This window comes from Apteryx mantelli, chromosome 15 (assembly GCF_036417845.1).
Source record: "Apteryx mantelli isolate bAptMan1 chromosome 15, bAptMan1.hap1, whole genome shotgun sequence".
NCBI lineage: Eukaryota > Metazoa > Chordata > Aves > Apterygiformes > Apterygidae > Apteryx > Apteryx mantelli.
In genome coordinates this window covers 18,533,831-19,687,263 of record NC_089992.1, presented here as the reverse complement: position 1 = coordinate 19,687,263, position 1,153,433 = coordinate 18,533,831, and the positions used below count along the sequence as shown (strand labels likewise).

Below are 1,153,433 nucleotides of genomic sequence, written 5' to 3'. Positions count from 1 at the left end.
CACTGAAAACTGTCCTTTTACATTTTTTTCCCAAGGATTACAACTATATCTTCACTCCAGCTCAAACAGGGGTCACTGGAGCTGACAGGCACTTCAGAGGTCATGCTTAAGAATTGTCTTGACCTTCCCTCAAGACTTAAGACAAGGTCTGTACTTTGAAATAAGTTCAAATGTTTGACAGTTATTGCCGTTTGAGGTCTGTCTACCGTGCTAAGATCCGGTGTAACACTATGAACAGATGAACATCCATGGACAGATGAGTTGAAAATGACAACAGAAGTAAGGACTTAAAATAAATCATAGTTTTGCTGGTATTCAGAGAAATGTTTAAACAAATCACACTCATAACTTTTCAGATGAGAAGTATAGCTGATGAATAGGGCTTTGCTGCGCTGGAAAAATGACTGAGTGCAGAAGCCTTAGTCATGGAGGTTCTCGCCAGAGGTGGGAACGTGGGTGCGTCACCCATACTATGGGGATCGTTATGGTTCACTTCACTTTGCTTTGCCTTCTCATCCCCTCTGCCCTGCCTTTACCAGGAGCACAAGTGTTGTTTTCTAAAAGCAACTGTATGTATCTGAAGGAGTGCAAATTTAGATCCTTTCCATTCACACTGTTAGTTGTGTGGGCAGCTTTTGATTTCATATGTTACTCTCCAGAGCAATGTACTGATTCAAGGTAGTTTGTGCTGATCTCAGTATCTTCATGTTTTTGACATCAAATCAGTGTTTTCTATTTTCCATCTGATATTCTTAAAGTTAGAAACTGAAGGGATTTGAGGAATAAGCAGCTTCAACATATTTTTACAGTATCAGTGAAAACCTCTTTGAGTATTTAGAGACTGAAGACATCAAAATGACACATCTTAAGGAAAGTACAGTTAATCTCACAAGAGCAGAACTAGATTTGAAATACTTTGGGTTTGGTTATTGGATATTTAAATGCAGTAATTTGCTGAGCCTATTTTAAGTTTACCCTGACTTTCTTATGCATCCCAAGCCATTGACTGATCAACAGCATTATGTTATTAATTAGTCAGAAAAAACATCATCACCATTTTCCCCCTCATTTACCTGGACTTATCCCAGAAATTTGTAGCCATACCTGGGTGTTTAGTTACTGTTTCCCATACCATAAATGCTTACTACAGAAGTGTGGTCGTTGGGTTAGATACAGTATCTGAAGTATTCAGATTTCAATGAGTAAGCCTAGACTTTTAGCCTGTGCATCTTGTAGTATTTGGGATATTATGCTTATAAAATATTCATGTTTCTGAGGTATGCATACATTTACTTTCTCATATTGGTTATTTCTAAGTTTGATATGTAAATGAAATATGACAAAGTTTTTTGACTTTGGTAAGAAAAAGTTTGCTCTTGAAAAGTAGGAGATTTAAGCAAAAGCTTTTTGTCAAAAGTCATTCTCACAGGAAAAACAGTGCTACTGCCAAAGATCTTCTCAGGCAGTGCTCACACAGCAGTTTTTGCACTTTATGTGGCACAGAGATGGCTCACTGCTGCTTACCTTTCTTTTTGCTATGAGCATCCCAAACAGATAAATGGGAAATCCAACAGCTGGCAAGCATCCCAAGCGCCTACCATATTCCAGGTTGTTCTGTTGCTTCCCTGCTTGGTAGGTTTATCACTTTTTGTGTTTCAATGAGACTGACAGTTGTTTGAGCCAGAGTCTGTTCTCCTCTGGCCTGCTTTTGAACAAGAGAGTCATAGTCCTGAGAAGTCATAGCAAAGGGCTCCAAGAAAGAGACAGCTGGGACGGACAGTAATGGAGGGCTTGGAAGCAGATGCCAAAGTAAAGTGAGGACTCTCCCCAAGCAGTCCTTAGCCTGGTGGCTCAGTATGTCCTGTTGCATAAATCTTAGTTTAGGGGTCAAGTTAGGATTAGAGTCAGGCTTCCAAGAAAGAGAAAGCTGAGAAATGCATAAGAATGAGGCTGCCAAAGTAATCTGAGAGCTGCCGGTGGAATATTCCCTTTAGTGCTACTTCTCCTGGGGATGTCGCTGAGTTCCTGGCCTAGGGCTCACTCTAGAGTTAAGGACAAGATGAGGTTTGGGGTTTGAGATGTCCTTAGACATACAGTAAGACTTGAAAGGGGTTACCAAAGAAAAGTGAGGGCTGCCATTAGTATTCTCCCTGCAAGCACTCCTTAGCCTGGACACTAAGACTGTCCCATGGCATAAGTCTCAGCCTATGGCTAGGACTCCAAGACAGAGAAGTCTGAGATGCATAGTAATAAGAGAGCTCGAGCTTGAGTTTCAAAAGTGATGTGAAAGCTGCTACAAGAATTCCCCAAGCTGTGCTTAGACTGAGGGTTCAGCATGGCCCATGGCACAAATCCCAGCCTCAGGTTGGGGTTCAGAAGACGAGAGCTCCAAGACATGTAGTAAGAGGCTGGGGAGGAGCTGCCCAAGCGAAACAAGGGCTGCTGTGAGCGTTCTCCCATGAGCTGTCTGGGGACTCAGTGTGCCCGTTAGGGTTAGGGGTAGGTAGTGGTGGCCATGGGGCCCCAACTGTGGGGCCACAGGGTCCAGCTCAAGCAGAACTTTATAATCCTCTGACTTGTTGCGAGTCTCTCTCCTGCCCTGTGCCGTGCCCGGACAGGGCACCCGCTAGCCCTGGGGCCAGCAGAGCAGAGCGGCGGGTACAGGCTGGGGCAGGACGTGTGCTGCGGCTGCACCAGAGCCCTTGTTGACAGGGGAGCCCCACCAGTCGCAAAGCATTAGAGTTGCCTCTGGGAAAAAAAAAAAAATAGCTACCCCTTGTTTCAGCATGTGCTGTTTTATGTATAAAGTAGGCTGTACCTTAATGTGGGTGGAGCCTACAAGAAGAGTTGCTTATCCATGTGTATATGCCTTAAAAATATGTGGCTGGATGCATACACATACATGAAAGTGATTAATCTCATTGTGGTTTAAAAAGCAGCTAATAGCTGAAAATAATCTGAACAAGTAAGGCTAGGGGAAGGGTATTGATTTTGTGTCATATAGATGTAGGTAAAACATCTAAGTGTTAAATAATGTTCCCAGGGCACTTTTCAGTGTGACCGGCTGAATCAGAAGAGCACAACATATTTAATGATCTGTAGAACACAGCCTCCTTGAGGTCAATAATGTGTACTTAACCTTTAGGCTTTCCATGTTGTCTGCTTGTCCAGTTGGTTTATGAAGTGTATGTTAACATGATTGGGGATTAGGGCAGTGATAACTTGTTCTCTCAAACCTTCTCTGCTGTTGCACGTGAACAACTGCCCACGTTTTCTGAGAACAGCCTGCAGTGACTGCTGTTCCTCGTATACAATACACAGCCAGGCCACTCTGTAAGTGAATTGTATTACTGAACAGTAAGATCATTATTTTATTCTAGCTTTATTTTAACTCCATTAATGGATATTAAAATTAAAAAAAATGTTTTGGTCTTCAGCATGATATATTTGCCTTAAATATTTTTGTCAGTGGACTTTGCTCTCTTTCGGGGCACAAATAATGATTAATATGTTTTGAAGAACAAAATCCAATCAGAATAAAGGCAGAATCACAGTTAGCAGCAGCAAGCATACCTCAGCTTGGATAAGACAAAAAATTTTTACAAAATGATCCGAGGTAGGCACTAAAGCCTAAATTAAATAATTTAAGTGGCAATTGAAATTAGCCCTTGTTGTATGAAAGTTAAAATTAGACCTCTGTTCAGCCTGGTTATGCAGATAAGAGCCTTGTGTCCTGTTTCAAAGAATTACTATCTCTCTGAAGCAGACTGAAAAAGTTTAATCTGATTTTATGCAGCAAGATCATGTCTGTTGCTAATGAAGAGTTGCTAAATGTGTCATCCCAGTGTATCAGCAGCACTCATAGGAATAAATTTAGGGAATGCCCTGACTTTTAGTATGTTTCTGACTTCTGCTATGAGTTTGTCTTACCTGTTTTCAGAAGATAAGTAGGTAAAGTGCAGTAGATTCTAAGATGAATTTCTGCAAAGCCAATTTTACTTCAGATTTTGCTTCAGGAGAGGAGACTCATTAGACGAATTTATCCTCACTATTGCCATCTCTTGAAATTATACAAGATGAAGTGGGGTAGAATTCAGAGCTCCTATTCCCTGTCTCAAAATAGCAAGATGCAAGTGCCTTCCGCACCCCTTCCCCCCGCTCTGCCGCTGCTAGTTCGATGTGCAGACTTACTGCTTTGGGATTTAGACCTCCAGCTGAGTTACTGCAGTTCATAAGCAACCACGCAGCTGCTGAGCCAAGGTAACTAGTCTTTTACACCTTTGATCTGTTTCTAATGCAAGGTAAAACTTGCTTGCTTAAATGTTAGTTCATACTCTCATGACTGTTTTTACTGCACTATTACCATCAGCTAAGAACACAAACATGCACAGTCACCTCTTTAAACTGTATTATATTGATCTTGAGCTGAAGCTTTTGCTGAAGAACTGTAACTCCGGTGGAGTCATCTTAAAATCCTTGAGGTTTCATCAGATCATCATCAGAGCTTATTCCCAGCCTTTAACTTTCTCGGTCACAGATAGTGGAGATGGAAGGAAATGCAGCCAGTTAGCTGGCATATGAAAGATGAATGTACTATCTTTGTGTCTCAGTATAAGGCTTACGCACACTCGCACGCACGCTCTTTCTCACGCATGCTCTTTCTCAGCAAACTATCCTTTTCTTTGAGTAGGTCTGGCCACTGCTTAGCCAGCATCCCTGGTCATGCAGGGCTCACGTGGCACAGACTGACTCACGTAATTTCCATTGGACACAGTTTTTTATGCTGATATAGGGCTGTATTTCTGCTTGAGGTTTCTGGTGCTGTATAAACAATGAGAGCAAAACTCAAGTGGTTTATGCATGTCACATGAACCCAGGATAAAAATTACAGTGTCTAGAATGTGCTTCTATATGTTCACTGAAGTTACCCATTGTTCATAAAAGATGAGATCCTGTGCAAATGTTAAATGTGTCCTATTTCTGAGTTCTTTTCTTGATATCGTGGCATGCTGGCTTTGTTTCTATCAATGTAGTTGTGTGGGGGGGTTGGGTTGGTTTGTTTGTTTGTTTTTAATCAAATCTGAGAGACTGATAAATTTTTCTGCTGTTTTAGGAGGTGACTTTTTTCCCTCACCACCATATCTGTAATCATTAACTGTATCAGTTTCCAGGCTGTGATTTATTTTATTTATTTATTTATTTTTTTAAGTTATGACACTTGACTGTCACCCATCATCACAGACAGAGCAGTCAGTCTGCTCATGCTTTGGGACAAACTCACTGTACAAACAGTGGAGTATAGCAATTACTATTTACAGTCTACAAACCAGAGTCTTAAGAAACAGATCTAGGGGAAATGGACAACCCTAGAATCCACTTCAAGCTTCATTTAGATTTTTTGATTTTGTGCCCTTTCAGTTGTGTGTATGTGGTATGTTCCTGTTCAACTGATCACTCTCCTACGGGGGAAGTCATGGACAGGAATAGGGAGAAATGCATGCAAATGTGTCTGTCCCCTAAAGAGGTGGATTTTGGATGTCCAGTATGCCAGCCTATTTTCAGCTGATGCAGGTACTGGTAAAGAGCTTATCTAGCTAGTATAAATGATAACCTTGAGGCAACTTTATGTAACCTGAAGCTGAGCTGGACCATGGTCAGCCCTATGAATTTGCTTGTTCTCTCGCTCCTCCTTAGCCGAGCAAAGCTCACTGGGAATTTGGCCCACTGAGCTTTGTGTCTTATCTATTTCAACCTTATAATGCTTTAGGCTGGAGGTGGCTGTCCCGTAGCCATTATATCATTTTTTATTTGAATTATTGAAAGGTGGGGACACCACAAAGTAGTAGCAGGGCTTTCTGCACAGGGTGCCCTACGAACTCATTGAGAGGTGCCTCTCAAAGGGTCAGCACGGACATAAACAGAAGTTGTAAGGCAGAGCAAAGGAAGAAGGAGGTGGATGGAAGCATAATATAACATAAGTTGGTGACTTGGCCTGGAAGAAAAACTGAGACATGGATTGACAAACGTATTCAAGGAGAGTAACATTGATTCAGACATTCAGACAGCTTTTGTGATTCGGCCCTAACTAAATGGCCTGATGATCCATCCCTTAGTTGTGCCCATAGCGGCTGACCTGTAGGACGCGCGGTGCACTGCCATGCTCGTGTTCTGCCTGAACTGCAAGCCGGCAAAGCCCCCGGCGCTTGCAATGCCGTGCTAAGCTCTGCTGATACATCCTGCTCTCAGTGGTGTTTATTCTGTTGCAATAACCATTCACATTGGGCTGCTCTCTGTGGAGAATAAACCTTGTAATTCTGTAGAGGTTTATTTCTCTGGGAAAGCTTGAAGTATTATTTACAGGAGAATCCATAGTTAAAGCATAGAGCTGGTATCCAACAGACTGGAAGTTCTGCTTTCAGCCCTGCAAGAAGCTTGCCATGTGGCAAAAATGGCAAAAAGTCTATGATTCAGTAAAGCACTTAAGCAGCTGCCTTTACTTTAGCAGCAGGTAGCCTCCTTGATTTCTGTAGAATTGCTTTACCTCTATTAAGTTTTGGAAATGCCCGAAGCCTTTGCTGGGTAAGGGCTCGTCAGCGGAATGGAACCGCAAACTTCACATGTGCCTTAGCTTTTTGAGTAAACTAAAGAAGTTAATTTTGTGTTTTCAGTAAAACATCATCTTCCCCCAAATCCAGCTGGGGGAAAAAAAGAATCAGGAAGAAAACTTCTGGAAAAGTTATTGAAATTTGTCCCGATGTTCAAGGGATTTTTTTCTTTTTTTTTTTCCTGTTTAAATCAGAGGATTATTTCTCTGGCTTACCCTTCCTGAAGGTCAGAATGGAAGTCAAATCCAAAATTTGAACAGAGTATTTCAAAACAGTTGGATCAAATTAATATGGCTGACAGTTTTCCCATTCCATTTCCTTTCTTTCCTTTTTTCTTTTTCTTCTTTATGTATTTCTTTGACTCAGTCATTATTTATGTTTATTAGTAAGTGGAGTGTTTGGTTTTTCAAACAAAATTTGCAATATAATTTGAGTGATTGATAGCATGTTAAAAATGAGGATATGATCCTGTGAAAACTTTTGCCTAGAGAAATGACTGTTCTCATATGAGTAGTTCTATTGATTTACTCCTATATACAAGCATTTGCAGGATGGAGCCATAAAGTTATATTGGATGTACATGATGCTGAGCCTTTCAGGGGAATTTCTCTCTCAGGGAGAGAATACTTCCCCCGGTGGCCTTTCCCCCTACGAGTAGTCTGTCACTGTATAATTAAATGAGAAAGTAAATAATGTTATTATTTCTGAGCAGGGACACAGTGCATGCAGTAACAAATCAGATTCAAAAAAATAGCTGATGAGAAGATTTGTAGAGATCTTTGATGCAAAGTTTTAAGTACAGTACAACCGTATACCTGCTCTAAATTGGCTGCCACTGTAATTAAAAGTATAAATGTTTCAAGCTGAATACATCCTATTAGTAAGATTTTAGGAAACAAAAATTTAATTTATTCACATTCGATATGGTCTGTAAATGCCACCATTATATGCCTTCCACTGGCCTTTGATTAGCTATGGATTAATAAAACTTTTATACCTTCTTTGTCAGCCTCATTTTGAACTCTGTTTTTGCATACTGTTACTATTAAATAAATGAATTAGTGTCCAGAAATGTGTCATGCATATTACCTAGCAGCAGGAAGCATAATACAGTGGTCAGCTCCCCCAGAGCATTATAAATCCTAACACGCTCAGTAACCTGCTCATGTGGACCTATTAAAAGCTTGATGATTTAGTGAAGCAGTATTTGTGCTTAACAATGGAATTTTAGTTAATTCAAAACAAAGTAAATCATCTCCAATTACAGTATTTGAATATTCACAGTAGCTATACAAGGATGTGTAGTGTTGCCAGGCAAAAAGAAAAAAGGTGGAAGGGGGAGAAAAAAAGACATTATAAAGGTTGACTAGAGTTAGCGTTTGGAGTGGTTGTGGTACCTTCGCATTAACTGAACACTGGTGTTTGGAAAGCATGTTTATTTGGCATAGCTGCTTCACTAGCGAGATGAAGGAGCTAGAGCCTAGACTGGGCGAGACCGCTCCCAGAGGCTGCGGCGGTCAGGAGGCGCTGGCAGCAGCCCGAGCAGGCTCGGCGTCCCGCCGCGGGGCCGGGGCCGAGCCGCCACGCTCAGGGCCCCGGTTAAGGGTGGCTCCCCGGCCCGCGCTGGGCAGGCGCCCCGCAGCAGGGCTCGCAGGGGTCTCCAGGCACCGCTGCTGGAGAAGGAGAGCCAGGGAGAGCCGCTGCCAGCGTAGCCTGGGACTCTGCTGCAGGCCGTGACGGCTTGGTGGGGAGGGCCGAGATCCATGAAATGTGCTGTAGCTCTTTCACGCGTAACCGATATACTATGCATGTGTGTATGCACGTGCACATACGTATTATAGTATAAGGAAGATCAGATTGTCCCTTCTGAAAACAGGATTCTGCTTTCCAAGTCTGTGTACTAGGTTTTCACTCTAGATTTTTAGAGGTATAGATATGCCTTAAAATGTCAATATGCTTCAAGAAAGGTTTTTAATGCACCTAGGAGCCCAGGGCCTTTGGTTTTACCAGGAATTATGTCCTCAGTTGCTTTTCTAATTCCACTTCAGTGCTTATTTACAGCCATGGACTATTCAATTCTGCCTCTCTGCATGTCTGTCAAGTTGGCACCTGCAGCCCCATTCAAAGATGGTGCAACTTCGACTTTGAAGTACTTAAGTGACTTTTGAAAATAGGACTCAGGCTTCTAAGCTCTGTAGGTCAGTTTAAAGCAAATGTTACAAGCAGGCTATTAGGAAGCTATAAACCCCAGTGCACGTGCCCCTTCTCTGCACTGAGAATAGAGGAAAGCTGACGTGCAAATGTATGACAATCGCTTAAGTATCTGCAGTGTTGTTTTAAAAATGTAACTGAGTCCCAATATATAAACTATAATGGAATTTGTCATAATTTTTCCTGCAGATTAATGCCTTAATTCTAAGCAGTTACACATCTTGAGTAATGCTTGAGTAATGAGTGTTTCAGCTTCCTTTTGACCGGTCACTCACATTAAATGTTTAAATTTTAATATTCGTAGAGGGGGAGTAAGGGAACCCATAAAAGTGGAACAAATTCTAGGGTTTACAAAACCATAATTTCTTGACATTAGTAGATCATAGTCAAAGAAATAAACATCATATGAAAGCACAGAACTGCACAGAATATGGGTCTTATTAACTATAAACTGCTCAGCTGACCTGCACTGTATGATGTAGGCTGAAGGCAGAGGAATAGCCCAAGTGCTAACCCCCAGGCAGTTTTTACACCTTAGTTTATTCTTATTACTTCTTTCAAATTTATTCTTACAACTTTTTCCTTCATGGTTGACAGTTGCTCTGTTCAGATACAGTTATATAAACCTGTTGTTGTTAATTGGGATTACATTATTCCTGCAAGTGTCTGAGTTCTGCAATTTTCAGGCCTCAATTCCGTTAATAATCTTAAAATATCTATATTTGCTCCTTGTGGCTTATTGGTCTCAGCATATTATCACAATCATATGATGTTAGCTAGTTGTTAAAAAAAATTTCTGAGGGGAGAGATACAGGAATAAATTCATCATTTAAAAATAATGTGTTCTCTCTGAAGTCTATGATACCAAATCTCATGTGGTATCCTCAGAAGTGTTTCTCCGTTCCTTTGACTGTTGTGTTACCCAGTGTAGCCATCTGCTGTGCATCAAACCACAGAAATGGACTGGTAAAATAGGACATCAGATAATGTATAAGGAATAGATGAGGATAATAAGGAATTAATATAGGAATGCTATAGATTAAAAAAAAAGTGATGTGACTTTCACCTGTTAAACACCTGTAAATGCCAAGGAAAAGTTCTGTGCTGGTTTCTGCTGTGTCCTCAGTATTTCAGAAATAAAGGGTGGCACCTGCTGCTCTGGGTACTGAAGGTGCCTGTCCAGAGGGCTGCTGATTGCATTTACCTACAGCTGTCAGCATTTGTGCAAGCGGCTGTGCAGGTGCGACCTGTGAGGCACTTGGCACAGTCAGGTGGGCTTAACTAGCAGTCCTGCCAAAAAACCCTGGGGCCTGGGAGACTTACACGTCCTCCTCTCTTCTCTGTTTTTCCTCCCACTCCCCCCCCCCCCCCCCCCCCCCCGCCCAGCCACCTACTTAAGCAGTGCAGTGATGTGGGATGATCTTCTGTTTAGTGATGGTGATAAGGAGGGAAGAAAAAGGGAATAATATTAATGTGTAATCACCTTTGCAGGATTGAGCAGATGGGAGACCCCCGGGTGTAAGTCGGGGTGCACTCTGTAGTAACTTGTGTAGCAGGAGGCATTCGCTAGCTTCTCTGGAGGAGAAAAGCTGTCCGACTAATAGAAAGTATGTGGTCTAGGAGACAAGTATAATAAGGTCATGAGGAAAGCTAGCCTCTAGAAGGAAATGTTCATGCTGAAGCAATCCTCATTTCCAAGGAGAGACTTCTTGTTGCGAGAGGTTTGCAAGGCCTTGGTCAGAGGCACAGGGTGAGTGACTTCCATTTTGGATTAACATGGTTGAAACTAGAGTGTATATCTTAAAGAGTGAGCCTATGCCCATGGCTGTGTTAAATCTTTTTAGTAGTCATTAAACAATTGTATTTAATCATGCCTGGAGCCTGAAGTCACTTAAATGCTGATGACGCTGCCAGAAATTCTGAAGATTGCCACAACATACAGGAGGCAGTGTCTGGGTGCTTTTATGCCTTTATGTTACATTTTCTGTGATTTGTTCCTTCTGATCAAAAGCTGTAGCCTTAAGGAAAGGGGAGGAAAAAGGCTGACTGGTATCTAAGGAAAAAAAAATCCTTGCTGTGACTCTAAGAATAATTGCTTATTTATTAAATTCAGGATTTTTTCTTCTGTTCGAATGCAATGCAAATGCAGCTTCCTCAAATATTTTTATATTTATTGACTTGTCTCAAGCAGTTCTCAGAGCATTCATGGCCAGAGATGTGTAATGTGAGCTGAGGTGATTGGCTGTAAAAAGTCAAATAAGCTTTGTAGCTTCTGTTAAGGCTTGTTTGCTCCTTTAAAACAGGAAATGATCTGGTCTAAAATCTGCTTAAGAATTTGTAGTCCACTTCCCATAAATAGCATAAAACTAAGATTATACCTCTGGTATAAACACCTTATCATATGTTCTGCCAACTTGGCAGAAATGTGGTGATGTAGACTCTCGGATGACATGGAAGTGCACGAATCCAGCCCTAGTGATTGCAGAGCTGGGGCTTTGAAATAAGTAGAGATAAACTTTCAGAAATATTTTTATTATGTGAGGGTAAAACCTAAAACCCTTGACCTCAAGTCATCTGTGCAAGCAGGAATTCTTTCCCAGCCCATTCAGCAGATATATCGTTCCCTATCTGAACAACTTGGGAGCAGCAGTCACTTCTCAAAACAATGAAACATCCTCTAAGCTTTACATGAATTGACTCCAGGAACACTTGAATTGTTCCAGTTTTCGTATTTGTAAAATGAATCTGTTTCAAAGCAACATAATACAAAAATACAAATTGCAGTTCATTTATGAAACTGTTTAATGTGTTACATATATATACCAACAAAGCTGGTAAGTTTAAATTACCCTTTGCATTTGGTAAAACTTAGGATTTCTAAACCATTCTATCAAATGCAACATGTTATACTTATCTCTCACTTTTAAAGAAAAATAGAAACTGTTCTTTGCATTAAGATGCACACACTTAGTCCTCCAAACTGAATTTATTTAAGCCCATTCTTCTCCAGCTATATCAACATAAATTTTTACTTTGCCGTACCTTATGTCTATCTGTGTGTGTCTTTGTGTGCATGGATGGGCAATTTGTTCCCAATACTATATGAAACATCTATAAAAAAGACATATTTCATTGAAAATGACAGCATGCCAGAAATATACCCTGACTGCTGCTCTCTAGTACACATTTGTGCCTCAGCCTACACACAGCGTGTATTGGAGGAAAATCTAACCACAGTTTAATGCATATTTGCAAGATCTCCCGCTCTCTCTGGTGCAGTGTAATGAGTACCCAATGTGCAGTTTGTATCGCTGTTACAAGAGCACTAGTGGCAACACCAGCTGAAGCTAGCATGCTAAAATATTGTAATCTATTCCACAGGGCGCTGTTCTTCAAGGGCTTGGTGATTAGAGGTTTTATTTTCATCCAGCAACCGTTATTTATTCACACAAAAGTCCTGGAGAGAGACTGAGAGACTTAAACACACAGTGTTAGCTTAGGAGCTGGGGCAGGAGCAGAAGCACGAGTCCATCTGTGAGGACTCACTGCTACCACTGGAGTTGTGGGCAGCTTTGGAGAGCCTCCGTGGGCTCTGTCCCATGGCTGTGCATCTGATCGTATGTGTAAGTAGGTCTTCTGCAGAGTGGTTGACTTAATTCAGTCATTCTGATTGATAATTAGGACTGACAAAGAACAGATCAATGCAAATCACACTTCTGGGACTCCATTTAATGAGAATACCCCAAATCCTCCTTAGTGGTAACTGCACTGCATGTACAAAATGGAATTTGCAATTGTTTTTTGCAAATGGTGCAAATTAACACAACGTAAGGTATGAATGATAAGGCTTTTAAATGATGCTGAAGAACTGGTGCAGATGTTGCAAACCCTTCTTAGTTTAGATGGTGAAAGTTTTTGTTGTCTTTCTGTGGTGGGATACAGACGGAGAAGTGAGCTGGCACGGGGATTCAGGAACAGTGTGGAGCGCCTGCACAGGGCTGACGGCAAGCTGCTGCCCACCACCTGGCTTCCCTGCCTGCTGGTCTTGTCCAAAGTACGTGTGAATGAGAGCAATGCCTTTTTCTACAACTTAAAAGGCTAAGATGAGTTGGTGGTGGTTTTCTTCCAGCTGGATAATTAAAAAAAAAGAGTCCTTTCCTGTGGAAGATTTTAAACAAAGTTTTTGATAGGAAGTAGGAAATATTTTAGGAGAGAAGAAAAGCAAACCAGAATGAATTGAAACTTGGTTTCATTATTATTTTTTAGATATTTTTTCCCAAATATCCCTCTTTTCACATCATCTCCATTTCTTCAGTGAATAGAACTGAATAAATGAATTGCTCCTGAATTTGTAGGTTTTTCTTTCTTCCCCCTTTTTCCTCTTTCTTCTCTGTAATTTTAGTATCTCTCCAGTTAGGAAAATGTTATGCTATCAGAAAGTAATTTTTCAGGCAAAGAAGGTCATTGAAGTGTCTGAGTATGTTGGTTAAATTGCTTCATTTTGAAATAGTTTTGAAAGGTTGCAGCTGAGAAAAGAGAATGGGGAAAAAAGGAGAAAAAGGGGGAACATAGGAGGAAAAGAACTTGTATCCATATTTTTATATTCAGGGACAAGAGAAAGATTGAGGTAGGAGGCAGGGTAAAATTCTATATTTAAAAACCTGGAAAATTCTTTAAAGAAAATAAAACAATTTTTCCTTGAAAAATTCATTTAATAATTTAAATAATTTTGGGGGGGAGGAGTAAAATCAGCTATGAACTTTCCTGTGTTTTCCTGACACTTCCTTGCATGAGATGCATTCATCTGTGCGTTTCCCCTCTCTGTACGGTGTCCAGGGGAAAGCTGCTTTTAGTAAGACAATTTCTCTGATTTGCTAATATCTGTTAGTCTGCCTGCTATGAAGATATTTGCTGTGTTCTGAACACATGCTGTGCATCTTCTTTTAAATTATCCCAAAAGAGTTTAATGGGTAGCTGGTGAATTTGGATATTTGTCATAAAATACCTAGCATTTTTCAGTGTATCAAATATACTTCTATGTTGATTAGTATGAATAAATTATGATGGAGATAGAAAAATCTACACTAGAATATCAAATTACGAAACGTTGATTCCAGTGCAATTCCAAATTTTGTTCAACTTGTAATTTCAAGGCCTTATTTCTGTTTAGACCTCCCCTCTCCCTTGTATATTACTGCCAAGTTTTGTAATTTGACTCACTGCTTCTATTCTTGTACTTTCTAAAGTAATGCTTGCTTAGGAGCAACCAGGAGCAACTTAGGAGCAAATCCTTTGTTTTTTCCTTTGCTCTAACTCATTAATAAATGCCTTTCAGCATCATTTAAACAAAATCAAAAGAAAAAATTAAAATGTTTGCTCTTAAACTAGAGAAAGCAAAAGCACTCTTCTAGTGTCTCTTGTCACAGTGTAAAAATCATTAGTCAAGAATAAAACTGAGAGGCACAATCCTTAGTTTGTCATATGCAGCATGATATATAAAATACTCAGCGTGATCTGTAAAAGTGTAAATTTGTGTCTTGGAGACTTAGAACTGCTGGATACTGCGACAAAATCATGTGTGTGTTGGTTTTATTATTAACTCTAGCTTTGAATTAGAATTCCCTGTATTACAGCTTGGAGCTAAACTCTGTTTACAAAACAGTATTTACACTTGACTAATTTTGCAGATCAAACTAATTAAATCAATTAAACTGGTGATTAACCAAATGAAGGCTGATTGCAAAAATTAGTGGGTTTATTTTGGAGGACTGGAAGTAAGCTAATTACTGCAGTGATTACTTGAACCTGGAGTACTCTAAATGTGGTATAAATTGAAACCTCATAGTGAATTAGACTGGGAATTCATTACAGTTTAAAGCACTGTTAATACTATCCAGGCTGCTACTCCTGTGGGAAAATTTCACTCAGTATTTTGTATACTGATAAACAATCACTTAGTCCGTGTCCTTTTAAATAACACTAAGCAATTTCACACAGTATTTTTTTTCTTGTAGCCTGAGTCACAGTTTTGTCTTACCATGAAAATGGTGCTACTGAAAGTGTCAGTCCGCTTCCTAAACACTGCATGATGGGAAATGTAGTCCAGCTAAAGGTGCTCGGGCCGCGCTGGGCGTCCGCTGGCCTCACCTGGTTACCACAGCACCTTCCGGCTTCGTGGCTTCATCTCCGTTTGCCATCTCTGGTCCAGTGCACAGAAAAAATGGGGGTTTGGTTCATTTGCCTTGCACGTAGCTTAGTTGTTATCATAGCACAAAATGATTTGTACTAATTCTAATTTGTTGCTGCGGAGGGATTTTAGAAAAGGAAAGAGATCTGCTAGTTTACTCGCTCGTTTTGTTTGCCGATGCCAGGCTATTCCCTGTAGTGTACTTCCTAGGCGGTTTCATTTCTCCTTGTGTTGCCAGTTAACAATGGAATATAAATGTCTGCTGAAATGACCTATATCATAGTTCTTTAAAAGCACATCCCCTTACAAGGAGGTTAATGGAATTGAAGAGAATTAAAATATAAAAATCTCAAAGAGACGGAATATTATGTAGTTTGTGACTATTATATGTTATACTTATGAATATCTTATCATGCTTTGTTTTAAGCTCTTCTCGCAAGACCTCTCATTACGTACTTCATTCAATAAGGGGTTTAGTTTCAGTCCTAGTTGTTCCAATGAATGCAGGCCCTTCAGATTTACATTGTATAATTGGCTTTTATTCTGCACAGTGTTGCTTTGTTTTGGGTTATTTTCTCAAACACATGAGCACAGCTTCGGTTTGCTTTGCACCAGGTTTCAGTGTATGAAAGCACAGTACTTGTTACTGCATTTTGCTGTCAGCAAAGCATATTTACCTCTATAAGCAAAAGCACAGTGCAGGCCACTTGCAGTATTTGCTTCTGAAATGGTCTGTTGGTGATAAAGAAACATCTAGATAATTATTATTTTTTTTAAGTATGCTCATTTTTGCTTTACTTCCTAATCTGGAAATTGTCCGTTTTATTATTCCATCACTAGGTGCATTTTATAAAGAGGAACTTCACACAAGAAAAGAATCCAAAAGCGTTAAAACAGAGGGAAAATATCACGAGTCCATTTTGGTGGGTAGAATAGAATCAGATCAAATCAGCTGGGGAAAATAACCTGAAAAACGATTCAGTAAAGAAAATAACTGATGAAAGGGTGATGGGTAGCCATTCGGACAGGAAACCTTGAAGGCCTTTGCAAAGACTCAGGACTGTAGCGCATGGAAGTCAGCAGTGGGATTTTGGCTGCCCCTTGGACAGGATCCTGCGCGTGGCAGGAGGCAGATGTTGCCACCCGCGGGCAAGGCGCCCCAGACCTGCTCCTCCGTAGGAGGGCAGCGCCCGGCTGCGCGGGGAGCACCGTGCTCGCGCCTGCCCGCCTGCCGAGCAGAAGGTGCTGGAACATGAGAACGCAGGAAAAGGAGCCAAAAATCAACAGGGGCTGCAGGGAAGGGGTTAGGAAGAAAAGCGAAAGGGATGAGGTGTGAGAACTTCAACACGGTGCCTGTCCTGTGGAGCCTGGAGCGGAGACGTTCCCGAATACCCAGCAGCTGCGGAAGGAGAGTGCTTGCTCAGGGTGGTGCTTGGAGCAGTGAGAAGCGGCACAGCGCGGAGGAGGAGGGCGGTGTGCGGCGAAGCTTCGCAGTGAGGGGCGCGCTGGCGGCGAGGTACCCCGCGGGGGCGGCGGCAGGAGCCCCACGTGCAGCGAGGGCCGCGCTGGCCCGGGCAGCCTGGCTCCCGGCTGGTGGGAGAGCGGCCGCCGCTTCCTTCCGAGCTCGCGTGCCTGGGCGCACAGCGCGCGGCCCAGCGGAAGCCCTGATCTCACAGATCCTTTTTAGGGGTTTTATCTGAGTGTGCCCAAGCACATTTTCTGAGAAAAGATGTAGAAATACCAAGGTACTTCATGTCAGTATGTATATTTGGTTTAAAGAGAAAACTAAATTCTGTGGCAGGACACTCTTGTTCTCAACTATGTTTTATTCCCATAGGAATCATTCTCCAAAAACATAGACAGGTATTCCAGTTTGTGAATATTATTTCCTTTTTTTTTTTTTTTAATATCTCATGTTGCCTGTCTTTGCAAGCCAGGGATTTTTCTCTCTTAGAAAGAGGGTGTTCTGTTAGGCTGTTTGTAATGGAAATGAAAAATACAGTTTAGAAACAGATTACAAGCTGAATGCTGTGAGGGAGGAAACTATGAAGTACAAGGAAATGAGAGTTCTGTCTAAAGTTCCTTGTAAGAAAGCTGATTAAAGCAGAGAAGACCATATGGTAGTTTGTTCTTATAAAATATTTTGATGAAATTTTTCTTTAATAAAATATGTCCCGGTGACTCTCAAATTATATTTTTTCTGATGCAATTTTTTGAAAATTAAATTCTTCAGTAGAAATCTGAAGCAAGTTTGCTAGTCTTGAGTAGGTTTAACTAGGTTGAGTTTGCTCCACAAGGTCCATTCTCAGCCATGCTCCATTATCTGTTGTTATGGCAGAAATATAGTATAATCCTGGTGGTTTCAAATGGTTATTATTCACTTACATTGTGTTACCACCTAGAGTGCTCAAATAGATTGTATATATGTGGGATTTCCACAGGAAGGCAAGTGTCTGAAAAGACAGGGAGCTGAAGGACAGCATTCATTAGCCAACACAACAAAGGCCTATGAAGTCATTCCAGTAACCCTGCCTAGAGTAAAACTGGTTGAGAAAAAGGTGTGCGCACTCTTAAATCCATCATGTAAAAAATGCATTATTTTTCTCAAGGAGATAGCAATATTATTCAAAACGTGCTAAAGTGGGCAGGATATCCCAAGAGTAATTGTGAATTATTAGGTCATAGGGACCTCATTGCAAACTATTTGCAAAACTTAATTGGTGTAATAAATAATATATGCATGCAAATTAGACTACTTTCTGAATTAAAGGAATCTGTTATCTGGCATAGCAAAGATTCATCCTCATTTAATACTGGTTTTGTATACAGTTTGAAATAACATTTTATTTTTGTCTTGAATAAAGCAGATGGTATTTAACTAAAACCAAAACAGCCAACTAGTGGCATCTAATAAGTTTCAGCCTGTGTTACAGGATAATACTGGCAGGGTGGTACTGATTTCCAGCAAGAGTAATGGTGCCTTTATATAATTTAGTACGTAGGAAAAAGTGGCTAAGAGAGATGACAAAATGATAGTCCTATTCACTCTATTCTGTGTAGAAAAGGCTCCTTCAGCACTGAGACTAAAAATATTAGTAGCTTTGAAAGATCTGTTGCAAATCATGTTATTTATTGATTTGTTTGATATTCATCTTAGAATTGCAGCAATGGAAAGAAGAGCACTAATGAGTGTAGCCGATTTCATTACCCTGGATATAAAACAGGGATTATGTAGTCATGTAACAACTTTGTATCCTAAAGCAAAATCTGAAAGAATCAAAGTGAAGAATCTCTTAGAATAAATATAAATAGATAGATGAGAAGAAACAGTTAACATTCTCTGTCTAATATTATTGCTAGACTCAATAACACTGTCTAGTCATCAACCCCAAATCAAGTATTACATCTGCTTTTTTAAAGCAGTTGATTGAATGAATACAAATGTCTTGCTGTTGTCACTTGGGATAGCACTTGATATATCCCATTTTCTAGACTCTAATTATTCCATTTGTAGACATGAATGCCATTTAGATGTGAGCTAATTCAGCATGGTAACTCAATTAGATTTGTACTGACTAGGATTTATGAAACATCAATGGATTCTTGGTGAGACCAATGGGACTACTGGTTATTTATCCCTAAGTCTTACTGATACTGCCTCTCAGGAGCTCAATTAAACATGCCAGTGATGAGAATGTTTTGTAACATTAGTCCTTCACAATTAGACTAAGATTTTTTTTTTGTGAAGCATATCACATGTAAAGCAGCGCATCATGTATTATGCAATACAAAGTTCTCGTCTAACTAGCTGATGATACTGAAGGGTAAGAGAAATTCTCATTATTGCTCTGTTAAGAATAATTATAAAAAACAAAGCCAGGATGATTAAGTTCATATAAAATAGGACAATAGTTCTGGTTTAGTGATGAAAAAGTCAAAACTGAACAGTGTTTGTAAAATAGCTTCTTTATTAGTATCTCCATCTTGCAGGTTACGAACAGGTTTCAGAACCGATGTGGACCTCCCTGAAACGCAGGAGTTCCTTGTGTGAGTTTAGAGGTCTCATTGTGCTTTGCAGAGATCAGAGCCTCCATCTTGGTGTTTGCTATAGGAAGTTAGGCAGGGAGATTGAGGAAATTTCTGCAAATAGTCATGCTTTTGACAAGTTGGATGTGACCCTGAGATCTTTTGTTTGTTCCTTTTTCAGGACATGAATTAAATAGAAGAAATGCTCACCAAAATTGCAGGTTTTAAAAAAAGGAAGGAGACTATGTAAATAAAACAAATCTGCATTCATTGTCATGCATCCTGTCAAAATGGCCCAAATTTCCACCGTTTGATAACTGAATCCCAGCAACAAATTGCTGTGGAATGAGCCAGAGTAGTTAGCAGAAACTATATAAACAATCTCAACTAGAGAGCAACATTCAGTTAATTTTTGTTGTTACTAATTATATAGCTGCCTTTATGGAATACACAGAGCCTTGATTACTTCAGCACACTTTGCCAATAAGTCTTTCTGTTTGGTGGAAATTTGCCTTTTGATGAAATATAGGGAGTCTGTACTCGGTACTGCACTAGCATAAAGCGAAAAACTCAAGAACTGTATGGCAAATGTCCTCCATACCTAGCTTGGTCCAAGTAGACATGAGGGCTGGAGAAACATAAATATTGCTGACAGAAAATAATTCATTACTATTTTCATCATTGGAAAAATAGTTTTTTCAGCTATAGGTATGTTGTATGTATTCCTTAGGTTGCTTCTTTGCTAAGACAAAAAAAAAGTTTTAAAAAGTTTGAAACTCAACTTCTAATTTTTATTTTTTTTCGGTTAAACATTTCTTAGTCAAAAGCTGACTTTTTTCATTCCCTTTCAATAAAAAGTTAACAGTTTTACTCACTAAAAGTCATTTTTTTCTTGTCATCTCTAATTGATGTTCTTTCTTCCAAACTAAAGGGTTTTTTTTAAAAAGATTTTTTTGCCACACTGAACAAGCTATTTCTGTGTATTCTCTCCTCATCAATAATATTCCTTTCATCATTGTTCTTACAGATTATGAGCTATGATTAAAACTGAATTGAAAATGGGGAAATGGAATGTTTTCCCAACAATTCCATTTGCCAATATACTGGGGGGAGCGTTCCTTCCTTTCTTACCAAGGCTGGTGGAAAAAATGCTCTTATCTGTTCAGTTCTGAGCCCTTTCTGGTGTGAGGATGACAAACTGGCCGGCAGAGGGGAAGACCTTCCATTTGTTTAGCCCATGGAGCCGCTGCAGTGCCGAACTCGAGCAGCTCAGTAATTTTCTGGACGCGCCTGCGAGTCCCTCTTGCTTGCTGCGTGGTGCAGTGCAGTCCGCAGGGGTGGGTCCGTCCGGCAAGCACCTCTGTGTTTCCCAGCTGACTACCTTCTTAGCAGAGCAGTTTTGCTGGTTTTGCTACAGAGGCGCCTGGGTTTGCCCCAGGCTGATATCAAGTAAAACAATTATTTCCCATAGAGTAATACAGCATCTAAAACTGATTTTCTGTCTGCAGCCCAAAACATAAAAGTAACAGCTTGTTTTGCCTGTGACATGCTTGCTGCAGTTCCAGAGCTACTGAACATGCAGTCAGAGTTGGGGAGCATTTTGCCTTCATGAGACTTCAGTTCATCAGGGACCAAACTCTATAAAATGTTTGGGGTTTTTGTCCTGTCTTCAGAGTACATCTCCTTGCATTAAACAGCCAGTGTTGTCGAAGGCACTTTCCAGGCTTTCTTGAGATACCTGGACATTTGAGCTACTTCTATAGTTCAATGAGATTCATGTTGCATTTAGTAATTTGCTGAATAACATTTAAACTCTGGTCTACAGAGATTAAAAAGCAAATGTCATTTTTACCCTTTGTGACTCCACTGGGAATTCAGAATCACAGTTACTCTGATTTCTTTTTATTCTTTTTACAGTTCCCCAAAAGTACTTGTGATAAACAACTTCGGGTCTCACAGTAGATGAGATTGAGTATTAGGTATTGGTGCACTGCTATTGGCACTAGTGTGTGTCTGATCAGTCTTCCCACCAGTTAGGAATGTATTTCTTCAGTCTTTATCTTGAGAAAGTAATGCAATATCTAGGCTTTAGAGAAGCAAATGGAGTTTGGTTTGGAAGGAGAATATACTACCAGCAGTGGTTCAATAGCAAGTTTCTAAGTAGGACATTTGCAGTAACTCCATGCCCAAATTTGGATAATCCAGGTTTTAATTAATTGCCCTCAATATAGGATAATTTGAGCAATCAGCTAGGACTTTGGCATCACTGGAGACAGAGGTGGTGGCTCCAAAATGCTGGGAAGTTATTGCTCGTTCCCATTAGGATTGTAGAAGATTTCTGAAATTCAGCATTACCAGAGCCTGAGATGAGCAGCAGGGAGGAAGAGTGTTAACTCTATTAATGAGTGTTAATTTATGCTCACAAAGGACCCAAATCCTGACAGAGGAGGGGTTTGGGATCTACTGTTTTGCAGAATGAGAAAGTGAACCACTGTGAAATTGGGATGCCTCCATTAGTAACCCAGAGGAATAAGCAGTACCATCTGGGGTTTGTGTATTTTAGGTTAAGTGTTGGTAGCTGTGCACAGAGGGATGGATTGTGCTGCTTGTGAATGTAGATCCACAAGCTTCATCAGCCAGCTCTGCATTCCACAGCTAGTGAAACAAGACAAGCGAAATGTGGACTTATGCGTGGCACAAAAATATAAATACATATGTATTTTATATTAGATTTGGGGTATGATGAGTGCCATCATGCATCGTTGGAGTCCCTTTGTGTTGCCTTTTATTTTTAGATGAGAAATAGTTATGGTAGAAGTTTGGGTAAGTCTCACTCACTGTTAAATGAAACCCCAGCGCAGCTTCAGAAATCCTATCTCAGCTGATTCCTCCTTTTAAGCAGGAAAGAGGGCTTACCTGGATCTCTATTAAGCCTACATGCTTACAGTGACTGCAGCTAGCTTTTGCTGAGTGGTGGAGAAAAATCGGCACAGGGATTTGTGCCTAACACAGTTTTCATTTATTAGGTAGTTCATATCAAGTGTGGTTTACATATATGTCTTCATGCAGATGAGACTGACTAATCAGTGTGCATTGATAGAGTAGTCCAAGCATCTCCAGAATTACTAGCACATATGAAAAAACCTGGGCAGCATGCCAGGCCTGATTCACTCTGCCCTAGATTGCTGCTGGGCAGTGTCCAGGATAGTGAAGTAATATTTAGGCTTTGCAGCATACAGGGAATTAGTAATTAATAGGTCCCGCTTATCTTGGAGCTATGAAACAATATTGAACACTATGTGCTAAAACTCCTGCTCAGTTTTTCAGAGTCTTTTGTGCATATGTTAGACTTAAGTCTGTATATTCCTGAAAAAGCTGTATGCAAGTTTGGTTGTTCCCTTATGCTTTTTATGGCACTCAAAATTGAAAAGGTTTAGAAGGGAAGTGTATTAGAGGCCCGTCAGATGAAAATTAGTTTCTTGTTCCAGGCACTCTTAGCTTTACTAACTTGGAGCCCTTGCTCACAAATTGTCCAGAACACTCTAAGTGCTGATGGTTAGCAAAGTGCCTAACGTTGTTCCTCTAAGAAGTATCAACCGCTTGCAGGTTTGAGCACTAATGTGATAGCTTAACTAACATGGCAGATCTTGAAAAATGAGTACAGAAGAAAATTCTTTTACGTGGAATTATTTTGTGGAAAGGTGGTGGTTGGAGGGTCTGACTGCTGAAGCAATTATAGATGAGTGGTGTGGTTTGGATGCTGATTTTCTGTACCGTGTGGCATTTCTTTCATCAGTTGTACAATAACGTTCAGTTCTCTGCCTACCGTTAACGCTTAGTAAGTTGTTCACCTCAGTACTAGTAGGTGTCTATATTTTCTGCCTTTTATGCTAGCTACGCAGTTTTGTGCATAAAAACAATGGGTTAGAGGCTATCTTGCCATTTAAAAAAAACTACTACTAAAATGTCTTCAGCCTATAATTCTTTTTATTGAATCATTATTTAAAACAAATACAGTTCACTTGCCAAAGAATTTTTAGATCACACTTGCTATCTTGATTCTTGCTGTTGCTTTTGCATTATTGCCAGTATCTTCCTCTCTGGGAGCACCTGCCATGGCTCCGCGTTTAAGAATGTACTCATTTTGCAGTTAAGAAAAAAACTTCAGTTATAATATTCTTTTGTGCGCAATAAAGTATTACTAAATTCAATATGGGAAGCTAAAAATTTTCTGGTAAATGTTCAATCTGCTGGAAAATATTTTTGTGGAAACTTAAATGTTTTCTCTAGAAGTGTGCTCTTTTTAATGAAGTTGTGCTTAGGAAAAAGAGCTCTAATAAAAACTGACCTTGTCAAAATGGAATATTTAAGGTTTTTTCATCTTGAAATATTTACTTTCATGTAAACAAAATATAAGCCGGAGAGTGAAGGGTTAGCTGAAAAATTTTATTAGTTACTTTAGCAAAACATTTTGAGCTCAAATTAAAAAAAAAAATCATTAGAATATTTGGAAAAAAATACAAATATATAGTTACTGTTGGGAGCGAGAAAATACTTTGAAATTTGTACAATAGTCCCAAAATTGAAATGGCAATTTTTTCCCTTTTTATTAGAGATTGAATCATTGCAATGTCAAACTTAAACTGTAGATTCAAATCCTTGTGTGGACTCTGCTATATTTGTTGGCGTACTTTACATACCAGTGCCAAGCAATTGAGTTTAGTTCACCTCTGACTGCTTTTTTCCATCATAGACCAAAGTAAATAACTAAAATAAGCATATCAGGAGATGTAGGATAGATTAATTGGCTCAGGACTCTTCCAGTGTGGCTCAAGTCTTTTCCAGCAAAGAGGAGCTCAGCTCAGCAAAGAGGAGCTCAGCTCAGCAAAGAGGCCAGACTCCGAGGATTTGGAAACTTGAGCTACAGTGCAGACTTCAAGACTGACTTTAAAGATATATCTCTGTACCGGGATAGTGATGCTTCCTAGCATAGGGAGAACTGAGCCACTGGAGCCTAGGTCTGAACTTTAGGAGTTCAAGAGCAGAGCCTCTTTGCATTTTGCTCCTTTCTCTTCGTCTCAATAAAAAAGTGCGCTTTATGAGGGAAATGAAACACAAAGGAGGAGGAAGGAAGAAAGCAGCTGTGATGCAGGGTTACCAAACCAGGCAATCCTTAGCTCTCTCTACGTCCTGCTCACAAGGAAGCTTTCATTTTCAAGCCACCTCAGTCCCTTCCTTCAGTTCCAATTCCTATTGTTTCACATCCTGTTCACTTCCAATTGAATGGGGCTGACTACATTCTTCTACTCAGCGATCACGATTTTACCCTCTTAAAAGAATCAAGTATATCAATCAAACATTGTAGTTCCTGTGAGTTCCAAAAAACTGAACTCAAGTTTCTACTAAGTTATTTAGTCTACTAAAGTACTTCTGCTTTAAAGTAGTTTAGTTATACTATAGTTATTTAGTCACGCTGGTGATACACATGTATATGTACAACAGCAGCTTTTGCATAACACTGAATTAATTCTAGAATCAGGCTGGAATAACCGCAAGAGGTGACAATCCTCTTGCAGTTAGTCCAAATGAAAATCAGCTATACAGAAGTCATTCCTGACTGATGTTGGTCTACACTGTTCTTCGACCTTGATGATGAAGACGCTACAACCTGTTGTAGTGCTAGTGCTAATATTTAACCATAGTATTTCCAGCTGAAGTACATTTCTTCTTACTGTTCTTGCCCTTATCGTGGGTATGGAGAAAAATCATTTCTTTATTCTTTGCAGCAGCCTTTATTTATCTCCTATCAGTAATCTTTTCTACAGGACAAACAGCCCCGGGTTCTTCAGTTTTCCCTCATGGACCTTGCTTGGTAGCACTCTGTTTCTTTCTTATTGCCTTCCTCTGGACTTAGCCCCATCTGGTCTACGTCTTCCTTATCTGGCAAGATCCCTTTGAATTCTATTCCTGTCCTTGGAAGTATTCATAATCCTCCCCACCGGGCGGTAGATGCAATAAGCATACTCTTCTGCCCTTTAGGTCATCAGGGAAAGTGCTAAACAGTATTCATGCAGGACAGAGCCGCGCAGGAGCCAGTTTGACCCATCTCCCTGGTCTGACAATGCAACGCTAGTAATTACTCTCCAGGGTGGTTTTCTACTCGTTTTCGAGTTTACACTCTAGTGCATATTTTTCTAGGTCACTGACAAGAATGCTATAAGAGATGATATAAAAAAAGGTTTTCCAAAGTTAAGACATCCACTGCCTTTCCTCTAGCCACAAGACTGATTATCCTGATGTTAGAGGACTTGTGAAAAGCAAATCATGTCAAACCAATATCAGCCATTACTCTTCATTATCACCTGGTGCTTATCTGTTGCAGTGTTTGTTGAGCATTAAATTTAAGCTCACTAGTCTGTAATCCCCAGGTTCTTACTTTTTAATACAAATGCTGTGTGTGCTTACCCTTTCTCATTTATCAGAACTTTGGACTTTAACCGGGGTAATTTTTAACATTTCATTAACTTTTTTTTCTTATATCTGCACTTGAAGATGAGAGCTTACAAATAAAATTGAGCAGTGATGCTAGCCATTATCAATAATTTGAGAGAGAATGGTGACCTGGGTTCATGAAATGGATATAGCCAAAAGATCTGTAACAAAATTTCCCAAACTGATAGTAAACCTGAGTTAGGCAACATTTGCCTACATACAGAGGCATGTGCGTGGAAACTAATGGTGTGGTGGGGCAGTGTAACTTTCAGACCAGGGAAAGTGAAAATATGCATAAAATGTCAATGCACCTGAGAAAAAACAAGAAGGTATTTTAACCATCCAGTACATTTGCTTTTAGTCTTACTGGGTATTATATGGTGGGTATTATTTAATAATGCTGGCATACAGCCAGATTTTCCCAGGCAAACCCTGTTTTCCTTTCTCAAAATCTTGTGTTGCTGGAATTTAAGGAATTTGGACCTTTTCATTTTAGGGTTTCTGGACATCTTTCTATCCAGCTAAGAAAACAGTATAATCCAGGACATCTCAGGGCCTAGTCTGAACTTGACCTCCATCTAGTATACATAGGTCTAGTATGCCCATTGCATCAGATCCACCATACAAGCATTGCTCCATACATGCATTGTATATCTACTGTGGTGGGGGACAGACCGGATCTTACTGTCTAGGTACAGATTGTCTATGCAAACAAGCAGATCTGATGCATTTGATAAGTCAGGTGCATCTGATTTTGCTGTGCCTGCTCACACAGGATATGCAATCACCCATTCCTGGTCAAAATATTGGAGAAGTAATATCTCCAGTCCCACGCTGCCCTATGGCTCATCTTAAGTTCTGAGGGAAGAGTCCCACTTGGGTAGTCATCTATGCCCCTGGTAATAACATCCTGTGTTTCTCATCTCTTTTTCCACCCCCCTTTGAGATCCTGGTGCGAAGAAGCTCTGCATAGCTTGTAAAATGTGATGAGAAATCAAACCCTTGTGTGCTGTTGCTACAGCTGCATTCTGTGGGTGTATAAAACTTTTGGTGATGTTCAGAGTAGCACAGCTGGAGATGCACTTGTCTGACTGCTAGCATCACATGAGGAGTTCAGCATCCACTGATCTTCAGCAAGATGCTTCAGAACGAGACCTCTGCCTTTGGCCCTTAAGTTGAGAGCACTTGGGTTGCTTTCTGTCCTGTATACCAAGTATTACACTTCAGGCAGCAAAGGTAGAGCAATGAAAAGATACTGCTTCTGGAAATGGGGAGGAGGGAGGAAAGTGAAATGAGGAGGTCTTACCTTCTGAACAGTGACACCAAGTTACCTGGAAAAATTTCTTCAGTTGCTGTTCAATCGCCTGCAAGCCAGGCCCACCCTTGTATCGCAGCACCCTGGTGGTTGCAGGTGATTGTTGCTCCAATGAGGTGTTTTGTGCCTGGAATTATTTCTTTGATGGAAGAAATTGCGAGCAGGACCAGGAACAGATGGCTGATAACGACATCTTAATTCTAGAGAGAACCAAAGTGGTATTTCATTATGGAGTAGTATATTTAAATTGCCTTCAGGTGTTAGTTTAAGAGAGTAGAGAAAAAAGAAAAGTTGAAAAGATTTTTAAGATTTAGTAAAGGGGATAGAGTGCTACAAATCAGATCTAGTAATAATGCCCTACAAACCTGTCAGTTTGTAGTAATGTGACAAGCGCTAGCTAAAGGGAATCATTGCCCTGTGTATGGTGACGGACTTGTTTCACTTTGATGAATCAACTGGTTTGAATTATTAGAAAAATGAAATGTTTGCCCTGGTTCAGAATTTCCAAATGCCCCTTCAGGATAAAAGGACATGCATTATGTCTTTTTAATAATTTGAGAATCAATTTTATGCTATGCAAAATGTTCTCTCTTTAAAGCACTAACATAAATTTTAAAATAAATTCATGGTGCAACTGAGTTTTGTGACTAATAGGCTTCATTTAAATAATTTCTCTCCTTTTGCTAAACTTTTCCACAAACACTGAGCTTCCTCCAATAAACATTGTAATCCTGAAGGTTTAGTATGACACTTTCAATCGACAGAATTTTGGCTGATATGAGTGTCTACATAAATCAGGATTAATCAGGCTAATTCCTCTGTGAATTTATAGTATTTGTGTATGAGATACTGGAAAACTACCACTTTGAAGACCTGCATCAGATGGAAAGCCATATTCCTGTTTGTGAAAGTTGTCACTGCAATGCTGTTATTTATATGTAATCTAAATTTTGTAAAAGACAAATAGAGATCTGTACACAAACACTTTCAATCTGTATGCATTTGAGGAAAACCTCTCATAGATTTCCTAAAACACACAAATTAATATTGCTTACTTTTCAGCAGGGGTAAATTAGGGTCTCAGAGACCTTCTTAGAATAGTCTGGAGTTAAATAATATTGCATGTTTTTCATTTTACTATGATGAATGCAAAGCTATTAAACAACCTTTTAAAGAGTTGGTGTAATTATCTGTAAACAGTAATGTTGCAAAAAAGGTCAAGTTGTCCTGCCATTAGATGTTTATGGATATAAACTGGATTTATGTTTCCATAAAATGGGTACTGACTAACCAGATTAATTCTACACAACTAAACCAACTGTAGTAATATTTAGAAACAATAAAATGATACCAATTAAAACAATTTTATTTTTTGTGTCATATTGATTAATGGCGCACTAAAATTAACCAAAGACCTTAAAATCAGAGTGGTTGCAGGAAGGCATCCACATCTCAGCATTATTACCAACAAGAAGAGCAGTTAAGGGAGATGGCCCTGCAATAGTATGAATATTTAATTAATAATTAGTCATGTAATTTCTCCTCAGGAATTATTATCCCTCAAACTGGTTTGTGAATTTAATTATTAGCAGCCTTTTTGTTTCCATGTCCCCTCATTACTGTCAGGATTGATGTAACATAAACTTCATTAAAAATTAAAGCAAGAGTCTTAATTACAAGGCTACCCTGACTGAAGTCAGAATTAGCCAAGTCAGTGATGTGCAAATGAGTGCATTATTTAAGAAACATGCTGGAAGTAGTTATGCTAATGTGGAAGGTTCACAGTAGCAGACCTTTTCACTTGCAGTTGCATATTCATTAAATGCACTATGCAAATTTAATGTAGCAGCCTTAGTAATGCGTTGTTAATTTATTCAGATTTATTGAGTACGACTTGTAAAAAAAAAAGTACAAATTTAATTACTCTATCTGCTAGAATGATATTAGGAAAGATAGTGGAGATTTAAAATGTGTTGATCTGGATTACTGCAGTTTGATGGAGGTTGTAGTATCAAAGGACACAATTTTGATAACTAGGCTTGAAAGAATATTTGATTTACTTATGGAATCATCTAAGAAATCACTAAAATTGCACATGCTACTTCCCAGTAGGAAAACTTAAAAAAAAAATAAAAAAATTCTCAGTTGTATTAACATAAGAGCTAAAGCAGTGCTGAGTCCACAGTCTAATGGATGTAATGATCCTACTGAGACCAGTAAAGGTTATGTATGGAGATCTATGGGAAGCAAAGTGTCTTTGTGGAAAGTTCATTGGTTACTATGTCTTCCTTTGCGATGCCGCTGATCATCAGGTTTAACAACAGGAATCCTATCTCATTGTTACGTTGTAATATTACCACCAGCACAAGGTAATTCATTAGCAGTGGTTGATGTGAAGTTTAAAGTTTTGGGTTTGGTTTTTCTTTACAGTTTGCAAATAGAACAACAAATGCTGTAAATTTACCATTGTGGAAGAATTCTAACCGGGGCATTTTTTCCCTTTGAAGGCTATATGTATGGGGGGAAAGACAGTATAGTTAGCTGGCAGTATTCACTGGCAACTTTGAAGCCTATTCAAAATCATTCGGACTGCTGCAGAGAGGCTCATGCCAGCAAATGTAACTTTGCTGTCATGAGGTATAAAAATGCTGAGCTAGAACAATTCAATTCCAAAAGTCTTTGCTTTTCCCCTTTGTAACAGGTCCCATTTTTGGTTTCTCACCTGATGTGTGGCTTCAGAAAACTTATTGCTGTAAGTGTGCACTCTGGACTTATTTAGTAATCATCTTTTTTGCTGGCTGTCCATAAAAGTTTAGACAGTAGGTTTACAGGGGCTAGAGCATGAACCACTCAGAGATGCAAGGGAGCAAGTGATTGGCGTAAGCTGACTGGCTCCTGTTGGGCTGTTCTAATGACAACTCAGCAGTCAGAAAGACACAAGTACTGAGATCCATAACAAATACTTAAACCCTACTGTTCTTTCTGCTTCGTAACTCGGGGTCTGCGACCATATGTTTCCTGTACCAGTAAAGACTGTGGGAATATGCTTGATAGTTCTTGGCATAGCTGGCCAATAAGAGCATAAAGGACCCAGTCCTTCCTGGTGCGATTACTCCTTGCACGTTCTCTTCTATGTAGGATTGTGTGCCATGCTCATTACTGCACTCTCTAAGCACCGTCAAGCTGTACAGTGGGCTACTGATTTGGTACCTGCCAAGTAAGGTATTTTTATCCACTAAAATTGGGAGATACAAATAAGGACATGGTGGTGCTTAGCTGCTTTTAAGCCAGTGATTTCAGGGATCCAAGACGCAGTGCTGAATTAGAGCCTCTGTGCTCAGATCTATATTGTGCATTTGCAATTGGTTCGAATGCTGGACTTGCACTGGAACTGCTGGGCACGTGACTTTTTTTGAGTGTCTTCAGCAGCTGCTTTCACAGGCACAAGACAGTAAAGGTCAGCAGGCATCTAGAAAAACAGCCATTGCCTTGAAAGCAGCGTGCACAGGATCTGACCACGTAACAAAATCCCAGCATAGACAAGATGTCAGGAGACCCTAACACTGGCTGAGACTTGAGGGACTCTACAGTTCAAGTCCTGGGCTGGCCAGGTTTTCATCAGTAACATCTCTGCTACTGGCTGCTGATTTTTGGAGCTGATGGTTGGTTTGGTAGGTTCTAGCATGGAATTCAGACCAGAAGGCCAACAGTGCTGTGACTTCGAGAAGCATGAGTACAAGAACTTGAAATGAATACTGCAGGAACTGAATAATCTTTGTATATAGTTCCTTTGGTAACGATTTTTCTTCTTTTACTGTCTTTCTTCTCTTATGCCCTCACCCTTCCCTACTAGATGAGACCAGCTCAGCCTTCTTCCAATCCTATTGCTTTTCTCTTGCAATGAGCAAGAGAAACAGGGGGCATGAGCTGCTCCTACTGCTTCCTAGATCAAATGTTGTAGTCTGACTTTTGACTTCAGAGCAGCAAGATTTGGCCTCTTTCTCTAAATTCCACTTCTGATGTAAGAGACCATACACTTTTCCAGGATCAAATTTTTGTCCTTGTTGTTTGCCCATAATTGATTGGTTGGAGCTTTCTCACCTGGCTTCTGCCAAGTTTCTATTGAATCAAGCTGCATGTTCTCTAGCTTAAGTAGCAGGTCCCAAGTGATGGGATCCTATGATCAGCTGTGCTTAGGAAGGCCAGCTAGGCAGCTTAGGAAGGCTGCTGTAGTTCTTTTTGCTGTGAGCTTGTGACCAATGGTGAATACTATTACCAGAAACAGCGTCCTTGAAATGGTGTGGTTCCACTTCTGCTGTAGGCAAGAAGAAAATGCATTTAAAGCAGGAAACATTCCACATGTTTATCTCATTTTAGGAGCTTAAACAAGTTTCTCTTCCCCCGGGTACCTGAGTCTTCAGGTCAAGGTATTAGTCTGCGGTGGGCACTGGCAATTTTGCGTTATGAACCTTTTGGCAAAGCTGACATGAGAGGTTCTTGTTCTCGTACTCTTGCCCCTTGTTCCTGCTATGGTGAGGCTGCTGTTAGCTCCTTTGCCCTCTGAATCACATAGAAGAAATGATCTAGACTGTTGTTTTTTTCTTTTAAACCAGTAAAAAGTAAGTGCTACCAAAAAAAAAAAAAATAGCTGCAGCTTACAAGCAGTCAGATGGGCAAAACGGAGTCCATAGCTTGGTGTACATTCTTAAGTCTGCATGGATGCATCTTACAAAACCAAGAAACCAGCAAAACAATCCCCAATGCCTTCCTCACCTTCCCCTCTTCCCTGTGCTTTACTGGCACAGGGATTTCTGCAAACAGGGCCACAAACTTTTTTTTTTGGTGGTGGAGGGGGGCAGTAGTTATGTTCAGTCAAATCCTCTTCTGATCTGGCTCACAAACAGACTCTTATGCTGGAACAACATAGCTGGCAAAACAGGTTTAACACTGAAATCACTGCATGGGGGAGACAAGGGGCTGCTTTTTCTGGCAGCGCTGCCACCTTAAATGTATGCCATAGAGGGCAGCGGCCACTGGCACAAGGGATGGAGGCAAATGGTTGGAGGCAGAAGAGCAACAGAGTCCTTTTATGGTGATTAAACTGTCGAACATGGAAATGCACCTCCAGCTTCTCTGTCCGTGTCTTAAGCTCCTTTCACTACTAAAGGTTATCATTCAGGATACCTGTCGAAGTTTCTTGCTACAACTTGAGATCCATCATATTTTTCTGAGATGGTTTGAGGAATCTGGAGAAATCTCTCAGGCTTTTTTCTACTGCCTTTCCCATAAGCAATTGTATCTGACAGGTATGGGTAAAGAGCAGACTGCATAACCTATCAGTCCTCCTTTTCCCTTCATGGAGCGAAATCCTTTCAGATCAACTCTTCTCCTCCAGATAGTAACCATCATCTGACTGGTGCACAAATAGGATATATAGAGAGGTATTTCCACTCCTAATGTCGGGCATCTCACTCTGGACACCTAAGAGTCTATCTAGCATTGGCAGTAGGTTCTGCTCTTAATTCTTTGAATTACCCACTAAAGTCTGTACTCACTCCATGGGAAATCTAGGCTCCTGATTCTGCTAACTTAGTTAGATGGAAAAGTACTTGCTTTTCTCCTCCATACATTCATGTCCCATAACCTTATAAGCTGTTACAAATGGAGCCACATCCTCACACATTCATTTGTGGCTACTCATTATAAGTATGAACATAGAGCTGAGGTTTTATTAAATCATTTGGAATAAAATTACCCCTCCTTGCCCAAACAAGGGTCTATACAAGTGTTCTGTACGTTGCAGGAATGTTGTCTGAAAGGGGCATACGTGGTGTCATAAAGCCTTGTGTAGAGTAACCTCTGGAACTGTCTTTTCATGTCTGAGAAAGCAAGATGACTTGGTGTGCTGCAAGGCTGTTTGTCACTTCATGCACAGATTCTCATTTCATACACGCTTCATTGGAAGCATCTCTCAATAAATTCACTTTCATTCTTACCTGTTCATCTAATCATAGGAAAAATTCTTCTGTTAAAAGCATGGGTTGGCTTGTTAAAACAGTTTGATTGCAGTGAAGTCTTAGGAACTGTGCCGTCATTGTGTGGGTGGTAAGATTAAATGATATACAGTGTATGCTTGGAACAGTTGAATGATTAGGCACTTGCATCTGTTTAATTAAAGAATGAGCTTCAGCCTCTGTTTAATTAAGGACTAACTCATTTCAGTTGAGATAGCTTGCTGGGAGTTATAACACTTGTGATTCAAATCCAAGGATATAAGAGAAATAGGTTTATCTCCTTTCTATCCTTAATAGCCAGTGATGCACAGCACAAAGCTAATAAATGATTTGCAGGTGTGCAAGGTAAGAATTTGGGCATTCTCAGGGAAAAGGTATATTTAAGGCAAGATTCAAGTCGGTGTGGGGAACATGAAATCATATGTGTTGGGTGACAGAGGAAATGAAAGCTAACAAATATCATTCATCAGTTAGCAGTGTATGTATTCTAACTTTACCCCCTGGAAGGTCTTACTGCATTAGCTTCATTTCTTAAGTACTTTGCCCCCATTGCTAAAGGCTGAGCACCTTACAGTCTTCAATGTATTAATCCTCAGAAAATCACTCCCACTATGAAAAAAAGAAAATGCTGTTATCCATGTCTTTAAAAAGAAAAATGAGCTGAGGCACAGAGACTAGAGCTTAGATTTTTAGAATCTTGCCCTATCCAATTTACCAGAAGTCATGAAATAATCTGTAACAAATCTGGGATTGGTCTGGGTTTCCCATGCCCTGAGGTTGCACGCTAACTAGTGGACTGTCCTTCCTCTGTCTTTATTGTGATTTACTTCAAGGTAGACAAACCTTGTCATAGAAAGAAACCCAAACCAGTTTTAATTAACAGGGAAAGAAGAAGCAGATAGAGAGAATACTGCATAATGCTCTTTAGGTCCCAAATGGTGAAAGTGAATAAGAAATTAGTAAGGAAATATAAGAAACATAATACATGGTTTTATGAATCTGCTGAAGGGAATTCAGAAAGGCAGTTCTCGTGATGGGACTGGCAGATCGAAGTCTCCAGTTCAGGCTGGCTGTGAGTTCCAGCTTCCCTTGTGACATGTTTCTTGGGCCATCTCTAAGGAAAAACTGCTAGAGGAAGATATTGTGGCAAGTATACATGCCTGTCTCCCCATTAAGGGACAGCATGAGCCCAAGCTAAGGACTCGTACTGGAGTATGTAAGGAAACTGGACTAACTTTCAAACTGGAGCATTGAATTTGCTCATCATGTATTTATCCTGCATGAGTCTGAAGTCCTGATGAATTCACAAACTAATCACCCTCCCCAGGTCCCATATGAATAACATTAGAATTACACCATGCTTAGTATTTATTCTATCCTATGACTGGTCAGACTGGAGAAACCCCAAAAGAGGTAAAGTAAGCCCCAATGTGGACACTCTGGTTTTCAGGGGGTTGTCAGGTTTCCAAGCTATGTGCGAGGCAGATCGTTGGACGTCTGGGCAGGCCGGTCGCACAGCAGCTGCGACGTACCTCGCACGGAGTCAGCCTTTCCCCTCGGCTGGCGGGCTCCGAGCCTCCTGCTAGTGCTTGGGCACCTCTGGCCTGAACACAGGGCAGCGTTTTGGGGCTGCTGGAGGGACATAGCCATGTCACAAACCTGACGAGATTTAGGCTTACTGTAATAACACCTACAAGTCTAGAGGCAATAATACTGCTACTGTCCCGTTTTAGGTTCAGATATATTTTGCAAGATTATTACCACACATTATTATCACAACTATTTTGTAATATAATGAAATTTAATTTTGAAATGAGGAGTAAGCTTAAGTATTTAGCTTTTCACAGGGTAAGGTACATTTTCTGGAAACATTTTCAAAATAAATTCACTGAAGGAAAGCCTTTCCTGTGCATAGGTTTGATTTTAGTAGTTTGGGAATTTATCATCAAAACAATACTTTCTGGTTGGAAAATGCTAATCAGGTTAATCTCAAAAGAGAGTTGTAAGGGTTAAAAAAAAAAAAAGTATTTGAGAAAAGAGACAGCTTCAGTATGTGTGATGACTAATACAGTAAGTTAAAGTATTGCTCTATGGATAGTTTTTTTGCATATCTATCTACTGTTAATTCTGTCTTCCCCTGTATCTGCTGCTGCATGGTATCTGCTGTTAGAGACAAGGTTTGAGATTATACTGCTTTAATGCAGGATGGTATTTTCTATGTTTCATGTTTGCAGTAGCTGGTAGGAATAGCAATTCAGTCAGTGTACATGTGTAATTTGTCAGACTCCATGCAGTTGCAGCCATTGCTAGATCATTTCTATGATTTTCAAGAGATGATATATTGAGAGAATTACAGTTCTTGGATTGTGATGGGAACACGTTACTCTACTGAACCTTTAAAAAAAAAAAAAAAGACCATTTGTCTTTAATGTGTAAAATCCTTTGGCTTTCTTGTTAAGCGAAGTTGTGCTTTAGCTTCTTCCTACTACTGTAAAAGGGCTACGTTAATCTGAATGCTGAGCAGACAGAGCAGCTGAAGCCATCCTCTGTATGAGTATCGCATCCCAGTGAGTAATGTATCTGCTGTTATGGGTCTTATCCTTTGTTGCAAATTAAATTAGTTTAATCAAGTTCGTGAGTTTGGGCAGCCTCTCATCTTCCTGCCTCCCCAACTCCATCCTCCACCTAGCACATTAACTGGAGGAAGAATTTATGATCTCATTAGTTCTGCATATTGGTTCACTTAAGACGAATTGAAGCTTAAAAATGTCACTCAACTTTGACCTGTTGCGAAAGCATTTAACCCACTGAAGGCTACCCAGGTGTTTCTGAGCCATTTGACAACTCTAGTATCTGGCTCCCTGAAAAATCTAGGTAAAAAAAATAGACTCTGTGCAGATCCCTTTGATCACAAGGATCATTGCAGATTCTAAAGTGGGCTTCCTGAGGTATTTTCTTTGCTGTGCCACGCCTCCTGCAGAGTGTATCCAGGCACGCTTCCGTGTGGATACACAAATTCCCTTAGAGCTGGCCAGCAGTTGCAGTAAGTGGGGCATTTTCTTCCTTCAGTGGCTTATGCCCTACCTGCATCGAGGAGACTAATTCTTGTTGTTGTCCTCTCTGTTGTACGTACAGTACTTTTCCCATCAGCATTATCAGTCCATACTTGAATCTCTTATTGAAGTCATCATCTGAATTTTTGCTGCAGGGAGCTCCAGGAGTTAACGGTGTAGTGTGTTACTTATGGTCTTGCTGTTGAGCAGATACTTTCTTTCCACTCCGCAGAGGGAGAATTATTCCCCCACTGTGCAGCTTGAGATAACTGCACTGGTAGATGAGCTGCATCATACTGTGGGAAAGAGGGACATAAAACTACTATCACTCTAGACGTTTCTGTTCATTAGTAGCAAGAAGGGAATGATAGGTATCTATCCTCTTCCCTCGAAACTGCTTCTTATTTAACTTCTATGGGGTGTAATTTGAAAAGTTAGGGGGCCCAAGAGGCTGTGCAGACAGAACTCCAGCAACAAACCTGATAACAAAGGAGCAGGAATATTTCATTTTTTAAATTGGCATATCACATTTCTGTTTTAAAAAAGTAAATGTGCTTTGTTTGAAAAAATGTGTATTTCTGAGGAATTTGTAGAGTTCTGTTAAATCTGCTGTGCCCATTTTTCTTCACCTTGTACCAAATGGATCTTGAAGGAGGATTACAGGAGTTTTGCTGCAGGGATCAATTATATTTTTCATTCTTCTGGTAGCCTTTCCCCTCTGTCCTGACTTTGCATGTGAAGTTCTGACTCAAGAGAAAGCCTTGCATGGATGGATATTAATCACCTGATACAGTTGCTGTCAGCTCTAACAGTCTGTGATGTTCTGGGATAATGCTGCAACTCATATTTCCTGCTGCTTGAAGCAATTATTTTTCATATAAGATACGTTGGTCCTATATGGGGATTTTTACAGGTGTCTTTGTATCCCATGGCAAAGATTTGAGGCCTGGGGCTATTTTTTCTATGTTGTTGTAATTCCAAGATAGATGTGTTATTTTGGGGGCCCCTTCTCTGTCAGGTATTTGGGATTTACAGTCTGTCTCCCTTGCCCTCTTTGTCAGACACTAGAGCTCTCTTGCCTTAACTGAAGATGATTTACCATATGGTAAAGTAGGTTTGCTCTCCATTAAATGTTTTTAATTGCACTGTGTTTACAAAGAGCTCTGTAAATACTTACATATTTGATGCTGCTAGAAATTAGTTTTATACTGGGTTTTCCTGGGCCTATTCCAAATGATGCCGTTTGGAGAAGTTTAATTACTCTTGCTGCCATTCAGAGCTTAATGACGCCATGCCCAGCATGAGGCTGTGTGGCATTGTGCTTCTCACAAGCCCATAAATAAGGTTTCAGAAGGATTATTTCAAATGATATAGGTGAGTAAGCTCACAGTGAGCTCTGGCAGGAATGCCTGGTCTAGTAGCACTGGTGAAATTACTTGTATGATTTAAGCCAGAAACTCAGCCAATGTAATTAATTTTAAACTCTGTTGTTTGCACTAGCATCTTGCATTGATTTTTAGTTGCCCCAATATGACTTCTTCATGTAAACAAAGTCTAATTCTGTCCAAGCTTTTTCAAAAGGCTCCTTACTGCCCTCCATTAAAAGTTTACTTTGAGAGAGAGAGGACTGTTTTCTGCTCTTGGGAAAGCTGGAAATACAAGCATCCTCTGTGCAGAGACAGTGGTTCTGTAAAAACTTCAGTCGCTTTAATACTGGCATTTCATATATAGCTGGTGTCTAAAAGCCTAATGGATATGTTAAATATGTTACAGATGTGAAGTGTGGTATGCTAAATCAGCACAAAGCACTCCAGACAGGAATGGAGGCACAAAGCAGCCCCGTCCAGGAAGCTGCATACTGTGGTGAGGTTCAAAGTATTCTCAGCTGAGTGAAATTAGACATGGGCTAAATGAACTGGCTGAATGGCAGAGCTCAGAGGGTTGTGATCAGTGGCGCAAAGCCTGGCTGGAGGCCTGTAGCTAGCGGTGTCCCCCAGGGGTCAGTCCTGGGTCCAGTCTTGTTCAACTTCTTCATCAGTGACCTGGATGAAGGGACAGAGTGCACCCTCAGCAAGTTTGCTGACGATGCAAAACTGGGAGGAGTGGCCGATACCCCAGAGGGCTGTGCTGCCATTCAGAGAGACCTGGACAGGCTGGAGAGGTGGGCGGAGAGGAACCTCATGAAGTTCAACAAAGGCAAGCGCAGGGTCCTGCACCTGGGGAGGAATAACCCCACGTACCAGTACAGGCTGGGGACTGACCTGCTGGAGGGCAGCTCTGCGGAGAAGGACCTGGGAGTGCTGGTGGACACCAAGTTGACCATGAGCCAGCAATATGCCCTTGTAGCCAAGAAGGCCAATGGTATGCTGGGGTGCATCAAGAAGAGTGTTGCCAGCAGGTGGAGGGAGGTGATTCTCCCCCTCTACTCAGCCCTGGTGAGGCCGCATCCGGAGTACTGCGTCCAATTCTGGGCTCCCCAGTACAAGAGGGATGTGGCACTACTGGAGCAAGTCCAGCGAAGGGCTACCAAGATGATTAGGGGACTGGAGCATCTCTCTTATGAGGAAAGATTGAGAGAGCTGGGCCTGTTTAGCCTGGAGAAGAGAAGGCTGAGAGGAGATCTTATCAACGTGTACAAGTATCTGAAGGGAGGGTGTCGAGAGGATGGAGCCAGACTCTTTTCAGTGGTGCCGAGCGACAGAACGTGAGGCAACGGGCACAAACTGAAACACAGACAGTTCCATCTGAACATGAGGAAAAACTTCTTCACTGTGAGGGTGACAGAGCACTGGAACAGGTTGCCCAGAGAGGTTGTGGAGTCTCTTTCTCTGGAGATATTCAAAACCTGCCTGGACGTGATCCTGTGCAACGTGCTCTAGGTGACCCTGCTTGAGCAAGGGGGTTGGACTAGATGATCTCCAGAGGTCCCTTCCAACCTCAGCGATTCTGTGATTGTGTGATTCTGTGATTCACTGGACTACATATCATACAATTATCCAGCCATCAAAATAGCTATTAATTATGCATGAATCCTTTGAAAAGCTTCTGTAAATATTTTTGGAGGAAAAATGCAAAACTCTAGTTATCCAGGGCAAGTTAATCTCTGTAACAAGCAGAGAATATTCTACTCAAATTCCTACTCAACAGGTTAAGTTCTATTTTGGGGGGCAGTTTGTTTCTGTGTAGTTAAACCCAGGCGCAGGCATTCAGTATCATCTCTTTTGAAAGTGTAATCACCTGTCCAGATCACAGCATGGAAGGAATATTTTTCCTCACCAGCATCTGAGAATCATGCCTGCATCTGCACTGACCTATTTTGTGCAAGGAAGACCAAATTCAGTGATACTTGTTCCAGCAGCTGAAAGTTATCTATCCCTGGAGCAATGGGATCATTTGGGTCTGGAGGCTTGGCCAGACAGAGAAGGTCTTCAGGTCATCTGTGGCTTTTCACAGATATGGATAATGGAATTGCAGTTCAGCATTGCCAGACCCTAGTGCCTGAAAAAATGAGTCGCTCCAAAAAACTGTAAGATTTAATAACCTGTTCCATTTTACCTCCTTATACAATGTATGAATCTTTAGTCTTTGCCGTTTCAAGGCTTATTTCGCCATTGCAGTCCTGCCATGTGAGTTGAGACTCCGTGAGTCTCAAGGTGTTGGCATATTCTGTGTGCTAGGTTGTGAAGAGTGTGGTTGAAATACAGGGGTCTTGGAGAGGGAGAGAAAGTGTATTGTTGTACACAGACTGTAAGTTGTGGGCACCTAAGTGAGGCCAGATAGTACCAGATGTGACAAATCTGTGTCGTATTTCCAGAGAATACTGCTGTGATGCATGAAAAAATGAGTATTGCTGTTTTCAAGCATTTCTTTGGTAAGGCATATCCAAAGACAGGTAGTCAACTGCCCATATCAACCTGATGCCCTGGAGAAAACGGAAGAAGTGCCAGCAACATTGGCACTAAATGAACTGAGAAAAGAGTTTCTTGAGAGCTCCACATGGACAGAAACTCTGCAAGGGAGAAAGCACTCTGGCATTTATTAGCCTGCAAAAGGAAATAGCTGAATTATTCAGCCTTTCTTTGCATTTCAGTTATGGTTATACTAGTTTGGTGTTTTTGTTCAGCTACAGCTATGTTTGTTTTGACTTTGAGGTCAATATGTTGTTCCTCTTGGATAATGAATAAACAAATACCATTGTACATGCTTGTGAGATCAACTGCAGTCTGAAGAAGTTAAGTAAAGTAGTCCTGGATAAGGTGAAAAAGAACTCTTTCCAGTCATTTGCTTCATGGCAAGCTATAGCATGGTTTTCCTCTGGGGTAAGCAGTGCTATTGCTACCTGGGCTGAAGCCTGAGAGAGCAGCAGTCTAGCCGAGACTAGCAAGTTTCTCCGGTGGGCACCTCACAGCTAGCATTGCTTAAGGCAGGCGTTCTTAATCCTTGGAGCGTTTTTCCCAATGTGTGAGGGGCAAACCCTCCAAATTCTGAAGAATATCAATGCCCAGAAGCAAACAGAGCAGATGGGAGGAGAGAACGATAGTAGCTAAAGCTTCCTTTGCTGCTCAGGTATATGCTTATGTATCCATAAAGGTATGGGAGTCTCATCTAATGTTGGGTTTGATTATGGATTTTGTGCTTTCCAAGTTAATTCCCCCTTCTCCCATCTATGATCGGGTGTTTAAAACCAAAAAGATTTTGATTTTATGCTTTTAGGGCAGCTATACTCTATTTCAGTGGCACTTAGATGACACAGTTTCCTTGTCAGAAGAAGGCCCTAGGCTACTGTACCAGTCCTTCTATACTACTGGTATCTCTAACAGGAAGGTTATGCTTGTACTTACCTACCCACAGCATCCATAAGTTTCCAGTTCCTGACTGTTCATTAGAAAACACAGGGAACAGAATGAAAGGGCTATTTTGATGCATTTCAATATGACTGTTGCGTAGATTTGGATGCTCTTTATGAACAGGAGGTGCCGGGGACACACTGGAAGGACAGGGCCAGAGAGCAAAACTCATTTTTTCAGAATTTACTACTTTTTGACTGGAAAAGCAAAGTTTTCTGAAAATGCTGCTAAATTTCTCCATATAAAGTATATGAAAGCAGCCTGACCAGCAGTGATATGTTATTTTGCCCGCAACACGATGGCAGCACCTTACTGAGGAACTGCAGGAGGAAGGAGTTCAGGGAGGAGAGTGTCCAGGGCCAAATTTTCTCTGTGCCAACTATCTCAACTGCATGTGTTGTGAGAGAGCTAGAAAGATTTATGCAATTTGGGGATGTGCATTTGTGTCAGAAGAGAATTTCTTCTCTGGGGTTTCCTGACTCTGAAACATTAGAGCTCTAATGCACCTTGATTCTCCATCCTCCTTTAAGTTTTAAATGTCTGTCTTTCGGGCATGGTCTTAATAGACTAGGGCTTTAGGACCAGTTTCTCTGAGAAGCCGGCACTGTTCAAGAAGGGCCCTTGACACTGTTCTGACTTAATGCTAGACACATCTGCAGCTACTTGGACAAAATTGATATTGTCTAGAGAGCAAAGCAATCACCTAGTATAGCATTACAGAGCATTTACACTTGAGCCATGTTACCAGACAGTAAATCTTGACCTTTAGGAGTTCAGAGATTAGATTTCTTTGCTACAAGCGCTTGAGGTATTGTTAGACATTTGTTGCTATTCAAAGCAGATTTCAGGGGTTACCTATGGGTTTAATTCATAGCATCAATCATTTTTGGAAGGTTCTTCTAAAGCCGAGATAGCTTCAAATAAAAACTAGGATTACTTTTACATTTCTTGTTAGCAGTTGGCAAGAAGCAAAAAGTGACTGGGGAAAGATAGCGGGCATGAAGGAGCCATAAGACATTGCTGTAAGTTTCACTGTTTATTTCTATGCAAGCAGTTATTTTACAGAATTTGGAGGGAAATAGCTTCTTTTCCATACCGTGGACTAATGCAGTTATTCCAATGGGATAATAAACAAAAAGTAGAATTCAAAATAGTATTGGACTCAGGCATGGTTTAAATGAAACTCATTTAAAAAAAGAGCAGACCCTCATATTATCTCTAATTTATAAATAGACACAGTATTAATATTTTGTTAATATTGATAAATGCTTGAAAATTATTCTTGCTTATAATTTTGTACAAACCAAGCACTTTAGAAGGAGAGGTCATAAAGATGCCAAAGCAGGCCAGTGAGCATCCACTGTTGAGAATTCTTCCTTTCCATTACAGGAAAGCACTGATGATGAAGTTCAGATTGGTGCATATAGCATCTACTTGGGAATTGCATCTACTCTTTCAGTGAGGTAGAAGGATCAAAACGCTTTTTCTGCCTCCCCTTTGTCCAAATTGTTGGAGTGGGTCTTGAACTTGTATTTTTGTCTTTTTATCCCAAGCTCATTTAACCAAAATAATGAGAGTTACAGTCAGGAAACAAGCCCAGGACTTCATGCAAAGTTATCAAAGGTAAGTGCAAATATTACAACATTTATTAAATTTAAAGATCCGGATGCAAGATGAAAAGCTAATGACCGAAAAGCAGTATGATGAGAAAGATCTTGTAATTCTTAGCAAAAGCATGTCCCACGTGGTGCTGCAGTTAAAATGCAGTGGTAATCCTGGAATGCATTCAGAAGAAAATCAGCTACAAGAGTAAGGGATTTTTGCCCTTTACCCAGCTCTGTGTTGCAGTGCTGGAACACAGTATAACCCTTTGGGCTCGGTATTAGAGAGGGAATGGAGAGCAATTGGAGAGTACAGAAAGGGAAACTTTTAGTGAGGAGAGGGAAGAACGATTAAAGTGATTACTACTGTGAAACAGTTCATTACAGAAGCCCTTTAAAATCTAAGTCTCCCAGCCCCTGGGGTTTCACTTTCTTGCTTTTTTAATCCTCTGAAGTAAAATTTTCCCTGAAGAAAGGAAGGGAAAGCTTGACAAGTGGGAGGAGCTCAGAAGGGGGCAGAGCCTATTCTTTTGTTGCTGCTTGAAATGTGTAATCGGTATTATATAACTTCCTGAAAAAATAAGGAGCTCTTCCTCTTTCAGGCCTTATTAATAAAAGCCAGAGCCTCCAAAGTTATTTTGCCAACATTTCTTCCTAGGCAAACCTTACAATTGTGTCTGCAAGGCCATAATCAGCAAAAAGACAAGAATGGGCCAGAACTGGCTCCGCAACTTTCCTTTGAGTGGTTCCCCTCTGTTGTGTGGATGATAAGCTCTGTCCTCCCAAGTCCTGCATCTGGTTACTGGTCTCTTTACAGCTACCAATTCTGAGATACCTAGGCACTAAAAGCAGCACATGGATGCCTAACTGTCTTTTTAGAATTGTCTGGAATTTTTTGGACATTTTTTAGTATCTCACAAAGTTTTTAAATGCATATTAGAGTTTAGCCTTTCACACCTGGTCCCGCAGCCTTTAAAATCATGGCTGGTGGAAACAGATTTGGACCTATTTGAAGGTATCACAAAATTCCCAGCAAGTTCCATAGGAACAAGAGGGGATCTTTGTCTTCTGTGATGATGGCTAAGGTAGCTGAAGGCAATCAAGCTACTTTATCAGCTTATATCTACTGCTGTTTTTCATATTAGTGAAGATGTCATACCTGACTCTAAACTTGCGCTGGTTTTTCTTCTGCATAACTCTCTTGACTTCATTAACCCTGGTTCTGCATCAATATTTATCATGGTGTTGTGTGATTCCAGTACTCTAGTATCTGAGCGTGTCACAGTCTGTGCCTGCAGCAAAGCAGTTAGATAGGGCAGGGCTGTTTCCGTTTCACAGATGAGAAATTCAGTTACACTGTAGGTGATTGGGTTCCTCTAAGGCACTGGGGTTCAGACATCTGAATGTCTTTTGAGCACCTGGGTCAAAACGGGAGTTATGTAGGAGCTCGGACACAGAGAGGAAAACAAGTATAAAACCAAAGCCGGGTTTCTCAAGTCTTCAGCTAGCAGCCTAGCTTGCCTTTGTTTCCCAAGCGAAATCAGAAGTGGGGGCTTTGGATGCGGAGTAGGTAAAGTGCCGTTTTAAGTAAGAGCACCAAAGGTCTTTGGTACAAAGCCCTGTGAAATGTCGGCAGGCTTCTTTGTGCTTATAAATTCGGAAATGTTCACTGCTTATTTGAAACTGTATACTTAATATAAGAAAGATGTTATTTTGATGTAAATAGAAGAAAAAGCAGGAAAACGTAGTCTAATTGTGACTGACTATGCTAAATGTCTCTAGAAGTTTTTGTTCTGGTTTGTTTGTTTCCCACTTCCTCCCCAAGAAGACACCCTCTTGTTCATGTTAGCAAGTGCATGGTGTGCAGTGGTTGCTATGGTAATTATTTCTTGTAATGAGTTAGTGTTATAAATGGCTAGGATTTAATGAAGAGTTTCCCTCAGGAATATCTCGATCAGTTCAGATTGCCTTTCTTGGGCTGTGCGCCGCAGTGAGGCACACCAGGGTGCTAGGCGCCCGGACGCGGCAGCACAGCGAGGGCAGCTGGGGGGCTCCGGCGCTTCTCGTATCTCCCACACTTTTTGCAAGCTAGTTCTGTGGAAAACACAAGTAAGCGATGCAGAGCTTGCTCCTGGCCCACATGCGCGGTTCTGCTTGCCGTCCTGGGGACAGTTCTCTGTGTGCCTGTGTGCAAACTAGAGTACAGATTGCGTGTGGCAATAAGATTTTCAGCTTTACAAAAACTGAAAGAATACTGAGTTCTGTTTGAAACTGAATAACATTTTTGTTGTGTCTACGGGTGTTTTGTACTGTTCTAAAGAGTTCTTATACGTTGTAAAGGCAAATGATGCTTTAATGATACCTTAATCTGGGCAATTTCCAAAACCTCAAATTGGATTTAAAATGTTTACTTTTCATGAAAAATTTATATTTATATTTTATATTATTTTATATTTTAGATCTTTATAGAAACTCAGTAGAACATGTTACTAAAGCAGGTATCTTTCACAATTTGAGCCTTCAAAAACTGTTAATTTCATTTTGAGAATATGAAGAAATAGTTAACTTGTTTCAGCAGTCGGTAGGGCACTACTTTCTGAATGTCTGGAAGTACTTATGAAGGATGCCAAACAGTAATCAGACTGTTACCAAGTGCGTAAAGAACCAGTGTACAACCGATTGTTATGGTTAGCTCCTGTCAAATGTATAGATAAAGACTACTGGATTGGTCCTTTTATGTGGCCATAGCCAGGTTCTCTTGAAGACAAATGATTTAGTTTAGCAAATGGTTTAGTCTGTTTTGCGAAAGGGGTTCAGTAAGTTTGCTTGTTTTTTGGGGGGGGGAAACGGACATGAGAACTGGAAAAAAAAAAATTTATTTATGGGGTTTATTGTATCAAATACAGATGTGGTTCTAGTTAGGTTTTCCGTGGGGCAGTCTCTATAAAAGTACTTTGCAAGCGACAATTGGTCCGTACCAAAAACAGTAGATCTAAACAGCTACTTCTCTCTAAGATACATTAAGCATTAGGGATGTGGTCTGGATCGAATCAAAATATGGCTAGCTGCTGATTTTTGTGGAATCTCTGAGCTGGAGTTGGGACCAAATGTACAAGCTGCAGGAGAAGTGACGATGTTGTGAGGTCACGGGAAGTAATGAATAATTTCAGCACAAGTTTCAAAACCAAACTCCAAGCTTTAAGTCAACCGTATTGTGGAAAAAGGGAATTGTGTGTGGGGAAATTTCAATGTATTGTACATTAATTTACATTAATATACTTCGTTATAATTAATACATTTTTGGCTATTCCACATGCCAGATTTAATACTTGAGCTAGTCAATTAGACAAAGGGTTTTTCTCTAGGCTTGCAAAACCTCTTCAGAAGCGATTTATTTTATAGATGGATTGTTTTAAAATTGACTTTTGTCTTAACAGAGACATTTGCATTTCAAGTATTTCAAAGTGACTGTCGGAATTGCTCAAGTTCTTCGTCCAGCTCTCATTCAGCTAATCTCTGTGCCGTTCCCCTTTTACAAGATGTACTTAGGGTTCTTTTGTTGAGAGCATTGTTTTTCAGACTGTGCTAATGCATCTTTAATCATTCCTCTTCCTCTTTCTTATGCATTTGCTGTATAGTTCTAGGTGGAATTGCCTCTTCAGATTTTTTCTGTTTTGCAGTGGCACATTCAGACTCAAATTGTTGTGCTCAGTAGTGCCATTGTCACATTATAACAGGGAAAATGCTTCATCATGTGTTGTAAAATGAGATGAAATCTTCAGTGAGGAGCTGAGGGATCATGCTGGAGGAAAACATTCATTTTTATGCACCAAGTTATTACACTGGAAAAGGAGACATTAAAGCTGTCAAAGTATTTTCAATGTGTAATACTAATGTATTATGTTACCAAGTTGTGGCGCATGAGGTTTTCGGTATTGTAGCTTGCGTGAGTATAAGACTTGGAAAAATCTGTTTAAATGTTTGCTTCCAGATTGAGTTTGCCAGTCACTAACAGCAAACATTGGCTTCAAAATATTAATAAATTAAATAACATAATTTGTCTGTTTTAATACAGTCAAATCAGGCACAGGCAGCCTTTTAACGGTTACTGCTTATATAAGTATGATCTTATAGAGCTGTCTACATGTTCATGTAATTTCATAAAATATGACAAAGTAATTTATATAGTCTCATTGTTAATCAACAGCTCAAAATTTTTATTTACAGGCTGGCTGGATAAAGAAAAAGGGGGTAAGCAAGAGATGCTGAGGAAAACAAATGGATATATTCGGGGTGGAAAGACCATATTGAAATAGGAAAAACAAAAAGACACCCGAGTTTAGCAACACAAAAGTTTAAGAAAGCTTGACATTTTCAGACTTGCATTAAATCTGTGAAAATATTTGTTTTTACTATGCTAGATACTGCAAGCAGTTTTGAAATATTAACCCCATCACAACATATCTGTAAGAACTACTGTAAACAGGAAAGTTGAATGTTGTCTCTTCAGATCAGTTGTGTGGTTATTGTGAGCATATGATTATGATTTTGCTTTATGAGCAATGAGATTGTTTGCTTAAAGTGGCTCTGTGGCTGTCCGGGGTTTACAGCTGCCTGCAACAGTGTGTTACTGGGATCAACTTCCAAAAGAAAGGCCTGTTTGGGATGAGTGACATTGTGTTTTTGGAGTCTTGGACTTTTGCACTGTGTTCTGGTCTAACTTTTCATCTCTTATTCATACAGGGCAATATCACTGAAACCGCTGTGTCGTTGACTGCTAGGAGACCTTTTGGAGAGGGGAAAGGAGGAGCAAGAAGTGGCTTCCTAAACTTCGCTGTACATAGGAGGATTCTCTTCAGGAAAAAAATGAAAAAGTAACAATGGCAACAAGAGCACCTGGTGCCCTGGAGAAAAAGGGAGACAAGGGTTGTCATTGCCCTAGTCTTCCTTTTCCAATTCAACACAGGATGAGTGTGTCACATAACTATCTTCTCTCATTCAGCTCTCTTTTGTCACCATATGTGACAATGAGCACTTGGGCCAGAAATAGAGACAGTAAGTACAAAGAAGCACACAGTAAGTTTGGGCAGGTGAACATTCTTTTTTATCCAAAGCCTTTTTGTCTCCAACCTTAACTCCAGTAGGAGCATCCCATTTGCAAGGATAGAACAACCAGGTGCTTTCATAATCTAACAAGAGAAGTGGCAGCAAGTCCATTGATGCACAGAATCTGTGAACTGATGATGTGTTACAGAAACTGTAACAGTGCTGTTAGCACTGCTAATAAGATATTATGAATTACCTCCTAGCTTATCTGCCAGTTTAACTGTAATATAGTAATAATGAAATATATTCTGATTATGGGCAAGATGTTGAGAATCTTTTATGAGTCAAAATATGAGTCAAAAACCTCATTTCTACTCATTTGAAAATTCATCTAATTCCAAGAATGCCTTTTACTGTGTTCAGAGAACTAGTGTGGTTAGACAAACCTGGCCTTTAGAATAGCTGTGCATTTTAAAAGGAGCCTGAAAGCTTTACTTTCACTTATTTTGTACTCCTGGGTTTTTACTTGCTGGGGAGAAAAAATTACTAATTTCATGAAACTCTTAAAAACGAATTTTAATTTTGAGGGAGATAAGTCACTGTTTAGCTGCAGAATAGCATGGTTAACAACAGTTCATGCCTTGCCATACTACCTGCTGCTTTAGCCCTTCTTGGAGGGACAAGAGTGTGTCCTCGAGAGGTGAAACGACTTCCTGCAAGGGATGGAAAAGAGTCTTTATGGAAGCTGTTGGGCATTTATTTGAGTATCTCTTCAGTTCCTTAAATTTTACCAACTTTCAGGATAAGTAAACATGCTCTGCGCAGATTTGTGTCACAGTACTGAGTCTTACAGGGCTATCCCTGGGGCTAAGAGGCTAATTGATTCCCCATCCTTTCTAATTCTAGGCTTTCCAATGAAACTGCCAGTTATGTAGCAAAATTAACAGTGGTGGTGGTGGCAACAGGCACTCTGTTATGGAGACTGTCCACAGCAAACTACATAGACGGGCTCCTTCCCACAAATGCTGTTTAGTAAGCTGTTACTCCTCCTCGCCAGGTATCAGACAGCACCTAAGTCCTCTTTAGTTCTTTCCTAGCTAATTTATTTTCCTCTAACTATTCTTTCATTTTATGGTTTTCAGCTTTTCTCATCCAGCAGAATGTGTGCCATATTTCCTTCAAGTGCTGAAGGTAATATCCTGAGGGGTGTATTCAATTGGTGTTAAAGGATGCAGAGTGCCTCTGAGGAGCAGCACCCTTGGTGTAAAGGAACATGTAGTCATTAGGCTAAAGGAATGAAGAATGTCTGCTTTTTATTTTTCCTGCTTGTTTTTAGATATTGAGGCAGTATTGCTGCAGTATTTTCTGTGCATCTTAATCAACTGATTGCAGGTGGCATCTGATAAAGAGTAGTGTGTTGTGTACCCGTATGTTATAGGTCATCTCAAGAGACTGTGATCAGGATTTTTATAAATGTCAAATCATATTCTTCAGTGCTGAAAGTAAATACTGAAGGGTGTAAACATTTCTCATGTTTTAACTTAATCTAATGTTCTCTGCTATTGTAATAATTTAGAAGTCAGTAAAGCAATTCTCTGACATCTCATAATTTTAAACCTATAGGACAAAGAATGTTATTTAGCAAGTAGACTACTAAAGTCTTCATTTGCAGTCTCGTTTAGTAATCTGGAATGAGCTTTTTATTGTTTTTTTTCTTTAAGACTGGCTTTCAGAAAAGTAACCCCAAGCAGAATTTCATATGTTTGTTCAGCAGACTAGGGAAAATGTGTTTGGGTGCACACACTTTCCAGATTTTAGTATACAGCTGAATACCACCAGTTGATGCATACATTTTTTCACATCTGACCCACCATTTGTTTACACTTTATTTGACACCTTTCTGTGTGATGTATAAGAAACAGTGACCGCAATTGCAGAAGCAATGAAATAGGAGCTCACTCAGCACATGTAATAAGTAAGTGATGAACATCAAGTTAAAAACTGGGATATTTCCAGTTGAACTAGAATTCTGAAGTGCTTTAGCACAAAGCATTTGGGGCCATTTATGGATTATAGAGAGCTGACTGTTTGAGTCATAGATGTAGCACTGTCCACTTGTTTCTGTTATGTGTGGAGTCCCACAGGACTTGCTTTAGCCTTATCTTCATATTACACAAGGAAGGTGTTACCTTATCTTCCATAAACAGATGTTTACATTTCTGTCTGCCTTTCTTTTGATCTGTTAAATACAGCATGGTAAGTTACTCATTTTTAAACAAAGCTTTTTTGATAAATGTGCTATCTGATTAATACTATGAGTAAATAAGACTGAGGTGTCATTCAAAGAAAGACCGAGTCAAAGAATCGTGAGGACACCAACGAAATCTTTAATAGGTGAAGAAGATGAAAGGGATAATTTTTGAGGTGAGGTACAGAGAAAACCCAGTTATTTTATAAAAAGATTGAATTGTAGAAAATCCTGCCAGCTGGGTAGTAAAAGCTGAAAGCAAGAAACAGGGAGTAAGGGCCTGGAACTGAAAGCCTGTGATGTTTGGAGCGTGGGAATCGGAGAAGAAAAAGCAGGTTTGCTGGCAAGGAACAAATAGAGCCTTCCCTCTGCGCGTCTCAAGGGGAGAGTTTGAACACCATAGATACATCTCTAGGGGGACAGATGAGCAGAAAGAGTAGCAGAATAAAGATAAGAAATAAAGAAGAGATGTAGGTTCCCTAGAAATATTCTGGACTAGTATAACTCTAGTTGTGTTAAAGAGAATTCCTGAGGAAAAGATCAGATATTCATGGCAGTGGCCACAGTTCTCTCTGGTTTGGCCATGCAATAGATGAAGAACAAGATTGGAACTGTTAGAAGATGCCAGTGAGGTGAATGTGTTTAATATTATGGGAAGAATGGCTGGAGCGACCAATGGCACTGAATCTGTACAGCAGAGGGTAAGCAGAAAAGCAAGAGGAATTCTTTCGGTGTAGTTGGTGTTGCGAGACCTGAGCTGGAAGTGTGGAGAGAGCAGAGCTCCTTTTCAGATCATGTTCTGAGGGGAGCTGTAGGGAGCAGAAAGCTGCAGTAGGTGGCCCTGGTAGTGATACCCAGTACCCAAGGGCTATTTTCCAGGAAAGGTGAGATCTTCCTGATCTGAAACTGCCCTTCTGTTTCAGTTGGGTAAGGCATCCTTTATTTTACTAGAAATCTGTGGTGGTATATGTTATTAATTGCCTAAATACAGCATAAAGAATCCCACTGTCACATGCTTATCTTCCAGGTAAAATGAAGTGCTGTAGAGAATGTAGCATTGATGCTAATCACCGGGGAATGTGTTACTGATTGGTGATTCTCAAAGGACTGTTTGGGGGGGGGGGATCAGAATTACAGTCTACAGACTATTTGCTACTATCTCTTTCTTTGATTATCCCTTCCGTATGAGACATGTCCAAAGACATCAATCAGCCAGCAAAGAACCCTGCTTGATAGCAAACTAGACCATAAATAATGCCTTCTACCAAAGCACAGAAAATCCTCAAACTGACGAGAACAAAACAATACAGAAGTATTAATTGCCTCTTTAAGAATATAAAACCAGTCTGCTGCTTGGAGCACTGCAGCTCTTTAGGATCTTTAGCTGCTAATGACCACTGGATTCTGAGGGGCTAGAGTTGTCTTCCCAATTATTTAAGAACCTGAAGCAGTCTCTGAGTGGTGATTATTAAAAAGAAAATCAAAGCAATGTGCTATATGGTGCATTAAAATGATTGTTTTATGGTACTGTGTTTTTATGTAATTTAACACTTAGAAAACTAAAGACAAATTACATTTAAAAAATTGTTTTTGCCTAATTTCCAAGGTTATATTTCCCAGCTGGAAATATTTTGGTTATTATTTTGAAAAAATCTTTAAGGAGATTTCTCTCAGAAACAGGGAATATACTATTCCTTTATTTCTCTTTATGAGCCCTATAAATTTTAAAAAGCTTGGCCTACTGTGGAGAAAAAGCAGTGCTGAAGGACCTGTGGTGCTGTTGGCACAGACATATGAATGGAAGTTCAGGCTGAACAGGACCACTACCTGTGCTGCTTCTCCTTGGCTGAATGTTAGTTGTGTGCTGATTGAATGATAGCTGGTTGCTGAGTAGTCACCCCGGGCCCTGGGTATTCCTGCCAAAAGGCCTCCTCCCAGCCCTCCCAGCAATTGCATTCAAGCAAAGGAAAGGGGCTCATGACCTTCAGCTCCTTCTGATGCTGGGTGGCCGCTGACCAACTCGTTTATACCTGTTCCTTAAGAGAAGGCTTGTATACCTCTGAAAGTGAATAATAGCAGAATAATTTAGGTTGAGACCATATGGTCCAACCCCCTGCTCGAAGCAGGGTTGATTTCAAGGTTGCTGAGGGCCTTGTCCAGCCAACGTTTGAGTATCTCCAAGGTGGGAGGCTCCTCAGCTTCTCTGGGCACTGAGAGAGAGGCGAGAAAGAGGATGACTTTTTCCCTAGCTCTGAAGGGAAGAGGATGCTCTTCCACTGTGGCTGCATTAACTGCATTTGTGATTTTGCTAATGATATCAGAGAGTCTGATGATTAGGGAAAACCTTGTACTCTTCCTCTTACATAGCACTCATTTCAGACCAGATTCAATGTAGTGTCCACCAGAATTAACAACTCAGAAAAAGAAAATCTTCCCTAAAGATCAATACCAGGCATCACTTTCCAGAAATGCAAGTAGCAATGTCCATAAACACTTTTGTGGCTGCACTGAACTCTCTTGGGGTGTGGGTATAACAGCTGCCAACTCATCAGACTGTTGTGAATTTGAAATTAGTAGCTGAGACAAACAAGTAGTCTCCACACTAAAGCATATCTGTATATTTTCACCCTTGCTAAAAGTTGAGAAGTATTTACTCAGTGTAAATAGGCCTGGGTGGATAGAGGTAAAGGGCTTGTGGAAGAAAGAATTTGTAGCAGGGGAGAAGCAGAGCCTGACTCTTCATCAGGCTGAAAACGTAACCTGGGCCAGTTTTTAGCAAGTAGTCCAAAGAAGGGCCTAGAAAGGAGTTTTTGTCTGAAAGAGGTTTGAAGCTATGAGCAGGGACACTGTCTTGGCATTGCTATGCTCATAAAACTGAAACGCCCACATTCCCGTACCTTAGCAGAACTGCACCAAAAAAGCCCAATTCCACTGAGTATTTGCTGTCTGTTCGTTGCAAATAAGTCTTTGTGATTTGCAACCACCAGTGATTTAGGAAGAAAAAAGTCAAATTAAAACAAATTAATTAGCTGGTTCATAATGTTAGAGGTAAAGGTGATTCTGGCTTGAGAAAAGGGTGGTTGGGAGATGGGATACGTTGAAAAATATTGGTTAGGATAAATATTTAGCACTGAGATTCTGCTGCATTTAATAAGGCCGAACAAAGTCAGTAGTGTTTGACTGTAAAAACAGTTGTGAAAGGTTTTTGGTTTTGGTTTTGGTTTGTTTTTTTTTTTAAACCCCTGTTTCCCTGCAGTACAGATTTTAAATAGCATGGGAGTTCATCTTTCTGTAAGGATGGAGAAGAGGGGGAACAGCAACTCTTCTGCTTTGTTTGTGAAGCACCAGCTAGAATAAAAGTGGCCAGTGTTGCACCTGAAGGAGCACTGGTAATCACCCCACATCCAAATGAATAATTAGCTGAAATAATTACCAGCCTTGAGATGAATTCACACATTTTTTTTGCCCGTGACAGTATCAAGGATAACATGTGTTGAGAGTGCCTTGAAGGGACAAAGATTAAAGATTATTTCATTATCTGGATTCCTTTAGGCAGAAAAGTCTTGTGTTTCATCCTGTCATGCACAGAAAGGTCTAAGCAGCATCTCATTCTCCTCATGCTTTGGCAGTTTTGAGGCTGAGCTTTTGACAGAGAGTGAATATTGTTTAATCTTGGAGAATGGTCTGTCCTTGAGAATTCAGTAAACTCCATCTCTGTCTCCGTGCACAGTCTGATTCCTTCTCAGAGGCCTATGGAAAAGTACAAGTAAGGATGCTGCAGAGACAATGAGCAACGGTTGTCTTTTTACTGAGGTTTAGATTAATTAGAAAAGGATGTATTTGAACAGTTACTTTACTTGGAGATTTGCTGATGAAATACTGTGCATGTTTCAGACTCATTGTTTCAATATTTGAAAAGAAGAATGGTAAGGAATGTTAATAAGGTTTCCTCCTCTTCTGTGTGCTTTTAGATATTTTTGTTTTGTTACAGTTATACCAGCAGCCAGACTGCATCAGGGCAAACATCCATATGTTCTGTGCTGTAGAAAACTGCAGCTCTTGCTTCCTTACGGGAGGGCTGTATTAGAAACAGCACTCTCCCATGCATTATAACCCATTCTCAGCTGGAATTCTGCTATTCCAAATATTTTGGAGTTATTTTAATCATTACCAAACTTTTTTGTATTTTACAGCAGTGATCTGCAGGCATAACATCTCTCAAAACTGTCACTAGAGCTGAATATATTCTCAATATATTCTCATTACAGGCCACAGTATGTACCTGCATTGTATCCATGACAGACCCCTGAAAACTAGCATTTGAATCCCAAGATGATGTGACAGAAAGCAGGAGAGATGAGACTGGTGGAACTGATGGAAACTGGGTTTTGCAAAACAGTTTATGTACATGAACCTTTTTTTTATTTAATTTATACTTTTTCCTTCTACCCATTTTCCTGTCTAATTGCATTATAATCTGAAGGAAAAGTTTTCCTGGCTGGTGTATGTTTGATAAATGATCTTTCTTTCGTTTGCCCGCCATCTTATTTCTCCACCAGGATGCCAGTATTTGCCCATTTAGGTGTTATATGTGTTTTTCTGGTTCCTGATACTCTACTTTTGTTTTCCACTAATCTGTTTGTTGCTGCTATTTTTTTATTGTTTTCTATCCTGTATTTCTCAGCTACAATTTATGATTCCCCAGAGTTGAAGCAAGTTAGAAATAAGGTATGTGTCTTCAGTCCCCGTTGGCCTCAAATTATTTTTAATGACAGTCCTCATAACATCGTGTAGTCCAAAGGCCTATATGTAGTTCTAGATGTCTTATGGCTTTACTACTGTTTGTGCAACAAACTGCATCATGGTATTATACAATGCATATCACTTAGGAAAAATATGTTTGATGCTGTTGATGCAGTTGTGCAGTGCTGAAATACATAGATCCTTGTTACAATAAATTGCACTTCCTGAAGTTAACCAGCATTGTTTTAGGAGTTTTCTGGAAGAAACTATGGAAAGAAGTTCTTTTCAAAAGTGAAGTTATTAATTTGATCTGGCCACAGTTGAAGATTTTTGCTTAAGGATACTCTGCACATTTGCAGTGCACCTTGCTGCAGTTTTATAAATGGTCCACCTTCCTGCCAACTCTTCTACTGTGGACCAACATTCCCACATAAAGAAATACTCTATTTCTTTTTGTTGTTTTTGAGAGCTGTTTGTATCTTCTCTTTCAGCTTTTATGGAAAACCTTACATATTTCATTATACATTTTAAGCTAGCAGCTAGCCAGTTTCTTCCCTTAAACATTTGCATGTAATTCCCTTTGTATGGTCATGTGTGCATATCCACAGGCATGGGCTAGCAGGAAACAAAAAAAGCTACACAGGCCCGGTTACAGATGTAAAATTGGACAAAAAATGTCAGTGAGATGCTTTCCTGTTTCTGCTTTCTGCCAAGGTGGCAACAGAAGACTGGCATGTGAAGATTAGTCAGACACTTGTGAGCAGGTTAAGTTCAAAAGAGGTTCAAGTTGGCTCCTCTTTTCGATTCTGAGCAGTTTCCTCATTCCTAATTATGCTTCCTTGTGCATTTCACGTATGCTGCTGGTCTACTTTTGAAGACGTGTGGGTTTTTTCTTCTTTTTTTTTTCCTATGGTTACTTAAGAAAACCCCTACATAATTAATTCAGGCCATAAATATTCATCATTAATTTATCTTTTAAGTATGGATATGCAGTATACTTAGCCAAGAAAAACCAGCTACAATTAAAATATAAAATTGTAATAAAAAATTTAAGGGTAAATTGGGCATGTGAAACTCTTAGATTTTTCCAGGGAGTAACTTAGGTGAGGAGGAATGTTTTGTATTCCAGTACCCACAGTTCTTTTTAAGTTGGAGTTCTCAGAAACCAGTCTCTAATGAAAATATTTTGATACTCATGAAAAAAATGAAAATTTGACAACACTTTAGCACAAAAGGTCAAGGGTCTGTTTGAATAAATTTTACTGCATTTTGCCTTTCAGGGAATAAACTGATTTGTCTTCCCAGAGATGATTCCTCCACCTCTCATTGGACTCTCCTTTAGGGTTTGTGACTCATACTTCATGGATTTTTTTTTTTTTTTTTTACTCCAACTCTGTAATCTGGGTACCAATGGCATATTAAAGAAAGGTCAGATTGTGCAATTGTTTTTTGCAAGCCCTGTGAACAGTTACAATGACTTTCAATGAGGTGTTTGTTCAAGAGCTGTAAAGCAAACCCTAAATTTTAACTGTCTGTAGTCATAGAATTACATTATCTTGAGTTAGGTCAATATGACAGAAAAAAATAGCCCCTTTTAACATGCCTTTCTTGACTAACTAGGGAAGTGGAATTCCTCCACTGATTAAGGAAAGCATAGAGAAAGACGCAATATATTTGAAATAAATTATGGTATTATCTCATGCTGCTTATTTACAGAGGCTCCTATGAGATAATGGAGATTCTTAATATGTGGGCAGGGCTGAATCTGGATAATTTTGAATGGCTATAATGCAGTTTGTAAACCAAATAGTTCAAAACTGCTGGAGAATCTAGCAATACTTCCTAAAAAGTACAGAAGATGTCCAACCCCCCAGGCTTCCCACGAGAGCTGGATACTTTAGGGTACTCTGCATAGTGCAGTTTTCATGTGTACGTGCCCCTCTGGGAGAATGGAAAGATTTTTCCAGTGTCACTGTAAAGGATATTTTACAGTTATTTAAAACTCTCTTAGTGACATTAATTGCACCTCCCCAAATTCCTTTCTTAAGAATTTTAATACTCATAATACAGATGGGAAAGCTGAGGTCCAGAAGTAGACTCACAAGGACAAGGGGAAGCAGAGTAATGGCAACTACGTTGAAACCTGCCATTAGCGTTTGGCACTGAGGAAGAATAAGACATCCTAGCTGCTTTCAGCAAGGAGCCTGCCGTCTTTGGCTGCAAAGACATTCCCAGCAGACTAGGATGTTACCAAGGGAGCTCACTTGCTGGTCTCTACTTTGTAGCTGCATTCCGTATCTAACACCTGCTTGGTAATTCATTTAAAAACACACACAATGCAGTATCTTTTAAGAAAGAAATTGAGCATGCAAAGAATTAAGATGGTGTGTTGATGAGACTGAAGCTATTTTGAATAAGAACAAACACCCTTAGGCTTTCAGGATTTTTAGTACAGAATTTTGAAAAAAACATCAAAGGGGGAAAAAATAAATACTGGTTTTGCAGCTATTGACACTTCAAATTTCATTTAATAATGGCAATATCAATTCAATTGGATGTTTCACATACTGTGATTGCCTTAGCAAGATAAGACTTTGCGCTCTAATATAGAATCCAACTTTTTGCGTTAAATTGCATAAAATGTAGGCAAGTTAGCATCATGTCAGTAGCAGTAATGATAGTTTCAGAGTATTTGCCTTTACTGTGCCTGATTTTAATCCTTCAGTTATACAAAAAATGTATGAGCTAGGAACTCAAGATATTGCAATTATTAGCTGATAAATTGACTTAGGCCGAGAGTGCCTTATGCTTTTTCTGAAGTTTTTGTACTTGCTTTTACATGTCTATGTAAGTGCAATGTAACAAATGAAACTTTTGGCCACCTGTGATTTATGTGTTTACCTTTTAAAAATATGCAGAAAATTTTTGTTATGGTAAATATTACCAGCTATTTTTCATCCTGATCACTAATAAAAGATTTATGCTTCCAGGAACAGAATTTGACAAGGTTAATAATTTAGGATTGTTGACAGCTTTTCAATGAAGAAAGCATTTTCCCTAGGTAAGAGCCCTATTTCGGTCTTAGTGAGTTTACCTAATGTCACTTCCCCTTAATATATGAATGATTCCTCTAAAGGACATAGGCTGATGTTCCATGCATTAGAAAATGCAGTATACAGGTGGTATTCTGTCAGTTCTGTGTGTAGAACATTAATATGACAGAATGGTGAAGGAAGAGGGGGTTTCATACCACTGCAATAGATCTAGAGAGTTTACCAGCTCATTAAGGAATCCACATCATGTTATTTTTTAAGGCTTGACTCAAATATTGTGATTTCTTTTAATGTCCAGTAGCAATGATGCCACACAAAATACAAATGATTTAGCATAAAGTTTCAAGATATGTGATTTATATCTTTTTTTGCTGTATTCTCCAAGGTGCCTTGTGCTGCCTTTCACCTGTCAGCTGGTTCAATCCTAGGGGCCAGGGAATAGAAAGGAGAAGGGGGAGAGGAGCTAGAACCCAGCAGGGACTGCCCCTTCTGCATCTCCCTGGGCTGAGCACTGTTAGTCTCAGCTTGAGCAGCAGGGAGAAGAGGAAGAGGAAGAAGTGCCCCCCCTGCTTAGCATAGCTAATGCAGTTCCTAGGAGAGCAGGGCTCACTGGAGGGGAGTTTTATGAGCACTTCAGGAAACAGCTGTGATTTGAACAACTACTTTGACAAACCAGATCAAATGACATAGAACATAGTCATGACCATGGTATCTGTGGAATGCTAAAACCATGTCTATAAAAGTTATACACATCTATACACAGTTACTATAATGCAAAGATACATGGTTGTGTGAGGCAAACACACAAAAGCCCCAAAAACATGGGCAGTCTAAAAGAGAGACAAAGTACACCCTTCAAAACCAGGAGTTTCTCCTCTGCCAATATTGGATATCTTGCTAGAAAAATAAGAGTGCAACAAAGGAGAATGTTCCCTGGGTCAGAGAAGATTTCAGCAGTATCCTGAAGTCCCCTGAAGGTAAAGGCACATGGGCCTACTTTTAAGTGCTTCATTGACCTGGGACCTGTTGTAAGAAATTATTCAATATTGATAAAGTTCCAGAAGCCAGAACAATTTTTTTTTTATTCTGTAGCTTATGTTAGAAGATAAGCATGACACTAAATAGGACCAAAGATATTTTGGGCAAAGTAAAGTAAGAAATCGCCATCTGTGGTTTTCTTCTTACCTGTGTCTTGACTCTGCTGGGTAGCATCAGGAATCAACACAGTCTTGTACTTCAGTTTCGATGTGTACTAAATTCGTGCAGATACAATCTAGATTTGCATGGTATTATGCTTATCAGCATCTCCATCATAGGTCAGATACAGCTATGCAAGTAAACCAAAACAAATTCTCTAATTTGTTCCACCATTTACCGTTCTATGAAAGCTATTATGTGATAATGCTATTGCAGAAGGTAGTATCAATAGAAAAGGAACTCAGGAAAGCCCATTGTCGTTCCAAGACCAGAACTACAATTTTCCAAAGTATTTTCAGAGGACAATAGGCTTATAGTCATTAGAGTTTACAGTTTTGTAAAGAAAATGGTTCTTCCTCAGCAGATGAATAAGTAGCAGAAGAACTGAATTAACTGGATACAGAACTGAGATGTTAAGAGCTGACTTGTATTTTAAAGTCGCATGAATTTTCTCTGAAAACTCTTTTGTTCTAGGTCACATTTTCTTTCCTAGAAAGCTTCAAATTTGTTGTACAAGGTGAAGTTTTAAAATATAGGGACTAGATGGAAAGGAAAATAACTTGTCTGCATTCTAAAGTTCTTTCCAATGTACATTTACATTAAAAAAAAAAAAAAAAAGTGAAGCGAAGATGTGGTCTAGTCTTGTTTCTCTCACTTGGTGATTATGTAATTCTGTGAAAGCAAGTGGAGATAAAATGGTTGCCATCAGCAAGGCTTTGACTTGAAGTTTCTAGAAGAGTTGACAACGTTTCGTTTAGTTTCCCAAAGAACATATTTTTCCCAAGCATCTTTCATGAGTTTAAGTTAAATAACTGTTAAGAGACCAAAGTTTTGAACTGAAGCTGCTTAGTTAATGTCTCCAGTATGACCCTAATTACAGTAGTCATTTAGTCATCCAAAGATTATCTAGGCAAGCAGGGATTTTGGCCACACACAAAATAATCTGTGAAAAGTTTTGTTCAGCTAGGTAAAACGACTCCCTTTGGTGATCCTAGAGAAGAAACTAAATAGCTTTAGAAGGGATGCATCCCCTTCTCTCCTTTACTAGGTGATCTGATTATCAGTAGTAAAGTTCAGATCTCCAGTCAAGGCAAAATAATACTAAGCCATCAAAAATGGAAATGCCCGTCTCGTAGGGAGTTCTGATACTTGCGTGCCTGTTCCCCAGCCGGAGCAAAAAGACTAAATACACATTAGCGATAAATACATTACTGAGTGATGACTGGAAAATTTCAATTTACAATGTGGAAACCACATTTTCTGGTTTGAGATGCTTTTGTTTCATTTACCAGTATAAAATTCCCCTCAACCTATACAAAAAGTTTTAACAGCAGTTTCAATAATTCCTGTTTCTTTTACGAGGCTGATTCTGTGCCCTTCTGTCTCCCATTTGTACCATCGCAGTTGTTCTCTATACACAAACACCATACAGTTTCTCCAGCAACCAGAATTGTTTCTAGCACTCTGAAGAAGAGTGACACTGCTGAACAATTGCATTCGTGTCAGGTGCCTGTTACGATTCGAACTGCCGACCATGGTCTGTGAACCTGCTGCTTCTGTCCCTCACTCCCATGTCTGTCTGTGCAGCCACGCAGTAAACCAGGTCAAGAATCAGCCAGGTTCTTACTTCTCGTTAGCTTTAGTTAGTAAGTGTTTCTGTGGAGGCAAATGGGGATTATTGCCATGTGTTAAATTAAGCTTGTCATGCGTTCTTGTGGACTTTGGATGCTGCATTTGTGGATGGTGGAACTCAATGCTACAGTTTGCTTCTGGATCCAAGTTCCTCTGGATGCCAGTGCAAGCAGGTGTCACCTGTTGAGTTTCTGTAGGGATCTGAACCCTCCCAGAGTGGGATTGAGATGTATGTGAGCATTTGCGTGTATGATGGTTGGAGAGGAGGGAGATCCCGCTGAATTTATACAGTATTTTTATGTAGGTAATGAGTTGAAGGAAGTATGTATTGGCTACTGTACCTCTCCATTCAGACTTGAGGATGAGAGCTTTGTAGATTTAGGCGCAGGATCTTGGGAGGCCCATAGTAATAATTATTCTGTATGAATGCCATGACCTGATCAGTGTTCTTGTTTGGGCTGTCTTTTTACATAGATTTTATAATACAGTAAAGTAACTTCTGTCATTGAAAGGGCATGGAAAAACTAGACATAGTTGGTGTAAATATTTTTAAATAAAATAAAATCTAGGGAATAGCTAAAGTTAAGTTGTGCAAAGCTTGGACATTTTAGAGAGAGGTATGATTCTTTTGATGAATAGGAAGTGTGTTAGGAAATTCTGATGAATTATTAATCTATTGAAAAAGGAACTAGAAATATTAATATTTTATACCACAGATATATTTATATAAAATAATTTTGTAGTTGGTTAGTTAGCTGGTTAGAGTGCAGCTTCAAACAATCCACAGAAACAAGTGAATCCTCCTTTATCTCAAATATAATTAGCCATTTAAATGTCTTGGGTCAATTTATTAACACTTTATTCATCGGGGTGTAACTTTTATTAGGCTTTATTGCTATCAGAAATTATATCCTACACAAATACAATAGAGATTTAAATGTTCTGTAGAATGAGCCAATGCTTCCTGACTTTATTGCACAGTATTGTAATGAACCTTGACCAGCTGTAGATTTGATAAGTGTAAAATATTACTGCTTGCTGCTAATTTTGTTCCTTTTTAATGACTGATAATCCATGTCGATTTAGTGTGATAGTCACAATCCAATACTGTTTTGCTGCTATAAATGTGATTGTAACAGGAGCTATTAAGTGCGTCTGCATAATAAAATTAGTCAGGGAAGGTCTGTATATTGTTTCCAGGTCTTTGAATTTTCATTATAGTAGTGGAACTTGTTAGACTGTAAAGCTTGATGGTTGCCAGCTCAGACGAGCTTTTTGCTACTTCACTGCCAAGCAAGGGGGTAATGATGCTGCGCTAAGAAGTCTGTTCTTACTGTTCTGGAAAATTCATCATATATAAACATAGGGTATAATTTGGGGGAGAGTGGGAAAAGTGCCATACATGAAGAAAGAGAGGAAACTCATCTGCACAAAAAAGTATTACAACTCCGTAACTTTAAAGAGACAAACTTGGCAGCTGAATGTCTAAATGGAAAAGGCAGTTTCCACATCTGGCAGTAATCCTGCAGTACTGCTAAATCGAATGTTCTTGTTCTCCAGCATGCCAAAGTGGAGGAAGGGGGTCTAGTGGGGAAACCTGGGCAGCAACCTCTCTTCTTTTATCATTCTGTCCAGCAGCACACCCAAAGCCACCTTTAGAAAATGAACTGTTGTGGTAGAGTAATGCTAGGAAACATGTGCTTACTGATAGACGTGCTTTTGGTCTCATTTGATCTTGCCTAATTTGAAGGCTTCTCTCTCTTTGGTTTTCAGGCCTCTGGGTTTGAAGTGGAAATGTTTTTATAGGTGTAGATGAACATTCCAACTCTAAGAATGATCAAAAAGCATTTTCTGTAACAATGTAATTTTCTGGAGTTTTTTTTCTTTCTTTTTTTTCTTTTTTAACTGAATAGTTATGTGATATCTACTGATTTCTTGGCAGAACAGGTAACTTGAAACTGTGCCCACATCTGGGTAGTATCTCAAAAGAAACTATCCTGCAGCAGAGCAGATATGTTATTGTCTGAATTGCTCTTATTTAACTTATTTTGTTGTATAGGCAGGGTCAGTTAAAGAAACTCATCTCATTTGATAAAGACTGGAAGAATCTTTTTTGCTAGATTTCTGGGAAAGTCAAAAGTTATGCATTGGCTTTCCCTGGAGTTATTTCCAGGAATCCAGTATTTTATTTCCAAGTCCAGTAGCTCTGGCAGTCAAAGGGGTTTCTGCATTGATGGCTCAGTCCCCCAGCCAGCACTACTTGAATCACATTCAGTGCAACAGTTTTGGAGAATTCTGGCTGGTGCAGGGCTTCTCTGTGCCAGAGGACAAAATGCTGAGAGACTAGTCAGCGTGTACCAAGTGTCTGAAATCTGGCTGATGTCAGTGGGAGGTTGAGAGGATATTCAGCGCCTCAGCAAATTAGTGCATCTACCTGTAATCAGGGCTGTTTCATCAGCCTTCCTAGGTAGAGGACTCTGTGGGAGAAGTTCAGTAACTGGCTCCTTTGTGCCTCTAGAGCAAAATGTCTTTTGGGTGGGCAGAAGGCATTGCCACTGCTCAAAGATGTAAAGGAAGGGGACCTATTCACTTCACCAGTTTATCATTCAAGCTATTGGAATAAGTTCCCAGTGCCCCTATCAGTTCTTTGCCAGATGAAGATGCCCCGTATAGTTTTAACTCTGGTCTTTTGCTCTAACTCAGCAAGAACACTAATGCAAAAGGTATTCCTTGCAAATAAACACTGCACAGATGCAAAGAAATGCTGCGCAACACCTAAGCCATGCAGTGAACTTCAGAAAGATCAGATCCACAGATGTGCTGACTGAAGTTTAAGAGGCAACTTAACAGATGTAGAAAGCTGTAGATCAGAGGGGATATAAAACAGTTAAACTTGCTGAAAGGCACAATGTGTCACAGTCTAATGATTACATGCATTCTAAGCCCGACAGAAGAGGGAACATACGCTCAGCTATGTGTGCTTGGCTGTAGGCATGCCAGGAAGATTATAAAAATGCCACGCTGTGATATGTTGCCCTCCTGCCTGAAAGGCTACCATTAAGCTGCTTATTTACTGCACCTATTCAGGCAGCAGTGCAGTTCAGAGTGCTACCTGTCTTCTTGTTGGATAAATTAGTTGTGGATATCACAGGATTATTGCTGCCTATTGTTCAGTCTGGTGAAGGTGGGAAGAGTTGAAAGACACTGATCTGACCTTGTAATGTTTTGTGTAAAATGAGAGATACTTTTTCTTCATAGTCAGTGTCACAGTTGATCTGGGTAGGACAGGTTGTGTTAGTTTGGAGCTGAATTTGAAAGGCCAACATACTAATGAAGGCAAAAATTTATCTCAGATATATGTTAAAAAAAAAAAAAGGGAAGAGAAGAGATGGAGGGGCAAAAGATATGGGGGTGTGAAGGAAAGTGCATATCGCTGGAGGTTTGTATTCTCTTTCTGGCTTTGTAAATTAGTGCTATTATTTGAAATGAAATCTTCAAGAGTACACACAGAAAAGCTTAGCCACCCCTGCAACTCAAAACATTTTTTATATAAATTGTTTTGCCCTCGTATTTTTCTGATATATGGAGCTGTGAACTTTAAATTAGTGATAACAGAAATTGACAAGTACAGCATTAAAAAATAAACCATGCAGCCCTACAGGCTTAATTATGAAGTGAGCGAGAAGATAGACACAGAAAATCCTGTTTCAAAGTTTTACCTCACATAATATAAATAAAAGATTATATCTTCCACTGGTAGCCTGTAGATCAAAAGGATAATATAAAATAACTACCCCGGTATTTGTTTTGCCTTCATTATGTGTATAGATAAACTATACGTTTCTCATTGGTTACATCTTGTAGATATGCACAGTTATAGATATTTAGATAGGTGTTTATAGATACATGGTTATATGAATATCTGTAAATATTTTTGCATTTTCACATATTCATTGAAAATACATCCTTTTTCATTGCTGAAATATGAAAATGTAAAAAAACTACTTTAAAAAAGTATTCTAATAGATAATATGGCAAAGTGAATATAAATTAGGCAAGTAAAAATAATAACTATTAATAGCAATTGTGATTCTGAAGACAGGGATGTGTTAGATCATCACTAAATATCAGACACTTCAGTTATGACAACATTTATCCTTATCCTTTTATCTTCAGTATAGTACCAATTTCATATTTACACAATAGCCAGAAGCTGTAAAGGTATCATAATTTAAATACATATGTCTTCACCTTCAGGGACTGTGCATGCTGAGCTGATTATTTTCACTGCTCTTTTTTAAAAATTTCTACTGTTGAGTTTGGATAAGGCACTCCAGAAGGGTTTCTCTTTCCTGATGAACCTTTGCCAACTCAAGCCGTTTTACATGGCTTAGAGGTAGCAGATCAGCGGCCAAAAGTTGACTCTTTAATGGCAGCAATCAATAACTACAGTTTAGTTGATGATTACATAAAACATGCACAAAGACTTTGTCAGGCTGTTTGAAGTGAAGATCTGAAATGTTCTGAATTTCCAGCTATATATTTTTTTTATTACTGACAAAGAAAGGAAGAGGAAATAATCTAGAAGAAGTAGATGCAACTTTCTCCTTCCTTCCTTGAGCTACTTTTTTGATCATTTTTAAATGCCAGTATAAACATTGTGAGAAAGATAAGCAATATTTAGCCAAAAAAATGTTGTCACTTTTGACAGGAAAAGAGAAGCCTCACAGGAAGAGTCAATAAATATTAGCACCTTTTAATAAGGGCTACTAAAAATAAACCTCAGTATTTTTCCTTGTTACATTTCAGAATGCGTGGTGCCCTCAATAATGGCATTATCAGAAACGTGTCAGGCTCTAATACACTGCATTGTTGCAAAGGAATCATTTGGTTTCCGTATTTGTTTGCCCATCATTTAGGACCATTTAGTGCAAAGTCTTGCTTGTGGCAGTAGCGCTATTAACATCAGTTGGGATGGTGGCTAGAGTTGAGCATTTCTGATATTGGCTTGCAGCACTGAGTCCTCTTGGAGTTGTATTTTAACTGGCAATTATTGTATTTGATTATAGTCAATCATGATGGAAAGTGACTTGACTCCTTAAAGTCTAAATCATTTTATAACATTATTAGCCCAGCATGTTCTTCCTTGTCCTTCCAACTCCTCCTCCACACACACTTGTTGGTTTTACATTGAAATTGCATAATATTATAAAGATAACTCTTTGCAGAAATTAAAGAAATATTCCTTTAGCTAACAGTCCTAAACTGGATTTAGTATAGAAGACGTTATAAAATATAGACTTGTCTTTAATTTGCCACTTTCTATTATGTTTGGAGTTAATCATCTTTCAGAAACTGTTGTAAACTTAATGTTACATCATCATGATAATGCATGAGAATCAAAAAAAGAAATGTAGCGGTAGCAAAAGTCCGTCAACTGCTAATGTACAGCTAATGCTTTTGCTTAAAATACTGATAGTCTAGAGCTAACACCAGCAGCTGTTATGTGCCAGCACAGCCAGACTATGGTCCTTCTCCCTGTCAGAGTATAACGGGATTTCCTCTCTGCAGTATCTTTTGCTCCCTTTCTCTTATCTTTGGGAGAGGGTGATGTGAAAATAAATATGGCTACATCACAGCTGATCCCTGACTTGTATCTGTCTCTACAGTAATGGGACTCCACAACCAAGCTATTAGTGTTCCCTGAAACAGCCACTCCACACTGTGACTGCTTCGTGTGGACTGAAAACCCTTGCTTGGTAAGTTTTTCTTCTACACAAAATACTGTATACTTGATGCACCTGTGAAATCAGTTCATACTGCTTTTCTAGCTGTTCTAAGTAGAGGGCACCTAAGCACTACAGTACACCTCTAATGTAGTTCTGAAATTTATAAAATGTGCTTATTTTAGTGACCAGGTGTCAGAGCCTACTAAGTATCACCAGTATTGCCAATCTGAACAGTGCATAACTAGCTCTCTAGAATTCATGAGGTTCAACAGCAGTAGCACAACTGTGTCCTGAGACACTAGGGTTTATGTTAGCTTTTATTTGAAACTATGAATACAAAGAGGTAATTTGGTTTAAATTAAAATAAAAAAAAGAAATAAAGTAATAAAGAATGACACATGTACTTATGTTAACTCTGATGGAAGGACTAAATCACTGCTGTTGCAATTCATGATAATTACTGGCAAATCTGCCTTAAATGTATAATTAATCCTGAGCATGTAAGTGGTCTGACTGATGTGAATTAAAGTGCTCACACACTCATGTACTCACATGCTCAAAATTAGTCATGCACTTGGCTACCCCGATTGGGCCCAATGGAAATGCAGAACTCTTCTGATAAGTCATCATGGGCTCAGGAGAATCATGCAGCTGAATTATGTTCAGCCGGGGTTAAAGAGGGATGGAAATACGCTTTTGTGCCCAGCGAAATTCATCCAGATGTCATTTGTAATAGCAGGAACAACCAACTCAGGGGAGCAAGCATCAGTGAGGTTTTGTCACACTGCAGTTACTTGCGAAGCCAAACTATTATAGGATGATCATGCAGACCCAGGGTAAGCGGCCTAGGATGACTTTAAGACTGTTCATTCAAATTTAGAGAGGTCTTACTGTTTGAAAGTTTTGCAGGGAAAATTAAGTAGGTTATGTAAATGAGAGTAGCAATCATTTGGCAGAAACTTTAAATCTTGCAGTACTAATAGGTAAGATTTAAGTAGCCTCTCGTTTCGTGTGTACCAGTCATCTCCTGAAATATCAGCCAGTTGCACATCCCAAAAACAAAGGGATGCCAGAAAGGGCAGAAGGTGGGAAAAAATCCCAGGGAAGTATAGACTAGAATAAAGTTAGCACTGGAACCTGTGAAAAACTCAGGCTAAGAGGTGGGTAGGAGGGTGAAAAAGAACTGGCTAGAAGTTTCACAGCACTTTGCAACAAAGTTTATTACTACTATTGCTTTAACCTAAACCTGCTAATAAGTTGCACAGACAGACTCTAACATTCTTCAATCACAGTAACTGACTGAGAAGAAGGCTTTCTGGAAAAAGAATATAATTCAGAGCTCGGAGGGTAGAATGTTGGTCAGGAAATTAAAATCTGATTAAGAAAACTGGAATTCAGTGTGGGTTTGGTATGTGATAATCTGACAACATTTTGTGCATAATGCTACTAGCACTAACATTGCTAATTAAAACATAAATGCATTGCTTTGTTACTGTATTTGACAGGCCTGGGGAATATTTTTGTGTTAATTATATACTGTAGTAGCCTTTATTTTCTATACAAATCTGTTCTGTATCTTTTGTGATGTAAAAATATACGTGCATACTCATCTTCAGTTAAATCAGTGGTTACTGCTTCAAAAAGCATATTATTCTGGTTGAACAGTCAGTAGTTCTGATAAAGAACTAAACTACTGCAATTTGATGTACACTTTAAAAATAACCAAAAATTGCTGTGATACCGAGCTGAAGAATATTTACAGATTAGGCTTCCTCTGAAGAGAAGCCATATGAGGCTTTGCCATACAGACCATCTTTCTCCAGAATATAGCGCATTTCAGTGAGATAGTGTGTGTATATATAGCATTTTATACTTCATTTCTTTTTAGCTGCAGATGTTCAGAGGATGAGTCTGTGAGACCTCAGCAAAAGACATTCAGAATATTTAGATTCTACAGAATACTGGAGCTGGTTGCAGTTTTTTAAGATAGCTTTATTTTATCCTGCCTTGTGTTAACCTGGATTTGGCGTTCTGTTCTGGATTACGTGGGCCATAAGAATCTTTTTTGATTCTTTGGAACTCTGAGAATGCAAAATTGTGGAACAAAAATATTTGCTAAGATTGCAAAGTTTTGCAGCTTCTCCCACAATACCCAGCAGATGGCAAATAGTGCCCAGGAGAGTGGTTTGGTAACCAACATCTTGTGCAGCTCTAGTCCAAATCCGCAAAAGCATATGTAGATACCTGTAAAATATCTGGCTTTCACAGTCTTTCTGGCACCTAAATCATGCAGGACTGCTGCACTGTTAAGGAGTTGGTGGCCTTTGGAAAACCTCCAGTAGGCTTAGGAACAGGACTCAAAAGAAATACTATAAAATCCTGCTCTCAGGTGCACAGTTTGTGCACTGATATGGCCGTTCCAGGACAACTCAGAAAAAATAAGCGTGGTAGGATTTAGCTTTGGATTGGAATTGAGGTTGTGTCAGGGAGTAGTGAGAGCAGGCTGCTCCGCATGGGGAAGTGAGCCAGGTGACAGCGAGGCCGGCAGGGGCTGTGTCCTCGCCTACCAGGGGCAAGGTCCCGCAGCGCCCAGGCAAGACGAGCAGACGAGCCCCGCGCCAGGAAGCAGGGGCCGCCGCGCTCCAGCGGTGGCGGGCAGGTCCGTAGCGAGGAGGCAGGTGCAAGGCCAAGCCAGGAAGCCGAGTCAGCGCGGGACCTGGCTGAGCACTGGCGTGCCTGCGACACAGTGCAGGCAAGAGCTAAGGGCCAGGGCAAGGGCCTGAGCTGAAATGCAGCTCCCAAATGAAGAGGGGGGTGAAGCTTCACCCAGCTCTTTTCCCAGCAGTGAGCCCAGGTTACAGCTGTGTCATATCGAAGCTGACTCTGGGAGGGAGGAGGAAGAAGTTGCAGAGCACTCAGGTGCACTCAGGGTCCTGACAGGCTGTAGGTGACCTTTCAAATAAGTTCTTTTCTACTTGGCATGTTGGGAAGAATCTCCCTGTATCTTGGGGAGAATTAAAACAACTTGAAGGCACTTCTGTGAAATTCAAGTCACTGCTGGGCTAAGTCAAAAATATAGGATGAACCTGGGTTTTTAATAGTATAAAGTGTTCAGAAAATTGCACTATCAACTGAGCTAGAGTTGTCTTGTTAGACTTTAAACCATCTTCCATTGAGCGCTGCATGTCATGACCTCCTTTTGGAGCTAGGCAGATTTGGAAGATGCTCCCTGGCAGGCAGTGCAAGTTGAGTGGGAACAAGGTGACGCAGAAGGTACTAGAGCAAATGGCTTTTGGATGCCAAATCATGCAGCCAGTGCAGAAGCAGTTACGAACTGCAGTGTTGGTGCTTGGCAGCCCGTGTGACACATGTTGCCATTCAGAAACTGTTAGAGATAGGACCTGACCTATACAGCCGCATGCTTTCTTACCAGTACAGTGAGGGCTAATCCTGTAAAGATGTCTCCTTACTTCTGCATTACCAGGAGGATGACTGAGGCCTTCAGCATGTTTACTATCTCCTGCTAGCTGCTAAGACCCCTCAGCTTCTACCAAAATCATCAGCCTCAGTACAAAACCAATGGCATCAAGCCAGAGTCACTTGTAATCCTGTGCAGTCCTAATCTGCATGAGAACATTTCTGCATTGAGAAGTTCCCCAACTAATGTGAAAAAAATTAAGTTTTAAAATTAATTCTTAAAACATTTAAAAAGATTAATGTTAAAGCATAATTCTTAGAAACAGTCTCATTTTAAAGTGACTTTTCTTTTACTAATCCAGTCGATTGATGTACAAGTCTTGTCTACTAAGGCACTCTTTGAGAACTTCACCTTTGTGAAAACTGCAGAATTGGGTATGCTGTTATTCAGAATAATGCAGTGGCTTTTTCAAGCCTGTAATGTTGACTTTACAGAAAGAAAAATGGTGATATGAGGTCAGCTTGGCTCCAGCCTAGTGACACTTTATCAATATTGTATTGGCAATCCAGTTACAGTGAAAAACAAGGACATTATGTAGCTGTTAGAAGTTAGAAAATAGATTGTTTATTATGTTACATGCCATCAATCAGCATATTGAGTAAACTCAAGCTCTGGCTGCGTGGTGTAATTTCTCTCAAAAGCCCCAAATGTCTTTCTTGCTTAATATTTTAAATGTGATTCAAATGAAATTAACAGTAAATTAAAACTATTAGATTTTTTTATATGAAATAATTTAGTAGAACGTTAAAACATTTTTAAAACTCACATTGTTTTAATTCTAATTATGGTAATTAAAATGACACAGTGATGATTAAAAAGATGAATGTATAGAAAAGTGTTGGTGCAGAAAAGCCATACCCAATGAATGTGTTTAGCATTCTGAATTTAGCTCAAATTGGAGATTATTAACATAATTTAAGACGACTTCTTTAGGAAGAGATTTGTCAGTGATAATGCTGCAGATGAAATTCATTTATAACAGTTAGTTTCTTTGATGAAATACTCCTCTTTGTGTTTGCAATATACTTCCAGCAAAATGTATTTTGTGTTTTATCTTATTCAGCATTTTGCGGTATTGAACCATGTCTTTCACATTCTCAGTGTTTGCTTTGCTATATAAATTCAAAGTTTGAAAGGCTGTGTTGCCTACCAAGTCATCTGTATAATTAAAGGGATGCAATCAGCCTCACTCTCCAATAAGACTCTTTTCTGATCAGCTTTGTAGCATGAATATCTAAGCTGAGGGAATTAAAATCCGCTCTAGCCAGAAAGTAGTACTATTCTGGGACTTATAAAATGTCCTTTAGAAGTCCACTGTGTTGAAAGGTCTTAGTTAAGTGACATCCTCCATTAGACAATAGCATAGTCACATCACATGTCACTGGGAAACAGAATATTTTATCACAGGTCCAGGTTCAGGTTAACATTTCCATGTAAGAAGGGAAGATGAGCCTTACGGGACTGGAACAACTGTGAAGATAGTCTTTCTGTTCTGTAAATCCTGGTTCCCCTGTAATCAAACATGCTATTTTTCTTAGATAGAGCCTAAAAGTTTTGATCTTGGCTATTGGCTAATTCAAGGTTTAGTGAAGATGATCAAGTGCATGCACCTGAAGGAAAAAAAAAAAGAGGAGGCTGAAAAGAGGTAATATTTCAGGAAAAAATTGGTAAGAGATTACTAAATAAAAATAGCAGGAGGAACTAAATACCTTGCCTTCAATTAAGCCAGGATATCTAATCCCTAAATTGCATACTGTTATAGGCTGTCATATACTACTATCCTGTCCTCTAGATATGAGCACAGCTACTTGAGATAGCTTTAAATGTCTCCAAATACTTAAGGAGATCTTATGTTATATAGGTACACCCTGAAACTTCATGGTGCCTTTTGGTGTCCTGCATGTTGGGCTGCTGACTTTGCGTACAGCTTTTTAGACAAGTTAGTGTACCAAAAGCAAACCCAACCTCCACAAGTTAGAGCTTAGCACTGGATTTTTGTGCCTGTCCAGCATGCCAGGTGGAAACTGGAGCCTTGTGTATTACCATGCAGGGTGACTGCCTCCTGAACTAGCTAGCTTCCAGTTATTCAGGTGTGCTTAAATGAGCTACAATCCTATTTCTGAACTGCAGTGTTGACATTCCCCGAGGGAGGTGAAGGTTACCAAGAGTGGGTGGTCACAGTCCTTGTCAGGGAATCATGTCTAGTGTGTCAGAACCTGGAAAAATGAATTTCCAGTGGAGCTTGTTGAAAATCAGGACCCTTTCATCACCTCTGCTCCTGGAAAATATTGACCCGGTCAGTCTGAATGAAAAACTTTTCTGAGACTGTGATTGCCACAAGCTGTCAGTCAGTCTGTTCAGAATACTGAGGTCTTTAGACTCTCTCACCATTTTGCCTGGTTCCCTGATGCTAGTTTGCTTTGTAGCCTCAGGGAAGTCTGTTTATCTTTATTCCTTCTAGTTCCTTAGCTATGGTGATAAATGCACACCTTTTGCAGACTCTTTTGAAACCCTGAATGAACTACCTACATGTTAAGTACAGTGCACCATCCTTCCTCCTGAGGGAAAAAATTCAGGTTAGTTTTATGTCACATATACTTTGCACTTAAGTGTAAATATCTAAGGAACAATGTCTTATTTGATTTTTGTTTTAATTAACCGCCAAATCTGTGATGTTACTGCCAGTGAAATGTTTGCATGTGCCAGCTACACTTACATATGTGTCTTAAGATAGTCATCCTTTCTCTGCAGAACTTTTGTATAACGGTACTGTTAGGCCTTTGGTGTGGTATGAACATAACTTAAAACAGAGGTGTCTTTTTTTAGTAGATAGATTATTTTGTACTCTGTAAATAACCAAGGAAAATGATACTGGGGTGACTGACCAGGTTCTGGAATACTGAAGGGCCAGTACCTGGGGCTACGTGCAGTTTAAGTGGCTGCCCTCAGAATGACTCCCTGGAGCTGCCAGGGAAGCAGGTGTAGAACGGGAGAGGCAGCAGGACACCCAGGCAGATCAGAATTGAAGAGGTGGGAATAGAAAGCAAGGAGGGATGGTCTTTACAGATAATAGATCTAGGAAGTTTGTATTTGTTATGTTGATCGGTTAGCATTCTTCCTCTGTCAGATCCATCACTCTTCATTTTCATATGTGAGCATGTGGTGAAACAAAGAGAGCTTGATTAATTTTTACCTAATCCTTCAGAGGATTAGGTAAAACAGGATGAGGTGAATCCTTTAGGATTCAATGGAAGTTGGTCAAATGGGGACCAAAACTGAACTCATGAAATATAGAGGTTGTTCTTCTGAGTTTTAGCTGCAGGGGAATTAAAAGAACAGAAAATTGTTTGTTAGAGTCAGGGAAGACTTTCTGAGTAAGCTCTTGTGGGTCAGAACTTTGAGTATCCAGGCATCACTGAGGTTGGTACGTTTGATACTGTTATACTCTGGGTTTACAACTATCGGCCAGCATAGCCTTCCTCTGTATTCAAATTCTTGTGTGGCAAGTTGTGACTTGTCCTTTAGAGTTTACCTAGCCTACTCCCTCTCTGTGGTTGGACAACAGGCCTGCAGATGCTTTTTAGGTGGGACTGTGACTATATGCATGGGCAGCAGCTGTCTACTGTGAGTTCAGTGTCTACTTACAAGTGTTCTCCAGGCTACTTGACCTGGAAGTGGATATGAAAACTACCTTATCAGTGGAGAGGCAAGTGTTCCCATGCTCTGAAGCTATCCACACTTCCCTGCACATGTCCCTAATTGGTATTCAATCTTAAAAAATGTCTTTCATTAAAAATATAATTTGACGAACTGGGTAATTGACTTGCATTTGATTAAGGCAGATTTTATTGGATTAACATGATTAATAGGTAAAATTATAATCAAACAGAAAGCAGTACAAAAGGTGACTTAAGTCATGGATCATATTAAGATACTAAATTTACAAAGAGATTGATACTCTAGCAATATTCATTTCACAGAAGGTAGCATGCTGTTCCTTTACAGCCAGTGATGTAATTCAAATGAAGTTTGTAGTCAGAACTAGGGCTTGTTCCAAAGGCCTTTGAGGTTAATGAGAGTTGTCTTCCCAAAGAAGTGTGTTTATGATAAAACTTTACACCTGCAGTCAAAACATCCACTGCTCCCATATCGATAGCACCAAATTATTGTATTACTATTAGAATAACTAGTTCTGAACTCTGGAGGGGAAAAAAAAAGCTTAACTGTCTTACAATCAAAAAAAGATGACCAAAGAAGAGCAGCTCTCTTCTAGGACTTGCTGTTATGTAACATTAGAATATGATCTAGTGTTTCATTATATATATCTATTAGGAAAATAACTTGAAATTCTATATGAAATTTGACACACCAATACATCGGACATTGCATTATCTCAGAAAACCTCATTCAGAATAAAATAAATTCCAGTATTAAAAATACTGTTTCTCTTTTAAGAGAACAAGTAGAGATCTTAGGCAGAAACCTCACCTTAAGATAACTCTAAAGATGGATGAAACCGTTACAGCTAAAGTGCCCCAAACTGGCTGAATCTTCAAAATATACAAAATACTGTATATTTTTGGTTTCTACTTTATTCCAAAACAGTGAGATTAATTAATTAATGTTTCTCTAGCAGTTGGAGTACTCCTTAGCTGAAGTTAAAAATTCCCCCTCCTTGCTAACCATGGTGAATAAATCTGCAGTAGGTCAGAAGTGATCATTGTAACTTTTTGTGGAGATTACTTGGTCAAATGGCACAGGTCCCATTGCAAGAAAATATGCCCCCCTCCCCCCCAATTAGAGCTTAAACATTCAGTTCAAGTGCTGTTCTGAGGAGATAAGGACTTGCTTATTTCTCTTGAGGCCAAAGTAATTCCTGGCATTTCGTGGCTCCCACCTCTGATAGACTGGATTTACACATTTGGAGAATTTAGAACAGTGGTATTATGGAAATGGTATAAACAGTGCTCCATTCCTTCAGTATAACTTCTGCTGACAGCAGTGCCTACTTTCAACATGTTGAGATTTAGAGTTTAGAAGTTCCACAGAGAGGAGAATAGTTACAATAGTTTGGGTCATTCTTTCACAGCCTTCGACACTGTGGCTCAGTCGTATGTATGATATGACCATGGGCCAGCAGTGCATCCTTGTGGCAAAGGCGGCCAAAGGTATTCTGGGCTGTTTTAGGAAGAGCATTGCCAGCAGGTCAAGGGAGGTGACCCTTCTCCTCTGCTCAGCCCTGGTGAGGCCACATCTGAAGTTCTGTGTCCAGGTCTGGGCTCCCCAGTACAAGAAAGACATGGATTTACTGGAGAGAGTCCAGCGAAGGGCCACAAAGATGGTGAAGGGACTGGAGCATCTCACATGAGAGGCTGAGACACCTGGGACTGTTTAGCCTGGAGAAGAGAAGGCTCAGGGGATCTTATCAATGTGTTTAAACATCTGATGGGAAGGTATCAAGAGGACAAGGCCGGACTCTTCTCAGTACTGTCTAGTGACAGGATGAGAGGCGATGAGCAAAAACTGAAACACAGGAAGTTCCAATTAAACATAAGAAAACACTTCTTCACTGTAAGGGTGGTTGAACACTGGAACAGGTTGTCCTGTTGTGGAGTCTCTGTCCTTGGAGATGTTCGAAACCCGAATGGACGTGGTCCAGGGCACCCTGTTCTAGCTGACCCTGCTTGAGCAGACGGGTTGGATCCAATGATCTCCAGAGGTGCCATCCAACCCCAGCTATTCTGTGATATGCTGTCTGTTGCAAGAAAACTCATCTCACTTCACCTTGGTAGTTTCTTCTGAGCTTACTGAAACCTTTTCTTGGACTGCTGTACGTGCTGGTGTATGACATCTCTATTTTAGTGCCAAAGGTGATCGATTCTGTTGTACTTACGGTGTGTTTGTGAATAGCATTGGCATCAGTGATGGAAGGGCTGCAGCTGGACTATGTCTCTGTACTAGAACTATTAATTGATAAAACTGAAGAAATTAATAAATTCAGCAGATCTATTTTTAGTTCAATTCATTATTCTTTTCTGGACACCTTGAATCTCAGTATGTTTTACCTCTGTGAGCCAGTCTTCACTGATTAAGCAGTGTACTTGTCAAGACAAACTCTAAATTGAAAGCTATATAAAAATCTAACTTTGATGCAAATTAGAAGAAAACATGAGAAAGAGGGAGGAGTATGCTGGGTTTTATGCCATTTAGCTTAGGCTGGACTTTTTACATAACTTTAAAATGTTGATTTGATACAACTTGATTAACTTACTGCAGAAATGGTATTCTGTTATCAGTGAACTCAGCGATGACTGTGAATATGAATCACTCTGTATGCATCTTCTGTTTTATTTAAGAATAAAGTCATATTTAGATGGATGAATTTGGAACACTGTTGCTTCATCTTTATTTCTAATTGAGATACTACCATGGATCGTAAGGCTCTGGAGTATAGTGATTTGTCAGCACAGGACACAGAGTGGACCAATTTAATAGTTGCTGGAGGGGTTAGAATTTCAACAGCCTTTGATCAAATCTTTTTTAGGTCAGTAACATTTAGAGATATAGAAAAAAAATCAAGTAATTGGAGAGAAACCAGATGGTTTGTGGCTAATTTGGAAGAGAATGGATAATACTGTTGTGCAGTATCTTATTCTTTAAATGAGAAGGTCCTAAGATTTTATAAAGGATAGATTACTATTGATATCATGTTATGATTTACACTGTTTGGTGTGCAAACATGAGCCATCTTTTTATTTCTTCTGCACATGCTCAGCGCTACCACTTGAACCACTATATCAGCAATTACCATGGTGAGTCAGTAGATGACAGCTTTATATATTCATTTCTGTTTTGTTTTCCACTGCAGAAAAAAATATTTGCATGTCTGTAAAATCTGAATTCAAATATTCTAGAAGTAGCCAAATTTATGAACGTCATTGAAATAACAGGGGTGACTAAAGTGTCATAAGCATAAGCTGAACTCTCTTCATTCTCTGCCATTTTTCAGAGCTTCTTACTCTGTTTGCACAGGCTCCTCTTCACTTCTGTTACCCTATTAACTGTGTGTTGATTTTTAAATTTCTTTACTGTTACTTTCTGAGTGTTACATAGATACACTAGATAAGAATTGAGCCGTGTGTTTACTTGAAGGTGATAAAGGTAAAATATTGCAGATCTAACTGGGTAAATATTTTGTTCATGTTTATTACAGCTGTGCCCAGAGGCTCTGAATGAAATTGCTGAACATTTCATAGATATTGCAAGGGGCAATGTCTGCCCCACACTGTTTACAGCAAAAAAAAGCCAGATAAAATAAGACAGATAAAAGGTAAGAGTGGGCACAGCACTCGGAAGTGACTTACTTGGAGTCATTTTGTCAGACAGAGGTAGAACACAGAACAGCACCCAAGTCCACTGGCTCTGAGCCTTGAGATCACACTACCTTATACAAGAAAGGGCTCCATGTCCCAACACTTTTTATACATGTGTCATGATATATGCTTATAATATATATTTTGTATATTAAAATATTATATGTATATTATATATTTATGTATAATTTTAGAGATACTTCAAGATGTCATTAGAAATTGTTAGTAGTATACTGCAACAAGAATAGGGAGGGTTTTTCTGGCTCCCATTAACTTACTTACAGTGTTCTCAGTGCTCCCAATGCCTTAACCTTCTGTTAAGGTATGAAGAGATTTAAACTGTTCTCAGCATCTTGCTGTCACTTGCTGGCATACTTGAGAATACTCTGAGATTTTTGGAGAATCCATTCCATTTGGCAGAGATGTTTGGATACATTCTTTAGGAACTGAACACTACAAAGTAGATGGTTAGCTCTTTAGGGGATCCTTCAATGAAAGAGTAACTGAAGGAGACCACTGCCAAACAAGCAGTGTTTTTCTGAGAGGTTTTCAGAATAGCATTCTTGGTTGTCTCATCTTCAGCGTAGTACATGGACCAGGAATCTATTAATAAAAAGTCTGTCATTCTAGTGAAACATGTTGGTGCCCATATTTGTCAAGGACAAGTAAGTATTTCAAGGCTAATTAAAGCTTCATTTTTAATTGGGATGGCTGTTCTGCAGGCAAGTCCATCAGGTGGATATAGTACCCGATATATAAATTGATATGCTTTTGCTTGACCAAAGAATAACATTCCAAGGTATTTCATTTACTCTATTTTATTTTCCAGCGTATCCCAAAATAATCTTACAGAATAATATGTCTTTCTGTGGCAGCAGAATAAGGAATTGGAGGACATCCAATTGAAAAAGGACACCCCTCTATTGTCAAGCCATTTGTCACTGATTTCTTTCTGTAGATGATATATTTAGTAACTGTACTGGACTCTGCTCTGGACTCTTTAACCACAGGCATCACCTGCCATCTAACAAGGTTTAATAACAAAGTTCTGGTGAAAGTGAAAGTGTGAAGTAGTAAGGCACATCCCTCTGCATTCACAGGGTAAATGATAGGACAGAATGGCATCAGTGCATGAACACAAAGCCTCTGCCTTTACTGAGCTTTAGTTGCACTCTCTCTAATGGTGAAGCAAGTTGTAGACTCTTAGATTGACATAAAAATTCATATGCAGCTGATTGTGGACTGAACATACTGAGCTTCACTACCTGAGACATCTAATAGCCCAGCAGTGCAACAGATATAACAACTGCCTATGTCCACTCTGTCTCTGAAGGCGGTACTCTTAGGAAGAAAGCAAAAGCCCAGACAGTTTCCTTGCCTTTCCCCCTTTTTATTACTAGAGCAACATATAAGAGAGATGAAAATTTGGGATTTGGCAGCAAATTTTTTGGAGCTACTGTTGTGAGAATGTAAGAGTGGGAAGGAGCAGGGAGAGCCAGCTGTGCTGCTGCTAAGTTCTATCAGGGTTAGAAAATACTGCAGTGCTGGAATGCAGCTGTGAAGAACAGTGTCAGCTGTCACTGAGCTGGGGATGGGGAGTCGGGCTCGGCCTCGTACAGCTTACTCTGCTGTTCACAAACTGTTGTACGCAGTCTTCTGTCCTACAGCCCCACGTATGCACACACACTTAAAATGCAGGTTGCTACAGTATGACACATGACATTACATACATACAATGAGCATAGCCATTATAATACTCACATTTTAAAAGTATGCAAATTCAAAGTTAAGCTGTGTGCTTATTCTGTTACTTTCCATATTCATTTATTGCTACCAAGATGCAAAAATGAAATTAAATTCAAATGAAAAAAAAATCAGTTACATGTTCAAAAGCAGTTAATTTTACACTACAATTTTGTGGTGCAAAGCTCAAAGTATTTTAAAAGAGCCTGAAACTGGGAAATCTCTGATTGCTTCAGTCTCTTAAACCTCTTGAAAATGAGAACTCTTGATGATGTTTCTATATGCAGGTTCACAAAAGAGAGACACGGAAAAGTAACTAGTCACTTTTGAAAATCTTAGCCTTCAAATGTAATATTCTTTCTTACAGCTGGCTCGGCTGAAAACATTTGATGTGCATCTCCATATTCCATATCTCTGCAGTGCATATGTTGTAAAGTTCCATAAGTCCAACACAGGAAGTGTCCTGTACAACATGTCTTTTTTAAGGTAAGAAATGCTTGTGTGAAGAATTCAGTGTTTTGAACACAGGAGCTCCTCTTTTATGATCTATTACTATTTTTTGTAAAGTTTAAGTAATTTGCTTTTCTGAATCAAGCTATAAAGCTTTTAACTATAGAATTGATCTCTCCATAAAATACATGTTGTGTTCTAATGCTGTAATGCTGTAATTACCTGAGGTCTGATCTCTCAGCCCTCGAGGGCATAAGTAATCTTTACTCCTGCCTCTGATCTTACTGACTGAATGGAAGGAGTCATGTGACTAAAGCCTATCTGCTAGAGCAGGTCTCTACTCAACTTTCCTAAATCACACTTCATTTTCACATAGATAAGTGATTTAAGTGAAGGGTTAACAGCGTTCTGTCTCTCTTAATTTGAGATTTGGAAGACAATTATAATTCAGAATGCTTTTTCTAGTTGATGTTCCTTAGGAAAGGCATATATGTAGCCTAGAGCTAGAAGTCCAACTTTGCTTTTAAATGCAAATATTTTAACAAGTATAACACACAGAAGCATGAACTATCAATTATTCCTACTGGGCATATGTAAAACATCTTGTTTATCACAAAGAGATCAAATTAGGCTAAAAATGTAAAATAAAAATTTGTAATTGAAATGTTGCCTGTTCTCCTTTGAAACTACCGATTGTACTTACCAGTAGCAGCCTTCAGGTTGTCTTGATGCATCTGAATTGATCTTTCAATAAGAAAAGATGGGAACCACCAGTACTGGCAATCTGTGGCATTTGTCATGCATTGACATCTGTCATGTAATGATTTCTTATTGAGAACGGTGTTAGAACAATGCACTGGTTAGAAACACTAGCCTGACAGGTAAGAGTAAAGACATTAGTTTCTACCTATTTTCATTCTCTACAGGTTCTATTGTAAGTACAGAATGACAGAAGGAAAAGTTTCAGATCAGGCAGAGTGGATTTCCCAGCTTACTTGCAAACACAAGAATAGGTTCAAAACTCTGTGGGAGTTTTGAAAGTGTTAACTTAAAGTAAATTTTGAATCCAGCTTTAATTACTTCACACTGAAGGCAGATCACCTACAAGCTTCAAGTTGGTTTTAATTTCCAATATTGATTTGATTCAGCCTGAATTAAGTTAAACATCTCCAGAATAATTCAGAAGCAGAATCCCTGTTTATCACCATTCCCAGAAGCCTGAAGACTTTAAGACAGTAATATCTTGTTTGTTTTTTCTAGGTTATTATGTTATCTATCTTCTGCTTCTTTGAACCTAATGACTTTCCTCTGTTTACACTGCATGTCTTTCCTCTTTCAGACTTATAGCTGGACTTCGTCCTCAAGGTGATTTGTCATTTTGCAAACATGATGGCTGCTTTACCAAAATTTTCCTTTTTTCAAGGGAAAGCTGGTAGTTTTTGACCAAGAAATAATTGTATTAATCATTTCCAATGTCTCCTTTCCATGTTTCACACATGCTCATGCACACTTCCGGGATTAATGTGAATGTTAACTATGCATTAAACATGGCACAGTCCTGTGACTCATACATGCTCTGAAAACATGCCCTGATAATAGTTATTTTCAACTCCTGAATTGATTGTAATATCTCTGGAAAATTTCAGTGAAGTTAACATTACATCGCAGCAGTCCATCTGTTACTCCTTTTTTCTTATATCCTCTGAACTCTTTTGTATCCAGAAGTTTTAAATCCCTGATGGTTACTGGACTGTTCTGCTTTGTCCTCTTTAACATTGGTCTTCCTGACATGGAGTGATTCCAGAGCTCTCTACAATCTTTGCTGCTGTCTCCCCGACCCTCCTGAGATGTTATTTCTAGGAGTCTGCCAATAGCATTTTAACCTTGGAATTTACAGCAGCTCATAATTTAATCTACTAGATGTTCACTAGATTGATAGAGATGTTTAATACCTGTTTTACAACAGATTATGTCTAAATATACTATTATTTAAAGATCTATTGTCTACATCACTTCAGTTTTATCTCCCTGTCCTCTTACTGATTGTTTCTGTGCTTTTTACAGCGCTGAGGTTTTAAGTGTCAGAGCAAAAATTTCTTTCACACTTTTTTTTTTTTTTTTTAAATCTGGGCTACTTGGAATGAAAGGAAACTACATCTACAAAAGATTGGTCTTTCAAAGTTAGAAAACTTTATTATTTTTTTTAACATACCTTCCACCCCACTACCACCTAGTTCTAGTTTCTCCAGCAGTATAGGATTAAGGACAGTGATGTTAACTGCAGAGGCACTTTCACTTTAACTCATTAAGTGCATGAGAACCCCAATAATGTTTACTTCTGTTAAAATAACAATTCCTCTGTTAGATGTCATTATCTTTATAAATTTTTCTACTAAAAAAAATGATGATTTGTAATGGAACCACTGCTTGTTTTACATCCTAGGACAGCAGAATATGTTGATTCCTTGATTAGCTGGCCTGATTTCAGCATGAAGTTGCTCTTGTAGCATGTTAATGACCATTGATATTAGAAGATAGATATGCTTTCACACAAAATGAGCTTTTGTTAAGATTTTATACATTATTTACTAACTGAATTCACTTGATAACACTGCACCTAAACAAGACTATTGGTAGTGTAGTTATGTGATAAACTGAAATTTTGAGTTATGCTAAGGAAAATTCATGTTATTATTAATTATTCATTATTATTCATGGGAATTAAGTCATCAGAATTTTTCCTTGTGTTAGTAATGTTAGAGATTAAATTTGGTTTATTCTACTCCCTTCCAAGTTTCAAGTTACATGAATTTTTAGCGTGGACACATATATTACTTTGTATCTGTTGTTGCTGGGCAATGTGGAATTTGACCATTCAGGTGCGACCTGGGAAATGAGTCATTTCTGGCATAAGTAAATAGACTGTTTCTGGAGAATCTTCAGTGATACAGTACTGATGCAACTTAAAGAGTGACATTTGCCCCTTTCCTCTTAAGATGGTTTCCTCTTATCAGATCAGAATAGTGATATGACTGAATAGTCAAAAATGTAGCACTGCACCATGAGAAGGATTTTACTGAAGCCATAAAGCCTCGAAATGTTTCTTTTTTTAAATGAAAATTGAGACATTCAAGCACAGGTCCAAGCTATGAGTGGCCTGGGAAAGAATTGTGGTCTTGCCATGACATGGTGCACAGCTGCAGAAACATTCACACCTACAAACATGGACTTTGTGTTAGAATTTTGTGCTCTTGTCCTTGAATACGGTTTCCCCTGTTTAACTAAAGGCTTGCTGGGTCTCTCCCTCTGTTTCCTGTTACACATGAAGACCAGAAAAACTAAAGCAAGTCATGTGTATTAAACACACCTGAAATGGTTGGGAGTTGTCCAAAAAGACACTGTTGCACATTCCTCATTATCTATAGTGCAATCAAAAGGAAGGTTGATCTTACAGATACAGCATTCTTTACAGATACCTGCAAATTACATTTTGTTCAGGTGTCTTCTATTTAAATGCAGCAGTGGTATCGCTGAGCTTGCTCCAAGGTCACTGCACAGTGCTGGAGGAAAGGATGAAAGGTGGGTGATGTAGGTGGGCAGAACTTGCCAGTGGTTGTAAATACAAGCAATGCTTTAAAATACAACATCAGAGGAGAGTGATATGCAAACTGGCACCTTTTCTTGGATGAGTAATTGCTACTGCACTAATAAAGAGAAAGTTCGTGCTCCAACTGCATGTAACTTAACTGCAGCATAATACTGCTACAAAACAAAAATGCTACTTCTCTAGTCACCCCTCTTTATTTCAGATTGGTCTTTTACATCACCATAACTTCAGAAGATGTGTCTTGGAAGAGGTTAGATTATGCCATGACGAATATTGGCTAGCGTGCAGCCTTTCTAAAGACTTTGCTGTCATTAGCCCTGAGCTCCTTCATTTTTTAGCTTTTGTTTCTAATTTAGTGTCTCATTTAGCAGTTAGTAAAGTCCAACAGTGGAACTCAGACCATCCCCTTTGGGTCACTCAGACTTCAAAAGGTGGTAAAACAGCTCAGATCTTCACATCTCAACTCAAAATCTCTCATACATTTTGGTTTCTTGCATTAGGATGGAAGGACTGTACCTGAAGCAGTCAGTTGTTTCTTGTCTTTGTATTGCTTGATGTGTGATGAGCTCGGCTGTCGGATTTCAGTGTGTTACTGAAAGTGGCTTCATTTGCTACAAAATGTGCTATCTACAAGGAAGCAAATATGCCCTCTGCTGACTTCATCAGTGGCTAGAGTTTAAGAAGCTGCTGTCAGAGAGTACCACAATAGAACTATTGTTTGCAAATAAAGCAAATTAAAATAAACATCTTTTATCACAAGAAAGTAATTAGTGTTGATTCGCAGCTTCACTTGATTTTTCTTTCCTGACCTTGACTGTATCGTGATGGTTTTGTGCTTCCTTGGACAGTTTCTACTTGCATCTGCATCGATTAAACCTTGATCTCATTTATTATCTGAGGAAATGGTCTCAAGGTCACAGGGCTGGAAATTTAATTATGGTGGCAGTATATTAAGTGGCACATTTAAAGATGCTGAATCGTAGTAATTAATTTTTTGGATGGTAGTCTCTAGGGAACGGGTTTTCTCCACACTGGGTGTTTAGACATCCATCATGGCCATTCAGCTTGGCAGCTGTCTTTTAGCTTTAAACTGCATCATTATTCATCTTTTATGAGTGACTTTAAAAACACTAGACAACTATTTTTATTTTATTGTAATATATGTCTGCTGCTTGTATTGAGCTATACTTCACCTTTGCTATAAAACATTAACAGAGGTTGCTAGTAGCTACCTGGGCTGGCCTCTAAATTGAGACAACAATTACCCTTCGCTGACATCTAGTGTCAAGACATGAGATATGGCTGGAGTGCTGAATCCATTGGTCTGGAAATCCTGCACTTCCCCAGTGATTCAGGCTCACCCAAGAAGCTGCAGCACTTGGACATAATTAGTGGACACGAGGGATTAACTTGGCACTCAGTGTTGACTTTGTAGCAGCGCTAGGTTATTGAATGAAATGCAGCACTGCCAAGGTCTTAAAAAGCTTGTAATGTTTAATGAAGGAATGGTCATTAAACTTGCTGGATCAAATATTAGGCAAGATGGAACTGGGAGGTATTTAATAAAGAAGCCTGAAAATATGAACTAAATCACATATACTCATTTAAAAAGCTGGCTAAAGCCCAGCATATCTGGAAATTGTTCATTGCTAGTTTAAGCTGGATGGTATGATTTGGGTAAGTGGAACTGCAAGCAGGTTTTAGCTTTCTGTGTAACTTCTCAGAAAGCTTTTTCTACTGTAGAATTATTTTTCTTAAATGAAACAAAAGTTCACACACTCTGCTGGGATTGCAAAGACATATTCTCTGGAGTGTGAGGCTATTAGAGCGCTCGTGGTGAACAATATTTACAGATACCAAGTGAGGTCTTTCATACTGTTTGTCAGGCTGAATCTTCCAGGGTAAAGATCAAAATATTAAACACTGGGTTTTTAGAATATTGCTACAAGAGTTGCTCCTCACATCAGTATATTAAGAATGCTGTTTTTACAGGCCAAGATGATGAAGAAGAAAATCTCTTCTTCAGTCAAAAAATGGAATTAAATTCTAGGTACAGAATATAAGGTGTAGGATTCCACCTGCACCTTGCTACCTCTTGATCTCTCTAGACACAGTTCTTCACCAGTGAATGTCTTTGTACTTCTGGTACTTTATCTTCTCTTAAATTCTTTGCTGTGAGCCTCTCTAGCTCTTTCTGGTATTTGGCCTTTCTGTACCTTCTTCTAAGGAAATCAGTTAGACCTCTTATTTGTACTATGTGTTTTGAAATTAGAATTATATGGTTGTGGTTGAGGTGTTTAAATAAGCTGTTCCTGTGCAGTGGAACTGATGCAGACTGCTTTTCTTGGTGCATGTCTTCTGAGTGCATCTTATTTCACTGTCCTAAACCTAGCACCATGACATGTTTGCTTGGAAAGTTACATCCTGTCATTTATATTACCTCAGACATTTTATAGGAAGTATTAGTAAATGCTAAACATGCCAATCCTCCAACCAAAGTCTGTCTTCCTATAGTTTAAAAATGAAAATAGCAAACACAGCAACAAGCATATCATGAGAGAGGTAGAAGAGGGATCTTTACAGTTAAATATACAGAGACATATGAATTGTCAAACAGTGTAGCTATTCTCAAGGCTGTGGTGTAAGAACAGCTAATAATTTTGACCAAGGCAATTCAGTATTGTACAAGTCTACTTAGAAATGGAAATGAATGATCACACAGGAGCTGCTTACAGAATTGCATATTAGAGCTGTCTAAATCTAGTATAATTTTTTAAGGTACTAAATGGAAAGCAAAATGGAGAAAGTGGCTGGCTAAAGCTGTTTTATTCTTCCTCCAGGTGGGATACTCTGGAAGTAAGGAATGTCAGGGCATGTGTGCTAGTGCAAGGGGATCGGACTGCTGCCTCTTTGCCCCTCCCCACATCCTGAAAACGCGTCTCTGGTCAGTAGGCTTCTGGGTTGTTCTTTGTGGTCTGCATTGGTGGCTTCTCTACATGTATCCTGTAAGATTTGTTTTCCAGCATAAAGGAATGATATTTCACTTGTAGGGTGTGTGTGTGCGATCAGAAAGGCTTAGAAGCAAGTGAAGTGGGAGGAGGGTGTATATCTAGCCAAGAGTCACTTCTGGCATGAAATGTATGTGTTTGCAACTATAATATATAATCTTGCTAGCTGGTTTCCATCAGCATGTGGTTGAAAACTCTTTGGTAATTCCTCTTAGTAACTGCTTATATGCTTGTAAGTTAACTTTCTCCTACTTTCAAATATTATTATGGAACATGAAAATGGGAATAAGGTATCCGGAGCACTTCTGTGGATCATCACGGTTATCTCCCGAGTGTCCTAATCTACTCATACGTTATTAAAATTGGATAAATTGCATGTTTATATGGATGTGCATCTAGCCAGGCAAACCAAAGCACATCAGGGCTAGATACACATGCAAGGACAGGAGAGTCAAAATGGTTAAATTTTTTCCCATGCATTTCTGAAGAAGCCCCTTTGTTTAGTATCCACTGGATTTTGTGAAGAAAGATACGTATCAAAATACAAAAAATAATGTGGAATTTCAATATTTAATGGAGGATCATGACTGGAGCTCAGTAAATACCAAAAAATTAAAAAAGGGGGATGTGTGGATATTCTTGTTAACCTTAACTCTTTCAGTTCTTGTACCCTGCTTAATTAAGAATATTTAGATGGCTGAGTTGTTATTCTCCATGATATTGCTGAAGCCAAAAGTGACTTGAATATATCTGCATGCAAGTATTCCTATCAGTATGCATGTACATAAGTATTCACAACAGAATGGAGTGTAGCCATATTGGAAGTTTAAATTTGGAAACATGAAGAAAGCAGAAAATCATGCATAGCTTAGGCAACCACTGTCTGAAGAGTGATTGCCTGCCATGGATAATAAATAATCCATAGGTTAAAACAAGTTCATGCAAATGATTAGGTGAGCAGCTGTGCAAAATACGTGGAAGAATAAAAGAAAAATCATTAATGATAATTTCGAAAGAGGCTAATGGTACCAAATTAAGTATTCATCATGAATTGTTTCCGTAACTGTAGTCATGATATACATTTTCTATCTGTATTATCTTACTGTCAGATTAGGTCACTGGCATTTTTGTTGAGACCAAGATAGCAAATGTTGCTGCATTTTTTTCTGGAATGATGTAATGTGTGAAAGGCAAAATTAGTCTTTTTTCATGTCTTTTTATGTCAACAAGTTCAATCAAGAACATTTATAGTTCATGTCTGGAGGCTGGTTTACCTAGAATACTAAAATAGAAGGGCAGCAGTGAGAGAAAATATTTGCATTTTTCCCCTTTTTCTGTAAGATAGGCTTGCATATGTTTGATCTTTTAGAATTTCTCCTACTAAGAATTTGGATTTATAAAACCAAACATAGGATGTTTGGATCCAAGCTGTATTTTATCAGAATCCTCAGTTGTTACATGTCAGTGGATTTTCCCCTTTTGAACCATCTCTTATTTGCATTAAACACCACGCTATTCTTGTAATGACTTATTGCAAATGTAAAATCTTGTTCGAGTAAAAATTTCCTAAAATGTTATGTAAAGCAGTTATTCAGTATACATGTTTCACTTTTTTCTAGTTCTGAATCACAGAGTTTTAGGCCATTTTAGTGCAAGTTTCCCTCATATGAGGTATGAAATAATTGTATTACATTTGGATTTTCGCATACAAGAACTGGCTTTCAAAACTGCTCACATGACTGATATCCTCATAACCATCCACCCTGAACTACACTCAACTTTCCTAAATGAGATTTTATTGGAACTGATTATGATTAAATAAATGGGTGACTTCACTAATGTATAATACACTTTTCAATTATAGAGTATGTATGATAATTTACATTTCTTGTTTGATAGTATGATATTTATGTGACACATTCTGGATGAGATCTGCTGCTGTTTATATAATGGCCTTACTTTTCTCTTAGATGAAATCTGCTTTCCAGTTCCTTCTATATCTTTTAATATCTTGGATAAACCAAGACATTAAAACTCCACCCTAATTTATTGTTCAGTTGAATGAAACATACCAGTGGCTAAATTCTAGTCCCAAAATTTGTTGCCCTTAGGAGCACAGTTCTGTTGTCAGCTTAACAGATGTACATAGTGTAGATTGGAATAGGAATTGTCCCCAATTATGTGAGTGCAGAATTGAGCAGCCATTATCAAATTGACAGCTGAGAGATTGATAAAGAAATAATGGAGTTTGATAAAGAAACAAAAATGTTTTTATCTTTTTTTCCAGTAAATCTTATTTGTGCCTCTTGGTTTAACGGTTTTCTTTACATGTAAAGGTAGAGTATTGGATTTTGCAGGATGCACAACTGATCTTGAGATATGCAGAAATTACAGCATCTTCCCAGGTAGAAGACCTCTGTGCTGGGCAAGAAAGGAAAGACACCTCTTAAGACATGTCTTTCACGTACTTTTTTTTTTAATAATAACCTAGACATCTTTTCATCTCATGTCAGCACTCAGGAGTATTCCGTCGGAAAAGAGAATCTGTCTGTCGTATGTCATTAGATTGTATCATTAAACAACTTCTAAATTCCTTTGGATAAGAAAAGAAAGCTCAGATGAAAATCGCGTTTCATGTCTGTAAGCTCTAGTAATTCAAGAGTTTTGAGAACTCTCATGTTAAATAACTTATTTTCAAAGTGAGCAAGAAACTGGAGGAATACATTTTCCTAAGTTAGTCTAAGGTCCCTGAATGCCTCAGGAAGAGAAGATCAACCAAATTTAACAACAACAACAAAAACAACCCAAACAATTTGGCATATAATACAATGTAAGAAACTTCATGAATGAGGTTGTTGATGTTGGAAGCCCATAAATGCCCCATAACAGTCTTCATAAAAGGGTAAAAATAGCCATGCAGTTGTGGTCAGGTGCCTCCTCCTTATTCCATTGCTCAGGATTGGTTTCTTTTGGAACTGCCTGTCTTTGGCAGTGGTAGTATTTCCAGTCATGCTGTATTTACATAGCTGACATAGACCTTGACAGTCTTTTGAGATGGAAGATACCAAACACATGAAATATTATTACTGCAGTGTTACTACAGCAGTTCAGTGCCAGATTTATTTACTTGTTTTTATTCTATGTGAATGATAGGCACTTTCTCTCTGTGCTTGCCCAAAATAAGATGTGGTTCCCTGAGAAGCCAGTTTGTTCATTTGAGAGGATTAGTAGGCAATTACTGATTAAGCTTTTTGTGTTTTCTCCAGCATATGACATTCTGTAGCGCTTCAGTACCACAGTAGGAATAACATGGAAATATTTTTGTTGTTCTTCCCAGTCTGCCTATGGTTCTCTCTCTGTGCTGAGTGACAACACCGATACTGCCGTGAGGGTTGGCAGGTTAGTTATCAGCTAGGTGGAATTTCACGGAGGTATGTTGTTTGCTTAAAGCATTTCATGAACTTGTTGTCAGAGGGAAATGGAAGCAGGGAAAGCATTTTGAAATTTCCACATAAAGAGTAGATTGTATAAATGTATGTATGTGAGTATAAACACACACATGCTTAGATATATATAAATAAATAATTATATAGTATATATATAGACACAGTGTCCCAAACTAGTAGAAACTCCGGTGTCCCCACAACAACCTGTACAATGAATTTATGCTTAGTCAGTATTGAAATATGACATACGATACGCTGATATTTTGCTTTTAATTCTTTAAAATTTGGGCTTTTTAGATTTACATGATGCTTCTGCAGAAGCCAATATGCTCTGCAAAGAACTGAAGTCAAAGCTGTGTCTATAAGAAACATTGAAGACTAACAGCAAACAAAGAAGGCAAATGGTCATACCCACTTCACATTCCAGATTTTCAATTGTTTTGAATATTCTTCTGCTTTAATTCATTCCTGGCACAATCCCACTGGAGTCAGAATGAGTCTGGCCCTGGGGTTAACTGGCAGTGGCATTTTAAATGGGGACATTGAAATGTGGAGGGTCAGGAGTTTGTTAATAAAACATAATTCTGTGTACTGATTGCTTCCATAAAACACATTTTATAAAATAATCATTTATTCCACTTAATATTTTTGTTGTGCAGAAATTGCTGCCATGGGTTTGTACCTTGTAAAAACATGAGTTGATGAGCAACTTGCATGGCCTTTGCCAAGTCACTGAGTTATATTAATAGCTGATTGCAGCCTACTGTTTTATTCGGACAGTATTTCTAAGCTATTGACAGATATATTGATGATACTGGCTGATGAATAAACTAGCAGTTTCAGACTGAAGTTAGCAATTATTTTCCTTATATGAAATTCACTTTTTCCACTACATTCCACTGTAAAAGGTTTATTAGCCCAAGAATTCACCGTAATTAGTTTGAATTAAGATCCTTGTGTCATAATTTTTGTGAAGGAGGGAGGAATAAGATAGATAGTTGGGGCCTTCTATTCATCTAATTGGCACAGTGTTTTTAGGATGGGCGTTATCTCCCTTCCCTGTCTTAAAGCTCCCAGAAGTGTGAGGGAAAGGCACAGAGCCAAAGGACTGTCCTTGTCTTAACTGTGCTGAAACACACTCGAGAGCTACACACTTGCCAATTCCTGAGGTTTTTCACAGTGTGGGATTTGGGAAGGGAAATGGGAGTCTGCAAAATTTGGTTGAGCTACAAGGGGGAGAGAATTGAGGGGACAACTGTGCTATGAAACATTGTTGTGCAGGTAATCTGCGTCTGAATGCTGGTGGCTTTTGGCAGTTTCCTGCGGCCTGGTGACAAGCTCTGTGCCTTCTAGTTTCTCTAACTGGGAGAGTGCAAAGGCATGAACATGTCTCTGTGGTAACAAGGCTTTTAAGTAAGATGCTGTGTCTGTGGAGAAATGCCATGCAGCACATGTTGGTAAGGGGGAAGAAACTTTGTGGAGCAGTGTGGAGGCCATGCCATTATGTCTGCAAGTCCCTCACTCTAAGATCAAGAGCTGTCTTATCGAAGGAAGCAACTCCAAGCCCCTCTGGTATGACGGATGGATGCTGCCCTTCAGAGAAAAAAAAGGGTAAACAGACTAGGCTGTGGTTTGAAAAGCCCTGAAAGAAGAAGCTTAGAGAGAAGCCTGAATCTCATTTTTGGTCTCTTGTTGCTAGGAAAGTCAAATTCCAGAAAAGCTGTAATTTTAGACTTCAGTGAATAAGCACGGAACATCTGTATGTGTAGGCTGGAAAAGATATCTAGTCTCACGCATGCTGCAGTTTGCACAGTTAGAAAAGGCAGCTCAGAGTCATGCAAGTATTGTCACCTGGATTAACCTAAATTCCTGTGAAGATATTTGAAAGTATGAAACAATGTGTTCTTTGTAATTAAATTGTGCACTATACTACACTGAAACACATAGTTATCTGTATTAAGAAATAAAGTATTGTTAAAAGACAGCCAAAATGTCAAAGGTATACGGAACAAAAAGGTTTGGACATGAATTTATATTCCACAAAGGACTGTTCATTTCCTTGGAGCGTTGAACAGCAGCGCTTCAGAGTATGGATGGGCCCTCTTGTCCAATGCGTTTGCTGTGCTTGCAGTTTGCCTTACTATTCTTACAGTTTCTATCTGGACAGTGATTGAGAGTTGTAGAATCATAGGATACCTCAGGCTGGAAGGGCTGTTTGGAGGTCTCTAGTCTACCCTCCTGATCGAAGTAGGGTCAGCTGTGAGATCAGACCAGGTTACTCAAGGCTTTGTCCAGTTGGGTCTTGAAAACCTTCAAGGAATTTCCTGAATCTCCTTTTCCCACCCTTTGACGCTTTTGTGTTATTGCTCAATTTTTCTCTAACCTATGATGTTTTATTTGTGTGTATTAGGGATCCTCTGTGCTGAGTAGTGAAAGCTGGAGGAAGCAGGCCAAGGCATTTGCAGTGTGGGGTAACTCTACCTGTGCATGCTGTTGCACTTGAGATTGTGACTTGAGTCTTTTTTTCTCTGTCTCGCTTTCTGTCTGTCTGTCTGTCTGTCTGTCTCTCAGCAAGTTCATTGCCTATTAGTGGCAAACTACTGAAAATGCAGGTAATGTGATTATGAATAACCAACTGCTGTGGAAAAGCAGACTATAAACTGAGACCCATATGAGACAAAACAGCTCTATGAATCTTCAAAATATAAACATAATTCTCTACCTTAACGGGACACCATTTCCTATTTAAGTTACAAACTGTTCTGATTATTTAAGACAGATTTCAGTGTGCATTTTCCTTGTGTCTCATAACCAGGAGTGTGTTTGTTCCAAAATCATCCACTATAGCTAAATGTGAAAGCATGTGTATTTGATACATATTGAGCTTGGAGTTTCTTGTGCTGAAGTAAAATAGAAATATTCCCAAGAAGTAAATAGTGAAATAAATATAAAACTGATGCAAGTATGAGGAATGCTAAGTCCACAGAATACATTATTAACTGAATATTAGTACATATATTGGGCAAGACACATAGGTGATTGTGTACACTGTAAATAATACTCCGAGTTTAGGATAGTGCACAAAATATTTGAACATATTTCAGGCAAGATGGTATGACCCATTTTATTTTCTTTTAAAATCATGATTCATTCATGAATCAGTGGATATCTGTTCTTAGATTTTAATAATCCATTAAAAAGCAGTTGGGCAAAATCCTCCAAAATGGAGGATTACTGATGACCTCTGTTCCTGTCATTCTCTTCTAAATTGGTGTATGTATATATGCGTGTGTGTGTGTGTATATATATGTATATGTATGTACATTTGTTTGTTAGTTTGTTTTTAAGGGAAGGATGAAGCCTTTCCTATCCCTTTACATTTCTTTTGACAAATTTCAAAGTGCAGTTGTTTTGCCCCATGGACACTTAGTTCTTGCTGTTCAAAGGATAGTTGCTTCTCCACAAAAATAACTTCTTTTGTAGCCTATGTAAGTAACACTCTGTAAGTACTTCCTGAGGAGCAGTCAAAAAGAAATCTGCTTCAAATTGAAATTCTTGCATTCAGGTATGAACATGCAAATAGCGAAGCAGAATTTATTTAACCTTCAGCCATCTACTCAACCAAGTTGAAATTATTGATAGCCCATCAGTAATGATCAAGATGGAGAGGCTAAATGAAGAGGTGCTTTTCTTTTTCTTCCCTTTATTTATTTATTTTTTATAAGAGAGCCATTGAGCTGGTAACAAGACTTGAAATGCCGTGTCAGCTCAGCTAACATGGTCAAGGAGCTCAGCTGTAGAAGGGAAATAAAACTGTTAAGTTATGACTGCCCTCCAATCAGTCACAGGGGTAATGATGTTTGGCTTTAGTCAGGTTATATGTCAGTAAATATACATCTCTCAGACAGCCTTTAAGAGAGCTTTAAGCTCATGCTTATTGTTTTATATAGATAGGGGTCGGATGCTGATATATAGTGGTGATAGGCCACTGAAATAAATTTCACAACATTCAGCAGGTAAAGTTAATCTCAATAGAGGAGGAGATGAGTGTAGTTTTGATAGAATATTCATTCTATTGACAGTGATAGGGCATTTTTTTCTCTGTTAGGTGTTGTGCAAATCACTCAAATGCATTTTTTTTTTCCCTGCCTTGCTTCTAAATTTATCACTACCTGAAGAGAGAGAATTACATCTAGCCTTTAGTACAAAGCCACAGCAAGTTCAAAATTCAAATTCCAGCTTAAAAAAAAATCTGGGCCCATGAGCTGCATTTTGTTCACCTGCCCTGCTCACAGGAACACGAGTGAGATTCAAAGGTGACAAAACCTTGGAATTCCAAATTCCTCCAAACATGGGAAATCCCAAATGTCATCTATTTCTCCTGTGAGTGATTGTGTGAACTCTATCTCAAGAATTAAGGACTGAGGCAAGACCACACCAAAACAGACACTCTAGATTTATAGCACTGTGAATGAAAATCTTACTGTAGATTTAGAAAACTATTATTTTACCATTATTTTTTCATAATATTATTTTAAATTTCGAGGTAAGCTTACTGCTAAGGAATTCCAATCTATTTGCAAATACTGGATCATACCTTCCATTACTATAGATTGACATTAATAATTAACTTCTGCTAAGTCTTTCAACATTTGAGAGTTAAGCTGCACCACTCAACTCTCTTTAATAACATACATTTAGTTGTTATAAAAAGCAGAAGGTTCCATTACGCAGATCTCTGTTCTTACTAGTAGCCAGTATTACCATTCCACAGAGTAAGAAAGTATAGAAATACAGTCTACACACATGTAGCTACATGCCTACTTGCATTTTATGTAACACCCATGCAATCAGACTAGAACATGATAAATCTATGAATGGTATTTATTCTATAAGTAAAATTTGCTTTGGGACTTAGCGTGTAATGTGGTGTTCATTTTTAGATTTGCAAAAATGTGGCTGTAAGGGTAGGCTTAAACTAGAGCACCAAGCTGCCCTATGGTATAGCAGCCTTTAATCCAGATCTTCTTGGACTAGAACAAGACTGGTTTAGTTTAGTTTAGTAGGATTTATAAAGGAGTAGTGGCTTAATTCTAAAGTTCTTCTTCTTTGTGTTTTAACAGTCAAATACGCAATAAATTCAGGGAGAATTTGCCTGGATAAAGACCAAGAATAGAAAAACAACAGGTGATGTCCAGGATCGCGGGTGGAAATTGTTCATGAGCAGTTGATTGTATATCATACTTCCAATGTTAAGCTTGTTTTGTTTCTTTAAAAAATCATTGTAGTCTATAGTACAGCAGAGTAATTTTTTCTCTTTAAAAGTCTTTAGTCTATGTACTGGGTAATTTGGGAAAAAAAAAACATTTCTGATTATTACTAAATATATAAGTGCTCATTTGATCAAAAGTAAAAAGTAACCCAGAAGACTACTGCAAACACCACCCTCAGCTGAACTATGCTGAAAGCATAAAACACGCAAGCCAATATCTATAAAAAGCCTAAGCTCAGGATTATACTAGCGAGCCCAGGACAGATACAGGGAGGAGACTCCTGGGTCCAAGCCTGGTGAGGAAGGAGCCCCCCCCCCCATATAAGAATGAATATGCAGCTCCCAGGAAAAGAGCAGCAGCAGCAAAGAACAAGATTGGTCTGTATCTTAATGAACTGGTTCCAGTGCAGACCTTCTTGAGCTTTAACTGGAGAAATAACTTGCTCAGTCCACAGCTGTAACCCTTGCTTCAGCTGCTGAAAGCTGGTCTGTCCTAATACACTTCCTCAGGCTATTTATGAAGACTGGTGTAAGGCATCAGCTAACACTTGATTTATCACTTTTAGTGTTAACAAAGGTCCTTCTGTTGGACAAAAGGCTACTGTGGCTGAGCAGAGGCCCTGAAAGCAACTGATCTGTCCATCATCTTGGCAGGCCAGAAGCCATGCAGGAAGCAGCTCTACTGCACTTTATAACTGGATGAGTGTTCCTGATGAACAGTCCTTTGACAATAATAAGAAACAAAGCCTCAAGTGATCCAGGTAAGCCCAAGTTCACTGACAGGGAAAGCATGGTGCAAGCACTGTTGGTATGTTTAGGACTGATTGAAATTTAGAAAGTGCATATAGGTTATTTGCTGTGAATTTAACTTAATGTGATGCTGAATTTAGTCTTCATTATACTTCTGGATGCTGTGATTATAATCATACATATACCAGTCACAATGTTTAATTAAAATAAGCAAATGTTAATGTGTTCATGATTGCTTCTCTGAGAGCCCTGGTCTGCAGTCCATGCTCCAGTTGATTTCACTGGAAGACAGCTTTACACAGTGCTGCTTTTTCTTAAGCATTCTGGCTCATTCTTTGTAACACCTGAAAGCTGCCTGCTTAAAGTCCTCAGGAGAGGATGTACAAGATGGGTACATAATGAGTAAAAAACTGGTAGGCAGAGAAAAGAGGGCATTGCCCTTTGAGTTTTACCATGTCCTTATACATGTATTTCCAGCGGGGGGTCCGTTGGAATTTGGCCTAAAATTCCATTAAGCAAAAACTCCAGTTTTTCCATGCACAAAAATGTCTTGGATTATTTGTCTTCTAAATACAAGCCAGAATTCCTTGAAATTGCTTCAGACAATTCTGCTAATAACCTGTCTGTTTCCTACCACCAAGTCCTTGGATCTTACAAATTTTCTGCAACTGAGCAAGGATGAAATGATGATAACAGTACCTGCAAAGTCCCCCAGTGACTAAAAATGGTCCTGACTTGATAGATGCTTCACTAATGTATACATGCCCTTGTGTCTTCAAGCATAACTATAATTCCACTGAAACGGTTATGTAAAATGAAAGCAGTTCACAGAATTTCATGAAGAGTAATTACCTGCCTTTTTCTTTGTTGTCTTCCTTTTATGTCATATAGGTTGAATTAAAATTGTTGTATTCTATTACCTTTGGACTGTTTTAAAATGGACTAACAAATCTAGCTACATGATCAGTCAGGCAAATTGATATGAGAGGAACTTAAACAACTTAAAGTAGAGGACTAGTGGCAATGTCCACTACTTTCTCCTGATTTAAATTGAATGAAAATATCCTGTTCTTCAATTATAAAATATGCAGTATAAGAGGTATTAGTGTAAGCTGGCAAGACCCACATCCATCTGATTTCCAATGAAGAAAAACACAGTGAATCAAAGATTTAAGGAAGTTATCACTTTGGTTTAGTAGTAGGCACTAACCTATTCATGTATTGATGAACATCTGTTACTTGTGACTTATCGGTGCATTTATTGCTCCTTAAATTGCTTGTTACTCTCTTGTTGCTTCTTTGAAAATGGCCTTTAAAATAGAAGCCATAACAATTATTCAGCTATATTTTGAAATGTAGATGGTGAATACATGGGCTTCCTGAAGACATGTTTCCCTTACACATCTAATGATCAGTTTCAAATATCAAATAATATAATTAAACAGATTCTGAATCATATTAAGATATTTTTATTAACTTTTAAAGAAAATATATCTACGTCTCAGGCAAAATTATAGTTTTTCAATGGTTCATGAAACATACTTCATGTACTTTATCACATACAGCAGTACTGACAGATGAAAAAATGTTGTTTATTGCCTCTACAGAAGAAAGTTTCCCATTTTATTAATCATGCTTGAAAACTAATATTCTTTATTGAATGTGTAAAGATAATTTTTTATTTGTGATATAATTTGTAGATACGGTACACAAAATGGACATTAGGCTCTGATAAATGCTATGTCACTGTTTTCTCAACTAGTAAAGAAGAGATGGCATTTCTTCTAAAGCATTCATATTAGTGCTACTTACCAATTCTGCAATTTTTTTCCTATTGGAAACTCTGACCTTTATGAGAAGGTGGAGAATATTTATTCTGAAAAGTATGAAAAGACGTATTTCTTCCCTAATGAAATTTTTATTATGTTTCAAGTTGGTGTATAATGTTTTGATTTCATCTTTATTTTATTTATAAATTTATTTATAAATTACTGCTTTTGATAACTGGCAATATGGTTTTGAAATAGATATTCTAATTGATAGTAGCATACAAATTGAATGAACTAAATAGCTTCCAACTAGCCTGACTACCCCAGGAAACATATACTGTAGTTCCTGGATCTCATATCTTACCTATTTAAGAACAGTAGGCTCAACTACACCAAAAGTAGTCTTGGAACCTCAGTCTCCCATTCATCTTACTAAGGACAAAATTTGGAATCTCCCACATACACTGCTCTATATTCCCTCTGCTCCCTCACTCTACATCTGTGTAATTCATCACCTCACCCCAGTCTGGAGGTGGGAGGAAGGTTATTGTTTCCAGGAATCCTTGCACCATGGTTCCCAGGTCTGGGAGAACTTCAGCCTGCCCTTTTCTCAGAGGGACTTCAATAGTGACAGTGGTCAGTAAAGAAAATGATCTATTTCCTGTTTCCAATGATGGTTGTGACTGGCTATGCTCCTGTTTCTGTTACATGTTTCAAACACTTCATAAATGTTTTATCTGTCTGACTGCTAGAGGAAGAAGGAAGGAGAAGCAGTGGCCCATGCTGCTGCTGCTGCGGCTAACAGTCTCCATTCCCAATACAGCTCTGGGACTGACTTTTTTTTTTTTTCCTTTCTCCACCATTGTCACCTTAACCAGATGCCCTATAAGACAAAGCGTAAAGGAAGATGTCCTTGTTCCCTGCCTCTTTCCACCTGCAGGCTGCTCTCTCTTTCAATACAGCCCCCTAAAAATAGCAAAATTGTATCTTTGAGTGCCAAGGACTTGAGGGTGTGTTTCTTCAGGAGCTGAGTCATATCTTCCAGGTGAAAGGCACTCACTCAAATTCCTGCAGGAAATTTGTACAATACAAACAGTGAACCCAGCTTTAGCCAACTCATCAAAAGTTCTTATGGGAAGACAATCTTGAAGCACAGGAGGTTACTCGGGTCAGGCTAGAGCACCTAATGCACCTCTGGGTGTATGTAGATAGTCTTATGCTAAACCCTAATAAAAATGTGCACCCTAGGATCAGACCCAGAACATCAACATTTACCTTTTTTAGTAGCTTGGATTCTTGTGAGCGTTCCAGTCTGAATAGAGGCTTTGATACCAGTCTTGACCCACGGGCCAGAGGAGGGAGTATCGAGTGACTGTGGATGATATCAGGGAGACTGCAGATGTACGACTCCTGGAGGGTGTCCTTCATTTAAATCTTCAATGAAAACAAATTGAACTGCTGGAGCACATCTGTGCTTTTTACTTTTACCTTTTGTGGACTCACTAGTGATCCTACTTCTTTCATGAACTGTCACCTGGTTTCCTCACTTCCTGGCTGGACCACCATCAGTTGAAATAGCCTGTTCAGGGATTAGGGTTTGTAGCTGCCTTCTGAGAGCTCTAGCTGGCCTGCATGTAACACTATGGTTTCAATAAATTAGTATTTCCTAACAGAATAATGCTTCTTTTGAAAACTCCTTACAGCAGCTCTAATGCTGCACTAGCCTAGCACCGTTCTCTCCCTTGAGTCAGTTATTGACTTAATTAGGAGAAAAGTCAGGCTAATACTGAGCAGTTTTGGAAATCCCAGCCTAATTGCATAACTATGGGCTCTGCTATTTTTATTAGAGGAAATTCCCTTTAATGTAATGTGGCTTTATTTGCTAGGGTTTTTGATTTAATAGTGTTTTATAAAAATATTTTAATCATTGGTTTGAGTCTATAAATGCGTGACCACTTTTTTTTTTTTTTTTTTTAGTAATTTCTTGATGGAATTTTCTTATGGCATTACTGTATTCTGTAGTGTTATGAGATCAGTATGAGGAACCATTGTTTTCTCGGATACCAGGATATTGAAACAAAATTCTCTCAAGCCTGATAAACTTGATGTCAGGTTGCATTTATACAAGTAAGTGTTTAACAAGCATACTTTTTTTAAACAAGATTATTAATTGGACAGGTTTTAAGAATTTTTAGAACTGTGCTATGCTCATCTTTCTATTGGATAGTTTTTTCCACCCATTACATTATTAAGAGGCTCTTCAAAGGTAGAGAAATAGGGTATATAGATGATACCAATTTGTAAAACCAAGATGACTGGATTTGCTTCATATTTCAGAGCACAAGAAACATGCAAACAAAAAACTTGCCTGGTCTAAAATCAATTTGTTTTTGACAAAATATGCCACAGACTATTTAATCTATGTTCTATAGCATTTTCATTTTTAAGATTTAGAGTTGAGCTCAGAGACTGTAATTTTCATAGTACAGCTGTTATATTCACTAAATGCTGATTCAAGTCCTAAGAGAAAATGATTATATCATCAATATAAACATAGCAGGTTTTACCTTTTAAATCTGCCATAAGAATTTTTATGAGTCTCTGAAATGTTGAAGAAGCTTTTTTGGCTTAGATGGCATTAACTAGTCTATATTCACTACAAAAGGATTTTTAATTTCATTTTCCAATGGCCAGTTTCTATTCAGAGGATGCTCTAACACTCTGGGCTTGTATAGCACTTTTAAAGCAGGGTTTTTAAGACTTCACATATAATGAATGATGTCTGATAAGCTTTTTGATGCAACTGTCATATCATATGAAACAGCCCCACCTGTTACCAGGAAACCCATAGTTAAGTGAACTCCTTTATGTGTAAAAACTGAATAAGAACTGAGAGTCTGTGTCTTTCTGGACTATAAATAGGTGTGAAATTATTCAGATGCTTTCCATATCATCATCATACATTAACTTTCACCTAGTAAGGTCTATTTTAGGAAAGCACTTAGGTATTTCAAGCTACTGACTTCAGTAAGCACGTGATTAAGAGCTTTCCTGAAGAGTGGCCCTAATTATTATTCTTATGATTTAAATAAGGTCGATTATGTCTGCACACCTACTTAACTTAGGGAACAAAGATTCAGCTTTTCAAATTACCATATTAAAGGTTCATATTTTCCTCATTTGATATACTAAGTTACCTTCAGATAAGGAGGAACATTACTAACAGGACACTATTTTTGAACAGTTTGTCCAAAACTGGTGTTTTTTTCCTTCTCTTCTCCTCCTGGTCAGGTATAAAAAGTATTAAGTTAAAGGCTTCTGAATTTGGTATTTCAAGCATACAGATTTTACTCTCAGCCAATCTGACTGTTCTTGTGTTTAATATTTGATCAGTGTCTGGAAAGACTTTCGTCTGAAGGGAACATATGATCAGTAATGACTTTGATATTTTTTGTCTTGCAGAAAGTTGGTTGTCTTTAGCAAGGCTTTTAAGACTGTGAAATTGCTTCTGTGTTTTGCACTAGTGTAACTTGTATTGCAGCTTAACATCTTTAAATACATGCAAGGCATTCCTAAGGTTAATGTATCCTTATCTTTTTTTTTTTTTTAAACTCCTCTATAATTACCTGTGTGTTATCATGCAGTAGTATATACACTTCCCCTCAAAACTCACTGTTCAGCTCTTTAAAAATTCTTATTTTTTCCTATTTTTGTTTCTGTTGATTTAAAAAAACTCATTAAAACAATTCTGACTTTAAAATACGGTCTCATTTAGGGTTTGTCTCTAAATTAAAAAAAGAAAAGAAAAAAAAAAAGAGCTCTTGCTGCTTTATACTGATTTAATGAAACAAAAAATGTTTCCTTAATGTGGACATGGATCAGTATGATATTTTTTGTACTGATTCAGCTTATTCCCATAAAGGAAATACAGTTCTTGTATATGGCACTTTTTAGAGTAGTGTACATGGCATATATGCCATGGGTACTCTTGGCATATATGCCAAGAGTTTTGCTGGCATAGTAACATCAGAAAAAACAAATCACGCCCTTTTTTGTTGTTACATTGGTGCAACTGTTCAGTATTGATTATTATTTCTTTGCTGTTATAGATTGTTCTTTTCTATAACATGATGTATAGAAAAATCACTGAAATAATATTTTGCTTTGTATCTTGCAGATTATTTTAAAGAAGCAAAGAAAAACCTTTCCAGCTGTTTTTCTTACAGTATCATCTATTCCAATGCAAAGATGTCATCAAGAACTACTAATATAAGTAATTGTTTAATGTTTCATAATAAGCCACCCAGGAAATACACTGCTTTCCAGAAAATGCAAGGCAAGTAGTAAATTTCTAGGTTTACCTAAGTGATCTGGTAATATAGGTTCAAGCCTATGGCAAAAATGATAAATTCAGCATTTCACTGAGGCTGATAAATGAGATCTCAGCAATATCTATGTATGGGGTTTTGGATTAAGCTTTTTCTACTTTGGTCATATCTTCTCTGAACATATTTTAGATGCTCATAAGTCAAAGTATCTTTTTCTGATTTTTCTTACCCCTGCTTAGCAACCTGATTCTACCTGCTAATTTTTGTATGACGAAAAAATAGGTGACAGTTCATTAATGCATATCCAGAATTCAGTCACTCTTTAAACATTGATTTAAAAAAAAAACAAAACAAAAAAACATTGGCACAATGAAGGCCGGCTTGCTCCTAAGCTTGGAAGGTATAGTCTAGTAGGAAAGGAACTTCGTAAAAGTCTTCATAGTATGTATTTCTAAACACTTAGCAGAAAACACTTTATTAGCTGGTTAATGTAGAAGCTAATCAAATCAGAGCTGCCTAGAGCCAGGGCAGATACGCTAACCAATCTTTTGCCAACCTGTCCATTTCAAATGCAGCTAGCCAGTATACAAAGTTATCCTGTAAGTCTGAAGATGGTAAGCTTCAGCATTAAAAGTACATATTTTGGTGAGTTACTATACAAGTGTAATGGCACCGGTTTTAAATATTAAGCATTCACTGCAGTGAATACTCTTGGCCAGTTACTGCTGAAGAATGCAGTATGAAGAATGGTTGATGATTCTTTTCAGTAAGCACTTCCTACACTATCTTTGCAAGGCAAAGGACTAGAATACACTGTGTTTCAAAATGAAATTTCTGATTTTACTTTTAATGTCTAGTGCCCTCAAATTCAGGGGTCTGGCCATTGTCACAAATTGCACTCTGAAGAAAACATTATTTACAGTTTTCAGACTAAAAAGATCTCATCGTGCCTTGAAAAACACACCTAGAGATAAGCTGCAGTCTTTAATCATGTGGGCATCATTGTGCAGACAGGTGATCTTTTGGAATTTAGTGAGATACTCTCATGAATAAGGGTTTCTGGGACTGACCTGTTTTTCTTGCACTTGATTGATGAAACATAGAGGTATTTTTATTAATTAAGATGAATTATTCTGATATTTTCTATGGGCAAAGTTTCTGAAGACAGCTCTAGCATTATTTTCTGAGATATTTGTCTTGCCTTATAGAAGGTGTTTCATCACTGTCAGAAAAGCTCCCTGTGTGGGTCCCAATGAAGCCTCACAAACATTTAAATCCCATTAGTAACTCCCCTACTGGAGGGGAAGTTGATTTAATTGGGAGTCAACACATGTTTTAATCCTCACTAAAAAAAAAAAAAAACAACAAAAAAAAACAAACACCTTTCTCTTTTAAATATCCACTCTGGACCTGAGTATGATTAACAGGAACTACAGCACTACAAGGAGTAATTAAGCTGTAAATTTAGTCTTTGTTTGCCAAACGGGAAACAATATTTTTTACCACAGGCTCCCCCCCAACATTATCTGTCTAGATAAATATAATTAAGTAATGGATGATGGTTTGTTAGCATTTTATTACATGTGTTTGCAAGGGCTTTAAGAATAATCATAAAATGCACAACAAATATTGTAAGTATTGAGATTTTCAGCAGTGGAAAACGTGACTTTTTCAAATCAGATGGGCCAGTGACATGTATTCTTACAAATTAACTATTACTCTATGCAGAACAGGAATTGAGATACGTCTGTCTCAGCTGATTTACATGCACTAATTGCTAGCTCCCATTAAGCACTGAGTGGTCACCTGCTCAATAAAATTAATAAATTAATATTTTTAGAGAGCAGTTATTCACAGATAGCAGGAAGCAATAACTTCACACTTGATTTTAGCCATGAAACTGAATTATCCTTTCATTTAGGAAGCCATTTGCTTGTTCACTATTCAAGCAAAATGATCTAGTGAAGCTGTACAAAATTTGCAAGCTTTTGTATGTGTATATAATGGCAAAAGTTTCGTGCAGACATGGATGGGAATTTTTAACTTTTTCTGCACTTTGATTAAGTCATGTGATCAAAATGTCTCTACTAAAGTGACTCATTTATCTGTCTGGGAAATAATTATGTTTATATTTTGCTGCTCAACCTTTAAAGCAGATTGAATTCTCCATATACAAGACCTACAGGAATAATCCATATTTATGGCTAATGCAGTTCAAAGGAAAATCTGAGCTGGCATTTGTAAAATTCCTTGCAGCTGAACCTCCCCCAAAAGCCATTGAAGAGCTTAGTTCACTAGCATATGGCTTATCTCTGTCTTAATCAATGCACAGCTGACAAACCAGAGGACAGTATTATAGGCACAATATGCCTTGCCAGCCTGTGGCAAAGGAAAGCCACAGACTTCACTGAAAAGGAAGACTGGATATGCTCAGTGATAGCATGATTGACATAACCTATACGGGCTTTATAGCAAAATCAGAGGTAAATTTACATGACTGCGTTGGCCTTGATCCAACAAGGTATTCAGCCAGTGAGAGTGAATCATAGGAATAGCCCTCCTGCTTCAGACTGGATTATTCGCTTAAATATTATACCCCATTGGGGCCTTTATATGGGACTATTTGGGGTCGTATTTGCAGAATGAATGTTCACATTTACTAGTGAGTGACAGTGGCAAAAAAAAATCAGGTTTACAGCACAGTAACTGGCAGACATTCTGACTTGCTCAGCTTTTTTGCTTTCTCCTGTGTTTGGTAAAAGCACTTCAACTCCAGGACAGAGAACCCTGGAGATGTGAGTGCAGCCACTGGTACACGCTGGGAAAACCACACCAGAATTCCATATTCTGCTTCAATGAAAGTGCAGAGGGTTTGTTTTAGGAACAAGGAGTACCTTAATTTTACAAACTGTCCAGGAGGAGTGATGCACTTCACTTGTACGAGAGAAGCAGCACTATGTTTATTGCGGTAAGAGCAACTTAACAAAGTTCAATCATAAATAAGAATGATTTAACGAGGTTCGATTGGCAAGGTTCACTCAGTTATTTACTGCATGAAGGACAGGGTCAGATGCATATGTAATGGAGACCCTCCCGTTGAGTCACGAGGTTCGGACTGGACCCCCTTGCTTTCCAAACTCCTCCTCCTTGGAGCCTGGGTGTGGCTGGATTCGATCCTAGTCTCGGACTTGGTCAACGGTTTATGTCTAAGGGATTATGTGCACAATCAGAGATATAACTCAGCAAAGTTTTGCAAAGTTCGCAAAAGTTGAGCATGCTATTAATCACTTACTGAGGATTTGTCGCAGATAAGGAGTCTCTCAGCCTCGAGGAGTGACCTTGAGAGGTGTCCCTGCTCAAGAGGAGGTTCTGCAGTGCTGCCTGCTGCCGTGCAGGAGAGCTCAATGGGCTCTGGGCTGCCCCCTATTTATTGGGGGGGAAGGGGGGGAGAGATGATTGACTCATATTTGCATGCTAGACGGGCCTTAGTTGGCGCATGCTCAATTAGCCCCTGCCTATGTACTGTTTACAGGGAGGTCAGGTTGAGGGAGAGACCACATCGGGGGGAAAGGAGCACACTGTCGCACAAACTCAGTTCTATTTATGGATTCTGCTACAGATGACAAGATACAATTTTTTTTAGCTATAATGATACTTGTCCTTAAAGAATTTTCTACTGTTTCAAAAAAAAGTCACAGTGCCCCTCCTTAGTTCTAAGGAGTTCTTGATTATGCATTTATATAGTTTAATTTTCTATGAAAGGTAAAAAGTTTCAAGATAGTTGGATTTCTATTTCTGTTTTTAATTCTCTGGGTTTTGAGGAGTATGTTTAGAGATAAGAGAGTCCCTATGCTCTTGTTGGAGGTATGAATGTGTAAAATACAACAGAAACAAGCATTAATACCTTGCCATATGAGGGGGACAAATTCTGATCTTATAAAATGCTTGTAAAGATAAGCATTATTTCTGTTTTGCCCAGAAACTTGTTCAGCTGAAGAGGCACAAAACTGCCACTGCTGGAATTTCAAGCAAAACCTCAATTTAGTTTACTCCTAGAAGCTAGAGAATTTCAGAGAGTCATCTATGAACAAAGGGCCTGATTCTGCTTTTCTTGTCAGTGTTTCTACTGACTTCACTGAGAAAAAACTGGAGCCCAAGAAGCCATAATTAAGCAGAAAGAAAGTGCAAATGACTTTACAAGAGGACTCTGCATTTAAGATATTACTGTGGAGAATTTCTGCATAGTTTTGATGATAAACACAGTCCTGCAAGAAGCAAAATACTGAAAGTAATAGCTCAAGCTAAAGCGCATCAGTTCTTTTCATGTGTGTGTAATAAACACTGTTACTTGTTTGTTACTGTGATAATGCAGATGTTAAACCAAACTAGTATTTCACAACGCATTATCCTTTCACTTTTCTTAGTTGTAGAAAACTTTATTGTCTGGATAATTATTAGCTTGAACAGTACTTCATCCTGAAAAGGTATGTAAAAGGGTGCATCAATCTTAAGTCTGAAAGCATTGATGCAAAGACTCTGAATTTCCTCCCTCTTTCACAGAAAAATAGAATTTCAAAGGTTTTAAATGACTTCAACTAATAGAATAAAGAAATCTGTTCATAATGTCGCTCAGTTCTGGGCTATCCTTTAGCAACTCAATGTCACTTAGCTTGTTTTTACTGATACTGCTTTTATTGTTGCATGAAATATTTACAATAAAATTGGGGACAATGCAAACCTCCAACTTAATGCTATCAAGAGTTCATGGTTCTGGTTGAAAATAGATGAGATTTGTTGATTCTGGTAAATTTTAATTTTGAATTTGCCCAAGCAAAACTCTCCAAGCAAAAATCAGTGACAGAATTTATAAAGGGCAAAAACTAAAAGAAATGTTCATTAGGATTATGTGTATTTATTTTACGCTTCTGCTTATATGTCTTCATAATGACAGTGTTTGAACTCCAACAGTTACAGTAGTTTATTTTCAATACCTTTAATGGAAGGTAGTCATGGCAAATTGTGTTTTGGGTCTCCCATTTTGAAAATACTTTGAGATGGATTTCTGGGGCTGGGGAAGATGAGCGCTAGCTTTCAGTGTAGTGTAGATGCTACCCATATCTAAAAAAATGGGCTATATGTGTCTGTTGTACATCTAAGCTTGGGACTCCTAAAATCAGTAGCCCTTAAAAAAAAAAAAAAGTGTACATGTGTCAGCTAAAATAGTATGGGTTATGATCAGAAAATAAGAATTAAGGGGCTTGCCTCTGATTTGCTTAGACATTCAGCTGACATTTTCAATTTTTGTTCTTTTGAAATGTTCAGGTGGCAGTATAAAGGCTATAAATCATTCTTATGAGCCAAAATATCAATTTTTTTCATTGTTAGAAGTCAAGTTAACAATTTTACTACTTTGTTAAAACTTGAATGCATTCCACATTCAATTTTTTTTAATAAGAACTGTAAATAACAGACCATTTTGGCGTATAATAAACAATCCCTTCCAAAGTCTAATGATAGTTCACTTTAGTTATAGCCCTTCTTAGAGCAATAGACAGCTTTAAAAAATCATTCTTACAGCATACACATAATTTTAAAGAGCTGAAATAAAGTTCTGGAGCAAGTCCATTCATTTAACTTATACAAGTATGACAACCACTAGGAAAATCTTCAATGACCTAGTGCTTATCTCACACAGGAAGATGCCTTATCTTTTGGGCTGCAGTTTGCATCCAGTATTCTCTTCACAGGTATTTCACATTTCCCTTTTACTCAGAGTATTGCTCCTTCTCAGTGATCAAATCCTGTCAATCAGACTCCAAAGATTTATAAAGTAGGGTTAAAAATAATGAGATTTTAAAAATTAAATCTAGATTTAAAGTTTGCCTCTGAATTTGGGGGCTCTAAGAGACATGTTTTCCAGATTTTTATTGGCATACCGAAGAATAACACTTAAGTTCTTTTAAATGAATTAAAGCACCAATTCCCACTTAGTCACATAGCTTTGGAAGATCTAAATTTAAAAAGATAGCAAGATTTATCATGAAATCAAGAGGTCAAAATAATGCAGTCATATTATTAACACTTACTGCAGCATTACAATGTTTTTTACCTATATTCTGAGCAGATATCTATTTTCAAGCAAAATAAGCTTCAGCTGTTTGGAGACAACTAGATAAGAAAGAACAAAAATCAAGTCCCCCTGAGAGATCAATGTGCATGCTTCTGCCTCTAATGAGGCTGTCGTTTTGTGTTCAGACCAAGACACAGAAAGCAGAAACATAACAAATACCACACACATTAATGCTGCTCATCCTGAAAATAAAGAATTAAGTGAACTTCAGTTTGAAACCACAATTATCTGGTTAGGAAAAAATGAATTTTAATGTTTTGCCTGCTTGTCTGTCCTGCTCTTAGTGTAATTATAGTAGTGTCCCATCACCACAATATGTGAGCATCTTGTATGGAAGCTACAGTCATGCAAAAACTCTGTAGCTAGAACTGTATCTGAGAAAAAAATAAGAATGCAAACTAAGTATTCTGAATGGGCATTTTTTTCCCCTTTAAATGTTACTGTGCAGTCATGTTTATCCTTGCAGAGAAAGGTATCACATTTTTGCTTTCCAGCTTCATGCTACAGGTTAACCATCAATTGGCACAGCCTATATTGTCCTTTTGCACCACTGTATTTTTTTACATAGTTTAACTTTTCGTGATAGTTGAAAAGATGAAAAGCTATTTATGGAATAAACAGCAATAAAAGCTATCCAACTCTGCACAGCATAATGGAGTTTTAATGTATTCTTCCTGTCGGCATAGTGTATTTCTGTGATAATTTTATGTGACAGTGTAATTAAACTGGAAAACAATTCCCATTTCCTATGTATTTTATCTATTTATCATCATTTATTTCTTTACTTTCTTACTCTGCTATAAATATTATTGTAAGGAGAGTTAAATAAGTTAAACCAATGCAATTACTTTTACAGATTGAAATTAACTTCATATATCAATTTATACTGGTTTGTATATAGCACTTACTATTTGCCCTGTACAAATGAATGCATTTGTTGCAGTATATTTATGGTGTCACTATGGTTTCCCTGTTTGCACTCTTTTTGAGTAATGTTCCGCGTGTTAAAACTTGACATTTTAACAGTATTTTCAAACAATTTCATTCATTATCAAATAACCATTTATTATACTGTGGCAATTTCAAACCATTTACTGGACCCTCTAGACATTGCTAAACAATGATTTATCAAGGAGTGTGCAAATTTTAATGCTTATCACAGCAAATACAAAAAATAACATTAAACAGTGACTTGACAACAGCTCTGACTAAATTATCTTTCCTTTTTAATCTTGATGAGTCATATTCAGTAATAGCTAGTTTGCCAGTTTGTAAATGCACTGGAAATTGAGGGCAGTAGTCTAGACTGCTTCATTGTAGAAGGCTCTTTGCTGGTTTGTTTAATTCTTTTGCATGTTTGGGGGATAAATTAAAGACTGTGGGGCACAACAGACATATCTCTAACTGCTTTTTAATTTTCTTATAGGGCCCAGGATATCCCAACACTGTCATACTTGACAGTGCTTTTCACATTTTATTCGACCATGAATCTAACAAAACTCACCTAGCCAAAGCTGTATTGACTTTCACTTACCTAGAGTGAATTGCAATGATGCAAAAGATTTTCAGTTCTGCTTTCTGGAAAACCTCCTCCTTCTCATTCTCCTAGCCATCAAACAGGGCTGATTCAATTTCATATGTGACCACTTGGCTGCAAAATGCTGTAGATCTGTCTCCATTCTTTATCTCACCTACATTTCTGTTGAACTCGAGAGCCATAGTATGTTAGTAAGAGAACAAGATTGATACCCACAATTGACATTTGAGTTTCTGAAAGGATTTAGGTGTTTTCTACAAACAGGAGCAAACATAACAAGGCAACAGTATGGGAGGGAGACATCCTCATGCTCAGAGATCCTATTAATCATTGCAGTGCTCAAACATTCAGCTCAACATTAAATGAATTGAAAGGATTAAATATTACAGAACATGTTCTTAGCAAGTGTTTCAAAGACTTGGGAGTATTCCTTGTTTGTGAGGCTCATACATGGTCTATAGCTGCACAAGTATCATTAACACTGAATTTAAATTAATTCCTAAAACAATAATTTGGTGTTGTTGATTTCTATTTAAGTAAACATTAAGTAGCTCTGCATAAAGCCAAGGCCTCACTGTGCAAAACTAACAACTTAACATAGTCCTTGCTCAGAACTTACAGTCTACATAGTCTACTGAATGAATGGGGTAATAAGGAACTGTGTCACAGGCTGTGATCTTGCTTGGTCAAGGTCATGAAGAGAGCAGAACTGAACCTGCACCCAGATTTTCTGTATTTCAGTCTTCTAAATTTCGAAACATCCAAAGGCTCTGATTCATTATCACTGATTTAGCTGAGGCAGTAGAAGTGGTTATCAAGACCACTTGTTTGTCCTGTTACTGCTTCCATGGTAGAGCCAGCAAAAAGAGCTTTTACTCATTAACCTAATAATTTAATTATTTAGTTTAAATTGCCACAACTTTCAACTTGTGCTGGTAAGACAGGTTGTAAACTACAGCAGAAGAAAACTAGGCAACTATTTGTTCTGCAGCCTGTGTAATAGTGTGGCATCTTCTGCCAGAAAGGTGCAGCTAGGCATGGTAACCTCAACAGGCAGTGCAGTAATAGCCAAGATACATCATAAATTAGGGCCGTTACATGCAGAAAGATAAAATCCTGTTTGCTTGCCAGATGAGGATCTCACTACCCTTGCTGAAAGTAAGACTTCAGTCCTTACATTTTACCCATGCATATCCTTTGTGTTTAATCCTAGGATCTTGAAGTTTGTATGTTTACTTGTGATGACAGCAATTAGTTTTTGAAGTTTGGGGTTAGTTTTTGGCTTTTTTTTTTTTTTTTGTGGTGTGTCTCTTTTTTTTCAGTTCACCAGCTCTACTAGTATCCTGTGAGGGTTTTGATAGAACAGTAGGATGTGACCAAGTTCAAAGCATTTACCATGTCACGGTTTTGAAAATCTTCCCCCCCCCTTTTTTTTGCTACATTCATAGGAGTACATGAGGAAATCTCATCCCAAACCAGTAAACAATAAATAATTAATTTTATCCCCTCCCAAAATGACAGAACTGCTCATTTGTGTTCTCAGACTTCAGAGATCATTTTTAGAAGTTCTTCATGTATTCTGTTATCACAGTAATACTTCACACAGTAACACTTTCAGCAAAACTGTTGCTGAAATCAGGGAAGCCAAATCAGGCACAGAAGGAAGTTTTGGATTAAACCAGTTATTTAATTGTAATTTATTTAAGTTCATTTAAGAAATGAGTCACTACAGCCATGTCCATGCTTTTTTTTTTTTTTAAAAAAAGAGAAGAGGTCTTAGAAAATGAAGATGTCTTAGGACCCAGTACAGACGAGAATAAGTATTTAACCATCAGAAAAATTCAAGCCGAGTTTAACCACACAGGTCAAAGATCTACCCAGACTAAGGTAGCTCAAATTAAAGCACTTTGGGCACAGATTTATTCGTGGCCAAAAGCACAAATGGGTACAATGCAAGTAAATTGTGTTTGCCTCCTTATTTCAATCAGTCTGAACAACCTGCACCACTTTATAGCTTGGCATGGCCTTAGGATCAAAGTCTCAAGGTACTGAGGTATGCTGAGACCCAGCTCTTGTTGATCTAGGTAAGTGATCCTGAGATGACTGGTCTTCTTTTGCAGTCCCAGCCTCCCCCTCTCCACTAGTCTGCCTCCTGGAGATTACTATCCTTTGATTTCTACTGCTTTAAGTGATCATCTGGCTTCTTTTTTCATCTATCTGTATAAAATTTTCAAGCTTATAAAATCTTTTTATAGTAGATTTTCTATGTTAGGACCTATAGAGGTTTGTCAACAGCTCTCAAGTGGCAGAAATAAGGTTTGATAATAGCAAAACTGGTTTTTAATGTAACCACAGTTAACAATGCTATCTTTCAGAATGGAGAAATGTAAAAAGAGATTCAGTTTTCCTCATAATCAAAGATATTCTGTCTATGCAGCCAGAGGCCCAAGTGTGACAGGGAAAGTCAGCAAGAAGGTGAGCTTTTTGCTCACTTAAAGAGATATTATAAAAAGCATTAAACCCAATGAGGGTATCTGTCAAAATCTAAGCACTTCTATCTCTGCCATTATCTACCTTCCATTATAGATTAATTTGACATCATTAATTGCAAAAATGATTTAATTTAGCTAATCTTCAAAAACTACTGTTTGAAAATTATAATTAATGGCTAGGATAGAATCTATGAATTCTTATTGGATAAAGGCTTAGAGATGAAAAGCTGTGGGCTGACAGAGAAAGCTTTAAAAAAAGAGAGAAAGCTTTAAAAAACTCATCAAAACAGATAAAAAGATAGTAGTTTGGCAGGGTCTGGATAATGGGAGAAGTCCCACACAGCCTGCAACACAGCCCTATAATGTCTAGCTGTCTCAACCAAAAATGGCAACATATGGAAAAAATAAGAACTACATGGTACTACTTGAGTATTGAAACCAACAACTTTCTTGAAACTGACTGGGCAACACAATGTGCAAAAGAAAAACTACTACAGAGATGTAGATGGGAATTACCTCAAAAAGTCTGCATTTAATACATAAAGTAACAGAGAATCAAAAGTGAATTTAAAGAAGAATGTAAAACAGGTAGCAATGGAAGAAATTTCAAACAAATTATGTACTGATGAGAGTAGGAAAAAACAGTAATTTTGGAGCTCTTTAGCTCTAAACGGCACTTTGGGACTAAATTTAAAAACAGAAGAAGAAATTAAATGCTGTTTTCAAGTTTGATCCAATGAGCAGGATCTAGAAAATCAAGTATCTATCTGTGGTGTGTTGGTCAAAGTGGAAAATGTGATTTAGGAACTGGTCAACCTCTCCACATGTGGTTTGTGACACAGAAGAGAAATTTGCACCAACAAACTAATCATAGATTTGTGATGTTCTTCCAGATCCCTATTTCTGATAAAAGCACTGCGTAACATGATAGACTCTCATCTGTACCAGATGGTACAAGTCCCTGAAGAATCATATGCCAGCTGTGCACAGCCAGAAAAGAACACACTCCAACCACGCTTCCTTTTCCCTCTCCCCATGCACCCAGCACAGCAAAGCTATATTGACACTCAGGCTCATGAGCATCCAAAGCAGCAGAAAGTGTGTCAGACTCTCTGCATAGTTGTCCACAGTAGGCATACAAAAGATGACAGCCTCCACAGCCACATGCTTTGTGCTCTTCCTGCTAGTCTCTCCATTTCCCCAAACAGAACAGGGGAAAAGCAAATGCAAAGATAGCCTCCTTTGTATATTATGACTGTTTTGTCCAGGAGGTTGAAGGGCAATGTTCTCCATCAGGCAAAAGGTATATTGCTGTTTTTCCTTATCTCCTTATTCTCCTTATGCTTGCATTAAATTAAAGGATGCCTTTTCAACATCAACCTAGTGCCATCAGAGACTTGCTTTGCTGTACAGTACAGTGGGAACACTAACTGCCCCACCACAGTGTTAATGCTTGTTTCCCTTGTGCGCTTTTGTGTGCCAACCTAATGTAATTAGCAATGTGTTAGGCTCGCAAAGGCGAATGAGGTTGATGTTAACACATGGTTAATTAAGATATTACAGTTAGCTATTTGCTAGGCTGACTCAAGGGAGTAGTAATAGGATATGGAGTCTTTCACCTTAAGTTCAGCAGTTCTCACCCCCAAATTCCCAAGCAGCGATCAGTAAGTCCTCATTAACCCTGGCACAAAATGAATCTGACTCCACTCAGGCAGGTGGATGATTTTTAAGCACATTTCTGTCAACATGGAGGGTCACTGTCTCTGATAATTAAATTTCAAAGTGAAGACCCCCCCTCTGTTGTGATTGAATAGGAGAAATTGATGCTTCCTTGTGGCATTATTTTAAGGTTTTTTTTCCTTTTTTTTTTCCATCTCCAGACTCAACAAGCTATCATAGCATCAGCAGATATTATTTAGATTTTAGATTTTGAAGAATACAAATTGACTGGGGTCCGTAGGTGTCCCTGTAAGACAAATTAATAATAATAATACAACCATAAAAGATGGAAAAAACATGGGTTAAAACCCCCCCGAAAACCTAAATTATACTGAATCTGCAAGAGGACCCTAATTTCATGATCCCACCTGCACTGCCAAGAATGCAAAGAATCATTGCTTCTTGACATCATTGTCTTGCCGAAGGGCAATCACCTCCTATGTATGCATTGCCTTAATCATGTCAAGTTGTGTCCCGTAAATTTGCATGTCTCCCAAGGAAGCACAATGAATTGCCAGCAGCCTGATAGGCCAGATCAAAACAATTTGCTAATGTATGTTTACATCAGCTTTAGCTCCTGAGCTGCTTTCACTCTAGTTGCTCCCCAAAAGAGAGCCAATTCCCTCTTTTAAAACTGCATATTGCATTGGAGGTGGGAGGGGAATAAGCAAAATATGGATGCACACATCGTTCTTACCCAAACAGGATGTTTTCTAGATTAATGAACTGCAAATCAGCTACATAAATGAAACTACATGCTAGATATAAATCCAGTCCTTTGAGATGTGCTTGTTGTGTCACAGTCAAAGAGGGAGAAAGGAAGGGAGTGCACACGCATGTGTGTGATAGTGGTGTAATGAATGCGTGCTACCCTCTCGACTCTCTGGGATACGTGGAGATGACAAACTCTCTGAGGAACAATTCCTTTGACTGGTTTGTTGAGGAAAGGAAACTTGTCATGCTGCCAAGAATAAAACTGCTTCTGGGCTTAGTTTTGAATTTTATAAAGTGAATAAGTGAAAAACGTATACACATTCACTTCAGACCCAAGTCATGAATAATTAAAAGAATATATAATTGTACCGAGTTTTCCCCTCAAGCTCAACCAGCAAAGATGTCTTCTGTCCATGTAACAGGGTACTTCATGTTTTTTTCAGCAACTGTAAAAAGTGATCTGAGCCAAGTATCACTGAATTCATATAGCATGTGAATATGAGTAACAGCCTGACCATCAGAACACACAGGAAAGCAAACACAGAACTCAGTTTTATATGAGGGCAGCTGCAGATTTTTGATTATACACAAATATTTTCCCAGTGCTGGTCATCCACATTTTATGTTGGATTCTGACCACAACACAATAGGAATTATATCATGAACACAGCATTATGATTATCATTAAGCTAATACTGCAAATGGCAAAGATCAGACATCTTTACAAAGCATGATACCATGTCAAAAATAATTATGCAGAAAATAACCTCAGAGAACAGAAGTTATCTGCATCTTTTTTTTGAGAGAGGAACAAGTTCTAGTACGAATTTAAAAATGCAAGATAGCGGTAACAAGCCAAACATTTGCCTGCAAGTATACCAGTGCATTGGAATTGTCTAATGACTTTTATCTGGAAAAAGCAGAAGCAAGAGATTCCTATTGCTTTTATTTTCCACATTATTCCCATAGAGTCTATGAGCACTTGCTATCTCTCAGTTTTCAACTCAAGTGAAAATTGGGATTAATAACTATTCTTCTTGAGAATGCAGTAGTTTGCAAATATGATATTAAGAGTAATGTATTTAGTACCTTTCACCTCCAGGAAGCTTATTTAAACACTAATGAAGAGTACCAATAACTTCTGTAAACAATATAAGCATTATCCCCTCCCACAAATGCAGACACATGGTTAGCAAGCTGGCTCTTGCTCTTTCTCATACTAATATTGCTGTTTGTACCCAACAAACTGATGCTCGCTGATAAGAAAAATTCATTAAACAACTGAAAATCCTATATAGGAAGAATGAATAGATTCTCTTTTGAATGTAGTAATAGCTATGTCCTTGAAATGGCAAAGGTGAGGAGGTTGATTTGATTGTTATTAAAGGTGCACATTCTTTATATTCTTGTACTTCCTTAGCTGAATTCCAAACATAAGACCTTCACTGAGACTTGCTTTCTGCCTTGACCACTCATCAGCTAAAAGGTATGTGCTCAGAGACAGAACAAGGCAAAATGATAGGGAGGGCGCCTGGTGCCTGGAGACATGTGAAGTTTAAGTCTGATGAAGAGGAATGAACCCACTACAGCTTTGTGGGTTCTAGCTGAAGAACAGACAGGTTTGGGATAAAGTAAACTGGGCACAGGAGGACTGTGGTGAGGGTCACTCTCCACATGATATACAAAAAGGGGATGCAGCTATCACCTTTAGCTAGTTACATCAGCCTGACAACTGATTTCAATAGCTTTCATATGGCTTTAAAGGGACAATGATGTACCCTACAGGAATAACCTAAGTGATTCAAAACATTATGCACTATCTAGTCCACATCCACATATATGAAAGTTATTACTTTATAATGTGTTGCTCTTGTCATTCTGAAACACAAAAATGTCTAAGACAGCAGACAAATTATTATGTACGTGAAATACAAAAGTAGAGGTAAACTACAGCCCAGAGACCTTATCATCAAAAAAAGGGCAAGATAAGACTGGATAAAATCCAGTATTCTTACTTTCTGTCATCTTCTAGGGAAGATGACAAGGAGGGATTACATACCACTGCAGTCCCAATGTCCAACCCTCAAGCAGAGATGGACTTTCAAATGAATGTTTTTAAATTCCAACATTTCTGAGTTGTTGCATGAACCATTTGAAAGGGGGCATTCTTAATCTGTTCTTTTTTTGGTTGTCACATTGCTAGAATTTTTTTTCTCATAAGTTAAATGAGAAAAGACCATGAAAAATGAGAATGTTTTGGTGTTCCGTTACTTTTCATGACTATTTTATGTTTAAAGATTAATTGGGAATTATACCAGATCCAAAGTTGTGTAACAGTTGGGTTTTTTGCAGTGCGCAGGACAAAATCCATGTGACAGAGCATTACTCTTACAAGCCTGCTCTCTTTGGTAGAGCTTTCATGTAAGAATCTGCTTATATTTGCAATTGTCTAATGTTTAAAAATAGAATTATTCAACATCTCCTAGTAGTTAGCTCTGACCCCTTGTTTGCTTGTTTCCTAGGTTACATAGGAACATCGATAGATTTCCAGCTATACTGTGCCACCCCGTGTAAGAGATGGGAAATTGCACAACATTGCTGACCCTCACAAAATGAGTTTGGAGTTAGTATGCCTTACAGAAGATGACAATTTGTGTGTTTTAAGGACAGTTTTGAATTTTATCAAAAACTGAAGCACATTTTGAAAAACATTAACATATTTAGTATGAAACAATTTTTTTTAAAACATTAATTTGCTGGAAATTTTTCAAACTGTTGAAATAGTAAAAAATAAAGGCCCTTTATGTATTACTGCTCGCTGTTGAAAGACAAGGAAGATTATTTCTTGGGTAAGAAAATGATTCTCTACAGCATAATTTAATCTGATTTTCTACATTATCGAAAACAGAACAGCACTGACTGAAAATGTATACTCTGATACTTTGCAAACTTCTGTTTGCTCATAAAGTAAGGGTTTCTTCAGGCTTGACTCACAGGTAAGTTTTGCTCAATATTAACTGAACAGCCCATACAAGGGAACCTCTTTCATTTACTGTAATGTTCCTCCCCAGGAAGCAAAGAGACCCTTGATCTATGGAGCTCAGTTAGACCCAGCGTAGTCTGAATAATTCCAACTGTTCACGGATACTCTTGATTCAACAGACTACCAATTCTAACCATTCAGGGTTCAATATTCAGTCTTCAGATACCTGGACAAGTACTTTACAAACTGATCACACAAGTAACATAAGCAGATCTCCACCATTAAAAACTGGGATGCTATGGTCAAGGGACGTTCCAAAGTAGGTACGCTACTAATGGTAAGTTTGGTGTGCAGCTGGGAGCAGACTGAAAAATATAATGTTCTTAAACACTGAATAATGCTGTTTGGTCATCTTCTGTGGCATTCTGACTTCCAGAAGTAAAAAATGGTGACAGAACAAAGATGGGAGAATGCAATATTGTTTCCCTCTTGCTGTTTCCCCTTACTGTTACTGTATTTCTCCTACCAGTAGTTGCACACCCATTTTTTTATATTTAAGCTAGCTCTTTGTGTTTGTAACTATTATCTGATAAACATGTTACAATAATGCCTACAGGCCTCAGTCTCTTTGGTTCACATGATACTAATTCTTTATAAATGTATTTTCACTGTTCCGATTACCTTAATAATTGCTCTTTTCCCAGCTATTCTTGCATTTTATTTTTGCTCAGGGGTTTGTGGGCTGAGATTTCTTTAGCAATATTTTCTTTCTCTCATGTTTTCCTACATTCATTTCTTGCACCCTTAAATCACTTTTTAATTCTTCCCACTCTTTTTCTTCATGTTTGTCACACTTATTCCAAGTTTCTTCTCTACCCTAGAATAAAACAAACTCGTTGTTGTTATTGTTGCATCATTCACCTTTGGGCAACACAGCAGCAGTGAGAAGCAAAAACAAAGTTAGTAGCTGCCTCAATATTATAGCAATGTGTTAGTGGCAAGTGGCCAGTTCTGTGTATTTCTGAATTTGTGTTTGTGTATACACTAGAAATGTGTGCATCCACTTTCCAGCAATAGCACAGTTGTACAAATTAGCTAGGGTTCATCCCAGCTCAAACACTGACATTTCACCCTAAGTATGATAAAATCTGTGTGATACATGTACCAAACCATGCAGTCACTGGCAGGGTGGGACAGAACACAGACCTCACACTTCTCAGACCTCATCCTACACCTCAGACAAAAACCTTCCCTGCCTCCCAGAAACCTCGACCAAAAATGGTCTCCATCATTACCCTTCTTAGGTACGTGATAATGATGAAAATGAGCTTCGTCTAACTTCCTACGCTTCTATCCTGCATATGTAATATCATTAAATTATTTCACGATGAAGGGCAGTATTTTGGATGCTACACCTGACATATTTAAAAAACTGAAGCTATAATTCCTTATGATGTTGGTTTTTTTTTTTTTTTTTCTCAGTAATTCTGCTACGACGCCTCTCCAGGCCGTAATACCGATATCAGCCGTTCTCCTTCTCCTCACGTCTCTCACGCACACCGCAGGATCCCTGAAGCGTCCGCAGCACACGCGGATGGGGCGGGCTCCGGCCCCCGCCCCGGCCCCGCCTCGCGGGGCGCCAACGGACGCCCGCGCGCCCGAGAGCCGAGCTAGTGCGCATGCGGCAGCTGCCCGAGGTGAGGGGGCGGGTGGCAGCTGGGTTATTCCACGCGTGCGCGCGCTGCCCCAACGGCCGCGGAGCGCGGTGTCACGTGAGCTCGGCGACCTATCCGCTTCCGGGTTAGCGCGGTGCGGTGCGTCGCGGGCCTTTGCGGGGCGGCCGCGGCCTGCCGGGTGCCCGCAGGTACGGCCGGGGCCGGGGCCGGGGCCGGGGCCGGGGCCGGGGCCGGGGCCGGGGCCGGGTGGCGAGGGCGGCGAGGGCGGGCGGGCGGGCCGACTCCCCTGCGGGGCCCGCCCGTGGCGGCGGGCGGCGGCGAGCCCGGGCGGGGCGGCGGCGGCGGCGCGGCCGAGGGGCGGCGGCCGGGCGGGGCGGGGCGTCCCCGCTTTCTCTCGTGGCTCAGTAGCGCGGGGCGGGGGGGGTGTCCGGTAACTCCTCGCCGGCCCGGCTGGGCAAACGCGCGGGGTGGCGGCGGCGGCGGCGGGGCCGGGAGGGGCCCCCGGGCACCCGGTGTGGGCTGCTGCTCGCGCGCGGCTGCCGGGCGGGGCCGCTGTGGTCGGTGCGCGGCCCTCGGGAAGGAAGGGGCTGGCTCGGGCGCGGTGCGCGCTTCCCGGCTGTCGGCTCCCGGCCTGCGCGCTTGCCCTTAAACCCCGTGGTTTCGGGAATGAGGGTTCTTTTATTGTTCTGAGTATTTGCAGCATGAATCCGTAATTTATCTGCCTGCCCATCCTACATTTCACCTGCAAAGGAGAATTTAAAGTAGCTTCCTCAGAAATGAAAGCAAGAGTATTTTCATAAATATCTTTTTTTCTTTTCTTTTCTCCCGATGATTTCTCTATGGCTTGCTCGCATTGAGGGAGGGGTTGAAAAAGAAAGATTAAGAAGTAATTTGTTAATAATGAAAGTCATTTCATCGCCTCATTTTGTAAACTTGCAAGCGATAGGGTTTTGATTATAAAATGTCTGTCTCCAGATCTGGGAAGTGTTGTTTTGCAGGGTTATGGCTAATGCGGTGACATTTTAAAAGCTTTACAGAGCTTTTTAAAAGGGTTATAGAAGCACTTAAAAATTACTGTGAGCTACACAATATGGTATGTGTGCAAGAAAACAGATATGCATTCCTTCCTTTTGGCTTGTTGTGAAATCAAACTTGAAAAATACTCTTGGAGGCACCTCTTTAATGCCTGAAAACTGGAGTTCGATTTCATATGTCTCTGAAACGGTGAAGGTAAAATGTAGAAAAAAGTTAGCTAGCTTTGTTTGAAGTTAATTTCAGCCTCCTGGTACTGAGATAGCATGCTCTTCTTTGTGCAGGTCAAGTAGTACGTAGTTTAATCATGTACTCGTCATTGCACTTCTCTTGCAAAATAAGCCCTGTTGTTATTTTACTTCAAACACTGGTATGCTGATCAAGGGCTGAAAATAGGTGTTTGTCTTGGACAGACAGATGTGACTGTATCCAAATGCTGAACTCCTGTTTATTTGTGTACTCTTTCCCTTTTGAGAATTCAACAGTGAAAACTGTTAAAAAGCATTCTTGGAAGAGGTTTTTAACTTCATAAATAAAACAGATTACATGCAGTCTGTTGTTTCTTTCTGAGTATCTGGGATAAATTAGAGCAACATCTTTGACTTCTTGTGTTCAACTGTAAACCAAACCAAGCAATGGCAGTTTACAATGGGCTTCTCTACACTGTCATATTTGGTATTACTGCACCTTCCCTAACAGTATTAATGGGATAACTGTGAAAACTGTGCATGCTTATCTTCCAGAAAAAGGGATGAGAACTCTGGTTTTTGACTTCTGGTACAAGCAGTAACCTTTTCAAATTAAAACTTAAGTACATTTATTCTGGTATTCTGGAAATGGATATGCTTCCTTTAGCTGTAGCAGAAAAGTAGTGGATTTTAGTGAGGTTTTCCCCTGTTCAGCATTCTTTTCCCCGTTTGTGATGTGGCTTGCCTCTGGAGATACAGTGCAGAAGTACAAGAGGCACTGCTAAACACCCACCTCCCGGGGCTCCCGTAAGAGAGCAGAACCGCATGGCAGTCCTGCATACAGGTGTTTTCCAACACGTGGAAGCTTCTGACCTTTATAGCTCCAAATCTTCAAACACCATTTCCATTAATAAAATTGAGAGTAATGGGCAATGGAGAGTGAAACTGAGCAAGTGAGCTGTTCCGAGAAAGCAGGACTTTTTTGAGTTGGCCACGAGGAGTGATAGGACCAGGTAGAAATTGCTTGCTTTTCTTCTATGTGACTAATAAAGACTTGCATTATTACAGTATATTCCATTTTTCAAGTTTAGTCTTCTAGATCTTTCTTTTACTGCTGAATTAATGAGAGTTTGGCACAGTAAAAACACAGGAAGTTAGTGCTCCCACAGCAGCCATAGGAAGACTGTATTCTAAAGTCTGCTTTAGTTTGTATAAGCAGAAATAGTAGAATTTATTTTTTCCTGCTTTGTAAGCATTTTTATTAATGATGTAAAATTATTTAGTAGCTAACTTGAAAGTTGGCAGTTTTCTAACTTTTCTGAAATTGAAGATTACCCTTCCTTAATTTCTCATTTTTCTAGTTGACAAATGATAGTGCTTTTGCACATGAGACTTAAGTCAAAAAATCCAAAACTACTGCTTAATCTGAAGGTTTAGTAGGATGCTGAAATGAAATACTGTAACCTAAAACTCATGCTTTTCTTATATAAGATTTGGAAGTTGCCTTGTAAATTGTTTGCAATTGTGCAATGCAGTCTTTAGCAAATAATTGTTTTTAATACACCTTTATGAGATGTTGCTGATGAGAATTCTGTGAGTGATGTGGGAAATATTTTGTAAGAGTATTTTAAAATGTTATTACCTCATGAAAAGAACTTTTAAACTCTTTGCCTTAGTGTACTGAGTTTATCTCAGTGTTATGAAATATATGTAGGTAGGAACTGTTTCTGCACTGAAATGCTGCATACCTGAAATTACTGGCTGTTACTTGGTGTTCAGCATTCTTCAGAAGTGCGGTGAGAAAGCTGTTTGTTCAAGTCTTGGAGCAAAGCCCTACTTTAAGCTCTCTTTGGGAACTGTATTGTGAATGTGGTGCAGACGAGCTCAAGGGTAGCATCTTGCAGCCCCCTGCACAGTGACAGGGCTTCTTGTTTGTTCACCATCAGTGTTCTTCATTAGTGGTTTGTCCCTTAAGATGAAGTAATCAGTTTAGATTTTCTTCTAGGTTTAGGGTCTGTTTGTTTTCAGTGAACTGTCAGATGCTCTATTCCATATTGTTTGTAACCGCACTATTTTGTTAATGTGACTGTGTAGGATGTTTTCAGGAAACTTCTCATGTTTCATCTAAGCAATCCAAAACAAAAATTCAGAAAGAGCTGTGTACAAATTCACCTGTTACTATTGATCAAAACAGGATCTTATCTCCAAGCAAATATTAAAAACTCATTGTTTCTAATAAATGCTAACAGGTTAGTATGCAGGAAACTGTGCTTTAAAATGTCAGCATCTTAATGAAAGAGAGGACATGTTTCCTGAGGAATATCATATGATTTAAGCAGCAAGAAATTATTCCAAGCAGAGTATTATTAAAAAAGGGGAAAGAGGGAGAGCTGGAAGGACAATTACTTGGGGGCAACCTCTTGGGGAGTGTGTGTGCATAAGTGCATACTGCCAGCAACGGAGCCGTGCGGGGGCTGAATAATTCCAACAAGGAGAGTCTGACCCTCCAGGTGAACTGGGCTGTTGTCGTCTAGAAATATTATTTCAGTTTCCTGGGTGGGAGAAGGAGGGAAATGTCAGCAAAGTATGCTTAAACTCTTTGCTGTTTAACTTATCTCTAGTACTGCAGTTTTACAGAAAATCAGTCTTTAAAAAAGATTTTTATTAATCAGCTTGTGTGGTGTCACCTTAGGTGTTGCAGGACTTTTTTTTTTTTTTTAAATGAGTCTGTGATTGTAATCTGGTCAGTAAAAAGGAAATGATGAGATTTGCTACAAAGGATGATCCTGCAGAACAGTAAGTGTAACTGTCTGTACCTATGTGAAAAAAAAAACGCTCTGGCTTAACTGGCTGTGTGATTGTATGCAGGCTTTGTACTTACTAGTGTTCTGTGTTGCTTCTTTGCATTTAAAAATACTGTGTAGTTTCCTATTCTGATTAGTGTCAATTTTATTGGTTTCTTCATTAATAAGTTTACTTGTTTCTGTTAATCTTTAGAGCCAGCACAGCCAAGAGTTTGAACTGAATTAGACGTTAACTTGTGCGTTACCAGAATGGTTTATTATGTTCCATTATTGGGGACTCCGTGTTACTGGTGATGGGTGAGCCTGAAAAAACACAGCCTGACTTGCACGACCCAGGGTGAGTTCTCTGAACAAACCAGTTCTGAAATAGGGAGTTACCTTTAAATTGCTCTTTTAGGAACTGGGCTGTATTTTAGACCTGAACCATCTGGTTTTTGTTTTTGTTTTTCTTCTGAGTATACATTTTTTTCAGTATCTTTCATAGAATCTTGAGAATTCTCAGGTTTCTTATAGTTTCTTTAGAGGGAATCGGTGTAATCCAAACAATAGATCAGGTTGCTTAGGGCCTTGATTTTGACTTAGAAATTGATCCTGCCTGAGCAGGTCACTGGACTGGATGAACTCCAGAGATGCCTTCCAACCTAAATTACTGTATGACAGAGAGCTATTCTGTAAGTGGTTTTGCCCTTTTTAAAAAAAAAAAGGGGGGGGGGGGAATGGGGCAGAGACAAAAAGCTGTCCCTTGTTTTTTTTTCGTATAATATCTTAACACAGTGGTAAGTGAAAGGACGTGTTGTACATACTGGAATCCCAACAGTATTGAACTGGCGTCTTCTGTTGTCTGTTTCTGCAGCTCCTTTTTAACCCGCTGTCTTGAAGACAAGAGGTTCTGGCTGATCAGGAGTCCCTTTTAGCAACTCAAGAAGAATGGAAGGCGTGGACTTTAAGGAGGAATGGCAAGATGAAGATTTTCCAAGGTTTAAATAAATAAATTTAAAAATTCATTCAAATCAAATGCATAACATCCAGAAAAAGCTAATTCTCTCTGTTCCTGATGAATCAATGCTTAATAATAATCTTGCAGTGATTTCCAGTAATGTAGTAGTCTCAGAAGGGTTTTGTGGTATGGTTCTTTGTGGACTGGAGAGGGATCTCTTCATGTGTAATTTAGGTAATATAGGAATGCCGCTGTCTAAGTCTTTAGTGTTACTGAAGTGGAAATTTTAAATAAAGTTTCGTTTTGTTTTTTTCCACTATGGTAACCTTTTGCAACTACAGTGTTTGCATATTATTACCAATGTCTGAATGCCCAAATACTTCATTAGGCAATGTTTCTGAGCAAAATTTTTAACAGTTAAGAATGCTAGTGATGTTTGTGCCTGAAGAGATACTAAAGCAGCTGACTTCAGAGGCATTTTATAATAAAGTGAGAGAACTACTTCTGTGATGTATTTAACATCAGACTTTCTCAGAGCAAGAATATGGCAAATTTTCTGAAAGGTGACAGGCACCAATAGCAGCCAGTATTTTGGTATTTATCATATCAACAGATGGTCATTTGAGTGCTGTAAATGAGTTTTCTGCTACTTCAGTGCTTGGTTTGCTGACAGCTTGAGCTTAGATTATATGTATATTTAATTAAATACTATCCCACAGTGGATTTTTTTTAGCAGTGCATGATTCTAAATATTTTGCATTTAGCTGGTTATAAAAGAGACTCTTTTGTACTAATAATTTTTACTTCTTGCACCAGGCCCCTGCCAGAGGATGATCCTGTTGAATCAGATATATTGGCTGAGGCTGGAAGAGAAGGTGAAACTGGTAAGAACACTTCACTCTAGTCAAACAGACTTCTTCCTACTTAGGTAGCTGTCTTAAAAAAAAAAAAAAAAGTAAATAAAACAAAATGGAGCTTTAAGTCAGGGAGTTGAGGGAACAGCATTCTAAATGACATATTTGTGCGTGAACAGTATTACAAATCTGTTACTCAACAAAACAGGTTTTTGAAATAAAACGTCTGAGAATCATCATCCTCCCTCTAAACTGAGCTATTCAGTTAATACTGGATAAAAATGAATTATTGCAGCTCAGGAAAGGAGCTGTCTGAAAAATATTGGCTCGTTATGTGGTATCTGAGTGTCAGTTAAGGCCTAACTTAGTCTCACACCAAATTTCAGGACTCTAAGAGTCCTTTTAAGAATGTTCTATGTCTGAAAGGTCAGAGAGGAAATCCAGATGTGTTTTTTTCCCCATTTTTAAATTTTTTTGGATCTTGTCTGTCTGCTTTAGCTTTGGCATTTCCAGTGCTGGATCAGTCATTTTATTTTCTTCCCTGCTTTCAACTGCTGTCTAAAACACGCAAGTATTTGCTCTGTGTCTCAAAGCATGCTGTGTATTTACCTACTAGTTTCTTTGATTTTCTGTCCTTACTGTTGTCTGTCAGCCTTTATTTGTTGTAGCTTCCCCCCTCCCCTCCCCCCAAAGGTGGTTATGATGTTACCAATATCTAACCAAAACAAGGGCTGGAAACCTTAATTGATTGCACAGTCTGTAACATTTATTTAGTATAACATCTAGAACCGCTTGTGGTGCACTTTGCTATAGCTAGCATAGATTCTGGTCAGTTAGGTGGTGGTAGCACTTCACATTTTTCTTGATGTAAGAAATATGGTAGTCTACTACTGTGATCATAATGCATATGCAAGTGGGAATACTTAAAGACTTGAGAACTTTAAACTCAAAAGTGCTGTTTTCACCCTATGTTTATTTTAATTTCTATTCTAAAGATGCATTGCTTAAGTGATGGATATTGTCTTATGATGCACTTTGGTAAAGCACTGTGCTGTTCTGTCTTGTTAATTTACTTGTCTAAACTTGCTTTAACTTCAAAAGTAAATAACTTGCTTTTTAAATGCAGAAGTTAATGGAAACAAAGTGAGGAAGAAATTAATGGCACCAGATATTAGCTTAACTTTGGATCACAGTGAGGAATCTGTTTTGTCTGATGACTTGGATGAGAGTGGAGAGATTGATTTGGATGATTTGGATACTCCCTCAGAGAACAGTAATGAATTTGAATGGGAAGGTAAGTGTTTTGTTGCTTTTGTCTAATTCCATAACATTTCTATTTTCTTATGTGCAGGTCCACAGTTTTTCAGGTGGGGAATAATTAAGACTCAATGTTACATGAGTAAAAATATAAAGGGAATGATTAGATTGGAAATTGTAAATAGGCACAACAAACTTGTAAAAAGCAAATCAAACCTTGACTGACTAGTAAACAGAAAAATGTAACAGCCAAAATGCTAAATGAACTTAAGTGAATGTCACTAACACCTGTAAAACTCTAAGTTATGGAAAATCCTCCTCCACTTCAGTATGTTTCTAAGAAACAAACTGGGAATTACAGATCACAGTTTTAAATGGAGGTGAACCATATATAGAGTATGTACATTGTAGTTTAGCTTTTCACAAATCTGTAAATTGCAAAACTTTGTGTTGAGGAGGATAGAAAGTTATTTTTAAAAAATACTGTTCCTGATCTGATGTATTGTTGTAATGAGAAAGGGCGAAGGTCAGTAACCTTAAAGTTTGCATGCCTTCTAGATTGATTGGAAGCAGCAGAAGAATCCCTACTGTATGTCAAGGAATTCCGAAGTGACTTGATATGAAGCTAATTTAGTCATACCTGCACTAGAAGTGCTACACACAAACTATCTTAAAATTGAGAAATAAACCCTTCACCTGTCTTGATCCTTAGAGGTGAAAACTTGAGATGCTACCAAATTTTATTTGAGGTAACAAGTTCTGTGTATGAGTTGAAGTCCACACGAGTTTCAAACCTGCAGCTTAATTATGTTTTAAGGCCCTTATATATAAGTCAAGAACTGTTCTCTTGGCCAAACAGTTGGAACCTTTAATTTGTGTAAGCTTCATGCCTTAAGAATGCATCTAAAATAATAGTGAACCTGCAAGCTCAATTACTGTTTTTTATGATGGAAATAAGAAAATCAATTAATTCCCAAGTAAACAAGAAATTTTCTTTTACATTGTTGCATGTGAAACACCACCTGTTTTTCATTCCAAGATAGCCTGTAATTGGAGAAAAATGCTTTTTAAAACAAATATTTTCTAATAGTTAAGGAGATGTTGCAGGTGAAGTTTTCATAGCAGAGACTGTGGGTTTGCCTGTGTAAAAGGATTTTTGTTGTTTTACTACTTTAGGGAAGAAGAATTGGTGTTTAGGGTTAACTCTGCAATGATGCTAAGGAAATGTTCCAGATATTTGTGCATTGTCTTTAAAAGTGGCTGAAAAGGGTTTCTGTCTCTTCTTTCTTTAATGCTGCTGTCTTCATTTTCCTGGAAGGATAGTTTCAATTAACAGCTTTGTCTTGGGAACAGACAACTAACTTGCAGTAGGTTTTTCTCGCTTTGGGTAAGGTCTATGCAACAAAGTCAAGAATCATAATTTAATTGGAGCAAATTCTTTCACAGATTGCTGTCAGCATAAATTTCATATATATTGATTGCACACACATGAATTAGATTTAATTTCTAATAGATGCCTGCATGTCTGCTTGCAAGATAGTGTTAATGTTTTAAATTATGCTTTTGTGTAAATCTGTGATCAAGCAACCTTTATAATAATCATTGGAGTTAACCACTTTGTTTATTTTGGTGAAATACACCGAGGTCTGTGTTCTGAAAGCCTGCAATTAAAAGGCTTCCTACATTATCAGAAATGTCAGGCACTTGGAAATAAAACATTATAGTTGATGCATATCAGTGCTAACATAGAGTATTTTCATAAAATGAAGTATTTGGCATCCATGAGATCATATTTTGTAATGGCTGAAAGAACTAAGTTGGCTAATATGTTTGACTGGATGAAGAATATTAAAATAGATTAGATAACAAAGTGGTTAACCTGTGTTGTAATTGAGTGTCACTATACCTAGTATTCATAACGGATCTTGAACATATTTCAACTTTGGTAGATGATCTTCCAAAACCAAAAACTACTGATGTAATTAGAAAAGGATCGCTTACGGAATACACTGCAGCAGAGGAGAAAGACGATGGTCGACGCTGGCGTATGTTTAGGATTGGAGAACAGGACCATAGGGTGGACATGAAGGCAATTGAACCATATAAAAAAGTTATCAGTCATGGTGGTAAGGATTAGTGATGTGCTGAAGGGAACTGCTGAGAAACTGCTATTTTGAGCTGAGTTCGGGTGGGATAGAAAGAACTTTGGGCATAAAGACTCATGAATGATGATTCATGTGTTGCACTATTAAGGCATACAGTTGGCTTTTTCCTGTTAAAGTTCCAAATTGCACATGTGTTTTGGTGATGCTACTAATGTGCCTTTCTAATTACAAAACCTAACAAACAGAAATACTAAAAAAAGCAATTTTAAAACATGACAGAGTTGCCCAAATATTCTGAATGTTTGTTAAGCTGAACATATGTAATAAAATGTGACTCTCTGTGCTACTGGGAGTTTTTTGGTTTTATGAGAGTGCTGAAAGCAGTGCCTGTAGACTTACTGAGGCATGAATCAGTTTACTGACTCTTCTCAACGATGTTTATGAAGTTTACATAGGAAGAAAAGCTGACCATCTGGAACACTGTTAAATATAGTGAGATGCTAAGGATAAGTGCAGCAGTTGATTTACTGTAATCTCAGCGATGTCTTTAAGAGTAGACAAATGCACAAACTTGAAAAAATAAATCTTAATGTTTCTTGTAACTGTATGAACTTACCATGAATGTTTGTAAAGCTTTTAGGTAAATAATGAAAAAGCTTATCAAGCAGGGCTGACCTTTCTCTGTGTGAATGTAGTCAAGATATAGTCATCTTTGTCACTTACTGCTGCTTTTTCTTCTTTGTTTTTAGGTTATTATGGTGATGGGTTAAATGCCATTGTTGTGTTTGCTGTTTGCTTTATGCCAGAAAGCAGCCAGCCTAACTACAGATATCTAATGGACAATCTGTTTAAGTAAGTTGTCATCTGCCTCCAAATACCATCTTAGCTTCCCATTGTGAGATACAGTATTTTAATGTTAGGGAGATTACGCCTCTCTCTGCCTTTAAATGAAGTCTTACATTTGAGATGAAGGAAAGGTAAAAAATAATAAAACAACTACATTTACTTCCAGGGGAAAAAAAAACCTGACTAGATGCTCAACTCTGACAACTCTTTTTACATAATGGAGCAGTAGTAGGAATTATGTTTATAATGTCCATACATCTTGACTTGGAGGTTTTCTCTGTGCTTATCTTTGCAGGTATGTAATTGGCACTTTAGAGCTATTAGTAGCAGAGAACTATATGATAGTTTACTTGAATGGTGCGACAACGCGGAGAAAAATGCCAAGTTTAGGCTGGCTCAGGAAATGTTACCAGCAAATTGACAGAAGGTAAGAAGTTCTGCTGTAGTATTTTCTTAAAATATTCATCTGCTTAATGGTATGTATTTTGGGAAAGCTGCTACTTAATGTGGGGTGTGGTACCTGCTAGCTAAGATTTAGTTAAGTGAATTGTTTGGTATATTGAAGATCTCTTCCTAAACTGAGGCAAAGTAGAAACAATGCTACAGACATACCTAATTTTTAAATGAAAATAGTAGATTGTTAGAATGCTGAATACTGTTACCATGTAGAATACCCTTAAATCTTCATGCATTAATATGCTAAATAAATACTAAACGAAGGTAAGGTGGATCCCTTTTTGAGTACTTCATCATCACAATTATGTAAAAAGGTTCAAAGAAATACTCTTTAGAATGTCATTCCCTTTTCATTGTTGAAAAACTGACATTACAACTGTATAGTCAAAATATAAAATGTACTATGACTTTTTTATTTTGGCTGATGGGAATTTCTAATAATGCAAAGTCTAAATGATTTATGTGACCAAGTTGTGCTAGCAAGAACGAACTTATTCTTTCGTATGCTGAAAAACCTTTGTCACACTGCTTTTTTGTTCTAGTATTTATGTCTGCTGTTTGAATTCTTCAGGTTAAGGAAAAATCTGAAATCATTAATAATAGTTCATCCTTCCTGGTTCATCAGAACGCTTCTGGCCATCACTAAACCTTTTATTAGGTAATACTCTGGAAGGTATTTAAACTTCAGAAACTATTTTAATATTACTGAACATTTTTTAAGTTGTAACTGTACCCTGCATTTGTTCTTCCACAGCTCAAAATTCAGCCAAAAAATTAGGTATGTTTTTACGTTGGCAGAACTAGCTGAACTCATCCCCATGGAATACGTTGGCATCCCAGAGTGCATAAAACAGTACGTTTTGTTATTCAAACATGTTCTAAGTTGATGATATTTTAGTACCAGTGTGTAGATGTATTCAGTGGTTGGTTTTGAACATAAAACTTTGTATTTAATAAAGTCTGTGTTAATTCATGTCATTGCTACTTCCAGGATAAGTATCTGTGTTTGACCACGTTGCCCATCTACAGTTTGTGTGCAGCAGCATATATGGTCAGAATACTAATAAATAGAGATATTTATATAAACTGACTTATGTAATTACCAAATTATGGCATATGAATCATGGAGATGAGGCCTCACTGCAGTTTTCTTCCACTTGTATGTTAAACTGGCTTGTTAGAAATTCTGGGCATGTTAGTACTGAAGTTACTATAGATATCTTCTGTTTTCATGCCAAAATACAGAGTAAGTTAAGCAGTGAAATACCACTTAGGTCAGGATTTCATTTAAAGGAAGATCTGCACTGAATCCTTAACCATAGTATGTATTCTAAAACTACTTTGGGGGAGAGGGAAAGGCAGCATCATGTGCTTGTTTTTTCTTCCCTTCCCCCACTGCTCTTCCTTCACTCCAGATCTTTGCTATATAGTATAACCTACTCTGATGTCAGCACAAATTTTTACATGCCCTCAGGCATGATGATGACTTTTTTCAATAGTATGTGTGGATGTAGTAATAGAATAGAGATAATTAACTTAAGAACCGGTTGGAAATACTAACAACTCTGATTTAAAAAAAAAAAATTTTTTTTTGAAGTTGATCCACCTATTAAGAGCTGTAACAGAGAGAGCCTGTAGATTATGCATCACAACAGATGATTTACAAGTCTGGTGGCAAACTGGGAGCTCTATAAGGAAGGATGGCATAGTGTCGCTTTGTGGTCAGAATGGCACATCCTTGTTGCGAGGGGGGAGCAATTACTGCGGTAAATACTACTGTATTACAGCTGATATCAGCTGCAAAATATAACTTTTTATAATATGGAGAGGATGTGGTTTTCTGGGTGGAAAAAGACATGTCAAAGTTGAAGCAGCCTTGTGCTGCGTTTAAAATATATTTTTTTTAATGGGGCTTTTGAAGGATGTGTTGCCAAAATCCAGACTTTCATTCCAAGACTGGCAAGACTCCTCCGGTCTGTTTTGATGAACTTTACTTCTTCTGTAAAGGCTGAACTGGTTGATTTATGGAGTTAATTCTCACACTTCTGTGGTGGATTATTTCTGGCTTTAAACTATTCTTATGAATACTGACTTTAAATTTCAGTGATACTGTACAAGAGGTTATATTGGATTCATATCTTATGACATAGTAACTAAATCTTAATGCTTCTTGTTTAAGGCTTATAGAGGTTGGAAGTACAATATATATTTTTCTTAATTATATCAATTTCAAACTTGGTATGTTTCCACAAAATATATTGACACTAATACCAGTTTGCAACTTCTGTTGAGTTTGGCCTTCGTATCTTTGATTTACTGAAATCAAACTTTTCCTCACCAAGGTATGAAGAAGAAAAGTTTAGAAAGAAACAGAAAAGGTATATTCATGTTTTGATTAGGGCTGCATCTAGATAAGACCATTTGCACTGCAACTAACTTCCAGCTGATTGGCTTGCATAAAGGAATAAGCATTTGTAAATATAAACATGCACTAGTGACTGAGTTTTTATGCATGGAAGTAGCTATACATACTGTCTGTAAATGCAGTATAACACCCTAGATGTTTAGCCAGATATTTGTAAATAGTCTCTAGTATCACGAGAGACTCATTTTTAAGAGGATGTGCAGATTTTCAACTACATCTTCACCAGGCAAAAGTCATGCTTCTATGTGAAATGATTAAACTAAGTTTCATTGTTTCTAAAAAGAAGTGATGTCTGAATGAAGAGCTGGGTTTAGGTGCTAAGCTGTCAACAGTAAATGCAACATTGGGAGAAGTTCTAATCTTGAATCTTGTATTTTGCTTTTGTTTGGTATTTGCTTTTTTCTAATTATTAACTTGTATAGATGCAATCTAAATTAGTTAATATTTTTAGTGCTGTTTGTATTTGCAGTGCCTAAATTCCTTGCTAATAAACATTGGGTTTTCATTTTGTTAATTTTCAGTGGCCTGCTAACCATTCAAGCTATTCCAGAAGTAGATGATTTTTTTTGATTATATGCAATTTTTTTCACTCTATCACTAACAAGTGTACTGAAAGGTTTTGATACTAATTTTAACCTTTTGTTGACAAGTCCTGCTATCTGTGCATAACTATTGAGGGAGCCTTATTGTCTGCAAATTAGGTAACTGGCAGAGAGGAAGACTGAGAGGTGGAAAAAAACAAATAAAAGGAGTGGTTTTTTTTTTTCTGAAAGCTAGTAGACAAGGCTAGTGAGAAGAGTATTGGGCACCCTCTAGGAATTACTTCAATTAAGAAATAATCTTGCAGTGTTTTCTCCAGAAGTTCTGAGACTGTCAAATTCAAGAAATTGTTTTCGGTACATATTAAACAGCAACTGTTTTGCTTGATTTTTTCCAGCATGTATAATTTGGCCCGATTCTATTGCAAGGTCCATTGCGTTTAGGGTGCAGCCCTGAGACATTCAAATACTAATGTAAAAACTTTCTAAAATTTCAGTACAGCAAACTCTTTAGTGTCCCTGTCAATAATATCACCACTTACATTTCACAAAAGTGAAATATTTTATCTTCCTATTTAAAATTCTTAAATAAGAGGAAAGATCATAAGTACTGCTTGGTAGTGAGACTTGAATTGGATTGACTGCAGTTGTAGGCATTATTTGTTAGAACAGGGGAAAGATGATGTGTTCAGTTATTAAATTTGTCAAGGATGGCAGTGGGAATTCTTTGGCTATGCATATTTGAGTCATTATGGAAGCTAGAATATTTTATACTTTTATGGATTTATATTGTTAACTGTATGCTTAGGTGTAGCTTGTTTCTTTGCATTGGCTTACCATATTTTCTTAAATATTCTTTTGTGAATGGTCCTTTAATTCATGTCAAAACATGCTTTCCTATGATACTGCAGTGAGGATAGGATCAGTTGCAGCTGCATACCATGCAAGGAAACAGTAATTTGACTAAGACTGATTTGTGGATGATACTGTTCCAAATTTGTTGGATCCTTACGTACTAGATTCGGTTCATACAGCCATTGTAGTGTTGCCAAAAAGAGAACACCTGTCTCTCCCTTTTTGGGGGGTTCTCATTGTTTTTACCATTTTGGAGAAACTGGCTGGCTATAGGTTGAGGAACTGAAGCTGTAGGGCGCACAATTGGGTTGCTACAAGACAAGCTTACTCTCCTGCTCTGGAACTGCTATTGGTTCTAAAATGAATTTACCTCCATTTGCTGCTTATTTTCCAGAAGATATAGTTAAGACTATAGGCTGTTCTTAATATAAAGATGAAAAGTACATCTCATGCAGGACTATTAAAAATCCAGTGGTTTCTGCAAAGTAAGATCTTGTTTGCCAGTTCTGAAGTTGACATTAAAAAAAAAAAAAAACTTTAGCAGCACGATGGTGAATTTTTCCTGGGTAATCATAGGAGTCCTGGAAATTATTAGAAAAGGTACTGCAGTTTAGGAGCCACTTACAACTTCTGTTGATTCAACTAGTTCTGTTCTTCTTGGCTTAATAATTATCACATTAAAGGTAATTCTGTGCTTATGCTGCAGTATATGAACTCATCAAAATAGTAGTGCTTGACAGTATTAGTTGTCATGTTACCTTACTTTAAACTTGTATTCCTGCTTGCATTCATTCATTAATAACAACACAGAACCTGCTTTTCTTGTTGTGCAGTCAAATTTCACTTGCACTTTTCAAATGCTTCCTTTCAAATGCTGTGCTTATTTAAATGGTTTCTTAACAAACAATGCATTTCTAGGGGGAGGTAGGAAAATAGATGTCTTTTAAAAATGCCTTGTTGTAACTGCATTCAATAAAGATCTTAATTTATGTAAAAGCTTTCAGCTTCTTCCTGTTAAGATTAATCATTTTGGCTTAAAATATGAGTTAAGAAACTAACAAAATTTGTTAACGTAGTTTTAATTTTACTGCTTTCTTTATTAAGCAGAATTGACCAAGAGCTGAATGGGAAACGAGCAGAAAAATGAACAGTAAGTTTGGAATCCAAACAGGACAGAAGAATATGCAGATGGAATGATTCTATTTTTTTCTCCATCTACAATGCATTCATTAATGTGTGTGTACATATATATATATATATCATATAACCTGTTACAAAAGGTGCTTAATTTCTTTGAACTACCACACAATAGACTGTTCACTGCTGTATTGGTTTAAGTCTTGACTTTAATAGCTACCTTTATATGTAATCATTTTTTTTTTACTGCTAAATGTCAAAGAACCCTATGTTTTTAGAGGACATTCTTGCAATTGTTTATCTAAATGATGCATGTTCTTCAGTAAAATATTTATATACGTGAATGTTAAAGGAAAGAGATAATATATATTTTTATGACTCTTAGCAATATAATGTGTACCTGCAAAAGGAATTAATTTGCAGGTAGATAAGGCCATAAATGACTGTTGTCATTACTGTACAAAATGCATGATTTGTTTTGCTGTAAATGGTCAAATGCATTTCTCGGTGGTTGTAGAAACCTTATCTTTTTGGATGTTAACAATCACATAATGTAGTCCTTCACAAGGGTGGAGATGCTTGGTTTTGTTCACATTGCTAATACAAGGAGAACTCACTTAACTTGCTAGAGTGAGCTTGAACTTTGGTATCTTTTAGTCCATTTCTCAGAATACAGCACTGTAGTTCTGTGAACTCCAGTCTGTTGGGAATTGAACTATTCAAATCACTAATAGGATACCAGATCTTTCTCCATTTAAGCTGCAAATGTAGATTTTGCTTCAGTTAAATCAAGGCTATTGCTGGTTCAGTTATGAGTATGAAATGAGTTCAGTCCAGTTATTCCTGGATGAATATCAGTTGTCACCAATAGAAACTCTGGTCATTTTCAGTAGAGCTTGGAAGCTGCATAGATAATTGTAACCATAATATCAGTTGTCTGCACAGGTAAAATTTAGGTATCTTGCAGAGGTATGGGGAATCTTTAAATGCTTGTCATCATTGTGGATGAAGCATCCATTTCTAAAGCTATCAGTTTGGCACCTTTTACTGGCACTAACCTCACTTTAAAAGAAAAAAAAAAAGTGTTTTAAAGGGGTGTTCTGATAATAGCTGTAAACATGTGTCTATAAGAGGTGTTCTTGGATGCATCAACCAGTGTTTATAGGTTTATCAGGGCAACGGAATTATGCACTGTTTATAAGTTTGTAAAATCTATTTGATAATCATTGCTATTTCCCTGTAAAAAGAACTGGTGTATGCAAATGAATCCATTCAGGAGCTGAACAGTTTAATATTGAAGCAAATGTATTAAATATCTTGATTTTTTTTTTATTGTGCTCACAACTTTGTCTTACTACCAAAAGTATAAGTTCTTAATTAGTTCTTTTATAAAAATAAGGTGGCATTTGGCTAGATTACTACCTGGCACTGATGCATAGAAGTCAAGAACTAGTTCCATGGTCAGGATTTATTACTAATGAACACTTAATCTGCTATCTCTAATGATACACATATGGGCACTACAAGAGCAGATACTCATGTCAAATGAGGGCAAATCGCCCATGTCCGAGTTTTAAGTCTGCAATTCAAACTTTCATCTCAAGACATAGGTACTTTTGTTATATTAGCTTCTGTATCACCATTTCAAAGAGCTTAATGTGCAAGATGTTCTTCAACAGGCAACATTAATTTCAAGTTGCCTTGCATCCCCTTCATAAGGTTTGGATCCTGCTCTGAAAGCAGAACACAAGTGTGAACAGGTTTTTTTTAGGGCTGTCTTATCTCCTGTTTCAAATTTGAAGCTGACCTAAATTGATGTAAATTTCTAGTCAGTAAACTGGACGCTTTCACAGTCTGTTTACTTTAATTCTAATACCTTCCCAGTGTAATGTGTATGAACATGCAAGCCTGGAAATCTTCCTGATTTTACTGATTACATGTGGCTCCTAAGATAGATGTTAAGTATTCTGATCATCTCATTTCAAAATTTTCCTTAAAAAAAAAAAGGAAAAAAAACCCACCCTTCTCGGTAAAAGCATATATTTTTAGTGAAAGACTATAGTTCTATGAGTGTATGTCTTGTCGCTTTCTATATATATTGTGCAGCACAGAGTAGCCAGCCCTCTGTATGGGCCTTATTCTTGAATGATGGAATTGTTAGCTTTGCCTTTCTTCGTGGCTGAGTGGTTCTACAGTTTCATGTTGTGGAAGTGCTATTTCTTTGAAAATGTATATGTGCTTACCTAATTGTTTAGTATAAGTTTTTGTGAATGAATATACAGCACAACAGTTGTTTTCCTGTTTCCTAAAGATATACAGCTTGAGAACCATGTTTACTATGGATGAGTCCCCTCTGACATTTTCCAGCTCATCATTTAATGGTGAGATGGGTGTTTACAAAAAGCAAAGAGGTCCCAAAGTTATCTTGAACACAAATGGGTAACTTGTTGTCAAATTTATATTTTTAAATCTATAAAATAATTTAATATATTTTAATATTTAAAAACATGAAAAAGTTGGAATGCCATACTTAAAATTGTTTCAAAACCTGAATCACTTTATAGTAAGATACAGTATTGTAGGAAATTCACCTCTGAATGGCACTTAGTCCTAAAACTAAAATTCATGGTGCAAGAATACAGTTTGAGCCCTGTCAAGAAAAGAGAAATTTGCAAGTCACTAATTTACCTTTTGATTTGGAGGTTTCATGATTTTATATGAAAAATGTGGAGATAAGTTGTTAGTAGCTTTTTGTTATTACAGTGTGCAACTGAAATGGAGATGTTTGGGCCAGTGGCCTGCTTGTATGGGTGTGAGGTTTTATAAATTGATTTCTACCATAGGAGAAATGTTCAGAAGTGGCAAAGATCATTTGGAGCAGAAGTGTCATTAAAAACTGATGGGGTAGACTAGATTGCTTCAGTGTTCTTGACCTTCTACCTAGTATGGCAAAGGCATGTTCTGTTGGAAAGCACTGGAGAGGGATGTTGTATAAAGACAGCGCTGAAGCAGATTGAAATCTTTGAAGTAACAGGATTTTAAAATGGAGAATATTTGTTTCCAAAAAGCTTGGAACTAGTTAGAATAATATGTAACCCTGTGTATAACTTAAAGCAGTTTGGCATCTATGCCAAGTATTTTTCTTTTATTTTCAGTGAACAAGTGAGAATAGTACTTCTTGGAGTGAGGAATTACATATTGAAATACAGTAGTTGCATTCTAAATAGCACACAATTAGTATATAGCCTGGCAAACTTACTGCATCACACACTTGATAAATGCTCTAATGGCAGCTTAAGACCTCCAACAGTTGATTTGTGTCAGATTTCAAAATTAGCTTAAGTGTTGGAGATAATGGAATCTCTTATGAAATGACCTTAAAATGTGTAGTTGGGAGGAGAGGGCATCAGTGCCTAGTTGTTATGTTACAGATTCACTGATGTCACCTACTGAGAAATCTATAGTGACTAGAAAAAAGTACCAAACTTCATTAGGAATGGAGGATTTCTAAACTGTATCTATTGCAGAGAGAAGATTCTTGGTGAAAGGTGTGATTTCTTTCAGTGTCAAATTATCATTTGTGTATCCGACAGATGTACTTGGTATTTATTATGTAGAAAGATGGCTTAAATGCAGCTGTTAACAAAAGCTGTTGTCTTTGGAGATTATTTTAATTTGTGCTTTTTATAACTGCATAAGTTTTATAAAGCTTTTGGTGAAAATTCTTTCTCAGTCCTGTGGTGGATGCAGGTCATTCTCTAGAGGATTTGTTTCACAGACAGTGATTCTAGGAGACTGTTGAGTAAGTGTGCTTTAATTATACTTTTTAAGAGCACCTGCTTTTAGTCAGAGTAGCACTCTGAAATATAAGGAATATTTAAATATCCATATTTTGAAAGACAAATCTTGCAGCTTTCCTAACTTCATAATTGTAAGTTAAACTGTGTTGTTTCCCTGTCACATCTTGCTCCATATATGGAGCTCGTAGGAGGAAAAAAAAAAAAAAAAAGCATCTGCACAGTGAGGAAGGTCCAGTCAGTAGTGTTTAGTGTTGTTTTATTCATTCCCTTCAAGTATAACCGAGTTGATCAAAAAATGGCTGTAATCTTGTTGAACTAGTTCAGCTCATTTTTCAGTTTTGCAATTCAGACTGCCCAGGTTACTCTTTGAAACATCTTGATTTTTTTTCAGTACTGAAAATGATCTGAGGCGAAACTACTGGAGTGTTTTCAAAAAGACAAGTCCTTATCTTACCATGCTCCTTACTCTGGTTTGCTCAGCTAGCTAATACTTGTGACATGGAATTCCAGGCTAATATTTAGAAAAAGTATTCATGGAAGACAGATACGTACTTTTCCCAGTAGCTCTGCAATTCTGCAATGTTCTTCATTCAGGCATCTAAACAAAGCCTTTTTACTTAGAAGTCCAAGTTGTAGGGCTGTGTACCAGTTGAGTGGTAGATAGAGGGGCTGAGACACTATTAATATCAGTATATTTCAATGCGTACGCTGATATGAGAAACTTGCAGTGTTAATAAAATGAAGCTTCAGTAGTCATATGGGTTTCTGGGCTCTACAAAAATTCTGCAAAAGGCATTACTGATCTATGATCATATGCAGAAAAGGTAAAAGGTTTATGCACCCTAGATCATTGACTGTTAATAGTCTTCACAGATATGATTGTATTTTCCTTTGCCCCTTTAATGTAAACTATGTAAGTACAAGATTTTTTCACCTACCTCTTAAAAATACATTATGATCTCTTCCTTTTAAATGAACTTCTGTTTTCTGTTTACTTTTCAAGGTGTCATGGAGTAATGTGATATACACATGGTTAACACTTTTTGGAAACTTCTTAATTAGGAAAAATACCTGCTAAATGCAATAAATATTTTTGGAAAAGATCTGAATGTTTATGTTCTGTCTTTGGAATATATGTCTGTAATACATAAGCATACTTATGCAACACAACGTCCCTCTAAAAAAAACCCACAGAACTTGCATTCAGCGCCGAAAGCACTGCGGATGCCAGTTTTGTAATTACAGTGAAATCTGCACTTAACTTCGTTAGTTTGGGAGTTAACAAAGCCCTGGAAGTGTTTTAGTTTTTTTAACCTGCCTTTGGGCTAGTCCCGCGGGCCGGGCCCCGGCCGGAGCGCAGTGCCCAGGCCAAGGGCTTGCTCGAGCTCTCACCTGACGAAGGGGTCAGATAAAGCTAACGGCGGAGCTACGGGGATCCCCTCGCCCCCCGGTAACGTCTCTCTCCGCTATGCGAGTCTCCTGCTCCCTGCTGCTCCCCCGCCACGGGCCGGGCCCGGGGCCGCCCCGCGGGGCCCCGCGCTCTGGGCGCCGCCGCCGCCGCCGAGCCGCGTAGAGGGCGGCCCCCGGCGAGGGGGCGGGCTCAGGCCGGGCGGGCTCAGGCCAGGCGCGCCCTGCCCCCGCAGTTCCGCTTCCGGGCCGCGGGCCGCCACGCCCCGCCTCTTCCGGGCGGCGGGAGCGGGTGAGGCGGCGGCGGGAGCGGGGCCCGGCGAGTGGGGCCCGGCCCGCGGCACCGGCGGCTTCGGCGCGGCCCGGGGGGGAGGCGGCGCGGCCGGGCCGCGGGTCCGAGCCGGGGCTCCCGTAGCGGCGGGGCGGGGCGGGGGCTGCCGTTGCTGCGGGCCGTCGCTCGCTTCGTGCCGTCGAGCCCTCGGTGCCCGCTGGCGGCGGCGGCGGCGCCGCGTTTTGCGCCCCGTCGGCCCGCGCTGCGCACGGCGCGCTGACGGCCGCGCTGCGTTTCTCAGGCTTCCTTTAATGCGAGCGGCGAGGCGGCGGGCGCGGCAGCGGTGGATGGTCGCGGCGCGGGCGGGCGCTCCCGGTGAAGCATGGCCTACCAGCTGTACCGCAACACCACGCTGGGCAACAGCCTGCAGGAGAGCCTGGACGAGCTCATACAGGTGCGTGGGCCGCCGGGCGCCTGCCGTGGCGGCGCGGGCGGCCTGCTCGGGACCGCTTTGCGGCTGGCGTGTGGGGATCCCTGGGCAGCGTTTGGAAAAGCTTCCGTAACGGTGTTAGTTGTTGGCGGTTGGTTCAGGTGAGAAACCTTTCTTTCTTTCGGCGTTCTAGACAGAAGCAGCATTTTGTCAGCGATGTAATCTTGTGGTGTGGCCCAGTAAATGAACACCTGGATAAACCTGGAACGCTCCCATCGATTTCCTGCTCTTCTAGTTGTTTCCAGCAAATATTTATTAGAATAACTGATAAATATAAATACTCTTCCTGTAGCTCAAAAAGTCATGTTGGCAAGTTGCTTCTTCTCCCAGAGTTAATGTGAGAAAAAGGAGGTAAACATAGGAATATAGTATTTTTGTAAACTGTTTTTCTTCTAGAGATTTGCTTTATGAAAACTTGGTTTTGATGTTTTTAATTTTTAGTGGGTTTTTTGAGTTAGCAGCATGTTTTCAAACAACTCTAACCTTTCTTTTTTCCTTTTAACTATTTTAGTCACAACAAATCACTCCTCAGCTGGCCCTTCAGGTGCTACTTCAGTTTGATAAAGCTATAAATTCGGCACTGGCACAACGAGTCAGGAACAGAGTTAATTTTAGGGTAAGATAACCAGGCATAAAAATCCTCCTTGAGCTGCAGGGACTGAGTGCTGTTGCAGAATATAACGTAAGCAGAAACTTGCAAAGGTCTGTTTTGCCTCTGCCCTTCTGATTGCGTATGTGTATATGGAGGTTTGTTATCTTGTGTTTCTGCCAGGGAATTTTTTGAGGTATGCAAAAGTCAGAAAGAAAGACTGGGGGTGGGGAAGGGAGGGGGATTATGAAAAAGGAAGAAGCAGCACAAAATGATTTGACATGTAGCATTGCTGTGTTCAGTACCTTGACTATGGGGAGAATTTTGCTACTCTCAGTAGTATGTGGCAGAAGTGGGATGAAGCCATGTGTTCACCTGCAGCTGTGATGTGGAAAGAGTCTGGAGAGTTGTAGATCTGCCCTCAAGCAACTTGGTGAATCTTTTTGTAGCTGTTCTTAGATATACAAGCAAGTGTAAAGCAAGTGTGGTATAGAAAACTTTGTTCAGAACGTGTGAAGTGGAGAATTAAAATCTTACTTCAAGCTTAATTTCTAAGAACATCAATTTAAAACTTGTGAAGATGAAGGCCAAGAGATGTACTTGTCAATGTCTTTAATAATACATTGAGTGTGGGGGTGACCCCTTTATATTATATGGGTTGGTTTTGTCATGATTTTTTATTTATGCTACTGCTTTTCTCTTGCACCAAATTCCCTATCTTGGTATCATCATTGTTATAATTGATTTATATTATGCCCTATATTTTATGAAATCTTCCTGATTCTGAAGTAAGTTTTATTGATCCTTTATGCACATTAGAAAAGTTACAAACTTTTTTATCTTATATGTAAAGGAATCCCCTTGCATAGACTATAACATCCCTTCATGGGCTTGAAAACTTCTGCCGCTGGAGGGCATTTAAACTACGGTTTTCCTTGGAATTGCTTGTCTGCCAAGTTTGTATCTATGTATTCGAATTCACAGTTGGCTTTATGACAAGCCTGATTTATAGTTCTAGAAGATAAATAGTTCGGTAAACTTTAGTAAACATCTTATTTTCTGATGCTTTTGGGATGCATCCAATAGAAAATGTCTCTTGTCTTTTCAAAGGGATCTCTGAATACATACAGGTTCTGTGACAACGTATGGACGTTTGTACTGAACGATGTTGAATTTAGGGAGGTCACTGAACTTGTGAAAGTGGATAAAGTGAAAATTGTAGCATGTGATGGAAAAAGTAAGTATGGAATATGATATAAATAAGCTGACAGAGATGCAAGACTTGAGCATTTAAGGAAGGTTCTGACCAAATGTCTCTGATCAAAGCTGGGTTGTTTGAATCTATTATTCAGACAAAAGCAGGCTGTGCACACACTTTTATGATGAGAAATGAAACAGAAGCAAGCTGAATGCTTCTCTAAATCACAAGCACTGAAATAGGAATGTGTGGGAGACTATTGGACACCTGTTGTTGAAGTACATACCACTAGAGCAATTACAAAGTCAGAAGTAATCTTAATTGAATTCCTCTGTGGTGATTTCTATCCTATTAACCTGTTTGTTAGAACAGCATCACATTTTATCAAATTCACAGAATCCTCCATCCATCTGAGCAAGCAAATGTGTTTTTAAAAAAATCATATATTTATATATAAATTTAAATACAGATATTATATTTAGTTATTATATAATGTATATTTATCATATTTTATATAAAATACATATTTTTATATACACACATATGTATTATAAAAAGTACACGTGTGTGTGTGTATTTATTTATATGCTACTTAACAAGCCAATTGTATGTATGTTGTTATAGGACTTTATGTTCCTTATCTACCTGACTGGATTACTGTTGTCAGTGTTCTTTAAAATGTTCACTGAAAAAAAATCATTTATTGACTTTTTTAGCAAGATGGCTTAGAACTTTTAACAACATTGTGTCAGAATATCACTAATGATGTATAAAAAGGTGCTTGTTGTTTAACGTTCTTAGGGAGTGATACAAAAGGAAGAAGCAGGAATGGAAAAGCTTTTAGTTAAATAAACCTTAGACCCTGAAACAAGTTCTTCCAGGCTTCCTGTTCCTGGCATGATTACAGGGTTGCTTAAAGCTGTAGTTCTAAACAACTGACAGAATTTGTCTTCTTAAGTTCTGATATTAGCCATGCATATAGTCTTAATCTATTTAATTTTTGTGTACTTAAATAGCTAGTAGAGAAAACTCTACTTCCAAATATTAATAATTTTCACTTGTGATGAATTATGCAGATGAAATGTGAAGAACTGAATGGTCTAAAGTTACTATTAACTTTATTTGTTATTTTAGCCTTTTTTTAAAGCAAGTAGTTGACTTGTTCTCTGTTGTTTTATGAAGATCATACTCTATCTCATATCTATTTCAAAATGCATGATAAATATATACTACAGCGCAGACTGAAGAGAAGCTTATGCTACTGCACATGGAAAAACCTTTCTCTAAGATCATGTCACTTAGCAGCACTTGCTTGTGGTTGACTGCAGTCAAGTGTTTGTGTATCACTCTGAGTTAGAGCAAAGCTTCTTATGTTTCTAATGCCTTAATAGTAAATGATGTGTGTGCCCAACATTGAAGTTTTGCTCTGGCTCTTTTCATTGTTGCTAAATGCGGTGAAACAGCACAAGCAGTTCATGCCTCACATTGGTAGCAGTGGAGAGAATTAGGTGGGTTCAGAGCATGTTCTAATCCAAAATGCTGTTATGAGCTTGGGGAAAATATTGGAGAATAGTATTGTTTTTTGTTAATTTATACACAACTCTGTAGCATGGGTATGTACTACTCATACTTTTTTCTTTCTTTCCTAGACACTGGTTCCAATACTGCAGAATGAGTAAAACTGTGGTTGTCTGCAATATTTTCTGTTAATATGCGGCACTTTCTGGAGAGAAGCATGGAAAGGGACTGTGTTCATACTTTATTCTCGTGGTGCAAATGTGAGTTAATCCATACTAGAAAGCATCACAGAATGACAGCAGAAGAAATACCTGTAGCGTTTCTTCAGTTTACTTTATAGGGCATGAAGAAAATGTTACTTTTTTTAAATTACAACAGATACTGTTGCCTTTTTTGTTCAAAATAATTTCTCTAATAAACTTTTATTTAAAAACTTGTGAATGAGCAAGTGATCATTGGAAAGACTTGTTTAAAAACAATCATTAATATACTCTCCCAAATTTGTATAAGCTGCGTTTAGAGCAGTGTTGCAAATGTGAAGAGCTTTCAGTTCTGGGTTTTTAATCTGAATATGGTTGCACCTATTAGTACTATAGGAGAGAGTTGTTCCAAAATGATGTTAGAGCACATCAGCAGAAGCTTAGGAGCTCATGCTTGCCAGTATATTTGTTTGTTAATGCATCTTTTTCTCTATAATTTTTCCATTTGGTACCCTCTCCTAACAATACACTAACCTGATTATTTAAAATGTTATTGCACAGATAATCAAATTGAAATAATGAAACTGAGTCTTGTAAGATTGTGTTACATTCTCAGCAAATGTTAGCACAGGTTATTTTTACTTTATCTAAGCAGCTTTTTATTTATGTGGAATATCTTTAACCGGACGTGTGCCAAACAGGATTGAAGCAAAAGTGTTGGACTGTGAATTTCAACATACCAAATGAATAATTTTGTTCTTTTTGGACTTAAACATTCCACTGAATATCTTCTAGTAAAGAAACTTTTTAAAGATATTATTGATTGAAGCATGAATGTAACATACAGCTTGTATGTGTGACTTGACAGCAGTGACTGTCCCCACATGGTTATAGGAATGCTAGCTATCTCTGCAGTGTCAAATTCTTTTTTTTTTTTTTTTTGACATTAGGCTACTTACAACCCACTAGCAACTGGAAATTGTACAAAAGAAAACCAGGGGGTAACTGCTTTTTCAGATGAGCCTAAATCTCTACTTTGTGCCAAAACTGAAGTATAATGCACGTCCTGATGCCCTGCTGTATTTGTCAGTGGCCCAGTCTCTTAATTAAACAAACCAATAAAGCTTTAGTATCTCCTCCTTTAATACCTTTCCTGACTGATATGTTCTGAATCTCTAAATCCTACCTTTGGATATCAAAGGACATATATTTGAAAGAACTCCCAAATCCCCCTTCTTTTAATGTCTTCTGAACCTGTTAAAATTTCACTTAATGGCCTGTCTGCCTTTTTTAAGGTAAATGAAAATGTTAAATTCTATCTTATTTTTCCTTATATTCACACAAACTGGAAGCAATCATTTGACTGAAAGCTGTCTTCTCTGATTCATTTTTCCTTGAGGTAGAACCAGGTTAATCTATGCTAGTTTTGAGATGGTAGCCTACCCCACAGGGCCACAGTAGCAGTCTGGAACTGGTATTTAGAAAGTGTTTAAAAAAGTAAAAATTAGTATTCTCAATCAAAAGTGTGAGTAGGCATTAAAGGTATTAGTGAGGGCAGACAGTCCTTTCTTTGCAAAAACCTGGAATCTCTTCCATAGGTAAGAGATTTTTCTATTGAGAAAGCATTCTACCAACTTGCAAGACTTAGACTGCTAAAGTATTGTTTACCATTCTTTTTTTTCCTTGCATCTAAGCTAAATCTCTTTTCCTGTAAATAGCAGATTGGCAAATAATTATTTTGTAAAACCAAAAGAACAGACTGTTGCTCTCATCTGAACAGCACAGTATGCATCTGTTGAGGTCATTATCTCAAAGGATGCATGTGTTTATCCCTCCCTTGGTTTTCTCTTTTTCTACATCAAACTCAATCTTCTAGGTTTAAATATTTTGTTCTCTAATAATCATGGGGTAAACTGAGAATTTCAGCCCTTACAAATGTAAACTTTGGTTGTTTCTACCTCCAACTTTGCAGTCTCTTCCTGTCTCAGAACAGAAACTTCTCAGTAGCCAGCTGTCATTGGCCACCCTCCTAAAACAGATAATTACAGATCTGCTCTTGTTCTAGTTGAGTGTGCATTAGCATATTTATTACAGCCTTCTTTGTGGAAAAAAAATTTAGTAGAGGAGCAGGATTTCGCTGATAATGTGCAGTCTCTGTGGAAAATGAATTTAAGTTTGCATTTCCTTGATAGTCCTCCATCTGACTTCTCTTCTGTTTCCACAGTTGTGTACAACTACTTTCCTTTCACCTCTGAAGCCTGAGTGCCTTTCATATAGGATACCAGGAAGGGAGAAGTTAAAAATAAAACCTGAAGGAAAGAAGGGCAAAGGCACACCCTAAACTTTTGTATTGCTGCTGCCTGGCTAATTACTGGTGATACTAGAAACATTAATTCACAGCTGGTTTATGTTTTAATATTTTGATTAAAAAATTTTTGGTAATATAGTCTAGTTTTGTTTGATTTTGGTAAATGCATCAAGCTGTTATTCTGAAAGCCACTTGTTTTCCATTCTCACAGTAGAGTCCTGGTTTCTTGTGTATTGTGTATTTAGCTTGCAAAGTAAGTATTTTGTTACAAGCTTGACTACTTGTTGCCCTTAAAATTAATTTACATATGCATCTTCTTTCTGCTTGTTGACAACACACGGTTAGGCAATGCAGATATCTGCTATTCTTTGGGATGTTTCTATCATATGGAATTCCAGTCTAAATGCATACAGACTAATGAGTTTACCTGGGTAGACAAAGAATGCTTGAGCTTTTGTGATCAGTGCTACAGTTTGTTCTTGTGGTCTGTCGTCCTTGAGAGTCTAGAGACAATCTGTGTGTAAGAATATACCGTATGCAGCAGAGAAGCAGCAGCCTGGAAGAATTTGACAACCTTTTGCCCTGTGCTGTTAAGTGGCAATGCAAAAGTTCCAGGTGCTGCTACTTTAGTATTCATTTGCTCAGTGAATATACTTTTGAAAACTGCATATGTTAGTGTTGCTTTTGTGTGTGCAAAGAAACAGTATGAATTAGGGTGTTGCTTTGTGGTTTGTAAATCTTTCCTGTCATACACTTAAAAGTAAGAACCTGGTGCCTATTCCTTATTATTGTTAAATAGGCACAGAATGTAGAGATAAGGCGTATTTTTCTAAAGTAAACCTCACAAAGGTCTGGTACTACAACCTTATCTTGTTTTTTCTGTATTTTGTTTGGAAATAGTATCTGATCAGATTCCTGGTTTACCTCTAGTTTCTCTCTTTCTCCTTCTTATTATTTTTTTTAAGCTAACCTTTTTTCTAAAAGTCCCCAGTCAGTATTTACTCTAACTCTGTCATCTCTTTAGAAAACACCTCTTGAAGCATGTTGAGGTAAATAATTATTTGAAATATTATTTGAAATAAACTTTTTGACTCCTGGAATTGCTCTAGTGATGCCTTAGAGAGTATCTGCTTATGGGATGAACATGGCTGCCTGCTCGCTGCAGAAGAGATGCTTGCCTGTGCCTCCGAAGGAATTAATTCCTGCAGACCCCCAGTTGGCAACACAAGCTCTGACACTGGCCTGGCAGCACATGTTCTCCTCAGCTCTAACCAGGTTTCTGGGACGCTGTTTGTCCAGGCCCCTACGTATGTGGAAGCTGTTTCAGTTCACCAGAGGGGGGAGAGGGGGAGGGAAAGGGATCTGGTACAGTGTTCCTGCTTTTTATTGCTTTATTCCCCTTTGTACCTTTCTTGCCATTTGCTTTTTCTTGCATTTGAATTTCAGCTGCTCCTTTCTTGTTCATAAGATTAGTGTACTTTGTGATCTTGGGAGAAGACCTAAAATTGTTAATGGCATGTATTATACAAAGCCATTTTAACATCCAGCTAAAGATAAGATATTCCCCATGCAAACATGTCAAGCCATCTCACTTGCTACAGCGCCAGCATGCTTGCTGCTGCCTATTTGATTTCTCCTTGCTTGTAGTGTTGTGGACTTGTTCATTTATTTGTTGGGGTTTTTTGTTGATTTACCTTAGAAAGGTCACAGTGGCACCTCTCAGTAGTGGGGAGAAAGTAAAAGACACTTTTGCACCTTGACCTTTAGCTGCAACGGATGGTGTATTTAGAAAGGACCTGGACAAAAATAGAAAAGAAAAGAATAAACCCTGATACAAAAGGTCAGCTCTGGCTGTGAGTGATTGCTTGTGTCCAAATACGGCTTCTGAGGAAAAAGGATTTTGCGTGTTCACTAAGTGCACAAAACAGGATGTTATCTAAAGCAAGCTGTTTGCTCAGTCTAAGTTATGATTATCTCATTTTCAGTGTTATTGGGAGAGACAAATTGAAGGAGACAGTCGGGTTTAACCGTAAATGCAGAGCAGGAAGAATTTATGATGAATTCCCAGAAGTAAGACTGGGATGTAAGTAAAAGAACTAAGAATGTTTAACCAGGATATTAAAGGGTAACTTGATGCAATGAAATGGTGAAATGAGGTACGTAAGAGTTCATGTAAACACGGAGATAAAGCTTTGAGGATCTTCAATAGCTTAGGAAGCTTCAATACCTCAATTCAGGTATTAGTGACTTGGATTTGCTATTCCATATTCTAAAAGTTACTGGGGGAAAAAAAGAAAAGAAAAGTAGGAGTGAGGTGAAGAGGATTTTAGTTATAAAACTGTATTGAGAGATCGGGACTTTTTGAGAAGTTTTGAGATCTTAAAAAGTTCCTGTGAGTTCTTCAGGAATAGACAAGAGGAGAAAGAAAGCAAGCAAACATATATGCCCCCCCTGAGAATAGTTGTGTGCAAACTCATCCTTTTCTACAAATCAAAAAATCATTTTTTTCCTCTCACAAGCATGAGATCCCAGGCCACAGAAAATCAGTCTGTTGATTCTATTGCTCACAAAAAATGCTTTTTATTATTTTTTTGGAAGAAAGTCTATCCCTAACCTATTTCTGCAGTCAGTACAATGAATTCGAAGAGTCCATACAAAGGGTCCCCTGACAAGAGCAGGGGTGAGATCTCCCTATTTTTACAGCTGTATACTGTAGTGAGTGACTGGCAGTGTGTGAGTGCTCTTCACAAGGACACAACTGAAGCTTGCTGGCCACTGTTTCCTCAGAAATGTGGGATGCAGTGGTCTGCAGGAAAGCTTGGAACTGTGTGGAAGTTAAGTAAATGGTTGGGCATATTCTGAAAAAGTAGTTGGACTTAACTTCAGCTTTGTATCAAGCCTTTGAGTGGGACAAGATTCTTTTGGGGGTTTCACCTGGTGCTAAGAGAACCTGCACCCCACAAGGAAGTGAGAAATAATTTACCAAGAATCCGGTTAGTGTTTAATGGTCATGGGGCTGGCAGTGCTGTTGCAATCAGGAGAAAATGGAGACTCTTGACACTTTCCCAAATCAATTCTACCCCTGACTTCAAAGACTTTACTGACCTTTGTTCCTGTAAGTCATGCTTGCTTCTAGTTTGTTCAGAATTTATTATCTGTTTTCCTCTGAATTTATTTCAATTGACCCATCTCTTTATTATAGGACATTTCAGAGAAAATCATATGAAGAAGAATAGAAACACAAAACAAAAAGAAAATAATCCTTACTGCCTAGAGTTACAAAGAGCTGTTCATGGATCCTGTGTTTAAACTATGTATTATGACAGTTTCAGCTCACATTAGTTTCTTGTTTAAAAAAAAAAAAAAGTAAGGAGAACCACTTGGATGTAAAATATAAATTGAAGGCCAGGTGAGTGAAAAAAAATCTGTTATTTCGGATTTCAGAATTATAGTTTCACCTTCCTCCTCTGCATATCTTGAAAGATAAATGGCAAATTTGCAACATATTTTCTCTTAAACAATGGTGGTTAACTTAAAGTTCAGGTTATTAGTTAACTACTGATTGTAGACAAAGGTCTCAGAAGTAATTTTCATCCTCTGACTAGACAAAGTTAACAGTAAGACTTCTGATTTGGCTACATTTCCAATTTAGATAGTTCAGGATTTTATTAATGAAGATCATATGAGGTTAGACCTATTTTTTGGAGGTGATCCTATAATCTAAATATGTCAATGTTACCTTTGGGCTAGAACTTGTTCTACTCTATTTGAAGATTCTTTTTTTCAGTTCTGCAACTAACCTTGGCAAATTGCATCATTTCTTTGTGTCCTGTTGCCAATTTTCTAAGATGATATTGATTTTTATCTCCAAGATGGATGCTTTGAGGAGATTGCCTGAAAAAGAGAAGACTGAGGGGGGATCTTATCAATGCATTTAAATATCTGAAGGAAGGGTGTAAAGAGGATGGGGCCAGACTATTTTCAGCAGTGCCCAGCAATAGGATGCGAGGCAACGGGCACAAACTGAAACACAGGAAGTTCCGTCTGAACATGAGGAAAAACTTCTTCACTGTGAGGGTGACTGAGCACTGGAACAGGTTGCCCAGAGAGGTTGCAGAGCCTCCACCCTTGGAGATATTCAAAAGCCATCTGGACGCAGTCCTGGGCAACGTGCTCTCGGTGACCCTGCTTGAGCAGGGGGATTGGACTAGATGATCTGTAAGGGTCCCTTCCAACCTCAACCATTCTGTGTGGTCTGTGGAATACAAATCTCTAAGAGAGTTGGGTGGTATTATTTGTTGTAATTTGTAATGGTAAGGAGACGTATTATAAGTAGCTCCTTATTTTATTTATTGCTGAATCACTGATTTGACATGTGACTGAAATCATAAATCTGATATTTATAATGTCTTTTGAAGCAGAAATGTTGAGAACTTTCCTGTGCCAGAATCTTTTTGTTTCAGTTCCCTTTCTGAATTGGGAGTTGTCTCATCTTCTTTCAGAAGAAATCAAGTCACTTCTGAAAGGAGAGGGTGAGTTGAAAATAAGTTTGCATGAGATAAGCTTGATTTTTGGAACCAAATAGTTTTAGATAGATTGTGAGTAATAACACCAAGAGAAACTGAACTTTTTTTTTTTGAATCTCAAAGAAAATTGGTTGTGGAAATTGGTTGTTTACATCTCCAAATGATAACATGAGAATGCTCATTTTCATAGAAATCGGTGATCACTTTATATGGGGAAAGCTGTATAGGTTATGTAATTAGGTAACTGGATTCCTCTTAATAAGTGTCATCAAGCTTAAACTATTTCCCCTCACCTTGGAACAGATTTGAAGTAGCTTTCTTACTTTTTTTCAGACCTACACGCTTGTCTCTGTCTCTCCCCATCTGTAACATTTTTGTCAGGGCTGTCTCTGTCAATAATATATGAAATGGTTATTGTTATTCAAATGGCCTGTAGAAGGAATACTTTATATATCTGAGAGAAAGAATATCTGAAAAAGTTACACACATTTACAGAGTGTCAGGGATAAAAAATAACAAATCTGTAAGTATACATCTTTCTTTGCAGGTACATCTGGAAAATAATAGAGGTCCTTTCTTCAAGAGCCTTTTAGTCTATTTTGGGCTCACTGAGTAATGTGGGGTTTTTTGTTTGTTTTTTTGCAAGCACCTTTTCACTCTTTGTAGGTGCTCAGAAAGCTTCTTTGAGAAATAAATTATTTAGACCTTACAGACATCCATTTCATGGGATGGTTTTGGTTTTGAAGCAATTCCTTGGAATAGAAAAATGTGAGTTGTTTCTTCTCTCCATGAATATGCACTTTTGTTCTCAGTTTTCCCTCGGAAAATAAGACATACAAAACACCTTCCCCTATCCAAACACATTGACTCTGCTCTACCTGATTTAATCCAAAACCTTGAACGTATCCCACACACCCAGTGAACCACTGGCAGTAGTCTACTACTTTGGGCTAATAAATAGTTATTTACTGTAAATGAAATGGCTCCAACAGGCACAATCAGAATTGGCAGCAATGGTTAGGTTTCAGTCTTCTGTGGTGGGAGACTTGAGCTCATGCCCTGAGGCAGCAGATGTACTAAACATGGGGCTATTTGCTATTTAATGCTGAATTGACTGCTGAAACCATATTTAAATTCTAAAATTTAAATTAAGCTTAGCATAGGATAACATATTAACATAAAACTTTAATCTCTATTGTAACAAACATCTTGTTCATGTAACCTGTAAACAGTTTCCCACAAGTCAGTAGTCATGCTACTTTAATTGCCCTTTTTGGGCAAATAAATACCTAATAATATGATTGGGCATTTATGACTAAGGATGAGAGCTTTACTTGTCAGTATTCGGAGGGTTTTTTTGCCAATAACAACGGCTGTGAAATCATGTGTCACTTTAAAAATCAGCATTTTATTACCAAATTTATTTTAAAACATTAACAAAATTGCAACAACATACCTTCTCAATTTAGTTATTTAATTTCCTAATCCTAATTTAAATAAATGTTTTAAAGAACTGTGTGATTGCAGTCATAATTTAAATTAACTTGATCTAAATGTAGACTGGTACTGTGGAATTGCTTCAGATATTTTTTGGATAATGCTAGTTAGCTGCAGGAGACCTTGAAATTATAAGAGTAAGAGTATTTACTGATCAGAAGACTTGAAAATTTTTTGGCAGTACAAAGAAAACTGAATTATGCCCTCAGCATTATAGGGAGTGAAGAGCTGCTGGGTCTATGGAAAGGAGCTGGCTTTAATGTGAGGAGGTAGGTAAAATACAGAAGTTCATCTAAAAGCTGTAGAGAAAAAAGAATGTGTTGAATAATATTTATCTAAAAGGCCAAATAACATACTGGATGTGAAAATTATATTTCTGAGAGCACCCCTCATAATAATCTCTTCCCAGGTAAGGAAAGAGAGAGGCAGATCTTAGAAAACTTAGGTTTGCACACTATTAAATATGTAAACTTCACTGTCACTGTGTTACAGATGGAGAAATGGGGTAACTGCTCTGCCTGGGAGCACAGCCAATTCTCCTCGGAAGGCTGTAGAAGATGCAGAATACCAAGGGGCCATTTATTTCAGCATATTTGTTTTTTATTGAAGCATGGGATCTTTCATGGTTTATAGCCCTTGATGGAAATTATTAACAAAGAACTTCGAAGTGACTAGGCCAAAGGAGGCAGCCAAATGTCAAACTGAGCTGGGCAGCAGGTGCCAGGCATGAGTGATGTGGCAGGTGCTTTTTTAGGAAAGCAAATGAATTATATGAAGTTTCAGCTGGGCTTTGTACCAAGGTGTGAGGTCGCCCTGGACCATAACCTGCCTTTGCCTGCCTACGACAGAAAAAAAGTCTTTGGGATCGCTTCTGAGAACAGACTGTAGACGCAGGACGGAAGAAAATAAAAACCCTGTTTCTAACAAAGGTGGTTCGTTAGAAAGCCCCCGGGAGCCTGCTCGGCCCGCTTCACGCAGGTGCCCGCCGGGGCCGGCGCCCTGTCACTGCCCGCGCTCCCCGGCGCCCTGCGCCTCGGCCGCCGTTGCAACCGTTACCCGCACGCAGGCGGCCCTGCCCCCCGCCCCCGCGCGCGGGCCGCTGCCCGCCGCCGCCCGGCCGCTTCTCCTCACAGCGCCGCGGGGGCTGCGCGCCCGCCCAAGGGCCCCGCGGCCAGCGCCGCCGCCCGGCCCCTCCTCACGGCGAGGGTCTGCAGCGCCTTGCGCCGCCGGCGGAAGCCGCCTGCCGGAGGAGGCAGGCGCGGGGCTCGGTGTCCTCAGCGCGGCGCCGCGCCGCTGCCTCCCCTCAGAGCTCCCGGCCGTAGAGGGCCCTGTGGCGCAGGTGCACCTCGAGGCACTGGATGGCGGCCTCGTCCACCAGGGGGTCGAACTTGTTGGCCAAGAGATGGTGCTGCTGGAGCATCCAGGGCAGGTCCCCGGCGCCATAGACGCAGACGGCGCGCTGGTGCACACCGGTGCAGGGCGGGTAGGGTGCGCCCTTGCTGGTGTCGCCCTCCAGGTACTGCCACTTGACCAGGCGGGCCATGGCGTTCATGTCCGAGAGCTCGAACTTGTTGTTGTGCGGCACAGCCCCCGGCACGCCAGGCATGCGGTTGAGCGTGGCCCAGACGTGCTCCTCGGGGCTGTAGGTGTCCTTGGACCACTCGAAGAACTGCTGCACCGTGGGGCTCTGGAAGAGGTGCTCCACGAAGCCCCGCGTGGCCACGATGTACGCATTGCCTGTGAACATGGGGGAGCTGTGCGGCGGCGGCTGTTTCTGTGTAGCTGTTCGGAAGATGAACTGTGTCACTTCGTGGTGGTACTGCCAGCGCTCCCGCTTGACAGACGAGGGCCTCTCGGACTCGATGCTGTTCTGCCCCTGCAGCGCCTTCAGATTGCGGACGATCTCGGCGTTGGTCTTGATGGGGAAGTCGGTGCCACAGGTGTTGAGGAGGTAGCGCCAGGGCACAGGGCTCTGGAGCAGGTCCTGCATACAGTTCAGGTCAGCCTGCAGCCGGGACCAGGAGGCATAGACCACGTTCTCCAGGCGGCTGGCCACAAAGACGTTGGGGAAGCAGGCGGCGATGGCTCGCACGGCCTCCTGGAAGGTGGCTGGCGACTTGCGGTCGACGTGGATGCAGTAGAGGTTCTGGGGGGCGTAGACGGACCGCAGGAGCCGCTCGAACATCTCGATTTTGTCGTGGATGACCATGGAGTAGGCGATGGGGAAGTCGGCCTCCTCCTGGCTCAGCGGGAACTCGATGAACCGCCGCGTCGCCTTGAAGCGGCTGCAGTCCCTCGTCAGGTTCAGGTACTCCTCGGGCAGCAGGGGGACCTTTTTGTTGGCCACCTCCAGCCTGCTGAGGGCAGCCTTCTGGATGGCTGCCACGTCCCCGCGGACGATCCCCGAGCAGTTGATCCTGCTGTCGGAGGAGAGCGCGAGCGCCCGGTAGAGGCGGTCGCGGCAGCGGGGGTGGGTGTCGGCGCCCGGGCGGGCGTCGCGGCAGCGCCCGGCGGCGCCGCGCAGCGCCACGGCGGCGGCCAGCAGCAGGGAGCCGAGCAGCAGCACGCCGCGCCGCCGCGCCGCCGGCGACGGCTTCCTGCCGCACAGCTGCATGGCCGGCCGGCCGGCGGCCCCGGCCCGCCACGTGCAGCCGCGGACCGCGGCGAGGAGCTGCCCGGCGGCGCCGCTGCCGCCGCGCTGCCTTCCCGGGCTCTGCCTGCCCGCGCCTCCTGCGCGAACTTTTACCTGCGCACTGAACAGCCGGCGTTGGGCAAAGCGTAACCTGCCAGTACGCGTGGTTCTTGGGAAGTGGTGAAATCGTGGCAGGGCGATCCCAGCGTAACCACAGGTGATTAATAAAAGGAAGTCTCCTCCCTCTCTGTGGCGTGACTGCATTTGGTTTTATCAATACTGCAGGTTCTCGTATATCTTGGTGTGTTGAAAAAAATTATTTCATTTTACTCCTGTCCAGTCTGGAAATGAGCAGGAAAATTCCTCTAAAATGCAACTGTAAACAGCACACTTTTAAAAGAGACTTTACTAGCTGACTTTGGCATCTAATCTGTTTTTTTCTGCGCTCAGAACATGTCACCTTACAGGTCAAGGCAGTGACAGCAGTAACTGTTGTAACTGTTGTCTGGAAGCCCGAGCTGCAACAGGCTTTCTACTGGTCTGGAGCGTTGGAGCCTTAGTCAAGGACTATTGCAAAAGGGTGTTGGATAACTGGCCAAGGTGGAACCTCCGCTTCTAAAATGGGAGCAGAGGGGGAAAGCAGAGGCCATAGTTTATAAATAATTTGCCACAAAGTGTCCACTTAAAGGAATTAGTGAGAGGATTTCCTTGGAGAGCATCAGGACCTCCTATAGGACCTGCATGCACCTCCTGGCTAAGTGAAAACAATTTATCAGTTACTGGAAAAAAGGCGATACCTGTCAATGACTGAAATACACCTTGTGTTGTGATGAACAAAATAATACTCCTCGGGTTTTGCAGTCATCTTGAACAACAAAGTAGGTAGCTTTATTTAACAGCAGTGTTTGGTACCTTGTTTTTAAAGCAGTGCTAATGTCCATAGTTTCAATGGTGAGTCGATATCTCCACTTCAACAAAGGTGGAACTAGGAGAGAATTGGAAATTGTGTAAGGCTACTTTAAAAAATAAGCCCATAGTTAAAAATTCACATTCATAACGGAAAGGAGAAAGGCACAGGTTTTCTAAGATACGTACAGAGGTGTATTTTTTGGTTTTCTTTGGCTGCAGATGTATCAAGGAATCAAACACACAGAACTTGCAGCTGGACTGTGAACAATTGATTTCAGTGCAGTTCACTGCACTGCAGTTTCACTGCATGGGTTCTCCAAATGAGCAGTAGTTTTCCCCCAATTTCAAAACTGATATTGTTGGTTGAATTATTAGCTTTACACAATTCAGTAAATAATTGTCTCGTATGTCTGAGGTCCGGAAATTCTAATGGGCATTATGGAAGGCAATGATGTGATATACATAATATTTCCCTTATGTACTGCTCTGAGTTTTCCTGTGCCAAGTACCAAAGTGAACATGCTTGGGAGGAACATGGGAATAAGATTTGGGAAATGTAACCAAGACCCTAGATGTTCAAGTTGCTTTCTTGTGGCAAGGAAGGAATATGTCCTGTTATATGTGGACCTTGCTCCTGAAATTTGTAAGCTATATTAGGCTTCATCTAGACAATTTGAAAGCATCAAAAGAAAGGTACTTTTGAAGAACATTTTGGAACAGAACAAAAATATTCCTTTCAGTGCAGTCTCTGCACTTCCAAGTGGTTCTTCTCCAGATCGCCTCTGCTAGACTGTATCTTTGCTGTGTTATACGGAGGGATGGCAAGTTCCTATATTCTTGGGTTTTTTTGTTTGTTTGTTTCCTAAAGTAAGTATCTTTGATTGATCCTCTACTCTAATTACAGTATGCAAATATCCTCTTCTTTCTTACAACTATTGCTTGTGGACTAGGAAAACAAGAACATATTGTACATATTATATAGCACTGTGAATGATCTTTTCTACTTTAAGATTCTAGTTGCACTGTATGTGTTGTGCCCTGTAATAGTGTGGTAGGTGGAAGAAACCCTCAAATTCTTAGTTCCAGAGGAAATGCTGAGAAATTGGTAACTCCACATGAGAGCTTTTACATGGTCTTTCATAGTTAATTCCTGTTATGTGCATTTTTGTACGATTTTTCAAAAATTATGGTGATGTAGTTCAGAAACACTATAGAAAGTAATGTCTGAACAAACTTCTCTTTTAAGTGAGATTGTTGCTGATCAGGTTACATGGGAACAGAATGGGATGCCCTCTGAATTATTTGCAGCCCATGATGAGCTTATCAGCTCAGAAAAGGATTCAGGAACACGTGGAAAACAGTTCCTTTTGCCGTGTGTAAGCTGATAGGCTACTATATTAAAAAATATTGCAGTCAGTTAACACTTGACAGGATAGATGGTCATCTGAGTGTGTAGTTTTGCCTTGTTTGGCACTCGGTTCCTGTCTGTGTCTATGCACTCCATACAAGAAGCCTGCAAAAAACACAGGAGTAGTTCCTTTTCTAATGCCTGATTTTTCCCTCAGCAGACTACATCCTCTCCCAGCCAGCCTAGTCAGTCTTTGGTAGCACTAATATTCTGTGTGAATGATCTAGTTTGCCTGTAGCAAGCTTTTTTTGCCTAGATGCATCCCACGGACATTGGAATCTACTTTTTGAAAGAAATGTCATATCTTTTGGCAGCCCATTCATTTAGAAACTGCTAGTTCTCAGTGCTGATATGCAGCAAAGCTTCCTCATGAGGTGCCTTATGAAAAACCATGAGAGCAACTCAAGGCTCTCTTAGTAGTTGAGGGATTGCTTTTCCTCAGCAGCCCATTTTAACTGAAGTGAATTTAACATTACTACTCCAGCTATTGTTAAAATGGCAGTGTGCCATTAAAACCTAAAGATAAAGTCCTTAGAAAATAATTCAACTTGGCCTGTCTTGAGGAAGGTTACACTGACCAGAGGTATTTTTCAGGAACTTGAAAAGAAACTGTAACTCTTTAGTCACATTTTTATGTGAAAAGCCAAACGTTGTTCTTTTTTAAGAGTCAAGAATTGGTAAGTCTACCCTGAGACTTGAAATATGTATTTTCAATGTTCTCGGGCATACTCTTAAAGCCGACAGTGTGTTTGGTCTCTGAACAGTGCCAAGGGCTAAAAAACAGTCTGTGAAATGACAGCTGATTGCTGCAGTGTTTCATTTCTTACTGGACAATGACAGGCCGTATGAACGCGCTGATACAGAACAGATTGCAGGAGTAACAGGCTGCTTGTAAATGCTGTTATACCCATTGATGAATATCAGACATATGGAAAATTATCTTTGAACAAGTTATCTTTGTTGATAACTTTATGTAGCAGTAAATGTTTTTTCAAGGAAAGCCTGATAATGAGTAAGGAAAAAATGATTTTGGATTAATTTGTCAACATTCTGTGAACTTAGTCACAAGTGCATGGATCTGAAAATTTTTTGAACATGGGGAAATTATTTGGATGTTTCTCAGCTTATGCAGCAGGAAGTAGATGATCTCAAATGTCACTCGGGTAACATTATAAGGTGCTGCACCCCTTCTGTATGACAAGAACAACTGCCCTGCCCTGTGCTACGTCATTCTGTCCTCTGTTTTGCTAGCTTACTAGCAACAGAGCAGTGCTTCAAGGGATTACATACATAGTCAGATTCAGATTTAAGGCCAGTTAGTCTTCATGGTTAGTACAACCAGAAAAAGAAAAGAAAAAAAAAAGTATGCGGTTGTTTGCTGATGGACCCACACCTGGTGAAGCAGCTGGTAGAAATTTAGATTGTGGTAACAAGCCTCATGATCTCTACAGGTTCACCTGCACACGGTTAACTTGTAGAAGGAAGGGAGTCCTGCCTGCCCCCCCCCCCCGCCCCCGCCCTGGGAAAGCAGCATCAATAAAGAGGGAAAATGTGGTTTGGAGGAGTCAGTCTGAAGGGATGGTTGCTAAAATATGTAAGGAAAGGATTTTTATATTTAGATATAGTATCAGCCTCTTTAGTATAACTGATGTAGAAGTATTGAATTTTGTTAATTTATTCAAGCAGTAATTTGAGGTCAAGCTTGTAAACACTAAAATATTCTTGCATGTTATATTCTATTGCTTATGTGGGCATAAAGTTGTGGTTTTAGCTTCCTGGTCACAAGTGGCTGGATAGTATTCTTTTAAAAAAGTTAGAATCTGTGTGTTCTGTTATAGACTAGTCTATAGAGAGTTTTGAAGGACTCCACTTTAAGCTAAAACATCTCTTTTAAGTTATCAGGGTATTGTTGTCTTTCTAATTCTGCTGTTTAAATATTTTATATCCTTTTTGTTTTCAGAAGAGAAACTTATTTCCTGATGACTTATCTAGAGGCATAATATGCATTGTGGTGTGGCTTCTGTATGATGGACAACTGCTTTTAGACATTGCTATCTCACAGTTAACTTCTGTGCTCTGTGGGAATTTCATGTCAACAGGAGGAATTTGATATTCATGGCACAAGATGGTCATTTAGCCTTCATGGGTGATAGCTGTTTGTTTTTTGTGTGTTGTATAGATAACAAGGTTAAACAGAGGAAAATACCTTCATGGCCCATAATAGTAAGCAGAAAGCAACTTAAAAATGTGTACAATATCAATGAGATGAAATATTGAATAATTGTTTCAGTGAGTTTATTCTTTTAACATATGAGCAGGAGATGCAGTTTTTCTTCCCTTTTTTTGTCTTGCCTGAATGGGAGGTTGTACAGGTGGTCCTTCACTGAAAGTACTGTTCCTTTGCAGTATGACTCTTCTAGTGTGAAAGCAGTGGGCACATGGCTGGTTTCCACTTCCTTTTATATTGTGCTGTGTCTCATAGAGCAGCTTATTGAGTGTAGCTCACTGAGACAAAGAAGAGTCTTGTTCGATGTCCCCTCCATCTATGTACCTCTCCCTCCCACCCCTTCTCTTTTTCCACTTGAGATACTTTTGATGGAGTCATGCTTTTACTGATCCCTAGGCTCTTCAAACTCTGAGATGTCTAACAGGGGTTCAAAGCTACTCTTAGATACTTACAGAAAGCCTGTTAAGACTATTTAAGACTCTTTGAAATACTTATTTGGTCAGAATTTATCCCTTTGGCAGTTATTCACAATCTTGAAGTCCTCTAAGCTAGAGAAATCAAGGATTCCTGAACCAGTATTGTCCGTGGAATGTGCTCTGTTGCTGAGGCAAATTCAGTGCCTCCTATGAAGGAAGTCTACAAACTCATTCAGTGTTGACAAACTAGATAGTTTTTCACCCCCACCCCCCTCTTTTGGTAGAGTTCAGTGCTTCTGGTTGTTTTGGGCTCTTGTAAAACTGGCAATGGACTAGACTGGAGAACAGATATGTGATTGAAGGAAAAGAAAATGCTAACCTCCAAAGTTTTTGCTTTGTGTATATATATATATATATATATATATATATATATATATATATCACTTTTTGGTTTGGGTGGTTCTGTTCTTGGCAGTGGAAGATGACCAGGGCCTTCGTTCTGCAGAAATGTGTGACTGATGTCTGCATAGGAGTGGACTGTTAGCATTTATGGTTTTCCTGGAGCACAGAAAGATGAATTAGTCATTGCAAGAGAAGGTGTGGTAAGGTTTGCCAGGAGATCAGCTTTGTGCACCTGAGCAGCAGTCTAGGTGCCATATGTCTCTCAAAAGCCCTAGTAAAAAGATAGTATATTCCATAAATGGTCTTTTCCTGTATGTTTTAGCCAGGACTAGATTCTCGAAGCATATGGAATAGTATTCTTGAATATATAGTTCTATGTTTTAAAATAGTTCCTGGAATGATATTCTCCAAGGTTTTCGCAATCTTAATTTAGTTTCCTCCTTGATCCTAGAACCTTTGTTCATAAATTGATCCTTTTTTTGCTAATGGCTTTTTGGGAGGGAAATCAGTGATAAGGATGTGACTGATACAAGGAAAAAGGGGTGTGTGTGTGTGCATATATATATTTTTTTTTCTTTCTTTTTTTCTTGCTTTTGTCTTGCCCTTATTCCACCTCTCACCATCAGCTGGCTACTTATTTGTATAGGGAAGCTGATGGTTTTAGTCTTGTTGGTGCCCACTGGATTGTTTTATTGCTATAAGTTATGATATAGTTATAACTTATGATATAGTTCATGTGTCAGAGACACACAGATGATTATCTAAGCTTATAGATAACCTGTAAGCTAAGAAAGTGGAGAATTGGCTTGTTCATTCTCTCCAAAGCTGGTGAGAAATGCTTACCTGCATAAAGCCTTAAAACTTATTTTGCAGGCCCACCTAAAAATACTTACAGCTGGCTCTGGTCTTGCTGTAACTTTTGGTTAAGCATTAATGTATTGTTAAACAAAACTAATGATACTCCCACTGACTGCTAGTTGGCAAAATTGTTCCTAAATGTACTCTCTGCATAATTTGCTGTTCTTAAGGACACGCCTTCTGTTAAAATATAATAGTCATTGTATCGTAGTGCATTGCATTCCCCTTTCCTCATGTGCCTTCACGTAAGGGAATTGTCTTATCTACTTTATGTGAAATAGAAATGGACATTTCCATATTTTCTGAAAGAACTGTTCTTTTTGTTTTTAATCAATACCTCCTTTGAACTGTGTTGAAACAAAACAGAACTGTATTTCTATCCTCTCAGCTGTTCAGACCTTTTTTTTTTTTTTCTCGCTGTGTTGGTATTGTGATATTTATCTCCAAATCATAGAATCAGGTTTACCTCCGTGGCCTTATAGTTTTAGAGTTACTGCCATATGCTTGGCAAACAGTATAACCTTGTCATCATATGTCATCAGAGAGCAAAAGTTCAGTACAGTATTCTTTTTATACAGAACATTTGGCACATGTTGCCTTTTTTTTTAATGAGCGGGAAAAAATGAACAAGGAAGTCTTGAGGTTTCAAAATAAGTATAATAAACTTTAACATGATGAAATCTGGATGGGCTCATGCAGGTTTAGCTTTTTGGAACTAAAAACTGTAATTACAGACCTTAGCTTGGGTTTTCTTCCATTTAACTTCAACTGAATTATGTGGCTCAGTTCTCTAGTCCATGACAGGTTCACCTGTCTCTTCACTATGTACTAAAAATAAATCCTCTGTAGCATCACCTTTTATTGTTTCAATAACTAGAGACGAAGTCAATCTTTGAGAAAATTATTGGATGTAAATTTTTTAAGTTTTGCTTCATTGCAGTTTTGTGGCAAATGGCATGAAAGCTCTATATGCAATAGCTCTGAGTCCACCACTGCATGGATATGAGGCAGAAAGAACATGAAAGGGGAGCACAAACTTAAAAAAAAATAAAAAAATAAAAAATTGAAAAAGCTGTAGCATGTGTAGCAGTTTCTTTATTGTAACTGAGCACTGCTGATGCTAATCACCTTACAATTACAGGCTCAGTGCTCCGCTATTTCTGGACCTCTGTGGAGATCCTGCTAAAAGAGAAGGATTTCAACATTCATCCAGGGCAAAACAGCTGGACTGCAAGGAATAACAGTGAGTATGGCTTTGAAGAAAGTTTAAGCAAATAATCATAGTCAACATATAGGCAGCAAAATATTATTCACTACTTAATGTTATATACAAAAGATGACCTCTGCTGATAAGGTATAGCTAGTTCTCTTAATCGTGTGTTGTATATTACAGCAAAATAGGGGGATAAGTCACTACTCACCTTAAGTAGATTGCTGAAGAGACAGGCAAATTATGGGAAGGGGCTGATAAAGGTGTGAAAGTCCTTTAAACCACTCTTAAAACTGGTACTGTTTCTTACTACAGTGTCCAACACTGGAAACTTGATGGTGTCCTGCAGAGAATAAATAACCTGATTTTTCTTGAAGGATGTAGCACAAAGAAAACACAGTGATACTGGGAATAATAAATACATTAGCTCATGGCTCATTGTTTCTAGAAAAGGATTGCTTCATACAGCATGGGAAATAAAAACAAAACAGCAAACAAAACTACTTTGGACAGAAAAGAAAGGCATTCAGGGGCATAGGAGTAAAGAATCAAGAATGAAATTGACTTTTTCCATTTGTTACAATGGAGAAGTCAAATGATAACTAACTAACAGATTATTTCTTAAAGGATATAGGAGCTCCTGAAATAGTCTTACTGAGAAAGAGTTTGTGTCTGAACAAAAAATAACCACAGAAGTATGTTAGCCTTGTTCCTTGGTTCCTGTTGGCAGCTTTCTAAAGAGTATTTTGAGCTTTAAGGGTTTCGCTTCTGTGGTAGAACTTCATTAATTTATTGATGTTCTGTGTAGTTCGTTTTAGTCATGACTAAGTGTCTGCCATCATGATATCAAAATACAGAGCAAGAGTTAGTATGCTGATTGTGCACAAAGTTTCTGTGTAACAATTTGTTTCCTTCATATCTCAGTGGCTGCCCAGAAATGAATCTGAATGTGGTTAGAGCTACGGTTAATCTGATTGCCTTTGAATGTCCCACAGCTGGGTAAGAAACTCTGGTCAGGGACTTTGTCTAATTAATGAATGGTGTTGTGTTCTTTTAGGCTTAGTGAGTCAGGTGAGTTTTCTTTGAATGTGTGTCAGATTCATGTAGAGCACTTCCTACCTTCACACTCATAAAATGAAGTACAGGCAAACCCACAGGGGGAAGGTGATTGTTAGTCTAGAACAGTTGTCATAGGCTACTAAACTCCATCTAAGATTCCTGCAGTGTGCTGTCCTTGTTCTGGCTGCTATTCTGTGAAGAACCCCAAGTATTTCATGTTACCTTGATCACCTCTGCCTCCTCCCCTATACATGCTGCTACATAACAGCTATCAAATATAAAGCGTCTCTGTAGGAGAAAAAAGAGGTGGTGATGGTGTATTCTGCTATTTTTTTCCCTTATTACTGCTGACATACTTGTTTCTTATAGAGCTCTCATTCCTCCTTTAAAAATCTCTCTTACATGCTTTGCCCACTTGCTTCTTCTCATGCAAAGCTAGAAGAGAAGTCAGCTGCAGGGATTTCCATGCCTGTGAAAATCCTTATGGTTCCTACTGGTTATTATTTCATTCCCTCCACATCCATAGGGTCTCTCAGCAGTACTTCTGTATCCATGGGTATTGCTCCACACTGCTGTGAACTAACAAAAGGTAGGGTATCCTAAGATAAATTTTCTGTATGGTAGGTAAGCAACTGAGGTCTAGAGCTACTAAGGTATTTGAGCATCCTGCTTAAATAGTGGGAAGTTAAGTGCCTGAATATGCTGGACCTGGATTGTGGAACTCTTCTGTACAAGTAATGTTAATCAGGCAGATAGCAATTTTATGTCTCTTCTGGCATCTATTATCTGTCAGGATCCTCTGTGCTGTCTTTTGCTCCTTCAGAAGGAGCCCAAGGTAGAACTAGTTATTTGAGAGTGCTTGGCAGCTATTAATATTCCAGTCTGTCAAAGATGGCTAAAGATTGTGTTTGTCAGTGCTTGCAGGCAAGCACATTTGTGATATCTTTATGTGAACAATTTATGGTCATGCTAGACATCAGTGTTTCATGACTCATAAAGAATAGCATACGTATTTTTATTTAGTAGTTTTTTTTTTAACTTCTGACATATTTGTGCTGGTAAGAAAATGCTTTTCTTCATGGTACTAGATTTTGGCAATTGATTTAGATCAATAGGCAGCACTGTATGAGTAGTTAACTGTAGGCTTATGAGAAACATCTTAATTGCAGATTCAAAGGGAGGAGCAGAGGAGTTCATTCTTTAAAAGTTATGACATTAGCATGCCCCTGTCTTCATGTTATTTTCTGTCCTAAACTTGAAGGAAGCCCTTTTCTGTGCTTGTGTTCAGCAGCAATGTTGTTGCAGAGAGACCTGTATGCAAGACAGTGACAATAAACCTGATCCTCTGTAGAAAAGACTTGGGGTTTCATTACAATCCTGAATTGAAGGTCTTAAGTTACTAAGCTCTGTGAACCTGAACTCTTTTTCACTGAGGACTTGCAAGAGAGGAGGCATTTTGCTTTTGCTTTAAATGGGGCAAAATTCAGTGGCTTACGCCTGAACCTCTTAAGTTCTAGCTTGCTCAGTCATAAATTAGATTATAAATACACAGTGTCTCAACTCCTCTTGTTGAAATAGTCCATATAAATGAAAGAGAGGACTGACTAGCTATCTCTGCTGTTTTTAGATCATTTAAATAGTTTCTAATGTCAGCAATGAACAGTATTTCCAGGTCACTTCACCCACCTATTTCAAACAATTGTGCTGTTGTCATGAGTAGCAACTAATCACTTTATCTCTGGACTGTGTTGTGACAAGTCATACTAAAGAGCCAAAGTCTTTGAGGTTATGGAATAAAAATATATGTTTCAACAAGTATTAGCAATTCTAGTTACTAGGTAGCTTGCAGAAGAGTGAGGTGGTATCATAAAATGTATTTTCAATTAAAAATCAATTCACATCAGTTAACACTGACTGGCTACCTAATTAACACCTTAGTCATAATTGAGATGACACTTTATGGGCTGTTTCAGAAGAGCTACTGAAACAGTCACTTAAACCCAACCCCTCTCCCCTTCTTTTTCCTAAGAGATTGCGATTGAAGATCTGAGGCATATATATATATTAAAGTTTAGAATAGAAAGAGAATCATTTTGAAATATGTAAGAACCTAAGAGATAAGAATGTTTGGAGAAATGTGCGTTTGACCAATCATGGAGAAATTCTTGGGCAATAAAGGCTGTCTTGAGCCAAGGTCTTAAGTTTGTCATGTTGGGTTTGTTTTTTTTGGCCATGATTGGATTTACCAAAAAAAATTCCTACTTTGCAAGAGTATGTTTTAGCAAACAGTAGATTACATATTGAAACAATGTGTTCTCTAAGGGTATGAATGTTCCTTTATTCCAGGATGGTTATGGTTCATGATCTTCTAGAAACTACTCTGAAAATAATATAGCAAAAAGGCCTACGGTGTTCTGCATTTAAAATGGTGGGATCCTAGCACTATTGTATAAATGCTGACTAATGCTATGACATGATGCCTTTTGCCATGCCGCTGTAAGACAGAGCTGCTAAAGTACTGGTAGTGTTGTCAATCTGCTGCTGATGCACAGTATTAAGCATTGTAAAAGTAGTCCTATGGACAGGGAGAGATGGAGGGTATCTGCTGTCAACAGTTCTTTGTTTTTATGCATCTTTGTGTGGTTTCTTTTAAGGGTGTTAATGTAATTGAAACCCTAAGTCTGATTAGTGAAACAGTCATGGTTTTACTGCAGAGACTTGACAGGCATATTTCTGTTTACTAGCACAGATATTGAGTACATAGCAGGAGCCTAGATCAGTAAATGTGTTGTCTGTGATTGTGTTCATTTGAATAAAGATACTCATAGCAGACCAATTTCTCTGCCGAAGGCAAGGAAAAAACTTCCTCTCATGCAAAGGAGGATATGAAGCATAGTCTTCGTATCTGGGTAGTTTTGCCATTTTATAATCTTCTTCCTGGAGCATGTTGTAAATATACTCGGTTGTAACAGGAACTAAAAAGACACAGTTGTTACCAACCTGTCATTGGTTGGGACCATGAGAAATGGTCCCTCTTTTTTTTTTTTCTTTTAACTGAACTTTTTAAAAGTTTTAACTAAATGTGTGGAGGGCTTTTTTTGTGACCAAATGTGATATTTGTAACAAATGTAACAAGCAGATGCTTGCCAGAGCCTGGGATGAAGATGTACCAAAACAGAAAACTTGCAGCAAGAAGTCCTTTATTTTTTTTTCCCCTTCGTAAAGGGATCAATGTAAATTGCTTGTCCAAATGCTTAGCTTTCAGTTGTATTTTGAGGTTCCATTAATGAATTGTGATTAATTTGGGAGTATCTATACGTCATCAGTTTTTGCTACTAAATTTTTGCGTGTGTCTAAGGCTGCAGATGTGGTCAAAACCACTTTTAAATGGAAAGACAGGTTATAAACATAGATATAAAAAAACCCCCTGCAAAGTATATTTGTCCCAGTGTACAACTGTTTCCTGTTTCTCTAGTGTTCTTATAAGAAGGTGAATAAAGCTGAGGGGAGGGTATAAATCTTGTTTGCATTTCCTTTCAACTTCAGGAGCCATGGAAAAACTAGCAGAGTTCCAATGTCAGTGAATACCTCAGCAACCCCCTACTCCAAGTAAATGGGCTTAATTTGGGGACAAACTTGGACAAAGGTGCCTTTGCAGTAGACGTAGCACTTCGCTTTACTGGCTTTATCATCAAACTACTTCTGTTTGCCGTCTGAATTAGGGAATCGGACAAATCCAATGTATATTGCAGGATTTGCCTCTTAATGTAAATCCCACTGTAAATTTCAGTTTAATTAAAAATATGAGTTAATTTAAAACTCAGGGATCTGGCTCTCTTCCCTTGACTAGTCCTGTTCTTCAACTGTAGGTAAAGAGTTCAGTTGTAGTTGAAAACTTTTTTTTTATTGTTTCCCAGTAGATGATTCAAATAATAAGAGACATTCTGTTAATTGCTAGTTCTGAACTTCAATTAAATAATTCCTATATTATATATTTAATGTAGAGATAATATGCCTCTTTCAAGCAATGCCAGAGATAATAGCCAATAATATTGCACTCGGTCATGGTGAAAAAGCTGTGTATCTGTTTAGTTAATACAAATGTAACCTGTTTTTTTTTCCCTACATTCTGTTGTAGCTCGTAAAGGGTTTCCAATATGCTATTGATAGCATGAATGAAAAAGTATTATAAGAGGTAACTTTCATCCATAGTCAGCAAGTCTTATTGTGTCTCTCAGTGGATATTTGAACAAACTAGACACTGCCTGTACCAGTGAAGATAGGTACAGCATAATGTCTGCTACCTTTTGGTATTCTGTGTGTATCCTTGAATTTTTCCCCCTTGGCTAGGTAGGACTTTGCTTTTTGTATACACACCCTCTCAGTTCTTTGGGAGGAAAAAATAAATAATCCCTGATTATAATAATCACCAAGACTGGTACTGCTGGCTAGACAGAAAGAATAACTTTCTCTCAAAACTCTTCTCAAACTCTACAGGTTCTGGATGAATTTATTTGTCTTGTGTAGTACTGTTTTTGGAAAAAAATATGAAATTAAATTAAGTAGATTTAATTTGTGTTTGTTCAAAGTAAAAGTTATAGTTACCTGTATACGGATGGCTCTTTGGTGTCCCTAAATCTACTTGACTGTTACTGTTAACAGCATCCCCTAGTTGGAGAATACCCTGTTTTTGATGTAATCTTTCAAGCAAAGCCAGGTATATTTTCTGTTTTGCAGATTTCTGATTCATTCTATGAAATGAGTAGACGAAGTTAATTAGTTTTGTCACTTTGCAGAATCATAAATTATTGCAGAACAAATTTTGTGTTTTTAAAACATGTGAATGCAATGTTCTTGGGCAAATGCCTGTTAGGTAATGCTATGCTAACTTTAATATCTCTTTTTCTAAAGAACACTATGGCTCTTAGAATAGCACTTACCTGGATTAAATAAATCTACTGACTTGTTAATTAAAGCAATTGGTAAAACTATTGTTTCTCTGTTCTCTTACCTAAGCTAGCAGTGGAAAAGATGACTGTAAGGATGGCAGGTCTACCAGAAAATGAGTCAAGATTTCAGCCTGGTGAAGAAACCAATAAGCAGCTGTGGACTAAATTCTTCATATATTCACTGACCTGCATCAGATTACTTCAGTCACCTGCAAGTCAAAGACTTGCATGGGACTTTCTCTGCTTTCCAGATGCTTTCTTGCACAAGAGTGTTACTGAATTCCAGAAAGGAATACTCTAGGAATACTTTTCCTCATGCAAGCTCATCAGTTCATGCCTAAATCTACTTAGAAATTTTCTTTTTAAAGTTATTCAAACAACTAAAATGAAGTTATCTTCAGACAAATCACACTTTCCTTCAGTTCTTCATGCCAACTTCCAATTTAGTATTCTGGTAGAATCTGTGCATTTATTCTAGTATTCCTCTATTGCTCTCTCTAGCAATAAAGAGATAAGGTAAGAAAAAGTATTTTTTTCAACCTCAGAAGACAAGGGTGTTCAGAGTGCAAGCCTGGGACTTCAGAGAGTAGGATTCGGTTTCGTATTCTGCCACAGACTTTGCTATGGCAGACAGTTATGTCACTTAATTCAAGTATTTCAGTTTTAGGCTCCCTCTGTTGAACTGATCTCCCATATCTCACAGGGCTTTTCTGAAGTTAAGTATTTTCAGTGTGTACTCTCTGATGTTAGAGTACAAGATGCCATGTGAGTAACTAAGCCTTGCCTGTGAAGATAATTATCAGCATTTTGGCTACTGAATATTTTCTGGTACCTGGATTCATCAGGTCTGCAACTATGAAAGACCTCCTGAAAAATGTGCGGTAATAACTTCTCTGACTGGGGTCTATGAACTTGATCAGAACATTACAAATGCAGGCTTTCAAATTCTGTACCTCCTCCAGAACTCCTTGCGGTCTCTATTGTGACCCTCCTCCTCCCTTTGTTTCTGCCTTCTGCAAAGCACAGATTTCCATGAAACTAACCTCTCATCTGAAGTTTCCTTGGTTGCTTTTATGAGACACCACACTTCTCAGCAGTGGCCTGTATGTAATGAAGACAGCAGAATTATTATCCTGCTTATCTTCTGTGTGTGCATGGGTTTTTTTTGGGGGGGGGTGGGTGGGGTTGGATGTCTGGTAGAAGCACAAGCGCTACATTCTGGCTTCCAACCTCTGTTTGATCTAATGTGCTGGATGTAGTTTCCTGTCAGTTGGCCTGAGGGGTCATGAAACAGGCTTTGGTACAGTTTCCGTTAGGTTGCAAGGCTAGGTCACAGCTGGATCCATGCTGCCATGGAATGGCCACAAATGGCACCCTGTCTGTGGTGGGCACTTCCTAAAGTTTTGTAAAGTGGAGGCTGATCTTCACAGCAGCAGGTTGGGATTTGAGAAGAACTGCCTGCAGTCATGCCCTCAGTGCAACAAAGATAACCTTCCACAACAGATTACAGGGGTCAGCTTGAGCCTGGGATCCGGAGTGGTCTGGAGTCCCCTGCTCCTTCTCTCTTCCTTGGTCCCCCATTCCCCGCTCTCAGTGCTGAGGCGCTGGCTGCTGTAAGAATGGGTTGCCTCCCTGTGTAGGGCAATCCTAGAACAAAGGAGGAAGGAGACCAACCTGCAACTAAGTGGCAGCAACTTTATTAGGAAAGGAAGGAGCCTATCAGAACTGGGTTCTCATCTAATTTAGCATCTGAAGTATCTAACATCTTACCACAGACAGATCTTGCTGAGATGGCTTCATCTCCATCTCGGAGGAAGTGATTTGTTCTGAGCTAGGGAAGTGGTTTTTGGCACGCCTTGCAGTACTTCAAGATGAAGGTATTGAAGGTGGTGCTTTGTTATACTATAGTATGTTCTTTAGCTCTCTGAGAGTGGATGACATAAACAATGTGACTGTATTTGTGTCAGCCTTAAGTAATACTTTTTTCTTTTTTTTTTCTGCAGGGTGATTTAAGTTTAGGCTTGGCCTGGCAAAATCCCCAGGTTGGCACATTCTCCAGTGTAAAAATAATTTTGCCAACATAAAAGTGTGTGACTGTATCAGCTCTACTTAAGATACTTAAGAAGGTAGCATAATAGTTCATTTCAGGATAAATTGCCTCTCAGTAGAGGGGTTAGACAACAGCTCTTCTGATTTAGTGATATGCACTTATATATAAAAAATATATAAAAATAGGCCACTTGCTATGCTGGCAAAGGCCTTGCATTGTAGATGTGCCCTCCTTTAATATTTGTATTGTTTTCTGAACATCCTTAAATGAGAAAGATTCTCTTCTACTTGAATCTTACATACCTAATTCCAAATAAATCCTGTGGTACCTTTCCGGTGTTGCCAGTTCTGTTTCCTTTCGATAATCTGGCAGAGTTACAGACCTGATAATTTTATTTATATATATATATTTTAAACAGTGAATGGATTCAGAGTAATAAAAGGCATTTGCTTAACACTGTATGTGTCCTAAGAGTGCCCTTTCCTATAGGGAAGGTCACAAGTCTGGTTCTCCTGTATCCCACACCAGCACCTTGACAATATTTTCACCAAAGTTGTACTTAGTTTGGGAGAGGCCCTGTTGCCTCCTGCAGGAATTCTTCCCACTCTGGACACATCCTGGGATGGAGCTTTTTCATTTGTCTTTGGTTTTCAGGTCTTAGGTACCAATGTATTGGGCATAGCCTCGTTTCTTTTTCAAACCTGTTTTCTAAACTAGTATTCTTCCTCCCAGTTGTGTGTTCTGTAGGGGATTTCTCATAGTTCCTGCAGTGGTTCCTAGTCTATTTCATAGGCATGTGTGTTACTTGGCATTTTTTTCTTTTATGTTATTATGGAGGGTATTTATGGCTGGGTGGAGGTTTCTTCCCTGTGAAATGAAGGTGTGTGCTTTCTGTGCATTATCTCACATAGCTTATTAATTAAATAATCAAAGTTTAACATCTACTAGCTGAAAGAAAATTTACCTTGTCCGCATGACTTATTTCTAACATTAGCTACCCAACATTTTACTTTCCTTTTTCTTGTAGGCTTAAATGCACTTTACTCATGACTTTGGTTATAATCTGTTTACTGATGATCATAGAAAGTGTATTTTGGAATAACATACACTGCATGCTTCTAGTTCTGCTGGATGTGAGTATAGTAAGCTTAGAATTTCCTAGCCTGTTCCTTTAGCACAGGCAAAATCATTTTGTCTTGTTTAGCTGTTTACTTAAGTAATTTGTAATAAATGATTCCTGGAAGTCTTGATAAATATTTAGACAGAATTATTAAAACGAAAATCCAGCCACACTTGACCACCAGGATCGTCACAATAAATAAATAAGAAATCTAAGCTGCAGGGTAATATACACGACCCATAAGACTTTTGTCAAAACCCAAAGCTTCAAAAGATGAAAAAGTAGGCCCTAGAAGAAGATGTAGGGGCACAGCAGAAGCATTTCCTGAGTAACTGAGTCTGATTCTCTGTGGTTGCAGGTAAGAACCTTCTGAAAGTCATCACAGCTCATTGCAAAACTAATCAAGATGTGCCTGTTCAAGGTACTATAGGCCAAGGGAGAGTTAATGCCAAAGTTCAGCCTTCTGTGTGTGCCTGTCAAAGCTCTACTAAAATCCATCAGTGCTAGAATATGACATAACTTTTAAATGTATTTATCCTTCCAGCATCCCTTTGAGGCTGCAAGTACTGACAGGCTCATCATTTTATTTCCAGATGAGAACTGAGGTGCAATGGGGTTAAGAGATTTGTTATAGGGTGTGCCTGGTTGAGCAGAAGAGGGAGCTGAATTTGGGTTTCCTGGGTCCAGGAATATAGTTCTGGGTGTCCTGATCTGCAGTGATCAGTCACTTTTCTCTTCCTATAGCTCCTAGTCAGAAATTTCATTGCTGTTTAACTTTCCTTCAGGCAAGCAACTATTGTTCCCTCCTGTTTAAAAGAAATGTCAAAGAAGGGGAGTGAACTACTATGTCTAAATGAACTAGCCTATTCTGAGAAATATAAATTATACAGGATAAGTTTGCTTCCTGGGTCTCCAGTTGTTTGTTGTCTCCTGTTGTTGCCAAGTGCGAGTATGTGGTGTTTTTCTTGTTTGTTTGTTTGGGGTTTTTTTTGGGTGGGCAGGGAATGGAGCACTGCAGATTTGCAAATTACTTATGTGTTTGCACCATCTAGTGGTGTTTAAAAAAAAAAAGGAAAAGAACCAAACAAACTGTCCAATCACATAATAATGTATAGATAGATAGTATATTTAACTTTTTCTTTCAAATTTCTATTGCCTGTATAATTAAAAGCAAGTAGCTATGTTAGGGGGAAACACAAAAGCGTCATCTTTTCCCTAAGGAAGTCTGATGTTATGTTCCTTCTTAATGCCTGTTACATCTCTATCGCAGGTGGCATAACTGTTTGTTTTATCTTTGCGTGAAAGACACTCTATTTGCAGAAAAGTTGGCTTTTCAGGGAAGTAAAAGAAAATTATTTTGTTGTAAAACAAAAATAGTTTATGCATGAAATAGTATTCATTCTTATTTCAGATGGTGAGGCATTCTCTTTAAAAGTATGACTTTTAAGAGAAGCTGGGTTAGTGTTCCTGAAAAGCCAGAATATCCACTGACAGAGCAGTGAAAGTGGCATTGTATGTTTTTCTGTGTAAAACTGCTGATGTGCTTTACATCTGCTCTGGAGAGACTCCAGTGGAAAGTCAGCCATGAGCAATAAATACATTGTTTAGCTCCTACCACTTGAGGAATCGACTCAGAAATCATGAGCTTTTACGAAAGAACAAGACTGAATTTCCTTTATTCTTTCCAGTTTTTCAGCCTGTAGGGTGCACTTGTTTCATGTTTTCAAGCTTCTCTCAGGATGCTGGGGAGTGGGAAAGCTTTTCTTTTAAAATGAATGCTAAGAGTCCAGCAGCAGAGACTTTAAGAAAAGCTCTAAAAATAGTGAGACTCATGATAAAATTGTAAGGGCAAGAAATGTTGCCTCCAAGAGAGGAGTGGGGAGGAATCTCAATTTGTGTGCATTTGTTACTTGCCTTCTCTAGTTAGATGACTTCTTTCAGGGTGCTGCTTTTTTCATTGCTGAAGCAATTCTAAAAACTATTCCCAAGCCAACTCTTTGGCTGAATGCTGTTAGATGGTTTATAACCATAACAATAATTTGCTATTTGCATTTTATTATTGCAGATCTATGATGTAATTCAGTTTATTTATTTACTGCATGGCTTTGTTTTAGTAGCTAGACTGATGCTGTTTCCATGCTTAATTTTCTTGATAAAATGTCATGGGTGCTAATCTCTGTTGGTGATAATAAACTGGGGGATGCTTCAAAAATATCCACATGCAAGGACTACAGTAGCATTGAAATCAATGATCATACTGGTTTGTCTCCTTTGTTATAACCTCTTTTTAAAAGTCAGTTATAGGTATTATAGTATTTGTGTGTAGAGAATGCTGGCTCTGGACCTTGCAAAAGGTTCCACTTATGTGCGTCTCTCTATGCTTTCATTTGTTTCACTAAAGTACAAAAACTTTATGATCATTGACAGGTGTAATGCAAATAAAATGCAATTACTTTTCACTTGCAGGGAAGGAGAGCATAGAGGTGCTCAGAACTCTGTAAAGCAATATAAAAGAAGATATAGAAACAAATTGGGCCAGCAGCATGTTGATTTGGGGATTTATTCCACCCAGGGACCTTAGATATGTAAGGCTGAGGACTGAGCCAAGCCCTTTTTACTCAAGAGTTGTAATGTTTTGTTATGACACTTTTTATTTCAGGTTGACAGCCTAGCATATGTAAATCTAAAAGTCATACCTTATAAAGGAAATACTCTTGAAAGAGAGTAAGTGGTTGTTTCAAAGGTTATGATACTGGGTATTCAAGCAATAATATATGGTTGACTTTGCCATTATTGCCAGGGGTTTAGCAACAACAAAAAGAAACTTATCTGGCTGCAATGCATGGAAACTTCTGCTCCAGATCAAAAACTGGCTAGTCATAATTTTTAGAATAGAAAAAATCATATCCAGATTTCAGTTTTGAAGAGTGATTTGTGGGATGTCAGCTAGAAAGTGGTTTTTTTTATATTTACCTTTGTCCATTTTGATACATGACCTTTCATATTCTTACCTCACTGTACAACACTAGAAAGATGGTTCCCATGGCTATTTTATGGTCTATGCTCCTTCCCTCCGCTGTTTGTTTGTTTGTTTTGTTTTTTAACTTGGCACAGCTTTCATTTCATGCCTTCATTTTGGTTGATGTTTACATCTACTCTTGTTGTCTTGGTAATGGCTATATGTAGAACGCTATCATTTGTCTTAATGTTTGCCATGTAGATTCTGGCACTGAACTGTGAGACTTAAATAATATGATTTTCCTGTTTGCCGTATTTCAAATTTTCCTAGCAACTGATGTAGCTTTGCTATAATTTGTAATGCAGTGGCATGTTAGTGGTAAGGTTTTCAAGGAAATGTAAGCCTCTTTCTGTAGGGCCATCTTTGTATTAGGAAGACACTGAGAAACTCAGACTCATCTATCATCACAGTCTTTCCTACACGCCAAAATTACAGTCTTGCTCTTTTAGGTGTTGCAGAACTGATTGGTTAGAGTTGTTTTCCTTTCCTATGTGTACATGAGAGCGAGACACAAGCAAGGAAAAAACGGTCTAGCCAGTCACATTTTAAATCTCAAAAAGCAATCCACAAATATAGTGTCACAATTATATTAAGACTTCTTGAATTATGATTAATTTATATAACCAGCTGATGAAATATTGTCCATGATTAACCTTTTCATTCCCTCTTGGTACTAGTTTTGAATTTGATGTGTTACTTATTTGAGTCTTTAAGCAGATAAAAATTCTGTTTCAGTTTGGAAAATTTCTAGCTGTTGTACTTCTGCATCAGTTCCTGGAAACAAGACAGTACCGCTCTAGTAACAATGGGCATCATACTAGAAAAGTTCAGCTCTGAACACAAGTGATGAAATGTATCATAAAAATCTTCACAGTGCTTCTATTTACCTTTCTTTGGATGAATTGGAATGGTCCTCTCTGCTATTTCATAGCTTTGTTTGTTTGTTTTTCTTCTTCCCCTCTCCGTATTAGCTGGTCAAGAAGTCAAATAACATTAACTAAATATGCTAGCTGTCTAGTGGCATTAGTATTCCTGAAATAGCATGATGATCTATTTTGAGTAGACTCCCAGTTATAGAAATGATTTGATGAAGTAACGCAAATTGGACATTCAGTTTCCCAAGGGTTTTGAGGGAGGAAGCAAAGGAGTTGGGAATACAGATACTCCTGAACTCAGTGGAAATTGTGAGAAGTGAGAAATTCCAGTGAGAACTGGGCAGCAAAATTCAGTTTTCATTTAGTTCTCTGGAATTCAGCCAACCCTAACAGTAAAACTGTTATTGAATGGAGGAATGAAACAACCTGAGATTTAAAAGTATGGTTTTGCTCCCAGAAATACCAGTTTCTACATCTAGTTTTCTTGTGCTTTATATCTGTCATTTTCAGAGTCAAATGTTTGCTTCTACAGCTTCTAGTAATAATGGCAACACCATCTGTTTATTCAAATGATGTTTTCTCATAGGTGAAACGTGGTGGTTAAATATAGCTTGACAGTCACCTGACATTTTTGGTGTTTGTTATTTTTTTCACTGCAGTGTATTGAAAAACAAGACTTTAATTTGATTGTTCATTGTCAGAAACTAATTATATTGTATGAAACTTTTTGCAAAACCAAATCCTACGTTCTATGAAGAAATTATATTCTTATCTCCTAACTTCACTGATAATCTAGTTACTGTAGATAACTGTGTGATATAGACCTTTCAGGGGGGTTGCAGTAGGGAGTACACAGTATTCATAAATGCCAAAGTGCCTAGAACAGCTAGGTTTAGTTTGCTTTCAGAAAACACATACCATACACTAGTATATCATGTACCCAGTTTTCCCCTATCACACTTACATGAGTGAATGAGAAGAGAACTGGGTTCATATTACAATTGTAGTTACACATTCATAGGTCGCAGTAAGTCTGCAAATCTCAAAGAACGTCAACCAGCGTGAGAGGAGCTTTCAGATCCCAGCATCTCCCAAACTGTAACTGTCTGAAGTGTACAGTACTTGGTTCAGCACTATTAGTCCTGAAAGAAATGCACTTTCTAGGAATTTTCAAGGTTACTTAAGTACCCAAACCCAGACTAAGTCAGAGGCAGCTGCAGAGGTTTGATTAGACTTTCTCTGAAGTGCTGAGCACTTGAATCAGGATGTTAAATTTCAGCATGTACTGAGCTTTCTGGAGGTGTGTTAGACTGCATTGTATCACCATTTGTATAGCAGAAATGTCTTTTCTCTGTCCAAGATGAGTCTAAGTCTCTACCAGAACACATGACAAGATAAAGCTGGACTGACCTTTAAATGACTTGCTTTAACCATAAGAATGGAAAAAAAAGAAGACTAGTATGGCTTTCTTTAAGTTTTCTGAGCAAATAACAATAATTGTAAATGACAGAGCAGCCTTAATTGTGACCACATGTAAGCGTGGTCATTCTGTTTAGGCAGGAAACTCAAAAACCACAGTGTCAAGCACTCAGAGGTCTTAGATTTGAATGTCTGTTTAATGTACTACTTTAAAGAGGAAATAGATTTCTCCATTTTATTTCTGCAGACTTCAGTGTAATAGGGAAGGTTGCAGGAGGAGAGAGGAAACAGAATACTTCCTTCATCTTAGACCTTGCTACTGTTTGGCAAGTGGAGTGGTATTACTGAGAGCTGTTCCTGACCGTATGTTGCTTTTGTTTAAGATCTAGAGAACTTATAAATTGTTAAAGCCTTCTGTCACAACAGTACAATACTGCTAGTGACAGTCAATGCAGACTTTCCCGACTTGTCTTACTTAGTCTTAAGTACATGAGAGAAGGTAAAGGAACAGTTTCAGGTTCTCAACATGAAAGGAAAGGAGATTAAAATGAAATAAGAGATGTGAGTCATCAAACTGGCATGCACCACTGGATTTAGCCCTCAGTTGTAGTAGGGCTTTCTGTAGGAAAACCTGTGGTATTTTTAGCTATTGCTGTCAGCGGCTGTCAGAAAAGTTGACTTGAGCAAAATGAGATAAAAAGATTATAATACAACAGGAAAATTTTAAAAAGCAACACATCTGCTTAACTAATTGCTGCCTACCTGTATATTTGTTAACTGCTGTTATAAAATTCAATTTTTCTCTGCTTCAGATTCCCGTTTTGAAGTTTTAAGATGCAGAACAAAGGAGCTGTTCTCCAGGCACTTCCTAATATTTTGTTTCAAATTTTGTATCTTTTATTTATGCCTCTGACTTAAAATAGTGTGATATAATTTTAGGTGTCTAAGAAGTTCTGGTGGGAGAAATGACTGTATAGTGTTTATACAAAAAGCTTAAGAACTATGGCTGAGACTCATGCAGTTATGATTAGATGGGCTCCCTTTGATCATGTTTTTAAAAAAACAAAACAAAACTGTCCGTTTATGAACAACCCTGTAATGGAAACTATTAGAGCTAGAGCTGTCTGGGAGAAGTCAAGACAGGGAATAGTGTGTGTGTGTGGAGAAATTTTTCTGTAAATCTTTTCTTTTTGATTGTCAAATGGCATTTTGATTGGTTCTTTTGTTAAATGTTGAAATAACTGTTTCTAAAACTTCTGCTCATTTTTCACTGTTTTGGAATACTTAAAAGTCTATCATGGATTGGCAAATTGATGTAAAGTTCAGATGGCACTTTAGCTTGTCTTTGCAAGCTGTAATGCAAAACTTTAACATAAAATAAGGAAAATACCATTTTAGTAACTTCATTTGGTTAAAGATCTGTCTTTCATCTACTTTAATGCAGTTGCCCTAGCCGATTCCAGTGTTCTCTTGCAGAACATATGCTTAAGAAACTGGCATAGTATCCGTTAAACGTCTCTACAGTAAATTTCTTAAAGCTTTTTTTTTTCTTTAGGATAAAGTAGGATTATTCTATGCTTAGAAAATAAAAATCAAGGTAACAGAGGTCCACCTTTGTTTTCTAAGGAAGGCAGAATAGGTGTTTGTTTACTTCATCAAGTGCTGCGCATGTGAGGCAGAGCGGAAGGTCTACTGAAATACTCACAAATGTTTCCAGAGGCCCGAAGAAAAGCTTTTGGCTGGGAAGGACTTTCAGGGCCTCAAATGCAGCATATATATCAACTGTTAGGGTCCTCGGTCATGTCATACCTACACTGGCTGTAATCTTCTGTTTCAACAAAATGCAGCAATGATAAACCTTCATTGGGAAAATAATCGCAAGCTATATACCTTTTAAAATTTTATGTTCGGTTCCAGTAGCTCTTCAGTTTCTTATCTGCTATTACCTACTTCCCCCATAATGTTTCCAGCTGAAACATCCTTAGAGTAGAGATGACACAGCAATCCTCCCCACAGATGAATATGCAGTTATTGGCTTATTATGGAACAGCATGTGCCTGAAGCAACACAAACTGTCAGAACACCTTTCTACTTTCTACTCTTCTTTCTTCTGCTTCAGGGAAGTCCTTAATCCTGGCAGACAGATATAACTGATCGCCCATGTTCAAAGCTCTAGTGGCTTCCCTTGGTGAGCATGAAATATCTGACCTTTCATCTTGGACAAAGCCAACTTGTGTACCTATTGGCCTATGTGAACTTCCCTCTGTTTGTTAAGTATCTTTTCTTCTTTTCCTCAGCTGCAATGTTATTGGCTGCCTAACAACTACTGCTTTCCACTTAAGAAATGTTTGCATATGGTACTACGAACGTATGGTTAGGTATGATGTGATGGCCCCCATCCAGTTGTCTGTATATAAATAATTTTTTTCCTAAACTTTTTTTTGCTGCAGGGTAATGCCTTCTTTGTATTACTCTGTGCAAGATTCCAAGAACTTCGAAAACTAGGGTGGGAAACGTGTATTGAGCTAGAATAATGGATATGCTTAGGGATTGCAGGTGCATCACTGAACAAAAATGGTTGAATAGAGACTTAGAGTAATCATCTCTTTATTTTTTTATCTCTTGACTAGATTTACAGGAAGGTAAATTAAAACAAACTGAAGAATGATGCAAACCTTTTTGGGCAGAGTAAAAAGTTGGACATGCCAGAAAACGGGATTAAAAAAGTAAAATGAGCTAATAAGAGATAACATTCTAATGGCTAGCTTCAGGTTCCTGAAACTTAGCCTAGTTAATACTGAAAGAAGGAATACAATCACAGTAAAAGAAGTAGGGAAGGCACGTGATGGAGTGTCTGCTGCTTTTTGGAGTGTTTTCTTGGTGTAGAAATGGATAGAATTCTATCTCCTCTTTATGGCACAGTATGATTTTCTTCTGTTGCATGGCCTTGGAGTAGCCTCTCTTCCTTTCAAAAGTAGACATTTGCTATGGTCCTGGTCAAGGAAATTCTTAGAGTGAGAACATCTACCACCAGAACTCTACCAGTGGTCACTTCAGTAGAATCTTTGTGAATTATTTTCCTCTTTTGCTAAGCACTGACAGGGGTGGTAGGAGGCAGCAGTACATGTGTCAGCACAAACCCAGCACCACAACCCATAGAAGAGGAAGTGCCATGCATCTGCCTCTTGGGATTGCCACCAGGGAAAACAATTTTGGAGCTGACACTGGGATTAGGCTCTGAAAAAGAGAGAGTTGAGGCATACAGTAATAAAGGGACTGAAATGGGCATCCCAAGGCTTTCTGGAGGCTACTAGTGGATTTCTCCCTTTGGCATTAATTAGCAGGGACATGTGGCTGGGGTTTCTGGCCTAGGGTTAAGGCTCTATGCATGAGAGACCCCAAGACATACAGTAATAGTGGGTCTCAGACTGAGTTACCAAAGTAAAGTGAGGGCTGATGCTAGATCTCTTCTAAGAGCAGATCTTGGCCTGGGGGCTCAGCGTTTCCCACTATGTATGTATTGGGTAGTGTAAGATTTAGGGTTAGGCAAGGCTGATTCTTATGTAAGGAACAGTGGGGCCAATCTCCACCAGAACCTTGTACCTCTGTAACTCTTTCTAAGTCTTGTATTCCTTCTGCACTAAATGCAGTGGTGCACATGCCAGCATCTTGACCAGCATAAGAGCACAGCAGAAGAGGAAGTATGCACTGAACAGAAAGTGCACTGTGCCTGGCAGCACTCCTCTGTGCTGGAGGATCCCCTAGCTAAAAAGTGTGGGAGGTGCCACTTGTCACAGTTATCAGTGTCTTCCCTATTTGTGTTTGATTGCTATGCAAGACTTCAGCTTTAAAGGTAATGAATAGATCATAGGAGTGCAAAATGTGATTGCTCTGCTTCCCAACAGGATCGTATGATGAGATGGAGAGGGTTTCTGGTTGGGAAAACATGATGCCTTTTCCAATTCTGCTGTTGATAGGATTCTTCACAGAGCATCTTTGCACTGCTTTTCCATTATGTAAGAGGGAACAGCTAGTGATGTACAAACCCAGCTGTATGTTTTATAAATCTAGGCAGGAAGAGCTGCTTAAACACCAAGTTCATATTTATGAAGCTAGATTTCTTAGAAGGACCACTTCACACCTGTTTCATCTGATGATTCTTAACTGACTTTTTGGATATAGTGTAAAGGTGTTTCCGTCTTAGAAGAGGGTTCCACAGTAGCTTACATAGATGTCAGTGTGAGTACTGCATTTCTAGCTTTTCCCACTCTGTTTTGTATGAACAGTGAGGCTCAAGAGATTAGACAATAGGCCATGCCTTATGTCCTCATGTTGCTTATACCAAACTTCTTCCAGAAAGCCTTTCAGCTGCCCCTAGCTCCTATTCTCCCTTGGGCCGTTTCCTATCTACTCTTTTCATGTACAATCTGTGTATTGGCTCCCTTTATGTTTACCATTGCTACAATTATCATTAGCTAATCTACAATGAATGATATGTGCTCATTTTGAATAAGAAGTATAGTGAAAACCTGATGCACTTACAGACATGTGGTTTAGAGAATCTAAGCTTTTCAGAAGGGCTATTGGTTGTGAATTGTTGTCTTACCTCTACAGGCAGCTTTTTCTCCTTGCCATCCACACTCCAAATACACTTCAGTGTGTTTTAATTTGTAATGGATATAGAATGTACAAAATCTGTATTCTGTGCATGGCAGTAAGAGAACACGCGTTGTGTTGAAATTGATAAGTAATGAAAATTTGGGAATACAGACTCCAATTTAACTTGTATGAAGTGAAGGAGAACTCAATAGTTTTTATGGATTCTTTTTTCTAGCAAGATTTGATTATCAGGATTGTGTATTACACTTCAAACATGCTGAATAAATGGACATACTGTGTGCTATATGGCAGCTGAGGAAACAGCTTTTTTATATAAAGGAATACTGTGTCGATAAGGACTTGCTTAGGGTCCTCTGAAAGGATTTGATTCAGTTTTCCATTAAAGTTCATGGGAGACTTTCCCTTTTCTTGACACAGTACACAAAACATTATGATCATAGGCTTAAAGTATATGAAGGAAGACATGCTAATACTGTGTTGTGTTGGACTCAGGTGCAAATTATTGTAAACCACGGAAGCCAGAGTAAATATTCTTGAGTATAGAGCACAGTATAAAAAACAAAACAAAAACCAAACCTCTTCTAAGAATAAAGCCTTTTGAAAAGGCCTGTGATATACTGTAGGGGTTCTGCATGGTTATGGTAGAAGATGAGAAGAGGATGCAGCCCAAGCTGTGTGTAGTGGAGGTCAAGGGCCATCTTGATGCTTTTGAAAGATCAGGTATGTGAAAACAGTTATTGATAATGAGAAGTGAAGAATGTTAGTACTAGGGGTTAAGGGGCAGTAAACAAGTAACACAAGAAAATTGTAAAGCAAAGACTGCATGAAGGAATAGAAAGCTCTGTTGCAAATAAGTTAGTGCAGGACTGAATATCTGCCACTAGTTTCTCTGTTTGTAGTTTTGTCATTATACAAAGAGAGCTTTGAGTTGAAAGTCAGTACGCAAAAGTATGTTTCGGAACTACTGACAAATCTTCCTTGATTAGCATGTGATGAGGAACCAATCAAATCCATGTAGAAATCAATTTTGAGGATTCCTTCTGGTTTTTGTTTCCTTTTTTGAGCACCTTGAATCATGGAAGGGAAGTTATCTGTGGAGACTGCTGTGTTATTCCCATGCTGCTTCCTGTCTGAAAGCTGCCAGATCAGCCTGAACATGTCTATAGCTTTATAAAGCTGCCAGCAGGTGGTTTTATTGCAAGCGTGCTAAAGCTTGATTTCAAAGCAGCATGATATATGAGCTGAATTCAAACCCCCTTCTTCTAAGAAGAGTGAATATAGTACTAAGTGAATCTGATGATAATCTGTTATGAATCTTCAGAAATACTTTCCCTCACTCTGCTAACTGTTTCAACAGTGATTGGTGTGCCATTATGAAGCTGAAAATTCCCCCAGGTCAAACTCTTGCTTTCTAATACAGCAAAACTTTAAAGAAATGAGTTAAAGAATCAAAACTAATCGAGGGCTCTTAAAGGGCTGCCTTAAAAAAAGGAATCCAGTGCATCATAGCTGAAATGATTTGGTGCAGCTATAGCTTTTTATATAGAAAAGCATCTCTGATTATTTGTCTATACTAATAATAAACATCAGGCTGAAGCTCTGAGAATGTTGCAAATAGTTACGTAACATAGAAACAAACAGAAATTACCATGAAACTTTAGGACAGAAGTGAGACTAAGAGGCTGTGCTTAAGAGAATAGGTAGTATAGAAGGGAACCACATGATGCAGTTTTAAAGTAGGTGATAGATATTAAACCACTAAATTAAAACATGGGGAAGGGGTAGATGTCTAGATTTCCCCCCCCCCCCCACCCCTCTGGCTCATGTCAGTTAATCATCTTCTCTGACTGTATGGCTTCCACAGTATCTCCTCATCTAGCTCTTATACCAGCCTCTGTGTCTGGCTTTTTCATGTTGTTGCCCAGCAGAATTCAACCATTGGGCTCATGTAACTGAGAACCAAATGGCTCCTATGCTTTTTCTAATAGAGTGCTGTCAGAGACCTCTTAATGAGCCAGTGGCACAAGGTTCTTATTTCTCCAGTCTCATTCCAAGGGCCCTTCATACACAGAGCCCAGTGAAAGGATTAGGTTGTCCTGTAAGGTATTTCAGAGTTTGATAGGAGAGTTCCCCAACTTCTACACCAGAGGTGGGCAGTTAAGATTAGCTTTACTGCTAACTAAATTAATATTATCCCATTCACAGAATCACAGAATAGCTGAGGTTGGAAGGGGCCTCTGGAGATCATCTAGTCCAACCCCCCTGCTCAAGCAGGGTCACCTAGAGCACATTGCACAGGATCGCATCCAGGCAGGTTTTGAATATCTCCAGAGAAGGAGACTCCACAACCTCTCTGGGCAACCTGTTCCAGTGCTCTGCCACCCTCACAGTGAAAAAGTTTTTCCTCATGTTCAGATGGAAGCGTCTGTGTTTCAGTTTGTGCCCGTTGCCTCGCGTCCTGTCGCTCGTCACCACTGAAAAGAGTCTGGTCCCATCCTCTCGACACCCTCCCTTCAGATACTTGTACACGTTGATAAGATCTCCTCTCAGCCTTCTCTTCTCCAAGCTAAACAGGCCCAGCTCTCTCAGTCTTTCTTCATAAGAGAGACGCTCCAGTCCCCTAATCATCTTTGTAGCCCTTTGCTGGTCTTGCTCCAGTAGTGCCACATCCCTCTTGTACTGGGGAGCCCAGAATTGGACGCAGTACTCCAGATGCGGCCTCACCAGGGCTGAGTAGAGGGGGAGAATCGCCTCCCTCCACCTGCTGGCAACACTCTTCCTGATGCACCCCAGCATACCATTGGCCTTCTTGGCCACAAGGGCACATTGCTGCCTCATGCTTAACTTGGTGTCCACCAGCACTCCCAGGTCCTTCTCCGCAGAGCTGCTTTCCAGCAGGTCAGTCCCCAGCCTGTACTGGTGCATGGGGTTATTCCTCCCCAGGTGCAGGACCCTGCACTTGCCTTTGTTGAACTTCAGGAGGTTCCTCTCCGCCCACCTCTCCAGCCTGTCCAGGTCCCTCTGAATGGCAGCACAGCCCTCTGGTGTATCAGCCGCTCCTCCCAGTTTTGTATCGTCAGCAAACTTGCTGAGGGTGCACTCTGTCCCTTCATCCAGGTCATTAATGAAGAAGTTGAACAAGACTGGACCCAGCACTGACCCCTGGGGGACACCGCTAGCTACAGGCCTCCAACTAGACTCTGTGCCACTGATCACAACCCTCTGAGCTCTGCCATTCAGCCAGTTCTCAATCCACCTCACTGTCCACTCATCTAACCCACACTTCCTGAGCTTACCTGTGAGGATGCTATGGGAGACAGTGTCGAAAGCCTTGCTGAAGTCAAGGGAGACAACATCCACTGCTCTCCCCTCATCTACCCAGCCAGTCATTCCATCATAGAAGGCTATCAGATTGGTTAGGCATGATTTCCCCTTGGTGAAGCCATGCTGACTACTCCTGATCACTTTCTTGTCCTCCACATGCTTGGAGATGGCCTCCAGGATGAGCTGCTCCATCACCTTTCCAGGGATGGAGGTGAGGCTGACTGGCCTGTAGTTTCCTGGGTCCTCCTTCTTGCCCTTTTTGAAGACTGGGGTGACATTGGCTTTCTTCCAGTCCTCGGGCACCTCTCCTGTTCTCCATGACCTTTCAAAGATGATGGAGAGTGGCTTAGCAATAATGTCCGCCAGCTCCCTCAGCACTCGTGGGTGCATCCCATCAGGGCCCATGGATTTGTGGGTGTCAAGTTTGCTTAAACGATCTCTAACCTGATCCTCCTCCACCAAGGGAAAGTCTTCCTCTCTCCAGACTTTCTCTCTTGCCTCCAGGCTCTGGGGTTCCTGAGGGCTGGCCTTAGCAGTAAAGACTGAAGCAAAGAAGGCATTCAGTAACTCTGCCTTCTCTGCATCCTTCGTCACCAGGGCACCCACCCCGTTCAGCAAAGGGCCCACATTTTCCCTAGTCTTCCTCTTGCTGCTGATGTATTTGAAGAAGCCCTTGTTGTCCTTGACATCTCTAGCCAGATTTGATTCCAAACGGGCCTTAGCCTTCCTCGTCACATCCCTGCATACTCTGACAATGTTCCTATATTCCTCCCAAGTGACCTGGCCCCCTTTCCACTTTCTGTAGACTTCCTTCTTCTGGTTGAGTTTTGCCAGGAGCTCCTTGCTCATCCATGCAGGTCTCCTACCTCCTTTGCTTGACTTCCTACTCATAGGGATGCACTGCTCTTGAGCCTGGAGGAAGTGATGTTTGAATGTTAACCAGCTCTCTTGAACGCCCCTTCCTTCTAGGGCCCTAACCCATGGGATTCCTCCAAGTAGGTCCCTGAAGAGGCCAAAGTTTGCTCTCCTGAAGTCCAGGGTTGCGATCCTACTTGGTGCCCTGCTTCCTCCTCACAAGATCCTGAACTCCACCATCTCATGGTCACTGCAGCCAAGGCAGCCCCCGACCTTCACATCTCCAACCAGTCCTTCTTTGTTTGTTACTACAAGGTCCAGCAGCACACCTCTCCTTGTTGGCTCCTCCACCACCTGTGTCAAGAAGTTGTCACCAATGCTCTGCAGGAACCTCCAGGACTGTTTGTGCCTAACTGTGTTGTCTTTTCAGCAGATATCAGGGTGGTTGAAGTCCCCCATGAGAACCAGGGCCTGGGATCGTGAGGCTACTTCCAGCTGTCTGTAGAAGGCCTCATCGACTTCCTCATCCTGATCAGGTGGCCTGTAGTAAACACCCACAACAGTGTCACCCATGCTAGCCTGCCCTTTCATCCTTACCCATAAGCTCTCAACTCGCTCTTCATCCACCCCTAGGCACAGCTCAATACATTCACCCATTCAACTGGAATGTATGTCACAATGTTACCCACTGAACAATTATGGTATTTGTCCACTCTTCAACTCTGTGCTAAAGTATTATTGCCTTTGCCTTCCCTCCTTAGGGTCTCTAATGGATGGGCTAGAAGAAACAATCTCATTTTCATACTATTTTTTGTTGAAAATTTCCAGAAAGGTGAAGTGAGGCACCTCACAAAAAAAGGAATGTTTCAGCCCAAAGTGTTTCAAACTCCTAAGTAAATGGAGAGATGTTTTTACAATGTGAAGCACCTGACAATCTTAATGCCTTATTATGTAACACATACAAGTAACTGATTTGAATGAATTTCGTACTACTGTCTCAGAACTCATTTATGGGTTATGGGTTATTTATGGGTTATGGGTTTTTCTATTGGCTGTCTCAGAGATAAGTTTGAAGATCTGCTTTTACAAGCTCAGCTTCAAAGACAAATATTACTCCAACAACAGATTCTACAGACTAAATGAAAAGCAGCTATTGTACAACTGAAAAAGCCCTGATGCAATTATTCCACTTAATGTTGTGAGCAGAATTAGATATCAATGGTAAACAGTGCCATAAAATAAGAAAGGGACCATATCTTTGCCTACCACATGAGCAACCATTTCAGGTGACTAGAAAAATATTTAAACTGATAAGATATTAGTGTTTAATTCTGAGATGCTTCTGCACATTCTGCAGCACCACATGATTCTGAAAGGAGAAATACTATAATATGGAAGCTTCACTGTAAGTTTTTGACTGATTCCTGAGGGGTGGGGATAGACTCCTGGGTGGCTGGTCCTACTCTGCCAGTCTAGTCTAGTGAGCTGTCTATCCAACAAAACACCACACCACCACACCCCCCCCCACCACACCCCCCCCCACCCCCAACAAAAAAACGCACAAACCACCACACAGAATAATGTAAAACTCCGCAAGCTCTGGGACTGATTTCATTCAAAGGGAGTAGCTATACTACTAAATGCAAAATCCAGCTCAGCAGATTTAGAGTCTGAAAAAACACCTATTTACTAATGAAAACTGCCCTCCTATATGCTCTTCACATTTTTTGTTCCCATTTGTAGAGGGTACTTTGACAGTGCGGAAGACACACAAGGAGTCTGACAGTCCTCATCAGAACTGTGGTGAAAATGGAACCAAGTGTGTTACACACTGGCGACCTGTTCCTCTCCTGCCTAATTGCTCCCTGAAGTGTTGTCCAGACAAGGAGGATATCTGCAAAATGGTTCATACTCCTGAGAGCTGCTCCGATTAAAAAAATCTGCAAATGTACTATTTTACATTTGGCATCTTTCTTCAGGAGCATGCCACTGCCTGTTGCAGATTCTCAAACAGAAAATACACACAGAAGCGATTTGGGTTAATGAGGGTCTCTGCTAGTAAAGCTCAAGAAAAAAGTGTATTTAAGGAAAGGTTAATTATTTTGTCTAGCACCTTAGGGTAAATTCCGAGCATTAAAAAAAAAAAAACCTGTTGTCTCATCAATTACACTTCTTCATATCTAATGCTTGTACCCGGAGGGGGGGAGGCAGGAAAACCACACACCCAGAAGCCTGACAATTCAAGTGTATAAGCAAAAGGAGTCCAGTACTGCATGAGGAATACTATGGACATTGCTATGCTCATCAAGTAAGCTAAGATGACCTTAGTTCCACAGGTAATGGACAAAACTACTAAATTATAAAAAAAATTTCCAATCTAGTACAGAAAAATAATTAAACCAAATCTATTTAGAAAACCCACTGTTGGTATGGCCAACTAGTCCCCAGAATCTTAAACCTAGGAGGAAGAAAGGAAGCTATATGCCTCCTCATATTTAATGACTTCTACATCCAAAATTGTCAAGCTTCCTGAAACAAAATTCTGCAAAAGAAGAGTGTCCAGACTAGGATGCTTATGTGCTAAGTTTCAAGACAGAAGGAAGAAGAAATTTTGGAAAAAGGTATGTATTAGAAACATTGCAAGATGCCACTGCAGTTATCTGAAATCAGGCAACATGCAACAAATAAGCTTTAGAGTTTTGAGGTATAGACCTTCATGTGCATTTTTAATGATTACAGGCAATCACATTCCACGTCCCAACAACACTCATTTCTCTTTTTGCTTTTGATTTGGAAATTGTTCTTTGACAATAACAAAATTCAGTTAAGTTTCCCTGGTAATGTGAAATAGTCAAAGAAAGTTTGAAGAATTTAATTTAAATTGACAATGAATAAAGTTGTGCCACAATTTTAAGCTAGAAATCCTGGTACAATGGTATTGTTTCACTATGAAAACAGACTATCCAGCAAAATGATACTAGATCAACAAATGTATTAATGTTTAAGCATATTGATCTCCTAAAATCCCATCTCTTTGTATGAATGGAAATCATGCCTAACCAATCTGATAGCCTTCTATGATGGAATGACTGGCTGGGTAGATGAGGGGAGAGCAGTGGATGTTGTCTCCCTTGACTTCAGCAAGGCTTTCGACACTGTCTCCCATAGCATCCTCACAGGTAAGCTCGGGAAGTGTGGGTTAGATGAGTGGACAGTGAGGTGGATTGAGAACTAGCTGAATGGCAGAGCTCAGAGGGTTGTGATCAGTGACACAGAGTCTAGTTGGAGGCCTGTAGCTAGCGGTGTCCCCCAGGGGTCAGTGCTGGGTCCAGTCTTGTTCAACTTCTTCATTAATGACCTGGATGAAGGGACAGAGTGCACCCTCAGCAAGTTTGCTGACGATACAAAACTGGGAGGAGCGGCTGATACACCAGAGGGCTGTGCTGCCATTCAGAGGGACCTGGACAGGCTGGAGAGGTGGGCGGAGAGGAACCTCCTGAAGTTCAACAAAGGCAAGTGCAGGGTCCTGCACCTGGGGAGGAATAACCCCATGCACCAGTACAGGCTGGGGACTGACCTGCTGGAAAGCAGCTCTGCGGAGAAGGACCTGGGAGTGCTGGTGGACACCAAGTTAAGCATGAGGCAGCAATGTGCCCTTGTGGCCAAGAAGGCCAATGGTATGCTGGGGTGCATCAGGAAGAGTGTTGCCAGCAGGTGGAGGGAGGCGATTCTCCCCCTCTACTCAGCCCTGGTGAGGCCGCATCTGGAGTACTGCGTCCAGTTCTGGGCTCCCCAGTACAAGAGGGATGTGGCACTACTGGAGCAAGACCAGCAAAGGGCTACAAAGATGATTAGGGGACTGGAGCGTCTCTCTTATGAGGAAAGACTGAGAGAGCTGGGCCTGTTTAGCCTGGAGAAGAGAAGGCTGAGAGGAGATCTTATCAACATGTACAAGTATCTGAAGGGAGGGTGTCGAGAGGATGGGACCAGACTCTTTTCAGTGGTGACGAGCGACAGGACGCGAGGCAACGGGCACAAACTGAAACACAGACGCTTCCATCTGAACATGAGGAAAAACTTTTTCACTGTGAGGGTGGCAGAGCACTGGAACAGGTTGCCCAGAGAGGTTGTGGAGTCTCCTTCTCTGGAGATATTCAAAACCTGCCTGGATGCGATCCTGTGCAATGTGCTCTAGGTGACCCTGCTTGAGCAGGGGGGTTGGACTAGATGATCTCCAGAGGTCCCTTCCAACCTCAGCGATTCTGTGGTAACAGAGTTGATGTTTTGATTAATCTCCTTTTTAGAGTATGCGTGTCTTCCTAAATGGGTGTATAAGTGTGAGCATATTCCTGCTCCACTCACTATACGCTTTGCATTTAGTGTTGCTTCAGGAACTGGGCAGCTCTTTTCCCTTCAGTACAATGTCTAGCAGTGTTGTGCCTTAGAAGGCAGCATGGCAACCTTGCCCAGCCTGCTCTTTAGCACGCCTGGGAGGCTGCTCGCCCTGCAGGGTATTTTCACTGGGGCAGGCAAAACAACTTGTAATGCATTCAGGCTTTGACTGAGAATGGGAGTGAGGTGAAAGACACGGGAATCAGTTTTCTCTCTTCGTTAAGAGACAAGTTATCATTTATCAACATCACTGTCTCATGAAATGCATGGTATTTTTAGTAAATCCACTGGAAACCTATGCAATGTTAGGTGGAGACTGTGATAATTGGCAGGCTAATAAAGCTGGGCTGGAGCTGGAGGTGGGCTTGAAAATGCAAAGTTTGTGTCTTTTGTGCAGACCCAGGAAGCAAAACACAGGGCTGTTCAGATCAGAAGCCTGAGCCTCCCAGAGGGAAAATAAACCATAAACAGAAGAAAGTTGAATCCTCTAGGAAAAGCTGGGAGCTATGCTGGAAATAAAAAGATTTTGCCTGTCTGAAGACTTGTCTTTTGTTGGTGTTAATATATTGGTACAGAGATTGAAAAGACAAAGTGCCATTTGTCCAAGGCAGAGCTGGCAGGATGCATTGCAAGGAGATTATATATATATAATATATATTTATATATATATAAAAAATTTTTTAACTAAAACTTGCAATTACCCCCCCCCCAAAAAAAAAAAAAAAAATTAACTGCCTGGAACACATTTTAAAAGCTTTTTTTTTTTATTTGGCTTCATCTGAGCACATATTTTCTCTAGCATATTTATAAGGCTTGTCAGAGTATTGTATATCTTTCCTCTTGGGGATATTTATAACAAGCTTTTCCCTGAAGCAGTTGCCTTGACATACAGTCTGATTAGCTTGGTATTGGTAGAGGACTGTCTTTCTAATAATCATCTATATGATTCTAATTATCTGCTTTAAAACTCAACTTCACTCTGGTAAAGTTGCTTTATGATATGTTCTATGCCTCTGGTTTCAACACCAAGATATGGCCAGCCTTGCTGATAATGTGGAATAGGTTAAATAAGTTTTGCGTTGGTGTTTCTTCTCTAGGTTAAATTTTCAAGATCACTGAGTTATGTGGATATATATTCAAATTATTTTTTATTCAATTATACTTGTGCTTCTGGAGATTTCTAGCAGTTGCCAAAATTTTTACCCTTAGTTAACAACATGTTTTTGTGTACTGTATATATATTTGCAGATATACGAGGCTTCTTTTCTATTTGTATCTTCACTATAGTTAGAGAAAAAAGTATTTGCAGCATGTTTGTGAGGACCTAATGCTTACTTCAATATGATACGTAGTTTTTGAGCAGTCTGCACTGTGCACAGATAGCCTTTCTGAAAAAATGTTTGTCTTACCACAATTCAAATATCTCACTAGGAAGTGGTTTAAAAAATAGGAAAATGCTGCGGACTTCTGCAATTAGTTTAATATTAGGGTCTGTTTCAGGTTGGAACAGTGATGAAAACAAGGGGTTTTTTGGGGGGGGTGGGTGGAGATGTACAGAGAATGGGAAAGCCCTATAGGGAGCTTGTAGGGGAACTGCTTTAAAGCTAGAGATAGCTAGTGCATCTGTTTCCTCTTTCCAAGTACGTCTGTGGTACAAAAATAGTTGGATATTCTGTTCTGCTTGATAATAGTGACTCAAGTAGGTTATTTGATTAATGAAAGGTTCAGTGTTTTTCTTGTTCATAAAAGTAAATTCATGTTGCATGGAGAAATGTGATGTGGATAGTACAGAACAAATTGCTGTAAAAGAATATTGCTTGCTAATGTTTTGCTTTGAAGACTTATTAAATGAGTGAGATGGAGTTAGCAGTGATGATCCCTGTGAGAGTAGAGGGAAGCTTATGAGAAATGGTGCAGCTGCCATACCCAGGAGAATGCATTTTTGAGATGGTGAGCTGTAATAAGTAAATACTGATTCATTGACTCTTAAAAAGCTTCTCTTAATGAGTCAGAATTCATACCTGCAAGTCTGATTTCTCCCTCACTTTTTCTGGTATTTGTTGAGAGGGGAAAAAAACACTCTCCTTATAAAACGCCATTATATTCTTTGCTTTGAGGGTAGGATTTCAGATGAGTTATATAATGCCTATGAAAGCTGATAGTGAAATGTACTTTTTTGACCTTTATAATTGCCTAGTAAGTGTTTTACAGCCATTCCAGTTTTCTATTCTTTTCGGTATCATTAAATTGCAGGAGAATAAGGCCAGGCAATTAAGCTAGACCCATTAAATACATGTTTCATATAGTTTTTAAAACATTTTTCCATGTTGTAATATTGTATTTCTCATCAGTATAGGAAAAATTTTGCAGCTGTATTTCCTTTCACAAAGAATACCCTCTTTAGAGGGTATCCCCTTCGAAGTCTATCATAAACTCTACCCCTCTTTTCATAAAGTACTTCCTGGTACTGGAAGGGAGTTTGATTCTGTCTTGATCATGACACTCTTAAGTGTATATCCTTTCATTTCTAAGGTCGTTCTTGCCACAGGTTTCAAAGAAACAATTCAAAGACCTTTTAGCAATATTCTGTTGTATTAAGTTACTTCTCTGCAACATTTTACCAGGAGACAAAGGGTAAATGTAAGCTCAAGCATTTGGAGCTCACTGTCAGCTAGACAGGTTTCTAGCATTTTGAACCAAGAAAGTCAAGATCTGACACAACTAAGGCCAAAATGCACTGAGTCAATGGTGAAGTTGCATGTATACACTTTTAAGCATAATTTCAATTCTTAGTATTGACTGTGAAGCTGGAGACTGAGATGGCTTTAAGTCAGAACCCACAGTTGTTATCATCAGGGAATGTTTTGGGAAGGGAGAAGGATAAAGGCCCTTTCCCCATCCCTGAACTTTCCTTACAAAACTTCCACAGGAATTACTACCAGTAAAAACATTTCACTTCATGGTTTTGCCCTAGAAAGGAAAAGCATTGGTGTAAGCACATGCTTTATTTGCCTTAAAGTTTCTGATAACTTTATCAAAATATAAAGCTATCTTATGTTAGCTTTGAAGTTAACCCTGCTTTGAGCAGGAAGCTGGACTATAATCTTCCTTCCAACCTAAACTTTTCTATGCCTCTGTGATGTTGGAATATTTTCTGTGAACAGGCATGTGTAAAAGAGACTAAGATTGTTAGAAGCAGTTATCTGTATTTATGCCCAGTCAGATTTTAACTTTATTGTCACAAAGATGCATGGTTTTCAGCAAAAGATGGCTCTTGTGAAACCACTTTTAGATGGGCTAATGGTTATCTGAAGCCTTGGGCCACTTCTTCTAGAAGATATTCTATCTTTCCATAAGGAAACTCAAAACAAAAACTTTGATATGCAATCATTGTTGATATGCAATAATTTTCGATGTCATAATGACTTGAGAAAAATTTTAGTGAGAATATGTATTACATATTAAGAGAACAACAAAGACTGTACTTCAAGCCAGAGGGCTTAAACGTAGTGAGTTATTTCATTGCTGTCCTAGTAAACAATAATAAAAACAAAAATCTTTTTTTTTTTGACATCTGAATCTTACTGCATGTCCAAAAAAAACCAACCCCCACATGCATCACTTTTATTCTCACATTATAACAGATAGGACATATTCTAATTTTTCCCCCCCCACATCATTTCTCTGAAAGCAACAAAAACTTCTACAGCCCATCTGATGATATCTATGGGAGTTCAGTTCTGTATTAGTCATCATTTTATGTCAATGAAACTAGAACTTGCTTTCCAGAAGTCTGAAAAGATGCATAAATAATTAGTCATATTAAGTAAATGTTTTATTTTAAGAGAAAACTCATTCTAATATAGAGGCTAGCTGTAAAATCCTTCCTATTAAAAGTCTCTTGAGATTCCAGAGTAGTGCAGCAGACAAGTTTCTGAATAAGGACTCAGAAGCCTGCACACTTATTTTGCTTGTGTGGGCCTTCACAGGGTGAATGACTGGGCTGGGAACTTGCAAGTGATTGCCTGTTATGGAAGAATTTTCATGTCTCTGTCAGGTTAAGATCTAGCGGGAGGAAGAAAATGTAGGTAGGAGGATGGAGAATCAATGTAGGTGAACTCTAAGGAGTGCTTGAGTTGGAAGGGTTAAGGGCTGTTATTTTAACAAAGCTGGTCCACCCAAGCTAAATAACTTTCTCATATTTGTGGGAATGGCTATTCTAAACCTGTTAAATATACAGGGCATGTTAGGTATTTTCATTCATAATGCTGTAAACACCGGAATATAGAGATCAAAATACAACTTCCTTATAGTCTCATGTTTTTATCCCTGACACTCTTACACAACTTCTGTTTTAGTGAGAAGCAATTTGCACTTCATTTGATGCTTGTCACCATCAAAGCAATAAAATAAAGAATGTTTGTCCAGTGCATCAGCTCTGTGGAAGATAGTTTGAATACCTTCTATAGGATTTGACATTCGTGCTTCCTATTCCCTCTGAGATGCAATAGTTAAGGGGACAAACCTTATGACTCTTACTGTGTACCTTTTAATTAGGCTATTCCAAACACTTTGGAGTGAAGTGAGAAAATAACCTGTTAGAGTGGGTCCAATTTTTCAGTCCCTAATGTCAGTGGAACACTTTCTGTAGATCTTAGTGAGAATTAGACAACATTAGAATTCTAATGTATTTCTCCTTTTCTTATAAGAAGGCCTTAAAGTCTTGTTTGTAATCTTTTTGCTGAGTGAGGGGGGAAGAGGGGATACAGGTTCAGAAATAAATACAACAATACAGGCAAAAATATTAGATACCTTGCAGACCTCCTTACTGCACAGTGTAGTGAGGACACCTCATGGGATGGTGTCATTCTTCCTGCATGGTTTCAGTTGATATGCGCAGTAGGTGCATTTTGATACAACTAGTTGTAAACCACATAGTTTTGTTTTCTTTTGTTTAGCAACAAATGCCTCTTGGGTGAGAGGGAACCTCTGACCCATTGTGCTGGAACATTGTATAAAGTGTGTTCTGTTGTTTCTCCTGTGGCACGTGTTGCTTTCTAACCCTCCTCAGGCTCTGAGCAATGTGGAAGTCATTCTCAAAGGAGTAGGGTGGCAGTTCTAGACCCAGAAAAACAAAGCTCAGGAAAGGCAAACTACCTAGCAAGTTGATTTCGTACTATTCTTCTGTATGCTAACTCTAGTAGAATAATGATCTCAAAGAGAGTCCCCATAGACAGCTATGACCTACATCTCCAAATCTGTGATAGTGATTTCTTTAGAATAAATGTGCAGTGTTCTGGCCAGTTCCCTGTGATGTTTTGTGCCGGTGCTGTGCAATCTGTGTTCTGGGACTTGTGTGACAGCATGTTGTGAGAAACCCACCATAAGACAAAAGAATTTGAGGGCCTGGAATGAAACCTTGTAAATAGCTGTGATTTCTCTTACTTGGAGTTACTCTAGAAGCCTGGATATGTGCATCTGGAAGCTGTAGTCTCAACCCCCGCACCTGTGAGAAATAGCATTTAGCCCCACTATCGTATAGTAGGTTCAGAACTGCAGACATCTTGGACAGTCAGCGTGGGCTAAATGCTGTTCTGCGTGACAGAGCTGAGGTATATGGTGTGTGTGGCACTGCATTAGCGGGATAGCCAGCAGGCTGCTCTAATGGTAGGAAAAAGTGTTGGCACATGTGAGAAAGCAGTGGCAAAACAACACATTTGTAATGTGAAACGTTTAGTACCTGCTGACAACGATTATTCTCCATTAAAATTGGTGAATATGAATCTTATCTTCGTATTTTATTGTGGAGTTAAGGAAATAATGGCAAAAGCAACAAAAAGTACTTTTGGCTTACTGTCAGCGTAGGTTGAATGTGACCTGGGCAGTCATGCTGCATGAAATAGTGTACTGGGGGCTGTGTATACTGTAGAAGGTGAGAGAGCAGTTTGACTCAATCTTGTAATATTTGGGGTTATTTAATTTAATATTAACAAAATAAAATGACTGGTGCTACCTGAATTCATTTTGAGGAGGCTTAGTTGCAGAATCTCACCTCAGAGAGAAACAGTTTTCTACTGAACCAGCACAGAGCTGTGAAGTTCTTTTCCCTCCTGGGGGACCTTTCGTTACTGATGGCTGTTAGGCAGAATGCATGTCCAGGGGCAGAACCTGATCACAGCTGTGCATTGCTGTGTATGTGTGTCAGTAAGTAACATCCTTGCATGATACTGGAGGGGAAAACACAAAACAGGGTGTGCTGTCACTGCCTGGTGTGTGTGTGTGGTGTATATGTGTGTGTATATTTTGCTGCTGTTTGTTTAATTACAAAATTATCAGGCTTGTCAGTCTAAATTCTGGTTGCAATGATAGCTATCATATGAAAGAACTCTAGCTGATGGCAAAAATATATTTGCCAGAAGAAATATTTATTTTAAATGAAGTCAGTCTGAACAGATGTTGAAAAAATGAAATCATCAAAAAAAATGCATGTCCAATTACATTTCATGGAAATATCATCTATCCAAGCAGCTCAGTTCTGGGGATGTCTCATACAAATAACATCCTGAATGATGTGAGAATTATATTAATAAAAACCTGTGGAGGGACAAAGAGCCTTTTCTGTAATAATTAAAGATTTATAAATTGATACATACAAGAAGCCCATTCATTTGAGACCTTAATCCTGTGTCACAGAAGTCCAAGGAAACTTTTCCCATTGACTTTATCAGGGTCAGGATCAGACCTATCAATGTGTCATTGTCCCTGCACATAGCCACACATATATTTGCTACTGATATCTTTAGGTCCTACACTGCACTGACTTTTATGAAATTACATTTAATTTGCTTTCCTTCCCTGAGCTACTCTCCCTTTTCTGTTCTACCATCAGCAGATGCACAGCTGGAAATTTTTTCTGAGATTTTTGTCTAGGTAGCAATCCCAGTAAATTTGGTACATTTCCAGTAAATTCTGGCAGCAAAAGCTGCCCTTCTCAGCCCCTATAGACTGTGAAAGGTCTGCAGGATTTGTTCAGATTGCACAGCATAGGAAATGAGCCTGATGTGGAGGATGTAGCCCATTCTGTGGAATCTGTAGCTTGAATGTATTCTGTGGATGCCTTTGGTCTGCATATAACTTGTTCCTGCTTGAGGAGAAAGGATTAACAACTGATAAATATAAGACGAACAATAAAGACGACAGATTTTTCCACTTACTGCCTGGTTTACAGGCTCGGGCAGAGAACTGGAAAGATGGGTAGTTCATTTATTAGCTCTGTTAGAGCAAACCCTGCAGTGAAGCACTGGCATTAGAAGGCAGCTTGTCTTTTTTTTGAGATGTGTGTCATTGTCTTCAAAAACCAGTCCTGCCCCCTTTAAGACCAGGGACTTCCTAGTTGCTGTTTCTGTCTTTATGCAGTTCTTCCTTTCCTCTCAGGTGGGGAGCATCAGCCCTGCACTGAACCAGAGGGGTTCAGCTTGTAATCAGGGTTGTGAAGTCTAGAAAGATAACCCAGGAGCTGCCAGGAACTAAATAGGGGTGCATTAACTACCTGTTAGTACTGAGTAAGCTTATTATATGTCTGGGAGTGGTAGGAGAGGACATGACTTATGTTCTGGTCTATACTGGGGGAGAGAATTGGCAGGGATTTGAGTTGGGGCAGTGAACCTGCCAATAGCCTACAACTGGACAAACAGACAAGCCAAAGCACCCAAAACATGGGTTGTGCTTGCCAAATACCAGTTCTCCTGCCACTGCCTCTCTGGGGAGCAGAGAGGGAATAAATTTCTCCAGGTTCTTTGGAAGATGTTTTAGTGATAATTTTTGGCTGTCAGGGGTTTTTCAGGTCAATGTGATGGTAAAAGGGAATAAAGACAAAGCAGGTGACCAAAGAGACAATTTATTTCCTGAATTAGAGATAAATTCGATGCGTTATTCTTCTGTCAAACTATAAAGAGAAAAAGATGGAGGGACCAGGAAAAAGGTGTCATGCTTTCCTTTTAGTTACATATCCTGGCAAAGGTGCAGGCATCCTTGTAGAGAGCAGCTGGATGCAGCACTGGGGTGAGGGTTAGACAAAGAACTTACTCAGTGGCCTGGGGCTGAAAATGTTTTCTCATTGGTATACACAATTAACCAAATCCAGCTATATTCAAACAAAGGTAAACTTAAAATGAAGTATTTCACTGTCACTAGGCTTAGAGAACAGTAATGCTTGGATAACAATGGCAGTCCTTTCTTCCTTCCAACTACACTGCATATTGTATAACTAAACGTTAAAGCTTTCTCCAGTTGCTGGATTTGTAGTTTGACCTGAATAAGAAAAAGAAATGACAACCAAAGAATCAGGAAAATAACTTTTATTTTTGAGAAGGAATGAAGGTGAATGATTACTGAGCGGATATGTCTGTCTTTTGTTTTGTTGCTGCAAGACAGTGTTTTGTGTTTAGCCAGCACATCCTCCATATCTCTGCTTTTAATTTACTTCTGCTGTCAGTGACCCTCTTGGGATTGTTCTTGTCTCAAGACTGACAGTGAGGAACTACCACCCTCCCCCCCCCCCTTTTTTTGTCCTGTAACCAGCTGAGTCCTCCATACCACCATTCAGAGCAGGATCTTCACAGCAGACTGGAGGAGACAGAAGTTTAACTGGGATACTTGTATCTGATCAAACAGGAAATCCTTCTTTAGAGGGAGACTATTCCTGTGACCGGGCTTGCAAAACCTTTTATTCCTGACTAATTTCATGATGCCATCTGGCTCTGCTCCTGACCAATTCTGTGTAAGGACTTTATTCTTGACCTGTCCCATTCAGTTAATTCTCAATGAAGTCTGGAGCAGGCATAAGTCTGCTAAAGGATGTCAATGACTGCAGCAGTAGCCAGTGGCCTAAATAATAATGAAGGGGGGGGGAGCACTTTCATAGAGTAAATGCAGATAATGCCACCTTTCTTCCTCCAGCCTGTCAGACTGGGTTTCTGGCTGTCAGTTATGCAAAGTTCCAAAATCTGAACCTGCATAGTCAGCATGTAACAAACAGGTTTAAAAAAAAAAAAAAGCCAAAAAACCCACCGTCTTCAAGCTGTCCTTTATTTATGTGAGAGTGTGGAGAGAGCACTTCTTTCTTGCTACCTACTGGTAGTTATTTCAAAGTGGGGAAAATGCTTATAATTATGAACACTGCAAACTTAACCTGAGTTTGGAGGCTTTGGAAATAAATCTGTAGCCAGCCTACCAAATGATGCATCCCTTTATTGAACTGGGTCCTTTGCTTTTATATATTTCTTATCTTTTCAGAGCAGCGTGGAAAATCCATACTACCTGCCCTTCTAGTCTGGAGGCATTCTATATTTCCTGTCACCACTGTTTATTTTCTCTACATGAAAGACTTTCAGATACAAGAGCTAATTTTTTCTATGCGAGAATATGCCTCCAAGTCTTATTTTACTTTTGCATGTGTTTGTCCTAGCTCTTTCTCATTTGTGGGTCCCTTCCTTTATCTTTCACAGTTTCCAGCCCTGCAACTTACCTTTGGAATTGAAGCTACTCTGTGCTTGCTGCATATGGTCCTTTTTCAATCCTTCCTTACCTGAGGAGGTCCTTGGCAGGATAAGTAACTCCAGAACTACAAAGAATATTTTTGCATTTTTGAAGTCTTTTCTCCATGAATCAGTTAAGTCTGTTTAAAGGATTGATAGAAGCAGGATCAGGCGTTGACTCTGAACAAGTAATGCACCTCTCTGTTCTAACAGCATATTCCAACAAAGAAAAGAACTGTCCCTATAAAATGTAAAGTCAGCATTAGTGTGTGGGATTATTGCTGTATCATATAAGGAGAAATACCAGGAGAGGCTGAGAGAGCTGGGATGGTGTAACCTTGAGAGGAGAAGGCTTGAAGGGGGGAGAGGGAGTGGGAGATCGTAGTGTACAAATACCTGATGTGAGGGAGTAAAGAAGATGGGGCCAGACTCTTCTCAGTAGCGCCCAGTAAAAGGACAAGAGGGAATCGGCACAAACTGAAGTACAGGAAATTCCACTTAAACATAAGGAAAAAACTTTTTTACTGTAAGGGTGGTCAAATGCTGGAACAGGTTACCCAGAGAGGTTGTGGAGTCCCCATCCTTCAAGATACTCGAAACCTGACTGGACACAGCCCTGGTTGACCTTGCTCTGAGCCGGGGGACTAGACCATCTCCAGAGGTGACTTCCAGCCTCAGTGATTCTGTCATCCTATGATATCCTCAGTACTTTTAAGTTAACATGGATAAGCCTTTTAAGTAGGGATGAGCTCTTCGCAAGGAGCTCAGATGAGTCTCCTGACCTTAGATGCATTTCTCATACTTCCACTACTAATGGTTTGTTAAAAATATGAATTTGGTGGATATATCTTGACTGAAATACAACTTCAGCAGTAACTCCTGTTTGCATGATGGCAACACTTAAACTCTCAAACCCAGAGAGTAAACCGTGTTCCCTGCTTCTGGTTGGTTTTGGGAGCAAGTGGTAAATAGCACACGCATACTGCAGGCAAATCATTCTCTGTTAGAACAAGTCATGGTGGCACCATAGCTCATAATGGCAGCGGGGAAGAAAATACTCCAGGCAGTTTAAAGATGAAAAGGATACATATGTACAGGTATTCCACAACCTGTGAACTATGCGTGTGGGTTGCTTATTAAGAGCAGGAAATATCCTTTACCTTCAGCTTTACTGAAAGCGTGGAAAGCCCTCTGGTGTTATGTGACTTGTCTAACTTCACACTGTCAGCGAGTGTCAGAACCGGGATTAGACAGAATGTGCTTCTTGTTCCTACCTAATTCACTAAACTACAGTAATTTTTCAAGCAAATTGCAGCTCCAGGTCTCCTATCTTATTAAGCAACTGTCATACACATGGGCCACCTTGTTCTTTCTGCTTTTGAAAATCTCCTACGCTATTACTTTTGCTGGGCTAATAGTTCATATCAGATCATTTGGTTAATTTCATCTCTCTCATTTTCCATTCTGTCTGCAACCTAATTGTGTTTTTTCCCTAATTGTATTTGTGATTTGCTAGCAACAATAATACATATTAATAATACTCCACTTTATCAAGTATTGATATAATTAAAATAATGTACATCCTGACCAATAATTGTACCAGTAATTAATATCAGATAATTTTGATCAGTTTCATCTTTTATCTTCCATCCATACACAGCCTAGTATTGTTCTTAATCTGTAATCTGTACGTAGTCTGTTGGTCTGGCATAGCCAAACCATTTGATAATGCCCGGTCTCTCTTGCGGGTCGTAGGAGTTTAATATTGAAAACTTGATCTATTTTCACATATTCCCATAGTATACTCTAATCTTGGCTTGACAAACATAACTCCGCAGTTTAAATCTAAAGTGTTAACAGTCACAATTATGATTTAGCTATGGAGACTTCCCAGGCTGGTACTAATGTGAACAGAAAAGACTGTAGCTAGTACCTAGTTTGAATTGATTATTTATGCTTCTTCAACCTGGTTAGTTTGCAGCCTTTGATAATCCATTCACCAACCTGAGAGCTGAGTGTGTAGTAAAATCTGAAAATACACGAAGTAATTTGCTTGCAAATCCTCAGATTTTGAAGCCTAGTCTCAAGTTCTCTCTTCTGATGCCTAAATACAAAGGTTAAGGCATTAATTTTTTTTGCAGAGAGTATCATGTGTGTCAGTTATCCTTTTAGTTATAGTAGGATGGAAAGCTTGGTTAGGTCCTTGTTATCCCATTCATTATTAAATCAAAGTAGATGAACTGTTTAAATCGTAAAGAGTGTAGACAGGGACTGATTTAGGGACTGATTACCCCTGAACAGTAGTTTTACAGTATCTCTGAATCAGGGGAATATGCTTTTTCATGGTTTTGGGTTGATTATTTTAATTGTCCTTTTGGGGGCAGGGAAACATAAAGGGAAGAAAATACTACTTTCATCAATTGGTCTAGAAATAGGCAGTCTCCCTGCAATGCTGCTGGCCCCTTGAGCTATCAGATCTAATTTTGCACTCCTTATTCAGGGTGCCATCATTTCTTCTGCAGCTTTGAAGGGAAGAAGAGCAAATCTACTATTCCAGTAGGAGCTGAATTTCTGATTCCCTCATCCACGCTGAGCACCCTTTGCCAAAGCACTATTAAATGTGGAAGTAGGTGCTCCAAGGAGTGTCTCAAAATATAATGCACTGAGAAAGCGTATGAAGGCTGCAGTGCATAATGGTGAGATATTATTGAGAAGTTTTCTTAATCCCCCAAAATATTGTTAGCCTGTTCAGTAAAATGTAAGTATGACCAAATTTCATAATCTCTCAAGAAAGTTTGACTGGGAATTAGCCTTGAAAGAGCTTCTGTGGAAGCTTGGAGTCAGAGGAAGGGAGGATAAATACTGATGAGCCATAAATTAAAAGGCGAATGCATTAAGGTCAGTATTTTAGGCAAATAACTTGTTTATCCCTCTGTGGATATGGGAAATTTATTCCTTGGTGCCAGTGGTTTAGTGCTTCTTTCCAGAAACGGTAAGAGAAATATAAAAACACTGAAAAACAGTGCGTGTTTCATACTCATAGATTCTCTCTCTAACTCCATACAGGTAGAAGTTCTTCATGTGAGTCAAAATCTTGTATCATTGTATAGAAGACTTTTTTTCTGCCTCTTATCACCTATTTATGTTTATTATATACATTAATATGCAACAGGTTTTAGCCTAAGAAAACAATTTTGTTATCAGATCACTTTCCCTCTGTTATGCACGTTTTGGACCTGTACTTTGTATTTTATAGCAATATCATGAATCCAGGAAAAAGAAGTGCTGCCGCTGCCCTATGACAGATGTCTAAATGCTGTATTGAAATGTGGATTATAGTCCCGATAAATTGATACATATTAATTAATACACATGCAAAATACATAGTGAAATTAATGACCGGCCTAAAAGTAGCACAGAACAATGACTGTTCATTCTTTTTAATCTTATCTTTTCCGTAAATGCTGCATTCATGTTATTCACTAATGGTGTGTTCTTGAAGATTAACATAGGCAGTTCAAGCATTTGATGATCCAAGTCCCATCCCATTTGGATGGGAAAAAGAGCCATCATGACTGACAATGAAAATTAAGTCTAATCACATCTCATATTATTCTTCAGTAAAGTTTCTATAGTGTTAGTAGGTAATAGTAATCTGGAAGGATAACCAAGCAGTTGTCGAAGAAAAATCAGAACTGATATCACTTTTTCCCGTAGCCTCCCTAGAGGTGAGGGAAGATGAGCCAAAACGGATAAAGCTCCCAAAGGAGTTTGACTTTTTTTTTTGTCTCCCCCCCCCCCCATTAGGTATATTTTTTTCTATCCTCTCCTTTTTATAGTTATTGTAAAAAGTCACTACCATTTAAATGACATGGAGGGGGACTGCAGTATGTCATCACTGTTGAATGCACGCAAATTAGAAATTCTTAGCACTAGAATTGTCACAGACCTGCATAGGACTAGCTTCCAGTGACACCTGTCCCTCTGCTGCTCCTTTTTGCACAAGTATATCTTCCTTTTCTTTGCTCCAGTCCTATCACACACAGTGCGATCTACTTGTTGAGGCTTCTGCCCACCCCCAACATGACTGCAGTGCTTCCAAACAGTCATATTCTGCCTCTTAAGTGTGCCTGTGGATGTTAATGAAGGATATGGTGGATGTCCCAGGAAGGCAGATTTATGAATCCTCTGCCCTTGATTTGACTCATCCCTACAAAATCTGGTGGTGAGATATCTCTGAAGGTAACTTTCAGGGAATTATTCTTCCATTTTCAGTTTTATCCATTGAAGAGGGTGACCCTAGGTAACCTGGATGTCAGTATTGCAGTACTGTGTTATTGTGCCATTACTCAAATGGGAGGTAGTCTGTGGTTTCCATTTTATATTTTGTCAGAGTTTTTTTTGTTTTTTTGTTTTTTTCCCTCCTGGAGACTTAGAAAAGGCAGCCTACATTCCCACTAGGAGTAAAATGTAACTGTTTATCTTTAAGCATCTGCAGTAGCAGTCTGGGCTCCTTAAATACTCAACAGAGAGGTAGATTTAGGTTTGTGAGCCCTCTCAGGGCTCCATTGACTACATGGAGAGTGCAGGCTCCTAATTGGGATGCCAGTATTATGAGATGGCACCAGTATTCCCCAGAGAGACTGTTATGTGTGTTTAATCACACATGTATCTGTAGCAGAAACTTGGATAAAGTCCAGGTCTTCTCATTCCCAGACCTGCAGTCTGTCCAAACTCTGAAAGAGATGATTCCTAGGGTATGGGATTGATGGTTGTAGCCCCTTGTTTCCAAAAGCAAGCTTTCACTCTTTTCTGTGCTATATATTCATTTGATAGCAGTGTGCACTCCTGTGTTCTTCAATGAATCAGTGTGTTTAGAACTTTCATTCCATCCATCTAGCATGAAAATCAGTTCATCTTTCCAACAATGTTCACATAATGGAGCCAGTTTTCATCTCAATGTGTTTGGTAACCCCATTAATGTTAGTAGGAGTTACACATGCGTACATGGAATAATGGTCTCCAACATCCCTATGACAACTGCTAATTCAGTGTGACCATTGCATAATTTCTCTGTTTCAAGCCTGAAGCAATCTTTGGACCCTTAAATTAGTCTTACAGCCATGTTCAGGAATTGCTTTGTTGCCAATTCAAATTATGACCTAGTAATTTTAGCAGAATTATATTTATTTGGTTAAGAAATGAAAAGATCAAGGTGGTTGTAAGAAACTGTTAGGATTCATGTCCCATTTACAACTCTTAGGTACGTGATCTGAGTATGTGAATCTGAACTAAAGCAAACAAGCTGATCAAAACTTCCAGCTAAGGCCTGATGGAGACCTATAAAGAATTCTTAGCAGTGACACTTATGTCTGTGTTCAAAGTTATGTCATAAACAATGCTGCACCTTATATCAAACACTTAAGACTGGTGTTCTGGGGAGATGTGAACAGGATTCTTTTCTTGACAGGAATAACCATACCAAGTCTTTTAACAGTCCATAGTATTTTCCTTTTATGGATGTTTATAATACCTTCTCTTATGAGCCAGTAGATAAAAATATTCCTTAATAATAGTAATTTCTTTCTATGTATGTTTTGGTGAAAATTGGGCACCTAATGTCAGTAGGCAATTCTGGGAATTGGAGAGCTGGCTGGTTGTCCCATCTTTGTATTAATCTTTGATCTCAGGTGTGTTGTGAATTTGAATTCCAATGGTTAATGCTTTGAAAGGGAGGGCAAAGTCTCATAACTTTCATCACTGGGGTTCATTTTAATGGAACGTCCCTTTGAATTTCGGTTGTGAGGGTAATAGAAGCCACGATTGACACCAATTACATCTCTTTTAGTGTTTCCTTGCCTCTCCTTTCTATGCCTTTAGTAGTTCTTATTACGTGTTTCTGAGTCTCTCTAGTTTCTGCTCTGTTTCTTAGGTGGTATTCTCAGAGTTAACACAATAACCCAGAAGAAAGTTTACCTTGATTTTTCAGTGTTAAACTACTACTGACATCATCTCCACCTTCAAAAGATGTGAACATTCTCTTTTTTGCTGTTTCAAAGGCTCTTGCAAACTGAGCAGAATATATATGTCCACTTTAAATTTTTATGAATTTGTAAAAACTTTTAGTTTTTAGAAGTAGTAGTTTGTTTCTTTTCAAACCAAGTGAAGTGTCCCAAGGTTACTACTCAGTTCTATGGTATTTGGAACAGTATTGTTGTGTCTTTGCATAGATGCGAAAAATATATTAGTAGCTTGCAATTCAGCAGAAATCAGGGATGCAGTCAGGTATTCTTCCATTATTGTTGGTTCATTTGGTAAATGAACATGTCCTGTGTCTCAGAGCAGTAATGATAACACAAGAGTAATTCCTGCCTGAAGACAGTTCAGATGAGGCTCTCTACAAAATTACTGCCCCATGTCCAGAATTGACTGTTCCAAGGGCTCATTTTCATTGCTTCATAACCAGTTATCTTCTTTCATGAATTTTAAATTTTATGCTAAAGACTCTGCCTTTCTGCTCTGTTCAGTGAGATCCCATGGATTAGAAAGGTGAGCCTGGGCTTTTTTTTTTTTTTCTTCCCTCTTTTTTTTTCTCTTTTCCTTTTCTTTTCTTGTAAGTATGGTTGCTCTGCTAATCAGTCAGCTCCTCAAATGCCAGCCAAAAGTATGGTTACTGTCAAAGAGCAAAACTTTCCCTCTAGGAAACCCTGATTATTATACATCAAGAACCACTACTGTGCCCTTTACTAGCACTGATAATAGCACTGATTCTTTTGGCCATTCAAATCAGTAGCAAAATGGAAAATCATGTCACCTTAGTCTGTCACAACAACTTCCAGACCCTCTCTACATGCCATGATGGTTATTTAGAAGTGGGATATATTGCTTTTCTGCACAGCTCTTTAAGTAGAGATCTTTAGAGTATATGCAGCTGTACCAGAACCACTGCACATTTATAGGTCTAGGCTGTTCACCAGCAGGGTATAGTTTCACAATATTCTGTAATGCCTAACCTTGTCAACAGTAAGAGCATTTTGTTAGTAATGTGCAGCTTCAGTCAGGTACTGCTGAAGTGTCCTAAATCAGCTATCCTGAGAGAGATTTGAAGTGATCCCATTTCTCTCCAAAAAGTATCAAAGACATTGCAGATTTCCTGTAGATTCCAGTACAGAAGTGTCCTGCCTTAGTGCATTAGTGATTCTGTTTGTGCCAGTTCTTTACTGCAGAATTGCCTCCAAAACATCCATATAAGAAATATTCTTGCCTGCTGTGTAAAAAATGTATTGCTAATTGTGTGGGTGGCATTTCTCAGTCTGCCTGGGAGTGCCAGGAACCATGTTGTATTATTTTTAAAGTCTCTGCAGGGCTGATAACAATCTGGTCTGTAGCTGTAAATTAATAATCTGATTGTAATGACAAGAGAAATAAATTTCCCAGCTATTTTGATAGAAAAATGTGTTCTTGTTGCATAGATATTTCCAGAATTAACAAGTAATAAAAGCAATTAGCTGGTAAGAAGTACTGATAATTTCAGTGACATCTAACAAGAACAATTTTAAGAAATCAGTTAATCAGGAAACAGCCAGCCTCTTCTGGGTACAAGTCTCCCAGTCCAGAAGAAGGAGGTAGAGGTAGCCAGACTGATTTTTCCCACTCCCCCCAACACTGTCCTGTACTGGTCATCAATATATGTGCTTCAAGCAACACCGGATTCAGAAGTGAAAGAGTTGATGACTTAATCTGTATAAACATAGGTTAAAATTAGAGTTCCTGTGAGGTTGTTGCTTTTAGTTTTCCTATTACCTCCAATTACTCAAGTTCGCATAGCATCATCTAAGATATTCATGACTTGCGTATGTCCTTCTTGTCTTTTCAATTGGGCTGTGTGTGTTGTTTTTTTTCCTTTTTCTTTTTCTTTTTTTTTGGGGGGGGTGGTTCTGGTGAGAGGAAGAGAACCGGTGGCTGTATTCTGTAGAAACTAGTCGTTTGATCTGAGCATTCTTGGAATCAGCTTTCTGTTGAATGAAAGGCAATTTGTTAGGGAACCCCTGTAGAAGCTTTGTAATTTTTCAACATGCAGTACAGTGTCAGTAGCAGAGTCTGTGCAGTCAGCATCAGAGAGGAAAAAGGAGTGGAAGAAGGGTTAAGATTCCATTTATGTCTAGAGTTAAAGAAGATTTTTCTAGAAAATTCTGAGACTGTTTCTGTGGAATCTATATGTTAAATTATTTTGCCCAAATGGAATGGTCAAAAGAGATTTTTCATTAGAAACTCTGATACAAAATCATCATCAAAAAATCATTAGGGTCTATTATTTGTGCAGCAAACTTCTAAGATGACTTGAGGAATTTTACTTCTTAAGGACTATATCTTCACTTACTTTTCCAGAAGCTCTACCTTTGTCTAGTAAGCTTTCTGTTGATGTATAAGCATATGTGTCACACTAATATTTGTATGGAAAACTCAACTCAGTGTTGTCTGTCTATTCATATCCAGTCGTCTTAATGACCTCACAGACTGATATTAGCAGGGATAGGAATACTGTAAGTTGTGTTTACCACTTAGATTTAAGGTCCATCATTTAAAAAAAAAAGGGGGGGGAAATTAAATTAAGACAGACTTGTTAGACAATTCACTTTATGCTACTGTTATATATTGTTAAAATGGTGGTACGTAACTTGTCTTTTATAGCTCTGCCCCAGTTTTAATGTTTTCTGAAGTGGGAGTTTAAATGGAGTACTGAGAGTTTAAATGGAGTCCTTCATTATATTAAAGACAAAAGACATGGAACAGAAAAGAAAGTTCTTTTATACAGATGATATATAGACCAGTAGAGCCCTATTAGATACCTCATCACAATTTCTGTTTTGTCATATCTATCTTTGTGTTCCAGGATGTCTGTGACCTCTTAAGGAATGGTATGCAATCGGTGAGTATAGAAATGTGGATAGGCTGAAGAAAAAAGTGTGATTGATAAAGGAAACGTCACCTTCATTGAAGGAATTGAGCATATAGCAAATACTGCACAGGAAACTATTCATTCCTGAAGTTAAGGATTCAACAAATTTTCATTTAAGCACATTTTGTCTGCTAAATTGTACAGATTCTACATTTCACTAAACTTCTACAAAATAGCCCTCTTCTGACAAAAGGTTTTTTTTTTTTGGGGGGGGGGAGGGGTCAGATTTGTGTGACCAAATGTGAGACAGAACTGTGTATTCAGCTCACAGCATTCATAAAAAGATATTAGAGAAAATATTAAGAATGATGGGGGGCTCATTAGGAAGTTTAACCTAGAACCTTCTTTTATTATGCAATCTATAGTTAGCTCTTCTTTATAGAATTAGTATAAAGAGGACAGCCTTGGGAGTTTCTTACAATTTGATACATTATTGCTTTAACTTTTAATTAACATTAACTACTTGGATTTCTTGTACACTTCATAAATTTCTTAAAGATTGCTTGGACTGCAGCTACTTGGTTTGTAGAAATTTTTTTGCTGTTTAAATGTAGTTGTATACTAGAAACTGTGCTACAGAGCTTTGGGGAGTGAACTGAGAGTATATGTGAGGTTTGGAGACTTTAGATATCTTTACGAAGTCATGGATATCACACTATAATTTCATGAATCTTTTCACTGAAGCGTTAAAAAAAAGCCCTGTAGCTGGAGTCTAATAGAAGAACTAATTTTTTGCTCTTGTTTACTGTATGAGAGAGAGAGGAATGATTACTTGTAGAGTTTCATCTGCCAAACTGGTTGTTTATCTGGAACTCTTTAAAAACATCCAGAAGGACAAAAGCTTTGTTCTTACCTTTTTGTGAACCTAACTGTAAGTTTTTTCTTCACTTGCTTTAAGCTTTCCATCCAGAACTCTTCTAATATCTGTTGCTCAGAATGGATTGAATAGTTGAACTGAAATTAGAGAGGATAGTATGCATTTTAGAAGACTACTATATGCATTGATTTCTCATAGTAAATAGCTTTATGCCATGGGACAAGAGAAGTGTGAAAGATGGTAGCCAAGAAGGAAAGATGGACTTGATTTTCAAACAAAAAGGTATTGGGTTGTGAGACTGATAAGAAATCCCCAAAGAGGTGAGGCTTGAGAGATTGATGCAGCTAATGCCTATATGGGTATAGGTAGTAGTGACTTAGGTAGAGGCTGATATCTGATTGACCATTTACTCCAGGTTTGTAATAAACTTATTATTGAGGGTTGGTTTAGTCTCATGTTTTCCTCTCTCTTTTTTTCCCTTTATTTTCCACTGATCTAGTACTACAAATGATGAGAGAACCACAAGAATATGTACTTTTTTCTTTCTTTTCTTTCTTTTTTTTTTAAACTTTAGATAAATTTCACTAACTCTCACAGAGACCTTTTGTCTGTCGGTACCAACAGTAGAATGTGAGAGATATCATGATAATTAAGATGAGTCAATGTCCCTACTTCAACTGTGTGAAATGTTTATGATACATAACATTATTTAGATCTTTAAATGCTTATGTCTGAAGATTTTGGCCAAAAACTTAAAGAATCATCAATAGGCCCACAATTAGATTTCATGTCGTCTTTATGCAGGCTGGGAATGAATTCCCTCTTGTGCAAATTATTTAACCTTTGTGTAATTACTGCATTTATAAAATGGAATTATAGGGCTCTGTGAGATACAGTTTGCGTACATATGTTTGTTGTTATTTTTACAGTACTCCGGGAAAGCAAAATGCTGCACTATAAAGAAACCCTGCTGAGAAAAAGCAACCTGGAGACTTACTCAGCTGCATCATACAAGGGGAAACGAGCATCACTCCGTCTCTATCAAACTCTCTGCATTTTGAGAGCCAAAGGTATGTAGCCAAGGTAAAATGACTGTGCCTTGAACTAGGGAACAAACCAAGGTAAAGAGAATCTGGAGCTGAACAAGTAAAACGAACCTTCTTTATACCTGAATATTGGTGAGTTTAGCCCTATTCCTGATTAAAATATTCCCCCTTCTCTCTTCTCTTTAAGCATGTGCATAATTCCTGAGTAAGTATTAGATTTTTGTCTGAGACTTTGTTGTTATTTGGGGGAGGAGGGGTGAACTAGCACCATTACAGAAACATGCATATATTCTGAATTTAAATGCTATAAAAAGAAAAAAGGCAATCTTAGAAAAAGTAAAATATAGGGTTCATAAACTGTCAGCTATTGATTTTATGGATGTAATGTATTTTAGAATAAATGCAAGTATAAAAATTGGAATATATAAAATGCTCCCAAATGGTTTTCATTTTGATTAATGTCAACATAACGTTTGTGAAGTAAAAATAGTTATTGTATAAAAGCTGTCCCTTTTAAAAAGTATTTCTTCAGTTGCTGCACTGCCATTATTTTAATGTGTGTATATTAGAAAGAAAAATTGTCTTGGTTTTGTATCCTTTCAATGATTAAAAATGTGTTTTGCAGTATTTTTGGTCAATGGTAGAAGCATTTAATTACTGAACTGTAAACATGCTTTATTATCCCATAATGCTGGTGACAATGAAACTAAAAAGTAAACTAAACCTGCAACTCGAATATTGTTCCCCTTAAAGTAATTGAAGTTCTGCCTTTAATTCTAATGAAAACTGGATGAGTGGTTTCTGTGCTTTGGAAGATATTATATCAAAATATATCTGTGAAAACTCCATACAACTCTTGAGAAGAAACTGTAATGCTATATGCTAGCCCTTCAAAGTGTGATTCCAGGGTCCTCAGAAGTATAACACCGCGTTTAAGGAAGACTGCACTGCTATTGCTGTTCTGCTATGACTGTGTAGCTGAATTAAAGCTAAGTTGGGTATGTTTACATGTACTGCAGTCACACTCTTAACTGTGATTTAAGCATATCTCAGATCCTAAACATATTTGTGACCGTCAAGCTCATATCTGCAGTTATTGTAATCTTACCATAAGAGAATGAGTGGTAACACAGGAGGATTGATTTGTCGTTGCTTTGGATGTTTATATCTGTGCAAGGTTGTTATTTTAGTAGTGTTTTGTAGACGGTCTGAAAAGCTGTAATGATGTTGATCGTACCTCACACTCCTTTACTTCTGGATTACAAAGTTCAGTACTTGCACAGTTTGTTTTCTGCTTAAATTCAACTAATCTCAAATCACTGTGCTCTTATCTCTTTGTTTGGCCAAGTATTCAATTTTAACAGGAAACTTAAATGCTCTCTTGGATGTCCTGTGGACTCAAATCAGCTACAAAGTTTTAGCAGCAGATATTTTATAGGACTGTACTTGGGTTTGTTTTTCCCTCCCCAAGTAACAGCTTTGGCTGTTGGAATCCAAGCCATGCTGTAGAGGTGCATGTATATTGGGGGGGGGAGTGAAAAATAGGCAGTTGGCAGTTATAAATGCTTATTTAACTACTATTGCAGCATGCTTTCTTCTAACAAAATTTCAATCAAAATCTATATTATTTGAAATATCCTTTCTTTGCTTGAAGAGCACTGGTTACTCTGCCAAGTTACAATGCAAAATGTTCCTATATTCTCTTTAGGTCTGGTAAGTTTACAAACCTCCTTCAACAGGTAGGTATTTCATGGGAGATGGACTCTTGGCCCACAGTTTTGTTGTCTTTCCTCACTAAACATAATAGAAAAGGGAAGGGAGGAGCCATCCATCCTTCTTTCTTTCCTTTCTTAACCACAAAAAACCTGCTTCTTGTTCTATCCCTGCCTCTTTACCCTAAGAGGGTTTTTATAATATGTTCTTATTTAACTTGCACTTGCTTGCAGTGTAACTTTTAATATATCTGCAGGTTGGGAATGAGAAAACTTACCTTAGATTCATTGGACTGGTTTGTGCCTTTCAACCTTCTGTACAGGTATTTCTACACATGCCTAGGATGCTTACTGGGGATATGATATTTCCAGTATAGTTTTCTTTTTTTTTTCTTTTTTTTATTAGATTTGTCATTTGCCACAAGAGCCTTCGCTACGTGCATTCTGATAATAACAACAAGGAAGTTCTTAAGGAACACTACCTTTAGCACCATCCCCAAACCCAGTGTTCTTGAAGACACTTCTCGAGCATACAGCAAAACTTGGTCACATCACATGAGATGATAGTGCTGTAAGTAATTTAAAGGCTGGTACTGCAGCTGCCAGCTCAGATGTTTCCTGGGATGTTTTATCAGTACTAGATTAGCAGAAGAAGAATCACCACCACACAAGCAGAGGAGTTCTGTTTCTGTACTTACTTACATACAAAGATAAGAGGCCTTGGAAGGCAAGAATACATAAGTCAAAATTTTAGTTGAGTGATGGTCAAGAAATGAGTTTGATCTTACTGGAATATTTTTCAACTCACATTAATTTGCTTAGTGTGTGATCAGTTCTGCCTCTGATCCAGAGCAATGCAAGACAGGTGATGAGAGACAACACTGTCGCAATGCTTTGTGTGAACAGACAAGAAGCCAGACCACTTTCACTATGACCAGAACCTGTCTGCTTATGGGGTCATGTTATGCTAACAGCCACTCAGCTACCAGGATTAGTGAACACCTGTAGAGCATCAGTTGTGAAAATACTCCACCTCATCTCTCCACATCCATGTATGGTCCCAGAAATGATGCAATAGATTTTGCAGGGGATGTCACAGTCATATATGTTCTTGCCTTCTCTGAAAGCCTGAAAATTCAGGATCTCTGAATGATTTCTTGATCTCTGATTTCCTTATCTGTGTGGACTGCTGCATACCTACCTTCTAATTGAAAGGAGAAGAGGATGTTCAGACAGGAGGATGCACTACTCATTACATCTCTTTGGACTAAAGAATTTTGGTTCTTGAATCTGTTAAGACTGCTGTTAGTGGAGATGTTACCTTTTCCACTGATGTAGAACATAATGTCCCCTAAGTATGTGAACAGTTCATTTAGTTTCAGCCTGTCTGCATTTTCACGTTTCATCTGTGACATTGACTGTTAGAAACATGCTTGTTTTCCCACAATGGTGGCATAAAATTTTTGTTAGTGGCAAGAAAAGATGGAGAATAAGGGAATTTCAAGCCTCAGTGGGAGAACCTCTCCCTTCGTGTTACTAGACCCCCCCCCCCTTTCCTTTGCTTAAGTAGAGCTAAGCCTTTCAGGCTTTTGCTAAGATTATATCTGGCTTTGCCTGAAAGAAAGAGAGAACTGGCCATTTTCTTCCAGCAGTTATCTAAATGAATCTCTGACTTTATATTATCAGTTAGCCACATTCTAACACTTTGATCAAACTTAAGTTTGATCCCTGGAGCCTGTATAGCTTCTGTGGCGGCTTTTAGAAGTATCTTCAGTCCTGAGAGCTCTGGAGTAGCCATCTGAGAATCTTTTCACATATTCACAAACAGATTTACTTTGCAAGGTGAATAAAACAGATAGAGATCTTTCAGCAGAGCTCTACCAAAATTTATGTTTGAATATTTATGTTCTAGCTTTGTAGAGTTTTCACTGTTCAGGAATCACCAGTAGTAGAACACATACGGACAATGACATCAAAGGGGGGAAGGTATTTCATTATCTGTGGTTCTTTTCAAATGTGCTATCCATGTGTTCCACAGTTTATCTATCTTTGCCACACTTAAAGAATGCTGGACTTGCCATTGGTGAAGGAACCAATAAACTGTTCTGCTCATGCCTTTTATGCTTTTGTGAGGAACTTGAGAGCACAGCTGAGAACTTGGCTAGCCTAAATTCTTCAGTGATGACTATAAAGAAATACTGTAAGGACAGTGGAGGAGGGAGAGGCAAATAATGAGAGTTCATATTATGTGGGCCTAAAATATAATACTGGGCAAAACTGGTTAAGTGGTTCTTTGCCTGTCATGGGATGTATGCCAAAAGCTAGTAGTCCATTGCATTTGCAGCAAAAAGTTAGATATGGAAGAGTTGGAATTTTTTTTTCCTAATGTTTTCATTTTTATCTTCCTCAGCAGCTGCAAAAAGAAATGTTTACATTTTTCAAAAGTAAAATAAGATTTCTTTTGGGGGTTTCAACACTATCCTCAATTGATGTTGGGGTTCTAGTAGAGACTTAGAATCTAAGTAATGGATCTGTTATTCTTCCCTAACCATCAAACCCTTCTTGGTTATGATGTGAAAGTGCTTATCTGCAAAAAAGTGCCTTCACACATGCCACCAGATGTGCTGTGTTGGTGCTAAACATTTTATGACATTTCATTTACATCTGATGACTCCTTAAGAAAGACTTAGTGCTGCTACATCTGTCACGGATTGCAGGTCCTGCAGCAGGCTAATTTCAGTTAAGAATCCTCAGTGTTCCTAGAGGAGGAGGCTTTTCTTGACAGGTATGCCTGTACCTGTGACTTTTTTTTTTTTTAATCCCACACATTCTGCCTCATGTCTTAGTTTTGCATGTTCCTGTTTTTCTTTGTGATCTTAAGTGGAAAAAGGGGAATGCTTGGGTCGTCTGGAGGCATATCCTTTAATCCAATTTCTTTTCTAATCTAGGTGTTATGGGAGGAATGGAAGTGAAAGACAGCTTTGGGGTGGGAGGGCTTGTTCTAACTGAGTGAGGATACACCAGTGTGTGTGTGTGTACTAGCATAGCTGGGTACTGGGTTACGTGAGAAGTTGCTGTAGGCTGAAGTAAACTCTGTTGTCATCCCTTGAGCAAATAATAATACGAAGCATCAAAATCGAGGGCCTGTGAAAAGCAGTAACTTAGAGTAACGTACCATATTTGCCGAGATCACCAGCAGGCAGGCTCCAGTGCACGGCAGCGGAGTGGATGCGGGGCGGGGGGCACCTCCTTCCCTTCCCTTCCCTCCCGCCCGGCCCCGTCTCGCAGCTCGGCACAAGCCGCCGCGGAGCGCGGCCGCCGGAGGGGCGCCGCTGGCTGCGGCCCGGGCCGCGCCGCTCTCCGGCTGGCGGCGGCGGCGGCGAGGCCGAGCAGGGCGGGCGCGGGCTGAGGCAGCCGCCCCGCTCGCCCGCGGCTGTGCCGGCGGCGCGGCGCGGCGGGGCCCGGTGCCGCGGGGGCGGAGCGCGGCGCGGCGCTCCGGGCCGCTGCGGGCGGCCGAGGGGAGGGCCCTGCGGCCGGTGACTTCATGGGAAGGAGGCGGCGGCGGGAGGTGGGTCTCGCTTTCCGTCTCCCGGAGCCGTCTGCAGGGCGGGCGAGAGGCGGCCGCTCCGCCGGGCAGCGCGGGCGGGGGGACCGCGGTGACGGAAAGCAGCAGCTGAAGGCGACGGCAGCGGCTGGGTTGACTTCCTCCCCCCGGTCGGAGGAAGATGGAGCTCGGTTAGCAAGGGCTTGCGGGAGGTGCAGCGGGAGCAGGTAAGAGCTGCTTCTTCCCCCCCAGCTGGGTGCATGGCAGGGGCGGGTCGGTGCGGCCGGTGGGCCGGTGTCATTGAGCGGGAGGTGGCACAGGTGCGCCGGCCCGGCCCGCAGCGCTGCCCTTGCCTCCGGCTGCCCTTGCCTCCGGGCTCTCCACTCCGCCCCGGCTGCAGCGGTTCCCGCTGTGCGGGGCTGCGGGCAGCCCGGGAGCAAAGCCCTCGGCTCTAGCCGGTAAAGGCAAAGCCGGGCGTTTAGGAGCCTGCGTGTCCCGGGTTTTTGTGGCAGGGATGCGGGCAGCTCTCTCGGCTCTGCCCCCGCCCCGTCTCCCCCAGCTCATTGATGAGCTCCGGGAAGGGCTTCTGCATTGCAGACTCTCGGCCCAGCTTCGCTCCGGCGTTCGCGGCTTTATCTGATGAAAGGAGCCTGCTCCCTGGCCGGGTGGTCCGGTCCTCGCGGGCAGGAGGCCGGTTTGGGCAGATGATTGTTTCCTCCTGCGGTTCCTGGACCCAGTCAGATATCTGGGGGATCGACCTCGTTCAGGCTGATATTAGATATATGTGTAATACTTGTTTTCTCTCTGGAAGAGCTACAAAAAGGAATCTGTGTGAATAAGCATCCTTTGGAGTTTACAGTGTGAAAGATTGTGCAGTGAGATATAATTGTGCGTATAAAACATAATGCAGAGAAGCACACTACCTTACATAATCTAAATTTAAAAAGCTCACTACCCTTATGGTTACCCTGGAGGTAGGAATGTTTTTTTTAAGCCCCTTCTGGAGCTTTGTTAAATATCTCTATGAAATAAAGATCCAGAGCCTCTTATGATAGAGTGCTGAAAATAAGAGAATAAAATGTTGGCTACTTCTGCTGTAGTTCTTTCACAATAAGTTCCTCATCACTGGTCAGTGTCATGCACACACCATTCTTCCGGCTGTGTGGGCATACACAGCTCCACGCTGACAGAGGGGAACGGTCTCTTATGTTGCCCCTTGGATGTGTCTTTAAATTAGCTACCTATAATGATGTCATAATTTAACAAACTCTTGAGCCTCCTCTCCCAAGGCCTGGATAGTGCTACAATTTCTAGTGTGCTGTACAGACATAAATTGCTTTAATATGAATGGAAGGAAGCCTTTCCCACTTCTCATTTGACCTTCAGCTCCTCAGACAAGTATTTGAAATGGATGATCAGAGCAAGTATTTTGGACTGGGCTGGTGGAAAATATGTTGCTCAACAGAACGTATATGACTTGAATCACATCTAGGATGAAACATAGTCAGCGTTCTAAACTCCATATCCAAAGGAAACTAATGTCTGATAAATTTGGCCCACATTCTTCTTTTAATTCAATCTTTATAGATGATATTGAATCTAGAAAAGGTTGGTAGGGCACAGATTTAAAGCAAAGTGCGTATATATATGGAGCTTCCGGAATTGGAAGTGCTACCAGTGGGCAAAGTGTTGTTTTGGTTTTTATGATGTGTTATTAAAATACAAGCGTGATGACAGTTGAGGTTGTATCTGGCTCCATTTTCTGCTGTTGGTGTGAACTGACTAAACAGTCTCTCTGCTTCTATGGATAAAGGCCGGATTTTGCCCAGGCATGCATGTGCTGCTTTCTTAGGGACAATCTGGAGTTTCCCCATGTGAGTATAGTTGAATATCACTGGCTACCCTTTTCTGGGATACCTTCTATTACAAGCCCATATCCTTTTGATAAGACTGTAACATTGGTCGTGGGGTGGAATATAGAAATGAAATGATGATATAAAACCTTCAGATGATGCGGAATAGAAATGACATTTTCCTGAATCTCCCTCTTTCATGATACTACATTTCTGTGTTTGTAGTTTACAAGAAGCTCAATCATCTTCATGACAGCTTAATTTGTATATAGTATAATAACTGTAAAGAATATCAGACTGGGTAAGGATCAGGTGTAATAGACTAATAATTTGCTATGTATATAGCAAAAAATAACTGATCATTCACTAACTCATAATGCAGCATCCATTTTCAAAAAAGATATTTTTTTGGAGATGGAATCTAGAAGATTTTGGTCTTGGTTTACCAGTGCAAATTCAGATAAGGATGATAATGGCTGGATGTTAAAGACTTTGAGCAAGTGTGGAATGAGCAGGTAGAAAGGGTCTTAGTCCTTTCTTAGTAAGCCTGCCCCTGCATCTTTCATCATCCCTGGTAGATCTCCCTTGTAGTCACGTTGGCAGACTCAGCAAAAAGGCAGGGACTGAACAGACTTTCAGTGGGCCTCCAGGTCAGGATTTTTGCAGAGCCGTATATGTGCAGGTGTATGAACGTTCACTTGAATCTTACCAATGCAATCAGTGTGCTAATCATTGCCATAGTTTCCCTTGTTGCAATTATATTATAAAAATTAGAGAGTCTATGTTTTACATAGCCAAAGTATTATGTGTAGAAAACATATAACGCCTGAAGAGCATACTGAAGGCTTGATTTTTGGATTTTGGGAGTAGAATTATGTTATAATTGATCGTGTTCCTCACTGAGCTGTTTGTTTTAAATCTAATCACTGTGATGTTTTCATCTCATTTAGTCTGGTTAGAGTCCTTTGGTATCGTATCTCTATTGGTTTAGAGTAAAAAAAAAAAAAAAAAAAAATTAAGGGTATTTCATTATATTTTATTTACCTCAAAGACACATAAGAACTTTAAAAACATGTATATCACTGTGTTGTCCCATATTGTATTTTAGCTTTTTATTGCCTTAAGACGTAGTAACTTCTGTAGCCTTAACAGGAGGAGGACACTATTTCTAGTGAGGCATATGTGTTCCTGAAGAGAAAGTTGAAGCTGGAAGAGGGAAAGGATCAAAAGAGAACTTGCAGTGTATTTGTCACCCGACACTCAGACTACAAGTCTTACTGTGTTTGATAATGTCTTCTTCCATTTAATATATTCAGCATTCCCCAAAACATACCATGAAATCTGAGTCTTTGATTTGAATTTCATACAATATCCTTGGGCATATATTAAGCAAAAATTAAACATGACCTTTTAATTAAGGAAATGGCAAGCTCTTAAAATATCAAATGCAACTGTCGTTAAACTGAGGACAGAAAGAAATAGAAAAGGCTTTTTTGGAAGGTTTTGTAGTCTGCTAGTTCATTTGTAGTTGATATGCTCCCAGTATGCACTGCACAGCCATGCAAATGCATTCATAGATATCTGCACCAAAGCATAGAGCTAGATGGTATATGAACCTTCTGGACAAACGAATCAGTGTTGCTCTAACAGGAAAACTAGGCAATTAACCTGGCTATCTAGATAGTCTGCATAGTTAGATATCTATCCTGTAAGAGTAGGAGTTTATCAGTTTAAGAGGGAAGTAAATGTTACATAGGTCTTATACTACATCTTTCTGTATTTCCTTGTTGTTGGTTTGCTAAAACAGTACATGGCACAAAACTGAGGAAGTCAGATGTCCCCACCTAAAATGGCAGAATTGTTCTCTGTTCTTTGCTAGTAATTAATTTTTTTATTTTAAAGGTAGTAGATTAATTAGTATATGCTTGTAAGTATAACAATACACCTATTTCACCATCAGACATTTTCTAGTCTCTTTATTTAGCTCTCCTTCCCCAAATGCTGACCCAAGGGAATAAGATTGGAAACCTAATGAGCATGCAGAGACTGGAGATATAGAAGTTGTGACTTACAGTGCTGTTTTCCATTGTTCTTATAGCATCATTGTGTCCCTGATGAGTATTTTTGATTGATTTTTAAGAATTTTGAAGAGACAAAGCTAATTGTGATGTGTTTCAAGTCTTATTCTCAGTTTCCTTTAGGTTCTGGCTTTTCCTTTATTTGAGGTAAATACTGTCTATTTTAGGTTATGGTTGTACCAGAGATTTTTAGTCATAGTGCTTTGCTGTACTGTTTTACTGCAGAATAGTGTTGATAATATCTTTGCTTATCTTTTTAAATATTTCTTGGATGGACCCTTGGCAACTCTTTTTGGCTGAAGTAGAGGAATTCTTGCATGTTGAATTCAGTTTATAAATGCTTTATCTTTAAATAGTGTGTCAGTTCAGTCTCTTTTCATTGTTTTAAATTCAAGGTTTATTTTTGAAGTAAGCAATTCATTGCTGGACTATCTTATTAACTTTCATTAAAGGTTTATAAATTTATGTGATATGTTATAGTCTCTCAGAATTTTGAAATGCATTTTAATTTGAAAAAAATCACACATCCCAGTACAAGAGTATGACTTTAAGATAGTTAAAAAAATCAAACTTCTAATGTAATTTACAGAAGAAATGGAGGGTTCCCCCTTCTTTCACAAGGGATGCGTTTGTGTTTTCCCACTTTTTGCTAGAAGAATGTTATCAGTCCCCATATATGAAGTCCAGTAAATCTACCTGACTGGTCAAAGTGGCAAATATTGGCTCTGGACATGCTGTCATTTCATCCTGATGGAATTAGGAATGGTTCACTTTGCTTTTTAATCTAAAATTAGTTAGTTTTTTTTCTCTCTCCTTGTTTTTATTCCTGTATTTTAAACTAGCTACTTAAACTGTGTCATTGTTAAATACACATTGAAGTTTACCTTTAGCCTTCACTATTGTGTACAGCATTAAATATTGACATGCTTTCCTATAGCTTGTGCTTCATGACATTTAAGTCTTTCTGCAGTATATCTTGATTTTTAGGATTGGTTATTTTTAAATACAATGTATTTGACTCAGATCTTCTGGATACAGTAAGCTTGGTGAACTAGGTTACGTACCATGTGCCTCACTTAGGTTTTGTTGCTTTAAAAATTACATCCAAAGATAGCAATTCCTCTTTCTTAGTTTAAATCAATTAAAGTTGTTTTTCAGCTTTCCTCAAATCATCGATTATTGCTGTTGCACTGTGCCTGTAAGAAACTGGCAAACAGTTGTTTTAAAGAGTTGAAGTGTAGCTCTAACTGCTTAAGATAGAAAATGCAAAAATTTGATTGCTGAAAGTATTTTTGAATACTTTCAGGGGACTCTTTAAGAACGAGCGTATCTGCAAGTAATTCATGATATGTTTAGCAAAGTTATTACGTTTCACAGTATGTGTTTAAAATTTCATCATTCAGAATACTGAGTTATGCTCTCTGATCATGATTTCAATATTATATGTGATGCTTCAAAACCATTTGGCCTGTACAGAGAATGGAGAATGTCATGTCTTGTCTTTTTTTTTTTTTTTTTTTTTTTTAATCTTAGTATTTTGCAGATACTCAGTGCTCTACAATGAATTTTTTTCCCATGTGTATTCTTTTGGGATTACGATATAGTCAAGCTCCAGTACTATTCAACTGAGTAATAATATGTATTGACTGATTAACCAAAAAAGAGACAAAATCTGTGCAGAAAGTGAGCAAGCTGTGAAAAAAAATGTTGATTCTCATTTTTGGTTACACTGGTTGTATTTCCACTATTGTTATCAGAATTTAAAGTAAGGAACACTGCATTATTTTATCTCCTTTAATTAGATGCTTGAAATACCACATTTCTAACTGTGACTGCTGATGCCATTAGTGACCTCTGTCATATAACAAAGTTGTTACTTCTGTATATAACCAGGAGATGTAATATATTTCTAAGTCCTTGCTATGATGTTATCAGAAACATGTTCTAATGCCTGTGATTAAAATGGCTAGCTGCCATGGTGATAGTACCATAGAAACTAGTAAAATAATTAGAAAGTCAGAAAGAAAAATTATTTTCTATTTTTCTCTCTTTTATTTTTCAACACCTTAGCAGGAATGAAATTCTGCTTATGTTGTATTCCTGATGTACAAATTATTTAATGAGTTACTTTGCTATGTGTTACATGGCAGACCAAGCCAAGGTTATTATATTGGTCCTGTCTAAATATGAAGCACTTGAGTAACTGAGAATTCAGTCATTCCATGGGCTACTTCTAGTCTCAGGTCACTGGATTAGAGGCCTTTCTTGCAGCACTGATCACTGCAAGATTGTTAAATTGCTTAACTGTAGTTTCTTTCAAAATAATGCAGTATTTTTTTATTTTGAAAACACTGTTTTAGCAAAGAAGTGCAATGAGTATGTCCATTAGGCAGAGTCTGTTACAGCATTCAGAGTAATAACAGAACTTTAATTGGGGAGCCTGACATTGTGAAGGGATTGTCTGCCTTGAATTATGCAAATTTTGAACTTAATCTCTCTTCAGTCTATAAAAAGGCTAGGATGTCACAGGAAGCTGCGCTGGAAGGCCTAGTACTTGGAGGTTTTCCTGATTAAACATGTATCAAGGCCCAAGACTGCATAACTTTCAGAATTGCCTAGCAAGGCAGGGGATTGCTGGTAAATGCTAATTCTGAGTTGTAGCTTGCGAAAAGGTGCAGCTCTCTAAAACCTAAATCTTTATGTGAGATAATTTCTAAAAATGTTAAGACATATCTTTTGCTTTAAGTCACAGACATGGCAAGCAGATTTGATGTGAATAGTCAGCCGCATCTAAATTATACATGTAGTTTGAAAGCCTCATCCAGCTATAAATGAGTAATATGCATTTACTGTATCCTTGTATTAAATTGAGGAATGCCAACTAAGATCATATAGCAAGTAATATCTTTACTGGATCAGCTTCTATCCTCTCTTTTGAGGTCTGTTGTGACAACAAAGTACCAGAAGTAGTCCCTGACTTGAATTGTCCTGTCTCCTGGTTCAAATGAATCATTTCTCTGTCATCCATGGGTGACTATATCAGGTGCTTATACACTACTGGACATTGCCAAGCAAGGATGTGGAGTGATTGATGCAAGATGCATCTCTGTAGATACATATTCGTTAAGTTTCTGTGGAAATACTTGTATCATCCTCAGAGTTGCTGAGATCATTGCAAGGAGCTTTTATCCTGTATTAAAGAGTTCTCCTTGTTAGCACTGAGATCTGTGTAGAGGACAGCTTCTTAACAGTGGAAAACTGAGCTTATTAGTTAGGTTCAGTCTGTAGAAAGCAAGAAATAGTAGAAGCAAATATATACGATCAGTCTCTGCATTTAGATACAAATATGACAGCACGCTCTAATCAGAATAACATACTTAGAATAGAATCCAGGACAAATTGTTGCAAATGGATATACTGTGAATTTACTCTCGGACCTACCATACCTTACCGAAAACTTGCCTCTCATTTGAGAATACTTAGTATCCCAGTAGCTTATATTTTAGGTCTTAGAGCTGTTACATTGTCAATTCTACAGAAAAGAAGGATATACAGCTGTATTAAATAACATTGTGGTAATGGGAAGGGAAATTTTAGTGTAAAGAAAGCATTGATTTAGCAAATCATAGTCAAGCATGAAGCCATGAAATGACCTAATTGCCTCGCATGAATCTCTGAAGAAGTCTTTCCATCTTTGTCTCAGTAAGGGTGCAGGTGAATTAAAGGAAAGGTACAGCAAAAAAGGAAGACAAATGAAAATAATTCCAGCAAGTGTAATAACAGAATAGGCACCACGTAGGTAAAGTTAAAATGTGGGAAAGACTCAGGCAGGATCAAGCATTCACCTGTTCTACAAGTACAGCTGCGTTAGAGTTGCAGAGAAACTTCCCTTCAGCACAAATTGACAGAAGTAATATATGATGTAGTGGTTCACAAAACAGAAGTCCATGAGGATAACATGGAATAAATTCAGGTTGATAAAGTATCTGCAGGTTGAGAAGTTGACACTGTTTGCTGGTTTAAAAAAAAAAAAAAGGTGCCACTGACAAGTAGTAACTTTTTCATGAGCCATGAGTACCAGGATGCCTGAGCATTTATGAGCTGAGAATTAAATTCCGAGATTGGGAGGTTAACTTGAAAATTTGGAATTTAAAACAAAAATAACAGCTGAGATGCTGTATATGATATGCTATTTTTCTGTTTCATATTATTTGTTTTTTCAAAACCGTAAAAGTGGGACTTCAAACAAAAGCATGGGAGGGCCTGTCAATGCCAAGTTATTTAGAGGAAGGTCCAGGTCTGGATGACAGTTTGCCACAAGGATCCCAGGTCCTATGAGTTATTCTCACAGCTTCTTATCGTATATTGTTTTGATGTCACAAGAAAAAACAAATTGGATATTCTAATACTTGGCTTTGTATAATGTCTCTTCTGTTGAAAGACCTGCATGAAGAAATGCATTTTTGAGTCATGTATTTGTGGATGACTTTTCAAATGCCTCTCATCCAGTAAATGTCGGGTCCTTTAGAAGCTGTGTTTCTTAGCAATAGACAGTTTGTTCCTTCAGGCTTCTTCATATCAATGTATTATGTTAGGGCCACAGATATATAGAACTCACATGTACCTGTTTCTAATTGAAATTTTCCTGTATGTTTGTGCTATGGTAGAGTTTTTTTCTGTTCATTGCTAAATATTTGGAGGCAGATTTTCAAATAGGTTAGGAAAAGTTGTTTGTGCTCATATAGATCCCCTTCATAAGTGCTTTACTGATTTTCTTTTTCTCTCATGTTCTTATGTCTGTAATCATACTTGCATCTCTCTGTTCTAAGATGCCAAACTGAGGTTGTTTAATAGATAAGGATTGTACAACAGTTTGGGGCAGGAAATATAAAGACAGATATTCCTTAGTGCATAGGCAGACTCTAAATGCCCAAAACAGAATTTAATCAGGATTAATAAAAGGTTATCTATTTTTGGCAAGGAGGAGGAGGAAACTGAATATTGTGAAAAAAGATGTTCTTTGTAGGCTACACAGGTTTTTTTTCTCCTTCATTAAAGAGGGTCCTGATGAAGTCCCACATAGAGTTCTGTAATGCTTCCTGGTTAACATAGTTTACATTTTTCTCATTCTTCATTGTTAAAAATTTCTTCCAACATTGATACGTAAAAGCATGTAGAGAAGAAAAAGGAGCACCGTAAAGCCTAGAGTTATGCTGTTTGTAACAAGAATCATTATTGTGTTGTCTCTGGCTGGGCTGCATCACCTTTGTAACAGGTCCTCTTTCTGTCACCTTATCCATCCACACTTTTCTCCATTGCTTTACCCTTCAAAGGGAGAACCTGTTTAACTGTCAAAGGAGGATGGGTCAGACAGAGGCTAGTAAGTTGGGAAATGAATCTCAGGACTTGTGACTGGGAGAACTAACAGAATATTTTTGTAGTGGGGTCTAAGTCTGTTTGAACTAGCTTTTTTTGTGATTATGAACACATACCATAAACTCTTTACTCATTGCACATGGGGGAATCTTCTTTTAAGCAAGCTGTCCTTGTGTGCTCTGAAGGCCTTGAGTTACTGGTGCATGTGCCTTGCTGATATAATGCATTATTTATCTGCAGGGCTGGTAGCACTATGACCGCAAAAAGGTGATATACTCATTTCAGAAGATAAGCAATATGGAGTCATACTGGAAAACCTGTTCAATGTGCATGCAGTTGAAGTATTGCTAGATTGGCTCGTCTCCCTCAGTGCTAAAGCAGATTGGGTGACTGGGCTATGCTATTATGAACACAAAATGTTGTACTAGTGAAGTGCAGACCTCAATTAACATGGAAATATAAATCATTGACTTCTGCTACCACAGGAGATGAATATTCATGCCTGAACAGCTCACTTGTAAGTATCTGTAGTTGATGAGATGGTTGCGTCTAGCTTATCATCTCTTGACTCTCTTTGATATAGAATTTGAGAAACAGAGCCACTATAATTTTCCTTCCTCCAGTTTTGTCTCTTAAAATTATAGTTTTGGTGAAAATGGTGCAAGTTTCCTTCAAGAACTGTTCAGTTGTTAGCTTTCATTCCACATGCCTCTCATATTTAATATAAAAATATTTTCCTATTCATTGTAAAACAGGGAAATGTCCTCATGAAAGAAGATATCTCTGAGGCCAGTTGTCACTAAATGTATATTTACAGCTATCAAAGAAAAATATGGAATACCTTTCTTTTTATAATGAAGTTTAATTCCCTAAAAAGGTCTTTATTTTTGTGAGGGAAGGTTTGAAGATCACATACTTTTATTCTGCATGTTGTATGCCATTCTGTATAGAAATGACACTGTGACTGTCCTTGCCTCAATTATTATTTTACGGATGTTATAGTGACATATAAAATGAGAAGGGTTTTTTTATGTTTTTTCTGTGAACTGTTTTTCCTCTACAAAATCTGAGACTAAGCCATGAAGGAGAAAAAGATTCGGTCTATAATTTAAATTTACCTGAGAAGTAATTGATGGTGTTTGAGAATCATAGTCCTGGGGAACAAGAGAACAAGAGGTCTGAAGCTTAAAACAAACAAAACCCCACAGATCTCAATACCTGTCCCATTTGTGGAACAGAAGTTGACCTCCTTTTATAGTAAAGTGATGCCAAGAAATATCCTTTATTGAGTTGTGGAGTTCTGAGTCTTTGGCAGAAGATATCCTCAAAGGGAATGGTTGTGCTGATAAACTACATTTTCTTGACATTAGTACTGCAGAAGTTTAAGCTGAAATGCTGAAGCAGTGAATGGCCAAGAAGTGAGTTTAGCTCTATTCACGTATAGAACAGCAAAATGTTTTGTTGTCAGAAAGCTTCAGATTAAGTCCCAGGTGTTTTAAAACACTTCATGACAGATGTCTATGTAAAAAATTATTTGTGCTGCTTCAAATGATGCACTATCAGTTTGCTCTTTTTTTTTTTTTTTTTTTTTTAATGGAGCAAAGTATAATTGTGCAAAATGGTTTGCCATTTTGGGAATGTTTTATTCTTTCTTGGATATGGCTATGGAAAATACACTTTGTTTAAAGGGAGAAAATAAATGAATAGATTTTCCTTGAACCTGTACCCCTCCCAATGTTGTACAGTATATTTCATAGCCTTAAGAGGGGGTAATCTTATAGCTGATTCAATGATGTACAGTAAAGTCCTGAGATCTAGAAGAAGAATGCTCCAATAAGTGAAACTCAAATTATGGTAACTTGTGGTTATCTTATTTGTTTTAATCATCACACCATGAGAAATTCAATGTGGTGTTCATTATAATTGTATAATTTGAAATAAGAAACATTGTACACAGTTTCTTACACTTTTTTTCTTCTTTAAATGCAACAGTAAGAACGGGTTTTGCTGGTGTTAGGAAGGTAAAAACACCAACACAAAACCTATTTTCTGTACAGATGTTCATGCAAAATATGACCTTTCTTTGCTCTTCCAGCTTAAATAACAAAGTGAAATACAATAACTGTATGTATGTTTATTTTTAGTAAGCAGCTTACCATGTTTTTGAAAGAACGGGAGGAGATTGTTGAAAATATAATTGAGGATTTACAGGCACATGTTCCAGAAGAATGGGTTATTGACAAATAGCAAAAACACTTATTCAAAAAAGCTGTACAATTTGTTAAACCTCATACAATTGTTTGAAGCCGGGATGGACCATTCATTGCTCTCTTGCAAACAGAGGAACAGAGAAGTCAAATGAAGTCCATTGTGTAATGGTTAATGTTCTTTAACGGAGTATGAACTCTGTCCTGTCATGGAAAAACTACTCGTATACCTTTGTTTTGAGAATGACCAGAGCCTTTTAAAAAATGTTTGAGGAGTTTTTTTGAACCCCCTTTTACTAATTCTACAATAGTTTGCAAGAGAAGGTTGGCTTTTTTTTTTTTTTTTTTAATTCCTGAGCAGCCAGATAACATAAAAGCTTATGATCTGATTAATAAAATAACTAGATGCAAAGAGGTGCTAATAAGACAAGTTTCTTCTGTGTTGATTCTGCACTTTCCCACTGTATGTGTGGCTGGAATGAAGTGATATTATATATTTGTAGATCTAACAGTTCTTTTCTTCAAGCCTTACACTGTTAAATTGGGTCACTGCATATAATGCATGTTAAATAAGACAAGAGGCTTTGTGGTATTTACAGAAAAAGTTAGTGGCAGGATTTCACTGTATTATGGGAAACATATTACAGTTAAGTATAAGCACAATTATTTTAAATACATTGCTAGTAGCTCATAAAGTACTGCAATCTTCATGGATGTAAAGTGTTTTTGTATGTTTGTAAATATCACAGGATCTGATAAAGCTGACCAAATGAAACAGAAAGCAGAATGCACCCCTAAAGGTTCAGTGGTCTGATACGTCTTTGATTAGTGCTTTGTAACAGAACACTTAAATCTTTTGTATTAATACTTGGGATAATTCTACCTCTTTGGAGAGGGAGAGAAAGAAAGAGACTCTAGTGAATTATTTGGTGGTATGAGTAGCCCATGCAGATAGAATTGTTTTGAAAGTTTCCATAGCTCCTTGACTCCCTAGAAAAGCTGGCTACAGGTACTTAAGAGACTGAGTAACTTCTCAGAATGGGATTTAGACTTCTGGGTCATATGAAGTATTTTTTAAAAAGTTTACTCTTGTCCTGATGATTAAAGTGCCAAAGAAAGTTTTAACTTCATTAACAGTTAAGCTGTGAAACCCCAATTGAAAAGATTGCTTCTGTAACTGAAAAAGTGGAGCTGAAGATCAGCCCCCAAACCCTTGTTCTTCTGTACTTTGGTGGGGGGAGGCAGTTCCCTACCTTTAGACATGTCTATTTAAATCCAAACCTGCAGTTGTGTCATCCTTCATAAGCTATGGTAAAATCATTTTGCCCTCATGTCTCTGTTAGGAATTCTTTCTAATGCTTTTTGCTGTTGCAGTAGGAACTGAATATGGGAGAAAAAGTTTAACTTTAGGGCATTTGACCAAAAACTGCTGTTCATAAATATGTTTTTTTGGGGAAAGAATTAATAAAATGCAAGATAGGCTGCCATCTGAGCAATATAAAATGCTAAAATGACAAACATTTTTAGCTGAAAGCTCACATGCTATTTGTGCTTTTTCTTTCTGTGGTTCTGCATGTCTTCACTAGCTTTGAAGAAACAACTGGGTTCTGCAGAAATCCAAAAATGTTTCTAGTCTGGTATTAGTATTTTTTTTTTTTTTTCCAATGACTTGGACTGAGAGTACCTGTATTTCGTGCCCGTGAAACTAGGTAGGAGATACTGCAAAAACTTCAGAGTGGAAATAGTGATGCATTGTCTTGACAAATTGAATGTGTAATCTAAAATAAACAGCATGTAATTCAGTATCTATTACATTTTGATAAGAATAATAACCATTTATGAGTACTAGTCAGTTGGCTGGGTTCCCTAGTCTGGGTGGGCTAGTTGATCGTATGTGATATTCTGTGTTGTCCCTCCTTTTAATTTCATGCAGGAGAAATTCTGTTGAAAGGCACCAATCATCCAATTTCCATCCATGCTTGTCCAAGAATCCAGTGTACTCAGAAATATTAAGAGCATCTATCTTTTCTGTGTGTTCCTACCCTTTGGGGTTTAAAAATGTTTTGTTTAATAATACCTAGCTTGTTTTGTAAATTTGTTTCCAATTTCCATTCTAGGTTAATTACATTTCAGATAATTTATTTATCTGATAGTTGTTATCTAACAGTAGTATTGGCCTGGCAGCCAGTCACACTTGATTCTTAACACTGTGATTCTAAACCTATTACAGAACTATTATAAATTTATGTTGTCTTACAGATCCCATGCCTGCTAGTCACTGAGTTTACTTTCAATTATGAATAATGGTCACTCCTAGAAGAAAGCTTTTCTAAAGTATTTATTTTGAGCCCCTCTCCACAGATATTTGAAATGAGACTGAACATAGAATGAGAAAATGCTAGTGAGAATAAAATTTGCTTTAGTGTTCAAAAGAGTTAGGCTGAATGTCCAAAAAGTAGTTTACCTTCTTTAATTGTTCTTATTCCAGAATATAGTTTCTGTATATTAACGAGTAAATTCTTAAGAGAATTTACATCACTTGTTGACTGCAGTGGGGATTTGGTGTTTTGATGAGGAGATGCCTAGAATGTGACTCATCAGTTTTTCGAGTCAGGCCGGACCTTTATAGAACTTTATGATCTGATCTCCTGTTATCACTCAAGCTATACAATTTTTTTTGTGGGGTTTCTGCTTAAAAAAATTGAGCTCTAGTTGAACTACAACATACCCTTTCATAAAGACACTCAGTCATGATTTATAGACTCATAATTCATTACCTAGATGTCTATCACTAATGCATACAAAGTAGCAGCTTTTGTCATATACCTTGTATCTTTGCGGTTTAAAGAAGCTCTTTTGTTATTCTCTTTCTTGAATAAGAGTGAGGTAGAAATGAACAGCCCCTGTTAAAACATGGTCAAAAGAAAACAATTTGCTTGTATATGATAGCTGCACTAAGGGCATCTTAATTAAGTGGTAAGTATATGCAGGCTTCAGAATTCATAATGAACTGGAACATCCAAAATACATACTATATTTGTAAACTTGATAATATAGTAACTATCAGATTTATAAACATCTGCATACTCATTTTGAAAGAACTCACTTTACATATATTTGTATTTTATAAATTTATTATATGAAAGAAAGCTCCTGATGGAACCTACTGACTAATGAGACCATAGGTGGCTTCCGAGGCCTGCATGTGTAACTCATATTACAGAATCAAGGCCAGGATGGGGAAGCTGCTAGTGCTGTTGTACAAACTGGCACTTGAACTATTTTATATGTCTAGAACTACATACAGTGCCCAATGTAGCAAGTGTTTGGAATAAAAATCTTCTTTTGTAGCATCATAGGATAGGACTGTTGTTAAATTTCATGCTTGGCTTCAGCGTTTATGTGAGATCACTAAAGCTGAGTATCTCCCTTAAATAAAGAAGTATGTCATTGATCTTTTGCAAGCTGTTCATGCAATCTTTGCAAATACACAAGTGCCTTGAGGTTGACATAATTTCAACAGCAGAGCCTGGTAGCTTTATGCTGTGTCAGTGGGTTGTTAATAGAAAGCAAATGATAATATAGTAATAAATACGCGAGCTTCCAAGTTGAGTTGTCACCAATCTATTTAAAAAAGTTGCCATTCTCAGATTTTTACTCTTAATGAAATTACCTCCTAAGGTTTTGTGCATCTGAAAAGATGCAGTAAAGGTGCTAGGAACTAAATTAATATGGCGTGGGAGCTTTCATAATGAAATTAATATTGCATTTATAACCTTTTTAGGGAGGCTTTTCACCAATTACAGCATAAAATGAACTCCCAAGACGCTAAGGTGTTCTTTTTTGCCTGAGCTTTTATACTTCTGCCTGCTTCTGTTCATGATATGTGAAATGGAAATCATGAGATAAAATAATATTCTGGGATGCCCTTTCATGGTTTCATAATCTTTTTGGTATTAATTATGAATTTTTATTTTAGATTAGTGTTTCAGCTTCAATTTTAGTAGGCTGCATTTTGTGTGAGGTAGCAACTAGCACTATGAAATTCATTTTTCCTTTGAAAGACTGTTTTTTCCTTCTATCAATGTGCTTTTGTGATTGCAACCCTAATTATTTGGAACCTGCAGTTACAAAACTTAATTGTGTAAATGTTTTCTGTTTTTTTTTTTTTTTTAATGTTTTTGTGTTGTAGGTAATGAAAAAAGCATGCTTAAACTTTGTAAGCAGGTAGTTGATTTCCTACAGCATGCTGCAGAGTTCTAACAAGAAGCTGAGTGTTACAAGTGTCACAGGCGAGACAGAGCAAACGGCAGTCTGTAGTGGATCTGCATACTGGGATTTATTTAAGAACCAATGACTTTAGAGCTTTTACCCTCCTTGATTATTTCGCACACTCACTCACTTGCTGTGCCATCAGCACCGTGTTCACTAGGTCTCAGCTTCCCCTCCCAGCAGGGAGATCGCTGCTTGTGTGAGAAGGCCGGGCAGAAAGTCGTGTCAATTTGTGCTGTGCAGCTACTCATAGTCTTGCATGTTACCAGCCAAGGTCCCTGGGCATCCCCTGACAGTCATCTCCATGCATCTCTCTGACCTCCAGATCTTCTCCCCACCCCCTTTCCATGATATTTTCTCCAGCCAGGATCTTCATATTTTTCTTTCTAAGTCCCCTTCTTCTTTCCAAGACTACTACTGCTTTCTGGGAACACTTCTTTTCAGCCTCATCTTCTTTCCAAGCTCCCAAGCCTCTGGTTTTCCCAATCTAAATAGTCAACACACAACATGTGATCAGCCTCCTAACTGATTCTGTGGTTGTCTCATGTCTCTTTATTGGTTGGAGGATTCAGGACATGCCACTTCTGTTTAGTCCAGGTGTTAACAAAATTTAAAACCAGCCTGTACAGATTGCAGCTGTCAAGTAGCAGGTTTGTGCTTGAGAGTTCAGAAGTTTACTCTTGGACATTCACCCACACAGACACAGGCACTCAATTATCTGCTGCCTGTTAGCATTCACAGTTTAAGCTATTCTTTTGTCTACAACAACTAATGAAAGCTATGCTTGGTGCCATTTGGAAAATGTCATCTTCACTCACCTTGTAATACTCTCTAATCATGAGTAACATGTAGATATAGCCTTTGTGTTTTTCTTATAGGAACTGAATGTGTAAGAATACTTTAAAGGGAACGACTGAATATGCATTGGTGCTGATACAGGAGAGATAGCATGCAACTGTCAGTTTACAGCTCATACAGTAATGACAACAGTTTCGGTGTTTATTTTATTTGGAGGTTTTATATAATGTGCAAACTTTCACACAAGAAATTTCAGGCAGCAGTACAGTCCTTTAGTCAATTAGGGAGTCCTTTATATGGTCAGAAACATACAAATGAAATTTAAAAAAGGTAGGTGGACTTGCAAGAATACTTGCAAGAAAATGTCTTTGTTCTCGTTGGGGTTAAAAAAAAAAATTTTATAAACAGTTCATCTACCTTTCTGTTGATGACCTTTTTCCTTAGTGTTTCGTAGGTTGTTAATGTGAGGATGCCCCTTTTGCTGCATTGGGGGAGGGTCAATTTTTCCCTGAATTTTTGGATTCAGCAGTCTAGAAGAAATGATTGGAGGTGAGTGACCTCCAAAGCAGAAAGCATTACTCTAATTAGGGGCCCAAGGTCCAAAAGCGTTCCTCACATGCATCTTGGTGTTGTCATTCAGAGGCTTATTTCTGTGAATAAAGAGCTTGTATATTTGAAATAAATATTAATGCATTTTCGTAGCTTATGTTGTAGAAGCAGCACAGTGCTTTTTCCTGTTAATATTTCTGCATTTCAGTGTACGTAAAGGAGAAAACTTTTGGAATATGAAAAATAGCTTCAGAGATGAGAAAGCTGCTTCTTTTCTTTATGCCACAGGTCCTCCAAGGAGCAGATACTCATCTCTCACTTACAGTAGTCTTTTCTTGCACTTTCTGCAGCTTTTGTTTCTGCTGATTTACTTGAACCAGTGGTTTGTCTGTTCCTCCAGAGTCTCCAAGAGACAACCATATGTATCCTGTTTCTTCTGTTGCTTTAACATTCTTTGTGCTTCTGAGTATCTAATTGTATTGAGAACTTTTCAACCCCAAGTACTGTTTTGCTGTCTGGCAAAAATTTATGCTTTCCACAGTGCTGATCGAAAGGGCCTCTGTTGCTTGATTTTGAAGGAAATTTCTAAAGTACTTTTCAGGCAGTATGCTCTATTTCTGTGGCAGAACCAAGAGGGATGCCCTTTGGATATTTATTTTTAAGAAAAGAATGTAATCCATTAGAGAAATGGAGAGGGAACCCTAAGAGAAGTAAAATGTCACTCTTTAGGCAAAGAATAAGCTTTCTCTGTGGTGGAGAAGGATATTGGCCACAGAGTTTATACTCAATTAGGACAGAATAAGTATATGCATATACAAATAAGTTTCTGAATTTATATGCAAAAGGATGTACACGTATGTGTGCATGTGCGCATGCGCATACAAACAGGATAGCTTTGCTTTCTGTGGTGTTCATCATAAGTTTTTTCCATAGGACCTTCCTTTGCCTTTCAAGGCACGAAAGCAATTATGTGAGATGATGCCCAGCTGTCTGTCCTAAGCTTGCAGCAGGGAATGCTGTGGGAATGTAGTGCATGGTTAAGGCCTCATTCTGGCCCTACTGGAGATGGGACTTCCTGAGGAAGAAGAGATTTGGGAGAAGGCATTTCAGAGAGAATTTAACGGCAGCAATGAGTTTTTAGGGAATGAATGATGCTGGGCCTTCTTTATGCCCTTCACTGTGAGTTTTGTCTGGTTTTGTTCTAGTACTGTATTTTTTTATTTTTATTATTATTATTTTTTTCAAAAAACATAATGTATGTATAGAACCACCATAGCGTTCTGGTATGTGAGTGCCATAATCACATTTCAGTTTCTCCCCAAAATCTCAAGCTATTCTCATATGGAATATTTTCAGTGTGGAATATCAGACAGTCAAGCCACAAACAGTCCATTGATTGTCACAAATGAACAGCCTCATTACTGTTAGCACAAGACAGCTTTAGCAGTTATCATACGTAGTTTGTCGTGGTTGTGGTGAAACATCTAAATGCCTAGGTTTTTATAAATCTTTTGGTGCCAATGACTCTCTGCTTAGGATTCACATGTGGTCTTAGACATGAAGAAGTAGTCAGCATCCAGCTGAAAGCTACAGCTGTACCAAAATGTTTTATTGATTTGCTGTTCAATCAAGGGAAATCTGAAAATTGTGGGGTATAGTAATAGCTTGTCTAGACTACTACTTTGGTTAAAATGAGAGAATATATTTACAGTAGCTACTTACTACTGGTGAGCTGAGTGCTTTTTAGATTATTTACATAATTTAGTACATTAAACACAATACTAAATGAAAATCAAGCCCCATAATTTTACATTTTCAATGAAAGCTGCTTTCTGTAATGCTGAAAAGGCTAAGAAACTAAACTACAACTAATTACTCTCCTATAAAACTATTTTGCTTTTTTGTAAGGTGATGGGGAGTGACCTTTGCATAATACAAGCATAGAGCACTGAAGTTTCTTTTATAGGGGGAAAAATTGTTTGTATTCCCCCCCCCTTTTTTTCCTTGCATTTTACCTTTTTTGGGGGAAAAAAATTCCTTGAGAAGTAAGAAAACTGTTGAAGTTATTAAACCTATATTCTGATAAAGATGAGTTTTTCCATCCTTTTAAATAGGAAAATATGCTGTTTAAAGGGATTGTTAGCAGCAAGGACTGGCAATTTAATTGGCCAAAAAAATCCTTCCCCCCCCCTTTTTTTTTTCATATGGACAATCTGGAATGGGAAAAAAAAACAAAAAACAACCCACAGTTGCAAGATGTGATTGATTTATCACAGACTGTCTTGCAGAAATGAAGGCTAAGAATGGCATATAACTGTAGTGAACCTTGCACTGGAGTGAAAATTCTGTTCTCAGGTTTCCTGCTGAGTTGCAATGTGGTTATTGACTTATCATCTAAGATCCGCCTCATTACTATTAAAATGTTTCCTGCTTCATAAAAAATATTTGTAAAATGATACTATAATCGCCATTTTGACTGATACATCAGGTGCTGAAGTGCAGACATGCATTGCTAACAGCACATCTCTCATCAGCTTCAGCTGTAGAGGCAGGTTCTGTAGTCAGGATATGTAAAAGGTCCACATCTTCTACAGGCAGGTATAACAGGCTATAATCCACTGGTGGGCCGGGGGATTGTATTTTATGTGAGCAGCAGAAACAGGGGATAGAAATAAAATTTCCTGATAGATTTCTCACCTAATCATGGATCTCTTCTTTCTAATCTGTCTCTGAGACTGTTTCTTTCTCAATGGAGGAAGGCAACAAGATGCTTTCTATTTTGTGTTTCTATTAAAATTTTCCCAAAGGACTGAGAAAAGAAGAGAGGAGAGTTTAAAAAAAAAAAAAAAAAAGCAATTTTGCTTTAAAATAGAATGCCTTTCTACCCTTTGGAATGGGATACTTTTCTAAATATCTTCATCCTATTAACCTGTCTTTACATTTTCCAACAATGACAGTTCTACAACTTATAATCATTCTCAAATGTAATTTACTGAAAATTTGGAAGATTAACGCTTAGATTCTGAATCCAACCTTGTTCTTTCCTTGATAGATCACATAATTAGGGAGTGGAGGAGGGAATGGATAAGGGATAATTGACAAACTTTTAAAAAATGGAAGAGAATAGCTGCTTGACAGATGTATTAATCAGTTGTGTTACTGTTCATGGTAAATGAAGACTCTTACTTGATAAGCCTCAATAGACCTGCCCTCTTATTTCTGGAATAAGGTATTTGATATTGAGAATATTATGAATAAGGCGACTGCTGCGTCTTGAGGCAAAATTTTCAACTTTTGAGAAATTTAGTGCATGGAGTCCAGAACATGGCTGAATGTAAATCCCATGCCCTTAAAGTAAGGATCTGAGTTCTGTATGTTAACATGTAAAGCGATCTGTTTTTTCCACACAGCTGAATACCTATGCATCCTCTTAAATTAACTGGAAGATACAGATGGTTGACCGCTTAGATAGTCCATTTTAATTTTAGACACCTAAATTTAGACTTTGGACCCCATTTAGACCTCTGGGTTTGAAAAATTTGTACTGGAACCCAAGAGTTTAGCTCTGTCCCTGCTTACATTACTGTCGTGTCTTATGAGCTTGTCTTATTAGAAGTTGTCTAAACACTTTTTATTTTTCACTTGGTTTACTTCAGAAAGTGTGTATGTTGCAGCTTCAGGAATCAAAAGTAAAATCTAAATCAAATGCAGAATGTGGAGAGTTTACTGTCTTGTAATCAGAAATTTACACCTGGCCTTTGACAATGAAACTAACTGTGGATCTGTTGTTTAGCTGTGCCAAAATTTTCAGCGATAAAATAGGTAAAGCTCAGGGGGAATATAAGAAAGGGAAAACATGAATGTGAGATTTTGGGCATAACTGAAAATCCATTAGAATTCTTTCTTTTAGTGCTAACAAATTAAAACAATTTGTTTTGAGTATTGTATTTTAAAAAGTTACATTTCCAAATGGAAAGATGTTTCAAATCAGGAAATCTTTTTTTATCTTTTTCTTGGGGGGGGAGTTATGTGTCAAAATGATATATACAGAAAATTTTGGAACTCTTATGAAATTTAAATCATGATTAACAGACTTGTGTGATCACTGAATTTCTTCTAATACTGGGTAACAGTCTGAACTGAGAGCAACTGAGTCTGAGGGAACTGTATAAAATCTGTTTTAGTCTTTAAAAATCTTTGTAACAGTTCTAAAACTGAACTGATGCATCTGTTTAGATGGGGCAATTTACTAGGTATGTATCAAGCTTGATGTTACTGAAGGGAATTTGAATGTCTGATAGAAGTAAGATGTAGAGATTGTTGTATTCGAAAGAACATGAGTAATGAAAATTAAAAATATTTTATTACATACATTATTGCCAATACTCTGCAAAATTCTGAAATTACACCAAAAAAGATTATGCATTAGGTTTATCCTAAGTATATTTTTGAGTTAACTATTGTATTCCCTTTTTTGCCTGGATGGAATTAAGAATTTATATGAATGCAGTAACTATTATGTTAATTTAGTTATTCAAATTAAAAAATTAATAAAAGAGCCTTCCCTGCTCTTGTTTTCTATGTTCCAGAAAGAATATCTTCTCAATAATTGGATTCTTTGGACAGAGGTCAAGAAGCTTTTAGGACTATCTACTGATAATTTGGTTTGTCAGCTTTTCCTTCACTAATTTTTTTTACATCTCTGACAGTATATTACCAACTGGTTCTACAGGAAGCACTAGCTCGACAAGACAAGTGTGCTTTTTGTTTATTTCTCTAGCTATTTTGATGTTAATTTTAGAAGGTGTTTTCTTAGATCTTCAAGCTTGGAACATATTTGGGCAGTTAAAATCTCTCTAAAAGAGAAAACAGACAAAAACTTAAAACATGATGAATAACATTGCTGTAGCATGGTGCGATGTTTTGTGGAATATCAAAGTCAAGACAACTTTTGACATGCTGGCTTCCTGAAGTTAAGGAAGAGAGGGCTTGTGTTGAAGGATTAAATAACCACTGCTGTGTGTTTCCAAGGTTTTTGAACAAAGGATAAATTTAAGTATTTGAGTAGTTAAAGGTCTCCTTGTTAATTCCCTTTGCACCCTCCTATGTGTATACACACACAGCCTTCTCGGGGTACAGAGCATTTGTTCTTTACTGGGGAGAGTAAAGAACAGTAAAGAATTACTTATGCAAGGTGTATTAGAGCTGTGGAGGCCACATTTGCACCTTGCAGTCATTAACATATTCATGTTTGTAAAAGATTTATCACATGGCCCAATTATCATTTAAAGAAGAAGAACTTAAACCATCCCTTCTATGAGCTATGATCATTAAACTTAACTTGGAATAGTAAAATACAAGTTTTCCTCCAGGCTGAGTGACAGCTGACTTCACAGCCTCTTCAGGGATCCATGTCTACTGCTAGAGAAATACCTGATTCTTTCAGATACAGCACAGTACACTAACTGTTTTGATAGTATTTATGCATTGGAAATGTCCTTTTGAACTTAAGTGCTCAGTTTACTGAAAGGCCACCTACTTGGCAAATCTTATAGCTTATACAGTGTCTGTGGTATCACTTAGAGTAGCAGCTGTTTGCCCCATCAAAAGTCATTCAGTAAGAAAGACCTCTGCAAAAGAGGCAGAAGCTACTATGCCTTCCATTTTGCTGATACCCAGGGCACAGCTGTTTCTTTCCTCTCCCACCTCTGGTCTAACTGCCTCTCTGTGCTTGTTTCTTCTTGCTAGCACTCGAGCTCCTCATTCTGTTCAGCCAGGTTTCCTCCTACCTATCCTTGAAAGGGACTTGAAAATCAGTAAGGGAGATCAAAGTATTTCTATCTGAAGGTGAAATACTGCTTTCACTAGTTACTTTAAGGTATAAAGAACTTATCTGTATTCAGCATAATATCTGTTGCAGTGCTCTAGCTGATGAGAGCTGCTGAGACTTTCAATTTTCTTTTCCCTTTTGAAGAGGGTGAAAATACACTGTAAAGGATAGCTGCAGCCTACAACTAGTGTTTCGGAGTGAAGTCAGACTGGCTGGGTTAGGGACTTGCCATTAGCTGTGTATGCAGTGTCAGCTTCTTCAGTGAGTGGAATTCTCCTTATGTTGTTGTCATCTCTCAATTTTTGAAAGCCAAGTAGTTTGCAGAGCCATGGTATCTTACTTATGCCTTCTGGATGCCAAAGCTTTTCTTTGCAAGTTCGGGATTGCAACAGTGATGCAGTCATCGAAAGACCTTTGTCTCTGACATTGGTGTAGCTCTTCTAATGACCTCTCACGTTCTTGAAGTGGCCAAGAGATGCTAGATTCCGTATAAAAAAATCAGTGACCCTTTTCTCCTTTGTGGAAAGTGGTGGGCAAAATATCTAGGTTGATTCTGTAAGACGTGAAGATGCATGTCTGCTAGGATAGGACTACAGAAACAACTAGAATATACCAGGGTTTTATCACTGCCATTTTAGAGAGAAAAAAACATCCTGGGATCCATTACCTTCTTTGCTGGCCACCACACTACTGAATGTATGGAGCCTTTTTGGCTTCAAAACCCGTTAATTGCAACCCACTATTGGGTTACCTGCCATTATCAATATAGTTCCTATATTCTAAATAAGGCAAACTTTCTAGAGCCTTGGTAGAATCCTTTTTGAGGCCTAAGTATTAGGATATGAATTTTTGTGAAATCTTGTTCTTTTTACTGCAATGAAAACAATGAGAACAAGTTTATCTGGTTTCAGATCATACTTGATAATGAAAAAATCGGTGCGTATTTCCAAGGCAGTTTGGAATTTTTTGAGTCAGGTTCTGCTGCTTGCTGCTCCTGAAGTTGCAAGACAGGCCTGTTTTGAAGTAGCACTAATTCTTTGGACAATCAGAAAATGAAGACACCGGGCAGGTGCCTGCACAGTTAAATTACAGGCAGAACAAATTAAGCTCCCTGATTACTTTTTCCATAGTTCTACTGGAATTTCATGTGTTAATGATTCCAGTATTACTGAAAGTAAATTGTTACTACTTTGGAAATATGTATTTCTCCTAGTAAAAGAAATGTGGTGAGTTCTGCTGATCTCCGCATTTAATAAAGTGCTCTGTTACAAGTTATGTAACATAATCCAGATGCAGTGCAGCCAGTTCTCCACGATATGCTCTTGTGCAGATTTATGAGCATGGAATAAAACATTTTAAGAACTTATCACAGAAAATGAGTAAAAATACATTAGCTTAATAAAACTACAGAGCCAACTTGGAGAGCTAATTTTATTTTATGTCAATAAATAGTATCACGGGGCAGTCCTGACTCCCTTACAGAACCATGCTGAAGCATATCTTGACCGTTAACTCAGCCTGTTTCCTGCTGAAATGAATGCCAGTCCTTGGCAAAGGCTGGCCCTTGTGTCCATGCACGTTCTGATCTGTTCCAGCTCTGTGGAGCCTTCAAAATTGGATGATGACAGCATAAGGTGGTGAAGCTGGAAGTCATAACAGTTGCCTCCCTGTCTTTAAGCAGTATTTTCTGTGAGCATCTGCTAAAGAAGGCCTGTGTAATCATGAAGCACAATCCCATTTTAATGTTTTAAATACTATCTTTCTTTTTTTTCAAAGAGGATCTCTGAAGGAAATGAGAAACTGGCTTATTTGATGTGTATATTGTCTTAAAAGTTGTCAGATTATTCTTGTTAGTGAGTTTATTTTGTAAATTCAAAGCAAAGGTGTTTAAATCGTTTTAGAAACTGTGAATGTACTGGGAAACATTTATGCTTTATATCCAATTTTGATACCATGTTTTTAATAGAATACATTGCATTGTTGGTAGTAGTTTATAATTTCACGTTCTTTCTGGTTTGTGAGGTATTGCCAGTCATTTGCACAAGCATCCTGTGTATTGCAGCGTGACTCTGTGCTCTAGTATTACTGTGCTATAATGTATGAAGGGGGGATACCAAAGATCATCGAGTTCCCTCCCCTGCTGTCATAGACAAGCATCATGTAATATGTTTCATGGACTTTCAACTACTCCTGAAAACCAGTGAGTTTTTCTCCTCTCTGTACCCTTATTGAAATGCTGTTGCAGAACCTCACTTCTCTTTCCCAGTTTCCGCTGCCATTCCGGCCCCACAGTTTGAACATAAACTGTGGATGGTTTAGCACTGTGAGATAAAATTCAAACTACCTTATGTGGCACTCTGTTCAGTTGTGCTTATTAACTAGTTCGCTTATATTCTAAAAGTTTATAGGTCCACTTTTATTTATCTTTCCATTTGATTAAAACTCTGTTCTTTACAACTAGCCAAATTCAAGAAAACTTTTTACAACCATTTTCTTTAATACTCTTACTACATATCCAGACCAGCTCTAAAATAACAGTATTTATTGTTGTTTCCGTGACTTTTTTAACAAAAGCTTGTTATTTGCCATAGTTGGAAGTAATTAGATCTGTGCTACCATGAATAGTAATATAGCCAGGTTTAGGAAGATTTTCCAGATTGGGACACTATGATTATCAAAGGTTTGGCTGAAAAAGGCATTCACAGTTATATACACAACACAGTACAGACGGTTCTATTGTTTTATAGCATAAAGATGAAAGGGTGCAATTTATTTATTTTTGAAGTAAGCAAACAGTACAAAAATGTGTACTTCTAAAACTACATTAGCAGAATATTACTGGAAATTCAAGGACTGAGAAGTCAGGAAGTGATAAAAGAAAATGTGCCTGTAGTTTCATAGCTCAATCCCTTGTGTATACTTATTGCAATCCAGTCTTTTCTAATAAAGTGACTTACTAGGTCCAAATTTCAAGGTTATAACTTGAGCATTTCTAATATCTCAGAAAAGCACTTCCACAGAAGATTTTTCCCTCTCGGTGTGTTCTTGAAGATTAATCAACTTCCTGTTTGTCAGTTCCTTTTCCACTTCCGTACCTCCACTTGTTTGTATTTTGCAGATACTATTTGAAAGTTTTGCTTGTTTTACTGGCTTAAATAAAAAAACACTAGTACCTTAACCTGTGAGATTTCTGTCTTAGAAAGTTATGTGCGCTGATTCACTGAGATCTGTGAAGGGTGACACCCACCACCTCAAGAACCATGCAGATATGTGGAACAATATTATGCTGTTTTGGATAGGTCCTTTTTGTATTTATAATTGAAATGTTTCACATCAGCCTTGGGCTACCCTTTATAAGTGAAAAAAATTGTGTCGTCTTGGTCAGATGAATGTACCACTTCCAGATAAGTCTTAAAATAAAAACCTGGTACTGTGCCTGATGGTCAGTCCACTGGTTAAAATAGGCAAGGTCAACATGTAACTTTATTTAATGGTGCCTTCAACTGTCAGTGTGCAAATTGCCTCTGAACACTTCAGAAGCAAAGAGAATGGTTGCCAGATATGACTTATGGGGGTCATTGTCCTGAATGCCCAAATGTTCTGTCCTGTCATGCATAATCTTGCTAACTGCTTGCGAGGTGTGACTATATGAGGATGTAAAAGTGTATTTTTAAAACGTAAATGTTTTACTATTTATTTCTGAGATTCAGTTTTTAGTGCTGTAGAAGCAGTGATCTGCAAATATATGAGAAGAGAGCAGAAACAATAAGATTCTTTAATCCACCCTTACAAGATGAGTTTTCCAAAACTCAGAATAATCTGTTTACTTTTGTGTAAAAGGAGGGTAGAAAAAGATTTGATTATAGTCTACAACGATCAGAACAGAGAAGAAGACTTCTGATAATAGGAGAATGCTGTTAAGTCTAGGGGAGGACTGTGTAATGAGATCCATAACTTGGAAGCTGAAGCTAGATAGACTGGAAGCAAGTCCCTCAAATTTTTATTGGCAGGTCAAATTAGCCATGGAATGGTTAATGGAATCTGATGGGTTATCCATCAGTTGAAGTCTTTAAATCAGGGCTGATTTCCTTCCCAAAATTAATTATGTAGCTCTAATGTAAGTCATGAGCTTGATGACAACAGGTTAAATTTCTTTGGCTTGTCTTACATCGGAGCTAGATGATCAGAGTGCCCCCTACTGTCCTCCAAATTTTAACAGTCTGGGGAGCTGAAGAAACAGTAAATATTTAAGTTCATTTTTGATGTGAGTTCAACTGTACCTTAAGTTGTTCTGGTACAATTTCAACAAAATTTCAGAATAACGGTTCAGTATCAGTTCAGGGGAAAAAACAATGATTTTTCCAAGTTAAGAACAAATGCGTTCTCAGCAGTCACATCAAATTCAGTGTGACTAACTGGATAAATAAGGAAATTTGTGGACTTTTTTTCAGAAGTCTTTGCACTATGAATTTGTACATGTTTATATATGAGTCATAAGGTACTATCTTTCAAGCCAGTCCTTCTGTATGGAAACCACTGGAAGCCTATTACAGGACTATGGCTTTTGTTGTTTTAAAGCCAATTTGAGAAATTTAATAGTAAAAAAGTAGAGACTATGTATGCTAATTATGTGGTTTTAACAGTAGTTCAAAGATTCAGCTCAGATCATCACTGAGAAAAGTCACTTCAACAGGACTTTCTTATATGAAATTTTACTGTGCTCACAAGCAGTCTGCTCAGTTTAGTATTATCTGACTTGAGGAACTTGACTCTATCTGCGTAGGTGGAAACTCCATCCTTTTTTATGCTTTTATTCGCCTAAGCCAATAGAAGGAAGGAAATGCAGGGTTGAGAGAGATTCTATTCAAAAATTTTTTTTAATTTCTATTCTTTTCTGCTTGGTTGCTGAAGATGACTTGTTTTCCTTAGTTGCAGTATATTAAATTTCTTTAATAGTGGCTTTAGCTTAACCACTTAGTGACTGATCACCAGTTTTCAGGAAGTTGTTTTAGATAACCTATCCAAGTCAGATAGCATTGCAGTATTTTAAAATAATGAGTGCTTACAGCCCTCAGCTGGGCCTGACAACTGTTTCCAAGGTCAAGAAGCATTGCTTAGGTAGATTCTCAGTCCACAAGCTGTTCTACTTGGCTCCAATTGTCTGTGCATTTGGAATAGTCTGTGGGGGACGAGATTACAGTTGGAGTAAAAATTCAGGCCTTTCCTGAGAGTATAAATACTTGTGTTATTAAGTATTTGCTATCTATATTCGCTCAGGAGCAAACACCTTGATGCAGCTGCCAGACAGTTCTCTGCTGTTTCGTATTTGGTAAGCATTTTTAAACATTTACTTGTTATGAAAGCAAATTGAGATCCTAAATATACATAAAATGATGAAGCTGTGTGTGCTAGGCTAGATTTTAACAATGTGAGATTTCATTTCTTAGTCAGCTGCTCTAGTGGAAGCCTGTAAGAATTCACGCTGAACTTTGAGTATCAATCCTAGCTTTTTAGCTTATTTGAAAAGTAAATAGTAATAGTTAGCTCAGCCTACCAAGCTATACTTATCCCTGATGAAGCCTGGGTGAGCTCAATAGGTTATACCAAGGATGAATTTGACCAATTGTACTTTGATTTTTAAAAAGTAGCCTAACACAGTACATCAACTCAGGAAGTTGAGTATTATATTCTGTTCCCAAATACAATTGTTGACAATAAAATTAGTACAATTTTTACCGTTCTTATCATACTTTGATGCTCAGGCATTTTGTATCTTGGTCCTTTTTTTCTTTTTTCTTTTTTTATTTACTGCTTTCTGCAGTGAAAGATCAAAACTATCCCAAGTGCCTTGGAGTTCTGTTAGCCATATGTCTGCTATTCTGCTGATGAGCGGTATGTTAGTCTGCTGTTTCTTGCACTTGTCTGGTTGAACTCTGAACCAGGATTGTATAAAAGTCCAGTGTTTTATAAATAACTGCAGTTATGTGACATCAAGAAAACACAATCACGTAAAGGACAGAGATCTTCAGGTGGATTCTATATATATATACATATTTTATTTTTTTTGGTAAGCTCATCATTTTTATGGTTTGAATCAGACTGAGTTTAAGAACTTTTTTCAATACTGGGCATTAAAAAGCCATAAAAATAGTTTCCTTCCAAAAAAAAAAAAAAAAAGCTTAATAATCCTTGCATTGGGGCTAGCAGCAACAGGAATATGGGGATACTGTCTCTGCCGTATCACAGCATGTATAACCATGTAACTGATTCAGATCACATCACCAGTTCCATGCTTTATGCCTGTTGTTAAAGTGGTGTTTTTAGTGACTAGCCTTGTAGGAAAAGCTATTTTATTTTCTACTAATTGGTAAACACAATTGGGCACAAATTCAAAAACAGGAAATTCCACCTGAATGTAAGAAAACACTTGTTCCCTGTGAGGATGGTTGAATTCTGGAACAGGTTGCCCAGAGAGGTTGTGGAATCTCCGTCCTTGGAGATATTCAAAACCCGACTGGACACAGTCCTGGGCAACCTGCTGTAGGTGACCCTGCTTGAGCAGGGTGGGGGAGGGGGTTTGGACCAGATGCTCTCCAGAGGTCCCTTCTAACCTCAATGATTCTGTGAAACACACACAATAATTTAAAGAATTTTAAAATTCTGTAGAGTTTTAAGTAAAATAAAACCCAGTAAAAGCAATATTATAATGTATCAAATTTTGTCATCTGCATTACAAAGATTTTAAAGTCCCTGGAGAGATACAATCTTCTGTTCTCCACATGTATACAAGTAAGCTTTTTCACAACCCTCTGACTATAAAGCAGAGAACACAAATCTCGTATCCTTGAAGCTAATGTCACAATGACCAACTCTCATGAAGTTCGAGTTTCCCCTAAAAGGGCTACTGTAGTCTTTATTCATGTTTCAGTGGTGTTTACTCCATGGTTTTGTGGTGTAGGGGTTTGTTTTTTTGTGTGTGTTGTCCAGAAATCCTGTCTGGGTGCTTTGTGAGGCCTTTGGATGGTTGCCTAGGAATTCTTGTAGTAACTGTAATCAGGCCGTGGGACATGCAGTTGGAGTCATAGTTCCCCTGAAGCTACAGATGCCCAGAAATCCTAGACGTTTTGATGGCATGTATTCAGATCAGAGGTACCATGTATGTGCCACAGCAGTCATTTGCACATGGGTGGTAAATTCAGCTTGCATGAGATGGAGAACTTTGTGTCTCATCTGACCTACCTAGTGTATGTTTTTCTGTCAGGGAAAATCCTAAATGGCAATGTAAGACCCTCTTGTAAAAATTTCTTCCCATATTCAGTTTACATTGCAGTAGCTTCTAGAGAGTCTGACTGGAAATATGGGGGTTGAGGAAGGGACCATATTGCAGTAGGCAGCATGTGAATCAAGTCAGTCTTCTCCTTGGTGACAGTAGGAATAGGACAACAAACATTAGGGACGTAAGCAGACAGACTTGTGGATGTGCAAGGCAACAGTGAGGCTGGATTTGCTTGTAGAGGCAAATGATTATTGGTGGCTGTCCCCGCATCCAGCCTTGGATGAGCGTTTCTCTTCAGAGAGATGCTTGCTCTTTTGTCTGTCAGGTTCTGTTTGTTTTATGGCTGTTTAGGCTTTGGAATGCTCTGTTGGCTGAGGTTAAATTTGGCCACCCTAATTCACTGCCTTGAGGTTTTGTAATGATTCTTGTTCTTTACTAGTTGCTTTGTAAACTCAGAGTATTTCACTTGTAGGATGCATCCATTTGGGATTTGTAAGCGTGACAGTATTCTGTAAAAATAATTGACTAGGAACTCATTTGATTATGAACCCCCCCCCCCCCAAAAAAAAAACCCACCAACCCCTCCTAAACTTCACCCTGTTACACAAGTAATTGAATTGTATTTTTCCATCTCTGAAATTACACATTAATCTAGAGATCTCCTTTCCCTGAAAAACTTGTGCAGACTTTTGAGAAGCGTGGCACAAATTTCCTACACTCAGGGATTCCTCCTCCTATTATTTTTATTCTCAGGCACTTCCTCTGCACTGAGCAGCTCCAGCCACTGGGAGAACCTGGCAATCCTACACAAAGCACACTTTTGTTAGCACCTGGCTGAAGCTGTTTATGACTTTCCTAAATGCTGTCCTGCTGATCTTCTACAGCAGCCTCTGAAGGCTGCTCACGAGTTAATTGCTTTGTTACTTCATATAGTGTATTAAAACCTTTTCTGCTCACTTTAAAGCTTTGTGAACCATAACTTGATCCTTAAGATGTGTCTTGCCTGTAAAGTGGGGTACAAATAGGAGGTTAGGATGTGGTATCCCCTTTCTGCTATATTATTGTTCTGGGATTCTGTCTGTGTTTGACACCTTTGATAGATGAAAAATTGATAAAAGAGAGTGAAAGAGAAGAAATAGTTTTTGTTTTCCTGTCTTCCATATTAGAGATCTCATCCTCTTCTTATAATCTTTTTTGTTTTTGTTTTGCTTTGTATTTCAGCAGGAATTGTTATAATAATCTTGTTTCATAGATGGACCTACTTGAAGATCAGACCTCATTTTGCAAGATGCTGTAATTGTTTTGTTATGTGGTAGATTATTTTAAAACATGATTGCAGACTCTTTTGTGCTATTTTGCTTTTATGAATTCTGTAATACTTGAAACTCTAAATTCAATTACACCGTTTTGACTGTAACCTATATCTTAATCTTCAGTAACCGGCCCTAATATGTTCTCTGATCGCTAAAAATTTGGTCTGGTTTTCACTATGCTGCCTAGTGTTGTCCTACTCAGTAACACAGTTGCTTGGTTGGGGGTTTTAGGCCCATCTATTTGTGACTAGAACTCGTTTGAATTTCCACAGGATGATAGTCTCTGTATTGAATGTTAGGCTGTGTGGGCTCTGGATGAAAATCTTTTCATTTTCTTTGCGTGTAAAGACACTCTGCTGGTGTCATCATGGAACACCTTTGCCTTCTCTGGAAGGATTAGGTATTTGATTGGGTTTACAAATAATAGTCAAGCTGTTGTATATGTGACTCTTGGTTAATCAAATGATAGCTCACCAGATTTAATTTTCTCCCAATGAAAAGGTAGGGTTAATGAAATTTTGCTAAGTAAACTTTGGGAATATTTTATCCTTAAGCATAATTCAGTCACTCATAGTCACAGCAAAGATAACTACATTTTCTTGCTCTAGATTATGATAATATTTCTGTTATAAGGAAACTGTTTTTATATCACACTTTGTTCTTTCTAAACAGCTCATAACTCATCACTCTCTGACTCTCTTGCTTACACTATGCATTTCAGAAAGAAAGGATAAACAAAATGAAATCCTTAGCAAACCAAAATGCAAAAGAAACTCATATACCTGTCTTTAATACATACCGTCATACTCAGTTTCTGATAGATTCCTGCTATTGGCAGAGTTATTAAATTGAAAAGTTCAGCTTACTTAAATTACATTGTAATTATATCTTCTCGATGTTTTTGAAACACTTCGGTCATTTGAAAAGATTTTCTGCAAGTTTTCAGTGGTCTCTTGTTTGTTACTGTGACTCTTACAAAGCAGTTGTTTGTTACTTTGTCGAGCAATAGAGCGGGTTATTGAAATATTGTACCTTGTTACTTGAAAGACTTGAGTGATGCAATCTCAGGTACTTAAAAAGTGCTTCTGTAAACAACCGGTTCACCTGATGGTAATTACATGTTTTGAGTGCAGCTGGCAATGGAACAAACCTGTTCGGGATCAGGTTCAAGATATCTGGTGGAGTGTGTTGCCATGCTCCACGCTGCCAATGCGACGAGCAGCAGATTCATTTGAACCACCAGGAATAGTTGGGGAAGGTGGAACTTTAAATAAGAACAGTAGAAACTCTTGCCTTGGGCCGTCTCCACTTCTGTCACAGTATGCTTTGTCTTTTTGTCCTTTAAAAAAATATTAATAATCTCTTAAGAGCTTACTGCTTAAATAAAGGCATGAAAATCAATGGTGCTGGAAGGCTTTTGAAAGGAAATGGAACATAATTACACTACAATATATTTTATGGATTATTGTAATCTATTCTAGTTGCATTTTTTGTATACTGCTTAATACTTGTGACGTAGAATTAGAAAGAAATGCATTTCTTTTGTTTTAATTTGACTGCTTTCTGCCAGAGGGTCTACACTGAAGGACAGTTGTTACATTTACTTGATGGATAATATGGAATGGCTTTTAGAAAATTTACTCCTTGCAGCTTTCTGCAACATATGATACCTTAAAAAAGTCAATAAAGCTAATGAACCAGGAATGGTTTACTGCTTAGGAGAATTTATTGTTGTCTTGTTTGCTTGCTTTTAAATTAATGCCTGTTAATTTTTGGTAGAAATTAATAAAACAAGGAGCATTTGTTATATAAACAAGTGTTTTACACCATATTTTTCACAATATGTGGGCCTTTATAGTATGTACATTATAATGCCTTTTCTGTGATCTGTTTTTAATTCCCACCTGAAACTGGGGATCCTCTTTCTTTTCCTAAAACAGCTTCATCTGAATGGTATGAACCTATGGATAAGGTAAATGAAATGTTACATTTCTGCATTGTCAGATATCTGTCTTCTGCTAGTAAAGACAATATTATTAAATAAAATCTCTGAGCTCTTCCTGCATGACTTTCAGTAGTATTAATGGCTGTAACATATACCAAGTCCTGTATTTTGAACTGATCATTTATCCCAGACAAAAAAAGAACATAAAGTGATTGTAGAGTTATGTACTGTGTAACACCTTGAAAAAATATGTGCCTGTGTGTATATATATATATTTAAAATAAATACAGATATTTTAACATGTACAAGACATTTTTTTTCACTCCATAAAAACACACTATTTTTGGTATTTGTCATATCTCTTTTCTAATGCATATGAGTTCTAGTTAATAAAATGTTTGTTTGCTTATTTTTTTTGCTTGTCCTTTGGTAAGCTGCTCAAAAATAATAGCAGATGGGGGGACTGAGAGGTTTTTTTCCGCTATTGGGAAGAACAGTTGGCAAATATAAATCAACAGTTTTAGGAATTAAACTAGGCAGTTCTGCTATATGGAACCATATTTTTCTTATTTTCTACAGTTTATTAAAAAATTGTATCCATGGAAAAATATTTATCTGTCTGCAGTTGAAGAACGTGAAAGAAATATGCAATAATCTGATACACAAAAACTTCTGGCATGGCATTTCATTTTTTTCAGTATTTGATGAGGTACTTTTATTGTAGATTAGATGTTTCATAATGTTGTCTTTATATTAAACATTGCAAAAGATCAAATTCACTGAAGGAGGCAAAAATTTATGGAAATTGCAGAATCTAACACATTGCTATTTTCTCTTTATTAATTTCTCCCAGTAGCTTAAGCCGTGGAGAAAGAAAATAGAAAATGGAACTGTTTTGTTTTGGTTTAGGTGAGTTGTGATGCCAGTTACTGTGTTGGCTATCAAGTACTCTACAGTTAGCTCTCAAGTACTCTGTGTTTGTGTGCTATACTTGCAGGGCAGATTCAAGGATTCTTCTAGCACGAAAACTTACAAAATCCATGATGTGTATACTGGTGGGTTGCAGTGATGGACTGTTGATGTATCTGGTATAAATGTTAAGTCTTTAATGAGAGGATTAAAACCAAAAGATTTCATTGAGGGGGGCTTCCAGAGCTGGGTTTTATGAACAGAAAGTGAATCAATTTATCTTCAATAGATGTCCAAGTTCTTTATGAAGATTTGTATTATTATTTCCATTTTACGGATTAGGAAACTGGTACTGAGAAATGAAGTTACTTTGTAGGAGCCTTTTGAAATACACATATGTACCCATACAGACTAGAAAGCTAAGAAGGAGCACCAGCCCGACAGTTCAGCTGGAGTGTGGGTCTCGGGGCAGGGACTGCGGCCCTGATCTAGCATCTCCCCATGTGGGCAGTCACCTGAACTGGTTGCAGACAGACAGCTTCAGTCATACTCTTTCCAGGAGAGGTCTGTGTGCCCCAAAATGTCTGTTACATTTTAAATACAGCTATTCTTTTAACAGTGTGTGTTCCAATGTGTGTTCAATGTTTGGGTGTACTCTGTTAAATTCTTGTGACTCGCCCCTTTCCTTCCTTTCTTGAGTTCAGTTTTGACTTTGCCTGCAATGTCTGGAAACACTGTGAGAAAGAGGGAGAGAGAGAGATTTGAGACAGGTGTTTGGCATCCCTATGAAATGCATGTTGACTCCTAACATGCCAGGGCATGGAAGCAGGGGGAAGGGCATGCAGAAGCGTGTGATCAGAGGATAGCAACTGTCACTGCCCTCCCCTACCAAACAGGCAAAGAAACAGTCTGATGTCATTGTGACCACAGGAAGAAAGAAATGCCTTGGAGATGCTAAGCTCGATTATATGACTTCATAAAATAATTGGCTTTGCTTTCCTCTCTTCTCTATCTGCTTTGATCCAAAAGCTGATGTAACATAGGCTCATTTAGTTGAAATGTAAAACAACTTTCTTATATTTTAATAGCTTCAGAGAGGTTTCTTTATTTTTTGAGGGCAATGGTGATTTTGCCATTCATCTCAGTAAGTACCTTGAATAGCAGTTGGGTATATGACAGCTGGAATGGCAGAGAAGCATTTCTATCCTTTGATGCTTCTAACACAGCCTGTAGTTGAAATTGGAAATTTTACTTCTTCATCCTCTTTTGCATATACATAAGAACTTGCTTAGAGAAGAGTGGAAGTCCCATATTATTTTAATGCATTGAAATGTGCAGATACATTTGCTTTTTTGTTGAACTTCCTGCTTATTCTGCCAGCTTATATGAGAATTTGAATTGGTCCCGTTAAATGTGCTTATTGAAGCAGGATTCTCAGCTTGCTTCAGTGAGGAGCTTGGATCTGTTAGGGTACCTAGACTGGCTAATATTGAAGCATCTGCTATTTATCTTTTGCTACTTGTTCACAGAAACATGGGTAACAGAAAGATGCATGCTTACAGAGCTGCTGACAACATGAGAGCTTGAACCTGGTTTGATGTAGGTTAGCGGTACATGAATATACAGTGAAGCTGTCATGGGGTTTACTAAACATTTATATATGTTGCAATATTTTTAGACTATCTCCATTAAAGGGCAGCTATCAAGGTAAGTTTAATTATCCTGTATATTAAACCTGAATTTCATACCTCACCAGCATAGCTTGGGAAATGTTCAAAACGTGGTTTTGGCAAACAGTTGAGAAGGTTCTGCGTTGTATTGAGTAATGTTTGTAATCAAAGTGAACCATTAAGGACATTGTGAAGAAAATATACATCTAGCACATGAGAAGTTGTGATAACTATTCTCCATTATTGTAAAATGTTTGTTTAGCATAAGGACAAGAGTGGAGGATGAGGGTCAGACTTGAACAGGGACCTAGCATTATGAAGGAGTGAGAGCAGGATGGGTCATTTTGCCACCAAAAGGGAATAACCATGTAAGCATAAAACGTCAGCCTGTGTCAGACTTTTATCTGAATTGTTAGGCATTTCTCCTTTAAAACTCTGTGTCTGGGTGATAGCTGAGTTAAATGTTTTAAGATTTTATTTCTTATGGTATAAAAATAGGTAAGAACCTTATGTTAACATAACACTAAAAATCATCAGACAATTCTGTCATTTACCATATGAAATAATTTTGTGGTGTAGTTTATTCTCAAATTAGAAAAAAACCCAGCTAACCATAGAAGGCAGTGGGGGATAGAAATATCTGGTTGTCCAAAGTATGTAGGAAAATTTTTTTTTAAAAAAAGGGGGGGGGCAAAGAAAGAGGGGGAAAAAAGCAGGCATTAGAACTTCCATGGAAGCTCTGTGTTTATGTAAAGTACAGCAGCTGCACTGCAAACTCCCCTCTCTGGATGACCTCAGTCCTGAACAAGACAGACTGTTCAGGGTGCAGGTGTGATTACTGAATTATTTGTTCTGTTTTAGTGTCAGTCAGTTACAGTGAGGTATTCTGGGTAAAATTTGTATCCACTGAATAAAGTGAATTGGTATATTTGGTATTCCACAGTTCACTACGTGCCTTCCTGTTATTGCAGAAATAGTTTATTTTATTCAGTTGAATTACATTAGTTAAATAGGACAGTCAAGAGGAAGTGACTCCAGCAACAACCTTTGAATACATCAGGCAGGCAGACAGAAAGGCAGAATTGGACGGAGGATGATGCAGGACATATTTAAAAAAAAAAAAAACTTTGACAGCTGATATGTGAACTTTTTGAACTCGTTTGTATATACTGATGGAATTGGGAAATTTAAGTTTCTCCTCCAACATTTCATGAAAACTAGAGCAGTGAAAAATGCTCAGTTCTAACACAGGTTTGACTAGTCCTGTGAACCTGGTTGGCTGCTTTAGATCACATAGGTCTTTGCCAACTGTCAATTGTATTTTCCGTGTATCTTCTCTGCTATCAGTTTATGAAGTTTTATAGCTAACTCCTGTTCTTTCGTTTGTATTTTGTGCAGACCGCCAAAGAGTAGGACTTGTGTGCTGAAACATGGCTACTTTTCTCATGCTGATTTCCAAACAAGTTCAGTCAGACTTAACTATCGGGGATGCCAGGCATTTTAACACCTCAGCTTTTTCTGAGTGGATAGGATGTATGTTCTCTTTAGCCTCTTGGAAGAATCAACATAGTTCCAGATTCCACAGGAGTAGATTCTCCTAGGTGGAGGTGTAAAACAGGTGTAGTTTTCTCCAAATAATTCTCAAGAAATTGATTGTCTACTGTGGCAGCCATTAAGGAGAGAACTCTGCTGCTGAACTTGGACATTTTATGGTGAATAAAGTCCGGTTAACGCTATTAGACGGTTCTCCCTTTATCAGCTAAACTGCAGTAGAGGGATAGAGCCTCTCAGATGGGTTGTTACCCTACACGGGTTACAGGGTTTGGTGGCAACAGTATTCTTTTTGTATTTGAAATCTCAGTCTTTTCTGGATCCACTATCCTGTTGCTTTTGAGTGAAAATGTGGTAGTGGCATGACTGTTGGTTTCATATGAAAAAGGGAAGAGCATTAGTATAGAAATGTGTTTGTGAATTTGATGAAACTTTTTAAATTGAAAAAGGATTACCAGTAAAATATCTACGCAAATAACAATATACTTCTAAACACTTTTTTTGTTTTGCTAAATGGCATGCCTTTGTACTGTGTGCTTTAGATTATTATTAAATATGAAATAGATGAAAAGTGGAGGGCAGTTTGCTTGGACTGACTGATTTTAAATCCTGGATCTTGTTTCTGATCCAGTGCCATTTGTTCAGATGATCTGATTCTAGCTGAAGACATGTGGAAATATTTCAGATATCTCTGAGGATTTAAGAAAGATTTTAGGTGACTCAACAAGGATTTATTCACCACCAACAAGCTAGCTTGATTGGCTCGTATAATTCAAATTAACGTGTAATCCATTATACTCACAGTATAGCACAGTTCTCTTGAGCATAAGAATTGTCTGCTAGCTATTCTTCTTTTACATCGTTTGAAATGGACAGATCTTCCTTATGAAGTTGGCAACGCATGAATTGGTCACTGTATTTTCATGGTAGGATCTGGAAACGCATCATTTTTAATGGCAGGATATAGTTGAAGAGGGATTTGGCAGGGCCAAGGACAGCTTGAACACCGCCCACTACAGCTGGTATTACGAGCAGTGAAACACTTGGTAAGCAGCTGGCATTTGCTCTGAGTCATTCGTTCTGCTCTTCCCTGCCTCACTGCTCTGCTGCTGGTGTGTGCGTGGCCACGTACCTCTCTGTGCAGGGCAGTCGTTACCAGTGGTGGCACAAATAGCAGCCACGTTACAGCAGAGAGGGGACGTGGTTGCATCCCTATCTTACCTCTAAAGCCTTTGTGCACTCATCTACATGATGTACATGGCCATCAGTAAACAGGATGGGAAGCAACACGGAGGTGCCTCACAAGGGTACAATAGCTGGTGTCCTTAGTCTCACCTTTCTGTTAGTCTGTCAAACGCTAAGCTACGGACCCATGTTCAAATGTAGGAGGGGTCTTTCCAGCTAAACAGAATTAAGGAAGTCTTGGTCTGTGTTCATTTACCTACTGTAGTGCCTCACACCTTAAGGCCCTTAGTGCATCAGATCAACCTCTGTTGACCTAAAACATGCATCTATCCTCTGGAAAGTAATGTAGCTTGTGCTTCAATTTCTGTCATCCTGACTCCTGTTTAGAAAAAGGGAACTGGATAATCTCACATCCAGGCTGTGTCCCTTGATGAAGGGTATTATCACAAATTAAGTTAGTTTAGAGTTCATGCTGCACTAGCTATTCTGCACTTACTGCTTGTGAAGATGTTTTTAGCGCCAGCATGAGGACATTTTGCTTCAGAAGAGGTACTTCCATATAGAAGCTTAGTGCAAAGTTGCTAATTTAGTATGGAGTTACAATAACCTGGTAAAATGTTCTGTGTGTATGTTCTTCTGTTAGGTTGTATAAGGTAGAACAGAGAGCCATCCTTCTCATTTTAATAGCAACAAATCTGACACATCTGAGGCTATAGTGGCCTCCTGAAAAAGCATACCAAAATAATCCAGTAAGTGAAGTGGTGCCATTCAGACAAGTCATATATAACTTAAATAAAACAGTCTCTTTATGACCCCTGAACTTCTTTGCAAGTTTTTTTCTTAATTACACTCATCCAAGTAAGAAGGTAAAGTCTCTAACTACTCAGGGGGGAAAAAAGGGATCTGGGAGGAAAATGAACTCCATCTTTGGCAAATAAATATCCGATAACAGTGGCAAACAGAGCTTTTTCAGTTTTAAGATATTTAGCTGAAACAGTCTTGATGAACTAAGTTACACCTGAATCTGGAGTCACAAATTCAGAGGAAGGAAATGCTTTTCCTATCTTAACCTCTTACATCTGTTCACTAAAAGCAAAAAAGGAAAAGTGGTTACTTTTCATTTTTGCATAAAGTGCAGTTGCTTTTGATATGCAAATGTAGCACTGTACTGTATAACCACAGCCTTCTAGGGAGCAAAGGAAGGGCAGAGAAAAATATATGTGGTGTGAGAATTCAAGTGACATGGAAACAGGGCTCCTGCTCTCTTGAAATTCAATCCCAAATTCCAATAAAGCAAAAAAAGATCAAATCAGTTGGGACTGAGGGATTGCCCTACATGATAAGGGACATTTGAGAATGGCTGCATATAATGCATATGAAAGGTAGCTGAGCTGACTGAATGTTAAAGCAGCTGTAGTGAGCAGTAATAGAACTGAGTGGGTTGTAGCTGAGCGACAGCTCATCATATAATCATCCCTTTTTCCACTTAGAGCATCTCTGGGAAAAAAAAAAAGAAAAGAAAAAAAAGATGGTTTAATTTTTTTTTCTTCTTCATCTAACAAGCAGATTTTGAGAAATTTTTTGAAAAACTTTAGGTGACATCTAGGTTATAGATATATATTTTTTGAGTGACAGAAAGGTTATTGTCTATGTTGCAAAATATATCCTCACTCCCTTCCACCTCTTTAAATCATATAGAGAGTTTCCTCAGTCATTTTTCCTCTCCTTAATCATCTTTTCTTCTACAGAGGTCAGATTACTCTGCTGGCATTTCACGATGCAGAAATAATCAGCTAGCAAAGCACAGGCTTCTGCGTGTTTCAGAATCTTTGACGTGCTCCATTCTTTTTCCCACCCACCGCTCACCCTGAGAAGTTGCTGGTAAGAAGCGCAGATGGGCGACAAACCAAGCAGCTCACTGAAGGCAGTCAGCTGAAGTTACCCTGGCTCAGCCGTACAGTGTTGATGAGGCAGATCATAGACCTCCCTTCTTCTGGCTCTATACTGAGTTCTAAGAAGCTGACTGAGGAGAAATGATGCTTCTGTGGTTCTCTAAAACAATAACAGGTTCCCAGTTTTTATAGGAAGCTCTCTCAAACTTCCCAAGTCTGTCTGTCTGTCTGTCTGTCTCTCTTTTATTTTTATTTTTTTTGGTCAGGAGAGTGGCAACTGGAGAACTGCTTTATTTAGTGAAGTAAGATTTAAAGAAAAATGGGTCTCAAGAGACAAAGCTACAATTGATAGGAGACTGTGCTTTATGCTCTGAATCTTTAGCGATCTCAATGTGCTGCGTGCTCTAGTTTCACATTGCATTTTCTCATCCAGTAGTAATAACCAGAAAGGTCCTATCATGCCCTGATCATGTGCTTTGAAGTACACACTATACTACTCTTCTTGGTGGGCTTTGGAACTTGTCAGCTTTTTTATCTAGAGGTGTGTTTTATAGTTAGTAGTATGATCCTTTTAAAACTGAAATTGCGTTTATTTGTTAAGATGAAGGTGTCCCAGTGAAGTTGATAGAATGCTGAAAAGAAGTCTTGAAAGGTAAAACTGTAGCTGTAGTTTTCTCCTTTGAATTCAGCAAACTGAGTGGTTGCTGCAGTGTGAAGGAGTAATTTGAATTGCTTGTGTTTTATATTCTTTTAGAAGAGCATCTCCTCAGTTTAAAATATATTCCATTTATTTGCTAAAGTTTGTACAAATCTTTAGCGATGGGTTTTCCTAATGTAACTCAGCACTGAAGTGCATATATGCTTGTAAATTATTCTGATATGCTGAGAGCTTTCAGAGAGAGTTCATAATGTAGCTTTATGTTTAGCTACTATTGTGATTTTTTGCATGAGTATAAAATTCAGAAATAGCTTTTTCTTAGAAATTTATTGCAGATGAGTTGATTAAAAATCATCAGAAATTAAGATGATATATTTCAAATAATCATTCATCTTTTACCACGTAGAAATGAATGAAGGAGGTGATTTTAAACTAAACTAGTTAAAGGAATAACTTTGTATCCAGGTAATGGAATGAGTTAGAGTTGTGATTAGAAACTTTGTTTAGTCAAAATAACAAGTGTTTAGGCACTAGTCCAAGATCTATCTTGTACCAAAGTCTGAGAGGTTGAGGAGAAAAGATAATCAGCAACAGGCAAGGCAGAAAAATATTCATTTAAAAAAAAAAAAAAAAGAATGATTGTGCAACTGAAACATTCTATTATGAATACTGTTTTCAAACCACAACAAAATCAGAATCCACAGGTAAAAATCAGTTACTCTTAACATTGTTTAAGCAGGAGAGGTAGCTAAACAGTTACTGACTGATCTTCCCCTGAAGTTTTGTTTCTATTTGCTTAGTAACAGAGGTCACAGTATTTAAAGGATTATTATTGATGAAGTTCATGGAAAACTTTCTCTGACCTCACTTAATTTAGGATTTCTTCCTGTGTGTTCTAAAAGACCTTAAAAACACATTGTCATGTTGATGACTTTAGTCATGTGAACAGTATATTGATGTCAATAAAACTACTCATGTGAGCAGATGTATTTCGGTTTAAGCTCTTCTAAATTCAGGACCTAATAAATGAAAACTTGACTTCAAAAAGTAACCTTTTCTCATTTCATCTCTTAAACCAAATGATAATTATTTCAAAATCTGTGTCGATGCATTTGCTGTCTCTCTATTATTCACAAAGAAAACTGTACTTTAATGTTTTATGTTAAAGGCAATGGTGATGTGTGGGAGAAAAAAACCTTAGAATTGGAATGTAATGTTTATGATTTACGGCATAGTACAATTCTTGATACTTTGTAAGAAAATTTTTAATTCACATGCTAACAAAAACCCATGATACGTCATATTGGTTCTTAAAATATTCTATACAAGATTCATATTTTAATTTACAGGTAGTCTTTATTTGATCTTGTTACATAATTTTTATTTCAGTTTTTCAGAGTATAAGAGGAAGAAAAAGATTGGATGTCTTATAATTGGCTAACAGAGGGGGAAAAACAACTAATATTTGGATTATATGTCTGAGGAAGTTTTTTATGTGTAGAAATGTGGCATCGTATTTATTCCCTGAGACTTATTTTAATGAAAACAAGGTGCAGCATGAGCTTTTATTGAACTAATAGTTGAAATCAGACAAATTAATTTAAAAAACAACAACAACAAAAGTATTTTCTTCATAAAGTTAAACAGAAGTGGTATGTGATCATCTGGTTAGGCTCTCTGAAAATACAATATAAGGCTTTTTCCTAAGATATTTTTCTAGTATTGGAGGCCCTCTGGTTTCTATTTTGTAAGATGTTTTAATGCAAATGTATGTAGATTGTCATGTAGCCAAGATCTACTTCTGGAGTTCAGTTCAGATCCATGCCATTTTCACCTTGCAAAAAACCCCTTAGAACAGATTTACCTGAGAATTTTGAGCTTTCAGTGGCTGTGGGAAAAAAAGGGCTACTTATTTGACATGTGTGGTTTGTGAATTGTTTGTTTGTTTTTAAAATAATATCTTAAACTGCAATGTTCACAGTATTGGGGAGATAAAAACAAGTTTTATGATTTTATATTTCTCAGTCCTGTTTATAAACTTGGTGAGAGTATCTGGCTGCATTTTGGACAGATTAATTCATGATGCGCAGCTAGACAGTCAAATGATTTTACCTTCTTACTCTCTGAAAAGTGTTCCTCAGTTATTGAGGAAAAGAAAGGTGTTCTAATGCGCTGCTGTTGCACCTGCTTTCTAGGACTGGCGCTATCTCTACAGCATTTGTGAGCTGTCAGATAACTACCTAAGTGGTAGTAAATAATTAAATGTCTATAGTTTTTTAAAGGAATGTTAAACTAAAATGTTTTCTAGATGCTTTCCCTGCTGCACTCACCCTTTCTGCAGCTGTCTCTAGCTGCATAATCCCTAACTCTTTGAATTTAGTTGCCAATTTGTTGATATAGCAATTAGTTAAACAAAAGTAGCTTGCAAGCCCGTGTGTTTTTGCTATACATTTCACAAAGTAAAATTTAAAAAGTATTTGTAGATGACTAGCAATACTCACTGTGACTTTGCTATTTGCTTATAATAGTTAGATGCGGATGACAGAAGCACAGATACAGGATACTAAGGGTGTGGAGGGGTTTCTTGTCGAACTTTGGGGGAAGTTGAATTTTTTTTTTCTTTTTTTTTTTTTCCCTTTCTTTGTAAGTTGAATCCCTTCACTACAGGGGAAAATGAGCGCCAGCCCAGCACATGTTGGCAGAAGTGAAATGAGAAGCTCTGAGGTGGAGTGAAAGGGGAAGCAGAGCCTTCCCTACTCCTCCTTAGACTTCAAGGCCTCTATGTATTAGATGCTCACCTGTTCCACCTTTTGACCAGTCAGGTAAAATAGACATTCTTAGGTCATGATTCATATGATCTCCTTTAGACATCTACATTAGAATGAAGAGAATCCTGCTCCAGAAGACATTTATTCCCCCTGAGTTTAAAGAGAGCATCAATGCAAGTGTCTATACTGTAGATATCTAAAGCTGGGTGATACATCTGTGTCACCGCACCTGTGTCACCAAACCAGCTTTGACCAATTCACACATACAGGTTGTACACATCTGAAAGTATTTATGAAACTTGAGTATCTTTTCTCACTGTCATCAACGTGCTCTACTCCTTTTTCTGGTGTGTTTTAGTGAATAGGGTAAACAGCTGTGTGGAGTTTTTATGCACCAAAGAGATTTTGTGTGAATGTGTTTTCAAACTTTGAAAGACTGTAAAAGAGTAAGAAGATATCATGGAACCAAGATTATAGTTCTGTGCCTAGCTATGTCTCTGAGCTGCTGGATCACCTTGGATGATTTAACTATGTTAGAAATTGTAAGAGGTTACATAGGACTGTTTTCTCTCGTGCCAGATCAGGCTATCTAGTCTCAATGATGAGGATTTCTTCTGCAGAGAATAGTTCCTCCCTCCCAAGGACTTAGAAGTCTTCAGTATATATGTTCTTTTGGGCTAATTAAAAAAGACATGTAACTTTATCATCTGCATTTCTGGAAGAAGGTTCAGTATTTCTCTTTTCAGAGACAGAATATAAATCTGAGCTTAAGCAGGAATATCATTATTGAATGTGAGATCATAACACAGTACTTACTAGTGTGTGATCATTTGAAGGTATTACTATACCAAAACCTTCATGAATCATTAATGAGGATTTTCCCATCTTGGTTATGGTATAAAAAAGACACAGATTTAATTTTGAAAGCATTAATTACCTTTATGAGAACTTACTGGAAATGTTTGATCTGTGCTTTCCACAAAGACTTTCTTGTGTTTGGTTCAGTTTGAACTTAGTAAGTTTTTTCTTCCATAATGTTTGAATCTTACATAATGTTTGAAATGTTTGACAGAGCAGTCCAGAACAAAATTTCATTTTTTCTTTTTCTTCATTTGTCCTAGCAACTCTTTTAACTAATCATCAAATATCTGAATGTGGAATTTAATACAAGGTCAAATTTATTGCTTGTATTGGCAATTTCAATTTAATTTAAATCTGTCTTTCACAAACAGTGAAACTATGGCTTTTGCTATGGCCTCTTCATTGAAGGGCAAGTTTTATGTCTGCTTAACCGTGACTTGTGCTGTTGCATGATTTTCACTCAGTTAACATGAGACTATTTATTTCCTCTCATTCCTTTGACCTCTCTTATTATCCAGTGGATGTATGCAAGTGTCCTGGTGTGGTTTTAGAGGGAGGCAAAATAAGCAGAAGAGATTTTTCTCCTCAATCTCTCACTTTTGCTATCCAAAGAGAGCTTTCTCCTGGCTATTTCAGAACCTCTGCAATGAAAACAGCTTTTTTTAATGGCACTCTGGACAACAAACAGTTTGGCTCTGGGGGCAGTGGTATCCTCTGAGTAGTTCTAGAAGTGTTAACTGAGTTTTCTGAGTGTCAAGCAGATCAGCAGGATGTGAGGGCATCTGAATGGTACGATGGGCTTGGGCTCTCTTTTTGTCTCCACCAACAGCATTACTGATGCACCATTTGTTCTCAATGATTTTTGTGTGTGACTGCAATGTGTGTCATGAATGAAATGTTGCTGGTGGAAAGGAATCAGATGAACTCAAAGATCTTGAGCACCATTTTTTGGCTACAAGAATTCTAGCAAATTATGTGTATTTGTACAATCTGCACATAATGTTATAAACACTACAGTGAAACTGAAGTGAAGTTTTGGTAGTCTTATAGCCTAGAAGTCTGAAACAAAGACCTTGGCAAGAGTGAAAAAATTATCTGGACAATTTCTGAAAAACCTAACTTAATTTGGCGTTTTGGATTGTTTCTTACAATGTTGGGAGTCAAAGGTATAATGTCATCTTATTCAAAATGTAGGTACATTTTTGCGTATGGACTTCAATAGACATTTGTGAAAATGTGTATGTAAGTGCCTGTATACATGGAGTTGAATGTTCATTTTACACACCTAATTGTGGGTTTGCATGTTATTTTTGTGATCATCAGTACTTCTAAATACTCTATATATGACCATGGAGAATATTTACTTTTTCTTCTAGTCAGATTCATGCTTTTTCTTTTTTTTCTTCTCCTCCCTCCGCAAATTAAGTGTCAAGTTACTGTAGCTGTTTTCCCATTTCAGTGGAATTTGACTGAAACTTGAACTTGAAGTGGTGATGGCAGTGGTGGGGGCACTAGCTAACCAGGTGCAAATACAACTGAATATGAAAAACAGGCAGTGTCTTCTGGCTTTAAAATGACAAGTGAGGGGGGAGTGATACTGAAATGAATCTGTGGGATAGCGAGTGCCTGGTAAACATACGTGAAAGAAGAGAAAATGATGAAAAAGAGAGATTAACAAATATATCTGTGTGTGTGTCTGTGTAAAAAGAACTTGTTAAGAAAATGTAAATCTAATATTGGGAAGAAAATGTAGTACATTGTAATGAGAGGAAAGAACAAAAATAAAATGAAAGAATGGGGAAAACGAGCGTAAGAATGATAGCCATAAAAACGTCACAGGATGTAATGTTTTAAAACCTTGTTAAAGCTGTTTGGTGATGCTTAGATTACATAGTAGAGAAGACGACTCTAGTCAGGGTCAGCAAGAATGATATTTGTGCAGAGTATCACTAAACAAGTTTTAAAAGCTGAGTATGTGCTGGCCATTTGCACTACTGAACAGGTAAACCAGGCAAAATGTTGGATAGAGTGCAGCACGCTTACGTATCCAGTCAGGTAGCAAAGCATAGCCACGTAGCTCCTTAGACCACTCAGGTCTATACATCAGTGTTAATTTAATGAATATTGAGGATCATTTTAAATAGATCTGCAATGCTTTAGTTTTTTTTAAAAAAAGTCATAATACCTGTTAAACAAAATTAGTGAAGTCCCAATCTGCAGACAAATGTTCCATGAGTACAAAGAGACTAAATGTACTGAATCAGCTGGGATTATTTACTAAGCTCTATCACTGACATGGAATGTACAATCAGACTTCAGGGTTCATTGACATTTCATGTCACCTTCAAACTGAAGGAAAACTAGTTATGTCTGAACTGGATTTTGAGGTGTATAGCCTTTGTTTCTCTGAACTGAGCAGTAAAGAGGCTGCATTCCTGAGAAGCTCTCATGTGCTGTACACATCACTGCAGTGGTAAAGCAATTTCAGTCTTACAGCATACCATTGGGTTTATCAAGTTATCTGTTAGAGACCTTATATCTAGGTTAATCTGTCAGCCAGTGTTTTCCTCCAGAAACTTAACTTTCTGTTTCTGCATTTGCTAATAAATGTTTCTTTTGTTTAATCTGAATAGGATTGGACTCTGGCTGGGGTTCTTGTAGGAAAAACAATTGTGACCTCAAAAGTGACACAGTGAAGTGATAATAACAATCTTGGGAACAGTCAAAGCTGGAAGAAGAAAAAAATATTCCTCTAAAATAAGGCTGCATACAGATCTGTAGAGTCAGGGTGTTCAATAGGGATGATAAGTGGGTTCAGGATAGGCGGTTGTACTTACACTGTCGCTTTTTGAGTCAGTAAAATATTTTATGGTCTTCTCTACTTTCTTACAGGACAGTGATACTCCAGAGCTTCAAAATCGGAAGTAAAATCAGCTGGACAGTTGCCTGCTGCTTTCATAAATAGGTAAAAATATTAGAAACAGAAACAAGGGCTTACCTACCTCATACCCGTGTATACCTATAGACAACCCCCCTCCCCAAATTAGCATCTGTCACTTAGTTGTTTTGGTGTGCCAAGCATAAGTGCGTGCCTCACAACAATCAAGTGTAGCCAACAAAAGAAACCAACTAACAGTATGCCCATTGCCTGTGGCAACATAGAGCTGGTGGCTGATGTAGTGTTACTTATTAAATGAATCTTTATTTGTGCTTCTTAAAGCTTGGATGCTAAATAAGACCCTAAAACCATCTATATCATCGCCATGCTAAACTACTGCAGCAGCTGATCTGTCCCTGGAGCAGCTCTATTTTGGGCTTAGTTCTTTGCTTTCATATTTCCCAGCAGTTCATTCTGTGATAACAAACAGCCTGACCCTTTGTGAGAGTATCATGGAAGATCCCCGTAGTAATAAACTTGTCATTTGCAGCTGAATTCTTTGTACTTTCTTTAGGGAGAAAGCAGCATTACTGGTGTGGATGCCTGCCATGTTTGCTTCACCAGAATGAGATAGGGCATGCAGGAGAGAAGGGATATTTCTGCAAGTAGAAGCTGCCATGGTGAGTTGTATTCTGTCCCTACTTCTGCTGCAGGGTTTTTCTGTGATGCTAAATGTATTGCTTAAACCCAACTTCACACAAATGTTTCTCCTTCTCCAGAAGTGTGTTATGCAAAGCATTTTCCTGGGAGCTGTGCTGGCTTGAAGTTCTTCCCTATTGCTTCTTCCTCCCCTGCCTCGTTGGGTCAACAGAACTGTTTGAGGGGTAGCTTGAGGTCATGTTGAAAATTAAGCCTATGGGAACTAGGCTTTTCTTTTCTGAAGTGCTAAATATCCTAGAAAATGGTAATAATGCCCAGGACCTCAAACTTAGTAGGTGTTTTTAAACCTAATCCCTCTCTTTCAGCTCCACCTTTAAAATGGTATAGTTGTTGCACACCTTACAGACACATTCTCAGCTAAGCTCATAAATATTTTTTGAGGCATGCATATACAGAACTGATCAGCACTCAAGCACATAATAAAGATACTCCTGTCTTCAAGGTGGGTCAAAAGGTTACCGCAAGTCAAAATCTTGGGGCCACACTTGCATGACCATATTCATATGAACCTTTGAATAACTGCTAATTAAGTGAGCCCTCTCCATTTTGCAAAATCTTTAAAGTCCCCTGCATTTAAACATTCATCTTGAATGAGAATACCATGTGGAGGATGTAATTAAAGACTGTGTTATAATGCATGAGCATAAGAGAACTGAATGAAAATTGTGCATTCCTGCATCTACTAAATTTGATACAGGAGATTACAGTCGGAATATTCTAATGCTTTTGGGTGTGCTGCTGTTGTTAGGAGAGCCGTGGCCTCTAGCTCATGCTACCTTCAGAGTTTAATTCTGTCTACTTTTTTACTAATACTGACAAGGCTTTATAATACTCTCATATAAATATAATTTTTCTGTGCATATTTGTGACTTTGGAGGCTCTAATTTTTTTTAATGATCTATCAATATTGTATTTGACATAAAGTGTTCTGTAACATTTCTGTAAGAAGCACCAGTAACGATATTGTGGGTTTGGCGGGGGGGGAGTCTCTTTGGCTGCTATGAATCCTAATGATTTTGTGGATCATAAAATGAAAATTGGATGCTTAAGGATGTCAGAAAAACAAACTGCCTAGGAAAAATCAAATTTCCATTACTGCAAAATGCATGGTTCCCATCTTTGTTCGCTGTGATTAGGGAGGACTTCTAACAGAATAAAGGTCCATAGCGCCATAACATGGAAAATATAACTGTCTTGGTGTCTTCAATTAGTGGATTTAATTTGTTTCTAATTTTTAAGATTAACATTAGGATTGAAATTCAATGTAAACAACTTGCTCCAAAGGAAATTGAACTTATGAAGCCTTTAGTTTGCTGTAAGTTGTTGCCTTTTTCTGCACTCATGACAAGAATTCTGTCTTCCCCAGGGTTTCCCTTCTTCCTTATTTTCATTTCCTAAGGTTTTCCTAGCCCCCCACCTCTACACTATCCCAGTTCTCTCTCTTGCCTTCTAACTACCTTCTAAGCATGATGTTTTTGTGCACCAGTTGAGCTTCTGGACAGAAGCTTACTACATATTACACACAGAGATAGGCCTGAGCACTTCTGCATCTACAGGTTTTATAGACAGTCTGAATTCATTCAGAATTCATTTAAACAAAAGCAAATACTATATCATCTTTTATTATTGTTGTAAAATCTAGGAATGATTCCTGAAACTATAAGGGGATGACTTCTTGACCTTTGTTGGTGTGAAATTTGTAATCATTATCTCATGACCAACTTCCATGAAACTTTTCAGCTTTCTCTATAGTAGACTGTAACACTCTGTAAGATGATTTAGTCCTTAAGACTTGCTAAGTGTATTGGATCTATTGCAAAACTAAACTGCACTATTTGCAAGCTATGTAAGCTTCACAAGAAGTATTCAGATAAGCAATGGTTTGACTATGTTTTGAACTAAGCATTCCTTGAGCTAGAAAAATGAGACAAGCCTTGTTTAAGGTAGACTCAAGCATGCTTACTGCGCTATCATAAGCACTAAAATCAGATGAAAGTTGTGAAATACATGAGGTGGTTTAGAAGATGGGTTTTGCTTTGTTTAAAAAAAAAAAAAAAAACCAGACTCACAACTCCAGATATTAAAAAACATGGAATAAGCCTGCATAATTCTGTGCTAATTTATTTATCAAATTATGCTATTTCAATTTTGAGAGAAATTCTCCTATAGAATTCAGTTAAGCATGTGTAAAATCATTAAATATAACATTGTATTTTTTCTTCATTTGCCTACATTTTGGTCATCTCAATTTTCACCAAACTTGGGAATAACTTGACTTTGAATCAATCTTTTAATTGGATTGAATATCCTCTGCATTTTATTTTCATGGTTTACTTTCTCCAGCACTGATTTCAGGTAAATACCAGTTAGCACCGTATATGTCATTAGCTGTTATGTGTCTAATCAAAATTTAATATATATGATGCATCTAATCTATGTATCTAAAGTATCTAATTCTGTGATATACTTTTGTTAGCTTTTGCTTTCACAGGGTCTAGGAGATAAGGAAATTAGACTAGACCAGGGAACCTGCAGATCTGAAGAACAAGGAGGAAATGATAAATTATTCCATTTTACATTGCCAACCCAAAAATCTTTTGGCGTCTAAGCAGTTAGTCATTTGCTGCAAAAATGGATCCTTCTTGGGTAACCCTTTTAGTAACATATTATAGACCTCATTTTTCTCTGTGTTTCCTGATGCAAGAGTGGGGGGGGGGAAGCCTCACTTAGGTGGCTATAACTTAAGGTGTAAGTGCCGTTGTGTTGCTTTCTTGAGCTATCCTAACCATGTAGCTGAGGCCTGTGCTGTGTGAGCCCTTCACTGCCTCCACAGCACAGATGTGAATGTCTACTTTGCCAAGGGGGGTTTTCTGCGTGGTAAATGAGCCCAAGTCTCTCGCACACATCCCCTTCCAACAAAATGCCTGCTCTGCGTTCAACCTCTGCAAAGAACTGAACACTCTGAGAACTTTTAGTTTGTTTTGCAGTTATTCCTCAGCTCAATTTCTGTTTTCAGTTGTCTACCCTCCCTGAGGGGCTGATGATGGTGTCACGCAAAGCTTAACAAAATACCACTCCTAAGTCTTTAGGAAATTGCAGTCATTGGGGTTTAAGGAATGTTCCAGAACTTTCTAGCAATGGGAAAGTGGCTATCAAGAGAAAACAAATCTCATTTTTTATTTTCTAATGCAGTTAGTACAAGTTGTAGTCAGAGTGATAAGGCAGAAATGTTATTCCGCTGTATTTAAGCATTGTCTTGGCTATTGATGTAACAGTATTTTTAGAGAAGTATTTTGGTTTATGGTAGAGCAGTGGCAGTTGGTTTTGCAAATAACTGAGCACGTCACCTGTCATTACATGCAACTCTCTCTCAAATTCATCATTTGGCAGTTACTACTAATTTAAGGCTAATTTAAGACTATGCTAGGATACTCAGGCGGCTCCACATAATGTGGGTGGAAGTAGAGGAGTGTTTTAATTACAGGCTATGTACTGTCATTTTGAGATTTAATTGTCAGTTGGATTGGTTATTTTAACAAGGATCTATTGTGAGGCATTTTGTTACATAATAATAACAATGTTGTTATTGTAAATTTTGTACAGGGTGCATATTGTTGGTGAGTGTAAACACGTAGCTTTGCTTTTCCAAACGTAGAAAACAAACGTTCTAGGTGATGCTCTTTGTCTCTGGTATGTGCCCTAACAGACTGCATTCCTCATTTCATCTATGTGAACTAGACTCATGTACTTATTTGTCATGAAATTGAAAGACTTTTGGTAATTACTAAAAGTAGAGCAAAATACTTTTAAGCCTTGTTCCGTACTGAGAAATGTGATGTATCTTCTTTTGTACAAACTGTATAGATCATGTTCTCCACCACTGAAAGAAGCTACCTCTGTAAGACAGTAACATCACATGGCTCTTCAGGCCTCCATGTCCAGTGAAAATTCACAGGGATATTAGATAGTTTGGTTGAAATTACCTGTACTGGTGTTTAGCTAGACCAGGATTAATACTTGTAGGTACATAAAAGATTCCTTGAACTTGCCTGACCATGGCTGTATCGTTTGTAGGTCTTGATTAGTTGAATGCTTTGTTTAATGAGGAATATTTCTTTCAGAAGCCTCATTGTTGCATCCTTTATAGATATGCAGTGTGGTTACCAACCTCAAGAGCTCTGGCGTACTTCCCTTTACAGTTAATTTGCTGATTGTGTTTTTTGGTGGTTTAGCAGTATAAATTGACTGCTCTGTGCTCTTATTGCTTGAAAACAATTAAGCAATTAAAATAGATAATTAACAATCTTCAAAGATTTGCTTTGTGATATAATTTCTCTGTCTTCTTTCTGAGAATCTTTTGATTTGGAAGCTCATTTCTGTAATATTTAGAGGCTTTAACTTGCACAGAAGAACTGAAGGCCTAATGGAAAGGAGGACATTTTACTTGCTTTGAGTTTAATGATTCAAAATGGTGGAGAAAGGAGGAGAAATTAATACCCCCCCCCTCCCAAAGACTTTAATAGAAACTCTAATACATTTGTGGGTCCGCTTGGACATGTTTCTCCCTCTGGGTTTCAGTATGATGAAACAATAAGACCTAGTTTGCTGTTGAAATGTCTTGTCAAAGCACACTAAGATTGCAGTCATGATAGTCACTCATGGTTCATTGAAAGGAGATGGAAAATCATTTTCATGTTCTCCTGTCCTGTCATTGCTATAGAAATTGGGTTGCCACTAATGCCAGAAGAGCATGGAGGGAAAGCAAGCACAAATAAGATCTGGATAGTGATACTTTGAATATGTTAATTGCAGCACTAAAGCTTGTTATAGTAAGAGGGGGAAAATTTTTATAAGTTATTCTTGTGATAAATAATATATTCATCTTCACTGTAGGTTTTTTTTTTTGTCTGTTTGTTTTTGAAGTTAGAATTCTGCTGGACGTTATTGTGGGCCTTCAGAGCTTCTGCTTTTGACTCTTGTCATTGAAGGCTTGAACACAGATAAACCATAAGAAATAGTACAGCATTTAAGAAAGTGTATTTGCACTTTTGGAGGAAGTACTTTTCTGAGATTTGAAACAACCTGCTCCAGAAGGCTAACAAAGAAATGGATTGCAGATTAAACTTTGAAAACATTTGAAATAGACTCATTTTGAATTAGCAGCATATAGGTCAGAGCTCTTATTCATGTCTAATTGATTCTGTCCAAGGTTGATTCTCATGAAATTCCAGGAAATTTTTGTTTATCTTGAAGATGCCTTCTTCTCAGGAAAGCTGTGTCTTTTCCAAGCTGGATAGCTATAAACACAGATGAAAAGAATGAGACATAAAGCTTTTATATTAATGCATGGTGTTCTCCCTTTAAAGATCTGGACAGTCCAGGCACCAGGATGTATTTTTAAGAAAATGTCAACGACCTTTCCTGGGTCAATTTAGAGTAAGGGTCCATCATTCTGAGTAAATTCGTCTTTATCTATGAAAGCCTTAATATATTGTAACATGAAATTAATTGAGATATGACAGTAGGAGGGACATACTTTAAACATTTCTCGCAGTTTAAAAACTTTCATTGTACTTAAACAGTCCATTTATAGTTATTTAGCATGCAGTCTATGAGGATTTCAGTTCTGTTTTTTGTTGTTACTGTTCCTAATAAGATGTGCATATTAGTCTAGTGTCTACAGTCTAACCAATATAGTAGACCGCAGCTTATGTCTAAATAGATGTGACCAATTAAGGGATAAGGGAAAGGAGCAAACATGCAGGCAGTGATGAGTGTAAACATTATTTTTTAATTGTTTTATAAAGTTAGGGATTAAAATAACAGTGGAACAAGGAAAGAAAGAAAGAGGTATTCAAGGGAAAGGGTAATGGGTACATATTGCAGAGAAGGCAAGTATGATGTTGAGCGAGTCCCATGATACAGCTAAGCTGATCTAACAGCAAGTTTGGTCCCCTCAAGCCACTTCCCCTGTACTGGCACTTCTCTGAACCCTTAACAAGCTAGTGTTGCAAAATAAACTCACAGAAGATGAACCCTACAAAAATATGAATAGTTTTCTTCAAGTTTAACATCCTGAATTGGTTTACCTTGGGATCAGATGAGCACCAACAGCAGTACAAGGGAGGGCAGGAGCATAGGCTGTGTGGGTGATGAGAACATGGCCTCTCCAGCAGGAATGGCCTTGGGGGCAGTGTGAAACTGTGCTCCAGACAGGGAGAAGTGAAGGAAGGAGGAGAAGCAGTTGAAATAAAACTGCCAGGCAACAAATGTAATAGTGGTATAATGTAAGAAAATGGTGAGACTATGATCTTTGTCTCTCTTGAAGCACTAAAGTTTTAAATGAGGCAACTAGAAACTCTCTAGTTTTCTAATTTATTAAACCTTTGAAATGGAGATGGTTCAAAACAAAAATGTCTACTGTTCTGGATGTTGCAAAGCTTCTATAATGAATTCTTGACATTGCAAAGCTAAACTATAACCCAAACTCTGTCTCAGTTTGAGTTTCACAAAGTTATGAGTAAATTAATGTAGTCTTGAATTATCAATCTTGGGTGGGAAAAAAGAATTTCAGTGTAATCGGATGAGAATTATCCATACCTGATCTCTCAGTTGTATTAAAGTGTGTAGGGACAGAGAGCATATGGACTGAGAAGCTGGTGTTGTTTATATAGCTAAAACAAGAAGGAGCTAATATTGATAGAGAAAACAGGGAGTAACTTCTTTCTCAAGTAAATCATCTCCTTTCACGTTTCTTCAATTACCTCTGTAGATTTCAAGCATGAAAGGCTTGACACTCTTGATTTCACATGAATGTTAGAAATCTTTGTAAACTATATCCAGAGAGGATAAAATCCTTCTGAGTAACTAAAATAAGTTTCAGTGCAAACTAGGCTGGTAAGATGCTAAAAAATCTCTTCTGGAGCAGTTAATTCTTTACAGAGGACTAGAGAATCTTTAACATTCTTATAAGCTAAAAAGGCATTTGGCAAGTAGTAGGTATCAAGACTGAAAGGGGTCAAAAACACACTATAGTTAAGTTCCAGACATCTAATTCCTGGTCTCGTTCTGCCAAACTTGGAACTGAATCAACATCCTTTGCAAAATGTGTATTGCACATAGTAATATTCCATATATTTCACTGGAAGCTAGGAGATGTGATTGTTCCCTTTGTGTTCTTAAGTTATTTCATGTTGCTGTTTGATAAAAATGAATTATGCACCGGTGGTGTAATAAACTCACAAATAGCCTCTCAAATTATCTGGGTTGAAAAACAATGATAATTGGATTCATTTTTATTGGTAAGGCTTTTTTGTTCTATTAAGGAATGATCTTTTGCTTTATGCAGAAATTAGAAAAGTTTGTTTTCTTTTCAGTGATTGTACTTAACAGAGAATTTAATATACACAAAGAAAGCGCTGAGTTAGCTGACCTGGTGACTGAAGTCTTCCCTTTGTGTTTGCAGCTACATCATTGGTATGCAAAGGTTTTTCTTCCCCTGGCAAACTCCCTGCAGCCTTCTGGAGCACAAGCTTGCTGCACTGTTTGTAGCATTCCGAAAGCCTTCCTGCTTGCCTCTGATGACCGGAAGAAACTTGTGTCTTTTCTGACATCTGTGGTGCAAGTTTTATACTGATAAAATAGGCACCCTCCCGGTTACTCTTTGGATACTGCTCCAGTGTCAGATGTCATAGGTTTGCTATATCCTTAACAGATATGTTGTCTTGTTATGTCTTGTGTTAGAGTTGTTGTCCAAGTTTTGTTAACAAAACCAGGTTAAAGTAAAATACAAATAAAAACTTTTTTTTTTAATTCAAAGCAGTCAATGCAAGAACAAATGTTTACAAAACCGTAATAACATTTAGGTAAAGGAATGAAAGGGGGAAAAAAAGCACTTTACTTTAAAGATTTATCTACTTGATCAGCTTTTAAACCAAAAGAGGTCTGTCTGTGTGTCTCTTTCTTTCTCTGTGTCTCTGTCTCTGTCATGCGCTCTGTCATTCTTGCTCTCTGTCTGTCTCTCTCTATCTCTCACACATGTGAGGGGTTTGCTACAAATTCTTCTCACAAGGTGTTCTGCATTTTTTTTATGTCCTAGGTCTCAGTCATTACCGAGCATTTTTTCTTGATGGAGGATGTTGGATTTTATAGTCAATCTCTGTTTTCAGTTTGAAACCCTCTAAAGGATTCAAACATATAATCTTTCTCCCAGAAACTTACTTTGTTTTGTCTTTATCCGAGAGATGATCTGGCAATTCCTTTTATTAAAAATAAGCCTACTTTAAATTCCTCAGTGGTGAAAATGTATTTTTATTAGACCAGGTGCAATATTTTGTACTTGACTAATTACAGGCCCTTTGCCTTCACAAAGGGTAAACTTTTCCCCTCCCTCCTTGTTTAGTGATTCACTGTCACTTTACACTGAACCATCTTTTGTACTGGACCTTATACTCTATATCAGTCTTGTCAGTTAGAAATACACTTAATACACACAAACCATTGGGAGATGTGTAGCTAGCTCCTTACTGGTACTTGCCTGAAACCAGGGGTGAAGCAGGGCAGCTCTTTTAGAGTGGAAGTGGTTTGGGGATGACTGATCCCTGCAATTTTTTCCAAAACATACTGTAATACAATACCTGTAGCATAGCAACTCTTGAATCCTAAAGAGAGAGGGGGATTTTGATTCCTCAATCATTCAACTATTGATCCTCTATGCTGCCATAGTTGTGACGTTGATCTTCACTTTTGCTGGGAAAATCAGTGCCTGACGTGTCTGATCTTAAAACTTCCACTGTTTCAACGGCTGTACTCTCCGATTTAGAGAAGATTGTGATGGTGATTGTGAGTCATGTCAGTGCAGCAGCCAGTAAATGTGGCCTTAAAAAAAAAAAAAAAAAAAAAAAGGCTTCAAGATATAATTTACGTGGTGGCCTAAGTAACAAACTAGGCTCTAGGTATAACATTCACTGACCAAAATCACAGAATGAGAGGTAATGTTTCAAGAAGCAAAGAGACAGGCTTTCTACCAACAGTATTTCTCCTGTCCTCCAATGTTTTTCCAGTTTCTAAGGCTTGACTATGAAGCAGTTCTTGGTGATCCTCTTTTCTCTGGACTGGTACAAGTAGATATTGTGCTCTGTGTAAGAAGAGCCACGTTATTTAACTGCGGGACTCTAAACGCGGTGGCAATGCTGGCGACATTTTCACAGAGACCAAGAGATTCTGACACTCCCAAGTGTGAGGCCTGAAAAAATGTCTATCTATCCCTGAATCTTTTGATTATAAATAGTTACTAGACAATAGTTGTTTCTTTCCTTCTGTAACCCCTGCGCTGTATCTCATGAACAGCCATGGCAGCAGAGGAGTTAGACTTCAGGAGCAAGAGTGTCTCTTCTGCTGTCTGTGGTCTCTTTCCCAGTCCAGGTGCTAGGTGTAGGGACTGAAATTGGGATCAACCTGCTGGGTAGTCAGAGAAGGAGAGAGACTTGGAAGGCAGCCTGAAAATGAGTCAGGTGCAGGCCTGACTTATGGGAGAGCATGAGAAAGGAGATAACAGCAGGAGCCTTATTTTCAGTGTTAAGTGGGATTTGACAGGTCTGCTAGGATTGCAAGGGTACCCCAGAGTACTCACAAACCTTGACTTTGCCTAGTTGCCATTTAGTCAAGGACTTCAGTTATAAATGCAACTCCGGACTGCTGTAGTAGCAAGGAACAGAGGCACAGAAAGTAGTTTATATCATGTCATGTCACACAGGATTCTGTATTCTTTCATTTAACAGCACTAAACACTAACAACACTGGAGAGGGCTGCAGAGAGGTAAATGTTTCCTTTACTGTCTTATGCAACTCACCATTTATTTTTAGAAGCACTAGGTTCCTAGAGTCAGTGTGTCCCCTTTGTACTGAGGTAAAGCTCTGCTCCTTAAACCAGTGCTAATCTTCAGTACTTCTCACCACACCCAGCCCAAGAGGTAAGGAGCTATGAGATATAACAGAAATGTTTTGCTGAACTTACTTCCAGTTTTGTGCTATGAAAGTAATCATGAGCCCAGAACTCGTACTGTTTTGGAAAACTTCATTTTTACATACATCTCGTTGCATGCTGCTACTTAACCAGCCATTATATGTAGCTATGTAAACATCATAAGTTATTTTCATTGAGAAGACAAAATCCCAAGCCAGTTTTTAAAATGAATTTTAAATGTACTTTACTGAATACTGAGTAATGCTTTTTTTTTTCTTTTTTTCTTTTCTTCTGTGAGACTGATCTTTAAAGAACTGAAGGGCAACCTGAATGCTGCTGAGTTAATAACCATTGGGCAATTTGCAGCCAAAATAGATAGAATACAAAATAATTTAGAGGAAGTGTCCAAATATAGCATACAACACAATAAGTAATTGTTTTTGAAGTCCAAGCAGAATCAACTTCTACTCTATTTTCAGCATATTTGGCTTATTTAAGTCTTTAGGTATTCAGAAAAAGAGTAGGCATATATGAAAGAGTTCATATTTGAGCACTTGCTCTCAAATGTTACAGATCTTCTTGTTAAAAACTGATACAAAATGGAAAGGAAATCATCGACTTCTTGACATGACAGCTCACTGGTGCATGAGAGATCAGGGAACTTTTAAACTCTCCAGAGTAGGCAAACAATAATTTTATTCCTTGGGGGCTGGCCTGCAAAAGGGCTCTCAGTTTAGACAGCATAATTGGAGTTGCAGTTTTTAGCACACGTCCCATCCAGAATACAACTCTGGTACTATTAGCCTGGGCATGAAGCTCTTTCACTGTTCTGCTTTGTTGCTGTGGCTTGTTCTCCTTAAGCATCCATTTTAAAATGAGGCTTCATGTGAGTTCCTTGTAACCTGAAGCGTAATTTACCATTGGAAATGTGCCACTGTCACCTAGCCTGGACACCAACTTGTGCCTAAAGTTTTCTGTCATACCTTAACCAAGGAGAATGGTTCATAGTGTTAAATGCTTTGATTAGACTCTGAGTATGTCATAAATGGGCAAGCAGCTTGAGATGCTTAATCAGTAAAACAAAAGAACAGGCATGAAAAGGATATACTTGATTTACAGCTGTTTCTAGAACAGAAATATTACTGGAATGAATGTTTGCACATTCCTCTGTCCTCTCTTTCTCAGCCAAAAAAATGTGGAAGGAGGAGAATTTGATCCTTACTCGAGATGGTACTTTTCTGCATATTGGATAAGCTATCTCCCAACAAGAATATCCTCTATGTTCTTGCCCAGAGGGGTCGTTCAATGACAAGCTATTGGGAGCTGGAAAAGATGCAGTACATCCAGTCTTAGGTGTTCCAGAGCCACACAAAGCTCCTAGAAACTATAAGTGCTGTAAGTTCACTTGCCTTCTTGGGAGGCACTTGGCAAAGGGATCTTCTCAGCCACCTACCCACCTGACTTACCATGGTCAGTAAAGCCATGCTATGCTCTTTCCTCTCCAGTCTCTCAGGTTGCAATAACAGTATTTCATTGATTCCCAAAGCATCTGCTGAATTGCTTGATAATTAGATGGAACATGACAATTGGTTAAATATGCTCTTGATTCTAGTGACAATAAAAGCATCACCAAGAAGCACTGTTTGAAGTCGCTTGAGAAGTTCTCTACAGCTAAGTCTTTTTAGGATAAAATCTATTTGTGATGGGGTTTTTCTTCTGTTTAGTTGAAGCCTCTTGTCTTTATAGGTTATAACCATAGAATGCATTAATGTTATACTAAAGAAAATATTAGTTGCTGTGTAGTTTCTGAGTTAATTACATGGCATAACCAGATCCATCTCTGTATTATTTAAAACACAATTAATAGTGGTACCAGCTTAGTTCTGATCCATGTTTTAAGTATTTGACTAGTTGATGATAGTGACATTCTTATTTCCCTAACACCACCACTTTTCCTCAGATGCTAGCACCTGAAAACTCAAATTATTATCAGCTAGATGTAGTTCAACTTGTACTTTTTTATTCTGACATCTCATAAAATCCCCACAGATGGTTTGCTTTTCTACCTATAGTGACTGCAGCTCTAAAATTAGCTTGTTCTGTCTGTCCTGAAATGGAGAGTACTGCTGATTGATTGATTGGTTTAGCAGAGAGAAAAACAAGACACTTTTCCAAAATATTTGTAAATAAGAGAAAAGCTGATTCGGATGAGGGAATATCACACAAGTTCACTATCTGACAGATTGGCTAGTATAGTGGTAAGATGAGTCTGATATAAACAATTAAAACATATTATTTCTTAAACAGGTTTCTGCAAAACTAAGCAGGGATATGAGAGTTATCCTGGACCGAGTTTCCCTGCTTCTTGCACTTTGGTCTGCCACCATTTTAATTAGTGCAATTAGTTGCCTTTTTGCATGGTTTCAAGCAAAATCTGAAAAGTCTTTTTTTTTCTTTTTTTTTTCTTATGTGATCTGCGGTCATGCCTGTTGGCTGAGCATCTTTCTTAACGGATCACTACTGCTCTGTTGTCTTGGGACCGCTCCATGCATCAAATAATAATGTGTTTCCTCTTGCTTTTTTTCTTCTCAGCTGTTTATATCTCATATAATACCTTGTTAAAATCATAGCATTCCTGATCCACCTCCCCATCTTTCTATTTTGAATTGGGAGTAACAGGAGCCTTCTTTTTTTCCTTGTTTTTCTGGCTAATAAGCAGAGCTGCTAGTCAGGAATAACAATTCTGTGCCATGCTGCTTTGAAAAATTTCTAATAAATTAACAGTATGTAGTGTCCAGAGCAATGATAGATGATTTCCAGAAAATAATCAGCACCAACTTCCAAACAGCTTTGGTATACATTTAGCTTCAAATCATCAGCTAAGCAGATGAATTTGATCAATGTGTCTTTAAAAAAAAATAAAGAAAAAATACATTAAATATGAGAGAGAAATTTTTATTTTATGAATAATCTATTTCAATCTGTATGCTTTCCAGGATTCTTTTATTATAAAACAGACAAAAATACAGGGTAAAGACTTATGTTATTCAGAGTTATGTTGCCATCAGATTCGTTGACTAAGGCTTGAGAATACAAGTTCTTTCATATTTTTCCCTCCTTTTTCCCCTTCAGTATTCAACAAAGGGCAGTTTGTATTACAGAAGAGATTGTTCTTCTTTCAGGTTTACAGGCTCTATTTTCATAGATGAGTTTAGTACGTACCTTAAAAAACAGTCATCATTATTATTTTCTTTAACTGCTGCCTGTAGACGTTTATCTTCAGTGTGGTGGAGGGTTTTTTTCCCCCCCCATTCTCAGTTTTTTTCTGTGATCAACAGCAATTTCCGTTTTGTTTCTGGCTTTCTGAATTTCCTATTTCTCACACTGATATTTAACTCCAACTGTGTCTTGCTTTTCATAGAATGTAATAATAGATGATTACAATAGCGGCAATTACAACTAATGGTCTACTTTTAGAGACTGAATATCCACTGTTCCTCCTGAAGTTGGTCAGAAATGTCCCACATCTCTCAGAAATCAGGCTGCAGTATTTTAACATCAAATGTTGAATGTTAGTTGCTAATGCTGCTTTTTTTATTTTTATTTTTTGGCATACAATTCTTCTGCACATTCCCTTATAATAGCTTCCTTGAATCATCAACTTCCAGTTCTCCTTGTTGAGCCTGAATCAATATTTCCTGTTAATTATCTTGTTTTATTTTTGTTTTCTGAATTACAGCAAATACTGTAAAAGAAAGAGATTCTCAGGTTTTATGACTTTATGGGTAGCTACAAGTTATTTGTAGTGAGAGAAAATTTACAGAATGTTGACAAATTGATTTGACTAAATGAAAGCGATTTTATGGCTGCTTAGGGCATTTTATATGTCCTTTAAGTTTTGATGAAGAGCCATTCTCAAAACAAGATAACTTCACAGTAGACAGCATGTCACTACATATTTTGCTTGAAAAAGAAATTTATAACTTGCTAATAAGTATAAGCATAAGTCTGAAGAGGAATTGCAACATGAAGAAAAAACAGATTCCAAGATTACAATTGCAGAGACCTATAATAGTACAATATTTATTTTGCCTTTATTTTTTTAAAAATGGATGGTATCTTTCACATTGTCACTTGACACAAATGAAACTCTGTAATAAGCCAGGACTAAAGCACAAATGATTGAGCTTGCTTTTTTGCTTATTTCAGTAAAGGAAGTTGTTTTCAGCTCTTCCTGTTGTCCCTCAGGATAATCTCTAATTTGAGTGTAAGAGGTTTCTGACAAGGTTTTAAGAATATATTTAGTATATGCCTTGTCTTCTCTGATCACTTCTATACTATTGTTTTACAGCAGTATAAAGCTCATTTGTACTCTTTGTGCGAAGTGGACTGACACTCCTAACTTATCTTCAGCAGCTCCTGAACAGCAGTCTGACAAGTGTCAGTCAGTTTGAGAGCAGGGTGTGTTTAAACCAGCAGGCTAGGAGTTAACCTGGACGCGCTGCCTGGGGTGGCCTGGCCATGTCTGACTTCCCCAGAGCTCCCTTCCTTCCCTCTGGCAAGGCTCATTCCTCAACGGCATTTTTAGCTGTAGAAATGGCCAGAATCAGGCAGCCTGAAACTTTGCCTCTGCTAGAAACAATTTGCTGGCAGAGATAGCATAGCAAATCCATCTTCTGCAGGTACTGCTTTGTAAGTCAGCCCCGGTATGGTTTTGTCAATTATACCAGTCCTCCAAACAAACTAATTTATACCAGCAGGGATGCTTTTTATCCAGTGTAGCTGTAGCTTCATGCAATTGTCCGTCACAAAGAAATACCCCCTCCTCTTTAAGAAACATTTTAGTTACCCCTTTCTCTCTCTCTCTCTCTCTCTCTCTCTCTCTCTCTCAATAGAAATCTTTCGTGTAGACCAGACCTGAGGCCTTCAGCCTAATGTGTTTCTTTGACATTGCTCTTCACTTGGTCCAGATATCTGTTTTTTCTTTTCCTAGGAGGCAAAACAGATCTTTTCAACTGCAATAGGACCTCTCTCAGCAATTTCTTCAGGACTTGACTCAGAGTTGGTAGATGTTTGCTTAAATGGTTGGACAGTTTGCTGCGTTTTTCCCTTTCCACCCTGCAAAGTCACCTGTTGAGTTAGCAATGACAACAACTCCCTCGCCGCTTCCCGTCTCCACCACGTTGGCAGAAAGTTTTAGAATTAACCCGTTATTGAAATGTATTGTGCAGCTAAATCACCAGATTAATTTGGTTTCATTGAACATTTATTGGATTAATCATGCTTAGGCCTTGCTGTCATGTTTTTTTCCCCTAACCCTGACACTAACTTGCAAATTTTTAACATAAGCAAAGATTCCAACAATTGGATATAGGTTTAAAGGAACTGTGCTTTAATTCTGCCACAGAGTCTGTAAGAATGAGTATCTTAGAACAGTTAAACAGGTTAGCATCAGTTATCATTGCTTATAGCTATATCCCAGTTCTTTCCCAGTAACGCATAGGATCCATGACCTTCACTGCACCGCTTTTCTGGTACCCTGAGCTGTGAAAGAGTAGACGATTCAGGCTCTGATCTCCTACACGGCAGACTGTGACCGCTCAGGCACCAGCATAGCTACTGAGCTGTTCAATGACCTTTAATACTGCCTCCGTGATAGATTGTTCTGTACAGTTCAAATGGGGGGAAGGGTGCTTTCCCGCTGGATTTGTATCTGACACATGGTTTTCAGTTTTCCTAATGGGTTCTTCACAGGCTGTCAATTACTTACGTGGTTTAAGTGAAACACACAGAGAGGAGTTGCTATACTTATTATGCATTTTCAAAATGTTGTGAAATGAATCATTCCAGATTCCATGTCTCATATCTTTATTTTTCCCTCCGTATCTCTACCTGTTCTAAAAATGCTGCAGATGACATTAAAGCATAGTTTTAAGTAGGAAACATATTTAAGCTTTCTGCCCTTCTTAATTTACCCTTCCAAACTAAATGCAATAACTGAAGAACTTCAGATTTCACAGAAACAAGGGTGGGAGTCCTGGGGTGGGGGAAGTTACCAGTTCTGTTCTGCTGCATAATGTGTCTGTGTGAGCCTTTTCCTGCTGCTGTATCTTATTTAGCTGTTGTATACAGTAAGCTGATATGCTGCTTACCGTTGAATTCAAGCAACATTATGGGAATGCCTGGTCAGGCCAGATGCTTAGTATTCTTTCTACATTATACACATCTAAGGACTTCCAAGGTTGCTCTTTGTACATGGTGTGAGTATCAGAAGTTCAGTTCTGCCCTTTGACTTTCAGGTACTTACAGGGATGTGTGAGTTCCCCCTCTTATCTGTCACTGAAGCTGTGGAATGAACCAATCAGTGGGATCAGTGTTTTTAAGGGAAGCCTGCAAAAATCACCATTATTTGTTTTTCCTTGATATAAGGAACAAAACAAACTGCAGAACAACAGCTAGTCAAGCTCTGTGTTGAAAATAGCAGCTAAATTCTATACTTCAAGGCCTGAATATGCTGAAGATTCCACTTTAAAAGAATATGTTGAAAGTCTTCAAGTGCGGACTATGCACTTGACCTAGAATTAAGCATTTGAGCCTGTCTCTAATCTCTGTGTACAAGAAGATAAGGTATGCTTGGGGAATTGTACCAGTAAGACTATTCATACAGAGCTCATAATGCTAACACTTTTGATGCAGTTTGAGCTTCTGCCTCTATATCCCTGTCGATTCAATCCACTGCACACGTTTTTCTGAGAGTAAAACTAACAGCATAAGCCAAGGAGGGGAATGATGTATTCCAGTTCTCACATGGAAAAATTGCTAGTCAGGGTAATGAAGGAATTCTGGTCTTTATTTTGTTTTGTTTTGTTTTTGTTTTTTGTGATTGGAATTTAACACTATGTGTTTAAAATCTAATTTTAATTTAGAGGAGGAATCTTTTTCTGCATCAGTAGCTTGTGATAGACTACAGAGACTTAGGGAAACAGATGAAGTTAAAGATGTTTCTCATGCACTGATTACAAAGAGATTTCAAGAGATGAAGGTCCAGTACCTTTTGTTAGAAAAGAAAAACTGTTTGTACTACCACTGCAGACTGTATTCAAGAGCTGGTCATTGAAAAATTAGATCATCAAAGTACTACTGTGCTCTGGGAAATAACATAACTGTCAAAAGTGTTTACATCAATATGAAACATTAACTGAAGTTGTAGATCATTTGTAGGTGAACTGTAGACAGATGCTGTATTTCAAATCTTGTACCTATTGCCCCTACCACAGTTTGTAACATAGTCATCTGCAAGACATGGCTACGACACTTTCCATGACAACCAGAATAATCAGTTTGGTGCTTGTCATTCCTCTTTAAGAGGACCTAAATACTGATGGTGGCCAACTTCAGTACAAAAAGTTTCTCCTTCAGATGATCTTGTATCAGTTCACACTTCTGAAATACTGCTACTTCCTTATTATTAGAGAAGTCTCTTCTTCATTCATATGCTGCTTAAGCAAAGGAAAGCTAAATTAAATCTTTGCAAAGAACCAGTAAGCAACGTAACTGTTGGTGAACCTTGTTCTGAATGTAGAACTTGCACTGAAGAAGCCTAGTCTTAACAGAAACTAAACACAAAGCTGTTATTATAAAAGATAATGCCTTTGGGTTGTCTTAAAACTACTCTGAATTGCATGCCTGAAACAAAAGTAATTAAAGTGACTGGATGTTTGAGACTTTTTTTGAGAAATGTTCATCCAGGTTCAACAGATGATTCATAGAGAAGGGTTTCAACACTGTGCTGCTGGCCCTAAGCTACTGAGGAGATTGTAGTGTGTTCATTCCAATGTTAGAAACAGAAAGAGAAAATGTTTTTTTGAGTTTAGGACAAGGATTAGGTGAGAGTCTCAGAATTAAGGTACTCCTGAAAACTGGATGAAACCTTCTTCAGCTCCTAGGCTGTGGTTACTTTGGAGTATCAGGCAAAAATAGGGAAAAACTTGGAAAAGTATTGTGAATATTCATTCCTATTGAAGAAATTCTCAGTGACCTGGCCTCAGTTGATTTTGCTAAAGACTTTCTTTTTCTCAAAAGACCTGTTTAAGATCAAGTTCTGTGTACTTCATGTCAAATATTTATCTAACATCTTTAACATTCACGTTTTCTCAGCTAACTTCACACACAAGTTATTGCAGGCACCAGGCAAATGTAAAAAGTTCAAAATTGTCAAAATTTGTTCAAAATTGCAAAGAAATTGCAGCTGATATCACTCTATGCCTTGAACCCTTTGATAGTTAACGATTATTTTATGTATTTATCGCGGACCAAATTCTGGTCAAATGGGGACCATTCTTCAGTTTTTTGGCCCACTAAACAGGAGAACACAGTGGATGGAGTAGATCTTAGAGTGGGTATTCACAAAAGCTAACCTTAGCCTGTGTTTACTCAGTAGTTTGTTATGAAAGAGAAGGGAAGAGGCTCCTTCAGCGGGGCCATTCATAATAATAAAATTAAGTTTTTAGTGGACTATAGTTAGCCTCTGTGTTCAGTCCCTACACAGATTAGCACTATAATCTCCCATACACTAGTCAGGTTAACTGTCTTTTGTAAAGAAGAATTGCATTTCCCAGAAAGACTGGAGAAATGTTTTGCAGGGATAGCATTAGCTGTTGTAAGTTGCACTGTAGTTTACGAATAAGGTAGTTTTTTTACAGCGAACTATCATGTTAAAAGATATCATTTGATGAAACAGATAAATTACTTTTATTGAATTAGTTTTATCAGTGTTGCTCAGAACAGAATCCTTAAAGTTACATTGGGGAAGAGGGGAGAGAAATGCCTAAAAGGGCTGGGCTACATTACAAGCATTTCCTGGTGTCCTAGCAATCATAGTATCCATAGTAATCATTTAGATCACTTATTTTTGACAGCAAACTAAATGGAATAACTTCTAACATCTATGCATATTTTAAGTGCTACATTTTGATTTGCTAAAAGATGTATGTATTGCCAGCATATAGTTCCTTTTTCAGCTGAAGAAGTAAGTAGACAATGGATAGACAGGATCTTTTTTTTAAATCTTTTCTTTCCTGTCCTGGTGATGCATTGAACAGAAGAAATATAAGAATGTTTCAATAGTTGTTTGTTAATACGCGGTTGGAAAAGGAATATCCCCTGGCTGCTTGATTATTTTCAGGGCAGTGATAAAAGCTATTGGTAATGATCGCTAAAAGAAATCATTTGATTCTGAAGATTGTGTAACAGAGTTTTCAGTTATTTTTCCGTATCTAATAAGAGTTTCATAGTGTAGATATATCATTTTGTCAACTTTGTATACATGGAAATGTTGTTAAGGCATGTTCACATTAGATGGTTATCTTTGCAGTTGAAAGTATCCTTGAAAGTGTTAAAGTTATTAAAAGTTACTTCTGTAAGTGGGTGAGGATTTTCCAGTTTGGATTTCTTAAGTTCTCTGAGGGTGATAACGATAAGAATCATAGATGCTTGCAGTTTCTGACTGCTGCTTTTATTTCCTTTGCAATGTATGATTTTTTTATTTTTTATTTTTTTTTTACTGTCAGTTTTAAGTTTAAGATAACCTAAACTTGCGTACGAGGATGTCTGTGATGTAGTACATTTATGAATAAATTTCAACAAAGAATTGAGGATAACTCTTTGAGATGCATCATGACTCTTGCATGAAACTATATCATGGCATATATTAGCTCACAAACACTTCTTAGTAATTATTACATCAAGTTGAGTTGTTGCACAGACAATTTGGATTTTTTGCATAAGGAGTATTATCAACTGAGATTCAGTTATTTGTGCATGTGTTAGACAAGGAAATAATGTAATGTTTTGTTTTTACTACCTCTAGTTCTCACAGTTTCTTAAAAATCATGGGTTTTATTAAATTTATTCCTGTTTTAAAAGCATCATTGGAAAGAATATTTTCCACAATGAAAAGGCTTGGGCAGGTATCTGCTAAATAATGATTTTGATAAGGCTGGACTCAGTTGCAAGTGTATGAGTTTTATGAATGAATTAAATAGTGACAGTAAAACTGATCTTAAATGCCTTTTAAAATAATAAGGTAAAGCTTATAGTAATTGGATTATGTACTTGCAAGCAATAGTAATTATACTTAAGAAATAGCATTTACCTTTGCCTATAATCTATTTCTATTTCTTAAAAAATAGCCCTTGTTATAAAGTAGTGTTCCTTTTTTGTTTCTTCACGCGATTGTCCCTTTTTTCCATGCAGAAAATAGCTATATTAGTTAAGATAATTTTTCTCCTGGATAACTCTTTGCTAGTTTATTACCTTAGGTCTTGATAGCTTATGAAAAGAGAAACTTATAAAGTTGTATTTGATGAACCTTTAGAAAGAGAACTGTTTGAGGAATTTTTGATTGTGAATTACCATTTTCACCTAGGATAGGAAGGTGGGTTTTTTGCATTCAGAATTCTTTTTTTTTTCTTAATTGTCTGGGCTGTGCTCAAATAATCTTTTTAATGCAAATTATTGCATGCAGTAATTTATCTGCATCAAGAGTATTCAGTAGGCTGCTAAGGACAAGGGCAAAGTTGTTTTTTAGCAATTATCATTATTATTTTTCAAATAATGCAGAATAAGTACAATTAATATCCTGCCTTCTTCTTTTCCAGATTTCTCAGGGGACACAATTTTGCTTATTTGTACCTTCTACTGTGGCAAAAATGGATTATTTTCCTCACCAAAAACCAGCGGTATAATGCGCATCTGACACATGCCTCAAGGAAATCTTATTTAAAGTCTGTTGAAAGTAAGTCAAATGAAAAACTTGCTTAAAGGTAGCTTTAATCAGCCGTACAGCTATTTATGGCTCAGGAGTAAGTGGCCTTAACAAGAGAACTAATCTTAGCAGTCTGGCTTTTCAGCAGCAGCTGTTTGTTCTTAAATGAAAGTATTGGGGGAAATAGCTTGCTGTAAAGCAGAGGTTGCGGTTGAGCTGCTTCCTGACCGCTGCAAGCCAATGTGTCATACCTGTCTGTGTGTGGTTCCTCTCTTCCGTTAAAAGTTTACTTCAATAAATTGAAAATCAGAAGCTCAGGGGTTATGCATGAGAAACATGATCTAAAAGATTATCTGCATTGTAAATGAAGACTTAGACTCCTGTTGCTATGACAATTAATTTTAGAATTGGCAATGTAGAAGTAGGGTGCTAAATAACTCAAAATACCAGAAACAGCAAGTGGCTAAGCCATTTTTTGTGGTTTTGGTTGCTGAGCTACATTGGTTTCCTAGTGCCCGTCAGCCTAAGTGTTACACTTTTAATGCAATACAAACTTAAATTAATGAAACTGCATGTTATATATCCGGTAATGATTTTTCAGACATCTTGCTTTTTGCATACTGAAGTAAATTGTATACATGCATATTTGCGGAGTATGCAGTATGTGTATGTGAGAGAAAACTGTACAAGATTAGAGTTTTGGCCAGAATACCTTCTTTATCTGGAAGAAGGATGACATATTTGGAGGAATACGTTCAATATTTATAAGCAGTTTTTTTTCTTGCAGCATCTGGAAAAACTCATAAATGAGGGAAATGAGGGAAAAAATTAGGAAACATTTCTAAATGAGGAAAAAAGCTAGCATGTTCATATTGTTTATATTCTGTTCCAGAGAGATATTTTCCAATGTAAAAGGTGTGTGTAAGTGTTGCTTAATGAAGTTGTGCATTTAATACTAAGCCTCAGATTAACATTTGAAACCCTGATTATTGTATTCCAATACAGTACAATAATATACTGCCTAAATCCTTATCATTCCCCCAAGTGAAAGCATATTTGATACTTGAATTTGATTTAAAATGGAGGCTCTTCTGTTTTGGGGAAATTCCGTTTTCATCAGTGGCTTTACATTTACTTCTTGCACTGCTGCTTCCTGCCAGAATACAGTTAGCACACTATGAGAGCTCTTGTGAATAAAATGAGGGAAAGGCTGTCTTATGGTCAGGCTCCTTATCTGTTGTTCAGTATGAAAGCAAAAACATGATATCAATGATCTTGTTTTACCCTGAAAAAATATTAACTGAAAGACGTAGAGGATCCCTACCTGGAAAGGCTGTCTCCTCTTTGTTGGTTTATTTCAGCTCTGGCCCCCCATTTGCATGGACTTGTCATTTATCTATGACATTTTTTTCCCCTCTGAGAATATAATCATTCTTGAGTAAGAATCAGTGTTACAAAATCTCTCTGAAGCTCCATGAAAAGACAGTTGTGAAAGCGTTCCCGCAGAACAGTGGGGCAGAAGCACCGTCTGAATAGCTGAATTCAGCCCCCTGCATGTGCATCCAGCACAGCCCTGCTGCTGTGCTTTTTCCTAGGCTGTCATCAGTGGGGGAGTACAAACAGAGAACCTCTCAGAGCCTTTGATATCAGTGTTTGCAGGTGTTTCTGAACATCTTCAGGAGATTCAGGTATTCTAAGGTATTTGGTGTCTTCAGCTTTCCATGTTTCTTCATTGGAAGTGTGCTATAGCTTTTAAATACAGCATGATCCTTTCAGTCTTTTTTTCTACTTTATTTTATCTTAGTCATTAGCCGCTAATATAGGGTTATAACCTCTAATTCTTGAATAAATCTACTCTCAAAAGATGATTCAGCGGAGTCCTTTATCAATAGTTTTAGCTTCAAAGAATTCAAATAAGTGAGAAAATAGAGCTTTAAATAAACAGTGTTTCAGAAAACTGAAATGTAACTGTGTACTTCCCAGCTGATCTCTGAACTTGGGTAATACTCTTCCTAAAACTGAATTTAAAATAATTGAACACAGTCCTTCTCTTCTTTTGGATAACAGCACTTCTTTGCTGGTTCCCAGGGGGGTTTAATGTGTTGGCTGAAGATTCTTCAGCATAGCTTTCCTCATTCTCTATTTTTTCCACTTCTACGTCTAATATATCAGTTCAGGGCTTGTCTACACAGGATACTGAGAAAAATTAATGTAACTTAACTAAATGTAGGAATTTAAAGAGAGAGGCTTAAATCCCACCAGATCCCTGTGTGCACACTTCCATTCATAATTAAAATGGCCTCCAGTGAATTTAGTTTAATTCACTTTGAAAGCAAAATGAGCTAAACCAAATTAAGACTTCATTTTATTCCCAAATGAAGGTGTCTGCAAAGGAACTAAAAGACTTGGACAAGTCCAGTTAAATTTGGGTTAATTTTCCTGAGTGCCATTCTGTAGACAATTGTTACCTTAGTGGCAATACCTGACTGGAGTTCTTCTTTCTTGTTCTTCCCATTTTGTTCCTATGACACTGAGATTTTACATTGGGAGACTCTTGAGAAGGAAGATGGCCCGTAAATGTCCCAGTCACTAAATGTTCTCCTGTGATTTTCTCATGTTTTGAGAGTCAACATTTTAAGATTTGTATGTAAATACCCCACTTTGCCATCAAGTCGAGTGCATGTTACTTTTTGTTCAGAGTTGTTACCATTTTGGCTGCTTCAAGTAATGCCTTTTAACCCATCACTGTAACCACATCTGCTTTCAAGACCTTGCTCATCTAGCAACTTCTGAAGCATTTTTACAGACTTTGTAGAACTGCGTCATTGTTATTGTTTGCAAGTTGTGATCACGTGTCCTCTCTATAATGTAATTATGTAATGCCTAATAATGCCTCTTAATGGAGTGATTTGGCATTCTTCCAGCAAAACTTGGTAAGGTGCAGCTAATTAGAAGGGAGCCAGGTTAAATGTGTTTATCAGAGTTTACTTAAAAGAGCATATGATAAGAATATATAAATAATGTAATAGTTTATTATATAGTTTTTATTATGTAATTCCAGTAATCTTTTTTATACACACACGTGTGCGCGCGTGCACACACACACATATATGTGTGTGTGTGTGTATATATGTATATATATATATATATAAAGTTTCCTCTACTGTCTCCACTCAAGAAGAGCTGGTCTTCTTTGATTGGTACGGAGACCTTAAGGAACATTTTGGTGAAATGTGTAATAGCTTAAATAGTTGAGTTTGTACAGATGTGTTCCCTGAATAACATCTTGTTTCTTTCATTGGAGTTATGTGTACGCCATGGACCTAGTCATAGAAAACATTGCCAACTTTAGACCCACTTCTGTTTGTTGATTTATTTCAGCTCTGAACCCCCATTTCCATGGCCTTGGCATTTATCTATGACATTTTTTTCCTTCTGAGAATATAATCATTCTTGAGTAAGAATCATTGTTACAAATGTGATCAAATTGTCTAATATACATTGAGTTCTGTGAGAGATGTTCTTGTGAATGCTAGGTTAAAAACTGCCTTTTACCTTTACTTTCTTGGCAGCTAAAACTGGAGGGTATTTGAAGATTTAAAACAGAATGGGTGTGAGGCTGGCAAAGTCATCTCTAACCTGATTTGAATGGAATGAATACAAAAATGTAATACTAAAATACTTAAAAGATGTAGTCTCTCTCAGTTGTCCTTTAAAATTCTGTATTATAGGATTTGAGTGTAAATATCTACTCTTAACTTTAATTACCAAGACCAATGTAATCTTTGAGATCTGAGTGGCTCAGTGTTTGCTTAAGCAGCTTTTATGCACTGTGTGAAGAAGCTACCCTGTGTCCAGTGGTATGAGAGTGTCTATCAAATTTGAATTTATGGTGGGCTGGATTATCCTGCTGCTAGGCAACTTCAGTGCCATGGGAGTTTAGGGGAATAGAAGAGAGGTTTTGTAGAAATTGAAGGCCTGGCATGTCAAGGAATGCTAAAATTACTGCAAAGGTAGCAAGGATGTCCTGAGCAGAGGAACGGTGTGGAATAGCTCTTTCTACAGTTGTATTGTTTATCAATTGTCAGCCTGAGAGCTGCTTTTGTTAGGAAGCGGAGCGAGCTTCTATTTGAATATTTGTGTTTAATGAGAGACAGTGTGTCTTTCTAATTAAAGTCGTCATGTTTAGGAAAAGCAGTTCTTGAAAACTTAAATTGCTGGAAAAACTTGGTGTCGGAATTGTTGTCCGGTTGTTTGTATTTATGGTCTTGTGCAGTCTTGACAAATGAAGGTGAACATAGAAAAAACCCCAGGGACTGTATCTTCCAGCATTTAAGGTGTGATTCAGGTACTTAAATGTGTACCTGATAACTATTATAGGTAGAAATAGATGATTTAGGTACCTAAATGTAGATGTGTAGTGCCATTTTTAGAAGCTCTGTAGTATCTGGCCTGGCAAATGTGACAGACCCATACCCTTTTGGAGCAGTAGCTGGAGGACCAGAAGATGCTATGTGACATCTGAAATAGCACCACCTACCTTCATGTGCCTGAATTGATTTCTACATGTTTTATTAGACTGTACTGCTATGTTCTTCCACCACCTGCACTCCTTTGACATAACTTTTGTCTAAATTCCCATGTTTGTTTTCCTCCTTCCAATTACTAAATGTTCCTAACTACAAAAATAAGTGAATTACAAATCTGTTCACTTTTCTTCTTATAGCTATAGATGCTGTCGAGTGATTTTTCAGATAATTTCCCCTTTTAAATTTTGGGAGTTGCGCTATGTTGTGTGCAGCTGTCATCAGTCAGCCTGAATTTTATAAGGCTTCACATTATGTAGCTTCTACTTTTAGAATTTCTTTAAAGTCAGGTTCTTCCTCCTAGTTACTTTATAGTCTGTTCAAAAAAAAAAAAAAAAAAAAAGAAAAGAAATGCTTCCAGGATGGTTCTTTTCTTCTACATATTCATACTATTAGTCAAAAAAAAAAAAAGTAAGAAAGAAAGAAAACAGAAAACATCTTATGCAAAATTATGTATGCATTTCAATAAAAATTGTGTATTTTTTTTCCAGTAAAGGTGGTTATTGCTGAAATTTTCCCATTGAGAAATCAGAATTAGCAGGTTTCAGTTTTGACTTAATATAATCACTATGGAAGATTTCTCCAAGGATGTTTTATAGAAGTAATACATAAATAACACTTATTGATTTAGTGTAATTATTCTAGTAATGTATTAATTGGGTAATCTGCTTATCTGCAAATGGCACATGGCTTGTGACAGCCTGAATGCTGAATGCTTGTTGATGAACAAAAAAAACCCTTTTGAAATCCCAGATAACAGCAAGTCTCTGTTAAGTTTAGTTATCAGTTGCTGGCCCGATTAAATTCAAGTGACCAAGAAAAATAAGGTATTCTTTCTCCAAGCATTAGAAGTAATTTAATGATAAGTGTATGAATATATCAAGAAGAGAAGAGGTGAGGGATACAGATTGTGAGTTATGAAGGGTCGTCTTACAGAGATTTTCATCCATTGCTTTTTAAACAACCAGAGCTCTTAAATAGCCTTCAGGATTAAAGAAATGGGCAAAGAACAGTGAAGCAATTGTCAAATGTGAGACTAGTTCAGAATAATTAACACTTTTATAAACATTTGAGGGTTTCATGTAAATTAGAATGAACATTTCAGTAAAGAGATGTTTCAAGTAGCTTCTATTTAACTCATGAAAAAAGTGTCCTGACTAGAATTACTTCCTTTTCGTTTGCTGAAAATTTAAAGTATGTCAAGATACTTCTATTCTGTTGCAAGCAGAGATTCATTCTGAGATGCCGAGAACTAAATATACATTCAGGGACAGATACCAGCATTAACATCTAGGTAGGTATGTAAAATCAAACCTGTATTGTCAGCGATAGAAGACCATCTTGATGATGTAGCAGGAAGAATAGTCAGTCATGCTGAAACATGATAGATAGTTTAAGAAGTTTAAAGATATCCACAAAAGATAACTTCAGAGTGTTAAGACAGTGTTGATGTCAATAATTCTGGGTCTCATTTGGCCAGTGCATGATCCCAAATGGTATTTTCTGGCTGATGGGAATTGGCAGTTACAAGTGAAACGTGGAAGGCCAGGAGTGCGTACATCATGTGCGCATCATTTTGAAAGTTTTTCAAGCCAAAATCTGTTCTACTGTTTCGAAAGAAGACAAGAACAACTCTGGTTACTCATATCAACAATTTAAACAGAAATATGCTAGATGTTACCAGCAGGATATGATCCTAATGTGAAATAAAGATAAATAAGAAGACAGATAGTAGAGTGCTGGAACATGCCCGTTCAGTTTCTTGAGGTGCTAATTTAACCCTATGGTTTGGTTAATTATTTTCACTTGCATAAAGTCCAACTCACTGTTTAATCGCAGCTCAGAAGAACAAGAGCTTTGATATTACTAATAGGCTTGCTTTCTGCCACCTTACTAACAGAAATAAAATATCCTTCTTAGCTTCAACTGTCATTCTCTGAGCAGAGTGTAAAAGAAAAAAGGATTTGATTTAGGCTGTTCCTTGTGGATCTGAGAGACCTAAACTTTTTCAGACCAGTGAGTAAATCTTACAGTTAGCGGGAGAAATACTCTGCCTCCTGTTTCTCAAAAGACCATTCTGTGGTCTGTCAGCAGAATACTTTTGCTGACTCCAGTTGCCACCCTGTCAGGTAAGAGAACTTTTGTTTTGCTTTGTTTTTTTTAGGAATCAGAATCATGGAAAAAGAGGCAAGACCAAGGAGGGTGCTAGATATCAAAAACCAAAGGAAAAAGATGACAATGTCACAAGCTGTATTGCATCTTCCCATTAAAAGGATACAATTCTCTTTAAAAAGTTGCTCTTAAAGTTTGTCCATTGCAAGTAAACCAGCTGCAAAGAGCAGCTGAGTTGGGCACCAGCTGTAGATTCCAAACAGAGGTTTGGGCTGACAGGCAGCGGTGCAGGCTGTGGCAGAATGGTTGGAATTTCTTTATTAGAGGGAAATAAGAACAAAATGTAGAGCCTTCAACCCTCTGATAGAATACTAAGGAGTTGTAAAACTCTTGGATTAATGTTAATGCAGCTGATTTGAATCAGTAGCAATTGGTCCATCAGCACTGCCTGGCAGCATGAAGGCAGCACAGAGTTTGTTTACCTCTGATTTTGGTAGAATTTCAGCATGTGCTTGCAGCTGAGCACATGGTTCTGTGCCTTCTTGAACTAGTACTACAATAATTTGTATAGAAGTGGTTTGGATGAATGTGCATCAATATACATTTTTAGCTTACATCATATTTTTACGATTTTATGAAACATCAATGAATTTTTCTCATTGCACATGCTTTGCTTAGCTCTGTCAGAGTCTAATACTCTTGAACCAGGTTCTTTTAGATATTCCACATGTGGAGGGTGTAATGTTTAATATCAGATTTAATCATTTGAAGATATTTGATGTTACATGGGATTTTGATTTAGTAGTCACCCAGCAATTTATGGCACTTAACAGAACATAGCAATTGCAATATACAATTGAGTCACAGTATAGGTGTGATTCCCATTAGCAGTCTCTATATGCTCACTGTCACAACACTGGGTGACCACAGTCGCTGGAAAGGATACATGGGTTGAAACCACCTCAACCCTGCCCTGGTGCTCTCTTCAAAGTTCTTTCTGTTAGTGGTTCAGTTCTTATACTCGTGCTGGGCTGAGCCTCATATGCACTCCCACCCATGCTGATCAGACTAACTCAGGAAGACATTCACACTCTTTGGGTTAACTCAGGGGAAAAACATTTATACAACCTGCTGATCCACTCAACTGATGTAGCCATTTATCTAAAATAAAGGCCTCCGTTTGATCCCCTCTCTGTTGAGATAAATTCAGCTTTCTTTGCAATAGCTGTAGTCAGTCACTCCTGACATTCTTCCTTAAGGACCGTGGGCACATTGCCCATGCCGGTCCCCTCTGAGCTGCCTTCCCTTGTGGGCATTTATTGGTTGGTCACAAGCCCCATGGGGTATTATATCTTTTCTTTTCAGTGATTGGTATTTTGAACCAATATTTCTATTAGAATTTGGAGTCTTAACCTTTTAATGGTTACCCTCATCCTAGTAAAAAGTGTTCATTTTTCCTTTTCCTGCCCAAAATTAATAGCAATCTCCTGACAAGGAACAAAACAAGACATATGTTCTAGAAAATGTTGAGTTGCTATTAAGTTCCTTTGAAAGGTAGAGGATTGCAGATGTAGAGAATAATACTATCTTTATGCCAGCTGTTAACACTTTGATTTATATAAATTTGCCAGGCTTGCTTTGTGCCAAAAAACTAAATGTGGTTACATTTTTAGCAGTTATGTACTAGTGTTTTTATGTATCTTATCAGATGTATAATTACCATCATCTTAGGAAAGATTTATGAGTTCGTATAGTTAGTGCTTTCATGTCTTACCAGGGGAGTATAATTCTTTAAAAAAAAAAAAAAAAAAAAGTAGAAAAGAACAGATTATATAGAGGACTTTCAGATTGTTTTTCTGTGGAAAAAAAACTTTCAGCTAAGTTTAGTATGTTGTTTAGACAATCACATATCTTTTTATTGATACACTGTATTATATCACCTATCTTTACACACAAAGGTAAACATTTATAGTAGAGTCTATATTTAAACATATGCTATGCATTCACGTATTATAAAGTCAGACACAATTTGTTTTTATGTCAATTCTTCATGTATAATCACTATCACCTTTGAAAAGTGGTTACAAAATGCCCCTGGGAATTTAATATCTGTTTGCACAGATGTAAATTATTTTATAAACCAGTTTTTAGGGAGAATCACACTGTTAAACTTCTGATATTTTCTTTTTAATTGTATCTATACCCCTTCCATATGTGTATAGCCTATGTATTACAGAAGTAAACAAATTCCTACATGTTTGCACTTTCTTATGTATTTTTCCAAGTGGAAATTATACAGAGAAAGGGAAGAGGTTCAATATAGACCGTTATCATCTGGAAATTGTGTTTTAATGTTGCAATGAGGGCCATCTTATTCCATTGCCCATTGGATAACCCCTGAACGTGTTTCCTGGAAGCTCAGCGTGTTTAGCAATGTCAAAAAATAGGCCACAGAATTTCAAGAAGACTGCCCAGTTGGTGAATCTGGTTTCCTACCACTGCAGAATTTTATATTGTACTTTATTTGCAGTCACTTAGCTCAGTTTTTAGAAATAATTCCTTATTTTCCTCCCAACTCCTACTGGAAGACTGTCCCCAGTACTTCTGTCACTGGGAGCCCTCTCTTTATTTCTAGACTAAATTTGCATGTGGTTTGGTGTATTTATGAAGAGCAGCCTTATCTAGTTCTCAAACTTGTTTCTATAGGCTTTGCAAGCCAGGCTCTTTTTGTCAATTGTTTTCAGATAAAACTCTTAACTTCTGATGATCTGTAGTCTTTAATTTCACCTATTTCAGTTTGAGATGATCTCTCTAAAACATGAGTTATCAGACTTGCTCCCGATATTCCAGACAAGGCTTTGCCAACATCTCTCTTTTGTCTTTACCTTTTTGTTCCATTTTGAGTACTGCAAAACAAACACATTTATGTGTGTATGTATGTAACTGTTTCTGTAGAGAATATACAGAGGGAGAGGGAGGGAGGGAGAGAGAGAGAGAGATATGTCCTCAGGTATTCAGGCACTGAAACGTATGCTGGATTTTAATATCTGGGTTAGGATGCTGAGAATTAAGTATGATTAAAGTGTTATCCTGAATAGAAAAAGTATACTGAATTGAAGTCAATTGAAGTGAGTTAAAGGAAGTTAGGGAGAAGGCTAGGGAGGGGAATAAAATAAAGGCTGGGGAGAAGTTTGATGTTTGGTATGAGGCAGTGTTCCTGTAAGCAAACTGTTATATTGATCACTTAAAAGATTGTGCCATGATCACTACGGAACCGTTACAGATTCAAAGTCATTCCTTTCAACTACTTCTGACACAGTATTTCCTTTCCACTTTTCAGCCTGGTCCTGCATCTTAATAATTAATCACCTTGTATCTGGCCAACGAATGCTCTGAACAATTAACTACTCTCACATATGCATGCTATTCCAAACAGGCAGTCTGAAAAACTGGGTGCCTACAGTAACTATCAGTTCCTGTAGTGCTGCATTTGCTTTCTAACCAAATCTTCTCTAATGAGTTTGATTGTTTAATCATGACTTTTTTCTGTAATAATTTTTATTCTGCATATAAACATTTGGCAAGGTGTTATCTAATTAAGAGTGCAGCAGCTTTAGAAATGTTGTAATAACCAAATAGAAAGTCCCTAACTTACACACAGAGACTTTAATTTTTTTTTAGTGTGTAAATATGCTTTACTTGCAAAAAAGAATGAAAAATTGTACAGCCTTAGTTCAAATAATTTAGATGCTTTGCTATCAGAAATGGTTTTATTTGGTGCATTGTTTCAGTGTAATGATTTTGTCAACATGGTAGAATTATGTCATTCTCCATCAAACACGGCATGTCAGGAAAAATTACCTTCAAAGTCTGGAGCTGTGCACAAATAGGGTATTTCTGCCTTTCTGACTAAAAATCCAAGCAGCAAGTAAATTCAACACAAGAGCAGTAGTGTCCCTCTCAGGATAGCAGTCTGCACCTCCTCTGCATGTTACTTAACCAGCTGAGAAGAATCAGTAATGTTAATAGGCATTTGGCCTTGCTACATGGGAGGGGGAAAAGACAGGAAAACAGGCTTATTGCAGTCAGTGAGTGTCTCTCCTCTAGCTTTCCTGAGCATTGAGATCATGTATATTATTGATGGTGGTTGTTTCTTCCTTCCTCTGCAAATTATAAAAGTCAAAGAGGATCTTAATTGCAATTCAATCACTGTGTCTTGCTGAAAGTTTGTCCGTTCTTGCTCTGCTTTCTTTCTCTCTTCCTCATGTCTGTTTTTGTCTGCTATTTATAATCCTGAGGCAACAGGATTCATTGTGCCATACTACTTGCTTTTTTCTTTTTGCATTAGTTAGCACTATGAAACTCTTTCCACCTTTTAGGAGAAAAAGATTTTCATATTGTTTAACTGGATAAAGGTCTTTAATTATACAGAAGTCAAAGTTTGATTGAGATGAAGGCTGTTTAGTTCCGAGTATGGCTCAGTTTTGAGGGATAGTTAAAGGAGAAGAAAGACCAAATACAAATGAGATTTTAACTGGTATAAATTTTAAGTCCTGTTAACTCATTTCAACATTTAGAAAAATTCATTATCCCTTTAAATCTCTTTTAAATGCTGCTTCTTACAGTATACATCAAATTATCCTCATTTATTGCTTGTTTTACTATAATTATAGATTGTTATATCTAAACCATTAATTTTTTGTTTTGTTTTCGCATTGCCTAAATATGCAATCATTTAGGCAGCAAATTTGTCTTTAAAGTGAATAAATTCCAGGGTCGTCATTTTGTTTTGAGGATCAAGTAGTTTCCATGTACATTCAGTCCAAAGTACTGTTTATCGTGCACCATGTGTGACGCTTTTGAAAGGAAAACTGTAATCCTCCAGGGTGAAGAAACACTTCCTAGGAGAAGAGTATTGTGACTTTATACACCAAGACCCTTGGAATAAAGACCACATATGTATGTCTATGCTGTTAAACACAAGAGGAGTCCTGTTTATTGACAGGGAGGTGTAATGCATATGATTGTGTTAGTTTTGCTCCCAGGGTAAGTTGCTTGCACTTAATGCTTACACATCAAGGCTTAGACCAGCCACCAGAAGTAATGCTGGTGGTGATGGTTTCAAGGGTAGGAAAGATTGTGCCCATCCAGTGAGAACAAAAAGTCTGGTAGCCATCTGGGCTTTGAGTTTGTAGTTTGTAATGAGTCACTGCCTCCTTCCTTACAACCAGTTTTCTTTTCTTGCTTAGCAGTCTTTCTTTCCTATTCTATCTGGGTGTGTTTTCACAGCTAATACTAGTTTTCTGGCAAAGAGAATAATTTTTGAAAGACTATTTTTTCTCTAAATCCCAGAAAGTTGAGAAAACAGCCCTTTCTGTAACAAATAGGGGTAGTCCAAATTTATACAGGGAAGGAAAATCTGCTCCCTGCTTTCAGAGTGTAGTGTATGCATAGTTTGCGCTTTTTGTGGAGGGTGAGGTAGTGCAAATAAAATATAGTACAAATAAATTTCTTTTTTTTTTCTATATTTTTCTATAATCTATGGATTTGGTAGCAGCACATCCAGTTTATAATGTTTCAGGGCTGTGGTGAGGCCTTGACAGTATGTGACGAATGAGTTTCGGCAGCAGGTGCTGCTCAGTTGCATGTGTGGCAGAGATTTTAGTTGTCTCCTGCAGTGTTGGATGTGCCTAATTCCGCACTGGTGAAATTCAGAGTTTGCCAGGAAATTGTGTAAGAGCAGAGCTCCAGTCAGCACAACTCTGCAGATGTTATTTCATCTTCAGGTAATCCAGCACACTGAACCAGTGTTACTTCAGGTGATCAGTGGTGTGTTTGTTCTAAGTTTTCTTTCATTTTTAATGTTCATGAACATGTTTTGGCCTTGACCCTTCCATCTTTTCATACACATTTGTCTGAGTGAGCACTGTTAATTCAGGTTGTGCTGTCAATTTGGATTTGATGAGTAACAGGAAGAATTAAGTAGCATGGATATTTTTGTGCAGGTGTTTTAAGGGCAGCTGGAGGACAGAGCCTGCAGGAGTGTAGACCAGAGTGCCTGGGAATAGAGAGAGCTTGTTCCTTGCACTGTCATGGGTTTGGGAGGTCTCAATTGGGTATGTTTCCTTGGCACCCAACACAAGGCAGGTGTTCTCTAATTATATGGCTATTTATCATTTATATAATGTACTGGAACCTCGATAGTATTTCATTTTAAATTATTGTTTTTCAGTTAAAGTAGTCTTATCCCTGACTCAGTTGCACGTGGGCTGTGTTTCCATTAGCTGTGAACAGAGATATGACCAGTTTTCTATCAGTAGAGAGAACATTCTGCAGTACCAGAAAGAACTTCTTTTGGAGAAACCACCCTCACGGGCAGCCTTACGTAACCTGTGTTGCGTTGTGGTGGGTAAGAATGATGTGTATCTGTTGACATAGTTACTATACGAGTTCTGATGATCATGTAAGCCTGAGGCAATGCTGGGGTGATGCATGATGTCATAAATACACAGAGATTGGTCTTGTCTTCTGCTAGAAGGATATGGATCTTCTCAAAAATAATGTAATGAAATTTAGGTCAACATAGGCAGATTACCTCAGCAAAGATGTCTGGCTAATGGTCCTTTGTGTAGTAGTAAGCTGCAGCAGAGCAATCATTTGAGAGCAGAAATTTCTTTACTTCTTCGTAAGAGGACATCTGATCATATCCTAAAACTGCTGAGATCATAACCTCAGAGCTGAACTTTAATATCTCTGCATGTCACCACATATCAATTTGCCTACCTATCCAGCACTGTTTTCCTATAACAAAACTTTTTGCATGAACCTAACAGAAGTCAGTCAAAATCTTTAAATTCATGTATTGGGACATTTTGTCCCTCATATTTTGTCTATGTACACTTTATAACTATTTTGACTTCATATAAATTTGAATTGATTTTTCCTTCTTTCATACTTACTTGTCTGTTAAATCACTGTGGATGTGAAAAGCAGGAAAGTGAGAATAGTGATTTCAGTTGTGAATGTGTTTCTCAAGAAAGTGCTTTATTGTTTACTACTGGCTCTTCTGAAAAATCATCAGATAATTTCTGTAAAAAGTCTGTGCAGCTGTCTCACAGAAACCCCATCATCTCTTATTATATTATGCATGCTATTGGCAATTTGCTGTGCGCATTGACACCTGGGAATGCAGAACTGGAAGTAAACCAAGAAATAATTCTCGCTGCTGTCTCTTCAGCATAAATTATTTGAAATTATATCTTTTAAGTACTAACATTAAGAATATGGAAATAATGCTGATACTGAGACAACTGGTGAATTGACTTCTCCAGACCGATATGCACTTCAATTTTCCAAATTTATGAGCAGTCTAGCCCCTGCTCATGGTGACTCTACCTGAGTGCCCAGCTGGTACATTTTAAATTAGCAGTGATTGTACTCCTGAGTCGCTTCTGATTAGTGTCTGAAATTCACTAATGCTTTGTATCATTCACCTTCAGCAGATTCTTTTAACTTGATCCACATATTTCCATCCTGCTGGTTAAGATTGGTTTCATTCTTTCTCCCAGTCATTGAGGAAATTAGTTGTATCCAGTTTGTTGTGCTTTTCTTTGCATGGATGTTAGGTCCTGTTTAGTACAGTGGATCTGTGTGTGAGTATATGTATTTGTTAGGACAGTAGTAATAATAGCAGCATTTTTGTGTTCTTGCATTTGTATTGAAACAGAGGAAAGGCTTTGGTTGCTACAAAGCTTAGATGCCAAACTTGGTCATAATCCATTAAGGCAGTTTTCTCTCCTGAAGTGCCTGCATTCCTGTTTAACTAGCCTTGTCAATGTTTCCAGCTTTCCTTCTGTTAACATTTCTTTTTCTGCGTTAACTTTTAGAAATGTTTCTCTTGCCCAGTGGTGTTCCACATGTGGTGGTTCTACCTTTCTGAAATTCATTTGAATGCTACATGAATAATCAAGCATGCTCCATAACAACTTGATCTGTAAGCGTGACTGTCTGCTCAGTAGTACTAGATCACCACCTCCAGGCTTGTGCCAGTCTAGTTACTGGACGGTGTGTGCTGTAACTCAGACCACTAAAATGATCCAGGGTTTAAAAAAAAAAAAACACCCCAAACTCTCCAAAATGGAAATGGATTGTTTGTTATTGTTTTGTTTAGAATCCTTTGTATGTGGCTTCTGATATGCAAAAGGTCACAGAATCACAGTATAGTTGAGATTGAAAGGGACCTCTGGGGATTCTCTTGTCCAAACGCCCTGTTGAGAGCAAAGTCAGCTAGAGCCAGGTTGCTCAGGACCGTGTCCAGGCAGGGTTTGAACATCTGCGAAGATAGAGACTTCAGAACCTCTCTGGGGAACCTGTTCAATATTTGATCACTGTTTTTCACCAAAGTTAAAAAAAAAAAAAAAAAAAAGTCTTATGTTTAAATGGAATTTCCTGTATTTCGATTTGTGTCCATTTTCTCTTTTTCCTGTTGGCAGGCATCACTGAGAAGAGTCTGGCTCTGTCGTCTTTGCTCCCTCCCATCAACTATTTAAACATATTGATAAGATCCCCCTGCTCTGAGCCTTCTCCAGGCTGAACAGTCCCAGCCCTCTCAGCCTCTCCTTGTATGCCAGATGCTCCAGTCGCTTCATCATTTCTGTGGTCCTTCACTGGACTCACTGCAGCAGGTCCATGTCTGTCTTGTACTGGGCTGCTCAGAAATGGATGAAGCACTTCAGATGCGGCCTCGCCAGTGCTGAATAGAGGGGAATAATCACCTCCCTTTACCTGTTGGCAATGTTATTCCTAATGCAGCCCAGCTATAATGGTACAGTGGTATCAGTGATGTAGAAGTATAAATGGAATAAACATGTAAGTGATATAAAAGGTACAGTGGTAGCAGTGTAAGTGCCAGCAAACTGTGAGGTGGATACCAGAATGAAAGACTAGGGTTAGCAACAGTTTAATCTGCTTTGCTACTGAATAACATGTATTTGTGTAGCCATCTCCTAGACACTTTTGATTTGTTGGACTAAGTTGGATTTTGCAGTCCTCATCCTTGAAGAGAGGAAAGACACCCTTTTCCTGTTGCAGAAGGTTAATGATCTTTGTATGCTACATGGATACATACTTGCAGAAATAAGCAATTTCTAAAAAAGCAAAGGCATTCAATTTTTAAGGTTAAATATAATCAGCTAATTGCCAGTGTAACGTGAGTTAGCTCATGTGAGCAAATTAACAACCATCAATGGGACACTGGCTAATGTGCCAGCTATCAGCCTGATCAAAGTGAGGAACAAAATGACTTAAACTAAGTGATGTTTTACCCTTCAGTTTTTAAGATCCTCTAGGTTAAGATCCTAATGGCAATGGCAACTATATTCCCCCCATCACAAGAGTTACTTAATGGAAGCCTATTTACTGACATGATTTACTTTAAACAAATCCTCATACTTGCTGTTTCAGAGCAATATCATTGGAAATAAACATTAGAAGAGGCTGCTTTTTGCATGTGTGCATATTAGGGCACACATAAACATGCTTTTGTACAACAGAGTCTGTGTCCATTTGTAAGTGACCAAAGCATAGATCAGCAAGCAGGAAATCGTTCGGGGATTGCTCGTGCTGTTTCGTGTTACAGCACTGGATGGGGCAACAGCATGGGAAGAGAAATGGTCTCTGCAGAGTTGGTATACTTTCTCTTGTATGTATGAAGAGTAAGAAATGGAGTGAGAAAAGACTGGGTTTCTTTTGGGGGGCAGTGAAATCAACTGGTTTCCAGCTTCTTCCACAGTTCATTTCTCTGTAGCTGTGGTGCAAGCAATAGCCAACCAATATCATCTGCTTCCAGTGTAGGAAATTTCCATGTTATTCTTTGCCTTTGGCATGTGGTAAAGTTGCAACTGAACCGCAAGGAGGAAATAACAGGAATGATGAAATTCATGTTTAAAGGCAAACTTTGACCAATAATGAATAACAGGCATGAAAGCAAAAGTACAGGTCTTATTTACACTGTGTATCGTTTATCTTGACCCTGTTTTCTTTACTTTACGCTATTTCCACAGCAGTTCAGACAGGGTAGAAGTGTGGAGATACCTTTAACCTGTGTTTTGAATGCCTCAATGTCTTAATAGCATGTCTAGCACCACCTGCTCTTAAAACACCTGTTTTAATATATTATTTATTATTTGGAGAGAAAATTATCTAGAAAGATGGATTTCACTTTATCAGAAAAAAAATAGGTCCAAAATACAGTAGGGTAAATGATTGTCTGTTAGCCATGGATTTGGCAAGAGAAACTCCCGTAACACCAGTGTGTTATGTATCACTTGAGGCTAGACTTTCTTTACTTCCTAATAGATCCCAAGGTGGTTGTGCCATAAGAAAGTATACTGGTAAGATTGCTTCCTCAGACTGTTGAAAAACCACAGGAGAAAATTGTACTATAATGGTCATCGATAAATACAAAACAACACTTATACATTACAATAATATCAGCTCCCTGTTCCTCCTCTTCCTCCTAAAAGCAACTTTCTAATCTCATGTAAAGTGGAACCGTGGCTCACAGGAGCTGCCATAGTTCTGATATATGATTCATTTTATTTCCAAATTATTTTATTCGACAAAATAAAAGAGAAATCGTCAGTGACAGAAAATTAAAAAGCCTTCTCTTTTTGTTTCTTGAGTTTGTTTTTAGTGCATGCACAAATGTGCTTTCTGGAGTATTTTTGAAACTACAATTAAAATATTCTACTGAAGAATTAATTGCACACTTGCTTATGTTTTTTTAAAAAAATCATTATCTGTACAAAAACAAGAACACATTTGCATTTCCTCAGCTATGACTGTGATTCCATTAGCTGCTACATGCTGGTTCTTAGGCCATGAGTCATTGTCACATATTGGTGTGATTGTTGCTTTTCTCAGCAACTGGATGGTACAAACAGCCTACAGTAAGCCGCTGAAGACACAGCGCATCGCTTTGCCTTGGAACAAGCAAATCATTCTGTAAAGGAAACCTGACATCTTCCATTTATGGGAAAAAAATGTTTGTGTTTGTCTCTTGTGATTAATCTGGTATTAAATAATAACTACTTTAGAAAGTCAGGATAGATAGCTGAATCTTTTTTTCTTTGGCAGGGTGGGGAGGGATTAGATAAAGATCTTTATTGTTTTTATTAAATACCTATGTGTACCTTAACTATATTAACTTGAGCTCTAATTCCATCTCTCAGAAAGAGAATATGAGTGAAGTCCTACCAAACCCTTCCTTTCTGCCTCTCCCAGCTGACCTCAGTTGACCAAGTGTTTATATTATATATCTGTTGCAAGCGTTTCTGATTTAGTTTGTGGAGGTGATTTCACCAGTGAAAATTCAACAGCAGAAATACTGCAATAGAGAAATCTAGAAATATACCAGATACACAGCTGTAGTATTCATTACGCTCTGTAGAATTGTTGTTTGCCTGAAAATTATTTGGTTGGTTTTTATTATGCAAGTTGGGACTTCGTTTACTAGATAACATTCATTTAAATGTGGCTAGCTCTGTGTATGAAAGTCAAGTACTTCATACTGTGCACCTGTATATTGTGTGTTCCATTTAAACTTTTCTTTCTAAAAAGAAACATATAGTGTATTCCATGACAATATGTATTTTCTGTCAGTCTTGTTGAGATCGAGCAGTGGGGAGATCCAAAATGATACTGGCAAGGTACTGAAAGCTGCTGGTTTGTACAGGGTCTGTGTTAACGTGGTGCGTGTTTGATTGTGGTGCTTCAGAAGTTTTGCAACAATGAGATATGCTGTCATTGCAGATCCTGTAGCTACAGCCAGACTTTGGCTCAGAGGCCTCTCCTGAGATGTCGTGAGACTGGACTCCTACCAGTTTCAGGAAAAATGATGAGTGGGAGTGTAGCCTTTGGGTTGGGAGTGACTCTTAGAGCTGTACCTCTCAGTGTGATTGTTATCGTTGTTATTATACAGAGAAGGGATGTACTGATGCAGTTTCTCAGATTTTTAATCACTTCTGTGAAGCAAAAGTTGATACTGAAGCTGAAGAATGTTTGCTGTCCTCTTGTGAGGAAGGCACTGTTGTTTCAGAAGGGAGGGGAGAAAATGTGGATTCCCTATCCAAAAGTTCCTTAAGATAGGGAAACTGTAAATAACAGAGGTGGTGTTGACAAGGGAAATAGAAAAACAAATACTACATTCTGCTGTATATGTGTGTGCCAGTGTTAGCAAGTAAGGGCAAAAGAGCTGCTGTCTAGCCAAACTTACCTGCTTAACTTGAGTGCATGAGCAGCCCTACCCCTACAGACAATGACAGGGTTCTTGTGCTTTGAATGAGCGGGAACCCTGCAGCTGCAGAAGTATGGACAAGCTGCCCAGAAGATAAATCAATAAAAATGTGAAATGTTAAGAAAAACAAAACTCTCCTGAAAGCCTGAGTGATCAACAGCTTCCAGGCTAAGGCAGAGATGGATCACAAATGCTGTTCATTTAAACAGTTAACTTAGATGTTTTAGAATTTTAATTAGTCTTGTTTGGGGAAGAAAGGAAACCTTTGCTTTCTATCACTTTGAGGTATATTCTAAAATCCCATTTCTTTTTCTCCTTGGCAGATGGATGCCTTCTAGCCAACCAGCGAGTCCTCCTGCTGCTGCATGCCTGGCAGCAGACCTACATGATCACATGACTCTTGATATGGATGCAGTCCTGTCAGACTTTGTTCGGTCCACAGGGGCAGAACCAGGTCTGGCAAGAGACTTACTGGAAGGTAAGCCTTCAAGACACAAATATTCCCCATGTTCAGTGCTTTCTTAAAGCAAGAGCCAGTAATAAAAAGAAAACTGTTTAGTCTGTGGAAAGAAGCATTTCTTAGTATTTCTGCTGGTAGACCAACTCTTCTAATAAACTGATCTCAGATTATACCAAGTAGGTGTTTTCAGCAAAAGCCTTGGAAAGTTCTGAGAGCTAAATACATGCACACTTTTTTTTTTCTGATTTTTTTTTTTTTAATCTTAATATGTTTTAAGAAATGTTATGCTAAGTCAAAGTAACTACTGAATAACCACAGTACACTTAAAAGTATACTTGGGGGTGTTTATTTCCCCCTTTTTGCAACAGCAGTTTGACTTTATAGTATGTATGCTGAACATTTTTTATTTTACTATAAATGCAAAACCTTAGCATAGCTGTGAATATTATCATTGGTTTGCTATATTTAACAAAAACCTCTGTTTTGTCTGACTGATTTGATAGACTCCAGTCTACAGTGACAGGTTTGTCTTGGTCTGTTGATCTTTTTGAAAAAAGCATGTGAGAAGGTTTTTTTTTCTTTTTTCTCAGCAGTATCAGAACAGATTGTGAGTTATTGTGCTGGTTGAGCATTGCTAAAATTTGATAAAGGGTTCCTACATGTCAGAGGTGTTTCAGAAGTGTCACTTATCTTGTTTTACTTGCTGTAAAGGATAATACTTCCAAACAAATATAGAACAGTAATTTTGTGAACAAAGATATAGGCAATAAATAATTATTCTGAACAGGCTAATAGACATATGCATCTAATACCAATCATCGTCTCCTACATGGGAATTTTTCAAGGTAAAAAGAATTGTTGCTAGTTCCTGACAAGATGTGCTTGCAGGAACATTTAAGTACCTGTAGTTATGGCTGCATTTGGTGTAACAGCTGCTAAAACTGGCTATGCCTCATGCCGGAAGACAGTAATTTATCCAGTGGTTTCTCATTTGTTTAAAAAAGAAAGAGAATGGACTGCTACACTTGCACCATTATGACTGCCATTAGTAGCTGTTATAGTGTGCAGGTGTTGCAGTGTTGAACTGACAGACTCCTGCTTGGCATGCTGTTGTGACATGGCTAATATTAAAGTACCTTTAAAATACATTACATTACTATGAAGATAGGTGTAGAGGGTCAGATATTTCCTCAAATAAAATACAGGTAATGTCACAACCTGGTTTAGTATAGTTTGTAGAACACTCACTGGGCTGCTGTGTTTGCATCCAGTTTGGGGTCAGGACTTCCAGCTAATATCCAGGCAATATTGCTGACCTTCCTTTCTCACTTTTGAAATGCAGTCCAGCATTTTTTCCTGCTCTAGATTCTGCAGGCAGTACTGAAACCCAAGAAGGGACCTTTTAACGATAGACAATATTCAGAATAGCAACTCCCCACACCATGGTGTGGCTGTAGCAAAGGTACTGCACCTGGTCTTGGAATGATGATGTCTTTGTTATATTTTCAATTAAAAGTTTGGAAACAGGTGTGTACAAATACTTTTAAAAAGTTTGAGATTTGGTAGTAATTTGTGGCCCCAAAATGACTGTCATAGAGAACTTTGAGCCAAACCAACCTTACTTTTATAGACCCTCACTTCCATGCAATCACAAGTTTTGGTCAACTCTGCTAGGGCCCCATGGCCCCTCTTTCTTCCAGATCTGTTCACAGATTCTATTTTTATAGCTTGTTCACACTGAGTGTTCAAATCACACTCCTTATGGAGTTTTATTTTAAGAGCAGGTTCTAATGCTTTTTCCTTCCCCCCTTCCCCTCCCCCGTGTGTGTATGGGGGGAGGGGGTTGGAATTCTTGAATCATGCCAGCCTGCAGGCAATCAAGGAAAATACTTTGTTTTCTCATCCAAATATTTTAATATGTTAATTGTTTTGCTTTGGCTGTCCTGTGGTTGTGTCAAGACAGTATTGTGTGCAATATGTGGTGTGCTCCCTGGCAACAGGTGAGTAAGTTAAATGCACATTGAGAGTTTGTTGTGCAAATAGCTCAAAAATCTATAATTTAAATTGCATATAGATTTTGTAAGCTACCAGAAGCACTCGTTCTAAATATTGGTTCTGTTGATGTTTCTGTACTGCAAACCACCACCTCTGCTTGTCCTGCTAGTAAAAGCCCTGCAGGTTTTTCTTCTGTTGAGCTTTATATTGAGCAAAATTAATTGCCTGACCAAAACATTCCTTTTGTTGTGCTTGAGGCACATATCTTCCAGAAAGTGTCCAGTCTGGATTTTAAATGAAGATATGAAAAGATGAAGAATACATCATTTCATATGATGGTTCAGTCAATGTTGTTTAAAAAAAAAATTAAAAAAAAATCTGGATTTAGTTCTAATTTACATGTCTGGCTTTTTTGCCAGCTATTAGTATCATGAAATAAATAATACTATAATCCAGTTGATTTTCTATCTAATTTTGATAAGATAAACATGTGGAGCTCCAAGTCTCATTTCTGTTGCTTCTTATATAGCTTCAAAATTTTCTGTATCCTTCAAACGAATGTATATAGAAATGTGTTGGTTATTTCAGTATACATCTTTCTAGTGTTACATACAGGGTGGAGGTTGCCTTTTTTGCTATTGCTCACATGTCTCTGTTTGTCCAGCCAGACCCTTCTGGCTAATTTTACTTCAGTATTGCTCAGGGAGCTTGTGGTCAATTCTGTGCCCACTTCCCCTTACCGCGTTACCAGTTCTAGACTCCTGTGCAGGTGCTTAGCTGTTCTGGAGTTCAGACTTCAGACTTTTAAAATCTTTAAGGGATTAGTTCAGTCGTATGTGAAGTTTGCCTTGCGCATTTGAAAATTGCTATGAATGCTGACTTTTGAAGCTGTGTCAAAATTAAAAATGGATGTGTTTTTCTTGTGTGTTTTCTGTGTTTTCTGTCTAAGAAATTTATTTTCTTGCTATCTCTGTGCCTTTTAAGTACATTTATAAAAGCCTTATAACCATCTAATCAGCCATTCATTAGTGGAAAAAATTACATTGAAATTGCTTAACTTCATATTTGTCCAAAGCATGATTTGTTTTGTTCCTTCTTTTCATATACTACTTACTGAGTCTGAAAGGTCAATGGCAGGCTGCTTACTGTTTGATACTCTTGTGATAGAGCTATGGGAACTTACATGTGCAGACTTGGAGAAAGTACAAGGAAAGGTGTGTGGAGGCAGAAAGGGGCTTAGCACTTACAGCACATGGAGCTACGCTAATAGGTCAGCTGTCTTACTGTTTGAGTTTTTCCTTCCTCTTGAATATTGTGAAGAGCCTTCCTTCCATTACCATTTATTCTGATAATTTGCTAAACTTATAAACAGTCCATCTCTGCTATTAAAGAAAGCTTTTCAGACTAGAAAATACAATCTGATAGGTCATAGAGCTGTGTTGTTATGATTGATTTGGTGATTTTTATTAAACTGTATATAAATATTGAAGAAATTAGGCTTTTCTCCAACTGTTCAATGTAGCAGTGGTAAGCTTTATGGCTGGTTGGGTTTTGTAAATGCTGCAGCCTAAGTTTTCCTATAAAACACAGAGCTTGGAATGTGTTTGACTACTCCAAAAGGCTTTGCTTCTCAGACTAAGATTTTCTTGCAAAGAAGTGAATTTTGAAAGAAGAGAACAGAAAAAGGTAGTTAGACACGACCATCACCTCCAAACCAAAAGGCTGTATTAAGCTTAAAACACACCAGTTAAAAATAGCATAGTCGGCCTGGCAATTACTCACTGGGACTTTGACAGCTCTCCTAGGTAGATGCTGGGACGAGCAGTAGGAAGAAAAAGGAATCAGCAAGACACTGCACTGACTAGTTGTTCTTATGCCTCAAGAACAATTGCATCGAAAGCTGTAGAACTGCATTGCCACCGTTCTCCGCAGGGGCTGTGGCGTGCCACTAGGAGTTTGCAGTGCATGGGTAGCAAGCACCTTTACATCCCTGACTCATGCAGTTCCGAGTGTGGTCACATTTCTCTTCAGGGATGAGATTTGGTGCAGGGCTTCCTAATGCCAAAGTACAGCCCAAGAAAGAATACCATTTTTGGTAGCAGGATGCTAAACCAAGTTTGCATGTTCTTGACCCAAAGCTCTGTTGTGGCTGAGAAAATTCTAGCACAGTGCTGGACCTAAATTGCAGCAGCCACTCAGCAACCCTGTACATCACAAAGTTGCCTGCAATTGCTTGCAAGGAGGCCTTGACATCGTGAAGCATGGTCATAGGCTCAGCAGCTCATTCTCAATGAGAATTAGATCCAGCACATCTGCCTTAGGGCTTACTATGTGGTGGCAGTTGACTCTTTCCTGCAAGAAATTCTCTGAAGGCAATCTTATGGGTTTCCTTCTCACTTCCATGCTGGAGAGGTTTGCTTGTACTACACAAACATCTCAGGTCTGGAAGGGGCCTGTGGATCTCAACCTAGGAGGAGATTATGGAATAGATTAGTGGCATCACCTGTAAGGGTTGAATACCTGCAGCAGAAAGACTGCCCTTATGCCACTGAGACCACAAGATAAATGGTTAAAAGCCAGCTGTCTGAAGAGCAGCCTTACTGACTGATTATATCAGCTGCCTTGCTGAAAAGTGCTATTTCAAGGTCTCCTAACAGGTTTAATAACATGAGGTTTTGGTTCACACTAGAGTATGATACATTGCATGATATTAGGGTTCTGCTTCTTGGCTCCAGAAGAGACTATTGAACTACTATTACTACTATTACTAACGCCTAACTTGGAGACTGCTTATACCCCACTGTCTTGCCACATATGAGATCTAAGAAGGTGCTGACATAAAAATCACAGCTGTGACAGGTTTCCTATTTCTACCTCCTGCTAAGACCAGTAGTTCTATGGGAACTTGTGGAAACCATTCAATGGTAAAAATACTATACTTTGTTCTTTCATATCTTCACAAAGTAATCTGCGCTAATTGGCTTTCCTGGTGTCAGGTTTGCATCTCTACACTCATTTCAAAATGCAACAAGCAGGAATTTTGTCAGCTGAAAGCTATGAAGAAATAGATGGATATTTCTTATGCTGATTGCCATCCAGTACCCAAAGGGGTGTTTGAAAATGCAACTTGTATAGTCCAATGTCTTTGTGTTCCTATACATTTTTTCAGACTTGCAGCTTTTTTACATACATTTATTCAGCTTCTGAGAGTAAGCTTCATCATGAGTGATGATAATTTTGTATTAGTGCTGTCATACCATTATCTGGATATTCGTATCAGATTTCATCACACCATTGAAGGTATACTGCAAAACTTCATTTAAATGTGCCCTCCAAGAAACAGCCATATATAGACAATTTCTGATCCTATAGGAGAATTTCCTGCCAAGAGCAAGAACTTAAATGGTTCTACAACTTCAAGAGGAACCCAGTCATTTTTTGTCTTGTCTCTAGATGAAAGATAATACCATTCCATCCTTGCAAGTATATCTTTACTACAAAGGCTCTCTACTAGTTTGCACCTTATTTGTCCTCCTATTTTTAAACATGTATCATTGAACTTCAATAATATGATAATTAAAAACACTAATTAAATCAGCTGTTATCATTAGCAATTATGCTAATTGAGGTGCAAGTGAAAAGAGCTAGTGAAATTTTATTTTGAATTTGTTTTCAGCAACCCTGCAGTCAAATGCATATTTACAGTTTGCTTTTACAATTACCACCCTGATTGACTCTATGAAATTAAATAAGCATGTAATTATGAGACCAGTTTCTAGCTTGAGCCATTTGTATTAAATTAATAATTAAGCATAGGAAAGAATGTTAGATTTATATTCATGCAGAATTATATAACTGGAATGCTGTAAAGGACAGATTCTGCACTGTTTTCAAGCAGAGGTTTTGACAGCACAAAATCATTTAACTTATTACTCATATGAATCTCTTAAAGATATACAATCTTTTGAGGAAGTAAAGTTTATTCCACTCTCTGGTGTGCTATGGATACTTAGTAATTCAGTTTTTTAACAGCTTAGAGTGACTTTATAGCTTTAATTTCTGAAAAATCTTCTATCCCTTCCCACCCAGCTTTCTTGCTTTTGAACATCCCAGTAACTCCATGCCCACTTCTAGGATGACAGCCATGAAGTAGGTGAGATCATGAGAAAAGTTGGGTTGTGGGCTTTATGTTCAACTAACCCTAATAACACTTATCTCTGTCGATTCAAGAGGCTCCCATCCACCCTTCTCTGTAGCAGTATAAATCTTTTTTTGTGTCCTCTGTGTGCCTGCATGCCTGAGCAATAGCTGAGTGAGCTATTTCTGGGATGAATTCTCCAGATGATCTGTTTCCACGTCAGAATCTGTCTTCCATCAGAAACTGCAGTTCTCTCTGTCTGCTCTATTAGTTTATGGCAGTGCCTTGTGCATAAAACTCTTCATGCTTGTTTTTGTTTTGATTGCTTGTTCCACTTGCTACCTTTCTATATTTTTATACTGAAGGGTTTTTTTTCTTTCTCTACTCAACACTCCTTACATTCTTTGCCTGACTACTGCCCTGGACCACACAGATTACTTTCATTATTCTTTTCAGTTGAAAGAAGAACAACTTTCTACCAGTCCTGCCAAAATGCTTAGCTAGAATTATGACTAAATTATTAAAAGTGGAAGCACACTTCTGTCAGCCTGGTTATGATTACAAGACTTTGCACAACATTCCTCCGTATTGTTTAGGACTTCAAGGAGGACAGTTGATCGATAGCTATTTATGCTTTTAGCTATAATCTTGCCAAGACTTTGAAGTTAACACCCAACAGGAATTAACTTCAAGACTATGAACGTCTGCAGATTAAGTGTCCTCAAATTTATGGCATCTCCAAGAAAATCCTGATGCTTTTATGTTAGTATTTAAGAAGCAAAATGGCCAAAGGGTAATGAACATGTCCCTATGGAAATATGAGGACACCAAAAGCTATCTGCTGACTGTGCCAGATAATAAATAAAACCCTGTGTTGGGGAGAATGTATGAGCACCATATATGTCAGCAAATTATAGAGTGGGCAGAGTGAATGTGACAGTTGCTTGGCTGTCCCAAGTAGCATTTGACTCCGGGGACATGGAAACTGGATCTGATGTTACTCGTTGTGATGGTTGGGGAATTAGATATGCTGGAAGCAGACCACTTTGTAGCAACAGAAAGATTTCTAACATCTGCTACAGACGTGCAGACCTGAGATCTTGTGAATACTGTGCACTTCCATTCAGGGGGAAATGAGACTGAAGGAGTTTGACTGTCTTTTTGAAAAGACCAATTTATTCAACCAACCTGCCTCAACACAAGAGAGTGTTCCCATAACTGTGAATTTCGTGTAGGTGACCTTTCACGTAATCCTATGAGACAAAGGCTTCATTGGACAGGCAGTATCCAAGAGCACAGCATGAACCTCTATGCCTTTTCTAAGTTTAAAAGTACTTTTTTAAAATTACATTCAAATGTCTCAATGAATCTTGTGCTCCAAGGCCTCATTACCATTTTTTTCTCTGTATATTCTTCCAAAATATGTTGCTCTTCTCAGTACTATTTTTATACATATTGGTATTACTATTCTGTCTTTCATGAGGAACTTACTAACCATAGGAAACTTAATAGATGAAAGACAATCAAATACTTTTAAAGTAGAGCACAGTTCATTCTATATTATTGTAACAGAGCTTCTTCTTTAAATGAGAATATTAAATACTTCTGTGTTTTCATTGGGGTCAGCCTCATGTTTGAAAATCAGGACTCCAGAAAAGCAGTATGTTCTACAAAGTCCGCTTGTATCTTTAAGGTTATAGCAAAACTCCACATCAGAATGAAGACATTTGTTTCACTCAGTAATCTTCACTTCTTGGGAGAGCCTCTTCTGATGTTGTTTTGACTGTATAAGTCTTCAATACCATTGTTTCAGCTCTGTCTGCTTTTGATACTCATTTTCCTTTCCCTCCATTTTATTTTTCAGTAATTAATTGTTTAGCTCTTTACTGCTGAAAGTGTATATTGAGCCTTTAATTACATTCAAAGATATGTTCCTCATAGGCTGACATACATCAGTGTAAATGATTCTGCTCTTAAGGAAAAGCAGTGGTGGTTACATTCTTTGAAAATAATTATGTTTCATATTGATTTTAATAGCCAACGTTTTCTTTTAATGCATCTAGTGCAACATAGGGATAGTCCATGGGGCAATTTACCATGGATATGAGGATGGATTTAAAAAAAAAAAAAAAGAGAGAGAAAGTAAGAATAAAAAGTAAAACTAAAACAGGAATGTGAAAAATTTTATCATACTTCCTATATTTTCCCTAATTCCACTTTAGAACTGTAGAAATCAGTGATATGAAAGGCTTTTACTTCCAAATAAGGCAAAGAATATACTCTTGCCTTGTGCTATTTGTGACAAAAAAAAAAAAAAAAAGTAACTAAAATCATTTTCATGGCTTTCATCTAGTATTGGCCTTCTGTATTTATTAAGAAGTTTATAACTATTTTAAATTAATTGTAAATAAATATTCATGAATCTTAAGAAACGTCAACTGGTATGTATCATTACCTCTGCCAGTGATAAATCAGTGGATTGTACACATTTCCTGAACTATTTGTTTCTTAGAAATGTTATTTTTCAACTCCAGTTTCTTTGTTGGATGATTAACTCTGCATCATTTGCTGACTCTTTCACCTCTGTTTCATTTCAAATCTCTGTTCAAAAAATAATTCACAACTTTGAGGTTTTTATCTTGTTTGTATGCTCCCAAGAAGTGAAAGCATACTCTGTGTGTGGGATTATGCATAGTAGGTATTCCATTTTGTGACATTTCACTGTCTGTCCATTTTAAGATTTTGCGTTATTCTTATGTTTTACATATCTGCTACCTGACTTTTCAGATTCCTGTTGATCTTTTTGATGTTGGCTAATACATGTTCTTTTAACTGTATTTACTATTCCTGATAAGCTGATTATGGATGAAGGCTGTTATTTCCAATTTTTTTTGGTTTTTGTTTTTTAAGCTTTTACTTTAGTGAAAAAGTTGGTGTCTGTATCTCTCAACCCCTGTTAGTTTATTACTGTTTTTTTTAAATTAAATCGGTTCTGATTTGGTCTATTATAAATTATCAAAACCCAAAAGAAGCTCAAAAAAATCCAGTAATATTTCATTCCACAAATGAATTGCATCTGTATAGTTTAGTGCAAGGGAGGTAGGTACCTATTGGTTTGGCCATATTTGGAACTTTCTGAGAATTCACTGGCTCAGAGGGTTGTTCTTCAGTCCCCTTGTGGAAATAAAGATAATGTGAATCCCTGCGCTTCTGCTGGAGAACCTGAAATTGTTATTTCATTTGTTCTTCATGAGCTCTTGAGTGCTACATATGCCACTTACATGGTCTTTGTAAGGTCTGTTTTATGCTTTACATTTCGTAGATGTTTTTAGATGCACCTGGAATTTTTCCTGAGACTGGGTCCGATTTTTCAAGGAATCATTTGTCATTATTCTTTCATTCGATGATGACAGTGCTTCAATTTTCAGAAAGGTGAGCAGGACATACACTTCCAAATTTAAAGCATTGAAGGGAAGTGAATCTAAAATGACCCCATTTCCAATCATTTTTAGAGAATGTAATTACACTTTTTAAAAACTATCCTTTCAATTGCTGTGCAAAAACCCCCAGAGTATTATAACACGAGTAATATCATCATAAATTATGTATAACCCCTGACAACAACAACTTTCATAGAAATAGTGGAAATGTGTCAGTCTTGAGAACTAGGCCAATATTAAGGTGAGCATAGCAGATGGGAAGAGCTGAAGGACGGTTTAGTGTTGCTTTTTGCCTTCCTTCCTTAGCACATAAAAATGTGCTAAGTTAAGGCCAACTAGGTCCTGCAGAATTTCAAGGATAGCTCAAGGCATGATACCACTCTTGGGAATCATTAATTATCCAGAGATTTGGATTTCAGACTTCAGTTTGGGGGATAAAAGGAAAAAAAAAAAAACAAAAAACCCCAACTCTACCTTTACTTAAAATCAGACTAAAATGAAAGCCCACGCTCTAGTGCTTAATATTGACAGAGTAATTTGATTATAAATGAGGCGTAGGTGAAAGGAACAATCATGGCAAAATAGTTTAAAAAGCAGCCAGTGTTGGTGGGCATGTGCATCCCTGCTTTGTGCTGGATTAAATTAGGATATGTATTAAGTTAGTGTCACAAGGAATCAGCTGAAAGACTCAATGACAAAGATGTCATCTTAGTATATGCATGTTTATTAATGGCAGCCAGGCCCAATGTGCCTTGTAGTTCAGTGGAAAGACTGTGGCTCCAATAAGCTTTGGAAAATTCTTTAAGCGTAAATGGATAGATCTGAATGGCAGAGAACGTGCTCCTCTTCAACTGTGGTGATCTCTAGTTTCCACCATCTCCAGGAATGAGAAAGGCATGTCCTACTTTCTCCTTTCGGATAATCTAAGTGGACACCTTGCATCTTTCATGTACAGAATAGCAGCCATGTCTGAGTTGTTGTATGATTGACTTAAAATGTGGTCTATGGCAGAGAGAAAACCGTTAAAGAAAATAATTGATTCTTTAAATCAATTTATGCTGTATTTGGTTTACAGTGACAAGGCTCTAGGATGAACTTGGAGATGACTAGAAAATCAGGTAGTGAACAGTTTAGTTCTCAGGAAGCAGCAGGTACATAAGCAATGGTCACTTGATTAATTAGGATGGCAGGAAAGATATAGGATCAGGTATGATGTTAAAATGCCAACAGTATAGACAACCATCAAGAGTTGGAGGATTTGTTAAATTTTCAGGCAATATTAAACTAAAAAAAGAGGCCAAACTGCATGTGAAATAGTATGTTTAACTGAAAAATTGCACTTTTATTTATTTAAATGGAGGATACCTGTGTTTTTCTGCTAGACTGTTTATCCATGAAGCATTTCACCATTATATAAAAAATAATTACCATTTCTAGCTTCATATAGTGCTTAATCATGGCATGTGTAGTTGAACATTAACAGAAACCAGGAGACTGGCTTTTCAGTCATGAAATGTGTGTAGTAGAAGAGACTGACCCCATGGAAAATGAGAGATGCAATAGGTAGATATCTCCCTCAAAGAATAGTGTACATTTTTTTCCAAAGAGAAGCATGTAATTAATGGAAAGGGAGAAAGAAAATTGCAATGTTATCACGTGACTGAGTGTGCAAAACTACCCCCCCAATAGTCTCTTATTCTCTCTCCCTCATATGGTTGTAGTTCTCTTTTGTAAAGCTTAGCAAAGAGAATAAACAGCAGTTACTAATGTCTCATTAGACAGAGATCAAAATTGTCACTTCTAACTGCCAGTTCAGCTTTTAGTGACTTTGCATTCTAGATGAAAATGAGGAAAATGTTAACATTTCCTTGCTACATTGTTTTGCCTTGAGAAAATGGGCCAAAATGAAACCTTATTTTAAAACCTATCCTCTAGTTTTAATGTAGTTTTGCATAGAAGCATCTCAGAAGGAATAAAGTTGGCCTAGAATTCCTAAAGCTGGTCTAGAATTTCTCTTGTTGTCTTATGCCTGTTAATATTCATGTTAATCTACATCATGTCAGATAGGAAGTGACTGCATTTTATTTGAACTTGTGGATTGCCATGTCAGCAGCTGGTTTCTAAGAATAGAATTCTTTACATGTGAAAGAAACTGATGGTAGACTTCATCTTTTAAGTGATTGTAAATTTAGGGGGATTTTTTTTTAATGTAATTGGTGCACTGGTCCAGTGGAAAAAAATAAGAACCACTTCATGTTGATGAAAATTAACAATGTATCAACAGACTTGAAACACAGAAGCTGCTTATCATTTGTCTGAATGCCCTTCCAGCATAGTCACCTTCTCCCTTTTAACTCATAGGTTGAATAAACAGCTCTTATCCAGTAAAATAGTTTCTAGAATTAACCAGTGCTAGCAATAACTGAAGAGGTAAAAAAGCTTTTGCTGCTGAAATGGGTATTCCTGAGCCATTTCTTTTTTCCTGGAATCACTAAGTCTTTTTTTTTTTTTTTAATCACTCATACCTGTAACCATAATTTTAAATACTTGGAGACAATATTACATTTACAAAGCCCAACAAAATAGTGACAGTAAAATACCAGAACTCTTCTAGTTCATGATAGTTACTTGTAACTTCATTGTCACATAAATCTGTAACATAAGCAGCATTTAAAAAATAGAAGTATAGGAGTTAGTCATCATTCAGCCAAGACATTTAAATAAGGCCTAGATTTATTTCCTGAGAAGATTTGGACAAGATACTGGAATGACTGGACAATGTCTCTTGTTGTGTAAGGGTAATAATATTCTCTTCTGATACTAAGTAAGACTTGATCTCATATAAGTTATTGGCAACCAGCAGCATCTCACAAAACACAATCCTCATAGACATATGAGTACATAGAGGGAGTTCGTGTATGAGAAATACAGGGCATCAGGACCACAGATGTTGACATTAAACCCAGGCAGGACAAAATTGAGGTTGATAGGAAAGGGAAGAGCTTCAAAAGATTTCCTCTCCTTTAGGAGAGCTAAATCAGTTCGCAACTTTCCGGCCTTTTTGAGTTCTCCCATGCTGTTGGATACCCAGGTAAGCCCAGGAACAAAAATTTTCCTCTTGCTGCCATTGGCCCTAAATTGGCCTGTCCTGGGCAACATTCTTGTTTATGAAGAGCTCTTAATTCACATCTCTCAGGGACCTGATTATTTCAAATGATTTTATCTAAGTGTAAAATCACATATAAGCATGAATTCCAGTAGATTAGCAGGAGATCATCATAAATACTTCAGCCTGGAGTGCCGCTTTCTATTTTTCTAAATTTTTTCAAATTGAATTTACAGATGGATTTCATAGATTGTGTCTTGATATCCAGGGCCCTCCTCAGGCTGACTATTATTTTCTGCCATAGCCAGAAGGTTAGCTTATTGCCCTGTTTTTGTCGTGTTATAATGGCTTATATTCCACTGGGGTTGAATTGCTGTTTTGTGAGTGCAGATGACAACACTTCTACTGGATTTGTGTTGTGAAGCATTCTGAGGTCTTGCCTTGTTCTGACCTAAATGTAAAACTGTGAGTCTTTGTCATTTCTTCTCTCAGCCTGTAATCAACAACTTCAGCTAAGAGAATTCTTTCCTGTCTTCTTGGAAGGAAGAAATAATGAGGTAGAGATTCATAGTGTTTTACTACTTAAACATGGATAACTGTTCAAAATCTAAGCTGAGAGGTGCCACAGAATAACATAGATGAAATAAGAGCTCTGGATTTTGTTTTTAGAAATGTGTTATATAGCCTGCCAAATACTGGATGATTTGTAAACTTCTGTAAGGATTTTACATCCTTACAGGTGGCTTTTCACCCTTAAGGGGAAGGACTATATGAATCAAACATTTCTGCTGAAAGTTGCTGTGCCTGTTTATCTGATTTGTTACAGAGCCACAGTAGAGACAGGTAAAATGCTGATTCAGTGTAATGGACCATAAGAGGAGATAATGTGCCTGCCTCCACACAGCAGACACCTTGTACTTGCTTGTGGGACAGCTGCTATTCCAACACTTTTGTGTACAGTGACGTAGAGTAGTTGAGTCGCAGAGGCAGTTTCTCTATAGTAGTCTTGGAAGGAATTAAAATAATTGGGATGATATTGGAAACATAGTAAGTTTTGTCTTACACCAATACTTTTCCTGTTCTGTGGGCAGGAAGGCTCTGTTAGTTGTTTTTTTTGTTGTTGTTTTGTTTTTTTAATAGTTAGCTTTTTTGTGTGGCAGCTTTGAATTAGGATAAGAACACTGGAATTGTAATATATTCCAATTCACAAGCAAAAATATAGACAAGAATAGTAAAATATTTTAAAAAATAGTGCCAAAAGCCATGAAATTGATGTTAGTCTCCTCCTTGGGTTTTTTTTCGTAATATTTTTTCAAATGGTATTGTATTAAGTGTGAGTTTCATTAACAATGAAAAATGGCATTAAATATAAAGTGTGCTTCTATAGAGCTCATTTTTATTTTCTTAAATATTTCATTCTGAAATCTTTTCCAAGTTGTTTTCTCTCTGAGATGTGTAGCGTTTTGATTTCTTTTTTCCTCTTGTTTTATAAAAGTTTCACATTCATTCTTACTGGATATTTTTATGTCTGCCGGTTTTTATATTCTTAGGTATTTACACTAGCAGTTCATGGACTGTCAACACAGGCTGCATCATAATTTATTTAATTTTCTCTAACCTCTCCCTTGCCTTCCCTCATCCTTTTTTTTATATATTTTTGGTCCTGTTTAGCTTTATGCAACATTATCATTGGTTTAGCTTTTTCCTGCCCTTTTAAAAATTTCCTTTGCTGAGGTTCTGCACATGTGGTGGTGTTACAAATTGGCCTTCACTGTGGTCCCTACTACTTAGATCTTTCTTACTTCTCATCTCAGATTACATCTTCTCTAGCATGTTGTTTATCACCAAATCAGGAATTATTGGTGACCTTTCAAATGTTCTTTTTAACATATTGGAGTAGGTGGATTTTTGAAACCTGTGGGTGGGGCTTTGTAGTTGCATGCTTGCTATTCCCACTAATTAACAGTAAGTGTCCTCTAGTTTTATGGTATCCGTTTTAAGAATTAAAAGAAAATGGATTTATTAACTGTTGCAACCCTACTAAGCTATGCTATGCTGCTTAAGCAAAACCAGAAAAAAGCAAAAAGCCTAAATAATAGCATGAGACTTACACCTTACTACCTGATTGTTATCTGCCTATTAACTGAAAAACATAAAATCTAGTATCAGTAGAGCATTGGTTGCTCAACGTGTACCTGATTTTTGTTATTAAAGAATATGAGTTGTGACCTGATAAAGCACGTGGTTAGCTCTGGGCAAGCAAGGATCACTCGTGTTGCATGGCATTAAGGGTGCTCTCTCTTCTCACAACATAGACTCAACTAGAGAAAGACTAGGTTAAGAAAAAGATGGACTACTACTCTCTAATCCTGATTTTGGGGGTAATTTTTTATTGCAGAAAAATGGGTGAATGCAGATATCTAAGCACTGTGACGACTTGTAAAACATGAGTGGTGTCAGCCCTACTACACTTACGAAGGAAAAGAGTGCTTTTACCCTCTAAAAAATAAGGATACATGATAGACTTCAAGCAAACTTTTTAATGTGAAAGTACAAAGTTTCTAATGCTTTTCTGCTTTCAGATTTCAGCTTTCAAGCTGATCAGCTCATTAAAATGCACAGTTAATTGGAAATATTTTTTTTAAAAAAAGAAATCAAAACTTTGTCAGAAGGTCACTCTAGGACTTTTCTAAGAGAGCTTCCAAATGTATCAGCTAAAAATAAAAGCAGCACTATTTAGTTGGATTGTTTTTTCAACAATCTATGCCAAAGAATATTTTACTTAAAATGCAAAAAAGTGGTTATATTTGAAAATAATACTTAGGCAAACCATTGGCTATCTAATAGTGTAGAATTTCTGGTTCGGCTTAGGAAAAATAATTATGTAAATCTACTTTACTATGTATCATGAACATAGTGCACAGATTCATTGTGATAGATGCTGTAGCCCATGTGCAGCTTGGCCAGAATGAGATCTGTAAAGGCCTGGCTGCAGGTGTATTTCTTGTCCTGGGAAGTTTCCTTTTGTTTGGCTTGACCTTTTCATTGTCATGCACCCATCTTAACCCCAATTTCCTTGCTGCAGAATCTGAGGGAAATCACAATGTTTTATTCCAAAATTCTAACCTATTGGCTCAGTAGTTTGTCCATCTAATTCCAGTCTTTTCCCTGGTTTGGTTTTCTCGCTAGTGTGCCTGAAGAAGAAGACAGAAGTAGTCAAAGCTGATATCAAAATTTAGGTCTTGGACTTCATTTATTGAATGTTTTATAGGGAAAAGTGTCCACAGGTAGAAACTGATAAGAAGAGGAACTGGGAGGGCTGGGAAAGGTGAGGGAATGAGGTGATTTCTCTGATTGCAGTGTAGTCAGTCCTAATGAGATTACTTCAACCTTTCCCTTCCCCAAAAGCTAGATTTGATAAACAAGCAACTTTCCCCAGTCTTCACTAAAGATGTGATGCCCAAAGAACAGTGTGCCAGGGCAAGAATAATCTCTGAGGAACCTGCAGGAGTGCTCTTAAATACAGACCTTGTTCACTACCTCCTTTTCTACTTCCTTTCTGGCCTGGATTTGGAGACCCCTCCACCCTCTGCCGGCAGCTCTGGTACTGGAGTGCTGGGTAAGAGACACTCAGCTTTCACCACCCGCTGCTTTCTCCCCCCTTCATATTGCTGGTTCTTTTATAACATCCCTGGTTGAGGCTCGCTAAGGAGAGGTAGGCTTTTTGGATTCCCTTAGAGAAGAGGCCTTGGAAAATCCTAAGCCTCTCAGCTTGGTCCCAGAGGATCACCAGGAAACCCATTTCTAAACACCTCTTTGACTCCTCAAGGTGCCTAAATGGGACAGAGCTAGAGAGAGAGGAAAAACAAAAAAAACCAAACAAAACCAAAAAAACCCCAAGCAAGCAAATCAGTCCTCTTCAATGGCCAAGAAAACCTGAACCTTCTGTAATGCTTCTGAGGTGAGTCCGTACTCTGCTTTTTATCATCTTTTCCGTAGCAATTAAAGCACACTGTGCACATGCATCCTTTACTAATCCAGTTTGAAGGGGTAAGGCAAAAATGAATAAGGGACTTTTTAAAACTGTATTGCTTTATCTATGTCTTTGTTTTTCCTTCAGGCTGTCAAAGCCCAATGTTGTTATTACAGCAATTATTATTTAGAACAGAAACTTCACACTGTAACTGAGTTTATTTTTGAATTTCCCTTTCATCTAGATGCCTGCTGTCTCTGACACTAAAAAATCAGTACCCAGCCCTCAGTCAGAATGCATCTTTTACTCCTTATTCAGCTGCACTTTTTTTTTTCTCCCTTTTTTTGTTTCTTTCCTCCATACTAGGAACACTTTGGTTTTAAAATACAGGTCTTTCAGTCCTGTTGAATTTTACACCTGCTGACCCACATAGCACATGCAGCTGTTCTGGAAATAGTTGTTCAATAAGAGAATTCTTTCTATTGAGTTAGTGAATTAATTCTGTGCCTAAAATTTTATTAAAATTTTATATCATGCAACAGTATGTGAAATGATTCATGGCATTTGATTTTTAATGTAAATATTAGGATGCTTATCTCTTAAGTCAAAGGCATGCATGAATAAATTGTCTTCAATAAACTTTGATAAGATTTGTTCTTATGTAGTAAATCTAAAATTTTTTTAGTGTGAGCTCAGATATCCTGTAGTGGAAAAAAATTTGTTAAGAAGGAGTTTCTAACTGTAAAGCAGTGCCACGAAGAAGTGCTTCTGTGGTCTTTACAATGTAATATATAACTACTTCTGTGCTACCAAGTATAGTCTTGACAAAGTAGTGTCATCTCACCCATTCAGCTTCCCAAGCACTCTTCAGGACTGATAGGGAATTCCAGAAAATCTCAATGCTGATACCAGTCTCCAGAGGCACGGTTACTGGAGAGAGATGATGAGCAGCATGCTCATTTCCATACCTCCAAAACCCCAAAATGTCCAATGGTGCTTCCCCTGCTGACTTGCACAGTAGCAATAGTAAGGTTTGCACTCATCCTCATTTTCATCCCTCCCCCTGCAATTCCCTTCTTCACATTACTCCTCCAGATGCAGCAGGCTGTTGCTGCCATAAGACTGTCACTGAAGCTGCTTGGGTCTCCTAGAACATCCATCAAATCTAAGGCAGTTCTGCAGTGATACCTAGTGAATCCTGTTCTTCCATCCTAACACATGCTCTGGGAGCTAAAAATGACTTCCCCTTGAAAGAATTAAATCTTTTTAGAGTACAACAACAGAAAATGAAATCTATTGCTGCCTTTGAAGAAACAAGAAGATGTTATTTCATGCAGGCACTTCAGCCTGTTGAATAGTGAATATTAGCTGTTAGGTGCTTTGATCTATCATCTGGACTGGAATGAGGCCACGTACACTTTACAACTGCATGCAAGATCCTCTGGTGGGCAAACTAAACCTGAACCTGACCCAAAGTCCTACTAGATCATCTGTGTATGTGTGGGAAGGTACATATGCATGACTGCACGTGTGACTACACTGTACATTGCAGAAGTCTTTCTAAATGTTCCAGGCTTAAATTCTGGCTTTTCAGTGTCTGCAGATGCACTGTTTTATGCATCCATTCCTAGATGTGGTCTTGGGATAACTGGGACTTTTATCCAGGGCTTTTGAGGGGAAATCAGAGTAGGTCAAGACAGGTAATAAAGGAAGGATTAATTGGAAGCAATGGCTTCATTTATGGGATACAGTTAAAGAACTGCTTGTATAGCTTGATTGTACCATCAGAAGATTATGGTATGTAGGGAATGCTGCATGTGCCACTGACTAAGGTGAAGAATTCTTTGGGGATCCTGGTGTTAAAATTCTGGGGACTTAAAGCACCACCTCAAATACGAAAAAAAAAGCAACTTTTTGTTTTTCCGAAACAAAGGCGAACAGGTTTTCTTCTCTGTAGGCATCTGAACACTTTGGGGCATTTGTGACTCCTGGTAATGCACTCATTTTTAGTTCTGTCAGTAAAATCTAAAATTAAATGATTTTCAGTTTAGGTAAAATGCCTGTCTCTGGTGTTAATGACTACAGCTCACCTGTGATTGTCAGAAGCTCAATACATATTTCTTCATAGAACGTTGCTTGAGCTGACAGTCTTGCATCCTGTGTGTTCAAGATGCCCTGAAGTATTTCTACATCTGATGAACTGCTATTAAAAGAATTGTGTTAGGACTTTGTTAGGGTTACTGTGAGATAACAAAACAACTTTCACTCTACAGTGCTGGTGTTTTGTCTAGCACAATTGTATTCTTTCAAAATGTCCTTTGTTAGTTCCCATAAAAGTTAGTTTTTGATGACTATGCATAACATAATGTCAGATTGTTTTCTTTGCAAACATTATATGAACATAAATATCCTAGGACTCCTAGGATACTGGTCCATTTCTAAAGCCATATTAACAGATTATACAACAGGTACCATAAATAACTTCCGTAAACTTTCCAAAAACATTGTCTTGAAATAGTTTATTCTTCTGCTTTTCAGTAATAGCAGCAATATTTCTCTCCCAATTTTGACCAAGTGGTTAGTCAAATTTTACTAATGTGCTTGGAAGTCTTCCCATGCAGGCAACAAGTTTATCTTGATTTATCTTACTGAGCCATAGTGGACAGTGCACGTAATGCGTGTTACTGGAGATATCATACTCTTGTTCCCTCAGCCACCCTTTTCTACTTTTTGATTCCAACATCCTGAATGTGCTCCACTACGTTTGTATTCTAACCAGCTGTCTTTGTGCTCGTCCCTGTGTTGGTGGATGTTTTCTTTCTTATCAAAATAAGAGCGAGTTTTCAGAAAAAATGACTGTTGTCTTTGGTATTTGTTGAAATGAGGAGAAAAATGTTCTGTCATCAGTTAGTTTTCCACCCATCTCATTCTTCACTTTCCATTGTTAGCCCCATCTGATGCATTCAGACTTCTGATCTGTTACTCTTGCAACTCCAGCTGTTGCAGGCACATTGATAACTCCTAGAGCTAACTCTTGGCCCTCAAACCCCTTCTGCTCTTTTAGTGTCTTGTCCTCTCCTGAGTGTCTCATCACCATTTCTGCAGTTCAGATTCCTACTGTCCAAAATGGAATTTTCCTCCATTTAGTTATTTTTCTCCTCTGACCATGAGAAACTCAAAGCTTTCATGTAACTGTGTTAGTGCTGCTTTGGCAAGATTTGGTTGGTGTAGCTGACGTGATGCTGTCAGTGACTTGTCAGCTGTTGTGATTGTGTACTGAGATAATATTGTTATGCCCGACTGTGAAATAAATACAATAATATGTCCTGAAAACAAAGAAGTTAGCAGTCGGTATACAGTAGGATACATCAAATGAGTAGCAGTAAAAAAAAAAAAAAAAAAAAAAGATAGTGGATAATATAAAAAAGTCTTATGTTGTTTTTTTCCTTTAAATTGCAATAGAAGATCTTACTTGACTTAATTTAGTTAATGAAACTTTGTAAAATAGAACTACCTGTTGCTTCTCCTTCAGCCTTGTGATGGAGGATATGTCAGTGTATATCCTGTATGTACACGACATACATAGAGTTTAGTAGCATAACCTATGTTACATTCCTTCAAAAGCTTGTGGCTAAGCAGTAGGGAAAGAGGCTGCCTGCATGCTGTGCTCTGGGTCAGGTGGAGCCCTTTGTGCGATGGGAAGGGTTGTTCCTTTCGGCTGAGGTCCTGTGCAAGACATAACAATAAAATACAGAAAAGATGTGATGGAGAAGGGGACTTGTATGAGGAGCAAGGTGTGCAAGATTCCAGAGAAGGGCAGGGAACAGACATGCAAAGTAAACTTAGATAATAGAAAGAGTTAGACTTTTGCTCGGGACCCAGAGGGAATGTGTGCAGTTTGCTCCAAACCAGAAGGGTGCTGAAACTTGTTGGACAGGTAGCAAGACTGGAAGGAAGGACCTGCCCTGTAAGGCATTGGGGGATAAGTTTGATTTCATTTTTTTTTATTATTTATTTTTGTCCTAAATGACCCAGCAGTCCTTGAGATTTTTACTTCTTTTAAAATTTAACCTTGCTCTAGTTTGGGATGTAATAAAAGACAGCTTTAGAAATTCAAAGTCTTTTTGGTATGCTAAGTTTAAAGGAAGAGGTATTGGTAGTGTCAGCTGTATAATTCTCCACAGTCATAAGCCACACTGGTTTCTTGAATAACTTACAGCTTCTTCCAGTTTACCTACTGAAACTTTCTTTCTCCATGCTACGCTGCTAAAAATCCTTGATTGGATCATCTGCTCTGGGCATTTCTCATTTTTATAACCTTTCTGACTTGTTCTCAGCTTGTCCATTGCTTCTGCCATTTCTGTGGTCCTAGTTGCATCACTCTTTCTGTCCGTACTCCCTTCCTTGTTTCACACTGCATTATATTTTTGTATTGGTTCTCATCTCTAACACATAATCTCTCTAATAAATGCCTCTGTTCTTTTTTTTTTTCCCCCCTCTCTTCCTTTCCCCTAATTCTCTTTGCTGCCTCCAGTTTCCTCTACTTTCAACTCTGAATTCACTCCCATCATCCTCCCAAGTTGACAAATTCTCCTCCTCTTTATGAGCAACAGGAAAAACAAAAGGGCTGTTGTTGTATTTCCTTGACAAAATAAGAACCAAAAGGAGTGGAAGCCCTGGTGAAGGGGACAAGCTTATAGATTTCCAGTACAGATTGTGAAAGTGGTGGCTGAACATGCTTTTGCTAGCCATTTCGGCTGACTAATATTCAAAAATACTCATGGAGCTGGAAAGGTGCTTACTATGTTGTCTTATTTCGTTGATTTTTTTTCTTGCATTCTGATGCCTGAAGGCTCCAGGAAATTTGGGGAAAATTAGTCCAATAATCATTTCCTATGTGGGTTCTCTGAAGTTTCATGCTTTGGTGCTGATTGGCGCTTTTGCTCAGAAGATGGGGCAACTCCAGGGAGATGGAGAGACTTGAAAAGAAAGACTTTTCTTCTCTATAAAATATGTTTAGTTAGAGGAATTTTATTTTTTGTATAGTTTCAAGTTTCTATTAGAAGTTCAGTTGCTACACTGTGCCATGGAACATAACTAAGAGTTGCTATGCAATTTAGATCTTAAATGCAACACACTGTGAGCCTAGCTTCTGAAGGCTGACTGTATTTATTATGATGGAGCTTGTATACAAGATATTGCCTTTAGCCTAAAACTAAGGACAGCAGGATTTCTGTTACTCTACTCATTACTACTGGAATTCTGTTACATACATCAAAGCTGTCACACAGCAGTCTCCTATAGCGCTTGAACAGTGATTTTGTTAGATTTCAGAACTTAAACATGAAAATATCTTGAATAGGAGACTGTAAGGAATGCCATGGTACTAGAGGAATGCCATAAAGAGGCATAAAGAGGACCATAAACCCAGTTTGCTGTTGGGAGCAGCATCATGCTGGATTTGTAGTGTTTCCAATATTCAGATTATAGTGTTTCCTTTAAACCTTTATCTTCTAGAATTATATTTATCATGAATATTACTTTTTTTAAAAATTTCACTTTACTGCCTTCGTGTTTGAGAAGGAGATCTAAAGAGCATATCATAAGTATATCCTAAAAACAGAACCAATGAAAAACAATCCAAGATATGAAAAAATAGTAATAATAAAAAAGACAAAAACCAGCCCTTCTCCAAACACTTGTGATCTTATCAATTTTAGGAACTTGACTCTTGAATGTCCGGGTGTGGCAACTTCATTTAGATGAGGTATAGAAGTAGAACCAGAGCACTGACTAGTTTATAACCATTGAATCTACATGGAATTTTTAGAAAACAAATAATGGCAGTAACTCAAGTTTTTGTTGTAAGATCTCCAATAATTTTCTGTTAAATATACATTTTATCCTATAGGCCTTGTAGTAAAGGATTACTGCATAACATATATAACCACTCCATATCTCTGAAGTAGTGGTTTATATTATGTTCTGAAGTTCTTCAGGGTAAATGTAACATTCCAGCTAGGTAATATTAATTCTCAGTTTGCAATTTTTTTAGTACTGCAAAATCTGACATAGTACAAAGCATTTTTATACAGATAGTTTTTTTACTGTTAAAATCACCTCTTTAAAGAACAAAATCTTAACTGAAATAGGAAGAAACAGCATAAGTACAGCATATGCTTTCAAAAATAGCTGTTATCTACAGGGTTGCACTGAACTATTATTAGCTTATTCTTCTTTGTATGAGCAAATGAGTTATACTGAACTGCTACTCAGGTAATGCAGCTTTTCAAAGTACATAAATGACACAACCTTTTATGGTGTAATAAATCCTGTATTAATCAAGAAAAATTAGGTTACTTTTGAATTCCTGGAAAAATGCTCAAGGAATGCTGTGAAAAATCTCATAATTAGTTTGTGTGTGTGTGGGGGGTTCTTACTATTAAATATTTGTAATTTGCCTATTAAAAGCAAATACTTAGAAGATGCTAAGAAATCTGTGCATTTTAACTTAGGATTGTTTTGAAAATAACATACAAACATCTCAACATTTCCTTTTGTTATTTTTTGAGCCTGACAAGTGCCATTTGTCTAGCTGTACTAAGCAGACTTCTTTATCTTCAGATATTAGCCCGTGCTCTGTCATTGCTGGTCATAGCAGTATGACGAAGTGGTAGCTTGGAGGTAAATCTTCTTTTGGAGGATTCTGTGTTGGTAGATCTCACAAGCAGATCACACAGACATTGAACCACATTGACTGAATCCTCTCACTGTGTGTTTTGTTACAAAATGCTGTCCTATATTATTTGCTTTCTAAAAGACTTTGAGAATCCCTGTGAGAGCAAGTTCTCTCTGATGTGTAAGATAAAGGGACATAAATTATTTTGCATTTGCATTCTAGCCGCTCTGTGAAAAGAAAGATAAGGAAGTTTCTGAGTCTCTTGTGCTGTAACACTAAGGGTCATGCCTTTCCATTATTGCTGCTATTATCTATTTCTTACGAAACTGTACAGATGTGAGCTATTACTGCCTCTTGTTATTTTGTGGGATTTAGTGTTTATCTTAAAGTCCCAGTTCTTGGAGTGATTTAACTGGGATCAAAGCAAGACCAGAGCAAGGGAAGTCCTGACTCTGGCTTCTGTGATAAGATGTCTGGATCTGTGGATGAGGGGAGAGCTGTGGATGCTGTTTACTTCAGCTTTATCATGATATTTGCTGTCTCCCACAGTATTCTTATATGCAAGTTAGAGCATTATGGTCTGAATGGGTGGACAACTAGATGGATAAATAAATATTTGGATGGTTGAGCTCAGAGGGTAGTGGTTAATGGATTGCACTCTACTTGGAAGCTGAAAACAAGTGGTGTACCTCAGGGGTCTACCCATCTTTACAGTCTTCATCACTGAGGCAACAGAGAGCTCTCTCATCAAGTTTGCAGATGATACCAAACCGGTGTCAGTAGTCAGTATGTTCAAGGGCAGGGCTGCCATTTGAGGGGACCTAGACAGAGCAAAGGAATAGGCCAACAAGAACCTAATGAAATTTGTAAGGGCAAATGCAGAGTTTTGCACCTGGGAAGGAAGAACCCCCTGCAATGATACAGGCTGGGGCCTGAGTGCCTGGGGAGCAGCTCTGCAGGGAAAGGCTCTGGGAGTCTTGGCAGCCAGCAAGCCACACAAGAGCCAGCCATATGCCCTGCCAGCAAAGAAATCCAAAAGTATCCTGAGCTGTATCAGCAGGAGCATAGTCCGTAGATAGAGGGAAGTGATCATCCCTCTCTACTCAGTGCTCTTTAGACCACATCTAGAATACTGTGTCTAGTTTTGGGCCCCTCTGTACAGGAAAGACATTGATAAACTAGATTAAGTTCAGTAGAGAGCCACTGAGATGGTTGGGGGCTGGAGTACAGGCCCTCTGAGGACAGGCTGAGAGAGCGGGGCTTGCTCAGCTTGGAGAAGGGAAGGCTTTAGCAGGACCTAACAGCAGCTGCCCAGTGCCTATGAGGAAGTTATCAAGAAGATGGAGTCCGGCTCTTCACAGTGGTGCATGACAGGAGGACAAGGAGCAATGGACATTAATTGAAACGAGAGATTCAGAGTGGATACAAGTCCGATGAAGACATGGGGAACAGCTTGCACCGAGGGGCTATGCACTCTCCATCCTTGGAGTTTTCAAGACCAAACTGAATAAAGCCCTGGGCGACATGGTCTGATCTCATGGCTGACCCTGCTTTGAGCAGGAGGTTGTACAAGAGCTCTCCTGAGGTCTCATCCTCCTGAGTTATCCTATGATTCTAGGGCAGACAGGGTTAGACACTAAATACAGCAAATATTCCAAGGGGGCAGGCTGTCATTGCTGCTGCAGCCACTCTGAATCCGCGTGAAGTAGCAGAAGTGCACAGAAAGGCTTCATGGAGCTGTGAGCAGAGGGAGACTTCAGATGAGCAAAGGAAGGGAAATAAGAAGGTAACGCTTCAGGCTCCAAAGTGACTTGTCTGGGCTTTTTGGCCTCTATGTATAGAAGGATCTATATTTTCCATATGTATTTCTAAAGAACTATTTTACTTGTGCTGAGTTTCAGACAAGTTCTGTTGTGTCTGCCTGTGCTATGTCCATACTTTCTGTTGTAGCATACACATACACCTGCTGTGTTTTGGGATGTAAGGTCAGAGGAATGTTTGTATAGTTAAATTCCGGAAGTACCACAGAGCTAAGGAGCTATTATTCTTCTTCTTCAAATAGCATTTTGGCCCTGATAGAACATCTTAGGAAAATACACTTCTCTATTGATAGGGTTTTATATAACTGTGTTTACTTATAAAATGTAAAAGATGCACTGCATCACCGATTAGTCTTAACACCCACATAGCAAATGTCATCAGTTTTATACTCTGGCTTTTATGTAGGTTAACAGAAATGGCCCAGCCCTTTGGATGGATACAATGAATTTGTTGTGAGCTGTGTGAAAAGATTAACTTCCCAATTTCTCTCTTTGATTTCTTTCCTTTTGGAACAGATAGTGTTGTGGGGGTTATGCAAATACTGTTGTTGAATGTTTGATACTTAAAAGATTGACTGATCTCTGTATTTTTTAATGGGCAATCAATTCTATAGAGAACAAAAGTCTGATTTAGATCTGAACAATTAAGTCTGAGTGATGTTATTCACAAAATCACAGAATGGTTGAGGTTGAAAGGACCTCTGGAGATTGTCTAGTCCAATCCCCCTGCTCGAGCAGGGTCACCTAGACTACATTGCCCAGGACTGTGTCCAGACGGCTTTTGAATATCTCCAAGGAAGGAGACTCCGTAAACTCTCTGGGCAGCTTGTTTCAGTTCTCAGTCAACCTTCCAGGGGATTGAGGCAAGGCGTGAGCACCCTCTAGTTCCCTGGGTCCTTCTCCTCGCCCTTCTTAAAGATGGGAGTGATGTTTGCTTTCTTCCAGTCCTGATGCACCCTCCCAGTTGTCATGGCCTTTCAAAGATGACTGAGAGCAGCCTTGCAATGACATTGGCCAGCTCCCATAGCACTCCCAGGTGCATTCCATCAGGGCCCCTGAACTTGTGTATGCCCCATTTGTTCAAGTATTCCCTAATCTTTTTACCTAAGTATTCCCTAACCTAAAATTGCGTTTTGTATTTTTTTACACTGGTCTTACATCAAGAATAGAATAATAAAAAGCAGAGTGTTGTTTTTATAGATGTAAGGGCTCACTGGAATGCATGAGGCATCTCTATCAGTGTCAAGTTAAGACAAAACAATGTTAACAGTAGAAATTCAGTTAGGAAAAGGTAAGAGGATTTTATTGGGATTGATCTCTAAAACTGAAGTTAAGAAAATTTTGACAGATGATTTTAAATAAACAGTGTTAATTCCTGTTTAAGTTGTCTATATGCAATATTTCACTCCCTTACATAGAGATTTTGTTAGTTTCTTCAGTAATGTAGACAAACATCTCTTTTAAATGGGAAATTTTTAATAACAATAAACTGTATAAAGAATAACTGTTCACTGATGTGACACAATTGAGGGACTGTATATCTAAACGCGGTTCATGTATTAGAGAGAAGCATGAAGTCATACCACCGCCTGAAAATGGAAATGTTGAAACATTGAAGTAAATTGAAGCAAATGTGCAGCTGTGGATCGGTGCGGAAGGCTGCCGGTTCTGTCCCTGCCTTTGCCCATTTGGTGTGTACTTTCCAGGCGTTTGTCAGCTGGGCATTTTTGTTGGGGTGGGGTGGGGGGGTTGTAAAATGTTTCATGAACAGAATCTGTTTCCTTGCTGATCCTTTAGTCAGTGTGATTTCTCTGCTGAAGTTTGTATTTTACGTGCATATAAAGATGGCTTCTGGGTTCCCAGCCTGGTCACGTACGGACATCAGCAAAACATCCCTCTTGCTGTTTGGCAGGCAAAAACTGGGACTTGACGGCAGCGCTGAGCGACTATGAGCAGCTGCGGCAGGTGCACACGGCCAGCCTGCCGCAGGTGTTCAGCGAGGGCAAGTGCTGCAGGCAGCAGGAAGCCGAGCAGCCCCCGCAGGTGACGAAGGCCGAGCGGCCCTGCCTGCAGAGGCAGGACGATGTTGCTCAAGGTAAGAGCTCTTCCCCGGGGCTTTTGTGGGCAAACCGCTTTCTAGCCAGTCTGCCTGCGCTCTCCAGGGAGCCGCGACTCGTTCTCCATCGCCCTGTGAACTGTGTCGTTGGGACAGGCTTCACGCAGCTGTTGCTGGCCTGGGCCCTATATTTCACGCGTTTCAGTTGGCATGAGCTTTGCCTCAACTCTGCATGTTTTTTTAAAATGTGCGATACTGAAGTATGAAAATACGTTGTCCTGGAGCAGTCCTGTGGTACTCATAAAGCCTTTAATTGGAGGGTATCACAGACTATGTGTGTATGGAGTTTTAATGCTTTGTAAGACCAAGCAACAACACACCCTTCTTATAGCAAGTGATAAAGGTGCATGAAATGTCTGAATAACTCTTAGCTTTAAAATTTGGTTCTTTTATGGTTCTGCAGAGGAACCCCCTCACCCCCAGTCAAATTGATATTTCAAGAATTGAAATCTAAAGAGGGAAAAATGAATCAGCTACCTCTAGCAGTTGATTTCCAGTAGAAGATGATAAGCATTAGGATTTACTTTTTTGTATTCAGACCTTTTATAGGCTTAATTTCAGACCAGCGTGTCTCTCAGACTTTTGGAATAAATTTCTTTTTTATTTTAATTTAGCAATGAAGTGTAGTTTGCACTAAAATAAATCCACAGGCTTGACAGCTTCTCACCTAGAGAGGTAATAGCACTAGCTTGGTGATTTCAGCAGGGTTTTCTGTGCAGTCTTCAGAAGGAACAGAAAGACTTCCCCTTGCTGCTGGCTCTTCCCTCCTGCTAAACAGGAAATGGCATCTTAGATCTTAAGAGTGTCAGCGAAGCTTTTTTTGCTTGGTAACTTACATCAGCAGGAAAAGAACTGTGGTGCTTCTTAGGACTCCTCCTAAAAGCACTGAATTAATACGGATAAAAGGAGGAAGAGTAGCACACTGTAGTTAATAAAACTGTATCCCTTCATCCTCATTAGAATATGGCCTAAAAATCCATGTTATTAAACTGTGACTAGTAATATTTGATGAATATAAATTCTAAGCAGCTATAAAATATTTATTTGGGGTTTAAAAATATAAACAGGAGTACAGGACAGAAACTAAACAAAGAAAAACTTCCCATAGGCATCTGAGGAAATGCTCTAGCAGTGATTTCTGCATCATTGTGAAATGATATCCCAAAATAGCAGGGTGGACCTTGAACAGGTGTTGAAGGAAATGTGCTGGCAGAAGGATAGCACACGGGCTCGATCAGCAGACATTTTTAAGTCACCCGTGAGGACTTCAGAGTAATATGAAAGTCCCTTAATTACACAATTTGATGTTGGACAAAGCATGTTGCAGAAGGAAAAGGCTTGCATCATGCAGTTTACAAACCACTTCTGTTGTTACTTTTAGATTACACTTCTTCATCCAAAAATTAGACTGGTAAAAGCCTGTTTTACAGAAACTTAACAAATTTAATGCAAGCAAAGCAACTTTTTTTTCGCCTTCGTGAATTGTCATGAGTTTATGCCTATCAGCTAACAAAGCAGACGTTAACTGAAGGCATTCCTCCATGCATAACTAACAAAAGATGCATTCTTAAAAAAAAAAGTTACTGCTCACAGTTGCTGATTTATGTGATTTACAAAAATCTTATGCTGTTACTTGATAGTTATGTTGGAAAATATTCTGCATATTCTATGAAGAAGAATAATCTACAGGTTACAGTTAATCTTAGAATGCTGTAAAATAAGAATTGAATATGAGAATTAGCAATTCAAATCAAAATATAATCTCATCGAGACCAACTTTTTTTGCTAGGCAGCTTCAGCTACTGCGGACAAACGTGGGAAATGTTACAATTGGTTTGTGTTTAAGAGAAGTTCTTTCTAAAGTCAAGTGTTAAGTATTTGGCCCACTTTCTAAAATGTAATTAATTCAATGCCCTTAAAAGTGGTGTTACATTGTCTGTACATTTTTATTGATATAAACAGACCTAATCCATTTGGCATAACCAAACCCTTGGTGTCTATGGTATTTTATGAGTTTCATAGTTTGCTTATGTTCCAAGTTTAAAAATCTCTATCAATTTTAACTGAACGATTTGTGGTTTAAGTACTTGGAGAGTACTAATCTACTGCATGAGTTTATTTTCTGTTATCCATTTGCTAATATATTTTATTCTGATATTTATTTCATTTCTTTACCCAAGAGTTCCAGACTGTTTAATATCTTTCCTGGTATTCTTCCTGCTAATTTTTCTGTTTATCTATTATTTCTGGACTTGTTCTTTTGGACACCAGAACTGAGGACCTAAAGTAGAAAGGAGTGACATGATAATATTAGTAATATTTTCTCCTTTTTTTAATATTCTAATGCTTATTTTGCTTTAATGACCCTACTGACCATTCAGCAGACATTTTTTCACTGTGATTTGTAAATCAATGCCCAGATCTGTTCTAACGCTTGCAGTATTCATAAATAATTCAAATTATAGCCTTTAGTGTGCCTTACATGGCATTTGTCCACAAAGAGTTTCAATATAGACTTGGCGTATAATAAGACATTAGCTCTGTAGTTTATTTTTTGTAAAATAATACATTCTTTTAAAGCAGACTTGTTGATTTCATCCTTCTTTTTGAACTGTGTATTGTTCTACGGATTAGGATTTTAAAAACACGTGCACAAAACCTGAGTCTGTCTTAAATTAACATTAAGATTGCTTTTGGGTAGATCGTTCTGAGGTTAAAGTAGTGTGGCATGTTTGGTGTGAAGTAATTGTAGAATGCTGGATTTTTTGAACCACAAGTCAACTAAATTTTAGCATTTGAAGCATTTGTTGGTTATCATCTGTCTGCCAGTAAGTGTCTTCCAATGCATCTTTGGAAACATAAGATAGCTTTCTAAATACAATTTTATAGAAATACTTTTCTTTCACATGTCTTGTCTTTAATTGTTTATCTGTTTTGCTAGAAGCAGAGTGAAGTTCATCTATAACTTGCCATAGGGATCCATGGTAAAAACTAAACAATCATTTACCTTAGGAAAATACCCACAAAAAGGTAATAAACAAGGAGAGGAATAAGTGTGACATGAATGGGGATTCACCAGGCTTGAGGTATGGGGTGGTGGAAGAACATTAAATAATAATATAATACAATAACAAATCATATACGTAATTAATAATATACACATAGTATATAAATATATCTCATCTATAATGTGTATTATATTGTATATATTATATAAATAATATAATATATAATGCATAATATATGATGTATAATATATATAACAATGCCTATAGTATGTTGTATAGATAATATATAATAATAAAATAATAAGAATTTAAAAAGGACAGAGAGAAAGCTTGATGTCAGGTGTGAGCAATACTCTTCTCAGGTTCTTGTCAGATGCACCACTTGTCTCCATTTTCCTTTTATTAAGTGGAAGAACTCTGACTTGCAGCGTTGACTGGCATTTGATGTAGTCTTACAGTCTATAATGTCTCTGTGTTTTTTTGGGGTTTTTTTGTTTTGTTTTTGTTTTGTTTTTTTTACAGAGAAGAGACTTTCCAGAGGTATCTCTCATGCCAGCTCAGCCATAGTCTCTCTTGCTCGATCACATGTAGCAAATGAATGCAGCAATGAACAGTTTCCTTTGGAGATGCCAGTCTACACATTCCAGCTACCTGATCTTAGTGTGTACAGTGAAGATTTCAGAAGCTTCATTGAACGTGACTTAATTGAGCAGGCAACAATGGTTGCTTTGGAGCAAGCAGGTGGGTAAATACTTCAGATGTCAGCAGCTGGGCAATCTGGCATTTGGTTTGGCATTTTTGAGTCATGCTTCATTTCTGGAGTTTGCGCACCATGCATGGGAAAATAAATGCCAGAGGGTAAAAGCAAATATGCTCTTTGCAGAATGACACATAGCCTGATGCTCTATTTCTTTTAAAACTTTATAGCGAAAACTGACACATTTGCTTAGTAAAACAAAGAAATTGAGGGAGGAAGAAAGGAGTGCAGATGGGGAAGACATGCAATAGAAAAAGACTTGAGTCTGTATGGTCAGGGTGTTGATCTGAAGAGAGAAAAGTGTGTCCTATTTAATGTTATTAATAGATTAGGATTCTCTCCATATTTGATTTTCTCCATTTATGAAATGCTCACTTTTGTTACAAAGTGCTTTGACACCTATCAGCTATGTAGCATTTAAAATTTTTATTGGTTAGGGGCCAGTAATATTTACCATAAACATTTCATATTCTACACAATAAAAATTATTTTAAAAAAGATTTAGCAGAATACAGTGCAAACTTGTGTTTTTTATAAACGAAAGTCTAAGAGGTTGCAGGCCTTATACATACTTGCTCATGAGGCAATTCAGATTTTTCTTGTTCTTCCTGTATCTCAGGTATTCCTTGCTAGGTTACAGCCTCAAACTTCTCATATGCTTAGGTCTTCTTGTTAATCAGGTGTACTAGATGTATTTGAAAGAAGCAGAGAGCAACTTACTGAGGATGCTTGCTGTTTTGGTGCTTATCTTGAATGTTCAGGAGAGTCTTGGTTCAACACCCGTCGCATGCATGTATGCAGAATTTTTGGCTGCTGCACTCTTTAAGAAGAGGCTGAAGTACTGTTAGGCATTGTCCTGGCACTGGCACTGCGGAGCTAAAGGCTCCTGATAAGTATCACGAACAGGTCTTTTCTGGTGGGTTTAGTGGCACCTCCTAGCTATGGTTACAGAAGTTGCTGGTGCATCCTGCTCTGGATACAAATTGGCAGATAGAGTGCAGACTTGCTCTGGGAGAAAACGTGAATAGGGCATCCTTGTACTCTGAGTTCTCCTGTGGTGACTGCTGAAGCTAGTGCAATAGAGAATGCAACTTAATGCAGTTTCAGATTATCCTAATTTGGTACTGGACGTTGTCAACTCCAGGGTAGACAGGGCAGACAAGCTTGCAGACAAGCAACCCCTTTTCAGATGCTGCATTGGTACATGAGATCACCTGTAATATGTATGCAAGAGCATTTTGCTCTGTATTTCCTAATTGCAAAATGCAATTGCAAAATAGAAAGAGTGTAAGAGTATTTCTGTGTTTTACAGTGTCCTTACTTTCTAGTGGCAAAGATCTGTATTTTTTGGAAGAGAGATAGTGTTTATGTCCTGACTTTACAGTTGTATGTTTAAAACCCTAGAGACAAAAAATACAATCTATATTTGTATATATCTGTACACACACAGATATTTGTTATGCATATTTAAATTTGTTATAAAACATGAGCAGCACTTCTCAGTGAAATAAGTCTCTTTTGTACACAAATGTTTGTTGCAATATTTGCACTATAATCATACTTATTGGTGTAAGTGGCAGAACATGGCGCACCACCCACGTGTCCATTTCCTGAGCTGCCAACAGGTATGGCAAAGCCTGGCAAAGCCTCTTAGGTGTTTTCATAGATGTCTTCCACAGAAGAAGAATGTGTTAGCCAAGTGAGAATCATCCATGTCTATGTAGACTTTCATCAAATTAAAGCTTTATTTGTGCAAGATTGGACTTTTTTATCCCCAAAAATGCTTTAAGGGAAAATGGTTGACAATTACACACACACAAAAAAAATCACATCTCATAATATGTGCGTCTTTTTTGTTTTTCTATAATTCCTGCAAAACTTTGTCAGCTGAGCTGGTTTATCACCAGAACTTTAAAGGACATTTTTTCATGTACAGGCAGTTCATGCAGTACTTTCTCCTTCTCCCTTCTTCCCTCTGAAAATCCTATCACCTTTGATCTGCTTGTAGCTCACTTTAAAAGTGTGATAGCAATGGTGACACATCCTGTAAAAACTTCGTGGGAAGCCATTTGTGAACAAAATCATGTAACCCTGTATTCTAACATGTATATTGAGAAAAACTCTTTGAAAAATCAGTAAGTTTTTCTGAACCTGCACTAGGAGCATTCTCTCTTCCTGACACATGATGGAGTATCATGTAGGATGTGTGTTCTTTCTGTGCAATGTCCTGAAGGGACTTCGGGCTCTTGACCCATTGCTTTCCATCGGGTGGGCTAGTGCCCTTAGTTTTCTCTCTCACTCTTGCTGCTTCAATGGCTGAGCTCCTTGTGAAGCAATTCGTACACACCACACTTAAGAAAAAGCTTGTTTTCCATTTCTCAGACCTTTTACACTTCCATGTCCCAAGCATGAAAGACCCAAAGTGATGCAAGTCGGGACACTTTTGTGGAGGATCAGGTCCATGTCTAATTCTTTTCAATCATTTGTGTAGCTGTGTAGTGCAATTTAATTATACAATTGAGTTGTTCTCATGAGGAAATTACATTGCAATGACTAAGAAAGGAAACTTCTTCAAATTTTATTGCCGCTTGAGAAAATAATTTGCATGCATTGATTACTGTTTTTCTAATAAGAAACTGAAGACTTTTAAAGTAATACTTCATTATTGCCATGAAAAGAGGAAAAAAAATAATTTTAATTCATATTTATTAATAGTTTGAAGTTTTAAGTCAGCCTTGAAAGATGTGGAGAAATGTAGTTAATATCATCTGTGCTTTATGAAACAAGTTTCTTAATGAACCATTAAATGAACACATGTGTATTGTGAAATTTTAGTGTATGCACTGACATGTTGACTCATATTTTAAGCTGATGTAATCAATGCTTAATAAATTAATCTAAGCCTGAAAGAATGAAGCTTACAGAGAAGAAAACACAGATCTAGAGATTGGAGGCAGTGATGGAGGTGTACAAGATGCTCTAGGGATTGAGAGGCAGATGCATTGGCCCCAAAAATAAAGCTCGTTTGGACGGGTCTGGAAAGACTGGGATCCCAGCATGGGTGCACCTTGCATGCTAGGAGATAGAAGAATGGCTTACAAGTATGGAATATGGAACAAAGGAGATAGAAAGGATGGGATTAGTGTTCTGATCTGGAGCCAGCATTAAGTGCTAGCTTGCCTCAAAACATTAGAGACTAAACTGCAGCTGTTCACGATTTGCTTCATAAGCAGCTCAGTCATTTAATTCAGAAAAGATGTGGGAGGAAATGGGGCATCAGCAGTCTCATCTCCCATTCATCAGTCCACAGTCACTGCAAGATGCAGAAGAGTGTGTTTACTACATTACACTGCACTGAAAAAGTCATTTCACTGCAGACCTAAGACTTGCAAATATTTTCAGTTTCCTCATTATATAGATCTTACAGAATCCCTGTGTCCAACCCTGGTAATACAAAGGAGCTGTAAAGTCAGATTTCTTGACTGCCTTTATATAATCCAGCAGTGACTATTGCTGTTTTCTGTTATTGGCTACATTGGCTTGTGTAAGGCTGTATATTCACCCAAGGTTTCATTCTCAAAATTCAGTGCATAGTTATACTGTGTCTGTTCTAACAGCTAAAGTGTTGCTTGTTATTGATCAGGGCGTGCAGTCCCAGGGTGTAGGTAGGACCTGAGCCAACCTGGTGTCACACTGTGCAGCTATCATGTATCATCACCTGCTCGTTTTTTGACTTTGGTAAGTAATGTATTTGAAAAGCAGGAGATACTTGGATAATAGCACCACACAGTAAATACTTTAAAAAGTCAAGCGGTATCCAGACGGCCTTTTTCTGAAAAAAGCTACTGACAAAAAATAAAGCAGAGAATGCTACCAAGCAACTATGAAGAATGAAAACTGTCTTCTATCAAGAAAATGCATCTAGTTTCTCTAGGAACCAGCTAACACAAGCAGTGCAGGATGGCTCTTTCCTCCAGCAGCTCAACCAAACACACTTAATTTCATAGGACTATCAGAAAATACCCTGTTAAAATATCATTGTTTCCCTAGGTGCTGTAGTGAAATTGCAGCCCTTCAGTCAGTTACACAGAAGTACAGACTAGTGGATCACAGTGGTTTTCTGACCTTTAAAATCAGGGAATACATGAATTTAGAGCTGACATCATCTTTTAATTCATCCAGAGCTGGCTGGCTTTGAACTTGAAACAGGGTTGCTGAAACTGCTAAAAATTTTCTGCCTCTGAGTATTCCTCTCTCAGATCTCTCCACAAATTAGAATAAATTATTTATTCTTTTCTTCACATTACTTTAATTAGGGCAATAACTTGACTCACACTGGAAAAGTCCCTCTGTTGTACCTCTTAGAAAATATTATGAAAGTGGAAAAGCACTGACTGTTTCAGTCCTGACACTGGTTAGCACTCTTGGTGAAGAGTGTCAGTTCTCCCATTATTTGCCTTGTGACGGCAGCAAGAGCCTCCTCCCCAGAGCCTCCCGAATCCTGAAAAGGAGGGGGGGGAAGAATTTGAAGATCTGGTGCTTTTGATGACAGGTATTCTTTTATTCTTTTAGTATTCTTCTTAGTTTACTTATGTAAGCTTTCCATTCAAATAAACTGGAATTTCCTGGGAAACAATTAAGTTAAACAGATCAGACAGTGAATTTTTAAGAAAATCATTTAAGATTTCATGTAAACTGACCTTTTGACTGTCTCTGTTTAAGACATACAGATATTCAGTTTCTTTTATTCCCTGCTTATCATAGGCATATTGTTGTCTGAAATGAGGAGAGTGAATTAATATGAAGTCATTTAGCCCTATACATCTTCTTGTCTCTTGCCAACAGAGGGCCCAGTTTGACTGTGCTTTGATCACTGACATCAAAATTAATGGATATGGTGCATTCCCTGCCCTAAAAGGCCTAAAATCTATTTAAAAAAATAAAATAATAAATAAAACAGGACAGTAGCTTCTGCAGCTGAGATTGGGGATGTTGTCAAAGGAAAAGAGAGAAGGGTGTGTTTGAATTTTGGTTTAAGGGCATGAATTTCAAGAGCAAGAAAAAGATGGTTAGGCAAGAGAAAGGAGAAACTTTTTTAGGAAAAGAGCAGCTTACTACTCACAAAATGTAGACTGGGAGAGCAAAATTATCATTAATAGGCTGCAGCACATGCTCTTTAAAGTGCCCATGTAAGCTGGATGTCTATAAAAGCCTGTAAGGTTTTTATACACTCCTAACTTGTTTAGGCACTTGCTCTCATTACATCTGTATGTGAAAGAATTTTTGGGTTATATCCTACCTGTGCAGAAACTCAAAGCAAGATTCTTGCCACACACAGTAATGCTGCATCAGATATTAAAGGAAAGACCTGAGTAAGGCAGTGCTCTTTACTCACTCTCTGTTACTGGAATGCATCCTTTACTTATACGTATCATTGTTTTTTGAATGCTGCTCTTAGGTAGAAGCAGTTCCTTAGGCATTAGGATTCGTCATGCACCTATAATAGGGTTTTGGGTTTTTGTGCATCTTATAAACTCAGCTGTTCATTATTACCTGAATTGGAACGAGATGGGCTTGCCAGTATTGTGCAGACGGATCTTTGAATCCTCTTGCAGTCCTCAGTGTGGTTGTTTGGTGGAGGATGGCTCTGATAGTGATAATGTTCATTGAGGGCTGTGTGACAGGAATTCCATAATTCTAGATATTATGTTGCAGCAAGTGGATTTTTATTAGACACACATGTTCCCCTGTGGGCATTCAATGTGTAGTCTGACAGAGAGAGAGAGAGAGATTATGAAAACCAGGAAAATCTTTTTGTTTTTTACAGGGTCACTACTTGGCTAGGTTTGAGTCACTAATGAAGCAAAAAACTGCTGTAGCGAAGGGCTCAACATAACATAGGTGGCATTGTGGCTACAATCAGTGGTCTCGCACAGTGTTTTTACTGAACAGAAAAAAAAAGTATTGCTGAGCCAAAGTATAACTCAATATAACTATTAAAATTAAAACTGTATGAACCTTCAAGAATATTGCTGTCCTAAACTTTTCTTTCCATACTTGGGCCTGTATTTTCTATAAGACATTTAATACAACTATATGCAAAATAAGCGTTGTTCTGCCTGGGCTTCACGTCTCCAAAAACAAGTCCCATAAAATTGGAAATGTTTGATTTCAAACTTTTAAAAATTAAGCTTCATTAAAAAAAAAATCATGCTTTTTTTGGTCTGTAGAAACACTTTCCTATCCCAGACTTTGTGAACAGCTTTTAACAGAATATATGTAGAGAGCCAGAACAGCAACCATTATAATTATGAGAGAACTGCAGTCATCATTTCCTGAGTTCCAAACTAGAAATGCATGTTGGTGTGTAATTCAGTTCTAATATGAATGACAAATATTGTATCATAGAGTAAGGTGAAATGCAATAATGTTATAGAAAAGCATGTGTCTTGAGTTATGAAAGAAAAAAATGAAGAAAACTGATAAGACTCAGAACTCAGTATCAGTTGTCTGCGGCCAGTTTGGCCAAGTTGTATGTTTCTGTGCCATCTTATTTGACGACCTTTCTCCTTTGGTTTGCATTCCGGTCAGTAGCTTCTGTGGCAGTGCTGGTGTTGCTTATGCATCAGGCCAGAAGAGAAGCATTGATTTGATTGCTCAGTTTTACTTATTTCTTCATGCATGACTCAACATTGCATTTCAAGGACATAAGTAAATAATGAATAGCCTTGAAGATGCTACTGGGAAGCTCATCCACCCAGACTAAAGCAGAGAGCGCTCTTTTGGAAAGTCCTTTATTTGAAGGACAGAAACTGTATTGGTGGATGCTTTATTTATTTTAAAAAGTTACTAGTCCCTGAATGATTAATATACGAGTGTGTAAAAAAGCTGTTCTTGTATTTTTCTTCATGTCAATACTTGTAAGCAAACATTTATGGTGCGAAGGGACTAAATCCAAAAATAAATAAATTAACCCTTTTAGCTAGTCATGTAAGAAACGAATACAAAATCTCCATATCATATAAACCATTGAAGTAGCTCTGCTGAAATCTGGATTCAAGGTTCCTGCACACATTACAAATTGTCTGACTTATTCTGAATGGGCTGAGTAATCCTCTGTTGGTTTAACTGGGCAGTACTGTACAGACATCTAGGCTGCACAGTGACTAGCTGAGCAGTTACTGCTGTTGTATTACAAAGAAAAGTTGGTGGGTGTTTAGGGTGAACCATGGCTTTTGAGAATAAATGAGGTGTCCAGCATTAGACCTGCTTTGGAAGTTGAAAACATTATTTTGTGACTGGCTTATCTGGGGAGTGTAAGAGAGATGGATTTGTGGATTTTCTGCTCAAGAAATGAAAGCGTTTTTAGCCTAGTATCTTAAGGAAACTGAGCTTATGTCACCAAGCTGCTCTTACGTCATTGTATGCATATGTCATTGTACCACTGCACAGGGAACTACTTGTTTTTCTTAGTGAGAGGTCTGCTCCAGCAGTGCTTTTGAGGAGTAGGCCTAAGACTGGTTTACCTAGCTGTATGAGACAGATTACTTTGAATAGCAGAGTGAGGAGGTACCTTAGAAGACAATCACAGTCAGTCTGAGGTAAAGTTGTACAAGCTGTGACAAGACACTTCACACATTTTCCCATCTTTATTCATCTTTTGTTTTCTCCGAAAGCGGATTCTGTTTTTCTGTAAGGATTCTGCCTTATTTTTCTTACTAGTGGCTTTGCCCATCAGAAGCTGTTTGTCTTTGACGCAGTGATACGCCATCTAGCTTTGCAGTGAAACCTCAACAACATTCAGTTGTCTAGAGCTTGAGAGGGCTTATCGTGTCTAGGACCTCCTTTTGCCCTGTCAAGAAAGAGAATTATTAAGTCGCTGTTAAGTCCTTGCAAGCTTTTGGTTGTTAATTCTGCAAAGAAACAAGGCTGCCTTGCTTATTAGTAGATTAAACTAGAAAAAAAGAAAATATGTGCTGGAGAAAAGGAAGAAGAGTCAAAAGATTTATGCAGAGGTTCTGTAGAGGTTCTTCAATATCATATAAGATAATGTTTGCTTTGAATTGGTTTGGCTTTTATATGTACCAACAAGCTGGCAAACATTTGGGCAATGAATACTCTATAATGGACCTTAGCAGACTGGAAAGCAGCACTGTATGAGCTTTTTCATGGGATAGTCATAAACCATAATAAATTCTGTTGCCTATTTTTATCTTCTTGCTTGTGCTGTTAATGGGCTTTTGCATAGAGGACATCATGCTGAATGCATTCTCACCTTATACAGCGTATCTATGTGTAAGGCATCAGGGGCTGACACTGAAAGCCAAACCTGGCCCCTATTAGTACTTGAAATGCATTCTCTGTTCTCTGCTGTCTTCATTTTGAGTTATTCAGGTTATGTAACTATCTGCCATCCTCTTTGGCAGTTTCCTCTGGTAAGTCTTGGAGCAAGAAGTGATATACCTGTGGCTTGAAATAAAACATGGAGGCTTATAAAAATATCATTTAAACCTTTCTAGTGTCTGTTCCCAATACTCCAACATTATGAATATTGTTGGGTAAAAGCCATGTTTTAAAATATGCAGCAAAGAAATGTTTCTTATTTCCTTTTCCTCAAATACTGATTTTTTCAACCTAACAGTTGCTCAAGACCAGCTTACATTCAGGCTTATGGTTGCGGTAGGTTTACAAGATGGCAGCTTTTGATGTTTGCATCTTTTTCTGGGAGTTGACAGATACTGTATTGTAAAATGGTGATAAGCAGGAGTGTAAGAAAACATATTGTCTGTTTTTCAAAGCTTGAAATACTTTCCCTGAGGTTCAATATACTTTCTTTTTATAATATTCTCTCCCTCTCTCTCTCCACATGCATGTGCACATGCATGCGCGCACACACGCACACACACACACACATATCATTCTGTATCAGAATGATTGATTCTTGTGCTCTGCATATAGGAAGTGCTGCTCTTCCTCTCAGGGAGTCAATATATGCTTTATATTATGTAAAGTCTGATATACACTATGTAATACAGGACTAGCCCAACATGGAAATACAAAAGTAGTCTTTTCAGTCATGGGGATACCAGATTCTGTTGACAGTTGCTTTTGAATTTGCACCCAAAGTCTAAGTATTTGGCACAGAAGGGGCAGTATCGTGTCTCTGTGTCTGCCTCTTTGATTGTATGTTGCTAGATTGCAAACCTGATTAGGACTTTTAATCTTGCTATAAAATTTAGATCAAGTTTTATTGTACTAGAATATGGCCTTATTAATTCTCCGAGTGATTTTGCTTTAAAAGAATAGATTAGTTTCTTGAAATAGTGTTTTTTTAAGATTAAATAGATTTAGTGAGAAAGTAAGGAGCGAAATTAAGTATGGAGACCAATGGGAGAAGTGGGTCTAGTTTGTCCAAAAATATTGTCTTCCAAGACAGATAGAAATGAGCCTGAAATGCAACTGTTTTCACATTGGACCTCATTTACTTTCCTCTTGATTCCTAAAGGGATTTGCTATAGCCATTACATTGGAAAAATGAAAATGCACTACTACTTTGTTATAATCCTCTGCATTTCTGCTAATTTTTAGTAAGCCATAAGCTTCTTGAAGTTAACCAAGCCCACGAACATGTTTGACATAATCTACTTGAAATCAGATCACTTTCATAGGAGCCTTCTCAGCTATTCAAAACATTCAAAAACACCAGACTTTGAGATTTATTTTCAACAGTTGCTAGTTAATCTGCAAAGCATATCACTCAGTATACCCTTAAGTAATTGCTAAGATTTGTCTGTTTCGGGTTTTGTAATTGTACTTTATGTGGCACCTCAGTTTAACTTATTACTGAATATGATATCCCCAAAATATTCTGCCAAAGACAGGTGGCAAGTTGTTATTTCACAGCCCACAGACGCAGGAGTTGCTAAAAATGGTAACTTGTTATTTCAGATTTATCTTTCCCAAAGGCTGTCCAATAACACTTTAAATTAAGCTTCTTTAATGCATATTAAATTTAGAATTTAATAAGACTAGTCTGAGATTTTAGGCATTTACAAACTAGCTGCTGAAATCATATGAGGATTACCTAGTGTGCTTAGTAATTGATCTGCAATGCATTTTTACCTTTATAGTGCAGTAACTCTCAACCCATACTGACTAAATGAAATTTAATGACATAGTTTTTCTTCAGTACTGTATCCTGAAGCAAGTAACAAGGGGCACATGTTAAAGTATCTTTAGACTGTTTTTTGCACATTATGTGTTACCTGCTGTTACAAACAAACCAGTATAATTTTTAATGAAAAAATATTAATGGAGAAAAGTTTTCTCACTGCCTTAAACTCAACATTTCTATTTTGGGGGTTTAACCATAAGCCATACATAGATATTATTTCTTCTCAGCTTGCAAATAAAGGAATCGGGGAAGAAAATTTCTGGAAAAGAATACAAACACAAAGAAATTGTTTGAGTCACCACAGTCTGCCTATTGCATTATTCACTGTATCAATTGCACATTACTTAAAGCCTTTCAAAAAGTCTTGGGAAATACACCAGCTGTATTAATCATTGTTAATCATCTGCTTTTCCTTATCCCCAAAGGTGTTATATAATTAGACGCATTCTCTTTCTTTGTATTAAAAATTTTCAAATAATCATTGAACCAAGACTTAACATTCCACTAAGCTACCACACAGCAATCCATGAGCCAAGGATGATGTACTTCCAGTTTTGTCTTTGACATTAATACTCTTCATGGCTTCATTTGCTTCATCCAGATAACTCTGAATATTTGTATTCTTGTCAGTTTGTTTCATAATCCATCTCTGTTGTATAATCTGTAAAATATACTTCATAGAGTAAGGATGGATAAGTGGATCTTTTAAGTGATGTTTTCAAAGGGAGAAGCTACATGCTATCCTAGACCTTGGGCTGGCCGTGTGGTCTCATGTTTAGTTCTTCTCTGGTGGTGTAGCTGTTGATTTCAGTAAACCTAATCATGATTTACACTATGGTAAGTGGGAAGAGAATCAGTGCTAGAAACAATCCACCTGACTGAAACAATAGTACTCTGATAAACTTACCTAACATTAATGTTTCCTGATTAACACACACACACACACACACAATACTTCTGTCTTCTGAGACTTTACTGCAATGATGTAATCTTTGATCTGTGTATAGCAGGCCGATGGCCATTATATTTGGAAACTGATACCCAGACCCATAAGGGTATTTAGACAATGAACTGCTTGAAAATCTATTCCTGAGTGAAGTATTTGAGAATGGAAGATGCAAATTAATTAAAGGTGCTCTCATCTTATCCGAAACAAATTTAGAGAATAGTTATGGTTTATCTGCCTCTTATTTCTAATCCTTTTCAGTTTCTAACTCTGGCATTAAATTTAAGCTTATTTGGCAGAAACGATTTTTACAGTTAACCTTCAACATTATTCATCATCACTATATATATGCCTATACTCTGTGTTCATCCTGTTTTAGCATCCACTCAGCCCTTTTAATGGGTGCTTTCTTTTTAGGACGACTGAATTGGTGGTCCACAGTGTGTACAAGTTGCAAACGTCTTCTTCCCTTGGCTACAACAGGTGATGGAAACTGCCTCTTGCATGCTGCCTCTTTAGGTAAGGGAAAATCTGCACAAGAAATCTTTTACCAAAAATATTTACTCTTCACTATCGCCGTAAAGAGCTCAAACACATGGGGTACAAAGACTTTCATTAAAAGCCTGGTTCTAGAGCAGCATATTCTTCTTCAGCTTTCACTTACAGAAGTGTTTGCTGTAGGCATGTTTGAGGGATGAAGCTGCAAGTTTTATCAGGTTGATATCAGAAGTATGACTCGAACAGTATCATAAAGCTTTCATCATGGATGCCAGTGACTCACATTTTCCATACTGAGCCCAATCTAACAGTCCTGGTACAGGTGAAACCCTAGGTGCTTCTGCAGGATTGTCTATATTGTGGATGAGAAATTACATTTGTTCTCCTCTGTCTTTTATTAAACAGTTGTCTTACTATCTTCAAGAGTACAATATGTGTTTATTATCTCTGTTGACTCCTTGGAGAGGTTAATTATATGGGAGACAGAGTTTGGGGTGAATTAAAAATAAATTCCGGTTCATTAATCATTAATACAAGACCTTTGAAAGCTTTCTTCAAATGCTATCAAATAAATAAAAATCTCTGAAGCTGAAAATCTGTAATGTCTTGCATGTCATAATTATTTTGAGGAAATTCCTTTTTTTGTTACTGTTGCTAAAATCTTGCACCAATAGAATTCCCAAAGGTGATTTTTTAAAAACATTGGGATTTTTAATCATTGGAAGAGACTGTTTTATTTTTTGGAAGAAGTAACAAGAAAAATAGATTTTGTTTCCAAGGGCCCTTTTATCTATGCCCACTCCATTTTCACCTTCAAGGAATTGTATGTTATTTACAGCAAATGCTTGAAGTATTTTGACTTGAAAAGTTTGAAATAAACATATTAAATGCCAGCAGCTGACAATATAATAATTGAAACATGGCTGCCTATAGGCACATGTCTTGGTGAGAGCTCTGCTCTCTTTTATCATAGGGTACCATTTTCAAGTACATGAAGACATTTTATTATCTTCAAAGGATCTTGAAAGCCTGTGGCTGCTTGTATTTTTGGACTTCCAGTCATCATGAATGCTCATCTCTTTACTAGGATATAGAAGCCAAAGAAAATTTATCATCATGCTGTGTAAGAGCAGAGTCTTATGGGTGTCTGTATCATCATTTGAGATACACAAAACTGCCTGTAGTTGTCATTAGCATTCTGGTGTCCGCAAGCTCTGTTGGTAACTCCAGCTAAAATCAAAACTTGTGCATTGAATATTCCATTACTTACAGCAAAGTTGAAGTTGCACAGAAACAAATACTGAAACAACTGAAATCCTTAGTCAGTCCATAATCAATCTTTAAAATTTGTTAGAATTCTGTATTGTTGTTCATTAGCTTATCTAACATTCAGTGTTTCATTAGGAAACCTTAAAAATGAGTGAATTTTTTTGCTACTAAGGAGAATCTTAAATAATGAATAAGCTATGCTGCTTTTGCTTTAAAACAATATTAATTGTATTAATACTTACTGTTTCTATTTCACTGTAGCTTCTTTAAAACTGAGTGCCTTCTTCTGCTATTTTAGGGATGTGGGGATTTCATGACCGGGACCTTGTCTTGCGTAAAGCACTCTACACTATGATGAGAACTGGAGCTGAAAGGGAAGCACTGAAAAGAAGATGGAGGTGGCAACAGACCCAGCAGAATAAGGAGGTCTGTATAGCCTAAAGACAATCTTGTTAACATCATGTAGGGTCAAAAGCATTCTTCTGAAGTTTGGTGTGAAAGTGTTAATTGCTACCAAATTCCCTGTGTTTCAATTTTGCATGTGAAAAGAGATATTTGTATTTAGAATTTGAGCATCAAAATGCAAATGTGTTTTTGGCTTTGTGGACAGAAATATACAGTTTCATATCTATGAAGTTCTAAGATGGGTTTGGAACCAGTAGAAAATTTTGACCTCCAAAATTAAGTGTAGACTTGATGATCTCAACCATTCTTTATAATTTAGCTCTCATGAGCATTTTAAAATGAGTGGATGGAATACACAAAAGAAAAGAATTTCATTTAAGAAAGAGCTCCCCAGAATGTCAAGTTAGTTTTCTTAGAGCTACGACCAAATATTGAGTGGATTTTTTTTTTTTTAACTAAAATCATCTGTAGATTTGTTTTAACTAATGATTTAAAGCTGGACTCCATCATGTATTTTTTTCTGAGGATATATGTGCCTAAACAGTGGTTAGAAAAGCCAGTTTCAGGGCTAATCATCATCCCAAAGATAAGGATTTTTGTCAGTTTTCATTTTGTACTGGAGTCAGATTGCTGAGATTTAATAGAGGTTAGAGCTGTTTTTCCAGGAAAGGCTTAGAAGCTACAGGATGTATATTTTGATGTAATAATTTCCAAAGAAGTATTCTTCCATCAGATATTTATCCTCAGTGCAAACTTTTTATCTCCCTATAAACATCTTCCCAGGAATCACTTCCCTGGATGGCTTCATTTTGTTTGCTTACTTGTGTGGGTCGGTTTTCCTGCCTGCAGTGAGATGTACAAGCAGTTTCTTCAGTATTTCTCTTTTAACTGTAATCCTGGAGACATTTGTTTTTCAGGAGACTAAAAAACCTTTCAAGAGCAAAACGAAACTGCTGTTTGGTTAAGCGATATTTTTTTGTCACATTCAAAATTATAGGCAAAAATGCCCTTTCATTTAAACCAAGTTGTCATGTGTGTGTTTCCTTTATATGAATGTTAACGGAGAGCTGTTGGAGAATTAGTAGATTCAGTGGAAATATGAGCTATCCACAACCCCAGTGTGCTGTTTCTCTGTTCGTTCCTGCATTCTCTTGATGTGGGAATTTATACTTCCACCAATTTTTAGACACCATGAGAAATCAGATAACTGGTTTTTAAATACTCCAACGTGAATGCTGATCAGCCTCAATGAAGCGAACATGGTCAAATGTTTGTGGCATATTCGTAATCTGCTTGTGGTTGGCAGCAGTCAGTGCAGAGAAACGGAGCTGTCATTGGCTCAGCGTTCTTCAGGCTACCTGAAAACACAGGGGCACAGAAGCGTTCATTTACCTGTTCTGCTCTTGAACGTCTTTCCCTCCTCTCCCCAGTGAAAGAGGGAGAAAGCATCACCTGTCTGCCAAGGAGGGCATTCATAGTAGTTCCCTATTTTGCAGAGGAAAGCCAAGTTCCAGAAATGGGCAGTAAAGCAAGCTAACCATCTTTGCAAGGAATTCACATGGGTATGAGTAAGTGGACCTCAAAAAGTGAAGTGGTGTGTTTGCAGGAGCAGACCCATAACTGGAAACGTAATCCAGTGTATAGTTAGTGTCTTAGGTCTGTTTTAATCAGCTGATATTCTTTTCACCTGAATAGAAACATAGAACCACTAACAGTCCAATATATTAAACCATATCATGTATGAAACTCAAAATACATTAGTTTGCTGTAAATACCACTGCAGAATTCTAGTTATATTTTATACTAGCATAATCTTAAAGGTATTTCATTCTCTCCCTTAGTCAGGCTTGGTATATACAGAGGAAGAGTGGGAACGGGAATGGAATGAACTGCTTAAGCTGGCATCAAGTGAGCCTCGCACACATTTCAGCAAAAATGGAGGCACTGGTGGTGGGTAAGTTTGGGGTAAAATAAAATCTTCTAGTTTTTGCTCTCAGTAGGAAAACTATACAGTACAAGTGAATGAAGACATTTATAGCACTGGCAAACTGCCTTTTCAACCAGTTGTTTGTTTGTTTGTTTGTTTGTTTTTGCGTAGTAGAATATAATTGTCTAACCATTCCATAACAATATTTAGCAGTTTGACTGAGTCTCCTTGTACAGTTCCTACACTAACTTGAGGTGAATTTGGATCCAGAAGAGTCTGATTTTCATAAATCTTAGTTTTCTAGTTTCTGAGACAAGCACAGAGTTTGTAGCATTTAGCATCAAGGAAATGAAGTTTCTGCTTCTCACTGAACATGTAACTTCTTTTCGTAAGACTTAGCAGAAAGATGACTGTTGTTCAGATATTGTCACTGAAGCATGGAGTGAAATAATAACGTCACATCTTCTAATAACATTCTAGAAGATAGTAGTTTGTGCCCCAAAATCTTGTTTTCTGTGTTTTAGCACAGTTTTAATGCTAGATTCTCATTCTTGTACATTTATTTCAATCCTTTCTTGCTTTGTAGTTCAAATATAGCAAATATTCATGGAGATCTTTTGTTGGGGCAGATCACCAAGTAACTCTTCATATTTTCTACTTTTAAATTGCTGTTAATCCTAAGCATACAGAAAGAAAAATCATATTTCTGGTATTAAAGCTAAATATTAAATATTTGGATGCACTGTATTTTTAAGCATAAAGCAGAATATTGAGTTATACTTGGTAGTCTCAGGAAACCATTCTGAAAAAACAATACGCTACTTTGATCTTTGAACAGTTACCAAAGCTTTGACTAAAAATTGCAATAATTTATATTGTGCTGATTGGAACAGTTGCCCTTTCTTTGACTATTCAAGCTTTTATTACTCCTATGTAATATAAATAGTACTCTCAAAAGCAAGGATTATTTAGATATTGAGTTTTTTTGAAATTGAAATTGCTTCACTATTCATCCTGATTAAGTTTACAGTGTTGCTGGAATGAGCATAAAGTCCTTGCATAAGTCTCTATTTCTAAGAGCTTCAAGTTCTTTTCATACCTAATACCTGGTTCTTTTCATACCTAATTCATACCTGGATGGATTCTACAAGAATATGACTGATTGCAGTTACTTTGATTAAGCTCTGTAGAGTTACAGTGTTTTCCAGTTACTCACCTAGTATTAACAGACAAGAAAGGAGAAAGGGTGTTTTCTTAAAGATCAGCTTAGTTTGTATGTTTGATTTTTTTATAATATGCACTTAGAAGCATTTTAGTCAATTAGATTTGTATAGAATTTACCAGGGAATTTGGTAGTTGGGATAAACCCAGTACTGTCTTTATTACTGCCGGCATGCATTTTAGTTTAGATGTATAGAAGCTGTTGGATAAAATGGAAAAAAGATATTAGTGTAAAAATTTGGGATCATATAGTATCTACAGCAATTAAGTACCCCTAATATACATATGGAATTGAATTCTGTCTGCTTTAAATAGCTAATTTCAAAAAGCATACCTCACTGGAACAGTGCAGTTTTTCCAAAAGAGTATGATTATTGACCAGCCTTAAGAATGCAGGAACTTTAGTTTTTGTATCTAGTGTTTGTAACTAAGAATACTTAGTGTTTGTTTAATTAGAACACTTTTTTTTCCCTCTAGCTGCCGTTTCCCCTGGAGAAAATTGCATGGGATAAGTAAATGACAAAATGGGGCATAGAACACAACGAGAGTAAAAAATCTTCTGTATTCTTTGAAAAAATATTACATTACATTTTCCTTTTAACCCATTGATATTAAGGATAGGGAATTCTCCTAATGCAGGAGGAAGGTGTTTTACAAATTGTCAGCCACAGTGTGTCTCATTTTCATGTATTTTGAAGCTTAAAAAATAGATTTTTTTTATTTTACTCTTAATTTTTCCTCTCTGTTTCAAGATACTTTCCTGTAGATATGCTTTAGTCTTCTAATGCAATTCAATTCAATTCACATTTCTATTAAATTTGACCATCCACCACCAATCTTTCATGGCCTCATTCTGTCTGTTTGATTCTGTACATGTTTCATACAGTGCGTAGGTTCTGTGTGTTCCAGTTAGAGATGTCCTGACATGGAGATTTTGCATTTGCCAGCCAATCAGTCGTCTCTAACTTTAGTTCTCAGTTACTTAAAAAGAGAGTATCACACTGTTAAATAAAGGATTCATTTAAATTTTTTTCATGATTTCATCATGGTTTGCATTTCTCTTTTTGCAAATGGGAATGAAGTAAGGTTAAACAGACAACAGTTAATTTTTCCAATTAAACAGTTAATTTTCAAATTAATAGCAAAAGCAAAGAAGAATTGCCAAGAAACTTAAGCTATTAAAAATGTGAATATGCAATTCTCATTGCAATCATTCCAAAGAATAGTGATATAATGAATTGGTTTTTCAGTGTAATGTACCCAAAGTTCAAAGTAATAGAGCCCTTGAGAAGGAAAAGGAAAAAACGGTGTTTTTCAGATGTGATTATGGCATTTGCTATTTAGGTACTGTATTAAGAAAGTTTGCAAATTAGCCTTTGAATTATAGATGAGGAATTCTTCTTTGGTGTCAGAACTAACTAAAGCATCCAAAGTTGCATCTGCTTCAAAAGAATTTGGTGACAACATGGATTTGGAATTATGCTGCCTCATTCACCTGCAAGTTTGTTTTATTTATTTTTGAGAGTGAAGTGCTTATAAAGGAGATCAGCAATTGTCACTGAATCTCTAGGGATTTCCCTTTTGAGAACCTTCTCTTTTTGAGAGCTGGAAGTTGGAGACAAAGATGAAGGGAACAGAGAAAAATCTTGTTATTAAGTTCTGGTTTCCAACACGTGGAATCCTTCAAGCAGTTTAAACAGGCTAACTAACTACGAAGCAGAGTCTTGTTTTGAAACTGATTTGCACATCTTTCCGTAAATGTAAAAACAAATTTCAGATTATCATAATTGTTTCATTTATCTCTGTTTACAAGCAAAGGCAGGGCTGAACTGAAGCAAGTGCTTTGAAAAAGGAAAATATCTTGCACCCTTGCTTTTTGTTAAAAACCTGACTATTGCAATGCCACTAAAGAGACAAAATTCCAAGCCCTTCGTTTGTTTTGCAGACTATCTTCAGTCAAGGATTTCAAAGCCTGTTCTAGCGGTAGGTTGAATATCATTGTTGTTATTCCACTTCTTGGAAAGCAGCTAGGGCTGAAAGCTAGATGTCATGTAGTGTCCTGGTATAAGCTAAGACAGATTTTGAATGTGGATGGCATTCTTTCTTAGTATTAACTGGGAGCTTCTAGGTAGCTGTCTCATATTCTTGATACAATTGGCATTGTCTTGTTAAGCCAAGTGATTTGAGAAAGGGAAGAAGGGAAGGAAGACTGTTGTAATCTTTCCACGTGTCATTAGAGTTATATTTAAGGCAGCAAAACCTGAACAATTAAACAGGAAGTAGCTTTCAAATGTATCTAATTTCTGAGTTTTCACACTTGGTTATGTATTCAGAATATTTCAACATACTATCCAAACTATTGCAAAAAAATGAAATGTGATTACTGGCATTCCTGTAAACCTAGGAACTGCAGTAAAAGATATTCTTGCGCATTCTCACATAAGAGAAGAATCTAGTTCACTTAATCACTTAGGGAAGACGTTGCTTAAAAACTGTTGTTGTTTGCCCTCGTTGTCTGCTACAGGAGTGCTGTTCCTATTTAACTAGTTCAGTGCAATTATAAGGGCACTGATAGAAAAAGGTTCAGTAAAGCAAACAGTAGATCTTTTCTACATTAGCTGAAGTGTCTGATAGATATAGTATCTTTTTATCTGGCTTATTTTTCAACTGTAAACTGTGCTGAAGCCTAATATAACTTGGAAATACTCATATTATTGTGATAGTTTAAATATGCTAGTTCAGAGAGCCCTTCTGATCTGAAAACCTTGAATGTCCTACAAACTGAAGAAAAGAGATCAAGTTCAAGACAGAGATGAGATCAGAATTATGTTAGGCATTAAAATTAAGTAATAGTACGGATATGGTGAATGTGCTTTGCCTTACTTAGCAGGTTTCTGTTGAATTCTAGATGTTTCATAATTGACAGATGTTTGCATCTCACATGCCACAAAAGATGTTTTGCACAGAAGTATGCATTTCCACACAATTAAATACAGTATAACATTCAAATCAAAGTAGTGAAAGCTGATTTAGGTCTTCAACCTTCTCTTTTATTTTATGCCTTGAAAATTGCTTCTTAGATATTGTTTCTCTATGGTCAAAAGCTATTGATGTTTTTAAAGAAGAATAAATAAAAGTAGGATCTTGAAACATTCATATTCTGAATCTGTTGTAGTCAATGCAGTGTACCCATTTTTTCTTGGAAGAAAAGGAGGAAATCGTACCATTACCATGTGGTTTCTGTGTTTGAGTGAAAGGTCATTGCTGAAGTACTGTGCAAGGGAAGCAAAGGATAAGTTCCTAAACTTATCTACAGCAGCAGTTTGTGCTTGCTAGTAAGCTGCAACTTTGACATATGATGTTTGTAATTTGGGGAGCCCTAAGCAGGGAAGGAAGAGGATTCAGAGGTGGAATGGTGGCAGGTCCAAAGGTATGAATTCAGGTTTCCTTCTGGTCTCATGCTTGTACCAAGTTACCAGGTTGAAGAACCTGATACAACTCATGTTGTTTCAGTGCAGCTCCACTGTCTACAGGCATTGGTCTGCCCTGCTGGGAATACTGCTGGGGTCTCCCAGGCTCTGCGTGAGTCTTGCTGTGGAAACGCAGAATAGCTGTTATGAGTCTGTTGGACAAACTGTGAGAATCTAGAGCATGTGCTTGGGAAAGAAAAGCAAGGTTACCATAGAGAGCCATGTGGAAGGAAATCCAAGGACGTGAACACAGAGCACTTGCTCAGAGATTACAGGCAAAAGAGGAATAGACAGGAGATAGCAAGGTGGAACAGCAGGTTAGGTCACTTGCTTTTTCAGACTTCTGAATTCTTTTTTCCTCATTACTGGCTATAGTATAAATCAAGTTTTCCATGAGAGAGGGAATCTCTGTGGAGTGCTGAGTAGATGTGCATCCTGTTCAGATCTGAGACAACAGCATTCCTGTAAACTAGATTGAGGTTTTTTTAACTTACTTTTTTGTTAATCTTTTTCTACAATTAATATAAAATATTTGGTCAAAGTGTCCTGGCTGAGCAGGATGCTGTAGTGTAGAATTATATAATGTCATATTTGTGGATTTTATTATTGAAAACTTAACTTTACATGAACAGAGGGATTAATTTCCATTTCTTAAATTTTCTTTCTTCAAAGTTATATTGACAAAATGAAGTTGGCCACAATTTTCGTGGCCATATACTTGTGCTTAAATAAAGGACCATGAAAAAAGTGGAATAAGTGGGTAAAAGGATGTGGCAGGTTGATATGGGTAGTTGTTAATGATTATATTTTTCATTCTCATTAGCCTTTATAAAAATTCATACTGAATGCTTAGCAATGATACTGAAGTACTGTAATATAGTCCAGATAAATTATGGGCAATGATGAAACAAAATTGAACACTGAAAATGAGAAACGAAAAACAGATGTGTAATAGAAGAGAGGCATTTGAAATGTGTGAATGCGACCATTAATATTGAATCAAGCAACCTGGTGATGTGATATTCAAGAATAGAGAAGCTCAGTGGAATTTTGGACTTCATGTGCAGTCAGGCAATTAACCATCAATTAACCAAAGGGATAAAGGGTCTTCTGATACAGCTGTATCTAGAATATGACTTTCACATCTAGAAACATCATTAATTAGGAGATAGAGAATAACTAGAGGATTAAAAAAAAAAAGCTTTTAGAAAGAGTAGATTCTGGAAATATTTTATCAGGAAATAAAATCTTCGTTTCATATTGTCTTGCCAAGAACATGATTCTTCTAACTTCCTTTTGGCTAAGAAATTGCTATTAGGGTGACATAATTGACTGCAAATGTTGGAAAGCTGCCACAGCCAAGGATGGAGAAGAATTCAGTAAGGAATGTGAGAGAAAATTACAAAACAGAGAATTTAGTTTGAATATCAGGAAAAATTTCCTGACAAGTTTAGGGAAGGGGAAAGTGGACCAGGGAAGGACAGGTGTCTCATTGTTTGAGCAGAGAATTTGTATCCTGCATCAGCCTGTTGTTAATAATTTATATTCTGCTGTGCTCCCTGAGTTAAAATGAAAAATTGTAGTGTAAAGTTCCAGGGCTGGGCTGGATGCCATCAGGGCTGTGGGACGATTACTGGATTTGGCCCACGTGTTCTAGAGCAGTGCCCATACAGTTATATTCAGTTGTTATTTTTCACAAATCTCATATAATGAAAATTAATACTTAAATTACATGCAGCCATTTCTAGTTTGAGTCAGGTGTCTTTATCACTGTATAGAGGTTGCTGGGTTTGACTTTCCTCTGGAAAGAAGTGACTGAGTGGGAGTCGAGTATGAGCTGGTCGTGAGTGAGGAATAAGCTCTGTTCTTCTGGATACTGTCTTACATAGCAGATGTGTTTCAGCATAGCTATGGATGGAACATTTCATAATTTTTTCTGTTAGTGTCATTTTTTGTGTTTTATTTTTATAGATTGTCCTCTTTCCATTCTGTTATAAAATTATTTCTAATGTTTATTTAAAATGTGTTTGAATCCAAAAGAAATATGGCCTGAAATAGTGGCTCAAGTTTAGTTCAATTCTCCTTGGGTTTTAAGGTGAAGTCATTTACTAATAATGGGTTTTGTGGTAAAGTACTGTACTTGGCAGAGATTCATTATCGCTCTAATGTCAAAATCACATTGTTACATGAACTTGAACTGTGTTGGTCTCTTCTGTGGCATGCTAGCCTATCCTCATCAAAGTCTTCATTTTCTAGTCTGTGGCTTCCCAATCTCTTGTAACAAGTTAAAATAGCACTTATTTGCCTAGGAATAAAATAATCAAAATGCATGACCACAAAGTTGGATTGAAGAATCTAACCACAATAGATAATGAACTCCTTTCTGATGGAAAGCAGTCCTTGTTTTTGAGACGTGCTATTTAACAGTAATTCCTTCTGAGTCTATTTTAAGAAAATATGTAATCTGTAACCCTTGTTTGAAAGAAGGAATAAATGTCTAAAATGCCTGTATCTGGTTTAACTGAACTAATCATGCACAACTAAAGGGATTTCTGACCCAGAAATCCATTTGACTTTTGTCTCATCCCTTTGGAATTGCTTCACTGGTATCTGTAAAAAAGAAAAACAAAACAAAAACCCAACCAAAAAAAATCCTTACAGTATACTGCAAAATATCTATCCAAGCTTTTAACATGGCATTTGTTTGGCATATATGTTGGTGCAAACTTTCAGATATCATTTGGCTTTTGTACAGTTTGTTTTGTTTAGCATGTGACTAGGGTGTCTGTGTGCACCCAGAACACCAGTAGTAGCAAGTTAAGGATTCAAAAGCAGACTCCTGTGATCCCAAATCATTTCAGTTAATTAAAGGCACCTGTTATCATGGGTTCAGATGACTTGCTGTAAATTTCTGAACAATTACATTTTGTATTTTGCATTTCTTCAAAATGGAAGATTTTCTATAGACACTTTTTTTCTTAACTACAGTGTATATGAGCTGCGAGAAAAATGTGTAAACTGTGGTAAATTTCCTATATTGAGTCACATATCCTACACTTGATAAGCTTATGATTTTGTATTTCTGAACTCTTTTAACCGTGTCCAATGTTGGTATATGGGGAAGTTCACTGTTTAAAATGGTTTGGTTTTTTAGATCATTGTGTACATGAGTCTTATGGTTGCCTGATTATGTTTCCACCTCTGTGTGCTAAGATCAGTGCATTGATCTATCTTTATTTGATAAGTACTATTAGTATTAAAGTCTATATTTTCATGACTTTTCTGATAAAAGAGAGAGAGCCTTTGTACTTGATTCAGGATAATAATTAACACTGATCTCATCTCAGGAGAGGAGTATGTTGTGTGCAGCCAAGATGAATACATGGGGATAGAAAAGGCCCTTGAAATATTGCTATGGAGGGGTAAACCCCTCCATTTTGCACACAGATTTGTGAATGCAGGTCCTCAAAGATACGTCAGAAGTGAATGTCCAGAAGTTCTCTGCATGCATGGCAGTGAGAGGACAATCTCTGCCTTCCTTGGAGAGTGCTGCTCGGTTGTGTTGCTCACCTTGATTTGTCATGTCTTACAGAAGCTGTGTTCTGTGCAGCTTACATTTTTAAGTGGCACTCAACTGTGAATGATCTTCTTTACTTTTGTCTCCTTCCCACAACCCTACTGTTTTTCAGTCGTCTTCCCTGCAGCATATTTTTTCTGTCTTCTCCTGTGACAGAGGTAACACAGGCAAAGCTTTAAAATGTTCTAGTGATGTGAATGGACTAGAAAAATAGGAAAGGAAGCAAGAGAAACTTTAAAATTCTATAAAATGCTTTTGAAGTTATAGAATGGCTCAGAAATGTTCAGCTAGAGGGGCAGAGAATTTAACAGAATTATTCTTGCAGTGCGGATGAATGAATGAATGATGTGTTTCATAAACGATTGACCTCATAGGTTAGCTTTTCAAACATGTGGGGCATTTCCATTTCCTGCAATAGTGTGGGTCTGATCCAAAGCACACTGGTGCTGATTGGAAGGCTTTTTCTTTCTTCTTCTTCATTGAAATTTAAATCAGGTTTTCAGCACTACGTTTTTGATGGAAAAGTACCCCGTAGCATTTAGTGATCAATAGTGTACCACTAGAAGTTATTAGCACATATTTTTTAAGATAAAGTTTCTGTGTTCTTACTTTCAGAAAATTTGAGCCACAAAACACATGTAACTTTGCATGCTTTGTAAGCTTTTCAGTAAAATAGAACATTTAAAGCAAACTTAGCAATTATGCGTGTCTATTCAGGGATGAATACTTTTTTTTGAAGTTTGTATACATTGGGAAAATAAGACTAATCCATTTTTTCAGATGAATAAGATAGCACAGGTATCTCTTTTTAAAGACTTTGAGGATTTTAGTCCATAAATTGTATTTTAAGGAATTATCTGTCTTTATAAACTTGGTGGTTTAGTACTATTAATTTGTGTTGTTAAATTTGTATTTCTGACACTTGATGCTGTTGAGTATAAGTGTATACGCCTTAGAGGAATCTGGCAGGTACTGGTACCCTGGGTGCTTTATAGCTTTATAATATTGACATGAAGAAATTACAAATCTCGCTCTGTGTGCTGTACACATTTTTGACTTTCCTAGATATCTTATCTCTATATTCTTCTTGGTAATGGTAGTTATGTAATTTAACATGAGTTTTCACAAATATTCCTGTCACATTCAGATATATTTTTCTGTTTTAATAAACATCCTGTCATTCTGTTTTTCTCTATTCTGTTGTTGCTTGTGCCTTCCAGACATCAGATTATGGATAGAACAGAAACTGTCTGAAGATCATCCCAGATAGGACTGGGGTATCTCAGTCTCGTTTTCTTATATTCTGTGTACTTGTCTCTGTCAAATTCTTTTAGTAGGTAATTTATTCATTTTGGCCACCTCTGTAGTTTAGGATTTAGGACTAATTGTGGTTTTACAGAAAATATCATATTGTCAGCTGTGAAATATTATCAGTTAACTCCACTTCCTTGGACAGCTAGGTATTAAAAGGTATTTCCACATTTTTGCCATGTAAGGATTATGAATTTAACATTTTTTTCCAAGATGTCTGATAAATGCAATTGTATCTAAAACATGAAAGGGAGAAGATACTGACAGGCAGAAGACTCTTCAAGTGCTCAGATTAGCATCCTATTATATTTTATACTGATTCTTAAATTCCTTCCAAGAACAGCACTCTTCTTCCTTTGTCTTAAATTACTTATTCATTGTGAGGCTGATTGAGCATTAACTCTTTCTAGACTCATGGAATATTTCTGAATAAAACCTGGAAAAAAACTATTTATTTTAATGTACAAATGAAATATTATCTTTATACTTTTTGAGGTGCTCTGTATCTGCTCCAGCTTGATTGAAGAGAATGGAAAGACTTTCATTAATTCTGGTGGTAGCTGGATGAGGTGCATTAGAAGGTCAATGTAAAGAAAAGACTTGGATTCCTCTGTAGTGCTGTCCTACTCTGACTTTCATGTTCTCCTGTTCGGATACTTATATCAATTCTTCTTATGTCTTCTGAAACATAAAGCTCTGCTGGCAAAACTCATTGGCCTCATCTCACCTCACTACATCAGCATTTATTTTCCTTTTGTATTCTGTAGAGAGAAATGAGAACTTTCATCTCATCTTGGGGCAAATGCTTGAGATGGGAGGGATGATCCTATCTCCAGATATGCCGATTTTTTTTTTCTTCATTATCTATAAAGGTAGTCAAGGAGAAAGGCTTAGACTCCTGACTTTAGATGTGTAAAACTTGGTGAAACTCATCTCATTGTACAAGCTGTTAAGAAAATGAGTCTCCAGCTCCTTACACATGTACGCGTCCCTACCTTTAAAAATATAGTAATGATCAAAGAAAAGAAATTTTGCTGTCATCTTTATGGGTTAAATTCTTCCTCACAGTTCAGGTTGACATCAAAGTTTCTTACATTGCCAAGATAATTCATGTGTATTTTATTTAGAGAAACTGGAAAAATACATACCTTTTCATTGTAGGGTCTCTGTGTTGCATGAAACGATGATTATAGTGACAGAGCAGCTATATGCTAGGAGCTTGGCTAAGAATTACCTTTTTATTCCCATTAGGCTACCAGACAATATCAGAAGGTAATGATTTGAATGACTACAAAACTAGTTTGGAGTCTGCAAGTGAAAACATTCTTTTTGTTGCTGCTATTCTCTTTATTTCCAAAAATATATTACCCTTTCCCTTTTTTTTTTGTTTTTTTTTTTTGTTATCTATTTCAGTACTTGGAATATGTGTTTCATAGGAGTGGGAATATGAGTGACGAGGAAGGGGAAATAGCTGCAGTGGTGTGTCGATTCACTAAAGCTTCAATGCTCTGTCTTCCAGAGTTGATAATTCAGAAGATCCAGTGTATGAGAGCTTGGAAGAGTTCCATGTTTTTGTCTTAGCCCATATTTTGAGAAGACCTATTGTTGTAGTAGCAGATACAATGTTACGGGACTCAGGGGGAGAAGGTAAGAGCTTTTCATTGGAAATTTATTTTAATAAACCTATTTTTATTGAATCAACGATAACCTATCATAACTAAAAGTCACAGATGGAACATACTTGAGCATTTCTGCCTTTTCCTGAAAAAAGGAGCAGAATGATATTAGGCCAATCTCTGTTAGGTCAAAGTAAAAAATACAGGATAATTATGTGAATCTTACTGAAGGACACTGATGACCTGTTTACCTCACATATTTACTATTAACGTACTATCCAACAAATTACAGAACACAACACTTTTCTTATAAATTCCATAATATTCTTTAAACAAATACCAGTACAGGTCTGAAATATTTTAGTATGTGAAGCACATTAGCTCTCCTTTGTGTAGAGTCGTGTAACTAAAATTATATGAAATACTAGGAATATTCAGGCTCATTTTTGAAAATATTAAAATTCAGGGAATATATAACTTTTCTTCAGATTACTGATCTCTGTTAACAAAGTTCTGATTTTGCTGTGTCCATTTCATTCCATCTGTGTTGTTCATCCATAAGTGTTTGTGCTTCTTTTGTCATTAAACATATTTTCCCCTTAAAGTTTGAAACAATGGATTTCAGGGGGATTTGGATCAAATTTTTCCATTAGATAACTTGGTCAACAGTAGAGAATTTTTCAATATCTACTTGTTATACTAACAGGAAAGATAAAGCGTATTTTTCAATTCAAATTATAGAATTTCAGTTTGGACCCTTGCAAAATAATAAATTGCAAAAGATGCCACCAAATAAAATAGCTTACAGAGCAAACCATGTACTGTAATTTGTTTTTAGAAAGCATTTGAATTATTTCACATTTAAACCATTTCCTAAAAGCTTTTTATATTCAGTCACTTTATAAAGATAAATTCAATGCAGGAAAGAGTACAATTCATTTAAAAAGATATTAAGTATGAATAATTTATTGAGTTCTCATTGTTGTTCTTTTCTTTATATTTTTCATGTGTTCACCATGATGTAGTTTTAAAAACAGTATAGTCTTATTAATATTATGGAAGGGTCCAATAATAATAGAATACTAATTAACACTAGTATGTTTCCTGACCAAAGAAAAAACTCAATCACTTTTACTTCATTTCCTCAAACTTTTCCTATTCCAATTTTGTGCTCCTCCCCACACCTGTTTTTTTTTTCTCCTAGACCCAATCTGATTCTGTCACAATGATCCCAGTGTTCTTTTCTCATGAGCAGAGTATGTTGCCTAAAGAACTGAGAGGACTGATAGTGTATTTACTGCTGATTGTTGGAAAATATTCCTATAACGAAGGTCTTCCAGACAGGTGCAGATCTACGTGCATGAGAGAGTCATAACGATCTTTTATTTAAAAGACACTGATGTCTTTATTAGTAAACAGTTAGAACGAGGGAAAATGTATGCATAAGGGAAAAATGTTTTCGTTCATAGTTCATAGTGTATTTTCTGACCCTTTTATAATGAAATTTTACCTGCTCTTCTGACTGTTTTCAACATTGCTTTCTTCTTTTCTACATTGCCTACTGGTACCTCTAGAAGCACAATTGTTGCATATTATAGATCCAACATTAATGTCCGTTCTTTCATAAAGCTAAAGAATCCCATTTTTCTTTGCAGCATTTGCACCTATACCATTTGGAGGAATTTATTTGCCACTTGAAGTTCTACCAAACAGATGTCATTGCTCACCTCTTGTCCTTGCCTACGATCAGGCACATTTCTCTGCTCTTGTTTCCATGGAACAAAAAGATCAACAGAGAGAACAAGGTATGCTATGAACATAGCAGCTCAATGTTATGTAGTGTATACATATGTATTTTCATCAACCTGTAAGTGTATTTATATCAGAAGGGAAACAATATCCACTGGGTTTTATTGCTGCATTCTTAGGAGTGTAAACCTTACTGGTCTAATCACAACACTGGGAGCCAAGAATGCTTCAGTTCTAAGCCTTGTGCTACCCCAGACTGTCTTTTGCACTTAAACCTTTTGTGGCAGTTCCACATATGTAAATAGGGACAATCTTAGTTACCTACTTTAATTTTTGGGTTGCTGAAGGTGTTTATTAATTAGGGTTAGTAAAGTGTTTAGAAGATTAAGTGAGAGTCAGATTATTATTGAAAACTCATGTAATGGAAAATAACTTTTCTATTGTGTGTTAAATGCACTTTTTTCATTTAAAAACATTCACTTGAAATGTTTTTTTTCTCATCATCTTGATGTTTTAGAGTATATAAACATTTGAGTGTTCCTCTGCTAGACTAAACCTACAGTCCTTCATGTCCAAGTTATTGCCAGTCCTCTAGTCCACGAGGAAGTGGGCCTAGAATGAGATTTTGGCCATATAAGTGGCTTTCTTAGGAGGAGTGTTTGGTCACAGAATAATGCTGCCAGGTTGTCAGTGAAGACCTGATGTAGGAGCAAAATAAGAAGAAATGTCCCTGTTAAAAAAACAAATGGGGGGGGGGGGAAACTGTAGCATTTTGTGGAACGTCATGGTCATACAACAGTTATTTCAATTATTGCATATTTATGCTTTTAAAGATTACTTCAGTACTCTCATGGCTTTTTTGTTATTAGTGTGCAAGTTAGCTAGGCTAAGGATAACTTAGGTATACCTACCTGAAATGTGGTCACATCTTTACAATATTTCAGTCTTTTCTCATGAGAGAGATGCTCCAGTCCCCTAATCATCTTAGCAGCCCTCCGCTAGACTCGCTCCGGTAGCTCTATGTCTCTCTTGTATTGGGGAGCCCAGAACTGGACGCAGTACTCCAGATGCGGCCTCACCAGGGCTGAGTAGAGGGGGGGGATCACCTCCCTCCACCTGCTGGCAACACTCTTCCTGATGCGCCCCAGCATACCATTGGCCTTCTTGGCCACAAGGGCATATTGCTGGCTCATGGTCAACTTGGTGTCCACCAGCACTCCCAGGTCCTTCTCCGCAGAGCTGCCCTCCAGCAGGTCAGTCCCCAACCTGTACTGGTGCATGGGGTTATTCCTCCCCAGGTGCAGGACCCTGTGCTTCCCTTTGTTGAACTTCAGGAGGTTCCTCTCCGCCCACCTCTCCAGCCTGTCCAGGTCTCTCTGAATGGCAGCACAGCCCTCTGGGGTATCGGCCACTCCTCCCAGTTTTGTATCATCAGCAAACTTGCTGAGGGTGCACTCTGTCCCTTCATCCAGGTCATTGATGAAGAAGTTGAACAATGCTGTCCCTATGTGCAATAATAGTTTATGCTACTAATGTGAAGTGTGAGGCCAGTAGTCCCACAATGTGTGACTGGTTGAAAGCCAATGGATTTGCATATATCTTTGAAGGAGCAAAAACTCAAAAGTAGGTAGACAGTTGGTAGCCAAGTTCCTGTTTTCATTACTACCCTATTCTTCTTCTGCAGATGAATGACATAACCACTCTTCATCACAGTTTATCAGGCTGCACAATTGGGACAATACTGCTTACTTCCATGTCCTCAGTTGTGTTGAAGCATAATTAATTTAAGGGAGATCTTTAAGATTCTTGAGCAATAATGCAAATTATCATTAGATAACATATACTTCCATAAACCATTTTTGCAGTCCTTTCATATCAAAAAGTTATATTTTGATAATTCGAAATGACTATTTTCTATTGCCATTTCTCTAAATACTACTATTCTGTATGCTGAAGATTTCCATACACAGGGAGCTGTCTACATTTTTAAAAGCTGCATCATACTGCAAAGCTTGTTTAAATTTATGTAAATATGGGTATAAAATGAACTCATCTGGCTGTCTTCTACAAATTTCTGTGCCACAACCTCCAGCACATAAAAGGTGTACGCATGTGGATTTCTTGTGTCTCAAATCAAACTTCTAACTCTAGCCTGCTGTGAATAAGTCATATCCAATTAAGTTTCTAGCTCTGCTTTCATGAAATTCAAAGCTAATAGAAAACATATCAAGACAAGTAGAATTCAGAGGAATATGTCTGTCTTTTCTTGTATTGCAGTGAAGGGAAAACTGTTTTGCCAAAGACATGGTGAGACTTTAAGAAAAATTAAGTCAAGAAAAGTTTTGCAAGTAGGTATAAGTCCTCCCTATTTTTCCACCTAATGAAATCACAAAGGTGGTTTAAACCCCTAATGAATGCATATATTTGTGATGTAAACACTGAAGTGTGTAGTGGTTGATGAGATCTCCCAAGTTAATTTCATTTAGTCCTTCTCCATAGAGAGTGGTTTAGAGACAACTAAACATTCTCTAGTTAATTCCATAACCCTACGTGTATATAATTTGATTTTGGATGAATTAGGCTTTTTCCATGCTTTTGAGACAGTAAGCATGCTGCAGCTATGCAAAGTTGTCACTAGAGAGAAAGATGTTCATTAAAATGATGAAAAGAGGAAAGAAATTCTTGAACAGCAAAAGTTTTGTAAATGTCTTTGTGCAAGAATTTGACATCTAGTAAGTCATCCTTCTCGAAAGGAACTGAGATTTTTTGGATGAGGTTGTGCAAGATGGGAAATGCTTTACAAAGGATTGCATGTGGCATTGCCAAGCTTGGTGAAGATGAGACTGAATTATAACATGGAAATGCAAAAAGGTTGATCTGAATGTCAGACATGTGATGGGAAAATCAATCCCATCAAACTATTTGGCCTTTGGCAGAACATGGCTGTTTCAGGGATTTGCAGGTAGGTGCTTGGCAATCGGTTTGGTCTTTGCATTATGTATAATGGGACATTGCAGATGCTTCCAGCCCTCAAAAATCTGTGGAAAACATTTTTTACATAGGAACCATTTCCTAAACAGTACACTGAGGTACAATGTGAAACATCCTATAAGAAATGAAAGTCTGCAAGGCAAATTCGTACCACTTTCATGAAATAATATATTAATGAGGACAGGAGTTTTGAATAGCCCTTTAAGGATACTGTTTCACAGTTGATGATCGTAGCAGGTATCTTGCATCCAGGACTGTAGTGTCAACATGCTGTTCAATTAGCAACTCCTGCTTTACGTATATGTTGTACAAATTGTGGAGCTGCTGTCTGGTTATAGAACATGCCTCCATGTCATTCAGTCTTCATCTTTTGTAGTTCCAAATTCTGTTGGTGGTGAAGCAAGACCATTTCTGGAGTAGGCAGAGTCTATTTCTTCCTTGCTAACCACTGGGACCACGGTAATATCAATAGAGTGACAGTGATATTTTTTTCAGGCAGATCTTTCTGTCTTTGTTCAATACTTGATTATCACAGGTCTTACAAGAACTGATGTGCCTAAATAATTGGACTGAATACATAAAACTTAACCATCTCATTGGGATATTGTAATAACTGTTGCAGACAGGGTAACTCTGCCCCTGACCAAATATTGACTGAATACATAAAACTTAACCATCTCATTGGGATATTGTAATAACTGTTGCAGACAGGGTAACTCTGCCCCTGACCAAATATTTTGCTACTGTGGCATCCCCTAAGTTCATCCTGTCTCTTGGTATTGTGTTACAGCATTCAGAGATACGCGTGGATGCCACCTACTGAAATATCCCTAATGTTACAACCCATATGTTCCTGTTACTTACATGCTGACAGGAAATTTTGATTTTGATAATGAGGTCACATATTTGATTTCTCTCACGAGTGCTAGCAGTAATGTTGGACATTCTATTTGTGGCTAGACACAGTCTTTTTGTGGGCTGTTCCTAGACTTGTAGTCGCCCAGGAAAGGTACTAGGAGAGAGAAAGCTACCAAAGATCCAGCAAGTCATCAATAACATTAAGTATTGGCTTTGTTTATATATGAGTTCAGCCAGGTTAATTGCAAAGGCATTTGAATCAAAATAGTGTTTATTTTGTATGATCTGATTTTAGGTGTTACTGCAATTCCAAAGGGGACTTGAATACACAGGCTCCGATTCTGTGGAGCAGCAAAGAGCACTTGTCATAAATCTGGGCTGTAGGGAATGCTTTATCTGTCAGCTGCCAAAATGATGGCTGTTAGAGACAGCAGCGGTCTGATAGCTAGTGCAGCATTACTGTTGTCCTTCAAATGCTGTGACAGGAAATAGATTGGCACAGGGATGCTCCAATAATGCCTTGTTTGTTGGTTTTACCTTGCTTCCTATGTTGGCAGCTGGGTCATGGAGGAAAGGAGAGCCACAAATTTCCAGGGGTCAGAAAGCAATGGCACACGTGCCACAGATTGCATGTGGCCAGATTTTGAATTGTCAGAATGAAGCTGAGAGCTTGGAGCTACCACTTCTTAAAAGAGCGTGTCTGACAGCCAGATTATTCACTACTTAGTCATACTATTTATGAGAGAGACTTCCTGTTACCAGATGTCAGGAGTAGCATCTGAAGCTGTCAGAACTACTCCACACACATACCTATGTGTTCATGCTGTTGAGAAGCTGTCTTGCAGAGGAGATGGCATGTCCTCTATTTGTAAAATATGTGCGGTCAGGTAAGTGTTGATGTGAATGTTTGAAGTTCCACTTTGGCATGAAGTCATGTAGCAGATCATTTTGAGCACTAATATAAATGTATATAAAGAGAGAAAACATGCTGCTAACCTTGCAAGGTCTCAAGTAACATCCTGTTGTCTGAAGAGGATTTAAAACACATCTTGACATGTCTTCTGGTTACTCACTTTGCCTAGCGCATAGCTGGCTTTAGTGACGCTCTAAGCGTCGCTAAACGCTCTCGTTTTGAAATCTACAGCATTGGATTAGAAACCTGTAAATACTTACGTCTTCATACAGGCTATTTATGCAGGTGTGTTTTATCTTTGTTCATGTACTAAGGAAAATAAAGAGTATTTCTTAACATCCCTGAGACTGCTTCATGGAAGTTAGAGCTTCCCACACTCCCGTGCTTGTCAACCAGTCAGCAGTGAAATGGCTCCCTGTAGGCAGGCTGCAGTAACAAGTGAGAGAAGCATGACAGTGGTTTTTAATAGCAGTATGTCAGCAGCTGTGTCAGCATTTTCTTTGATCAGTGTCTGCAGAAATAGCTAAACTGTTGTGCTTTATGGAAGATTAATAAGGATGCTTGTGGCATGAGGATGAATACTGGGAAAAGCTGTGACTTCACAGCATGGAAAGCAAAATACCGAACTGAGGAACAGAGCAAAGGTCCCCACCGTGTGTTTTAAAACTGACATGGATGAAATAGCTGGTGTTACTTTTGATGTATGCCCGCTGTTAGTGTTAGGACTTGAAGATTATGTTTCAAACAGTGTGGTTTCATCTAGAGAGCATCCAAAATCAAGTTTAACCACAGTAACACAGCAAAGTTGCAAAATCTTTGATTTAGCTGGGCACGGGAAGATTTTATAATGTCAGATTTGCTATAAAAATGAGGTGATGGATCTTTCTTGTAGTCCTGAACATCGAAATACTTTGCCTGTTAGGAACTTGGGGAAATCCTAATAAAAAAACAATATTACTGAATGGAATTCCCTGAGAGAGAAGGAATCTCTTGCAGCAAAGGTAAAATTTTAAAACTCAATGAGTTTAGCAGCTACCTGTTTCATGAAGATGATGATAGTTTGAGGTTGATATGAAGCACTATCCATAACAGTGAGCATAGGGTTTACATTCAACTCAGAGCCTAAAAAAATAATAGTTAACAGACATTTCTGTGCAAAGATGGAGACAGTACAGTCATAATGTGTTAAGTAAGACAATAGAGTGACACTATGTAGGCAATCATCTCTAAGCTTTGTTTTGTACTTAGAGATTAAGATTTTAATAAAATAGGTATTGGTAAACATTTTAATAGATGTATTTTCAGTATCAATAGAAGCAGCCAGCTTTTAAGGGTTGCTTTGAAATTGTTTATGAAAAGTGATTGTTTATTGAATTAAATAAAAACTTCTTAGTCTCAAGTCATGCTTAAAAACCAAAGAAATGCAAATTTACATCTGAGTTTTATATCCCAAAGAATGAGATACACCTCTGTGGTAGTTCTTTGGTCCAGGCTTCCCAGCATTGCCTGCTTCAGTGGTCACGTCCCCAGTTCTCTGCCAGTCCGTAGCTGTAAGAGAAGGCAGCGTGCTACCAGAAGTGGAACTGCTCTGTTGTAAACTTTTAATGCAGTTCTTTTCTAAGGTGCTTTTTTTCCTTTAAACAGTTCATGTGTTGCATTGTGAGGCCCTTTGTAAATCCAGTCAGTACCTACTATCTGCTTAATTAAGTTAATTGGCAGAACATGGACGTTAGTAAATTTTCCTTTGGAAATAGGATCAGTTATAATTGTGTTCTCAGTTATTCCATCACAGCCCCTTGTTGATATAACTTCACTGAATTCAGCAAGGTGAGCCCTCTGATTACAGCAATGAGTGTGATAAGAAGTGTATTCAGTTGCCAACTCTGCTGTACCTTTCTTAAATTCTCACCCTTCAGCAACTTGTTTTACCCACCGAGTTTCTTCAAGGAGCTAAATTCTCTTACAGTATTCATTTCCATGCTTGCATCTTAAAGCAGTGTCTGGAGCTAAAGTTGATTAATCTCCAGCTGTTCTATACTTTATTTGCAGTTAACATGGAGAAAATATTTCAGGAATTACACATCATAAGCAGTAGGGGGCAACATTTCCGTGAAATTTATAGAGTTTTGACTTTTTGTTTCCAATCTGCAGAGCAGAAAATGAAAAACTATTTTTTTTTGCAGTTGTTGTCAAGCTGTCTGAACCAAATACTGACTTCAGCATGTTAAAAATGCAGATTTTATTTCCTGTATTCTGCTCAGTAAGACACAATATTTAACTGTAAATGCTGTATCTTTGTGCTGACAGCATGTTTTCTGCTGTACCTTTTTGTTGACAACATATGTTTTCTGAACTGCAGAAAATACTTTAAACAATATATAACCAATAAATGCAATAAACTTTCCATAATTCACTGCCGTGATGTTGGGTGGTTTCTCTAGGTTTCTTTGCCCCTTGGCTTTGTTGGAATGAATACCTAGGCTAAGTCATTAAGGTTTCTGATATAAAAAATTTAATTCCTTGATTGGTTGTCAGAGGGACAGCAATGACCTGCACAGGTCTGAGAATCCCACGCGGTCGCTCAACAGCTTTGATTTTTGTTTTCTAATGAAATGGAAGCAAATTGCTGGCTTTAATTAAAGCTTACAGTGCTTTTCTCTTAGTTTATTGATGGTGATGAATGATAGCCACTTATTTTATAAAATGTGTCACAGTGTAGTCTGTGTGTGCTGAGTATAAAGCAGAGTCATTAAGATATGTGTCAGAAGGCAGAGCCCCAGCGGAGAGGGGAGAGGACAGAAGAGCAAGAAGCAGCTACGCAGTAATGCTGGGATGTGACAACAGTAATGGTCTTTCCTTCAGACTCGAGACAGTCCTTAAACTGACCTCTTAACCCATATATATATTGATCTTGGCTTCTCAGTTCTGATAAGTCACAGTTCAAGTCCAGAATCCCCATAATTGCTTTTTGCTTTGTTTCTTAATACTGTTATCAATGTATTTTTATTTATTTTACTGTGGAAAATGAAAAGGAGTAATACTAATCCAAAAAGGCAAAAAAGAAAAAAAAAAGTGTGCCTGTCTGTGTCAAAGACAGGAAGGAATATTTCAACATTTTATTGCTTTCTGCTATTCTAATATTCTGTCTCCTGGAAAATTTTTTGGGCGTTACAAATGGCAGTGTTCTCCCAGAGGTCTCCTCTCCTCCACTGTGACTGTCTCACTCCAGAAGCCATCCGTGCATTCCCCTCTCCCTCTCCTCTTCTCACACATCAAAATAGGGAAGTGGAGCCTGGTATAAATCATTTGTGGTGCTCTGGTTAAAGGGTAGGACACTTCTGCAGCACACTTGGCTTCTGGCCTTTTTCTTTAGCCAGCTATTTTTTAACTGTTTTTCACAGCTAAATCTTGTTGTTGTTGTTGTTGTTTTGTCTCCTTGTTTCTTCTGTACTTCAGCGGTGATCCCCTTGACTGACTCTGAACACAAGCTGCTGCCTTTGCACTTTGCGGTTGATCCTGGGAAGGACTGGGAGTGGGGAAAAGATGACAATGATAACACCAGACTGGCCAAGTAAGACCTTTCTGTAACTTTAGTATTAAGCAGTAAAGTGTCTTGAGCCATACCTGATCTAAGTCTTGGGACACCTGCTGACAGTGAGAGCTTTGTTCATGTTCCCTTGTCACATAGGTGAAGAGATGGGTGGGTCTCCAGCCCACGGTCGCAACTCAGGCTGCTGTTACGCCCAGCGGTGTAGCCCCTCCCTGTTAAGAAGTATTGCTTTTTCTTTCAGGGTGTTTTTAACTGGTTTGTTCCCTTCTTTTTTCATCCTCAGTTTGATTCTGTCTCTTGAGGCAAAGCTTAACCTTCTGCACAGCTATATGAATGTAACATGGATACGCATACCATCTGAAACACGGGTAAGGTAAACTTCCCCTTCGGTCTAAACAAGATGAGAGGCACAAGCTGCACCAGGGTGTTGTGCAGGGTAGGCTGCATGGTCTGGCTAGCTGCCTGGAGCCACACAAGTGCGCTACCAGCAGAGAGACAAGTCACTCGTGGCTTGTTGCCATTGCAGTCAGGCTTATAAATTTTCTAGTTATTAGTTTTAAAAGCACAATTGCTTGTATATTTTTCCAATTCATACTCTATTCTGAAATGTATTTTCTAGTCTAATCTTTCTGTTATTTATTTTAGTACTCCCTGTAGTTTAGAAAAACCTTAAAATAGATCTTTCTCACCATTTTTTTCTCAGGACTTTGGCTTGCTCTCCTAATAAATTGGTTAGGTCACCAGTTCCAAGTCCTTTCTTTTTGATGAGAATACATTTGGACCCCTGGATAGCTCCCAGTTCAGAGAGCAGCTGACAAAAGGCCATGGACTGCCACTGAACTGGAGCCTGCTTCTTTGGGAAAGCTATTTCAGAACCATGCCCAGCTGGCACCTCCTCAGCTGGAAATTTCTCTGCAAATTACACTGAAGAGATTGAGGGGTTAGTCTGGAGGCAAAAGGTTGCTAGGAGAGGATGGGGGTGATTTAGGCAGCCTACACAGATGGGATTTGAAAGGAGGAATGGAACACAAAGGGGAAAAGAGTTTAAGAAGTGGCAAGAGGAAGAAAAAAATATGTTTTTCTTCAGTTTCACCCTAAAGTGGTAGCTACCACAGCAGAAGGAGAGGCAGAATGATCCTGTAGTTGTAAGCTGTGAGCCTGAAAACTAGTGTGACCTGAGCTGCCTTTCCCTGCTCAGACTTCCTGCACGAGTAGAGTCAGGTTGCTTCAGCACTCCTTCCCTCCTCTGCCAAGTAGGTACCAGCTCTGCTCACAACAGGGTGACAGGGTGCGCAGGACTCCAGGGACAGAGGTCATTTAAGTACCCAGGGAGGTAGACATGCAAACACATTTCTGCAGAAGAAATATATGCATCTGCAGAGTTCTTTGACTCTGAATCATTACAGTTAGTTAAATGTTTTGTATTTATCTTTAGCAGATTGTGGCTTCGTGGTGCCTGAATACACTTGTTAGCCATTGCAGCATGTGGCTACACTCAAGCTTTTCATTATTGCACCCGACTGGCCTCCTTTATTAGAAAGAAGTAAAGTTCTGGACTATGCTTTAAGCATTGCTTAAAAAAAAAGAAAAGAAAAGAAAAAAGCCCAGCAATAACAAATAAGCTTTACTGATTGCTACTGTTCATAAATGAAGTGAGTTTCCAGGTTTGATATAATTCTGGTCCTGCTGCAGAGGTCTTTTACAGTTTAGTTTGATTTGCAGTATCCAGAATAGCTAAGTGTTTTCAATCATTGACAAGATGCATTAGGATTCTCTCAGTCACTTAACTCTTTTGTCATATCTCTCTCTGGTGCTTTTATTGTCTCAGTACCACTATCCATCCAAATAATTAAAGATGCCAATACTGCTGCCTCTTGAGAAAGAAGGATTAATGTAGTATAACGTAATATTAACCACTAGATTTGACTGGGATTAGATACAGTTTACTTGCTTGCTCCTTCTGCTAGGTTCTAAACTGACCAGTCACATACAGAATTCTCAAGATTTTAAAAAGCAGAAAAAAAACTAACATATTTTTTTTAAGGTCAAAAATCAAATACCATTTTTATAAAGCAAAACTTTTCTTGGAGATTGTTATTCTTACACATTCACGATTTCTATGTTTAGGCAAAATATATATAACTGATGGTTGTTAAAGATATCATCTTCATGTATATGTATTTCACAAAACTTTCAGGGTGCCTTACAGACTGATGAAATAGAAGTTCTTCTACATTTGCATCTTTATTTCTAATATCATTATGGTTATAATGAACTTGCAGATATTTTATCAAAATCAAAGATCAAATACCACCTTCTCTGTGAAAGGAATATCTTTTCTACTTCTTTTAGGTCGGGCTGCCAAGTTTGAATCTTCCCTGGCCTTGCACGATCTTAATTCCACTACTGCAGTTACAGAAAACCTTGCATTCAACCTTATCTGTGAAATTTCACAGATTTGGTAAACAGGCAATCTCTGAGAGAAATTGCAAAGTTTTGCTAAGCATCAGTAGTGCATTTTAGATTAGAACTGACTGTAAACTGGTGCAGTCATGCAAAACTGCCACTGAGAAACAGCTTTGGTGTGAAGTCTGTTTTGCAAGATTCAATGAACAGAGACAAATTTTGTAGTATCCTAGGATCCTTTTGCTTACATTTTCAAGGAAGATGCTTTATGACCTTACCTAAAATATAAGTTTGAACTCAGAATTTTGATGTCAGTTTTATCTACCCTTTATTTCTGATAACAATAAGTATACGTCATTGTATTCCTCAATGCACTCTGATAGATATTCAATAATTCAGGCAAGATGTTTAGCTCCGATGTGTTGTAACTTTTATTTTTATGCACTGGAGACCACAGATAATAAAGAGATTAATTTAAATAAGCTGTTTTGTGAACATCATAACTTTTGAAATATTACTATGTACAGATATGTGCTCTGCATCCTCCTAGCACCTTCCAGTAGAACATCATTTCCCTTCCATCAGAATAACAGCCATTTCTTTCCATGCTCTCTGTCCACCCCCTGGCTGAGGGGCAGCTTGTTTTGTGGCTGGTTCCAAATGAACGGCCGGTCAGATGGTCAACACAATCATGGAGGTCATGCTGCAGCCTCCCCCTTGACAGGAGCACAAACATGGGGCTCTCCATTTTTCAGACACTGATTTTCAGAATGTCCAGATGACCTCTGCTCTGCAAGTGGGTTTGAGATGAGCCAAAAGCTACTGTAGGAAGAAGAAAGATACATACTCACCCCAGCCAAATAAGCTTTATTTTGTGCAGAAACCAGTCTAAAATGTCAGTGTAAAAAATTAAAAAGTATGCAAAAAATCAATGTCAAAAGCTACATTAGATTTGTTTACTTGCACCAAGTCCTTGTGTGAAACTGACTTTGCTGTATCTAATTATAACTAATTTCCCATAACAGGCCCCTTTGGCTCAACCAGAATCCCCTACAGCTTCAACAGGGGAAGACGTTCAGTCTCTGGCTGACTCAATGGACTCGGACCGAGAATCCATCTGTAGTAATTCAAATGGCAATAATGGCAAAAACAGTAAAGAAAAAGAAAAGGACAAACAGAGGAAAGATAAAGACAAAAACAGGACAGATTCAGTAGCCAATAAAATTGGAAGCCTCAGTAAAACCCTAGGAATTAAGCTGAAAAAGAATATGGGTGGTCTTGGAGGCCTGGTGCATGGCAAAATGAGCAGAGCCAATTCAGGGAATGGGAAAAATGGTGATGCTGTAGAGAAAGTCAAAGAGAAGAAGTCTAAGTCTCGAAAAGGGAGCAAAGAGGAGACTGGACAGTCTGCAAGCAGTCCTCCATCTGAAAAGACCACTCCATCTCCTACTGATAAAGCTGGCAACTCACCCATTGAAAAGATGAACACTAAATCCTTCTCTGACAAGCAGCCTGACCCATGGAAGTACAGCACTGATGTGAAACTCAGCCTCAATATTTTGAGAGCTGCCATGCAAGGTGAACGCAAGTTTATTTTTGCTGGCCTTCTTTTGACCAGCCATAGGCATCAGTTCCATGAGGAGATGATAGGCTATTACCTGACCAGCGCACAAGAGCGTTTCAATGCAGAGCAGGAACAGAAGAGAAAGGATGCTGAGAAAAAGACTTCACTGAATGGGTCATCTGCTAGGAAATTGGAGCAAGAAGCATATTCAAAAGAAAAGTTAGAAACATCTCCTCAGGATAGGGCATCACCAGTCTTGCCTCAAAGCCATACAACTCAACTGGTTTTAAAATTTAAAGATCGCACTAGTCCCACTCCAGGGTCATTTTCTTCACCTAGTAATGGTGCTAAGAAAAGTGGACCCATTCCAGTATCTGCCCACTATAGCCATACACCACCTGTTCAAAGGCAAAGTGTCATCCATTTGCATGATGTCAACTCCAAGCCATCGAGCTTCCAAGATGATACCTATAAGCCAGTGGTTGGCACCTTAAAAACCTGTGCCACCTATCCCCAACAAAACAGATCACTGTCTTCACAGAGCTATAGCCCAGCCCGGATATCTGGTATCCGTACAGTGAACACGGTGGAATCACTGAGCTATGCTATGCCTACTGAACACAAGTCTCAGACATATACAAATGGGTTCAATACTGGCGATATTAGAGACAGCTTAGAATATGTTGATGACGATGCTCCTCAAACCTGGTTGAACAATGATAAAAATCAAGGCAGAAGCACAGTTTGCCCAATATATTCCATTCAGCAGAACCGCTGTAAGAAGGAGAACTGTTCCTTTTATGGTCGTCTTGAGACTGAAAATTACTGTTCATACTGCTACAAAGAAGAGTTAAAGCGCCGGGAGAGAGAAAGTAAGGGACACAGGCATTGAGGATTCTTCTGTGACTATTTAGTTCCATCATTTTCTTACTTACAAAGTAAACAGTGTTGAATTGCAGTAGAAGGAATCCTTAAAAAGAAGAAAAAAGCATTGATGAGTGAAGAGTGTCCAGCTTTTCACTTTTCTGAGGCGATGAGGAGATAATAGGATTAATTTATCATAAAAATTTGTTGTTTTCCATTTTGTCAGTGTCTTTTTTACATATACTGGTAAGCTGAAGGGTTATTTACTCCTTTGTCAGTGCTGTGTATATGTTTGGTCAAAAATTTACTAATGGTGCCTGAATTTACACTGACATCACTCAGGTAGTAGAATGATAGGGGAAGGTATAATACTGGAGATGTGGTGCAGTGGGGTAGTGTCTGCCTTGTAGACATTTGAAATTCTATAGCTATTATGAGTATTTTTTCCTCAGTAAAAACTAAATTTTTCATAGCCCCTGTCCCTTTTTTTAGAAGGGTGGTGATTTTGCATACTGCACATTCTTAACATAGCAGCATATTTCATTATTATTAATGTTTGTACTCACTTTAGTCTGAAATGCAATGACTTCAGGAAAATGGGAGTGAAGGTCTGAATTCATGAGGTCTGTAGTTCTTCCTAGTTGTGAGTTCTTATCAATTATTTCTACGTTCCAATAAAAAGGTAGATTTGAGCCATTCTTCTTTGTTCTGAATTTTTAAACAGGTTTTATGAAAAATATATTATGGCTTGCAAGACTTCATGTCTGAAGAAAACCCCCACATAATACAGTTTTGGGCACCTGAATTTCGGTAGCATTTTCATTGCTGTTAAAATGGAGAAAAATGTTAAAATCAGCTAAAATTTTTTGGGGGGATTTGCAAAATTTGATCAACAGCTAGGAAATTTAGGATCAGTTTAGAGCTGAATGAGCTGTTCATCAAAGCAAATGTATTGCATCAGTGAATTCTCTTAGTCATCGCCTGGATTTAATCATTATTTATTTATTCATTTCCCAACATTACTGAGTGTTAGTTATTGCACAGATAATTACTTCTAAGCTTTGCTTGAAGACTGTTGGCTCCACCTATTTCTGAGTCTTCTCCTAGAGTGACTTGTGTACCCACCAAGAGGTTGCAAGGTGGCTAAAATACCTCCAGTATGAGTGCTGCTGCTAGCACAGATTTGTATGAGTTTTGTTATCCATATAATTGCATAAGTATATGCAATACTTTCAAAAATTACTTTGCTCATAGAAACATTTCTGTAAAGCAAATACCAGCAATGCTGTTAAAGTAAACGTATGAGATTAGCAGGTTTTCTTAAATATAGTATTTACATTTTTTACACCTCTCCACCATCAACCAGCATAATGTAATAAGAATAGATTTTTAATGTTGTTACATTTGTAAGTAATGGTCATTTACTCTCTACATACATTTTTGAAAAAGAATTCGTTCTCCACAAATAGGTGAAGTACTGCCTTCAAGACTTCTTACTGTCTGGCACCTGAAGGAACACAACGTGAGTGACTTCTGTTCCATTGTGTTCACTATGGAATAGTGAACTTTTCTGGCCCGCACAAAATAGTCTGATTCTTTTCTGCCATTTCTCGACATGTGTGACACCATTTGACTTGAGTACAGTACCGTATCCTAGCTAGCCTTAAAGCCAAGTACAAATTAGTCTGTAAAACAAGATATGCACACTCATGCAGATATGTACTGACTTTCAGGAAAAGCACATAAGCATTTGCTAATATCTGACTGAAGTTTCTGGAACAGAGCACATGCTTAAAGTTGCCCATGTGTTTAGGTTTTCTGCTGAATGGAAGATCAAAAGAATAGCTTCAAAATAAGTCCCATTAGCCAGTCCAAGAGAGTCATGGTCTTTGCCATGTTAGCTGTTTCATGAATCCAGACCTGTACTTCGTATTTCTTGCAGTATACTGAGCTTACAGTGAATGTCACTGAAATTTGCATTCATTCGTAAAAGGGAAATATTGGCAAGCTTAATGAGAAGTTAAAACTCCATGCAACTTCTGTTTTTAAGGTAAGCAGACTCTGAAAACCATGTCTCCAGTTGTGTACACTGGTATGCAGTTTCTGTTTTTGGTTAACAGTTGTGATTACATATATGTTCTCATTGCCAAAGAAACCTGTGATTTCAGATCATGTTGAAACAAACCAGATCATGTGAAAACAAATCAAACATCATACTTGATTGTATTTGTTACTGAGATGGAGAAAACTGACAGGATTAAGCTTCATGAAATAAACTTTAAAGAATTCTCGGAGCGTTAGAGTAGCAGTAGCCTCTGATGCTCTGAGAAACGCTTCTGTATAAAGTTGTGATAAGAAATATTTCATTAGCAGCAAGCTACACCAGCCCACGTATTTGAGTCAGTTGTATCCTTTCTAAATGAGGAAAAAAATAACAGCACATATGTGAAAGCAAACAATTATCAAGAGATTTTACTGGTTCCCATTCTAAAAAGGAGTTGTTCCTATAATGTGCTTTTAAGAGGTATTACTCGAAAAAGAAATTTTACAGGTCAATATGTGGATAAATAATGACTCTGTTCTAAATTATTGAATAGATTGTGACTGTTTACTAGATTATTTTGAAAAATTAATTCTTCTTCTGAATATTAATAGGCTTGTCTTAATAGGATAGCAAATTTCAATGTCATCCTTAATGCACTCAAATATTTCCATAATTATTTACCATTACTAGTTTGCTCATTTAAAAAAAAAAAATCTATTATGTGAAATAATGATAGAATGCTTTTTAGTTGTCTGTTTCCTCAGAATCCTTTTCTTGGTAACTCTTTAAATAACTTGCTTAATATTCTTGCTTTCTTTTAGAACTCTTTGCTATTCTGTTGTTATTTAACACTTGGTATTGGAAAGAAGTTTCAGGCCCACAAAGCAATATGACAACTAAAATCTTACCCATGTTTTCCTAGTAGTTGTCCTCTTTTTCCTCAGACATATTACTATAACATTTTTTCTTATTTCTGAACACATGTCACTATTTGTGGCAGTTGTTTAATGGTGAAACCATATTTGACATTAAACAGTCCAAACGTGCAGAAACAGTGCCTACCCCTGAAGACACTTATTACAAACTATGTAATGAATGTCCCATTTAACGAAGAGTCCAGCTGTAAGAGGAAATTTTCTCTCTATTTTTATCAGAGACAATTAGCAACCGTTCATGACTTGCATTCACCAGCAAATGAAAGAAATCATGTCATTCCTTAGCTAGGTGTGAGAAGGAATAACCTTCCAATCTCTTTTTGCTCTTTTTGCTATTGCACTAAATGACTAACCTTTGCTGCTTTATTTTTCGTTACATTGAAAACATATGTAGCCCACAGGTCAGTATGTCCTTTTTTGTGCCTGATCCGCAAGAGACCTGTATACTATTAAAGCTTGATAGAATTACTACTTAGCCCCAGTTGTACAGACAGTTTTTATTTGGAGGCTCCTGTTTTTTTCATCTGTTGGCTCAAGTGGCTGCAATATACACGCATGTTTTCACATTTTTATGTGCTTTTTTCTCTCTTCTTGACAGTGATTCAACACTGTTGTCCACTTTTGAAAGGTACAGCCTTTTTCCTAGGTAGGCTGTATCTACCCAAAGTAGATCCAAAACCATCAGAAGATATTTAGTTTGGAGGAAGTTAGGATTCCTTAAATACATGAATGTGCAATTTTTCTAGTTTAAAAAAAAATCTTAAACATATTATGCAATTTTTTTTACTTTGTTCATAAACTCTGATACAAAGGTCTGTTCATAACAGAGGAGGCCTGTAATACATAATGGGTTTCAGTCGCACTTTATATTAAAGTTCCATTTAAAATGATGTACGAAGAGTTAATAAATGATCACTAGACTTTAGAAGTATTTTTTCAGACATGGGTATCAGTTGTAACAGATGACTAACAAGGAGCTCATTCAGAAGAAGGTGGTGTAGATTATCACAAGCCACTTTTGATATTATGGATTTTAAAACGATTAAGCACTTACTGATATAGTTCATTAAGCTTTATAAATGCAATGGTAATTTAACATGTTACCAAGCTTTCTTTAATAATTAGTTCCTTTTTCCTAAGTCAAAGGTAACATCAAAAGGATCAGTGAGAGAAAGATGCTGTATTTAGAAATTTTTTATTGCTTGTTTCTGAAGAAGTTTAAATAGACCAAGTGAAGTCTTCAATGTTTTCTTCTCTAAAATCACAAAACATCATGTGAGCAGTATTTCATGATACAGAAAGCATTGAGGAGAGATGCTTAAAATAGATTTGCACACTATTTGCAGATCAAACCAGTCTGCTGAGGCAATATCAGTCCTTGTACATACAGGCATATTCAGGGTAATCTACTTCTAGTGCGATGAATGTTTAGATATCAAAAAATGCACAGCACAGATATGGCAAAATACTGCCCTCCAACTCTCTGATTCTGCAAACAGTTGCACTGGTGCTCAACTTCACCAACATGTTTGGCCTCCGTGGCAGCAAGGAGACTGCTTATTTGCAGAAACTTAACATAAATGTTTGCAGGATCAAGGCCTGAGCTTTTAGCCAGGGTTTGTTCCCCTCAGGCTGCCTGTTGTTCCTCTTCTGTGGACAGATCTCCAAAGGATTTAGTGAGGATTTTGCCTGAGGAAAGCTGTAGATCTCTTCGCACTAAATCTGCTGCCTACTGAACTCTGTGGGCAGAATGCCATTAGTAGTTGGGGGCCTTAAATCAGGTGCTTTGTGGGCACACAAAATGTTTGCAAGGTTAATATGGAAGCGGAGTACAAGCAGAGTAAGGGAGTAAGGTCTTCATAACACTGGGAATGTTTCACACAGAAACCTCTATGTTGATAGAAACCACGGCAATTTCAAATCAACCAAGGCCCAGAGAAGCAAAATAACTGATGCTGATTGTAGATGGCTTTTCAGCTTAGTGTATTTTAAACCTCTGCCTGTGTATTTGAGATGTGTTTGTTTTAAGGTATGGCAACTTACACAGAGGATCACCAAACAGTATACAGCATAGAATATAAATTATTTCAGTAATAGACACTAGTATATATTTCAATTTGCACATTAATTTCCAGTGTATATGACTAAAAGAAATACTATATTGTTAAAAATGACAAAAAACATAAAGGTGTTTGTAAGTATGTTCTGTTTGTAGACTTAAGGCTGTATTATGTTGAAATTTTACAAGCCAAGTTTAAATTGTAATATAGAAATTATTTTTATAATTTTCAAAATATGCTACAGAGCAATATTTTGCGCCTTTGTTATAAACAGGGTCATTGTTTTAGTAGGTTATGTTCAGAAATGCTGGTAGAAATTAAACATGAAAAGAAAGCTTTGTAAATGTACTTGTTATTTCTAACTGCTCTCTGTTGTGCACATCTATGTCTAATAGAGTTGAATATACAATTTTTTCTTAATTGAAAGGCTTTAAATTTTTCTTTATATATTTTGGTATAAACCCTAATCTTCCCTGTCTCCTTCCACTCTTCCTTCCAGTCCCCATCAATAGCCAATTTTATAAGCTGCTTCTGAATAAATATTCATCATATCCAAATGAAATGTTTCTGCACAGGTATTGACTTGGGACATTCATAAAACACCCTGAATCCACTGAAGTAAGGTTACTTTGCTTTTTTAAAAAACAGAGTTATGGATTTATTATTCCTTCAGAACAAAACTCAGAAATGAATAATCAGTGCAACAACTGCAGGAAGAAAATCACTCTAGATTGTAGAAATGTCAGCCTCTAATTCGTAGATACAGTGTCTTAATATATATCGGATATGCGTTAGTTTCTTGCAGATCAAAGTGTGCAGATTTTATTTCTTCATAGTTCTTTGTACTGTACATATCAATATCTGACAAACTGTGCAAAAAAGACTGAAAACTAATGCATATGTTATTAGCAGTCAGTCTAGTTTCTAAATTCCATAACTTTTGTGATTTGTGTGGAAAGGAGGGAGTTGGGTTGGGTTGGTTTTGCTTTTGCTTTTAAGAATTTCCTATTAAGGCATGTACTGCAACCAAAATTTTCAAATCTGGATGCCTAACATTAGGATCCTGCATCTAGGTTTCACCTAATAAATAGACTGGTTTTAAGAGGTACAGAGCATCAATTTCTGTGGGGGCAAGAGCTCTTTTTTGGTTTCAGAAAATCGGGTGAACATTTCTCCAACGCATATTCAAGGCTTTTCTTTATTATTATTCTATACTTCTTTTAGTCAATGGAAATTACAGTTTATCTTCAGCAATTTTCCATGTATAAACAAATAATTGTGCTTATTCATAAAGAGATGGCTTGAATATGGAGAGACTTGCCTTGTACCAAAATACCATATAATTGTCCATTTAACTGTTGCGTTCATAACAGGGCTAGTGTTCCCCTGACTTTAGGGGTTATAAGTCTTTTCTAATATCATGATCACCCTGTTTTGTTTCTTTCTTCTGAAGTCAATATGCTGTTTGATTGGTGTTTTACCTCCCATTACCTGAATGCATGTACTGTACCAAGAGAATTGAAATGGCTGATGCACATTTGCACTGTGGAACACGCGATATGGGTAAAAGCCACCATGTTCCAAACAGCCTTAAAATTATGACTCTCTGGGGACTGAGAGTCACTTAACTGGATGCAGCCTCTGTCCCCATTTCCTCATTTAACCGTGACTGTAAAACACTCTAGCATGCTGTTCTCTACATAATGATGTGTTTCTATAAAACTGTCTGCGTATTCATTTGAATAACCTGTAGTTTTTAAAGGCATTTTTCTTAAAAACCAAAAAACCCCAATTCTTTGGTAAGTGGCAGCATGTCAGGAAACCTTGATCAGAAAGGAGAGAGAAGGGAAAAAACAGGTAGATAAATGGTGGGTAAATTTGTAACCATGGCACCAAAATAATGGAAGAAGTGGAAATAGTTAAGATGTGTCAAAAACTATTTTCTGATTAGACTGGAAGTTTAGTAGATCTTTCTGTCTTCTAGGAAAACAGAGAAATGTTGCTTTGCCATTCATCTCCACATCTAATGTAGTTTTTTATTTTGTTGCAGAGGTTCATTATTAGGGAAGGAGGAGGAGAAAAAGGCAGAGTTTTCTTCCCTTCTTAAACAAAGTGAATTCCGTTGTAATGGTAGCATTATCTGAAATTGCAAAGGTATGATACCATGCTAGAACTGAATAGTGCCTGAGACACTCCTGTGTGCAAGTTGTGTATTTTTTCCCCCGTTTCAAATGATGGGTGGGGGGTTGTTTTTTTTTTTAAGGAAGGTTAAAAAAAGGCTTGTGTGATAGTGACCCAGTTCTTCCTTTGTTCACATCAGTATAAACATGAAAATGGAGTATCACTGGAGTTACGCTTTCTCTCTCAGGCAGCTGAGAGGTAAAAGCCGCCTTTTAGGCATATCTCATGCAAGTGCTTTGTCACAGAATAAAATTAGACTCCTTTGGCATACAAACTTTGCCTAATGAAGCCTGACATAGTATGTCAGTAGCCCAAGACCTGTGGCCAGCCTAGCCAAAACAGCAAGTCAAGTCGTTCTTGCTTTTAATACAGATACAGTTCATTCTGGCTCATGATGTCTGAACAGTATCTGTAGTAAAGATGAAGTGGAGCACTGCCTTGTTGTTTGCCTCCAGGTATAAGTAATGCAAAGCCTCTTTCCCATGCTTTTTGTTAAATTTGCAGGAGATGTAGCAGCTAAACATGGCATCTCGGGCTCAGAGGGTGCCCTATGTCTCCTTTTAATGGGCTTGCAATCAGGTATGAACTGAAACACAGCCATGTGGGCGTGATACAAGCGCTCTTGTGTCTAAACTTTGCAAATTGTATGCACTTACGTTTTAATACTAATAGAAATTAAGCAATGATTTTATTTTTTAGTTGCTCAAGATTGAGTACTGTAAATACAGTCTTTGTATAATGCACATACAGTGCGTGTACCGTACAGAAAATGCTTTAATGCTTTTTCTTTGGAGCCTCTCAAGGAGCTTTGCATGAACGTGATATAAATCTCAGTTCATTCAGTGTAAGCCAAGGAGAGCAAGTAGTATTTAAGCCTAGATTAAATAATGAATGGAATTAGCCACAGAGACCTTAATAGTTAGGAGTTCCAAACCATAGCTGTATTCCAGGCCAGCTTTGACAGTTTTGTATAAAACTCTGTCCAAATGATCTAGATTAGGTCCATACTCTTTCCTGGGGAGGAGCAATTCCTTCCATGTCATTCCCAAGCCCATTGCTCTTGCCCTGGTAACTCTGCTTTGTATTCATAATGTGCCATTCTTAGCGCAATTTTGTTACGAAACAGTTTTCAAAACTGCATACAGTTCCTGTGTTATTACTGGAAACAGTCTAGAGCTTTATTTTATGTTCAGTTCTTGAAGTAAAATACTGTTACAAACATTTCAAAATCTCTTGAAGTTGACTGTTGCATGGCTGAAAGACTTTTTCTCCTTGGAAGGCCTCCTCCCTCCTCATTGATTCTTGTGACTGTAGCTTTTGTGTACGGAAAAAGTTCAATGAAACATTGGAAATATAATGCAGTTTACATTTATTTCTGACATTCAGTATACTTTGTTATTGCACGCTTCTGTATTGTTAAAACCTGCTGCCTCAGAGAAGGGCAAATCTTGTAGGACAGTGTGAATTGCTATACACAAATGGTATATACAACTAATTGATCGTAACTTTCCTGTTACTGTTGTGTAATGTGCCCTCTCCAAATTGTCTGCACATCTTTTTTGCTTCTGCTAATAGCTTTGCTTTTCTGTTCTAATTTCTTAGAAAAGTCCTAAAGCTCTTTGTCCTCATTCATGCACAAATTTTTTTTAAGCCTGCGGTAGATTTTTCAGTAGAGAAGATTTGGCCTTCTCTGTTCAGTTTGCTTAAAGAGTGGCTTGCCTACACATACAAGAGTTGAAATAACATGGATGTCACACCCTTAGTTTACAGAAGTTAATTTACTCATTAACTGATGGTCTCTGTTCAATTATAACCAAAGCTAACTATATAAAGTTTAAAAAATCAGGACAAATAATGTGACTCTTTCTAATAACCTAGCGAACTCAGCATTTTTTTAAACTGTATAAATGTACAATAAATATATTTGTACTTGAAGTCCATATTTCAAAGAAAAGATTGTAGTTGGCTCTCACCAATGTTTGAGTGAATGTTAGTAAGGAATAAAGCACGTTTCACTGATTTTTGTTGAGTAAGAGTTCAACCTCTTGGTAGTCAGACCATCCTTCTCATTTTTCAGAGCTTGAGCTTGAGTTTATTGTTGTCTTCTATAAATTTATAGAACTATTTTAGCAGAGATTGATTTAGGATTTAAAAAAATAATATAATAGATATATCAAAGATTTATTTAAAGCTAAAGTGACTTTTCAGGTTTCTCTATATTTGATCGCTTTCATGTAAATTTTTATCCCATGTGAAAGAAGCTAATTTATCTTCTCCCATTCCCTTCCCTATTTGTAATTTAAAGATGTGATTGGTTGCGGTCACTTTGGTCTGCAAACAAAACATTTGATCATTTTTAAGCTGACTGCCATATCATGTTTAAATCCATTGTTCAAAAAACCCCAAGAGCATTAAATAACGTTAAAGGATAATGAATATTTTTTGTTGTGGAAAGTGTGAGTTCTTGAGGACCTTTTCTACATGCAGTTTTCATTGTAATTCAATTTAAATGTTATTTTTAATCTGGTCCATTCTTTGACAAAGATGATGTGTAAGAGCTGTTTTTAGCAGTTGGATTGTTACTTTGTAAAGTATTAAAGCACTAAACCGATTTTTGCAATAGGTAGTAAAATTTGCTTTCGTTTCGAAAAACTTCCAGTTATAACTGTCGCACTTTTTATAGCAGAACTGTATTTAATTTCTTTCTTTTATGAAAGATTACTCCAAGTAACTGATAGCTCTGTAACCTGTGTGAATTGGCTTCTCTATTATTTGAAACTGAGAGAAGCTATAATGCCTATTCAATAAAATTAACTTATTTCTAAAGTATCTACTTGCCTGAATTCTTGTTCGTGTTTTTTGTGTACTCTCCTCAGTGTCGTGCTGGGGAAATGCTTCTGCCTAGAGGAGAACCAGGCAAGGGCCGTGCTGTAAATCCTTAGGGCTTTAAGTGGCTCCTCACAAGACCTCATTCTGCTGCCGTAAAAATTGCTAAGTTTCATTTCAAGATTAGTTTGCATAAATTGGATAGCTCTGGCAATCTGATACGAAAGCCAGAAATCGAGCATTGCCAGGCCTGTTTAACTTTAGTTTTTACACAGTATTCATAGTTCCTGGCCTCTAAAGGCAGCAGGCTGGAGGTCTCCATACACAGCCCCCATGCACCCTTGCGCTGCAGTAGCACCTGCCAGGCTGTGAGAGTTATTGTCCTGGGGAAATCCATGCCTAGAAATTACCTGTGTAAGCCGGTGACAGCTAGGATATGTGTGAAACAAGTATTTTTGAACTAGAACATTCCTTTTAGAGAAATCCCACACACTGAAGAAGCCATATTAACCTCTGGTAAGTTGTTCCAACAGTTAATTAGTCATTTGTTAAAAAAACATATCATATTTCTAACCTGAATTTGCCTAACTCCACCTTCTGCCTTTGGATCTCGTTTCACTTCTATCTGATTGAAGAGGTGTCTCTTGCCCTTGGGGTGCTGGTCTGCTGTCATGGAGCCATCGTTCACCTTCTCTGTGGCAAGACTGAGTAGACGAAGCTTTCCAAGTCTGTCACGAAGGCCTGTTCCCAGTTCTGTAACCTCTCTCGTGTCTGTGCTTTGATGGTCCTTCAGCTTTTTAGCATGTCCCTTGATTTGTAGATACCTGAATTAGACGTAAAGTTTTTGTGAAATATACTCCAGTTTCAACAAGAATTAATTCAGGCAAAACCTGCTGCAGCCTGTATTAGTCAGGAGATGAGTCTGTCATCACTGCCTCTCTTCTGGAATTAGTCCATGATTCTCTGTAAGAATTGATAGTGTCTTAGTTACTGTGCCGGTTTCTCTCCTAACTGAGATTATTGTATTTTTATACACAAAGGTATCTTTAATCTTTCTGGCCACAAGATGTGCAAGGAACTCGCATTCAGCTGCTTTTTTCACCTAGTGTTTTTCAGAGCCCTTGCTTCCTGAGCTGGAGTCCTCCTTCTGGTGAGTATAGCCAAGTTGTTGGGGTTTTTTTTTTCCCTCTCCTAAATGTCTGACTTAATTTTGATTGTGTCAAACAAACATGTTTTGTTTGCGCCCAGTATATCAAGCAATCCAGATTACTCTGTATTTGTAACCCATCATGTAATCCCTTCATGTTGCTAATAATTATTTTATGTATTTTCCCACAGTGATTGATAAGACTATATGTTAGAGTAGGACTGTCTTTCACTTGCAACAGTGGTTTGGTGATTAAATGTTTATCATTTAAGCATTTAGTCTTGTCAAGTAATCTAAAAAGGCTTGAAAAAGACTCTTTTTTAATAAAATTATACTTTTTTAATTTTACCCTTCTTTCATTCTTGATTGAAGTTCCATATTAACCATTTGATGATTTTGCCTGTGTTCGCAGAGGGACCTATACCTTCAATAGTTGCTTTTTGACAACCTCTTGAATTTGAATTGGGGATAAGTCAGATAGTAAAATAGTTTGGAACAAGAAAAGAAAAAGTCTTTGAACACATCTACCTGTTCTGCTCGTCTCACAGGTTTACATCTTTTTTGATCTACTAATGAGCCAACCTGCTGTTAGCATTTCCTATATTCCTAGTGCAAATATACTGGATTATAGAAGAGAAAAGACAGAAGAGAACCTAAAGGGTCAGAATAGCGAAGTCAGTGGGGGTTATGGCCCTACTTAAATCTTACATTTGCTGAAGAATTTTCTTGATGGATGTGACAGAGCTGTTTGCTGAGTATTGTAGAGGGAAAGGCGTAGGAGATCACTATAGTGTTCAAAGTGTATTGCTCTTACCAGAGATGGTGACAGTGAAGTTACCTGATGTATAGCAGCCTCATGTCTGTCTCCAGCTTTTGACCAGCAGTTAGGGAAACCCTGCTACCAAACAGGGAAGTAACGTGGATATGGAAAAATGATGCCAGTTTTAGGGCTGTCAAAAGAAAATATCCAGAGGCAACCTGGGGAACTGCAGATTGGGAGAACTAAGCAGGAAGAGAAGTTCCCATATGTCAAATAGTGTATTTTCTCCTAACCAGTATCTTTTGTAAGGTTAGATTTCTGTCAGTTTAACTTCTTAAACCAGCTCATCGCCAGATAACGTGAACACCAGTGCTGGCCCCAAGGAAGCACCTGCAGTGCCTGAGGAGGGGAGGAGAGCTGCAGCACTGCCCCTCTGTCAGCAAGCCACAGTTAGATCGTACGGTTCAGCCGTGCATAGAACGGACCCTGCAGATGGGGAGAAGACTGAACAGTTGCCAGAGAAGGAAGAGGGCAGGGCAGAAGCTTTTGCTTCTAACTGCTAGCCCCGACACAAGCCAAAAGTAAGTACCTCAACTCCCTTACAAAAACAGATTAAGCCCTCCAAAGGTAGTTTCTAAAATCTCAGTCTGAGTGTAACATTTCTAAAGCACTTCATAAATTTGTTTCTTAAGCAAAATATGTTGTCATCTGAACCTGAAATATTTTGAAATACAAAGCCTTGGTGTATTTAGTAGAGCTATTTGTAGATGTCCCTTTAAATGCTAGTTTCTTGGAAAATGCTCCTTACAAACAAGGAGGTTGTAATATTTAACTCTTCTCCCTGGCTGATTGACACTGGAATTGTGTTAGCTTTGTTGCAGTGTTCCTTGAAATAATTCTTGTGTACTCTTTTTGTATTGATTTAAAGACCACAATTATGCTACTTGTTTAACATGATCAAATTTCCACATCCTTCTAAAGCTATATAAACTCCAGGAGGGCTCCAGAAACACCCAGTGCAGACTCGTTTGCAGAACTGGAATTTACACTGAAGAAACACTTTTGGATTTCCCTGGGTGAAGGACATATTAGAACAACATAAGGCTTTACTGGTTGAAATCTAGCATTGGATTGCCTCCCTGATCAGCATCCTAGCCAAAATCCAAACTGTCAGGTGACCTCAGCTTGTTTTGGAGGTTTGTTTCTGTGTGTTCAGAACAGTCGTGGACGATTGTTCAGTCAATCCAGAAGTTTTGAAAATAGCATTTAATTAATGCTGCTTGTCTCTTATCTCTTTTATAAGAAGTTTTAAAGAGGAAAAACAATGTTAGTAAATAGAGGTTTCTTCTGGGTCATCCTGCCAAATGGATGTGTTTTGGGTGAACGTCTTCTGCTGGCTTGCACCCTGCATTGCTTAGCTGCACTGGGAACCACAGAGTCCCTGCTGGATAACTGTCCCCAGCTAACCACCACTGATCCCCTGCTCTGGGAATACAGGAAGCAGTGCTGGAATCACATACCACAGCATTTAAAACTGGTGATAGATGCTCATTTTTAATAGCATGTGTTGAAAGTTTGATTTCTTATGAAAGGAGAAGAAATAGGCCACATCTGCAGAGTGCCGTTAAAATGGAATTCTCCCTTTGTGATAAAGTGATTCCAATTTACTTCTGCAACATTTGGGTTTTTTTGCCAAAATAGCAGCATTGATAGTTGATTTATAGTAACTTCAAATCCTATCAAAAAGTGACATAATTTACTGGTAGTGTTATTTAAATTTAGAAGTCATCTTTGCTACAGGACAACTTTTTTGATTTTTTTAAATTTCTATTTGTTTGATGTGTACACAGATGACTCAGTTAAACTCCATGTGTAATTGGAAAACATTTCTAAAAAGCAGCTTTTTTTGGAGTGTCCATGTGATTCATGTTTTTAAACCTTGCCATTTATGAGATCTATAAATTGCAAAGAAAATTGCTGATTGGGTAAACTATATCCCTAGAACCACAGGGCAACTCTTTAGACAGAACTGTTAAATAGCATATAATATATGGTTTATCTGAGTGGATTTTAATAATGCATATAGCTCAGTAAATAACTAGCTTGGAAACAAAAGGGTTTTATGAAGTTACTAAATGTAAGTGCAAAATTGATTTTCTTCAGTATAGAGCTGTAACACAGTTTTCTTCACAGCATCAGGCTGAACTCTTCTCCAGTGATACAGTAATTGGCTGTTCCACCTCACAGTGAACTTTTTCACCATTTAGTATTCACTTTTAGTTTTTTGCCAGTCATTTCTGAGTTATTCTTCATTGCTCACAGTTTTGGTCTTCAGTGTTTACATCTATCCTGGTAAGATTTCTACAGGCTCATTTCTTCATGCGTTCTGCTTCCTATGGCCACATCTACTGCACCGTTCTGAGTTGTCACCACATTTGAAAGACTCCATGTACTTATTACACAGTTGCAATGTTTTCCTTTGTGTAACCTCATTTGCAAGAAAAGGCAGTGATTCAGAGTGCAGTTTAAAAGAAGGATTTGAGTATCTTTTCCCAAAACTCAACCTGTCTTGAATGGCTGGCCCAAGTAAAGCTGTTAATATTGCTAACTCAGCAGAAGTAAAATGAAAATAGTTCAAGCAACCCAACATAGCTATAAAACATAGCTATAAAGCACAGCTCCGCAGTGAGTACCACTCATGGCAAAAATTCAGTTTCTCCTCCCTGTTGTAGGGATTGATTCTCCTTCCTCTTATTTCAGCGTAAATGGGAACAGTGACGGTGGAGCTGCACCACTGTAAAGCATCGGTTTGTGTCGCAGGTAGCAGCCCGGGAGAGCAAGTCACAGCTCAGGGGCAGGCGGTGACGGGAGAGCTCACCACAGCTGTCACCCCGGCGGTCGGTAGCCTCAGTGCAAGGCACGAGGCCAGAGGCGGCTGTGCATCTCCCGGGAGGTGCCCTGAAGGCTTCAGGGAGAATGAGGAGACCTTATGAGGCCACACCTGGAGCTGATAATGATGGTTTACAAGACTCAGTAAAGGGTTAATCAAAACTTGCAAAATGCTGTGAATCTAAGACAAGAAAAGAACAAAAATATGATCATTATTACCTTGAGCACAGCATGTTCCCAAACATCTATCTACCTGCAGCAAAAGGATTCACAGAAAAGATGGTTGATGAACCAAAGGCTGAGGCACTTACCTTAGCTCCCGGGGTTGGAGACAATCCTAAATGGTTCCTGACCGCCTCTGTTGTGCCCCATTTTACACTTGTAAGATGAAAATATTGCTTTTCCGTGCAGCAAAGTGTTAAGTCACTGTGTTCACTCTGGTATCTCTCAGAACCATCTGAACAGAAAGCCCATGTCTCACAGTGCTCTGCGGAGTAATAGTGGATTTAATTCCTTCCTTCCGCAGCAAATCATCTTCAGGATGCCAGAGAGATACCAAAGGTTGAAAACTGTTGGAGCGATGGGAATGAAAGTGAGGCAGATGCGAGAAGCTGTACCTTTCATGCACGATCCAAGAGCAGGTAAGTCGCAGTATATTCAAGTTGTTTTGAAATGTAAAAATCGTGCACACATGAATTCATCTGCCAATTCTAATTAAAAAAAAATAAGTGGTCATTGAATTGGAATGAGTAGGAAGGAGGAGCGGCAAATGGTAGTGGCTAATATAGGACCTAGTTATTAATACATTTTAATTAGTAAGTATGTGAATAGAATTACTATAGGAAGACTACTGAACCTCACTCCTCCACAGGCCAAACCTGCTGTCGGCTGCATATCTGTCATCTGCTCTGGCCCCAACAGCTTTTCAGTTGCGCGAGCTGGTCCAGCAAGTCAACCGAGGCTCCTGCCCCCATAGCAAATGTGCCCCCAAAGTGACAGCTTGAGAATATATGATACCTTCACAATTTGCATTTTACATGTGCTTTCTGTTGTCTGTACATGTGACCAGCAGAGTAGTTTTGGTGCCTAGATAAAAATAATACTGAAAAGTCCAGTTAGATTTAAAGTCCTGTGTCTGGTTTTCAGTCCAGGGAGTCAGGAAGAGTTTCGATTCCTTAGCTCTAGAACTGAATTTGATTTGAAGGCAAGTACAAAGCACTGGAATTAATAAGCTAGGGGGATGTAATTGCAGGGGAAAACTTTGTATCTCTCTTTGCAGTGCTTATAAGTAACGTTCTCTGCTTAACTTGATTTGTTTATGTGAACAGAAGAACCACAAGTTTTATCTGATATCAGAGAGAAGTTATTGACTTCTTGCCTTCTGCACAGTATTCCAGGAAAACCAAACACTTTGGCAAATGTACCATCTGGGAGATTTTAGGTGTGGGTAAGGGATTCACCTCAAAAATGTTTGCTTTCCTTCTTCAAAGAAAGATTTTTGACTGAAGAAATTACAAAGAAAAAAAAAGTCATTTCCAAACATGAACTCAGATTACGGATGTGTGGCTATATAAAATAACCAGCTACTCCATCAATTTTTCACCAAAGGTGGAACAGCTCTGTAGCCCCTTCTTTTTGAAAAGCTGGCACTTCACTTGAGCTGATAATTTAACACTCTCTCCAGAATCTCCAGGTGCCAGCTGGGATTTAATGCAGTAACCACCACTTTGCAGAAGGTTGATCAATATGTTACTGAACATGCTACAAACGGACTATCAGGAGCAGAGAATTTCTGGGGTTTGGGGTGGGAAGGAAGCGATCTCTGGGGCGAGGCCGTGTTTGTAGGGCAGGCTGTGGATAGCAGCAGCTCCAGCTCTCCTTGCTCCAGCGTCCAGGTCTTTTAGCCCAGCGCGGAGGAAAGTGCCTACTCTGCGTTCGTGTCGTGCACCGCGTGTCTCTGTGAGGTACCCGAGGACGCCGATGACGGTGGCATTTGTTAGGTACTTGTCGCCTGAGAGCTGGACGAGCCCCCCGAGCTCATTTCCTAGGGGGCAATGTAATCTCTTGCAGTCTGATGGCCATTTAGATACTTGCTGTCTAACAGGCTTAGATTTGGACAGTAAAGAGGGGACTATGTGTCTTATTGCTGATAAAACCTGTACCGCAGCCAGTCCCCTTCGCCTTTGGCTACCGCAGTGCATACAATGACTTGTTTTCTGAGGAAATTGTCACAGCAGCCAGGAGCGCATTAGCTGCAGCAAAAAAATCTCATGAATCTGAGCTTCTAGGATTTGTAGACAACAGTACTCTGACTAATAAAATTATTAGCATCAGTAATTGAAGCCAAATACAAAATACAAATGCTTCAGCTTCAGCTGTATGATGCTTTGTACCATTTAACTGTGGTCAGCATTAAGAAGTTCAAAAGCTCATTACAACCTCTGTCATATCTGCATATCTTTTGAAAATTAGAAACACTTTTCATGAGAAAAGTCACTCTATGTTATTATTCTTCCAATTGTTTTGTAATTCCTCACGGTTGCTATTTGTCTCCTTGAGCTTAGAAATAAACAGATCCTCACCCAGCAGGTTTGCAAAGAGGTCTGTCTGATTTGAGACTCGGGGGCAAGTGTTTACCAGGCCGGAAAGATATGATTAGGAAATCGTACTGAATAATTCCCAGAGATTTTTCCTAGCTACAGCCCTTCCCGGATCTCAGCCATACTTAGAGGAAACAGCAGTTCTAATTTAAAAAGAAAATGTTTGTGTGATACTCCCCAAAGCAACCAGGCAACTCTGTTCAGAGGCACCTAAAAAGGAGGCACTGTTTCAGACGTGCCTCCCCCGACACGTTCCCCGTCTGCTTGATGTTTCAGGCCAACGTCCCCCGCGGCGTCAGGGATTCACAGGCTGGGCCCTGGCCGAGCTGAGGGGACCCCGCAGCAGGAAACCCTTGCACTGGGCCTCTGCCGAGGGTGTAACAGGAACGTGGGTTGTAGCTGGATAATGTGGTTTCCCTTGGGAGAGGGAGAAAATACCGTTCGTGCCTGTGTCGCCTGCGAGGTGCAGTACGGGCAGATGCAAAGTCCCGGCCCTGGAGAAGTTTCTGTTCAGAGCAAGGCGGGATGTGAAGGCACCTGTGGAAGAGGCTCAGCTCGATGGTTTTCCTTCTTCTACAGGCAACGGTGACAGCACTGGTTCGTGGCTGTGAGGAAGGGCTGAGGGATGTGAACCTAAACCATTGCTATCAGCAAAACAATAGCTGTATTTTAAAAGCACTGTACATATTGTCCCATCATGTTTGAGCTTCCCATGCTGAAGAGGGTTTTCTTTGGTTTTGTCCAAGAACCTCCCATCTTTGTTTATAAACTGATTTTCTAGCCTTAACAATAGGCTTGAACTTCAGGCAGATTATTTTAAAGACCTGCTTTTTGGTGTTTGAAAAACTATTGTTATGTTTTATATAATAATCCAGCCACAGTGAGATGGGCGACTGTCAGTTTTCTAGGAGATGGTTAAGGGTGTTATGTAATTTGATTGTGTTGTTTCTTTTCTTACTGAATAACATGTTGCACAGAAGTGGACGGAGCTTGTGCCAGTTGTTCTGGAGGTCGCAGCAGCCTCTCCAAAGGAAGAGCCGTAACATGCAGACGCCAGGGTCTCCGCACAGCTGGGATCACACGGAGACAAGGCTAGAGTACAGCTGTATGTTAAAGATGGGTATTCAGCCATTCTTCGCTCCTATTTAATAACAGGTAAGTGGTGAAGTGCTGTCTTGTTGAAATTCTTCCCCTGTCTGAGCAAACACCATGTAACATACCATTTTTACAGTGATTTGTAGAGTATTTTTACTCCTGAAATATAGCCCTTCCTTTTTAGCCCTCCTTAATCATAGTGATTTTGTGGAGAATACCAAACTTTCCATTCTTGGACTTAAAGCTTGACTTTTTCCTTCTTTATTTCCTTTTGCATTAATTCTTTCTCCTAAAAATAGACCAGTGGAGTCCCAAAATACCCCATGGAGCCTTAAGGAAACCTAGGGCACCGGCGGTCCCTCAGCCCCACGTCCCTGGGGGTGCCGGCAGCCCCTCGGCCCGGCACTGCGCAGCCGCCAGCCGTGGGCAGGGCTCCGTGCAGCGTCAGAGGAGCAGCGGCCGATCCTGAACAAAACTCCCTTCTTCCTGCCAAATCATCCTGTTGCTCCCAGCGGGCTGCAAGTTGCAGTTTGTATGGCAGCCCCACGGTGGGAAAATTTGTAATTTTTTGCTACTTCCAGGGTCAACAAAGTGGTTGTGTTTTAAACCAAACCTGTAAGACCTTGTGACTTCATGGGACCTTCTTGTCTCTAGGTCTGAGATAGCTCTCAGGATAGTAATAGAGGTTAAAAAAGAAAAATCTAAAGAAAGAAAATGAGCAAATACGCTCAGCCAGGCTGCGGGCCGTGCTGAGTCTGCGCTGTGGAGCCGGCGCCTGGGTGCGTGGGGGCTGGCCGCCGGCGGGGGGGCCCGTCTCAGTGCCCCCTCTGCGGGGACGACGGCTGATGTTGATTTTTAAATGCGTAAGATTAGCATGAGCCTGGAGTCTGTGCGCTTTGGGATGTGGCGTTTTGAGAGAGTCCCAGACTGACATCTGATTTGCAGAGGCTGGGAATGAAGCTTGAGAGAAAAATGCAGGGTCTTTGAAGTGAAAAACTTTGAAGTTTAGAACAGCCAGCAAATTCCTGTTGCAGTTTACAGTCTGTGGAAAATCTGGAAGGTAAGATATTTAACAGAAGAAACGGGGTAAAATATTGAAAAGTAACACATTGGGGAAGTGCGGTTTGTGTGTTTGAAGTGCTCATGCGGTCGACGGCGACCTCGGTTGCAGAAACGCGTACCAAAGGGCTGCCGGCCTGTTCCTCCTTTCCCTTCCCCCCAATCGCTGACGTACAGCGCGTGCGGCGGCGGAGGGAGGGATTTCTCTCTTCCCGTTGCTATTGTGTTTTGTTATGTTTTGCGTCCAGGATCAGAGCAGTGACTCAGTGAGTTATCTCCACAATAGGAGAGCATGGGAAAATGCAAACATCGGCCCCTTAAAGCCGCACGCTCCTGGTTGTGAAGCGCCGGCTGCCTTTCCTCCCGGACTGCTGGAAATGCGCCGCAGGAGCCATCTCTCTCCCTCCACACCTCCGTCTGGGTTCACGCCTGGGGGTGTTTTTCTGCCTCTCTTTTCTCTCTAGAACAGGATTTAAAATTGCCCTCCCCTATACTTCTTTCTCATTTTTCCAGACTCATCTTCCCCCCACTTTAGCTTATCTCCACCATTTCTTTTCATCTTTTTCCCACAGTTTTTCATCTCGTTGCTCTCATGCTGCCATACACCTGAAACCCTCTCTCGAGCTGTCGCTGTCCCCCTCGTCCTTCGGCGGCGCGGCTCTCCTCGGCGGTGCGCCGGCGCCCACGGAGCTGGCGCCTCACGCCTTCCCTGCGGGACGCGGCGCAGCGGCCAGGCCCGGCCTGGCCCGGGGCAGCCGCAGGCCGCCGGCGCAGGGGAAGCGCAGCTGCACGGACGCGGCGCTCAGCCCTGACTAGGGAGCAGAGGGCTGTTTTGCAGCCTAAGCAGAGCGGCCTCCGCTCTCTCTCCTTGGATGCCGGGGCCCCCAGCTCTCCCCCTCGCCTGGCACAGGGCTTGAGAAAAGTATTAAAACATCGCTCCCTTTCTGCGCGTAGCTGTGCACAGGCGCCCTGCAGCGAGCCGGGCACGCGGGCTCGCCTGCTTGGGCTGCGGTTTGACACAGGTCCCCCACGACCGCGCCTGGTGGGAACAGCGCGGTGCCGGCGCTCGGGGTGCTGCCTGGCCGGCGCGCCGCCGTCCCGCATGGAGCCCCGGCTGCGTGCTGGGGCCGCGCGGGCCGTTCTGGTCAGCTGCTAGAAGCACTCGGCCTGTCTGAAACGCTTGTTTTTCATGTTTTCCTCATCTGTTTTCTATTTCAACCTCTGTCTTCTCTCTGTTTCTATTGACTCTATTTATATTTATCTCACTTTAATTAATCTCTTGTGATCAACTGGCAAAGCACGTCATGGGTGTGTCTCCTTGAAAACTGGTGGCAATGAACCTTAAGGTGGACTATTTTGAAGCCGGAAGTGATACACAGGTAAACGTAAATAGGAAAATCCCATCACAACTCTAGCAGCACGATCTCTTGTCTTCCAAACCGATGGGCACATGCCAAGTCCATGAGCATTCGATGGCGAGTGCCGAGTCACAGGCAAGGCCGAAACCCATACGTGTGGCAGCCCGAGAGCGGCAGTGTCTTTGGCGGATGAGAATGTGTTAACGTACGCATTTCACTGTGTGGGTGTCTGGGTGGGGAGGCACACAACACCACTGTGCCACGGCAACAGCTCCGCGCTTGCACTGAGAAGGCATATCTCATGTCTGCATTTCGGGTGGCTAGGACTGTCCCAAGTCATTCCTTTTAAAATGATTTATTTCTCTTCTCATTCTTCTATAAAGTTTAAAAAACAAACTTTGTCTGCCTCTCTGTTATCAAACAGGAGGTGGATCCTTCACTTAGGAAGGCTTCAGAAATACTTCAGGGACGATCTCCACGAATAAGCAGTACCTGGAAGTGCTGTATAACCTGTATTTTCAGGAAACTTCCAACTCCTTCCTCCATAGAGAAGAGGAGCAGGAATCCATATCGCTACTTTCTCCAGCATCAGTGAAAAAAGGACACTTGACCACCTTTTCCTCTAGAGCAAACAGTGAATTTGGGCAGAGGGAGCAGCCAGAAAACTGGGTAGAGGCAGAAGTTAGATGTGGGCTGATACATAAGGTCTGCTGGGGATCCTCAGCTCCCCTTGGTATTAGATGGATTACCTGGATTTTTGCTTAAGGATTCTCACAGCCCAAATGTGTCAGAGTTCTCTGCCGGGAATTTCCTGGTTATAACACAGAGACTGGAAACAAGCAGAGAGAAGCCGCATCATGTTAATGCTTGTAGAGAAGGATGAAACAAGTTGATGTGGTTTTCTGCGTCTGCCAGACATTGGCATTTTATCTTCAGCTCCAGCGAGGTTCACTAATGAGGAGTCAAGGCTATCCACTGCATGCCCAAAGAGTATGTTACTCCCAGATAAAGAGCCCTTAAATAGTGCATTAACATTTTTAAGCATTTATGTGATTTAGCTAGTTTCTTTGTGTAAGCTGTAAACCAGTAGTCGATCATAGACACATACAGATGTCCAAGCTCACTGGTGTGTGGTCAGAGATAATGAATAGCACTGGCAGTTCAACGCTGTAATAAACATGCAGGGAAACCTGCTATTAAAGATAACGGCTCTCCAGGTTACTTGCTCTGAACAATTTTCATGACCTCTGCACAAGAAAATGTATTCATTTTAAAGTTATTCCCACAATTGCCTCTACTTTAGTAAGGATATTTTAGTATTTGTCTTTCAATAGCAGTCCACTCTTTTAAATTATTTTTGCAGTTAGGTGTAACGCTCCCTAGATAGTTATTCACTATAGAGCATAAAATTGTTTTCCTGAGGGGGTGGCGCGATTTTCAAAGGACATCAGCAAAAGTCTGCCATAGCCTCATATCTTTGAGCAACTCGCTCAACTCTCTTGTGCTTCCAGTTCCTCACCATTAACAATGAGGAAAGAATATCTCAAGGGGCTGAGATTAAATTTACTCTTTCTACAGGACATTGGCACTTGCAGAGATGATGTTAGAAATGTGCAAAGAATTGGGCTTTTAAAAGGTGGTTGACTCTGACCTTTAACTCATCCATATTAATCTCATAAGCATCTTGTAAAGGAAAGAAAAGCATAGTATACACCAGCCTTAACAAAGGAATTTCGCTATGCAGCTACAAGATACCAGTCAAAGAAAAGGAGAGTATGAAACAAACATCACGTAAACTTTGTCTCAATGGTTAAATAAATAAATAAATAGATACCCCAAAAACAACAAAAAAAAACTTTTTAACAATAATACTGGGTGAAATTTAAACAGATAAAAGATATTAAACAAGATATCAAACCTCAAACTAACAGAAGAAATATTTAGTAGCTTCAGCTTTTAACTGATACAGAGACAAGGAAATTAAGAAGAAAACCAATACTTTATAATTATATAAGTTTTATTCTGGAAAATGTAAACGTCACTAACCATGCATACAAGTTAAGATGATATTTTACAGTTGTTAATCTTTCCTTTTCCTTTTTTTTCCCCTTTTTTACTGTTGTTGCATAGGACATTGTCACAATATATGATCTATGCAGTATAAAATACATACAAAGTTACAGCAGAGCAAGAATAGATTAGCATATAACTGTACAACTGTAATACTTCAATGTAGTGATTTATAGAGTTGCAAAGTGACCCATGGAAGCATTGATGTGCTGCTGACAAAATCGTCCAGGTGAAGATGACGCCGGTAACATTGCGGTTCACGACAGCTGGAAGCAGGCATGGAAACCCGCGCGCGCGCACGCACCGGCGCACACCGCCTCCGTCAGCCGCAGAGGCGGGGGCACACGAGCGTCCCCAGAAGGCATCCAACACACCTAACTGCGGCTGTAACTAGAGATGAAGCTCAACCGCAAATCTCGAAAAGGGGATTCAAACTTCCCAAAGGCAATGGTGTTTGAATCTAGGATTTTGGTTCAGACCCATCACTAGTTATAATGAAATGGATACCTATTTTTGCTCTGTAGACATCCCTTCATTATTCTGTGTGTATATATACACTGATGTGTGTTTATGTATATACACACACATACTAAAAAAAATACCCATATATATGTATTTATATACATGCGCACATGTTTATATAAACCCATATATATACACATATATAAAAAAAACCTATACCAGTGGATGGGCTCTTCTATTTTCTTGTCTAGGGAGTAAACAAGTATAACTCAGTTATTTTCTAGGCTGCCTAGGGCTATAGCTTTATCCCCAAAAGGTAAAAAATACAGAATTTCATCATACCATTCACTGACCAACTGTACGTTAGCACCAAATGTACAAACAGATGGTGTAAGGGAGTAAAAGAGCACCTGAAAGTCAGTTTGTAGGCATCACATGGTGAAATTAGTAAATCAAGTGGCTATGAAAAGGCAAGCTTTAAATATGCAGAGCTCATTTTCCTTACTCCTTGTTCATAAATCACGTTCCCCAAAACAACAACGCAGTTCAAATCCCAGAGTTCATGGCCAAGCCCCGGACAGAGCCAGTCGTGAACGTGAATAACTGGAAGCGGGTAAGCTCCTCACGCAGCCCGTTCTTGGCCTGCCTGCCCGAAACGCAAAAAGCACTGAGCTTCTGGTGAGGAGCTAAGGAGGTTTTAAAGCTTTATAGGGGCTCTCGGAGCTAAAAGTTAATGCAGTAAGGAGGGTAGGATACATACAGGAATCGGGTGTTACCATCAGACAGAGGCTGCTGATGTCTTGTTATAAAGATATACCTTTACACTTATGTATTGTAAACGGACACTATGCATGTGTTACAGAAGCAAAGAACAACTAATTTGCAGATGTATAAAGGATGAGAGGGTGCTCACACAACAAAATGTAGCTGCCCAGAGTTCACCAGGACTGCTTTCCAAGAAGCAGGAGGAAAACTGAATTCATGGGGCCATTAATGCACTTTAGGCCTTTGCACAGGATGAGGTTAATGGAAAGGGTGAATGAGTTTCTGAGAGCTAGCCTAAATTATATCAATAAAATTTGATTAGAAATCTGGAGGACACTGATCTCTCTCTCATTTCTGTCTGTTTCCACAGAGTACAATTAGCACCTTGACCCTAAAATATGAGCTGATAGTTTGGAGACATGGTGAGTAGCTTGAGCTTCAACTGAATGCTGGTGGTGCAGTGATGATTTTAATTTGTACCCTTCTCCTGTTTCAAGGCAGTGCAGCTCAACTCTTAGAGAGGAAGCTAGAATCATGGCTGGAGAAAAGTAAACAAACTTTGGGGGCTTTCTTAATATCAATAACCTATTATTACGTTCTGAAATTTAAAAAAAAAAAAAAATCCAAGGTAATTCTGTGGTTTGTGACGATCTGCCTCAACAGATTACAGGGGAAAGCAGGAGGGAGAAGGAGAGAGATGCACTCCCGAGGGAGGACTGAGAAGAAATTTGCACCTTGTCAGAGCAGCGTTTCCTGAGCGTGCAGTGCTTGCTGCTGTGCCAGGGCACTGGTTTAGGTCAGACCACTGGGCGAAACGACCAAAGGGTAAAAGTTTGAGGTCAGTTTGGATAAGCACCCAGATTTCAAAACATAATTTGAGCTATTCAGACTTCTCACATCTGCAGATCTCAGGAGGAGCAATCGTGAGAATCTAGTCTTATGACCTCTCTGGCACTTCTTCTTCTAAGTAGACGCTGGAAAACCCGAACTCTCTCTTTACAGATGAGAATATTGAGACAAGTTTTGTTCACATTCAATTTTGGAAACTATTAGTGGTTTGAAATTCGTCATTGTATCCTAAAACTAGCATTTATTAAACATTTAATGGAGATTTTGAAGCTCTAGTTAGGATACCAAAACATGCTAATTTGACTGTCCACATAACTCTCTCTAAGGTGTATATAGCTAAAACATAAAAATTTTAAAGTTGTACAGGCAAATTTCAGAGGATTTCCTGAAGTATAGCTGTGTTGACTATATGTAGTCTCACAGCCTTCTCATTAGACAAACTGGCTGAACTGGAAATTCAGCTTTGAACCAATATTTTTTTTCCATTTAATCTTGGAGAACTATTAATAATCTATATGAGGAAAATATGTAAAAAATATTTAGTTTGCTATTTGAGTTAAAGATCACTTGGTTCTTGTATCATTCAGAATAGGTTGTCCCATAATCTTTATCTCCCGTAATCTCAGTACTGATATAACATGGTGGGAATACCCTTTCTCCAAAACATTTGTTTATAAAATACCTTCATTCCATTGATTCATGCTGAATATTATGCCCTAAATAAATAGACTGGATTGGATCTTTCTTTGCTAAAGAAATTAAATGATGCTTTTGTTGGAGGGGGTGATTTTATAACAAACTGAGATTAGAATGCAAAGCCTGTAATTTCTGGTGATATTTAGTTCTCCCTTGTTTTCCTTTTTTTCCTCATATCCTTCTAATATAATGAGAAATGTGTATTTTATTAATTGTTTTAAAGTATGTGCACAAGGCACAGCTGACCTGTAGAATTCCTTTAGCTAGATATCTTAATTGCCCCTTTAATAACTACAGCACAAAAGCACTTTTATCAGTCACAGAAATGATTGGAATGTGAATTCCTGTTACCTGAATTGTATCAAACTGTTAATATTGTGTATCTCAGCAGATGAGTTTAAAAAAAAAATAAAGAAAAGAGGAAATCTATGGAGGTAAACAAAGCTGGCTTTCCTCTAATCCACAGTGGTTAGGCAACTCATTACACAAATTCAACAATTGTCGTCTTTCAAAAAAAATCTTGCTATGTTTCATTTTCTTTAGAGCAAACAGTGAAATTTTGCCTACTTTGACTTAGAATTCAAAAGGAGAAAATCATGATTTTATAAAGGTAAAATCTGAAGCAAATAAACATGAAAAAATACTGAAATATCTGCAGTTTGAACTGTTTTTAAGTAGCCATACAACTAACAGAATGCTTAGTATTAGGAATAATGTAAATGCTATGGAAGTACCTATGAAACTACTTACAAGTCTATGTTAGCCTCTCACAGTAAATATACAGTACAAAAAAACTTGCAAAATTGGATCAATGCAAAGCAGCAAGGAAGATATAGATTCATCTGGAATGTGGAGGCATTCGCTTGATATCAAACAGCAGGTTTGGTGTACAGAGTTTCTTTTCACTGTGCTACACTTGACTGCATTTATACCCTACAGTAATGTTAAAAAAAAAAAAAAAAAAAAGAACTCCAGAATCAGAAGGACCTAAATTTCTAATATGCACCATCTGAGTGAGCCAAACCAACGAAAGCATATTTGCTGCCAATGAGGTCTCTAGTACAACACAATGCTCTGATCTTTTCCTGTATTCTCTACCATATAAAACACAGAAATCTCCCTCCTAGTGCTCTATCTAGAGCGCAGTATTTGAAAATTACTGAAAAATAGCCAAGATTCCCTTTTTGTTTTTAAGCAGTTACTCAGAAACGCGAGAGCCCTTCTTTACGCTGGTATGTGTATATATGAGAAACCTGAAGTACTGCTGAGCTAAAATGCTATTTTTTTTAACATTTAGAAATCCGTATTTTATTTTTCCAGTCAGAAGATACCTTATGATGATTTTTGTTTCCTTTCATCAGTGACAACCATGATTGTGAGGCAACAAGATACAGAAACTCTGCCTTAGGCATTTTGTCTTCCTAAGATACAGCTGTACAGTAGGTAAGTACCTTGACAAAAGTTTTGATGGCTGCTGGTTCAGCTATGCTATTTCCATAGTTTATAAAACAAAAAGAACAAAAGAAGAATAAAGTTCTTCAAGTCAATGTGGTTTGATTTGAATATTTTGTTGGTCCCATACTGAACAGGCAGTGCAGAGAGCTTAACAACTTGGAGAAAGAGAAGACTGAATGCCTCCAAAATGCCATGCCACCTTGCAGGAAAACATTACCCAGTGTAAATGTGTTTCCTCATGTTCATGTTACTTATTTAAGGCATCTTGTTTAGAACTTTTTCTCAGAATTTTATCTAGCATTAAACAACCAAAAAAAAAAGTTTATCAACCTCACAGAGATTTTTGCAATAGGAAGTTGGTTCTGGAGCATCTTCAGCATGAAGTGAAAAGGCAGCTTGCTACCAAAAGCAGAGGGCAGCTTGAGGAAAGGAAAGAAGACTCCTGTTTGGGTGATTCCCAGTGTAGGTGTGTAACCAGGAAATCAAGCAATGGAAGAGTCTGGTACTACATTCCAGTACTGGTTTGGTTTTTGTTTGTTTGTTTGTTTGTTTTATTTTTTCCCCAGTGTGTGAAAGAACCTAACAAAAAGCTTTCTGAGTGCAAATATATTTACAGAGTAAGGCTGTGGTTAGGGTGTGTCTTCATTGTAATTATTGTGTAACATAAATATCCATCCCTGAGAAAGGAGAAGGGGGACACAATCCGACAGTTGATTTGTAAGTGTATGTATGCTCATGTTGTGCAATCTGGTCTTACAAAACTACTTTGACACCTGAGGTGAATTGAAGTGTTTTTTTTTCTTTTTTAGATTTTCTCATTTTCTTATAAAGAATAATCAAGAGGATTTGTTTATGGTTATAAAATGTATGAAATATTGAGACAGCAGGAGTCACAAAGTGGAACATGTAAGTCCATCTGTCCATGAGGTTAGAATGGCCGCTTGCATGGCCGGGTGAAGAAAATTTGTCTGGAAATTGCAGTGGGAGGCAGCTATTTACTTATTTAAAAAAAAAGGTGTGTGTGGGGGAACAAACTGGGGGGAAGCAACAGAGTTTTTAAAATGTGTGCAACACAAATGAAACTCCACGATAGATAACAGAGGCAAAGTGCTGACATCCAGTGCAGGTAGGTCTATGGGGAACTGGCGGGGCTAATCGTGGGGCTCGAGGCATCCGAGCGGCTGTAGTCACTGACGGACCCTGTCCTGGAGCTGCTCCCGCTTCGCCTCTTGAGCATGCTGGGGTGGAAGTTGGCATGCCGGCGGGCGTGCTTCGTCAGGTGGTCGCTGCGCATGAAGCGCTTCTCACATAGAGGGCAGCCGAACTTCTTTTCTCCAGTGTGAGTGCGGTAATGGCGGGCCAGCTCATCGGAGCGAGCAAACTTCTTGTTGCACCCTTGCCAGTTGCATTCAAAAGGCCGCTCGCCTGCAGAAAGAGAAGATGGCATGATTAGAAGCGTTAGCAATGCTTCCCATTTTTTTTATATGCAAAAGGTAGGACATAAAAGGTTGGGAGCAAGACAGATGCTACCTGTCACTAAATGGAAGGAGATGGTGTTATTCTCCCAAAACAGGAGCAAAAATGGACACCAGCCAGCCTTTAATCTGAGTAGCCAATAATCTGTTTTAAGTTCAGAAATTTAGCCATAACATTTATCTCTAGGATCTACTTAGGAGGTCCCTGCTCAGAAAAAGAGACCTGGGGTTTCTTTTTTCCTTTCTTTATGAAGCCTCCAAGAAATTTCTATAGCTAAATCTCAGATAGTTTGTCAATGAGCAGGCAAAGACAATAATTTTTCAAACTGGATTTAGTTCAAGAATAGGGACAGAGTACGTGTCCCTGATGTAAACTTCCTTGACTGCTTAGGAGAAAGAACAAGGAACATTAGAGCAATTGCTCTAAATGCTGTTTTGTGGATTTTTTTGGGCTACACCAACAACCACAATGTGTAACACGATGGTTGTATCTGTACAGTACCCAAAGGGAGAGAGATTTTTGTATGGACGTCCATGAACTCCTCCTCCTAAGAGATCTGCAACAGGTAAGACAAGACTGTTGTCAGTTGCCTTCCACTGAACTGCAGCTTAAAAACTTAGGGGCTCACAAACTTCAAAACAAAACAAAAAAACCACAACTGGTTTAATGGATAAACTTTTCTTGTGTAAAAAAACATGCAAATCCATTCAATGTCAGGTATTTTCCAAAGAATAAAGCTCCTATTTCATAGATGCATAGATTTTAAAGAGATTGCTATGACCTTGACCATATGCAGCAGCCTGGGGCAGAATGTGAGCAGTTTCTCCCTCCCAGCTATATCCCCCTGGCTGAACTTTGGGCTGGTGAGGAACCCTTTGGCTAGAGCAGGCCCTGTGTGTGGAGCACTGGGAGAACGTCCTCCTGGGTCCTCTCCTGTAAACTCTCAGGGACTTGTCTCATTCTCCTGATAGAAATATCAGTGAAGGAGCAAATACATTTTGGCTGTGTTTTGGCTGTGTTTGCTGCGCATCCAGTCACCTGTTGGGGACACTCCTGCCTATGGCAGGATGTGCCCATCATCCCTGTTGGGTGACCAGATTCATGAGTCTTCTCCCTATGTTTTGGTCATGCAACAGATGTACTTCTGTGACAACTGGGACCTTTGGGAAGAAGGGCAACAAGGAGTGGGCTAAGAGCTGGATCTGGCCTGCAGGTTTGAGGCTTATCATTCCTGAGCTATGGCATCTTTTTTGGTAAGGCAATGATCTTTGGATCGTATTTTTTGCCTAAGTTAATTTTCTCTGTGGTTGTTTTCATCACAAATGGAATCAGCAAATATTCTTCACTAGAAGGACTGCCCCATGTGAAGGCTGCTTTTTGGAAAGGAAGGCAAGTGTTAACTTGCAATGTTTTGCTTCTGCTGTTGACAGTGCCATGAAGCACAAACCTTTTCTGCTGATCAGCTAGCACTGCATCAGCTGCTCTTTTCTATGTCTCGCATTTGGTAACCAGCAGTGGGCACAACAGTCCAGTCCTAACCAGGGAAGAGGTGCTGGAGCCAGATTGTGCAAGATCTGTGTTACCCAGCACTAGCACGAGGTGATGAAGGTACTGCACCACCTACCTCCTCCTCTCCCCACTGCACATCACCCATAACTGGGAACACTCAGATTCACACTCACCTGCCTGACTTGATGTTAATGATGGTGGTAGTGATACCAGATCAGTGAGCCAAAGAAAAATGTGGCAGTACACCTCTCTGCCACTCTTTCTCTGCTCTTGCCTGTTCTCCTTCTTCTTAGGAACCTTTTATTTCCTCAGTCCTCTCTAGTCTTGATTCATGTCTTCTTGCTAGTTGCCTTAAAGATTTTTGGCCAAGTGATTTTCCCTTCCCAGGACTGACTGACAGCTGGTATTGCTCTAGTAGTGGTATTGAGTTTTCTAGAGCGCTTCCCAGCTTGGCTGAGGTTTAGCAATACCTCCTCAAAGAAAAGCTGTATTGTGAGGAAATGCCAGATGCCTCACGTAAAGATACTAAAGTCATTATTGTTTATAAAAAAAAATCAGCACGCAGTCAGGAACAAAGTTGCCTTGGGGTATTAATTAAGAAAAGACCAAGCTGCTGCTCCAAAACCATACGTGGAAATTCACAGGCTGTCGTCAGTCTCATCTCTCAAACAGAAGGGATGTGGTTTTCTGTGCAGGTAGGTTATATAAAGATCCTTTTACTGGCAGTAAAGCAATCAACAGAATTAGAGATTATATGAATTGATTGCCTAATCTCATCAGGGAACATGTAGCCACAGCACAGCTCTCTTGCATAAGAACTAACCCATGGACACGGTGTAGTCAGCACAAAGCTTTCACCATTGAAGCAGCTGCGTCTGCCCACCACAGCTCAGATTCCAAAGCTGCAGTTTAGGCAATGCTGAAGTTAGAATTTTATCTTATATAATGACTGCAGAATCTGATCCTATACATTAGTGTGGAAATGTCATACAGTATCTTAAATACAGCAGGAAACATGCCAAGCATGTGAATGTGTATATAGGTAGTCTTAATGCTATGCCTTGGCAGTAGGAATAAATTTGTGCTTTATGAGCATTAATAGCAGGTCTTGAAGAGAGATAAACCCCCCCCCCAAATAAACTGCTATGCTTGAAATAAAGCAAACAAATTCAGGCTTCTCTATTCTTCAGAGAGGCAGGTAAGAGGTGCCTTTCAAAGGTAATGAATATCATATTTCATCACAATTTCAGATAGGTTGAATTTCTATGTTCCATATCCAACTACAGTGTAACCTTTCTTGCTCCTCTGCCAGAGCACATGACAGCACATAACTTCTGTTTGGAGTTACACAAGCTGGTGGAAAAACATCACATTTGAGAGCTAAATTCAACTGACGTTAATTCAAAATTACACAAGCAGGAACATTTTTGCCTTCTTCCTGAACTCCACCCAGTCCAAAGGAAAAAATGTGTGTAGGGCTTCATTCAAGAAACCCAGAGCGCTCCCCGAGTTGGAGTGAGTGAGATCTGCAGGTACGCCAGCTTCGGAGTTCATTTCAGCAGCACAGACCCAGCTACTCACTCTCTCTACACTATCTGCCAGTGCACACTGCCAAAGGAGCAGCAGAGTTCCCTGGGCTACGAAAACAGCATAAAAATGTATCTCACTTGCTGGAAAGGATTTAGAAGCAAGTGGGGCCAGTTTGTTCTTGGAACTTGATATAAAAGTCATTTGTATTACTGTACATTTGTCAACCATTTTTTATATTGATGCAACAATATGTGGTCATGGGAAACAAGAACTGCAGAGATGGTAGAACCAGATCTGATATCCACTTGATAAACTAAGCTTGATTTGCCCCATACTTTCAGTGCATTGTTTGCTTTACTTCTGAGCCACATATAGCTTCGAGTAACACTCCTCTACAGTCCCTGGAGTAATCTGCTTTCTGTTTCACTAGCTCATCTGGATGATATCCAGGATTTGAATGGCAGTTAAAAGAGACTATGAGACTATGTACTGTGTAGGTCTCAGTGTGCTAAAAAATAACCTACAAATAACTGAGATGACAGAAGAGGTTGTGAGACACCATCCATTCTCAGAACTACGATGCAGGATTAGGCAATCATATCTGAACAATTTGAAATGGGATATCCACTGACCTACAGATTAGAGCAATAGTATATCAAACCAGTTATTGGAGCCTATTCTTTCAATTTAACTCATGTATTGGTTCTGCATGTTACGTTTCCATCTTCCAGCTTATGTCAAGGCCACACAGTAACAAAGAAATGTGATGTATCCTGGGACTTCCAGGAGTGACTGCAAAGCCAGAAGCAGTTTTCTGTGTGATCTTTCATCTGTTTTGCTGCTTCACAGAACAGAATTGCATGTTGTCATGAAAAGAGAGTAGAAACCTGAGCATGCCACTGTGTGCTATTCTTGAATTTCTGCATTTTTATATACATAATTAAGGGTATATTTGGAAAGACAGATCAGCAGGCTGGGTGGGGAGGATGAGGGACAGACAGTTAAATGGAGATGTGACTGAAGCACCCTTCCTCCAAGAGAGGAAATGATATCCTGGGAAAAAACATTTGGCCAAGCAGTCAGTTTCTTGAGACTGGCTGATATTAAAAAAGAAAAAAATCATTCTTTAATAGCACTGATATGTATTTAGGAATATTTTCATTTCTGTTATTCTCTTGTTTACAGACAGGCACTTTTGAATAGCTGAAAAACAAGCCCTTAACCTTCTGAGTGCAAGAGAGAAACACATAGCTTTGATGTTATGCAAATGGCAGTTTCCTTATCAAGTATTTAAAAGGGGGGAAAAGAACCCCAAAACCTCAGATTTCCAAATTCCTATAAACTGAAACCAGACAGTTCTAAATTCATGATTCGGGGGGGGGGGGATGCTTATTTCTTAACCAAACAAGCCAATGCCATCATGTAACCTGCTTTTGTGCCTCTGTCTATCCAACAGATTGTCTTGGCTAACTTAACCAAATCTGACAGAGCGGCAGAGAACTCAAAAATATTAAGTTCTTCTAGTTGCATGACAATGGGTTAGAGGAGATCTTCGTAATGTGCTCACTGAAAAGAAAACCTACAGGGTGAGTTTGGCTGCCATTAGATACCAGAAACCCAGCATGGCAGAGAGTTAAAAATGCCCCAAGTCCAAGGAAGGCTCCAGAGTCCGGGCATTCTTCAGCACGGGGACGTAACACTCCCTCTGGCCCCGTGACACGGAGGCGCTGGGCTGCATTAGGGTCTGCTGACGGACGTGTGCCTGACCCTGCTATTTTCATTGCCAGTGATGTGGAGGGTTTTAGGAACTTGAGTTCTCTTCTCAGATGCCCAGCAGGCATGTACCCAGGCATCAAGTACAACCTCACATTAAAATGTGGGCATCTTTATTTTAATCTTAACAAATCCAGTTGTGAAAGTGGCAGGTTATTGGCTCTTCTGAGTGCCCAGGGAACTACTGCAAATGAAACTGGGCAGGAGCTGCAACAGCTACCCTAATGCCATTTAAATCCATATCATATTTTCTGTACCTTTGTGGGGACACTTGAGACATACATGAATCTTTCTTCAAAGGGGAATTTCAAAGCTGCAAGTTTATGTTTTAAATGAATGTGTGTTGCTGTTTGCTTGGGAGGAGCTTGCATTATTCCATCTGGGAGCAGAAATTGCTCCATGTGACTCATCTGTATAACCACCGCTAACCAGAGCAACTCAAATAGCAAATGATAAACACACAATTCAGATACTAGGACGATAATGGGTATAATGCCAGAGAAACATAAGTAGTGCAAATTTCCTCCCCTAGCCTTAACCACAGTCAGCTCCTCCCAAGAACCAAAATAACTGATCTGGTATGTTCCACACAGTTATCTGATCCTGCTTTAAAATATTACCACTCACTTTCACCATAATGGAAACTATTGTATTTTTTTCAGAGATTAGATTTTACCAGTTACATTCCAGGCCTTTATTTCAAGCCTGTTCAATAATGTCAGCCAGATCTTAAATCTTATTTTTCAGTAACTTTAGCTACTTTACTGTACTGTATTTTCATTAGCCACATTTTCATTATCTTTTCATAAGGCACAATAATTCTATCTTTTTTAGGCTTTCCTCTTCCAGGATACTCAATCCATTACAAAATCTTTGTGCATGCCCCAATTTTACTGAATCCCTCTTCAAGCGGGGATGCCCAAGCTGGACTGCTCTGCATGCCTGGGTTTCTAGAACTTAGCACTTTTTAAATACCCATATTTTTTATCCTGCATTTTTGCACAGTGAATTAAGACTTTGAAATGTGTACCTGTTGCCTTTACCAAGTCATCTTCTGCCTACTGTGTTAATTCCTGTTTCAGTGCTGTTTAGTCCCCACGTTATTTCTGCCACTGCGACGCGCGTCACCCCATATGCAGCACCTCAAGCCCCGGGTTTCACCCCAGCTGGAGCCCAGGTCCAGACCACTTCACACGCAGCCAAGAAGTAGCCAAAAGTTAAGGTCCAGCAGCTGGAAAATGAATCTTAAAGCAAATTGGCTTTAAAATGAAAGGGCCGTAAATTTAATAAAAAGAAAGATTGCTGCTGCTTTTGTTAGGGTTTTGAATAAAAGAGTGAAATAAAGGTTAGGGCTATGTGAATAATTTATTTCTTGATTCATTTTCTCAACTGAAAAACTAAAAAACTCTTTGAAATGCAGATGAGTTTTTGTTTCTCAGCAAATCATGAATCCCATAGTCATTATTGTTTGATCCAAATGCTTTATTTCTTTTTGGTGTGTTTTTTTAACACCTTTTAAATTCTTTTAAGCTTTGGGGACAATTTTCAACATAAAAGTAATGTTAATCTGAACTGAATCAATGAAACAAGTTATCACAACTTTTCTGAAATTAAAAAAATGGCCTAAACTATTTGCAGAGTTTAACTTGCATGTAATTCTGTTCTTCAGAAAAGAGAACAAACTGTTTGCCAAAAATACAGTTTGTCTAGCATTATTAAAAATCTTTTTTTTGTTCTTGGAGCTGTCATGTTGAATGGGTAAAATGGAAAGCTCCCTTTTCACAGGTGCTTCTGTATGTCACATATTTGCTTTCTAACTTATAAAGAAGTGCAAAGTTATTAATATTCTTTATTAAATTTCTTGGCAGCTTTCCCTCTATGAGGATTGAATGCCTGACATTTTTTATTAGGGGACTAACTGGAGGTCTGGATATCCATCTTGTAAGAGTACAATCTTATTTGTGATTTCAACAATTGCTTAGCTCAAATTTTTCCTCTGCTTATTCCCATTTCACTATAAGTTTTGAAAACTGATTGTTGTCACATTTTTCCACTGGACTTCCTGGTGTTTCTAACCACAAGGGATTCTCAGAGGCAGCCAGCAAGGGCAGGCCAACAAGCAGAGCATGATGACCATGCAAGTCTATCCTCCCCTTCTCAGAGAAATCTTGGAATAGTTTTTAGGTCTGTGTTGAGACTGTGAATGAGAGATGCCCTCTAGCACTGTAGCGGGGCCCAGGGAGTCTTAGGTGTTTCCCTACAAACTAGAGGAAACTTATTTTCCACTGCCATGATGAGCTACTTTGGTTTCCATGTGCATTTGTCTTCCTGAGCCATTTTGCAAACTGTTGGTAAGAGTGATGCAGCACTTCAAAATGCTGTATCTGTTTTGAGTTCTCCTTTCAAAAGTAAAAGATGCATAACTTCCTACTGTACTGCCTCCTAGTCACCTTGCTGAATGGCGTCCTGGAGGCAGACAAGAAATGTAATTTAGATTTAGACATTGCTTCCTACAGACTCTATCCAAGCAGAATTGCAGACTTGCACTGGAAGTGCAAACTGTGTACTTGTATGTTGAGTTGTCTGATTGCAGGTGATGAGTAAGGATGGCAATTACTGAAGCCTCCAGGTTAGTTTCGAAGGTGCAAAAATCAAATACATATTTGCAGGTACAAGGTTCATTTGCAAAATGCTAGTACAAAATTTAAGCTGCACAATTCCATCCACATTTGTGGACTGAAGTTTAGAGACAAATAGCATATGCGTTGCCTCACTCTAAAACAATGTCTTTTCACATCTACAGCAGGGTTTTCCTCCAGGCTTTGTGTATCTTGAAAAAAAGCAATGAGCACTTGCAAAACTTCTGTGAGCGCAAGGCCCTGGAACCTCTGACCCCCCTTTGCTTGTCACGTGAGCCCTACGGAGTATCCCTGTGCAGCTGCAAATAAGCGTTTCTTTCCCAGAGAGTAAGTAAGTGGTGAGGACACTGTAAGTGCCTCTAAAAACAGTTAAATGACTTTCCAAAGGATTCAGAATAAGCCATGGCAGAGCAGGAACTGGACTCCAAGTATTGATTTATAGCTAGACCTATTATACTCTCTTCCCACCTCTAACATACTTTCCTTTTTTCTGAAACATGCAAACACTGATTTCATGAAGTCTGCATAGAGATCATGCAGGTGTGATAGGTGCGATTCTTTTTGTCATATGTTTAGCGACCATATTGTTACTGCCTGACCTTATGATGCTTGTCTATTTATCAGGAGAGCAGATGACAGATTCAACAGTGGCTCACAGAAAGTTTGCATTAACTACCTGTCATGTTGGACTGTTCCAGGAAAAATCACATACAGCTCTGAAGCACTAAATGCTTTAAATGAGTTTTTACATTTTTGAGAGCTCTGCACCTCTCAAAAAAGAAAACCCACAGAAAGAAAGTTATGAAATTAAATGGCATCTCATTTGCTGAAGGCAGTTAGTAAAGTGTCAGCATTTATTGCCTATGTGCAAATATTTCCAGCTGCATTTTTACACTTAACTAAGTCATAACTTTATATAATAAAAAGAAATTCTGCAGAAATTTAGTCCAGACTACTGCTGTCACCAACATAAAGTATTTTGCCTAATGTGGAACTTTGCCCATCTGTAGAAAGTATTTTTAACCAAAAACATCAGAAAGATGAAGCTCAGTTGTAGCTTAAAAGCTTTACCAGAATACAAATACTAGTATATTCCTAGGCCAAGAGGCTGCAAAAGAGCCAAAAAATCTTAAGCTTCAGGGCACCAGTTAATTTCCATAAATAGCAGTAAGAAAAGCTGTCATCACTTCCTCCAATTTACAATTAGTCCCTTGCTGTATTGAGGGTTCAACCTTGTTTCAGATCAAGCATCTGTCATTTGACATGCTGCTAAACGCAAGACCGGAAACAGCATATCTCTCACCTCTACCAGTATGGCAAAGAAGCATCCAACCCAAGGTCCATGCCAAAAAGACCAAGTGTATTTCCCAAACTTATATATTATAATGATCTTTTCTGGATTGAAATAGATTGTTACAGTTTCATGAATACTTATAGAGTAAATTGTATTTGGTTATCTTCTCTCTAGCTACATTTACCTTGTGGTATCTCTCTCTCTCTGTCTGCTAGGCTCTACTAGAAATTGGGGAATCCTGCTGGGCAATTGAGAAATTCAGTTCTTTCATATAGATTGAAGACCATAGAAAAAGGTCATTAGAAATCCTTTGGGAATTCCATGGTTTGCAATTCACATCAATATCTGCAGACCTGAGTGTGGAGAGTCTGGCGGTACAGATTTTACTGTACTTTTGTACCAAGATGCAGCACACCTGTCATCTCTAATATTAGGCTTTCTCCTCTGCAGTTTCTCAGTTCCTGGATTCTGATGAGTTCACACTTTGTCTCTTCTTCCTTCCTCGCGCAACCCCTCCCTGGCTTGTATCTTCCTTCCCCTTTTGAACTACAAATATCAGTTGTGCTGGGCCAGAGGCTTGTGACGCTCTTAAGTCAGCTAAATAGACTATGTCAAAACTGGATCTGTGTAAGCATAATTATGCTTGTTGTGTATGTTAAATAAAGAGTTTTTCCCTTGAAACACATGCAGATACAAAATCACTAGAGTGAGTACAGGCAACACTTTAGCCTTCAGGAAAAGTCATTTTATGGGGTCCAGCAGATGATAGAAATGCAGGTGTTTTTGTAGACAGTTGAATCTGCAGCAGCATCATAAATATACAGACACAAATCATTGAAACATCCTCTCTATTAGAAGTTGCAGAAGCATCTGAAGCTGCTTTAGCTAACAGACTGAATTCAGCTGAAAAAAGCATTGAACCAAAGGTGCTTTTATAACTTTCTGAATAATTAATGTAGCCTGCCATATGCTCCCCACTTTGGTAAGGAATGTGTGCATCTGACAACTCCATTTGATGCATCAGTAGAGCCTAGTGGGGTAGAAAAGCCAGCAAAAAGACAGCTCTGAAACTAATGGCTGAGAAAGTGAAAGCGAGGGAACAGAGAGATGCAGAATTTCCAAAATACTCCTGCGGCTTAGAGATTCCTCAACGCTAGTCTAGCCAAGTGTCACAGGCTACCTTCAGTTACTAACAAAATTCACTCTAATCCCATGGAAAGCTGCAAAGGGAGACGAGCACACTGCTTGTCTTTGCTGTCTTCCCCAGCTTCCCATCACAGAACTGCTTGTGGCCACCATAAGAAGGTAAAGAAACAATTTTCCTGGGTATCTAAAGCAGTGAGATTTAGGAAAACAGCTCTGAATAATCTCTTTATATGCATACTGCTGTGAAAATGCCTAATGCATTGTATACGATTCTCTGCTCTCCTTTTTTGTCTTTGTAAATTATTACCAAGAGTAAGACGCAAGTGTGATGACTTTGAATATGCTAACCAGCTGGCAAACAGCAAGGTTATGTGTCAGTAGCCTTTACCTATTGAAACAATATATATCGCGTGAACTACTCAGCACACCGAGGGCAGCACTCTGTGTGACAGGGTCTCGCAGTGAGGCTGCCTCTGCTCTACCCATGTCAGTGTGCCTTGCCTATGATGCCAAACTGTTTCTCTCGCATACAGTGAGGCTATATTCTTGCCTCTCAAAGGAGCTAATGATTGTATAATTCACATTATCATCTGCTTTGTGCCTAAGCTTGCTAGAGAAAGTTCTCGTTTAAAAGATAGATATTTCTTTAGCTAGCTTTTCTGTAGCCACAGCTGTTTTGTGTCTGAGATTGTAAATAAGGTCAGTTACAGACTAGAAGAGAGGCAACAGATAGTGGTAAAGGACAGTGTCAGACAAATGTCACCATTGCAGTCATCCTTGTCCTCACTAGGATGAAGTGGGGCATGGTTAAAAGGAATGGGAGAGTAACGGAGCAGAGTGAGAGAGAGCATAGAGAAGGGGTTGCTGCAGGCGAGCCTGTAGCCTCGCAGGGAAGCCAGCCTCGGTGCTTGCCCCATGTGCTCCTGGCCACTTCTGGAACAACTATAAACCATATCAGTCTCACTGGAAGCTCTTCCAGAGTAAATACGGTAAGTTTAAGCTAGGATCTTAGTATTACTTCTACCATTTATACTACATCTTTAGTACACTCTGATTAGCTGCTGTAAATGCTGCTTGGCTTCACAGCCCTTGCTGGGCGGCAGGAGGAAGGATGCCTCCCAAAACATCTGCTCTCTGCTAGTTTCCCTCTGCTCCGTTCCCTGGTCCAACATGCTTTGCACACTTGAAGGGCAGGATGCCTCACAAAGCTGGGCATTAGGCGTAGCATTTTCCTCTCCACCTTTACTTTCCCTTTCTGATGATGTTAGCAAAGCATTTCTGGTGGGGTTGCTGATCATTTCCAAACTCAGTAAGAGGATTTCTTTCTGCTATCTTGATGGCTAGCAAAAACAATGGACAACTTAACGGTAACAACTGTATTATTGCTATATCGTCTAGTTGGCCTTGTCCAAATCTACATACATATTTTTCCCCGACTCTTCTCTGTCATACTTGCTGTAGTCTGCTACATGATTGCATTGAGAGTATGTACATTTTAAGTGCACTATCTGTATTGCAATACCTCTTAGTCTGTACAATTGTGAAGAATCAAAACTTCAGCTACCTCTTATAAAGCTGGGAATCCAACAGCCAGAAGAAACCCCTTGTTAGTAATAGTGTTATATGATTATAAGAGGTGGTGTTTACAATGCATGCAATTTCAAACATAAGATATACATCTTACAGTTCCATATGGATTCATCAGTCCCATTTAATATTTCTCTTTTGTTGATTTTATCTTAACTGTAATGCGTAACACTGACCATTGCCATCTCCTTCCCTAGCGTTCTGAGACACAAGCAAAGCGGAGACTTCCTATCTAAGACAAGAGGGACACCTGAGGTATGACACCAATGAGGTCAGAAGCTGCTTACCCTCGCAGGGGAAACCTCCATGACTAGGTGAGTGTGCAGCCCAGACAGGAGCCTGTCTCCCCATAGCAATAACTGCTATCAGTCGTGCTCCCATCAGGTGTCATGCCTCTGTTTACATAGACTTTTGTAGCATCCTCATATAAAAACAGCATTTATTTCCCCTGCTGCTGGAATCTATGAGTAAATGCTGCTATTCTATTGAGCACCAATGACAGGCCCAATGCTTGAAAAATGAAAAAAGACACCCTCAGTGCCAAAGAGCTTATATTCTAAAACAACGCAACCTAAATGTTGGTTTTTTTCTCAGAGTTAAGACCCTGCAATTGCTGTGTGCAATTTCTGTCAGGTAAACATAGAACTCTTACTGGATCTCCTTATCTTCGAGGCATGAAATCCTAGACCATTTCAGGACTTAATAAAACAGCTGAAATGCCACTATCTTAAAAGACCAGCATCTTCAGTTTGATTTTGTCCCTCTTGTGGCTTGTTCCAAGGATGGAGATCAATAACTGACCCTTTGACTTTTGCACTTAAATGCAAGATAATTAAACTGCATTATGCTGAAATGATGAAGTGATGAATTCTGGGGAGAGGAGGATGTGTCTTAGCTATGTATCATTTCCAAACTGCATTGAAGTATCAGACTGTTAGCAAAGAGAGGACCTCTGGGGCCTAGTATAGTACCCCTTAATTACTGTATTTCTCTGATTTGTCGTTCTACTCAATTCTGTGAATGTAAGGAAGGGGAATGACTATTAAAACCTCTAGTGTGAATAGAAAATTACAGAAGGAAGTGCCATAAGTAGAGCCTCTAAACACATCTGGGTATTACTGAATGATAAAACTAAAAGAGGGGGATTTATATCCTTTTCTATGGATCAATTATACTTTTAATAAAAATACTTCAGAAGAATATTGGAGTTGCAAAGCCAAAAACTAAGTGCTAATCAGCAAATCTGACCTAGTGCATCACCCCAGCAAAGGAATTTCAGCCTAGAATTCTTGCCTTGAGCCAAAACCCTGTTGAGCAAGAGACTTTCTTCATTCCTCGTACAAAGCTTATGTCTTCAGTATAAGTCAGGGAAGCCTGACCTATTATGGTGTTAGCCCCTGTCCCATTAATGAAGGTATGTGAGGTTTTGTTCTTCTTTTTCAGAAATGTTAATAAACCAATTCAAGCCTCTTAAAGTGATAAGGGACTCGGGGAGGACTTTCCAAACATATATGATAAAAAATAGTGCTTCTACCAAATGAATCCATGTAAAATTTGAAAAGGAAAGTAATAATATGGACCCTAATGAATATATGTGCTGGATTGAGGTCTTGTTTAGTCATTTATAGTCTCGTGTTTCTTTTGTCCCAAGCACATAACACATGCCAGCATATTGATTTGTTGTGTGCTACAAGCTGATGATTTGGGCTGCACCACTCGCCCTCTGTTAGAGTAAATAAGGTGATTAATGAAAATGTTATGCAGACAGCAGCTGAAGCCAAGGAAGTAAACTCCCCAGCCTTGATTCTTCATCCTCCAGGAGGGGAAAGAAATCCTCCCTACAGCTGACACAACTACACCAAATGTGTCTACAGGCAACATGTAGTTAAGGTACCAACAGAAACACAGGGTTTCCATTACAAGCTACTGCCTGGATCTTTGCCCTGCTGCCCCAGAACCATTCTGCCTGTCACCCAGCCCGCTCTGCAAGCGCTGAACAGCTCCGGATCAGGCATCTGCCTGTTAGCAGCTCCACGGGAGCTCTGCAGAGTGTTAGGCTCTTTGGCACCGTCTCTTCCTCCAGCCCACTGTTACAGAGGAAAAAAAGATTGTATGCTCACTACAGAAGGACAATTCCCCCTCTTCTTCCAATATGTGCTATCACCTCTTGAAGCCTAGGATTATGTACCAACAGAGCTACAGGGTAACCATCAAGCCGTTCATTCGTAGTTGCATAGTCTTTGCATAGGAAAAATTATATGGGTAGCAGAACTAACCAGTAGGTACTCCTGGAGGGTACCAAAAATGAAATGTCATTTCTCAGTGTCTCAGCTGCTTCTTTGGAGGTTTTCTTGTCAAGGTATCTCCAGAGAAACTGTGCTCCCTTATTGATCAGTGTGATGACCTGTCTTCCCTCAATGATCGGAGTGGGACACAGGTTGTTCCTTGCTGCTATAACAGCCCAAGGTTCTTCTCTCTCTACCTGAAAATGCTGTTATCTACTGCTGGATTGAAGTTGGAAAATTCTAGTTAGCTTAGGTGGTCTTAAGTTGTAACTATCTAAGTTCTGATCACTGTGGGAGGTAGGAGCTTAAAAGTTAGACCAAACCTAAAGCCTCCGACCTGAAGATAGTTGTATTTCAAGAATGCTTGAGAGCAAATTGAAACCCCATGGGCAATCCCTGTCTATACAATGAATACAGAAACTACCTTTGTAGCGGTTTAAACAATGCTGTCAATGAAAGTTTACCACACAAATAATTTTTGTGGTGGATTTCATCAAAGTTTGTGTGGTAATGTTTCTACGCTCTGATATGGCAATTGAAATGTTTTAAGTTGGAGAGCAGCTGAATAGCTAATGAAAAGTTATATGCATCTGGTGTGAATTGTGAGTGAGTCCATGCTGAAATTGTGAAAATTTGGCTCCAGGAGCTGTTACCCAGCAACTGCCTGAATAATTGCAACGGAATAATCATATGACCCATGAATCAGTCTTTTCTCTGATCATTGTGGTGACATATCAGTGTTTTTTTTATTATTCTGTTCTATTAAAAAAGAAAAGTGCTTGTAAGAATAAAGCTTATGAAATTAATGAAAGGCTGTCCTGCTATGCAAAATAACAGACCAGAGGATTCTTCACTTACAACTGAGACCTGTGCTTCATTTATCTGAATTCTGGAAGATGTTCAGTACAATCTGCCTCCTACTGAAGTCCACATACTTTGGCATGAATAGACATTAAGGGTAAATTAGGACATTTTATGTGTGTGACACCTCCCAGAATTTGGGGACAGGATGAGATGTCACTTTGCCAGAAGCCAGGCAAACAGAAGTTAGTTAAGTTGCCCTTAGCTGCAACTGTAAAATGTCTCTTTGTGAACTTTACAGTTGTTTAATCAATAACCTCACGGCAACACAGCATGCATGAAATGTGGGATGTCAGGGTTTATAAGCACAGCAGATGCTTTACAGCAGTGACACAACCTGGTACTGTGAGTTTATTACTACTGTATGGAGGAGAGAGAGAGTGGGAATTTCCTTTTATTTTTATTCTGATTCTGGATGGATTATCATGCTGGAGAGCAAGGTGGTACTGAAGCGGTTTATGAGCGGCACCAGCCAATGACCATATGGAGCATCCAGCTACAGGGAAAGGGCAGCCCTGGGAAGTAGCTTTATGGGCTGATAATCAAACAGTAGGTCTGTGTTCTGACTGCCTGACACCAAGCAGCTGCCATTCAAGGCATACGTAAATCCATCACATTCACTTTAGAAAATGTTCCGTCCAGATTGTAAAGCCACACTTGCCATTTAAACCAGGATTCAGGCTTTTGTTTTTAATACAGGAATCAGATTCTATGAAAACAGTTTTAGTCATATTCTGATGTGCTCACTTTTAGAGTAGATTAGCTTTTTAGAAAAGACAATGTTTCTAGTTCAACATTCAGCTCTTGCAAGCTGCATTTATATAGCCAGCTCTGACAATATCTTCCCTATTTTCCATCTCCTCATCTAGCAGTCTCCTTTAACCAGTTTCTTCTCAAGACCACCCACCTTTCTCTCTCAGCCGTACAAAAAGAAAAAAAAAGAGCAAGTTACCTGCTCCTTTCTAGTGTCAATTTGCTTTTCATTCTTTTATATGCCTTAGTTCTTTAAAACTACAAATGTGTATAAGCAGACACACATCTAGATGTCTTTCTCACATACAAGTAGAAAATAAAAAAGAGAAGGTTTTCAGCAATTATCACTGATCTGGTTGTCTTTTAATTTTGGCTGTCTTAAATTTTGATCACTGGAGAGAACTTAGAGGGATGTACGCCCATTTGTCTGAAAACCAGGCTCCCATCCAATGTCTCAAGCTGTTTCTAAAAGCGTGTGTGACCGACCACCTTGGTCATCTTCTATACAAAATAGAAATAAATGGTTATTCATGAGATGTTGCTATGAGATTCCCTTAGACTTCCTCCTTAGACAGACTTGCCAAGCAACTTCTCCCTAAGCCTGCAAGACCTCAGGCATCAACAAGCCATGTGGAGGGGGCCACACCTTGCAACAGAAGACTGGCTGCTTTGTTGGTCTGCAGCAGAGGAGCGGCACTGCTCAAGCACCATTACTCTGAGCGTAACGCCCAGGTGCAGCACAGCTCCTCTGACCTCTGCACGTGTTATGATCATTTTGTAGGAGAGCTTGTTGCAGGATCACAGACTGGCTTCACCGGCTGTGTCTGATGTGGGGTCATGGCGTAGGAGAGAGGCCATGATGAGTGCTGGAAATTAATGAATGAAATATGTAGTTGTGGAGGAGGACAAGTCAGGAGCCAATTATCTGAGTATGACTCTGGATGTGAGACATAACTGACATGCAAAGACATTAAGTAGAAGACGGACATGTTTCAAAGCCAGTTTTGTCAATGGTATGTTGGTATACATAACTTTGAAAACACCCCTCTTTGCTTTTGAAGTAACTATCTAATTGTATACTCACATTTAGGAATCAATTGGATTCTGTTTCTCAAAGTAGTATCGGAAGGAACATTTTTCCTATTTTAAAATTTACTGAATTAATATACGAGCATGGCTTCTTTATCAAACATAACTGTTTTCCCTTGTAAGCCTTGTTTATGACTTCATTGCTTGCCTTTACAGAACAGTCTATCATTAAAACCAGTTATGTCTCAATATAAAATGTGGCTTACGCATAAGGAAACATGCTAGAAGGGCTGCTGGGGCACCATCATTTTCTCTAAAAGCACTGTAAAAACCTCTCGATGTGTAAATCATTTCAGTGTGTGAGTGATTTCTTAGCAGAGTTCAGTGTTCTACAGACCACACATGTCATGTAAAGATGCAGCTGCTGTAACAGGCAGGCAAATTAGAGTAGAAAGATCCCTATTATTTGCCAAAACATAAATTATTAGTGCCCCAGGCACGTTTATTCATGCTCAGGTATACTTTCTCTTTAAGTAGCGAACCGTCTACTCTCTACTAAGCCTGCTGATTTGGGTGAGGAAAGGAAACTTGCTGGCCTTTCTTCCTTTTTGAGATGCTCTACCTGTTCTCTGTGTATGCAACAAGTTGACCACACTTTGCATGCCTAAAGCCAAAGGGGCTAATGAAATACTCTGCAAAATACAGGATTTTATCATTGCTAGAGATTTTCAGGAGAAAATTCCTGTGACGGAAAAGTCCTGTGAAGTGTAACAGAAAATGCAGATTATTTTAAACTATTACTATGAAATTGTAACACACTATTTATCCCCGCCACATAAGTCTGTAGGCTACCTCAGAAAGCCTGCACAAAGGACACAGTAACTCTTCCTTTGGAAAAGGTCACACAAGTCCCCAGCTGTTCTTACTTCTACTTGGACTCCTGGCCAATCTAGTTCTGACGTCTGGGAACTACGAAATGATTTGAAGCTGCCTTCCTGTCCGTACACCTACCTCCGGCTGAGCACAACTTGTCCAGCTATGCGGGGGCTCGGGCTGGGATTCAGGAATTGCAGTATGCAGAGCTGCAAGGTTCATCAACTTCAGTAATCAGGAGATTCTATTACAACAAACTGTTCGTAAATAAAAACAAAGAAAACAGGAATTGCAGCTTCATGAGCTGTGTTGTATCCTGAGTTAGCTTTGGGGAACTGAGTTATTCTGACTACTGCTATTGCAGCTTGATAGTGCCAAATAGGAGTTTACTTTTCCTACATAAGATGTGATGCAGAGAGTACTTTGATCTTGAACTTCAGCCAATTCTTTGAAATTTGTTTCTACTTTCTTTTGAAAGAACACTTTCTACAGCTCAAATTTAGTACTATTACTCTTTGTAAATAATAGACAAATAAAAGAAAATCTCAGTCTTAGGAAAAATGATATACCGTTACACTACATGCAAATAGGTATGTGTTTACCATTTTGTGCAGAAGACAGATAACCTCAGTAGTGTGAAGTTATATACACAATGCTGTCTGCATACACATGGATGCACACTTGTAAATCACCTTTTTAACTTCTCTGTGCAGTCACTAAAGGCTGTAAATGCTGTAGGAGAATAAATTCACCATTCTGGGTAAGGCAGCTAAGACCTGTTTTCATGCCTTGGTATATGGGAGAAGGGACTGGACGCTAGGAAAGTGCATGTAACACAGAAGCAGGAGGGATTAGAGCTGATCATTCACTGACTATTGCTGTGTCTGTGGAGTTCTGTGCAGGCAGTAAGGAGCTGCAACTGCATTTTATAACGAGAAGAGTCAAGCACAAGCTTAACTTAGGAACATTTATATAATAGAGAAAATCAAAGGTGGTCTGATTTCTAAGTGAAAAACCAATTGTGCATTGGAAGTTATGGTTGTTCTTACTGATTTGTCCTTGAAACTGCAACAAACTAGGACTCAAATGAAAAGCATGCTGCTAGCACAACCACTGCTTCACAAAGGCAACACCGCAGAACCTCCAGCTTGCACAGCACCTGTACGACTGCTATTGCCTCTCTATGACTGCTTCACTGAGAAGACAGTAAATGATAACTTGCTTGGATTTCGTTGCAGATAAGAGGGGAGCTCAGTCCCTCCAAAGCATTCAAAGAAAAAAAACTGCCAAGCACATCACAACAGTTCCCCACCTTTCTGACAGCAATTCATCTAAACATCTAAGCCAACAATTTTCTTACTAATACCAGACAAACATAGCTTGTACCAAATGAGTTAAGAGTCTTTTGTTGACCTACAGGAGCTACTACAAACAGCAGTGATCATATCCAGTTCATAATGTAGATGTACAATATAGACATGTATAGTGTTCTCTGGACTTAAAGTCCAAGAAACATTCTTAAGAAACAGCAAAATCAAATTGCCACCAATTACCACAAGTGATCACATCCAACTCTGAAAAACTCACATGGGAGAAAGTATGCATAAGAGACACCCAAAACAACTGCTTGGATCCTGGAATGGTGAATCCCCGTGGATTGCCTCATAAAACAGAGCTGATTGAAGGAGAAAAGCTTTAGAAAACATACGCATAGAAGTTCAGCACAGGTATTGGATGCTAAAAACACTGTCAAAAATACCAAGTCTGTAATTCACCAACAAGGGTTGAGCTTAGCAGCACAAAGCAGGGTATTGATGATATATCATCAGAAAGCGCAGTTGTAGAAAGTGCAATTACTTATTATAAACATAAAACATTATCCAGACATTATTCTCTCAGACCTTTTTTCTGTAATCTATTAGATACTTAATGAAAAAAAATTTTTTTTTAAGTTTAGTGATTTGTACATTCCAAAAAGAGGAATATATTGCACACAGAAATTAAATTATGTTCCTTCAAACAGTCTGTAAGAACATCAGGATCAAGGATGAGAGAAGGGAAGGAGAAGAATTCTTTTACCTAAAAGTTGGTGTTAGGCTGGGCAGGGGAACTGCTAAAATCCTCATTATTTACCCCATCATGTATTTATTTGAAGAGCTGAGCTATGACTTTCATTGTTTATTTTACAGAGCCCTAAAACTTCAAAGAATTAATATCAACCTGCTAAACAATCTCATTTTAAATGACAGAGAAAAAAAAAGGAAATATCAAGTCCAAGATCCAGGTTTAAAATAGTATATCATTACAGAGATGATTTTCCATTGACAAGGTCAGCGACGTCATTTTCTCTAGCAGCAGCACTGTTCAAAAAATTTCACATGCAGAAATGCAGAGAAAACAGGTGAGTTCTACATGGCTTTTCATCAACAAACAATGCTAGTGACAAAGTCTCTAAAAGTGAATAGTCTTTCCCTGTCTAGGACCCTGTGGTATGAGTCAGGTGAGAGCTTACACTCGGAAAGAAACAGCAGGTTTGCTGAGTCCCTGCTGCTTACCAGAAATGTTGGTCATTTCCATATACAGAAGCTGCTGTAAGAAACAGAATGACAAGATCTCCCCCTCAAACATAGCACGAGCACCCTGTGGGGCCTCCTGAAACTTTGCTGAGAAGATGCTGCTGCTGAACATCTGTGTTTTGATAAGCAGTGTCTAGAAGCTGTTTCTCATTACTGTTTTGTCTCTGGCTTATGTAATGAGAGCTCCATAGATTATCACATTAGACAATAAGGTGTCTGACAATCATGTCGCTAAACACGTTTTAACTGTATGCTTCCCAGTTGGGTAAGTCTTAGGAAGAGGTTCACGGTAAAGCATTTGTGCTTGTTGCACAAGCTTTGCTTACTTCAGTGAACACAGCAAAGATGACACCGTAGCCTGCCCAACCATCTCATCCTCTGAAAGTCACCAGTGAAACTTGTTAATTAAGCTCCAACAGATGCTGGTTTAAATCATGTCTGATTTGGTTACTGAGATGATGCTATTAATGATACTGCTCCACTGACTGAAAGGAAGTGCCAACACAACAAAATTCATTCCAACTGGAAGCAAAAGTGGAGAAAAATGGTCGAAGACTCCCTTGGCATGGATAAAGTGTCTTGTGTGATATATGAACCCACTTGCACATGAGATACTAACAAACCTGTGAAATGTAACTGAGGGGAATGCATGTTGAGTAGCATTGTGTTCCCATACTGGTCAGTTATGTTCCCATTAGAATATCTGTGCTTCCATAGGCCTTTCCTAAGTCATTGTATCAGGAGTACAGAGCGGCTGTGATACTTATCTACAGTTTTCTATTACTTGAACATTGTCTTAAACATCTTTTATGATGTAAATATCAAGGTTCTATTGAGTTATTCTCTGGACTTGAGAGTTTTACGGACTACTTGGGGTCTATACCATAGATGAAGATGACTGAAAAATTGTGGGTCCAAATACAATACATAAAAGCTGAACAAACAGAAGTTAGAGAATAGTTCTATCTCAATATGAATTACCCAGAAAAGATGGTACAGAAGATGAAATAGAAAGACCTGTGTTTTCTGCATGCTTGTACAGTATTCAGGCCTATCAGTTTCCCAAATGGTCACAGTACTGAGCAATAATCCCAAATCGCAGTTTCATGTGGTGTTCTTTTAAAGGTGCCCTCCACTCCCTTCCTCATCTTGATTTAGAGACATCTTCCCCTGCAAGAGGCTAACACAAATTTTTCACAATACATGATTTCTTCCTGTGAAATTTGATGAACAGTGAAACAGAAAACAGTACTGGCCTCTAAAATACCTTCAGTAGCATCTGTTACAACTCACTGTTATGAGCTGAGACATTTCACCTCTTGAAGTTACTGTTTCAGGTTCTTGGCAAACTCTGGCAGATGTCCACAGTTACACCTGCTCCCATTCCAGAGCTTATCTTTGCAGCAAGACCAGCTGTTCTGCAGAGCAGTGAAGAGCTGGAGGTACCTGGGAGAGGGGGAATCCTCCCCCTGGGTGGCAGATCCCACAATTTGAGCAATGCTGAATTAATCTGGCAGCAACAGTCCTATTCCCCCTAGTAAGCCTCACCAGCATATAAAGGAGGAAGAGAATCAGAGATTCAGAGATAAGTATCACCATAAATGATCTTTAACTGTACACAAAAACAATTTTATGTATATTATCAATGCCATGCCTATTAAATGTGCAGGCAGTGAGGAGGGGAAGTGGTTTCTTTCCAAATGAAACACAAAATTCTGTTCTTTAAAAATAAAGTCTTATGTTTCCTTAATAGGAGCAGTAACAGATTTTTTAAGACAAGGGGTGAGTGATTAACTAGAGATAATCTCACCTCTCTCACATCATGTGGCTCAAAGTAAATGACTGAATCTATTAAAACCATAGCATACAATCTATTAAACTCATGATATAGAATTACTTTGTCCAATGACCAAGTTCTCCATCATTTCAGCAGTTTGTTGCAAAGATGAGCTTTGTTATCTATTTCTTACAGGCGTATTTATACTAATAATACTATGTAGGGGCATTGATAAATTTCCCAAGTTTTTGTCTTTTTGATTGCTCACAATTCTGCTCATACATTTCCTTTTGGGCTAGAATTTGGTACACATGTTGTCAATCTGAGAAAGAATATTTCTAAAGAGTTAGTGACAAGAATTCAGTTGCTTCCAAGAATGATGAAAGCTGGGGGAAATGGAAGGTGCAAATGCTGAACAACTCTGCACAAAGGGGAAAAAATGTATCAGTGTGAATCCTGGCAGAGATGTAATCCTTTGGGGTATCTAAGAAAATCAGTTTTGCTTTGGCCATGTTCTGAGAATTTAAAAACCATACTTTGCAAATACACCCTAGGTTTGTTATACAATAAGACTAGCCATCTGCCAGCATTCGCTTGGCACTGCTTGTCTCTACATATATAAGGTGAGTGGAAATTTCCATTGACTTAGAGGGGCTTTCAAGCCTCTGTTAGAGTCTCACATGCATGCACAAGAAAGCTGCATACAATTCATATTGGTCTTGCAAAATATATCAATGGCCAAAACAAACAAAAATTACCAAGATAATCAGGTATTAATGCTGTTCTGCAGGCTTTCTGCTGGCATTAAAAGAAATTGCAAATTTAAATTCAGTAAGCCTCCACAATACATAACAAGAATTAATCTGTGGTTCAATGAGATTTTTAGCAGCATCCCTGTTCATATTTGTTATTGTCAGATCCTAAATCATGAAATTAATAATGGAGAAGAGGTCTATAGGCACTGTGAGGTTTTTCAAGAATCTCTAAAGCCTCGGTCTAGTATGTAAACTTGTACACATATAATTTCATTTACGTATCCCAAATCACTAAACGTGTAGTTCTTTGATCTATTAATGAACAGCTCAGCAGTTGAGCAAATTTTTGCAAGAAACCTCTGAGCAGGGACTAGGCTGCCATGTTCCCTTCTCAGCTGGCTCCACTGTAAGTTCCTCTAGTGGAAATACTGACAGCTATTTAGCTTAAGAGGCTCAGTTCACCCTTTTTGGTTGCTGTATCTCAGCTGGCCTTACTCCGGAGCTAAGTGGTTAGCATTTGTACCTCTGTCTTTGACCAGTTTTAAAACCTGCTGTTGAAGGTGGTAGAGGCTACACTCCCGACATGCCCATTCTGCTCATTTGCTGTCCGCAGATACTCTGGCTGGCTGCAGGCCCAAAGCACACAGAGGTTGCAAAATGTGTAGCAGCAACACAGCACTCTCCCATGTGAATTTTCCAGGTGCCCTGATTCCAGAAATTCACATAGTTCACAGCGAATAAGTAGAAAGCAGTCTGGTAGAAACAGAGTGTGCAATAAATCTAAGATAGCTTATTGATCCATTGACTGCAAAGTCAAAAGATAGCCAGTCACAAATATTTTGCCTGCAGTTCCTGACAGCATTACAAAAATGCTGTAATTGATTTCAGAAAATCCTTCCCTTGCACCAGAGGTCATTTCAGGACATGCTCACTTTAATACCATTTGACTTGTGCCAAGTTCCTGGTTAGTAAATGCTTTCTATGTTAGGGCTGCAAAAAAAAGCTTCTGAGGTCATTTTTCCACCAGTAGCTACAAAGGTGGCACTCTGAACTTTTAAAAACTTTTCTTTTAACCCAAGTGGAGGCTCTGTAAAAACTGCTGAATCTGCAAGACCTGAAGTATACAGGATATGTGTGTCTGAGATCAGTGCCTGCACTTATAATCTACATTGTCTAACTATTGTTAAACTATACACAGCAAGATAATGATCTCACTGCCCACATGAATCTACCTAATAAAAGCCAAGTGGGTAACAAAGGCAAAAAGTCTACCTATCGATATACTACAAAAAGGACCCTTCAAAGGTTGTCCTGAATTTGAACGACAGAATATTTTTTGGCTCCATCAGCACTGACTTCCAAAAAGCTGACCCAAGACTGGAAGGGGGGGGGGGGGAAGTTGTAACATGCTTAAGTTATAAAACAGAGCTAGAAACCACATGTTCAATATAAACAAGTTCCAGGTTTCTGCTCTTGGACGTGCCTTAACCATGTTCAGCCAGACAATAACACAGTGCAGTACTTGAGTTTTACATGGTTAAAGGCGCCTTCTTTTTAGATGAAATCTGAGTGTGAGTTTATTTCATAATGAACACATTTGGTAAAAGGTTTATTTATGCACAAATACTTTGCAGTGTCCTGCACAGAAGGAGTGACACGTGCTAGTGCAGACCTCTACAAGTCATTCAGAATGCTTTTTCCTTATGGCTGTGCTTAATTTCTAATGCAAACAGTCCTATTCATTAAAAGATTTTTTTCTGGTTTACTCTGCCCTATACGTAAGACATATGTAAGTCTTACTAGTGACAAGGAAAAGGCCAGCTACGGGTGTCTGAGGTGAGGAAAGCAACAGAAAGGTGATCTGCCCTCACCACTTCCAACTGTCTAGTTTAAAAAGCCCACAGTCATGTTGCAGTACTTAGTGATTTTCATTAGCTAATGGTGCCAAGAAGGTGATATGAAGCAGAGACAAGGAGACAGCAATCCCTATTATTGAAAGGGATTGGCAGAGGTGATGGATACCCTTATGTAAGGATTAATAACTTCTTTGAAAAGCTACTTTTGTAAAGTTGTAGTATTGTATTAATATGTCTTACTACACTGGACCAGAGTGCCACCTCTGTGTTAAAAGGAAGATGGTCTGTGGAAAGAGAAATCTGTGGCATTTCTGCACATTAATCCATTAGACACAGAGGGCTTGTCCCCTGCCTTCTGGCAGTCCCTCATCTCCGTAGTCTGCGAATGGTGTTGGCTGGGGTGGCCATACCGTAGCTCAGATACTTGTGTTCATTATCCTCCACTGTACAGTCTGCTGGTCTCCCAAAGTAAGATCACAGATTACACAAGTTGGCAACTCACTGCCAGAGCAAGACTCAATAACTGTCTTGGTCACAGCGAAATATAATTTACAAAGAACTGTGGAAGTCATAAGTTAATTCATTTTGTGTCTGTAGATTTTCTTTCCCGTTATACTGAGTATATTTCAATGCAACATAACCCAGCCGTGTGTGTCCCCTCAGATACAAAGCAACGCTCATTTGTCTTTTAAATGGATTGTCATCTTCCTTCTCCCTCCTTATTCAGCAAAGCCAAGGGAAGAAGAGTGGGGAAAAATCATGGAGAGAGAATCTTTAGCTACGCTGGTTACAACTGTTTCCAAGAGGGTGGTGAAGAGGAAGAAAGATAACATAGTTTCTTCATAGCAGGCCCTCTCTCCATCACGCTGATGAGAATGAAAAGTACAGCTTTACTTTAAAGGCTTGTTAGCTACAATACTTAAACTCTGTTAATTGTTAATCAGAAGTTTTATTTCTACAAAAAGACTGGTAGACAAACCTTCCCTTATGGGTCAGATTCCTGAAATACTTGCTCAATTTTTGTTTTGTTCCTAAGTGATGTAAAACTGTCACTGACTTTCACCATCTTTTTAAAGAAAATTTTTAAAAATTTACAGACCAGTTTTGCTCTTAAATAGCAAACCTAACCATAACTCCAGTATTCCTAACAAATTTCTATTATGTTTTCTGTATGCTAGAATTATTTGCTTTTCATATGTTCCTTCATATATCTTCTCCTGTATTTCAGACCAGGTGGTTATACATCAGTAACATCCAGAAGATGGACTGGGCCAAGATGAACAAATTCTTAGTAAAATTAGATCTCGAACAGATGCAGGGCAGTAATGGCAGGACAAAGTGTTTTTCAGTTCCATGAACTTTAGCGTATCTTAGCTCTCATTGCAAAATAGAGAAATGCATAGTTAAATGTGTTGGATTTTATTAAGCATGTGCTTTATATACACTGGGTTTTGGTAACCAGACAAGTGCAAATTCATGACTATGCTTCTTCTATACTAACCAAAATGCACGTCTCAGACAACAGGCCAGCTTTCAGGCCACAGGGACTTTTGCACAATCAATATCTCAGTAAAGACTGAGGGGGAGGAGGGAAGGAAAGCCTTTCACAGAAAACCTGTGTAAGAATCAGGGGATTTAATTCCCTTTAGTAGCTAATACTACTGAAGTGCGTGGTTAATACTGCTGTCAGCCAATTGGATACTTCATGCAATCAATTTAATCCTAACTCTTCTGCAGCTGAACTGACTGAAACCTATTATTCAATCCTAAACCAGTCAGGCAGAGGGAGTGAGCAGTAGTTTTGCCTTTCCTGGTTCCTGACTTCAGCTTCATTTGAAAGTGTAAGTTTAAAACCCTGTTACTTTTCTAAGAAGTTCATGCCCTGTGCTTATTTCAGAGACTTTACATTAAAAGACTTAGAGCATATATAACAAATATACAAACAGTGCTTTACAAATTTGCATTGTTTTTCAAAATATAAGCTTACTAAATGATAATAAAATCAGTTTTCAGAAGGCTACAGGAGGAGGCTGCTGAACCATTTAACCCTGAGAAAGACTGATAATGGCTGAAGCTGGAAAGCTAGCTTAAACTGTTCTGTGAGGCAGGTACTGGGAGCTGTCCTGAAGCTACCATTTGAGCTTGTCCCAAAGAAAGACATTAGAAGAAAGATTTTGACACGCTTGGTGAGGAGGGATGGTAGAAAGCTGTAGAAGAGTGCTACAGCGCACAGCGACCTAGAAGCACCCTGGAGCTTTTTGATAATCTGGCTGTGCGCTACTGGTGGTGGATTAGGCACACGGAGCCAGCCAGTGGTTTCTGCCTTCTGACACAAGAAGCCAACAGCAGCAGGGCCAGCCACTGGAACTGAGATCGGGGGAAGCTGGCAACATGCAGAGGGCCAGAGTCACTTTGACTAGCATGTGCTTCTGCCTCGGGGAAGCTGGCACTGGCCACAGGCCGTGGCCTTTCCAGTTTCTGCTGGCCTCCTGTTCTGCAGGTGGGCAGCTTCGTGTTCGGTCCTGGTGTCCAGAGCAGCCCAGCTGGCAGCTCAGAGCATGGACTGGATCAGTGGCTCCCACCCGTTTCACCCTGCTCTGCACATGGGCAGGCTGTGGCCCTGCATTCCCCTGCTCTCCTGGGTGGCACAGGAGGCATTAGATCAAGTTTCTGCTATTGCAGCATTTGCTTGCAAAGGTTTGGCTCTTTGCTGACCCTGCCCCTGTCACACACGTGCGTGCTTCGGTAGTCGCTATGTGTCTACAGGCAAGCTAAAGGAAACCTCAGCTAAGCCTCTAGTCTGTGGTTTTTAGCTAAACTTTAGCTAAATATCTGATAATTTTGAGGTGCTAAAATCTAAGACAAATTTTTTTCATTGACATGTGAGCTTGCTTCTCCTTACCCCAGTTAATCAGTTTGTCCATATGCACATAGGTGGCATCTTGATTCAGTTGACTTCAAAGAAGTCATGCTTTCCCCCCTGTATTCTGAATTAATGTAGTCAAAGCAAAACAGACTTGCTAGAACTGAAAGTGAAAATCATTCTGTTAAAACACCTTATCCATACTTCATCTAAAGTCCTCTTTTTTTCTAACCTAAACACAGGTCAAATATCATTCCAGTTTGTCCAGCCTAATCATTAAGCTGTTATCACACTTCTTGGAGTGAGGTCTGATTGCTTTATCTCTCAGAAATTTGCTTCAAATACCAAATATATTATGAACTTCTCTATCTTTACATAGCCTAGTCACAAAGTCATTAGAAGAAATCTACTTAGAGAAAATGAGGTATAATACTTAAGAAGAAACAGTACACAAATTAAAAGTTGACTTTTATATTGGTTCATTACTGTTGTCCTTAAAAGTGTTTAAAGATGTTCAATGAAATCAAATGAGTGAATGGAAATGAGTCAAGCAATCTTTTCTACCTATTCCAATTCAGCTAATGTTTGATGAATAATGATTAGACTAAAACAAACAACAGATACCTAAAGCATATCCTCCTTCAGTTATTATCTGACTTAGTGCCTCTGATCAAACAGTCAGTGTAGGACTGTTGCGAGGTTAAGCTGGCTTAATTTATACGTAGCTGGCCCACAGGTTTATGTTCCACTGTAAGACTCTCTTTTTATCACATCAATACTCCTGACTGAGTCTAGTGGCCACATCTCCTTATCTTATGCTAATTTATGCAAACACATTCAGCTCTGAAGACTGAAAGGCTGCTATGGGGTTATGGTGTGGTGCTTACAGAGTAGAAGGAGTGAGTTCAAAAGGAAATTTTACTGTAATTAAATGGATTTTTATTTTGTGCTTTCTCTGCATGCATGATGTTATACTAATGTGATAGATGGCAAAAAGCTTGAGTGGTCACAGTGATTTTTAGGGGCTGCAGTACACAGGATTCTTGGGATCCCTGCCCAAAGTCCAGTCTGTTTTTTTTTTTCTACGTACTTGGATGTAGTATAATGCATTGAGTTGGGGCTCTCTACAACCTCTCAAAACATAGTGGTCTTGCACTATGCTTTCCTTATCTATACGTATGAGGCTCCGGCTGCTAGACAGCTATTAGGTTCTGCACTGACTCTCTCTTCCCACTGGTGCATCAAAGGAGACAAACTGGTTTCCAGTGACTCCACAGAGTTTCCAAATGTTTTCAATGAGCCTGTACTGAAAATCTGCTCGAGGGGAAGGAGAACTCAGTCATGTAAATGCTCCGTCTGATCTTCTGCAGTCAAGAATCTGAAAGTTTAGGGATCTCTTTCAGGAGTGGAGGGGATTTTTAAAACTGGGATGCCAGTAAGATTTCTGCATCAGTGGGATCACTATAACTTGAGACAAATGGACTGCTGCATCTGTGGATCACAGCACAGCTTCTGAGGTCCACAGGAATCTCTGTGGAAAAAAATTTGGACTTGAAATCTACCCACTGACACTAAATATAACCTTCTGGTAAACATTAAGACTTCAAGGGCTTTGTGGCTGATGATCACGTTAAACTCCAGGATATCCAGTGAGAGGATGGGGTGGAGAATAAAAACATGAAAAGAAACCTAGGGGGAGGGGAAGAATTTGAAGGCTGATGGAGAGAATTGCAAAGATTTTGGTGACTAATGTTTTCTGCCTGGCTCTATGGTTTGTCAAGTTAATAACGATGAAGCTGTCACAAGGCTGAGATAGCTTCACTGCTAGTGTATAACATACGAGAAACTATGGATCGTTCTTGGTTCCAGTGGAGAACTTCACTCTAAAACACTGTACTCTGAGTGAGGCCTAAGGACAAAAGGCAGATGCTGCCTCCCTGCCCGTTCCATCTAGTTTCTTCTGCTTGAAATATGATAATTAACATCCTCTGCACTAGTGTCCTTGCCTTGGACATCTGTGCCCTGAAAACTGGCTAAAACCAATAGAAGGGATTTCACATGGAGCATCAAACAGCCAGAAGACAGTACCAGCTTTCAGTCCCTACCAATGTGGGCTGGATTTGACCGAGTAGTATTTGAAAGCCTCTGTATCTCCTTGTCACACCATAACCTCAACCATTTAGTCTGCTCTTCCTCCAAGCATGAAGAGCAAGGCCTTTAGTTTCTGAGTACAGCAGCAGATGAGGACAAGCAAGTTTCTCAAGCAGGTCATAAACTGCACTATACAAATATATCTTTAGCACTATCATGGGTATCTTCTAGCCTGAAGTGCTGTTCTTAGCTTTCTATTTGTCCCTGAATACCAGCAGGTCTAGTCATACAGTGTATGGAAGAAGTTTCACTCCACAGCAGAATTTTTGGACTGTTTCTCAGTAATCAGGTTTGGGAGTTACTGGGAAAACTGTTTAAAGCACCTGGGCTACTTTCAGCACTGTCTGGTGAGGTGGGCTGCTGTTATCCTATTTGACAGGTAGGTAGACTGATGCATATGTGGTATCTGCCAAATACCATGACCGCTGGAAAGCAGGAGACCCAAGACCCTTGCTCTAAACCAGTAGAACCCATTATGTGTTTCATAAAAACAAACATTTACCAATCCTGGAAGTCATTGCTTGTTCTGTTAGTTTAACTCCTAGTGTGGCTTAAAATTCTTTTTCAAACCTATCACAACTTGCATTTCTTTTTTAAGTGGGAACACCTTACAAAGCATTCTGAGAGAGGAACAAGAGGCATTAAGTCTGTTTAAAACTGAGTCCAAACAGAGACAAACCTGTTGCCAACAAGGAGGGAAACTTGGCAGCTCTGTTTAAAGCTTCCCACACAGACAGTGAAGACACAAGAAAACAAAGAAGCTCTAGTCCCTGAGGGTCCTGCCACTCCCAGGGCAAAACCAGTCCCTTCTCTGCTTTTCCTCTAGCTCTCGCACATGCTCTCCTTCTCTCTCAGTGCCATTAGGCACAGCAATAAGACAGTAAGCCTTACAGACCTGGAAGAAAATACAGGAAAGGGTTAAGAAAAAAAGGAGGAAAAAAAAAAAGCACTCCACACAGAGAACCTGGAGGCAAGCCAGCGTCCCCGAATGACTCGGCTCAGCCGGCAGCCCCAGCAAGCGAGCGACGCTCCTCACTGCCCTGCCCTCCCTGTCCTCTCCTCTCCTCTCCCTACAGGGTGGGCATGGCCCAGCCCTCCTCACTTTATCAGAGAGAGGAGTTCCCCTTCTTGGTCTCCAGTTGGTTTGTGAGCCCAGAGACAGTGCCAAGTTTATCTTGCACTTTGAAGAGAACAGCAAAGACCAGAAGCGAAAGATTGGAGAAAAAAGCTGAAAATTAGAGAAGACTATTCCCTCTAAGCCAAGTGGGAGCACCTTTCCTACGTCAACCCCAAGGAAGTAAAAATGGTTGCACAGTGCGAAGCAGGGCAAGCTGCCCAGGGTGCCAGGAACATGCTGTTCCCTTGGCTGTGTGATGCAGGGAATTGTTCATCCATATGCCCAAACTTGATGGGACACTCTTTTCTCCCACAGAGAGCAAAACATACCCTCAATTCAGAGGGACTCTTGCTTTATCTCAGGGAGGCAGCAGGAAAGCTGGGCACACTAAAGCACTATCGTGGACATAGGTGAGGCTGCCAGCTCTGAGCTAGACCCGTTCAAAAGTCATTTGTCATGTACCGTTTTGGGGGTCTTTTTCTTAATTCTCTTTGTAAGCAAACAGATTACAGATTTTAGTAAAATAATTTATTGTCTGAAATTACTCAGTTGAACAGCTCACGCCAACCCACCCTGGTCTCTGTGCTGCCTTGCAGTAAGCACTATGACCAGTGCTTCCAGTGGAGATCAATCTCCAACTTTCTTGATGTTACTTCTGTGGCTGAAAGCCATCCTGTTCCACACCACCACAGAGAGGCGTGAGGGCTGGCAAGTCATGGGGCCTGTTTCAAGATGGTCCTACTAATACGAGTGTGCATAACTTTGAGAGAACTTGCCAGACTTCTGTTTTTTTCTATGTGTGTGTTTCATAAATCGCAATAGCAACAAAAAAGTGGTCAGATGAGAGGTCACCAATAAGTGAACATGTAACACTGATCAGAGCAAGCTAGTGTTTGCATTCAAAAGTTTTCCTGAAGCCAGTTTTACCCAGCTGCCAAAAGCCTTTCTGAGGCTGCTCATGTCCCTCTCCCTCTACGCTTATGATAAATGTCTCCTTGTGACTCATGTTCAGTCTCTCAGCTGCCTTCCTGCCTACTCTAGCTTTACGCAAACGTCTGCTAAAGAAAGAAACAGAAACACACTCATTCAGGTGCCTCTAGAACATTTAATTTAAAATACTAAGAGTACTGCTGCTTGCATTAGAAGTAATAAGCTCATATAAAGGTAGTGACAGGAGTGCAGGGTAGGGAAAAGTGAATGAGGGGAAGCTAAGAAGCATTTGAAAGGGAAGTAGAAGATGCACTAAACAAGGAGGCTAGCAGCTAACAATTACAGCTTGGTAGGATCCACACAGATGACCCACACTCCATTCCCTGTGACTTTAAGCAATAAAAAGAGAAACATTAGCTTTGAATCTATACCCAGTAGAGGATTATTCCCAGAGGTTTTTTTTTTTTTTTTTTATTTCCTTGGGTTTTCCTGAGCTTGTGTTCTGAGAGATGAGACCATAACGGTGGCCAAATACCAGGGGTTTTTTTTGTTTGTTTGTTTGTTTAACATTCATTTTAATTACCAAGCTGTAACAAATAAATCTTTGGCTGGATTGTAACTAACCTGTGTGGGTCCTTAGATGAGCTTTAAGATGGGAAGATTTGCCATAAACTTTTTCACACCCCACATAGTGGCATTTGTGCTTTTTCTGGGGTGATCCGGGGTCAGTCCAGCTTCTCCCGCGTTTGTTCTTTTGTCTGGGGCTTGGCTCGGTTACTGCAGCCAGGGTAGTAGGTGTGGCTGCTTTTCCTCCTCCACGCTTACCAGCCGAGGACACACTTTCTTCCCCAAACTCCTTAGGAGCAATAGAAATGTGTATTTGTTCTGTGATATCAAAGGTCTCTGTTTTTTCCGTCCGAAGAGCGGGTGAGTTTGGGACATGCTGGTTCAGATCTGCCAAAATGCTAGCTACCACAAATAATGACGATCCATTGTCTTTCCCAGGCTCTCTGACTTCGCGCTTATCTTCTCCATTTGATGAAGGCGGTATTGCTGCATCAGGTTGGGAATCAGACTCCCCTTTGGGGCTATGGATAATAGCACGACTGGACATAGAAACAAGGCACTCGGCTGCAAAATGATCCACATATGCTGCTGTTGCCATTTTTCATGAGTTTAAAAAGAAATCCAAAAAAAGAAGGAAAAAAAAAAGCGCACTGCTCTCCTTTAAAAAAGATAATGCAAGCAGACTTTTCTCTCTCTTATTTCTTAGAATCTCTTTGTAGAAGTAAGGGAGGGCTGAGCAGCTATGAAAAATGCACTTTGTTCATGATGATCACACCCAGCTTGTCCCTAAATCAAAAAAGCATCGGAAGTCCAATGAAAGAGAAAAAAAGAAGAGCGAATCCTAGCACTGGCAGCTTGTTGCTTGGAGTAGGAGTTAATGCTGGTTTTCTGGAAGGCAATAAAGTAAAAAAGCAGTGTCTCTAGCCCTTCCCTCGCATTGTGACAGTAGAATAAGCTTTCCCCGTTATTGCTCCTCGGAGTCGCCCAGAGCTCTGCGGGGGCGGGGCCTGGGAAAACATCTGGGCCTGACGTCACCGCGAAGCCACATCCTGGGCCGAGCAGGTTAGCGGCGAGCGCGGCCGGGGGCTCCGCGGCGCCGCCCGCGCGCCCCCGCGCTCTGCCCGCGCGCGCCGCCGCCGCGCGCCGCCGCCGGCAAATGGAAGGGCGCGTCCGATTGGCTGTCGGCGGGTCCCGCGCGCGCCAATCCCCCCCGGCGGGAGCACGCGGCCCCGCCCGCCGCCGCCCCGCGCCTCCGCGCGCGAGGCCCGGCCGCAGCGCGCAGCCCTGTGCGGGCGGCGGCGCGGCGCGGCGCGGCGACCTCCCGCCCCTGCTGGCCGCAGGTGCTGCTCCTGCCGGCGGTCGGGAGCGACTCGGCGCTAAAGCTGGTGCTGGAGGAGAGAATTTAATAGGCAGGAAACTGTTAAAGAAGGAGATTAGAAAAGCATTGTAAAGCTGGAGCTGCTGCAAGTGACACAAAAAGGGAGGTAATACACTTTCGGTATATAGCTGTACAGCTGGAGTTCCTGTGTGGATTTTAATAGATCGTGACAGGTTTAGTTAAGTACTAGGGAACACACTGTTGAAATCACTTTCCTGTCTGTCAAGCCTCTCCCAGCACTCTGCTGCCTCTAAATTATTCAGAGGTACAAAGGCAAATAACTTGCTTTTTGTTGTTATTCTCAACTTGCGAAAGATACAGCTCAGGCGGTTTTATAGAGGTCACTGGGTTCAGTGTGTGACAATTTACTGAGTTTGAATAAATGCATCTGAATTCAGATCTGAATGTGGTTAGTCTGTGGTGGACTTACCTTTTGTTGGTAGTTCTCTAAACTATTTCCTGTGAAAGTCCTGTCTTCAGCACAGAAGAACATTTTATCTGAGACAGAGTTGGTTAAAAACAGAAGGGCTTCCAAAGAAGCTTTTTTTTCCAGGTTGGAGAGTTGTGGAGTTTGAGGGGGTGTAGGAGGAAGTCAACATCTATTGCAGAAACTCAAATATTTTTGGTGTTGAGTAAAACTTTGGTTTCATACACGTCAAAATGCCTTGCTTGGGAGCAGTATCTGCCTGCCCTGCCATCGGGCCATATAACAAACGTGCTTTATGTTGTCCTGCAACATGTCCCCTCCAGGCCAGGCTTGCTGGTCTAGCTCAGTGCTTCCTATCTGCTCTTTGGTCACGCGTACTGTTGATCTCTGTGGGACTTGAGTCCCTCCCATTTCTCCAGAAGCCCAGACCCACAGGAGCAAGGGAGGGCCTGGGCACCGCACCAGCGCAGGAGGGTGTGGTTTCAGGCTGAACAGAGCCAAATCATTTTGGCATAGCGTCTGTTTTGCTGAGAATGTCTATAGGAAATGTTTTCACATTTCCAAACAAAAAAAAAGTTGAGTGTGGGAATTCCCCCTTCCCCCCCCCATATGAAAAAGTAAACATAATTCCGGGAAAATATTTGTATAAGTGATTTTTTTTTTTTTTTTGAGTTCTCAAGCTTTTTCCGCTGGGGAGAGGGGGTTGCTAACTAGACCTGCCTGACAAGTCTTCGGAGTTAGTTTGTGGATTCAGAGCAGAAAACCTGCAGCTCTCCCAATCTGAGGAAAACCTTGGGCCATTCAGGCTGTGTTGTTATTGTCAGTGGAGTTAGGAAAGGGCTGAGTTTAGACACAAGTTCTCAGTCCTTACCTCAGCCCCACGGGAAGCTCTCGGTAAAGGGGCACAAAGAGGGAGGCCGGGGCCGTGGCAGCCACTGCCACCAGTGGCTCAGCTGCAGCTGGTGGCACCCGGGCACGCTTCTGCGCCCCGTCCCTGGCGGCCCCTCGCCAGGCCTTTCTCCTACCGTTCCTCTCCGCCACCTCATCCTGCGCTGTCCACAGCCCGTGCTCGCCTTGCCATGGGGGGCGGCTGCCCCAAGCCGAGGACGGAGGGGACAGCGGGCGCCAGCGCGTTTGGTGGGTCCCAGTGGCGTTGCTGCCATCACCAAGGCCCAGCGACCTGAGGAGAGACCCCCGCAGGACAGCCGTTGCCTTTGATTGGCTGCTCTGGCCCCTTTCAGAGCCTGCTGGAGCAGGGCAGCCAATCAGAGCAGACCTTACATGGTGCGTGCAGCCTCCCCCCCGGGGAGGCCCTGCTGGCAGGGGCGCAGCCGTGACATGGCGGCCAGGGCTGCTGGGGCAGAGGCCCAGCCCTGCTCGCCCTGGGGCTGCCGCCTGCGCACGGCCGCGAGCCGCTTCCCTTGAAGTGAGGGCTCGGGGCGCCAGGCGCCTTCGCCGTGCGCCTGGCCTGTTCTCCTGAAGCAGCTGGCGGGAAGTCAAAAAATGCTGCGTGTTGCGCACCACCCGGCGAAAGGCTCGCTGCCTCTTGCGTGCCAAGCGGCAGAGGGTGGTCGGCGTGTTTGTCGCCTGCGCATAAAAACGCCGACTGCCTAACAGATTAATCTATAGCTTCAGGTTAGCGTTGCAAATATTAAGTGCTTCTGTGTGAAATAACAGTACCAAATATCCTCCCTGCAAGCCACAGCGGTGAAGGGTCTCTTTTGTAAGAAATAAATTTCGGTTATTAGATGAGTAAGACGTCATGGAAAGCTACCGGCCAAAACACCATCAACTCTTCCTTGTAATGAGCATATGGCCAGGTAAATATATTATCATTATTGTTGTTTATGGTGTATTTATTTTCTGGACAAGTGGAAAAGTGAAATTTTTGCAAGTATACACCCAATCTTAAATTCACCTCTGCTGAGTGTCCTGCAGCTGTTCTCACCAAGTGAGCTGAATTTTGAAACTGAGATTACCAAAAGCATTTAATAAACATATGTCTGGCCTTCCTCTTTAATTTTATTTGACTATGTAGTTGCTGTGCTCTCAGCTGCAGGCATTTGTCCTGCAGACTGAGGTGAGAATTTTTTCCCAGTGTTATGTCACTATTTTTCCATCTACTCAAATAATTCAGTCTGGGTTTTGGCACGGTTTTTTAATATTTAGTGTTTTCTTAATACATAATTTAGAGTTTTGTTTAGCAACAAATGCATAGCAGCAGAATAATTTTAAATGGAATCCACCCCATTCTGCCCCTCCCAAAATAGCTCATTGCTTTAAATTACAGGATTAAGAAGTTCTAAATTGCTTTCTGAAATGAAATGAGTTTTACAGTAACAAGAACTTTAAATTGAATATAGCAAAGTCCTTATATGCCAGACTTGCTTCAAAATCAGCTGATAGTTAGCCAAAAAAAAAGAAAAAAAGAACTATGGCAAGATTTTTAAAGCTGGTGTAAAAACTGCTGTATGAATTATAAGGATACTGTAATATCACATCCTTATAAAAGAAATGTTAGCAGAAGTCTGCAACATGTAAAATTAATACGCACGTGCAGTCTGAAGCAGGAATCTTATGAGTGGGAGAAATGAGAAATTTTAACTGAGAAAAATTAGTTTACTATTCCCCATAATGCGATGAGCTAAATGCACAGTTTTATGGTAGCAGACGTTTCATCAGCACTTTTCCTGTGTGAGTTTGCTCAATAATTTCTTCTATTTTCGTACACTTCTGCTTTAGATCCAGTGAGTCAGACCCACGAAAAGTATAAAACACTGGCGTTCTATGGACTTCAGTGAAGTTATGTTATTTTCCAACATCTCAGGAAGCCGTTCATGAGAACGGAAAAAGTGAAGGCCATGCAGTCCCTCTTCCCGTTTCAGTTCCTACATGGTAGCTAGAAGATGAAAAGACCTAATTTCATTTTATTTTGTCTCCATAAATAGTTACCTGTCCAAAAAAACCCAAAGAAACAAAGATAAAAAGGAAACAGTGAAAATAGCAGACATCTCTGTTTGTTTGGGTTCCTGTGGTACCTGTCTTCACAGTCCTGTATTTTAACGCAGTATTTGTCTTTACTGCTGCTTTCCTGTGGTTGCTCCATAGCGGTTCTGTGGTTTGAGAGGGGCTCTGGAAAGCCACCACGTGTCGTCCTGGCCAGCGCCTCCCCCTTCCCTTCCCCAGGTCTTTGAGTCAAAAGCCAAGGGAACAAGTGGGGACACAGTCCTGAAGTCCATGGTCTGTAGCTCCTTCGCAGGTGAGCAGGCCTAGCGGTGCCTCGTGCTCGCGTGTATGAGCGTTGCAGTAGCGATGCTCTGTTTGCTGCACGAGGTGCAGCAGGGGCTCCTTTGTTCTTGGATGCCGTCTCTGCTAAGCAAGGGTCCAGCTGCATCTCTGGGTTTGTACCTCTCACAAGGCTAATTTTCTGTTAGTCTCCAGGACTTGCACGGTAGCTGGGCAGTTATGTCTTCTGTTCAGCATTGAGAGCTACCCATTGTCACTTGTTTACAAATCTCTTTTGATGATGTCAAGTTAACAATAATGCAGAACTGGTGGAAGGTGGGAGGAAATGAAAAGATTTCTTCCTGTTGAGCAGCACTCTTCATTAAATGGTTGTACATTGCTGTTTCTTGAAGGCGGCCAGTAAGCCTAATAAAGAGCTAATATCAGAAATACACCCACGTTTTCAGGATCCCTTTAACTCATTTTGTTTTTGGCAAATGACTATGATGTCAATTGTTTGCAAACAATTGCTTAAATTCATATCAACACCACCAAAGAGTCTCTGGTTGCTGAAGACTTTTTTTGAGACTCTAGTGGCTTAAATGTGACAATACTTTTGCAAAGGGCAGAGGAAAAGCTTGAATATCAAAAAAACCAAGAAGCCGTTTATCTTTATACATAGTGTCTGGTAGTCAGCAACAGTCACGGGTTTCACAAACACTTACTTCTATGTGTGGTACCACTGGGGTGGTGAAAATTACCTTATGAAGCTGTAGGTCTTGAGTTTGCACTACAGCTCTGCAGAGGTTTGTGTATCCCATCACAGAATCTGAAGTGGGTCTTGTGATATTTATCATTTCAGTTATATGAAGACACCAAGATGAGACTTTTTTTTTTTTTTTAACCATCTCTTTGAAGTAGTTACCAAAGAAAACTTTTACAAGAGCTTATACTGGAATGAACACCTGTCTGCACTAACATATATGCAGGCTCAAAGCACTTCCAAAGAGAAAACTGCTCATAGGAACAAGGTTGCAAAAATGCCTATGGACTCTGCTGTGCCTCCGTTCCCCCAGCATCTTTGCCAGCCAGGATCTGTACGCAATTTACTGGCAGTCATATACTCACAAGTGCAGCAGTGCTGGCGGTGTGACTTTGGGTGCGCTCTTTTATGAGGTTCAGATTCTGTGTTCTGCAGAAGTTGTAGGGCTATGTCTGTGGAAAAGGGATTTTGCCTTGAAGTCCATACCGAATCCTTCTCACTGAACAAAGGGAGCAACGGGCAGTTGGTCCCTGATGCAGGAGGGAGTGCTAAAGCGTGAGCAAGGATCTCCTTCACAGTTCCCTGGGCAAGCCAAAGCTGTGTGACCCACTGAACTCTTAGGTTCAGTATCGGCAAGGTGGGTTGTTGTCTGCTTTTGGCTGTTTTATGCCCTGCTGGCTGTCTTGGCAAAGTGAGACTGGTGTTGTTCAAGGATTTGTGACCAGGTCCTGATAAAATAACATTGCCCTTTCCCTGGCAAGCTGGTCGGGAGTGCTGAGAGCGCCGCAGCCTTCAGCAGCCATGCCTGCGCGTCCCACACTGCTGGGGACAGGAAGCAGAAATGCCAGAATAGTACACAGGACGCTGTTTGTGCCATCTTTCTAGCTCAGCTGAATCCAAACACATTGGAAATGTCATGCAACTGCTTTTGGAAAATGTCCCATCTGATTTCCAGAATAATTTGATGGCTTCTGTGGGCAGTCATAGACTTCTGACTTGTTGAGTATTGTCCTTCCTTGGTGCCAAGAGCGAGTGCTAGAGAGGTGCTGTTGTAATTAATGATTGCAGACAAAACAGCAGTAGGCATTGGCATGGCAGAGATAAATGAATGATTGGGAAAACAAAATCTGAAGGAAAAACCATTTGAGAAGCATTTTGTACTTTTGATGGAAGGGACACATAAAAAAGACCGTGTTCTCTGTACTGTACTATATCAGTTTATGCTATCATGGATGCTATGGGAAAGGGAGTACAATATAGATATAAAAACCTGCTTGCATTAAAATAGTGTTTTAAATTCTTACTTTATTTTCATTTGTTTATTGCTGCAACAGCAGACTGGTGTGACCAGGGTGTGTATCACTGGCTTGAGTGAGAATTTTAACAGGACTCCCGCTGGACTGTGTGAGGTGTTATGGTATAATGCTGTGTCTTTCTGAAAAGTGATAAAAGCCGAGAAACAAAAGGAAGCACTGCTATTGTTCAGTACTTTGTCCTTTTCTGTAACACAGCATGAAATAATAGCCCAGATGTTAGAAAGGTGCAACAGTGATAGCATATACACATGGCTAGTTCTGTGTTTAACTGATTTCTTGGGAGGACTCTTAGGGAGGCTGTCCACATAAGCGCAGCCTCTACGTGTGCACGTTAAGCCTGTGCATTCCTAAGCACCTAGGCTGGTTGTAGGGGAAGGCTTGATTTCTTTTCTTTTTTTTTTTTTTAATTTTCCCCCTTTCTCCTAAGAGGAGAAAAAGTGGGGAGGAAGGCTCTGTGAAACCATTGCTACTTGCACAGGAAATGGTTTATTCCCATGCTTTTATTTTAGAATCCAGCCATGATTCTTCTTTTCCTCAATAATTTTCTCGATGGTTATTTCTCACATACCATTTCAGCACAATATTTAGTAAGCAGAAAGATATGTTTTGAAATGTGAGACTTATTTTATATACTACAATATTTTTTCCTTTTTCCCTTTATTAGCCTTTCTTGATACTCCATATAGGACTGGCTGTAGAGCAAAGCAGGACTTGTCTGACTTTTCTGGACAAATCTATAGGGACTTCTGGACTATGGGCACCTATAGACATGTGGACACCTCTGGCTTCTCTCTCTATAGCACAGCTCCCTTGATCTCTGCACAGGTGGGTAGCATCACTGCCAGCATCCAGGTGCCTCCTACTCGCACAGTGCTTGTACATTTATGGGCATTACCCTTTCCAGACTGGAAAACCCCAAGGCAGGAGTGGAGCACGTCATTGCGAGCAGCAAGCTGAATCAAGGAGTTCAGTTTTTGCTTCAGCCGTCAGACCCCGGGGACTGGGGAGACCACAGAAGAGAGCTGCAGCCCCCGTGCTCACGGCGTTTGCTTTTACACGCAATCTCTGAAACAGCTGTGACCAAAGAAATGTCGTACCTGGGGCTGCATAGGGCCATTTCTCTGGTTTCTTTCAGCCATGGCAGTGCTGTTTCATGCAGTAATGATCAGCAGGGAGCGGGCTGAAAGACGGCACAGTGCTCAGCGTCACTAAATGCCCCAGGCAGGTCTCCCCCGTCGCGTGCCCGAGCGCCACCATTCAGGCACGAGGGTGCCTGGCTCCGTTTCCCAGTATGGGCATGCCTGTCTGCCACCGTCAGACCTCCAGGCTGGGGACCTGCAAGTAAACACTCTCTGCTTTTTCTTTTAATTTCCTTTTTTATCCTCCTTTTACCTTTCTGCTTTCTGATTTTCACAAGGTTGCTCTCCATCGTACGTTACAGGAGAGCGATTCAATGAGAGCAAAGCTGTAGGGCTGTGACATGCTATGAATAAACTGCCAAGCAAGTGAATAATATGTGGTGGCCAGTGCTTCTGAGACATCCGATCATAACAAATCAGCAACTGTACCAGTGAAAGGCCTTTTAACTGTTGATGTAAAAACTTAAGAATTTTGGGAAATGTAGCTTTCCTGCCATAAAAAAATTCATAAAACTTAAAATGATGAAAGCCAGGTCTCCATCTGGTGTATATTTCATGGAATCAGGTCAAAAAAACATAAAGTAACTTTTTTTTAAATGTAACAGCAGGTTGAATAATGCTCACCAGAGAAAAGGAGGATAGAATATGTTCAGGTTAAGGTATATCAGACATGGGAAGGTAAAACATAAAAATGATAGATTACTCTATTTTCAGACTCTGTAACGGAGCCCGAGATTTGGGTCAGATTTTGCCACTTACAAAGCGGAAAGTGATAAAGCTGGAGGCTATGTGTTGAGACTAATCACTTCCACTGGATTTGGTCCTACAGAGTCGTTCTTCTGAGATCTGTTTAACTCATTGCAGTGTTGGCTTTGGTCTTGTATCATTTATGCATTTTTAACTTCTAGTCCTTTACTTACGTGTGCTTTTTGCAAGGTACGACTATTCCATGTTGCCACCTTTGCTAAGTTTCTTATCATTCAAAACCACAGAAAATACCAAAAGACGTCACCAGGAAGTTCTTAGATGCGTGAATTGATCTAGTAGAGTTTATTCAACAGATGTTGTGTAACATTTATTCACGCTCATGCTTGCAAGCCAGCAGTGAACTGCAGGTGCAAATACCATTGCAAAATATTGAGTTGTCTGAAGCAGATGGTATAATGTCAGATCAGTAATATATTAGGTCTGCTAGGACTGGTCAGTTCTCAAAAATTGGCATTTTATATTTATAAAATCATTATGAAACGATTTAATGTTTGGGTACAATTTACACAATAATGCTTGTTACTGGGCACTGCGTGTATGTGTGTCAGACTGCAAACTAAATTTAGGATAGGAAGTTTGTCTTGTCTGTTTTTTCTTGACGCTGCAGGGAACAAAAAAAATCTTGCATATAGCATAATGAGGTGGTTAAATTTTTATAGCGGTGCATCTCACTGGAGCATCATGGGCAAGAAAATGGCTGCTTTCCATGACAAACCATCAATATTCCTCTGAGCCTGGACGTAAAGGTGAAGTGCACTGGAGATTCAAGAGGGGTGAGCACATGATGAGGCTGATCAGAGGATTGCTTAGCAAAGCAGCTGCAAGTTTCAGTACAGAAAAGCATTTCTGAGTGGCCTTTTTTGTTGTTTTTTTTCCCTTTTAAGGAGCATACGTGTAGTACCAGTAGAGGAAACAGGACAGAGGAGCGAGAGAGAACCCCATTTGCTGCTGCATGATTCAAAGGCGAACGCAAGAGACGGACAGACAGACTGAGCTGGATTGGTCAGGGCCCTCTGATGTTAGAGCTGAGGTGAGGCTGCTGAAAAAGTGACTAAATGCATGTGGGTGGTTGTTGATGTGTCTATAGCCACCTGTGAGTTGTGAGATGTCAAGTAAAAGTAATTGGTTTTTAGCAGTCTCAAGTGGCCTGTATATTTGTTTATTTTTCCTAACCAGTGCCTTTGAAGAAATGAACTGTAACCCAGAATGCCCATGTGGCTGGGAAGAAGGATTCTGGGAAAACTGGACCCATCTCAACAGTCCGTGAGAGCCTGCGTCCGCAAGGTTTGTTCCTGGGGTGGGAGAGCCCTGGCCACCTCCCATCAAGAGCTTTGTGGCACCAGTGTCACAAAACCCAAACCCAGCAGAGGGCTTGCAAAGGGTCCCACCTGAGGAGCTCTACCTCTCTTCACGGCAGAAACACAGTGAGTTTAAGCGAGTGTCCCATGTTAAAGTGTTTATCAGCACAGATCTCATCTTTGTTACAAACTGACCTCTGCGTGCTTTATCTTCCTTTTATTCCTGTCTTTAGGTTGCATTTATACCAAGCTCACTATACCAGATATGTGGCCTGTCTGCCATCCACATGCCCCTCTGTGTAAGTGAAAGTGTAAGTCAGCTCCCTCAGTTCTGTGTAATGACTAAAATGAACAGAAATGTGTCGTACCTGCCAATTCCGTCGCCCTCGGGTGTAGACAGGATCGCTGGAGCAGCCGCAGCACCGAGCCCCTCTGTCCCCCCGGGAAGCGGTGCTCAGTGCAGCTGAGGGACTGCATGCGGCATGAGACAGCGGCTGGGGATAGGTTCAGTCAGCTGTGACAGTCTGCGCGTGGGTCCCTTTCCCTGATCCCGTCGCCCCCGAGCAGTGTCCTGGTGCCTCATTATGGCTGTTCCTGCCAGGGCTTCCTTGACTCCTGGTCTGCCGTGCTTTTCTTGGCAGCAATGGGAGATTTGCCTGACTTGATATATTTTTTTTTCCTTTGGCACCACTGTCAGTTCTCCTGCAGCCAGGAACTTTTATTGCCACTTCTGCAAAGAGATTTATCCAGCGGATAATCCTGCTCCCTGAAACAGGGCCTGACAAGCTAAGCCAGCCTTTCTTTCTCATCTGTGAATGTGCAGTGTTTCACTGCCTTATACTGCTGTAAACTCTATGAGTCATTGTGCCTCCTATGTATTTAACACATGTACTAGCACAAGTGCAGCATTTGTATGGTTCCTTATAAACAGAAGACATTTGTGAAGCCCTGTTCTGCTTTTCTCTCCCTTTCTTCTTGTTTATTACCCTTGTTTGCACCATATTCAGGCTATCAGTAGAAGACTTATGTCTGGTCCATGTCTCCTGCTCCTTAGCCACTGTGCTGCCATCTCTCACCTTCATGACAGTGTTATGGCTTCTCATCATCTTTACAATAAGCATCCTGAAGTGTGAATACCAGCCCTACAGATACCTAAAACCAGGATTATTTTGACTGAGATAGGATGAGTTACCCCATAGCAATTCACAGATTCCCAAACTTACTGCACATGGGAAGCTAATATAAACTAGAAAACTGTATTCTGAAGCCCAACCAAGCAACATTGTTGTTCTAGGATGAGAACTGTGATACCCTTGTGTATTATTTGAGAATCTGATCCTTGCAGCCTCAGAAATGTCCAGCCACTGGTAAGAAGCAATATATATTGAAAATGGGTTCAATGTATCATTTGACACCTGAAAAGCAAATACTTTTGAATGCCATAGTTTATGCCATTAAATGGAGTAAGTGATAGTCATGCAGTTTGGATGTTATGTGTCATGTGCAGACAGACTTCAGATAACTCTCTTGGTTTTTTTGGTAACACTAGGTGACGGATGACATCACCTAAAGATGATAATATTTTCTCCTCTCCTGTCTGAGTCAGTTCCTGATGCAGAAGATTTATCACATCTCTAAAACTGAGTAGGGCAGTTGCAGAAATGTGTCATCAAACTACCGCAAGGCTTGTAGTGTGAAGTACAGAAATGGTCACTCAGAAACTCAGAGGTATTTCCAGGAGATCCAAGCAGGGGGGAGAAGGAGATGTGCATTTTATTGAACATGGGAATACCAGCTGCACCAGCTGGCGCTAAGGAGCAGGCCCACAAGTTCCCCCTGTCCCCCAGTACATCCATTGCTATCCATTTCTTCGAGCCATTAGGTGCACAGAGGTTTTGAAACTGCGTTGCTTGTTTGGGTACTTCAAATGTAGTTTTGGACAGAGACCTTTGACCCCTCTGTTTTATAAATTCCTGGCTGTGATTCCTTCCTTTTAACCTAAAAGGAGTTTCATTTGTTCTAAAGAAGGGACAGGTGATACAGGGAGCCATATGAGAGTAAGTCCCTTTGGGAGCTCTGGAACTGTTTCTTCCCCTTGAATTAATGTATTGAGAGATTTCCTTGTGCACCTACTGGTCCATATGCTGTAAACATCTGAAATCCCATAATAACCTTGAGGAAAGGCTTACCATACCAATCATGTCACTGACACCAGCTTAATTAGACTTTGCCAGAATCAGGAAATGATTTTCCACAGTAATGGTTTGCCCTAGCATTTACCCTTAGCATTTCCAGCATTTGTCATTCAAGCTGATCATCCCATGTTTAAGGAGGAGCATGTGCCATCTCTCTGTAAAGCAGATTTACCAAATAGCTTCTTGATGGAAATGAAACTGTTCAGTAGAGACGAACCATAAAACCTCTTCCTCTCTTCCCTTAAATGCTTAGTGAGATTGTCACTATAATTCTCGTGACCCTTTAGTGTTGTTGTTTGTGCACCATCCTGTTTCCTACTCAGCTGACATCAAAGGCACTTGGCCCATAAGATTTCAGAGATTACATCAAGTACATGAGGAGGAGTTCATACAGAAGGAAAGAAGATCTGAACCTCATTAGAAGACAGAGGAACTGATCCAGTTGCCACACAAATTTTGCTCAAGGAAAAATCTAGAGACATTCCTGGAGTCTCCTTTGCAAGATCTTAGATCCTTATAGATTTTTTTTTTTTTTTAATGGAAACCAGACTTACTCATTCTGCATCTGTTACCTACTCAATACTCTCTGAGCTTGTTCTGTGAGTTCAACCAAATTTGTTAGCACAACTTGAAAACAAGTGATTTCATAGATGTTCCTTGAAAGTAGGTAGGTGGCTAGAGGACAGTCACTGATGGGAAGCTGCACCAGAATTACCCCCTTGGGGGCTTCAGTGATGTCCATAGGAAATCCCTTTTCTTTAATTCTGGTGCCTATGGAACTATCTGCTCATGGTTGAGCTGCCTGTTGATGTATCACAAAACTTTATTTATTTGTTAACACTTGTCACAGATTGTGTTAGGGATTTCTTATTCTTATTGGTGTGCAAATTGTTTAGACAGGTAATTGTGAAAATCTGCAGTTTATTTTATTGGTTGGTTTCCCAATTCATGCAATAGCTTCCATTTCCTGAATATAACTGCCATAGTAAAGCACCAGCAGCATGGATTTCCAATGTGCAATTTGCATTGTTGCAAACTAATTGTGCAACCTAGAATTTACTTTGAGCAAATGTTTAAAAATAAATAAATAAGTGAACTTAAAGTTAGCTCTTCAGAGCATTTATTGCTCATGAGAATTAAATGCATTCACTCAAATATTCAGGAAAACCAAACATTAAAAGGCTCAAGCAGAACTGACTGGAATGTATTTAGAATACAAATAAGGTAGTTTTCAAAGCTCATTAGTTGATTTAGTCTTAGCCCAGATTATTTACTTGGGTAGTGAAACTGATCTGTGTTTTTTGCATTCATGTATTTTCAAGAATGAAAATGTACTGGGAACTGTGGTCTGGCTAGATCACCTGGGCAATCGGCTTGTGTTCTCTGCACGGAAGTGGGTGCATACATTTGGCGGTGGGAATATTCTTTGTCTGGCTGAGAAGCCCGACTTCCTTTTGGTGGTTTGTGTATTAAGAAAGCAAAAAACCTTGATCATTAAGAAGACAAATTCAGTGACATTCAGCGGAGAGTATATAGCATGCTGATAGTCATCTGGATTTAGGAGAAAGGCTTATCTGCAAACTGCAAATGGACAATTAACTCAGGATCTCTGCCAGGATAGGAATCGGTGGGAGGTTTAATGGTCTATACAATAGCAACCACCTTAGCTCCCAGGCCCAGCCTGTGGTAGCTCTCCTCAACCCCTCTCTCTTCTTCCTCTGCCAAACACCTGCGATTGAACCCACATATCTCTGCAGTTCATTCCCTCTGTACCTGCAAGGAAGGACAGATTTTTCCCTAGGTAAAATTTACACTTATTTCCTGATTTTTGTTGTACTTGTGCATGGTGGTGCCCCAGCGGAGCACACTGGCGGCATGTGGCCGAGCCTCCGCTGGGGCCAGCAGCAGCCCAGAACAAGGGACAGCTTGTGCCACCGCAGTGGCAGTGAAACGCCAAGGGGCAGCGCGGGCGGGTTAGCAGTTCTGCATGATTTTGTAGAGCACAGATGCTGAACAAAGCACAGTGAACGAGTGATGTGATGTAATGCATTTTCCGACAAACCTAGAGAAAAGCAAATGGTAATAAATCTCTTCAGTGAGTGGGATGCTTTTTGGGGAACTAAGCAGGCTCTGCTCTGCAGCCTCCAGGAACAAGGGTGCTGCTTTTCTGATTGCCGTGCTGTTTATCCCATAGTGCAGAAGTGTTGTGCTCTGTCTCAAAATAAGGGAAATAATATGGTTGCATAATCATGCTCAGTCATTTAAGGTGTATTTCTATCCTTCTCCCATAACTGCCTAATTTTTCAGTTGCACTGTGAAGGCTGATGTTTGCAACAGAAATCTTGTACAGGCAAAATAAGGATGCAAGTTTAATTACCTGTAGCACTAATTAGTACGCTACCATGACAGCACTTGTTTGTGAATTAGAAACCCACATTTAATAACTAAATTGGATTTTGTTTCATGCTGTGTGTTTTGAATGTTGTAACCTGCAATACCTTTCAGAAATAATCCTGTGCAGGCAGTTCAGATTAGCATATGGGGATATTTAATAACACATGGAAATGTTTTAGTGATTATATGGTGAAAATATTAAATATGACACCTAATGCCATTGTTTGGGTGAAAGGTGTTAACGCTGTGTGTATTATGAGTCAGAATGCACGCGTTCTGCCTGGTGCTCACAGCATCCGCAGAAGTGAAGCGGAGAAGGTGCCTTCGTATGTCAAAGCAGCCGCATAAAGAGAGGGTCAGTTCCCCAGCTCATCTCTGAACAACAGGTTTTCTTTGGGCTAGGGGATTTCCCAGGTGAGAAACACAGCAGATGAGGCAGCAGCAAGCATGATGGTGTAGAGGCAATGCACAGCAGCTGACCCTTAGCGAGAGGGCAGGTGAGCTGTGGTTTTCTCTGCAGGAAGGAGCCCAAGTTTAGTGTCTGGCAGCCTCTGATCAAGAAACAGGCCACGGATGCCTTCAGAGTAAGGAAAGGGCTGGGTTGCATCCCTGATTTTTCTTTCAGTGCGAAACGAATTTTGCCAGTTGGCAAAGACAGCCTGCATCTGTTTTTAACAAGGAAGCAAAACAAAACAAAAAATCTGTGTTTCTTCTCTTCCTTGGTTCCTGTCTATCCTATTCCACCAGGTGCTTGCCTTAAATGGGGCACTGCTTTCCAACTCATCTGCCTGCTGCCGGCAAGGTTTTGTAACTCCACCTGGCTGGCTTCACCTTTCAGTTCCTTGAAGCCCTCCTCCTAGCAGTGTCCCTGGCTCTTTAATTGTATCCTTAAGGTCCACCAGTGTCAACAGTGTTTTCGCAAACTAGGACCTTCTCACCCAAGCAGGGACTGGAGCCAGTGTCAAGAGGCTGCACGGCCTGGTTACAGCTCAGAAAGCAAGCGTCATATACACAGAGAGCTGTTAGCGAGCATCCAGAGAACAAAAATGTTTAGGAAGATGCTGAAGCAAATAAATTCAACAGGGAGGAATACAGGGAAACAAGGAGGGGAGGGGAAGGCTAAACATGTCTAAAATAATAACAGTAACAAAGAGTTGCTTTGAGATATTCAGTCAAGCACTGTCTTGAACTTGGAGAACCCTTTTCTATCCTAGATCTCTGAATTTCCCAAATTTGTCTTCGGGGGATACATCATATATCTTACTTCTTGCTGGGCTGACTTCATCTTTTATGGAGATTACTACAATGACTTTTTGCAAGTAGTGAATGACACAATTAAAAGCACAAGAAGCGTTTTGAATGCGTCTCGGGGGCTGGCGTGGACCACAGGGCCAGGATACAGGGTTCTGGTGGGGCCCTCTGCTCCCACCCCGAGCTTGCGGCTCGTAGCCCGCAGGAGGAGCCCCCATGCACAAAGCCCCCTTTGTATCCCACCACATAACGTTCAAGTGCATTTCCAGAGATGCAATGTACTGCAGTAAGCAAATGGCACAATTACAGACAAAGCCTATGGAATATGTCTTAGAGAGGATTTGAGCAATAAAATGTTATGTTGTTAGCTAGCATGTTCCTTGCTGTAGATGAAAATGCTTTGACTCAGGAGGGGAGGGCCGTGGAAGTTTGACTGTAGATTTTACATAAGCAAATACTGCAGTTTACCTTGGAGGAATATTTCCAATATATTGGATAGGCAGGATTGAGAATAAGGGAAGTTTTACAGTGTTGCAATAGTCTCTTCTCTATCATTTCCTGCCATCTGGAATAGGTTTGCCATGTTTCTTTTCTTCCTTAATTTTCCATTTCATTGTGTAGCCTGCTTCTTTCACACTGCCCTTCCTCAGTCCTTCGGCCATGACTCGGCTTTATTCAGCTCTGACAAACGTTTGCCGAGGCTTGCCTTTGCAGCAAGCTAGTGCAAAACCCAGGGCTCTGGTCAGAGCGAGTCAGAGGAGTTCAGCATTTAGCGTAGTGGAGCTTTATCATTCTACTATGTGTTATTACACAGGATTTCCACAAGTACCCCATTAACAAGATAAGACTGCCTGTTTAATACTCTGATCAGGATGCTGAGAAACCATTTCAGTAACATCCAGCAAGAGCCCATTTAACACTCCTGAGTTTGTCTTGTTTCTCTACTGTGGCATGTGATTTGGTGTCTCCACATCTTTGCAAACATCATGAATTAATCCTTCCCCTCTGTGCAAGTCTTTCTGGGCTCATTCAAGTTACGCTGCTAAATGTGTCCAGGTGTCGGAGTCCCTTTTGGGAGATGTTCTTATTTTTCTTTTGCTGCATTCAGTTAGTATGTTTGTGCCCGATGGATGTTACCGATCGCTACTTCTGTAGCATTGCTCTAATTCACAGGGTGCTGGGCTTTATTGGCCGACTCCAGGCACCTTGCAGGCCAGGGAGCAGGGCCTGCGGGGGCCTGGAGGCAGCGTGGCGCTGCAGTCCCTGCCACGGGGGCAGTCCCAGCTGCTGCATATCTTGCTGTTAGAATGAGCCCGAGATGCAGAGGTTTCCCATCTCAGCAGGTGCCCAGGCAGACGCTGAGACAGCCAGCAGAGAAGGTACCTGCGGGAGGGGAAGGCATCTGTCTTGTAATGAGCTGGGGGTAACTGCGATGGGTATGGAGGATGAGGAGGAGGAGGAAGGGTTTTGACTCTCTGCTTTCCATCAAGGCAAGCGCAGCAGTTATGCCCTGCGGCTTTCAGAGTGGAAGAGGGCTGATGCCGTGAGACCTGGGCCCTGGGAGAGCGCCTGGTCCTGGCTCGTCTCCACTGCAAGCTGGGAGTGAGTCACGGGTGCGGGAAGGCTGAGCCGATGTCTTTGATTTCATCGGCCTCTTGGAAGTTGCCCTTTGCCCAGCTTAGCTGGTAGCTTTGTCACGGGGAGGAAAATGGTCGTTTCTCAGGGCAAGGGAAGGGGAAGTCACTTTGTTATGAGTGCTTGTTGCCATAGCGCCTCCCCCAAAGTATTTTAGGAAACAAACGTTAAAATGTTGAGAAGAATAAAGAAGTGAGTGGTGAAGGGCAAAAGCTTACTACCTTTGGGCAGATGCTCACAGCTTCTCTCACTAAATCATGTGGGTCACTGCAGTCTGGAGCTGTTCTTGCATATATGTGCTAGAAATTACAATTTAATTATGACAGCCAGTTCAGCCTTGCTCCTGCAGTGGGATGAGTGTTAATGCAGAGCCTGAGCGTGCCGGGTCCTGCGCGTGTTCCTCTGCCGGCCCTTTGTCAGCCTGTGTATAACAACATCTGCGATAGCAAGCAGATTAAAGCAAATGCCTGTTACTGAGGCAAGGAGGCAGAGACAGGAGAAGGCCACTGTGCTCCTTAGCCCATATGTAATTCTAAATATTTTTCCCATGATGAGGAAATGCACCTTCGAGAGATCACCGGCATTATGTAAAAGTTTAGTATTTATAGTGAAATAACCCTGGGATATGTGATGTCGAACTGAACCAGCTTAGCTGGAAGACTGGCCAGCGTCTTCACAGCCACATCATACTCCTCTGATGGGATGTACCTCACTAAAAGGTGTGATCCTACCCATTATTTTGTGCTTGTCTGTACAGGGCCTGCATTCCTCATCCTTTAGGAAGCCTGGAAGCATCAGGCCTATGCGATGGGGTCTTTGTTTTCCTCTTCTACGGTGGGTAGAGATTTCAAACACAGCCAAGTAATTTAAGCATTCACTTTCCCCTATCAAAAGTGACGTAAGCCCTTGGGACTTCCAGTGAGATGTAGGTCTTCTAGCACTTCTCACAAACTTGAACCTTCAAGTCGTCAGTCACCTTCAGGAATTGTTCCTATTTTAGACTAATTCTAATGAGAGTTACTAAGGAATGTTATTTTTGTTCCCACTGTTTTCCATGACAGAGCAAAAAGTACGTGGCTGCAATTGGTGATCCTGGGGCCATACATAAATTTAGTATAAAGGAGCAACTTCTGGCTAGTGAATTGATGTACAGTGTTGTTGATGATACCAGGGCAGTGGTGGTGTTCCTTTTCTCTTTGAGGCACTGTTCTGCCCATATACTCTAAATAGTTGCATGTGTTTTGTTCTTCACTGTTAACAGCAAGGAATGCTTAAGGTTCACTTTCTACTACTGTAAGCACAAATAAGTATTTTTCTAGGACATATGAAACTACCTACAAAACTTCCAAGGAGCAACAACTTGGGGTGGAGGATTTTCTCCCTCCCTCACTCCTTCCTGCCCACCCCAGCTCCCAGCCGCATGTGACCAAAAGGGCAGGTGTGTACCCTGCCAGCCAGGGGAGCACACCAAGAGCAAGCCCCTGCTGTAACACCACAGCAGGTAGCTTCTAATGAAAGCATGTTCACTGCTTGCAGCTAGGCATTTGCCTTATGAAAGGAAACCATTCTTTCTAGGATTCACAAACTTCAGAGAAACAGTAAAACCAAGAACAGAATAGCTGTCTCTGAGTAATCTCCTGCCTGCAGGTTGTGATGCATTGCATTTCCCTTGTTAAAAGTGAATGAAAATCAGTAATGCTCATCAGCAGCTGGCAAGCAGAGCATGCGGCAAGCAGAGACGGGAGGATGAGACGTTCTTGGGAGAGGGGCCGGAGGCCCGGCCAGCGCGGCAGCTTTGTGCAGAGCGCATTGGGCCGCTCAGTCGCTGAGCTGTGCTGCTCGGCTGTGGTGTGCCTCACTGGTAACAGGCTTGGCTCTCATGGTCGACAGACAGGCACTGATGGGCTTCCCAGGCTACGGTTCAGTGAAGGGCTTTTTTCTTGTCTTTCTTGGAGGGGAGGTGCAGGGGTAAAGAAATAAAATAAAAGGTGTATGAAGAACTTGGAGTATGTGTAACAGTGCAAAGCTAAGAGATAAAGAGCAGGAAGTGACATGCAAATTCTTAGAAGCAAAGACGTTTTGGAGATTGTTGGTTGAGTTTTGCATTATGCACAGAAGATATTGTCCTTTTTTTCTCCTTCTGCCGCTGAGGAACCTAGCAGTATGTGGCAAATATCTCTAGTGGCAAATAACTCCAATGGGGGTGTAAAATAAGCAAAGTGGTGTTCTGATCCTTGATTTTAAGTCTGTAATTGGCTCAGATGTCCTGCTGCATGGCTCTGATCCTGTGCCACACCAAATTCATTGTAGCAAGTATTTGCATTCTTCTCCCCCACATCCCCCACTTCCACTCCTAGTAGAAGCTAATTTAGGAAATTGTGAAACCTTGTGTGAAATCCTCTTGTGTAACGCTGCCCAGAACAACTATAGCAACAGCACCTCAAGTGAACTCCAGATTATATATGAATATTTGTATTTAGTTTTAAGGACACGTAGCTAGTGGGAAGATGTACTAGGCTGGCCTTAGATGACAGCGTGTGACTGGACGGTGGATCAGATCATGCAGTGGATCTCCATTCCTGGCAGTTGTCCACTGGCAGTAGGCGGCTTTGAACCAGCATGTGTTCTTCCAGGGAGTGCTGGGATCCGATGGGGGGTGGCATCTACGCAGGCCTTTTCCCACTGCACGCTTTGTGGCAGAGCTAGAAACTGGAAAATGAAAACATACCCCACAGGTGCTGAAAACCCAACTTCAAGGAGTGTTGTCTTCTACTGCATGTGCTAGTGGGGTTTGAGACCTGATGCTGAGAGTTCATTTAAGGAGCAGCTGAAGATTTTGGCCCAAATCCTGGGCTTTTGATACTACCACCAGTGCTCAGCTGGCAATGCCGCGACAGGCAGGGCAGCAAGCCCTTTGATTGCTGAGGCCGTGTGCCATGGCGGAGGCCCGGGACAGCTGCTGGAGACGTGCAAGGGGTGCTGCTGGAAAGCACGATCTGCTCGCAAAGCACCAGCACAACCTGGAGGAGGGCCAAGGTCTGCAGAAATAGGTGAATAAAGTAGCCAGCCCTAATTGTAGGCAGCTCTGGCTGAGGACTGTACTTGCCAAGGCCTTAAAGTATGGAAAACCCCCCTCCCCATCAAGGACAATTTAATGTACTTTTCCTGTGTTTACTACACTGTGTGGTTTACTCTGATGCCGGCACTGGGGAGCTGCAGCAGGCATTGTGGACTGTTTGAATGCTTTGGAGGTAGGTGGTATCCGTGGCACAGGCATGGGGTGCTCTTCAGGCTCTGCCAGGTTGCTTTGTTTCTCCTGGATTGGAAGTGGAGGTGCTGCACCTCATTCTTATGCAAGCATCAGTTCTCCAAGAACACTGGCCTGTGCATCGCCACTGCGTCTGAATCCGGGCAATGAACAGTGCACCAGGCCCACTGTCTAACTGTTTTTCCGCTCCTTGTATCTAAAGCTGAGACAATGAATAGAAGCAATTCTTTTAGCTCCGGCTTTGTGCCTCATAAGAAGCATATAATTTCTGCCATTTGCTTGAATTTTACTCTTGGCTGAAATTTGAACTTATAGCAGAGTTTCTCTTTTTTATATTTCTTTTTCTCACATGGGCCAGTCTGGTTATGTAGGACGATATTCACTGCTGGGTTACCGTCAGGGAATTCTTTGGTGTGCAGAATTTTGGAAGCATGCTGGTCAACTGCCCTCATGATGCTTACATCTCATGTGTATGTATGAGCTACACAATGGAAATCATTAACTATTAATAAAGGCTAAATTGTCAGCTTAGGGCAGCTGCGGTTGTATGAGACTTCATTAAAGTAGAGAAGGATAAGGAATGTTATACTTCACTAACTTTATTTCGGACTATAAAAACTTACTTTTTCTGTTCCAGCCACTGTAATACAAAGGTAGGTTTAGTGAATCCAGCCAGTGAGGAAACTTCGTGAAGTGCATGTTCATGAATTTTGCTTGGCCAGAAGGTGTCTGGGATTTAACTTGTGGGTAGGGTCTGAGAGATGATCCTTTTCCCCAACCTGCAATACGGAACCACAAATGAAAGAAGAGATGCTCAGCCTGTGACTCATTTTCACTTCCTTTTTTTATTGCCAAAAGCTAGATTTGCTGGTGAGTCTCATTCTTGCCATCTCGTTCTATGGTTCGAGGGAAAGAAAATCTTATCTGCCAAAGAGCTTGCATAATATTCAGGTGGAAGTGAGTTCCCAGGAGACTCTTCAGTTACATTTGCTGTTTATTCCCAGCTGGGAATTTCAAGCAAAAGTGTTCAGGCACTGTCATGCATGTGCCATGAACCCAGTGTTTCTACAAAACATTGTGTCTGGTTCATCACCCATCCACATATGTGTGGCAAACTTAATACTTTCCAGATGCCTCACACCTACCTGTTGTCTTCTCAGGGATGGTGGTTCTTAATAGATTATTTGCCCCATTCAAAATGAAAAGACAAGCTGAGCCCAAACCTGGAAGAAGAATCAAGGCAAATAGAGGAGTCATGTTTGTTTTTTTTCCTTCATTCTAGGCAACACCATATATCCTCCAACATCTTAGCAGCAAAGGTACTAACTAGCAGAAGACTTGGTGGTTTTCTCTGAGAAAACATCATAAAATTCCATGAATCTTCATCAGAGTTTTCCAGATTGATTCCAGATGCTGGTCACTTCTGGCCACATGCCCTGGGTCTGCCAGGCTCATGAGCCCAAATACTAGAATAAGCAATCCCATTTCTGCTTGGCTCTGAAATCAAGCCAAGCTGAGACTCATCAGGTTAGACTAACTTTCTAATCCAACTGAGTAAATGTCAGAGTGTAAATGGGCAGGGACCCTGTTGACTGTAAGCATAGCCTGCACAGCAAGCTCTCTGGTTTGGAGATAGCAGAGGTGCATCAGCTCCAGCAAGCTGTAGCAAAGTGGGCTAAACTAACCTGCTTCTTGAAATGGCAAACTTGCCCGCAAGGCTGGATGCAACTTCACTGGTGAAGGGAGCTGGGCGGCAGCAGCAGCACAGCAGTGCAGCCTTTCCCCATGAGGTCTGTGTCCTACTACTTGATGCAAACCGAGACGTGAGGCCATCTTTTTTAACAGGTCTTCCTCCTCTCCTTCCTTACCCAAGACATTGTCCAAGAAGTTACCCTTTTGCTTGGGGGAAGTAAGTTATGCTAATGCTGTACCTAATGTCCCCTACAGCCAAGCACATTGCTAAACCTGCAAAGCCAAGCTTGTAAATAGACCTAGCAGAAAGGGTTTTTTTTGTTTGTTTGTTTGAGAGAGAGAGAGAGAGAGAACATATTTTGTTTTGCCAATAGTCAAACTTTTTGGAGGGGTAGAAGCAATTACTAGACTTTTGAACTACAAGCTTATACAGCTATAAAAAAAAAAGTTGAATACAAGATAGACCTTCAGGTGACTTTTAATCTTTTTATTTCAATAGTCAGAGACTAGGGCTATGGGAGGAAGACACCAGCTGCAGAAACACTTGTTTTTCTGTTCTTGTGGTTACTCTTCAGGGTTAAGCAATGTTTCATTTCCCAGCACTACTGCTCAACAGCCCTCCTTTCAGAAGTGTCAACATACGCAAATACGTGTTTGAGGAATTGCTACTACAGTATATAACAGTTACTTTTATTATTATTATTTTTAAGTTCAGTCACTGTGTGTTGTAGAGGTTAGAAAGCCCACAGAATTTCACTGCAAGATGTATGCAAACTCTGCTGCATAGTCAGGATTGCTGTGCTTTGTGTCTAAGCATGCATTGTACTACCTTAGCCCGTAAGCAGTCTGCTGCAGTGTTGCATTAAGATTAAGCTTTTGTCAATGAGTAACCTTCATAGTTCCAAACCCAGTGAGGCTTCAGCCAGCTTTGCCTTCTCTTAAAAACACAAGGGGGAGGGGGAAGCTCATATCCCTGCAGAACAAAAGCATATCTTGTTCTAAATACCTTCTTTTAAAAGATATCAGACTTACTTGCGTAAAGGCAGGCTTGAACTCAGTCTATGTCTTTCAAAGGCCACCACACTCTGCACTCTGCATAAGCAGTGAAATGCATGCGACTGTCACCATTTCCCACTACATTTCTATTGGCTTTTCATTCACTTGATGATCTAGTCCAAAATTCATCTTTCTAGGTGAAATCCTGGCCCAGTAAAAGCACACTGGCAAAACCCATGTTTACTTCAATGGGGCAAGGATTTCAAGGGTTGCTTTAAAAGCCCTCTGTGGGGTTGCTGCAGCCAGTCTCAGAGACCTCTTCCTGTATCTTTGCCTCCTGGATTCCTCATCTATTTTTAAGTCTTATGCTCTTTCCTGCGCCTATTTTAACTTTGTTGCTGCACTGTTTAACCCCTGTGGGACATGCAGTTTGTGGGAAAGAAGCTGCATATTACAAAAAATAAGTTGGTTAGGCTACATGCTCCTGCAAGGGTTTCACAGCACAGGACATGCAAAAACCCTCATTAGGTTCACATCTAGCTTTCTGACCTGATTAAGTGAAATTCAGTAACGGTGTCCTGTTATGTCTGTCTGATCTCTCTGCCTGTGCTAACGCCCAGGCAAAATACAGAACCTGACTGCATGCCTGTGATTCAGGGCTCGCCCAGAGCTCCGAGGTGTTTCCCTCGCAGGACAGGTACTGGTTTGGGCTTGTTAGAGGGAGTTCTTTCTACAGCTTTTCCTCAGTAGTATCAGTCTGCGCCATGCCACTGTGCAGTGTAAAAGTAAATAATTTTCAGGCCTTGGATCCCTTAAGCATGTCTTGTGCTACAAATCTCCTAGGGATGCCTACGTATGATGCTGGTTGAAGTCATGTTACCTTGTGTTTCACCTCAATTCACTTCATCCCAAACTCCAAACAAGGCTAGTAGTACAACAAAGAGATGTTTTTAATATGACTGAAGTCAGGCTTTTGAGGTACAAGACTGGAAACAAAAAGTTGCAAGTAAAACAAAACAATTCTAATTTAAACTTAGCAACTATATAGCTCTCTAGTGGCTTAACCTCTGCTATGTAGAGTCCAAAAGACATATCCCATCTGTGGGAGCTGGGAAGTAGTATTCATGCAAAAATGCCTTCCAAATACTTTCAGTGGCTCCAAAGGACATCTCATTCTTTCTTGGAATTAAGTTTTGGGGTGCAAACACAAATCCTGCTGATGGTGGAAGGTTTCCTGTGTTGCAAATGGTGATTTTCTCCTAGCCTATACCTCTTCAGCCAGGAAGTATGTGAGCTTTAAATATTATTGATAGCACTCCCTGGAACCTGAGCACTGGGGACACCTAAAGACTGTTTCCCTAATATTTTTGTTTCATTTGCCAGCTGACTGCTATATCCAGCTTGAAATGTTCTCTTTGTATTGAATTATTCAAACATTCAGATGAAATAATATATATGGAAATGGTTTTACATAATTCTGTTGAATTTATGATTGCCACCATATTTATCCGCTTTCTCTTGAGACTAAACAGTCTAATGTTAACACAGGGACAGGTTTGTTCATAAGTTATTCTGCCCAGACATTTCCATAAGGATAACTGTTCTGATTCCAGCTTGTAGCTGTTGGAGGCTGGATCCTGCAAGCCCAAACTGCAGGCACTATGAGCAGCCGATCTGCAGTGTCAGTTGTTTGCTTCTCTGTTAGGCTTCAGGAAAAAGTGGTCAACCCTTCTGTGCAAAGTGAAACCTATGACGGTATTGTCAGAATGGGAATAAAATTGCAGCTTTGGTTTTGGACATCCAATTTCCATTTTAAATGACCTTGACGCTGGAAGACTAACAGAGTGCCTCGGTCCAAACATGAAGACATTACAAGTTGCAAAACTCTTATATTCAGCAGTGTGTACTTATGGTACATCATGGATAATGCTTTCAGAAAGGTGAAAGCTATTTCTGTCTTAAGAAATACTTTTTAAAAGTCTAACAGTTTCAAATCTCATTTCCATTCGTCTGTTTGCTCATAGACATACCTTGTTCATTATGTCACTTGAATCCATGAAATGGCCCATTGAAACAAAGTGCACCCTTCTGAATAAGGTGGTAGGTTTTAAGCCAGAAAAACCTAAATTTTATGTGTAGCCTTTGGCAAGTCACCTCAACTACTTCAAAACTGTCCATTAATTTTGGATTTTATTTTGGGTGCAGAACTGGAGTCTCTTAAGTCAAGCTCAGAGCTTGCATTTCCTCCAGCTGGACCTCAGGAGCTGCCTCTCATAAAATTGTGTATCTGATGTTTAGCATTCCCAAAACAGCAAAATGTGAAACTAAAGAGTACTCTGGGAAATGTGAGGCTTCTCTTCTCTACCTCACCTACAACAGGAGGGTAAAGTCACCATTTCTAACCATGCAGTACAAACTGTTATTATTTATAGATATCAAAGACCTGGAGAACAAAGAATGTTATGTGCTTTCCTTAATACCATAAGGAGTTAACGTTCTCTTGCTAGATTATAGTTCAATGTCAGCTATTTCCAATCAACTTAATAGGCTCCAAAGAGCTCACTTAGCTCATTTTACACGCACACACACACACTTGTCTTTTCTTGCTAAACTGCCTTGACTTTTTCTTCCTTTCTTCTTGTGAGCTCCCATTCAAAGTTGTCTCCTGCTGTTCCTATCACCTTTGTCACTGTCTCTTTGTCCAGCAGGATTCTTGCAGACCTGCTGAATGCTTCTTGCCAATCCCAACACCCCCTCTTCTATCCTGTTAGTTGGTGGAGCTCATCTTGAATAATACTCTTTCTCCTAGCTATGTTTTTACCCATGGTACCTCCCCCTTACAGGCATTGCAACTTGTGTTCAGCTGGCTTCGTCTTTGAGAATATATTTTTGTTTTCCCCTTAGCACAACCAGAACTTGTCTGCTCCTTCTGATACTCTCACTCAAATCTGTGGGAATTATGTGTACTGAGGAAGACTCAAAGCCACACCTTACCACAGACCATACTAGATAAGAGCCCTTTTTTGACTGCTTCTATTTAACTTCTTGCTATTTGCAGCTGATTGCTGAGTATGTTACTAATGTTTTAGTCAAATTGTCAAAACAGCCATGCAAAGGCAAATTTTAGCTTTCAGTAAGCATGACTGTGAACTAAGATTCCTTCTTTAACACTTAATACTTTTAACACTTAACTCTTTTATATCTTACTTGTCAACTTATGAGATTATTTTTGACGTGTTTTGAAAAACATCACACAGTTTTATACATATTTTTGCATAATAGTCTGCAATATATAAATTGCAGACTATTACCTTAGAAACCTAGTGATGGTGTTGGTCTTAGAAGGGACCTACCATGAAAATGACTCTCTTAGAAAGCAGTGGGGGTCTTCTGGAAGCTCCAGAGCTCACAAGAACAAAATGGTGTGTGACTTGAATAGATCCAAGCAATTCTGCTTTCCTCAAATACATGAAGTTCACAAAGATTTGAATGTGTGTATCACATGGAATCAAAATGTCACCAGCAATAGCAGGTATAGTTAAGCTAGAGGAGAGGTGATGGAAGATGCTAAAAGTGCAACACTTGCTGTCTTCCAGAAGTATGGTAAGGGAGGTTCAGTGCTATGAAGCACCCTCTCTGTTCCTCTTACTTTTGCATTGATGTCAAGTGAAAAGAAGGAAGATCGCTCTTTTGTTAGCCACATGTTTTGGCTTCTGCCTTTTAAATCCCATTAGTTTTCATTGTTTAGTCATGGTCAGCGAGTAGATGCTCCTTGGAAGAACATGGCGCTACAACAGATGGTCTGCGGGGTTGTACAGGTACTCAGGTGCACAGATTCCAGCTCTGTGGTTCACATGGTCTGCATAAAACATTTTCTATAGAAGTCCCATTGCTCTGTATAGGCTAACTGCTGTTGTTACCAGGTCCTAAGGAGCATTTGGTTCCAGCAATATATGGATTTGCCAGAATTATCTAAGCAAACTGTGTGTGCGTGTTATCTCCAGAGTATCCCAAGCAGAGTTGAGGTCTAGTTTGTAACTTAGCATCTCTACAGGAGCGCTCTAGCACAGTGGTGTGGATGCAGCCAAGCTGGTTGACTTAGGTCCTTACATTAGCCCAGAAATTTTTGCAGAGACTGAACCCTGAGGAGCAGTGTTCAGGGGCACAGGTAGTGCTACAGTCCTAGTGCTACAATCCTCCATTAGTCCCACTCTACCTCATGCTCTACATGCCCATGGAGAATTTAGCCCTTTTATTTTCCTTCCCTTTTAAGGGCTCTTTCCCCTTCTTCCTCTTATCCTTCCCCATTCATATACAGACAACTGAATGTTTAGTAGGTAAAATCTAATATTATCTTGAAGTTGGGAGGTTAGGGGTTTTTTTTCCTCAGTTTGTTTAGGCTAAGTTATTTATTTTGTTTGTTTTGCTCTAGACTTCCTGTCTCAGTAGTTTGCCTATTCACTTTTGTGTTCACCATGAATGCGTAATTCATCTGCATCTAACTTTTCCCATTGTGAACTTTGGTGCATTATTGTCAGCATGCATGACAGAGATTAAGCTGTGGTGATGCATCTGAAAAGTATGTACACAACTTCCAAAATGAAAGAATCCTATTAATTGAATTAGATGTTCCTCTTGAAACATCTTTATGAAAACAAGGGTGATCTGTGGCTGGAAAGAATAACAGCATAATCTTTATGGCATATGTTTAGACGCTTTGCACAATACTATGTTTTGCTGAAGCATTGTTCATAACTTGGCAAAGGTCTCTGGAAAAGAATGTTGGCCAGAACAAGCCACTTCTTACAAGTACAAGCGAAACAACAGTTTTGGATACTTTCAAATGAAATGTGCATGGCTCCAAACAGACTGTGTTAACTCTCTTGTCGTTTGTGGAGGCCTGTAGTCACTAGCTCCTGTGTTTCCACTGTCCCGGTCCCTTGAGGTATCACTGCGTGCCTGTGAAGAGAAGGTATCTGTTCCATTCACAAACCAGGAGTAGAGCGTGCTAGCTTCATGTATAAGGCTACATGGAGGAGAAAACTGGAAAATAAAGGGCATTGGTTCTGAGGCTGCATGACTAAATGCTCCACAACTGTTCAGAATCACAAGCTGTAAGCAGACTTAAAAAATGTGTTGTCTGCTGTCAGGGCATTCTGGCAGTTGTGGGGGTAAAAAGTCATGTTTGCTTCTGTAAACATGATTCCAAAGTCAGCTTTAATTCATGTTGGGTGAAGAGTTTAATCTGTAGAAAGTGGGAATTAGTGTGTAAACCCACTAGGACAGTGAAGATAGCATCCATGGACACAGTGGAAACAGACTACAGCATATTAGGTGTTGTGAAGGGCAGTATCTAGTGAGGAGTTCGCCAGAACAATGCCTGTGTGTAACAATGCCTGGAACAAGTCCACATACGGTAAAAAAGAAAATAAAACCAAAGATTCATGGTGTTGGTGAATCTCATGTGATTGTGCCACCATGCAGTGGTCTATACTTACTGTAAATACATGGTGAGCTCATGCAATAAAACCTAGAAACACAATGACTAGCGTGGCTTAAACCATTCATATATACCTGAAAGTGTTTTTTTCTTCCTGCATAATAAATTACAATATGTGAAATAATCTGAGGTAAAGTGAGGAGATATACCTCTGGGTGGCTAAAGAGGCTACTGATACAGAAAAAGAGATGTTGATGTAGAATAGGGTCCCCTCCCTCGGTAGGGTCAATAAAGGCGGTGTTGAGGTTTCCATTTGTGAGAACCATGGTGATAGCAGCAGCAAGAACGAGGAGCGAAAGGTGGCATAATTCATGCAGACCCTACTGGTTTGGGGGATGTGAGAGGGCAGGAGGTGTTATTGCTGGTGGAAGCTTGCAGAAGCTAGAGTGAGTGGGAAAAAGACAGCAGCGTATGTCAGGATGCTTTCTCGGGGTCTGTGACCACGAGGGGTGCCAGTCGCTTCCTGAAGCCTCTAACCTTGAGGGTGACGATCATCTTTATGGAAACAGGAGTGGTGACAATGACATTATAAATTTAGTCACCTCCTGGTGAGGTTGACCTGATTCAGCTCAGATTAACAGGCTGAGGGCAGAGCCAATGTTTCCTGCTTAGGCCCCAAAAATTGAATATAGTGGACCAACGTCCTTGTGGTTTGCTGAGAGTGAAGGAGAGGGGGAAGTCAGCAAATAATGAAGGTTCTCGTCAAGATGGATAAATATCGGAGTATAAATGTGAGGTCCTTTTCACAGAAGGTTGACTGCTCTTAATACTGACTCTAGCGACGTTCATATTGAGCTGCCAGCTCAAAGATGGACACTCAGGGTGTGCTGAGCCTTGGTGTTGGGCAGATGGCTGCTCGATAAGGTGTTTACCTGTTAACTGGAGTTTTTGTGGGATTGAGGCCCTTCTGGCTAGTCGAGTTTTAGCTTGGTTAAAGCACATGAATTGCATATGGAAGATACAGGGCAGTGTCCTTTTGGCCCTAGCAGAAATGAGGAGGCTTGAACACTTATTTCAGGCTTTGGGGGCCTTTGTTTGGGTTATCATCCGCCTCAAAATTATAGTGAGGATCCTAAGAGAGAGGGGCAAGCTCTTGCCTTCGGCCTCTTTCTTCCCGACAAAATCGACACGCAGTCAAGTGGAAGATTCCCGCTGCGGATGAGCGTATATCGGCGTGCTCGGAGGTGGGCTGTCAGTCAGGCCTCCGTCGAGGCCGATTTTGGCAATACTGTGTAGAAAGTATCAAATCACAGCATCTTTCCTGCTTGGCCTTCAGATACTCCTTCATACCTAGCAGCAAGAAATGTGAACGAGACCGTATGTTTAGATGCCTCCCAGTGCCCGCTGGGGCTGTCCCACCTGTCTGCTTGCGCCACGCAATCGCATTAGCTTCAACACTGGGTGACATATTAAAAAGACAGATATTGGTGCAGAAGGATGGGAACATATTAGGGGAGAAAAGACACAGTGTGGTCCCATAAGTACCAGAGGACACTTGTAGAGGCGTACTAAGGTGAGACAGACCCCTCGGAGGAGCTTTTCCCCCTCGGAGAAGAACGACGATTCTTGAGAGCACCCAGCTGCTACCACCCTCCGCTGTGGGGCCCACCGCCAGGCGAGGCGGCGTTGCCCGTTTAAGCGCGCGCCGCCGATGTCCTCGGGTGCCCCGCGCCCGCCTCGCCTGCCGCCGCCGCCACCGCGCTATTAATAGCGGGGCGGGGGCGGGGCGCCCTCCGACACGCGAGGGGCGCTCCTCGCGCCGCCCGCCCCGCCCCCTTCCCCCCCCCCGCGCGGGCCCGCGCGCAGCCGCCGTAACTGCCGTAACGGCCGCCGGGGCGCGCGGCGGCGGGGCTCGGCTGGGCGGGGCGCCCCGCAGCCCGGGCGCAGGCACCCGCGCCTCGGCCGGGCTCCCCCGCCCCGTGCGCGCCTCCCGCCGCTCCTGGAGCAGGCACTGCAGTCTCCGCCGGCTCCGGCCGCGGCCGCGAGGCCAGGCTTTCCCTTCCCTCTGGTGGACGGAGACGTGGGAGGGAAACGCCGCCGCGTGTGCGCTCAGCAGCCGCCCACGCGCGGGGCCGGGCAGAAAGGCGTGGGACGTGTTCTTGCCACCGCGCACGGCCTGCTGCGCACAAGCCGTGCTTTGTGGAAGCAGTGAGGAGCCTTTGTCAAAGGCGGTGTGAGTGTATCTTGCACAGTCAAGGAGAAGGGAGAGCCTGTACTGCACAAAATGTAGGAGTAGCCGTACTGGATTAGAGCGGCCTGCTTTAGCATCCTGGCCAGACCTAGCCAGGAAAAGACATCACAGGGGAAGGGAATGTGTAACTCCCCTTTCCCTTTCCTTCCTTCAAAAACATTCTAAACAATGAGTGATACTCTTACTAGCCATAAAAATGCCATTCCTTATTTGAATTCCCATTCCATTAAAGTGTGGCAACAAACAGCCCCCTTCCCCAGTTATCTGCATATCATCTGTCTTTTACAAAAAAAAAGAAAAAAAGACAAATGTAGTAAACAATGTCCCCATCTGTGTCATTAGTAGAGGAAACGGTGGGGGAATGGGGTGGCCACATTTGATGCTTTTAATTTTATGTCTTCTCTCCTACAGCCTTCACCTGACGAGCAGGCAGGGGTTGTTTCCCCTGCGCAGAACAGTTCCCCTCCTGCTCCACCCCAGAGCGTGACTGCACACACTCTGCCACCCAAACACTCCTGGCACCAGCAATATCTCTCTGATCAGCAACTGCCTGAGTGTGACGTACATTGAAAATAATATTGCCTGTGCCAGCAAAGCTATGTTACGGCAAATGAATGTGAGTCACAGAGTTTGAGTGAGTTGGGAGTGTCTTTCAGATACATTCATCTTATAGCTTTGTTGGGTATTACGGATTTTGCTTGCTTTTTAGGACAAACTCAGTGTTCACCCCCCCTCCTCTTTACCACCATCTCCCTGTTCTTTTGATGTATAGCAAATCAGCCTGTGACAGAGAGTTTACCGTGGGGTGGAGGGGAAAATCTGGGGTGAAGAGAGCAAAAGTAATCTCTTAAGTGCAGCAACGCCCTCAGCACTTTAAACCACAGCATTAGAACAGGAGTCTCAAGTGTGCATTAGTAATGCTTTTGCCCTTTGCTCTTTGGAGGGGTGATTTGCTCTACAAATACTTTATGAACCTCTTGAGACTGTGGCACCATGTTATTCTTCAAAAGTGTCCGCTAGTAAATTCCCACTGCATTACAACATAGGCTTCTATCACAATGTGTTAAATAATCATAGACAAATGAGATCTGGTGACAGGATTTGTTCTGATAAATAAAAGTTGCTAGAGCCATGCCAGAAAAAATTACACAGGTCTGAGACTAGATAAAAAGATCAAGGTTTTTTGAAAACAGTAAGAGACTTAAGAGTGCCCCATACATCCTTAAATGCACAGCCAAAATGAGGAAGTCGTTAAAGGGTAGCCTTGTTTGTGTATGCGTGTTCTGGAATGTCATCTTTTCTTTGAATAGTTAACAAATTGAACACAGCTGAGCAGAGTAAAATCTAGGATTGTAATACCACAGACTTTTTTTTTGCTCTGTAGTGTCAGTCACTGCACTGACATTAGTCATTTCAGTAAGTTGCCAGGGAGGATTTCTGGGCTGAAGTTTGTTGTGAAGCTTGGGAAATTTTGGTCCAGAGTTTATGGCTATAGAACTAAAATACAAAATTATAGTTCTGAGTGAAAAGAAGAGCTTAACTGCTTAGTTCAGCCTCCCGTAACAAACAGAATAGCTACGGTGCAGGAGTGATTGATCTGCCAGACCTAAGCTCTTTGCATACCCATATTCTGCCTTTGGGTTCAGCAGAATGACAGCAACTTTATCTTTCACTTAGGTTCCCTAAAAGTCATATGATTGGAGGCTGCTAAAGAAGAGATATCTTCCATTCTCCCTTGCCTTGTGCTCACCATTTGCAGTATGTTCTTTAGGCGTTATCCTAACTATCTGCGGGTGCCACAGTGTAAGGGAGGTTTGGGATACTCTTTGCTGTTGCCGCCTCAGCCAGGACTTTCCGGCTGAGAGTGGTAAGTGGAGCCAAAATTTTGGCCTTTCGTAGACTTGATTGCTGACTGTTGATGGTGTCAAAGCTTCTCATGGAGACTGGCCTGTTAGTATGAGCAACTCTGTGTGAATCATCACTCAAACAAAGCAATTATCATGCCAAAACGCTGAAGGGAAGTGCTCAGCAAACTAACAGGAAGCACAGTAAAACAGCTTATAATTATTCAATTACTCTAATTTTTGGTACTTTCAGTACTCACTTTCAGAAAACTTAAGGTGTCACTTTTTGCCCTTGGACTTATTTTATACTCTTTGCTTTTGGACCATTTGATTTTTTTATTTTGCATACTATGAAAAACAGTTTAGATGCCCTGTATACAAATTCCACACCTCAGAGTAGACAATCTAAGGACATCATTCCTTAAACCTTTCTGTGTAGCAGTGATCCTTACCAACCCAAGTGGTTCCACTGAATTTGATGGTATTACACAGATAAGTACATTGGTGTAGATCAGACCCTAAATACATAGTTCACTTCAGATATTTACTCTTTGTAATGTGTTGCATTTGAGGTTTACAATTTAGAAGCTTTAGAGACTGCAGAATTTCTGCAGTCATGCAAACAAATATCCAATAAAAAACAACATAAAGAGAAGATTATAGTTCAGAGAAAACAATAAAAGGTCAGAATTTCTGTGCTAAGGGTAAAACAAGCCATGTGCTCTTTTGCTTTTAATCCCATCTGGAAGATAGTTACAGATCCAACCTAGACTCCTTTTTCAAACAGGTTTAGTACCACAGAAGGAAGGGGAGGAGGGATAGATTTTAACAATGCCCCTCATAATTTAGCCTGTTTTGCGTAAGTGAGAGGGAGATATAGTAGATAATAAATTCTTTCATAAACTTTTTTTTTAAGCCAGTTACACAAGTTTAGAAAGGTTGAGTTCATACTGTGGGTCGTTTTTAGTTTTAGTATAGCTGGAACAATAATTAGACTGGGATGCCTTTGGAACAATGGTTTTGCAGCCATATGATCTTACCTTGACTAGAAGTGTGCCATTTAATTTGTGGGTTAATTTTCTCTATGCTAGTGTAATTAAATAAAGTGAATGTTACATTCATTTAAATATTAGTGAGAAACAGGGTAATAGAATGTGTGAGGGTATCAGTCATGTTGGCTTAAAAAATTAACAGATGTGTCTGGCATTCATTCGTGTATTGAACACTGCAGCTATAAGGCATGATGATAATAGGTGTAGATGTGAGTGGTAATAAAGTTCCTTTTTTGTGCTTGGTGAAATTTTTTATCTTAATTTAGGTCCAGCTGCAGTCTGTAAGCTCTTCCCTCACTTTTATGAATGTAAATCAAGAGTAACTTTATTTAAACTGAGGTCTTGTACTGTTCTAAGGGTCTGATCCAAAGTAAGTGAAAACACTTCTATGGTTTTCGGTGGGTAGTAAACAAGTAATCAGGTAATGAACAAGTGGAGAATCAAGCTTGCACGTTGCAACAAAAGGGATTTCCCAAGTATGAGTTTTTATAGTGTAAGGTTCCCATGAAGTAATTAAATAAATGGCTTTTTAAATATAAGATTTGCTCAGAAAAAGCTTAAGGTCAGTTCTGTTGAGGCCCCTAAGAAAAATAAACAATTGATAAAAGTGAATATGGGGGCTACAAAATATCCACCCGCGTACATTTCAAATTACCTGTCAAACAGTTTTCTGCTCTGGAAGATGTAATAATAATGTTTAGTTCACGCTAGCCACTTGTATGTTCAGAACTCTATAGAAACAAGTAGTCTTTGATTTTTATTTATTTATTTTTTTTAAGGACTGGATGAAAACACTGCCAAACAGAACCTGGATGAATTTTGTGAACACAGAGGACTTGCCACTACTGTCTCTTCCAGTGAAGCAAGTTACTTTTCTCCATGCTGTGTTGAGGAAACTAGCAGGCTGTCCCCAAAATTGAGGTCAGAACTATTTAAATATTAACTTTCCAGATAAATATAGTCTTATTTGTGCTTGGGAACCATTCTCTGGAAGTAACTAAGGCAATGTTCTGTTGGCACTAGGCAGTATCAGATTCAGGAAATCCTGTATTTCTCTAGGCTGACTGGAGTTTGGTCTTCAGGAAAAAAAAATTATATTGATTTCTCTATTCAGACAGAGCAGAAGTGCTCAGAATTTAAGAATTTTCTCTTCCTGATGTTTCCCAACAGTACAGTAGTTCAATACTTATGTAGAGGATAGATTATTTTTAGCCCAGTTTCCTAAGTCAGTGAGACCTAATGAAACCTTGCTGTTTGTCTGTCTACTGTGGATTCCCCCGGCTAGTTTTGGCTAGCTGTAACAGCAAGGCAGTGTCTGAAAATAGGCTAAGTAGGATGAGAGAGACCCAATAATTGCTTGAGCGGTATTATTAGCCAATAGTGAGCCCATAAGAAACAAATCCATAGAAAACTGACTTCATTAGTGCCAGTGCTCATGGAATTACCTAGCTGCTTAGACGTTACTTGGCAGCAGTTATCTGGAGTAGAGTGCGCTCTTGAATATGCTCAGTGCTGCAAGAGCTAGGAAGTTCTGCCACAGATAGAGATTTTCTTTTGTAATTTAAAGTGCACTTGAACAACTCTTAGAAAAGCAGCATTTTGTATTTATGAGTTTGAATTTGAACTTGGCTGTTGGCCTAATTGTCCTCAGTGAGTCCAATAGAAACTGCAGTTAGTGACTAACAACTCACTCCTGTTAGTGATAAGTCACCTGTGCTGCACTCCATGTCACCAGCCCTTGGCGACTGGGCAGTATTTGTAGTCTTTGGAGAGTTCCCAACAAGGGGATCCTCCTGTGGGGCCTTCAGGAACATAGTTTTTTACAGAGTCTGTAAGGAGGCTATGTAGAGCCTGGCTTTGTACTGCAGAAATCCATTATATTCGTGTTGCATATGGGAGTTACTTTCTAGCTTCTGAGTTTTAACAGTAATTTATAAGATGGCCCCTGCAACCTTAACAAGTGTGTTCAGGATGAGATTCCCTGCTCATCACACAACAAAGCCTCAATATCCCTTAGCTCCCAGTGGAGTTTGTAAAACCCTCCGCTGGCCCCTAGATAGGGTGAACTTCACATATGAATGCATTTCTTGAAAGCTGTTTAAGCTCCTAGAAATTCAGATAATGTTTAGTGGGATTTTCAGAATTGCAGATCTCATTCATCTCTAGCAAAGCAAATGGATGTTAGGTGCACAGTGACATTTTCTAAAGTACTGTCTGCATCATAAGACATCTGTTGAAAAAATAGTTGAACAAATCCGTCTCCAACTCTCCATTTATGCTTCTCTGGGAAGTTTGCCATTGACTTTAGTGGGAATGGACTCTAAAAAGGGTCCATAATTGGCATCTGACTTTATTATTGCACAGTATAATTTTGTGATTTATTATATATTTGTCTACAATGAGTGGCCTGCATAGTTTTTATATTGGTTATTAGGAAATATATTTGTATCATTCTGGTATCAACTGTGGAACAATCTCCTATTCTGAGGGGATGTGTTTGTCCCCTTTACAAGTCTTCTTCGATCTCTGGTGTTCAGAATATGTTTTCTAGGAAACTACCATAGGAAAAACCCACCCCTCTTCTCTCCTTCCATTCCTGGAAAGAGTATTCTACTGTAGGTGAAAGTGCTATGGGTAACAACCACAATCAACAGTAAGATAGATGAGGAATATTAATAGTTGTGTTTCAGGGCATAAGCCAAATTCTAACCATTTGAAAGGGAATTTTAGAGCTCTCAGTGGGCCTCAGGCTGTCCTACTGTTTAAGATTTGCTAAGCTGTCTTCTGTAGCACCTTTGGGAAGCTTCTGATGGAGGCAGATGTGTCTCACTCCTGGGTGAAACAGCTTTTGTTTTCAGTTAAAGCACCAGGACTGAGGAATGCAGCTTTGAGTGTCACTGTGTTTATGTACCAAGATTACTGAGAAACCAATTAAGAATGCAGCTGTGAACTTTTAAGCAACATGGCATGGAAAAATAAAACATGAAGTGTGTGTGTGCGTAGGGGAATGTACCCAGTGTTTTGTACATTCCAGCAGAGGCCTCAGTAAAGACTGGAATTTTAGTTCTCATCTGACAACATTCCACAAAGACAACTTACATTCCCTTCCTGCCTCCCCCTCCCAAGAGGTTCCTTTCAAAAAATAAGTTTGGCTTATTATTTATTCTGCCTTGGCTATCAAATAACTGTTGAACAGCAACACACGGAAAGGGTTAGCCTGGGCTCTTTATGTTTAGTTGCTAATCTGAATTCTCCAGGATTCGTTAGTATTATTTATTTTCTTCTTATTGTTGTTATTAGTAATGCAACTTCTTATATATTGTCATTCTAAATTAAGATCAGAAATATCACCAGCTACATCAGTATCTCTATGGGGACTCTAAGTTTCCCTCTACCACACCCTCAGTTCCCTCGTATGCACCCCTGTTAATATAGCGCAAGGCCATTGGAAAGGCAGAGAAGAGGAGAGGCAGTGAGTCACGTTAACAACTTAGCAGCACAATTAAAATATAAAACCCCACCTATCCCAGTAGGAACAAAGATCTTGACCTGCACAGCACCTGCTGTACAGTATTTCTGTACTTATTCTACATCTTTAGTTCTGAAAACAAATATGGAAAGTAGGTTGCTGCTAATGGAATTTGAATGAAGGAAATGTTTTTGGAGCCAGGACATCAGAGTGAGATCAGAAGAACCAGATTTTGCTCACAGGCATCCGTTCATTTCTGTATTACAAGCTATATAGGCACAAAGAGGTGCAAAGTCTGTTTCCTCTATGGATGTGGGCCTGCCAGCCTTGATAATGTCCCATTTAAGCTACAGCTGATGATTGTGTAGCTAAAATTATAAAACTCAGTGAGACTAACAGCTTTCACATGAGGATGCTTTTTTTTTTCTTGTCTTGTTCTAATTTTAGTAATTCTAGTAACAGTCACTGTAACTTTTTATTGCAATAGCTTTTATTTAGCACTGTTGAAATGTCAGCTTGGGAATCCAATTGCCAGTATTTTCTTCCTTTCTCTCTCTCTCTGTCTCTCTCTCTCTTTTTTTTTTTTTATGAGAATCAGCCTATCTTTTAATTGATCATGTTTTCTAGAAAGTCAATCTTAGTCATACTATGATATAGCTGTAAGAGGCAGAACACAAGACTCGCAACCAAGCAAGGGGGAAGAGGACTTAAATGGCTTTTCCACTGATTCTAGACAGCCTTAATAGCTAGAGATCTATAGTATGTAAACAGTACTTCAGGTCTGACATAGGTCAGCAACATTGTGCGCTGTCCCTGGCACACCTCTTATACCTGAACTATCATGGGGGTCCTCAGAAGCTGCCAGCCATATTGCTCCAGGTATGGGTGAGAATCTTTCCTCCTAACTTTAATTAGTTCCTAACATGGATTAAGCCCTCTGAAGATGTTAAAACTGGCACTCTATGGAGAGCTGAAAGATAATGTGTAGGAGGCAGAGTTATTTTTTCTTCTCTGCTTTATACCACTACTATTGAGCTCAGTCACAACCTGGCTAGCAGAGGGCACGAAGATGAGTGCCTCCTCGTACTTCCCCTATATGACTTACCTGTGTCACTGAACTGTGCTCAGGATGGGAAGGAAAGCTGTCCTGCAATGATGCCACAAAGGGCAGCTGGGAGGGATCTTCCAGGGAGGGAAAGAATCAAACAAAGGCTTGACTGTGTTTCCCTTTTTCTTGTGTCAGCTACCACAGATGTCATAGCTGCCTCTCTGCAGTAGGGGCCACATTCGAGCTATTCAGGTTCAATGCTGTGAAGTGGCTCTCTAAGCTTTATGAAAAATGCCACACAGTCATTGCCCAGGCCTCCAAAAGACCCTTCAAGACATCTCAGAATCCTCACCCCACCCTATTTCCAGCAAAGATGTCACATAACTGAGAGGGCCTATGAGCTCAGTTTTCTTTTGGTACATGGTCTCTTTGTGCCATGCTCACAGCATAAGAGGATAGGCAGATGGAAGCTGTCCCTTAGGAAGACATTTGCCAGAAGGACAGCATGTATTTCCTTTTTTCTGATTGTTCCTTGGACCCGTTGAGAAAAGATGATGGCTCTGTGCCAGCATATCTACCAGACTGAGCTGTAGTAAGAGCTGCAGTGGGGGTGTCATGAACACTGTGTTCTCTGACTGCCTTCTGCTTGGAACACCAAGAACCTGTGCAGACCACAGAAGGGTTTGTTTACACCAGACAGGAGCCAAACTGTCCCTGCATGTGAGGAACACAGAGACATAAAAATTCTTTCCTACCCAAGCACAGGAACAAAGTACCGAGCAGTAGAGCCAGCATATGGGCTATCCGCATAAAAGGTAGACTGGGGTTGCAGAAATAAGATCATGTGGTTATACCAGTTTCATGCAGTAAGGTTTGCTCACAGAGGTGTCCTTGGTTTAGGAATCACTTGTTTTCTTCTCAAGACGAGTCCAAATGCAGTGAGGCACCTGCTTTCCCCTCTGGTAAGGAGGAAGAATAGTTGGGGGAGATTGATGGGCTGGAATGGGAACTGGAAAGTTCTGAATGCCTTCCTGGAATTGGCAGATGCTGTGGGAGAAGTCTGAGGGCCTGGGGATCTTGACCTATTGAACTACCTTTTTGTCTAGCATCCCCAGCAGTGGCTGGGCATTCCATAAATCTGTGTACACTAACAGAAACCAAAAATGAATGTTCGTTTTTTTAAATTAAGCTAGTTAAAAGCAGATCCTCAGTCAATTTCTTGAATTTCTTAGCTTGGTTCAAATTCTTTAATATTATTTAATGCCTAGTTTGGGTACCACATAGAATAGCAGTAAAGCAACCATATTTTATGGTAGCTATAAATCTCCTTATGTATATTCCAGAAGTTAATGTAATAATAGTTTTAAGAGGATTTTATTACCAGCTGTAAGTCTGATTTTCTGACTAGATACTGCTAATGCTTTTATTCTGGCTTCAGCAGTTTTCTTTGTCTCAGAGCATCTTAGAGGGGCAGTGGGTTCTTAGTCAAAATTTTTGTTCTAGTCCTATAAAATGTAGTCTTGTTAGAACAGCAGCTTGTTCTCAATACTTTTTATCTGTTTTCTTGCTTATTATAGTCTAGATTTTGCTACATCAATTGCTCTCAGTTGCTGACAGCCTAACAGCATATAGTTCAAACAGATCAGTATCCAAAACCTGTGTGTCAACTGATTGTGATTACATTCCTTTCATTTCAGTTAGCACAGGGCTTCCTCCACCAGCTGTTGGAATTTTGATTGTATTAAAAATGCAATGCCCAAAACATTAAATTATCTGAAAATTATTTTGAGAAGATATCTCCAGAAGTCTCTTTCACTGTCTGCTTCTGTAAAAAAAAATATATATATATATTATATATATATAAATCTTACATGTCAGAATCCACCCTTATGTGTATGTAACCAGGGGCATTACTGAGGCAAGTCACATATGGTCAGTTGGCCACACGGTGCATCTTCGTGCTCTGGACCTTCCAGCCTTTTGTTGGTATAGCTGCACTTAGGCAGTTGCTGTCAAAGATCTATGGCCCAATAGATCAATTTGGGGAGCAAGATTAGACAGTGGAAAGAGCAGGACTATAGTCAGTTCTGTATAAGGAGAAGGTATAGGGATATGGAAATATATCTTTTTGAATCACATTATGTGATTGAACCTATGACACAGTCTCAGCCTTACTATTGTTAGTCAGAGGAAAATAATATTTTTGAATGCCTGTAGCTACCATTTTCAAAAATTGACTTAAAGGTCAAAGCTCCAGCAGGAATTTTTTTCAGTTTATGATCTTTAATAAAGGCTTTGTGGAAGAGCAAGTTAGGTGATATTGCCATTGCTTTGCAACATACTGAACCATTAGTCAACATCCTAAAAAAATGATTGTTGTAGCTGCAAGAAGATGTGATTCTCCTATCTGCACAGGTTGGATAGCCGCATCTTCCACTAGCATGTTACTGAATTATCAGTTAGTCCACAGCAATGTTGTACCTTTTGCAATAAGATTGCCTCTGTTACTCTGAGGCAGGAAGTGTGCTTCAGATTGTGCCACCTTCATTTATTCAGATGGTGTGTTCAATATCAAAAATGATACAAGTACAAAGAACTGTACTGAGAAAAGCAGAAGGAAACCTTTCAATTACACACAATACTGAGTAGTTTTCCATTCCAATCTGTCTGGGTTATTCCTTCTCATGCTTCCTTCAAACTTTCCAAATGTCTGAAATGATTTTTGTATGGCTTCAGAAGATACAGTCAGGGAACAAGATCGCATAGAAAACATGTTACTCTCTCTCCAGTAGTGGAAACATTGTCTCATTCTGCAATAGAAATATTTGGATCCCCTGCAAATTCAGTTTATTGATCCCCTTCTCCTTCTGCCAGGGATAGCTATTCTTAATCTTCATGTCCTCCTTGAGTCTTGTTCTGGAGTGCCAACAAGACGTGTTCTGACTTTGAAGGCCCATTTATTTTTAAGTTGCTGCCATATTTGTCTAAATGAAGTGTGTTATGTCACCTTCCTTTTAGGCAAAGATGGCTCCATGTTTTTGCATCTTAGTAGCATCAGGGTCTGGTAATTGCTTAAGTAGGGAATTCATACCCCTGGTAAATTGCAACTTCAGCCAGAGGAAGAAAAGAAAGGTTACAGATCAGAGTCGCCTTGCCTTCTCCATGTCTGCCACTGTCTTCCATGCTTCTGGGAAGAAGGGATAAGCTAAATATTGAGATGAGATCCATCATTTAAGGTGGGAGAGTAAAGAGGAAATTGTCCTTCGCTTTGCTCCAGGCAGAACAGATGGTGGAGGGATATTTTATTTACATAAGGTATTACCAGCTAGTTTCTCAGTACTGTTAAATAAATAGCCGTCTAGTCTAATGACTCTGTATAATGCTGTTTAGCTTTTCCTTGTGTCTAAACCAAGAAAGTGGCTTGTTAGCTCCATCTGCTGGAGCCTGATGATGTGAAAGATGTAGGGAAGCTTGGCTGGACACACAGGAAGGCAGTAAACAGAGAAACATATGACTAAGAACAGAAGGACGCCGTGTGTGTCATGGAGTCTGTGAAAAACCATAGGGGAACATCCGTCTCCAATATGCCTAAAATGTAAAGACTAATGAAAGGTTTGTTTGTGGTTGCATTAATTATGACTTTTCTAGTCTCTGTAGGACACACAAACAACTAAAACCAAATAGTTAAATGTAGAAGAACAGGATGCAAATCTGTGTAACATTGTCTTTTACTTTGGCTTACGCTGCTGTGCCAAAAACAAGAATCTGAGGGTAGTTTATTTGAGGCTGGTAAATATAGAGTTGATGAATTATGCATAGAACTTTAAATGGTTTCCCAGTTACGAAAACTAAAGCATTGTTTCAAAAGTAACAGACCACAGACAGCAGTTTCAGACTTACAGGAAATGTGCTGCTCTGTGAATTTTAGACAAGAACTAAATGACTACTGACAGAGTTGCACCTGATCGACTTTGAGAACTTTTCCTACAACTATGTTGTCACCTCTGTGAAAACTCAGCCACCCATTAAATTTGTCCTTTTCTCACAAAAAGAGAAAAGAAAAGCTACACTCCACAAGCAGCTTCTTATCTGGCGCTCTGACCTGCAAAGGTTGCTTTATTTAAGCAGTCACATACTGACAGTTAAGAATGTGATTTTTCTGGCTCAGGTGCTCAGTATGTTTAAGAAAGTTCTTGTTCTTTACCAAACTCTCATGAGAAGTCCTTTGGGGGAGAAAAGGCAGAAAAGGGAAGTGTGGCTCATGGACATGGTACCTCTTCCCACTGAAAAGGGCCTGAGCTGCTGTTACAATGCAAGTGTTTCCATATGTGAGAGCTCGTCAGTGTTCTAAAAACAGAAAGGAGGAAGTGAGAAGCTGTGGAAGAGTGGGTAAGATGAGAACAGATTTTCTTCCTCCTCATTCTTTTGCCATGATTTGCTGCAGTCTTTACTGCTAAGACCAGCCCTCAGGAACCCCAGACCCTAGAGACCAGGGAGAAAGTCTGGAGAAAGGAAGATTTTCCCTGGTTGAGGAGAATTGGGTTAGAGATCATTTAGGCAAACTGGACATTCTCAAGTCCATGGGCCCTGATGGGATGCACCCTCGAGTGCTGAGGGAGCTGGCGGATGTCATTGCTAGGCCACTCTCAATCATCTTTGCAAGGACATGGAGAACAGGAGAGGTGCCTGAGGACTGGAAGAAGGCTAATGTCACTCCAGTCTTCAAAAAGGGCAAGAAGAAGGACCCAGGGAACTACCGGCCAGTCAGCCTCCCCTCGATCCCTGGAAGGGTGATGGAACAGCTCATCCTGGATGCCATCTCTAAGCATGTGAAGGATAAGAAGCTGATCAGGAGTGGTCAGCATGGATTCACCAAGGGGAAATCATGTTTAACGAACCTGATAGCCATCTACGATGGGATGACTGGCTGGGTAGATGAGCGGAGAGCAGTGGATGTCTACGTTGACTTCAGGAAGGCTTTTGACACTGTCTCCTGTAACATCCTCATAGGCAAGCTCAGCAAGGGCAGGATAGACGAGCAGAAAGTGAGGTGGATTGAGAACTGGCTGAATGGCAGAGCTCAGAGGGTTGTGATCAGTGGCGCAAAGCCTGGCTGGAGGCCTGTAGCTAGCGGTGTCCCCCAGGGGTCAGTACTGGGTCCAGTCTTGTTCAACTTCTTCATCGATGACCTGGATGAAGGGACAGAGTGCACCCTCAGCAAGTTTGCTGATGATACAAAACTGGGAGGAGTGGCCGATACCCCAGAGGGCTGTGCTGCCATTCAGAGGGACCTGGACAGGCTGGAGAGATGGGCAGAGGGGAACCTCATGAAGTTCAACAAAGGCAAGTGCAGGGTCCTGCACCTGGGGAGGAATAACCCCATGCCCCAGTACAGGTTGGGGGTTGACCTGCTGGAGGGCAGCTCTGCGGAGAAGGACCTGGCAGTCCTGGTGGACACCAAGTTGACCATGAGCAACAAATGTGCCCTTGTGGCCAAGAAGGCCAATGGTATCCTGGGCTGCATTGGGAAGAGCATTGCCAGCAGGTCGAGGGAGGCGATCCCCCCCCTCTACTCAGCCCTGGTGAGGCTGCATCTGGAGTACTGTGTCCAGTTCTGGGCTCCCCAGTACAAGAGAGACATGGAGCTACTGGAGCGAGTCCAGCGGAGGGCTATGAAGATGTTTAGGGGACCGGAGCATGTCTCTCATGAGGAAAGGCTGAGAGAGCTGGGCCTGTTCAGCCTGGAGATGAGAAGACTGAGGAGGGATCTTATCAACGTGTATAAGTATCTGAAGGGAGAGTGTAAAGAGGATGGGGCCAGACTCTTTTCAGCGGTGCCCAGCGACAGGACAAGAGGCAATGGGCACAAACTGAGACGCAAGAAGTTCCATCTGAAGATGAGGAAAAACTTCTTTACTGTGAGGGTGACTGAGCACTGGAACAGGTTGCCCAGAGAGGCTGTGGAGTCTCCATCCTTGGAGATACTCAAAACCTGACTGGACGCAATCCTTAGAACCATGCTTTAGGTGACCCTGCTTGAGCAGAGGGGTTGGACTAGATGATCTCCAGGGGTCTCTTCCAACCTCAACCATTCTGTGATTCTGTGATCAGGCAAAGATCCATGCTTGGAATAGCTGGAAGAAAATGTCCAAAGATTATATTTGTTGCAAGTTTCTCTGCAACACATGAGTGTGTACTGTAATGGAGCCATAAAGAATTCTAATATCAGGCAAGTATCTAAAGATTAAAATCAGTTCATAGAATTGCTGCATGATTTAGTAGTTACAGCTGTGAAAAGTAAATAGTTGAATGCCACAAACCAACTAGAGATGATTAATTACATGTTATAGGCTTTGCTGTAGGTCTTCTCGTATCTTTTATTTTTCCAGAAGATGCTTCTACACCAGTCTTATTGAAGTTAGGGTGAAATTTGAGGTTGATCAAAAGGGGATTAGTATTTCGCCTATGTGCTTTCTAAATGGAACTGTTCTTCTGCAGTGTGGGATTCAACTGTGTCTAGTCACATTATTTTAAATATTATTTCTCATTTGTAATAAAGTATTAGCCAAAAGCACGAGACTGGGACCAAGGTCTCACAAAGTGTAAAAGACAGTCTGTGTCACAAGCGTTTCACAATGTTAGCTTGTAATGGGACAACAGATGACTGTAATAAAAGAGGCTGACAGTAGAGATGGGTAACAAACAGCTGGCCAGAATCTTTTTTTTTTTTTTTTTAATTTTGGTGTGCCCCCCACTCCCCACAGGAAGCTTCTTACATTTTTATAGGTGTCTTTGCATCCCTCAGCAGCTACACTCTTAAGATCAATAGTGAGCCTGACTTTTTAACCCTTCAGAAGTGTTCCCAGTTCATCCCATGCAGTTTGAATTTTGGAATCCAGATGTTGTGTGAGGCTTAGTCAAATCCCTTGTTGAAGACCACATGTACTATCACAACCTTGAGACCTGTAGGCTTATTTGAAAACAAGTTTCTTTAGAAAGGCTGACCTTCCCTGAAACTGTGCAGGCCAGCATTAGTTTTTATCTTCTACTTCTTTGATAGAGACATGAATTAATCATTGCATTATTTTATTAGAGCAGAGGTGAAATATTTGAACAGTATTAGAAGTGTTCCTGTTCTTTCCAGAACTGTATCACTTTTCTAACATTGTTGGCAATAAAAATGAGTTTAGTGGTGATTGTTCCTCAATACTTGTTTAAGATTCTTGTAGAAAGGAGATAAAAGTAAGTGCCTAGGGGTCCAGAGAGAAAAGCTGACTGTCACCTCATGGTAAATCACTGGAGCTGCGCCCATTTATTTCAGCTTGCTTATCAGCTGCCTTTTACATTTTGGAAGTTACCTGAATCTCTCCTGTGTCTCAGTTATCCTGTCTAGAAAACAGATCTGTGCATCTTCTCAGAATGCCAAAAAGAGGAATCATTTGACTAGATTCTGAAATTCTCTTCACTTTTGAAATTGAGCTCAGGACACCTTTGCCTGGTGGGGGGGAAAGCTGGTCCATTCTCTTGGTACTTGTTTATTTTTAATTTCCTGGCTTTACTAACGAAATATCAGGTCTTCCTTTCAAATAATGGCAACTTCTTAAACGCATATTAGAACAAGTCAAAAATAAAAATTTGGCTGAGAGGAGATCTGATATTTTATGGCTTTTTTGGTCCCAAATCAGGATAATGAAGGGAATGACAAGCATTGAAGAAAATAAACTTTCGTGTAATCAGGAATGGGTAATCAAAAACAGATACAAGTATAATGGAGGGCTTCTTTTCTAACTCTTATGGTGTCTTTTATTCAGATAGTGGAAAAAACCAGCATGACAGTTGGCATGAGTTGTTCACAACTTGAGGGAGAAGATGGCAGAGTGCTTGACAGAAAAGTCTGGTGTAGGGAATGGGTAGGAAGGCTGGAACCTAGTAGCGGGTAAGATGGAACTCCTGCAGTCACACTGTATCAACTGTGGGCACAGCACCTCACAGAGCCTGAAGAAATCCTGATAAAAACAAATGCTTAAGATGGAGCCTTCAGGCTGTGCTGCATGCACTATTTTGGACTGTATACCAGAAAATGGAATTCGAAACTGATAAGTCTATTATGAAAGGATGAGGGGAAAAGACTAGAGAACTGTCAGGACTTGGACTTGGTGGAAGCATTGTGATCCCCAAAACAGGCTATTAGGATTTGAACAGACATGGACAGTTCAAGAAATCATTTGTATGATCTGAAAGTTAAAGCAGTGAAGTCTGCCACAGAGCGGGAAGTTTTACATGCTTCTCATCTACAGACCTGACTTCACAGGTAGCTCATGTTGCATTGTGGTTGTGTGGCTTCCAGAAGGCACCTTATCAAATCAGCCAGATGAGAAACTGTATCGTGTGAGATGCTTAGCACAGGCCACCAAAGGGAATAGACAGACAGGCAGCTAACTCTAACTCATATAATAAAATGCAGCAGCTCAGGTGAGCATAGATTAGTCAACTTTTCCTGAAGCTAAATGCCTCAATATAATTTGCTTAAACAACATACTCCAATATGGTGCAACTCAACCTAAACCAAAAGTGTGTCATTTAGATATATGCCAAAACATCAGTAGAATCCAAAATTTCCACTATGGAAACAAACAAGTTGTGACACAGAACTCCCTTTAAGTTCCATGTCTGTGCTCACATGTGCCTTGGAAAACTCATTGTTGAATAATGAGGTTTCCAGCTGTGTCATCAGAGTTTCTTTGTTATTACAGCTAAGTTGCTAGGTATTTGTTTCTTTTCAAACTAGCAAGGAACATCAAACAAAATGTCTCCCAACAGTACCATTGTTCTTGTTCCTGCTGTGCGTGGAAGTTACAGGTGTTAACCCCGCTTAAGATTAGTTCTATTGTTTGGTAATCAGCCTGGTTCTAAGTTATACAATTAGAAAAGATTAATTGGCCTGCACCCAAAATCTAAAAATGAATACAAATGCTCTCCTTTTTCTGACATGGCCTGACCTTCTCCTCTTTTTATAATTGCTGCCATCTGGGGAGTAGCATCAGCCTGTTCCATTCTGCTATCATTGATTCTTCAAATGACAGGTTGGCTGGTGAATGGAAAGGGAGTGTGACTTAACTGCACGTCAGCTAATACTGGAAAAGTGCAGCACAACTATTTGCTTGTTATTTTAGTCTTAAAAGGCTACAGACTTAACCATTTGATCTTTTTACTCAAAGCTAAGGTTTTAGAGATACTTTGCCATGTCACTTCCATGATTACCTGTGACACAGCACTGTCACCTTGGGCAACCAGCAAGTCTCTAATAGGAATAAAGCTTGTAGTAGTCCATGGCAGCAAGCAGGCTTACTTAGTCGAGGGAATTAAGAATTAGCCTTTTCTAATACCCAGAGTGGAGGTTTGCACATCCTTTAGCAGAGCTAAAAGAACTTCTGGATACTAAGGGCTATGGGAATACTTTGATTTTACACTAAACGTTATCTTACTATACTCAGCTAACATATATCCCAAGGATATGATGCTTTCTCAGAGTCTGTCAAGGTGGGTGCTCCTCATTTTTCTATTTTAATGAAGTAAAAACATAAAGTGAAATGAACAGCTTGGGTGCAACTGAGAAAAAAAAAAGTGATATTCTTTCCTTTGTCTGAGTGGCCATTTACTTGCATCAAAGGTCTTTGCAAATTACAGTGCTAAAAGGACTCATTTTGCCTTTGCCTTCGGTGAGATGAGAGCTGCCTAGGTGTTTTTCCCAGGTGACAGAGTACTAACCACAACCCTGCTGGTATGTCTTCTGAAACTTGAACTTGAATTCATCCTAAGTCATTTAAATCTGAGCTATTCTTTTAATTCAGTAACTTTTTATATACTTGGAATATGCTACCTAAATAAAGACATTAGCTTTCATATATTTATCAAAAGAAAAGGGGTTCTTTTTCATGTTTTCAAAACGAGTAATGAAAGTAAAATTTCAGCCACCTGAAACATGCTTTAGCAATAAGTACAAAAGTACATACATATCTTTTAATATATACTTGTTATGTGCTTTATCAAAGTTCAAGTTTCTGTAGCATTCTTTGTGTTATAGACCAGAATGTTGCTCATGAACTGGCTGATCAACATTTTTTCACTGCAAGATGGCTTTGAGCGAAGTAAAAATTAATAGAAAACTTCATTGTTTTCTGGTAAAGGAATCTGTTAGTAAAACACCATTTTTTGGATTCAGAAAATGCTACTAACATTGGTGAGCAGTGGTAAAAAAACATAGCTTTTTAAACTATTTTGGAAACCACTGTGATTGAAAAGAACTTTTTTTTCATTCCTGGGAAATTCTGAATGTTTAAAATTTCCCTCAAAAAATGCCTGTTGAAAACATTTTCAATAAACACTAATTATTGTAAAAGAATAAGTCAATGGGTAGCTACAAATAATACATGAGAATTAAAGAGGAAGGAAAAAGCATATTATAAATAGGAAAATGACAGAAATAGATGATGAATGACAAGTGGCTGATGCTGTAAGCAAGAGGCAAGGCAAAGATCTGGAATGAACTAATTTTATCTAATTGGTGCTCTTTTTCTTCCACCTTCTTTGACCTGAAGTAAAGGGATAGATTTATGAAAATTTGTAGCTCATCTCAGTTTACCAACCACACTGGAATCTCTAATCAAATAATTTTAAAAATTTGCCAGTGTGTTTACCCTGGAATTTGGGACTTAACAGACATTCTTGTACCAGTTTATGCTTGAAAATGTCTCAGCAGAGCAAGTGATTTGGGGGCCATACAAACTTGCCAAAGGATATATGAGTCACCTCAATGACCATCTCCAAAATTCTCAACCTATTCGTTTCTACTAGTTTAATCTAAAAATTAGTATTGCTTCAGTATCTCATAGCAGATATGGATTTAAACACTACTCAGCTGCTTAAAATGTTGTATTGCAAAATAGGTTTTGTCACAAATTCAAACTTCTCTCCTCTGGCCACTTAAATACGGAAGACATTAGCAATAGTCCTACTGACCCTTCCTTAGCAATCCTAAGGAGAACTGCCATTCCCTAAATAAAATTAAAAAAACCCCAGATACCTCTGTAAGGGCAAGAATCTTGAATATTGTAGAATTTTTGTCTTAGTTACACTCTTCTGAGGAGTAGATATAGTTGCACTTATTTTGGGTTGAATATGTAACAAATTCAAATGGTATCAACACAGTAGCTTTCCTTGTACGTGTATTGATTACGTGACTGCTGAAATGGAGCTCAGTTGTTTGCTCAGCCACCAGCCGGGCCTTGAGTGGCTCTGGGGCGAGGAGCTACTTGCACCTCATTGCTGCGTGCCGCTGAGAAGAGAGCGCAGCCATTCTGAATGTCTGAATTCTCACAAAGCAGCCAGGAGACACCAATGGATATGGCCGCACTTGCCCTCTCCTTATCAGCACACATTAAAACCAAACAGAGCTCAATGGCAGCAATAAAATAACCATCTATCTTGGTTGCATCCACTTTAGTTTGTGCAGGACTGTTCTGCTGGGTATTTCTGCAACCATATGTGTCATAACTATAAATACGCAACTCGAGCATTCCCTCTGTGGCCCTAGCTACCAATTTCCTTACGGGTGTCAAAGAGAAATTCTTCAAAGCTCCTTTCAACTTGAAGCTTCTCACTAATTTTGCTGCAGAAATTCTGTTTGGTATACAGCTTTCTGCCAGTCATCGTGTGCCTTCACCATTTTCTCAGACAGCAGAAGTTTGGAAATTTAAAAGTTCCAAGTAAGTTGTCAGCAAACATAGTTCTTTCAAGAATCCATCTTGCAAGGACATCTGGGATAAAATGCTAAGGAAGAAAGAGTCACGCATCTTCAGGATAAGTGTCTGCAAATGGAGTTAATCAAGGATATGGTCATCAGGAATAATTGCATATGTACTTGTTCAACGCTACAAATTGTTGCTTTCAAAGTCTTTCTCCCATTTCAAGCCAGTTGTCAGGCTTCCATCACAGCTAGTTTAAAACCCTTTTTCCATCAAGCTGAAGCCAAGTTTTAATCTTGAGAATACTAATGGTTCAAGTTTCCATATCACTGTGTTTCTTCCTTTTTCAGCTTGGGATTTGGTTCCTTGTAGTTTTAATTAGATGTGTCCTGATAAAACAGGCCTTTGGGATTCAGTTTCCTGAATTTTATTAGAAATAAATGTCTTCTGTTTATTGATGCAAAAATATGATTACTGCCCTAAAAGTGAATTCCTTTTTGTAGTCCTAGTATTTTTAGCAGAATCTTGTGGGTGTTGTGAATAGTGAGACAATAATTTACATTTACTTTCCAAGTTGGTTTGATTAAAAAAAAGCCACATAGTGATATTGATTTAATTATTTTTGGTATAGTCCAAGAAAGCTAAGGCATGAACCTTGTTGAGCTAGATAATATACTAACACAGAACAAAGAGGTGATTCGAGCTCCAACATGCAAAGAGCTAAATGAATCCATTTGACTGGATTTGCATCACAGGTATACAACCATGTCATAATTTCATTATATTGTCCTTTTGCTTGATTTCTATTGTATCTGCTTTTTCCCTACTGAAGCAAATGTCAAAATTCTCATTAAAATGTGTTTATGCCAGGAATTACTTGGCTGCAGTGAAACAGCATAGCAGGAATTTTCTAGTTAGCAGTGGGCCCAATCCTGTAGATCCTAGAAAAGCCTGGTTCACATCAACTTCATTAAAGGTGGAATTCAGCCTACTGCTGAGGACTGGCATAAAGCCAGCCTATGCTTAAGTCTCCTCTAAGTTCTGAAATATGCATTGCTCTTTTTTCTGAACTATGATAAATTTTACTTGGGGGGTTCCACACTTGTAAGGTATGTAGGATTGGGCCCAGAAAGCTCTAAGCAATTGATAAGGAAAAAAAGCAGCATGTTTTTATTATGCAGCACAAAACACAGTATTTCTTGGTGAACTAAAATTTCTTCTGGAATTCAAGATATTTTCTTTATCTTGTGTCAAATGAATCTTGGACTTCATTCATTATTTATGAATTTGCTCTGAAGACACTGTTTACTCACAAAATATTTATTGAAGACTTCATTTCATTACACTTCTCCTGTAGCATGTGAAGACAGAGGTGTCTTGAGGACAGGTGGGAGAAGTTCCTCTGAGTACACTAATGAGGAATTTATTGATTGTACATATGTGTATGTATATATGCAAACACTAACTGAATATGTTTATTTTCACTTCTGCACTTTTTCTGAGTCAGGAGCTTTTTAAAAATTGAATCTTGATGTAGATCATCTTTGTAACTTAAACAGTCATCAGTAGCCTAATGGTGACACAAGGACACATGGTCTCCCCTGCAGGGACTTTGCTGTTCTAGTGCTTCTGCTTCTGGTGACTGTCCAGAGGTTACACAGGCTGTTGTTAATGCCATTTATACTATGCCTTCAGTAAAATATCATCTTTGATGACAGCTCGGCTTCTTGGTTAGGATGTTTTCACAGGTAAAACTGTTAGCTGTGTTATTTGGAGACAGTGGGCTATGGGTGTATCTATAGGTGGAAAACCACAAGCATGAGGGACAATTTCTGTGTGCCCCTCCCCATCCCCTTTTTCAGTCAGATGTTGATGTTTTGATGAAAATTCAAAATTGAGATCTTGGAATATATTTTAATTAATAGAGGGGAAGGAGAGAAGGAAGTGTATAATGGGATTGTGAGCAGCTTTGAGTGAGATGGCAGAATGGACAGCTCTTAAGACGTGCAGTGACTGGTAAATATGTTTTCTGAAGAAGAGGTGTGATGCATGCCTAAAAAAGGAAGTGTCTGGGAGGAAGAGGGTGCCCCTGGATGTACCTTATTCTCCAGATGCAGATGGCGAAATGCCATTACTCTTACTGCCTGTGGAAGAAATCAATTTGATGGTACTGAGCAGGGAACAACCACTCACTTTGTTGTTTGGAGCACCCTCCCTTCGGCGATTGCTGTGCAAAGGGGCTGAGGACAGGAAAGGAATGAGCTGGTACGTTCCCAGTTAAGCAGAGTCCCCAGCTGCTATATTTATGGGGAGAAGAGCACAGTGGGTATGCTGTTCTTTCTCACAGTTCAGTGCTTCCTGTTGCATGCTGTCTAAATTGAATATTTCTCTCCCTGCTGAAGGGAGGGTATTCCACTGCGCTGCCTGCAATGCACCTTTGTGCTGTTGTGCAGAATTTCTCTCTCCTGGAAGCTGCTGAAATTCTGAGACTCTGTCCTGCACTGCTGTGCTCAGACAAAGAGTTCGACTGCCCAAATGTGAATTTGTAGAGCGTGTAAGACCCTTTGAGTGTAATAGTGCTTTGCTGACTTGTATATGCTTTTTTTCATGAATGCACGCACAAAAAAAATCTGTTTAAAGAGCTCTTCCTTTCTGAAGCTACTTCAAGGTCAGTTCAGTGGTGCTGCAGTAAGTACACTAAGTATTGATATAGCTGCAATCTAGACGGCCTGTTCCAGCAGGTGTGCATTTTACACTCATGGGTTTTTCGCAGCTGAGTGAGTAAACATATAGTCTTAGCTGACTAGAGAAAGATTATTTTACTTCAGTGGGCTTAGTCTATGACATAGACTAATCCTGAAGTGATCCTATTACTGCAAGGTCAGGTGGGATTGTACTAGTTTTTGATTGACTGTTTGCTCTTTTGACTCTAGTGTATATGTTTTGGAGCAGTTTTTGTTTTGATTGGTATCTGAGACTTTGTAGCTGGGAGAGACACAGATGAGCGATTTACATGGTCTGAACCGCAAAAAAGTTAGGAGGTTGACTGTGAAAGAGGAAGATGAAGAGAGGAGAAAAGGAGAACCCTCCCCCCGCCCCCCATGTATCACATTATCAATGTCGCTTATTGAAATTTAGGAAGTAGCCAAGGAAATCCACTATCATCTGTCAGATCTTTGGGGACCTGTGTGAAATGAGTTGGTCAGCTGGAATGTATTACTGCAATAAATGTTCCTACCAGAAACGGAGAACCTGTAACTGAAGAAGCTGGAAAGGGTGGGAATTCTCGCTGTAATTGTTTCTGCACAAAGACCTGGGAAATGGGTCTGTCACAGCTAGCTTTCACTTGCCTCTCAGCAGGGGAGGGCATGGCAGGCTGGTGCCCATTAGGACTAGCACTTGCTGATAGGGTAATGATCTGTAGCTGACCAGAAGCTTTGTTTCTAGTGATTAATGTGGCATCTGTCACCATTGAGCATGAACTGAATCTAATGTACGAATCAGTAGATGAGAGGGACTGAGAGCTGAGAGGAAGGATGTGCTTCTGACAACCCCTTAGTGAGAGTGCATGAAATTGTCTTTCTCTAGCAACTCATTTTGGCTATTCCTAGGAAATCGAGCAAAACCTTACAGATTTTTCCCTATTCTACATAGACTGACAGCAAAAAGCACAGTTGTGTTTTTATCTAGTTCTTGGTAGGCAGATGAGAGCAATGGATTTTCCTTCTAAATGGCTTCTTAAACTGTCCCTTCATTTAATTAGGTTCCACTTCTTTTAGGCACATTTCTTTCCTAACAAGTTTCTATCAACAGAAGGTAAAACACTACAATTGGAAAACATCCCATGTAAAGTTGAAACTCTCTGGAATGTCACAGGGCTCAGTGATTTTAACAATGAGAATAAATAGGGACCAGCAATACACTGAGAGGTGCTCAAATCTGCCAGACAAGACCATCTAGGAGATGTTGATACATTGCTCACTGGTGTACAATAGATTACAGAGCTGTGCTACATGAATGTTCTATCTGTGATAGGAAAATTTAACAGAAGTACAGGGACTTTTACGTGTTAGAGTTATAATGTAGAGAGGTGTGATCAATGCTATTGTACTTGAGTTCATCTTCTTTTAATTTTCTTACTCTGGTCATATGTTATCTCTGAAAATGAGATGTTCTACTGAACCTTTTAAGTGAACACACTTGAAAATTCAGCTAAGGTTTTTCCTTTCTTTTGGCAAGTTTCATTAATGTTGGCAAGTACTTTGAAAATATAAAGCACATGATGAATGCTAGAATCAAACATTTATCAAAATTTTTGAACTCAGTATTCATTACTGTGAAGAACTGTAGACTTGTCAATAAATTGAGGATGTTCTTGTGAAAACGTTTGGTGAAGTAATTTCTAGACACTAATCATACTTGATTCTATCCAAGGACTCCAAAGGATTTTACAAACACCATGGAATTTAAAGTCTTTGTACAGATTTATATGATTGCTTCTTTTGTTCAGATGGAGAAACTGAGGCATTAAAGATATCAGGTGACTTGCACATGGTCCCACAGAAAGTCAGGGACAGAGTCAGGAAGAGATTACCTGGTTCCCAGTTCCTTGGAAAGCTGTTCTGCACCTTATGTTGCACATTTCCAGGTCTTCTGTAGGTTACAGTTTCCATTATTATTAACTGATTCACATTTATTTTATGTATTTTATTTATTTTTCTCATTTAAAAAACAGTTTCCACAACTGGAGCCAACATGATAATGTAGGATACCAGTACCAGTGGTTTAGGAAAGATCACTAACCAATTAAATTACTTTTTTTTTTTTAATGGAATGTTTAAAAATAACCTCTCTGGACAACTTTTTGCAAATACAGACATTTTAGCAGATCTAGTAGATCTGTGACCTTTCTCACAGAGTAATGTAATGCAAAATGAATTAAATGTTAGACATTTTAATGCTCATATTTCCAAGGGAAGGACAAACAAAAGTACATTAGAAAATTCTGTTTTTTTTCTTTTCTGTTCTTTTCTTGCAAGAAACTATATTCTGCAGAATGTCCACCAGATGGAGCTGGTGATACTAAAAATACAAAGTGTTATTTGTGACAGAACCAAGTCGGCAAATGAAGAAGGTAGGAAGTATTTACCCTTGAAGATACCAAAGGAAAATGGCACTGTGAAACATTTATTTGGCATTTCAAAGTGGAACTCATAATGCTGTGAATGAGAGACCAGATATATCAACAAAGTATCTAATGGAAATGTGTCTTTCTGCCCTTTGTAGAACTGATAGTAATTCAATTCTCTCCGCAAAAGAAGCGGTTGCTTCTTCCATCTTGGCAGTGATACAGCACAGTAGGAAGCCTGGCTTTGTTATTTAATGTGTTTAATATCAGCACATTTCCAGCTCACCTGCTGCTCAGACCTTCCTTGTTTACCCATGTAGGGGTCAGGCTTTTGTCACCAGTTTTACATCTTGTCTTGAGGCAGGAAGCAGAAATAAGTTACTTCCTTTCAGAATTACAGTCTTATTCTTTCAGTTCGTGGATTGGTGGAGTGGTCGGTGGATCTAGTGGTTCAGGTTTAAGGCTTCAGTGCTTACTTGTGTTTAAATTACTCACTTTATTTCATTTCTTCAGCTCTCTTTCTTCACTATCTTTTCATGCTCTCTCTTAATAGATAAGTAAGAGAGATTCTCTTTCAGCCTTTATTTTAGTTGCTAGTAGATACGGAAATATTGTGGATTTGTTTAGCTGTGTTTGAGACCACAGCATTGCATTGAAAAAAGGGATGTAACGAATACTGAAATGATTACAATTTTTTGTTTAGTTGAAATGAAAAAGGAAACTCCAGTGCTTACCATCATGAAATTCTGTCCTCATTGAAATCTATGTCAAAACACCCTTTGATTTTAAAATTGTGAGGCTGAGGCTAATTGCTATCTGTGGTTATATGGAGTATAATATTCAAATCACCTGACACGAACTGCATTTTTAATGAGGGCCCAACACCAGTGTGCGGTGACTCTGCCACTGAGATCAGTCTTTTTGCACTTTGGACATAGGGTTGCTCTGCTCACAGAAGCAAGGCCCCCAGCATCTTTCCAGTCTGCTCAACTTAGTGGATTCTTGGTGCTTCCCTCTAGTTTTAGTTTGTTGTTAACAATAATGGGGCTAATATTTCATTTTCATTATGGAACAATAGTAACTATTAATGTACAGGCCTTTTCAGCAGTGCCTGATCACAGAATCACAGAATGGTTGAGGTTGGAAGGGACCCCTGGAGATCATCTAGTCCAACCCCTCTGCTCAAGCAGGGTCACCTAAAGCATGGTTCTAAGGATTGCGTCCAGTCAGGTTTTGAGTATCTCCAAGGATGGAGACTCCACAGCCTCTCTGGGCAACCTGTTCCAGTGCTCAGTCACCCTCACAGTAAAGAAGTTTTTCCTCATCTTCAGATGGAACTTCTTGCGTCTCAGTTTGTGCCCATTGCCTCTTGTCCTGTCGCTGGGCACCGCTGAAAAGAGTCTGGCCCCATCCTCTTTACACTCTCCCTTCAGATACTTATACACGTTGATAAGATCCCTCCTCAGTCTTCTCATCTCCAGGCTGAACAGGCCCAGCTCTCTCAGCCTTTCCTCATGAGAGACATGCTCCGGTCCCCTAAACATCTTCATAGCCCTCCGCTGGACTCGCTCCAGTAGCTCCATGTCTCTCTTGTACTGGGGAGCCCAGAACTGGACACAGTACTCCAGATGCAGCCTCACCAGGGCTGAGTAGAGGGGGGGGATCGCCTCCCTCGACCTGCTGGCAATGCTCTTCCCAATGCAGCCCAGGATACCATTGGCCTTCTTGGCCACAAGGGCACATTTGTTGCTCATGGTCAACTTGGTGTCCACCAGGACTGCCAGGTCCTTCTCCGCAGAGCTGCCCTCCAGCAGGTCAACCCCCAACCTGTACTGGGGCATGGGGTTATTCCTCCCCAGGTGCAGGACCCTGCACTTGCCTTTGTTGAACTTCATGAGGTTCCCCTCTGCCCATCTCTCCAGCCTGTCCAGGTCCCTCTGAATGGCAGCACAGCCCTCTGGGGTATCGGCCACTCCTCCCAGTTTTGTATCATCAGCAAACTTGCTGAGGGTGCACTCTGTCCCTTCATCCAGGTCATCGATGAAGAAGTTGAACAAGACTGGACCCAGTACTGACCCCTGGGGGACACCGCTAGCTACAGGCCTCCAGCCAGGCTTTGCGCCACTGATCACAACCCTCTGAGCTCTGCCATTCAGCCAGTTCTCAATCCACCTCACTTTCTGCTCGTCTATCCTGCCCTTGCTGAGCTTGCCTATGAGGATGTTACAGGAGACAGTGTCAAAAGCCTTCCTGAAGTCAACGTAGACATCCACTGCTCTCCGCTCATCTACCCAGCCAGTCATCCCATCGTAGATGGCTATCAGGTTCGTTAAACATGATTTCCCCTTGGTGAATCCATGCTGACCACTCCTGATCAGCTTCTTATCCTTCACATGCTTAGAGATGGCATCCAGGATGAGCTGTTCCATCACCCTTCCAGGGATCGAGGGGAGGCTGACTGGCCGGTAGTTCCCTGGGTCCTTCTTCTTGCCCTTTTTGAAGACTGGAGTGACATTAGCCTTCTTCCAGTCCTCAGGCACCTCTCCTGTTCTCCATGTCCTTGCAAAGATGATTGAGAGTGGCCTAGCAATGACATCCGCCAGCTCCCTCAGCACTCGAGGGTGCATCCCATCAGGGCCCATGGACTTGAGAATGTCCAGTTTGCCTAAATGATCTCTAACCCAATTCTCCTCAACCAGGGAAAATCTTCCTTTCTCCAGACTTTCTCCCTGGTCTCTAGGGTCTGGGGTTCCTGAGGGCTGGTCTTAGCAGTAAAGACTGCAGCAAAGAAGGCATTCAGTATCTCTGCCTTCTCTGTATCCATTGTCACCAGGGCCCCTGTCTCATTCAGTAGCAGGCCCACGTTTTCCCTAATCTTCCTTTTGTTACTGATGTATTTAAAGAAGCCCTTCTTGCTGTCCTTGACATCCCTTACCAGATTAAACTCCAGATGGGCCTTGGCCTTCCTAGTCACATCCTTGCATACTTGGACAACATCCCTGTATTCCTCTCAGGTTATCTGTCCCTGCTTCCACCTTCTGTACACTTTCTTCTTCTGTTTGAGTTTTGCCAGGAGCTCCTTGTTCATACATGCATGTCTCCTGTCCCCTTTGTGTGACTTCTTGCTCATTGGGATGCACCGTTCTTGAGCTTGATGAAGCTTGAGCTTGTCTCCTGTTCATCTCCGGAGAGAGAAACATTGCTCCTTACATAGTAACCTGGTAGATAAAGGTCCTGAATTCATCAATTCCAGAGCTAACTTTTAGACATAGGAGTGGGAGAATTTTCCCCCCTGTTATAGGAGGGCAAAGTCAGTCATTTCCAGTTGTGATTCACCATATATAATTATGCACATTAGGATGCCATCCAAGATCTGATAGTGTTCTCATCTGTTTCCATCAATATCTGTTGAAGACAACTTAGTATTTTGTTTAACTAGACTCTGAAAACAGACAAAATAAATAGCAAATTGCTTTGCTGCTTATAATGATTGAAAGCCCATGAGCTGCTACTTGTGCACCTAGATGAGTTTTGACTCACTGATTGCACAGTTGGCTAGAAAGATACTGTTCTTAAATATGATTTTTTTTCACATAAATAGTTTCCATATTTGTTGAAACTTTTCTCCTAAACAATCCTGTTTTCCTCACAAAGCTAAAACCCAATAGTTTTACCAGAAATGTTTTTAAAGAAACTCAGATTTTGCATTATGATTTTTTCTGCACAAAAATATCCATATTTTGCACCACAGATTTATTTTTTTCAATGGGAGATGGTTAATCAGCTCAACCAGTACTACTACATTTTCAGGTTCATGAGAAACTAACTGGATCTGGGTTTAATTTACCCAATACTTGTAAACTTGAAACCCCAAACCTTGAAGTTCTAATGTCTGTCCTGTAACTTACACAAACTGATTCAGATGAGGAACTCTGGCTATCGCCATTTCTCACTTCTGCATGGAAATGCTTTACTTGCGTAGGTGGTTGGGGAATTGATGAGCAAAACTGGTTTCAGACAAGTAGCATCATTTTATCAAAACTGAAGTGTTTCACACAATAACTGTGTTTTAATAAGCTTGCAGAATAAACACTGGTATCTTTAGAAAAGTTTGCAGGAGAAGGACAATCAGACAAAATTGTTGTAAACCACAGATACCTGTCTGAGGTAAGGATTTATTAGTTTTCTAACCTGAACAAAATGTCTGAGGTCACGCTGTACGTTTTAGTGAGAGCATCTCATGGCTAAATTTACTTATTCCTTATGCCAACTATTAGAAAACAGTACCAGTTTGGTGCCAAACCTTGGTACTAAGTGCACAAGCCAATAGAGCCAAGGACTGTAGGGAGTGGTTTTTTTTTCCACTGTTCTGTTCCACTATCCATTTATATGAATAGGTACTATTCTGCACCTAGTCATATAAAAGTTGAAGCAGTAAGTAGACACGCAGAAAGAATTTTGAATTATCTTTTCCCCTTCTTTTACCCACAAAACAATTTGAAAACCCCACCATACATTTAATCTTAAGCTTATTAAAGTATCAGAGCTAAAACGATAATTAATTAGAGTTCCTAAAAGCCCAGAGCAATGAAAAGTTGTCATTCTGAAAAATAAAACCAAAAGAGTACAGCATCAAAGATAATTTTTTAGGCTTTGCATAGGGTAAAATAGAGGAGATTTATCCTAAGTAAAGGCCTGTGTAAGTAAGTAAATTACCTTTGGAAATTTAACATGTTACATTCAGCATTCAAACTGAACTGGTGCATTATTATTATAGGGTTTTGCTTACTCAGTTTCAGTGTCGCTAAAGCAGTTGTGCAGTTTAATATACACACAATAGGTTTTTTATTTTCATTATCTTTGTAGTCATATTTTTAGACCTCAGGTTCTATCTCTCCATGTTTAAAGAAACGGAAGTCAACAAATCAATTTCTTTTCCCTTTCCTTAGCTGGGAAGACCTACTAGCTATTTGCAGAAACCTAGGCAAGATGGGGAAGGGCTTCATCGGAGTGGTGCCAAGCAAATTCTAAATGTGCCACCAATTCTTGCAGCTTGGTTGGAAATCAAACGTGATGCAGTGGGGAGGAGGGGCTACTGCCCTGTTTTCAGCTCGCCCTTTTCCTGAACAGAAATAAGATGTCACTAGCTCTCTCATAATATTAGTAGGCCCTTTGCATATGAAGTAAATTACTGTACATGAGGAAGTGGCATACAATAAGACATCTAGGCCTTGATTTTCAAGAATACTCATTAACTGTAGTCCAGATCCTCACAAATGCACACTGAGCTAAACTAAGTCTTATGTGTTGGATAAGGGCTTTATCTGTTTCTGTTCTGAAAAGTCATTTGAGGCAACAAGAATCTGAATTGAATAAGTGCTGCAGCTCTCATTTGCTATTGTAGGAGTTGCTTGTTCAGCATTTCACAGAATTTGGTCAGGAGCTGTTGAGCTGAGCAATCAAAATTAGTGAGTTCCTTATCAATATTTGAACCTGAACCAACCTCATCTGTTCCTCATCTGTAAAATGATGAGTTAGCTTTCTGTTATTAGTTATCTGGGGTAATGTTTATGAAGAAAGAGAGCCCAGATAGAAATGATTTTGATGTGCAAAGTATGGGCCTATTATTCTTTTTACGGAAGGCATTATCTAATCCATTTCTCAAATGTGGTCTCTGTTTGCCACTAGCAGTACACATGTAATTAATGGATGAGGAAATATGTGATCCAGCACAAAGCTGGGAGCTGCCATGGTTTTTCTCCTGCTAATCAACACTACCATCAATGGTACATGTGTATGCACACACATACAAAAAAAAAGTGTTGGTTTGGAGGTCCTTCTCTTTTTTTATATCTCACAGATGTAAACAAATAATTCAGCTTCTCTGTGCCTCAATTGCTCCCTTTTTTGTTACACAGATGAGAATGCTTCTTTGCTTCTAAGGGTATTGAAGTTTAGCCTTTTAATGCTGTTAAAGTCATTTAAATCTTAAGATGAAAAGTGCTATAGGAATAGATACTAAAATCTTAGATACTAAAATCAAGGAAAGAAATCAAGGAGCTCATTTAGTTTTTTAAATGAGATATAAAATAGAGATCTTGGCCACTAATAGTAACTAGAGCTACTTGTGATATTGTTTGAAAGTGCACGAACGTCAAGCACACCATGCTGGATAAATTTGCCTGTAAAAATGCTTTCCCCACACCATTTTCTATTACATTAGGTATTCTTCATTTCCACTTCTATCACAACACCCATTTACACTCACAGAAAACTTCTGTTCACTTAGATGGAAGCTGATTGTGCCCAAGATTGCTGTGTGACCCAGTGTGCTTCCAAACCATCCAGAAACCGTACTTGTACTAGCAGCCTGTAATGTACTTTGGAGGCTACTGGGGTGGGGGAGGGAAGGAGAAGCTGAGCTGCAAGAAAAACTCAGAGCATTCTTTTATGATCAAATCAAGCGAATCCAGCCACAGGCTGCCAGAAGATGTAGTTCCATCTGTCCATTCACAGATGCACACTGCTGCCCCCATTCTTTGTGTTAGCACTAGTGATCATATAGTCACATGGAGCGTTGTTAAACAGCTGAAAATAGCCCTGTGTATGGTGTAAGTCTTCAGATAGCTCAGCCTGCAGTTAGACTGATTTCTGCCTGTTGTAAAACTGTGCTTTTGCTGTTTCTGAAAATGCTGTATTCAGACAGCAGGATCTAAGAGTTGATTCAGACTCCTCTCCAAGTCGTGCTGCTGTGCTTTAATTCAGCACGGTAATGCTAAACTGCGCTGAGATTAACACATATTTATTTATTTATTTATGAATTTTCAGTTTGATTTTTGTCTTTGTAGCTACAATGCCACAATACAAAAGGTGCTGATAGTTTAACAGTTCGTCAATGAACTGGAAAATGGGCTAGAATGCACCCTTAGCAAGTTTGCAACAATACCCAAGGGTGTTTGATACAGTGGAGGGCAAGGCTGCTGTTCAACGGGACTGCAGCAAGCTGGAGGAATTGGTCAAAATGAACTTCATGAAGTTTTGCTAAGACAGATGCAAAGCCCATGTATCAGTGCAGGCAGGGGGCTGTATGGCTAGTTAGCAGCTCATGAGAAAAGGAGCTGGGGTCCTGGTGAACAGCAAGTTGAAGATGAGTCGACAGTGAGCCCTTGTAATGATGAAAACTAACTGCAGACTGTGCTGCATTAGCAAGAGGGAAATGATTTTTCTCCTCTGCTTGGTACTCATGACATTGCATCTGGAGTATTGTCTTCTATTTTGGGGCCCCCAGAACAAATGAGAGATTGAAAAACTAGAGAGAGTTCAGCAGGGGGCCATTAGGATGATTAGGGTGTGGGAGCACCTGATCTACAAGCAGAGGCTAAAAAAGGTGGGTTTGTTCAGCCTGAAGAGGAGAAGGCTAAGGAGGAATCTAGTTGCAGTTTTCCACTAAAGAAAGGGGTGTTATAAAGAAGATAGTAAGACTCTTCTCAGAGGTGCACAGCAAAAGGACAAGAGGCAATGGCTGCAAGCTGCAGAATGGAAAATTCTAGTTGGATGTAAGGAAAAAATTCCTCACAATGGGAGTGGGTAAGCACTGGAACAGCCTGCCCAGAGAGACTGGAATCTCTTCTCTGTCCTTGGAGATTTTCAGCATTCAGCTGGACAAAGCCCTGAACAACTTGATCTAACTTTGAAGTTGGCCCTGCTTTGAGTAGATGATTGGAATAGGGGAGCTCCAAAAGTTGTTCCGACCTGAATTTTTCTATGATTCTATGAATTTAGGGAAGCTGAGTCTGTCCCTGAGGGTGAGATGGCAAAGAAAAACTGCTAGGTGCCTGCAGGTTATGCTCCCTAGGCAGATTTTGAAAGTGAGGTGAAACTGAAATGAGTTTAGTTGTTTAAATTATCAGTATTTTGACTATTTCTGATGTGTGAGCTATAAGATGGTAATGCAAGCACCAATTCATCAGCCCACTGGCATAAGCAGAAGTAATATCTTTACCTTTTCTATTCTATCTGTATGTCCCATGATTTACTTAATTTCACATTAAACTTGCTTTCCTCTTGCAAGAGGAGGGGAGAGATGGTTGCTAAATAAAAAGGACTCTTGGAATGGATAATTAGAAAATGCTGAAGCAAAAATACCACAAAGTAGTCCACAGTCTTCCTCTTAGCTTTTTAAGTGTTAAGCCTGAAATTGACTAAATGGAGCTTCTTTTCTACAGATGTCACCTGTCAGTTATATACTGTCTGAGTTCTGTTTTGTAAATTGTGACAGTTTTAATCCAAATATGCTTTTCCCTAGGTTGGTACAGCATTGCTTTGATGATATGTAGTTTACAGAAAAAGACCTCAGCCTTTCTTCACCAAATACCCAGAAGACAACAGCGCCCAGCAACCTACACCGTGCTCATTCCCATGGTAGGTCATCAGCACTGAACGATGTTCTGTCTATGCTTCATTTCAGGGAAAGAAACAAAAGAATCAAGAGGTGTTGAAGTATGTAATGGCTAAAAACTATAAGAAAGATAAAACAATAATGTGTCTAAGTATGGAAAACTATAGTGTAAACTGTCAAAGGGAACTGAAGGCATAGTGCTCCCATTATCAGTTTTGTTGAGCACATAGGGTTTTAAATAGAGTTCTGTGAACACAGTGTACAATTCCCCAAAAGGTCTTCGTTATTTGAGTTGCAGTTATTCAGAGTTAGGAAAGATGTCAAGCTCCGTATTACAAAATTAAAAAGCTTTTTGCAAATAACAAAGGCACTTTGCCTGGAAAATTATCATACTTTCAAGGAAAAACAACATATGATTTTATGGAGTGTGTATTTTTCATCAGAACTTGAAAATGTAAAACTTCTGTATTTTGTATTTAGGGATATATAGCTTTGGGATTTTTTTGTTTGACTCATTTGATTTTGGTTTCCCCCCATAACTACATGTCTCATGGAAATCACCCATCCTTTAGGTCTTGCTCAGGTTAATAGTAAGACCAGAAATTATAACCCAGAATGTAGCGTGGAAAAACAGTTCTTTGTTCTGTACCTAATGTCAGCAACTCTCCAAAGATAGCTCTTATAAAAACTCTACTGATTCTAAAACTAAATGACACCTATGTTGACTGCCTCAGGCACCAGTTGTAGTAGAGCTTGATGATAAAACTGGTTGTTCATGGTTTGTGTAACTTTTGATCCCCCAGTGTCTGACTGTCTCTGACTGTCTGAACCTCAACATCTTTCTCTCTAATTTGGTACTAAGTTATACTACCCTGCTATGGAGCATTATCACTGCCTGCTCTGCAATTATGTTGATAAATATGGTATTTATTGTCATTAGATTTTCTCTCTTTCTTGGTTTCTTTCTCCCTCCCTCTCTTCTTTGTTCTTCTTTTGTACAGCAGAAGCAGAGAGGCACTCAAAAGAACAAGGAAGAACATTTAAAACCCAATTCTTTAGTTCTTAGTAAAGAGGGAAACTATACAATTCTTAGGGAAAATAAGTGTTGTTTTTTTCTAAAAGCAATAGATTTTCACAGAATCACAGAATGGTTGAGGTTGGAAGGGACTATGGTGTTGTAGTGGGGCGTTTTGTTTCTTTTGGCCGATAATGAGACCTAGCAGTTGTTTCATAGCTTTTTGTTCATGACGTAAAAGTAATGTAATACTTCTTTGAACTGCCTGAATCACCATCAGTGCATCTGAATGTGTAGGTGTGTGCAGGTGGCAAGGGCTGAAAAATGTTCTGTATGAGGAAAAGAGAAAACGCAAGCGCAGTGCTGTTGGTATACCACTGAGAAGCCTGTATAACCAGACAGTAGTAGTTCTTCAAATGTTAATGACAAACATTTTGTTGTTACTGTTTGAAGAGGTACATGAGGCTTCAGAATGAGTGTGTACTTACTTACAGTTTTGTTTTCATATTGTTCTTTCAAAACTGAATCTACTGCTGCAAGATTATCTGATTTGGAAAGCAAAGTACTTCATCAGTATCAGGAAATGTCTTGCTCTTTTCCTTTAACTTGAATATAAAATGTTCTCCAGTTGGCTCTCCATTATATGTTTCTGAGCTTATTGTGCAAAACCATTAGAATTTAGTCTGATTTCCTGCAGTTTTTTATATATACTACAATGACACAAAAAGATATAGGAAGTGGTTGGGTTTTTAAGAGTTAAAAATATGTTAAATGACTAAACCGGCCCTCTGAAGTTAGCCAACTTGTAGAGAGTGTATGAAGGATAAACAGGATTAAGTCACGTTGAAGAGTAATTTTGACATTTCCCTTTATTTTCAGCTTGGGAGGGTAGCAGGTTTATCTTGCAGGTAACAATAACAGATGGGCTTCCGAAGACTTGAAATGATTCAAAATAATAATAGGTAGCTCACAGCACCACAGTGATTTCAGATGATCCTGGTGTACGCTCATGTTCTTATGCAGAAAAATTCCTTTGAAAGGTGCAAATGGGTTTGTTTGCAGGATCACTTGCCTGGATGTTTTGGTAGCAAAACATAACTGATTATGACTGTTCTGGAGTAAGCACTTTTGGAACTGCATTTATGCAGCACCAAGCACAATACCATCAACTCCTGTTCTTAGCCTAATTAATAAATAGATGTATATGTATACATCTTATGTATAGAATGTAGGTTTTTTTGGTTAACATTTTCTCATTTTATAGGTTTAGAAATGTCAGATATTTCAAAGGACACCAGCACACCTTTCTGCAGAAAATATTCCTTTAAGACTCTCTGTACAAAAGCAACTTTTCTAGTTTTAGATGTGCATTTAGTTTTTGTTTTAGTGTCCATTATCTGGGAAGAAACATAGTTTTAGTTTAATACTCATTGGTTGCAAAGTGATGGCCTAATTCTACAGATTTTTTACATTTAAGCCTTTATACACATATAAGACTATCCTATTCCAGTCTGTTTATGTAAGTAAAGTTCATAGGATTATGCACTACTACTTTCTGCATTTAAAGTTTGACTGCTGAAGTCGGTGGAAACATTTCAGCTGACGTGGTGGACTATAGATAAAAGCATTGAACCTATCATGTTTTTTTCCTGAACTATGTCTCTGATGTGATGTCACAGAACACTCTAACCAGGAACAATAAGAGCAATTTAGTTCATTTTGAATTTTCTATAGGCTGAGACAACTACTGCTATCATTAACCAAATCATTTACATTTTTAAAAACAAATGGTGACATGGCCTTTGAGCCCTGGATGACTCCATGAGTGCAGATTTTAAGCTTCTGTGGTGTGATATCTGTAGGGTATACAGGTATTTGTCTTACACGGTCCTTTTGTGTACTTGGATGTGAATGCATCCTGCTTTTCCTAGGGAGCAGGCTATGAAGGACATTGAAGGTGGAGGATCTTGCCAACTGAGAGTACCTGTCCTCCACTTTCTCTTACATGGGAATGTATGGTCCATTGTCTTGGATTTTTCATAATCTGAATTTACCTGGTTTGTTTTTTTGCAAAACACTGAGTGACAGGTGTGTGTTTTTATGACATGGATTGTTCAGTTACAGAGCCAATTTAACGGTCTTTCACTCCCCTATTATGTCAGATATTAATTCCTTGCCGACCACATCCTGCTGCAAGAGATTACCACCCTCTCTCCTCCCCCGGGGCTGATTTAAACCAGCTCATTGCACAGATCTGATTTAGACCACACAAACCATTGAATCAACTCAAGTGATGAAGTGGAAAACTCCCAAAGAGGCACGGGAACCTTTGGTAACAAATTGGTTTAAAAGGATTCCTGCACTCCTAAAACCACAAGCTCTTTTAGAAAATTAATTAAACTTGTGCTTCTAAATCACATGAGAGCTTTTGAAAATGTTAGGATGGTACATGTTTCTGTTCCTTTTGTTTAGTGTAATATCTGTTGGTGTGAGAACAGCCCTTGAAGTTTTATGTAAACACAGTGGGGAGAAGAACTTTAGAACTTAGTTGCCTGATTTTTCAACTGGGGTTAGTATTCAGCAGCTTCTGTTGCACTGATTGCTAGAAGGCTTTCAACAGGCTCTTGAATTGGAAGGTCTTCTGGGTGCCAGTGACTTGTGAAAATCTGGTGTGGTCCTTAAAACATACCAAAAACAGTCACAGGGAACTCAGACAAAAGTTTTGCAATCACAGAATAAACACAACCGAATGAATGAATGAATTTCTTTTTCCCATTCTACACTGTGTCTTGGAGAATAAATTCATATTCTGAACTACTTTCGGAAAAGTGTGTGAGAGAAAATGGAAGAACATTAGGAAACTAATTTAAAAAGTTAAAAACACTTATGACACTGATGATTTTTGCTACAGGTGGACATCATCCTATGAATTTTAACTTCCAGTACTTAGAGACTTCCTAAACTGGAGTGAGGCTACATTAAGCATGTGAAAATAAAGGCAGAATGAGGAGAGGCTGAGAAATGTAAATGCTCGATTACAAAAATTAACCCTAACTTCCTGCCCCCCATCTAATACTTTCAGCTTCTTTGTTTTCAATGCAGGCAGCTGCAGTTAGTTATCCTGTTCCAGGAGGTAGCAGGATTGTTTGTTTGAAAGCTGGCAGCTCCCTCAAGATGCATTTTCAGTGGAGGCTGAAGATTACCTTTTTGCACAGTCAAGCTGGCATACTCAGTATGTTGCAGAACACAGTCTGAAAAGAATTGCTCCAACAATTTCCTATGCTGCTTTTCCAAGTGAGAAAGGCAAAAAAGAGCACTGTCCTTGTGTTACAGCAGTTTGGTCATGTTGCTATACATTAGAGCATGATAAATGTTGCCTATCCCATGACAGATCTTTTCATTGTCTCTACGTAAATTCTTTGGGGGCCATTTCTATTCAAAATTTTCTTTAAAAATCCATCCCTCTTTTTCAGTTGTGTTCTTAACACTTGCAGGGTGACCTTTGCATTTAATCTGGCTGCAATCCTGGGCCTTGAAGAGAGTGGAATTCTCTTACAGCCAGTTTCTCTTGCTGAGTAAGCCACATTCACGCTTCAATAAACATGTCCCCATATTTGTCCTTTCCCAAAATACCGTTAGTCATCTCTTCTGAGTAATGTAGCCCAACATCACCTCAGGAAATTGCACTCTCATAACATGATGCTTCTTCATGAGGTCGCACCACAAATAGTGGCTAGAATGCACCTCCGTTTCAGTCATTGCATTCGGACACAGGTCGTGGCTGAAGAAGAGGAACTCTGCAAAGCAGCCTTGAATATATATTTCTTTTGTTCCTTGACAGCATTCATGTTGGATTTGTTTAGATAACAGTTCAAAACATGTTCTCCCTACCATCACTTCCAGTATGAGCTATTATCTGAGTGTCTTTGCACTTTGTTTATAATTATCAAACAAGATGCTAGATCAGGAGGACAAATTCTCAGCTCATGAAACTTGTCAGAGTTGATAGAAGTGACTGCTGTAACAGGTTCCAGTGGCTGAGAATATGCCCAAGAATGTAGTGATCACTCTTGTGGATGAAAAAGGCAGGACTGGGTAAATCAAGCTCTGGTGTGAATGGGATTCCATTTGTTTTAGAGATCATAACAGTTCAAACTCACAACAGGGTAGGTTTTGACCCAATAAAGTTTTATTTTCTGCAACTAACTTGATGATGCAGTACAGAAGACTATGCAGTAATTGTGATGTTTTGCTGCTAACTGAACAGATATAATTAAGAGCCTTTTGGAGAGGAGGATATACAAGGAGTTTACAAGATGCTATTTTGTAAAGTAGCTTGTCTGATCACTGCTCCCCTTCTGATTGTCCATGCTCTGCCAGCTTACTGTCCTTGCCAGATTTCTGTTTTTCATTTGCCAACTTCTACCTCAGCCTTGTCCACTTTAGCCAAGCCATGTTTTAAAACAGCTCTATACAACGGCTGCTGGCAAAAGTCTTGTCAAAGATGCTAATTTTACTTTCCTTGGTTTTGCCTAGCCTTAATGAATTCTTAAAAAGGAAGACCTCTTTTGTTATCCTTTAGTATCCATGCCTCATGATTCCTCTGCAGTGTGTGGAACTTTTACTCTCCCATTTCCTAGCACAGCTTTAAGTTTGTTGTGGGTAGCCAGCTTCTTATCCTTGCCAGCTTAGGACATCCGGTCTCATTTTCATGGTTATAGCAGTACTGATCAGAACAACAGAACTGATGGAACTCAGTCCAGTGGCCTCTTCCAGTTCTTTGTTTTGCTTTGTTTTCAGTCTTTAACATGATTTCTTTTGCCTCCTCTAATGAGCTGGAAGCAGTAAGTCTGGCACTGACTTCATCTTTATGGAAGGACAAAAGGGCAAAGCCAGGGAATAGGGGGGGAAAAAAGTGTGTGTGTGTGAGAGAGAGAGAGAGAGAGAGAGAGAATAGTCAGATCCTGTAGACTGGTGATGTTTCCTACTTACCTCACAGATACAACCAGGCAAGTCAGCAGTCCCTGTGTATATTTCTGAAATATATCTCCAGTTCCTCTATGCTCTCATCCATCTTCTTGTCTAAGCCAAACTCTTTAACTGATTCCTAGGTCACGCCTTAGAAGGCAAGTCTTTCTGGAGCCAGCTAACTATTTCCTAGTCAATAACAAAATCATTGTTCTTTTAAGGCACCTGGTCTCTTCCTTAGTTTTTGTTTATTCCCTCCTAACCGTCTCCTTTTGCTTTCACTCTGCATATTTAGGCAAAATAGTACAAAATGGATGAATTGAGATATTCATGAGAATTCATGAAGATAATACAGACCACACCTTTATTTGCCACAGCCCCTATTCTCTACTTAATTAGAACCAAACTTGCAAGTGATCTTGTGGGTTGCTTGTTTCTGAAACCTTGCCTCTTTCATCCCTTGGTCTGCTGTAGGCAGATTCACCATCAGCAGTTATCCTTTAACATTCCACCAAGCCTCTAACTCGTAGTCTGCTGAGGACCATCTGCTCTTTTCGTGTGCCTTCCTACTGATACCAGAATAATTTCCATCTGACCGCCCTGTGCTTTGCACGAATAAAAACCTTTCAGGCTGCTGCTTCTAAAGTAGATTTACCTTCAATCACCATTTATTAAATCTCTGTCCATTAAAAACCATAGCTTGCAGAAGCTGTGTGCATTAAGCCTGATTACAGAGTTGGTAGAGAAGAGGGAGGGGGACAGCAGTTTGTATCAGTGCATTGCCTTGTTTTTCTACTTATCTAGCTGGCTGGTAACACTTGTGACAGGGTGCACATCAGAACAGGAGCCTCATTTACTTGGCTTTGATTTTGTTTTATGCATCAGTCTCTCTTTTTATTTATTTAAGCTGTAACTTAAGGATTGTTGGCTTCAGTAAAAACTGCTCAGACTATATGATAAAAATTAGAGTTCTCTTTGGTGGTGGGGTCCTAGGTCCCTTATGGAGGGTAAGGGTCAGGGGATTAAGAAAGGAAGAGGAGGAAAATTCACAGATTCCTTACGGAGGATGAGTGGCTCCTTCAAACGCACTTCATTTAAGGGCTCAGCATCTGGATCACAAAGGGTAAGTCTGCAATTACCCAAATAGTATGATCTGTGGGAAATGGCTGGAGATATTTCTTTCCCTTTATATTTTTAACAGCTGGTACCATTATAAATAAGAATGATTCTCTCCCTCTGTGCTCATGTAAGTCTCAAAGGTATCTGTCATGTGCAATGGTTCTAGCAATGAATCTTATTCCCATTATGGGAGTTCTTTCGTAGGCGCACTGTGTCTTTAGGATCTTTGGGTTAAATATCACCAAACAGAGTTAGATGATAATTATTCCTATCCATAGTCAAAATCATATTTTAATACCTATTGATACTTAGTGTTCATGCCAAATTCAGATGCAAGAAATGAGAAGACTGATAGGATGTGTAAAGGATTTTGATGTGATTCACTGGACATCCACACAGACCTATTCTACAAGAAATTCATTTTGTGGTTAGGTCATGTGCTGTGCAGTATATAAATGAAAAAGCCAAAGGGGGGTAAGAAATACCTCATAAAGGAATCGCCTCATGCCAAGCTCACTCTGTTAATGTCATTTGCAAGTAGTAGATGCATATTAAGAATTTAAAATTGATGAATTCGTTTGGAGCAAATATGGACTAGGTTCAGCTCAGAACTACTTAGATTCCAGCTCTACTGACCTATTTTCAGACTGTTTGACTCCATTCAAATAATGAGAAATAGCCTCCCCTCCAACCTTCAGCCCTCTTATCTCTAATTTCTGGTGGTGCTTACAATGCTAGAGAGTCAGATTCTAGTAAAGAATTTCAGCAGAGATTAATGGTCATCGCCATCACCAAGCGAACTGTAAGCACTGTCAAGGGATAAAGTCATATATAGTAAAGTTTTTTATTTTGATAGTAACTAGGGACCCTGGCCTCTTTCTCTACTAGAGAAAGAGTCTAGTTACTAGCTAGTCTAGTTGCATGTGATACCAATATTACAGGACATATTACAGACAGGGTACTAAGAGAAAAAACAAATTCTCCAGTCCTTGTCCCGAGGTCCAAACTCAGAACACTAAGAAGAAAAACAGGAGACTGAAGCATTTGCACTGGGCTCTATTCTCTGCTGATAGGTATAAAAGGAAAGTAGCATATTAAAATATCAGCTAGTATTTAGAAGCAGTGTCACTTTGTGCACCTTTACCCATTACTTGCACAGTTGCTTCTTAAGATGCCTCATGGCTGTGTCCAAGTAGAAAGAAAAGCCAGACTGTCACCCAGTAAAACTTTCAGTCTCATGAACAGATGTATATTGCTTGCTTTATCACCCAAATGACTTTTCAAAGGTGAATAGTAATTCTGTTGGCTGGTAATATTAACTGTATTTATTGACTAATACAGAGAACCGTTGATGAAGGAAATGATAGAGAATGACTTCCCCTTTAAAATGTTGTTTTCTATATTCAGGCTTACTTAAACGTGAAAAATTGGAATAGGAAATCCATAATGCATGCATAGTGCCCCAGGTGCAGTAAGCCTTTTGTTGTTGTTATTTTAATGTCCCCAAGCCTATCCTGACATTGCAAAGCATACAGAATTTTATTCCCTGATTGAAATACAGTCAGAATAATATACATAGATGAAAACTGTTTAATCTGGTCCTACTAATCACATAGGACAAGACTAGTCAAGTGAAGCTAGAAGGAACACAATGCAGATTTTATTTTTCATAATGAAGTTCAATTTGTGATCAGAGATATTGTATTTTAAAAGCTAGCATTCCCTTTGTGGCTTTTCTTGTTTTAGTCTTCCTAATTCTTTTGGTGACTTTCTATTTATTTGCATTAATGTTCATTTTAGAAACAAAAGTCCTACCTTTCATGAGAAAAATATTATTTCTAGAGTTGATAAAAATAGTTTTTAGAATTTAAATCACAGCCTATGCAGTAAGCTGAGAGTGGTACTTCTACTCAGTGGTACGTTCTGCTTAAATGATGTCTGTTGGCTCTTTGAGGCTAATAGCACATGCTCTATCAGCATACAGGGAAGCAGCAGTGATTGCACCTGAGAGCCAGGATATCTCAAGGCAGGAAATCTAAGTGCAGTTATGTTTGGGGAGACTGTTTTGCATTAAATATAAACTTTTGTTAATGATATAACTCATACAGCTGAAAACAGAGCTTGAAACTGTGTGTGTGTGTTTTACAGAGATTTACTACTTTTGAAATATGTCTGGAAAACCTAGATAGCAAATGGTTCAAGCCATGACGTAGCTAAATGTACAGATTTATGATGAAAATTTCACCTTCACTCTAACCCTTAAGGGTGTGGAATTTTTTATGAGGAATATGTAACAGTGCAGTGCTAGTTCATAATTTTTGACTCTTAGTTTTTACTGCAATAGTACTGAATAGCAAGAGTAATTAAAACAGCCAATATCTCTTCTCAGCTCTCTGCTCTGCTTAGGTTTACCATGTATTCCCTTGATTTTTAAAGCAGTGATCTAGAGGAGCATAGCCCACCTCTTTCATTCCCTTTAAGGACCACATTGATATAAAGCACTATCCTACTTCTTCAGCAGTTTTACAAAAACACCAGCTGCTGACTGCTACCCAATTAAAGGCATTATACTGTGCCTCAGCAGTGAAAGCTATAAATGAAGCATAAAACTCATAGTGTTTAAGAAAAGGAGTATGCTTGTCTATATGAACATCTACATGTGTGTTTTGGTTATGTTTCCTGTAAACATCTCAGGTTATTAAAAAGGAAACAGCTCATCTTGGTGTACATCATGGATCTGCTATTCCCACTAATGGGAATGACTTTGTATTACCTTTCAGCTACTAGACAGTACTTTTATCTCTGCCTACCATCTCCACTGACTTGATCTAAATATCTTTAGGATGTACCTACTATTACTCATTTCTTGTTCTTCTGAAAAGGAAATTGTTTATTTCTGTTTGCCTATAATTTTTCCATGCTTCTGAATTCTCTGCAATTTTGTGTATAAAGATATATATAGTACCTGGCTTTCCAGATGCTCAGATTTAAGCTTTCATAGAGACTAATTTATTTTTAATGCTTTATTGCCTACATTATGGTCTGTTTGCTGGCTATCAAATGTGGTACAAGGAAATATCAGTAATGTCTAAATGATTTTTAAAAAATCAAATATTTGTGTCTAAATACATTAGTTATCTCTGAAAATCTCAACAGCACTAGTATAGAAAGTATCAGTCTTTTTTTTTAAGTGTTTTTAAGAAATACAGTATTGTTCAGTGATCCATTAGAAAATCTTTCATGGACTACAAAGATGCAAGGATTCTTGGACCTTCAGACTAAGGCAAATAGTTTATCATATCACGGGTTTGTCTGGAACAGTTATCTGCAACTGTTTAATACTGCAGTTATGATTAGATAGGTCGCTTGGTAACAGCAGGTACATTTTCGTACACGTTCATATTTGAGTATTTAAAATCTCTCTCTCCCTCTCTCTCTCTTCTTCTCTCCCCCCGCTCCCTCCCAAAAAAAAAATTCCGCTGTGACTAAGAAATTCTTTTCCTGCAAACATTTTGGCCAGTGTCTGAATAGCACAAGAGAACAACACTGCTGTGTGTTTTCCTCTTTGGGAAGTCAGTTGAGTGATGGAAGTAAGAAGATAACTTAGATATAATATTTTATTTCTCCATAAGAGCAGGTTCTGCATGTTCCTTAATGATCAGAAAATATCAGGAGAATAATCAAGCTGTCATCACAGCTGGAATGTCTTGGACCTAAAGAAAACTAGTAGATGGCTTCTGTGGGGAGAACAGGCCAACAAGTTAGCAGTTGCCCCTTTTCAAACAAGCAAAATCTGCACTTGGCTGTATGTGATCTCTAGTGCAGACTCCTGAACTGAGACAGCAGTACAGCTAGTACATTTCTGTTTCATGAAAAAAGGGAACAACAAGTTAGAAAAATCAATGACTATTACAACAGGATCAGTCTCATAGCTGCATTTTTAAAAGAAACTGGAAAATGTTATAGTTGAGAATATAAATTTGTCAAATTTTGACAAATCTTTTATACATTGTATACTTTTTACAGAGAGGATTATACTGGCTCTTTTACTGAAGTGCCTCACTGAATCACACAGAATCAGTTCAGTGTTGGTTTGGTATCTTAATGTCTTTCAATAAACTAGATGAGAGCATTGTGAAAAAACAGTCTGTAATAGAGTATTCTTAGACAGTACCAGTTGATCACAACAGGAATTGGAAACAAATCCCTTAACCTTCTGAACAGGATGCACAATTGGCCAAGTCAGTTATAAGGCTTTTGTTTTGCTGTGACATACCATCCACAGAAAGAATATCAATACAGTAGAGGATTTATACAATTTGAAATATAGGACAAACTAAATGGTTCTCCTAGGAGAATCCATGATGCTTTTCTTGGTGTCCTGTAAATTTCTTCTTAAGAAAGACATTGTAAGACGTGGCTTTTAGGAGTCTTTATTTGTTGTCGGAAATTGTTCATAAAGAGCCGAGTCTGTGTTCTGCAGGTATGAGTCACCCAGCATAGCTAGGCATGCAGCACTGCAGTAATCCCCTTCTCTACAAGTCAAAATACTGCAGACATCCTAGAGCAGCAGATGGTGTATGCATACGGCAAGTAATATGTGATCCGTGTCATGAAGGGAAGGTTACCACAAAGGCGGAAGCTTGCTGTTCAAGATAAGGTGTCATCATGGAACCAGAGATAATACTTCTTGCACTGAGTAGCTGTTTTCACTTCACGTACCGCTGACTAAAATGCTCCCTATGTACAGCCACTATTTCTCAAAAATGAGAAGTAGTGTCATCATGGCTTCCTTCAGTGAGAATGTCATGAGTTTTGTTAGAGTTTATTGGCGTTCTTCAGTGTGTTTAAGCCCAAAGTATTTTGGCAAATACTTCAAATTGATGTTAGCTGTTACTTTATAAGGAACATGGGTATATCTCACAGAACATCTGTATGTCTGGGCAAATACTGTGTGAGCCCCACAGTTTACAGCAAGTGCGGTTTGTCCAGCAGAATAAGTAAATGCATTGTAAATTGCAGATGTCTCCATAGGCTTGGTCTGCTGTCCAACACATAGCAATCATGCACATATTTAATAACTTTTACCCCTTTATAAATTTAAACAACAGGCAAATTATGTGTACAGAGGGACTACTCTGAAATGCAGTGTCTTAATAACCTATTACAGGAGGTTAGGGCAAGAAGGAGAGTTTTTGTCCAGATAAAATTGCTGGGCTAATATAGGTTGGCAGATTGCAATGGCAGGAGTAATAGGAATTGTTTCTGTGCTGTTTCTTGTGTTAGCTGCATCAATGAAAGCATGGATTTAGTATGAAGATTCACTAGTGTTAGACAAAGGAGAAGCTGCCAAAGGGAACAGTGGAGAACTGTCATCTTTCATGTTGCACATGTGCAGAGCCTTCAGTTTTAAGGGATGATATTTTTGAAATGTTCCCTAACACCTGACTTGTGCCTGTGATTATGATGAAACTAAGATTGGCACTTCAGCAGATGAAGAGAGGACAAAATCTTTCCTCTGAATTCCTGGAAGAGCTATTAAATGTCAGAATCTGTCTGTGAATTACGGAATCATGTTGTTTGTTTTTTAGCAATTTGATCTTGTTCTGGCTGGCTGTTTATATGCACTCCTGTCAACTGCAGAGTTCAGGTGCCTCTATGTCTCTCATAGCTGTGTGTCCCTGCACATCTCCCAACACAAAGTATTCCTGCTCTGATTCAGAAAAACCCTGCCGCTGTTGCTTGGTTCACACTGCACTCTTGCCGGTTGTAGCTTACCAGCGTCTCTCCCTGGGTCCTGTCACTGAAGGCCTGCAAACAAGCTTTTCTCAATTCTGAGCAGGGAAAAATTGGAGCAGAAAGCCGTAAGCTATTTCTCACTTTGATGCATGCAGCTTTATAGAAGGGAGCTGTCAAGAGTGGCTACCTGTTAAAAACAAAAGCGAATGCTCACGAATGCAGCGAAGCTCGCTCTTGACTTCCAAACACAAACAGGAACAAGTAGGCATGTAAGAATGCTTCTGGGACAAAGCAGGGATTTACAGTAGTAGGAGACATACCGTGTGTGTCTGTAAGTGATACTTTATGACTTACACGGCTATCCTTTTGTTTTCCTATGAGATGTAGTATGGGTAAACCAAGGAAAAGCAATTCCGCTAGAAAGTAGTTATGCTTCATGTCTCAGCTAGTGATAGGAGGTTAGTTGATCTTTTAGTGAAGTATGCAGGTTGGGGAGCAAGTGCAGCGAAGGGCTACTAAGATGATTAGGGGACTGGAGCGTCTCTCTTATGAGGAAAGACTGAGAGAGCTGGGCCTGTTTAGCCTGGAGAAGAGAAGGCTGAGAGGAGATCTTATCAACGTGTACAAGTATCTGAAGGGAGGGTGTCGAGAGGATGGGACCAGACTCTTTTCAGTGGTGCCCAGTGACAGGACGCGAGGCAACGGGCACAAACTGAAACACAGACAGTTCCATCTGAACATGAGGAAAAACTTTTTCACTGTGAGGGTGGCAGAGCACTGGAACAGGTTGCCCAGAGAGGTTGTGGAGTCTCCTTCTCTGGAGATATTCAAAATACACCTGGACGCGATCCTGTGCAATGTGCTCTAGGTGACCCTGCTTGAGCAGGGGGGTTGGACTAGATGATCTCCAGAGGTCCCTTCCAACCTCAACTATTCTGTGATTCTGGGTACTTAGTGCTCTCCACTCCTAATTACACCTAGTTCCAACCATCACTCATTATGAGTAGAACCTTCCTGGGGCTTTTTAATTTCAGCCTCTCAAAGTAGCAGGACTCTGAGAGTAGCAGAATCTGCCACAGCAGATGAATATTCCTGTAATTTAGTCAGTCCTTAAAAATGAGGTGAAAAAAACACAGGTAGCAAAGTAAAGGAACAGTGAGAGAACACTGAAAAAGCTGTTTCATAGGAAGTGTCGTGGATGGGATGCTGGATCAGCAGCTTAAATTCATAGTTTTATTACTAGCTGTGCCACCCACCCTTTGGCAACTTTCCCTCTCTCTCTTTCCCCTTCTGTCCTATATGTATTGTCCACTTGGTAGAAATTGTTTCCCATTAAGTGTGGCCCACAATCTCTAGTGCAAATTCTGTGATCTCCCCTTATGGAAAAGTTAGAAAAGCTGGAGATGGTTAAAAGGAACCTTTCTCTTTTCTAGAAAACTGATTTAGTGTTTGTCTGATCATATCTCCCACCTTCAATTCTCTATTTAACCCGTTTGTGATGTAAGAATTGCTCGTGCATACACCTGCCCAGGGCTGCCAAATACCAGTTTTTTCTCTTGGTGTAGATGCCTGTAATAAAGATACTCTTCCCCACTATGAAAAATAGAAAATAAGCTAAACCTTAGCCATCCAGAGAACTGGAAATGGGAGGCCAAAATATATGAGAGGCAAACGATCAGTGAAAGGGAAAGTCTCGAACATCTGCAAAGAGCAAGAAGAGAAAGCCATTCATTCCTAGAATGCACCTTTCAGGTCAGCAAACTTGTGCGTGTTGAGAAGGTGTTCACAGCCAAATTCTGCCACTGAAATCCAAAGACCAAATGTTATTTCGATATCCTTTAATTATTATTATTTTATTATTATTATTTGATATTATTTTGATATGATATAAATGGCTTTGAAGCGTCTTCTCTTCATGGACAAGGGCACATTTTGCTCCCATTTTTATACCTTTTCCAGGTTTTCAGGAAAACAGTGTAAATATTGTCCCAAATTTTAAATAGATTTGAATTATCCAAGAATAAATAAACTGAGGTTTTTTTTCAGGCAAAGTGATTAGCTTATACATAAAATAGAGAAATGCAGCTGAGAATGGTTAAAGTACACTCACCATGTATATAGCTGAAGGTTTCACTGCAACAGCTTTTCACAGCTGGGTAACAGAGGTATGTACAGATTGAATGGGAGGATTTTACAGAACAGATCCATATTTATTGTAAAACTAGCTAACTGTCTGACTCTGCTAACTAACTGTAAAAATGGCTGATTCTGTTGTTTTATCCTCTGTGATTTCAGAGCTGCCTACAGGGAGGAAAAAAACCCTGCTTATTAAATAAAAAATAAGTAACCAGAAAAACTGCTAAGAGGCTTACTATAGAAAGATGCGTCTGGGCCCTAGTTTTGGCTCCTAATGCATGCATCGCTTTTTGTAGTGTGAATACCTCTATCTGCTCTGTCTTTTTGCCAGTTGTTAACAAGCAAGTTACTGGCATTGAGACACAAGTGTCATTTTATGGTTGGCCCCATATCCAGTTTGGAGGTGGGAGAAGTTCTCGACAGGCATTAGCAAGGTGACATGGGAAAGCCAGTTTGCTCTGGGAAGTGACAGGAAGAGGAAAGTGACCTAGTGGGATTTTAAGGAACTTTGTATTTGGGAGGAGAAAAGAGGAAAAGGAGTCAAAATCAGTGCTATGTAGATAAAAGTTGTTTCATCAGTGGATGAAAAGGCAAGGGTTGAAAGGTTTAGAGACAGCAGAGACCCTGAAAGGCAGTTGTATGTGGCAGACTTTCAAAGCAGAGGTAAGTTCAGGGAGAGTTGTGGAAGAGGCAGCTGACATGCTGAGACAGAGAAGGTTCCCCAGGTGGAGTCTGGGCAGACTGAGGGAAGGGAGACACTGAGGAACCCTTGCAAACTGGGGAGAACGAAAGGGCAATGGCTGCAAAGGAGGTTGCATGCAAATTGCAAGGAGGAGCGGGAGAACAGTGAATCATGAAATCCTGAGCTAAAGAGCTTCTTTCTCACCATTTAGTTTGTACTATAAAATTAATGCACGTGTCATCTGTAAGTAAGATCTGAAGTCCAAATGAGTAAAAAAAGCAAAGGTACCCTGATGAACAATTGCCATATAATTAGAGAAGAAGCTGATTTTGCATTACATTTAACAAAATGAGGAGACAGCAGATATAGAGAGTGTAGGAGATTTTCTGTAACTATGACAACTGATTTCCCTAGTGCAGCTTGTATTGCCCATAGCACTTTCAAGCTCATCCAAAACTCAAGAAACAGATTAGAAGCTTATTTCTAATGGTAATCTCATAGTCTTTAATGGATAATGCTGGCCTTTTTTGCCAGTAATTTCACTTTTACTGAACAATATGATAGTTTTTGTACTATGGTAGTTTTTTGATAGTTTTTTTTTGATAGCATTTCATCAACAAGTGATCCAACAGAACTTTCTCTAGGGTTTGCATGTGCAGTCGTCTGTGAAATGTGTCCAGCAGTAAAAACTATTGCCTCTGTAAAAACCTGGTTCACCAGCAGGGTTTTAATACTGTATTAGAGAATATTATGCTCACAATGTTGATTCTTTTGTTAAAATTCTCTTGCAATCCTAAATGATGTTCTTTACGATCCATAAATTAGATCACGTGAAATGTTTTAACTGGATTCATTCCATGCTGCTAGATACAGTAAATTACATAGCCTTGAGCTTTCCATAAGAGAATACTAAAAGAATATCCTTTTTCTTTTTAAGTAAATAGCAATGCTATAAAAGCAGTTTTTCTACAGTCACAAGAACAACTAATTAACTGACTACAGAGACAGACAGTGTCTCTTCTAAACATAAGTGCCTTAGATTTGAAGGATGAAGATGAACATAATTTTATCATGTAGTCATTATTTCCTGCTTTCTTCTGCTCCTTAATGCAGATGCGTTGTAAAACAATATCAGCTTGTATGATGTCCTCTTGGAAATGACATGAAAAGGCAGCCTTGTTATATAAAGATTAATCTCTAATAATAGCACTGTAAAAGATGTAACAGCTGGTATGGATTAATATTCCTTTAATATCTGCTTTCATGTGATTAATAGCTGTATGGCTTAAACCTTTGCTAGCAGAAAGCAAGCAGGGGTTACTAAGCTCTACTAAATGTACTGTTTGTATTTTTTTTTAATAGAATAGACATTTAAGTTAAATGTTTTTCCTTTTTTATTTTCCAAAGTTCATATTTGATTTTAATTTCCCTCCTTTCAAATCTTTCTGTCATAGGTCATGCTTTAGAAATGTTCTTCACAGAAAGGGGTGAAATAAGTTAGTTCAACTACCACTGAATTGGGATGTGAGTCAGAGGTTCATTCTCTCTTGATTCTGATAAACAGTATCAAGTCTATTCCTAATATAATTCAGCAGTAAATCATTTACTTCCGTGTTGGTTCATTTAGGAATGCATTAGATTTTTGCCTTGATGGCCACATTAGGTAGCAAATATCTTTTTCCAATGTTACATTTTTGGTAGGGATTTTTATATTTTATTTTATATAAAAGTGAAACCTTTGTCAGTTTGGAACTGAAGAGCAAAGGGTAAATTCCAAAGCTTTTTAAAAGATTTAATCAGCATGTGATTAGCTGGATCAGTGCTCATAGCCCAGGGTATGCTATTTTGAAATTACATCCTAATCGCTTAGTAATTTAACTAGGTTTTATTGAAGTTTGATTCCCCAAAATATTTTTCAATTATGGAGATGAATTTGCTCATAAAACAGAAGATCTAAAATCCCAGGTGGGAATCAGGCATACTGCTCACAACAAACTTTTTCCGTTTTATGTCCTGTTAAATCCAGAGATAAGCGTGAGACTATATGAGAATAAGAGCAGCTGTACTGGGTCAGACCAGGATCTGCCTTGCCCAGTGCTCTAACAGTGCAGTCCAGGGAGTGCTGTAAGAACAGGGCGAGGATGTAGTTATTCCCCCTCTGAGCTCTCTCCTGTCTAGCGATCCTCAAAGCAGGGGTTGTCTGAACCAGAGGTATTTGGTATATCAGGGTATTTCACAGACTTCAGTGGAGGGGTTTTATGTGAAATTATGCCATTGACTTGTAGTATCCACAACATCCTGCACCAAGGACAGCTTAACCATAAGTTGTGTGAAAACATGGAAGCCAGCTTGAGCTGCTTAGTTTGGGAAACAGACTTTTATGTTTGGGTAAGATTTCTTTAACCTGATATTTAGTATCCCAAGTTGAGAATCTTTTATTCTTGCCATTGAATTTTGTACCTGTTTTAGTTCTTGGTTCTCATTTCACTTCAAAAATTTGGTCGAGCCTTCCTTACAAAGTCCTTATTCTTCTGGTTCCCAGCCTTCCCTGAGCACATGCATGTTTTTGTTTGTTATTTGTCGTGCCTAGGTTTGAACAGAGGACTTAAAATGTGGAGAGTCCGTGTGTTTTCCTAAGTTAGTAGCTTAGTGTTGCTGAGTTTCAGAGTGTTGCTTGCAGACAAAATGACATCATGGCACCTCTTTTCCAAACACTAACAAGTCTGGCTGTTTAGGAGCGTCTTTCATCCCAGAGGATCCCAGAGTCTTTTATCAGCCTTCTATCTCTGAAAAAGTTAATTCACCAGAGCAATACAGCTGCTTTCTGGGAAGGAGCTTGACATCAAGTGACAGTACACTTCATTTGGTTTGAATAGTAGTGCTGCCAATAACCAGTTGCTGCTTGTGGGTCTCCTTCTGGTGAATCAGGGGGGTCCTGTAGCTTGACCCAGAGATGGCCAGGCTCTGTATTATACTAATCTCATCCAAAAGCTTTTTTGTTTTTTTTTGTTTCCCTCTGCCCCCCCCCCCCCCACACACACACACAGAGCCATGATCCCAGTGACCCGAAATGCCTTGGCTCTGCTTCTTGGCACTTTATCTTGCCTCTTGTGACCTGCCTGTCTACCGAGGGAAGGAAGTGGCTGGGGGCTCTAAATGGAGATGTAGCCTAAAGGTATATGGGACCCGATCCATTTGGGCCTTCGGAAATACAAACCCATGCTTTAAAGTGGCTGAGAGCCAGCGTGGGAAGCAGAGAGGGGAGATGGCTGTCTTGCAAGAGCTCTGGATTAGTGTTCCAGTTGCATATCCTATTCCAGTGCAGGGAAATAACTGACTGTTAAAAGTGGCTTGTCCTCTACATTAGTCATTAGTGCCCTACTCCAGACTATGGCCTGGATAAATTTGATCATTACTTGCCTCCCCTATAGTAAATACCATGGTACCGACTTTTCACTGATGATAGAGCCTTAGTAATTAGAAAAAATAAAAACCCTAATGCAATCTGGCATTCACCTATCTGTAACACTCAGCAGCATTTTTTAATGTTTTTCAATTTCAGTTACAATGTTCTAAAATTATTCTTTTTAGCAATGAGGCAGAGCTATATTATCTCTCTTTTCTATAGCTTAGTCTTTTACTCTAGGAAAGCATTAGTATGGGGAAAAGGCAAAGTGTGCAACTGAGGTACCTAAACATAAGCACTTAATGCCATTCCCTCTGGCCCCTAGCTGCTGAGCAGGACCTAGGTCTTCAGCAGGGCCTGTGGGATGCTAAGCTTGTGGGATGATAGTCCTGTGAGGATATCTTTGATATGCTACACATCTGAATTGGTGTTAGATGCTTGTGTTCAGGCACCTGATTTCAACTAAAAAATAACATTGGGCATTTACAAAATTCAGCAGTTTCGTGCTTTATTCAAATAACATGAAATGATCCACACTAGCCTCTGCTGGTCATATATGCCTAGTTCATTAGCAAACCATGCTTAAACCAAGAAAAAGCACAAGTCAGTAAAGCTGAGCGTCATCTTGGATTCCTTTTCTGAAAGGAGAACAGAAGCTATGAAATTTTCATGGAATGGAAACTCGGGAGGGGGAGGTATTTACAATGGTCAAATCACTTTGTTTTGAATTTCAAATCACTTTCATGTAAATATGGTAAAATATTCTACAAATATTACATACTATTTTCATTAATTTATACACGTCAGTATGAAACTTCTGCTTTTCAAAGTGTTGAAATAGGTAAGTGCTTTTGTTTTCTATACACAAGCATACAAAAACATTATACAATGCATTTTACTGTTTTGCTAGAATACAGGTAAAATTAGAGCAGAGTGAATAACTTAGGATGAAAACATCTCAAGTAAAACTTTTCTGTATCATTGTAATAGAAATGCTAGATAAAATATGAGTTGAAAAGGACATGAAATCTGGGCTGTAAACCTACCTAATTCCTGTGCACAAAATAGTGAAGCTGTGTTCAAGTTGCTTTCTGGAACAACATGTAGAGAAACAGATACAGAGAAACAGATGCAGAGAGAGAGGCCAAAGCTTTCAGTGATCGGAATGACCTAATCCCAGTGCCAAGACTATTGGCAAGCCCTCTGTTCATGTGTCCTAATGCTGCTAAAGGAGAGGTGGTTGTCATGCTTTCTAGAAAAAAAATTATATAACATTCAAAGCTAATTTAATGGATCCACTTTGTAGACTTAACATTAAGCAGTGTTTAAAATTACACATTTTATTTTGATGTTCACCATATGCAGCTGACAGGACTTTTTTCACCAGCTGCATTGCTTTTACATTGTTATTTTAATTTTACTGTCCTGGGATGCGTAGCAGGATTGTTGTAGTTTAAATGGTATACATACAGTTATTAGCCAAAATTAAAGTTACCAGAGCATTAATCATTTAACTGCTGTCTGAATGTGCATTGTTTCCTTAAGCCTCTCCCAGATAAATGGCCACAATGGGCTTGGGAAAACTGTAGTCTCAAATGCATCTTGTTAAGGTCACCAGCAAAAACTAGCGACCTTTCCCTTCCCCATAAAAACCATTACTCATTTACACAGGACAGAACTTACCAGCTCTCTCCCCGTTATTTTCCATAAGAAGTTGACACAGACCAGGATCTGATAAATCATGAGATGGATAGTGGGATTAGGGAAAAATATAGCAGCCATTTGCATTTTTTGAACTGAGTTTCAGAGCTGTTTGGATTCAGCGTGCCCTCTGGTATAGCTTCAGAAGTTGGGTCTCCTATAGCATGTCTGCTGCAGAGCACTGAGGGTATGGAGAGGTCTCAGCTTAGCCCTGTCGAGGAAGACTATATTAGCCCCACAGCATGTTGCAGGTATTGCATGCAGATCATTCTGCTCCCAAGGCAAACAAGCCGGTGCTTGTCCTCTTAGTTTTCAAGGCACTGCCACTAACCATCCAGTGGCCAGACTGAGGGATGGCTGCAAGCCCTCCTGTCTCCCGCAGATGTGTGGAAGTGGTAAGACAGAAGCTTCCCAGCTACCTCTTCCTGTATTGTTCAAATATGCCCATAATGCTTCTGACAAATTTAGATCCCAGTTTAGAGGAAAAGCATGTATATACCATTAAGCATGGAAATTGCCTGGCTGATTTCGGTGGGATTTGCTGTCAGGCCAGCATTTAGGTACCTTGCCTGAATGAGGATTGGCACCTTTGGCTTGTTCCTACAAATTGTATTGGAAAAAGTGCTAATTACAAGGAGAGCTCTCCATGGAATCACATTCATGTGTATAGGGGGAGAGAGGACTTTAGCTAGTAATATTGCCTTTCCTATGTATTTCCAGACTTTGCAAGGTGGATATAAGTAGATCAGAACAAAAAATACCACTTCTGAGACCTTGGTCCTCATCAAACTCACTGTTTTGGTTCTCTAAACCACCAGGTGCATTTGGATTTATCAGCCACTAGATAGAGCTATGCTAAATAGAAAGGACCTCACTGTGAAGTTTTACACTGAAGCACATGTTTTCCCCAGGAGTGAGCCAAAATAAGGACCAACTAATGCACAAGCCATATATGACAAGGAAGAATCCTGTCTTCAAGACACTGTGAAGTCTTCCCCCCCTTTTTAATAATACTATGAAAATCATGGATCTTTTTCTAGGTATATATTATATTAAGACTTCAGTGAATAGTCCAATATAATTCCCATCCATTAATTATTAAATAAGCCATATCTTTAAATTAACACAGCAATTAATTTTTAATCAAGCAGCCATCATAGGGCTATTTTGTCATCACTGTGGACAGGAACCTTGAAAGCAAAATCTGTATTAACCTTTTTTTTCACTCAGGTGCTCGGAAGTGCTCATGTATTGATCAAAGGGCCATAAACATAAAAAAATGAATTACCTATAATACTATCTAGTATAGCTTTGACCCAATGCAAGATTGTTCCGTATAATGATTTTTGCAATGTTTTTTTCCAGTTTATCCGGAAATGCATTTATGGTAGTAAATTTCACGCATTTATGGTAGTAAATTTACTTTTGGCTTGGAACTAGAGAAGTATATATTATAAAAGCTCACTAGCAGAACAGCCAGTGATGGGATTAGTCTTTTGATTGTGTTTAGGATTTTGTTTGCCAAAGTTGTACTGAGCTGGTACAAAAGCTACACTAAATCCACGAGACTTCAGAATACAATATAATTCAGACTGAAAAATGTGCAAAAGTTATAGGGGAGTAAGAAATATATGGATTTGATAGCTTCTGCTGGCAGTAAATACTACTGTAAAGAAAAGACAAAAAACAAAAAGGTTATTGGTGATATCCTGTAGCTTTCAACAGGTACAGGCATAGCACAGAGAGCGACAGCACAGGTTAGCTCCATGTTTGTTCTGGCAGCGTGCCTCAGCTGGGACCACGAAGAAGCATATCTGGGTGTTTCTTAGGGACACGTTCAGTTCTTGGCTCTCACTGAAACAGTCATAAAGCATGGGACTTGGGTCCAGTACAGTGGCTCTATGTCGTAGAAAAATGTGGCCATAGTAATCAAAAGTTTTTCTAGAAAATTCCTATATTTAGTTTTTCTGTTTTCACTTCTTCATTTTCCGTGGCTGAATTGAAGCCTTTATTAAGCCCTCATTGTTTTATCAGACCCAAGCAAAATTTTTAATAGCCAGTACTCTGAGTGTGTATTTGATTCCATTTTGTTCTAAGTTCCTGGCAAAAAAATGGCACCCAGCCTGCTGGTTGAGTGGATTTGTGATTTTCTGTACGGATCAGCTATGGATTAGTGAGGTGCAGCTGGTATGGTCCACATGCCGAGAGGGTTTGGCACATTTTCTTTCATTTTTAATGTCCTTCTGTACGTGAATATTTCCTCTTCTTCTCCCCCTTTTGTGGGGATTTGTTCTTGTTCAGTAGTGAATTTCATCTTTCACTAAATTGTATGTTAATGTGACTGAGCACACGGGCACTGCTCAAATATCTCTTTACCAAAAGGGACATTCAAAGAAATGTTTTAGTTTAACAAGTAATACTTGTTCGTGTTTAAGGTGTTTAACTCACTAAAAAGTGAAGCTAGTTTTTAAGCTGTCAGTCAAAAATGCAAATGATCCTTGCATGAAGATAATATACACTCGTCGTTTCTTGAAATGTAGAATTCGTGAAATGTGACTTCCAGCTTTTAAAGCTGTCTTCAATTACAATGCTACTCCTGTAGAGACCCAAACTGTAATGTGTTTAGTCCAGTTCGGAATCTGTGTTCCATGCTCATCTTTCATTTAAAGTTGCAAGTTAGAAAGTTTAAAACTTCTGTCGTCATTTACAGAGATATCACATTTTCTGAGCATCTTGTAATACAACTTTTAAGCATTTAAATTTTTCTCAAATATATACTATAGTTACAAGGTGATCTGCTTCCCCCTCTCTCCAAGATGTTACCAGCCAGAGTAAACCCTAAAACTTGCTCGCTGGTCCGGCCATTCCAGCTTAACCCAGCAAGCCCTGCTGAGTTTGGCACTTGCAAATCCTTTTTCTCTGAGGTCTTGTGACAGCAGGCTAACTTAAGTGACTCTGAAAATCACTTTTTTAAAAATAAAGCATTCTATCACTTAGCAGTACAAAGCATTCAAGGTGGAACATTGTAGTTACATAATTGTAGATTCATTCGTGGCTTTATTTTTCCTTGCAAATGTTACTAAATCCTATTCAGTTAAGTCACTTTTATGTCTGTGGCAAATACCAATTCATTAAGATCCGCAGTGCAATGCCTGCTGATATTGTCTGTTGCATTTTTTCTTCTTGTCCTTGTTGAATATAATTGCATAGCTAGGTCATGTTTTTAATGATTTAAACTTCTAACACCAAAATTTTTCAAAATGGATGCTTGCATCTAGGCTCTTAAACAGTGGAACCTGTTCTAAAAAAAAAAGGGTTTTTTTTTCTTTTTTTTTTTTTTTAAAGGCGGGAATCCTTCATATTTTCCACTGAGGTGACTAATAGTTTTAAAAGCTCTGCAGCTCTGGAAACTGAGGCATTTTTATTTGTATACTTACACACAAATTTAATATGCATTGATTTGCCCTCCTACAAAAAGGCATGTCCCACATCATCTTAGACCTGATTCGATTTTCTCTCATTTCAAGGTTTGTTGTCTAAGAATCAGAAATTTGTAATAATCAATTTAGGGAAGGATTTGGCTTCATAGCACATCTCTTCAAACACACTAACTTTTATTTCAGCCTTCTATGTCTGTTAGTTTTACCTAGATTCATTACAGCTCTGGTCAATTGTTAAAGCATCAAATGTGAATTATCTTGCTCTCCCTGTAAATAAGATGGTTTAAGTATTAAAGCAACCCTAACCTGTCAGCAAGTAATTACACTAAAACAGTCAAAGAGCACAAACTCATCACTTTTATTTGCAGACATTTCAATCATGATAATATTGTTACAGCTAATAGTAGAAACTACAGGGAACAATCTCAGTGGACAGATCTATTTTAAAATTTCCTAGTCATAGATTGCATTTAAACAGAGCAGGTGCTGGCAGAGTCATAGGCTCCATGGCTAGGCTCCTCTACCAATTGCAATCTCTGTTAATGACACTAAAGGAAACCTAATGTTACTTTTAATACAGAGTCCATGCAATTGAAAGTGGAATCTCTCTCACATATCGAGATGATGAGTACACCATGTATGTAAAAGCAGCCCACAGCCACAGTGAAGAGCACATTAGCAATTTGCGCCGTGGTAATAATCATCAGCATTGTCTGTTCTCTGAAGGAGAAAGAAAAGCAATTATAAGAATGTGCATTTTTGTACTTAAAAGAACTGAATAGATTGGATGGATGATGAAAAATACCATATTCAAGTAACTACTAAAATACTAAGTAAGTATATTACCAGGTGATTTAAAGCTGGTTCTCTGTGTGGATATGTATGCTCCATGAAAATTTCAAGCAAGCTAACTAATACAATGCTTAAGTGACTTGTTTTGAATCTTGGCTTCTGTTTGGATTCATTTACAGAGAGAGGAATATGCATTTACTTTTAAGAAGTTCTCAAGTGACGTTATTTTTATACTCTCAGTGTTTCTAATACAAAACAGCTCTTTGTTGGAGAATGTCACTATCTGTATCTCTGGATACCATTTAACAGTAATGACTCTACTTTTCTATACCAACCTTGTGTGTTTGACATCTCAGTCTCTCAGTCTGCCTAGAAGCCTTGACAAACTTTCATTTTGCTGTTTGGTTTATTTTTTTAGTTAAAATTTGCTTGTCTTAAGCATTGAATTCCTTTATATATAGGAAATAAGCATCCTAAAAAATGGACTGACAATTTCAGCATTTAGTTGCATATACGGCTTGCTGTGAGTATACAACAAATGCCAGCGGAGTTACCCTTTCACTACCCAGAAAGGATAGACTGTGTTGCAAAGGCTGGACTTAAATTCCAGGTTTCTTGAACCTCAATCAAGGATGCAAGCCAAATCTTCTAGTTTGGCATTGCTTTCCTGTTCTGCCGGTTCTGTTTTGGTCTAGTTAATGAATTCTACTCCACTGAAGACACTGAGTCTGCTCATTTGAAGGTCTTAGTAGCTCATGTCCTCTGTAGTTTCATTAATCTGCATTTGGACATGTCTGATTACCAGGCTTGCTGGTAATGACTGCCCTTTGTGTGGTGGTCGCAAACCTCTGAGACTTTGGAGCTTTGAGAACATAATTCCCTAACATATCATTAGCTTGTGCTCAATCTTAGAAGTAAAGCAGCACTATTTAATGTTCTTATTTTGTTTACTGTGTATGTTGAGAGGCTGGCATTTGCTGTGTTTATCTTTTTTTCTGTGCTTGTTGACATTTTTCCTTTATGTCACAATGTATAGATGCATTTTCTGTGATTTCTATTGCAAGTGGCTTTACCTGACTATGGAGAGCCAAGCAAAACCAGAACGCTCTCCCCTCTGTAATGGCATATCTTCAGCAGAAAAGTAGCAGGAAAACTTCATTGTCAGGCTAGCTACCAGTCCTTCCGGCTGCATCTCGCTGCGTGTGGACTCTGTGAGAAAAAACTGTTAGAGAGAATCCCACTATGTTGGTTTGTTCTAACAACCTCAGTGCTCATCTGTGGGGCTGGTAACTAATATAAAGCTTGGGGAGCATTCAGTAGACTTAACTAGCCCATCTTCCTTAGAAGCATAATGATTATTTTACTGATACTTTTTTTTTTTTAAAGTTCCTTTTTTTTCTACTGTTAGTGTGAGATAGGGTTGGTGTTTGTTGGTGTTTGGCTTGCAGGTTACTAACTATTGTCTCAGTTCCTGATTTGAAGCTTAAATGGGCTGGTATCCAAAGAAGAAAATGTAAAATATTGCCAAAACAAACTCAGTGTTTTTTCCGGAAAAATCAGCTAAAACTAATGAGGTGAGTAATGTGAGGAGGTTTGCTTGAGAAAGAATTGAACCCTTGAACTACTGTGAGTCCTGCAATGACAATAGGCCCAAAATATGAGAAGCTGGCAAAACAACTGGAAAGCTGTGTAAGTTCTCATGGAAACAGTAGGTGAAAATCAATCAGGAAGGCACGATGCATTATCACCCGCATAGTTATTCCATCTTAATCACCCATGTGGCAGCTCAGCATACAGAGTGAAATGGCTTTCCTTGCAGTTAACGTTTGATTCCCTTGTTTTTCAGTCTTTAATTTACAACAAGATATTGGCTTGTAAGCCATAGTTTATAACTTACAGATCATTAGCAGAAAAAACTCTTCACATTGGCTTTACATTGCTGAAGGGAGTTTCACATCTTCAGTCTCCAAAGCAAAAATTCAGAGAAAGTAACAATACTTAGCTGTATATCCTACTTTATGCTGTTTTATGAGTAATTCACTCTGTCATAAACATCTAGAGTTCTTGCAAGGTTGGCTTGGTAACACCTTAAAATGCAATTATTATCTGAACCAATGGGCAGATAATTTATTACAGTATATTGCTTATTTCAGTACTGTGATTTTGTTCTGTCCATTTTCTCTTTAGAAAGTGTACATTCAAATAGCCTTTTACAGCATTCAACTGATTCTTCTTTCCACAGCTAACTTGTACTACTCTTGACATCTGTGTCAATGCAAACCAGTAACTCTAGTAGCCTTTAAAAGCAAGGAATGCGCAGAATGGAAAATGCCACCGAAACACATGATGGCTTAGCCATTTAAAACTGTTCACAAGGAGCAACTCTGAAGAGAAGTGTTACAAATCTCACTTTCCTGTTTCGGAAAAGTGAAGGAGGTGTCTGGTCTCTGTAATTCAGCTGAGCAATAGAGTATATTGAATTACAATGCACTTTCATCAACTCTTCTGTGTTGCTTTGCATTCCACTTCTGTTTTATTCGGTCTTGCTTTTCAGTGCTTGAAAACATTGATCATATTCCCTTCCTTTTTGAGGGACTCACTCAACCTGCAGGCTATAACCATGAATCACTCATATTTTTTTCTTGTTCAAAAAAGAAAGCAAAGCCCTGAATGTTTCATTGACATTTTCCCTGTCAAAAAACCCCCATGCTGTCACGCACAAATGTGTTCATTAGTGGGCCTAGAAGAGCATTCTGATAAAATAAAATAAAGGTTGCTGGCAGCGTTTTAAGTAACATGCATGTATTTCCTATATGACACTTGTTTTAGGATATTTTTTTCTTTCCCCTGTGTCCTTCTCAAATGACTGCCAGGAGAAAAAAATAAATCCCTTGCTAATGCTTTAGGCCAGTGAGCTGTAATTCTGTAGTAATCAGAGCTTCATGGAACTGTGCATCAGCAAAGTCAAACGGTGCTGAGAACATGTCCTGAGAGCATCCAGCTTAGCTTGAGCCTTTCAACTAAAAGGCAAATCAGTCTTATCTAATCTGTCATGGGAACTTCCAGCCTGCAAAGCCAATAAATTAAGCACACTGCTGCTTTCTGCCGTTCCATGAAGAGGCTTTTTTTGTCTTTTGGCATAGTATAAAATTATTTAGGCATATTTAAATAGATGTCTCTACCATAAGTTGTGCACAAAGTAACAAAGAGAGCAAAGAGAGGTACATACAAGGCAAGGAAGAATCTGAGTTAATCTGTGTAAATAATACATTGTCAGTATCTTTATGAATTAAAACAGTAGAAAAGGCGCTCTGTACAGAGGAGATGACAAGTCATGATGAGGGAAGGAGCATGGGTTGATTAGTGATTATAATTGAATACTTGTAGTATTTATAAGCTGCATTTTTGTTTTGTCTGTTTTTTAATACTTGGCCCTGATTGTCTACTGTTTCAAGTCAAATAGTGATATAAATAAAAACTTTAAAGTTATTGCAAATAAGGCTGATAAGTTCTACCCAACTGGCGTCATATATGTGTGCTAAGATTTGGCAGTATCTCTGTGCCTTAATTTATGCTGTCCTTTTTCAAACTCCTTACTGTAGCTGGGTAACCCCTCCACAAGGATCTAGTACTCTCCTGGACCTGTTCAGAAATCCATTCAAAAAGAAAAGGAGTGTATTGCTTCATGACTCTCCAAAACTATGGCAGACATAGGGGGATGGAAGAGGCTTCAAGACAAGAAGGGACACTAGCCCTTACCTCCCAAGCCACTGTCTTAATGCTAGACAACCTGGGAAAACTGCGGCTAGTGGCAGGCTCTTCAGAGGACAGTGAGATAAATGCAGTGGGATGTACAGAAGTATGCCTAGAAACCTTCCTGTTTCTGCCGTCAGCATAGCTGCAGGCTAAGACGGTTGTTCAAGACTACTTGCGTAGATCAAATACGGCAAGAAGTCAATACGCAGAAGTTTAACATGACTCTCAGTAAAAGAGAACCAGTGTCTCATTAGAAAAAAAGAAACGAGTCTTTAGCAGGCTCAGGTAGGAGGCTTTAGGCTTTTTCTTTTTACAGACAAACAGTACGCTTTTTCCTTTTTTTTTCTTCTTCTTTTTTCCCTCAAGAAAAGGGAGGAAAAGTTAAAAAATAATAGGAATGCTGCAAATCTCTGAATGAGAAAGTACCATGAGGCTCATTATAACTACAGTACTGAAAAGTGGTAAACATTAGGCCCAGAGTGCATCCATAAACTCCCAGATGAAAGAGAAAGTAAGCAGGAAAGCCATCTAGCAAAAGTTTTCATGAGTTCCAGCCAAAGAATGTAATTATCTAGATGAAACATACTCCAAATATCACTGCAGTTCTGTAAGGCTAACTTGTGATATAGCTTTGGTGAAACAGAAGAAACATTGCCTCTTAAAAGGCAGACTAAGAAGGTTGATATACACTGTACATTCCAGCAGGATTATTAGAGAACAGGTCTTGGAAAGAAAGGAGATAATGGCCCGGATTTTAGTCTACCACGTGAAAGCAGCATAGACATGATTGCCACAGCTAGATTACCAGATGATTTCTAAATGTTTTTAAACAGTGTGTGTAATATATAGCATGTTCTTTATATATGTATGAGCTCCATATTTATGCTCTGTGCTTTACAAACACAAGGGCACTGTCTCTGCTTTGACAAGCTCTCGGTGTCAGTAGTAGATTAGCAGTGTAGGATTGGAAGCTGGGATCAATGGTGTTGAGAACATATCTTGTGCTTCCACATCTTCAGTGTTCACTTCCTCACAACAGGGCCAGGAGGGTACTAGACCTTTGTGGAGGGGGCTATCTGGACACACTCATGAAATAACAAGGATCAGCATAGATGTGGGCACAGAGATGTGGTCAAGTCTTCCTATATAATGCCTGTTACAGAGTTATAATTAACAACTCTGCTTCTTCTAAGTTCATTTTAAATTTTAAAACTTCTGCTTTACTCTGAAGCTGTGTGCTCTATGTTCAAGAAGCTTCCTTCACATGCTAGATAAGTCTTCAAAGTATTCTCAGAAAAGCACAGTCTTGTGATGGATATGTTGCTAGCAATGAGTACAAAAATGAACAATTAGAGTTATATTAGTATGCTAATCTGTTCAAGTCGCTTTTTTTTTCTGTCTTTTGAAGTCCGTAAAATAAATATCTTCTAGCTGGGGTTTTTATGTGTATGGTTTGGTGCAGAGTGACTATATTGTGGGTCTGCCTGAAGAACTTCAGTTCTGAGTAGAAGCATCGTGACTGGATAATGGTCTCCTCTTTATAAAAGTTGTTCTGACTTGACTAAAACCAGTTCAGGAACTAAATAACCCCCCCCACACGCACACTTTGTGGGAACATTCTTGTTCTACTTTATCAGTGGCATGTTTATCAATTTAGTTTTACAGCACAGAATTTAAGCTCTGTGGGGCAATATTAATTTGATTTTACTGGTGTACATGTTCTTTAAATTACACATATTTTTGCATCTTGTGTGGGTGTGTGTGTAAGAAGCCTAAGTAAAATAAGCCAATAATGTCTTTGGTTGTAAAAGAAGGAAATGGGCATTTGTCATGAGAGCTTCTTGGGTAGCTGAGGTGCACCCCACAACACCCCCAACACACCTAGTACACACCAGTTGCTACTGAGTATTCAGTGCACAGGTCCAGACTAGAGCTAGTCCAAGCAAATTCTTGGAAATGTGAACAGATAGCTCGAAAGACCTGAGGAGTACCAAAGGCTGCTGTACTTAAAAGTGTCTGTCCCCTGTTTGAAGGTTATTATTGGGAAGGCAAATTCCCCATAGAGCTTCCTTTTGTTAGTGCTAATCTTGGCTAATCTTGGCTCTAAGTAGCTGCTTTTCATGCAGCTGGATGTTATGACCAGACAGAGATAGGCCTGGGAGGATAATTAATTTAAAAGAGATACTAGCCTTGGTTTTACTTCTGGTATTTTTTTTTCAGCTCTCCCAGTGGCTTAATAATGTTGTCTCCATAGTTATGAGGAGAAAAGACTGGGTTTTGCTTTGACTTTCATTTCATGTTTCTCTTGTGGCTTCCTGAACCACCACAGTCGTTTCTGGTTATCAGGTGTGTTAAAACCGCAGAGATATTCAGAAAGATAAGAAGGAATATGACTGCCAGTCACAATATTAATTTTTGATGAGTGCTGTAAAAAAATGATTACTTATTGTACTCACGGTTGCCTTTCAATGTTGAGTCAAGAGAAGGAGACTTAAAATGGAGCTGGACTATAGCCCTGTAATTAGGGATGTGAAGCTTAGGAGTCATAGGTCCATAGAAATGGAGAAAGAGGCACCATTGATGATGATGAGGCAATAAAGAGGTACTGAAGCCACCTCAAGAGGACGTAACTTCATTGGCTTCCTTTTGTCATGTGTTGCCCCTTGATGGTTACAAAGTTAACACTCAGTTTACTGCATATTTTTAGCGAAGCTGAGCGTGTTAGCAAATGCTGAATAGTTGTTTTATTTTTTCTTGTGAGAAAACAGATGTTGCCATTTTTTTCTCTCTGGCAATCCATGGCAATTTTTATGTTCATAGATTTGTTCTTTATCATAGTAAACATCACTTCTATAGGCTAAAATATTCTGTTGTATTTCCTAATTAAAGACACCATGCAAGTGTCTTGCCACGCTTTCTTCTAGCCTCAGAAATAACACGGTAAGCAATAGCCTGTGAAAACATGCCAGAAATCTGAAAATTACTATCTTTATAATGAAATGGAACTGGGAGGGCTGAGGCAGGAGGATACACTTACTGTTTCTCATGTTAAAAGATCATCTCTGACATTAGAGAGATGCTTTACAAGATGTGCTCTATTCTCTGGCTGGAAAGCAGTTGGGTTTCTGTATCATTCTCAATTGTTGCAGTTCTGTTTTTAGATTTGCACCTGCCAAGAAAACAGCTATTGTACTTTGCCTATACAGCAGATAAATCTATTAGGAGGTGCTGTAATGTTACACCGCTATGGAATCAGAAATTAGAAAGTAACTGACAGTTCACAATTTAGAGTACTAGTGAGGTGAAGGGTAGCTTTCAGCAAACCTCTCGGCTGATTGTTGTAAATGCTTTGCAGTTAAAGCTGCGTGCTGGTTTTCTACAGACCAGGAGGATGTTTCTTGGAACACTTTGCCATTATTCTCAGATGCTGCTCCTTAAGTACAAGTTTCTGAATTTCCACTCTAAAGTATCCTTGCTAAGACAGGAGTGTTTGGCATCACAAGGGTCCCATCTTGGATCGGAAGGAAGTGGACATTAGCACTGCGTTTACTGGCGTTCCTGCTCTGGTAGTTGCTGCTATGGACAGCCCCTTTGCAGAATACTGCTCTGTTGCATGCTGTGCCAAAACCAGCACTACACCTGTCTGAAAGGGTGCGTGCTCTGTGCGCCTGAATGCTCTGCTGGCAGGACCACCTCGCTCCACCCGTCCTATGCCTTCTTCGTGCTCTCCTAGGCAGGGGAGGACTGCTCTGCTGGAGTGAGAAGCATCTTTCCTGGACGTGATAACACATGGACGCATCGTTGCCTTTGTCATGCTGTTAGTTGGAGCCTCGCTGTGCAGTGTGCAGCGCCGTAGCAGCTGAGCAGACACAGTGTGCGTTCTCAGTCCTTCCTGCGTAGGCAGTGTGGAGTTCACAGTCCTGCACTGCTCACCCGCAAACCGCAGCTCCCCGCCACCTGCCTGGGTGGTGTTGCATGGGGCTGTAGGTGTCTCCTGCACAGCCATGTGACAGGCTGGTTGCAAGTGTGCAGCTAAGCTCAGGTTATGGTTCTGTGTAGCCACCTGTTGGTGATGTACAGCATCACCCAGAGCATTAAGTTGGCACACTCTTTCTAAAAGGAAATAATAAATAAAACATGGGGTTGCCATATTTAGAAAAGAGCTTTCCTCTGTCAGAGAGTTCTATAAGAATATTCTGACTGGAAAGGTAGAAGAAAGGTAGAAGAGTCCATATACAAAATTTCGTAATGACATTCAAACTCTACAACTTTTCAAGGTGGAATAATAGCATTTTAACCCCTGTGTATCTTTTAGATAAAAGCTAGTCTGAGGAGAAAGTTGGAAATGCAGGAAGCTTAAAAGATGAATTATGCACGTATGTCTTGTGGCATACAATGAAACAGAGCGTTTATTCAGAAACACTTGCTTTTGTTCAGCCACTACCACACAGTTGTGAGGGGGGAGAATATTTGCATGAAATATTAAAAACTGCATACACTAGGGAGAAAATTCCTAAATTCTCTTTTAGCAGTAGTGCAGCTGAAGATTACTGAAACTAAATACGATTTGGAGATTTTTTTTTCCAGTTGCTCTTAGAAGAGTTATTAACTTCAGAATCTCTCTAATGAGAGTATTTAAGGCTTGCTTGCATTTCTGTTTTAATAAGTGGGGGAAACATAATGAGTCTGACAAAGCTGAAAGTTGCAGTGCCTTATACTGTTTCAGCAACTTATAGTAGTTTTAGTTATTTACTTTAATCCATGCATTGTCAGCAAGATCCACGTTTATGACAGCAGATTTCGATTCAAGTTTTTCATGGATTGCGAACACCTACAACTGTTTGGCTAGAGAGTAATATCAGCTTCACCAAATCTTACAAGCAGGCTGTTTACTTTATAAGGCAAAATGAAACAATCCACGTTTGTGTATTAAGATATTCAGATGAACACTGTTACAGAAGCACAGAGTGTTTTATGGCATTTTATAACTCTTGATCCTGTGAACATTTAGCCACAGCCTTAGCTTTCTGCTGCTGAATAGTCCCATTGACTTTATTTGAGCAGCTTACTGTCTATCACACATTTCATGGAAGTCCATGAGACTTTTCATGGCTATAAAACTAAGCATGTGCCCAAGTGTTTACAGAATCAAGAGTTAAGCAAGTATGTCTTTGCATTGATAGCTGGCTGTGCCTAGTCCGGGTAGGAGGAGGAATTCAAGCACTGAATTCCCTTGTGGAGGGGGTGCTGTGGAATTGGGACTGGTATGTCCCTGCCTGAGTGATCAGCACTTTTTTCTTGTTATGGCTCATCTGGGATGTCAGTTTTGCTTAAGCAGAACATGCGTTTAGTTGCTGTTTTTCTGGGCAAAGCCCCTTCAAACACAAAGAGGAGAGGAGAGGAGGAGAGAGAAATGTGAAACAAAGACAGTTGCCACTGTTGCTACAGGAGGTTTTAAAGGCGTTTCCATGAGGGAAGAGTAGCACTTACAGCACTTGACTGAATTACAAAAACTCTTATCGGTGGGTGAAATCTTGCCAAAAATAACTTATTTCATTTCCCTCGCACTTCTCACTGGGCAGAACAGCCTTCCTTGCATTAGAGACAGATAAAAGAAGCTGTGTCAGTTTTCCTCTGTTCTGCTTTTAGAGATACTCTTTCAAATTGTAAACACTTGACAAAGTCCAGAAAAGGACTGCAGATGAACCTAGGCAGTAAAGACAGCTATTATTTTAGTTAGTTATAGATGTATGTCATCCAGAGAAGAATTGCAGTGATAATATTCTGAAGTTGAAAGGAACCATCAAATTTATTTTACAGTCCAGTCCACCTAAAAGCACGCTTTCCCTGCAAAAGAGGCAGTATATTTTTTTTACAGGAACTCAGTGTTTTCAGGGGAGTGCAAATCACGAGTTTCTACAAAGGAGGGAGTAAGGGGAGCATTCTTTTTTTTTTTTTTTTTTTTTTCTCTGCTGTTGCATGGCATGGTTTCATGAGATCCTACTCAAGGCCATAATAAATTTGCAGGGGATAACAGCCTGTACTTCAGACTGGATAGATAATTCCATTGCATATCCAAACCTATTTTATGTAGGGATTATTTCATCTCAAAAACTGCAACTTGCTTTATAGGAATCAGATTGGGAACTAAGCCATTTCCCATCACTGCTGTTCATGGTTTATACCATTAATTGATTGTACTTTAAGGCTTTTGAGTTGTTGAGTATTCACTGTTCAGAAGCTGGAATACTTGGGTAGTTCTTCACTGGTGTTAAGAGGATTTCTGGTCATTTTGCTATCGAACTATTTCTTCCTGTTTTGTTTTTGTTTTTTCCTTATATGAACTCAGGCTTTATTGGAGCCCTAGAAGCTACAATCTGTGCTTTGTTTTAGCCCACAATGCAGTAAGCTAGGTGGCAGCCCTACCTTCTCTGTACCACGTGCCACCTTGGCAGCATATTCCACATTGCAGTGAGAGCATGGGCTCAGAAAGGAAAAGGACCTAAGTGCTGCTCCTGGGCCATTCTGCTTGGTATGCCACAAGAGCAGTCACTTTTGGTGAGGATGTTGTTCTGTCTTGGGTGTTTTGTCACTGACTTCAATGGAGGCTGGTTTCAAACTGTAGGCCTTTCAGTTGAGCTCAGGTAGTGTATAGTTGGTGCAGATGCTAGCTGCTGACCCCAAGCAGAAAGCAGAATGACCAGAGCCAGAGATGATTGCAATGCATACAGTCCTGCACAGTGATCAGAATCCAAGACACTAACATACTCTTCTGCCTCAATCTGTTTATTCTTTGAGTTTGTCAGATAGTCCATTTAGCTGCAAATTTGATAGTGACATCAGATGATGTGTGTTGTACCAGAATCTTTTAGGTCAGGCACTTTAAAAAAAATTCTTAAGTCTTCAAATAGCTAAGAGTCCTGTAGTCCTAGAGTTGATTTTATCTTTTCGTGTGCGCTACTGCTTCATACAATGAATTCTGTGTGGCTAATCAAAGTATTGCAGTGAATGGTCATGAATTTTACTGTTACAAAACAGTATTATTAGGATGCTTATGAATAAATAACCCTGTTCCATTCTCGTGTGAACAAGCTTGTCCTGAGTGATTCAGCCTTTCATCTTTGTCCATTCCCAACTGAGTCTCAGCTAGTTTATTTTTCGTCCCAGGCCGATTGCTATCATGTGTCATTTCTCATCTATTCTGACATGCGTATCTGTGACATTTGTATTAATGCTCATCACAAGTTTCAGTAGTTCAGTAGTGTCACATTCTGTAAAATTCTAGTCTGGCTGAAGGTTTAATTCAGCTATGAAAAAATAAAGGATTCTTTGAGAGGCGGTTTGTCTCAGTTATGATAACATACTTGGATTGTAAATAGCATTCAGTTCCTCTCCAAGGTTGAAACTCAGGCCCTGAGGAGATTTTGGTATTGCTATTTTTTTTCCTACTTCTTCAACAGTTTCTTAATCAATTATGTTGCAACCTAATTTTTGGTCACTCCTTTATAACGTTTGCTTTCCAAAACCTTTCAAATTTGTATTGGATCTGATGATGACTTTGGGAGTGGTTGCAATATATTCTGTAGGCATTTTGCATGTAGTTTTGTTCAGTTCATACTGGTATGCAACTTTATATATAGTTTTGCAGAAAAAGTCCAGAATCTTGCCTCTTTTTACACTGCATTTTGACATTTCTAAGTTCAGGCCCCAGGTTTGTGTTCATAAATTTTACTTTTGATGTATGACTGCACTAGTCACTATATGACACAGCATTTTATTTCTTAGATCTTAGGGAATGCCACATAAGCAATGCAGAAGGAGAAAGTGAGGCGAAGAGTATTTCCCTCATACGAGGTGAACTGCTTTTATTAGGGGAGTGGTTTCAGTAAGCATCCGGAAAGAAATGCAGTCAGTAAAAGCTGGTATAGTGCCCATCTGCCTGTTACTTTCACTGATGCAGACACATCTGCGAGCTAACAACAGTAACAGCCGCATCAGATCTCAGAAAAGTGAAATGAACTTTAACTTTTTGTTAAGAAAATGTTATTAGCTGCATTCAGAAAGTGAGCTTATCAGCCATGCCAGCCTAAACTTACCACTCAAAAAAATGGTTATGTTTGTTGAGTTTTCAGGTATTCTCATATAAATGTAGATGGTAGTTTTAAGTTTGCAGTGGTTGTAATAAAACCATAAGAACTTGTTGCATTTTGAAGATGAGATGTTTGCTGTCTGTGAAAGCAAGCATATTTTCTTGGTGGGGGAGGTATAGGACACATGTTGACAATGAAAGATGTAAGTAATAAAACTTTTTTTTTGGCATGGACTACTGCCTCTACGGTCTATGTGAAGATTTTATTTAAATGGATAAAAACAAATTCATCGGTTCCTCTGCTCTTCATTCCTATTCCCTGAAAGCGTATGGATACCCAGTACCATCGTGAAGGGAAGCTTTTTCTGGGAGAGTCACGGTGGGGGCAGTGGAGAGATGCATATCTTTATCCCTTTCATTCACAGTGCATTTATATCAAGCTATGTCACAAAACAAACTTCAAGTGCTGTGAGCTTTCCCATAGTATGAGTGCACGCATCCATGAACACTCTCTTTTTGTAGTAACATTTTCTCTGGGAATGTCATTTTTTCATTCACGTGTGTTATTCCTTTGAAGTCTGAATGTGCACTTTGGCTGAAGTTGACAGAATTATTTATTTGAAATTAAATGCCAGTGATTTCTTCCTCTTACCATGCAAAATTTTATGGCATAAACATAGCAGGCAGTAAGCACGGCAGACAGTAGGCTGCTTGCCCTTGACAATGGAAGTGCACATTTATTAGTTTTTTTGCCAGCCTGGTTCAGGTTTATTATACACACTGTGTATGAGTTCCTTTGCCTTTATGTGGCTGGTTTTTGCCCCCCTGGAACACACTAATTAATTTCTTTGTTTTCTCCACCAAAATCATCCTAATTCTTGTCTCAGAGTTTAAGTAGAGAATCAAATACCACAGTGTTGGCATTTCTGCTACCAGGTATTTGTCAGTGCCTGAGGCAAGACTCCAGACTACATGGAGCAGTAGTTCAGCCCACCTGGATGAATCCCCTGAACCTAATCTGTTTCCTTCTGCCTATTAGTAGAGGGATAAAAGTGTATCTTGTGCTATTGGAAATACAATTCAGAACATTCTCGGGAGAGTGTAGACATCCTTATCAAGCCTTGGCTTTGTTTAAAACATCCAATCTAAAATTTGTGTTTTTCAAAAATTCCAAAAATTGTTCTTTATTTGCAATAGCAAGTGAGGAAAATATTCTTACTGCCTGTAGAAGGTTCCTTTGATATTGGTTGCCTTAAAGTAAATGCAGTAGCAGGCAGTTTTTTCTTTTGGTTAGATGGACATGGTTTGGTTACCTTTCCTCAGTCTCATTACTTAAACTGAAGTGACAGAGCAGTTGGTGTTGTAGAAGGGATATGGTTGCATATCTATCAAATTTACATTAAAAAGGGTCAGTAAAAAATGACATTTTGATTTAAAAAATATTGTACTTTCTCAGGTGTACACTTCTATCAATTCAGTTTGAACTAACAATGGAAGAGCAAAAGGCGCAGGCCTGATGTTTTGAATATTGATTCTTAAAATGTGTCCTGTCTTCCAAATACAGATGCACATAGAGAAAACCCACATTCTCACATAATGGGTCGCCAAAGACAATTCATTCACCAGCAAAAAGGAATTTATTCCCTTTTACCCTCTCTTGCTCTAGAGAACCTAGCTGAAAAAACATACTGTGGTACATATCTAAATTCCATTTTCAGAAGGGAGATCAAGTGCCCAAATCACTTTTTTTTTTTTTTTTTTTTTTTTTTTAAGAGAACTAGGATCTTCTGACTAGCTTAGGTATCTTTGATAATCCCTCTTGCAGTATCCAGTAGGTCAACTTTTTCTAGCTCACAGGGGAAACCAAGTTCCAGGTAGACAACTGTAAATCCATTTTTCACTGGAAAAAGAAACATCTGTTGACTTCCCCCTTTGCCTTCCATTTCTGTGCTCAGCCTTCAAGACTGGTGGGCAGCAGCTCAGAACCAATCCGTTTGCCTGAACAAGGTATTAGGCAGCTTCTTTAACAACCACAGCTTGAGCTTGATGTGACTTCACAGGTCAGAACTAGCAACTTGAACTCGATTTTAAAGCAACAAAAAAAGAAGCTTACGCAACTGTGGAGTATAGCTGTGATATGCTCTCTTTCAGTGTCTCTTGAACTACCATCCATAGAAAGTATCCCATTAAATTTAGTGAAATTTGGATCAACGCCTAAGTAAAAAATTCCTTAAGTAAAGGAGTACTGTTCTCTGTATTTCCATTATTCATGGAGCACTGTGCCCCATGTGGATGCTTACTTTGATTTTGTGCTCTCTTACTAGTGTCTATTGTTTTCTTCAAAACTTACCATTCCCTCTAACAGAAATGAAGTCCAGATTATTTTGGCTTTGTAGTTTTCCAGAGGGTTGTCTGATTTTTCCACCCTCGTTTCTGTCCCTCATGAAGTCAGCAGGAACTTTCCCTAATAGGAAGAGCAGGGCCTGGTTCTAAAATAATGCTATTGCAGCTGTGTGCATTGGCATTTGGGGCAGGACAGAAGTTGAAATGATGTTTATAAAATGTTTCTTTGCCAATCAGAAATGGATATATTGTCAGTAAGTTGAGATCAGGTATAGGAGCTTTGAAATAAGAGCAGAGTCTGGCAGGCTTCATGTTCATATGATGCAGTGTGACAGAAGCAAGGAGTTAAACTGCCTTTCGCTCTTTCCAAGATGCGGTCCCTGTTTATTGCGTTGATATGCTGGCACCCAGCACAGCAAGGCAAGGTAGATATCTGAAAGTTACAGCAGAAAAAAGAACTACCTGCAACAAATTGTGTCATCTGCTATTGGTAGTTTTAAAGTAAGAGAAGATGCAGAAGCCTTCACAGCAAAGGAATTAAATTGACAAAAGCAACAGGATATGAAATTGCATGTGATATGTAAAGTTACAAAATGAATGGCTTATTTACAACTTCAGCTGTTTTAGTATAGACATTTTGCGTAACTTCAAATTTTTCTAAAAAGGATTAGATATAATTAATGCTGTATGACCTCCTTTTTTCCTCTTTTCAAAGAATGTAGAGCTGTGCATCTAATGAGGACCCCCTGAAAGGACTATTACGTCCAATTGTTTCAATTATGCAAATAATGTTGAAATTTTAGCAGAAGGGAGGGGATACTTCAAATTAAAAGTTTCAGCTCCTGCTTTAGCCTTTCTGCAGTGCCGGCATTTTTACAGTGAGTATAGTCACTGTTTGAAGAGAGGAAAGGAGGTTTAACAAATTGGAGTTTTGGTCACTATCAAAGTAGATTTGTTGTGCCTTGTTCCACCATGAGATGAAAATACCCTCTGGGCAGGGAGATGGGTCATGAGACTTCTAAAGGATTACCTTCAAAGGGAGTCATGAGATTGGTTTGAACAAAGAAGCTGCTCACATGCTTATCATATGAGATTCTCTTCTTAAAGTGGTGGAAACCCATCTCCTTGGGAATTCTCATGAACTTCAGAGAGACTGGAAGTCCGAACTGTAAGATGAGTGAGGAATCTGAACAACAAGAAGCTTAGAGTTAAATGTAATTTATTTATACTAGATGTAATTCATCTTCCCAAACTCTGAAAAACTTCCAGTGACAAGCAGGTAGGACATGGTTTAAAATGATTTTTCGTTTCATTCTTGATCATCTTCTGCTGTGCTTCCTTTTTTAGCATCAATGTGCATAATTGAAATTTACGCTGAAGAAATGTGCAGTAACCTGTGATTGATTGGACAGTGATAATTAAATTGAAGTAACAGTACTCTGACTAGTCTACTTCCTAGACTTTTCATTGTTTATTTTGAAAGGCATGGAACTTAAGCGGTAATTGCAAAAAGACAAAATGAGTTTTCAAGTCCAGAAAAGGGCCTCAAAACATTTCAAAAATAGAAAATTGCTTGAGTATGACTGTAATAAGGAGTAGAAATGATGGCAAAGAGAGATTAGGTGAAAACGTATCTTTACACATTTCAATATTTTGACTGCTAGTTTAGAGCTACCTCTAAAGCAATTAAGAATGGACTTCTGGTTTGCTTGTTCGGTACGTTGGGATTTTGCGTTGATTTTGGTTTGTTTTTCAGATTCCTAAACAAAACATACCAGTAATACTTTCCAGAGTTCACTGTTGGATACAAGCATTTGACTTCTGATAAACAAGCCTCCTGTGTGTGTGTGTTTCCATTTGGGTTTATCAAGGTCTGATGGTAGTTAGATATTATGGAAGTCTGATAACAGAAGAGGGCATGACTGGTGGTTTTTTTCTCCTTGCTCCAGCAAGGCTCCTGAGTAAAGGAAATTTCCCAGTGAAAGAGATAGAAGAAACATTCATCAGTAGCCCTGTCACATTTGTATCAGCGACACCATGTATCGCCATTCAAGTAATGCTTTTCTGCCATAAAGCATAGTAGGCTCTGAGATGAGAAGTCTCTGTGAGAACTCTCTCACCAAGATCCAGCCTCCACATCACCCCTAGGTATTCACTCAACAGTCTTTCATATGTTTGAGGAGCCAAGAAAGCTCCATTTTGGCCCTTGTTATCCCCTAGCTCTTCAAATCACAACTCCCAGGAATCATCCACTATTTCTGAAATTCCAGCCCTTCTGTTGTAGTGCAGCTGGGATCTTGAGGAGGGACTTCTCAGAGTAATAGCAGCTCCAGGACTCCCTGTAGAGCCAGACACAGCCGTGAGCAGAGCTCCTGGCCTGTTTGAGTCTCCTTTAACTCCCCTAACTCTGACTTTAAAGTTATTCTTCCCCATTTGCGTGGTGTTGGGACTTGGCTTTGCCTCTTTACCTCAGGAGAGGAGGTTAAACTTTACCTTGGGCATACAGAATTCTTCACTCTGTGCATTTGTTACCGATATCACCCAAGCTAGGAACTCACTCTTTGGCCTGATCTAGAGGTTTAATGACTCATTCCATATTTTTTGACTCCATTCTATTTACAAGTGATGTAAGGATACATAGGTCGTACAATTTTATCAATTCCTCCCACAGAAAATGTGAATGCTAGGAGTCTTTTTGTAAGTTTTTAAGCATTGACAGCAAAACTTCTTAAGTGGTCTTTCCACAAGACAGTGGTGATTAATAAATTCACTCATTATCAAGTTTGAAAATTCAAATGGTAGACTGCAGCTGACATGTTAAAGCCAAATATATTGGTGAGTTATACATCATAGTTGACAACTATGGATGATACTGTGTATCAGTTACGACAGAGTATCTCCTTTGTTTTATTTTCTGGGTTGTATTATGCTTTGTTGAAGCTAGCTATATTCTTCTATCTTTAGAGAAAATCACCTTGTTGCACACTATGCAAAAGTATCCAAGACCATTACCGGAGATACTGTACTCTGGTTCCATTGGGTCTATTAATTACTTTCATTTGCAGCTTTGGGGATTTTACCTGGGCAGGGACTGAACAGAAGATTGACTCAATTTTCTGAAAATCATTGTTATCTATAAACAGCTCTCTAAAAACTTGCTTGAACTCTCCCATTGCTCTTGCCCTTTCCCGAAGCACCTGAATGAATGTTGACAACTTTCAGGTATAAAACAATAAATATTTTAAATATATATATTTAGCATTTCCAGGAAACAATTTAACCCCTGAGTTCCAATGCTTCCATTATGATTGCTAGAAGTTTTTGAGGAATAATTTTGTGCAAATCCCACAGCCTACAAGTTAAATTAGTTGGCAATTCTTTCTTTTTTTGAAAATGACAAAAAGCAGCAGGGTGCAAAATGTGGTTGGTTGCACTGTGGCATATTCTGTTAAAACTCAAGTATTAGCCAATGCCTGGAAACTAATTGCTTTACTGAGTGTAAAATTAGCCACAGCAAGTAGGAATTTTCAACAGCTCAAACTATTTAACAGAATTCTACCTAAAGAATCTTCCTTTCAGGAAAACTGCATGTACTGCAAATTGATGTTAATTTCCTAAGGGACAGATTGACTGACCAATATATCACATATATATTTGTGGAAAGGTTTGCATATTTACAAAAAGCAAAAGAGAGAGGTAGATATTTATGTAACCTTTTTTCAAAATAAGTATTTGTTCAGCATCTCCAGACTTTAGGGAGTTCTGAGATATGCATAGTAACTAAATCTTGTAAATATTGTGATTATAGAAATTTTACTTCGTAGTGATTTTAAAGTGGGGTTTGTTAGCATGCATAGCAATATTCCTTTAGTAGCTTGCTTTCTTTTACCACATTTTGAAAATTTTAATTTAAGAAATTAAAGTCTACCTGTTCAATGCACTCTGCACTTCAACTAGTACTAATTAGAACTATGCATTTAGAACAAACTCTTTGTAGATGAGGAATATCTCACATAACATATAGTCATTCTCTTAAAATATTGTTGTCATTCATGGCTTGCAATTATAATGTTACATGTCATTGTATTTGCGTTATATTTTAGGAAAAAATGGTAGTAACATCTCAAAGGATACTATTAGATCACGTGTGAAAAAACAACATTTTTAACTGGTTCATCAGAAGTTTTATAGACATTATCTCTGAATTAGTAACTTTAGCTAACCTCTTATAGCAGATAAGTGGCTATATTTTTAACCTTTTTTTTCCAAACAGCACATTTTTGAAAGTTACTACTATAATAGTTATTATTCTTAATAATGACTGCATGTGTGACCCAGATCTATCTCAGACAGAGGCACAATTCCAGTCCAAATCTATGGTTTTTGTACCTGCATTGCTAAGTGCAGGTTGGTCTTTGATTGCATATATAGTTAACAGCCACTGACTCAATTTTCTAAACCCCAAATAAGCAGGAGGCTTAAGTATATAGGTAATTTTAGTTAGAACTATTCATAGGCTTAGTTTTGTAACAAGGGATGTACTTTTTTGTGTTGGTTATAATTTCATAAATACCAATAAATTCCAAAAAGTATGGTCTACTGTTGAGGGCGTTAAATCACTTGAGCTTTCTGGTAATACTATTTCTCTATTTCAGGTCAGAATGAGCCCATGATAAAGGCTCATAGGTTAAGAGCATTTTGAGAGAATTCTCATTCTCTCTCTCTCTCTCTCTCTCTCTCACACACACACACACACACACACACACACACACACACACGTATGTATAGGGAGTGTCCTGACTTTCTTTAAAAACATATCTAACAGTTTTTATGTTAGACAGGGTGGGAAATTAGTGCAGTACAAAGATCATTCCTGAGCCTTGTCAGATCTAAATACCAGGGTCATCTTATATCTTCAAATGAGAATTCCTAATGAATTATATTATAGCAGAAACTAGTAATTACCAGGCTACTTTGGCTATTGTTATGTGAGAAGCTGCTTGCCGTCTCTCCGCTCACTCCACTGTGCTATCTAGGGCCTCTTGAGAACGGTTCCTTGTGGGCAGGGCTGATTCCACTACCCATAGTTAAAAGTTGCTCAGCGCTTCCCATCCTAGTATCTTGTTTTGTGTTGGTTATAATCAGCCAGTCCTTAAGTATTTGGGGTAAAACTGACCATATGGACTCTCTGCCTCAGACTGAGGGGATTTTTTTGGAAAAAAAAAAATCCAAAGCAATTGTCAGGAAGGAGGATAACTAAAAATATACATCTGTGTTCCTCATCTCCCTAGCATTCAGAACAGGGGGACTAAAGGGAGGAGGATTTGGCAAGCAAGTAGTGGAAGAGGGATAGATAACAAATGAAGACTATACATTATTGTTACCATTTGTTAGAAAATCTCTTCCTTGAAATTTGGTAGAGAGAGGGTGTGGGGCTGAGCTGTTGCAGAAGGAGTGGCTTTTGCTAACTTAAAATGTGGTAGGTTTGGTGACTAACCTGGTCAGTGAGACTTTTTTTCTCCATTCTGCAAGGCACAGCATTGCAAAACTGTGCGAAGTATGTCCTCCACAGGCAGCAAGCACAGAGCCAAGCTCTTCTGCCATATGCTCCAAATGGTTGTTTAGTTGCTTAGTTTTAGTTGTTAGCTGTATAGTTACATTCATGCTGAGCTCTGCCCAAGCAGCTGTGCCTGCCTCTCAGCTGGGTATCTGAGCGCAACCAGTGGACTGTACTAATGTGCCTCCATGGTCTTTGTGCCAGAGGTGGGTATGTCCAACTATGTCAGCATACAGTCAGAGCAGGCCAGTGCTATTTGCTGCCAATGGTGTTGAGGCTATAGTTGTTTCTCACTTCTCCAAGCCTCTGGGAAAGACCTATGTATCTCTAAGAGATGTGGCAGAATGCATAACTTTGGAAAAAGAGCTTGTTACTTCCTTTTGTAGATTGTGTCCCTAAACTAGACCATGTGAAAAGAAAAATATTCCTCTTGTTTCAGCGGGTGTTTGCTGCCTGCCTCAGCAGCAGGCCTGAAACACAGAGCATAATGAAGGCATGAAAGCTCATTACAGCACTCTGTGCAGGGCAGCACTATTCATTGATTTCTGCATAATCAGCAGCAGTGATTTCCAGACTCAGTGTGAAATAATAACATTGCTTACCAACACTGCCATCCTGCCTGTTATGTGTTTGTCTCAACCACAGAGCAGCAGATTCCCTCATGAAGTTGCTACAAGAGCTTTGGTTTAAATCGAACTGTATGAAAAATACAGTGGAGTGAGAATAAGAATTGTCTTTAGTAAATAGTCTTTTATTTTAAAGAATCCTACAACTGTCATAAATCTTTTTTAGTTGCTATATGTATTAGCAAACTATATAAGAGATCCTTTCTCTTGTAGATGTTATTTCATGTTCTAATAATTAGGAAAACAATTACCAGTTGTACAAATCACTATTTTTGATATAATTGCAAAGCAGGGTTTTAGAAACTTATCTTAGATTCACAGGCAGTCACAGTGTTCCAGAACTGGGAACTTTGTTCATGGCTCTGGCTACCTAGTGGCATAAGTTAAATTAATAGTAATATAATGGATTTACGCCTTGTCTTTTCTCAGCAATAACTTTTCAGTAAAACCTTTTCAGTTCGTAAGTGGCTACAAAATTGGCTATTATCATTCATCACATAATTTGGAGTATTTTTCTCCAAGCAAGATCACTGTTATTGGGAGGACAGTTGTTTTGAGAAGGACTGTATTTACTTCACGGTTTTCCTAGAGCAGGAAAGGGACTTTTCCCATAAAATTTGATTTCCCTGACTTCTGGTGAGTGTTCAGTTCAAGAATTTTATTCTGTCCCACTTCTTAAATGGTTTATTTTGTCCCACCAGCAACAGCCTAGTGAGCTTCCTGCAGGAGGTGCAAGAAGGGGAATTGAACCCCATCAGGCTGGGGCGTCAGAGACTGGTGTGAGCTTGGCAGAATCTTGTGCAAACTGGACATGTGGGAGAGCCCCCACAGATTTCCGTGATAGATCTGAAGTGGAAGGATAGCTGGTAGGCTTTTCAAATACCCCTCAGGGGACCACCTACAGATTTCTTCAGCTACAAAGAGATCAAGATGCTTATTTCTGGGAAAAGGGAAAGCTGGAGAAGTATCAACCTAAGGATGTGTACATCAAAGCATACAGATGAAAACAAATGCAAGTGCTGCTGGCCAGATATGAGTGAAGCTGTGAAGCTGTTTACACGTAGTAATGCATCTAAGCTGATGATAACTGGCAGCTTTAGATATCCCATTTATGATCCTCTGAAAAGGACCTCCCTCCTCAAAAGAGTGGAGCTGCCAGCCTTGGAAAATTAGATCACCTTAAAGTTTGATTAGTTGGGCACTTGGAAAAACTATTCCTTTAAAAGGAAGATGAATGATGGATAGTATAATTGGGATGTTGCAGTTCAAGGCAGCTCAAAGTACAAATACCTCTAGAATTAATTAAGTCCCAGAAAACAGGGATTCTGCTGATATAATGATTTCTCTTCTTTTTTTCTCCTGATTGCTTATTTGGGAGAGTTCTCATATGTTTTCTCTCAAGTAACAGTAACAGAGTATGACTATGCAAGTAGTGTTCACAAAAGCCTGTGGACTTGTTAACACAGAGGATGGACTTGTACATACACCATGCACATGCTCACAGTATGAATTTTGTTCCCACCCCCAGATTACTTCTTTCTTTCCATATCTCTTCTGAGCAAACATCCCTTTGCTCAAATCTGACATAAATATTCAAGGTGAATTCTACAGAGCGTTGTACTTGAATGGTTGGGCAGCATAGTTGAGATTTCACTTCACTAATAACACCACCTTTTGCAAAATATTGCAATTAAAGGAGGATCACCAAGACATGATGGTAAGATGATGTGAACAGTGCTACAGTTGGATATTTCCATAAATGGCAACCATCAGTCCACATCTTAATAAAATATTGGTGAAAATAATTGTTATTGTTCCAACAGAGGTGAGCTCTCTGCTCAGGTAACTCCTTTCTGTTCTTGATTTAGCCTGAACAGCTTTGTCAAGCCCTGTAGTATGCACAAAACTCATTCATTTGGTCCCCTGCCTCCTCCCCCATTGCCCCTATACACCAGCCACTCTCTGCTGTGTCTGATCCCTGTCCGTGGCTCTGCGCATCAGGCACTGCTGTTGGCACCCCTGCCTGTCTGCTGAGCAGCTGGACCCGGTGCAGGCAAAGCTTCACTGGGATGCAGCAACTGCAGTGCATGTGTTCTTGGATAGGGCCCCAAGTGCAAAAGACCTCTCCAACAAGCGATGGCACTCTAACTGCAAGATAGGGCCAAAGCACTATCCCAGTGACCTGTGAGCGGCATGTCGAGTGTGCCTGCCCATCCAGCAAATGGATGTGTCCTTTTCTCTTTGGGGAGCGCAGCAGTTGAGAGGTCTGACTACATAGGCTCAGGTCAGGGAAATATTTGATGCACATCCAGCTTTAGGTCTAGTTGGATTTGGGCTTTGGATATGCTCCATCAACACTAAGACTCTTACCCTGCCCCCCAAATTCTTTCACTTCCTATGATGATAATTTTATTGTTGTGATTATTCATAGACACTAAATACTGCTGCTGTCCTGCAGAGGTGTATGATAACTGAGATGTACAGCTTCTGATAGTAAAATGGAGTGCAAGAGTTTCCTGCATGAAATTACCTGTGGGTTTGCTGTCCCGCTCTGGTTCCCACCCTGGATTTTCCACCAAAGGCACATCGGTCCAGAGCCCACCCTGCTGCCTTTGCCTGAAGCTGCAGTGAAACAGAGCTGCAGGCTCTGTTTCAATACAGCCTGAAACTCAAGCCAATATTTGTTCATTAAACAGTTATGTATGAAATGAGATAAAATAAATGAGATATTTAAAATTTACTGTTATTTTAGCAGCAAACTGAAATTGTCTGTCTGGGTATGGTGATGAAAGGGGGTTTTCTCCTCAATTCAGTTATTGCATGTTATCAGCCCTAGATTTGCATGCCTCCCAGCAAATAATGTAGGTTGTGCTATCCTTCCTAAAACTGATCAATCCTTGGGTTTATTAATGGCTATATTTGATAGGTGACTGTATGTTTAGGGTCTTGGTTTTGTTACCTCATGATTTACACACTAGCACACCAGTGTGGCTTCCATTTTTTTCCTGCAGGAGACAAATACCTTCTTTTAATGCTAACGAAAACTAACAAATCCCTGAAGTGGGATAACAAAGGCCAGTATTAATTAATGCTATTTCTTGGCAATGCAGTGATTTCTAGGCTGGAGACCAAGAATTAGTGGTGGATTTTGTTTTGTTTTCGGTGTTTTTTTTTCCATAATTTAAGAGACACGTTGTCAGTTTTCATAAAGGAGAGCAAATATATCACTGAATATTTGAAGTGCTTTTTCCAGGATAGGTTCTGATTAGTACATTCTGGATTTGCAATAATAAGCAGGTTTGAACTTCACTTCTCTCAACAAGTTGGGATCTTACCCTTTTATGTTTCTTAGAGATCAGTGGAAAACCTGCAGAATGTTTTTAGTGGCATAATCTTGCTGGCAGCACCTGTTTTCTGGCAGCACCTATCTGTCTGTCAGCATATTACTCCCACTGGCTCTTGGTCTGAAAACTGTAGTTGATCTGTCATAATCCTTTCAAAATTCATCCATCCAAGACTATTAGAAAGTACTTAGTTTTTTCAAACTCACAAGAGACAGTATGAGCACTTACATTTTCCTCAAGAAACCAAATAAATTTCAGTCCAGAGTTGAGACAGTAGCTTTGCAGAAGTGTACAGAATCTATATCAAATAGGTGACTATTTTCTGACAATTCATGTGTCTGCTTAAGTATTTGCATTGGATTATAATCAAGCTTTGGTTAAGGAGATTAAACAGACAAAAGCACTGAAACTTCAAAGGCTGACCAAACGTGTTTTGTGAGTTTTTATTTCCCCTGATCTGTGATGCCTACCTTTAGCCATCCTCTCATTAGCACTGAAAAATAAGCCAGTGGAGCATAATGCATTGTCCAACCGCAGTGGCTGTAGTGTCTCGTGTTCTAACTGGGTTTTTAGGTGTGGATGTGTAATGCTTTTTTTCTGTGTAGCAGTAGATAATAGACCTCCTATTACAGGGTTTTTAATAATGAATGCACAGCTGAGAGTTCAACTGTAGTGTAGAGCTCATTTGAAATACCAAAATGCAAAAGCTTCTGTCCAAACACAGATGTTAAGTGTGTGACTTAATCCAGTGGTTAATTAACTGTTTCTACATGAAGCACATCAAGTAGCAAAGAAAATACTGTTTTTTGACAGGCTATGAGGAATAAGGTAAAGCAGTACTCAATGACATGGGGTAAAAATCCAAGCTGTTTTGATGCTTCTAGTTTGCATTTTCCAGTATTCTCTACAGAATAGTTAAGTGCATCTGTATAGCATCAGTCAAGAAGTTATCACTGATCACATAGAAGTATGAACCTTTATTCAGCCAAAAACATGAATATATTTAAAAAGGCAAAAAAGTGGATAAATGACATCACCTATGTAACAGGATCCCTTTAAGCTCATTTTATGACCTTAGAAGTAATAAACTAGTGTGGTGTATATGAGCACATGTAACAGGTAGCATTGGACACAGTTCTAAAGCAGCAATAAATTTGGACAGTGTGTGTGATTTTTGGATTTATTAAAAAAAAAAAGTAATTCCAATGAAGCAGACTGTTTTTAGCTGCCTAAATATTTTGAACTGCCTGAATACCTGTGAATTAGCCAAATCTGATTCTGACCAGGAAAACTGCATGTTTGCTGTAACCACCCACCTCCTGTTACCACAGACGCCTCATGGATCACCCTGATTTGGGTACTTCTGTACTTTTCTAGCACTGCACTTCAATAAATAGTTGAGGACTCTGATGCTATAAAGCTAAAATGCTTTCTGAGCTTTATTTCTAATAGTATTATTGCTAAAACTTGTCATCTTGTAAAAGCCTTGCCAAAAGTATATAAAAAGAACATCTGAAATATTATGGACTATAAAGGCTTTTAGTTTTTCATTGAAGTGTCTTCATTGTGCTTCAGTGTCTTCACTGAATAAGGAATGTATGGAGTCAAGACAAGAAAGCTGGACCAAGTCACACAGCCTTTAGATATTAAATTTAATACCCTCTCACTTCAACATTTGCTACATAGTCAAGCTCTTTATTCTAAGTGCCTGAAATATATGCCTTGTCTTTCAGGAAGCAAATACCATTGTAAACTACCTGAAATATTGTCCAATGAGTTTTTCACTCTTCCCTTCTCTGTAGCGATATGAACTGCACTTCTGAACAACTTTTAAACTGAAATGAGGTGGTTCTGACTTGGTAAATCAGTAACTCTATCAGAGCAGAGACCAGGAGCGCAGGCTCTCCCGGACCACTGACCAGCAAGGCATTCTGGCTCAGTGGTGCCTGAAAGAGGTAAACTTTTACCTACCAAGATAGATTATAGACCATTCTTCATGAAGTTGAAGCATTCATCAGACAAACTGCAATTGGGCGTGCAACTGATTTGCCATGAGGGAACTTCAAGCGGTTTCCTATTATTTCAGGCATAATGGAGGAAACTAAGAAGCCAGGCAGGAACTAACAAGTCAACAAACAAAGAAACTTCAGAGACAGCTCTTGCCTCATAAATGATGAACTACCACACCCCCTATTCATCATGCTGTCCAGAGAGGGCTCGGCCGTTCTCTGAGCCATTACCCGACAGGCTGACAGATTTTTCCTCTGACAGGAATCTGCACTTCACTTTCTTTAGTCGGGAACTCAGCAAGGTTTTTAGTTCTTTCTCTAGGAAAGCCCTAGTTACTTGTCGAAGGAGCCTTCAAAGTTCTCATGACATTTTTAGTTTTTGTGTCTGCAAAAATTTAATTTCAATTCAGCAGAGGAAACTAAAGCAAAACATATGGCAATCGCTTGCTACTTGAAAATTGATTTAAGGTGTTGTAATTCCCTAATTCAAACTCAGAAGAATCAGCTTTCCTCAGGAAGGCAAGGTTGTCCATGTCATCAAATCATGAGTGTGTTTTAACAGTTTTTATTACTTTAAACTTTAAAGGCTGCTTTTGAGTTCACCTTTTAAAATTCATTACTAAGTGTTGGTTTAGTATTGCAATCAGGATCATATGTTGCCTTGTTGAAGGTCACAGGGACAGAGAAGGCGGCCTGGGGTCTGCAAGTAAGAAACCATGGGAAACTTTGGCCTGCAGCCGTTTCTGACCTCAGTCCCTTCAGTGTTACCAAATCTAGCTGGCCCGCACTACTGAAACAGACTTTCTAACCACATTGTGCACATCTATGGTGTTGCCCTAGCTTGTCTACAGCTCATGTTTCTAGAAAGGCTGAGAGCTTTGTCTAACTAATTCTGGTTTGCAAATACAGTGAAGTAGGCCAACGCAATTCTGTTTTGTCTTCAAGGTCACTTTCATCCTCTTGTTCCACAGATACACCATGCCTGAAGCGTTTGTACTTTTTCCATCAATGCTCTTACTATTTATGAAGTGACTCTTCCTGAAACATCTATTTTACACTGTCTCATCTTAGAGAGATGCCTTAGGAATGACTGAAACTTGATTTACAACAGGAAATACTGAGTTTTAGGAGATCATTAATCACATTGGGAAGGTTTTTGGGAAGCAATTTCTACATACAAAGTATAATAGTAAAGTATTATTTGGATTAAATTACTATTAATGTACTTCTGTCACATAAATTAGGCTGGTTTTCTGTACTTTGAGTCCATTTACTGTTTTCTGAAATAGGAATAAGCAACTATGTCTTTTGGTAGAGCTTCAGATAAACATTGTAACTTCAAGACCAGCATTTTTGTGCCTAAAGGTTTTTACACATGTTTGAAGATAACTCACATCACCTACTTGCTTCAGGAGTAGATGTATCTGGTGCTTAAATGTGGTTTACTGAAATGAATGCTTGCATTTAAAAACAGTAGCTGAAAACAGGAGGCAAGTGTTGCTGTATCTGCCACACGGAAAGTATTTCAGTATGTTTCTTTCTTTCTTTTTTTTTTTTTCCTCTCCCTTTAAGGGTCAGAAGGCTTGGATAGAGAAGACCTTTTCAAAAAGAGAATGCATCTGTGTAATTGCTAACAACAAAGACATTAGCAGGTAACCTTTGAAATTTTTGCATTAGCCAACAGAAAAGGTTAATACTGAAGTAATTGGACTTGATTTGGGTTTAGATAGGTCAAACTGAGACCCAGCTTTACTCATCGTCATTACGGGGAGATGACAGGAGAACAAAAATGAGACACATGCCTGGACCCCAGTCTGTACAGAGCCATGGGACATGTCATGCAGAGATAAGGCTGAGCAGTGGTAGAGGCAGTGAGCTGTTAGTTCCCAGCTTTGTAAATCGGAGCATACATTCATACAGAATTCTGAAAGCAAGGATGCCTTAATCTACATCGTGAAGCAAATGGTACCATTCCTCATGGTTTTCGATGTGTGGCACTACCAATAACAACACTAGGCAGGAGGACTGGAATTCTGTGTCCATATATTGATGTTACTGCTACTGTATGGGCTAGCTAAATTGTGGTCTAACTTGCTTGGGTAACATAAAAGTTTGTTGCATGCTAGTTGTCACCTCTGAGTAAGAAACAATGATCACTGCTCCTCTTCCACATTCCTCCTCCTTCCCTGTTCTTCAGCCTAGAAGTGCTATCCAAATTATTATAGAAATAAATTGAAATTTTTGATCCTCGGTTATTAAGAAACAACCTGGTTATTCAGGCACATATGTGTGGGCAAACACAACAGATAGGACCTAGAAGAGGTGTTTCTGTGATTCATGTGGGGCAATGCATAGTCAGTTGAAAATCTGAATATATAGATTTCTGATTTATTTGCTTTTTTTATTACCATCAGATAGTGAAGATACTGTGTGCACAGTCACTTCACATTTTAACTTTCAGGTGCTGCTGTGGCCAGCTTATTAACCAACATATTCCACCTCCTCCAAGTATAACTAATAAAAGTGCTGAAGAAACAAAGCAAGTAGAAGCTCAGCCAGAAAAATGGTCTGTCAGTAAACACACGCAAACTTACCCAACCGATGCCTATGGAAACCTTGAATTTGAAGGAGGAGGACATTCAAATAAGGCCATGGTAAGGAGTATAGGCTACACTAACATATTCATCTGATATGTTAGCTTAGCAGATATGTGTCAAGATTCCAGCTCACTCAGTGCATAATCCATTGAAATCAAAGGGGGTCTATTTACCGCCCCAGAAAGGTGTGGACAGGATGCTCAGAGAGAGAGAGAGGAATAATACCTACTTAGGAGGTACCTTATAATGCCCTGGGGTTACACATTTCATTAAAGTTATTGTCAGTAAACCACCCTTTCTCCTCTGCCTCTCTTCTGAAGGAATCCAGACCTGGCTTTGTTCCTTTTCCTATTCGTGACCTAATATCTCTGCTAAGACTGCCGCTTGAGACCATGACTCTGCAAACACTTGTCAAAAGTTTGTGGGAGCGGTGGTGGGTTTTATTGGTGGTAGTGGGGGGGGGTTGTTTTGTTTTGGGGGGGGGTTAAGCAGTGGTCGCAGAAATAAATACAAGCATATCCCCTGGTTTTGTTTTATAGAGTCAGTAGTTTGAAAAGAAGTCTTGATAGCAGAATTAAACTAAGAAGAATGAAAATCATTGCTTCAGAGGCAGAAAGAACAAACATTAACAGTGACTAGATTATTACATCTCTTTGGCAGTCAAACCGAGGTTTTAGGAACCATGCAGAACACCTCGCTGTCCTTTTAAATAGGTAGTTTCTAGCAGTGCGGATATGTAATAAGAGCTTCAGGTAACTTGCTCACAGTCTGTTTTGAAGGTGGGGGAGGAAAGTGATGCTTTTAAAACATAGCTTCTGATCCATAAAGTGAATGGTAAATTCTCAGTAGCAAAGTAAAAGGTTTCAGCCTGTCTATTTCTTCTAATTGTAAGCAGCAAAAACACATTAAAACTGTAAAACTCTTCTTTCAAGATGGAAGCTTTGTTTAATATGACCATTCAGTGTTCAGTCAATGGACAATTTTCAGAGAAGATGGAGTGATAATATTACGCATTATTTTTGTAGTATATCCGTGTGTCATATGACACCAAGCCAGATTCTCTGCTGCATCTCATGGTGAAAGACTGGCAACTGGAACTTCCCAAACTCTTAATCTCTGTCCATGGAGGCCTCCAGAACTTTGAAATGCAGCCTAAATTAAAGCAAGTATTTGGAAAAGGCCTGATCAAGGCTGCCACGACCACTGGAGCCTGGATTTTCACTGGAGGTGTCAGTACGGGTAAGCAATAACCAGCTCTTGTAGTTTACCTAGGAATTCAGTTGTTTTCATTCATTCGCTGTTCTTTCCCACTGGCAGACAATGTAAAGCTACATGAATGAGTCATAAGCCACTAGCCATTAGAAAAGGAGCACTGTAATCATCTGTGTTAATCTCCTACCCAGGACAGACCATAACGTTTTCCCGAGTCAATATCCATTTGCATTACACTGTATTTCTCCCCAAAAATTATTCCATCCTTTGTTGCACTAGCAAGGGATCTACTACTAGTCATAATACATTTTCCCGGTGGTTGATTATCCTCACAGTTGAGAAGTCTCCTACTTCAAATTTGCCTATCTTTAGCTTCTTCCTGTTTTTAATTTCATTTGCATTTTCCTCCAGTCTCTGGGCCACCTGAAAATTTTTTATCTGTTTCTGTGTTTCCTTCTTGACCATATCTAAAACATCATTTGTAGAACAACTCCCCATAACCCCACCAAGAGGTTTTTGACACTGTCCCTGGATTCTGTCAAAAAAGTGGTGTTCAATATGGTGTCCAAAATTTGGAAAATGTGTTGTAAAATAGCTGCTCTGATGTTTCCCTAGATACTGTAACATTTTGAGACCAGTCAGTTTTTAATCCATTTCATTTATGTTAATGTTGATTTTGAGTGTTCTTCAAAGAACAACCCGATGCAATTTTTCATCATAGTATTTTAGACCAAAATCTGTATTTAGCTGAAATATATCTTTATATTAGTTATTTCTCAGAAGACTGCACAAGAGCAAACTCCTTTGACTTTTGTTTTACAACAATATATCAACTCAATTGTCTAGTATTTTTGAGGGAAGGCGATAATTCCTATTCAGAATAACTGTAAAGAAGAAATATTTTTTAGGTATCTGTGGTTTTTTTTGTTTGCTCTGATCCCAGTTTTTTAAAGTAATAGAATTCCACATATGTTTAGCTTTGTGTACAATGAGTAATATAACACCAGTAAGTGGTACAGATTACATTGTGGCAAGTTAAGTAACTGGGTAAGCCTTTCCAAGACTTCAGTGAATTCAGAACAAGAATATAAAAAGGCAATAGGATTTATATGTAATTATTACAAAGTGTAAGCATACATTCATATGCATTGCATGTTACATTGTAAAGTACAGATACCAGTTTAGGTAGTGATAGCAACCCAGAAAAACGGAGAGCTCAGTGAAAGGCAGGAAGAAAATTAGCTGTTCAATCAAATTTCAAAAGTGCCAAGAATTAATTTAAACGAATTGTACCTATAGGTGTCATTCGTCATGTGGGAGATGCCTTGAAAGACCATTCTTCTAAATCCAGAGGACGAATTTGTGCCATAGGAATTGCACCATGGGGCATTGTAGAGAACAAGGAAGATCTGATAGGAAAAGATGTAAGTCTTTAAGGAAACTCCTGTGTAATTAGGAATGTCAGCTGTGTAACAAAATATACAGTTCATCTACTTGTAGTATTAGTATTTTCACTGTGTCCAAAGCATGTCTAAGAGCTGAAATTGGACAATTTATTGAGGAAAAACTATTGTTCAAATATATTTAACAGGATGTCCTATATCACCACAAAGTAAATATAGAACTATTGAGATTTCCATTAGTTTGAATAGTAGGGACCTTTCTGTGGTAAAAGAAAGTTTTAGGTCCTAACTTCACTGTGGTGTGCTGAGAGTTTTATAAATGTTGTAGGTGCCTTTATGTGTACAAGACCTGCATTTATTGTAGATGGGTAATCATCAGTGGCATATTAATTACTAGAAGCTGCAAATGAGAATATATTTTCTAATACAGTAAGAGGAATATGTAACACACTGTCATCAAGGCATGCGTTAATGAGTGTAGGGGAACATGCAGGAGAGTGCATGGACATGGCTGTCATCCTTTAATGAAAACACACTGCTGTGAAGAGCTCAAGTTCTGAACCTCAGGGCAAGCTCCATTTCTGATTCTCCTGTATTTTTGGTTGTAAAGGCCTGGTTGATTTCTATTCGTAATGCATGTTCTTCTATTGAGAGCTGTGGAGGGTTTTCATGTGAATTGCTCTTAGGTCTAATCTGGATGCATTTATCCTTTTGACAGGTAACACGGGTTTACCAAACAATGTCAAACCCTCTAAGTAAGCTCTCTGTGCTCAACAGTTCCCATACACACTTCATTCTGGCAGACAATGGTACACTAGGTAAATACGGAGCTGAAGTAAAATTACGACGTCAGTTGGAAAAACACATTTCCCTCCAGAAAATTAATACACGTAAGTACAGTGGGGCAAATTGTGAACATAATATGTTGAAGAAAGGGAGGGAAGAGGGGCTTGAAATAGCTTTGAGGCATTGAAATCAGAGGCTTCTTCCAGGTATATCTAGCAGGAATTTGATCAGGACCATGTGACTAAATTAGAATATATGCTGTCTGATTAGTGATGCAAACCCCACATCTGACAGCATGGAAAATCCAGAAAAGTCAGGATCACATGAAGGGAGGAAAAGAAGTTGTGAAATAGCAGTGAGGAATAATAGTGAGAAGAAGGTTCAAAGCAGTAAGAGATTAAGGAAAGGGATGTGCAAAGAATTTGCCCACTTTAGCTAGAATTCATAAGCATCAGTAAATATACAGAATGGGGTGATATTTTGTACAGTTCCTCTTTACTAGAATCCTGTGTAGCACTGTTTCTATTTCTGTCAGGTTTCTGTTTCCAAATGTTTATACTAACATAGTCTTTTCTCTTTTATATACATTTGTTTCATTTTAAATATCATACTCAAAATTCTGCAATCTTCCAGATAAATTCAAATGGGATTTTGATTTTAATGGAGCAATTATCAGGATGTTTTCACATCAAGGCTTTCATATTTAGAGTTTCATGCAGTTTTAGAATTTCTGCCAGTCATTATGACCTTTCTAAAACCAACTTTCTAGGACTGTTTTTGTCATTTTTTAGAAAGTCCTTTTTTTGTGTGTGTGAAAGACTTTTTTTTACTAAAGCTTTTTTGAAAAACTGAATTTTTTAAAGTTTAAATAAATGAGAAATTCTAGTAGCTGTGGCTATCCAACAACTTAAGAAAATCTTACCACTTAAAAATGGTCCAAAAGATACGCCAGGCTTGGAATCCACACTTGAGTGAAGAGCTATAGGAAAACAGACATCAGTTCTACCAGCTGCCTTTCTGACATATCACAGATACCATTAGAAGCTGTGTATGGCTGTAAAAATAAGAAAAAACAAACATTCAGAATGCCAATAGCACTGGGTTGTACAGAAATTTCTAATAGAGTTTAAATGCTCTTAAGGGTAGAGCAGAAAAATGAAGTAGAATGCCAAGTAAAGCCTAAAGATATCTAAATGTTCTGGAAAGCCTTCGAGTATTGCATTTTGCCTACCAGGAAGCTTAAGAAATTGAACTGACAAAAATGATGCCTCATGCCTCTGAGTGCTGGGACAGTGTCATGCACTGTTGCCCACTGACAGACATTTTAAAAGACCTAATGTGGCTGTGCTTTTTTCGTCTTTGTCTTCTGCAGATGAGCTTGGATAGTTGTAACATTGTAAAAGAGAACACTGTCTTGGAAGATAAGGAAGTCAGGGCCCAGAGGCAAAATGTTTTGTATCATTTCTTTTAATACCACTTGGGGCTGGGGATATTGATTCTGATTCAAGCAATGTTTGGTGGTTTTGCCATGTGAAGGCTGAAGCTGGGAATACACAGGAATTAAGGGTTCTGCAAACGGTTGCAGAACACTTACTAGTAACAAAGGCATATGGGGAGTTGTTTCGTTTCTTTTTAAGTTCTTCACTTCAAGTACAGTCATCTCTTCTGGAAGTCTCAGCAGGAAGCAGTAAGGGCTTAATGGACCCAGAGGCCAGCCCATCCTCTGTGGCTCCTCCTTACCAGGGCTGGGGTGTATTGGCAGGAGGATGTCAGGTAGCTTCTGCTGTTACTGTCCATTGTGTTCCTGTTCTTCAGAGAGGAATGAAGGTTGAATCTATGAATTCTTTCACATGTTATCAACCATACAAAAAAAGTGCATCTTCTTTATGAAACACTGGTCATTTAAGAATTTGATTCAAATGCTTATATTAGTGGGATTAGTCAGCCTTTGGGTAATGTTTTATCCTTCATTTCCCCAAGTGATCTTGTGACCAAGGCTACTGGGACCATGTGACCTGTGGGCTTCCCTTTGTCATCCTATGCCTGGAGATCACAGTGAGGCAGGGACAGCAAAGGGATGCTCAGCTGTCGTCTCTTCCATCGGCCAGCCTTTTCAGCATCATGATAAAGAGAACAAATTCATAATTTTATCTCAAGAGAAAGCATAGGTGTATGTCATCTTACTGAAGATTTCTCATAGGTGACCAATGAAGAATTGAAGTATCAAAGAGACAATAGCTGGGAGCTATTTGAGTAACAGTGAAGCTAATGAAGTTATAGTAGAATTATATTCGCTGGTTTATCTGTACACGGTGTCCTGAAAGAAACTGCAAACAGTTCACCATTGAGTGAATAAACAGTATGGAGCAGGCGTGAAAATCAGGGCAAAGAGACATCTTGCTTTCTTTTCCTTTAAGGGCTGTATGATGAAACATCATACAGACACCTTTCCTGAGCTGGCCCTGAAATCGCCATCACTTTTTCCTAAAGTTTCCAGCCTGCTCTGGTTCGAAGTGGTGTTATAGCACAGAAATTACATCCATACATAACATCTCAACCTCTTAAACTAAGGTTCAATGACACTTCTTTTTGTTTCCATTCTTTTGTTTTTTTTTACAGGGCTGGGACAAGGTGTCCCTGTAGTTGGGCTCATAGTGGAAGGGGGTCCCAATGTGATCTCCATTGTCTTGGAGTGTCTGCGAGAAGAACCTCCTCTTCCTGTTGTGATATGTGATGGTAGTGGACGAGCATCTGATATTCTGTCATTTGCACACAAGTATTCAGAAGAAGGGGGGTAAGATTTTGAGATCATCACCAAAGCTGTGTCCTGCCCAGGGCATGGTGGGACAATGTGCAACTTCAGGCCTTCATGCTCTCATCAAAGCTTTATAAAAACAAACTAAGGGACAAAATGCTACTAACAGAGATGTCAGTCAACTTTTGTTGCCTGTTTGATCTTAGCCGTAGTGTTAATGGGTGGAAATTGTTACCACTTGGGATGTCTTTGATGGTCTACTGAAATAAGCTTTGTCTCAGTGCAGCACACTGTCATACAAGTTCCGTCAAAGTTTGCTGCATTATACTTGGTACTGGGTTGGGTGCTTCATAAGTAAGGAGTAAGTGGTTCCCAAGAACTATATTGTCAGGTCAGGACTGAGGTTAATTGGTGCATGTATTTGCAAAATTTCTATTGCCTCAGTCTAGTGTGTTGTATGAATAAACTTCCTTCTCTAGGCATGCCAGACCAGCTGAACAAATGTTGGGCTTCCTTCCACTCCTTTGCTGTTTCTTGCATCTGTGGTAGTTCTTCAGGGTAGTGCTTCCTAACATCATGAACAGAGTGGAGGATGTTGTCTGAAACGTTCTGCTCCTGTGACAATCACTCCTAACCCAAATATTACAGGCAATGTCTTCTGTAATATTTGTGGTCTGTTGTCTGCTCCTTGGTTGATGGGGCTACAGTTAGTTTTAAGAAGATATGAAGCCTACACTTGCAGCGTAAAGCTTATCTCCTCTGCAAAGGAAGAGATCTGTCCTGGAAGCAGAGTATTGCTTTTTTTATTTCAAATGTTGCTTCTCCCAGTCAGACATGCATTCCGCATTCGCACTGTTAATACCCAAATTTTATCTTTAGTAGCTGGATTCAGGCAAAAAGCTAGTGTGTTGTCTTCATTAGGGTATGACACATCCTTCTTGCACTGAAGAAATAGCCTATGTCCTTGACTGAAGTGGGAACTTAGATTGGACTAAGCATTAAGCAGACAACTAGTGTTGTCAAGGAGTATGGATTTTATTTGCTGAATTGGAATAACAACTCTGATGCTGAATTTTTGGGGTGTTTTCACATAGTACAGAATTAATCCTACCAACAGTGTTTATGATTCAGCAACTTTCTTTTTCTCTCAGTTGACCAAGGAACCTTCTTAGCAGAGATCAAACTTTCCTTCTTTTTTTTTTTTTTTCCTCATCCATCCATCCTTCCTATCTGCTCACATGTAATGGAAAGAGCTTGTCAAGATCAGTCTATCTGAGATCTGCTTGCTGCATGGCTATCTCTCCCAGTGCACGTGATGCTGTGTCCAGTTTTCCTATCCGGTAGTGATGATGAGATAAATGTGTTCACCTGGTAAGGCAGCTCAGTAATGAGGAATTTTTGGCATCCCTGCTCTCAACTTAGAAAGAATTATTTTCTGACAATGAACTTTGAATGTTACTGCACTTGGCAGGCTCGGATGTCTCACTGCTTTGAATGCCTGCTGGTAATATTTGCAGTCATCTGAAAATACATGTATTTTATGGGGAAACTGATGAAGATTGAAGAGCTTTGTTTCAGGTTGCTGTGACAGATGAAACATTTCTGAACTTTTCTGAAATATTTTCCATCTCATTTTTTTAATAATTTTTTGGTTTGTGTGTTTCTCAGTGGGACATTTTGAGGCCTATTCATGAGGTTCCAGATAAACTAGCAACTAAATCGTCTCTTCAGTACAAATATCATCCAGCAGCTATAACAAGATAACCAAAGGTGACATGCCAATAGTATGAAATATTTTATGTTTCTCTGGCTGCATGCAAAGGGCCTTGCAAAGACCCTTTGAATTTATAGGCGAAGGTAGGAGTCTTATGAGGTGTGCTGCTGAAATCTTGAGGGCTGAACATCGTAACAAAAGTAATATTATATGTAGCAGGAATAAGAGATACCTGCTTTATATTCTAGTATGAAAGGCTGGTTAAAGGGTTAAAGGTTCCCTGCCAGTCTTTAAATCAATGTTGAGGTGCTGCCACACATAAGAGCCAATCTGGATACAAATCTCCTGATTACTGTTAACTCTTAATGAACTCCTTAGCCTTACCCCTACTGAACGCAATGATTCTGTTTTTTTTTCATTTATTTTCAAAATGAAGACGCTGAACTGGTGCATGAAAAATTATTTTTCTCAAACAGCAGGCCTTCCCAAAATATATTACTCCTGGCTATGTCTTCTTTTATGTCTTCTTTTTCATTTAGGATAATAAGCGAATCCCTCAGGGACCAGCTTCTGGTTACCATTCAGAAAACCTTCAATTACAGCAGGAACCAAGCTCATCAGCTGTTCATCATTCTTATGGAGTGCATGAAAAAAAAGGAACTTGTAAGTGTCCTAGAAGTGGTTCGTAAAGATAATTTCCCTGACCAAACTTTGTATCGTACTTTCAAATGCCATTCTCCCAGTGTTACCGTTTAACTTTTTTCATATAGCTCAGCAAATGCACAGAATCATTCATTCATAAGCCTAGACTTAGAAAGGGTTTTTCTCTCATGGAAAGCCTCTAAAGCTAATTTCAGATTCTTCTCCTGTGTAAGCTGATAGGAGCTTTTTCCATGGACTTCTGCAAGGCAAAAATACTGAAATAAACACATTAAGAACAGGATCAAGTGCAGAAAGTAGAGGAAAGGTAATTGAAGAAAGGATTCTTAAGAACAATGGTATCAAGGTTACATTGGCACAGTTTTTGTTTTCTGATGTAGTTACTGTTTAACATTTAACATATTGTTTTCATTCCAATTAAATCAGCTCTTCAAGTCCTTCAAAAGAAATTGAAATGTTAAGTGTTCTTGAAAAGCCTGGCCATGCATGATCCTGGCTTGCTGCAGCCCTGTTCTATGTTCTGTACCACTCAGTCATGCTCCTGCCTGTCTTCCATATCCCAAAGTGCGCTGGAAAAGAAAATCTGTAAGATCCACATCTGTCATCTATGAACAGTATTTAGAGTGTATTTTCACTGGAGCTGTACCTGGGCCTTTACAGGCAAAATGAATCTTTGAGTGTTTTCATTTGACTAGTGCTGGTGAATTTTTGTCAATATGAGCTCTCCCTTGAGTCCTAGTAAAATTCCATTTCCTTCTTTCAGTACAAATCTTAAGCAACTGTTTTAAAAGCAAATGAACAGTCTAATGGATTTATTTTGTTTTGGGAGATTTTTTAATTACACCTTGATCTGGTACAGCTGGTGTTTTTATCTTTTTTTGCTAAAGTTGCATATTTCCATAGATAGTGACAAGAGACAACTACCATACCTTTCTCCTCAGACTGCCTGTAGGGAATCAGATAACCCACCTGCTATTGAATTTAATCATGAAATATGGGGCAGTTTCATTCTCTGTGATGCCTAATTCTATCACCAATGAGGTGATGCCTATAACATGAGCAGCAGTAAGGAAACTATTTGAACTACAGATGAAACTTTTCTTATGAGACTGAGAAAAGAGGGAGATTTTTCTAACTTCTTAGGAAATTGATGTTTCATGCTCCCTTAAAACCAAGCATATTTTCTGTACACAGAAACCACACTTTTTGTCTCCAGTCAGCTTAGAAAGTACAAACCCTAAACTCTGGTCTTTCCGAATTTTATACTGTTCCCAATAGATAATGTGAAACTTTTTCATTAAAATTTTAATAAACCAGTAATTTGAATGTGACATTCCTTATTATGTATGCTCTCTTCAGTGGGGAATGTTCTTTTGATTGCTAGAAGTAGTTGTTTAGTTGTTCAATGACGCATGGTAAACCCATAATTCATCATAACCTGCTATTGTATCCAGAGAAATATGAGGGAAGAACAAAGAAATCTTTTCCCTGGAGTATTTGCTTTGTACTTGCCATGGGAATACTACACATGTTATTTGCCAGCATTTGCATTTCCAGTTTCAGGCTTGGAGCAAAGAAAATGAATACAATTTAACTCTTACTACTCTTACCTTTTTACTCTAGAGTCAGTGCAGTGAGTCAGTCCGACCATGAGGTCAGGTGCATTGTTATATAAAAAGGGAAGCAGCCCCTATACGCTATTTTTGTAAATGACTGATTCTTCAGTAAGTTTTTGCGCAACTAAGACCTGAGTCAAAACGTGTAAAATTTGGCCCAGTTAACAAATAGAGCTGGCAGAAAATTAACAGTCCCAACATTCTGCACATGCATACTTCTGTTTACATCTTGTGTGGTTTCATATTGACTTGATATCAGTAGGGAATAAAGGGCTAACACAATGGAGATGTCACTTGATCCCAGTTAGAGTAATAGGGTATAGAGCTGAAGTCAGCACTATGGGATTGATCAGAATGGAAAGAAACTTCACCATATCTGTACGTGAAGCTTTGTGCTAGTCCTTTTTTTATGTAAGCTGCTCCCAGTGATCAAAATACCAATCAAGGCATCATTTTTCACATTACTTTTGAGCAATTAGTGTAAACACCAGAAATGAGGAAATCAGTGTTATCAGATTAGAGTTATTCCTGATGTCCCAGTCGAAGGATAACGAGGAAAAACAAAACATTCAGAAATGCAACTTATCTAATCTTCTCCACTGAATGAATTCCGACTCTCTGAGATGTCCATTTCTGTTTTTCTGTACTCTTCAATTCTCTCATCAGTATGGAAGTGGCTAGCAAAGAATTTGGAATATAAAGAAAATTTAAGTTATAAATAAGCTAAATGATGTTTGTTATTTTTATTCTGTTTCTTTGGAACAATGGATATTGGTTTTGAAGTTTTTCAAATGTTAAATAAAATTATTCCTTAGAGTATAATGGCAACTGTAGCACTGTATATTCTCTGCAGTGGTCATGCCAATAGGAACCTACACTCTAATGGGTAAGAGCTCATCCAAAATAGCCAGTGAAGTTAGGAGGTTTTGGCTGAGTCAAGGAACAGATGAGAAAACATGGTCAATGGCTCTAAGCATTAATCAACAAAGCCTCTGTCAGCCCTTTTCAGGAAGAGTCCTATGACAATTGAAATGATCTAGGATTGGGGTGGAAATCTGCTATCACTAGGTTGTTTGTGGACTTCCTAGCAGTTTCATATTCCCTGCATGCTCCAAAAAGCTGGCCTTTTGCCAGAGAGTATGCCAAGTATTGGCTCATGCCTTAGACTTTCCTTTCTAATGTTTATTTTAGCTGCCATGGAAGTTCTTGCTTACATATTTGTACATTTCAAGATGAGAATTAAATACCTGAATGCTAAAGAATAATCTCCTGTTTCCTGTTTAGTATGATAGCAGTCTCCTCTTTTCCTAATCATGCCTCCTTTCTTCCCCTGCTTTCTCCAACACTTTCCTTTCCAGGGTGTCATCATATCTGATACTGAATTCCCTTTGTTTTGGAGGGATTTCTGCAAGAGAAGGTGCCATTCAAGTTTTATCTCTGTTCCTTGGTTTTGATCAGATTTTGATACTACTTAGTTCTCAGGTTCATAAAAGCCAGATTATGCAATTTCCAGTGATTTTTTTACAATATATACTTAAATAACTATGTCAGAACTAAATTCTCTAAGGATTAGTCCAGCTGCGAATGCCATTTGGGGCAGTACAAGTGCTGTTTTATAGTAGTGCAGCTCTATAGTGCAATCAAACAGACACGTATCAGTGTGTTTTTCTCACACATTCAGAATTATTATTAGCATGCCAAGATAATTACATAAAATTGTACTGAATGACTCTAAAGTCTATAGAATGTCTAGGTAATGTAAACATACTACTGATATATTTACATTTGTATGGTGCCAAAATCAGTTCCATACTGATGTATACACCTTCATCAGAAGTCAGTTGGTAATAAGCGTGACTATGGTAAGCTGACTGTAAGAGAATCAGCCTTCCTAGAGGAACTGATTGAGTAAAGACAGCCAACAGCTGCCTTAGTCAAACGGTTTCAAATTTAAAATGCTTATGAGAGGAGGCCTGATTTACTCAGTAAAATTCAGGCACCGAAGTCTAACCAGTAGTGGCTCAAGATTTCAGGTAACCTGTGCAACCTAACCAGGCTTATGCATTTGTTGATCATTTTGTCTGCTTTCTTGTAAATGAATAAAGTTTTTCCTTAAGTTCTTTTCTCTGCTAATGTAATTGTGGAAAACAATTATCTTTGCCTGCATGCAAAATCCATTTTAAACTGTTGGGAAAATTGCCATTCTCAGTACCTAATCCTAGCTTCTGCTGTGAAGAAATGATTTCAAAGGATGAAGAATTTGTTTTTTGGTTTGTTTTTTTTTTTGTCTGTATTCAGTATTAATTTAATTAACATAAAATGTTCGGTAATTATGCTTTTGAATCATTCATCTTTTAATATGTAGTTCTCTCAATGGCTAAGATTTACATGAATTTCTGTTTTTAAAGATAGTAATTTGTAAGAGACTGAACTAAGCAAATGTGACTAGAAATAATCACTTTTCGTTATTAGTAGTTTCTGGTATTTTGCTTGTCAGCATGTAAGATACCCCATAACTCAAAAATGTTTGAGCTGATAGTCAATCAAATGAATACTATGATAGTTACCTCAAGTAACTGTCATTTCCATTTCCAAGTTGGCATTTCCATTACTACTGGAAAGTAATAGAATTGTCAGAAAATGATCAGAGTTTGGCATGGCAATTTTATCTCCATTTGTGAAAATTTGGTGAAGAATTTCATCAAGTTTGTCACCTTTACTAATGCAGGAATTTTTCAGGATAACCTTATTATTAAAAGCTTTGTTCAATGTTTTTGTGAAATTTCAAAGATAAATTTAGTAGAACCGTAAAATTTGAAAAATTTCAAGCCTTATAAAGCTTTACCACTCTGCTCTTTTTTCTGTCTGCATGTTTAGTCTCTCTCTTTTATGTGTTCTAATTCTGTGTGTTTGTTTTTACGCTACCCTTTAGATCACTGTATTCCGTATGGGGTCTGAAGGGCAACAGGACGTTGAGATGTCTATCTTAACTGCTCTCCTCAAAGGTGGGTCCTGCAAGCAATTAGGAAGGATGCACAAACTAACCCCAATAAGACAGTCCTGTATGCTATCTGAGGTTGACTCTTAATATTAAAGCCTTTGATTTGTTCTCTTGCATTCAAACAATTAACCTGAAAATGCTTGGCTTAAAGTTCAGGTTAAGGTCTGATTAGCTCAAAGTGTAAAGTCTGGATTGAAATTTTTGTGTGACTTTCCTCATCTGAAACCCTGGGATGGGAACACTGCAACAACTATAGTCCTGGTATTTCAACACATTTTATTGCAGTTCTGGCATATATTAATAAAATTAGAAGAAATGGTGTGGAGATTAAAAAACTAACTGGATTTTTCCAGACCTCAAATGGTGCTGTTTAAGCCTTAGGGCAAAATTTAGGATCAGTTCCCAATTTTTTGAAGTTTTGTCCTGTTTGCTGAAACAGCATCTGTTTTCAGTCTGCAGAGCACCTAGTAGTTGATACAGGTTCAGTATGAGAATACTGGAGTCCCTAATGCTGAGATAAAGAGAGGAATTACCATACTCATATCTGCAGGATCAGCCAGAGGAGCTGAGAGAAGGATTCTTTTGGAAAAAAGGTTCAATGTCTGCCTTTAGCAACAGAATATAAAGTCAATGTGGGGAGTTCTTAGAGGAGTGAGTAGGGAGAGAATCTGGTTAATCCTTTTTGAAATTGTGAGTATAGAGTCAAATGGAAGATAAACTTATTTGATGAATCCCCTGCTTTGTAATAGAATTATGGTAATAGACTGTGGATCCAGGCTTGCTGTTTTCTAATTCTTGGAGAAGTAAATTAAAGAAGATTGTCCAATCTTGTTTCATCATGCATAAAACACCAAATACTTGTGGTTTCTTTCTCTTTAGGTACCAATGCATCTGCTCCAGACCAGCTAAGCTTGGCTTTGGCCTGGAATCGCGTAGACATTGCACGCAGCCAAATCTTTGTTTTCGGACTTCACTGGCCGGTAAGACTGGTTTTCCTAGTGATGTTATTTGGTAATAATTTAAAATAAGCAGTCAAATATTCACTCCTTGGATTTTCTTTTCAGCAGAAAGAGTATTGAATTCTGTTTTGTCACAACCTCATATAGGGTATCTTACTGAGGATGACCCGTTTGTTTTGAAATTTCCTCAGATTGCTATTTGCGGAAAGTTAGCAATGATTTAAACTGTGTGCTTTAGAAAAGCAATTTCATGACAAGCAGAAAAGTAACCCTGTTTAATAATCCTCATGGGATTTGGAAGCAAGAAATGCATTTATTGGAAACAATCTGTGGTCTCACATACAGCTGGACAATAGCAGTCCTGGTCACCCTCAGTGAACTGTGTGATCCGCTAACATTTTCTTGACTTCTGATGGTCTCACTGACATGTGCTTGCAGTTGCAATGTCCCCAGCTACCTATTAAAGTACACAGCCAGACTGAGATTCACAGCACTGCTTAGGAGGAATTGTGTGCCTCACGTCATTAACAGCTGTGAAAATCTTGATTTGGATTAATGAAGCAAAATCCTGATGACCAAAAGAAACCGTTGCTGAAAATAGGCCCCTAGCAGGGAGAGCTGTGCCAAATGAACTAAGAAGGGGATCTTCAGTAGAGCTTTAGGTACTGAAATGGGATTTTCTCTCTCAAATTATTAGTTTGATGCTGCACTAGTTGAAGTCAGCAGTGAAACACTCCAGTGCCTTTGTTCATTTGTTTAGCTAAAATGCTCTGTTTAAGCCACTTCTTGGCTCACTGAATTGATGGGTTTTGCTTTGCTGCATGAGCCATCTGGTATTGAATTACTATAAAGTGTCATGAGGAAACTAGGCTGCAAGAGGCTGTAAGAATGAAGTACAAGGATTTTTTTTTTTTAATTCAGATGTCTTTCCTGAAACTATAAAATAAAATGGTACTCGGTAGAATACTATTCATGTACACGCTATATATAATGTAGAGCCCATTTCATCTAGAATCCTGTATAATTTAAAGTCTACTAACAAATGTTGCTGCATATGCTGTTTTATTTCTTCACTTACAGTAATATGATGTTTCCAATATTCTAAGTCCATTAAAATGCTTATACAGAGAGTATTTAATGATCCTAAATAATATAAAGTATTATTATAATAAAACATTTGTTTGGAAGGAATGTCCCAGTCTCCATATTATTATGATTAGATTCAGAAGTACCAATTGGCAACTGAAGCCAGTTACTGCTTTGTCCTATTTCATACTCCATAACAATCTGTGGAAACAATATGAATCAATTGTAGTTCATTGTCGTTCCAAATTCATGAAGATTGCTTTCAGTCCTGCATGCGCTGCAAGTTGGCAGATGCAGTTTTGTCCAGGCTTACGAATGCTTTCATGCTAGCAAGGGAGAAAAGGTTATTTTTGAGACAAACAATAACAAACACGGAGAGCAAGCCTTGTTAAGGGAAAACCCAATAGGCCTGGTCCTGTAGTTCTCTGTGCAGAGCACAGGTAGTTGTGATCAGGTTTATGTGTGCACAGAGGTTATATAAGCTGTGTGTTGGCTGGAGCAAATTAAGCCTCCAAACCACAGGCAAGTAGTGGCAAGATATTTGTATGTCTACCTCCCTGTCTTGGGTAGACAGATTAGAATGGGGAAGAATGTAGCAGAGGATGGTTGTGTCTGAAGAAGCATAAACATAAACATTGTCTCCAGAATGTAAATGAACCAGGTAGTGGCTCTTCCTTCTTCCTTTCCACCTCCATGGTATGGATGCTATTTGGCATCATGCAACATTCTCCTTAAGTTCTTTTTTGCCAGCTCCTTATCCAGCTTTCTTTTTTCTTTTTTTTAACTGTTTCTTTTACTGAGAGCAAGGAAGCTGAAGTGTCACATAATTCAGTATTGTATCTTCCCAGTCCCCTCACACTGATTTTGTTTTGAGAGAGTCATTCTCTATGTTAAGTCCCATGACAGTCTACCTACTTCATTTCTTTCACTTTCACTGTTATTAACTACATTAGACATAATAACTTTAAAGCAGTTGTAAATCTGGGACTATGGAAAAGTTATTTACACTTATGGAGAGGATCATCTTAGGTTGACTGCGTGCAAGAAGCGGTGACTGGGGAGTGAGCTCAATAGGAGTATGTTCAATGAAAGATTCACTGTACAATCAATTAGATTTCTAATACTCGTGCATTATTAAATACAGCCTTTAGGAAGCCTTACAGCTACTGATGGTACAGCCCCTGAGAAGGAAAAGAAGTCTCCAGTGGCTCAGACTAAAGCAGCCAGAGGGAAAGGAAAAGGGAAGAAAAAGGGAGGAAAAGCAAAAGAACCAGAAGAAGAAACAGATCCAAGAAAGCTTGAACTTCTGAACTGGGTGAGATGGAAATATTTGTATTAAAACCATTAAGGACTTCCTTGAGCATTTTTTTTCTTCTCTCTCTATAGCTTTCTACCAGTTGACAGGGGTGGGATTTAGCCTACCTTAAAGATCTGTGAGAGAGTGAATTATCCAAACAATACTAGTTTTTAAATATCCTGCAAAATGGTGCAAAAGGCATTATATCCTCTACAACATGAACTTAAGACATGAGATGTGTTATTCCTGGGTACTGAAATCGTGTTTCTTAGTGAGAGACTTTTTGTGTATTTTAAAGACATCATGATAGGAATGTGAAAAGAGTGTCTGCAGTTTTAAAATTTCATTTTAAATGGTCATTTTTAATTGCTTAGAGTTCACTTAATTTTTCCAGTCTCGTGCTTTTATTCCACTTTACAAATTTTTTTTTGAGCAGGAGTGAACTGTTTTCTTATCACAGAGCCAAAGCGGCTAGGTCATCCTGGGGAACAAAGAGAGAGGGGAAAATACACATTTCCTTTCTACAAAATACCTATTTGCACATTTCCATAGCCTCAGCGGTAGTATTCTGCAGGGAAATTCTGGTGCTGTTCAATCTTTGAGACAGGAAACACTACCTAATCCCATGTCAAAGTTGCATCTTCTTCCCTGCACTTGTCAGAAGGAAATAAGGACACCTGTGAGCATCTTCATCCTTCCCTGTACACATTATTTATCAAGTGCACACAACTTGAACATCTCCGTTCCTAAGCGTTTCATTTTCCAGTTGCAGTAGTTTGGAGGATTTAGTTGTCTGGATTAAAGTTCATGTGTCAAGGAGACTGCTACTCAAGGGCTTTTCCTCTTTCCCACTGGGTTCTAACCCCTTAGGCCGTGTTAAGAGAACATCCGTAAGGCTTTCTGACCAACGTTTTCCAAATGCAGAATGGAGTTGGTGAAGGAAAAGAAGTGTTTCTTTGAAGATGATTTGAGTCTTTCAGCATTACATGTTGCCGTTTCTCTTTTAGGCAGCAGTTTGAGTGGTTGATACATACATGAGTTATCAGGGTAAATTATGTTAACTTATTTTCAAATTTATACACTGTTTTTCTTCATTTTAACTTGCTCCTATCATGTTGAGCAAGTAAATTTCTTCACAAAATATATGAAGAATGGTATGCCTGGTTTAGTTGTAAAATACTAAATGAAATGACTGAAAGCTACAGTCACATTCTCTACCAGTACTTCATCTGCCATTTGTAGACTATACCAAACTATACCATCTGTATTTACTTGCACATGGGTGAAACATCATTTTCTAAATTGGTTTTCACTTGTAGATTAATCTACATATTTGGGAACTTGGGAATCTCCTAAGTAGTGGAAATGCTTATGGTTGGCCAGCCACGTCTTCTCTGCTTGTGTAGTCTCATGTTCTCCATTCTGCAATTCAGGTGAATTCTCTGGAGCAGGCTATGCTGGATGCGCTGGTTCTGGATCGAGTTGACTTTGTGAAACTTCTCATTGAGAACGGAGTGAACATGCAGCACTTCCTTACTATACCTCGACTGGAAGAACTTTATAATACCGTGAGTGAGCAGAAACAATAAAAGAATATCCTGCAGTATCTATTGCTATTGTATTTAACAGGGATATCTTTTTTTCTTCTTCTTCTTCTTCCAATGTATGCTACAAAAATTGTTTGGTTTCTGCAAATCTGTGAGCCTTGACAGTACTTAAAAGTTGGATAGTGGTAGAAGGAGCCGTTGCTGTAACTCCTAATGGCCTAATGTTTTCATACATATACACATTCCTAATGACTGAGCCTACAGCAACCTTCAGAAGCTCTTATGGTTTATCATGTAAGCATAGTGATGTACTTAAAATGCACAGTAAGAACACTTAAAGAACTTAGATAGTAAAACTTTAATACCAGCCAATACTGGTGGTTTACTTTTAATCTCAGTTACTTTTCCTTTATGTATACTTTAATATTATTGAAGTAAGATTTTGAATTTAGAAAGTGCTTATACAGCAACTTTTATTGTTAGCACATTGCAGTATTATTTTTCTTTGTGGCTCAGTGAAGCAAAATGATTTTCCTAGTACCATAGAACATCGGTGCTTTTTGGTTCAAGTTCTCCCCTACCCAAGCCTCAAAAAATTCTTCAGGAACATAACTAATGCTGAACTGTTTCTCTTCCTGCAATTTAACTGGCAGGTAGTCTAGGGCAGCATTCACACAAAGTAAAAACAGCCTAGTCCTCCAGTCCCCTGTGGGTCCTGCTGCAAGGGCAAGTTCTGGCAGTACCACAAACCACTGTGACTTGAATCAGGGACCCTGGACCACCACATAAAGGATTATAAGAAGGGGATTACACAGATCTTGACATAATTGTGTTTGTCACTGTAGCCCGGTTCCTTCTTTTCAGCCCTGTAAGAGTGGTGGTGGCATATGGTTGCCTGCAGTTCTGCTTACAGCTGGAGGCAGATCATTTAATGGCATTTCTGTTTGTGAAAAATATGAAGAATTGAAGCTCTAATGGACAGTGAATAATTTTTGTTTCAGAGACTGGGTCCACCAAATACACTGCATTTGCTAGTCAGAGATGTGAAGAAGGTAAGCTTAGCTAACAGCTGCATTACATTTGCATGATTATGTTAATTGTATGAGTCAGCAGTAAAAGCAAGCATAGTGTGGGGGAAAACAAACAATTGAAATTAGATGGTAGCTGTGAAGGAAAGTCAAATTACTTCTTGTGGCAACAGTGGTGTCAGTCTAAATGGGATGTGACTATATTACACTGCTAGTAATTTAAAAACTAAGGAGAGGAAAGTTAAGCTGCTAGAAGTGTAATATATTAATCCAAATTTAGACTGAAACTGTTCTTTTCTACAAGAAGTCTTCAATACAGCATTACAAAGGAGAAGTGAAAGGTAAGGCCTGCTAGGTTATCAGGACCCCACACTTGCCAGTACAGAGTTTGTTCCCTTTTGTTTGTTTCCTTGAATGTTTTTAGTCATTTTATCTCCGAAGCGATGCTTCTTTTACTTGAGAGAAGATCCATTCTATTTCTCAGTGCTACAACTCCTTAATCTGTTATTCATTTGTTTCCATTATATGCAAAAGAGTTCATTATATGTGAACAAGTTCATCGTAAGATCTGTTGTTATATTTGCTCTGTTTAAAGTCTGGGGCTTTTATTCAGTACAACTTAAACACATGGAATAGTCTGTATTTCTTTTGCAAGGAAAACTCCCTTTTATTCCAGGGAGATTTAGTGTGGGAATTCTGCAGTACTGCATTAATGTATAACTCATATTGATCTATTTACTTATCTCATTCAGTGTTTGTCTTTTTCAGTGTTACTAATGCTCTTCTGCATTCTTTTCTTTCTGTCCACTTCTTTTCTCCTTTTCATTGCATTTTCATGGCTCACTCATTCAGCGGCAGTCTTGGGGATTCGGTTGGGTTAACATGGAGGTGATGTGTTTGTTTAGGATATAGTTGCTTCATCATAGTTACTGCTCAGTGGTGCTGTGGAATCAGAGTTGTTGTAGGATGTAGTTTGAACAATGAAGCGTAGTATTCAGCTCATGGTTCTGAGAGGGTTAATGCAACTCTCTAGTTTTTAACAATATGACAGTGGAAGTTATACAGTTTGTTTTTTCTCTCGGTTTTGGGCTGCAGATTAACCCAAGTCTTCTGCATTGTAGTCTTGACTTTGTAGATAATATGGTGATGAAATATAAGTTTCCATACTATGCAGGATATGTATGGTATTCACTGTGAAATTAAGCAGGCCATACTTTTGTACTGGATTAATGATAATCAGTACAAAGTTATTTAAATTCACAAAAATAACTCTTTTAAACATGTCTGTATTGAATGGACACCAGCATACTGGATGAGTAAATCGCAAATGGAAAATTTGTCCTCATGTGTAAACACTGCCAACATGAAAAAAAAATGGCCCAAAAATGTACATGATATGAATCAGAGGCTATTAATTTCATACAAATACTGAGAGATTGAGACCATCAGCTATAAATATTACCCACATTCCAATATAAGCATGAAATGATACATCTAGCCAGGCAATTTAATATATGTTATGTTTTCTTATCCTAAATCCTTATTTTGTTTTCTTTGTTAGGGGAATCTTCCACCAGATTATCATATCAGCCTAATAGATATTGGTCTTGTACTTGAATATCTCATGGGTGGAGCTTATCGCTGCAACTATACTCGAAAAAGTTTTCGGACTCTTTATAATAATTTATTTGGACCAAAGAGGGTAAGAATGAGTTAATTCTAGATGTGACCATCAAGCTGATGGTAAAAATAAGTAACCCTCTGTTCCTTCCTCTTTGTGAAGCACTGTATGTCCAGGTCTAAAATGCTGTGCAACTGAAATTGAAACTCTGGTAGTGAAGTCGTATAAGAAACCTGTAAAATACCTTTTAATACCTTTTAACCTAATACATTTTTAAATGATAGGAGGACACAAAAGGTAGTAAATACATTGTTCTGGAAATGAAATTCCTCCCATTTCAATAGCTTACAATCCAAGCATTTCTAACTCTGGTGTTAGCATATTCACTTATTCCTACTTTAAGCTTTGGCTTAAAACTATAGCGCTCATCTAACTGTAAATTTTATTGGTCAGACCAGGCCTATTGATCAATTAAATATAATCAACAATAGCTTTAACCTGGGTACGGCAAAGGTTTCAATCTGAATACAGAACTATGAACCTGTTACAGTGAGTTCTGTAAGGACCTGCTATGAGCATAAATCGTATCTCACTGAATCCACTGCAATACCAGTGAAGCTTTTCATAGTCATGACCCGGTCCTGAGATTATTGAGCGCAGGGCTTGCTTTGTTAAAAACTCTATTCTAAGCAAGTAGACTAATTTTCTCTGTTAGCTTGTTTGTTCGCTTAGTTCAACCTTGAATGTCAAGTAAAGTTCCATAGCCTAAATACAAAAAAGCAATTGTTTCAGATGGTCAGAATGCCAAAGCCCAAGCAAGCTATTCTCTAGCCAACATATGGTACATATATAGTGTTGTACTACCTGATGGTTACAAACATACAAATAAATCTTTTACAGAAAAAGTAAATCAGAGATTTCGTAATAGAAAAGAGGGAATTTTTTAGTGGGAAAGTACAAGAGGTTTGTTTTGTTTTTTACTGTTTCCTATGAGTATCTTTACCCTATAACTGTTTAGAAGCACTGTTGGGTTTTTTTTAACTTTTTGTGATCGTGTCATGATTTTTGTTCTCAAAGTGGTAACTGATTGAGTTAGTCATTTAACTCTTCCATCTGAATCAAAAGATTTCACTTGGGTTCAGGATGGAAAATGTTTTCTACCCCATTGCCTTCACTGCAAATACAATTAAGAGGGAGATTAATGGTATGATTATTTGGAATAGTAAATTTAATAATAGCCTATGTAAGCAAATTAAAATGTGTTTTCGTTGGTATCTTTGTCTTTGAATTTTCCCTCCCATCTAACTAATTTCCTTTTCTATTTTTAATATTCAGCCAAAAGCTCTTAAACTGCTCGGGATGGAGGTAAGTTGGATTTATTGTAAAATACAGTTTTTAACAGTACATTTATTGGTAAAATTCTGCACTTGTTCTTAGCTTTTTCACTATTGGCTTAAAGTAAATAGCAGCTAGACAGGATCTTCCATTTTGTGAACAGCCTCTGAAATATTTACGATATTTTTTTATGGGTAAGGTCTTGAGAGTGGCTTAGAGCTTTGCTCTATAATCTTCAAGCAGTTTTTAGCATTATTATGCAGTAACACATTCCCTGTTGGAACATATTACAGATTTTAAGCATTTAGATCTGAACACTGATGATATGGAAGAGAGAATGTGATCCAGCAGTGCTACTTATGCTTAAAGCCCCCTCAACTGTAAAGTAACTATGCACAAATAAGATTTTTATCATAGAGAAACATTCAACTGGAGTAAAAAAACATTTTGTGACATGTTAGATTCTATCTTCCACTAGAAAACATCCTTGCTAACAGTTATGGCACCATGCTTTATAAATATGAGATGGAGCTGAACCAGAATTTCAGGTCCAAACCCTGCCTCAATTACCTGTGTGTCTGCAGAAATTTTAAATTGAAATCACAGTGCTCAGGATCCAGTCTGGGATGATGTTTAATTTGGGGAAACCTCACCCTCTTCTGGAAGTAGTTGCTTTTGTTCCTGAAAAATGCATTAATATACCCTAGGAGAGCCTTTACACAAAGAGGATAGGAACATTTCTCTATGAACTATGCTTTTATTAATGCTGTGAGAGTATTTGAACACAGTATATGTACATGATGCTTGTGTTAAATTTGGTGTATAGCACACCCACATACAAAAGCCTCTCTTTCCCCAAGCAGATAAGCAGCTTTCTCGTCTACAGGGAAAGTGTAAATCATGATTAATCTCCTGTCTGATCAACTTCATATTTTCTAGTGGATCAAGGCTAAATGCTCAGCCTCTCAGAGGTGCAGCCCTACTTGATCAGTGTTGATCACACACAGGTTACTTCATGTTTCTCCAGTAGCACATTTTGATTTTTCCTATTTCTTTCAGTGGGAAATGTTTTTACATGACACAAACTGGACTGTTCTCTCCACTTGACAGTGGGTGTAGCCCACTTCCATTCTTCCAAGAGAAAAGAAAGGGGAAATTAAAAATTAACTTTTTTTCCCTAAAGTGGTCAGTCATCTGGCGTGAATCCCTCCCCTCCCCCCCAAGCACTAACAGCTTTAACACTGGTAGTTTAGGCTCCTTAGCACTTGTTTTTCTTACTCAGGGTTTTGATTTGATTTGATTTTTCTAGTGTGCAGTTTTTGGTCCTCCTTTTGAAATTCCATGCCCTTTGCTTTGAAGATGCCCAACAATTTCTTCATGTGCATGCTATTAATGACCACTAAATTTTCCATAAGAGACAAAGGTAGCCACTTGCAGTTCTCAGAACTGCTGGAAGAGAAATACATATTTCATTGGTGAGTGAAGAGTCTTCTTTGGAACCTGGGGGTGTAGTGCTGAGCCCTGAGTTTGTGTTTAAGTTCATATTGCTGCATACTGTCATAAAATAGTGCATTATGCCATGCTTGCTTATGTGAACAGGAACTAATTTGTTAGAATAGTAACTGCTTTTATTTGCAATACGCCTCTGAGACTGGAATCACACCTTGTGATGATGATGAGCTCTGTCTACACCTATATATGCAATGTTCTTCCTACGTTTTTTAAACCCTAATTTTCCCAATCATGGCTTTTCTCCCTTCAGGATCCTGCTTCATTGTCAGTACTTCCCTTCAATTACTTCCATGTTGGTTCCTGTAGTAATGGCCTATCCTCCCTATCCCTTTAAGAAATGGGATACTTATACCTTCCGTTTTCACTGCATACATAAGAGGAGATTGCTTATTCAAAGGTGAACACTCCCTTTAGTATCTTACTGTTCTTAAGGACACTACCTGCCTGCCTTTTCCCTTTGCATGTTTATCACTCTTTCCACCTGCATGTCAGTCTGAAAACTGCTTTGATACCTGAGATATGCAGCACTGTTCTTCAAGAATAGATGCAGACATATCAAATTAGAAATTACAGTGGAACCTATTTACAGTGAATTCAGGTTTGGTAAAGCTCCACTGACACTGCGATAGAATTCATTAAATATTAATTCACTGCAATTTAACTGGTGCAATTACACATGCAGTAGAGATATACTTACAGTACAGTGTAAAGTGATGGGGTATGATATGGTTCTACTGTACTCATCTAGGACAGGTGACTTGTAATTAAGTATGCAATATATCGTTCTCTTGTTTAAAATACTAACCCAGCCCAGTACTAGCCCAGTGCATGCTCTGTCCCATGTTGTTCTTCATGGTTTTGTCACTGTTGGCATCTATTGTAGTAAACAGCAAAAACAAATTAAAATTTTAACTATAAATATCATATCTTCTCAATGCTTTTTTTGCATGATGCAGTTGTCAGGTTAGATCTTAAAAGCTGATGGGGAGAATTTGGTTCTGTTCTCCCCAGGATGATGAGCCTCCCACCAAAGGGAAGAAGAAGAAGAAGAAGAAAAAGGAGGAGAAGATCGATATTGATGTGGATGACCCAGAAGTCAGCCGCTTTCGATATCCGTTTCATGAACTGATGGTATGGGCCGTGCTGATGAAACGGCAAAAGATGGCACTCTTTCTTTGGCAGCGAGGGGAGGAAGCTATGGCCAAAGCACTTGTTGCCTGTAAACTGTACAAGTCTATGGCCCATGAATCTTCTGAGAGTGAACTGGTGGATGACATCTCTGAGGACCTGGACAACAACTCAAAGTTAGTAGATGTGGAGCAGAGTACATGCTTATCTGATGTAGGGGTTTTCTGACCTGTGGAAAGCTTTATTTTTAGTAAAGTACAATTAATTTTCGGACTGTGGATTCATGGAATCCTATTTGGAGCCTGTTTATCAACAGCAAACAAGGCAAAATTGGTTTCAGAGTCTGAATGCAACACTAGCTAGGAGAAGACTTGTATTTTCATGACAGCACACATTCTTTCTTCAGCTTCTTTCTCTGTACAGCTAGCTACTTTTACTTCACAAAGTTATTTCCAAGATTTGCTCATGTAAACGAACATGTATCTGATCATATATCTAAACCAGCCTTAAGATGTCATTGATCTAAGCTGATTCTCTCTGGTTACTAAAAATTTGGCACTTTGGCATACTGTCCCAAATCAAGCTTGAGACTTTTTGTTCTGGTCATTGTACCTGCAGGCAGGAAGACATGACCCCCTTTGAACAGAATGGAAACCCCAAATGCAAGCAAGCACTGTGATTTTTAAATCGCACTTCACTGGATTTATCTTGTATTTTCCAGAGATTTTGGCCAGCTGGCTGTTGAACTTCTGGATCAGTCCTATAAACATGATGAGCAGATTGCTATGAAATTACTGACCTATGAACTGAAAAACTGGAGTAATTCCACCTGCCTGAAACTGGCTGTGGCAGCTAAACATAGGGACTTCATAGCTCACACGTGCAGCCAGATGCTTTTAACAGACATGTGGATGGGGCGACTACGCATGCGGAAAAACCCAGGCCTTAAGGTATTTCTTTTGTACTGTCAAAGGTGCAGCTTATTGCACATAACGCTGCATCATGTATAGTGTATGCATAGAACAAATTGGCTTACTAGCTATAGGTGTTTTAAGAGCATATCTGTTTTGAAGCTAATTTTTTTTTGTTTCCAAATTCAGGACATTTAAGGAACATTACCCCATAACAAAGGAGAATGTAAGACCGTAAAAAGCTTAGTGTGATTGAAATCTGAGAGCAAAGTTGTGGCTTTTGATGAATAATGAAATCTGTTCATTGAAAAGATATACCTCTGATTAAAAATTAGTTGTATATGATCCAAAAGATCCCCATTAGGGACAGATGGTTCTTACACTGCTTAATATTCTACCAAATGGTACTCGGAGATGATGAGTGAATCCGTGCAATTGCATTGTGTGAAACTGTGGGACTTTTATTTCCGTCTTCTGTGATTTGATTCCGTGTACTGATTTGCATGTTTTCTGATTATGAGTAGTGTAAGGAGACTGTCACAAATGAGACATACTGAGTGAAACAGTGTTATGGAAGTAGGGTGGTGTTTGCTTGTGCGTGTTTTGATGTGATATAATCCTTTCTTTGTTATATAATGCAGTGATTGTCATCCATATGTAGGCCTGTCATCATGGTGCCACCTTCAGTCTTACCTCCTTATTTCCTGTATCCCCCATTACTGACAAAGTGCCACGTCTGCCTTCCCAGGCCATGCTCCCAAGCTGACATACGCATTGCCCTCTCTCTGTTGTTCTCAGTTTCTTTCCACCTTCCCACGTCTCCCACTTAAACCCATTTAAAATCTTCAGGCAAGTCTCCTGCCTCTCAGATTGCATCATGGTGCTTTCTAAATCTGTTTATTGATTTCCTTTCTTTTCTCCAGAGTGTTAATCTGTCCACTAATGTCTTAGTTTCATTACCTACATTCTTCTCTTCTTAACCATTTTTCTGTATTTCATCAACTCATATCTGTGTTTATGTATCTCTGCAATCTCATTCAGTAAGAGAACTCTCCCAGTGCTATCTGCAAAGCTTCTTTTACTCTTTCGCAAGGTTTTTTTTGACTAGAAAAACTAATTATAGTAGTTGACTAAAGTAACTATAAACTCCGGAAAGTACCTGAACCCCTTCTCCCAGTGCCACTGTGTCACTCCATGTAATTTACCTGCTCAAATCTCATTCTGGAGCACAGTTTCTTAATTGCAGTGTATTCATGGAGATGGGAAGCCTGCCAGAGTGCCATCTTTCCACACAGCAGCTTATTGGCAGTACTCCATAAACACTACATATTCATTATTTTTGTAGGTTTAGGGATAGCAGAGTATCTTGAATGTCATGCAAAAGAAAACATTGTTTAGGGGGGTTGTCTTGTTATAAAAATTATTACTGTAAACAAGTACTGCAGTCTAAGTTGAATTCTTTCTTGTTGTGCAGGTTATAATGGGGATCCTCTTCCCTCCCGCCATCCTTTTCCTAGAGTTTCGCAGTTATGATGATTATTCTTATCAGTCATCAAGAGAAAATGAAGAGGGTAAAGAAAAGGAGGAGGAAAATGTGGTCAGTACTGGAGTTTATCAGGAAGTTCTAATACCTCAAGCAAACTCAATTTGCTGACTTCTAGGCCATTCAGGTTAAAATTTTAACTGCCTAGGTGGGATCAAAATCATTGAAAAGCTTGGGAGTGTATAGGCTGGATTCTCAGGGCGTATAAATTATCTGTGTAGTTACACTGATTTATTCCAGTTGAGGATGTGTATTTTAGAAGTTTTTAAAAAGACAATAGAACTGGGGTGATTGAGTGCTCAGAGGAAGCATCTTGCAGTTGACGGTTGGCTGGGATTGTAGTTGAGAAAAGCTACCATATGTAATAATGTCAGTTGGTGAAAAATGACAATTTTGGTCTTCCAGGATGCAAATGTGGATGCAGGCTCCTGGAAAGGAGATGAAGAGAATGGAAATAAAAAACAGAGAAGCCTTCCAATTGGAACAAAGATCTATGAGTTCTATAATGCACCCATTGTCAAATTCTGGTTCTACACAGTAAGTCATGCTGATTAAACTGATGGTGATCATTTTTATTACATCTGTGAAACTTTAAAAGATTCCTACATGAAATAATAATCAAGTAATAAATAAATAATAGTGACTTTAATGGAATCTCCTTAATGAATAATGCACTCCCTTTATTCAGAGAAAGAAGCACGGACAGAGAAGCACGGACAGTGAAACAATGAATAACTAGCTTATGCTGTCACCCTCTAAAGCTCCTACAGACTTTGAAGGAGACCCTGTCTGGCTAATCATATGCTAAACTCAGTGCAAGCTCCACAATCCAGTCATCCCAGCAGGGCTGGATTCTCTTGCTTTCTAAAGGCTTTGGCTCTTGTTCTGCTTTGAAATATACTTTATAACCCAAGTAATGCCACAGTATTCAGTGCTTGCTATTTGCTTAGTTGACAGTCATGCTCAGACAACTGCAGCCTAGACGAAAGCACAGATGCAGACTTTTCTAAGACCCAGTAGGAGCTTTTCTCATATTTAAATAATTAAAAACTATCTAAACTAAAAGATTTGATTTTTGGAAAGCATCTAATCTTTCTTTATTTAATGAAGTGCATCAAGAATTATCTGGTGTCAAACTGTTTTAATAAAGCAGAAAGAAGTATCTATGCTACTGCTCATAAATTTAATGTGTGCCGTATGTGAAGGATACTGGTTTCTTTTTTATTTAAAGTTAGGACTTCTCATATCTAATATGTCCTAAAATTATACAGGTTTTTAGTTTTAGCACATCATAATTGCAAAACACTGTACTGATCCCTTTCTACTGCCTATATAAATAATTTAAATACAAAATTCCTATTTAATTTCACACCAAAGTATTCAACGTGATTTCATGGGTGTAAAGAAAGTATGTTTTAGAAGATTAAAAAAGCCCCAGGTGCAAAGGGCTTGATCCAGAGTGCACTGGAATTGTCCTGCATATTTCTATGAACTTCAGATAATCCAGCAGCCTGGATCGTACGTTTCACAGCATCTGTCATTCCTCCCACTGCTGGAGGCCCATGGCCTCTGCTGGTGTGCCTGGCAGCTGCAGTGAGGGCATTGCAGCAGGCCCACTTCTTTCAGAGAAGAAAACTTCTCCTTACCCAAGTAAAAGTCTTCAACACCTGAATCTGTCAGGAATAAGAAGATGACTTGAAATGTTGGCACTTCTGGAAAGATCATCTAAATTTGTAGGACTGCCAGTACGGCCTGCTACTGTTTCCAAAGCTTTGATGAAGGAGTCCTGTTTTCTTAGAGCAGTCACAGTCACACTGCAGTTCTTCAGAGTTGTCATATCTGTTGAAGATGCCTGTTTATTTTCTAAAAATTGAAATAAAATTTAAAGGACAGGTATAAACAAAATACATCTGAATTCAATACATTTGAAGCAAGTTAGCTGCTTCTGTAATTTTATACAGTTCCTAGTACTACTGTAACAGAGTAACTTTCTCATCTTGTGATAGTCACATCTCACGATAAAAGCATACAAATGACCTATATTCCATTGAAAACCACAATACGTATTTAGTGTCTCTCTGATGTATTTGGAATGTTCAGCACCTTCTGGGGATATTAAAAATGAAAATTGAGAATGTGAATACCTTCAAAATAAAAAATAGAAAAAAATAGTATTTTAAGGCGTTTTGCAGTGTATTATGCTGTTATGATTAGGCACAACTTCAATATGTGTTCATACAAATATCACAGTTAAGGGAAGGCTTCACTTTCATGCATTTTGCAGGCCCCTCAGCAAAGAAGATTTTGCTGCCTTCTGTGTTTGGTCTCTTCTTTTCTGACTGGACATGCTGATGCAGCCTTCTGTGCTCTTACTGAATTAGGCTTCAGCAAGAAAATTGTTCCTGAGGCTAAAGTTTACTTAAAGTAACCAAAATATCTGCAAGCATATTGTTTGTTCATGCAGGTGGATTTAAGTAACAAATACAGAGGAAAAAGTGTTTTAAGGCCTAATATAAGAAGCTTGTGTGCTTCTGGCTTTGCATAAAGAGTACGTTCTGCCAGAACTGTTTCACCTCTGTTATTTCATGGTGCAGCTTGTGTGGCTTTTCCTTTCCCCTCTACTCCAGGTAGCTGCTACTCACAGCCCTGCCTTCTCTTTCTGCTTTAGATCTATTAGAGATGGTAGATAAGCACTTTACATTGAATATCTGACTTATTTTTTCTTTAAAAAACCCTGTCTTCCTCCTGGAAAAACTTTTGTTTTATTACTGTTTTGCTTACCTTTTTTTTTTTTCCTGCAAATGATAGCCATTGAATCCATTTTGGATTCCAAACTCAGGACTTCTAAGCTTTCTGAAGTTTTGAGCTTGGCCAATCACTGATGACTGCTGTGAGGCATGGAGACAGCAGCATCAGCAGCTGCACATCCACACCAGCAGTCACCAGTAGTTGTGGAAAACTGAATTATTGCTCTACTGACTTACAATTAAGTTCCAGAACTTCCTACTGGAAACCAGCAGGGACTGGTTCTTTATGTGGTAGTTATTTCAAGTAACTGAATACTGCCTAACTGCAGATAGATCCTAGAATCTGTCATCTCAAGTCCATAACAGATTTATTTTTATTTTTATTTTTATTTTTTTTTTTTTTGGTGTAGATATCATACCTGGGTTACTTGATGCTGTTTAATTATATGATCTTGGTGCCAATGGAACAGTGTCCATCAGTCCAGGAATGGATTGTCATCTCCTACATTGTGACATTGGCTTTAGAGAAAGTAAGAGAGGTAAAGTCTGATCATACTAACATAATCCTTGGAAAGCGCTTCTTCCTTAGAGGTAATAATGATATGGACTTATGCAGAGTGTTGAGAAGCCATATACAAGAGAGAAGATTCTCTTAGCCATAAAGTCCTAAACTGCCCATCACTGAAGAGAGTTTCATGTATAACCCATTCCTGTATCTTAAAACCTTCTCTTATTGGGCAAAAGGTCAGGCAAAAATGCCCTGAGGACAGTATTCAGAATGACAGAATGAGTTTCTGTCATTCTCTTATGTGTATTTCCAAGGGAGGGCATGGCCATAGCTCGTAGAGTAAATCCTAGTAGGTACCAGCTGCACTGGTCCCATTGTTCACTTCTGATGCAGCATCCTTGATGAGAACTGCAGGCAGTTTCGAGGAATTAGCCAGGAGCAGTATGTAACCTATCTCTTGGTACATTTACATGGGGAAGATAGCATAAAAACTTCCACCATATCTGCATGCTACAGTTTGGTTTGCCCTTGGCCTATTCCCTCTCTGATTCACAATTCCCTTCTGAGTACACATTCATACTGACTTTATTTGGAGGTAAATGCAGATACAAAATCAGTAAGCCAGATCTCCTGATTTAAATGTTAATGATTAAATCCTACAACAAAAAAATAGTGTAATTAAGCCAAAACAGAAACAGGAATGAAAAGAAAATGTTGCCTGTTGGTAACCAAAAACATTGCTGCATAAGTCCAGTTTTGCTGCCTGTGGGATGGTGTCCCAGATGCCTATTGAGTATAAGATTGGTCTTGTCTCATGACTATTATTTCAAAAATGTAACTTGGAGTTTTTCCTAATGATTTCCTTGTTCATTCTTTATTTCAGATTCTGATGTCAGAGCCTGGCAAGCTGAGCCAAAAAGTGAAAGTTTGGCTACAGGAATACTGGAATATTACTGACCTGGTGGCTATTTTAGTATTTATGATAGGAGCAATTCTTCGCCTGCAGAAGCAGCCCTACATGGGTTATGGAAGAGTGATTTACTGTGTAGATATCATTTTCTGGTACATTAGAGTACTAGATATCTTTGGTGTGAACAAGTATCTGGGACCTTACGTCATGATGATTGGAAAGATGGTTAGTGTTCAAGTTATTGTAAATGATGTATATCAGAGGTACATGGGAAACTAAACTCTGTTCTAATTTTAAAAAACAATCTTAAAACTTTTTTCCATCTGAGTAGAACTCTGAATAAAGGCTGTGAAATAGGATTAAAATTTTGCCTTGTGAATTTCACACACACAGATGCAATACTCTTGCTAACAGTTGCTTGATTCGAGAGCAAAGCTCTTTTTGAAACACCTCGATAGCTGGTTCACCTTGTCTGCCTTCTGCCTCCCAAAGTCGTAGCAATAACAGGCTGCCAGGACACAGGGATCATCCCCAAAACCATCAGTTGTAGGGAGGAGGTGATAACAGCAATGCTCATGTCAGTTCTTTGCAACCAGGGAAGAACTCTCTGCTGAAAGCACAGCAGAGTGCACTTAATGCAGAAGAGAATCTGGATAGCAAAGTTTTAGCATTTTAAGTCTTTTTAAATATAAAATCTAGTATTTCTTAAAAAGATTGGTTCTCCTCCATTTTTATATATATTGAATTCATGACCAGTAGTTAAAGCCAAAGAATAATATCAGGAAAATTGTTTGGGGGAGTGTGTTTGTTCTCTTGATACTTTCTTGTTCACTTTAATGTATGCTTGCAAACAGACATGCTGATGCTACTGTACTAGCTGGTGATAACAAGAACCTCTCTCTGTATGGTCCCTCTGTGCAGATGATTGACATGCTCTACTTTGTGGTAATCATGCTTGTGGTTCTGATGAGTTTTGGAGTAGCCCGCCAAGCTATTCTGCACCCAGATGAGAAGCCTTCTTGGAGACTAGCTCGCAACATCTTCTATATGCCCTACTGGATGATCTATGGAGAGGTGTTCGCAGACCAGATAGACCGTAAGAATAGAATTCATAGTAAGAGTCTGTTTCCTGTTTCTGAGGCAGATGATCAGATCTAAATTAATGTTTGTTTTTAATCTGGAAATAGTGTTTTGTCTTTATGATTATTTTTATTGTTATTTTGAGAGTTTTCTTTTGACAGACTCTAGACACTAAACAACTTTCTGTTCCCCACTTGCAAGTCCTTCTGTCAGTGGACGTTCAAATTCAGCTAACACTGAGAGTGATATAGTCTAGAATACTCTTCTATCTGAGAATATAACAGTATTGCTTATAAAATGTTCCATTTATTCACAGGACCCAACAGAGATCATTCTGAAACTTTCTTTTGAACGAATATTTTACTAATAGCCAGTCCCAACAGAAGATAAAATCAAATCCCTTGTACAGGAGATGAAAATATGCATATTCTTTCATCACCAACTCCCAGCAGCAGCAGTGAGCTAATATATTTTTACTCCTACTGATACATCTGCCTACTTTCCAGAAATGTTGGAGTTCCATGCATCATTTAGGTTCTTATTTCCCGCATCTATGGAAATACAAAACAAAAAAGGAAAACTCTGCTTGATTAGCTTTGGGACTGTAAATAGGATTTCTTATACAAAAGCTGCACAGTTAAAAAAAAAAAAAAAAAAAAAAGTGTTGTGGAGGAGGTGGACGCTGTCGTGTTACTGGTAGTTTTGTGTTAATATTTGAAATCCGTACATACAGTCGAACATGCAGCTGGTCTCCTTTTGTGTGTATCACACAGTTTGCATTTTATCTGAAACAATATAAACTTATTTCAGCTTTGTGAATGTGTTATTTCAGCTAGCTGCATATATTGAAAAACAGTAAAGTGAAGGCAGAAGGAACTGTAAGGTCCAAGTTCAGTGAAAAACCAAAGAGCCATTATCATGAGAAACCTTTATATCAAATATCATTAAAACATAGATCTTCCTATTAGGAAAGAAGGAAATGTCATTAGTCTGTTCCTGAAGCTACACTGTTGCAATGATCCTGTCATCTTCTTTTTCCTTATGAATGCTTGTCTCATAATGTAACTTACAATATGTTAAAATACTCTTGACAAATATGAGGGCAAGCAAGTCACTTATCTGATATTGTAGCTTCATTGCACAGGTGAGCCAGGCTAAGCTTAGGGTCTCTCAAGTGGTTTAATTCTCAGGAGGAAATGAGGAGGAAATGACTGAAACAGGATATTCCTCATCTGCATGTCTCACAGTGCACTGTGAATCCCACTTGAACAAAGAATGTTTGCCATCGTATGCACTGATTTCTCTATCAAACGAAACTCACACATTGCCAACGATATTGATCTCTTTATTGTAAGTGGTATTCCAGACTTCTCTCAAGTTTTCAGTCATTTCAGTCATTTCTCATTTCTTCTATGAATTAGAAATTTTTCCTCAGCAATGTGAAAGATTTTTGCCAACCCCTAGACTTTCAAAAAAATTAGAGAGGGCCTTTCCAGTTACACCAGTCCAGCTCAGCTACTTGTTCCACTAACTGTCCCATGTCAGAAGCTTTGCTCTGTCACTAGCTTAAGCATAAGCTAATGTCTTAACATCATAAGCATAAAACATCTGCACAAGGAGTTCTACTGTTATACCTAGACTGCATTACAGTTATTCCATAAACGTCTTGTGTTTACAAGCCCACAGACTGATTTCTAAGAATCTTTTTGCTTTCAGTAACAAGTTTTCATTCTGATCTATCGTTCTCTATAAACACACCACAAAAGTAATCTCTGTAGTCATCAGGAAGTGATCACCATGGGCAGGCTCTGTGACAAATGCTTGTGGGTAGTTTTGCCAAGGCCCATGAGTGTAAACAATTTATGGAAAAAGTATTATATCAGATTAGCCATTTGAATGAAATTAGTGGGACTTTTGCCATTGGTTTCACTGAGGACAGGATTTCACCTAAAGATAAAAGACTACAGATCACAGAACCGCTGAGGCTGGAAAGCACCTCTGGAGATCATCTAGTCCAATTCCACCTTGCTCAAAGCAGGGTAAATTAGAGCAGGTTGCTCGAGACCTGTCCAGCTGGGTATGAATATCTCCAAGGATGGAGACTCCACAGCCTCTCTGGATGACTTGTCCAGTGTTTGACCATCCTCACAGCAGAAGGTTTTATTCTTCTGTTTAAATGGAATTTCCTGTATTTCAATTTGTGCCCATTCCCTCTTGTCCTTTCACTGGATACCACTGAAGAGAGTCTGGCTCCGTCTTCTTCACATGCTCCCTTCAGATATTTATACACATGAATAAGATCCCCCTGCCCTGAGCCTTCTCGTCTCCAGGCTCAACAGTCCCAGCTCTCTCAGCCCCTCCTCATGTGTCACATGCTCCAGTCCCTTCATCATCTTCACGGCCCTTTGCTGGGCTTGCTTCAGTAAATCTCTTGTGCTGGGGAGCCCAGACCTGGACACAGTACTCCAGATGTGGTCTCACCAGGCCTGAACAGATGGGAGGGGTGACCTCCATCGACCTGCTGGCAACACTCTTTCTAATGCAGCCCAGCATGCTCTTCACTCTAGTTCACTCTAATTTAGATGCCTGTGAGCAAGAAATTAGTAGCATCTAATGTCCAACAGCAACACATTATTAAACAATAGAGAATTAGAGAGGCTGAGTTTCTCTCAATAGTGTGATTTTTCTTACAACCACCATTTAGAGACTGGCAAGCAAGTGTTCCTACTGCTAGTCAAATGGCCTTTAATGATATTATAAACTATAGTAGCATCAATATCACAATTGTTAATGGAAACATAGCTATTCAGCGGAGACAGCTGGCAGACTCAATTCCAGGCTGATTCTTTGGGAAGAAAAAAAAAAAAGAAGATATGTGTTTCGTTAATAGCTGGAAGAATTGTGATGATTGTGTGTGATAACTTTGAGTTGTTTTATGTTTGTGGTGACCATCAGTTTTGTTTACTTGCCTAAAATATCTTGTATATTTAAATGATCATCTGCCAGCGGCATTTTGTGATTTATTTTTAATGTCATGAATTGGCTGCCATATGTAGCATTTGGGGAAGACAACATGAAAAGGAAATTGCAGAATGTAGTGCAGTTCAAACAAAGACATTGTTTCTAAGCATATGTCTCTGCTGTTCTGACATTTGAGTTGCTTATCTTTTCTTGGTGGCAAAACTCTGTTTTCAATCATCTGTTTTCTTTTTTCCATATTATTCTATTGTTTTCTTACCTTCTCTCCCTGCCTCCTTTTTTTCTTTCCTTTGGAATGCTGTTCAGTCTATGCCATGGAAATTAATCGTAAGTCTCTGTGGGGAGCTGATAATCTAATTTAGCTGAATATGTTCATTAATCTTTTTCTTCACTAGATACTGACATTTTAATTATAGGGCTCATCCAGTATTCAGGTGTGACTCTTGTTTTTCTAATGAAATAGTTCCATTTGAAGAGAAACAGAGGAAAATAGTTTGTTTTAATACAGATTGCAGATCAGAGGTTTCAGTCAGGCTTATGTGGTTGCTTTGACTTGTTTCTAGTACCTTGCCACTAAAATGATCCTTTTTTTAAATTATCCTGCATGAGTGTCATGATAAGAATAATTCCCTTTGATTACCTAGATATTGCATTAGTGTTTCTTTAGCAGTACTTTCATTGATCTGTGTGAATAATAATATGATTCACTTGACTTTTCTGTTATGCTTTCCTTATGATAAACAGGAAAAACTTAGGCATGAGGTTCAAAAAGCAAGTAAAATATGTTATTATTAATCATTGTCTAAATATCCATTTCACTCCAGACTATATAAGATTAACACGCTTTCAAATAATTTAAACTCTTTTTCAGGTGAGGTTGAGAGGATTTTTGAGAAACTAGTAAAAAAGAATGGTTTTTATCAATCCACATAGATTAAACCTGTAATAAACTCATTGCCAGATTTAGTATTTATTAAGGGATTTCAGGTGAAGAAACTGTTGTTGATACACATTTTTACCTGATACTAAATGGTCCCAAAATTTAGCATTGTATTTGAAATCAATTATGTTGGCACTGCACTTAACGCAAAACAAACTTGTTGCATTTACCCAGCTCCAAGACAACCCTGACCCAAGACAACCTATGTATTCTCAGGATTAGTTTAGGAACTAATATAGTTTTGATATCAGTTCAATCAATATTTTCAATTTTGTCTCATTCTCACCAGTCTATTTTGGTGTAATTGTATCTTTTTTCATCTTTTTGCTTAATATTTTATCTAGAATTTAGAATTATTGTGAAAACTAAGCGGAACAGAAATCTGTGTAAAAAGAAGATGAGAAATTTTAGCAAGAAAGAAAAAACCTAGGCTTATTGAAATACTTTTTTTTTTTTTCAGAAGAAAAGTATAAGCATCAACCACATCTGTATACCTAGCCATACTTGCATATCCAAGCAAGCTTTGCCGAGTACTGAACCCATAGGCTGGCAGGGAGCAGCAAGAGCAAGGCTGCTCCCACAGGGAAGGGGAGCCGAGGGCGACCCGCGCAGGCAGCACCCTCCCTGGTGGGCGCAGTCCCGCAGGGCCTGAACGCAGCAGGCAGAGCAGAGTCCATCGGACGTCCCCAGGCGAGGAAAGCTGTGGTCCCGGGTCCAGGAGCAAAAGGAGACTGGGCCCGAGACAGGAGAAGCATCCAGCCAGGAGACGAGCTGCCTGTAACATAAGTCCATCCAGGAGGCCGGGCCAGAAGCGGGGCTCAGCCTGGCCCCACTGTGACATAGCTCAGGCAGGGACAGGCACAGGCAGAGGGTGTGGAGGGAGACCCCAGGTGACCATGGTGTGGGCCATTATGGCCTATTAGTGCACTGATTTTATGCTCAATCTGGGACCACTGTGTAAATACTTTATATCTTTGGCAAGGGATGCACACAAGTTTCGTTTGAGATTTTTTTTTTAATTCCATTATTAATATCATCATATGCACGTGAAGATCTTCTCCTAGACTATTACTATGAGGAAAAGAAAATCCATATGAATTTGAGGAGAAAGTCACACTGTACAGTAAACTTGGAGCTGCTGCTTTGTTCACTATCACAGGAAATTATTTTTGCATTGTCTAGTTAGAAGCAGTATTTGGACTAGAAATTATATGTAGTTGCTACTGGAAATAAACTGACAAAATTTGTCCAGTTTGGCAAAATTTATGTATGTCATCATTAAATTAATGTGAATGGTGTTCTTAATGTGGGGCAATTTGTGAAAAGTACCTTTCCTATTTTCTTCTCAGCTCCTTGTGGTGACAATCTTTATGATGAGGATGGTAAACGTCTGCCTCCATGCATACCAGGGGCCTGGCTCACTCCTGCTATTATGGCCTGTTACCTCTTGGTAGCAAACATCCTGCTGGTAAACCTGCTGATTGCTGTCTTCAAGTACGTAAATGATCATGCACTATCTTTACTTTCTTACTGAGAGCCCATCAGCTGATTTTGTAAGGGTTTGCATTCACATTCTGAATCTAATTATTCTGTGAACATGACTGTCAAATATTTGGAATAGTTTGTACGCTGGGAAAGAACGGAAGAAAGCTTGCTACAAATTTAACAGCAATTGTAGTGATGCATACAAGAGAATCTGGCTAGCTTTGATTGCCATTTAATTGATAATGACAAGCTGCAAGGTTGTTCTGAAAACAGGAAAACTTAATACATGAAGCCTGCTACATACATGATGGAAGCCTGTGTAATTACTAACAAACATTATTCAAAGGACAGTAGTATGGATCTGCAGAATGAAAATTTGAACATCAAAAGCATGAGGCTTTTCCATTATCACTACATCCTCTGCCCCCTCACCTATTTTTTGCTTTGCTTTTAATTTAGAAAAAGAAATTAGGGCCCTGCAGGGTTCTTATAGCTCTCAGAAAAAGAGCTTATATTGCCTTGAGCCAAGAGAAAGGACAGCCACACATTGCCAAGATCCATGGCTAGGTGTATGGCTGGCCCAAGCAATGTGCACTGTGCACATTCCCAGAGTAAATTCCCCAGAGTAAAACTAAATGTGTTTTCTGCCCAGTTATCCTGCATGCTTTTCCTATCATGACTTAGCAGTAAAAAAATAGAAATATCTACTTGCCAGTAAGACTTCCCCAGCACACCACCTAAGAAAAGCACCAGGAAGCAGGTGATTGCGTTTTGTCCATAAACATGCAGTGCTGGAGGGCTTCCTGGCATAAATAACTGGCATCACAACCAGAAAAATACTTAGTTCATCTTGTGCCCAGAAATCTACAGCTCACAAAGCCTGTCTTTCATTTGATGCATGTAGCTTAAAAGGTCATGAATTTCAAAGTGTTCAAATGCTAGTCACATAACCAGGGGGAAGGAGAAGAACCTTACAATAGTAGCTATTATTGGCTGAAGAGACCAAGAATCAGCAGTTTGGGAAGTAGGTCATGCTGTTAACACCTGCCATCCCAGCTTGTTTGCAAGAGGCTGGGATCTAGTTGGGGAATTCCTGCTATTCCTAGAGACACAGAATGAAGTCAGATTGTCTTGTTATCAGTGGTAAATACTCATAGCCAAAAGAAACCAAAAAGCATGTGTACTCAGCATTCTCTGGTTTTGAGGATATGTTTTAACTGGTTTTGTAAATATAAGAGCAAGTTAGAAAAAAAGAGATGGGTAGAAAGTATAAAAGAGGAAGTGCCAATATCACCAAGGACACTTTAAAATAGTTTGAAAAACTTTATCTGAGACAGAACATCAAGATTTGCTTTCTCTTAGTTGATATTCTATAATCCAGATTACTGTTATCTCTGGATTGAATACTGTCCACTTTCTATTCCTTCATATCCACTGAATTGCAAAATAAAATCTCTTCATACCACACCTCATTTTGGTGTAGAAATGATAAACTCATGGCTTCCAAGAACAGCTTCCTTTATAAGAATGTGTACTGTGTTCTCAACTCACAAGTTTAAATGAATAAAATTTGAATTTAGGACATTTTGTGAAAGCTTGAAGTCTTCTATGTAGGTCAAGCTCATTAGCATATTAAAGGAAAACTATGTGAAGCTTCTGGGTTTAGTATACAAAATGCTTATGGATTTAATACTTTGTATAATGTCAAATCCTGGCATGTTTTAGTAGAAATGTTTACTTATATCCAAGCCCCCAAAAAATAATTATGTGATTCATAAATTGCGTAAGTTTCTTTCCACTACTGACTGCTAATGGACTTTATACAACAGAAGCAAATAGTGTAAGAGGAGAACTGTTGCAAGTGGTGCGTAAGGGATGCAGAGCACTACCTTCTGCTTTGGTACCCTTGAAAGGAGTAGTAAGATCATGAGTTCAGGTTAATTGTTAGTCCCGTTAGAGCCCACAAGTTCAGCAGCATCAACAAAGGGCTGACCTGAGAAAGTCGTGTGACCTCATGTTGTTATTTAGCTTCCTTTTTCATTGCGTACTCGCTCTGGGACAGCTGAACTTACGGGCCTAATAGAAACTGTACCTACGTTTCCTTTCAGCAATACCTTCTTTGAGGTAAAATCAATATCCAACCAGGTCTGGAAGTTCCAGCGGTACCAGCTGATCATGACCTTCCACGACAGACCTGTTCTTCCCCCGCCAATGATCATCTTCAGCCACCTCTACATAATCATCAAGCGGGTCTGTAATCGCTACAAGAAGCATGAAGGAGACCAGGATGAGCGTGACAGGGGACTGAGTATGTGAGGAATCTTCTCTAAATTGAGCTCTTTGAGCCATATTACCACAAAGCAGCTGCTTTTCCAATGTTGAGCAATGCTTTTGTTCACTTTGACAGTCCAATATTTGCAGAAGACAGTATGGGACAATATTTATATCAAACTAACAGCTATTGAGCTCCTCGGGCTCTTGAGAATATGGGATGCTGTACTGCTAATGAATGCTTTCTTTAACAGACTTTCTTAAATAGATTTCCCTACTGAAGTGGCGTCAACTGAATCCAGATTTACCAAATTGTACTGAAATCCACACAGTGGGAAAGGCAGATAGGAAATTGAGAAGGGATCACAGTTTCAAATGTCATCTGTAGTGTCAACTCTGTGATTGTGAGCAATCTATGACTAGGAGTATCACCACTTTTACTTCTACATGTTATAGACTTATCTCTCATTTCACAGGGGAACTGCAAGGATTCTTCTGCTAACATACTCTGTAATTGCTGATTATTATTTTCATTATATGCCTCATTGAAATAACCAGATGCTCACAATTACCCCTTTATTTCTACATTTCATAGGAAACTTATTTTGTAAGTAATTATATTTTTGCACGATATGCTTCTGGTTAAAAAGAAAATGTAACACTCCCTACAAATACAATGAGACAAATCCTAACAAAAGGTGAAGCATTTCCAAGAGCTTATATTTCCCTCAGATTTTTTTTCAACATGATTATAAATTTTTGAAGCTCTTATCCGAAGAATGTCTGGGAAACAATCTGCTATATTAGATTATCTGTTGCCTATAACCAACATCCTTTTAAGAACAGTATTTGAATTAAGGAACAAACAGTCAGAGATTGGCCTACGCTCTGTCCTTTAAGATCTATTACCTATACATATGGTTCTGATCAACTTGTTCTATGTGTAGCACTCTACTATCAAAATATGCAAAGAACATAGAGCAAATACAATCCTCAGCGGATGGTCATAAAATCAGAGGCATTACATTGCCCTCAGGACTGCAGTCATCTTTGGCTAAGTGCTATTTACAAAATAGTTTGTTCATTTAGTGCAGGAATAGAATCTGCAGTCCACATGTCCAAAATAATCTGCTAAATTGGTTTTAAATTGACTGACAAGTTCAGGAAAGGGAAACTCATATTTTTTTTCTGTTTTACACAGAATTATTTCTGAATGATGAAGAGCTAAAAAAAATGTATGAGTTTGAAGAGCAGTGTGTAGAAGAATACTTCCAGGAAAAAGAGGATGAGCAGCAATCATCTAATGATGAACGCATCAGAGTTACCTCTGAAAGGTACCCATTGAAAAAAAAACACTTATCTATGTTGTGACTGGAACAATATATTGGTTTTTGTGTCCTCATTAAAACCAAAGTTGAGTTCAGGTACAAAAGATTTGTGATCATCACCACCACCATCACCAGTTCAGAAGCTGATCTGAATCCTGGTTAGGTATCTGCGCAGGTGCATCTCTCACAAGAGCAAGCTTTTTGTTGTTGCTGCTGGTATGTTACTAAGGCTGCTGATTTCTGGTTTGGGTGGCTTTGCCACAAGCACATTTTTGTTCACAGTAAATTTTTTCCCTCTCAGTTATCTGAAGCTCACAGATATGCTTTTTATCTATTTGAGCAAATTACTAGTTGTTGAGCTTCCAACAGCTCATCTGACCATAATAAACATGGTGGAGCTAAATGACAGAAGACCTGAGCGTTACTAACTTGTACCTATGATTTGCACTGGAGTCCAGCACCAGGAACTTCTGAATTTGAGTCTCTGCTACAGATCGTCTTGGAAGCTTTGGACAAGACATTTAGCTTTTCTGTATGAACTTCCCCATCTAAAAGACAGAGAATATTCACATTAAATCATTAAGCTATTCTGAGGAGTAAGTAATGTTTGCGTATTGCAACAGCACTTTTTTACTAGATCACTTAGCAGGACCTTTCCCAAAGGCTCTGTCCATTCTGGTGGTAGCTCTAACTCAAAGGATGGGGTCTTTTATCACTTCCTTTAAATGATGAAAAAAATCTCTCCATACTGAAAATGATACATAGTTTAAGTACTCTCTTTCTTAAATTCACCTCACAATATTTTAATGGTGAACCACTCCAAATATAGCTCTCTTCCTTTTAACATTTCTCATGAAGTAGCTCTATCAGTCATAGAATTCCTTCCAGTGCATAAACATCTTTCTGTTGAAGGGAGGCCCTGAACATCTTGCAGTGTTATATGTGAAGTCTGAGAATAGAGAAGTAAATGAAATCTTCTGTCTGTATGTGAGTCATTTCTATTGATCTATTTATCCATGGCAATTTGTCAAAATCCTAGGTATTGTGGCAGTGAATAAAGCAGGGCTGGTAAGCCTCACCGATTCACTATGGTCCATGGCCACAAAGCAGATTTGCATATTTCTCATGGCTTCTTGCTCCAGATGCTTCATCATCTTTTGTGTGTGAGAGCAAAAGAATGTTAATTTAATTTCCACAGTTGATTTACTACTGTATGATCTCTAGTCACATCCTGGTGCCTGGCTTTTACATGCATTCTTCTAGTACCATTGCTTCCATTATGATATAAATGATAAAAGAAAATGGAAAGAAATATTTTTTTAATTGAACTAGACATTAATTCCACTGCCTTCAGTTGTGATACGTAATTGAAAGGTATTTCAAGAGCTAAAGGAATTCCATAAACAGCCAGCATATATTCTCTCATACAGCAACAAAACCTGTTTTACAAGCTGCCTTGATGCTATTTTAAGTCATCCTGTGAATGTGTCATTAGACAGTATTCTTCATATTAATTGATGCTTCACAGTAAAAGATGACAACTGAATGTGAAGTGGTTGGCACACTTGGAGAGAAATATAATAATAGGTTTTCCCTAAGGGCTGCAACTCTTGTACACTCCTGGGCATGTAAATACAGGCAAAGTTCAAATAGCCCTCTAATATGGTGTAAGGAAAGCATAGATAAAAAAATGCACTGCTTTCAATGATATGCATAGGAAAAATTAATGATGCATAATGATACATAGGACAGAATTTTGCCTTAAGAAGAAATCAGTAGCTGGGGGCACATAACAGGTTACTGCACCATTCCACAGTTTCTGTTCAATGCTTCCTGTTTTATATCCAACAGAGTTGAAAATATGTCTATGAGGCTCGAAGAAGTGAATGAAAGAGAACATTTTATGAAAGCTTCTCTTCAGACAGTTGACCTTCGACTCTCTCAATTGGAAGAGCTATCTGGTCGGATGGTTAATGCTCTTGAGAAGCTGGCAGGTATTGACAAATCTGAGCTGACATATACACGTTCACGGGCTTCCTCTGAGTGTGATGCTGCATATCTCCTAAGACAAAGCAGTGTCAACAGCTCTGATGGCTACAGCACGTACAGATACTATGTCAGTGGAGATGAGTTAACATATGATGATAGTATCACTCCTATGTCACCAGCCATGGGATTGCATAAAAAAGCCGATTCTGTTGGTACAAAAGAAGATGGAGCAGACCCAAAGATGCTGTTTCCAGAACATCAGACCAGTCTCTATTATACCTCCAGTGCTAATGCAGTCACCATAGCAGATTACAATAAATCTACGTTAGAAATTGGACAGAATGTTTCCAGACCCCGTTCTGGTGCAGGTGGTTTGGGGCATGAAAAGCTGGGGATGTTCAAGAGTGATGAAATGGCTTCTCGAAGGATAAACGAGATGGATGTTGTTATGAACAGACAGTCAGTACCAAGATCAGAGTATCAGAACACTCAGTTAAAATTAGAACGGACCAAGTTAGAAGCAACCATCTCTTATCCATTGGACAAATCTAAAGCAATGCGCTATTTTCCTCCTGAAACTTTCAGTGCTTGTCAAACCACTATGATGAAGTCAAGGAGCTTTATATTTGCACAGGGCGGGAAGCTGGTTGGAGGAGTTAACAACTGGACCACTGAGTATAGTACCATCGTGGATCAGGTGTGCCCTTCTACAGTTGAACAGTGGGCCACGGAGTGGAAATATAAAGTTGAGCAGCAACTTTCTCAGGAGCATCCTCCAGAATACCCTGGTTTTATCTCTGAAGCAGAAAGGCAAGCAGAGCAGAAGCAGTTACAGATGGACACAGATGATGACAGTGATGTTGGTGAAGCAGGTGTTAATGCCTCTAATACCTCTACACCTGCTAGTGCCAAGGCTGAGACAGAGAACTTACTATCAGTAAAGCCAGACAGGACTTCTGGTTTCCCATCAGTACGGTCAAAGAGTTTGCACAGCCATTCTTGGAAAGCCAAGTCTGTAAAGGACAAATTAAATAGACCGGGACATGCCAGCAGTGTATCTAACTTAGTGGTAGCATGTGGCAGTGCAACAGAAGAACAGAAAGCTAGGCAAGAAAATCCATCCACCGAAACTGAATGTTAAAGTGGCTTTTGGCCCTCGTTTTATCAGCAGTTGGGAAAGCAGTGTGGCTAATTGACCAAATTATTGAATGGATTGTTAATGAATTTCTACAAAAGAATTTTGCATGCATTTGTTTCTTCTCATTTTAGACTTGTAGGTATAAGTGTTCTGTTCTTAAATAAATGCTTGCTGGATCAGGTGAAAGGGAGTTGTCCTCTCAGGGCTGGATATAAAAGCAGGCACAGTCCTCGGATATCAAGGGTACAGATCTTTCTTGGTCCCATTTTCACTTCCCTCATAAGCTCATTTACTGGCAGGCTCTTTATAAAAGCTGATGAAAGGAGGACGATATTATCATGTAATAATTTAGAAGATGTTTTTTCTTCTTTTTTATCAGGTGACTTCCAAAACTGAACAATTTTTTAACCAGCCTCAGTTTTTATCCATACATATGCAGCTGGTTTCTTCATGGCCATTGTGTTTTTCAGATCAAAACAAAATTGTTGGATGCAAAGAAAAATTATGCAGGCCCCTCTTTCATTTCTGATTTCATGCATGCTTCTTAGTCTCTTTTCTTTCAGAAATGCACAACATACCATTTTTCTTCAAATAAAATAGTTCCAAGTGGAAAAATACAGTTGTGTTTGGAGGAACCTGACCTGGAAAGCCATAGATAGACATATTCTTGACGTGCCCTTGAACTTTAATGATATAATCTTGTTTTCAGAATCATACCTATCCCCACCCCAAAGCATGCTGACAGCCTTAAACTGTTGAAAGACAGTGATCATAGTTTCAAAATAATTAGGGAGATTTTAAGTAATAATATGAATCCAAGATCTGCATTAGTGATTGTATAAGCAGAGATTACAACGGAAGCCCTATAGCAAAAGAGGCTGGCTTTGTTCAAATACCTGCAAGGGAAAAAAACAGGAAAAGAGCTTCTGATCATGTGAGATCAAGATGTAGCCAAACTGTGTTTTGAACAAATCTATTGTGACAAATTCATCTTCTCTTTGCAAATTCATTGTGATGACACATTAGGAAGAGGAGTTTCTAGGAGTCACGCTAAACAAAAAAATAAATTCTCCAGATGAAAATAGAAATTCCATATATTTTCTTGAGTCCTTTTCAAAAACAAATTTCCTAGGAAAAAAAAAATCTCTACAGAGTAAGTATTTTCTGTCCATCAAGGAAAGGAATTCAATCAGGATGGGAAATTCACATTTAGAGTTACAGTTTCCCAGTAGACTTGTCTCAACAGTAGCACTCTAAATGCCAGGTTTTGATAGTTTTCTTCATAAGAGTATGATTTTGTTTCCTTAACTCTTCCCTATTACCTTTCAGGAATTTTGCTTTCCCAAATATTCAGCATCTCTCTCTGCAGGGGAAGCATGCCATTGAACAAACAGGAAAGAAAATTAGTTAAAGCCATGTTAGTTGTTCACAGAATACTGTAACAGTCAGGATTTATTCATGTACTATTCTGAAAATAGCAGAATTTCTTTTTTTCCCACCATCAGCTCCACAGTGTGGAGGTCTCAGTATGCCCACTGATAATGCTGCTTTTACAGCATTTTGAAACAGTCGGTTTGATGGAAGACACATTTATGGCATCAGGTTTTTTTATCATTTGTATTATATTTTCATACTCTATCCATAACTATACTCGAAAGTACTGTTACCATACTGCATAATCATGGTAACTGCATGGACATTTTTGAAAGTTCAGTCTTCATTTACTATAGATCTTTGCTGGCCTGTCTTATTAGCAGGTTTGCCAGCTTTGCTGTTGTCAGAACGGTGTTGACATTTTGCTTTTCATGAGGGCTTTTTTTTAATTCAACTTTAGGGAACTTGACATTTTGTAAAAACAGAATGACATTTGTGATTGTTTCACTTCTGTGTTTACTTCTGTGTTACCATTCTATGCAACTACATAGCCATTTTGTATGCGTGGTTAAAATATGCTCCAATTTGCCAATGCCTTTTTATTGTTTGCCTGTACAGTCACCAGAAACTGATTCATCAGCAAACACAAAAGGATGCAAAGCTTTTCAGCACTTTGCTAAACAAGCAGTATGCATTGTGGGACGCAGTACAGTGCGTTGCATGCCTCTTGTTACATTGTCTTTTCAAAATGTGCGTTAAATCATGCTTTGTTTGTCCAGTGATTGTTTAGCATTTACTTTCCTGTGTTATCACATGCAGTAGGATAGCATGGTGTTCTCAAACAAAAACATTTTTACCATTGTATTTATTTACTTTCTTTGTGTAAAATATTTATAAAGGAACCACATGAAAAAAGATGTGAAATGAATTCAGTATAACCAATCTGGCACTCTAAGGTTATCAAAAACACTTCACTTATCTGTATCTTCTTGTGCATTGCATAGACTGGACATTTTCTAAGAGAAGTTTCTTTTTTAACATTTGCCAGTAATTTTTCATGAAGTTCTCTATACAGTGATGACTTTATAAGGCCTGGATGTTTACTGTGCTCTTACATAGCATGAACTGAAATGGTAACTCCTATGCCATTAAATATGAAGCAGCTACACTGACTTTAGCAGAGTTATTGCAGATATATGGCCATTTTAATGAATTTAAATATGGCTCTGTATGTGCATACAAGACTGATACTAGATTTGGTGCACATTAAACAGAAAAATGATCAAAGTTTTTGCATGTCTGCCTTTATGCTTTCTTGAGTACTGGGTAAAAAGATGCAAGCATAGAATTTGCATTTCTGAAGAGGCATGTTTAATATTGACTCTTAAGAAGATGTGTCCCTCCTACTAATAAGTAACGTGGCGACTCCACAGCAGTGCCATAGTGGATACCACTTACTGCTTTTTATTATGTACTTGACCTATACTGAACCAGATCGAGCCTAAAAAGTATGTACTCTAAGGCTTTGTCTACACAGGGACATTACACTGAAGTAATTTAAGTTAATTTACCTTACAGTATCTTTGAATAGACAGCCATTTCCCCCTCCCTCAAGGCAAAAATTTTAAATGCAGTAACTAATTGTAATATTCATGCAGGCAGGTTCTGAACTATACCAGCTGATTCCTCCAATTATCGTCCCATTTTACATGACATTACATCTCTGTGGCTTGAGACTAGCTTGACTTTGCTTTTGCCAGCCCTCTGCTATTTCAGGGTCATCCTGCATTTTAGACACTGGATTTAGATACCTGAGAACCAAGTCAGTCCCTTCACTAAGTAATACACAAGTATTACTTAGTAATGAATTCAAATAGCCATTGAATCCTTCTAGCTTCTGGTCTCTCTGTCCTTCTGATATCTCCACACTGGCCCCTTTCTGGTTCTGGGCTTGACTGTCATCTTTAGTGAGATGTATGTCCATCCAATTAAAATAACACAAGTATCTGCAAGGCCTTGTCAGAAAACAGGAAGGTGAGGAGGTGGCATGACCCATGATATCAACAGGATGGTTTCACCTGATCTGCAAGATCCACAGAGTTGTGCCTTATAATGGGTGCCCCCACCATGTTCTGGACAGTTGGCCTACTGGCACAGATCCCGTTTGCTGCTGAGCGCTGGCCATTGAGGAGGCAAGCTTAGATAGTGATGGCAGCACTTGGACACCTTACTGGGGTCCCATCTGGTAACGCCACTGCCAGCACATCACTTCTGTACTGCTGCCCTGTTCCACTGGTCACTTATAGTTGAACTAGTGCTATACTCAAAAGCTTATTACAAGCAAAAAGGAGACGCACCTTATATGTAAAGCCAGTAATCTATTGTTAGAATAACTGAAAGCTTAACAGTCTAATATAAGAATTACTCTAGATGTAATTATTACAGAAGAGATGAAAAAAAGAGAACAGGACACTGTTACTACTACAGAAAAAATCTCAATAATGCTACTAATAAGAGTAAAATTGATATGCACACTTTCTACTATCTACCCCTTTTTCTCTGATGTTATGCTCACCTTTCCGCTGCCCCTCTAGGTCCGAACGTCAATGACTTCAGGCTGTGATAGCGAGAGAAATACAGCAGGTTGTCAGCATCCCAAGTCCTTCACCTTGAAGATTGCCATGGTGATGGGTTCTTCCTCCTTAGTCTATTCCTCGCTTATGGTTGTAGTGCACTTTACACCTTGTTCTTTCTTCACTGGTCTGCAAGTCCGCATTACATCTGAAATTCCTAGTCATTAAAAAAACTGCTGTAACAGCTAAGATAAGGCAGAGCCTGAGGCAGGTCAAGACAAGTTCAGACAAAGCAAGCCTGACAAGCCTCAGTCCTGGAGGCCTTGCAAAGTCAGCACAAAGTCTGGGGCCTGTTACTAGCAATGACAAAGCTGTATTTACTGGGCTATGAGGCTGCATTAGCCCAGGAATCGTTATCTTCTCACTACAGCCATTGCAGACAAATGCTTTACTGCATGCAGTGGTCAGCTGAGCTGATTATTTTGGCATAATTGGGGATTTTGATACCCCAGTTGGATCCAACAGCACATAGAAAGACAAAACATGTAAGGCCCTGGGTGGTATGGCCATTTAATGCCAGTTCCTCTGGTGCAAGGGTCCGGAGGGTTGGGGGCAGCCCAGGATCAGTGTGCAGTTTGCCTTGCAGGCTGGCAAACTGCAAGCCGTAGGAGGAAACGGGCAAGAACCGCAGAGCCCTTCAAACCACAGGCATCTCGCGTGGCTTTGACCCTTACCTGCAACAGCAGAACGTAAGAGGGCAAAGTGATGCTCTGTGGTTGATGTCCTCTATTTTTACAATGGATATAAGGTATGTCTCAAGATAGGCTTTAAATAAATTATTGTTCACCTTTCACTTGGTGTCAAAGTCAATGGAAAAGGAATTGCATAATTTCATCTGCCTGTTCCTCTTTCTTCTCTAGAACATAGAGACGCAATGAAGCTGCAGTGCCTCACCCTGTATGGCTCTAGATGCAGGCAGTTTCCTCTGCCTGCACTGACTATCGGACCGCTGGGCTCAGCGAGCTGGCCCCAGCAGACCATGCCCATGGAAAGATGAATGCATCTAGTTTAGGAGCACTGGTAATCTCAGTGTCGCTATCACAGCATCTATGCAAAATAGCCCAAGGCAAGGTGGAACATTGTGCCCGTGTATAGCTCCAAATAATTCTAGGCAAGTCATACCTAATGACTTCTACATAATGATTATTAAGGAAAATACCCTTACATAACATAGCAAATTTCAGCATCATTAAATCCTTGCACTGAGCATTTCCCCCTGCTCTAAAGAGGTGCCTTGAAAAGGAGATTTTTTTTCAAGATACCTAAAGAGAAGCTAAAACCTTTGCAAAGTTTTAATATATTTTGTACATCTTAGGCCAAGAGTGTCAAAATTGCTGTTTTATATAAATAACCACATTTTACATTTTCTTCTGCTGGATCTTTGTCAAGGACACCCAGCTAAGAGATTTTTCTTTCAACTGCTTAATAAATTTAAATTAATGCATAATATTTTTCTTCCACAACAGGTAATAGAGACCTGTAGGGCTCACTTCCTTGCTAGTCCCCAGCCAGGGTGTCCCACACTTCCGAGTGCAGACTTCGGTGACTTGGGTGCGCAAACTGTTCAGTGCACAAGCAGGGAGATGGCCAAGTGAAGTAATAAACTGTAATACTTCCAGTGAAAAATATAATAACTTTTCATTGATGAATATGTGACTTTGCTGAATTGTCACATACTTGCTGTAGCTCTGAGCACATAGGTCAACTGTGAAATCAGACAACATGTCTGTCTTTGTGTTTTGGAGTTCAAACCACTAACTGAACCATTTTTCTGAAAGCTATGAAAACACACAAGTTGCCATAGAAATATAGGCCTGGAAGACATCATCTACACTGAGGCAAGCTCAGCTGTGTCGATAGCATCAGCAGCAGATGGTGGTCTAACCTGTTCTTGAACATGTCTAATGAAAGACATTCTCTAATCTGCTGAGAGATCAAAAGGGACCTTTATGAAAAATCTGTTCTGCTTTAACCCAACCCTGCCGCATTGCACAAGCCAAAGTACTTTCCCAACCACAGAGCTGTTTTGTTGGGTTGTAGCACAACTTTTAGGAAGATATCTAATCAAACATGCAGTAATTACAGCAGGTTATGCCCCGTAGCCATAGGTAAACAGATAATTATCTTCACCTTTAAGAACAATTTACACTTTACGTGACAAGAGGGCCCAGGAAACCCCCAACCAGCATGTGAGGTGTGATACCACCAGCAGAGCCAGCCATGCTGGTTCTGGCAGGGCCATGACATTGAACAAGTGTAAGGGTCCTGGGTCACCTAGCACACAGAAGTCACTGAATAATTTCATGTTGAAGCAATGAAAATAACTACAGTGAGGCAAAAAATGCCTTTTTTTTAATTCACAAAAATAAAAACAGACATTCGTATTTGATTTCACAAAACAAAGACATTCTCAGAAACCTCTGGTTTTGTAGAACTGTTTGAAAAAAAGTGAACAAGTGAGGCAGGCAGGGATGGCTGGAGATGGACAGCCGGCTGAGTGCATTGCCAAAGAGCAGGGAGCTCCAGATCCGGGGGACTTCCCTCCCTGCCCTGCCTACACACCTTGCCTGCCTGCCTTGCTCTGCCAGCCCTACCCAGCTCTGCTCTGCCCTGCCTGCCCTACACTGTCTGCCCTGGTCTGCCCTGCCTGCCCTGCTCTTCTCTACCTGCTCTGCTCCGCCTGCCCTGCTCTGCTCTATCTGCTCTGCCCTGCCTGCCCGCCCTGCTCTGCCTTCCCCGTTCGCCCTGCCCTACTCTGCCTGCCTGCATCCCACCACAAGTTGCGGCGGAATTAACTTTAGCCTCCAAAATGTTCGCTTCTGTCAAAGCAGCTTTCTTCCCCCTCCTGAAGAAAACTCTTCCAGTGGCAACCTGCACCCAGGTCTGACAATAACCCCTACAAACCTTGTGATCTTATGTTTACTGAGAGCTTAGTTTCGATTTTATTTGTTAATTTTCAGAACAGCATTGCAATTTAAACTTGTCAGTCCAGTCCCTAGTGGACATTTGTGCTATCACATGCTCATGCCCTCCAGACTCAGGCTGCATTTGCAGCCCCTCCTCAGAAGGCTCTGTGCTGATGCAAAAACACTCCTGTAGTTCTGCTGTAGTCTGAATTAGTTGTCATTTTTTTAATCACACTGGCAAATTTGATATTTGCAATTTCAAGCCTAGCTGATTTAGGCAGTTCCCCCCCCCTTTTTTTCCCCCTCTCCTTTTCTGACTTTAATTTCCCTTGAACAATGTTCTGAATAAGAATTAAAAACCCTTCAGAGAAGAATAAAGATGAGGGCAGGTTCCTGCAGGATTTCTCACTTATCAAATCTCCAAGGGATTTAGCTTGTGTAAGGAGCTCCGTCACCAGCAGGAGGGGAGCTGTGGCTTGCAGGGTGCTCACAGCACTGTCAGGCACTCAGCATGACACCGCCAGCACCTTCTGCAACACGGTGCACTCCCTGAAATGGAAGGGGCTGAGCCCGAGACTGTGCCAGGCTGAATACTGCCACTTAGACAATGATTTTGTAGCAGCAAATAGAAATATGAGAAAATACAGGATAAAGTGAAGGCAACTGCTTGCCAGCACTGAACAAGATGGGGCCCTTGTGCAAGGTGTTTTGTTTTAAAAGTATAGGATGGGATGGCGTTTATCTCCTCCATCTGAAAGTCCAACAGTAGCATGTAATTATGGAGGTGCTTGCTGGTGCTTCGTAATAGCTTTAGGCGTATCCATACAGACTTCCTTTTTCAACACAGTGGCAGAAGCCACTGGGTTGTCCCCGTGTCCCTGTTCAAACAAAATGCCCTGCTGATATCAAGGGGACATCTCATCTAAGTCAGGGTATGCAGATTGGGCCCTGAAGTCTCTTTCATTGAACACCCACCTTCTGACTTCACCAGAAAATCACAAGGTCTGGCTGTAATGTAATGTAATGTACTCACAATTAAGTATGACAAGGGAAGACTTTGACCCCTGATAGTGCTGCTGTGTGCTGCATGCATCGTGTCCATTTATCTGGAGTCTTCCCAACAGTTCTTCACTGTCTTTATGTTATGGTGCTGTTACAATACTGTTCTGCTGTAATGGGCCTTTACTGCTGGTGTCTTGCATGTGAGCTGTTACAGAAAAATTACAGTATGCAGACCAAAACCCTGCTTTTTAATAAGATGAGGCTACAGTGATGAAATGCTAACATTAGTTTGGCACTGCACTACACTCAGTTTCTGCTGTCCCACGGCTCCCCCAGGCCCCACGCGCAGGGCGCATGGCCGTGGGGGCACCAGCAGGCACAACCCAATGGCCTGAGGTGTCTCCTTCCCCCAGTGCCAGATCCTCCCCAGCACAGGTTATACCCCCTTCCCCAGGCTCAGGTGCCTGCAAGGGAAGCCAGGCTCCTTCCCTCTGCCAGGTCTCGCAGCTGACAGACGGCTGTGGTCCCAGACTGTGGCTCCTGAAGATACCACATTTCTATCCAAATTGCAGTTTCTGTAGGAGGTCTTTCCACTGCCAAGGCTGAGCTCACTGCAGTCAGCGATCACATGAACACTTCTAAGGACCCACAAGTTTGCCAGGTGCCACTAAAGAAATGTGAGTAGTTACTCAGATTCCTGCTTATCAACAGAGATAGTGGTGTAAGATTTTGGCAGGTTGGGTGGGTGACTGCATTATTTCTGCAGTCTAGATGGTAACCTAAAGTGAGCAATCCATAAATGCCTTGAAAGTTTAGAGGGTGAAATACACAGCACGTTTCACATCATTTTTTGCCCACTGCTTGTTATTTTGCCATTAAATTGTGTCAGCCAGAAACTGGAACAGACTTAACCAATCAGTTGAGCTCTCTGCTCTGTGGCTGGACCTAGGCTGGTTGTGTCCCAGTGGCCCAAGCTGGAGTGATCGTCTTCATGATGTCTGCTGTACTCAGTAACAGGTCTGCTGTACTCAGTAACAGGGTGCGATCCAAAGCTCATGGGATGCCATGGTATGGCCACGGTGTCACCCCCCCACACACACACACACAGACAATACCAGTCTTCAGAAATCAATTCTAGAAATCCTGATTCTTAGTCCTTTTGAAAAATGCTTTCCTCTCTTACACTGACAGTGTATCTATCTGATGTACTCCTGTAAGAGCTAATGCCTGCGTCCTGCAGCCAGCTGCTCCTATGGCCATATGCTGCTCCTGCTGCATAAAGTACCATTTACTATACTAACTATTAAAGTAATGTTGCAAGGATTTATTTATAAAGTAATGTACGCTGGAATTGCAAACCACTACTATATTAAAAGTATATTTATTAAAAATCAAAACAGCAGAGGCCAGCTACGTTTTTCTGTTCTCAGAAAGTACCATCCAATTATTTCATATCAAGATAAGAAAGTGCTCTTAGATTTAGTTAGCTCAATCCTCTTTTGACTACAATTAACTAGGAAATGGTTTGTGACAGGTAATCCTATGATATATTGAAGGCTAACTTCCATTAGACTTCTCAAAAGGTAACATTTCTCATGTGCCTAAATAGTTGCAAACTAGAAGATTCAACTTATCAAAGTCAAAAGAAAATTCTGGAAAGTGCACTTAAAAAGTTGCCTTCTCTGGTAGAAAAAAAACAGTCCTGTTCAATGGGTTTGGTTCAAGGAAAGCAAGTAAGCAGATGTTTAAATCCAGCAAAAACTGGGCAAGCACTTAGTCACATCTATGAGGACATACATATCACATCCAGGTATTTCAGTGGGACTTTTAGGAATTCATGTACTCTTACCGAACAAGAATATTCCCCCCAAAAGGATCATTGAGTAGTAACACTTAATTGTTTCTTTTTATTTGCAAAACTATTTTTAATGTTTTGTTGTTGTTTTAAATAATATACTGACTTTTATGAAGGTATTCCATGGATAAAATGTGCATATGTGAGATCTGCATCTACTTTCTCCAGCTATTATGTGTTTACAGGATGACAATGAAGAGGATGACAGTGAGGCAGCAGCCTGGAGGTGTTGAGGATGTATCATTACATCCCATAGCTGTAACATGACATACCTTACATAAAAGGTGACAGTAAGATGAGCTTGTTGGTTCATGCTGGAGCAGGATTTTTACTGCTGATTGCCTGAGACAACCTCGGGTCACAATAAAACCTCCATTTGCAGGCCCCATGCAGAGGCTTCACAGTCTGCAAGGGGCTCAGCAGCCAAACTTTGGAAATCCTCTGCTTTGGTCTTCATTTTAATATTTCCCCCCCCATAACCAGTGTATTTGTTGTGATTATTTTTCTCTCATTAAAGCCAGTACGAGAGAGGATTTCTAGCCAGCTGTCCGGAGGCTATGCTGAGGGAGTGATAGGATCCATGTGGTCCTGGCATGTCGTGGGGGGTCTGGGGCAAAGTCCACCTCCCTCATCTCCAGACAGTGTGGTGAGGGAGGTGTCTCAGAACCATTAAGGTTTTGTAACCTAAACCCCTGTCAGTCCGGTCAAAAATAACAGGGTTGACTGTAAGTGCTACTGCAGGAAGTGGGTAAGATTATCTTTGCTATTTTTGTGTGCCTCACATTTGCTATGTTACACTGTTTGGATTTGTTATATTTAAATGTAAATGTTTATCCTTTTATAACACATGACTGTGATCTTTGCCATTTCATTTATAATATTGTACAAATTCATATTACAGAATACAAGAGCTGTAAGAAAGCATAATACTTGTTCTGCTTCAAATTCCTGATTATTGATTGAGGGGTATAAAAAAGCAATTCAGAAACTATTTAAACTATTTTACCTGATGTAAGAGTTAACAGATTAACCAGTGAGCAAACCAGTCTGCCTCTTTTTTTTTTTTTTTTAACCAGAATTGGCAATTAAATCTTTCAGAGGCTGGTGCCAGTTTCCCAGTGATGCAGCACGGTTCTGACTGCTTGCTAAGTCAGGATCAGACAATAAATACTGTTAGTCACATTTCTCCACAGCCAAGCCCAAAGAGAGACACAACAGACGGAGCACTGTGCAGCAGCAGTCCACTCACGGCTAGCCCACACCGTGCCGCGCAGCCTGGGGCAAGCTATTCAGCCTCCTCGGTAATTAATTTTTGTCACGTTACAAATGGACAAAACATCCAGTTCATGAATTTTAACAGCGTAGGGAGTGAAAGGGTCACACAATTCTTTGAAAATGCTACACGTGAATACTACCGATACTGTATGCTCAGACGTGTCATATTGTTTATTTTGTGACGTTGTGAGGCTTGTAATTGCACAGAACAAATACACTGGTAAACTTCTTTAACGTATTGTAACCTGTAACATTGAGAAATATTCCTGAGTAATTATTACTTAGCTGATGGGAGAAAGTGATTCAAGTTAATTTGGCTTGCAACACTGCATAAAAATTTCTTTGAAGAGATTTTTATTCTTTTCCTGCCTCGTTCCTCAGCTGTGCGGCAGTTGTGTTGGAACTGATCCTGGCGTTTGGAGACGCCGCACGAGGAAGTGACCCCGAAACGCCCCGCTGCCAGCGCCCAGCGCGATCGAAACGCCGCCGGGCCGCGGCGACGCCTCCCGCAACGGCCGCGCGCGGCCGCACTGTGAGGCCGCCCCGCCGCGCGCCCCGGCGGCCGTTGGGCGGGGCCCGGCGCCCCCCCGCCACGCGCTGCCTAACGGCCCCGCGCCGCGGCGGCGCCCCCGCGGCCGCTTGGCCCCTGCGCGCCGCCGTACCAATCCGGCTCCCCCCCGCCCTATGCTCCCCCCAACATGGCCGCCCCAGTGGCGTCCGCCTCGGCCCGCCTCGGCCTGCCGCCGCTCGCCGCCCGCCGCCGGCCGTAGGCAGCCGCGGCGCCGGGAGGCGGGGGGAGCCGCGGGGAGGCGGGGGGAGCCGCGGGGCCTCCATGAGGGGCTGGGGCAGCCCCAGGCCGGGCCTGCCCAGGCCGCTGACTCCTCCCTTGGGGAAGGGGGGTGCGCTGGGGCCGCCTCCGCCGCCGCCCGCCGGGGCCGCGGCCGCCGCCGCCTCCGCCGCCGTGTGACTGGAGCGCGGGCGGGTGGCTGCGGGCGCCGCTCGGAGCCGCGGGCGCGGCGGCCCCGACACCTGCCCCGCGGGAGCGGCCCGCCCGCCGGCGGCCGCGATGTTTTCCCTCAAGCAGCCCAAACCCACCTTCAGGTCCTACCTTCTGCCGCTGCCGCAGGTAACGCCGCCCCCCGACCCGACCCGGCCCGGCCCGGCCCGAGCTGGCCTGACCCGACCCGGCTCGGCCCGGGCGCCGCCGCCGCCCGCCGGCTTCCCGGCCTGCCCGCGGCACCTGCGCGGAGCCGGCGGCTCGGCTCGGCGCCCTCCCGGGGACGCGTGTGGCGGCCGCCCTGAGCCCCCGGGGAGCGGGGCTTCCCTGGGGCGCCGCCGCGGACGGGTTAAACCCGCCCTGTGAGGTCGCCTCGGGGAGCTGGAACCGCGCTGCAGGTGCTGTGGCCTCGCGCGGCCCGGGCCGCCCCGCCGGGGCCCTCTGGGGAGAGGCGGCCCGGCCTCCCCCGCTGTGCCGGTGGTTAACCTCTCGTCGTAGCCGTCGTTTCGTTTTCAGTACTCGCCTGGTGGCATAAACGTGAAGATCGGGTCTGGCTAGGATTTTTTGTTGTGATCTGGATGTGCACTTCTGCATTTGGCAGAATGTGGTTCTTTTTACTTTTTTAGGCTTACAAGTAGGCCCTAGTAGAAGGTGGATGCCCCTATAGCAACATATTTGACAGGTTGACCCATTGTCTTTTTTTTTCCCCCCCTCTGGGTGGAAGTGAAATGTCAATGAAATGTATTTCTGGGTATTTTTAGTTCTGGGAAGTGATGATATCACTGTTACTATGGGAACCATAAGCATTAAGGTTATTTCACTGAAGGTTCTGATCTTTTTATAGAAGTAAGGTTTTTTTGTGTGCATGTGTGTTTTTAAAGGTCTGGAATTAAAATGCAAGTAGGCATTGCAAGTGTACCTAGGCCTTGGTCTTCAGAAATTTTTCTCGTGGGGAAAGTCATACATGTTAAAAATCAGTAGAGAGTTTTGTGTTTTATATCTATATAAATCTTGCTGTAGGACCCAAGCCTTTACAGAATGTCAAGCTGAACTGCTTTTCATTTGGTCTGTGACTTGTTATACCCTAGGTTATGCAATTAGCTAAACTTTAGCACTTAAAATACCGTACCATTCATTTGGTGCAAAGCTAAATGCACGCAAAAATACTGGTATGATTACATCAAATTATTGGTACAGTTGGATCCTATTTCTTTGAAATTATCTCTTTTAAGTTAAAAGAACTTTCTCCTTTGCCCAAATAGATCAGACTTGTGTCCGATTGTAAACTTGTAGTTCTTAAGCAAATTTTTTTTTTTAATCTTTCCTCCAGGCTGACGATCATATAGTTTCAGAACCCAGGATTAAAAAACTGGAACCAGTACTTTTGCCAGGTAAATATAAATGTGGGACTTGACAGATATCTAAACTGAGATATATTTAATTCTTCTGTTTATTCTAATAGAATTGTTAGTTTGCAAATTGCTCTCCCTATTTTTCTGTTCTAACCTTTTTACCTAAATCTAAAAGACTAAATAAATGTGTAGGTAGTTTCTCCCATGTAATGGGTTAGTATGTGTAGAATAATGTCTTAGTTTTATTGTATATTTGAAACAGGGAACCACTGTACATTTTGTAGCTTCTGTGACACCTTCTGGAAGCCTATCTATTAAAAATTACATCTTTGCCAGATAGGCAGAACTTTACATCTGTGCAGAACCCACTCACATAGCCTGTGTTGCAGTCTTCTGTTATTTTAAAGGAAAATATTTATAGAACTTCCACTAAGTAGGCATAATTGACTACTGTATTGGAAGACTTTTAATGCTATCTTTATTCATTTTCTCTTATTCAATACTCAGCTGTTCTGTAATTTTGGAAACTGTAAGTGTCTTGAAACCTATGCAGAATAGTCTTTTTAATGCATGGATTAGAAAAGCAATGTGTATTTTTAATCACTGTTCATAATTATATACGTATATAAGTCTAACACGTCCTTGACTTCTCTTCCACATTTTAAGTAAGAAATAAAATCTTTGGTTCAGCCAGGAGGTTCGGTAAATGAGGATTTGTGAAAGCCTTTTTCAGGTACCAAAAGAACATTCTACTGTTCTCAGTATTACTTTAGTCACAAACTGTACGCCACAGTAGTAAGTTAGGCCAACTCCAAAGCTTGGCATTTCTATGTGTTACTTTGAGTTTAAAACAACTGGAAAATGCATTTTTTTCTTGTAATTTTGCTTGTATATTATCAAAAATGTATGTAGATACACTAATGTCAGAAGCTATTGCTATATTGTCTAAGTTTAAAGATGTTGTCTAAGATTAAGTTATTCTTCAGAATTAATTATTTTCCATACTGCTTCATAATGGACTGTTGTTAATTAAGCAGTACTAATTGGTGTGGTGTGGTCCAGTGAGATACCTTAAGCTGAAGAGGCTGAAATCTTGAGGAAGAGAAGAGGTTGTACTGAAAGAGTAGATACTGACTGACTGACCCTTCTAATGAAATAAAATAATATGGCTTCTGTTTGAGGCATAAATACCCTGAAATACATTGCTATGGCTGTTTAATATTTGAAATACTTACATTTTTATGCTTGTAAACCTTCTGCTTACCACTTGGCATCTTATTGGTTATGTCACAGTTATTATTCATCCAAGGTCTTTGACTCACAAGGAAGTGACTGCATGTTCTTCTCTGATACATCCCACAATAAATGGAAGGCAGTATGAGATCGCTTTTTTTGAAGTGTAGCGCATCTCGCCTTTTCTGTGGGACATGCACATGAGCAGTTACACAAAACAACTTATGTGCAGTAACATTTAGCTGTGTTATTATTCTTACTTTGTGAAACCCCGAAGTAAACTTAAAACAGTGCTGACTGAGTTTTCTTTCTCAACTGGCTTGTATTTATTCTAGGTTTGTATCATTTCTCATTTTCCTTATCTGTATTATCTTTAAAATTGGCGTTTGGTGGCTTTAGGGGCATTTGTAAAGGAAATTGCCATAGGTTATATAGAAAGTGATTGAAAGAATGCGACTCAGACTAGTATTAAACTTCTGCCTTCATATCACTCTCGGGTGCTATTTTGAATTATTTCCTGATAAAATTCATCCCTCCATCCAGTTACAGAATAGCTCTGGCAAAATATTTCAATTTTTGTAAGTCCCCATCTGAATGAGGGTGGGGGGAAATTTACAAAATGCTTATTTTAAATGACTTAAATGAAACTCTTCCTGTTTAAACACCAGCTTAAATGCATTTTTTTTGCTTCTGTCATCAAATGGTGCATTGGAAAAGCATATAAACAAGTACACGTTGTTCTGTTAGATAGACTGGCTTTTGGATTTGTCATAACCGAAGTTTCTGGCCAGATTCCAGTTCATTTAATTACTTTATGGCTGACTTGCACTCCCCTGCATGTACAGTTTGAGTATGGTATTCCTAATATCCTGTCCTTAGTAGCTGCATGAAGTTGCTTTTTGCTCTCAGAAACAGAGTTAAACCTCAGTGGCTGAAAAGTGTTTAGTTGGTGGAGTTTTTAAGGGGTTCTTTTGGAAAGAAATTATTTAAGCACAAGTAGTTACTGACTGGTAATTTGCAAAAACTGCAGATATCTGTATGAAGCTTCTGATACCTAAAATATAATTGTTTTGAAGGAGTAGTTTACTAAAAACTGAAATTCCAAAGTAGGACACTAGCTAAATAACCCTACTGTCTGACTCTTATTTTTGTGCAATGGAGGTTAGAAAAGGGATTTCCAGGCATAGAAATAATGAGTCAGGTCCCCAAATGAGATATTTATTAAAAATAAAATTAAATTATAAAATTTACATTGTCATCAACTTTTAACCTGTAGAATTTATTTTCAAAGCTTCCTCTGCAGCCCGGAGGAATAGAGACACATCTTCTAAGCTTTTTGAACAAAACCCTATATTCTCATGCAGCTGTGTGCCCTGAGTAGGGTGTGGCTTTAAGAAAAGCAACAAGTATCACATAAAGCAAGTAAAAAACATAGGTGTAGTTCCAACACTGGTATTGTAATAGTGAAAAGCAAATAATTTTATAGAATTCAGTATATTTTCATTTCAAAACTCATGGTATAGTTCTAAGATGGAGTTTTTCATTCTGCAATGTTGCTCTTCTAGTCCAGCTCCTTGATAAAGGATTTTGCAGATTTAGTTGAAGAGTTGGCCTGTACAACAGTTTCACCTTTATTTATTTATTTATTTTGCTTTATTTGTTTGCCTAGCTAGTTTTATGAACATACCAAAAAGGAAAAATAGAGGAAACAGGAAGCAGTCTAGCAGTCAGTCCATCAGAGTGACATGCCTGGTTAATAGGAAATTAGCTTGTTTATGTTAGGGGAGAACGAAACTGAAGTTTTATGCTTAATTTAACACTGTTGATACTAAACTAAAACTTAAAGGAGTATATTTTCCTAATAAGTAATTGTATGTTTCCAAAGAGTTGCATTATTTTTTTTCCACAACATCATCTGTAGCGTTTTTGAGACATCAACCGAAGCATTCAAAAAAATGTATAACATAACTGGAATATAGTACTATGTATATTTTTTGTTTGAATGGCAATACACAGGTGGATAATGAACCCACCCAGTGTCCGTACTGAAGGCAGTGTAGCACTATGGTGCAGGCAAGATGAGTGGAAAAGGTCCTCGCAGGTGCTCACGTACAATGTTCTGCAGGAGGTTGTGTAAATCCTGGGACAGTCTGAGTAAGTGTGAGAAAAGGATTGTTCCTCCTGAACCTTAGTACTGTTTGTAGTAATTATGTAATAACATGTTGCTCTGTATACTGATCTACTGAATGATTAAATTAATAGTTCTTACCTGTAAGTTTTTACAGACCAACTAGAAAATACAGTTGAGTCATTTTTAAAAGTTTGTACAGTAAAATTATAAAAGTACACTGAATTAGATCAGACTTCTTTTTAATCGTCAAGACCTGCTCACGTTAGGGCAAGTTAACAGAATATTGTTGATCTCCTGTTGCAAAGTTGTTGTTGTTTCTCTTGTGTCTGCACCACACCTTGTGGTCTGGTGCTAGTTCTGCAGAAGTCAACTTTCAGCGACATCGGTGGTGCGGGATCATAGCCACAGTGGCTTTGTAAACAGAATGGCCGCGCAGGGTCAGATGTCTCTTCTCACTGACAGGGCCAGCAGCAGGCACGTGGGAGGAAGAAAGAGCAGGGCAAGCAGCCCTCAGCTGCTCGTTCTGCTCTCCCAGCTTCCTTCAACTTGTGGCATGGGGACTTTTAGAGTGAAGTAATGTAGAGGAGTTACAGATCATCATGGAGACAGTGCTATCTTTGTAATTCCTTTTGCTGGTTTTTCTCATGTTAATTTATCTGGTTGCTTTCTGTACCATGTGAATTTTTAGCACCCAGAACTTCATCTGGTGAGGACTTCAGCAATGTAATTACATGCTGTTACAAACTACCTTTCTTTGTTTGTTCTGGACCTACACCATCTAGTTTCTTTGGATACATCCTAGTTCTTGTATGACATAGTGAAGGTCAAGCCCTGTTCTCCCATTCTGTGCCAGTCATGATTTTAAGACCTATGTCACTAACCCCCTCTGTTTTGCTTCCCTTTGGATTAACCATCTGAGTTTATCCCAAAAAGGAAGTCTTTCTTACCTGTGATCATCCTTTTGATCATCTCTGAACATTTTCCAGTTGTGCTGTGTTCTTGTTGGGTGGAATCACATGTAGTCTTCAAGATTTGCCACCATATATATATATTTGTTATGGATCTAATAATGCCAATCTAATTGGTGCCACCACCTGCTGTTTTTTGTTTTTCTTTTTGTGTACATGCGTGCTTTGATACACAACTGGATCTAGAAATCTGGGCAGGGAGGGTGGTGTTAAGGATATGTTAAGGAAAACTTTAGTCTCTTAGAAGTGTCTGATTCTCTGAAGTAGCTCCCAGTCCTCCTTTGTCTAGATGTTTTTTTTTCGTGTTTTGCCAAACATTAGTACCTTAAACTGTGTGTTCCAGAGCAGCTGCAACACATCTTGTGATAGGAGAAGGAAAGCACACCTTTTGGTGAGGCACCCTTGAGTGCAGTACCCCAGGTGTGTTCACTCCTGACTGTTCTGCACCCCTGGGCCTCTTTCCTGGCAGTTCCACTTGCTATGCGGGATCCCGGAGCTGGGGTGGGGAGGTCAGGGTGTCTTGGTGTGAATGAAGGAGGTTCCAGCACTGATGGGGGGTAAAAAGTATGAACAGGTTAGTGAGCTTGATGTGTAACCCCAGAGACTTGTCAGGTCTGTTTTTCTTGAGTTGATATTCAAATATGTACTGCTTGATCTGTGAAGTGTATTCATCTGGTGATGGTGAGTAGTGATGGTATATCACTACTGACAACTAAATTAAACTTGTATAAAATCAGTTTCTGATTGTTTTCAAAATATACTCTGTTGCTGGTTATCGTTTCTAGCATTGTGGTTTGCTAGCCAAGGCTCTATTGTTCATTGTGCAGCTGATTAAGACATCATATTGCAGGGTTTGGGGCTTTTTTCTACATCAAGCTTTTTATTCAAAAATTATAATCATAAAAGTAAAAAAGTTAGCATGCAACGCTAGACAAGTGTAATAGCAAAGCAGAAAACTTGAAATGACAGTGCTATTACACTTGTCTAGCATTGCATGCTAACTTTTTTACTTTTATGATTACAAGTTTTCTTCAGGAATCAGTGCCATGCGTGAGTATAAAGTTATATTCACCTTTTTGGAATGGCTGGATTCTTATTTGGAAAATAATAAATCCCCTAATGTTTTTTAATGTAGTTTTTTTTAAAGACTTCATAACAAGAATTACCAAAATTTTTATTTCATAAATTGGGAGAGTTTCAAATTCTAGATGCAGCTTTCAGGTTGTTTTTGCAACTTTCTACAGACTGGTATTTCATACTGCAAGAAGCTTAAAAGCAAACCAAGCATTTGACTTATATTTAGAATAAGTGAGGCATTGCTTACAGTAAGTATAGAGTAAATGCCCTTTACTATTATAGCTTTTTTGTTTGTTTGACTCAAAGTAGATTTTCAGGCATGCATTGGGTTCAGTTAATTACTTGTTTTGTTTCCCCCCCCCCCTTTTTTTTTAATTAAGGATTGACATGACATAAGTACTACTAAGGCAGTCTGCATGTAAAATCTAAGTTCCAGATACGTAAAGTGGAGTTTACTTATGGAGGCAGTTTATTCTGCCTTCCATGTATTTCATGAAGTTTCTGATTAGTAAAATATTTCAGATGTTTGTAAATATCTACAGAAATTCTTTTCTCTTTGAGCTAGTTTAGCTGTAGGGCAATATAGAAATCATTCCTAAAAGGTGGAAGGTTGAACATACTTTAAAATTAAATATTTTAATGTTTGTCCACGTGCATTTTGCAAAACAGTTCTAAAGTAATTGGTTCCTGTCTACTATGTCCCACATGGATTTAATGCCACAAGTCATTAAAGTCAAGAAAGGGAATAAAATGTTAGTGTAAATTTTGAATTGTCAGCTGAATAAACTACTGGGGTTTTGTGGTCTTCAGGCAATTATGTTTACTTCCAATGAAATAAGTCTTCAGAGACCTAATTTCTAAGGAGCACATGTTTCCATATTGATTTTTTTTTTAAAGCCAAACCCGAGTATTTTGCACTGTACCCAGTAGGTATGTTACAAGTTCAGAACAGCATTTATAACTTTTATTTGTGACATAGTTATAAAATAGCTGACTGGAAACCACAATTATCTCGAATTGTTACCATTATACTGTTTAGGCAGAGTCAGGCTTTGGGAATCTTTAGTTTATGTAGCCAGACTAAAAATATGGAAAACACAAAACATCCTCCTTCCTCACTGGCTTCTCTGCTGTTCATGTACTGAACTCTGACCAAATCATTGGTAAAAACTTTCTTTTGGGGGGTTTTGATGATAGGGTTACTTTGATTCAGCCTAAAAATCTGTACTAATGCCGAGGGTATCAGTCCTGCTCCTCCCTTTTGCCTCCTCACAGGTGCATGTTTCTATTGCCTGCTTTGTGCTGGCACTTGTTTGTGCAGCCATAGGACAAGCCAGGTTTTGAGAAAGCCGTCCCTGCTGAAACCAGGACTGACCAAAAAAAAAAAAAAGGAAAAAAAAGGAAGACTATATTGTTAGATTAATTTTCAACTGGATCAGTTCTGTGATCAGACTAATAGTGGTTTTCATGAATACTGGTGCCGGCACAAGGGTTGAGGTGCGAATGAATGTTGAATGTGGAGCTGTTCTCGTTTTAGTGGTGATACACGCTTATGCTGGATTAAGGCAACTGTAAACGTGCTCGTATATTTATCTGCTGTGATGCTTTGCTTTGGCTCTGGTTGCTAATGAGAGCCATCCTCATAATGGATAGATGCCCCCTTCTTACTACTCCAGCTCCAGGTGGCGGCCTGGCTCTGTCCTTGCATCCTTAGCCACGTTTTTGGGGGGTGAGGGCGCAGGAAGTTCTTACTGAGCGTCTGACCGCATTCAGAAAAGCAACACTGACTTAGATTGCTCTTACAGTCATTTTATTTTGCAAGGTTCACAAATATTAGCCATTATTGGACAAATGCCCTTTTTAATCTTGATCTAGTACATGGGAAAAGAATAGTTCTTCTAAGACTTCTACCAAGTCTTTACTTTTTATGCTCTCTTTTTTTGTAATCAGTGTTTCTACCATTTTGCGAAGCTCTTGCTATGCTCTTTTTTTGTACCTTCAGCACTGCAGAAATTGTATAATATGAATATGTGAGAGAATTGATTACAATATTTCTAATCAGTTTGGGAAAGTAAACTTTTTTGATACTATGTATTTAAAACACACCACCCTCCAAACTATGGTGGGAATGGTTTTTTTGAGAGAAACCCCAGCTTCTTCCATTAAAAATTGATGCAAACTTAATATATCAGAATTGTTTTTCATTCTCCAGTCACTGTATTGAGGTGTCCTTCTGGAAAATGTTCTTTCCTTGTCAGTTTGTATAGATGTACAGAAACGTTAAACAAGATTATTTTCTAACTAATTGCAGAGATACTGGCGAATAGTGGCAGGGGGAAATATGGGTAGTATCTATAATAGTGTGCACTTTTTTTGTCTTTACAGTATCTTAAATACGTTGTAAGAGCTCATGAATTTTTTTTTTAAGCTTACAAGTACTTTTTTCTTTTGATTATGAAAGTGGTTAAGCACACTGAACAGAAGATTCATTTAGAAGTGGGTTAGAGACATTTACATCTAAATGCTTAGAGCATACTAATAAACCCACACTATTTTGGTATTCTTTAGCTAGAAGAGAACAGCTAGAAAAAGGACAACTAAATGATTGAAGATGCTCTAGATTTCAGTTACTTAGTAATGAAGCTTTTTTGAAAACACACAGAACTTTAGAAAATTTAATTTAGTATTTGCCAATCATTTTGGAACAGTTTTAGACTATCTTAGATCTGTCCAAATAAGTGAACTGATTAAAGCATATTTTTAATTGTTAAATGGCAGCTTGAATTAACTTTGGCTTGTGTTTTGTGAACTTTTTAGACTCTTTATCTTTCACACAAACAAACTTTTTCTGTTGTCTTAATTGACTATAATTACTGCCAGCATTAGTGAATGAGCAACAGGGGTTAGTTTCCTAGGAGTATTCAGGAGTGAGGTGTTTTTTAATTTAGGTGGGAATTATATGACTGCATACCTAAAGTACTTACTACCTCTGGTGTCCTTAAGTCTATTAAATGTCATCTTCAGTTTTTGATTTATAACTTCCATGTTAGTTAAGGAAAGTTTATCCTAATAAATCGGTTCTTATGCTTCTAGTATAGCATTAAAAAGATCTCTAACCAATATTTTGGGCTCCTGCAAGCTTCTTGAGCCTGTAAGATTTGTATTATTCATTTATGAAGTCTGATTTCAGGCATTATTTGCATCCAGCATGTATCAGGTTCTTAATGTGCTAGAAATACCATATGCTAGCAATGTATCATACACCTTCTCTACCATATGCGCATACAAGCACACACATTTATACTGTGTTTTTTTTAATGTTGTCTTTTAAACCGGGGTGCCCAAATACTTTATTTTATCATGCAACGTTTCTGTATTCAATCAGTATTGTTAAATCTGTTAAATACTGTTCAGTCTGTTTCATCTCATGCATTAATAAGGTCGTGGTCCTAGACTTCGTTCAAGCAACCTTAGTCCCTGAAAATTTAAGTCTTAAAACGTGCTGTTCTGCTATATTCCTTCTGTATTCATGGGTAGAAAAACTGTACTAGAAGCTGTTTTAGATGGAAGGGTTTGGCAGCTGCTTCAGTGAGCAACTGAAAGCCTGGAAATTACTTGAAGTCTCTTCTTTGTTGAGTCTCTTGAATTTTGAGCTGTGATAGTACAGAATCCTAAAATGCCAAACATGAGATCTGGATATGTAGGCAAAAGAGGATAGCTTATGCATCTCTTACTGCTGTAAAGTATCCAGCCTCTCATCTCTACAATAGATGCAGGAATTTCCAAGTATTAGTCCTATTGCATTGCTAATCCTTGCAGCTTTTGCTTAGTTTGTTCAGAATCTCTCAAATTGACTTATTGTCTGATTGCCCTGTTACCGATAATAAATATTTGTTAAACTGAGACGGAATACACAAAACAGCTCAGAAAATCTCTTTGAGACTGTGTCTATGTACACAAAGTTCTGCCTGTATGCAGATTATTAGATCTGCAGTTACTGATAATAAGCTACAAATGAGTTTTCCAGATGGAGAGGGAGCCGTATTTATCTTTAAGACATTCTTGTTTGTTCTAGGCTACCTTGCTATGATAAAACAAAGAAATTAAACTTGATTCTATGTTGCATGGCACCATAAATGACAAAAACACTGTTCAGTAGGCAAAAAGATGCAGAACATCTTTTATTTTAGGATGTTACTGATTAGGGATAGTATTTTCAAATTTTGCAGATAAAATCACCCTGAGCCCTAGGCCAAGCTCACTTAGTCTGACTCAAAGCTGGAGAGACAAAATTGGTTTTGGTGCTGCTACGCAGCAGCAGTGATACCTACTGACCGCTGGTTTCGGCTTTTTCAGTTGAGCCCGTGTGCTGTTGCCGGCTGCATGCTTGGCTCTGCTTCCTGAATTTTCTCTGGATTGTAGTGGATTGTGTATCATTAGTGCCTTAGCTATACAATATACCATGAACTTTCTTAACATCCAAAGTATAAAGGAGTCAAATTACATGTGCTTTTGGAAGGTTTAGCAGACTTTTCTGAAGTGTATCAGTTCCTGAAGCTGTGTTTTCAAAATAGAAGGAATATTAACTGGATAGATGCTTTGGTCTCATGTTATTTCTGTGATTCATGTATTCAGTGTAGGAATATTTTTATTAAACATGATTAGAATTTATATATAGGGTGGCAACCTGTAATTTTTCTTCTGGTTTCCTGTCAGAGTTTAAACAAACTGCTCTTGTCTCCTGAGATCACTCTTTGACTGTTCGAGTCACATGGAAGTGTTGACTGCTGTTCCGTGTCTGGAACAGCTTGTGACTGTTTACTGGAAAAAAGCAGCAGCTACATTGTAAAAAAGTGCAGTGTAATATCTCTGAATAGCTCAGTTGTTGACACTTGTACAGAAAAATCACCTACTGAACTACAAATACAATCAGGTTTCATCACAAAACTTTCCAAGGCCAACCAGAACTCCTTATGTATGTTATTTGCTACTTTCCTAAATTTATGTATGTTATGTTGCTACTTTCCTAAATTTGTCTTAAGTTTGGAAGATCTGCTCCTTTTTATATTGCTTATTATACATATGCAAAAGAGGAATGAAAGTTATGTCTCAATAAAAAATTCCAAACCTGCTATTAAAAAAAAAAGTCCATTTTGGATAGAGTCTCTCAAAAACTGCATCTGTTAAATTTGCATTGCAAACTTTCTCCTGCTTTGTTGTAAATATATTTAACAGCTGAAATCAGTATGCGTACACTCCCTGTCTAGTCATCTTATAATACTTAGGTTCAAAACTGACGGTTCTATGTTAGGGGCATAAACCTGAGCGCAAGGCAGAAGATGCAAGCCGGGTCAAAAAATCCAGCATGTGTTTGTGTTAGATGAAGCGAGACTAAATGGAATTGCACTAAAATAGGATTAGTGTTAACATGTTATAGTGTAGCTACACAATTATGAGGAACAGAGGAAAGAAGTAAAAAGGACTGGTTTTGGTGAAGAGGGTGACCTAGCAGGCCTATGTTTTAATCTGTAGTCGATTCAACTTAAAGAAGTTTGCGTGAGAGCGGTAATGGATCTCTTATTTCGCTACAGTTTTATAACATCAAAGACATGAAGTTCTGAAATATTTTGGTTGTAATATTTTGTACTTTTAGCAAGAGTGTCTCCTGTATAATAATAAAAATATTTCATTTGACAGCAGATAAGAGAATGTTGTAATAAAAAAAAACCTATATATGACAGGTGTGCACTTTATGGTGTATTTGGCTCTCCGTAACTTTTATTTGAAATATGGTGGTAAATCAGAGGTATTGAGAGAGGGAAGAATAAAAGCTAGTCAGGTTTGGAAAAACTGACTTGTGGAGAGGGGAAGCTTGGTGGACTGAATGCAACCGAATTTGGCATTGAATAGTTGAAGATTAACAACAACTGTGAGACAGAATTATTTAAATACGCAGTTTGTGCTTTTGAAGTTATTTAAGTAAATAGCTTATTAGAAAAAATGCTGGGCAATAGGACATTTCAGGCCAGACTCTGCTAAAAATATTGAAATGTTTTAATTGTAATGTTTAACAGAAGTAGGCCTTGTGACTCTCATGTACCCCATTATAAGACACTGTTTTCAATCTCTGTTAACTTGGTTGAACTTTAACTATTTATACTGAAGTTGTCTTTTTTTTTCTCTCTCTCTCTTCAATTCAAAGACTTATTTAACCATGGTTTAGAAATACATGAGAGAAGATTTTTGAGGTTCAGCAAATCTCAGTCTATTATCAGTAGAGCATGTTCACAACTCTTCCCACTTCTGGTGTAGACTGGATGATGCATGTATATGATAACCATGATAGTCGGTGCGACTAGTTTTGTCCCCCTACATCCTCTGATTGTGCAGGGACCTCACAACCTGCACAAAATACTCAGGGTAGTTCTGCCAGCCGAAGGCCATAGTTAGTTGAAGAAATTTTTGTAGTTTAGCCCAAATGAATGAAGAGCAGAAATTCTGCTGCTCTCAGTGACTTCCAGGCTGATGCGTAGTTACGCATTGGGGTGCAAAGGGTTCTGTGAATGCGATGGTAACTTGGGTACAGCAAGAGCCGCACTAGGGAAATCCTGGGATGCAAACTGCCCTTAGAGCAGGAGGGAGGTGGCAGGGTGGTTCAGAGCTGGAGTAGGCAAGTAACTGATTTCTGCCATTAGTAAAGTTGCCCGAAGACCTGAGTGTTTCCTTGCAAAGCACTGGGGACACTGAGGTGATATTTCAGGAAACTGGGACTAACTGTGTCAAAACTGTTATGAGCAAATTAGTCTTTAGCAGTGTTTAGTCTTTGTTTTAAAAACAAAACAAAAAGCTGGTACAAAATTATGTTTTTCTTGAACACATGTCCATTATTAGTGGTAGTCAGTAGCAGAAGAAATTAGTTGGTCTGACAACAGAAGCAATAGCATTATACAGGAATAAAGTAAATGACCAAATTTATTTGCTGATGTAAGAATGAAGTTGCTATTTAGCTTCCAGAAACTTCCGTTGTGGAACTAAAAAGCAGCTTTATACACAGTAATTTATTGTTTTTAATGATTCTAAGTCTCATTTGCTTGTATGCTTTTTTTATTTCATAGCTTGTCCCAGGTGAATTACGATTTTTCTTTTTCGTTTGAGTAAATTTTAGATATATATTAAAGGACTTCTGTTTTGCATGATGAAGTGATTGGTCCTCCTTCGTTAGCTGGTCATGGCAAAAACTTTGAAATGGTTAGGAATGGTTAATGTGTTTGTGTTTCATTGTTTTTCTTCCTTTACGGAATCGCCTGAATATCTGATAATAAATAGAAAGCTAGATGTCGACTGACATTCCAAATCCATGAGCTTCATAAAGTTCTGTAAAATAATTAAAAGCTAGAAATAGCCATGTATTGTTAAGTTAAATGCTAGCTAAAGGGCATGAATATATGCCTTTGTTTAAAGAACAGTGTTGTTCAGGCCAGTGAATTTTTAATAGTGGAAAATCATGGCCTTTGATTTTTGAGTATAAGGATTTTTTTTTCTTTTTAATTGCTAGACAATATTGTCTATTTTGGAAAGTTTGTTTTCTTTTTTCCCCAGAATGGCATTCATTAAATTCCAGGTTGAGGCAGAAGCTGTATAAAACTTGAAACATGTAAAGAGTTAGGGGTTTCTAGGTACCAGACTTAGAATTGTTTTACCTGCATGATTTATATAGGTTACTTTTTACATCTCCTTTTTCTATTTTAGGTGAAATTGTGGTAAATGAAGTCAATTTTGTGAGAAAATGCATCGCAACAGATACAAGTCAATATGACCTGTGGGGCAAATTGGTTTGCACTAACTTCAAGATTTCCTTTATTACAGATGACCCTATGCCGTTACAGGTTTGTTATTCCTCGTATTGGTACCTCATGACAACAAATGTGATGGATAAAATGGATTTAAATAGAATACAGTAAATCTCTCACATAACTGATATAAGTATGATGCCTTATACAACAAAGAAAGCTCAATGATGAGGTTAAACTGCCCTGTTCTGAATGTGTTGATATTACCATCCGTTATTTGAGAGTGTCAGAACAGAGCAAGTCTGTGATGGAAGTACAGCCAGCTCTATTTACCACTGTTTATGGAGGCTTCTTTGGGAAAAGATTTAATAGAAGGCTGAGCAGGAATTGTATAAAAACATGTTCCTCTTTGAAGAGGAGAATTGCAAATGTTCCTTTGACTACACAAGCATCAGATCAGTAAAGCCTTTAATGCATCCAAGTTTTATTGGCATCAGTGGGGGAGGACAAAGTAACCATGAAATGAGCTTTCATTGTAGATGAGGCAACAACTAAAAGGGGAAAAAGAGGCCAAGCCTTTGTCAAAGCAAGACATGCAAAATTCATAACCTTAAGCAGTTTTTGAACAGCACAGCATACAGCACTAAGTTTGGAAATCAACTTGTCAGTTGTATATTATTCTCAAAGTTGTTTAACATTCATTTTTAGCTTTGTTTAAAAATATTCCATTAATTAGGCGTGTATAAAACTCTGAAAGTGGAGATGCTTAATCAGTAATGGTTAGCAAGTTTGACAAAAGCTACTTCAAAAAATTAATTCTTGCCATGAGAGGAGTTTGTCAAAACTTGCACAGTTTATCAAATTTGCTGATAGTGACTTAGTTTTAATAAGCAAAAATATAATGATTTGAAAGCTTGTTACTTTAAAAGCAATGTGTGAAATTAATGTCTATTGTCTTAAAGTGCATGTTTGCCCTGGGCTTCTACTTTTTGAGCTCATTATTTTTCAGTATTATTTTTCTGCTCTAGTTTTTACTGCTTGGAGTTGAGATTGTTAGTTCTTCGTTCTATATGAAAGCACTAAGTGACCACCTGCAGCATATTATGAATAAGATGGATTCAGAACACTGAGCCATCTGGATTGGGAGTCTATAGTAACACTGAGGAGCAAGCTTTCATATTTAATCTGTTCAGCTCTGTCTGACAACATTAAAAGAAAGCATTGGGTTTTTCCTTGTGAAAGCTAAGTTCACATTCTTTCTATAGTTACATTAATAGTTGGAAGTATATATATATTATACTTCAGATTGTATTGAATTTCTAACAGCAATTTAAAGGCTAGCAAATTCAGTGTAAATAATGATTTTTCTTTTTTGCATACTCCACTGGGGTTTCCAAACTGTTTGGCATGCATTCACCAACACAAGGGAGCTGTTGCTTCTACCTCTAACTGGCTGTGAGTAGGCAAGGATTGTACATAAGTCAGAAGAGTCTAGGCATGCCTGGTTTTAATCATAATTTCTTCAAAGTTGTGCTGTATATCTTCTGGCTGAGAACTACAGAACTGCAATTACGGGCTATGAATTCATGTGTTTCAGAAATTCCATTATAAAAACCTTCTTCTTGGTGAACATGATGTCCCGCTAACGTGCATTGAGCAGATTGTCACAGGTAAGGCAAAAATAGTTAAATATGATGACAGGCTTTAAAATTATTCAATTCAAAGCTTTTAACTGCTTGTTAGGTTGTGCAGAGTTGTGTACTCTTAAGGTTTAACATCATTCATCTTTCCCCCACACACACACTGAAGAATTTGATGAAGTTAGGCTAAAAATCTTAAAAGCTCATTGAAACTTGAGTTGCTGTGCAGGAGATGTGTATTTAGTTGGTCTTTGTTGATTTTAAATCTTTAACAGTACTGAATCAACAGGTGTTCTAGAAAGATCTCTTTTAGCAGAACATAATCTGAATGTCTTCCACTTGAATACACTGGATTGCAAAAAGCTTAATCACTTAAACAGTTTACACATAGCTGGGATATCCCACAACATGAGTGCTTGAGTTTTCAAACAGTGTCTCTAACTTGATAGCAGTTTAGTATCCAGTGGTCCTCAAAATCTACAAGGGTCAATACGCTCCTTAATCTGAAGAAATAACTTATAAAATACTTGTTTTGAAGAACTAGTTTTTGATTTGGTGGCTCAACAGAGGACTGCATATAGACACTATATTGCTATCAAGATACTGTAGGACACCCTTTTTGCTAAAAAGAATGCATTTTATCTTGTAACTTAGGAATTTCTTATAACTGATAAATCTTCAAATTTGATTACACCAAAGGCTGTTAAATATTTGTCCTTCTGACTCTAGATAATTTAAATCATTCCGTATAGATAAGCTTTCAGTGCCCAAAGTCTTCTGATAATCCATCTCCACTCTGGAAGCTGGTTGTAATGACTGAAAAGATTAATGTGTGTCTGAGGAAGAACGTTATGTAGAGACACTTTTTCTTAAATTAAGAGGTGCTCCCTACTGACTTTGTGATATGGTCTTGCCATTGGCCGACATTTGTTGCCCCTTTTCAAAATTACCAGGTAGAAGTGACAAAACAGTAATGCTACTGCAAATCTGTTAACAACAGTTTTGTACAGACAGAAATGCTTATAAAAGTGATGTTACAAACTTCTCATTTAACATCTTGTGCAAACTCTCGTTTAATACATTGAAAACTACAGATAGCTTTTATTTTGAAACTTGAGGGCTGACAGATTCTAGGTTATTCTTTTGTGCAAGTTTCCCCAGAGTAAACTGTCAAATAGCAGGAACATTTGCAGTTTCATTAGAAGAATGGTAAAAATTGTCTAGGACTCCTTTCTACTTAGCTTTTTTGTTAAAAATTTGAAACTCTTTAGAGAGAGAGAGAGAGAGCAGTATTTCCTGCCCACATGCTTGGGCAGCTTAGTTTTTGTTCTTCTCTATGTAGACTTATCCTAAATTTATTGACGCATAAGCTCTTACTAACAGGAATTCAGTGAAAATTTTGTCAAAGCTGCAAAAGAGGTTGTTCAATGGTTGTTAATTGAAGGTGAATAGATGAAGGTATATTGATATTTTATATGCAATGACCAGGTAGGAGCTGTTCCTTTCAGTTGTGCCCCTTGGTCTTTGAGTTCATGGTTAAGGTTTCTACTCAAGGGTTAGGACGTACAGGATTTAGCTGGAAGCACAGGAGTACAAGAGGTGCTAGGCACAGTACAGAAGATCTTTTTAAAAAGAATTGCTAGTGTTTCTGATAAGCCTTAAGAAAAGTAACTGCAGTATAGAAAGAGAATAAACTATTGAAACTCCTACTTAGTATTTATAGTAGTTATTGTCCCCTTATCTATCCATTAGCTCTCCATCCTTTTGCAGGGAGAAGGAGGACCTTAATGCACAGATCTTTAAGTCCCATCTTGTCCTGGAACACTTGTGTTAAGTTCCCTGGAAGTGCTTAAACTTAATTCAGAAGATATCTGCAGTCAGTTGTAGCAATTAATCATTCAATCAATCATGTGCTTTCCTAATTACCATGAATAAAATCTTTGAGGCTTCTGTGAGGCTTATTCTTTAAAACCTAACTTTTTCCATTTGAAAAGGAGATGCATAGGCCTGGAGACACAGCCTGTCTATGCAGGTCTAGACAACCTGGCAATTTACTGCACCTTACATTCTTGAGTTTAATGCAAGAAATAAGTGGTTAATTTTAGTCTTAACTCAAGCACTTTTTTATACATCCAAGTAAAAAACAAACAAGCAAACCAAAAACCCAGCATATTGCCAAAAACCGTACGTCAGAAGGGCACTGCAAGCATGTGCAACAAACTCTCTGGAAGCAAAAATTACTCTTTTCAATACTACATATTAACTCCTGGTTTGTGAAGTTGTTGTTGATGGGTAAAAATAATCTGGGCATACAGAAATCAGTAATTCAGCCACTTGTTTGAAGAAAGATTGATTAATGTTCTACCTAATTCGAGTAGATGAAATATACTATTAAATGAAAAACTGCAGGTAGTAGCACTTCTCTATCTGTTGTTTGAGCTAGTTGTGTTGTATACTTATGACACAGTCCAATAATTTTTGTCTTTTCTTTACAGTGAATGACACCAAGAGGAAGCAGAAGGTCCTTGGTCCCAATCAAAAACTTAAATTTAATCCAACAGAATTAATCATTTATTGCAAAGACTTCCGTATTGTCAGATTTCGCTTTGATGAAGCAGGTCCTGAAAGTGCAAAAAAGGTATATCTTTTTATGGGATCTTGCATTGTAGTAATTACATGTAACAAGAGCTGTGCTAATATGGAACTTTTGCTTTATGTTTTCATAGAGATGTAGGGGCAAAAAATTTAAAACTAACCATATACATTCTGTTACAGGAGAATACCTAGATTTTAGAGTTAAAATGACTAGATAAAAACATTTTACATGTTTTATTTCTTTGTGGATAAGATAAGCATGCATTTCTTGTATCGTATCTGTTGTACTTAAAAAACAAAACAAAAAAAACCCTAAAGTCTTCAGAAGGAATGGAATCAAATCAACAGGTTGCACAGATACTATACATACACACCAATACATATGCACAGATATGTATATCTGACAGATACACAGATACAAGTATCTGTGCTACAGATAAACATTTCAGTGTGGAATATGTTTGGTATTTGCATTTTTCTGAAAGTCGTAACCCTAATTTACCTATAGATAGTGTGCTGTCTTACATGTATTTCTTACAAGCATTGCATAGTGAATTGTCTGACTAGCTTTTAGTTACTGATTTGCTTTAAGACTGAGACAAAGGAGAGTTCAAGGCTATTCATATGAACCCTCTGTTAGAATTTTACGTGTTTTTTTTTTTTTTTTTCTTTAAACACTTATATAGAAAGATGCAGTTTCTTCAGGCAGATGTTAAGGAATTTTGGATCCTAGACCCAAACCATAACATATAAAAATCGCGCTCGTCTTTTCAGTGCTTAAAGAAAGGGAGCTTCTTGGCCAGAAAAGTACTGTCTGTTTGTCTAATAAGCAGCATAAAGTCATGCCCTCTTTTCTCAGCGTTATCGTGGAATAAACTAGCATGCCTTTTGACAAGGAGTTTTCTCTGTCTGTACACTCCTAGAAATTTCATTCCTTCTCTAGTTCTATCTCTTAACCGTTCTTATCATAAGGCTCAGTAAGGTAATACAGTGTTGTTTAACCTAGTAAGGTGCAGGTAAGTTTCTACTGATCAGATATGGCTAGTCTGCGTGACTAGATTCTCACTAGCCTCCTTGCTCTGAGACGGTGGGGTAAGGTAAGATGAAGATGCACTATTTGGGCATACCACTCCACTGACCTCTGCGGCAGCCCTTTGTGGTCAGGTGTGGCATAGCCGTGCTTTCACAAGGAATGACCCGGTTTGCTCACAGAGCTCGAGTCCCCTCTGTCTGTACAATAAAAAGTTTGAGCTCAGCCCGATAAGACCAAAGTCTGCCCAGACCTAAGTCTTTTTGTGGTCACCTGCATGATGCCCAGTTCATCATTTTTTCACTTTCTGGAGACTACCTTCTCCATAAGATTCATGGGCAGAAGCTGGCTGTTCTTTCATGTTTGGCAGTCTTTCAGCAGTCAATTCCACTTTCACAGCTTCTCTGAAATCTCCCTGGAGCAACCTCCAGTCTGTCTATCTGCAATATCTTTATAGCAAGTGTTTCTAATTGGCTGTTACAGCTAAGAAGAGTAATTAGCCTGGGGGAGGGAGGAAGAGAGCACAAACACAGCATCTCATTAACCCTTCCTATACTGCATTCCCTAGCAAAAAATCAAACTTTTTAAGAGGGCACTTTCTTCATGCATTTATAATTGTATGGTCTGATGTGATTTTTCTCTGATAGGAAGAACAGCTAGTTCTAGAGACTGAAAAAGATCTGAGCCTGTATACTTATAAAGATAGTACTGGTGCTGACAAACAGCATAAGAGTCCCCATTTTCAAATGTCAGAATGTGTTCACCAGAAAGAGTAGAAGAAAACTTGTGCAAATCTTACTTTCAACTATGTGGATGTTTATGGCTGCTATCACAGTTTTGATGCATAAAGTAGGCTACTTTGGGTGTATTACAGAAGCACACTTTTACTGAAGGGAGATAAGTTTCTGTTAACATCTATTTCCATAATACCATTATTCTTCTAACATTAAAATATAAATATATAAGAATATGAGGTGGTTAGATCAGGTTTTTGTCTGTCAGGATTTTGCTTAAATTATTTTGGGACACTGGTCAACACATGTAGAATAGTCTTATACAGCATATTAAATGGAATTATTCTATTCTTTCTTGCATTTAACTGACATGCTAGCACCTCACTCCTGAAAGATTCTTTTGTCCGATTTTTGAGCCTGTCCCTCAAGAAGTACCTATTAACAGGACTGTCTGTATGTTTAAAAACAAAAAAGGTGGCCAGGCCTCCTTTATTTTTTTGTTTGTTTGTTTACATCCCACTATTTGTGCATGAAAATATTAGTACCTGTCTACATGGCAATAATTATGTGTGCATAATTTTTCTAGGGAGGACTAAGACTTAAAACCAAAGTATAATTGAGTTTTGATGGGAGGGAATGTGTCCGGTTCCTTGGGTATTCCAGAGGCACCCTCTGTCCTGCAGAATGCTGTCGCAGAGATCTGGTCATGGAGTCATAGAAATGCTGGGTGGGGGGACCTCTGGAGGTCACCTACCTACTCCTGCTTCCTCTTCAGAGTGGGACTGTAGCCACTGCTAGATCAGGTCAGCTGTGGGTTTGTCCAGCTGAGTCTTGAAAGCCACTGAGGATGGAGAGTTGAAAGCCACCCTGGGTGACCTGTTCCAGTACTGAACACACTTTCCCTTCATGAAAATTCTTTTCCTGATGTTCAGCGTGACCCTCCCAAGATGCAATTTTTGGCTGCTGCCTATTATGTCATCTGGCAAGACTGAGAAGTTTGTAACTACCTTCCAGGTAGCTGTAGGCAGCTATGAGATCACTCTTTAGTCTCATCGTTGCACAACTAAACAAGCCCAGCTCCTTCAGCCTCTCTTCAGAAGATGTGGTTTAGGACCCTAATCATCTTTGCATCCCTCTACTGGACCCTCTCCAGCTTCTCTTCTTTCCTCTTGAATTGGGGGCCCAACCTCCAGTCCCTTCTTGGAGAAAAATCAAAACAGTTCTTAGCTATTTTCTTTTCCCTCACAAATTTGCATGCTCATTTTGGGCTAGATATGAAGACCTCCTGAGTAAAAAAAGAACTGGATGAATTGTGCATGTGTGGTGTTTGAAAGTTTTTCAGGGTGCCCACTGGTTACTGGGTTGAGAAATTGCAGAACGCAGCACTTCTGTTGTAATCAGTGAATTGGGCAAGCTTTCATTCGATTAAAATCAAGTCTGAAGTATTTAGTCTCAAACATGCTTTTCAAGTAAGTTTTTTCACTTGTTAGTTTTAAAATAAGCAGAAGGGAAAATGATGTTTCAGATAGCATTACAATCCCTGTTCTGTGAATCAAGAAACCTGCATGTTAGTCCTTTATAAATCATAAATAACTTCCTTTGGCAAACTGTACCCGCAGCTGTACAAACCAAACAGGGAGATTTCTCTCTAACTAAATGTTATCCTGTTAATACAGGGTGTATCATCCCATGAATTAAGCACAGTTGGGTCAAAACTAAGTATCCACCTTCCTTCTATAATGTATATTTGAAACTATGTGAAACCTTGAGAATTATTATTTTAAAAATGAGCTTTAAATGTGTGGAATAGTTACAAGGAGGACAGATACTAAAGATCTTTATACAGTTATGGAATTTCTTTCATGCAAAATTCCTTGAAGTTTATGGAAATACTCATCAGCATTCTGATGAATATGTTGGGGTTGACAAAGGATGTAATCTGCCCCTAAGGAAGTATCTGTATTTGCAGAACAGGGACATAATGGAAAATAGCTCTTACTAATACAGCTGCTTTACTAGACTAGAGAGTATTCTGTGTCTGTCTTTGGTAGTAGGGGCAAGGAAGGATCCAAGTCTGAAAGCAGTTAACTCTGATGTGGACAATCAGATTCATTTGTTTACTTGAATATAGATGTGATAGGTGGATGATAACTTTTAGAGCTTCTTCTCCATCTTAAAGCAGAAATAAAATGAAAGAACTCATCAAATGATGTGAATGAATATATTTTGGGGTAAATTACCATGAAGAAGTTAAAAAAAAAAAAAAAGAGAGAGAGAGAAAAGAAAATTAGAGTTCTATTAAAAAAAAAACTACTTTCAACATTAACTGCAGCCAGTGCAAGCTAATAAAATACTGTCTCAACATTAATCAGTCTAGTAAATAATTCCTTCCACACTTTTGTTAAGGGGTGTTTGGCAAATGAGTTAATAAATAGAAGGGATGGAAACTTCACACTTACAATGATTTAACAGTTTGATTTCATTTTGTCTCTAAAATAAAGCTATAGAGCCCCCATAGAAAGGCAAGGCAGACGGGTGTGGGAGGAGGTGGAGGATGGGAAGCACGAGTGAGCAAGTTGGGGAAGCCTTAGTTAGGCAACCTGAAAGAAGTATTTCACACTCCTTAAAGGTAAAGAAAGAATTTTGTTTCGTAAATCACAAGAAACAGGTCAAACTGAAAACTCCTGCTAATTTCTAGCCATTACATAAAACTAACTTAACATTACATAAAACTTGACATAAAGCTAAGAAATTAAAACACATGAAATGTTGAGGCTTTAGATCTTAGGGACTGTTAAATAGTTGGCTGTTAGCATGTTGCCTTGCCGTGCATATGAATCTTGGCAGAGCACCAGCATGGCACACACCCTATAATCTCCTGATTCCTAAATATATCTCCATTTTCTTAGGTCCTTCTACCTCTTGCACTCCCTCAGCTTTTTTCCTTTTTTCAAGTATGTGCTCAGTTTCAGACACACATGCATAATCAAAACAGGAGGAAGTAATATTTATCTCAAATCTTGTTTCCTGCCCAATCAAAGCTCACCTTCCCCCATGGCATCGCACTTGGGGGGGGAGGGGGGACAATATTTTGCCAATTGTTATGAGGAATAAATACGAAACTCAGTTTTGGACAAATGACCCTGACCTTTTCAATCCCCCCTGCCACTTCCCAAACTCCTGCATTACCTTGTTGTAATTGCTTGTACAGATCATAAAATTGGTAATGTCTTGAGACACTGGGAATGCAGGAGAAGGCATTTTATATTTACAGTCTTTGGAGTGGGAGTAGAGGGGGTGCAAAAAGCTTAAGCTCAAAATTAAACTCACCTGAAGGCATTTTAAAAAGTAAAAATAGTATTTTAATAGTTCTCTTAAGTATTAGGGAAAAAAACCTGTAATTGCAATTCAAACACATGCTCTTGCAAACAAGGGTTCTGATATGGAAAATTATTTCAGTTTCTCAAATCCTTGTACTGTTTCCTCTCATCCAGATTGTTTGTACTCAAACCAAATTTAGTACTACCTATAGCTGGTGTTGAAGTTTCTGTAGAAGAAAAAAAAAGAACCTCTCTCAATGGTTCTTGGCGTGGGACTGGACCGCTCATGACTTTGCATCTAGGAGAACTTCTACGAGTGTTAGGGCTGAAAGTCTTGTTAGTTGAAAGCTTGTTTTTCCAAGGAGACTTGCTAACCTGCGAAGATTTAAAAAAATTCTGTCCGTGGGACTTGTTTGATCATAGTTTTGTGACTTTCCATTACAAAGTGTCTTCTCAGAACAGGAATTGCAGTAACAAGGGAAGAATAAGATGAAGCAAATATGTGTTTAATACTTATTTATTAGTGTGTATTAGTAGAATTTGTCTAAAATGTAAAATGAAGACAGTACCGGGATAAATATGAATATATTTTTAGTAAGAGAAATAGAGGTCCTGAGCCTGTGTTGTAATCTATAGGTGGACTGTTTCACCCGTGAGGTGGCTAGTGCTGTGAGTTAAGTCTGTTGTGTGGAAAAGCTGGGAGCACCCCTCTGGCCCTCTATTCCTGGGACCCCAATCTGAACGCATGCCGTCCCCCCACGCTTTACCCCTCCTAACCCAGCACTCACCCCTCCTCCCTGTTTGAAATGTGGCAAGTAAGCAAAAGAGATTTCAATTGCTCCTTTTAAAAATAGGGGGTTTTTACTGTTTTTCTATTTCATTATTTGGTGGCCCAGTGGCATTTTCTTAATGTCTTACAGTTCATCCTTGAGCCTTGCGAGTTGATCGGTGTAGTAAAAGGCTGTCATCCGTGACTCCTGTAAATGAAGATTAGGAGTACCTCTGTTAACATTGGTTACTCTCCTGAAAAATTAATTAGAAAAATGAAGGTCAAAATGTATATGTAAACAAATTTCCATTCTGTTTCATTGTGATTGATAGGTCAAACTAGTCTGTTAGAAGATGCCAGGTATTATAGAATAGCTGTTTTCTTGTTATGGTTCTTCAGTTTTGATTCGTATAATCACAAGGTGTCATAAAATTTTTATGGCTTCTGGTTACTTCATTGTAGTTATTATCAGTCTTTCCAAATCCTTAAAAATCAACTTAAATATTCATTTAAAAATCCATGCTAGATCATTTTTCGATGATGTTTTTACAATTTTTTCTGAGGAATGTGCTGTCTTCTATTTTGCATTGTAGTTTCATTGTTGAACTGCAAGTGTGAAGGAGAAAAGTCAAGGGAACTGTTCCTAAGACTTGATAGGAACTTTTTGCTGGGGACTGTTTGCAAAAAAACATTTTCAACTCTTGTAAGTTAATCTACAGCCATTCACCGTTTTATAAATAATGAAGAATGTCCCTGTCAAAAGCCAAAGTAGATAAAAATGTGGCAAAGGTTCTGTTATGTCCCATATATGTTGCCTTCAAGCTAGTAGAAGTACAAAATTTTCTCTGTGCAGAGATCAGCAAAAATGAACTGTCAGATTATTTCCTGTGGCACAGTGCTGTCAGTAGTATTAGTCCTTGTTTTGCACATCATGGTAATCTTTCTTTTTTGTATGCAACAATAAGAAAATTTTCTTTTACTAACAGAAAACAATTTCTTGGAAGCACAGAATATTTTTTAAAAATCATGTCCAAGACTTCCGAACAAAGAATAAATCTTGTCCACGTGTTGCCAAGTATAAAAAATCATGGAGAGTTGAAGGGAAGGGAAAGAAAGGAAAGGCAACATTTTTAGGGGTAATAATGAACTTACGCTATGCTTTTTAGTCCTTAATGAGGCATTAAAATTTTGCATGTGGAATTTCTGGATCTGAACATGTAGAATAGAGTTTTGTGTGGTATAACCTTTTTATTAAATGTGTCCTTTAGAAATAAGCAGGTACGTTTTAGTAAAAGGGAGGAGCCAATGCTAAGGGAAGAAGGCAAAGCTAACCCTCTAAATTCAGTCCTGAAACTTGGAGAGTAACAGTGCAAATCCCGCCTTGAAAGTTTTTTTTTCCCCCCCTTGAATTTGATTTTTCTAGTATTAGCTTTTTTGTCAAATCTTTTGCATTTATTAGTAAATATCCACATTTAAAGAGACTGACAATAGCAAAGCAAGACTGTATGTGAAGTCTAGTATCTAATCCTAGACTGTTTTGCACTTTTGATTTTAATGATGTGAGCGGTTCTACTAAAATTCAAACAATTCACATTGGTAGGAAAACCAGCTACTTATTTGGTGCTAGTCCTGAGACTTGCAAACAATGAGAAGGCTTAAACAAGGCTCTTCCTTGTGCCCCAGGTTGATCGCTGCTGTTCTGAGGATGGCTCTCTTTTCATTTGGGATCTTTGCCGAATTGCCCTTCCCAGGGCAGGGCTTGTGCCTCAGCCTGCTCAAACGTGATCACTGCGTCAGACCGCGGAGACCGTGCTGGAGCTTGCTAAGCCCACGGGCATCCAGCTGTGAGGGGCGGCTTTCAGTGGCGGATGAACGCCAGTCCTCTGAGGCAGGAGCTGTAAGGGCCAGGCCAAAATCTAGCGAGGCCGACATTTAGCTACCTTCAGAAAGTCTGGATGATATTTTAGTTCTCAAGATCATCTGGGGAGTGGGGAAGGGGTGCTTACTGGCATGTTTAATTAATGGTAGATTCTCACACTTGACTAAAGAGCCTAAGCTAAAAACTCAGTTTTTATTGAAAGAGGAGTTTCACGGAGAATATGTGGCATGCCATCCAGCTGACAAATGAGATGTGACTAGTGGGAAGAGAACATCTCCCACCATGAATTACTTCTTATTTTCAAGTAGCTTGGGGAAAAAGCTATTCTTCATTGACAAGCAATTTGCTTTGTGCTTATATGCATTGATGCCTTTCATATTTTTGGAATGCAACCTAGTAAGATGCAGGATGGACATAGGTCCTGGAAGTCTTCAAAGAACAACCTTTTATTTTCCTTTCCAAGAAGAGAAATTTCTGAGGGTTAAGTTTGGGGTACTACAGACTGGTAAGTTTATATGGGGCAAATTAGTGGAAGCTATAATAAAAATATAATTAGATACAATACTTTGTTTAAATATGATATTTTGCAGAAGAGCCAATAGGGCTTCTGCAAAGGGAAGCCACACTTCAGAAACCTCTTGGACCAACTGACAACTTTGTAGGAGAAATATCCACCAAAAGCTGTTGAATACGGAGACATGATCTCAGTTTAGAAAGTCCCTGAGCAGCAAATTGCTGAAAAATATCCTGGTAAAATTTCACTACAGGCCTGCTCTGTTTTTACTCTCTTTCCCAAGCATCTGTTGTTGACTGCTGTCAGGGACGGAGTGCTGGACTGGACTTTTTGAGCCTGCTCAGAATAGCCTTTCTTGTATTCTTCTGCTACACTAATAAGTACTCTTTGTTCCTCTGGTATCAGAAGACCAATCGCAAATGAGATTTTGCTGTGCTTGTTCATGATCTGTGTGTCAGCTCTTTTCTTTTTCTGTTTTCCTCCCATGTCCATATGTGGGTGCGTCTGCACAGCTTAGCAGCTCTCAGTCCTTGTGAGTAGCTGCTTATACAGAGAATCATGTTTGGGGATGACTGTTGCACTCTGACCTTTCTTTCAAAAACTTAGTTCACCCTTGCTTGGTAATCATTATTGATAGAAGATCAAGAACTCACCTACTATGACTACAGTAATGTCCTCTCATCAAATATTAGTATGTTTAACTAAATATAATTCGCTCTGCTCAAACCTAATATGGAAATAAACCATCAAAAGAGTGTTTCAACTTTTGCTCTGCCTATTTCATGCTGTCATAACCAATAGCAATGATTTTTATGTATATAATTAATAATAAATGTTTTCTTTCCTAGGTGTGCCTTGCAATAGCTCATTATTCTCAGCCAACAGATCTCCAGCTCCTCTTTGCATTTGAATATGTTGGGGAGATGTATCATAATCCAGGTAAGCATGAAAATATATTTTTTTCCCATTTTGTAATATGTAATTTTAGCGAGACTTCTAGTCGGAAACAATGGCAAAAAGCATTTGAGGCTTTCTCCAGGGATAATTAAATTGGCTTGTCCTGCACCAACTTCTTATTTTTGGATGTAAGTCAATCATTGGGATAGACATTAACTATCAAAATCAAAAGAAATGTCTTTCCTGTCTGAAACAAAACAAAACTGCCAATGTCAGTATGAATACTCATTTCTCAATTCACGCTTCAATCCTCCTATTGTATGTCTTTATTAGTACTCTAGGTACCTAGCTAATCTCCCATCAGGCAGGTTTGTTCACCTGCCCTTCTGTTGGGAATAAGTTTCTCTTCTGGTGGTATTGCAGGAGGATTTGTGCAACTTGGGACTCCATACCTTCTTTCCTAGAGGCTTACTAGGCAGTTCTTCCCACTCAAAACCTCCACCACCCCTGCTGAGTTGGAGCACACCCTCTCTGCTCAAGGCCAATCTCCAACTGAACCCTGTCAGTTAGGTAAGCCTGAAAAAGATGCCTTTGGATCGTGATTTCTAGTGTAATGCTGTGAGGTCACTGCTTAGTGTTCCCCGGCCAATACACAGCTCAAAACCAGCAGTTCTAGCGTAACAAGCCTCCCAGGACAGAAAGTGCCACAGAGGTGCTCAAATACTTACTCAGCAGCTGGCATTAGAAACCATTGATCTGCCTGTTACAAAACTTGAATGTTGTGGAACTTGAGTTCAGGGCTTCAAATTGGCCCAAAACTGTATACTTCCGTGCAGGTGCCTACATGACTGCTCTAAATATGCAGAAGAAATGTGTACATAATTACGTTGTGCACATAATTACACATACAAATTCTCACCTGGTAAAACTTGGGCAGTTATTAAGGTCCATGTATTTTTTCTTTAGCTTTTTAAAGTATTAAGGAGGAAGCCAATTTGCAGACATTGAAGTGTTAAAGTAGAGAGTAAGCAAAATGTTCGTTTGTCACAAAGTTGCCCTTACTCTGTCCTTAAAATACCATTTGCTATATGGAAAAAAATTTAGTAGAAGAGTTGCATAAGGTGGGTAAAAAATGATCCTTTGCGGCAGCAGACCAGGAACGGCAAAAGCTATTTGTACTGCTGTGCTGCTGTTGTTGGAGGAAGGAGCTTGAACTACTTTTTTTTTTTTTTTTTTTTTTTTAATTAACTGAAAAGTCTCCACACAGTAAAGCGAACTCTGATGTTTGTGGCGTAGATCTCTGGCTTTGCTTTTACAATTCCAGTACTGTGGTTTACAGCTCTCTTTCCCTGCTAGCCCTGAAAGAGTAAAAGCTGAAATATTGTCTTTGTGCTTCTTGGGGACCATAAAGAGCCTGCGTTGCTCTTGTATATATGTACATCATTTTTCCCCAGTATATAGTTCATAATTGTGTTTCCTGCTATTAAATAGTAAAAGTGTAATGATATATATTTCTCCATTAATGATAATATTTCTCCGTTCACTGTGTTTGAACAACTACTTCATTCTGATTTTAATATAGTTTTCTTCTGAAAAACATAAAAAGTAGTCTGAGTACCAGTGGAAGAATGAAACTGATAGATACAGAAAGTATAAACAGAAAGGAAACATAATCACGAAGAGGCCAGGAGAGCCATAAGCCTGTGCTCTGCTTCGCTTGAGCAGGCACTTACGGCTTTACAGACGCCCGCTAAAGCTAGGAGCTTTCATGGGGCAGATAGAAGGGGTGGGTCTCAGTTTGTTTAACTTTCAACTAAAAATGTATTCCCAAGTATCAAAAAATGTAATCTCCTTTGACACAGTTGACTGCTTCCTTGGAACCTAAAGAATGATCAGCAAAAGGCATCTTCTGCGTTAGTAACAGGGTATCTTCTTGATCTCTAGGCACAAAATGGAAGGGCATTTTTTGTCATACATTAGGAAGTATGCCTTTTCAAACAGTTTTGATTTATTTTATTTGCTATCAATGCAACAGTTTGTTCCTTTTACATTTTCTGAATGTAATAACGCTTCTAAATAGCAATTTCTAGGAAAAAGCTGTTGAAATTATATAATATTTATTCTATTTGCTTCATAAGGTAGTTCAGTTAGGTAGTAGTGTATAATGGATAAATATTTTTAAAACATGGATAACTTTGGCATGTTGAAGAGAGAAATCCTGTGACTAAAGACATTTGTTCCTGATTGTGATTATGGTTTGTTTTCTGCCAAGCAACACAATATATCAGCTTTACATTTCTTCTCTGTTGAAACAGCAGGAAAAATACATTTGCATTTTTATGTATTGCCAGGCTGTCATTAAATCACTGATCTGGTTTAGTATAAAAATAGGTAATGTCAATCCTGATGCTAATTTCTCACTTTTATAATTAGGAAGGAAATTTTCAATTTTTTTCTTTCCTCTACTTTCCTCTGCTTTCCTCCTCTGCTTTCCTCCTCTGCTTTCCTCCTCTGCTTTCCTCCTCTGCTTTCCTCCTCTGCTTTCCTCCTCTGCTTTCCTCCTCTGCTTTCCTCCTCTGCTTTCCTCCTCTGCTTTCCTTTTCCTCCTTTTTCTCTTTTCTTTTAATATGCATTGATAAATTTTCTTTTCCTAGCAAAGAAGGTGAACAGAATAGACCCAGGAGGTGGTGGCAGCAGCAGCAGCAGCAGCAGTGCCAGTGGTCAGCAGACACCTTTGTTTGAAACTTACTCTGATTGGGATAGAGAAATCAAAAGGACAGGTGCATCAGAGTGGAGAGTATGTTCAGTGAATGAAGGCTATATGATATCTACCTGGTAAGTTTTTCTTATAATGCAAGCAAGCATGGAGAAAAAACAAGGCAATCATGCTGTCTTTTCCTGTCTCCCAGCATGTGCCTATCTCCTCTACCAAAACCTCCATCCTACCTACCGGTGCACTTCACCTCCTAAGCATGCCGCTCTGCGGAGAGGCCCTCAGTTGAAAAATCCTGCAGGTGTTGTCATTATAAGAAATGTAGTATTTTGGGAACATTTATAATCTGGCATCTGCTGCTATCATGCCTCTGTGCTTCCCTCTGAGACATGCAGGTTTCTAAACAAATACATCTGAGCTGCACCAATAATGACAAAAAAAATGCTGCAGATGTATAGAACAATGCATTAGGGGCTGGTGCATTATTAACAGAGTTGGAAAACCAGCAGTGCAACAAGAGAAAAGCTGTTACAGTCCTTAGGGAAAAAGTAACCTTTTGTATCATGTTTTTTCCCCAAGCCTTCCAGAATACTTTGTGGTCCCATCTTCCTTAGCAGATCAAGACCTTAAGCTATACTCTTACTCTTTTATTGGGAGACGAATGCCGGTAAGTGTAATCTTTATTCTGTTACTCTTCATGGTCATCATACAATATTATCTTAAAGATGTATGTGCAAATTAACATAGTTTCGCGCAGCATTAAAAAAAAACATTTCCCATGGAACAACGCTAAACTGTTTTTTGTTGTTTGTTCCTTTTGTTTTTTTCCCACATAAGTTATGGTCCTGGAATCACCCTAATGGGAGTGCTCTTGTAAGAATGGCCAACATTAAAGATGTATTGCAACAAAGAAGGATTGATCAAAGGTAAACAATTGGATAAAGTTGTCCTCTAACAGGACACATAGTATAAAGCAAGTGGTGATTGTGTGTAACACACAGCATAATTCATAATTGAGATCATACTTGTTTATTAATGTTCCAGTGTGATAGCTTTTGAGAAACAAAAGCCCTGAATACAGCTCTGGCACAATTTCTATTCAAGGTCCATTTCAGTTGGAATAATGACTATTTTTTCAAGTTTTAAAGGTTGTACATGTACAACATGCTGATGTTTCAGAAAGACAGTATTTCTTGATAAATACTTAGTTTAGGACTAAACTTATCTTTTGCATTGATATTATTATAACATAAATTTTGTTGGTGGAGAATTTCTTAACCTGCTTCAGCAAGACACAGTAAGAATTATTTAATTTATTTGTGTCAATGTAGAAATACAGTTTTATAGATTTAGTGCCACAAGGCATACAGTATTTCTGTGAAATACTTTGTATTCCCTGTCCTTGATGGAAGATGAAGGCATTTAGAGCCTAGTGTAAGTAGTTTACTAGCTTGATATTTCTTTGCTCAATTTATTGGGAGACTTTTTGAAGATCTTGTATTGCATCTGTTAGGCTGGAGCTGAGTCTTATTTGAATCTCTGTCAGATTTACTGGTTTGTATGCTTCATACGTGTTCTGTTTATTTAGCATAGATAACCTTTCTAAAAACTGTGGAAAATTAAAAATTGAATAATGATGAGTTATTTAATCTATAACTTGTTTCAATGATCCAGCCTTTGCATTTTTCTTTTTTATAATTAGCAAATGTCAAAAATATTTGAGCCAGTAGCTTTGTAGCAGGAGCAGTATATTTCCTAAATACAACTAGGACATGTTTTTTTTAATGACAAGCATGTTTTTGGTTGTTTGCCGTTGTAGATTTTGGAATATTTCTTAAAAGACTCTTTCTCCTCTCTCCAATAATAAACTAACAGTTTCTTTTTTTTTTTTTTGTTATTATTAGGATTTGTAATGCAATAACTCGAAGCCATCCCCAGAGAAGTGATGTTTACAAGTCTGATTTGGACAAGTATCTCCCCAGCATCCAGGAAATCCAGGCTGCACATATCAAACTCAAACAGCTGTGTGTTAATGGTAGGCTGCACTGTAGTTCTTTCACAGTGGTTATTTTCTTGAAATACAGCAATTCTAACAGATCTCGTTAACCAGAATAGTTATCTGAAATTATTCTGCAATGTTACTACTTTCCTTGTTGCAGAGCCTTTTGAAGAAACAGAAGAGAAGTGGCTGTCCTCACTGGAAAATACTCGTTGGTTAGAGTATATCAGGTTGGTACCATTACTAAAATGATGGGATGTGTTAATCTTTCACCAGTGTTAATTAAGCAGTAAATCAATTAAAGAATTCTCTATTTTAATAAATACAGATATCCCTAATTTTTTTTTATATACAGAGTGAACCTATGGTATTAATTGTTGTATCACTTTCTTCTCTTGCCTAGATCATTTCTTAAGCATTCTGCTGAGCTTGTGTATATGATGGAATGTAAGCATGTTTCCGTAGTTCTGCAAGGTAATATAACCATGTAGCATGCCATAACTCTTAGCATTAGTGTGATAAAGTAGTTAAAAGACATTTAGATAAAATAAATTGTAACCTTTATACATAAAACCCATCATTTCTAAATATTTCAGGCATCTGAGGATCTAGAAAGGAAGCATATTTTATTATGTATCTGAACTGCAGCATAGTCCATAGCATCAAGGGAGTATTTGAGTCTTTCCACTATATCATTATCAGAGAAAAAATGAAATCAAAACTATAGGGTGAACTATTACATTGTGTTAATTGGGCTAATATTCCCTGCATAAGCAATATCAGTTTTTTTCAGAGGTTGCATATACAAAAGCATTTCACTAACATTGGCCGCTGTTGTGTATGTGCAAAGATATTTCAGAACAGAAGGACTTTGGAAAACTTGTTGTTATATAAATCAGAAATTTTGTAAATTCTGTAATTTTTACAAGAGCTGTTCAGCTGATATATGACACTATGCCCATATAATGGACTCTTAAAATTGCTTCAGTGTTGTGATAGATGAACGATGTGCCTTCTCTGAGCATTATTTACAGAAAGAGTCCAAAAAATGTTAGCCTGAAGTATTTTATTGTTCCAAGGGTGGAAAATATGTTGAAACTTTCTAGCAACATGAACACCCTTCTTTTCAGCACATCTTGCTGTAAATGCCATGGTTTTGGGTGGGTATTTGATTCTTGATAAAGGCACTGCTCTGCTGGATACTGCAGGAATCTTTACTATAATATGAGTCTCAGGAAAATAAAGCTGTTTTTTTTTTCTCTCTCTTTTTTTGAAACTGGGAGAACAGTAACAACAATGAAAAGCATGCTTTAAAAGAATTAGAGAAAAACACTAAACCTAGTTGCTGCTTTTTTGCTCTTTGAGATATAATTCTGTGTATGTATATATATTTCATACATTCTCTGTTATTCACAGAGGAAGAGGGACGAGACCTGAGCTGTCTTTCTGCTTCTCTCATTCAAGTCATGCTGGATCCCTATTTTCGAACAATTGTTGGATTTCAAAGCTTAATACAGAAGGAATGGGTCATGGCAGGATATCAGTTTTTAGATAGGTGTAACCACTTAAAGAGATCTGACAAAGAGGTAAAATGAATTGTACTTGTATGTGATAACAATAGGCAATTAATATCAACCCGAACACTTAGTCACACAGAAATGTAAGCTAAAAGGTGTTTTTCATACTTTCCAAATTCATGAAGCTGCTGTCAGAAAAAATGAGTTTTTGTCCAAAATAGAGTTCTCTTTATCCTCTGTAGCCGTTTGAGAATCAGCGAAACACTAGGTGAAATCAAATGTTGCTGGATTTTTATGTTGCTACAGTTTTATACATGAAAGTGTCCCACGGTTACAAATGCTAACACAGCCCATATTTTAGGCTAAAAGGGGTTCAGGAGTGTGTTGGGGTGTGTGTGTGTGTTTTGTTTGTTTGTTTTACCAAGGGCATCTCTTTTCTGTTCACCAACGTTTTTGGGAATGCCAAGTCATACCAATATGCTGAGCTTTTCAAAGCAGTGATCTGGTAGAGAAGCACTGGAGCTTTATGAATACTGATGCACAACTGCCAAGCAGATTAATAGAGGGTAGCACAGTGCTTGATGTTCAGTATTTCCAGTTAATCTTATGGTTACTAGAAACAAAGAGGACCCTAAGTTAGCAGCCTTTTCCAGGGACAATGCCCAAGAGAAACAGAAGAACGGTGCCCTCAGAGAGTGGAGCAAGCAGATAAACTGATGACCCTGTGAGCGCTAGGCAGACAAAATAAGTGAAGGGGTAAAAGGACCTGAAATACCAAGGGGGGGAATAATGAGATAGCAGGCAACTTGACCCTAGGAAAGGACATATAGAAGGGTAAAACTGGGAAGAGGAAAATATTTTTAAAGCTTTGTATAAATGGTGGTTTATACTTTTGCCATTCATGGGCCAGTGCAGAAATAGCTTGAACATGTAGTGAGAAGTTAATGTGGCTGAATCACAAGCTCTCAAGTCATTTCAAACAAGAAGGAAGTGTATAGATTATAAAAATAAGGCCAAGTAGTAAGGAAGGCTCATTTAAGGACTGGAAATGATTGGAAATGATGAAGGACCTACAAGATGACACAAAGCACATTGTAGCTACATAACTAAGAGACCAGGAAAAAAGTGATTGGCTTCTCAAAGGGAAAGCTGTGGAAGGGTAATGCTGAGCAAGTCAGTTGACACAATCACTCATGAAAGTGGCTGAACAGAAATACTAGGTATTTCAGTTGCATGAAATCATGAAAAATATAATACTCTGCTTCAAATTGTTTACACTGTTAAGGGGCATAACAGAGGTGTAGCTAAATACCCTAATGAGAGCATTGACTGCAAATAAATAGGTATGTCTTGGGAAAAGCTGATGTAAATCTAATAACTCTGTTTCTTTTCCAAGTCTCCTTTGTTCCTGATGTTTCTTGACTGTGTTTGGCAGCTGCTAGAACAATACCCAGCAGCCTTTGAGTTTTCTGAAATGTACTTGACCATATTGTACGACAGTGCACGTATCTCATTGTTTGGCACTTTCCTTTTCAATTGTCCGCATCAACGAGTAAAGGAAAGCACAGTGAGTATGAAGCGTTACACCTACTTTTCAAATAAGTGACTTAAGCCTGCCGTTCTGAAAATAACATCATCTAAGCTAAATGGCATTCCTTAGTATTTCAAAATGTCACACACTGTTCAGGGCAAAATATTCAACTCCCCAGATGAATGTGATCAGAATGTCCCTTTCAAGTGATCTTTGCATAGACAGTAACTAAATGTTTATGAAGAAAGTCTTTTAATTTTATTTTTTATTTTTTCCTAGAAAAGCATTGTTATTTTACATGATTAGTGGTACTCCTTTAGGAAACAGATTTATATTTTTGGAATTGGTAAAGTAGAATGACAGGCAATAAGTAGAATTTCAGGTTTCAGGCAAACTTTGAAATCTCTTCATATGACATAATTGTTTACATAGTTGATTAAATTAATTCATTAAATACCTAGTGGCAGGTTAGTTGAATGTTTACAGTAATAATGCACAATGAATGCTTATATAAAGATATTTAGAAAACCAGTCAGATGTTTTTGAAAACTGTAGTTTGCTGGAATTCTGTGTAGAAAACACGATGGCCGTTAAAAGTAAATTTTAATGAGTTTTGTTAAACAGCTTCCCTTTAAAGTTGTAGGTAGTAGCTGCCTTACAAAGAAATAGAGTATTGAGAGATCATTAGTGTATTCTCAAAATAACACTTTTGTGTTTTTAAGACTAAACAAATAAGTAATTTAATATATAATTGAAAGTCATTTCTGCTAAGTAAGCATTAGTCCTGCCTCTGTGTTGCACAAAGAAAAAGCAGAGTACAGCCCTATTCTCCAGCAGTCGACCATCTTGTTCTGTTGCTTTAATCTGCAGCTGCCTCTAAATTATATTCCTGCTCTTTTTCACCCAATAATTATGCAGTTTTGTATTTCAGATTTGTGAATAAGCTTATTTTATTTAATTTTTAATATGCATAAATGTTACTTCTTGCAGGAATTTGCCATAAGCAAAAACATCCAACTGGGTGATGAGAAAGGCCTCAGATTTCCTTGTGTTTGGGACTGGTCTCTTCAGTTTACAAGCAGGGATCGCTTGCTCTTTCACAACCCTTTGTATATTGGAAAGAGCGCACCGTGTGTACAGAATGGAGCCGTGAAAAGTTTTAAACGCTCCAAGGTAACGATGGTGCTGTCTGTCCGTGAATGGACCGTTTCTGTGCTTAGCTGTAAAATGTTATGCTCAACAGTTTGCAACTATGTAGTGCTTTACAACCTCATTGTAGCAATAAGCGTTACCTCTTTTAGCTTAAAAAATGTCCACAAAAATGAATTTCTATGGAAGTAAAGATCTCAGTTGTGGAACGCAAGGCTATTGCTACGTTCCAGGACATTCTCTGATATGACTGGGCTCACTGCCAATAATTACATTACTTCACTTATAGAAAAGTGATGACATTCCTTTTTTGCTGAGGGTTGTCAGTTTTTTTACTGAATACTGATTGAGTCAATCATTCATTGTTTTTGAAAGTTAGAAAACATATGTGTTTATTTTTAAATGCCAAGAGTGGTCCCAGTGTTTGCCCTGTGAGCCATGCAGTGGTGACTCATAAGCTCAGAAGTGTTTAGAGGTCACTTCATTTATCTGGATGATGCATCTCAGGGAACTCTGAAGTTGTAAATGAGCATAAAGCTGGAAAATTAACAGTATTTATCTTCTGCAGAAAAACTATAGCTCAACCTTGAGAGGTGTCCCCCCAGCATTAAAGAATGGAATCATCGTTGAGCAAGAGTTCTTTCCGAGAAGAAACTCTTTGATACTAAAACTGAAACCAGACTTTTTACAGCAAACAGAGAGTCAGAGTAACAGCATGGAACAGTACTTCAGAGACTGGTTTGCGAAGCCTGTTGATCTGCATGGCGTAATTCTACCCCATCTCTCTGGAACACAAATAAAACTGTGGAAACTGTGCTACTTCCGCTGGGTTCCTGAGGCCCAAATTAATCATGGTGGCTTCATCACTGCTTTCCATAAAGTCTCTTTGCTGGCTGATGAAGTAGACATGTTAAACAGGAATCTTCGACAATACAAAAGCAACTCTTCTTTGCAAGGTGACTGCTCGGAACTGGATCACAGCAGGATGTACTTCAGAGCAAATGGTTTGAATGACACTTCTGGGGCCCCAGACTTTCTCTCCTCCTCATTCCCGTTTTCTCCTATAGGGAACCTATGCAGACGGAGCATTCTGGGAACGCCTTTAAGCAAATTTTTAAGTGGTGCCAAAATCTGGCTATCCACTGAGACACTTGCAAATGAAGACTAAGATGATGTGAGGCTTTAAAGGTTTGGGGAGAATATAGCAGATCATTTTGTCTTTTCTAAGTTAACACTGCTAAATGCGGCATTGGAAGCTGTAATAATTTTATATACGAATATTACGTAAGTTTTGCACAAATATTTAAAAGCAAAGCGAATCATGCTTCAAATCGCACAATTTTGTCTTCGGTAGTTCTCATCTACATGTCTTGTCTGGTTTCTGATCCCTAAATCTTTTTATATATTCTCAGTTTGGCTCATTATATGAGATGGAGCATTTCATTTGCTAATTGAAAGAAAAGCTTGGTGTGGTCATTAGAGAGGATTGTGTTTGAAATAACTGTTTTCTCAGATTGTGACTGAAATGAATCTTGTGTCAAATCAAAGTAGAATTAGGTGTAGCGGACACAAATTGACAGCAGAAATCTGGGAACTATTTTATAGTATATAGGAAGGAAGAGTACATATATGCGTACGTACATACTAATTTTCTGTGACTTGATCACCCTACAAACATGTTAATGCAGTGTGTGCATCCATAGGGTTTTTTTTGTTCCCTTTTCTTTCTCTCCTCAGATGTATTCACTAGCAATTAGTCAGATTCATGCTCTTTGTCAGGAGCTTGCCTTTAGGTCATAGGAATCAACTTCAGGACAATGCACTGTTAACCTTAAAACATTTACTGTAGATAATGGTATTATAGTAGCCTTAGAAGTGCCTTTAATTGAGAAGAAACAGTAGCAAGAACACTCTAATGCAGCTGAAAAAAAAAAACAACCAACTTTTAAAAATAGATTGTTACAGTAAGGTCTTGTTCCACCCTCATCTCCCCCTCCACATTTCTGAAAATAACAGAAGGCCAGCTCAGGAGAGACCAGGTTTTGCTTTCTAAGATTAAGCTTGTTTGTAAGTCTCATGAGTGCCTCACTTTTTTATTTAAGCACCTCGAATACCCAGCGTTATATCCCTGTACAGATCCTGATTCCCCTGACCCTCTCCTCATCCTAGAGTAGGATGAAGTCACTTTTGGCAGAATTCGTGCTTGAGCCCTGCTGGGTTCCAGAAAGGAGGCCAGGCTCTGAGTGGTCAGATCCACGAGGCGTGCTGGTAGCAGTGTGCTGGTGTCACGACTGGAAGAGTTGTTGTTAGTGGTGCCTTCTTTTTACATACTAGCTAGCCAATACGGACAGTGCAATAGCACTGCCTGAGGGAATTAAATCCAGCAGCCTCCCTCTGCCTCATGCAACAGCCTCCCCACTACTGTAAAACCTTTCAGTGATACCTCTCGTGGGGGAGCTGTGCCTGAAAAAGCCTCAGGTTTCATAGGGAGAAAAACGAGAGAGAGAGAGAAGCGTGCTGGGAGGGAGAAAAAAAAAAAAGTACATTGCTCTCATAGACTAAGGCATGGGTGAATGACAGGAGGATGCCTCTCTGTCCAGTACTTCCTCTTAACGGTGAGTCCGTATTGTATATTATCCGATTTCTGCATAAAACACAAAAGCTATGGAACTGAACCAACACTAGGCCTCTGTTCAGGGTTTGACTTGCAAGTTAAGGCACCTAATGCCTTTTACAATAGACTAGGAGCCACTCTTAGTTATTAGGAAAAACTGTATAATGATAACATGCAGTATATGAGAGTTTAAAAAAAAAGGGGGTGGGGGAGCAAGAATGTGGAGATGCTTGTGTGCAAAAGCAAGCTGATCTTCAGCACAGCCTATATCACAATAATATGGTTTTTGGATGTCTAAGACTGCAAAACTGTTTATTATACAGAATATGCATCTGGAGTGGCCTTATAGGTGCAACCTTTGTGCTAGAAAAGTCCAGTGCGTACAGGAGCCTGTTTTCCGCAGGCTGAAAATTACCTAAACTAACGACACAGCTGCTGGGGGCACTGGGCATGCTGCTTTCTCGCACTGTGTTTGGTTTGGTGGGGGTAAGTGGGCAGTTTTGTTTTGAAGGTGAGCTGGTGTGAGAGGGGGGGGAAAAAAAAAAAAAGACAACTCCTCTTTTTAACTAAGCAAACCCCCCGAAACCTGTTTTTATGCAAAGAAGCTGAGTGAGTGGTGAGTGAGTGAGTGTGTGTGCGCGCATGTGCATGTTATGAGATTTAGCCAGATTGTTTCTGGTCAACTGTTTGTGAGGAGAAAAGGTGTATCCACCTCAATTGCCTAATTATGCTGCAAGACTGTCTGAGCACGTTACATGGGCCACAAACTGTTGTTGTTTATTTACAAGCTTGCTGGAGCCGCCATCTAACTTGTTCAATTCATTATTCAAATGTTTTAGTTTGCGTTTGTGGTGGTTTTTAACTTGCTAACTGCTTCCCCTGGCCTGATACTTGACATAAAAGACCTCAACCTGTGTGCTTATTGTCTTTTGGTACCTATTTTTTTTTCCTTTTTAAATTACATTTAAAACTATAGTCTTTTTTTTTTTTTCCCCCTTCCTTAAAGGAATAACTTTTTTGGTTTAAAGGTACCAAAAAAATGTGTAAATAAATTGCTCCACCCAGTTAGGCAGCTGGTGGAATTAAAAAAAAAAAAAAAAATTAATGCTTAGGCTAGTACCCTTTTGGGGGAAAAAAGGGTACTATATTTAAACAGGATTATCTTTTATAAGGAGTTTTTCAGAAATTTTTACATTTCAGTTCTAAGATGTGTATAGATGCTGCAGATGGTCTTTGTATTTTATATATATTATATGGGGGGGGATCGAGGGGGAAGGGCAGAGAAATACTATGGCTTTAAAATAAACAAAAACCTGTCTAAATATCTGTTTGCCAAACAGACTTAAAAATTTCCAGTTCAGAAATGGGAGTTGGACAAGCAAAGGCTGAGCTGGTGGTAAGCATGGGGGGGGGGGGGACTGGTAACTCATGGGTAAGGGGTGCGGGAAGGAAGGGGTCTGTTTGTGTTCCTCTAAAAAAGCAGACCAGGTTCTGCTTCCTTGTGGCCGTATGGCCCTTGCCTTCCAGGCAATTTCAACAACTGACTGACTACTGCGTGCATGCGTGTGCGTGTGTACTTTTTCCTCCCCTTGAACTAGTAAGTTAAACAGCTTACATTTTGGAATTTACTTTTGAAACAAAGGTACTAAAAATTTAAAGTAGATGTTCTCTACTCTACACAGTTGCCTTATCATCAGTAGGTACTACTCCAAACATCTTTAATAGCTTTCAAAAGTAATTTTTAAGGTGTGAGTACATCTCTTTAACTTCCCTTTACAGGGTGCAGACATGCATATATACACACATATGTACACACACACACACACACACACACACACACACTCAAATTTTAATTTCTGTTCACCATTTCCAAACAAGATACGGTTAATGCCATTTTGATGTTGCAAAAGTATAAAAACTACAAAGAAGCTTATCTTTTTTTAGGTTGTTTCTAGAAAACGTGCACTATTTTGGCTGTTACTGCCTGTTATAATCATGACTTTTTTACTACACTGTAAACTGGGTTGGGGGGGGAAGAGGTGGGATATGAAATGCTGGTTGATATTGTTAAAGTGTACCTCCAGTGTCATTAGTTACTGCAAGACAGAGGTTACTATAGACTTACTTAGTAATCATGGTAGTACAACTTTATTCACCATTTACTGCCATGTATTAAAGAAATGTCTTTCATTCCAGAAATGCATTGAAAAGTGTGTGTTTGTTTGTGAGTATATGTATATCCAGGCCTGCACGTGTGTTTAATGTGCACCTGCCTGCAATACCACTTTGATATTAACTGCCTTGTATTTTTAATGAAGATGTAGCAGGTGGACAAAGGTTTTGGCTTATTGTCATACAGAAAGAAACATTAAAACCAAAATTTTCTAACAACTTCAGTTAAGCAAAGGATGAAATCCTAAATTTGCCTCCAACGTAAGACAGAACTCTGTCCCTCGAATTGCTTTAGGCAGTAGGCTTCTAATGCTGTTGCTGCAATGGTTTAGAGTTCACTACTTCACCTGAAACTAAAACCTTTGTGCCTGATAATGATTTATTGAGTAAAGTAGCAGTGCCAGGAAGAATATAAAATCCTGATGCTGAGTTGTGAATGTGAAGTAAATTAGACTAAATAAAAGTTCATACCTTTCCACAGCGAACTTCAGGAGTTTTCTTTCACTTCCTTTAATGAAAAAAATGGTGGGTGTTATTTTTGTTTTTTTCAAGAAAAGCAGGGACACTGCTGTAGAAAGATGATTGATTAATAAAACAGATGTGCAGATAATTACTCACTATGTTCTTTTACAGTGCTTGCTGTTAGGATGGTAAGTAGAATTTTGAACATCCTGAAAGCTTACTCAGTATGAGAATGAAAACTGCAGAGAAATGATGCTGTCTAGGTGTTAAAATTAGAGGGGAAAAAAAGTTTTTGGTGTGTTAAGAGAACTCAGCTTTTTGTTTCCATTTCAGTTGACTGACTGACTTGTGAATGAGAAAACATCATTTTATGTAGGGCAAAACTGACTGCAATGGCATATTGCAAATGAGTGCAGCCATCTTGGCACTTGGCAACTCATCTACTACCAGCAATACTTCCCCTTTTTACAGTTAATACAGCTATTCAAGACAGAAAGAGCTGTTAAACAAGTTATGTTTTCATATGTAGCAGCAAATCAAAATAGGCATTTAAAAAAATGTGGTTTATACCTTAGTCAATGCCAGTTATACTTTTTATATGAAATTCAGAAAGAAATACCTTCTTATACAAAGTGGGGACCACAGAACCATGGTGGTTCTAACATACTGGAAGGTGCTGAATAGGACACCTGCAGAGTATAATGAATGAAATCGGGCTATAGCAGCAAAATAGAAGCTATCAAGGACTTGATGCAATGCATTTTTTATTGTAGAAGTATTTTTCGTTTGGTACAGATGTGATTGCAGCTACTTCTCTTGACTGGACAAAGACTCTGTATTACCTTTTTGTAGAATAAGTTATGAATTGTGTATAGAATAGGAAGGCTTTGTTCTTCTGAACACTGGTAACATACTGTAAATCATAAATAGACAGTCCTCTCAAACTATATTTTAGAATGTTTTTGTGCTAAGTGTAACTGCAGTAATATTCCATGAAGCCATAGTTTTAGGAGAAACTATTTTAAATAAGCAGCAGCCAGTAGTATGTGTCATGACATTTCCTTTAAGGATACCCCAGTTACATACAAAACGCACGTGGTCAACATGTCTTTTGTCAACTGAGGCGTTTACTCTTAGCTCCGACTGCTTGCACATGACAAACTTCTACTGCAGCACCCAGCTTCTTCAGTTCACTCAGCCAGATGATCTGCTTGTAGGACAGGCGATCATTGGGACCTTTCACTTCCACCAGCTACAAAGAAATTTGGATGATTAATAGATTATCTATGCAGAGGAGCTGCAAGATCTTTAGTTCCAGTAGACCAGTATAAGCTGTTCTTTGCAACAGAAATAATGTAGACAACACAATAGAAGCCCCGGGGGGTGCTAAATTATAAACCCAAGTCCCAAAGTTTTCCTGTAATAAAATAAAATTTTGTAGAGTAATTATCCACCAAAACACAGACAGTACAATATGTAGAAAAAAAATTATTTAAGACAGTGTTGGTGAATGAAGATACTACATATTCTAAATCATCTATCTATCTATCTTACCTATAGTCATTCATCTCCAATTTACACAGATCCTGGTCCTTGTCCCTTCAAATCTGGACTTATTCCAAAAAGCTATAAGTAAGTCAAGCTGATACAGTAACTTAAAGTATATTACTTCAACTGTACTAGAGAACTAGTTTCTGCTGTTCAGCTATGTTTTATGAATACACAACAAGATGCTCCAGCAGCTGAGAGAAGCCCAATATTCTTCTGGCCACTATCATACAGAAATCATGATTGTTTGCTCAAGTTTTTGTAGGAGAGACACATAGATATAGTAATGGTGAATTTTTGTTTCACATATCCAATTTTTTTGCATAAGAAGTAAGTGGTGACATTAGCACCCCTTGCCAGCACTTGTCTGAATGTGTATGATATTGACAAGGGTTTCTTTACAGTAATTTTAATAAATGCTCTAGTTTACAACAATACTTAGTTACCGCTTGCTGTTTCTATTACTTCCATTAAAGCTATAGCAAAAGGCCTAATGAAATGACACATAAGCAATAAAAAAATCACTGATCACCACAGCTGCTTAGCAGATGAGCAGCAGGTTTTGCCTCACTGCAACAGGAAAATATAGGTTGTATATGCTGACAACTGGAAGTTTTTCTATCTCTCCTTCTCAGATAGGATCAGCTGAGCATTGAGTATTCCATGATCTGTCAACATACCTTGAACTGACTACTATGAGTGCTCCACACAACCAGGTCAGGAAGCCCCCCTCTGCAATGGCGTAGATCTTTAGAAAGTCGCCTAAAAACACCACTCAGAAACATTCCTCCAAGGCAAGAGACAAGGCTCTGTAAGAGAAGGTTGCATTGTTTTTCTTTAAATTTCCTGTCCCGCCCTTTCTCAGCTCTCAATAAATATGTCTCTGCTTTTTGTTTAATCAATCATGTATAACCAGCAACTTCAATAGATGTTATTTTCCTTCCATGTTCCCAACTACTGTTGTTGCAGGAAAAGTGGCCATATCAGAAAAGGGCAAATGGGAAGGTGAGAGGATTTAGGAAAAGGGAGAATTGTGCTCACGTCCTCACCTGCTTCCTCCCTCCCACCACTCACCCTCACTCTTCTTGGGTCAGTGCCCCAGTACAAACTTTGTGAGCACACTAAGGCAACATGTGATTTAACCACAAGCCTGATGAAAGAGAGTGTCCTCTCTGGACAACTTGTTATTTACCTGAACCTGCTGGAGGGAAATAAAACGCCCCCAGCTAACTAGTGCTGCTGCTTTTCCCTCCTGAGTGTTCCAGATGTCAGCGATCAACTTTGTTAGCATCTCTGAGGAAGCAGTATGAAGCTGCAGGAGTCTGGCCTCAATGGCATCCCTCCTGTTCTCATAGAAGCTGTCAGTGTATAAATCCAGGGGGAACATCTGTATGAAAAGGTAAAAACAGCCCTGAGGAGCTGCCTGCAAAGCAGAGATTCCAAGAATAACAATGCCCTACTTCATACCTTTCTTTTTTTTTTTTTTTTTTTAAGCTAAACTACAGATTCACTCAAACGCCCAGTCAGTTTAACTTGGACACACTCACCACATAATCCTTTACTAACTGGGGAAAGATCTGCATAATTTTAACAATGGATGTCAGTGCAGCAAACAATGGCCACATCTTAGACCATGCTCTCTTGGTTTTTATTAATTTAGAAAAACCTAGTCACAGAGGTTTCCTTTGAAAGAAAACAAAGAGCTAGCTGCTCTCCTAACTTGCCAAGCAATAATATTCTAGGCAGGATTCGGAAACAGAATCAAAACTGCTCAGCTACAGTGACCAAAAGTTTTGTGGGGCGAGGAGAGGAGTGGGGAACAAAACTGACAGATTTGGGGAATATCACCCAGGCCTCTCAAAAGCAAAGAAAGAGAATCATGTGTATCTATCTCTTGTACATGTTACAGTATAAAGTCACTGCAGCAACTACTCAATTTTGAAAAAAGGAAAAAGGCTAGAAAGCAGGCAAGTGGCATTCCAGTTTCTCAAATGCAAATGCGTGTCACTGCAAGAATATGAATTTCAAACTTCCACATATACTGCTGCCACAACCATGCTAATCTCAGGAGAGCCCAGCCTAGGAACTACTGGGAGAATTAGGTGGAAGCTTTCAGCTCGTCCTTGTTTATGCCCGAGTCTGTCAGCTTTGCTCTGCATTAATAAGTAAAATTTAGTTAACAAAAAAAAGGGGGGGGGGCAAAAGAGCTGTAAATATTGGGCTTAATTGCTGAATTATCCTTGTTATAAGCAGACACAAGGTACGTATACAATTCTTTTCTTTCTTTGTTTTTAAGTAGGTATAATCTGTATGTAATGAGATTATATAAAAGGGAATGTATTTAGAAAGGCAAGAGCTATGGTAAATGGTAGTTAGCACTGATAAAGAATACCTGCTTTTAACACAAGACATCATACATACAATTAAGATGTCTTAACTTACAAGAATAGCAGATATGCCATGTGCAGTTAGCTGTATGAATTCCATTTACTAGTATTTATTTGTATGGTCTACCTTTGAAGCTAGAGCCTTATTAGCAGTTTCCTTCCTCACCTGCCTGCAAGTGCCTTCATGTCCCACCCCAAATGTCCAAAGCAAAAAGGACAGCCATGGCTCAGTTCTTCCTGTAACCTGTATTCAACCCTATTTGGTATTCAACCCTATATTTGGTCATATGAAGAAAAGAAACAAGTTGTAAAAGACATTTCAAAGACTAGTCATTACTATGTAAGTAAGTAGCCTCTTTATATCATGATCTGATCAGACTTACAATCACGTTCTTGTGGCTTAATTATTATTTCACTAACAACTGATTGTATACATACTCAAATCCATGTCAACACAAAATTAAAAAAAGCTTAAACTTCAGCTTACTGAGACAGAGACTTATGTATCCAGAGTGTTGCGTTTTATCCCATTGGCCTGTAATAAAATCATTCTGCTGTTGATTCACTAGATTTTACATCCTTTGCTCAAAGGACTCTATGTAATAAAGTCCTTAAATGAGTGTATATCTTCCTCTCCCCCAATAAATGAGATGTTTGTAGGGAGATGATAGCCATCCTCCCAAACCACCAGCTGGTTTTGACTCAACCACAAAGATTTCTACTACATACTGGTTAAGAAAAATTAAAAAAAAAAAGAAAAACCTACATACTGATCATAAAAAAGAAAAAGAAGAGGAAATTTTTACCTAAGAAAGATACTCACAGTGATATTAACCTATAACTGCTTGCAATACAAACAAATTCACTTAAAGAAGAGGACCACTCTGGCTGTTTTGCCTCTTGACCAGAGTTGCAATTAGAAAGAATGGCTGAGGTGGACGGAAGAAAGAGCCTAGTTTAGTCCTACTGCATCTGAGATGATGATAGATGATAGATTTTTAGGACTTTTTTCCTGTCAAATGCCACTAAACGATCAATATATCTAACTGCAAATATTAAAATTGTTCCTACTTCTAATTTATGAGCTGTAAAGCCTCTACCTAAAAAACAGAAGTTCACCTGCAGTCATCAATCTTAGGTTTTGGCAGGGAGTTGTTTAGGAGGAGGTCATTTTTGTTTCTTTGTTTGCTTTTAAAAAAAGAAGGATGAGCCCAAAAGCACAAACATGGTGTGTGTGGGGGGTATCAAACCTAAGTTTAACCATCTGGATTCCCTTTAAAATCTATTGAAAAGAAACAGATTTTTTTTATGGAGTCATTTGACCTATTTCACTCCAAATGAGATGAACTTTTCTACGGACATGTCTTTTTCTTCCACTAATTATAAAGAAAACTTTCACCAGTGAGTTCAGATACAGGACATCTGCATTTGGCCAGATGAATCTCACCGTATGTAGCAGTCAATCCAGACTAATACGATCAATTAATGAGGAGTCCTTTAGTAAAAAGCCCAATATAACAAGTAATAAAAGTAAGCTAACACCAAGATCTGTCTGAAAAGTCCCTCAGAATAAAATGTTGTGAATCCAGAATCAGATTTTTTTAACATGATTACAGAATCTACAGCAATGGGTAAAGAATTAAAGAAAGCCTTTCAAAAATACCTGATAGCAATTTCTGAAAACATCAGGTATGTCGTCCATGAATATGATATCCCACATTAGAAGTCCATACAGTGTAATAAACGTTGAACCTTCTCCATGAATCCCTAAAGGACAAAATTTAATAATATAAATACTTCAGCCATAAAAACGGAGACACCTATTTCTATAGCAACAACATATGAATCGCAAGTAAATTAGAGTGATGATACAAAATAGAAGCACACCATGCTTAGGTTTATACACAGCTGAAGTCAAGTATATACTTGCATTGTAAATGTCTTCTATTTGCACGATTTGCTAATGCCTTCCATTTCAAAGCCAGTGGCTTTTACTAACAGCATAAGATCAATTAACATGCCCTGTCTTGACTAAAGTTTACAGTTCTAACTTTATTGGGTTTTAGTATATTAACACTTGCTTACTTTGTTGTATTTTGCTTTTTTCTCCTGACCTATATATTCTATTTCCTGATCTATATATTCACATTTGTCCAAGGCTTTCCAAAGCTCTTAAGTTGTAAAAACATAAGAACAACTAATAATAGAACTGAAAAGCAAGCTTTTCTAAAAGGAGTTTTTAAGTAAAAGTCTCTTGCTGAGGTGTATACTGTTTTTATGTTCATCTAGTACCAAAAATCACACTGGGAGTTTACCTTTCCTGTAAATTTCTTATAAGGCACTGCTGGCATTAAGCCCCTAACAGATAAAATGTCTGTTCACTAATGAGAAAGGCAAAATATAAGTGATTTTCTATTGGGTTGCAGAAGCCTTTTTTCTTCCACATTTCAAAACTGCCTTTGGTATACATGGGAAGCAAAAACCTAATAGCCAGGAGGAAGGCCAGCTGGAAAGGACATATTAGAGCCTTTGGGGAAGAAAACAGAATCAGATGAAAAAACCTGGTCTAATGAAATAAGCTAAAACTGGCCTAATTAACTGAACTGCTTAATAAATTGAGTCTTTACTCCCACAGTTATTTTTACTGTACAAAATGAAGTTACTCTTACCCTGATCGAAACCATTCTGCCTATAATGAGTCAGCGCCAGTTCCTCAACAGAGCACATAACTGTGGATACACTGAAGTCTTCGCTTCCTTCTTCACCACCAGTATCCTCCATTAGAAACACAGATTTTCCCAGTCCCATCTGAGGACACATCTTTCCTTTGATCGTAACCTGAACACCATAAACAAGTAGTTACTTCCCAGCATCACATTGGAAAAACTTTAGCATAAGTATTTTAGTTTCTCCTAAAGAATGTGTGCCTCCTTTTCAGTTTCCTTAAAACCAGAACCAGATTGCTTTCAAAAATCAACTGAATAAAATTTAACCTGCCATTCCCTTGACAGCATTAAATGAGTAAATTTTGGATGACAAATCAGATTTTCTGAACTGACAAATTATTCAGAAAAAAAATACTGGACAAAAGGGAATGTAGTATTTGTATATTTGTGACCAGGAAGAAAAAATAGGGAACGACTGAGGAGACTGATTTTTGGCCTGAGAAAAGTATGCAGCGATGGGGTTGGGAGAGAAGGAGAGGTTCTGCTCTGACTGTGCTCAGATATAAATATCTTTGCAACAGCAGGAAAAAGAATGGTTTAAAAAAACAAACCACCCCCCCCAAACATTACAATATGATACAAGTGCCTACCGCTAAAAGGTTAAAAAAAAAATTGCACTCTCTTGAGCTCAAGCCATTACTCTAATGCTCACAACATCCTGCTAACGTTACTATTACTTTTGCTTGCACACAGAAAGCTTGGCCTGAAGACATACAAAAAAATCAGAGGCAATGCACAGATTTGCTTAGACTCTTCAGAAAGAAAAATTCTGATGGCTTTACTGCTGGTAAATTAGTGGAATTTATATCTGGTCAGATTTTTTAACCCAAATTTAGTAAAATAATGCAAATTAAATCAATGGAGCACATCTGACTAACTTCAGCCAAGAAGCGGACCCTTTATTAAATAAGTAGAAATATTTGTTTACAAGAGGTTTTTGTTTGAGAAATATTTATGTTTGTATTAGCTTTCCCACAACACAAATAGGCCACAGGTTGGTACACAGGCACATAATGACAGTCTTCAGGATCATTTTTTCTTGTGAGATGAAAAAGACTTCAAGAGTTTGTATTTTTCAGAAGTCACCAGCATTGTTACTTACATGTGTCACATCTTCCACAGTTATGACTGGTAGATCATGAAACAGGCATCTGAACTGTTTACAGCTTGGTGAGTCTCTGATTCGTAGGGCCCGCTGGTATAGAGAGAGACGATGCCCAGTACGGACAAAGGGGTCTGCAAGCCCATTTCTAATGCAGTCGATGGCCTAGCAATGAACAAGATAACATGCAATAATTTTAAAAGACCAATATTAGTCTGCCTGTTCTTACTAAGCCCAAAGAATCAACTGATTTAAAGAACACAAAAAATGTGAATATTAAAAAACAGCATATAAGACAAGGCTTCTTTTCTTACTGATGTACTGAAGTTAAAACCATTAAGTAACATTTTGCTCTGTCAGGATGCTGAATTTTGCTTCTACTAATACAGTACAAAGGAATTACTCCGCATTTGTACTGAACAATATAAGATTAAGGAAGTGAAAATTCTACATATACATAGTAAGTGACAAGACGAAAGAGTCAGTGATAAGGTAGAAAGAATCTTTTTGCCAGTACTACTCTACCCAAGTAGCATACAGCATTTTTCTTAAGCCAGTTTCTCAGCAGTACCTAATGTGGAAACAGAAGGATCAATTCAGTTGTGCAAGAATATACATACAGAATACGTTTTAGATCATTGCATTATTGCACTGAAGAACATCCAGGACTACAATCTAATTACAGACTCAGAAAACTTAGTTCAGATCATAGTTCTGACACAGTCTCTTTCTGTGACTTGGAGAAGATGCTTTGTTCTAATTTATACATGAGGAACTGAGACTAACTCTTCCTTTGTACAACTTCCTGTTCCAAGTGTGGGAGAAGCTAGATACAGAGGTACAAGATGAGCAGAGAGAACTGCAGATACTAGATAGCCTGTGCTGTTACTTCCTTTTAACAGAGTTATAGAATGAAATGCAACAGGAAATACAAACATTTTAATTCCAACTCTAAATAACCTTACTGAGGCAAGGAAGCAACATCAGGCAAAAAATAATTGTCACTCTCTGTTGATTTTGAGTAATTCTACAGTTGCTACTGTTCCTGCACCTAAAACTTTTTTTCATTTCTATTTTTCATTGCTAAATTAGTCAGATATCTTAGCTGTGTTTAACTATACCAGCCCTTCTTATTTTTAGTTAAAAGTTGATTTCAGTCTCCCCATAGTTTCTTCTGATGTAGGCTGCTGTGACCTAAACAGTCCTTTCATTTTCAATCATTGACAGTATTTCTCTTTTATATGTAACAGATGGGAAAAATGGACAAAATCTCCTGTATTTATAAATCTTCAGACCAACAGCTGATACAACTACCACTTTCTGTTTCTTGCACAGAATATTCATGGAACTACAACTGAGTCATAAAATTAGTTAGACAGTAGCTTCTACTTCTTGTGGTTTTTGAAAAGAAAGTCCATAAACGGCTCGTTCTGGTTTACAAGGAAGTCAAAGGCACAACCTGTACTGCAGTTTACAGTTTTCTCTGGTTCCTATATATCCTGCTGCAGAAATCTATCCAGAGGTGCCACAGAGTTCTACAGAGATTTACAGTAATCCTTGCATGCAAACATGCCACGCCATCTCCTTTGGCCACATGCCAGCTAATCACTGAGGAAACTAAAAGACTATTCACCATGGACACAATGTTTCTAAAAGCCTGAACTGCATCACTCAAGCAACTGGAGAATGGCAATTTTACCCACTGCACAATTGTGTGTTTTGCTTTTATAAAGACACCCTACTGGACGGGAAAAGGGAAGAGGATAAAGTTTCAGGAAAATTTTAGATTACCTGAAAACCTCTCCTCCCCTCCTGTGCCCTCCTAAGGAAATTACACAAACAAGGATGAACATCGCCTGTAATACATGCTGTCCAGCACCTTTAATGTTATTCTGGATACCAGCTCCTTTTCCAGTATAAGATTGGTCAGTAATGGTTTCTCCTGCAGGACCCTGGAAATAGTTTACATTTGCTGTTAAAGACTGACCCCCCTACCAGGGCTGTGTATCGGTAACAGATCTAAAAATGGGGTCGACTACTGCTTGACCCTGAGGGTAGAAACCCCACACCAAAACTGGTCCAGACATAGAAGACATTCTTCTCCCCACTGGGAACAGTTAGCCAAAGGACTTAACTCCCTTAATTTGTGGTCTGAAGACATTAAAAAACCTCCTTCCTATCATGCTTGGCTTTTTTCATTCCAGATACGGCCTCTTCATGACTCAGGTTCAGAAGTAGAAGTGTTTACTGCAAGAAATTTCTCTGCTTCTCATACACCAGGCAAATCCATGAGGCAGAATGGCTGAGCAAGCTGCTGCCTGACAACTCTGTACAATCCGGCATGTCAGATGGTGCTCTTCTAAGCAACAGAAAAAGCAGGTAAATCTAGGATGAGGCTATTCACACTCAAACTTGTAGAAATGACCCCATTTCTTTGGAGGAATTGGTTACTTGACCCTGGGATGCCTACCAACATCCGAGCTTTTAGCAGAGCCTACCCAGCTGTTCTGCTCACACCAAATACTAATAAAATGTTTACAGGCAATCACTCCAGGATTTCCAGCATTACAGCATGCAGCAGTGAGATACCTTCTTAGTGTTTTTCAAGTGCTGATGCAAATTCAGAGCTAGGCGATCCCACCATCGCCCTCTGCTGTCAGTACAATACACTTCCTGAGACAAAAGATTCTGCAGCTCCTGCACCGCTTCCTAGAGCAACAGGAATAGGTTTTCATTAATTGATTTAGAAAACCAAGCTGAAACTTCATTATATACTTTAGCACGTCACTTTCCCTTCTAATTATTAGGTACTATAAAAAAATCTGTCTCTGCAAAATTTAAATCCCATTTTTAGTCTAACACCCAAAGTATTCAGGTGTATAGGTATATCTTAAGAGCACTAGGATAAATAGAGACATTTTCATTAAAACTTAAAGGTTAGCTGCAAAAAATAAAATATTTCTGTCCTTATAGTATATGAGAAAGGCCTGAACATTACTTGTTGCCTTCTTGCAGAGGTAAAGTCTTTTAGAAGAATATGTTTTGCTTTAACATATAAGTCAGAGGCCTTTGCAGATGTTAGCTCCAGGTGAAAAGGCAGGGGATTTCACAGAAAAGTTTTCTTCCAAGAGTTTCATATTTAAAGTCAATAACCAAATCTAGTGAAACACAGATATCTTTAAATAAACAACGATGTCTCAACAGCAGTCTCATGCCATATTACAACCCTGTTAATTCTTCAGTTTCTCCCCAAAATCTCCAAAGTATAACCAGAAAATCAAAACATAATTTAAAAGATGTGGTCTTTCTTTAGAACCTTCTAATGCAGCAAGAAAAAAACAGCACATCTTACTTAAAGGTAACCTGTAAAGAGAACGGTAGCAATTCCCACAAAAATTATCACCATTTTCCAGCTACATCAGGAAAATACTTCAATGCCTAAGGAAACAGCAAACTCTCCTATAATATACCATAAACTGTATCATCACTGAAGTCAGTCAGTGTATATTTTATTGAACTGTAGTATTATCAATAAAAAATGTATTTGCATTCACTCCACTTTACCTTATACATGTGAAGTCTCTGCAAAATTTCAACACCTTGAGAAAGGATTCTTGTATACACCCAGCCAACTGTGAAATGTCTCAGATACTCAGGTAGAGCTCTGTGATAGCTGAAAGATGAGAGCAGCTCAGGAGATCACTTTAATGATACCAATTTAAATTCTTAAAATTCTCTTACATGCACATACCTAAAGCACTTACAAAAATGAAATGCCTTATATACCAAAACTGAACTGAAAAGAGTATCAAGGCTGCAAAGTCAAGAACCCAAAGGTGAGATAACAGTAGAGTTGAGGTAGGAGGTGCAAGCTGCACTTGTACAGCAGCTTCTTTCAACAGCAGAGGAATTATTAGTTAACTATTTATACATCAGATGCAAAACAATAATTTATTTCCTCATGTTTCTTTGCTGCCAACTTGTTCTAGTAAGTGAGCAGGCTAACTTCAGAAACATGGGAACAAGCAAAAGGAAAAAGCCAGAATAGTCCTTTCCTTCCCTGAAAGAAGACTAACATCTTTTAATTAGGCACCTCTATGTTTAAAGAAATACTCTTCAAAGTCTTACTAAAATCAAACTAAGTTTTGCCACTGTCTTTAGTGTGAAATCAAACAGACCTCCAAATGATCCTCTATGAATATTACTTTAAATCAGTTGTCATGACAATTAATGTAATGCCAAAAATAAGGCTTTAATTTTGAGTGTATCATTAAGCTAGAAAACAAAATAACTAAAACAAAATCTGATGAAGGATGCTTCAAAAACAATACACTTGAATTCTTCACAATGCTTCAGTTCTCAGATCTTTAGTAATGTTTCCTGAATAAGACCTACTTGGAAGTTCCAACAGATGAATAACCCAGTATGTTTTCCCATAACCTTTGCAACATTCTTTTGTTCATAGTGAATTTTAAATTCTGCTGATTGCTATTTGCCTGAAAGCCATAAAAACAAACTATGAGAAGGGAAAAGTAAGGCTCTTGTTCTCCTGCACTGGCATGCTGAATAGTTGTTTTGATGCTTTATCCATGCCTACCAATTCACTCCCAAGTTTTTATTAAAAAAGATCTTTTCATATATACCATTTAAAAGCTAAACAAACAACTAGGAAGTTCAAAGCTTTCAAGAACACTAAAGCTTCTAAATTTTACATGCTTAGATAACATCACAAGTCTATAACCCCCTCTCAAAAGGAACAGTACCAAAAGTAAGATAATATACTTAATAGTTGCATATGAGCATTATGCAAAATTTGCCAGTTTACTACCTCAAAGAGGGCTGATTTTTCAGTTCATTCCAGGTTTCTTTAGCACACATATAGAGATAATTAGCTTCTTCCCAGTTCCCATTTGCCATTGCAGTGGCTATATCGTTTGACAGGTGAGCAGCAGTTGCATACCTAAGGGAAAAAAAACACTAACCTCTGTATCAGGCTCAAAAAGTATTTACAGTTAAAAGAAATCAATTCCTCCACACAATACTCTTTTAAAATTCCTTTCCAGTCTCCAAGGGCATTAAACGATGTAGCCAGCTTTATTCTTATCCTGTTGGATCAACAGTTTGTAGTAACAGGATCCATTATGTTTAAAATTATTTCTAGACAAGAGAACATATTTTTTTTGTTCAGGTTTCATTCTAGTAAGCAACACTGAAATGTAAGAAGAAACTTTAATCAGCAGATGATCACAAAGCAAAGAAATATGCTATCTTGGTTAAAATACAAGCCCTCATGAATTAGAAGTCTTACCTGGATTAAAAAAAATGCGTTTCAAATTATTACAAAAGTGCACTTGTACCTGTTTATCATCTGCAGTTCTACATGACGAATCTCTTATTTGCCTATACAAATACTGCAACAAAGCTTTTCTAGAAATAAACAGAAAATTTCCAAACTGTCAGAGCCCCACCTACCTGATAAGATCATCTCTGTCCTGGAAGATTTCTGTTTTCCTGTTTACAGTGTAACTGGGGAATACCATACGCCCCATGTTTACCATAAGGACTGTGGAGAGCTGGCCTTGTCCACCACTACCAGCTTCTTCATCCTCCATTGACTCAGACAGTGAAAATAGCAGCAGCACTCTAGAAAATACAGCCCGGGGGCCTTTACAGACCCTGACCAATTTTCCAGCCAGGTCCTTCGCCCTAGGATAAATGAAATGATTATCCAAAATGTTTTTACCATCACTTGTAAAAACTGAAATACACTGAAAGAAGTATGAGAATAATTTTGTTTTCAAGACAATTACTGTGTAAACTTGATCTTCCCTGAAAGAAGCAGCCTAGGACTACTATATAGTGCATGTAACCTGTAACTCCTACATCGCGCATGTAACCTCTAATGAAAAGCCAAAGAAATGCATTAATTAATAAAAGGTTTAAGTGCTGAACTTGAAGCAGAATAGAATTGGAACTCACTGCCCTTCAGCTCCCCTTGCTATGCCAGGCAGTACCAATACGCAACAGGACATGGTTAGCTGTTAGGGCAATGTTTAGAGACAACAACTTGAGAACCCATGTTTTAGGGTATCTCCATTTACAGATTTTCATCAAGCCTTTTCGTACAAGACAAGCTTTTGTTACTTCTCCACAGGACAACACAGATTTAAAACAAGATTTTCTCTGATGTTATAGGTAACTAGTATTTCAGCTGTCAGCTACAAGATCACAACATTCCAAAGGCTGACACATGGCTGAGCAAGTAATTAGATATATAAACCAACCTTTTTTCTTGCAGTGGGTAGGAGGGGGGAAGTCAGGGTCAAGAACCTTTTTGGAATCTAACTAAATTTCCCAAGTTCCTTTCTGTCTCCTTTCCCACGCAACTCTAAAGACTACCTCCCTTTCACCAAAAATGCACGTTTTCTTTCAGGATGTAAGCAAAAGCATGGAACTGTTTCTCCACCACTGCTTGCTCTCCTCCTTCCTCTCCTCCTTCCTGACCCAGCTGACTCCTCAGCAAAAGCAGAGAGAGCCCATGCCAAATGCCCCCTACAACAACATGCTGTATTCAGTCTCAGAAAGCATCCAAATTGGAAGTGTCTTGCTCAGGGAGTTTATGCATAATCCATAACCAAACTCCAGGAGCTAGTGTATCTCATTTCTGAACACAAACTTATTTTGATAATCACTAAAACAAAGCTTGTAAGCCTTTCTTATTTGAATTTTTCATCTCTTGGGCCATTTAAATTGAAATCTAGTTAAATAAACAATTAAAATTCAATTAAAGGGCTCTTCAGTTAAAAAACAAAAATACGCAATATATAAATAATGACTAGAATACAGTAGGTGTGACTGACATGCAGAAGATCAGGCATAATACAAGCACAATGACACATATTTTTTTAAGACTATATTTGAAATAAAAACTGGAATTTCCTAATTTTAACTAATAGAGGAAAACATACGTTTTAAGTAATAACAGAAATAGAGACCGAAAAATAAGAACATATTCATTCCAAGATTTGTTTTAATCATGTATTTAGTCTACTAGCAAACTTTATTTGATAGAATGATACAGCACATAACTTTTTCTAGCCTTCCTTTGTACAGTTTAAGCTAATATTCTGAAAACAACTTAATTCATGTTTGGGATATTTATACAAATTATGCAAATGTCAACCAAGATACATTCTCTGCTAAAAATCAGCATATATTTCAATATCTAGTATCAAAGAGAGGAAATGAAATCTCAAGTGCTATAAAGTATTTTCATACTGGAGTCTTTTAAATTCAAGTTAGGATGAGGAAGCAACTGCAAATCCTTAAGCTAAAAAAACCCTTCATTATCACAATGTCCCAACATCCTCTAACACCACATGATCATGGCTGTGACTCTGATCACTTCACCTGTTCTCCTGTAGACCAAATGAAATGCAATGCTACTAGAGACAGTGATGTCGTTATGAAATACTATTTTTAACAGAAGGGGAACAGATAGAGCTCCTGTTGTACTTTAAAAACAACAAAGACCAAATAAATCTGCTTTAAAACTAAACACCATTGCAAACCTCCCAGCTGTGAAACTCTGCAAGTCCAGCACTAAGCCAGCATTAGGCATTTCTTTCACCTTAGGAAAAAGAAAATCTTACTGATTCACCTAATAATTCTCCTTCATGGAGAGGCAATTTTAAAGCTCCTCTTCCAATACTAGGCCACTTTCAATATAAGGAACTTTGTGGTAAATCACATGATAGATTTCTGTGGGAAATATTTGTCCAATAAATGTATCTCTGCACAATTTGACAAAGCTATCTATCTCTCTTTCAAAGAACAAGAATACCACAGGAAAGACAAGCTATGTTATCAGAGTGAGAAAGCATGAACAAATGCAGTGCATAGTCATACTTTTCAGGTCTCTACTCAACCTGCATTTTGTACAGAAAAAGGATTCCACAGTTACTGAGTTCAGACCCTAGTTCTCCAACCTACTAGACATCCTCACAACCAGACAAGTAAGCTTTGTTTATTTACATTATTATTGGAACAGTTACTTTTTGGTATTGGCTGGTCAGAGAGGTAACTGTGTAAGACGGCTTCTAATCTCTGCAAGTATCACTTGTACCCTAGCCCCAGTTCCTTGGCTAGTACTTTAGTTCATATCCCTAGATTTTGTGTGGATGTTGTAGTTACAGATCATGTCCTAAATACTGAGAATAATAATGCTGTAATCCCTTCCATTAGGGTCAGACTGACACCTTGGCCTGAATCTGGACCCCAGAAGAACTGGAAGTCAAGAGTCATGGGACTTGCACAGCTGTGATAGCCACAGCGAAAAAAATCATAGGAGAAGCAAACTATCTTCTCCCTTTAAAAATACTGCCCAAAGAAAGACTTTATGCTGAAGTACAAAGCCAACCACAAAAAAGATTATTGCTCTCCTCTAATTCAAGTAATAGAGTACATTCAGCAAACTAACAGCAGATAGCTGCTTTTATAGGCAAGGACTTTCCCTATCTCTTCTTACATGTTTTTCTGCACCAATTTTGCTTTACAATTCAGAAATGTTTCTCTGCATAACTGAATAACTTTGGAGGGCAATGCTAAAAGTCAGTTAATAATGGACTTGAGCGTATTTGCCTTATTAAAAATATATTTTTTAAATAGTCACAAAAATTAAGGTTGGAAGGAAAAATAAATCTATGCAAAATTGTGACACAACATCAAGACATACAAAAATCATATTTCTGCTCCTCTACACTGACAACTACAACAAGAATTTTACACTGTCAGATAAGTCTATAAGTACAGTGAGAACTGCTTATGAAAAATAAAATGAGGTAAAATAATCAGTGAAACTAATATGATAATATTCTAGCCCACTATATATGGTAACTATGGCTTAATAAAAAAAATATCAAACATACTAATAGAAGTTTTACTTTTCTTTACAAGAAAAGGATAGATAACCATGCCCACAGCTGAAAAGCATCACATAGTTTTAAAAAACTCTAATACTTACCCTTTTATTTGACCCAGGAACTAATACTGTCACTAGAACTGTGAGTCAACGTTTAATGCTGCCCTTCCTTATTCTTTAATTTACAAAATGCGTTGCTCTTTTCAAAAGACATCTAAATTGAGTCCTCTGAAGCATAACTTACATTCACCTTTAAAAAGCTTAAGTAGTACCTTTTTAAAATTACTGTCCCAATACCAGTCTGACTCTTGCTGAAGACTGAACGTTGTTTTGCCAGCCTCAGAAAATCATCCACAAGTTGTTGTTTCTGACCATTTGGGTTAGGCAAGTGAAAGATCTTTGCTAATGTTTTCAGCTCAGGGGCTGAAAGCAAATCCAACCCTTCACATAGGTCTTCCAATTCAGATTCTAAAAGTAAAATGATCCACATACATTTGTTACATGTTATAGATACACACCAAAGTAACAGTTGAAAGTATAGGGAGGTTTTTAGATAATTTTTACATTCCTATAACCTAGCACTAACCTAATGATACTCCTCAAATGTATATGTCATTGATGCTAGCTTTTCCAGCTTGAAATTCATTATCTTCAAAGGTCCACTTTGAAGGAATGGAACAATCAGAAAAATCCCATGGCAACTTCAAAGCAAAAGCCAAAATAAGGAAATTTTGCTGAGTTAAAAAATTGCAGCTCAGAGAAACTTTTCTGGCTTCCTGATGATTGAAACTGTTTACCCACTGCAAAAGAGTTTACTGTCAGGGAGCAGCAAGAGCTTCTCCCCAAGGCAGGATGAGCCAGAAGCCAGGGGTGACCACAGCACAGGCAGAGCTCTCACCAGCCAGGGCGCAGTCGCACCGTATGTGAACAGGAGGGGCAGAGCAGAAGTGCTGGTAACAGGTTTCACTGGCAGCCCCGGGCAAGGCAAGGTGACGAATCAGGTCCAGGGTCCATCTAAGAGATGAGCCAGACAGGGGACTAGAGACAAGGCTACAATATAGGTCCAAGGACCATCCATAGTACAGGGCCAGAGACAGGACTGCAGACAAGCTCCCTACCACGTAGGTCTGAGGTCCATGCAGGAAACAAGGCCAGAGAGTGGGCTGAAGACAGGTACGCCTGCAACACAGCTCAGGCCAGCATGGAAGGAGAATAAATGGAGCTCCTGGACCAATGCGCAGAGGGTGCATGGGAGGGGGTTGGGGAAGAGGCTGGTCAAGGCAAGTAAGGCCTATTTGTGCACCTACGACCCTGGCATATACTCAGCTCTCCCTCTTACCTAATTTGCAGTAACTACTTTTACTGTTAATGCAAAAGAACATGTAACCCATCTACCTGGAATCTTTAGCTACTCTGCTCCTCAAAACATTCTTCCAATTCTCTACTTAAGGTACAGACAAGCATATAGTGCATTAAATTCTAACGTCACTACTGCAGATTTTATTTATAGTATTTTAAATATTATTAATAGTATCCATACCTGTTTGCAGAAAGCTAGTTTCAACCAGTTCTTCAATTACTGGTAACAAATCCACACTTATCTCTCCATACTCTATTTTGTTCACTTTTATCCAGTTCAGTTTGCGTTGAAAAAGTCTCACATATAACTTCTGCCCACCAACTGCAAATTTTATTTAAAGTGGGGAAGGAGAAGAAAATTAAATTCTAAAACATTGTGTTACACATACTCACTACTTTACCTATAAAAAATGACTTTGATAGAGCTAGCTGTTAAAATACATTTTAAATCTGCCTGTCTTCTATAGACAGAATTGGTAAAATACCAGAACTTACCTTTCCAACTTCTTATTGCTCATTAGAATCTTTAAGTTTTGTAGGTAATAGAAATTATTATGATGTATTTTGTAGGCAATAAATGTTACTCAAATGTATTTTGGACATGCTTACCCTACAAGAAATAATTTATTTTCCAGGAAAAGACAACTTCATTTTTCAAACACTGTGCATAATGTAATATTAAATAGGTCTTTTTGCTTTCATCAATGCTCATTCAATAACCACCTATTTGACACTGGGAGAGTAAAAGAAGCTGAAGTCTGACAAAATCATTTCAGAATCACGGACTACCTCTCAGTTTCATCTTCGGAGTCTTATTTTTGCCAAAGGTAAGTTTAATTTTACTAATATTGCCAAGGAAAGCACTCCTACTGATTTGTTTTTATTTAGGGAAGACGTCTCTTAAAGTAACTTTTAAAAACACTAACAATGATGAAATTCAACTAAATAACAAAATCTTAGTTGTAAGTTATCTAGATATTGTGACAACATTCAGCATCCTTTTGAATACCTATCTCACCCCTCATGAGCTTCTAATCTGTTTATCTGTGTCTGCTGCTGCTCAACTGTAACAGATCATTAATAAATGCAGACACTGAAACCCTGCCGGACCTGGATATATTTAGGAAATTGCAATTAACTTTTACATGGTTATTAAACTGTTCTGCTGTCTTTAAACAGACTTCTCCAGATTTTTTTCAATAAAAGATTTCTAGGATCAATTCAGTCAGAGAACTACATTCAGAAGCCTAAGTTTGTAATTTTCCCTGTGGGTATACAGCTTCTTTGAAGTCTCTCTCCAGTTTTTTTCAACTCTGAATAGAGAAAAAAGGTTGACTAACACATCAATATCCTTTTTCCACACCATGGAAACTGACAAAACTAGGTCCGCAATTCAGTAAAGGCATGAGAATAAAAAGGTCTTGTGCTAATAATTAATTGCTTTTTAAGCATCCTGTTCTGCACTGTATTACTTTTGACAGTTTAGGGGTTTGTTTTTCTTTTGTGGTTCTTAAGACAGTTTCTGATGTGTCACCGAAAAAAATTTGCTCTGAGTTGAAATATGATCAGCAAAACACACAGATCAGAAAAATCCAACCTTTGTAACTCATTAAAATATAATAGAAAAAAAAATATTTTTGCCTGTTAAATTTTCTTTACATCAGTTCCACTGGTGACAATAAATCAATGTGTCTCAGATACTATTTTTCTGCTCTGTACAAGTTGGAAAGAGAATTTCACAAAAAGTGCATTACGTAGTGTCATCAAAATTATGTGCTTGTATTCTTCCAAGTGCAACATGAGGTGAAATTAAACATGGAGAATACTAAAAAAACTTTTATAATTTTACACTTAATTTAAAACAGTTCTCATCTTGAGTACAAAACCTGACATTGCAGCGTAGGCTACTTGCTATTCATTTTCAAACCTTAAATTCAGTTCCCAGATTTTTATCTGTTCTGTATCTCTATGTTCTGTATCTAGTTCAGCCTGCAACGTTGCAGAATCTGCTAACGGAAACATATGGCTACACCAGTGCTTTTGCCTACTTTAATTTATTGTTTCCAAAAATTGGCAGTGACCCATACCCACCATAAAGCCCATCCACTTTTAAGAAAACCAGGCAAGAAGGAAGGACTGCTTCAAATTTAATTTTATCTTTTAAAACATCATCTTTTCATAATAAGCATTAGAGATAAAATAACTCACTGAAGAATGTCAGACATTATAGAAGAAAATAATGAAATACTGGAGAATACCTATGCTCAAGTAATTTAACTTATAATATTAAGCACGTGATGATTGTTATGATAATGGACAGACAACACTTGTTTTGGTAGAAACTTCTAATGTGGAACAGATATCCCATCTACCTGAACTTTTAAAGTATTCTGTCCAAGATCTCTTGAAGGTAAAGACATCCATCTGTTATTTGTCCAGAACTGATTACATATTGACTTAATGCTATCTGATCACTTCTCGTAGCTGAATCACTGTGTTTTCCCTAGCCTGCAAAGAGAGATTGTTTTACTTGCGACTCCAGCAGTCACTGCAGACATAGATTTATCAGCACTGCTTTGCAATAATTCTTCTTCTGTATTCTTAAGTCCTGTGAGAGGGCAACATTGAAATAACACCAATGAAATAGAAAGAAGCTCTCCCTTTACTTACCAGAGAAAGTTACTATTACTGACTAGAGTTGTACTTATCTAGAGAAGGGAGCACAGAAATAAGCTGTTTCCTGAACTTCTCTTTTAGTACTGGACAAAGTAGCCAAAGGCTACTTCCATTCTTTCTTTGTATATTCCTGTTTTAATTACCACAATGTAAATAAGCTGTTATCAAGCCCAGTATGTCCCCAAATACACATTTAGGCGGAGGAAGCCAACTATTGTAATATTGCTACGGGCCTTGAATGCAGCAACTGGCTCTGCGACACACTCCCAATTTCCACAGGTTTGACTGCTTGTGTCCAAGGTCAGCTCCAATACGGCACAGCTGTAACCTGGGCTCACTGCTGGGAAAAGAGCTGGGTGAAGCTTCACCCCCCTCTTCATTTGGGAGCTGCATTTCAGCTCAGGCCCTTGCCCTGGCCCTTAGCTCTTGCCTGCGCTGTGTCGCAGGCACGCCAGTGCTCAGCCAGGTCCCGCGCTGACTCGGCTTCCTGGCTTGGCCTTGCACCTGCCTCCTCGCTACGGACCTGCCCGCCACCGCTGGAGCGCGGCGGCCCCTGCTTCCTGGCGCGGGGCTCGTCTGCTCGTCTTGCCTGGGCGCTGCGGGACCTTGCCCCTGGTAGGCGAGGACACAGCCCCTGCCGGCCTCGCTGTCACCTGGCTCACTTCCCCATGCGGAGCAGCCTGCTCTCACTACTTCCTGACAGATATATTCCTGTTATGATCTCTTCTTACTTAAAATATTCTCATAGCTTTTACTGGCATTGCTTTTAATTATTTACAAGTGTTCAATATTACTGCATATCATGATTAAAATATAGTTTATAAGAACTTAACTGTGACCAGGTAATCACTGCAGAAATGCCTATGCAAGTTTAAAGTCCTACTTTCTCCCCTGGAGTTTTTACACCCTTTTAGCAACCATCCCTTAAGGTGGTTTGAGTTAACTCAGCAGATGAGGGATGCTCACATGTTCTTTTGCAGCTGCTATACTTAGGAAGAGGATACCAGGCTAATAGAGCCATTTCTACAGATTGTCTGACCATAGTTTAAGTAATGCCTAAAGAGACAGATACTCACTGACTCAATTTTTTAAAGGAAGACAGACTATGAACTGCTTATCAGGACTGTAGCTTTGCTAAAAAGCATGAACCAACAACACCTCTGCATTTTGGCACCCAGTATTTAACAACCTTGTGAAGTCATACAAATTTATCAAACATCATTCTATCAGTATCTGTATCTATACGAGGTATTAGAAGAACATTTGCTGGAAGCCTTCTGTTGGACCTAGGAAAATCTCAGGTGATCTCTAATCAAAAAATTATGACCTTGACAGATTTCTCTTTTGTAATGTATTGTAGTGCCAATCCACAATATCATTTGGGACTTCCTAGAAACAAACATTAAGGAACAAAGAGCTCTGAGCAGCTAAGGTCATTTAGAGTAGTTATATTGCCATTTTTCTTCCAGTTTGCAATTGTGGAAAAAAGGGAAAATGGAGCCAGTCTAAAGATTGCATGCTAGTGGAAAAAAAATTAATATTCAATTATAATCTACAGAGAGAAAAAGAACTCAATGCACAGCAGGTTTACAATGGGAAATACTATTCTGAAGTATGATACAGTTTGCAGTCCACTAGTTAAGCTAAATTGAATTAACATGTGCTAATAAGTGCAGCCTGCTCTCTGACTGATTTTTCAAAGAGGTATGTATGTAACTGTCATTTCTGTACACCCCTCTTGGATGCACAAACTGAGCTCATAGAGCATATACTAAAAAATACTTTGTCAGGCAGCTGAACATTATGGTAGTGGCTTAAAACTACATAAATGGTTAGGCCTGCAATAGTTTGAGATAAAAGCTTTCATATGGAAGTTGGTATGGCTTATTCCCATTTTGATGCTCCAAGTCTACAACTCAAAGTAGTGCTGGTAAAACTATTCTTAATTACACTGTAAGACAAGTTATAAACATACATAATAATTTGGAGGGTTAGTTTTAACCCAGATCACTTCTGCCATGCTTTTACAGTAAAACTTATGAGTATAGGATTCGGGCAATATTTCTGCTTTGAATCTTGCCTAAATATGAAGGGCTTGAACCTCCAACATTCTGGCATTTCCTGAAGCTAATGAGAGCTAAAAGTATAAAGCAACTTACAAAGTGATACAAGAAAATGATTATTAATTGGCAACTAGCATTCTGAAAGCTGGCTAATAATCACTGGGATAACCATGGGCTCGCACCAAGTATGGAAGTCATCAGTAAATGTACTGAATCAAAACTCACAAATACACATTTGAAAAGTAATTTTCCAAGGACTAAAGGACTTTTACTCCTTATTTCAGACAAGCCTCCATTATTTATCAATATGTTCCATTAATGCAGCATTAGGGAAGCTTACCTACAAGAAACTGGAGGTATATAGCTGCTGAGAAAAACGTGTTTCTTCTCTTAAGAAATTTATCAAGCTTGCCCACTCTTACAACACTTCACATAAAACTACGGAACAGTTCTCTCTACAAGAGACAATGTGAGAAGACAAAAAAGTAAAAGGATACCTGATAACTGGCAGAACTTGGTAATAATGTTCATGTCTTGATCATTAAAGAGTCTCACATCATCTTCATTCTCCAAGACTGCTCGCAGCACCACTAAGAAATTCTGGAGGTAATAGGGGTGACCAGGAGAGTTGGGCACAGACCTAACCTCTTCATTTATTTTGTCTAAAATGTCACCAATGGAATTTTGAAATTCTACCTTTTCCACAGTTTCTGACAAAGAGTGATTAATCTCATCCTTAAAGTCTTCATGAACTTCCACAGGAAGTACCTGTACATCACCCTTTTTAAAGCAGTTTTGTCCATCACAGCTCACTTCTGTCCTGGAAGAAGGAATACCCCGAGTGTGAGGCTGAGTTTTCACTTCCGAACCATCGGTCAGCTCTGCTGCAGTATAAATGGCTGGATGCGTGTCAAATTTATCAGAGCTAAGTATCACACCTTCAGATCTGCTTTCTGTTTTGGTGCTCCTTGTACCAAATACTAGTCTTTTGCCATTAATGGTATCTGCTGGTAAAGATACCTGAACAATATCCACAAGGTCCTCTCCATGACATTTGTTTATTTCTTCTTGAAGTTCAGGTTCCTTTTCTGAAGGATTTTGCTCCTCTCTCTGAACAAGCTGATTTTCTTTTTGAGAACTAGGCCCAGCGCAAATCTCTTCATCATCCAGTGCTGCAGAGCTTTTGCATATATTGGGAACAGCTTGAGATGATGAATCAATCTCTTTATACACTATCTGTTTTCCTTCCTGGATATGACGTCTTCTGGACAGTTTAGATGACAAGCTTCCCAAAGAGATGATTTTAACTGTTTGAGCCCAGGATTCATTGTGAACATTACAGGCTGAATTATTATTGCTAAAATAAGGACTAACCTGTTGTGCTGCACTTGCTTCTGTTTTCAACAAACTGTTTTTGAAAGAACTTGTTTCTTGATTTGACCTTTTTTTTGAAAAATATGAGCTGGAATTATTGTTCATACTTGCAGCCAAAAGACTCTCATTCATAAAACAGTTGCAAGTTGAATCAGCCACACCCACCTTACCATGGTTGCCCTGACACATTTCATCCATGTGCTCATTTATTCTGTACCTCGGCACCATGTGCCCACACATAGGGCAGGTGATTTTGGCAGGGGGAACATTGTTAAAAAACGAAACAATAGAGGAGGGGGTTGAAGCCATAGACTGGGTTCCTTTAATTTCCACATCTTTTTTGGTTCCTTTCTTATTTTTACTGAGAGACAAACTTAGTCGGGCTCTTTTAACTTCTGAAGACCTAGCTTCTGCCATTATGAAATTTCAAAGCACTTACATAGCACAGGCTGCTTCATTACGGTCATATTTTCTTATTTTGCAATACTTTCTTTAAAAGAAAAAAAAGACTTCCCTTGGCTTCGTGTTTTCCACCTATAATCCTCTGACGTGCCTTCAAGAAAAGAATACGAAGACGTTGAACAGAAAATCTTTTAAGATACCAAACGCAATCAAGATGAACGGTGGAGGGGGAAAAAAAACAACCAAACCTGGAAAAGTCAACCCATCCTTGATTGCTATGCTGCAACTGTCCTTTTAGCTTCTCACTACGCACGCCCATCATGTTGAGCACTGCAGCTGGCTTCACAGGAATGGTTCAAAACACAGAAATACTACTAGCCACAAGCTTTGACAACTTAGATGACATGTTTATTTCCAATGTAAATTGTGATAAAATTTAAGTATCTAGTTTTTTAATTTTCTCCGGTATCTTGTTCCCTATTTATAGGCAAAAAAATTTTGATGCCAACAATCTGCTTTTACAAAGGACATACCGTGTGCGAACACGAAGTATGTGCCCAATACCTTGCAGCATATTTGCACTGTTTTTACGGCACTTCTGAAAGCGCCGAACGCGCTGTGGTTGTTAGGCACTGCGCTTCTCGGGTCCTGTCCCAAGCGTGCCGTCTGCTCTGGCACAGCACAGCGCAACACAGCTGTGACCCGCTCCGTGCGCACGCGCGAGGCCTTCTGGACCTAGATGGCAGCTGAGGGCGCCATCTCAGGTTTCTGAAGTTATTTCTGCTCGGGACGAGAACGACGGCGGCGGCAGGATCCCTACGGCCTTGCCTCCCCGCCTGCTGCTGTACGGGCAACGCGCAGCCGGAGGGCCCGGGCCGGGGCCAGCGACAGAGGGGCACGCGGGGGGAAACGCGGCGCGAGGCCCGCGCTCAACGGCCGCGGCGCGCGGAGGGGCGGGGGGGGGCGGTGACGCGCTCAACGGCCGCGGCACGCGCAGGGGGCACCGCGCGGAGGGGCGGGGGGGGGGGGGGCGCGGCGGCGGACGCCGCAGCCCGGCGTGGAGCGCGCGCTTCCCCGCTCACCTGCTCCCCGCCGCTTCCTGCTCCAGGCTAGCGCAATGCATCGCCGATGTCGCCGCGCAGGCCTGAATAGCAGATGCCGGAGCGAGCGATGGCCCGCGGCGCCGCGGCTCTGCCGAGCACGGCGGCGCAGCAAAACGGCGGGCAAGGCAAGCTCTCCCTGTAGCCGTGCCGCCGTCTCTGAAGCCAGAGGCTCTTAAAAGCAAGGGGCGAAAAACGCTTGGGATAGTTATAAGGAAACGAGAAACAAGTCTCCCACTCCTCAAAGATGAACCGGTTTTCGAGGCTCCACAGGAGACTGCGCCTGGCTCGCCTAAGATAATTAGGACATTTGACCGTCCTTGTTTAAGCAAAAAAATAAATTTGCAAATACTGAAATACTCCTGCATTGAGAAAATCCTTTTGTTTACCTGAGTAACCATAGGCTTAAAAGCTTTTGTGTCTTCCCTGCTTCACACTAGTGATTTTTGGAGTCACCCACCGGCTGTGGGAAAAGCAGCCGCACTTCCTGTGAAGTGAGTCTGAGATACGCTCGCAACACACTGACTGCACAGCAGCAAAGAAATCCCGTTAAAAACAGAAAAAAGAAAGCTGTTGGTATACATATCTTAAGGAGTCAGCAAATAATTACAGCATCAATATTTCCTAACAGAGTTTTTAAGGGAAGTACAACCCTTTCATTTCTGACCAAGTAAAAAAAGCTGAAGGAAGGTGTCTTTACATCACCTTAAAAGTTTACAGAACATTTGCACGATGTACGTAAAACAAGAAAAACTACTCAAAGTCAGTATTAAAGTAGAAACACTTTAATATATACAAGATACAGCATATATAAAAAGATAAATTACAATTTAAGCTTATGAACAGAGATCTCATGCTGCTTCTTCTGTTTCTTCTTTAATTTGTTTGCATCTTTGATTTGCATTTTTACTTGATCTTGTAGTTGAGAAAAGAAGGCCTGGGATGATTTCAAGACCTTGTCTTTACCTTCATCCTGTCAACAGACAAAGCATTTGTTATAACAGAGCAATACACAAATAGTAGCATTAGACTACTTATTAGTTACCTACATATGACTTTTTTTAAAATCTGATAATCAATTTGCAAATGGTAATTTCTTTTCATTGCACTTTTGTGCCATTCCTGCTCTCCAAAGAAATAAAGAGTATGTTCCCTTTTTATTTATCATTTGTCATGGTACGTAAGCACAGGCATTAAGAATAGATTCTTGTATATCATTATGTACAACTACAGATCTATATTTTGTGTTCTTTTCTGCTTTCACAAAGTAAACACACAAATGTTTTAGAAATAATCAAAAAAGTTATTTTTCCTGTTAGTTTCTAATACCTTAAAATTTCAGAGATTTTTTAAATTTAATTGTAAGGCGTCTTAGGTGGTACACAAATTTACTATTTTACAGCATGCAAAACACAAGATCAATTTACTGAGATTATAGAGATGACACCATAATAAGAATTAAATGAAAAAACAAATAGGAGGTGTTCTATTTTAAAATATCTTAAGTTACTCAAAACTTATAAAGAACTATATAGAAACCTCATCCTCAATTATGCATGCAAACAGTCCCATTTATTCAAGTGAATCAGTTCAAATGCAGGAAATAGAGCATAGGTTCTAGTATTTGCAGGAACACCACCTTGTGAACTTTGAAATTAAAGAAAAAGTACATAATATATAAACAATCATCTCATTTCTGGTTTGGGAATACACTTTAATACAAAGTAATTGTATCATATAGTTTATAGTTTTCCATATGCAAAGATCAAGTTGCTTGCACTTCCAAAAATCATTCTTCTTTAATATATTTCACACTGTGTCTTAGAAAGTTTCTAAGGGTTCCAACAATCATTTAGGCATTATTTGTTTGTAATTCAAGTGGTAACATCTACATAAATATGCAATACAAACAAGGGGTTCACTGCAAAGTGCAATCAGAGTTAAACTTTGTCAGGCCTCTCTATCCTGACATAATGCTATCAGGATGATCACAAAAATTAGGACTAAAAAGGTCTTCAATGCTACTTTGCACTGAGACAGTTCTGAACATGGATTAGAACGGTCCTTCCAAAACCACAGTTCAAAAGAATACAAAAAGATACCAGGGGGCGGGTGCAGTGGGGGTGTATGTACCTGGCCTTTCCATGTCTTCTCCCTACCTCTTCCTCTCCCAATCCTAAAGTTCACTTCTTTCTGACAGCTATGTTTACATATTATATTTGCTCAAACATAAGTAAGGTAACAAGGGTTGGGTGGCAAGCAGATATACTAGTTGGGTACAAGAATTTTTGAGAAGATAGAGGAAGGTTAGGAGACATAGTTATGCCAAGAGGAATGGGCAGAAAACAAATCCAAAACTTTATAACCTTTTTGATATGGTTCCCTTTCCTCTCTCTAAATAAACATTATTTATCCTTGCAATTTTAGAGGTTCTCATGAAGTTACCCAGGACTACGTAAGAGAGCCTTACCTTGAGCAGAGATGCTTTGCCTTCTTTAGTAAGCTGCTTTAATTTTGCTGCAGCAGCTTTTTTGCTGAGTTTTGTGCCTTGCTCTGGCTTCATCTTTTCCAGCAGCTTTTGACGCCTCTCTTTTTCTCTTAGCTTCATGCGTTTACGAAGCTTTTTCTTTCTTCGCTCTCGTTTTTTGTCTGTGGGAGTCTTTTCTGCATCTGCTTTTACATCACCAGCTTTGTTCTTTTCCTAAAGAAACAAAAATTGTTTTGCTCTAGATCCATAAGGATACAAAAAGAAAAGGCTCACTTCACAGGATCCAAATTGGTCTTAGTCTTTCCATCAATTTCAGCTGTTTACCCAGCTCAATGTGATGCCGCATTAAGGTAGAGCCCAAAACTGGCCAAAGTTGGAAAGTGAGACAGTGTATAATTGATAGAAGGCATGCTAATTACTCTTCCATATCCTCGTTTAGCTTTCCCCCTCCAAATACCCAAACATATGTTGAGAAAATAATTAGCATTGCATAAAAGTCAAGAACAAGAAATAATTGTTTAGTATTAAGAGCTGGTATGGCCGGGTAAAATTAACTCCTTCCAATGATCTGAAGTAACTAAAATGCTGGGTAAGAAGGTCCATGAAGTGAGGAACCCATGTGGTGGGGAGAAATTCTCCCACTGCTCTGGCAGTCAGTACACATTCCTATCCATAGTACAGATCCCCTCTGGACCCTTACATGTTTGGTTTCTTGTTTGTTAATTTGTTTGTTTGTTTACCTTGATCTCCTCTGGTGCTAGGAGAGCTGCATCACTAACAGCAACAGGTGCTACTTCCTCCATACTTACAGCTGGAAGGTTCGAGACTATTTTAACTTCTGGCACAGGCTAGAAATAAGGAAACATATTCAGGGCTACATATACCATCTCACAGCAACTTACAGTTAACTGAAAAAACTAAATACTTGGTTTAGAGGCAATTATAGTACATTTCTTATGAAGTAAAACCAAGCTCAATTACACTCCATAGTATTTGCTATACTTTCCACTTCCCAAATGTATTTTAAAGCATCCAGTTTCAAAGAGAAAAATCTATGAAACTTATGTACTCACTGGTTTGGGTGTGAAGTGGAAATTACAAAGAGCATCCAGTTTCAAGAACAGTGAATCCATCATTTCCTGAATTTCTTTATGTTCAGGATTTTCTTCTTCTTCAGTCTTTTGCTGTATTAACAACATAATGTTACTACAATACCATTTGCAAGGCAATTTTAATGTAAAAATACTACTTTAGCAAGACTAATAACCGTGCAATATGCAATTCATAGCCATCTCACAGATGAACACTCAGAGAAAGGTTAAAGTATTGCCATAAGGCTAACAACAGAGTTAGCAGTGTTCAGATAAAGGCATTGTTTATATGCCCATTACTATGTTACCTGGTGAAGCTTCAAGTATTCTTGCTCATAGATCTCAGCGAGACTCAGTTTACTCTTTTCATGATCCAAGGTGATACGTTTCTTGTATTCAAAGGCCTCCTCTTTTGGCTTTTCTTTTGGTACTACATCATCCCATGCCTGAAAAAGTCATAAACTAATGACCAGATGCAACTACAGAGAAATACATATCAGCTGCTACAGTTTATCCAAAATTCATTTTTCATATTATGTATCTGACACATTAACTAGTTCATGCATGTGGCTCCCCAGGATCTCATTAGGTTTCACACTTTCATCTAAAAAAAGTAATAGAAGATTTATGCCTCAAGCTTGTGTGCTTATTTTCAGCAGGATCAGGGCAAAAAAGGCAGAACAAGTAACAAAGGAGTAATTTTTTCAGAAATTTTCTTAAGAACTTTCCCCATACACAGAGACATATTTTGTTTCTACTAACAATAAACCTCAACAACCCGTGGGATCTAATTTTTTGATTTTTTAAGAAAATTAAATAAACAATTTAGTTTTGGTTATTATTCAGAATGGTCAATATCAAAGAGCTACACAATCATGGTCATGGACAAATTTTACAGACTGGCAATATATTCCAAGTAAGCTTTTTACAGGTGAATCTGTAAAAATTCTCTTCTCAGAAGAAAAATCTAGCACAACAGACATGCAAAACAGAGCAGATTAAGATTCTAAAGACACATTAGTCAAAGCAAGAGGAAAAAAAAACAAAAACAAACAGTTCCAGAAATAAATCAAGACAACTCTATACCTAACACTTCAAGAGCTTCAAATTCAGCCTTGGAATGTGCCTTTTTATCGAGTCTATGAATAAAATACAGAGGAATAAATAAGACAATATTAACCTGATCCAATATTCGCTGTTTAATGATATCTTCAAGCTGCAGGGTAGTTTCTTCTGTGATCACAGGAGCTAAGAGCAGAGAGAGAGGAATTTTAAGCAAGATTAATGTTTCTCCAGTAAGAAAGTTCAAGCAATACTTTTGCACTATCAGGAATAAAAACAGAAAAATGAAAACAAAGCCTTCATAAAAACATAGCAAATAAAAAATTTTGTTAAACCAGAGGTAGGTAAGGTAAGGAAGTGATATTTTTCCCACTTTCATCTCTCTGCAAGGTGGAGAAGAAGATAATCATATTATGTAAGGCGTTTAAATGACAAAATTGCCCAGTGAATTGATGAACTTTCAGATAAGCTAAAAATAAACCAAAAGGATATACAATATCATTTCCTATAATTTCCACAAGGAAAATGCACAGTCTCAAAAATGCACTGAGAAGCTTAAGTAGTGTTTATATTACCCTGCTCTATTTAACAAGCTCAGAAGGAAGAAAACCCAAAATAGCATGCAACACACTTCCCGAAAACCACTGTCAATACTTACCCATTCGGACTGCATGGTCAAAGAGTAACGTCTCCTCCAAAAGGCTGTTTTCAGGTCTTTTTTGTCCAGTCACTTCTCCTTTAAGCTGCCAAGGTTTCTCCTCTAACAACTCCTCTTCTAAACTTCTTATTTTTGCATTCATCTGAAAAACACAATTTCCTAAAAAGCTTAGATATGTAGAGTTCACAAGTAAACTCCATGCAAGAAATTAATAGTTACTTTGGGTACTTCTAGTTCTAAGAAGACCAAACTACTTCTTATACAAGCCACTTTCTTCCTCTTAAACTGCAAATAGCTTCTTTATATCTGCGAGAGTCAGAACAAATTACACAGTCATTTTAAAAAAATACTGGCCACTGCTTCAAAGTAATAGCAAAGTAATAAAACAATTACCTTTTCCTGTCTCTTCTCAAAAGATGACTTTATTTCAATAGGATCGATGCTCTTTTCTGATTGCATATCAATACTATCTTCTATTTCGCTGTCATCCGGCAAACTAAAAGTTACTTTTTTGAAGGCTTCTTTACTTCTCATATTCTTTGTCATTATCTCATTAATTTTCTCAGCCCTATTAACATTAAAATAAGATAAAGGTTAAAAAGCCACCACCATTTCTGCATGATATTTCAGCTATTAGGTGTTTATCTGTTATAACTAAATAACCCACGGTTTCAAAGACTTTAAGAAATACAATACACTTTCATTGGAACTTAAAGGCAGGGTGCTAGGGAAACTTCTATATATTAACAGCAATTTTCAGTAACTGAAGCGATAGCTGTTAAGTTAAATTCAGTTATTCAAATAAATCCCAAGAGATGATACCCAGAAGATAAATAAACAAACTACTTTTTGATTAAGAAGACAGCATAATCCATGAACACTTGAGAGATAACAGAAAATGGCAAAAACAATTATTTTAAACAAGATTTAAAACGTATTCCTCCTACAATGCTACAGCATTACCACTACCAAAAGTAAACCTAGAATTCTCATTTTATTTTCCCATTTATTTTCAAGACAGTGCCACACTTCAGTTTAAAATTACAAGGATATTTTGACTGCAGAGAATGCATACACTTACTCGGACATGCTTTCTTTATTCTCCTCTTCAGTAACACTGTCTGTTTCCTCTTCCTGACCATCTTCAACAGGGTTAGCTACTAAGTCGTCATTATCATCAACAGGATCAAAGAAATCTTTGTATGTCAAGTCTCTAGAACTTTTAATTGGCTAAGAAAGTGAGAGGGAAAAACACTTTCAGGCTGAGAGAAGGTACCCTGTCTTTTAAAGTCTTTAACACCCAGAGAATAGTGTTACTTGTGTAATAGTAATTACTGAAGAATTAATCTATGGTAGGGAGTAAAACTAATCTTTTTACAAGATATTCTACCACTTAAATTCATTTCTAACTTCAACAAATACAGAAGTGGAAGAGCAGTAGATTTTACTGATTACTTGCTAGATGTACATATGTACGCATGTAGACAGATTTGATAGGTGTACATATTCCCCAATACTCTGGGCACAGTTCTCACTTGTTCAGGTTTGAAGATTCAACTTCCAGAAATATCTCGTTTTTCTCATTTTATTCTTTCAATACCTTGTTAATCTCAGGCAACATTAACTAAAAAAAAGATTTACTTTTAAAGCAAGTACCCAACAACATAAGTTAAATCAGTGTTACAAAGCCATGTTCCTGAAAAAAGTCATCAAAACCTTTTTGCTCTGCATCAGTCACCTTAGTGACCTCTAATGACCAGATGTCAACCCTTAGTGACACATCTTTTCCTTTTGCTACCTATTCTGCAAGATCACCTATTTCTACCACACGGCCACCTATCTGGACTCCTTTATTCATGCAGAAACCCAAGATCCATGCAAAGAGAGACTGGAATAGCAGGAGAGTATGCTCTTCTATAGTAGAACATTTTGTTAGAAGATATTCATGTCATCAAATTTAACTTAGTAGTTTCTCCTTTGACTCCAACAATTTATAGCCATACTACAGGATATCAGATCTTGATTTAAACAAACAGCGAATTCAGAGAATTATACTCCTAACTCTTCAAGCAATACAATTTACTGATATTCTTACTTTGACTTTGGCATCTTCTGATTCTTCTTCCTCATCATCTGAGAGAATGTCTTCAAAATAATTAATATCTTCCTCCTCCTCCTCCTCCTCCCCCCTATCTTCCTTCTCTACATCTTCCAAAAAAGCTTCCATCTCAGCTAGCTTGAAAAACTTGTCATCCACTATAGATCTTTTCTGTAATTTTTTCAACGTGGTTTTCTTGGCTATCTTAGTTTGTTGCTCTAGTTCTTCAATATCAAAGTCAACATCAGAATCCTCATCACTATATTCCTGCATTTTGCTTTCTCTGTTTTTACTTTGCATTTCTTTAGCCTTAGTTTTATCTTTTGTATAAACATTCTTCTGCTCAGTTTCTACTTCCATAATGTCTTCTTCCAGTTCCTTATCACTGCCAGCCTCTGCATTGGAGCTGTCCTCCTCCTGGTCTGAGAGAAGGCAAAGATCTTCATCATTGGCATCCCTTGCAATAGATTTCTTGAAGAAATCGAGAACTGCATTATTTTGGAGCTCTAGTTGTTGCCAAATCTGTTCTTCATCAAAATTTTCTATCACCAGTTCTTTCAAAGGACTCCCACGAACTACATTACTTCCCAGAGCTTTACTCAAATCATAGAGGGTCTTTGTTAATGCTCTGAAGTCAGTAGCCAGTCCATCTTGCACACTGATGGTAGAAGAAAATCAAAAGCTTTAGAAAACACACAGCAGTTAGTTTGAAATTTTTATTTTTGATTTTGCAGCATTTAATACTTTTCAATCATTTCACAACTTTCCCTAAGTTAACCACACGGTCGTGTTGTAGTTCTCTTCCTATCTGCTTAGGTCTTTTGATGCTACAGCACCGCTCAAAAATTTTTGCTTTTATTTAACTCATTACATACCTTTTAGAATACCGTTATTAAACATTCCTAGAAATAAAGATGCTGCAATTATGAAGTTTTTTAAGCTAATTACATTTTTTGTATAAAATGACAGCTTAGTACAATATTCCATCGTTCTATATTTGCATGCGATTATCTCTTGATCATATTTAAACACTCCAAAGGTTTCAGGGAACTAAATAGTATACCACTAAACACCTCAAAGGTCCAAGATGCAGATCCTCAGTCTTAAAAAGGTAGTTATAAGATCCCTAGCTTTTACATTTGGGTAGCCTCTTCCAGCTCTCCCCTACAGCCACCCATGCAAGAATGTAACCGGCAGAAACGCGAACCTGCGTCTCCCGATGTCTAAAACGTGGAACTAGACAGTGCAGGAGCCACGGCAGGGTCCCGACGCCGCTAACACCCGCTCGAGGGCCGCGCTCCGCGGCGCCGGGCAGCTCCCCCCGCCCACTCGCGCACCGGGAGCAGGCCGCTGCAGGAGCGGCAGAGACCCGCCCCCAGCGCGCACGCGCACACACAGGCCCCCTCCCCCCGCGCGGGACCCCGCGGTACCTGAGGAAGCGCTCGGGGCGCGCCGCGGCGGCGCCCGCCACCCGCAGGCACCTCTCCAGCCCCCCGGCAGCCGCCATCTTCCCCGCGCGGCGCCGCGTGCGGCCCGGGGCGCAGGCGCAGGCGCAGGCCCCGCCCCCGCCGGTCCGCCGGGCGCGCGGTCCGGGCGGCTCCCGCGGGCGGCACCGCGGTTCCGCGCGCGCGTTCCGCCCCGCCGCCGCCGCCAGGGTCTGGGCGAGGAGCGGGCAGACGCGCGGGATTTCTGCGGGATTCGTCTCGCCTCCCCGTCGCGTCCCTTCGCCCCCATCCACCCCCGAGTGCCGCCGCCTCCCGTGCCGCCAGGCGCGCTCCCTGCTCTACGTGCCGCCGCGATGTTCAGTGCTCTCCTCTCCCCGGAGACTCAAATCCTTTATCTTTACCCTGATGTTTTTTACGACTTTCCCAGCTACTTTTCATCACACTCTCCAGCTTGCTGCTCGTTCCTCTCCTCACATTCGAGCTCGTGTGCCCCAGTTCCCCATCTTCCCTTTACACCGCCATTTCACACCCGGCCTGTTCACCGTTTCCCTCCTCTCAAACCAGAAGTATTTCTACCTCTAAGCCCATGCTTCTTTAACAGTCTCTTCATTTATTCATGCAACCCACACCTTTGTCCTCCTGCTCTCCCTGTTACATGCGCTTTGCTCCCAGCTTATGAAGAAAGTCTCCAACTGCCTTCATGCAAACAAATCTAACAGGACCTGCTATGCAGAAATAGTTGCCAGACAGAGGGTTTTAAGAGTACATCTTTGGAAGACATGATAGTATGTCTTCCAAAGACATGTTCTTTATCTCACCCCTAATGTAAATAATCCTTATTCATTTCAGTGGGACCGTTCAAGTCTGCATTGAACACAGGGCGGCTGTGTATTGCATAATAATCTGTTGATTGTTGTTTTCTCTCTCAAAAAAAACCCAGAGAGTTTGTTATTTCTCTAGATGTGGATGTTCATCAGCACCGAAAACCCGTTCTAAATATAGGAAAGCTGCAGACATGTTACCATGCACTTTTGTCTCCCTGACCCGGATTCCAGGGTTATTTTGGAACCAAACATTTTCAGCAGATTCTGTGAACAGAACGCCTGGTGTTACCTTGCACTGCCGCGCTCACAGTTAGAGCAGGCCTGCATTTGCAGACCTGCCTGCTTGGTTAGCACTGCCCAACTTAGTGTTTTCCTGTCAGTTTTACAATTTTGTTACTTTGCATCACGTTCACTGTTTCCTTAAGGGTTATTGTGAAAAGCCAGGTGACGCAGCACACGCGAGCAGGTCGCTGCAGTGAAGGAGCCACCGCAGCACGTGCGGGACGCGACCCGCTTCTCCTCTGAGCTGCAGAAGTGACTGGCAGCAGCTACGCGCCAGGCTGTGGTTGCCGTGCGCAGTGTGGCTCCGGCCATCCACGGCAGCAGCTCCCGCGGTCCTCACCCCTCTTCTAACCTTCCTCTTGCTCAGCTACTCCTGAGCTGTCTTCAAGCTCCCTTCCTACCAAAAAAAAGCCTTTTCAGTGCACAGAAGATGCTATGCAACGCCTCTGTGTTTTTCCAGTGGCACGCTGAACCTCGAACCCCTCGCGCATGGGGCTGGCGCTGGCTGACACGGGCCCGCACCTGACTGCAGGCCGTGCCTGCGCTCCGTGGGGTATCGAATATGCATCTGACGCTCCTCAGGCCTCGGCCGGAGGCAGAGTGGGTCTGACACGGGGACTCCCAAATGCCCGTTTTGAGCACTCGTTTTGATCCGGGCTATTGAGGTAGCACCGACTGATCAGCTAAGAGGCAGACAACTGCACGGGTGTTGTACATATACAGGATGCAACGTGCCCAACCCGACAGGGCAGGAGCGGCGCCCCGCAGCCGGCCTGCTCGCCGCCCCGCGTCCCCTTTGCAGCCGCGGGCAGGCGGCGGCCGCGTTGCTGCTCCCGCCCCGGTGCAGGCAGGGCAGGGCAGGGCACGCTGCCCTGCGGGGGATCGGCCGCGGCAGGGCCGCGCCGCGGGCTGGGGCCGCGGTTTCTGCCTCCGCCCGGCCCAGGCCCAGGCGGCGCCGCAGGGCGGCGCGGAGCCCGCGGCAGCTCCGCCCGCCCGCGGCCTCCGCCAGCACGGGCCGGGCCGGGCCGGGCCGGGCCGGGCGCCAGCGGCGGCGCGGCGACATGGCGGCCTCCCTGCGGCGCGCGGCGGCCGGTAACGCGGCGGGGCCGGGCGGGGAGGAAGGGCCGGGGCGGCCGCCGGGGCGGGAGGCACCCAGCGCCGCCGCAGGGTCTCCCCGGGCCGCGGGGGTCTCTCCCGGGCCGCGGGCACCCAGCGCCGCCGCGGGGCCTCCCCCGGGCCGCGGGGTCTCTCCCGGGCCGCGGGGTCTCCCCCGGGCCGCGGGGTCTCGCCGGGGCCGCTCTCCGGCGGCGCAGGCTTGCGGCCGGGCGCTGACCGCCCTTCGCTCGTAGCGAGGGCCGGCGGCCGCAGCGCGCCCGAAGCGGGCGGCTCCGCGAGGCAGCCTCGGGCTCCAGGGCGGCTGGCGGGGAGACTCGGCGCTGTGCGGCGCTCGGGGGGATACGGGGAGTTCAGGCACCTCGGCACCAGCGCAGCGGGGGGCAAGAACCCGAGCTGCCGCGAGAGCAGAGGCGGGTTCCAGCAAGCGCGGAGCCCCTCTGCCCCCCCAGCTCAAATCAGAGCAGCGCCGGGCGCGGCGTGCGCGGGGTCTTGCTCGCCGCGGAGGGGCGGGTGGGTACAGCAGCGCCCCACGGTCGTGCAGCCTCCTCGCGAGAACATTGCCGAATCCGGTCGGATTTGGCCGGCGTTTGATTACCTCGCCACGGGAGCCGATGCACGCTGCCCCACGTCAGGAGCCACAGGCCTATGAACAGGCATTTGAAGGATGAGGTCTCATTTGGTGGGGTATTCTGCACTGGTTCTTAACCCTGTTCTTCATGTAGCCTATTGCAGAATTCAGCTTTGATTGGGATAACTGCATGTGTTTAAATGCTGATGTGCATCACATTAGTTATCGGTTAAAATCAGTTAACCAGTAACAGAAAAAAAGACAAATAAATCAGTTTAAAAGTATTCTTCAAATGAAGTTGAAGAAGGTGACGTACTTGCAGCAGTATCAGGTTAGGAAGATGACAATCAGATATGAGAACAGGGTCTGCTGAATCTTCTCTAAGCGACAAAATACATGGACAAAATGGGATTCAGTTGTCAGTGGTTGAAAAATCAGGTCTTTAAACCACCCAGTAGAGAGCCAAGTGCTGAATATAGCAGGAGAAGCAGTTGCCATGTGAAGTTGGTCCCCCATGCAAGTTTTGTAAGCAGGATAAATACTTTAGTCACAGTGTCCATTAGCTTCAAAAGAAACAGACAAAGTCTATTTTCTTACACTGGAGAAGGTTAAGAATTAGTTGAATAATTCTGTAAGTCAGTGGAGAAATGCTTTTGTGATTAAAGAATTTAGCCACAATAGTCACCAAAAGAAAGCAATCAAAGGACTAGTATAGTAGTGTAATTCTCAGTGTCTCTTTCCTGGAAGATGCAAATGATGGGGTTTCAATCTGAAGTTTTCTAAAAAGCTCTTTTTTGTACAGGAGGGTCATCTTTTGATTATTGGATGTACTACTTTTAGCATAAAAATGATGCTAGAAACATGAAGATGAATAAAAATTGGAATTTTAGCTAACAAATCTAAATAGCTTAATACCAGAAAAATACAAATACATTTGGTTTAATCTCAGCTAGTTTACACCACTAATTAAAGGTTTGGAATTCAAACTCTATGCATATGACTAGAGCTAGAATAAATTCACAAGACTTCATAGAATAAAGTAAAAAAAATCCTGAAAAGTCCTCCACACCTACATCCTCATAGGAAAAATATTTGGAGTTTTACTACCAAATCCCTTAAGAAATGGAGAGCAGCATATATAATATTGTCATACGAGTATGTATTTAAACTTCTTTGACTTTGCAGAATGCTAGGAATATTCTTCACTTTTTCAACCTATTATCTTTCCAGGAAACAACTGCAAAAATCAAGTATTTCTTGAGCAGAAACCAACAGAGATAATGCTTCCTATTTCTTTCGCTAGTGCTGCACTGATAGCTGAGTAACAGACCTTTTCTCAAATTTGTGTCAATTTACTTGGAAACAGACAAAATACAAATTAAATTATAATAGCCATATAGTCTTATGCACTGGGTGAAATATAACAAGAATTATAGATGGGAGATGTCAAAATGACTGGTAAAAATTCCAGCCTTTCCCCTTGGTAATGATTGCTTGAAAATCTAAATGCCAGTCAGAGCTACATCAGTAGCATTTCCACTGGATCATGCTACATTAATATTTGGAAGAAGGAATGAAACAACATCAGAGCTCTAGGACACATCACAAATGGCATAATGAGGGGTCCTTATCTTTCAAAGGACTTTTCTCTTTGGGGCAATATTGACCTCTTCTCTAAGTGGAAGAGTTTCTCTTGCTTCAGCAAGAATTGGATCAGGTCTTAAGAAGTTACCATATGAAACAGCTGCTAATCTTAGGTAGACAGAAAAGATTGTATGGCATTTTTTCTTTTTTTTTTTAATATGTTATTTATTCTGGTGATCTGGTCAAACTCAAGTCTAGTTAATTATCCATGCCTCTGTAATTCTGCCAACTAGATATTGCAAGTTTCTTATTTTCTACATTATAAAGCATTGCATAGGTTCATTAGGCTCAAATATTAACACCCCCCCACACACACACACACGTACACAGTTCTTCCATCACAGCACTCTCTAAATTTGCAGATTTTTGCTCAGTGGTATGCCTATAAGACAATGCTCAGAAATGCTTATTTAAGGACTGCATTAGTCATCTTTGTGAAGAGGAACTGACAGCTGTAGAGTCTTAAATTCCAGTGAAATCTCTTTGCACTGGAATTTAGCTCTCAGTTTTCTACAGTGTAGGTAGCTGAAGTTTTAAACTACAGCTCTTACAGAGTACAAAGAGCCTGACGAATGTAACCCATTCTATCCTCAGTGCATTGAAAGGCATCCAGAATATCAGCACATCCATCCTTGGCACAATCTCTTAGCAAAATGGCACATTTGTGAATTTAAAGCTAAGAATGCATCAAAGACTTCCAGAATGCTGAGATGCCTCTAGCTTGGCCTTGAGGCATTGGGAATTCTGACATGGCCTAAAGCAAACTGGCACGAAATTCAAACACTGCCTTTATGAATATATCCTTTCATCTAATTCTGGTGCTAGAAACAACTGATAAAACCACAGCTCTTCTTCCCCCCACCCCATCTCTCCAAATTCTATTACTCTGACAGATTAATTTTCTTATAATCTATTCATTTAATGGATGGGGCTATAATAATTAATCCTCATTTCGTATCTTTCTGATTTTTTTAAAACAACAACCTTGAACTATTTGTGCATAACACAGAAATTTTGACACAGATAGATAGTGCAAAGTTCAGTACTGCCTTCTCAAAGCCATCTGGGAAAAGTTCTATAAATATCTATGTAGTTTTTCATGGCATTGAATTTCTCCATGACTTCTCCATCTATGTTTGTCTACATCTGCTTGTTAGCCCCTACCTTTGTGTCATATGGGCATCCAGTATTTTTAGGTGTTTTTTTAATTACCCTATTCATTTATGATAAGCCAAATTATATTCTGCTTCTTTTGTAAATCACACTGAAGTCAGTGGCACTAGTTGCATAAAAGAAAGCAAACATGATTTTGACCTTTAAAAGATAGTCTTCTAAGTGGTTATTGGTCAGTTGGACAGGTTATTGTTAACAGTACTTAGAAGTGAAATATTTCTAAGCACCTTGAAACAGATCAGTGAAACTTAGTATTACACCTTTATAGCATGTGAAAACTAAGAGGGGCAAATGACTTAATCAGATCTTGCAGAAAGAGAGAGTAAGAAATGAAATTAAACTCAGGAGATCTTAGCATTCCTTAGGCTTAAAACATAACATGATATTTCTTTCCTTGCTGGAGGACATGGAGTTTTAACAGCTGAGAGCTCAAGTTCTTTATCTTTCTTCTGGAATTTGAAATATCAGTTAGTTCTGTCCATGGCTTTGTTTGGATTTTCTTGATTGTTTTAATTTTTACACGTATAGGTGGAGCTTCATTTGTTTCTATTTTATATGAAGTTCTGAGCAATTCAGAAGTAACTTTTAGGTACACTATACCAATGACCCTTACATTTGGTAATTAATGCAACTACTTATGGGACTCATTTCAGTGCCAAACTCACCAAAACTTACTGTCTTCATGTATTTCTATTTTTAACAGGTACACATGAGCACTCATACCAAATGTGTCTCCCCCCCCCCACTTATGAATAATTAGTCTCTGAAAAAAAATCTGTTGAGCTGTTAGTACTACAGAATAATTCCTTCTTTGGTCTTATCTACCTTCAGCTTTGCACACTGGTGTGTTAATGACATAGGAGTTATATAGGCCTCATTAAAAGGGGGAAGAGCAGACACACTTTCTAAAAAGCATTATATCGGTGCTGTTCACTTTTTTCAGGGCTTCTTACAAGATTGCAGACTTCAGCTCCCACAGTACGAACTTTATCGACGTCAAATTCTCATTCTCAAAGCATCCCAAGCTCTTTGTGGAAACTGGGCCGACTTAATCATGTGGCAATTGCAGTACCTGATCTGGAGAAGGCTCAGGCTTTGTATAAGGATGTGTTAGGTGCACGGGTGAGCGAGGCTGTTGCTCTTCCTGAACATGGTGTCTACACTGTTTTTGTGGAGCTGGGAAATACAAAGCTGGAACTTCTACACCCTCTAGGAGAGAAAAGTCCCATAGCAAGCTTTCTGCAAAAAAACAAGACGGGAGGAATGCATCATATCTGCCTTGAGGTATTTTAATACAATATATCATGTAAGAAGACATAGACATTAAAATATTCATATTTTTTTCATAGATTTGACCTGTATAAAGGATAAGTATATAAGGCTGGCATATTTGGGAGAATTTCTACTGAATAGGAAGAAGTCTTAAAAGTGTCTTTTTTCTGTTTTGGAAATCTCAGTTCAGTTTCATAAACTATATGATGAAATTTTCCTCTTTTACTCTATAAAGATTAAATTATGGGGGGGGTTTAAGCATCCAGTGTGGAAGGTGGACAAGCCCAAGGGGCTCGTGAAGAGCATTTGACAGGACATACATTGGAAAAAGCTGCACATCAGTTGCAGTTTTAAGTTTAAGCTAAGGCATAGTCTAGATGTTCAGAAGTTTCTTCCTGTTTGATATTTAGTTGATAATTGTATACAGAAGTCAAAAAAGATTCTAGAAAGATTTCCAAAGAAGAATAAAGTCTCCATAGCTTCTTCTGTCCTGGTCTTCCTTGTCCAGTAAAGAGAGATTAGTCTGGAAGTACACAAGGTATAAAGGTGCTGGGGAAAGCAGTGATCTTATTTAGCATATTCATGTTGTTAGATCAACAAATGTTAGATGTAACATTTCATGTTGTCATAATATCCATTGTATATGTTTTTAATGTTTTTCAGATCTCAGTCTTGCAAACTTTCTTATTTCATGCAAAGAGTTATAATAAAAATAAGGGATTACTGATGTGAGTAAAATTGTTTTCGGAGCACATCTATAAAGACCTGTGTTTGCAGTTGCATACTTTCATTGAAAATTGAGAAATTTTGCATATGCATAGGCATTGCAATGTTTCTTAAATTAAGTTTGCACATATTTTCAAGGTGAAAACTTAATAAACCATCTTTCAAAATGTCTGAGAAGAATGTAGGGGAATTAACATCTTAAATGCCCTATTTCAGATTATTCATACAGAGAATGGGCATGTTGAGAAGTTCAGCAGCTAGTCTGGAGTCTAATTGTTCCTGTAAGGCTACTTAGGCCTTAACTTTCTTTCTGGAAAAATATATAATATTATGTTTGACTTGATACAGGTAACTAATTGTATTAATTCCTAATGTTATACTATTAGAGCACTTTATTGAGCTCATCTAGGTTAAGTCAATTAAAGTACATTTGATTAAAAAAAATAAGGAAGTAAGGATTAAATTTACTGCGCAATTTCATATATAAGACTTTAGGACATTACACGTTGCGTAAATGAAAACCTGAAGGTAGTGGATTATTATTGTCACTAGGAAACATTAATATAAGTGTTAAAATCAAGTGTTTCTGTTGCTATAGAAATTTGTCTTGAACTGGAGCACTGATGAAAGGTAATAAACCTCTGCATGATTTGGGTCTTCTAACATATGAATTAGGGCTTATCCTGTGGAAGAAAATATCTAACAATCTTTAGAAGAGAGGGAAACAGATTCCTGCAATGATCTGAATACGTATCTAGCAGATGGGCTGCAGAAGAGAAACACTGATCTTTGCAATTGCACTTACACAGGACCTTCACAAACAATCAAAACACTTTACATGCAATGACTCAACCCATCGGAATGGGAGTGGGCATTCCCATTTCATAACATGGTGACATATACTAGCGATTTTTAAATGAACTGTTCATGATTAAACAGCAAGTAATGGTGTAAGCATGAACATAATCCAATACTGTCAGCTCCTCATTCTAGGTTCTTGCTAGTGGACAATGCTGTTTCCAAAGCAAGAATTTTTATACATGCTAAGCACATATATTCTTTTTCATGATTTACTAAAACATAAAATGCGTGACCCTTGCTAACATATTAAATTATACATTTCCATTGTTTAATATTTAGAAGTAGTTCAGTTAAGTAATTACTTCCATAGAAAAAAACGGAGTCAATACAACTCTTGAGGTAAATGATTTGCATGTATGTGGGAATGTCTGACTGTATTCTGAATTTTAACAAAAGTGATAATTCAGCATATGACAAGATTGTGAGGAAATAATTAAAAATAAAGAGCACACATTCATTCATCCTCTTTCACTTATTTCATTGACTTTGCTTTCTGTTTTTTGCAAAATTCCTACATCAAATGCCTGGGGATGGGTTTGCCTTTATTACCATGAGTAATTCCACTGAAACTAGAGCAAAGTCTGAATCAGGTTTTTGTGGTGGGCAGTAAAGTGGAGGAAATATCTGTTCTTTTTAATACAGCTTTTGCACTGAAATTCAGCAGATCAGAATCTTAACCATGCTGTATCTTTGCAGATATTCAAGAAGAAGAAAATTAATCCAGTTTAAATTGACACTAAATTTAGGAACTTCTGTTATAGAAATGTGAAAGACCTCAGATGAACTTGGAAAACAGGGATGTGGAAGAAAAGTGCTTAGTTATAGGTACAAAAGAAGGAAGATGTAGGTATTTTACAGCAAAAAAGAGCTCATAGCTCCCTCGAAGAGATTCAAGTGTAGGTAATCACTTCTAAGATGTTTCACGAAATATTTGTTACCAGCTGAGGTTTTTCTATGTAGATCTCCATTTGGTATGAGACATGATCTTTCTTGTTGCAGACAAACCAAAGATGGTTATCAAAAAAAATCATGCTGTTAATTCTGAAAACTGAGAAGAATGGGACATGCTAATTATACCATGCTGGGCAATGTAGAAGTGCTGTGTTAAAAAAATATATATATTACTGTATACAGTAGATCAAATGAGCCAGGAGTCATAATCTAGCAAAAATAGTTTCCAGAAAAACTACATAAAATTTCAGTGTAAGCTGCTCATCTGAAATTTTAATATTTTGTAGAAATATCTTTCTGTGAACAATTTTGTTACAAGAGGCTGAATTAAAAAATTCTTTCCATATAGGGGAGGAAGTCTGGCAAGTTTGTCAAAATGCTTTTCCTTTCTTCCTTCTGTCTTATTATTCAAAAGAAAAATTTAGATGTGTTGATGGATTGTGAATTTGTTAAAACAAGCATTTTTAGAAGAAATTAAATAATTTCTGACCGGCTATAACTGAAATTAATACCTGGAATGGAAAGCATGCTGGACACTTGGTAGGCTAAGAGAGAAATCTGAGTGTGATGATCTCTTAACAAGGACGCACCCACAGACTTTCCACCATTTTCTCTCATGGTCTCCTTGGGGATGCACTAACTCATTCCTGCTGAGCCCGGACACATTTCCCCTTCTGGCCATCTCTGCAGGACAGGAGCAGCAGCAGTAGTGGCTTTTCTGCTTCAGGAATAACCTGGAGGGGGTTACAGCACATATTACACTTGCTGTCTTCTTTTAGATAACACTTGACAGTCACTTTCTTTTTTAGCCAACTGGTGGTTGTGTGTAGGAAGAACAGTAGTGAGTTCAGAATTTTCATGAACAAACCTCTGCTGAGAATGAGTAGGAATTAACTGAAATTTGTTCCTCTGAATTAAGGCTAGGTATTTCCCTCTTCCCTAGACTGGCATCATGCAAGTTTATTCACTGAGTTATATCCAGACACCTCAATCTTGAAAAACAGCAACACTATTATTTTAATTCTAGATCTTTATTGAGTATTGACTGTTGGCTCTGCTAAACTGAATACTAATTTTATTGTTTCAAGGGATGGATGCATTTAAGATTTGGGAAAATCCAAACTTCTGTTGATGACATGACATCAGACTTAAGATCATGTTATACAACATAGACAGGTTTTTGTTAATTACTTTTTTTAGAAGAAACTGTTCTGAAAGTTTATGTTAAATGCTATTGTTATAATTAAATCCAATAGGAAAACCAGGTCATATTCTGGGGATTTTCCTGGTAGTTCTAAGGCGTTTCTTAGGAAACTTTATGAAGCTTAACCTATTCAGGAGGAGGATAAAGAAATATAAAAGGCACTTTCCTTTTACCTTCTGCCCATTGCTCTCCCTCTTCACCAGCATCTAATAAGTCAGTGTTCTGTCATCAGTTAGATGGGAAGGCATTCTTTGGATAATGATATTTTGAAAGCAATACGATTGTTGTAATAATAGTAATGTAAAGAGTTAAGATTATTTATGGACTCCATATAAAGTAACAACAAAAAAAGGACTTTGTGTATGAGTGAATTTCATTTAATAAATTGTTAAATATAACACAATCTGCTTAACTGCACTTTTATAAAATAGTCATATCACAAATTCAAATTTCTGTAGGATTTTTATTTTTGAGATTAGATTTATCTAATTTTTAGAATTCAATTTATTTTTAGAATTATATTAGAAATTAGAAATAACATTTTAGTATGGCATTATATTATTGCTCCTAAATGTAGAATATACATAATACATTTTAGTGTTTCAAATTATATAAACGGTATTTTTCTTTTATAAGGTTGATGACATAAAAGCAGCTGTGACAGAACTGAAGGAAAAAAAGATCCGAATATTGAGTGAAGAGCCAAAAATAGGTGCACATGGCAAACCTGTGATTTTTCTTCACCCTAAAGATTGCCACGGAGTCCTTGTGGAACTTGAGCAAGCTTGAGCTGTAATATTGATGTAGTAAAACAATAAACTAATTGTGAAGTTACTGAGATGGGGCTGGGAAAGCTGTTGTATTATTCAGTCTTCACAAGTTCACTGTACTTCCTGCTGATTCCTACAGTTCTTATAGCACTGAAATAGTGCTACAGAGTTTTTTGTTAATCTGATTTACAAAACTAACGTATTGACATTTCTTTAATTCTCTGTGATTCTAAAAATGAATACATGAGCCAAATTACATATGTAAGATCATAATTTATGTTTTGTTGCTGCATGTTTGCAGCATGGTTTTACCTCTGTAGCCACAGAAACTGTACAGTTTCTAGGTCATTCTACATTATTTTGTTCTATAATTCAGAGCAGGGACCCACTTCTCAGTGACAACAATACAGTTTAGATACTCCCTTAGACATAAGAGAAAAAGGAACATCATAATTTCTGTTTTCACTATTCACTTTCTATGCTTTGCACTGATTGACTGGGTCACACAATAAAAAATCCGTGTTATTGTATGGGTGTCTGCAATCACTAACCTTTTCCCTGGCATAACAGTTACTGCCAAGGAAGTCACAATGCATAAATCATCATTTACTTGTTTTATGAACTCTGTGCATAGGCAGTGGGGAGAAAGGTGTCTGAAAAAGTGATTTGACCGAAATATATTTCAGACTGTAAGATGCTTGTTGCATTTAGTTTCGTCTGTTATTGAATATTTGTTTTTTAAGCTTTACCTGGAAGATATCTGGGAGAGACCTAAACAAACAGCAAGCAATCTATTCATCTGCTTTATAATTATTGTTTGCCTATGCAAAAGCAATTACAAAATCAGTGGAAAGCATATTTTTAAAGGGACAATTTAATAAACCCAACCAAGTCACGTAAGACTTGGTCATGCATACCATCTTTAACATCAGCAAGCGTGCCACCATTCTTACGTTTCTGATAGACTGGGATCACAGTTTGTTAGTTTATTCATGCACGGACTTCACTTCAGTTGTGTGAATTAAGCAAGCAGTGTTTGTCCAGATAGCTTCTTTTATAGGTTGTTTTGACATGTCAGCTGTAGAAATTGCAGACATACTGTTACTTTATCTAGTATTCTTAATCCTCGAAAAATGTCACGTTTTTCCTGGCTAAACCACACTCTTGATTTTTTTTATTTTCTTACATCTTTGCATATACAGTGAATAGTTTCAGCTTGATAGGAAATAAATTCAGTTTAGGAGAATTTTTACTGCATGAAAATTGAGTAATTTTGAGTTATTTGTGTTCTCTGTCCTGTTTGCCACAACAAAACACAAGTAGTACGTTGACCTGAGTTTTAAAGTTTAAAGCTTTAAAGATGTTGATACTTCCTCATGAATTTTTCTTCTGAAACAAACTCTCCAAAGCCAGGCATTTTTTTTAAAGGAGATAATTTTATAGTTGAAATAAATACTACTTCTGTCATATTATAAGGAAAATACAGTCTTCTGCAGGGCTCTTATATTTAATCAAATCACTGTTTAGAGTGTAGTTTGTGATGTTAATCCTAAATTGTTAGAATTTAGAAATTCTAAGGCTTTGGAAGGAAAAGCAAGATGATTTGCTATTCTTCCTAAATCTGATTCTGCCATTCTAGGAGACATACTATCAGCAAGGCTGCTTTTGTCTTGCCATTCTTTCAAAGATGGGAAGGCTTCTTGTCTACAAAACTAGCACAGGAATTTTAGGACTAGAAGCCTTCGTGGTTACAGGTCAAGATAACTGAATGGATGACTTTGAACCTTACACCTGTAGTTTGGTGCTACAGAAAACAGGGCAGTCCTTCCTAGGTTAACATTTCTTTCTTTGTCCTACCTGAAGGAGATGGAATTTTGTGTATGACATCTATTAATACTCTCAGAGTATTATAGCTTGATATCATGCTAGGGAATGAAGATTTTGGGTGAACAATACTTACTCCACTTGTCTCAGTGTGCTATCTAATTACCAGAAGGAGACTTGCAACGCTTTTAGCTAGTAACCAGCAATTTCCTGACTGACTGCAGTGGGGTTGCCTAGCACTAAGTCAGCTGATGTATTTTTCATCATAACTAAGTCATGCTCCTTCCTCACTCACAACATATACATACCATCAGACTCCCCTCATACTTTAAAGTGGCAGTCAAGATATTAACAATGAACAAAACAAAACAAAAGACTTTAGGTCTGTGAAATTAGCCAAAACCCAGAACTGGAACTAATGGGGCATGCTTGTTACAAGCTCTTACCATTTAGTAGGATCAGACCCCATACTTGCCCAGGCATGTGTCACCGGGTATGAGAATTCCTTCCAGCTCTGGAGATCTAGACTTGGAACAAATAGCCTAGAGAACTGGACAGCTGAAGAAGCAATGCAAAGGATGCACTGAGAGGAGTTTCCTTTTGTAGGCTGAACTCCTACAGACTTCAGCGGGAACAGGATCAGACCCTGTTCTTTAGCTACAATTCTAGCCCTTAACCTTAAACAAAAGAGTCTTCACAAAAGCAATTCTTAGAAATGTATTGTTTCAACTTTTTGAGGGGTTGGAAGGATTTAGACATATGGGCCTGACCCACTCTCACCACCATGATTATAAAAGGGGAATAACATCAAGAAAACTAGTGGAAATTCAAGGGTGCAGCCTGGAACAACAGACAACTGTGATTTGTTTCTTTCAGTGGAGGGACACTTGATGATATGCCCCTGTTGCACCAGAATACAACTTCTGGAGGGAACAACTGTGACTCAGATAACTGAAGCCTGATTAGCTTGGAAAGGAGCAAGGCTTTAACAATGGGTATCTGTTTTTGGGGGGGGGGGGGGTTGTTTGTTTGTCTGTTTTTTTTCCAAAAGGTGCAATGAAACCTTATTTTCTGATAACGTTTTCCTTCACATTTTGTTTGATGTGAGCCTTTGGCAAGTTTCTGGTCTGAGCACAGTTTTCATTTAGACTTTGCAGTTCACCTTTGAAAAGGAAAGTAGAGCCAAAATATATAGCATGCTTTAAAAAGGAAAGTAGAACCAAAATATATAGCATACATTTGTTGTACTTTTGTAGCAAATGAAAGGTGGTGCTAAGTAATGTCAGGTTTTCCAGAACATGAAGTATTAAAATTTTGTCAGTAAATTTTGTCAGGGTTGGGTCAAAGTAAGTTTCCTGTTCCAACTTCTTCATGTGTCCTTTTTCCTTCTGAGCTCAAACATGTTCCCATCTTATGCTGCCTGAGGCAGACAAGACACATTTTTCTATACTGCACCAACATTACTCAGCCAGCTAAAAGGTTCATAATTAAATGATGCAAAATATCTTTTTTTTTTACTTCCTCTATGCAGCTCTCAAATCTTCTAGCTGGGTGGAGGAGAACTGGCTGCAGAATGAATCCCATTCTGTATGATGAGACAAGCCTGGAAGCACACTCAAAAGCTGAGAAAAGAACTAACAGGTGGAGAAGTCAGACTCCAGCACTGATGGTGAAAGCATTAGCTGAAATATTGGCTTGAAATATTATTTTTGCATTCACAGACCTGTTAGTGTTTCTCTGATACAGTAAACAACCCTTAGTTTGATAGGTTATTTCATGTATCCATAAGCATTTTCTTTTGTGTCTGGGTGTGAATGTTGGGAGCGTTATTAGAACTGTGAAGCTCTTGAAGCAATGAACCTAGGTAGATCATAATGTAGGGTGTGGGTCAGAAGATGGCTGAGCCAAATTAACCAGTCCCTGACTGCAAAGGGAAGAGGTCCTACACTCCTTACCCATTTCCAACTACATGTCCCTGCTGCTTACACTGTCTTGTCCGATCACAGAGGGAAATGATCAGTTCGCCAAAATGACAGAAAGTTAACTCAGAGTAAGCTGATACTCAGAATGTCATGTTCTTCTGAGGTGCACCTAAGTTGGGAAAGACACTAAAGCCTGTTCTTGTATACATGCCTTTTAAAAGCTAACCTTACGTTTTTGCAAGTCTGCCAAAACACTGGATTTTCCATGCTTATACTGCAATTAATTCAACTGAATTTAAGAAATCTCAAGATTTCATTCTGAGTTCATTATTAGCATATTTACCCAATGTAGCATAAGCATTGGAAGAATGTACTCTATCATGATATGTAGCCAAGCTACAGTGCTTAATACAGTTGTAAGCTTGACAATTTGGAAAACTGCAAATGAGGAACTTTTTCACAATATCTAATTGATGTACTTACAGTAAGTGCTCTGAATCATTCCCCTGGAGCTTCAGTTGATTCTCTCTGTGTAAGAACCTCTTCCTGTAGTGGGTCTGTTGTACTCAAACACCTTTAATTAAGAGAAAAAGTTAGAGTTACTTGTCTCAGTAAACACTTGATTCTTTTACCAATGCAGTTGTCTTGTTGGCCAAATTATTAAAGACTATGAAACAGAAGAAATCCCTGAAATAGTAGCTGTAGTACTTCTCATAAAGGTGCTGCGTGGCACCAGACACAGAAAGGTAACTAAGAGTTTACACTTGAAGCACAGAATCATGTGGGATATAAGATTGTTAATATGTAAATAGGAACTAACAACAATGTATAAATGCTAACACTGACATTTTAAAATGGAAGTCCTCACCCTTTTAGACTGCAAAATCTATCACCTTTGATAGGTTAATCCCACGTCTGCCTCTGTGGCGGTCTTGTATGGAAAAGATTATTTCCAGAAATTGAAGATTAGTAGAAAAGTGTGTTATTAGATTAATATTAATGCACCTGATTTTTGCCTTCCATTTTGCTATGTCATTTCCTATAATAACTATCTGGCTGAGTCACTATCTCCAAAACAAGGTGAAGGAAGAATGTTTGTTAGGAATTTAAATAAGAAGCTAAAGTCCGCTCCCTTTGGAACCACTGTGGTCTTTGAGAGGTTGGTTGTAGCACAGTACCGGCAGCTGCAGCAACTTCAGGAAAAAAACGCTTACCTGCCTGATCAAGCTGGGAATACTACTCTTGGTGTATTGATCGAGAAAGTGAAAACTTCCTTATGTACCTGAGGCTATTTCATTAAGTTAATAGTTTTGAGAATTTATAATATGAATCTTCCAAATGTTTAAACATGAACAATGAAACATGATCTTCCAAATGTTCAAACAACCCAGCTATAGATGATATATAACTTCCTGCATAAGCGTGCAACACACATACAGTTTATGCAGTATCTGAGTTTTCATCATCTTCAAAAAAGAACCAAAATCAGTCAAGTAATTAGAATAGAGACAGACAGATGAGAAAAGTCAGCATAGAAAGTTGTAACAGAAAATAGCAACTTTGAAATGGCTACTGTGTAGTAGGCATTTCTATTATGTAATAGAAAACAACAGAAGGAAAACCAAGATTAAAGAAACCCCAGACTGGTGTTTCTATGAAGGGCCTTTGCACGTACATGGAATTTGAGTCAGTGCTAAGCAGCTGGTACAGCTAGCCCAGGGCAAACCGAGGCGCACCAAGTTGGACGCACAGCGATTGCAATGAACGTTGAGATCTAGCTGATGGGAATGCAATATAATTAAATTGAAATGACTTTTCACTCTTGCTGTCACGAGAAAGATATGATTACTTTTTACACTCAACCATAAGAATATGAAATTCGCCACTTATGAGCAACTCCTGTTGTAATTTGGTTCAAGAGTACTTGATCTTGCACATGCTCCTTTACATACAAGTAATCACCCTCGCAGTAGGTGCAATGGAAAGATCTAGCAGCATCCAATAAAAGGCCTGAGGAACCAACCACGTTCATCGTTCACCCTAAGAAATGCTGTTCCTGGAGCAACTCTCGCACTTCAGTGAACTTTTAAATATTACACAGAGCACCTTCTGCCTTTCAGTCTCCGCGCGGGGCTGCGCGTGTTGTCCGCACGCGGGGCAAACGCCGCCGCTGGCGCCCCTACGCCTGCCCCTGCGGTGGCAGTGCCTGCTGGGAGAGCCGCGCTGTGCCCAGCCGCAGCGCTCACGCGTTTTCGCTCTGCGGGGCCCGGGGCAGCCGGAGCGGAGCGAACCCGGGGCCCCGGCAACGCGCCCCGCCGTGCTTGCCACCGCGGCCTGCGCGCGGGGCTGCCACCGCGGCCTCTCCGCGCCCGTCGCGGAGCCCGCTCGCCGGCTTAGCACGTATCCCCGCCGTTAGCTGCTTCGCACGCCGCTTCGTACGAGGCTCGAAGCCTGCGGCGACACGGCCAACAGCCCCGGCGGGGCCGGACTGTGCCGTGGGGACACGGCCGGGACGAGTCCCTCGGCGGGGCCGGGCCGGTGCTGCCATTTTGCCCGCACCCCTCCCTCGGCCCGAGCAGGGACCCCGGGGCGGCGGCGGCGGCGGCGGCGGCGGCGGCGGCGGCGGCGGCGGCGGCGGCGGCGGCGGCGGCGGCGGCGGCGGCGCCTCCTCATGCCGGGGCCACGCTCCGGCAGGGAGAGCGGGGCGGGGCGGGGCGGGGCCGCGGGACCCCCGGGGTCGGGCGGGGCGGGGCGGGCGAGGCGGGGGCCGCCCCGCGCCCCGCGCCCCCAGGGCGGCTATGCGCCATGCAGGTTCCCGGGCGGGCGCCGCTATTGTGGCACGCAGCTTCCCGGGCGCCGCCGCCGTCGCGGTGCGCGGCGCCGAGGCAGGCACACAAAAGAGCGGCTGCCGCTCCGCCGTCGCCAGCAGGGTAAGGAGCGGGGCCGGGCGGCGCCATCCTCCCCCGGGGCGGGCACCCCGCGGGGCTCCGCAGGGCGGCGGCCGGGCGCTGTGGGGGCGCCGCCGCCCCCTCCCCTCGCCCCCCTCCCCCTCGCTGCCCGCGCGGCCGTTGCGCCCCTCGCGCGCGGGGCGCGGCGCGGCCGCCGCCTCACGGCCGTCAGCGCGGCCGCCGCGGGGGAGCGGGGCCGGGGCCGGGGGCTGCGGGCGCGGGGCCGCTCTGCCTCCCCGCCGTCGTGGGGAGGACGCGGCGTAGCGCGGGCTCGGCGGTGCCTCAGCCCGTGCGCGGCGCCGGCGCCTCGTCGCGGGGCCGGAGGCTGGAGCCGCCCCGCCGTGACGGAGCCCGGAGACGGGGGAGAGGAGCCCTGGGGCGAGGCGGCACCGCCGGGAGCTCGCGGGTGTCCCCGATGTGTCGCGCCCGGTGCGCCGAGTGGAGCGGAGCTTTTGATCCACTTCTCTCTCTCTTTTTTTTTTTTCTCCCCTCATAATGAGGTCTGAGGGGAAAAAGCTGCTCAATTAAAAATTCTGCACTTGGTTTTTCTTCAGATAAACAGCACAAAACATAACATGCCTTGTTTTCCCCTTTTTGAGACTGATTTTCTTTCTTTCTTTTTTTTTGTATTGCCGTAACAAAAGGGATGTGGGGGGAGAAGAGGAAGGGAAGGGAAGGCTGCACGGGGAGCTGGATCCTGGCGAGGCAAGGACTGCCTTATTTCACCTCAAACAGCAGGCTGGGCTTTCAGATTTGTGTGGTTCGCTTGCTCAATGCCCTTTTGATGGGCACTGCATGCTAGCAAGGGCATAAAAGAAATTTAAATAAAGACACAAAAGATTATACAGCATACATAGTATGGAGATAAGGTGCAGTGCACTGATGTGTAAGAAAAATCTTAAATTACTATGGCCTGATTGGGTTAAAAAAAATACAAATAGAGTTTCAGTTATATTACCTTGTCAAAGCCACCATATAATCTCCCAGGGGTGCAAAACCTGTTTGCAGAAATGGTATTTTGTGTGTTATTACACCTGTTACCCAAGAATCCCTCCTTATTTAACCAGCAGAACTGTATATGTAAAAAAACAGAAGAAACTGCTGTCTTAGGTTTATGTGGTTGTGTGTAGGCAATACTATTTCCACATAAGATGACTTTTAAGAGGGAGGAATTTTAGTGTAATTGTTTATTGCCATTTTAAGAAGTAAAAATATGGTATATGCTGATTATCTGTATGTTGAAGCGATTTACAGCATAAGACTGAAATTTATCTCTGTATGGTCCAGATTCTCCTCAGTAAGGGGCAGACAGGGAGGAAAGAGCTCTTCCTTCCATGTGTGGTGCTACGGTTACCCAACCACTGCGGGGGAAGTTGCTGTCCTTACTCTGCTTTGGACTCCTCGGATCTCAGGCTGAGGACCTGTTCTTGTAAACCTTGATTCTGTCAGGCTTCCTAAACTCAAATTCTCTGCTGGTTTAGCCCTTCCCTGCTCTTGGAAGTATCTAAAGCTATTTTTAAAAATCCAGTGTTGCCTGTGATCAGTAGCCACATTATTGGTTCTCTTTGATCCTCTGATCTTAAAGAAGAGTGTTCTTGAAAAGGCCACGGCTGCTCAACTCTTTTGGTCAAAGTCTTATGAGACTAAGGAAGCATCCTGTAACATTTTTTTTATGCACTTACCTGGTTAATGCCAGTTCAGATTGGAGACTGCACATGAATTTAAACGAGCACTAGGTCTTTAACAGTGACCTTTGCTTAAGGCAGTGAACATGAGGATCCACTCCAAGAAGTGTGATTGTAACATCTCTCCAGCTGGTCTGATAAGAATGTTTGCTAAGAAATCATTTCTGAAAATAGTATAGTTCAAGCCTCTTCCAGCTTATGCTCCTGTGCTGTGAAGGTAGAGAAATCTAGCAGGAAGTAATCTGTTCCTGGCTATTTTTCACATAGAGAAATAGGAAAGATCTTGTTTTTGTCCAGAACAGCCTGTTGGTTGTAGCCTTTGAACCCAACCCTCAGTTTGGGAAGCTTGTCAGAGTCGGTGTTCGGGGGCAGGCTTTGGATGCTTTTTTGCATGGCCCCAGACTTGTGATACAGATTTCCCTTGTAATGCATGTTTAAATAAATAAGGCAATGCTTTAAATGCTTTAACTCCTTGCAGCAATACAAGCTAGGGACTGAGTAGATGGGGAGCAGCACTGCTGAGGAGGCCCTGGGGTCCTGGTGGACAGCAAACTGCACATGAGCAAGCCTAAGAAGTCCAACAGCATCCTGGGTTGTATGAAAGCAGTAGACGGGCGGAAGTGATTATCCCTCCCTACTCAACACTCATTAGATTGCACCTATAAAACTGAGTCCAGTTTTGCCCTGCCCCAGCCCAGTTCAAGAAAGACATTGATAAACTGGAGTGAGATCAGTGGAGGGCCACCAGACTGGCTGGGGCTGGAGCACAGGCCTGGTGAGGAGGAGCTGAGGGTGCAGGGTTTGCTCAGCCTGGAGAAGGGGAGACTTTGGGGGGCCCAACAGCAGCTCCCCAGTATCTACAAGGGTGTCATCAGGAAGGCAGAGCCAAGGTCTTCACAGTGGTGCATGTCAGGAGAATGAGAAGCAATAGGCATATGTTGAAGCAAGAGAGCTTTAGAGTGAATATGAGGAGAAACTTTTCCTCTGTGACAGTCAAACATGAGAACAGGTTGTCCAGAAAGCTTACGCAGTCTCCATCCTTGGAGGTTTTTAAGACCAGACTGGATAAAACCCTGAGCAACCTGATCAGTTGACCCTGGTTTGAGCAGGAGATTGGATGAGAGACTTCTTGAGGTCCCTTCTGACCTGAATTATCCTATGAGCCTATGAACAGTTGTATGTTTGTGCTTATCCTTAAGTGATCTAAGAAGCAGACATGTTTCCAGAAGTCAGAACTTATTAGAAAGGAGTAGAACTTCTATCCTAAAACTACTCCATTGCAGCAAAGACGAATGTAGATACTAGTATGCTATACTGGCCATCTGCTATTACCTGTGTTGTTAAACTACTACATTACTGTAAACCTCCTGATTGTAAGAAGAGATCTTTGGTTGACATATTAGTATTTTAATGCAGATATAAACAGAAGCAAGAAATTGCTTCTTGCAAGCAAGGACCTTTTCTAAGTAATGTCTTTCAGAGCTCCTGTGAGGCGATTAAAACATTGCAACATTAATGCAAGAGGCATATTAGTAGTTCTTATAGCTGGGGAAAATAAAGCACTGATACAGTCACATGCACATCACAGGATAAGAGGAAGAGCTGGAAGCAGAATCAGAAATCACTAGTTCTTAGACGCTCCACAGAACAAGCGACTACTTAGTCAAACATTCACTATGAATGCTTCAGGTACTTGCAAATGCTTTTAGTCTACTGAAGAGAGAATTAAAATATGGGGATCTGACTTTTTTTTTTTTCTGAGGACCTATTTACCCTTAAGAGCTGTGTGAAAAGCAGTTCAAGAAAGTATAGTGCATTTCTTGAAGTGTTCAGTGCTTTAGGCTTGTCCTGCCTGTGGGAGCAGAACATACAGCTCTTAGACTTCTTGTCATGGCATCCATGAGGACATTTTTTCCAAGTCTCAATTTTGACTAAAACTTAAGATTCATCTTGACTAATGATATTTTCCAGGAAAAAAAATCTTCTACAACCGGTAAAAACAGATAAGGAGTAAACTGTTTGCTTCTAATGCCGGCAGGTAAATGCACTGTCATCCGAGTGCACCATATTCCTTTTTGGTTGCAGTACTTACTGCCTCCATTCACCTACTGCAACAGAGGAGGGTGACTCACACTTCAAGAGGAGTAAGTTAGAGCTGAGCAGAGGCTGCTATGGAAAACTGTAGGGTTAATAGGTATTACCACCTAGGAGAAGGAGGAAGAACTAGGAGCCCTGTGGGGACAATGAGGAAAAAGTATCATCATTCTTAGATAATAAGATTGAGTGAAATACTGCTAAAGGTGCATACTCTGAAGTATACTCATGCATGAAGGGATGATTTTCTTTTGAACTAGAGGTAGATGAAGAGGAAAGGACAAGTTGGAAAAAGGGATACAGGAAGTCTTGGAAAGGCGAAGTGTTTCAGCTGTAACTGGTGTGAGGTTTGGGGTTTAGATAAGGATTTTCAAATAGCAGCACTTCTGCAGTGCTGACATCCGCTGATACCCACCTGGACTCCCACTGGGAGGTGAGTGGAGGAGTATCCTGGGATAGCTCTGTTTTGAACTGTTAAAGGTAAAGTTTCCCTCAGAGAATAGCCTTCCTAGTTACAGATTTCAGTAATGAAGATCCATCCACATAGGAATAACTTGTTATTGTTTTATTACTTGAAAGGTGGGTTAAATATCTCCCCTTTGTTAACTGAATAAAGTACAAACTTAATTTTGCACATTACTGTTAGGAATATCTGTGAGCATTACTTCCAGGTTTACGTCTTTCTACCTTATACCCTTGGAGAGATCCCACACGCACTTGACAACCACAACATTTGCAGAAGTTCATCTCCCCAAGCTGACTGTACTTTAACTCTGAGTGTTTTCAAAGAGTGAAATTTGTTGTTTTTCTTTCCTAAAACCTTCCTTCAAGAGAGGGGCCTGACCTTGCAAGGTCTTTTTCCTTAAGAGTCTTCTACCTTTGTGTGTCAAGGGTTCACAAGATCCTTGAAAGATTTACTAAAATTCTTTTACCTCAATAGAGGTTAGATTTAGCTAAGATTTGGTAAAGGGGTCCCAGGAGGCAAGTTTCTTACACTGTCACTGGAGTATAGCAACATCTTTTCCTTAAAAATAGAATAAAATAAAATAAAAACACAACTCAACATAATAGTTACTTGACCACATTAGTCCAAGGTGCCAAGAGATGTTGTCTGACAAGGTAACATAGTGCCTTTGGGGCTCATTTCCATTTTCTCCAGTAAAATGTCCTTGCTGCAGTGACTATATAGAGTTATCTTTGCTTTCCACTTGCTCCAGTTTGAATTTGTTGTGGGTGACAGCCAAGTGATTATCTTAACATAACACTGCAGGGTTCTCTGGGGGATTTAGTGAGATAGTATTACCAGTAAAAATTGAACAGATTTGTTCTTTTTGATTTGGGAAATCTGAAATTCTTTCCACAATAAAGCCTCAAAGGAGAGAAAAGGAAGGATGCAGGAAGTATAACAAAATTTCAGAAATATCAGTGTAAATTCATATTTTAGCAGGTAAACAGAGATGGAGAATTCATGTTCTCATACACCGGCTTCATCTTTCCATCTCCCCGTGCTAAGAGCCTGAGGTTTTAGGAATGATGTCAGAGCAATCTCTTAAGACCCTGGTGCAGTCTGCTCCTCTGGATAAGCTACTGAAGAAGCACTAAAACTTGGAGAAAGTTCACCCTTTTCCCTAAGGAAGGGAGCTGTCAACCTTTAAGTGCTGACTTACTTGAGGAGCACTATACTGATTAGGGAAATACAATTAGCATATCACAAAGCAAGACAACATAGAAGGGAGGAAGGAAAGAAGAGGAGGAGGGAAAACAAGGCAACATGTATATTAGTGGTGAGAGTGCTGCTTCTGTCTATTTTGTATGTGAAAATTCCCTGAGGAGGAGGAAGTGACAGAGGGATTTTTGAAGTATTGGCTCTGGAAGAGTGAATGTTTGAAGAGTGAACAAAAAAATTCAGGCTCTATATCTTTCTTTTTCTTGGTACTCAAGTATCCCTAAGACATTTAGCCACATATTTCTAAACCACTTTTTATTTCTTTTTCTATAAGCTATAATACAGGGTGAGAGCCCTAAGTTCCCCCAGGACAGCACCTCTCTAAATGATATTATAAGAACCTCCCAGAATAAGTAGATCTCTTTGGCCTGCAGTGTTCACGTTCAGCAAAACGGCTGGTCTTTATGTAAAAGAAAGAATACTAATGAAAATAAGATCCCTCTCACAGCCCATATATTTTCTGCCTTTGTGTGTTGGACATTCCTTTCCAACACATCAGCTAGAGAGCATGGAGACCGGATTGCTTTTTTCATATTGGAAACAAGATTGCTTTAGAGCTACCATACTCCTCAAATCCACACCAAATCTCTCTCCCAAGAATGAATTCTTATATTAAACACATACTAACTTTTTTTTGTTTTGTCAGTATCTGTATTTTTTTCTAACTATTAAAGATTGCCATCTTAGCTGCAATTTCTTAGTCAAGAAGCGTTTTCAGAGGTTGAAGTATTGTTGGGAGAAAACATAATTAGATTTCTTGTTACAAAGAGCATTTCACACTAAAATCAAGCCAGTTTTGAGAGATAGTTTACATTTCTATCTTTTTAGTATGTACGAAATACTTGTAAAATTTAATTTTAATATGCTCCGTTGGCACACTCTTGATGAGCTAACATTGAATGCAATAACCAATTAAGGAGAGCTCTACTACTAGTCTATAGTTTGGAATATTCATTTAATAATTGTGAAAGTGTAAGTTATTAGATGAGTAATGGGGCATTTCAGAATCTTCCAAGCGCAATGTGGGTTTTTTTTCCTCTTTTTTTCTTCCTCCTTCATCCCTGTTTGTTCCTATGATCCTCCCATGGCTCATATACCATACAGGTGGTGTACATATTCATGTTTTTGATGTGGTTTAAGTGCTCAAGCCTTGTTGAGTATCATGTTAGTGAGGAGGGGTCTAGATGCTCAGCCTGTCCAGAGACATGACAATAAGGATCACTGTGTGTTTACTTTTTCTCTCTCCAACTATCTGGGGTAGAATTTGAAGTTACTTTACAATAAAAACAGTTTGCATGAATTTCTTGCTCCATGTAATGTCATCTGAGTTAGTTTTAAAGACTCTTCTAAAACCACTACATAGAATGTGAATTGGCAAGGTTTTCAGCACCGTGGCTGCCCCCAGTATACTTTTATGGACGGGTCCAGTTTCTCCCTACATGAGCTATAAACCAGAGTAAAATCTATTTTATTAACAATAGGAAAGGAAGGGTTTTTTTACCTGAAGGCTTTCTATTTCTATTTCCATGTATTCCCTATTAATGAGTGATCGTGCCACATGGAAGGACTGCATTTGGAAGGACAGTCTATGTGGCCATATGCTTACTGGCCCCAAATACTAATTTTTGTGTGAGTGCTGGTTCTGAAATTTCTGTACTCCCAACACCTTTTGTTCCTGCCATCTTTAGAACAAAACTATATCATGTTTCATTAGCCATATAGAAGGACTTCTATTATCATAAGTTCCGTTCCATGGTTGTATTAGAATTTCATGCCCATTAAGCATTTCCCAGATATAGGAAACCAAATCCAGACAGTACATAGAAGAGTAAAAAAAATGTTTGGGAGGGGGGGAGGGGGACACCCAGAAGTCTTTAGATGTTACAGACTCTTTATATGTTATCTAAAACTGTTTGCTGCCTGCTACCAGGTTTCCAAGAGTTTCTGTGCTGGGTTGAGTGGGGGTGCAAATCCTGTGCCTATATTTGTGTGCATACTGTTTAAAAGTCCATTACAATTACTAATGTAGGCATAGTCATAAGAACAGTACAACAGAAAACACAAATATTTCTATTCTTATAAACTGATGAGACTTGCCTTGGTTCCAGACTCTTACTATGCAGCATAGCATGTTGTTGCCATGCTACCAGAATTGCTTGCCTTGATATTTAAATTTACCCAAATTTGCATTTAAAAAAGCATGAACTGTTAATGGTACATTAAAACATAAAATAGCCTGGTAGTCCATACACCTTGTCATCGATTTGTTCATGTATTTTTGACCTCCACAGATGGTTTTTTTCCTTTAAAAAAAACCCAAAACACAACAACAGAAATCCCAGAGACGAATGAACCAATAAAATATGGAAACATTCTGTTTGCTAGTGCAATAAAGGTATGTGTCGAGAGGAATATAAATTATAGTTTCCATAGTTAATGGAAATGTGCATTTTGCCTACCTCAGTAAATGCCTCTTACCATCCTTCATAGTCTCTGATTTATCATTACAATGGGAAACCAGAGCACAGTGATATTTTCCTGTTATTGCTGGGTCGTGGAGGAGAAAGCAGTGTTTTTCTATGATTTAAAAAGAAACCGTATTCTTTAGGCACAAAATACTGTGTTACTGGAATACAACTCTTGATTAGAGATAAGGTAGCTTTAAAAAGAATCTTATCCCTGTGACATTCTTTGCCAGTAATTCTGTGAACGTGACTTTAATTATGTAGAAGTATTTGACATATTACAGCCCAGGAGATCAGAGCTGTGGTGTGCTGGATGATAGACAGAGAGAGAAGGAATTCAGATGGTGACTAGAAATTTCATACTTGATGCTGTGCCAGTGGCATGAGAGGAGCAGAGGATGGGAACTCTTAGCTGGGCTGCACTGCATTTCTGATGCCAATGTTGGGAGGGTTGTTGGGGGCAGAAACCTTCATTGCTGGTTAACAACTACCTGCTTGCTTCAGGGAAGATTCGCCATGCAAATACCTGTGGGATATCAGGAGTGTGTTTAAGCCAGTTTTATATATTTATATAAATTTATATGTATTTATAAAATTTATATATATATATATATTTTTATATATATATAGTATTTTTTTTAAATATATATAATAAAGGGGGGGTGTTTTCAAAGTTGGGAGGAAATCTCACTCTATTCCTCCAGAAGTGAAAGGGACAGTGTGTAACTGTTGTGACACTTACTATTTTCAGTACTTGGTAAGAGACACACTTTAGGGGTTTTTTAGCACTTCTATTCTACACCTATCTACAACTGTATTAAATTATCTCTAAAGCACATATTTCAGCTGATGGTTGTCCCCCATTTATTATTCTACACATACTCATCATAACTGGAACATCAACTAGCAGCTGATCTAATTAGAAATAATGATTTGAACAAAAAAAAGTGCTGTTAAGATTATATTGCTCTAGGGAAGAATAACCTTATATCAGCATAAGATGCATATATTGTTACCGTAATTCTTTTGTAGTGTCATGCGAGGTAAATTTTAGCTTTTGAACTACTTATCAGAAAGCATCAGAGCAAAGAAAGCACACTTGATGGCCCTGTTTTACAGGTAGTGAAACTAAGACAGCTACATTAAAATGACCTGCCCAGAATCCTTCTCCCTGCTGGGTGACTAAACCAGGAATAAAACCAAGGCTCCCAGAATCATCGTCTAATGGTTTATCCACAGTGCTATCCTGACCTGGTTCTTGCTTCGTACAATAGCACTCAGGAGAAGAATGAACTGTTAGCTGACCAGCTTCCCATCATACAAATATCTCTTTCTCATTTTTGTACCAGAATGCTTTTGCTACAGGAGTAGATGCTTTGTACAAAGCATAGTATAAACCATAGTCTTCTATGCTTTGCACCTTAAAAACTGGAATGAGGGAAAATTGAGGGTTTTTTTTTTTGTATTACAGTGTTAGCCTTTGTGAGAGTAACTTTCTTCTTTTTTCTTCCTCTCTCTCTCTGTGAATATCTCTGTATTTGTCTGAGATTTTTTTAATAATGATTTAGTAAAACCTCAGGCTTACTCTTGAGCCAGCATCAAATTAATTGAGATGTGTTAACTTTTTTTTTTTTTGGTGAGTCTTGTGATAATTTGTGGTTTAGTTAAGGCTCCAGCTGTTGGTGTGTGAGAATCTCAACTTTGAGTTTCTATTCACACAGGCCCCAAGAATGGAGAAACTGTGAATATGGACTTTAAACATCTGAAGAAAACTATGACATCTTTAAATAATTTTGGAGAATTCTTGTGATTGCTAATGCTGTAGCAGTTGCGATGGAAATAATTTGCTTGAAATTAACCAGCATCTGTTTGAATGATTTAAGCTTGAGTTACTATTTTTTTCTTTATGATTGTAGTTAACATTTTTATAACCATTCACAATAAATGTAGACAAGCAAAATGCCACCCAGAATATCTCAACTAGCTTTTTTTTATCAGTAATTGTTTCATATGCTGTTACATATTTTCATCTATGTAATGACAGTCCTAATTGAATTAATGTAGTAAATTAATGTAGTCCTGCTAAACAGCATCACAAGGTTGGATAGCATCACAAGGAGCCCAGGCTACTGCTGCTCTCTGTTAAGGTTCCTAACCCTTGCCAGGTGCTGGCCCAATGGATCTTGCCTTTCGGCTGGATGAAGTCCATGTTGCCATTAAGGTTATACCTCTCTCAACATCAGATGAACACGGGATCCTAACGGGGGTTGACCCTACCTGACAGACTGATGATGAGCCAATGTAGGGCTCGTCGACACACTGGCTGCCATCACCTCTGGCTGGACTGGGAGCAGTCCTTCCTCCTGCTCTCTTCCTCAGACCATCCACTGTGCATTTCTCCTTGGGGACAACTCTTTTGTTATTAAGAGACTGTGCTTGTCTTGTCTTTGCAGACCAAGTGGCTGCAGGCTAACCAATCCAGCAGTGATTTCTCCTTTTGAGCAGCAGGCCAGGCTGCCCATCACAAGAAATGTGCTGAAGACTACTGAGACCCTCACATGTCAAAAAGACCAGCAATGGTGAAAATTAAAAAAAATGTTTTAAACAGTAAAGTTTAAAGTATTTGCAGCTGGCTATAAAATATATTTTTTACATATATATATTATATATATATAGCTGGCTATAAATAATAATTCCATATATGTGGAACTAAACAACTAACCAACACAGTAGGAATCCTGAATGAAATAGAACTGTTCTTAAAATACACATATCCTTAATATAGTGGAGTCTACAAGCCAACTAAGGGTAGAGGACTCCTTTATGATAAACATTTACAAAGACAGCAGTAGACTGGCATTGCTGGTAAGACTGACCTGTCTAAATAGACCTGACAGCTTGGTATGTTTTGTTTACACTTTATCTGAAATAAAAAGATAGAGGAAAGAAATATTGTAAGAGCAGAAAAATGTGGTACAGAGTCAATATAACCTCATATTGGGGTAGAGATAGGGTGTGAAAGACTGGATTTAATGAATAACACACAGACTAAACATTTACCGATAGCTTGGAATAACAGGTGTATCTGATTATCAGTCAGTTCATTAAAAGAGGCTAATTATACTCAACTGGAAAAACTCCACTTGGTGTTAGTTTTGTTTAATTGTGCTCTTAACCTTTTTGCTGGCTTAAATTATGAAGATAAAAATGCCTGCTTTTTTGAAAGAATGCATTAAATGAATCAGCTATATAAATATAAAGAGTTTGTGAGCCAGCACAAGTGGAAAAAGAAGTTCTGTGCTACAGAGACTATAAAAAGACAGCTCTATAATTATTACACTGTGTCCATTGTTGTTGTTCTTGACCAGTACTGTAGCAGTGTAGGATGTCAAACTCTGTTTCATGCACCTGTAGCCTGCAGACTTGTAGTTTTGTACATGCTTTGTTAGAGGGGTGGCCTTTCAACAAAACGAAGCCTTGCTTAATGGGCTTTCCCAAAACACAAATTGTTTAGGATTTATTTGCCCCCAAATGACAGTTCTTACTATAGCAAATAAAAGATGAAGAATTAAATGGAAAGGAAAATGTTATGTAAATGTTCAGGACTTGAATCTGATGCTGAGATGTCAGAGGGCACAGAAGCTGATTACAGCCTTGCACTGTTAGACTTCGTGTGATGGTACAAAATTGTTTCCTCTAAGGAAACCTTCTAAGGTCCAAAACCCATTGAGAAAGCCCAGGAAAGGTCTGCACAATGTAACCACATTTGTTGTTTCTGGGTGGGTTTTATTTTTTTTATTTTTTTGGGGGGGGGGACAACTCTTTTGTTATTAAGGGACTGTGCTTGTCTTGTCTTTGCAGAGCAGGTGGCTGCAGGCTAACCTTTTATTTGAACTGGGCACTGTTCACCAATATTTCAAGTCTCCATTTTTGCTACAAGATACAAACTTCCCTGACGTGCTTTGTTTCCCCAAGTGCTTGCTCGTCCCAGCAGGGCTGTGGCTGTGCGACTCTTTGTAACATGGGGAGTTCTAGTTAGGAGGAAGAGGAGGATGCCATGGTGTAGTTGTTCAGACCATGATAATTAAATTTACAAAGATAAAGGCTAGTTGACTTAATGATAGAAAAATAGGAATTTGTCCAGTTGTTGTTTCAGGAATTTGTCTGCATTTGACTTTCCTAATGAGCACAACAATTATATAGTATTCTTTAAGGATCATATTCTGCCACCCTTGGTACTTCGTGCTATCTATTGAAGGAAATGGACCATTATCTGCAGACAAGGCATTACTCATTCCAAACCTGATACCGAAAATTTATACACATGCAGTCCTGAGCACCAGTTGGAGAAAAAACAATCTTCTCATGACTAAATAATCCAAACACTGATGAATAAGTATTAGAAAGACTCATATTGCCATTTACATTCTTGCTTAGTAGCTACTTACTGCATGCTTAGTGATAATGAGAGATGCAGAATACTGAGTTGGAAAATTCATAGATAAATACAAAATACACTGTGAGCCACCATGTATCAATGCTGATGTTTCAGGTAAGATATTTCAGTGATCTATCAGTTATTTCATCTTGAAAGGAAAAACATTTAATTCCTGAAAGTACTGTCTAAGTGCACAGCTACATTTCCTGAGAGCTTTGGAAAGATATTATTCATTCAAGTGAGTTAAGCAAAACAAAATTATCTCGCCAGAGATTAAATAAAATAGAGGAATTCTTGCTTTCATATAAGCTTATATATATAACTGTAAAGCTTCATTCATGCTCTGCAAAACATGTTCTAATCCTTTGATAACCATATGACACCAAGTATGGGGATAGGCAGATAGGGAGCATGAGGCTTCCTGTGTGTAGGTCTCTGCCATACTTGTGTCTAGCTACAACCTTCCCTTGTACCAGGGCACAGCAACCTTGCACTTCAGGAGTCATGCCTTTTATCCGAAAGATCTGTTACATATAGAATTTTCCATGTAACACCATTATTTTACCTGCTGCAGTCAGGCCTGCTGCAGCCACAACAAATCTCTTGTTTAGGCTAACTGTAGATCTGATTAACCCTGACACCATATCTTACTCAAACACATGATGCTTTTAATAATTAGAATGGCTGAAGTTGTATTAACACTTTTTGGAGTATTGCATAGCAGTTAATTTTCAGCCTTGTGGAGGTGGTTAGCATAAATGTCATTTGCTTAAGTGTTGCACAGGCCTGTGTTGAATTTTTGAGATGTGTCCCCTGGGAACAGAGAGTCTTTAATCCAGAACTCTTACTGCTGAAAATCTAGTCCATTATTTGTAATAATACACTGGGCTCTTATGCTATTATCTACTGGTATATATCAGACAAAGTTCTTAACAGACTTAAGAGAGAACTTTGAGTACATTATGGTTCTGGGTATTCTTAAGTTTTTGGTTTCTCCCCAGTAAAAGTTTAAATATGAAGTGCTAACAAATTGGAGCTGGTTTTAGTGAGAATTAATATTTTATAGTTAACTTGGTTTGTAAATCTGGAAGAACAGTTACAATTATTGTTGCCTGCTAAACATTTTCATATCACATTGTCTTATAAGCCATAAGTGATTATTAAAGCACAAGTGAAGTTGCTGCTAAAAAAAAAAGTAACTGTTTTTAAAGACTTTTTACTGAGATTAATACTGACCTACTGCTATAGCAGCCTAGCTGTTATTCATTACATGTCAGAAAATTGATCATTAAAATGTCAAAGGAGTTAATAGAATTTGAGACTTAGGCTCCCACCCAGCTTGCACATCTTCTGTGGCAGCATTTCTGAGTTGACAACTTGTGGCCTTTTGAAGGCAAGTCAACAGTTTCCTTTGAAAAAATCTGCAGGCTGAAGAATGATTGTCCAATGCCAAGCAATTTGAGACAAGCTGCTGCTCAGTCTGGCAAGGGATAAAGCTTCCAGCTGCTAAACTTTGATAACATGGATATATTTTGTTTTAGTTGCTCACTAGGAGAGTGATCTGCAGTCTTTCCAGACACACAAGTCGTCTTGGTTTCAGGGCTCATTTTGAATAAGCAGGGTTTAAAGGAAAATGCTCTTTAAGATACAGACAATGTGGATTTCAGTGACCAGCCCACAGTTTTAGCTTTTTTCATCGTCTTTTACTATTTTCACAAAAATTCATCTCTTAAAACAGTTAACATCTAAATGGTGTATTTTTCATTTTCCATACAGAAAATGCCTTTGTGTTTGCCGAGCTCTTTAGATCTTTGTGTTGTAAATGCATCTGTTGTAGTTTAGCCAGCCTGAACAATCTATGGTTCTCATAGTAGATGTGGCATTAGTGTTTATTCTCATCTTTGTCTTGAAGACACTGAATGATTTCTTTTCATGTTGTTTTACAATCTACAAGATCGTAGTACTTAGAGCAGGGTGCAAACTTGGGTGTAGGGTCTGCTACGCCTGTTTTGGGTCTCTTAGGAATAGTAAAATCTGCAAAGCTGCCCAATTACCTCATCAAAGATTCACAAATTGTGGGGGAATCCCAAGGCATTAAGACCCCACCATGGCTTCTGTATTGGTTTCAGCACAGTCAGCTTTCACAGTCCCTGGCATCAAATGTGTGTATAGGAGAAGGTGGCAGAGAGGCATTTCTATCTGGCTGCCAAAAGAGCATATTGAATGAAACGCTCAGACAGATGTACATTAATGCAGCTTTGGGATTGCTCTGACTTCCACTAGAGGTTGATTCTGGGATTGGAAAGGCCTAAAGAGGGACTCAGGCCAGTTTAATCCCTCCCATGTTTTCTATAGCCTTTATACTCCTTTATGCTGTGTGCTCCTCTTATCCTAGGTGAATTTGGATTAACAGGTTTGGAGTGAATAGATCAATGCTGCTGTTAGAGGACAACCATAGCCCATCCCATTTCATAGTATATTGCTCACTTTGTCATGAAAAGCTTGATATCACCTTATTTGTAAGATGGTCCACAAACCTATAATTCAAGAAGTTCATGCTCTGTACTGCTTTATTGCCTACTTAGCCTGTCAATTACTGATACAGAAGGTATAGCTACATCTGTGAGAACTTGCTGGGTTTTATTCAGTATCTTCAGTTAGAGGCAGACAGACTTATCCCTGCTACAGATTTAGAAGGAAAGGAAAGGAAAAGAGAAAAGAGAAAGACAGGCTTAAAGTCTCTAATTTGTTGGGAATTGTTAGGATTTTCCTAGAGTCACTTGGACTTTCAATGTCCCCATCTCTAGCAAAGCACAGGATGGCAGAGAAGAAGAGACAGCTAGATACTGTCTTCTGTACTTTCCTGAAGTATTATTACCACAGATGAGCCTGGAGGAATGACATACATTCAGTCAAAGACTATTAAAGAGGTATAGGCTAAAAAGAGCCAACACAATATCAACAGCATAGTATGAACTGCCAAAGGCTTATGCCAATCTGATCTACTGTTTCTGCTCTAATATTTGTATTTACTCTTATTTTGATAATGACAATTGATCAGCTTTATCACACACCTGCAGAGGGCAGGATCAAAGTCTCCAGTGTTTGGAACAGTTGTCCCTATAATGAATTGGGAAAAGTGAGATAAACATTCAGTTCTTGTGATGAAGATGTAAAGGAAATGAATGCTTCCACAGACTTTCAGCAGACTGATGTTACCGGGGGAGGTATGCTCAGAAGTGATTCATCTACTGGGGCTTCATCTCCCAGCAACAGACTTGGTTTATTTTCCCTTGAATCCGAAGGATTCAGTTACTACTGGAATCATGTAAAATCAAGGTGCCTTTTTGCAAAGATTGTCAGAGAAATTTTCATATTCAGTCCCTTCCTGTTCTTACCATGACTCCTAAAGATCAGGAGTAAACCAGTGCTTTATAGCCCTTCTTTATTTGAGGAAGCTTAGTTCTTCAATTTTCAACAACTTCTACTACTAAACAAGATACATATACCTTGCCTCTGTTTTACATGCCCTTAGGATCTGACATGATGAGAACCCTAGTGCCTCAGGAGCCAGGCTGCTAACGGCATCTGACTGCTCAGCTTTAAGTGGAGCCTTTAAACAAAGGAATTAGTGCCTTCACCTTCAGCTGAGAGAGAAAACATCTGTTCTGTCAAGAGTTTCACTTAAACTTTGCCTGCCTCCACCTTTATCAAAAGCTTTTCTCACGCTAGAGTAGACAGTTTAGATAGCAAAAGTCACATTTTCTTAAGAATCCTGTAGCTGCAAGCTAGTTATGTATTTAATTTTATCCAGATACCTTTTATGTGTTGAGTTTGAGGGCAACATTCTCTTATATCCCAAAGGCTGCACAATCCTTTTATAAGTCTGTGCCTCACCCTTGATGCTATTTCACACCCCCCCATTTTGAACCACTCATGAAGGTGTCTCATTACTTCCCAAACAGCAAAGTGATCTTTTATAGCAATCACTACAATTTGCAGAGCACTTGAGTGAGGAGTTGTCTCTCTCAAACCTTAGGTGTTCTTAAAACAGGTACTTGGAGCTAACCCTGTCTTCTTATCCAAGATTAATGTCAGACTCCATAAAGCGCTGTGATCCTTGGCACCAAAGTGCCAAGAGTCCTTCTGCCCTTTTGCTCAGCTCCATTGCTGCCCAGCAAGAAGCTGTGGCATGCTTTGGAAGTCAGCAGAGCTTGCAAAGTACATACTCAGTGAAGATGAATGCTGTTTGTTCTTTATCTAGCATCAGCAAAGAAAGCAAAGGTTTGAAATCTTCTGTGTTTAGGTGATAAAGATACTGAGTCAGAAAAACAAGTGTAGAACATAGCTCCATCCTCCAAAATCAAAAATCCCCATATTTGGTATGGCAATTTCATGGGTAGAAATCTGGGTAGGGTGTCACCCATTCGTCTGCTCAAAGCTGTTCCATAAGAAGCACTTGGTCATCATCTGTCTGTAAGTTACTGGCAGTCTTTGGTAACAGTTACCTCAGTAACTGTTAGAAGAGGATTAACTGCTTTGCCTATATATTTAGCTATGTACCTGGATCTATCTGAACATAAATACATACATAAGTGCATTCTTGCTCTTCAACTAGATATCCAGAATAAAGACCCTTAATGTCATAGGTCTGTGGATTCTGGTACAAATATGGGCAGATAACAGTAAAGTTTCCTGTTTGATTCATTTAAAACAGACAGAGAGAGACTGACTCAGGGATAAAGACCTGAGTATACAAATACAGCTAAATGACAATAGAAACAGTCATTACAAACAACTGAGAATGAAATAGGTATCAGGTTCTTTATCTATCACTTAATTGACTTAATTGGTTAAAAGAAGGCTTTCCCCAAACATCATTCTTTGCATTGATAAGACAATAGTTGAAAGAGTTTACATCTCAGAAAACTCAGGTTTGGATTGACACAATTTACATCTTCCCTAACATGAGAGAGAGCACAGTGACATTTGGAAATAAGCACTTAAGTAAAACTGGAAATAGGCTTTCTGTAACTATTCACCTTATTAACTCTGGTAGAGTTATAAGATCCTCATCCTTTGAGGTACAGAGCATCTACAGCTCTCATGGGAGATAAAAACATTTGTACAAGTGCTCAGTGCTTTTCTGAAAACTGAAAGATCTGTCTGCAGGTCACCCAAAGTAGGCTGCAGAGAACTAGAGTTTAAAGAAGCGACAACATACTAAATAAAGAAATTCACCTGCCCTTTACTTAGAGTAAGAGATGATATCCTCACTTACAACAGCTTGCTTATTGGGGATGATCCATCAATGGCTGATTGGTTTTTTTTGGAATTGCATAAAATAATGTGTGAAATTTGTATTGCAAACTATAGATGGTGGTCTGTCTTCTTTTACAACTAAATCAAATGAATCTTACCAAGGTCCTCTGTATTCAGCATCCCAAAAGTGAAGAGCATCTTGGCCACCCTGTTTTTCATCCTTTGTTTGCTTAGTTAAATTATTTTGTATTGGGACAGATACTTTCATAAATTCCCTGTTAGGTTTCACAGACGCAGGTTTAAGGGGATTATTTTTGCTGTAGGATTTAATATCTGCCAACATGCTGCTCATTTGCCTGGTGTCACTGGGGACTAGTTCTTTCATTTGCAATTTCTAAATCCCCTTTTTCAGACATTGAACTTTTCAGAGAGCTGAATGTTTGAAACATCCTGCAATTATTAATATCATGAATTTTATCTCAAATGGACTATGAGGGTTTATTCAACCAACATTATGTGTGCTTTATATATGATAGGCCCAGGGCGTTGCTTTATTTCTATTTAAACAGAACAGATAGAGCTAACGTTGTGGCTTGCTGAGGAGTGACCTTGGGAGCTGTCCCTTCTCCTTGTGCGTGTTTGAGGACTGCTTCTTTCTTGTGCCCTCTGCTGAGCAGTCTTGGGATTAGGCTTCCCAAGGGACACTGGCAGAAGCTCAGAAGCACATACCCTGTGCTTCTTCCTTCCAGAAACTTTGCAACGAGTAATGAAGCAGTCAGATCTGTGCTCTGCATGCCTAATCAGACCCCAAGCCTTGGCAAGGGTTGTTAGCAAAGATATGACTGGGACTTTCATCAGTCTTGTGAAAAATAAGACAAATAACTGTAAATTGGTTGCAGTAGCTTACAAGGTCTTACACTCTGTGCAAACAAGCTATTCGTATTTCTGTGAGGACAGCTCTGTACAATGCACTTTGATATATTAGTACTTTATTCACTGTAGTAGTCTAGATTTAAGCTGTCAAATGGTGAGATTCTGCCTCTTGCCTCGCGAGCAATATTGCTGCTGGGCTGCGTCGCTGGAGCAGGCAGTGTGCTGCTTTCCCCTGCCCCCTTTCGTTGCTAGGCTTCTCGTCTGCTCAGCTCTTCCCTATCAGATCGTACCAGAGACCGAACGGCCAGGTCCAGAGAGGAGAACGGGAGCTCTCTGAGACTTCCTGGGCAATAAGTGATAACCTTCTCATAAAGCAGGATGCTAAAAACATTAAAATGCAAGAACAGAAGGTGAAATCAAAATGTGAGTCTTGCTTGAAATGTCTGAGTTAGCTAAATCTGTATGCTATTTTCAGATTACATTGGCTGTTCTTTTGTAATTAAAGCTTTAAAGTATTTTATGTATGCTGCAGTGATTGATATCAGAGTTGTAAGGAATTTTAAAAATTCTTATGACAGAAAGCTTCATAATAATTGATAATATTCTTTTAGAAAATTGAAAATAACCCAGTTTCTTCCTCAGTGGTTTTTGTCCTGTTCTTGGCAAGCATTTTCCTATGCTGTATTTCTAGTGCTATGAGAGCCATTCTGGATTGCTGATAGGCTCAAGCAGTTTGTAGTCAAATGACCAGATGCCTTGATCTGATCATTCTGTGCTGGGATGCTGTGAGCTACCAAAATGCAGTCTAGGATTTTATAAAGAGGCTGCAGTCCCCTATGGTCTTACCAAGAGCTCATGCTGTATTCAGTTTTCTTTGGACTGTGAAAAACTGATGGAGGACAGAATTTCCCTTTTCAGGATTTATTCTGTTTTCAGTGCTACTAAATCAGAAATGTGTATTCTGTTGTACTGCAGTTTTGCAATATACTGCATCTTAAGCATATTTTGGTACTGCCAAGTGAAACAAGAATATTAATATTTCATGGAACTGTCTTCCCCCTGTATTAAAAAATAATACTTTCTCTGTCTTTCCTGACATTCAGAAAATAAAAAATGCAGAGGAACCTGAGTAGAGACTATGGAAGAGGAGAATATTTGAATATCATTCTTGCACCTGTGCAAAGGTCATTTTCATGCACTAGGCGGCCAGGAGATGCTGCAAGATGAAGGCCTGCAGCATATAAGAAATTGCGAAGCAGGCAAGGCTGGAGGCAGAACTGCTGGATCCATCTGCCACACTCGCATGTGCGGTGAGATTCTCCAGCAGGCACTGCAGAGCAACGGGGGGGAGGAAATCACATCCCTTCTAGAACTGGCAAATTTCCCCCTGCTCAGCTGCTCAACATGTGTACAGTGCTGTGCTCGGAGAACATCGTTTGACCTTGAAAAAAATCAAACTGTTTTTCACAAGCCTCCAAATAATACTAACTCTTTGTGTAGAAAGGTACCTGATTTTGTGCATTTAAGAGAGGACTTCATTCTTTCATGTGAAATCTAAAGTTAATTTCTTATGTACCTCAGTGCAGCATAGTAGAAGCGTTACATAGAAGTACCTCTGGTTTTCATACAGTTGCAGGTGATCCTGGCTAGATTTGCTCTGTTTTGTTTCATAGTTCTATTAAAGTTTTGAGACAGATCCCATTCATGAGGCATCTTGTACTACATAGAGAAGTACCCCCAGGGCATTGTATAAATTAATATTCCATCCATGATTTTAGCTAGTAGTTAATTTATCATTTGGCAGTGAGAAACAAGAGACTAGATTACAGATTAATTATAATCAAGCTTTACAGAGTGCTCACGTGTATGCTGAAGAGGAAGTATTAATACACTAGTGACGGCCTTTTGCAATCTGCAGTCTATTTTGGTGGTGTTAAATCTAGTGGTTTAAGAAATAAATAAGAATAGTGGTAAATAGTACCAGTATTTTTAGTTTAGCTAATTAAAATTTTATGACTGGCATGGAGAATTTGAATTTATGGCATCTTCAAGTTTGGCATGGGGAAATAAAAGAATTCTCAAGAGTTGACTTCGCTGTAACCTGTCATATCTTGTTATACCATTTCCAACTCTCTTATTTAAAACAAAACAAACTTGTATTTATTCTTCACTAGAAAGCAGAGGAAATTGAGCACAGTAACTGCAGCCAGCAAGTACATCCAAGATAATACCACGATTGCTATCAGTGACTGTTTTCAGAAATTGCATCCAATGAGTATCCAAAGAGTAATCAGGCCTTGCCACTTGGGAAGAAGCTTCAGAAAAATACCATGAGGAAATATTCATGAAATCTGATAACCACCTGATATACACTTATCAAATGAAATACAGACAAATGCAAGAATATGGCCTCTTAAGGGCACAGCATGCATTAGCCAAAAATAAGAGCAAATGTCATCTCCTTGGAAGGAGAGGAGGTGATCCTGAGCCAGTCGCTGCATCCGTGTTTCTGCTCTCCATCCCCTGGGTCTAACTGCAGTTATTTATGTTGGCTGCTCTACATGAAAACTTTCTAGTTTTTTTTTTCTTTTAAAACAATAATTATTTTAAAACAAAAATATTTATTGTTTTGTTTTAAAACAATGAATTGTTTTGACCTGCGTTTTCAGGCAGACTGGTGTCATTCCCAGCTGAGGACCCGGCAGCTTTAGCTACCGCCTGCTGTGGAGGGACTGTGATTCCCTGGGAAAGCGAGCCTGGTGGGTGCTATAGGGCACGTCCATGGCGGCACGGGGAGACACCAGCATGATTTGGTCTCGGCCTGTTCATTTCCCTGTGGACACTTTTGGAGACAGGCTGCAGCTCTGGTTATACTTCTTGGAGGATGTAGTTAGACAGGGCCCTCTTTCGGCTCTGAGGCTTTTCACTCTTCCTAATGAATTCCTGCGCTCAGGCTTCCTAATGAATTCTGGTGCGGTGTCACAGGGCCCCATACAGCCTGATTTGAAATATGTCACCCTTAATTTATGTCTGCGGCAGAGACATACAGTGGTGTTAAGGACACAGCTGATGGGGGTTGGCAGCGAGCTTCAGGACAAGGCAGGGGCAGGGACATTAATTACTTCTAAAACCCTCTGTCTGTCAGATGCTGTGGATCTAGCAGAGATCATGGCAGGAAAAACTGACAGCTTTCACCCAGCCCCGTACTCCACCACTTCCCTCCCACCATCTCCAGTGGGGACCACTCTCGGCTCGTTCTCCTGCCAGCAAGAGAGAGGCCGCCAGCAGCAGAGACCTAATGCCTGCGCCCAGGGATGGGGGCGCGCGGGTGGTCTGGGAGCACCCCGAAGCCCTGGGGCGCTGGGAACAGCCCTGGACCGGCTCTGAGCGGAGCAGGTGCCGTGGTGGCTGGTGACCAGCAGGTGACGCGCTGTGGTATGCCCATCGCCCCGCCGTGCCCATCGCCCCGCCATGCCTGTCGCCCCCTGCTTTTGGCCTTGCTCGGCGGTTAGGAGGAGCTGCAGCGGGCGGTGGAGTCCGACCCAGCTCACGGCAGAGCCTTTAGCGTCGCTCCCACCCAAACGCCGTTACCTTCAAATGGGGCCGGTCCTCTAGTTCTTTCGCAAGAGGCAAGAGGAAGGCTCTGTAATCTCCCGTCTGCCTTTCCCTCTTATTTTGCCCTAAAAAAGCCGCTCTTGTTTCTACAGCTTTTGAATCAGAACTGTTTGATTAGCTTTCATGTTTGGAAGCGGACAAAAGCTCCCACGTTTTGCTTCCTGCCCCTCCAGCCAGCCTCGTTCGGCCGTATCGTCATTCAGACACCACTGCTAATTGCACGTTGCCTCAATGTACACTTTGATCTTATTGGCAGAGCTGCGTTAGGTGCCTACAGCATGTGCTGGTATTCCTTTTGAGTATCTATTTTTCATGTGGTTTGCACAGTGGTACCTTGTGTTGCGCTTTTTAAAAATATTCTAAAATTTCCTCTTTTTTCTTTTTGTGTGCCCTCTTTTTGTCTTGTTTGTCATTCTGGGTTCCCAGTTCCACAAAAACACTCATTCCTTAGCTGATCTGTTACAAATATATTTTAGAGATACATAGCTACCTGTTTTGCTTGTTGCTGGCGTGCTGCTTTATATGGCTGCTCCCTTTTGTCTCTTTTTAATGGGTTGCTCTAAGCATCCACCCAGACCTCAGCACTCCTTATGAATGTAAAAAATAGTGATCATGCTAAAAAGTATCTTTACTGGTTATTCAGCTAATTCCTCTGCACAATGTCAGGATTTCAAATACAGAGAATTTAGAGGAAGAGGCTTAAATTTACTTGAGCATTAATGAAAGGTGAAACAGTATAGGGAAAAAAAGTCAATTAGATCAGGCTTGTCCTGAGCAAACAAGATAGGGTGCCTAGGGGCTGCAGCTTTGGAAGAGTATAGTTATCATCTCTCAGGCTGGCTGAGGACTGGAAAAAAGCATTCTCATTTGTCATGCAATATAATCAAATCTGATGCAGATTTGCAGACCTGCACAACAGTGATAAGACGTTGACACTCATTTTTATGCTGCAGAGGGTGTAAAGGGGAGTAGTTTGGGGTATAACTGCACCAATTTTTGCCAGTCTTTGCCATTTTTGTTGTCTGTAACTAGTGACAGTCATTTCCATGCAGAGCAGCAGCTGTTTTATTTTCTTCCAAATACTTGCTGTAATTGTGTTTTTGGATGGAAGGAAAATCTTTCGAAAGGTGGCAGCTAAGCAGCTAACAATTCAAGATCAGAAACCACTGGGCTTGATACTTTAGGCCCTAGTTCAATAGCTAATCCTCAGCCCCCTGCAGCAATTTTAGAGCCTTCAGTTGGACTGCTTGAATAGTAAAGATGGGACTATTAATACAATTAAGGTTTTGAAGGCTTGGGCTCTTCATGAATGAAGCACTAGCATTTATTTTTAATATGTTGCTTCATTCCTTCTGTGCAGAGCTATGAAAAGTTTATTCTCCAGCCTACTTCTTCACAGATTACAGTCATGTTTTTGGGTTGCAGTTGGAACAGAATAGGAAAATGAAAATAAGTAAGAATAGATAGCTCCTATCATTATGGTTTAAAGTTGAACTGATGCAAAACTGAATTATCTTTGGCTAGCTGCTTAAATCTGCAGTGACTACAGTAATTTGGGTTAGAGGCAAATTGGAACATTTTTGAAGGGATTTCAAGAGACATTTCATGATAATCCTAACAGGCTACAAAATAACTGATGATGCATTCAGAGCTACTTAGAACTACTAAAAGAGAATTACATGTATTTGAGTTTTTACAGTTAATATCTGCTCTTCCACATAATGTACATTTCTAAGATTGCCCTGTGTTATTTCTCATCCATACATTTCTCAACTAAAATTCAAATCCGTGCCTCCAGCATCATTATGAAATAATTGTTTTCTGAAAAATAATCAGCAGACTAATTCATTTATTTTAAAGTCACATTTTAATTCAATAGTATGTTTACCTGAAGTGTCCTTTCATATATAAATTTTGTGCATGTATGTATTTTAGCAACTCTAACTGTCATAAAACTGGTGATAATAGGACAGATCATACAAGTTGCCCTGGGAAAAACAAGCCTGAGGTCACTCACAGAGAGAAGGTTCTCCCTGCCGGGCTGCTGCGCTCAGTGCAGGGCAGCAGACCCCAATGCTTTTCTAGCAAAAATACTAAGGAATTTAGAAAAGTGATGGTAAAGCAGAGTGTAAACTGTAGTAAGTGTCACCAGTGGTGGTCCCTTAAGAGCTAAAAGTATATTTAATTAATGGTCCAATTACGTTGCTTTGAAATTAAAGTTTTGTGATTATAAAATTAGACATCTTCAAGTGAGAAACTATTGCAAAATATATACTGCTTAAGTGTTTTTTATGCTGTTCATATTTTTAAGAACTTTCCTAGTTAAGAGAAGCTGTTATTATAAAAGCAGGACAGACTGGACAGTTTCCAGACATGATTTGTTTATTGGGAAATGGTAGTTTAACAAGGAAGTGTAATTTTCTACTAGATGTATTCACCAGTGATGTAGCTTGCCTATCCAAGCATAGTAATCAGAGAACTTAATAGATTGATTAGCATTTGTCCACAGTTAAACTTATATTAATTTAATAGTTAGAATGGATGCAAGTCAAATGGTGTAGTGTTTTTTTTAACAATGGCTAAATACAGCTTATCATTAGCAGCACGCAATCTGTTAGGCTCAGTAAGTGTCAGAATATTACAAGTTGCTTTTTTTTTCTCTTGCTTGTTTGTGTGCCTTGCTTAGCCTATTGCAGAAAAAATGTATGGGCTGCTGAAATGTACCTTAAAAATTGCAGCAGTCAAATGAAAAAGAAACTACATTGAGAACTTCATGAATAAGCCATATTCTCTTTTGGGGTAAATTCAAATTAACTCCAGTAATTTCACTAATCACTTGGAAAAAAAATAGTCCTGATCACCCAGGAATAAATATGCCACTGTTGAAATAACAATAAACTGTTTTTAGGAATTGTGTCATGTGTCTGCAGGGTTTTTTTGCAAGGGTCTTACTTTGCTTTTCAGAGTTTAAATATTTTATTTGCTGAAGCCCTAAGCATTTACGTACTATACCATCTATCGATTTTGTTCTCCATGCTGCAGCTGACAGAATGGGTGAAAGCATATGGTGATGATTATCCTAGGGGTTCTTCATCTTCATGGCACTATACAGATATTGGTTAATTAATCGTTCCTGCACTGTTGCAAAATGAGTAACTAATATCCTCATTTTCATTTAGTATCTGAAATGTTTTGTTCTTGTTTGGAAAAAAGAGAATACTTCTAATTTTGCATAACCAAAATTTTGATCTTCTGTTTTATTTAGCACCTGGGACCTCAGAGCACAGTACTTCAATGAAATCATCATATATTAGCATATAAATTAAGCCAGTCTGGTATTCTGAGTTTCTCCAAACACTTCCTTCAGAAATCAAAGAAATGAGTTGATGTTAAATTGCTGGCACAAGCAGGAAGAAATCTGTTCATGTCCTGAATATGAGTAACTGAATGAGGTCTGGTTTTGTATACATGAACTGAACAAAGTTTTAAGGTGATAATTACAAGTCTTGAGCTCTTTCTTTAAGAAAAAAAATCTTTTGAATTTAAACTGACATAAATTTTATCTCATAATGTCAAGTAAAAATTAATACAAATTGCCACCGTCAAACTGTTATCTTCTTTTTACATAAACCTAACGAAAAATTAATTCAGATTTTATTTTATATGTACGCAGACAAGTAATTTACTACCATATGATTTGTTTCAGTGGTTCATACAGAATTATTAGGGAAGTTTTTAACGAATGACAAAAATACATAGTATTGTAAAGGAAGAATAGTTTTTGTGCAATTTAGAATCTAGTTTTGGGCTAGAGAGGAAGCATCACCTAGAGTTATGTAAATGGACACAGAGAACGAGGCTGTCTTCACATTGCGTTTTGTGCATTTTTGTTTTCAAAAATGTAAGTCAGAGGACTGTTTACTGTGTAAGAAAGAGTATGTATCTGAGTTTATCTGAGACATGATTAAATACTTCTCCTGAAGGTAACAAGACAATATTTAAGGCACTTAGCACCTTACATGGTCAATGTAACTTGTGTAGCACCAAGCATAATTTCTGTAGGAGAAATTTTATTTAATTCCCTTGATAATTCTTGTGAGTGAAGTCCAGGTACTGCCCCAAAACTGGCAAAAATCTCATGAAAATGTTTAAATACTTCAAGTGGAATTTAAGTAGGAAAACAGATATGTTTTTTTTATTTATGAGGCTCTGACAGTATTCCTGGGACCAACTCAGGACTCCTGTAAATCAACAGATATTGAATTATGAAATTTTATTTCTGACCCATCTCACTCAGATGAGGTAATTGATAGAAATAAAATTTCTCTTCTTTCTATTGAAGAACTCTGAACAAGTTTTCTCTCCCTGAGATGAGACCCTCTGCCCCCAAATTACTGCTCATAATAAAGTCAAGTGATATAGATTTGTAATGTGAATTCTGGGTTACTCTAGACTGCAGTAGAAAGCTCTAATGAAAGATTCAATTTTGGAAAAAAAAAGAATCCCACATACTCATGATCCCTCCTGTCCGCTAGGCACAGCTCTTCTGAGTCGCTTTGGGAAATGAAGTGCCTTGTGCAACCTCTTTGCCTCTCTTTGCCCTCCCTAGCGGGAGCATTAGTCCTCCATTTTGGTGGTTCCTTTATAACTTCCTGCCTTGGCATGAGATTGAGCAGCTCTTTGCTGCCAACACAGCACTGTACAGACCCTTTTTACTCCAAGAAGTTAAAGGAGGTTATTCCCTCCTTGACCTTTAAAAAACATAGTTTCTCGGGCTTTATTTGCCTGCAGTCTGAAGGGCTGCTCATCGGGGGAGATTTGCTAGGAAAGCTGCCAGCGTGTACGCGCCTGCTGCCCTCGGAGCGCTGCTTATCCATTCCTGGCGCATACACGGTTCGGCGGGGAAAATTGCTGCAGTCTGGTGCAGTGGTACAGCAGCTCGCTGCCACCTTTTGGCATTGAGCCCAAGGGCTGAATCTTACTGCAGCCAAGTTTTGCAGTACTTGTAAGCCCTACTGTGTAAGGGACTTGAGAAAATTAACTGAACTCTAATTGTAGATCTCAAGGACATTATAATAAAATAATGTAGTAATATAATAATGTACAGTGCAGTGTAAATGGCAGATTGTGTAATCCTGTTGTACAAGGAATGCATCTCAGTAAGTGGAGAGACTGTGCTTAGAATACTATGGAACCAGGACATTACAGCAAGATCAATTAAAAGTGATTGACCTCAGAGGCCTGTTAAAATGACTTCGATAGGAAGCATTAATATCTGGGTACAGCTTCTAAGAATGTGGCATGTTAGCTTTAACTTTCTTTGGGAGGCTTTTAATAAGTGGACAGATAGTTTAGTGGGTTTATTATAAAAGACTGCATAACTTAAAGCAAAATAATTAAATAGAATATTAACTTTACAGGAATTTCAGTTTTAGAAATAGCACTAGAAATTGTTTTGAGTCTAAAAACATAAAAATTTTGATAAGGCTTTAGTTTCTATTGTTTCTCATTTCTATTGTTTAAAAAGTCTAATTTGTGTGACTGCAGCAGCAGTTGTAGAAGACAGGGAGACTGATACTACAAAAGTTGCAGATTCAAAACCCAGACACACTGAAATATAGAGGAAAAGTTTTCTTTTGTTGATTTCTCCCTGTTGCAATAATTTCAGGTATTTTAATTATAGAAAGTTCAGAATTGATTTCTCAAGTTGCTTTTGATTGTCACGTGTGATAAAAGGGAGACTTAACAGTTTTTTTATGTATATGTAAATGTCCTGTATAACGCACCCCTGTAGTCCAGATTCATTTGTTTTTTGGGAACTGTTCTATCCACTTGCAAGATTAAGGAAAATGAAACAACTTTTATTCACTGCAGAACTGAAGAGTTCAGCAGAGCTGCAAAGCTGTTGGGAAGTTTTTTGTCCTTAGTAAGAATTTCCATCTCAGCCACCTAGTCTTGGGGCAAGTTACCTCCGACATGAATTCAAACAGCTCTGCAAAGACTGAAATGACGGCTACAACCAGATCCTGTCCTCGCTCAGTCTCCTCTCCCACTCAGGCAAGGCAACACCTATACGCTCAGACTGACACAGGCGCCCGCAAACCTCGCTCGGGCTCCCTAGGCCCGGGAGCAGCCAAGCACAGCCATGCGCTGGACACCCAGGGAACCCCATGGTCCCGAGCATGCCACAACTTCATAGTGCTTAGCGCTGCATAGCCCTATACCGTGATGCTATTAAACAGTGCATCTGGCAGTATTTACACAATTATTCACAAGCCACTTGGAGTATTAGTGATATCACTTACCATAGGTGACGTCTCTTCATAACCATATCCAGCCTCTGCAGAAACGTCATCTGTGTTCCCCTGAACTGCTGCGGGGCTTCAGTTATTCTTCCACTGAGATAATCTGTGAAGGTCTGATAAAAACCCTAAAAAAGAAGGAAAAAAAGAAAAATATCCAAGTTAAGGCATAATTCTTAATATAAAATAGTCAACCACTAACCTAGAAGGAAACTGTTCAAAGAAAATTTATATTAAAAATAGTATTTTAAATAAAGGTACCTGGTTTAATCTGCCAAGCCACTTCATCACATCAGTTTATTTTTTGTATCCTAATTAGATTCTGATTAGTGTGATGAGGAACCTTGGTAGTATATAACATACATTCTCTATGCTTCATACATATGCTTTTACCTAACATTAATATGTGTATATTGGAATGAGTATGTGAGTTCCTGATCTAACCAAGGGAAAGATGTATATTAGAACATGTATGGTTTTGCTGTTAGGATTTTGAATTGAATAGTTGTTTCTGCCCCTAAAATGAAGAATCACTGACATAAATGTTCAGCTGTCATTAACCTCTGTTGGTGAGAACTCCTTTTATAGGTCATTTTGTTGCTTGCTCCAACTCCAAATACAACTCTTGAAGACATCAAAGTGACCTCCTCTCCCATCTGAGAAATGGATGCTGAACCAAGAAGTGTAATATGTTAAGTACAGATCTCATTAACTAACTTCTTAAAATGAGTGCATACTGTTCATTTAATGAAGTGGCTTGTTTTTATTTCTTTGGTGCTTTTATGCATAGGAAAAATACCACTACAAACTTTGTGGAAGAAATTAGATGATACCACAGTATTTGCAGCTGCACGTTGTAGATACTGAAGAATATATAAATAAAAATTTAAGCATATAGAAATATCCAAAAATATCTATATCCCATCTGTTCCTCTCTCTTCCTGGAGCTGTTAGACCCAACTGCATTCTTCACATGACACTGCTGTAGAGCTGCTTTCTGTTTTGAGACTTTCCTTGCAGTAGTCAAAGATCAGACCCATTGCTCCTTCTGATCCTCCCTGGTTTCTCAACTAACATCATTGCCAGCATGTTTTTCTCTTTGAAATTGTGTCCTCTCCTGTCAGTCTTTCATGGCTCTATCCCCTTCTGTTTCCCTAAACATTTTTCCAAGATATCCTTCCGTGGATTCTCTTTCTTTTCCTGTAGAAGTCTGTATGGCTCTGTCTGTTGTTCTCTCTCATTCTCTGCATGCCCTTTCTCTCTGTAATCTCATACACAGGCACAAATTCAGTTGCCCTCTCTAGACTGTTAATTTACAGATAAACCTCTATTCCAGACTTACTGTCTTCTGTTCAAAATAGAATCTCACTCTTATGAATTCTAGATGTTCTCTTCTGAAATCTCTATAATAGATATCTTCCAAAATATCTATAAAAATCTTCTGAAATATCTATAAAAGAGATCTCTAAAACAGAAATCTTCATTTTTTTTCCCCATACTACTGCTACTTCTGTCATTAGTCATGGTGGACAACATGACTTTTTTCAAGCCTGTAAATAAGATATCACTTTTTATTTGCTTTCTGAAATCTAGCATATTCTTTCTGATTTGTATCCATGTAAGTAAATTTCTTTTACAAATTCTAATTATGTCATGTTTGTTTTCTGTAGTGCTTTTTCTGACGTTGGTGAATGCAATTTCTCTTTTCTTGTATCTACTTGGACCACTATTGCAAAGATCATTCTCTCATGGCTCTGATGTGCCTGCATCACCTCTTCTCTTGTCAGCACTGCTTCTTTTTCCATTATAATAAAAAATTATCTAGCTGTTCAAGTGAGGACCTTCAAAGTTCTGCCTTCTTTCTCTTATTCACTATGGATTGGCCAACTGAATATATGGGATTTCATCACCCATTTGTTCAATTTTTAAATAATCATTTTATGCCTATTCCCAAGTTGGCTCTTGCATCTAGAAGAAGGTGCTACGGAACACTTGAAAAGATTTAGCTATATGCTGAAACTTAATTCTGAAAATTTCATTTTGCTGTACCACTGACTTACAAAAAAAAAAAAAAAAAAAAAAGCAGAGAGGCAACTGAAGTGCTAATACTGATGCTTATTGTGATTGACCTAATATTATTGTCTGCATGTTCTCTTTTGTAGGAGTCTTGGCTTTTACTTGTAGCTGAACCATGAACTTCTTGAGGCATGGGACATCTTATTGTTCTGTGTTTGACCAGCCACTGTCCCTAGGATGTCTAAGCACTTTTGGAATATGAATAGTAAAACATAATAGACTCAGTTTCCTCTGACTCAGTAAACTGCCAGTATGAGGAGGATTTCCCATCCATCTCAGGAGAGAGAGGAGAAAGAAGAATCAAGTAGCTCTTTACCAAATCTACTTCAGCTCATTCTTCTCAGTTTTTAGTATGCTGATAATTTCCTCTGTCTGGTGGAATAAAATGTCATTTAAACTTAACTTTATATCTTCTCCAGTAAGAATTAATAAAAATATTTATGGAGTATGGAAAATGATCCCAGTCTCTTTAGAAGAAGGCACAAATGAATTCTTTTTAGGTGATAGCAGGGATAAGCTATACAAATTGGATTCCATTGTGAATTTTCAGCATTTATATGCATGTCATGTCCATTGCCTTAACCTATTTAAAATGACTTTGGAGGTGTGACTATGTGATCTCAAGGGAGATGAATGAGAACTTCAGTCCTCAGAAGTTAGTCAAGTCTTTTATTAGAAACAAGGAAATGAAACAAGTTGAGGAAAGAGAGTGCTTGCGTTTCCTGGTGTGAGATATCTTGCTTATTCTAAGTTTTAACATTGTTCTTCTGGAGGGCAAGTGAGGTAATCTGAAACTATATAAACTCTCAAGGTTCTTCCTTCTCCCTCATTTCTTTCCACATTAAGAGTTCAAATTTTCCCCCACATACTACTCCATTTCTTTCCACATTAAGAGTTCAAAATTTCCCCCACGTATTACTCCAAAAATGTACATTACATTTTCAAAAATTATGACATCTGCCTTGCTCATAGACCTAGGTACTTCCTGCCATTGTCTAGAAAAGGTAGCTTTCTGCTTCCATATGATTTCAGTATGTGGAATAGTCCCCAGTCATACAGCTATGTCAAAAGTGAGCAATTTAACACCAAATCAAAAGAATTTTATATTGACTCTTCTTGAACAGATGGTACCCTTACTCATTTTGTGAGCATAAATTACTACCAACCTTGGATAATTTATTCAGTCCTTAGAAGTGTAGCCAATAGCTTACTATCTAGTTATGTGAGCTTTTCATATCCAGCAGCTTCATCAGGAATCCAAAAGCAAAACCCAGCTCTTGGGACATCATGTACCTTTTGTGATACTCTTGGGAGGACTTTAGGCCTCTGAACCAATGGATGAATATGCATTTACTTCATCTGTGAACTAATGCTATCATCTTACTAAAGTAAAAATTCCAGGCACAATTCAACACACATTACCAACATAAATTAAAGTGAGATTACAGTTGTGAAAAATACAGTGCAATAGAAATTGCTTAAGGAGACTTCCTATGTACATTATCATTTCAAATAACTTATGCTGCTAGTTTATAGTTTTATGTGGTTTAACATTCCTGCAAAGCTGAAGAAACATTTGGAGGAAATTAGTACGTATTTTGTTTTTTCCCTGCTCTTGCATATGTACTGTGCTCAACTGTTTGGACCAATTTCAGCTGAGGTCTGAAAACACAACTGAAGAGTGAGAAAACACATTTGAAGACTGACCATATAATAATACTAAAACCTTTAAAAATCTTAGAAATACGAATTTGAAAAGCATGCAGTAAGGGAAATGCCCTGAGGCAAGTGCATAGACAACAGACCCATGAAAATCAAAGGATACTAATTCTACAGATCACATAACAAGAAGAATCATGTTGATATCTTCTTGCACCCTATCCCTTGTGCCCACTGCCTTACCCTAATGAGCAAATTTTCTTCTCTAATTTGACAATGTGTGAATCCACTGTCTGCCCTTACCCTTTGATTCCTGACATCCTCTGTGCTTTAAAGTGTGCTCGCCAAGATGAAGAGAATGTTGTCCACTCCATCACTGCCCTGCTGAGATTCTGCCTGCTAGCTTGCAGACCGGCGGTTAGCGTGAACTGGCTGCATTGCCTAGCCACGTGTTTCTTAATAGTAAGAAACTGCTGCAACAGATACTGCCCGACTATTCTGTGAACATTGAACTTTCATGAGATGGACTCATGTTCTTTTGACTATTGTGCGTTAAATGATAGAATAAGCTTTTTTGTGAACTATCTATGAATCCTCACCTTCCTTAAAAATGGGCAAACACACATTTTTTGGATACTTGTGTATTGCACAAGATCCAAAAGCACGCTGAGTCACATTATGCTAAGAATTGTAAAGACATAAATGAAATAGCTGTTGTTCATCGACAAAAATATCATTAGAATCACTATTATCAGAAAGGTAATCATTTGATTTTTTTTTTTTTTTTTACTGATGGCTACTTCAAATATCATGTAGGTTTATCTGCTCGGAATAGGCAAGAGTTACTAAACAGATTGCATGTCATCCGAGATTTTTAGTGATTAAAAATCACTTAATTTGATAGAATTCTTCCAATTCAGGAGAAGGAGATGCTGGGAAATGACATTCATTTTTGACTTATCAGGCACTTTTTCTTTTCAAATTGCATTCTGTTATTTCCATTCTTTCGAGCGAGTTCAAGAAAGATCACAGCAGGCCACATTAATTATTAATAACAATCTGTAAAGATGTTTTGTGGCCGTTTGCCATGGATTATGGGTGGGCATCAGTGTCTTTTCAGGTGCTTTGGGTTTATTTTTCAGCTGAATATGTTCTGTTGAAATTAATTAGGAAATTGTGGGTATAGAATATCTGCTTTAAAAATAATACATAAAGCAGGATCAAATTGGGCACCAGAAACATAAATCCCCAACAGCTTCTGAAAGGAGAGATCTCTAAGACTCAGGTTTTCCAATAATGCAAATTGAGAACATCTTCCTCCATATCATATTCTAATGATTAACTAGTGTACTTCAACGTAACGATCTGTTTGAATTGATCTTCCCATTGAGGAGACACTTCTCAAAAGAGAGTCCAGAACAAGTGGTATGTTCAGAACTAGCCTGGGTTGGAGAAAGCAGCTGCTGTGATGCCTTTAGCATCCATTCCTGCAGATTTGCCCAAAGCTGTCTGAAGCTTCCCGTAAAGTAGAAACTCTTCCTGAACATGGATTGCAGAATTTGGCAGTTCCAAAACCAAAGTTTCCTTATTATAGCTAGAAAAAATGGATAAGACCAGAAGAAGGTGGCAGTGACCTGTGTGCCTGAAAGCTGACCCATCTCTTCCCAACTTTGTGATTCTAATAAAAAAATGTTTCCCTGCACACATGGAGCAGCAGCCGCTAGGGCTGCTTGGCCCAACCCGAGCAATGGCTACACTTGTGATCCTAACACTGTGAGCTGAACAAGGGAACGGAGAAGACCTTTATGTTTTGTTCAATGGATAGAAAACAATTTCTTAAGCTGAGGAAGATCAGAAGTTAACCTGCTGTGAATGAAAATATACAACAATAAGCAGTAGATAGTTCTATTTGATTGTGCTTATCAAATAGTAGTAATAATAATATAAGTAATAGGTGCTGGAAAAGCTTGTAATACAAAATAGTAGTATTGCTGTCATTAAATTGTCCAGGATAAAAATACTCTGCTGGAATCCTAATTTGTTGCAGGTCAGTACAAGTTGTGTTCGTTGTGCTTTCATAACGTTACTACTTGTGTAGACTCTGATTTGCTGCCAGTTAATCTGCAGACATAAGGTATAAGAAACACTGGCCCATAACTGAGTTGACATGTAGGTCGTACACAGCTGGGCAGATGCTACGAGCCTGTGCAGTATGGCTTAAATGTACAGCAGTATGGGCTGATGATAAACCCAGATGCTATTATGAGACCCCAGCTGCCTGATTCAGAGATAAGAGCACAGAGCATTCTAGCTGGCTTCCAAGGGTCAATATAATTTGTGCACTGTGGCATTTTAGTGCAGTTTGCTATCACTTTAATTATGCCTGCAGGACTTCTGCAGTAGTGCTGTAGATGAGAGCACTCACTGATACTGTGCGTTTGTAGTTATAATTTTAACAGCTTGGGCCTGCCAGCCCCAAATACAGCACTGACATCCATGAGTGAGATCAGTCAAGAATTTAGCATGGGTGTTTATTTTTAGTCTTGAAAATGCACAATGTGTCATGGCTTGACTCTATCGAACAGCTAAAGGGCAGATTTTCTGAAGATATAACGAAACAAAAATGGTAGTTTAGGACAACTTAGGGTGATCTTACTTATAGGGGTTGAATTTGTGAGCTTTGCTAGCATAATCCTAAAGAAGAGAACAGAATACTTTGGGATAGTCTTGGATCACCTGAGACTCTAAAATTTATATTTTACACTTCCTATGATTAGTTTCTACAGCATATTCCTTAATGGTGTCATTCTTGTCTCACAGCTGCACAAATGGGTTTTCTGTTGATATCTGTTGTTACTCTTTGTCTCCCTACTCATCCTTTTCCAGTGTTCCTTCTGCTTTGCCAGTCTCTGCTCCCTTTCTCGTGTTACTTTTTTCCCTCAAGTGCCACCTTTTGAGAAAATCCCTGCCACATACTGCATGTAACTGCAAGCCTGCTAAAGAAGTCTTTTAAGTTTACTAGTTTTCTTATAAGTCTTCAGATATTACCAAATGGATATTAATTCTTTTTTTCATTAGTTTCTTTAAATTGTACAACAAGTTAATGTAATGAAAAATGATAGGATGATTAAATTTCTGACATACATCAGCAGACCACTTTTCAGGTATTGTAGGATTCTTAGAGGAAAAGCATACAATTCAATAAGTGTCATGTTTTCAGAAGCGAGTTTCCCATCACCAGGCAAATAAACAGCAGATTAAGCTGTAGTACAGTGACTACTTCTTGAGACTTAGAAGCAAAAAACTGAACTTGCTTCATAATACCTGCTTGTTTTCATGTACTGTTTGTACCCACTTCAAAATTTCAGTTTTTTTGAGAGAAGTGAATGTTTCATCTTAACAGTTTTCTTATTAACATATCCATACTTTTATTTAAATTAGTGGATGTGGAAAACCACATCCTAAATAGTCAAAACTATTCTAAAAGATTTGGGTTATACATGGGCAGAGAGGAAGGGGGAATCTGGGGGCATTCTGTTGCTCTGCTTTCTGCCTGCCAGCAATCTATCTCCTCCAACACGTGTGCTATTGCTTTGTTTTAAAACATAATTTCTGTATAATGGAAGTAGTTAGAGAGATTCTTTTGTTAATAGGTTGATGGGGAAGAGGAAAGATTCTCTGCTTAATAAATGCTGCTTCATGAAATATGCTGAGATGAAAATGTGCCTGTACTAATCAGCTTGAATTGCGAAGTCAGGTTTTTCTCTAGGTGGGAAAAGTAATGGTTTCCCAACTGCAAGGGCTGCTTCAGGTTAACAAGCTGATGTGAATTACCCCATCTTCGCAGTGAAACATTGTAGCAGTGACAATGATTTGCTGGCGCAGTGTAGTAATATTGCCTAAAACCAAAGCAAAGCAACAGGAGTGCTTTGATCTGTAGCTATGAGATTTTACCTTAGCTTCTTCCTCTCTTCAGTACTCAGATTAGAATACAAATTTACTTGTGCAGAAACTTTTCCTTAAGTAACGATTTGAATAAATATCTTATCTGTGAGAATTTCTAGATAGGTGCTCTGGAACTAGTCATTTATGACTCAACGAAAAGATACAATGCAAACAACAATCCTGGCTTCCCACTGCTCAACTTTTCTCCCTCTTTCTCTTTAAAATGAGTGCCGTTTGTATCCCTTCTGCCTGGGTTTCTCTACTACAGTTTTCCATTTAGCAGTAGTATAAATTAATGGGCCTATCAAAGAGATAGTAGTAAAAGCTTTATCAAGGTCCAGCTTCCTGCATTGTTCCACATAAATGTGGCTAAACTTGCTTGCCTCCCTTTTTGAAAACTGAAGCTCTTCCTGCGTATATCTAAAGGATATTAATGGGCAGCAACTCAGACTTGCTTGAGCATGTAAAGGACGGCTGGGGCAGAGACGGAGACCAAGTCCCTTTCTCCTTGTCATCTAAGGTAGAGCCCTTAATCGCTGAACTATTCTTACTCTTTGAATTAACTCCAGAAGATGCATAGACTCTCCTGATCTGTGGCTGTGCAAAGCATACAGACTCTGCATCCCCCTTCTTGACCTCTTACAGCTACTGCGCTTACGTTCTCCTAGTTGGTCCTCCTGCAATCTACAGCAGGTTAAATTTGAGTTGCACCTCCTCGTAAAAGTCGTGCTATCTAGCTGTTGTCCCCCTACTGAAGAAGTGGGTTTCTATGGAAATTTTAGTCTTAACTACAAGAGTTGAAGAGCGTTTTGAAAGCCGTTACCGTCTCTAGTTGGTTATTGTTTTCCAGATAACAGTGAAATCTCTTAATGGAGTTCATTCTTCTGTGATGGAGCTATCTCCTCTTGCATGGAGACCCTAGTACTGAAAAGGGTTGTTGCTTGTGGCAATCAAACAGCTGCTTTTGAGGAGTTTATTAAAACAACCTCCATTATTGCTTTCTACACTTGTACTGGAACAGTGTTTGCTGAAATGTAGAAACATTTGATTCTGGTTTTCCTGTTTTTATTCTGGAGGATTTATATTACTCCTTTTGAATATATATCTAGTTATGCTATTTCATTTTTGAATATGTAATAATTTAATATAGGAAGTTATAGCCTATATTTATGTTGAATATATCATATATTTAATGTAGCATATTAATGTCATATGTTATAAAACTACAAAATCCTAGTTGGTTTTCCTGGGAAAGGTTATATAGTTGCCAGTGATGACTACTGTTAATGCAAGCAGGGAACAAATCTGCATTTCACACAGCAGAATCCTTTATCACACACAGCACAGGCATGCAAAGAGATAAGAGGAGCAGCAGGTCTGCAGGCAGTGGAAAAGGGTACAGATGGCAAAGACTGAGGTAAGGTTTTTCAAAGGCACAAATAGCAGTTGACACACCTGACTGTTTTCATGCGTTTAAAAGTGTACCCCATGGTCTCTAAATCCCAGACATGCTTGCTGTTTATATGATGCATATCAAATAACAATAAAAAAATAAATAAAATTGCAGATATGTTTTAATGACATGGAGGTTAGCCCAAAGAGCAGTGTTGATGGAGATTCTGTGGTGGAGCTATGCTGATTTGTGACTTTCATGTTTTTACTCTGTTTCAAAAAGTTCGTACTAATCTGTGACTGACTGTCCACACTTCTTCCCTGAAAGCTTCTTCTGGAAATCAAGAATAAATCAGACATAGCAGCAATATCCTTTGCCTCTGGCCACCTCTTCTTCCCCTCTATGTTTGAGGTGCAATAGCGCAAGAGACCCCCACACCGTAGCTAAGGGGGCTGCGGATCCCACTGCTGAGGGGAGCGCTGAGCTTGGCGATTAAGCTGGCTTCCCGGATGCCTTGAATCAGGCTACAGACTGGCTCAGGTTTCAAAGCCTTTTTCAGTCCCTTCTGATTTCTTTGCAGAATAATTTATTGCATAGCCTTCAAATGCTCTGAATTTTTATAAGTTGTCTCTGGATATAGGCAGGAGTCAGTTGCAATCTCATATTCTTAAATTATTGCTATTACTTTCTTTCAAAATATAATATATTAAAATATTTTAAATAATATATATAAACATAGGTAATATATTTAGTTCACGGTTGGTTTTTAACAAACATGTAAATGTGTGTTTCAGATCTTGCAAAAACTTGCCTAGACAGAAATCTGATAGAAATCTGATAGAAATCAAACTAAACATTTCTCCCAAAACAGCATGTTTTAAGGATAATGAAACATGAGATTATGAGATGTTTTGCTTTAATGCTCTGGAATTAAGAGTTCTAATACAGTTTTTATGAGTAGCTAAGGACACCTGGAGTCTGTGATGTTACTGGGTGGCAGGAGTGGAGTTTATTGCGTTCTCGACAACAGGATTCAATTACAGCTCTTGGCTAACGTAGGGAGTAGTTTCGATAGGAGAAGTCCGTGTGGGGAGGAGGAGGAGGGCAAAGGCAGGCTCCAGAAGGCTTTGAATGCAGCCCCAGCTCATTAGCTTGGTAAATGGTCTCTCGCCACTTCTCTGAGCATCATGTCTTCCCACACTGTCACTGTCTTTCCACTGGAATAGTAATGCTGGAGGTGGACTGTTTCTGGCCATCAAATCCCATAACCAGTGTTTTGACCACGTTCCAGGCAATGCATACCAGCCGCCTCGGTTTATGCTACTTCAGCGCCATCTCTGCTCTGCCTTTGCTGCGTGTCTACCCAGGGATCTTGTTGCTGCAGTTCTGTTCCTGTCTAAAACCAGGCGTGAAGTCTCCTCGCAGGTGACCGTTAGCACTGCCTGTTTGGTTGGTAACTATTACTCTGAAGAGAAATGTGGGTGAAACCTAAGCCTCCGCACTGGACTCGGCTCATCAGCTGCGATTCGATTCTCACCGGCTGGGGAAGCGCAGTAAAAGTAAAACGCTTTTCTTGTCTTCTCCTCTGTGACAGAAAGCTAGAGCCAGCAATAACGATAGTTCTGCCTACGAACAGCTAATGCCTGTGTTAATCATAAAACTAAGGGCTGCGCTGTATTGCGCTGGAGAGGCAATGCAGCATGCGTACCGAAGAGCTTTGGTTTCGCTCATCATTTCAAGAAGGAAACAGAGACATGCACTGGTTCACTGAAAGTGAAAGAGCAAGAGGAATGCAACTAGGCCGCCTTTTAGTGAACACAAAGATGCTGGCAGAGAAAATTAAACCAAACTTCTTCCATTTAGAAGTGCTCCTAATCTTGAACGGAAGTTGTTATTGCTAACCTTCACATTCCTTTTTTTCTGCTGCACTTGCAGTACAAAATACCTTCCAGCATATGCACAGGAACGACTTCAAGGAGAACCAAAAAAAACCCAAAAAAACCCAACCTGAAATAGTCAACCCAATCAAAGTTTTATAGACTAAAGAAACACTGGCAGCATAATTTATTTTAATGGACATATTAAGCTTTCACCATCTGTTCTGCCCCTAATTATAAATGCCAAAAGAACATATTTCACAATTACATCAGTAAGAAGATATTATTCATGCACTTATATGTTACTTCTACACGAAAGCTTCAGCAGTGTTCTCATACTGCCTACGCAATTCAGAGAGCAAGCTGCTCACATCTGAAATTGAAGTTCTTGATATAAAGTATTTTTCAATAACAACATTTCAGTGGGAGAGGTTTTAATTTAATGTAAAAATTTTTTTTAAGAAAAACAAGTGGCAGAATGAAAGCATTTTGTTTTGGTAATAGCCTCTTGGAGGCATGTATTTTTATTCCATATACATCGTTCTCATTTTTCAGAGTTAAAACTAAGCATGATTAGTTTGGTGCTCCGTTTTACAAAAAAATATCCTTTTAACTTTTACTCTTTTTGGTCACAGTGTGAACAATATTTTTGAATGATTTCATCACTTTTAAAATAAATTTTATTTTCTGTTAATGCCCAGGAATAGCTACTAGATAGTTTTGCTACATGATGAGAAATTTAAGCAAAACCATGACTTCAGGGAAAATATAAGAAGAAATACAAGAAAAAGGAGAAAATATTTTTTAAATCTATTTGTGTGAAGTACTGTCAAATACTCTGCTAAATCAAAGTGGTCAGGTAGGGGCTTCTTTATTGCAGCGACGGAATAAGGTTGGTGATGGACCAAGACCTAGATCCTGAATTGCTTCTCAGATTGCGCTTAGGACTGCAAAGAGAGGAAGAAGAGGAGCCAGGTTGTGCAATGACTTGCTGACGGTGGGGCAGACCTCGGTGCAGTACCTCTCTGTCTTTGCCTTTGGTTGTGTTCCCGTCTGCACGGCCGGTGCGCCGGCAGCGCCGCAGGGCTGCGCAGTGCCCATGGCAGCAGCCGCCTCAAGCACTCTTGCAGGGCGGCCGCTGTACACCGCTTCCCTCCCCACTGCAGGGTGAAGGGGCGCCGTATTTAACACCATGCTTTGGTTTGGGTTAGCAATTTAGCCCTTAAAAGTTGATTGGCCTTGAAAGCAGTAAGCATGACAGTTGCATGCTAAAGAAGAATCCTGAGAAGGACAAGGGGAACGATCACAGCTTTAGACTAGGACTAAAGGAGTACAGCTGTCAGCTATGTATGTGAAAAGCCCAGGACAGCAGATCCACACAGAGGTCCACAATAAGAGTATAGAAAACTGGAGAATTAACTGCAAATATATAATTGATAGACATGGCTCACTGAGACTGAAGAGTAACACTAGAAAGAAACTTGTCAGGGAACAGCAATCTTAGGAGGAAGAATCTGAACTTTCCTTCTGAAATACAACTTATGTTCCTGAAAAAAGTATGGAAGGGGCCACCTTTTTCATTGACTTTTAATCCTCTGTAACCAGTCAACCACAGATTTTGTATAGAGCCACGCAGAGACTCTCTTTATCACCTTTCTACACACCTGTACTAGCAGCCACAAAGTAATTTTCTGAAACAGTATAAAACTTATAGGACAAAATAATCAAAGGATGTAGATTATAAAGTGCTGCTAAGAGATCAGGAGAAATCAAAGGCATTGCCAGCATCCCAGGGAATTTACTTAATGAAAGGAGCAAGCTGATCCCGGGAAGTGGATTCATCCCTGCAAAACCAGGAGGGGAATAAAAAAACCCCAGCGATCCAAGTCCTTCTAACCTGAGGAAAAATTCTCCCCTTCCATGCAGAAGCATGCAAGTAAAATGCACCACTAACCTGTGAAAACATCAGCTACAACAGAAAATGTCAGGAAATGTCCTTAAAAATAATTTGTATTTAAAGTAAACTTAACCTGTTTATGATTCTGAAAATGGCTAGAACTTGGCTGGGCAGACAGTAGGACGTGGCATCATAACCTAGCTCAGTTCAGGGGGACTTCCGTTCTTCTGTTTTCCAGATTCAAAGCCTTTTTTTTTTAAATGTAGAGGACTAGTCTTTGAATTTGTTCAGCCTGGTTTTGCTCTCTTAGCTGAAGCCGGAAGTATTTTGAAGTTGAAACTTTATATTATTTAGCTGTTAATAATGAACACATACCCACTATTTGAAAAAAAAAAAGAAAGGATAATGCATTCATTTTTCTTCTTAATGTAAGCATACATGGTCATATTTGTAGGGCACTATATCTCTGTGGGCATACTACAGTATTCAGAAACTATCCAAAAGGATTTCTTTATACGTGAGTACATCTGACAGTGAGAGGTAGTACCCAAAAGGAATCCAGTATCGATTGAAGGCAATGGAATAATGTTCCCCAGTATCAGTAGGGGCTGAATTAGGACTTAGGTGAATTTAACTGAATATTTAGGTGAACCACCCCACATACTACCTTTCCCTTTCCTCCCCCTAATTCTACACACACAAACTCATTCTCATTAAAAAAACAAAAAAACAAAAAACCAAACAACTACATTGCAGGTGGCAGCATAGGTTACTCTGACACAGTATAGACTCCCTAATTCTACACACACAAACACAAACTCATTCTCATAAAAAAACCAAAAAACCAAACGACTGCATTGCAGATGGCAGCATAGGTTACTCTGACGCAGTATAGGCTCCCACACTTTGGTATGTAATTTTGGTGTTCATTTGAAACTAAACTTCAGAAAAAGCTTGTGCTGTGCACTCCTTGGAGATTTTACAAAATACATTTTTTTGCTTTTATCCTCATCAATTTAAACAGCTAACCAGTGCATGTAACTCCATAAATCTGAAAACATTACTCATTTTCTCGTAGGGGCAAGGGGAGAAACACTTGGTCACAGAGGTTATGGGTTGCTGTTCTCTAACAGCCATATCATTCATTTGTGGTGCTCTTGCCATCAGTTTTACTTTCTTTGTAGTCACGTTGGATATTTTCATATTAACTGAGCACAGAGGATTTAAAGATAAATTGAAAGTTAAAAATTTAGAAGCAGAAGAAATTACTTTCCTATTGTAACTCTCGCTATGTAATTTTTTTCAGTTTTCTCAGAGCACCATCTTGAGTATTCTGGTTTCACAGAAAAAACAGTTACTGTATTCTTCCTTAGAGCTACTAACTAGTAATTACATTAAACTCTATACATTCATTTTAAATAGGAAAAAAGGAGATTGGTAGACAAAAAAATGGAATAAGAAACTTAGAGGTTAAATTTTATGCACAGTCTAGGTTTTCAAATAGTAACAGAATGTGTGTGTACAAGTACACGTGAAAACGTGATTGTGTCAGTGAAATGAAGTGATATGTATGATCATTCAGAGACATCGGATAAAAAGTCTTGCACTCTCTTTTTTAAGGTGTCTTGCGTACTTATGCTATCGAGTACGAACTGTGTTCAAATGAGACCTGTGATATAAAAGCTTTATTTCCTGGGAAGATACGTGTTTAAATAGATCTAAATCCAGTACCACCATGAGACATAGTCCCTTCTGCTAGGGGACAACACTTCCACTGTGTCTTTAATTTTGCACTTTCCCTTGTCCTCGGCAGTCTGGAGCTCCTTAATTCTCTTGGAGACCCTATGCAATAACCTTTCTTGTACAGGCTCCATTTTTTTCTAGTGACTGCTGTAATTAAAGTATGCTGTCAGCATGCTATATTAGCAGGTCAGTTTGCTGGTCTCATAATATTAAACTGACTGTTGTTCAAACATACCCTAATTTACCTTGTGCGCTTTTTCCCTTTGTCTCAGTTCATAATAGTGTAGGTGTCTGATGCAGAATGTTAGCAAAGATAAATGTAATTAGGAGCTTGTTTATACTTCTGTTATCTTGAAATGACAAGTAAGGACAGATTTTGCCTTGGTGTATTTTTATATTGATTCTCTGCAGTCAGTGGTACTATCTGTGTTCTCATATACCAGCTAAGGATGTGGCACAAGGGGATTAGGAAAGGCTACGTGTTTGCTGCTCTTTAGCTGATTCAAGCCAGCCTGCTACTAGCAGCAGATCTGCAGGCAGGTTAAGCCCGCATCGCTAGTGTGTGGCCGAGACACCTCCAGCTCTGATTATAGTGTGTTGTTGGCTTTCCTGCGTCAGCATGAAAAAATTCTTTTGATGTGTAAGAAAAATGAAGCAGAAGGCATTTGGTGCTTTGCACCATTTGTGACTGTAGCATTTAAAGAGGTACCATGGCAGCCTATAAACCCAGGCTGATATTTTTCCCTTTTCTCCGCCAAAGAGTGCTTTCTCAGTAGGACTATACGACATTTACAGATGACGGCAATAAATAGAAAAAAGAACAGCTTTTAACTTTTTGTGGATTCTCACTTAACAGGGTCTTGATGTCAGCATGCATTTTACTATGCTTTGCATTAACTAGCCTCATAGCTCCAAGTTCATCGCTACAAGAAAGTAAACCCTCTCTCCTACATCCTACAGTAGGAACCTGCTTCTGCAGGTCTTTTCTTCTTGCAGATGCTTTCAAGTAGCCCTTGCAAATAGTGAAAATAAAAACAGTAGAAAATAAAGGCCTGCTCTCAGGAGTACTCGTAGCAGCCTGCTGACCTGTGCGAGACCAAGGCTAAAGGCAGATGGAAATGGCCAGGAGGAACAGCAGACCCAAGCAGCTCTGCCAGAGCACCCGTTGGCTGGGAAGGGCCTGCTGTCCTGCATGTCCATGCTCTCTCTTGGCTGGCAGTACAGCAATATGACTCAATTAAAACCCTCACTAACTGTAACTAATAACGATGCTTTTAAAGATTTTATTATGCATGCATTCTGCGTAAGCTTGAGAAAAAGGCTAATAAAATGTCTCTGCTATGGATACATATGAAGTCAGTGATGAAAGAAGAATTTTTTAAATTACCACTGAGAGAAATTTTTATTTAATTTGATTTATCTGTAGATAGTATTCAAATTTAAAACATTTGTATTTGCATGTTGCATCAGTAAAATGAATTATTAAGGACATCCTAACTAAATATTAAAACTGAGTTAATACAGAAAAATAGTATGTTATCCTCAACATTTGTGATGCTGGAAATGCTTTTGAGAATGCAGGTCATTTTCAGCGGGGTTTGGAAGCAAAATAATCAGGATTCCTTTTAAATGTATAGCTTGCAGACAAGTATATATTCTCTCTTTTAGTTGGTATATTTTAAATATATTTTGTTTCAAAGTACTGATTACTTCCATATGCAGGTAGTTTTATATTATTTTAACATTAATTTAATAGTAATAATGGTACATTGGGCACTAACAGATGTATCTATTAGAACCAGAACTGTTTATTGTTATTGGACCCTCCCTCCCCATCCTCACTGCCCCGTCGAGAAAAAAAGCCCTCAAACCCTATGGCTTTCACATTGCTCGACAAATGGCAAAAAAGAGCCATTATCAACTTTCTTCCACTTGTTACTGGAATAATTATATCTGACATTTAGGCAATTTGATAGCTAGGTGACAGTGCCTATTTATCAAGTTTAATTTGTTCCCACAGCCCAACTCTCACTTGTCCCCAAAATATATACAATTTGGGTATGGATCCCAACTCTGTTCATTTATTATTAGAAACAACTGTTCCTTCTTTATTCCCTTGAATAATCATCTTCCATAGAAACTGCTCAGATGAAAAACAAGTACAGTGATTTTAAAATTTTGAGTATTGAGCATTTTAATGTAATTTCTTACTGTACTTTGCAAGGCGGATAAGAAATTCTGCCCTCTTGTTCAGCAAATAAATAGTGGAAGGGCTTAGGAAGTCTGCTGGAATGTGATGGATCTTATTTAACTTATCTTTATTTGTAGCACGTTGAATGCTCAGCTGCTTCCTAGATGAATTGTACAAGACACCTTTGATTCTGGGCTGTTCCTTCCGTTCAGGTTGGGACCATGCAAATTAAACCGGTGTATGTGAGCAGCGAATCTGTTGGGCATACCGGCGCGTGAATTCCCGACAGCCTGCTGGCCGTGAGCTGCAGGCAGGGGATGTGGAGGTGGCTCGGCCCAGGCGCGCGGGTGCGAGTTGCCCAGCAGGCCGCTGCTGCTGCAGCTGCTTTTGCAAAGTTACCCTGGGCATCTCCTGCCGGCAGCGGCAGGCACTCGCACGCGCAGGGGCCCTCACTGCTGAATGGGACAAATAGCATTTATAAACAGATGGAGAAACATAAAATTAAATTGGCAGTGCATTTTTCTCACTGGTCCTTCCAGTGACAATCCAAGGAGGGTCACAGAAGCAGCATGTGTTTAGGGACGTGTTACAAATCCTCCCTGAGGTTTGAGTGCATGGAAATTTGGTTCTTTGCCTGTCTAAGGTATTAAACTGGAATTTCAGCTGAGTTCTGAATAAATATTTCTGATTTTATTTTTATTTCTGATTTTTTTAAGATAGGGGTTTTTTTTAGATGCATGTGTAAATGTTTAATTTAGAAATACAGGCTTTGAGAGTACTTCAAGTATTTCATTTAGCTAGTGAAATGCTAAGCTTCTTTCACCAGAGTCTAGAGGAGTATTTGTGCCTGGGCAGAACCAACATTTTGAGCAAGATTACCAATGATAGCAGCTAGAGAAAAAAATAGGATATTTGGGAACATGTTTGGAAAATATCTGGAAAACATTAAATGGAAAGAAGCTTGATAGCTAATTAAAAAAATTAAAATCAACTTAAAGTAATTGAGTTGATTCTTATTTCCCCCACTAACTTTTATAGTTCTGAATATGTATCATCTGCTTTTTTTTCCCACAGTGTATTCTCTTCTTAGTGACTATATGAAAGGCCAAGCAGAAATTTTATATGCTTAGGAAATAATAAAATTGAACAGACTCAATGCAAAGATAAGCTAAACACATTGGAGAAATAATTTTCACTAATCCTTTTTGGTTATAATATTCATACAAGGTGCTAGTTGTCATAACCATATATAAATTTAATATTTTACATCCTTCTAAATGATGTGATAAAAAATAACTACAACTCTTTTGTGAAATCTGAGTGATAGCAGTTGCTTCAGGCAGTCCCACCTCTCCCCAGCAGACAATACAGCCTGAACGCGTGTGCAGCTCTGCCACCTAAGATAATCAAAGTAGTAAACACATATTCTAAGCGAGTCAGGAGGCAATTTTATCCCTAGGTACCATGTTCTATAAATAAGTAGATGCATTATGGATGAGTGGTTTTTTATCCCTACACTAGGCATCCAGGCACAAGATAGTCAAGATGTGCAACAACTATGATTTACTTTCTGAGCCAATGAATTTCATTATTCTTGTTTTACCAAATGTTAAATCATTGGCTTGAGGCCTGTTTTGAATAGCATGCACAGCTTAACCATGTGAAAAAAAATAGGTGGTCCTTATTTTGAAGGATTATATTTTGAGACAGAAACATGAGTTCAGCCTTTCAGACAACTGTCAAAGGAATACAAACAGTGAAGTACAGAGAAGGAAGATGTGTGATAGAATAAGATATGGAAATCTAAAATTATGGAATTTTCAGACATTTAGTCCATAACACAGATTACCAGCATCATATTCATAAGCAAGAAAGAGATGTGGTATGGTATCTATAGCCCCAACACTCAGAGCTGAAATATTTCTCAGGGAGAGCCACTTGTATGACTCAGCTCTGAATTGCTAATAGCAGATCTTCAGCAGAGTGAAGGAAGGGAGAAGTTTAAAAATGTGGCAAGTAAAAGAATAAAATAAATGTGAGACAGCTATACTTCTTACACTTTACAGTGTGAAACAAACATGTATGCTCCCTTTTTTGAAGTCAAATTAATTCAGAAAACTGAATATGAGAAAGGATTTGTGCTGAGATTATTTAGATTGATTCGTGTCACCTCTTGGTGCGAGGGAGTTGCAGGGCGCCTGGTGCGGCAGCCTGGAGCCCGACACGCTCCAGGGATGCCCAGCGCAGGCGGGGTACAGGCACCGGCAATAAAACCTGTTAGGCAGCAGTCCTCACGTGTGCAGCTAAGAAGTGTTTTAAGGTATAAGATGACTGAGAGCTTGCCGTGGCAGTGGCCATACGGTCTCTGGCTTTTCTCCAGAGACTGTCTTCAAAGGCTGCTGGGGACTCGCGCGTCCCGGGGAGCTGCAGCAGGCGTGAGCCGAGACGGCTGAGCTAGCGAGCGCTCCTAGCGTGAAACTCTTCAGCAGGGCTTTATTTTTTTTAATAATGAATTGAGCCTGCTTATATAACTATTCCTTTTTGGGTTGTGTAGCCAGTCATAGTTGATAAGGAAAACCTGTAACTATGGCAGTAGATGCAAGGCCTCTTCTCCCTGAGAAGCGTTTTATTTTTCCTGTGTTAAACACGTCCCAGAGAGAAGGCACGGTAAAGCCAAACGAACACAAAATCCTCCCTCACTGCAAAGGTCTCTTCTGCCGTGTGCTCTGCTGAGCAACAACAGGGATCTGCTGTAGCTGACATTAACTTCTGTAGGGCCTTAAATACTCAGTAATTAGATTCCCCTGTGCTCTTCCACTGAAGTGTAATACTGGGTACAGTTTGTCTCTCATAAGCTATTAATACGTTGAAGAAAAAACACACTGTTTTTACCTGCTTTGGTAAGAAAAATATTTCAATTTCAGAAAATTCCCTTTCAGCAGATTGAATCTATAAACAAATATTACATATCTCTTTAGAGAGAGAATTTTGTCAAGCACTTTCTTACCCAAAAGTGCCTCAGGTTAATCATTTTGTCTCTGATTAACAATTTTTTTCCAGGTAATTTGACCTCCTGATATATGAGGTGTCTTTGTGCAGTGATGTTGTCTGACATGTCCTAATGAATGCAGTGATGGTTTTTGTATTTGGCATTTTTTAATTTTAATGAATATTTTGAGTGATAATTAACTATCCTCTATGGACAACATCCTCTTTAATCTGAATTGTGAGTCTGTGCAGATAAAAGACCTCTGTAGTGCAGATTAAGAGAGTGAATTTTGACCTAAATATTTGGAAAACTGATGCATATGAATTTTAATTTGATATTCATCAAAATTCAAATGTATATAAATAATAGATGAACTATTTATTTATTAATAGTCCTAGTAATAATTCCTGAATTTGTGTGAAGAGAAATCAATATTTCGAGCTAATATATGCCTCCACATAGATCAACTTAACTCTTCTGGAAGCTGGTAGGACTATCTCACAACTGCTCAAAGGCAGCGTTTGACCGAGGCAACAGCAGAGCAGCTGTGCTGGCTTAGAGTAAAGGTCCTCAGCCCGTATCCTGTCTCTCCCACAGCAGATGCCTGGGGAGGACTGTAAGAATGGCATAATACCTAATGAGTCTGTTTCTGAGAGTTTGTGGCTCAGAAAGGATCTCAGTGAATTTTAAAGTGCAGTTATGATTTGAAGTACCTATTCTCAACAATTGGAGTTTCTTGAGTGATTTATTTTTCATTATAATAGATGGGGAAAATGTAGTGTAAAAAAAAATGGGACATATGATTTCACTCTGGCTGTATAAAACATTCTCTTTGGCTGGCACCAATCACCAGAAACACCAGCCCCAGTATAACTCATCAGAATCAAAAACACCAAAAAGTGGTGCATGCTTAAAATTAAAGTTGCCAATTAAATTTAACTGTACGAGGCAGTGTTGCTGTTACTGCTAAAATGTGTAGGAAGGGGGACATGCTAATTGCTGCTGTGATAAAGGATCATTCCATTAAGTCTTCACATAACTTGTGATTTTAATACAAAGCTAGAAGCAAATCATATAGAGCGCTGTATGGAAGGAGCTGTTATTGTCAGTGGTCCTGACGGGGTGTTGCTAGCTGAGGACTGACACAGCTAGAGCCACAGCTGGCTCCATCACCGTTACTGCAACATGGGAGCGGTCAGCCCCTGAACCGCACACCGGACACTTTTCCACAATCTCACAGATTTTCCCTGTGATGGGCCACTTCTGTAAATGAGACTGAGGTTCTTTTTAAGATTGAAAGCTTTCCGTAGGGAATGACGCAAAGAGGTCTACTGTCTGCTTAAAGTATTGGAATAACATTGATTTTAATATCTCTATACATTATATTTTCCTGCAGTTTCTAAGCTCCCTTATCCCTTTAGTGAGTTTATAGCAGCAGCCTGCGGTTAAAGTCTGAGGAGCTGTCATAGCACCATGTTCTGCTGAATGCAAGTCATGAATAACAGACTGCAATATTTTTCTTTAATGAGTGGAAACATGTTACATGCAAGATACTGCATTGGCTAGCATTTCTAATGCAACACGTACTTGCAACAAGGATCTGAATATTTGTTTTGTGCAGCATAAAGAAAAACCTCCCTAACTTTCCATCTTCTGTGCTTTAGTATGCATGAACTAACTGTGCATTGTGGCATTATATTGCTATTTGTAATCTGTCAACCTAACTTACTCATACTGTAGTTACTATTACCAAAATATCCAAATACCAAATACAGAAATCTCACTTTGAATACAATTCAAGTCAATTTAGTAAATTTAAAAGCATTTATGGCACTGCTGTATGTGGATTTGGTTAATGACAGTATTGCTTCTTTTTTTGAAGGTCATTTTTCAGGGGACAGACATGATTGCTGGCAAATTCTTCATTTTTAAGAGATGCTTTATGCAAATAAATGTCCTGATTGCATCAGTAAAGAAAAGGATTTGTGGCCTGTGTACTGTGAGCCATCTTCCTAAGCTCAGTGTTGATCCCCTGTATGAAAGCCATTCGTCCCAACGTGGTGTAGCTGTTACTGTGGCTCTTAAGTCATTTGCAGTGAAACTGCAAGTGTAGATTTGAAAACCAAAAGCAATAAAGGATGCTAAGAAATTAAATACGATATAAGCTCTCTAGCATCTAGGAAAGTCTCACTCTGGGTGCTGAATTATGTCAGAGAGAGAAGGCAGCGTTCCTTCTTCTCTTTCTAGTAAAATGGTGTAAAATCTGGCTGCCCTCAAGAGACCATGACCTGTATTCCTGACTCTCCCTGTTGGAAGAAACAGGTGAAGAGCGCACAAGGGGATAAAGTGAGAGGAGTCTGGCCTCTATCTCAGCTCTTCTCAGAAATAATTGATCATGTGAATTGTAAACTTCTCAGTTGCAGCTAATTTCTTGTCTTCTGGAAGATGCTGGGCAGCTCAACTGTATCTAGTTTGGGGCATGACTCTGAGAGCAGCAAGACCGGTGTGGGAGAGTCCCGTGGGGGGGAACAAAATGATTAGAGGGCTAGAAAACTTGGCCAAGGTGGCCCAGAGAGGAAAGCCTACAGGATGGCACAAGTCTTCACATACATAAAGGCAAAGATAAAAGAAATAAACTGTCCTCCATGTTCACACTGGATTAGATGAGAAGAAATGAGCTGAAATTGAAACAAGGGAGATTTTGGTTAAACAGTGGGGGAAAAAACTTTCTAGGAGTCATTTGAATTGCTGTTAGTAATAACTGTAATGCACTAGAAGAAATTGCACAGGGAGGCTGTAGCAGCTCTGCCATCTGATGTCTTGAAGAACAGTTTAGGTTAGCGCCCCATAAGGATGACATGGGTGTAGACGACCAGCCTTGGGGCAGGGGAGCGTGTGGGAACTGTTAAAGGGTCTCCTGAGATCCCTGCCCCTGCTCTCCCATTGCCCCTTGAGTCAGATCAGGGTGACAGTACTGAGCTGTCACTTTTTTTTCCTGAGTACAAATGTTCATTAAACTGTAAGAGGTTTAGTAAAGGTTTTTTTTTTTTTGTTATGTTTAGTATTTTCCAACTTACTGTTTGTCATTTACATGAGAAATGAGGTGTTTTGTGGCTACACTGCTAATTTGGGAACCAGGTAGTATAGGATCCATTCATGTACTTGCTGGATCCTCAAAGGATGGCAGGTGTCCATTTCCCAGTGAAATCAAACAGGCAGCTACACATCATAAGAATATGGCTCTTATGCCCTTATGAACATCTGCCATCCTTAGAATTAAATGTTTGTGTAAGTACATTGCTGTGCAAGGGCCAAAACAGCCTCCTTTCAGGTAAGCTGTGCGGTGGTTACACAGATAGGAGGTTGGTTCTGCCACATTGACTAGCTCAGGTCCAGTGAGCCCTCAGCTTCTGGGGCCTGCTTGAACGTGTTGAGTGCGGTATTTAATAACTTAGCCTCGTTGCTGGCCTTGCTGGACCTGAAGCGACTCAGTGCGAATCAATTCAAGTACAGAAGCGGAATCTGTGTTTCCCCTATATAGAGCACAGCTTAGCCCCCATGGCCATAGGAAACGGGGAGCTGACCATAAGAAGGTAAGAATAATTCATTGGTCAGCATTATCCATTTAAACTGCAGGCTGCTTAGGTTAGAGTGCACACGATCTCTTATATGCTCGTGTGGCATCTAGCGCAGGGGTGTATAAGTCTGGTCTCTGTGCATTTCTGCAATTCTAATACCAAATAACGGTCATATCATCAGTGACCGTGACCATCATTGTGGTCAATACTTTGTTTTCAACAACTGCTCATGTATAAGCCTACTAAGCTTTAACAGTATTATTCAGACCACATCTAAATAATTCTACATTAAAATCCTTATTTAGGAAGAAGAGTCTTATTTTCATAAGATTTATATATACAAATTTGCTGCTGACATTTGATGGGAAGGCTGGTGGGTGTAAAGGTTTCAAGCCATCCTGAGTATCTGCTGAAGTGATTGACAGAGAATTTATCATCTAACCAGTTATAAATTGGAGAGGATTCTACTGATGTGTAATTTATGCCTTAGACAAAGAGGAAAGATCTTTTTAATCTTGCTTTTCAATGAGGTGATCATCCATCAAGGAACGGTGTGCTGCAAACACAGCCAGCTGCAGGCTAGATATTTTTTCAAAGCTTCTAAATTCAAAATTGCATGACATAATTCACTGCTAACAAAACCTCTGATAATTATTTACTATTCTTATTAAAACTGTATTTAGTATAAAGCCTCCTAATTTAACCTTGCAATTTGCTGAATCTGCTTAACAAAGGCAGAGTACTTTATCTTGAAAGAATGAACACAATATGCTTTACTTTTGTGTTATCATTTCAAAAGATTTTTTAAATTTATTTACCAAATCTGCCAGCAGCTTAAGTATTTGTATTTGTTTGGAAAAGACCAGGTTGTACTAACAGAAGAAAAATGCAAGCTAATCCTTTTAGGCTAATTGGGTGGGAAGGGTGTTAATGGCTTTCAGCTAGATCTGAGAGGTTTCATCCCTGGGAGGAACCTGATGCCATTTCCAGACCCCTGAACAGCCGCTCGCAGGTTCCGCTGCCCAGAGCGCTCAGTGCTGTCTCCTCGTGCCTGCGTTTTGGTCAGGAAAATGGCCTGAATACAGCAAACTCCTAAAAAGAATTGCTGTATCTCTTCTTTTTTTTGGTGAGACAGCTCACTTAAGCACCCAAGTGCAGTGGATAAATGGCTGCGTAACACATCATCTCCTCCTCTTCGATTCATTTTAACTGACTGGAGCTACCTGTTTCCAGCTAGCCAGTTGGAAAAACAGCTAATATTAATAGCCTGTAGGCTATTACTACTACTAGCAATGCATACTTGCTATGTGTTAGTAAATACCGCTTATGGGGAGTATTTTAATCATTAACACCTGCAAATTAATTTCTTTTGAGTTATAAAGCACTAAAATGATGCTGAAAGTTTATTTACTTGTACACCATGTATTTTTAGTAAGTACCATGTTTAAGAATTTATCTTCCTTTTACATAGCCAAAAGATTCATCATTTTAAAATAATGGCATGTTAAAACGACACCGTTTCCCCCCTTTTTTCCTCTTGTTCTGTTATGGTTTTCTTCAATATGACACCTTTTTGTGTGAATGAAGGGATACACTAAAACATGGATTTTTCTAAGGACATTTATGACAAAGAAGAAAGTTGATGGCAATATAAACAAAAATATAAAGGCATATTAAAGTCATAACTCTAACATTAAATAAATTAGCCTTTCTCTAAATAAAACTGAGCCAGGAGGACAGTTAGAAGAAGTTGTTCGATGAAACCACAGCCATTTTCTAAAAGACTGAAAGGAGTGGAGTACAGTAGTATTTGTAAGTGTGCTCTATTTTATTAATGTCTAAAGTTACATGCATGAAATCTCTGCTATGCTTTCCTGTCTACACAGAAGTGTGTATGCAACAGCTAACAGCTCTTAAAAGCCAAGTGTCTACTGCAGATACAAAATGTTGCTACAGTGCTTTTAGAGTCTTTTCATCTACTCTGAGGAGAGGATTTTTAAATAACCATGGTTTTCTAAAAGCAGTAAAGAAACAGCTGATTTATTTCAGTTACACAAACCTCAGGAAAATATGTGGTTGCTGTGCTTCAGTTGGAACTGGATGAAACTGAAGGAAAGGAAGGTTTTTATTATGTATATTTAATGATGAGGTTGAGTTAACTAATACTACCTTAGAGTGATCTGATATTGTTAACAGATTAATGGATTATGCTATATAAAGGCACAAAGTATTTAAATGATAGTTTAGGGGGCAAGGTCACAATTTTTGAAGAAAAGCATATATGCACCAAGAACTACAGGAATTGTATCGCTGTCATGCTGGGATGCTATTAAAACATAATTTGGCTTGGTGGGCAAAGGTGATTTGTATTCCTGTGAAAGAGAATCTCACGAAAAAGAGACTACAAATTTCTAGAGATTTCTTCCTACTGTGAAGACTGGTGGGGTTTTTTTGCAATATTTTTTTTTCTTACCCTGTGAAATTTGGAATTTATGCATCTTTGTCAGAACTGCAAATCTCTCACTTTTGAAGAAGTTCCCAAATCCTGTCTCACCTTCTGCCTACATCCCCAGATCACTAGCTACTCTCTAGATCTGCTGACATAATGGTTCTTCTAGGAAGTCACTGTGCAGGAGGAACAACACCCCCCCCCCAACCGCCCGCGTTCCAGCCAAAATAAGCTTTAGCTCACAGTTGTACAGCAGTCCTGACTCCACAGTCCACCTCTAGCACTGTTCAATCCACTTCAAAATACTACAGCTGTGGCCACAGAGGAAGATTTCCATATCCTAATAACCACTTTAGATTAGTTTTTTTTTAACTGAAAAAGCAGTTAAAAATAACGTCTACATTAGGGGCCAAATGATGAAATTTAGCTTCAGTGGTTTTCCAGTGAACAGTTTTTAGGTATGCTAGAACATGGAGATAAGTAGAAGAAAATTTAATTCTGTTGGCTATTTTTGTTATTCAGCAAATTTAAATGGACGAGAAATACTGTGTTAGAATATTAAGGGCTTGGAGAAGTTGCAACACAGAGAGTATTTCTGCATGTGGAAATTGAGGGGGCCAGATCCTGTTAGGGTGAGTTTCCACAGCCGGCCCTTCTGACCTCAGCGGGTTTCCCCAGACGAGTACAGCTGCCTCCGAGTCCTTTGCCTGCTTTGTCCTGTTGGAATTTCAACCAGGGGGCTTCCCACAGTCACCATATTAAACCTGGACTGTGTTGAAGACTGCATTTCAGACAAGTCCACTGGGTAAGACTTGAATATGAATAGGAGCTACCAGAAGCGTTGTAGCTAAACTGGCCGTGAGGGTCTTCCAGCGTATGGTGTGGTGTAACGGCGGTGGTAGAACAAGATTATGGACGTAATTTGGGTCTGTGCCTGAGCCTCTGTAGAAGCTGGGGCTAGATGATGGTAGATGACTGTACCTACACCATGACGCTTTGAAGATGTTAAAACTCTCAGAAGAAACTGAATTTAGGAAATCATGGACAGGTGGGACTCAGTCAGGCTTCTACACTCTTCTCTCTTCCCCTCCCTGCCCACCTGCTTGGGGTCAGAAGTAATTCATAACACAATGTTCCTGATTAAAAAAAATAAAGTTCCCTACAGTATAGTTACTTCCTGGAAATTAATGTTCTGTTATGTGCACAGTGATCTGTGATGGTTTTGTGCTAAGTCAGTGCAGGAACTGACCTTGCTATTGAGATAAAATATTACCAAGGAAATTGGAAAAGATGAGCATGAAAAGCATACAAACTAGCAGGAGATGGAAAGGCTGCCAGACTTCTGGGTTGCCTCCATAGTCAGCACAGAGAGGCTCTGTAAAGCGTTTTAGAGGTTTCTACAATCCGTTCCAAGACAGCCTAAAACTTCAGCCAGAGCTCTGAACAACTGCAAGTTGTCTCACAGTGGCCAAAATGCGTTTTAGTTGAACTAGGAGATAATCTTTATAGAAGATAACACTGTAACATGACCTTGCGATACTTTTCCCTTGTTCCCAATGAATTAGAAAATACTTCTGATAATCACCAGAAGAGATTAAAAAAATACATACACTTATTATGGAATAAATTATAAAATTGAAGCCAGTGGAGTATTTTGTACCGATAAAACATGGGGAATATTTTTTCAATATTTAAAAATATCTCTTGGATCAGGATAGTTGCAGAGCAAACACAGGGATACTCCATAGAGTCTCCTTGCCATAATTTTGGAGACTCAGCTCATTCTGTTGAACAAGGAGTTCTCCCTCCATCCTCCCCCAACCTTGGCGTATCTGGTTTATTAATGAGGTTATCGTTTCCCAGTGCTTGTAGTCATACAGCAGTTCAGGCTTATTCCCTTTCAGTCAGTTCACAATACTGCAAAACAGATCCATGTTTTGCTCAATACAGCATGCAAGTGAGTCCTAAAATTTTTTACTCAAGCAACAATAAGGATGTGGCACTGCAGACCAATTATTCCTCTTTGTTGAATTGTGGAATTAAACCCTAAAGAATGATTAAACCACATCAACAATAAATGATAGCTAAATATGTGATTATGCATATTTGCATTACTTCAGCAGAAAATAGCTAATCTTTTTAGTTATAAAATCTACATTTGGTTGGGCTATATATTCAAGGAGAATAGAGCTCTGCTCTATCATGCCATTTTTGCATTGCTATAGGATTTTACACTGTCTTTAATATAGCTTTGCATCTGTTCTATTTTTAATTGCTGTTGGTGGATTCCAATTATAGAGGACTTTTAGAAGGCAATTTACAAGGCAATCAGCTCATTTTAAATGCTTATTAAATTACACTAAGCAGGGCAAATATTATATATCACAAAAAGAAAAGCAAAAACACATTTCAGAATGCATATTCTTTTAAAAATATGAAAATAATTTAAAGTCCATGTTAGAAACCACCTATATCTGCTGAAGAGTAGGAAAGGAAGGGTCTGTGTTGTGCAGGCAGTCTGTCCTATGGAAAAATAATTGTAAAGATCTGGCATTTCTATGAAAGGTAATGAAACATTTCAAATATACTGAAGGAACATGCTGATGTCATTTAAGAGGAACAAAAGACATATTGCATTGCAAACTACCTATTGCTTCTCTTTGGTTTGGGGGAGAGAAGGAGGTAAGCAGTAGATATCACTAGTCCATACATGCTCCTCATTTCTTTGGTGGAGTTTGTATACATGTCTTTTCAATGAAGCAGAATGGGTTCTGGGTTCCCCCCCACCAATGCCACCATTAAAAAAAAAAAAAAAAAAAACACAAACCAAACCAAAAGAAGAAAAAGCAGAATGTCTAAACGCCCCTATTCTGGGAGCATTGCTGCTCTGGCAAGGGCGAAGCAGGCTGATGGGTCCTGGGTTGTTTCAGGCCCTCGGACCTGGCCGCACACTTCTCCTGCACGGGCAGCCCTGAAGTTGGCCAGACACTTTCTGTGAAATACCCTGCACTTATTCTGACCACAAGTTTGTTTAAACACAGAGAAAAGGAAGAGGAAAAGAACAGGGTTCAGGTTATCACTATTGCCTCTATGGTGATAGTGTCAAGTTGTCACATTGTTCAGGTAAAATTTCTATTTCATGAAAGCACCGTGTTCAATCCCAGTTAGTTTGCAAACAGGGATGCACAGTGGCTTTTTGGGGAAGACCCCACACCACAAGCAGTCTGAACAGAACAGCTTTTATTTTAAATCAGATTTCCCTTTTAAATTCAGCATTTTTCTTTGGCTTTAGAGCTCTGCTAAGGGCTCCGTCTTCTAGCCAGGGCAGGGCAATGAAAATTGGTGTTTTAATTCTGCTTCATCACTTTTTGGGCAAGTCATTTGAATCCTCTGAGACTCAGGTTATGGTTCTAGGAAATGTAACAGTAATGCATAGCTGAAGGTAATTCACAGAAGTAGTATTAGGTTTAATTAGTGTCCCTAGAGCATCTCCAGATCCCAAAGGGAAGGTGCTGGTACTAAAGACAAAACACTGTTTGCTTGTAAACTCTGATATAATAGCAACAGCTGTGCAGATCAAGCTTCCTTGCAGTAGCCGCAGTGCAGTACAGGTGAAGGCAATCTGCTTGCTGACAAACTTCTTGTTATACAGCAAGATGGTAATTGGGGACAATACAGTCTTTGCTCCATTTGGAAAGCATTGCCTGGGGGGGGGGGGGGGGGGTATTTTTGAAACCCCAGACAGATGCTGGGATTTCTAGTATAGTGCAGCTGCTGTAGCTTTAAGCAGTATTTCTGCAAGCCTGTAACTGAAATAATCCTAATATATAGAAAAATGCATTTGCTACCTTGGTTCTTTTAATTTAACAGCTAATGGCAGAGTGAAAAATGAATAAAAGAAATAAGTGTAATAGTGAGTAATAATGGGTGTATATATAATTTGCTTTCTTGTTTGCTTCTTCAGTGATTTTATTTTCAAATTAATATCTTTTATGACTACCTCAGGTTCACCATGGCTGCAGTTATGAGTCTAACTAGTGACAGATAAGAGAATGTTTTCCTGCATTAGCTACATATGAAGACCCCAGTGGCTATTCTTGAGAATAACTGGCCTCTCGCATGGTTTCAGTTTTAATGTCATCTGTTTTAAGCTGCTGCTCATTTTAGCTCATATTCCCTTTCATTTAAAAACAAAAAACAAACAAATAAAAAAAATCCAACTTTGTGCTTTGCATGCAAACATCTACTGCTATTTTTTAATTCTATGTATTATATTAAAGCATATTAAAATAATGTTATTTAAATGATAAATTGAAGCTTTGGAACAGTAAATAGCACCAAATTTATAGTTGCCTTCAGCTGTTTTTCCTCCTGGACTACCAGGCTCTGAACAAAACAGAAGGCCAGTGGTGTAAAGTGTTTTATAATCTTTGATTTTATGATTATATATGTACACTGATTGAGGGTGGAGAGTTGAGGTTAGGAGGAATGTCATAAATCTGGAACTTAGCATTTTACTGCTATATTTCACAAGTATAAGTAACTTTTGCTGGTCTACCTTCTCAATTTGTAACTTCTTGCTTTTTACTTTTGTCCCTGATGAGAACGGGGACCGGGGAACAGGGGGACGAGCACTGCCAGCGGGGTGCGAACCCAGCGCCCGCGGCCCCAGGAAGGGCTGCTGTCGCCGGCGTCGAGCGCCCGGGCTGGAGGCGCCGAAGGCGACGCAGGCTCCCTCCTCGCTTCGGGCAAGGGCCTGCTCCGTGCCGTGCTGGGTGCGTGGGTGCGTGCTGGGGGAAGCGCTTTCTCTCCTGGGGACTTGAGGGAGACCCAGCCTTAGAGCTGCCCAGCGGGGAGAGGAGGGAACTGCAGAGGAGAGGCTGGGAAAAGATTATTGAGAGAAATCTAGTTGCAGTGTTGATCTTGTAACAGATTTTTTGACAGATTGCCAAAATTTCCTAAAGGCACACAAGGAAAAGAAGAGAAACAGTAAAATTAAAATAGGATATTTTTGAATGGAATTTCACAGAACAAAGGAAAAGGCATTTCTAAAACCCAAGACGTTTCCGCTTGCTGCAAACAGTGGAGCTTTAACATGTCTCTTACTAGAAACTTGCCGGATTTTTATTTTAAATGAAGTAAAGTGTTGAAAAAAAAACTAAATAGCAAGTTGCTATTAATTCTACCTACATTTTTATGTTTTCAACTTTATTTTCAGACCACTATCTAGAAGATGTCAAGTATGTGAGAGTAGAAATATCTTAAGTAAACAGGAAAAAAAAAAAAAGCGCCCATTTAAAACTTGTCTAGAGGCCTTTTATGTGTGGGGGAGAAATCTCTCTTGGAAGGTGCCAAAAAGAGAAAGGATTACTTAGGATATTTAAGCAAGACCCAGCAGAAACTGGAAATTCACATACAGGTAAACTTTAAATTTCCTGAAAGTGTCCTGAATTCTCAACAGCATGGACAGAACACTTCAGATTTATTCATATATACTATCTGGTTATTGAAGTTTATTTTCTAAATGGCTTCTGACTCTTTTCAGCTGGGCTTTCTGCAGAAAGTCATCTTAGTCATTTCAAAAATCCTTTATCCAGCACATTCTTCAAGCATAACTCAGATAGAAACCCGCTCACCATAAATTCAGCGCGCTCTGCAGTCATCACTGAGTTTGCCTATTTTTCCTTGAATGATGTTAGTAAACTTCCATACTGTACAGTAGATACACAAGGCTGAGTTAGTGTGGCTTACATATAGCCTTGCTGTATTTCTAAAGAGTACTTTATTAAAGTATTTAGAAAACTTTCTAAGAGAGGATGCACAGCCTACACCACAAAAGGCAGAAGTGGCATTCCCAAGACTCCTGGAATTGCCACACATAAATCCTGGAGAAACAGCCATGTGGGGGTAGACTGGACTTATTCAACATGCATTAAGCATATTGCATATATCTGGCTATATTTGCATGTAGTTATTGCACAAGAATATCTAACATGTCCTGGGCATAGAAGTAACAGTTCTACTTCTGTCCTAATAAAACACAAACTTCTGTCCTAGGTCTTTCCCAATCCTGAAATAACAGATTGTGGTTTGTTCTGGGGTTTTTTGCTTCTTTTTAACCCAAAGGCTTTAGAAAGAAAGGATAACAGGCCTGGCATAGCTAATAATTAGCGTCAAGCTGTGCAGCCTTACTCAGAGAAACACTTCTCACTTCAATAAGTTTGGGATACCACTCAGAATGAAGACTGGCACAACATGGCCCTAATTTAGTTACATTTTGGTGGTTCTCCAATTTTAGGGCGCATTCCTTTTGTTTCCATATACACTGTTAGATATAGGCTTGCTATATGTCCTGGAGACAAATGGTTGTCCTCCCTTGCTATATGCTCCATCTTTTTCTTCTGTTAGAGACACTGTGTGCATGGAGATCAGTGTCCACAGGCTTCATGACTAAGACAGATGGATCAGGGTTCCTGGGGCAATACAGACCCCATTTATACTTGTTTTTAAGAAGAGTTGGCAGGATTATCTTGCACTCAGTTTCAATGGCCGTTGGTTCTGTAGCTCTGCATGAGGATTCCTCAAGGTCTGTAGAATCAGATCTACTGAAAAAGGAGCATGAAGTTAATGCAGTCTGGCCTTGGGGAGTCCAACAACTGCAGAACCAAGGAATCGCTGCAAGCCGCTCTTCTGTTATCTGCTTATTAAAAATTCTAGTTCCCAGTGTAGGATTGGTCACAGCTTGTTTTGGCTGACTTAGCAGATGGGAGTTTATTAAGTCTAATGTAGTGAAAGCCTACTGAGAAGTACCATTAGCCCGATATTAAAATTGTTCTGAAGAAATTGAAATTAGATGTTTTATCCCCACTTTGTTTGCTTACACTAATTATATGAATCTTTTTTCCAATGAAGTACTGGAATCATAAGTTTCCTGATGCAGTTTTGTTGAAAGATACTATTATCTAAATTAAAGTTGAACTGAATAACTTTATAAATATAGGACTTCTAAATGTGAGGTTATATATCCATGTTGAAAGCCTTTTTACAGCATTTTTATTAATTAGCAATATATAGGGCTAATATATGGAAGAGTTTAAGTCAACTGTGCTTTAAAAACAGTTTGCAGTAGAGAAGCAAACCCAGAGCCCCTACTTTCCATAACCTGGTCTGCTGGTAAAGTGTACTACATGGTCTATGTTCCACTAGCCCCCAAAGGAGACCATCATAAAAGGAAGAGTTATTTACTTTTAGAAAAAGTAGACCACTTTAATAGCAGCTAGTTTATACTGGATATGCAGGGAGAATAGGAGGCACTGATTTAAGGAAGCAAAACTTGCATGGGAAGTTTGTCAAAGAAAGCTGAAGAAGGAGATGAAAAGACAATATTAGAAGTGTGGGAAAGAGGAGACTGGAAGTAGGTGAAGAACCTGAGGAGGAAGAAGCACAAAAGAGAGAGGTCTTTTACAATAAAGTAAGCATATCAGAGCAGGACCAGTAAAACTCTTAGGTTCACCTGTAAGTTACAAAAGCAGGGCTGAAAAGATCGTTTAGCTGTAGGGAAGCATGCAGCAGTACAATGTGTTTGCTACCAAGAGAACTGAACAGAACCCCCAAGCCCCACAATCCCCTCAAACCTCTAAGTATGTTTAAAAACAAAAAAAGCCCAACCAAAACAAAAAAAAACCTGTCAAGTAAGAGTGCTTTTTCACCTGCCCTTAGAAGGCTGTTTGGTTTGAGAGTCCTGTATGTATGTAAAACAGTTCTTTAAACACAGCCAGGAATGTTGCAGTGGGTATTTCACTTTTTTGCCATGTTTACAATTGTGTACTATTTCCCATTTTTAATGCTAATTTAATTGGTCTCTCTGTAGGAAGAAAATAGAGAAGGTATCTTTCTACAGGGGTAAAAAGATGTGCAAGCATTAACAGTTTTGTAAAGCCTCTCTGCAGCTGTCTGGGATTAGGTGTAAGGAATCCCAGAGCCAGCTAATGGCTCTGTAACGAGCCCCGATTGGAATAAATTCCCACTGTGAAGCAGTAACCACCTTTCTCGGTGCAGCAGAGATTGGTTCCCCTATGCATACTTTTATTTGCAACCCCAGAGCAATGCAGCGCATGTTTTCTGGAAGCTCACTTCCTTTTCTCCTCAGCATTTTGAACTGGGGCAGGGAAACTAAGGAAAATAAAAACGTTGTCGAAAGCAAAACATTTTTAAATTGAGAGCCCTATGCAACTTGGCCACTTAATTCCCGACCTTGACAGCACGGGTGGAGCTCCATAGCAGCGCACTGTGTGAGGCCACTAACAAACCTTTCACCAAAAGCTGGAAAACACATTGGGAGCAATACAGAAGTCCGACTCGAGCAACTGTGATAGGGGATTTGAGGTAGCAGGAGGCACCTTACACCCAGCACAGCTGGTGACCTGCTGACCCAGCTGAAGCCCGTATTGATGAAGTGCCTCTGGATCCTGCAGACACTATCATCACTACTCTTATCTTTACCGCTGCAGGGGATATTGGAGTAGTGCTAGATAGAAATCCAGCATTTTCTCCAATTTCAAGAGCAATCTCAGTAATTGATAAGTGAATATTAGCTACATAACCTATAACACCATGAATTTCTTTAGAAAATTAGAACAAGTATTAATCCCTGCAGTTGGCGATTCAAAAGATTTCTGCACTGTAGATTGAGCAGGAGAATGCTTGATGAAAATCAGTATCTGTTCTGGTTTTTGGAAAACATCAGTAAGTTATTTCAAGCGCCCTGACAGGAAACAGCACCCTGCTGTGCGACATGAGACAATATGGGGGGGGGGGGGGGGGAAGAATGATTTTAGGTTTTAAAAGATTCACGTTACACTAAACCTGAAGTATCTTTCTAGGAAACTCAAGAGGTAGCCTGGTTTTCTTCCTCTTTTTCAAACTGTTTTGGCTATTCTAATATTTGAATTTAAATAATACAGCTGATGGTTTCCGTGACTAAACATATGCGCACTCCTAACTCAAGCAGCAATTCTCTTGGGCTTGGGTTTGAAAACTGTTTCGTATTCAGCCATGTCAGTATGGTTGTGGAAGTTATGTTTCTTGTGGTTGAAAATAGAATCAGTGCAAATTCAGTCTGCAATGCAGAAGCTGAGAATAACAAGTTCTGCTTTTTTATGCGACAAGTACTTAGTTTCCTAAAAATTTGTGCCTGACTGAGGCTGGCCAAGGTAAGGAGGCGAACTAAAATGGGCTGCTGCTTATGGATTGCATTGCATCTTCAGTTTTAATAGCATTAAGATCAGCCTTGCCTCTTATTGCAATGGAAGAGATCTGACTTATTTACCTCCATTGGGAGCAGGTGCCTCATTTTCAGCACATGTGAGCTGTCTTCAGTCAGGGCCCCGGACAGGCTAAATTAGCTGGAAAACCCATTTCTGATAGCAGTTTCCTGTGTCTTTTTAGCATGCCAGTGCTAGACGTGCCGGAGGGGGATCCCTTGCCCTATTCCTGGTTATCACCCATGCGCTAGACAGCTTCCAGGCTGCCAGTGTGTAACTGCAGCTCATCCTTTGCACTCCCTCCACGGCACGCACGCTGCACTTCGGCACGCGCCCGCTGGGGCGATGGTGGCTGCTGTCGTCAGCGCTGCCCTGTGGGAGCTTTTCTCTCAGTCCCAGACCCCTGGCCAGGCCCTCTCCCTCAGTCGCCCTAGCAGCCCCGTGCCGGCCAGCGCTCCCGCGCCCTGCCGAGCCTCAGGCTTCTGGCTCGGAAAATATTAATGGCTTCCTGCAATGTGCTCCGGCATAAAGAATAAATCTTAGTGTGCAGATTTCTTCCAGGTAAGTAACATTTATGAACAGTCAAATACTAGGATTTATAAAGGGTATCATTGCAGTGCTATCAGTAAAGGCAGTTTGGTGGCCTAATGCTGAACTCAGATCCTTAGAGGACGCAGGTAGAAAAATGCTGTTAGGCTGGCTGGCTGGCAAGGGTTCTCGTCTCCGCGTGCTGTAGGAAAGCTCACTCATGAGCACCGAACCCAAGTGCTGTGCTTACCCTTCAGATGCTTTGTGCTTCTCCAGCTATGGAAGAAGCCATGGCATATGATCGCAGGTGTGCAGAGTCTATTGTCTCACCCCCATAATGCTGCCTGAGCATTAGTTACTATAGCCAGCGTTTCCGGTGACTAGGAGAGACAGAGGACATGGCTCATGAGTTCTGTTCATGACTAGAGATACTCATCTGCCTTAACTGATGAAGTTATCTGTAGTTCTTTCCTGCATCAAAAAATATCTATTTTTTAGCACTTTATCTCTTAACTTGCATTTTAAACATTTGTGTCATGTGCTTTCCTGTTCCTGGCCTGTTCGTACAAGTAACTTGCAGAGAGTTGTCTTGCTTGTGAGCAGTTTCTGCAGCCTGTGTAGAGCTTTGCAGTGTGCTGACTAGATTGCTACTTTAATACAGATTAAAATCTGTTTTCTTTATATTGCAATCACAGTATAGAAGCATTGTTAGTTTGCAGTAAGTAAAACCAAAACAGAAGCAGCTCTGGTGGACAAACAAGCAGGTGGTCTGAGTTGCTTGTAATTGGCTCCAGCGCAAGAACCAGTGGCTAGTTTATGTGAGGGGCCGATGGGAGACACGGTGGTCATTTTGGGAAAGTCTTGCGAGTCTCTTAGCTCTGCTCCTAGTTGCAAGGATCAGGTAATCACTGGGAGAGGTTTGCCTTCTCCTTTCACTCCAATTTTTCCCCATTTAAGCTTTGCTTCAGATATTTGGTTCTCTTTAAAGCTTTGTTTCAAGACTAACTCTGAGTGCAAGGTATTGGTAACTAAGAAAGTGCCATGCATTGGGTTTCTTTCATGTCTCCTCCTGTAACTAATGTGCATCTCTCTTCCTGTGACCCAGAATCTGGGATATATCCCTGTTTCAGGGAGCACTTGTATTTGCTGCATGGTTTCCTTGCCATCAGCCAGAGATGTATGGGAATCCTCGATCAGTCACAAGCAAGAGTATATTGCTTGGGTGTTTTTTGTGATATCAGAAACTCTAGAGCTCTGTGAGGCTTCATATCATAATGGCAGGATATTTTTGATGATAATTCCATAATGCATAAGAAATTCATCTCTATATAGCTCCTTTTTCAACACTGGTCTTCCTGCTCTTTGTGCGTGCCCTCGCACATGATCTGTGACACTAGTTACGTCAGAATGATCATGCTGCTGGCCAGGATGCATCTGTCTTATGCATCTAAGAAAGGGCATAACCAGGGGTTCAGTGAACTTCAGAAGCGTGGCTCTGTGCGAGGGACTTGTTAGTCTGACTCCGAAGTGGCGTGTACCACCTCAGCTCCATTCACCTCGCTTCAGTTGCTGCATGCATCTGAGACTGGTCATAGGACGTAATGCAGGACACATATGCTGAAAGTATGTTGTTTCCCATATGCAGCTTGCGTGAACACAGCAGATAGCAACTGTCAAGCTTGTCTAGAATCATGTTTTCTTCATCTTGAAGACACTTGATATAGCTTATATAACCATGTGCAGTTAAAACTGAGTATTTAGACAAATTACATAATTTAAAGCAGTACAAGTATATGGTGGGAAGAATTAATGAGCATTTATTGTAAGTGCATCTGTTGTTGTTGTTTTTTTCCTGGAGGTAGGTTAAACTGCTTGAAAGCAATGTTTGGTTTATCGCTAGGAGATATTTAATGACTTCCAACTAGTGAGAGCTAGTAAACTCATGAGCAATCCAGGTCTAATATATAACTTTTTTATAGCAGTGGATTATCCTTTAGTGCCCTATGTGACTGCCAAATTAATAGACATTCTTTCTCTTTAGCTTTGGTAAAGGCAGGTCAGACTAAATGTATGTTTACAATATACACTGAAGAACTGCCTAAGCTGAAAATTGAAAAGAGCTGGTGTTTATTGCATGGGGATCAGAGTATGACTCCTTGCTGCCAAGAAAAAAAAAAAAATGGAAAACTAATTTCAAGGTTCAGGATTAATTTTCTGTCAAATTGACAGAAGAGATCCTACACTGGAATACATTAAGCACAAGTGTAGCAGTGTCTCTATCTGTTCCTTTCAGTGTGGAAGTTATTTTGATTCCATGGTTCCATAACAGGAGCATTAAAAGTGTCTCTGAATCTGTCTTAAATATCTACAGATATATCCTTTACAAAAAAAAGTTTCCCATTAACATCACTAATTTTTGCCAATGACCTTCTCCTGAATGTGTGTTTTTCATCTCCCCTACAGTAATTGCTCAGAAATGATTGTCATATAAGGAGCTGGCTATGGCAAACCGGAAACATCAAAGCACTGCCACCACCATGCTGGATCACAGGGTGCGAGCCTGCCCTACTTCCTCTCACAGCAGGGAGCCCGAAAATGAGGAGAGTGACCTTCCTATTGAAGATTATGCAGCAAAGGAGGCAGAGCTCACAACCCCGGGACAGGGAAGTCCTACTCCTGTGCACCACGAGTGCAATGATCATAGTGGAGATGGTGACTCCAGCTCTGACTATGTGAATAACACCTCTGAGGAGGAGGACTATGATGAAGGCTTGCCAGAAGAGGAGGAAGGTATCACATATTACATTAGATACTGTCCAGAGGATGACAGTTACCTGGAAGGAATGGACTGCAATGGGGAGGAGTATGCTCCCCATGAAGAGCACCACGTTGAAACAGATGAATGTCAGGAAGCTGTAGAAGAAGAATGGGCTGAAAGTAAAATCCAGCACCAAGATGAAAACGAGGTGACAGACAGGCAAGAGTGGCAGGAAGGTCAGGAGAATGGTGCTCAGATTTTGGAGGATGAAGTGTCATCTTTGGAGATTCAGGACCAAGAAGAAAACATACAATATTGTCAAAGTGAAGGTGGCTATCCGGACTATTACCCAGCAGAGGCTAATGGAAATTCACAGGGGATATCACCGTACCACTCTAGAAAAGAGGATGCAGAGCTGGAAGAGCAGGAAGAGGACATTGACCAGATAGTAGCAGAAATCAAAATGAGTATGAGCATGAGCAGCATTAATAGCACAGCTGAAATGAGTCCAGAGCACACTGGGACTGAAAGCTTGCCACATGACTATAAGGAGACTTGTCCCAAAGGAGAAGCCGTTCACAGTGCTAACAGGCATGAGGGGAGGCCAAAATCACTGAATATCCCGTCTGCCTCAAAGCACAGCGGGGATGTGCCGAGAGGCTTTAAAACAAAGTCGCGAACTCCCGAGGACAGACAGAAGTGGCCACAGGAGCAGGTACGAGGTTCTGTTTATGCAGACTGTCAGAGGCACTATGCAAGTGTTGTTCGTTACCTATTTCCAATAGGAACCCAGAGCAATACTTTTACTTTTTTGGTCTCCACTGCATTCTACAGCTACATAATTAAATTGTATTTTTAGAAAAGTATACTGAATGTAGTCAAGTTAAAGAACAAGGAAAGAGGGATTTTGCATAGCAATCAGACAGCTAAGTGAATTATTGGTAAGTTCTGTAAACAAGGTATTCCAGATACATGAGGCAAAACTGGTTTATTTGCACTGTTTTTCCATTCTGTAACTTTTCTGCAGTGACACTAGAAATGAATTTAAAGTTGAGGGTGAGCACTGAGATAGGTGAGGAAATTTATTTCCAGTAAGAGCTCCTCTTCCATTGCTTTAGTGGCTGGTTACCTTTAATTCCTCTTATTTGCAATAGAATGAATGACAAGGCTAGGTGCTACGTATATTAAAAAGCAACTACAAGAGGTGCCTGCACATTACTGTGTTTTTGTACTAGATTGGCATATCTTGACCTTGACAGCCACTAACAGTATTCAGTACAGCTAAAAAAAACAACTACACTTGTCAAAGGATTTTGTTGACCCAAGCCTCCCAGCTGCCCTGGTGCATATAACTGTGCTGCTGCTTAATCTCAGTGAAAGCTAAAATGAAAGTTCTGCCTGGGTGGGCAAACACTGTGCTGGGCTCTTTGGTGAGCAAACATTTTTGTTTTCGTATCATCTCACTATGCTGAAAAGAACATCTGATAACAAGTTACATTGAAAAACCATCAAAACCGCCTTATAAGTACAGTGCAAGTAAGAAAGCTTTGCTAAACTTAGTAGTTTCAAGATTTTACTTTCATTATAAATATGATGAAAGAATAAACTGGTTCCATTGACACTTGAAAACATTGGGACTTGTCTGCTGTTAGTCAGACATTTGGATTATATTAATCAAATTTAAAGCAAAGATACAATTTTAGAAAGTTCAGGAGCAAATGTGAAATGGATGCATTTTATTGTTAAAGTCTCTTTAAAAACCTAAGTAGGAGGACTGTAGGCTAATGCTAGGGCAGTAATATCTTATTTAAATGATCTCTTTGCATTCATTTGGTAGATGTAATCTGAAGTTTAATTTTAGAAGTGTAAGGAACTTCTATAGAAGTATTTGCATGCCATACTTGTTCTCTCAAAAATTCAAAATGGGGTACATATTCCTTTTCAGTGTGTGCAAACAATTATTTTTACTGAGAACCAGAAAGGCAAAGCACAGAAGCAGGGGGGAAAAAATACAAGCTTTACTTGTACCAAAAACACTGTTAAGCAGTTTTATCACAAGAATGGTGTAGATGCTAGTTTATGCCATGCATGATATTTTCCTGTTCTGAGTGCCAGCTAGAGGAATCTGGGGCTTAAGCTCAAGCTTTTCCAGAGGAACAGAAGTACTCGAAGGTGCTTGCTTCTTTAGAGACACATCTAATTCTGTTTGCTTTAAGGTCAGAGAGATTGAAGTTTTGATTTTGCATCACTGACCAAGTGTAAGCAAAGTCTAATTATTAAGTAATATGCAGCTAGATAGTACTTACTTTTATAGTGAATAGAGATGTGCCTAGAAGAGGTAAAGTATATAGCATGTATTTAGATGGTAGACTAGTAGATATGCATTAAGTATTTTTTGTCTTTGAAGTGCTTTATAAAAATTCAGAGGTATAAATTGCATGTTTCTGCTTCATTGAAGCTATCACTAAAGAAAATAAAAATTTAAGTACCCCATGGTTAATACCTTAAAGATAAATTAGCATAAATGATTCTATTAAAACTTGACATTAAAATGTCTAGATTCCTCTGAAAAACAATACAAGGAAAGTCTTAATGTTTAAGTATATGGTGATGAAACAGGTCAACTTTTATTATAATCATGAACAAAAAAGCTTATTAAGGCAGGGGGGATAGCTGCACAGATTTCAGATGCTTACAGCAAGTTTTAAGTATCCATTTTTAAATTCCTTTTTCAAAATTATAATTGGAACCAGACTGTAACTATGTTTAGTGACTGTCTGCCAGCAGAACCATGTTAGCCTGCATGAATTGGGGGTGATGATCTTGCCTGGTTTCAATAGTTATTAGTTACTGGCTGGGAACAAGGGAGCCTGGCCAGGATTTGTTCAGACAGCAACAAACCAGCTTTCTGGTGCAGCACTTCCATTGCTGCTCCCAGGAACGCTGCTGCTCGCAAGTTTTGGGAGCATTTGGAGAATTAAAGGAGTGCTTGAATGAGAAAGCTAGGTAGTGAATTTTTCTGTGCTTGAATAATAAATTGTTATTTCTCCTGGATGATTGCTAATAGAATTCAAAATAAGCTTTCGTTTCAACATCTTTTTGTACTCTTTCAGAGTGTATTTAGCAGGGGTTGAGCCGAGTTGCATTGTACCTTTATTATTCATGTCAGCCTGTGAGTGAGCAGGACTTCTGTAATGCCAGGAAACGGATACAAGTGCCATTGGTCTGAAAACAAACCAGGGGCCCTAGGTACTGCTGAGCTGCCTGTGTGAGCTTTAAGTGCTTTTTCTAGTCAGTCTTGGGCCAATGCTTTAATTTTTTAATAATGGGAAGTGTGCCGCAGCAATTGGTGGCCATTACATGGCAGGCAGCCCCTGTGTCTTTAGTCACTCTTCAGGAAAGCCCACAGACCATTGCCTGGAAGGGACGGAGCATTAAACAATATACAGGATTTCATGCCTTTCTTCAGACAGGAAGAGAGAGAAGAAAGTTTCTCAACCAGAGATATGGTGGTACAGGTATCCATTTCAGCTAAGCACAAAGTGATGAGCAAGCCAGGTAGCAAGACATGGGGGGGAAAAAGAAAAAGCTGTTGGCTGTGGGTGTTCTTACTGAAGACAGAGGACTATATAGGGCTGCAGTGTGTAAAGGTATGCAGCAGCATTCATGACAGGGATACAGGGGCTCACAAAAGGAGACATGAGGGGACTCTCCCCTACCCCCTTCCAAGATGCCGGGAATAAAAGGAAGACTGAAAAGCAAGTCAGATAATCTATGGCAAATGTTTCTTGAATATATCTATCCAAGTAAGACTGGCCCAGTCTTGCAGCATCCGTGCGCCTGCTGTGGGTTGCTTGTCATCCTTAACTCTAAAGTCAGGCTCATTGTGAGGACAGAGAAGCATATGCTAGGACGTAAGTAGTATGTCCAGTATCCATTTCTGCCAAAGTGACTTTTGTACCTCACATGTCCTTAAGTGGACCTTTTAAGATGTGTGTGGGGTCCCACAGAAGGGAGAGCACAGAGATTATCTGTTTTTATTTGGGCCATTCCGTTCCTTCCATGTTTACTGCAAAATGTTTAAGGGATGGATTTGTTTAGTACACTATCTAAATGAACCTGTGTCTCATTTGGGAGAATGTCATAGTCATTATCTTAATTACAATAATTAAAGGTCTGAATTCAGTAAAAGAGGAGGAACCCAGAGCCATTGTGAGTAGGTTTGCACACCAGACTTCTAGTTTGCAGAGGTTTGCCTAGAAGGTTCCAGGTTTTGTCATCTTGCTCGGGTTTTGCCCTTGCTGTAGGCATGCATTGCACGCTACAGACCAGCGTGGCAGGAGCGCCGCAGGGCGCTGTCTTGCCTCCCCAAGCAAGTCTACTTTTACAGATCTGAATGCTTTTACATTAAGCCAAACTGGTATGTGAGTTTCAAAGTTCCTGTAAACAATAACCAAACAGGAATGTACATTTGTGTATTTTTAGGCAATTATTGTCTTGTCCTTAGTTTTGTTTTGTACATATTCCCCTCCTCTTTTCTCCTCCTTCTGCCACCCCTGGGCTGGCAATGCTGGTGCATAAACCTTCAGGTTGGTTTCCAGTAGCAGGCACACAACACACCTTTACCTACCTTTCAAAATCTGGTTACTAACTCATAGCCCAGGATAAATGCTAGTGATTGTCATGCGTGTCAAATATTAAATAACCAGTAGGAAAATGCTATTTTAAAGGCTCCACTGGCCAAGTTTACTTTCAGCAATTAAACACCAGAGGACAGAAATCGCTTCCAAGAAAGATCAAGATTTCCAGAGAACAGAAAACAAACTAAGTATCTCATTTTACTTATGGGTCTTAAACATCCTTGTCCACCCTTGCAAGCTCTGGGAACACAAGAGCTTGGAGGCACACGAGCCCTTGTGAGTAACTAGCTTGAGGGAAGTGCACGAGAGGGTTTGTACAAGGCAAGCCTGGGGGACTACTGGTGTACATTTAGAGGGTATTTTTGCTCCAACTCACTACTTAGTACAACTTATTTCTTGCAGGTTTTCCATGCTTGCATTATTTCAGAAAGGTATTAAGTCTATAGAGTTTGAAGCTGAATAAGAACTTCAATAAAAATACTAAGATCTCCCTCAAACCATGAGTTTTGTTTTTTAATGTAACCTTTTGTCTTAGTCATCTTGAGTCTCAGCCTATTGTTAATGTATCTGACATATAGAAAAGTTTCTTTTGCTTATAACTTTATTTTATAGGTCTCAGCTTCATGCACAGAAGTTGAATATGGTCAAACACCCTATTGACACAGCATTCTCCTGAATTATGACAGTTTTACAGGCAAATTAACCTGACCTAATTGACTTAGGTATCTCTTTGGGTGCGGGAGGGAGAAGAGAGGCTCATTCAACCAATCTTAGCATGCAGCTTCACCAGAAGTTTAACCTGGTGGAAGGTTTCCTAGCAGAGGTTGTTGCTGTTGGTTTGAAGCTTTTTCTTCTTGCAGCGCTCTCATGTTTGTGGGCTGCGGTTTAGCCAGAGCAGTGCTGACGTGGCACACTAGCAAGCAGCCCAGGGACAGGTCTGCCAGGTGGGAAGCAGGGGCAGGCTGTCACAGCTGAGCATGTCCCACAACACAACATGAACATGGGCCCAGCCTGCAAGGCGCCAGCACTTGCCTCTGGCATGGCAGTGGGGCCCCGGCACAGCCTGGCCTGGGCTGCCACACTCCACCAGCGCTCATGGCTTGGGTAGCGCCCACTCTTGCGCCTATACAACATCAGGAGGGAATGGGGTGTTGCCAACATTAAATGCACTTCATTTACCTTTAACACTGACCCTGTGTGGGCAGCATAATCAAAGGATGGTGGTGGCAGACAACAGGGAGGAAAAAAGGCAAAAAAACCCCATTAGACTGGCTGAAGTAATACTGATGGAAGTCTCTTGTGCTTAAGGTAACTAATGGGACTTTCTGTTAAAGAGTTACTCCTCTTTGAAACCTCTTACATGGCAAAGTTTGCCATTTTCATCCCAGGTTGAGTCATGCTTTTATGAGATGCTGGCGGGGCCCAAGAACCACAGGATTCCAGCACTTGAGTCTCCACTGTCTCCTTAGCCCTTTGTCTGTCATGTTGCATCCACTTAGACTTCAAACAAACTGCAAACTCCCAAGTACACATTCTCTCCCACCTTCTTCAAACAGATCCATTTCCCTCAAGAATAAGCGATCGATATTTTTTTAAAAGCACTGCCGAAAGGTGCAGGTGAAGGCTGGATGTCAAAAAAAGAGCAGTTTGCCATTATCACTGCTAAGGAGGACCCCAGTGGGCAGCCTGCGTTTCAGTTACGCTGCCTGTGACACATGGATCCTCATTGCTTCCGATTTCTCAATTGTATTTTCAGATCACTGACAGGTTTGAGAAACTAAACAAGTATTGTTGTGCAAACCAGAGGGACCCCAGCAAGTCCTGCACTGCTCGCCAGCCTGCTTCCACCACTTTCATACACACTATGCCCTTCCTCTTTTTCCACATGTACATTCAGAGACAGATTAAACAGTAGCAACTTCTGTGAAATAATATTTCACTAGCTCCTCTATTCTGTCTCAGCTTCGCCCATATCACAGTGCTCTTTCTGCTGTTTGCCCATGCACTAGTGGAACCCAGTATTTTGACTAAAATATTTTTTGAGGCTTATTCCCTTTTCTTGGCATAGACCAATTCTACAGAGCCCAAATTGAGGAGTCTTTTGTCAGTAAGAGATGGAACAGGATGAATGGGAGCAAAGATAAGAAACTGTGACATTTACAGCTGATTGATAGTTAGACATTTTAGAAATAGCAAGCTTACAGCTTGAGAATTCGGCTTTCTATTAATTCAGTCCCAGAGTATTAGGGGATACATTTGAAAGAATTTACAGAAAACACTTAGAGTGAAATAAAGGGTATTAAAAAACAAAACAAAAAATTGTTATATTTTTCCAGTGTATTTTAGCCAGCTGCAGGGCAGAAATATTAGATAGTTCTTACTACAGACTGATCTTCCCCAAACTTAGCAAATGTAAGTAGTTGCTTGGCTCATTTAGCCATTTTTATCTTTCTCAAACAAAACCAGTTTGAGGGGAAAAAAAAAAAAAACAAAAAACAAAAACACACATGCTAACTGGAGGAGTCACAGCTTTTCAGCAATAAGCTCCTGACAACAGAAGACAATTAAAAATAATAAATAAATAAAAGCCTCTTACCTAACTTAAAAAAATACTTAAAGAATTGAGGTAGTAAATAGCAGCTGATGTTTCATCAAAAGCAGTCTATTTTTATCTGTAGCATTAATGATGCTTTTCAGTTTTGTTTTCCATGAAGACCTTTGCATAGAGAAAGAGTATTCGACAGTGGTGTAGACATCATCAAACCAGCAAGGGTGCAAAAAGAATGAAATCCAGTATTCTCAAGAACCATCAGTTTGCATTCATGCTCATGCACTAGATGAGCATTTTATGGCAAGCGCATTTTTTTGCATCTTCTCATGACAGCAGCTACTCTGGCTGCTGTTTGCAGGGCAGAGCACAGCCTGCATGTTTGCACTGCACATATTCATTGCTCTCTGTGAGCCATTGTCTTTTTCTTCTGCTGTCTCTTAACTTTGAGATAAGGAATTTGGTGGCAGAGAGCAAACAAACCCATTTTAATGTGCCGGGCTGATGCAGCAGCCTAGTGAGGTTCTGAGCAGGAATACAGTTTCTCTAAGCCACTGAAGCATGAAAAGTGGCTGTATTAAGATTAAAAAAAATTGAGTTGCTTCTGCTGGGGCAGTATTGAGGCAAAGTGTTAATTTCTCTTTAAAGTGCATGATTTAAGGATAGACCATTCTTGAAGGAAGTTTCCATGAGGAATTTTACACAAAGGTTATGATATGGCCAGGGGTGATTCAAAGACAATTTAAACCATCAAGGTTTTAAGTGCCCTGTTTGAGGATAGCTAGTGATCAGTTCTCATGTACTGAGGTTAAGCATCTGTTATAGGGTCCATTTGAAATTAAGTCCTTTATCAGCAGGGTTTTCACTGTCAAGGTATGAGAAGAAAACATCACATATGTACTGTCATGCCAGCTTCCCTCTATACAAGCAGGGAGGTTAGGGAAGGGATCCCACCCATCTTTCCTGTGCCTCATATCCAAAACTTCCACTGAGAAAGAAAAGCTTGTTGTGCCCAAGACACCAACAGCACTGCAGCTTGAGAAAATACAAGGGAATAGGAAGAGACTGCAAATTTATACTCCAGAATTAAAGATTCAAATCCTTGGTTTCCAGAACAAGGAAGCCATTCCCATCTTATAAAGACATTGAGCAGTGGCTTTTGAAGAGCATGTATTTATTACTAGTATCCAATAAAATAAATAGCCTTCATATAGCCACTCATTTTCCTCTGCACCAGACCCACACAGTACAAAAGAAATCATTGATCATCTTTAATGGCATTTTTAAATATTAAGTTCACTCTAGATATTTCAATTTCAAAAATGGAAGTGCCAGAAAGTATCTAATAAAATTGTTTCAAGCATTTTTTCCTTTTGATAATGCATTTAATAAAAAATAAAAAAAGCATTTCTGACTAATCACACAGAGAATCTCCTGTGGGAAGCTTAAGGCAGAAAGCAGCCAGTGTTCTGCATCACATACGCCTACATGAAGAGGTACCATCCTGCATGGCAGTTTTTCCTCACAAGTCTTATCAAGGCCAGTTCTCAACTTTAAATATATGCAAGGAGAAAAAACCCTTACTTTACATGAACAGTTTTAATATTCACTGAAGTTGGACAGAATATTGAAGTTCTTTTGTGGAATGCTTAGAGCTTCAAACTTACTTTTATTCCTTCTCTTTTGGTAATGCCAGTTCCATACCCTAACTTGACTTCCTTGAAACTATTTCTTTCTGCTAAGAATTCATCCTGTACTTCTGAAATGTGTTTGCACCTCATAAATTAGCACAAGTACTGGAATCTCTGAGTCAGTGAGGTTTGAAGCCTGGCCATTTCTTCCAGTGATTAAAACCAGAAATCCTTCAGCTAATGAAGAACCACCCTGATCTGATCTATGTTTGTAGATGTATTTGCTGGGTCAAATTGCTCCCACTGACAATAGCACGTTACTGCTGATATTATAACCAATGCAGCAGCCCAGTAAGGGTGTATTAAGGAGTTCTCAGCACACATCTCCAGCATCCACAGGAGAAGTTATTTCAGTCATATAGTTTAATAGAAATAGTATCACCCTCATAAAGTGTTGTTACCAGGCTACCACCTCTTAATTCAAGAAAATAACTTACTGCACCTTGACATTTCTCTAGAAACATATTAGTATTTAAATATCAGCAGAAAACATGGTCCAATGATAAACTGTCTTCAGGAACCCATGCTAAAGACTACAGAGGCTGAAACTGAAGTCTTGTCCCTCAGTGACAAACCTAGCATTGCTGATCTGCTCCACCCTTGTTCCAGGGAGAGGAGCAGCAAACCCAGGTGACCAGTTTTAGGCCTGTGGGTTTATTCATGCACTAGGTAACTCCATGACCCAGCCAAGCTCTTACTAGAATCTATCTAGAACATTTCTCTTCCAAAAACCAAAGTAGTCTTCAATGTGGGCATCACCATACATAAGCAGGTAGATTGGTTTCTGAGCACATTGTTTCATAAAACAAACAGCATCACTTGCTAGAAGATTGGCACATATGTGTTATAACCCTAGTTATTCAAGCACTTACAACACAGTAATAAAACCTGACCACACCTCTGAGCCAGGCTCAGTGCTCACTTATCAACCCCTTACCAAAAGGGCTAGCAACTCTGAAAAAAGTTCATCTTTTTCTCCCCCATCAAACAAATCATACCCCAAAAAAGTCAGGAAAGGGCAACCAACCTGCTGGTTTGCAGCAGAAGTTTTCCAGGAGCAAAGAGCACTTCCTCAGGCTGGGCATCACAACCATCACAGCAGTTGCAGTCAAAACTGCAAACCACAGCTGTGAGGAGACCCACACTGCAGAGACAAACCATTGCCTGCAAAGCAGGTGTTAAATAGCTCACAGCACCAAGCAGCTGAGTGAGGGGCTGCAGCTGGGGGGATCTGAGCCTGGGAGGAGTGTGAGGGCACCTGGCCTGGGGAGGCCTAAAGGCCTCCAACGACCTTCAACACCTAAAGGTGGCATTTCCAGCTGCCCCCAGGGCAGCTCATGCTCATGCTCAGGGGCATATGTGTTCGTAACACTAGCACTGTCAGCATTTTGGTAGTCCTTGGGTATCTCCTATTCAGGCTGAGCGTGATGCTGCATGGTTAGTGACAGTCAAAGGGAAAAAACAGTATCTCTTCAGTTTTTGAAACCTTACGAATATTTCTCTCAAATGTGATTTTCTAACTATTGAAATATTTACTTACAACAACAATATAGCCTGTGAGTTCTATAAGAAAACCTGAAGAAAGCAAGCATCAATTAAGATAATTTTATTTGACATTGGTCAGATCACCAGGGAGCATGAACCAGCTTCCAGCCCACACTAAATATCACAATTTATGCTTTCTAAAAATGAATTCACAAAAGAGCCTGGGAAGAGTTCCTTCATCCCTGTTCTGGAAGCATCTGCTTCCATGCACACACCACTACTGGACACGCAACTGCGCATGGGAGGTGCGGACACATCTGCTCTGCACTTCTCACCATTTCTCCTCTGACATCTTCATCAAACACCCTAAGTCTTACAGAAAGAAAAGGAAGCCCCTCTCCTTCTACTTCTTTTTCTCCTTTCCTTCTGGAGTAGCATGTAAACAAGTATTTCTTCAACCCTTATTTTGTAAGGAGTCATTTTAACAGCCCACTTATTTGCAGGGAAAATTTGAGCCCAGAAGGTCTCAGCCTGGTCCAGCTGCCATTACTGATTCGTCCTTACTTCATGCTGCTGCTGAAGGGACATGGGAAGCAGCGTGCTGCAAAGCTAAGAGGACCTCAAGGATGCAAGATTACACTGTTTTTTTGGAGGAAGTGCTCTCAGTAACACCCACCCACCCCTGTCAACACACTTTTTAAGAACAAGGTATTAATAGATCTGCCGGAGATGGAACATTTTTGTGTGCGTAGATGTGCATGAAAGGAAGGGAGGAATTCTGTGTACCTGCGAGTCTGCCTAATTAGAGAGGGGCTCCTAATTGTGTAGAAGAAACACTGGAAGAAAACTTTGTCATCATATACAGAAGCCAAATAGTAAGTGAAAAACATTTATGCTGTTCCTTGTAGAGGTGATGTGATGGATCCCAACTCATCATGGATTCTGCATAGACCTCTCTTATAGCCTTGGAGCCCAGCTAATACACGATAATAATATATACACTACATACGTGACTAGCAAACAATAAACAAGCCTGTTTATATATTCCTAAAGTCTTTCTGAAAATAGCAATTCCAGTAAATTACTGCTATAAATAACACAAAGATGAAATGTCATCCAAATGTTTAGTTATGTTTTCATTATGACTATATGGCATTACATATGCAACTACTACCAAAAAGCATAATTGGTTTTATGATCCCCAGGGATCATAAGTATATAAGCTGAATGAGTACATCTATATATAACTTCTGTGACAGAGACATGTTTCAGTAATGTTCACAGCATGCAGGGTGCACTTAGTAAACCAGTCAACCAATTCTTTCTTGATGTGCAGGTGCATTTTCAGTTCGGTCAAGTGTGTGATAATTAGCCCTGACAGAGCTTTGAAAGTATTAAAATTCTGTTGTATATACTGGAGTTAACATATTTGCTGTCATTCTTTACAGATTAATCTGTTTTCCTTATAGCCATATCATTTTACCTGCTTAAAGTGTACTTGATGTAATCCTACTATTTTAGGGAATAACTTATCATTATTATGCTTGTATTATTAAAAACCTATGGATATTTGTTTATCCACATTAATGTGTTTCACTGCACATCAACACATATTGCTCCCTATTAGTTTAGCCATGAAATATAATTAGATTTCTCTTGTGTCAAACAGAATAGCAATTATAGGCGTGAAGGGATGTAGTAAGCTTCTTCGCTACTGCAACCACCTACACCGGGTACTTGTCAGCGGTCCCCCAAACCTTGGTACTCTGTGTATCATATCCCAGGTGGTCTTTTCTTTCCTAAAACCATGCTTATCACTGGGGTGAATTTTTGCTTTGTGCATGTTGCCTTACCTGAGAATTAGCATTACTGAGCTAATAGCGGTAACATGCCTCCTTCGTTAGCACGTTTCATTGAGCTGACTGAACATTACTTGGAGGGAATGATTTAGCTGAAGAAGAACATGCCGACTTTTCTCCAACCTGTAGCTACACATCGTGTTTGAAAGTCGGAAGGAAGGAGTTATGATGTCCACAGGTAACTTTCACACTGACCCCTTGAAATAACAACACTGGCTCAGTGTTTTGCATTTGCCTAACAATTGTAACTGTAAGATTACTACCAGATTTTATTTGTGAAGTCCTGCAATGGCAGTGGGAGTTAGGCATTCTTCTTTCACATGTAAAGGGGAAACTGAGAAAAAGGAAAGTGAAATGTCCTAAATCATAGAGAAAATTTGCCCCAGAATAAACTCAGTTTTCTAGATTTCTAACAATAAAACTCTGAAGCATGAAAACATCCCATTCTCAGCATGTCCAGAGCACGCACAGGCTCTGTGCCAGCCGGCGTGCTCTCACCTGCATCGGGTTTGGCCAGGAATCCTGCTCCGAGAGTGTTGGGACTGAGTATTGGGACTAGCATTGTATTGGTTAAAAGCTTGACTCAGTGTTTTCCTGATAAAAGGTTTTATATTTTCCTTTTTACATTTCTTCAGAAGCTTGAAACTGGCCTGCCAGCATCCTGTGGATTTGCTTGGCCTAAAATAATGGTGATACCATGAGGTATCTCCCACAAACAGAAAAGCCTATATACAGAGTTAGGATTTGTTTTTCCAGATTTGAGGTGCCTATTCAGACTATTTCAATTTTGTCCAGTATGGAGCATAAACACATGTAAAAATTCTGACTTTCTGGTTTGTGAAAAATTTGAACATTTCAGTATTTGTTTTCATTTTGTATGAAAAATTTTCATTGAAATACAATCATTAGTGTAACTGCTACTTAATAATAATGGAAATGCCATATTATTTACATCAAAGTAGATCTTATATTATAATTAACCAGTTCAATACTTTGATATGAATCTCATATTAGTAAAATGAAAATAAGCTATTTCAAGTGTTACATCACATTATGATTTTTCAGTATCTTTAATGAATATTGCTTGCAAATAAATAAGCACACAGGCAGATACGAACAAAGCAGCTTCATGACAAATAAGTTCCGTCATAAAATAATGAAGAAAATAATAAATATTTCGTATGTTAAAATGTTATGAATTTTTATTCAAATTTTCTGAATGTAATTTAATCTTTTCCCAGAATATTTTTTTTGTTGAAATCTATATAATATTTTTGAATTTATTCAGTTAAAACAGTTTCTGGTGCAAAAATCCTGACCAGCTTTGTGCCATTGACTTGCCCTAAAATCTGTGCTTTGTTTTTGACCTTTTCAGAAGACAAGAGGCTTTGAAAGTCTTTCTCTCTTTTCTCATAGATGTGCAATGGTTTAGAGCAGCCAAGGAAACAACAACGTTCTGACCTCAACGGACCAATAGATAATAATAACACACCCGAGGTAGGTACCTTAGGCCATTGGGCTGCCTGTGTCCCGCGGGGGTCAGGCTTTGAGGAGGGAAGACAAAGACCTCATCGTCAGCTCGCTCTCACACACCCAGGCTTGGCTCTGTTGCTTTTCCTGAACTGGCTGTAAATTCCAGGAGTGCACATACCTAAAGGTCTTTGAACTGTACCCTGACTCCGTTGCTGCCACAATCATTTCCTGTAGCTGTCCTCAGCGTGGGCTCAAGCCTAAAATGCTCTGGTGACATAAAGAAGAGGGAGAGCATTTCAGAAATTCTCTTCTTGGATTATTGGAGAGTAAAAGTAGCATCACAAAGAAACTGGTTGCTGCATCTTTGTGTGTGTGTGTGTGTGTAATGTCATTATTTGAAGCCAAAGGACTGATTAATTCTCAAAGGAATACTCTCTCTTTGAATAACCCCTAGTATCAGCACATCATTCAGTGCTGAGGGCTCAAATGAGTCACAACTGTTTGAGTGGCCTCTGTGGTACGACGGGTCCCTGCTCGGTCAGCCGTGGAGAAGCTGGGGTGATAGGTAGCCCTGCATGTGTCTCTGGAGGCTGGGGCAGAGAAGACGTCTAAGGATGCAGGATGAGGTTATGCTTGAGGCTACACAGAATGAAATGAAATCCAGGCTTAAAAGGAGACGTCTGATATCTCAAAAACGTACAACATATTTAGCCTGTAACATTAATGAGAAGGCACATTTCGGAAGCCTTTTCCTGTAACGGGGAAATCAACCCCTTTCCCGGACCCAGGAGCACCGGAGGAGGCTACTGTGAGATGAGGCTGGGCAGCTTCACTGAGTGCGGGCTGCCCCAGCCCTGCTGCATGCAGGAGTCATGCTAGCTACAGCTGGGGCAGCTTTTATTGACTGACCGAGACTCTTGTTTTGCAAAATGTTGTCAGTTGTTCTTAATCGTAATTTCAGGAAATGATTAATAGGCAGTGTGATCTGGTGCACAAGCTGTGGCTGGCGTTGCTCGCTTGGCACTGACTTCCCAGCTCACTTGTGTTTTCTTCCCCTTCACCCTCTGTGCCCCTCCGCCCCAGCTGATGTTTTGTGTGGCTGTACCTACCTGAAATGCTTTGAGATTTCAGGTAAAAAGCGCTGTGTAACAGGTTGTGCTTAATTAGTATAACATAATATGCTTCGCTATGCTATGCTATGCTATGCTATCTATATAGCAGCTATGCAGAAGTTATACAGAGAAAAGTGAAGATTTTTTAAACAATGCTCAGCTGTTTAAATATAATATGAATTATGCTTCAGTTCGTGAAAATGATTTTGTTACATTTATACCATATGTTATTTTTATTTCCTAACAGACAAAGAAAGTGTCTTCATTTCCAAGTTTTGTTGATGGTAAGTTTTACATGGTTTATAGTTAAAGTAGTATAAAACAGAAGCAAGTGTTTTAATATATTTTAAAAGAGTCAAATCCTAAAAACTAGTCACACACAACACAAGGTAACTGAAAAGTTTATTAAATAAACAACTAAGAACTATTTCTATTCAGCATATAGCATATGTAGAAGCATGTCATACTTTCATCCCCACCTGTGGCAATGGGAGCCCGGTGGCGATAAGCAGGAGGAGCTCTGGGAAGAATTAAAGTGGAGATGGAGACAGCTACCGACCCAGAAGGGGGCACAAGGGGGTAAGAGGGGCCGCAGGAGAGGGGCGGTTTGCGACGATGTGTATCGGTATTTATCCAGGGAGCACAGTGCTCAGGAGGGAGTCACTCAGCTGTTGAGAGCAGCCCCGGGTCGCCTGCCAGGGGTACCACTATTGCAGCCTGGGAATCCCAGCTGCAGGCACAAACCGAGAGGATCTCCTCGTCTAAGAAAAAACTGGTAATCCAAAATGAAGAAAATGGGGAACATACTTTCCTTTCTTTAGCAGAACCATGTGTTTATGTGTTTCTTCAGTTGTCTATGGATCAAAGAATGTTAATGTTTTTCAGTATAATCTCCTTCAGTCTCTGTCCATCTTCTCCTTGCTTTAATAAATTGACCTAAAATATTTTTCTCCAAACAGAAGGAAAACATGTAATAGCAGTGCAGGGGAGATTGAAGAACTCTGTATGGGGAAAATACATAGAGCTCTTTCTACAAAGGAGGTGTCTACACCATAAAACGAGCAAAGGCAATGGGGAACTTCTAGAGATCTGGACCCTTTGACCTGCCCTGATGTACTCTTTTCCCTGCAATGGGAACGATAAATGAATGTTAAAAATTTGATTTCTAATGCCCACCTCGAGAAAACCTTACTGCCATTTAGAATAATACACCTGTTCAATACATTTTTTCCCTTATTCCCTGATCTCATCAGGTTGACTAGCAGCTTCTGTTTTCAGTCATTTCCTTCAAGAGCCAGAGCTAATGGAAAATTCAAAGATTGCCCCCTTTTCATAGATTGACATCTGAAGGAAATTACACATAACACTTGGCATGTACTGGCTAACAGGCCCTAAATAGAGGTAAATTAAATACATTCCCCAGAGGCAGAGGAGTCAAGAAAGCAAGCCGATCCTTTGTAATAAGCAGCTACTGATTGTAGAGTGGACAACAATAAAGGGAAGACAGCATGATTGGAGCAATTTTTAAAAAAAGCCAGAAAATTTAAGTAACACTTCTCAGCACTTGCAGATAAAAATCACGTTTTCATTTTATTGGGATAAAAAGGTGATGTCTTTTTCTTTTTTAACAATCAGTTCACTACTCCTCTGTCGGAAAGGGGTCAGTGTGCACTTTAAGATAGCATAAAACTTTTTTTTTTTTTTAGTTAAATCATTTTTATTTTCTGATGTTTTTCTTGAATAGCATAGTATGAGAGGATAAGCTGTCTGTTGTTTTCCTTCTATTGCAGGTATTATATAGCATTTTCTAATATAAGGAAGTATATAGCTCATCAGGAGCTTGTGATAGGTAATAACACTGCTCTGTGAATCCAAAGAAGAAACACAATTTTTATTATTAATTTGTACTTAGATTCTCAAAGGGAACAGGGGCCCCACTGAACACAAGAAAAGAGTCTGCCAGCTAACGCTGCGTGTTTGCCTGTTCTTCACTGAGCTTTGATGGAGATACCACAACAGTATTCTGGTCAGCATTTAACTGCACAAGTACACACTTACAGCAAGACTCCTTAACTACAGGAGCTATATTTACAGCTGTATGAATGCACAATATTTTTGCATATGAAGTATGGACATAAAAACAGGCATAAAAATACTGGGAATGTGTCCCCTTGCTATTATAATTGTTATCATAATTGCTATTTGCTATTATAATTGTTTCAGTAGTAGTACTGTTACAGGCTTGTAGTGGTAATTAGTGCTGTGTTCAGGGGTTGTGGCTTTTTTCCTGTCTCTTTTTGGCCTGTCACCACAAGTCCAATTCCCCTGCACAGTCACAACCGTGGTGGAATAGAAAAAGCAGCCGAAATATGGAACTGGTAGAGAGGCACGCTGCATGGTGACGTGTCCTGTGTCCATTTGTTTCATCCTCATGCAAAGTCTTTTTCTGGCAGTGCCGGGCACCCTGAGGACTCAGTGACTTCATGGGGTGTGAGGCTGCTCAGCAGCAAGCTGAAAGCGCTTCTGTGCTCTGAGTGCAGTCCCTAAAGACTGTCTGACTCTTTGGTTAACATGTGATTTTTAGATAGATATATATTTAAAAGTCCCTAAGAGATTTTTAAATTCAGTTATGCTGAGTTATTGAATGAGTATTCTTTTTCTTTTTTTATGAATACAAAAAATAATTTAAATTTAAAAATGTTTAGACATAGTCTACTGACATAGTCTACTGATCTAGAAATATGTTTATTGTATGCTCATTCCATTAATAGATTAGCAGAAAACCAAGTAACCTCTATTACACTGATAAGATATTGCAGAAATTTACAGGTAAATTTTTCAGAAACAGTAATCTAATTTCTAAATATCAATAGCCAATACAAAATCCTAATCTTTGTTCAAGCCAAACTCATCTTCAACTTTCAAATGTATTTCTTTCTTGTTCCCTTCCTCATCAGTAGGCCTTACACTTGCTTACAGTCAAGGGCACGCTTAAGTGCTCTGATGAACTGGGACCTCAGCCAAGTCTGCATTTTTATATTACTTAAAGCTGTCACAGAAAGGGGGAGAAAAAAAAAAACAACATTTGGGTAACCCAGCTTGACCCTGGCAATTTTCAATACCATTCCTTACATCCTTCCAACAGATGTTTTATCTTACCTGACAGTTGCTTCCATTTCCTTCGTGATGGGAAGTGTATGTTGGAAATGTTTTCTGCCCAGCATGCTTTCAGCTTTTTGTATTAGCTACTGCTATAAGCATTTTAAAATGCTGTTGTGGGAGCTATGCAGTTTGCCAGGATTTGTTGCTGGTATAATGGTTCTGCAAGAATCACTTGCTAATGCTATAAAGAGATGGTGAGGCTATATATTAAAAAAAAAAGTAGACTTTAAAGAATCCAAATAAATATAATCCTAAAATAATAAAATTGCTTAAAATCCCAGGTTATTTCCATTTTCGAGAAGTTTTAAAGACAAATTAGTAAAAAAACATTTTTGCTGTCACAGAACTGCCAAGACACGAGAAGAATTCCTCGTTCCCTTTGTAATACTCACTAATTTCCCAGACCCCTGAGGTAGGCTACGGATTACTGTTTCATGCTCTGAGATGCTAATAGTGTATGTATACACACAAATATATCTCCAAAGTTGTGTCTTTGAAAGGAAGGTGCCTTTGACATAGCCTACTAGTGGTTTGGAAATCACAAAAAATGTCTTTCTCAAAGATGCACAAAGCACAGCTGTAACAGGAGCTTTTGAGATAGAAAGGAAGTAGACTAAGGGACTGATATGTTTGAAATAACCAGCACAGCTTTTTTTGCTGGCAAATCCTGCAACAATATACATTAGAGTTTTGGTCTTTGCTTGACATACTAACAACTGTAAAAGAATCAAGAATTCCAATTTTATTTCGCTTCATACACAAAAAAAATGCAAGAAAGTTAATCTAAATTAACTGTTAAAGAGGCTAGTTAAACTGATTTAAACATTACATGGACAACCATATTTCAGAGTTAAAGCAACCTTGATTCGATTTAGCCTGATTTACTTGGCCTGAAGTGAATGAAGGTAAACTAAAGACATTTTAATTTTAGATGAGAGTGTTGCTGCAGGTATCTAATGAAGTTTAACTAATCCACATTAAATTCACATCCTTAATTAATTTCCCTCTTTGCTACTCTTGAAACAAGGTATCCACATGATGCAATATTACTGTGTTTTGTTGCATGCTGAAAGAGCTGGCAATGTATGAGAGTTTTAGGCCTGAAAAGACATTACCTGAATAACATCAAAAAAGGTACTATGTAAAATACATCATCCACCTACCGAAAAAAGTAATGGTGCAAAGATTTAAGCAAATGGGATAAGCGCTATAGCAAGGGGAGTTCTTGTGGAATTTTCATTTTGTTTGATTTCATTCAATCAATTAGCACTGCAGAACAAGGATGGTATTTCGAGATATTGAAAGACTTGGCCTTCATGAAGCGTTTCAGTGACTTGTTTAATTAGTAGATTCCCAAGGATTTGATTGAAATTTCTCACATTTTAAGTGGAAAGAGGTTTCTTGCACTTTCAGTGGAGATATTGTCATGCTATTTTTTATTCTTCCAGTACACTGGGAATTTCATATTTCACGGAATTCTATTCTGAGTTATAATGAAGATCCAGACCATTGCTGGATTGTGATTGAAAGCAAAATCTGTCCTCCTGTTGTATATAATTATCCTTTGGAGGGTTGAAACTGCAGTGTTTCCTAGCAAAACAAATAGCTCCATTTTGTGTGAGTGGTGTTAGTGTTAGGTCTCTGAAGAGTGTAGGGCTGTTAGGCTGTTTGTTTTTTTTAATGTACTTTGATTACTGCATTACAAAGACTGGTTTGTTTTGCTGAGGGCTGACATTTACAGCAAGCGAATGTGAGATCTGCATGGATGTATAGAAGGCAGCAGCATTTCCTGAAGAAGAAAGTTAGTTGTTTTAATCAAATTTATTTTCTGTTGAAAGACTGTTTGTCTAAATTCAAACAGGAAAACAAGGGATAGAAGTGCTCATTAAGGGATATATGTGTAAAGCACTATTTCAGAGAATTTCATCAATGTAGCATTTCACTTATTTTTCCTAGTCCACATATTAATCTTCCATGCTCAATTGATTATAAAGAAGTCAAACAAATTCACTGTACCAGAAAACTTTTTTTTAATTAGCATCTCCATTCAGTGTCCTTTTCCTCCTCACACATGTAATGGATGTCCTTCAAGAAAAGGTGTTAGCAGCTTGGCAAGTTGATACGGCTCAAAGCAAATTCCTTTTATAAAACTGTTGGGGAACAGAGTATTTACAGCCAAGGGATTTGAGCCAAAGCGTGGAACAACTGCTCTTTAGTGTTGATCTAATCAAGCTAGATATCAAGCTTAGCGGCTGAATAAAAGGGATGAGTATAGCCCCAGTACAGTAAAAATACCATCCTTTATTCATCTTCTCTTTTCCCTGCCCTCTCTTTTTCATTCTCGAAAAGGATGAAGAACAACTTGCGAAATACAAGCTAATGTGAGATTCACACCAAAGTCACTGTGTAATTAATACTAGGCACATGCAAAGGTATTCTGTTGAATCAAGGCTAAATTTAAAAATATATCAAGATGTTTTTAAGTTTCACTATTTTCCTCTCTTTTTTACATCAAATTTTTCTTAATCTTTCCATATGCTTCTTTTCTATAACTGCCCCTGGTGACTGCCCTGCTCTCAGAGGAAAAGGCTGTATGACCTGTTGTACAGGTGCCACTGCTGGCCTGTCAATGTTGTATTGAACCGTTGTACTGAACAGTGTGTTTCTTGGTTTATATTATCTATACCAGCCTGAGAACCATATTTCTCTGTCAGTGCCAGATTTAGGCCTTGCACATCACTAAACAACATCAAGATACCTACTTATGCCTCTCATTTCTTAATCTTTCTTAAATGTTAAGTTTAATGGTGGACCTTTGCTAAAGCAAAGTCCACCTTTGTCCCCATTGCAATAAGTATTTCTGCCTGAGTTAATGCTTGCATACGTCTTCAAACATCTTGGCAACTCCAGTTTCCTAGAGTTTTCCTTTAGAATTCCACAATCAAAACATTACACAGTGTTTGAAATACTGGATGTTTGGTCTATATGTTTTGGTGAAATAATTATAGGAAAAACTCGGTTTATTTTGCACTGGATTTCTTCTTCTAATTAGTATTAGAAAGGGCATTAGGAAAAGGTTGCTCCAGCCATAACGCCCTTCATTCTGTTGTTGGTCTCAGTGCTGGCCGTGGTGAGGTGGTAACCGTGCCGTGTCCTTCAGTTCCAGGGCCCTGCGAGCCCGAGGACCTCATCGATGGGATCATCTTCGCGGCCAACTACCTGGGCTCCACCCAGCTGCTCTCCGAGCGAAACCCTTCCAAAAACATACGCATGATGCAGGCCCAGGAGGCAGTGAGCCGCGTGAAGGTAGGGACTGGTACGGTCTGTGGCATACGCTCTGATCCATTGAGAGCTGATCTCCAAACACGAGGGGATCTGCAGCTTCAAACCTATCGTGTAGTATAGGCCTGGCACTCTAAATGTCATCCCACCTTCCAGTGCTTAATATTAAAATACGTGCAGCATCTCTGAGAAACAGAATCTAAATTATTCCAGAGGCAATTTGAAATTGTTTGAAAGCTGTATGAGGAATTTCAGGATTACAGACAAATTGCAGATTGTAATTAGAAAATATTCCAATAGCAAAGCACAGGATATTTGTTTGACTGGGGTTTTCCTGTCATGTCATTAAATCTTTTAACTTATTACAAATTGTGGAGATCACTCTGAATATAACAAATGTTACTTTTTTAGGGCAAGAAGGTTCACGTTTGGATTTGGTGTCATATACTGTCATCAATTTTCATGTACATAGTGCAGCATAGAATGCTTCAGACAGATGTGCAGATGTGGTTTTTGGTTAATAATCCAAGTAGGAGAATTTTCTTTTATGATTTTTTTGTGGAATTGTTGTAAATACCTCACTGGATTAAGCAGATGGCTAGACAGAGGTAGCTTTAAATGTTAATTAGAAAAATTATATGCTTATTGAGTAAAATATTTAATCAGTAAAAATTGCATATTCCTGAAGGAAACCTATGTGGGAAAATCATTGTCTAGAGACTGTCTTGACAGGTGATTGATTTGGCCTTTAGAAAGGAATGGAAGGCAAGAAAGGTCCAGTTCCTTAAACTTTTCAGACCTTCGAATTTCTGGTTATGATGTTGCGATGTCTCAAGCAGTAAGTGATTGTTGATTGCAGTTAAACCTAAAAACTAAACTAAAAGCCCTAAAAAATGTTTTGTGTATTAATAACAATCCAGATCTATCAGGGATACTTGATTACTTTAGACAGGCTTGAAAGAGACTTTAACTTATGTTTCGTTCAAAAATGACATGTAGCCATATGATTAATATGACTAGAATATTAATAGAAAACCTTGAGCTTAAAATAGTGCATGTACTGTCATTTTAGATTGCTGTTTATTCAGCAGAGTAGATGTAATGAGCAGCTGTTAACAGACAACACTCTGGTATTTTTTGTAATCAGTCAACAACATGCATAACCCCATTAAAACCAATATGCTTCAAAACTGCATAAAATATAAACAAACCTTTATCTCCCTTTCACATCCTTCCCCACTGTCCCCAAAATTTTAATTTTAACAGTCTGGATTCATAGTCAAAAGGTTTCCCTGACTTCACACACTGTGTTTTCTCTTTCTTTGTGTGTACATCTGTCTGCACTCTTTTTTTATGCTACTCCTCAGAGGATGCAAAAGGCGGCTAAAATCAAGAAAAAAGCGGTGTGTAAACTGTTTTTCTTGAATGCTAATGTTTACTTACATTTTTGTTGTACTTGTTCCCCATGGGGTGTTGTGTCTTTCATTATGGGTCCTCATAAAGTTGTCATTTTGGTTTCTTCTTTGTTAAGTACTAGCACACTGGATGGAATAAAATGAACTCATTTTCTTCATTGTTCACTCGCTAGAGTGCCTGTCTGCTGCTGCTCTTCTTCTGTTTAATAGCTGTGATTTGTTCAGTCCAGAGATACAGCCAGTGTTATCCAGGAGATTTTTTAAATGCAATGCTTATGTTTATTTTACTAACAGAAGCAGTTAATTCTGTGTAATCTATTTCCTATGCCTGTGACTTACTGTATATTTATTAATTTATTGTTGATATTTAAAAACAAATAAATAATAAATTTATCAAGCAGTAGATGGAGCAATTCATACAGGACACATTTCACCCAGTTAAAAAAAAATATACTTCAGTTAGCTAAACACAGCTGTCAAAAATACCACTAAAATTCGTCTTGTTTTTGTGATGGTCTCCGATGTAAGTAACACAATCTTTGCAACAGTGATGTGCTGCTTTGTATTTTGTTGGACACAATTTTCTTCAACTGAACTTAATATGAATGAATTAAAGGCAGAGCATGGTCATTTTAAGCACAGAATAGAGCAGCAAGTGCATCTTTTTCCCTGCCCTGTCTCATCACAGAGGCCAGGTGTGACCGGGAGGCTGGTGCCTGCCCCTAGCAGGGGGCGAGCCAGGCCGGGGCACTGCGCCCTGAGGCCGCGGCCACCCGCAGTCGCAGCGGTCACTGTGGACCACCACTGCCTGCAGCAATAAATGGGGTCTTGCTGGGACTCAGAGTATGAGGTGGGCTCCTCATACTCAAAATATTTTCCTGCAGGCCTCCTAGTGAGCAGTGCTCAGGGGTTCACGTCTAAAAGTCATCCGATGGCTTTCTGTGAAATCAGATAGGTATTAGTCCAGCTTTCAGTTCTTTACTGTCTGGAAGAAACTAACTCAAACTCACCACAGTACTGAGCACCAGCTTGCGTTTTTGTTGGGGAGCTCACTGCAGACGGCCAGGGCTCAGCAGCTCACGGTGGGTAAATCCCTTCCTCAGGTCTGCTCCTGGTGCCTCGAGAACGGAAGTGCATCAGTGAGGCAGTGGGGAAGGAGAACCTGCGCTCTTCCATCCTGTTCTGGTTATAAACAGAGAATTTTAGTACCCAAGCTGTCAATCCCCCAGGCTCTGCAAATTCAGTCTTACCCCAAAAATAAGAATATACTTCACTCTTTCTGTGCAATAAACACCCTCTTTGCATGTATTTGGAAACACCTTTGAATAGCTGTCTTTGTAGTGGTTTAACAATGCAATTGCTTCACATTACATTATGCTCCGAGTGATCAGTGAATCTGTCATTCTAAAGAGGAAATTAAAATTCCCCTTGTAACCAAGCATCTGTCTTTTAGACTTCAGAGGGAGATTCCCAGGCTTTGACTGAAGTGGATCTGTTCATCTCCACACAGAGAATTAAAGTTTTAAATGCAGACACACAGGTAAGTTATGATTTAAAATTCTGCAAGAGTAATGTTGATTGTTTCTGAGCAGTCTTGCATCAGACTGTGCTCTTGTACTGTTTGTGGGAAAGTACTAAATTTGGATAAATTCGCTGCTGTGAGAATATTCAGAAAGAGCATTCTTAAACATGCTTAGAAATATTATTGCTGTTACACTTGCCATTTGCCAACATAATAATACTGAGAACAGTTTTACTTATTTGATGTGTTGGAAAACGTCTGCACATCATTGAGATCTATAATTCAATTTAGAAAAAGATTCAAAAGTCTTCCAGCATGCATTTACCCTTTTTCTCTGCAACAGTTTCACTATCCAAATTTATGAGCTAACAGGGAGGTCATTTGCTGCTTCGAATAAGGCATTCATATCTTGCCATTTTTAACATTTAACGTCCAGTTTTTCACATTTGAGCTACCATCGTCTTTGCTGAAGGTAAATTATTAATTATTTATATTAAAGAAGTAGCTGGAGACTACAATAACAATCAGCCTCTTCTTCTAGGAATTATACATACATTCACTAAGAGGCAATCTTTGTAAGAAAGATTATTTTCTTAAGGAAATCACAATTAATAACATATAATATTTAGTATAATAATATATTATACTTAATATTTAGTATAATAATCTCACAAGATCTCTTTAGACTTTGATCATACTTTGAGAAATTCTTTAAATTTTCATTCTTACGAGAAGCTTAGAAAACAAACATCTTAATGATATTTGCTTCAGTTTTCACTAAAAAAAGTCCACTGTATCCAGCTAACAGCAGTAGAAAAGTGATAAGACCTCAGGTTACTATAAGGAAAGATCAGTTTCAAAAGTGCTTAGATATGCTAGATGTCCCAAATTAGGTGGGCCCAAGAAAATTCGTCTTGTAGTACTTGGAAAAATGGTTGGAGAAATCTTATGCTATCCTTTGGATATCATATAGGACTATCCTATGATAGTTTTCTGAAACTTAGGAAGGTAACATTAAGTCTTTTTCTGGTAGAAGGACAAACCAAGGATTATAGCTAAGTTTAATCATCAGAAAGGTATCAAAACAAATAAACGAGCAATTTGCGGGCAGTTTGTGAGTGATGAGCAAGAGTCAGCACAGATTTGTCAAAGGCAAATCATGTCAAATCAATAATTTTCTTTTGTGACAAGGGAACAGCTTTGTGGTTGGCAGAGAAGCAGCAGAAGTCACCTATTGACTTAAAGGCTTTTAGATACTATCTCACATATTATTTTCTAGATTATATGATATCTATATCTAGATAGGAGGGATAAAAACAGGCTAAAAACTCCCAGAGTGTACTTATTTCTGAGATACTACCACACGGAACGGAGGTACAAAGCAGAGAGAGACTCACAAACATGTTTTTTTCATGTGGTACTGTTCAATATGCTCATCAATAGCTTGGAAGATGGAAAGAGGAAATGGTTATTTAACTTGTAGCTTGATGAATAAGATTAGAATTCAGGGAAATCTTAGCTAACTGAAGAAATGATCTGAAACTATAGAGATATTTCAGTGAAGGCAAACGCAGCATTCTGCCCGTAGGTAGCAGTAATCACCTGGACAAACGGAGAACAACTGCCTGGGCAGCAGTTCTGCTGTAGGGATCTGGCGGTGTGTGTTAGTTTGCAAACTAAAACTATTCTGTAATGGCATCTCTTGTGAGAAAGGTAAAATTAATCCTGGGACACTGAGAAAGGAATTCAGCCTCTACAGTTTCTGCTCTAAGGGATGTTTGCTTCTGTGTGTTGTGTTTTTCGACACTGGAGAGAGTCCAGAGGAAAGCTACCAGAATAACCAGAGATTGGGAAAGATGGCTCAAAGGGTTGGAAGATCCTGGGCTTGGTTAGTCTCCAAACAGAGATCAGGAAACTGAGGAACAACTTCTAACAGTCTTGACATACACAAAGGGCTACTGAAGATTAAAGGGGTGTAATTTTTTCTAAATGTCCTGGGAAGAAGCAGTGTTCGAACTATAGCAGTGGCAATTCAGGTTAAAAATCAGGAAAAGTTTTCTAACAATTATAGCCCTGTACCAGATGCGTCTCTTGAGGTGACAGAAATCTTCATGGCTGGAGGCAAATAACTCCCATGTGTCTGGGAGTCACTACTTCTTACATCTCGGCCTTTTTTTGACCTAATGGTAAAAATGCTTTGTCTGGAGAGTATGTTATCAAAGCTTAACTAGGAGTAATGGAGATTGCCATACAGACTAATGATTACATTTTGCATTTGACTAAAATGCTAGTAATTAAGTCAGTATGAAGACAACTATAGCCAATTATTAATAAACAAACAGCTACAATTTATAGTTGGATGTATCGCAGTAAATACCTACATTCACTTTGAGTAAGGACCAGTCTCAGTAGAAATCACCCTTTTCCTTCTTCAAATATTTCTGCATTTCAGCTGAAAACCAGACCTTTTGACAATAGAAAAAGTCCTTTGAGGCAGACCACAACCCTTCCTCAAAGCAACTGTTATCTTACTCCACTTCTTCCCCTGAGATTTCCAGTGGTATACGGTGCTACATACCATGAGGGAAGGTGTCTAGTATGAGTTGTTCAACGAGATTAGAAAGGCAATACTGGAAATGATTATGCTTACAAGTGCTCTGAAGTTTGCTCTGCTTTCTCTTTTTACAGCGGGTCTTTCAGAGAGTTGTAAGAGACTTATTTCCATGAATTTTTAGCATTGCTGTTGGCATGCTTTTGCATTTTTGGCTCAGTTCTATTTTTTCAGTGCTAGTGCAGTTCCTGCCCTGGTGTAATTACCGTGGGCCTATTTCAGCTGGCGTGGCAGCTGGCAGAGGCAATTTGCTCTTTCATGCCTTTATCAATTATATAAAACCTATTTCTGCAGTGTGCTATCCATGTTTTAACCCATCTGTAGTGTTGCATAGCTCTCATGAGGTAGTAGCTGATTTAAAATGTATAATTCTCAGTTAAAAAATGAGCATTTGAAGCTGCTGAGTGGTTCCAGGAGGTTGTACTGCTGCTTCGAACGGAGCCAGTTCTGTCGCCCCCAGCAACACTGGAAATGGCACCCCTGCCACTGTTTAGTTGCTCATACATTTAGTTATTGAATATACGCAGCCCAAGGTGACCGCCTGCTCAGTATATGTGGTAGGATCAGCCCGAGGTTCGGCCACATGCCTGCTTCTTACCAGTGCAGCCCCCCTCGGCGCCGCGCTCCAGGCGTCTGCAGCCAGCAAGTGCAGCTGGCAGGAGCATCCCAGCAGCCCTCCCGTCTCCTCGCGCAGCCAGAGAAGACAAGCTGGAGTGAAGCAGCTGCGATAGGTAGCAGAGAAAAAGGAAGATATAGAGGTGACAAATGTGCCAAGTCTCTGATAGATGAATGGTCCTAAAATATCTTCCGACTTGTTAGGTTGTGTGATTCATGCTGTCACAGGTCTACTTTGCTTGAAAGCAGTGGAAAAATATTTCTGCTTTTCTCCCTCAAGTTTTCTTTCAATTTCCAGTGGGGCAGCACCAGGCAGTTCTGAGAGAGCCCTCTGCAGAGGAAGAGAGATTTGGGTAAAGGAAAATCCAGATGGGAGAAGATAGAACAGGGGTTGTGAAGGAGAGGCTGAATTTGTAAGGACAAGTATAAGGATAGCAGGGATGGAATGGATGGAAGTAGGAAACCGAGGAGGGAAGGAATAGAGAAACAGATGGATAGAGATGGGGGGATTCATGGGAGAATAACAAAGGAGGTGAGAAGATGAAAATGAGATAACGGTATATGGAAAATAGATGAGAAGATATGGAGTGAGAGAAAGGAAAACGTAAAGACTGATACACATGTGTGTGGTCACTGTATATTATTGCCTTATTCCTAGATGTAATTGTATTAGAAAGTAAAAAGATAGGAGGGAATGGGTGAGTGACAACTTTTACCCTTAGGAGGGGGGAAAAAAAACATAAAAACCTTTGAGCAACTCCTTTGTGATGGATAAGGAGAGGAAGAATTTCTTGGCAGGTGAGATTAAATGCATTCATTTTGCTGGGTCCGTTCACTCTTGTGAACATTGCATGTATGATTACACCCTTATAGAATACTTAGTGCAGACTGCTGAAAAGCAATTATCTCTGCAGAGCTCCCAAGACCCTGCTGAGAGATGTCCATTATAAAACATTTTTCTGTAGCAAGAGAAATGCTATGAATCCTACTGAGCCTCTGAAATCCTTAGAGACAACCCCCAAACCACCCCTTCTTAACCATCATCACATTTCATAGCTTAGGGATAAGCATAGAACATTTTGTTTCAAGACAGAGAAGAATTATTGAAATCATTTTATGGGTAGTGATTCTTTTCAGTGAGACAGGTGGTTCTAAGAAGCAGTCAGTTTTGGTATTTTTCTATCTCTGTAAAGTTAAATTCTGTAATTTTTAAAACAATTACTCTTCTCAACTCGAAAAAGATCTTTTTCTTTTAGACCTTAGAGATCTATTCAAGAAACGATCAACTAATACCTAGCTGTTTATATAAATGATGAGAAAATCTCGTATTATTCATACCCCATAATGTTTTTTTTGGGGGGAAAATCAGATATCAAGAGAAGCCCTGCCACTACTGACTCAACAAGGAGAGTATCTCAGTCACATGTGTCCTTTAAAGCTCCTCTGGACCGTGCCAGGGCTGAGCAGAGACCCCAAGCCCCAGGCTGCAATAAGAGGGAAAAGGTTTTTGGCAGGCGGTGTTGCGAGCCGGCTGCGCAACCCCTTTGTCCTGGTACCTGGTTGCCATCTGATACAATGGAGTTAGGTGAAAACAGACCTCATGCTGCTCAGTGATTATGGACCTCAGCAGGATATTCAGATACACACTGAAAACCACTACCAAGAGAAAAAAAGGCCTTCTTGAGTTCAGGGAAGCAGTAGCCTGCAGGCAAGCAGGATGCAAAATAGGGGAGATTTAAAAAAAACAACAACCAATAAAACTATTATGCTTCTAGTTGTTTCCAGTTTGAGCAACTAATAAAAGGCTGGAAAAACCCCAGACTTACTGCAGACCCCCAGCAAGCAGGAATTTGCAGATGGTACACTTTCTGTTTCTTAAAGTAGAGAACAGTTTATCTCTACAATAGCAAGACACGTAAAAAAATTACAGAAACCAAAGCTAACAAAGCATGGTTTGGAGGCACTGAACTCTCACAATAACTTAGAAATCAGATTCTTTGTTTCAATAAAAAGCTTCATCTTAATAAAATTACGCACTTCGCATAAGATTTTAAAGTAGGCAGCATCCAGTTTAAGAAATTCATAGTGCACAGGTTTGAAATGCCCCATAATGGGATTTGGGCTCTTTTTACCTTAAAATAAGGATATTCAACCAATGGCAATGAGTTGGATTCAGTCCACCAGACCAAATATCTGACCTGTCAGCAGCTCTTTAGCCACATCTGAGAGCTGATTTAATTATTCTGTCAGTGCGCTATTGAAATTGTATCTCTTGAGCCTCCCACAGCCTCCTCTTTGTCACACAGCTAGAAGGGCGCCCATGGTTTGGCCGTTACAACAGGCACATGCACCGTACACACATGACGGCACAAGCAGAGTCTGGCTTGGTTTGACGCTGGGATGGAGCAAAGCACCTCTGGCCAGCTGGGGCTGCAGGGGTGAGGGGGCTCCCCTGCTGATGGACCCATGTGTGGTCACATAGTGAAGAAGAACGTAAAGCCCTTGAATGCCTCCTCAGGGAAAAATGTTAACCATCACTGCCTTGAAAGATCATTTTATGGGTCCTATGGGTCCTTACAGTGAGGAGGCTTTTTCTAATGCTTTGCCTAAATTTTCACTCTGCCAGATATGCAGTACTAACATCAGTTATGTTACCTTTTCTTTTTAGCAATTTCTCTTCCTCCCTAGTTATACTCCGACATCAGTAATGGTGATTTTTTTCAAGGCACTTAAGGGAAGTACAGTCAATCAGCTTACTAGATTGCATGAGCATTCCTAAAGCTCTCATTTCAAACATAAAAGGTGCTTAGCATTATGGAACATCTTCCATAGCAACACACCATTAGGGGAAATTAGAAAAGTTGTGTCTTTTTATTTATTTTTATAAAAAAAAGCTTAAAAAAAGAAATCAGGTTGCTTATAAAGTATCCTGAATAAAACCTTTATGAAAGTACAAATAGTAAGCTAAAACATTAGTGTAAACACGTATATCATTCTGCTTGTCTTTACAGTTCTATTTCACTTTTCAAATCATCACTCTAGCAATGACACAGGCAACTATACATTATGTTTTACTACAATAACATTATTTGTACACATAGAAAGCCTTTCAATGAAAATGAGACCACTGATTGTTGATACACATTAATTTATTCATGCTAAATGCTGAATTCACAAATTAAAAAAAAAATTAGTACAAGCTTATACCCAGTGTTGCACAGAAACCCTTACAAAATGCCCTTGAAGGCTCTTTCTTGTGGGGGCTCAGTGCTCTTTCATAGAAGAAAGAAATGATAGAAGCATGAACTGGAGTTCAATAATACAAAGACTCAGATGAAAAACAAAAGATAAAATAGTAATATCTGAAGTAAAACAAGTCTAGTGACAACACATCCTTCTCTGACTACAAATATGCACTCAGTTTTCATTTGTCCGAGCTAACTCAGTATTTAATCAAAGCCATTGTATAATGATATAGTCCTATGAGAAAAACGTCTGGAAGTGGTAGGCTGGGATTTCCCTGCTAATATCAGAAAGTAAAATAGAGTTTAAAAGGCTAAAGTAATTAAGGGATGCAGAGCTCAGGGATTTGAGATTGAGGCAGGAAGTTTCAAGACGCTTCAGATTTGGCTCTCTTCAGTGGTTTCGTACATCAGAAATGTTCATTAGGAAGGAGTGTGGGCAGGTTTCCATTTAAAACCAATCTCACGGGCAAAGGCTCTTGGGAGCTGAGCGAGCTCTCCCAGCACAACTGAACTGGCAGCCTGATGACACTGACTGGAGGAAGACTTTGTCTCAGTTCAACCTCGTCAGCTTGGATTATGCTGGTAGAACCGAGGGAAGTTTTTGACCAGGTGGACCATGCTATCTCCCCTCATGTTCGGCTTTTGTGAGATGAGCTGTTCATCTGCTTACGGCCTCCACTGTGATGTGGTCAAACTCCAGCAGTTCTGACAGACACAAGCAGAAGCTAATTTTGGCCAGCTGTTACCTGGAGAGGGCCAGATCTAGCAAGTCATTAAAGCTTCTCTCTCTCTTCAACCAGATGAATAAAGCAATTGACTTTACCCGCAGGAGCTGCTAAGCAAATTTTGGAGTACTTGTGTGAGCCTGGACACTAGACTAAATCCCTGTCAGCACTTCACAGCCAAACTGATCTGAGATATTGAGCAAGTAATCATAAAAAAGTATTAGAAATTCTTACTTAGGAGAAGGTGAAATACTGCCTTCATAGCCCTTTACAAAGAAAGAAAATTATACCTTTGCTACATATTAGAAAATGTTATCTTGCATATTATTGCTAATATAGGACATGATTAAAAGAAACAATTCAGAAAATTACAATATAACATCTTTCGATCTACAGATGACTTTGCCAAAACTGGTTCTGTCCTTGTGAAATGCATCTGCTTCATTTAGAAAAAACAATACAAAAGTGAAATGTATTTTTCCAGCAGTTTGAAATTGTTTATAAAATATTGGTATAGGTCTTTATTATTACTTTGCAATAGCAACCATGTAGTCTTTGCTCAGGCAACATTTCCCCTGAAGCCAGTTTCTTTAACAGCCACTTCATCTTCAGTCAGGGTTCAAGTCCATTGACTGTGTAGGGGATGTTGGATCTGGGTCTGTAGAAAAAGAGTCTAGAGCTGTTGTCATTCTCAAGCAAAAGGCCATCCAGGAGGCAAAAAATGCAACAGTTGTGGAATAATAGCAGGCATGAAGAATGTCCTTATTTCTCTTTGCTTTATGTAGGAAACAATGATGGATCATGCACTGCGTACAATCTCATATATTGCTGATATTGGTAACATTGTAGTTTTAATGGCGCGACGCCGCATGCCAAGGTCAGCTTCTCAAGACTGTATTGAAACAACACCTGGTGCTCAGGAAGGAAAGAAGCAGTACAAAATGATATGCCACGTCTTTGAATCAGAGGATGTAAGTAAACTGAATTAAATTCTACTTAAACAATGGATGTTATTTAGAGAATCTCTGAAATTACGTCTGATCTCTTGAATGCACTTTTGCTGTCAGTAATTTTTTCTGATGGAAGCTATAGCTAATCTGTGTAAGGGCTGGCCATTTTGTCTCTATTTGTATCTGTGTTTTCTGTCTCTGAAAATCATGTGTGTCTCCTTCTCAGCCCCAACTCTTTTTTCTCCACTCTTTTTTCTCATCTGACTTCGCTGTTCTAGAATCATTTGTGTTCTTTCAACAGTGTTTCCCCAAATATTTTAGGACTTAATTATTTGGATTTGTTTGAAAGTCCATGGCCATCCGTGGCCAAAATTAATATACTGTGTATCAAATTGATCATCCTGGATTGGATCCTGTAGTCCAGCTGTTTGGTACATAATGACACACACATTTTTCCAGACAGCCGGCAGTGGGGTGGAACCAGTTAGGTCCTCTTTCAAACTGAAGCTAAGTTGCTGAGATCATCTTCTACCAACTTGGTAGACCTGGCACAGGGTTGCCCTTTACCCATTTATTCCCTTATAGCTTACTTACCTGCAGTAGGTATGTGCACTATGGGACTTGCTCCTTTGACATTTAAGAACGCATCCAGCCACTTTTTTTCGTCTTTTTTTTTTTTTTTTACCTTTAGCAAAGATTATGAATTATAGTTTTTGTACAAATGCAATGGAGCTAAGAAAGTTTAGTTCTCTGTATTTATAGAAATTTTTCTTCACGACCAGAAGAATTTAGCAATTTTTAAATAAAAGACTAGAATATGTAGGAAAAACTACAACTACTCTTTCAAAACAACAGCTGTACAACAGAAGGCATTGTTTCAGTTATCCTGTACCATAACACACTCTGAAAATGCAGTACCATATTAGCTGTCAAACACTCTCCGTTAAAATTCCCTTTTAAAAGAGGAGGAGTGACCACTTCGGAATTCAGGTTCTAATTTTCAGTTGCATCAGAAGTGAAAAAGATGAATGAGCTTGGAGCCATAGTCAAAACAGGACTGGAGCCACAGTGGTTGCAGAGGAGTTCTGCGTGGCTCTGCTCCATCCTCTTTCCCCCGTGGGAAGCGCTGGCCTGCCGTGCCCTTACCTCTTGTGGCCGAGGAAGGTGAACTTGCTTTGCTGCTGTTGTCTCTCCAGGTTTGCTTTTGTGGCTGAACAGAAGATATTTGTCTCTAAAGCGGCTGACCTGGAAACTTCAACCTAACCTAAAAAATGTTTGGAAAAAAATATCAAGCTAGTAAAACTGAAAAAACAAGACAGTTGAGATACTATTATGAGTAATAGGCAGAACTTAGCATTTCTGACCATCATTATATAGAACAGCTTTAAATATAATTTCTGTAATATTGTAATAATGTAAAATTTAAAAAAAAATCTAGTTCTTTTGTTCAGGCAGTCGTACCTTACAGGTTGCTTATTTTGTGAGCTAAGCAATCATTTTCATTATTTTAAAGCAGTTAGGCCTGTAAATGAGAAATAGCCTGTCTGAAGTTTAGAGCACTAGGCTGGGACTGTTTGCAGACCTGCTCCTCTGCTCAGCTCTGCCCCTGCTTTGCTGGCGTGACCTTTTCAGGCAACTTAATTACACTATCTCTAAGCTGTACACAATGCTGAAGACTTTCAAAAAACTCATAAAAACCTGGAGATATAGATGAAAGACATGAAAACTGGCTGTTATTAGCAGCAATAGAATAAAAGATGACATCTAAACAATTTGTTTTTGAGAGTGTGGAATTGAGAGTTAATAGAGGGGAAAGCAAAGAACTAACTACAGAGAAAGCTATTACACTGGTGATAGAAAACAGCAGAAAGGAGTTGATGAGGACTGGTGACAAATTTTAGTAATTTTATGATGTAAAAATATTCTTGGTGACTTCTGTGCTGTTGATATTCAAACCACTTGGTATATTGATTATTATACATTGATTAAAAAGAGTTGAGATGATGTATTAAAATGAAGGAATTTTATGTGACTGGTTGGGCTACTTATATCTTGATTGTCTAGCATTGTTTTCAAGTCATACAGATTGATGCTTTTGTTTGTTTCAGCACAAATGAAATAAAACAACCTGTTAGCATCAAAAGAAAACAGTGAAGTATCTCCTCAGTGGATTGTGAAAAGAAAGGGTTAGATGGTACAGTGTTGTCCAGAGTAACAGTGTGCATTCATAACTGCACTCACCCTGTACCTGCTCTCTGAGAAAGTGTTGCATTTCCAGAATAGTTTTGTTTTAGTTTTAATTACTGTTATTTTTAGGGAGCTACATTGCAGGATACAATTAACTCCTTTTCAGATCATTTGGGTTACTCATATTCCCTGATGACAGAATACAGTTCTTGGAAAGCACAAATATACGAAACTGAACTTGGCATTCTCCTGTGACCTGCAGTGGACTTGGAATAGGAAAATAAGAAATTGCCGGTGGAAAAAAGAAAAAACAAGTTGAATATAAATCCTTACCTCTATGGCTGTTTCTCTGCATTCCAGTGCCATCTAATGCAACTAGAAAATAAATTTTATGACAAAGTTTAGAACTCAATTAGTTAATTTTTGCAGTGCACTGAATGTGTAAAGTGATAAGTATTGTTATGATGACTGTTACCTGTCATTTTATGTCTAATGCATACGCACTCCTGATGCATCCCAACATCGATCACTGTTAATGTTTACTCTTACAGCCCACTGTAATGGGAAGTTACCTTACATTGCATACTGCAGGAAAATGCATGCCCAGATAAATGCTCCCCAAATCAACAAAGACACAGAAGATTTTGAAGAGCTGTGCTTACCATGGACAAGCTGTAGTCAAGACTCTGCCCACGTGCTTGAAAACATTCCTGACCCTGCTAGTCAAGAGGCGTTAATGCAAGTAGCTGTTGTAGGTGTGCAGTGTGTAACTAAGGGCTATTCCTGGTTTGCCGGGACTATGAGACGTGTATAATGGCAGTAATGGGAGAGCAGATGGTCTTGTCGAAGCGGTGCTTGCAGGGAAGCAGCAGGTGAGAAGGCAACCCAAATCAATGGTGCATACATGTCCATGAAGGCACATGCAAGCAGGGCAGCGGTTCTCTCATCACTTGGGCAAATCTACGGTGGTCGGAAGTGGAGTCTACGACAGTCTCTTCTCTAAGGCCTGGTCTGTACTGGTACAGAGCCAGCGCTCTCCACCTTCTATTGGAACGAGAGCATGGAAGGCATATGGTTGCATGCTACTCCAATGGGCTGATGAAAGGAGATCAGTTTTTTTAAATGGAGCTTGCAGTTTGTTTTTGGATATAAGGGTTGCTTTCCACATGACTGACCTTAAGTGACTTTGTATTCATACTACCGTAGCAACTTTGCACTGTCCTTTATTTTGACTGTCTTTAAACCCAGTATCCCTCTTGTGGCTTCAGTGGTGATCTCTGCACCAGACCTTTCTCTGAGCTGTCTTTTGTTTCACATTACAGGCGCAGCTGATAGCTCAGTCCATAGGTCAGGCTTTCAGTGTGGCTTACCAAGAGTTTTTAAGAGCCAATGGAATTAACCCAGAGGATCTCAGTCAGAAAGAGTACAGTGACATCATCAATACCCAGGAGATGTACAATGATGATCTCATACACTTTTCCAATTCAGAAAACTGCAAAGAGGTAAATTAGTTTCTGAATTTTCATTTCATATTCATCTGTTTTTTCAGAGAAATGTAGTACTTGTGGAAATATAATTGCATTTTAAGGATGGTTTTTACATCCCAGATGCATTGTTTTATCAGTACTCTGCTACTAAAATCAGTTTTATAAGCTTTTAGAATTTCTTTTGTTTCCAGGGTTTTTCTGCTTCCATTGATCAAAACAGTAATAAAGCACATTTACATCTGACATAAATAAGCTTTGCACTGTTCACAGTAGACTGTGTCAAGTGTTTCTGTGTTTTACAATGGCAATGCATTTTAATGCACATTGCAACTGATTTCTTACTTGATAGATACAAGGACCATGAGTCCAGGATGCTGTGGCATGGGGCAGGCTAATTTCTCTTCCCTTAGTACTAGAACACCAGGAGAGCTGCCCCAGGAAACATATCATGTGATCATAACGTATGAAAAGGCAAGAACTTCCCTTAAGTGCCCCACTTTACATAAGTGTAACTATTTACATTTATAAACAGCCATATATTTCACACTTTACATTTCATCCAAAAAAGCATTGTAATACAGAGCATTCCAGACCAGGATGTGGTACCCGTCCCATAGTTGCACTGGTTCTGCTGTTCTTTACTGGTACTTCCCATATTGTTTCAGTGCGATGGGGATTTGGTCCATGTCCTAAAGGTCAGAGAGTTTCCTGGCTGAGTCCTAAAGCAATCTTACTTTGAGATGAAGGGCAAATTGTTTAATCTTTCAGTCACAGCTTTCCTACTTATACTCATTTTTTATGGCCTTACTGATTCTTGTGCAGCTCTGTGTGCTCTTGGGAACAGAGTATTTTTCACTTATAGCTGCAGATAGTAAAGTTCTGATTTGATGTGTAGTTTTGTCTGTAGTTTGTCCGTAGCCACTAGATATCAATAAACTGTTTTCACATCCATATAACTGACAGAATATTTCTCTTCTGGCCCACAAGAGAAAATTCTATTGGACAAATCTTGGTTTGGCTTATAATCAGAACAGACAAATACAAATATATAATGTTTCAACGTGATTGAGGTCATTATTTTTGTGGCACCTTTGTTTCTACCTGATTTATGCATGTGTTTGAATAATGACAGAGTTGTGGCATACTGATTGGTTCAAAGCCTTGATAGATAGCTTCAGTGCAAGTCAACTGGCCTTTGTGGTTTCTATAAGCAGGGATGTCCCCATCCCTTTTTAACCTGAAGGCTGATCTTACTACAGCAGTTCTGTTTTGCTAAATAGTCCTTGTATAGTGCAGGTAGTTCAGTCGCAACATTTTTCATTTGGGAGAAAATAATTCCCAGTATTTTGTTAAAGGGTATATTTACCTTGTGCTCCCCTGTCCAAGAAGGATTAATACTTCTCTGATGTTCATTCAGTTGACAAATTACATTAAACATATTCAGTTTCACCATTTTCTATAGAGTTAGCCAATGTGCTGGTTTTTTGCATATCGTAAGGGCCTATATAGACCTTCAACAAACAAGTGGAAGATACTGCTGAAAAGAAACAGGTAAGTTTTTCAGTTTTAACAGCCTTTTGAAGTAATGCTACTACCTAATGGGAAAGAATGGAATTCTTTTTGTAAGTTGTAGATCTTATTCAGGAACAACTGAGATGCTAATTCTCAAATTTAGATGAACTGAAGCAAAAAACACCTTTTTTTTTTTTTTTCAGCTCCAGCTAGAAAAACAGAAGGGAGAAATTCTTGGGGTAGTGATTGTGGAGTCTGGATGGGGATCTATTCTACCCACTGTTATCCTGGCTAACATGATGAATGGAGGCCCTGCAGCCCGTTCAGGAAAGCTAAGCATTGGAGACCAAATTATGTCCATTAACGGGACCAGTTTAGTTGGTCTTCCTCTTGCAACATGCCAAGGGATCATAAAGGTACCCCAAATTTTGGGGGGGATTTGGGGGGATTGCTGGATTGTAAACCAGCAGAGAGATGATATTCTGTCAAGTGATCAGGCAAATTTCCAGCAGATATGATTTTCATATCACTATGAAAAACATGTAAACTCTCATTAACAGAAAGTAGAATTAGAAATACAGGTTCAGGGATGATAATGAATCAAAATTTAGAGCTGGAAAATTTGGCTACAGTACTGTTACTGGACTATAAATGAGGTGAGGTCTCAAAAAGCTGCCCAAAGTCAGTTACTTCGGGCAGCTAGCTATCTTTAAAGTTTTAGGCTTCCCCACAACCTCCAAATTAAAATCTGAGGATTAAAATCTACTCTGCTTCTCTTGGGCTCCATGTAGGCAAAAGCGATGGAGGCCAAATGAGGAGCTGGTAGACTGCAGCATCCAGATGAAGTAAGTCCATGAACCTCAGGATGCATCAGGATGCATCATCTTCAGTCACTGAGACTAGTGTCAGTTCATATTTACCAAGAGCAGCAGCAGGAGACTAATTAGCCAGATTTTGGTGGAGAACAAGCAGTAGTCATTTTTTGCCTTTCTTGAATTGAAAGTTATTGCAGTAATTAAAGGCAAGGGGTTTGTTATGTTTTGTTGGACCACACACTAATGTTAATGAGACAAAGACACATATCTCTAAGTTAACAACACTATTAATTGTAGCTGTTACTTCCCAGATCAGCTGCTTTATACTCTTGCAGTTAGGAAACCACTAGTGAAAGAGCAAATTAAGATCTGTTTCAGAAATATTAACTTCTGAGGTATCTTACAGGGTCTCAAGAATCAGACGCAAGTGAAACTGAACATTGTTAGCTGTCCTCCAGTCACCACTGTCCTCATAAAACGGCCGGACTTAAAATACCAACTGGGCTTCAGCGTACAGAACGGAATTGTAAGTTTCTGTGTTTGGTGATTGCAGTTTTTTGGGTTTTTTTTAAGAAACACACTGAAATATTGAAAGTTCTCTGCACATGTCCTCTGTGCATTTTGAGAACTCGTTCTTCCTGGTTAGCAGTGTAAGCTTGCAGGGCCTGCTGTCAGTAGAGCCCCTAATGTTACATACATACATCAAGGATATGTTCATATATAGACGTAAACCTGTTTGCTGTTTATCAACAGCTTTGAATAGTTTTTTTTGTTTGTGGAGGGTGTCTGTCAATTGTTTCTAGTGGCTACAGCCTTCACAGCCACTCATCTCTCCCTGGAGCTTCTAAAACTTTATTTGTTAGCTAAGGCCTTTATTCTGTGCTTTACTTTCTAGCAGGTCAGTTTATGTTGACGTATACCCACAATCCATGACCTCAGTTTTCATACTCTGATCCGTTCATGAATCAAAACCTTGTAATCAAATCTCTGTACAGTGAATTGCAAATGGAGAGCACTAGGAAAGCACATACTGCCATTCTTGAGAGACTTTTCCTACATAATACAAGATTTATAATACATATTGTCTAGTGCAATAGATCAATTCTAACAAATGTATAACAGTCAACTAATGACAATCTGCTAGTGCGTCAGAGTTGCAAGGAAAAGCAGTTATACTGAAACGGGCATCTGCAATTACATTCTAATCTTATGTCTGATCCTGTTTCTCTATTTTTAAATATCAGCACATACTCATTAAGATTCTAATTTTTCTCCCTCTTTACAGAATTCATTTGGCTCACACAGTAGTGGGCAACATCCTGGAAAGCAGGCAGGGGAGAGCAGTTGTGTCCTCTTATGGCTAAAGCTAAACCCTTCTTATTCCAGCAATTATATAGGCTGTGCCCTTTCTCAGGGATCCCTTCTCTACGTGCTGCAGTTTCCCCACTAATAACAACAGCACGAAGAAGAGTGAATACGACAGCTAACACTTACCCAGTGCAGCTCAGGGTCTTCCACTCCTGGTTCTTCCTTCCCAAGCCATTTTGTGGTACTTTTCCAAAACAAACCCTCTGGACAACACTAGCTCCGGTAGCCACCTGGCCTTTCTTGGGGCTGGTATAGGGACTGTCTGTAGTGCAGGACCATCACCATCTCTTCTTCCTCCAGTCTACGGAAAAAAAATAATCAGGCAACCTATGGAGAAAACCACATCACAAAGGACTGTGGGCTCTGGGCCCCTGTTCAGTCAAACTTGCTGTAGATTGAAGTTGCCAGATCTCTGTCTGCCATCCTTAGAAGAGCAGCAGGTAAATCTAAAGGGCTTTAATATGGATTATGGGTCTTAATGTGCTTTAGGCAACAGATGGCTCATTAGCAGATTCTCAGCTCTGCTAGTCAGCTCTAAGTTATTATTGTATCTAAGTTTTAAGTGTTCTTACTTAAGATTATGTTGGGGTCACAGCAGAGATTGCTATGAAGAATGCTGCTGCAAGCCTTTGTCCAGCTGGACACTCTGTAGTGATGCCTGCCCCAGGCTGCCCTCCTTTAGAAGCATAGGTGTAAAGTATTTGTCACGTTTGTTTGGGATTAATGGTCTCACATTTGAGTAGATATGGGTTTGTAAAAATATGGAAAAATCAAGTGTGTGTGAAATTTCTGTGAAATCTCATTCCTTCTTTGCCTGCCCTTAATCTGCTTTCCCCTACGCTTATATATATATATATATAAAAAAAAATATATATATATATATATAGCACATATTAGTGTGTAGGCGTTAGTGCTAGCAGGGCTGGCAGTGTTAGCAAATCCCAAGTGTTAGTATAAAAAGGATGAATGGGATGGGATGGGATCTGGTTTTTCAAGATCTCACAGAGGATGCCCAGGGCAACTGGGCAACGTCCTCACAACTCACATCCTCACATGGGCAGAGCAGTAACAGAGCCTGTGAGACAGTATTTATTTTGTTTCATCTTGTCCCAGCTAACTATCTCCTACATCCTTAGAGCCCCAGTTCAGCAGTTTCTGCAGGCATGGCTGTTTCTTTTCACAGTGTTTTTGCTCCATCTACTGGTCATTTGTCATATTCACCACTGGGGATGGTCTGAAGTTGTTCCAGTTAAATTAGTAACATTTAGATGACATCCAGCATAAAGTTTACCAAGTTCAGCATAAAAATCCCTCCTAGATAACCATAAAAGAAAGCCTTGTAATACATTTCATTTATGAACAGTCTGTGCTTGAATGTGAAAGCCAATGAAAAAGAGGGAGAAATTCACATTTTTTTTTATGCTGACGGTTAAAAATACAGACGAATCCTTCCTCAGATGCGCTCTCCCTGACTTCAGTTAACATTTGACAGTGAGACTCTTCACAGTACATCTCTTTGGTTGTCTGGCACTTTAAGTATTTTAAAAAGCGGAGCTTTCTAATGGCTAGCAACTGTTATATGTTATGATGGGATTCAGAAATAATATCCTTATCCTTTGTTGGCTCAGCATTAGCACAGTGAAGAAATAACTTGCCAGAATAGGTATAATTAAACGTCTCCTACTGTTAGGCCACTCTCTCATTCTGCGTGCATCCGGTACCGCTTTACGTGCCTCCGCTGGTGACAGGTCTGCTGCGGTTCCTTTTCGCCCTGCCCGTCTCATCTGTGCAGGACGTACAGCCGTGACAGCAGCGAATAGCTACAAGCAACCTGAACATACAAAAGTACTGTTTGACCTATGTTTTATTTTCATAGGGCATCAGGAAGGTAACAGAGACTGGGTTACTGCAGATCTGTGTTTTGCTTTGTGTAGTCTGTATAGCTCATTAATGCAGAGGTTAAAGTTGTGCTTCAGAGAGCACTGGTGGTGTGTGGACATTTTCTGGAAGCTTGCAGCTGTCTGGACAGTTGGTGCCAGCTTTGGAAAGTTTTCATTAGGGAACAGCACAAACTCAAGATATAATGCACAAAGTGTTAAATTTGCAGAAATTCCTCTTGCACTAAGCACACAGGTATTCTTCATGGCTCTTGAAAGCTACTGCTGTAGTTTTATTGCACATTTATAAAAGGAAACCAGAAATTGACTCTTAAAACATTAAGGAAAAAAATGGAATATTGTGCATATATATGAAAGAAAAGCAGCAGGAACGTTGCGTGACTGGGAGGTGAACATAAGGCACTATCATCACTTCTGAAAATCATTCAGATCCACGTCTTTTAAAACTATGATGCTCTTTAAATGCAAATGATCATCTCTAATATCCCGTCATTATCTTATTTCCTGGATTTTATGAGATCTGTTTACCACTAGTTGTATTTTTACTGCTGATAACATATCACTTTTCAGTCTTGACCTCAGAGCTCTTTACAAATGACCCTTCCTCCAAGAAGTATATCTATCCCTAGCCTAGGAGAACTCTACCGAAAAATGCAGCAAAACTAGGTAAAACTTAGCAGGTGGTGGCTATTTTATTTTTTCATCCTTGCCTCTACTTTCAATTAAACTCTCTAGGGGAAAAATACGCACAATTTAAGGACATACATAGTAATGCAAGAGTGAGATGAAGAGAAACCTGGTTTAATAGGTTACATTTAAGGTGTTTACTCAGAATAAAGTTAATTTGCCTCGCACTGTTTTATCCTTAATGTTTTGCTACACAATGGGCAGCTGCAATAAAGCTGATTAGGAAACTACTGAAGTTTTACATCAAACACATTGCGGCTGTCTAACACATTGCAAAATATGTGACAGCTGAATGGAATTAACCTGTACGGTTTAGCTTTCATCATCTTTTTTTTTTCTCCTGCTTACACAGTAAATAGGGTATAGGCTCTTGCTTACAAGAAGATCCAGATTAGTCGTGCTTTATTTAATAATCTCATAGCTGTCACCATGTTCAACAAGTATAACAAGCTACACAATCCTGGCTCAGTGGAATCATATTTACTTAGCAGTACTGCTCAGCTTACACTTGCCAGCCTGATCTGCCTTAGCTCCATAGCTCCGCTGGCCTGAGACAACAGAGTCTTAAGGCTGCTTTCAGTCAGTAACTTGCAAATATAGGAGCTACATAAATGTCTGCTTTAAGTACATGAGATCTTTACATCTGTGCTCTGTCTCTATCTTAACATGATCTGTGAGGGGAGGCAGAGCCACTTGTGCTCCGTGTCTGTTTCTGTCTGTACCTCATGAAAATACTTAATGTTCACAAAAAGGAAGCTGCATCCCTTCCCTGGAGAGAGATCACGTTCTTGAATGAGGAAGAGAGACTGCTTCCTACGTCTGAGGCTGTTAGAAAGGCTAAAATCACTGATGGTATTAAAAGTGCTTTGAGAGCCACAAAATGAAAGGTGCAGGCCGTTATCTTTGCCTTTACGCCAGTGGGGTGGCAGGTCACATTTGCTCTGAAAGCTTGTATTTCAGCTGGCTGTACAGTCTGTATATTTTCTTTTATACTGTGAAAAATGTATTTACAGGGTTTCTTTGGCACATTCTGAATTTTTGTGCTTTCAGATTACTGCATACACTACCCAACAGCAAGCAGCAAACTTATTCTAACAGTGAGTTAAATGAGAAGCTTTCTATAGGAGAGTCAGGCAAAAATACATAATGCAGCTTATCTTGTCAGTTATATGATTAGAAGGTAGACTATCTGCAAAACAGTATATTGCATGTGACTGAAATTCAAGATGTAATTCTGCGAAGGATCCTGACAGTGCCTCTAACCATAACACTCCATCAGCAGCAGTTTGTGAACCACAGTAGAACTAAGCCACTAATTATAGACCAGGTGCAGTGTGTCCCACTGCAGGACAAAATCCTTTTTCAGAAGATGACTTTTTGTAAACAAAGAATAACTTTATATTCTTCCCTCCCTCCCTTGCTAGTGCCATGCAGAAAAAATACTAGTCACCCGGACAATATTCCAGCTTCCAGCTTGGCCATCAACAGTAACTGCAGAAACAGCCATCCCTGAATGCCATTTCCTGTAGTATTCATTTCTTTTCCTCCAAGTCAGGTTTCTCCTCAGTAGACAAAAGGTAAAGGCAGCTCAACACTGCTTCTGAAATAATTTACTAACAACTTCTATCCAAGATACAGCTGTCTAGTCTGTCGGGTAGGAGCCTGTCATAGCCCACAGATACCATTGCTGAGGAGGAAATACTATTTTTTTTAAGAAAGATCCCTTGTGCTGCATTGAGCTTTTCCTTCTGCCTATACACCATGCATGTCATAACCTCAGATTAATTTTAAATAACAGTGTCTGTTGGGACTATGCCTGATGACTGCAATTCTTCTTGCAGAACTATTCCACTACTGCAAGAAAGTCAAAACTTGTGCTTAGTTTCTTCCTGGTACCTGTGGCTGCCAGTGGAAACAGCAGGCTGTTCTGCTTTCTTCATCCTAAGGTCTCTATGGTCAGCAGCACTTTAAACCTGGGGAAAAGCAGTGGCTCTGGAGTGCAGAGTGCCCTTTTCCAACTTGCAGAGGCACAGCAAACAAGTTTTCGTACGTCATTATTCAATTAATTTGCTGCAAATAGTCTGTAAAAAAATTAGAATTGGCACATTTGAGACCCTGTTGAGAGGGTCAGTACAGAATGTCTGTATGGCATCATTCTTTGTTTCAGTTTAAGCTAGTGTTTGTACAGGATTAACAATTATTGATTCTACTTTATGTCCATTTTTTCCACATACCTGAAAAATTTGTTGTCATAGATTTTTTCTTACTTTAGTACTTCCGTATTTCCCATTACTCAAAAGCAATAGTATGGTAGTTTGCAGAGAGTCCAGGTGGCAGAGTCAGAAATATTTAAAGATCAGTTTTCTTCTCCTATTCCAGCACTACATAAAACTTTTTTCATTTCAAAGGAAGCAGATGTAGATTAAAAGTCTTCCTGGAAAAATGTGTGTGACACAGGCTACTAACGTGCTATCAAAAATCTATCTTTATGGGTTTTAGAAGAGTTAATACAAACTTTTTGTGCAGGATACACATATAGTACATGTGTAGCCATCACCAGATGCAACAGATAATCAGAGAACACAGGTTTCAGATACAATTTTAAGTTCCTATCCCCTAGCTTAACTCAAAGTAATTGTTCTCAGTGCCTCTTTAAATGCCAATGCAGCTACTCCACAAAGGTCTCTCGGAGGATACATATTGTCTCCCCATATGTTTAGTCTCCTTCCACTAAGGCCTTTTCAGTAAATTAGCCTGATCCACAGGATAAACTGCAAACCAGTGATCATTCCCTAGGAGCTTGCATGACTTTTGTCCAGGTAGTACCATTTCTATCAATAATAGAGCCTTCAGAGGGACAGAGTTTTTGACTTAAAAACGTGAGATTCCTGTATCTCTATGGATGAGCTTGAACTATACAGAGTATAACACGTTTTGATGTAATCAGGTCTAATTCATGTCCAAAGTTGCATACCTCCATACCTTGCTGGAGAGAGTGCTGATGTGGTACTAACAGTTAGTTTAAGAGTGATGCAATAGTTTTAGAGATGTGATGTACCTAGAAATATATTCCCACTGCAACCCTCTATCATGTGTCCTTAATGGCATCTCAGCAATAATAATCTCCCTGTCTCAAAGGAAATACACCTTACAGTCCAGCAGCTCTAATTTTTCCTGTTTTGTGTATATTGTAGGTCTATATTCTTACTAGTTAGCCATAGCTCTATGAAGAAATTTAAATATTGTACAGTTTGAGAAGAATTAGTTAGAAAAACAAAAATCAAAGTGAAAGGTTTAATATGGAAGAGGAACTTCCCCTAGTTCTAGCTTAGAAGTTCCCCTAGAACTTTTTTGTCTTTCCTTTGAGTTTGCAACAAGTTGGTAGTCAGTATCTCTTTATAAAACTTGTTTCATTTTTCACTTTTCTGCCTACCTCCACCTGCATGGCTGGTGTGTTACTGTTACAGGTGTGTCTGTGTTATGTATATACAAGTTCTCAGTCCATAAGAATGAAGGTAAAAATTATAATTTGCAACATTATAGCCTACCTAGCATCTTCTGGAGTCACTAACGTCTCACCTCTCATTAATATTATCTTTTATCTATTAAATTCTAGTAACGGCTACAATATGACATCTCTAAACTTAAATCAACTTTGATTCCTCTTGGCAGATTTGCAGCCTGATGCGAGGTGGAATAGCTGAGAGGGGAGGGGTCAGAGTAGGACATCGTATTATTGAGATCAATGGACAAAGTGTTGTTGCAACTGCTCATGAGAAGATAGTACAAGCATTGTCTAATTCAGTGGGAGAGGTAAGAAAACTATTAAATACTTCATCAAACAATTAAAACTGTTAAATGAATATATACTATATATTTTAGTTGAAAGAAAATCAGGGTCTTAATGAAGTATTAGAACTAACACCTCAATAAATCCGATTTGAACAGTGACAACAAAACATGAACAAAACATTTTTTGAACAATTGGATGTACATTCACTGTGTTTTTCCACTCATTTTCAAGAGTTCCTGGCATGATTCTGAACCTTCAACTTACTGCTTGAATTAGCCAGTCAATTAAGGGAAGAAATCACTCAAGCATCTTAGCTATGAAAATGTCTCTTAGCTTATCAGTAGAGCATCTGGCATAGAAAGAAATTAATATTCAAAGAGCTGAGAGATTCAAACTGGTATGTATTTCACTCCTTTCATTTTCACTGAACATTTCCCACTTACCTTGGGAATAATTTAAGACATCTCTCTCTGGTACTTTTAGAGAAATCAGCAATGGATGAACAAGATCCTCTGGTCCCTACTGAATTTAGTGGCAGTATCATACATGACCCTGGCTAGATCTTCCACTAGCTCCTTTGTCAAAATCAGAGTTAACTCCTTTTCCTGTGGAAAATGATACTTGAAATAGAATACAGAATATGCGCAGGCAGGCAGGAACAAAGCTATAGATTTCACTAGCACCTCCATGCCTTTAAGATACCTCTTTGCTGCCCATCATCTTACTAAACATACAAGGTCAGTACAAAACTTTCTTTTGCAGCATGAAGAGACCAAGCTATGAAGGTAGCGTATGGCTTGTGAGGGTCTGTATTATCAGTTAGTAACGTTTACATTCCTTACTCTCACGTATTCTGATAGGTTATTACAGCTACTACTACATTCTTGGTACAGCTCTGATTACCTGATGTCTTTAATCCTGTTGGTCTGTAAAATCCCTCTGATGCTTGTCACGATGCTCCTTGTAGAAAGAACTTGAATATACTAGCCATGAGAGAACCTGTTTTACCAAATTCTGACTGCACTGAAATAATAGATGGTAAAGTTCAAGTTTTGTGTTCAAAATTTCATACTCCACTTAGGAGAAAATATGTATTAAATGCCCCTCCCATAGGGGCATTAAAAGAAAATCTAATTTTAGTTAATAGTGGAGTAGCAGAATGAATTTCCAAAGAGGTTTGTGTTCCCTCTTTTTGTAAGGGCTGTGGTTAGAGAAGCAATAGCTAGTGTTTAAATATCCTTTTAATATCCTGAAAGTTCATGACATTCAAAAAAAACAAAACAAAACCAAACAAAAAGAAACAGAAGAAAGACAAACCAGCTTCTCCAAACCTGAGAACTTCAAACCAGAAACTTTGGTAACATTCATATCTGACAGGAACCAGGACAGTAAATGCACTTATACCACTGAGAGACAGATTTGGCCATATGGATTATTCTTTAACTAGTAGTAATTCTGTTAATTTTTGTGTAAATCAATTGACAGATTCACATGAAGACTATGCCAGCTGCCATGTTCAGGCTTCTAACCGGGCAAGAGACACCCCTGTACATCTAGCATGAGACTCTCTCTCAACAAAATAACTAAATGGTTCCATCAAAGCTGAAGCCTTCACAGCTGAGGAGAATTTTGTATTTTGTATGAATGAAAGGCTTTGAAGCTGGACCTGAGAACTCCGAAACCAGGAATGGACAGGTGTCTCTGCCTTTTCTCTCCTTCCCTTTTATTTCTTTGCCAAAAAGTGATGAGAAGGATGGTCAAGGACAATAATCACTGACACAAAATCTTTGTAGAACATTTAAGTATTTTGCAACATCTTCTAAATTCTTTTCTCATAAAACTTAAAACATATTTATTTGTAACCTTTATGTGGCGTGATGTATGTATGTCTGTCCTGTTTGATATCATGGTGAATGTGAATATCTGATGAATGAGACTGAAGGAAATGGCAAAGATAAGCAATTAGAGAAAGCTATGGCTGCCTCAAGTTAAAAAAAAATCCCAGTCCCATAAAGTGGTACAATACTGATGGCATTGCATAATTTTAAAATTGGTGCCGAATAGATGGTATTTCAGTGGATAGGAATGTGTGCAGTTAAGCTTCTAGATTCTAACGTAAAGAAAACCACTGTAGTACTTGGTATTGTTATGACAAGTGTAACCTGTTTGGCAAGGTGTGAACATAAACATGTAACAAGTGTTTCATATGCTAAATAAAGAATAATTGCCACAAGATTAAAATCAAAATATTTATTTAGATACATATTTATTTTTAATGTTTGTGATTTTATGATTTAACAGAACTATTTCACTGATAACTTATTGCACAGTTTGTGTAATGTGTGTGTTGGGCTGGGGTTTTTTTGTTTTGATTTTTGCATATTACCTTTTTGTTCATATTAGCTCAAAATGGGAAAACCATGCTTACCTGTTACTGTCTTTTATAAAGCATTCTTATTCCTGAGGCAATGTGTTCTGAATGTAAACTGTTCTGACAAATGAGCTAGCACCATCAGCAGTATTAGAATGTGTGTAGATTAAAAAAAAAAAAAAGTAGTAGTAAAGTTGTATTCCTTATGAGATAAATGCTAATTGATGTAACTTTTTGTCTAATTTTTTTTCTTTTTTGGCCAAGGCCTTGAAAAAAATACACTGTGACTTAAGAAGCCTTACCATGCAGTAACTAAAAAGCTTTAGGATGACTGTACTTCAAGGTCTAATGTGTGTTGCATGCAACTGACCTTAGGAAAGAATTAACCTAGTATCACTAATAAATCAGAAATAATAAAGAAAGCTCGCTTATTTTGTTTGTTGTGTAAGTTTACGTAACAAAAAAATCCAACTAGAATATCATTTAATTCTTCATCTAAGTGCAGTTGCAAAGGTCACAGATTTCTATTCTTAAAAGGAATTCATTCCACTATCTTGAAGTAAGAATTTGTGTATTGTCTATTATCATCTTCAGAATAGATGCTTGCAGTTAGCCTATCTTGTTGCCACTGGATGTCACTGTAACTTCATATCAATACGGAAGCATGCTATGCTTAAAATACATTAAAATGGATGATTCTGTAAAACTGAAGCTACCCATCCTCAGCTACATTCCTTTGTGACCTTTTCACAGGATGTCTGCCCAGCTCAGAATGACACAAATGAAACCACTATACCGCTAAAGCTCAGACGGAAACTGTAACGCTACTGACAAGCGTTGCTGCAAAAGAATTAGAACCACAAACCATCAACCTATGACAGGTTCTTTATGAGAACCTTTTGTTTAAGGCATTTCCACTTTCCTCTGAGAGATCTGGGATGAAATTTGCACTGGAAGACATTGCTGGTAGACCTGTGTTTATGCTGGTAATCAAACTAGTGGCAATGATATTAGTTTGATTTTTTTAAGATCAATTTCAAATTAATCACAAATGCAGCAGAACCACAAGGACATGTTTTAGTAATATAATTGTCCAAATTCCTAATTGGAATGAAATAGCACTTCTTTTTTAAAAAATTCAAGGCTCTGCTGAATAAAAATACATCTAATTTTCTATCTGTTACCATTTGTAAGAAATTTATAAAATCTTCTTTTTGGAAATGCAGAATTTCAAAGACTTCTTTCCTGATGCATCTTTTGGTCACAATTGGCAGAATATTTAAACATCATTTTTCAATAGCATCTCCATTAATAAGCTCATAAGCATTCAGAACAAAGCAAAAATAAATCACACTGCATCCTTTACTATAATTTAAAAGGGCAACACATTATAGGGAGGAGGGGGAAAGCAGTTTTAATAGGACAGATCAGTTAGCCTGGCATGACAGACATTGGTAAAATGGATTAGAATAAGCACTGTGCGTGCTTATAAATAACTTCTACATTTCTATCCAAATCAGCTGTTGCAAAAACAGAGTCCAGAAATACTTTTTATTAAAACACTGATCATTGTTAAAACACTTTGAGGTACATTAAATAAATACAACTTTTAAGTTGTACAACAGGTCTCTAGTGGTTTTGCAATGGTTTTCAAGAAATGCTAGGCAGCATCAGCAGCATTTCTATAAGTACAGTGAAATATATGCATTTCTGGTTGGGAAAACATTTCTTACGAGTTTACTAATAAATCAGTAAAATTCTGCAAAATGCAGGGCTGAAATTTACATTCAGAAAAACAGGTGTTTGCTTCCTGCTCTTGGAAAAAAAGTGGAATCCCAAAGGAAGACACTTTTTCCTTTTTAAGCCATCCACTACTTGTATTTCTCCCAGTCCTGGTTTCTTCCTTAGTTCTCTTTGCTGGAATCACATACCTGTGAATATTATCAAAGGATGGTCTCCCGGCAAACTCCAATTAAACTGTGAGGCCTCTCCCGCTCTAAACTGCGAGCGATATGGGCCCTACGTAAGAAGGCAACTGGAGAGCTCAGAGCACCACAGCTCTGCAGGTGAAGATCTTCTTGAAGTCGCTTTCTAGAGGTATTCACATTCTGCTGGGAACTTGTAATTACCTGTTTGAAAGGGCAGGAATGGAGAAGGAAAAATGGAGAAAAACAGAGTAAGAAATGTTTTCATTGAAAAGGTTCAGTCCCTGAATATTATTTAATTTATTTAATAATGGAGCTCCCTGCAAGGAGATGTGTGTTTATGCAGCCACCCGGAGACTCTCTTTCCCACCTCCCATTTTCCCAAGCGGCCAGGGCTGCGTACTGGCTACTGGAAAGCAAGGTCAGGTTCGAAAGGCATCAAGCCTTGTATCAGTAGTGTAGCTGATACTAGTGAAAAAGAAGGCAACTCTGCCTTATAATAGACAAATATGAGTTTGAAAGAAGTTAATCTATTTCTTTTACGGGAAAGAGATGCTTCACTAGCTTTGGAGAAGGCTGAAGAGAACTAAAAGCTTGCAAGCCTGGTAAACAAACACTTTGGTTAATGGAACTGTCAGTCTGCTTCACAAATCTGAATTATATAGCAATTTTAGAGAAAATCCTGTGATTTCTTAAGTAGATCGCTGGAACGGCTGGGACTTTCACTGATTAATGTTTTTTGGCTGAAAAAATAACTTCACTGAAATTATTTCTTTAATGTGAAAAAGCTGTATGTATCATTGGATCTCAGAAGCCCACACAGGGTTTCTGGTTTTATGATCTGCATAAACACTCACATTCATTTATACTATTTTGTTTTGTGAGAAACTGTGTTTTTCATTTAAATAAAATTGTTTTCAACTTTCCAACCTTGGGGATTTAATGACCTATAAATCTTATAAAGCAATAAAAATGTTAAAATTTAATTCCATAATGACATTCTGTTAAGTATCTCATGATAGCACTGCTTTTCTACTGATGTGACTATAGCATGAACTGATACTGTTCTACTTCTTTGCTCTACTTCATAGTTAGCAAAAAACAATATTGAAGAAAGCTTTTGTAAATGCAGTACGGTTCCTGCTACACATCAAACTATCTCATATGCTGTTAAACTGATATTACATCCTATTTCAAAACTCAGCAAGTTTCCCTTGTTCAGGGATCAGCAGACTAATACCGCAGAAATGTCATCTCAAAAGGGGAAACAGCCCAAGTGTGTATCCTTAATCCTCTGTCCAGCTCTGTGGAAACCCAGCAGCCAGCCTGGACATGGCTAGTCAGTGCTATTGAAACCAGACAATATAAAAGAAACTTCATTTCTACACCTATCATTTGGATAACAATACTAGCAAAAGGTGATCCATCACCTTTCGTCTTACTAAAAAGATTTATTATTAGCTACGTATCTCCGCATATAAACACAAATTCACACATGGAATACTCTGTCTCAGATGCAGAAAGAATTTGGGAATAAGAGGATGATTATCAGTATAACAGTTCCCTATAGATCTCCTAGGATATTACCAGTACTGGGTCCAGCTGAAGAATTTTAAATGCATTTGTAACTGCTTCAGTGTAAAATTCACTAATAAATATTAGTGATAAATATTATCACTTGATAAATATTATTTCTTATTAAAGTCATGTTACCATACAAGAACATTTGTAACAATTCTCTGAACTACTTAAAACTGTAAAAACATGCAACTAAGGTATGTGTTTACCATAGGTGAACAAATCTTTCAAACACGAATGGCCTACCTGGTCTATGATATTGGCACTGAAGATGGCTTCCTCCATGTGTCTCTCATCAGACTTTATAACTGAGCGTATGCTGTTCACTACATGACGTACTTCTGGAGGGAGATTACAGTTTGAATGTTCCAAAAACTTTGCCACTAAAATTTTTGTGTCTTTATAGGCTTTAAGGTCCACTAAAGAGTGCGGTCGCTCTTTCGAGATTGTTTGCAAAGCCTTTGACTTTAAATGTAGATCAATTTTCCTTGTATCCCTCTGTTTTTCAGCTGGTAGGAAACTGCTCAAAGAATCCTGACAAGCAGAGGCAGCCATATGAGAACCCGAAACAGGAACTGAAAAGGGGGGGAAAAAGTACCTTTCAAGTAATAGTTTTTAAAAAAAAAAGTCATCAAATCAAATATTGTCAACCAAAGGGTTTTAGTTTCTCATAAAATTCCTGTTTTGTCTTCAGAATAACAAAAACATGAAATCTAGGAAACATTTCAGAATGGTTAATTTTAAACAGTATAGTAGCATCAGGGGTAAGATTCCTTCACAGGAGCAAGAAGGACCATGCATAGATGAATGGTGGGTAATTAAAATACTGCATAAATAGCATACACTTTTGTTAACTCTATTTTAGAGATTTCACTGACATTAATGACAGGGGAAGACAACAGCTACTCAATTTTACATATATAATTTGTAATGCTTTAGCTCTCAGTGACTTTAAGGATGAAGTTTCCCTTACTTCTAATCAGGCCAAAAAAATTATAATCAGTGAATAATACATGAGAGATTAGTGAAAAATAGAAAGCAAAATAGCTAAGCTAAAACGTGGGAGTTAAATCACAGCATTTGTTTTCACTCCAAGGCTGCTTCTAAAACTGTGTGACTGCAGCATTATCATGTTATCCGGAATTCTGCCTGTCGGCCACGCTCTGGCGCGGGAACCCTCCGTTCTCTCTCCTCACGCTCCACTGCGAGGCAAAGAGCAAGCCCAGGCCCCCAGATTCAGCGCAAGAAACAGGTACCTGGTAACAGGTAGGTTCAATGCGAATGTGTGCTAATGTGGTTCTGTCAGCATTATACATCATGCATGCATGCTGTTTTAAGAAAATTTTGGAGGAAATTGCTTGATTTTATTTCTCTATTACAAGCTTGTTTAAATTATTTATAGAACAAGAAAAGAAAACCCGAATGATCCAACTTTAGAAAACTGATCCTCACCTGTTTCTAGTGTAGCTGGAAACAATCCTGCATCTCGATGCTGGCTATATACTGGAGTCCAGGCACAATTATCACCTTTAATCAAAGAGAAACAGAGAGAGAGAGAGAGAGGGGCAGAGAGAGAGAGAGAGAGAGAGGGGGCAGAGAGAGAGAGAGGGGGCAGAGAGAGGGGGGCAGAGAGAGAGAGAGGGGGGCAGAGGGGGGGGGCAGAGGGGGGGCAGAGAGAGAGGGGGGGCAGAGAGAGAGGGGGGGGCAGAGAGAGAGAGAGGGGGCAGAGAGAGAGAGAGGGGGCAGAGAGAGAGGGGGGCAGAGAGAGAGAGGGGCAGAGAGAGAGAGGGGGGCAGAGAGAGAGAGAGGGGCAGAGAGAGAGAGAGGGGGCAGAGAGGGGGGGGCAGAGAGAGAGAGAGAGGGGGCAGAGAGAGAGGGGGGCAGAGAGAGAGAGGGGCAGAGAGAGAGGGGGGCAGAGAGAGAGAGAGGGGCAGAGAGAGAGAGAGGGGGCAGAGAGAGGGGGGGGGCAGAGAGAGAGAGGGGGCAGAGAGAGAGAGGGGGCAGAGAGAGAGAGGGGGCAGAGAGAGAGGGGGCAAAGAGAGAGAGGGGGCAAAGAGAGAGAGAGAGGGGGGCAGAGAGAGAGAGAGGGGCAGAGAGAGAGAGGGGGGCAGAGAGAGAGAGAGGGGGGCAGAGAGAGAGAGAGGGGGCAGAGAGAGGGGGGGGCAGAGAGAGAGAGGGGGCAGAGAGAGAGAGGGGGCAGAGAGAGAGAGGGGGCAGAGAGAGAGAGAGAGGGGGCAGAGAGAGAGAGGGGGGCAGAGAGAGAGAGGGGGCAGAGAGAGAGAGAGAGGCAGAGAGAGGGGGGCAGAGAGAGAGAGAGGGGGGCAGAGAGAGAGAGGGGGCAGAGAGAGAGGGGGGGCAGAGAGGGGGGGGGCAGAGAGAGAGAGGGGGGCAGAGAGAGAGAGAGGGGGGCAGAGAGAGAGAGAGAGGGGGGCAGAGAGAGAGGGGGGGCAGAGAGAGAGAGAGGGGCAGAGAGAGAGAGGGGGCAGAGAGAGAGAGAGGGGGGCAGAGAGAGAGAGGGGGGCAGAGAGAGAGAGGGGGGCAGAGAGAGAGAGGGGGGGCAGAGAGAGAGAGAGGGGCAGAGAGAGAGAGGGGGCAGAGAGAGAGAGAGAGGGGCAGAGAGAGAGAGAGGGGCAGAGAGAGAGAGGGGGGCAGAGAGAGAGAGAGGGGGCAGAGAGAGAGGGGGGGCAGAGAGAGAGAGAGGGGCAGAGAGAGAGAGGGGGCAGAGAGAGAGAGAGGGGGGCAGAGAGAGAGGGGGCAGAGGGGGGCAGAGAGAGAGAGAGGGGGGCAGAGAGAGAGAGGGGGCAGAGAGGGGGGGGCAGAGAGGGGGGGGGGCAGAGAGAGAGAGGGGGGCAGAGAGAGAGAGAGGGGGGGCAGAGAGAGAGAGAGGGGGGCAGAGAGAGAGGGGGGGCAGAGAGAGAGAGAGGGGCAGAGAGAGAGAGGGGGCAGAGAGAGAGAGAGGGGGGCAGAGAGAGAGAGGGGGGCAGAGAGAGAGAGGGGGGCAGAGAGAGAGAGAGGGGCAGAGAGAGAGAGGGGGCAGAGAGAGAGAGAGAGGGGCAGAGAGAGAGAGAGGGGCAGAGAGAGAGAGGGGGGGCAGAGAGAGAGAGAGGGGGCAGAGAGGGGGGGCAGAGAGAGAGAGAGGGGCAGAGAGAGAGAGGGGGGCAGAGAGAGAGAGAGGGGGGCAGAGAGAGAGGGGGCAGAGGGGGGGCAGAGAGAGAGAGAGGGGGCAGAGAGAGAGAGGGGGCAGAGAGGGGGGGCAGAGAGAGAGGGGGGCAGAGAGAGAGGGGCAGAGAGAGAGAGGGGGCGGGGGCGGCAGAGAGAGAGGGGGGCAGAGAGAGAGAGGGGGCAGGGGGGGCAGAGAGAGAGGGGGGCAGAGAGAGAGAGAGGGGCAGAGAGAGAGAGAGGGGGGCAGAGAGAGAGAGAGGGGGGCAGAGAGAGAGAGAGGGGGGCGAAGAGAGAGAGAGAGAGGGGGGGCAGAGAGAGAGAGAGAGGGGGGCAGAGAGAGAGAGGGGGGCAGAGAGAGAGAGAGGGGGCAGAGAGAGGCAGAGAGAACAACCAAACCCTGTCATCCTCTGCTGAAAGCATGGAATCTTTTATAAGCACTGGGATCTTTTATAATCTCCTTTACAGAATGAAACTACTCGGATGAAATACTACTTTCAAGACATCCATTCATGAAGAGAAGCTACTATATACAGAAATGCCCCTCAACCAGTTAAATAAGCATGATTAGAAGGATATCATTCCTTGCTTGATGGTTTCCTGTTACACAATTATCAAAGCCTGCGCATGAACGGTAGGTAGAGAAGGCCCCCTGCATTCTAGGGGCAGACCTTCCTGTATCTCCCTGGTAGACAGCGTTTACCTTACAAAATGGGAAAATGAGAAAGCTGAAGTCCTCTTATTTCTATAAAAACTGGAGTGTTGTTCAATAACTCTACCTCCTTTTTTATAAATTCTCATTCCTTGGAGGACAAATGCTATCTACCACTGATTAAGGTAATGGGTAGCATGGTTACTGGTGCTCCAATTAAATGGTTACAGAGCATCAACAAACAGCTCTGGACATAGTTGGGTTGATGAAAGGGTTTCTAATGACAGGTTTCCGAGATGCCAGCAAAAGGATCAATGATGGTGAAATCACACTATACAGTAATTACCAGTGCAGTCTTTTTGATCTCAAGCTTATGACAGTCAGGATGGAATAAACCCTCCCATTTATGTTAAGCCTGTTTACATCTGTTTCCAAGATTGAAAACTATTTTGAACTTCTAGGTAGATTAGAAGACATTTTCTTCAATATCTCCAGAGAAAGTTTATAATGAAAACCTGGTATAATCCTCTCTGGCAGAGTGAATAATTAAATGAAGGAAAACAAAAGTAAGATTCTACAAACACAGAAAAGCTGTAAGAAAAAGAGGCAGCTACTAGTCTGTCTTTAATTTGCCTTATTATTTTGAAGTACTGCCACACATGAATCATGACATGCTTATTAAGAGGAGACACTTCAGAGATTTTATTCTCCCAGCGGCTATTATACTGCTTAATGCACCTGGGGCAAGGACAAAACTACACCACTGGACATTATCCTGAATGATCTGGAATAGAGACACTACAGTAATCACCAGTTACTCAGGACACTTACTGATACAGCTACATGGTCTAGTATAGATTTATAGATTAAGTTTATTCTATCAAAGATCAGTGCTATGAGTTGTTTCTGTCCTTTGCTTTGATAAACTTACAGGGGAAAGCAGGGAGAGGCAAACAGGCAAACTGCTCATTTGTAAGGTTTTAAAGAAGGAACCATTTCTTACAGAGATTATATGTGAACCCACCATACTTACATTGTCCTGGAACTGCATACTAACTATAAAGGCAGCTATTAAACTAAACTTATTTATATAATATCTCTGCTAGGGATGGCAGATGCTTTAAAACAAATGAACAAGCTCACTCCCAGCATTAAAGGATAAATGGGAGAATTATTGACTATATAGACTGTGAAGACTCCATCTTGTCAAGATGTGCTTAGAAGCACATGAATTTTGGATTACTGACATAAAAAACCCACAGAGACTTACGCTTGCTTTGAAATTAATTCCCAGATTACTAACCTATTAGATCTCATGGCTGTTGTGTGACTGCACTGCTGCACATGTGCAACATCCTTGCATCAAATAATTTATGCTCCAAACTAGGTGCAATGCAATTCAAGTAACATTCAAGACTCAACAAAAAATAAACACTGAGGTGTATAAGGAAGTTAGTCCACAGATAAATTAATCATTGTTCTTAAAGAAAAAAGACAGGGACCAAAGATGATATCGAATCTCACTTCCCAATCTGACCACTGCATTTTCCCATTTGTGAACATGCCTGAAACTCCCACACCCTTCTGTTCCCCTCAGTCTGCAGTTTGTGTCTTCCATGACCTACAGGTCTTAACGATATGAGATTACACCTCTGTGCTTCAAATGGTCAGAATATTTGATGAGTTCTTCTACTCCAGAACAGTAAGTGTAAATTACTGCCAAAAATAATTTTGCTTCTGGGTTGAGAAGTTGTTGATGGAGCTCAGTTGGTTCCCTTCATGCTTCCCTATCCTTCAGCTCTTTGGATCTCAGATTATACATCCACGAGGCACACAGCACAGCTCCCCTCTCTGCATAGGGATATAGACTGTAAGTAACTACTCTCTATTTCTGTATGCTCAGGAGTTGCATTTGATTAATCTGGCTTTTGAACAAGATGGTGGTATTTTATTTCTGTTTACCTTCCTCCTCCTCCCAAAGGAAAACAGGTAACTACATCAGAGGGGTCTGTTCTGAAACCTGTCTGAAGCCTAAACACAGATAAAGAGCCAGAAGGCTTCCTCTTGCTGCGTGAATCCACAAGCCCCCTCCAGGTGTCCGTAGCTTGTCTATGCACTGGACATGGCTCTAGAGTCATACAGATAGTTTTCAAATAGAGCTTCACCTCTGCATACCAGGTTTACCATCTTTTAGCGTCTCCTGACTTACACTGTGATATATCTAAGAGTGAAAACACCTTTCAGTGTGCTCCAGATCTTCAGTGTCTTTCAAAGTTACAGGTGCTTTAGGCCTTTTCTACCACACAGGATTTATCTTGCTGAAAGCACAGAGCTGCATAATGTACTGAATGCATAACCATGACAGTTTATCACATAACGGTATTTAAAATTCTGTGGTGAAATCTACGTACCTGTCCTGAAACACCTAGATCAAATGCTTCGCTAAAGATAGCTGATGATAAAGAACTTCAGCTGTGTGTCGTTGCTTAGGAAAAATAAGCTTAAGAGCTGTTACAAACAGTTGATACATATTATTAGAAACGTGCTGCTTCTAATATATGTGCAATTTCCAAAGTTCAGCAAATAGTATGGAGTGAGGAATGTGAAGCAATGTAAAGCAGTGAAAAGCTTCACAGAGTCAAACTTTGCAATATATTACTCTAGTTTGCCAAACATTTAAATGAAAGAAATACGTACATCTAAACTCACATGTTTTTCTAACAAAGCTTTCATTTAAAAGAATCTCCTGTAGGCAGCAAAAGAATGGCAAACTAGGTCAGCACAAACACATTTCTTCCAGGTTACCTCTTCTCTTGCTCCCTCCCACCCCATATCAGTATCTTTAGAACTGTCTCTGCTCCTTTAGTACCATCTTTGCTAAGCCCAGTTAAAATTCAATAATGTTTCACCCATTTTCAACCCATTGTTAGGGTCAAGAACTTGGAAATTAGACAAAATAATTCCCATAACCACAGTAAATTAAACAAGTCCGTTTCTCCAGAAAAAATGATGGATGTATTTATGATGTGTTAAAAATGAAGCCAGAGCATCTGTTAGGGCAGGTGTCCCAACAGTCAGCTGGAGCACATAGATGTGGCTGCCTACAGTAATACCTCTGTCAAACACCACTCAAAGAGCATATGGAGCACAATATGGGAAACTTGCACAGTGTGATCCAGAAGAGAAAGGATAGTCTTTGGCACTGTAGAAAGGATTCAGAAATTCCTACTTACTGTCTGCATAGTAGATTCATAGCACATACATACTAGCAGAGTAACAGTCATAAAATAAATGTGGACCTTAACATTTTTAGATTAAAGGTTCACACTGCTTGGACAGCAAGCTATGGCCAGATTTCTAAAGTTAAAAGACATTCAGTTACTGAGCTAGGTACAAGCTCTCTGATATTCACAGAAACAGAATAACAATGCAAAAAAGTCTAACAGACCCAACACTTCATCTTCCTAGATGAAACTATTTTCAGCATTTTGTCTACTTCTGTTTTGAACTAGTCACATGATGATTCTTCCTCTAGCTCCCTCAGAAAGCCCAGTGAATGCACCTGTACTAGCATAATTTTTCTGACATCTTACAAAACTCTTCATTTTTAGTTTCAAACCACTCTCCAAGTTACCCCTTCAGATCTCTCTAGATAGCTTACATCTTTTTGTAAAAAACATACCTTTCAAATGTTTTCAAATATTTCATTCCTGCTATTATTTGACCAAACCACTCCCTACTAAATCAAGTATTTTCTCTCCCACTAATAAACAGATGTTTATAAAGATACAGTGGTCAGCTAACAACCCCTCCTTTCTTCTTCCATACCTGTCTAAAAGGACATTCATAGCAGAAGATGCTTATTCAGGACAGTCAAAGACTTACTTTTTCATTCATCATCTTGTCATGCACCTCATCTTTCATTTCATCATCCTTTAAAACTTTCCATTGCACAGTCCAACTTGCCACTACAGAGTCACACCCTAACAGCCTCTGACATGCACCAATCCTGTCAATGACCCAGTGTCACCTTCAGGAGAAAATCTGCTATATTTTGAACATGAAAGCTTGATTAGTTGTTTCCCAAGTACACCCCAGCTACCATTCAACTTGTCAGTTTAGCTTCTCAACATAAAACTAAGAGAGGTGAAAGCATCTACTCAAGAGATGGTTTTCTGACTCAGGGCAGAAGGCTGCTACAATTTAGAAAAAAACAGTATTAATTTCACTCTGTTACTTTTTCCACGTTCATTCTTACTAAAAAATTTCAAATGTAGAAAGTGTGCATGGAGCTAAAACCTTCACACATAAGTTATCCATCACTGAAAGGCTTCATATAATTTCCATCAATACTAATCACTGCACAAATCAAACACCGCTCATTTGCGGTGAGCCACAACCATGTTGTAGTACACCTACCTTCTGTATTAGATGAACATGAGACAGGGTCACTAGTTGATCGGACTATATTTGAAATTCTGGATTTTGTAATGTGATGCTGCTGGACAGTACTCTCTGGGCTGCCTGTGTACAATGAAGCATTTGCAGGCCCAAAACAGGGGGAGGGCTGGGAAGGGAGAGCAGGCTGGCTACAGACACCACAGCAGAATTTCATTTGTTTCAAAGGCGGCCTAGCTTTGCTCTGCCCTTCTCTTTCTGAGGAGCTGAAATTCTCTGAGGAGCAGTCTGAGGACCTGCCATGGGCACAGCTCTCATTTTCCTGTCCTTGAGACCTGTCTGTAGAGGCTCTGCTGCAAGAGCCATCATCCTCGTCAGGAAAGCCCTGCGAGCGAGTCCGGCGCAACCGGCAGCGCGTGCTGTAATCCAGGCTGCTGCAGCTTCTGTCTGTGGCCCCTTTGCACGTCGTGCTGTAGGGAGAAAAATCTGCAGAACGGATTGATCCCTGAACTTCCAGTGAACAAAGATCTTCAGAGGAGCAGCTATGGTCTGGGATATCCACTGCCTCCGAGACCATCAAAGAGGTGCTGTCAACAGAAACTGCAAAACAAGAGATTCAGAGAAAAGTGACAACTTCTTGCCCCTGACCCATTCCTCCCTACCATGGTTTTCAATACACTGATTTAAATCAAGTAATTGGTAAGCATATCAGCAAGTATTTAAAACTTTTCAGCTCACAGAATGCCACAGCAATAAGGACTGAAGTCATTTACTTGTTTTTAGTGTCCTTCTCATGTATTTTCTTCAGCTAATAAACATGTTTGAGCACTGATACCAAAGTGTTTTCTGCAACTACATTCAAACAGCAACAGCTCTTTCACAGCTGGTTTCTCTGGTGAGAGATTGCTCATGGTAGGAAAAGCAAAACTTTACACAACTGCTGAATAAACAAGGCTCTGATCAATCAGTTTTACGCCTACCACTACTGTCAATATGAGCTTTGCACCTAACACTTTCTAACCAGTCATCATTTATCTGAAGTATGTACCCAAGAGCTTTACAAAAGAGAATTCACCCTCATACCATATCTCCGGCATACAAAATACACAGGATATCAGAGACTCTTTTGTCTTTACACTTCAGATAGAAGCTACATATTCTGTGCAGGTTCACGTCATCTTGGAAGCCCTTTGTATTGAAAACTGAGATTGTTATCACTTCCTCTGTCAGGCCTATGTATATACATTATAAATGAAAATGGACCTTTGCATGAAAATAAGCATTTGGCTCTGCTTTATTCCTAAAGTCATGATGAAAAGAGAAAAGGAAATCCCTTTAGTCTGGAAAATAAAATTAGACCATGCAGTCTCTCAGGCTCCAATAATATAAGCAACAATTTCCCCATGTTGGACTGAAACTCCTGAGAAGATGCAATATCTAAAATCAAAGTATTTACAAAATACAAATCCTATTATTCTACTCAGATCAGCAGCTTCTGATGCCCCTTTTTGCCTAACAGCTGCTGCTAGCAACATTGATGAGGCAAACATATTCTATTGTGTTCAGAAATACAAAGACTGAATTTTTTTAATGGATTAGAGAATATTTGTTAAGTGCTCCCATGTTTTGGGGTCTAGGAAGCAGAAAGCTTCCCAGAGTATAAGGAAATAATCAAAATGTGAAATCAAATATTCATGAGGTTAAATTTTATGAAGGACATTTTTTCTTACATAAGATAAATCAAAATTACCATTTTCTTTTAGGGCTTCTAGGAAATAAAGTCATAATATTTACAAGGCAATCATAAGACTGCCAAAAAGAACATTATAATCGATTATGGAAATATATCTATCCATGCTAAAATTGCATAATAAGCACTGTTCAAGCTGCAGTAGTTTACTGGACCATTTATATTTTGTGATGTGTCTCCAAACACTTTTACATAAGTGACATGATTCTCTGCAACATATTCCGTTAACTCAAGCTTTGAAATATGTAGAAAGTTTGTATGGATAAGTGAAAATATCAAGTTTGTGCCTGTGTTCAGAGCACAGAACTTCAATATCCAGGCTCCCTCCCTCTTTTTTCTTTTTTAGGCTTTTACACATGGATGTACAGTCCAAACGCACTTTTGAACTGTGAGAATTAGCTGTGTAAACGCAGCCTTTTTTTAACAGCAGAACTTGAAAACTAGTCACCTTCAGTTGTCACGCTTCATTGCAGATGCCAAAGACTAGTTTGTTTGTTTTTTTATATAAAAGAATGTTTAGCACTAGAGAAAGGTGACAACTGATGGCTCTGGAATTTGAAGTCCTTCAGTTATTTGCAGAACAGATACTTTGTGTGTAGGAACAGGCTCTCCTGGCTGATTCGTTGGGCTGTCAGCCGCAGTGGAGGATGGGTGAGAGAGGACTGCTTCTGAGCCTAGGACTGTTCTGCCACCACCTCTCTGCCCATCAGTGTACTAACTGAAAACACCTGCAAGTCTGTTAATAATACCAGCTATGATGTGGAAAAATTATTTACTGGAAGTTTACTAAAACAGTTATCTCACTTTGTGCAAACTACTCAACAACTCTCAAGCCACATAGCTGAAACCAGAATCTTTGAAGAACCATCACACATGTTAAAGAAGCTTATTCTCATGACTTTTTAACAAAATGATCTGGCTCTGTGCAGCTGCTCATCTCACTCACAACGTCCACACTTTGGGCAGCAAGCTTCTTGTCCCAGCTTCTGGAGCCACGCAGGGAACTACCATATGCAGAAGACGTGTGGACTGTCAGAACTGTAAGAATGCAAAAGCATCTGTCGTTGTTAACAATGAGAAACAAACTGCCAGTTATGTGCATGACTTTGAAGAGAGATGAAAGTTGTGGTACCTGCCTCAAATGGCTTTAATCAAAGCGAGTATGCTCCCACGGGAGCTATGTTGAACAGAACTCCCCTTTGATTTCCTCTGCATTTCCAGTCACGTCAGTTTGTGACTAGGATAAAGTTCGTCTTGTCATGAACAATCTGAAAGCAAATCCTTCTTTCTCCCATGGGCAAGGGTACAAAGGAAGGAAAAGCCAACTCAAAAACCCCACTACATCTCTCCAAAGTAGACAAAAACAACATTATGATCACCTTGTGTGCTGAAGACCTCTGTCATGTTCCTTTCACCCAAGCTTGATTCGGATACTTGCTGATCAATACCAGTGACCTGCACAAAAATTGTTCAGCGTAACAGCACATTAATCTGCAAACAGTTTCCCAAAAAAGTACAGAGCTGATGATCTAAAGAATACACCTTGCAACATGAGATAACTATCATATAAGCCGCTATTCCAATCAAAACATACTTAAAGATATAGTAATTTAAAATGCCTTTGGGTAAGGAACAAATGCAGTGCAAAGGAACACGCTTAAAGCAATTTTTTTTTTCCCCCAGAATCTACAAGCTAAATTCATCCTGAATTCACAGGCAGCTGGGGCTGCAGGCTAACATTACAAAATTTACTGACTGCAGTGCTTAAAAATAATTGTCTTATTACAAAAAATCTCTTTTTCAACAGTCTGCATTTTTTCCCATTATGTTTGTTTTTGTGGAGTTTGAGACATGATACCACATTGTATCACCCTAAAATAGGATAGAGAACAACAGTAATCATAAAAAACAAGCACTATCCTCTGTTTACCTGCTAAAATATTTACATGTAATGTTTTCCTAATCCCTATAGCATCACTACCACCCAAGCTGGTTGATACATGGTATCTCCAGCCTAGCAGAGATTGCTGAAGGGAGATAATAGTAGGACTCATCCTTTTGCTGAAAGGATGGATTTAAGAAGGTAACTTAAAAAAACTTCCCTTCAGTCTTGGAAGGACTTGATCCACAGATTACTGAAATTAAGGAAACTTTCTTTCTATTGATTTCAACAGACTTTGAATTGCATTTTATCGTCGATCTCATTCGATTTTTAGCAGTTCTTTGGGACCACAATTATTAAAAAAAATGGTTCCAATAAACAGCTGGTAACTATAAATGAAAAAAACCATACTAAGACACATCAAAGGAGGTGAAATTGATACCATTTTTAGCAGAAAGCATTACTTCTTCTTTAGGGCTACAATTAACTAGTAAAAGCGCATTACAGTTGGTGACAGAGTCTGCAAATAACCATCAATCACCTCTGTGAAAACTCTTTTGTCAAGGGCTTAATTTGTATCTGGCCTTCTCAAAAGAATTGAATGTGACACTATACTCTGAAGCTATTAAGAAAAGAGCTTTCAGTGCACATGCCAGTGTAGATTAATACATACATAAACACGTATCTTACTGCGATCATTAATTTTTTCTATATAAATGTACACACACACACACAAACCTTACTGTGATTGAGCGATCAAGAAACAGTTTTTCTGATACAAATTTAGACTTTAAAAGTGATTCTAAGTCAAAAGGTTTGTGAATATAACTCTATACAAAAAAAAATACCTGAAATATTTGAACTCAGCAGTAGATAGACAGGGGATTGGGAACCAGAGAAAAAGGCTGAATCAGTCATATTTTTAAATCATTTACTTGCAAATTTTTTGAAGGAACCTTCTTTGTAGAAACAAACTATCACATCTGTGGTAAAAATAAATACATCAATCAATCAGTGGTGTCATTCTAATCTGCAGACGTTGCCTGGGAATTCATTGTGGAACTGCTCACCCTGCTGCTTCAATCCCATACAACACATTCCTACCTTTAGTGTTCAGCATATGTTTATCTCACTACATCAACATTTTAGAAATGTTCTACTGCTTGTACTAAATTATCGGTGTTCATCAACTAGGAGGCTCATATTTTCTAAACTGAACATCTACCACTGAACTGCAGTAAGCTTACTTTTGAAAATGGCAATTTTAGTTTTGCTTTCAAACAAGGAATCCAACAGCAACTTTTTCTGAAAAAGAAACTGTAAATTTTACAGAAGAAAATATAAGCTTGTGAGAAGAATATGTTTGTGAGAACTTTCGTCAAAAGAAGTGTCCTCAAATGGTCTTTGTAGCTGAAAAGAGTTCAATCACAAAATAAATTATTACAGAAAAAAAATGTATTCTAAGTACATTTCTGGATAAATAATTTTATGTTTTAAAAGGTGTTTGGTTTTTGTTTTTTTTTCTTTAAAATCTAGGGGCTCTTTTTAAATCTAGGTTGTTTCATATATTCTTAATCATTAGCAGAAGAGTATCTGTTGAATATTTGTGCTGAAATGTTTATTGACCTTCTGCATTCTCCTGGTCGCCTGGCAGCTGTAGTGATGTTGTACTTTGTCTAGTAACTATAAAATGAATTACATGCTAGGCTGAGGTTTTGGTGTCAACACAAAGCAAACCCATATTAGTGAAAAAGAACCATGCAGCTTTGATCTAGTAAATTTAAATTAATAAAATCATTACTATATAGCATATAGAGCAAATAATGCTTGTGGAAAAAAAAGTTAGCATGGCAATTCCTGAAATCAAAATATTTCATCTCTTTCTCAAACAAATACAGTATTTTACTGTCAGAAGAAATACATAGGTCATATTTACATAGCTTAATCTTCTATTACACAAACACTTCTAGATTAAGACAGTTGAATCCCTATGTCCTGGAGATCCTGGAGAATCAGTTATAGTGCCAGCTTTTCCCATCTGGGAACAGTCAACGCAGCTCACGTGACACAAGCCACAGAGCGGCAGTGGCTGCTCTCTTGTCTGACACCTTGGAGGAAGGGAGCTTGCACACAACACAGCACGAACCCAAGGCACATGTTGGTGTGGGCAGGAGGCTTAAAATAAACTACTTGGCTTTGTGGTTCAGGTGTTAATTCTGAGACTCTTTCAGCTCACCGAGGGAAAGCAGTCATGTTTTACTCAGGGAAATGACAGAGAGGGACTGGTAGCAGCCCTCTTGCTCCACAGGGCGAGGGTGGCATCACTCTCTCACGTCCTTTGGAAGTTAGGGGACACAAAAGCTCAGCCAGGGCATGGCCTTTCCCTTCTCGGTTTCTGCCTCGGGCTCAGAGGCTCCCCCAGAGGCTGGAAACCCCGCAGTAACAAACCCAAAGCCACGGGACAGCATGAACAGGATGATATTCTTAGAGGTGAACGGTCCCTAGATGAACAAAAAGACAAGGCCTCTCAGCTTAACTTCTGGGCTCTTGCTTATATATTGCAGGCTACATTATCTTGTTTTCTCCAAGTACAACTGCTTGCAAACCATAAAGAAACAATATGAGAAACACATGGGACAAATTTAGACACTCAGAAATTGCCTCTTGGTCCCAAACGGAGGACCATGAATACTCCCCTCTATGTACAGGACATGCAAAATTCCCCCTGCACATAGAAGAGCCCTTCACAAATTAAGGTTTCTCTCTTAAGGGCCTTGTTGATAACTAGCATCTTAAATAGTGGAAAGACAAGAGATTTCATTCATGCAGAAGAAATCAGGTATATTATATGAATTTTGGTTTCTTCACCCTCATTTTTTTTGAGCATTTAGCAATGTTTGGCTAAACGTTAGCCATTTAAATTTATCTGGTCAATATGTACATTTTTGCTTTTCCTTCCCTTGCTCTCTTCTCTATTTATAATAATTGCTAAATGTATTTTATATGCTTTTTGAATTAATTATCCTGCTTGCTTGGAGGAAGGGGAACCACAACTTTAATTGCAGAAGATAACAGTAACAATCTTTAGTCAGGTCAGAGTTTTGGTCCACATAGGGAAAGCAGCTGCTTTCTGCACAGGTTTCAGCTCTTCCTAGGGTAACAAACCTTATTGACTTGCCCATCCTCAGGTATGCTGGCTGGCAAAGACAGTCACTAAGCTAATAAGAGTAAAAGGAAGGAAAAAATGTGCTTTCAGCAAGCCTGCACAGCCTGTAAGTTAGTAAGGCTTATGAAATAGTCACTGGTATAATTCATCCAGAACCTTGGGCTGTTCTTGTCTTTTCTACCTCCTAGGCAATATTTCCCATGAAAAAGTAGTGTGAAAAACAATTTTTTTCATGGTAAAATCATAGAATTCCTAATCAGTACAGATGACCAACAGCAATTTTTATTTAGAAGAAACCACTTGAATTAGCACTGACATTTGTTGCAAATGAAATGCATGAAATATTGAAGCCTAATTTGATACAGTTTGATAAAATTCTAAGGACCTCAATCCATGTAAAAACAAACAAATCCTATGCCTGGTGCCCTGTAATAGGTTTTATAATTATTATTACTTAATGGTTCCCAGAAGCACTTCTGTAGCTAAAGCTCTGCCATTATTTCCGTTGCAAAGTATGCCTTTGAGGGATTTATAAATCTAGTTATTTCAATTCATACTGTGCTGCGATGTGATGCGTATTACATGAGAGCATTGCACCATGTAAGAAATTAAGACCGCATTCTGTACTTCTTGCAGATCTAAAACGATCTCAGACTGTGGCTGTTTTTCCATTTCCAGATTCATTGGGACTTTGGCTTCAAAAGGATATGTTAGGACTTTTGTTGTCAATAAAAGTACATGACTAGAAAGTTGCTGTATGGGCTTTAGCACCACCAATGTATTTCACTTCTGATAATTAGCACCTGTTGTTTTTTTAATCCTACAAGCTCTCCTAACCAGCGACTGTCAGGCATACAGCGGATAAACTCAATCCCAGTAGGAGACAAGAGAATATCATCACTTTAGTAATTAAAAATCACCACCCATTTTCACTTGTGATAGAACAGGCACTTCTGGAAGCCAGGTGTCCAGAGAGGGATAGGCAAGGCACCGACACTGACCCCAGGTGCCAAAGAGTAACAGTCACTACGTGCACTTATTAAAGCTCATGCTTTCCTGGCAAGCGCATGACTTTGCTGCTTTAAATTATGGTTTGTTAAATTATATTTTTGTCACATGCTGGTGCTGCTGTGCTGCTGGGTGTCTATGCACATACAAAGAGTGCCCAATTATAAGAGTGCCCAAAGTGATTTTGTGCTTAAGTGTAATTAGACACTTTTCTAACCCTCACATAGTGTCATTCTTATCACAGATGTGATACTTCTCTTCCTCCCACACCCCCAACCAGGTATAATTTAAATTGCTTTTGCCGCTATTTTTTTAATCACCAAAAATATCAATTCCTCTACGGCTTGCAGATTCCTCTGAGTTACTGTAAAGAAAACAGGACAGTGCTTTTGTAAAAAACATTTTAGAAAGGAGATGGCCTGGAAACTCCAATTTTGCTTTTCAGCAAAGCAACTCACGAACAGTTTATACTGGTTCATTTTATTATAGCCAAATAAATCAGAGATAATGCAATGTCTGGCCTCTCAAGTGTGGCAGGAGGTAGAGGGCATGCCAGGAGGCAAGGGATGAAAGAGTTCAGAAGCTGCTTTGTCAGTCAAAGAAGTCATATAATCAGGCATATCCTGGAGTTTTTTAGTTGTGTTTCTACCGGGGAGTGTGCATCTCAACATCACTGTTTTCTCAGACACTCTGTAAACTGTCATAAAAATCTTCCTTTGTGTAACAGCAAACATTTATATAAATTTTTTATCTCCTGTTTTCAGTGCACACTTTCCCAAAATGACAAACAACCCCTTGTAATTTTTTCACTGATATATTTTGGAAAAATGTAAAGCATTCCCATCTGCAATGCAGGTGCATGTCAGCAATGTGTACACACATATTTCCATGGTATGCTATTAAGATCTGATAAGCAATATCTAGAATGTTTGATTCCTTAGCCTGGAGTTTTTATTGAAGCCTGCAAGAAATTAAAGTTTCTGAAAGCAATTATAAATATTAAGATGGTTGTTCCATTAGTGGTAGGTGACCTAATGATCACAAACCACTTCAAACAAAACTTTGCTCAAAGTAGCATTGGTTGTGCATACAAATGCAGGATAACTCCTGTTTCAGTTGAACTTAAGTGAAAAATAAGACAAAAAAAAAGGTAAATATTTGCCTGAAATATACTGAATCCCTTCTTAAGGTTTATAATAAAGCTGTTACACACTCTGAAGAATATCTGTTATTGCCATAAAATATGAGAAGCTATTAAAAGAGCTTGCCATTATAAGAATCTATACTATCACCATGTGATCCCAGGACTTTTCCAGAACATGACCTGAGATTTAATTCAAGTGGAGCAGTGCAAATGTGTATTTTTAACATTGCTAGTTTGAGGTCATTTATAGAGATTTTTGTTAGGAATTTTCATGTGCATGTTCTACCTACACATAGGAGTTTAATACAGGAATTTATAATTATGTTTGTTCAGATCACACACACAGCTCCCATGAGCTCTATGCTATATACACACATACACAAACATACAGAAGTTATTAGCATTACTTGTCACAAGACACACAGTTATCTTCCTCCTTATTAAATCTACGCTATTCTTATTACCTGCAGGAACCAAGACGTCTAATCCCGTTTCAAAACATCATTATCTTTTTCAAATAAAGAAAAACTCTGTGCTTCAGTGGTTTCAATCCATTCTCCTAGGTTTTTGTTAGTGACAATCCAGTATCATACAATTTTTTAATGGACAGTCTCAGCTGAAATATTATTACTTACATAATTATTTGCCCAACTATGCACAAGAACATAAGGAGAATGCACATTAGGTGAAATTCGTAAGACAGTTAAACCCTTAAAGAGAAGAGTATGAAAACTGTTTAAAGAATATAAACATTTTCTAATGATTGTTTCTTCAAAGCACAACTAACTCCTAAATTATTTTAGATCATCAAAATAATCTCATACTGTTTTGCATCATGATTTGGAGACTATGTAAAGAATTTCTCTTGGCTTTCCTTACCTGACTAGCAGGCGTCTCTCCAAACACTGCCTCATAAGGAGGGGGCAGCTCAGCTGGATACAGCATTCCTGGGCTGTTAATGGTGACTTCGTATAATGCACTGAATGGGGAATGAGGAAAGTCCAAATGGAAACCTCTGTTTAAAAACACAAACAAACTTCATTATTAAGAAACTGCATTGGCTTTATTTGGTAAACTATTATCTACACCACACTGATGTAGAGCTTTCTCTGAATTCAAAGCCAATACACTATCAAGAAATGCTGAAGAAATTTATTAGACAAGCAAAATGAAGCCTTAATTTATAGGGTAGCTTTAAAAACTGTATTTCATTCTGGATACCAGCCATCTGTACAAACCTGTTTTGCAGTCATTGTTGTCCTTTACTGCTCCATAGTAGCGCATATTAACTTCAATGATTTCGTTAGAAAATCAAATCTCACATTCAACCTCAAGTGTATAATGTTAACGATTGCGAAACGATTACCTATAAGCTGATCCCTGCTTTATGCTCAAATATTATCATCCTTGTCTTAGCTAAGTTCAGTCACTTCTCCATCACAGTAGTGCTTGCACAGTGGTTTTAACACAAATAAGTATTTCCACGTGTGTCCTAACAGGTTTGTGAAAAATGTATGTAATCTCCCTGGAAAAGAAGCACCTGATGTAAGCGAAGGACACCACTTCACTTCATATTCTTTGAAAGAGCTTCATAGTCTGTAGCCCAGAACTATAGGCTGAGGGTGACTATAGGGAAGAAGAATCACCTCTGCGCCTCTATCACAGGTGTGCAGGTATATTCCGGTGGGTAGTAAGGTGGAGGCGGTATTGGCGGTATGAACTCATCAAAATCCAGGGTTTGATGCAGGATAGTGCCATGTGGAGTCATACAGTCGTGGTGGGTAGAATGTGGCCTCTGTGGCAGAAACTGAAAAGGAATAGCTCAAGTTCCTTAAGATGGTAGGAGCAACATCACCATCAACAAAAAGAATTATAATAAAAGGCTGGTTTTAGCAGTCTTGACCAATTCATGAATATCCCTACTGAAATGAAAGAGATCTCAAATATTCTTATGCTTTCAAAAAGATCGGTGAGGAGTCTCAAACTAGTAAAATATAAAACAAAGTTTTACTGAAGACAGAGGAGTCTGTGCCTCGAAATCAGTTACTCTTAGGATGGAGAACATAAGACATTTCAAATTAGATAGTGTCTCAAGAAACACTTTAATGTTAAAATTTTATTACAGCATTACATAATCAGCTGTATTTTCATAATTGAGAAACACTAAATACAATTATTGAAATAACTATTTGCATGGTTTTGTTCCCAATCTGAAATGCCTTGTACTAAAGAAAAAAAAGCCCACATACCAAAAAAGCAAACCAGAAGCAAGCTGCCATATGTTCATTAAATTTTGAATATGGCAACTATTAATATCCCACCTACTCTTCACTGTTTACAAAATAAATATTCTTAATAAATATTTATGATTCGTTGATACCGACACTGCATGTTTAAATGTGGTATAAATGTTTTTAATACTTGTGTGAATATAAGAAAAATACTTTTTCCATATAAACATCTCAAAACCGAAAGGAAATAACTATTCTGAAGATGAAAAAATAATAATTACTGAGAAGTACTGTCAGATGTGACAGGAACCTGATCAGCTTTGAGCATGGCAGTGGTATCAAGAAGCCCTTCTGATTCAATTGATATCAGAAACACCGTAACTTAATAAGCCTGCTAGCAAAGGCTTAAACTACTTCATGATCACACTGGGTCCCTTCTGCAGATCCCCTGGAACGCAGCTGCCTCGACCTGGCTTGATACACTCCCCATGCACAGAGGTGCAACAACAGACAATCAATAGAGGCAGAGGCATTCTTTTTTCTTCAGACAAGCTTCTGCTGCCATATCATTTTTGCTGGACTAGTAGATGACCTGGTTTTTAGCTCTTGGCTTTTAAAAGGAGTGAGTTAAGAAAATCTGCTGAAGGCATGTTTCTCTTCTATACTGGAACAAGTGAATACATCTCTTTGCACTGTTGTCTCATTACATTATTATGACTTCTGAAATCCATGATAAAGAATGGAAAAGCAGTAAATAAAACTGAAAATGCTTATGCTAAGAAGATCCAGCAAATAGAAAGAAAAAAATTTCATTTTTAATGTCAGAGTTCTATATTTTTCACTTTTGCAGAAAAATTTACCCTGCATATTTATGCTGGATTTAAATTACAGTAGAAATAATGTTGGCCTTTGTTATTTAGAAGGCTGAGTTATATCTTTTTTCTATTAAACACACTCTATGTATGTTGTTTCAAAGGTCAAAGCTGTAATAATGCAACACAACAGAGTCAGAAAGACTGGTTTCAATGGTTTGTGAAAATGAACTATTAGTTGCTTACTAATTGACTCTCTAGAGATATTTTCATGAGTAACTACTAAATAAAGAGCTTCCTCTGCAGCATATTACTGTATCATTATATCCTACAGCCTATCAACTTCTTGCAGCCATTGTAGTCTACTAACGGCACAGGAACAAAAGATACGTTCTTGATTTACTCTTAATTACATAAAAAGCCTGATGCTGGGAAGTGCTGCCTTTCATATGAGATGCAATTCAATGGTCCTGAATACTAGCAAATATTTCTACAGGTTTCTCAAGAAAAAGAACAACATTTTTGAGGTTACTCTGTCTGAATTCACCTGAGCGTCCAATGACTGTTTCCCAAACTGTAACAGTACGTGAACATTAATTGTTAAATACCAAACTTCTGTCATAAATGATATGATCACCAGTCTCTTATCATCCCAAACACTTCGAAGAATCTTTTAGGAAAACAGGAAGCAACTAAAGATAAAGATTAAATATCTATATAGTGCCAGTAACAAAAATTCTCATTTGGAATTTAAACCTAATTAGTTCAACTTAATCACCTGAAAACTGTAGAAAAATCTAACACATAATGAAAACAAATGTTTATTTATATACTCAGCCCCATGTTTTGTACCCTATTTGCTTCCACTAACCTCAGGAATATACTCATTTTCCTAGTACAGTTGATGATTTGGCTCATCTTTGCAGTTTGGACACTGAGCAATTTTCTTTTGCAACTGCCTTTACCTTCCCCTAGCCTATTAGGCAGCTCCATCTCTCCAGCTCTTGAGTTCCCTGAAGCTTGTTTCATTCAGCCATATACAAGGTGCAATATTCTAACATTCCCCCAAACACAGCTATTAACACGGAGAGCACCTTTATAGTGAAATATTAGCATACATTTTGTGGGATATGATAGAAGAGAAAGGTTTTTTGGGGTAGAATAGACTGTGATTCAATAAGGAAAACACCCTAACATTTAGATCCAGTTCAGTTTAACAGTGGAATCATCTGCATCCTTTTCAGGAACCTTTTCTCTGAGCACAAGGCATGGCAATGAATGCTGTGATACCAATGCTGAAAATGGGTGGCAAAATGGAGATGAAAGATGCACACATTTGGGGTTTGTTTTTTTTATAAATAACAGTTTACCTGTGAGATATCATCCTGCTGGAAGGCACAGAAATTAAATTAAAAGAGGCTGTAAGAGGTAGACTAGCAGGAAATGAAGCAATATCAAATATAAAGGATTATCACAAAGAACAGGCATCCTTGAAAAAAACACTGGGAAAGCTATTAAGTGAGAATTAACTCATAACTTATTCTATACTTCCTATATCCTATTCTCTACTAGCCTGCAAAGTTTATTCTTCCTAAAGTGTATTTAAAAAACTTGAAGAGCTGGCCTCGAATGGTGCAGGCTGGCCAGGGCTGCGCAAAGACTTGATGCAGTCTCTAGAGGAGACAATCAGAAAAAGACACAATGAGGAAACGCAAACAGCCACAGAACTGGCCCAGGCAGAGGGACTGTGACAAACGCTTTCACAGGGAAACACACACACAAGACCCTTTTTGTATAACAAGACAGCTGTCACCAAATAATCAGTCTCAGAATGGTGGATGGCAAGTAGGATAGACAGCAAGAAGAACTGCTAAACCAAGAGTGTGGATGGTCTGTTTGGTCACAAGTATAGACAATGACAAGCTGCATTCAATGTCATTTCAAAATCTATAGCTCACACTCTGAAACAACTCACAAAGAAGCTCTCCTAGCCACATTTTTGGGATTGAACCACCGGCGACTGTAGAAGCAACAGAAAGAAAATTGTTGCAGACAAGGACAAACAGTAGGTTGCAATATTTCAGCCAACCCTGTTAAAAACTTTACATAACCTCAAAGTTATCAATAGCCATTTTGAACATATTTACTAGGTAGAAGTAGGTATCTCCCAGCTCTGGAAATCCCAAACACTCAATATTTATGCCAACCGCCTGGACCTGTTAGATGCTGGGAGTCTCCAGAAATCCAACAATGAAATACAGATTTAGGAGCCTAAATTCATGCTGCTGTTTTAGGAAATAGCCAGCACTGTGATTGACATTTGGCATTCAAATTATTATCCATGTGTGTTTTTCTTTTTAGTCCTTGGACTAAAGATGGCCTTAGTTTAGCATACGAAACATGTCTGATACATAATAGGCTAACTGGATGCGCAATGTGCTGCACACATTGCATGCATAATCTGTACGTTTAGCTGGACAAGTCTAATTTTGATAGGTATGCTCTCTGATTTAAACAGCCTTCATCTTTATTTCATACTGAGGACCACTTTGCTTGTAACTTGGTTTGCAGTTATGAGGAAAGACTAAAATATGCTATCTTGTTGCTGCAGGCTAAACAAGGAAGTTGTACAATGCTGCACTTTTGTACCCATTGCTTGGACTTGAATTCTATACAGAAGTTTGCAGTGATTAGCCATGGCATCAGTAACAAGTTGTCAGCAAGCAGAGAACTAGAAACAGTGATATTAGAAGCATGCCATTTCCAGCAGAGCAGAAGAGGTAAAAATTTTCTGAAAATGCAGTTATGCTCGGGGTCCATTTGACTGAGAACTCCGCACAGGCAGTCACGTAGGATGGGACTCCAATGACCTTCTCAGCAAACCTAGCACCTGCAGCAAGAAACATATGCTGCCCTTTGCAGCGGGGAAGGCAGTGCTTTGTGGAATGAAACGGACTTTTTTCTTAATTTTTAGCTCTTCAAGGTGAAATAAACACCAATAAACAGATAGGAATAAGGCTATGAAATTCACTTTCCTTTTTTATTGTCATACTGGATTTCCAGCTCTTCACTCAAGAGTTCTTCTAAAAACTGGTCACTGAAGTGACTGGGATGATTGAGGCTTATTATTTACATTTTGAGTATCTGAGTATGTGCAACTAGACACAGTTGGAGGAGTATCAATTAACGAACTGAAGAAACAGCAGATAAAGACTAAATATATTTCCCTAAAGAAACAGTTACCTGGTATGAGGCAGTGTGGTAAGTCCTTTAGCTGGGATCTGTGAGGCTAAGAACACTTGATCAGCATTTCTGGGTAAAGGACATTCCTACCAAACACAGACACCTTGTAGTCTACCTACTCTATAGCTGATTAGCATGTTGATGCCATGTAAATGACATAGTGCTAGGATTCACTACTTAGCAGCTACAACATACCTAAAACAGCAATTGCCATATGTGAGTATTGTACTAGTGCTCTAAGGGAATCTTCTTATCTCGAGTATTTTCTCTCATCTGCATGTAATTACATTTGCCTTCCATATCACATTAATAAATTTACTCTGTAGCTTTGAAATAATCCCTTTGGAGACTCCAGGGTTCACTATCCTCATTTTATCTTCTACACATCATTTCTAAAAATCTGTTAATTCTTGGGGATGGGAAATAAAATATTTTAACTGCATATAATTAAATATTGGCATCTTATCTAATGTAAAAGCTGTTTGTAATACACGTGGGTCTATAGCACTGTCTTTTTTAATTAACTGTCCTCCTCTTGGACAGGTTATTTTCCTTTTTTTTTTTTTTTTTTTTTTTAAGAGTGAAATCGATATCTCCTGGAGGAAAATGTAGGTGTTATCTAATTGTCTGCAAGAACAGAAGGATCAGGGCTGACTCTTATAATTTTCCCTGAGCTTAAAGGGAAATTGCAATATAGGAGATATTTTGATACAAAAAATACTGATTCAAAATTTTCTCTCTCTCTTTTCTAGTTGCTATAACTATCCCAAGCCAATAGCTTTCTAACCCCATAGGAACTGTTCTGTGACTCTAAATCTTTCTTATAATACTCTGTTTTTTAAATATTCTTAAATACTAAATATTCTAATTCTACCAATAAAATGCAAAATGGAGAAAAGTACATTTTCTAAAAATGTCATAAGTTTACTTATTGCAAAGGTTTCTACTGTACTTTTTTATTTGAGGTGGGGGGAAAATGCATGGTGCTTCTAACTGGGCTGCCATCTGGGCTACACGCTACCTCTAGTGAGATTTGTGCCCCAAAAATGTAATATTTATGGTTTGATAAAATTAGGTTAAATATTAAAAATTATTTAATGACTTATGGTCAGTTCTCATTTAATTTGAAACTTCTCCCAGAATTTTGGGGAAAAAAAGAAATTTATTTCAACATGATAAAAAAAGTTATTTCAACATGATATACTGGAATAGGGGGACAGAAAAGCAACCAAGATATTGTCTGCAGACTCAGGTGCTTTATCTGAGGTGTTTGAGCAACATAATAGAAATACTAGATAAATGGAGAAAGATCTTAAATAGAATTCTTCTTTAGAGTAACAAAACTATTCTTTTATATAGCAAAATACAAGTTCAGTACATTCTGAATTAATCTCATTTGGGATATAGAACAGGTAAAAGAATGTTTTGATTTCTTCCTGATTTTTTACTCTGATAAGCATTTTTCTCTTCATGTTTAAGAGACTTTATTAAATGTGTTGGGAAAGAAAATGATAAGTGATTTATAGTCTACATATGTCATTGCACTTAATAAATGTTTCTAAATAATAGCATGAACAATACATGTGTTTAGGAACCGCTCTGCCTATCAGCTGTGTATGAGGATCCCGAGTAAATAGTTAATAGTGCCCAAGTGCCCTGTGTGACAGAGGGAAAGCAAAGCTTACTTAAGGAAAGACATTTAGAAAGCAATGCATACGTTAGCTAAACATGTCAGATGTGACACTAGCATTGCCACCAGCGTCGTGTAGTTTCAAACAATCAGGAGGACAAGTGCAGCATAGGCAGCAAAAACCTGGCTTTTATCTCACCACAGCCATCACTGAATCTGTGTGGTTTCTCTCCTGCTTTGGAACAAGAGTATTTCAAAACAGCCAGAGATTGTCTCATTTTTAGCCATCAAGGTATAAAAAAGACTTACCATAGAGAAAAAACACAATTAAAAAAAAAATTCTAAGTGACTAGTCTCCTTAAAAAGATAAAAATCACAAAGAAGCTTTGAGCTTCACATAAGAGCACATGCTCTTACACGGTGCTCACAAAGGGCGCCTGCCTGCACGTGTTCTGAAACCTGTACAGATTGAATACTTGGGGCACACTAAGTTTTCTGTGCAAACATATCACAATTTGGGCTGCCAAAAATTTCACCTATTAGTGAATAAAACACAGCAATACAAACAGAAAACCCACCCTGCTGAAAAATATAAAGGATCTCAGCAGACAGCTTTGTATGCTGTATGACACTTTAAACTATTTATTCCAGTTCAGTTTCCATTCCAATTTTTCTTTGGCAAAGAAAATTCTTCTATCACTTACAGAGGTACCAATTTTGAGAAACCTCATGAGGGAATGAAGTTGCATTTAACAAATAGCAATCAATAGCAGAAGTGCGTTTCTTCAAAAACCAAAAACTTTAAAAATAGTAAGGTTAATTTAAAACTGACCTATTGTTTAAACCCTTATGTTAAACTGGAAAAGAATATTTCAATTAAGAACACACAGATTAAATGAACATTCAGAACTGAGATAATTAATCTATCCTAGTGTTCCTTCAGTTGACACATGTCTAATAACACAAACCATAAAATTCATTGTTTTCTTTCAAAAGCAACTTCAGTTGATACTCAAGACGGACTTACAATCTCTTACCAATATGGATGGAAATAATTACCTACCGTTGCCTAAGAAAAATTTAAAAGGGAAAGTGTTAGAACAGAATATAAATTTTAGTAAATTAAATGAATTAGTTAATTTTTAGAACACAAGAAGTTTGTAAGTGTTCTTGAAAAGAGAAAGAAAAGCCTGGGCAGCAACTTGAGAGCTCAGCGTAATGCTTGTAATTTCTCTTTTTATCTTTTTTTAATATGTTAGGACATATTGACATATAAATAAATATAACAGAGAGATAAAATATAAGAGATAGATATAACAGAGCAAGTATTGTAAGATGATGTACAGAACGAGAATAAAATCTTACAGACAGAGAGGTAAGAGAGCCATTTGACATTTGCACCTTTAGCTTTGATGCTAGTTCATCTCCTGTCAAAATGTTCACTGCTTGAATCATATAATTGCTTTTAATTTGTTCTGAATCTCCTGAAATTAATTTAAAACTTAATGTTAACATTAAAAAATTATTGTATAAAGCCTTCTTTCTTTTAGAAGTTTTTCAACACCATGAGCTACTGCACAACCTCAGTCTCTTTATATATATTGATATATACTGATACAGAGACATATTTATATACAGATATATAGATCTCTCTCTATATATAAGCAATTTCTCTGTTTAAAAAGCAGTTTCTTCCACACGCTCAAATTAGCGGGACCTTTGCCTCTGATCAACAAGCATAAGTTCATAGATCATGTAGTATGACTGCACTGCATAACTTAAATTCAACAGTATGCAAAGGATTTGTTAAAAACTTTTGTATTAATTTCAGTAATGCATGCAGCCTGTTGTTAGTTAATGACACACTGAATTATCATTATGGCTGATGAAAACAGTAATTAAAAGTTACAGCTTGCATGTGCCATCATTACCTTATTTCCTTTACAAAACAACAGATTGTTTTAGATTTCATGTAACATGATGAACTAACAGTGACGGTGATAAAATCAGAATACACTGATTGAAATCAGTGCCAGTACTTCTACAACAAGTACTGTATAAACATCTTTGGAGGGGAAGAAAGAATGGAGTAGGTGTACTTCATGCTTTAGCTTGGCTGCACTGTCTCTGGTATTTATTTGTTTAAATCACGTTGCTAACTTTTGAAGACAACAGCGTGAATTAATGCAGCAGCATTCATCAGACAAGATGCAAACTGAAATCTGCCCTAAGCAACAACTGAAGTAATAGGGAAGTGACAGCTTGGTCATTAAGGGATGTTTCCTCACATTACAGAATCTTTATACAATCTGATTTGATTCACATTTATCTGCTGGAGGGGTGTAAACATGGAAAGAATAATTTTGGGAAGCTCTGTAATGGAGTGCAGTCTTAAACTGTCCAAAGTAGTAAAATATGTAAAAAAAATGCAATTCCAATCTATAATTATGGTATCATTTACTCTTGAAGTATTAATACAATTGTGAAAATATGGCAGATTTTTTTCCTGCAGCAACTGTATATACTTAATGGGAGAAAGGGTGATGTGAGGGGAAAAAAAAATATGGCACTTTCCAAATTAGTCACATCAAGAAGGAGCAACCTAGGAAAATTTTTTTTCATGCCCAGTCTGAAAAACTCAAAGCCCAGAGTGGTTAATTTAGTCTTGTGCCACATGCTACATCTGAAATATTCCAGAAATGAAACTGTACATGTTAAAAGCAAATTTTATTCTAACAGTTCAATTCAAAGATTAGAACCTAAAACATTCCCAGTCTCTAAATGGCATAATAATACTCGTGAAAAATTCAGCAAAGTTTTATTCATGCAGGAAATTCTATAAAATACACTTAAAAAAAAGGGTAGTTGTTAAAATAAATATTTTCTTTTTCTTTCTTTTTTTTTTTTAATGGTTATTAGTAAGTATTTAAAGGTTTATTTTGGTTTCTGCTGTACAGCAAATTTCAACCTGGTTTCTGAAAACAATCTCAAGATTTCTACTTTTCCCAGAACAAAAGTAAAGACTAAAGGAAACTAAAATGTAACACAATACAAGTCTGTAATATTTCCAGGAGATACGCGATTGAGAAAAGACTACTAGTAGCAGACCTGTAAAAGGGTCTCTCACCAAAGCTGTCTGCTCTATGTTTCCTCTTAAGGGCAAGATCGTTCCTTTACCAGTTATGCAAGCACCGATTACTTGTAAGAGATCACAGCTGATAGAAAAGTGGCAGGAGACCAGCACTGAATCTTCTGAACACTGACCACCTGCGGGCTGTAATGACTTCAGGAGGGTTTTAAAACTTCCAACAACATTAATTTATTAATATAGAGCGTGACAGTCATGGAAACAGAAAGTAACAAACATGTTAGAACTTGAGGATCTTGTGGAAGTTGTGGGCTTTCTGAGGACCCCCGAGGACCTAGAAGGTGATCGCTGTGAACAGGAAAGGGGAAGCTAGGCAAGGACAACTGCAGGAGGCCTTGACTTCTCCTGGGAAAAGCTCGTGGGAAAAGCTCCAGCTAGGAGTGGCTGCTGCTAACGAGCTCTCTGGGTTGCCCCTGACCAGAGGGGGTTGGGGCCTTTGATCCCAGTGGCCCTTGATTGGGCGGTCAAGCACCCTGTGAGTCAGTGCTAGGGAGAGGCCTATATAAGAGCCAGGCCTAGAGCGCAGCTCGCAGATGCAGCAGTTTGCGCAGCAGGGCGCGTGAAGGGACCTTCATTTCTGTTCCCTGTGGTGTACACTTCCTCAAGTATGGTCGTGACACGCCGCAGAGCGCGTTCCCCAGCGGCTGTTGGAGTTGCTGTGTCAGAGGCTTGGACCCAGACCGACCCTCTGACAGTAGATGCAGCCCTACAGGTCTCAGGCTGCAGGGAGTGCTTGGGGCCTCTCCGGGAGGCCTGGGCTGGCAGCCAGCTCTCCTGCAGGAGGTGTGCTGCTGTTGGCGAGCTGTGTCATCAGCTAAGGGAGTTACGGGAGGAGGTCAGCAGGCTGCGCAGCATCCGAGAAGCAGAGCAAGAGATAGAGAGGGTATTCTCGGAGACTGTGCAGCTTCGGGAGTCCCAGCCCCCCACAGCAGTGGAGTTGCCAGAGGGCTCTGTGCCGTGTGAAACGGTACATCATAACATCACAGAAGAAGGCTGGAAACTGGTCACTGCTCGTGGGAGGAGAAAGGCTCCTACTCCTCCTGAAGACCTGAGGCTGAAGAACAGGTTTAGTGCCCTCCAGGATGAGGAGGAGATGGGCATGGCTACCAGGGAAGTACCTGGGACAACAGACCCTGTGCCCTGCCGGAACACCTGGAAAAAGCGGCGGGTGATTGTTGTGGGGGACTCCCTGCTACAGGGGACGGAGGCATCTATCTGCCGACCTGACCTCTTGTCTAGAGAGGTTTGTGGCCTGCCAGGGGCTCGTGTGAGAGATGTCATGCAAAGACTGCCTAGGCTCGTCCATTCTTCGGACTATTACCCACTGCTGCTCTTCCATGTGGGCGCCAATGACACCAAGGGCAAACTGGAGACCATCAAGCAGGATTTCAGAGCTCTGGGGATGGTGGTCAAGGGTCTGGGAGCCCAGGTCATCTTCTCCTCAATCCTGCCAGTGAGGGGGTTGGATGAGAGGAGGAGGAGACGGACTTTCCAGGTTAACGACTGGCTGCGCCGCTGGTGTTGCCAACAGGGTTTTGGTTTCTACGACCATGGGACCCTGTTTGAAGAGCAACAACTGATGGCGAGAGATGGGATCCACCTCACGAGGCGGGGCACGCGGGTCTTTGCCAACAGGTTGGCCAACCTGGTAAGGAGGGCTTTAAACTAGGAAAGATGGGGGAAGGGGAGAGTTATAGTGCCAGGGTAGCTGGCAAAAGACTGCTCAAGTCAGGATGCCTCCAGCAGGTGAATGCAGCCAGGGAAGTGCGCATGGGATGTGGCTATGGAGGACCCTCTTTTACCCCTCCTGAGAAACCTGCATGCTCGATCACCTCCCTGAAATGCCTGTACACCAATGCACGCAGCTTGGGGAACAAACAGGAAGAACTAGAGATATGTGTGCGGTCGCAGGGCCATGATCTCATTGCCATTACAGAGACATGGTGGGATAGCTCGCATGACTGGAGTGCTGTCATGGATGGCTACGTGCTTTTTAGGAAAGACAGGCCAGGAAAGCGAGGTGGTGGAGTTGCTCTTTATGTGAGAGAGCAACTGGAATGTATTGAGCTGTGCCTAGGGGTGGATGAAGAGCGAGTTGAGAGCTTATGGGTAAGGATCAAAGGGCAGGCTAACAGAGGTGACACTGTTGTGGGTGTTTACTACAGGCCACCTGATCAGGATGAGGAAGTCGATGAGGCCTTCTACAGACAGCTGGAAGTAGCCTCACAATCCCAGGCCCTGGTTCTCATGGGGGACTTCAACCACCCTGATATCTGCTGGAAAGACAACACAGCTAGGCACAAACAGTCCTGGAGGTTCCTGCAGAGCATTGGTGACAACTTCTTGACACAGGTGGTGGAGGAGCCAACAAGGAAAGGGGTGCTGCTGGACCTCGTACTAACGAACAAAGAAGGACTGGTGGAAGATGTGAAGGTTGGGGGCTGCCTTGGCTGCAGTGACCATGAGATGGTGGAGTTCAGGATCCTGCGAGGAGGAAGCAGGGCACCAAGTAGGATCGCAACCCTGGACTTCAGGAGAGCAAACTTTGGCCTCTTCAGGGACCTACTTGGAGGAATCCCATGGGTTAGGGCCCTAGAAGGAAGGGGTGTTCAAGAGAGCTGGTTAATATTCAAACATCACTTCCTCCAGGCTCAAGAGCGGTGCATCCCTGTGAGTAGGAAGTCAAGCAAAGGAGGTAGGAGACCTGCATGGATGAGCAAGGAGCTCCTGGCAAAACTCAACCAGAAGAAGGAAGTATACAGAAAGTGGAAAGGGGGACAGGCCACTTGGGAGGAATATAGGAATGTTGTCAGAGTATGCAGGGATGCAACGAGGAAGGCTAAGGCCCGTTTGGAATTAAATCTGGCTAGAGATGTCAAGGACAACAAGAAGGGCTTCTTCAAATACATCAGCAGCAAGAGGAAGACTAGGGAAAATGTGGGCCCTTTGCTGAATGGGGTGGGTGCCCTGGTGACGAAGGATGCAGAGAAGGCAGAGTTACTGAATGCCGCCTTTGCTTCAGTCTTTACTGCTCAGGCCAGCCCTCAGGAACCCCAGACCCTGGAGGCAAGAGAGAAAGTCTGGAGAGAGGAAGACTTTCCCTTGGTGGAGGAGGAGTGGGTTAGAGATCATTTAAGCAAACTTGACACCCACAAATCCATGGGCCCTGATGGGATGCACCCACGAGTGCTGAGGGAGCTGGCGGATGTTATTGCTAAGCCACTCTCCATCATCTTTGAAAGGTCATGGAGAACAGGAGAGGTGCCCGAGGACTGGAAGAAAGCCAATGTCACCCCAGTCTTCAAAAAGGGCAAGAAGGAGGACCCAGGGAACTACAGGCCAGTCAGCCTCACCTCCATCCCTGGAAAGGTGATGGAGCAGCTCATCCTGGAAGCCATCTCCACGCATGTGGAGGAAAAGAAGGTGATCAGTAGTAGTCAGCATGGCTTCACCAAGGGGAAATCATGCCTAACCAATCTGATAGCCTTCTATGATGGAATGACTGGCTGGGTAGATGAGGGGAGAGCAGTGGATGTTGTCTACCTAGACTTCAGCAAGGCTTTTGACACTGTCTCCCATAGCATCCTCATAGACAAGCTCAGGAAGTGTGGGTTAGATGAGTGGACAGTGAGGTGGACTGAGAACTGGCTGAATGGCAGAGCTCAGAGAGTTGTGATCAGTGGCAGAGTCTAGTTGGAGGCCTGTAGCTAGCGGTGTCCCCCAGGGGTCAGTCCTGGGTCCAGTCTTGTTCAACTTCTTCATCAATGACCTGGATGAAGGCACAGAGTGCACACTCAGCAAGTTTGCTGATGATACAAAACTGGGAGGAGTGGCTGATACACCAGAGGGCTGTGCTGCCATTCAAAGAGACCTGGACAGGCTGGAGAGGTGGGCGGAGAGGAACCTCATGAAGTTCAACAAAGGGAAGCGCAGGGTCCTGCACCTGGGGAGGAATAACCCCCTGCACCAGTACAGGTTGGGGGTTGACCTGCTGGAGAGCAGCTCTGTGGAGAAGGACCTGGGAGTGCTGGTGGACACCAAGTTAAGCATGAGGCAGCAATGTGCCCTTGTGGCCAAGAAGGCCAATGGTATGCTGGGGTGCATCAGGAATAGTGTTGCCAGCAGGTGGAGGGAGGCGATTCTCCCCCTCTACTCAGCCCTGGTGAGGCCGCATCTGGAGTACTGCGTCCAGTTCTGGGCTCCCCAGTACAAGAGGGATGTGGCACTACTGGAGCAAGTCCAGCGAAGGGCCACAAAGATGATTAGGGGACTGGAGCATCTCTCTTATGAGGAAAGGCTGAGAGAGCTGGGCCTGTTTAGCCTGGAGAAGAGAAGGCTGAGAGGAGATCTTATCGATGTGTACAAGTATCTGAAGGGAGGGTGTCGAGAGGATGGGACCAGACTCTTTTCAGTGGTGCCGAGCGACAGGACGCGAGGCAATGGGCACAAACTGAAACACAGACACTTCCATCTGAAGATGAGGAAAAACTTTTTCACTGTGAGGGTGACAGAGCACTGGAACAGGTTGCCCAGAGAGGTGGTGGAGTCTCCTTCTCTGGAGATATTCAAAATGTGCCTGGATGCAATCCTGTGCAATGTGCTCTAGGTGACCCTGCTTGAGCAGGGGGCTTGGACTAGATGATCTCCAGGGGTCCCTTCCAACCTCAGTGATTCTGTGATGTTCAGTCCTGAACAACAGTCTCATTCATCTGGTATCCTGATATCCAAAATATCTGGTATCTGGTCCCTGGTGTACAAAATAGTGGCATGTCATCTTAACTACTCTGGAAGTTCCCCACTCTGCTCAGTGTCAGTCAGTGACATCTGGTATGGAGTGTTAGCCCAGCAGCAAGATATTTTAGCAAGTCTTTACTCACTTGTACATGAGACCTCAGATTTAAGGCCTGCCAGGCCCAAAGCGGTAGAATGCCTTATCATTTACTCTGACGGCAATTGCTAACACAAGCTGAGCAAGATTAAATTAGACAAAAGAGAATTTTTACAAAATCCAGACACAGCTACAAAAGTTACAAAATAATGAATGGAGAAAAAATAGAAAAGCATGCTGATATCTGTCTGCCCCTCTTATCAGCTCCCAGACGTCTCCCTCACATTTAGCTGCTCACCTAGGACACCTCGCCATGCGCAGCACTGCAAGGCTAGTTCTTGTCGCCTTTTTAGGCCAGGTCCTCAGGTTCGGTTTCACAGAAAATATGTTCATTTAGTAAACATGATTCCCATTATATTGTGTGGCTAAAACTCTTCATATGTCTTTGAAAAGGGAAGCAGTTATGTTTTTCTAATATACTCCTTCTACTGTATTTGCGAAGTGCTAAATCAAAGATGTTAAAATAAGCAACTGACCAATAGAATGCACTGTAGTTTGATGACTTTTAGGTTTGCTACATTAAAAGAATGAAATCATATATAAAGAAATAGCTAGGGTGTAGCAGGTTAAATATCATGTGTCTAACTTTGCATTGTTATTGTAATAGCTAAGCAAAATATTCACTTAAAAGAAACATTATTTAGGAATTACTTTTTCCTTTTAGAACAAAAAAATTATAACAATGTTTAACTCAAGTTCACATAGATTTCCCCTCAGTCCCAGCATGTTATTTTCTTTCAAAACTACCATGTGTCTAAAAACCGAAAATCATTCATGCACAGAAAAACAAATCTTTGCGAATTCCCTTCTTCTAATCCAGAAGACAGCCAACTGTGAAAATTGAGTCAATAAACTGTTAAATAATGAGTGATACAGCATCATCAGCAAACTGTCCAGGTCCCACTGAATTAAGTATCTTACGTTAGTCAGTGCCTGCATACCTAATTTAAGAAAGGATAATTTGCCCCAAAGACTTCAGTGCACCTTCCTGAATACTACTCAAAATGAGAACAGGTAACAAAAATTGTACTTTAAGACATGAGAGTCTAGAAAGAAGGTGTTCTTATTTTTGTTAAATTAAGGACCCATAAAGATTATTGGTGCCATTATAAAATATGCACTGAAGCATATTTCTTACCAGGAGGCTATCGCTAAAGAATAGTAGTACTGACGCAAATTAATGAATTATGGCAATAAGTAAGTGAATGTAAAAACAGGAATTTAATAATATTTAAAAGAGCATTCACACAAAATGCCAGGTATCTTGTAAGTCTCTGTTGAAACAAACATAAAGAAAAGACAGATGATACTGTTAGATTATAGGAGATGAATATTGTATAATCATTATCAGCTATAATGCATTATGGTATATAATAATTATACATTTTGCCAAGGCATTTGACTTCCTATATCCACTTCCTGTACTTCTTTGATTCCTCACATGAGGCTTAAACTTTATCTTCAAAGTAATTAAAGGGGGTTGGGATACGTGTTTGCATAGTTTAGAAAGTTCAGAAGGAAAAAGAGGAATTAAAGAAAGCAGTCCTTTTAAGGACTGGAATTGGAAACAAGACCATTTATGCTCATATTTCTTAATTCCTGTGGAGCTGCCAGTTCAGTCTGATGCCTCTGGGTACAGACTGCAGGACTGCTTACTGTCATTCAAAATCTGGTGCCTTTCAAACTTGGGCCCAGGAGGGAACTTCTCGGATAACACAAGAACTAATATTTTTTTTCCTTAATACTTGGATGCGAAAATTTGCTTAGTGAAATTATTTTTAACCCCAAACCCTTCAAATTAATTGGAAAATTTAATCTATGCTTAACACTGTTCAGTTTGTATTTATATTTTTCAGGGCATTTCTACTACAAGAGCAGTACGTTACAAGGAAGCAGTTTCCAGTAACATACTGTCGGCTTGCATGTATGAATCACTGTATGCAGAAGTTATACAGGGAAGCAGATACTCATGAAACATCTGCAGATTTTCTTGTGACTATACTATGTCCCAGCTCAGTGTTGCTAGGCAATAAAATACCTGAAGCATACAGAATAGCATCCTGCCATAAGAGAACTAGAAACAATTTCAGGATTGTGTAATTTGTAAAAAATCACCATTCTAACTGGTTCATTTTGAGACAAGAACACTAACAGAGCATGCAAGTCACAAAAGTAATGACAGCAAGCTAAAAAGTTGTTTAATCTCATGATGTCTGCGGAGGATTTTCCCTATTGCATGATGATGATGTTTACTAGAAATTATATTTTTATGGCTCCTCTTCCTAGAGGAGATTATATGTAGCTCTTGAATACAGTAAGAACAGAGTAAAAGGATCAACAACTGAAACATTTTCCTCTACAAGGTTTAGTATCTCTTAGTGCTGCTATCCTAAACTCACAGCATGGTACAATCCTGCTAAGAGAAGATAAAGTACCTTGGTGGAAAGCAAAAGGAACACATACAGATCAGGGATTTATAAGCAAGAAAAAAAGGAAGTAAATCAGATCTTTCAGTGTATGAGAGCAAAAGGGAACTGAAGATCATGGGACAATACTGAGAATAGTGGAAGAAAAAGAAATCTTCAGGTCAGAGTTCAGCTGGTCTAAGTCAGTGTAGCCGCAGGGAAGTTACACTGACTTAGGCCTGGCAGGGATCAGGCTCAGCAACCTGAAAGAAGAAAGGGGAAAAACTTAAGAACAGACAAGAGAAGACTGAGGGAGAGCAGGAAGGAAGGTATAATTTCCTTCTTCTGTGAAGAGGGAAGAAAATTCATGTCACTAGAGCTGAAAGGGCAGGAGAATGGACAACTAAGCAAGAAGACAGAAAACTGGAAACATGAAGCATGAGAAGCAAAAAGATATGGACATAGCAGAAGCATCACCAGGTAGAAAGAAAAGAACTTGAGGAAAGAAGTGAAAAAAGAAGTAGTGGCAGAGAGAAATTACATGACTTTAAGTTATTTTATTTCCTGTTCAGCTTACTGCTTCTTGTGCATGCCCATCAGAAGCACTTTAATATTCGTCTTGATTCATTGTCATCTATATGTTTTTCTTCTTCTTAAATACACCGCTAAATACTGTAAAATTCATCACAAGTTAAACCTCCCTGAATATATATGATTACACTTGGATCTCTGACACCATTGTCAGACTAAGCAGGCAGATCTTTCCAGGAGTGATGATCAGTTCCTCTCCCTGTCGTCACCACAAGGTGAAAAAATTACTTTGTGATCAAGTTCTTCAGTCCCTGGGCATCTTGTAACTAATATCAGCGTGTGTGTGTGGGGGGGAATACCTACAATGTGGTAACAATTGTTTAATGTTTTGGATACAATGTGTCATCAGCTGAAATGGATCATTTTTGCTAACCCTGTTTATGACAGCCAAAGGAAAGTTATTTAGTAAGTGCTGCTTACAGGCCTGTAAAAGTACACTCAGTATGAACAGGGAGAGAGCTATACAAAAACATGCATTTATGTACCTTATGTAGCTTTTATTTTTTTTCCTTAACTTGTATTACACTTGCTAATACATGAAGCAATCCTCAGCTCACAGGTTGAGGTTATTTTTAACCAAGTTTGTAGCCCAGTGACTGGAACCTTTGCCTAGAAAGAATGGTTATATCTCTGTAACTCATTATGTACTTAAAACTCAATTAATAACCATGGCAGCTAATGCATTTCTCATCAACCACACGCCTACATAGCACTTTAGTCAACTTGTTTCTCGTTGCACGAACTGTTTGCAAATAACTTGCTGGGCCAGTATTCTACCTATGCAGGCTTTTAAAATGAGAGATCTACAAATGGTTGGTATAAGTTTGTGTGTTTAAAATCTCTTGATTTTTTAAGTCACAAGACAGAGGATAACTAACACTAATAGAGGATAAATTCCTAGATTTGCCAGTGATAATGCTGGGTGAGAAACAGTTTACCTGACCTGCAAAACACAGAGGATTTTAAATTATTATTTTTTATGCTTCAAAATTAAATTGAAGCCTTGAGGATTGCAGCACTCATTTGGTATAGGAATGCTATCTTTGTCCAAACGAAGAAGAAAGCACTCTGTAATGCAGCCAGCTATCCAGAAGACTAATGTTCCTTTCTTCTCTTGCTTTAACTACAAATGCTATTCTGAAGCCACATGTATTTTTACTTACGAAAACACGGTTACTGGCACAGTGTTGTGAAAAACTTCAGTTTTGAAACTGCCCTTTTTCATACTAGAAAAGGGTGAAAAATTACATCTCAAAGCTAAGCAACTACACTATGTATGGTAACTACAGATGATAAACATTCAATGACAGAAAAGTTAATGTGCATATATAAACTGAACCTTGGCAATAACCTTGGTAATAAAACTAACTTTTTCCCAGTTAAAAAACCCTAATTATAACTCTCTGTTAACCCTTTGAACACAGCAGCTATTCATACCACATACATCTGTATACTATATTTATGCAAACAGATAAAAGACACCCTTGTACACAAACATTTTCACACACACACAGACACAGAAGTAGGCATAAGTGTAAAAGCAACAAGTAGAGACAAATGAGTACACATAAATTAGGGAAATGTGTTACGTTGCACAATACCACGTGTTGTCACTGAAGCATACTCACCATTTGCAGAAGATCAGAAGAAACCATCTGCATGCAGCACATCGCTGTTGCCAAAGCACAGACAATGGTGGAGATGATATTGAGAGCGCACACACTGAACAACAGGTCCTGGGGAAAGACAGGCAGCAGAATGTCATCTCCTATCTCAGGGACACAAACAACAGCAAATACTTTTAGCAAATTTGATAATAAACATTGTCAGTCATTATTAATTTAATATGATCTTAATTAGCTGTGTGGAATTCATTCAACCTGTAATACTTTCTTTTAAACCAATCAGCAAAGGAACAATTATAGAAACAAACATCTTCCCTTCCCCCCTGACTTATCAGCAATTCATTTGGTATTAGACATTTCCTCTGACATATTAAAATTTCAAGTTCTCCACTTCCCTGGCAAAACACAAATTGCTGCTTTCACAATACAGACTCCAAGCCATAGCTACCACTAGAAAGATACTACAAAAAAGACTTCTCATAAAAAAAAAAAACATATAGCAATTTCATTACTTTCAATATTTGAAATTTAGAAATTAGGATATTATTTGTGTTAAAAAAATTCAATGGAAAATCTAGTGTGAAATTGAGAACTGCACCCTATATTAGATATTCTACGCGTCTAAAACAGATTCAAAAGAAACACATGTTTTTAGGTACGGCAGAAAAGCAGGGACTGCATCTGGGCATTTTAATGTGTGCTGATGAAGTAAGTGCACACTACCAAGTTTCTGTTTTAATGCATTTAAAATAGCAACAATAAGTACTTCTGTTTACAAAGTAGAATAAAACAAAAGGAACCCTTGAATTAAAACTGAAATATTTTTATAGTAAAGGTATAATTTAAAAAATTATCCATTTCTTGCAATCAGCAGATTTTTTATTTACTTTCCCTACAGCTAGAGAAAGGGAAAAGTGATTTAGCATACTGGCAATATTTCAAAACTACTACAATCCTTCTGCAGCAATTACATAGCTGTTGTACTTGTGACAATTATATTGCTCAAGTTTAGTCGTAGTTCTTGAATGCTGAATGGCCAGTAAACACATTTGGGTAAAAGTAATTCACAGAGAATAGATTAAAAAAAATCAGAATTGTTAATACAATGTGAGTAAAACCACTCACTGGTTAAAGAGGATCTAAGTTTAAAAGAGTATGGCGCTTCAGTCACTTCCAGTTCATAAAACAACTTCCATGCTATAAAATCAATGCATTGCTCGCTTTCTTCCCACCAATACTGAAGAAAGGGTAGAAAAAAAGATGCAGATTTACTGCTGCCACTTTAATTGCATACGCAAGTGAGCTTCATTTGAAAATGGAAATGCCTGCCACGGGAAGCAGACAAACAGGTAATGGGTCAACTTCTAGCCATTTAATAGGCTACACTGAGCCAGGTTTGGTCTTGCTGCTCTGCTCAGCAGTTTTCTGAATTCTTGGCCAGCAGCTCAGCCAGGGGCATAATGGATTAACAGCATCCACGGCAGAAAGACTGGAAGGGCCAATCTCTTCCTGACATACAGAAGGTGCTACAGAGGGCTCATTCAAATATAAGGCCATATAGACAAATTTAAAGCATTCAACTGGAGGTAAACAAGCAAGCAAATCTGCAGAATGCGATTAGTAAACAGAGTCACAAAAAGAGACCACGATTCTGGGTGTTCTCCTTTCCATATGTAAAGCTAGGTGAAGAACACAGAGACAGACACAAGGTCTGGGGGAAAAATAAGACAATTTCTCAGCAGTAAGATACTTGATGTGAACAGAACAAAGAATTCCATCAGAAGTCTGGAAAATCCAATAAAATCCACTATTAAAAATATTTTCTTTCTAGGAAGAACAAAGCTCTTTGGTCAAGAATTCTGCACCTCCTTCACTTCAAAGCTTTTTGGAATGAAACTTCGAATGTGAAGAAGAGCTTAAACAGAGATAAGACAGCAATGAGACAAGTATTGTCATGCCTAAAAATTTGCTGGTAACTTCATTTTTAAAGTACTTATTTCACTTATTGATTCTGCATCGACCAGACCAAAAAGAAATTGTTAATCACATAATTGATTTCAGATTCCTGCAGGCATAAATGCAAGTAGGATGTGACCAGGTGCATGCAACAATTTCTTCTGACATGCCTATAGTTTCACAAGTGTAACCACTATCTTGTAGAAATTGTTGCTGGCTGTACATAAACATTTAGCGGCTTCAACTATTTCCAGCCACATGCATTAATGCTAAAGAGATACAAATTGTATTGATAGGATGGGAAAAAAAAAAATCTTGTCCTTGAAAATCCAGGCTTGTGACTCCAAACTGGTAATAATTATAAAAAAGGAAAAATATTTTTGAAAATATTTGAAAATTTTCCCCTCACAGCTGTATTCCACAGGCCATTTAGAACCAAAAAATTTAGCTAGTCCCAATATAACTTGATACCATTTTGCTGAATAATAAATTCAACATCCAAGTTGTAAACTAGGACTTGAAGGGTCCTTAAGACCTTCACACCACTCCTATGTCTCAGCACAGACTTAACTACACCTCTGTCACTCATGACAGATGTTTATCTACTTTGTTCCTACTGATCCCACAACTTCACTACGCAGTCTATTTCCATGTTTAATTATCTTTACCATTAGAAAGTTTTCTGTATGTCCTTTCCACAGCTGAAAACCCTTGCTTTGCTTCCGCAGATTTTGAGAACAGGCTATTCACTTACAGCAGTTTTTTACACATTTAAAGTCTATTATCACGCTTTCTTTAAGTCTTTCCTTGTTTATTGGGAGACATATCTTTCAGTCCTTCACTGAGAGCAATTTTCCAGGTCTGATCATTTTCATTACTTTCATTTGGTTAATCTCAAGTCGGTCCATGTTCTTCCCAAAACGCAGAATCCTAAACTGGCCACAACTGAGGCCTCGCCAGTGCTGATAACAGCGTAAGGATCGCTCCTTGTGCTTTACAAGCTATCCGCCTGCCTACAAGTCCTGCCGTGATGACTGAATTTTCTTGCAACAGCACATTACTGGCGTATCTTTTGTCCAACACATAGCATACCTTGCTGCTTCAGGCAGTATATACCAAACATACTAATACTAGAGCAGAGATTAGTCTAGGTAAACTGGCATTAGAAAATTCTTTCTGCAGAAATGTAATGGATGGTTAAATGTTTTTATGTCCTTTAAACTAGAAAATAGTTGTATATTGCTGATTAGTAAAAGCTCTACTGAAATATCAAGCAGCAACTATAAAATGGTAGGAATCAGTAACACTGTATTCATATTCATTTATAAAGAATAAGGAATAAACCCAACCTATTTCTTAATGCATGGATAATGGGAGGAAAAAAAATATTTTTTTTCTGTCTGAATTCCTTTCTTCTGCACTCTGTAACATGGAGTAAAGCCAAGCAATGCTTTCTATTTTCAGTTTGGTTATTTTCCTCCTTCTCTAACAGTAATTGCAGAAAAAGTCTCCAATCAGTGTCAAACCAATTGCTTTAATTTTTATTTGTATCTAACTGCTGTGAAACAACAGTAAAGTAAGTTGGCTTGGCAAATACCCTGAGCTGCAGTAGTATCCAAGACTGAACATACACACAACGATCATAACTTTTGTGTTGTGGTTTGAGTTTTTTGCTTTTTTGCCATGGGTAGCTCAAGTCAGTTTGCTATTCAGCGTAACATTTATTTTTTAAGTGAAGGAATACTGCCGACAATAACAACGGCTCCCTTTCCACAAACCCCTTTTCCAGGCCAACCATACAATAGTTAGAGCACTGTTCTCACTGCAGTCTTGGTGATGAAGATATGACTGGAATGTGTTTCAAATGCAGTGATACCAAATTTTCATCTATTTCATAAAGATCAAAGAAGAGCAGACATCTATCAGCCAAAAAAAGTAACAACATAGCAAAGATAAAGCTAAACAAATTCTGAGATGTACATTTAAATTTTCATCAGTGAAGGTAATAACCGAGCAGCGATTGTCATATCTTCATCATCACCTGATATTTCTTAAATCAAGACTACCTCTTCATTTTTTTTCAAAAGTCTGTTTTAACACAAACAGAAATTAACTCATGGAAATCATGTGATATGTTGTAAAATTAAAGAATCACAGCAGTCTTTTCTAACTTTATATGATCTGAATCTATGCAGGGAGTCCAGTGTCCATTGCAACTGGAACTGATATAAAGGCAAACTATTTTTCCAAAAAGACTGAAAGTCACTGAAATTAGAGGGTGATCTGTCAGTCCACATGGTATTTAAGGCAAGTAGACAACTGACTTCAAAAGGAGCATGTGACACCTTTGGCAGCTTGGACAGCTACCACTCGGGTTTGTATTATGCATTTACTGCAAGGAGATGCACAAATCCAGGCAATCCACAAAATTTGCAAAAATTCAAGAAACCCAAATTATGAAACTACTTTAAAATGTAAAACAGGGAAAATGGAAATATTTATGCACAATATAATCACACTAATATCTGCTAAAAGGTTACCAGGTTCATTCTAGTCTTTCCAGAGTTATTTGTACAGCTTACAGTAACAGCTGCCAGCGACCCTAGTACTTTCTAGCTCATGATTCCAAAACTGAGGTTTAATATATAGAGATAGTCTTCCTCCAGTCTAAAGGTGGAAAGGTCCGTAACAGAGCTACTTTAAATTTTTCAACCAAAAATGCCATTTTGACATTAAACATATTTTTCATTTCATTTAGAATTTTGGTTAAAAAAAACAAGTTGGAACTTTCAGTCAGATCTAGTATGCAGTAACATATCACCGAATTATTTTTGTTCCGGGAGGTTGAACAGAAGAGGTTCTTCGTCTCCTCCCTTTCATTTACATGCATTAAGTCTAATTAAGCAGAAATACTTAGCTTTGGGCTTATGTTTACTTGCTAGACAGGAAGAGAGACTTATGAACTATTTTTAGTAGTTTACATAAAATTTGAAACTTTAAACTCATGCTAAGAAAGGGTTTACCCTCTGTCAAACTTAACCAACCTCAGTATAGTTTTCCTCATGCCACAACTACAGCATCTCCGTGCCTCCCTAAGCAGCTCAGCTACAAGCAAAAGGTAACGCCTACAAATATCAGAATCAGTCAGAAGTTATGTTTTCTAGCTGCTCTTGGGTATACAAAGCAGGTATTGTTGGCTATGCAAACAGAATACCTATATCTAAAAGTACTCAACTGTGTCTTTTTTTCCAGAATTATGGAAACATGGCCTGGCAGAGATCCCACACTGAGCAGTCAGCCTGTGCTGCAGTTTCTGAACATAGTTTTTGCGGATGTCATACAGTTGAGATAACTGTAACAGATGGTAAAATTAGACCATTATTTAGAAAGGTTAAATGATTCAGAGACAGGGCTCTGTAAGATGTAATTCAAAAATTCTGAAGTTCTATCTGGAAGCCTTAAGTACCTAAAGCAGACAGAAGTCACAGTGTGCACTGCTGTGCTCTGTCAAGCACTGCCAACAGTTAAGACAAATCCAATCACACAGTAACAATCTCTCTCCAGCAAAATGACAGCTTAATATTTTGCAGTGCCATTCTTTTAAAACTCTTAATCATGGCCTGGTAAAGAGACCCCAATGCCTTCTTTGGACATTCTACATGCTGCTTGGTCATTCAAAACATCTTTACTTCTCTCTGATGCACTTGCTTTTAGACTTTAGTTGATGAATGTAAACTGCCTAAGCTATAATCTTTGAAAATAAGTGTAATTTGCAGACTACTTTACTGGCCGTATTTCTCTACCAAGTCATGAAAAAAATAACTCTGATGCTGATTTTCTTATCTGCATGTAAAGGATTCTGAGGTGGATCTTTAGTAATGTAGAACTGGTCAACCAATTTCTCATTCATGGAAAACAAACAGGGACTCAGGGACTGAAGACAATACTGCAACCTGAAGTCAGCAGAGAGCAGCTGTTCATGGACTGCAGTCAGACTAGAGAGACGCCTTTCCCTTCCCTCTCCTCCCCCCCCAGCCCCTGAAAAACCTTATCATCTGAATTTGGACTGATATGAAAAAGTCCTTTGTATGACTTACATTTATAATTCTAAGTATAACAGAATGTCACATAACTGAATTCCTGCTATTTACTCCCCTGAGAGCAAAACATATTCAATTTCATACATTTAATCATTTAGTAAAAAATGATATGCCTTGAAAAATCATTAGTGAGTGCCTGAATAACCATATTTCTCAGATTCAAATTATTAGCACAGATGCAAGATTACAAAAAGAAACCAACATGTATCAATAAAAAATTATGCACTTATTCATAACTCTAGCACTACATTAAATATCTTCCTTTTTCTTATTAGAAGTTAACTTCATTTGAAATTACAACCAACAATAAAACTATTCAATTATCTGGGAAGTTTCTGTAAGGGGTGTTTTCTGATAAGAATAAATGATAAACAGCATTATTTAATAATTTTATTCTAAGAAATAAAGATGAAATGCAAATTGAAATACATTAGAAAGAACACAGCAAAAAAACAATTAGTCTTCATTGAATACTACTAAGTTATCAGAACATACACCCACTGTCTATCAACAAACTGAAGAGGAAATAATTTTCTTATTTTAAAACTAGAGTTTCTTTGCACTATTGAACAGATTCAGATTGTAAAAGTCATGAATAATATTATCTAAATGTTGTATTTCGGTACTTCCTTTCTATATTTTAGTTCCTACCAACTGAAGAATCAATTACAAGTCATTTCAAAAAGAGAACAAAGCTACCAGGTAATAAAGGTAAATATATAAGCAATGGATTAAAAAAGACTTAAACACTTTAAAACCATTTACATGTAATACCACTGATATTTACCCACCTCTGGTAGGATGTCAAACATTAAACAGTGCACAAAACCCCAGTGGAAATAAAAAGTCAATTAAAGATACCGGAGCAAATCTCCATAACCACCCAAAGTACTAACTACAGGAAACCGGATGTCCTCCTGTTTGTAAATTTTCTTCCATACGGTCCATTACATGTAAATGAATTTACATCAGAAGATAAACAGCTGAGACAAGCCTTTCAAAAACTGAATCAGCAAGTGATCTCTTTCAGAGACCTGTGCTGGACTTGCTGACTTGTATCAGTTGCACTGTAAGATACGTAGGGCTCTCCTGCTGCAACCACCAGTTACAAAACTCCAGGGCTACTCGCTAGCATCTGCCTACAAACACAAGTGTCTGCCAGCTCAAGTGGTATGGGGCAGATCCTCCAACAGTGGAGTAGTGAGCAGATGATTTACAGATTCAATTTTAATTTTATTCATGGATTTGTGTTATATATCACATAATTGTGTTTTGTTTTGTTTCATAAAAAGTTTTATACTTATGAATTTCAAAATTTCTTTTTAAATTCGTAACAGCTGAGAATGCAACACTGGCCTGATTCAACAAGGTGAACCAGGCAGAGCCAGGGTTTGTCAAAGCTTCGAACAACGGCAAAACTAGACACAGTGCTCGAGAAGCGGCAGATTCCAGGGGACATTCGCATACCTTACTGCATCAGCACTGGTGGAGACATCAGAGCGTCAATAAAGAAATCAGTATGAGCACATGCCCTTTCATAGTCTTATTTACAATACAAGCTAGTCTTCGTTCAAGTCACCATCTTTCCTTTCTTACTTTATATGGCTTCAAGGCATTGCACGCCTCCCCTTCACTGCCCTTTGTCCATTACAGGAACCCAAACATCCTATCCAACCCTGTCACTATGCTACAGGGAAGTCTGAAGGGCCATTCTGTAACCATGTGACTGAATAAAAGGACTCATGACTACTTCGGAATATGAGTTTCTGCTTAAAAGGAATCTTTCACTACTTACACTTGTTGACCTATCCTTTTCATTGACAGCTCTTCCACAACGTTACGGCCTTCAGAAATTATATGCATCACCAGCACCACGTTTTACTTTTCCTCTTCCCTGCTCCAGTTTCCTATCTCCCACAAAAACACACATTTTATGCATATCAATAGACATACTTCTTCCAGATTAACCATGTTTGACAGCATGAGCTAGGGTTCATAATCTGGTTTGCTAAGATACTGCTCTCGCAGAAGGAGGTTTGGTTATAGCATGCTGGTGCAGCTGTAGCAGCTCCGGGCAGTGCTAGGGAAGGAGTAGAAAGGAACAGCCCCTCTCTGACAAGCTCCCCTCCAGCAAGGAGCTCAAGTCTGACAAAGCACAGAAAGTTCCTAAATAAAGTTCCTTTCCCACAGATAACATACAGGTATCTTGCTTATTTCATAGGCGTCTATATACAAACCCTGCTTCTCACCGAAACCTGCCATGAAAAGTGGGTACTGCCATCCCCGTCCCTTCCCCAGTTGTGCTCTCAAAGAGCCAAGGGATCCTCAGAGCACTCTTACGTCACTGAGCTCAAACATAAAAAGCAGTTGTGAAACTTCAGTGCCTTACCTTGCTGAGCCTTCCTCTCCACTTTAGCCATTTCCAGGCACATTCAATCTTTGAAACTGTTTCCACATGTTTACATTTGTCCCATACCCCTGTACATCACCAGCTTGCAGGTAGCTGCTTAGAGGAATAAAAGTCAGGGATTTTTTTGATTGATGAGGGACTGAAGGTCAGGGAAGAGTCACTGGCAGAAGTGGTTGTCTCTCAATTTTAATTCATAATAATCTCTCAGAAGGAAGATTATCAATAATTAACATAAATTACAAAAAGTAAAACTAAACCATCCTCCATTCCACAGTGCTATAAGTGAGCCATGTCTTTTTTGCTGCGGAGTCCTAGGAAGATATAACCCACATTTTCAAGTGTATTACTTTTCAGAAAAGTGACTACATAAAAATGTAAGTTCTCTAAATCTGAGACTATACCTAAAAGCCTATGAGACACTTAAAAATAGGAGCTATATTACAAAAGCTAAGCATTTTTTTAAACCTGAACTTTTAATTCAAATATTTTTGTATATGTTATATTCCAAAAATACCATTTTAAGATATACTTTACTGAGAACATCGTGTGAAAAAGAGTATGCAGTAACACACTGAAAAACAATCTGTCCTAAAAGTGCATTCTGCTTGTTTTCTACCAAACTGCTGGGTATTAAAGTAGTCAGATGGTATTAAACTGGAATAGGGAAAAAAATGGTGATTGATTTATCACTCTGATAACTCAGCTGTAAAAACAATGATTTAACAAACCAATTTAGAACAGCTGTTAGCCCATGCAATCACCTGACAGAAAGCAAATGAAATCTCTGGCATGAGAATCCAAAATAAAAAATGGCAATAGCATGAGCCCCATGTTATAGTGATGGGAGAGGTGGCAGAACCAGGTCCTATATGACCGAAGAACACTCACAGCACCCTTCTGAAATTTTGTCCCTCAAATATAAATTTTAATCTCCTATCATAGAAAATACACTGCAAAACTGCAATGCCTCCAGTTTGCTCTAATTTTGTATCATATCCATAGAGTTCCTTCATCTTAGAAAACAGAAAGCTATAACTGAATTTCTCCCTGCTAACTACTGCTTGACTTCAAGAAACAGCTGGAGGAAAGTCATATGAGTCAAACACAGTTGCAGTTTGGCTATAATACATGCAGGAACACACACATTCAACATTAACAGAAAAATTCAGTATAATTTTAGGCTGGGAAGAGAAATACTACTTGAGTGAAAGCAGCCCACATCAGAAATTGTGCAGTAAGGTGAGTTCCTGAAAAGTATATTCCTTCCATATATCCAATACCTTCAAATTCATAGCTATAAAAATGCAGTAAGACACACTTGCCTTTTGAATGGGAGTGTTCACCTTGACCATACACACTTCATTCATCAAATGCATAGTGCACCAAGTCATAAAGCAGAAAGTGTGCATGAATATCAAATGAGGGAATTTAACATTCAAAACACAAACATGCCACACAAATGAATCACTACCACTATAAAATACTTATTCTTTCTGTCAAATATTACATGGAAAGCTATCCAACTGTGCTGCTTGCACAGAACTGAAAAATTCTATTTAAATGTACCCAAGATTACTTTGTTCTAGAAGAAAAAAAAAAAGCACAGATCAATGCTTTTTGTCTTTGATTATTTCTTTGTTTCTTTACAACATTTAAAATAATTTTAGCTTTGGTGAAATAAATTATTTATGTTCATATTACCAAAACGTAAGTTAGAGAAAAAAAAAAAAACAGTACTTTTTAATAGTTCTAACCTGTACAATAAATATTGACTTACCAACTTTTTACAGAACTCTACAAAACATTCCCATTTTTGATTGCTCAATAGATTGGTTTCTTGTGGAAATAAAAGATTCAGAGTCTTGGAGGATCTTAAGTTCCTTGACCTTTTGAGAGTTCAGTCAATACACAACCAAAGGAGTAAAATAAGCTTGCCAACGTGTAAAAAGAACACTCAGTAATCAGTAACCCTGAACACACAGATCTAAACATCCACACTGATCAATGGCTAAAACCAGTCTCACTTTTGCAATTCTGTGAAGACGATTTATTTTCTCCTTGATTGGCTTCAATTACAGTGCTTCATTGCTTATACCACTATAACCTGAAAAAAGATAATGAGCAGTAAAGTTTTTTCACCCATGAAATGACTCTCTGTGCACCTCTTTTCTTCATAAACTCAAGGACAACAATCTTTTTAGATCAAATTACAATTTCACTTGTTCTAACTGGATATGTCTGAGAAACAGTAGGCAAACTAGCTGTTATAAGACTAGGAAGACAGCCTTCACGCACAAAGAATCAGTTCTCAGCCATATGGGTTTCACATGCACTTTAAACTGTAAATGGAGAAATAGTTAATGCTTCATCAAACAGATTTATGATATGGAAGTGCAATATAGTATATTAGTTTACATGACTAAATATTATTTAATTAATATTTATTTAACAAAACAGTGCACAGCTAGTTCTTAAGGAAAGTATGCCCAAAAAGGTCTTCTCTGCTTGGATGTAAGTTTGCAGATCTTTCATTAACTCAGATATCTATGTTAAACTTAGTATTGGAGATATATTAGGGAGAGATTCTTCAAAGACTAAGATTAATTTCCATAAAATAATTGAACAAATATGCAATATATGGATTTCAGTCATTCAAAGAGGCAGCTTTTCAACTGTGATAGAAGTTCATAATAGTATTCACTCTTTGCATAACCTAGGAGTAAAAACATTCAGGAGAAAGAAAAAGTATGAGCAGAATTGTAATATATCTGTTAAATAACTATTGTTTAGAACTTCTGAAAACTTCTAGCTCAACTATTCAGTCTACAAAGCCCACACTGAATTGCTCTATTTTTGATAGGATCTATAATGGTAAATAAACTTCAAGCATAGCAAATATTTTCAGTTACCTGTTAAGGAAAATGAAGCAACTCCAGCATTTAAAGTACCTTATCTTTGAGGAAGCTACTTGTTCCTCACTGAGGTATATCCAATTTTAAACTGATTAAAAAGTCCTTTCAGTCATTTTGATTCAGCTCAGCAAAATTAAATATTTTGTATTTGGTCATACAGGGAATCACAGGGGAGCAAAAGAGAAGCAGCCTGTCCTCATAACTTTAAAGAACAAGTTAGGGGTCATCCTTCTTTGTTTTGCAAGTGAAAGCACATTGTTCTGACCAAAAAAAAAAAAAAAAAAAGGTTAGGCCCGGCCAACAAGGAACTCTGTAACAATAAATTTGCATTCAAAGGAGAAGAAAGGAAAGAATCACACAGAAAACTGCAAGAACCCTCACTTACATAAAGATCTAATAATGATGACTCACTTACAAACTAACGAATAGGATCACTAATGTAAAAAAGGCTTTACTATTTTTATTGTACCTTATAGCAGCGCTAAAACAAATATTTATGCTGTGAATAGAGTGGGAAAAACAGCTTTCCCCCTAGTCTTTATAGTCACAAAACCATTTCATGGATACACTTAAGCAAAATAGGAAGCAATTATTTAAATAGTAAAGTCATAAATTAGCATATATGACTGCAGGTATTCTGGGCTGTGTAACTTGTTAATTAAAAATACCACACTGAATCACTACTAAACCAAAGCAGCATAACGTTCTCCTCTAACATGCAAATATAAAAACCCATTACAGAACAATTCAATCTCACAAAACCTATCTTCATCTTCTCAAAACACAAGCTCAAAAATATAAGCTTTGTTGCATGCACAGCTTTAACAAATTCAAGACATTTTGAGTTAAGAAAGAAGAAATAATTTCCAAAGTCAAAGGCTGTCAGGAAAAGTCAATTCTAATACTGAAAGCTTGCTCTAGTTTCAGCTTGTTCTAATCTCAAATTTGAAATTATATGATTATTCTTTGGTGAAATGATATTTAACAGGTTGATCCCATCTCAACTAACAAGTTACAAGGAAAATTCAGTTCCTTAAAATTACACCCACAAACCAACAGGCATTCAGTGCAGAGTAATATGTCAGCATTTTATGCTTATGCAGAGATAATGCTGCATAACAAAAAAAGGCATTTCATTTCTACCTGCGTCACCTTGAAACAGACTTAGGATGTTGCCCCAGCCATAAGCATTGTAATCCAGAGATGAGAAGGTTTTATAACTAGTATGTAATATACACATACACACGTATATATGCATATATTTCATATACACATATACATACATATATACATATGTATGCATACACACACATATATATGTATATATGTGCACAACAAGATGACTGAGAGACAGTCAGAAAAGAAAAATACCGAAGTTACTGATAACACCTCAGCTAAATCCACCAGCTGTTTTGTGTAATACAGTTTTTAAATCCTTGCTAATTTATGAACCACTACGAACATTTCCACTGGCACTCCAGCTCTTTGTAATTAATTTAAGCCTACTAACAACAAGGTTGTGCTCCTGTCCTGTTTTGCAGATCCCTTAATAATCTACAAACCTTGGGGCATCTCTGGCCATAAACTTCTCCTTGACGCATTAGAATTACTCCTCTCTTGTTTAGACTGAAGTTAAGAGCAAAATAAGCCTGACTTAAATCTTTCACAGAAATCAGAAAAAATATTCATTTGCTTCTAACAGCAAGATAGAATAAATTTCCAACATCAAGTGTCATCTGCACACAAAACACACCCACTCCACCTTACCATCTCCTTATCTCCATGTCTACAAACATGAAAATGCCACCTTTTGATAGGAAGCATGTAACTTTTTCAGAAGCATTTCTATAGTTGAATCAACCTAATATTTTTATGTTACGATCATGTACTTTGATAGTACCATTGCATGTATAAACCATCCACCCAGTATTTTGTGTGACTCTCCTCATGAACATGAGGTTCTGATAGCAACACTTAAAAACAGAGTAAGATAGGGAGGAACTATCTAAATATCAATAGTGTCTCTTCTAGTACTATAATCTCTACCTCAACCAGTCCTGGAGATCTCTTAAACAGAAGAAATCAGTCATGCTGAAGTCTCCAATTTATACAAATATCTACATGATCCAAGGTTTTTGGCACTCTGAGCCCTGGGCCTAACATTCTTACGCAAAATGTTATTCTATCCGATGGAATAATGTGGGTAAGTTAGCAGCTAAAAAAGACAGGAGAAAGAAAGGAGCAAAAATAAAAGGTGGAGAAAAAGAGTGTAATACATGAAAATGCATGGAAGAATGAGGGAGGGAGAAGTAGAAAAATACAGAGGAAAGACATTGAGAGAGGAGAAAACAACACTATTTAGATGTCAGCAATGCAATGACATTTATTTTTCTCAATAAAAAGATCCACAGGTTTTGGCAAATCATTTATCTCAAGTGATTGTTTTTCAGATATTTAAATAAATATTAATTATTATTATTTAACATTATTTAAATAATACCCTTTTTATATTGTATCCAAGAAGTTTCATATGTTAGGCCCTTTCAAATTTTAAAATATCAAGTTCTGTAAGGTTCAATTAATTGTAAGATAAAGCACTCCATATAACATAAAGTAAAATGTATTTTCGCGTACCATCATGTTTCAGCTCAAATTCTTCTTTCACAGTTTTTACAATATTTAGAAAAATGTTATCCGCCCATAAGACAAAAGTAAGCATATGTAAGATTTAAGCAGGAAGGGACAAGGGATTTCTAATATATCTTCCCATAGAAGATATTTTTTCAAATATCATTAAATATCAAAAGGAGTGTTCTGACACAAAGTTCCCTGTATTACAATATCCTCCACTACACTTGTAAAACCCTTATGCTGTCCTTAAATTATATCTCCGGTTATAAACACAAAACCTCCTTAAAACAGAGTTCACCTGAATCCATCATCATCCACACTCGTGAAGCCGGATGTAGCCGTCACTGGCCAAGAGTGAACAGTGAGGTGCACGCATTCACCTCCCGTACATGTTTATTTGAAGTACTGATGTTGATTTACACGTTTATATGACACATGGAGTTCAGCATACAAAGTGGCTAAACACCGAGTCTGGCTTCACAGCAGCTGAACTCAAACTAAGAGTGGATTTTGCTGCTGAAAGGGAGGACTCACAGCAAAGGAAAGAAACACATATTAACTTTTAGTCAGATTAGTGACCCGATCCACACTATTGGTGTCATCACAAGCAAGAGGTGGGAATACACAGGTGGAACTACACAGCACAGTCAAGCTTAAGGTTAAGATCTGGGCAGAGCTGACAACAGCTCACCATTGCTGGAAAGCAAGATCTCCCCGCCCTGGCACCCCCACTCCTTCCCAGCAGTTGCTCTGGTGCTCATCGGTTAGTGAGTTCAATTTACTAAAACAGTAGAAAGGAATTCGTTTCACAGGATTCATTTCCTGACAGTTCAGTGAGCAGAGGGGTCAGGCGGGCCCCAGAGCTGGCACAGGGGAAGCAGCAGCTGAAGTGAGCAGTTACGAGCAGGAAATGGGACACGGGAATCAGGGTTGGCTCTTGGCAAGAGCAAGCTGTTAGGCAGAAAATTAAGGAAAAATAACAAGCGAATAGTAAATAGTTTTCTGCCAAGTTACCGATTTGAATTGGCTCAACATGCAGTTGGAGGAAAGCCAGAGCTGGTTCAAAGGAAGAGCAGGCACAATGGAGGAGAAGGGGAAGAAGCAATGGGCAAGCAGGTGCCCCCTCTGGCATCTTGGTGACAGCATTTCATTGCACTCTCACTAGCAGGTGAAGACTTGGAATTTCAATAATCCCAAAGACAGATCTATGGGACAGAAGAAAGTGTAAATCTCAGTGCCATTCCTGTTCAGTAAAAGCACTGTGTGGATGCTGTGGGGTTTTGGATTAGATCAGTTTATGGAACTGATTCATTCTGTGACCACATGAGTGCTAAATCCAACGCAAGAAACTCAGCAGGAGGAAAGAGCCAGAGACAGAACGGCAGTTCTCCAGAACAGCAGATTAAATTTATGCTAGTGGAACTACCCCCTAAATCTACCACATCTCTGGTCATCACATCGTTTCTGTACACCTGCGTCTTAATAGACCTTTCTAACTCTTTTTATTAATTTTGTAAATAGATACTACTTGCTTTTACCTTAATTTGGCTTGAACGGAATCCTATCAATTCCTAACATACGGATAGAGTTGTGCTAGAAGTGCGGTTACTGTTAAAACCAGGATTCTGAGACACTGACACTGTTTAGCATCACAGAATATTGACCCTGAATATGCAGAGGGAAGCGAGGAACCTTATTTTCAGCGACCGGTTTAGGAGCTAGTAATGCAGGGACCTGCGTAGAAAATGAGTCTTTTGGTGAACGATGCTAATCGGGAAATCCTCTCTAGAGCAGGGAAGTGTGGATCACACCTGAGTGCCCGATAGCTTGTCACATCATGCAACAGCTATTGTCACTGAGTTGTGCAGACAAAACTGCCAGGTGTAATACGGTATAAACAAAGCTCTAAACCCACCAATTCGCAATCCTAAGAATGAGTCGAGCTGCCAGCCCTTACAAACAGTGAAATTGCAGAATATTTTTGTCTGTTTTACTATAACATACAAATCTGTACTGAAATCTCAGTATTATATAATCATAGGAAATTAGCATTAATCCTTACAGATGCCGTATTCAGTCCCCTCTTGCAAACAATACTCATATATGTAGATATACATGCATGTGTGATCATAGCTAGATAGTGGTATTTCTTGTGTCCCCAGTTAAAATGTTTGGGTAGTTCATTCAGGGTTTGAAAGCGAGAGGCAGACATTGATTTACAAAGGAGCACAAAGAGATTATTCAAATCACAGCAGAGATGACATAGAAATTGTATTTTTCAAAGGAACTGCGAATAAATAGACACTCAGTATAGATCACACAGAACATGCATGTGAGCAAGCCCAATTTAGTGTACACAAGACTGGTAGCCATTGGTATTTTTTCCTCATCCTGTTTGACTGGGAACAAGATCCGACAGGCAATACGTGTGCAATTGTCCTGTTCACAACAAAGCTACCACACTTGCTACCATCAAAAAAGCACGGGTACCTTAGTGGAAAGATGACATTTTCCCCCCACTCTCAGTAAAGAGGAGATTGAAACCTGCATGCCATTATAAATACTTGGATATAATCTTAATTCTGTCATTCTACCTCTCCCTTTCTGGCAACCCAAACAATAAGCTAAACTGAGCTTTTGGTACTAAAACAGCTGTTTTCTCTCAAAATCGCCTGGTAATTGTTAATTGCAATTAAAGAAGGTGAGCTTTATCACTGTCAGTTGTTTACCTAATTAGCTGTAATTTTTTTTCTTATGTGCTTAGTAAGATGCTGGTCTTAAATGTACAGCCGGAAAGACAGAGCTCTCAAAACCAAACAGAAAGCCAATGTGGAATTCCAAGTGAAAAACATTTTAAGAAACATTCTGAGAAGACTTATTTTTCTAACTTCCTTCTCTTAAATGAGAAATTCTGAACATACTTAACTAAAATTGCTCTAAGATTATGCTCATAGGAACTGCTGGGCTGAATTCAGTCCTCTGCTAGCGCAAGAGAATGTCACTGAATACTTTTTATAAATGATTGAGTTATATTTTAAAAGAATTTAAATTTTGTGCTTATATTATTCTTATTGCTGAAATGTTTAGAAACCTTACCCCGATTTCCAAAATACATTTACTTCTAACAATTTTGTATTTTTGCTGACAATGTCCTCTGAGATAAATAGTTCTTTTCTCTCTTGTTAGTGTTTATTCTACTGACATATTTACAGCAAGTAGCCATTTGCTCTCTCAGTCTTTGTTTTTACAGGATCAGTAAGCTAGCCTCTTCTGATAGGTTCTATATTTTCTAGACCTTTTCACATCTATCATACTTCGAAAACGCTGTCTTTCTCAGAAGTTATTTTCCTGTATTACCTTCTCTTAAATATTTGGAACATATTTTACTTCAACTGAACCAGTGAATACAGGCCTGAAAGTAGCATTCCAAATGGCAGTTAGCTATTATTCTTTGACCAACAATGTTGAGCTTTGCTTCTTTTTCCACTTACTAAATTCCTGCTCTCCACTAGGTTTTTGCACCCATAACTCTCCGTTATCATCCTCATTAAAACCTGAGGCAGAGCTCTTATTTAATTTTGAGGCCACACCTAACTGTTTTTAAATCTCTACCCTATCCTAACTACTTAGTAGACCTACTTCTTTTTCTTGTCTCTTTTTCTTATTATGTCTGAAAAACATTTAGCAATTTATTATAATACCTTTTGCAGAATCTCTACCTGTTTCGAACTCTGAAATATCGCTTCAGATATGAATATATAACTCTGAGGTTTCAGACCTCCCTTCTCCAGTCTAAATCCCTAAGCTCCTTATTTCATTGGATTTCACTAGAGTATTCCTTTAGACTCCATTAACTTTATTAAAATTTATAATTTGAAACTGAGAGCCTTAAATGCAGACTTACTTTTGTTTATCATTAAACAAAACTAATGACCATGTGTTACTCAGGGTTCTTTTCTCTGGCCAATCTTTTAGGGTTGCCTTTCTGTCTTCCAAACCAATGTAACATCAAGTCTTGCTAGCTTGATGACAATTAAGTGAAGAAATTTGTGGGCAATTACATTAGGATATAATTGAATCATACTGTATTATTTGCTCTCTATTCTTTATCTGGGTAGTTGTAACACAAAACACTATAGGATTTAAACTTCTAATAACATTGCAGACCAGTCTATAAGCATGCTTATATATAGCAGCACTATCCCAAAAGAACACTTACCATTCTCCCCCAAGGTAGCTTTATCTGAAGAACACTCTGCTAATACTTCCTATTTCTTTACAATCTATCACAACATTACTAAAGAAAGCCAATCACCACCTTGGATTCTAGATTTTTTTTTTAACAGTAACAGGAAAGATACCTGTTCTTCTACCTCCCAGAATCTGGGTCCGTCATAACCAACTGTAATCTGTGTTTCTTAAATAAACTCTATCAAAACAGTTACCCTACGCAAATACAGATACTGAGCGTGTAACATAAAACCTTTTCATGCATAGGAGCATTAATTTCTGTTGGAAGAAGTTTCAGTTTTTTGCTCATAAGAGAGCACAAACATCCAGAAGAACACCAGCTAGTACTTTCACCACACAGTTCTGTCTTACTACTGCACTTACTATTTAAAACCGAAATGAGCTGTTAATGGTTCTTATAACGCACCTTTAGGGTCAATCTCACAACATTACACTCCTGCAGAGGGTTCAGTTTCAGTGTTTCTCCAAGGTTACTGCAGCCTGATGTTTGATGCTGCATTTCACAGCAAACACAGACACCATCACTGTCGAACTTAATCTGGGGAGGAGAAAAATGGTCAGAGAAAGTTTAAGCAAACAGAAACACACTTCCCCACAATTTTTACAATGTTTACGCTTATTATGACAATCCTGACTATTGAATATGTCCTCTCACAAAATTTTACTTTGAAAAATGTTTGCTCTACGTTTTCCTATGTTCAGATCTTTTCAATACAGTAAGCATTGAATGTCTTTGAATTCTATTACATAAACTTTTATCTTTAGTTAACAGTCCTCTATTTTGAGGCTTCAAAAAGCATTAGGCATTTATTTCTTTAAAGACTTTTAACATACTGAACCCTAATCATTCTTTAAAATGAAAGAAAATTAAAGTAAAATTAAGATCTTTTTGAGTGATTATAAAATAATCCCATTCAGCTCAATGGGAATGTTATTATCACAAGTGCAGAATTAGATTCATTATACTGATTCTGACTTCCTCATTAAAAAAAGAAAAAAAAAATCCTATTTCTTCTTCTGTTTCCTTCCAACAAACACTTTTTAACTCAAAATTTAACTCCCTACATATTTTTATTAAGCATGTTAATATGAACTCTCATTGTTTTCAGTTTTCTCAGTTGCATATTTCTATGCTTTCGCTACTCCCATTTTTGCTGGTTATTTAAAGGATCGTTATTGGGATGTAGTGCCTTACTTCTCCAGGTCAATAGTTGCAACTCAACCCACGTCAGTATTGAACAAAATCAATATTACATGGTAGTTTCTTGACCTGTGATCTTAGAGATATCAGTTCTTAGGTCTCTATACTCCAATAATCAGCAGTAAGATTGACACGTGTGAGAAACTGCCAGGGCTCTCCAGGTATTGAATCAGAGACTCCATGTTCCATTCAGACATCCCAAATCACCCCTATATTTCCCCAAGTAAAGATGGAAGCAGAATGGCTCGGCAGTGTGCAAGAGATTTGAATTACCATGTTACATGCTCTTTTACAAGGAAACAGCATTTTAAATTCTCAAGTCACAAATCCCACAAAAAAATCCTAACCCAAACATGCATTTATTATTTTTGTCAAATCTCTCCATATGATGTTGCCAACTTCTTGAACAAAGATAGATAGATATCAGCGTGGCTTGCAGAAGAACCTTATACAGCATTATACATAGAAGCATTTCAACTTTTTCAACTTTTTTGTCAGTGCTAAAGGCCTCAAAGAAGGTTTGAATTGTTCACATAATTGTAATAGGTACATATTTAAATATTTCATTTTAGTGTTATCCCTCTCAGGCTTATTTAGTACTCTCTGCTTTCATGCTGATGACCAGAACAGCAGTTGGAAGAGCAGAAATAAGAGTCCATAAAAAAAAAATTGAATAAACTTTACCAGCTAAGAGACAGATGAATGAATGCCTTGCCACATACAGTAATGAAGTCATGCTCAGGGCAGTATGCTATCTCAGCAGGCTTCAATGCCTGAGACTCCAGATTACTCATAAAATTAGAAAGAAGGCTTTAAAAAAAATGTGGGTACCTAAATTATACCATTTCCCATGTACTTGTAGGCACAGTGGAGATATTTCTCTATGGCAACTCCTGCAGTATGGTCATACCCTAAGCCATATACACTGTAAATGAAATACAAAAAAAATTATAGTTTGAGCATCTTTATAAAGAAGTTGTGTTGTTTGTTTACTTCTAATTAGCATAAAATTTAATTCACAAAGCTGCATTAACAGTTTAAGACAAGTTTTTTTTCAATTCCTGTCAGCTTTTAGTACTCTCTTTTTATAGAGATCTGAGCAAAACCCAAATATATGCTCAACTCTTCAAATCAATGGAAAATACAAAACACTAAACACCAGAGGGGAGGTCTTGCCCTTGAGCCCCTCCGGGAACGTTAGAAACAGTGTCGACTCCTAAGATAAATGCTACAGAGGAAGTCTGAAACTTGCACTTTGAATTTAGAGCTGTGTCAAACTCAGCGGTCAAAAAGCTACAGCATTCCTGCTGTATCACCACCAAACGTACAGCAAAATCAATACAATCTTCAGCAGGTAAAAAGGAAAATGCACTTCAGACAAAACTGCCTCCTGCAAGAACATTTATTCTCAGATTCATGCTGTTCCTGTTTGATGAAAGATAGTCACCGACTCCTGATGGGATGTGTTTGATATTTCCTAATACGAAATACAGATCCCAGGTCTACTTTCATCTCATGTAATGTGCAGGTGTCACATAAACAAAGGCTGAAAACATAGTTTTCAAAAATAGTTTCCTGGTCAACCCCCCCCCCCCAATCTATGAGAGAGTCCCCATGCATTCTGAAAGATGGTCTATAACTCTGCACTGCACTGTAACTGACCCTTTAATTCAATTCTTAAAAATTGTTAAAATAAAATTGTTGACATGAATGTTCTTGCAAAACATAGGGATGCCTTAGAAAGCATAGCACAATCAAAAAACACCAAAAATTTGCAACCAGGGTGCAAAACAAATATCTATTTTAACATTACACATACATTTTTGGAGAGCTTTTAACAATTTGCCCTCATGTGCCCATTCTCCTTTAAACACGTTTGTGAAGTGACATTTTTGCTAGCTTTGGCTTTGGCAAGGGGGAGCAGCACAAAAAGCCAAAGAGATCGTTTCACTCCTGCTGGGGACAGCCCAGCAGCTGAAAGCAGTCCCCAGCTCTAAGCTGCACCACGTTCATCCCTGTCCTGCTGCTGCGCTCACATGTGTGCTAACGAGATCAGGAATTCATCCAGCTATACTGTGACCCAAATCTTGTCAAAACTAACTTTTCTTTTTTTGTGGGGGGATGGAGGGATTGGTTTAGTTTCAGTCCAGATTAGACCTCCAGAACAGGTCACTGTGTGGGTTCCTAGATGCATGGAGTGGCACAAGCGATGGAGCTCCGTGGGTATGGGGATTGAGGGGGGATGACTCCCAGCCGCAGGGCTGGCTTTTGCTGGCCTCAGACAGTCACGTTAGCACTTGTCAACAGTCAGCAGCACCTCCAACACTGTCCTCTTTCACCTACCTCGTCTGGGTTAGGTTAAATCTCTCTTGTTTGGCAGAGCCCAGGAATAAAGCATCATTCATGCCCTCGCCCACCCTAGCTCAGCCACCAGGGGTATGGTGCACGTGTCGGTGTCCCACTTCACAAGTCGTACACAAGCGAGCACAATGTCAGCAATCACAGCGTAGTTTGTGTACTTGCATCCTTGTGAGAGCTGCACAGCACACCCTCATACAAACCATACTGAAGATTTAAAACATCAGCCTGAGCTGCAATTGTCCCACACACGTTAAATAGTCTGTTAAATATATTTCATCTTGCCGAAAATCAGTACAGTTACTTCAGAAGTGATCAAAACCACTAAAATCTTTACATAGCAGAGGATCAAAAAAGTTGAAGGATCCACCCACAGAGAATACTGAGAACTTCAGACTTACTAAACACACACACTCCTTTCTGCTACAATGATATAACAAAAATGTGCAAAGACCAGACTTTTTCCTTCTGTAACAGCTTATTAAATTCTATCTAGGTATTACAGGTGTCTTAACAAAGAAGAAACTACTCTGCAACTGAATTGTAGGCTTCGGAATATTTCAGTAGGCTTTTCCAAGTAACTTTCAGCTTCTTCCCAATGTTAAAGACCCATGACAAGAAAATATTCAAAAAAAGAGATGCAAACCCCAACTGGGACCTTTGATCTAGCACTGTTATGTCTGTTGATTAATTAAAGTAAATGCAAGGGAAGAGAAGACAGCAACCAAAATTTTCCTGACTTTTAAGAAGAAAGATCTCCCTTAAAAATACTGTTAAAGGCTTTTTTTAAAATTTCAGTGACACTGAGCTCCAAATACATTCTGTGCTTTAAAAGAACCACAGAAGAAGTCAGAGACAGACTCATGCTAAAAGAATATTATTCCAATACTCTTCTCTACAGACTAAGTAAAAAGAGCAGTGAAGTACTCCATTTTCTCTATAAGATTATGCGTAAGGACCATATGGAAACAATAATAATAATACGATAATCTTCCTTTTTGATATGTCACTGCAGTGATATTCTGGAAATCTGAAGTAAAAGCTTTTGTGCCATGAAAAACCATAAATTCACTTTATCAAAAGAAAAAAGCTGTCAGATTAATCTTATACTTGCCTAAACTACAAACCTTTTCACAGAATAAAATAGGATAGTTTTATTGTTGAGTCAGGAATTAGTTTCAATAATGTCTTATCATAAAACACACAGTCCTTGTGATACAGAGGGGAAGCCAGATTTTCAAATATGATAGTTGGTCACTCCAATCTGGGAGCTGAATTGCTTATTTATTGTAGCGTAGAAATGCCGTATTTATCCTCCTCTATGTCAGTATCATCATTTGAAATTTTGTACTTTACACATGTTAACTATTTTAAAACACATTTAACATATTGTTAAAAGGATGTTGACAAGTACTACACAGGTAGCAAAATGCCTGCTCAGTGTAAAAAACCCAAATATCTGAAAATATTTTTTTCCCACTCCTCTGGCAACTCTAATCAACAAACAGTAATTTCTTCTATTTTAGAATAAAGCAAGAAAAACAAAAAGTATAAAGCATAACAGCTGAATATTTCTAAATATTCTCAAAGCCATCAGAAAACATAATTTGTGTTAAATCTTTGTTCCAAGATTATGCATTCCATCACCTTCAATCTCCTATGCAGTATAATGAATTCAAACATGCTTAATTCAGGCTGAATTTCAGCGCTCTCTGCCCTGTAGGACAATTTTACATTAAACAGACCAAACACTGGAACAGCTTCTCCTCCAAGCCAGGAATATACAAATACTTCTGAGAGCCTCTTCATGTCATAAACTCTCACACTTACCTGAATGGAACTACGATACAGTTAAGTGAACCCCTCCTAAGCACTAGTACAGAAAAATGACTCAGTCACTAGAAATCACTTAAAAAAAGAAACCATATGACCACAGAATTCTGCTCTCCAGAAACGAGCTATAAAACTAACAACATTCAAATTCAATACACACAAAGACTAATCAATGTTTTCCTAATAAGTGAAATGATTATCACAGCATTTTTCTACTCCTCCCCAACACTCACCTGTTCTTGAATACTTCTGAAGTGCTATAATTCAGAAATAATTTAGACATTAAATGGTGATAAGCTCAGAATTATCACTGAACACCAATGAATAGATTCCCACATGCTCATTTTAAATTTGCATTAAGTTTGCATTTATATTAGTGTAGTAATTTGGTATGTAAATATCCAAGCAGATAGAACAATCTCAGTTCCCATTCTTTTCATTTTAATGAAAATGACCTTTATCTATGCTAATTTTCCAGTGCAGAAAGTAAATAAGTTTTACGAAAGAACAAAAATAGAAATGACATTTGTGAGCAGATTTAGTGAATATTTTTCCAATAGGTTAATATTTTTTCCTCCTTCTAGCCTCCCTTACCTTTTTGAAAAACAATTTGAGAATATAAATAGTTTCCATTTTTATTTTATGCATTTTTCTTATAATAAAAGTACTCTATTTCTTCTAAACCAAAACTGAAATTATCATCTGAAGTTAAAAATATAAAAAGCTAGAATCACATATCTATATTTAACTGCATATTCACTCCTCAAAAGTAATCTCTTAAAAGCTGTAACATTCCAACAGCATTCCCATGTAATTCTGTTCATTTTTAATTCCATCTCTGCCAAAACACAGAATTATTGAACCAGAAGAAGCTGCTACAGTATTTAAAAATACTAAGTTCAAACTTCCTTTAATAGACAGAAATATTACAGGAAAGCATGGTGAAATTAAAAGTAAAATTCTGCAATGGGAAATAGTTTTCAAATCTGAAACTGAATCTTTTTCTTTAAAATTTGTATGAGGCTGAAAATTTGTATTCTTAAAAGATGTGACTTCACCAACATTTTTTTCACACATACTAACTGTAAGTTACTGAGCGGCTATTTAAGAACTGGTGCATTCAATGTCACCTGCAATCGCTGGAAAATCTCGTTAGCCTGTCACTTCACATACAGCCATAGGTAATCAGTTAGGGAGCCCGATGAGCAAGGTGAGCGGTCTGGACCTCCCCGTAGCCCTGGAGAGGCCGAGGTGTGCCTGGCCCTACTTGCTAACGGCTGGCTCAAAGGGACTAGAAAAGCAGACCCACAACAGGCAGCAAGACCCAGGTCTGCACAAATCCCGGAGAGCACCGCTGGCACTGCTTCTGCTGCATGCTCTAGCTGGAACAGGAGCTGCACTTTAAATTCAGTTCACAGAGCTTAATAAACATTTGTCTAACTATAATGACACTGGTTACTACTGATTCAGAGGTGAAGGATTCCATACACAAGTACAAATGGATCCCCTCAGCCATACATACATATACACACACACTAAATTTTTTTCATTTATTACTATAGTCAAGACAAAATCAGTAATTAAGCATGTTAATAACATTTCTGCTCTGAAATAATTTATGTACTATGCAGTACAAAAATTCTAGTTTATCAGCCAACAAATCAAAGAATGACCTATTGAGCAAGAAAGCAATAAATTATGCAATTTCTCTTTTGACACCCATGTTCCCTCCTTTCTTTCCCTTAGGGTTTTGATGCTGTCCTACAGGAGAGATATGCCAAGATGGCATTACTTGAAAATACGGAATGCCACATACCAACCAGCAGAGCAGATGTCTATAAACAAGTCCCAGGATACTCATTACAATGAACTGGTCACTGCCAAAGCAGTGACCTCCATGTCACAACACAGTGTTTTAAAATTGTGCCAGTTACTTTACATAACAGCTTCATCCTGCATTTAATAGACATATTCAGATCCTTGATTCTACCTACTACAAGTAGTTAGAAGACCTAAGGTGGTTAATCACATATTACACTGTAATACTGGGCCTCTAGATCTCACTAAACTCACTTTAGAATTCAAGCAAATCTTTACATTTGTTTTCTTACAATTGAAAATTAGTATTTGCAAATGACAAAAATTACCCCTGTTCATTTGCCTGCGATACAGAAGTGTGATACTGTAGCTATATCAAAGAATTTTCAGTTTCTCTACACTATTTAAGAAATAGATCACATCCTTTGGGGGCTTTTAAATGATCTCAGATGAGGTCACAGATTCAAGATAGCAGCATTTAAAGTGGCTTAGCATGGAAGCAAGAATAGGCTGTAAGTGTTCACACTTTCTAGGAAACCGCTCACATCCGACTGAGAGCAACAGCTCCATTCCTCCAAACATGGGAAGGAGCATCGGCACTTGCAGCCAGTGGGTTTGTAACAGCTGGTTTCTATTCCCCTCACCTTGGGGGAACTGAGGTTCTGCATAAAGACAGATGACTCACAAAAGAATTACACTTTCAGAAAAATATGGGAACACTGTGTCTATCTTTTCATACTTTTCAGACTTCTTTTTTTTTTTTTTATTAAATTGTGACCTTTACTTGATACATAACCGCCATTTGAGAGACTATCAATTATATTTTGAATACCTAATGTGTAACTAGAGATATGGATTACACCAAGACAAGCACTTATAATGCCAGATAACTCCATGAAGTTACTCAGACTTGTCAATTGTAACTTACACATATCACTTGGCCTGCTTTTAATCTTGTCCTTCTTGCCTTAGGTGTCATTCACCAAGAATGACAGATCTACTACCTAATTTGAGCCATAAATAGAAAACAGGAAAGAGAAAAGTTTAATATGGTAATAATTAAGAATTAGGTAACAACTTACCCACCCTTGCATTCTAGACCTGATTATATCACAATTTTCTAGGAGTCCCTCAGCAAATCACTTCTTGTTTTTATCCCTCATCTGTTTTTCCAAAATAAAAGTGGAACAAAATATACCTATTAAAATAATGATGAGAAGAATAAGATCACCATTATAGCAGCAGAAAGTTCACTCTTCTAGATAGCTGAAGATCAAACTCAATATTGGGTTTGGAAAAGAAATGTTTGTCACTGTACACTGCTGTCTAACCCTTTTCCCTCCAATACCATTTTATTTTATATACATAAATACTAAAATTCTACTTCCAGTATGCATCTGCAATGTTTAAGCTATTTTTTGCTAAGCTGTTCTAGTCTCTGTATGCCATTCTAGCACACAGTCTCTAAACTTGAGAGTTTTCTGAAGTAAGCAACTACTTCCCTGAGGTCCCTTCCAACCTGAACCATCCTATGATCCTATTCACAACTAGATAATCATGCTATCAACACATCTCATATTCATGCTGTTCTGTAAGGCAGGATTTGTATCAGAAACAAGGTCAGCTAATAAGTTTAACTAATGATCTAACAAAACATACAAAAAAATGTGCACAGAACTGTGAAAATCTCAGGCAAATATATCCTACTTTCAAGATTTCCCTAAATTTTAGCACTGTATATACGTAGTACTTGCATTATACTTTCATAGAAAAGAAACACAGCTGTTACGTAGTTAAGATATCATTTATTTTGAGAGACTATTTATTCTACCATGCAGATACACAACCATTTCTGTAACTTCATGGGAAGTTCTGATATAAACACAACCCCTAAAAGTAACTTCTAAATAATCTTAATATAGAAGCAAAGATGTCAAGACAAATCAGTGGGACTCATGTCAAAGATCTTTCACAAAAAATACCTAAGATATTCCTTTTTTTTTCCCATGGAAAAAAAAAACAATTATAAAAGCTATTTTCCCATAGCACTCCGCAGAGCAGTATGCACCTTAACAGCTCCAGGTTCCACCAGCTGACCTTTCCTCCTCAGCAGCACAGCTCCAGCTGTCCATCAAAATGCGAACCAGGAACTTATTTTATCAAGAGTTTCCCAAACCAAATATTCTATAGGGAAAACCCTCCCTTATCTCTCTGGCCACTTCTGGTTTTCCACACAGTCAACTCTCTTGCTCCTTCCTTCCGCTTCTATAAAGCCTAACCACACCTAGAGATCACCAACACTCTAGAAAGTTGAGAATATCTAATGTTTTCCAGACTCCCTTAGTGATGGTACTGCAGACACACCCTTGGAGACAAAGAGCAGGATGAAACAGGATGGGTGAAAAGAATACAAAATACAGACTGACTAAAAAAACAAAACAAAAAAACTCAAAACAAAAAACCTGACTAAACAAGACAAAGGTACATGACAGGATAAGCCCGAATTGTTTTTTTCTTTTTTTTTGATGTGACTTTTGATGTTTTTGCTGGAACATTTTGTATTATTTCAGTTTTATTTAATACATTGTATGCAAATGGAAGACAAAGGTTTTACTGGCGAGAAAACTGTTAGAGGGAAAGAGGAAAACAACAACTGAAGAGAAGAGGTGCAGAAGCACATTGTGCTGGTTGTGTAGTCATCTGCTGGCATCTGAGATAGAAATGTCCTTTCCCTTTATCATTCAAAGCAAAGTTTTGGGGCATGACCAAAGAACATGGTTGGTGTAAGCATATGTTCATATATCCCTAATAGTTAATGAATCCTATGGATGCACACTCATGCAGTTGATATAATTTGATTGGTCTACTGTCAGCCAGATTATACTGGGGGGGAAAAAAAAAAAAGCATTGATGCATGTCCTTAAACATCCTCCAGTCCATCTGTGGATCTTAAAATTTAATGTCATTTGTCTTCTGAATTTATGAAAAAGTCAGTGTTTTATTTTTTCTTTAGATCAGCGATTTCAGAAATGAGTTTATTTCTATAGACAACTTTATAACTTTACATCACAAAATATTTTAGAATTTAACGTATATTTACTTTTTTCTCAGGAGAGAAACATAAACTTTAGGTATACTGTACCTTTTAATAATTCACAGCATACCATCATGATAACTTTTTATTTTTATTATTCTGTATTTTATTTAACACAATCAGCCATATATTTGCTTTGGAATTTTTTTAAAAAAGTAATTCAGGTGGCAAGTAAAATATCAATGTGTATATCAATATACACATACAAAAACAACTATCAGACTGGGACAGTTATCACATCCAGGAAATACACTGGCTGTAGGAGATACTGGATGAAATCCTGTTACTGCTGACATCAGATGGTAATCTCAGCATTGTTTTGATGTGGCCTGCATTCTACCTATTGTGCTTAAGTCTCATTTAACACAATCAACCATAAATTTACTTTGGAATTAAAAAATAATAATAATAATTCAGGTTGGCAAATAAAATATCAATATACACATATTAAAGCAATTATCAGCACATCTGGGAAATACACTGGGTGTAGAAAGATACTGGATGAAATCCTGATGCTGCTAACATCAAATGGTAATCACAGCATTGTTTTGACGCGGCCTGTATTCTATCTATTCTGTTTAAGTCTCATTTGTAGCATGATATTAATAAGCAGGTATTATAATTTACTTTTTAAGGAGACAAAATATTGTAAAGATGGTAGCATTTTAACTCTCAAACTTTTCCCAGCATGATTTGTCATTATGTAAGGCTTATAGATAGCTCTAGTTAACGCATACAATTTTGAAAATTAAAACAATACGTATATAAAACGCCAACAAATGAAAAATAAAATCCATTGCCCTTTACAGTAAAGACTTGTTTTTCATTACTCACCAACTGACATCCTTCCAGGGACTTTACCAGCTGAGCGTTCTGACAAGAGAGAATGGAACCAGCCAAGTTCAGCATTACACACACTGCAGACAGCAGCATGAAAAAGGTTATCTGGAAAAAAATCAAACAACCTATTGATTATTCACTGCAAGAGGCAAACAGGAAAAAGTATCACTTAGCCTTTAAAATACTCCCAGTCTTTCACACAATTACATGCATGGTATTCTATACAACTTTAGGATTAAATCCTGAGTCTCACACTATAAGAAAAAGCAACATTAAAACTAGACTTGACTATCACTTATTTTCCCCCAGCCATTTCAAAATCATCCATTTATCTCCTGCTATTAATGCAACCAAAACTCATTTTGCAATCCACAGACCCTGAAAATTTAATGGGCTCTGAGAATTAGCACTATTAATAAATCAGGTTTGTAAAAAGTCTTTTTATAATCTAAATTAGTGTTACTAAACAATCTAAATTATTTTTTGATGAGGAAATGGGTATCATAAAGAGGAACGTATTTATGAATATCATTTATCATGAATGTGTACAACTTAGAAAAAAAAGCATGAATAAATTTCATGAAATATAAAAAACTGCTTGTTTTTTTAAACAACAACTACAGTTTAAACAGCATCCTAAGTATCAAGTACCCATTGTGTTAATCACTCCTTCCTCTTCTTTTCAAAATATGTGAATACAATCATTAACTTCATTGCATCAGCTTAACTACCATTTGTTTTATTATATTAAAAAGCTAGCCCAGAATGGACAGACATAAACCTCAGAAGGCAGGGAAGTAGAAGAGCTCAAGAAGGAAGAAGACAAGAACAAACAGTGCCCTCAATATTTGACCCTCTTAATTATTCACTGTTCACACAGCCATGTAATGCTCATACTCACATTGAATTATCTGAAATTATTAAGTAATTCTATTGCATCTTTTTTCTTTTAAATATATCTATAATTTACAAACTTCCTGTTCATTGTTTTCACAAAATGTTATCTTCCATCAATACATATGCTATTAATATTTTTTCCAATCCTAAATCCTGAATGGTTGGATTTTTTTTAATGTTTTTCAAATGAAGAACAAGAATTTTAGTAGTTTCTATCTTCATCTTCACCAACCTAAACCTTACTTAAGACAACAGTTCCCAATAGACACACCTAAGGGTTATTTAGGTTGTATCTCCACTGCATATTTTGAAAGAAAACAGGACTTCTTCCAACTATTTTTTACAATCTAATACTCCTATGTTGTGTTTATTAAAAAGCATCTCTCTCAAAGATGAAGCCTCTAGAATAAAATACACGCCGCTACCGTATAATAGTGAGCAACTATATATTCTCACTCTCTCTATAAACAGCCACATATGTGGAGAAACATGGAAAGTATAAGCAGTATGAAACTTGCAGTAATAGATATCTTTCAGAGTCAATACTTCTATACCATGAGTTCATGGACCTTTTACTAAAAATAGGAAACCAATTTTATTTCTTAATTTTTGTTGTTTATTTTTTCTGTTGCCAGTATCTCTAGTACTAACCTTGCACTGCAAATTCTCCTGAAGCAAATCTATATTACTGGTTTTATTACATTCCTTTTATGAACCATACACATGTTCCTGAAAATTCATGTCTTTAAGAAGCCCTGATTGCTTGACATGAAGCACTGGTCAGCTATGTCAACAGACCTCAAAACTTGTTTGATTTCAAAAAAATGAAAACATCATGCATCTTTTCTCTGACAAATACAGTTCACATATGAAATCGCTGCACTTCATGAACTAACTAACTAACCAACCACCTAACTAACAAAGGCAGAATATTCTATAACTTTATGTTGTTTGACTTGGGCATGCTCCCAGGAAATGAAAAATACATGGTGTGAGGCTAAGAACGATGACATCCAGCCCTTTACTGACATGTAACTTTTATAAAGTCATCAGGACTGTGTGCAATCTTAACACTAGTTGATCAACTCCCCCTTGTACAGCTCTACTGGTACTACAGTGAATAGTAGTTAATTCTTCATGGGTGAAACATTTTCCGTATTTACGCAGTTGCCCCCTCACTCATCCACAGCAGCACTAGTGTAGCACCTGCTGCTCAAACAGCCTTCCTAGCTTAGGAAGCCTACGAAGCTCTGGAAGAGTTCAGAGAAAGTACAGTCCCCTACGCTGAAAGAACACTGCCTGTATTTGCTCTGCCCCTGAACACCTTCGCTATTCACCTACCGCCAGGAAAAGAAGGCTTCCAAAAAGCTATCACAAGCACTTTTTGAAAGAAATGGACTGTAATCTCAACTTTATTATCCAGAAGACAGTATTTGCATTACCAATTTTAGTTATCAGCAGTATATTTCTCCAAGCATCACAGTCGACAGAACAGGTTTATAACCTGTGACAAGATTATCTATGTTTGCAGTACTCTCTCCATATCAGCATTCATCTCTAGCTGCATTTCCGAAGTGATCTCATCCTCTTGTCATGTGCAAAAACAAGAGGGAAGAAAGGATGCAGCACTCCACTGAGACCATGTAACAGGCTTTCGAGATTTCTGCTCTTCTCTGTGGGTCCCAGTCTCACGTTCTGCCCAGAAGCTGCATCTGACAACCTGAAGATACGACCGCAGTACCAAGTTCCAGACTGAGCACCCACTGACAGGGCCACACATCAAACACTGAAGTTCTCTCTTACACCTTTTCCAATTTGCTATCTAACGCTTTGCTTCTCAATATCTTGGGCAAGGCATCACCTAAGCTGGGCTGGGCGTGGAGTTAGAAGGGAAAATTTTCAGGTCCTCTGCAAGCCTTTTGCAACTATCTTGCCTGTTGCAGAACACAATCTAATAAAAGAAATTTAAAAATTCCTAATATCCTTAAAGATCTCAGGCAAATATCAACAAAGCTTTGGACTGACAGAATAGGAGAAATCTGTCATGCTGTTACCACAACTTTTGAGAAGTTCACAGCCATGCTGGCAGCCACCATAGAGAAAAGGAGGCATAAAAATATCAATTACCAACTTAACAGGCATCAAAAAGTGTGTTCAATGTGTTAAACAACACAAATCACAAATCGGTCTTTTCTCATATAAGCACAAGAACAGGCAGTAAATATAAAAAAAAAAAATCTACAACTCATTGAATTAGTAGTCATGGTAGATGATGACAGACAGCCCACACTACATTATGAAAGACTGTAGATGTAGTTAGTTATGTATCATTCATGCAATCAGGTATGTCTAATATCCACATTAAAATTTTCCCCAGAAAATGAGCTAATGGTGGTTTGCGCTAAGAGCACACAGTGTGACATACTTGCAGGAGCAGTATTAAACTATTAAGAAAGTGTGTAAGATGAAGTTAACCAAATGACTATCTACCAAGGCCTAGAGCTCAGGCTGAACAAAACACAGACTTAAGTGTTAGACACTAATGAGTCATGGTATCTTAATACTGCTTTTCAACAACACTATTATATTCTTCAGCTTTCTAGCTACAATATGTAAACAAAACACCATATTGTAACAATTCAGTATAATGTGTTAACGCCACTAGGCTCCAAAAGCCTTAGAGCCACCAAGAGTTAGTACATAAACAGAAGGAGAAGCCAGAATCAATTCATGATGACAAGCAGTTAGCAGGATTAATTCTTTCTTATATGTTACCATACTCCTAAACTAATTCTACAAAACTAATTAGCTCTACTCTGAGGCAATGATTAAAAGTGATATAATAATTCACAATCTGAGAGGTTATCTTGCACCTGGAACAATAAATCAGCTTAATTCTCCTCATGACCTTATTCTGCCTCTTTCCTTTGGTCCTTTCAATAATTTTGAGGTTCAGCTCACATTAAATAGATTCTCTATGCTTTCTCTTAACTTCCCTCTTTAAGATTAAAACTATTTAAAGATCAAGCCTTCACAGCCTTAGGCAGGCTGAAGCCAGAGCCTAATGGAATAACTTTCCTGTACTCCTGTAAGAAAGAGATGAATGACATTTGTTTTAGGAATATATTACAACAGTAACCGGTATCACCAGTTACTATTTAATCATAAATTACATTATTTCTATGCTTTTTTTCTGATGTCTCAATTTCTATAATCACATGATTAAGTGATTTGCTCAGATGTGATTTAAAATAAACCACTTCCCAGCTATTTGCTCATTGCATAAAATAATTTAAAAGCATGATTCAAGTGCTACTAAAAGGTTAAAAATATCAAAACCAACCTCTCCCCCAATTTTATTCAAATAAAGCTCTCCATTAAACTTCATTTAAATTAAAACTCTATTTCATGATATTCCAACAGGTGCGTTTAACACAACTTGAGCCAGCCCTTGAAATTCCCACCACAGCATCAAAACCAGTTGTAGTGGCAGGTAGGAAACAATCTTCTCTTTCCTGTTATTCTGCCTATTCATGAACCAAAGCCTCAACGAAAGTTTTTGGACTGGGGTCACACTAAAAAAATTCTCCAGGTTCTATCCTGCTGTCAGTCTCCTGCCAAGCCACAATTTCCAGCTTCATTTTATTCCTAGCAAAAACTTCAGTAAAATAAGCATGGGAACAATAAGTCTGTTAGCAGACTGTTTTGAAATCTATAGATGAAAACTACTATTTAGGAAGGTGTACATTATTTTCACCATTGGTATTTTGGAAGTGCTCTAGATTCACGTTAGTGTTTCCTTATTAAACTTTTACAGAGTTCCCTTATCAGCCATAAAAAAAGCCTTGTATACATGAAGTAGAATAAGTAATTTATAAGTAAAATCTGATTAAGAAGGATTATTTATGATTTTTGTCCTTAGCTGAACTGCGAAGCTGTCTTCTTCTAACAGTGTCCTGGGAAACAGACCATGATTTTGTATGCAGTTTTAGGATTATATAGCCATTTCATGTAGATAATTTCCCCTGATGTGCTATCAGAGTTATATTTCCCAAAACTTCAGGGAAGAGTGAAAAATAAACCCAAATTTAATTTCTCAACTGCTTGCTCTTTACTCCTTCAGCGAGCAGGCAGCATGCAGGACTGGGAGAAGGGCTGCACTGGTCCTGTACTACAGCAGCAGACAGATCTGAAGAGCCACCCCGGGAACTATGGAAGGGCAGAACCACACATGGTTCCCCTTACACTCCCTCACAGAGGGAGAAAGAATCTGGCTTTAATTTGCATTACTGAAATATTCATATAGAATAAATTAACTTAAAGCAGAAATGATGCTCAGATTTATGAACAGCAATGGTATTGAACGTTTTGCAAAAGAATATGCACCCTTAAAAACAAACTGATGACCATTTGAGCAAAAGCTCAGAGTCTGTCTTAAATTAGAAAATACATAATAAGGCTGTCAAGAGATTTTGATGGTTAACATGAAGAAAAGTTGAGAGGAATTTTTCTTAAAACTGAGAAGTATAGCTGTTTTCAGAAAAGCATGAGCTTTTGTGAGATGAGCACAGAATGAGAATTGTGTTCTTATCTACTAGGTTACTACTTGCATACAGTTTTGGGGGGAGGCAGAGAAAATTATTCATACTTTGTGACAATAGATACAATTTGTATTTTGATTAGAATAGAAACAAAAATCCTGAAAAAAAGACCAAGGGACATTTTAAATTCCTTGGAAGAATCTTAAAATTATCGTTGGTTAGGTTAAAGCTAGGAAGGCAGAAGCATATAAATTATAAAAAGCAAACAAAAAAACTAATACAGTTCAGCAACTATTTCATTTCTCTGCAAATATTGATTATCTCTAATGTATTTTCAGTGTTTTGATGGGTATCCAAAGTATACATAAACATGTAACATGAGAATGAAAAACTAACAAAATATTTGAACAAGTTTAATGAATAGTCAGATCCCCTGAAGTATCTGTAATGACTGACTGATGTCCTTTCTGGCATAAGAGATTTATTAAATGTGAAATAAGAATACCATACTATGCAAAAAATGGGAGGGAAAGTAAAATGAAAATAAATATAATTAGTTTTTGTGTCATTCTGAGTCATGTTGAATAAAATGAACATGCTTTTCTGCATTTTCTCTGACATCTCTATTTTTAAAGCAATTACATTTGAATGGGAAACCTGTACCTCAAGTACTACAGAGTCTGAAGCTACCGCTCTGAATTAACCCACAGAAGATAGCACTGTAAGCAAAGCTGCTTTGTGAATTTACACAGATCAGCTTCAGTTCTTCAGAGCTGCTCACAGAGAAGAAATATAAGCATCAAAAAAAAATTTTTTTCCCTTTTTTTTTTTTCCCCAGATGTTAATTTTGGAACTCAGGCCCTTCCTTTAATGAAATGATACCGTACAAAGCAAACACGCAAAAGAGAGCAAAATACCAGTCAAGTACTTTTTTTTTCTTCTTTCATTTCCTCCTTCTCTTTCTATTGGGGGAACAAGAAGAGTTTAGGGTACAGAATAAGGGAAATTATCAACCAGAACACAACTCATACTAGTGAGGAACTGCAAAACAAGAATTTTCATATTGATATAAAACAGAGGGATTCAGTAATATGCTTTCAAGGACTAACTAGCTTGCCAGCCACCAACACTTATGCAGATTATCTTTCTACTAAGTGAAACAAAAGCACTGTCTTATTTCATTCCTTCAACAGTAACAATGCAGAAAACAGGACAGAGATGCTAGATTACATATAGTCCTGCTCCTCAGACTGCCCACAACACACTCATACTTTATTAAATACAACTGTTCAATTTCCTCCCATTTTTCATTAACTTGCAAACATGAAAAGGAACACGAAGCATAAGATGAATGTAGTAAAACAAAAAAGATTATCGTTCACCTATTCCTGTTTCTTTGAATAATATAGCTATACAAATATTCCATGCTGTTATGCACAAAATTTTTCTAGAGTATTGTAAATGCTTTGGCGAGCTTCCATCGTGTTTTACTAACAGGTAAAATTAAGACTTACTGTCTAGACAAAGCTTCATGTCCTAGGTAGGTACATTGCCTTTTGAGATAAAGGAATTAAGCCTATCGGTTTATTTCATATAGAGGTCTCTTCTAGAGATGCCCTTGCCAGGTTAATATACAGGTCTTCACCTGACTGACCAGATCACTGAATAAAGCATAAATGGAAGAACAGATTTGCAGGATGTCAGAGAGGAATTTATGTTCTTCAGTAAAATTAATATTATTTGATTTATTCAAAACTGAATTATTGTTGTAACAAAACACAGGAGGACCTTTGCTTTTCAGTCTTTGCTGTGTTCTTAGAAAAAAGGAATCATATAGCAGGTGTTTAGAAAAACCTCTGCTTCCAAATTACTTGAAAAAAATGATACCAAGAAAGGACATCCACCATAAAAGAGTCTATAAATGGAAATACTACATTCTAGGATTCTAACAAAGAGGCATTTAGCAGCCTCTAGTCTAATGCTAACAAAGCACGAGAATCTGGGTAGATTTCCTAGTGACAGATTCATCCCAGAGTTAATTAGACTTCTGGTTGTCTAACCAGATTTTCCGGGACCTGCTTTTGATTTATTGACTTAATTAAAGGAAAGAAATTACATATTTCTGTTTTACAGTTCTGAAATTTTTATTCTGCCTACACTTAATAGTAGCAATTCACTTGTTAGGGCACAGCTTCTCTGTATAAAAAGATAAGCACACCTTCAAATAAGTAGTGCATGAGAGCTACCTAAGGGGAAATCAAACAAATACTCTAAAAACAAAGCACTTAGTTTTACCTCACTCGGAAATAGATCATCTCCATTACTCCGATGAGTCTATATTCTGATAAGGTTAACCATGAGAAGAGATAAAGCGACTTGATCACATTAACATCACAATAAAATTGAAGTAACAGGTCTTCTACAGTACCTTTTTGTCAGCTCATACATATTCATTACAACAAGACAGGAAAAAAAGCCATCCTAGCATGTAAGACAAGGCCTCAGTTTTTTCCTTCCCAGTAACAGTAGCACAAGTCTAAACTTAAGACCAAAATGTGAAATACCTGTCTTTGATTTGAACTTTATTAGATAAAAAAATTTACTGAATTTTTGTTAATGGCTCTGCTTTTTTCAGCTATTATCCTCTGTTGATACTATAATGAAACAATAGTTTTATATAGAATGGAAAATAATCAGATTCAAGCAATACACACGGTTTAAAACATCTGTATTTCTTAAATATTGTATCAAACACTATTCAAAAGAACAATGGGGGAAGTGGCTGAAATGCAGCAGAGTAGACCTAACCATGCTTTCCTAAGAGGCTCCTATTTAATTTTGGGCACCACCGATAAGGGAACTGCAATAATAATGTTTGCGTACGTTTCTGTATTACTAACATAGCAGCTTTGAGAATAGCTAAAAATGGAGAGAGAATCCTACAAGAAAACTCTTTCCAGATTCACTTGGCTTTCCTTCAGAAGCTACTTGTTTCTGAAAGAATGATGATATTTCTAAACACTCATTCAATAAACATCAGATTCCAAATGAAGTGGGCCATAATGTACCATTTTATGTAATATTTTGGCAATATGGATAGGTAATCTGCAGTTATTTTTTAAAATAAATGAATTTAAATGAGCATGCTGTGTAGGCATAAAAGGAGGATAATAAAGATGCCCTCATATAAGTAAGATCATGTCAGTGTTTAAATTTATCTTAATTTACCAGAAATTTCTATCTGAACATTTCTTTTCTTTCAAATAAGCAAATAAATAGATACTGAGAAGTGATATGCCATTTTATGTCCTTATCAGAGTGCAAACATGCTGAGAGTAATCGGCTCATTTCAAAACTCCAACAAATACCTAATAGCATCATACAGAATGGATTTGATTACTTTTTTATATTACAATAAATCACAAAGAAAAACACAAACACCTATGGAGTTCTAATATACCTACAATAAAATCAATGTTAGATCAAATTAAAACTCATTTTAGAAGCTGCCTCTATCAGCAAAACATGGATTACTAGTAGAAAGTACATTCTGCAAGAAGGAAGAAGAGATAAAGCTCTTCAGTCTTCAAAAACTAAATGCAATAAAAAATGGCATCTCTAATGCCGAGAACAGTACTGTCCTTCCCTCAACCGTCTGGAACAAGGAGGGGTAAGACAGACATGTCCCGAAAATAGTCAAACTTGTGTGTCAGTCTGGAAAAAATATGAGTTAAACTATAATACATGCATTCTTTTGTAAATTCTCTTTTGACACTACCTCTTTGACAAGCAACTAGGATTGCTAGAAAGGATCACAGAATCACAGAAGGGTTGAGGTTGGAAGGGACCCCGGAGATCATCTAGTCCAACCCCCCTGCTCAAGCAGGGTCACCTAAAGCATGGTTCTAAGGATTGCGTCCAGTCAGGTTTTGAGTATCTCCAAGGATGGAGACTCCACAGCCTCTCTGGGCAACCTGTTCCAGTGCTCTGTCACCCTCACAGTAAAGAAGTTTTTCCTCATCTTCAGACGGAACTTCCTGTGTTTCAGTTTGTGCCCGTTGCCTCGCGTCCTGTCACTGGGCACCACTGAAAAGAGTCTGGCCCCATCCTCTCGACACCCTCCCTTCAGATACTTGTACACGTCGATAAGATCTCCTCTCAGCCTTCTCTTCTCCAGGCTAAACAGGCCCAGCTCTCTCAGCCTTTCCTCATAAGAGAGATGCTCCAGTCCCCTAATCATCTTTGTAGCCCTTCGCTGGACTTGCTCCAGTAGTGCCACATCCCTCTTGTACTGGGGAGCCCAGAACTGGATGCAGTACTCCAGATGCGGCCTCACCAGGGCTCAGTAGAGAGGGAGAATCACCTCCCTCGACCTGCTGGCAACACTCTTCCTGATGCACCCCAGCATACCATTGGCCTTCTTGGCCACAAGGGCACATTGCTGCCTCATGCTTAACTTGGTGTCCACCAGCACTCCCAGGTCCTTCTCCACAGAGCTGCTCTCCAGCAGGTCAACCCCCAGCCTGTACTGGTACGTGGGGTTATTCCTCCCCAGGTGCAGGACCCTGCACTTCCCTTTGTTGAACTTCATGAGGTTCCTCTCCGCCCACCTCTCCAGCCTGTCCAGGTCCCTCTGAATGGCAGCACAGCCCTCTGGGAGGAGCGGCCGATACCCCAGTTTTGTATCGTCAGCAAACTTGCTGAGGGTGCACTCTGTGCCTTCATCCAGGTCATTGATGAAGAAGTTGAACAAGACTGGACCCAGGACTGACCCCTGGGGGACACTGCTATCTACAGACTGATCCCAATCAAAAGAAGAAAAAGGTTTTAATTATCATAATTGCTCTTATAAGCCTTCATTATTTCTGCAGCATCAGCCTGACACAAAATACTCTGCAAAATAATGAAAGACACTGTAGGATAGGCATTAGCTAAAGATAGCATTTGAAATTTGGCATGGAATTATCCCACTTAATATTCCAGAACTTGGTTTTAACTGAATTATACATTTCCAAAAACTGTTTTTGTTTTTTTCCTATTTTGATCCTTTTTATTCCCTTTGCATATTTCTGACACAACGCAATTTTTGATATCTGATAAAAACTGATATAAAGAATCATTTTGAAAACTTATTTACTGGAGTGTACTCAAAGTTAGGAAAGGCAAGTTCTCAAACACTAGTTTCCAGCCATGTAACAACAGATTTTTCTGCAACATTCTCAACTCTCTGAAATAATACATGTCTAAGAAGGCATGTATATTTCATAAATAATATGAAAATATATATGATTTTTATTATTTTACAAATTCCACATGCCATTGGAAGAACATTACTCCCATCATTGTCAAGATTCTGCCTTACGTTTTTCAGTCACTGTAGTTTTAACAGTAAAACATGAAAAGCTAATCTGAAAGAAAACTATATTCCCCAAAACTAACAATTTGTTTGACACTAATACACAGCTCAGAAGGGGCATCGATCATATCGCAAAAGAAAAAACACTGAAGATTGTATTATGCTTTAGAATAGTAGTCAATATTCTCAGTGCACTCTCTTCCAATGATACCTGCATGTTACTTGAAATTTCTTATCTATATTAGGTTTTCCATGATGATTAGTAAGAATGTATGTCAGCAGATGAGCTGGAAAATAATATGACATTTGAAGAAATTGGTCTTGCACGCTGTAAGCTTACTTAATCATGATACAATTGCACAAAAGATGATATAACTGATTCAGAACAAATCTGCTAGAGTTTTATTAAGTAGAAAAGCATTCAGAATGTTGAATGAAAAAATTGTAAACAATGAAAAATCAGGTGCTGTCTGCCTTGAAAGATGTGAACATGTGAACAGCAGTTTCTATTATTCAAGTGTTATTAAACAGAAGAACTTATAGCAGCAATACTGAAAATGCCAGACAGTTTGGTAAAATGGGGCAAGAATAATTCTAGCTGCTTTATACAAGGTGTCCAGCAGAAAGATTTAAAGTGCAACAATGAATATGTATTGCATTAACATTTTATATATTAAAAACATAAACACAAACAACTGTATCTTTTTGTTATCTTGATTATTCCAACATGGGTCATTCACACATTTTCAATAACAGAAGGAAACTGAGTACTTTCGTACCAAAAAAAACAAAAGAGATACGATATGGACAAATTTTAAACTTGATTAATTCTATGAAATCCATATTTGAATATAGAAGTGAACATTTAAAAAGCAACATATTGCCTAATAGTCTGCAGTTGTATGAAACCCACATCTACACTAGTGTCTGGATTCTGTTGGGATATATCGTGTTAATTTAAAAGTCGTCCATGAGGTAGGTTACGAATTTCCCAATATACTTTCTAGATAAAGTAGGATAGGAGAGTCTATTTGTACATGACAACAGAAATTGTTCGTTTTCCTTATTAGCTCCAAAGTGGAGGGACTTAAACTAATGATGAAATTTAGCTTCCACAAGCTTCCAAAAGCCATCCAGGATGCATTCAGAAACATTCACCTCCTAAATTTTTCTTTTACATCTACAATATAGCTTTTTGACATTAAAGCTGTGGAGATTTGCAACAGAACCTTTAAGACTGGTACGAATGCATTGTGATAGGAAACGTGTAAGCTTCAGAGGAAACAGCAGAAAAAAGGTTAACAGAGCGGCCTGTGCTGATAACAAAGGACCCCATTCCTGGGACCCTGCTCCCAGCAGTAAAACTGAGGAACGTGCTGTTTGCGTCAAAACTGAAAGGTCTGTACACTGATAAGAAAACAGGCCAGATGATCCGTGAGCAGAACACCCTGCATCCTAAAACTAGGAGGACAACAACAAGTAACACACACTATTCCTCTTCCTGCTAGCTCCTCGGCAAAATGGATACATTTTCCAAACAAGGAAAAACAGCCAATGGCAACAACCTCACATAAGAGTTATTGAAACTGAAATAAGCAAGATACCGAGGCAAAGGACCATCACATAACAGCCGACGACTCCTAATGGGCATAAAAATACCTATCCAAAAAAACCTACTTTTTTGACACCAATCAAGAATCTCAGAGACACGCTGAGGACTCAGCTGCCACATACAAGTGATCCCGGCCAGACCGCTTGCACATATACACCTTGGTGCTTGCAAGGATGCAAATATGAGCGAGTAAGTGTGAGTGGGTAAATCAACTCACTTAAAGATTTTGTAAATAAATATCATTTTCCCCTTCCATAAGATTTTGTGCCAAGTTTTGTTATGCTAATTTCCTTACAAGGCCTGGAGAGTCTTGCAATAACAGGGACTCCTTCTTCTAACGAGTAAATACTTTTTAGCTTTTTAATGTCACATACATTAAGAATTATTTTCTTAGGAAAAAAATTCATTTAAAGTAATAATTAAGTCTAGCTCAAGATAAACATGGCTATAAATAGATCATCTTGTCTTTCTTGAAAACATCCCTAATACACATTGGCTTGAAATCCAGTATAAAAAACAACTAATGTCAAGGTTTTTGGAAAATGCAGTACACAACATGAGTTGTATCTTCTAAATACTTGCATCTGTATCATTTGAATAGGCTGTAATTACTACTTTCCCACCTAAACTCAGACAAACCAGTTTTATTTAGTTCTTCGCTATGGACCCACAATTTCTAAAGATGTTTTATACACCAGATGATATTACTATGTACTGTCAAATATTCCAAGTCCAAATATCAACACAGTGTACAGAGCTTTTCAGACTGTTGGACTAGATGATCTCCAGAGGTCCCTTCCAACCTCAACCATTCTGTGATAATACAGTGTCACTATTCAAATACACACTTGTCCTCTGAGCTACCAACAGGTGGACTAAATAATAAACTCCAACTGAATCTAAGTAATAAACACTGAAATCGCTCCTATATATTCTTTCATGCGGACGTTGTAACAGCTTTGCACAATGAAGAGTATTTCAAAGCTCTTAACTGCTAGCTATTCTTTAAGACAGATATACAACTGAGAAATTTTTGGATGTCTACCTTGTGTTGCATTTTATGATATTATCTAATAGCAAATTCATATGGTGAAAATGTTTACCTCCAAGTATTGTACATTAATAACAAAGATCCACATCTCAAGAATCAAGAAGATTTTAAATGAAGTTGCATATTCTGAAAAATTTGACATTCAAGGACTTAGCAGCCAAGGTTATTATATATTCTCCAATAGCTATAATTCCAATTAATTAAAATTCTTATGTTAAAAGTATAATACCATTAGATTTATGGGAATGTTCACATCAATGCAAAAACATATGCTCTATTTCCAAATGCTCCTTGATTAGAAAATGAAAGTGATTTGGACAGCAGGAATGAGTACAAGTTAACGCAGTCTAAATACAAAGATTTTTCAAGAATTAATTTTAACTGACAAGAAGTCAGTATCCTTCCAAAATAATAAGTGAAAATTGCAGATGATATTCTTTTTCCCCACTACCTGTAAAAAGACAGTTTCCAGCTACACAAAGGTTTATTCAATGTGCAATCATTTTACATGGCTTGCTGTAATACAATTTATTTTACTAGCAGACAGGCACTAGACTAAAGGAGGAGAGAAAGGTGAACTGTTCCTCATCAAAGATTATGATGGTCACTAGTTATTTATTTGCTCTTTCAGGTCCCACATATTACTCATGAACTGCAAATATCATTAGAATATTAAAAATAAATAAACCCTGCATTCAATCCTAACATCACCAGATATGAAAATCTCTCCGTATCGCAGTGGAGTACAAATCATGCAAACAGTGTAACAATTGTGGTAGTAATTTATTTTTTTTCTCCTGATACTTCCTTAAAACAAGATAATTTCATGGAAAATTTCTTATACGTCTGTGTCACACTGCCAAAAACAGGTTATACTAAGGTCTGATATAAAACCTCAACTAACTGATCAGTAAAGAGATACGTATTTGTTTCTGAAGGGTAAGAACTGCTGGCATTTATAAAAGGAACTGGCTTTTAAAAATAGATAATTTTCAGACACTTGGAGTCTGAGTTTGATCAAGACATAACTACTGCCACTTGTGAAGAAATCTGAGATAGCCTTATGTGGGAAGAAGATCACAGTAATAGTGAAAAATAATTTAAAAAGTATTTGCTCTTATAAATTACCATTTTCTGGTTCATTATAGACAAATGGGGACATAAAACTTGTCAGGAGCCATCCATGGTTACCAATTCTTGATGTGTAAGGCCACATCCCTATGTGGAAGTTATTTACAATAGCAGAATTTGGGCAAATTACAAATTCTTTGCAATGTAGAGAAAGAGGCTTAGGAATAGCTATCCTGTTTGTTTTTTTTTAATTAGAAGTCATTCACACCTGTTTTAGAGCAGATTTGCATATATGAATCATATCACACAACAGATTTTCATTACCAAGATCTGCTTTCTGAGATTTTTAATTTTTTCCTTCAGCACTGTCACCTACAATAAGGATTTGTCCTGGACTCATGAAAATAATTTTACTGACATTTCAGTGAAGGGAGATATCCTGAAAATATTTTTCATTTCAGAACCATACACTCTTCTCATTTTCATTTTTCCTCCCCTTCTCCCACACAACAAGTAATTTGTCTGAAATTATGTTCCACCAAAATATTGCAGAAGCTCTAATACTTCCACGACAAAGTCATTTACTTCACTCTCATTTCAGCAAATATTTCAGTTCTCAAAAAGCAAAAACAGAGAACATGATCTTTGTGGAAGACAGTTCTTGCAACCAAACAGGCCTTGATTAAAATGCTCTATAGTGTCTTAAATCTGCTGCAATGCCAAAAAAACTTCTGCTTACTTCTAATAACATTTACTATTATTGTTGTGAGTCTGATTATCAAATCTCTGCAGCATGAACAACCTACTACCTGGAATAGAAATGGTTATTTGTGGTCTGATAGTGGCTAATTCTGTAACCTTTTCAAATAATTCTGTTTCAAATACCTGAACATTCGAGAATTGGAACTGAAAATATGAAAAAAAAATTGGGGGGGGAAGAAAAACTATTTTGCATTTCTATCAAGATATAAAGACTGCTGTTAGCCACTGACACAAGAAGAGTTAGAATTTTTATATGAGACATCTTAATCTGCTCTATCAATAAAATATATCTGCATTCATACTCTGATACGATGCAAATCAGATCAACAGAGCACAGAATTCTTCTTCCCCTTTTGCAGTGCTTGTAGAGCTCTGGCACCATGTTCCCCCTGCTCAGCGCAAGAATATAGATCCAGCTCCCCTGTTTCATTTTCTCTCAACCTCTTTTAAAAAGGAATACTTTGCTGCTACATGTTTCACAGAGAATAGCTTTTTAATTCCACTTTATTATCAGCCTACTATTATCAGTAGTTTGACTTTTTAGTTTTCATTCCCAGCTTACTACCTCTCCAAATCACTTTTTTGGTCTTTTATAACTTGTCATGATCAACATCTGTCTGCAAAATGCGAACGATCACCAAGGCACAGAAGCTATGCAGAGAGGGGCAGTCCTTGGCAGAAGAGTTCTGTAGTGGTTGTGTGCTATAGAAAGCCTTACTGAAGAGACCTGCATTCTAGCACAAAGCAGCACTGAGAGTTTAAAGCAAACACTGGAGAACCTAGGAAGACTTTGTGAAGTTTTAAAATCATCAGAAGTTGATGTCAGTGCCACCACATTATTAGATGAACAGAAAATTGTTGTATCCAAAGCTCATATTTTGTGTTTTCATCCTGTGTATAGCTCCACTACTTCTAAATATCAGATTTTTCCCTTGATTACTTTGGAATGTAGCTTATGGTCTAACATGACCACTGAGTAATATATGTCAGTGGAAACGGTCCTCAGAGAAAACATGATAAGGCTAGAACATCAGCTGAGGAGAACACACTCTGGGTAAAAAGACTGACAAATATTATCACTTATTACAGAAGCTACTAAGAAACATGATACCTTTGAACCAAATGAAGCACCGTAGAAACAAGGTGATCCAGTTAACAGAGTTGAGTAACGACTGGCACAGCACAAAGGTGGCCCCTATTTCCATTATTAGTACATGCACACATCTATGAATTAGTGGAAGTTCAGGCTGTGAAGAATTCCTCTACCATCTAAAATCATATACTGTTCCTGCACTTTGAAGAAGAGGAGGGAAAAAAAATTCCTGCTTTGTAACACTGATAGAGAACTAATGGCATTGAATTGAATTACAGTTTCTCCATAACATATGCTACAAAATAATCTTGATTAGAAAAAAGATCCAAGTAAAAGGTTAGTATTCTCTAGTTTTGCAACAACTACAGTGAATGATGGCATCTCTTAGGTAAATCAATTCATATCAAGTACATGGTTTAAGTAGATGAAAAGGTTATTAGAAGAATTTTGACTTATAAATGACATAACTGGTTGTAGTTCAGGTCTTAAGCCTGTGAATACTTGGAAATACTGATATAAGTATATATGTATACTTGGAAATACTGATATAAGTATATACGTAAGAATCTAAAATGTAGAGCTTTGTTTTTTAAACTGAAGTACATAATACCTCATTGAAGAAATATCTGCAAATTGGTATTTTATTAGTGGATACATTCAAATCAAATATCTTACCAAATCTGGAACAAACCTCTTACCGGGTTTCCAGTTCCTTTCCCCTTCAACCTTTCCATCACCACCCTAACTGCAACCGAACAGGAAACATCACGGTTCTGTGCCCGCAAACACAACGTGGTTTGTTTGCAGTTTCAAACTGTGCGTGCAGATCATCTCACCAATACGGTGTGCTGAGAAGTCAGTGAGCAGACCAAATAGGAAAAAAAATAACTGCTGTACTCATGCTACAGTCTTTCCTTTAGTGGGAACACTAATTCAGTTATTTCCTCTGCCCAGATGCCAATTTTATCAATACTTTAAATAAATTTCTCTCTCAAGCCTCTACTCTTCTGCCAGATTTGGTTGAAATTGGTGTGTAGGCTCAAACGCTACTAGGGAGGAACAACAGACAGAGAAAGAGATTGCACAAACCCTGTTTCTTTAGATCTGGGAATATGGGAAGTCTGAAGATTCTGGGGCAAACTGAGGTAAGGTTGCTTGGCAGCCCTAAACCTGCATTTCAATATCTGCATGGGACCAGGTTTCAGTAAAAACAAGTAACGCTTTGACTGGGGGACGCCTGCAACTTTCTTTTAATGTAGCGTAAGCTTCTATAACTCTGCTTTAAAGCAATTTTTGTCTGAGAATTGTTTTTGTGATAGCAAGAGACAACTGAAAAAGGTGAAGGATAATTAACCTTTTCAATACAACTGTCTTCTTGCACTATGAATACACGCACAATGGCAGCACTCAGGTGACCTTGTCTCATATGATAACTTTGAAATTCCTTATTATTTCCATAATCTCATGTTTCTACTGTAAGGAAGCTTCAACTCAAACACTGATACTGTACAAAAAACCATATGATTATAGATTAACACATTTTGCCATTCAATTGTTTTAAAAAATAGATGCTTTTTAAGGCAATTTTTAAGAATAACAAACGGCATGGATATAGGAATTTGCTATATCTACTAGAATTAGTACCTTGTAGAAAATTATTAGTATTCTCAGTGGGATTATTTGTGCATGTGATCTTCTGCATGTTTCTTTTGTTTAATGTAGATACAACCCCACACCAGCCTTTTGAATGTCCCAAAGTAAATCCTGTGAACTTCATGGATGCTACCAAATAATCAAAGGGATATACAGAACTTGGTATATTCTCTCCATCCATTTTTTCCATTGCTTTCATTTTTGGTGTCTTAATATTGCTTTTTTTCTTCACAATTGGTCTCTAGCAATTTCTTGTCAAGTGTTTCTACCATCCTTTCTTTAGACTTCCTTTCATCTTATTTCCCACAGGCATAGTTAAAACTGTTATCTGCAAAACTCAAATCTGTAATCCCAGAGGTAGTTGGCTCAAACCACCTTTTTGTCCTTGCTCTTTTGTGCCTTTCATTATGTGTTCTTCGAACATTGGGGATGGGGGGAGGAGGAGGAGAGAAAGAAAATGACAATCTACTCTAACATGCAAGGCAGTCTGTGACTAGCAAGAAAACATATTAATATTTTACTTAGATTTTATGTCAATGCACAGTTTTCTACCAAAAGGTAAAATACCATTCATTGAAGTTGTACATTGAAGCAAAAAACATACTGGAAAAGCTATACTGTACTAGGACTATTCTAAGAGAGTAAGTGTAACTCTGATAAGACATTCATGGCTTCTAATGCAATAGAAGAAAAATTTAATAACCAGAGAACTTCAAATTCCATTACAATGATAATTCAGTGTCATCCACATGCTAAAAAAATAAAATAAAATAAAAATTCAAAGTTAAAACAGCCAGTACACCACATACCCAAGGACTTATTACCATAAAATTATTAGTATCAAAGATATGGCCTTCACGATATCAAAGTGTAACCGTCAGTTAAGTATTTAATTAAATGGTTTGTATTATAATCTAAAGAAAAACTAATAGACATTATTAAATTTCTATAACCCAACATACTCTGCAAATGCCCATGCTAGCTGTCTTTTTTTAACAAGTGTATCAAAGCATTATGTAATTGCCAGCATGTTCCTCCACATTGTTGAGCAGTCTTCTCAATTAATACCATTAACGTACCAAAAATTTTGCTAACAAATGGTGAAACTTTATATATAAATTTGCCAAAATATGAAACTGGAAAAGCACTAGTTTTAAGATTGGATAATTCAGGGAAAGTGTGGACTAAGCACCTGAAATGATGATAATTAATTAAGACTGAAAGAACCAAGTAAGATTACTTACCAGCATGTGTAGTTTTTTGACATGTATTGCCAGTATAGATACTTACATAGTGCATAATCATGTATCACAAACATTCAAGCCCAAGGATTTTTGGCCTAAATAATATCTACAGGGGTAGTTAATGCACTAGTGCTTCTTTTTGTTCCATGTTTACACATAAAAGACCATACTATATTGTTTCCTTACAACCAAGAAATCAAAGAAGTCCAAATTACAAAAAAATTGAAAAGGAAGGTGAATACATTCAGAAAACTCTTCTTTAACCCCAACTACTGGTAAGTGACTCTAGTTTGTTCTCCATGTTTTCAACAATAATACTCACATTGTGGATAATTCTAAATAGCACCCTCCTCCATTACCATAAATTACCCAGAGATGAATATCAGAGACCTCCAAGCGAACCATTCCACCAAATGAAGCCTAATCCTCAGAGATCTCTCTAAAGACAGTGCTCGATAATAATCTGAACAGCATCTGAAGTGACTGTTTTCTGAGAGTGTCAAGGATGAAGAACTTTTTGGTAAGAACACTGACACACATTGATATACAGCACAATTAACACTGCAAACGGGATGAATATCTACGCAGGGGCCTCATAACAGGATTTGAGATGGCCCCAAACTAATTAATGCCTATATAGAGAGAAGAGCACCTCTAAATCTTTCAACTAGTGACATAAATAGTCATAGTGCTAAATCCCACGCAGATAAAGTTTTCCTGATAAACAGTGCATGAAGTGATGATTCAACACTGTAGGCATTGAGCTCAGATAAAAAAAACAGGTAAATTAGCTCCTTACAATCAGTTCTATGATATAATTACGTGTTGTCTCAAAAAACACCTCCTCTGTCCTAAAACTTGCTATTTCATTTTTTCATTTGCCACCTGGTGCTATGAGAAATAATGAGTAATTATTCCTTTCATTTTCCAGGCCAGTGATGCTTTTTGTACAATTTTATCTATGTTGTTCAAGAAAGAGAGTCACCATACTGAGAACCATTCCTGTCACCTTTCTCTAACTTTTTTGCAATGAGGTAATTGGAACTGTTTGTTCTCAGCATTCAGTATGTGGGTTTAAACTGTAACATATACAACATGATGTGGTAACTTTTGTTCTATATTTTTTCCTAACGACACCTAACACGCTATGTGTATTCCTGAATGCCTGACAATGAATTTGATAGGTGTCTGTCTGTCTGTCTCTCCTTGGAGTGTTGCCTCACTTGCCCCTTTGAACTTAGAGAAACTGCAACCAAACAAAAGATTTCTCATCCATAACTGAGTCCATATTCTGACTGCCTCACTATACTGTAAGCAAGATATGTAAAGGACATATATTTTTATACTTTAATTGTTACTTTACATAGTTACTTTACACCCTTTAATCAAAGCATAACAGTAATGAAATAATTAAATAAAAGCACAGGCAAAGGTGATCACAAGCAGAGGATTTTAAAAATTCTCTCTGCCATACAGTATTTACCATAACTCAATTCTTAAGTTTTCCTTGGCAGCATTTCCCCCACTAGCAATAAGTGATACACAAGACACATACTAGATATATTTTTGATATAGCAGCACTCACATTCAAAGCGATATTGCAAGGAAGCAATGCCAGAGGAACAAACACAGACTTGATAGCGTAGCAATCCTATCGCCTACCTCCGGCTCTGCTACTGACCAGCTGAGTGGCCTCAGGCAAGCTATTTCAGTTGTATGACTTTTTCCACAGATGTGAAATGAGAACTTTTAGACCCTATTATAACTTCATAGTACTTCCATGTATCTGACTGTATTAACTGTCTGCAAAATGTATGAACCAAGACTTTATGCACAATACATAAATCAAGAGCTCCTTCATATTTCTGCAGGTCCATTCTTCTGAGTTAAGTAACAGGAGAATTTTTTCAGCAATGTATCAAATAATATTTTACTGCCCATTATGGGCAAATATCCATTTATTTTGTTGGATGAAGTACATAGCATTTTCCTGTTACATACTATGCTTCTTAAATTAGATGAAGTAAAGTTTTGAGCCATCCCAGAATAAGCCATCTTCCCAGGAGAAGTAGTCTGCATTTTCACTTTGAACTGAATATCAAAATATGACACTGCCTCATATGCAACTGTGTGAAAGCTGACTAATTGAAAACTAGCCGATAGCAATTATATTGAATATGTAGCATTTCTACACTTGCAGTTCTTGATGCCAATTCAAACTTCACTTACTTTTTGGTAGTGTATATATCTCTATGCAGCCTGCTACATGGAAGAAAATAGGCAAATGTGTAAAGCAAAACACTTACTGTACATGAATAAATCTTACTGTTATACACAGGAGCACAGTAAAAAGGAACTGCATGCATTACACATGATTTGAAGAATGACTTATTACCACAAGGAGGAAGAAGTCACTATATGCAAAGTAACTGAAGGCCTCCAAAAGTGATGTAAATATTGTATCAGATGAAACCCTGCTTTTAAGAGCAAGTTTTTATCTCATTGCAACACTTCAATTTTGGAGATATATATAAAACAGGACTTTCTTCTCATTGCTGGCATTTCAGCCATAGAAACACAGAATGGTTGAGGTTGGACCTATGGAGATCATCTAATCCAACCCCCCGCTCAAGCAGAGTCACCTAGAGCACGTTTCCAAGGATTGTGTCCAGACAGCTTTTGAATATCTCCAAGGAAGGAGACTCCACAACCTCTCTGGGCAACCTGTTCCAGTGCTCACCGTCACTACTTCCCATCATGGTTTTCAATAGTGTGATACTCAAGACAGAAACACTTAGAAAATATTACCTTCCGTGCTGATGAAACATATTCCTCAATGCTACCACGTAGCATACTTTGAAAAAAGACACAAATAGACACGTTAAGCTTGCTTTTGCAAACCTGTCAATCCTCTATATTTGTATTACTGTGTCTGTGAATTTTTTCCTGTTAGTTAATTCCTGTCCTGTAGGACCACTCTGAAAGTTCATTTTGAAACATTATTGCTGTTTTTTTTATATTAGTTTCTTTACTACAGACTTTTTCAATCAGATTTTTTATACATTTATATATCTATATAAAGACTGTATTAGTAAATTAACAACTCACAGCATACTATTTTGCTCAAAGAGTTTGGTTTATGTGAGCTACACACAATAAAGTTTAATATTTTTCATCCTATAGAAATTATGGTTTTCATCATGGTAGAGATGAAGAAGGACATAACCAACAGCAAAACTGTAAGTCTGAACACCAAGTGTTATGAAGCAGTGAGATCAGCAACTGTATCAGTGCTAAGGTAACGTAAGATTGTACGGTGTTACAGATACAATCTACCTATTGGATCAGCCAGATTCTGAATTTACTGGGAAGATTTCTGAATTTTCTGTGGCACCAGCTTCTCCACAATAACCACATATGCACTCACTTTCCCTGCAATGCAGACAAGCAGCTCATCTCACTTCACTATGGGATAAGTATTGTTTTTATGACTAATAGTGTGTTCATGTCTGAGTAGCTGAAGCACTGTACATTCATACCTTAGCTTATTTGGCAACAGCATGTTTTCTTGCCCCCAAATAATCATATTCCTAATAATTTGTTATCATGAAGTTTTAAGATCTGTGTTATGCTGAGTAACAGGTAACAGTCCGTACTCTCTTCCAATTGGTCTATTGAAAGCTTTGTAGAAATTCAGAAATCTATCAATATGTAATCCTAAGAATACAGGCTTATTTCTCACTAAATAAAGTAATATACTAGCTATGTATCGTTGTTATTATTCTGACAATAGTTTAAATTATTACTACTACCTAATTCTAAAATTTTATATTTTAGAATATCTGATCTAGTGTTTTTCGTATTCCCAAACCATTCACCCAGAAGGAGTTTAGAACAGACACTCAAATTTTGCCCACTTTTATAATCAGAAATCTAAGATGGAAAAAAGATCTCTCAAATCACAGAATCTATAGACTAAAAGACTGCGATGGGCAGTGTCTGTTACGTCTGTTCCCAGGGATGCTGCGTGCGCTGGGAAGCACCTCTGCGCGGCAAGCCCCTGAAGGCAGGGATGGGCAGGCTTTCTCTAAAGGAGCAGCTGGGCTTGCTCAGGGCAGTGAAGATTCCCGGACTGCCAGGAGTGGGCAGGGGGTCTTGGCAGGAGCAGAGCCCGGAGAGCAGCCAGAGGCAGCCAGGCTTCACGCAGGGCTGATGAAACCTCCCTATGGATCCAGAGGGGACCTGGGCAGGAGCCCATCACTCAGGCACTGAGGCAACCAAACCAGCAAGCACCCCCTGCAAAGCTACATAGATCCAGGCAGCACTCATGAACAAACCTTTTAAAAAATTTTATCACGTCTTCTCTAGTTCCATTATAGAAGGTAACTGTTAAAAGCATAACGATTTTCTCTACAAAGCGCACTACAGCAGAAGGCCTAGACAAATCCACCTCAAAACCCTGGTTGACACAAGGGCCCATCATAAGCAAACACAAAGGGCATCTCTTCAACTAAATAGAAAAAAGCATAATAATACTGGTGGGAAGCCAAATCAACACAAAAATCAGACTAAAGATAAGGCCTTGATTTCCAATAAAATGTATCAACTATTGGAATGCTGCATCTAAGAGCATGGTGAGAGTCCATCACAAAGTCAACACCAGAGAGCATTTTTTGAAATATTTTTTGGTAATTTTTTGTTGGAATATATGCCACGACGCTGAAGGAAGTTATGGAGTTCACAATCAAGGTTCCTTGAGCTGTTATTTTAAAATGTCGTATTACATGATCTTACTGATCCCTTTTGCCGTTATAATTTATTCAGCTGTAATGTATACAACACAAAAGTATCAGAAGATGAAACTCAAATTTGATTTAATTGCAGGCTATATAATTAAATACATAATCTCCAGACCGTATTAAAATGATCCCATGTTAAAATCTTAATGCACATAAATAGCAATCAAATTAACTCTGTTGTCTAACAGCTTGCATTTGCATGAGGAGAAGCAGAAGTCAGCTTACCAAGATTTCCCTCATAACAGAGATTTATTTGGTTCATGATTCAGTTATATCACTTTCAAAATTACTTCCCAACACTTGCGCAGAAGAGAGTAATAATGAACACAATGTTGGCATTTCGGATCTGTTTCATTGAGCATTCTACGTCCTTTGCCCAAACTAAAACAAAGGTTTGAACGGAAACATCTTTTCTATTATCCCTAGGTCTAAAAAACAACGTTTTATAGTAAATAAGCAGAAAGACCCCCTGCTGTGTAGCACAGCATTCGTTTTGATAATTTAATTCTTTTATATTAAGAATCATAAATTGTATTTTATCCTAAAATATATAAAACCATTCAATTCCAGTTATTGCTAAATTAAATTATATTTCCTCCAAACAAAATTCTTTTGCTTTGGTCTAAAATAAGGTTATTTTCCTTTTTGAGAGAAAGCTGAAACTTTGGTAAAAATACTAAAATACATGCAGCTATTTCTAATTTCAAATCTAAGTATTTCAGACAAAGCCTTCTAAGATTTTAAGATTAAATCTGAAATGCTTGATCCTACTGACCATATTAAGGTCCTATATATATAAAGGTCATTCAAATAGATCTTTCAATCTAATTAATATATTACTAGTTGCTTGCTTGTGTCTTCAATTCTGTATTTCTTTATAAAAATTCTCTATGGAAAAACAATATAAACTAGCAGCTCAAAAATTATGCTATTTGAAATTATAATGCTACTGTTTTTAATTTATGAGAAAAACTAATGCCTCTCTTCTACTCTTTCTTTACCATTAAGAGTAAAAATCAGCTTTGACTAAGAGTCATCACTTCATACCTTCAAAATGTCAGCAAATTGCTGCTGAGAGCACAATACACTCTGTGTATAGGGCACTGGGGCAATGTGGGTAGGATTCGTATCCCAAAGAACAGAATCTAGTTAAGGATGAGAACAAGTAGTTTAGCTTGCTCCTGTATTGCTGTTATAACAAGATAAAAAAAAAGGCTATGGATTTGGTAGTTGCTTCCAAGGCATTTTAAGAGTCCTGGGATCCAAAATGCGACCTCATCTCTGCATACAGGAATACACAGAGATGTATGAGCAGAAATCTATTTATATCAAAATATCCTCTAAAATCCCATAATACAGGTATCACAAAACCATTCTATACCTCCAGGAAATTCCCTGACAATAAAGGCAATTTACATTGATAGCAATACAGCCTATTTCCACAAGTGTGATCAGGTTAAAAGGACTGCAACACACTAATGAGTTTAGCATTGTCATATTCTACATATAACAATGTGTTTCTTATTTTTGTGATGCTATATCACAACAGTAGCAATTTACAGGGTTTTTTTGTTGTTGTTTTTGTTTTCCAGAAAGTGTAACAGGGGGCATGATTTAGTAATAAAGCCCAGGTGCTCTCAGCTCAGAAACTTTAATCAAATAGTAATTTCAAAATTAGATACTTAAATCTCATTCATTTTCTGTTGCTTTGATTGTAATTTACGCTTCTAAACACGCATACCTCTCGGAAGTGTGTCAAAAGGAATTCAGAGTAGTTCTATGAAGCTTGGTAACCAAAGCATTTTTCCCCTAGTGCATAAACAAAATCCGCTATACAAAATCCTACAGCTCATGCAGTACTTGAGCTATACATTAACCATGAAGCAGTTGACAACATCAATGTTATCTGAAAATGAGAAACTTAGACCAGATAATTTTATTAGTTGCTCTGCTGCTATATCATCTCCATACCACCCTCAGTAGGGCAACAACCCCTCATGTCCAGTCTGTAGTAATGCGTTTTGATATCCTGATAACTTCTCATTCTGTCTCAAAACTTTTTCATGCCCTGTAAGTAACCTGCTTGCCTCTCTGCCCCCTCCACCCCTCTGCGATTTGTTGTCCTTTTTCCAGTGGGCAGCACCAGAAATAACTTGCAGGTTTTAGGTATATTTGCTTCCATTTGTCCATCCCTTGCACGCCGCCCTTGCTAAGGGTGCTGACTGCAGCAACAGCTGGTTAAATTCTGACAGAGCAAGAAGTAGCAGGATTTTTCAGCAGCGCTACAACAGGGTACTTTACAGAAGGAAGCCTTAAATGCTCTACACAGCCTTGACATCAGGTTGCTACATGGGGGAAAACAGACAGCAGGCAAGGGCATTAACACTGCTTTATGCAAAGTCATGCTAAAAATCTCACCATTTGCTTTCAAAACCTTTGAAACAAAGGTTCTAAAAATCAACTCAGGGACTTTCAGCAGATTTTGTGTGTCTGCAAAAGACCTTCCGCCCACAAGCTCTTTGATTCTGTCTATATATTCCATGAGTGACAAAGACATCCCCTTGCTCCTCTACCCTTACTTCCTAAAATTGGTTCCTCAAATTCTCCTCAAGATTCTGTATTTTGACCATCACATCCAAAACTTCAGAGCTTCAAAAAAAAGTGTGTATACGTGCATGTTTTGTGTGCGTGTATATGTGTGTATATCTATATATACATGTATAGATATAGAATGAGATTAAAATATACATATATATATTAGAACATGCCCCTGTGATGATTTTGACACTAACCTCCAACTTAAAAATAGAGAATATGGCATACTTCTTTTCACATTAACTCGTTTAAAAAGGGCATTTTATACTGATCTTAATATCAGCAGCCTACAGGCTATTATTGTGTAAGAGAAGAACAGAAGAAGAATAAAAAGAGGAGTTTAACTTTTTGCAGATAAAATTCAAGCTATATCTTGAAGTATGTAAGTAATATAACACTTCCGACAGCAATTTTAACAAAACAAAGTTTGCTGGCAATTATTTTCATAATGGAGAGTAAGTTTATCAAATAACCCATAAAAAGGGCAAGGGGAAGTAACAGCTGGTACATATAGAACCTCAGATGAAGTTTGCTACAGAAAAACAAGCCCTTGAAAGACAATATTTTTAATGGTTTGAAATTAATCCTGCCACCAAATTAATCAATAGAAGCCCTTGAAGTAGAAAAGGAAACTTGTTCTGTGTAGCAGTTTGCACTGTGTAACTCTAATCACTGACATTCCATTTATACACCAGTGCTTCTCTAAATAAAAACATCCATATGTGTGAATTCTAGCTTAAAATCCCATTTTGAAACAAGAAAGCAAGCAAACAGCACTAACCTATTTTAATGCCACTCAAACTGTTGTAAACTTGAAATCCTTCAAAAATGACTGTTGCAGCTCTACAGCGAGGCAGAAAAAGCAGTGTTTGTATCTACTGTGATCATAAACACTTCAAATACAATCACTTTTTGAATAGAAAAGCCAAATTCAAAAGTTAGAACTACCTCAGCTAAACCAGAGCTTAGTTTTCCTTTCAGCATATTCTCTGAGGAAGAAAATGTTCTAATACTCTAGTAACTTTACAACAAGGGTACGTAAGAGCAACTTTACGCCTCCATAGCAACTACATTATTGGGTCCCTCCATATATACACTATATTACTTTTGCAAGTGTCACATTGCTGCAATGATTCACCTCCAGAATAAATGGAGGTCCCAGCGTAACACTGCTCTGTGTAAATTAACCTTCAACAACATCTGTAGCAGAAAACCCTGAGGAAATAAAAGCTCGTGTTGTCCTGCTGACAAGGACAGGCATCAAAAAGCTGTAAAAGTAGCCCCTCCTGACAGTAGCATAATTAGAGAGAACCAGGTTGGAAAGGTCAGATGCACAGACATTTTGCATCTCTGTCTTCCCCAAAATATTAATAGTAATTAATTATTAATGAGCAGTTATTAGTGAATAATCATGTGATTGCTCCAAAGCCTATCACACCAGAACACTTTCACTTCTGTCATTAAGAAAGGCAGCTTCCGTCATTAAGCCATTATTGCTAAATTGCATCAACATGATCAAAATTCCTGAGCATTTTCAGTATCAGAAGATTTGTAGGGCAAACACAAATTTAAGGCTTCAATATGAACAGTAGTTATTCCAAATTCTTCTAATGTAATCTCATTAGAGCTTTGGCTGTTAAAAGAAAAATTACACACACAGCCCCATGGAAGACTCACAAACATAATTTGATGGAGACCCATCAGCACATGGAAAGCTGATGCCCATTAGAGACGACCTGATCGGCAGAGGGACTGCTCACACCCACTAAGGTCCGCAGAGCGGCATCAGATTGCAAGCTCCGCGTGACGCAGCAGCATGGGCAGAAGCCTGTCTCACTGCTGCGCTGGGACACAGGACCACTCTGTTCTGCAGCCCCTGGGAGGGGCCTGTTCTGCACAGGGATTTTTCTCACCTGTCGGAGGTAAGCTCTAACGAACACGTTTTGCTCTACAAACCCTAATGGAGGGGACTGGCTCTAACTTTGATTACATGAGGCAGAACTGCTTGCTACTGGCAGCAATGGCCCAGAGCTGCTCACTGGGCCCTATTAGCAGCAGTTCACTTCTCCTTTCCCTTCCCACACAACCCCTACAGTATCCTGCACAGAAGACATATTTGTGTATCTGCCTGTGTGCATGTATATATATATTTTTCTAGCTCTGTGCATGAGTGAGTTTCTGCTCCTCCATTCTGTCTATAAGTGCAAATTCAAAATGCAAAAATCAGGGCGGAAGGAACAACAGAGAGGGGTGGGCAGTTAGACAGCTCATTATTCTGTATTTTTCATTCTTTTGTCATTTTAGTATTAGAGAAAGTGTAGAATATTCCAAGCCATTTTGTATAGGTCCTTTTCATTTTGTATACACTTTTACATGCAAGGGCCCTTTGAGAAAAATTTCAAAAGTAAACATTTGGGTTTTTGTTGTTTTCTGTACTGTGGAATGGTTAGCCCAAAAAAGCATCCAAGAAAACCTGTATATGTTCTCTTACTGCAAATAAAGTTCTGTTAATACAGTTCTGTTGATTCTCTACTGAGGTTGTTATGTATACAGCAGGTTAACATACACTATCACCATGTTCCCAAGTTTTCTAGTACTAAATGGGAAAGCATTAAAATTTTCCTACTAATTCCTGATAGTTGTCATTCATTTATTTTAAAAAGCAAAATGCTACATACAGAAAATGTTGACAGGGCTATACAGATTATAATATGAATGCAAGGCAAGCAGATACAGTATAGCTTTATAACTTTTTTAAGTTAGCAGTGAATATTAAAGAACCCAACCTTTTTGGAAATCACGTTGCAAAGTGATAAAGGAAAAAAACGAGGAGAAAGGGATCGGGGGCAAGAATAATTTCATGAATAAATGTCCTGAGAATATTCCTGGGTAGATAAAATCAGTTTCATTTAAATAGACTCTGAAGAAGGAAAGCCATTGACAATTTAAAACACAAAAGCACAACTTCAAGTCCAACAACATTCACTAAAAAGATTTATTTCAGTTTAAAATGTAGTAGGTAATCACGGTACATTTTCTGGTATGTGTATATTTCTGTTTAAATAAGAATTAAAAGAATTCTACCTGGCCAAATAAAGTTCTATTCCTTGAGAGAGACTGAAAGAAGGACTGAAGATAATCCAATATAGTTTTTCATATTTTCAGTGGTTATAAGAGTAATTCCAATTATTGGATACTCAAGTTGTTCTCCTGGATGTATTGATTCTCCAGGAAAAATTAAGAATGTGCATCATGAATTACCTTTGCAGGGTGGAGGGGAAACAACCTTGAATACTACTGATTCTTGAATAGCCCTGAAAAGCAGCAACACCTTTTATTAATACATCTCAGTTATGACTCTACTGACTGATAGCGGGTAAAATTCACATGTACGTTGCTTTTTTTAGTGCACTGTGCATTACAACAATGTAATAATTTACAAAAATGTTAAACATTACAATAATGTTAAGAATCATTATCATGAAAGCCTGGAGACTAAAGGAGGAAACTAGAAGTCTCAGTGCCCCCAAATTGACTCAAGATGCATTTGGGAAAGAAGTATTAGGAAAACAGAATTTGCATTTATATGGAAGGCACTTCAGTAGTACTTCATACATTCAATTTCTCTGGGAACTTTTGTGGCAACTTTCAGTGAAACTGGAGAAGGAAGTGCCACTGCAGAAAAGGAAATTTTGGTTCAAAACAATTATACACACACACACACACACACATAAAACAGAATCAGAAGAAAGCTTAAGGGGCAGCTTCCCGGCTGTTTTCTTCCTTGCAAATACATGGCTGGGCTGTATGCTTCCCACAAGGGTGCTGGCAAGACAGGAAGAGTCAACACATTCAACAAGGGTAAAGGACAGTAAATCAGTAGCTCTCATAGAGGGGGACAAAAAAGAAAATGTATTACTTCACTTTGCTTAAGTTCTTTTATTCTCAATTCTACTTTGTCCAACTGAGAAAGATATAATAAAAATCAAGCCACTTAAAGAAAAACAGTAGAATGACTAACCTGAGCTGAATAAAACTAATAATATGAAAAGGGCAAAGAACTGCAATGATTCCTTTACCTCTGTATTTGGAAGTATACTCAAAATATGCTGTGGTCACTTTGTTATAAAACTCTAAACTGCAGGTCTCTTCAAATGGAATAAAGCCACTGAATCATTCTGATGGACTGAATTTCATTTAAAATGCCAATTTAAAACAAATCAGTTCTCCTCATCATTTTGATAGTGCTAACTGCAGATGCCAAAACCGATTTAAGCTCAAGAATGTATAAGCTGCCACATACAAGTGGCAATCTATTAAGACGCCTCAAAAGACTAACAACTGTTTAACCTCATTTGACTGCTAAAACAAAAAAGCCAATTCCTGACAAAAAAACATTAAATGCAATTGTTTCTTGCCTTACAAGGCTAAAACACATTATTCATAACAACCTTCGTCCACTGACTCAGATAACCCGGTGAGCTGAGACCTGACAGATGACTTGCTGTTCTTCATGCACAATTTCTCTGTCCAATACATTGGTGTATCAACAAGCAAGACTGAAGTTCCCAGGTCTGTTGTCAACTTTTGTGCAGAGCTCAAGACCCATTAGTTTAGCATTAACTGGTAAACAGAAATGTTTCATAGTAACCTCCTACCTTCTCATCTCTCCCCACACAAACACATCCAACAGCCACCATTCCTGCAACTTGAGCAGTGCTCTCTCTGTCCCACAGTATCTGTCATGTAGCTTGGGGCCACATGCTGGGTTGTATCTTTAACCACACCAAACCAGAGTTAACCCAGAATCACAAAAGTGACATGACAACCTTCTAATGTTCTTCTTTCAACTGCAAAATGGATAGGAGGAAATTACTTCAGAATGATAAGTTTAAAATAAGGTTGTCATATGGCTGCCACTCCCTTTCTTAGAAGGGCAGAAATATCATAAATCAATTCTTTGATTAAAAAACTCCCAAATAAATGGTTCCATCTTCAACTCAAATGGAAATAATAAAAAAAGAGATGTTAACAGATTGATTTTTTAATTACATTGCTCTTCAAGGAGAGCAAATATGTTTTCAATATTAATGAATATGCTATGCTGATCACAAAACATACAAGCTGAAGACAGATAAAAATAAGCCAAAAGACCCAACTGCTTTTTCTCTCAATCAGCTTTCCAATGTTGTACAAATAATGCTATGGAAATCAACAAAGAGAAAACACCTGTAAAATCAAAGATAAAAAAGCAAAAGAACCACTCCTGACCTAAACACCTTTCTGGAGTCTAGGACTGTGCTGCTGATGTCCATCTCCATGCCATAACAGGAACAGAAATTGCAGGAGCTTATAGCATGTAGTAACTTCATGGGCCTTTGGAGAATAAAGCTACAACTGCGGAGTCTCGGAGGCAAAAGTGAAATCTGTGTTTCACTGCTGTACGCATACAGGATGTCAAGGCTCTGGAATACCTTGAGCGGACAACTTGCATTGCTTGCTTTCTTTGCACAGAAAAGACAAAAATGAACCCTCCTGCCAGAGCACTCACTTTGCTGAGGTGAGTGTACTTGCCCTGAAGAGCATGACCATATTGAAACATAAAGTCTTGCCCGTTCAAAACACGAGAAGAGCTTTTGGGGGTTTTCTTTTTGTTTGCTTCTTAGGGTTTGTTTAGCCTGTTTAGTGCCCCTCTTCCCTCCATGACAGAAATAAATTCTTTGCTTCTGGTGAATAAAAATCATGTATATAGTAGAACAGTTACATGTAACTGTAAAACATTTGAAAATATAGCAGAAGACAGGAGAAGCCAAATTAAAAATTATTACTTACTATGTCTCTTCAGGGGTAAGGATGTACTGTTCCTTTTTCTGAGTACAATATAATACACACAATTTAGAATTAAACTTCTTACTAGGTAAATAATAACTGTAATTGCACATCGCTATATAAATTCTACTGCCTGGGAGAAAAACAAAGACTGCCTGGGTTCTATCTAACATCGCATACGTAAAAAAAATTAGATCCCATATTTTAAAAAGTATTAAAATGCTTTTGTGCTTGTGCTTTTAAATAGAATGAGATACCTATGTTATTTATAGATACCAGTCTTTTCCTTTCCCAACATTTATAGATTCTTTTGAATACAAATATGAAATATGATAGAATGCAGAAAATAAACTCCTTTCTTCTGTTCTGAACAACATTTATCCATATACCTAGAGACATACTATAAGCAGTGATAGTTTCACCTCTAAAACAGTTTTACTTTCCAGTGTAGCAATAGAAATCAGAGCATCCAACTCATAATTGACTTGAGCACTGTCTATTCTTGTTTCTGATATTATAGATTTCTACCCAAAGATTTTGCAACACTTTGAGCAACTAAATATTGCAATACATCAACAACTAAAATGCTGAACCATAAATACATATTTTCTCAGTCTGGAATCCAGTTAAGTCTGCAATTCATTTCAAGTCCTCAGATTAAAATTTTCTGTAATGATTATGCTTTACACACTGTAAATAAACAGGGCTCAACTGAGTGTACTGGAAGTTTCAATCTGGTAGGTGTAGGTGCTCAATAGGAAATGAATCACATATAGACATTTAATCAGTCAAGAAAAAAAATTCTTGAGAATACATCTGCCTTGGTAGTGATATTAAAATAGCTTTATGCTTCTAGCTTCAATCTGTTTCTACATTAGCTCTAACTCTGTGTGTAATCACTTCTCCATTGGTTCTCTACAATGCAAAGGTTGCAAAACCAGTAGAAATGTGCAAAATAAATAGAATAACATTTTTTGCAAATAATTTGACCAATATATGTATTTACATTTTTAAAACATATTGACTCCTTTACTCTCACATATCTAGCTTCCTTCAACTGTAAAAATGCTTCAGTTCTTCCAAAATTCTTGAGATTACATCAGCTGGCAGTGCCCAATGTATTGATATTTCATTTTTGTAATGTGAAAACTAAAAATATCATAATTATCTCCCCATCACCTCCAGACAATTTCTGATAAAGTGCACTTTAGGTAGTATCTTGCTACCTTCTCTATTTTTTAGAAACCTCTACAGATATTAACTGAACTGCTGGAACTGAAACAACTTCCTTTTTCTCTATTCATTGCCCAAATATTAGTATTACTTGTTAAAAATGAAAAACAAAAAACAAAAGTAATCTTTTCCTCTGCAGGTTTTACCACATTTTCTCCTTCTGAGTCCCTCAAATATTACACATTTGGTACTAGCTGTTGCAAATTCCTTTTCATTATGGTTTGTATAGGGTGGGGTTTTTTTTTTTGGGGGGGGGGGGAGAGAGAGTTTGGTCACTATCATTAATACTGCCACAAACACAAGTACAGGGTTTTTTTTTTTGCTTGTCATAATGGCAAGAGTAAGAATAAACTGAAGGTATCATACATGGTATGTTCCCTGTGCTTTGAGAATGTGGCTTGTTTTCCTCCAGCAGGCAGCTGGCTCCCCTTGACACCTGTCTACCCTGCGCTTTCATGAAATTCCACTCGCAAAATTAAACAACGGGCTCTCACTGCACATCTCAAACGTTTCACAACCTACAGATCAGCAATTCGATCTGTTCCTTTTATGAAAGTGCAATTTTGTAAAATGAGTGACACTCTACCCTTTTAACACTTCTCTTCCTGTAGCTAGTCTTTGAAAGATAAAATGTTTTCTTGAGCTGATATGGTTAAACAAACACTTCTTTTATTCATCTTCTGAAATACACTGACCCATAGTTGTGCCTAAAAGATAAAGTTATAATGGACTCTTGGTGTTTAATATAAGGTAGTTCTTTGTCTCCCAGTGACTCTATGGTAAGAAGCTACAAATGGTACAATTGTGGACAGGAAAGGGACTAAAATATCCATAATGTGAAAAAATTACTCAAGACTGAAAAGAAGGTTTTTTCAGAAACAAAGATAAATATTGTGAAATTTCTAGCATATGAAGCAAAAGGTGATCAATAAAGGAGGCTGCAGGCCTTTAAAGAATGGCAGAAGTATTTTACTGAAAGAGAGAGAGAGAAAAAGACATCCCTAAACAAAATTAATTTATTTGCGTCAGTGTTTACAAAGGAAGTAAGACAGATGTCAGAAGCAGAGATTAATTTCCCAGGGAGGAAGAAGAAATACTGAAGGAAAACAGCCTCATGCCAAGACAGTGCTGAGGAAATTAGACTGTGGAAAGGCTGCCAAAACTCCACGACCAGATGGGATGCAGCCTCGATTTCCAAAAGAAAGAGCAAACGAGACGGAAGAACCATTAACAGATATATTTAGAAAGCGTGTGAGAACAGGGGAATTACTGATGGACTGGAGAGAGGCAAATGTAACACCCGTACCATACCTTTCACTTCAGCAGCAGCAATGATCCTGGAAGGGTGACAGATTGTTATACTGCGCGGTAGTGTGCTAGTATCAACCGCTGCCACGGCAACCGGATGCCGCGGGAGCAGGGGGGAGCCGCCCAGCCTGTTTAAGGGTAATTAAGCCATGCTTGTTTCGAGGGGGCAAGTGTTATGCCCCAGCAGGCTTTGTCTGCCCTTCAGGAAAAGCTGCTCACCGTCCTTTAAACTTTCGCCCCTGGGGACTGCTAATTAGCAGACGGCTGCTGCACGGAGGGGTTTCGATTCTGACAGGGTGACAGCTGGTGGCAGCTGGGCACAAAAACAGGCAGCCGGTATAGAGAAGGTAACAGAGAGCTACACCCAGACAGACCCACGCAAGAAAAAGCTATGAGGAACGTTAAGTAGTGAACGGGGACACAGAAAATTCATTCTAAATAGATGCTTCACTCTCCAACTGTGACACCTGCTTTTTCCTCCCCTTTATAGAGACATCTCTGATTCACTTCCTCTGTTTTCACCTCAAGTTTTGTTTCTTTATTTTCCAGTTTGCTATTTTACTGGGTCTTTCTCCATTTCTGTCCATCTTCCTCTTTGGTCAGGTAAAAACAGCCAAGGAAAGCATCTGAATAACCTGGCACTGGGGCAGGTTGTGCTATCGTTGTTTCCTTCCACTAGAGAAGAAAGAGGGAAGTCTCAAAAAAACAAGGGGTGAGACAACACACTTAAAAATCTAAATGCTTATGTTAATCTATGTGCAAAAAGCAACGTGGGACATAAATGTAATTGCCATCTACACACAGTGTGATTGCAAACCTTAAAGGCCACACATCCCAGGTCCCATACTCAATTCAACACGAGGCATGGTCTCACGGCCTGACCCAGCAGTCCCCACAGTGGGAATGTGCTAGGAAAACAACTCACAGGGCGGGTGAAATTTTCACAGATGAAAATTCCAGGCAACCTCTGAATTCCCAACTTCACACACACATGTGTACACACACACACACGTGCACGCGCACACAGACACACAGACACACAGACACACAGAAATCCTCTTCTTGGCAATGTTTATACTCGCTAACAGACAGGAAGGCAGGAGAAAAGGCAGGAGAAATCCAAGACCAACAGCTTAAATAAGAGGAAACAAGATAGCATCAGAGAGTTAACAGAGATTAAAAAAAAAATTAAAAAATCCATTCTTTAAAAAAAGAAAAAGCTGCAGATTTAAAGGCACATCAACCTATCAAGAGGGACTCAGAAAGGAAAGCTGATCATATTTGACAAGCTGCCTCCTTGCCATCCAAAGTTATTCCTGTCTAAGAGAAACTCCCAATTTATGATCCCAGCACATCAATAGAAAAGGCCATACTATAGCCAGAAATTGCATCCAGAGTTTGTAGTACTTTAAGCTAAGATTACAATTAAGCTTAACTGCTCTATTAAGATGTAAAAGACTTGGAGCAAACATCATTTATCTAACTGTGTTAATTCACAGTAAATAAAATAATGTATGCAATTAATTTCCACAGTCTGACCACCAAAATAAAAAGTTCAAGCTGAACTGCGGCCAGCGTGGTCGATCAGATAACTTCTATTTTCTGAACAAAATTCTATTTTCTGTACAAACATCAGTAGGGCATGTTCAATACGCACATCAAAAATTAAATTTATCTTTTATATATACACCTTTGAAATCTACTTTTTGAGAAGTGACCTAGTAAAGTCTGATCACCCAAATCTTCACAGAAAAATAAAACACAAAACCAGTCACTAAATATAGCATATTCATATGAAATATTTATCTTTTTTATCTAGTTATGATATTCATCAGGGTAATTTATGTAACAAAAAACTAAGAAACCCCCATTTGCTTCTCATACACTTGGTTATTTCTTTAAGCCTTTGGAAGTGATTAGAAGAAAATGTACAAAGGGAAATTAAGAAAACACTAATGAAAAGGAAAAGCAAACATTCTGGTTGTCCTGCTACCTACTAAAAGATTAATTACTGGCAGAAACTGAAAAAAATAACAGAAATTGAAAGATCTACTATCAATTTTGGCTGGAATAGCTCGATCAGGATGTAGCTAAAAAAGTCTAAAACAATCCTGCTCCAGTGCAGTTCTGTACTTATTCTCCTATTGCTTTTCAGCACGTTCTTGGGAATAAAGTCTCCAGTCCGAGAAAAGTATTCACTAAATCAAAGATGCCCCCCCTTGGGGACCTGAACACTTATGAACCTGAATTCCACATGAGAAAACACAAAAGAGATCCACTGCTTCTGCCACACATTTCATGTAGGGTGCTGGAACAGACCAAGATAAAGGGCAGCACTGGAACTTCTCTCAGGAACTCTACCACAGACCATTGGCACAGTTACTAGACTCAAGGGAGGAAAGGCACATAACAACCCCGAACGCAGCCAAGACAAAGCAGGAAGGAAGGAATGACTGTTGGCAGCTGCCAGCTGACTGAACGAGGTCCCAAACCTGATGTTGAGTAGTCTGATTTGGTGGAAAATCATTATTTAAGGAAAGTACGAATTGAGCAAAAATAAATCATTCAGATTTAACTCATCTCATTGGGATTTTGGGATAACTAACAAACAGACTGGCTTTTGAGAGAACATGAAACATTTAAATCCACTTTCAAAATTTTTTTACTGGAATGTGGTTATTAACAAACGCGGTTAACTCATTTTTAGATAGTCTCCCATCTTTTTGGTGTAACTACAGTCACAATGCAATACTATGCCGAGACAGTTGATCCAGTTGGGTTACCAGAGCTGTGTAGACATGTTAGTGCTTTACACAATTAGCCCTCAATGAAGGATCAGAGAGGAAGGGAGAAGAGATGTACATGTCATCCAATCCTACAACACAAATCTACTTTAAGTCAGGATTAATTAGTTATGGTGGTTATTGCACTATATTTAAAAATCAGACTGAAAAAACAGAGATTCCATTTTGTGATTTCTTATTGACACCCTTATGGTTCACCAGCATTTCTCTGTCTTCTCATCTCATTCCAGTTAGTCTCGGTAAATTTGACTGCAATCTCCCTTGTGTTCCCAGACTTGCATTTTAATATCTCCTTTGTGTCCTAGTCGCTCACCTTTCCCTTGCTCTTGATTTAGTTTTCACCTCCTCAAAATCTGAGTATTTTCCTCCATACTCCCAGAAAAGAGGTCAAAGAAAACTCTCTACTCTTAATTTCAAAGCTAGACTCACACTCCACTCCACACCAGTTCTGAGGAAAATTTACAGCTTTCAAAATTTCAGTCCCTCCTACAAAGCACAGGGTGATATTAAAACATGTCAAAGTAGAAGCAGACTATTCTTTTAACTGAGTAAAACAACATGCAGCATCATTATTGAGAGTGGCTGACTGATTTTAGACAACATGAAAAATAACTCTATCAAAACATACAGCATGGAGAATTTCAGCTAATTTGTGTAAGATTAGCAAAGTAAAAACAACTAAAACAAGGACTTTATAATGAGAAATATGTGCAACTCCAATAAAGGAAGTAACACAACCTTACCTACACTAAAAACAAGAATTACAGAGTATGATACTTCTACAGTTAATGTAACTTCAACTAAATAAGTTAGTGAAAATGATGAACCTGGAAAGAAGCTGCTGGTGAAACAGATAGGAATAAATGAATACACAGAATTCAAAATAATTCCTGGTAGATTGTACAAACGTGCTGCAGCAGATAAAAAGTCTTGAGCCAAATATACAGATGATGAGATCTGAACAAAAAAATCAAACAACAAATTAGCTTATCTCCTCAATTTAAAATTGAGTTTACCAGTTAGGAAATAGATGAATTTCATACAAAATCACTACAAACTGACAAGCTGCAGCAGCATGTATATAATTCTAGAATAAAATTATTACTTAAGACTTCCCACAACAAGATTTTAAACATAAATTTATGTCTCTCATTCTGAAAGCTCCCACAGTGTTTTTAAGAGCTTCACAATCATGATCATCTATCTGTGATATGCCTCTGAGAACTAACTGCTCTAATAAAATAGTTCATAATCTTATAGTGCAAAAAAGATGGGTAAATTTCTTTAATCTGGGCTTTTGCTGTTTCCCTCATAATTAGAATATATTCAACAAAGCACTGAAAAATAGCTTTAGTTAGAAATTCCTCTATCTTTCTAGTGTAAGTAAAACTAACCCTAAATGAACGTTGATACACTGAATGAAACTCCTAGATCATCATGATGGGTTTGAGAGTGTTTTCAGCTTTCAAGGCACAAATCTGACAAATCTGATTATGAGAGAAGACACTGTTCCTAATGTGAATAAGAAGCAGGAGAGGGAGATGTAAAAGTTAGGGAAAAAGTAAAGACAAAAACATCTGTAAAAATGGGAAGTCAAGTTCTTTCTCTAAAAATAATAATCTATTTGGCTCATTAATATTCATAGAAGAACACACAGAGTTTTGGGAAATTATCCATACAAAACCTTTAAACCATAGAGATTGGATTCATCTTAGCATATTAGATGACCACATTTTCAATTGGATTTAGATATGACTAGTGTTTTACACGCCCAGTATTTTCATATAACCATGAGCCATTTATTTTTTGAAACAGAGGTGGGAAAAGCCTGCAAATGACCCTTAAATATTGAAAAAACTTTGTTCTAAAGAATGTTAATTCGGTTGAGTAATATCAGTCACTATGCTATTTATTATGTTATTTAACTGATTTTAAAATGTATTAATTAATAACGTTCTACCAATCAGGAGCTTTATGCATGATTCTAGACAAACCTTGACATCTACAAGTACCATTGGTTACCATATAGTTCCTGCAAGCATCCTGCCTTCCTGGAATAAAATCCTTATCATATTAACTCCAAACAAATTTTTAACTTTCTGTCTGTTAAAACAAGTGAGCAGCAGTAGATCCAATTAAAAGGTCATATTAAAAAGAGCTACTTTGGGAACAAGTGTCGGATTTGCTTCAAAAGTAGAAGTAATTGCAGCCTTCCGAGTTTCTTTTTGTAAATTTGCTGATTGTTATCAAGAATAAAAAAAGAATTCCCCATTCTTTTTTATTATTAACTGGTGTCTGGTATGACCTTTCTTATTACATTGGTAGTTTTGAAGATGACGATGAGACAAAACAGACTGAAAACAGGATTTGCTAATGCTGCACACTGCTATGGCTCCTGCAGACACAGCCAAGATGTTATGACTTCAAAGAAATTTCAGTCAAGTTTAGAATGTGTACTTACTGTCAGATTTGTATGAAACAATTGCTAAAAAGGAATGTATCACTTTAATTAAGAGAAGTGACTCATTGAAGAACTAGTAAAAGTGGAAAGAACAACTCAAATTTTAATTTGAAAAATATTAATAGACTTAGAAAAGTATACAATTGCTGAGCACGTTAACTACAGGAAAGGCTTTTCTAAGAAATTCAGTATTTTACTTCAAGGGTAATCAATCAGTACAATTTGTTTCCATAGGTTCACTTTATGGTACTAAAAGCGATAATCAAAGCCAGGTGAGCGTTGGGCTGGGGGGTTAAACATGAAAAGGCTGCTTTCAAAGCAGCTTTATTTTTATCTATACAGTACTTTAGTTCTCAACAGGCATAAATTGCAACTTAGTCAAATAATACTCAGTAAGCCCTCACTCAGGAAGAATCATTGTCTTGTTAGTTCTCTCAAAATTCACAAGAGTGCTAAGGTATCTAGGACAAAATGTATATAACCTCCACTGGAAAATATATCTATAGACTTCCATCCAATTTTCTGTGTTCTTACAGAATCTTGTTAGCAGTTCCTAAGACTACAAAAGAAAAATTAAATAAAGTGAAAGGGATTTCCAACAAGTAAATATAAGAACACAAAGACTACATTTCCTCTGTTCTGAGCCCATGGGAATCAAGAAGCAGATGAACAAAAGAAACTGATACCTAAAAGCAAGCAATAGTCAATACTTAACCACATACTGGTTTACCCTAACTTTTCAAAACTCTGTTTTGTAAGATGTAGTTGCTTTTATCCAATATTTTGTTAACCTTTAAATTACTGTTCCAGTTTCTAAGAAGACTGTTTATCTAGTAGTTGGGTTCATAATGAACATCCTGACCAATGAACTCAAGGAATACACGTGCTGAAATGATACTGCAGAGACCGATGAAGGGATATGCTAAGCAGAGTTATACTCTGCATTTCATCTCAATATTTGACAAGTATCAAAGCCAACAGTGACATAAAAGGTGATACATGCCTTTGGACTCTGCCACCTGGTCGGCATCCATGCGTTTTTGACTTGCTTTTCTCTCTTGAGGAGAGATGTCTTGATCCGTTTATGCTAACGTCGCCTCTCCACTACATAGATTATCGATTTATTTAAGCTGCTAAAACCAAATCTCTGCTTGAGACCTATCAGGTCTGATTCAAAAACTTCAATTAGATTTGATCATGATGATTCCTACTTCAGTACTTTATTATTATTATTTTATTTACTTCTGCCTTTTAACATATTACCAGGTAAGAGCACATTCCTCTCCAGCATAGACTTCAGGATCACACTACTCCTTCCTCAAGCACCAGGACTGACAGCCCTCTGACAGGCATCTGTTTCAGCTTTCTGAAGTCATGCATAAAGATCGCATATATATGAAGACAAATTTGAAGATATTTTTATTATTTAGATATTTAACTCTCTCTGTGAGCTATATACTGTAGAAATAACTCATCTCCTACTTTTATGAAAAAAAATCAAAATTGAGAATTTTTATTGGCTAAAATTTGAAAGGAGAAACTTTTAAAACTTCCAAATTCTGTAAGGCACTCTGGGTGACAAATGAAACGCATCAGTGTACAATTCCCAGTATGCAATTACATACATAATATCAAGTTATGTACGTAACTTTACACAGTTACATAATTTTTAGCTATACATTGTTGGTCCAGTTCATCAAGAGAGTTGAGTGAAGGCTTACTTGCACTTGCCTACAGAGAGGCAACATGCTAGCTTCTCTCAAAAGCAGGAGGCAATGAGGGCACAGAAGTTTAAGTTCATATGTAGTAGGTCTCCTTAGCACCACTGCTTGGCACAAATATACACCCAGTACATATCCTCACCCTTTTCTGTACTTGCTTTATGGAAAAATATTTTTAGAGTAAGCGGAAAACAGCAAGCTAGATCCTCTTTAACTGCATTATCTATTTCCATTACTGCTTCCAGGCAGAATAATTTGGCACCTTCATACAACTACAGCTCTTGAATCGTCCGTATTTCAGAGGCAGACAGATGCCAGTTTCATTTCGCTTCCAGTATTTGTTGGATACGAAGAAAAATAGGAACCATCTAAATCATATAGAAAGTGCACTGAAGTGCACTTCTCCAAGTCTAGAGATCTAGTTTTACCACTGCTCGTAAAACCCAGGCATTGTAATTGCACGTGTCTTGCATGCTACCCTGAAAGGCATTCATTTATGATACTATCAAATAAGCTGACTGAGAGGACAAATGAAATCTATCTAGGCAGACCACCATCTTTCATACTTAAAACTCATATCTTACCCTCTCAGATGGCTGACAAAATATAGGATAGGGGGGAAAAAGTGTTCCATAGCATAATTATACAGATTACTGCTCTAGTTATTGAGATGAAATTACCTTGTACTCCTATTCAGGTTAACAAAAAATATTTTAATGAAAGATTCTGTATCTGAAACATGAAGGACGTATCTCAAAAAAAGCAGGATCCAGATTAAAGTCAGATTTTGACAACAGTGGAACATAGTGGAATCCAAGATAGCATAATTTGTGCCTTTGTTTAGGCTATGAGATAATTGTGGAAACTCAGAAGTAATTGCAGGCAAAAACTAAATTTACAAAGGCAATATCAATGCTTCAAAGAAATCAGAATCCACAAGCAGCAGTGCTGAGATCATAACAAGTGCTCACCTGAGCAGAATCAATTTTTGCAATCGCTATCCCTTCAAATTTATACCATTGTCATTTGTTTTAGTGTTCAGTATTTTTTTTCTTAGAGTACACAGACTGGCTTGCATGTTCTAATTTTATGTGCACACCACAGCAACTTTTAATTTTCTACAGCACACAAGCATTTTTTCACATTAAGAGATCACAGCCATAAACAAACATTGGTATTTTTACCTTTTTCACATTGTAGCTTGATCTTCATTTACACCAATTTATCTTTTCTCACATTACAAAAAGATGCCCCATAAGCCTGCCCTGACATGATTAGCTAGGATGTGATAATATGAATAAATGCTGTAAATGTAGATTGACATCATTTTCCATGTTGTGACTATGGAAAAAGTTGTATTAACATTAATTTCTCTTCCACAATCTGACAGAAGTCAAATGATACAAAATACAAAAGTCACATGCCAAATGTCAATTATATATGAAACCACCTACCTAATACAATAATTAATTCTGACCAGCATATAAACAATGCAAAAAAAAAAGTTAAAATAAGAAATAGATGTGTACTAAAATGATTTTAAACTTTTATTTTAAATAAAAGTTTGGCTTCAGCAATGGAACATCACATTACAGAGACACCAACATCTCCATTGCCTCCACAGATATTTGCAGAATTTTCTCTCTAGTTTGATACCCCCTCAGCAGGATTTAACACTCTCAAAGTTTAAAACAAAAAAATCCTGACAACTTTAAGTACTTTAAAGCAAACTATGCTTTAATATTAGCACATAGTTTTTCTCTTATTTACCTAATCTAATAGTTTAAAAGGTAGGAAAAAAGATTTCAAATGAAGCAGCTATTAGGAAGATACCCCAAAAAGAATTCAGGTATTTGGTCAGCAGCAGTGCAAATATCTCAAATTACAGATGAAAGAAGGATTGATACAATTCCCTATTAAGAGATGTCTTTTGGATAATAAATACAGACAGCATGGAGTAAACACATGCAACTGCACTGCTTTATAGTTTAGGATGGGTTGTTAGGAAAATCACTTAAAAACAGAGGGAAAACAATAACAGTTTAGGTGAACTGAAGAACCCATGAAGCACTAACTTTGATATATCTTGCACAAATCTAACCATAATGTTGACATCTCTGATCTGCAATTAGGAAAGAAATGTTTGTACACTGTAAAAAGAGGAGGGGGGGATTACAGTTGGGTACTTGCAATTTGTAATTTTGTTCCGGTCCAACATGCTGTTTTAATTCTTAAATCATTGGATGATCAATATTTTACTGTTTACTGGATTCTGATTACCATTACTACAACAACGTTATCTCCTTGGTTTAATTCCTTTGAGTCTAAACTAAAAACCTAATAAATCTTTCAGAAATAGCATGGACGTTATTACCAAATTCTAAAAGCGACAAACAAAAGACAAAATAATTTCTATTCACAGACCATGTGGAAGCAAATTCCTGTTTTAACACACCCTTCCTCAGCAGTGGTTACTGACACACCCAGGATTTAGTGTCTAAATAAGGTACTTTTCCTCAAAGCACTACAAACTCTCTGAGATATCATAATTAAAAATTCAGAAAGCCTAATGCAGAAATATCTGAATATTATATGTGGAAAATATTGTTTGAAATTAATTCAGAAGTAATTTAAAATAAGGTCTCCATTTCCCAGATGACTCCTTTGGAAAATGTAAATACTGGTTTGATAACAGAGATACTGTTCCTTGTTTATGTAAAGCGTTTTGGAAACACAAGCAAGTGAGGGCTAGATGGGGATCAAATAAAGCTCAGACAAATCAACAGAATTTAGTGACTCCTTCAGAGGATTAAGCTAGGCAAAGACACTGCTCTAGCTTGGGAGCTTCCACATACTTATGCACATTAGCATCACAGTGTAATTTCCTCAGTGTGTGTGCACTTGCAAATCTTTATCACATATAAAATACAAAGCTCCAGTTATGGCAATGTCTTGTAAACACACAACTATTCTCGGGTTTGACTTTGGTTCCAAAGTGGCAAACCATACAACCACCTCTTAATTTCTATGATAATACTATGTAACGCATTCCTCATATGATTCAGTCAAAAGCTAACTGTTGATAACTACCATCTGTGCTTATTATTTCTTCAACTTTCTCTTTTTGCCTGCAAAAAATAACAAGTTTGCCAAGAAAAGACTCAAAATCTATGAAAAAGAGATATGAACACACAGGTGAACAAAACAGAATTAGCAGAAAATTGGCACCTTAAAATATCAGAGGATTTTTGCACAGCTTTCAAACATCATATAAAACAGTATAACTTGCAGACTGGTTTAAGGTTTTATTTTATAAAACCTTATTTATGGCTTCAAATGATGAAGCTATCTTTCTATCTGGTATTGCCCTTTTCAATGCCATATTTTGCAACACATTGCAACAAGCAAGTCATGCATATTGGAATCGATTATACAGCTGATGATAATACCATAAATAATGTAAAAAGATAATTACTGAGCATATATTTGCATATGTATTGTACAAGCAGATCACAAGAAATATGATTCATCAGAATGTTGATGGGACTTTTTGCTATGAGGTTGTAAAGTCATACAGTATTAACTGCTTAATCAGAACAAACAATCATAGGGTGGACATGTGGGTTCCAGCTGCTAAAAGGTATTTGCAATTCAACAAGGGAAAACCGACACTATGCAACCGTTGCAAAACAATCAGCACTGGTTATTGCACAGCTTCAACACACATTGTCTCTGTCCCCTACTCCTTCAACTGATTGTTATATAATCAAGTGCAAATACAGAAATACAGAAGAAAATCAGGTTTTAACTCTCACTAGCACTAAGTCTACTCTTGGAAATAAGTGATCCTAGAACAGATTTTAGAAAGGTGAGCTGTTCTGAGACTATTAATACTAACATTTATTATTTCTTCCCTTTTCATGAATGCTACTGAACACAACTGCCTATTTGGATTTCACTGAAAGAATCAATATCTGAAAGACTGGCTGCTTTTAAAACATCCAGGTATTCAGGGATCAAAGGTGCCAAATCTTGAAAGTTCTGAATAACATATCTGATACATGAATATTGTGTTCTCTGGTGCTGTAAGCAGGACTTACAGTTTCTACTATAACTGTAACAGCAACTACTTTTCAAAAGTCCTAGGTTTAGTTAGATTTCACAGTCACACTGGCACTCAATTCAGAGGAACTATTTTAGTTTTAATGGTTTGTGATAAATATGTGGGCAGGAAAGTGTAAAACAAATGAACGTGCAGTGAGATTAGGTACCAAACACACACTTTCATGATTCTATCATTGTTTGGAGAACTTTTTCTTTTCAAGTATTTTTAATAGGTAATAGCATTACAATTCTATTTAGATATGTTTAGCCAAAGAGATGGTGTTCCCAGGTGCCAGGTAGAGAAAGCCCTTTAACAAAGCCCACAAGGGGGGATAAGATATATTGGAATAAAACCAAGTATACCAACTACTTTGTAGTTACACTGATCGAAAATTTAGTCCAATCTACTTAGAGATGTTCACTGTTACTAATATGCACAGCGTAGGAAACAACACTGCAAACCTGCAAAATCTTCTATGAACCACATCAGTGATGGACCAGCAGAGAAAACAGCGCATCAGGCCATACCCCTTTTTGGTAACACCTGGAGAAAAATACTTTGCTCCTGCTTTTTCAGCTACCACCCAGAAAGAGATGACCACAGAAATACCTGGGGCAACAAAATGACCAATCCCAGCCCACACATGCATTTTCATACACATTAAACTTTTACTGTTTGCTTTTCAAAAATTAAATGAAAGAGTCTGACAAATTCCAAATATTTTACTTGATGAATATCCACTTATGAGCTATCAGCCCTTTGATATGTTCTAATGTGCCAGCACTGCCTGCACATTAGTGGTCAGTCAAATTTGTCTTTTTTTTGTATTTTAGCCAAAAATCTACCTATCTCATGGGCATTCATTAGCTTCATTGACTTGCTTCATTTTGGCCTCGTTTTGGGCACATTTTTTTGTCATTTATCTTGTCAATCTTGCAACTTTCTGCATTGTAGAAAGTTCATCTGTGTTAAGTTAGGAAAAAAAACCACAAAACAAAGACAAAAACACCAAACGAGTAAAACAATAACAGACTCAACCTGTCTGTTCTTTAGTAACAAAGAAATCTTACTTATGAAAAGCAAAAAAAACCTCAAAAGCTCTAGCACTACTATTTTAGTTCATAATACTGAAAGATAAACTTCAAATTAAGCTTATTCTTATTAATTCAGCTCTGTATATTTCCAGTTATATTCTTGTTTCTTGGGCCTATATTAACTACGTTACAAACGTTATATACGCATGCACACTTTTTCAAAAGTAATATTTACCTGCTAATACATCCTTATTAACACAATTATCTCACATTTTTAATATCATTGATTTGAATCTAATATTGCTTTGTGCTAACAGTTTAATTGCAACTCTATTAGCACACATACACAAAGTATGAATTACTTCTCATTAAGTGACTACATGACTCTCCCAGCAGAACACATAACGTAGCTGAAAATTGTTTTGTAGATAAAGAAGAGCAGCTACTAATTTGAAATATGCTTTTTCTTCCATCCAGATAATTGGTTAAAAAAAAATCTGTAGCTGACTTGCATAAAATTATGCTAAGTTAAATGCAAGGATAAATGCAAACCCATTTCTGTTTGTCCAGAACAATAGTGACAAACTAAGAACTTTTCTAAGCTCAGTACTTAATTCAAAAAATATATTCATAATTATTAAATTTAAAATATTTTATGAATATCTATTAATCTAAACCATGCTGCAGTTTTGAGCATATCTACTACACAACAATACACATTATTTTCAACCATTTATGATTTCACACCATCACCCACATCATGACAGTTGTCTTTCTTTAAACATACATTTATAAAAATCATTATGATTCACTAGTTCTTACATTCAAGTTACTTAATCATATGTTTTTGCTTTCTAGAGGAGAAATGTGATGGTAACAATGTCAAAGAATGGGCAGTCAATATCTGCATTCTTTTATATATAATGAGTATTATGACTCTCCAAGGCTAAGTATAGATAGAAAAAAAATACTGTCATCATCTAGATAGCTTATGTAATACAACCTTGAAGTCCCAAAATTTTTGTACTAAGTGTTTATAAATACTAGGATCCATAACAGCACTAGTAAATCATTCCTAAAGGCTTTGTCTAAGGTTGTTGCAAACATTATTATTTGCATTACTAACAGAACACCCTTATCAAGAGTACTATACTCGAGAATAAAGATTGGGTTTCCTATTTTGAACCACTTTAAAATTTCAATTCTCATAACAAGCTACAGACAGAAGTAATTGCTTTCTGTTCTGTCACTGTTTTATTAACAACAAAGACCAAAATCAAGTCATTTCTGGTTTTGCTCGTAATATGGGAGTACTCTACATACATACTGTAACATGAAAAAGGAACAGATTTGAGAGGCTGGAACTGCCTTTGATAAAATAGAAATATGCTATTGTTTCTATTAATACTTTCATTCACTTCTGCTTTTGGCAGTGCCCTGACATCACAGGCCTTTAATATGGCATTTTAAAAAGTTTTATTTCCTACTAAAGCCATTTTTACTCTGCATATCATAACTTTGTTGACTTCAAATAAAATAGACTAATTTAATAACTAGTTTTTCCAAACTATTTTACTAATAAAATACAATTGTACTAAATTTCTCTATATCCTTAGTATTTTATAAATTTCATTCTTCTTGAAGTAATGAGGAATCTCTTTATATGGCCTCACGGTGTTGTCCAAGAGAGTAGTTACGATGTGCCTCTCTTCTACCCATTATTTTCACTCCAAAAGAAGGCGAAAAATATTCAAAAGAGGTTTGAACCTTGCATCTAGTATGTGTTTTCTTAGATAATGGTTATCCTCTTGACTTTAATGAGACCTTAAAGTAGATTTTTAATGAATTTCTGAATAAACTATGAATATAAACACTTCTATATTTATTATATTAACCTTTCGCAGCTGATCATATACTCTGTCATTATACTGTGTCTGACCTATATTCACAAGTACTGTCAAAGTAAACACTTCTATATATAAACCTTAACAATAAATGATATTTTGATGGGAACACGAATCATGCTGCTATAGCACAGGAATTTGAAAAAGAAGAATAAAGTAGAAAAGAACAAAATGTCTAGCAGCAACCCATTTCAGGAAATATTTCTCTCAAAAGACCTAATGAAAAACAATATAACATAGAGACATACACAGAGATAATGGTTCTAAGTTAATTCTTAACTCTGAAGACTGCATATGTGTCTGAGTGGAACTGCCAATTGACGACTAAACAAAAACACTGATAAAATATTAGGAGGTCCTTATTCTCCTTTATTTGCAGTCCTAGACTGTACTGTAATCAAAGAGGAAGGCAAGTGATAATGGAATCAGTGTTCAAATAGATGGTATGAAAGGTGGGTGGGGGAGCCATTTAATGTTTCTTTCTGTTGAATGAAAATCCATTTTAGGAAACCAAAATTACATCCAAATCATACTGACAACTTTTCTATTTATAAATGCATACTGCAAGTTTAAAAGGTATTCCTTAATTACATACATTAAGTGATAAAATGAAGATTTCAATCACATTCTACATCTACTCAGCTAAGTAGGGTAATATTCCCACTAAAGCGTGGCTTATATACAGAAATGGTTGTTAAAGTGAAATCTAAAAAGATTGACCCAAAATATACAAAACAATTGTTAATCCTTAGTATTAAACTGAGATTTGAGATAGAAAGTCTTTTACAGAAAAAAACTGTAGATGTCAAGTTATAAAACAAAATCAGAAGCCCGCAAATTCAGTCCTGCATCTGCATAGTTTGTCACCCAAGTGCACACTCAAGTACATTCGTGCATTCAACTTCATGTATTAATCACGGCTATGGCACACCAACTCTGCATGCACAATGAGAAATATTGTTTTGATATATTTCAGTTCAAAGAATATTTTGTATGCCTAACTATATAATGAGAGAGCAGCAAATCAATGTTTATATTTATTCAATAAAGGTAACAGTCTCTTAATGAGTTAAATAAGTTAATTTAAATGAGTTAACACTTATCTACATCAAATTATTCAGTTCATTTCAATCAATGTTTGATTATGAAGCCTTATAAGCATGTGAAATACCTGAAGTGGCAATCAATTACAGGTCTATTAATTGCAGTATTAATTTGTCACCAAAGCATGTGCTATTCCTGTTACAAATAAGCCAAAACTTTACCACATCTTATTTGTTCCAACTGTTCCAATTCCTGTAACGTATATATTAAAAATATGTAAAATGCCACAATATACAATGTAGGTCTAATTATCACTAATACACTTTGGATTTCTAGCACTGTTTTGTATTCTAAATCAAGTATGCCCAAGATATTGCTTTACTTGCTCTTAGCAAATAAAATCATTTTCCTAAATTAATCTCCACATCCCATTAAGGGAGAAGCTTTATGTATCACTCTTTCCTCTGAGAGAATACCTGTACTTGAGGAGAAATCTACTTGACAAATTGAAGCATGATAAATTAATCTGCTCAGGGTACTGTCCACTTCAGATTAAGGAAAGACTACTGAATGCTTTTCTAACATAACAGCACTCAGGTCTCTCTGAATTATTTCCTAAATCATACACACAAAAATAATGTCATTCAATACAGGTTAGATATATCCTATTCAAGCTGAATGCAGAAAATAACATATGAAATCAATTATGTCTTTATCTGTACAACAAGATGACATATACATCTTCAGTAATAAATGTGATCTACCAATTAAGTGGAAATGCATTTCCAAAAATAGGAATATTTTACAGCCTATTCTTTGTTTATAATATTTTGGTTGTGCATTGTAATATTATAATATTACACTAGCACATACACACACTGCAGATGTATGTAACTCCGTGCAGTTTACTACAGTTAGGAAGTCATTGCCAACCAATAATATAATGGAAAGCTACAATCTATAGCAAACCTTTGGAAGTCTTACTGAAAAGTCATTTTGTAACATTGTAAAGTGGCAAGACCTAAGCCTAAAACCAGAAACTCAATAGACACAGGTCCATATAAAGATAAAAGGACTAGGAGTCACTTGCAGAGAATCCTTTGGTCACTACAGGTGATGGATTTAAAATCTGTTTAACGTAATTAAAGCAACACTGCCACTCACCACAAGTGAAAGGGGCCTCTTCCATGAAACAACACCAATCAATCCTGACAACAGCACCTGTAATAAAGAGACCAGAGTCACCAAAGAGACATGGGTTTTATACGAGCATCCTTTAAAAATAATAGAAAGACAAAAATGTTAAGATGAAGGACAATACCCAGTCATGCTGTGGGTTTCCAGAGTGTGGGAAAAAAACAGCTAGAAGATATGCTGTTTTCATTTAATTCTCAATATGAATTAAACACAGAAGTACTGTTGATGTGTTTTTAAAGCAAATTTCAAACCAGTTGTCAGACCTAACTAGTTCTGATCAGTTCAGAATAGGTCTTCAAACACATTCTCCCCAAGTCCCAAATGTTATCAGTGCTAATGGAGAAAACCCTTTCAGGGTAGATTTTCTTGTGGTCTCTTAGCAACAGCAAAAATTAGCTCTGAGAAACACACAAATGGGGGAATCAAGACAGGACAATCACCAATTTCATTGGCACAGAATCATTCCTCAGGAACAGTGCAGCAATTTACTCACAAACAGCACCTGAATTAACATTGTTTACCTGACGCTGCTACAAAAATATTATGCAATTTCTCACAAAGACTTTTGTTTCGATGGAAGAACTATGCCCTAGAAAATGCTGTCTGAAACATTCAAGTGACTGATAGTTCTTAGGCAGCAGCATAACAAGCTGAAGGACTGGATATTTGACCCTTATTTCTAATATCAGTAAAGAAGCCCCCACCCCTCCCTGTAGCACTCAATCTGGTTCAGGAGGGTATTTATAATTTAAAATCAAACTGAAATATACCTATGATGCAAATATTTACAAACTTTATCCTGGCAAAACTAAATCAGCAAAAGATTTTTTTCCATATAAGAACTATAGTATTTGACCTTTTTTTTTGGGGGGGGGAGGGCGAAATATATGTATGTATGTATGTATGTATGTATGTATGTAAAACTTATCTAATATACAGATACACCAGCCCCAAAATTTTGAGTTTCAAGCTTCTACTGAAAAACTCCTGTAACAAGTGACAGCAGTTTCTTAGATTTTCAAAACTTGCTTGTTTCATTTTAGCATTCTTTTAGTTTCTAAGTAAAAACATGTCCTTCCACTCCAAGTCAAAAGCAAGCTGAAATCAGACCTTGATATGTCCAAACCAATTTTAGGTACTTAAATACAATATGTAAGCTAGAGATAAGACATCTTAAGCTTTACATATAGTTAAATGAAGAGACTGGGATGTGGTGGGTGCTATCAACCTTGAGGTAAGAAGAAAAGAGGGGGAAAAGACTTTCAGTAGAACATTTAATCAAAAAATTAATAAATCAGAATACAAATAAAATGCAGAGAAGACACTGCATGACAAATATATTTATTACATGATTCTGCAGTGTCATTTTTTTCACATCAATTTGTGTGAAGAACTTTTCGACTAACAGTAACTTTTACACTTAGCTAGCCTCACATATTTGTTATGAAATGTTCCTGCAATTGCTTAGAACATGCTCTAACATTGCTCTTCTATTGCTTCCTACAGACCTTTGAAATGGATGGGACGGAAGCCTGGAAGCTAATGAATGCCCTTTCCCATAAAATTATATTCAAGTTTGGTTGAAATACACGAGTTAGAAAGTCACCATTCCCATTCTGTGTCATGCCTTACTAGCAATCTTTTGGGCATAACAACAGCAGAGCACGATAATTTACAATACACCTATATCTAGCCATTGCAGAAGCAATGTACACTGTGCTGGGAACCAGGCTGGAAACAGTCCATCTAATGCTACAACAGTTGTAGTCTGGAGGAGGGTCAGAAATTTCTCTTCAACTAATCTCCTACACCACAACATACAAAACAACATGACTGCCCCTCACACTGAATAGCGCAGAATAATTTAATGGGATAATATAGGCAGAAAATTTCATAATGTACGCAAAAAGACAACTATAGTGTTATAGGGACAATCAAAAACTGACACGTACTAACTCCAGTAATATAATTTGATGAAGCATTGTGACCAGTCAAAAAACACCTACCTGGGCAGGTGGCTCAGAGGGGACCTCCAGGGGCAATGTGCCGGTGCAGGGAGTGACTGACCACAGCTGAATTTATCTCAACACAAAGGGAACCAAATGGAGGCCTTTCTTTTATATAAATGGCTACATCAGCTGAGCGGATCAGCTGGTTGTGTAAATGTTTTTCTGCTGAGTTAATCCAAAGAATGTGAATGTCTCCCTGAGTTAGCCAGACTGGTGTGTGTGTGTGTGGGGGGGGGGGGGGGCTGTATACATACCTCAGCCCTGCACAGATTACAAAAACTGAACAACTAACAGAAAGAACTTTGAAGAGAGAAACGGGCTTGAACTGGTTTCAACACATGTATTTTTTCCCAGAGACTGGGGTGACCCAGTGTTATGATGGTGAGCAGATTATAGAGACCGGTAATGGGAATCACATTTGTATTTTGACTCGACTGCATATTGCAATTGCTATATTCTACTAAGTGTAACTTAAACTTGCACTGTGTGTGATTTCAGTATATTGTGTGTGATCTCAATATATTGCTGCATTACTCTGCTAAAACAAAATCCCATGTAACGCCAAATACTTTCAGATAAGTAAATCTGATAAACACTGCACCCTCCACATGTGGAATATCTACAAGAACTGGTCAGAGGCACTGGACTCTGACAAGCATTTACAATGCGTTTGTGTAATTCAGGCACTGCTTAGTGTTTGGCAGCAGACACACCTGAAGCAATGAGGGGTCTGCACAGAAGGTGAACCTCAGGGGGAAAACTAGGGCTGTGAAGGCATGAGCAGGGCAGAGAGGAAGGTAAGTATGTGTAAGGCAGTCATCTGGAGCAAGCACAGATGCAGGATGCTTGGTGTTGATATGGAAAAACAGGAGCTGTCGATATCACAGAATCACAGAATCGCTGAGGTTGGAAGGGACCTCTGGAGATCATCTAGTCCAACCCCCCTGCTCAAGCAGGGTCACCTAGAGCACGTTGCACAGGATCGCATCCAGGCACATTTTGAATATCTCCAGAGAAGGAGACTCCACCACCTCTCTGGGCAACCTGTTCCAGTGCTCTGTCACCCTCACAGTGAAGAAGTTTTTCCTCATCTTCAGACGGAACTTCCTGTGTTTCAGTTTGTGCCCGTTGCCTCGCGTCCTGTCACTGGGCACCACTGAAAAGAGTCTGGCTCCATCCTCTCGACACCCTCCCTTCAGATACTTGTACACGTCGATAAGATCTCCTCTCAGCCTTCTCTTCTCCAGGCTAAACAGGCCCAGCTCTCTCAGTCTTTCCTCATAAGAGAGACGCTCCAGTCCCCTAATCATCTTTGTAGCCCTTCGCTGCACTTGCTCCAGTAGTGCCACATCCCTCTTGTACTGGGGAGCCCAGAACTGGACGCAGTACTCCGGATGCGGCCTCACCAGGGCTGAGTAGAGGGGGAGAATCACCTCCCTCCACCTGCTGGCAACACTCTTCCTGATGCACCCCAGCATACCATTGGCCTTCTTGGCCACAAGGGCACATTGCTGCCTCATGCTTAACTTGGTGTCCACCAGCACTCCCAGGTCCTTCTCCACAGAGCTGCTCTCCAGCAGGTCAACCCCCAACCTGTACTGGTGCAGGGGGTTATTCCTCCCCAGGTGCAGGACCCTGCGCTTCCCTTTGTTGAACTTCATGAGGTTCCTCTCCGCCCATCTCTCCAGCCTGTCCAGGTCCCTCTGAATGGCAGCACAGCCCTCTGGGGTATCGGCCACTCCTCCCAGTTTTGTATCGTCGGCAAACTTGCTGAGGGTGCACTCTGTCCCTTCATCCAGGTCATTGATGAAGAAGTTGAACAAGACTGGACCCAGGACTGACCCCTGGGGGACACCGCTAGCTACAGGCCTCCAGCCAGACTTTGTGCCACTGATCACAACCCTCTGAGCTCTGCCATTCAGCCAGTTCTCAATCCACCTCACTGTCCACTCATCCAGCCCACACTTCCTGAGCTTGTCTATGAGGATGTTATGGGAGACAGTGTCGAATATGTGGAGAAGCTGGTGGGTGGAGTGCCAATTTTAAGGTTCCACTACATCCAGTCTTGGGATATTCATGCTACCAAGCAATATATTTCACAACTTTACATCCCCAACTGCTGCAGTTGCTGGAAACATCATTCAGGAAGACAGCATATTAGAAAAGCATCTTTTGATATCTTCTTTAGCAGTTATGCCATTTAAAAATTTCAGATGAAGTTTCATGGTAAAACCTCAGTGTTAATATTTAAGCCAAGTACAAATGCAACAGAGGGGAAGCCATGAAAGCACACTCAAAAGTGAACTAAATCAGGATGTGGATACCAAAGGACAATGGAGATAATCTCTACACACAAATGGGCATGGTCTGTATCCTACAGCATTTTCTATAGCATGAAAGTCTCATACCAGCTACATATTTCTGGATGTTGGCCAAGGCTGAGAAATGCAGAGAATTCCTTTTCCACAGTTAATTAAATTTGCTCACACAGCTGGGATAGCCTATTATTGAGGTATGATAACTGTCTCTAGGCTGACAATTCTGTAACGTGGAACTGCACTTGAGAAGGTAAAATGACAGGGTTAGCTAGTTTGACTTCAGGCTAGACTGCAACATGCTCTGAATTAAATAAATGGACTGGCTGAAATTGGGAGGTTATTAGAAAAAATAAAACCTTTAGGAAAAATAAGAAATTGCCCTCCAAAACAAAGTATGTATTGATATGTAAAACACTACTCATAAACCAGGATTTCTCAGTCACCAAGCCAAGCGTTCAGAGTCTAGGTGTTCTAGTGAACTACCTATGAGTAGCAAATCCTTACTTTTATTTACTGTATAAACTCCCTTCTGCAAGTTAAACCACTCCTCCTCCCTGACATATTTGTGACACTGTCCATCCCTGAAGAATCAAGAAGGGAGCTGATCCTTTGTTCAGCTGAACTGCAATTGTTTGATCTTAACAGAGGCCTTGCAAGATGAAAGATGTACATGTGTTGTTTTATTTTGTTTTTTTCCAAAGACAGAGAGAGACAGACAGACAGACAGACAGCCTGTCTGTTTCTTAGTTTCCTGGCACTTACCCTACTACTGGCTCTCCATGCAAAAGGTTAAGAATTGTCTGGCTGGCTGACAAACTCTGTGTGCACTGATGATACCCACTAAAACTCTGTGCTTCAGCTTCGTCTTTAATATTGTCTTTATAGCATTCACGACACAAAGCTGTAATGCAGTTTTCCAAAGCCCATTATTTCCAGATTTCACTGTAGTTACCAAAGAGATTATTTGGCCTTGAGATGTAGTAACCTCCCATGGCAAGAGCCTTCAACACTGTAAGCCACAGTAAACACAACTACCTAACTAGGAAAAAAGCATGTAGAGAACATCATGTGCCAAAATTTGGTAGAATACACCAAGTAACACTATTAAGAACACAGAAGTCCAAAGATGATTTTTCTTGGTCTTGCAGAAGACCAAAAATTAAAACCAAAAAATCTTAACATTTTGTTTGCTTTTATATTTTTCTTTATATAAATACAATGCCAATTTTGGTCAAGGTCAATGAAAACACACTTTTATATACAAAAGTATGAATTATGTAAAAAGAAGTATGTAACTTGTGGGCCCAAGAGACCATAAAATGATTGCTCAGAATATCCAATACTTAAATCAATGGAAACAGTATGCGAAAGACTCATTAGGTTTCACCAAATTAAAGATCATGAAGCATGGTCACAAAAAAAGTGAGGGTTTTTTGGGGGGTTTGGTTTGGTTTGGTTTTTTGCTTTTTTCTTTTACATAAGTAATTAAAATATCAGCATTTCCAAACCACTATAGGTGAACCACTATAGGTAACATATATGTCTCAATGTTTTTCAAAAATCATTACATCAAATGTATGTTTGGTAGAGGATTTTTCTTTCAAGATAAAAAAAAGAAGGGAGCTGGAGCTTGATTAATTTAACAGCTTCTCTATTATACTTTGGCAATGTGGTTTGACTTCAGAGTCTATATAAATGTGGTATAACATTTATCTAAAATCTTGGACCTAACTTCTGTCTGCAGAATTGCAATGAAAGTGTCCCATCACATTCAAGATATTCAAAATAAATCAAAGCTACTAATTTGGTGTTCGATAAACTCAGATTTGCCAGCTTCCTTAAGCAGAATTCCTACAGCTGTATGTTCCTGCCAACTGCAACAACGGTGGTGATTCACAGAGAAAAAAGTAAACAGAATACATCAGTGCTGACTTTTGTTGCATAAGAAATGCAATAACATTAGGTATGAATGCCCTTCAACATGCATATGAAATCTCCATCATCATTAATGCGAGCTGTGCTCATGCACGGAGAAGACTCATTTACCTTGATATATAAACACTAAGGCAAGATGAAAACAGAAGAGAAAATTACTTTCCAGTACAGGGACTGCAAACAAAGGATTTTTTTTAAAAGCTCTTGACAGTGACTTTTTTTAGAATTCTCAACCCTCTGCATTCAGTCAAGTGTCTAGAAATTCACATAGCTCTGATTTAGAATATGGGACAGATCAGATGATGCAGTCTCTTGATATATCTTAAACCATCTGCTTTCTAATTCTCCATCTTCAAACAACCATTCTACATAACGCATTCTCTAGTACCCTTCCTTTAAACTTTTCTGAACTATAAAAAAAAAAATACATTTTCATACGAACACTACTTCAATTAAAACCACACTAAATGTACTGAAATGCTATCAAAGTATCCTAATGTATAGAATTGGAAAACTAGTGATGTTCCACTATAAAATTAATTTGTTTAGTAAATAAATTATCTCTTTTCTTCTCCCAGTACAACTTGAGATCTTGCAATGCTGTTCTAGTCTTACATAGAGGTTAGGAATTACAAGAAGCCTCAAAATTTAATTGTCTATTCTCATTCCTAGTTTCTTATTCAGGCTGATACGCTCTATGTCAAGCCTTCTGCTTCTTTTCTGCAAATTTCAGAAACCCCCACTTTTTCAGCTTTTAAACACGAGACTACTACTCCAGCTGATGTATTCAATTACCATTAAAGTAAGCATACAGGTTGTTTACATTAATTGCAGCAAACTCCTTTTTCTTAGTCTTCTTCTAAGGTACTAAGCATAGCAAATAATCCAAATAGTGGTTATTCTTAGCTCACCCGTAATCTGAATAAACAGAATCAATGGCATAGCATACTGTATACATCTGCTTTTCCTTCCAGTCAAAACATGACAGTGTGCATATATTGAAATAAATTATTTTTAGAAAAAAGGAGAAAAATAAAAAAGCATAATTTACAGGGCTTAACTGTCCTATTAAGTGTATTGAGTATTCCTGCAGGAGGGAAGAAGCCTATTCCCAAATGTATAAATGAGCTCTAGTAACAATTTCAAAATAAAATGGACACTCTTGTATCCTTAAATCACCTGCAGTATCTTAACAGGTTAGGTATTCATAGGTTAGGCAAGTAAATAAATGGTGCCTGTGTAACTGATAGAGCAACATCAATTGCTTCATTTTGCAGTGTAACAGATGCCCTCATACCACTAACAAATGCATCCAGAGTGGTTCAAAGTGATCTAGAAAAAGACAAGGTAGCAATATAGCAGAGTAACTGAAGGCACAACTATATAAGCTGGGCTTAACAGAGTTTTGAAAGACACAAGGGTCCCATTGAGAGACAGAGAAAGTAAAACAGCTGAGAAGTCTAGCGAAACTCCACCTGTGTCCAGACAAGCAGAAAGAAAGGAGCAAGGAGTCTTTAAAAACTCTTTTCCTTCTTTGGACTGGAAGATATGGTAGTGACTGAGCTGAGGTGCTCAGATAACCCAACCCATCATGAAAGGCAAATATATATGCCAGCTACAGATATATCTCTGCCGTTCTGCCACTGCCTCTACACTGAGGAAATTTAAGGCTCACTTACATAGATGAAAGAGTACAGGACAGTGCATTCCTGAAACTCTTAATTACTGGTATAACTCTTTGAGAAAGAGTTTCTCCTTTGACAGTAAAGTCTTGAGTGAAAACCCGACACATACAGGTGCTCAGTGAGCAGTTCTTGGCATCTCAGAAGGTGAGTACACCTATCTACCACATTCAGCTTACAACCTCTAAACACTAACCATGCAGTCAGAATTAATGGAGCAGACAACACTCATGCTGTTGCCTGACTATGAATTAACAGATTTTGAGACTTGAGACTACAATCAACAAAAAAACTGAAGAGATGGCAGTAATTTTTGGAACCAGGGTATGCAACAGCTATGCAGTACTGCAGGGATCAAGTAGCATGATGAACACCATGTGTTACCAGAGGTTTATGGAGTGTGATCTGTTTCAGATAAGGTCAATTCCCCTGTGATTTCACCTGTTCCTAAAGGTAAGCTATATGGCACCACTTGCTGTGTATTAAAATGCAAAGAAAGCAAGAGAAGATGCATAGTTCTTATTACTCAGGTTTTTCAGCATTTTTACTTGGTTGTTAGAGAGACAGTCACAAAACAAAAGGTCTAAGGATTACTATTGATCATCCATCATTCTTCAGATTCTTGGAGACCTGATACAAATCTTTCATCCTATACTTTTGAGATGAGGAAATATCTTAACTCATGGCCACATTCCCTGAGGCGTTCTTAGAAGCATGTTGAATTTAGAGTAATGGTGATTAGCTCAAAAAATGATACTTATCAAAGGGCCTGGAAGTCTATGCTACACTGACCCAAGAATATAAAACACAGGTAATCAAAGATAATGCAAATTCATGATGTGGTAAGAGGTAGATGAAATAGGGATTTGTACAACAAAAGCCTAAATAGTTTATGTAGCAACATGACTGTCTCAGAATTTGTTTCATTTCCTGTTATTGCTGGTGAAAAGCATTTCAAAAAACATCTGTGATTAGGTTTAAATGGGTCCCAGCTATTGAACGGTGGCACAAAATAAACACAGGGGGACAGAAGAATGTCATTAATGACATTCAAACATTCACCAAATTTATATCAGAAACCACAGTCGAATGCTATCAGTAGCTAATTTCACTGTTTCTAAAATCTGAGGGCACAGGAACAAGTCACAAGAGCAACCATGTGAATTCACCACCACAGAACTATGAATTGGAAGCACCTTACCATTCACAGAGCAATCCTGAGGATGAGGCCTCAGCACTGGTATGATAGGGAACCAACTGATACACCACTTGTTCCCTCCAACACCAAGCACCAATACCTGGCCCGCTTTTTTTTTTTTTCTTTAATCTTAATGAGAACTCATGAGGATAACCAAATCTGGGAGTTAAAAAGTGCTTCACTAGTCAAAAAAAGATCCAGGGTAAACACAAAACCTTTCCCCAAGAAGATCAGGCTGCTTTGGGGAATATGATTGGGACCTGTCAATCTGTTGACAGCTTTACAAAAGCAAGTGGTGAGTGCATTGAGAAACTGCTAACACAGAGAGGGAGACAATGTTACCTATCACGTGTGGTATCGGAAATATTCAGGGAAACAATGCATACTCTTCAGAAATCTGTTTTTGGCCAAAATCTGGAAGCCTGGATAACTTGGGATAGACAGCCTTACAAAGGCAGAAAACACCTTATTGGCCAGAGAAAAATGTATACATTTAAATCAGAGAGTTCCAGTTTCCTTATGTGACCAACCAATAAACCCCTACAAAAGAAGAAAACTTACACTTGTACTTTGTGTGATTTCAGTATATTGCTATATCACTCTGCTAAATCAAAATCCTATGTAACGTTAAGTATTTTCAAATAAGTAAACAAAACACCCTCAGCATGTGGAATATCTAGAAGAACCTAGTCAGAGACTGTTGGACTCTGACACCTTAAAACCATAGCAGGAAAAGGACTCAGAGGCAGGCTTCCGTTACAGAGGCTGGGGAACAGAGCAGATGCTCATACAGATTACTATAGCAGACCTTTTTAAAAGAAGAGGGTACTAGGTAGTAATGGCCTGGACCAGATTTTGAACTGGGAAGAGCTATCACAAAAAAAGGCAGGAATTAGGGAAGAAGGAAAATGATGGTCTAGCGTATGTGTCATACTCTGTAATTTCCAGATTAATGAAGCTAATAAAATTGTAGCCTAATTAAACTACAACCCTACCACCTTATATTGTCCTATTAAGTCAGGAAAAATGTGAGAGCCCAGATAACAGAAGGAAAAGACACTGCCAATATGCCAGTAATTTCCTTTCAAATCAAACACAGAGGCTATCCACTATTTGGGACCAACAAATTATGCATTTCACTCTGGCAAGAGTAATTTGTACTTTATTGATTTTAGTAAATCTGATGGATTTTTACAATATATTAAAATCAATAAAGTTTATTAAAATCAGTACCACAAAAACAAACCTAGTCAGTTGGTTATTTAACCCTTTGGGTGACATGGTGAAAGAGTCTGACTAGGTTACCATTGCTAATAACAACTCCTGTTAAAAAGAATCAGTAAGGAAACTCCTATTAAGAAATTAGGATTGTAATTACTATCTTCAGCACCAGCCAGAATCCAAGCCTAGATCTCCATATCCTGAGTAAAAAACAAGCAGATATCAGAAATATTCCTCAAATGGCAATAGGAGCTTCTAGCATAAATGATACATATATTTTAAGATTAAAAATTAAACAGTACCTTATTTATTTGAGGTTTTCATTACTGAATCCATATTTAAAACTGGAAAGTTACATTCATAAGAGCATACTGCTCACAAACTGATTATGTATTCGTGGCAAAATGTCTAAAGATACATTTACAGTCATACAACTGAGCTATTAATCCCAAACTCATTTACAGCATTCTGGCCAAAATCCAGTATTTGCTCACGTGTTAGCATGTGCTGACAGTCAGGCACACCATCTCAGGTGAGAAGGCATCTCCATCCCAGAGAAGAAACAACTTTGTCTGCCACCTCTCGGTTGGGAGGTTACCAATTATAAGGATTCTTCTGCCCCACAAATTTCCGAATTACAGTTATTTCATATATACAGCTTAAGAGCCTCCACATTAGCATACTGGCCTATTTTACCACAGTGACCCACTGAAATGCTACTCTCCTTTAGGAAGTGTTTCATACAAGTTTTACAAAAGCACTGTATATCAGAAAAAAAATTAAAAATTCCTATTCCACCTTAATAATATTGCAGGAGTTTAAAACTGAAATCATTGTCAATAATCTAGTTTTCACTGTTAATGCTCCTGGTTTGGGAAATACTGAAAGAAGTGCCCAGGGAAAATATATTAATCAGAGCCTAGCCAATTCTACCTCCACATTTTGCACCAGATTACAGTATTGCAATGAGTTTCCTGTAAATGCTGGAAAGGATTCAGAATAAAAACTGGAATACAAGGAAATGAAACTTTTCAAAGTTGTTTTCAAGCACTACTACATGGGCAGGAAGAGGGCAACAACAGACTATCAAATAGGCAACCTTCTCATTAGAAACACATGTGACTGAAGATATGCAAGAGTTATCGATGATACCTGTGAGGACAAGATTGAAAGATACTATCTTTTGGGTAAAATTCCAGTTTTTGGGAAGCACTGAGATTTTGACATCTAATCTTACTTTAAATCAGGGTGAAGACTTCTCTAGATGTCCTGTGAACTCTGATTTCTGAAGAAATTTTAGACTTCCAATACATTATTTCAGAATCATGTCATTATTTTCATATCTATACGTTATATACAACATTGTGATATTTCAAAATACCTAACAGTCCACAGAGGTGAAAGTGAGTGCCTACAAGATAGTCATGACCTCCTTTGTATAAAACATCTTCTCCTGGTACAGAGAAGGATGGCAAACAATCAACCATAACAGATCAATTTACAACAAACAGCAAAGAGCACCGTGAGTAATGAGAAGTATTAGGATTCTCAACTGGACTGTTCCCAACTAAATCAGCACCTTAATTAAATCTATGGGCCTCACAGAATAAATTGGGCCCTTGAAGCACAAGCTATGCTTTTAGTATCTTTGGGGACCACAACAAGGAGGTTTGTCCCTGGACTAGGTGGTGTCAACTGGCTTCTGCATTGGATAGCACTGGACTTGGGTTTCCCTTGAGCTCCATATGTTTCCCCTTGTGACCCAGCAACTTAATATTTTTAGCATGATTTTTCTCAGTTCAAAGTGCTCATAAAAGGAGGCCTTATAAACAAACAAAATGGTGTTTTTAAAACATGAAGACAAAGTTGGGTGTGGCATTGTACTGGCCATCTATAAAAAGTCTGGGGCAATCTGCTTGTATTTCTAATAATGTAAATATTTGCACATCATTTTCTGAACACATTTAATCAATGTATTAAAAGGCTAGAAACCTATTTTGAGAAATGTGATATGAAAAACTAACATGATTACATACAAGCTCTTTGGTAATATTAAATGAAGATAAATTTCATTTAGACATATACGTCCATGATTCCCAATAAAGATAACTAGACCTATGATCAGGTAAGTATCACCAAAATTTATATGGATAGAAGAGTTAAATTTATAAAGTTTACAGATATGTATGTATCTGCTTTCAAAAATGTATGTTGTGCATGTATCTTTCTAGATAATCTACAAACCAAATAGCCTGTCTATGTATCTATTCCAGGACCTACCAATACATTATACTTAAGCTAAAATAAACAATACCATCATATTCTCAAACTTTGATAAAAAAAAAAAAATAAAAGCTTTCTTTTTATCAATCCAAGATAAACAAGCTGGATGTTAATCACTAGGATTTCTTTAAAACTGTTAATGTTGCTGTTGAGTAGACAATCATTAAAGGTGTTACTAGTATGGATGATAACCATCTTCATATAATTACCTTTCTCTCTACATCTACCATGACCAAAATGGTTAATTTAACCCAGATCTGTTTTCTAACCCACTGAACCCACAGCTGCCTGAATACCTGTGATAGTGCAACAGAAGAGAATGCCCTTGGGTAGAAACAAGAATTGACACTAGGTAAGAGCAAGGCTGCCTCGTTTGGTGCCAATGTTTATTTACATTGTTTTAAATTGCTTTTGTAATTACAGTGTTTACATTTCACCATTTCTCAGAGAACACAAGCTTATTTTTGTCATTAAAATAAACTGATACAATTATGTATCCGAAAGACACTGATCTCACTAAGCTTCTACATGCTTACTAGAATCATACTGTATATATTTTTTAATGAACGCACAAATTTCAAGAGAAAAAAATACAGGAATAAAGCAGTATTATAGACTTATTCTGAATTTAAGACTATATTTATCACATAGTCAACCTCCCTAAATCCTAAAGTTCTCAGTTCTAAATGTTTTATCACATGCAGTGCACAGCTCCTTCCTCTTAAGCGATGACATCTTGACACTTTACATTGTGCATAAATGTTCCCATGCTTTTAAAAGTTCTTGCTAAGTACAAGATTTGCAATGGCAGCCACACTGAGTTCAAAGACAATCAAAGAGAAAAACTTTCAGTTGACAATTTTATGTAGTAGTATCTATCAGGGAGGCCTTTAGAAAAAAAGAGAGGGAAATGAATTTCTGAACAAAAACTGTCAGACCAGTGCTTGGGGCTTTAGCCAGTCAGGTCTTGAAAACCTCCAAGGGCAGACACTGTACAACCTCTATGATCAACCTGTACCCCATGTCTGATTGTCCTCACCAGGACATTTTTTTTCTCTATATGCAGCCTAAACCTCTCTTATTTCAATTTATGCCCATTGTCTCTTGTCTTTCCATGCACCGCTGTGAAAAGCCTGGTATTACAGAGAATATTAAGTTGGCACAACTACCTTTAAAAAAGCCTTCAATTTTCATCTCAATCTGGATGAAAAAACTAGGCTGCAAAACTATTCTTGCCCTGCTTTATTCAGAAAGGTTTCTGACATTTTGTAACTAAATTTGTCAAGCTGAATACTAATACTATGCAGAATACTAAGATAAAAAGTAACAAAATAGGTGTCAAAGAAAGGAATACTTCTAAAATGAGGAAAAACATATACAGCTCTCAATCACCTTTAGTTGTTGTTAATAACAGGAGTCGAGATGTAGTTAAGAAACCATAAATCACTACTCTTCACAATTTCAGGACTTACAGGTTTCTGGAACTCAGATTTCATTTGTCTTTTGCATGTTATGGAGAGATCAAATATCAGTTAGTCAAGTTGTGAATGCAAAGGAAAAGCTCTTGAAGGCAATTCAAAGCGCTACTCCAGTGAACACACGAATGATAAGAAAGCAAAACAGCCTTATTGCAGCTGATATGGAGAAAGTTTTAGTGGTCTGGATAGAAGATCAAACCAGCCACAGCAGTCCCTTAAGCCAAAGCCTCATCCAGAGCAAGGCCCTAACTCCCTTCAATTCTGTGAAGGCTGAGAGAGGTGAAGAAGCTGCAGAAGAAGAGGTTGAAGCTGGCAGAGGTTGGTTCGTGAGGCTTAGGAAAGAAGCCATCTCCATAACATAAAAGTGCAAAGCGAAGCAGCAAGTGCTGATGCAGAAGCTGCAGCAAGTTATCCAGAAGATCTAGCAAAGAGAATTGAGGAAGGTGGCTACACTAAACGACAGATTTTCAGTGTAGACGAAACAGCCTTATACTGGAAGAAGATGCCATCCAGGACTTTCATAGCTAGAGAGGAGAAGTCAATGCCTGGCTTCAAAGCTTCAAAGGACAGGCTGACTCTCTTGTTAGGGGCTAATGCAGCTGGTGACCTTAAGTTGGAGCCAGTGCTCATTTACCATTTCGAAAATCCTAGGGCCCTTAAGAATTATGCTCAATCATCTACTCTGCCTGTGCTCTATAAATGGAACAACAAAGCCTGGATGACAGCACATCTGTTTACAACATGGTTTACTGAATATCTTAAGGCCACTGCTGAGACCTACTGCTCAGAAAAAAAAGACTCCTTTCAAAATATTACTGCGCATTGACAATGCACCTGGTCACCCAAGAGCTCTGATGGAGATGTACAATGAGATTAATGTTGTTTTCATGCCTGCTAACACAACATCCATTCTGCAGCCCATGGATCAAGGAGTAATATCGACTTTCAAGTCTTATTATTTAAGAAATACATTTTGTAAGGCTGTGGCTGCCATAGATAGTGATTCCTCTAATGGACCTGGGCAAAGTAAATTGAAAACCTTCTAGAAAGGAGTCACCATTCTAGATGTCATTAAGAACATTCGTGATTCATGGGAGGAGGTCAAAATATTGACATTAACAGGAGTTTGGAAGAAGTTGATTCCAACCCTCATGGATGACTTTGAGGGGTTCAAGACTTCAGCGGAGGAAGTAACTGCAGATGTGGTGGAAATGGCACGAGAACTAGACTTAGAAGTGGAGCCTGAAGATGTGACTGAATTGTTGCAATCTCATGATAAAACTTTAACGGATGAGGAGTTGCTTCTTCTGGATGAGCAAAGAAAGTGGTTGCTTGAGATGGAATCTGCTCCTGGTGAAGAGGCTGTGAACATTGTTGAAATGACAACCAAGGATTTAGAATATTACAGAAACTTAGTTGACAAAGCAGCGGCAGGGTTTGAGAGGACTGACTCCAGTTTTGAAAGAAGTTCTATTGTGGGTAAAATGCTATCAAACAGCATCGCCTGCTACAGAGAAATCCTTTGTGAAAGGAAGAGTCAATCAATGCGGCAAACTTCATTGCTGTCTTATTTGAAGAAATTGCCACAGCCACCCCAACCTTCAGCCGCCACCACCCTGATCAGTCAGCAGCCATCAACATCGAGGCAAGACCCTCCATCAGCAAAAAGATTACGACTTGCTGAAGGCTCGGATGATGGTTAGCATTTTTTAGCAATAAAGTATTCTTTAATTAAGGTATGTACATTGTTTTTTTAGACATAATGCTATTGCACACTTAATATGTTTACACTATACTGTAGACTAACTTTTATATGCACTGGGAAACCAAAAAATTTGTGTGACTCGCTTTATTGTGATATTTGCTTTATGGCAGTGGTCTGGAACCAAACCCACAATATCTCTGAGTATATGCCTCTCTGCGTATGCCTGTACATATTTTTAGAGAACATGACTATAAGGAGAGGTTGAAAAAAGTTAGTTCCTTACTCTAGAAAAAAAGGATGGGATGGAACATAACAACCATTTCAAAAATATACAAGATTGTTACAAAGAGGAGAATGATCAATTGTTCTTCAAGTACACTAAAGGGTGAATGAGTAATAATTGATTTACATTTGCAGTAATGGAGATTTAGATTGGACATTAAGAAAAACTTTTTAGCACCCCAGACACTTCAACACTGGTAGAAGGGGGAGGTCACAGAATGCCCATCACCAGAATTTGTTAACAACAATCGGACAAGCATCCATCAAGGAGGGCCGCGCAGAAACACCTCAAGGCACAGCACGAGTAAGCAGATGCCTATGGCAGCTGTTTGCATGGATGGAGAGGGAAGAGCAGTAAGCAGGCCGCCTACTTTACGATACTTAAGGAGCTAAAAATCAGCTGTTTCAGCATTAATACCCTTTGGCCCTTTCTGTCACCAAAGTGCAACAGGAACTGTTTCTCTTCAGAAGTCCCTGAAATCACTGACACTTCCCAATGTTCCTTCTCTCCTCTACAGGAGCACAGGTTGCTGAAAGGTTTAATTTTGTCAACTCAAACGTTCTTAAAACAGTGAAATTGAGTTCCACTTGAACAACTAAAAAGTGTTGAACTATCTTTGGGTCTAGGTGTACCTCAGGCAGAGAGATGAACTAAACCAGCTGAAATATCTTCAAGCATGACCTTGCTGTGCAGTCTGCAACAGCCCTTGTAATAGATTGATAGCTATTTATTTAACAAAACACAAGGATTTAATATTGTGGTTATAATGACACGAATATCACACACACAGAGGCTTTAAAAGTGAGATATACATTACTATTAGAGTGTGAAATCTTCTTATAATAATATTCCTGGAACAATCTACAATCCATTAGTGCAAAATGATGGTAGGTGAAACATGGGCTACAGAAGAAAGAACAGTGACAGCATGGGAATTAGCTAAAAGGGGACTTTTCTTACTAAAATAATCTACTAGAAATATTACTCTCCATTCCAATACCTGGAAAAATAGCCAGGGTTAAAGAATTTCTTGATGGGGGTGAAGGGAAATATACAAACATCAGAAGAATTTTTTTTTAATATTTCTATACACACACACACACACATATATATAAACAAAATTTGCATGCACAAATACAGAACAGCAGCATGATTTAGAATGGTCTTTCATAAAAAGTCATCCTAAATGGATAAATGACCCTTCAACAAGCAGTTATCACTAGAATCCAGGCACCATTCTCTTGTTTAAAGACGATATCACAGTGAACACAAGGGCACAAGTAGCATCAGACTCCCTACCCACAAGCAAAAGATCTGTATACTGTGACATAAACACTAGTCAAACAACAGCAAATAAAAAAGCAACAACTTCAGCACAATTTTGAGCACAGTTTTTCTAAAGAGACTCAGTATGTTTCAGACTAACAAACACTGCGTCATAGTTTAGCCTTTCTCATTTACCCACTGTGACCCTAGAACTAACGTAATTCTAAGTGCCATGGAAACAGGAGCAGAGAGACAAAGTCCCTTGGTGCCCCATGTGATCAGGACAGTAAAATTACCTATACATTGCCACAGCTACTAGATTGCATTAAAAATATGCAATTTTGATCTCATTTTAAGCTCCAGTTTTTCTATATTTTTGTTTTCCTGTGACATATGGTCCATACAATCAGAAATCTGTTTGTTTCACATTGGCAGTTTATTTAAGGAAGTGACCAACAATTACTGTAAAATTACAGTACAGCCTCTAGATATTTTTTCGTGGACAGAGAAAAACAAGGATTGGTGGAACAAAAATGTTATTTTTAAGTATATTTTCCAATTGTGAACAAAAAAAAGTCATATGTTCTGTGTTTATTACTTTTTGAAGTGGTTCAGATCTAGTATGCTCAACTTTACTACAATATGCAACCTGCATTAAAAAGCAATGGACAGGGATTTAGATAAGATATTAAGTACAGAGCTGATTTGTCAATGACTCCTATACAGTCTTAATTCTAATCTGGTTTTGATTAAACACATTCACAAAATACACTATTACACTATTTTATAAGACCCAAAATGTAATCCACGAGTATTAATAAAGCAGACATAAAGCAGACAGTCATTAGCATAAGAGTATTTAAACAAAAAGGAAACTAAGCAGTTCACAACCAGTCCTCCATGCTTTTAAATTTATTAGATCTTTTATGGATAAACTCGAAATAAACAGATGACTGAAGGCCTAGTTCAATATATGCCATTTCATAGGTGAAGAGCTTTAACTCAGAATAAGATTTAATGAGATACTGCAAAATATTGTGAGAAGCTTTTATGACAGTTTCAGTTTTGGACAATTCTCTGAAATCAAAATGTGGTGCCCCATAGAACTTGAGCAATCTCCTTCCTCTATAATGACCTATGCATGAATCAAATGAACACTACTGCTTTAGAGTAACACAACCATCAACACTGTATAATGTGAATATTATACATTCAATAATCACTTGAGTATTTCATAATGTTCATAAAACAACTTATTTTTTTTAAATAAATGACTGAAGAAATTTGCTGTCCATACACAACATCCAATATCTCTACAGCAGCTCAAATTAACTCTGGATAGTTTATCGATCTTTTGAAAACAGGAAGGTTTTACTGAGGTAGGAGTCCAAAGCTTAATTAAAAAGCAGTGAACCAAAGAAATCAATGAAATTAGAAGCAGCTTGTCCAATATGATAGACCTGTATACACATATTGTACAATCATGTGTTAATACTCTCTCATCTGAACACTTATTTTCTTGTTCTTTAGGTGCAGTGCATACAATAGAATACAGAAGTGATTTATGAGTCAAAAAAGCCCCTCCAAAGCAAAAGTATACCTCATTTCCTTTCTAAAAATACTGGTATATTTTATTCTTGTAATTTCATTATAGTTAAAGCTCTTAAGTGGGCAACTGAGAAGGTAAAAAAAAAAAAAAAAAAAAAACTCCAGTCATAAAAGATTCCATGATTTTTCCATTACAAAAGCAAAGATATTACCCAACTATGAGGATTTTACTTCCAGAATAATTTTCATTTTATGTTTCAGTTACCAAAGAGAATTATGACATCCATTATGTTGCTGTGGCAAAGAAAAATATTGCGATAAATTTCTTTAGACATTTTCCTAATCTGTTTTCACACCAATCTTGACTTTTATCATTGACTCAGTACACAACATTATTCTAGAAATGTTGTTTTCCAATAGCATTAGGAAATCGCTAATCAGATTTTTGCTGCTGGGCTCTTCCAATAATTATAAGAATGAAGACTGAGATTGACTTAGATAAGTGAAATGAGATGACGGCTCTTTCAATTACTGACACAATTTCTCAAGCCTGAGTTGCATTGTAAAGTGATCTAAACATCAAGAACAACAGCATTTTCTGCCTCAAACTTGCAAACACACATACAAATGCTTCTGCATACCTCTAGCACACAGTTCTCCAGTTTTGTAGATCATTTGGAGCTATATTCCTAACTGTACTGCCCCAAAGGCACATGGAGAATGGCTAATCAAAAAGTAATAAACCTTGTATTCTAATGAGCATGATTAGTGATTCACTTCTGGGCCAGGCTACTGGGTACAAGAAAGAAGAAAAATAAGTAAAGAATGCAGACTGAGATGGGTGACAGAAAGGGCCAGAGTAAACAATATGGTCATAGTAGATACAGGCTATCTCCATCCTTACCGTACTGACTTTTGGAACACTCTTGATGAAGATTGTCTGCACTACAGAATCTATCACCTTTTCTAAAATAGTCTTCCCAGGCGTCTATAACCATGTCAGACCATTAGTCACCACGTCCAAAACTGTACTAAAGAGAGGAAGGATGGATGAGCACAGGCACAGGTTTATTATCAGGATAGATAGATGTCTTCCAAAGACCTTGACATCCCAAGGGTTGTAAAGATGGATTTCCTGTTTCTGACAATATACATCTACCTGGCAAAATTCATAGTTATTTTTCTTGAGGGATTTAACTTTTCTATAAAGTATAATCAAGGCAAATATTACTGTGAGTTAGCAGAATGACTGCACCCAAAACCTAGTGTTTCTTTTGTTTGGATTTAAAATGTCTATTCTTAGAATCTTAGAGATTGTTAGTACAATAAAAATATACTAAGTTAATGAAATTACATATTAACAGTAAGAAGCCTTTTTTAATATCACAAACTCAACTAACACAATCTTTATTTTTGGAGTATTACCAACCTTACTGTTTTACAATTCTAAAAGCAGGCTAATTACACAAACTAAATAGCTAGCACAAAACACCAGTCAAATCTGGCCTTCAGAAGAACTTTGTCCCATTTCAAAAAATTGGTATGACAATTTCATTTTTGCTGCTCTTTGGTGCTATAGGGCAGTAACCACTCAGGACATAAAATAATGCACTCCTTTTTAGCCATTATGGCTTATAAGTGGTTACAATTTTAGGAAACAATTTAATGCTCACAGAAGATGTCAAACTGATACTTTTAGAGACTGATGCTCATTATTTACTAACACTGTACAGGCAGTAGCTCTTCAGCTCTTCCATTGATAGCACCATTAATGTGCCCAACTACTGTCTGAAGAGAGTAATTAAAAACCTACACCCATTTATTTATTGGCTTCACAGCTGAGATGTTTCTAATTCATGTCAATAGTTACACTGCCTTAAAAAAAAAAAAAAAAAAAGCAAGGACACCTGTCTGCTTCAAATTGAACTTCATTCATTTAACAAAAGCTACAGTAATCTTCATGAAGTAATGGAATCTAGCAACTACAGATGTGGATCTGATCCAACACTCAAACGTTCCATAATCATACTATAAACACACATTCCCATGACAGCAAAACATTTGGTAAGATTTTAAGGTTGCCACCAGTAAAATACAAGCCAGAAGGGCCTTATTATTTAACTTTTCCTTTCTAGAGTAGTTTTAAAAAATGCAGTAGAAATACTCTCTTCTCTCATTAAGATCTAAAATCAAAACCTATATATTCTTTCAATTTAGTTCTACGTCAAAACATTCTGAAGATTGCAAGCTGCCTATTTTCCCCTCTATTTAGCAGTTCATTTTTCAACTCTATAGAAGTGTCTTCTGAAAGACGCACACAGTTTAAATGAATTTCACACAGTCATTCACATACTACGGGCATTATGCTGAGCAGGATTAGATTCTCATTGTAATAAAAAACACTTTAACTCAGCTTACTTAAACTGTGCAAATAAATTCTTGTGCATCTTATTTATGACTTCAAGTGCAATCAATTCTTCTTAAGGAAGAAAATACTTATAGCATACATGACATACTCACAATGAAATCAAAACAGCCCCAACAATTCTGTCGCCTTGCATATACAAACTTTTCTCTTTCTTTTTTAATGAAGCAACATCTATATGACCATACTACTACAAACTATCTTTAGAGAAACCAGGAACAGAACTGATTTAGGCTGGAGCTAGATAAAGATGCTTCCACTTATATTTTCATATTTTATATATATTATATACTATTATATTTATATATATTCTTATATATTTTCCACTTATATTTTTAATTTTTTTTTATATTTATGCTCAGTTCCCTGTTCCGAAAATGGGAGTTATTTAACTATCTTGAGAACTGAACAGCAGTTCAAATATCTATCTCCTGAGAGATTACAGTAACTTTATATAATATCAAATGGATTAAGCTCAAACGTGACCATCTTCCAACTTCATTACACACTGTTAAATACCCTCATTTTAACAAATTTTGCAGGGTTAGTGTTAAAGAAAACAAACAGAGCACACAGTACATCAAACTTGCATTACATTATAGGGACTGTCAGAGCATCTTTGGCCTGTTCTATTTGCCTCTGACTGCCTACAAAAAATGCACAATGAAGCTTTGAAGTTACCATCCCAGTAAGATTCTCACACTCCTCATGTTTATATTACTGCAGCCTGGCTGACCACAGCCACAACAAAGTGCAATACACTGATTTTCATAAAAGAAGTTATGTCCCTACTTCAATTGTCGGGAAATATTTTATTCTTACGATAGGATAAACTCAAAACAAGAGAGGCAGACTAATGATTAACTGCAAATGATTTAGGACTATCACATTTTACACACACACACACACACACACACACAGTTAAAAAAAAAAAAAATCAACCAACTTATTTCTGAACATAAGCTTCCTGGGTTTTCAACAAGTCTTGGAGAATCTCAGCTTGTGCAATTTCAGCACTTCTCAGTCAGATGTTTTTGAAAAACAATTCTCAAAACCCAGACCAGAATGGGATGGGAGTCCGGTATTTGAGGAAATAAGGTGTCATCTGTCTTTTCAAAACACATGCTTTCTTTTAGTAGGGTTAAGTTTACAACAGAATACCTGGTAACTTTGCAGGTAACATCAGTTTCTAAGCAAGTATCTTCCCTCTACTGAAGATTAATTATCCAGAGTTACCATCTGAGAAGTGCAAGTTTTATTCTTAGTGGCAGAATGCTGAGAGAGAGAGAGGCCTCTTCAAATGCCAGTGTCTCTGCCATGGCCACCTGCTTTCCTTTGTACGCAGTGACCAAGTGGATAGGAAGGACATTGACGATGATTGTCTTGACGTAAAGTCTTCACGTATCAAATGAATACAGAAGACTGGCCTTTCTAGCAATATTACACAGAAAAAGAATCATTCTGAAGCTTGCTGTTTAACTGATAAATGAAATTTATGTGTTGAGCTAATCTCAAACACCTAGCTGGCAGCTATTGGGAAGAAAATCACTCCTAGCACTCCAGTGCTGTCAAGGAAGAGTCTCCCCAGTTACTGCTATTGATTTGTAGGATCATGACCTTTTGTGTGGCATTTCAAGGAGTCTTAGGTCAGAGGGTATATCAGATACTGATATCTCAACTAGGAAAAGATTCTCTACAGAATAATTTGTAACATAAATTATACCCTATCTTGTATTACAGAAAACAGAACAAGGCAAAGAACAAAGGAAATGCAGAACTATGGCAATCTCCATTTCCATTTTTTTTTAAACTGGGAATTTCTTTATATACATGCAAAACCAACCAGAACAGTACTGAATTTGTAGAAAGAGATATTCACAAATTTGGTAACTATTCTTGTGATATGATCTAGTCTTTATTTACACAATTGCATGTACTATTTTTTTCACAGGGTACTTGCCTTGCATAATAGACATGCTCTGAAAATGAGACAGATCTGTGCTGCAAAGACTTTTCTATGATACGTCTGCCTTGTTTATTACAGAGATTGTAATGTCATGAACACAGAAAAAAAAAGCAAGCAAGCAAGCCCTGAATCCAGCAGCATAATGTCTACGTTTGTTTTTCTTCACAGAAGCCCTGTACTTTCTTATTGTAACTGACCTAATTTAAAATTTAAAACAGCTGGTCACCACTGTGGGTCCCTCAGTTATGGAATATACAGAAATTTTAGTTTTAAGCTGCCTTTCCTTTTTTAGGAATATTGCTCCTACATGCCATGACAGAACAGAGGCTCTGGGAAGTAAGTGTGGAAACAACACATATGACCACATACGAAATAACCCAACAGGAACTGGATGGGAGAGTAGCAAGCACAGAGCTGTTGAAATACTGGACTGAAAAGTAATTTTAACAGCCTTCCAAGTAGTACTGAAAAACCTTTAGGCTTTTGTTACTGAAAGGGAAGCTTAAAAGAAGCTGGTCATTATGGCTACTGAGTCGCCACCACCAGTTCTCCAAGACCCCTAACAAAAATTTGGTGGTTTTTGTTGAGACTTCATCAAAAATGAAAGCCATTTGGAAAAGTGTTTCAATTTTTGTGGTGAGTTCTTGACCCCTTCTAATCATAATGAACAAAATGGGGATAAATTAGCATTACAGGGAAATCTTAATTCTGATGTCTCCCAAGCTTTGAGCAGTTGACTCCACAATCTTCATAAGATATTCCTTCAATATTTTTATTTGTATGTAATAAACACTCTACATATGTAAAAATGCATGAGAGTCAGCAATTTTTGCAGTGATTTTCTTCACTTTATTATTTGCTTCTTAACTTTAACTCAGTTACTGAGGAAGTGCTGCATCTAAATGTTCAGGTCCTAATCTTGCTATTCACAGAAGGTTCGTGACAGGATTTGGTATCAGACTAGACAATGTTAGTTCACTTCACTTCATTATTCCTTTATAACAATGTACATTTTATAAACCATAAACCTTAGGTTCTGATTTGAAAACAAGCAAAGCACTGTCTCCCCTAACTTTGGTTTATTAGAAAGGAAAGAAAGCCAAACACCTAAAAAAAAAAAAAAAAAAAAAGCCTTTTCTGCAGTATATACATACCAAGTATATAACCAATTCAAGCTTCCTAGTATTTCATTACCAAGTAACAAGGGAAAAGCACAGAGGTCTAACCAAATGTCTCCAAATTTTACACTTTAAAAGTGATTTATGGGTACTATTCTTTATGGCTTATTGTAAAATCATAGTTCTTCAAACTGAAGAACTGATTTTACAACAATCCTTTAATCAGTTTTCTAAAACCAAACAAGCAGTGCTAGTATTATTTCTACACAGCTATATGTGAGTAAAAAACGACTTCAGAGAGGTGATACAAGCATGGATTTTCCTGGGATTTACCATTTTTCTTTCTACTACCTGAAGTCGTATTCACTTGGCTGTCACTTCACGTGGTTGCAAATGCAAAGCTGCACAATCCTGCCACAGAATGGGGCTTCAGCTGCCATTTAACGCAGAAGAACAGGACAAAATAATGCAGGAGATCTTACTCTCAGTGCATAACTGAGTATCTTCATCTCCCATATTGTCAAAAGTGAGCAATAGGTTCCTCCAAAGGAACAGCTGCATTAGGCCCCTACTCAGAATTGATCCCTGGAGGCATCTACTGCTATCCATTGACTGCACAGGGAGCCTAAGGAAATTAGCCATTTAAGCAGTGTTAAACACCTTCTCTCCATCTCCTGTTGCCACAGTATGGAAATAACATGTGCCATAGGTATTGTTATTCCATGAGCTAGCAGAAAATGCTCATTTTATTGCAACATGGACACAACACTTCTGAAGAAAATTACACTAAGGTCCTCCTTTGTGTACTAGACCTAAGAGATATCTTACAGCAGGTGCTATATCAGGGAAACAAAGAAATGACTGAGCAGGAAAAGGTTCACATTTGGATTCATTGTAAGGGTCTCCAAGGGAAATCTAAACGTCTGAAAAGATCAAACAAATAGTATGTTTTGTTAAGCTTTACATTAATCTTGTAAGAAGAATTAACTACAGGTATACTAAAACTCCAGGAAAAGCAGCAGATAAGAAATTCATCAAAACATTTAGAAGTTTTTGAATTATTGATCTAATCAATTATACTTGAACTGTTTTTTTTAAATAACAAATTGATGTACTGGGTGTTTTTCTTTTTTTATTTAAAAACTGAAAAATCTTAAAGTGAAGGTAACTATTAGACTTGGAAGTCCAGCTGACAGCAGCGGCCACACTGTATTCTCATGGGACTTCTGTTGGAGCTGTGGCAGCTAGAATATACACTTAAATTCTCCATTTTTCAATCAGATTAATTAATGAAGACAATAAATGGATTTCATCAGAATATTCCCACTTTTCAAGAGCACACATGACAAAATAATTTAGCTTTCAATAAGATAAAAAAGTCTCTTTTTACTGAACAGGATTATAGGATTCAGCATCTATAAAACCAAATTACTTTTAAGAAATCTGTTAAGATTACACAGATTTCTGCCCTCATTACTTTACCTAGCTGCTAGCAATTAATTGGTATCTTTCTAAAACAAATAATTCTTTAAGTCTACAAAATGAAATTTATAAATGTCTGTAATAGACTTACTAAACTACTTAATCCAATCAACACACCTGAATAGTATGCTGCTGTTGTGAAATAGCATCAGAGAACAGCAGAAAGATAGCTATCAATCCTTAGTTTTATGTTTTTGTTACTTCACTGTCCTATGCACTGCTACAAAATACACATGGCAAATTCATAATTAGGAAAACAGCTGAAAATTAACGTTTCATACCACTATGCTTTTAAAAACTGGTGAAAGACATTATCAACAGCAACTTAAACTTTGCTTCTACCAACTAATACAATTTGCAATTTGACATACCCGCTTTAATATGAAAATGCATTAAAATGTGTAAAATATAAATAACTCATACGCAATAGTTGTCAAGTATTTTTCCTAAATTTTCTTAGATTCTTTTTATGACAAAGTATGTTTGAATACTTGCTATTTATATTTTGCCAGGCATAGCTATAGCATGGTACAAAAGAAAGACTATTTACTTAGGTAATAGATAACCACAACAATTCACTTAGGTTATAATTTCATTTCACTTTGTAATTCAATTATTTTTTTTCCAATAATTAATTAGGGAATAACAGATCTTCAAAGGAGCTTGCTATAAATCTGAAATGGATGAACCCCTTTGGTTTTCCTGTATCCATTTTCCTGCTTATGAGTCATGTAACCTACAGCTGGTGAAAAAGAAAGTCTCTCTGACCTGAAGAGTCTTTGCACACTGCTGATACTTTTGAATTCATAGCATCTTCCCACAGCATCATAAAAAGTTAGACTTTAAATCACTAACTTGAATACAAAAGAACTTCAGCAAGACTTAAGAAGATTAAACCTTTATTATATTTTTCTGCTATTCTCAAGAAAGAGAATTTATCTGTTTTCCATTTGAAAACAGATGCCTGAAAGACAACCTGCTTTAGATTGTCTAATACATACCTTTGGCTATAAAAGGGAGGCTTAAAGATAAAATTGCAGTTGAAGTGTTATCATCTTTATGCAGAGGATGGTAAAATAAGGGACAACACTATCACAAACGTTCATTTATTCATAGTTATTTTATGGTGTGGAAAACAGTTGGGAAATTGCTGCAAAAGCATTTTAACAATACATTCAAATTCACTGAAAATTATGTCCATATGATAGTTTGCCAGCATAATATTATAGTTCAAAAGGGATAGTTCTTCAGGCTTTACTAAGAGACATCAACATTTCTTAGCTTTTCTCTCTTCCCCACTTTAGTAGCATTTCTGTAACAAGATCCTTTCTCTATCCTTGATACAACATAAATGGAAATGTTTCCTTTTTGAGCATTCCACAAATAACTGCACAGGTATTGTTTTTTCACTAGTACACTCCATGCTGGGAATAAGTCACTTGTAACTCAAGTAGTAATGTGGTTACATTAGAGCAGGATTTAGATCTCTTTAAAGCACCTGTCCTGCCACTGTCTCCCTGCTTCTCTTGGTCAAGTCAGCCTCTCTACACTCAGTTCCTCACTTACAAAATGGGCACAGTAGTTCCCTATCTGGCAGCTATATTTAAAATATGGAAGCAGGCAGACCAAAAAGGCACCTGAGAAATAATCACAGGCAAAATAGTTTATTTACTATTATTCTATAAAACAACCTTAACTGGCAGAGTAGTAATATCAAAAGCTCTCTACAGGACAGAAAATAGTTGAATCAAGTTTAGCTATTCAAATCAATTCAACTTCAAAGTGTCAGATGGAATGCTCAAATTTTGCAGTTAGACCAGTAAAACAGTAGGGCTAGCTGTGACAAACGCTTTATTCACAGCTCATAAACCCATTAACAGAAAGGACTAGTGAGAACCTAGACTCTGTGGAAAGAGGAATACAGGACAACCAGAATTGAAGCACCAATTGCAACAGCACTATTGGGGGGGGGGGGGAACAACCCACAATCAGATTTGCATGGCGCACAGGTTTAGCCTTTCTGCTTACAAAAAGAAGTCAGTCTTCCTTTCAGAGAGTAGTCACCAGCAAAATTATCATCAACAGCTGGGAATTTCTCTAATGACTTAACTTTTTCTTCTTTTTGCAGAGGGAAAGAAAACACTTTTCAGAAGTAAGAACTGCTTTTGTCCTCTTGGGAAACTTCTGTCCACTTTTCCAAAGACCAAAACCAAGAAGGGTATTCCATTTATCTGACATACTTTAGCGACAGTTCCTAGTGTAAATTACTTATTTGCTATTTAACCCTATACAACTAATTCTGTAGGCATGACAGCAGTCACCTTCCTCTTTCCCACTATGCAATATATAAGCTAGATATTAAAATCTAAAAAGCAGAATGGTATTTCAGATTTAAGACTATACTGTCCCACCTACACACAAAAATGATTATTCTGGAAGTCAGGATAAATATGCTTGCATAAGGGAAAAGAAAGACTGAAAAGCAAGAGTAAAAGCAAAGGGAAATTAACCTAAGAAAACGCCCTCCTCTGTTGAATGCCACCATTTTTATTTGTATCCCAGTTGCATTAATGCAATAACCAAAATATTTTGAAGAAGTTACACAGTATCAGCAATTATCATTAACTCAGAGGCCATAAAAATTGAAACCTTTCCCCTCTACCATTTTTGAAAAAGAAAAGCAAGTCTTTCAGTCCAGCTCTCAGCTCAGCAGACCTGTTCTTTATGAGATCACATATCAGACAAAAAACAGAAATAAAGCAAATGCAACCCTAAAAAAGCCCTGCCTACACCAGAGAGATTCTCAGCATGCACACATCCCACCCTTCTGTTAGTGGTGAACACCTCGAGGACCTGTAAGACAACAAAAGCTATACTATGGCTTAAACAAAGACAAACAAGCAAAAGGCTCAAAGTTAGTACAAAATAAATATAACAAGCACAATGCATCCCATGGATGGATTTTTATCCATTTATCAGTGTTTTTTACATAACTTGAAATTGATATCATCTTTAAAGAGTCCCAAATAGAATATGCTGATATAAACTAACAAGAAAATGACAGTGATGTAAGTGTCAGTGTGGTCAATGGTCAGGAAAAACAACAACACAGGAAGCAAAAAATTCAGACGGCATCTACTACTATAAAAATATTTACATGTTTTTTTTTACAAACTAAATTTTAAAATGCAAAATTTTGCTGAAAGTAATAAGGAAAAGTACAGCAATATCCAACCATAATTCCCATCATCAATAGGCAGACTTACATTTTCAAATTCCAAAGGTTGACTCTAGTCTATTCCTTCCCCCACCAACTTTTAGAAGCTAAAAACATTACCTTTTCCAAGAAAAACAAAGCATTTCCACTGAAACAGAGCACTCACTTCCTCATGAAAATTTCCATTTAGTCAAAGTTTTTTCTATAAAAAATAGGTCCAACTTGCAAATTACTACATCTGAATATAAATGACAGCAGTAACTATTATTAGTGAAAAATATGAACTTATTTTAAAAGAAAAACAGAAATGAACAGAAATAAACAGAAAAATGAAAAGGAACTTATCAGTGAACAGAAACAGTTCTTTAAAAAAATATTGTCTAAATACAAACTTCAGAGAGATATATTTTCATAGAACCATGAAATGACTGCAGAGCAACTGGCAAATCTGAAGAGACCTTGTTGCAGTGTCACCAAGGACACCGTAAAACAAAAATCCATAGGATGTACAGAACAGCACTCATCTCTTTGTTTGCCTTTCTAATCATAAGATTGTGGTAAGAAATAAAAGCCGAAGTATTTCCCCAACAAATTTAGTATAATTTGATTTGCAGTTGCAAAAAACTACACACATATACAAAAAAGTTAGACTTCTCTGTTTCGTCAATGCCTTCAAGCACATACAGAAGAACAAAAATTTCAGTGATCTCTTCAATATGAATATAACAATATCACAAATTTTTATCCCACAAAGGGAATAACAATTCCTTAATCTAAAGGATAATTTCCGTCCCTTTCATAGAAAACAAGAGAAAACTTCCAACTTTCACTTAAATTTAGCTATGTAATTTTCTGTTTGGAGTTTGATTTTAAAGCGAAATTTAGTATATGTGCAAACATAGAAGCAGCACACAAGTAGATAGAAAACGCTGTACTTCACATACACAGCAATGAAATCAAATCCTTCCATCTTGACTAGGACTACTTTCATTTCAGTTATGTCAAGTTACATATAATCTTTTCAGATTCCAAAAGAAAAAATTGAATCAACCTAGACATGTAAGAAGGAGGCCAGAGCCTAACTGTTACTGGAGCTAGGTAACATCTGAGAGGCAGAAAAAAAGTAACTTGTCCAATATATTAGTCTGAAAAATTTTTCTTCTAACCTATCTTTATTTATACAGCATAGTGTCTAGGTCACAAGCAAAAACTCTCAGTGCACACAGAATGAAAAGTAACAACTGTCAAACAATCTGTGCATCAAATTTTTTAAATTGCAGTTATTTTTAGAAGAATCTAAAAGTTAAAGTACAGGCAATTCAAATAATCATCAATGCAATACATAGGTACACATACATAATTTGGCCACTGTATTTAATTTTTGCTAAATGCATTTTGCAGAACTGACAAGTACCCCTGCCTGAATATAAGACACTTGATACGCAAGTGACTCATTTTACAAGAACAAATAACCAAAACATGAGTGGGACTGTGCCAAAGCACTAGACCTGGAATATGTCAGCCTTGATGAAGAACCCCTACAGAGTGCGGATGGAGCATTAAGAAAGTTAAAATGCCTCAACAGTGCGCAGTCACATTAAAAGCCCCAGCACATTCCCCAAACCAGTTGCACTTGAGTCCCCACTGAGAAGCTAAATCAGGGATCATAGACAGCATGTACATGAGTTTAGTGACTTGTTATCCTGAGCCCATCTAGCAACCTCAGCACTGCTCAGTTGCAGGACCTGCTGCAAGATGAGCCCAGATATTGAGATCAGGATATCAACAGAGACCTAGCAAAATATACTTTTGCCAGAAATGATTCTGGAATCAAAGAGATCTTTAGAAGAGCTATGATACACAGAAACAGGAACTTAAAATGGAAATTCAATTTGGTCTAAGATGGCATGGACATTTTTTAAGAACAAAAGAAAATGATACTCAGTATTCAGCCAGCATTAGTGTAGATCAGGAAAACACCCCATGGGAATCTTTTTAGTTTTAGCAAATCTCTCAATAAGTAATTCCATTAAAAAAGGGGGGGGGGAAGGAAGGAAAAAAGAAAAAAAAGTAATTACTCTTTTAAAATGATATTATTTTGCTTCCTGAAGTTAAATATATATATATTATAGCCATTTTTTGCATTTCAGCATATAAATAAAGGAACTTTCATCTATATCTTCTCATCCCACTTTCTTCAGAATTTCTTTTCTACTCACTATGAAAGTTTTCCCAAACAGTACAGATTCTCCATAACAATACACAGCATGAAACCTTGTTGTGACCTTGCACTTTACATAAACAATGCCATATACCATAATGCCATATGCTTTTCTTAATAGGTTTAAGAATAGTGAGCTGATTAATGGCTAAAAACATGACTCAAACTGTTGGATCATCAGGTCACATGAAGAAAAGACAATACAGTATCAAAAGAGAGAAAATACAAAGGAAAAAGCAGGAAAGTATGTTTTTGGGGAAAAAAAGGCAAACAAGTAGGATTCCTAATTCTAAAAAGTACAAATGTTTGTCAGTTAAGGAAGTCATCTCACGTTCCTATGCCTCAGGTTCTCTGTGAATTAAGATAGCACTTTGCTAATTCACTATAAAGCTGCAAAATTTAATAAACTTGTAATAAATTCTTAAAGTACTTTGAGCACTTTAAACCATATATCAGATTCTGCTTCATTATACAATATACCATCCAATAACAGGTTTTACAGTATTTTTTCAAATCTATTTCAGAAAAAAAGGACACTCCAATAGATTAATACTTCATCCCAACAATAGCTTTCTAAAACTGCTCCTAATCTCCCTCTATGGTGATTGCCACAAAAATTTGGTGGTGATAGACAGACCCTCACTCTTGTTCTACAGAGTTTCCAGCATCTTCTAACAATCCTCTGATTACTTAGAAGTACAGACACCTTCTTTAGCCATACACTGGTAAACACAGACACCCTCATTACTTTCCAGAATACCAAAAAATGCAGTATTAACTTCAGAGGTTCTAGCCATACAAGTCTTATTCACACATGCAAGTGTTACTCCAGAGACAAGAAGAGGTTTGCCCTGTAGCTAGCTCTACCCAGTCTAATTTAAACCCAGATGTTTAGACACAGGTCCTAGTTATTGAAGTAAAATCTTAGATGAAGACATTCTCTAAGAAGCACCCATTAAAAAAGGACTACAGTCATCTAAGAACATAATTTAAAAATATAAGAGTTGCTGTACTCTATCAATCTGGTATTTTGTGTTTGAAAGTCACAATTTATGGATGCTTAAAAAAAAAGAATCATAGCACTCATACTTTCCTCAAAACATTTTTCCAGTTTCTGGTAATCTGCAGCATAAAGTTACATTCATATTTTATTGTTTAATATCTCTTTCAGTTTAGCTATACCTATGAACAATTGTTACTTACTTTGACTAGTAACACTTTATATAAACAAATAGCACAACTTGTGCCTGATTTTCAATGTCTCAAATGTATTTGCATTGATGTATATCTCAGAAACACTGTACCTGGAGTAATTCAACCAATGATATCCACAAGTTCTCTCATATCAAATCAAACAAGTTCACATTCCAGAGCTCCTCTATGCTTTACCTTGTACAGCTCAGCAGGACAGACACAGATTACACCAACGCTTATTAACTTTCAGTTCTGCAAGTAGGGTCAAAATAGCTCCCTGCTTAGGTATTGTTACCTTGTCTGGTCAAGACATGCCAGTATCGCTATTCCTCAAAGATGCCATACATGACAGTGTTTGGCAAGAATGTTCATGTAAGTGTAAAAAGAAGTAATCTCTCTATCTGCATTACCTCTTCCCATCTAAGCTCTCAAAGCTGTAGATCACAACAAAGCATAACAAGTTCAACAGCACTAAAATCAGTGAAATAAAACCTATTAGTATGATACAAAACAACATTCTTCATGGAACTGGAGCTGAAAAGACCAGCGTCACTTTACACTGTTCCAGTTATTCCACTTTCATAGAAATTACTAATCATTTTCACAAAGTATAACTATTACTAGTTTCTGGGTAGTTTGCTTAACAAAGACAACAGTGTACCTGCGCTAGTTGCAGAAATACACATCTTCACTGTATTACTGGTCTGTTGAAATGTATGCATTTCAAGTATTCATTAATTAAAGTATAATTTAAATTGAAAGAATTTCCTTTTATTAAAATTCACTTTATTAAATTCAACATTAAAATAAATTTTAAAATATGAGAAACAACAGCGTAAGAAAAGAAAGAGTTCTCATCCTAGGAGACGTTTTAATGAAGCTGAGAGTAGACATTGCCCTTATCTTTTGCTCTCCATCACTGACATGGAAGAGCTACTGGCTCTCCTAACTCACAGGTAGTCAGCTTGGGTCTGGCTTTGTATGTTTGCTTGTTTTGGGGAGAGAAGGTGGAAGTGGATTAGGGCTGCTTTAGACCTGCTGTTTGGTGGAAAGTTCTCTGACCCGATCAACAAACCAGGCCCAATATCTCTTCTATAAAAATGCTATATAAAGATTTCCTTTATCTACGTTCTTCTTTCTGCATTTGTCTCCCTCTGATTTACACCTCCATTTTCAAAGGTCACACACTGAGCAAAACCTTTTTAGATCTCAGAAGTGTTGCTCCCCAGTTGACTAGAAGGTTTCATCCCGAGTTAAAAATTTCTTTCCATCCTGGCAATGTACAGCTTTCTTGCAAGCAAGAATGAATGTGGACAACAACTGCAGGTTTCTAAGACATCCTAAACTATATTCAAGACACACGGCAGCTAACTTCAACTGCACTCAGCATTCTGCAGCAAATGTCTATTTTACCATTATTATTATTTTTTCTTTAGGTACATCCTAGAACATGTATTCTCTACATTTTTGCTGCATTACACATCATTATGAAATATTTTCTGAATTTAAGAGCTGTCATAAATGTACTGAAGAACAGTTAATCCAAAAACAGTCATGAGTGAGAATGACACAAGCAAGCAATCCTCACTACATTTCACTAACTAGCTCTGTACTAAGCTACAATACTTAGCATAACTCGAAGCAAGCAGAATTCTGTTATTTCAGTTCTTAAATTTGTATTGATACAATCAAAAGAGATCTGTAGCATGTATGAAAGCGAAAAGAAAAAGCAAACATCCAATTCTTACCCACTGAATATAGTGCAGTTAGTTATATTGCAGAGTTCCAGCACTGAGAGCATAGAGAGAGTTATGATATTTTTCCATTATGAAACCATTTTTCACTCTCTACCTTTCAATTCTTTAAAAAAAAACAAAAAACTTTGCATGTCTTTATTCTAGAAGGTATTTTCTCTTTTGTAAAGTCTGAGGTTAACTCAGCAATGCATGTGGGAAATACAGAGAAACGTACTTCAATTTTTCAACACTTTTATAGCAAGACCTCAAAAACAGCTTGTTCTAGAAATAAAGGCAGTACTGCTGAATACTTTTGACCAGCTTCCAGATTACTTACATCCTAAGCATAATAAAACTGCAAGAGAACAAGCAGTAATCCTCCTTCTGTCTCTAACAAGAAGGAAAAGAAACTCTCCTGTCTCTTCACTCTGACCCACTAGACTTTTCATGTCCTACTTGCAACAGTAGCAAAACAAAGCAGGTCATCAAAACAGGAAACAGAGGTTGTCAATATAACACTTGAGCGTGTATCTCAAACAATAAAACTGAAATATTTTTATAATTTTAGTACATAATTTTTCAGAATGTCAGTGGACAGATTCCACAAGTAGAACTGCTTATGCCAAACCAGGAGGAGGAGATGGGTGACGAGCAGGGACTGGGAAGGAATATGAAAAATGAAGGGGCCAGAATAGTCACTTCAAAAACTGATGTGACTGGCATTTACACTTGTCTCAAATATAAAATTCTTCAGTTCAATATGACTGACTCATTAATCTAGACTCACAAAATTGCAGACTTTAAAAGAAATGTCATTAAATACTGAGACCCAATTTAAAAACATCATTAAAACTAAAAGTAATGCTGCAACTATTAATATAAGTGCAGTCAAATATGTCAAATTTTTCTAGCAGCAACAACATCATTAACAAAATAATGTACTTGATGTACTTGATGAGATAGAAAAGTAACTACAACAAAATGTAAAATATTCTGTTGAGTAGCTGAAAATGTATTTGATTTAAAACTGGAAATCTGACATGAAAGCTAAGTTATATCTTATGCAGACATACCCTGGAAACCTCAGAAAACTTGTCTGAATGAGCAGTAAACCAAGGGAGAAGCAGCAGAGATTTCATGACAGAATGCACAATCCATAGAAGAATAATTTGTTTGTGTCAAACAAGCCACATAAACTGCAAAACCTTCTCATTACTGTTCCACCACTTATGCAGACCAGGGTTACTGAAACCTAGCATGGACACCTGTCCAATTAATATCTTACTCTACTGTCTCCGCAAAGATTTCTTCTTTAGTGTAACCAAGAAAAACCCACTACATTGCTGCTCTTAAAACAAAATCCCTTGCTACATCTCAAGACACAATAAAACGTTACAACAATTTGTTACCCAGGTTATTGCTAATGATTTCTTACAAATAAGAGAGGACATTCCCAACTTTTAATTTACATGTCTACATGTGGAAGCACTGCATATTCAAAGGTAAGGAGACAGTTTTTACTTTAGGATGCTTTTGGATGTCCCACTGACCTACGGAGACCATAGGTTTCTAAATTGGGTATCTAAAGTAAATCTCTGCAGTTAAACACAGCGAACATCAGCATTATGTTGCATTTGAACTTGTGAAGATACGTGCCAAACTGGAATGCTGACAATGGCTAAGAATGAAGATATCTTACTTTACCTTATCTTATACCCTGCCTGTTTATCAGATAACTATTTTGAGACCTGTCATCAGTACAGGAGAATTCCCGTCACCATTCATGAATCAGTAAAGGATATTTTGCATTGACACACACTGCACTGCAACTGTTTGTGCCCAAAAGACTATTTTGCAAAACTATTAATTTGGAGAACATCATGAGTGCTGCATTTACCTTTAAAATAAATACCACAATTTATGCAACCCAGAAAAAGGGATTCATTTGTCAGAAACATGATAGACCATGTATGTTGACAGAGCCAAATGCCTGTCTGAGAATGTTTTCATAAAAGACAGCTCCAAAAGAAGGGCAACAGAAATAAACACAATTTGAATATTAAAAAATGGATTTTAATTATTTTGTGCTGCTGCATGACACTAGAAAGGAGGCTTGGAAACATGGAGTAAAAAGCAAGAAGCTTATATGTGCATTATGATTCTCTAGAGAACTCTGGAGAACACTCTAGCTTGTTTTTACCCCAGCAGCTTCTATAGTCATAAAATTATATATTTCTGAGACTTGAATACAGTTCCAAACTATAACAATCAATGAAATGTTACATATTAACACAAAGTAATTTACCTAAAATGTCAACATATTCAATAAGAAGAAACAATTATTTGAAAACACAAATGATTTTACAAATGGTATTTTCCTGTCTTATGAAAACCAAACAAAACTGGATGTGCTATGCCAGCTAATGTCAGATTAATGGCAAAGCAACTTCCTTCTTCAGCATAGATATAAAAACCTTAATCAAGTATTTCTTCTCTGCTCTGCTGGACTGCAACTGCAGAACCTCTTAGGAGTGTTCAGTGCTACAGACAGTTAAATCTACAGGAAAACTCCCAAGAGACTACAACTCATCACTAGGAATGTAAAACCTCTGTGCATTCTAGCACTATTCCTGGAGAGAGGCTGTGAAACACCACCTGAAATAAATCAATAATATGCATTTTAACACTGTTATCTATATTTCTTGACATATTTTTATCAGAAAAAGACATTATACCTACAAGACAGGCATAGCACATATAAATACACACATGCACAAAATTTTCTTATGTCATTACCCTAAAATCTTAGCTAATTTTTCCTGGCATTTCTCATTGTTGCACTTAACCTTAAAGCGAAAATGGGCTTTTGTCAGCGTTGCCTAGTTTCACATTATCTTTTATATCCTCAGGTGGAATAATGTTTACAAGCTCCTACTGTATCACAAACAATTAAAATAAGTATTAAGCAACAATACTCTAGGGAAACTATTTTTAAGTGTTTAGTCAGGGTGAACACTCCCAGGTGACAAAAGGGTTTAAGTTGCACCGTACTGAAGTTTTATTTCCTGATGCCAACAGATTCTGTACCTAAAACATACAAGGTATTAAACCACAGCATAAGACTGTTAACATTATATTGCACATCTGCAAAAATCAAATGTCATCTTAATCACTGGAGCTAGGTCTGCTCTGCCCAAAACCAAACAACGTATGGACTAAGAAGCTCTATTGTTTCACAGTAAGAAAATTTACACAGTTAAAGATCGGTACCACTCGGCAAAATGTTGAATTTGCTGAAGTTAATGCTAACTTAACTTCAGCAGAGACCAAGTTCAGCAGTTAGGTAAAAAGATTGTCAAAGATCAAAATAATCATGGTGGATGACCTGCTCTCCCCTTCCTTCAACAGCTCTCTGTTGCCTGGGCTCCAGGATTTGAGGAAAGCAAGGACAATCTGCCCATTCAGTTTCAAAACCTGTGAAGCATCATTTTTAAGACTACTCTGACTTAAATTCACAGAATAGTTGGGATTGGAAGGAACCTCTGGAGATCCTTGGGTCCAACCCTCCCTGCTCAAGCAGAGCCACCCAGAGCAGGCTGCCCAGGCTAGTCCAGTCAGGTTCTGAATATCTGCAAGAATGGAGACTCCACAACTTCTCTGGGTAACCTGTTCCAGTGGTCTGTTACCCCCACAGTGAAGAAGTGCTTTCTTATGTTCAGATGGAATTTCCTGCATTTTAATTTGTGCCCGTTGCCTCTCATCCTGTCACTGGGCACTGCTGAAAAGAGTCTGGCCCCATCCTCTTTACACCCTCCCATCAGATATTTATACGCATTGATAAGATCCCCCTGAGCTTTCTGTTCTCCAGGCTAAACAATCCCAGCTCTCTCAGCCTCTCCTCATATGAGAAATGCTCCAGTTCCTTCATCATCTTTGTGGCCCTTCATTGTACTCACTCCAGTAAATCCATGTCTTTCTTATACTGGGAGGTCCAGGCCTGGACACAGCACTTCAGATGCAACCTCATCAGTGCTGAGTAGAGGGGAAGGATCACGTCCCTTGTGACGCTGGCAACGTTCTTGCTAATGCAGCCCAGGATACTGTTGGCCTTCTTTGCCATGAGAGTGCATTGCTGGCTCATGTTCAGCTTGTCCACCAGAATCCCCAGGTCTGCAAAACTGCTTTCCAGCTGGTCAGCTCCCAGCCTGTACTGTTGCATAAGGTTATTCCTCCCCAGGTGCAGGACTTTGCACTTCTTTTTGTTGAACTTCAAGAGGTTCTTCTCTGCCCATTTCTCCAGCCTGTCAAGGACCTTTGAATGGTCTGAAAGGCAGCACAGCTGCCTGGTTTATCAGCCACTCCCCCCACTTTTTGTATCACCTGAAAACTTGCTGAGGGTGCATTCAGTCCCATCATCCTGGTCATTAATGAAGACATTAAACAGTACTGGACCCAGTATCAACCCCTCTGGCATACCACTAGTGACTGGCCTCGAGCTGGGCTTTGTTCAGCTGATCATAACCCTCTGAGCCCAGCAGTTCAGCCAGTTTTCAATCCACATCACTGTCCACTAATCTGGACCATGCTTCATCACCTTGTCTATGAGGAGATTATGGAAGACAGCATCAAAAGCTTTACTAAAGTCAAGATAAACAACATCCACTGCTCTCCCCTCATCCACCAAGCCAGTCATCATAGAAGGTTGGTTAGGCACAACTTCCCCTTTGTAAATCCATGCTGACTACTCCTGATCACCTTCCTGTCCTTCATGTGTCTAGAAATGGTATTCAGGATTTGTTGCTTCATCACTTTCCCAGGGATGGAGGTGAAGCCCAGAAGCCTGTAGTTTACCAAATCCTCCCCAGTTCCTCCTTATTTCCCTACTTAAAGATAGGACTGACATTTGCTTTCTTCCAGTCCTCAGGAACCTCTCCCAAACGCCATGACCTTTCAATGATGATCAAGAATGGCCTCACAATGACAACAGCCAGCTTTCAGCATGAGCATCCCATCAAGTCCCATGGACTTGTGTATGTCCAATTTAAGTGTTTCCTAACCTGATCCTCCTCCACCAAGGGTAAATCTTCATTGTTCCAGATTTCTCCTCTGGTCTCTGGGACCTGGGATTCCTGAAGGCCAGTCTTACAATAAAGACTGAGACAAAGAAGGCATTCAATACCTCTGCTTTTTCTGTATCCTTTGTCACCAGGACCCCTGACCAAATTAGCAGCAGGCTCACATTTTCCCTAGCCTTCCTTTTGCTGTTTATGTACTTGTAGAAGAAATTACTCTAACTATAATGGCTAAACTTGTTATAACCCTTCTGCAAACACAATTTAAAAACTAAACTAGAACATAACAAGTGAACAACCTCACACATAGAGAAAAAAAAATGTTTGTTACCAGTTATCCCATGGAATAAGCAGAGACTTAGGAGATTAAGATAAAGTAGAAGTATGAGGGCAAGGAGAGGACAGGAACTTTTTAATTCACACAAAAGGTTTGTTCTCAATTCCTCCTAGATAAATAAATATGTTATGAATATTACTTAATCTCGAGTGACCTGCCTTCCTAGTCATCATCACTGATTTTTCATCAATTGCTGAATCTTCCAACATACGGGACTTTTTAGCACTGAGTTCTCTTTAAGTAACAAGACTGAATTCAGCAGAAAAGGCCTTTTCTGGACATACAGTTCTGTACTATTAGCATGCTTAGTTTTCTATCAAAGCAGAGCATCCTGCAAATACATATTTTAGGTATACACATATAAAATTAAAGTTAAGTACCATGCTACCATTCATTTCCAAGAAAGGAATAGCAACCAGCAGCAAATTTGGTTTTCACTCACAATTAGGTAAGAGGAAGGAACAAAAACACATTTTACTCTTTTACTCCCTAATCATGTAATAAATTTAAAAATAATTATAAACAATATAATCTAGAAAATGAAACACATCTATGACAATCTTAAATATTTAGCTCCAATGTGTTAAAAGTGTTCTGAATACAATATGATCTGCAGTCCTGCTCCTTCCTCATTTAAGAAGTAATAGGCCATAAGGAACAAATGAACATTATCAGCAAAGAACATTTTATATGTAGAGAATGGGATTCAGAAGATTTTTGACTCCTTAAAAAAAGCTTCTGGACACCCTACTGCTTACAAGCATTTGCACAGAGTCATCACTGTGTTTCATTGTTTCTGACACAATTATTTCAGAAAAACTGTTTTAGATATAAAAATATTTATGTATAATCCCTATGCATATTTCATATCTAACAGGTAATATAAGTTTATTAAATACCATTAATGAATGAGAATGATGCAAATAACTGAAGAATATTGCCAACTTCTGTGGACCAGTAAATGTGCCTATTAAGAAAGTGAATTCCAGTCACAGCACATGGGACAATACTATCTTCTGTAATCAAATGGCTCCAGATATTACTTAAATCAGCATTTTGAAGTACCATAAAAAGATGCACAAGTTGTGCATTTGAGAGCAGTAGGACCATGCTGATTATCTATCCTACTCTCCAACAGGACAAAAAAGCATCAGATTAGTAGATGCCAAATAATTAAGTTTTGGGAACATTTGTGGAATTGCTGAGACTGTTAATACCATTAGTTCAGGGACTAAATCATCAGTCCACATCTATCTCTGCAAAGCCACTGCGCATGCTTCCCATCATCCACAGAGGTTCCTTCAACTACTATTAAATTAGTCATCCTTATCATCAAAGAGTTTTGACACTCACGAAAAATTACATTTGGATAGAAGGCACTATAAGCAACCTCTCACTGCCTTTCGAGAAAAGAAAAAAAATAGTGTCCCACTTCTGTAGAGTGCATTTTGTAGCATACTTTATAATATACTGAGAAATATGAGAATTGTTTCAGACAATATCTAGCACAAAAATAGTAAACTTAACAGTAATGTTCAGCTTAAGCTTATGATTAATGGCATTGTACAGTAGTGATATAGTGATAGCAGAGAATGGAACAACCAAGCTTTTCATTCCAGTACTTCTCAGGAACAACTATTTTCTCTGAAGATTTGAAAGTCAGCACTCCATTTTCCCTGGAGTTTTAAAAATATACTGTATCTATTGCAATCTAATATTTTCAGGTTTATAAGAGATTAAGAGTTCCTACAGGTGTTTTCTTAGGAAGATTTAACTATATGAGTAATCAGAAAACATTAACTTGCTATTATATTGATGTGGGTGCAGAGTAGGGCCAATTTTTTGGTGTTGATGTCAGAAGAAGGCATTCTTACTGAAGAGACCTAGAAGTCAGGTACAATAGCAAATCAGTAAAGCTTAAAACAATTTGGAAATGCATTATCATAGCATTACATGTGTTTAATCATGTTCAGCAGCTGTAGCTGAAAACTGCACAAATGTTTCCTAAAGTTATTCTAAAATGACAGGTGGCCTTCCAATGCTCTCAGAAGAAGCAGTGTCACAAGAGCTCCTACTAATCATGATAATTAAAACAGTATCACAGGTAAGGACAATATATATCAATATGATCAATGAAGTCACAAAACAGCCAACTACAAAGCACTTCAGAAAGACTGTCCTTTTTCAAGATATCATTAACACTTACATAAGTAAAACAAGATGTTATGATGACAGGTGAAATCACATGCTTAGTCTTGCAAACCATTAAAAATGTGTGCAATGCAAAAGAAGAACAAAGTATGAGATTCAACAATGAGGCAGCATTAAGAATGCATACAGCACAATCTCTAAACTGTTTGATTATAATCTGGAGTTTTTAGTTGCATTAAGATTTTGAAATTCTGATTTCTAGATACCTGAGAGGCTAGCACTAATGAAAATGAAGATTTTCATCAAAAGATCAATACAGAAGATGAAGATTTTGGAGGAAGTGCCTTTAAGAAGATATTTAAACTGTGCCTAAGATGAATCCACGCTGTTGTGCTGCTACAGAAGCACTCCTGGGAAATATATTTGATTTCTTTTCCTTACTTCCTGCTGCATTTCTCCAGCTCTGTTCCCACCTGTAGAGATGAACCTGTTTGCCTCAGTCCTATGCACCCTTACCCCATTGATATATTCATCAGGAAAAAGCAGTAGCCATGCAAACCTTTATCATCCTCTACATCTGGACTTGTACATTCCTCCATTTTTTAGCTGTTCCTCTAGTATCTTCTCTAGCTAGAACTAAATTTCACTGTCTTCTCTCTGAGCTATGCACCACAGGACAGCATCTTCCAAGTGCTCCTCCACTATGTTAAATGCAATTTCATAGCTTTTTAACTTATATTCTGATTTTTTTCCCAGAGCAAAGACTGTCAGTGACTCACTTCTCCACATCAAGTTTGGCTTGCTTTAGCCTGACACGATTACCTTTACTACACATTTTTTTCCTTAAGATACTGACTTCCCCCGTGTCATCTCACTTCTCAGGAAAAGTTTATTTTGTTGCAGTCTTAATCAGGTCCTCCTCCTCTTCAAACAGCATGAAACATTTTAAGACCTTCTTGGTTTTGCAACATTCTTCAAATCAAATGAGACACAAACCATACAACAATTCCACTGACTTACCAGCTATCAGTAACTAATTCTTCACTTTTCATAGAGTCTTTGTCCAAACCACTTTTCACCAGTTCTGAGGGTTACCCTGAGCTGTAATGTTCCGCTTGCTAAAAACTCACACACAGCTATATGGGGGATGAAGAAAAGCTCCAGGAAAAAAACAAGGGTGAGATCTCTCTGCAAATTATTTGTCTTATAAATTGTTGAGCTTCTGTAAGACTTACAGGCCAAAGAACTACCCCCTAACAAGGGGGTTCACACAATCTTCAAGAAGTTCTGAACACAACAGAAATAATGGGAGATGGGAGATGGCCATCCTTTTGCATTCAAAGAATTCCGTAATCTAACAAACCCTGATCTAAAGTGAAGATATATTTTGAATTACTACTATAAATATTTTCATAGTGGAAACAAAGGAACATTTGCAGTAATGTCACTGCTATACACTTTATACTGCACAGTTCATTTTAATGTAATTAAACATAAAATAATTACAATAATTTAAAAATAAAATATACAATAAAAATAAAATTAAACAACAGTTCATTTCAATATAATTCATTTTACTCATTATTTATAAAATCTCCCCCTTCTAAAAATGAACGCCAGAGAAACCAAAGCATATTAACACACAGTTTCTGCACTGCCTATAACAGCAATCTTCACAACAGCCTCAGTCAGGACAGCTAGAGTGCAAAGAGTCCCTGCAGGATCCTTCAGGCAGCCTGTCACAAAAATGCTGTCTTTGCACTTCTCAGTAAGAGCCATTTGGCTCTGTTACATTGTAACTCCAATATTTCTTGCACACTGCAAGCCCTAGCAATGTAATCAAAGGCCTCAAAGCTACTGCTTTTTCTGAAATGCCTATATCACAGCTGGGCATGAGCCTTCCCTTGGCATGCTCTGCAATAAGCATTATATGATAATGTAAAGTAAATATCACTTAATAAAGGCTTTTCTTTCTTCACATCGCAGCAGATATCACTGATACCGTTCACAGAAAAGCAACAACATAGATGGAACTACTTATTCCTCAACTATTTAACTGTACTTGTTAGAGTGATCTGAATTTACTCCGTTCTTAACATTAATATTTGATCAGTCTCTGCCAACACAGGATTCTTTTCCACTGTAAATTTGTTATTTGATTTTATTCATTCTAAGTTCTGGACTTAGACCCATACTGCTCTCTAGCTTGCCCAGAGAAGCTATTTCACCACTAAATAAACTCCAGAAACAGGAAATATCTTTTCTTTTTTTTTTATTTTCATATCAGTAATTCTTTTCAGCGTTTGAAACCATCAAATATTTGTAGATTTATTTGTCAACTGACTACACAAACAACTCCAGAAACCTTCTTTAAAACTTATCTAGGAAACAACCACTCCTTTTATCATCTTTTAATCCTCCTCTGATCTGATTTAAAGTTATTTCTAATAACTAACTGTTCCAAACTCAATCAAATATTTCAAGTACACTTGAAGTACAGATGTTCAGAGAGACTCTTACTTCCTATAGTACATTATATCACTACATATAACAAAACCATATGAATATTTTCCATATTAATATTTTTACTGCACCGACTGATTACAATTTTATTTAATAGCTCAGTATCTTGAAACGCTCCTACGTTCAAACATTCTAGATTAAGCAAATTGGAAAGAGGGTTCCAACCTTGAGCTTGAATCTCAGCATGACCTCTGCTCTCCCACTGTTAATTACCATAAACTGAATAAACTATTTCATAAAAAGAGTCAGTCTCCAACCTCAATCAAACCTTCTTTGATGACACTGTGATTTTAATGTATCAATTAGTGCCAGAAGCCGTAACAGCTTCATGATGCAATGCTAGCAACTGAACACTGATATACAGTACCTTCATAAAAGAACAGCCAAAAAGACCTCAGGACAGTGGCCATTGGTCACTGTTAAACTAAAATAAATTCAGTCAAGATGAAGCACAATACGCAGTTACTAAGCCCTGCCTCTCTCCTAAACTAGTTTTAAAGAAAGTACCTACATTCTGACAAAATAAAAATCCAAATTCCATCATTTTATACTATGAAAATTCAGAGCCAGAAAAAAATAGGAAAAATAACACTCTGATACTATCACACGGTGTAAAGCTAATCTGTGTACCTATCATTTCCCAATTAAAATTATATTTTTAAAAAATAAACAGGCAATTCTAAAGATTTTTTTGTATTCTTCCCATGTTTCAATATGGCCTCATGTGTCTGTTATTTTAAAAAGCTTTTATAACACATTTTAAAATTCCAAGAGTACTAATCTTCTCTCCAAAAATACCTGATCCACATGTTACAAAAGGATCTAAGCATTGCAGAGGCTCAGCACACTGGACTATCCACCAGTAGAGAACACACCTTGCTAGCAGTAGAAGAAAGAAAAATTGAAGAATAGAGATCCCTAACAGATTCTTTCAGAAAACTGTGCAATATTAAACTGCTAAAGGAAACCGTACTGTGTAAGTAATAATCACTCGTCGCTTTGAAAACAGTGACATACTGGCATTACAGTCTATGAATGCATACATGTCTGTAGCTTTTTATTTTGTCAACTCCACACTGTAAAATACATCTTAAGAAAAAAGCCCACCCCAAATCTCTTTCTATGAAAGCTAAACTGCTACTGACTTTTGCTCTAAAATGAACTTTCAATAGTTTCTATTTATAAACAGAAAAAACACTAGGTTTTAAACAAAATAGGTACTGTTTATGTAGTTGATGTATGAAAAATACCAACTAGCAAAGTTATATCGATAGACATCATTTTAAAAAGAAGCAAGTTTTTCTATAAAAGCTGTGTTCAAGATTTGTAACATGAAAAAATTCCAGTTTTACAAAAAACCAACAAAACAAACAAACAAAAAAAACCCAATAGCATAGGCAAATACAGAAAGGTTGAAACTTGTCTAATTGTTTGCCAAACCTTATTCAGGTCTGGCTACACCATTATACATCATTGAAACAGGCCTTTTTAATGACACTTCTGAAGCCTTCTATATAGCCCGACTAGAATTAACAGAATTGCAGCCTTTTCAGTATCAGGATGACTTGTCTCACACACACAAGTAGACAGTGGAAACGTATGTAACACCCAACGATCTTTCCTCTGAAAAGAGAAAACATTGCTCCACAACATCCCCAAAAAGATAGCAGGAAAGAAATCCATCCTAATGTTAACACCAACCACAGCTGCAACCACATCCAGAATGGAAGTTTTAAGTTTTGTTCAACAGCTAAGAGCACTGTTTCAACAACTTAGGTCATTAAATAAAAAAAAAAATACGTTATTGCCACTTGAAGTTTCACAGGCAGTACGTTTTAGTGCTGGGAATATAATAAACTACTTTTCATTTAACCAGAAAAATTAACTTTTATACCAGTATGTCTTAAAAGTAACACGGAAGACTTGATTCTCCAGGTCTCTGCAGTATCTTAACAGGGCCACAGCAGTGCAGTAGTGCCTAACAGACAGCTCATCAGAAAGGAAGACCACCCACAATAAGCAAGATGTCATAGTGACCAAAATTCCTGCTCTACCCACAATAGCTAAGACTAAAAACACCAAAAGGTTTTTAGTCATGAACACGTAACCATTTATCACATCTCTGTCCTAAGGTACATAAACCTCTAAGAGGTCTCAATATTGATCATCTGCAGTAGCTCACGTTTAGGTAGGCAATACATTTTAATGTTCAACACAATAGATGTTTAAATGAGTCTGTTGCTCTCTTTAACAGAGAAAATATGATTTGAATGGTATTTGAGAGTAACCAGAACACTTTAAATCAAATCAACCCTATAAAAATACAAATGTGTGGTATTTTGAAGAAATCACATGTAGATGTTACTAATAAGTGGGACTATCAGTTCATTGAAATTCAGCTCCATCTTGCATGAAAAAGACGTGACAAAAAATATAATCACCATCTTAAATGAAAATGTAAATATATATTTACATCTCACTCAATACCAAAAAAAAAGTTACATAACACATCATAAACATCATACACATCGTAACATATCAACATCAAAAACATCAAAAGCACAAAGGCTCACTAATCACAAACAGAAGGGAGAGGGAAAGGAGATTTCTTTGCATTCTGTTTTACAGTTTTTAAGATGCTCCAAGAGCAGGAAGGATGGCAAGTTGCAAGTTCTTAGATATTAGGAATATGAGAAGAAAATGCGCACATTGGTACCATCATTTTTAATCCATATGAAATGAAAAAAAAATTCATGTTGAATTCTGTAGAGTCTTAAATGAAAGTAGAAGCTGTTTTTAGTACAGACAGGCCATTCCAGTGTGAGATTTATGTTAAAATTCAGTAAAATCAAGAGTCTAGATTTTTATGAGGATACTGACCTCTTTTTTTTTTTTGAAGTTCAACAGCGCTAGATTTTTATTTCCATTTCTCCAGAAATATATCCTTTATTTTGCAAGATTTTACCACAGTGATTACAGAGCAAATGTAATATTGTATTTGAAATAATGGATACGTAGTTCAGTATTTAAGCACATATTTTTAAGATTTTTGAACATTTTCGTACTTGCATGGTAACATCATAGCTTTATTTGGATATTAGCAAAGTTTTGCATGTCATCACATGAAATCTTTATCTTACTGCTACTGAGATATAAAAAGTTCAGGCAATAAAATATTGGGTAGCCATTAAAAAAAGACTTCTCATAATTTTCATTTTGCAAAACATCTCTTCTTCAAAACATACTTTAAAAAGATACTTGTAATTCTATGATCTCAGAAAACTGCCATGAACACTTGGTTATAGCAGACAGTTTCTCAGTTTCTCTATCAAAGGACAGTCCCATTGAGTTTTATTAGTAGGAATACTGTAAAACTTTCTTTCTCTACCTTCAGTGTTAAGTAACTTACAAATTCGACTGCTATGCTTTTCCAGAAGAGTTGAATTCATTGTTTTCAGTGAATCAATTAAAAGCTTTACTAAACAAATCTGCACCATATGGCAGTCAAATTGTCAAAGATTACCTGGTTGACTTAAGACTTTGGAGAGGTAAAGCTGGTATAGAATTTGCTGCTTAGGCTTCGAGGTTGGAACAAACAGAACCTTAATCATTCTAAAACATATATATTAAATACAAAAAGCAGTATCTTACTAACCAAAACATAAATAAAAAAGCAAATAAGGATCAAACCACAGTTTTGACTTGCACCAGGCTAAATCTAAACTGGTAACTTGACTTGTATGAATCACTTAAGCTTTACAGTACCATAATTCTGAGCCAAATAATTCAAAACAATTTGTGTTAAAAATACAAATTAATTAGTAAACTTTCAAGGTTGTATGCATCTCATTATCACATTATGAAGTGAAAGCATAAAACCATAGCTCTTTTAGAGTTCTCCCAGATGAATGTTTATACTAACAAGACTATTTGGAAAGCCAACTAAAACAACGCATGAGTTGTTGAGCATTTATGTGCTGCATACACTGAATTTTGGTGATCTTCACTCTAATGTAGACCTTTAAATGGCAGAGCTGACTTTTTATGATTGCTGAGCTCAGGCCACAGAGATTCCTCCAGTCAAGGCTTCCTCTGCAGAAGCAGCCACAGATTGAGAACTTTAAATGCACATATAAACTCAAACTGGTGCACAAAGGTGTGACCCTGATAACCTATAATGGTATGCTGAATGATGCTAAAGTCCAACTTACAAAGTTTATGAGCATGATTTGTGTAAAGGCTGCATAAAGCCTAATTTCCTTCATTTGAAAGCTTTATGAAAATGTTTTATCCTATTAAACTTAATATAGTTTAAGAAATGGGGCATCATCAGTAATCTGAATTGCTCTGAGCATGAGAGAATGTAGAATCAGAGATGTTAAATGAATGACAACTATTTTCAGTATGATAGATAAGAACAAAGAGACTTCTTAGTTTTCCCATTAAATCATTTTAGAACTACAGAACCACCAGTACTAGTACACAGCTACTGGGTTTAATATCTTAATATATCTTTGCATAAATTTCTTATTTATTAGAATTAATTCACATACCGTTTTACTGTTAAATTCACTAGATCAAGTATAACAGCCAAAAAGAACACTGTGAAAATCCTACTAACAACAATAAAAATGCACTGGGTCCCTGTCAGCACGGAATAAACCTTACTGCATGTAGAGATCCTGACATAAAATTTTAATTTAATTTTTTTAAACAAGTTTCAAACATTAGGCAGGCCATTTTGAACCTAGAGAGAAGAAAGGCAGAAGTGAGTGTGTAAATGAGTGCACATAATAGGGTTCTCAGACAATTAAAAAACATTAACATATCTATCCACATATTTCATAAGCATTACTATGCTAAACTTATAATTCATCACATTGCTAATAAGTCCACATAAAGATGAATAGGTAGACTTATATATACATACATTAAAAAAGGGGGGGGGGAAACGCACACCCCCAAGGGTCATTTTAATTTGTAGCTTTATTCATACTACCATTGGGCCAGAAAGCCTGAGGTATCAGTTCATAATGGTTTCCAGAATTCTGGCTGATATATTCACATCATTTCTGCTAGACATTTTGCTTTACCAGTTTGATTATTCCCTCAGATTTTGGTAATTTCTGTAACATTATAAATTTAAAAAGAAAATCAGCATTTTTATAAGGGCCAATGTTCCCAGAAATTCTGTTTCCCAAAAATATTCTTATACTTGTAACAGCAGGGGGTGGGGGGAAGGTGTGGAGAACGGGACGACTCTCTTCACAGGCAAATAAGAACTATTGCCAACTCATTTTATCATAAAATCTAGACAGCTGTGAATATGTTCTTTTCAGGGTCACAACTGAAATATGCTCTTATTTCAATACATATGAGGTTTAGGGAAAATGAGCTGCAATAGATTTGGAAGCTGACACAAAAATTATCACTTTTCACCATTAGGGGGCTTTGGAAACAAACTAATTTTTATGCCTACATACAGAGTTTCTGCACAATCACAAATTTGCATGTGTTATTTAGGATTAAATGACTTCCGAAGTAACAGAAATCAACATCATCAAATACCTGTCACTGAACCCTAACGATATTTGTTTCTACCATTAAAAGTTTTGCCTCATTTCTGAGATAAACAAGTAAGAGATTATGAAGTTTGTCTTAATTTTCCTGAAATTTCTAAAGTAGAGAAGCTTGAAAGAAGACAGAGTTGGTGACTACATCACTGAAACTGAGTCTCTCAAAGGAAGGCTGGTTACCTTTGATTGTGCTTTAGTCAGCATGAACATCTGCAAGAGGCAATAGAAGGTGAAGATGCTTAGCACCGTAACAAAAATGCACTACTAGAGATCAAAATGCATTTATTATTTGAACATGGCTAAAAAAATTCTACACACCCACCTCTGAAAGTAGTATTATCTATGTATTATGCAATGGCTCTATTATGCTTCCATTATAGTCTACATTACTTCATACAGAAAAAATTCACATAGAAATATTTCTGTGCAGTAAACAATTCCATGACAAATTTGTTGCATTTTATTAAAAGGCAAACACAAGCAGCTCTGATGTATCTGTTATATGTCTGTCTGAACTAGTTTGGATACACTTACTTCTGTAGAGACTTTCAAATCAGTGGAAGACCCTAAATTAATTACAGGCATACCTCAGAGATATTGTGGGTTTGGTTCCAGACCACTGCCATAAAGCAAATATCACAATAAAGCGAGTCACACAAATTTTTTGGTTTCCCAGTGCATATAAAAGTTAGTCTACAGTATAGTGTAAACATATTAAGTGTGCAATAGCATTATGTCTAAAAAAACAATGTACATACCTTAATTAAAGAATACTTTATTGCTAAAAAATGCTAACCATCATCCGAGCCTTCAGCAAGTCGTAATCTTTTTGCTGATGGAGGGTCTTGCCTCGATGTTGATGGCTGCTGACTGATCAGGGTGGTGGCGGCTGAAGGTTGGGGTGGCTGTGGCAATTTCTTCAAATAAGACAGCAATGAAGTTTGCCGCATTGATTGACTCTTCCTTTCACAAAGGATTTCTCTGTAGCAGGCGATGCTGTTTGATAGCATTTTACCCACAATAGAACTTCTTTCAAAACTGGAGTCAGTCCTCTCAAACCCTGCCGCTGCTTTGTCAACTAAGTTTCTGTAATATTCTAAATCCTTGGTTGTCATTTCAACAATGTTCACAGCCTCTTCACCAGGAGCAGATTCCATCTCAAGCAACCACTTTCTTTGCTCATCCAGAAGAAGCAACTCCTCATCCGTTAAAGTTTTATCATGAGATTGCAACAATTCAGTCACATCTTCAGGCTCCACTTCTAAGTCTAGTTCTCGTGCCATTTCCACCACATCTGCAGTTACTTCCTCCGCTGAAGTCTTGAACCCCTCAAAGTCATCCATGAGGGTTGGAATCAACTTCTTCCAAACTCCTGTTAATGTCAATATTTTGACCTCCTCCCATGAATCACGAATGTTCTTAATGACATCTAGAATGGTGACTCCTTTCTAGAAGGTTTTCAATTTACTTTGCCCAGGTCCATTAGAGGAATCACTATCTATGGCAGCCACAGCCTTACAAAATGTATTTCTTAAATAATAAGACTTGAAAGTCGATATTACTCCTTGATCCATGGGCTGCAGAATGGATGTTGTGTTAGCAGGCATGAAAACAACATTAATCTCGTTGTACATCTCCATCAGAGCTCTTGGGTGACCAGGTGCATTGTCAATGCGCAGTAATATTTTGAAAGGAGTCTTTTTTTTCTGAGCAGTAGGTCTCAGCAGTGGCCTTAAGATATTCAGTAAACCATGTTGTAAACAGATGTGCTGTCATCCAGGCTTTGTTGTTCCATTTATAGAGCACAGGCAGAGTAGATGATTGAGCATAATTCTTAAGGGCCCTAGGATTTTCGAAATGGTAAATGAGCACTGGCTCCAACTTAAGGTCACCAGCTGCATTAGCCCCTAACAAGAGAGTCAGCCTGTCCTTTGAAGCTTTGAAGCCAGGCATTGACTTCTCCTCTCTAGCTATGAAAGTCCTGGATGGCATCTTCTTCCAGTATAAGGCTGTTTCGTCTACACTGAAAATCTGTCGTTTAGTGTAGCCACCTTCCTCAATTCTCTTTGCTAGATCTTCTGGATAACTTGCTGCAGCTTCTGCATCAGCACTTGCTGCTTCGCTTTGCACTTTTATGTTATGGAGATGGCTTCTTTCCTAAGCCTCACGAACCAACCTCTGCCAGCTTCAACCTCTTCTTCTGCAGCTTCTTCACCTCTCTCAGCCTTCACAGAATTGAAGGGAGTTAGGGCCTTGCTCTGGATGAGGCTTTGGCTTAAGGGACTGCTGTGGCTGGTTTGATCTTCTATCCAGACCACTAAAACTTTCTCCATATCAGCTGCAATAAGGCTGTTTTGCTTTCTTATCATTCGTGTGTTCACTGGAGTAGCGCTTTGAATTGCCTTCAAGAGCTTTTCCTTTGCATTCACAACTTGGCTACCTGCTTGGCGCAAGAGGCCTCGCTTTCGGCCTGTCTCGGCTTTCGACACACCTTCCTCACTAAGCTCATCATTTCTAGCTTTTGACTCTTCCTTTCACTTGGATACTTAGAGGCCACTGTAGGGTTATTAATTAATTGACCTAATTTCAATATTGCTGTGTACCAGGGAATAGGGAGGTGCGAGGAGAGGCAGAGAGACGGGGAATGGCCGGTCCGTGGAGCAGTCAGAACACACACAACATTTATCGATTAAGTTCACTGTCTTGTACGGGTGCAGTTCGTGGTGCCCCAAAACAGTTACAACAGCAACATCAAAGATCACTGATCACAGATCACCATAACAGATATAATAATAACGAAAAAGTTTGAAATATTGCAAGAATTACCAAAATGTGACACAGAGACACGAAGCAAGCATATGCTGTTGGAAAATGGCACCGAAAGACTTGCTCGACACAAGGTTGCCACAAACTTTCAATTTGTAAAAAACGCAATATCTGCAAAGTGCAATAAAGCAAAGCGCAATAAAATGTGTTATGCTTGTACAGGACTCACTAGCACTGCAATGCAAGGTTAATGCCATCACTGTCTTCTGACACAATGAATCTAACCAATACAGGGATACCTCGTTTTATTGTGCTTTGCTTTATTGCACTTCGCAGATACTGTGTTTTTTTTGTTTTTTGGTTTTTTTTAAAACAAATTGAAGGTTTGTGGCAACCCTGAGTCGAGCAAGTCTATCAGCGCCATTTTTCCAACAGCACGTGCTCGCTTCGTGGCTCTGTGCCACATTTTGTACATTGTTTTATTAGACATAATGCTATTGCACGCTTAATACACTACAGTATAGTGTAACCATAACTTTTATATGCACTGGGAAACAAAAAAAAATTGCGTGACTCGCTTTATTGTGATATTCGCTTTATGGCGGTAGTCTGGAACCGAACCTGCAATATCTCTGAGGTATGCCTGTACTAAAACAAGTATTTTTAGGATGCTTAATTTTAACTTAAAATTGCACATAGAAAAATTCTTAAATCCTAGGCTAATCCAGTGAGATATATTTAAAGAACCTAGATGCCATCTGCTTAACAATTAAATTAAGTAACATTAAGATTCATAACAGTGACCTAAGGTATTTTTAGGAAAAATGTTAATACTCAGAATATAAATGGATAGCAAATCTCAAGAACAGCCCTGAAAATCTTGAACACATTACTACCTACTCAAACACTAGATGTGTTCTTTTTGAAGAAACAGTCAGATTTGACAAGAACAATAATAATAATAAAACATGACAAGGATATATTATTTTGTCAGTATGACATGCTTGGGCTTGAAGAAGAACTACTATTGGTATATAGGATCTTCTAGGCACCACCAGTGAAGATTTAGTAACACATACAAAATAGGCATATATTTCTGACCACATATACAATGACTGAGATCAAAAAAGTTGTGTAATGGTTAAGAGTTGTAAATAAGAAAATTAAACTTTGTTCTTTGGTGAAAACTAATTTGTTTTGCTTTACTTGCTAGTCTCTGAAAATGAGCATTCCTTAACATAATTCTGGAAAAATTAAGATCTGGCTAAATTTTAGAAGATATATGTTTTGCCTCAGTCTCAGTGAACCCCTCCCACACACCTTTTTTTTTGTTCTGTGAGAATGTATTTCAAGATTTAATTACTCCTCTGAACCTAAAATAAAAATGAAACTATTAAAGAAGCAAGAATTTTTGAAATTACTTGGAGAGGCTCCAATAAATATCATCTGACTTCTGAAATATCATCTGAAATCTAAAAAAGGCATACAAAGATTTACTAAAAACCCTACATACCTATAAAGGCAATTACAGTACTAACAAAGTTTTGTTATCAGTACTGTTCTTGACAACATACTGCCTTATCTCTCCATAAACACTAGAATGCTTCACTGGGGATTTACTCACACAACTTGTTCCTAGTACACAGCAAAAGAAAGAGAATCCCTGTGACATTACCTAGAGCAAGATCTCACAAAAAATGATGTGACATGAAAGAGTAATTGTAAGGAGTAAAAAGAAATACTCATTATTGACACAGTCCAGCACTGGTTCTTAGAGCCAGACTAAAATATAAGAAAATTCTGGAGCAGAAGTTAAGCTCGGTACTTCAGAACAGATGCTGAAACAAGCTACAGAGGTATTTATTTAATCTACAACTTTAAAAATGGTTAAAAAATAAAAAAAGACTATGGCTGCTGCTGGACAGTGCAGAGCAGTGCAGAGGAATAAAAACGGTGGCGGGCAGAAAGTTATTCCACACTCTTTTTTTATGTCTAAAAAGAACAAAACAACCTGACCTAAAGTTTGAAGGCTTCTGAGTCCAGTGATCACATTATCTGTTGTTATATTGTTTGTACCAGTAACAATTATTGGTGTTCAAACACTACGTAAATCAGTCTTTTTATGTTCTTGTTTGGAAGTGAGCGCATTTTCAACTTTAGGGCAAATCTGAACAGATTTTATTTGAACTTTGTTGCAATATTATTACTTGTAATAATACCTGACACATTATTAATATAGTCGGATAAGAAGAAGGACAGTCTCCTAAAGTTACTTACACATTTCCTTAATTATAACCAAACACACTGTAATCTGCAAGCTAGAGTGTGCTGCATTTTCTAAAGGTCACTAGTTCACCAATCATACTAGCAATACAGACACATTCAAGAAACACTTGGGGCTACTCTTCCCTTTGAAAGGTTCATAAGAAGATGCACCAGAAATCAAAGCTGGAATAAAAGACTAATTTTCCCTATTCCTAACATCAACTCAGTTTTTGAATGGTTCACTGTAAAATAAACTAAAGAAATAAAACATCTTAAATACTGACATACTCCAAAGTAAAATATTTTGAACCAATATATAACAAAAGTAAAATTTATGTTTTGGTCTTTACAGTTTTAAAGCTTTTACAGTTTACGCTCTTAAAAAATTCTTACTGCAGAAAACACTAAACAATATGCAGAAATCTTGTAAACTGAAATGTTTATCTCCTACTTAGCCAAAACTCTAAGGAAAGCATTTAGCTTTGAAGCCATTTCAAATAGTGAGGAGGGGGGACAAGAAATATACTGCTAATTTCCACTGAGCTAAATAGTTATGGAAACAGCAGAAAATCAGGAAAGATTATCATCAATCACTGCAGGCAAGGAGAGGGGGAGAACTGTATTAATATGGAGAAGATATAAAAGCTATGTTTTTCTTTTCAAAATAATTCTGTACACACTGTTTTTACTGAGTAATCTAAACCAAAGACAAATTCAAAGTTCTAAAGCATATCCTAATTTTATTCTTACTCTTTAACAGAAATTAAACTTTCAGCATCATATGCAGAAAAAAATCCATATTTCACATTAACTGATACCAAGAGTATATCTCTTCTTTACATTTGCATCTCTTTGCTTTTCTTAGCTTTTATTTAATATTCAAGAAACCAAACCATTAACCTGCAGCTATATTATGGAGTAGATAATTCAAAAAATGCAAACAAATTGGAGTTCATATCTCTATGGAAATTTATTTTTTCATGAGCACATATTATCTTAACAGACATGCAGAGTCTGTTTATAAGAGGAGGTGTAGCTATGAACCACAGGATTCTTTTGCTGAACAGTAATTCTGTACAAATCAAAGCCATAATTAAGCAGAGCCTTCCATTCCTACAGGCCAGTATAATTTGTTACAGGAAAGATAAAGTAAAATCTCACACCAAGTTCACAAGTAAAAGCTCACACCAGCTGAAAACAAGACTCTGCCTCTGATAAAATAAATTCAAGATTCACATACAGCATACTGTCTTTCACATGAAATGTGCAATCTAGTTGTTATATTTGTAAGATCTCGATAATACTCTCTATCACAAATTAAATTCCAAGAATACTGATTTCCAACGGTCCCCTGAAATTTAGCATATAGTTCTAAACCCACTAACTAAAGTTTGTACTCTGTCCCCCTCAGTCCTGGAAGCCCATTACAACACGGGTTTTAAAGTCCAAGATTTCAGGAATGCAGATGACATCAGTGGTCTATGGAACATCACCTTGCTTCATAGAAGATTTTCTGTTTTTAAAGAAATCCTAGGAATTTCTCTACAATCTTGCAAAGAACATTAAGAAAGCTACCTCATCTTAAACTCAAATTTTAGAACACTGTCATCATCTCTGCATAATTTGAGATGGACAAAATTTCAGCTCAAAAAACAGATTTTTAAAAAAAATTTCTGATTCATTCATTGCTAATACATTAGTAATGCAGCAGAATAGCTCCTTCTGCTCACAGACATATGCCAAAGCACTCTCTTCTCACCACAGGTACCAGTCAGCCAGAACAATTACCATACCGTTTCATAGTAAGCATTCTAATTTCCTATTTTGATTTTATTTGAAATACAAAAAGCAAATGTCAAAAAATTATCAGCAGCCCTAGTAGTTATGACTTTTCCAGAGTTACTAATTTTCTTTCTTTCTCCAGATACGTCCTACATTTTGGCAAAGTTCCAATAGGCAGATTTTTGCTAAATGCAGTGCACATCTTGGATTGGTTCATTTTACTCCTACCTGAGGAAGAATCAGGACCTCTGTTTCAGAAGAAAGAGCCAGGCAGGAGGGCCAAGCTGGCCGGCTGCTGTGACCAGTGAGACACAGAAAGAGATAAAGTACGGAGCAAGGCTTCATCCAAACAGACTGGCAACAGGCCAGAGAAAGTAACAGGGAAAAGCAGGGAATAAAGCTGCAGAGCAGTTAAGTAGCCTGAAGAAGGAGAAAGTTTCCTTCGCATGGAAATGACGCAATGACATTGTATGGAGTATGACACTCCTGCACAGAAGAGTCTGGGCAAAGAGAAAGGAGGAAAGAGAAATTTAAGTGAAATGGGGAGAGAGAAGCTGGAATAAGTAGAGCTATAGGTAACTGGGAATAGAAGACTCTACTAGGCAAAGAATTCTGTGACAGTGGGAAGACTGCAGGTTTGGGGACAGAAAACCCCAGTGCTTTCAGGAGGCTCTGGGCAGCAGGGACCCAGGGGCAGGTACACTGAGTCAGGAGGAGTTTGAAATCATCACTGTTTGTCCCCCCTAAGCAAGATCCTAAAAGACTAACTTCACTTTTCCTCCTCTTCTCTGCCACCTACAGCTCCTTGAAAGATATCTCTGGGCTCCACAATGTTTTTGCCTCTGCTTTTGGCGATACAATAGATTTGGCTTACAAGACCAGTTAACTGGTGAATCTACACTGATACTTCAACACATCTACAAAACATAGTACAAAAAAACAATTACTAGAAGATTTCAAAAATGTATTTAGAAGGAGTCTTAAAATTATATGTTCCTATTTTGCATGTAAAATGTTTTTTCCTTATTTGGCTGAGGTAAGGGAGTTATTAAGCAGCTTTATCTTCCAAGGTTTTTTTAGGGCTGTTTGTTAAAAAATTTTCTCATTCAAATATGTCACATGCTGAAGTACCCCTTTCACTCTCCAAATTTAACAAAACTCTTTAAAAAATACTAATATTACAAATAAGCAACTATACAATTTTTATGACTTCTTCTGCAAGGTATATGTTTTTGTGTTGGAAAGGACTCTGAAAAGAAATGAAAGTGAACATCTCAAACATTAAGTCAGAAAGTGAACGTTAATGTTCCCTCATTAGCTACATGAGCCATGACATCCTCAACAGCTGCCTCTTAATATACAATATAATACAAGCTACTCCTGCACGTATACAAACACAAATGTGGTCATTATTGGTACAATACACATAAAGGTGTACAATGATTTCCTCTGAAATTAACAGTCTCTCAGGCTATTCTTGCAACATCCAAACACTGATTGGAAAATCAACATTTTCCTGTTTAGATATGACCAAAAATCAGTTCACAAAAATAAAACAAAGAAAATGCATTAAAAGTCCAGAACTGGGACAATACTGAAACCGTAGCCTCTTTAGCAATAGAAAATCAGCTATACCTGCTTTGATGTCCTGAAGTATTTTCACTCTGGCTTACAACTTACCCGAAAAGCACAAGCAAAATAAAATAAAATTAAAAAAAATCCTGATAAGACTATCAGACAGCATGCACATTTTTAATCACAATTCTCCAATTTGAGTGTGCAAATCTATTGCTTCAGCAGTTCAAAAAGACTGTGCCATTGCTCTTGATTCTGACCCTTTGCTATAGCTCTTCATTTCAAATTCACCTAGCTTGACCTTTGCTTTATGAAATCTTACCTTCTGCAAATAAAACCAGACATTGTAGAAGTACTAGAATATAAAGGCACAGACTGGTTACATAAAATGCCTCTCCAATCAAACGATAAATTATAATTACAATCACAGGATATTTAAATACCACCTAAGATAGCAATCAGAGATGTTACAGTTATTTGCTGGTGTTAATGTCTCTTTATCATTCAGGACAACTCAGAGTGACCATGTAAAGCCAGAGATTGCTTCCAGAAATCTTGCTGAGTACCTCAGAGATTAGTTTAGCTGAATTTTTCCAGTTATTCAGAATATGCACACAAAAGTATTTTTCTTTTAACAAAAAGAGAGACAAAGGAAAGTGACTAATACAGTTACTGATTTAAAACAAATTCTTCAGGGAACATCCGCTGCTAAATTATGTTACATTTTTGTAATTCTGTTAGGACGCAGATTATATACTAGAATACTCAGAATATTTGCTGTTTGGGACAAATTCTGTACAAATTCTAGGTGCAGAATATATTTTTCAGAAGTGTATCAGGTTTACATGACTTGGCAACAGTAAACAAATATGTAAAAAAAGTGACCAGGACACACAGTAACTACAGGCCTCAGTCTGACTATGCAAGCATCATGCAGGATGCTACATGACAGAGGAAACAATTCTGACTTCCACACCTAGCTGAGCCACGCAAAAGAGGAGCTGATATGTGATAGGAATTGACTCATAAAGCAGAGACATTCTCACATCATTACTTCCTCAGAAAATCAAAAATCATGCCCCACATAAAAAATAGGTTGCATTAATTTGTTTACAAGTATTTTATACAAGATATTTTGAGGCAACACCAATCCTATCAATGCATGTACATGTAATAAACACTCCAAAACTATTTTTAAGATTATTCACATGAGATGAAAGATTTATTTTTATCTTGTTTTTATAAACCAATTCTTGATCAGAAACAAAACAGAAAGTTAGCAAGTTTTATTTCCTTTCTACAAATTACCTTAAAAGGGCCAAATACTAACTGCCCTACAGCAAACAAGCTGTTTCTATGTAATCATATATCCTCTGCTTTTGACCTTGAACTAAGACATTACCAGTCTTTGCAAGATAAACAGGTTACATTGGGAAATCTTATTAAAAAAGAAAAAGAAAAAGAAAAAGAAAACAGTATGTTTTATAAAGCAAATTGTATTTTTGGTAGATGGTGTCTTCCGCAGAATCAATACTCGAGCTCAATGGAAATAGGGAAAACATGCTCTTCAGAGAGTTGGCTTCAATTTAAACATAAATTCAAAAGCGGAATGGTATACAATTGTAAAAACTCCAGATCATACTTTGAAATAAGTTTAGGTGATAACCCTGGCACACTCCTGTAGGGGAAAGACCTACAATTTCACTTGAATTTTTTTTAAACAAACTTTTCTTTTTTTTTTTAAATCTCCTGACCTCAGTTACTTGATGTAGTATTCCAAGGATTTGATAAATAGATGCTAATTCTTTCCAAAAGTCATGACACTGGCACAAGATGAAAAATAAATATGGAGTTTGTAAAGCATTTCAGAAAGCTCAGAATAAAACATTAACAATGATAGTGCTAAGATCCCAGTTCAGAGTGAGGGTAACAAAATATTACTCTGCTGAAAGGAACAGAAACTAAAGCTTTTCATTTCCGTGATCTGCTGCCCCCAGGCTGGATTCACAAGCTCTTCATCAGCATGACAATATCCAACTCCATCTGTCAAAACAGCACTGAGCCCACTCACAAGGTGCTGTATCAGTTTCAACAGGGCACAGGCACCCAACAGAGATGTGTTTTAAAAAGATAATGACAACTTCTGCTAAAAAAGAAAAAAAATCTTCTGATGGCACACAGTGCCAAATCAGGTCCACATCTTTCATTATGTGATAACACTGTACTCTGGAATTCATGATTTGTTGTTATCCCATTGATCACAAACCCATATAAAAACTTATTAACTCCTTGAAAATATCTTGCTGAAATATGAGACAGTTAAAAGCCAGTATCTGGTACTGCCTGATCTGAAGCCTTGGGCAAAAGAAATCCATCTTCACTTAATCTCATGTTCCCACAGCACAGTCGCTCTCATCTCTACTTAAGTTATTGTTTCCCTTCCCGAAAGAAAGGTTATGAATGTTCAAAGGTCAATCTCTATGATAAAGAGCTCTGACAATGCAACTATCGCATCCATTCTGCAGCTTCTAAATCCTACAACCCACTGCACTGTTTTGACATACACAAGACTGAAATTGCTAGCTAGCAGTTATTAGCCAGGAAGGCAAAACATACAAGCCTGGTTGACAAATAGTCTTAACAGAAAGCACCTTGCAACATCCTTGAGTACACTCTCATCTATCAGCCACTTCCATTAAGTAATTAAAAAAAATAATAACTTGAACCTGGTCTAAAAAGCTCACCTAAATTGATTTAGAACGTGAGTAGGCCAAAAGAACCCAGTTCCACAGTATTCGAGGTCTCCAAAAGGGCTGGTCAGCAAGAAAAGCTTTTTTCCTTAGATGCTTACAAAACACATATTCTAAAAAACAGCACCAATGCACCACCACAACTCTAAAGCAAGAGTTACACAAACCTATGTTCTTTTAGAGATGGGTTACATGCAGACAGCATTGCTCTACATTTTTCTCCTTAATCAGCAAAATCAGCTTTCCTGTGGAATCCTTGAGACCTATGCAAACCTCTAAAAAAGTCCAAATAATCATGAAAAATATTTCTGGCCATAAGCTCTGGGATTCAGTCTTTCTATGTCACTCCTTTTTGGTACTTCCAGCTTCTCCCAATATAGCAGAAAAGTCACTTGCCTGATTTGATTTTCCCAGAATACAAAACCTATCAGTACCTAATTTTTCTAATTAATCACTCTTCCTTACTTCTCTGAAGTCTTTAGGAAGTACTTTTAATAGTAAAGAAAGCCTGAGCTCTAACCAAGCCTTCATAATGAACATTTTAATGAGCCAGTCTGTACAGGACATCACATTTAGTGCTTCCCTAGAACTTGGCATCAACATTTGGAATTTAAAAACATGCTTTTGCCATGCAGTTAGTCATCTTTTAGACAGGCGAGTCTTTCTGTATGCTGTTATGGCTTATCATTTTTTAAGCAATCAAATCATAAGTTCCATCTTTTAAAAGGAAAATTACTAACTTTTCAAAGCTTGCTTTCAATTAGAATATACTCTTAGCCTGGGATTTTCAAATAAGATAATAAGAAAGTAAGTTTTAATATTAAAAGGAAATCAGATAATTAATTTTCCTCGACTATTTTGAAAATCCCAACCTTTATTTTTCCATATCTGAAAACAACTATATGTATATATATATACACACACACACACGCTTGGAATACTTCTCACCTACCAGAAAAAAGATGTAATTTATTCTCTTATGAACACCAAACACCTTTAACATCAAAACAGAAGACTTTTGACTGGAAAACTATTCAAAGTTCTGATGTATTTTCAGCTGTAGGTTGTCAAACATGACCCAAGTTGCACAATGCCAGCTTCCAATTCATAAAGGTACCTAGAAGTGTTCTACAAACACAAAAGAGCACTTTTCTCTAAATATTTCTGTAACAATTCCTCAAAGGAACAATAAGAGAGAAAATATGACCAGAAAACATGTGCGAGTATTCTTAACTGGCAGATCAACAAACATGAAACAACCCACACACTATTAAAAAGTCATTTCCACGACAGCTGTTATACCTATTACTGAGGGCAGCTCTAATGAACTGCAGACAACAGAATTACTAGAGGGCAGTGAGGGACTTCATGTAGGGTCTAAACTAGAAAGATAAAATTGGCTAAAACTAAAAAGGGACATGAAAGGCTTGTTCTAGCAACACAAAGAGGAAAATATCAGTCCATTAGCTGACAGGGAAGCTTATTTCATGAAAAGCTTGGTAGCCTTCTCTATAAATACCTTTTTGGCTTTTTCAAAAAAGGATCATTGATCAAAAAAGGAGCTGTTGAGATGCATTCCAGGTCTACATTTTATAATTTTACACTTCCTGCCACAAAAAAAAACCCTGATATTTTATTTCAGTAAAAACATACATATTTCTCTGTCTTTGTAATATTAATTTCCTTTCAAAATGATGTATTTCAAAATGTGGATGTATTTATTAGACATTACTATTTATTATGGAGAGATTACACTTGGGAAACATCATCATTCTCAGAGAATGCAGTTTACTACTACTTTAGTACATTTAAGCAGCCTTGCTTTTTTGTGCCTTTATAGTGAATGGCGAGCAAGGAAGAGGCAAGGTTGCTGTGCACTCTCCACCTCCAAGTATCACCAGTATTCACTGTGGAATTTACAGTTATTAACATGCCATTCCTAAATCTTACCTCAGTATCTACAGCTCAAGACCTCTCAATTTCCAAATTCTTTATCAACCAATTTGATGCTGAAACCCAAATCTATGTCTAGAAGTTAAAAACACAATTATCAATGAATCTCTAAATATAGAAAGACTATTAAAGGACCAGCTGGCATTTAAAAATGATGAAAGTCAACATGGTTCTTTGGCATCAGCACTCGCTGGTGTTGCTAAGCTACTGCTGCTGTCCAGACAGTCATACACCATCAGGTTAATTCATGCAGGCCAGTGGTCTGAAGACAAAATAAATAAAAAATAAATAAAAACATTAAAAAAAATAAAAGCAGCACTCATAATGCATTTTTTTTAATCAGCAAAACTCAAATCTCATCATCTGAGCCTATGAAGTATATTACGATGTGCGCCTGTGATCAAATGATATACAAATAGAAAAAAAAACACTATCTTTTGGTGCTGCTTAGAGTCCATGTAACTTTTACTTGCTCTGTTAATTTACATTGGATTGTTTTTATTATAATGTAATTATTATGTAGATAAGGTGTTTAATGCTACCTCCCTCCACTTTTTTCCCCACCATTGATGTGTGAATTCATTTAAATTTTTTTCAAATACATGTCTTAGCAAAAAATCAGAAGCACATTCTGCTTCTGCGTGTCAACCAAGACTAGAAACTGGGGAAAAAAGCTATCAGCAAATTTGTAAAATGATAATTTTCTGGGCATTTAAGATGAGGTCCTATGAAAATAATTTATTTGGTACTCTACCAGCTAGCCCAGGTAACACTTACACTATTTAATAAAAGACATGTATTTAAAATTTGGAGAAGAGACTGCCAAATGTCTTGGTAATTATAAACGTTTTCTCTAGAGCGTTTTTTCTCTGAATTTGACTTCATTTTTATCAAAAGTCAGCCTTTTATCTCTGTTTGTTGATGTAAAAGGAGACAATTTTAAAGGCAGAAAACAATTTTGACCTCTGAAGAAACACATCCTTCTTGTCATGACACGCTGTAAGCACACACTCGAGGACTGTGATGTTTCTTGCCTTCTCCATGTCACCACATTAGGATCATTATTAAGACCAGTCATAAATTTAATGGATATTTTTAATGGTAAATGCACAACTGGTTGGAAGACTACACACGAAAAATATTTAACCATTACTTGCTATTAAATAGTCAAGAATTTATAATGTAGGATTCTGCAGGGACTTTTCTTTGGTCAGTATCTTCAATAAAGGCACTAAATAATGAAAAAATGAAAGCACTGGAAAGGATCAGAGGTCTACAAAACATATGAAATTGTTGCAAGCATTTAATTTCCTGAGAGACGGGATACTCAGTAGCTGTCTTCAAACATACAGAAGGTGTTGTGAGGTAATAAACTGGGAAAGGAAGAAAAAATGGGCTTTAATGGTACAAAGGGATGCTTCAAGTAAGAAAAGTAAGAAGTAAGAAATGATTTTCAAGACAGGCACCGTTAACAACTGGAACAGATTATCTACAGAAAACACACAAGCATGTGTCAATACATACATGCGTCAGAACACACTAATCCTAATTTTATTCCAATACGAGGAAGAGTAACATATCATATCCAAAGTCAACAACCACAGTCAAGATACCAAAGATGATTTTTGAATGGCACATGCACAGGATGAGAGCTAGGAGCCCTGGCAACCTGAGAAAAGCAGTAAAGTGCAGCTCAGCAGGATTTGGGGACCATTACCTTCATATACAAGAAAGTTACTGCCAAAAACATGATACACTTTACTCCTTGAGAGTAAGCATTTCCCAGCTTCCACTAAGCTTTTTCCTACACACACAACCTCCAATTTGAGCAAGAAAAAATACCATGAGCAGTCTACTCTTGAGAGATCAGCTGTCACTAGCCTACATAGTTTCTTCTAGTCTGTTCCAACATAATTTTCTAGAAATCTCCACAGGGGAAAAAAAAAGTTAAGGACCACACAGAACATATTTATTTTAAAATTTAAGACTGTTACTTGTATATATTTATAATCCCACAGGATTATAAACTGGGAAGCTATACATCTACTAATGCTAGTACTATAATCTTCGGATTTAATAATAATATTCAATGCATTATCTGTTAATACATTCCCTAAAGCCTTCCTACAGGTCACTGGGTCACTGAAACAATCAAACTCACTGTCACTATAACACATTATGGTTATTTTTAAAAGATACAGATGGGTTTGTCTAGAAAAAGTTCTCAAATCGCAGACAGAGAAGAGCAAGAACTCATCACCATTATGCTTATTACAGTTCTCTCAGCACATTTGTACAACCTTGTTATCCAATGGTATGGCATATTTATAGCTTACTAAGATAACAGATCATCACTTGTCAGATGTTGAAATACAGAAGGAACAGATAGCACATTTTTTAAGAAAGTACTTTTGGGATTGAGGAGGTGTGAATCCTGTCTGAGAACGCACTATTTGCTTATCCTCATCTTCCCACTCCTGAGGTATTTCAAATGGCAGTTGGGGGAGCCAACATTTCTCCCACTTAAGTGATATACACATTCTTTAACAGACAAAAATGCACTGATTTTTTACACTAAAAATACGTTGTATTGCCCTTCACTGAAGTTATCAGAAAGTTAATGTCTATTTCTGAGAAATCCAGAAGATTTCACCCAATTATAACTTTATTTTCTGAAATAGCTACATGAGGTATCTTTTTTCCCATGCCAGAGACCCCACCTTTTCTAATAGAGAAGCCTTTATCCCTTCAGCCTATCCTTTTCCAATTTAATCGGAATAGAATGCAATACTGTCTTGCAAATATGTTTTTAAAATTAGAAATGAAAATTAGAAATTAGAAATGTACTTTCCATGATCTTCAGACTGATCTCCTTGAAAAATTATTCCTCTTTCTTCACCCAAAGCATCATACTTTTATCATCAAACCTCTCATTTCCACAAGAGTCTACTGATTAATATGATCATTGTGCATAATTGTTATTCTGCAGGCTCTTTGTGGGCATCTAAAACATAATTACAATGACTTTTGAATTTTCTGCTTTCAGAAAATGGAACACTTCACAAAGCAGGATATTATTTTAAATACAAGCTTTTTAGATCCTCTTCACCTTCAGTGTTTTTATGGGATATGCTGTTAGTCAAAACATTACATTCATACATTCATCTGCTTTGTTTTGTCCTATAAGACCATCTATAAAGTAGGAGTCAATATAATGCAAACACAGAACCGATCTCCGGCTGTTCTTAAATTTTATGAGGGAAACAGATACCGACTTTCTAACAGGGTCTAAGAGACCCACTTTGTGAGATGGAGCTTATATTCCAGACCTCCCTGCAGCAGGGTTTCCACCTGCTTTTATCAGCTGACAGCTTGCTTGAAGACTGAACCTACTGACTAACTGACTGAAACAGATCATGGTTTCAGTGTTGTATTCTACACTGTTTTACCCACATCCACTTTAGCAAAAACATACTAGCATTGTTCCTACCTATCTTCTTAAACTCTAGAGAATGATTATATCAGTAACTGTCAAAATTATCTTCGTCTGAAATGTCTGATCTCTGAAACATGTATAAGGAAGGCAAAGGAGGTATAAAATTTCCTTCTGTATCCTACCTTCCTTGAAGTTATATGGATAACATACTGAAGCAGGATAACAGAAGTATTTCCGCACCTTGCTAAATTAGGGAAATATAACTTAAAATTCTGACTCAGATTCCTAAATTCTTTGTAAATTCAGGCTACAGCCCATTACTGCATTTTACTACAGCATTCAACTATGGCATGATCCAATCTGAATTTTATTCCTGATCAAGTCAGATACAGTAGCTGCAAAGAAATAAACTAGCTGGGAATTCTCATACAGTTCCTAAATATATCTAACTATAAACAAAATGTTAAATTCATGCTCATTTTCCAGAAGCTCTAGATTTAATCACATGTAAATTTATTTTGAGAACGAAAAAACTCATTCTTTAGACATACCCTGTTTTATTGATGTTATGTAAATCACAACAGACAGATGAGGGGAAGAAATTCTCAGAATACCGAAAAAAAAAAAAAAACCACCCAAGCCCCAAAACTGAAAAACATTTATCCAGAAATATTAAAGATTTAAAAGTAACTGCGACTCTCAAATCGACTCCTCTTTTGCCCATTATTGCTTGTCTTACCTAGTTCTTAAATTAGATTAATTAACCAGATGATGTGACATAATTACTTGTGTAGTTCTGGAATCAAAATAGTTAATCCAGAGAAAACCTCAAGCTAACCCCAAAACAATTCACAATGTAGGCAAGCTTTTAAACTGTCATGAGACGGAGGGAACTGTCAAGTGGAAGGATATCTGCAGTTTGTCAGAGCTGAATTCTAGTTCCACAAGCAAAAATATATTCCTTCTGAGGTAGATCCAACATCAGAAATAGAAAAAGGGGTTGCCTCCTTTTATCTTCCTTCCAATTACTTTGGATTCACAAGCCAGGGAAAGATATGATTGAACACTTTAGACAAGCCTAATCTAGAACTGACAGGTATTGTCTTTGGGGACCTTTTTTCCTAATAGCTGGTTAGATATTTATGCTTTCAGGCATTTTATTCACAGTAATCTAGGTTAAGGAAGATAAGAACAAGGTCTTTGGTGGACAACAAAATGCCATTTTGATGTTCATTTTAGTAATTACCTGTATACCCCTTTATCATTTGTACTGTCATTATTGCTTTTACAACAAACATTCCTCCTTTCCACTCAAAGGGCAAATATTATGTACCAACAGAAATTACAGTCTGTCAAATCAGTGTGAAATTTTTTAAAAGCTCAAAGAAAAAAAAATGCATTGACTATTTCTACTACCTTAGGTAGCTAAGAAAATATTTACTGAATAAACATCAGTTTCAAAAACAGATGATAATACTTTAATATTGTTGCTAGTTACGGCATACTGTAATGATATTTCATGGGAACTCAAAATGCCATCTAACGGTGAAGGTTTATTTCAAATCTGTGACTCATCTGATTTCACAAGGAAGGAAGGGGAATTTTTAAGGAGAGAAAAGGAAGCAATTCTTTAATGACTTTCTAAATTCTATAGGCCCAGATTAATCCCTCTTTACAAATCTTAACAGGAGAAGAGTATGTCTTTCAAGAACTCTTTTAAAAAGGTTGGCTTCCTCTTCCACTGGAACAAATGTAAAGGACTGGGGTATGTGAAGGACTTAGGCTTATATGTTAAATCTGACTCCTATCTACCATAGCAAAATTACTAATGTACTTCTGAAAGGACAGCCATTCCTGGTACAAATCCTACCTTCGCCCATAAAAGGCAATATGGAAAAGATAACAGTTCACAGCTGTTGACATTTGCCCAATTTGTGCCATACTAGCAGAGAGAGAAAATGCACCAGCCACAGCATCTGTCCTCTCTTTCTATGTGATCTTCATTATTCTCTTTCTGTACCAGGCAGGAGGCTCTGTGATAAAAGTGCCACAGGTGAGTCAGAGACATCATCTGATGCAGCCATAAGAGAATGTACAGAGGCCATGCTAAAGTGGATTCAGGGGCACCAGCTTGTTATTTTACATATACTTTTTTCATTTTTATTGTGATTTGGGGCTTGCTTTCTTCCATTTTTAAAACGTTAATTTAAACACCAGTCAGATGTATTTAAGTAACACCCCATTCCCTAAACTTACTGTCTTCAAGTACCCTTTCTGACTAAACATTTGCGACTAAAACTCTTTGAGAAACACTCTTTCTTGACTCCTCTTTTTGCTCTTTATATGCAATGGAAATGTATTTCACATGATTAATTGTCAGAAACTACTGTAAAACTGAACATTCAGATCTAACACATCTTGAGTTAACATTGCTCTTTTTCTGAAAGTAAAGGGGGAAAGGAGTGCAAAGAAGCAAAAAGGCATCTATTCAGCTTAAGAGAGAAGCTGATCAATATACTTTCCTGATTATTACCATTTGTAATAGATAAAATGGCCTTTCAGAAACAGCAACATGTAATCCTCTGCTGCTAGCACTTCTGTATAAGCAAGCAAGAGGAACCTCTACTACTCTTTATCCGGAGATCCCATCCATACTTTATTCAGGAGTTTTCTAAATACATTTTTTACTTTAAGATAATAATTCATCAAAACTGAAACTTTCCACAAGGATACATATATAACTTTTTTCCCGTCAGGAAAGAATTTCTATTCAAGGGGAAAAATACAAAGGGTCAGACTGTAGCTTGGCATTCAGAATCACCCAGAACAGGTGAAACCAAGATTCAGTTCCCTGAACTTTAACGCAAACACAGGACTTGAGCCTTTGTCTTCCCTCTAAGATCTTCAAGTCAAGGCATGCTCTTTTCTGCTACACAAACAGTAGCAACAACAATCTCATAAGTAAATTACATCCCACATCAATATAATTTTGCTGAGGTGAACTATTTATACAGATGACAGGGTAACCAGAACTGCAGAGTTATCGATGAGGATATAATTTGCTTATTCTGCAGAACATTAGTTACTGATGCTGATGACATCTATAAAGAAAACAAGTTCATTTTCAAAACCTAAGGCAAGCTTGTGAAGTCAGTAAATTTTTATTTTATAAATTAGACAAATTGGACACGAAAATATAAACTTGTAATGATGTTTCGACCATCAGTGTTTAAATCAAGCTGTTGTAAAGATCTGAAATTCCGAAAGTTACTATTCAGGTTGCCTCCTTCAAGGTAAAAAAAACTATGTATTCTTCAAAGCACTTATATCTAAGAAGTTTTTCTTTTTTTCTCTGGATACAATAACAAGCAAGACCATATTTGTTAGAATATTGTAAAATTACTCAATTTCTTAAATCACAGTCTATTTGAAAACAATGTCTCATCATAACAGTAAAGCAGCAGTAATTCAGAGTAGTATTTCTAATTAACTACAACTTAGCTCTGCAGTATATCGCATTTTTTAAACTCAAAACCTTCACACAAACTAAACAGGCACAATCTACCCTATTTCTATATGCAAATACCATTAACACCCTCCAAAAAATTGTACCCTTTGATGCACTGTAGAGGAAACCTATCAACTTCAGGGCATCTGTTGATTAAAAGACAAGTATACCATATTGATATGGATTTAAAAAAAAGCGAGAAAGTTTTGGAGAGGAGAGGGCAAAAAAATAACACCTTACAATACTAAGATATAAAGCTGGGAGAATAAATTAAGGGTCCTTTGGAAATACAACCCACTGAATTCAGCCAAATGGCATAGTATCGCACTACTTACCTGAAGCAAGAACACGCATTGTAATGGCAATAAATGTATTAAAGTTGTATTAATACTGTGTAAGCAATTTGCTCCATTAACATTCAAACATACTGAAACCAAATAACGATGTTTGTAAAAGCTGTATTGTAGCCATTTTCAAAGTAGAACACCTCAGGGTGGAAAATCTGTACCAATATGTAACACAAATTGCCAATGACAGCCGATCAAAAGATCTTAAGTGAACATAATATTCATGCCATATTTAAGGAATTATTCTGTATTCACATGACCAAAATAGAAAAACAAAAGAAATTCATAATAATTCTACACCTCTAAAAGAAAAAAATAGATTTCCTGTACCATATACTATGTTCTATATAGGTTTCATTTATTGTTATGGATATATATATTCCTATTATATGAACATATACACCCATTAAAGGAGCTTTAATGCAGAGCAGATCTGCCAGTATAAGATGTCCTAAAAAACACTAGCAAGTTTGTAGAAACCTGTTGCACCTTCCATGCAATCATCACACACCTGATAAAAATTCCTACTGACCAAAAACTTCCACATGCATAAAATCATTGTTTTAGTGAAGATCTTCTCACAATTTACGCCAAAAGAATTAGATTATAAACACAAAAATAACAGCAGACAAATCTACAGTAATTGAATCAGGATTGCACTTTTGAAGAGAAACTCCTGATTACTCTCAGGTATCAGGCTTTGGTTTGCATTACACAAGGGTCTTGCAGCATGCAACTGCATTTTTTCCGAAGGAAACTAAACTGAAAAGTGGGCTACAAATGCTAATGGACATTCAGTCCACAGTACCAACTTAGAGATACTAAAAAACAACCCCCTCGCTCCCACATTTTGGGCACCTGGTCCTCAAGAACTGGGTACATCACTCTGCAGACCTGCACTACAATACTAAACCAGTATGGGGTAAAATTCTGTCTGGTAGAAAGGACTCCTGTTAATTTAGAGGGAATTCACATCCTCTGAACAGTATAGGAGTTTTCAGATTGGCCTTACAGGTTATGTCTGAACCAGGAATAAGTTAAACAGAACAGGAGCAAAACTGTTTGCAAAAGAGTTTACGTTAAGAAGACAGTATCCACACTATATGCATTTCAGATGGGCAACTACTTCAGAGGAGCTCCAGTCTGGGCCCACGGCTGAATACCTATGAGCAGGCAGAGTGCATTTTCTGCGCTCTTAGAGTGCATCTTATGGTTTCATTTCATCCACAATGAATCAAGTTGCTGTGCTCTGAGATTGCTCTACAATGTAAGCCAAAGCACAGTGAGTGGGAACGATCTGGAGATTCCCTGAGAGCTTGTACATGATCAGAACTAGAACACTGACGTAGATGCACCCACTGACTGTTACAAACGACAGTGATAAATTAGACCAGGGAAAGGACTGAAGCTTCAAACTGCACCAGCGAGTACTTTTAAATGGACTCTGAACACACCTTTGTTACCAACCCAGATTGTAGCCTCTGGTTACGGCGTAGAGACTTTTGCCAAGGAGGGAATGCTTAGCTTCGGGGAGGTTTAACCTTAAGATCTTGCCTGCACACAAGTTATGATGCTCTAAATGTATAAATAATAATCAACTATAAATCCCCTAGCTTGGTCACATTTCCATAGAATTCCTTTAAAGCACTGTGGTTATTTCTGTAGAGAAGGGGAAATGAATGCACCGTATTTGGCAGTTAGAAATGTGTTTTTACTTAAATACACCACTGAAATAGTTATACTCCAGTAAGCTAGAGATTTTCAGGTAGTTTACATCTTATGGAGTCCCATTATCTGTTTTTGGCTTTGATTACAAAAGACATAGGAGAGAGCAGAAAAAATGAATTGTGAAAGAATACAGTAGCCAACTAAGCGTAATAATTCACAACTCATTCCCTTAATAAGTTGCAATATACTACTAGAATGGGGGTGTAATAAGTTCAGCAACTGCTAATAACTGGATAGTTGACCTTGGAAATTCCCACTTGAACTAAGCTACTCATCTGTTCCCAAGTTTTTCAGTATGCTATAACTGTTCCACACAGCTAGTTATTACGGTAAGTTCCAGTGTAATATTTACTGCAGTTAGAGCAAATGTGCGTATATTTCCAGGATAAAATAATGTCTGCAAAGGACAACCAGAACTCGGGCAAAATATTTCATTCCTAGAGAGACTGAGACACACACCCATCTTTCTACTACACATTAAAAAATATAAAATAAAACCATATATTATGCTGATAATAGTAAGAGACTCACTACAGATGTAATATTGTTATTCTAAAGTCTGGCTGCCTACAGAAAAATAAAGACTTCAGAATACAGGTAATTTATAATAATATAGGATAAACAATTTTGATGCTATTTCTTTTCTACAGATGGAACCCCTCAGAAGTGTCACAATATGGCAACTTTTCTTTTTCCCCTTAAACTATTCCTTGCTGTAACACAGCAAGTTTTTAAAATCAGTCTGCATGATCAAGAGTTTCTCAGTCCCAAAAGGCTTAACCAATAGGACATAAGAAACAATAAAACCTGATTTGCCTCCTGAAATAAATCATGCTGGCTTGCATGAATCCATTATTTTTCAGCACACTGAAGACAGGAAATCTCAAGGTTACTCTTGGCCCAAGATTCACTATGAAGTTACAAATAGACATTTTATTGTTTATAGAAAAGAAATACTGTCATCTTACTAATTTTCCTCTTTTTCACGTGTCAAATTTACTATTACTTCCTTCAGGATATGAAAACAACATTCTCATCCATGAATCCACTATTCTAAAGCTCTGCCTCACCATGAGCTCCAGAAAACATGAGAATGTATGCCAGATTTCTTTTTCCTTGTGATTATAAGATGCATATGATCTCTTCTTGGACACCACCACCACAGGTTTCAACTGACACCTAATAACAGGTTTTAACCCAGTCTTGTTTTGTCTATTTCTTTATTAGCCTGTAGGATAATATCATCATGGTGTACACATCAAGAATTGCTAAGTCATTAATAACAAACATTTACCTATGCATAACATGTTGTGATCTTTGTGAATTTTATGAAGGTGTGTGGCTACCCCATGTAGGTGATATTTTAATAAACTTTTACTAATAATGTGCACCAGGAATACACATATGCCCAGCCTCCACCCTGCTTCCCTAAGGTACAAAGTTCCAGATAGCTTACATCCTTCCCCAGCTTGCTCACATTTCAAAGCCCTGATGAACTAGCAAAGGAAAGAAAAGCATGCATAAGGTGTTAGTGAATTAGTGCTACTCACGTAGTAAAGAGTCAGAAAACCAGGGATGGCGGGCTAGCTAGGGGACACAGATTTAATAAAGTCTCAAAGAACCAGAGTTAGCATAAGTTTCTTGTACAAGTATATGCAACTGGAGATCCCACCACAGGTAACAAGAATGCAATATCCCCCCTAAACAGTTTTAAAGTGAGGGGTTAACAGTGGTGAGCCAAACATTACCAGTACTGCTTTCTCAAATTCAACATCCGGTCTGACTGCTCTGTCAAGCTGCTTTACAGTATTTACCTTACTGCCTTCAGATACTGGCATATTCCTAAAGCACATAAACTGTGCTGCTTTATAAGATAGAGCATTTGGCTCATAAGCCAAATTACAGCATGTGAAAAATGCTGAGGTATGCTTGCACCAAGCATTGTTCAAAACGAGGTTGGAAAGAAGCTGGAAGGGCCTTGGATCAAATCAAATACTACAATAATTCACTAGAAAAAGCAAAGCATAAAGTTTCTTCATACCTTATGACAAGTAAGAAGGAATTCACACTAGGACAAAAACAAAAGTATCCTAATCCTGAAAGATACCTCTCATTTTGTGACTAACCTATTGGCTAAAGCCCTCCATAAACTGTTAGCCAGGTCTAGTAGTCACTCATTTATTGGAAAGACAAAAGACAGGATATCAAATTGCTTGTAGGATTTCTGAGGTGATCCATGTCCTGGTCTTCTAAATTTCATCAATCTAAATCAAGGAAATTTTAAAAATGACTGTTCTAATGCTTAGGATGCATCCTATTTCACGAATGACATAAGATCTCCAGTGACCAGATAGGGAAGTCAGTCCTGTTTGCTGCCTTGATGCAACTGCATTTGATATTCTGCATCAGAGGTCTGATAAGACTCCTAAAGAGAGAGACTTACTCAGTGCAGAAATTAAGCTATTTGATTCCCAAAATAGCAATACCAACAACCTCCAAAAGAAACCTAGAAGAATTTGAATACTTATGAATATAGAGCATTGCCTGAGCCAGTATCAGACTTTACAGGATAATGAAACTTCCATAGGATTAGTCCATGATAAACTAATCATCATGGGCACTGAGTCCAGATTTAAAATGCACCATTAGAAAAAGCATTTACAGAGAGGCGTCTGACCAGAGAAATCTTACCTGAACAGCTACTCACCTCTTCTCTGTAGTTAAAACAGATGCCCAGGAGTGTTTCTGATCATTTTCAAAATTCTAGAAAAAACTCAGTTGGAGCTAAGGTTAAACATTCACCAGGTTCTGTGTGATTACTAGGGATATTAAGAGCAAGCACCCCACATCTTTTATCCTCATACAGAAGCATAGGGCACATGCAGAGTCCTGATGGACATCCTAATATCAGAACTACTTGACATCTGTGCTCAAATTTCATTCATACCTATAGCAGATGGATACCAATACCATTTAAGTCCTAGATATGAGACAACCAGATCGAAGACAAATAAATTTGACATATGTTGACAGATTTGACAAATACAGCATAAAAAGAAAAATACAAACATCATTCAATAGTAACAATAAGTTTACTTTATTCCAAACAGTTAAGCTCTATTTTCACAGTAACAGACACTCTGCCAGAATCAGGCTTTTCATGCAAACTGAAGCTCATTCCTCCAAGCTACAAATACCATCACTTTGGTAACTCCTTTATGTCACTTGACTATCCCCAAGCAGCAATGGAAAAAAACCCAAAAGGGAAAGAAAAAGGGGAATGGAAGAATGAAAAATCTGTTCCCAGAATGGAGAAGATTACCACTCAAAATTATTATTAAATCCTCTTTATTTCTGGTAATCTCCCCTTCACTCCTACAATGATTCTGCATGGGAACATGCTAAAACAATCTACTGCATGTGAAGAACAGCCAAGGCCACAGACTATTAGAAGCTTTTGAAAGTCAACTCTTCTCTAATAATGGATCATCTGAGGGATTTAAACCCGTTTTATAAAATATCATTAAAGAATATAGAAAAGGTTCTATACTAAGATTTCTCACTTAATAATGAAGATAAGTAAATAATGTATTTTGTTTCATATTTTCCACGAGAGAGGAGTTGGCCTGAATTCACCCTGACAATTTCCTTATATGCCTATTTACCTTTCTAAAGAACACAAAAAGCCTCTACATCAAGAAGATATATTATAGCAAAGCTATGTTTAAACCAACACACCTTTTCTGTTTTGAACGTAGGATATGAATGAAAAGAGGCAGAATTGAGAAGAAACTTAATAAAAAGGAGAGATAACATTCTAGAAGGTCTTCCAGCCAAACACTGATATACAAAATAAGGCATTTTCAAAAAAACATATATATATATATATATATATAAACAAAAGATAGCTTGTAATTTACCATGTTTTTCTAAGACTTCTAGTGCTAGAGGATGATTTGAAAAACCTTGGTAAGAGAAAAGTGATTTTATGAATTAACATGAAATTTCATTAATGTTTTCCTATACTAGAGATAACTCTAGTCTCTGAGGCTAACAATTTTCTCTGAATGCTGGGATCAAGGAAATAAATAAATGTCTAATTGCCCACTTCAATAATTTCAAGAAATGACTGCTGAAAGCAAGATTTGCTTCTGTAGTCACTCGAGCATGGCTCTATCAGGCCTGTGGTTCACTATCACCGCAACACTGACATAGTTCCCATAAACTTTAAAGCACACTTAGCCGGAGCTTTAGAAACAATCTGGTCTTGTATAAAGCCTGCAAATTACAAAGCAGTCAATGTTTTGGATTCTAAAGGGCAAAGAGTAAAGAATAAATATTTTCTCATATGCCGGTAACTATTGACTTTCTGGAGAGTCTTAAAGAACCTTGTCACTGCTTATACTTTGGGGAAAAGTTTCAGTTTCTGCCAGAATAGCCTGATTTTGAGGGTCATTATTCCATGATCAAAACGAGGCTAAGGCTAAGTTCTTCATGTTCTTAAAGGGGTAGGACACTTAAGTTCATGTACTCTACATAAAAAAGCATTCACTTTCATCCTGCTGAGAGAATTAATGAGGCTCAGTCTTATATTACTTTCCAAGGCAAGAAGTATGGAAAACACCATTTCTGATATCTTGACATCCTCCTGCACTAGGAACTAACTGCCTAACATTTCACCACACACCGTTTGTAAAATCTTACCGATAACTTTTGCCTGTGCAGAGGATCAACAGTGCCTGTCCATCCAACCTCAAAATTCCTCTGTGCTCCATGTGAAGTTGACTCTCATTAATTTCTTTGAAACATCTTCATACAAAATACATTAAACATCTTTTTCTCTTTCTGATATGATTTTATGAAAGAAGAGATGAAGCAAAATAGTTTAATTTATAAATGATGCTGAAATGAGCTCTGAATTCTTCAAAGCTTTATGGAAAGTACCTTGGTACCTTGTTCTTTAGATAAGCTCTAGCACAGACACTTGATTTGATTCCAAACTGAAAGCAAGAAACCAGAACCTTTCTTTTCATAGAATCAGAAAACTTTCTGTGAGGAGTGTGTTTTGTAGCCCTTTGCTTTCTGTTATCAATTGTAATTTTACAAATATTGGGAAATTATTTTCAAAAGCATTTAAAAGATGCTAGGCAATTTTTGCAGCCTTCATTTACGTTGACAGGGTAGTGGGGCAATCCAGAAAAAAAAAAAAAAAAAAAAAAAAGCAGCAGAAAGTTCTTTAGAGTTCACAACACTGTAAAACTGCTCTATCATTACCTTGTTTCTTAACACTAAGAGATAAGGTGGTTAGGAGGAAAGTCTGGTTATTCTCATTCTCTGCTAGATATTTTACTCTATACAATGGAATTATTTAATAAAAATGCAACATTAATTTAGGAAACAAAGTATACCTACCTCATTCTAATAATATAAGATGATAAGGCTTTCTAGTTAAGTCTTGAAATACTTTCCTTTACATTTTATGTCTTCTACTAATTCATTCAATACACATGAATCAAGGCCCAATTATTTTATGCTGAGCAAGTAACAATCATTAAATCAATCTGGAAAACATACTATTCCATGGCTGACATGGCAGACAGACAAGAGTAGAAGGCATCCTAAATCAGAAAAAGAAAAATGCAAAAAATGGTCTTACAGCATATTGACAATCCCAAAGGTCTCCCAAAAAGTCTCTTTTTACAAAAACTACAGGAGCAGGGGAAAAAAGTATTATTGGAAGAGTTGCACTTGCTTGAACACACAATCAACTGTGTGCATTCCTCCTTGGTCTGTCAAGATAAGAAACCAAATCTGCCTCAGCTGTCTTGTCTTAATAGCATATTAATATGTAAGTAGTCAGATGCTTAATTTAAAATTCACACCTTTTCATAAGAATACTTGCATTTTAGCTTGCAGAGGTTCAACTCAAAAGAATACAATATTAAAATATCAAGGCTACTAGTGTAAAGTGATATTTCTTCTCAAGATTACAAATGATCCTAGAGAAATCAAAAAAGTATTTAAACAGTTAATCCAAACTACTTTTCTGCACTGAAAGACTCAAAAAAATATTATATGTTGCACATGAGTATATTAAATAGTTATTTTTGAAATTATGCCATTTCTGCCACCTGTTTGGAACGGAATAACACAAGTCATTTATCTAATAGTTTTGGCTTTTAGCAAGCACTTTTAAAGCTGAAAACTCTCTGGTCCATTAAAAGAGCTGAAAAGACATACTTGAAACCAATAACCTATTATATTAAATGGAGCAGATCTTCACCAATAGTTCCCAGAGTCTTAGTGCCCTCAGATATGTCTGCTTCTCCGTGACTGACCAGTCAATCCCATTTTGCTGCTTATGACAGAAACTTTCATAGACCAGTATTACATTAATATAATCATGCATGTATTGTATTGATACACACACACAAACACAGACAATCAGCATAGATTGAAGCTACTTTTGCAAGAAAAAGAGCTTCAACTTCAACTTTTTACTTACGTTAACAGAACACAATATAGGCAAAGCTGACAAGAAAACAACACGGTCAGTAGAAGCCAGGTTTGGACACCTCACATGCAATATCCTCACCCCTAAGTTCAGAATGAACAAATTTCTCCCTCCCATGAGACCAACAGCCTCTCCCCACGCCAAGGGGCTCATCCCGGCAGTCTCCTGTGACAGGACCTCCCTTTGCAAAGCCACAGGCCTTTCCGGCCTGGCGCACTCACACCCACTGAGGACTTCCGTGCTGTGTGCATACGTTAAGATCTATTCCTGCTGTGCTCATCTCATTTTATTACCTTCAACACAACGTAACTAGCGGTTGCATTTACATCCAAGCATAGACCTGTGCCAAGACCTTGAGAAACGGCTCTACCTCAAGGTGAACCCGGAAAGACAGCGCAGCAGTCTGAGCTGGTACAAAGGGAAGGCCCCAGGACAATCTGGAATATCGACAAAACGCTCTGTACGGTTAGCAGGTATTTTGTATGTCAGGTGTGTCTACAAACGCCTAAAATGAATCCGTTATTCCAACTTTCCACCAGCACCGCTGATCAAAAGCCAGACCTTCCCGGCTGCTCCTTCCAGAGGCGGCAGTGCTGTCCGGGGTAAGACCCCGAAGCCCCACCACAGCGCCCCAGGGCTCCATCGCCGGGCGGCGAAGGCGGCGGCAGCAGAACAGTAGCCAACAAAATCAAAACGCGGATTTCTCACCTGAGCGCGCCGGTGCCGGGTGGCTACGCGCCAAGAGCCGCGGAGGAGGCCCCGCTCCCCAGGGCGGCCGGGGGGCGAGGGACGAGGCCCCGCGTCAACGACGGCGCAGCCCCACGCGCGGAGGCCGCGCGGGCACCCAACCCCCACCCCGCGCTCCTAACGGTCCGCAGCGCGCGCCCCGCGCCGGCCGTTGGCCCGGCCAACGGCTGCCGCGCGCCCCGCGCCGGCCCGGCCAACGGCTGCCGCGCGGCGGAGGCGGCCCGGCCGCGACTCCCCGCGCCCGCGGACTCACCGAGAAGCCGGCCCAGAAGGGGCAGGAGTGGCGGACGCGGGCCGAGGTGGTGAGCGCCAGGGCGGCGAAGCTGACGGCCACGATGAGGCAGCCGAGCACCATCTGGGTGACCCCCAGGGCCAGCATGGCCCGCGAGCGGGCGCGGTGCTCGCGCAGGCGGGACAGGCTGCGGGACAGCGCGGCGGGGCTGAGGGAGCGCGCCCCGCCGGGGGGCCGCGCCGCGCCGCCGCCCAGCGGCATCCTCCGCCGGGCCCCTCGCGGCGCGGCGCGGCCCGGCGGCGCCGCCTCCGGCTGCCCCCCGCGCCCGGCGGGGAGGGTGCGCTCGGCGGGCGGTGAGCGGCGGAGGGCAGCCGCGGCTCATGGGGGAGGAGCTGCCCCGGCCGCCGCGGCGACCGCGAGCCCCCGGGCAGGGCAGGGCAGGGCAGGGCAGCCTCCTCCGCGCCCCCGCCGCAGGCTGCGGGGAGCCGGCTCGGCCGGGGGGCTGCGGGGCGAGGGCGCGCAGCGCACGGGGGCGGCCCCGGCCCGGCCCGGCCGGCGAGCGGGGCGGGCGCACGGAGGGAGCCGGAGCCCTGCTCTCGCCGCCGCGGCTCCCGTCTCTCCCGGGGAAGGAGGGGAGGCAGCGTAGGGAAGGGAAGGGGGGAGGGTTGTTTACGGCCAATGGCGGGTGGAGGCAGCGCGGGAGGCTCCGCGGCCGCCGCCGGCCCCGCGGGGAGAGCGGCTCGGGCGAGGCGAGCGCGGCGGCGGCGGCGGCCCGGCCCGCGGGGCGGCAGCGGCAGCCGGGGCGCGCCCCAGCACCGGGACAGCGCCGAGCCGCCTCGCTGCGTGCGGAACCCCAGGGCGAGCCTCGCCTCCATTTGCCTGGCCGCCGCCCGCCCTGGAGGCCACGCGTCCTGCAGCGCGAAGGGAGAAAACATTTCTCATTCATCCCCTTTGCTTTGTATAACCGGGGCGCCTGTACCCGGTGCCCCCCCCGCCCCCCGGGGCATATGCATATACCTGCGTATGGCGATAGAGGAAGGGAAGAGAAGGAGTGCTGTGCAAAGACACAATGTTCATCAGGCGATGGGCCTGAGAGTCATTTTAACCTTTGTTGTTATTAGAGAATTACAGTTAAACCTCAGATTACAGCATCCTTGATACCAGAAATATAAAAGCTACCAGAACTAGCCCTTGTGAAAACTTCCCTGCCCAGCTGCTCGTAGCAACAATGGCCAGTATGGTATGGTTACCGCTGCGTCTGGAACACATTTAAAAGCCTCTTTCTAATGGGCTATATTATAGCAGGAAATTTAAGCATGTGGGTATGATGTTAACCAGTTGCCTGCAAAAACCTAGACCTTCCTATGGAAAACCAAGAACATCATCTCACTATATACCAGCATATTTTAGGTAGTAAAAGTACACCAGAGTGGTGCAGTTACAGCAGCATAATTGGCTTATAGTAGTATAAATTATTTTTGTACAGAAAGTAGTCTAAGCACGTATGGTGTACCTACATATAATATTGTTACATTCATAGAAAAAATCCCGAACACACAAACCAGGCTTAAATTTTTGTTCCCGATGTCCTCTCTCTCATTTTTCAACTCTTTGTGTAATACAGTTGCTTGGAGAGAAAGTGGAGGAGTGTGCCTTGACACAAAAGTTTCAAAAGATTAGGTGCCTTCATTTTTCATAACAACAACATTCAATTCTTTCACTGTAACAAAAAAAAAATTTTTTTTTACTTAAATCTGTCTGTACCACATAACAGGTCAGGAAAGCAGATGGTAGTGCTGTCACCCAGCATGGCTAAAATACTGCTCTAGCACACATGCAAGTAATGTTTTAATCAGGTCCGCAAAACACCTGACAAAACTCCACATACTGTACAGACAACTATTTTCCTTCAAGTTATTCTAAGTGATCAAAAGAAGAGTTAGCTCACAGTATCTTAGTTTCCCAGACCAGAAAGAGTACGAGCTGGTTAGAAACAAAACACTTGCACATACCCCTTGGCCCAATTTTCAGCCTCAACTGACATTCCTAAATTGTGATTGCTGGCTTATTCAGGGTAAGTCATTCTGTCAGTGCTACATCCCACCTGAAAACCCAGGTGGGAGGGCTAGAAGACAAAAAGGGTGGAGGATGAATGTTAACAGGTCACACTGAATTCTGGTTCTACTCAGTTCACACTGAGAACCACCTTTCACTTGTTTAATCAAGTACAGCTGTTTGCTACCCAAAATTGGAGACATTACTTCAAAATATACATTTCAAATTAAAGGAAGACTTTGTATTATAATATTTTGCCAAACATCAGCATGAAAGGGCTAGCAAAAGGAAACCCCCAAAAATCCAAGAACCAAATAGAACTTGTGCAATCTACATGATTGAGCCACTTATTCCCCAGACCATCCAGAAATGCTTAAAGCTATTCAACAGCAGGACAATTAGAAACCTAATAAAGAATAAATGCATTTAAACCTCTGTGTGGGTGCTCTCATTCAGGAGTAAAGTGGCCTTAGGGCTTGGGAAAATTAGGACACATTACACTGGGATGTGAATTTACATTTCACTAGCTCCCTGTGCTGATGCTACTGTATGCAATAAGTACAAAGCAATTTGCTTTTATTTCCAAGGACTTTCAGACTGGCCCATACAAAAGAATCCACATCTGTGCACACTCCAGAGGACCTGGTATTGCAAGTCCACGTGCTCCTCCGCTGTTCATGAACTTCACATGTGGGTAAGCTCTGTGTTTTCCTTCCAATATGGCAAACTAAGGCTAACAGAAAACTGCAACTATTTTGTCTTCTGGTAAGAATACACCGGAGTTTAAAGTACTTCAACTTATTTATGCTGATGTCTCATCATGTTGACTTTAATTTTCCTGTGCATTCAAGTGTAGATATGGCTTAAGATCTGAATTAATTCTAGATACATTTCTTTGATTTCTCTGAAGGCTCTTAATTGCTGAATTACTTTGCTAAAATTCCCTTTTAATTCATAATGATTTGAAAGCAATTTGGGGAGTGTCATTTGCCTTATCTTTTAATAGAGTTATTTTGTTCAAGAGATTTTTTTTATATACTTTCATTGATATTTTTAATGCCCTATCATTGATTATAACTAAAAGCAGGATGCAATACTGAAATTTCTTCCACAACTATAGTAACAAAAGCTTTGCAGTAGCCATGTTTACATTTAAACACAATAATATATGAATACATAATTTAACAAAAAAGGGATCATTTCCTGAAGGCAGCCAGAAGGGCACTATCTGTCAGACCTTATTATTAGCCTGTTAAAAAACATCAAAACTCAGGAGACAGCATGATAATGATCCCACTTCTATGGTAATTGTCTCATTACTGTCAGTCTGGTATTGGCTCCCAACCAGTTCAGAAAGCAACTTCATGCTTTATAGCAATAGCTGTATTGGTGGTTTGAAGTTTATATTTATTCTACACCACTTTCAACTTTAGTGAATTTCATGCATCTTTATCTCCCCAATCATGTTATCTGAAATCCATTAAGTAAATGGCATTTTCAAGAGTGACAGAATTAGGAAACCAATTAAAAAAAAAGTAAATTCATAGTTGTAATTAGCCTCACTTACCAATTAACATAGATAATAAGGAAACTGTTAAAAGGTGCCCTACAGGGTTTAGATATTGAAAATCTGCCTAAGGGCCCTGCTACTGTCACTTATATGTAGCATGTCTCAGATATTTGCATACTTTACATGATTTAATTATGTTAAGTAGCTCTTCATAGAGCTTTAAGGACCTAAAAAGCACTAGGGATTTGAGTTGAACCACATAGCATATATATCTTAAAGATGTAGTGGAAATTGTTCAAATGACATGTATCACTGCTAAGTAAAATATATGTTTTTATATACATATACACACACACAACCTTCATAATGAGTCTTCAAAAAACAAAAAAAGAGGTATTTTTTATTATTCTAATACTCAGCAAGTAATTTCTCAGCCATTCAGAAGTTAGGTCCGTAGAATGCCAGGAGTAAGTAGTTCTACTTCTTGGGTCTACCCTGCTCATCCTTCAGAGGGAATTCAGTATCAAGACATCAACAGCTGGGATAAATTCAAATCAAGTATACCATTATTTCTTGAGAAGCATCTTAAAAATCAAGGTTTTTCTATACCTACACTTTGACCTGTTTTGAAAATAACTTGTAAAGCACTCCAACTTACTTTAATCTCACATTACCAGGTACCACATTATAAGATCATATCGAATTGTTACACAAGTAATGAAATCAGCTTTATAGACAAATACGTAACTAAAAAGTTTGTATCATTGGTAGAACTGAAGGGCAGTGTATTCCCACAAGCAAACTTTTAGGCACATAACAACATTCAATTTCAAATGCAACAGAAGCTGGTATTCCAGCAAACTGAAAACAAAGATTGCATTTCCACATGCAAGGCAATCAAACATCCTTAAATTTATATTTCAAAAAGTTGTCCTGGGCAGGGAGAGAAAGGAGGGCAAGACAGTTATTAAATACTGCTTTATCTATACACAATGTTTAACTATCATCAGAATTTTACAGAAAATATCCTGCTTTCTTACCAACTTTATCATTTGCAGTTCCGAAAAAAAAATCCTGCTTTATCTGGTGTCCTTTAGCTAAAATGTGTTGAAGACAACGGGTAATATATGCAAGTGCCCCCCAATATAAGAAAGGATCACAGTGTTTGGCCTGTAGACTATATAACCCTTAAGGTGGCATGCATATTGCTGCTATTTTGCTTCCTGATGACTCAATAACAGTTCTTAAAATAGGACACCTGGCTGCCTCTGATAGACCAGCAATGAACCTCTACTAAAAATCCTTTTCCCTCTACTTTTATTCTAATAAAGCATTTGTTGTGTTGTTTTGTGTTGTTTTTTTAAACACAACAAATGCTTTTTTTTTTTTTTTACACTTTGCAAATCAATAATATAAAAGGTCACTTCCAGTCCCATCTTTTGCATTTTTTTTTTTTAATTAAATGGAAGTAAATGGCCACGGAGAGTTCACAAAGCATTTTGATTCTGTGTACAGAAACATGTTATGAATAAAAACATATAAAGAATACCATGAAGATCAGTAGGTTTTGACCCAAAATCTAACCAAGTCCTAATTTTGTGCTTGAAACACTATGTAAGTGCACATTTATAAATGACTTTTAAAAGGACATATTAAAATCAACAGCACCTACCTAGTATTCAAGAGCCCTGATAATAAACCAATGCCTAGACAATGTCTTCTCTCGAAGGTAACACAAAGATGACAGTCACGTCTCCACTCACAGGTTGCAAAACGCTGCCCTTGTTGGTGGGACAATTGTGCACAGAAGAAAGATTCTCTTACTTGGCTATTTAAGGACTTAAATAGATTATATATGGATATTTTATACATGGATATTTTATGGATATATTATACATGGATTCCTGAACTTTTCTGCATCACCTTGTACCTATGTATTAGTCTGCTTCCCTGATCAAACAGCACACGGGAAGGAGGAAGAATAAAGTTAAATAACTGCAGTTACTTTGCACCCATTGTTGTTGTTCTACTTTCTCATGTTTTTACACAGAAGATAATCACAGGTTATTTGGTTTTACAAAAGCATCATCCTTTAACAATATCATTGAAATGCATGTAAAAGCATAGGATTTACTTCCATATATAAGCCAAAGGGTTTTTAAAGAGGAAATTTTTCAGGTAAAGATGAAAGAAGCCTCAATTTCCATGCTTTAATGTGAAAATAGTCTGGGTCGCTTCTTCAGAAATACCTACCTTTGAATTACTTCCTCCATATCATTGGCTGCCCTGATGCAGGTCCTGGAGTGCTAAAGACACCACCAAAATCAAGATAATTGCCCTGCATTTTATGACTGCTTGAAAGTTGAAATTGGGTGTGTGTCTAGGATCTGAGAAACAAGCTGCCCTGTGGTTTTACAGAAGACAAGCTAGAACTCAGATCTTTCAACCAAGACAAGATTTCTTTCCCAGAAGACCATCCCCAACCTTGCAGAAAATGCACTCACTCTGCAAAAAAATAAGAAATTACATAAAAAGAGGAAATATCTGGTATTTTCTGTTCAAACACATTAATTGGTTGGGATTTCTTTCTGTTGCAAAAATTGAATTTTTACCTGGGTTAGCCAAAAATATTGCTATTGGAGAGACTGGTCTAAGAAATGAAATGGAAAAATAGTATTTTCAATATCATACAGAAAGTTTTGGGCAGACTTTTCTGGTTTGGTGCATTAAAGCATTTCACTTTTCTTCTGTATAACTTTAAAATGTGCAACACTTCTGTATATAAACAAGTGGTTGTAGTAACCAGATTCCTTACTGATCCCAAGTTATCAAAAGTACAAAATTTCCTACTGTCTTTTCTAAAATGTTTGGAATTTACAGAGCCAGAGTTTACTAGAGTTTTTTTTTACTACAGAACTTAAGCAGCTAAAAGTCCCAAATAAAACTTAACATGCTCACTTTCAGTAGTGCACTATATCAACATTTCATTAAAAGGTACATTATTTTATTAAAAAGCACATCTGGTTTTTAGTGGCTTAGCTGAAGAATCATCTTAAGAATTTACAGTACATTTTAGCTTTCTTTATTGAAAGAAAAATGAAAGCTAGACTTCTGATTTAATAGACAACAAGGACTTTTAGTTTGCTAAGAAGAACATAATGTCTCAAACATTAGAGGAATTCTCTCATTTTGATTCAAGAAATAAAACTTCTAAGTAAGTCATTTCTCTGATTTACAGGTGAATGATTTGAAGTGTTTAGAGAGAAAAATCAATAGTCCATCTAAAGTATCTTGATGAGATTGTGGATTTTCTGGTAAAGGACATGGAATCAGAAATGAATCTGCCTATGGGGATCTACCCATTTTTCTCATTTTGCACGTTACTGAAAAGATAAAGGGACGATATAACAGATTTACAATCCATATCAAGAAATTGTCTTAACTATCTTAAAATATTAGGAAAAACTTCACAAGTCTTTTCTTCATAGATTTTTTCATGTTATGCAGGGTTTTCTGTTGATATAGTGCCAATTTTATTGGTTCCATCACAAATATTCATTAATGGAACCAGGTCAAAAATAAAGCAGCAATCATTCTGCTGCTTAATTTCCCAATCAGTCGATAAGCATGGTTCACAAATTTGAATACAAGACAAACTCTCTTATTTAATAGAATAGCTATACTTTGTACAATATATTTTATGAAAACCAGACTGTTTTTCTTCTTGTCATCTGTAGATAAGTAAAGTTTTAAATACAGGGCAAAAGGATCTTTCTTGGAGAACCAGAAATTTGTGTTTGATGGCTGAGATATTCCAATTTTACTCAGAGGGATGGGGCAGATGATCTAGATAGGTTAAGGGCCAGCTGACCTGCTCATACCAATTTAGTTAGAACCCACTCTAGATGTGCACAACTTTTTCTAGTTTAAATACTTGAATTAATCAGAAAGACTGCTCAGCATAAAATGTTCTTTCCAGCCTAGATACTCTGGTTAGCTGAAATTGAGGATTGTTAAAATAACTTTTGTTCTTAAATGAAAGGATAATTCATGAGGGATATTTATTTCATATGAAGTTGCTAATAAGATCTATTAAATCAGTCTGCAACAGGATATTACCTTTAAAAAATTCTTTATGTTGTTAGTGAACTTCCTGAATTTTCACTGCACTTAGTCATGATTTCCCTTCTATAATTTTAGTCAACTGTACTTGACTTCCAAGGAAACAACAGACACAGAAGGTTCAGCTTCCAGTGGTGATCAGCATTTGCAACTGCCACTGAAATTGAGGGCAAATGGCCAGTTTAAAGCTCCTCTGAGAAAGCCTAAGACCTAATTATTAGAGATAGCAACTTGGAAAATCTACATTTAAAGAGGAAGGGAGCTCTTCTGTAAGTGTACCTACACACTGACACCCAATATTGAAGAGAAGGTTAGATATGCTACAAAAGATAAAAATAATGAGAAGCAAGGTGGAAAACTAAAGGCATAATTTCCCTAGCTTACTGGTAATTAATAGCTAGAGAATCTTATTCATGCAATTTTAATATGCTGTTGATACACCCATTGTCCAGCTATTCTTGTAAGCAACTTCAAGATATAGAAAGTTAATTCCTAGATGCTATGCTTACTGACCATATGCATCCTGTGAGTAAACTAAAGCAAAGTTTTAAGAATCGGAAAAAAACTATACCTAAGTAACTTTACATCCATCTGCTCAGTATTCTTTTTAAATTCTCCCTCTATTCTCACTCCTCTCAGTAAATAAATAAATTAAAAAAAAACATCCACTCTACTCCAAAGCAACAAATAAAAGAGAGTTAGCAAGACTGGAGCAAGAGGTAATTCTTTAAGTCCGCTGAACACCATGCATCAAGATTCAAGCAAGCCTGATACCAACTAATCTAACCTATGCCTAGAGATGTGTGAGCTATGAAAGCAGTAACAACCACAATGTAGGGAATCTGCATTTCTTCATACTTATTTCCTGCTCCAACAGCAAAGAGCAACATTAGGGAGCAAGGAAACCCAGCTAAGCCATGCATCCTAGTATTTGCAGCCATGAAAACAAGGATTCAGAGCACACTTCAAAGTCTCAGTCCTTGATTCTTTTTCAAGGTGAAGACAACATTAGTACCTACCTATTTACGTGCACCAGACTGCAGTTTCTACTCTGAACATTTTCAGACCATGTGGTTAAAGTCTGACAAAGCTTTAAGTAACTAAAGACAGCAGGTGCTTTCAACCTTAATGATTAAGTTAGATAACACCAGCCCCAGCAGTAAATAGAACATGGATGTGTTTAACACATTAATATCTCAAAACATAAAGGAGCACTTGACTATGATTAATTTCAGAACCATAACTGATACAGATTACAGTGTAATGTATGTGTGGTTCAACAAACATAGGCCTAACCAGAACAGCTGCAGATAAATGATTACATTAAAGGAAGTTTACAGTTTACAAGTAATAAGCACCACAGAGCTGAGAGTACTTTTGGCACCATAGAGACTAAACAGTAAATATTACTCTTACTAATATATAGCAATTTCCACAATAATTAAGTGCAAAAGAAATAACAGACAACTAAGGAATACAGTAGTTGTTAGCTAGCAGAATGTAAAAAATGTCAGTCATACCACAGTACCCATAACTATGCTACAAGTATGTTTTTTGACAAACAGCTTGATAACACTGAAATCATAGATATACGCTCAGCCTATGGGGAAAAAAAAGGTACAGAGGATAAGAGAAACAAAAGGTATCAATTTCCTGATTTTAAAGCACTGAGGAAACAGTTTATGAATATACATACCTGATTACTCAAACCTACTCTGCAGTAGCCCTGATTATACTTCCCTGATGGAAATAAGAGCATTCCCCAAAAAGGGAATCTTACTTTGCTTATAAAATTCCAGAATGCTTGTCTATACCTTTCCTTGCAATTAAACATGTTATGTTTTCAAGAGCAGATCCTCAGCTGGCTTAAATCATTAAGCCTTTTGAAAGCAGCTGAGAATCTGGCATTAAGCATTTTCTGTAATTGAAAACACTTGGAATGGAAACAAAAACAAAAACCAAAACCTGGTACAGGTATTTCTGCTTACATCTTAGGCCATTTTATCTGCTTCTGTATGCTCCCAGCTCACAAAATAAAATATTTTTACATATGTACACACAACTGCCATGATATATTCCTGAAAATCTGTAAAAATGCATCTATCTGATTTACTAGTTAGTTTTTGAACTGTAAATGCAGATAAAGGCTTAATACAGTTAACTCATTTATCTCAGATCACTAATAAGAACAGGTTTCGCTGAAAAAAATATCAACTTCCTAGGTACAAAGAGAACTGCTATTTAAATAATTTAGAGAGGGTTTTGCTTTTTTTAAAAAAATGATTTTATATATATATATATACATACATATTTAGATTTATATATTTATTTATATTTAGGTATCTCCAAGGTGGAGTTTTCCTCACTCCTTTTCTACAAGTTGTTCCTAAAAAAGGCTCTTCATTGATATTGTAAAATTTAGGGGCTTTAGGACCACTTTAGTTCATTTAAGCAAAGGCACTTGAAATGCTATTTTGTTTTTCCATCAGAAGCATGAAGCTAGATCATACAATCTAAACTGAGAAGATATATGACTTTGGATCATTTTCTCAGGATTCTTGTTTACAAAATGCATCTGAAAATCAGAAGGCAAAATTGTCAATCTATGCATCTATAAAGCCTTCAGACGAATTGGAAGCTATAGGTTAGTATTTTATATAGTGACTGACAATACAGGATCAGACAAATGCACTATAGCTCTTTTGTGAGATGTGGAAGGATTAAACTGTATATTAACATACAAAAAATTACTTGTACTAAGAAGAAACAATTCAGAGATGAAGTTGCATAGTTTTGTCACAGTTGTGGAGAACTTGCATGTGTAAGTCAGAACAGGCAACTTTAAACTTCTGCAGCTGGCAATTACACAGCAAATCACTCACTGACCTTAGCAATAGTCTGAGAGTCAGACTTTAATACACAGACTTTCTTAAATAATATCTCAGATCTATTTGGCACAAAAATTCTTCCTTCACAACACAGAGATTCAACTTATATTTCTGAAAAGGCAAACTGGCTTTACAGTATTATCCACCTAGCCACACCTAGTACAGCTACCTAGCTACAGTTGTGGAGTGGGTCTGTCTCACATTCATCCCTCTCCTTTGGAAACCAAACTGCCTAGAGGAGAAACTACCTTCTCATGATATTCAGAAGTCCCTGCCACTTTGCCCCATGCTCCAAACATAGAAACAGCAGGAGTAGCCTGCAAGCACAAACCTCCAGATACTGATACCACATTTTTTCTTGCTATTTTAATTTGTACTCTCTCTTCTCCAGTGTAGTATTTCTCACCAGCACAGACCCCTTATGTACTTGTCTTCCTTTCCCTTCCAACTTACCTAGTCCCCATGGTCCTTCATATTTCTCTAGTATTCCTGAATAACTAGCCTTCCCTAAATAACTCTAAATAAATGTTCTATATTAGGTTTTCAGAGACACAGCATGCAGAATAAAAGTGAGGAAAATTACGACATCATTGTCTAGAAATCTATACTTGCAGAGCACTCTGAAAGTTATTACAACCTCTTCTTTTTTTTTTTTTTGGTCATGTCTGTTTTGAAGCAGATGACTTCTGCTGCCATTTGTTTATGTGGTAGCAGGCATAACAGGGCTCAACCTCCATTTGATCATCATGCACTACTATAACATGAATTTGTTTAAGCACTGATGGAATACGGGATGTTTTTAGAGCCAAACACAGGAAAAAGTTTCAGTTGTAAAACTGTTTATTCTTCTAAGCTAGCAAAACCTCACAAGCCATGTAAATAATGCCAGGAGCTCTCTTGCTACAGGAAGTCACATGCTAAAGCTAGTGGTCCAGAAACTGTAAGACTGACATAAGTAGCACATGGTTTCCATTTGCATTTTTTATTAATTCATATTTGCTCATATCTACCATATTTATTTCGATTCTATTTCATATTTCTGCTTCTGATCCCTTACTACATCAACAGCTCTGCTACAGCAGTAAACACACTGTTTTAATATTCATTAAAGTCAGCACCTTTAAGTCTTGATGAAATTGAAGCACAATTACATAAATTTGAAATCGTTAGCCTATATTTTTAAAATAAGTATGTTCTGCCCGGAAGACTGCACTAACATAAAATAACCATTTTACACCAATTTAATTTAATTAATGCAACTCTCATAGTTTAAAACTAGGTGAATTTGTTTATCTGAACCTTCAAATAAGGAAAAACTTGAAGAAAAACACTATCTTATCAAGCTTTTACAGGTTCAAATTTTGGCTTCAAGCTTCGTGTCTCACAGTTGAATTAAAAAAAAAAAAGCAACCATTAGCCTAAGTCCTAGTACTGTCAAAGAAGGGAGGACTATAGCTATTCAGGACATTTCTGGATCCTTTGGGCATTAATAAGATGCAAAGAGGCATTGTACTGCAGAGCAAGTGATGTTTTATGCAGACGCCTTATGTGTCATGTGCACTTCACAACTTTCTCCGTTTGGATGCATCCGAGTTTTTGCTACATGTAATCTATGCTGGTAGTAAGGCTGTCAGATATTTCAATAAAGTTAGGACAGCTAAAAATTAGCTATAGCTTATTTTTCAATTGTCTTGTGACCCCACCCTGGGGAGAAGGAATGAGGTGGCTAAAGAAGTTCAAAGGATGATACAAAATATTTCTTATGGGGAGACTGAGATTTCTGGTTCTAAGCGTTCCTTAACCCGATTCATATAACTACCTTTAATAAGTTTTTACACTACCCAGGAAACTGCTAAATACATTTAATTTGATGCATCATTTAATTTCTCTAATAACTTTTACCATGGAAGAAACACTCCTTTGCACATTCAGGAGGTTACGCAAAGATAGATGGGCCAAAAGGGGACCACGCTTACAAGAGCTTTGAGAAAGACTGATCTGCAATATAACACTGCCTATATAATGAACGTGCATGATGCAGAAATATTTAGAGATCAACATAAATGCCATGTAAAAACACCTGTAAAAGGACAAATAGAGGACAAGGCTTTCACACCACTGTTCAATGTAGTGTCTCATTTATTACTAAAAATCTGAAATAAAGCCTTTCTCATTTTAGATAGCATGAATTTGTGATTAGTCTCAATCTCTACATCTTTAGAAGGAATTATGTAAAAAAAATTTGACCAAATTTTTTTTTAAATACTCAAGAGAGTTAGATTTCCTACTTTGGAAATAATAAAACACTTTTCTTTAGCTTTCTCTATAGTATTATCTGTTCCTCTTCTAAGGAGGATATTTTATAAGAACCTCCCTGCCTGTTGAGACTCTGAACCAATACTTCCCCCATTTTCAGTCATACAATTCCTATGGAGGTTAGCCGAAGAAAAGTGTTCGTAAAAGGAGAACTTTAGTAATCTTTCAGGGGAATTTAACACCTCTACCCAAGGGACAAAGACAGTCCTTCAGCCATTCTCTGTAGAATGCTGGGGTTACGAAGGCTGCAGTTTGATAATTAATGACTTCTATTTTGTCACATTACAGATACAGATTTTTATATCCCATCAAGGAGATCATTTCTGCCTCTGTTCAGAATATTGCATTGATCTGAAGCACATCTGAAAAGGTAACAATTGCTTTGGCATAACTGCATCATCCTCTCAAGGCTCTAGTCAGTACAGACTCATTCTGGTTTTTCTTTTAAGAGTGAAGAAACTTGCCATCCTATAGCATTACAGCACCAGTAGAGGTATTCCTAGTAAATACTAGATATGTTAGCAGAGATCCACTGAATGGTGCCATGCTTTTTTTTAATGGTCACTTCCTAGTAAAAAGAAAAACACCTTTTTTGTCAAGAGAAGGCATCTAGTTGATGTATGTGCTGAAAAGGTTTATAAGTATACTGAGGCAAAGCCTAACAGTTTTTTCTGAATTATTTACAGAGATGACATTCATGAATTTGTTTGCCAAAAACAGTAGACTGTTATATAAAAGATTTTGTTTGCTGTTCAGGAGATGCTGCCCCTACTTCCTTCTATCTAGCTAGCTCTGACACTGAAAATGTTTAAAGCTCAGAGTCAATGGGTCAATACTTAAATCAGATAGCTCTTAATTATTCTTTAGGTTTCAAAATACATACATCTTTCCTGGTTTTCCAATTCTGTTTTCTCTACCTGCAAGAAACTAGGACATTTGACTAACACAACAAAGAAACCATACAAGAACAACTCAGGGAATTTACGTTCTGCTGTTGCTTTTTCTGGATGTGATCTACTGCACTTCATTTTCACCACCAAATTACCCTACAACACATCCAAATTAGATTATTGGTAGAGAACACGCTACCCTTGGATCTCACCCCATCCTAATCCTGGAGTCATAAAATTTCTTGTATATCTTGGTGCATGAAAGATTTGATGCGTGTAACTGTGATTATACGAAAGGATGCAGTCTGGCCTTTTTTTTTTTTTTTTTTAATTAATGATCCCTGAGGGGACAGAGTGAGTCACTGAGGAGGATATACTGTATTCCTGACATAGGACTGTATTACTGCTATTTTATGATAGCTACCCTTCAGTTGTATAACGTTTGTTAGAAAAGTCTTAGGAGCCATCGCTACATTACCCTCATTGAGAGGAAAGTGGGCTGGATGCTAAACCATCACCTCATACCTCTGTTGGTGCAGCAGAAGACTCCAGCATGCCACTTCTGCAAGCAGAGCGGCACCCTCTGCCACCTCTCACATCTGTTGTTCTGAACTCCAGAAACTGGGTTGGGGGGAGAGAAGGGTTACATAAATTATAAAAATGTCTAAGAGCCATACCTCATGGGAAGTTTTTAGTGCCTTAAATTGAAAGCGGTCAAAACCTATGGCTCTGAAGGAAGTCAGCCAGAAACCTAAGGTTTCCCTTTGCAGAATGGTATAGCTGAGCCTCCTGACATGGATGACAAGTGGCCAGATGAGTACAAAGCTATAAGAATTGAAAGAAATTTAGAGAAGAACCGAATTTCACAGTGATCAGTCAGCTCCATTCAATCCCTTTCAGACTTTGTCAGATTTTTTTTATTCTTTTACTACTACAATTTGCTATTTCTTCTCTAATTTTTTTACTTGTGATGAATTTATACTATTTTTTCAATCAGATTTTCATTACTATTTATCTCCATCCAGGCACTGCAGCGAAACTCTTCCGACTTCAACATATTGGCTGGAAAGAAAAGTGCTTTCTCCAAAGTACAACAGAATCTTGTTAAAACAAACATGTCTGAACAGAATTTATTTCTTCTGAAATGCATCACCCATTGAAAACCATTCCATCTGAATAAATTCCATGTTTCCCCAAGATATGTGGGATTCTTATACCTTATTATATTGACTTTTTTCAAAAAAAGAATTTGGTAGAAAAATAATATTTATTTACCACAGAAGCCACTGAATATCATTATTAAATGAAAATAATAAAGAATTATTCATTATTCTGCTGACTATTCTAGAATTGGAATAAGAGGTAACATTTGACCCCATGCTTGTTTTAGCATTTTCAAATGCTAGTATCAACTATCAGTTGCATATCCCCTGTAATAACTAACAGACATGACAGTGAAGATGTTAAGATAGACAATAATAAAATAAAGGACATGAGGCTGAAGCACTAAATAGAGCTTTCCTTTCCCTCTCTTTCTTACTCAGGGCCGTTATCCTACAATTAGGGATAATTTACAGAGGAATTACTTCTACTTTGTTGCTAGGCAATATATTTTGAACAGTACAAGCATAGAGTAGTTTGTGGATTTTGAAGTCCATTTGTTTGGGTAAGAGAAGTCAAAACACTTAAGACAAGTTAGTTTTTTTCCGGACTCTCACAGAACATAAATTATACATGGTGGCTTGAACAAGACGAAAACTTTCTGTTATAACTTTCAGATCTAATGAATCAAAAATATGAAATCAGAGTCTCACAGACTCTAGAAAGTCTTAATCTACACTTTCAGAAAAATAATTTTCAGGGAGGGATTAGAACTTCTGCAGAATCAATTTATGTATATAAAATATACATTCATAATTTATGTACAATATTTAAAAGAACCTTTATAAAATTGTTAGCCATATGGACTAAGCATGTTTACTTGTACTGTCAAAAATCTAACTGATTTCTTTATGTACAAAACTACACAGTCTCCCATTCAGCACAAAAAGTTGTTAACAGAGGAATAAGTCACAAAATGACATTTGCATTTGTTCTGTGAAAAGACAGTCCTTAGCTGTCTACTTTCAAAGTGGTATAAAAATCCTATATTTCATTTTCAACAATGGTTTTGATTTTTTTCAGCATACAAATTTTCTTTCTCTTGAATGTTTTCAAAGTGCTTGTAAAACAATATAAAAATCAAGGTTGTTCATTTAATACGCATGTTTGGTACTTCTTAAAATAGGCTTTGTATGGTGAGAAAGTAATTGTCCAAATTTTGCTAGAATTAATACTCAGTGTTGGAAGGCGCAAGAAAAATGAACAGACTTCTTATGATTCAGCAGATCTAGACTTTGGAAGGAAAGGATCACTACCAGTGAATATCAATATTCTCCATTGTGACCAAGTCAACATGACATGGATGTGCCATTCAAGGTGGGAACCATCATCTATGCATTTCGAAGGTCCTCCTCCTGTTCTTACAAACAGTAAATCTTATCAATTCAAATGATTGCACTTAACATTTCTAGAGGATAGTTTCCTCAGAAAGTAATCTTTTATATAACACAGCTTTTCTTCCAGCTGAAAGGCTGCTCCTTAACAGTTGCCTGTTTATGCACAGTATCATGATGGGTGGGAAGCATTTGCTCTTTCTAAAGGAATACTGAATATATCTTTTGAAAAGCAGCTCACTGTTGGCCTGGAAAAAATTGATGGGGAATATCAGTGCATAATTGGCAGTGTACTTGGCCATCACTGCCTGGGGAACAGTGCTGGCAACATCCCTGGCCACAGCAGCCTGGCGCGTGTAAAGGCGGCAGGTGGAATTAAACTCTTGTTTTTTAGCAGTGCAGAGACATGAATTGCTTAATACGCTCAAAATCTTTAATCAAATCACTAACCTCTGTTTTTTGTTTTTTGAGTTCCCTTTAAAGTGTCAAAATGGAAAAATTTGTGATAATTAAAAACAAAAAAAACTTGCGCATCTTCCTAAAATTGTGGTGGTTGTCAGAAAATGGTACAAGAAAAACTGGCAAGAACTATATAGATAGAATATAAGCCAAGGATAGAAAGTGGTTTGGCAGAGAGAAAAATTCCCTACAGGGTTTATAATAAAACAATAATAACAAAACATTAAGTAGAGAGGTGTGTGAAAAAAGCAGTTACTCTAACAAATTATTAGTTACTATGACAAGCTTTTAAAAAAGCAGAATTATCCTGAATGCCCAAAATAATTAAATTAGGCAGATTGTTTTCCTGCCCTCCAAAGAGGTTTGTGAGAAATTCCCTTAAGGCATTGTGCTTCTTTCTCCAAGAACTAGCAAAATTAACGAGGTCAGCTTGTGTAGAGCTCGGATTACTCTTCATACAGCATTTTAGTGCAGTTCTTAACACTTTAAAATCCTCCTCTTGTTAAAGTATTTCTTCCCAAAGGGCCTTTTTACAGTTTGCCAGATTGCTCAGTGCCCTCTATTTCACCCTGCAGCAATAAGCATTTCTCCTGCTGGCACCAGTAGAGATATAAAGAGCCAGATTTACCTCTCACTGCAGCCGGTACAATGTCACACATCTTTACACTTATACTGATTTAACTGAAAGGAAACCATGGCCTGAGGTACCAAAAACAAGTTGGAGACAGATGTTCTATTACAGAAAAGAGAAAGCTTAGTTAGATTCTTATTTTAACTTTTTCCTGAATGTTCCGATTCCCGGGGTAGGAGTATGTGCTGTGTTGTGGAACCGAATAATTCAGAAGGGAGTCCCTTCGGGAAACAGCTGTGCAGATGAACATCTGAGGAGAAACCAAGTTTAGAAAAGGACTTCAGATTTTTGTTCACTAAAAGTCAATTCATCATGTTTGGAAGACTTTGTTTAAGATCTTGAACCAGATTTTAAGATCATGGGTCAGACTACTGACTGAACACAGAGTTTCTGGCGCAGTAACTGCTTTTGAGTAGGTCTTGCCAGAGCACCAGGATCCATCCCTGCCCACCAGCAGAGACCCTTCGTGAGGTCGCATTGCTGCAGGGGTACATGTAACGCCTCTCAGTGCTGCTGCAAAACAGAAAATGACAGGACCTGCAAGTCCTCCTAAAGACCAAGACTGAGGCAAGAGAAAGCCAGAAGCAGATGGATAATACCATGGGACACAAAAAAAGGTGAGCACAGAATGGAATAACATACAGTTTGTCTAAGAGCACACTGCAATGGATCCAGTGTAGAGAAATACAGTAGCAGAATAAGGGTAGGTCAGGGCATCCCCTAGTTTGGGGTGAGATCATGTGATAGGAAACCAATAAAGAAGGTGGAGGTAGCTTTCCCCCTCATATGGCCGTAGGTAGCCAGTTCTACATCCTTATTTGCAGAAACTTGTTTTCACTTTAGCTGCCCTCAGGGACTCCAACAAAAACATCATTTTCACTTTTCTGGAGAAATGTTGCATCCTATGGCTTCCACTAAAGTTAATGTGCTGAAGAAAGTATATTGTGTTTCTCATGGCTGCTATTCAGACATGAGCTTTAAAATTTCCTAAAGGATACAGAAAATAGTGGTTAAAGAGGTGATGGAAAATCAGGGGGTTGCATTCTGTACTCTGTTACTGGTTTACAGGTACAGATATATTTAATTGTTCTGAGTCAAAGAATCAATATGAAATGTTGGGAAGTCACTTTGTCTTTTGGTGTCTTACGTAAAGAAGAAATAAATATAGTTGTCCATTGTAAAGCATGCTGTTGTTCCTCACAAATAGTAGAGTGACATTAGCAAGTATAACATACACATGATTTTCAATAAAGATGATGATCTTACAGGAATGAAACACAAAAGTATTTTCTTCATATATAATATGATAATCCAAAATACTTTTCCTCATCAATTTTTTTTGGGGGGGGGTTTATTTGCTTTTAAAAACACAGTTAACTATGCCCTTTCCCTGCATATTTCACAGCATCATTTCTCTCATTCCACATATAAATGAGCTTATCAGCATCAGTTCGTCTAAAGCCTGAATAATTCTGTGCATTCCTTGAAAAAAATGTAGCTGCTTTAAATAGTTGCATATTATGCAAATAAAATTTTCTAGGAAACATATCAATGTAAACCCAAAGTAAAACCTACTACGTATGCTCATCTTTCTCAGAAACATGCTCCGTTTCATTACTATATAACTTTTTAAATCAAAAACTACCATGACCATCAGGCCAATGTGTATTTAAGATCCCAAATAAAATATATGAGAGAGGATGTTGGACAGTATAGCGTTTCCTTTCAATTTGAGTTTCAGAGTTAGAAAGGAAGGATGTGGCTAAGTGAACTAGTCCATTTATCTCTATTTTCTAAATTATCCCTGCTAACCTCTTGTAATTAACTGTGTGCTGTCCTGCTTAAGCAGACTAAGGTAAATTGCAACCCATAGAAACAGAGTCCTGAATTTTGTATTTTATGAGGTCAGAGAACACCTCTGCAGATGAGTATTCTGTTGAAATAATTTGAGCTACTACTTGGGTATCTCTAGACAACAGCAACAAGAATCAATAATGTTATATCATATCCATAGCAGTCCTTTAGAAAGAGCAAAGTATTGATCATTATGTACAAAGATGATGATGATCATCCAAGTATTTTGTATTAAATAGCCAACCGGGAGTCTAGAAATGCCACACTTAACGACAAAAGACTAAACACCTTGGGGTGAAAGCGTTCTGCAAGACAGCAGGAGAAAAGTAATGAAAGAGCAAAAGAGCTACACAATACAAAGCTATTTTTCACTGAAACATCAGTATCTTGATAGTGTTTGTTCTTTGAAAAAATGCAGAAAATTGTACCATGCTTCAACCCTTTATGAAGGCCCAATCCTGCTTAGCAGTTATCCATGCATCTCGCAGAACACACCATCCAGTCTTTTACGATGTGTCTTGCAGTGCCTCTAAGGTCACTATTTCAGCTTTGATTTCCTTAAGTAGTCTGAACGTTAGCCCTTTGACTGTTTTACATAAATTGCATACACGCTTTGTATGTTATTCTTTGACAGGACTAGAGGTGCAAAATATCCTTCTGAGATTTTGCACGCTGGTGCAAACTTGTTAATATTTTAGGCTGACTTTTGTTTTTTACAGGTATATTTCTTGCAATAAGAAAACATCTTTTACACTGAGGCAGCAAATATAGCAAAAGCCAGAGAGAAGTCAGCGTGCAAATTTCTATTCATCGTGCATATAGCAGCAAGTAATACAGTGGCTTAGAGAACTATTCTGAAACAGCACATTTACTGTTTGTGGAAGAGGTACCTTTTAAACAGGTTCTCTTGGATGCTGCAATCTTGCTCAAAGTCAGAATACAATCTCAAACAATTTATAGCTACAACAAAAGAAAGTAACACAGTACCTTACAGTGCTTCTTAAATGATACATAGAATGGACAGAACTATTGCAGTGTAACCCCTGAAGAACCTGGAATGGAACGACATAGTAAAGAGAAGACATATTTGGCAATTGCTGAGTTGTACCAGGGGTAAATGTATCTATGATCAAGGACCAAGTTCTGTCTTGTTTTCACAGATAATACCTATAATAAGACTAGGGCATTACCAGATGTATAACGGTGTCCTGGAATATCACAAATCAATTTTTGCCCAAAGTACATTTTATCTTGATAGAAAAGGTCAGAAAAATCTTACTGCTCTGCTATATACATCACTTCTTTATCCTCTTTAGATAGTTACATGCATTCTCAGAAAATGAAATAAAATATGAATATCATTTTCTAGGTGAGAAACACTAAAAAAGAAATCCTTGAATGCACATTGTACAACTTATCCTCTCAGTACTGTATTATCTTTATCTTTTTTTTTTAATGGGAACATATTTGAAATATTTGGAAAAATTTCAGTCAGTCCTTACACAAATATAGTGTTTAATACAATGAAACCTTAAAAACAAACAAAACCCTCAGTGGCTCTGAAATGTAGTTGTCATGAAGTCATTATCATTCTAGGAAAGTCACCACTTAAGTAATATCAGTTATCATGGGCCAAAGTATAAATTGTTCACACTGGGCAATGAGACAATTCTTCTAATCCATTTGGGTGCAAGTGTGCATTGTTAATGACTAGCTCGTTAGCCTCAACAATGTCAGTGTTTTGACTGTCCAATTCAGCTAAATTACTGCCCAAGATAGTCACGTTAGGCATATATTTCACATAAAAGATTTCTTTAGTATGTGATTCATCCTAACAATTACAGCAACCTTCTCAATTAACATAAGCAGTTCTCAGGCTAATTAAAAATTTTCAACGAAATAGGAAAGGAGGGTTTTGATAATTTACAGAAATTCATCAGTCATGATCACAGCTTTCTTCCTCAAAGCTCAAGGGAGTGTGCATGCTGGGGGGGGCCCTCGCAGCACCAACTTTTTTTTTTTTTTTAAGTCTACTCCTGTGAACTCCCATGAGCCAAAAAGAGAATAGATGTGGGGTAACCAGCATTGAGATGTAATAGTTTTCTTTCAACAAGATCATATTTAGGCAGATAGTACAGAGTTTCTTCGCAGCTTATCTGCGAGATGAGACTATACGTATTAAACAATACATTCTGGAAAGTTGTGAATAACCACCAGCTCAGATACAGTTTAAGATCAAGCAAAATGATACCTCTCGTCACTGCTTGCTTATGTCTCTGAAATCAGATACATGCAAAGAAATAGCATTGTGAATCCTGCTAAGAGTAAGTAGAGTTGCCTAGGAGTCCACTTGCTCCAATTTATAAGATGATGAGAACTCAGCTTCTTAGAGACGCATCTTTTTTTCTTTCTTTTCAACTAATGGACAGAGCATCAGCACTTACAAATAATGATTGTACAACTGAGTGCGTTATTTCAGCAACAGAAGAGTTTCCCATAGCTGGAGCCGTTGTTCTTCCTTTCGTTTTGTTTTCAATCACGGTAGTCAAGCCCAGGCCCCAACAGTAACATCCCAGGTGCGGCGCAGGCGTGCTCCACGGCACAAGCATGCTTTCACACGATGCACAACTACGCAACACGCATACGCTAACGTCTCCAGTGCGTTCAGCAATGCTCCTTTCCTGACTCTCATGAGAATAAGGCAGAGCGGCAGCCATCTAACAGTAGCATTACCAGCTGTCTCAAATGCAAACAATGGCTTACAAGGACACAAAGAAAAAGTCATAATATAAACCTCTTTCCATCCTCAAAGTTCCTCTTACTCTATCATTCAAGTTGTATAAACATGCACATTATTTTAATGCCAAAAATATTTCATGTATAGCTAGTTGATGTTTGGGATCTGGCCAAGAGGTATGCTCATGTATCTTCTCATATCTCACCCAAATAACCATCACATTCCCCAAAGACAGAAAATGATCTTTATCAGCCTGTTTTAGCAAGACTTTTCTCAAAATCGCACAAAGAATTACTTTTATTTCCAGTTGTCTATTTGACCATAGCAACAGACATCTTCCAGGGGATATTTACAATCACCTTCTCTTTTGAGGGACAAAAAAAATTTTATTTATATATATACATATATATATAAATAAATGTATACGGTGAACATGTACCCATTGCCCCCATATAAGATGGGAACCTGGTTTTAGTATTCAAAATAGAGAAACACATGGTGCCATCATGCTACTTACCTAGCTTAAGAGATATTTTAGTATGTAATTTTGCAAGAACATTTCCATTGCATATACAATGCCACAAGATGTTTATACATGAGAATACTTTTTTCATTTTGCTCCATTTTGGAGCCGAGGACGTTCAGGAGACTGTTCCAGCATTATGTGAAGTGGGTATATGCAGGAAAAAGCCTGAAGAGCCTTACAGTGAATATATGCTTCAACTTTTAAAGAGAAAAAAAATTCCAAGATAAAGACTGATTAGATCTGTGTTAGTGTCACATATCCTCTCACCATTATGAGGATGAAATGTTATTTAAGTTGGAAAACTAGTTTTGGAACCACGAATAGTTTCTCAGCAACCCAAAGAATTTGCTATTCTGCTTCCATTTATTACCTAAACGAACTCTCACAGCAGTAGCCATTCATATTAACAAGATCATGATTATAGGTGTGTAAATTTTACATAGGAATTTTCACAAGTATCTAACATTGCAAAAACAGTGACTTTAAACAGAGTTTTGCTGAATGACTTACTGGAGTTTTGAAGGCTACAGGTGCTTATCAAGCTCTAATTTCCCCCCTCTCCTCCCCTTTACTAGTGTTCTGCATTAACAGCTAGGGAGGATCACGTAGGTTTGTGTGAATAATCCCTTCGATTTACATGGGACTCGCAAATACCTCCAACAAAGCGGACTATTCTCAGGTGTTTACTGTATCAGATCACTACACCTCATTGCTGTAGGAGGATTCAGTCTTGCACGCTCTCTGGGAGTTGAGGCCATGCCTAGGTTTTAGTTTGTTGTTGTTGTTAAAGAATTTACTGTACATGTTTACTGCTACCAAAGGGCCATATTTTCACTTTTGATAGAGGTAGAAGGTGATAGAATAACATATTATTCACATAACACAGAACTGAAATAAACACACTCCTAAACTCAATTATTAAATAACATCTTTCTGACATGATTTATGTAACCAAAGGAGAATTATAGTCCCCCATTCCCTCTCCCAAGCTATCGTAGCAATACATCATTTTTAATGAGATTTTATAGCATTCTGTAATTTGTTTGGTTTATCTTCATTGTATTACTAGCTGTGCTGTTTTACAAATGTGTATATATATTCACACACACACACTCTATAAAAAACTATTTTTCATATTTATATTTTATTTTCAGCTGATTGTTGATAGGCATGTATAAAATTAGCATGTGGCCTAGACCTTTGTGGAAATGGCTTACAAACCACAGGTGCAATCCTGGAGGACAGAACTCTAAATAAAACTAAAATCTACACTAGAATGCCAGAGTTTATTCAAAATATATGCCTACTCTAAGTAATTCAGAACTTGGAGAAGCCTCATAGTGTATTCCCTTCAGTTAGTAGTCTGTAGGGGGAAGAGTATCTGTGAGGGAACTCTCAAAGAGCCTACCATACAGAATTTTTTTTTTTAGTAAAATCCATTAAATACTGCTTTTTTGATCAAACTCTAGGGAAACAATCCAATTTGTTCTTAAAAAAGGCTAGTATTTGAAGAACTGGAGAATTGTGACTAAAGAAATTTTCCACAATTTAATTTTAGTTCATTAAATGTTTCATCTTGCCCACTTCATTTCCTGAAAAATACTGAGCTAGCTCTGCCTAGAAAATCAAAGTGAAATGCACACTGTAAATACAACAAAAATAATCCAAGTGAAAATATTATGGTTTACACTTGTTCATTTTGTTCTTGGTGTGCCTAAATGAAGTTCACGTAACTCCCTTCATTCAGCTCTCATTCAAGTTGAGATAGTTCAGCAAACCATAGAAATTACGGAGAGAACAGGAGCAAACAGCACGCTGCTCCATACAGGAGGTTTCCAAGCTCTGTAACAGGGATTCGGCTGGTGCTTGTGCCACCGCTTTCTTGTCTAGACATTGCACAGACAAGTCTCTACAGACCTTCATAAGGGAATTATGTCTGATATACTCCAAGACACCAAAAAGATAAATAACTTGGGGCTTCCTAGGAATTATCAGTTTAGATGTATTTAGTTATGATAGGAACAATCCTACATTTCAACAGTTCTATCTTTTCTCCCACTCTAATTTTTTCACTCCCATTCCTTTCTTTACTCTTATGTATGATAATTTTGGAGGCATGGCAAAAAGAAGGGAGAATTACATGGGGTTTTTTTCTTCCAAAATGAAAATATAATCTGTTAATACTGCACAGAACTTCCCTAAAAAAAGCTAGAATAAAATTAACATAGCACTTAACATTTAAAAATGACAGAAAAGTATCAGCCCTGCTGTACGCATATTGATGCACAATTCTATGCCAGATCAAACAAAATTCTCATGCAAGGATTTGTCCACTAACTCTTTTCTATTTTAAATATGATTTTCCTCAATTTCCTTCAAGCATATTTTATCAGTTTTCGTTCTTCTCTAAGCCTGTATTTCTTTTAACACTACTCAAACTTATTTTTTAAAAGCCAGGTCTGACTATTTGACAAGGTATCTTTTCAGTTCTTACCATTTTTCCTCATTTCTTGTCCCTCCTGCAAAACCATTTCTTTTCTGAACATACAAAAGAGTGTCAGAAAATACCATTTGCTCTGTAGCGAAGTAGAGTTGAAACAAATTGTAATTTAAAAGCTTAATTCTGACTTTATCTTTCAGTCATGGATAACTCAAGTCTTCCTTTCACTTTGTAGGCATGATGTTTAGGTGGAGAAACTTTTCCCCAAAATACTGAGTCAAGTTCAAATGGGCTTTTGGGTACATAGATAGGGCTCCACTTTCTCATCCACTTGTATGTTCAGCACAGGTCAATATTTAGGCCAAGAAATCATACTTTTATTTTAATCTTTTGACCTCATGGAGCAGTGGTGCCTTTGATTACTGGGATTGACAGTTAACTTTTCATTTTGTTTTTTTACAGGTGTTAGGAAGGGTGGTAGTAACTTCATACAGCAGTCTCCAGTAGATGCCTCAGAGGCGCAATAGGAGCTCTGTAAGACAGCAAGCAGGCCATGCCGTCCTTCGCAAATGGCTGAGGCGCCACAAAGACCTTTAAAGTACAGGCCCGGTGACTTGCACACATTGACCAAAAGCACTCAAGACATGCCCAAATATCTCAGTTCTAATCTATCTCTGCCAACAATTACTAATTCTGAGGTAGCAGCCCAGTCATTTGCTCTAGGTTTTGCATGCTCTCTATGTATATAATAAACACGCCTAAGTATAGGAACAAAATCTCGATGAGGCTAAAGTGAACTCTAGTTCAAAGTGATCTTTAGATAAAAATCCAAACCAAAAAGTTGAAATCCATGAACTCAAATTGTCCTTTTTCATCTTTAAATTACATAATACTTAAAAATATATATATTTCTAGAATGTAAAATGCTTCTTAATCATTTTACATTCCTATCCCATGCTGCTACTTTTCGTAACATTTGAAGATCTACAAACTTTCTGTATCTGCAAAAATTCAAATTAAATAATTGCCTTTTGATAGAAAAGGAAGAATAATCACTAGGAGCTTGTGCATTACTAACTGTGATATAGGGGATTTGGTACTGTTTTTCTGTGTGAAAATTATTCTCATCTCATTCTTTCTTCTTTGTTCCTTAGCAGCTGAATGATAAATAGGCTTAATAGGCCTTGCAGATTGCAAACAGACAGGTGGCATAATGATGGGCTTTCCATTAGCTGCATTAGCACAATGTGGTTTTGGAATTTCAAGAGGAAGCTAAAATCACATTGAGCTATTAGGGGTTATTTCAATAAATCACATAGCATTTTATTTAATTAAGTCCCTTTTAATAGTAAGACTGGAGATAGGGATAGAAGTATTGTTAGCATGAAAAGATGTACTATGCTATATGGATGCTATGGATATACTATATCCATACTATGCCATCTGGGGTTGGGCTTTTTGATTCTATTTTCTCTAAATAAAAATAGCATTTGTAATATGACAAGAATAGGACTTGATCCTTTAATACACAACATAAAACACTATGGTAGCAAGTATTTTACATGACTGGGCCTGTAACCTGACAGCTTCCATTCCCTCACCTGCTCCGATTCTTTTTCCAAGGCATTTCAAGTGTTAGGGGCTAATATTCATTAGTATAGCCTAGGCAGCACAACGGGCATCAGGGAGATTTCCGTGCAAAAGTAAATTCTGTAACTGAAAACAACAGTTTTGAAGGAAAGAAGAGGATTTTGTTTTACCAACTGGGGCTATAGAAGAGGGTGAAGTGAAAATTCAGAGCACACATTATTAGTTAGCAGACAGTATATACCTGTTGCCCACCCCCCCGCCTTTTTTTTTTTTTTTTTTTTTTTTTTTTTTTAAACATGAGGGTAGTCAAACATTGCAACAGGTTGCCTGGAAAAAAAAAAAGCGGAATCTCCATTCTTGGAGATACCCTAACCCAACTGGGCAAAACCCTGAGCAACCTGATGAAGACGATGACTTGTGGAGGGCCCTTCCAAGCCGAGTTATTCTATGATTCCACCTGGATTCAGGTCGGCTGCAGCGCAGTGACTGCTGCAGGTAGCCATAGCTTTGCTGGCTTTAAACTAGTTGACTCAGCTACTAACAGTACTCGAAGACTGACACGGAGGGGCAACATATGCTGCAAAACCTGCCTGAAAGTATGACTTCAGTATAGACCTACCTTTAAGTAACACAGAAATCGAGGAGTAACCGAGTATGTCCAGCATGGAATATTTCTTACTGCGAGAATGTAGCTGAAGTCAGAGGAGGGCAATAATGGCACTGTAGGAGTGAGAAGACTGCAGGTTTGAGACAGAAATATGCTCTAGCTTCTAAACTACAATGTCCACATGTAGTTCAGGCTTGAAAGAATCCCTGGGGAAATCAAAGGTAGATCTGTAAAAGCCTGTTGTTGCTGTTTGCTTTGCTTTGAATATGCAGTAATGGAAGGCCTGATAGACTGATCATTTTCTGAATTATTTAGGGAAAGACTACAAGGGGCCAGGAAGGAAAAGAGAGGAGGAAGCTCAGAGCTGGTGACAAATAGGAAGAATTATGAAGCTAATAGTGATGCAGGGTGCATCTGCAATGGTCATCTCTGCATGCAGAGAGGGGAGGTACAGAGGGAAACCTGCCTCTCTAGCGGGGCCCGAGCCATTCTCTGCTCCCAGCGGCACTGATATCCAAGGCAGCTGGGCACGGTGGGGGTGGGAATCTGAATCTAAACCTGGAAGTGGAAACCCTGGAAATACAGAAAACACCAAGCGAAGAATACTCCACTCCTGCACAAGGAAGGGAGCTGAGTATGGGAAGAGGCAGTAGTTGAGCGGGCCGAGGTCATATACAGCCTCAGGATCCACAGAGGCATGGGACCCTGCAGGGGTAAGGGCTGGACAACGGCTAGCGAGTCTTTGGTAAACTGCTGGTTGTGATAAGAAAAAGCAACAGCAGAGGACACCGGGCAGCCAGCAGCACCGTTTCTACAGGCTGAAGCTTTAACAGGACGCAGTGCAGGGCAAGTACCAGTATCATAGTCATATTTCTACTCCAAACATCCATACTAACTAAAACTGCCAGCATCACCAGGCACCAGTACCGTCCCAGGACGAGCGTAGCCTGCGTGGGGCTCTCCATCCCACCTCATTTGCCTGGCTCTGCCTCAGGAGAGCAGAAGACAAGTGGCTGGAGAGGGGCCATGCTCCTCCTCTCATCTCTTCCTCACGGCTCCTTGGTACTGCCCCACCTTCTCTGCCCAGGAGCGAAGCAGGATCGAGTCTGGGGCCCCAGTGAGGAAGGGGGGACAAGCAAAGAGGGGGGCTGCAGTCTGAGCCCTCAGTACGCAACGTGGCTGAAGTCCCAGCTGTCAACCTGATCCTAGCAGCCAGGGAGCGAGGGCTTCATGTGGAAGCTACCACCCACAGTTCCCTGAAACATAACCGACTCCTCACCCCAAATACATTATAGGATCACATCTGCGGGCACTTTTGGTCCTTTTTGGTATCAGCATTGTGAATGATGTTGCCATCCCTATGAGATGGAAAAAGAACAAATAAAAACTGCTGCCACAGATTACAGGTTATACTGAACAGGTTCTGAGTGATCTGGAAAAAAAAAAAGTTTAACATTACTATAGCTTTCAATTAAAAAAAAAAAAAACAAAAAAACCCCACCACACACACACCTTCCAGGAGATAAACTGCGCTTGGAAAGTCTTTCTGCTTTACTAGTGACTACAACACTACAAATGTGTAAAAGCACAGACACCTTCCCAGAAAACACGATGGAAGTGGAGTCAGGAGTCTCCCAGCATCCCTAGTCATAGTACTATTTTGGTCACAGAGCTACACAACTATTGCTGCCTAAATGAGCACTTAATTTACTGAAACAAGAAGGGGAGAGAAAAAAAAAAAGGAAATTAGATGGCAGTATTTTGCGGCCTTAACTTGACCTGATGGTACTTTGCACACTCCTGAACTCAAGTCTCTGTAAAACAGCAGCAAACATATTAATACCTCTCAACTCTGCCTGTCCTAAGCCAACACATGAACACCTTTAAAATACACTGTGCCTTTGCAGTTAAAGTACAAACGCACAGATACAGCTTGGTACGAGATTGTCTTTGTGAGAGCAAAACTTGTTGCCAGGTGAGCTGTACGGCCCCACCTGTATGCATCTGCCTCTATTCCATATGAGCACCACCATCCCAATCCTCTTTTTGTATCCTCTTTTTCCAACGCATCAAATGCTGCTTAGCAGAAGTTTTCCTTGCCCACCATTAAGCCTACTAGCTGTTGGTATCCCACCTCACTTCCACCATCCCCTGGAGCAAGATGATTCTTCTGCATTAACACTGCAGTGTCCTCACAGCCAAGGTCAGACACACCATTACTAGCATGGCCTTCTTCCATTTGACCACATGGACAAGCAGACGGGGACAGAATAAGGAAGGACTGGGGCAGATGATCAGAGGAAACTTGAAAGGGACTTTCCTGAAAAATCCTCTGTACTATGTGCCAGGCCCTCCTTCCATGTACAGCTACCCTGGAGTCAGGAAAGGGAGTTTGGGCTCGTCCTTCGTGGTCCCTGGCTGCAGCTCTGCCAGCTCGTCCCTCTTAAATACGAAATATTTCTATTTCCTCCATGAAACACTGTAGGTAGCAGCTTGTTTACAGAAAAATGACACTGCCCAGGGAACACTAAGATGTATACACAGAAGCTGTAGTTGACCAAAATGCATAAGCTATTTTAACAAATCCTTTTGGACAGATTAGAGAGAACAATCTTATTTCAGTACTGCACAGGCATTTTAGTCCTACTCAACCCAAGTTCAAGACCTCTAGTGAATACTCTCTCTCTCTCCTTCACAGATGGGAAAGTTTCCAGCAAGCAAATTAGTCTTTTGATCTTTTTCTCCAAAAGAACAAGAAGAGATACTCAATTCTAATGAGGGCCTTTAAAATCAATTTAATCACTACTGCAGAATCATACTGCAGATTTGCTTGCTTGTCTTTACTGGGGTCTCTTTCCCTTTACGCCCTTCACAGAGTGCATGAAAATGGCAGGCTTACAGTGTTAATGGGCTCTACAGGGACTATTGGGTATTAGAGTCTCTTGATAGCGCGTTTAACACATTTTCTGTTTATAATTTTGACATCTTGTACTAAAGTAGATGATCATCTTGAAACTGAATCACTGACACATTCCTGTACACATTATTTTAAGTGGCACTTAAGAAAACAACTCCATATCCTGGAAGTTTCATTAGGATCTGTTATGTTTATGAATCCCCAGGGAAGGATGTGTGTGCCAGTTGGGCAAGATTCAGCTGAAAACATTATCTGAAACCCTTTAGAGGCATGGCTAAAAAAACAGAAGCATCTGGCCAGTGACTTATGTTAAAAGATATTTCGAAGCGCCCACAGGCATTTGTAGTTTTTTTCACGCTATCTTACAGTGAACAACATGAACCGCAAGCGCTATTTGCTCTCTGCCACAGCACTCGGCAGCGAGGAGCCCGTTCCCACCGCGACGCGGGGCGCAGGACGCGGCGACGAGAGGCGGCGAGCGCTGGAGAGCTGCTGCGCGGCGGGGCTGGGCCGGCCGCTGCGCGGGTGCTTCTCTCGCACCTGACGCGCCGCCCTGCAGGGCCCAGCCCCAGAGCTCGAGCGACTGGACGGATCAGCAGGCAACGACCGACAGTCATCTGTCTGTGCCTGAAAAACATAGCTACTCCAGGGGAGTGCTTAAAGGACTGAGGGGAACTCAGACATTAATAACAGATTAGATTTCATTTTAAATGGCACAACGTAATGCAATTTGTCTGATACTGCAGAAAACAAATGTGGCTCATTTTAGGCATGTCTGAAAAGTCTTTGTGTTTAGAGTGCTCAAAATTTCACTGACCACAAATACAAATTAGGATTGGATTTTAAGAAGTTTAAGTTGAAGACAGACAACTGAGAAAGTTATTAACTTTAGGCAATACAACTACTCTTTCATCTGTTTCTATTTTCTACATTCTATGTGCAGAGTTGGCTTTGTTTTCTTTCATTTAAATCATGATCTAGGAGTGAAGTAAAACTGGTGTCAGCTGTAGGTTTTGGACACCTATCAGAAACTTGAGTTTGGAGTACAGAAAGTGAAAAGTGGAAAAAGTGAAGTGAAAAGTAAGATTATTGGTATGTCTAGCTGGTAAAGGGCTATTTTGTTTCAACTATCCACAATTTTGACTTTACTATTACTTCCAGACTCCTTTAATGTATTTGCTCTCCCCCTCTAGCTAAAGGTAATAATATTCCTGGCAGCATCCCAGCATTTGGGTGGAATTCTTCCTCTGGATTCGTATGTTTGCAACAATTTGTAACGACGCACTGCTGTGATCATCCTGTTGGCCTCAGAAAAAAATCCAAAGCCCAATTCTCCTTTCTTTTACTGGACAGTACAGCTCCTAGCACATCATGTCAAGTGGTGTAAAATCCACATAAGTACACAAAGGCTCCAGGACAGCATGCACATATGTATTTCAAATTGCTAGCTGCTGCCCTTCTCTGCTTCAGCAGAAGATCATTAACAACAGTGAAACAGTCAAACACAGTGGGCAGCTTATTATAAATTAGGAAGAACTTGTCATTTAAGTGGACTAATGAGTCTATCACGGCTAGATATAAAGGTAGACATCATTTATTAGCTCTAACATGGCAAATAGCTTCCCTAATAAGTGCTGGAGTAACAACTAAAAGGAAAATACAATTGATACGCCGTATCAGAACAAAACAACCGTATTTCTTAAAGAGCTGCCAATAACATCTGACATCAGTCATCACTTGAAGCAATATTCCACAATTCTGCTGTATCTTAACTGTGAATGATTGGGGAAAGTTTCTGCTCTAGAGGCCAATGTGTAGAAAGACTGCTTTAGCATCATTTGAGTGGCTGGCATTGCTGCTTTTGCATTGCAAGCAGATTGGGAATTAAGTATCCCTTCCAGGATCCACTTCATAAATATTAAGCATGAACTGCAATATTCTGAAAGCTAAAACCACCTTTTTTGTCATGAGCCGAATCCTAAAAGTACAACAAAAAACTCTTAATAAAGTCTCAATTCCCTAATCTTTTTTTCCTGTTGAACTCTAAAAAATAAAGCATGAGCTGTAAATATTTAACAGCGAGAAAAGGAGTTTTCAGATTCTAATAAGAACAAAAGCGTAGGTTACCTTTAAAAATAGAATGCGGAGAACGGAGGAGGTACAATGAAATTCCCTGGGTGACGGGAATTGTACTGTCACACATGAAACCTTTAAGGAAATGCTCAGTGAGAAACTACGCTAGTGTGAAAAGAAACAACAAATCACACTGCCCACAGAAAACCCAACCATTGCTTTGACCTTGAATTTCCGCCGGGCGGAGGAGTGGAAGGCCTGTGTGATCCGTGGGGCTCTGTTTGTTCCTGTCCACTAAATGCCCAAACCTGCCAAAGCACTCCTGCTGCTTGCAGGCACCAAGTGCAGTAATTTCAAAGCCAAACACAGACGTAGCTTCAGCATTGCCTGGGTGCAGACAACTGACGAGAGAGCAGAGCGCTACTACTGCAGCAAATACCAGATCACTTCTAATATTACAGCTTTTAATACCTCTTGATATTGGATACCAAATACAGCGCGTTAGCAATTTACCTGATAAAGATGACAGACATGATTCATTATTAATACTGCCAGTGTAAATAAAAAAAGCTTTACTGCATCAGTGCAGAATGAAATGCAGAAGGAAAATTTCAGAGTATTACAGGAAAAGGTCATTTTCATAAAGGAAGCATCAGCAACATCCATGACCCACTGTGGCAACTGTGACGCAGTTTAGCTCAGAAAGCCTCGCTGTATGTAAACAGGGTAGTTGCATTAAAGTACAGCTATGGACAGCAACAAGCACACTTTGCTCAGATAACAGCAAAAATGAGTAACTCGCATAACAGTGATTTTGAGCTAGAATTAGCTAATGTGTGCTTGCTTTCACTCTTCCAGTGAATACTATTTTCAAACTAGCACTAAAAATAATCAAAACAGAAAGCAACAGTAGGTTAGAATAGGAATAATGGCAACTGAGCTATTTCCTTAACCAAGTAAAATCATGAGGTCTGATAGACATAGCCACATACTTATAGTACGAAAAAGTTATATTACAACTTGCCTTCCATTAGTGCCAAGAAAAATATCACCTACACACTAGAATCATGAACAATACAGATGAGAAAAAATGGTATTCCAGCTGTAGACTAAAGATTCGGACTGTGACTGCATTACCACTGAGACTGAAAATTAGCCCAGAGTTTCACTTCTGCTCTTAACTGCCACCATGTGCTATGCATGTAGGTATACAAGGGCTGAGTTCCAGAGACATCGCTTTTGCTCTACCCCTTTTCAATATGTTCTTCCTTTCTCTGATGTATTGACCAGCTTTCTTGCAGTATATTTAATTTGACAGAGGAAGAAAAAACAGAGCAACTACTGTGTTCTGCTCACACCAGGTTTTTCATTTTTATGCTCTTTTGAGATTTTCTTATAGAATAGTCATTGCGTTCATTCAATCTACCTGAAAAATTAAAAAAATACACATAATTTCTCTTAGTGCCTGGTAACAGAAACTGTTTTTAAAATAGTTTTGAAAAACATGAACCAGCAAACATTCTTGCAGGAGACATGAACAAAACCACTGTACATAAAATAAGTGCAGCAACATCATTAAATGCACTGGAAATGTAATTCAGGGCAAGTTTTCAAAGTACACCTGAACTTCTCACATTTTGCAATGGACTAAAACATTACAAAGTCTAAACAATCTCAAATCTAGACACATTACATGTCATGCCTGCAGTGGGAGAAGCTGGGAAGTCGCTGATGCTTTCAAAGCAACCATGAGCATTAGCAAGTTCAGCAAGTGTTATGTGAGGCACTACATCTATTTTCTATAAAAAGAGTAGGAAGGAAAAAACTGATAATTTATCTTTTGGTAAAAGCTGATAATGTGACAACAATGAGAATGTTCACAGTGCCCAAGAAATTAGTACATAGCAATTTCTTAAAAGAATTTGTTTCGGACCCCATCATACTCTGCAGTCTCCGGGGAACCTCTGTGTACGTAAAAAGGCAGCACCGCACCTCCGTATAGAGCCGTGGGGTTTCAGGGATAGACGCCTGGCTGCAGCTGCTGAAGGGGAAAGAACCTGTGCTCCTTTGAGTCTGAACAGCAGCATGATTGATCCTAGCAGACCGCAAATTGGTGGGAGAAAAGGTTAAAAGAGAACAACTATCTGAAAAGACGACTCCAAAAAGGGAAGAATAGCCTGGTAGACAACACTGGAGAGAACACAGATGAAGAAGGCTAAGGCTGCAGAAAAGTCTGGTTGGTTGTTTGGATACATAAAGACACTTAATCATGGCTTGACTTAGTTATCCTCAAGCTACCAGTGTAACGTCCAAAGATGTTCAACGACACAACCTCCTGTAGCAACCTACTTTCTAAGAACGTGTAAGGTTATAAAATTTATTATTTTAGAATGTATTGCAAAAGTATCCCCTTTATTGTGGAAATGATGTTTTATTCTACTTCCTTTTAACTATATTTACATTTGAAGCAATCTGCATGGGGGGGGGGGGGGAAACAAACTATCAGCAAGTAAGAAATTTAACCAGCAAGATCAACCTTGTATACCTGGATTATTCATCGAGACCTACAGAATGAATATAGAATTACTTAAAACGCTTTCTTTTGGATATCTCTTCCCACTTATTCACTGGCCACATTATGGCTGTTCTTAGTGTGAAGCAAACATATGGCCAAATGATTCAGCCAACACCATGCCCGTAAGTGTAAGGAAATAAAATTCTATAATTTTGTACACATTGTAAGCAAATATGATTTTCCATAATTATATTTATCCTTACATAACTCTTCACCAGAACTGTAGCACCCTTTTCAAAGTATTTTTAGAACTTCACATTTGCAAAGATAACTAAGAAAATATGAACTAAGAATAAAATGATGAGCAGATGGATCCCTGAATTTCCTGAATTTCATTGCCTTACTAAATGCTTCAAAAAAGTATGTTTTGTTCTAGTAAAGAGAAGAAAAATTTTTGGAATTTCAAGTTTTCACTTAACAGAAAAAAAGATAACACTCAGCTGTGATTGCTACAAGACACGTTATCTGATCCAGTCATCTTAGGTTAGTACATTTTGACAGAAAATTAGTTATCAAAGATAAGCAAATCTTTGATCTTCTTGGATTAAAACATTATTTATTCAAAAAAAGGATAATATCACTAAGATTTTTTAAATTAAGGATAGATTTTAGTATCTTTAATATCTTCATGGCTAGGTGATGCTGTTTAGAGACTATTTGAGATTTAACTTCTACTGCTAATACAGAAATTGTTATTTATACGCCAAAGCATTATTTTCTCAAAGCAATTAAAAAAAAAAAAAGGAGTTAAAAAGGGCTTCATAATAAATTGATTATTATTAAAATACTGAAGTCCTGAATTCTGAGAAGGCCCAACACCAACTTTTATCTTTTTATTCAATTATCACATACAATTGCCCAATATAGTCTGAAGAGGAGTGTTTGTGACTGATGTTCCAGGTAGCTGAAACTACATCCAAACTAATTCTCTAAAAATGCTTATATCTGATCATAGCTCTACAGTGAGGACGTTCTAAAGCATGCCCATGCCTCCTTTAGAAGCACAAAATAAATCAGTTTGCAGAATATATTCCTGTAGCCTAGCTTTTCAAAGGTCTTTTTTCCTCCGCAGGAAAAACTCTTCCCCCCGCCACCCCACTGTTTTAGAATTTGATCCAGATTACAGCATTTAGGTTATAGAAAATTCTATTATCAATATACGTATATTATATTGCTCTGAAGATAATACTACCTCTGAGATGGTCAAAGACTAGCAGTACAGTTAGCATAGCTGGTTCTTTAGGAAATTGCTCTGCACTAGAGTAAATCCCTCCATAAGGCATCGTTTCCAATTTTCTTCAGAAGAGATACCGGTTCATGCAAAGAGAACATGAAAAATTAATTAGTTGCAGACTACAAAAGTCTATAAACGCTCATAATCTCTTTTGGGGCAAATTACGTTAGAGTATCCTTCAGGTATTTCCCCCTTTAGTTTACCAGCTTTACGTCCATAAAGAAAACCCATAGACCTGGACAAATGGCAAATGAGGAAAGCACTAGGCTGAAGCTGAGTAGTTAGTGAAACACCACAAACAATACTCTACTGTAATGAACTTTTAAATCCCTATTCCACTTTCTCTTCCTTGCTTTCATAGCTAATAAAAACATCCATTTTGTAACAACAGAAGAAGCCTTCAAGCAAGTCTACCCTAAGCATTCACCGCCCTCCAACTTATTTATCAGTTCAGCTACCTGTTTCACTGAAACTACAATATTCCTGTTCAATCAAATAAGTCAAAGATGTTTTTGCTGTCCTTAAACAAAAGTAGGCATCACCAGTAAAGAAATGAAAGGAGGAAGCAAGTCTCCAAAAATTAAACCAACAGCTCTGTTTGTGCAAAACACATGACAAAATGATGCTTTCTCCCTGTACAACTGCAGTTTAAAACTAAAGTGAACATGGAAAACCTGAGCTTTAGCTGTACAAATGACTCTAGGCTGTGCATTACTGCACAGCTCAACGCCAAGTTACACTTTTTCTATGAGTTAAGTAATACTATAAATATCTTAGCTGTTCTTTCATGAAAGCGTGCTTCTTATTTATAACTAATACCATAGCTGCCAAACAAGTCACAGTTAATATATTTGAAGTTCTGTATTTGTGTCTTTTTCCTCTGCAAATACAGAGCTCAGTGCTCTGCGCAATGAGTTAGGCTCCGTTTCTGTAAAAAGGGCCACCTGTGCATAGCCACGAGCATTAGGAAGCTCAACAAGTGCCACGTGATGCACGTGCAGGTGCAGACGTACATGCACTTCCACGCATACAGCATTTGCACAGCTGTAATACAACTGTGCAGTCACCTATACAAGTGAAGTTCCAGTCCTAATTGATCTGAGCTTGAAACTGTGTCTGAGGCCCATCTCCAGCAGATTCCTGAGGCTTGGAAAAGGCAAATTTGGGAATGGCTGCAACAGTCTAACAATGCCACATAAATTTGAAAAGATCAGCCACATAATGCACTCTTCCTTAATATATTTATTTTTATATTTATTAAATACTGCTTCAGTCCTTGGTGTATAAAATTCTGGAGAATGAACATTTAAGAAATGCCCTTTGGAACTTCATATAAACATGTTGCCTTTCAGGAGCTCTTCCCTGGTCTGCAGTAGTCTGCTATTTTTATGGTAAGACTCACCCCTAGTGGTTATATAGCTATTTTCATACACACACAAAAAATTCATAAAAGCGTTCTGCAACTGTTCAGCCTGCAGAAGAATCAGTACAACATTAACGCTTGCCAGTAACAAGTCTTATGAGTCAAAAGAAGACTAAAAAAGGCTGACAAAAGTACGATTTTTGTATTAACTGATCATGTATATATGTACTGCTAGGGGATCTGCTAGAGCGCTCTGACAGCGCTCCTTTGCTGTCTTTGCCTGTCAGCATAAAAGGAATCTAAAGCAGAACTTTATATTAGATTTGAATTACTAATTCTTACTAGAAAGATTTTGAATTCTGTATTTATTCTTCCTTTTGTAATAAAAACAAGCAAGCCTCTTATTTTAAGAGGTTTCAGCTCTGAAAATAGATGATTACCTTCTTCCTTGTTTACTCTAGCTCTATTACACACGAGTTATTACAAGCTGAGAACAACTGTCAAGACCATATGGTAAAACTATTCCTAACTGTTATGAAAACCTAGTAAGAGACCCAAGCTTACCAGCTTCTGTTGCAGCTAAGCACTCTGACCACCTCACGCTGCCCGGCGTATCCTGTGGGAGGCGAACACGACTTGCCCATTAAAGCGTCTCTCCATTGCTACCAGCCGGCAAAGCTCTGTCTTTTTGGTGGTGCGCCTCTGTGTAGGTGTATATGCAAAATCAGACTTACAGGACACACTGGACAGGTAGAATCATTTGCTAGGTTTTATGTCAGAGGGTTAATCCAGTAAGCTTCACTAACTTCACATTCAGATCCGTTTTCTGGTCCCTGCAGGGGTTTCAGAGAGATCCTCGCTGACAGCTTCTACCATTCTAGAACAGGTTGCTCATGCTAAAAATAGTACTTTTTCCTCTAAAAAAAGGCAATGGGAATGGAGCACCAACACAGAAAAACAAACAGACGTTTCTATATTATTTTGACTCAACGCCATTTAGGTATTTTTGCATGGCTGTATGGTGTCTGCCTCTATGTGGTTTTCTCACTAGAAAGTCACAGCTGGTTGCTTTGTATTTTTTGTCTTAAAAATTGAAGATCATGCCTAGAAAGAGAGGTACTCAATTCCTTCAGGACTGTGAAGTGCTTTGAAATCCACACACACAAAGCAGTATAAAGCACGTGGGCCTCATGAATCCATAACTTCCACTGCTATACTTTAAAAAGCTATTGCCTACAGATCATAGTAGTAAGGTAATTGGCAAACTTCTATGTACTGTAAATATCCTGTCATAGAGGACGAACAGAAAAGATTTCAAAAGCCATGGCTATATCAGAGCAGCACTTATTATTAGCTTAAATAAAATGTAATGAGGAAGTGAGAAGCCATTACCTCGGTGCTTGCTGGTCACTTATCCTCATGTTTCAAGACCAAATCCAATTTCCTTCTTTCAGACAGATGCTCATCTCCCCCAGCTTCTCTGGGGACTGCTATTTTACATTCTGTACAGAAATTTCTCAAAAAACACAGATACAAAGCATTTATTATTATTATTTTAATAGAACACCGCAGCACCAGAATCAGCTGCATTTATGGACTCTTGGGGATCCCTCTCTCTGCTAGTGATAAACTCTGCTTATTTTGCGATAAATCCTGCTCTCCCTGCTCTACAGGCATGGCTTAAGAACTGGGCAGTTGTTACCATCACATGCCACAAATTTTATACCATCCTTGTGCGTCAACTAACAGAAGCCGTTTATAAGCCAAACCAGACCACAAAACAATTTATAGTCCCTTGTCAGAAACCAAAACCCAGCCGTATTTATCAGGGAAGTATTCACATAAGTATGTGGGACTGGGAAGACCAGACCACATAGGAAGTAACCTTACTTATTCTGGGGAGAATGACGTAGCTGAGCAGGTATCATTGCAACAGCTTGTGTATGAATTACTTTCCCAGACAGTCTAGAGCCATGAAGATGACACAGGTATTTAAAAAAAATAAAAAATAAAATGGAAGCGTGTATATAAAACATAATTCTGTGAAACACACAAACCTGCTCTCAGCACTCCTGAAGTCTTAGCAGACATCCAAAATGCGATATATAACTTGGATGTGTTGCTGAGAAGAAACGGCAGTGGCGATGATATGAGCAGTATCAAAGGACTACTGTGCAGGGAAGAGGGTCAGGCCTTTCCTTCTGGCACAAGCGCCGACTCTTCTGAAGGGGCAGCGGTCTAGCACTTACGTAGCTCATTTGCTAGGGTTATATGCTATATAATGAAGTTTTGCAACTGCATACATCTTGCTTTTGCACAACTGTTAGTTAGCAGTTAACACTAACCTTAATATTAAAGCAACTGTATCTCCTGGTCATTAACCTGACTACTCTGACTTTTTTTCTTTTAAACCAACATGCCACTTCGGCAATCAAATAAGTAAATTCCCTTGTTGCCAACTTAGTTAATTCTACCTTACCTTTTTATTTTCCAGCGTGATCATGTGTCCATTATCTCAGTGAGGACAAAGAAAGTATAATTAGTCACTACAGTCAACCTCACTACTACATCACCTGTACCGAGAGTTCTCTATCAAATACTACACATGCTTCTAGACAAAAAATTTCTTGTTGTTTTTCTTTTGCAAAGAGCAATTTTCAGCACCAGGTTTCTGCTCCTGCAACACATTACCTCATCAAAATCATTCCCAAGCTTTTGGCAACCCCTTTTAACGTGCATAGACTTAGTTTCGAGTGCTTGCTACAGGTTTCATTTCACATCACCATTGACAATTCAATGCCAAGATACAGAACAGCCCAGCAAACTGAATGCCCAAACTCATTTTCCTTAAGAAATTCAGGAGCCCATTTCTCACTTATATCTTCCCCCAAAGTCTAAGCCCGAAAGTTAGAAGGAAGGTAGAAGGAGATCACAATTTTTCTGGGAAGACACTGCTTGTTTTTAATATTGCATTTAGTATTATTTAAAAGAACTGATACATTAGCCAACATGTTTTAAACCTGCTCTCATCTTCGCAGCTTGTAATTTATATACACAGTTTTCACAGCCTAACAGCAACTCAGCAACTTCTGTCCAAAAATGGACAAGTGTTGCAGAATACTACAAGCTACATTAGCTGAGTACTTTTTTTTTTTTTAAGAAAATGGTTAATATGTACCCAACCCCCAAGGGAAAAAAAGAAAAAAACAAAACACTAATCTGTTAGTGCCTACAGATATTATTTCCCTAGAAATCTAGTTGTTTAGCTAGTTAAAGTTAGTTACCCTGTTTTAAGGGACCTTTTAATTGTTAGCATTATGATAACAAGGACAGGTATAGAACTGCAGGGCTTTCTAGGGCAAAGGATCTGCTGCAGCAGATGCACTGTACGTACAGAGAAGTACATGGTGTTTAACTGCATTGGACAGAAGTTATTTTCAGGATTTAAGCAGAAGTTTAACAAAATAACTTACGAATCAGAGCTAATGCTTTCAACATGTTCTTCAAACCTATCTGAATAGCTTAGAGTAAAGCTCAAGTGACTAATCCCGCTTTAGTCTCCCCACTGGTTTATGTATCTGCTCAACTCCCCCCTCCCCAGTCTTTCTTTATTATGAGAGCTTTTAACTGCCTTCAAATCCCTAAACCATCCTCAGAGCAGCAACAGTGCTCAGCACAGTCATGCTGTGCTGAGTGACACTTCCGAACGTGGAGTATTTCTGGAGCATTCATGTTTTCAGCTACTGCAGGACCTCTGTGGTTCTCCTTGCTGCTCACACTTACTTCAGCTGTCCATTTCCCCCACCACCCCCTGGACGAGCAGGGGTATGAAAGGACGACAGGGTGCCGGCGAGGGGAGCAGGCACTCGTCCCAGGGGCGAGCTCTGAGCACGGAGGGACATCAGGCCAGGAGCGTGAGGCAGGAAAGCACCTGAAACACTGCAAGCTGTTGTGGACACCACCACATGACACTCCCAGTTCAACACCACTTTGTAGCGGTGCCACATATTCGCCTTTATAGCCCAACAACGCACAAAGCTGCTGGTGGTTTTACTTCACAGACAATAAGCCACAACGCAAAAATCAAAAGCAGCCAAGATGCACACGCACAAGAACCAATAACCACACACTGACAGGCCCTTAGCTACGAGCAGGGCACACAACTTCCTCATACAAGAGGACGAATTAATATTTTCCTACAACACGTCTTTTACCACTTTTGTAAGAGAGAGAACAGATCATCTTCTGCTGAGGTCCAGTCACGCAACACGAATCGTAAGTTACCCCCCCCCCCCCCCGTCAGCCACCAGCGACAGATAGCAAAGCGCCTCCCCGGCCGCCTCGCGGGCGAGGGAACAGCTGCAGGTCCTGCTCTGCTCTCTGCTCCCCACTGCCGCCCTGCCAGCGCTGGAAAGGCGACAGTTCGTGCCGCATAATAAGCTTCAACGCAAACTTTAAAAACAGTCACGCCACATTTCTTGCTGTGTCAGTCCCATGAATAAACAAGAGCTGCCCGAGAGCAACAAAAGCATGTGTGATTTGCAGCGGTTTCAGAACCACCTTTAGTGAACCAACAACTGATAAAGTTACCTAAAGTGTGTTCGTGTCATTCTAAGCATTACTTACGCTTTCTGTTGCCCTCCCCGGGTTCACAGGACCCCCTTCTAGTGCCATGGTGACATGCAAACTCTTCAGTTTCTCTTCCTTGCTTTTGGTTTCCTTTATTATTCTTGCAGTAACAAAATTTAACTGGGCTGCTTGTTCTGTTTAAGATCTGTTCTCTGCATTTTATACTATTATTAAGGACTGTTACTATTTAAAAGTCACCGATGGACAGCTGTATGTGCTAAAACTGTTTCACAGCAACCTGAAATAATCAGCAAGTCTTTCAAGCTTAAGGTAAATAATAGGGCACCATTGCTTCCAACCAAAACAAAGCATCCTTTGTCAAATTTGGGTTCTAAATCAAATCTAGCAATAGCTTAATTGTCACTGGAACAACCACTGTTTGGAATAGAGCTGAGTGTAGAGTCCACTGTATTCAAGCTAACAGAAAAATCCAAGAATAAAAATTCAGACTCATATGCACGTGTGCACACATAACAGCCAGCCTCATATTTTCACTAACATAAAGCACATTTCTTCTCAGATGCTTGCTCACAGCGTCATAAGGCACAAGTCATTTGTTTCTGTGAGTATAATGAAACATCATTTTACACATTTATTTGACATTACCAATGGATGGAGCTAGTTGCCAGAGAACCCTGTACATAAGAAAAGAGCACTAGCACTTAATGGGGTTTCTAAAGATGCTATGCTTGGGAGCAATTTAGATTCTAGGAATACACTTGACAGAAGTACTTAACATCTTTATTTTCCACCTGCCTGGTTTCTGCCATCTGTCCCAGCCTAGCTTAAAACTGTCGATCTTGATCCTGACCCTAAACCTTGCTGTTTTGTTTCACCTAGCCCAGGTTTGCGGGAACACACAAGTACACTTACATCTCTCCTTGTTTGTGTGGTTAAATAGCCATTAGCGCTTATCTCCTTAGGAATGAAGGCTCTAAGCCAAAGAGGTGAACAGTAATTCTGTATCCACAGAATACCTATGTTTCTACCACTGAATAAAACCACTTGCTTAGTAATAAGCACATGACTGGAAATGTACAGTATTAAAATTTCCTCTGAACAATTCGCAGGGCTGAAGCTATTTAGTCTGTAGCTGAGTCAGGTAGAAAGAATCAAGAGATGCAGTTTCTGGAATTTAAGTTAGAGTGAAGAGAGAACCATAGTAAAATGTAAATATATCACATGTAAACTTACCTCCTGCAGAGTCTACCTATAAAAAATATGTAAAGAAGGCCATCTCTTATGAGGACAAAGCTTTCAAGAGCCTTGCTATTCTAAAATAATAAAATGGGGTACTTTAAGCAAAACAGTTCAGAATGGCCATCTTTTAACCTAAAAGCACTAAGTTTTAAAAAGAAGGATAGGGTGTATGTGGTTTAAATTAGCCACTTGGGATAAACACTCCTACTCATTTACCTATAAGTAGACAGAGAAAGATAATTGTATTCAAAAGCTGCTTTGTAGTAAAAACAAACAAACAAACAAACATGAACATATTGCCACATTTTTGAACAGCACCACCATTCTGATTTCATTTAAGAAGTGACAGCAAAGCAAATGCTGTCAAGACTTTTTTTTTTTTTTGGTAGAAAGAACTGGCCCTACAGTCTTTAGAAGAACAGAAAGACACTGTCTGGATCACTAAAGTAAAAGCAACTTGGGACAGTTATACCTTACAGTATGTTAGACTCAGGATGTTGAAGTCACAGATATCACTGTTGCAGATAGTCCATACAGCTTAATTTCAGTGTTCCTCTGACTGACCCCTTTGTAGGGTTTCACATATGCCTTACCAAGCTCTGAACTAGAGAGAACATTCATAAATTTTTGCATTAGAATTTTCTCCAAGATGCTTTGCACACCATTTTGAAGCTTTCCTTGCTATGGATTCAAATATACAACTATAACTAAAACAAACAAAAAATGCCACACTAGGACATGAACAGGCTATTTTCTTTCAAGTTCTCTGCCTGTTCTTAGAGTTAAGATAAACCATCAGAAGTAGAGGTGGTAATAGCAGTGAATTCATCTTCCAGGATAAGTCATGCCTGAGAGGCAAAACTCTAATCAGCTCATCATTAAAAGTGCAGAAAGAAAACATCAGGGTTATGCATTGCTTTTCAGCATTATTTACAATCCTTGCTAGAATTTATTAAATATTTTCTTACAGAATAAGATTAGCTTACTAGCTAGTCACTGAGCATTCCAAACAATACTGATAACGTGATTCTAATAGGAGTAACTTAAAAATTTTACAACTAGACTATATGTAACTGGACATGCTAGAATACTACCGAAGTATCTGGCAGAGTAGGAATAATATGGAATCTAGCATCAACATAGTGATTCAAGGGACAAGACTTCCACTCCTACTTATACCAAGCATTTTCAAGGAATCCATTACACACACTCTCCACTGGTTTGCAAGAAGATACATATAAAAATTATACAATTATAAATTAATAAAAATTAAGAAAAGAAAGCCTTGAATACTGCCTTATGCCTCAGAACCATTTTAAAGCACTGCATCTGCTCCATGAGCTACAGGGATAATGGCAAATTCTGTGTAATTATCTGCAGGAATGCTGAGGCCATCACAGGTCTGGGATCACAGCACGTTCCTGGAAAACAAACACTGTCCAGATCCAGACTGGAGTTCTTCATTCCAGGAACCCTGATAGGGACCATTCTATTCAGTTCCACAAAGAGTTCTGGAAGAACATATGGCAGAATCCAGCTAATCCGCTACCTACTTACATAGGAAACCAAAATTGATTTTGTCATGTCACCACATAAATGCATTTCAGAAACAATAAGGTACTGGAATCTCCTTTATTATTTTAAAAACAGTTTTATTCTGTATATTTAGAAATGTGTAATTTTAATAACTGCAAAGAAAAATAAATCAGCCACACCTGAATAGCTAATAACTCATTAACAGAATGCAGTGATGTATTATCTAAACAGTAGTAGTGCTGATGTGCCATAATAAATTGTCTATTAGTAAAAAAATACATTTCAGGGCACGTAGTACAGCATCCTTATCACAAATTACAGTAGGGATACTTTTCAAGAATTTAATCAAAGTAGAGAATTCCAAGTTATATTCTTTAAATGCAGCACTTAAAAATGTAACAAGTTTGTGCATTTTAAAAAGTGTCCTTGTTCATATAATGTAGAAATGCTGCTTTATTGCTCCAGATGTCAAAGTTCAAGGCTCAAAAGGTATGAGAATACAAAGATATCCTTAAGAAACTTTGTTTGTTTTTATATATATTTATATATATAAAAAGGTAAAGCTTATAAAAGTTAATTTACAAACCAAGAACAGAAGTGGTATGCACGCATTATATACAAGCAGTCTAACGTCTATAAATTTTCAAATGCATAGCAGAAAACATACCATCATTTTCTTCTGTTTCTCTTCTGGCTGATGAACACAAACAGTACTTGTTCTCTAAAGCAAATTCACAATTTTTTTCCTTTTTTCCCCCCCCTTTTCCCCAATCTCTCATGATATATTATCTAGGTAAGCACAAAAGCCATATAAACTTAATACAGAGATCTATGAGAGCTAAGACTATTAAAAACATGAGGGTAAGGCATCCCTGCTGGTTAATAGGTCTGTAATAATGTGGTTAATTTACAAATCCACAGAGGCAACTGAACCATAGTCATCTCACATGCTTTCCCCCCCCCCGACCCCGTTCTTATGACAATGTTTCCATATACAATTAAGTAGAGGTGTTTGCATTATCCTCTCAGCAGAGGAAAACATCTAAACTGTGCTAGCCAGAGTTGATTGCCATTTCATTGAACATGTACACCAAAAGTCGTTTAAAAACTAGAGACCAAAACGTAGTCTTGTGCATTACAAAACACAGAGTAGTAAAAAGGCAGACCAAATTCTGTGTTTTCACCAGTGGAGTATGAGCTAATTCAATTCCTCTGTATATAATCCCATTGGTACTTGCAATTTTTTAAACAATGAAATACTAGCAGTGTCAAAAAAAAACAAAAAAACCAAACCAACAAACCAAAGCATACAGAACCTGCAAGAACCCTACCTTGTTCCCACTGTACACTCCCTGTTTGTGGCATGTATTGTGACCATGGTTCAAAGAGTGTACTTGCTAAACCACTGTTAGTTAAAGCAAGATGCTTAAACACTAAGATCCATTATCACTTATAGAACAGTTAATACTTGATAGAGTGGTTCAGTTTATATGTAAGGTCCATCTCAGTTTCACATTATTTACTCAGTCAGCTAGCTTAATATTTAGAAGTGGTCAATTAGGACTGAGACACAGTTTGCTCCAACAAGATAGTTTGGATCCCCAGGAAGAGACTTGTTCTGCCAGGTTTTGGGGTCACCTGTGGGAGGAAAACACAATGCTGGTGTTTAGTATCCGCTGTCAAACAGAGTACATCTTGAAACAACCAAGTATTTGGACAGGACCTCTTAAATTCTAAATCAACCTTTGTTTTTTGTTGTTGTTTTTTGTTTTTTTTAAAACATTATTCTCATATAATATAGGACAGAACACAGTTGTTAAAAAAAGAAAAAAAAAGCTCTTCCAGAATTGTTAAGTATAAAACGTTTTACTCTGCAGCACCGACACAGTGCTTTCTGTAAAATATTAACAGCAGATCAGGCACTCACCAGCTCTTTCATAGGTCGACAAAATATTAAGACATTTCAAATGCATCCTACCCAGAGTAGCTTTTAAAGTTCTTAAATAATTTTGAATATAGATGAGTCAATCTGAAGTTATGTTGTAACAAAGCACTATGACATACAGGTGAGCTTTAGTTTCTACTATGAAAGTTAGTGTAGAGGGGACTGAAGTTATTATTTTGCATCTACACCCAGTGCGCTAGTATAAGAGCCTGAAGATGTCATTAGTTTTGGAAAAGCTTTATACTGACATTCTGAAAGAGATTCTAGTCTGCTGATCTATACTGAACACTTCTACAGCAGATCTTATCCACTCAGGATCAAGGTCTCGTCTAACTTTCTGTTACAAGGGAAAAGTAATCAGGTGCCATCTCACCAGACAAAAGTGACATTCCCGTCTGCCTACTCAACTGTCACCTACAGTTTCAGCTGGAGAATTTATTCTTCATTTACCCATCTAAAAACATCACTAAATGCTGCTGCTATAAAAGGAGTATCATCATCCTGTTACGGTACAACAGTGAAAAAATGTAATGAAATTCTTTAAAGCCTTCCAGATAAATGGCATTACATAGACTGGCCAAAGCAGATCTGGCCTGAGAAATGAGCAACATGGTAGAGCACCCAGTCCTACAGACTGCAAACACCCGAGACCTCTGTATTAAATGAGACTGATGTAAACTCCATGTAGTTTTCTTGAAGAACTCATGAAAACAAAATGAAGTACACAATGCACTGAGTGATGGCAACGTCCGATGTAGGGACAAAAAGTAGAAATGGCCTGTGTATAGTTTAGAGAATGCAAGCAAGTTTACCACAGCCAGGTAAAACTAATTAATTCAGTTAAGAAGCTTGGTAATATTGGAGGATTTTCTATTTTTCTAGATGCAGGAATTCCACTCAAGACTGCCAAGATTGAATGCATTAGTCAGAGGGTAGAATATGAGTTTAGGAGGATTAGGTTCTTGTTTTACATAAGAGACACTACAGCAGATATTTTCCCAACCTTTCCTCCTAAATAAAGAGGATTAGATTGCAGCCAGTGCAACCTCTAGCTGCTGAGGATGTTTCTCCCACAATTACACACAAATGCTTTGAGAAAATGACCATCTAGAATTTTGTTCTAACATATTATAATAGGTGTAGACACAAAAGGCAACTTTTTTTTCCCCAGTTGGTCTTAACACCAAAATCATTCAAGAGTTTGAGGGGGTTTAACAGTATGGTATATTGATAGCAGGCTTAAATGTGGCAAAAAGGGTGTTAGTAAGTGCAAATGAATGTCATTTTAGGGACAGAACATGGATACATTTAGGAAAAGATGAGACAGAGCAGAATATTGAAGACGGGAAAAAATAGAATTCTATAAACTGTTTATATAAAGCCATCTGAAAAATCAGAGTCCCATAACCAACTAATTTAAAAAGAGAGAAAACAATTATTTATTTAAGACACAGTATGGTCTACTTACATATCATAAGACAGAATTGCCTAATTTTAAAGTTTGTCTCAAAAGAGCAATGTTATGATATACATCCCATTTCAGATTAACAGAATGTGGTGTTATATTTACAATACATAAAGTGTTACTGTTTAAATATACACGCTCTTGCTCTCTCACCCACACATGCACTGCACACACACCACTTTGGATAGGGAGAAAAATGTCTCAGAAACTTCAGTTATTGTTTAGAAGATTAGAATCCTCCCCCTTCACTTCAAGTAAGTTCATGAATAGGTGTTAGAGTTACAAAATAAGTGCTGTCTCATCTTTGTACATAGTTGTTGTACATATCTTTCAGGACCCTATGGTTTTCGTGTCGGTGTTCTAACACTGTCACATATATACACATTGTTAAATAGATGCATGCAACACATGCATATAATAGCTTATAAAAACAACAAAGTTATTGCCATTAATACCTCTAAGTTATTGAATCCCCATCAAGGAGATCGATGCTTTACTCTTTCAAAGCATCAGTGCTTTGGTGTTGACGGTGATAGATACATTAGTGACAGAAGATATGCATACACAGTGGCTTAAGTGCTGTATACAGAAGTACATTTTTCAGTCATCATTTAGATCATATGTACACATTAATGGTACAAATTTTTCACCATAAATTTTGAAGGTAGCTGAATAAAACCTTAAGACTTTTTCCCCAAATGTGCAAACATTGTTTTGTATATCTCTAACTTCACAGCCATGTCATGAAATTGCTTGAAACTTGCCCAGGAATTCTAACTTAGGCTCATCATTGACAATTTCAGCCAACACATTTTTCCCCTGTTCCCAGAAAGCCACAGTGAGGTAAAAATGGACAGATAAATAAAATTGCAATCTAGTTGCATCTTTTACTATCAACCCGAAACTTCTGGGCAAAGGTGGTAGAGGAAAAAATAGGCAGAAGCAAGCAAGAAAAGTCTTGTGGAAAATCCAGCTACATTAGGATAAATTGTAAATGTTTTTACTAAACACTATAGTTTTCTTAAATGATCCAATTGTTAGCATCAACTTGCACACATGGAAACAGTTAACAAGTGTTAAATCATGATTTATGAACATGCAGATTGTTAAGATTTGCCAGAGTCCTATATGGTTAATTAAGCAACAGACAAACAACAGTTATGTTACAAAGGCCAGTCAGAGGTACATAATCATTTCCTCTCAAGTTTTAGTGCGACTGTCATTTCAAGTGTATTCAGCTGTAGCAGTCCTCAAGAAAGGAGCGTGAATAGAAAAATACGGTAATATTTAATAGACTAATGATAAAGATATTACTCTGTTTTTCTGCTGTCAGTCATGGTTGTAGCTATGAATTTGCACCATGAGTAAATGTAAGAAAAGACATTTGTAATGAAAGTGAAATGGGAGAGTCTGACACAAATACAATGATCGAGTTCTTTATATTACACAGCATCACCTTTAGCCAAATGAACTTAAATTATTCGATAGCACCCAAAAGCCCCAAAAGGACAGAGGGAGGACAGCATACCCGACGAGGAGTCGGAGGATTTTAGAGCAAAAGACCAACCATCAGGGGTCATAGACGCACAATGTGGCAGGCGCAGCTCCACTGGTTTCAGGAATTTTAGTCCATGGGGCCCACACATTACCAAGGGGCTAAGAAGCGTTTCACCTACAGTTAACAGGAAGAAAAAACAAGTTACCTATTCTTCCTGAAATAGGTTCAGATTATTACATACTTATATTACAGAGCTACATGATACTTAATTCTACAGAACAGTATGATCATTTTGAACTATAAAGAATAGCACTTATCAAGATTGTTTCTCATTGCCCCTTTTAGAGTGCTCCAGAGACTTTTCAATGGTACATGTCACATTATTTCCAAATGAAGAAGGATAAACAAGAATGACTAAACCATGTTGGGATTTTCTTGGCATTAAATTCTAAGCAGGTACATCAGAAGTAACAAAACCCCAAATCTGTATCAGCCTTGCTAACGCTTCTCTTTATGCTGTGCCTGGTGATGTTCTGCTCATACGGATTTAAGGCACACTGGGCTGAATCAAGCCTCCTAGACATACTTGTGTACTTCCGAGCACCTATTTGCAGCTCAGGAGCTTACAACCCCTATCCTAACAATGAAACTGCACAGCATAAAAACACGTAGGTTTATTTTTACAATTTAACACTCCAAGGGGTAACCTAAGATTATTCAGTTAAGGAGCATGTTACACTAGAATTATAAAGATTCAAAGCAATCGTGGATTGCCAGTAATTGCAAATTTATGAAATTAAGCCTTTTAATTTCTTGACTTGAGGAAACTGGGAATCTGACAGTCTGTATATCACATGTGTTTTATCTGGTGCTTGTACACTGAAATAGTGACGTTAAAGACAGAGGGGGAAAGGGAAGGATTCCTGAACTGTAAGATACAGTACTCATCCCTTTTATATATCCCTCCTTTCCCCTCTCTCTTTCGCACAAAGCATATCCTTCTTTCTTAATAAAGTTAGAAAATAAAGGTGTTTTCAGACAAATTAAAAATATATATTTTGAAGTGCTGAAATAAATTCCAGACTTTATTGGATATTTGATTCAAGTCAAATTAGTTTTTAATTTTGCTTTGGATAATTCTTTTGGTCCTAATGTCTAGAAAATATCCCTGAAACTACAGTTTAAGTGTCAAAAAAAAAAAAATCAAAAAAACCCCAAAAAACAAAAAAAAAACCCACACAAAACAAAACACCTCCCATCTTGCTTGCAATTTTCCATATTGAGCAGAATACTGTTCCCTTTGTACTACTCATTTGTCAGATGTGGAAAAGACCATGTTTCCCTCTAAACATAAGTGGTAGTAATACTAAATAATATAGTAAGTTATAGCACCAGCTTTTACCTTTCTCTTTGTCCAAAGGTGGAAGTATACTATTATCTCGGCAGACTTTGAAATATATTTCTTGCTCTATTCCCTCTGGAATGGCTCCTTGTGGTATAATAATACTAACTCCAGTCTCAATGGAGCTCAGTACACCACCATTGCTGTTAAATACACCTCTTGCTGTGGCTACAACAGTGTGTCCATCTTCTTCCTCCTCATCCTCTAGTGCTGAAGGGCTGAATATAACACAGAGATTAAAGCCTAGCAGTTTTATCAGTATTTTCTTCCTGAAAAATCAGTGATATACTTTCATGTAACTTATTTTACCAGTGCACAGCCTACAGTAGGCTATCACCAATTTAAGGAAATATGTCCGACACTCAATGCTTGAGACAACTAAGATAAAAATAGTTCAAGTTCTACCTTGAGAAGAGGATGTTTTCACTAACACACACACGCACACTCACAAAACACCACCCCCCCCAAAAAAACAAAGTACACAAACTTTGAAAATTTATAGGAGCTTATGTTTTCAAATGCTCACTTCTGGGGTTCCAGCTACACACTTCTGCTTAGTAAGACTAAACATATTAGAGATCTAAAGGCTTTCATTCTTCCTCCCAAGACTACATTATAACATTATGACTTTAATATCAGAAGGAGTAATAATTCTTATGCAAGCCACATTGAATCTTCTCTCTCAGCTTTAAAGGAAGAAGAAACTGTTCAGTTTAATACTGTAAGATACACATTGAAAATGAAACTCTTAAAACAGATTTTTCCAGGTTGCCATAATACAACTAAAGAGAAAAATTATCATCAAATTGCTAATTTGAATAAATTTCAGATCAGTTTCCAAAGTAGAAATCATGAAGAAATCAATAATTTCAAGATTTTTAGTAGTCTGTGACTATACAGGATCAAAATATTCCTCATCGGTTTAGAGCAAATAGGATTCAACCTTGTATTATATTTCTGAGTCACTGAAGGAGCAAGCAGGATTTCAAGTCTGGTTCATGCATTATGATTATTTTGAGATCACAGAATAGTAAAACACTATTTTGCAAATATTAATACGAATCAAAACAAGTCAGCAAAGAGTCCAAGAACAGATACTATTTGTTACTGTTGACATATTTTACTTCTGACTGCTCAAGAACACTAGGCAAATGCAAGCTACTTTTAAGCAGTTGCTGTTTGGTCTCATAGTAAGAAGAGCCAATACAAAATTGCTGAAGTGACTTTCTCTTTTCACGAATACTTTTGAAATGTCCCCCACGCAAATGAACTGAGAACTGTTCCTCTATGCACACACAGTTAATACAATTTGGTGCAACAGCTATCATTAGAAATTAACTCCATCTTCTAGAGACAAACAAAAAGGGCAAGTGATTAATATCTACCAGAAGAGTTAAAATTCTAGTATGAGAAATAAGAGCCATGCCACTTTTTAATGATAAAAACTGGATGCAAGATGATACAGGGACATATGACAGTAAAGACTCACTACCTTAAATACCTATCCAGATGCTCTTTGGCAGAATTTCAGAATCATAGTAGCAATCTTTCAAGTATCTTGGCTTATGGGCTGACACCAACAAAAGCTGGAAGCAGAGCAATGAAGGAACTGGTGGTTTCATAGATTAACTATTTCAAAGATGTACTAGCTGAAACAAAACAAAACAAACAAAAGGCCAAGATGCTTACCTTACAGGAATGGCTTTAGGCACAGCATTAACATTATTTGGTTGATATTTAGGCTTGTCTGCCTGTACAGTGAAGGTGTCCATTCCACTGTCAAACTCAGGAGGCTGTGACGAGCTGTGTGCTTTCAAAATCGGTTGAGGAGAATTTGGAGATTTTGATGGCAGCTCTGGCTTATGTTGAGCTTCATTTGGCAAGAGATTATGGTTGAATTTAGGACTTTCAAACTTGCGCTCAAATGGCCTGGCAGCGCTCGTGTAAGGTTTAGTTGTAAAGCGGTTGTAAGAAGGAGTGACTGTTTTCTGAATCTGTTCAGTTCCATTAATGGGGCCTTTGTCAGGGAAGCTTTTCTGAGGATAAAAAGTAGACTGCACGGTGTCCTCTCTAGAGGATCTGAAAATTGCTGGTTTATTCTGAGGTGGAGGAGGCTCAGACACAGAGTTAGCTGCAATGCAAATAAAAATATCAGAAACTGTCAATAACCATCAGAATTTTCCAATCCTGTACACAATGGAATGAGAATACATTTTGTCCAATTTTTAATCTACTAGATAAATATATTTTAAGATTCAGCTCTCTTAGGCGACCTATCTTCTTATTATGTTTCGTACACTCTGGCAAATTATCTATGTTTCATTAAATTTATGTTAGATACAATAGTATGATCTTTTAATTAAGAGGTTAAACTAATTTATACCATGCCAAAAAATACAAATGCAGTATCATCATGCACTTATATAGACCTGTAAAATTCAGTTGGACAAGACATCCCTCCTAAGGATATTAAAATCAAAGCTTTTTTTCTTCTATTTTTAGAAGCCTATACAGAGATTCATCTTTAAATAATGAAATTTTTATTCCATCTTTGCTGAGGCCAATAGACAGTTATGATGACTATTAACACCTGGAAACCACAGGTGCAGATAGGATCACCAAATCAGTTCACAGGACTCAACCTGAATATAGTAAAAAGTTATATCCACTAATAACTGTTTCAAATTTCAATTAGAGAACAACACAGCTACCAGTTCACATGCTGCAACATCCACGCAAGTGCTCAACAAATGATACTTTTTTTTTTTTTTTTTTTTTTTTTTTTGGAGTGAACTATGTGGCTTGATTAAAAGTTCATGAGTCTAAGTTTATATTTTTAAGAGACACTTTAACAGAAGGTTATTCTGCAGTGATCCCTAGGCTCTACATTCATCCTCTTCCCTTAACATAAGAGGAAGTTTTGCAGTGACTCAAGACATCTGTGCCACTTTCAAATTATGGGAAAGGAGAAGACAGTCCAGTAAACTGCATAAACACAAACTCAGTTACAACATATGAGACAGGTTAACTTTCAAACTGCTCACCCTCAGAAAGCGCAGGCTTGTGATGTGCTGGGAGAGACAGGACAGGACTATTAATTGACTGAGGTTGCGTATACTGTACTGAAGAAGCAGGAGGAGGAGTTGTAACTTGAGGGACTGACTCATAACGCTTTTCACCAACAGGCCTATCCATTGATTCAATATCAGTTGTCTTCCCCCTGTTGAAATAAAGTAAAAACAATATTTGACTGTTCAGTTTTCTCAGGGTTCTGAGTTCCTGCCTTCACCATAATTTTTTCTTCTATGATCATTTGATTTCCATCTCTTCCTATAAACATTAAAAACACGTTTTCTTTAATAACTTATCCTAAATATAAAAACATTCATCGATAAGCACAATAGATTTCAAGACAACATTGAATCTTGAAAGAGATTAGTAACACAAACCAAAGATGGCAAACAAAAGGCAGATGACATTTCAGGTGTATTTTTGTAATTACCTACAGATCTTCATTTTTCAATTTCACTTGGGGTATTTTTGGTAAAAAGTTTTCTCTAATTTAGCAGGTCTTCAAAATAAAAATTTAGACTGAGGGTTGGGGGGTGGCTACGGGGGAGGGAGGTGTTTAAAAGCCTAATTGGCCAAGAAGGAGGAAAATGTGCTGTAGTATAGCTTTTCTAAATACACCCAGTATTTGAACAATGCCATCTTAATTAGAAATGCAATCAGCTTAAGCTTCACCAGCTTTATGTGCATAATGTAGACAATTTTAAAATCTTATTTTCAAAATATTTCTTGCTGATACTAGAGATATTTCTCCAAAAGAGGTCCTTTTGGGAAATGACTGATTTCACAAATACCTGTCATTTTGGACTGCAATATATTGCACTTACTTTCAGAATTCATGAGTTTAAAATTTTAAGTGCACATAATGCCTGTGATGAAATGTAACAGTGAGAGGACACCTTAAAACATCCTCACATCAACAGCAGTCTTACCACTTGATGTTCCTTTTCAAGTAGTCATAGCTAGTGTAAGAGCCAAGTAATCTAGGTGATGGCAAAGCAAACAGCAATAGAAGAATGAAAGAAAAATAGTCATTCTATCTTGAGCATGTTATTTCTTCACACTTTTATGTTAGTCCTAGCATTTCTCATATGACAAGACTGTTTGACAAAAAGACATTAGCTTGAACAGTGACATGTCTGATGAGGCCTTTTCTGTACGCATATGTACAACGATCACTTACTATTTTAACATGAGATTTTGTCAGTGAATCAGGTGGTGGTCAATATCTCAAACTGACAGCTATATAAAGCAACAAAAAGGTCACACTAGCTTTAAACCATTTATTAGAATCTGTATAAACAAATGGCTATTTGATATATTAAAAAAGTGAACTAAGAAATCCCAAATTCTAACAGAATCTCTTTTACTTATGGTCCCATTCGTGCTAATCTTATTCTTCAGTCTTTAGCATATGTAGAATGATGCAGTTTTTGCATTGCAGATCATGTACTGAGAGTACAATTATAACAACTATTTCTATAACACCAACTCATCCAAAAGCAGGTGCGATTTTCTATATTGAGCAGAATATTGTTTCTTTTGTACTACTCATTTGTGAGACGTGAAAAGACCACGTCCTCCTCTCAACATAAATTTAGATTCTTCTTCTGATTGTGTTTAACAATTCCTAAAGGTGTATCTTCAAGGGTGACTCTCCCTTAGTTTTAACACCATCTTGCTTGTATACTGCAAGCAAATGCATTTCACGTTAGGACAACTGTCCACCATCCATTCACTTTCTCTACACCAATAAAAATATAAGAGGTAGCAATGAACTGCAGTGACAAGCTACAGTGAAAATTAGGTATTCATGCTTCAGGCTGATGCACAAGTCAAATATTACAGATATTCTTTTATATCTATAGTCCACTGTGAGGGAATGTTGCTACTCATTCTGATCCTTTTTATTTTTATTTTTTGCAGCAGTCAAGAAAAAATTTCCTCTAACAACATTTTTAAAATGAGTAATTATATATATGAACAAAGTCATGACTCTTTCCTATTCCCTTCCGAAACATGCTATTTGTATATTTCTTAATTAGCTAGCATTCATTCTTTCCGCATTTAAAATTAAAATAGCTTAATACAAAGTTTAAACATTTGTATCATTTTAAAAGAACTCACAAGTAAGCTCTTAACCACCTGCAAAATGTATCTGCAGTTGGTCTTTCAGCTGAGGAAGAGGGGGAGAGATTGGCTGCCACTTAATGCACTGAAGACTAATTTCTCCCTTAAAATAGAATGAAAACTGATACGCGAAGATTATTACTTACTTGTAACATTACAAGATTGCATCCACTGTTTACAGAATTGTTTGAAAAGTATTTTCCTTTAACATTCAAATCTTTACTATGTTTATTTTTATTTCAATAAAAATATCCCATTAAAACCTTTAAATATAAATCCTATCTGTAAACAGCACCTTGGCTGGAGAGGGTTGTGTTGAGTTTCCTTTCCCTGAAAGGCAGAACAGTCCTCTCTGCAGGAGCAGAGAACAAGCTTTGTGCAAAGGACAACACACCTGTGCTTTCTTATTTCTACGGTAGCAGGAAAGAATAAGAATAATAATAAAAAAAAGGAGAACAGTCTTAATGCTCGGGAGGAGAATGTTATGAAACTAAGAAGAGGTCTGGTCAACTTTGAAGAGTCTGCTTCACAATCATGTGAACGGGTTGCTCAGTGGATTAAACAGCATCTGCATGAATCTGCCTTTAAAATTAGTGTTGCAAAAAAGGTCATTTTAGATCTACTGTACCTTCTGTTCACACTGCTTTTACGGAAAACAGCATTCATCTAACAGCAGAAGTTATCACTGCACGCTCACTGTTTTCTTTACTCCAGAAGGGCAGTAGCTGCTTTCTCAGAAAACTGCCCTCTGAAATCACTGCTTCTCAGAGGGAGATATTAAGCAGAGGGCAGGGGGGACGGGACAGGACTCCCTCCCCCAAACACCCGCCCCATTCCATACATCAGAATTGCTTACCAGTTTTCTGAGAAATTAAGATGGGGAGTAAGGCAGTATTTTTTGAAGGAGAGCCCAGAAGATAGCTGTGCCAATACAGACTCAGCCGGCCCGATGCTGGGCGCAGCACGGAGCACGTCCTTCCATTGCACGCGCCTGCCTGAGGCTCGGCCACGACCGTGTGGCTCAGGACCCGGCACAAGCAAACCCGTCTTCGGCAAGTGCTGCTCAGCAGCTGTCAGCATACCCGTGAGGTGCCTCTAATCAAAGGTGTGCTGTATCCTAAGCTTACTTGGTTTTTGTTTAAAGAACAAATATATATATATATTCCTGATCAACACTGGGCACAGTCTATAAGTTTTAGGTGTACAGAATAAAGTTTATCAAACCGTGCTGCTGATCTCAAGCTCTGATTCAGACCACCTCCGCATACAAAACGCTGACTCGGGAGCAGCCACAGGACTCGGCTAGAGCAGCCTGAGTTAACGCAGCAAGCTGCTCCTCGGATGAGACTGTACCAGATCATGTAAGTACTCTTAACTATTTCAATGCAAAATTTAACCAGGCTCATTCTCCAGTATTTCAAGCTAATGCAGATAACTACATAGAACCAAGCAGGAATAAATTCACTACTCAGTCACAGCGGCAGTAGCTTCTTAAATTGCTCCAGCTAGATCCACAAAAACACATCCATTTACCATTTTTACTATTTTCTCAGGCAAAGCAAAAGAAACTATTCCTTATTCTACGGCTGCTGACAGCTATGTAAGATGCAGAAGTGACATTACCCTTACAAAGCAGCTTTAGTGATGGCACAAATTTCCTAAATGATGTAAATAAAAAAAAAGTAAACATTTGTACACATAAAAGAAAAGCCATACATACTCTCTCAATGCTAAACCTCTGATTTCTTTCAAATACAACGTTACAACATGAACCCTCATTTTAAGAAAGACACCTCATATTACAAAAGCTGCTAAATAAAGTTTTTCGTGACATACTATGTCTACTGTTAATTGAAGATGCAAAAAACTCACCTGCCCTTATTCTCAGCAAAATGATACGCACCAAGGTGGTTGAGAAATAGCTATAAGTTTTCACTTAAGTTTTCACTTTTTTTTTTTTTAAGCTGCAAATACATTGTCAGCCAATGGATAAAGAATTATTCCAAAATTAAGCAAGATAGCTTAGTATTCTGCACACCTTACTCGGATGAAGTAATTAAGCAAGTTTGCAGAACATAGCATAACCATGCATGAAAGCTGTAAGTGCTAGCTTATGGCATTAATAATGAAACCTCACCAAAAGAGGCATGTCAACAGCTAACTTCAGCTCATCATAAACCACTAATAAGTATTACTGCTCTCTTCAGGAAAATACATATTACCGCCCTGCAAACAGTAAGGTAGAAGCCTCAACCATAAGCAAACAGTTCCATTAATCTCTGAAGTGGTACACAATGATCAAGTTTAGAATGGCTTCCAAAGCAGAAGTTCTACATCTTATTTTCTCTGCAAAAAATGTGACACAAATACAAGATGACATCTCCACCAAAATACAAAGCATTAACTCAAAGACAGCTTTGAAAATTCAAATACATTTTAGTTGTTATACACATATGTGGTTAAGAGATTTTAAGTTAGCATGCATTCAGTATTGATGCAGTTGAAGGCACATGCTTCTTGGGGAAAAAAGTGCATGCATTCTGAATTCAAGCTCAGTCAAGTCAGTGATCTAGTTAATTTTGGCTTTTTATTCTCCCGCTAGTATGTAGCACAAACCTTTCAGACTGGATTAAAAAATTCTCAAGCTATCCAAACTACCATTAGGAGATCACTAAAACAGCTGTAACAGAAGACAACTTAAAAAAAAGACATAGAAAGAGAAAGATACTGAAGTACCTTTACAGATATCCAATTTATGGTGCTTGTAACCAGTCATACAAAGGATAAAGCTATTAAATCTATTTTGGTACTGCACTTTGAATGCAATTTTCATTAGGTTCTGGCCTCAAAATTCAATGAAAAGATCTACTACAAAGTTCATCAATTAGTGCATAATCCACTCCAGAGATGATTTACTCAATAGCAAAGACAATTTTACGTCATTTAAATCAATGTTGAAGAGATTAATATTTAAAACTGAAAAAGGGGTAGCTACTGTTCATAAATAAATGAAATCTGTCCTCTGCACCCAAAATATATTGTACAGATCATGCAGGAAGATGTTGCATAATTCACAGTTCCTACATCATTACCTCAACTTAGTCCTGCATTTATTTTTGGAAGAGCTGATTAACAGAACAGCAATTACCATGCAAATACACTGGAAAAAAAGATAAACAACAAGCAAGTGGCAGTACGAACAGGAAGCTGGCTAAAGGGAAAGTCCAAAATATGAATGCTTTCTCCAGTTGGCAACTGTGTTGTGTTTCTATGCAAGCACACTGCAGTATGCTTCTCTAGTGAGCACTGTCCAGCTGAGTAGCTTCGTAATTTATTTACACTTTTGTCATTAACCTTTTAGTCTTTGTCCATTTCCAGCTGACTACCGTTAAGTTGGTCATCTTCTTTCCCATGTCTGCCCTTTCTGTCATAGGTTACATTCCTTCGTAAGGGAAAAATGCCAAACATTTTGTCCTCTGACCTAGGAGCCTTAAACACAAGAGTATTTTATTTCTTTGTGGCAGTTTTGTGTCACCTTCCTGTAGGTACAAGCCTTGAAGTCATACTCTAACTCATACTAAAACACAATCAGACAGAGAAGCCAAAGAATGGAAGTGTTATGGCAGACACAGAAGTGGTAGGTAGAAGCAGAAAAGAATCATTCTCAAATAATAGTTAATCCGTGGCAAGCTTGTCAGTATTTGCATTTATTGCTCATGTTTTTCAGTGTACTTGACAACACTATAGAAGATAACAAATGTATAATGAAATCTTACAATACTCTCCATTTGAGGAGTTTAAGAATCTTTGCAATTACTAATGAAAATTTACAACATTCCACTTGAAGCTTTACTTACATTTACTACAGCAACTCAGGTGCCTAAGACTCAAAATAGTCTATCTACAGGCAATATTGTTTTGGTAGGTAGAAAAACAAGTCTGAAAACTACTGCAATGTACTACAATTCCCACCAAGACTTTAGTTTTTGTCTTTGTTTTTAAAAAGGCCCCTTGCTATGACATCCAGAGAGTAAGATAGATAAGCTCCAGTTTTTCCGTCAAGATACGGGGCAAATGAGAAGAAAAAGAGATAAATCTCATCGATGGAGGATCAGAACTGGTCACAGATTACTGAACACATTCAATTCCTACCTTAACATATAAATGATAACAGCTAAAATAAGAAATAGTTACTAAATATAGACTTCCTGGTTAGGAAAAAAAAAAAAAAAAAAGTGATTCCTTTAAAACCCACCAAGCACAACACTTTGGAATAGATTCCAGTATTCTCAATTCATAGAGGAAGATATTGGAAATGACAGACAATATACATTAAAGAAATAGGAACAGGATTCCTGAGCCCTAGCTTGCATTCTTTAAGCACTGGAACACGATGTATTAAGTGCATGAAAGACAGCTTAAAAATACACTCAAAACACTAAAAAGAACTTCAGTAAGTCACTTGATTATTTGACTGCAGACCACAGTTCCATCAAGCTTGCCAGATTTTCAGCTTGACTTGAACAGTCCAGATTTCAAGTGCAACCAAAGCCTTCAAAAGACCTGATTTTTGGCCTGCATGCAGCAAGCCAAGAGAGCTTTCCACAGCAACAGCTACAAACATGCTGTTGTGATCTGAATTCAAACAAATTCTGCAAGTTATTTAGATAACTGTGGAGAGTATTGACACAAAACCTAAATACCCTCCAAGACAGCTGATTCTTTACCTGAGCTAAACTAGCGTTTAAGCTTTCAAACAATTTCTGTATCAGTGTTCCAAATCAAGGAAGTAAAACAATAAAGGAAGCAGATGTTTCCATCATCAGATAACTTCTGGCTTCAACAACATCCCCAAAAGGTTCGGTTTTCTAGTCGCAAACATAGCTGGCTTGTAGAAGTCTGTCTACAGAATAAATGGATGCAGAATTGAAATGAATAGAAACCTCTGCTTTGAAAGATGGTTTAAGCACTCACTATTAGTTACCTTAAGAAAATACCTTCTGTTATGTACTGCAATAAAGAAGCAGTAAGTAAGAGAAGTAACATGTCCAAGGTCCTGAAACCTACAAAAGTTACTCTTCATTTCATTTACCAAAATGCAAGTTAGGTACATACTTTTCAAATCAAAGTTAATTTCTAAACAGCAAAATTGACTTTGCAAACATAAAATACTTATGTTTTTAATTAGATATCATGATCACATGGAATCCCACTGATAGTATAATTTCACAATTTTCACCTATAAGCCTCACTTTCCTGCTTTCAATTAAAACAGACACAAAACAAATAAAAACAAACAAATGAAACTTACTTAGCATAATTAGTAAAATTCAGCTGATTCTGAGAATGTATTGGTTTAGTGGGTTCAGAATGATGGCTGGCAGGAACCTGCGCAGATGGCTTATTCTCAAAACTTCTGCGATCAAAGTACGAGAGCTGCTTTCGATAATACTCCTCATCTTCTTCAGGATCATAATGATTTGGACGTACAACATCTTCTGGTGGCTTCGCTTGAGGTCTCTGTGGTTCTGGGGCCCTAACCAGGAATAATAACATATGGTTGCCTTGCACAATTTAAAAGTCTTAAGTACTTGAATTCAAGTCCTCTTTTATAACCTAACTAACAACAACGCAACTGATATGTAAGAATTATATAATTCTATATACACGCAAAGCTGCTGCCTCTGAAATGTGACATAATAATATTCACTGACATATAGCACTGAATTATAGGAAATAGAATCTAACATACCACTAGAAAAATTGCACACAGTATCCTTTTAACTCATACTGTCTTGAAATGAGTTAGCTATGATATTATAGCATAAAGGAAAAAAATATCCCTATTTCCTTTTTACTATACCTACTTTTAAATTATGTAAGTTAAACAGCCATTATTTCCCTCTTACTTCTTTTGTCTTTTCTAAATTAATCATTCCTTAAAAATGCTGAGAACGTAGTGTGCCACCCGCCAGCAATCATCATGTCCTTGACAACCAACTTTGTAACCTTACTATTGACAGAAATCACACTGATACACTCCCACTCTACAGTCTGCAATTTCCAGTTGGAACCAGTAAAATGTCTTGTCTGTACATTCTAATCCCATATTGGAAGCTAAAGTTAATTATCAGCTGTGTATCTACCTGTAAGTTGCTTTGTCATGTTCATACTGGCTTTGAGAAGTTGGTTTTGGACCACTCACAGTTGTGAGTGTAGGTTTAGGTGCTAGTTCTGGAGGCTGTAAAGAAAAGCACAACATATTTTCTTAGATTCTAATATTTAGAAAAATACAGTAGCACTTCTTTAGAGTAAGAAGACAAAAAAGGCTCTGCAGAAAAACAAAAGACTATTAAAAAAAAAAGGTTCTGCTTTTAAAGCATACCACAGTTAGGTTGTTAAGAAGGCATTCCACAAGCAGCGGGTTTCTCTCCAAGACAACATTTTACTACTAGTGATATAACTTCATTAATGAAAGCAAGAAGTGAAAACTTAAATAACTTACCTTGACAGTGGATGTATCATTTGGGTCCTTCATTTTTTCTAAAGATGGTGATCTTCTTCTTTCAAATATCTTAACTCTACTTCGCACAGACTGTGGTTTCATGGCTGGATCTTCTTCTTCCTCTGCTAGAGATGGTGGTGTAGGCAGTGGTTTACTGTTAGAAGGCAAAACCTCTGGTTTGGTCTGTGATGATGGTGGAGGAGGAAGAGAAATACCTGAAGTACTATGAGAAGGCTCAAATTGTCCAGCTTTAGCATTATAAGCTTGAGGAGGACCTTGTTCATAGCCCCTCATATGCGGGTCAAAGTACTGCTTTGATTCGGGAGATCGAGATATGGCTGAAGGGTATGGCTGAGCTTCTGGTTTATATCTACCATGCATGTCATATCCAGAAGTATGTTGATCTTCATATCGCGCTTGTGGTAAGCTGAAATTTTTAGGTGCATGCTCATAGCGAGGTCTACCATCATAACTCATTGGAGGGGGTTCCTCAAAACGAGGTTGTGCTGGGTAATAGCTGCGTTCTGTGCTCTCTTCTGTATTTTGTCTAGAATCAAGATCCCTAGGAGGTTGGTTGTCATAAGCTGTTCTTGGTTGGTAGGGCTGCTTTTCATCATAATATGCCCAGTGCTCCTCATAAGGAGGCACACGGTCATCATAATGAAGGCGAGGGTCATAACCACGAGAAAATTGATCTACATAGTTTGTAGAATCATATCTATATGCTGACTGCTCATATTCCCTACTTGGCTGTTTTTCTGCATACTGAGTCTGAGACTCAAAGATCAGATTTGGGTCTCTTTCTTGTCTCTGTACTGGGTGATTAATTGCTGGCTGTTTTAAGATGTAGCTTTGTCTGGATGTTTCTTCACTAATGTATGGATCCTTTCGGTATACCTGTTTAAAAAAAAAAAACAAATATATTTTTCATTTAAAATGAAGAGCAACTGCAGCCACGTTTCATTTATAATGTAACATTTAAAGCAAATTTAAGTTTTGAATATTGGCCTTAATTTTGTTTAGAAACAGAATCATGATGCAGTGGTCTGCAATCACAGGAAGCTGAACCTGATGATTCAAGAGATTCCTGAGTCCTACGTTTAAGCGAATTTATTTATAATCAAAAGAGAAAGGCAAAAACAACATTCACTGATCTTTGGGGTTTTGGGGGTCGATGGGGGGGGAGTGAAAAGACACTGATTGGTTTATATATTAAAATTAGCTTCAGCACTGCTAGGGAGGTATTTAAGGTCACCCTATATATTGGATTTATCTTCATGATCAACTATTTCTAGTATAAAGTGCATAGATACATCAAAAAAGAGTGTCATTTTAGGGAAAGAACAGATTTTTCACAAGGCCTCATAAATAAACAGCAGAGAACTAAAAAAGTGACACACAAAGTAAAATCAAAACACAGAATGCAGCCTTTTCATTTAAAATGTCTTTTCTTTAAAAGAATTGAAAAACATATAGTTTGAAGCCATGCACACAAAATGTTAGATGATGCTTAGCAACTTAGATGCTTTGTTTGCTGTAAACTGCATGATCTCCCAGGGGAAAAAAAAAATTAGAAGGATTCTCCAGCTGGGGGCAAAACAAAAAGGATCATGTGCTAGCTTGATGTATAGCAGGAAATTAGCGCAACAATGCAGCACAGGTACCTTTGCTGGATCTATGTGCGGCGATAAGGATGATGGCTCTTGATCTCTTAGCACTATATGAGCTCCCTCAGTACTTGATGTTCTTAAGGGGCCCGCTTGTGGTTGGTAAGAGTTGTAAGGAGCAGGGGTAGGCTCCTCCAGTCTGACATTAGTTAGGTTTACATTAGGATTTACTGCAGAAGTTGATGAGGTTGCAGGGTTTGATTCAGGCGACGGGGAAAGGTAAGGGACTGCAGGTGAGGCTTCTGCTTTCTGTGAAGTGTTTAAAATATTTTAAATATACTGCTATTGAATAATCATATGACTTTGATATATATTAAAAATACTTTAAATGATGCTTTGATCAACTCATCAGCTACATGTAGAATGACATGTACTGAAAATATCATGCACTAACACTTCCAGAAATTCATTATGTTGAACATGAAAAGAGCAGAACATCTGAACAAATAACAGAATGGAATTTCAATCCCCCTTCTGTTAAAATAAGTCACTGACACAGGAGAAGCTGATTCTCCGATTCATTGCAACGTATTACTGCTGTTGGTAGATTCCTGTATGCACTTACAATACCAGTAAGTGGAACCCAAACACAAGTTACTTGCTCAAGAGAACTGGCAATCTGAAGTAAGTGTATGGTGGTCAGTGTATAAAATTACTTTCTTACCGCCTGAGAAGCAGCTGTTTTAAATCCTGAAGAATCTATTCTGAGATTTGGCTGTGGCTGAGCTTGAGATGCATAAGGAGGGTAAGTTTGAGTTTCATGATGCATTCCAGAGGAATCCTCTCTAACAGGTTCAGAAGAACGGGTAATAGCAGATTCAGGAGGAGTCCCAACCTCATCATTCAGAGTTTCATCCAGTTCCTGATCAGTATAAGCACCCCCTTCTGTATCTGTGTCTTCGTAATCAGATGTGTGCCTACTGTCTGTACTGTACATAGAATATTCACTACCAGGAGCCGAGAGGTAAGAAAGGCGGTCATCATGTAAGTCAAGGTCATCACTTGTAGCACCATCTGCCTGTGTCAAACAAAATTAAATGTTTATTGAAATAACTTTTAAGGAACATATTTTTTCTTACGATGTAAAGCTAGGAAGCATTTTTTGTGTAGAATGAAAAAGTATCCATCATCTTCTGATTCATGATAGAAAGTCTAGTATTTAAAAAAGTTAATAATAGTCAAAGTCTAGCAGTACAATGGCACTACAAGAATTCAACAGTTCTGAACACAATAGAGGAAAAGAGTAAGGCTTCAGTTGTTGGAAGCTTCTGTCTAGAAGCCTCTTCTGCAGTCTAGCTCTTTGAACCAGTTTACTAAGGGGTCAGATGAGTGTCAGTGCAAGGAAGGAGATAGTTGATAGCGTCTACTTAGATCAAAGCATCTGGGAAAGGCACAAAAACTGTACTTTTCAAGTATTAGCACACTGGAATCACTAATTTGAAGACAGACAAGAAACTGAAAGGAGTTCTGTTTGAGTAGAAATAGCCAGTCCAAATATTAAGAAGCATGTAGCAATAACTGATTCATCATTGGCTAACTTGTAGTTGGCATTCCTTTTAATATTAGATCCACAAGAGGAAAGATCTAATGTGCACAGTGTAACATGTTGCTTAGGAAGGCAACAAGAGTTTCAGTAGGGAACATGGGGAATATTAACCTGCAAATTTTGTATTTGTGTTCTCCAAGTCAAAAGAATGTAAAGTTAGAAAGAACATAAGAATGTAATTTGGTTTTACACTAAAAAAAAAAAAAAAAAAAAAAAAAAAAAACCACACACAAAAAAACCCCAACCAACCACACAGCATCCAGCATGGATACAGTAGATCAAACAGGAATTCTTTTAATAAAAAGCATACAAATCCTGACAAAAAATTCAAAGCAGCAGGACATCCTTCAGTAAACACTGTCAACAGGCAGATGCTCTCACTGTTACTACATTATTACACACACAAGGACAACTGCACAGCCCTAATTAACAGAGAAAACTGCACTCATCTAATGACAAATCAGTTTTGAGCAGTTCACACAGACCTTCAAAGGATGACTAGAATCAGGAGAGGGAAAAAAACCAAACCAAAACAAAAAAACATTCCACAAGCCAGTATCTGAAACACCAGTGTGGGAGGGGGGAAACACACACAAACAAACCTGATCACTACAGTTTTGTCATGTCTCCCCAAACAGAATTATTATACTGCTTACCTTTCCTTCTGAAACCCACACCAGTTGGTTCTGCTGTTGCTGAATTGCTTCTTTTAGAGCTCCATACCAGCCTTCATTCATTGAATTCAAGTTAATGGTAGCTAGAAGTACAACAGGTTAGTCTGACTTAGGATTTAGGCAGAATTTTGAGAAGGATCTGTATCACCAGTATTGAAAGCACTATAAAATGTGAACTTACAACTGACATTTAAAGAGTAATGCAAATACTGGCATTCAAAGCAACTCTAAGGCCTTATGTGGTTTGAGGCATTTTATCCAATAGGAAATACCTAGTTAACAGTAGTCTTGAATGAAGTGAGACGAACTTAATCAGACTGAGAAAATTACATCATTCACCTATTTATTCAAATGTTTAGTTTTAGCTGATGATGACAGAGCCACCACATCTGTTTAAAAAATGTCACTTTGGTATTTTGGATCTCTTCACATTTATGCGGTTGTGTTCAAGTGATGCACACACCAATGAACTACTGGTTACTGAGCAAGTGGAGCCTGAGCAAGTCAACAACTGCTTGACTCAGGTGGTCCAACTGCAGGGAGCACATTTGGTAAGCTAACACCACCCTTTCCATCCTTGGGGCCACAAATAAGTTGACATGAATTGGGATCAAAGAATAAGGGAGGCAAGCAATCAGTATTAGGTCATACTAAGAGCAGAAGAGAATGCCAAGGGAGAAAAGGAGAACCTGGGAAGGAGCTAATGTAAAACAAGCTCAGAAAAAAAAGAAAACGTGTTATCTCCTCTAAAGGAAGAGAAGTAAGAGAAAAGAAAGATGAGGGAGGAGGGGGAAAGCAGAGGAGAAAAATAAGACAAAAGCTAGATGAAATGCACATAGTGCAATTAATGCACACTAGTACTTTCAATAGCAGAGCTTTAATAAGTTTATTATTTCAGTATTGTAGCTTTCAAAGTCTGATTGGCTTAACACAAAAGGCAATACTGATACCCAGTTACCTAGCAGCAAGAGCAATTGTTAATGGCAATTAATTTACAGCAATTTCATACAAAAAATACTGGTGAAATCTGTGGGGAAAGTAGTTACTCTCATCCCATCTCCCCCCTTCCATCCTGGTTATACAATTTCTACTCCACTACTATTTCTTTCAAATTACTTACTTGTAAAGAGGTGGTGATTATTTTTGCGTAGCTTGTGAGCTCTTTCATATAGTTTTCGGGCACTTTTTCGTGATTCTGGGCACAACCTCATTCTCATGGTCTTTACACCCTGTTTAGAATCAGGGTTCAGGAACACTACAATTGGATACCACTGGGCATAATTCAGACGGTCCACTGCATTTGGAGTGACATCTAATAAAGCATGTTTGTCCTGTTACAATAAAATACAGAGAAAAGAAAGTGAAGCTTTTAAACTCTACGACAGATATATATTTTTAAAAAACATCCTCTCTACATATTTGTTTCGTGTTACTTTCATCAAGTTGATTGCTTTAAGCTCTTTTTTCATTTGAATAAATACAAAGCCAATTCCAATACCAGACTACATGGGCACACATATTTTAAAACTATGGGACTGACTGCATAACTGAGATTTCTAGTGTTTAGCTCCCTATAAAGCAAGCCTTAAGGAAGCAGAAACTACAAAAGGGTGCTAAACTAAAAATAAGCAAAGTCTTTTGCTAACAGGAAAAAACAAAAAATCCAAACTCAAGACCTAGTCTCACTACACACCTCCATCCTCCCTTCCAAGGAATCAATTTTCTGAACGTAAGAACTTGGCCAGCTTTCATCCACTGCAAGATTCATCTCAAACACACAGCAAGCAGCATTCCTGCTCTGCTGCTAGAGTATCTTTTCGCTATTGGAGGATTTCAGAAAGTTTGTTTTTAAGTAGGAAAAGGAAAGGAGAGGAGTAGAGACTCGAACTAATATCAGGAGTTTCCAGGATATTAAGGAAGGTAGACTGAAGGAAGAAGATATTAAGAAAGGGAGACCCCTTCCCCCATTTCTCCCACAAAAAATGATGTTAATTTATTAATAAAAGTTTGTGTGTGTGTGGGGGGGGGGGAACGTGAGGGTTTGTATGCAAAGGTGGGACTTCATATAAGGTATCAATTCCTAGCTGTAATGTCACATATTGGCTTTAAGTGAAAGAGGAAGCAGCTTAAAACAGCTGTAATGCGGGGGGGGGGGATGGACTTGCGGAACAAAGCCTAGAATTACTTCCAGGTTGCAGTTATCAGTATGGAGAAAAAGCTCTAGGTTGGCCTTTCTCCCTCCTCCCCTGCCCTTTTTATTTTTAATCAAAGATTCTCCAAAAGATTCAGTGGAGTTTTCCAGTTTGCAGAATTTTTATGTTTTGCCAGTCTGCCAACCATTATGCAAGGTATATTTGTGAAGAAGTTTGTTATCTCTGAATTATAGTTTAAGTTTAAAGAGACTTCATACGGTCAATAAGAAAATAACCCAGGGACTCTAAGAGCTGTTATGTTTCTTTACAAAGCCCAGATTAAAGAATTTATAACCCTTTAAAGAACCTGCATATAAAGAGCATTTTATCTCACTGTTTAAGTTAGGTCAAACCGAAATAAGTAATTTTTAAAACAAAACCACTAATCTGTTTTATGTTTCTATATTAAAAACACCCAACATCTTTCTAACTGATGCAGTTGCACACCTGTTCTTGCTCGCTCACTTTTAAAATTTGCCTTGGTCTGTTAGAAGTATAGTGATAATAAGAGACTTACTCTATCAATAATCTGTTTTATAGTGTGAAGACGAATAATGCCAGAACTACGTTGGTCAGTACCAGCATCTCTCGGTTCACTTTCTGGTAAAGAGGATACAACAAAAATCTGTTGTAAATTTACAACATATTCTACATCCCTCATTAAGATATAATAAACCATTTCCTAGCTCAGAATATCAATTCAGTTTGAAAACACTCCCCTTAAAAATAATAGAGAAATTAAACTACCAACTCTAATTTGGCCATAAAAGTCACTAAACATGTATTTTTGCAAAATCATTCAGAAATAAGATACTAGAAAGATACTGAATTCAAATGAAGCTTGAGAAGACTACAGCACTAATTATTTTTGCATTCAGAAAATTATCAATCAACTAGTGAAAAAGCTGACATTTCGTCTGCTACCTCCCATTGTCAAAGTCTTGCTAAAAATATTAATGGTTAAAGTAACAATGTATGAAGAATCTAGTAAAAAAGAAAAAATGTCGTCTATTTTTACAAGGGTGAGAAACTTGATCTGACACTTACTTGCAATTTGAAAAATATCTGGTTCTTCTCTAGCAAGTTTCTCCCGCGCAACATCAGCTATTGGCCCAAAAATTGTTACAGGTCTGAGAAACCCAGCTAGAATTAAAGGGAAAAATATCAAAATATAATCAGTCACTTAAAATAAATCCAAGAGACTCTTAAATACACCGATTAAAACAAAGCAAACCACACAACCCTGTCAACCTACTACAGTGATATTAAGAATAAAGGCGTACCTTCCCGAAGAACAACTCTTTCATAGGCAGGAAACTTCGTCTGAACAGGTTGGGCAGAAAGATCTTCTCTGCTTTTTCGGAGATTTCTTTTGGAGCTACGCAAACCCCGGAATCTCCAGAAGTCTGCTCGATCTCCTCCTGCTGTCTTCGGAAGTGTGTACTGTACGCTAGCTAGCTGCTCGGCTCTAAGATGACAACAATCCCAAACCAGTGACCAAGCAAGTCAGCTTCTGAAGTAATGCTTGACTAGCAAGTTTATTCTTATAAAAACACTACCATCTGAAGCAAGTTTTCTTTGTATTAGAAAGTATTAATAAGGTTGAACTACTCGGGCTGATGCCACCTTTTGAAGGTTTTGCCCAGATTAGCCGTCTCTCATATTGAGGGAAGTTCTAACCTAGTTTTCTGTGGACTGTACAAGAGTTCAAAGCAAATTTTTATAAAACTTGGCAGAAACCAGATGTAACTTCAACTTGTTTAAGGTTTCAACTTTTTTTTTTTTTTAATTAAATGTTAAAAAATTCTGAGTGAACCAGTTATATAAACTGGTGCCCAGCAGATCATCATTATACAAATACCGAATTTAAAATCGTACTTGAAAATTGCTGTTTGAAAACTACTTTAAGATCGTACCTGTTTTTGTTAGGTATGATACCTCTTTCAACTTCCTTGTGATTCTTGCCAATTCGAATTGCCAGCCATGAACCCAGCTTGCCATTGTATAGTGTGTCCACCACGCGGAACACTTCACCTTTGTTGAAACTTAGTCCATAAGGAGATTCCTTTTCATATTCAAAATGAGTTCGGATATAGAAAGAATCCCCTACATCAGACTCAACAATGCGACGGTAAACTGAAAGAAATCAAAACACCAAAATATATAATGTTCTGCAAGTTCAACTTATGTCCTAAGGCTCATATGAATTACTCAAAGCAGCGTCTCATCTTCCTTCCATTCTCCTTGCTTGAAACATAATGAATGATTTCAGAAAGCCTTAGTGTCTCAGAGTTTCTCTATTTTAAGCAGCAAAACTATTAATAGCAAACATCACTGAGAGAAATTCAGCTTTTTCTGATAAAAATTTGATGCCAGTGTAGTTTAATTCAGTTCCCCTGAAAGGAATTAATTACACCAGGAAAAAAGTTTGTGCACGTACGTCCATGTGCATCAGCATAAAGCTGCATCTCTACTTATTTTCAAATGCAGAACTATGACAAACTCTTTCCTGTTTCTCCCCCCGCCCAAAAACTTTTAATACTAATACTTTTGTTAGATACTATTTATTTTTTGTTATTACCACATCAAGTCTCTACTCCATTTGAAATAGTAACCTATCCCAAATCCAAAGAAAAAATGAATAGTCCTAAGGTGTCAATCTCTTGCAAGCCAAAAATAACTCTGCATTAGTTATACTTTTTATCTGGTTCCAAAGCAGTCCACTACATTGCTCCTGATATACAAATACTTACCGTCTTTTTTCTTCTGTGCCAAAATGGTTACTTCTTCACCTTTAGGAAGATCAAGCAAAAAAAGGACAGCTTCCTCTCTGATGATATTTGTGAAGTCTACGTTGTTTACCTGGTATCAACCAAGTCATCAGTTTGATTTAGCATACATCATCATAACAGACACATAACTATACGCTGGGAAATGTGAATTAGCTTATTGCTAAGATTTTTTATTCAATTTAACATATGCACATCAAAAGTATGCATTCAAGAAGCCTTCTGCATCTCTAAATAGACATAGCTTATTTCTTGAGAAAAGTGCAACTTCTAGAATATTAAGTACCTGTTCATTTTGTATTCCTTAGACCAGTGTTATGGAGCATCTAGAAACATCAGTCAAGTTAAGCGTCACACATTTAGATTGTAACAAATGGAGCACTCTATTAGACCAAAAACATACCACATGATTTTTCCAATACATTAGTCCTTCTCTTTGGTCTAATATTTGGTCACTAAATACAGCCTGACTATCAGATTAGACAGTGATTAATATATGCACTGATTAAACACGTTTAAAAAGTAATTCCAAAGTCTCTAAAGGCCTGGTTTATATTCCTCTCCATTATATTCTACAGGCAGTCAGTAAGATGACTGCAGTGGAAGAAGCCTGCTGAAGTGAAAGGCAATAAATAAAACTGAATCATCAAAACTGTCATTGAGACTGAAGTTGTTGTTTTTTTTTTAAAGAAGAAAAATCTAGCCAAGTTTAACTGCATTTACCTGTTCTCACTACATGCAGAACTTTGTATCCACTTGCCAAATAACTATTAAGTGCTAGTTCAAGTGCACTGTGTGAACACATGGGGCAGTAAAAATTAACTTTAGGATAATCAAAGCCCTGTCTACTTAAAAGCACATACTTGCCCAGGTCATGGAACAGGGAGTAGATTTCTTTGGTAATGGTATCTTACACTTTCATTCAAGATTTCAAAGCACTTTCAGATTCTAACTAGTAGTAAAATATGTAGCAAATATGTATACAAACACGATTTAAAAATTTAGTGACCCAACAGTTAAAAAAAACATTTTCAGTTGGCTTTAGTCTAGGCAATTGGACATATAACTCACTAACCTTCCTAGCAATACTACAGTAGCAGGAAATTCTGCTGCTAAGTCATCTAATACAGTTCAGAATACATACAGAAAAACAATATGAACTACAACAGCAATATATTTGATACTACAAAAACAAAACAAAACCAAAGCCACTTTGGTACGATACCACCTTTGTACTGTTACATAATTTTGACATACCCTGAGAATCTGGTCTCCTTCCTCTAATCCTTCTTTGGCTGCAGGGCTGTCTTCCAGAACACCAGCTACAAATATGCCAACATCATTGCCACCAGCTAGCCGCAAGCCCACACTATCTCCTTTTTTGAATTTTACCAGCTTCATGCTTGGCCTAGAGATTTAGGAAATATTCCACTTAGAAGTAAAATAGTATAAAATATCCTAATAGATTTGAGACTGCAGACACACGTAAAGTAGTAATTTGCCTATTGCTTCAGTTAGAGCATATTATGGTATGCACACCAGTAACCGCGTATCAACTGCAGCAGTTACAACAGACTCACTAGGAGCCTTATTCATCATCTTGGACAAAAGCTTGGTTTGCTCCAGAACCACGTGATAGATTCAAATAGAGTTTAGAGTTACATTACCGAAGCATTCCATCTTCATGGGTTGAATTGGGCAAAGGACCATCAGATGGACTGACTGGTAAATCCACGTCTGGCTGTCCTCCTTGTGCATACACTGGCTTTGGCTCTATTGAAAAAACAAAAGTTTGAGGTGTCTATTTGATCTTCTAAAGGTGAGAAAGCAAAGCATACCCTAATTAACACCCTAATGACTTCAGTAGCCCTCTTCTATCCACAAGCCCACTTATATTAAGTTAAAGATTACATATTAGAAACTTATAACAGAAGACACACTTGTCATTCAAAACAGGATGATTCCTGGTCTAATTATTACTTTAAGCAAAAACCCCAATATTTCCTTTATGCTTCAGTAAATTGAGTATTTTAAATACTGCAAAACTGCAAGACTAGAAAGCTTTATAATCCCTCAAGCCCACTCTAAACCCTTCTCTCCCATCTTTGTACCTTGATGTGCTTAATGTTACTTGCTTATTTCCCATTGGCTCTCTTTCCATAAGCATTCTTTAATTTTTGAAACGAAAATAACACAAACAACTAGAACTAGTGCTCCATGTCTTCTGGTCAGCTGATTTCAACACTTAATTTGGTCCAGTACAAATTCTTCTTACCAACAGGCACTTACTATGACTCTGCTGCATAGATTCTCTGGTGTCTCTGGGAAGAAATGACAGTCTTTCCCCCTATAGCGGGCCCTAAACAGAGACTCTTATCTGCTAGGTGGTTGTTTGTGTTGCAAGAATTTACATTTAGAGCATTATCTCTGCACATTTGATAAATGTTGACTTCAAAATAGGTTTATGTCATCTTCTGTTTTTTCCAGCTACCCTACTGTCTTCCTTTCAAATCTGGGCTCATTTGAATGGACCAGTTTGAAATTGGATAACATTTTTATTACATACCTTTTATAATGGAGTTTGTCCTTACCATATAGCACCATACCACTTCCCTGCAAGTCTCTGATGATCCCTTCCTAGCCAAAGCTCTCCTTCCACCCTCCTTTGACATAATCAACCACATCTAACCACATTTTCATTAGTCTTTGAAAGATCCTCATTTCCTTGCAGCTTTCTGTAGTGCTATTAAAGGATAAGCTCTTTATTACACCTCTTCCAGACTATACATCGTATAAAGTTAATCTCATCTGCAAACACAAATTTGAATACCTTTATTAGCTTATCTCATCTCCAGACATCTCCTCCCAAACTCTTCAGTTTTTTACTGAGCTACTGAATCCTACACATACTAGTCTCATTGCTCGCCCCTTAAGTTTTTAATTATTTTCAAGCTTGAATATGTTTTTTCTCCTTCTACCCTTTCCAGAGCAGCTGCCTCTAAGTTGTTTGCACAGCTCCTCTTCATCCACTTTCAAATTCCAAAAAGGTCTATTCTGTAAACCCTACAAAACCTTAAAAAACCTGCTCAGAACAGTGTCCAGTCAGCACACTATCTTATCCCCTCCATCCTGCAACTGGCTTTCATCTGCTGTCATTTAGCTTATGCTTCCCCTTCAGGATAAAAAAGGAATCCCTCTTACTTTGTTTTTATTATTAGTTGCAGTGCACTTTTTATAATGGCTTCCTGGTCCATGACTTCAGTTAGTAAGCACTACAAAACCAAAGCATTTTAGAAGCATTATTGTTCCCAAACACAACTCAAAACAGGCTGAAGTAATTAGAACTTGGTCTGTTTTAAGACTTTGTAAGAAATCATTCCACAACTATGCAATGGTGTGAATCTCTACTGGCATCCATTCTTAGAAATATGCATAAATTAATGTTTTAACATTTTTACCTGGGAGTGGTGGAGTTTGCTTTTCAGTTCTTTCAACTGCCACCTCTTCCACACTTTTAGAAATATCATCTGCATTCTTTACTGGTGTAGAGACAGCTCCTGGTTTAGTTATTCTTTCATCTTCTCTGCTTCGAAGGCTGTATTAGGAAAAAGAAAGAAAGAAAAAAAATCAACTCTGCATATAGAATTATTACAATGATTGTATGATATTAGGACTAAAGAACAAAATCTTTTCACTCAAGTACCTATTACTATTTAACAAGGTTTTGTTCTCTTAGAACATCACAATATTAACATTTTTACCATTTCAGAATTTTTGAAAATGTTGTCTCAACTTTGCTAAAAAACCAAACCAAACCAAACCAACAAAACAAAACCCCCCACACCACACACCCCTCTATGGCTCTTTAGAAAGAAGAAGGCCAGGGTGAACCAGACTATCCTTGCTACTCCTCGCTTCAAGTGAGGAAGCCCTACACATGGGCTCCACATGGAAAGCTAAGACGCGTAGAGGTAAAAGAGTCCCGATGTTGCTCTCCATCGCACCTCCTTATGGAGGTATGGGATCTTTGCAGGCACTCCAGGCTGTGATTTGGCCGTGCTGGTCCCACCATGCACAGGAGCTGCCCTGTGTGCGGAGATGTGTGTACACCACACAGCAGTGCTTCAGAGGTGAAAGGTGGAATCCAAACCTGCCCCTTGCTGCTTCCTGCCCTCTGTAGAGAACACGGCCCTAAGTCCACAGCTGGTGCAGTTTATTGCACTTAAGTGAAAAATAGGAGCATTTTTCATACAGTCATCTGACTTATTTTAGCAAAGAACAACTGGCCCGCTCTTATGTTTTTCCTATACATGTTTACAGCATAAAATATAATCAAAGGAGTATATGTGAAGCTTAAAAAGACTCATTCTGAAAACAGTATCCAAAGCTCCAAGAGTGTGATTTCTACTCCTTTAGCTCAAAGATCAGCTATTTTAATATATAGGTTACTTTGCTACCAGCTATACCATAGCAGAACTGTACACGTACACAACATACATGTTGCATGTTAAACTTAACTGTTACATTATTTCGTATTGAACAGATGGGAGCGTATTAGGGCTAGAGCAGATCAACATTAGTAAGCAGTTGAAAAAACAAAGTCATAGACTAGGATACTAAGCAGACAGTCTTAATTCCAGAGCACAGACATTCCAAACAGACCAGAGAGATTCAAAATACCTATTCAGTTCCTGACTGCATTGGCAAATACACAAGGATATAAAGGTATTTGGGAGAAGACAGACAGACCCAAACAAACCATATCCTTTTATATAATATCACAATTGCCACGGAGGAAATAAACACGTATTCTAAAAAGGAACAAACAGCTTGGTTTAAGTGCAACTCCCTCTCCTCTCTGACAGGTCCGTGCAAAGAAAAGCCACCCTGTCTTTCACTACCAACAGCTAGATGGTGCTACTACACAATAACAAATACCACTTCCTACAAAGTAAAAAGGTATCCACAAAAAGCCATTATGCGGAGTGAAGACTGTTTCTGTTAATCAGAACTACTACTTCAAATGTTTTATGAAGCCAGACTTGGGGGGGGGGGGGGGGGGAGACAGGGGACAAAAAACTAAACACACACACACACCACACAGCAAATATACTGACCCAAGATTCATATGATTTTGTATGAAAAGAATAAAAGAAAGAGTGAACATATCAACACGAGTAAAATGTGCTTTTCTGAAGCAACATTGCTTCATATGCATGTTGCATGCATATGAAACATCAGGAACAAAGCTTAGTTCAGCTCCACTCTCTAGACAGACTGTTCATGAATTTATTAATATTTGTTTGCCATTAATACCTTTCACTGCTACCTTCTTCCACCAGTTAGTTTTAAAGATACACTGCTCATCAGAAGTATGCACAAACTATAACAATCCACGGAAGACACAGGCATCCTTCATTGTAAACAACCAGCTATTTGCAAGTGGTTGTTAAATACAAGTACAGTGGCTTAATTTTTAAAAACCTTATTTTTTTTTTTAAATTCAAATACACACACTTTTAAGCTCTCTTTTAGAGTTGATGAAAATGATGCTAAAACCATTAGTTCAAGCAAAATGAAAAGCAAGCATTGACTTTTCTTTCTGCTGCCTAACTTCTGTAAAAATTCTGCCATTCCTCTTTCAGATCTTCAGTATACATTCATTTGTCCACAAAATAAAGTGCATAAGGTAAAGCAATAATTTTACTTTCAGTACTAGGCTGAGATATGACTGGACTCTTCATTTCCCTGAAAAAGTTCCTGTCTCTCATTAAAGAGACACAGACACATTTAGTTATTTAAAAGCATACTAAATAATTTACAAACCGAAAGAAGTCCTATAATAGTATGGACTACAATTAGCTCCTCTGCTCCCTGCCAAAAGATGTTTGGATATCAAGCACAAGTTACTAACATTTTATAGCAAATTTCTCATTGAGCCCTCTCTACCTTTTTCTTGCCCTCTCCCAAAACTTAACAGAAGCCTTTTTCCAAAACAGTGTTCTATCTTTTGCCTTAACAATAAGGCCAAAAATACTGGAGTTAGTATACAGGACAACATTCATTTTACATTTCCTCTGCATAATCCAAGAACACCATAATTCTATGTGCCTTGGGTATCTGCATATATCAAAAAATGTAAAGGAAAAAAAAAAAAAGCTCATAAGAACAGTAACTAGAATGCAGGTGCTGAGAGCGTGGCACAAAATAGAGGCAGCCAAACACCCGAGCTCACTCAGGGACACGAAGCACTATGCTTGAAGGCTACGCCACTGCAATGCATGCAGGCAAACGTACCCGGGCAATTAAAATGGCTGTAAAAAGATCAGTTCTGCTCTACGTAAGGAAACAAAGTTTAAATGGGAAAGACAACAGAAACAGAACAAAATGAAAAAGCTCAGAATAACAGGGGAGTATAATTTTTTTGTTTTAAGTTGTCTCGTAAGCACTGCATACTTCCCCCTTTGCAAGATGGTACAGGAAACAACTTGATGCTGTCACAGTTTCTAGGCGATGGAAACTTGTTGAGAAGTGACAGCTGCACTTCCCATGAGTCATCAAAGGTGTTATTAACTGCATATGTGTTCTGACAGTATTGTTTTTACTTCAACATCTGTGCTGTGTCAGGGCCCCTTCCACTCCCTCTCCCCCCCCCCTTTTTTTTTTTTAAGTATGCCCAACTGCAGCAGCTTTAAACAACCTTGAGTTACAAAATGCCGAGTCAGCTACATATTAATGCCATCAACTGTGGTTTTCATTATTTGAAGAAAAAAAAAAAAAAAGGCTTGTAAAACATGCTTGCTGTGTATGTGTTAGGTTTGCACAGAAAAGCTTTGAAAAATATGAATGTACAGGCTTTGTCCAAACATGTATTTTTAGCATATTTTAAAATGTTCACTATGAGAAGGTAGAATCTTCCTAAGCGCATTCAAAACAGGGTCGACTTTCCAACATTCCAGTTGTTCACCTAGTGTTCACCTAGTCTTCAGAAAGAGACAGAGGAAGCCTCTTGTGCGGTATGTAGACTCACGGATGCATTATGCAAGGCAGCCTCATCCTTTCAGGACTAATGACCACCTCTAACAGAGCTTCCGTCAAGCTACCATACCTTTCTCGCCAAGGCTGAAATGCTAGACATACCAAAAAGCATTTCTGTGATTCCAGTGTCCAAGGAAAGAGGACAGCAAAGGAGAACCAGGTCCCCAGAGGGAGTTCTTTCAGTTGGCAAAAGGCACCCAGAGATATCAAGGGCAAAAGGCAAGACAGCAAGATAGAGCAATAGGATGAGAAAGGTAAGAAACAGTATACATGATACCTCCCCCCGCAAGTACTCTCCAACTTTGGGTGCAGAGGCTCCTACTGTTCATCTCTGGCTCTCTAAGTATTGCTCTTAAACACAGAATGTCAGAGAATGAAAGGTAACTTTGCATAATCTATTAAGATTTTTTCTTCCTCTACCTAAACAGCTCTTCTTATGCACATCTTTAAAAACTATACTTACTCTTTAAAACACGGTCTGCTTGGCGAGTTCTTCCCCAAAGCTAGGACATATTTTTATCTTGTATTTCGTTTAGTACTTAGTTCAGTATCAGTTGGCTAAAAATTCTCAAAGTTTCCAGAGCTACAAGTATTTGTCTATATCTGCAGATTTCCCGGTCTTTTCAATATGGAGGAATTACTAAGAAATGACTGGTTAACCTAAAGCTACCTCAGAAACAAATCCAAACCCAAACTTCTTACCTGTGGACAGAAGAGACTCCAGACTTGGGTTCTCTCCTCAATGGGGGGGGAGGGAAGAAAAAACAAAACAAAACAAAAACAAAAAACAAATTTTTAAAAATCTTTGCTGTATCTGGAAATTGTTATGTCCACTAAGAGTCAATCCTGAGTTCTCACTGTCAATTCAATGTATGTTCACATAAAGACTACTGATTGAAATAAAGACATTATCCCATGTAAAGACAAAGTTTTGATTGAATTAGCACAGAAGTCAGTGACTTAACATAAGAACCTACCATTTTCTGGATCCCTTCTAAGACTAGCTATGAATAACTGGCAATCTACCATAACAGAAAAACATAAGATAGTCAAAAGATTACTAATTACACTATTAGTAAATTAAAAAGAACACGTTCTAGAATCTGAGTTCTAGAAAACTTTGCAGATTCCTGTAGTCTAGTGCATATCTAAAAGCATCAGTCTGCAGTGAAACTTGTATGAAAGGACCAAGTGCATTCCAGCAGAATTTTTCTCCTCCTCAGCATATATTTGGCAGAATAGAGGCTAGAAAGTTTCACTATCTTCAATACATTCTTAATGCCTTCCTAAAGCTCACAAAATTTGATAATTTTTTTGTACTTCTTCCTCAGCTTTGTTGTTCTCAAGCAGCTTTGAGATCTTTCTCCAAATTTTAAACCATGACAGGGAGTTGCATCTAATTTGCTCTTACAGCAAATCTGTTCTTGCACCAAAAAATATCCACCAAAAAAAAGATGATTCTTACATGTTTTTCTTATGTGGCTCAGGGCCCAACAGATTTTCTGATCTTGAAAGAGACATGTCCAACAGGAAGTTAATCCATGCCAAGGTAGTTCTTGTTCATAAAGTAGATGTAACGGATGCAGTCAGAGTTGAGATAGCTTCAAAGTTCCTTCTCAGGAAAGATTTAATTCTTCTGACAATTTAGTCCATAGGGAGGAAGTGGCTATCTACCTCGACTACTGTATTTAATAGGGCAGGAAAGAACTAACACTGGGGTAAATAAGTCACGGCTTCAGTTCTGATGGATTTTTTTCCCCTCCACCAGTCCTTTTCATGCTATATTAGAAATGCATGATAAGAAATACAGGTTTCAGATCTGATAGAGACCTCACACCCTTTACAATCAAAATTTTCAAAGTGTGTCCTACTTGACGAGTATACCCAAGAGGAAGGCAAAGCTACAAAGTCCCTTTCATTGACATTCAGAACTGTTCAGAGTATTTCAAAATGCTTATTTCCCTACACTTTAACTCAAACCCTAGGAACTGTCCTTTTTCCTTCATTCTTGAAAGGACAGCCAGAAGAATCATTTTTGACCCTAAAAATCACAACAATAAACACAAACATGATTCCCTTTGTGACATATTCTTTGACAGCAACATCACAACATGAAGAAGAAGATGCAGAACATCCATTGATCCTGAATTTCCACCATTGCCTTCATAACTAAAACTGTGGAGCTATGTTTTCCTCACCTAAAGAATGCCTTGAGTTGGTTGATCTTTTTAAATGAAGAAAGGAAAAACAAGTTAACAGCTCACTTCACTTGTATTTTTTCCTCAGACACTACATGGAGAAAAGAACATCACCAAAGGAGGAAGGGTTCTCTACACTCACCGTGTTTGCCTCTGCAAGCAGGGATTCAATCCATCTAGTTTAGGACTGAAAACTGTACGGCTGAACTTGTATCTTTCTATGTAACAGGATTCTGCTTGTCACTAAGGGCAGCTACGCCATGAAGAACTCTGTAATAAGCAAAAGCTAGTAGCTATACAAAATCTAAAGTATTCCACCACAGTTAAAAACACTTCAAAATGTGAAGATATGTGGAAAAACCGAGCTAGCCCTCCATTCCAGTTGTCTTAGCTCTCATGGATGTTTTACTGAGCTATAAAACGTGCACTTTTAAAACAAATGAAGCAGCATGGCATCCCTGAGTCTGGGATCCTGCTGTTGAGCGTTTCTCACTGATTTGGGGTTTTTACGTGAAAACAATCTTTTGTGACTTGTGGCCTCTAGAAACACCATTCAGGGAAGAGAGGGGGAAGTGTCTGGAATCCCTCACCACAAGAAGGTGTACATGCCAGGAAAGGCCTGTCTTGCAGGCTTACCAACTCAGAAGATATTTAAAAACTTGAAGGCGCAAGTATTGTTTTGCCTGCCCCTCTGGCAAACAAAAGGTTACTAATAAACAATTATCAAGTATATCTTAGTTTTATGGAACAGCTGGCTGCAACTTGTTTTTTCAGAACTTTTGACAACATTTTAAAATAGTCAAATAAAGACTCTGATTCTGATGTTCTCAATAGTGAATCAGCACACTGCCAAGACAGGAAATTTTTTTCTATTAGCCTATGCCACAAAACAATAATCTCAAGTACTCTATATTCCAGAATAAATTCCAACATTTTCATTTTGCTGCTCCACCTACAAGAGCTCAAAAGGCAAAGTTTTCTCTTAAGACAGACATTTGTTCTAATAAAAACTAAAATCCTTCCCAAATTTTTTAGTTTCTATTTCTAATAAATGAGTGCCCATTTCCAACACAAACTGTGCAAATACAAATGCAAAAAAGAACAGGTTTACATTATTCAAGACTAAAGTTTTATATGGTAGAAAAACTCTAAACCACACAACAGATTACTTATCTCTGAATTCCTATAGTCTTACCTACTCCAGAACTATCATGAATGTCCTATTAACAAATCAAACTTTGAAAATTACATTCCAAAACTACACCTGCTGAGCAATACAGCTTATTTGCAGGAAAAATATATTTCAAGACATAAGATAACTTTTCAAAAAGGCTTGTGAGGAAATTATAAAGCCCATAGCTAAACAAAGCAGATTTCAACAAATTTACCTAGATTGCCAAGCAATAGGGAGTGTGCTACTAGTCATCTTGAACAAGATCACAGCTAATTTCTTTCTGAGACCAAAATATATCATACATGCTTCAGTAACACCTCACTAATATCAAACCTATATGGCCATTCACATAACCCCATTCTAAAGAGTAAGATCACTTCAAAAAAGGAATAACAAAGTTTGAGGTTCAATTTCTCCTGGGGCCTAGGAGTATTTGGATCACGAGCAGCAGGCTCAGCTGCATCCCTTGAGACAGCGAATTCCATATTACTACTACCATCATACTGCATCACATTTGTCATACTGTATAAATCCAAGCACGCCTACTACTTAAAAGTGACATTAAATAGTTGATTTAAAAATAATACAATGCTGCCATCACCTGCCGTTGCTGGGCTGCTGTGGAGAATGTCTGGAATGGTCTGAAGGCTCTGACCTCTGGTCAGGAGATCGTGAACGACTGCGGCGGGGCCTGTCATGGGATCGGTTGGAATGATCTGATGCCAGCGACTGAATTTCTGAAATGTCTGTTAAATAAAAGTTGTTTTTTCATGAAATGACTGCAGTTAAAATGATGGTGTGACCTGCCCAAATGGAAATAAGCTTTTGCAGAGATTTTTTTTTTTAAATGAAGATGTTAGATCTTCTATGTTTATTCCAAACCAAAGTAACTAAATTAATATTCCTGTAAGAACAATTTCAAGAAAAGGAACAGTACCTTTTTTCCCCCCTCTATTTTTTTTTTAAAGGTGTGAATTCCAATCATGCTCAAACAGCATTTTACCCACATGGCAATCCTACTCATAACTTGTTCCTCCTCCCCACCCTCTCATCCCATATAGGGATTTCATGTCTTCACCATACAGGGAATTCCTCTCTCCCTTTGGGAATCAAATTCTATACTCACCATCTCTTTCTGAAGCATTAGCAGAATGAATACTGTCAGAAAGATCAGGGACATTCAAGAGCGTAGCTCGTTCATCTCGTTGAACAACCATCTTCAATTTGCCTTTTGATCTTTCTATTAGTGTTTTTGCATCTGCTAAGGACATATTTTCTGTCACTGTGCCATTTATCTGCAACAGAGTAAGACGGCTACGGATAGTAATTTACTGAAAAATAGTGAATCTCCAGTGAAGTGAAGATGATGTTTCTCTGTCTAATGTATCTAGAAATATGTAGGGATATTTACCAAATCACCAGAGTTAGATTCAAATACTATATAATGGAAGACTATTGGGCTCATTTGAGGTACAACATAATACAGAAAATTATATTCATCTTTCAAAGATAAAAATCTCTACCACTAATATAAAAAAACCACACACACATAATTACTATTTTTGAAGTAGTCACTATGCTCATCAGAGTAAGAAAGGACGTGTTCTTCTGCACTAATACGTTTGTGGCAATGTTCTGAAGTGAAAGCTGTTAATAGGAGATGAAAATCCTCAGGTATGTTGATTTCCACAAAATCAAGTTTAACCTGAAGGCAGCTTCTAGTGTTGCACAATAGCACACTATATTGTATAACTAACCACCTAAGTCTCACCCCCCTCCTTTTTTTTTTTTTTTGTTTTTTTATATTATGCATTTACAGTGGAATTTCTCATTTACAAAAGCACTATTGATCTGACTAAGGCCTGTGGAATAATACCCGACAAAAAAAATAACTGCTTTATGATTTTTCTTTTTCTTAAAAGAAGTGGATTTACTGTATTAACTTTTATTAACTTCTCTCAAAGATCAGGAAGTCGATACATTTTCTACTGACAATAATTCTGCTGTTGAGAAACAGTTAATTCTAAGAACAGTTATATCAAAGAATTTTCCCTTTGACAAATAACACTATTTACTATACCTTCAGTACAACATCTCCTTCCTGAATATTGCCATCTCTTGCTGCCAGGCTATCCTGTGATATTTCTTTCACAAATATGTGGCTTGCCAACCGTAGACCATATTCTTAGAATAAAAAGAAAGATGTAGTTACAGTAAAGAACAAAGGGGGAGGTACCTGATGATTTATGACACTGCTTTACAGAAGATCTAGCCCCAAAACACAGAGGAGATTGGAAAAACAGAAATCCATCTGTTTTTAACTAATTCTATTTCATTCCAAAATTTATTTAGAGCAGGCTTCCAGTCTACAGTACTTCTCCAGAGAGTCAGTCACCACAGTTATTACCCATTTTCATACTGCTATTTGTCAGTGTGTGATCTGTGTCAGGAAATATGACAACCAGACACTGAAGACCCTTCTAAAGTACACAGAAGATATGTAGCTGCTACTTGACTAGCAGAAGTCTGATGCCCACTTGGGATATGTTTATAGCATATAACAGTTTACCCTTAATTAAGCACATGCATTTTGGAATATGAAAAATACTCCTGGAAATCCAATAGCAATTTTTAAGTTTTCAGCTATTTACTCATAATCAGCAAGTAAATTATTAAGGCCTTCACAGACTGTATGAAAATTGCTGTTGACACAGCACTGATTGAGGGATTTAGCCTTTAAGAGTCAGCAAAGGTCTTAGAGAATCACAGTAAAATTACCTTCATTTTTCCTTGATTTTACCAGTGTTACTTTGGTAGGTTTTGCAGGCTGACTGGAAGTAATTGATCTTCTGTCTGATCTCGGTGATAAGCTTCTCTCTCTGCTCGCACTTCGATCTCTTACCCAGCTCTTCTCATGCCTTCTGTTGGCACTTGGACCACCACGGCTACTTCTTGGATCACGTATCTCTTCATCATAGCTATCTTCTTCATTTTCAGATACTGGTTCAGGTTCTGGTCGAGCTACAGGAATCTGAATTTTCTTCATCCTTCGGATAGTCTAAAATCAGAACACTACCTATCAGCTTATGTCTACGTGCAAGTATATCTTATAAGCCTCCTTTGTCTTTTATTATCAAATTTGAATACGTATTAACGCCTCCAGCTTACATTTTTCCTTATTTATAGCTATTCAGGTATTATATACCACATCACGAGTTCTAATTGTGTACTCACATATATGGAGACAATACATACAATACATATATATGTCAAATTCTTATAAATGCACATATTTATATTCTGAGAATAACGAAAGACAGTTAAAGGAACTAAATTATACAAAGAACACAAGGTCCCATTACAGAAACTGGAAGGTTAAATAAGAGTTAAAGATTCAAAGTGATAGTCATGATGTCTAGCATAAGAACAAATGTGGGATGTGTAGTTAGCCTCCAACAGAACAAATCTACATAGCTGTTACAAAACAGTAAGAAACAGAATTCCAGGCTTCCCACCCTTCAACTAGGAAAGAGATTTGGACTATCCTGTGAAGGTCTGTTAGTTAACAAACAAAGCCCAATAACAGCCACAAGACAGACACGCTGTAGAGAATCATCCACAGACACTGACTGTAGAACTACAGGAAAAAAAAAATACTGACTGTAAACATACTGAAAAATACTACTAGTGGGGAGGAAGGAAGAAGCTTATGCCAGGTGAGAATATCACTACACAGGAATCAGCCTAAGAATGATCCTTCTAACAAAGTCTCTAAAGAACCTATTAAGGTCCAAAAAAAGTATGAGAAGCTCATAATGCAAGATGATCAGCAAAGATCTACAACAGAACTCAGAAGATAGATCTTTCCTAGTTTAGTATCCTGGATTATTTTATTGTAGATCTAGTCTGCATCAGCAAACCAAAATCATCAGCCTATTCACCTTCTTTTAGGAAAAAAAACTGAAGTAATCAAAGCAAAAAGATTTCCTTTTTTTCAATTGTAATTTTAGAACTGCATAAGAAGACAAGAGTAAAACTTTAGACTCAAATTTACAGAATCTGCCTCTTTCAGATGTAACAGATGACGTGCTGTGTCATACTAACAGTACTACCAAATGTCAGAAGCAAAACTAAGCACACAACTCAGAAGAAAACACACAACAGGCAGACACCCTTGTGAATGCCCTGAACTCCTGCATTCTTGCTAAAAAATTCTATCCAACTGATATAGGAGACTCATCAGCATAAATACGTGGAAAACTCTGCTTTATTTACATTTGTTTTACTTTTAGTTCTCCACATCAGCGTATTGGTTGTCACTCTGTGCAGAGTGACATCTCCTGACAAGGACAGCCTTTGTAGCACACCACCACATTCTCTTTCCACAGAGCTACATATCTGAATGCCTTCTCCCTCTCTGCTTAAACCCACAAGTCAGTTACTGGCACTGCTCAAAACTTTTTTCACTAACATGTAATCTACTGTACACTCAATGTCTTATTGACAGTAATTCTCCTTAACTTCAAAATCTGCCAATCCTCCAAAGTTATGTTTATGCAAGCCACAGAGGAAAGGGAACATTAGAGCTGCAAGTTCAAAGTTAGTTGAGCTGACACAGATGTATCTTGAACATAGATGACTGTCTCCAGGATAAAACCAGACTCCATTTAAAAAGTTTAATTCTGTAACACATAGCAAATAAAGAGGTTATGCATGAAATTTTGTTTCATTAATTGATTTTTCTCTGGATAAATCTAGAGATCACTGCATTTCCACTACAGAACAATACAAAGATTTGTTTGTTTGTTACTTGGGAAGAGGGTGAACATGGTGACACAACAACTAGATCTTCCATTGATTAAGTTTACAACATTAATTACTACACCCAATATTTAAGTCCTGAAAGCCCTGCACAGCACACCACACAGATGTTTTGTCTCTATGCTTTAAGGAATTGCCAGATTCACGAATGCAAAACATTGCAGTTTTTTGCAACCCTATTAAAGCACCCAAGAGCACAAGAAAAATTGCCAGCACAAAAGCTTTTCTACAAGACCTAGAAAGCCCATTTTCCTAAATTAAGCAATTGTTAAACATCATATTTTTGTATTCTACTTTTTCAGTAATATAAATCTGCAATTTCTATAGAAAGACAGATTACTACCCTTTAGGGATGATGTGTTCTGCTGTTTTGCAAGTTCAAAAGCTGACCATGCACTTTGAATAAACCTACAAAATTATAGGAATTAAGGTAATTATACTTTATTTTGGCAAACTATTTGTTGAGCATAAGAAGAATGATGTTAGGGCTTGAATAGTGGCTAGCATACACCAGTCTGAAAAACTTGATAGAAGTACACTCCAGAAGGCAAAGAAAGATAAAAGTAGTTAAGAATTGAACTTGAACCTGAGAAGAACTTTATAAGGAAAAGGAGTTTCCACTATCCAATGCCATACTACCTAAATATCATCCATATTTAAAATAATAATAATAATTTTCGGTGACCCACATGGTAAACATGTCACATCATCACTTAAAACTGAAACATCACTCAGTATTTAGCCAAGTATCATTCAAGTATCTTACATCATGCATGTATTTCATCACAGACATTTCACCAATCTTTGGCTCTATAACTACAGAAAAGCTTAAATCTTCAAGATGTTTACTTACAATTTTGGCATTCTTCCCACTTTTCCTCAGTTGCTGAACAGCAAATGCATGTTCGACATTATCCATTGAAACTCCATTAACCATTGCAACACGGTCATTTTCTCTAAATGAAAAACAGTATGCAGTATAAACACTGTATGCCAAGCAGAAAAATACTGGGGAACAGGTGTTCCTGAAGAAACTACACGTAGAATAAACTTACTATACAGACAGCTATAGATATCTTGAGAATTAAACAGTTAGGAGGTTAATTTAAGTTACCATTGTCAAACATGAATGTCCTGAATCACAACTTATAGTTTGGCACTTACTGTAGCAGTCCTTCTGCTGGGCCTCCTTTCAGCACATCAGAAATAACTATCGATGTCTCACCGCTCTGAAAGTGGGGATTATCTCTTCCTCCAGATATTGCAATACCAAATCCAAATCCAGGTGCCTACAATGTAGTAAGAGAAATACTCTCATTAATATTTACATGTCACAATTCACATTATTGTGTCAAACATGAAATGGTCCTATGGAACGAATACAACTTTTTGGAAGAAAGAAGGATCAAATGAACCATGCAGAAGACTCTGCAACTCAAGAACAGGAGAAAGATTAGAAAACAAGACAAAACAACCAAACTACCTTTAGAAGTCAGAGAACATATCAGATTGGCTACCTAATCTCTCCCAAGTGCAAAATATCAGCATTCCCATTCATATTTTTATGGCCTGGGTCTCAGACTGTCATCACTAAGACCTCCGTCTTCAGTAAGCATAACACGCCATACCACTGTGTTGAGATACCGATTCAAAGCCATACCACACTTTCTTTGAGGCTTCCCATTATGGTATTCACCCAGCTTGACCTCACTTAGCTCCAGAACTGACAGGATCACAGCACACGATAGTATGACTGCAGGCTCAGTTCTTAAGAATAGCAGCAAGATCACTTGTACCACTAAATACATCAAAACCTTGTCAGCACTTGCAAATCATCTGCATCTTAACAAGAGCCATTTGCTTCAATCTTCCCCTCTAGGGCGACCTGCCACTACAGCAAGGTCAATGCCTCTGAAAAGTTATTCCTGTCAGGTATTTCAAGATATGACAATTATACTTACATTTCTGCCTGGAAGCAGTGAGGGTGGGAAATAATCTAAATATAACTGTTTTGCAAACTGTCTAGCTCTTCCATTATCGCTCAGAAAACAAATATTGGCAGGAAAACAATCTATTTCCGTTTAAATGCTACATTTTGCTCAAGAAGGTATTCTGAAGTTTTAGACTGTGCAGAATAAGCATTCACTGAAAGGAAGAGACTGGGTTTTAGTCAATTCCTCCTCCATTTCAGAGTAGCATGCGCTCTGTGCCAGCAGAGTTATTCCTTTCTTTTTTCCTCCCCCACCCCCACCCCTTCTCCAGACTTTTGGACAAACACAATCCAGCTTCAGCAACAAGGTTTCTATCCCCGCAGTGGCAGCAGAAGCAACACAACAGTCTGCATCAGGCTGCCACACACACGATGTTTGTTCAGCTTTTCAGACAGTAGATACTGATCAAAAAAACTGCTTCTCATTTCCCCAAAAGAGAGAGGATGTAGAGAGATGGTCCACATTTAGCCAACAGGCAGTGAACAGGACCATACAGTATTAAAACAGAGATCTGGAGAGCCATTGCTCAGAGAGAGATTTCAACAAAGAGCAAGTATTGTTGCCAGATATGAAAGAAATAAGGTTGCTCTAACAAGCTAGAAAAGGGTCTTACTGCTTCTTTTACCTTCATTCCAAACCTTTAAAGCAGTCCTGGACAGTTTTCCAAGAGGCATTCCAGCCAGATCAACCAGAAATCATGGCTGGGGTTCAGGAATGGCTAAGAGAAACTCTGCCATGCAGCAGAACAATTTAAATGATCATGACGACTGCTTATTACCAAAACTGAGGTTTTCTTTGGGGCTTTTAAATCGTCTATGAGAAGAATACATAATAGCCTATGAAACACGGGATGAGAAAGCTTTTCAAAACACTAAGATTGGCAGGAGCCGATTCTCCCCTTTCACATGCTAGTGTTTTCTCCTTCAGTTTTCCATTACTGTAACAAAACAGAGTTTAGTTCACACTACACTTGGTTGGAGAGAGGGAGGGAGAAGAGAGATAGCCAAAGATATTTATGTGAGACTTTAAATATTCTCTACCTTTCCTTAAACCATAAGCACAAAATTCCTTTTCGTATAGTCCTCCACTCATGTGGAAAGAAACACAATCATCACACAAAATCAGCAGATACAGACATTAACTGTAAACCTTATCTTGCTGCTTGCCATTTCCCCCTCCCTCAGAGCAGGCCCACAAACCTTACCAACAACATTTTAAAAAAGACTAGTTCCATACTTTTAATTAAAATGTTCTTACCTTCAAGAAACCCTGACACAAGTCAATCTTATATACTGACAATATAGTCAAAAGAAAAAGATCCAACCGGCACAGAGGTTTTCTAGTAAGATAAATTGAAGTCTTAATAAATACTCCAAAACAGAAAGTTGAAATCCAATCCTAAGCCTTTTTAAAAATTCACAAGTTGAAATAAGGAACCTTGAAGTAAACCTCAGGCTACCGCCCTTCGTTTAATCCTGCTGCCTACCACCATCCTAGAGGTGAATGATGCACTGAACTTTCCCCAAGAGTTGGAAAACTTCACAGGTTCCCTGACAATCTCTTAATTTGGTAGCTGAAAACACTAAAACTGATCACAGATTACACAAAATACAAACATGTATCTTAACCAAAGCTGTAAAAAGGTTTTTAAAAAAATCTGCTGCCACATGAGCTCAGCTGCCAGCTGCTGCAGTGACAGACCAGGGAAAGGCGGTGGAGTCCCCCCCCGCCGCGAGACCGGCCGGGACCGCGGGAACAGCGCGTACGTAGCCTGGCACGCAAACACGCGCAACCCGTGTTCCAGCAGTGACACAAACACGCACTGCAGAGCGGCATGGCTGCCCCTCAAAATCCTTTACACTTAAGCATACAAAATCAGAAGATCTCTCAGTGAAAAGTAAACTGTAGCTACCCGATAAATTTTAACTGAACCCAGGGCTAGCTCAGTCTCTCAATAGCTAGGCAGGGGTCCAGGAAGTTAGAAATGGAGTGAAGAAAAAGGAAAGAAATCTTGGTTAGAAGTTCAAAGCCCCTGGGATTCTTTCCCCCCCCCCCAAAAAAAAAATTCCACCAAGACTCCTGCCAGTAGTGCTGGGTTTCAGTAAAGCAGTGTTAAATCCCAGCACAGTCTGACTCCTTCTATGCTCCCTTCCAGACTCCAAGATACCCAAAGCAGCTGGATCAAACAAATCTCATGTCAGCACTGTATCAAAACGCTAGAAATGACATGTACATACTGCAACTACTGGGATTAAGTATGTTCTGTCCCTAATTTGCAATGACATCGCTGGAAAGTAAAGGTCATAGAAAGAAAACTTACAAAAGAACAAAAGAATAAAGCTGCATTCTTTAACAAGAACTCCCTAATTAAGGCACTCCCTTGTCTTTTGTAAGGCTCATCTTTCAAAGATCAGCATCCTAGGCCCTTTTAAAAGGGCCATTATAGGATCAAAACAACATGCTCAAAACAAAATGTATACCCTTCAAAATATGTATCTTCTGAAGTGCCATTAATTGGTTAATACAGAGGCTCTGCACATAATCATTAAACTGTCCCCTGAAAAAATGCAGAAACATTTTAAGTTTTTTTTTCCTCCATACAGACAGATAGTGCACTACACATTAATAAAAGCCAATCAGTAGACTACACAGATGGTTAGAATGCCATATCACATAGGACTTGGTAGTCCAGTTTTTTGGGTGTTTTTTTTTCCTCTTTAAATAAGTTTCAGAAGCAACAGCATATAAAATACCTACTTTCCTAAAATGTAATGTTTACTACTACCAAGACTGTTTGTTTTTATTTATATATATTTATATATTAAAAATGTCTGTATGTATATATATGTGTGTGCGTATACATATACACACACAGACACACACACGCACACACACAGAGTTTTGTCTACTCTGATGGGACCCAAGAAGAATAAAAATACCCTACTCTGCCATAGGCAGGAGCAAGTGAATTCTGGAGATCAGCACAGGTTTTCCCTGGTGTAACCAGACATAACTAGTTTGTGCTTGCAAAGACAGCAAACAGAAAGTAAATGCTGCACTTGCAACATTAGCAGAGGAGACCTGAAGATCCCTTAGAAGCAAGAGCAGAACCCTGCAAAGACACTACTGCAAACATTTAAAAATTAAGATAAGTTTTGAACACTTTCATGTCTGGTAGCAAATAATTAAAAGCTGCTAACAGCATATAGTTTAAGTTCCATACACAGAAGATCACTGACCCTAAAACAGAATTCAGTTTACTTAGTAAGTATTGTGTACATGTGTGTGTATGTGCGTGTGTGTGTTAAGGTGCACTAGTCAAAGGTTAGAGAACAGGAATCCCTGGTGTGTGTGTGTGTGGGGGGGTGCACTAACCCACTGCAGCCCAAGAATCTAAACTTTTATATTATGTAAATTAGCACTACAAGAAGGTGAATTATCAGTGCTGGATGTGCTACTGGAATTCTCCCACAGTGAAACCAATTACCAACAGGACAGAAATATGAGCCTCAAAAAACTGGAATAAATGCAGTCAAGAATATTCTGTATCTTTATGAACATACACACACATATTATCTAACAAAACACTTGAACTTCCCTCCTGTTATTGAGGCAGCTCATTATAGCAGATGTTAGTGGACCTTACTAATTACCTAGCTTTAATCTAGTACCATTAATAAAAGCAAATTCAAATGGAAAAAGTACAATTACAGTGATTTCTTTGGGGCAGAAAGAAGGGACAGAGACTTCCCTGCCATTAAAGTAAGACCAGTAGAACTGGCATCACCTCTGGACTTCTCTCTCTCTTCTAGGGATACTTACTATGGTTTTATATTTATTTATTCTGAATCACATCTGTTCCACTGCTTTGCCTAGCTTCATTTCTGAATGCAAATACTAACAGAACATACCAAAAAACAAAACAAACCAACCAACCCACCCCATACAAACCACCCCACACCCCTAGGATGACTCAGGAGCTTTGCAGACATTCCAATTAAACAGGAAGCCAATACCACGAACTCTAACTTAGACCCACTCCAGTGGGAACGCCACCTGGGTTAAACGTTCATTCATTGCACTGCTCGCAGCCCACTCACTGCCCTCCACTGACGCAGAACCAGAGGATCCCTGCAGGATCCCTCGCTGAAGGCAGCAAGTTCAGCTCAGAGGGTTTTCTGGGGCAGACAGTGGCAGGTTTCTAGCAGTGCTGTAGCTCAGTCGAGTGGAGCCAATGAACTCGTACGGAAAATACTCCACAGCCACTAAGTGGCATTTTCATGCTACGCAATCTATTAACTTCTAGATATCTTGAAGTATAACTGAGGGCAGGATGTACCATTTTTCTCCTTAAAACTAAACTGAAGAAACCTCATTTACTTGATAATCTAACACTACAAGAATGTCACAAAAATCAAAATCAAAGCCCCACAAGCAAACATGGAGCCACTCTCCTAAAACCTCCTTCCAATGTTGACACATTCTAAATGGCAATTTGTTTAATAGCATAAGAGTTATGGTTTTGTTATCTGGCATGTGAAAATATTTTGTTTCAGTATTTTTTTTTAAATGGCTAAATTCATGCTACCAAAGTTATTATAAGTACATGCCATCAATTTTCAGCATCTGAATGCAAGATACTCAGCTAGCAAAGCAGTTAGACCAGCACAGTAGGCAGAAGTTTGGCACATAGAAATATCATAATCAAAATTATAAACAAATCTCTTTTTTCCCCTCTGTACCAGGACTTCTGACTTCCTTTGCTGCAAGTGAAACCAAAGATATGATTTCTAGTTGCTCATTATTATTTCAAGTTTTGTTCAAGTTAACACCCTATTGCAATATTTCATTATTCTGTCATGAGCTGGCTGAACTCATCATTTACAAGTTTCACTGAAAGTTACTGCTTAGATTAACCAGAGAAATTGTTTTCTACTGCAGCTTAACAGAACAAGACAGAGAGAGAACTAAGCTACTGCTAATTCTACTATCAATCTTGTATTGCTATAGCTTTTTTGTTTGTTTTTTAAATGTAAACAGCACCGATTTAATCATTGGTGAAAGTAAAACAATTTAAGCCAGGTTTACACAGGCTCCAGGGATGAGCGGCCACCTTCAAGGAAGAGAAGAAAATATCAAGAGTAATTACATATAAAGATAATACTTCTTGCTCAAGAACGAAGCTAAAAATTGCTGGAAGAATAGCCTAGGAAGTATATCGCTGTGTGTTTTCTTTTTTTACTTACATTTTTCCTTCAGCATGTGTTTCTGGTTGCATTTAGAGACAGGGTAGTTTGTAAGGTGACATTTTGGTCAAAACCCAGAATAGCTGCTCTCTTCTCCTTAAGATGACAAGTACTAAAATGGTTATTTTGAAGCAACCTCATTAAACGTATTAGAGTCAAGAGAGCGAGCTGTACAGAGAGTTTGCATTTTATCAGACCAGCTGATCTACTCTTACACTTTTAAGTCACAAAAGTCCATTCATCTATAAATGCTATAATTCTAAAAAGCTTTGATGCTATACTGAAGAATTAGAGACAAATAATATGACTTGCTCCCTTGAGAAAAATTTCTCTTATTATCTCCCTTCTGTTGGAATAAACATAGCTACTTAAGCAAGTATTTCATGGTCACCTTAATACTGAGCTGCTGCCAAAAAGGGCAGCCCCACCTTGTTCCAGTGTGCCCTAAGCAGCTTGCTCCCTATTGTATCCCCCTTCTCTTTTGTATAGCTTCATGATAGCCAGATCAGGAACTGATTTAAATTGAGTAACTCACAGAAGAAGAGCCAGTCTAAGGGTAAAAGTTGTCTCTACATTTACTGAGTCCCAATGCACATTCCTTAGTGTAAGGTGCATATTCCTATCACTCAAATCACCATTTTAAGCCACTAATTTAAAAAAGTGACAAGCAGATAAGGAAGTTTTGAATGCTCTTTTATTTATACTGCACTGTTTTATGTCTCTGCAAATGAAGTTTTAAACATATTTAAGTATAGTCACACTACAACCTTTATAATGTTATATAGCCTTGCAATGCATGAAACACTGGTTTCTAAGTACTTTCAGTGATGTGCAGAAGTAACCTAAAGCTTGGCTTTTGACACGATTATTTGTAGGCAGGCTTATCTTTGAAACCTGACAAATGGACAAATAGAGCTACTATCAAATGCTGCTTTTACAACAGTTCTAAATTTAAACAAAGGAATATGACGGTTTCCTTTGCTTTTACTTCCTGACATCTGGCTTTTCCCCTATTGTTTTCAAAAGCTACCAGTATCCTGAGTTAGGCACACACAACTAATTGTATTAACTTACCCTGTGAAGAGTCACTGTGTGTTGTTCCCATATAGCTGTTTCTTCCATTGTTGTGCTCTAAGGAGAAGAAAGAAAAAAAAGAGATCAGATTTCACTTTCAATAGCTATACTAAACAACTGTATAATACCACAAATAGAAGTTTGCACTCCAAATTAACATTAATACTCATACTGATTAATTACAGAAAAGTAGGGCTGGCTCGTTCATTACCTATTTCCTGTTTTTATACATCAGATCTGAACTTTCTGTGTTGTTTGGGGGTGGGGGGAATAGGTAAAATAAATAGCTTTTTAATCATTATACCCATACTACTAATGATGTTAATCAATCACATTAGTCCATTTAAATCACTTAATTCCAGTCCTTTTTTTTTTTTTTTTTTTAAACTTTAAGGCACATGGTTTATGCAATTTTACAAAAACAGGAAGAAATTAAATTCTTCTCAGAGCTTTATATAGCAACTTTAAAGAGAAGGACTACCAGAAGCATTTGTGACGTCGGCTCTCGGTTGCTGACTAAGAGTGCAGTAAACGAAGCTGGTCTGATGCCCAGTTTCAGTGTTCCACAGTTATCGGATGTATTGCTTTACCGATTTACATACTTCCTGGTTTTGTGAGCATTCCACCTTTTGCTTGTCCTAACTGCACACATTACTGCTAATTCACAAATGCCTCTCTATAGATTACAGTACCCGTGCTACTCTATTATGCATACAGGTCACATCTAACAGACTCTGCAGTTCAGCGTACACCAATTTCTTAGGCAAACAGTAACACTGCGCAAATAAACAAGGTCCTATGTAAGGGAACAGGATTAAATAGCAACTTTATGACAATATTTACATACCAGCATTTCTGCTCTAAAGAAAAGACACTTGCACCACTTAATTTGCCACAACAAGCAAACATTTTGAAAGGGAAGATGGGGAGATGGGAGGAAAAAAAAAAAAAAAAAAAAAAAGGAAGAGCCAGAGGGTTGGAAAGAAGCCGAAAGGCACCTCTATCTCACAGAGACCAGCAGGATCCACTGGGAGATTTTCTATGTTTCCAGAGGGAGTACTCTGTGTTTTGCTCCATGTCCTCTTCTCATAAGCAAACAATCTACTAACTAAAAAACTAAATCACAACAGGAACATCTCTGAAACCAATTTAAAGGACTTAAATAAATAATAAAAAGACCCACAACCCAGCCCTCACCACCTACACACAATTACAGCAACTCAGCCACTACAACAAAAATATTCAATACCACTGCAAACTTTGTCCAGTTTCATAACTGGAGACTTTGCAACAGATTTTAAGATTCCTTAAATTTCTTTAATAATTAAAAAACGTGAATTCTTCTCATGGTCCCCAAAAGTTGTTTTCAAATTTCATACTCTAATTTCAGTTAGTATGTGTTAGAGTATTGCTCATTTTCTTTTGCTGGATTCACTTCTCCTAAAAGTGCTAGTGCAACTTAATTGGGAGACATGTGATGCAAACAGGATTTCCCCCCCCTCCCCCCAATTCAGTACCCTGGTGCTTCTTCACATTAGAAATTGACTCAACTCTAACCCCAAACTAGATTAGGACTAATTATGTTTCTACATAAGAATTTTAAAGAATAAGTGAAATATTTTAAAAACAATAACAAGTTACACGCACAAAGCCATCTTTGAAACAAAACAGAACATTTGTCTGCTAAACAGTTAACGAATACTGATTTTCCTCCCCATTTGTGATGCTCTCATTCTGTCTTACACTTGGCAGGAGTTTCCCAGGCTAAACAGTTTCATTCAACAAATAAAGAACCAAGTAAACTTCTACTTAGGAATAAAAAAGCTTTTTAAGTGGCTCCTGTTCAGAAAAAGGTGCAATAGGAATGTAATAGAGGACTGTAAATGTTGCAACAACTTTGTATTATAAATATTTAATACTAAATACACATTTTCATCAAACAGGCTGCCCCATTTCTACCCACATCAGGCTAGTCCAAGTATCAGCAGAAAGGTTACCCCAGCCCACCTCCTGCGTTTGCGCTGGCAATGCCGCGCAGGCCCACCAGGAGCTCAGAGGCAGTTCCTGCAGCACAGAGCTCAAGCTAGCGGGCTGGCGAGCAACACCGTGACCGCTCCGAGCACTTTCGCCTCGTTTTTGAAACCAGGTACACAGGGGCATGATGCAAACACACCAGCTGGTTCTGGATATAGCAAGGACTGATAATACCCAGTTGAACTAGCTACGTACTGCTCTCACTGGATCTGGGAGGAGAACTGATAAACAGGCAGGAGGAATAAGATTAAAAAGAACAGGTAAACAGTTACTAAGAAAGATGAAGACAACCTATATAACATTTCTGAAAACTGTGGGAATACTTATTAGTTAAATTTAAAGAATAATAAATATTTTAGTGGCTGGTATTACATGTAATCTCATCAGCCTTTCTAGAACTGGACCCTGTGTTCACTGCCTCAAAGCTCAGCCTACTGACCAGAGCTGCTCTCTTCACCTTAACTAGTGCAGCCAGACAAGCCAACCCCCTCTCTTACCACATCTCCACCTTATTTTCTCCCCATTCACCCCACAGAAGCAAAGCTCCAGTTTATATTTCTGATAAGGATTAAAAACAACCCACTAAAATTCCATTTGAAATGTCTCAAAAGACAGAAGAAGATACTATATCGCCTTCGCCACACTGACTATTACCCTGAATATTCCAGTGTCCATTAGCTTGAGCGACTGAGGGACAAGTGCAATCGTTTACAATTCAGCATCAAGTTTCAATATTGGACACTGCATTCTAGTTAATTGTTGACCTTAATCATATCATACATTAAACTATAAGAATAGCTAAAGCCACCATCTGACTCAAACTAGATAACTTGCTTCTCAACTTATCACTCAGGAAGGAAGAACATGCAGTTGTTCAATTTACTCTGCCCTTAACAGACTGAGTAGGTCATCTCTAATACTTGTAGAGATTGCGTTGGGGTAGAGCAATTAGCTTAATGACACTTACTTCACAGATTTAATATATTTATATATACATATGCACATATAATAGAGTTACAGCTTCATGCCATAGCTTCACTTAATTTTCATTTCATTCCTGTAGAAGCTCAATTTGTCCTTTTCCAGTGTTTTCTCTTCGCCATTTTCTCCCCAACACTATCTTTGCTTCTCTACTTACCTACTGCTATCACCTCCCCCGGTTTTTTCTATGATGACCACTTCAAATTCACAAGACTTGGAAACATCAAATATCCATTAGTTAAACAGCAAACCAAGTCACTCGCTCTGCCTGTCCGCATAGTCCAACCAAGAACAGCTAAAAGTTCAAAGGAGGCCTGAGCTGAGTTGTTGGCTTTGACACAGACTCCTGCATGAGTTAGTTTTTCTCATCTGTAAAGCAAAACTGCATTTGCTCACCAAAAGACCAAGAAGTTTGATGAAGATCTGAGAAGCACTCACGCTAAACGTCAGTAACTGAGGGAGAACTGGCTCATGCTGTTCTCTGTCGTCTGAGCTCCCTGCTGTGACACTGCTCTTAGACTACATGCTAAGTGCTGTGTTTCATGAAGAATTTGAACTTCAGGAATCCTGTAAGGACTTGAGCAATTCCCAAATCTCTAGAAATGGGAAACCTGGCTTGTAAGGTTTGTTTGTTTCAGGGTGCATTTTGGGGGAGGAGGTTCTTTACTGATATTAAGAATAAAAGGAATAGAAAGACTATACGAGAGGGAGAGTATCACAGATTCAGCATCAAAACTAGTTTATTTTGTGCTTGTACTTTAATAAGGCGAGGAGTTTCCTTAAGCTGATCCTATACATCTTTACACTGACAGCTACTCCTGCAGATAGCAACTTGAAATATATATATATTTTTTCTAAAGAATAGTCATACAGCAGGGTGCAATTCCTCAATATGCAAGCAAGACAACTTACAATTTGCTCAGTGTCAGATTTCTGGAACTCCCCCAAATTGTGTTCAGCTTCATCTTTGATAGTGCTCTGAGATATAAATGTCTCAAAGTAACCACCTTTCCAGAAAGTTCCTGTTGTGGACTAAAGGGGTCCTCTGAAAGAATACAAGCAATTTTTTGTTGCCTTTCTCGCCTTCCATTTCTTTCTCCATGCGTGTGTTTGGGTGCACGTGCGTATGCGCACACGCACACCACATGCGCACGGCCAACTTTCCCCAAAGGATTAACTTGGTACTTCTGCATCAAGATTTTCCTTCGAGCATTATGAGGGAGGAGGAGCCTTGCTGGGGGAAGCTGAAGCCGGGCTGTCACGTTGCCAGACAGGCCAGCCCATCCACCTCTTGGGCAGCCAGCAAAGCTGCAAGCAGCAGCTGCACAGGAGCTGCCCACGGGCTTCAGAAGACACTTCAAGTTCACATTTGGAAAGATCCAAATCCCAGCCACAGAAACTAGCATTTTTAACTACAATAATGCAAGGTTCCTGGGGTAAAGGTTCTTGCAAGACAACATTTACTTCTTCAGACTTTTACACCTGAAAGACAGCTCAGACCAAGGCCAAAGTTTTACACGATCTAGCAGTCAAAAACAGAAGTGCTTTCTAACCTTTGTTTGGAAGTCTAAGGGGACTTTGCTGGGGATTATCTTCCTTGTTTATTGAACTGAACTGCATTTGCAGAAGGAACCAATTAACTGTGTCAGGAATAACAAATTAAATTTTAAGCAATTATTTGCTCAATTATGATTGAATTTTGGCACATTACATGAGGCCGAACAAGTTTTTAAATCACATAAGAAAATAATATTCTTAACCTAATGTCTTAAAACAATTCAGCAATGATTTCCTATAAACAATGAATGATAAATTATCAACTCTTCTGTTATACATTTCTACAGTATGAAGACTTACTGGTTTTACTAGGTTTTCAACATTTACTAGGTTTTTAGTTTACTGGTTTAGTTTCCTAGGTTTTCAAAGAAATTCGTATTTAATATCAACCTTAGAGCAGGCAGATTTTCCTCTAGCCAAAGCAAAACTAACCTACCTAAGGAAGCAGAGAAAGTACTTCTAGCACCTTTACAAACCTGGTTTTACAGATCAGCACTGACAGCTGTCAGGCAGACAACAAAATGAAACAACTACTTCTGCAACCTCGTGGGACATATTGGTTCCTGCTCCCCCATTCCCAAAGCACAAGGGGGAGGAAAGCTGTCTGCAGCGGACACAAGTCCTGGCTCTGCCCTCAGAATCACAGCAGGCAAAAGGCAAGAAATCGCACGACCAGGTCAGGAACTGAACCCAATGAGCTATGCTGTCCTTGCTCCAAGGTTGCAATAGCAAGGCTGGAGCTTTCACATAGCCTTAGTCCCAACAAAATGCTGGCTTCTAAAAGCATTGCTCCTAACTGTCCAGATAAATCATATTAATCTTGATAAATAATTCCCTGATCCTAGAGAAGTTTGGAATAAGGAGAGAAAGCAGGACTGGTATGGAGCTATATCCAAAGGAGGCAAGTCTATACTTAGGCTCCACAAAAAGACAGAGAAGGCCTACCAGACATTCACACACCTCATCTACCTTGCTGCATTTTTTATTTTGGTTTTAATAAGCCTCAGAATTCTATTTGGGAAGTTTGCTTCAGCATCAAAATGCTGTTGAACTTCAAAAGTTTTAATGGTTTAATGCAGAATTAAATACATTTTTTATTTTATTTGTGGGAACAGAAACTGCAAGTTAATATTATAACAATTACAGCATTTGGAATTGCTATAAGACCTTTTGCTTGTTTGATATCTGGTTGCTGATACTTATTCACTAAAATCACCCAGAAAACTGAATCTTCCCTCAGCTAGCCAAAAGCCGGGAACAAAGAGGTTATGCCCCCACGCAAGGTCCTTCTGCACTAACTAGAAGGAATTAGTGCAATGAGGACAGAATCTTATTATCAAACTTCATTTTATCAGCTGGGATTAGAGCTTTGTCTCACAGTCTTCGTATGACATATGCAATACCCTGTATCTACTCTACAGACTACCTTAGAAATACCTAAGCTATTTCAAATACTGGAAGCTGTTACAGTTTCAACCACTGGAGCCAGCGCAGCCAGTCCCAGAGCAGCATACTCGCAGACGGGAGAAACACAGCACACTGCATGCTGCTGAAGCTTGCCGTTTACACTCAGAGCTACAGTTTATCTACACAACACTTCGCAAGCAGCACACCCTTATTTCTTTACTTCATCATCACTCTTTGCTGTTTCCATGAATCTGTTTTTGAGAAAAGACTCCAGTTACCCTCAAGAGAGGGTAGACAAAAGAGTTCAGGGACTGTTGCAGAGACAAACTTTGCCCACCTAATGCTCCTTGATTATACCTTTTACACAGCAATGTCAAATGGAGAAGAAAACACTAAAGCATTTTTTCTGAGATCTATAGAAGGAAAAATTCTCCCCAACACTGAAGCTGAGAAGCTATTCTTTAATCTCACATTCTATGTGAATGCAAATCCATGGAACTCACTCTTTTGGAAGCAGAAATATTAATTTTATTCCTTCAAACAGGCATAGGAAATACCTAAGAGTAAAGCAGCGCATCTCAATATATTTATTATTGCTTATTTCATACATTTCATAGGTGCTGACCTCTAGTCAGAGTTCCGCTCCTCCCAAACACTCACCTAACCAACAAGCCACCTCTTGGAAAGCTAATAGCACGTAAAACACATCCTGCTACCTATATTTACCTTCACCTGGAAATTTTTAGAACTCAAAGTATCAAATTAAGCTAAAACTGATACTAAGGATTATTGACAATGATCTTGGTATCTCAGCTAGATGCAAGGGGTGTAAGAGTGGCTGCACATATTTTGGCTGGAGTCCAGCTGGGGCCTCACATAATGCTTGGATAAATCCATCCACAAGATGAGGCACATCAGAAAAATGTATTTGGCCTCTTATACAATAAAAGTTATAAGAAAGAAAATAGCAACTGAATGTATTATGAGAAATGTTGCTATATCTGGGTATTAAAAAAACCACCATTATTAAAGCTGTTCTTCAGCTGATAATGTGCTATCCAAATTAGAAAGAGATGTACAGAACTCTAAGTGGTGTATGTTAACAAAATGAAGTTAATGTTATTTAGATCAAGCTAACAGTACAAAGCCTTCAGTACAATAGTATATACCTACTGTTTGGACAACAGGAGGAAGCCATCTTCTGTATTACGAACCACAACCTTGACAAGAAAAACTAGAATAAAATTTATCACAACAGCCAGCCTGTTACCCTTTTCTGCTCAATTCATCCTATGCTTCCACAATCACATGCCACTCCATAGGATACAACATTACTAAATACAATTTCTACTGCTTCCTGTTTCACCCATTTCTAAGATTACTTGCTGTATCTTTTTTTTTTTTTTTTTTTTAGGCACAGATATTTTGTGTATCTGAAAACCCTTAAATTATGCTAGTTCTCTTGATGAGTTTGTGTCAGACATTTTTGCTCAGATTTCTGGGTAAAAGCTCAACTTGCTCCAAACTATAAACATACTCAATATCCTACCCATCCCATGCAACACCCAAGTTCTGTTCTAGCATGCTTCAATTTTTCAGAATGGCCTCTCAAATCCAAGCCTCACATATCAGACAGCTCTCTGACCTCCCAGGCTCACAAAATTTTTTTGTTGTTCATGGATACGATACATAAAATAGTGGACCCTCTTTTCATAGTCGTCAGACATGAGAAATCCCTAACCAAGGACCAGAGTCCAGAAACTGGGGAGATATTTGCATATTGAAGTAATTCAATACTGGATTATAGATCCAATTATATCTGTGTATTTATAGAAGCGTTTATGACACAAAGCCGAGCAAATGTCATGATTCATGAATGGCAGAAGACTGATGCTCAGAACCCCACAACAAGGCAGCAAAACAAGCCAGAACACAAGACCCGAATGCAGATGTATCTTGGTGCTCTCGGGTCAGGTTCCTTCAGACGCTGAAGTAGCCGGGTACCACTCAGACACCCTGGTAACAGGATCAGCCAGCAGCTACGTGAAACCCAGGAGCTTCATGAGCTCTAAGGCGTGGGAAAACTGTGCTTGAGAATTTGGGATCCTTGTCTGTTTTGCTTCTTTCCACTTTGCTTTCCAGATGGCAGTGAAATCATGTAGGATCACAAACTCCAAAGTGCTGGCAGGCAGCATTTCACAGATCATGACTCCAAGCCAGCATGCTAGCAAAATGGAACCAAAAACACAAGAAGGGAAAGGGTATAAAGAAAAAGAAAGCAAAATGATAAGCTGTATTTCAAAAGTGAGGATGCCAAAGGAAGGAACAGACAGACAGCTTGCACTTAGCTTGTTTGTTTTTCTGAAGTCATTTCTCCATCCTGCTGATCTAAGTGTCAGTATTATCAGGAGGTAAAGACTCCAAAATTAAAATATAGTTTTTATATATAATTGAAAGCATTTATTTTCTCTTTAAATAAATATCACCTTCTAGTTCAGAGCTGATTTTTCAGATGAGCACTTCAAAACCAGAATCTTCAAAAGACTTAATTTGGTATTTTAATTCTTTACATCTTGGGATGCAACTTAGCAAGCACTTCTTTTAGCAAAAGTAACTGCCTCAGAAGCACATACCGCCCTGCTGCTGCTTGTTCCCATCCCCCAAATATTCCTGCCTTTCAAGTTATAATGGTTTAAGTGTTATGCTAGTGTATATGTTAATGTGATCACATATGACTATTTCCAACCTTATCAGTTCCCCATCAGTTCATCTCACAACTCCATTAACAGTCACACTGTTACACCTCAGCTCAAACCAAAATATACTGTATTGGAGTATACAGGTAAAGCCTGTAAGTGTGTATAACTGTGGCCACAGCTTTAAAGCAACAAATACAAGTTGGAATGGGAAATTCTAATTAGATATTTAAAAAAAAATACTGAGTGTGGTCAAATACTGGAACTGATCGTTGGACTAACTGAACTCTAGCACTCCCTTTGGACCTGAATTATTCTGTCTCTACATAATGGTCACATTTCTTGCACATTCCTGAAACCAAATCCAATCATCCAGCTACAGGCACAGCCTCCCTCACTGATCTCATACCCAGCTCAACTCTATTGTTTTATCTCTCAGTTAAGAGCATTCGTTGGAGTTCTTCCAGTTTGCTTTTCTGGGGTGGGGGAGAGAAAGAGCCCAAAATCAGTATCATGGAAAACTTAATCACATTATATTAGTTTTGTATCAGAAACTTAAATTAGGCTAATGTACCTGAATGTTGCTTTTTAATTAAAAATAGCAAAGTCCATATAAGTGTATGACATGACCACCAAAAAAACTAACAAGTGAATAGACATCTGAGTAGCAATCAAAGCACTCTAGCATCTCCCTTTATTTAAGCAGAATGCCTTAGTTTGTTTCTAACCCAGAAGACCATAGTCTAGTTAGCAAAGCACTGCACTGCATCAGTTTTTGATTGTTATACCATGGAAGTTTTTCAAACGAAAGCAGTCCCCAAAAAGAGGCAACACTATCCCATTAAGACAAAGCAGGGATGCTTTTCTGAGATCTTATTCAAAACTCTAATACCAATCAGACCAAATACATGTTCAAAAGGCTTGCATGACAGTTCAAGTTACAGACACAAAAAGTATGGCTTGCTATCTGCTTCAAGCTTGACAACAAAACATACAGAAGTACATGTAGGTTGACTTCTCCTAAAAAAAAAAAAAAACACCACACTACAACAAAACAAGACATTCACAAGACACATTAATTTATCAAGTTCTTCAGAAATTAAGATTTGGAATGGAAGCATTCCAACAAACACATGGTGCCTTTTGCCTGGTAGAAACAGTTGACAACTATTTTTGTAGTTGCAGAATTCCAAGATTTTCTGAACTTCTGCCTCAATCTCTCTATGAAAAGATAGATCAGTTTGTCTAGTAAGATTTTTAAAAGGTGCAAAATCTCCTCCAAGTCTCATCAACCCCAAACTTCTTACTAATTGTGGCAAAGAGTCCTTCCCTACCCAGCATAGCCACACACTCACCGTGGCATTTCCTCCCCACTGAAATTTGGATAAATTTGAATCTTCTTAACAAACAGTTAAGAGTCGCATGGCTGCTAAAGCACTCCCTAACAGCTCACATGGGACTTACATGTTCAAAGGAGAAAAGTGATGAGCCCAAGACACAAATGCAGGAGTTGAAAGAGGGGACAGTGAATAGTGTTAAATATTACAGCTAGTTGAAAATGAGTAACCTTTTTAGTTTGATTACAAAGTTGTCAGTGACTTTGGAGGAGAGAGTCAGGTAACAAACAGGCCAGTTTAAAAAAAAAGTGTGAAATGTATAACAACAGCTTCCTCCCAAAAATGGGATGCTTGAAAGTTAAAAGGAAAAAAACAAATTAAACCAGAAGTCAATGAGAGGGAAGGAATGAAGACTTAAGAGCAGCATTTGAATAGCCTGTTGGGTCAGATGCAGAGGCAGCCATGTGATTTGGATGAGAGAACAAGGTAACACTACGCTACACTGGTGATTAATGTTAATGCATTTGAAAGGCTTATTCAGCCATCAGGAAGGAAAACATTCCCAGTCTTTCTCATCAGGCAGGTATGGGAAGTACGAAACACTGTACTTTCTCCATGAAAAGGACCATCCCTGTCCTGTCAAAGTCTAGTTTTGTATTATTTCATCATGGAACAGAGTACTCGTTTACCTAGTTTCAAAGCACGAATCTTGAAGAAGGGGGAGAGGTATCTTATTTAAGCAGATACAGTTGAATACTCTCCAAATGACACTTTTTTTCCTGCAATAATTGTTTCCCCAAGATATTTATATGCACAAGTCTACTTCAGGATTTTCCTCCTGAAAAAACTTCCTAAAGCTAACACGTTAACTATCAACTAACTGCTGAAGCAAAAAGCCAAGAATAAAAATTTAAAAAAAGAAGAAATCCAAGTTAACACGCTACAATTGTCCTTATAATTGCTATATTATTCAATTATGTAATTGAATATACACATACACACACACTCAAAAACCAAAGTAATTTTATAAGTTACAGGCGTAGAATGCAAAAAGTCTTATTTAGAAATATTAGTCAATACTACCAGTATTATTTAAATTCTGGAAAATAGAGTGCAGAAGATGGAAGGAGAGAAGCAAGACCCCTTTTCTTGTCTGTCAAGCCATTATACTAGTCCAGCAGCCTGCAGACCTACAGATGAATTCTCATCTCCCAAACAGTTTGTTCCTATTGCTTAGTTTTTAAATCAGTCCTTTGCAACCTTCTTAGTTTCTACATAAGACTAATTGATTAAAATCTCTCTGCTACTGAATAGAAGAAATATGTGATTGTGAAAGTTCAGTTTCAGAATAACGGGCAGGAGGGGTGACGGGGGCCTGTGAATGAAGATGATGGGTTATTTCAGCAATTGTGTGAACCAACCAAGCAGGTGCTCAACAGTGTTGCAGAGACAAGGGGTAGCAGCCAGCAAACTTAAAGATAACTTTCCTGTCAAAGCCATAATATACATATAATCCTTAAAGCAGCACCTTCAGGCTGTGGTCTGCCATTACAAAGGGTTCAGGAGCAGCTACAGCCTAAGCTTATGGCTGCTCTCCTCCTCAGGGCAGGCTGTCTCCTCTATTTGCAAAGCTGCTCTGAACTGGGTCAAGGAATTGATCAGGATTTTTTTGGTGGTTTTTCTTGGACAAGCAGAGGGAGCAGGCAGGAAGAGAAGCCAACAAAAAAGATATAGGAGTCTTTTCTGGTGGGTTACTCATTGACTATGAATGTAGAAGCAGAACCCATACAGCAACAAGCACACACAGTCAATTGTTCCCATAATCCTGCCCACTTTGGAAGGAGCATCATACACCCCCCTGCAGATGGTGGGAAATGCAGCACAATTTCTCATTCACAGCCAGCTATAGAATTTTGTTTTGTTTTGAAGCTTTATCCTGGCTACACCACTATTAGAGTTTTGAAAAAATAGGGATGTGTTTTTTTTCAAAAACCAAAACAAGATTCGCAGTTACCAAAATAACATTTCCAAGAATATTATATGGAAAAGGTGTGTGTGTTTTTCCATCTTCCTATTTATTATCTTTCTTTTTCTAAATGACCTGCTTCCTTCTCTTCAGAAGCCAGAGCCAATAACAAGCACAAGCTCCCAAAGAACGAGCAATCCTGGAAGAACCAGGAGAGCATTTCCACTTTCTCCCCTCCCTTAGGACGACATGAAGCAGCAATGGACACACACTCACAAAAATCAAAAACAAGCCAGAAAAGCTTTTCTAAGAAGATGAGAAGTTGTGGTAGGAGTGAACAGCAGCAACACAACCAATTCCACTGGGCTGCTCGGACCAGACAAGGGGCCATAAACGCCTGAGACCCAGCCCAGCACAAACAGCTGCCCCGATTACATGCCTCCTCTCTGATGTCCTAATGGCAGCAATCCCACTGTCGCCTTGCACTGTGCCAGTAGTTTACAACTGTTTCCAATTTGCAGATCTCTAATAAAATAAGTACCATTTTTAAAAAGTGATGTGCATCCCACTTACTAAACTTAAGCAGCCTTTTGTCAGCAGCATGTTCTGTTCTGGGAGAGTTTTGTTCCCCTCCTCCCTGCCCCCCCCATCTGTAGACTGCATTCCCCTACTCCAGGTCCAATAACTATGAACTCCTACGAATCCCAGGCTGAAAAATTATAACCCCAGCCATCTCTTACTCACTGAGTCTGGAGACACCCCCAGCTTCCTTCTCTTCCAAGGCTAGGAAAGGAGACACAATGGATACATTTACTAAAGCAAGATGAAAGAATAATTGCTGTACAAGAGCCTTAACACTAACTTTAATCCAAACTGTCAAGGAATTCAGATTTGCATAACTATCACACCTTTCCCCATCCCACCCCACAGACATACAGCTAGGACATTTTCTTTCCTATTTCCAGATCAAAGTGGGGAAAGGGAGGAAGGAATTAACTAACATTAGCTCAAGAGCATTAACTGTTGACCACATCAGAACTTCCTAACAGTGTGTTGCCTTTATGCATATAAAGCAAAGCACTTTTCAAAAATTAATAAAATACTATCTTCTCACTGAGAGCTATCTGACAGACTTTCAAGTATTCTGACCATTCTAGTTGAACACACTGATTTTTAAATAAAATTGTTACTATGCAAATTTAGAAAGCTTCTACCAAAAATTGTCGACAGTCTTTCAGATCAGATAGCTTCAAGGACTTTCTGCAGCTTAAGCTTCACCTTCCATTTCCCCAATTCAGCATTTCAGGTGGTAACAAAAAAGGAAAAAAATGTAACTAAAACAAACAGTTCCATCATTTAACTTGCTTTAAAATATGTTAGCCTCACATGTTCAAAAAAACCCAGAAACCAAAGGTTAACCTTAAAATTGGTCACAAAGCTACTTTTGTATTTACACCAGCCCGAACAAAAAACCACACCCAAAAGCACATTTAAGTGGAACAAACCTCTCCCCCAGTGTCTCCTCAGCAGCTTTAACCATGTATCATCATAATTTCTCTTCCCACAAGTTGTGCATTAAGATGGAAAGTATATCAAAGATGCAGGGTTACATTCTTGACCAGACCTGCATCGTGTCCATTCGTCACCCCTCTGGAATGCACATTCCCAGCTAGGCCAGAAAAATACCAGGGCAGAAACGAGCGGGGCTGTTTTAAAATATGCCTTGTGCTTCTACCAGAACCACATCTTCTAACAACCAGGAATCACATTTAAAAATTAAGACATCAGTAGTTTGTAAATCCAAAGACCTTAAACGAGAGCGCTGTTCGCCATTGGTGAAAGGTATTCCAGTTCAACTCCACCTTAAAACCTACAAGTCACAGCTACAACCTGACACTCCAGTTTGCAAACTGAAAATGGACTCAAGTTTACACAATCTTCACCTCATTCCCCTTTTACTCCATTATGCTACAGAAAGCAGTTCCACTTAACTTTTGCATTCTGAATGTAATATTTTCTAAGAAAGCAGCAGAAAGTTAGACAAAGGGAAATAACTAATGTAGAAATTTAAGCCTTTTTGCCATCTACTCCCTTTTCTCATTAAGTCCAATGTTTTAGAGCAAATTAAGGCTTTAATTTACAACATAGTCCAAATTCACTGAAGAGTGACAAAGCTCAAAAGCAAGCAGGGAAGAAAAAGTGCACAAAAATCCGACCTAGCTGTGTTTCTTTTTCCTTTTGATATAAGATTTGTTCACGCATTGTTGCGTATTAGCACCAATCAGCTCCCCCCCCCCCCCCCGCCAACAAGTACTCAGTGCTGCAGAAGAAAAACTCCATTACACCTCCACAATCCTGCCCAACTCATGCCTGTCTTCCTCCCCCCACCCCCTTTTAAGGTGGGAGAACAGACATCAAAACAATCTCATTTCACCTCATGGTTGAGCTCAAGTTCTTCCAAGAGCAAAACTTGACTTCATTTTGGTTTGTACCATGGTCTTGCTCTTGGATGTTCTTCACCAATTGCTGCCCAAACTATGTGCCTGTGAGTTGCTGGTATCTGTAAGCCAAGGACCCACAAAGTCATTTTGGTAACAGCACATGGTCCTTTTTCAAGTCTTGGACAGATCAGCAATCTAAGAAAAGTTGATGCAGCAAACCTAAGAACTTTAAGCTGTTACAAGACAATACAGAAAAACATAGTGAAACACTCTTTTCCCATTCAACCTCTGCTTTAATGTTGCAACTACAAAGCAGATAAATGAAGGAAATATTTTAACTGCCTGGACGTGAATTCTAAGGAAACAAATATGTCAGAAAAAATGAACGCATTAAGTTTGCATTAACGTATACTAACTATTAGCTTGTGTACGCATACTGTACTGTTGCTATTTTTCCTTATATAAAAGTTATTTTAAATATGACAGAAACACAGCAATGCATTTTTTAAATTATTTTTTCCTCTTACTCTGTAAAATGTTTCAACCTTTAACTGAGATACTGTTTTGTTGACCACCAATTTTACTCTTCAAATCACCCGTAAGGAGCTGTAGAACCACGTCTTTTTCAAATGTTCTACAACTTTTGTGTATGTTGAGAGTGCACCGTCAACCGAAGATCCACTGTTCTCAAGCCATATTAATCTCAAAAGAATAAAACCAACGTACACATTACCATATTAATAGTGCAGATTACTGATGTATCCACTTACTATGTTTAAGCTTTGAGACCAATGGGACACATTATGCATATTACACAAGCGCCAAGTTTCTTGCAGGCCATGATTTTCCAAGCACTTAGAATGCTCAAAATTAAATTTTTTCACCTCCAAATTTATTAAATTCAAGTCTTAATTTTTGTATCTTGTTGATTAGTTGATTCTCTGAGTTCTGCTAGTAATACAGTTGCAGGGTTTGAACTACTTCTTCCAAACTGAAAGAAAGGCTATTGCAAAATATTAGGTATAGAATAGCTTAATATCATTTTGAACAATCTACAGTCCCACCTACCTACACAGGACACGTCATTGTATTCGTATCATTAGACCTCAACATTAGGATTGCTTAAAAAAATAATTTTGAAAAGTAGTATTTTAAATTTACTTAAGTTTTCTTTATTTTTAGGATACACTACATTTTCAAGACTTTTTCCTACTGTTACCAGAATTGGGTAAGCACTTTCTCCAAGATGAAATCTGAGTTTCTCATGTAAGCAAATGATAACCAAACACACACAACTGCAGTATGTGAAGTTGGCACTTGGAAGTCAGCCTAAACAAAGGCCAGTGCAGATCACTGAATCAAGTGTTTTTTGCTTTCTAGTGGGTTCACTTTGCATTTGGTTCCATTTAGATTCTGCAGGGTTTGTTTTGTTTTTTAAATAACGTTTGCAAAAATTAGTCTATTCCAGCAACAGTTAACAGTGTGACAACACTGAAGCTCATTTAGCATAAGCCACTTTTATCAATCCAAGAAAGAAGTATCAAACATGACCAAAAGTAATGCTCATAATTAAGTGAATTTCAGATGCCTTTGTAGAAGCATTTTAAAAATTGAAAAGTGAAAGAAGAAGAAAGTTAGCACACCCTGTAAACACTCAAAAAGAACCAAAATTACAGAGGGATTAAAAAAAAGCCGCGAATAAAACCCAGGAAATACAGGTAGTTTTCACTTTCGCTTTCATCAAGAATTTCTGATGAGGAAAGCCTACGCTTACTGGCATTGATAAGTAATAACCACAAGTTTCGCCCAGGCAGGCCCAAGGGCAACTGAAAGTCAGGTCATTTTTAGGGTATTAGCATTACAGTTCAACTGCTGGTGGCCCCTCAGCACCCTTTGCTAGACAGTAACAGTATTAGTACCACCTGTGACAATTTACAAGAGAAGCCTAATTCTTCCCCTATGAAGCAATGCACCTAAGTACCTAGTACAGAGACACATCAGGGAAATTACTTCCTATCGCAATCAGGTACCTTTTATAGGCAACAACAAACAAAAGAAAGTTATGCACATTGGTCTGATTTTACACAGATAAGACACATGAAACGAGGTATCGCAAACTAATCTATATAAAGACATGTCCATAAAGCAATAGCTGATGCCATGGCTTCAACAAAACACTGAAATAAGGAACATTTGATAAGCGAGGCAAGTGGAGAGGCTACATGCTTGAGAGAGAGACAAGACACAGGAGAAGCTGCTCACTTTCCCCCCAGGTAATCATCATTTCATAAAGCATACTACTTGATTGCTAGCTAAGCTATGGTCAAGAAATGACAAGCACGTAGAGCATTTCAGGAGAAGAGGACCTCTGAAAACAAAGCCTAAAAATACAGTCTGTCCATAACTCTTCAGACATGCTATCCCATCAAACCCACCTCTTGGCAAATATCTCCCATCTGTGCTTAATGGGCAGATGTCTTTTTAGGTTACTCAGCACATTTTTTAAATGAAAAAGCATGAATGACATTTGAGTTGTTTATCCAACCAGCTGGAAAAGAAATTGGATAAGCTCTTGGTTAACAGCTGAAATGCCTGTATAATTTTGGCCAGTGACCTGTTTATCCTAGGTTACAGCTACAGTTCATTCAACTGCTGCCCCAAAAGCTATCACATTACGCATCAGCAAGAACCAGATGCTTAGGGGGGAAAAAAGGCAACTCAATCACCCACACAAACCTGCAAAAATAGCCAGCTTTTTACTGGAAAGAGTTCAGACTCATGGTTAAATATTCTATCACTCTAAAATGGCTCAAATTATAAAAATATTAACAGAGGTGTCACAGTGAGTAAACTAGAAGACAAACTGGGCAACTGCAGAAGCAAACAGAAGGAACATCTTCCTTAAATGTATAAAGGAACCTCAAAAGCTCGACTTCTCTGCATCAGACAGATCCATTTGATGAGTCAACTCCACAGGAAATTCCATCATGGCCATGGTTTGTGGAAGACATACTAAGGGCTTCCGAAACACAATTTTGCATAGTTCTCTCTGCAGAAAATTCCAAGATTTCCGTGGAGCAGGAGTCCTAAAGCAGAGAATGGTGACACACACAGAGAGTGCTCAGACATATTTCCTTTATTAGGATGAAGTAACTTAAGAAAGGGGACGCTTGAGGAAAAAGAAAAAAGCTTCTCTATCATCTTCACGTACAGAATTGGACATTGAGTGATAGCCAAGTATGGATACAGTAGAAGCTGTTACTTTAAAACTACAAAGTCTGACAAGACACAATATAAAAATGGAAATAATCATATTAAAATCCATTCATTCACATGATTATACAGTCTAGTCCCTCTTTCTTGGGAGAAAAGTTCTTTTCCCTCCCATACCCAGACTTTTTCTTAGCTGACCGTTAAAAAAAACCTGCATGGACTGTTTATGCATATTTATGACACCAGAGTCTTTATTACAAAAATTTTTTTAGAGCATTTGATACTTCTATCTTTGCCATATCTCGTTTTCTGCCCTCTTGCAGGCTAGTTTCAGCAGGGAAAAAGTTTTAATTTTGCTATGTAACAAGCATCCAATCTACTTTATCTCCCATAAAAGCAAAAGCAGGTAAGTGAGAACATAAACTACAAAGTAAATTTTACGAAGTTCTAGCCTGCGATAGAGCAATTTTTTTTCCAACTTTTATAACAACGCTACTTTATATAGCAAGCAAACCTCATTTTATTATTATTTCTCACCAAGTAGAATCCTAATTCTGGAGTGATTTCAAGATTCTTTAAGAATCGCTTTTAAGTGTATTTTTAAAATAGCTAATCTGGAAAGAACCCCCCCCCCCAAAAAAAATATTAGCCTTATGTTTTTAAATTCAATTGTTGTAGAAACTAGATTTAATCCCACTAGCATGGAAATATTTAGACAACAGGAATCTTTCTGATCAGCTCATTTCCTTCAGAAGAAATACGACTTTCTTTGTTAAAAAGAATACCAAACAATTTTTCCACTCTGAACCACTGTTAAATATTGTGCCCTTATTTGAATTGAGCATTATATTCCACAAAAACCCAAATGTCAAAACTGAAAAAAAGAGCAAATCTGGAACCACTAATTTCACACACAGGTAATTTATATTAACATGTATAACACTGCCATCTTGCAACAGATTAGGTTAAAATTAGGATATATACATAAACACCCACTCTGCTTCAAATACGGAGTTTATGTCACACATCCTTCAGATGACACAAAACTCCTACAAAAGAAATCCCAGAGAAGGGGATGGTTTTCTACTGCTTTAGCAGAACACATTTAGCTCCCGGATGGTCTAATAAGCCCCAGAGCCAGCAGAAGGGAAGGGGTGAGCTCACCCCTTTCATCAGGCAGGCTGACCAAGAGCCTAAGCTATGATGTAAATTAAAAGCCAAAAAGCTTCCGTGCATAGGCTAAAGCCTCAGTCAAGCCCTCACTCAGGACGCAGATTAGAGGTAGCAGTGACCAGGCGGTGCATGGCAAGGGGCCGCACTTCCAAGCACGGTATTCATCTCTCCTCCCTGAACTTGCTCCACAGTTTGCCTGATCCCCCTCAATCAGCTGGTTCAGCTTAGTAAACAGACAGGAAAATCATCAGCAAAGAGCAGCATAAAAAAAATTTTTTTTTAATTATCAGTGACATGAACTAGAATATCAAGATGTCAACTCGCACAAGGGTGGGTGTTAGGGAGGAGGACCAGCTCGCAATCCCTTCCTTTAAGCTGCAACAAGCTATTATATCATCTTTGCTATTTCTTGTAAGCTCAGAGTAGTAAACCCGCGCATTTTATAGCGAAGACATCAGGCCAAAGCTGGTCCAACATTGATCACATAGAATTTTTCTACGAAGATATCCCAAAGACATTGTTCTACTGCATTTGAATTTTACTTTTTAGTCAGCATGCCAGCACAAAGAATGACCCAGTGCTCTTCACGGTGCATGTCTGGCAGCACAGCAACAGCAAGAGCACAGTAACATATGACTAAGATTGATCACATCTGAGGCTAACCTAAGCATCCACACCAGCACACCACTTCCATACCTGAGCATTACAGAATAGAAACTGTTGTTACTTTAAAACCATGCCTCTCCAAATGAAATTTCCTAGAGCCTAGTTCAGTATCACCAAGGCCAGTGGTGAAATTCTTGAGTGGAAGCAAACATACACTTAATTTTAGAAGAAAATAGATCACTCCCCTCAAAACAAAAAAAACAGACAAAAGCCACCCTAATTTATTTATGGATTTAGAAGGCATGGAGATAGAAACAGTGCGAAAAGAAAAGAAAAACAGTCAAAATAAGCTACAGTTTATTCTTAAAATAGGAGGTAAGACACATAGGTTAACATCCAAACTTAAATAAATAAACCAACCAATTACACCATTTCACATGCATTCAGAATGTAACTCATTTGGGGCAGAGGCTTACCAATCATTACATTCAGGCATCAGACAATCACAACAGTTCATTACCACTAACAGCAAACAGTAACACCATGGATTGAAGCATCAGAGAACTACAAAAGGAGAAGAAAAAAAAATTCTGTGAATTAATTCACAGAATTATGTTCTGGTCATAACACATTCAATCACTCTGCAAAAAAGCAGTCCAGATCAAATGGAGAGTTATTCTACTCAATAATCCTTGTTCTGTTCTCCATCCTCCAGTTCAGTAATTACTCCTCATTTTAAGTATCCTTTTGTAATTAAAAGCAGCAAAGACAGATAGCCTGCATTTTTAAATGATGCTTTAGCCAGCAATAGTCATCTGACTACTAACAGCAGATTTGAAGAAGTTAAGATTTTTAACCCATCTGCTATAGAGTCTGGTCTCGCTATCCAGCTTGCAATAAAGTATCTGTATTAATAGAATCTCTTTCCATTCATCTTAAGAATTATGGAACTACAGTCTGTAAACTGCACTACACACAACGCAACATTAACAGGGAGTGGAAATGTAACAACACACTATACAACTATGGTTGCGACATATGGGAATGGAGAGAAGTTAAAGGCCTAAAACTGCTGCAGGAGATAAAAGCTGCAGAACAGGTAGAAGGAGAAGTTATTGGGAAAGTGAGATTAACCACACCAAACGAGCTGTTAGTAAGGAGAGAGGGCTAACATCAGAAGCAAAGCAGACTTCTCTGGTACTGAACTATATACTCCTCTTACAAAAAGAAAGAATGAAATTATATTTTGTGGAAATGCATTAGGGTTTAGTGCCTTTAGATTGAAGATGCAAGTATTTCTACAGAGACCTTTTGCCTTATGTAGGATCCTACATCAGAGAAAGACAAAGCTGTTCTAAAAATACACAGTACTGCAATTTATACCAAAATATTTACTATTAATTTTTGTGCCAATTTAGACATACACAATTCAAACAGAATTTCTAAATTACCAGCTAGAGAGAAACTACTTAATCTAGAGGATGCTTTGGAAAAAACCTGAAGAACAAATAGGTAAGGGGGAAGAAGGAAAAAAGAAAAAAAAAGAAAAAAAAAAGAGAGAGAAAGAGAAAAAGTTGGTCAGAAAAGATAAAAAAGATATGAGAAAGGAAACTACTTCCAAAGATGGCTGTAGTATTGAGACAGTCTTTTTCCTTCAGTAGAGTAAGACCAGAACTGAACAGAAAAAGAAAACTTGCTATAAACAGAGTGCTTTTAAAGCTCCACTGATTTAATATTCATATCTTGTCATGCATGCTCTAAGAATTTATAAAGAAGAAAATTAAGTGCAATGACAATACCTAAAACTTTATTGCTTCTGTCTCTTCCCCAAGCTTTTGTAGGTTCACCTTCAAGAGTCATTCCTGTGAAATTTAAGCCTCTAAAAGATACCATAATATTGTCAACAGATGTATTATCTTTTTTGCTACAGTATGCCATTATGATCCAGATTTTACCAAATATTGAACTGAGCTGCGTAAAATATATTTCCTCTGTGGAAGTTAAAATGCAACTACAGAGATAAAGAAACTATTTGAATACATACTAAGAACATGCTGTTTGCCCTGCTACCCATTACAATGAGTTTTGTTTTTTTTTTTTAAGGGTAGTACTACAATACTGACTGTGGAATTACACTGTTCGTTTTCTGCTATACATTCACTACATGCTCCATTCTTTTAACCGCACCTGCTATAGCAGGAAAATACATATGATGTATATGATGATGTTCTTTTACAAGATAAAATTTACATGTTAGTGCACTGTTACTTTATACTATTTAGCCAGGTGACATAAGCAATTTTAAATTGCACCCCAGCTGCTCATTCCTGGAGATGCACTACTACTTCAAGAGATAAGTACTGCAGGTATTAATATCTTGCAGCCATGGGAAATGCAGTAAACACAAGGGAATACCTGCAGTCACCCCCTCTCTTTAAACAAGGCTATTCACAGAAGCAGACAGTGATGCCACACAGCCATGCTTCCCAAAGAAGCTCAAGTCTTAAGATTATAAAAAACTTCATACATGATCTATGTATAAGGCATCAAGTGATTCTTATGTCTTTGTTTTCCACTTCTCAGCACAAAAAAAAAGTTATTGATCCAAACTCACTGAACTCAAACTTGACTTTGAATCAGGACACAAGCCATCAAAGGACTACATTCAAAACACACACATTCCCTGGAGTCAAAGGTTAAATTGTATATGGCTAAAATCAGCCCTTCATAGATAATGGGCTGCTATGTTTTTATTCTAATGGCTTGTTTGGATTAGACTTCCACTTTATGCAAATATCCAGCACTTAATTTCAGTAAGAGTACAGATTCCCTACGAGTGCCTTGGGAAAGCAAAAGCCCGTTTATTCTTCTAACATTCTAGTCACATGACTGGAATTAAAGTTTTTGGGGGGATTTATTTTTCTTCTTCTATGATTCTTGCAAGTCAGGCACTGCCTGATGTAAAAGCTATTAAGATAATTAAATAAAAAACTGGTAAAGAGATTAAATGAAAATTAGGTCAGTTTAACTTCCTATTCATGCTCTATTCCTACTTCTAATACTAAAAACTGTACTGTCATTTTACTTACCATAACATCAATTAAGCATCACATAGTCAAAAGACAACACTTACTTATCAGCCTCTTCCTCTTCTTTTTACCAATCTAAGATGACTTGAGACTTCAAACTTCTACATGATATATACTACATTTCAAAAAGCTTTTTCCACTGCATTGGTCACCAGGCATAAAGGACCATTGTTTTTTAATCCTTTCCCTCCCCCCTTTTGCTCGGTCACACACATGCTCTCTCCCCTCACCCATCCGCTCTTTAAAGCCACCACATCTACTTTTCAAGGCTGCTTGTTTGCAGCAGCTCTGAGTAAACCCCATGGATCAACACACACACGACTATTTTCCAAGTGGGAGTTAACATGAACACAATGTACATGGAGACCATCAGCAACTGGGCCTGGCTAAGAACTACGTGTGCAGTCAGCAGGGGAGAAGGGTTGTTACAGAAAAAGGGGGGCTAAAAGCAGGGAACGAGAGCCAACTTTGTTCACAGTCAGTAGCCTAAGTGCCTATCAGTCAGGAAAAGCATTTCTAAAACAGCTGCATCAAAGCTTTCTGCAAGTTAGTGAGCATGTGAGAGGCCAGCACACCAGAGTCGTGCTGCAGCAGCCCCGGCGTAATGGCAGTGCTCGGAGTGACCCCAAAGGTCGGTGCTGCCGCGCAGCCCGGTAATCTGTAAATTGCCGTGGCTTATCACTTGGAAGCAACATAATTACATTGCTTTAAGGGCTAGCACAGTAAAGGCAGATTTTAGGTATTATGTTTTGGTCTGCTACATACTAACATCTAGATTTTAAGTATATCCAGGAAACAAGAACTAACATATGAATCAAGATGGAAGATAATTAACCAACTGATTTTCTGACAGAGGGAAAATGAAGCTATTTACAAAAGTTTTCCAACGTTGTTTACAGTGTTTTTCAGGGATGAGCATCCTCGAGATTTTCCACAAGTGTTCCAGAATTCTGTTGTTGAAAGTCTCTTTCTCTAAAAATTATTTTTGAATGAATAAAATGAAGTTACTGAATAACTGGAAAGGTCTTGTTCTGGAAGTGAAAAAAAAGGTACAGCAAGCAAAATCTGGTTTCAGACTAAACTTTGGGTTCCATTTAACACTGGTACTTTCTATAAGCAAAGAGAGAGACGGTTACTGCCAGCTACAAACATTCCAAGCAATTTATTCATAGCAAAGCCAGCCAGCCATTGACTTCGCTCCAAGTTTTTCCAGGAATGGAAAAGAAAAAGTGGATCCCTCATCAGTCTGCCTACCTCACAAGATTAAAGATACACAAATTTACTCACCACCATCATTCTAATCAGGATTGCAATAGAGTCAAATGTTTTCAACTCACTGTTTGATTCATGTGCTTCTCTCCCTCGGACACCACAGTATCTAGCACATCAACCCGACCACATGGCTCAAGGAACAGATATCTGCATTTGCAACTCATAGCATACAGTTTACTTCACCGTCTGACACAGCCCTTTTGCTGCAAAGGCGGCCACTGTCTGTTTACTTTTTGCCACTGTGCTGCTAACAGTATTTATTTCTACTTCTGTGTTCTAGGCGACTTTAAACATTCTTTATTCACACAGGGGAAGGGAGAGAGCAAAAACAATGACAAATATAAAGAACATCTTAAAAAGCCTCAATTTCATTTCAATTGTAAGCAAGAGAGGAAGAAAGCCCATTCACTTTGAAGTTGCACATTAGAAGCTCTTTATAATATGGTGTGACCTTAAAATAAGTCTTCCATCCTCAATATTAGTTGTCATGTTTACTTATTCATTGTACAGTATTATTAGAGAGACTACTATGCTTTACACATCAAAACAGGATCGTTAAAAAAAATCCAGAGAGTTTAGGCATATGGTAAGTAGCAACTGTTTACATCAGTTTCTGTAATCGGGTAAGGTCACTGCATTACGGATTTAACTCCAAAGTTTCAGAAAGCCTTAAGGTGCTCTTTTAAGATACCCTTTCAATTAGAGCTTCAGCCTATCAATTTTATTAGTTATAGCTAAACTAAATGACAGATGACAGAATCAAGAGATACAATAAAGGTAAAATTCGAGTTTTTTCAGACTAACATTTCCTCACACATCTTTGTAAATTTATCTTGTAATTCAATAACCATGCCTGTATACAAATTATTAGGATGCTTCCAGTCAAGTATCTCACCATCGTTCACAAGCACACACCAAAACATGAACAGATTGTTGACCACAGCAAACTATGATAACTCTTAGTAACTTGCAAGTTTCATATCTCCACAGTTAAAAATAACCCGACACTCCAGGGTAAGTATTTAGACTTGAAACAGAAGTCATCTTAATTCTCCAAGTTAACCTGGTACGGCTGCCCACTGAAAACAGCCACCACTATAACTCAATGCCATGCACTTTTGGAGGATCACCAGTGCTCCGTGTCACCCGCCACCCCAGCACCTGCGTCTGCTGCCTTTTGCTTCTCACATCAGGCCTGACCCCGCCAAGTGCCAAATCAGCCCAAACCATCCGCTCTTCCCCCTCCCGCAGCACTGATTTCCTGTCGGCTTTGCTCCCTGAGCAGACTCGCCAGAGGATCACGCGGACACTGAGGAAGCAAGGCGGAAGAGAGACCTCCTTCCGACAACAGGGCTGACTTACAGCAGTTTAACCTAATCGTGAAGCCATGCCCTGAAAACGGTGTGGTATAAGTAGGTATGTAAGCAAGCATGAACATAAAAAACTTTCTGGATTTTCAACATGAGTTGCATATCTTTTCTATTAAATGTGTAACTAAATTGAAGGATTTGCCATTTAATCTGGAAACTGTTAGTAACTTATTTCAAAAGAAGAGATGCAAACGACACACTAACTGTATGCCCCTATCTGTGAAGATGTAGATGCAGCCCTGATATTACAAATGGTTTTAGAAGTTATGTACTGCTGCAGATACACTGTTATTACTAGTTTTTAAATTTTTGGTTGCAACACTGAAAAATGAAGAATATAATACATAAAAAGTATGTTTCTGAAGGATTTTTTTTTTTAAATTAGGTTTTAGGAAGTATCTGCCAAGGCAGCAACGTAGTCTCAAGAATTAACACAACAGGTTTACACCATGTTATGGACATAGTAAATATGGTCTACAAACTTGAATATTTTTGTGAAGACTTTCGGCATTAAAATTGTGAGGAACTAAAGAAACGGAAGCTTCTCACTTCAATTCTCCTCTCCTTCCCAAGCAGAGTATCGTCCCTTTTGACTGGTGACAATGCCACCAAATATTTAAGAAAAAAGCACTTCTGAAAGCACAGAGGAAATAATTTATCATTTGAAACATTTCTCTGGCTGGTTCCTTTTGTTTAATTTTTTTTATTAATAACTATTTAAGGTATGTTTGAAGGGAGATAGTTAAAGTAATCAGAACTTCAGTTTACCAAAATACATGCTGTGATAATCCACATTCAAGTTTAGAGTCAACTGTCTGTTTGCATTTAAAACTACTATCCTAGTACAGTTTAAAGTACAGGACATAAATCTCACATAGTTGTCAACCGAACAGTTTACAGACAAAAAGATAGTCCTAACATTATCAGTAACCCAGCTGATTTAAAAGGCATCCTCATAATTCTGGATAATAATTTTTAAAAAATTAAAAAAAAACACCCACACAGCACTGGTCATTCTAAGGAAAGAATGATCTCAGCAACCCTCAGCCACTGGCTTACTATTGTTTACACATTTTTCCAAGATAAAGAGGCATTTACTGATTGCAGATAGTGAAACAAGTAAGAAGCCCTTTTAAGTTAGCACTGGTTTATTTCAAATGAATCATCTCCGACTCTACATATCCTCAAAGGCAAAGAGTTCTTTAAAATTAAAAATCCAAATACATGCACTTACCTGTATGTTAACTTTCACTTCTAAAATTCCTCTTAACACACAGAGCTGGTGGCTATGAAATTACATACAAGAATTACAAGATTTCTCCTGGAACCAGGCATGTATTGATTAAACAATCTCATACTTCAGATAGCAAATTTAACTGAAAAAGTGCTTGACATAGAACAGAATAGTTTACTGGGAACAGTGCACTAGCAGAGAAATGTTTCCCAGATTGCTGATAGCCCTCTTCTAAGGGGAACTGCGTTTTTTGCTGGTTAGATAGTCATTTCCTAATTACCATTGTTTTCTTATAATGGAAAAGAAAGAAGAAAAAAATTAACCTGGCAAGAAAGAAGTGTAAGGAACAGGGATTTAGTTACATTAATTTTCAACCCTATTTATACCACATGTGAGTAGTAGCTACTGGCCCTCATATTTTACAGGAGACAAATAATGATAACAGATTAAATTTTCAGAGTTGCATACTGACAGGGTATTCAAACTATGTTTACTGAGATCCCCTAATCTGAAACTCAGCAGTTTCCTGGGCAGCTCTAGGGGACATTTACCCTCTTAATACCAACAGTATGATTAAAATAAACTACATGAGAAAGACTGGGAAAAATAAACTGACATACTTCAGAGTGTTTCTACAGCTCTGTGTCTGCTTCAGATGAAATATAATCTTGGTTCAAGCCATTAATGTGCTGCTTATAAACCTAGGGACCTTTCTTGTTCTCCCTAGATAAAGGTTCTCAATTCTTGAAACATTAACCCAGTCTACATTACCCATAGAGGCAAAAAAAAACCCAAAGTAAGCCCATTTAGCACTCTCACATGAGATTACCCTCCAGGAATTTCCATCCCTACAACAGCTGTCATTAACAGAGGGGCTTATCTTCTACAGGATGGCCAATCAAACTTTCCACAATTTAACTTCAAGTTTGGAGGAAACACAAGCTCTTTTGTCAAATAGCCATGCTTTCAAGCTTGGCTTTAAGACCTTTACTACCTACTAGAAATACTATTGTAGGGAGTTCAGATTTACAGGTTTTTCCACTGAACTCTGTTCAGGAAGACTACTTTATGTGGAGAGATTCATGGGCAAAGTACTACTGTGCCAAGGAAGAGATAGGAACAATGCTGGGTGGAGTGAGATAGCAAAAGAATTTTTAAACAAGCAGCCTGTGCTGACAGGGTTAATACGATCTGGCCTTCTCCCAGATTTAATTCTGGGGAAGCCAGCCATCTAAAATGAACATGAATTACAGATTTATTATGAGTCTTGGAATTTGTTCAAATAAACAATACTCGGCATATTTAGCCCCAGGTACTATGCTGATCCTATAATATTAGTTACAACTTACTAATTGTTTGATAACACACTGTCAGCTAACACCTTTTAAAGTTTCTTCTCCTAGAGTTTTGAAGTTAATGTTTTAAAAGATTCTGCAGGAAAGTATGCCAGGTATACAAACTCACACATCAGCATTGCTAGTAATTCAGTAAGGCAGAAACTGACATCACTCTGAAAACTGAACAACCTCCGCTGTTTCATCATGTTACAGCTTCTAGTTACAATTTAAGGTTATTACTTTCCTTTAATTAACTATATTTAAAAATGAACAGTGTCTCTTCAGCCACACATTAATGCTTCTTCACAATTTTCATACTAGCCAATTTCATAGCATGTATCACCAAGTCATTAACGCCGCAGTGAGAGTAGCAGCATTGCAGCGGCTGTGGTCTACAGACAGACACTTGGCAAGATGTGTAGGAAAAGGCAATGGATGTTCTTTCAGTCACGCAAACTCTTCTTAAAGGCTTGTGTCCAAAAGCTGACCAGAGTTAACATACTCTCTAAAGTATATTAACAGGTCTAACAGGTCTAAGCTTGACCATACTCTCCAAAGTATATTAACAGGTCTAAAAGGCACTACCTCTTTCCCTATGCACCTTGCTTCTTTTATGTCCCATATAGTTATATAACAAAAGAGTCACCATCCTAGAACATAAATAGATGAAATAGGGCTGTTTAATACTTACAAGTGACAAAAAATATAAAGCCAGACACAGCACTGGAGGTGAAAGAAGCTCAATGCCTTTACCAAAGAGGTTTATGCTCTCAGTCAGAAATAGGTAAAATTCTTTAGATTCTGCTTTTAGTCTGTCTCTCATCGTGCTCTCTGCCTAACAGATAGACTATTACCATCTTTCGAAGCACACAGGGCTACAGAGGTGCAAGGAGCAATGCTGCTTTGCTGCTGGCTCCCTGACCCCTTCACTTTCCAATTCCTATATTGGCCTCAAACACAGGAGCAAGGAAAGGGCAGCTGTAGCCATTTAAACTCATCACCAAAGATGAACTTACCCAGTCAAGACTGGTACACTTGCTTGAACTTTGCTACAGGGAACTTGACTATTGCATGTCCTGTTCTATAGATTAGCCTATCCAGAAAACCTACTGAAAGAGCAGATCAGGTATGAATTTAATACAATAATTTCATATTAGTCCACACTGTGGATGCCCTTCTTTCACAATGCAAATGTGATCGTCCCATGCAGAAAATACCCATTCTTGCTACTTCCCCAACCACTAAATCCTGACGCATTTTTTAAATGCAAGTTGGACAATCCTCTCCACTGTGGTAGAGCATGATAATTTCTATTCTGTGCAAATAAAGAAACATAGCCATTTGTTAAATGATTGTTGACCCAGTGGGGTAGAGTGGAAGACGCTATTACTGCACCCCATTCAAAGCTGGCAAGGAACAGGCAAGACAATATAAAGGGATCATATGGGTTCAAAATTAATTAGTGCCTGGTTTAAGAAGCAGGGAGGGAGGGAGTCAGTATGTTGTAAGGAAACCCTTAAAGAGCGCTAACGCCAAAGGGGGTGGGGAGAGAAGGGGGTGCTGTCCAGCGCAGTGCTTACTGGAAAAGGCTTGGAACTACAATCAAAGAAACTGTCTACTCTTGTGCAGTTTCTATTTTTAGCAAGTCAGCACTTCGTGTATCTTTGGGGGGAGGGGGGATGGGGGAGGACAAGACTATCAGGGCAGTATCCGGTTCTTGCTTCTTCCCCTATTGAAAAATAACAAAACACAGTCTTTGAGAATTATATGGGCAAAAGAGGATATCACTATTCTTGTCCACTTCTCATAAGAACACGAACATCTTTAATGCAATGCTCCCTACTGCTATCTTATTGAATTTAGGCTACCCTCCCCCACCACAAAAGGTTAGAACATCTGTTTATAATGGATTAGGAAACACAGGATCCTGTCAGAGATAACCAAATACCCCTGAGAAAACAAATACTATTTTAACATAAAGTCAATATTCAAATTTTTAGCACCTACAATATGTTTAATGTTTTCAAGTTTCTAAAGAAATCCTGATGTGCAAAGGCTAGAAGTAACTCTGAAGAATTACTGAAGATGCCACTGAATTAGGGGGAAACATAAGCAGAGGGCCCAGTCTGGCACACACTGGGGCAATTCTTCAGCCATGCATTAACCCATCTACACAGTGCAAACAGCTTTATCTAAGGATAAACCATACCCAGGAAAACCCTTGGGTAACAGAGCAGACACCACTGTCCCTGGACAACTCACTACATCTGTGGCCATGGCAGCACTTGTTACTCTACAGGAGCCAAGGGACCCATACTGGAACTTAGAGAACACAGATAAACATATTTCTTCATTTTCTCAAATCCTTCAGCAAGCACATCACAACCCCTTAAAACAAGAACTCTCCTACTATTTACGAGTGTAAACAGCAGCATTTGAGAAGTCTGCCCCTACAATAGCATAGTTATCACACAGAAAGATCATTTCAAGACTTTCCGGACACAACATAAATATGCTGCATATAATCAAGGGATTAATTTTAGAACTACCCTATGGCTGTTTGCTTAATCAGTACATTCAGTGAAGAAGTCATTAGTAACGTTCTTTGCCCAAGAAAACATTGAATATAGTATAAACGCAACAAAAAATAATATTGAACTCTCATAACCAGGAAAAATTGAGGGCAGATTAGATGACTGATGTCTTATTTAGCCAGGGGATAGTTTGCTGAACAGATTACATAACTTGAAACATCCTAACTTAAAACTTAAAAAGCATCTGCATCAAATATTACCCATAACCTCAGATAAACACTTAGAACTTGACAGCATTAACAAATCAAAATTGGCATTGCTAATCTTTGCATAAAGATGCATATGGTTTCACTCTCCCCACACTGTAACTGTAATTGGATTTTTTTCCACCAGGTATACTCCAGACATTACCTTTCCTCTTCATAATAGAAGATGGGAGAGCAAAACAGAAAAGAGGGTCCTATTTTGTATTGCAAACTTACTGATACGGCCTGTAACAAGACAGAGAAACAGCTGGGTCTCCCTTGGTCCAAACTTCCACCGACTTCGACAGAAGTAGAATTTTTGGAAGAGCGCTTTAAACCGAGATAGACATTACTTTTGCATACTGTTTCAAGTAATAAAAACAAAGTATTTAACACAGTTCACAGTTCAAATAGTTCACTAATAACTACAATTCTGTTTTTAACTAATTATCCTGTGCTGATGGCTTGTTACCATGCATTTTAATTGGTCCTCGTATCAGAAAGTTTTGAATATGATACTACATTTTAGTGTCAGTGTGGACATATACTCAGCCTTAAAGACAACTCGTGACTTTAGGCACCAATTAAAAATACCATTTTTTGAGATTTTTTTTGCATACATATAAGCCTGATATCCATTCTCATAGCATACAGGCAGTAGCACAATACTTGCCTTACAATACACATGAAGTACAGAAACCCACTTACAAATGCTTTCTATGAAACAATTTTTTTTTTTTTTAAAGGTCTTACTGATTTTCCACTCGAGGAAGGCAAAAGCAGCTCCCAGTCACAGTCAGACTTCAAGCTCCATTTGCATTACAGTAATCTTTGTCCCACATACTGAACAGGAAGCAACTCCAGAATATACTTTGCAAAAATGTACAGAATGTGGAGCTTATGGCTCTCACGTCATCAGAACAAAACCCATACTGAAAGTGAAGCTGAAGTTGCCTACAGTCATAACCAAAACAATTGAAGTAATTAAAAAAAAATCCAAATCTCCAATCTATACAATTTTTTTAAACAACACATTAAAAAAAAGGTTTTTTTAAATCGGATCCAAATAAAGCTAAAGGAACATCATTAAAATAAGATGCAGTCTTTCCATAGAAAGAAAAAATTTCAAGTAAAAGCTAGCTTCTGATGTTAAATCAACTCGAAAGCTTGCTTCTGGGATTGTGTGTTACTTCACCATATGCATTTTCTATGTATTTATCTCTTTTATTGTTACATGTGAAGAATCTCACCAACATTTTAGTGTTCATATAGACTTCATTGACGAAAAAGAAAGCTAACAACAACCATCCCCATGTCTTCCAAACTTAGGTATTTGGTGAATTACAGCCCTTAAAAATATGTTTTAAAAGCTCATGAATATATCCTTTACAAGGAACAAATACATTGGCGCCTCCAAGTAAGATTTGGGGTAGAATGCTAACCCACATTTAAGATGACTGTAAGGTCATTCACTCTTGCAGAGGAACCAAAGATTGCTTGTAATCACAGAGTCTTGAACTGTTAACATGGTAAAGCTCTCCACTTTGGTACGAGCAGTAGACAATAGATAAATGCCTAGAGCTCAAAAGAAAAAGGTTAGAAAAAAAAAACAAACTATTAATTACAGGACCAAGGCAAAAGACTGAAATATATTTTGTACATGCATTTAAAACTAGCAGGAAGTTTCAAGAACTGAAGTTCAACATTCAAAAAGCATCAAGGATTCCAGAACTCCTGCCCCTATATTTACTGCTTAAAAGCATTATTTTTCACCAATACAGACTACATTTGAACTCTTGACTTAAAGGTAGAAAGCTTAACATCTCATTACTTATACCCTGACACAGTCATTCCCAAGCATCCATTAGTATTGCTCAGAAAGACATCACAAGAGATTAGGCCCCCTACATTCTGCAATCACAGCCACCACTGGATTAGACTGCAAGCACAATTTCATGAAGTTTCTCTCACTGTTTTCTATTCTATACTACCAACAGCTACTGCAAGCATTTAAAATTTTAATAAACGCACATTCTTTGGTAGCATAGCAGAGAAAAAGTTAAGTAACCCAATTTGAAAGGGAGGAAAGACTGCAGGAGAAAGACTGTTGACAATAGGGCATAAGGCAATAATGTCAGCTCAGATCCCTACCTGTACAATTAAGAATTACTCAGTTAATTCAAAAAAGTTTTTAGCTCTCTTCTCATCAAGTGTACCAATACAGACATACAAAACCCCCAGAAGCTAAAGAATACATTAAGTTCTTTTAACAGATATAGGCATTCACAGAGTTATTTTTATGCATTACACCCCCCAAAATGAAAAATGGGTACTATCTCTGAAGGGAGCCACTGAAGGAAACAACATCTGATACTCGAACACAGAAGTCCTCCGGTATTCTGTCACTTCTGAAACACTTCTAGTTCTCTTTGCTTCATATTTTCAACTACTTGAACTATACAAACAGTAGCCCAGGATCTAAGAGCAGAAGTAAGGAATAATAGTAGCCACCTACTGAAAGCATTACCGTCCTGACAAAAAAATTCATATGAATGGCATGCTTAAGTTCCTAGCTTTGAAAGACATTTCTGTGACAAAATAAGGTCAAAAAGGTAAGCAATAACAGCTTTCACAAAGGGTTATTACAGATTGTAAGAACTTGGATTGAAGAAAAAACCCCACAGAACTTGCACAATTATTTTAGAAGTGCTCTACTCAGAGAAAGCTATTTCAAAGACGTGATTTTTATAAAGTTTAAAAACGTGTCAGTGAAGAGTTAACACCGAGAGAAAGTATATTTTGCAACATTCTTAAGTGAGCATACTTTCTGGTGTAATTAATTTGGCTGGTATTATATACACGTACACATGCATGCAGAGCCAGTCTGATATGTCCAAGGTCTGGAAGAAGTTTCAAATAACTGCTATGGTTAAGATACAACTTTATATTTTACACCAGTCTAATATCAAAACAGATAAAGCTTTTTTGTATTTAGAAGAAGTTTTTTTTCCCCTAAAAAAAAAGAAGTGCACACACATGTGTGAGAGCCAGTACTTTTTCAGCCTTGAAAGATACCTATATTTTAACGAAATACTTTGTCTCAGAAGTGGGAACCTAGCACCCCCCCCCCTTTTTTTTTAAGAGAACAATCTGCAAAATTAAAGCCGAGGCAATTCCTCACGCGGCAGATTTTTAACATAACAGTACTCTTTTTAAGAGCAAAGACAACACTTAGGCGCACTGCACGTTTGCCATCCGTATAAAGGACTTTAACAGGAAAACACATATGTTTTATTTGTCCTTGTAGCTCGCTGATACTACCAGTTTGAAACACTGCCCAAAATAAGTCATTTCTCTACTTGTAACACATTTAACGTTGGAACTTGTGCATGCATAGCTTAAGAAGTAATAAGAGAACTCTGAAAGCCTAAGCGGCTACACAGCTCAGTAAGTCGACATTAACACCTAAGTTTTAAAAACTGCACTCCGGAAGCTGAAACTGCCTGGTATAACCCAAGCCTGGAAACCCGCACGGAGAGCCCGGCTCCGCAAAACCGCTGGCAGCGCCCCCGCTCGCGGCCCGGGCAGCTCCGCGCCGCCCCCGCCGCGGCCGGGCGGGCGAGCGCCGCCGCCAGGCGACCTCGCCCGAAGCCGCCCGGCTTCACCCGGGCGCCGGCCGGGGCCGCCGCCGACACCCGCCCCCCCGCTGCAGCGGCCGCCGCTGCGCCCGGCCGGCCGCGGGCTCGCGGCCCAAACGGCGCCGGTTTCGGCGCGAGCCTCCGCTTTCGCGGGGAGGAAACAGCCTGCGGCGCGGCGCGGCCCGCACCTGCCCGCGCTCACCTGCGGCTCGGGCGGGCCCGCGCCCCGCCGGCGGCTCCGCGGGTGGCGCCGCCCCGGAGCCGCTTGCCGGTGTCAGCAGCCACCCGCCCCGCCTGACTCAGCGGCGACCGGCCCAGCCCGCAGCACCGGCCGCCCCCGGCCCCCTCCCGCCCGCCGCGGGCCCGGCCCGGCCCGGCCCGCCGCTCGCCCCGCCGCCGCCACCGCCGCCCGCGCCCAACAGGTAGACGGGGGAGGGGGGGGAGGGCCCGAGGGCAACGGCCGCCGCGGGGCAACGGCCGCGGCACGGGGGCTCCGCGCCGCCGCCCGCGCGGGGGGGCCCCCGCCGCCGAGAGGCCCCGGCCCCCGCGGAGGGGAGAGGAGCGCGGGCGCGCAGGGAGGGAACAAAGCCGCGGCCGCGAGGCAGAGCGGGCGGCGGCGGCGGGGCCGCCACAAAGGCGCGCGGCGGGGGGGGGGGGCGGGGGGGCGCCGCGCTGCCCCGCGGCCGCCTCTTACCTTGGCGGCGGCCCTGGCGGACATCTTGTCTCCTCCTTCCCCCGGAGCGGGGCGAGCGGGGCTGCGTGTGCGCGCGGCGCCGGCGACCGCTCGGACCGGGGCCGCAACACTGCCGCCACCTCACGCAGCTGCCCAAATAAACATCCCACGGGGCCGGGGCCGGGGAGGAGGAAGAGGAGGGCAGAGGGAGGAAGGCGAGGAGGGAGGGGGCGGGGACAGGGCGGCGGGAGGCGGCTCAACTTTGGTAAAAGTCCGGTGTGGCGGCCGCGGCGGCGCTGGCGGGCGCCGAGGGCGGGAGCGGCCGCCGCTGCCCCAGCCCGCGCCGTCAGCGGCCGCGGTGGAGCCGCCCGGCGCCCCCCGGCCCGGCCGCCGCGCGCCCGCCCGCCTCCCCGCGCCGCCACCGCCATGGCGGCCCGCCGGGACGGCCCATCCCGCCCCGCCGCAGGGGAGCGCACCGGCGGCCAGGCCTGCGGGCGCCGCCGCCGCCCGCCGCCGCCCGGCCCTGCTCCCTGCTGCCGCGCGCCCGGCGCGGCCTCCCGCGGGGCCGCGGCGCCCGCAGGCCTGGCCCGCCGGTCCCGTCCCGTCCCCCCGTCCCCTCCCGCGCCGTGGTACGGGCGGGCGGGCGGGCGGCCCCGCGCACCCCCCCCCCCCCCCGGCCGCAGCCTGTGGGCGCGCGGGGGTCCGTGCCGGGGCGGGGGGGCAGCGGCGAGGCGAGGGTGTCCGCGTTCGGCCATTGTTTGCCGGGGCGGGACGGGAGTTCGCGTGCTCCCAATCGTACATTGTGTTCTGGAGACATGAAAAAAACCAACAATAAAGGAGCAAAAAGAAAACAGCCGGGGAGTTTCGGTGTAGTTTGAGGTGATCGCTGCATAGCCTTAGCGTTTCCTATATCGCCACATGTTTCTGCCTGTAGCTTTAAAAAAATAAACCTTTCAAAGTATTTTATCTGAAGATTTTTTTAGTGTCTTTTGAAATAATAACTATTTATTTAAGGAGTAAGGAAAACATTACAAGCATTCTTCCGTTTGGAAAAATGCTTTTTAAAGCTCTTATCTCCTTTTTGGGGGATGGGTGCCTAACTGGCCCGGGATCAGGCCGTCTCTGAAAACCAAACTTTGCTTCTGGCTCGGGCGCTCTCGCGCTTCGCTGCAACGCTGAGGCCAGTCAGGCCACAGAGAGCTGAGTGCCTGCTCAACACTTTTGTAGGTCTGAGTCATAAATTACCCAAAAGATTTCCGAAAGAATTGCCCATTACTGTGTTTCACAATCTCAGTGAAGAGGTGCCTCTCTTTGTCTATTATTCACATCACTGTGGCTCAGTACTTCATGACTTTGCTTAATTTACTCTTTAAATATTAC

At 38.7% G+C, this 1,153,433-nt stretch overlaps 13 protein-coding genes and 6 long non-coding RNA genes across 33 annotated transcripts; 12 read left to right on the top strand and 7 right to left on the bottom strand.

Moving 5' to 3' along the window:
• The first annotated feature begins 118,598 nt into the window (after window positions 1-118,598).
• On the top strand, window positions 118,599-138,812 carry BNIP2 (BCL2 interacting protein 2). 7 transcript variants are annotated; one of them, XM_067305847.1, is made up of 13 exons: window positions 118,599-118,662; window positions 122,692-122,835; window positions 123,352-123,475; window positions 124,252-124,319; window positions 125,416-125,583; window positions 127,496-127,672; window positions 128,401-128,503; window positions 128,793-128,924; window positions 129,525-129,611; window positions 129,708-129,806; window positions 131,296-131,331; window positions 133,880-133,922; window positions 136,221-138,812. In XM_067305847.1, exons 3-12 carry the CDS (start codon window positions 123,426-123,428, stop codon window positions 133,917-133,919), a joined length of 960 nt encoding a protein of 319 aa, XP_067161948.1. In that variant the 5' UTR covers window positions 118,599-118,662; window positions 122,692-122,835; window positions 123,352-123,425; the 3' UTR covers window positions 133,920-133,922; window positions 136,221-138,812. The 7 variants fall into 7 exon arrangements, with proteins under 7 accessions (XP_067161948.1, XP_067161950.1, XP_067161947.1 ...); XM_067305849.1 differs by lacking the exon at window positions 131,296-131,331; XM_067305846.1 differs by having other exon boundaries at window positions 133,880-138,812.
• A 553-nt stretch (window positions 138,813-139,365) lies between these two features.
• On the top strand, window positions 139,366-143,619 carry GTF2A2 (general transcription factor IIA subunit 2). Of its 2 annotated transcripts, XM_067305656.1 has the most exons (5): window positions 139,366-139,408; window positions 139,689-139,841; window positions 140,389-140,493; window positions 141,577-141,703; window positions 143,314-143,619. In XM_067305656.1, the coding sequence occupies exons 2-5, from the start codon at window positions 139,770-139,772 to the stop codon at window positions 143,337-143,339; spliced, it is 330 nt and encodes a 109-aa protein (XP_067161757.1). In that variant the 5' UTR covers window positions 139,366-139,408; window positions 139,689-139,769; the 3' UTR covers window positions 143,340-143,619. The 2 variants fall into 2 exon arrangements, with proteins under 2 accessions (XP_067161757.1, XP_013812729.1); XM_013957275.2 differs by lacking the exon at window positions 139,366-139,408 and having other exon boundaries at window positions 139,548-139,841.
• Window positions 143,620-152,884: 9,265 nt separating this feature from the next.
• On the bottom strand, window positions 152,885-154,741 carry GCNT3 (glucosaminyl (N-acetyl) transferase 3, mucin type). The gene has a single exon (XM_013957016.2). The coding sequence runs from the start codon at window positions 154,607-154,609 to the stop codon at window positions 153,017-153,019; it is 1,593 nt and encodes a 530-aa protein (XP_013812470.2). The 5' UTR covers window positions 154,610-154,741; the 3' UTR covers window positions 152,885-153,016.
• A 47,676-nt stretch (window positions 154,742-202,417) lies between these two features.
• LOC106496552 (uncharacterized) lies at window positions 202,418-214,891 on the bottom strand. The gene is made up of 3 exons (XR_001294632.2): window positions 214,703-214,891; window positions 208,806-208,906; window positions 202,418-207,008 (listed from the first exon to the last, which is right to left on the bottom strand). It is a non-coding gene; the product is annotated as an uncharacterized lncRNA (long non-coding RNA).
• Window positions 214,892-215,152: 261 nt separating this feature from the next.
• On the top strand, window positions 215,153-376,857 carry OTUD7A (OTU deubiquitinase 7A). 2 transcript variants are annotated; one of them, XM_067305330.1, is made up of 15 exons: window positions 215,153-215,298; window positions 262,955-263,027; window positions 263,515-263,620; window positions 284,283-284,419; window positions 303,706-303,860; window positions 330,906-331,088; window positions 334,640-334,858; window positions 346,412-346,513; window positions 348,060-348,187; window positions 350,008-350,120; window positions 361,192-361,319; window positions 362,944-363,093; window positions 371,256-371,370; window positions 371,633-371,717; window positions 374,781-376,857. In XM_067305330.1, the coding sequence occupies exons 5-15, from the start codon at window positions 303,710-303,712 to the stop codon at window positions 376,209-376,211; spliced, it is 2,805 nt and encodes a 934-aa protein (XP_067161431.1). In that variant the 5' UTR covers window positions 215,153-215,298; window positions 262,955-263,027; window positions 263,515-263,620; window positions 284,283-284,419; window positions 303,706-303,709; the 3' UTR covers window positions 376,212-376,857. The 2 variants fall into 2 exon arrangements, with proteins under 2 accessions (XP_067161431.1, XP_067161432.1); XM_067305331.1 differs by lacking the exons at window positions 330,906-331,088; window positions 334,640-334,858; window positions 346,412-346,513 and having other exon boundaries at window positions 215,156-215,298.
• An 18,774-nt stretch (window positions 376,858-395,631) lies between these two features.
• LOC106496587 (uncharacterized) lies at window positions 395,632-406,091 on the top strand. Its single transcript, XR_001294634.1, has 7 exons — window positions 395,632-395,780; window positions 400,805-400,856; window positions 403,341-403,422; window positions 403,787-403,900; window positions 404,244-404,340; window positions 405,409-405,475; window positions 406,047-406,091. It is a non-coding gene; the product is annotated as an uncharacterized lncRNA (long non-coding RNA).
• Window positions 404,427-437,772, bottom strand: KLF13 (KLF transcription factor 13). Its single transcript, XM_013957312.2, has 2 exons — window positions 436,839-437,772; window positions 404,427-404,859 (listed from the first exon to the last, which is right to left on the bottom strand). The coding sequence occupies exons 1-2, from the start codon at window positions 437,377-437,379 to the stop codon at window positions 404,567-404,569; spliced, it is 834 nt and encodes a 277-aa protein (XP_013812766.1). The 5' UTR covers window positions 437,380-437,772; the 3' UTR covers window positions 404,427-404,566.
• On the top strand, window positions 406,111-419,484 carry LOC106496588 (uncharacterized). Its single transcript, XR_001294635.2, has 3 exons — window positions 406,111-406,163; window positions 416,586-416,702; window positions 418,153-419,484. It is a non-coding gene; the product is annotated as an uncharacterized lncRNA (long non-coding RNA).
• An 8,913-nt stretch (window positions 437,773-446,685) lies between the features above and the next one.
• Window positions 446,686-447,663, top strand: LOC136993423 (uncharacterized). Its single transcript, XR_010885718.1, has 3 exons — window positions 446,686-446,827; window positions 446,974-447,221; window positions 447,329-447,663. It is a non-coding gene; the product is annotated as an uncharacterized lncRNA (long non-coding RNA).
• Window positions 447,664-500,900: 53,237 nt separating this feature from the next.
• On the top strand, window positions 500,901-598,825 carry TRPM1 (transient receptor potential cation channel subfamily M member 1). The gene is made up of 27 exons (XM_067305369.1): window positions 500,901-500,923; window positions 553,195-553,274; window positions 554,084-554,276; window positions 555,245-555,458; window positions 556,731-556,855; window positions 557,553-557,724; window positions 560,240-560,414; window positions 562,629-562,752; window positions 567,298-567,370; window positions 568,246-568,346; window positions 570,556-570,726; window positions 572,142-572,276; window positions 573,257-573,307; window positions 574,845-574,985; window positions 576,240-576,269; window positions 578,763-579,055; window positions 579,601-579,829; window positions 581,265-581,387; window positions 581,739-581,870; window positions 584,491-584,619; window positions 585,472-585,723; window positions 586,420-586,594; window positions 589,864-589,884; window positions 591,847-591,991; window positions 594,091-594,290; window positions 595,455-595,587; window positions 597,433-598,825. Exons 1-27 carry the CDS (start codon window positions 500,921-500,923, stop codon window positions 598,709-598,711), a joined length of 4,899 nt encoding a protein of 1,632 aa, XP_067161470.1. The 5' UTR covers window positions 500,901-500,920; the 3' UTR covers window positions 598,712-598,825.
• Window positions 598,826-610,757: 11,932 nt separating this feature from the next.
• Window positions 610,758-651,597, top strand: MTMR10 (myotubularin related protein 10). Its single transcript, XM_067305347.1, has 16 exons — window positions 610,758-610,879; window positions 612,081-612,141; window positions 625,261-625,397; window positions 626,899-626,971; window positions 629,437-629,579; window positions 638,631-638,721; window positions 641,334-641,514; window positions 641,972-642,059; window positions 642,230-642,318; window positions 643,297-643,427; window positions 643,552-643,621; window positions 643,795-643,865; window positions 644,808-644,977; window positions 646,305-646,475; window positions 647,430-647,612; window positions 648,157-651,597. Exons 1-16 carry the CDS (start codon window positions 610,820-610,822, stop codon window positions 648,754-648,756), a joined length of 2,319 nt encoding a protein of 772 aa, XP_067161448.1. The 5' UTR covers window positions 610,758-610,819; the 3' UTR covers window positions 648,757-651,597.
• Window positions 651,598-653,583: 1,986 nt separating this feature from the next.
• Window positions 653,584-677,681, bottom strand: FAN1 (FANCD2 and FANCI associated nuclease 1). 2 transcript variants are annotated; one of them, XM_013957264.2, is made up of 14 exons: window positions 677,642-677,681; window positions 676,115-677,544; window positions 671,060-671,200; window positions 669,792-669,987; window positions 666,072-666,305; window positions 665,428-665,559; window positions 664,164-664,272; window positions 663,189-663,308; window positions 660,600-660,764; window positions 659,441-659,609; window positions 658,435-658,538; window positions 655,577-655,771; window positions 655,065-655,193; window positions 653,584-654,088 (listed from the first exon to the last, which is right to left on the bottom strand). In XM_013957264.2, exons 2-14 carry the CDS (start codon window positions 677,406-677,408, stop codon window positions 653,951-653,953), a joined length of 3,126 nt encoding a protein of 1,041 aa, XP_013812718.1. In that variant the 5' UTR covers window positions 677,409-677,544; window positions 677,642-677,681; the 3' UTR covers window positions 653,584-653,950. The 2 variants fall into 2 exon arrangements, with proteins under 2 accessions (XP_013812718.1, XP_013812719.1); XM_013957265.2 differs by lacking the exons at window positions 663,189-663,308; window positions 677,642-677,681 and having other exon boundaries at window positions 676,115-677,539.
• Window positions 677,682-677,778: 97 nt separating this feature from the next.
• Window positions 677,779-678,852, top strand: LOC136993444 (uncharacterized). The gene is made up of 2 exons (XR_010885768.1): window positions 677,779-678,157; window positions 678,502-678,852. It is a non-coding gene; the product is annotated as an uncharacterized lncRNA (long non-coding RNA).
• A 410-nt stretch (window positions 678,853-679,262) lies between these two features.
• Window positions 679,263-687,421, bottom strand: MPHOSPH10 (M-phase phosphoprotein 10). The gene is made up of 11 exons (XM_067305867.1): window positions 687,321-687,421; window positions 685,888-686,548; window positions 684,874-685,022; window positions 684,186-684,360; window positions 683,793-683,934; window positions 683,253-683,320; window positions 682,381-682,518; window positions 682,055-682,165; window positions 681,722-681,829; window positions 680,964-681,194; window positions 679,263-679,466 (listed from the first exon to the last, which is right to left on the bottom strand). The coding sequence occupies exons 1-11, from the start codon at window positions 687,395-687,397 to the stop codon at window positions 679,317-679,319; spliced, it is 2,010 nt and encodes a 669-aa protein (XP_067161968.1). The 5' UTR covers window positions 687,398-687,421; the 3' UTR covers window positions 679,263-679,316.
• Window positions 687,422-689,461: 2,040 nt separating this feature from the next.
• On the top strand, window positions 689,462-698,794 carry MCEE (methylmalonyl-CoA epimerase). The gene is made up of 3 exons (XM_067305868.1): window positions 689,462-689,533; window positions 693,886-694,226; window positions 698,593-698,794. The coding sequence occupies exons 1-3, from the start codon at window positions 689,503-689,505 to the stop codon at window positions 698,743-698,745; spliced, it is 525 nt and encodes a 174-aa protein (XP_067161969.1). The 5' UTR covers window positions 689,462-689,502; the 3' UTR covers window positions 698,746-698,794.
• A 6,553-nt stretch (window positions 698,795-705,347) lies between these two features.
• On the top strand, window positions 705,348-820,263 carry APBA2 (amyloid beta precursor protein binding family A member 2). 2 transcript variants are annotated; one of them, XM_067305306.1, is made up of 12 exons: window positions 705,348-705,402; window positions 771,932-772,941; window positions 785,866-785,946; window positions 787,282-787,318; window positions 793,357-793,502; window positions 796,347-796,433; window positions 804,397-804,582; window positions 808,071-808,250; window positions 809,951-810,163; window positions 810,969-811,088; window positions 818,188-818,328; window positions 819,794-820,263. In XM_067305306.1, the coding sequence occupies exons 2-12, from the start codon at window positions 771,970-771,972 to the stop codon at window positions 819,863-819,865; spliced, it is 2,235 nt and encodes a 744-aa protein (XP_067161407.1). In that variant the 5' UTR covers window positions 705,348-705,402; window positions 771,932-771,969; the 3' UTR covers window positions 819,866-820,263. The 2 variants fall into 2 exon arrangements, with proteins under 2 accessions (XP_067161407.1, XP_067161408.1); XM_067305307.1 differs by lacking the exon at window positions 809,951-810,163.
• A 1,811-nt stretch (window positions 820,264-822,074) lies between these two features.
• ENTREP2 (endosomal transmembrane epsin interactor 2) lies at window positions 822,075-1,022,440 on the bottom strand. Its single transcript, XM_067305308.1, has 12 exons — window positions 1,022,201-1,022,440; window positions 942,600-942,656; window positions 891,313-891,423; window positions 880,581-880,712; window positions 861,918-862,025; window positions 842,988-843,148; window positions 842,221-842,356; window positions 835,521-835,596; window positions 832,413-832,991; window positions 825,635-825,709; window positions 824,429-824,757; window positions 822,075-822,808 (listed from the first exon to the last, which is right to left on the bottom strand). Exons 1-12 carry the CDS (start codon window positions 1,022,438-1,022,440, stop codon window positions 822,623-822,625), a joined length of 2,190 nt encoding a protein of 729 aa, XP_067161409.1. The 3' UTR covers window positions 822,075-822,622.
• On the top strand, window positions 1,022,134-1,038,089 carry LOC106496462 (uncharacterized). Of its 2 annotated transcripts, none has more exons than XR_010885683.1 (4): window positions 1,022,134-1,022,249; window positions 1,024,822-1,024,928; window positions 1,035,359-1,035,440; window positions 1,036,986-1,038,089. It is a non-coding gene; the product is annotated as an uncharacterized lncRNA (long non-coding RNA). The 2 variants fall into 2 exon arrangements; XR_010885684.1 differs by having other exon boundaries at window positions 1,022,236-1,022,306.
• A 28,832-nt stretch (window positions 1,038,090-1,066,921) lies between these two features.
• Window positions 1,066,922-1,152,183, bottom strand: TJP1 (tight junction protein 1). 4 transcript variants are annotated; one of them, XM_067305893.1, is made up of 28 exons: window positions 1,152,075-1,152,183; window positions 1,117,251-1,117,307; window positions 1,110,104-1,110,228; window positions 1,109,793-1,109,895; window positions 1,106,897-1,107,176; window positions 1,106,199-1,106,302; window positions 1,105,245-1,105,413; window positions 1,104,720-1,104,864; window positions 1,097,167-1,097,303; window positions 1,095,376-1,095,481; window positions 1,094,966-1,095,116; window positions 1,093,673-1,093,781; window positions 1,092,836-1,093,055; window positions 1,092,203-1,092,387; window positions 1,091,967-1,092,062; window positions 1,091,437-1,091,519; window positions 1,089,848-1,090,058; window positions 1,088,710-1,088,810; window positions 1,087,172-1,087,525; window positions 1,086,505-1,086,756; window positions 1,084,841-1,085,737; window positions 1,084,482-1,084,576; window positions 1,083,647-1,083,871; window positions 1,076,181-1,076,356; window positions 1,074,826-1,075,267; window positions 1,073,137-1,073,354; window positions 1,071,765-1,071,908; window positions 1,066,922-1,068,464 (listed from the first exon to the last, which is right to left on the bottom strand). In XM_067305893.1, the coding sequence occupies exons 1-28, from the start codon at window positions 1,152,096-1,152,098 to the stop codon at window positions 1,068,370-1,068,372; spliced, it is 5,304 nt and encodes a 1,767-aa protein (XP_067161994.1). In that variant the 5' UTR covers window positions 1,152,099-1,152,183; the 3' UTR covers window positions 1,066,922-1,068,369. The 4 variants fall into 4 exon arrangements, with proteins under 4 accessions (XP_067161994.1, XP_067161995.1, XP_067161996.1 ...); XM_067305894.1 differs by having other exon boundaries at window positions 1,071,804-1,071,908; XM_067305895.1 differs by having other exon boundaries at window positions 1,071,825-1,071,908.
• Between the last annotated feature and the right edge of the window lie 1,250 nt (window positions 1,152,184-1,153,433).

What these genes read in the sequence shown, in the direction of transcription:
- GTF2A2 (XM_067305656.1), top strand. Translation starts at nt 139,770, where the DNA reads ATGGCCTACCAGCTGTACCGCAACACCACGCTGGGCAACAGCCTGCAG. An exon ending in GCCTGGACGAGCTCATACAG is followed by an intron (nt 139,842 to 140,388) that starts GTGCGTGGGCCG and finishes TAACTATTTTAG; the next exon opens with TCACAACAAATCACTCCTCA. An exon ending in GGAACAGAGTTAATTTTAGG is followed by an intron (nt 140,494 to 141,576) that starts GTAAGATAACCA and finishes GTCTTTTCAAAG; the next exon opens with GGATCTCTGAATACATACAG.
- MTMR10 (XM_067305347.1), top strand. Translation starts at nt 610,820, where the DNA reads ATGTTTTCCCTCAAGCAGCCCAAACCCACCTTCAGGTCCTACCTTCTG. An exon ending in ATGACCCTATGCCGTTACAG is followed by an intron (nt 625,398 to 626,898) that starts GTTTGTTATTCC and finishes CATGTGTTTCAG; the next exon opens with AAATTCCATTATAAAAACCT. An exon ending in TTATTGGGAGACGAATGCCG is followed by an intron (nt 642,060 to 642,229) that starts GTAAGTGTAATC and finishes TTCCCACATAAG; the next exon opens with TTATGGTCCTGGAATCACCC.
- TRPM1 (XM_067305369.1), top strand. An exon ending in AACAACAAAGACATTAGCAG is followed by an intron (nt 553,275 to 554,083) that starts GTAACCTTTGAA and finishes TTTAACTTTCAG; the next exon opens with GTGCTGCTGTGGCCAGCTTA. An exon ending in AGCTTGAACTTCTGAACTGG is followed by an intron (nt 570,727 to 572,141) that starts GTGAGATGGAAA and finishes TCTGCAATTCAG; the next exon opens with GTGAATTCTCTGGAGCAGGC.
- FAN1 (XM_013957264.2), bottom strand. Translation starts at nt 677,408, where the DNA reads ATGGCAGAAGCTAGGTCTTCAGAAGTTAAAAGAGCCCGACTAAGTTTG. An exon ending in CAAGTTCTGCCAGTTATCAG is followed by an intron (nt 671,201 to 676,114) that starts GTATCCTTTTAC and finishes TAAAATTTGCAG; the next exon opens with TTGGTGGGCAGAAGTTATAT. An exon ending in CTCATAGTAGTCAGTTCAAG is followed by an intron (nt 654,089 to 655,064) that starts GTATGTTGACAG and finishes ATTTCTTTGTAG; the next exon opens with CTGGTGGAAGTGAAAGGTCC.
- KLF13 (XM_013957312.2), bottom strand. Translation starts at nt 437,379, where the DNA reads ATGGCAACAGCAGCATATGTGGATCATTTTGCAGCCGAGTGCCTTGTT. An exon ending in TCATCTAAGGACCCACACAG is followed by an intron (nt 404,860 to 436,838) that starts GTTAGTTACAAT and finishes CTCTTTCTGCAG; the next exon opens with GCGAGCGGCCTTTTGAATGC.
- APBA2 (XM_067305306.1), top strand. Translation starts at nt 771,970, where the DNA reads ATGGCAAACCGGAAACATCAAAGCACTGCCACCACCATGCTGGATCAC. An exon ending in ATAATAATAACACACCCGAG is followed by an intron (nt 785,947 to 787,281) that starts GTAGGTACCTTA and finishes ATTTCCTAACAG; the next exon opens with ACAAAGAAAGTGTCTTCATT. An exon ending in TGTCTAATTCAGTGGGAGAG is followed by an intron (nt 818,329 to 819,793) that starts GTAAGAAAACTA and finishes ATCAATTGACAG; the next exon opens with ATTCACATGAAGACTATGCC.
- BNIP2 (XM_067305847.1), top strand. Translation starts at nt 123,426, where the DNA reads ATGGAAGGCGTGGACTTTAAGGAGGAATGGCAAGATGAAGATTTTCCA. An exon ending in CAAGATGAAGATTTTCCAAG is followed by an intron (nt 123,476 to 124,251) that starts GTTTAAATAAAT and finishes TTCTTGCACCAG; the next exon opens with GCCCCTGCCAGAGGATGATC. An exon ending in ATCACTAAACCTTTTATTAG is followed by an intron (nt 129,612 to 129,707) that starts GTAATACTCTGG and finishes GTTCTTCCACAG; the next exon opens with CTCAAAATTCAGCCAAAAAA.
- GCNT3 (XM_013957016.2), bottom strand. Translation starts at nt 154,609, where the DNA reads ATGCAGTCACGCCACAGAGAGGGAGGAGACTTCCTTTTATTAATCACC.
- MCEE (XM_067305868.1), top strand. Translation starts at nt 689,503, where the DNA reads ATGGCGGCCTCCCTGCGGCGCGCGGCGGCCG. An exon ending in CCTGCGGCGCGCGGCGGCCG is followed by an intron (nt 689,534 to 693,885) that starts GTAACGCGGCGG and finishes CACTTTTTTCAG; the next exon opens with GGCTTCTTACAAGATTGCAG. An exon ending in TGCATCATATCTGCCTTGAG is followed by an intron (nt 694,227 to 698,592) that starts GTATTTTAATAC and finishes TTCTTTTATAAG; the next exon opens with GTTGATGACATAAAAGCAGC.
- TJP1 (XM_067305893.1), bottom strand. Translation starts at nt 1,152,098, where the DNA reads ATGTCCGCCAGGGCCGCCGCCAAG. An exon ending in GCAAACTCCACCACTCCCAG is followed by an intron (nt 1,095,482 to 1,097,166) that starts GTAAAAATGTTA and finishes TTTTTTCAATAG; the next exon opens with AGCCAAAGCCAGTGTATGCA. An exon ending in AAACAGCTGCTTCTCAGGCG is followed by an intron (nt 1,086,757 to 1,087,171) that starts GTAAGAAAGTAA and finishes AACACTTCACAG; the next exon opens with AAAGCAGAAGCCTCACCTGC.
- OTUD7A (XM_067305330.1), top strand. Translation starts at nt 303,710, where the DNA reads ATGCCTTCTAGCCAACCAGCGAGTCCTCCTGCTGCTGCATGCCTGGCA. An exon ending in GGCAAGAGACTTACTGGAAG is followed by an intron (nt 303,861 to 330,905) that starts GTAAGCCTTCAA and finishes GCTGTTTGGCAG; the next exon opens with GCAAAAACTGGGACTTGACG. An exon ending in AGACCCAGCAGAATAAGGAG is followed by an intron (nt 348,188 to 350,007) that starts GTCTGTATAGCC and finishes TCTCTCCCTTAG; the next exon opens with TCAGGCTTGGTATATACAGA.
- MPHOSPH10 (XM_067305867.1), bottom strand. Translation starts at nt 687,397, where the DNA reads ATGGCGGCTGCCGGGGGGCTGGAGAGGTGCCTGCGGGTGGCGGGCGCC. An exon ending in CAGAAGATGCCAAAGTCAAA is followed by an intron (nt 685,023 to 685,887) that starts GTAAGAATATCA and finishes TCACTTTCTTAG; the next exon opens with CCAATTAAAAGTTCTAGAGA. An exon ending in TAGCACCAGAGGAGATCAAG is followed by an intron (nt 681,195 to 681,721) that starts GTAAACAAACAA and finishes TTGTTTCTTTAG; the next exon opens with GAAAAGAACAAAGCTGGTGA.
- ENTREP2 (XM_067305308.1), bottom strand. Translation starts at nt 1,022,440, where the DNA reads ATGCCGCTGGGCGGCGGCGCGGCGCGGCCCCCCGGCGGGGCGCGCTCC. An exon ending in CCTTCTGGGCCGGCTTCTCG is followed by an intron (nt 942,657 to 1,022,200) that starts GTGAGTCCGCGG and finishes TCTTTATTACAG; the next exon opens with GTGCTGTTGTCAGGATTGAT. An exon ending in CCTGTGATAGAGGCGCAGAG is followed by an intron (nt 842,357 to 842,987) that starts GTGATTCTTCTT and finishes GTTTTTAAACAG; the next exon opens with AGGTTTCCATTTGGACTTTC.